The 1,023,905-nt window shown below is 43.4% G+C and overlaps 4 protein-coding genes and 1 long non-coding RNA gene across 8 annotated transcripts in view; 4 read left to right on the top strand and 1 right to left on the bottom strand.

The window, feature by feature from the left end:
- Positions 1-27,371: 27,371 nt before the first annotated feature.
- Positions 27,372-53,384, top strand: LOC115073327 (beta-crystallin B2). The gene is made up of 6 exons (XM_029571647.1): positions 27,372-28,909; positions 46,239-46,304; positions 47,050-47,168; positions 48,211-48,343; positions 50,916-51,058; positions 52,887-53,384. Exons 1-6 carry the CDS (start codon positions 28,868-28,870, stop codon positions 53,053-53,055), a joined length of 672 nt encoding a protein of 223 aa, XP_029427507.1. The 5' UTR covers positions 27,372-28,867; the 3' UTR covers positions 53,056-53,384.
- Positions 53,385-183,797: 130,413 nt separating this feature from the next.
- On the top strand, positions 183,798-185,736 carry LOC115073169 (tigger transposable element-derived protein 1-like). Its single transcript, XM_029571389.1, has one exon. The coding sequence runs from the start codon at positions 183,816-183,818 to the stop codon at positions 185,595-185,597; it is 1,782 nt and encodes a 593-aa protein (XP_029427249.1). The 5' UTR covers positions 183,798-183,815; the 3' UTR covers positions 185,598-185,736.
- A 166,607-nt stretch (positions 185,737-352,343) lies between these two features.
- On the bottom strand, positions 352,344-353,761 carry LOC115100983. Its single transcript, XR_003859229.1, has 2 exons — positions 353,627-353,761; positions 352,344-353,521 (listed from the first exon to the last, which is right to left on the bottom strand). It is a non-coding gene; the product is annotated as an uncharacterized LOC115100983 (long non-coding RNA).
- On the top strand, positions 353,515-905,185 carry GRK3 (G protein-coupled receptor kinase 3). Of its 4 annotated transcripts, none has more exons than XM_029620115.1 (21): positions 353,515-354,073; positions 483,756-483,832; positions 712,098-712,171; positions 759,092-759,193; positions 761,571-761,645; positions 776,264-776,325; positions 783,572-783,623; positions 785,330-785,421; positions 796,358-796,457; positions 841,165-841,243; positions 853,403-853,533; positions 860,376-860,470; positions 866,880-866,987; positions 876,508-876,574; positions 876,786-876,886; positions 880,254-880,320; positions 881,001-881,096; positions 888,628-888,790; positions 889,777-889,913; positions 892,776-892,889; positions 902,719-905,185. In XM_029620115.1, exons 1-21 carry the CDS (start codon positions 353,961-353,963, stop codon positions 902,878-902,880), a joined length of 2,067 nt encoding a protein of 688 aa, XP_029475975.1. In that variant the 5' UTR covers positions 353,515-353,960; the 3' UTR covers positions 902,881-905,185. The 4 variants fall into 4 exon arrangements, with proteins under 4 accessions (XP_029475975.1, XP_029475977.1, XP_029475976.1 ...); XM_029620116.1 differs by lacking the exon at positions 353,515-354,073 and adding an exon at positions 378,464-379,199; XM_029620118.1 differs by lacking the exon at positions 353,515-354,073 and adding an exon at positions 494,130-494,134 and having other exon boundaries at positions 483,768-483,832.
- Positions 905,186-984,192: 79,007 nt separating this feature from the next.
- The window catches only part of MYO18B (myosin XVIIIB), an 815,563-nt gene continuing 775,850 nt past the window's right edge, over positions 984,193-1,023,905 (top strand). The window contains exons 1-4 of the mRNA XM_029619020.1: positions 984,193-984,344; positions 1,010,745-1,010,880; positions 1,016,032-1,016,184; positions 1,018,800-1,018,832. Of these exons, the coding sequence (XP_029474880.1) occupies positions 1,010,842-1,010,880; positions 1,016,032-1,016,184; positions 1,018,800-1,018,832 (225 nt within the window). The 5' untranslated portion in view covers positions 984,193-984,344; positions 1,010,745-1,010,841. The remainder of the gene's footprint in view (positions 984,345-1,010,744; positions 1,010,881-1,016,031; positions 1,016,185-1,018,799; positions 1,018,833-1,023,905) is intronic.

The raw sequence follows: 1,023,905 nt of genomic DNA, 5'->3' as shown, positions 1-1,023,905 counted from the left end.
TAGTGTGCAACAACTGTCATTAAAATTCTCCACACAGAAATGGGGAGTTTGGAAATTTCCCTTCCTACCCCCTTAGGTTTGTCCACAGCAAAAAAAACCCAAAAAAGTTGGGTCCTTCCTTCTGCCCTCAGCCTGAAGGGTCAGAGCAGGGAGTCCACAAATCAGGAGCTGAAACTCATGGCCCTTCTACTGCCACAGCTTGCTGCTCAAATGTTTCTCCTCAACCTGCTGACTGACTGTGTGGTTGGATTCAGTGCAACAGGTAGAGATTGAGAGAGAAGGCATAGAGCAGTTGGAAATGGCCTCCCATCCATCAACACACACCCCAATGAGTGAAGGGGGGGAGGAGAGGAGAAGATGAATGGGGAAAGGAAGGAAGGAAGAGGATGAGAATGAAGGGTGGAAAGCGGTAGGTAAACAAAATGAAGAATGGAGGGGTGAAAAGGTAGGAAAGGGCAGGGTGTGAGTGAGAGAAGACTGAGAAAAAAGAAGGGATGAGTGGAGTGTGAGAGAAGTCAGACTGGAGAAGATCGGGGGGGGGGGGGGGAGAGGATGGGAGGAGCTAGTTCACAAACCAAGCAGGGGCAGAGGTACTAGTATTACTAAGAACAACCAATACGTTTTCATATGCAATCTTTGGTTTGTGCCACATGAAAGTGTGGTCCCACTCAGTGGAAGTTCAAGCTTTGTAAGCTCTTGAAGGCAAATTTTAAAAGCCTTATGTGTGCCAAAGCCAGGAGATAAGCGCAGAAGTCGGGCCGACGCACGCCGTGCGGATTTTAAAAAGCGTGTGAATACACGCACAAAAATCTTTTTTTTTTTTTTTTTTTTTTTACAGAAAAGCAGAGGGATGTGGGCATGGTCCTGGTGGGGCATGGATGTTCCTAGATTTCTTAATAAAATCTGCACATATTTATACACAAGTGCATGCCAGGGTCCCCTACTGTGTAACTTTACTTTTGCTATGGACGGCGTGTAAGTCCTGAAACAAAAAAAAACTAAAGAGGTTAGCAGGATTTTAAGGGTTGGAGCTAACAGGGTAAAAAGTAGGCTAGTTAGATAAAGGGGTTAGGAAATCCTATCCTTTACTTTGGCGAACTGGGAACAAACTGTGGAAACTGGTAATCGCATTGGTGTGCATCTACCAAAATCCCTCCACTTATGCAGTGAAGGCGGCATTTGCATGTACATACGCGTGTCCATATAAAATTGTGCGTACCTGCACATATATGCATGTATGTTATAATATGGCCATATCCTTTGGAATGTGCCGGCATACACATGTACATGTGCGGCTGTTTCAAAATTCCATCTTGGATTTCAGTACCTTCTACTATATGCACAAGATTGTTCATTTCTGGCAAATTTCCCAGAAATTTGCAAGTATGTATTTATTTATTTATTTTAAAGGGAATGAAAACAGGTGACTATCCTGTAACAAACAGTACGTCACACAATGGCCTACAATGTTTGGTAATAGCATATGCCTGGCTTTCCTTGCAACTAATTAAAAAAAAAAAAAGCTATCCAATGCTCCTGATAGCCCACTGGCAGTATTGTGAGCTCCTGTGTAAGAGACCCAGCTTCCATTCCCAGAGGGCAGATCCTCCTCCTTGGGTCAGTTTGAGAAGCTGCATCATTCTGTTCATAAAGAACTCAATCAGGTTTGTCAGGATGTTCCCTTTGTGAAACCATGTTGACTGGTGTTCTGTAAAGTACTTGCTTCAATGTGCTGCCTCGTTCAGGAGTGGACAGCTTCAGTCCCTGAGAGCCAACATGGTCTGCCACAAAAGGCCAGGTTTGCAGGATATCCATAATGTATATGCATGAGATACATTTGCATATGATGGAGGCAGTAGATGCAAATCTATCTAATGCATATTCAGTGTGGATATCCTGCAAACGTGGCCTTTTGTGGCTCCCGAGGACCAGAGTTGGCCATCCCTGGCCTAGTTTCTTCAGAAACATAATGGTAGAAAAAAAATATTTGGCAGGGTTTCCCAAACCTATTCTGGGGACTCCATAGCTAGTCAGGTTTTCAAGATAAGCAGTTGGCTGTGGGGTTCCCAGGACAGGTTTAGGAAGCCCTGACATACAGCCTATCTAGTCTGCTGATCCACATGAGCTATTCAGCTTTAGTGTCTCTACCATTCCTGCAGTGGGCCCCTGTGCTTGTCCCATGCTTCCTTGAGTTCAACTGCCGTCCTCTCTATGACTTCCCCTGGGAGGCTGTTCTGTGCATTCACCACTTTAAATTATTACTATAGGATTGTGAACCACCTAGTGAGAAATAAATAAATAAAGTGGTTTAAGTAATATATTGAGTATAAAAAAATAAATATTGTCACTGTGCAGTAAGGTGCATGAAGTAGAGTTTATAAAGTAGACTGCAATAGGTCTGAGATGAGGATGTAATTTGCATCTCTAGTGGGAATTTTTGACTTAGAAGGGATTTCCTTTATTGTCATTTTATAGCAGGTAGTTTCAATTGAAATGGAAAGATAAATGGCAGTGTTATGGGAAGGCTGGATATGAATTCACCAATCAAAGACTCTGTTAACTTATTGAAAAATGGTGTGAGGAATAAATTGATTGGGATGAATTGAAATCTCAGTGGCCAATAGCCTCACTAGTTCTCTGAGCCTGTCAGTAAGTGGCAACCAATAGCGGAGCTGCTCTTAGACTAGGTGATGGAGAAATCAGCCAATGCGTTTTAGAGGCAGGTATGTGGAGAGCCAATGAGATGTTTCTCCTCTGACAAGCAGGATGGTAGTCCTCACAAGTGGGTGACATCATCCGATGGAGCCTGGTATGGAAAACCTTTGTCAAAGTTTCTAGAAGCTTTGACCAGCACACTGAGCATGCCTCTATCCGTGGGGCCACCCTTCAGTCTCTTCTTTTCCGTGGTGCAGTTGCCGTGTGGTTTATGGAGCTCCACTCTTTTTCTTGTTTTCTCGAAAGTATCGTGGGTTTTTTCCTGTTTTTCCATCAGGTCTCTCTTCGTGATCGGTGCCTCCTCGGCACATAGGTTAAATTGCTATTTTTCACTCCTTGCAGTCAATTCCCAATACCTCGCCTCGCGGTGACCACCGGTCATCGACCACATGCTGGGTAGCTTTTATGGCTTGTCTGGTTTTAGTCGGTGCCTCCAGTGCCTGCGGACCATGTCCAACCCGGATCCGCTTGAGGGTCTGTATCCTCTGCCTGGGGCCCTCACAAGATGTCTGTGGAGATCGTCTATGTGATCAGATGACCCCAAAGGCCGTCGAGCACGTCTTGATAAGATAGAGAAGCTTTTCGGTTCTTCGCGCCATCTACACCCGTGTCGGACCCCTCGACACAGAGATGTCACGGAGAGCCCCTGAATATCCTCCCTCTCACTGTTCTCTTCTTCACAGGATTGCAGGGATGGTGACAAAAACCTCCATGATCTCATCGGTGTCCCAAACATTGGGGTCCTCCGTTTCCTCAGCGCCGGGGAAAGACCAGGCTGAGCACTGTGGGAGATCTCGCAAGCATTGCCACTGGTTGCTGTTGGCACACGTTCCGGTTCCAGTGCGGTACTGGCAGCTGCCATACTGCCACCGAAGTGACCCTGGCCCTTGGAGTCCCAGGCATTCCCTACCGATGTGGTGCTGGGCACTGTGCCACCCTGGAGACCCAAGGAAGAGCCGGTGATGCCTCATCCCCCCTCCCTAATTCTTGGTCTCACTGGACTTTCAGGAGGAGCTGGACCTCAGGATTCAGACCACAGGGTTCAGACTGCAGCTCAGGGTGCTTCAGAGTGTTGAGCTGCCCACGCCATGTCCCCCATGCCAGTGACAGAGTCTCCACTATCGATCCTAGCACCCCTGCTGGAGCATCTGGACGACCTTTTAGGCACCCTACCAGTGCCTGAGGGGCCTTCAATTCCCCACCGGAGGGATCCTGATCATCGGGTCCACCAAGGAGGAAGATGCTGCCAATGCCGTATTCCCGAGCCCTTACTGGGTCCCTCTGGCCTCCCACAGCCTCCAGCCACCTTGATGCCAGGGAGCCATCGATTCCCACAGTGCCCTCGAAGCCTCCGAAGCCAGAGCCCAAAGCTGATATCCTACACTGGCCTTGCCCATGCTGTGATGGCCCTGTTGAGGAGGAAGGGCCTTCTGACCCTTGGGGGGATACTCCATGAAGTCTTCCTCTGACTACTCGGATGACCCTCCCCCCCCCCTCTCGGAGCCCTCCCCACATGAGGAAAGGAATCTGTCGCCCCCCCGAGAATCTGTCCTTCGTGTGGTTTGTCAGGGCCATGGCTGAGGTTATCTCCTTCCAATTGCTCACGGAGGAGGATGTGTGTCACAAGATTTTATTTTTATTTATTTATTTAGAGTTTTTATATACCGGCAATCATGAAAACATATCTTGCTGGTTTACATAGAATGGGGGTGCAATAAAATACTTAGAACTTAAGAACATAGAACTAGAACTGTGGTGACAGAAGGTACAGTTACATTTAACAAAGGTGGCCAAACTTGGAGTAGGAAAAATAGAAAAGAGGATAGAAATGGTTAAACAATATACAATTTAAATGTAGTATACAAAATAAATGTTATAAACAAACGGCAAGGTGATTTAGGAGTTATTGGATTGTGTCATTGAGTTGTGTCCGGAAAGGCTTGCTTGAATAACCAAGTCTTAAGTTTTTTCCTAAAATTTGGGAGGCAGGGCTCCTGTCTGAGGTCTGTAGGAATGGAATTCCACAGTAGAGGGCCAGCTGTGGAGGTGGCACGATCTCTTACGGTGATGTGTTTGGTCGTTTTCGCTGGGGGAACCAGGAGGGAACCTCTATATGCATCTCTGGTAGGTCTAGTGGAATTATGTACTTGGAGAGGGAATTGGAGATCGAGAGTGGTGAGTTGATGTATCGTTTTATAGGTGATAGTTAAGGCTTTATACATGATGCGGAAGTATACGGGTAACCAATGAAGCTCTTTCAGGATGGGTGAAATGTGGTCTCTTTTCCTTGCGCCTGTCAGAATACGGGCAGCTGAATTTTGAACCATCTGTAGTGGTTTGGAGTATGATGAAGGTAGACCTAGCAATAGGGAGTTGCAGTAGTCCAGTTTCGAAAATATGACTGCTTGGATGATCGTTCTGAAGTCTTGAGCGTGGAAAAGAGGTCTTATCCTTTTCAGGACCTGGAGTTTATAGAAACAGTCTTTGGTTGTTTTGTTGATGTGTGCCTTGAAGTTTAGCCGGTTATCTATTATCACTCCTAGGTCTCTAGTTTGTGTGGTAGGAAGATTGGTGGGAAGAGTACTGTTGTTGGTGTTGTTTTCAGGCGAGATAAGAAGGATCTCAGTCTTGGAGGAATTTAAGATGAGGTGTAAACTGTTGAGTAGTTGTTTGATTTTTTGGTGGCATGATTCCCAGTAGTCAAGAGTATTAGAGTATGTGTCTTTGATAGGGATGATGATTTGGATATCGTCTGCGTATAGAAAAAACTTTAGATTGAGGTCGGTGAGAAGTTGGCATAAAGGAAGAAGGTAAATATTGAATAGAGTCGGAGATAATGAAGAACCTTGTGGGACTCCTATGGTAGAGTCAAATCTTGAGGATTCCTTGTTTTGGAGTTTGACTTTGTAACCTCTATTGTTGAGAAAGGTTTTAAACCAGGAAAGGACGGTGCCTCTGATTCCTATGGATGACAACTGGTTTAGGAGGATAGCGTGGTTGACCGTGTCGAACGCTGCGGATAGGTCTAGCAAGATCAAAAGGAATGAGTTTCCTTTGTCGAGGCCCAGTAGGAGATGGCTGTCAAAGAGATAAGGAGAGATTCTGTGCCTCGGTTTTTCGGAATCCGTGTTGTGGGGCGAAGAAGAGATTATTGTCTTCGATGTAGTTTGACAGTTGAGAGTTGACTAGTTTTTCCATGATCTTGGCGATGAATGGGAGGTTAGCTATGGGTCGGAAGTTGTTGGGGTCCTTTGGGTCAAGGTTGGGTTTCTTTAGGAGTGGTGAGATTGAGGCCATTTTGAGATCATCTGGGAAGGATCCTTGGGCTAGAGAGCAGTTGATGATGTTTGTTAATGATGTGGCTATTGAGTCAGGAATAGATAGGAGTAGTTTGGTGGGGATGTGGTCAGCAGGATGAGACGAAGGTTTCATTCTTCTCAGGATGGTTTGTATCTCAGTGGAAGAGATGGGCTCAAAAGTGTTTAGGCTGGAGTTTATGAAAGTCGGGTGATTATATGTCGGGAGGGCATCAGCTGTATTGGAAGGCAGTTGAGTTAAAAGATTGTTGATTTTATTTTGGAAAAACTGGGCGAGTTCTTCAGCTTTGGATTGTGCCAAGTCGCTGGGGATTTCTCGTGGTATGGTTTGAGTGAGGCTGGATACATAAGCGAAGAGGGCTTTAGAATCAAAGACCAAGTTGTGAATCTTAGATGCAAAATAATCTTTCTTTGATTTTGAAGTGAGGGCTTTGTATTGGTATAGAGTGGATTTGTATGATGAAATGGTGAAGTCACAAGGAGTTTTACGCCAAGTCGCTTCTTTCTTTCTTAAGCTTTGTTTTAGTTTTCTGAGTTCATTGGTGAACCAAGGTTGTCTGTTGGAGGCATTGGTGTGAGATTTTTTTATAGTTGAAGGGCAGAGCTTGTTTGCTATATTTTCTGTTATATTATTCCAGGAGCGAATGGCAGTGTTCGGGTCGGTGAGATCTAATAGAGGGAGCTGTGCCTCCAGCAAGTTGTTGAGATCATCTGGGGAGCATCGCCTCCTGTATTGGAATGAGGGTGAAGGGATATTAGGAGTGGTGGTTTCTTTCAAAGTGAAAGAGGTAGAGATAAGAGTGTGGTCCGACCATGGTACTTTTTGGATCTTCAAATTTGATGTAGTCGTAATGCCTTTGTTGCTGAAGATCAAGTCCAATGTGTGACCCGCTTTGTGAGTGGGTTCGTTGACTAATTGTTGGAATCCCATTGCTGACAGGGCTGTGAGGAGGGTTACGCAGCTATTAGATGGTGAAGGATTGTCTATGTGCAGATTGAAATCTCCTAAGATGATTGTTGGAGAATCCAGGTCGATGAGTGTGGTGGTGATTTCGAGGATTGGGGAGATGTCTGCTTCTAGGAGCCCTGGGGGGGCGTAGACAAGAAGGATTTGAAGATGTTGTGATGTGAAGAAACCGACTTCCAGTTTTGTGTTAGAAGTGAATGGGTGTTGGGTGAAGTTAAGACTTTTTTTAGTAGCTAGAAGGATTCCACCTCCTCTTTTTTTCAGTCTCGGGAGTGAGAAGAAGTCGTAGGTCAGCGTAGGGAGTTGGTTTATTAAAGCTGTATCTGTGGGCTTAAGCCATGTTTCGGTTACAGCACAAATATCAGGCTTGGCGTCGGTGAGATAATCGTTGAAAATAAGGGATTTTTTTTGTTAGGGATTGTGCATTGAAGAGTGAGAGTGAAAAGAGGGTGAGGCCTAAAAGCTGGGTGATTGGTGCAATCAGAATAGGGGTGAGTGATTTTAAGTTGTTGTGAATGGCTTGTCTGGTGGATGGTCTTTTAGGTAGGAGGCGGTGTTGCAACGTTGGTATTGGAAGAGCTGGAGACATAATGGATGGTTAGCTGGTTGTCGCTGAGGTAAGATGGGGGGCCAATGGGGGGGAGGAGGAGGTTAGGATGAGAGGATAAATTAATTGGGAGGTTAGGGCTCTGGATGAACGCTGGTTAGCTGCTTGCTGGAAGAGTTCAGGAAGAGCGCAGAATGGTTGTTTGGAGAGCGCTGGATGGTTGTTTGGTGAGCGCTGGATGGTTGTTTGGAGAGCGCTGGATGGTTGTTTGGAGAGCGCTGGATGGTTGTTTGGAGAGCGCTGGATGGTTGTTTGGAGGGCGCTGGATGGTTGTTTGGTGAGCGCTGGATGGTTGTTTGGTGAGCGCTGGAAAATTGTTGCAGGAAGAGCGCTAGCAGGTAGAGTGCAGGGTGGGCATTGGGTGATCACTGGTACGGTGCTGTTGGGGTACTGCTCGGGGAGAGCGAGGGGCGAATCGAAGGGGCGAAACAAAGGGGCAGGCCCCTTTGTCGCGCTCCTTCGTGCGCGCGACGCCAAGGAGGGTGGCGGTTTAAATACCCCGCCGGTCGGTCGCGCGTCTGACGTCACCGCCGCGACGTTTTCGTGGGCGTTTCTTGTTTTGTGCTGGCGGTTCTGGGGCGTGGGCTCGCGGCTCGGGTCGAGGCCTGCAGGGCACGAGGTCTCCGGGTCCGGATGTTCGCTCGGGTCGGGGCATGCAGGAGGCAAGGGCTCGTGGCCCAGGTCGAGGCCGAAGAGAGCGGATGTTTGCGGCCTTGCAGAAAGGTGAGCTGCTGGAGGGCTGCTGGATAGAAGGGCCGGCGATCGGCGAGGGAGCCCGATTGGGGTGAGCGGAACAAGAGGCCTTACCCCGACGGGCTTCAGCGCCGATCGCGCAGGCCAAGTTCACCGCTGGACCCCGAAGGAAGCAAAAGGAAAAAGGGATGCTGGAAGTACTCCAGTTCATTTTTATTTATTATTTATTTAAGTTTTTATATACCGCTCAATAAGGCATTTATGTCTGTCTATGCTCCTAAGGAGATTGTGTCAGTTCCCATCCATGACATCTTCAAGAACCTCTTCCTTCGGATGTGGAAGCACCCAATCTCTATTTCCCCTATCAATAGGAAGGCAGATGCCACCTATTTGGTGCAGTAAGCTATGGGTTTTGAGAAGTGGCACCTCCCCCACCAGTCGGTGGTCATAGAAACTGACTTGAAAAAAGCCAGGCGCTCCCATACTCCACGCTTCTGCCCCCCCAGGGCGAGAACATAGGGAGCTTGATGCCTTGGGCAGGAAGGTCTTCCAGGGTGCTATGCTGGTCAATCGTATTGCCGCCTACCAGCTATACATGACTCAGTACAACCGAAACCTCTGGAAGCGAATCCAGAACCTTGCAGAGGGTCTGCCTCAGCAGCAATAGGAGGCTCTCTCGGCCATTGTCCTGCTAGATTTAGAGGCTGGCAAACACCTATGATGTCTTTGAGACGGTGGCCGTGTAGCCGCAGTGGGATTCAGCACCCGTAGGATGGCCTGGCTCAGAGCTTCTGGCCTATGCCCAGAGGAACAGGAGAAGCTAGCTGAACTAGCCTGCATAGGTGACAACCTCTTTGGGGATAAGATCCGAGATGCGGTAGCACAATTGAAGGACCACCATGATACCTTTCAACATCTCTCCGCTAGTGCTTCTGATGCCCCATCCTCGGCCAGGATATCCTCCAGGCCGGGATCCCAGAAACCCTTCTATAGGCAGAGGAAGTATTATGCTCCAACCTCCCAGGCTCGCACTCCACGCACTAGCTCCAGGAACTGCCCCCACCAGCAGCAAGTGCCTAGGCCCCAGTTGATGCCCCAGCAAGCCCTGGCTATGGGCTTTTGATTGGTGGCAAGGAAGCATGAGTCAGTCGAGTGCACCCCTGACGCCATATCCTCCAGTGGGAGGCAGGCTCCCTGGCTTCACCCATCGCTGGGAGGATGTCACTTTGGACTGATGAGTCCTTACCAAATTCCGTCAGGGGTACTGTCTTAACTTCAGTCAGCTGCCAGGGACCTCTTCCCCATGTATAACGTGGGGTTTGTTGGCACAGCTGGTCATACTTCAATCGGAACTATCCATCCTTCTCGCAGCAGGGGCGGTAGAGCCCATCCCTTGTCCCCAGCAGGGCCGAGATTTCTATTCGAGGTATTTCCTAATTCCAAAAAGGACCAGCGGCTTATGCCCCATCTTTGACCTCAGGGTGTTGAACAAGTTTCTCTCAAAAGAAAAGTGTGATGGTCTCTCTGGGTACGCTGATTCCCCTCCTCAAAAGAGGAGACTGGCTCTTCTCCATCGATCTGAAGGAAGCTTATGCTCACATAGCCATTTTCCCCAGCAACAGAAAATACTTCCGCTTCATGTGGGGGAAGGCTCACTATCAGTACAAGGTGCTGCCTTTTGGGTTGGCCTCAGCCCCTCCTGTCTTCACCAAATGCCTGGCGGTGGTGGCTGCATATCTCAGGCGTCATGCGGTGCATGTCTTCCCATACCTAGACGACTGGTTAATCAAGAGCGATTCCCACGCAAGGGCGCTGAGTGCTCTAGCCCTGACCATGCGGGTTCTACAAGCCTTGGGGTTCGTGATCAACTACCCAAAGTCTCATGTCTGCCCGTCTCCTCAGCTGGACTTCATAGGCACCAGTCTGGACACTGTGCAGGCAAAGGTGTTTTTGCCATGCGATTGGGCTTTTGCCCTCGCCTCGCTTGTGGCCACTTTTCGCAGCAACCGGCAGGTTGTTCCGTTTTGTTGTTCTGTCTTCTGCTCCGTTTGCTGGGCACATGGCGGCTTCCATCCATGTTACCAGGACCTCGAGACTTGTGTTACCTCTGCAGGCACCTCTGTCCTGGTGGGAACACCTCTCCAATTTGGAGCGGGGGATCCCCTTACAATCTGCTCCTCTTCAAGTGCTCATCACTATCGATTGCCTCTCCTCAGGGCTGGGGAGCCCATGGGGATGGCCTTCACATGCAGGGACTCTGGACTGCTCATGAAGCCTGCTGTTAAATAAACATTCTGGAGCTTTCGGCAATCTGTTACGCCCTATGGGCATTCAGAGACCAGTTGTCACACAAAGAAGTCCTGATATGGATGAACACCCAGATGGCAATGTTTTATATCAACAATCAAGGAAGCATGTGCTCTGTTCCTTCTCTGTCACAAGGTGGTGCAGATATGGACCTGAGCCCTGTCACAGGGGATGTTGTTGCATGCAATGTACCTGCCTGGGACTCTGAACATGCTAGCAGACTGGCTGAATCGGTCCTTCCAGCTGCACAAATGGTCCCTCAACCCGGAGTTAGCAACTGAACTGTTTCGTTGGTGGGGGGGGACACCAGATGTGGACCTCTTCACCTCACCATTCAATCACAAGGTGAGCAGGTTCTGCTCCCTGTCGTCAGGGGAAGGGCATCTCACCTGCGATTCCTTTCTCCCTCCACTGGGGGGAAATGTCTCCTGAATGTGTACTCTCCTCTCCCAATCCTCCTGAAGACCCTACTGAAGCTTCAACAGGACAGAGGGACTATGATCTTCGTAGCGCCTTTTTGGCCCCAACAGGCCTGGTTCCCTCTACTGTGGGATCTATCGATCAGGCCCCCCATCTGGCTGGAAACCACGTATGATCTGATCACGCAGAACCAGGCCACCCTGTGCCATCCAAACCTCCAGGTGCTGGCTCTGACGGCTTGAATTTTGAGCGCCTAGTCCTTCAACCCCTGGCCCTCTCAGACAGTATCTCCCAGGTGCCGATGACGTCTAGGAAACCTTCCACCAGAAAGTCCTATAGCTTGAAATGGAGAAGATTCTCCATCTGTTGTGTGGGGCAGGGCTTGGATCCATTCTTATGCCCCCTTCCCCAGCTTTTGGACTACTTGTGGCACTTTTCTAAGTCTGGGCTTCAAACCAGCTCAGTCAGGTTCCATCTCAACACTATGAGTGTGTACCATCGAAGCATCTCTGGCACACCCATATCAGTGCACCCTTTAGTAGGTCGCTTTATGAGGGGCCTGCTTCAGCTGAAGTCCCCTCTTTGGCCTCCTGTTGAATCCTGGGACCTCAACATTGTCCTGGCATGGCTCATGCATCCTCCCTTTGAGCTGCTGCGTTCCTGCAACACAAAGTTCCTCACCTAGAAAGTTATATTCCCGGTGGCAATAACTTTGGCTCGTAGGTTCAATGAGCTTCAGGCCTTGGTTACGTAGCTACCCTACATGAGGTTTTTTCACGATCAGGTGGTCTTGCGTACACACACTCTTTCGTTTTACCCACCTTCTTTCGTAGGCTCATTCCCACCCGGGAGAATGTGCTCTTCATACCCTGGACTGCAAGAGGACCTTGGCTTTCTATTTAGATTGTACAGCCAGTCACAGGCAGTCCACCCAGCTCTTTGTGTCCTTTGATACAAACCGGCTGGGAGTAGTGGTGGGTAAACAGACCTTATCCAACTGGCTGGCAGATTGCATCGCCTTCTGCTATGCACAAGCTGGCCTTCCGCTGGCCAGCAGAGTTAAAGCTCACTCTGGGGGGGGCCGGGGCCATGGCGACATGGGTAGCTGATCTGCGAGCCGTCCCTGTCGTTGAAATTTGCCGGGCCACCACATGGAGTTCTCTTCACACGTTTGCTTGGACAAGGATGAGCATCACTACAGTGTCTTTGGTCAATCCATCCTGTGCAATCTGTTCCAGACTTGAACCCAACTCTTCTGGCCTAGTACCCCTGGTGGGAGCCAGGCAGCCCCCTGTCGATCAACAGCACCACAGTTGTTGTGGTGCCCGTTGGCACTTTGGTAATTGTTAGTCTCTTCTGTTAACGGGGACAGCATGGAGCTTGGTACTCACCTACTTGTGAGGACTACCATCCTGCTGTCCTAGGAGAACACCTTTACAGGTAAGCAACTGTGCTTTCTGAGCATGTTTGTCTCTTCCTTGCAGTGGATGTGACCTGGCTCCTGAAACTGTTCTTTCTGCCCTCATCCTGTTTGAGGATCAGAAAAGTCAGATATGGAGACACTAAACTAGATGTGCCTGACAAATGCAAAAAAATTAATTCACGGCAGCATGTGAGTAGTGCTCTAGGTACTGTTCATTTCTTGATTGCGATTTCTTCGAGTTGAATGAAATTAGATGCCTCCTAAACAGAAGGGGAGAGTGCAGGTATTTCCCTCAGTGCCCTCTCTCCCTCCGGGGCATCAAATGATCCCTGAACTTACTACCAGCTACCTGAAAATGGAAGTGGCATCTCCCACCGAGCAGACCGGTAGAGGAGCATTGGCCTTCTCAGGGGAAACCACTCTTAGCCTTCTGAGCCTAAGAATACCTTCAGCACCATTTGCCCAGCTGTCCTCGAACCCAGTGCATGCAGTAACAGAGCTGGTGGGCTCTGGAATGGCAGGTGAGGGAATTGCCGCGGGGACCAGGAATATTCCAGCAGTGCTGATGGAGGGAAATGTGGTGGAAGTGAGCCCAGGCCTGGAACCCCAGATGGAATCTTTTGGTGGAGGTGAGTCTGTTAGAACTTTGATTTTAAGTTCTTTGAATGTTTCAAAAGCTGAGGCTCCATTGGAACAGGGACCCATGAATATCACCTTTCCTAAACCATCGGTAGTGACATTGGACTCACTATGGGAACTGGTTGCCAATCTAGGATGTTCCCAGCCGATTTCCACAATTTCATTAAAGTTGGACACAATAACTCAGGATTATAACTCACAGCTTACAGATCATGCTAATGGAATTCAGAACTTGGAAGATCAAGGGAAAAAAGCTCAGGATATTCAGACAACCTTAATTCAGGAATGAATGGTACTGAATAGGAAAATTGAATTCATTGAAAATAGTTTGACACCAGAATTTAAGGCTTCTAAATTTTCCTAGAGTTTTAGGTGAACAACCATGTGTTACTCTCCGCAACTATTTGATTGAGATTCTGCACATTTCCCCTGAAAACGTTCCTTCTTTCAATAAAGTATATTTCTTGCCATTTGCCCGTACAAGAGAGAATGATGTACAACACCAAATCGATTTTGGAAACTTAATGGACTTTTTAGAAACTTCTACAGTAGAGATATGTGAAAGAGCAACGCTATTGGTATCATTTATATAGGAGCAAGACCTAGGTCTTGTAATGTGAAATTATTTCCAATATATGGGGGTTAATTTCCTGGGTCAGGTAGTCCAAATGTTCCCAGGTTTGGCTAAAGTTACCCAAGAGAGGAGGAAGGGGGTTTCCTGTCTGTGTCAGGAAGCCCATGCATTAGGCGCTACTTTTCAGCTGAGATATCCCTGTAAGTGTATTATAAAGCTAGATATGAGATGTACATTTTCTTCGTACCAGAACAGCTTAAAATGTTACTTGAATCTCATAAACGGTTGTTGCCTACTCCCTCTCTACAAGAAAGTCCTATACTTAGGTAAAGTAATGGGTAGTAAATAACACGCTAGGCTGTTTCTTTATACTCATTTTCTTTATTTGCTCCTTTAAATGGTATACTCCTCCTCCCGTATGATTTGAGGTCTGAATATTATGTGATTGTTTTCTTCTTAAAATAGAAACTGTTAAAGAAATTTCTAAATGTTTCTGAACAAAGAGTTATACTTTGTAATTATGTTAAAAACCAATAAAAGATAAAATAATAAATAAATTCAGCTGCAGCAGACAATGGGGGATGTTTCTGACAGTCCCAGGAGATTTGATGATGAGTAGCCCTATAAGCTGGGGTGTGAGGGCTTCTCTAAGGGGAGACATTAGTGGGAGGTGGGATTGACTGGGAGTTGAGGGTCTGTGCGGGCTCTGTGAGTAGAAAGGAGGAGATTGATTTGTCACCTCCAGGGGGAATTACCCAGTAATTGGGTTGTGATTTGGTATTCATACTGCCCCCAAGACCCAGATCCCCATTATTGAGAGACCCTAGGCAGAAGGGATTCTCCTGGACGATGAGCAGGAAAGATCTCATTTTTCTTTAGTAGTATTTCAGTAGTTTTCCCGTTGCTGAAACTGGACTAACCTGCCTGTAGTTGCTTGCCGCCTCCTTCCCCATCTGCTCTCATCCTGTCCCTTAGATTCTAACAAAGGTCCGTCTTAAACATCCCATAACCAATTCTTCTCTCACGGTATAAATAACCTAGGGAGGCAAGTCATTCGCTTGGCTCTTTCTTCCCTCTCTCTCAATAAAACAACAACACACTTTGTGGCATTACAAAAGGCCGCGGTTTATTCTTCATAACCCGAGCCCGCACAACAACATTTTACGATTGTAGCAATTATAACAATGCCCCCCACCAACCCCCCTTCTCCTCCTTCCTTGGTGCCTCTACCACCACGTCCCAGTGGTAAAGCGTACAAACCCTCCCCTTCCTTTCTTGCCCCGCCTCGTCCCAGCTAGGGTCATCCGTGGCCTTGAGCTTCATCTCCATGCTCGCTGGCCGTCTCATGTAGCAGCCCCCCCCCCCCCCCCCCCCCCCCCAACTACACGAGATTCACCCCCTCCCCCCAAGGCCCTTTTAACAATGCATTATTGACAAATACAACTTGGGCTCGTGTTTCCGCCTCCAACTGCGAGAAAGATTAACCCCCAGCACAAACGCGCTCCCGTGGGTAGGAGGGAGGGACGAGAGACGCGCTCGCAGCCTGCCTCTGCAGCTAGCCGGGTCTGTCTGGCAGAAAACCTGCCACGTCACCGGCTGCCTGCCTGCCACGACCAATGGCGGTGCAGCGATTGGAATCGCTGCATGCGCTGGTCGTTGTGCGCCCCCTCCCCCTTCCCTGCTCCCCACCGTCGCGCGCTTTTCCCTGGTTATGTTCGGCGGCACAAGACGAGCCTGCGCCGCCGTTCATATATTCTAACAAATAATCTTGAAACTTATGAGAAACAGAAAAACACACACACCTTCATGCATGCTTAGTGTGTATAATGGATGAGAATGGGGATAAAAATTACTGTGACTATCTCTTCTGGTGGCTATTTCAGAAGGGACAATTCGTACTGCATGGAAGGACACAATTTATGGGCTGGTTTTGAGCCCATTGAGAGCTGGTGCTGCCGTTCTATGACATAAATGTTATTCTTCAGATCAATAGCTGACATGAGAGATGCACTCTGCTATGGGAATGCATCTCTGCTGTCCCTTAATTTAGTGCCAACTGATTTAAAAAGTAGATTAGCATTAACTAGTGGTCAGCACATTCACATGACTTCATGTACCACTGTCCCATGCCAGATTCTGGCAGTGTTTTGGAACCTTTTGATTTAGGCCTCAGAGGAGAGATTGTGTGGGAAAGAGAGCGACACACACTGCCTTTCGGGTCTTTCACTTTCCCTATTACATCGTGACTGTGGGTCTTAACCTGCTAATGCCTTCTATTGGTTTCTTGACCGTGGGTGCAGCAGCACCTGCTCGCTCACAGCAGTTGTGTTTCGTAGGGAGAGGTGGGATGCAAGTTCCAAACAAAAGGCGACAATGAATCAGAGCAGATGTATTTGCAGATTTCGCATGCCTGCAAAAGTGTCGGGGAGCAACTTTCAAAACTATGCTGGTAGTCACAAAATCTGTGGGTGCTTTTAGAGTGGACATGACACCAATTGTGAAAGGGAAATGATGCATGTACGGGGTGTTGCAAAACTTTACCTCCTGCCTAGCACCCCACTGCTTATCCCACTAATATAAATTTTGTACCATTTTGTAGGCCATTCAATTTGGAATTTAACAGTACCTTACATCTTACTTTTATTATTTATGGCTGGAACATAGGATAGTGAAAAACAGTGTCAGATGGTCTGTATTCAGTGTATTACATTTCGTGAGGCACGTGATGCTAGAGGAACCTTTATTACAAAAAAGTGGATTGCTGAAAAAGTAGGTAGAAGAGAAAGCTGGGTTCGGAGGATATGGGGCAAGACTGCAGCTGAGTGAGATGGAATTTGGTGACAGTTAACCACTGAAAGTGTCTCAAAAAAGCCCAAAAATTATTGACAATTCCAGCAGCAAGCAGAAGAAAAGCTGCTACCCTCCTCGTTTTAAAACAATATTGCAAGATAAGGCTGGGCACACCAACCATTAATTATACATTGTTTAATTCCATTTTGAATGCTGATTAAAATGGTAAATTGCATGTTTCTATCAGTTGTTGCTGCAATGGGGGAGGCAAAGGTTATACAACACTTGGTACTTTCTCTTTAAAAATTTTAGTAAAAAAAAAAAAAAAACAAGCCGCAGAGATTTGCACCTGATTTTGTTTTCCCCTGTGGATCCTTTTTCACTGGAGAAACAATGCATATAGTTTTGAAAATACAGAACTACCATATTTTTTGCTCCATAAGATGCACTCCCCCCCCCCCCCCCCAAAGGTGGGGGGGAAATGTCTGTGCATCTTATGGAGCGAATGTAGCGTCACAGACCTCACAAAACCTCTCCCTCGGTGGTTAGCCCGGTTAGGGCATTAAAATTAAAAAGCTCACCATTGTGCTGCAAACCGGCTCCGTTTTTGGGTGGGAGATGGGCGCGCAGTGCGGCATACCAAACCAGGCATTGAAACTTTAAAAAAGCTCACGTTTAGTCGCAAACCGGCTCCGTTTTTGGGCGGGGGACGGGCACGCAGCGCGGCATACGGTGATTGACAAGTCAGTAAGGTATGCCGCGCTGCATGCCCATCCCCCGCCCAAAAATGGAGCCGGTTTGCGACGAAACGGTGAGCTTTTTTAAAATTTTAATGCCCGGTTTGGTATGCCACGCTGCGCGCCTGTCCACCACCCGAAAACGGAGCTGATGCCCGACCCGGGCTAACCACCGAGTGAGAGGTTTCACCACTGCTGGAAGGCAGCCGCTAATGTAGCATTTCAGATTCTGCCTCCTCCTCCTCCTCCCCCCCCCCCCCCCCCCCCCCCCCCCTGGTGGAAGAGCTACAGAACGCGGGAGCCAGAGGAAAAGCACATGCAGGCATCCTGCCGAAGGAGGGACAAAAGGCAAAGAGCAGCATGAGAGCCTGGAGCCACTGCTTGTAAGGTGGGGGGAATGCTGCTATGTTGGGGATGGGGGATGAGAAAGATTGAGATTCTTGGCAGGGGAGAGAGGGATTAGCATACTGGGGATGGGAGGTAGAGAGGGACATGCTGAGGCGTGGGTGGATTGGAGAAGGGGATTGGGTGAGAGCCATAAACTATTCTTTTTCAGTTCGCAGGCATCTTAACACGGAATCTCTACTCCTCACCCTCTCAGACCACCTTCTCAGAGGCATGGGCCAAAGACACAACTACCTGCTTGCCCTCTTAGACATATCCTCGGCCTTTGACAGCATCAGCCACAACTTCCTCCTTGCCCATCTAGAAAGCATAGGCATCACTGGCCTTGCTCTAGCCTGGTTCAAATCCTACTTATCAAAAAGAAAATTCTCCGTTAAAATAGGAGAGACTATATCTGCCTCTCACCCCTTGCAACAGAGAGTCCCACAGGGCTCATCACTCTCCTCAACCCTTTTCAACCTCTACCTTACTCCGCTATGCCATCTCCTCACTAATCTCAAACTAAAGTTCTTCCTTTATGCTGACAATGTTCAGATCATTACACCAATCCACAGCTCGATCTCTGACGCACTAAACCACTGGGAAAGCCGCTTGACATCCATCAACACCCTGCTAACCAATCTCCAGCTGGCATTCAATACCAATAAAACCGAACTCCTGCTTATCTCCTCCCACTCTCCTCCCCCCCCCCCCCCACCCACTTTCAAACGACCCAAAACTCGGCATCGTCACAGCCCAATCATCCGTCACAGATCTTGGTGTCATCTTCGATCAACAATTAAACATGAAGAGATATGTTTGCTCCATACTCAAAGACGGCTTTTTCAAACTTAATGTCTTAAAGAAACTGAAACCCTTACTATACCCCCAAGATTTCCGCACAGTGATACAAGCTACTACTAATCCCACCAAACTAGACTACTGTAATGCACTCTTCCTTGGGCTCCCTTACGCTACAATAAAGCCGTTACAGATGCTGCAAAATGCAACAGCACGACTACTCTCAAATACCCGCAAGGGTGATCACATCACTCCCATCCTTAAAGAGCTGCACTGGCTCCCGATCCTCTCCCACATCCACTATAAAACGCTGACCATTGTACACAAATCCCTCTATGACTATAATTCAAACTGGCTCGACCTGCCTCTTACCCCACACCAATCATCAAGACCCATCAGAACAGCCAATAAAGGCGCCCTTATTGTACCCCCACTTAAAACTGCCCACCTCTCTTCCACACGGGACCGTGCATTATCAATTGCTGGACCTTCCCTATGGAATACTCTTCCCCCCATCCTGCGCCTTGAACCATGCTCCATTAAATTTAAGAAGAAATTAAAAACCTGGTTATTCAAACGTGCCTACCCAGAATAAGACCTTGTTTACTTGTGCCCCCCTGGTCTGCTTCCCTAAGATACTGCACATTAAGCCTCTACTTAAGTCTCTTCTGAGTTACCTCTTGTTGTTTTAACTATTCCTTCCATGCTGTTCTCAATTTATACCACTTCCTAGTTACGCTCCCTTGTTATGTAATTTCAGTTCTGCTGTTTATTGTGAACCGGCATGATGTCCCTACTAATACCGGTATATAAAAGATGTTAAATAAATAAATAGTTCGGTAAATTTGTTTATTAAAATATTAATCTGCTTAATAGTTTTTGTACTGTACTTCACCTAAACTCTACAAATTAACCTCCACGAGAGCACGTGCATTATCAATCGCAGGGCCCATTCTCTGGAATACAATGCCAGTTGAACTTCGCCAAGAAGAATGCCCAAAAACTTTCAAGCGCAAGCTTAAGACCTGGCTCTTCACCAAAGCATACACTTAAATTCTCATTTCTCTCATCTATGCCCTCCCATCTCTGTCCCCCTTGACCCAGATTTTCACTAAATGCGGATGAGTCCCCCTCGAACTGGTTTCTCCCTAAGCATACATCATTCCTCCTCTCACTCCCTTCTGTATTACCCTACCCCCTCCCTACCCCTTCTTCTCCCCCCCTCTCCTCACCCCTTCCCTTCACATTTGATATTTCATGTTATTCCCTATAATTGTACATTTTGTATATACCTGCAATCTTTGCCTACACTAATTTATTAATCTAATTTCATTCTTCTGTCACTTTTCCTCCTTTTTTCTCTTTTTACCCTCTTGTATTCATGTTATTTTAATTTTAGATTAATGCTTTATTTCCCCTACCTTTCCTTACTCTCTAATTATTATGTTTCAATATGTTCTAATTGTATTATGTTAAACTTGTTCGATGTAAAGCGCCGCCACAGGCACTAGTTTCTTGTTTCGCTGTGAACCGATGTGATATCATTGATGAATGTCGGTATATAAAACCGTTAAATAAATAAAAATAAAATAAATAAAATAAATACTGTCCTGTGCACCAAAATATACCGGTACTTTGATACGGTATTTACCGGTACCTGGAAAAATGAGTACGATAATATGGTATTTCCCCACTGATTTTTCTCATTTTTGAGAGAAATTCCAGGAAACATAAAAATAGAAAACGAAGGCCCCTAAAATTGATCTAAGAAAATCCATTTTTCATTAGCATTCTGTAAATCACACCAAGGCCGGCTGTACATTTCCCGTCCGTTGAAGGCATTTGACCGTGTGCCTCACAACACCTGGAAGTTTGTTGACCAACCTGACACCTGTTGGGAAATTCTGTGGGAAGGATAGGTGGGTGGGTGCAGGCTTTCCTTTAGCTGCCCCACGTGCCTGCTCCAGCCTGTACCTGCTTGCTGTGCATGAGTGCATTTCCCTCCTGCAGTCTGACAGTTCTTTCATTACTGTATTTTCTTGCAGAAAAATACCACAGTCTCATGTTACAAGCAAAGATGTCAAAGCAGAAAAGGCTAGCATATAAAATTTCTTTTAAACTGGAGGTAGTAAAATATGCTAAGGAACATGGAAACAGAGCAGCGAAGAAACATTTTGGGCCACCTCCAACTGAAAAAATGATAAGGGAGTGGAGGAAACAGGTGGATCAGCTGCAAAAAGCAGATAAAAGTAAGCACACTTTTCGTGGGCATGTTGCAAAGTGGCCATCGATGTTGACATGAAAGAATGGATCACACGTCACAGGAATAATGGCTTCTCAGTCTCTACAAAAATGATAATATATGAAGCCAAACGCATTGCTGTAGAGAAATGCATTCAGGATTTTACTGGATCACCATCGTGGTGCTACAGATTTATGAGGCGATGTGGCCTTGCTATGTACACCAAAACTAGAATTGCACAAAAATGCCAAAAGAATATGAATCAAAGATTGTGTCTTTTCACAAATTTGTAATTGATGCTAGGAAGAAAAATGATTTTGAAATTGGCCAGATTGGGAATATGGATGAAGTCCCGCTAACCTTTGATGTTCCATCTAACAGGACTGTTAACCGTGAAAACCTCAGGACATGAGAAAAACCATTACACGGTTGTGTTGTCGTGCTGTGCAGATGGCACCAAACTGCCTCCGATGTTAATTTTCAAAAGGAAAAAAATGCCAAAAGAAGTGGTCCCACAAGGAGTTGTGCATGTTCATGAGAGAGGATGGATGGACGAAAATGGAATGAGAATATGGGTTGGAAAAGTGTGGTCCAAACTTCCTGGAGGGCTTCTGAATAAACCTGCCCTATTAGTGCTTGACCAGTTTAGAGCACATATTAGCGAAACCACAAAAAAGCGCTTTAAAGAAGTGAAGACTCATCTAGCTGTAATTCCTGGGGGTCTTACCAGCCAGTTGCAACTGCTCGACGTTTCCATCAACAAACCGTTTAAAGTCTTTATGTGAGAAAAGTGGAACAAATGGATGGCTGCTGGTAATCATGATCTGACACATACGGGGACGAATGAAGAAGTCCACTGTCACTCAAGTTTGTGAATGGGTGAAAACATCATGGCAGTCAGTGAAGGATGAAACCGTTAAAAATGTGGCAATATGTGTCATTGCCTCTACCGACATAACCCTGCCTCTGCGACCTAGTTTAACTCTGAGAAAGGATGGGCATATTCCACCAGCCTGTTTCCCTGGGTAAAAGACTTGAAAATCACCCTCCCTATGAATCAGTGATTTCTCGTTGCTGATACTGCAAAGTAAGCGAATGGTTCCATATATTTCCCCTCTGATTATTGGATGAAATTCCATTTTCTTATCTTTACCATTTCAAGAAGCATAAACCATGGGCGATGCTTCAGTGTCTCAGGAGTCAAGAGAGGCAGGAGCTGCAACCTCACGCTTGACATTTAGATGTATACAACAAAGAAGTTCACGCGAACCTTTACATGTGGAAAGAATTTAAATAAGGTTCTAATTTAGATTGGCACAACAGCAGCTTGCTCAGGCATGGAGTTATAAATATCAATGTACTGACAGCCGCTATCCCCTGAGTGCATTCACTGAACTACACAACTGAACATTCTAATAACAGAATACTATTAAACTAATAATTAACAAGTGACACAGACATGAAATATTTGTTTAGGATATTTATTGCCCGCTAATCCACAGCACTGCCTCTAGCAGGATGCAACATGAAAATGTGAATTGCAATGATGAGCAACAAATGAAAACTACCCAGGACAGAATGCAAATAAATTCCTAACAAAAACAATCTGACCTAACAGATTAGAAAGCTGAGCATACTTCAGCAAACTTCACAAGCCCAATTACTACTACTATTATTTATTTTACTTATATCTCATAAATCCAGACTACCAGCCATTCTAAGCGGGTTACAACAATACATAAACAGTTTACTAAGGAACACATATAATCACGACATCATAGGCAGCTATAATCAGGATGTATAGAGAAAGACCTGCATTATGCAAATGCTGATTGAAATGAATGTTTTAACCAGCTTTTGGAAATGTAAAACAATTTCCAGCCGAAGCCCCATATATGAAAAGGACCTGTTAGGAGTCGCATTAAATGAGCAAGTACCAAGCCTCACCTTACTGGAGGGCCTGAGTGCATGAGCAGGTTCAAATGCTGAAAAATTATTCAAATAGCCAGCTCCTCACTCCAGATGGCCTTGAAAAGCAGGCATGCCACCTTGAATCTAATTCTCTAAACAATCAGAAGCCATTGTTGTGCACTAAAGACAGGGGATATCTGATCCTGGTACTCACATCCAACAACAATGCATGCAGCCGTGTTTTAAACAATACAGTATACATATATACTTTAACACTTATTACAAAACACACACATTTAAAGAACTTTTTAAATACTTTTGTGTTAGAATTATTTTTTCTTCTCCAACCTAATTTGGAAAACCTCCCTTGCTTTTTCTTCTTCCTGACATAAGCTATGTTTTGCCACATACAGCTATTTTCATGTTATTATAAATAAGTATAAATATAAATATAATATGTATAATATTTATAAAATATAATACAATATATTATATATAATATATATAAGATATAATATATATTTATAATAAGTATAAATATAATATAAATAATTATTATAAATAAATTATATTATAATAATATAAATACATTTATATTATTATAATGCTATCCCACACGCAACCCCTATTTTTCTAGCTATTCTCCTTTTCTATTAGTTTACTCCTATCTTCCATCAGCTCCCTCTCTTGGTAATTCTCTCTGGTATTACCTTCCCCTGATAGCGCTTTCTGTAACCCAATCTGTTAAATGGTAATCCTCTGATATTTCTATAGCATGATAGATATGTCTGTTACTCTGTTAAAGCAATGCTTTTATCACCATATTTTTTCTCTACTTATATCCGTTGCTAGTTAGACCCTGTTATTTTATGAACTTACCTTTTTAAGCCTGTTGCCAGTTGCCACATTATATCACTTTATGTCATTCAGTTCCTGTTATACTATGAGTCTGCTTTGTAAAGCCTGTTGATATGTTTTACCATTTATGTGTTTCTTGTGCATTATGTTACTTGTGAACCGAGTTGCTGTTCCAAACGTATCGCAGTATATAAAAATACCTAATAAATAAAATAAATACATTTTTAATAGTGAGTTGTCACCTTTTTCAGCAATTTTTATTATACTGTTCTGTAATAATCCAACTTAGTGCTGAATACACAAAACCAAATCTAAGCAGTATTATGGAGAACCTGTAAAAGGAGCTCTCTAATCTAAGCAGCTCTAAGAAAAGAGACTGAAAGGGTCAAATGAGCCTCCTGAATCCTGGGAAAGGGCAGAAAACCTCATACTAGAAATATATTCCTAAAGCCCATTTTGTGATGAATAACAGTTATGTCAAATCCTTCCCTATATACAAATTATAAAACAAAACCAGACAAGCATTGTTTTCTTGTAGCCAGATAATGTAGAACTGTTTATCATAAAATGAACTGGAGACCCAGCAGTGAATATGGTTTTGCTGTCGCTCAGCCTGGCAAGGTCTGAAACCCTTTAGCCTGCCAACCTTAATTTCATATATCTCAGAATTAAATGAACCTCAGAACACAATTAGTGAATGCCCACTGGCTATGCCACTCTCTAAACAAACACCCAGGGATGGGAAGACTTAAGAAGAAAATCTCTGTAATTGACTTGAGCTCCTCCTGCACACTGAAGAGGGCTCAATTCTCCCGAACAATCAGAGGCAATTATAGAAGGACAAGATGTCAACCTGAAATAAGTGTATTGTCACAGCATGCTGTGTTTTTTTGTGAAGAATACCATCATAGAGTAAAGAGTAAAGCTCTTGTAGGCTACAGCAACTGGAGGAGTGACTTCTTCCAAGGTGAAACTGAGGGAGCCGAAGAAAGAAATCAGGAAAGCAAAAGATCAGAATTGTTTCAGGTAGAGCAGAATGCTTGAACTATCACCTCCTCGAGGGCGATTCTTGCACTGCAACATCGCTTTCTGCTTTGACAGTGGGAGGAAAAAGGGGAATTGGATTCAGACAACAGCCAATACTGGGCTCCAACTTTTACAGGCTGGGGTACTGATACGTAGACATTAGGTATAAAGCACAGGGCTGCTTCTATGGCCAAGTCCAAAAGCAAAGGGGCCGATTTTAAAAGTTACGCGCGCGGGGTACATTTGTGCGCGCCACCCGGCACGCACAAAAGTACATCTGATTTTATAACATGCGTGTGCTGCCGCGCGCATGTTATAAAATCCGGGGTCGGCGCGCACAAGGGGGTGCACACTTGTGCACCTTGCATGCGCTGAGCCCGAGGGGAGCCCTGATGGCTTTCCCCATTCCCTCCAAGGCCGCTCTGAAATCAGAGCGGCCTTGGAGGGAACTTTTTTTTGGTCCCCCCCCCCCCCCCCCACCTTTCCCTCCCTTCCCCTATCTAACCCACCCCCCAGCCCTACCTAAATACCCCCTACCTTATTTTGACGGGTTACACCTGCCGGCTCGCCATCCCCTGGCACAGGCCGCTGTGCCGGAGGATTCGGCCACGAACCGCCACCACGCCCCCGGACTGCCCATTTTTGAAAGCCCCGGGACATACGCGCGTCCCGGGGCTTGCGCGCGCAGGGGTAGGTTTTCGGGGGTTACGTGCATAACCCTTTGAAAATCTACCCCAAAGCATGTTCAAGCAGCATTGTCTGTATTATCAGGAGTACTGCTCACCCTGTAAAAATATTGCTAGCAGTAAATTTGTTATGAGTTTGACAGTTGCTTGGCTTTGATTGTAAATATTACTAATCGCTAGGGGTTAATCAGCACAGAGCAGCAGTTATTACCATAAGAAACTTGCTGGTCAGACTGGATGGACAGTTTGGTCTTTTTCTTTTTTTTTTGCTGTCATTTCTATGTTACTATGAAATGTATCGGCAATTATTTCCCAATGCTATGCTATTCCAGGTAGGGTTAGTGGCTTATCTACTAAAGTTGAAAAATATCTCTTCACTCCAGAGTAAACATTTACCCAGATTAATGCTCTATCTAGGAACTTAGAAAAGCAACTAAATTACTTGAGTGTACTTAAAGAACAATAATGCTGCAGTGAATAACCAATGTGAAGAGCCTGGGTGTTCAAACTGATTCTAGTCTAACCTATTAGAGCAATGGTAAAATCTGGGGTTTATAAACTTCAGCCGCTCTGGGGATTGAAACCACTATTAGAAGACAATGAGTTTTGCATTGTAGTTCAAGCCATGATCTTGCCTTTTTAAGGTTATTGCAATGCGATCTTCATAGGCCTGCCAGCATATTCCCCTTGACTTTTACTTCAGAACGCCACAGCTCAGTTAATTACAGGCAGGAGATTAAGAAATCGTGCAACTCCCACTCTGTTTGAACTGCATCGGTTACCAATCGCGTGGCGCCACCCGGCAAGTTAGGCTCTTATGGTGCCTAACTTGTTACAACTTAGTTCATTTCCATGGTGTTATCGATCCTGCTAGGGAGTTAGCAATCTGTTGTGGATCATCCCACCAGGGGGGCAGAGTTAGCAATCTGTTAGCGATTTCCCTGCCAGGAGGGCAGAGTAGCAATCTGTTGTAGAAGAGAGGGGTTAGCAGTCTGTTATGGCTTACCCCGCCAGGAGGCAGAATTATCAATCTGTTAGAGTGTCTGCTAGGAGTTAACAGTCTGTTATAGGTTAGGACTGCTGCATAGCAATCTGTAATAGGAGCTGCTATGGAGTTGCTCCCCAGAGAGGAGAGGTCAGCAACCATCAAGATCTGTTCTTCCAGAGAGGAGGAAATAGTATCTGTTATGAATCTCCATACAGAGTGGCAACCTGATATATGAGAGTCTCCCTGGAGGGAGGTGTAGGCCCTCTGTATGGTTCCTGCTAAGAAGTAGCAATTGGTTATGATACAGTTCCTGAGGAAGGAGATGTTAGCAACAGTTGAGGGTAGACTGTAAGGTAGCAGTTTGTTGTACTCAGCTCTTGAAGTGTGAGAGATGAGCACTCTAATGTAGAATGGTGAATCCTTGGGTCGATGGCAGATGACAGCGCCCTCAAGAGGATATTAAGAGAGGGACCACCGACTAGGCTGGAGTATGGAGACAGACACAGAAAGTTCTTTATTAGACAGGTAGTAGAACCACCAGAGGTAGCAGTAGTGAGCTGATGTGCCCGGCAGGGCTGAAGTCCCTGGAACTGCAATCTCCGGGTTAGCTAAGCTGTAGAGAGAGACTCATAGATAGAGAGTAGTCGGGGTATGCTGGATACATAACCAGAGGTAGATGATACACTCACATAGATTATAATATAGCTCAGTAGCTGGAGAGAGATAGGCCCTCGAGGAGCGAGTACCTGGTTCCATGAACAGCTCTGAGAGAGCGATGCTAATTCACAGTTAATTATCTCTGTAATGGTTCTAGGCAGACTGTAATAAGAACTCACAATATCTATATATGAAATAACTTCTGAAATAGAAGTGAGTCTTTGTAAGGTTTTAGGAATATTGGCCCTCGAAGAGCGAGTACCAGTTCCTATCTGCAATCTGAAATAACTCACGATCTCCGTACCTGCGATAGCGTCTTAGACAGAAGAGAGTCTTCAGTTCTAGGAACATGGGCCCTCGAAGAGCGAGTACCGGTTCCTATATGCGACTGGAAAGGAAACTCATAATGTTCATGTCTGCGATCGCTTCCAGGCAGTAGGGAGTCTTCTGAGCGTTCAGGGACGTAGGCCCTCGAGGAGTGAGTACCAGATCCCGTCTTAGCAATCTGAAAACAAGAGGAGAGAGCGGGGCCCCCAAGGAGCGGGTACCCCTGGTAAGTTCGAAGAGGCAGAGCAGCGGAGGATGAAGCGGGTCGGAATGATCCCCGCAATCAAACCCCTTGCTAACTCAATATGCAAGCGTAAGCAAAGACCTTTTATGTTGGAAGTAGATGACGTCACACTCCCGAGGTTCGCGCCCTTGCTGGTACAAACTTCGGAGCGCACGCACGCGCCCTACGTTATCTGGAACATGGCGGATCCGCAGCTTCAGGCCAGACCGGGGACTCCAGGAAGAAATGGCGAGGAGAAGCCGCAGCAGCATCTGTCCATCAGACCTGAAGGGAGTCGCCTCAGAGGTAGAGAGGGTGGAGCAAGGGCAAGAACAGGCACGAACACAACACATGGGCCAATGAGGTTTACTTGATGTCCACTCTGTATGCCAGGCCTGCCTATCAGTAAACAGAGACCATGCTTTCTGCATTGCTATGCCCAGTTTCTAAAAAATAAGAAGTGCCATGCTGGGCCAGACCAAAGGTCCAACAAACCTTGCCTCCTATCTCTAACAGAAGCTGATCTGGATCACAGGCACGTGGCAGATGCCAAAGAATAGATCCTTTTCTTGTTGCTCACACCCAGGATAAGCAGTGGCTTTCCAAAGTTTACCTGATTAATAACCGTTTATGGACTTTTCCTCAATGATGTATGCTAGATGCCTTGACCATATCTTCTGGCAACAAATTCTACAGTTTGATCATGTGTTAAGTGAAAAAAAATACTCTCTCTGTTATGTTTTATATCTGCTACTTCCTAGTTTCAGGGAGTGCTCCCTAGTTTTAGTACTATTTAAGAGGGTAAACAAACATCTTCTGTTTATCTGCCCTACCTCACTCATGATTTTATAAACATTTATCATACTCTCTCTGTTATCTCTTCTTCAAGCTAAAGAAGCCTAACCTGTTTAGCCTTTCTTCATAAGGAAGCTGTTCCTTTTGTAGTACCTTTTGTACCTTTTGTAGTTCTGCTTTGTCTTTTTTGAGATGGGGTGACCAGGACTGCACACAGTACACAAGGTGTGGTTGCACCATGGAGCGATACAGAGACATTATGATATTCTCTGTTTTATTCTCTCTCCGTGGGCCTCACAGAGAAGCCCAACAAACAATGGTATCCTGACTGAAATGCTGGGGACTATGGCGGAGCCGGAGGCACTGAGGGAGGCTCAAGGTCAGAGCTGGTGGCCGACCGCCGCCAGCGAGGAGGAACCAGAAGCTGGAGTCCTTATAAGAAGGTGAGGGGGCCGTGCTGCGGGTCTGCCATGGACGGCACGCGTAACACAAGGGATTCAGAGCTCTGCCTCTGCGGTGGGGGGACTTGCTTTGATAGAATCTCAAGGTTTGGCTGGGAGCACCAATGAGACTCTGGCTAACCCGATTCTGGGATCTGTTTCTGAAGTTCTGTAGATAACAATGGAAACACTTTGGTTAGCCATTAAGGATTTAGAACTGTGTTTGGTGTCTAAATTAGGTATTGTTAATTCAATTGTTGCACAAGTTCAAACCAAGTTTTGGGGCATGACAAAGTGATTAAAAGTAATACAGAATTTATTTCTATTCTAGAGAAACAGCATGAGACTTTGGAAAAGTGATTTTTCTTTGATTATAGGTCAGGTACGTTTACAACGTAGATTGTAAGCCCTTGAATAATTCTAGGAAACTGAATTTGCGAATACTTAATTTTCCTAAATCTCCTAGTGTTTCTCCAATTGAATTGCTAAGAACATTTTATGTTGAGGTTCTTAAGGTTCCTCAAGATTTGGTTCCTCCCATTACTAAAGCATTGTGACTATTACACAGCAGTGCACCTCTTATTGGGAAAACAGGTCAAGCCAGACTGCCCCAGATCACTACACAAAAGCAGATTCTCTCCCCTTGATCACACGGGCAGAATATGGGTGCATCCGTACCAAATACAGAATAACTGACCACAATTTATAAATAGAAATATGTAGACAAAAAAGGAACTGGAAACTCCAAGAAGCCAGCAACATGGGAGAACTAGCAACAGAAATGCACTTCCTTTTTTTCTCCATGCAAAATAGAAAGATATCAGAGATGCTGTCCAAGCACATTCCCAAAGCTAAGAAGAACCCATGTTACTGATGCAATTAATAGCAGTGGCTATTCCCTAAGTCAACTTGATTAATAGCAGTTAATGGACTTCTCCTTCAAGAACTTATCCAAACCTTTTTTGAACCCAGCTACACTAACTGCACTAACCGCATCCTCTGGCAACAAATTCCAGAGCTTAATTGTGCATTGAGTGTAAAAGAATTTTCTCCGATTAGTCTTAAATGTGCTACTTGCTAACTTCATGGAATGCCCCCTAGTCCTTCTATTATCCAAAAGTGTAAATAACTGATTCACATCTACTTGTTCAAGACCACTCATGATCTTAAAGACCTTTATCATATCCCCCCTCAGCCATCTCTTCTCCAAGCTGAACAGCCCTAACCTCTTCAGCCTTTCCTCATAGGGGAGCTGTTCCATCCCCTTTATCATTTTGGTTGCCCTTCTCTGTACCTTCTCCATTGTAACTATATCTTTTTTGAGATGCGGCAACCAGAATTGTACATAGTATTCAAGGTGCAGTCTCACCATGGAGCGATACAGAGGCATTATGACATTTTCTATTTTATTCATCATTACCTTTCTAATAATTCCTAACATTCTGTTTGCTTTTTTGACTGCTGCAGTTCACTGAGCCGATAATTTCAAAGTATTATCCATTATGATGCCTAGATCTTTTTCCTGACTGGTAGTACCTAATATAGAACCTAACATTGCATAAATACAGCAGGGATTATTTTTCCCTATATACACTTATCCACATTAAATTTTATCTGCCATTTGGATGCCCAATTTTCCACTCTCGCAAGGTCCTCCTGCAGTTTATCACAATCCTTGTGATTTAACTACTCTGAATAATTTTGTATCATCCACAAATTTGATTACCTCACTCATCGTATTCCTTTCCAGATCATTTATATATATATTGAAAAGCACCGGTCCAACTACTATATTTACATTTATTAGGTTCATAGACCGCCTAACACAGAATGGTCTAGGCGTTTAACAATGAAACACGCATAATGGGTAATGGGAAATATGGCGACCTTGCCATCAATTGTTGAAGTTCTCACAGAGTTGCTTGCTAAGTCGTCTCTGATTACTATTACACCCACATTTAAAGTTTCCACAATACTAATTGCCTCTATTTCTCTCATAATTTTTAATGCACAATCTATAAGAAAAAAAGTACCAATTATCTACGATCTAATTTTTTCTCAATCCCCAGATGTTGTCATGATTACCAAAACATGGCTTTTCGAATATGATAATGTAATTCTAAACCCCCTATGTCCCCAGGCTACATTCCCTTTTCAGAACCTTGTCCCAATTGTAGAGGGGTAGGTTTGTTGATCATTGTTAAAGCCTCCCTACAATCCTGTAAGAAAAATTTACTGTCTAACCACCTCTATGAACTGATGCTTGTTTCCAACCGTTGCTAACCTCTGCACTGTATACTGCTCACCCAGTTTAGTCACTAATAATATATCTCCACTTAGAGAATCAATAATCACATTGCCAGTTGATTTATCAAAAACTATAATAGCAGGGGATTTCAATTTACATTTTAACCAAAATCCCCCCTCCCATGACGTTTCCTCTTTACTTAATATAATGACCAGCTTAGACTGGGAACAACCTCTGGACATGCCAACACACATAAAAAGACAGATCTGAGTTTTTACAATCCTGCCCATCTAGATTTCTCTGCATTAACCCATCAAGTCCCTTGGTCTGACCTCTTCCTAATATTTACAAATGGTGAACTCAAGAGTAAATTGCAGAACAGCCCTGTTAGTCCCCAAAAAATTATGAAAGAAAACATCTTGACCCTGAAACGCTTGCAAATTCTCTGTTCCCAAATCTTACCATGGCCCTTGGTAATGACATTGGCCAGTCCATAAGTATCTGGAACTCTTCTATAATTAAATCCCTAGACTCGGTAGTTCCCAAAAGGCTATGCACTATCAGATCCAAACCAAACTCCGCCTGGTTTTCATCAACTCTGTGACGACTGAAAACTACTTTAAGATGCCTCAAACGCCAACGGCTTAAGAACACAACTCTAGAAAGCAAAACTGCCTACATTATTTACGCAAAAAAAAAAATACAAAAAAGAAATTGACTCTCCTAAAAAATCTTATTATGCAAATAAAATAAAAATGGCCAATGGTAATCCTAAAATCTCTAATATCAAAAAAACACTTCTCACAACAATATTTCCAATTTTATATAATAAAATTGCCTATCATTTCCAAGAAAAACTTGTTAAAATGTCCTCAGAATTTACACACCTACCAATTCCAAAAATAAATCTGCCTGCTTTATCTTGTTCTTGATCCACTATTTCTGAAATTGATGCCTCTGTCTCACCAAGCAAAAAGTATCAAATTCACCATATAACCCATGCCCAGGACAACTTTTAAAGGTCAGCAGACACTTTATTTCCCTATCTATAGTGCAACTACTCAATTTATCTCTCAACTCTGGAAAATTTTCTGACATCCTCAAACAAACCACTATAACACCTAAACCCAAGAAAACAACATCTGACATTTATGACCCTCTGAATCTTCATCCCATAGCCTCTTTACCAACTTTGGCCAAAGTAATTGAATCTACTATTTTCCATCAATTAACAGAATATATCACAGATAATAATACCCTACATCCAAACCAACATGGTTTCAAGAAAGGGCATAGCACAGAAACTGCCTCTCTCAGCTTTTGACACAGTTATCTGTGGCTTTGATGCCAACTTTGATTATATCATTATCTCCTTGATCTTACCACAGCTTTCGACACTTTAAACCATGAATTACTTCTTGCCAGTCTTCAATTTATAGGGCTCCAAGACACTGTCCTCCAATGGTTCAAATCCTTCATGTCTGACCATCCACAACAAATTATTTTAGACTCTTACCATTCCAACTGGTATACCACCACTACTGTTCCCCCAAGGCTCCTCTTTATCTGCAATGTTATTCAATATCTACCTTTTACCACTATGTCATATTCTAACTGGACTGGACTGGGCATAGATTTCAAAATCTATGTGGATGATATATAGATACGTATTACATATACCTCTTCTTGGAGTCACACCTTTTCACTAATTACACTCTATTTAGATTATTTAAAAACCTGGCTGTCCCACAAGAGATTGAAAGTAAATCCAGTAGGGATGTGAATCGTTTTTTGATGATTTAAAATATCGTCCGATATATTTTAAATCGTCAAAAATCGTTAGAGGCGATATACAAGAGGAATTCCCCCGATTTATCGTCAAAAATCATAAATCGGGGGAAGGGGAGAGCGGGAAAACCGGCACACTAAAACAACCCTAAAACCCACCCTGACCCTTTAAAATAAATCCCCCACCCTCCCGAACCTCCCCAAAATGTCTTAAATTACCTGGGGTCCAATGGCGGGGTCCCGGTGTGATCTTCCACTCTCGGGCCACGGGTGCATTAATAGAAATGGCGCCGGTGCTACCTTTGCCCTGTGGCAAAGGTAGCACCAGCGCCATTTTGGTTCCTGTCCCCCAATGTCACGAGCGCAGGAGAACGCTCCCGGACCCCCGCTGGACCCCCAGGGACTTTTGGCCAGCTTGGGGGGGCCTCCTGACCCCCCCACAAGACTTGCCAAAAGTCCAGCGGGGGTCCGGAAGTGACCTCCTGCACTCGAATCGTATTTGCCGTATTGCAAAATGGCGCCGGCCAGCACCATTTTGCAATACGGCAATATGGCCATATGGCCGGCGCCATTTTGCAATACAAAATGGTGCCGGCCGTATGGCCATATTGCTGTATTGCCATATGGCCGATTTACGATTTATACGATTTTAAAAAAAACAAAACCGCAACGATCCGATTCCCAACCCCCCCCAGCCAAAATCGATCGTTAAGACGATCGATCACACGATTCACATCTCTAAAATCCAGCAAAAACTGAATTAATCAACCTATCAACCATCCCCAAATCTTTATGGAGCCCACCTTCGCATCTCACATTTTATAATCACAATATACCAATAGTAACTCATGCTCGAAACTTAGGAATTATTGTTGACGCCAAACTATCCATGACACAAAATATATCCAAATTTGTAAAAACCTCATTCTATAAACTGAATCTTCTAAAAAAACTAAAACCTTTTCTTTTCTCAGCAGACTTTAGAACTATACTTCAGGCACTCATCCTATCTGCTCTAGATTATTGTAACTCTCTATACATTGGTCTCCCAGACTCAACAATCCACTCATTACAACTCATACAAAACTCTGTAGCTCGCCTCCTCACAGACACCAAAATGAAAGAACATTTCTCACAGGACAAGCAGGATGGTTGTCCTCACAAATGGGTGACATCGAGGATGGAGCCCAACCACGGAAAACTTCTGTCAAAGTTTCAGGAACTTTGACTGGCCCCTACTGGGCATGCCCAGCATGGCACTAACCCTGCAGCCAGCAGGGGTCTCCCTTCAGTCTTCTTTTTTCCGCGTAGCAGTTGCCACGCGGTTAAGGAGCTCTTACCACATTCCTGACAGGAATTCTTTAAACTAATTCTTGAAGAAAAATTTGCCCCTCAGGGGTCTCCCTTCTTCAAATTTTCCTCCACGGGACTTCGGTAAGTTTTTGCCATAGTTTTGGTCGGCTACCGTCGAGTTCGGTCCTCGAGGCCTGTTGGCAGTCGACCATCCCACGGCTAAATTTTTGGCATACGGCCATGGCGTCGGGGTTCCATCGGTGCCCGGACTGTACACGTACTATGTCCATCACAGACCCACATAGAGTCTGTGTTTTGTGTTTAGGGAGTGAGCATGATGTCCTGACTTGCACCAATTGTGCCCTAATGACACCAAAAGGTCACAAAGCCAGAATGGAGAAGATGGGACTCTTTTTCCATGCTCACACTCCGACGCCATCGATTGCATCGACGTCATCGAAACCGGCACCGTCGAAGTCTCATCATCATCGACAGCCTCCCAGTGACCGTCCGCCATCGACGACTTCACGGCCATCGACTCCTGTCCCTATCCCCGAAGATCGAGGGGATCGGAAAGAGAAACATCGCCATCGACGTCATAAGTCTCGGACCATCGAGGAATCGAAGTCATCGACCTCAGTACTGTCTGAGCCTCCTCCGAAGAAGTCTCGACCAGAAGTGGCACCGTCCACTTCTGTCTCGCAGACACTGAGGCAACCCTCACCCCTTCGGGGTTTGGGAGCCGCGATTCCACCGGCGACGGTGGTCCCTCCGGCTCAGCCTCAGCCTCCCTCTCCCGTTGAGCCGGGTCTTGTTACCCCAGGTCTCCGGGTAGAACTGGACCGGCTGGTCCAGGAGGCCATCGACAAAGCGATGCTACGGTTCCAGACTCCTCCGGCACCGAGAGTGGAACCGGTCACCGACCCGATTCCAGCGGCACTGGCACCGCTGCTTGCCCGGATGGAAGTGCTCATGACTGCCCTTCCACCGGCAAGACCCGGGTCACCGACAGCTTTCTCATCAGGTGGAGAAACACCATACCGAATTCCCCCTTCGGGGGTACTTCCATCGGTGCCATGTCTTCCCTCGCCACCGATACATTCCTCGGGGGTGATACGCAAATCAGCTCCACCGATGACGGCACCGATTTCTTCGATGCCGACAGCGATTCCTTCGATGCCGGCACGGGCACCGATGCCGACACCGATTCTATCGAGGACATTCTCGATGCCCCCGGTAATTCCTTCGAGTTTCTCAGAACCTCAACTGGGGCCTTCAGGTATTCAGCCCCCTCATGGTCCTACAGGTCAGCAACCTGATCCCTATGACACCTGGGGTGATGATACCTCTACAGACACCGATGATTTGCCTTCACCACCCTCTCCTGCGGAAAGTAGAAAGCGTTCTCCCCATGAGGACCTCTCTTTCATAAATTTTGTGAAGGAAATGTCGGAGTTGGTCCCTTTTCAGCTTCAATCAGAGCAAGATGACAGGCACCAGATGATGGAGTTGCTCCAATTCTTGGATGCCCCTAAAGTCATCACCTTTATTCCAATTCATCAGGTTTTTCTGGACCTTCTAAAAAAGAATTGGGAATCTCCTGGATCTGTTGCTCCAGTAAACAAAAAAGCTGACTCTACCTATCTTGTACAGTCAGCACCTGGCTTTCAGAAACCACAGCTAGACCACCACTCTGTTGTGGTAGAATCAGCTCAAAAGAAAGCTAAAAGAATAAAGCCACATTCTTCCATACCTCCTACTAAGGAAAATAAATTCCTAGATAGTATAGGTAGGAAAGTATACCAAGGAGCCATGCTGATTTCCAGAATAGCCTCTTATCAGCTATATATGACCCAATACAATAGGGTCATCCTTAAACAGATACAGGAGTACTCAGATGCCTTACCAGAACAGTTCCAGCCACAACTTCAATCCCTACTAAATAAAGGGTTTGAAGCTGGGAAGCATGAGATAAGAACAGCTTATGACGTTTTTGATGCTTCCACTAGACTTTCTGCTACGGCCATCTCCGCCAGACGCTGGGCTTGGCTTAAGTCGTCTGACCTTCGCCCGGAAGTTCAGGTCAGGCTCTCTGACTTGCCCTGTCTAGGCGACAATTTGTTTGGGGAGTAAATTCAGCAAATTGTTGCTGAATTAAAGGATCATCATGAGACACTTAAACAGCTCTCATCCTTTCCTTCTGACTTACCTTCTAAACAGCCATTTAAGAAGGACCCAAAAAAGTCATTCTTCCGTCCACGGAAGTATTATCCCCCACTAGCCAAGTCTAGGTCTGCGAAGCCTTATCATAAATCTCAGCCTCGCCAGTCTCGTAAACAAAAGCCCGCAGCAGCTCCACAGCCTGGCCCTGCCTCGGGTTTTTGACTTTCAACTAGAGAGCAGATGCCACATCCCTCTTACTACCATACCAGTAGGGGGTCGGTTAAGCCACTTTCTAGAAAAATGGCATCACATCACCACAGATCAATGGGTGATAGCGATAATTGCACAGGGTTACCACCTCAACTTCCTGACTCTCCCTTCGGACTCCCCGCCCCTACAGGTGTGGAGACTCACCGATCACTCCGTTCTTCTAGAGCAGGAAGTTTCCCTTCTCCTCCAATCAAACGCTATAGAACCCGTTCCTCCCTCACAACAAGGACTAGGGTTCTACTCCAGGAACTTTCTGATCCAAAAAAGTCAGGAGGTCTTCGACCAATCCTGGACCTACGGGCTCTCAACAAATACCTTTACAGAGAGAAGTTCAAGATGGTAACCCTGGGCTCGCTTCTCCCACTGCTGCAAAGAGGGGACTGGCTGTGCTCTCTAGACCTAAAAGACGCTTATACTCACATTGCGATAGCTCAATCTCACGCAAATACCTACGTTTTTTAGTAGGCCGAAATCACTACCAATACCGAGTGCTCCCTTTCGGCCTGGCATCCGCACCACGAGTCTTTACCAAATGCCTCGTGGTGGTGGCAGCTTTTCTCAGGAAGGAAGGTGTCCACGTCTACCCCTACCTGGACGATTGGTTAATCAGGGCCCCAACCCAGCAATTCGCTCGGTCCTCCCTGACAATTCGAACTCTGCTTTCTCTAGGGTTTCTTGTCAATTACGAGAAATCCTGCTTAGTCCCATCTCAGACCTTATCCTTCATTGGAGCAGACTTGGACACCTTACAGGCAAAAGCCTTCCTTCCTTATCAACGAGTCCAAATCCTTGTGTCTCTAGCTTGCCAGTTGCAGTCTCAACGCACAGCAACAGCTCGCCAATTCCTCATTCTGCTGGGACACGGCCTCCTTGGTTCATGTGACTCCCATGGCCCGCTTGGCCATGAGAGTCATGCAATGGACTCTGAGATCACAATGGACCCAAGCTGTTCAGCCTCTGTCCTCCATTGTTCGCATCACCGATGCACTCTGTCTGTCTCTTGCCTGGTGGACAAATCAATCCAACCTCCTACGGGGCTTGCCTTTTCACCTACCAGATCCTCAATTAATTCTCACAACCGATGCTTCCAACGTCGGTTGGGGAGCCCATGTAAACAATTTACAAACCCAAGGATTCTGGTCTCCAGAGGAAGCCAAACACCAGATAAACTTCCTGGAACTTCGAGCAATACGGTATGCTCTCAGGACTTTTCAAGATTGCCTATCGAACCACGTAATCTTGATTCAGACGGACAACCAGGTGGCCATGTGGTACATAAACAAGCAGGGGGGCACAGGTTCCTTTCTTTTGTGTCAGGAAGCTGCGCAGATTTGGGCAGAAGCCCTCTCCCGCTCCATGTACCTCAGGGCCACCTACTTGCCGGGAGCAGACAATGTATTGGCAGACCAGCTAAGCCGTGTCTTTCAACCACACGAGTGGTCACTCAATCCCTTGGTAGCGACCTCTCTTTTCCAGAAATGGGGTTATCCCCACATAGACCTCTTTGCGTCCCCACAGAACCACAAAGTGGACAATTACTGCTCTCTCATTCGGAGCCAGCACTCTCGACCCAGGGATGCATTCTCCCTCACGTGGACAACCGATCTGCTTTATGCATTCCCTCCACTTCCTCTTCTGTCGAAGACTCTCGTGAAGCTATGTCAGGACAGAGGAACTATGATCCTGATAGCACCTCACTGGCCACGCCAAGTGTGGTTTCCCATACTTCAGGATCTCTCCATCCGCAGGCACATTCCTCTGGGAAAGGACCCGCATCTGATCACTCAAAACGATGGATGCCTCCTCCATCCCAACCTCCAAGCCTTGTCCCTGATGGCATGGATGTTGAAAGGTTAGTCCTTCAGCCATTTAACCTTTCGGATTCGGTTTCTCGTGTCCTGATCGCTTCACGAAAGCCTTCCACAAGAAAATCTTATTCCTACAAATGGAAAAGGTATACATCATGGTGCACTTCTCAGTCCCTTGATCCCCTTTCCTGTCCAATTTCTAAATTTTTGGACTATCTCTGGCATCTATCAGAATCAGGTCTAAAGACCTCTTCCATTAGAATGCATGTCAGTGCGGTAGCCGCCTTCCATAAAGGTATCGGGGGTGTCCCTATTTCAGTACAACCCCTTGTAACACGCTTTCTTAAAGGCTTGCTCCATTTGAAGCCACCTTTACGTCCTCCGGCCCCATCTTGGGACCTTAATCTGGTTCTTGGTCACCTTATGAAACCTCCTTTCGAACCTCTTCACTCCTGTGACCTAAAATATCTCACGTGGAAAGTGTTATTCCTTTTGGCTATCACTTCAGCTCGCAGGGTTAGTGAATTACAGGCCCTAGTTATCTATCCGCCTTACACTAAACTCCTGCAGGACCGGGCGGTACTCCGCACTCACCCTAAATTCTTACCTAAGGTAGTTTCGGAGTTTCATATAAATCAATCCATCATACTACCTATCTTCTTTCCCAGGCCCCACTCCAACTCCGGGGAACAGACTCTGCATACCCTTGACTGTAAACGTGCTCTAGCTTTCTATCTAGACCGTACAGTTGCCCACAGGAAGAGTACTCAATTATTCGTCTCTTTCCATCCTAACAAGTTAGGTCAACCTTTGGGTAAGCATGCTCTTTCCTCCTAGTTGGCGGACTGCATCTCCTTTTGCTATCAGCAAGCTGGCATTCCTTTCCAAGACCGTGTCAATGCACACTCTGAGAGGGCCATGGCGACTTCACTAGCGCACCTTCGATCGGTGCCGCTTCCTGACATCTGCAAGGCTGCCACCTGGAGTTCCCTCCATACATTTGCAGCCCATTATTGCTTGGACAAAGCTGGAAGACAGGATTCCATCTTCGGCCAGTCTGTCTTGCGTAACCTTTTTCCAGCATGATGTACCAACACCCTTCCACCTCCCGATAGGGTGCGGATGTCCTCTACCAAATTTCACCCCAGTTGTTGTGCCTGTTGCACGCCATTGGGTACATTTGGTGCATGTCCGGACATCCTCAGCTCGGTACTCACCCATTTGTGAGGACAACCATCCTGCTTGTCCTGTGAGAAAGCAAATGTTGCTTACCTGATGTAACAGGTGTTCTCACAGGACAGCAGGATGTTAGTCCTCACGAAACCCGCCCGCCACCCCGCGGTGTTGGGTTCGTTTTTATTTTATTTTTCGGCACTGCCTGTAGCTTTGAAACAAGACTGAAGGGAGGCCCCTGCTGGCTGCAGGGTTAGTGCCGTGCTGGGCATGCCCAGTAGGGGCCAGTCAAAGTTCCTGAAACTTTGACAGAAGTTTTCCGTGGTTGGGCTCCATCCTCGATGTCACCCATTTGTGAGGACTAACATCCTGCTGTCCTGTGAGAACACCTGTTACATCAGGTAAGCAACATTTGCTATCTCCCCCGTCCTTCTGGATCTTCCCTGGTTACCTATTAAACAACGTATTCAATACAAAATTCTATTAATAATCTTCAACTCAATCCATAATCCATCCTCCATCTGGTTATGTACTTCACCGCTTCTATCAGCTCCTTCGTCATTTAAGATCAATTGACAAAAACCTCCTCGAGGTCCCAACGATTAAAACTGCCAGACTAGAAATTACCAGGAAACGCTCTTTCTCTGTGGCTGGTCCTCTTCTCTGGAATTCTATTCCGACTACACTAAGGGGTAGATTTTAAGACTTGCGCACACGTGTCCATGTGCGCGCGCTACTAGGAGCGCACACATGGATATGTAATTTTATAACATGCGCACGCATGATATAAATTCCGGGGTCGGCACGCGCAAGGGGGGGCACAATTGTGCATCTTGCGTGCGCCTAGCCTAAGCCAAGCCCGCGCTGCTTTCCCCCATTCCCTACCAGGCCTCTCCGAAATCAAAGCAGCCTCAGAAAGAACTTCCCTACACTCCACCCCACCTTCCCTTCCCTTCCCCTACCTCCCCCCCTACCTTTTTCTTCTTGTTTCTTTTATTGCAAAACTTACTTCAGCCACTGTGCCGGGAGCCTCTGGTCCCGCCTCGCCCCTTTTTGCAAGCCCTGGGACTTACATGCATCCCAGGGCTTTACGCGCATCGCCGGCCCTTTTGAAAATAGGCCCGGAGCGTGTAACCTTTTGAAAATCTTCCCCTTAGAATGTTCGGATTACGTTTCTCAGTAAACCCAACATAATGCATTGCAATAATCAAAGTTGCTAAAAATTAGAGTTTGTAACACCATTCTAAAATCCTGCGCGCTCATGTTATAAAATCGGGCGTAGATTTGTATGCGCCGGGTTGCGCGCACAAATCTACATCCGCGCGTACCTCTTAAAATCCGGCCCCATCTGCGTATATATAGTAGGTATTGCCAATTCCTGATAATAGCTGGCATAATGGTAACATGTATATATTAAATAACATTGCAGACAAAGCTGAATCCTGTGGTAGACCAGTCTCCATATTGATCACATCAGATAAACATCTATCTAATCTTACTTGGTATGATTGATCTGATAAGGATATAAACCATTTCAACACTATTTCCCCATACCTATTGTATTGAATGCAGCTAAAAGATCTAATAAAACTAGCAAATATGAGCGACTGGTGTCAAATCCTTAAAGCACTGTGTCATTTACGGCTAACAATAAGGTTTCTGTACTATAATTATTTCTAAACCCAAATTGCGTTGGAAATAAAATATTATTTATTTTAAGGTGATCTGACAATTGAGAAAGAACAGTGTTTTCTAGGATTTGGGCTAATAGCCTGTAATTGTTTAGATTTTCTTTATCTGCTTTGTTAGTTTTTAATATTGGTCTGATCGCTGCACATTTCAACAGGCTAGGGATATGGCCTTCTTCAAACGATAGATTGACAATTTTTATGTGTGGAACTATTGTATCTGGAATCGTTTTTAAAGACTTAGGGCCTGATTTTAAAAAGCATTTACTCGAGTAAAAACCAGGTTTACTGGAGTAAATTCACTTTACTTGAGTAAGTGGGTTTTTGAAAATTGCTACAATATATGCCATTGACTTGTCTATAGGATTTACTCACATAAGTGCACTTTACTTGAGTAAATGGCTTTTGAAAATTGCTACAATAGTAGCTACATTTACGCATGTAACTCCTTTTGAAAATTACCCCCTTTATTGTTAATAGATCCAGAGGGTGAGTAGCAGGATTTATTTTCATTAGTGTTTACTTTATTTCCAATTCTGATGCCTGTTCAAACTCTATCCATTTCGATACTTCGGGTTTCTGTAATGTGATACTGTCAGTTGATAAACTAGAAATGTTTTTCACTAGATTTTGGATCTTTAGATCGAAGAATTTTGCAAATTCATTGCATTTTTCTTTTGAGGGTGTAGCGATCATATCATAAGAACATGCCATACTTGGTCAGACCAAGGATCCATCAAGCCCAACATCCTGTTTCCAACAGTGGCCAACCCAGGCCATAAGAACCTGGCAATTACCCAAACACTAAGAAGATCCCATGCTACTGTTAGTAGTAATAGCAGTGGCTATTTTCTAAGTCAATTTCTCATGTTCTCTCTAGTTAGGTTTTGTACCATCATAGTGATTTTGAGTTATATTTAATAAGATTTTAGCAGCATAATATATATATATATTTTATTTATGAGCATTCTGTATTTGGTTAGGCATGTTCTATAATCTGCTAATGTACTATTAAATGGTGTTTTACACAATGCTCTTTCCCTTTATCTTAGCTACCCTTTTAGTTCTTTTATCTCATTGTTAAACCATGTTTATTTCTGTTGTTTATAACTGCTTTTTTTTCTCTATAAGTGGACTTATCTCATCAATTATCTTTTGACTCATATTGATTCAGGATTCAATTGTACTATCAATATTATCGATGTTAATTGATTCATTTAGTTTGGTAATTACCTCTTCGTGAATTTCTTTCTATAATTAATTAATGTTCTCGCTTTGATTTCCTCTGATGTGTTCATGATTTGTAGTGATGTTTATATTCTATGATCTTACCACGGGATTGATTTGCTCTCTAGGGAATTAACTAGTGTGTTTTTCTTGTTAATGAATTTAAATCCAGGATATGCCTCCTCTGTGGGTTCACTCATCAATGATTTGATCCCATCCCATTGCTGACATTGTATTCAAGAAAATTTTGCATGCATTAGTTTTTATTTCTAAGACTGCGTGGAGATTAAAGTCTCCAAGAATAATTGGAGTTTCCATAGAAAAATTTTTAATTATAAGTTTTAACAATGGTGAGCTATTATGTTCTAAAAGCCTGGGAGGGCAATATACTAGACAAAAGCTTAATTGATTTAAAATCTAACAGACACACTTCAAAAGGTGGTGCAATAGAAGCTTCGAAAGCCGAAGACTTCAGTTCTTTTTTAGTTATAATCATCAAGCTACTGAATAGATATTACATTATAATTAAGTTGGCCTATTTGGTTAATTAAGACCTTGTCCGATTCTTTGATCCATGTTTCCATTATACAACAAATTGAGGGCCTATATTCATCAAGCATGTTATTGATTTTTTTTGTGATCACTTGTGTGTTCACTAATAATACTGATATCATCATGTATTGCATAATTTTGGTTACATTTCTTTCTCTCACTCTTTCATTGCAGAATTTATTTATGCCACTGTCCATTGTTTAACACCATTGGGGTTGTTCTTTGAATATGTTTAAACTATCCATCATGGCAATAATTACTTACACAGTCAATACATTTTTCTTGCAATGGTCCTTTCGTCTTTGTCGTGCTCCTTCGGCATTTGATTGTGGTGCCTCTGGCACTGCACTCGTGCCTTTATTCAGCGCCCCTTGATGACGTCAGGGATGGGGGTTGGGGTGGATCGCCCAGTCTTGGCAGGCTGAAGCGGCATGGCAGATTTTGGATCATCAGACAGATTCAGGTAAGGCCTCTGGTGGAAAACTTGAGGCAGGCAGACGGGCTGGTCACAACAGATTTCCTCCAGAGGGGATGCCCCTGGCTTACCTAACACCCTGGCCAGAGAAGCGTGCCGGGGCCCAACTCACTCACCAGGGTTAGCAGCCAGTGACGCTGCGTCCCACTCCTCACCGCCACTAGAACTGCCAATGTTTAAGGCCCCCCATACTCTGGGCCGCCTGCTCCATCCTTTGGTCTGTGGGAGGCCCACCTACCAACATCCGGGAAGCGTGAGCCAGCCAGAGATGCATTAACATGAACACGACGAGCAGGCATGGAGGTAAAAAATAAATCCGCTGGTGACTCACTCCTGCCTGACACCACCAAAAGAGGATGCAAATCATCCCTTTTGCCCGACGGACCTGATGTAGACATCTCAGAACCCGGCCTAAAAGAGGACCCCTGCCACAACATGCTGAGGAAAAGAAATTCTGCAGTGAACAAAGATGCGGAAAACCTAATATGAAGAAACCAAGGGAGAGGACATCTACCCAATGGCAGCCCCAGCAGAACTGAGGTAACCATCAACAGAGACCCCTACTGCCCCGATTCCTGCCTAAAACAGGTCCTGCTGGTATGTCCAATCAGGAACTAGGCAACATTCAATTCCAGTTACCTCAGCAACCTTTCCACCCCTGCTGCACTCCCCCGCTTCAAATCAAGGCCCAGGGAGGAATGCTCGCCCGCCGCCATATTAAGGGTGGCAGGTTGGCCAAGCCCCCCGAGCCTTACTGCTATTATTATTGGTAGTAGTTTTAATTATGTTACTCGAAGTAGAAGAAGAAGAAAGCCCTTAGGAAATCTGGTATATGAAAGGAACAAAATCATCAGAAGAAAAGGTTTGCAATTGTATAGGGTAAGACTTTATGGAGATAATTTTATAACAGCCCACACTGGTGCAAAATTGGCAGTAACTTTTTACCTTTTCAAAGACTTTTGAAAATTGCCTCAATATATGCAATTGAGTTGTCAATAGGTTTTACCCAGGTTAAATGCACTTCACGCGGGTAAATGGCCTTTTAGAGATTGCTACGATAGTATGTTACATTTACATGTACACTGAGCACTGCTAACATCGCCCAGTATATTTCTCTATGCTTTGTTGTAGATATAGGTTGACTCAGCCATAAATTTCTTGGTTCCAAAAAATCCTGGGGCAGCGCTAGCTGTGACATGGTTTGAAAGAGATGCCCGCAGGTCTTGGCATTCAGACGGCTGATGCATGCAGTCTCTAAATCTCCTAGCCGACAAACCTAACAATGCCAATGAAAGAATCCTACAACTTTGTGTTTTTCAGAACAAAGTTCTCTGTGCATCAGCTGAACCTTCCTTTCACTGGAGTTTAATCTAGCGTTATTGCTTTGTTTCGTGCTGTAAATATGTTCTAATTTGCTCCGGCATCATTCTGTCTGAATTCAGTATAAAATAGACCCTGAAGCCCTGAATCTGTCACTGAGACAAGCAGGTGCTGGTACTTCTGGTAAGGTTTTCAGTTAATTATTCTTTCTCCTTTTAAATCCAATACAAACTAAAGAACCATGTGCATTCGTTTTTTTTTAAGATGAGTGAACTATTTTGCAAGGCATTGTTCTGGTTTCAGATTATCTAAACTATGAGCATGACAGAGGAAAAAAACAATCCCATAACTGATAAGGAAATCCGATTGAACTGAGACTGTGCTGCTTCTGCTGCTCTAACATTTTATTCACATTTGCATCAAGTACATTTAAAAGGACGGAGCCAAAATGTTACGCTTTAAAAATGAAAACAAGAGGAGATTCTATGTGTATGAAGAGACACCATCATTTTCTTGTTATAAAGAAAGCAATCTGATATCAAGGAACAGTCAGGAAAGTATTAAGCTTTGTTAACCACTGTAGACCTACTTCTAGGAAGGCTTGCCACCTAGCTCCATTTTTCCCCTAGACAGGCAAATGCAGGCCCGCACTGAGCATGCAGTGGGGTAAATCCAGGACTGGATAAGCCTGACTTGCAGAAATGGAGCCAGTTGGTAACCCTATTAAGCATCCATGTTGCAGGAAACACCATGGCTTTAGTGGTCTATTTTCAATAATAAATACTGCATTGCTTTTTTTTGTTTAAATATAGGTTGAATTGACCTTCGGCAACTGTTTTGATATTTTGCATCCTCGCTATTTAGAATGAAAGATTGCAAACAATTGGGGTCCTTTCTGAAAACTGGGATCTAGAACTGTTCAAGCTATGAACCTAAATTCCTAATGCTGTTACAGGAATCCATTCCTTAACATGAACAAAGCACTTCATAGCCAGTCTGCTCCAGATGGCATCCCTTTCCTGACTGATTACAAGTATTCTGGCACTCGAACCATGCCTCAGTACTTGCTAAGGACAACACAAAGTCACAGAGTTATCATTGTAGAATTACAATGGGCACCACTTGTCAGAGTTGCATTCCAGTCAACTGTTAGTTGCTGGTTGTTGATGTCTTAGTCATGCATTGCTTCACATTGCAAAACAATCCTACCAGCAGTTACATAAAGAAAATGTAATTATAACGCATATATAGTCACTTTTATTTGTTGTATACCCTTAGGTTTGTTTATTCTGAGCCTGGAAGTGCTTCCTGAGTAATATTTTCTTTATTCTGGACAGTCCATTTTACTTCCCAGAGGACCTTGATTTCAGATTTATGTTTTACTAAAAATGGATATGTACACCCTCGTTACTTTCAGCAATCCATTTTTTTTCATGTTCAATGTCCTACCTCTAGGATTAATGTTTAATTTTAAACTGAAACGTCCTTATCTTTGAAGATAAAACTTATTGTGTTTTAGCTTTCCAAGAAAGTCCCTTAATCCATCATCTATTAGAGTGAGTAGGAATTATATTCTTGAGTTGTAGAAGGTCTCAATCACGTCTCACATGAAGGTGTGATTTAGTGTGTCCAGTGCTACATGCTTTCTTGTGTCTTAATGCTGAAATAACGTATAACCTAGATCTTTTCCCTCTCCTCCACAAAAGAGACTTCATTTTACAATGGCATCTGACCACCAACCTCCAGCCTCTAAACAGCAAGCCAGCTCCAAGGTCAGTACAGAGATAAATATATATATTACCTGTACCACTCAGCTGAACACATTACAAATTATAAACAGAGTCTAGTAGTTCAAAAGAACAGAGGTTAATTAATATACTGCACAGATTGATATCCTTCAGGAATTATAGCATATGCATGATATATATATGTTTGAAGTATTGCTTCTAAGGAGAGGAGTTGTACGCTCTCTAAATAAAAATGTGTATTTGATTAAGTTATGGTACAGAACATTAGTAAATAAATACAGTATAAAGAAAATATAGGAATTTAAACAGTTTTTAGATAAGCAGAGTATGTCTAAATGGCAAATATTAAAGTCTTTGGGGGTGTAGAAAGCTGTGATACAAACTGCTTAAACCTCTCTTGAGCTCCTCCAGTCCATAATCTATAGAAAGATTCTCCTCTCAATGATGACGACAAATCATGCTTTGCCACTGGACAGTTTACAGCTTTGCTTTCTGGGGGCCAGGGTTCGGCCTTGTTTTTCTTTACATTAATACAAGATTGAACGGGTTTGCTAAATCTACAAAATTCATTTCACTAGTGATGGAACGAACTTTAGCAGAGTGTGACTATCTGACACCCAACCCAAGCCCTTTTGAAATCCAATACTGTATCTATGGAAACCAAATGCAGGCCTGCACTGATGCTGACGCTACAAATCAACACCCTTTCAAGCACTGTTTGGGTGGAGAGATTCTGGGTTTTGTGCCATTTTCTTTTTTCTGTTTTCAGATTGTCATTTTTGAGCAGGAGAATTTCCAGGGGCGCTGCCATGAATTCAGTGGCCTTTCCGCTAGCCTGAAGGAGGCCGGCATGGAGAAAGTTGGCTCCATCCTAGTACACTGTGGACCGTACGTATCTTGAAGTGCCTGGATCACAATAAGCATTCCTTTCAGACTCTATATAGAGCAAAGAACAGAGCATAAAGGGCTGAATTAGTATAAACCTGAAACTTGTGAACAGTAAAGCCAGTTGTCAGGGTTTTTTTCATCCTGATCAATCTCCTCTAGAATCATTCATTGGGCCTCGTGCAATAAATATGTTTTTTCCATAGGCACAGAATGAGTGAGAGCTCTTTTTCAATAAGGCCTACTGCGAGACAGATATGGGAGCTGAATGATAGGCAGCAGGAGCTATTGGAACAGTAACAACATTGAAAGCTTGGCAATTGGCATTACCACTCACAAGTTTCAAACTTCTGCTCGTTTTTTTGTGATTACACCACGCATGAATATTAGAGACTCATCCCATTAACATATGCAAATACATTCACATAAGATTTTTTTTAAAATAATATTATTGCTCATATGTGGTTCATTTATAAGAAAAATCACACCAAGTCAATCCAGAATTTTTCCAGTGAACAAAATTCAAAAAAATAAAATAATCTCTCTTTATATACATATATCAAACCACTGACTTCAATGATTTGCATTTATATTTTTATTTTTTTATTTATATTATGATGTATATTCAAACAAGCATGGCCGCCAGTAGTTCTGTATAAACCCACTGTAATCCAAAGCAATTACAAAACAAAAATAGAAATGGAAAAAGCTCAGTCAGCTCCCACTAGATTAACTGAACATACCAGTGTAAATTTTGAGCTTAAAACTGCCATTGCAGGAAAACCCCGTTTCGTATACAGCAATTGCTCAATCATTGCATTATAAATTCTGTGTGCAAACATTCTGCTTAACACAAGTGCCAAATTGAAATAAGAAAACCACATATTTTATGATGGGACATGCTTGAAAAGATTCACTACGCTAGTGAGTACCCCATTTAAAGGAAAAATCATATGCTTAAGGCTTAAGTGGTAATTATCTTGCGTTTATTTTCTATTCAGGCTGGTTTAGTATATATCAGGTTTTTGTTTATGTTCTGTTCCAGATGGGTAGGGTTCGAACAGCCAAACTGTAAAGGGGAACAGTTTGTGTTTGAAAAGGGGGAGTACCCCCGCTGGGACTCCTGGACCAACAGCCGGAGAAGTGACAGCATTGCCTCCCTCAGACCCATTAAAGTGGTAAGAGAATCCATGGCGAACAGCAGATCATGAACAGGTCACTGATGCCGAGTTACCTCATCCATTAGACTATGACTCAGAATGAAGACAGGCACAGCCACACCATTAATGGTCTAAAACCCACAACTTTACAATGGAATATGGTGGGTTTTGGAAGAGCAAATAAAGATATTATAGAAATCATTGTCCAACAGACTTATTAGATAATTGGTTAAAGAAATGCTAACAATCTAAAATAATGTGTCCCTGAAAGTAAAGTATATCTAAAAGTAATGCATAATGTGCTTTCTAAGGGAGGGCAATTTTCAGAGTGAATTACCTGGGTTTATCTGGATAGATTGCCCTTTGAGAAAACTGTCCCCTTCGAAATGGCTAAAAGTACACCATGGGCTTTCACAACAAGCATTCTTTCAGGCAGATTAAAAAGAGGAGTTCCTGAGGGGCATAAACAATGTGCATACGTTGACATTTCCAACTCTACACAGTGCTGTTTTGTTTTTGACCAGCCGCCCACACAAATACGTGCAAATGTAAGTGGCCGCTTTTAACATGCACGCCTCATGGTATACTTGAAACAGTGCAGGCTATTCAAAACTGGACCCTATAATGACTCCGATAAAACAGACACAGGTATTGTGAAGACTGTTCTCAATGGCATTTACATGGGTAAAATACTATTACCTTGGTCAAATGCCAGTTTTGAAAATTGCATCCCCCAAATACGGCTAAAAATAAATGTGCTGTTTTACAATGCATATAAACTATTAGCCAAATTTAAGGGAAGCATTATTGGGCAGCATGATTTGAGCAGGGTTAGAAGATAACACATTCAGATTGTATTTTCAAAATGTACAATGTGTTAATTTCCAGACAAAATTCTACCCTCACAGAAAGGAAATGCAAAAATCCTCCGTACCCAAGGGCAATTTTCAAAGGGAAGGCACATGTGTGAAAATTTAGGTACAAGGTCTGTGAGTGCTCTGCCCCTAGGCAGGCTATTTGAAAATTTCTCCCCTTGGATCTACCACTTCAGCTCATGTTTGTAAACCTCCTGCTCTTACAGCAGGACTGGGGTGCCAGGAGCGGGGCAGAGGGTACCTTGTTCCTGGCAATAAAATATAAAGTTTGAAGGGGTCAAGGGGCACCGCAATGTTGTTAATTTTTGTGAGTGGGTGGGTGGGACAAAAGGAAGGGGGGCAGCCTGAGTTTTGATTTAGTAAAACACTGGTACGGGGGTGGGGGGGGGGGGAGAGAGTCTTGGTAACATTAAAGGATTTCAGGGGTGAAGAGGGCACAGCCCAACAGGGCCTTTGTAAGATATTCGTGGGGGGAGAGGAGGGGAGGGGATGACCCGCTGGCCCATTTATTTATTTGTTGTTTTTCTTTAATGACAGCGGTACTTAGCCGGGTATCTTTAAAGATATCTGGTTCCAGCCACACAAGCAGGATAGCTAAAAACCTGCCTGGCTATTTTCTAATGTAACCGGTTAGGTTTTTTGATATCCAGCTACATGTAGCTGGATAGCTTTAAGCTTGTATATTCAGCAGGATGTTTATCACTCTGAATATATGGAACAAGTTATCCGGTTAACTTTAGCTGGATAACGTGTCCACTAAATGGCCTATTGAACATTCGCCTCTCTGTGTCGATGGGAAAAAATGCTTAGTAAATAGAGCTTGTAGACTGTAAGTCTTTTGGGAACAGGGAAATTACCTACCTTATCTGAATGTAACTCAGCTTGAACCACCAATGAAAAAAGTTGAGAGTTTAAAAAAATCAAAATCAAATTTAAAAAAATGATCAGTAACCCTCTATCTTCTAGCAGTCCATTGTAAATGATATGACTGATAACAGTGTTGATCGATACTAATAAATCAATATTACTCTCTTACTATACATCATATCTTACGCAACAGGCTACTGGTAATCTAATCCAAGCACTGACAGCAAATATCATTTGGTTATATAGTCCATGATAAATGTCTCTTTAATGGAAAGAAAGCTGCCAACAAGAACACCCAAAGTGATCCATTTTTCTGAACTGAATCCTTTGGTCACTTTGGAGGTTGAACATATGAACTACACACCAAATGGTTTGCAAGTTTACCTTCTGCCTCCATAGTTAATAAATGCGCAGTAGAAGATGTAGGGATTTTGCTTTTCTTAGCTTCTCTAAATGAGATTCCCTGCCCCCAGTAATTAACTTGAAGCCCAGATTTGATTGTTTAACTTGTGTATTTCAAGCCTTTATCCCATATTGTGAAACACACTGGAATTTAATACTATTGGAAACGATAAAGAGTTGATCTTAGTAACGGAATGGATGACAGCAGAAGAAGATCAATAGGCTTATATAGTCAACCCAGTTATTTTTATCCACATTACCAAGGATATATCCCAGCTGCAGATTATTATGACTGCTTATAGGGTATCACTCCTTATCCAAGTCAGTTCTTTGTTTCTTCCTCATTGGTTCTCTTGTTCTGGGTAGATTGGGTGACCGCTCTTTGACTTTGCAAAGCATAAACCCCTCCTTACTAGAGATTCAGCACTTCCCTCTTAATTTCACAGGATAGCCAAGAGCACAAGATTGTCCTTTATGAAAATCCCAACTTTACTGGTAAAAAAATTGAAATTGTAGATGATGATGTGCCCAGCTTCCATGCCCATGGCTATCAAGAGAAGGTGTCTTCAGTTCGTGTGCAAACTGGAACGTAAGTGTTAAAAAAAAAAAAAAAAAAAAAAGCTATGTTTGCTTTATTTGCATCATATGATAAGCAATCACTGCACAGGTTTCACGTTCGTCAAGTGTAACTGAGTAATAATAGTAATAACAGTTCCTTCTCATTCCCCTCTGGAAGCTCTCATGCAGATCAGACATTAGTGTGATAGCCAGACTTCCTACTGCTGAGCTAGCCATATGCAACAATGGGCTACCAATTTCTTAGGTAGGGGGCTCTGCTACTCTCAGTGCAACACTTTTGTTTTGAAAAAATATTTTCGGGAGCCCTGATAGCCTCTTTTTGCATACTGCTAGTAGCTGTATCTATGCATCTGCAATATTTTAACCTGAAAAATTGACGCCTTTTTTAGACGAAAGGTGACCTGGCAGTTTTCTCTTGTTTTTTGGGCTACAGCCAAGTCTGCGTTGACCTCTGTTGCGCTTCATTCATAACTACAGCCCAAGTCACTTATACCAGTGATTGCTTCGACAGTCCTCTGAGCCAGGGGCCATGCACCTTCCTTCCAGAAGAGGAGATGTGGAAAAAAGGATTTGCATTCACAAAAAAGCTGGGATTAGCTTGCTTGTTACGGCGGTTACTACCCCAAACCAAATAAGCCTGATACTTCACTTTCAATACATATCCAGCATAGCTCTCTGCTTCAACGTCAGGGGGAATGAAGAAAAGTGGATCTATATACAGACAACAACCAACAAGGACTAAATTACATAGGAGCGGATTTTAAGAGCCCTGCTCGCGTAAATCCGCCCGGACTTACGCGAGCCTTGCGCGCCGGTGCACCTATTTTCCATAGGCCTGCTGGCACGCGCAGAGCCCCGGGACTCGCGTAAGTCCCGGGGTTTTTCGAGGGGGGCGTGTCGGGGGCGGGGCCGATCGGCGCGGCGTTTTGCGGGCGGGCTGCGGCGTTTCGGGGGAGGGCCCGGGGGCATGGTTTCAGCCCGGGGCGGTCCGGAGGCGTGGCCGCGCCCTCCGGAACTGCCCCCAGGTTGCGTCTCGGCGCGCTAGCAGCCCGCTGGCGCGCGGGGATTTACTTCTCCCTCCGGGAGGCGTAAATCCCCCGACAAAGGTGGGGGGGGGGGGGGTTTAGATAGGGCCCGGGGGGGTGGGTTAGATAGAGGAAGGGAGGGGAAGGTGAGGGGAGGGCGAAAGCGAGTTCCCTCCGAGGCTGCTCCGATTTCGGAGCGGCCTTGGAGGGAACGGAGGCAGGCTGCGCGGCTCGGCGCGCGCCGGCTGCACAAAATCGGCAGCCTTGCGCGCACCGATCCTGGATTTTAGTAGATACGCGCGTATCTACTAAAATCCAGCGTACTTTTGTTTGCGCCTGGTGCGCCAACAAAAGTACGCGAAGGCGCACTTTTTTAAAATCTACCCCACTGTCTGGGTAAACAAATAAGCTTGGGTGTAGCTTGCTTATTGTGGCGGTTACTACCCCTAACTAATTAAGCTAGATATTTCACTTAGATGCAGTTCCAACACTGCTCTCTACATTAATGGCGGGGGTGGAAGGGAAATAAAACCAAAAGGTTGCTAAAGGCCAAGAGTAACAGATAAGTATGAGGAAAAAAAAAGTGCGAAAGCTTGCTGGGCAGACTGGATGGGCCATTTGGTCTTCTGCCGTCATTTCTATGTTTCTAAAATCAGCCACCTCTACTGCATCCCCAGCCCTGGCTGGCCCAGGGAATGGAAGACATACAGTGCTACCACTGGATCAGTCTGGCCTAATCTATGGTTTTGTATGTTAGACCTTCTCCAGTCTGACCTTCTTACACCCCCCCTTTTTTTTTTTTTTTTTTTACAGGTGGGTTGGGTATCAGTACCCTGGGTACAGAGGTTACCAGTACCTGTTTGAAAAGGGAGACTATAAGGACAGCTTGGATTTTGGTGCCCAGCACCCCCAGATCCAGTCTGTGAGGCGCATCCGAGATATGCAGTGGCACCAGCGGGGCACCTTTCACCATACCAGTTAAGTCACACCAGCAAGTGGCTCTAGCGAGGAAGAGATCCTAAAACGTTTTCACGTGATCTCCTGCTGTTTTCTATAGACACAGTTATCAAAAAAAAAATGCCATTGTGTAGCTAAATCTGCTGAAGCAATCTAATAAAGCTTTGAGATTCAAATTCTTTCTTTGGGTTATATTTTTAAATTCATGGGTTTCAAAGAAAAAGAATCCTAGCCATTTTAGTGCAGGAGAATTATTTTACTGTCATAATGCAAGGCATATTTATGTAAATGAGGCCTCGGAGGGCTGAACTCTCTAGATATGGACTGTAGTATAGGGCTCTGGTTGTCTTTAATGGTCCTGGAGTAACCTGAACTCTCAGCAAGTTGTGACATCTTTTGTTGGAAAATTTCCCTCAGATATTGTAAATGAGTTTTCATGATCACCCAAGTCCCTTCTGTAAATGGACTGAGAGGAAGAACCTGCTGGATGAAACAAAGCTTTCTCAAAGCAAGCTCAAAAGACCCAAGTCAAGTATTTCTTTGAGCTGCACATATAAGTGGACATTCCATGCTAGGAAAGACAGAACCATCAGACAGACTGGTTGAAGAATTATTTTTCAGCGCATGAACCAGAGATGGGCAGCACAAGAAGAAAGAATTGAATTGGGTGCACAACTATTTTAAATTGGCCCATGAAAAATGTCACCTATAAGCCGTTGACTTTCTGATTCATATTTTCAATTGACTCATAGGGTGTGAAATAACACAGGGAGGACAATCTTCAAATTACTTTTACCTGGGTAACTAAGCAGCCGGGTAAAATCAGAAGCTGAAAATAGCCCTCCACCTCTGTGGATAAAAGTAACTGCACCACAAAGAGACCAGGCTGGGGAGGGTGGGGACGACAAGCTATGCACAGAGATTTCAATTTGACATCCCCATGCATGCTTAATGGCAAATGACCTAATAGGCAGGTACAAACGTACCTAGAGGCCTCAAAACAATTCAGGGATTTAAAAATATTTCCATGTGTATTTGGATTTTCAGAAAGTGTTTGACAAAGTCCCTCATGAGAGGCTTCTAAGAAAACTAAAAAGTAATGGGACAGGAAGCGATGTCCTTTCGTGGATTACAAACTGGTTAAAAGACAGGAAACAGAGAGTAGGATTAAATGGTCAATATTCTCAGTGGAAAAGGGTAAACAGTGGAGTACCTCAGGGATCTGTATTGGGACCGGTGCTTTTCAATATATATATAAATGATCTGGAAAGGAATACGACGAGTGAGGTTATCAAATTTGCGGATTATACAAAATTATTCAGAGTAGTTAAATCACAGGCAGACTGTGATACATTACAGGAGGACCTTGCAAGACTGGAAGATTGGGCATTCAAATGGCAGATGAAATTTAATGTGGATAAGTGCAAGGTGCAGGGACATTGCTTGCTTTTTTACCACCATGTGTGAAAAATTACCATGCTCCTCCCCCCGCCCGATTCATTCAGTGTCTGTCCCGAGCCTATCAAATAAAGCCCAGCTCCATTCTGCAATCTATATTTTTAAAAACTGAAATGCTTCCCAGCCCAGAACCCATGGATAGGGAAGGGTATTAGGTACCCTAGGCAAACCTTACAGTCTTGTACTCACACCACTTCCCCCACCTCCACTCACACCCTTTACACACGCAGAATTAAATTATGCATTTATAATACATTTTACATGAAAAAGAACATTCAATAGTACAGTCTGCTGAGGCAAAAATAACACTTTAATCATGCATATTATATTTACGTGCATTCCTGTGGTGCCAAACAGAAAACTCTGCAAAAAAAAGACACTTGGAACTTCTATAGAATTAGACTTTTTGTAATATATTTATTTATTTTTATTTATTTATTTCTTTTATATACTGACATTTGATCGAGAGATATCACATCGGTTTCCAGGTAACAGGTTGAATAGGGCGAGATCTGCCCTATTTTACATTGTAACATGATAATAATTAATAAAACAATTGAAATAAAAAACATGGTAACAGTTGAATACTAATAAAAGAGAATATAAGCTTGTAGCATATAACCTATATACAATATGACTTGTTAACGAATAGATAGGGTGTCTGGTTGATCTGGTTGATGGGAAAGGATGGGTGGGAGAGGGGATGGGGTAGGTGGAGGGTGGGGTGGGTGGAGGTTGGGAGGATAGCCAGCAAAATACTTCACCTCAGTCACATATGCAGAATACAGAGAGAATCTGACGAAATACAAAATAAAGAGATCAGAAAGTATAAACAGAAACGTGATGAACTGAAACCCACAACAAGCCAGCGTCTATACGCAGAGTAACAATGGAATAACAGAAACAGTACCATTCTTCATAAAAACATTAAATAATAAAATCAAGAAACATAAAACAATCATAATAGTAAAATCATATTCATAAAAAGAATAACTATTTCAGTTAATGAACAGAATATACAAAATTTCCCAAACACCAAGAAAATATTTCAAAATATCTGATGAATAAAAAATCCAATAATTAAAAAGTGTTCTATTCCCTCCCAAAAATTAAATATTTCAAAAGAGCAGAATTATCAAATTACACCCAATAATTAAAACTAATAAGGATTTTAAAAACTCTCCTGTTCTCCATACCTGAGATCTCATTTCCAGTCACCCTGAGATTGTCATGGATTGGGGGAGGTGTAGGGACGCCTGAATTTTATCTTCTCACATACAGGCACAATAACACATTCGTTCTCTCACCCACTTCCTCTCTCTCACATACACAGGCTCCCTCTCCCTCATAGATACATTATGGGCCAGATCTTAGAAGCTACGTCCAATTTTATAACATGTTATAAAATCCGGGCTTGGCCCGCACAAGGGGGTGCACGCCGAGCCCGAGGGGAGCCCCGATGGCTTTCCCCGTTCCCTCCAAGGCCGCTCCGAAATTGGAGCGGCCTTGGAGGGAACTTTTTTCCTGGCTCCCCCCCACCTTCCCCTCCCTTCCCCTATCTAACTCACCTCCCATCCCTAACTAAATCCCCCCCCCAGCACCACCTTTACTCCAAAAGTTACGCCTGCCGGCGGGCTGCCAGCACACCATGCCCCGGCACAGACCACTGTGCCGGAGCACTTGACACCACCCCCGGACCGCCGCCTTGCCCCGGGCCACGCCCCCGGACCGCCCCTTTTGGCAAGGCGTGGGACATAAGTGCGTCCCAGGGCTTGCGCATGCCGCCGAGCCTATGCAAAATAGGCTTGGCGCGCGCAGGGGCAGATTTTCTCGGGTTACACGCATAGTTTTTGAAAATCTGCCCCTATGTGTATGTGTGTGCCGGTGAGAGTCTGTATGTGACACATGGGCTCTCCCAGGCACACACACATGCACACACACACAGGCTCTTAGACTCACATATGCACAAATACACAAGCTCTCAGATACACACACATACACATGGCCTCCTGTTGTCTTTGGCTGTGGTGGGATGAGCTCCAGCACAGTCTCGCGGGCCTTCCTGATTGGAGGTGGGGGGAGAGCAAAGCTCTACGTCTACGGTTAAAACGTTTAATGAATTACAGAACAGCAGCTCAGCTGTCTTTCTCCTGCTATGGCTCTTCAGCTCTCCCACCTGCTGTGCGGTTCTGGGAGGAGAGATAACAGCAGACAGAGATCTGCTCCAACCCCAGGGCCAAGAGGCTGCGCCCTCCTCACACAAAATTCTTCTCAGCCATTTTGAGAACCTGGAACATCGTGGCCCCCAGAAACCCCTGTCCCGGGAAAGTCCCTCACTCGCTCCCACATCCTCGACAAACTCCCGCGCTTCTCCCAGTCTTTCCCTTCCCGTGCTGCGGGTCAGCACCGAGTCTGTGCAGGAGGAGGTGAGAGGCGCGTCTCCCGCCGCTCATTCTGCACGGAGACGTCGTCATCCCTGGAAGGCGAGGCACTTCTCATCGCCACTCCCACATTCCCCGGACTCTCTCCTTATCCCAAAATAGAAGCCGGAATCTCAGCCTCGCACCCTCCCCTCTTGCAGAGTGTAAGCCTCCCTCCCCTGGCAACATCCTCTCACCAGCACTGGGATTCAACACTCAGGTGCCCCCCTCCGCCCCCAGTCTTCCGCAAACGGAAGACGGGCCTCTCTGACGGCCGCTGGCAGCTGTGCCGCATTTCCTGCTGCCGCCGGCTCACTGCCTCCCCCGGGTCTGCTGCCCTGTGCAAATGCGCCAGGTGATGAATATAGAGAAAAATAACCCATTCTGTAATTACACGATGTTAGGTTCCATATTAGGAGCTACCACCCACGAAAGAGATCTGGGCGTCATAGTGGATAACACATTGAAATCATCAGTTCAGTGTGCTGCGGCAGTCAAAAAAGCAAACAGAATGTTAGGAATTATTAGAAAGGGAATGGTTAATAAAAGGGAAAATATCATAATGCTTCTGTATCGCTCCATGGTGAGACCGCTCCTTGAGTACTGTGTATAGTTCTCGTCACCACATCTCAAAAAAGATATAATTGCGATGGAGAAGGTATAGAGAAGGACGACCAAAATGATAAAGAGGATGGAACAGCTTCCCTATGAGGAAAGACTAAAGAGGTTAGGACTTTTTTAGCTTGGAGAAGAGACGGCTGAGGGGGGATATGATAGAGGTGTTTAAAATAATGAGGGGTCTTGAACGAGTAGAAGTGACTCGGTTATTTACACTTTCGAATAATAGAAGGACTAGGGGGCACTCCATGAAGTTAGCATGGGGCACATTTAAGACTAATCGGAGAAAGTTCTTTTTCACTCAATGCACAATTAAACTCTGGAATTTGTTGCCAGAGGATGTGGTTAGTGCAGTTAGTGTAGCTGAGTTTAAAAAATGTTTGGATAAGTTCGTGGAGGAGAAGTCCATTACCTGCTATTAATCAAGTTGACTTACGGGTAGAAAATGTGTGCATCTTCAAACGGGCCCGACTACACAGGTAATTCGCTTAGAAGTGCCGGGCCAAATGAAAGGGGAGGTCTGGGTCACGGGGAGGGGTGGGCCTGGAGGTGGCCTGTACAGTGGCTGCCAGCGCGCACATCTATTTATTTATTTATTTATTCATTAGCTTTTATATTTCTTTATTTATTTAAAGCTTTTCTATATCGACATTCGTGGGTACATCATGCCAGTTTACAATATAACTGAAGAAGGAAATTACAAAAAACCAGGGTGGGGGGAGAGGGAGCAGATAAGAAGAGAGAAGGGGCGAGAGAAGAGAGGGAAAAACAGGAAGAGGAGAAAAGGAACAGTACCTGATGGAAAACAACAGAAGAACATAATAAGTAGCATTGCAAATTATACACTCAGTAAGGGACTGTGTATAACCTTATATAAATTATACACTCCAAGATTCCCATTCTTGGAGTGTATACTTTTTGTTATTGTTGTATAATATACAACAATAACAAAAAGTATTATATACAATAATATTCATTATCTTTAACTAGTACATACAGGAGACACTATATATGACATTACAAATTATGCGTTCAGAAAGGCAACTATATATAGTCTAGCAGGGATGCTATAGGGAAAAGTAAGGTTTAAAGGATAGCGAAGAGGGGAAAAATAAAAGGGGTATGAAAGGGTTACTATAGGGAAAAAGGTAGGGTATAAGGACAGGGGAAGGGGTATATTTATTTATTTAAAAGTTTTATATACCGCACAATGGGTAGGTAAACTATCCGTCTAGGCGGTTCACATATTCAAACATACATAATTTGGTCACATATTAAAACATAATTACAATACTTAGTACAAACAAGACTGAACAAATTGAAGTTATATACTGTAATGTTGTGTGATTTTAATACAGATTATATGCACTGGAGAAAAGATGAGTTTTTAGTAGTTTCTTAAATTCTGAGCGGTTGGCTGTTAGTCGGATATGTTCTGGAAGTGAGTTCCACATTATTGGTATATGTTTGTACTCCTCCAAAGGAGCAGTAAGTAACACAATAAAAAACCAAAAAAGGTAGGACAAAGGGTTTAGAGGGTGGAGAGGAGAGGGGGAGGGTAAGGGAGGTTAGGTAGGGGGGTAGGGAAGTTCCCTCCCCGTCTGCTTCTTAATGGAGTGGACTGGGAGGGGAACTGGGAAAAGGGACCATCACGTCGCCATGCGTAAATAAAAACAATTTACCCCCCCCACGCATGCCAGTCCCGGGCCACACGCACATGCACATGTGGATGTTAAAATCCGCCACGCATGTGTGCGCTCCCCTCGTATTTTATAACACGCATGCATCCATGTGTGCACGCCGGGAAGCGCAGGCACATGGATACACGCGCATAAGTTTAAAAATCCATCTCTTTGTGAATAGCCACCACTATTACTGGCATCAGTAGCATGGGATCTTCTTGGTGTTTGGGTAATTGCCAGGTACTTGTGGCCTGGATTGGCCACTGTTGGAAACAGGATGCTGGACTTGATGGACCCTCAGTCTGACCCAGTATGGCATGTTCTTATGTTCTTAAGAACCCTGAAGGATTGTGATATGAAACATTTGCTCCCCAAGATCCACTTAAAATGCAAAATCAGTACAAAGGTTGAACTATAATGCAGGTTTTGACCTTCTTTTTTGCCCCATGGCCTCTTGGTTCCTTGTGACATCCATCACTGTAAACAGATGATCAGGGACTTCTGTTATTTTACCTGTATCTTTATGGGGTTTTGGATTATAACCAGCAAACTCCGGTTCACAGGTGAAATACTAATATGCTGGACAATTTTCTTAGCCATCTCTGTGAAACCATCTAAAAATCTATCATGCAATGAACAGAGTTAAAATATGTGGTACATTTCAAATATGTGGTACATTTCAAAAAAAAAAAAAAAAAAATCCGAAAATAAATAAATACGTGGCTTCAACTCATTGGCAATCATTATAATGCTTTTAAATGGTTTCTGCTATTCTGTGGATGACCACTGTATGTCACTAAAGTGCTATCCAAGGACAGATTCATTTGCAATAATCGTTTAAGGACCTTGATATTTTTTTACTTTATTTTTGCTACTGAAAGCCATAGGCAGGTCTGCTTCATTAATATCTTGGAGAGGTGGCCTAGGTTGTGCAGCACCTAGGTGTTTGCAGGTAGTCCAGGAATGAGGGTGTCGGGGGTTAGCAAACAGAGGCATTCCCCACAGGCTCCTGCCACGTTCTTCCTTCTCGGTCCAGTGCTGTAAATCCTGAGCTGTGAATCTCTGCTGGAATGCGCTGCAGCCCTCCAGGCTGGCTCTGAAGCAGCTCACTATCCTAGGAGCTTCACCTAAGGCCAGAGGAATGCTGGCTGCATAGAGACAGGCATTGCCAGCAGGAAAAAGGAGGTGATAATGTCCCCCGTACAGGGTTTTGGTGAGGCCTCACCTGGGGTGCTGTGTTCAGTTCTGGAGACCGTATCTCAAAAATGATAGAGGCAGAACAGAAGCGGTCCAATGAAAAGTGAACAAATGATGTGGGCTCTGCACCTGTAGACTTATGAGATGAGGCTGAAGGACCTAAATATTTATTTATTTAGACATTTTATATACCGTCGTTCAATGGATGATGCGTCGGAGGTGGACCCTTGGGCTGAGGTGGGGTTGACGAAGCCGGCAGGCAAGGACTTACGGGTCCCCACCATCAGCTGGTGGAGTGGGCTGAAGCTAGAGGCTGCTGGAGCTTCACCTATACCAGCCCTTGTTCCCCTCAGGTTGAGCCTTTGGGTGCCGGGGCCAGCAGGTCTTAGGTGGGCCTTGAGGTTAGCTAGAGGTGGAAGGTGATTCAGCCCAGAGACAGCAGCCAGTAGATGGCATAGTCCTATCCTGGACAGGATTCGGTACTGGAACTCAGACACCAAAGGAACAATAGGTAACTGGAAGCACTCAAGCAAAAGAGGGCCTAAGTCTTGTAAGCCCACATCCAGAGGATAGGCGAGAAGAGGTATCACTGACAGGCAAGGATCAGGGCCGGCGGCAAGTGGAAGCTGTGGCAAGCAATGTAGAACTCTGGACACAGGAGAGTCTGTAGTGTAGTCATTCAAAGCAAGGGTCAGGGCATGGAGAAGGCAGGTGTGGTCAGGCGTAGCAGAGGTCCGGGACTGGAGAGAAGCTGAAGAGTAGTCAGGTGTAGCGGAGGTCCGGGGCTGGAGAGAAGCTGAAGAGTAGTCAGGCGTAGCGGAGGTCAAATCCAAAGAGTCAGTCCAACACATAGACGAAACAGGAACAAGGAGAACAGGAACCAGGAACCACAGGAAACAGGACACAATGAAGAGACGAATCTCGGATCAGCAATGAGTACTTGGAGTACGAGGAGACCTGTTGCAAAGGCACCCCTATGGAGCAAGGCCTGAGCTTATATATGCTGAAGAGTCTGATGTCAGCATCCGGGTCCGCAGCCAGGTTCCCGCCGCAGGCCCTTTAAATGAATTACTGATGTGCGCGCACCTAGGAAGGGGCGTATTTCCACGGGCCATGCGGAGAGGCCCGACGAACAGGGACATCTTGGCTGGCAACACTGGGTAGCATGGCAGGGCCGGAGGCACTGAGGGAATCCGAGGTCGGAGCTGGCGACCCACCGCCTCCAGTGGAGCCAGGAGCTGGAGTCCATCTGAGAAGGTGAGAGGGCCGCACCGCAGGGCTGCCGCGGGCGGTACACGTAACAATGTATAGATCGCCACGGTTTTCAAAGTGACATTCACAATTATAACAACAGACAAACTAAGATTGATTTCAGAGGTGGTATTCATGGATAGGTCTTAATGTCTATCAAGGGAAATTTTCTAATACATATTAAAGTTGATCTTGTGCATAATGCAAAGAGGTATGGATAATTAGCACGAGATGATGGTTTCACATCTTAATCAGGGGTTGTTTGAGAGTCTTGCATTCTCTCCTTTGATTTGTTCTTCATGATAGAATATTAGCTTTTGTCCTTCCTGTCTCTGTGGTTCTGCATATTCTGATGTTCCTAAGTTAGATTATATGCGTTTTTGAATGGCCATGTTTTTAATTCTCATTTAAATTTCTTTCTATCATGTAAAGTACGTAACGTCTCAGGCAGAGAATTCCAGAGCAGAGATTCAAGGGAGGAATGATACAGGCATTTAAATACCTGAAGATTTTAATGATGCACAAGGATCAAACCTTTTCCAAAGGAAAGAAATCTGTAGAACTGGGGATCATGATCTGAAACTCCAAGAGGGATAGACTCAGGAACAACGTCAGGAAATATTTCTTCACAGAAAGGGAGGTAGATGCATTGAATACTCTCCTGGAGGAGGTAGTGAAGACCAGAACAGAATTTGAAAGGGCATGGGACAAACACAGAGGAGCCCTAATAGATGGCAGTGAAGAAAAGGGGTAACCTGCATGGAGAGGCAGACTCACTGCCCTTAACAGAAGGCTCGGGTGCCTGTAGGGAGCTGTAGGAAAATATCAGCCCAGGGGATTTTTTCAAACCAGCCCACAAGTTTTGACTCCCTGCTGTGCTTTCTTTGTAGCACGAGCCCACCAAGCAGACCCTTGCGAGGGACATCACATGACCTAGAGCGCATATGGCTCTGGCAGAATTGAGACAAAAAAAATCTACAAATTTCCCTAAATAACTAAGAAGTAGAGAACACCCAGTGAGCAAACTGCAATGCGGTCCCCCTTCCATCCATGCACTTAGTGACATCCCCCACCCCCAAAGGTGGTTACATATTGTATCTTAGATATTATATAAGGCCACTGGCGGGCACTGTTATGCCTCATTACTTAGCAACTCGTTCAAAAGCTGGATTGGTTAGCAAGAGACTTTAACAGCAGGCCAGGAATCCAGGATATAATTAAATGTAACAGCAGGCCGCCCATGTAGCCATCCACATTTTAAATCCCCTAAATTTAGGCTTCTGGTGAAACTAGGAGCCTACATTTAGGCACTTTCCAAAGGTTAGGAGCCTGGACCCTTTGAAAACTGACCCCATTGTTCCTACTTTATATATTATTGTGTCTCAAGAAACATGAAATTGTTTCATTTTTACCCACTTGATTACATAAGAAAAGACTGGTTTCACTTAAACAAGGGTCTCATGGTAAGAGCTTGTAATTCTCATTATTATACTTGGGGTTCACAAATTCATTTTCTCTGCATTGTACTTACCCCAAAGTACTGAAGGGACTTAAATATGAACCTGGCAGATCTGCTATTGGTAACCTGTAACCTATCATTAAAATCTGCCAATGCATCTAAGGACTGGAAGGCACCCAGTGCAACAACAATATTTAAAAAGAGCTCCAGAAGCAAGACATCTAGTGATCCAGACATCAGACTGAGCAACGTGGTGGAAACTATTGTTAAGAGTCAAATTATACAGAGCATAAGGATAAACAAGGCTTTATGGAGGAGAGCCAACATGGATTTAGCAAACAGAAGTCATGGCTTAGAATGTTTAGAAAGTTTAAGTAAGCATGTGGATAAAAAGCAGTTTGTCAGTACAATATATCGGGATTTTCAGAAGGCATTTGGTAAAGTCCCTCATGAAAGGCTCCTGATGAAATTACAACATTATGGAATAGGACATAATGAGCCTGGTAACTGGTTAAAGCATAGGAAAGAGATTGGGGCTACATGGTCATTTTTCCCATTTTCTGGAGTGCCCTCATGATCTGTACTGGAACCAGTATTGTCCATTAATGATCTGGAAGAGGAAGTAAAGGGTGAGGAGATCAAATCAGATGATGAGACAAAGTTGTTTAAAGTAGTTAAACACGAGCAGAGGGAAGAGAAGCAGCAGGACCATGCAAGATGGGAGACTGAGCTCATTGTGTTTGGACCTGAGGAAGGAAGTGTTAATTCACTAAACCAAGTCAAGAAATGTATTGTTAGTCTAATAAAAAAAGGTTATCACCTTATGTTTTGATTGTTTGTTTATCTTTATTTCCTTGTATTTAAGTGTACATTGCAAACATACTACTTTATCCTAAATGGCAAATGAAATTTAATGTGGACAAGTGCAAAGTTGATACATAACAGGCCATAAGAACATAAGAACATGCCATACTGGATCAGAACAAAGGTCCATCAAGCCCAGCATCCTGTTTCCAACAGTGGCCAATCCAGACTACTAGTACCCAAAATCTAAGTCTATCCCACGCTACTGATGCTTGTAACAGCAGTGGCTATTTTCTAAGTCAACTTGATTAATAGCAGGTAATGGACTTCTCCTCCAAGAACTTATCCAAACCTTTTTTAAACCCAGCTACATTAACTGCACTAACCACATCCCCTGGCAACAAATTCCAGAGTTTAATTATGCATTGAGTGATTAGTTTAAATGTGCTACATGCTAACTTCATGGAGTGCCCCTTAGTCTTTCTATTATCCGAAAGAGTAAATAACCGATTCATATTTACCCATTTTAGACCTCTCATGATTTTAAAGACTTCCATCATATCCCCCCCCCCTCCCCCCCAGCCGTCTCTTCTCCAAGCTGAACAGCCTTAACCTCTTTAGTCTTTCCTCATAGGGGAGCTGTTCCATCCCCTTTACCATTTGGGTTTCCCTTCTCTGTACCTTCTCCATCGCAACTATATCTTACTTGAGATGCGGTGACTAGAATTGTACACAGTATGCAAGATGCAGTCTCACCATGGAGTGATACAGAGGCATTATGACATCCTCCGTTTTATTCACCATTCCCTTCCTAATAATTCCTAATATTCTGTTTACTTTTTTGACTGCCATAGCCCACTGAGCCAGCGATTTCAAAGTATTATCCACTATGACGCCTAGATCTTTTCCTGAGCAGTAGCTCCTAATATGGAACCTAACATCATATAACTACAGCATGGGTTATTTTTCCCTGTGTGCATCACCTTGCACTTGTCCACATTAAATTTCATCTGCCATTTGGATGCTCAATTCTCCATTCTCACAAGGACCTCCTGCAACTTATCACAATCCGCTTGTGATTTAACCACTCTGAATAATTTTGTATCATCTGCAAATTTGATTACCTCACTCGTATTCTTTTCCAGATCATTTATAATATATTGAAAAGCAGTAGACCAAGTACAGATCCCTGAGGCACTCCACCGTTTACCCTTTTCCACTGAGAAAATTGTCCATTTAATCCTACTCTCTGTTTCCTGTCTTTTAACCAGTTTGTAATCCACAAAAGAACACCGCCTCCTATCCCATGACTTTTTATTTTTCTTATAAGCCTCTCATGAGGAACTTTGGCAAATGCCATCTAAAAATCCAAGTATACTACAGCCTCCGGTTCACTATATCTACATGTTTATTAACCCCTTCAAAATAGTGAAGCAGATTTTCGAGGCAAGACTTGCCCTGGGTAAAGCCATGCTGACTTTGTTCCATTAAACCATGTCTTTCTATATGTTCGGTGATTTTGATTTTTAGAACACTTTCCACTATTTTTCCTAGCACTAACTGATCTGTAGTTTCCCAGATCGCCCCCGGAGCCCTTTTTAAATATTGGGGTTATCGGGCGCAGCCGATAAGAAAAAAAAAAATCGAGCCGGACGATAAAAATTTTAAGATTTGAATCGGAACCGGAACCGATCAGATTCCGGTTCCGATTCAAATCTCTAATATTATGATCACTATTGCCAAGCAGCCCCACCACCGTTACCTCTCACAAAATCCTGTGCTCCTCTGAGAATTAGATCTAAAATTGCTCCCTCTCTCGTCGGTTCCAGAACCAGTTGCTCCATAAAACTGTCATTTATTCCATCCAAGAACTTTATCTCTCTAGCATGTCTAGATGTTATATTTACCCAGTCAATATTGGGGTAATTGAAATCTCCCATTATTAGGGATGTGCAGAAGGTACGGATTCGTCTGATTTGGTATTCGTATTTGTCGGGGGCCAAATACGTTACATTTGTTCAATGGCGACCCCGATCCGTTGATACGTTACATTCGTTTTCCGGTTTCCATTAAAGTCAATGGGGGAAGTATTTGCAGCCTATTTTTGGCTGCAGAATTGGGGTTTTATTATCAATTCTGATGAAACTTCTGGGGAGCAATCATCAAAAAGAGAAAAGAGCTCCAAGGTACATAGACTGTGGCAAAGTTGGCACCAAAGTGGCATGAATAGCCTAAGGTACTTTAAAGGGGCAATGGGGTACCAGGAGTGGCAAGAGTGCTTTAATAGAGGTGCAAAACAGCACCACACTTGGAGAACAAAATGGCCACCATGAGAGAAAGACATGATTAGAGGGCTCTCCTGACTCGTCAATTTTTTTTTTACCTGCTTTCCGAAATATGCCACAGACAAAAAGAAAGGGTAAGGCAAGGAAGGATCCTCAACCTCCCAGACGCCTACCTTACAACAGACGAGAATAAGGGAGTTCTTTGCCGCTGCGGGAAATGCTTTGGGAGAGCCAGCTGCAGCATCAGAGAGGGAGCAGGCCTAATGCTGCTCGATGAGATATCTTTGAGCCCCAGAGCCCCGGCAACTCCCTCTCCTCCTGTCCATTCTAGCCCGGTGGGCCCGACCCTAAACCACAGACGGATGTCATTTGGTGGGGAAGTGGCCATTGAGGGGGTCCCAGCTGTCTGTCCAGCAGGGCAGTCCCAGGGCGGTGATGTGCTAACTGACCTGTGTGAGGCTAATATTGGAGGATTAAGTAGTGCTGATGGAAGTTTTCCAGCGGGGCCTATACAAGAAAGGAGTCAGATGGAACACCCCAAGGAACACCCCAAGGAACACATGGAACAACAAAAACATTTGCCTTTAAAGTTACTTGAAAAACCTTCAGTAGTGACTCTGGAAACAGTGTGGAGTGCTTTAACCTTGTTTGAAAATGCAATTTTGTCTTTAACCACTGTGATTAAAGACTCACACAGTTAAATGCTGTGAATCCAGTGGTGTTGAATCACTCAAATAAGATCCAAGAGATGGATTCGCAAATCCAACAGATTAAATCTGTGCAAGCAAACTTAATACAAGGAGATTCAAGAATTGAAAAGCGGATGGAGAATCTGGAAAATAATGCACGCTATAATAATTTGCAGGTACTTAACTTTCCGATATGCAAGTTAATTTCCCCTAAAGAGCAGTTTAAAAAGTATTTACAAGATGTACTGTCTTGGCCTAATGGAGAAATACCGAATATTACAAAAATTTATTTCCTTAATGACCAAAGACAAGATGGTATAAATGTGAATACTCAAGTGGAATTGCCTCAAATGGAGTCTCCATTAAGGGATTTATCTGGTTTCTTAGAAACTACACAAGAAGAACAAGTAGAAAAAAGATGGACTTTAATTGTTAGATTTATGATACCTACAGAGCGTGACAGTGTGTTAAGATTATTTCTTAGAAATTGTAATAAAACGTATTTGGGGGAAAAAATCTGGGTTTACCCTGATATAGTGAGATCTACGCAAGTACGTTGTAAAACGTTTTTGGCACTGTGTTCCAGAGCTCGCCAGATGGGAGCTTTGATAACTATAAGATTTCCCTGCAAATGTATTATGAAAATAAATGATGTACATTATGTTTTCATGGAACCTGACCAGTTAGAGAAATTTCTAAATTCTCGTGGGGATAATGGGGAGGATTCTGTTAGAAATGTCAATGTGTAATAAGTACCGCAATTTCTCACTTTCCTGATTTTGAGATATACATACTATGATTGCTCCAATTTCATTTTGTTCTCCCTTAATTTGCTTAGTAACCGCAGGGATAAGTTAAATATATGTATACCACTTTTAGTGGTTTGTTTTAATGAAGAAATATATTGTAATGATATTCCCTGGAAATTCCATGACATGTTGATACTGTCTTTTGTTTATTATAAAACTTAATAAAGATTAAATTAAACAAAAAAAAAACAAACAACCCAAACAAACTACACTTTCAAAAGAGAGCACCGATAACAGATGCATGAACCCTTGAAGGCAGCACGACAGGCAAAGCGGCAAAACAAGTGGCATCAACATCCTACAGCACAATGAAGGGGGAAACATAGCAAGCAGAAAGACTAGCACCAACACACTGAGCAACCATGACAGTGGCAAGAACACCACAAGGAGTTGAGTGAGTCAGCTGGTATATGGCAGCAAAGAAGACTGGCAGAGGGTAGATGCAGGCTGGCTACTAGAGATGTGAATCGGAACCGAAATCGGTTCGGATTCCGGTTCCGATTCACATGTGGGTTTTTTTGCATCGGGCCCGATCGCAGTTTTGTTTACGGGCTGCGCCCGAGCCGATAAACAAAAAACCCACCCCGTCCCTTTAAAATTAACCCCTTAGCTTCCCCCACCCTCCCGACCCCCCCCCCCCAAAAAACATTTTACAGGTACCTGGTGGTCCAGTGGGGGTCCCGGGAGCGATCTCCCGCTCCGGGCCGTCCTCCTGCTCCTGGGCCGTCGGCTGCCACTAATCAAAATGGCACCGATGGCCCATTGGGTATCCGTGCATTGGCCGGACTCTGTCACATGGTAGGAGCACTGGATGGCCAGCGCCATCTTGTGCTCCTACCATGTGACAGGGGCTGACCAATGGCACTGGTAGCCCCTGTGACATAGTAAGGGCAAAGGCTATCAGCGCCATTTTGAATTCTGGCAGCCGACGGTCCGAGTGCAGGAGGTCACTCCCGGACCCCCACTGGACTTTTGGCAAGTCTTGTGGGGGACAGGAGGGTCCCCCAAGACTTGCCAAAAGCCCCTGGTGGTCCAGCGGGGGTCCGGGAGCGATCTCCTGCACTCGGGCCATCGGCTGCCAGTAATCAAAATGGCGCCGATAGCCTTTGCCCTTACTATGTCACAGGGACTACCAGTGCCATTGGTCAGCCCCTGTCACATGGTAGGGGCACAAGATGGCGCCGGCCATCCAGTGCTCCTACATGTGACAGGGTCCGGCCAAAGGCACGGATACCCTGTCACATGGTAAGGACAAAGGGCCATCGGCGCCATTTTGATTAGTGGCAGCCGATGGCCTGGGAGCGGGAGGACGGCCCAGAGTGGGAGATCGCTCCTGGGACCCCCACTGGACCACCAGGTACCTGTAAAAAGTTTTTGGGGGCGTCGGGAGAGTGGGGGAAGCTAAGGGGTTAGTTTTAAAGGGTCGGGGTGGGTTTAGGGGTTATTTTTGTGTGCCGTTTTTCCCGCCCTCCCCCAAAACGAAAAGGGAACCCCCCACGATCAATATCGTGGGGTTTTCCTATCGTTTTGGGGGAGCCCCCGATTTCTGACAATTTTGAAAATATGACGATATTTTCAATCGTCCGAAGCCCGATTCACATCCCTACTGGCTACACCTGGGGAGAGTTCCCTTTCCTTTGCGCAGGAAAGGGCTCCCTAGAATGGGTTCGCCCCTAGAGTGGGGTGTTTCCGTTGGCGTCTAGTGAACTCTTGCTGGTCTTTTAAAATCTGGTGGAGTTAGCAGATGTACAAATGAGAATTTTCAAGGCTGAGGTGGAGGAGGTTTCCATGTAAACAGCAGTTCAACATGGGTCAGAGGGTAGATACAGGCTGGCTACACCCAGGGAGAGTTCCCTTTCCTTTGCACAGGAAAGGGCTCCCTAGAATGGGTTCGCCCCCTAGAGTGGGGTGTTTCCATTGGCGTCTAGTGAGCTCTCGCTGGTCTTTTAAAATCTAGTAGAGTTAGCAGATATACAAATGAGAATTTTCAAGGCCGAGGCGGAGGAGGTTTCCATGTAAACAGCGGTTCAACATGGGTCAGAGGGTAGATACAGACTGGCTACACTCGGGGAGAGTTTCCTTTTTTTTGAGCAGGAAAGGGCTCCCAGGAATGGGTTGGCCCTAGAGCGGAGCACGAGCCTTCAAAGCGTGGTGACGTGGAGCAGGGTGCCATGTGAACAGCGGTTCAACATGGGTCAACAGGTGCTAAGAGAGAGGCTGCAACACTGGGGAGAGTTCCTTTCCTTTGAGCAGGGAAGGGCTCCCCTGGAATGGGTTGGCCCCTAGAGTGGAGCACGAGCCTTCAAAGCGTGGTGACGTGGAGCAGGGTGCCATGTGAACAGCGGTTGAACATGGGTCAACAGGTGCTAAGAGAGAGGCTGCAACACTGGGGAGAGTTCCTTTCCTTTGAGCAGGGAAGGGCTCCCCTGGAATGGGTTGGCCCCTAGAGTGGAGCACGAGCCTTCAAAGCGTGGCGACGTGGAGCAGGGTCTCACTGTGAGCATGCTCTCACTATGTTGCCACAGTCTAATACCTTGGAGCTCTTTTCTCATTCTGAACATGGGTCAACAGGTGCTAAGAGATAGGCTGCTACATCCAGGGAGAGTTCCCTTTCCTTTGAGCAGGAAAGGGCTCCCTGGAATGGGTTGGCCCCTAGAGTGTATAATGGTACAAATTGTTAGGATTTAAGCATTTGCAAACAGATCATGACTTCATAAGCAAGATGGAAGAAGTTCTCTTCTCTGCCCTGAAACTAAAGAAAATTGTTTGTTTTATTTAAGGATCTATGCTGTGCAGGATTACTAGTTTGAATTGCCAGAGACTGAGGTTTCCCTTTGCAACGAGGGTTCAGCTGTTAGGACTGGACATAAGGCCTGGATGGACAGGCACAGCACTTGAGGACAAAGGTCAAGCCCACATAGGGACATAAGGCCTGGACAGACAGGCACAGCAATCGAGGACAGAAGTCAAACCCTTGTAGGGACATAAGGCCTGGACAGACAGGCACCGCAATCGAGGATAGAGGTCAAACCCTTGTAGGGACATAAGGCCTGGAAGGACAGGCACAGCATTCGAGGATTTCCTTTGTGCAGGTATGATGTGGTTTGACCTGTTACTTCTTCCTGAACTGGTTCACTGCCAGAAGAAAATGGCATCTTTTTCATTTCTGAAAGATAAACAGAGGATGCTTTTAGAGCAATAGAGACTGCCATTTGTGAAGCAAGAACTGAACTGGAGATTATTTTTGAATACCCAGAAGCTATTAACTGTACTTATGCACTTCAGCTGATAACAAAAGAACATGAAGAGCTCCCAGAAATAAGAAAACTGCTATTCAAGTCCAAATCTACAATATCAACCTATGTTGACCACAGTGCTTCTGTAAACAATGGGAACACAGAGGATGAACTAGAGTGCAACTATCACCAGTTTTCAATAGTACTAGAAACATTACTGTTTGCAAGGTCATGAAAAATATTGAGCATATGAAATTTGCAAGCTCCATACATCTTAAGTCAGCTTTTTATTTTCTTACATTCCAAATGTGGACAGACAGGCACAACGTTTTAGGTCAGGCCCTTGTAGGGTTGTACAGCCTGGACAGTGGATGGACAGGCACAGCATTTCAGGTCAGGCCCTTGTAGGGTCGTACGGCCTGGACAGTGGACGGACAGGCACAGCGTTTCAGGTCAGGTACATGTGCTGCAGTGCTTATATTATCTGGAGCATAGGAGGCAGTTGGAGCTGCTGCAAGGCTTTCAATTGCTTTTATTCATCTTGCCATTCACAGAGAAAATTTGGAAAACCAAGCAAAGGCAGGTTTATTTTCAAAAACACTAGCATTTCCATCAACTCTGGTGCGAGCCTTGAGCGGTGAGGGCTCATGATATCCCCTGTCATTGAAAAGACACATTCACTGGGCACACTGGTTGGCGGACATGACAGATATCGCTGAGCCACTTTGGTTAGGTGTGGCCAGACAGTGGACTTGTGTGCCCAATATGCCAGCGGATCTGTCTGCATGTTCTCTGTGGGCTCTGAGAGATACCGTGTTACTGACAGCTGTGCTGGTGTCTCCTTTGCTTGGGTGGGCTGAGAGTCACTCATGCCTGCTGCTTTCTCTCTAGCCCGTAGCACAGAAGATGAATCTTTATGGGCGACATGCCTTTGACGTTCTGAAGTGGTGGAGGAGGAGGAGGAGGTACTAGCTGTCGCTGACAGAGTGCTGGTCCTGTTGGGCTAGCACAACTCTCTGAAGTGCCCGCTGTTTCCTCCTCTGCTTCACGCCTAATCTGTCTCTGCCTATGGCGCTCCTGTTCACGGACTTTTGCTAACAGAAGGTCCTTCACCAATAGGAGACAATTGGTACTGATGGGCGAGTTTCCCTTTCACACGGGGATCACAGACTGTGGCGAGCATGTATGTGTTCTCTTCTGTTAAAGGCCTTAATCTCTCTTCCACCTGCTGCTGCAAAACGTCCAGACAATGCAGCACCTCAAATGTCATTCCTTCTTCCTGTTTAAAGGCCTCCAAATTTTTATCCAGAAAATTAACTATAGGGAAGATGTCAGCTCCTCCGTGACATCCTTGAAGGGCTGCAGGATTTTTACCAGCTGACTCATGACTAACCAATCATGATGCCCTAGGGGATTCTGCACACCTATGTCCATTGAACCAGAAAGTTCATAAAGGGGTGTCTGCAGTTCCACTAACTTCTGCAGCATCATAAAGTTGGAATTCCACCTGGTGGCAATGTCTTGAATGAGCCGCTTGTGAGACATGTCCAAATCAGTCTGCTTTTGTCGGAGAACCTGCCCCACCTTCACACTTCTGTGGAAGTGCGCTGCTATGTTCCAGGGCCGGTGCAAGGGGATTTGACGCCCTAGGTGAGCCTTCTCCCTTGCACCCCCCTCCCCGGGTTGCGCCGCCACCCTCCGGTCTCGGCCCCGACTCCTACCTCATTCTCGATCACGCCCACTGACTATGTGGTTTTCTGGGTCACGAGCAGGTTGGGCACTGCTCACGGCCTGCCAAATCTCCTCTTTGCCACCGCTTGCGGCCCCATATGGCTCGCCCCCAGTGGCGCACCAAGGGTCTCTGGCGCCTGGGGGCCAATGCATTTGTGTGCCTCTCCAGCATCCCCCCCTTAATCCTTGTACTAATGCTTAAGGTCACAGAAAATCAGTGGCGTCTCTAGACAAAAGAATTGTTGGTGGTGGGGGGGGGGGGGGAGCCAAAATGACATTTCTTCATCATACCCACCTCTATGGATCCTGCTTTAAAATTGGTTATAAAAAAAGGTGTTAATAAAAAAGTCCAAAGAGTCTTCTGCGTAATTTTAAAAAGCTGGCCAATTTCACACTATAAAATTATTTGATAGCCTCATTCAACTAATTCTATATGGCTATGAGAGTAAAGTCTGCAATATATAGGAAGGGACAGAATGTTAATACAAATCCTGCATCTCCAGTTCTGTAACTCTGTGCATCCACTGAAATTCCCCCAAACAATGGAGCTTGGATGTTTCCCTTAGAGCTCATCATTCTAAAAGATATTTTCAAATTTTGGTGTCACCTCACAGTAACAGCAGCACAAACACCTTCCACTGCCAGGCACATTGTGAACTAACACAAAACCCTGCAAAAAAGACACTCAAAATCTATACTGCAATCCCATCGTAACATAACAATAATAACACCAAGGACTCAAACAACAATAACCCTACCTTTGAAAAAGCAAGGGTAAATATTACATTGGGTCCTAGAATACCAATACACCACCTACTGAGGAAACAAAACAAACCCAATTGCTATAGATCCCTATATAGACACTTTATGCTAGCAGAATCTCTCATCCTGGTCACACACACAGAGCAGAGACAGACCCTCACCAAATACAGAATAAAGCCACATAAAGTATAAATAGAAATGTGCAGACAAAAACTGAACTGTAAAACACATCACACCAGACTCTATACAGTGTTAACAATGGAAAAACAAAAAGTTCACCATTCCTCGTGAAACAAATCAATAAAACCAAGATATATAAATCATTAATCATAATTATAAAAACCATACAAATAAAATAATTTCAAAACAGCTGATGAATAGAATATCCAATAATTAAAGACTCATGCAAATTTTGAAAGCTTTACCAAACACCAATAAAATATTTCAAACAGCAGACACATTATATACTACCCAATAATTAAAATGGTAGTCAATCAAGAAAAATGAACTTAAAAAAACCACCTTTACTTACTCTCTCCAGCAGTTCTCCTACTCTTTCCCTTGCAGTCCACACCAGAAGCAGCAGTAGCTGCTGAAGCTGTCCTCACAGTCCTCTTCCTTAGGGACCACAACCAGTCTCTTCTCTCTCTCACACACACACACAAACACCAGTCACACCCTCAGGACTAGTTTCTGTCTCTCACACAATGAAAATGAATATCAAACACACACCATCACAATCAATACGTGCGTAGCTGTAGTTTATTTTATATTAATTTATCTTATCATCCATCACTATAAGATAAAGTGACACTTATAAAGTTAGTATTGCTTTAATTCCGGAAAAAATAAAAAAATTCCAAACAGTATTGTATCACATTCCAATTATTTTATTTTATTTTAAAAACCTATGTACCGAACCGATATGGCACTTGTGTAAATTAATGTCTCAGCATCCCTATCTTTATGTGCCTACTGTAAACCATTGTGACGGAAGCTACTTAACGACAGTATAGAAAAGACTTAAATAAATAAATAAATAAATAAATAAAACATCAATCATCTCCCCAACCAGTTTCTCTCTCTCTCACACACACACACACACACACACAAGCACACACATACCAGTCATCTCCCTGATCAGTCTCTCTCAATCACACAATGCTCTCTCTTACTTACACACAGGCTTTCAATCACACACATGCTCTCTCTATTTCACTTACACAGAAGCTCTCAATCACACACATGTTCTATCTCACTTACAAACAGGCTCAATCACACACATACCCTCCCTCACAGCCACAAGCCAGCCAAAAACATGCTCCATCTCTCTTGCACACACACATTGACATACACAAGCACCCTCCCTGACTCACATATACACCACACACATACAGTAGCACCCTCCCTGTCTCACATACACATTACACTCTCACAGAAGCACCTTGCTTTCAGACTTGCAGCATTTTTCACTTTTACTAAAAGTGGAAGTGATGCTCCCAGCCATTAAATAAGAAAACCACATTCCTATCAGAAGGCGAAATGACACCCTTCCTTCAGGTTCTGTCCTCCCAAGGGACAGCCACGCACACCGTACAGCTTCTCTTGTTTTATGCTTTCAGGCAATAAAGCAAGTGTCTTTCTTCCAACAATCAGTCGTATGATTATTCATGTGGGAGATATGGAACAGAAAGACATTCTTAGTCAGCTTCCCTTTTAAATGGGAAGATTCCAGTCTTAGTCATTTAAAAATATACATTTTCTAAAGGCTTAAAAAAAAAAAAGCAAATCCGTTTCAGATTGGAACTATTCTAGTCTTCATGCTTAAATTATGCTTTAAAAAACAAACAAACCCCACCTGGCATCAGTATCTTAAATTTGTGATTTTGCTGAAATGAACATTTTTTTTTTGCTTTAGTATTTGTCTCTATCCACTTTGTTAAATTTTATTTTCCAGAAGAGGGATGCTTAAAATTCAGTAATTTCATCTTTCATCCAACTTTTCAAAAGTTGAGCTACCAGCACAAAAGTTGAGGTATATGTATTATCACATTTCATTTTTTTAAACTGGCAGATTTCTTTCTCACATACATACCGCATACACACACACAGAAGCACCATTCCTTTCTCACATACACACATCACATACACACACACACACACACACACACACACACACACAGAAGCACCATTCCTTTCTCACATATACATCATATCACGTACACACACACACACATAGAAAGAAGATCGGCGCAGCCGGTCTAGCTGATCACGTGGCCGAAGAAAGATAGATTGGCGCAGCCGGAGACCAGGCACCAACACTTAGGGGGCGCCGCAGCAGGCAGCCAGCCCCCGACTCGCCCTGCCTCTCGCCCAGTGCCACCCTCCCGACGCACCCCTGGTGGTCCAGCGGAGGGCCCGGGAGCGATCTGCCGCTCCCAGGGACTCAGCTGCCACTAACCAAAATGGCGCCAGTGGCATTCAGCCCCTACCATGTGACAGGGGCTACCGGTGCCATTGGTTGGCCCCTGTCACATGGTAGGGGCTAAAGGTCACGGCACCATTTTGCTTAGTGGCAGCCGAGGCCCCGGGAGCAGCAGATCGCTCCTGGGCCCTCCGCTGGACCACCAGGGGGGGCATCGGGAGGGTGGCACTGGGGGAGGGGGGGCAGGGTGAGTCAGAGGCTGGCAGAAGTTTGAAAGGGCACTTTTTGCCCTTTCAAAATTCTGCTGCCTGCCGTGGCGCCCCCTAAGTCTCGGTGCCCTATGCACAGGCCTAGCTCGCCTAGTGGTTCCTCCGGCCCTGCTATGTTCCTGCACTTGTGTATTAAGTCCTGCAGGTATCCATTCTCTTGGTGCTTGGACTCCAACCGCAGAGCTGACTTCACTACCAGGTACAGAGTGTGTGCAAAACATCGGATGTTCTTAAAGCACCCCTCGGTTATTGCCTTAACCATGTTTGCACCATTGTCTGTGACAAAGAACCCTGCCTGAGGATTCCTGTCTCGCTGGTGTAGTTGCCAGCCCTCCAACATCTGTCTGATGCATGCTAGAATATTGGCTGCTGTATGGGCTTGGTCCGTCAGGTGGGTGTGCAGTAAAGCCCACCTCCACCCTGATACTTGTTCAGTAATAGAGCTGCTGCCTGCCCCTGCCTCAGCCAGGTTTCCACCAGTGTGCTGTCAGAGAGAGGTAAGAGTGTGCAGCATTCATGGCGGTCCAGATATCGCAGGTGAAATGCACACTCCCCTCTGCCTTAGCTTTCAGCGCTTGGATGCAACTGCAACACTGCTTGTACAGGCTGGGGATGACCTTTCTGCTAAATGTGGTTCTGGAGGGGACTTTGTAATTTGGAACTACGACCTTCAGAAAATGCTTGAAACCCACATTCTCCGCTATGTGCAAAGGCTGGTCATCAAGGGCAATCATTTCCCCAATACTCCTGGTTACAACTTTTGAGGCTGCCTGCCTCCTACCCTGGGATAGCGTTACCGCACTCCACCCCATTTCCTCCATGGTGGGTTGTCGCTTCTGCCACATGTCAGGGGGTTGCTGGCCTGCCACCTGACTGCTAGAAGGGGCTGATGTGGGGTGACTCTGCTCCTTTTCAACCACTTTACGCTGCTTGGAAGGGGTCCCCTGACTGGTACTGCCACCATCCCCAGATGGCAGTACTGTTGTTGAGTGTTGCCTCTTCATATGATGCGTCATGCCAAAATTAGATAGATGTCCCATTTGCTTGCCTCTGCTAATAGCCCTGCCAAGGTAATTACACCGAGCAAAACGCGAGTCCTCCGTCACTTTAAAGTGGCTCCAGATCACATATGTCTTTCATGATCCTCCCTTCTATATAGCCTTGGGGTGGATGCTTGCACTGGAGCTGAAGTAGTGGGTGCACCCTGAGAAGCAATGCCAGGGGCCTCAGTCACACTCTGTGCCTGCGCTAACTGCTCTTCCTCCTCCTCCTCCTCCTCCTCATCGTTTCATCTCTCCCCTGCTGCACTGAAGTGGAGGCTAAGACAGGTCTAACTGATCCTCTTAAAACTTCGTCAGCTATTACTTCTTCCATTTCTGATTAGAATCCCACACAAGATGATTCTTCATCGGAATCAGTAGCAAACAGTGCATGAGCTACATTGTCAACGCTAAGTCGAGACTGCTGTCCCACTGCTGCTTTTGGGTGTCGCTATTTTGTCTTGCATGACTCAACCTCCCCTTCCCTCACCTCCAAAACTACAGGGTCAGAAACAGGTGGTGGCGATGCATCATGTTTAGATTCCATTTTTTTCTGGATGGAACTGCCTACCCCTCCAACGAGTTTAGATTGCAACAGGTCCCTTTTTAACTTTAATGGGGGACTGGCACTAGTGCTTTTTGAATTGCCGCCTCTGCCAGTCCCAATCACTCGACCACATCTAGCTTTCTCTGACATTATGGATTTAATGTCACTGCCTAGTGCCTACTGGCTGCCCATGGACACAGTGCCTTGATATGCACTAATGTAATTTGTGTGCACACACCGAGCTTGTAACTACAAAAGAGGCCCACTGGGGATTTGGCTGCACACACAGACCTCTGCTGTCCCAATTTACTTGAGTCTGCTAAACTGCCTGCCCATGGGCACAGTGCCTAGTTGATATGCACTAATGTAATGTATGTGCACATACCGAGCTTGTAACTACAAAAGAGGCCCACTGGGGATTTGGCTGCACACACAGACCACTCCTGTCCCAATATACTTGAGTCTGCTAAACTATCCAGTGCCCACTGGCACTGATGCCCAGTGCACAGAGAGACTGAGCGAGTTCAAGTAAACAAATGCAGTTAACAAAAAAGCTGGAATTGTTGGCACAGCAGGAAAATCGATGAAATATATTTTTCAATGGAAATTCTAGCAAACTAGCTAAAATTGAATATATCTCTCCCACCCACAACATCCAAATGGTGCTTGCAACCTACCCCAGAGGGTGAATTAAACAACAAAATGCCACTGCTAGCAGCTTTTCTCCCTGGCACAGAGAGACCGTCTCAGATCAACTAAAAAAAAGTGCTTAAAAAAAACAAAACAGGGCTAGCTGGCACTGCAGCCAAATGAAGAACAAATATATGTTTCTATCTACGTAACTAGCCTAGCTAGCAATTGAATACAGATTTGAGAACTCAGACTAGCTCTGAGTGCAACCACATTCCGCAGAGACAGACCACCTCCCAGCCTCCCCAGATCACCCCTGCAAAGAAAGTGCGTGGCACGCCACGTGCTTAAGTATATATAGTGCTGGGTCATCAGGAAAAGCGTCACCGACCATTGAGTGAGAGGGCGATTGGCTGCATTGCAAAACTTCTTATCACTGATACGTTGCATTCTGGTCTCCTTGCTAACCTGTCCGACCCACTCTGACAGGGCTGTGAGGTCACTGATAACACACAGGAAAGGGCTTTTTTTTGGCTATGGATACACCTAAATGGCATTCTCCGATTTCAAATGGCGGCTAAGAAAAGCACGCGCCGCCAAATGTATGGAACGGATAATATGTTATATTTATGGGGAATCGCGATACGTTTCGCGACCCCACGAATACAATGAATATGGACATATACGTTGCGGATTGCCAATAAGTTGCAAATGAATGCACACCCCTACCCATTATTACTGCACTACCAATTTGGTTAGATTCCCTAATTTCTCTTACCATTTCAGTGTCCATCTCACCATCTTGGCCAAGTGGATGGCAGTATCCTGCTATCACTATTCTCTCTATGCTATTCTATCACTGCTATCACTATGGGTAGAAATGGATTTCTACCCATAAAGATTCAATTGTGCATTTAGTCTCATGCAGGATCTTTATTCTGTTGGACTCTATGCCATCCCGGACATAAAGCGCCATACCGCCTCCCAGGTGCTCCTCTCTGTCATTGCGATATAATTTGTACCCCGGTATAGCACTGTCCCATTTGTTATCCTCCTTCCACCATGTCTCTGAGATGCCAATTAAATCTATGTCATCATTTACTGCTGCAGCCCACCAGCGCCTTACTCATCGTCAGCCGTGAGTGGGATGGGCTCTGCTCACGGCCCACTGGAGCCTCCTTCCACTTCGCAGCATTCTGCTCGCGGAGCACCCGGGGCTTCCATCGTCTTCAGCCGCGAACGGGATGGGCTCCATTCACAGCCCACTGGGGCCTCCTCTGTCTTCAGCTGCAAACTGGATGGGCTCTATTCACAGCCCACTGGGGCCTCCCTTGTTTTCAGCCATGAACGGGATGGGCTCCATTCACAGCCCACTGGGGCCTCCTCCGTCTTCAGCCATGAATGGCTTCACCCTTTGCTCGCCCGGATTTTACAGTGTCCAGTTACAGTTTGTAACCGGACACTATACAACAGGATGTAAAACCAGGCTATCTGGTCCAAAACCGGGCAGTTGGCCACCCTAGGGGGGGACAACTCTTTTTATAAGGGGAAGATCTCACTTATCTCCAGGCGATGGAGGCTGAGGCAATAATTAGACACGGGGCGGACTGCAGGAAAATATCAGCCCAGGGGATTTTTTCAATACTGGCCCATGGGGTGTCTGATGCCCTCATGCACTTTCTCTGCAGCACATGTGTCAACAGCTCTCAAAAGCACGCCAAGTCAACCTGGAACCTAGTAGAATTGAGCCAAAGTATCTACAAAATAAACTTCATCTTTCCTAAATAACTAAGAAGTTGACATTCTAGACCAGGGGTGAACAGAGCTGAACCCCCTACACATCTGCTTATAGAGATATATCCTGGATTCTTGGTCTGGTTCTTGAACCATTTGCAAGTAAGGACACTGCCAGCCAGTGTCAGTTACTCATGCGCTCACTCAGATACAGATTTTTAGATTGCAGAAACTTTATTGGCACATATACACTGACACCCACAAAGACACATATTCTTTCTCAGGATGGGCTCTGCCGTGGTTTTACAGGCCTCTCTCTTGGCCCCGCATGGCTGTCTTCCAGCTGCGGCAGGATGGGCTCTGCCACGGCTTCACAGGCAGGGCTAGTGCCAGGGTATTAGGTGCCCTAAGCGAAACAGCCTGGGGCCCTAACCCCCGCTTCCTGAACTTCCCATACACAATTAAAAGTTATGCATTTATAATAAATATTTAACATAGAAAAGGACATTGAAATAAAAATATTACTTACAACATGTTTATTACATTTACATACATTATTAGAGGCAAGAAGAAAACCCTGCCAAAGTGTTATGGTTAATGGTGTTTGGGTGGATCATTGGACACTGTGGCAGCTGACCACGCCCACAGGGGGCAGTCTCGTGAGGGACCATGGTGTCAGGCTAGACTCCGGACAGAAAAACACAGATTTGAATCTTTTATTAGACAGTTTAAGTGACCACCAGAGGTGGCAGTAGCGAGTAGTGGTTGTAGAGCCCGGTTGGGCAGGTCTCACACAGAATGCTGGAACAGCGGATCCTCCGCAAGGCAATGCTGTAGTGGAAAGAGACTGAGAGTTATGAGCACACAATAAAATTAACATTCAGAGTCCCAATGTAGAAATAGGAGAAGCTCCGAGACAGGGAGAGCAGGCCCTCGAGGAGCGAGTACCTGATCCCTTAGAGCAGAGAGACTCGGTAGCGTTGTACTCACTTAGCAGTAACAGAGATTCCATTAGACGAGAGGTCTGGCACCGGAGCAGAGAGTAGGCCCTCGATGAGCGAATACCTGATTCCAGTGAAGCAGTACTGTGGAGAGAGATGGTTTCTATACTCACTGATGGTAACTGAAGGTTAGTTCTTCCAAGTACAAGGGTAGAGGTTGCAGGCAGCGATACAGGGAACATGGGCCCTCGAGGAGCGAGTACCGGTTTCTTGATAGCACCTGAAAGAAGCAGAGAGGCCCCCGAGGAGCGGGTACCCCGTTAGAGACCCCGCAGGGTAGTAAGAGTTCCAGATAGAGCTGGAGTGGCAGCATAGCTTAGGAACGGAGAGCGAATCCCATCTGTACAAATCCTGTTGCTAACTCAATGAGCTAGCAAATACTGTAGGCAGATATACCTGGACGTCGTGACGTCAGAACAGGGGGACGTCCCTGAGGTTCGCGTCAACGTAGAGTTAAAGATGAGGGCGGCGTGCGCACGCGCCCTAGAGGTACCTTGAAGTTTCTAGTGAGAGCTCATTTGGAGTATTGTGTGCAATTTTGGAGATCTCACCTACAAAAGAATATAAACCGGATAGAGCTGGTCCAGAGGGTGGTTACTAAAATAGTCAGTTGTCTTCTTCATCAAGCATAATGGGGACAGGCTTAAATATCTAAACATATATATATATATATCTGGGAGGAAAGGGAAGACCTCCAAGGAATAAATTCACAGGAGGCTATAGACTGAGGGTGAAAGGAGCTAGACTCGTGAATAATAGCAGGAAACATTTCCTTACATAAAACATGAAACAGCCTCTGGTGGAGGAGGTGGAGATGAGGACAGTAGCGCAATTCAAGAAAACATGGGACAAACACAGAGAATCTGAGAGAGCTAGAGACTACACAGCTGAGAAGATATGGATATAGACAGACTGGATGAGACATATGGTCCTTATCTGCCATCATGTTCTGTGTTTCTATGTAGCATTTAGAGATAGAAGGCAAAATCACGGGAAAGAAAATATTTTTTGTTAATATTTATTAATAAGGCATGCGACACATAAGTAAAATTTAATGACTAGTATCAATGAACTTCATAGAAGGCTTTTCTGCTTCTTAGCAGGATATTAAGTCAGTTTTTCATGAAATATTCATTTCTTAATTAATGCGAATGGAGGAATTTTTATAGATGAATATAAGATAGCACAAAATAGACAAGCGTGACAGATTTAGTGCGCTGCAGCAGTATTACAACTCCTCCTGAATCTGGAGGGGAATGTGAATAAATATACTGACAGATGGCAAGCTAGTTAGGCGGAGAAGATGAAGGGCTTGGCAAGAAGTGGCATATATTTTGCATGCAATACTAGATAAAGAAAGACAGAATTAAAGTTGGATTAATTGGAGGCCGTCTTCACCCAAAACAACAGGGGGTGTAGTGGAAGAATGGAAGAGGAGAATTCGTTTAACACTGCACTGACTCAGTGGCAGGTACAAGCAGAGGATTGCTTCTCTGGAATAGTAAGGACAGAGGCCATTCCAGATAATGGGAGGTTTTTTTCTGGATAATGGAAGTTCCGGAAAAAAGAAGTTTTCTGAGAGAAGAATTTTGGATAATGGGAAGCTTTCCAGATAATGGATCATGTGAAGCTGACCAATGTTTGGATAAGTGAAGCTTTTCTAGATAACAGAGCATATCCTGGGAACCATTTCCTTTTCGGGATAATGGAAGTTTCTGAATAAAAGATCTTTGGATAAACAATACTCTGTTGTACTCACAATCTGAACTAGTTTGAAATGAAAACCTTAAAGGTCAGATAAACCCTTGGCTGAGTTTTCATAAGGCTGCTATTCGGGGTTTGTTCCATGCAACACCTGCTTTTCTTTCTTCCTTATTCATATATTTGCCTTGACTTTTCATCACTGGCATTTGTAAAGAACTAATAAAATTTGCAGAAAACAAGGTGGAAAAGTCATGTGCAAGTAGAGCCCCAGCACTATCATACAGCACTGGTCGGATCAAAGCGAGACAATTCAGCAAAGGAGCAATGGCCAATGACTAATAGAGATTAATGCTGCAGCTGACACATTGCAGGGCTCTACTAGTTTCTAGGTATGCAAAAACCAAATAAATTCATTTTAGGTTTTCTTCTTCTTCTTTTTTTTGTTTCAGGGGATTTTTAGAATTGTTTTCAGTTTCTTTAATATTTTTTGGTTCGGTTCATTTCCAGAACAAAAAAAAAAAATTAAAAAAAATCTTCACCCCCCCAAATTCCCCAAAAATGAAAGCCTTGGGGCCCGGACCAAGCCCAGCCAGGGTCTCCCTGTGCCCTTCTGACCCCTCCCCCTCTCCTACCCCATAAAACAAGCCTTAGGGCCTGGGCCTACCCAGCTGGGCTGAGCCCATCTGGAGCCTCTCAGGGCTCCTTTGACCCCCCCACATAATGCTTGACAGGACTGCGGACCTCCCAGGTCCCTGCTCATCCTTTCCATGGGCTGAATTACAAAAACAGGAGCAGGAGCAATGCCTATTCGCTCCTGCCCCAACCAATTCCTTTTAACAATGGCAGCAGCCACTTTGAGGACAACACCGAAGTGACATTCCCCGGTAGAGCCTCCCCTCGAGTGGGATCTCGCACTAGTTGTATGAAGAATGCCCATTGTAAAGCATCAATAATGTCTCCATTCCTAGTGAAATCGTAGAAGATAGGATCCAATCCACATTCCCTTTGCATGCCGTCCTGGTGATGCCTCTTACCATGTCTGAATCCACCTCCTTCCTTCCCCTCCCACATACTTGCAATTTCCCTTTGGTTGTTTCAAAACAAGCCACAGTAGTTCAGTTTCTCCCTGTTCTCCTATCATTTCAGGGCTGTTATTATGTCCCAAATATAAAGAGCTACTCCTCCCTCCTTTTCCCTACTTGTCTCTTCTGCTGATATTATAGACTGGGACGATCACATTCAGAATCCATTATACCAAGAATCATTGATTACAACTATATCCAAGTCTGCCTCTTCCATGGTGGCCTCCAGAACCATTCATTTCCTAACAAGACTTCTTCAAGCATTCACATACATAATTCCTCTCTCGATTTCTTCTTTCTGTTCCATCAACTACATTGGTAGCTACATTAACTCTACTTTGCTTGCTGTCTCATGTATGTTAATTTATGATATTATTTTGGGGGGGGGGGTTTCTCCTTCAGGTTTCCCTTTTTGATTTTGGGGAGAGAGGAATCAGTGCTTCCCGCCTTGCTTATTTTAAATGGCAGTCTAAATAAGACCTGAAAAAACGAGGAAGGACCATAATGCCCTTCTTGGATGGATGTAAACCAGCCCTTTCATAGAGAGATCCTTTTTCTCCCAGGTACATCCCCCATCAACAATGTAACCCTCCCCAGCTGATCAGCCATAAATTAAAGCTTTTTGTGAGGACGCTTCCTTCTATTTTCTTATCGTAGGCAGGGAGTACTTCTGAGATCTTTACAGGAGAAATTACCACTACAGTTATGTAAAATGTATTCTTATATATTATGTGAAAATATTTTCTCAAGTTCACAATTTCTCAATTTTCCTACAAAACAGGATTACTCCTGTAAGGAGGCAAGTAGGAAGCAACCTCCCATGCAAATTAGCAGAAGAGAAAGAGAAGAGAGCTCTCCAGAATCTCAGGATTATGTTTGCATCAGGGGTGGGGGTATCCACAAACTATTTACCTCTAACGCTGATATGAAGAGAATTACTACAAAAAGGGGTTCATGTGATGCTCAGCTAGTGAACGGCTGCATCTACCTCTTGGCTCCTGATCTTTGGCACAGAAAGTCCCTTTGATAGAAAAAAGACCCCAATTAAATTTGGACAAACTGTAGGTAACAATTGGCTAATAAATCGGACATTAAGAGGGTAATTTTCAAACAGCATGGACAGTGGTAAAATCTGCTTGTACATTGTATATGCAGACTTTACCAGGTATTTTTACAGGAAACATTTGCATATAAAAGTTTGCTTTGAAAAAACTCAGGTAACAGCTGCACACTCATTACATTTGCACAATGTTTACATCTGCTCTGCAGAAGGTGTAACTTCATTTATACACATCCTTTTTTTAAAAAGGAAAGCCCATAAGAATAGGGATGTGAATCGTTTTTTGATGATTTAAAATATCGTCCGATATATTTTAAATCGTCAAAAATCGTTAGAGCCGCGATACAATAACAATTCCCCCGATTTATCGTCAAAAAATCGTAAATCGGGGGAAGGGGGAGGGGAAGGGGGAGGGCGGGAAAACTGGCACACTAAAACAACCCTAAAACCCACCCCTACCCTTTAAAATAAATCCCCCACCCTCCCGAACCCTCCCAAAATGCCTTAAATTACCTGGGGTCCAGAGGAAGGGTCCCGGTGCGATCTTTTACTCTCGGACCTCCGTGCATTGTAGAAATGGCGCCGGCGCCACCTTTGACCTGTCATATGACAGGTCAAAGGTGGCGCCGGCGCCATTTTGTTTTTTTGTCTCCCGACGTCAGGAGCGTAGGAGATCGCTCCCGGACCCCTGCTGGACCTCCAGGGACTTTTGGCCAGCTTGGGGGGGCCTCCTGACCCCCACAAAACTTGCCAAAAGTCCAGCGGGGGTCCGGAATGATCTCCTACCGCGAATCGTTTTTCTGTATGGAAAAATGATTCGACTGCAGGAGGTCGTTCCAGACCCCCGCTGGACCCCCAGGGACTTTTGGCCAGCTTGGGGGGGCCTCCTGACCCCCACATGACTTGCCAAAAGTCCAGCGGGGGTCCGGAACGACCTCCTGCAGTCGAATCGTGTTGCCGTACGGCCGGCGCCATTTTGTTTTTTTGTCTCCCGACGTCAGGAGCATAGGAGGTCGTTCCGGACCCCCGCTGGACCCCCAGGGACTTTTGGCCAGCTTGGGGGGGCCTCCTGACCCCCACAAGACTTGCCAAAAGTCCAGCGGGGGTCCAAAACGACCTCCTGCAGTCGAATCGTATTGCCGTACGGCCGGCGCCATTTTGTTTTTTTGTCTCCCGACGTCAGGAGCGTAGCAGATCGCTCCCGGACCCCCGCTGGACTCCCAGGGACTTTTGGCCAGCTTGGGGGGGCCTCCTGACCCCCACAAGACTTGCCAAAAGTCCAGCAGGGGTCCGGAACGATCTCCTACCGCGAATCGTTTTTCCATACGGAAAAACGATTCGACTGCAGGAGGTCGTTCCGGACCCCCGCTGGACCCCCAGGGACTTTTGGCCAGCTTGGGGGGGCCTCCTGACCCCCACAAGACTTGCCAAAAGTCCAGCGGGGGTCCGGAACGACCTCCTGCAGTCGAATCGTATTGCCGTACGGCCGGCGCCATTTTGTTTTTTTGTCTCCCGACGTCAGGAGCGTAGCAGATCGCTCCCGGACCCCCGCTGGACTCCCAGGGACTTTTGGCCAGCTTGGGGGGGCCTCCTGACCCCCACAAGACTTGCCAAAAGTCCAGCAGGGGTCCGGAACGATCTCCTACCGCGAATCGTTTTTCCATACGGAAAAACGATTCGACTGCAGGAGGTCGTTCCGGACCCCCGCTGGACCCCCAGGGACTTTTGGCCAGCTTGGGGGGGCCTCCTGACCCCCACAAGACTTGCCAAAAGTCCAGCGGGGGTCCAGAACGACCTCCTGCAGTCGAATCGTGTTGCCGTACGGCTGGCGCCATTTCTACAACGCACGGAGGTCCGAGAGTAAAAGATCACACCGGGACCCTTCCTCTGGACCCCAGGTAATTTAAGGCATTTTGGGGGGGGGTTCGGGAGGGTGGGGGATTTATTTTAAAGGGTCGGGGTGGGTTTTAGGGATGTTTTAGTGTGCCGGTTTTCGATTTACACGATTTACACGATATTTAAAAAACCCAAACTGCGACGATCCGATTCCCTCCCCCTCACAGCCGAAATCGATCGTTAAGACGATCGATCACACGATTCACATCTCTACATAAGATGTTGCCACCATACAGCTGCTTTTGAAAATTGCCCCTTAAGTTTAGCTCCCCTATGGAGACCAGAAAGTCTCCCACAGGTAGGATTAAAATGCATGGGGTGCTAAGGGATATGTTCCCTGTGCTGATAGGGCAGTCCTCTTTCCCTGATGTTATTATTCATGCTCTCACCAGAGCCCTCTGCCCAGCTGATAAGAGAGGGTGCAAATATTTTGGATAGTTCTGCTACTAGGATCAAAGTCAAACTGGTGCTCTATGCAGACAGTGCCTTGGCATTTGTTTCTGTTAGGAAAATGCTTTGTATATTTGGCCCTAAGAATGAATTTTCCATTGACATATTTGAGCACATACATCTCTGGTAATTTAGGTTACTTTTACTTTCCTAGTAACCTAGTACAGATAAAGATAGAGGGACGTATTGCAGGCTCCTGGGAGAGAAGATTAAACACTGTTAAAATGAATATACTACTTAGGGTCTTGTTTTGTTTGCCATGCTTTTCTGTAATGTGCTGGACTCCTTTTGTGTGGAGTTGGGCAGAGCAGTCTCTAATTTTGTGTTTGGGGAAGCATGTAAGGGTTAGAACTCATATTTCGAGCTTGGCAAAAAACACAAGCTGGAGGCTGGGGACCTGGTACAAGAAGGATAAACATAACCATCAACTAGAGCTGGAGAACTGCTCTCTACCCTCCTATAGTTTGTCAGGTACTGTTCTCCCCTAGGGATCCTCTGGTTGACAAGCTGCACAGTAATGTCCTTGTTAAGTGCCTATTAGAGGTCTGGCAGAGTGAGACTGAGACTCAGGCTCAAAACGATGACCTGCCCCAGTCATCTATCTTTCATGACAAGTGATTCACTCACCTGGTGACAATGATCCAGCTCCTTTGTCCAAGCTCTCAGATAGAGGTATCACAAGGGCTAGGGCTGTTTAAGGAAAATTCAGTGTTGGCCCTGCAGAAGCCACTATACCCAAATAAGCCACTTCCTGTGCAGTCAAAAAATGTTTTCTAGATTTCTCTAGCTCTTGAGCTGGGATGTTCCCAGGGTAGTGAGATAAGGGTTTTGACTTCTACCCTTTATAAAATCCTGATAGCCGAGGACAGTGAAAAGATTCCAGAGAAACTTCCCTTCCAGATTATTTGGAAGTCTGAATTTGTCCCAACCTTCCAATTTTGCCAGTCGTTCCAGAGCACTGACAATGTCTCTAAAACACTGTGGACTTCTACACCCAGCACAGAATTCTATAATCAAACACATCTAACACCAGGTAGAAGTCATGGAATTACATCAGACATGCATCTCGCATGCTGGAATGGGTGTGATCTGAAGGGCACCTTTAAACACATGTATCGGGACTACCCCTACACTCTGGTTTTCATGGGCTTTTCCGTGGAATGACAACTCTTGTCCTGCCAATGACTGCCAAAATATTAATGACTTCTGGGTGGAAGGGGTTAGGGTACCAGACCTCTCCTGCTGACCTGCCAGGATCTGGCAAACACTAGCCTTGGAATATCTGGCCTTTCAGAAGATGGATAAAAATGTACTTTTCTATACCAAGTGGTCTCCTTTTGTCAGATATGCCGAAGAGCATGCTATCATTTTAAAACCTGCTACTCTGTCCTCCTTTAATTATTTAATACCTTGAATATAGCTGGGAAACAGCTTAGGATGAGGATTGTCTGGTTAGTTCCTCGGATTTCTTTCTGTGGCATCATATCTGTACATCTCCCTAGATCAGGGCTGGATTTCGGATTTTGCTGCCCTTAGGCACTTTTGCTGCTTTTACCACCCAGCTTCCTGTAAAGGTTTGCTACAGGGGAGGAGAAGGCTGTTTACTGAATGAGATTCAGCAGAGTTGGAAGGAAGGAAATCTTAGCCAGCCTGCTGCCCCAGGCACAGGGATAATGGATGCCTATTGGCAAATCCAGGGCTGCCCTGAATATTTCATATTTCCAGCATTCTTGCACTTCCGTTGCTAACTGTAGCTCTTACAACCTAATAAAGATAAGTTTGAAGGAATACCTATCATATAGAGATGAGGTTTGCATTTACTTCAGAAGCCTGAAAAGGCTTTCATTACTACACTACTGATCCTATATCAATGTCAATAAGTTTAATCTCTTTGCTCTAGCTGAGGCTTAAACATTTTCTCATTTTATAATGTTAGCACCTTTCCATTTGGGCACAGTTGCACAGTCATTCACAATTAACAATGAACCAATGAAAGTTGACAGCACATTGGACCCTAGGGTACAGTCAGGGATTTCACCTATGCCTTTAGAAGCTCAACCAGAGAGACTGTTTTGGAGGATATAAGGCTGATGGATTGAATTTTTGAGAAATATTTCACTTGAGATACAGCGTTTCTGAAGATGCTTTAAATTCACAGTTCAAATCAAGCAGTCCACCAAGCTAAAGGAGCACACATTTCCACTGGTCTATTAGATCCACAAGAAATAATAAAAGCCAGAGCACTTTCAAGACGTGGTATCACAGTTCCTGCAGGACAATCTGAGCTTGGATATCAAAATGGACATGTCTGCTACTCACTTAAAGACCTATGGAGAGAGAAAGGCACAGTAATCTCAGATATCCTATCTGAAGTTTATCTTTCCTTCACTGATCTCATGCCTGAGGAGTTTGATGGAATGTGGAGGTTAGATGACAATGGATTTGTATAAGAAGCAGAATAAAGAATGAAAACAGATTTTGAGAGAGCCTGCATTCTCTTCAGCTGCTGTCCCTAAGCACTGAGTCAGTGCAGGTGACATGACGCCTTCCTTCCCCCTTGGCACACCTCTGGATTTTAGCGGTGATCCTCCAAAGTGCAATGAGTGCTTTGATGATCACCACTGGAGCCGAAGCCTGGGGAGATGACAGTGGTGGTGGCGGTGGCAGCGGGTGGTAGTCCTTCCAAGGTCTGGGGCAGGCTGACAGGGCAGCGAGAGACAGCAAGTTTGCCTATACAGGTTTTCTGCACATAATACTGGTCTACAGCTAACGTGCTTCTGAAATGAATGTAGCCAAATTTTATTAAATCTGGGTCACTGAGAATGAAAATGATGCTTAAAATGATTGATTGGCTTTAGTTTTCAAGATATGCTACTGGGTCAGTACACAACATGACCTTTGACTTGAGAATTGTGAAGGATAAATGAGTTAAGAAGGGAAATGATCTCAATTTTTCTTTTGCTTAATATTCTGCTTTTCAGCGCTTCAAAGCAGATTACATTCAGGTACTGCGGGTATTTCCCTAACTCCGGAGGGCCGATGTAATAAGATGAGGTGAACCTTCCACGGGTTTTTGTGCGTGTAATTGCACAGGTTTTTCCACTCAGATCTTACCTGTGTATGCAGTAACAAATTCAGCGCAGAAAAAACGCGTGCACATACCTGTGCAATAACTCGCGGCAGGTTTTGTATGAGTACATGCAAATGACATGTAAAGGAGGCAATTACCATTCATGGGCTATGAGGGAGCTGCGCTAGCAGGGAGAACAGTTAGTGCGGGTGCAAGTGTGATTGAGCAAAACACCTAGGCTGGAGCAGAAAACCACACTGACTCCATCCTTTCTGTAATGCGATTTCAACTTTATTAGCAATCTCAGCACTTTAATAACTCTGGACAGTGTACATAACACTCTAGTAGACTGCCTTAACTCTGGACAGTGTACTTAAATTCCCTTGGTTTTGGTCAGAATAGATTTACAGGAGCTGCCTCTCCTATTTGGCACAGGGCCCTTCTGAATCCAGCTGGTCCCACCCTCTAGACTCTCCCCTGCCCTACAGGGTCTGCCCACAGAGTGTTAGGACTTCACCTGTTATACAGACTTGTCCTGTCTTCGTGATGTCTCCCTACCAGCAGAGGCCCTCAGAATTCCTCATCACTGCCCTTGCCATGCCCACGTCCCAGCCCTATGTAAACTCATCTTGTCATAGTAGCCTTGTCTTCTCATGGTGTCACTTCTGGCTCCGTGACCTGACCCTTGTTCTGCCTTCCTTGCCTTAAGGCCCTTGGCCTATCCTGCCTTATTCTGTGTCTTGAGACCTTTGGGCCTATTCTCTCTTGTAGCCGGCCTTTGGGCCTATTCTATCTGTTCCAAGCCTTGCTTCATTCGGGCTTCTGTGTTCTTTGTTCAGTGTTTCCCTTGTCTGCCTTGTCTAAGTCCTGCTCTAGTCTGCCTTGTTGGTCCTGCCCCAGTCTACCTTGTTAGTTTTGTCCTGCCTGTTCAATCTTATTTGTACCAGAATCCTGTCCTTGCTTTGCTTTACCTGTGTCTTGTCTATTTCTAGGTCCTGCTTACTATCAAGCCTTGTCTCCAGCCTGCTGTTGTCCAAGCCTTGCTTGTGTGGACTTACCACTATGAGGTACTGCCACCGCAGTGAGGGAAGGGGACTTGCTAGGCAGAAGACTGGCCCTTGTCTTGCTCTAAGTCCATTCTTGCAGTCCCATGATGCTCCCAGGTGGGTTTCCTGGACTCTGGGGCCCATAACACAGAGTCTATCCCTCTGTGGAATTTAAGGTGGACCAGGCATCTAGCCTGGTCCTGCACACACAAAAAGGGGGAAACAAGGTCAGTTCATCACAGTGGGTATTTTAATCGGATTTGTTTAGTGCCTGGGTGAGGGCAGGAATTGTGAAGGTGCCTGTCTGGAGGTGCCCGGAGCTTGCTGATTGTGATTGCTCCTACCACTTTGTCTGCTTTCTGTCCCAGTTCTGGTGAGGCTGTGGCTCTCGGCAGTGTCAGCGCTTGTCTGTAGCCCCTGGAAATCACTGGTCTGCCCATCCCAACTCCTGTTCTATCCCAGCGGGGCTGATCCTTGCCAAGTGAAAAGGCTGCACAGACACACAACCACACTAATGCCAGTAATGGAGTAAAAGGACCAACGTGATAGTAACTTGAAATAGTTAGAAATGAGTCTGCAACATTTTTCCACTAGCGCCTGTTTTAGTGCCTGTTTTTCTCACGGTTTTCTACATTGGGGTTTATGCGGGTTTTGTCGTGTGTATTAGGTTTTTTTTTGCATATATCAAATTTGCATGCTATCCCCTTATTAGATTCCAAGGAAGTGCCTGCTTTTGCATGGGATTTGAATCCTGGTTCATAGAAATGACTAATATATATCTTTAATGGAATCTATCAATAAATCTATGACTGGGTTTGGACAGCATGGCATGGAAAGGCTTCCAGTTAGTGGTGGTAACAAATTTTCTTGGAAACAGTAAGGCAGACAACTACAGAGTTAGTAGAAAACCACTTGAAGGTACACAAAAGCCTTGGCTGCAACATGTCACAAAAGATACACTTTTTGCACTCATCTAGATTTTTTTTGATTAAACTGCAGTGCAGTGAGCGATGAGCATGGCGAGTGATTTCACCAGGACATTGCAGCAATGGAAAATTGGTATCAGGGCAAATGGAGCCCATCGATGCTTGCAGATTACTGCTGGACAGAGACATAAGATGTTCCATTTAATGAATACAAGAGACAAGAAGCCACTGAATAAGGACTAAACCTTGTACATATACACAGAGTACATAATGGTTTGTGGCCTTTCGTTTCATAGTACATTTTATTTCTAAAATCCTTTTGCTGATTTAATTTTTAAACAGCTCAGGTAAAATATTATGCAACCATAAATACATGAAAAGATCTAAGTTTACAATTTAATTTAAAATCTACTATCTACATACTATCTACGTACCTTCTATGCAATAGAAATAAATGTAAAATGTATAAACTTAAATATCATGGAAACAGTAGCCAATTAGCTGGTTTGATTGTTATATTTGAATTCAGCATATCAACATAAATAAATAATAAATGGCTTGTTTTATGGTTGAAGCAGACGACTTCTAAAAATGTGTATATCAGTGTAATAGCAGGTGTAATTGTAATTTTCACAGCAAACTTACCAAGGTAAGTTCACTTTGAACATTTGTATAACTTATGCACGTATCTGCCATCTAATTTATTTGGGCTGTTACAAAATTGCCCTCAAAATTACCATCAGGCCCTGTGATTTTAGGAAAGATTGAGAATGTACATGCATGAATCTGGACTCTAAATGCATTGCAATCTTTCAGAATTGCAAATGTTTCTTTAAAAAAAAATAAATCCTAAAATGAGTTTGCTTCTACTTTTAATCAAGTATATTCATTTGCACCACAGGCAGTTTTACCCTTATATTTTCTAACTCTTATACAGCTATCTTTTCAATTATATCCTTTTCTAGACATTCCCTTACCTTTTCCTACATATCCCTCTTCAGTGGGAGTTAATTCAGTGGTGACTTGCATTTATTTTTTCAGGACAGGATAAGTAGCCCTTGATAGTGCCTCATGACCAAAATTTTCTGCTTAATGTGTCTGCACAATATCTGTCTGGTCATTGCTCTTTAGACATTCACTCAACAATCCTCAGTTCTTCCCGTAGCACTGAAACCTTTCAGGCAGTACAAATGAATAGCACTTTTCTTCTTTTGGTGTTTACTGTGGCTCTAGCAACCTAATTTAACTCTAGTTATCTCTGACTCAATAACGAAACAGTAGCTAACATGGACAAAGATTGAACTACATAAAATGTTAAGACATTTTTTAAGTTAAGAACAAACAATTGATGCGTGAGTTTCTACTATTCACATCACAGAAGTCAGTAACAAAGTAGTACTGATGACCTATAGCCAAAAGTAATACAATATACAAATTATTGCTCTATGAGCTGCTGTTGGCATCTATGAAATCAATAGTACAATAATCTTGGGGTGATGTGGATCATGGTAAAATGGGGGTTGCTGGCAGGGTGGATTTGTCACAGAAAGGCATTATATTTAGAAGCATCTTTTTTTCCCTACTAAAACATATAATTACATGTACAAATGTAACCGAGTATCAAATTATGTCCCTGTGGGTGGTTTTCCCTTTAGTGAAATAGCAATTGTGGCCTCAGTAGTGTAGGCTAGAGGTCTCCATCTAGTCCCTGCCCCATATGTGTGAGGTCACTGTATAATAGGTATGTTAGGGTAGTGCATCCCTCCCCATTGAGAGGGATCTGTATGTTAACAACACTTCAGTGCCTTTGTGATACAGGGGAGTAGAGAATCAGCTGTAGCTCAGGGCTGAGGGAGCGGTGTGTCTCATCTCTGAGGACACTGGTGGGGGCTTGATTCCTTCATAGGGAAGGTTGGGATTTGAGTTGAGGAGAGGATTCTAAGTACCAGAGACCTGGTAGGAGTGGAACTCTCTTTTCACAGCACCAAAGAAGGCAAATGGAAATGGCTCCCCCTAGGAAAGTGTGGAATATATGGGGTTTTTTTTTAATAAATTCAAAATTCAAATTTAGAGGAGAGGGGGAAGTGAGGGATTCTAGGTTCCTGGAACTGAAGAGGTTGAAGAGAGGGTCCTGAAAGCTGGAGACAACTGTACTGGTGGTGATGTCAGAGGAAGGACAGCCTGCCTGGGAAAGTTCACCTGAGTCAGAGACTGATTTAGTTACAATCAGCCCGAGACTCCAGAGCTGAGGGAGAGAGTGAGAAGAAGATTACAGATACCAAACAGGTACCAGGAGGGCTCAGGGTGGAAGGGGTGCCTGTCCCAAATGGCTGTCCTGTTTGGGGGAGCGTGTAGAGAACAAGTGGAAGAGACTTTGTACTTTGAGTACACTGTGGTGCACTATCCTCTAGTATACTGCTGGACTCTGTTTTGCTTACCTGCCACCAGTTTGCAGTAATGACTGGGAGTGCAGAGTGGTTTTTGGTGTGACTGACTGGGGTGCAGAAGAGCCCCAGAGAGATGAAAACTCTCTCCCTGGGATTGTCATGCAGCCTTGTGTGGTCCATGATCCTCCCGTGTGCCCCCATGCTTAGGACCAGAGCGGGACAAGGGCCACATAAATACTTGATGATTTATTATTGTACTGTTGCCATCTCTTAGCTTGTTTAGGCAAGGGCATGAAAAGTGTAGAACTTATTTGGTGTCAAAGGGGGTGCATGAGGATTTCCCTTTGGGAAGCTGCTGGAAGTTGCTGGACCAGGCTAAGCTGCTTTTCCCCTGTCTCTATTTTAACTTCCATCGATGGCCCCAGTGCCCCACCTCTTTTTTGTTTTTGGTGGATAAAGGGATGGGCTCTGCTAGTTGCCCTAACCCCATGTTTCTCATGCTCTGACTCTGGCAGCATTATTTTTTAAAATGTGCATGCTGGGAGATCACGTGACGCTGTGCAGGGGAGCAGATGTAGCTCTCCCTTGCTGGATCCCTGTTAAACCATCCAGCCCCATTTAGAGCAGCCAAAGCTTTTATACAAGGCCCGGAACACAGCATCAAGCATCTGAAACCCCAGAGAGGTAATTGCTGTTGGCAATGTCTACGTGGACTGCAAAGAAAGAGAGAGAAAAGGATAGGGAGCGGTCAAGGCCTGCAGACACACTGTCCGACGAAGATATCGGGATGGCCGATTCTCCAGTGCCGGCGAATTGGGCAGACATCAGGGCCGCCGTGGTGGAAGCCCTGGCCCCCGAATTTAAAAAACTTTCCAACCAAATTTCAGATCTCATGACCTCCATCGCCGAATACGAAACGCGGTTCACCAAGTTGGAACAGAGGGTATCCCAGATGGAAGATGGCCTCCAGACCACACGGTCTGAGCTCACTAAACTGCAGACGGCAATTGCGCAACATACAGACCGGCTAGAGGACCTGGAAAACCGGTCCCGCTGGTCTAATCTCCGTTTTGTGGGGCTACCAGAGTTGCTGGAAGAATGGGACCTTCCTAAAATATTGGAGGCATGGCTGACACAGGAACTCCATCTTTCAGTGGTGCACGGCCCTCTGCGCATTGAACGTGCCGCGCCCATCGGTTAGGCCAGAAATGAGTGCAACAAGACCATCCGAGAGTTATTATTGCAAAAATTTTAAATTTCACCCATAAAGCGGAAATCATGCAAGCGGTGCGTGGTGGGAAGTCCTTACTTTTTGAAGGTAGGAAGATATTAATATTCCAGGACTTTTCGGCAGCTTTAACCACCCAGCGGCGCGTGTGGTCTCCTTACTGCACCCAGCTGCATAACTTGGGGCAGGGTGCCGTCTTAATTTACCTGGCCAAAGTTCGTGTGTCCACACCTGGAGGCCCCCATTGGTTCTCAGAGGCAGAAGAGCTTCGAGAGTATATCACGACGCTGGACTGACCCGCTGTGGGCGCCGGAGAGCAGCCATGATTCCCACTCGCTGCCGCCAAAGTCTCGGGTTTTTCTTGGTTTCTTCCTGGATTACTACAGGATTTCTGCCCTTTGGATACTGCACAGTGATGACGCTGTTTTTCTTTTTTCTGGTTTTGGTCGTCCTCTCGGTGTGCTCCCAGTTCGGGCATTTGAGGTTTGACTGACATCGGGATGGTTTGGTGTCCCGTCTACATGTTACATCGGTTTGGAGGTTTTCTTAGCTCCAGTTACCATGTACAGCGCTGATTTTAGCATTGTTGTATGCCTGAAGCTGACTGTTCTAATTACAGCCATTCTGAGTCAGTGCCATCGTATTGAGCGATGCTGTTTCATATGACCCTCTCTTTTTTTTCTTACCGTAATTTGTCGTGTTTTTTTATTCTGGGGAAGGGGGGTGGAGCCTCTAGCGTCTCCTGTGATCTTGTTAGGAGAGGTTTAGCATGATGAGTCTAAGGGAAGGGGGGGTCGGGGTGAGGGGTGCAGGTTGAGGGGAGGGAGCAGAAAGGGGTGAATGGGGGGTGGGTTCTCGAGTGAGGGGGTGAATAGGGGCAACGGGGATGGGTGGGGTGGGGAGGTGGGGTGTGGAGGGGGGGGTCTGGTGTGAGATATTGCTATGTCATTTGTCTGTTCTTTGTCCACGAATGGTTGGAGATAAGAGGCCTGAGGGTTGGCCCATGCTGGGATGGCCATCCCTCTTCCCAAGGTGTCAATGTCTTGGTCAGCTATCCTGGTTAGTCTATGTAGATGGGTAGTCGGGGTACTATTTTACTTTCATGGAATGTTTGTGGTATTAATTCACCCATTAAAAGATCTAAGATCCTACAGGTAAAAAACCGAGTCACATCTACTCGTTCAAGACATCTCATAATCAAAGACCTCCATTATATCCGCCCTCAGCAGTCTCTTCTCCAAGCTGAACAGCCCTAACCTCTTCAGCCTTTCCTCATAGGGGAGCTGTTCCATTCCCCTTATCATTTTGGTCGCCCTTTTCTGTACTTTCTCCATCGCAACTATATCTTTTTTGAGATGCGGCGACCAGAATTGTACACAGTATTCAAGGTGCGGTCTCACCATGGAGCGATACAGAGGCATTATGATATTTTCCGTTCTATTAACCATTCCCTTCCTAATAATTTCTAACATTCTATTTGCTTTTTGACTGCTGCAGCACATTGAGCCGATGATTTTAAAGTATTATCCACTATGAAGCCTAGATCTTTTTCCTGGGTGGTAGCGCCTAATATGGAACTTAACATCGTGTAACTACAGCAAGAGTTACTTTTCACAATTTGCAAAACCTTGCACTTGTCCATTAGAAATGCCTTTGAAAATTATCCTCTTGATGTTTATCTCAACCAAAATCAATATTTTTAACAACATTTTTATATTTCAAAAATTTGCATAAAATGTATCAAAATGGATTCTATGCAAACATTCATAATAGTTTTCATTTATATACACAAACAGAAAAGCAAAACATAAAACTAAAACTATAGAAAGTCACAGAATGGTTTTTCACCACCTTATGTTTGTAAAACGTGTGTTCTTTATCTGTTTACGAAACTTTAAATAATCAGCCTCCTCCTGTAAAATTATTGGTAAAGAGTTCCATAAATGTGGGGCAACAATTGAAAAGACTTTTGACCGTTTCTCTTGCAAGATGAAATTTCTAAAAGAAGGCACGACCAGTACATTTTTTTCAGCCAACCATAAAGGGTGCAGGGGTTCGTATTTGGTTAACCATCTAGCCAATGATCATGCTCGCTATATCTGATCTTACGTAGCAAAGCATACATTTTAAAATGAAATTCTTTATTGGATGGAAAACCAATGAAATTCATTCACCTTCGGTGTTACACTGTCACCTGATCTGGAGTCAGTAAGATGCCCGGCAGACACGTTCTGAACTAACTGCAGCACATTGTGATGACCAGGGAAGTGGCAGGGTCTTAGGATGGCTTATACCGGGGGAGAAACAACCTGGCAGTCACGCTTTAGACTGAAGTGCTGTGGTTGGGCCCATGCTCTAGGCCTTAGGGAAAGAGACAGAATGAAGAGTACCAGTTTCCCCGATTCGTTCACGCTTCTCACCACTTTCTGCCATCTCTATACAGGGCTGTGGCTTAGGCCTGTCTAAACGTTCCTCATCTGTCTTGTCTCGTCTAAGTTCCTGCGCGGGCCCAGGAGACCTGTTTTCCTTTAGAGTCCTTTCTCCCTTAAGAAAGGAAGTGTTCTTAGTGTTAGATTTCAGTCAGAGTCCAGGAACAATAAGTATTAAAAAAAAAAAAAAAAGACATTTATTTCCTTAAACCATACAAAAATAAATTGTTCACTTTAATTTAATCAATTTCCCCTTCTTTCAAAGGGTCTTATATTTGCCCAAAGCAGGAATTACAATCCATCTGGTTAGCATTTAATCAGAAGGGAAATCAACCCAGTACATAACATTTCAGGTCTTCGGAGTCTAGTGCAGTAATTAACTATCCAACTGCTGAAGGTGATGCTAGCCTAGCTTACAAGGAACTTCAGGATTATTCCCTTCAGTCTCCTACCAGGATTGCAACTTGGTTTCTTAGGTGCACACTGATAAAGCATATCATAGGGCTAAGCTGATGCTGAAGTAGCTCCAAGGTTTCAGAGACAAGGAAGATAAAGAACATTCAGCAGGGTTGTAGCCATATTCTGTGCCTCTATAACTAGCAAGGCCGTGCTACCCCTCAAGCAGATTCCCAGTACCAGTGAGGTAAAATAAAAAAGACACAAAGGCATTTAACTACCCTTTCTTAATACAGGACAAGCAGTGAGTTAGTACAACTAGAAACTGTAGGCTGTACTAATTACTAATTAGCCTTCTCAGCAGCAAGATTACAGAAATCCCCCCTCCCCCCCAAATGCATACCATTCAGTAGGCTGCAGTTCCTCTCTGCCTGTCTCTATTAAAAAGGACAATTAGACTAAGGCAATGCCCTTCCTGCTGCCACTCCCCAACTTCAAAAGGAAAACAAAACCTACAGAAAGTTTAATTTCCCTTTCTTGGAATATCTGGTCAAAACAGAGAACCATTTTACTTATTAAACCCTAGCAACAGTCAATAGTTTCCTTTTAGTGCATTTCAGAAATAACATTTAAACTTATCTTGTAGACTGAGCTGCCCCTGTCCCCGGCTGTACCCTGCCCCCCCCCTGCTTCTGCCAGCCTTCTGTCTTTCTGAAGCCCTGTTCAGGCACAGTTAGCTCCACCCCACTTCCTTTACTGCTGCCGGCACGCTGCTAACCGCTAAGGCTTCTGGGTGATGCTGTTCCACAAGGCAGCCATGTTTACGGCCTACTATTTTCCTTTTTCTCACCCCAAACAGCTTTTATTGACAAAAATTACAAAGCTTCACCTTCACTGCTTAAAGCTCAGAGACCAGCAAATAGAGTAAACCATCACAACATTCAGTACCACTAGTACTCTTTGGGGAATTCTGCGCAATAAGATTTAACATTCTGTGCAAATAAACTTAAAATTCTGTGCTCAGAAACTTAAAATTCTGCAAACTTTATATTAGTCAAAATAACACAATTTACATGACAGTTTTTAAGTAATTACATTTTAAATTAATACAGAAAAAAGTTATTACTTAAAGATGCAGAATTTTAAATATTTTGAGCAGAATTTCCCTAGAAATTCACTGTAAGAGTGTCCCTTCCACTCCCTACTCCCCTGGCCACTTTGCCCTCTCAGGCCCCAACTCCTCCACCTGCCAGTATCTCTCCCCTCCACCTCTAGGCTCAACCCCTTCCACTCTATTGCTAGTCCCAGAGTTTGCCCCCGTTCTCAATCCTGCCTCTCACACAGGCTCCTTCTGTCCCTCTCTCTCTCACACATGCTCCCTCTCTCTAATACACATACACACACACACACCCTCATACAGGCTCCCTCACTCTCTCGCACACACACATCCCCTCATACAGGGCCCTCTTTCTTGCATGCACACCCACACCAGCTCCCTTTCTCTCTCACACATACATCCTCACACAGGCTACCTATGTCTCTCTTTCACGCACCCCTTCACACAGACTCTGTCTCACACAAACACAATCCCTTCACACAGGCTAGTACCCTCACATACACACGCACTCCCAATCTCTCACACACATACACACTCCTTCACAATCTCCTCATATAGGCTCCCTCTCTGGCACCCACACTCAAGCATCCCCCTCACGCCCCCGCACTCTTACCGCCCATGCTCTCACCCCCTCCTGCTCGCTCTCACTCTCCCCTCCCCCACACCCCTCCCCTCATATAGGCTCACTCAAGCATTCCCCGCCCCCCTGCTCTCTTACCTTCCATGCTCTCTCACCCTCCTGCTCTCTCTCACTCTCCCCTCCCCCTCAACTCTCCCCTCATATAGGTTCCCTCTCTCTGAAACCCACACTCAAGCATCCCCCCGCTCTCTTACCACCCATGCTCGCTCTCATACACTCTTGCTCTCACCCTCCCCCCTCCTCTCTCTCTCACACACACACACACATTCTCTATCACCGGGGCCTTCCATCTTCATTATGAACGGAGCAAACTCCGTTCGCGGCACACGGGGGCCTTCCATTTTGCCGCAAACGGCACACCAGGGCCTTCACCTTCGCTGTGAATGGAGCGCGTCCCGCGGCACATGCAGGACATGCTCCGTTTGCGGCATGCCGGGGTCTTCTCTGCTATTTTCTGTGCAGAATTTAGCAATTCTGCTCAGAAAATGGCAATTCTGTGCAGGGGGGAATTCTGCGCAAATTCTGCGCTCGCAGTAGTGCAGAATTCCCCCAGGATTCCACTAGGAATACCGACAAACAGAAAGTTACAGTAATCCACAGAACTTAAAACCCTGGCCTGCTCTACTTCTCTAAAATTGACAGCACTTACATAATATTTGAAATGTCTTAAAAGCAGCAACTTATAAGGTACTGCATCTATTATTGCTTTAAGATCTCTATATTCTGTAAGGATTGGTAAAATTAAATCATCTCATTTAGAAAAATGTGGTTTCCAATGGCCGAGAAATCCTACTTACCCATAAAATTACTGTCTTTTGCAGATTTAAAACCATACCATTTACAAACATCCAGCTAAGTACAGTCCCAAAACATTTTGTTGAAGTCACTTGTGGTATATTCCCATCTATATCACATGACAAATAAAACTGAGTGTATATATCATCTATAGCATTTCAAATTTTCTACCCCCTAACAATGATAGAAGTTAACCCATGGGGAATAAATATATATTAAAAAGAATGGCTGTCAGAGTCGATCCTTGAGGAGCCCTCGCATCAGGTTTTCCCATGTGCAAATTTTCCCTCCTGGCCATGCCGGTTACTTTTTAATTAACAGAAAATATGCAAACCATTCCAAACAGATCTCCCTAGTACAAATTGGATTAAGTTAGTAAATTTTACTACTGATAACTCAAACCAGTATTATTGTCCAAATTTAACAAATCATGAGTGATTGAAAGTTACGCCTTTTACTGACCTGAAAAAAAACTGAAGGTTTGCAACTTGAAAGCTATTAAAGGGAGCTATGAAATCTACTACTCAGAAATCATTATTGCTATTATTAATTATTTTGTAAAATATATTATATAAAACTATAACATTTTGACATTGCTCAATGATTGGTGAAAACAGGAAAATTCAATTTGAGAAAGCAACACTCAAAATTTTTCTCTGATTTGCGGAAAATAAAATAATTCAAAGTAAAAAATCTGCAGAAACTTGCCATTGTTTGTTAAAAAGTACATGGCATTTCAAAGATCCTTAGCTGGCCTTGCCTAGTCCAATTTAACTGACTCAATAGAGAATGCACTGGAGTTTCTTGCCCTATTTGTCACAGTTCCTCCTGCTATGCAGCCTCCTTGTGCCATGACTTCACCTGCTCTGTAGCCTACCTTGGCTCTCTGGCATTGCTCAGTGGCCTTCAGGCACTACCTATCCTGCCTTGCGGCCTTTGACCCTACTAGGATTCCTTGCTCTGTCTCGTGTCCTGTTGGGCCTTCTAATTTGCTGTTGTGTGTCCTTCTCCAATTCTGTCCTTATCCAGCCCTAGTCTTACCCAGTCCAGTCCGTGTCCCCCATCAAGCCCTTGTTTGCCTGTTTCCAGTCTGTTTCTTGGGTCTTGTCCTTTATTTCAAGATTTTCCCTTGGTTCCAGTCAGTGTCTGGACCCAGTTTCCCTTCAGTACCTGAATCTAGCTTCTAGCCTGTGCTTGGATCCAGCTCCCAGCCAGTACCTGAAACCAGCTCTCACCCTGTGCTCAGATCCTGCTCCCAGTCAGTAACTGGATCTAGCTTCCAGCCTGTGCTTGACTCCAGCTCCCAGCCTGTATACTCGCAACCTCGGAGTAATAATTGACAAAGAACTTTCCTTCAAAAACCATATCACAACAAAAATCAAAGACGGATATCATAAACTACTTACACTCCGTCACTTAAAACCTTTCCTTTCCAATAATGACTTCAGATCAGTCCTTCAATCATTAATTTTCTCCAACATAGATTACTGTAACTCACTCCTTTTCAACTTACCTCTAAACACTATTCGCCCACTCCAGATCCTACAGAACGCAGCTGCTAGAATCCTAATTGGATCCAAAAAGCACGACCACATCACTCCAACATCTCACTACATTGGCTACCATTAAGATTCAGGATTGAATACAAAGTACTATCCATCCTTCATAAAATTATATATGAAAAACGGCTAAGCTCCTCTATAAAACTACATACCCCAAGCAGAAACCTCAGATCAGCAAATAAGGGACTTCTAAAAACACCACCTACGCATTTCAATCAACTCACCTCAACCCAAAAGAGAGCAATATCTCTAGGTAGCCCAAAACTCTGGAACTCCCTCCCAACTTAACTTAGAATCCAAGAAAACCTAAAAACATTCAAAAAAGATCTAAAAACTTGGCTGTTCAACAAAGCATACCAGCTCACCCAATGAACAACACAACATCTTCACCCTCCACTCCAACCTGAAGATTAAATGAATAAATGATCTTATCTCAACTATAGATTATACATAAGAAATTAAATGTAAAACATATCAGTAACTAACTAGCTTATGATTCCCCTATGTTTAACAACTGTTTGATCCTTTTTTGAAACCCTGTTAATCCCCTTAACCTTGTAACCTTCATATTTTTGTAAACCGTTTTGATGGCTTTATGATGAAGAATCCGAATGACGGTATATAAAACTCAATAAATAAAAATAAATAAATAAATAAAGCTCCCAGTCCGTGCCTGCATCACCATGATGTTAGCTAGAAAGAAAGTCCTGCCGGCCCCCCGAACCCAAGGGCTCAACCTGCGGGAGAGAATTCTGGTTAGGCAGAAGTTCATCTTTAGTCCTGCCCTGCAGTCATGTGCTGCTTCTACGGGGTCGAGCCCCGATTCCAGCCTGCCAGGCTGTGACAGTATTTATGCAATCTTACATTCCAAGCTCAGAGAAATGAAAATCTGAAGATTTACAGATTCTGCATGAGATCAAACTTTTCAGGCTATAATTTGACAAATTAATATATGATCTTTAGCTATAAATCAAATTAATTGTCTATCTCTCTTCTCCAGTTTTATTATTGCAATTCACTGTAATCCTATTACAACTACTACTACTATTTTGTGCTAGGATATTTTGCAATGCTAGGAAAAACTGGACAGGCTGACTGTGAATTTCAAACTGTCACTGTGCACAAATGATGGCAGAAAAGGACTAAATGATCCCCCCATTCTGCCCAGCAAGCTTATGCCAGTATCTGCCGCACTGTGCAGGTTACCCTCATGCTTATCAATTTCCCAGACCGTAAAAGTCAGGGCCCGCTGATGCTGTTTGAATCCAGTTTCCCTTAACCCCTGCCATAGAAGCAGAGAGCAATGATGGAGCTGCATCAAAAGTATCAGGCTTAATGATTAAGGGTAGTAAAAGCCACATCAGCAAGTTACCCCCATGTTTATTCCCCAAACTGTAAAAGTCAGGGTCCTCATTCGTTGCTGTCTGAATCCAATTCTCCTTTTTCCACTGCCATTGAGGCAGAGAGCAATGATGGAGTTGCATTAAGCCTTGATACTGTTATTTGTTAAGGGTAGGAATTGCCACACCAGCAAGTTAACCCCATGCACCTTTTTCTTTATTCCCATCCTCTAGCCTTTAGGGATCCACAATGTTTATCCCATGCCCCTTTGAATTCCTTCACTGCTTTTGTCTTCACCACCTCCTCCGGAAGGGCATTCCAGGCATCCACCACCCTCTCTTTGAAGAAATATTTCCTGACATTGGTTCAGAGCTGTCCTCCCAGGAGTTTCATTTCATGACCTCTAGTTCTATTGATTTCTTTCCAATGGAAAAGATTTGACAACTGTGCATCATTAAAACCTTTCAGGTATCTGAAGGTCTGCATCATATCTCCCCTGCACCTCCTTTCTTCCAGGGTGTTCATATTCAGATCCTTCAGCCTCTTTTCCTAAGTCTTCCAATGCTGACCCCTCACCATTTTGGTCACTCTTCTTTGGACCGCCTCTATCCTATCTTTATACTTTTTGAGATTCGGGCACCAGTACTGAAGCAGTATTCCAGATGAGGCCTCACCAAGGTTTTTCTTACTGGTTATTCTTCTAGCTTTAACTATCGCCTTGTCACATTGCTTCGCCACCTTCAGATCAGCATACACTCTCACACCAAGGTCCCTCTCCCAGTCTGTGCACATTAGTCTTTCACCGCCCATTGGATACAACTCTTTTGGACTGCCGCACCGCAGATGCCTGACTCTGCACTTCTTGGCATTGAATTCCAGCTGCTGAATCTTCAACCACTCTTCAAGCTTTCTTAAATTACTTTTCATTCTCTCTACTCCTTCAGATGTGTCCACTCTGTTGCAGATCTTAGTATCATCCGCAAATAGACAAACTTTACCTTCTATCCCTTCTGCCAGGTCGCTTACAAAAATATTGAACAGAACCGGTCCCAACACCAATCCCTGCGGCACTCCACTTATTAACACTGTTCTTTATTCAGAGTAGGTTCCATTTATATTACATGCTGTCTCCTGTCAGTCAACCAGTTTGCAATCCATGCTACTGCCTTGGCATCTACTCCCAAGCTTCTCATTTTATTCATGAGTCTCCTATGTGGGAGCATATCAAAAGCTTTACTTAAAATCCAAGCAAATCACATTGAACGCTCTTCCCTGATCCAAATTTCTAGTCATCTAATCAAAAAAATCAATCAGATTTGTCTGACAAGTCCTTCCCCTGGTGAATACATGCTGCCTCCGGTCGAGTAACTCACTGGATTGTAGATAGTTCACTATCCTTTCCTTCAGCAGAGTCTCCATTAATTTTTCCACCACTGAGGTGAGGCTAACTGGCCTGTAGTTTCCAGCCTCCTCTCTGCTCCCACTCTTGTGAACGGGACCACCACAGCTCTTCTCCAATCTGGCAGGGTCCAGATCCAAATGGTCTGGAACCTACCATGTGACCATCCAAATGGTCACATGGTAGGAACACTGGATAGCCCGTGCCATTTTTAAAGATGGCGCCGGCCATCCAGTGCTCCCTCCATGTGACAGGGGCCGGGCAATGGCATGGATACCCTGTCACATGGTAAGGGCAAAGGCCATCGGTGCCATTTTTATTAGTGGCAGCCGACGGCCCGAGAACGGGAGATCGCTCCTGGGACCCCCACTGGACCACCAAGTACCTGTAAAATGTTTTGGGGGGGTTCGGGAGGGTGGGGGAAGCTAAGGGATTAGTTTTAAAGGGTCGGGGTGGGTTTTTTTGTTTATCGGCTCGGGCGCAGCCATAAACAAAACCGCGATAGGGCCGGACGAAAAACCCCCCACATGTGAATTGGAACCGGAATCCGAACCGATTCCGGTTCCGATTCACATCTCTAGGATGTACCTCATCCGGCCCCATGGCTTTGTCCACTTTCAGTTTTCCTAGCTCTTCCTATACATTCTCTTCTGTAAATGGAGTTTCGTCTACTCCATCCCCATCTATGATTTTGTCAACAGCAACAGTCCTTCTCCAGGGATGAGCAGAATGAAACAGGATATTACCCTAATGTAAAAAAAATCTACATAGCTTGTATTTGTAGCTGTGATATATAATACATTGAAATTGTTTATTTTTAGCTTAAAAATGTGCTTCCCCATGACCTGCAATGGAACAGTCCATTCTGCCCCTTGTATCGACACTGTACAGTGTTGAAGGCGAAAGGCATATCAGTCAACCAAGCAACTTGATGGGCTCATCCTCCCTGGTACTCAGTTATAGTGTGATCGCGATCGGTACTAACCCACACTGCAGAAACAAACATTTGAAATAGTGCAGCTATTCAGCTTATAAAGATGAAATCTTTACATTTATAAAAACTGGAGAAACATGGTGTACCGTATCTTGAATTTGCTTTTCAGTTTGAACTTCTTCTCGACATGGGCAATCAGTTTCTTTTCTAGAAAAGCAAACACGGACACAGCAAGCACAATTATTCCAATGTCATTCATGCTTTCACATACTGTGTCCTATATCAGTATTATGTCAGTTTACAAATATAAATATAGCAGACCTCATATATGTCTTCTCCTGTTACTGGATACATTTATAATGTGTATCATCTGAGTTCTGTCCTACCCTGTGTCACCGTTGGCTGGTTGTCAACTTGTTTCTGAGTAATTCCATTTACTGAGAGTGAGAGTTTGTTATTCCGTTATGAAAAGTGACGGGTGAGTTGCAAGCTGGCAAAGAGAGAGTAATGTCTCATGCATGCCAGACAATTAGCTGAAATAAAAATTATCCAGCAGATTATTGTTAGCCTGCTCATCAACTGGGTGTCAGATTAAACTTTTAAATTGTCAACCTGCTGCCAGACACATGCAAATTACTGTAAAATAATCCTTCTTTGTTTAGTAATGTGTAGGTTTAAGAGCAGCATGAAACTCAAAGTAGGCATTTTTAGGCACTAAGAAATGTGTGAGAAATGAAGGAAGGTTTGCACAAGGTAACAAATGCTATGCAATGTCGCCGACTACACCTGAAAGCCGTTCTGTGCAGTTTGCTGCAGAACATTTCAAAGCAGATGGCTCAGAATCCCCAAGGGGCATGGGGGATGGTCTTATTGTGGCATGAGAGATTTCTTTCCCAGCACTTCTATTAACTTATTACACTTTATTCCAATGTGGTCATGGGTGATGTGTGCAATTGATTAAAAAATGCATTGCTCTAGCAGTGATAGGGCAAAACGTGCCGTGGTTAGCCTTGAACCTGGGTCTGCTTTGTCTAAGGTTAACGTGCCATGCATGGAGTCACAGAATGGTTCTGGGGCAGCCAAGCTCAAAGTCCAGAATGCCCGGAGGATCCAAAAGCAATGCGGGATCACCTGGAAGATGCTCCCTGCATTTAGATGGTTAGGAGGCCAGAAGGTTTGTGAGCTCTCCTCCCTATGTATACTAACGTGATGTCATGTCCTGAAAGCTTCAGGTAGAAGTTGTGTCTCAAGCATTGTCTTTGTCTCGCTGAACGACCTCCTGCAGTCGATCTCCTGCCGGCGCCATTTTCCGTACGGAAACGATTCGCGGCAGGAGATCGCTCCAGGGCCCCTGCTGGACCCTCAGGAACTTTTGGCCAGCTTGGGGGGTGCCTCCTGACCCCCACAAGACTTGCCAAAAGTCCAGCGGGGGTCCAGAACGACCTCCTGCGCCGAATCGTATTGGTCTATGGCCGCCGCCATTTTGCGGTGGCCATTTTGCAAAATGGCGCCGGCTGAAGACACCACGATTCAGTGTGCCGGATTTCCTGCGCTCACCCTTCCCTCGATTTAGCTATGGACCCGGGGGTAATTTAAGCTACGGACCGCCGCTACGGACCCCCAGGTAATTTAAGGCATTTGGGGTGGGGGATTTAATTTAAAGGGTCGGGGTGGGTTTTAGGGGGTTTTAGTGTGTCGGGGGTGGGTTTTAGGGGGTTTTAGTGTGCCGCTGGACCCCCAGGTCATTTAAGGCATTCGGGAGGGTGGGGGATTTAATTTAAAGGGTCGGGGGTGGGTTTTAGGGGGTTTTAGTGTGCCGGTTCACGATTTTAACGATACTCTAAACACCCAAAACGGCGACGATACGATTCCCTCCCCCTCCCAGCCGAAATCGATCGTTAAGACGATCGAGGACACGATTCACATCTCTATTTCCTATTCTATTTCATATCTGCAGTGCATCATAAGTCAGGGAATATTCTGTAATTACCTTATTTAATAATAAACCTATATTGAAACATCAATTATGCTGTACGGACTGTAACCTAACAGGCAGCCAGTTTAACTGAATGCAGCTACAGGTACAAAATACATTGTTTGATGCATTGGAGGCTCAATTTGTTTTTGTTACTAGCATTGTAAATGATGGTGGATAAAGACCAAGTGGCACATCCTCCCTGGTTTTCTATCACTTTAGTACATGGTCATAAAAATTCCCATTTATAAACCACCAGTTCTCACTCATGTCTTTACCTGACCTTTCAACCCTGTTCTTCAGCTTCCCTCTATTTCTGTCCCAGTCACATTTAAATTCCATTCTGGTGCTGGCCTCCACCACCTCTACTGGAAGATTATTCCAAGTCTTGTCATCTTCCTCTCTGGTTCTTACAAAACCCATGTAGCCCCGTCCCCATCAGCTCTTGGGCATGGGGGCACACGGGAGAGGGTCATGTACCATGCAAGGCCTCGTGGAGTTCCCATGCTCCTTTACTGTAACTGATGACAGGGCAAAACAAAGTGCATAGAAACTCTGGCACCCCAAAGGGCAATGCACCAGCTCTGTAACACAAGTCTACAGTACAAAAATAAATCACAGCCTCTTTTCACGCTCTCTCCAAAATAGGTATGATCTTAGGGGCACGTACCCTTCTACCTGGGGCCCTCCCAGTACCTTTTGGGTAGCTGAAATCTATTCTCTTCTCTGTTCCTCTCCCTTCTCTTAGTGAAGTTTGCCATATTTTCTTAATCAGCCAGCACTCAGTGGATTTTCCCAGGTAGGCTTACTCCCAAAATCTCCAATACACTCATTATTCCACAGATTCTAAGCAATTGTTTTCTCCTCAGACCCTGATTATAACTCAGGAACATGACTTTCAACAACCTCTGGAGTCCCAGGAGCTCTCTATCCTAGACTTCTTTCTCTCAGAAGCTTGGCCATCCTCTCCCTCAGGTCCCAACCACTTTCCTTGAGGAAGAGCATGTTTTTCTTTCCTTCTCTCTAGACCTCCACGAGGGAGTCTCAAATCCTCAAACCTCTCTGGTTTGAGTTCACATGGGCTCAGGAGTTTTGTAATACTCAAATCCCTCTCAATGGGTAGTGGTGCACTACACTGACATACTACTGCTTTGCTAACCTCACCTCTAGGGGCAGGGTCTGTTGACACCTCGGACAAGTAGACCTGTTGAGAAGACTGATACCATACTATTAAGGGGCAACCACTACTAGTAAGAAACAGATTTTCGCACCCCCTTACAACCCTCTCTCTAATTTTTGACTGGCTATGTACACAAGTTTGTGTAAGCTAAATTCAAAATTGTGCACTACAAGCCAGTATAATGCAAACATTTTGAGGGGGATTGCTTATGCACACTGGGGTAGATTTTGAAAAACTGCGCGATCGCGTACTTTTGTTTGCGCAGCAGGCGCAAACAAAAGTACGCTGGATTTTATAAGATACGCGCATAGCCGCGCGTATCTTCTAAAATCCTGGATCGGCGCGTGCAAGGCTGCCGATTTTGGGCAGCCGGCGCGCGCCAAGCCGCGCAGCCTACCTCCGTTCCCTCCAAGGCCGCTCCGAAATTGGAGCGGCCTCGGAGGGAACTCTCTTTCGCCCTCCCCTCACCTTCCCCTCCCTTCCTCTACCTAACCCACCCCCCCCCCGGCCCTATCTAACCCCCCCCCACCTTTATCCATGGATTTACGCCTCCCGGAGGGAGACGTAAATCCACGCGCAGCAGCGGGCTGCTGGCACGCCGAGACCGGACCCGGGGGCGGTTCCAGAGGGCGCGGTCACGCCCCCGGAACGCCCTGGCCCAAAACCACGCCCCCAGGCCTGCCCCCGAAACGCCGCGCCCCGCCCCCAAAACGCAGCGTTGTTCGGCCCCACCCCGTGACACACCTCTGACACGCCCCCTTCCGAAAACCCTGGGACCTACGCGCGTCCCGGGGTTCTGCGCACGCCGGCGGCCTATGGAAAATAGGCGCGCCGGCGCGCAAGGCCCTGCTCGCGTAAATCCAGGCGGATTTACGCGAGCAGGACTTTGAAAATCCGCCCGACTATGTTTTGCAGTGTGCGCAGAGTTCTTGACCTGTGTGCGCACGCACGTGATAGCTTAGAGGGAGCAGTGCTTACAACCATATTTAATTTGACACCCAGGCACTCCCCCAGCATTGTGCCATGGGGATGTTTCTTATAAACAGGGACAGGAGCAATTCTCAGGACAGAAAGGACAATTAATTTATTTAAAAGACATTTATAGGGGTGAAGGACTTACCAGTGGATCCCTCTGGCACCTGGATCATCGCCATCTGCCTGCTCCCTGGCCACAGTTTGTGATCGGTAGGTGCCTTTCGAGTGTTTAAAGTGAGGCGCCCTGTGGCATGCAGCTGAAGCTAGGCACTAAGGGGGTGCACCCCTAGGTTCGATTTTGTGGAGGCCGTTTTGACTGTCTGCTTCCTTCTGTCCTTCCAGATATTTCCTTTTCTTCTTTAGTATGTGCAAAAGGAGGGGTCGGGTTTGCACTTTCCTTCCCCTTTCTCAGCAATCTTCTATTCTTCTATTCCTCAGATGTTTGCAGGACACCAGATGTCTTCACACTCAGCTGAGCTTCTCATTGCTGGCAGCGTCAATGGGTCTACGCAGGGTCAGCTAGAGATGGAGACATCTTTAAGCCCTGAGTTCCGCATTCCTCCCCTGCTCCGGGGTTTGATGGGGTTTCTCAGTCTTCCAGTGGGTCTGCTGTTGAGGCTGAGAGGGATTCTGTCCCTGGAATTTCATCACCTGGTCACATTGAGGGAACCCCTTCAGATCCCATTTTGCAGAGGTCAGCAAATATTGGGCTTGAAGATGTGAGGCGGACTTTACTGCTTTTGGAAAGTGCTGTAACTAAGAAAATGGACTCTTTTTCATCTTCATTGGATTCTTTGAAGGGACTGTGCTTGGTTTCCAAAATAACATCTGTAGAACATGATAAAAGGCTGACGAACCTTGAAGCCCATGATCTAAGTAATCAAGAAGATCAACCTTAATTAGTGATTGTCCTTCTATTAATAGATGTCTTGAGTTGTTTGAGAATAGATGGAAGTCTTTAAATCTCCGTCTGTTTAACTTTCCATGTTCCCCTCTGGTTCTAAAGATCCGGTAAAAAAAAATAAATATATATATATATATATATTTAATGGAGATTTTAGGTATGCCTGAAGATCATTTACCTACGTTTACTAAGATATATTATGCTCCTGTTAAAGGGGGGAAGAACATGATTTTTAGAAATATCCAATGAAGTGATTCATGAATGGACAAACTTGTCGATTTCTTGTTTATCTGCTATAGAAAAAAATGATTTTGAGATTTTATTTTTTTTTTTTTTAGGGTCAGAAAATTTTTTTTTTGGGTCAGAAAATTTGGATCTTCCCAATGTTTCAAGACAGACTCAAAACCAGCGAAAGACTTTTCTCCAGTTGAGAGAAACTGTTCTTGGTCTTGGGGGAGAATTCTTTTCTGTGTTATCCCTCACAGTATTTAATTAAATTAGATGGAAATACTCTTTTTTTTTTAATCTAACCAGTTAAATTGTTATTGAATAAATGCAAACCCCACATCTAATCCTGACCTTCAGTGGCGAACCTAAAGTATTTGTCACCAGGTGCGGATACTTCTTTGGCACCCCCCCAATATATAATTTTAAAATTTCCTAAACATTGATAAAATATTTCAAAACAGCAGACACATCAAATAATACCCAATAATTAAAACTAATAAGGATTTTAAAAATCTCCCACTCTCCATATCTGTCACCTGAGATGTTGTAGACTGGAGGCATGCATGCACACACACACACATACACAATATGCTCCCTCTCTCTCGTACACACACATACATGCTTGGTGACAGACAGCGAGCATGTGTGTTTGTGAAAGATATACACACACACACACACACACACACACACACACACTTTCTCTGTGTCTTTCTCACACACATAGACATGCTTGCTCTATTTCTATCTCATATTTTCACACGCTTCCTCTGTGTCTCTCACACACGCTAACACACACACACACATACATATGCTTCCTCTAGCTCTCTCTCTCTCCCCCACACACACATGGAGACAAAAACTGAACTGGAAACCACAAGCCAGATTCTGTATGCAGTGCAACAATGGAAAAGCAGAAAATCACTATTCCTCAAAACAATACAATCAAGAAATATAAATTAATCAGAATAGTAAAACCATACTAAAAATATACATATCAAAACAGCTGATGAATAGAATAATATTCAATAATTGAAGCTCCTGTACAATTTTTTTTAATTTCCTAAACATCGATAAAATATTTCAAGACACATCAAATAATGCCAAATAATTAAAACTAATAAGGATTTTAAAAATCTCCCACTCTCCATAGCTGTCTCCCTGAGATTGTCGTGAACTGGGGGTACACACACACACATAGACACAAACAAAATATGCTCCCTCTGTCTCTCACAGACATACATGCTTGGTGAGAGACAGAGGGAGCTTGAGTGTATGTGTGTGTGAGAGAGAGAGACAGACACACACACACTTTTCCTCTGTTTCTCACACATACAGAGGAAGCAGGTGTATGTGTATCTCTTGCACACAATTCCTGTTTCACCCACGCACACCCACACACATGCTTCCTCTCTCTCATCCCTATTCCCACCCCTGCACACAGGCACCCTCTCACACATACACACTCAAAGGTACCCTCTCATAGGGCCGTTCGTCCCAATAGGTGAACTAGGTGGTTGCCTACGGCGCCAGCAATTAGGGGGCAGCAAAGAACAGCCATGTGGGGCCGCAGGCAAAGCCCATCCTACTCACGGCCAAGAGGAGTAGAGATTCGGCAGGCCATGCTTGGCGTCTCTGTTTGTGTGTGTGTGTGTGTGTGTGTGTGTGTGTGTAAGAGGGATTGTGTATGTACAAGAGAGCAATGGTGTTAGTGTGAGAGAGGGAGGGAGCTTGAGTAAAGGTGCATATGTGAATGAGACAAAGAACCTAAGTGTGTGTAAGAGAGGGGGAGTTGAGTGAATAAAATTGCAGCAGGAGCCTGGACCGGGGGAGGGGGGAGCAAGACAGAAGGTTCGTCTAGGGCACCTACTACCCTTGCACTGGCCCTGCCCTCTCATATATATACACAGGCACACACACACTCACTTTTATATACACTCACCATTTCATACACACACAGGCACCTTCTCATATACACATACACACAAACACCCATCTCATATACTGGCACTTATACTCACAAGGCCGCTGGCCTCTTCTGCAGGAGCTCACTTTTGCTAGCGGGGAGTGGAACCCCCCCCCCCCCCCCCCCAGCACGTCACTGCTGCGCACTGCCGCAGGACCTTCCTGCTGGCAGCAATGCTACCCCTCCACCTGTTATTACCCGGGGCGGACCACCTCCCTCACCCCCCTTAGTATGCCATTGCTGAACTGTAAGATCGCTGGTATGTGGAATTGGTAATTAATTTATTGCAGCCGTTTCCTATTGTTCTTTCCTTTTGTTGTCTATGAGATAATGTCCCATTGGATCCTTCACCCCATTATTTTTTAGGTTATGAATTTGTGATTGCAGTTTAAAGTTTTTTCTTTTGTATATTTGCTTATCTTCTTGGAAGTTTGTAATCTGCAATGACTTATTTTCTGTATGAGCTGTATTGCTTGTAATTGTTTCTTTTTTGAAATGATATAAATAAAGGGTTAAAAAAAAAGACATTTATAATCCACCAATCTGAAAGACTTGTTCTTGGCAGGTTACAATATAAGAAATGCAACGTAATACATCAACAACTATAGATAATAAAACAATAAAATATTATAATATATAAAACCTAAAAATATAACATAAACAGGAAAAGAAAAGAGCATCAAGGAACTGCAAACACAAATCCAACTCAGCAGGTAAAAGCATAGGCCTGGATTTATCAAAATGCACTAAATATCGCATGCAATAGGAAAAGGGGTGTGTTTTATGGTAATAGTCAGTTTATTGTAATTTGTGCTAATACCTGTGTGAAGCACTATCTTAGCACAAATTGTGATAATGTTTTTGCACTTTGTGATAAGTGCCAGAATTGATGTATTTCCTACATACAACCACTGGGGGGGACCATGTTTAAGCTGAGAGAGAGAGAGAGACTGACTAGCCATAATACCCTCATGCTACATAGTTATTTATATCTCTATGGGAGGCCCACCTAGTCACTTGAGGTGAGGTTTAGGTATTAGTGTAGGGGGTTAGGTGCCACTTTGACATTCAAAGTGAGACGTACGAACAGAACAGTGCTCTCTTGTGAAGATTTGATGACCTTGTAGTGAGGAAACTCACCCAAAGATGAGATTTGTGCAATGTTCTCTCAACCTAGCTTGAAGTTAGCCAGGTAGAGTCCATCAAGCTAGGTTGATGGACTCTCTCTCTTTCATAGCTTGTGTAAAAATCATCACAACTGCGATAAAGCCCTATCGCATGGCTTTAAACAAATGAAAAAGGTGTAGTTAAAGCCGGCCGTCCAGTGGCCGTCCAGTGCTCCTACCATGTGACAGGGGCCGGCCAATGGCACGGTTACCCTGCCACATGGGAAGGGCAAAGGGCCATCGGCGACATTTTATTAGTGGCAGCCGACGGCCCGAGAGCGGGAGATCGCTCCCGGGGCCCACTGGACCACCAGGTAATTTTAAAACGTTTTTGGGAAGGTCGGGAGGGTGGTGGAGGCTAAGGGAGCGGTTTTAAAGGGTTGGGGTGGGTTTTTGTTTATTGGCCGACAGCCCGAGCGTGAGAGAATTCTCCCGGGACCCCCGCTGGACCACCAGATAATTTTAAAATGTTTTTTCCGGGGTCGGGAGGGTGGAGGAGGCTAAGGGAGCGGTTTTAAAGGGTGGGGTGGGTTTTTAGGTTGTGTCCTAACTCCCGTTAGTGTGCACTAACCCAATTAACGATTTGGAATTTCTATTGTATCGCACTCTTTAACGATTAATGACGATTTAAAAAATATCGGACGATATTTTAAATCTTCAAAAAACGATTCACATCCCTACTGTTTTTGTCGCCACCACCTCCACGGGGACGCTGTTCAATGCATCCACCACCCTTCCTTAGATTGCTCCTGAGTCTAGCCCCTTTTACCCTCATCCCGACAACTTTCTCTGTTTCACCCCCTCTCTGCTAATCCACACTATATCTCTCCATCACCAGGGATGACCACAGCATTGTTTCCCTTCTTCCTTCCATGATGCTAGCAATCTCCTTGCTCCCATCCCTCTACTCTCAGCTGAGTCCCAAGTCCTGGAATCACAGCTGCAGTTTTTGCTCCCCTGCTGCCTGCAGGCACAGTGTGTGAGTGTGTGTGTGAGTGTGTGCGTGTGTGTGTGCGTGCGTGCATGCGCCAGTCTTAACCTCTTCCCTACCTGCAGGCTTATTGGAGAGGCCGGAGCAACAAACACAGAAGCCCAAAGATGTTTAATGTTTCCCCTGAGACCTGGAATTAATGCAAATTTCCTGAGCCTCTGGAGAAATATGGAGAGTTCCCAGGTACGATAAGAAACACAAGAGCTTAAAGTCTGACCTCCTCATCAGAGAAAGCCAGATTTTTCAATTGCAAGCTTGCTTCCAGGGGGAAGATGTGCCTCCGCATTTTACACCATTTGCAAATGCCACAACACCCTGCTAGGCAAGCCTATGTAAAGGGCATTTCCCTAGTCCAGGAGTGACATCCCTAATGCCTGGATCAAAGAGGATAATGCTGGAGAAGCAAACCATCCCGTGACCTTTGCAATATTACTTAATTAGTAAAACACAGGTCTTGATATTTTAGCTATATGGGACTCTAAAGGTAAACCTTTGTCCAAGAAAAACTCTAGGGGGCCAATTTTCAAAGGATTTAGGCTCCTAAATTGGCTCTTTGGAAAATTTACCAGGATTGAGTGCCTGAAGTTAGGCTCCTAGAGGTCTATATTCAGACTCTGGATAGCAAAGTTAGCCGGATAAACTTATCCGGCTAACTTTGGAGGTACAGTATATTCAATAATGCGGCTGCACTATTCAATATAGCTGATTATCTTAAAGTTAGCCAGCTAACCTTAGCTGGCTAACTTTAGGATAGCTCTTTGGTCCGACCAGACTTAGGCCTTTTCGCATGCGATAAGCCTTTGATAAATGACCCCATTTGTCAGCTAAGTATTCCAGCTAATTCTGAATATCGGAGTTAGCTGTATAACTTAGGCAGCTAACATAACTCCTTCCAGTTACACCCCTGGAATGTCTCTAACTTATCAAGCTAAATTCTAGTCAGCTAGAATTTTACTGGATAAGTGCCCAAATTTTCTTTTAGCCTGATAACCTCTGAATTATACAGCTAAATGCTTCTGAATATGGACCTCCTAGTTTTATTAGGATCCTAAAACGTTGGTGGCTACACGGGTGGAGTTAAGGTGGAGAAACAAAATGAGGAGTTTAGCACTGATTTCCAGAACTAGGCACCTAATTTAGGGTCCTGAAGCTGGACAAATGACTAGGAAACCTATATCCTGGCTGCCATATTTTAGGATCTTACATTTATGTGAATTTTCAGCCAAAATTTTAGGCTCCTAAGTTCGGCTGAAAATAGACACCTATATAGGAGATCAGCTTTTTTTGAATATCAACTTCTTTATTTCTAACTTCCTGCCATAGCACTACAATAGCACCCAGCAACAAAAGTTTAATCTTCCTCCAAATTAGATAGGGCAAATGACGAGCCAATAAGAATAGCCTGTGATTTACTCGGATTCAGATGAAGCTGAACACTCAGACCTCCTGCCTCATTCCTTCTATCTGTTATGCCCCATCTGTCCTTACCACCATGCTCTGTGACTGTTCCACACATAGTAACATGGTAGATGACAGCAGAAAAAAGACCAATTTGCTCATCCATTCTGTCCAGTTATTCCTAAAAACCACTTTCTTTAAATGGGGCCTATGTACCCAACATTTTTTTTCACAGACACAAATAGGTCAATATTTAGTAATCCAAATAGTGTTAAAGTTATCCAGGTTACCAGATAAATGTTCTGTTGAATGTACTCAGCTACAGTTACTGGGGGAACATTGCTACTTACCGGCTTAAAGGTAGATTTTAAGACTTGTGCATGGTTGCCAGTGTGCACACATGGACACACTGATTTTATAACATGCGCACATAAACAAGTGCATATTATAAAACTGGCTAACCGCGTGCACGATTTTACATTGACGCGCGCTTGTGCAAGCGAATCCCGTCTCAATCACGTAAGGGGGGGGGGGGGGAAATTTTAGTAAGTATGCGCAGCAACACGATAGGCCCAAATCCCAGTTCCCTCCCAGTTCTCATCCTGTAAAGGAGCAAACTTCCTAAACCCCCTTCCTAACCTGCCTCCCTTTTAACCCTATCAGCCCCGACCCCTAAAACCCCGCTGACTACCCTAGAATGTTTTGTTTTTATGCTTACCCGCAGTCCGTAGCAGCAGCAGGTTACGCATTCCTCGGATTTCGGCGCACACTTGTGTGCTGATGGCGCTCTCCCGGCCCGCCGATTTCCTGGCCCGCCCCTTTTTCGCCATTTATTCTTTATTCCCGGGAGATACGTGCACGGCTGTGGGACTCTGAAAATCTGCATGGCTTGTGCGTGTCCCACCCATGCACTTATCTCCCGGATTTCATGCAAGCAGGGCTTTTAAAATTATCCCTTTATTGAATATTGCAAAAAAAAAAAAATAGAATACAAACCAGTGGGCCCAGCAACCCCACCCCTCCCCATCACCCACCCACCCACACTCTCCCCAAGAGAATTTATAAATAGCAGCGTGGCCCGAGAGCCTTTCCTCATTCCCCAAACGCACCTCTCCCCTCACATGCCCTACTTTAAACCAAGTTAGGCTGCAAATGCCCACCCCATACCCCCTATCTCTGAACCCCCAAATGTTCCCAGTAAGCCCAGGGAACGGAGAAAAGGCTCTTTCTTCCTCCTGCTAGACCGAATATTGGAGGTCACCCAAAGCTCCGGCAGCTACTGGAACTTAAATATTCAGTTGTTTACTTCCATCCAGCTTAAAAGACCTAGGATAGCGGTCAGTGAATGGACCACCCAGTTGAAGTCCATGGCCACATGGATTTGCTCATCCTTACCCTGTTAGGGCTGTGCTAAGGAGGTTTGCATTATTCCTGCCCCAAGCAGTGTGCTGGTAATACCCACACATTTATTCTCAGGAATGCTGACACTTGGTTTAGATTGCAAAAAGGCTGGATTGGCTGGCCCTGTGATTCCATTGTGGTGGTGCTGCTCACTGCCATGCGGAAAAACCCTGGGTTCAATTCCCGGCTGACATCCTTCTGCTCACAGTCCCGGTGGGGAGGAATTCCCGGCTGACATCCTTCTGCTCACAGTCCCCGGCGGGGAGGAAGTCCTCGTGCAATGATGACACTTAGTGCCTGGAGTTAGGGCTCACCACTGCCCCTGCTGAGGACTGTTGACTGGAGGCTAATGGCATTAGCCCTGATTCCGACTGAGCAAAAAGCACAAAGGTGCAGCAGGAAACTGCTCGGTCAAAAAACAAAGCAAACAAAAATAACTCTCAACTAAATACATTTTCTTTTTTCATGGTGAAGTGCAGTCTCTTGCTTATAGTACTCAGCATCACCTTCTAATAGCCATTATTAATGCCCATTAAAGGACTGTATTTAACCCAAAAAGGCATCTTGTAAAAAAAAAAATATTGGGTTGTTTAGGATGAACCAATCAGTGTGGGCAACTGGGAAGGTAGGATTCAGATTAGCATAAAGATCTACTAACTCCAACCTCACCATTTGTATTACTTGTTCTAAATAAAAAGTATTTGCATTCTGCGTTCCCTCTCTTCTCAGTGTTGTCTGTTTTTCTAACTTCTTAGAATTTCAAGCATTGCTTCCATCAGTTTAACTAAACATTATTTTTCTTGTAAAGATTGCTGGGGAGGACCAGATGGAGGAACCAAGCTGTTCATTAATTTGGTATCAACATTTCTCTTGTAGAGTTCTTACAAAGGTTAGAATGCACCAGACTCCTGCTTGTTTTCTGAAGTTTGTCGGCCAAAGGAAAATGAATAGTCGTAGCCAGTATTCCTGGCCATCCTTCCCCACAGAGGGAAATCAGGTAGAAGAGAAAGTGCCTCTTTTTAGTACTGGCACCCACCAAATTGGGCCAATGTTACTGGGAGAAACCCAAAAATTCCATGTTGTGATAACACCTTGCAAAGAATGTTTAAAGTATTACACAGATGGCCATCAAATCAAAGGTAATAAAACTGATAAACTAAGCTGAATTTGCAGTTTAACTCTGAGTAGAGATGGAGCAAATGATAGATTTATGGACTGTGAAACACAAATCTCTGGTCCATGATTCCTCTGGGTGATCGGTCTCTATCGTACTTTCTGCCTAAAGAATAGGGGACGAGCAGCCCCAGAGGAATCTCGCTCTTTCCCACCAGACCTGCAATACCTTTTTGATAAACCAATATAAAAACTATGCAAAGATGTAAATAACGTGGGCATCTTCTGATGTGATCAGACATAATACTTGGGCAATTGTGTTTGAGTCACTGTCGTTTCTTGGGATTAGCAGCTTGCAGAGTGTTCATACCATATGCTGCCTGCAAAGTTGGTTTTCTGTATTTCTACACCAAAATCCATGTTGATGAATTCGCATTTCTGTACAGAAGGTGGCTTGTAGCAGTAAGTTCTGCTATCATAGGTAACCTGTACTGCTGATTCCCTTCTGCTACTTGTTTACCTAGTGGGGAATTCGGACGTGTTCCTAGGGGAGCACAGAAAAAAAAATCAAGCAAACTAGGAAACAAGTGGCAGAGGCAGATTGACATCTCTGATATTAGTGCTAGTTTTCTGTGCATTCAATTAGATGAGAATATTAAAATTACAATTGAGAAGCTTTTGAATTGAATTTTTAACCACCCCTTATTAGCTCAGAAAATGTGTATTTCCTCTGTCTTAACTGTCAGGATCTTGTAGCATACCTGGTCACGTTCTTTCATTGAAGGGGGGGTGGGGAGGGGGCAATGTTGTTTTAAATGTAGCCGGTGTAGGGCCTGGAAGGGAGGGCGTCTCGCAGGGTCCCAGAGCTAAATCCTCTCCATCCTCAGCTCCAGGGGTCGGGTTCTTTCCGACAGGGGGAAGAGCGTTGGTGGAGGAACGCTCTGAGGCTCAAGGTGAAAGGGTGAATCTCTGTCTCTCCCCTGGGGAGGGATGTGAGTACCAACAAAATACATTGGGTGTCCAAACACAACGTTACTGCATAAGTTCTTCCAAAGAGCTTTGTAGCACTAAACACCCCAGTAAATGATACAGCCAATTGCTATCACAGTTCTCCAGCTTTCCTTTATCTGTGCAAGTGTCCCTCAGCGCATGGACCAGGAAAAATCCAAGACATGGAAAAGTAAGCCTTCTCAGATGGACAGTGTGGGCAGAAGTCCAAACTGTATCTCTTCTCCCCAGGATGAGACTCTGGATGGGGGTCCCTCAAGTTACTGAAAATGCTCTTTCTCATAGATCTCTTTTTCCAGATAACACATGGGATCTTTCTGATAAAAGGTCCAGGCAGCAGGGAACAATCTCCCCCACTCTAGGGTGGTAGCAAAAAACTTCCTCCCAGATCCAGAAAACAAAGGAAGTACTTCCTTAAATGTCCAAAAACTGGAACTCTGTTGCAGCAGGTCAGCACTTGTGAGGCAGAGCAGGTCGGGCTTTCCCTATCATGGTCACCCCAGAAAAGGGATATTATCTCAGATCATACTCTATTTAAATCTGAACATTTATGTTTGTTGAGCAGAGACACTGAGATGTTAATGGGAAAGCTTTTTGGTTTTTTTTAAAGAATGTTTATGCATGAATCTGATCTGATTACTAAGAAATGTATTCTGCTTAAATGGTTGTATAATTCTCCTCCTCTGTCAAATCTGCAGCGTTTCAGAAACACAAAAGGCAAGCCTTGTAATAATGCTTTGCGTTATTTAAAATTTTAAAGTCATTATTTTTGAAAATCTTTTAAGTATCTTTCCTGCTCTGGTTCCTCTGAAATTCTGTGATCAGCCCTGTGGGGAAGAACTCGTTGGATCTGATTGGTCCATATAACCTATGATATCATAGATGTGACACACAGGCGCTGCTTCAAGCAATCCAGGGATCTGCAACCTTTTAAAACAGAAGAGCAGCTTCATGCCTTTTTCATTGTCCAAAATATTTTGAAAGCCACAACCTTGTCATAAATCAGGACACTCATGTACATTGTCTCCTCCTCCCTTTCTCTCTCTCAGTATCCTCCTCATTCCCAGCAGTCACCCTCTCAATTCTCTACTTCATTGCAAGAGTCTCTCTAAATCGCTCCTTCATACCCAACAGTCATTTATTATTTATTTATTAAAAATATTTATAAACCACCTATAGTATCATAGATATGCTAGGTGGTTTCCAATCAATAAATTTATTGTAAAAACATAACATAAGAAGCAAAACAAATATAAACAGTTAAAACAAATATCACATACCAGCAAGCCAGACTCTTAAATAAACACTTCCTCAAATAACCTGGCCAAAGTTCAGTGGGGCCACCATGCGGACCCGATCCCACCAGCAGCCAACGTTCAATGGAAGCCTTGGGACCACCTGCCAGACTCCGTCCCGCTGGCAACCAGGATGAGCAAGAGGCCGTGGGACTTCCTGGCAGATCACCTCTGTTGTATCCCCAGCTGGCAGCAGGAGTCATGTTTAAAAACATGTCATCTCCTTCTGCTGTAGGGCCGATCTAGCAGCTTTTACCATGAGATTAGTCCCACGGCTGCAGTAGATGATTAAACCATGTCAATAATCTGCTGTTGGCCCACACCAGATGCTATGACCATGGGCAAGGGGCATCCTTGCCCCCCCTAAAAAGGACCTCAAACCTGGTGGCATCCCACTGGTGGCTAAAGAAAAAATGAGGGGTGACAGGCCACCGAGGAGCCCATTTCACAGCATGTGAAGGAGCAGAGGGTCCAGGGGCTAGAATTCACTGGGCCCTCTGGTGGGTGAAGAAGAGGACAATTAGAGAGGGAGAGTGTGTTTGTGTGTGTGTTTTAGGAAGAGAGAGTCCCTGTGTGTGTGTGTATGTATGAGAGAGATAGTGAGCTTGTGTGTATGTGTGTGCGTGTGTGCAAGTGTGGGAGAGACCCTGTGTTTGTGGAAGAGCCTGTGTATGTAAGAAAGAGTGTATATGTGTATGGGAGGGAGAGTAACTCTGTGTGTGGAATAGAGAGAGAGCATATGTGTGTATGAGAGAGCCTGCAAGCTTGTGTGTGTGTATGAGAGCAAGCCTGTGTGTGGGAGAGACCCTGTGTGTATGAGAGAGCTTGCATGAATAAAGAGAGAGTGAGACCTCGTGTGGGACAAAAGAGAGAGCTTGCATATGCCTGTGTATGGGGGGAAGAGTGAGAGAGAGAGCTTGCATGTGTGTGTTAGAATGAACATTTATTTATGTGTGAGAGGGAGCCTGTGTGTGTGTGTGAGCATGTGTGTGAGAAAGAGAACTTTGTGTCAGAGAGAGAGAGGAAAAACGTTTGTGCACCCCACTCCTACTAATCTACGATAATTTCAGGGTGACTGGTCTCCCTGGTATGGAGACTGCAAATTTTTAAAATCTTTATTACTTTTATTTCTTGGGTGTTATTTGATGTGCCTGCTGTTTTAAAATATTTTATTGGCGATTGGGAAATTTAAAAAAAAGTGTATGAGTTTTTAATTATTGGATCTTCTATTCATTAGCTATTTGTATTAGTATGTTTTTACTGTTATAACCCCTGGGTGGGATGGCTCCCATAGACTGAACTCAGGGGCATGTAGAAAAAGAGAGAAACGCTATTTGCATGAGATCACGTGACCTGATGAGGGAGTAAGATGTGTGCTCCTCTCACTCCCAGTAACCACCCCGAATATCAGCATTTTTCATCTATTTACACAGTATTGTAGTGATCTTACTGGCACTTGTGGCTTCCCAGAGGCACAAGGACAATTTTTTTGTATCGGGACGGAGGTCCTATGGCGCGAAAACCGCAGAGAGAAAAGAAACCACTGAGGAGGCCTCAGGAATCTAAGATGGTGGATGGCCTGCCGAGCCCCAGACCACAGAGCGCAAATGCAGCTCTGGTAGAGGAGGTAACACAAGCGGTTGTTCGCTCCCTGGACGGGAGGTTTTCTGAACTATTGCAGCAAGTCTGGACCGGCAATGAGACATTAACTGCTTTTAAAGCGCAGGTTGAGGACACGCAACAAAGGCTATCTATGGTCGAGAGTGAGGTGCAGGCCCTGCAAACAACACAGGGCGAGCTGGAAAAACAGATCCTGCTGCTCGAAGCAAAAGTCGACAACCTGGAAAACAGATACAGGTGAAACAACCTGAGATTTGTAGGGTTCCCCGAGTTCCTCTCAGACCGAGAGGTTCATATATAATATTATTGGAAGGCTGCCTATTAAAGAAGCTGCAACTGGTAGACATAGTGGAAGCCTGCGTGGTGGAACGGGCGCATCGACTCAGGACCTGGAATCGGGAGACCAACAGACCGCGTACAGTCATTGCGAAATATTTGAATTTCACTCACAAGGAAAAGATTTTACAAGCTTACAGGAAGAAAACACCGCTCCTGTATGAGGGTCAAAAAATGTTGATATTCCAAGACTACTCACTAGCGGTATCGCAGAGGAGGAAGGCCTTTGTTCCCATTTGTGAAACTCTCATTAAAAAGCAGGTTCGTTTCAACCTATAGTATCCAGCAAAGCTTCGACTAGAGCACAATGGAATATGGAAAATCTTCAAAACAGCTTCCACAGGCAAGCAGTTTGTGGACACTTTGGTAGAAAAATGACTGAAATCAGAGATCATCATGGAGCAGGGATTTGAAGGAGAGCATCAGATCTTGGACCTAGAACCTGCAAATATTGGGAATGGTCTTTGGCCTGTGACGAACTCAAGAGTCTACGTTTAAACTGAGTTGGAATTTTCTTGAAATCTTGTTTCTTGTCCATATTTTTCAATAGGATACTGCTATTTGCAATTTTATATGTTCAATGGTTTGAGAACATGAGTAACTAGTTGACATTCAGATTTTCATATGCTTAAAAAAATAAGGGGTGGTTGCTGGTACGGGTACAAATGTGTTCTCCATTTATGCTCCTTTTGGAGTTTTTGATTGTGGTTCTATGGTGGTGGAAAAGGGGGAGATTTCAGAAGGAGTGAGGTGGAGGGAAGGGGGGGGGGGGAATAGGTTAGGAGTTTTCAAGGGGTTTAAAATCTGGGAATTGAGTCTGGAGGAAATGTGAGTAATTGCAAAGTCTGGGGATATCCAGGCAGACAGTGAAGCAATCCCTAAGGTTCGGAGGAAAATTTACCAGCAGCTAGAAGGGACCTTGATCTTTAATGGTTCCCTGGGCTGGTGGGGGGACCACTTTAGATTGCAACGAATGGATGATGAGTCTGAAAAGGGTGTATTTGTACTGGGTTAAATATGGCTGATTCATTACGAATAGGATCCTGGAACACAGCAGGATTGGGTTCCCAGGTGAAAAGAACCAAAATGCTAGCTTCATTGCACAGGCATAAAGCTCCAATTATATGTCTTCAAGAAACGCATTTAAACGACTCTGAACATCGCAAATTACTCCGGGATTGGGTGGGACAGGTATATTTTTCGTCAGCTCTCCAATATAAAGGAGGGGGTAGCTATTTTGGTGGCAAAGAGTTTGGCTTTAGTCCAGGTTACTACATATAAAGATACTGCAGGAAGATATGTAATCATTACTGGAAAATTATATGGACTTGACATTACATTATGGAATGTTTACGCTCCCGATATTTATTCACATGAATTTTTATGAGGGTGTAGCATACCACTGGCTCCGGTCCCATTGTCTTGGCGGGGGACCTCAATTGTGTGTCGGACCTGGGAATTGACCGGAAATCTAAAGTTTCTACCCCTAAATTGGGTCCCAAAGAGGGAATTGCCTTCTTATGCCAACAACTAGGGTTGATGGATGTATGGCGTGTCTTGCACCCTGACCAGAGGGATTACACGCACATTTCCAGGACATACAAAACTGTCGCCTATTGATTATCTTTTAACCCCGACGTCTCATTTTTCTTCCATAAATAGGGCGGAAATTGGTCCCTCAGAATCTTCTGACCATTCCTCTTTGCGCACAGCTCCCCCCATGGATAGCTTCACACATCTGAGTTCCAGGGCTACCAGTGAGGGGAGGCATAGCTTCAAGACTCTTTTGCATTAAACCCAGTACAAGCCCTTTTTTCTCCTCTGTAAACAGCACAGATAATAGTCACAGTTTTTGAATACAAAAATCACACTGAAAAGCAATCTGGGTTCCAATTTCTTTACTGATAGTTGACTAAATAACTGAAGAATATTTGCAGCACAAGTCCGAGCTTTAAATAATGTCAATGAACAAATAAGCAGATTAATAAATTTATGACTTTACTTCTTTAATAAAGCCTCTGATTTTCTTTGGAAGTCAATTCCTTAACACTTGAGCTCCTTCTCTTGCCAGTTACTCAGACTGAAGATAGTTCAATCCTCCTTCCACTCCCCAATTTCTCACAGCCTTCTCTCCACAGTAGAATGGTTAGAGAACAGGCCCAGTTACTTATCAGAACATAAGTCCCAATTCCCATACCTTTCCTGAAGACTTATTATCTTAGCTCTCCTTGTCACGGTACCAGTGGGCACCCTCCTTTCAAGTGCAGAACACCTGAGTCAGCAGCAAACACAGTTCTTCACTACCTGCAGCTCCTTCCCTCTGGCAATGGACAATAATCCATTTCTCCTCTGATGAAAACTTTCACTCCTCAGGCTCTTCCTAGATTAATTACGCCTCTTCCCCAGTAGACTGGAAAGTGATTTCCTGGTACAAAGGCACTCAGCTCCAAGTGGAACAAAAATAGACTTTGACTGAAGAAAAAAGGAGGGACAAAACAAACCAGAGACAGGGAGGATGGAAAAAACTTCCTTGCCTTGAAAATGAGGAGATAGTTACTGAAGAAAGACAATTCTAGGTCTGTGACCCTTTGCATCGGGTCACAGACAGGTCTATCCCCTGGAGAAGTGATAGAAAACTGCCAGAAACGTCCCTACCCTTAATTTAACTAAACACAGAAAGGGATGCTCCAATCCTCTGCAGATAGTTCACACATAGGTCTCTCAATGGAAGTCTCAAAAAATTGGATTAAAAGAGCAAAAAGCAATTAGAAGTAGGTCAGATTAACAGCCTGACCCACAAAGAGTAAAAACAGACAACCCTTCTGGAATAAGTTAACAAAATAAATAACAGGAGGCAGAGAGTTCCTGCCATCAGAAAATCCATCTAAAACTTCCACGCCCTAAGATGGTGCCTGTTGGTCAAAAAGGCTAAGGCTATACCAACTGAGTCTCCCACATGGGAAAATAAAATCCAAGTGAATATAGTAGTCCCAAAGAAGTTCATCAAAAGTTTTATTGTATTATCACATTGTTATGCGGCAACTCCACTGACTTCAAACAACAGAGGTCCCCCGACACGGACCCGTGTTTCGCCGAGGCTGCGTCGGGAGGGACATGGGGCTTCAAAAAGGAATCTTAATGTAATGTAATGTAAAAGGAATCTTAATGTAAATATTTCAGACTCCCTGCCACGTCTGAAATATTTACATTAAGATTCCTTTTTGAAGCCCCATGTCCCTCCTGACGCAGCCTCGGCGAAACACGGGTCCGTGTCAGGGGAGCTCTGTGTAAAGTTTGTTGTTTGAAGTCAGTGGAGTTGCCGCATAACAATGTGATAATACAATAAAACTTTTGATGAACTTCTTTGGGACTACTACATTCACTTGCACTGTTTTGTGGATATTACTTGCTTAAGTGCAGGTCTTGCTCTTGTTGTTGTTTGGAAATAAAATCCAACCCATGGTTTACGAAATCTCTCTGAACCTCCCCAGCTAGTTAGTACATTCTTTCTGGAAAAGAAGTCAAGGGTTCCTTATACTACTATAATTATATTGTTATTTATTATGTTTCATGATTTTATTGTTTGATGTTTGAAGAATGGTGAAAGTTCTGTTTTTCTATTGTTGCAGTTTCAAGTTCTATTTTTCCCTGAATGTTTCTATTTATACTTTATGGTCTCTTTATTCTGTATTTGGTGAGGGTCTGTTTGTGTTCTGCATGTGTGACTGAGGTGAGTTATTCTCCGAATAGGAGGTGTATTGGTTTTTTAGGGTCTGGTATGATATTTGCAGCATTGCCTTTTCAAAGGTAGGATTGGCCCTGTGTGAGTGCTGGCAGTTAGTGCTGTTTTGTTATGGGAGTTGTATTATATTGTAATTGTAATTCAGCTTACTCATGGCTTTCTGAAGGTGAAGCACACACCCAACATGCATTACAATAGGCCTAATACCATGGGTATTAGGGTTCCAAGTGTCTTTTTTGCAGGGATTTCTGGTTGGCACCATAGCAATGCATGTAAATATAAAATAATGTTATTTTTTACCTCAGAAGACTGTACTTTGATTATTCTTTTCTATGTTGAGTCCACCATAAATGCATAACTACAAGCCAGAACCCCCACCCTGTTTCTGTCCTGGGCCCACCATTCAGTCTCTGACCTGGACCCAACAAAAAAAGCCCAGTTCCCTCCAACAATCTAAATCTTAACAATTGACACCCCTTCTCCATGTCCACATACCCCGGTCCTCTCCATGCACTTATAAATGCATGGGTGGGTGTGTGTACATGCAAGGCTATAAGGTTTGCCTAGGGCATTGAACATCCTTGCATCAGCCATGGGTTCCAGGAGAGGGGATGAAGACCCAAGGGCTAAGGGGTGTCAGTTTTTAAGGTTTAGATTGCTGAAGGGAGCTGGGCTTCTTTTGGTGGGCCCAGGTCAGAGACTGAATGGTGGTCCAAGACAGAAGCTGAATGAACAGAGTGGAGGGGTTCCTGACTTGTAGCTCAGCTTGCTTCTAGTTCCCGTTGTAGCCATGCAACCTGCCTGCTGCCAAACTCTGACCCTGAGTGTGGCTTATATCAGCAGGGTTCCCACCACCCTTTGACAGGGAGAGAAGAAAAATAAAATGGAAAGAAGAGAATGGAAAAAAGAGTTGAGAAGAAGGAAAGCAGAAAAGAGACCAAGACTGAAACATTTAGAATCCCCCCAACCTCCCCCCACACACATATGGACAACAAAAGTAGAAAAAAGCATTTTATTTTAGCTTAGTGATTGAAATATGTAATGCTCTAGTACCTATACGGTTCTTGGAATAAACTTTTACTGTAGCAATGTATTATCAAAAAATATTGTACATGAGTTATCAAAATTATACCGGTCTCTGACATCTGAAAAAGGCAGTTTGTGGTTTCCAAAGTTTATGCACAATCGGGCTGATACAGTAAAATGCGCGAGAGAGCACCCGCTCTCCCAACGCGCACCCAGGCCACTCTCCTGGGTGCGCAATTCAGTAAGCAAGAGCATGCAAATGAGGGCCCGTGGTAAAAAGGAGGCGCTAGGGACACTAGTGTGTCCCTAGTACCTCCTTATTGACAGAAGCGGTGGCTGTCAGGGGGTTTGACAGCCGACGCTTAATTTTACCGGCGTCAGTTGTCGAACCCGCTGACAGCCATGGGTTTAGAAAACAGATGCAGGCAAAAATGAGCGTCCGTCTTCCAACTCGCGGGCAGATTTTTTTTTTTTAAGAATTTTTTTTTTTTTTGTTTTTTGGGGCCTCTGACTTAATATCACTATGATATTAAGTCAGAGGGTGTACAGAAAAGCAGTTTTTACTGCTTTTCTGTACACTTTCCTGGTGCTGGCCGAAATTAACTCCTGCCTTTGGCAGGCATTAATTTCTGAAAGTAAAATGTGCGGCTTTGCTGCACATTTGACTTTCTGAATCGTGCGGGACTAATAGGCTCATCAACATGCATTTGCATGTTGCGAGCGCTATTAGTTTTGGGGTGGGGGGGGGGTTGGCCGTGCGTTTTCCACGCGCTATTACCCCTTATTGTATAAGGGGTAAAAATAGCACTTGGAAAATGCGCGTCCAAACGGGGGCTAACAGTGCACTCGGCCTGAGCGCACTTTATTGCATCGGTCCGAATATTTGTAGACAATTTACATACCGATCTAGTAAACGATTTAGTTTTCTTCTCTATAGTATCAAGGATATGTGCCTTTTTCAACTGCGGGTACAAACAGTGCACAGGAAAAATAAAGAAAAAGTAGATCAAATAAAGAGGAAAGGTAGGAGGTTCTGGGATGTTTCCGAATAACCAAGATTTGACACCCCCCCCCCCCTCAAGTCTTGTGGTTCATTTGTGAGGAACATGCATTAGGTCTATGGACTGTGCAGAGAAACAGCTGCTCGCCCTCCTGTTGCCCGCATTCCCCTCTGTCCCTCATTCACTCTTACTCTGTATTCTCCTCTCTCTCCCCTTCAGGTGGGGTGCTGAGTTGTTTGGTGGAACAAAATCTGAAGTGGAACAGTATAAGTTATGAAGCCAGAGTGACTAATCCAGGAGCAGAAGAACTGGAGTGTGAAACCAGTGTAAGGAAGGCAGGACTGCATGAGAATAGATAGGACAGAAACAGGAAGAGCGCTCGATGTCATATACTTGGATTTCAGCAAAGCTTTTGATACGGTTCCGCACAGGAGACTGGTGAATAAAACGAGAAGCTTGGGAGTGAGTGACAAGGTGGTGACCTGGATTGCAAATTGGTTGATGGACAGAAGACAATGTGTGATGGTAAACGGAACCTTCTCTGAAGAGAGAGCGGTTTTAAGTGGTGTACCGCAAGGATCGGTGTTGGGACCGGTCCTGTTCAATATCTTTGTGAGCGACATTGCGGACGGGATAGAAGGTAAGGTTTGTCTTTTTGCGGATGACACTAAGATCTGCAACAGAGTGGACACGCCGGAAGGAGTGGAGAGAATGAGACGGGATCTAAGGAAACTGGAAGAGTGGTCGAAGATATGGCAGCTGAGATTCAATGCCAAGAAGTGCAAAGTCATGCATATGGGGAGCGGAAATCCGAATGAACTGTATTCGATGGGGGGGGAAAGGCTGACGTGCACGGAGCAGGAGAGGGACCTTGGGGTGATAGTGTCTAATGATATGAAGTCTGCGAAACAATGCGACAAGGCGATAGCAAAAGCCAGAAGAATGCTGGGCTGCATAGAGAGAGGAATATCGAGTAAGAAAAGGGAAGTGATTATTCCCTTGTACAGGTCCTTGGTGAGGCCTCACCTAGAGTACTGTGTTCAGTTCTGGAGACCGTATCTACAAAAAGACAAAGACAAGATGGAAGCGGTACAGAGAAGGGCGACCAGGAAGGTGGAGGATCTTCATCGCATGACGTACGAGGAGAGATTGAAGAATCTAAATATGTACACCCTGGAGGAAAGGAGGAGCAGAGGTGATATGATACAGACTTTCAGATACTTGAAAGGTTTTAATGATCCAAAGGCAACAACAAACCTTTACCATAAGAAAAAAATCAGCAGAACCAGGGGTCACGATTTGAAGCTCCAGGGAGGAAGATTCAGAACCAATGTCAGGAAGTATTTCTTCACGGAGAGGGTGGAGGATGCCTGGAATGCCCTTCCGGAGGAAGTGGTGAAGACCAGAACTGTGAAGGACTTCAAAGGGGCGTGGGATAAACACTGTGGATCCATAAAGTCAAGAGGCCGCCAATGAAGAGTGGGTGACTCGCCAGAATGATGGCTACTGCCTGGAGACAATACCCTTATTCAATAAACATACACATGGTTACTGTGACTCCAACATCACTCTAAGCTTCAACAGCAAGAGGAAATGTGGAAAAAAGGATTTGCACTCACAAAGACGGGAGTAGCTGGCTTGTTACGGCGGTTACTACCCCAAACCAAATATCCATATTACTACCTCCACCTTCCTCTATTCCTGATGCCTTTCAACTAGCTTGATCACTCCATTCTTATACTTCACTTTCAATGCATATCCAGCATAGTTCTCTGCTTCAACAGCAGGGGAAAAGAAAAACTGTTACTTCACACATCCAGCAGAGCTCTCTGCTTAAACGGCAGGGGAGAAGAAAAAAGGGTTCGCACTCACAAAGCGGAGAGTAGCTGGCTTGTTACGGCGGTTACTACCCCAAACCAAATGTACCTGATACTTCACTCTCGACGCATATCCAGCATGGCTCTCTGCTTCAACGGCATGGGAGAAAGACTGATACATCACGAATTTCCAGCATAGCTCTCTGCTTCAACGGCAGGGGAAAAGAAAAACTGATACTTCACGCATATCCAGCATAACTTCAACGGCAGGGGAGAAGAAAAAAGGATTCACACTCACAAAGCGGGGAGTAGCTGGCTTGTTACGGCGGTTACTACCCCAAACCAAATGTGCCTGATACTTCACTTTCGATGCATATCCAGCATAGCTCTCTGCTTCAACGGCAGGGGAGAAGATAAACAACCAATAAGGGCTGTATAACATAATCTGGGTAAAAACAAATAAGCATGGGTGTAGCTTGCTTATTGCGGCGGTTACTACCCCTACTACCTCTAACTAATCAAGCTAGATATTTCACTTGGATGCAGCTCCATCACCGCTCTCTACATTAATGGCGGGGGTGGAAGGGAATTAGAACCAAGAGCTAAGAGAAACAGATAAGTATGGGAGAAGAAATGAGGGAGGCTTGCTGGGCAGACTGGATGGGCCGTTTGGTCTTCTTCTGCCGTCATTTCTATGTGCCCAAAGCATGGGTCTTATGGGGGGTATATGGGGTGCTGACTTGAAAAAGTAGCTTAAGGATTAAAAAACAAATCTTACCTCCATTACAGCAGCAAAACGAACAATCAGTGGTAAACTCTGGAGTTTTGTATGAATGCTGAAAGCCGCTGGTCATGGGACCTAAAATTGACAGATGAGGAATTTGTTTACGGTTTAAGAAGCTGAGCTGTGAGCTTTCACCACAGGTCACTTGTACAAAATTCTGTTTTTGATTTCCACCATGCTTGGTTTAGTGCCAAGAAAAGCTGAAAGCCACTTGGGCTCTTTGTTCCTCCACCCCCCCACCAATAACTTTTCTTGGTTCTCCAGCTTCTCCATTTTGACTTTTTGTATCTGCGAGAAGCACTGGGAGACCAATTTCTTCTCCTCAATGGCAAAGGGACTTTTAATTGGGACTGGCCCGGCACATTTCCTCTTGCTCCTTTGGCCTTTCAGCTCAATCAGCTATAAGCCTTACTGTAAATAAAGAGACCTAGCTTTAGGATATACAGTATGTATATTTACCATGGCTGATGATTACCATTCTTGAGTAGCAGCAAAAATCTTTTGCATTTTCAGAACTCTGCAGGAAAAGCTGGTGCAGATCTCGACCTTGGGCAATTTTCCAATGAAAGGCATGCAGTGCATTCCCTTTGAGAACTGGGGCAAAGTCCATGGGGAAAAGTGCTCACAGGCTTTGCAGGAAACCACAGAGTTTTGAAGATTGCCCCCTTCATATATTAACACCTCAGTGCTGGTTTATTCTATTTGTCTATCAACTTAGTATTTAGAATTATTTTATTACAAGGTGTTCCTCTGCCAAAACAACTGAAGTATTTGGTTGTTGATTATACATGGAGTTGCTGTAGATTATATAGCAAGAAAATAAGAACAAGAAAATGCCATACTGGGTCAGACCAAGGGTCCATAAAGCCCAGCATCCTGTTTCCAACAGTGGCCAATCCAGGCCATAAGAACCTGGCAAGTACCCAAAAACTAAGTCTATTCCATGTTACCATTGCTAATGGCAGTGGCTATTCTCTAAGAGAACTTAATAGCAGGTAATGGACTTCTCCTCCAAGAACTTATCCAATCCTTTTTTAAACACCGCTATACTAACTGCACTAACCACATCCTCTGGCAACAAATTCCAGAGTTTAATTGTGCGTTGAGTAAAAAAGAACTTTCTCCGATTAGTTTTAAATGTGCCCCATGCTAACTTCATGAAGTGCCCCCTAGTCTTTCTACTATCCGAAAGAGTAAATAACCGATTCACATCTACCCGTTCTAGACCTCTCATAATTTTAAACATCTCTATCATATCCCCCCTCAGCCGTCTCTTCTCCAATCTGAAAAGTCCTAACCTCTTTAGTCTTTCCTCATAGGGGAGCTGTTCCATTCCCCTTATCATTTTGGTAGCCCTTCTCTGTACCTTCTCCATCGCAATTATATCTTTTTTGAGATGTGGCGACCAGAATTGTACACAGTATTCAAGGTGCGGTCTCACCATGGAGCGATACAGAGGCATTATGACATTTTCTGTTTTATTCACCATTCCCTTCCTAATAATTCCCAACATTCTGTTTGCTTTTTTGACTGCCGCAGCACACTGAACCGACGATTTCAATGTGTTATCCACTATGACGCCTAGATCTCTTTCTTGGGTTATAGAACTTAATGTGGAACCCAACATTGTGTAATTATAGCATGGGTTATTTTTCCCTATATGCATCACCTTGCACTTATCCACATTAAATTTCATCTGCCATTTGGATGCCCAATTTTCCAGTCTCAAAAGGTCTTCCTGCAATTTATCACAATCTGCTTGTGATTTAACTCTCTGAACAATTTTGTGTCATCTGCAAATTTGATTATCTCACTTGTCGTATTTCTTTCCAGATCATTTATAAATATATTGAAAAGTAAGGGTCCCAATACAGATCCCTGAGGCACTCCACTGTCCACTCCCTTCCAATGAGAAAATTGTCCATTTAATCCTACTCTCTGTTTCCTGTCTTTTAGCCAGTTTGCAATCCATGAAAGGACATTACCACCTATCCCATGACTTTTTACTTTTCCTAGAAGCCTCTCATGAGGAACTTTGTCAAATGCCTTCTGAAAATCCAAGTATACTACATCTACCGGTTCACCTTTATCCATGTGTTTATTAACTCCTTCAAAAAAGTGAAGCAGATTTGTGAGGCAAGACATGCCCTGGGTAAAGCCATGCTGACTTTGTTCCATTAAACCATGTCTTTCTATATGTTCTGTGATTTTGATGTTTAGAACACTTTCCACTATTTTTCCTGGCACTGAAGTCAGGCTAACCGGTCTGTAGTTTCCCGGATCGCCCCTGAAGCCCTTTTTAAATATTGGGGTTACATTTGCTATCCTCCAGTCTTCAGGTACAATGGATGATTTTAATGATAGGTTACAAATTTTTACTAATAGGTCTGAAATTTCATTTTTTAGTTCCTTCAGAACTCTGGGGTGTATACCATCTGGTCCGGGTGATTTACTACTCTTCAGTTTGTCAATCAGGCCTACCACATCTTCTAGATTCACCGTGATTTGATTCAGTCCATCTGAATCATTACCCATGAAAACCTTCTCCATTACGGGTACCTCCCCAACATCCTCTTCAGTAAACGCCGAAGCAAAGAAATCATTTAATCTTTCCGCAATGGCCTTATCTTCTCTAAGTGCCCCTTTAACCCCTCGATCATCTAACGGTCCAACTGACTCCCTCACAGGCTTTCTGCTTCGGATATATTTTAAAAAGTTTTTACTGTGAGTTTTTGCCTCTACAGCCAACTTCTTTTCAAATTCTCTCTTAGCCTATCTTATCAATGTCTTACATTTAACTTGCCAACGTTTATGCTTTATCCTAAGGTTGTTTGTATAGGTATTGCCTCTGTGTTTTGGTTGGATTTAAGCTTGTTCATGTTTTCATGTTTTGCATATTATGCTTCTGAATTGTATTCCATCTTAGGCATGTCTTTGGGAAAGGCAATATATAAATCAAAATACATGTAGAGTTTGGCTGAATTGGTCCTGGAGAAAACCAAGTGGTTAGAGCAGCAGACTGCAAACCAGGGTAGCTAGGGTTCAAATCCCACTGCTGCTCCTTGTAACCTTGAGCAAGTTACTTTACCTTCCAGTGCCTCCGGTACAAGCTGAGGTCCTGTGTTTATGAGAATGTTATGGTTGTGGACCCTTCAGCCGGAGCGAGTGATGAAATCCACCGAGGGATTGCCCCAATGAAACTCATCTCCAGGAGGTGGTGCTGGTGAGGAATGAGACGAAGACAAGGTCAGCAGTACAGGTCTGGGCAGGCAGCGAAGAAGCAGAACCAGAGTCCAGGCAGAAGATCTGGAGCAGGCAGCGAAGAGGCAGATACGGTGAAACAGTCCAGGGGTCGAGACAGACAGCAGACTAGCAGAGATGAGAAGACAAGCCAAAGTCAAACCTGGAGATCAAGCCAAGGACTGGACACAGGAGCAGGGATGAGGCAGGAGCTGGATCAAGGCAGAAGCAAAGGCAGGAACTGGTTCAAGGCAGGAATGAAGGTAGGAACTAGATCAAGGCAGCAGCGAAAGCAGGAACTAGTTCAAGGCAGGAACAACCGCACAGCAACTAGACACTCCGCAGAGAAGACCCATTGCACCTGTGGGGTTTAAATACTAGGGATGTGAATCTTTTTTTGACGTTTTAAAATATCGTCCGATATGTTTTAAATCGTCAAAAAATCGTTAGGGCCATGATACAATACCAATTCCCCCAATTTATCGTTAAAAAATCGTAAATCGGGGGAAGGGGGAGGGCAGGAAAACCAGCACACTAAAACCCCCTAAAACCCACCCCGACCCTTTAAATTAAATCCCCCACCCTCCCGAACCCCCCCCCAAATGCTTTAAATTACCTGCGGATCCGGCGGTGGTCCAGAACGGCGGCGGTCCGGAACGGCCCCCTCAATAGAATCGGGTTGTCTTCAGCCGGCGCCATTTTTCAAAATGGCCGCCGCAAAATGGCGGCGGCCATAGACAAAAACGATTCGACGCAGGAGGTCGTTCTGGACCCCCGCTGGACTTTTGGCAAGTCTTGTGGGGGTCAGGAGGCCCTCCCAAGCTGGCCAAAATTTTCCTGGGAGTCCAGCGGGGTTCCGGGAGCGATTTCTTGCCGCGAATCGTTTTCGTACGGAAAATGGCGCCGGCAGGAGATCGACTGCAGGAGGTCGTTCAGCGGGGGTTCCGGACTGCCGCTGAACGACCTCCTGCAGTCGATCTCCTGCCGGCGCCATTTTCCGTACGAAAACGATTTGCGGCAAGAAATCGCTCCCGGAACCCCGCTGGACTCCCAGGAAAATTTTGGCCAGCTTGGGGGGGCCTCCTGACCCCCACAAGACTTGCCAAAAGTCCAGCGGGGGTCCGGAACGACCTCCTGCGTCGAATCGTTTTTGTCTATGGCCGCCGCCATTTTGCGGTGGCCATTTTGAAAAATGGCGCCGGCTGAAGACAACCCGATTCTATTGAGGGGGCCGTTCCGGACCGCCGCCGTTCTAGACCACCGCCGGATCCCCAGGTAATTTAAAGCATTTGGGGGGGGTTCGGGAGGGTGGGGGATTTAATTTAAAGGGTCGGGGTGGGTTTTAGGGGGGTTTAGTGTGCCGGCTCACGATTTTAACGATTTTTCACGATAGTTTACACACCCAAACGGCAACAATACGATTCCCTCCCCCTCCCAGCCGAAATCGCTCGTTAAGACGATCGAGGACACGATTCACATCTCTATTAAATACCCCTCCTTGATGAAGTCATCCTCCGGGGGCCGGACTTTGTTTTCACGTCACTGCCCCTTTAAAGGGCGGGGCCTCCTGTGCACGAGCACCTAGGGAGAGCCCCGCTGAAGAGAGGAGGATGGCGTTGGTGGCCGTGCGGCAAAGAGGGGCAGCAGAGCGGATAGGAGGGCTCGGTCGGGGGTTGCTGCGGCCGAGAGCCGCAACAGAGAAAAATGCTTAGTAAATGAGGGCCTTAGGTTATGAATATTCTGGGTTCAGGGAAATAGCTACTGTACCTGAATGTAATCCACTTTAAAGTGACTGAGAAAGCAGAATAAGTATTAAAGTAAAACCAGAAGTGGTCTATTTATTGGTAAGTGGTAATGCACCTTTCGAATGGAGCCTGTTCACTAATAAAGGATGCAGTTGAATCATGACACTCTCTAGGCGTCTGTGCTGTGCAGTTGAATCATGACACTCTCTAGGGGTCTGTGCTGTGTAGTTGAATCATGACACTCTCTAGGGGTCTGTGCTATGCAGTTGAATCATGACACTCTCTAGGGGTCTGTGCTATGCAGTTGAATCATGACACTCTCTAGGTGTCTGTGCTGTGCAGTTGAATCATGACACTCTCTAGGGGTCTGTGCTATGCAGTTGAATCATGACACTCTCTAGGGGTCTGTGCTATGCAGTTGAATCATGACACTCTCTAGGCGTCTGTGCTGTGCAGTTGAATCATGACACTCTCTAGGGGTCTGTGCTATGCAGTTGAATCATGACACTCTCTAGGGGTCTGTGCTATGCAGTTGAATCATGACACTCTCTAGGCGTCTGCGCTATATAGTTGAACTTCCACCAGTTCAAGATTCTAAGGGACTGTTGTGTTCTTTCCTGTTACTCTGAGGCGTACTCTAATGTATGGTAATTAAGGCCTTGCCAGACCCTGCAATATAAACCCTCATTGCTTGCATGCCTATTTGAAGGTGATGTATTCTATGCATATCATATATGCTTATTTTTCTTTCCATAGCATTTTATATATGAATGTTCAAAATCTGCAGTAGCTCTACACTTTCAAATAAATTGCATTTCTGATTTATTGATACTGATAAAGCTTATTTCCTTTTTTAAGCAAATCTTGTATTGATCTGTTTTTTCTTGTCTGGGGCCTAATGTGATTTCTTTTTGTTTGTTATAACAGAATTACAGGATCTTCATAGTTTTTCTATTTCTGTTTCGACATCTGTGGAGCATTTATCTGAAGCACAATTACGCAAATGGTACAAAAACATAATACATTATGTTAGAATAAAGGTCAAACCAATATATATATATATATATATATATATATATTTTAAAATAAAGCAAGAAATACAAATGAATGAGTGGAAGCTACAGAAAATTATATCAAATCAGCACCTAGATTCATCATTCTACTATATTTATAGCAGAATTGGGTTGTGAAAAAGAAAGGGGCGGAAGGGTGATACTGGGCAGCCGGTCGCATTGCGGCGGTGCGGTTTCGCCCACTGTGGTGTGGCCACGTTCCATACTATCAACCCCATAGCACCAAGGGAAAAGGTGGTGTTATTTCCTGCAGTGCTGCCAACGATAATATGGAAAACATTATTGCCGGCAGTGCTGGAGGGGCATAACCCAGCTCATATCCTGCTCACACTCCTCCCATTCCCCTAATTAGCCGTTATCACATGCAGTAGGGCTTTATCGCATGCGATAAGGCCCTAACGCACGTGGTAATGGCCATTGCAGAATAAAGAATGACCCTGTTGGTTTTTAGTATCAATAGCAATATCAATTGATACTGCATAATAGAATTGAGTTAATGGAGAATGAGTTGAGATCTCTCAATCTTAGATTATTGAATTTTCCCTTTTCGAGACTGATGTCAGCTGAGGAATTATATAAAAAATATGCAGTTGAAGTATTGTCGTTTGAAATAGAAAAAATCCCTATAATTTCCAAAATGTTTTATTTGCCTAGGAGTAAAACGATCCAAGTGCAAGAGGGGGGAGTGGATATCTTGCAAAGTCCAGGAGTCTCTACTTTTTTAGAAGACTCCTTGGACAGAATTGAGTCGAGAGCAACTTTATTAATTACATTTTCCTTAAAAAAAGAGAAAGACCTGTTCTTTGTAAAATATTTTCAAAATAAGGATTACAGTTTTTGCGGGCAAATGATACAAGTCTTTCCAGACATTTCCCGAGCTATACAAGCTCGTAGGAAACAATTTTTGTCTTTGAAGAAACAGGCTCTAGATATAGGAACCAGTTTTTTCTTAAAATTTCCCTGTAAATGTCAAATAATGCATCAAAATAATAAATTTGTTTTTCTGGACCCAGCTCACTTGGAATGTTTTCTTAGGGATAAATCTCAATCTTAATGGTTGTAAGGGAAATAAGTTGTAAAAGAAAGTAGATACACTGTGAGCAATATTTCTAATCCCCTCCTAGATGTGGACTGTAATTATTGAAAATTATGTTAAGGAATAATTTCTGATTTATTACTTGCTTTTCCTGTTTTATAACATTTTCTTCTGTTAATGTCATAACTCAATAAATATTAAATTTAAAAAAAAAACACATATCTTTCATTTTTAAATTTAACCACACATTTACTCGGATAACGGATTATAATCTGAGCACCCAGATCGTTTACTTTCTGGCACATCCCAAGAAAGTTTTTTCTCCATAGTTGTGTGGTCCTAGTTATGTCCGGGTATATCCAAATTTTCTTACCGAAATAAAGTTTATCTCTATTTCGGAGGTATAACCTCATTATAGTATCTCTATCAGAAGGAAATATGAAACTGACACATAAAGTGCCACGGAAATCAATTTGTTCCTCAGATGAATGCTCCAAGAAATCTGTAAGGTTACCCAATTCAGATGCCTGTGGTACTCTGTTCTGGATGTTGTGTCTCAGTCATAATTGAAGACAGAGAAACTATAGAGAATTTTAAGGACAATAATGCTGCCCAAACATTTTCTAAAGTAATTTTCTGTGATTTGGCCACACTTGAATTAAGAGTAGCGCTGACCCCACCATCTTGACAGCATTCCTGCCTCATTGCTGAGGCCGTGGTCAGATCAACTTGCCCCTCAGGTGTTGAAGTCAGTGGGGTAGTGTCCAAGTTCTTCTCTACACTCGCTCCCAACTGCAGCCACAACGGGTGTGCTGAGAATATAATTTCCTCGGTGAGTTGCAAACTTGCACCAATTTCCCCCATCTTCTCCTTGAAAGGGGTGGGCTCCTCCAGCACCAACTGTCGGCTAGCTAGACCCGAAAGCAGGGGCTGTGCGAGATGAGGTGGTAAGGGTGTCATGGGAGCCCCGGAGCTCAAAGAAGTGTATTGGTCCAACGGCGTTGGTATCTGCACCTCCCCAACAGCCAGAATGGACACTTCTCCCGGGTTAATTATGTTTACCGGAGAAAAGAAGCCCTCGATTGACACTTGAGATAGGGCAGGAATCGGAGTAATCGAGGTTTCTACTCAAATTCTCCCTTTTCTCTTTGTATGAGGCATAGTTGTGCAAGTAATTCAAAACGCTAACGGAGTGACTCTTTACTTGACCTCCTCTCAGATCGCCATCTAGGGTCTCATTGCATGGTTTTAATGCTGGAAATAGCTACACCTTTTTCCTACTGTTAAGCTGTGTGATATGCCTGAAATGGCTGTTTCTGGGCTTGGGGAAAGAGATGGGGAGGGGGAGGAGTGGAGTAGAAAGAAAGAGCCTCTAGGGAGGCTAGCACAGTAGTCAACTATTTATATCATTATAGGAGGGTCAGCTAGTAGCTTGAGGTGAGGTGGTGGTGGTGGTTTAGGGGCCAGTTTTACATGCAGAGACGTACGAACAGCCCAATACACCTCAGTGAAGATTTGACATCATTTGAAGTAGAGTCTCACAAAGTTGAGATTTCTACTATGTTATCTCGCCTTAGCTTGATTGTGCCCTGTTATTGAGTCCATCAAGCTAGGGTGAGAGAACATTGTAGAAATCTCATCTTTGTGAGACTTTCCTCACTCCAAATCATGTCAAATCTTCACTGAAGTGTACTGTGCTGTTCATATGTCTCACTCTGCATGTAAAACTAGCCCCTCAACCTTAACCACCATTAACGCCTCACCTCGAGCTTTGAGCTGGCCCTCCTAGAGAGATATAAATAGTTTACTTCTATGAAATACTTATGTTATGGCGTGGACCCTTGGGCCAGCTAGGAGATGATGAGAGGGGTGCTGAGGGGTGACCCACAGCGAAGTCTGTAGCCAGGAGGTGGATCAAGGCCAGGAGACCAAATGGAGCTTCACCACAGGAAGCCCAAGATCCTCCCAGGAGGAGCCCTTGGGGGCCCGGGTGGCTTGAACTTAGGTGCAGTCCCCTGGAAAAGAAAGATCTGAAGAGAAGCACAATGAAGGAACAGACCAGGAGTCTGGGCAGGCAGCAGAACAGTGAAGGCCAGAGACGAACCAAGGATCAGGACGGGCAGCAGGCACAGAGTACCAGGAGCAAAGCCGAAGTCAGGAACCAGGAAGACAAACCGAGAGGAAGCTGGGACAGGAGCGAGGATTTGGAGGCAGGAACTGGAACAGGAACAACAGGATCTGGATCAGGGACAGCAGGATCAGGATCAAGAACATAGCAACTAGTGACTCAGAAGAGTGAACCTCGTTGCAAGGCAAGGGACTGGAAGCTGGTGCTGGATATATATATATCTGCCGGCGTCTGACATCACTCAGAGGGCCAGGCTTCAGTTTCCCGCTGCAGGTCCTTTAAATTTTGGCCTCCTGCGCGTGCGTGCGCCTAGGAGGCGGGGTTAGAGAGCAGAGCTCGGCGGTGTCTCCCTCGTGGAGATGCCACCACAGAGAGGCCCGGCCACGGCCCTGAGAGGAACGGGGGAATGCCGTGAGGAGCCCGGAGCACGCTGGAAGTGAGGTGAGAGCCCGGCCGTGGAGTTCTGCGGCCGGGATTCGTAACACTTTATACATAGGTTCTCTCTCTCTCTCTCTCTCTCTCTCATGTAGAATTTTGTTTATGGGGACTGGCAAAAAAAAAAAAAGGATAAGTGCACTTCATTGAGCTGCGATTATCTATTTTTTATTGATAGCCAGCATCACAAATCATTAATTTTGAATATTAATATTCTGCATACATTTTCGAGGCTGCTAGGTAGAAAAGTCTATTTAAGAAGACAGTGTCTAAGCATTTTACAGGTGAAATGTGAACAGTTCTTAAAAAATACAAACACATGGCCTTATTAACCCAAAGGATATCCTACTTTCTGTACCTTGCCAAAAGATCATTTACAGCTTCTGGGCTATTAATTCATCAGATTAAGTATTAAAGCATTTTATTTGCCATTCATCATATTATTTTATTCACCAAATTAAGTATTAAGCATTTCAATTGCTATTTAACAAATTAGATACTAAGAACTAAATAACATTAGATTTAATACAAAGTCAAATAACTGGCTGCTCTTTCATTAATTTGCAGTAATTAATTTCTTAAATGGAATGTTAAACTGTAGTAGGGACATTAAATTGGAAGCTGTACTGATAAAATATAAAATTGGATAGTAATGTGAATAACAGAATACCAGTGTAGTCATAAGTCCAAAACATCCAGCTTTTCCCTCCAACTCTGCTTGGCCTTGTCTCTCAACTGCATATGGCTGCTAACATTTTCTTGATATGCTTTAAAGGTCTCCTTGGACATAAATTGCTTAATTTAAACCAAACAAATTGTATTTAACCAATACATCTCTCACATTGTCTTTTTAGTCTAAGGGGGACCAAGATCATACATGTCAGTATCTCTGGAGCTATTAGAAAGGGAAGATTTCCTGTTACAAACCTTCCATTGATGTTCCAAAATCAAGCGAATACTAATAAACCATTCTTCTACAGTTTTTAAAATTTATTTTGGATCATACACCCCTGTTGAAGTCCCACAGCAAGGTTCAACAAAAGTTTGTACTCATTTTTATCAATAAATGCTCAGAAAATTCAGCTATATAGGCTGACAAAAATGATTTTCTCTAAGTCTCATTTACAAATATATTTTGCACTTTTCACTCATTTTTATTTTTATGAAATTGCAATCAATTCTCAGTAAGCTTGGTTGACAGCTCATAATATTTTATAATGTATGCTCCTCCATTACAAAAGATTGTCTTCCAAACCACAGCCTTACAGCCAATTATGAAAGATGTGCAATGGAGCACAGGATAATCTGAGAAATAAAAGTGAACAAGGCATGTCTAAGTCTATGCAGAACGTTAATTGATTAACGTTATGACCTACAAGACTCTAAGAAGTTTCATGAATATTAAAACACAATCCAAGAGCCTGGCCAGTGGGGAAGGTCCAGGGTTTGAACTCGGAGTCAGGTCTTCCACTCCCCAGGTTGCCTAGAGCTGGGGCTGCGTTCATAGCACCCCTAGGCAGGAGGGAGTCATGGCCTTTGCTTAAAGGTAAAGCCTAGTGGCCAAATGTAAGGCCCATGATTGCAGGTTTCTAGAAGGGGATGCAATACATGGCCCCTGGCCTAGGATCATTGCTGCAATGATCAGACTAAGTATGTTGTGGGGGCATATAAAATAGGGGGGAAATCCCCAGGTAGTTGTGAATGAAGGCTCATGGCACCAGCTCCCAGCCCTGGTTCCGACTGAGCTAGAAGACCTCTTTCGGTGCACATGGAATGCACATTTTATCATCAATAGTGTTATACGTACAGTATAGTATCCCAGCAACATTTTGTCATTACAAACACAGAACTGCTTCTACATTATGTCCTCATCATAACAAAGGAGTCTTGTTCTTTAAATCATCTATTCATAGCCCTTGTGTTCCACTGTAACCACAACCTGTTTATAACAAATGCATTGGCTCCCGGCCCATTTCTTATAAGACAGAAATAGTTCTCAGGAACTTTTTCTATCAAGCAAGCTCCTAAAATTGTTCTCCATTTTAAAAAATGTCTATTCCCCCATTTTCTACTCTTTGTAACCCCCCCGTCACCCTCCCCCAAGATGGTTTGCTTAGGAAACCTTGTGCCCTTGCTGTCCTGGAGGGAAGAGTCCTCTGAGACCATTTAATACCAATCCTTCAGCCAGCAGAGGTCACTGCAGTGGTGGTAGGTGTCTTCTGTCTTTCATTGGGATCTAGCGCATTGACTTCAGGGACTGGCACTTTCCAAGCAGCCCGTGTGCGCACGTTTGCATATATGCATTGGCCGGCAGCCGGGAATGCAGTCATTTTACAACATATGTGCACATGTTATAAAAGAGCCTGGCCACACCCAAACTTTAAGTAGTCACGCGCATGTGTGCGCAAATCACGCTTCTATCACATAAATTGGGAGATTTTAAAAGGGGCGCGCAGCAACGCCATTCCCAGTTTTAATAGTTCGTCCCCCATTTACCCAGTTAAGAGACAGGTCCTCCAATGCCCCCTGGTTGGATAGCCTTCGCTCTCCCCAGTGAGCACCGACCCTTAAAACTCTGCAGATCTGTCTAGTTTTCTTTCAATTTTAACTTACAGGGCATCCATAGCAAAAGTAAAATTACACAGCAGGGGGCCTTGGTGCGCGCTGGGTCTCTTCAGTATTTACGGGCACATCTTAGGTTCACGCCCTGAAATATCCATGCCCCACCCAGACCATGCCCACACCCCGCCCCTTTAGGGAAAACTTTCAAGATTTGTGCGCTGTGAGAGATTGCGTATCTCGGCAGCTTTTAAAATCTGCTTGGCGTGCACAAGCCTGACGTCTTCGCACATCCCTGAATGAATGTTTGCTTCAGGCTTCCAAAATTCACCTCATAGTGCGCACCCTTTGCAGAGGATTTTAAAGTAATCTCCTGAAGCACGGCCTTAGTTCTCTTTTTTTTTTTTTTTTTGTAGGTCAGATGTCAATGGCACTAGACCAAAGATTAGAATGAAATGAGCAGTAACCACTCATTCTGAGATCAATTGGTTACAAGACCTCAGAGATTTATGTTGCTCTCCTGGTAAGTTTTCATCTGTTTTCTGGGCAACTGGCCAGACCACTATAGATTCGTCCTTGTCTGTTTGTGGTACGACAGGTTATTAAATACAGATCAGAGAGGAAAAAAATAATCTTGCAATTTACAGAGCCAATACATGCTGGCTCAATCTGTGTGTTCCAGCTGGGAACCTGGTATGAGAAGAGTATATGCAAGTTGAATAATGTCATTCTGAGGCCTAACAAACTCTTTACTTTGGCAGTGCCTACGAAAGCACTGTGCATTTTTTTTTTTCTAGAAAAAGTAGTAAATAAACTCCTGACTGGAAGACGTGTTAATTAAGAAACATCTTTGCCTCAAAGGCCAGGACCAGGAGCAAGTGTAGTGAATCCTAATGGGATTAAAATGTATCAGAGGATTAGTGTAATGAGGGGAGGGTTTGGTCATCCCCCCGTTTCTCTTTGAATCAAACACAACCAGGCTCATACTCTGGTTTCTCCGCACAGTGAATGCAATTTAGCTTCTCCTTCCGCCATTTTTTGGCCAAGATTCAAGTGCAGGGTCTGAGCAATGAGCTGAGTTTGAGAAACCATAGAAATTAGGGGGAGGAAGGGTTTCCACTCTGTCAACTGACTCCATTGGGGGCATAATCATGTTATGGTAATTGCCAAAACAGGAGGGTTAACGTCCTACAAAACAAACAAAATTAAAGGGAAAACAAAAGTGTAGACATGAAAATCACCACTACTGAGAAAGCATTCTGAAAACACGATAGCGCAGTCTCAGGGCAGCAATCCCGGAGCACTTACCTGTTCTTAGGAAAACTGAAATGATAATTGTGAGCTGTCCTTCCTACCAAATACCTTTAACCTTTTACTTTGACCCTCTAAACTTGTGTATATCTCAGACAAGTGTGAGGCTTGGGTTCATTCTTGACCTTTTGTTATCAATGAAATCACACATTAAAAATTTTGTGCAAAATTCTTTTTTCCAGCTCTGTTTACTCCGTCACCTTAAGCCATTCTTAGACCCATCAGATTTTCCAACATTCCTACAGGCCTTAGGCCTTACAGCTGTTGGCTATGGCTATTGTAATTCTCTTCTCCCTCAGAGCTCATTTAAACCACTTCAGATAATCCAAAATGCTGCCGCATATATGCTCACTGAAACAGCAGCCTGTGAACATATTTTGCCTGCACTACAATCACTTCATTGGTTACCAGTAAAATGGCAAATACAATACAAATGAGCCACCATAATACACAATCTTATTCATATTATTACTTCCCCTTGGATCGCCTCAAAGGTGAGTTTAAGTGTTGAGGCAATACAAATTAGCAGAGGCACATCTGCAAATAGTACATCTTCATGTAAAGAATATTTTATAAACCTCAAACATACACGTGCAAATAATGATACATGAATACATTTGCTCATGTAAGAAAGGGATGGGCAAAGAGTGATGCAGGGTGGGGAAGTAATAAGCTGCTATTTTATAACCTGCCTAAGGAACGCGAGCACGTATGTTACATGCGTACATTTACACTTTCTTATTATCTGGTGTGAGAATAAAATTCTTTATAACCAAATACTAACCGTGCGAGGAGTCAGGGGAAACTGGGTGGAGTTCAGGCTAAAGAATCAGGAGGGTCTTGATGACCCACAGATGGATTGGGTAAACTAGTGGACTAATTGGTAAAACCGGTAATTTCCTTCACAAGCGCATGGTACAAAATTTGATGGCTTACATGCATAAAAACTGACAAGCGCCATAATGGCAACATGCAAGTTAAATCTCCATGTTTAAATGATTAAAATGTAGGGGCACAAATACTCCCGTACAGGAGATTTGCACCACTTATCTGGATACATTTTTACTTCTCTGGGTAAGTAGGTGCTTTGCTGCTCAAAAGTCTCAAAAACTGTAGCTTATTCAGCTAGGTTGAAAATACAAGCCGCGTATCTTTTAGATATGCAAGCATTTTGTTGGATAGATTTAAGCATATTTTATATAGTGTGCGCACATTTGCATGCACGATACAAAATATGTGTGATTGTGCATGTGCGCTCATCTACGTGTGTTCATCGGCGCTCCCACGCATATATTAAAGTTATCCTCTAAGATTATACATTCCTTCAAGACATTTGTGAACTGCCAGTCAGAACCTCTTGGATATCCCCTCCCCACATACTGCCTCCCTCTGCGCAACCAGAGCAAGGGCCTTCTTTATAGCTGGTCCTGTATTATGGAACTCTCTCCTGTTATGTTTGGCGGTCTGTGGGCTGTTCCCGTGAACCGCTGCACTAACCTCTCATGCTGGGTCCTCACTGGCTTCCAACATGGCCCGACAATGGTAGCCCCCATGCTGCAAGATTCTGTCCTCCAACACAGCGAGATGCCACCGGCCCCAGCAAACCATGCCTCTTCTTAGGTGCACCAGATGTCATTCTATTTAAAGGGTCTGTGGCAGGAAAAGCCCTGTGGAGCCTCCTGATGACCTTGCATGGCTAACCCTATAAAGGGCCCATTCCTGTTCTTCCCTCACTGACTCAGCAACAGGTCCAGCTACTTCATGTAGAGCATGTTGTTTCCAGCATTCCTGTCTTCATCCCAGCCTTGTCTTCAGTCCTTGTCCAGCTGTCCGTGGTTTTTCTTGATTAAAGTCTGTTCCATCCACATTGCCTGCCTGTTCTTGTCCTCGCCTGCCTATCCAAATCTCTTCTTCTTCCTTGGATGGATTTCTGGTTTGACCATTGCCTGGACCTCAGATACGACTGACTGCTACATGCCTCTGACATTGCCTGGACCTCGGATAGCCCTCATTCCCCGCAGGTTGAGCCCTTGAGTACCGGGGCCGGAGGGACTTAGACAGGGGTCTCTCAAGGTATGGAACCAGTGGAAGAGGCTAAAGCATGTCAGGCAGGCAGAAGTCAAGGCAGGTGGCAGACGATGGAACCAGGAACAGGCCAAAGGTCTGACCATTGCCTGGATCCCAGATATGTGTAACTGCTGCCTGCCTACAATCCAGCTTATTATGGATCTTCTCTCCTGCCATCAGCAGAGACCCTACCCAAGACCTGCTGGCCCTGGCACCCAAAGACTCAACCCAAGGGGAACGTGGGCTAGCATAGGTGAAAGTCCTGATCAGTCTCTGCTTCGCCTGGGTCCTCTTGCCAATAGTGGGAACCTGTAGGGCTCCTAACTGCAGGTAGATCCAATCCTGCCTCAGCCCAAGGGTCCATAGACACAACAGGTTGCTGAGGCCATGGACTTGGTGGACTTGACTTCACTGCAGACCATCCCTGGCATAGCCTGCATGACCAGGAAGGTGCCCTGGTACACTTGGCTGCTGTCATGGATGGACTCTTCACTCATTTGGATGCCCTAACCCCTCCCTTGGTATCACCCCACCAGTACTGCCACCTCCTGCAGCATCCAGTTAGCCAGTTCCTCAGCTCCAGCTCCATCCCAGTATGCAAGGGACCCCAAGTGGTATTGGGGGTTCCTGAAGCAGTGCAGAATGCACTTCCAATTACAGGCTCTGCTATTCCCCAATGATCAGGCTAAAAGCATGTATATCCTCTCCTTGCTTGTGTTATGTTTGGCAGACCGTGGGTCCCCCTGTGGCCCACTGCCCCTACCTGGAAGGAAGCTGTGCTGTGCTGCTCCAGTCTCTCTCTCCCCGGTGAGGTAGGATGCCATCAGTGCATCAGGGCTGCCTTCCAGCCAGCCATCTCTTCTGCCTCCTTAGGTGTGCGCGCAGCCATCTACCCGAGATTTAAATGGCCAAGTGGCGCCCTCCGATGACATCACAGGCCGAGGCCTATATAAGACCATACCACACATTCCACCAGTGCCTTGGCAACAGATCATTTTGTCTAGAGAAGTGGATTGCCCTGCGTGCCTGTTCCTGATTCCTCTTCCTGAGAGTTCCTGTCTTGTTTCCTGGTTCCCTGAAGTCTGGTTCCTGACTTCCTGGTCAAATTCTTCCTTCATCTGTTTTCAGAGTCTCGTCTTCTCTGCCCTCCTTGTTCCTCTCCTCTTGGATTGACCTTCTGGCTTGACCTAGGCTTGGACCTTGATGCTGTTGACTTCCGCCTGCCCAGACCACTGGCCTGTACCACAACTCCGTCTGCCCTGACCACTGCCTGAACCATGACTCCGCCTGATCACTACCTGCCTAGACTTCCACTTGTACCTGACTCCAGTTGCTCTTCCTGTACTGGCCTGTTGCACCTGCATCTCATCAGATCTCCATCTACCCAGAGGTCTGTGCCTAAGTCCAGCCGGCCCTGGCACCTGAGAACTCAACCTAAGGGGGAAAAAGGGCTGGTATTGGTGAAGTTCAGCTGGGCTTCTGCTCCAGTCCACTCTGCCTACCGATGATGGGGGCCTGCAGTGCTCCTCTCTGCAGGTTGTGCCAACTCCCCCTTGGTCTAAGGGTCCATGTTCCCAACAGCTTGATGGAAGAGCACTGGCCAGGGCTTGTCCCCTCTGGGAGTGAGGGATCCTCTCTTGCTCAACCTGCAACAGTTCATGGAGCAGTTCCGCACTGTCTTTGAGGAGTCATGGTGGGGCAACAGCAGTGGCCTCCAATCTGCTCCACCTCCACTAAGGATCTGTTGGAAATGTGGACCCTTGAGCCGAGACGAGGTTGGCGCAAACACCAGGAGAGGGCCCCTGCTGGTCCTCGTAGTCGGGAGGTGGAACAGGTGGAGAAGACCCAACTGGAGCTTCACCTATACCAGCCCTCATTACCCGCAGGTTGAGCCCTTGAGTACCGGGGCCGGAGGGACTTAGACAGGGGTCTCTCAAGGTATGGAACCAGTGGAAGAGGCTAAAGCATGTCAGGCAGGCAGAAGTCGAGGCAGATGGCAGACGATGGAACCAGGAACAGGCCAAAGGTCAGGACAGGAGGCAAACAAGCATAGACGGAGAAACAGACTGGAGGTCAGGGCCTTTGGAGGTAAAGCAGAGTCAGGTTACCAAGCAGAGGTCAGGCAGGTGCAGGTCAAACAGAGTCAGGCAGACAGTCAGAACCAGGAAATCAATCCAGAGGAATGAGGAGCAGGAACGCTAGGATCAGGAGTCAGGAACAGGAAGCAAGGATGGGACTGGAACAGGAGTCAGAAACAAGGAGCAAGGCAGGAATGCTGGATCAGGCAGGAATCTGGAACGCAGAACTCACACTCAAAACTGAGCTGGATCCGTTGCTGAGGCAACGTGCTAGAGGTAGGGCAGGATCGTCATCTTCACGGGCCGCGGGGAACTTTCCCGCTGCGGGCCCTTTAAATCTGCAGCAAAGACATGGAGGTCAAGGTGGCAGCATACAGGAGGACCGCGAGGGCAGCGTGCTGTAATGGTGGTTGGCGTCGGTTACGGCGAGCGGCAACAGAGGAAGACTGGACCGGCCTGCCTGCAGAGGTAAGGGGACCTGGTTGCGGTCACCACGGCTGGGGTTCCTAACAGGCACCCAAACTCTAGCTGAATATGCAGTGGAATTTCAGACACTGGCTGTAGGATAGTCTAGTCACCATATTCTTGGACGGCATCTCCAGGAAGATTAAAGATGAGCTCGCTGCCCATGATCTTTCCACCTAGTTAGAAGCCATCATTTTCCTAACTATCAAAATAGATCACCACTTGCAGGAATGTCTCATTGGTTCCTTGATTCCAACAGTCACCCCCAGCTACCACACCTGCAACCTCTCTGCTTCCAGAAGAACCAATGCAGTTGGGATGCTGTCACTTGGCCCTAGAAGAGAGACTCCATCACTGATAGAGGCCATCTCTTGGCTCAATGTCCACAGAGGATTGGGAAATCTCAACACCTAGGGTCCTTCAGGGAGATGACCCTAGGCCTCATTGTTCTGGCTCCCCAACTGCTACTACTGGTGGCACTGGAATTAGGCTTCACTCATTTCTCCACCCATGCTTTTGTGGATTCCAGCTCGGGAAGAAACTTCATCTTAAAGGAGCTAGTTGACCAACTTCAGATTCCCCCTTTCCAGATGACTTCTCCTTTGGTGAATTCTTCTGTCTATGAAGACCCACTGCCAGGTCAAGTCATCATGACCTCAGTACCTGTGACCTTACGCATCGGCCTCCTGCACATGGAAAAGATCAGTCCTCATGATCTCCAGAGCCATCCAGCCTATCATCCGAGATCTGCCATGGCTCCAGCCACATCAACCACACTTTGACTGGTCTGTCTTACAACTTATCCGATGGGGCCATGGGTGAACAGGATCTGGCTTGGTGCCCGTAGAACCTGCTCATCCACTGACCGTGGCATCTTTATTCCCAGGACTTCCCTCTCAGTATGCAGATTACAAGGATGTCAAATGTGCTGAAGTTTTACCTCCTCATTGCACATATGACTGTGGCATTGAACTTATCCCAGGAGCACTCCTGCCTCTCCCAGAAACCAAGGCCATGTCCACCTACATTTAGGAGAATATCGAAAAGGGATTTATCCAGTCTTCCTCTTCTTTAGCAGGGGCTAGGTTCTTCATTGTGAAGAAAAATGGATCATTCAGGCCATGCATAGACTACTGCAGCAGGACCATTATTGATTACCTCTAATAATGGAGCTCTTCAACCGCTTACAGGACACCAAAATATTCACAAAGTTGGATCTCAGGGGTGCATACAACCTCATCCACATCAAGTCCGGTGATGAATGGAAAATGGTATTTAACACTCACGGTGGACATTAAGAGTATTTGGTTATGCCCTTTGGGCTTTGTATTGCCCAAGCAGTTTTCCAGAAAATGGACAATGACATATTTCACAATCTACTGGACACTCGAGTGGTCATCTACTTGAATGATATCTTCATCTCCCAAACCCTGAGTTCCCACTGAAGAATTGTCCACATCGTCCTGCAAAGGCCTGCAAGAGAATAATCTCTATGCCAAACTTTTTATGCAAGAAGAGCTCTCCTTCCTTGTGTACATAGTCTCACGAAACGGATTCCAGATGATTCTACCAAGATAAAAGCTATTATGGACTGGCCTCATCTGATCAGCCTCTGGGCCTTGCAGAGGTCCCTGGGGTTTGCTAATTATTACTGTCAGTTTATTCCAAATTATTCCTCTGTGGCAGCGCCACTTACTGCCGTTATTCGCAAGGAAGCCAATACCAAAGATTGGCTGCCCGAGGCTATCAGCTCATTCCAACAGTTAAAGAAGGCCTTTGCTGACCAGCTCTATGTCACCTGATTCTACACAACCCTTCATCTCAGAGGTAGATGCCTGTACCCTGAGGGTAGGGAATGTCCTCAGTCAACACATTCCAGAAGGGGTACTCTGTCCATGTTCCTTCTTTTCTAAGAAGTTCACCCCAACTAAATGCAATTACAGCATTGGAGATCAAGAGCTCCTGGCCATCAAACTAGCTCTTGAGGAATGGTGCCATCTACTCAAGGAGCTCAACATCATGTTACAATATACACAGACCACTAGAACCTTGAATATCTACATCAAACTGAACAACTTAATGCAAGACAGGTCCGTTGGTCTTTGTCCTTCACTCCCTTCGATTTTGAACTACAGCATTGTCCAGCGATCAAGAACCAATGGGCAGACACCATCTCTCACTCCTTCTAGAACCTCCCAGGCACATCATCAATCCTGTTAAGATACTTCTGGCCACTAAGTACCTGTCCCTCCAGGGAAAACTGTCATACCATCCAGATTGCATGAAATGGGCCCATAACTCCTTTGTCTCAAGTCATCCTAGATGGGCACGAACCCTTGAATTGCTACAATGACACTACTGGCGACCCCAGATGAAGTAAGACGTCAAGGCCTATGTCAACTCCTGTCCCACTTGCATACAGCAAAAAGTGCTGCATGGATGACTCTGGGGGCTGTTACAGCCATTGCCAGCCCCCAGGGAACCCTAGACCCATTTGTCCACGGACTTAATTGTGGACCTCACCATCTCTAATGGTGCCATTGTAATATGGGTAGTGATTGATTGTTTCTCTAAGATGACACACTTCGTTCCATTACCAGGCCTTCCTTCTGCTCTGGAACTGGCATGTCTTTTCACCTTCCATGTTTTTCACCTACATGGACTACCAAAGCACATACTTTTGGAAAGAGGAGTACTGGTGTTCTCTCTGCAAAAAGTTTGGCATCATGATTGATTACACAATGGCCTACCACCAGCAAGGAAATGGGCAAGCAGAGCAAACCAACTGTACCCTCAAAATCTTCCTTTGCTCATATGTTAACGAATGCCAGGACAACTGGTCACCTCTTCAACCTTGGGCTGAATGCTCCCATAATAGCCATGTCAATGCAAATCCTCGCCCTTCCAGTTGGTTTACAGGAAACAGACTCTATCTCCTTTACCATTGCCTGTGCCATTTCCATCACCGGCGGCTCAGCTCTCTGCCCAGGAATTGTATGAACTATGGGACTGGACCAATCACTGACTGAGAAAGCAGTCACCCAAGTCAAGAAAATGGCAGATACCCATTGAAGGCCAGCTCCCCAATTCAAGATAGGGGAAAAGCTTTGGCTCAGTACCTGCCACTTACATCTATGGCGTCCCTCAGTATGCTTGGCACCATGCTTTATTGGACCTTTTTCTATAGTGTGGAAAGTGGACCCTGTCCACAATGTGTTCCATATTTCATTGCTTAACCCAGTAATGTTTTCACAGCCCTCCCGAGTGCCGCCTGAACTTCAGAAAGTAATTGCTTTTGGAGATGATGTATATGAAGTCCAAGAGATCCTGAGCTCTTGCCAGAGAGGAAAAAAGCTTGAGTACCTAATCTCATTGAAAAACTGAAGTCCAGAAGAAAATTCTTGTGAAGCTGTTGCAGTCGGATACTGCAGGCGAGGTAGTGGACCCTTGGGCCGGCCCACCTAGGATGACAGGGTAGGCCGGGAGGCGGAGCCACAGGCTGGCGGTGTTCACCCGGGAACCAGGAGCCCCCCAGGAGGAGCCCGTAGGGTCCTGGAACCTTGGGACTTGGGGAATAGGCTCTATGTCCAGTGGCAGGAAAGGCTTAAGCCGGGAGTGTAGTATAGGAAGTCCAAAAGTATAAGATAGTCCGTGGACCGGCTGTACAGGCCGAGGGCCAGCTGATGACAGGGCAGCGGGCGGCAGCGGGAACTGTAACTAACCGGATACTGAAGCAGAGTCTGTAGAAAGCTGGAACTGAAGCAGGCTGGAGACTGGACTGGAGTCTGTAGCAGGCTGTGGACTGAAGCAGGCTGTAGACTGGAATGGAGTCTGTAGCAGGCTGAAGCGAAGTCGGGAACGAACCAAGGTCAGAGGCAGGCGGCAGGCTGAAGCGAAGTCGGGAACGATCCAAGGTCAGAGGCAGGCGGCAGGCTGAAGCGAAGTCAAAGGCAGTCCAAAGGTCAAGTCAGGAACGAGGAACAGACGAAGCGCAACTCAGAACTACTAGGCAGTAGTGAACCTCGTTGCAAGGCAAGGAGAAGGAGATCGGACGCTGGTTATATCGGGCTTAGGGCGTGGCGTCATCAGCAGAGGCGGGGCCAGACTTCCGGGAGCTGTGCGCACAAAGTGGGCGTCCTCGCGCGTGCGAGGCAGCGGGGAGACGGGCAAGCAATGGCGGCCGCCACGTGGAGCAGGCAGCGCCGCCGGGGTCCCAGCCACGCGGAACGCGGCGTTTCCAGCAGCGGAGGTAGGCACTGTTCAGACCTAGTGAAGGGGAAGCGGCAGAGACCGCAACATGAAGCATCCGCCAACATACTGGACAGCAACTTTTTGAAGGACTTTCATCCACGATATCCCAAGAAACCAAAAGTTTTAGGAGGGGTCTTAAGAGGGGGGTACTGTTACGTTTGGCAGTACGCAGGCTGCTCTCATGAACCGCAGCATTCACCTCTCTGTCCAGGTCCCCCCTGGCTTCTGATGCAGCCCGACACCAGCAGCCCCCATGTAGCGAGACTCTGTCCTCCAACATGGTGAGAGGCCGATGGCACACCATGCAGCAGGATGCCACCAGTCCTGACCAGCCATGTTTCCCGTTAGGTGCATGTGTGCCGACTTCATTCTATTTAAAGGGCCCTCAGTGAAAAAAGCCCCGTGAAGCCTTCAGATAATATGGCTAGCCCTATAAAGGGCCTTCCTATTCCCTCAGTGCCTCAGCAAAGGTCCAGCTACTTTATGTAGAACATGTTGCTTCCAGCATTCCTATCTTCGTTCCAGCCTTTCATCAGTCTTTATCTCAGCCTCATCTTCAGTCCTCATCCAACTGCCCTTGATTTGACTTCATTCCATTTGTTCCTTCCATGTTCCCCACCTGTTTTTGTCCTTGCCTACCCACCCTACCTATCTGTCCCTTTTCTTCACCTTCAGATGAATATCTGGTTTGACCATTGCCTGTACCACGGATATGTCTGACTGCTGCTTGCTATGACCCAGCAGAGATCCCACCTAAGTCCTGCTGGTCCTGGCTACCAAAGGCTTAACTGGAGGGGAACATGGACTGATATAGGTGAAGATCCTGACCGGTCTCTGCTTCGTCTGGGTCCACCTGCTGACAGTGGGAACCTGCAGGGCTCTCCCTGCAGGGCTCTCCCTGCAGGTAGATACATTCCTGGTTCAGCCCAAGAGTCCACAGGCACAACATCTCTCTTTCACCTTGTGCAATATAAAGGACCCTAAAGAATTCAAAAAAATCTTTTAAACATTTTCTTTAAGAAAGCTTTTCCTGTCCCACTTCTTAGCCTTCAGTTTGCCTCTATCATTGAAGAATAGTCACATAATCCTTTTGAGATACTCTGAAAACCAGTTATGTCATGTACCTTGGCTGACCTTCTCGCAATAGCGACTGTATGTAACTGTATGTATATGAATTGTAACTGTGAAATTTTATGTATGTTTTTATGTAACCTGCCCATAACCATGGAAAGAAAGGTAATAAATGATTTTAAATATATAAATAGCTATAGGCAGGCAAGAACGAACATTAGCTTGGCCTGTAAAGGCACATATAAGGTATTAGCAGAGCAGGGCTGGGTTGTGCAAGAAGCTCCAGCGTGAAGCTTTGGGCCTTTGTTATTCAACCATCTTTAAGGCTGCTGCTTCTGATTCTCATCAGGTCCTCATTCATATGCATAGGGTCCAAAAATAAATCCTAGTTTTCAATATTTCTTTTTTCTAGCTAGTAGTAGTACATGTACACAGATTTCACATGGATAGTAACGTGCTAATAGACATCAGGTCAACTGATATGGACCTCTTGACTAGATACAAAGTTTGTTAAGGCCACAGAGCTCAGCAAATGTATATCCACTTGTACCAGCTAACTTGTAACATGAAGACAAAATTCTTCTATAAGAAGAATAGCAGGTTTCATCTCCGTGAAGTTTCATTGGCATCTGTTTTAAAACTGCAGGGACCATCATGTGTTATTTGGTTTCCATTTTAATATGGTTCGTAATTGCACTCACTCCATTTTACTGTGACTGGCTAGTCCCTTCAGCAGCTACTGTTTCATTGCAACAGCCAGTAATAAAACTGTTTTTTAATTGTAAATTATAATAACAATACATTTTAGAGACCTGTAAAATTCCTGAGACTCCCCCAAAAGTGCAGTCTAGTTTCTATTCACTATTTGAGTCTGGTGTGCCAGACTCTAGGAGCATAAAGAGAGTTCGGGTCCAGTTCAGGCCCTCTAGGCTTGGAGGACAAAAAGAAAATGAGTACAGGACCAGGGATCCTCTCTGCATATAAAATCATAAGAAGCAAATCCAATCTAGAGGAAAGAATGCTCTAGAACAGGAAGTAATTATATGAGGCTTTAGTGGCAAACACTCAGAAGCAACATCAGAAACTATTTCTTCAATGAAAGGGTGGTGGATGCATGTAACGGCCTAACAGTGGGGGCGGTGGAGGCAAAAATAGGAAAGCCTGAGACAGGCTAAGGATCTCTATTTTATCCAGGATTGGTGTTTAATTTTATGTGGTTATTTTAGTTATAATGTTTTGTTGCGCTGATCTGATTTTATTGTTTTCTTATGTCAGTTTGTGGTTTATTCTCATTGCATAATAAATAGAGGTTTGTAATTTTTACTCAGTCTTTCTCAGATTTCTAACTATATTGATTTATGGAACACAGCATCAGAAATACTCGGTGTTACTCAAATTTGCACCCACTGCCTCTTGCCACACAATGGGCTCCAAACGGTATCAGCAAGGAACACTTACATTGTCATCGGGGGTTACCATTCTGCAATTAAAACATAAATACAAACTCAAAATTTCATTTATATCGAGGAGAAATGATCTTATAATGTACATATTCACACCTTACTTCAACTATGTTGACCCATCTCACAAAATGATGGAAACACTTTAACTAAGGTGCACAACCATGCTGCTACTCTTTTTGCTAAAGAGTAGCAAATCACCTGGACCAGATGGTATGCACTCCAGGGTTTTGAAGGAACTAAAAAATGAAATTTCAGATCTATTAGTTAAAATGTTTAACCTATCATTAAAATCATCCATTTTACCTGAAGATTGGAGGGTGGTCAATGTAACCCCAATATTTAAAAGGGCTCCAGGGCAATCCAGGAAAACTATAGACCAGTAAGACTGACTTCAGTGCTAGAAAAAATAGTGGAAACTATTCTAAAGATCAAAATCTCAGAGCATATAGAAAGACCTGGTTTAATGGAACACAGTCAACATAGAATTACCCAAGACAAGTCTTGCCTCACAAATCTGCTTCATTTTTTGTGGAGGGGCTGGTAAACATGTGGATAAAGGTGAGTCAGTAGATGTAGCTTATTTGGATTTTCAGAAAGCATTTGACAAAGTCCCTTAGGAGAGGCTTCTAAGGAAACTAAAAAGTCATGGGATAGGAGGCGGTGTCCTTTTGTGGATTACAAACTTGTTGAAAGACAGGAAACAGAGAGTAGGATTAATTGGTCAATTTTCTCAGTGGAGAAGAGTAAACAGTGGAGTGCCTCAGGGATCTCTACTTGGACCGGTGCTTTTCAATATATTTATAAATGATCTGGAAAGGAATATGATGAGTGAGGTAATCGAATATGCAGATGACACAAAATTATTCAGAGTGGTTTAATCACAAGCGGATTGTGATAAATTGCAGGAGAACCTTGCAAGACTGGAAGATTGGGCATCCAAATGGCAGTTGAAATTTAATGTAGACAAGTGCAAGGTGATACATATAAGGAAAAATAATCCATGCTGTAGTTACACGATATTAGGTTCTATTTGAGGAGCTACCACCCAGGAAAAAGATCTAGGCATCATATTGGATAACAGGGATGTGAATCGGGAGATCGATCGTCTTAACGATCAATTTTGGCTGGGGGGGGAGGGAAATCCGATCGTCATGGTTTTTGTTTTTTTTTAAATCGTAAAAAATCGTAAATTGGAGGAGGGCGGGAAAACCTGCACCCTAAAACCCACCCCGACCCTTTAAAATAAATCCCCCACCCTCCCAAAGCCCCCCAAAATGTTTTAAATTACCTGGGGTCCAGTGGGGGGGTCCCGGCGTGATCTCCCGCTCTCAGGCCACGGCTGCGTTAAAAGAAATGGCGCCGGTGGCCCTTTGCCCTTGCATTATGACAGGGCAAAGGTAGCGCCGGCGCCATTTTGGTTCCTGTCACCCGACGTCACGAGTGCAGGAGATCGCTCCCGGACCCCCGCTGGACCCCCCGGGACTTTTGGCCAGCTTGGGGGAGCCTCCTGACCCCCACAAGACTTGCCAAAAGTCTAGCGGGGGTCCAGGAGCGACCTCCTGCACGCGGGCCGTGTTGCCAATATTCAAAATGGCGCCGGCGCTACTTTTGCCCTCACTATGTCGACATAGTGAGGGCAAAAGTAGCGCCGGCGCCATTTTGAATATTGGCAATACGGCCGGCGCTACTTTTGCCCTCACTATGTCGACATAGTGAGGGCAAAAGTAGCGCCGGCACCGGCCATCCAGTGGCACCGGCCATCCAGTGCTCCTTCCATGTGACAGGGGCCGGCCAATGGCACGGATATCCTGTCACATGGTAAGGGCAAAGGCCATCGGCGCCATTTTTATTAGTGGCAGCCGACGGCCCGAGAGCGGGAGATCGCTCCTGGGACCCCCACTGGACCGCCAGGTACCTGTAAAATGTTTTTGGGGGGGTCAGGGGGGGAAGCAAAGGAATTAGTTTTAAAGGGTCGGGGTGGGTTTTTTGTTTATCGGCTCGGGTGCAGCCGATAAACAAAACCACGATCGGGCCCGATGAAAAAAAACCCGCATGTGAATCGGAACCGGAATCCGAACCGATTCCGGTTCCGATTCACATCTCTAACCACTGCTATTACTGGCATCAGTAGCATGGGATATTCTTAGTGTTTGGTTACTTGCCAAGTACTTGTAGCCTGGATTGGCTACTGTTGGAAACAGGATGCTGGACTTGATGGACCCTTGGTCTGACCCAGTATGGCAATTTCTTATGTTCTTATGTTCTTAACAATGTCTTTGCCAATCAGATCCTAAACGACCCTGATGCGGAGGTGATATCCGCAGAAACGTGAGCTCATGTCGAGGGATTCAAGTTGGAGAATTTATTAGATTAGTGGGACCTTGTGATCGATCTTTATTTAAAGATAAGTAAAAACAAAAACTGTTTTCTGATGGAAAATGTGTTAGCATGCAATACATAAGGATATTTTCATAAAAAACTTAAGGGAATTTCTTTAATGGAACCGGCAAATGAATGACAATGTTAGTATTTCTACTTGATACTGCTTGGGGCCCATCGCATGATGAGAGGCAGTGGATGTAAATTTAGGCAACATTAATTTTTCTGATGCCTTGTTCCATAAACTAACAGATTGTAGAAATCTGAGAAAAATTGAGTGAAAATTATAGATCTCCTTATTTATTAGGTAATGAGGATTTGAACTAGGAGGTCTCTGCTTGGTTGTAGTACAGTTTGTGATTTATGTCATTAAGTATTGTGTTTTTTAAAGACATTTTGTAATGTTGTTTTGCTAGATCTGATGTAAATTAATATTCAGTTATAGTTTATTTTAATGTATTTACAGGATATTGATGTTCTCTGTCTTGAGCTGGCTCAGGAAAGGCAGGCTACAACTAAAGGTTTTGGATGAATTGACTGAATCCTTAGGAAGGAGCAAAAGGAAAGCTGGAAATCAACTGGAGCCTGTGGCACTGCACCAGGAAAGTGTAGATGGACCTGACGGCCTGTATGTGCCATCACGGTTTGTTTCTCTGTTTCATAGACTAGACTTACTTCACTGATCCAACACCTAGCAACCAAATTACAAAAAAACCCCAAACAAACCCCAAACTCTAGAGCTACAGAAACACATCAGATAAAGGTGGTACACAATGCACCTTATGTCAAACAGAATTAACATTTACCTTTATGTGCAAATTGGCTGACATACAATATCTGCATGGTTTTGGTTTTCAATTCTCCCTTTCGGTTAAGTCCCTGCAATCTTCTTTTTATTATCTGAGTGCAGTAAGTGTTATTGCAGTGGGGAAGAGCCAATTAACTAGAGGTTGCTTTGCTGGCACAGCACGCCATGAGTGGCTCACAAACACCAGGTGTTGCATGCTAGCTGCTCATGCTAGGAAGACACTTTACAGATCGTGCTTTTCCCCCCTCCTCTTCCTTATTATTGCACACAATCGTCGAGGTGGGGGTTGTTTGCCAGAGGGGATTTGTTTGGTACCGCTCACAAAGCCCCGTCTGGATTAGCTGCAATGGGAATTCGAGCTGAAGCGCACGGGTTCACAAGCTGGCATTTTTTGCACCCAGGTACCAGTGCCCCTCCTAGCCCCTTTAGTCTTCAGTTGGTTACTCCAGTCAACGCTTTACAAAATGCACCCTTACACATTCATAGCATTTTGAAAGACAGGGGGGGGGGGGAGAGAGATTATGAATGGGATTAATATAACAGCGGTAGTTAAAGAAGGAAGAACACGTTCTGTAAATATTATGTGCTCACAGGACAGGGCTTCTGGGGCTTCCTATAACTGCATGGAGTAAAGCAAGTTGCATTCATCTCCTCCCAAATAGGGGATAAAGGACCTGAAAAATTAATTATAAAGACTACTTAGAGAAAACTCAGAGGATTTTTACATTATTTCATTTTGACTTAAAAAAAAGAATAAATGAACACTGCCACATAAATGTCTGTAATCGAGCAGCCCTGTTCTCATAGTTATTAAAAGGTCTGAAGTATGAAAATTATCTTTCTGACACCAGAATTGATCTAAGAAGAAAAATGTAGAACCAGTGACGTGTGAGGTTTTACTGTATATGTTACGGGGGGGGGGGGGGGGAAGCCGTGGCAGGTGCACTGGCAGCCAGAGGGGGGGAAGTGGTAAGAGAACTTAACGTAGGTATCAAGGAGCAGAGCAGCTCCAGAAATGCCCTTCATTGGGAGGGTAGAGGATGAAGAGACAAAACAATGGGAGGTGAGTAAGAGAGGGAAAAGCAAAGCAGGAGCAAGGGGATGGGCATAGAAGATCCAGAAAGGCACCTGAGGAGAAGAAGAGAGACCAAGAAAAAGCAAAAGATGGGAGGGATGGTGCAATGGATGAGAAAGTGAGAGAGGCACAGCAGGGGATGGGAGAGGAGAGTAAGAACAAAAGGGTGGAGAGAGTCAGGGGGCACAAGTAGGAACAGAAGTGAGAGAAGAGGGAGAAATGAGAGGGGGAGAGTTAGAGGGAAGAGCTGTGAAAGGTTGCCTACAAAAAGAAATAAAACAAGAGAGATTGTACTTGAAGACTGAAGATTGTACCTGAAGACTGGAGGTTGGCTAATGTAACCCTAATATTTAAAAAGGGCTCCAGGGGCGATCCGGGAAACTACAGACCGGTTAGCCTGACTTCAGTGCCAGGAAAAATAGTGGAAAGTGTTCCAAGCATCAAAATCACAGAACATATAGAAAGACATGGTTTAATGGAACAAAGTCAGCATGGCTTTACCCAGGGCAAGTCTTGCCTCACAAATCTGCTTCAATTTTTCGAAGGAGTTAATAAACATGTGGATAAAGGTGAACCGGTAGATGTAGTATACTTGGATTTTCAGAAGGCGTTTGACAAAGTTCCTCATGAGAGGCTTCTAGGAAAAGTAAAAAGTCATGGGATAGGTGGCGATGTCCTTTTGTGGGTTACAAACTGGCTAAAAGACAGGAAACAGAGAGTAGGATTAAATGGGCAATTTTCTCAGTAGAAGGGAGTGGGCAGTGGAGTGCCTCAGGGATCTGTATTGGGACCCTTACTTTTCAATATATTTATAAATGATCTGCAAAGAAATATGACGAGTGAGATAATCAAATTTTCATATGATACAAAATTGTTCAGAGTAGTTAAATCACAAGCAGATGGTGATAAATTGCAGGAAGACCTTGTAAGACTGGAAAATTGGGCATCGAAATGGCAGATGAAATTTAATGTGGATAAGTGCAAGGTGATGCATATAGGGAAAAATAACCCATGCTATAGTGTTACACAATGTTAGGTTCCATATTAGGTGCTACCACCCAAGAAAGAGATCTAGGTGTCATAGTGGATTACACCTTGAAATCGTCGGTTCAGTGTGCTGTGGCAGTCAAAAAAGCAAACAGAATGTTGGGAATTATTAGGAAGGGAATGGTTAATAAAACAGAAAATGTCATAATGCCTCTGTATTGCTCCATTGTGAGACCGCACCTTGATTACTGTGTACAATTCTGGTCGCCATATCTAAAAAAAGATATAATTGCGATAGAGAAGGTACAGAGAAGGGCGACCAAAATGATAAGGGGAATGGAACAGCTCCCCTATGAGGAAAGACTAAAGAAGTTAGGACTTTTCAGCTTGGAGAAGAGACGGCTGAAGGGGGGATATGATAGAGGTGTTTAAAATCATGAGAGGTCTAGAATGGGTAGATGTGAATTGGTTATTTACTCTTTCAGATAATAGAAAGACTAGGGGGCACTCCATGAAGTTAGCATGGGGCACATTTAAAACTAATCGGAGAAAGTTCTTTTTCACTCAACGCACAATTAAACTCTGGAATTTGTTGCCAGAGGATGTGGTTAGTGCAGTTAGTATAGCTGTGTTTAAAAAAGGATTGGATAAGTTCTTGGAGAAGTCCATTACCTGCTATTGATTAAGTTGACTTAGAAAATAGCCACTGCTATTACTAGCAACAGTAACATGAAATAGACTTAGTTTTTGGGTACTTGCCAGGTACTTGTGGCCTGGATTGGCCACTGTTGGAAACAGGATGCTGGGCTTGATGGACCCTTGGTCTGACCCAGTATGGCAATTTCTTATGTTCTTACTGAGGGGTAATTGAAAAAGGCAAGAAAACATGAGCAAAGAATCAGAAAACAATTGTAAGAAAGATAAAAAAGAAATTACAGAATGGAAAGAGGTTACTAAATTATCAGATGGAAGTGAGCAATAAAAAAAAATAACAGAAAGGGAAAGGCACTGAGATTAAGTAAACATTGCAAATCTCAGGGCATGCTATACACATGCATTCTAAACTTCATCATAAATCTTTCAGTCCCTGGTCCATGACTCTGCTACCTGGGCCAGCCTGGTAGGTGGTGGGAGGAAGAGCGTCTGAACTATTATGGAATGCTGGCACCTAGTGGCTGGACACGGGGTACATGTGTACTGGATTCTTGTAAAGCTGCAGTCTATGGTCCCCAGCCAAGGACCATCACTGGGCTGGGCTACATAAGTTAGAAGGAGTACAAAAATAGGAGGAAAATGGAAATTGTGAATGATGGCTCATGGCACTATAGGAAACTACACAAGAGAGAAGAATATTTCCCACAATGTTTTAATCAAGTTATAAAAAAAAAAGCTTTTAACAATTGCTTTTACACATTATATAATATTTGGATACAAAATATATATTGTTGGACCATGTCCCAAACAATTCAAAACACTATAAAGGATAAAAACATGTCAACATTCACATACACTCATACTATAAGAAACCCACCAACACACATTAAAAATAGTTCAATATACAGGAATGTTTCACATTAAATCCCAATAAAAAATTGGAGAAAATTCTTCTTCTGCTTCAGCATTATTCACATTATCTTCGTCTAGAAATATGTTATTTCCAATAAATCAGAGCCTATTAAAAAATGCCCACAGTGAAAGGATGAAAGGATGCCCCTTCCCTCACGTTCCTAAGCCTCTGAACATCTCTTTGCTTCTACTTCCTGGTAATACGTTGAACCGTTGACACAATCCGAAGAGATCAGCGTTCCAGAAGGGTCTTGGTTTATGACTTTATCGTTGGACATTGAGGTTTTGTCGCTGTAACTTGGAATGATATTTGGCTTGTATAAGTTCTCCCAGTCCTTTCTTCTTACAGGGGTAGAGACTCTTGCAGGGGAGTCTCCAGAGGAAATCCTTTTTCGCTTCCCCCAAATGTCTTCTCAGTTGTTAACTGCCTCTTTCTAGATGAAAGTCCCAATAGTGAAATATCTGGGGAAATCTTCTTTCTTCCCCCACTCCTGGGCAGGAAGGGTGGGCAAAAACGACCTCCTGAAACAAATCACTCAAAAATCTCCCAAGTCTTGGGACTTGGGAGATTTTTGCAGAAAAAGCACTCTCCAAATACTGGATGTGAATTGGAAAAATGTTTTTTTTCTCTCTTCCTAACTTCTCCCAGGACCGAGGTGGCTTCTTTCCTTGAGCAGGAGTAGGGAAAAGATCAGAATAAAGTCCAGAAATCCTAAAAGCAAGCCCAAATACTGCGACACACTTACTAGCCAGGTGTGGACCAGAAAGATGCTATCTCACTTCTTATCCTGTGTAGCCAGGGCTGTGAGGCTCAGCCTAACAGAAATAAGGGAACAAAGAAAATAGACCCCTTCTCCTTCTCAAGCTAAAACAAAAAAAAGCACACTAACGCCAAGTATCCCTCACTACCACAACCTCATAGGGGTTGCTCTCGTAAAGTGGTACGCTCCAACTCCTGCTTCCCCACAGGTCCTAAACATGGCCCAGTTCTAGGGGAGATCCTAAGGATGGGGTGGGGGTCTCTACATTTATAAAACTACTTATTCACTTAGGGATTCTAGATGAATAACAAATAGACATATATCCTGGGGATTGTTCAGACGTGTGTACAATCTGTTGGTTTATCGCCTTCCTGAAAAACCGACCCATCATCAGGGGGGATTCCTACAGTCTTGCTTTTCCATGATGGGCCTCACATGTGCCCACACACAAACCTCAGCTCTTGAAAGAGAAACTTTAAACTTCAGCTTTCTTTTTGCGCCCTGATGAAGACATTCATATTAGAATTAGCTGTGTCATGCTGATGTCTGAGCTTGAATATATTCAGCGGTACCAGATCCTTCCTGTCCTAATATAATCCTGCAATATGTTTTAATCCCATTAAGTCTGCACATGGTATTTCCAGCCCTGGTCTATGAGGAACAGATGCTTCTTAATCAGCATTTCTACTGTTCTGGAGTCTTTTTGTTGACAATAATCCAGTTGAACATGTTGTTACTATTATTTCAGCATAGACTGTAGGATATCATGGGGCTGGAAAGAAGTCGGACAGGGCCTGCTTCAGGTCACTTCCTGTACTGTTTCTGTGCTTTCAGTTTGCTGCCTAACACTTTGGGCCGAATAAACAACGGGTTTTTTCAGGGGGGGGGGGGGGGGGGGGGGGTTGTGCCTATGCCTTTTACAAAGCAGGGTCTTTTATTCTATTGTTTTACATGTATGTACTGATGGCTTTTCATATCTGCTGCACCTAACATTCAGTTTCAGCCGAATTCTAACCGAGTCTATTTCCCCTGCTTTTAGTTCATTCTCCCTATGCCTTATGTTTGGAAGAAGTACAGCAGCTTTTGATATCTGTTCTGTGAATTCTGCAGCCTCCAGCAAGGGTCTTCACTCTGGCACTGTGGCTTCCTCTCCCCATCCTCGCAATATGGCTTTCAAACTCTCTGTTTTTATTAAAAATTTATTTTATTTCTCATATTTCTGTCACAGAAACCTGAAGGCGAGTTACAAATAAAAACATAAATAATGCACAGGTACAACAATAAAATTTAAAATAAAGAAAACAGTAATATAAAATCTAATACCTAGGGCTCAATAAAATGTAGAGAACCCTATGTTACGACCGTCGGTCGCAGACGGCTGCGACCGCTATTACTTACTGCGTGTTCTGCCTTTCTCTCTCTTTTGGGGAAACTCGCGGCTGTGGCCAGCTGCTGCCGTCGCTCATTGCTCCATTCCAGGACTCCCTGGGGTGGCGAGGACGCCGCCAACCGCCATGTCTTCTCCGGGCCTCCCAAGGTGCGTGCGTGCACGTGCTACATGGCCCCTCTTATGGACGTCAGGGCGGGAACCTCAGGGGCGTCTCCCCTTGATGACATCACTAGCCCTGGACTCTTAAGCTCCATCGGGGCCTTGCCCTAATCAACTTGGCAACGAGTTCCTGCCTTGCTGAATCCTGCAGATCTCTCTACAGATGGGATTGCTGGTTCCCGTTCTTCCTGGCATGCGACACTCTTGGGTACCCGCTCCTCGGGAGCCCTGCTCCTTTCTCCGGCTATCCGCTTCTCGGAGGGCCCTATGCCTAGGGTCCTGCCTACCAGCTAGCCTGCTTATCTGGGATTGCTTCCGGAACCATTCCGCCTTGTGAAGACTCTATATTAAGGTACCTCGCACTGTGGGCCATTGCCTTCTTACTCTGCTTCGTGGAGACCATCGGAGGTGTACCCCATCCTGCAGGCCATTGCCTTCCTACTCTGCTTTGAGGAGACCATCGTAGGTGTACCCCATCCTGAAGGCCATTGCCTTCCTACTCTGCTTCATGGAGATCTACGGAGGTGTACCCCGCCCTGTGGGCCTTGCCTTTCATTTGGGATTGTGTCGTGCCCCCTGCTTCTTGGGGCAGCACATAGTGTTCTTGTGACTGTGCTGCACTCCCCCGCTCCTCCGGGTGGTTCTCTCTCGCTCATTGCCAGAGACCCTCAGGTAGCCTACATCATACCTCCTGTATTGACGCTCTCCATGGCTATGCCCTTGGGGATGCTCTTTCTCTGCACTCCTCCATACTCAACCTGCATCCCCGTGCCTTGGGGCCTACCCAGCTCCTCACCACTAGGGGGACCTACTCTGGCATAGTATCCACATCCCTCTTCCATACTTTCTGGGCTATGTTGTTTATTATTGCTGACCTCGCCTCCCGATAGTGAGGCCCAGTGGGGCTCATCCCCATGGGCGGTACCATCTCTCACCTTGGGCCAAGGGTCCAATAACCCATGAGTTCTAACAGATTGCCAAGTCCATGGACCCGGCAGAGGTCTCGGTGCTCCAGGCCATTTCTGGCCTGGCACAACGAATTTCTGAACAACAAAAATTCTTAGAAACTCTGGCCGCAGCCATAAATAACTTGAATTCTAGGTTGGACTCCGCCTCAACGTCTGCGAAACCTACTCCAGCTACTCCAGCTAACCTATCCACCAGCCTACCGTGCCCTTGCCGGCACCACCACGTTTCTCAGGAGACCCTCTTATGTGCAGGGGTTTCCTGAATCAGTGTAATATGCACTTTTGCTGTTGCGACCGTCAATCTTCGACGGCTTCGCCCCGCCTACATCTCACTACTTGCGGCTCCTCCCACTCACTTCGGACTACTGGCTGCTGTGGCGTCTGTTTGCCGTCTTCTCCGGCATCCCCGGACCGGCTTTGGTGCTGCCTCCCGCCATGCTACTCCAAGGTACCTTAGGGCCCATGCACGCACGTCGCCCTCATCTTTATTTCCACGTTGGCGTGAACCTCAGCGGCATCCTCCTGATATGATGTCACGCTGCCTGGATATTTAAGCCTACTGTATTTGCTAGCTCATTGAGTTAGCAACGGTAACTCTACGGATGGGATTCGCTCTCTGTACCGAAGCTGCTCTGCCACTCCAGCACTACCTGGAACTCTTTCACCCTTCGGGGTTGCTAACAGGGCACCCGCTCCTCGGGGGCCTCTTCTGCTTCTTTCAGGTGCTATCAGGAAACTAGTACTCGCTCCTTGAGGGCCCATGTTCCCTGAGGTGCTGCCTGCATCTTCAAATCTTTCTACTTGGAAGACTTCACTAACAGTTTCCATCTGTGAGTACAACTACCATTTTTCCACAGTACTGCTTCACTGGAACCAGGTTCTCGCTCCTCGAGGGCCTGCCCTCTGTTCTGGTGCCAGACCACTCGTCTAGTGGAGTCTCTGTTACTGCTATGTGAGTACAATACAACTGAGTCTCTCTGCTCTAAGGGATCAGGTACTCGCTCCTCGAGGGCCTGCTCTCCCTGTCTCTGAGCTTCTCCTAATTCTATCTGGGACTCTGAATGTTTCTCATTGTGTACTCATAACTCTAAGTCTCTTTCCACTACAGCACAGCCAGCAGAGGATTCGTTGTTCCAGCATTCTGTGGGAGACCTGCCCAGCCGGGCTCAACATCCACTACTCACTACTGTCACCTCTGGTGGTTTCCAAAACTGTTTTAATAAAAGATTCAAATCTGTGTTTGTGTGACCAGAGTCTAGCCTGACACTGTGGTCCCTCACAGGACTGCCCCCCATGGGCGTGATCAGCTGCCACAGTGTCCAAGGATCCACCCAAACATCAATAACCATAACATTTGCCTACAACCAGCATACTTTCCAGATGTGATTACCAAGACGACATACATCCTGTCACTCCTTGGCTTGGGCATCACCATTTTGGGAGCGAGCGGACCCAGTTCTTCAAGATTTGTCTGGCTTCCTCACCTTATTTTGCTCCATCTTTGATGTTCCTGGCCGAAAAACCATATCCGGGTCTTCTTCATGTCCAACAAGGTGCTAGGTCTTTGACCGATTACATCATTGAGTTCAGGACCCTCTCATCTGAACTGCACTGGAATTCGGATTGTCTACGTGCTATCTTCCTCGAAGATCTCAGCCTATGGATCAAGGATGAGTTAGCAGCTCGGGAAGTACCTGAATCCCTGGATTCCTTAATAGACCTTGCCGGTCGCAATGACCGCCGCCTTCGAGAACATAAGAACATAAGAAAATGCCATACTGGGTCAGACCAAGGGTCCATCAAGCCCAGCATCCTGTTTCCAACAGTGGCCAATCCAGGCACCTGGCAAGTACCCAAAAACTAAGTCTATTCCATGTAACCATTGCTAATGGCAGTGGCTATTCTCTAAGTGAACTTAATAGCAGGTAATGGACTTCTCCTCCAAGAACTTATCCAATCCTTTTTTAAACACAGCTATACTAACTGCACGAACCACATTCTCTGGCAACAAATTCCAGAGTTTAATTGTGCGTTGAGTAAAAAAGAACTTTCTCCGATTAGTTTTAAATGTGCCCCATGCTAACTTCATGGAGTGCCCCCTAGTCTTTCTACTATCCGAAAGAGTAAATAACCGATTCACATCTACCCGTTCTAGACCTCTCATGATTTTAAACACCTCTATCATATCCCCCCTCAGTCGTCTCTTCTCCAAGCTGAAAAGTCCTAACCTCTTTAGTCTTTCCTCATAGGGGAGTTGTTCCATTCCCTTTATCATTTTGGTAGCCCTTCTCTGTACCTTCTCCATCGCAATTATATCTTTTTTGAGATGCGGCGACCAGAATTGTACACAGTATTCAAGGTGCGGTCTCACCATGGAGCGATACAGAGGCATTATGACTCACCCCTAATTCAACATACTCAATCTCCCAAGCCCAACGTCTCTGCAAATAAAGAAGTTGAAGAGCCAGTGCAGATGGGTCGAAGTAGGCTATCTCCGAAAGAAAGCCGCCGCCACCACCAACAATCAGGCCTCTGCTTGTATTGTGGCCAACCCGGACATGCTATTTCCTCATGACCTGTCTGTCTGGGAAACTCCCAGGCCTAGGTTCAGCTGGAGGACTACTTCTAGGCCTAAGTTCACCCTCTCCTCCACTAACCTTGTCAGTTTCCATCAAATTAGACACACAAGAGTTTCACACTTTGGCTTTAGTGGACTCTGGGACCGGTGGGAATTTTATTCTGAGACAACTTGTGGAGCACCTTCGAATTCCCACCATCCGCTCCCCAGTGCCCTTATTACTCTCCTCCATTCACTGTGAACCTTTACCAGGCGAGCTTACTCACTCTACAGCTCCTATCCAACTCTGAACTGGCTCTCTACATGTGGAGACCATATCATTTTTAGTTCTGGATAAAGCCATTCACCCCGTGGTGCTGGGACTGCCATGGCTTAAGCTTCATACTCCGCAGTTTGACTGGGTCACATTACAACTATCTCAATGGGGTAGCTCCTGCCATGACAAATTCTTGGAGACCATTTCACCTGTACCTTGCCTAAACACTTCTGCTTCCCTTCCAGGTCTTCTGCTGCAGTATTCCTCATATGTGTACGTCTTCTCCAAAAGGACGGCAGACACCCTACCCCCACATCACTCCTTTGACTGTGCAATAAATTTGCTACCCATCACAGAGCCTCCTCGGGGTAGGATTTACCCCCTGTCCTTGACCGAGACACAAGCCATGTTGGAATATATTCGTGAAAATTTGGCCAAGGGCTTCATCCAGCCCTCCAAGTCTCCTGCTGGAGTGGGCTTTTTCTTCATGGGGAAGAAAGATGGCTCACTCCAGCCATGCATTGTCTATCATGGCTTAAACGAGATCACTCTGGAGGATCGCTACCCTCTCCCCTTAATTTCAGAACTCTTCAACAGACTTCAGGGCCAGACGTCTTGATGATGGCTCTGAAGGTCTTGAGAAAAGACCAAGATGTCATCCAAATATACTACGATGCATTGGTAGAGCATGTCTCTGAAGACCTCGTTCATCATATTCTGAAAAACTGCTGGAGCATTACAGAGCACGAACGCCATCACAAGGTATTCGAAGTGGCCGTCTCATGTGTTAAACGTGATTTTCCATTCATCGCCCTGGCAAATTCGGATCTAGTTGTAGGCCTCTCTAAGGTCTAATTTGGATTTTACCAAACTAGATCCGAATTTGCCAGGGCGATGAATGGAAAATCGTGTTTAACACATGAGACGGCTACTTTGAATAACTTGTGATGGCGTTCGTGCTCTGTAACGCTCCAGCAGTTTTTCAGAATATGATGAACGAGGTCTTCAGAGACATGCTCTACCGATGCATCATAGTATATTTGGATGACATCTTGGTCTTTTCTCAAGACCTTCAGAGCCATCATCAAGACGTCTGCATTGTCCTTCAGTGATTGTGGGATAACCAGTTGTATGCCAAACTGGAGAACTGCTCGTTTGAACAAGAGTCTGTTTCCTTCCTTGTCTACGTGGTCTCTAGCCAAGGCTTTCAGATAGATCACCAAATATCCAAAAGTATCTGCGAGTGGCCTAAACCCACAGGCCTCAAGGCCCTGCGGAGGTTTCTGGGCTTCACCAATTACTACAGATCATCTATTCATCACTACTCTACGCTAACCGCCTAACTCACGACCATGACCCACATGGGGGCTAACCCATCTCAGTGGTCACCTGAGGCCATAACCGTCTTCCAGGACCTCAAGGCTGCCTTCCTCCAGGACCCATGTCTGCACCATCCAGACCCACAACAACCCTTAATTGTCAAAGTCGATGCCTCTTATGTCAGCGTAGGAGCAGTACTCAGCCATGCATACCTTACACCCTTGCTCGTTCTTCTCTAAACGCTTTTCTCCAGTGGAACATAATTACGCAATTGGGGATAAGGAGCTGCTGGCAATTAAACTGGCCTTCGAGGAGTGGCATCCCTGGCTCGAGGGGGCACAGCATCAGATTACAGTATTTACCGACCACAAGAACCTCGAGTATTTGCACCATGCTCAACACCTAAATCATCGACAGGCCCGTTGGGTCCTTTTCTTTACTCAATTTAATTTCCTGTTACGATACCGTCCAGCCAATAAAAACTGCCGTGCCGATGAGCTCTCTTGGTCCTTTGTCACTGAGGATGTTATTGACTCAGCTAAAGTCCTCCTCTCTGCCACAATCACTGTGCCACCTGGGAAAACAGTTGTTCCCTGACAACTTCAACGAAAGATGCTCCACTGGGCTCATGACTCCCTAACAGCAGGCCACCCAGGACAGGCTAGAACCCTTTCCACTCTCCAGTGGTTCTATTGGTGGCCCACCATGAAGAAAGACGCAAAAGCCTACATTGAGTCTTGCCCTTCATAAACCCCCGGTGGGTCGTCTGTGGGGTCTCCTACAACCACTTCCACTGCCCAGCGAGCCGTGGACGCACATAGCAACAGATTTCATTGCGGACCTTAAGAACATGTCCAAAAGAACAAATTAGCAAGGCTGCACTCTACCAAGGTATGTTCATAACAACGAGTGCAGAAAAAGTGTCACTTAGTCCATAAGTATCTTCCAAAATATTTATTGTAATATCTTCATAACATTTACAATGAGCGGCAACTCCGTTCTTTATGTTGTGAATAACAGCGTCTTAGGTCCCCCGACACGGACCCGCGTTTCATGGTAGCTGCTTCGGGAGGGACGTAAATTTCACACAATATCTGTTAATAAATATAAAACAAGGACTAAGTGCATAAGGCCAGCTGACCGACAACAAATCAGTAAATTCAAAATATACAAAACATACACATACCTGTATAAGTCTGAAACATCATTTAACTTCATTCAATAAGGAGCGCAAGGTAAAATGGAGTATTAGGGCTTTAAAGCTGTCAAAAAAGGCGCCAAACTGTTCCACCAATCAGAAAACAGAAAACCCAGCCAATCAAAATGAAAGACCCATGTAACTTAGGTAAACAAATGCCATTCTATTTCTTTGTTAAGTCCCCGAGGGGAGATGGTATCCAATGTATATATCCATCTCTGTTCTTTACCTTAAGAACATGCCATACTGGGTCAGACCAAGGGTCCATCAAGCCCAGCATCCTATTTCCAACAGTGGCCAATCCAGGCCATAAGAACCTGGAAAGTACCCACAAACTAAGTCTATTCCATATTACCGTTGCTAGTAATAACAGTGGCTATTTTCTAAGTCAACTTAATTAATAGCAGGTAATGGACTTCTCCTCCAAGAACTTATCCAATCCTTTTTTAAAAACAGCTATACTAACTGCACTAACCACATCCTCTGGCAACAAATTCCAGAGTTCAACCGTGCGCCGAGTAAAAAAGAATCTTCTCCAACTAGTTTCTTCCTCCTTCAAGTGGCAATAACACGATTGGGTGACCGTGGACCGTTTTTCAAAAATGGCCCACTTTGTGGCACTACCTGGTCTTCCTTCAGCCCCGGAGCTAGCCAATTTGTTTATCTGCCATATCTTCCGCCTCCACGGTCTTCCCAGACACATTCTCTACGATCGAGGAGTACAATTCACCGCTCGGGTTAGGAATCCCTCTGCAAAAAATTTGACATCACACTGGATCTCACTTTGGCTTAACACCCCCAAGTCAATGGTCAGACGGAAAGAACAAACTGCACCTTAAAACAGTTCCTATGAGCTTATGTAAATTCACGGCAGAATGACTGGTCCGACCTTCTGCCGTGGGCGTAGTTTGCTCTGAATTCCTATCAGTCCGCGTCCACCGGGTCTTCACCCTTCCAGGTAGTTTATGGATGCCAGCCACTGCCTCCTCTGCCGCTCTCGCTCTCAGTGACGTCACCGGTGGCACAGGCCACCATGCAGGAGTTGCATTGACTCTGGGACAACACTAAACAACTCCTTCAGCAAGCCGCCCAAAGATCCAAAAGGTTCTATGGCGCTCATCATTGGGAAGATCCAAAAGGTTCTATGGCGCTCATCATTGGGAAGCTCATCATTGGGAAGTAGTTTAATCCAGGAGACAAAGTGTGGCTCAGTACTCGGTTTATCCATCTTAAACTACCTACTGAAGAGTAGTAAATCACCTGGACCGGATGGTATACACCCCAGAGTTCTGAAGGAACTAAAAAATGAAATTTCAGACCTATTAGTAAAAATTTGTAACTTATCATTAAAATCATCCATTGTACCTGAAGACTGGAGGATAGCAAATGTAACCCCAATATTTAAAAAGGGCTCCAGGGGCGATCCGGGAAACTACAAACCGGTTAGCCTGACTTCAGTGCCAGGAAAAATAGTGGAAAGTGTTCTAAACATCAAAATCACAGAACATATAGAAAGACATGGTTTAATGGAACAAAGTCAGCATGGCTTTACCCAGGGCAAGTCTTGCCTCACAAATCTGCTTCACTTTTTTGAAGGAGTTAATAAACATGTGGATAAAGGTGAACCGGTAGATATAGTATACTTGGATTTTCAGAAGGCGTTTGACAAAGTTCCTCATGAGAGGCTTCTAGGAAAAGTAAAAAGTCATGGGATAGGTGGCGATGTCCTTTCGTGGATTGCAAACTGGCTAAAAGACAGGAAACGGAGAGTAGGATTAAATGGGCAATTTTCTCAGTGGAAGGGAGTGGACAGTGGAGTGCCTCAGGAATCTGTATTGGGACCCTTACTTTTCAATATATTTATAAATGATCTGGAAAGAAATACGACGAGTGAGATAATCAAATTTGCAGATGACACAAAATTGTTCAGAGTAGTTAAATCACAAGCAGATTGTGATAAATTGCAGGAAGACCTTGTGAGACTGGAAAATTGGGCATCCAAATGGCAGATGAAATTTAATGTGGATAAGTGCAAGGTGATGCATATAGGGAAAAATAACCCATGCTATAATTACACAATGTTGGGTTCCATATTAGGTGCTACAACCCAAGAAAAGAGATCTAGGTGTCATAGTGGATAACACATTGAAATCGTCGGTACAGTGTGCTGCGGCAGTCAAAAAAGCAAACAGAATGTTGGGAATTATTAGAAAGGGAATGGTGAATAAAACGGAAAATGTCATAATGCCTCTGTATCGCTCCATGGTGAGACCGCACCTTGAATACTGTGTACAATTCTGGTCGCCGCATCTCAAAAAAGATATAATTGCGATGGAGAAGGTACAGAGAAGGGCTAACAAAATGATAAGGGGAATGGAACAACTCTCCTATGAGGAAAGACTAAAGAGGTTAGGACTTTTCAGCTTGGAGAAGAGACGACTGAGGGGGGATATGATAGAGGTGTTTAAAATCATGAGAGGTCTAGAACGGGTAGATGTGAATCGGTTATTTACTCTTTCGGATAGTAGAAAGACTAGGGGGCACTCCACGAAGTTAGCATGGGGCACATTTAAAACTAATCGGAGAAAGTTCTTTTTTACTCAACGCACAATTAGACTCTGGAATTTGTTGCCGGAGGATGTGGTTAGTGCAGTTAATATAGCTGTGTTTAAAAAAGGATTGGATAAGTTCTTAGAGGAGAAGTCCATTACCTGCTATTAAGTTCACTTAGAGAATAGCCACTGCCATTAGCAATGGTTACATGGAATAGACTTAGTTTTTGGGTACTTGCCAGGTTCTTATGGCCTGGATTGGCCACTGTTGGAAACAGGATGCTGGGTTTGATGGACCCTTGGTCTGACCCAGTATGGCATTTTCTTATGTTCTTATGTTCTTATGTACAGTCCTGTTAACCTCCAGATGCATTGGGCCTTTTCCCATGCTTCACCAGCTGGGTCCAGTTACCTACAGTCTTCGCCTGCCTTCATCCCTCAAAATCCACAATGCTTTCCATGTCTCACTATTAAAACCTCTGGTTCTGTCCGACTTCTCAAAAAAACCGCCTGAGCCCCAAGCTCTGTCATCTGAGGGGGATGTTACCTATCAAGTGCAAGATGTCCTGGATATCAGGATACTATGCATCAAGGATTTTAAGGGTGCACTTATTATTAGAACAACTTACAAATATCAAAAGTAAGAGATCTAGGAGTATCCATAGACAACAGACTAAACCTAAAAGCATTTATTAAGCAAACAACTAAAGACTGCTTCCACAAACTACACACATTAAAAAGAATAAAACCCCTATTTCATTTCCATGATTATAGAACAGTGCTCCAAGCAATAATCTTTGCGAAAATGGATTATTGCAACGCTATACTACTAGGCCTCCCATTATCCCATACCAAACCTCTCCAAATGATTCAAAACACGGCAGCAAGAATCCTAACTAACAAGAAAAGAAGAGATCACATCACGCCGGTCCTTAAAGACCTTCACTGGCTGCCAATCCACTTCAGGATAATCCATAAATCCCTAACCACAATCTTCAAAAATATCCATGGACTAGCTCCACTCCATCTACAAATAGCACTTAAAAAACACTCCTCCAACAGACCCACTAGAGAAGTGTACAGAGAACTTCTACAGGTACCACACGCCAATACCACCCAACACATAACCCTGAGAGACAGGGCCTTCTCTACAGCAGGCCCCCCACTATGGAACTCAATCCCCTTAGAATTACGACAGGAACCATGTCTTCCAACCTTCAGAAAGAGACTTAAGACATGGCTGTTCAAGAAAGCCTTTCCGGACTCTGACTGATGATCTCACCAAATACAGAAAGACGGTCTATCTCCCACTAAACTGATACGGACATACCAAACACTACACGTTCTTATTCTTGTTAAATTTCTATCGTCTTATTCTTCTTCTTTTCCCAGTTAGAACCATCCTTGTTTTATTGTAACTGATTTTTTCTGCGCACTGTTATAACTTGTTATAATTTGTAAATATATAAAATGTATACTCATGTTATATTTATACACGTTTATAATGTATTGATCACCCCTGTTTTATGTAAACCGACATGATACGAATCTCCGTGAATGCCGGTATAGAAAAACTCAAATAAATAAATAAATAAATAAAATAAATTAGAAAAATGCCACTCAACTGAAAAATGTCCCATATGAAATTTTCCATAATACTATTAAGAATGTTAAACAGGGACCAAAAAAAATCCTCTTGTTTATCCAAAAAACTTTTTTAGTTAAACTTTCATTACAAAGAAAAATTTTTGAAGACGGAAGTGGATAGTTTCATAGAACTTCAATGCATTACCAATTTGCAATGCTTTGTATCGGTTTTAATCATGAACATACCACCTCCTTCCTTCTTTGTTTTTTTGAAATGTTTTTTGTGAATTGCAGTGTGCTTTAAAAACGTATCATAAACATTCTTACATGGCAGTGTTCAGTTAGAGTCCCACTTTGTTTATTTGTAACACCAAATGTGTGTTTGAAAATTCACTGACCACGCAGCAATAACACCGATTGGATATCAGGAAGCATAGAAATCAGTGGGAATATCTCCTCTCGGGGAGGGCTTTGGGCCCGAAGAAAATAGCTGGGAACCCACGGCCAACATCCTTGACAAGTTTAGGCAGTTCCATGCCTCACATCCGAGAAAAGCCAAACCCCCGGGGGGGCCCTAAGAGGGGGGATTACTGTTACGACCGTCGGTCGCAGATGGCTGCGACCGCTATTACTCACTGCATGTTCTGCCTCTCTCTCTCCCTTGGGGAACTCACAGCTGTGGCCAGCTGCTGCTGTCGCTCATTGCTCCATTCCAGGACTCCCCGGGGCGGCGAGGATGCCGCTGACCACCATGTCTCCTCTGGGCCTACCTAGGCGCGTGCGTATGGCACCTCTTATGGAAGTCAGGGCTGGAACCTCAGAGACATCTCCCCTTGATGACATCACTAGCCCTGGACTCTTAAGCTCCATTGAGGCCTGGCCCTAATCGACTTGGCAATGAGTTCCTTCCTTGCTGAATCTTGCGGATCTCTCTACAGAAGTGATTGCTGGTCCTTCTCTCTCCCTGGCATGAGACAGGAGCAGGGCTCCTCGGGGGGTAGGCAGAATCCTGCCTACCAGCTCCCCCGCTCATCAGGGTTGCTTCCGGAACCACTCTGCCTTGTGAAGACTCTACGTTAAGGTACCTCACCCTGCAGGCCATTGCCTTCCTACTCTGCTTCGTGGAGGCCATCGGAGGTATACCCGACCCTGTTGGCCATTGCCTTCCTACTCTACTTCGTGGAGACCATCAGAGGTGTACCCTGCCCTGTTGGCCATTGCCTTCCTACTCTTCTTCATGGAGACCATCGGAGTTGTACCCCATCCTGCAGGCCATTGTCTTCCTACTCTGCTTTGTGGAGATCTACGGAGGTGTACCCCCACCCTGTGGGCCTTGCCTTTCATTTGGGACTGTGTCGCCCCACCCCCCCACCCCCGCTCCTCAGGGCAGCGTGTAGTGTTCTTGTGACTGTGCTGCACTCCCTCACTCCTTTGGGTAGTTCTCTCTCGCTCATTGCCAGAGACCCCTGGGCTTCCTTGCTCCTTGGGTAGCCTACATTATACCTCCTGTGCTGACGCTCTCCGTGGCTCTGTCCCTCGGGACGCTTTCTCTCTGCACTCCTCCATACTCAACCTGCATCCTCATGCAGCGGGGCCTACCCAGCTCCTCACTACTAGGGGGACCTACTCCTGATAGTGAGGCCCAGTGGGGTTCCTCCTCATGGACAGTACCATCTCTCATCTCGGGCCAAGGGTCCACTAACCCACAAGTTCTAACACCCTGTGGGATTGTCCCATTATAGAAGGGGGGTACAGAAGTAGTGGAGTTTAGCTCCCCCATGTGGGAGACTGAAATGGTAGAGTCTTCAGCATAGATACTGAGTTGTTTCTTTCAGGAGGTAGGAAGCTTCCGTGCCTGCTTCTGTTTTTGTTAAGTTCTTGAGGAAAATACCCTTGAGCTTCTGAGGAGGAAGCCTGGGTATGGAACAGTGGAAATGGTGCCTTTTTCCCTTTTAAAAAAAAAGTCAGTTTTGCCCTCTTGAATTGGGATGAAGGAGGTTTTATCCACCTTTCCTTCTTTACATTTTGGGTTTTCCTGGTTTAAAAACTTTATTTTTATCACCTGCCTGATTTCCCTTTGGATTCAGGGACTCAGGGTCCCCATTCTGGAGGAGATGAGTCTCACAGAGAGAGATCCAGTGGAATATTGGAAATCCTGAAGAGGAATGAATCTACATTTATTCCTGGGGAGAAGAAGAAGATAGAGGAAACCAGAGACGCCCATCTGGTGTTAACCACACGGAAGTAAGAAGAAGTAAGAACCTCTTTTCTAAACAACTGGACTAAAAGTATGAAATATGAAACTTTAATAAAATCTAAATTGGGAGATATCATCCTAGCCACCAAATTCTGGGACAAAGCTAGATCAGAATTAAAAGAATCCATTGACTTCAGTATCATGATAAATTAATTGTGCGAATATAGTCATAGATTTATTAAGAGAACTGAAGCTGTAAATGAACTGCAGAGAATAAGAACTTGCAACTGAATATTTTTATCAGCTTTCCATCTTTAATCAGTACAAGTAAGTTGGAAACCAGATCAGCTTCCAGCGTAATTTTTACTGCTCTTTACAAGAGACTTAAATGCCCTCATCCTCCATTTATTGAAAAACCTATGTTTGCATACTCGAGAGGATCAAACATCAAGCAACGCGTAGTCAGAGTGGCCATCCCTGAGGATTATACTATCATGCTGTCTGGACAAACCTGTTGTGGCAATTGTTCTTTTTGCGCTATGGCCCATTTAGGTACTATGTGGCATGACCCCAATACAGGGTTCACAGCTACCATCAAATATGGAGTCAATTGCAATACAGATCATGTCGTGAATGCTTTACAATGTCCTTGCCAAAAAATCTACATTGGGCGCACAAAACGAAAAATACGGACTCGCTTAACTGAACATCGAAGCTGCATCAATAATCAAGATAAAAAAGCACCTACAGTACATCACTGCATAGATTTCTCTCATAAATTTGAAGATTTTAAATGGATTATTCTTGATCATGTTCCTCCTTTTAAACGTGGGGGTAATAGAGCTGCAATATTAAATATCAAAGAAAATCAATGGATTTTTCGTTTGAAGTCTATAAAACCTGCGGGTTTAAATGAAAGAGTGGAATGGTATTCTCTCATTTAAATGCTGAGGTTTTCTCGGCGAGTAAGATGGCCACTTTTCACGTCATTCTCCATATTAGGCATTTAGCCATTGCTATAAACAAGTTATCAGATTATTAGCAGTCTTTTTTCAAAGATGGCCGCCTTCAAAAACGTCATACAACTTATTTGGTATGACCATTGTTGTTATAATCGGAGTCCATCTTCCGATTGTGGGGGTTCCCTTTTTTACCCCGTTTTTATAACAAAAAAAAATAAAAGAAGGTCTCTTGTCAACATTCAGTGATCTAGTTGGCAACTTTACACGTTATTTTCCATTTTTTGCTTCATTCAATCTTTTGTCTTTTATTTTCATTTTCAGCGGTTTGTTTTCAATATGGCCGCGGTTAAAAATGTCATTGACCTTATTTGGTATTGCCTACCCCAGTCTCGCCTGGTTGTCATTTTTCAGCTGGTGGGGTTCCCTTTAAAACTGGCGTCTTTGTCAAAGTCCAGTGTCAATTTCGGGCAGGAACACCAACAGGTAGCTTGTGGCACCTAAAAGTAAGTAATGTTCCACGAGACAAGATTACATTTTAAATACTTGGACTGTTTGGAATGCATGTTAGCTTTGCTTATGTTATATTTACAGTGCAATGAAAATCTATTCCCGATGGTATATTGACCGCACTTTTCAAACAGTAAGTGTTCCAACTCATCCCGCAGCCATATTGTCTATATAAGCTACTAGCTGACTTTAAAAGGCTATTGTATTTATTTAATTTTTGTCGTGCAGATTTATCCTCTTGCAGCTCATAGCTTTGTGTTCCCTGAAGAAGAAGTATTTCGAAACATTGCAGTGTCAGTAGACACAAAGGAAGAATTTAATATTGCAGCACCATTGATCCATGATTCCAAAGGACAAGTGCAGAAGATTTTAGTACAGCTGCATTTTTTGACATCTCGTTGCAAGATAAGTGCACCTTTATATAGCCCCTATTAACTAGAGAGAAAAAGGGGGAATATATTATTCTCAGAGAATTTTTTCTATGAGCACACAAGAAGTGACCTATGATTATAAAGCCCCAGCGCTCATAAAAGCTTTCTCAGCATAAGCTTCTAGTTGCAAGGGCGCTGCATGATGGTCACTCTTCACATACAATAAGAGCCTTTATTATATAGCGGAATTTTTTCTACTAGAATTATTAATTGAAGCATGCTCAGGGTCTTGGAGATAATCTTCTTCTCCCCCTCACTTCCACTCTGACCGGGAATCTTCAACTTTGAGAGGCTTAACATCAGGAGAGGAAAGATAAACACGTAAGCCCCTAATCTGAGATATAGTCTTTGGGGTCCTGTGAAGTTACACCACCCCAGGGGTTACAAAAAGATTTTTAAAATTGCCCTAGATTACACTTCCTCCTGTCTGGTGTTACGGTCGTGGACCCTTGGGCCAGCTGGGTCAGCTGGTGGGGTTCCCTTTAAAACTGGAGTGGACCTCCGCAGCATACCATCCACTGGGATGGTATGCTGCGGAGGCCCACAGCGAGTGTCTCAGCTGGGAGGCGGCACTGAAGAGGCTCGGAAGAGGCTTCACCACTAGAAGTCCGCGGTCCCCCCAGGAGGAGCCTGTAGGGACCCGGACCTCTTGGACTTAGGTGGGACCCTATGCAGCCAAGGGTCCAGATTGCGGTCGAAGAGATGGATGAAGGTCGGCTGGGCTCAGGTAGTTGAAGTCTTCACCCTTGGAAGCCCGTGGCTCCCCCGGGAGGAGTCCATGAGAGCCCGAGCCGCTGGGACTTAGGAGAATCCTCTGAGCCAGCAAGTACCGGATACCTGAGGTGAGGAAGAAGTCGAAGTCCAGGAGTGAAGTCAAGTCAAAAGCCAAGAGTCAGAGATCCAAACCAAAGCCAGGGATGAAGCAGAAGACGGAGTCGTGGACGAAGCCGGGTCGGAAGCCAGAGGTCAGAAGTCAATACCAAACCAGGAGCAGAAGTTGGAGACGAAGTCGTGGGATGGAGCCGGGTCAGAAGCCAGAAGTCAGACGTCGATACCAAAACCAAGGGGCAGAAGCTGAAGACAGGTCAGGAGACTAAGCCAGGTCAAGCCGGAAGACAGTAGAGAAGATCCCGGATCCTAAGCAGCAACTAGACGCTCTGAAGACAAAGGGAACCTCGTTGCAAGGCAAAGGCTTGATCGAGCTGCAGGGTTTAAATAACCTGCAGCGTGTGACATCATCCGGAGGCCGTCCTAGGATTTTCCCGCGCTGGCCCCTTTAAGGGTCGAGCCCCCGCGTGCGCATGCGCCTAGGGGGCGGGGCCCAGCGCGTCAGGTTGATGGCATCTCCCTGCTCGAGGGAGAGCCGTGGCAGGCTGAAGATTGGGGCTATGCAGCCGGGAAGAGCTCCATGCGGGCCGGGCCGGCCCCGAGGTAGGAGGAGGGACCAGGGCACAGCCCGGTCCTGTAACATCTGGGCTATCTAACCCTTCCGAGCACCCAAAGCTCAGAATAAAATCAAAACAAAGATGGCTAGAAAATGGGGATATCATGAGAGCTCAGGACATACCAGCATGCCCTGAAAATCAAATGATGCGTCTTAGAATGAATGGCCAAAGGCACATCATTTCATAGTGTGGGACCATTGATACTACTGATCTGTGAGTCGCAACAAGCATTGCTTTAGACCAAGAAGTAAAAATCAGCAAGTCTTGCTATGAGGAATGCAAATGCAGATTCCGTCTAAGCACATGTGGAATTAAAAAGTTTCTTTAAACGGATGGGACATTTTCCATCCAGCCACTTGAATACAGTGGACAGAATTACAGAATTATGAATTGAACATAAGAACATAAGAAATGCCATACTGGGTCAGACAAGGGCCCATCAAGTCCAGTATCCTGTTTCCAACAGTGGCCAATCCAAGTCACAAGTACCTGGCACGTACCCAAACATTAGATAAATCTTGCCACTAGAGAGCTCCCGCAGAATCAGAGTAAAGTAAGCTCTGGATTTGGCGCCTGTTAGAATTTATGTGGCCATATTCTGGTGAAACTGAAGCCTTTCAAGGCTAATTTGTGGTAACTTTGAAATATAGCAAGTTATAATAATCAAACCCAGGGTTGGTGCAAGGGTATTAGGTGACTTTGGAGAACCTTCAGTCTTGGGCACTTCCCCTTAGACACAGGCCTATCAGCAGTAGCTTTGGTACAGTGTCCCCCTCTCATTCTCCTCTCACCCTTTACCAAGTTCTGCATCATCCTCCCTTTGAGAATGCATGGGAAATGGAGCTGGAAATCAAGGGCTGAGTATCAGATACCCGTGTTCATTGCTTTCTCAATGAATCAGACTGCTGAATAATAAAATCTAATATGTACTGGGTTACTTCTCCAAGATAATTGGAAGCACTATGGGAGAATAGAAAATGTGACTAATACAAGATATCAATAACCATAAAGTGAGCTCCTCTCTCCTTATCTAATCATTCATACATTCACTCTGTAAATAGACACACTGAATTTCACACAATGCACGCAAACAAATTCTTCTAAATATGTTAAGGAACCTCATACTAAGTGGGCTAAATACAGGTAGTCCTCGGGTTACGACGGTCTCGAGTTACGTTGTTTCATGGTTACGACGCTTTATTACACGCCTTATTCCGACTTATGGTTACGACGCTTTATTACGACGGACGTCTTATTCCGACTTACGTGGTTGTGCGTCTCCTGCCAGCCATATCACCCTTCATTATGGCTCCCAAACGTAAGCCAGACTCTTCTGATGCCAGTGCATCAAAGAAAAGGAAGGCCATCACCATGGAGGTGAAATTAGATATCATAAAGAGATCTTATAAGGGGGAAACGGCGACAGACATTGGCCGGTCATTAGGACTTAGTCGTTCTACTGTTGCTACGATTATCAAGGATAAAGATCGTATCCTTGAACATGTGAAAGGATCTGCTCCTATGAAAGCGACAGTAATAACAAAGCAGCGTAGTGGGCTTATTATTGAGATGGAAAGATTATTAGTGCTGTGGTTGGAAGACCAAAATCAACGCCGTATCCCTGTGAGCCTTATGGTTATTCAGGAGAAGGCTAGGCGATTGTTTGAGGCATTGAAAAGAGAAAAGGGGGAAGGAAGTGAAAGAGAAGAGTTTGTGGCGAGTAGAGGTTGGTTTATGAGGTTTAAGGATCGTGCCAACTTCCATAACATTAAAGTGCAAGGTGAAGCTGCTAGTGGTGATGAGAAAGCAGCAAGTGAATTTCCCAAAGCATTGGCTGAGATAATTACGGAGGGGGGTTACTGTGCTCAACAAGTGTTCAACGTGGATGAGACAGGTTTGTTTTGGAAGCGTTTGCCTAACCGTACGTACATCGCCAAGGAGGAGAAGTCAGCACCAGGTCATAAAGTCTGCAAGGAGAGACTGACTTTGCTTCTTGGGGGCAATGCTGCTGGTGACTACAAACTGAAGCCCATGCTAGTGTATCAGGCTGAGAATCCAAGGGCACTCAAGGGCATTTCCAAGGGTCAACTACCAGTCATCTGGAAATCTAATAAGAAGGCATGGGTGACACTTGCAGTGTTTGAGGACTGGTTCACCAACCATTTTGTGCCAGGCGTGGAGCAGTACTGTACCTCCAAGGATATCCCCTTTAAGGTGTTGCTAATTCTGGACAATGCCCCTGGACACCCTGCCCATCTGGATGACTTTCACCCTAATGTCAAGGTGGTTTACCTTCCACCTAATACCACTGCCCTAATACAGCCTTTGGACCAAGGAGTCATTGCTACATTCAAAGCCTACCACCTCCGAAGGGTCATTGGTAATGCTTTAGGAGCAACAGAAAAGAATAAGGACTTGACTCTAAAGGACTTTTGGAAAGCATACAACATCCTTGATGCTGTGAAGAACATTGCCGATTCCTGGGATGAGGTGAAGCAGACCAGTATGAATGGTGTGTGGAAAAAGCTGTGTCCCCAGTTTGTGAATGATTTCACAGGGGTTCAAGAGTCAGTGACTACTGTCATAAAGAACGTTGTTATTATGAGTAAGACAATGAATCTGGAGGTGGAGGAGGATGATGTCACAGAGCTACTGGCATCTCATGGAGAGGAGTTATCTTCTGAGGACCTCATTCAACTGGAGAAGCAGATGATAGAGGAAGAGGAAGAATCTTCCTCTGTACCAACCCCAGAACCCAAGAGATTTACAAGGCAGGGCTTGGCAGGAGGATTTGCCTTGATAGAGAAAGGGTTGTCAAGGTTTGAGGCTGAGGATCACGACACGGAAAGGTACACTAGGGTTGCCAGAGGAGTCATGGATTCCCTTAGGTGTTACAAGGAGATCTTGGAGGAGAAGAAGATGGTCTCCTTCCAGGCTAACCTGCAGCAGTACTTTAAGAAGGTAGAGAGACCTGCAACAGATCCTGTACCTGTACCCTCTACTTCACCTATCCCTCTGGACTCACCTGCCAATCTTGACTCGGCTGCCCCAGTATCTCCAGCACCTTCTGCAGCTTCCTCCCAATAAGCCTGTTCTCTCTTTGGAATTGTTCTCTGTTTTTTACAGTACAGTACGTAAGTACTACAGTTTTTTTTATTACAGTACTGTACACTGTTTATGACTGTACTGTTGTACAGTATTTCATTATTAAACCTACTGCACAATATTTTACTGTACTTGTGTGTTTATTGATAATTACTAACTAACTGTGTTAGTATAGGCTAAGTGTTTACAGTACAGTACTGTATGAACGTATGGTCCGACTTACGTCGAAATTCGGTTTACGACGCTGCGTAAGAACGGATCAACGTCGTAAGTCGAGGACTACCTGTATTTCTCTTCCTCATGCCCATATATTAGTGTAGGTCCCTCTTGGAAACTTCAGTTTTTCATTTTACATTTGGCATTGCACATAAAAATGCAAATTTAACTTAAAGGTTAATATGTCTTATGAGAATGGGCCCAAACTTCAATTTAAAATCCACAGTTTGTTAATACAAGATAAACATCCATTGTAGGGCATGAGATTCCATGGGTTTAAGCCAGAATCTTTATTCCCTGGGATTGAATTCATTAGAAAAAACATGAGAATTCTGATTATTCAGTACAGCATGCCAGACTGAGCAGGCTCTGTATTTTATCAAAGCTAACTGCTTCCCTTCTGACAGTATTGTGATGCCTTGTTCTATAAAATCGATTATAATTTACACACATCTGTGAACTTGTTGATAAATAGCATGATCACCAGAGGAAGCAATTAAGGGCTGAGGCAATGTTATATATTATTTATTTATATTCCACCTTTCAGGCTCTGCAAAGTGGATTACATTCAGGCACTATAAGTATTTCCCTATCTCTAATCCAAATGTCCAATTTACGAAGGCTTTTTGTCCCCATTCTGTGTCTAGGGGGAAAATGCTTAGTAAGGCCTAGATTCAACATTCCCGCTGAATGATGAGCTGCCGTGGTAAAGGGGGTGGGGCAAAAAAAGGGGGTGGAGGGGTGCTAGTGTGCAGCCGGCCGTATCACAGCGGTGCGGTTTTGCCTGCCATGGTGCAGCCATGCCACACAATATTGCCCCATAGCGTCACGCTAAAAGGTGGTGCTATTCCCCGTGCTACTGCCGGCGATAATGTCCAAAATATTATCACCGGCAGTGGTGCCGCCACCCTATTTCCTTAAACCCCTCCCTAATTCTACCGCCGCGATAAGCCCATTATCGCATGCGTTAATGCCCTAATGCACACAATTATGGGCCATCGCACGTTGGAAAATGACCCTATAAGTTCGTAGCTGAGGCAAAGGAAGGAGCAGTGACTTTGCCTATGATCACAAGGAGCAGCAGAGGGATTTGAAACCTGGCTTCCCTGGTTTATAGCCTGCTGCTCTAACCACTACACTACTCCAATACAATGAAACTCTAAACATTGAGGACAATTTCCAAAGGCATTTACATAGATAAGAAAAACAGTTCTCAGGCAGACTTTCAGGACAGATTTGGGAGGTATTGCTCTTGCTTGATTTATTGATGACATCATAATTCTGTATACAGGAGATATTAGTCTGCTTAATGAGTTTATGTTTTGGCTAAATGGATGTGATCCACATTTATAATTCACATCTACACTGAGTAGAGTCTCGGTTTCTTTTTTAGATATAATGATAGCTACCAACAGACAGAAATACAATTTTGAGGTATGATAGCTGTCATCCCCAACGTTTGTGTGACAGCATACGTTTGGACAGTTCTTGTGCCTTTGCCAGTTATGTTCGACAGTAGATGAATTTCAATTGAGGGCACAAGAGATGCGGTAAAATTTTCTAGAAAGAGGTTATCCATCAACAGTAGTCAATACAGCAATGAAATGGACCAAATAGAATAATAGGAAGCTTCTGTAACAACCAAAATGACGTTCAAATCCCTCACGTTTAACTTGTGTCTTGCCATTCTCTTTGTCAGCGTATGCAAGAATATTAACAAACATTGATATATTTTACAATTCCATCCTATTTTCAAAGAGAAATTTATGTTTGCATACCAGAAAGGCCGCAGTATTAAGGATCAAACAGTACATTCCCGATTTGTTCAGTATGATAACACAAGTGATGGTCTGGTGGAAAAGGGGCATTTTGCGTGTGGTCACCGTTCAGTTCGTGCTCAGACCCATGCAAATATAAATCTGCTTGTTTGAAAAATGAAACTATTTTAAACCGGGAGTGAAGGCAGCTTGCGCCTTGAGTGTATATGATTTGGTGTCTGTGCAAGTTGTCGTATGTTAGCAAAACAAAACGTGTTTTAAGGACACATATGATTGAACCCCAGAGTGCAATAAATTGACAGAGAACAGAAGACCCATTGGTAGAACAGTTTGGAAAATGAACATTCCTTTGAAGATTTGTTTTTTTCAGTTTTGGGGGAAATTAAAAAAGATGATTGTGGGGGTGATTACAATCTTACGCTGAACAGAAGTGGATGTTTCAATCACAAATGGTGCACACCTTGGGTTTAAATAAGAAAGCTGTCTGGTCTGTGTTCCCTTAGCTGCAGGTAGTTGTTAGGATTAGTCAGTATGTGGGCCCTTTGGCTGAGGTGAGGGGTGGTACTGCCCAGGGGAGAGGCCCCACTGAGCCTCACCGTTGGGAGGCGGAGTCTCGGCTGCAGGATGATATACAGCAGAGATATGGATGGAGAAAGCGAGAGTAACCCTTGGAGGTGGGCCACAGAGCGACAGTGCAGATGCTGACGTTGGACTCAGCTCGGATGAGTAGAGTCAGGCAATAGCTGCGGCACTACCCGAGGAACGGGGGTGCCATGAGATAAATACAGTCACTGTAGTACACTGGCCCATAGAGATGGTATACTGGAGGGTTCCTCAATGGGAGATCATGGTAGTAGTCCACGGAGCGGGGTACACCGGCAAGGGTTCCTCTAAGATATCACGGCATTGATCCACAGAGCAGCATAGACCTGGAGGCAACTCCTCTGATGAATCACGGCAATGGTCCGCAAAGCGGGGTACACTGGACAGGTTGCACACATAGATATCACAAAAGGGGTCCACAGCGTGGTACTCACAGACTTGAAGACACGAAGAAGTTCCGTAGGAAGCTTCGGGGAGCAAGGCAGGTAGAAGTCCAGGTAAAGACCCTCTGAGAAGCGGATAGCTGAGAGACAAGTGGGGGCCCCTGAGGAGCAGGTACCAGATAGTCTCACACCATGGAAGCAGGAACTGGAACAACACCAGCTGTCTGGGCTGGTGAGCTTAAATATCGGAGTTGAATGACATCATCTAGTGGGGACACCCCCGAGGTTCCCGCCATGACGTGGTTAAAGCAGGTTGGGGAGTGCGGGCACGGGTAAGAGGTGGTCGGCAGCGTCCATGCTGCTTGGGTAGGCCCGGGAACGGAGGCCGGAAGGTAGCTGGCAGAGGCCGCGAGTTTGCCCAACGGAGCTAAAGCAGCAAAAAGAGAGGTGAGCAGCAGCAGTCGCAGCCGTCTGCGGCCATGGAGTGTAACAGTAGTGATGCTGCTGGTTCTTATAGATGAATGCATCTGTTTGCCTAGCTCCTTAAATCTTAGAGTTTGTGTTATTTTGCCACTTTTTTGTATTGTGGGCACATAGTGACATTACTAGATCCCATAGGTTAATGCATCTGACTGCTTTAACTCATTAAATTCTAGAGGTTGATGGCATTTGGGTTAACTCACTGCCATTTTTGAGAAGCTACGTAGAGCTGAATGAGGTCAAACTGTAGGTATTATTATACATGCGTAGCTGATATTAAAAGGTTTTAAAATTTGTAATAAAAATAAAACGTAATATTTTTCTTTGTGCTTTTATTATAGTTATTTCAATTGATCCCCTGATGAAAGCATTTGTCGGTGCCTAAGCATTGTCAGTGTTGGTGTTGCGCGGCCCGCTCGCACCCAACCACCTCCCGGGCCCACTTACCCTTCCTCCTCACCAGCCAGTCCCGGGCCGTCCTTCCTCACATCTGCCGCCAGCTCCACTCGGCCTCGGCGTTCTGCGGCGGCATTCCCCAACGCTTCACTTCCCAGCTCCAGCCAGGCCTCACGGCAGGGCTCGGCGTCCTCCGTGGCATTGGCCCCGCCCCCTAGGTGCGTGCACGCGGAATGACTGGCCTCTTAAAGGGCCAAGAGCGGGTCCTAGCTCCTCGGTGCGCCCAGATTGATTCATGTATATAAGGAAGTGCCTCATTTCACTTTCTTGCCTTGGCAATCGGGTCGATCACCTAGTGATAACAAGTTTGCCTTTCTGCGTTCCAGTCTCTCTGTGCCAGCATCTCCTGTGCCTCCAATTCCATTGTCTCCTGGGTCTCCCATTCCAGCGACTCCTGTGTCTCCCGTTCCAGCGTCTCCTGCTCCTTCGTCTCTCCATCCCTGGTAGTACCCTTTGGACCAATCTCACGGTACTGACCTTTGCTTATTCTTGACTGCAATGACTTCTGCCTGGAACACCGACTACTCTCTGATTGCTACCTGCCCTGACCTGTGCCTGGAACTCTTACGAACGAACAGACCTCTGTTACCAACCCTGCCTGGCTGACCATTCTACGCCAAGTCTCTGGCATTGCTTCTCGCTATACACTCAGACACTCTATTCTGGCCTCCTGCGACCTCCGGACTTCCTTGCCTGAACACCGACCACGCACCCTTGTTTGTGGTGGGCACTCCCTTGAACTTTCTCTCTAGGAGACCCTGCAAGGCCTACCTAAGACCAGGCGGCCCGGGTAACTAAGGGCTCAACCAGAGGGAACCCCAAGTTGCTATTGGTGAAGCTCCAGCTAGCCTCTGTCTCCTCCTGTGCTCCGCCTCCTGGTGGCAGGCACTCTCCGGGTCCAACTGGAGGGCCAACCCAGGTCAAGGGTCCACTCCCAGCGCAACAATTGGGTTTGTGTTCAGAGCATTTATTCATGGAATGAGAGCTTTCAGTTTACAAGATAAGTAAAAAAAAGTTATTGTTAAAGAAATAAAAAAGTTTTAGAAAATAATATTTGGAAAATAATGACAATATAAGATCATGGGCAGGGAGGAGAAAAGGTATATAATGTGAACCTGAGTGCTTGTTTGATGATGCTGGTTGAAGCCCATTGTGGGAAGAGCCTGTGGATTAAACATTTAGAGCACTTAAAAATCAGATACCATTCCTAAAAGAATAAATGGTATAAGTTGTCATACATAAGAACATAAGAATTTCCATACTGGGTCAGACAAAGGGTCTATCAAGCCCAGCATCCTGTTTCCAACAGTGGCCAATCCAGGCCATAAGAATCTGGCAATTACCCAAACATTAAATAGATTCCATGCTACTAATGCCGGCAACAAGCAGTGGCTATTCATTATTAATTAATAGCAGTTTATAGACTTCTCCAGGAACTTATCCAAACCTTTTTTAAACCCAGCTATACCAACTGCATTATCCACATCTTCTGGCAATTAATTCTACAGCTTAATTGTGTGTTGAGTGAAAAAGAATTTTCTGTGATTTATTTATTTATTTATTTAACATTTTTATATACCGAACATTTGTTTATCACTTCATGTCGGTTCACAATATAATGGGAACAAGTCTTAATCCTAGTCCAATACAACAAATAAATCTTAACAATATAAAATTAAATTAAAACTAGTGGGACAGATTTTCAAAGGGTTACGCGTGTAATCCCCGAAAAGCTGCCCCTTCCACCCCCTGCGCGCGCCGAGCCTATCTTGCATAGGCTTGGTGGCACGCGCAAGCCCCGGGATGAGCCCCAATATTTAAAAAGGGCTCCAGGGGCAATCCGGGAAACTACAGACCAGTTAGCCTGACTTCAGTGCCAGGAAAAATAGTGGAAAGTGTTCTAAACATCAAAATCACAGAACATATAGAAAGACATGGTTTAATGGAACAAAGTCTGCATGGCTTTACCCAGGGCAAGTCTTGCCTCACAAATCTGCTTCACTTTTTTGAAGGAGTTAATAAACTCGTGGATAAAGGTGAACCGGTAGATGTAGTATTCTTGGATTTTCAGAAGGCGTTTCACAAAGTTCCTCATGAGAGGCTTCTAGGAAAAGTAAAAAGGCATGGGATAGGTGGCGATGTCCTTTCGTGGATTGCAAACTGGCTAAAAGACAGGAAACAGAGAGTAGGATTAAATGGACAATTTTCTCAGTGGAAGGGAGTGGACAGTGGAGTGCCTCAGGGATCTGTATTGGGACCCTTACTTTTCAATATATTTATAAATGATCTGGAAAGAAATACGAGTGAGATAATCAAATTTGCAGATGACACAAAATTGTTCAGAGTAGTTAAATCACAAGCAGATTGTGATAAATTGCAGGAAGACCTTGTGAGACTGGAAAATTGGGCATCCAAATGGCAGATGAAATTTAATGTGGACAAGTGCAAGGTGATGCATATAGGGAAAAATAACCCATGCTATAATTACACAATGTTGGGTTCCATATTAGGTGCTACAACCCAGGAAAGAGATCTAGGCGTCATAGTGGATAACACATTGAAATTGTCGGTTCAATGTGCTGCGGCAGTCAAAAAAGCAAACAGAATGTTGGGAATTTTTAGAAAGGGAATGGTGAATAAAACGGGAAATGTCATAATGCTGCTGTATCGCTCCATGGTGAGACCGCACCTTGAATACTGTGTACAATTCTGGTCACCGCATCTCAAAAAAGATAAAATTGCGATGGAGAAGGTACAGAGAAGGGCTACCAAAATGATAAGGGGACTGGAACAGCTCCCCTATGAGGAAAGACTAAAGAGGTTAGGATTTTTCAGCTTGGAGAAAAGACGGCTGAGGGGGCATATGATAGAGATGTTTAAAATTATGAGAGGTCTAGAACGGGTAGATGTGAATCGGTTATTTACTCTTTCGGATAGTAGAAAGACTAGGGGGCACTCCATGAAGTTAGCATGGGGCACATTTAAAACTAATCGGAGAAAGTTCTTTTTTACTCAACGCACAATTAAACTCTGGAATTTGTTGCCAGAGGATGAGGTTAGTGCAGTTAGTATAGCGGTGTTTAAAAAAGGATTGGATAAGTTCTTGGAGGAGAAGTCCATTACCTGCTATTAAGTTCACTTAGGGGTGGATTTTAAGAGCCCTGCTCGCCTAAATCCGCCCAAATCCGGGTGGATTTAGGCGAGCAGGGCCCTGCGCGCCGGTGAGCCTATTTTACATAGGCCTACCGGTGCGTGCAGAGCCCCGGGACTCGCGTAAGTCCCGGGGTTTTCTGAGGGGGGCGTGTTGGGGGCGTGTCAGGGGCGGGCCCGAACCGTGCGGCGTTTTCAGGGCGTGTCGGGGGCGTTCCGGGGGCAGGCCCGGGGGCGTGGCTACAGCCCAGGGCGGTCCGGGGGCGTGGCCATGCCCTCCGGACCTGCCCCCAGGTTGCGTCCCGGCGCGCTAGCGGCCCGCTGGCGCGCGGGGATTTACGTCCCCTCCGGGAGGCGTAAATCCCCCGACAAAGGTAAGGGGGGGGTTTAGACAGGGCGGGGCGGGTGGGTTAGGTAGGGGAAGGGAGGGGAAGGTGAGGGGAGGGCAAAAGAAAGTTCCCTCCGAGGTCGCTCCGATTTCGGAGCAGCCTCGGAGGGAACGGGGGTAGGCTGCGCGGCTCGGCGCGCGCCGGCTATACGGAATTGATAGCCTTGCGCGCGCCGATCCAGGATTTTAGCGGCTACAAGCGTATCTACTAAAATCCCGCGTACTTTTGCTGGCGCCTGATGCGCCAGCAAAAGTACGCCAAATCGCGCGGTTTGAAAATCTACCCCTTAGAGAATAGCCACTGCCATTAGCAATGGTAACATGGAATAGACTTAGTTTTTGGGTACTTGCCAGGTTCTTATGGCCTGGATTGGCCACTGTTGGAAACAGGATGCTGGGCTTGATGGACCCTTGGTCTGACCCAGTATGGCATTTTCTTATGTTCTTAAGTCCCGGGCTTTCCTGGGGGGGGGGGGCGTGCCGGGGGCGTGTCAGGGGGCGTGTTGCGACCGGCGCGTCATTGGGGGCGTTCCGGGGTGGGGCTGTGGGTGTGATTCTGGCCCAGGGGCATTCAGGGGCATGGCCGTGACCTCCGGACCAGCCCCTGAACCGGAACATGGCGCACCGGCAGCTGGCCGGCGTGTGCAAGTTATGCCTGCCTCGGGCAGGCGTAACTTGTTAAATAAAGGTAGGGGGGGGAATTAGTTAGGGCTGGGGGGTGGGTTAGATAGGGGAAGGGAGGGAAAGGTGGGGGGGGGTCAGAAGGAAAGTTCCCTCCGAGGCCGCTCCTCGGAGGGAACGGAGGATGGCTGCGTGGCACGGCGCGCACAGGCTGCCGATTTTGCGCAGTCTTGCGCGTGCCGACCCTGTAGTTTATAACATGTGAGCGGCAGCACGCGCATGTTATAAAATTGGGAGTAGATTTGTTCGCGCCGGGTTGCACGAACAAATCTACTCCAGCGCACACCTTTTAAAATCTACCCCAGTATTATAAATACATTTTATAAAATATAAAAGAACTTAAAAAAAAACATAGAATAGAATAAGAAGCCCAGTAAAAATCTGAATTTAATATGAAATTAACTGATTGAACTAAATTACAAAATAATAAAGTACAAACGTGTTTATAAAACCTGCGCAGTGTTTTCTCCATGAACCGTTTTCTGAATTAATAACAAACACTTATAATGGATTCGGGCATGAATTGGCAACCAATGTAACTCCGCCAGTACAGGGGTAATATGATCGAATTTCCTTGCGTTGATGAGAAGGCGTGCCACTGCGTTTTGCAGAAGTTGTAATGGTCGGATGGCTATTGATGGCAATCCTAGAAGGAGCTCAATACAATAGTCAGGTTTTGACAATATTAAGGCCTGCAGTACCGTCCGAAAATCGTTCATATGAAGAAGGGGTTTCAATTTCTTCAATAATTGAAGTTTATAAAAGCCATCTTTGACTGTGGCTCTTATAAAAGCTCTAAGATTGAGCTCACAGTTTTAAATGTGCTACTTGCTAACTTCATGGAGCGCCTCCTAGTCCTTGCATTATCTGAAAAAGTGAATAACTTTCTCATTTACCAGTTCAAGTCCTTTCATGATCTTAAAGACCTCTATCATATCCCCCCTCAGCCGTCTCTTCTCCAAGCTGAACAGCCCTGACCTCTTTAGCCTTTCCTCATAAGGGTGCCATTCCATGTTTTTATCATTTTGGTTGCCATTCTCTGTAGTTTCTCCAGTGCAACTATATATATTTTTTTGAGCTGCGAACACCAGAATTGCACACAGTATTCAAGATGTGGTCTCACCATGAAGCGATATAGAGGTATTATACATTCTCTGCTTTATTCACCATTCCGATAATGTTCAAAACATTATCGCCGGCAGCAGTGCTGCCACCAACTCCTACCTAACTCCGCCCCGACTCCTCCCCTCCTCCTAATTTTAATTTTACCGCTGTGAAAAGGCCCTTTTCACGTGCGATAGGGCCTTATCGCATGTGATAAGTCCTTAGAAAATAACCCTCTTTGATTTTTTTGACCACCACAGCACTTCAAGCTGACAATTTCAAAGTATTATCCACTATGACGCCTAGATCTTTCCTGGGTGGTGGCTTCTAATATGGAACCTAACATCGTGTAACTATAACATGGGTTATTTTTCCCTATATGCATCACCTTGCACTTGTCCACATTAAATTTAATCTGCCATTTGGACATCCAATCTTCCAGTCTCTTGAGGTCCTCCTGCAGTCTATCACAATCCGCTTGTATTTAACTACTTTCAATAATTTTGTGTCATCTGCAGATTTGATCACCTCACTCGTCGTTCCCCTTTCCAGATCATTTATAAATATATTAAAAAGTACTGGTCCAAGTACAGATCCCAGAGGCACTCCACTGTTTATCTTTCTCCACTGTGAAAATAGACCATTAATCCTTCTATCTGTTTCCTGTCTTTTATCCAGTTTGCAATCCACAAAAGGACATCTCCTCCTATCCCATGACTTTTTAGTTTTCTTAGAAGCCTCTCATGAGGGACTTTGTCAAACGTCTTCTGAAAATTCAAATACACCACATCTACCGGTTCACCTTTATCCACATGCTTATTCACATAGTGGCTGTGACCTATTACATCATGTCTATCTATATGTTTTGTGATTTTATTCTTTATAACAGTTTCTATGATTTTTCCCAGCACTGAAGTCAGGCTCACTGGTCTATAGTTTTCTGGATCATCTCTGGAGTCCTTTTTATATATTGGGGTTACATTGGCCACGCACCAGTCTTCAGGTACAACAGATAATTTTAATGATAGGCTACAAATTACTTGTAATAGTTCTGAAATTTCATATTTTAGTTCTTTCAGAACCCTAGGATGTATGCTATCTGGCCCAAATGATTTGCTACTCTTCAGTTTGTCACCTCTTTGAGATTTTACATATTGCAAGATTCATAGATGACATTTGGAAAGGATCATTATAGAGTTTGTCTGCATTTATAGCCTGGATGAACTCCAGAGATCCAAATTTGCAATTTACCACTTATCATCGATGGTAGATCTCTTATTTGGATCTACTCTTACATACATAGGATGATACACTGCACGCGCCGATCTACATTAAAGCCACTGACAGAAATAATTTACTCCATTTCAACAGTTTCCATCCAGTAGTTTTGTGAACTAATATTCCAGTAGGCCAGTTTTTGAGGTTGAGAAGATTATGTTCATCTATTGGTGAATACAAATATCAATCGCAATATATGTCTCCAAAATTTATAGAAAGAGGATATCCGCTCAGAATAGTGAAACATGTTTACAACCGCAGTCTGGATGCTGAAAGAGCTCTTCTTCTCTGATCACAACACTGTTCAAATATTGACCAAGTAACATGCACTTTACCTTTACTTATTATTCAGACAAGATTCGGAGGATAATTCACAATCATTGGCATGTTTTGAATTTACATACAGAATTTCAACAATCTCCAATTTTTGCTCATTCCAGAGTCACAATTTGCGAGATAGGTTGGTCTGCTCAATTCCACATCCATTAACATCAATGACTCTTCTATTAAAGGACAATTTCAGGGCAGTTTCTGCTCAGTGTGCCCTAATGTGCTACCCATTCAAACATTTCATCATTCGACTTTATCCATTCATTACACGTTACAGGGTCAATATGATTGCAACATCTCTTAAGTGTCTATGCAGTGTTGTGTCCATGTGACAAGCTGTATATAGGACACACGAAAATATCAATAAAGATAGTACAAAACAAAAGTTGCATACGGACCCAGAAAGTGGAAGCACCAATAGTGAAACACTGGATAGAGTGCTTACACTCAGTGTATGTTCTTCCCTTTTTTGTTGTTCAGATACTGACCCTCCCATAAGGTGGCCACATATTAGCATGTGTTCAACAGCGGGAATAGCATTACATCTATACGTGGCACACCTTGGCTCCAGCAGGACTGAATTCTGCAAATGAATGGGAAGCTTTTTTATAATAAATAATTTTTGTTTTCAAATATTCTGTAAGCAAGTTTAGGGGTACAGGGACCTGTCTGCTACAGGGCACTTCCAGCTGCCTTCCCACCTTGCTTCAGATCCTAAGTCAGGAGAAAGACAATGTGTTCTCCTCAGAAATTGCCTTTTCTTTATCAGATTTGGCAGGATTTAGCATTTAGAAAATAACAACAATTCCTATCTCTAACATCTTTGCCACTAAGCACCAGTGTTCCCTAAAGAAAGTTCTTTATCATGGGTGGTGACAGACATGCCATAAACCTTAGCCTGCTTAATATTAATACTTATGGCTAAATTACTTACCTCTGGACCCAACTTCAGGCAATCTCCCCAGTTTATCTCTGAAGCAGGCTCTGGCTGGAGAGCTGGAGAATGTGGGCAGGCGAGGAGACGACTCTGGGACGGGTGCTGGCAGAGCTACTGGCTGTCTGGGCTTGCTTCTGGATCCCTTCCCATACTGGCAGAGCTGTCAAGCTGCTCTCAGCTCCCTGTCACCTCAGACTGCTCACCATTTTGTCTCTTCAGGGCATCTCCTCTCTCTGGTCTCCTGGCCATACCTAGTCTTCTAACCTCTTCGACAGCAGAGAGTGCAGGTCTGCTTCAGACTCCCCTTTGGCTCTTCCTTTCTGTGTCACTCTCAGGGTTCACTTTTAGGGTTCACTCCCTTCTTTTTTCCTCCCTGTCTTATACTTTCCATCTGGGGAAAGAAGAGGTCTGGGCTTGGAGAGAGTCGATAGCGTGGTCAGGCAAAGCAGATGTCTGGGCTTGGAGAGAGTCAATGGCGTGGTCAGAAGAAGCAGAGTCAAACTCAGCGTAGTCAATCCAAAGTATAAAGCAAGGTAAGAACAAGGAGACAGGAACCAGGAACAACGAGGAACAGGAATGCAGAGATGAGACGAATCTCTAGGAGGCAACGAGTACTCGACCAGCGAGGAGACCTGTTGCAAAGGCAACACTAGGGAGCAGAGCCTGAGCTTAAATACTGTAGCTGAGTTGACGTCATCATCCAGGGCCGCGGTTAGGTTCCCGCCATGGTCCCTACTTAAACATCAATGGTGCGCGAGCGTGCGCCTAGGGAGGGGCGCAGCACGAGTAGCAGTGATTCTCCACTGGCTACGTGGAGAGCCCCGACGAGAAGTGGTGGCAGGACCGGGAATGCTAAGAGCTGCCGCAGGGCCGGAGGTACCGGGGGAGGCCCGAGGACGGAGCTGACAGCCCACCCCCGCCAGGGAGGAGGAACCAGAAGCTGGAGTCACTGTAGAAAGGTGAGGGGGCCGTGCCATGGGTCTGCCACAGATGGCATGCATAACAATTTGTTTAGCTTTAATTGTAAAGTTTGCTATTTTTCATTATGTGTAAAATGTAATTAAAAATTGTTTTTATCAGCTTAATATTATCTGCATTAATGCTTGGAAATGTTCATTTCTTATTTAGATATAGAAAGGCACTTTATTAATAGAAGTATACTATCTGTTTTTTTCAGAATTGTATATATATATATATATATATATATATATCCATATCAATTGATATAGATAATCTTATTTCCAATCATATTATAGTAGAAAGACTCTAGAGCTCAATTAACCCAAAATCTTGTAGACTGCTGGAGAAAAATTAGTAGAAAAAAATCCCAATAGCAGATGTTCCGCAGACATTTATAAAGAAAATAAGATTTTTGTTAAGATCTGAAAAGATTTGGAGCATGCAAGAGGAGGAGTTGCCATAGATGTCCCATTTACGGTTTCCACTTTTTTCCACTATGCCCACAAACATGCATCTATGAAAGTCCATTACATGATACATTATTTAGATTGTGAACAGTTATGCTATACAGCTGACACTATTTTGCTGTACTACACAGCAGTGATATAAGTTAATTGCAAGACTGAGTAATATTTTGTGCAAGATCACGAGATGATATGGAATAAAATTACTGATCTTGGAGGAGCAACTATAGTAATGAACTACAATAAATTAACTCATGCTCTTGTATACTAGGAATACATTTTTTGTATTTTCTATTTTTGTAAAGTTTCAAATAGTCTTTGCTCATCTGCTTCTATTCTAGTGTACTGTAAACTGTATTAGGTGAATTTTATATTCAAAAAGGTAGATAATAAATCCAAATAAATACATGTGCTTTCATTTGAAACAAAACAGGAAATCTTAACAAAATTTCCTGCTTTGTTTCATTTTCAAAATGAAACAAAACAAAAAAACCAATTTCATTTGTTTTCATTTTCAAAATATGATGGCCTCCAGCTCTCCAGCTCTCTGTCTCAGAATTGGTGCTGGCTGGTTCCAAGGCTGGCACCATTTTGGTGGACAAAGGTATCTCAGGGCTAGCTGGTACTATTTTGAGACAGGGACCAAGTGAGACAGGAGCAATTGGGGATAGCTGTTGCCCCCCAACTACTTGCCTCATCTGCGGGTCTAAGGGGCAACAGCTATCCCCAATTGCTCCTGTCTCACTTGGTCCCTGTCTCAAAATAGTACCAGCTAGCCCTGAGATACCTTTGTCCACCAAAATGGTGCCAGCCTTGGAACCAGCCAGCACCAATTCTGAGACAGAGAGCTGGCAGTGCTGGAGTGACTGGGGATCACTCCTGCCCCTTAGACCTAAAGATTGGGTAAGTGATTGGGGGGTATCCAGGAGAGTCCGGGGGCTTTGGTAGTGCCAGCAGCAGAGAAGAAGACATTTTTTTCTTTTTTTTTGGGGGGGGGGGCAACTTGTTTTAAATAAATGAAACAAAACAGAATGCAAAACAAACAAGAAAATTATAAAACCAAAAGAAAATGGAAAAAGTTCAGTGCCGGAGAAAAGAGTCCTGCAGTCCTAATCTAGCAAAAACATATTGTCCACTCTCATTTCCTGGGCACCATAAATAGAGCAACAAGTGAACAAACACCTTCTGGTTTGCTATTTTCTTAATGACAGTAAATGGTTTGCATAGAGCACTTGATCTGAGGTTTACATGTGTAGCATTCCTTTGCCAGGATCTGGGCCTTTTCTTTTCATAGACCATCAGGCACAGAAATTAGCAGACAGCTTGAGTAGGGTAAAGTCATTCCTGGCAGAGGTGGTTTTCAAGCATCCAAAAAAGGTGGGATGAACTAAAGCAGATCTAGGGAAATCCTCCCCTCCATGCTTGCTGCATTTCATAGAGTGCTCAGTTCTTTTTATTTACTGGAATGGAGACATTTTCGAGTACCGAATACCATAGAATTCACCATCTGTCGAAGCCAGCTTCCTTTTGTGTTCTTCATGATGGGGCGATGAAGGTTCAGATTTAAGGAATGCATCAGATGTTGTTTACTGGGGCTTGTCTGCATCATGTTTCAAAGCATAGATTTCTTTTAGAAACAACAGCATTTTAGAGAGTTGATAACTATGTTAGGATTATTTCTTCTCTTACTAATTTGATTTAGATAAAATACTTCATTTATTTGCATTTTCTTTGAACTTTTGCTAGGTATGTTCAGTGTCTGAACAGAAGAGTGCCGATGGAATAAGTACCGTGCCAGTTTGATGGGTCAAGTAACAGCAAGTGACCCAATGATTACTAACCCTTAGTCTTAAATCGTGAAACATTTCTGCATCACGTTTTCTCATATTGCAGAATATGAAGATGACATTGACTTGTGAGGATGGCTTGCAGGATATTTGACTTTATCTCTCTTGTTCATAACTTTTTTTCACACCCCTGAATTTTACCAGAATAAAAGGTTGTATATCTGTATTCCACTTTTCCCCTAGGTAAGACCACGCAAATTCACAAATGGAAACTGTTTTAATATACGAAATTATTTTTTAAATAAAAATATTCTACTTTTAGATATTCCAACACATGGCCAATATTTTAGGGAGGTTGTCTATTGGATGTAATACAGATAAAGGACCTTCTTTAATAAATATACTGTGTCTTTCCAGTCACAGAATGGGGAAAAGTTCTTGCTTTTGAATAAGACCCATGAAGGCAGGACCTCTAGAGGGGAAACTGGTCTCAGTTCACTCAAATTTGGGGCTTAGAAACATTTCCATCTCAGGAGTTGGTCCAGAATACCAAAGCAGAGCTGAGAAAAGTACAATAGCATCCACAGCACAAAAAGGACTTTGCTTTTAGCAAATCACTATTTTTAGAAAATCTGAATTTTAGACACCAAACTAGAAGTTATGTTGGTCTGTGCTCCGGTGAGTGTCAAGTTTCAGGAGGAAGGATAATATTAGGAGATGACACTGCTGTAGCTTTTCACAAAGGGGCAAGAAAGACAAAGAGAAAAAGAGACTCTTCTGATCTACACTTCAGAATGCTCTGTGGAAACAGAAACATTAAAGAAACTATTTTTAGTATTTCTCCTCTGGGTAGAGGGTGGAATCTATCTACTAGAGCTGAATGTAACTCGCCTTCAACTAAAACTAAAATAAATATATACATATGGTTGGGAAAGCAGAGAAAAAGGAAGAGGAGAGAGAGAACATGTTTCATCAACTAATATAAACATTAAATAGGAGGAAGCTCTTTGGAATTGCGCTGTCTGCCTGCCTGAGGTCTGAGTTGTGCGGCTCAGAAGCCCCAGCCTGCAAAGGGTTAAAGCAGGGGCATCTTCTCCAGTCTGTTTATTTCAGCAGGGATCAAAACCAACCTCCACAGAAGAGCACAGAGCGGATGAAAAGAAGAGCTGTGAAGTGAATGATGGAGTCCCCAAGCAGCAACGAGACCCAGCCAGCCTTTTCCTCGCCTGTGTGCACCTCCTGCTCCTGCGACTGAGGAGTGTGGGCAGAAGTGAGGGTGCTTCTGTCTCCTGGCAGGAAAAGGCATTTTACAAGAAATGCATGCAAGCGAGACAGCAGAGCTTCCAGTGGCTCTCGTGGCAAGATATTTTGTTTACTTTAAGAATATTTACATATCTGTGTTTTATGCAGTTTTGTGTATTTCTTTATATATATAACATTTGGGAATTAGGGAACTTTACTTTTCCTTACTTTCCTTGCTTATATGTAAAGAAATTAGTGAAGTGAGACTCAGGGCCTCATTTTCCAATATCGCAGTGGTAACGCATGAGGGGGCGTGTCCCATGCAAATAAGGCATTTTTCGTGCAGCGGGGAAACATCGCATGACGCGATATTTTCGCCATTTGCGGAAATGGATTCGCAAATCACGAAACCATCGTGCACCGCGATAAAACAACCAATGAATCTTCACAGTACATGAAAGTGTCCAAACAGCCTATTTCCACTCCTAGGTGGTGCTGTGGAGGGAGAGGGGGAGGGAGAGGGGGAGGGGGAGGGAGGGAGGGAGAGAGAGAGAGAGAGAGAGAGAGAGAGAGAGAGAGAGAGAGAGAGAGAACCTTGCTATAGTGCCTATGCCCTAGACAGGTATTTGTAGCCCTATGGGAGGGCCACCTAGTAACTCGAGGTGGGGATTAGTTATGAGCGTAGGGGGTTGGGGGCCACTTTCACATTCAACATGAGACGTACGGAAAGAACAGTGGTCTCTAGTGAAAATTTGCTGGCCGTCGGAGTGAGGAAACTCACTCCAAGAAGAGATTTGGGCAACGTTCTCTCCACCTAGCTTGTTGTTGCCCAGGTAGAGTGTCCATCAAGCTAGGTGGAGAGAACATTGCCCAAATCTCTTCTTGGAGTGAGTTTCCTCACTCCGACGGGCAGCAAATCTTCACAAGAGACCACTGTTCTTTCCGTACGTCTCATGTTGAATGTGAAAGTGGCCCCCAACCCCCTACGCTCATACCTAATCCCCACCTCGAGTTACTAGGTGGCCCTCCCATAGGGCTACAAATACCTGTCTAGGGCATAGGCACTATAGCAAGTCTCTCTCTCTCTCTCTCTCTCTCTCTCTCTCTCTCTCTCTCTCTCTCTCTCTCTCTCTCTCTCTCTCTCTCTCTCTCTCATGTTATCTCCTGCAATAACACCTTGGAAAATGACCCCCTCAAAGGCTTATGGGTACAGCTCTGTTTTTTAGGAAACAGAAAGATATACTTTCGGTGAGGTTGAAGATAGCAGTGGTAATTAGATCAGCACTAAGGGTAATATTGCTGCTAGTGCTGAACAATTGTGGATCACTACTTTAATATCATTCTTTATTCTCAGCTACAAAATCTGTTAAGATCACTTCCAAATTGCTCTCATCCTCCACTGGTGGCCATACCAGCAATATACAAACTGCAGGCATTCAGAGGATATTACTGGCATTCTGATAATTAATGTTATGCCATTTTTCATACTTCAGATATATGCATACAACAGTTCTGGGCTGGCAATTCTTGCTAAGGATGCAAAGTAAACATTTGCATTTCATGTTATTATATTGTCTTTTGCTGTTTTTATCATTTCATTTGAGTTGCATTGAGCTCTCTACTTAGTTCTTTGTTATTTTTGTTGCATGTTTCAAAAAATGGTGCTGGTTCAGTGGTGCCCCTCCCAATCACACCTTCTGCCTGCCCTTTAAATAATATTTGATCAGGTCTGGGCACCCCCTCCTGTCCATAGCCCCCATCCAATCTGTGGACAAAAAAGTGGCTCTGGGCCTCCAGCCACCTCATCCCCCATCTCTGATCCCCCCTTTAATTACTCAGAACCTCCTCACCCCACACAACTCTCTATGCAGAAATCCTCCTTACCCTCTTCTGGCACAGCATCCAGACCATTCAAGGATTCTGGGGCCAGAAGAAGGGAAGGCTTGGCCTAGGAAGCTAGGGGGTGTTCTAGGGGGTTGGAGAGGGGGATCTGGGGTGGAGGGTAGGGTGGCTGGAGTTCTGGAGCCACGTTTCTGGGCAGGGAGTGGTTGAAAGGGAGTGGAAGACCCTGGCTCAACTGAATATTTTTTAAAGGACGGGCAATCAAAAGGACACAAACCACAATTTTATTATGTGGTTTGTGTCATTTCAGGTGCAAATCGATGCAGATGACATGAAAAGCATCCCTGATATTTTCATGTTGTTTGCAAACAAAAGCATATCCCTAATTCTTGATACTAATTTTGATGCCCAACCTCTGTGAGAAGGTAGAAGAAAGGATTTTGTTATTTTTATTGGGCTTCATTTTAAAAGTTATGTGCATAAAATATGGTTTAATGCACGTGAATGGATGTTACAAAATAGTCTGCAGCTCAGTGAACCTAACAGTATGCAAGTAACACAATTTCATGCATATTGTTACATGAACTAGTGATAGACTTTTGTATTGTAAAAAATGGCGCCAGCCGTATGGCCATTTTGCAATACGGCAATACGATTCAAGTGCAGGAGGTCGCTCCCGGACCCCCGCTGGACTTTTGGCAAGTCTTGTGGGGGTCAGCTGCCACATTATTTTGATAGTGGAGTACTTCACAGCTGGATTGAATGTCCCATTGTAGTCATTGTCATATTTTTGAGAATATCATTTGACATTGAGGCTTGCTTTGTATCGGTGGGGTACTGTATTTGATTTAAATGTCAGTTTACACCCAAACATTTTCCATCCAGGCAGTAATTTAGTGAGTATCCATGTCCTGTTTCTGTGAAGTGATTTTATCTTCTGCCTCTTCACTTTGACTGTTTCCTGCGTTGAGTTCTCTTTTTCCTTTTTACAATGCCCTCTGCTGCCCTGGCACCTATCCTAACTCTATTACGTACTACAACCCCCAAGGGCCTCTTTGTTTAAGCCACATTACTTTTATATTCTTCTTTATGTTGCCGACAGACTGTCTGTTCCCTTTCTCAAGGCTGTCTCAAAGTGTGGAACCTCATTTCCATCACAATGGTAACAGAATATTTCCAATTAAAAAAAACCCAAATAAGTGTTAAAAGCAAATATTATTATTCACTGCCTCCAAACAGGATCCTAATGTGCTTTACAATGACAGAACTTCAGAAACATGCTGGATCCAGTTCTGGGCTGGATGACCTACTTCCAACCTTCCTACACTGAAGCCTGCAGGATAGAAGGAATAATGTTATTCGTATTCTATTATTACTGCTCAATTATGGTTGAATAAACTGAGACACGGGGGTGGGGTGGGGGAATAAACTGACTTGCCTGGGGTCACACATCCACTATCAGAATGAAAGATTTAAACGCATGTCCATGACTCATAGTTCACAAGAAGATCGCATCTCCTGCCATACGTTTGCTATTATGCAGGTCTGTCCTTGTATTTACCTAAGCATGACATTTTTTGTCCTTTTGTATACGGGAAAGTGTTGCTCTATTTTCATCATATATTCTCATTAACAGCCACAGTTAGGCCTGGATTTTCTCAGGTCACAGACCTCAGAAAATCCAGCGATAACGCGGGGTGGGGTGGCGAAGCGGGGGGCAGGCCTGCGAAAGCCGGCAGCGATCGCACCTCCGTGGTGCCATCGTTGCCGGCTTTCGCACCCAAAGCGCCATCATTAAAGATGGTGCTATTGGGTGCACAACTGGCAGCGAAAAGGGCCCTTACCTTTTCGCCGTCAGCGACGTCTTTGCAGAGTCGGCCCCAGTGCCGCCCCGACTCCTCCTCTTCCGGGGCCGACTCCCCCCCGACTCCGCCCCCATTTAGTGATCGCTTTTGAAAATGACCCCCTTAGTTACTGATATACTTTATGTACTAAAAGGGCCTTTTCGCATGCAATATAATGCAAATTAGGGGGAGGGGAGGAGGCCGGGAGGGGAGGAGTTGGCAGGGAGGGGCGGAGTCAGCAGTTTCTTTGTCGGCAGTAGCACACCGAATAGTACCACCTTTCACAGTGCCGCTATTCGGTGGGAAAGCCAGCAGCCGGCGCACCGTGGCCGCTGAAATCACACCGCCATGGTGCGAAGGATGTGGGCTTTTGCAGGCCCGCCCCCCCCCCCCCTGTTTTCACAGAATGATGAATCCAGGCCAAAGTTTGTTAGGCAGAAGTATTTGCCTACAATCTTTTTATTTGCTGATGACATCTTGCTGTTCCTTCCAGAGGCGAAAGATCATAAGGGTATTATTTGCTAGGTAAATCTGAAGCACTGGATATTTTGGGTTTGTTGGAGAAGAGGCAGCAGCATTTCTCTCTACAATGGGCACACCATTTTATCAAATATTCAGGAGTTCTTCACAGAAATACTGGGGAAATTGTTAAGGAAGTTGAGAAGATGAGGAGTTGGCGCTACCTGAGAAGATGGCTCCTCAGGTTCCCCCGTCGGGTGGCGAGGCTGACTTGAAGCAGGAAATGATTGGATCTTCACCACTGGAAGCCCGCGCCCCCCCCCCCCCCCCCCCCCAGGAGGAGCCCATAGGGACCCGGACCGCTGGGACTTAGGTGGACCCTTGTTGATGGAAGATCCATCGAAGTTCGTCCGAGGTCAAACACAGAGAGTCGCCGCTTGCCAGTCCGAAGTAAAACACAATCGCCGCTTGCCGGTCCAAATTCAAACACAGAGGGACATCCAGGAACGGAGACAGGAACCAGGATACCTGAAGCACCAGAAGACTCACCGGAGGGAGCAGACTCGTTGCCAAGTCAAAGAGTGAGAAGAGGAAGTCTCCTTAAATCCTTAAATACTTCTCTGAGCCTGGCCCGTCTGGAGCAGGTGAAACCAATTTAGAGGACAAGGCCAGTGGGGGGGGGGGGAGAGTCTCCTTTGCCGGCAGATCTCGCAGGAGCTTGTCCCAGAGAGCGGGGGGCGAGTGAGGAGAGCAGGAGCCCTGCACAGGAATGTCTCCTCGCTGCTGCCGCGGCCCCGATGTCAAGATGAGAGGTAGGAGGGGCCGGCCACAGCCGCCCGCGGCCAGAAGCCACAACAGAAATGCTATACGGCCAATTGTAAGGACTTTCAAATCCAAGTTACAAAGTTGGATGCTCTTCCCTCTCTCTCCTTTTTAAGATAAGTTGCATTGATTTTTATCTCTTGTTTGTAAAGTTTAAAGTTAGTTATTATTTAAAAATTTTGTTTTATAACTTTTAATCTTTATTATAATTCATGATTGTATTTTTTCTATTTTTTTCATTTTTGTTTACTTATGAACATTGTACACCATTTTGATCAAGATGGCACCGGCCATCCATTGCTCCTACCATGTGACAGGGGCTGACCAATGGCACCAGTAGCCCCTGTGACATAGTAGGTCAAAGGCTATTGGCGCCATTTTGATGTGAGGCAGGCACGATGGCACGGAGGGAGAAATCGCTCGCGGGACCCCGCTGGACCACCAGGGATGTTAGTAAGTCTTGGAGAGGGATCGGGATGTGAGGGGGGGGGGGTTGTATTATAGTAAATTTTAATGCTTGGGGTGGTTTTTTATTTAAAAAAATAAAATGTGCCCCTCCCCCCGTACAAACCCAAAAAACAAATTTTCCCTGAAGTTTGGGGAAAATCCGTTTCGGGGTTCGGGGCCCCGACCCACGACGAATTAGGCAATTTCGAAAATATTGCCTAATTCATGATAAACGAATGCACATCTTTACTAGCCAAGAGAACCTTAAACCCCAAGAAAAAAAATTGAGGGGCTCCAAGGAGGGTGAAACTGCAAGGATCCTTGCTACAACCTTGATACAATTTATTAGCTGTCTGCGAACTAAGTGCTTTAAAGATTGTACCAATTATAACTATTTTATTTGAACTGTTCAGTAAAAACCTTTAGTATTGGAACACCATACCTTGTGTCAAATGCCTCCTTGATTGACACCATCAAAACATTTTGGATCCTGGAGGTTAAACCTCCCTCACGTTCAAAGAATCCATGCCAGAGATGCAGAACTGAGTCAGAACCTACCCTGTTGTTGTATATGCCGCCTCCCCCCTCCCACTATCCACATGCAAGAGCAGGGAAACATCAGTTTTTACTTAAATTGTTTCAACTTAAGACAAGATTCTCAGGAACCAATTGTGACATGTCAAATCTTCCTGTACTACAGGCCTTGTATTTGTCTCATGTAGTTGAATTCTGTCCTGAATTGCTACAACTTCCACTGGTAGATTACTACACTCATGTTACTCATCTTGGAAAGGTTTGTATCAGCCATACTAGTTTTGAACATGTGAATCCCTAGTCTGCAAAGATAAGAATAATGTCTTAGACAGCAGAGTTTACCTTTGATTGGGTAAAGACAAATTCTTATTTGCATGAGAAACAGACTGTTATGCCCGTCGGTCGCGACCATGTGTACTGACCTCCTGCCCTGCTCTCCTGTCCTCCCCGGGGCTGCTCGGGCCAGCGTTCACTGCCGCGTTCCTCAAGATTCCTCTTGGCGGCCTGGATCCCACCGCCATCCTCCTCGACTTCGGGCCTTCCTAGGTGTGCATGCGTGCCACCAGGCCCTCCTTTGAAGCCTCTTCGGTGGAAACCTTGGGGGAGTCCCCAGTTGATAACATTATAAGACTGTCGTATTTAAACTCCACCTTCTCCCTTAGCTAGCCAATGGCAACAAGTTCCGTACATCTTTGACTACTGCCTACATGTTCCTGAGACTCACTTCATGGACAGGGTGTCTGGTACCTGCTCCTCGGGGGCCAGTGCACGCATTGGGGACTCGCTCTCCTCGCCTACCCCACTCGGGCTGGCTCAGCATCTCTTGGGTTCTACCAGCAAGGCCTCCCGGTCCTCGGAACTATCTCTGGGACATCTCAGCTATCAGTGAGTTCTACATAGGGATTTCCCCTGCTCCTCAGGGTAGCGACCGCTACCTGAACAAGACTGTTCGTGTCTCTCACTCCTCGGGACCGCGCTACGTTGTACAAGTGACTGCCAGTGCTTTCCCGCTCCTCGGGGCTGTGGCCTTCAGCTTCCCTGGGACTTAATCGCTTCCTTGCTCCTCGGGGGTCACACCTATGTATCTTATCGAGACTGCCAACATTCCCCCGCTACTCGGCTGCCCCATTCTGTGGGTTGGCCTACGACATTACATCATCATCCTACACTGTGCAGCTCCTCCCCTCAGGGTTGCCCTCCAGAGTACCTCTTGATCAGCCAAGCCTCTTGCCTCCCGCGCTGTAGACTGTCTGGCACTCCTCTCCTCGGGGTCCCTGCCAAGATATTGCCTCCAGTCTACTCTACACGGGTGTTCTCTCCTAGTACCGTGGGACCACTCCATTGCCTCACCCAGAGCTCTTTGCTGTCACTGACCTCCCCTCCTGAAGGTGCAGACCTGTGGGAGTCCTTCCCATAGGTAGTAACAACCTGATCCTTTGGCCAAGGGCCCACATACCCACAAATCATAACACAGACTACTAAATGACCACAGGAGTGCTTCTTGATTGAATAACTGAAGATAATATAACAGTACACTATTAAGAGACTTTTATTAGCACTGAAAGAAATAGCATTGGAGAAATGTCCTCGGTACCAAGCTTCATTAGCATAGCTGTGGCAATTAACTTTGAATGGCCATCCTATAAATCTTATGCAAGCAGTGATTCATACCCACAAGTCGTGTTTTAATAGATCAGTAAGGCATTTAAAAGGAAGAATATCCACTCATAGTCTTTTTTTTGTGTAAATGTTTTTTTTATTAACAAAATACAGTAACACAAACTCATAAATCCTGCTGAACAATAGTCTCCTGAGTAAATACAACATTTAAGAACATAAAGTACAGGTCTATATATACAATTGTAAAGAAGATGGACATACAAAAAGCTGGCGTGTGTCAAGGAGTTATATTTGCACTGTTACTTTTCAATTTTTAGTTTGAAAGTTAACTAATTTATCTGAATGGGTATCATTTACACAATGCAGAGACAGATGCAAGCACTGAGACAGATACACATGCACGTGCAGAGGATGGTAGGTAAAGGTACAGAGATTTAAACATGAAGAGAAACACTCAAGGTCTCCCTGTTTCACATTTGGGCTTATCTATCAGAGGGACACAAACCTAGTCCATGCTGCAAGGGAACTACTTGGACCAAACTTATCGCATTTTCCAAAGATTGCCTATGCCAGTGGTCTCTTTAAAGAACTTCAAAGGTGCAAGAAATGCAGTGTTTCCCCCGGTAGAGAGTTTATATAATCCCCCCAAATTAGCTGCATCTTTTTGTGTTGGTTGTCCGACCCTTTTTTCACTGTGAGATATTCCATATGTAACAGCTTGTGGAATTGTTGCTTCCAAGTTACCATGAGGAGAGGGGTTGGGACCATCCACTGAGACAGAATAGCAGATTTAGCCGTAAGCATAATTTTATCCAACAGGCGTAACTGAGCCTCAGTTTTAACCAAAAAAGTGTTATCAATTAGCCCAAATAACCAAATATTGGGATGCAAAGGTATAGACTGATTCCATAATTGTGATACCATGTTTTGTAGGTTTCCCCAGAACTTCTGCAATATAGGATAAGACCAAGCAGTACATGACAGAGACCGCACCCATGTAATAGGCTCTTTGTTGTGCATAATATGCTTGGTGGAGAAACTTAAACTGTTTGTCTCTCATATTCACATTTTCTACACTATTGGGTATTCTCTGGAAACAGAAAGTCATATCCGAAGGTGATATAGGACTGGGAAGCAGCTTGTTCCACTTGGTTGTCAGAGTTGACAGAAATGAATTTGGTGAGAATTCAATTATCGCTTTGTAGAATTGGGAACACTTTAGGCTTTTTCCATCTATCCCACATAAAAAATTATGAATCACTTGAAAATTGGGGAGTGATGGGTTGGACATCATCTCCTCAAATATGAAATGTCTTAATTGTAAGTAGCCATAGAGGTCACAATTTGGGAGCATGTATGACGACTGAAGCTCTTTAAAACTAAGGACATAGCCCTGGGTGATCCCAGGGCTATGTCCTTAGCTTCAAAGGTGTCCTTAGCGTCAAAGGTGGTCCCAGGGCTATGTAGTTTATAGACTGCTTCTATAAACTACAGGTGCTAAAAAGACAAACCTCTTCTACATTTTCACGACTTCAGACACCAAGCCATTCTATTTTCCAAGATAGACTACTGTAACTCCCTCCTACTAGGTCTCCCTGCCTCCTCCACCAAACCTCTTCAGATGCTCCAAAACGCAACCGCTAGAATCCTGACAAATACCAACAGAAGAGACCACATCACGCTCATCCTCAGAAATCTGCACTGGCTACCAATAAGCTTTAGAATCCTACACAAGTCCCTCACCATCATTCATAAAACCATTCGACCTTCAATTCCCACTCAGTCTCCACACCTCTTCAAGACCTATCAGAGAAGCCTACAAAGGATCTCTGCACGCCCCTTCAACCAAATCCACCCATCATTCAGTGACTAGAGAACGGGCCCTCTCGACAGCGGGACCAGCCATCTGGAATGCTATTCCCCAGACAGAAACCCTGCCTGTTGACTTTCAGGAAAAAACTCAAGACCTGGCTTTTTCAACAAGCCTTCCCCTAACTCAGGCCCATCTCAGCTATTCCACAGTTCATATACTAATGCCACCTATTCAGTGCACTCCATTTCGGACACTGTATATGATTTGTTATAGTTACCAAGTTTATCTTCTGCTTCCAGTTTCTTCATCTCCCTAGTTCCATTGCCCTTGTTTTATTGTAACTTTGCCTCTTCTTCTATGTTAAGGTTAATGTTATAACCCCTTGTTCCATGTAAACCGATATGATATGATCTATATCATGAATGTCGGTATAAAAAAGTACTAAATAAATAAATCATTAAATAGCTGAGACAGCTTCACTAATCCTTTTTCACTCCATCTTCGAAATATGGCCTGTTCTATCCCTGGGTGAAATAAAGGACAGCCACAGATTGGTAAGCATGCTGTTGAACCAGAAGTCACTTGAAGCTGCTTGGACAATTGTTTCCAGGCCATGCGAAGTGGATGGATGACCACACTGGCAGTTATATGATGGGGCAGTAATCTACCCTCCACATGTAACACTGCCCCTGGAGCGAAAGGGGTTACCCATTGTTTATAATGTTCTAGTGGGGGAACAATAATCTGTATCAAAAAAACAATCACGTATGTGTCTGATTAAGTTTGCTTGGTTGTAGGTAGCTAAATCTGGGTAATTCAGTCTTTCATCTTTTTTAGGCCTTATTAAGAACTCTAATGGGATTCTGGCACATTTTCCTCCCCAGAGATATTTTTTCAATTCTGTCTATAATGTCTATAGACATTGTCTATAATGTCTATAATGTCTCCTTTTTTAAACCAGATGGGAAGCATATTAAAGACATAGAGCCATTTTGAATTTTCCATCATTTTTAACAATAAAATTTTACCTGAGAGAGATAAGGGTAAATTACGCCAAGACTGTAGGCTTTTTCTTAATTTCTTTTTAAGGGGAGTGATGTTTGGCTCATACAATTGCTTTGGATTGGCTGAAATATAGATCCCCAGGTATTTAAGTTCCGAAGAGACCCATTTTAAGGGGAAATGACCCGGCCAAGAAGAGCGCAGCACCCCTGTAACATCTAGAGCCTCAGATTTTTCCCTGTTAATCTTTAGCCCGGCAAAACGCCCAAAGGCTTGTTGTAGTTCCAGAACAAAAGGCAAAGATGTGACCGGATTGCTTAGAAATATTAACATATCATCTGCAAAAGCTGCTACAGTAAAAGTATTATGGTTGCATGGAAAACCCCTAATCACAGGTGAATCAGCTATTTTTCGGAGTAATGGATCTAAGGATAATATAGGTAGGATTGGTGATAGTGGGCATCCTTTTCGTACCCCTCTCTGAATTTGAATCACCTCCAAAAGAGTATCATTCGCTACAATGTGGGATGTGGGACTTTGATAAAGTATAGATATAGCTTTTAAAAGTGGACCAGTAAACCCAAATCTGCCCAGAACTGAAAACATATACTCCCAGAACACTCTATCAAAGGCTTTCTTGGAAAGGTTCCAAGTAGGAGTCTTTGTCAGATGCAAGGCCTTGATTTCCGAGATAAGCCAGATGACATGAAATCCTGAGATTGAACAAACCCTGCGTGGTATGAGGATATAAGAGTCGGGATAATAGAACTTAAATATATTGCCAGGATGCGAGCGTATAGTTTTAAATTGCAATTTAATAGGGATATCGGTCTATATGAGGAGGCCTGGAGTGGGTCCTTCCCCGGTTTGTGTAGAACGGTTATATGAGCTTTATTAAAGGTGGAAGGGAACCTCTCTTTAGTGCAGGCATCTCTGAAGAAGAGACTCAGAGGGCCAGTTAAAAGTGGGCACAAGATCTTATAGTATTCTGTCGCTAATCCATCTGGCCCCAGTGCTTTATTATACTTACAGTACTAGTTTTGATTACCCCTTGGAGCTCAACCTCTGAAATGGGTCGGTTTAAAATTTCAAGCTAGGTGGCCGAAAGTTGGGGCAGGTCTAAATCTTGAAAAAATACCGCCTCCTCCTCATTATTACCCTCTCTATTTTCCTGGTAGAGTGTTTCGTAAAAGGGACGAAGTACCTCACAAATATCAGAGTTTTTTGTAACTAAAGTCCTAGTAGAAGATTTTAAGCCACTGATAAACGCCTTTCTTCTTTTGGCAGCCACCAGTCGAGCCAGGAGTTTACCTGATTTATTACCATAACGGTAAAAGTTGTGCTCTGAGGCCCTTAGTGCTTTTGGGCCCAAAGATGTAGGTGAGAGTTAAGAGTATTTAAACAAGCCCAATAAGAGTCTTTATGTACTGGAGTTGGGTTTTCAGCTAACAGTCTCTTAGCTTGCTGAAGTATTGAACTATTTAATTGCTTGTTCTTTCTAATTGTATAAGCTACAATGTCCCCTCGGAGGACTAACTTACTGGTTTCCCAGAATAAGGAGGGGTTTTCTAGATGTTGGCTATTGTTTTGATAAAACAAAAGTCCTCCCATTTCTGTCTAATATATTGATGAAAGTTTTTATCATCATTTAATTGGCTAGGAAATCGCCAAGTTTTTGAGGATACTCTTTCAGACGAAATCCATACCTCTGCCCATAGCATGATCTGCTATAATGATGTTATCAATTTCCGCTGTTTCCACTCTGGCGAATAAACTGTTTGCTAGTAGAATATAGTCTATTCTTGACATCGTATTGGGCCCTGGAAACATGAGTATACTCCCTTACCTCTGGGTGTAATACCTGCCATATATCCAGAAGCTGTAATCTTCTGCAGAGATATGTCACTCCTGTCTCAGGCTGTGATTTATAATCTTTAGGAGGAGAGATTTGTCCAGATTGGCATCATGAATGTAGTTAAAATCCCCTGCAAGGATCAAGTCACCTTGTGAATTAGTCAAGAGTATATTAGTTAAATTGGTGAAGAATGCTTGATCGAACCCATTTGGAGCATAAATGTTGCATAAAGTTACACATTTACCCGCCAAAGTGCCTACGATTATAACATATCTCCCTTCGGTATCCTTTATTTCCTTTGTAACTGTTAAGGGAGTGTTTTTGTTCACCAGTATTGCTACTCCTCCCTTTTTCCCTTTGGCAGGGGAGAAATAACAGGCCACAGCCCACTCTACACAGCTTAATGCTTTCCACTTCATTCAAATGGGTCTCCTGAATGCAAGCGAGATTCACCTTAAGACACTGTAAATATTGAAATATTTTTTTACGTTTTATGGGGGAACCGAGCCCACCTAAATAGAGGTCGCCTTCTACAGCTAGGATGTTGACACATCAGTTTTCTTTGGGCCGACTACGTTAATCGTGAATTAAGCACGCTTGAAAGTCAAGCAAGCTCAAAAGTTAAGTGTGGAGATGATATTATCACTTTAAGTATTGCAACACAAAAAATTGAAAAAAATGACCAATGATTAAATAATGTGGCAATGATTAAGATGTGCAAAGCACATTCAATGATGTGTACCCACAAACACATACTGCCCAATTCTGATAGTCACTAAAAATTAATGTTTATTAATTGTTATATGTTAGTTTACATTCTTGAGTACTTATTTATCTCATCCAGTAACTGGTTTGCTGCTTCCAGTGAATCATAGGTAGTCCATTTCCCTCTGAAGTTCATTCGAAGTTTCACTGGAAATTGTAGAGAAAAGCGAATTTGTTTCTCAATCAACTTGCTGCATAATGGGAAAAAGGCTCTCCGTAGCAACGCCACTCTTGCCGAATAATCTAGTGCCAGCCAGATCAGAGATCCCAGAAACTGTAAATTTGTATTTTTTCATGCGGCCTGTAAGATACCTTGTTTATGATGATAGTTTAGAATTTTAGCAATGACAATGCGGGGTCTTGATGGGTCTGCATTTCGCGCTCCCAGTCGATGGGCCCTTTCAATTTCCAGCTCTGCTTTTAGCTCTGGGAGGCCTAGCGCATCTGGTAGCCATTCCAAAAGTAGATTTCGCAGTGCACTGTCCTCTATTGTTTCTGGGATTCAAAGAAACCGGATGTTTGACCTTCATGATCGGTTTTTGAGATCGTCTATTTTATCCGAATTAAGTGTAGACCCAGTTAGTCCGTCATGTCGTCTTCTAAAACAGATGTTCTCCCCTCCACTTGATTGAGTTGCGGTGCATATGGTGTCCTGGAGGGAGGTTAGTTGCTCCGAGATGCCCGATAATTTACCTTCAAGGGCAGTGATAACCTCCTCCTTTATTTCCAACATGGTCGGATGTAATTGCATGCCAGATTTCAGGCTCTCACCACTCTGGGCCTCCACTGCCGCTGCCAGTTTGCCTTCTGCCACATGCGGTTTCTCTCTCTCCCTTTTAGCGAGTTTCACCAGCATTACGGAGGGCGATTTTTGCATGAAATTGGCTATCAACATATGCGTGAACAGAGAAGCAGATTTCCCGAATCCTGACGTGGCCGAATCTTAAGGATGTGGTGGAGGAAGGGATGTAGCACCCAGAGCTAGCCCAGATGCACCTGTTCCAGCTCACCACATCATGTGATCTCCACTCATAGTCTTTTAAGTACAGACAGCACACAGACATTTTGTTTCTTATAGATATTAAAAGATATGCGGCTCTGCAAAGATTCTACTACTAAAACAGAAATGTATGGCATGAAAGCAAGTTTTATCCTGTTACTTAATCTGATAGAATACTTCTGCTTAATAAAATACCGTACAAGTAAAACTTGGCACAACTAGTTTGTTTTGCAGTTTATCAATGCATTAGTAGTGCTCATATTTAACACTGCTACAAATAATGAAATCTTTGTAGGTTGTGATACCAATTATTGGACCAAGGAGGAAGAATCAGGAGCAACATCGGAAAATATTTATTAATGGAAAGGTTGGCGAATATATGGCATGACCTCCCAATGGAGTAGGTAGAGATAAAATCAGTAATGGAATTCAAGAATGCATGGGCTAAGCATGGAGGATCCCTAGATGTGAAGTGGTGAGAGGAAAGCCAGAGATTAACCAGGATTAATGACTGACATTGCATTTGGAATAAAACTGGGTAATCAAGATGGGCCTTATCTGCCATCATATTCTATGGGGTCCATTTTCTGCCACTTTGTGGCTCGGCTAGTTGGCTAGTTAGACAGATAACCAGCTAACTTTAGGACAGTCCTATGGCCTGACCAGAGTTAGCCGCATAGGTTAAGTGGCTAACTCTGTTCTACCTGGAAATTCCTCCCGCCTGTCTCCGAAATGCCCCTAACTTATGCGACTAGAATTCAGTTGCTTACGGCAATGAATATTGCTGGGTAGCCATTCAGACAGATAACTTTTCAGTTTGAATATCAACCACTATCTTTCTAATTTGAATTCTCTGTAGTGAAGATTTTCTCTGCTGCATTACCAGTGATAACATCTGTTGCAGCAGGGCAGACAGCTATGTGAGGCTATTATGGTTCAGGGTGCAAGTCCAAACAGCCATTACAGCCAAGACACTATGGTCAAAGAGAATTTACAGCCTCAAAACAATGCATTGAAAACTGCACCAGTATGCAGGAATACTTGGAAGTCAGTATCTCACAGGAAATCCTTACACTCGTACAGCAAATTTTGTCCTGATTGTAGGGTAGAAACCCATCTGATTTCCAGTCATCTGCGGAGCAAAGTATACTTCCATCTTTGACTGGCTGGTCAGATTAAATCTTCAGTTATGGCACCAGCAGGTAAGCATCATTGGGTAGTCTCATACTCTGGAGGCTTTTTATCTTGGGGATGTAGTATATGACCTCTTTCCCCCCATAGAATGGATGGCTAGACTCACCCCTTTCACTGCTGGTCTATGGTCCTCTTATACATAAGCTCCTGTGGGTTGGGACTGAACTCAGTAGAAGTGGTAGACAAAGGGGGTGGTTACTCTAAGAGTTTGAAAGCCCTACTGGAGGACATAAAACCATAAGATATGCCATACTGGGTCAGACCAAAGTCCATCAAGCCCATTATCCTGTTTCCAACAGTGGCCAATCCAGGTTCCAAGTACCTGGACTTTTTTTCCAGGAACTTGTCGAATCCTTTTGTAAATGCAGCTACATGAACAGATTTCACCATGAATTCCAGAGCTTAATTACATGTTGAGTAAAGGAATTGTTTTCTCTTATTAGTTTTAAATGTACAACTTAGTAACTCCCTCAGTTATCAAGTCTCTTGCTGTTTCTGCACCAGGTATAAGATGTACTGTAAGTAAAGCTTGCCACTGTGGTTTCCAGAGCTGAGAGGAGAAAGCTTCTTGTCTCCCTTCAATTACAAATGTGATAGATACTATTCAGAACACACCAAGACCATCATCTAAGGCAGAGCTTTCCAAAGTGTGTGTCGCGACACTTTACTGTGTCGCCTGAGGTGTGCCGGTGTGTCGCGCAAGCCCGGTGCACGTGACACACCGGCAAGTGGGAACCAATGCAGCCGCCGGTGGACCTCATCCCACTGGCGGCTGAGCAGTGAAGTTTCGCTGGGCTGTGTGCCGGAGACACACAGCATGAAGATCGGTGAGCCGTGGTGGAACTTACCGTATTTTTCGCTCCATAAGATGCACTTTTTTCCCCCAAAAGTGGGGGGAAAATGTATGTGCGTCTTATGGAGCGAATATAAAAAAAAAACAAACAAAAATCTAACAAACCCCCCACCCTGCTGACTCCCCCAAGACCTGCCGACTTAGTTTACTGCAACCACCCACCCTCCTGACCCCCCCCAAGACCTGCCGACTTAATTTACTGCAACCCCCCCCTCCTGACACCCCCCCCAATACCTGCCGACAATTTACTGCAACCCCCCACCCTCCTGACCCCCCAAGACCTGCCAAACATCCCTGGTGGTCCAGCGGGGGTCCGGGAACGATCTCCTGGGCTTCGGCCGTCGGCTGCCAGTAAACAAAATGGCGCCGACGGCCCTTTGCCCTCACTATGTCACTGAGACCGACCAATAGCAGCGGTCGGTCCCAGTGACATAGTGAGGGCAAAGGGCCGTCGGCGCCATTTTGATTACTGGCAGCCGACGGCCCACGCCGAGGAGATCGTTCCCGGACCGCTCCTGGACCCCCGCTGGACCACCAGGGACGTTTGGCAGGTCTTGGGGGGGTCAGGAGGGTGGGGGGTTGCAGTAAATTAAGTCGGCAGGTCTTGGGGGAGTCAGGAGGGTGGGAGGTTGTAGTAAATTAAGTCGGCAGGTCTTGGGGGGGTCAGGAGGGTGGGGGTTGTAGTAAATTAAGTCGGCAGGTCTTGGGGGGGTCAGGAGGGTGGGGGGTTGCAGTAAAGTAAGTCGGCAGGTCTTGGGGGGGTCAGGAGGGTGGGGGGTTGCAGTAAATTAAGTCGGCAGGTCTTGGGGGGGTCAGGAGGGTGGGGGGTTGTTAATTAATTTAAAGGGTTGGGATGGGGGAGGGGTTTTTTGGGGGGGAGGGGTTCCCAGAGAAAGAAAAGTTTTCTGATCTGGGGAGTGGACCGAAATGGCCCTCCCCAGACCCGAAAACAAAATGGGGAGAAAAAAAAAAGCTATACACTCCCCTAATTTGCTCCATAAGATGCCCAGACGCAGAGCCGATTTAGCACAAATTTTTTTTTTTAAATTTTCCCCCTCTGAATCCTAGGTGCGTCTTATGGACAGGTGCGTCTTATGTTTGGGGGAATTTCAGTGGATGCACAGAGTTACAGAACTGGAGGTGCAGGATTTATATTGACATTCTGTCCCTTCCTATAAATTCCAGTCTTGAAACTGGCCAGCTTTTTAAAATTACGCAGAAGACCCTTTGGACTTTCTTATTAACACCAAATATTCAAAATCTGTGTTCATCCCATCAAGCTCATATATCTCATTAAAGAGGTAAATTGAATAACACAATAACTTTGTTTTATTATTGTTATTCATAAATTAGAACAATAACATTAAGCTTGGAATATTATATATTTTTAATATAAATGAGAGGTTTTCACAAGATAGGTTGTGTCGTGAAACATTTTATTATGTATATATTTAAGGAAACATACATAAATTGTCGAAATACATTTAGTTCGTTTAACCTTTAACCTCTGGTTTGCTAGTAAACTGAATTACTGTGTCCCGAAATTATGTTTGTCTAAAAAGTGTGTCACCAACATGAAAAGTTTGGAAAGCTCTGATCTAAGGGTACATTTTTTACTACATATGAAGGACTCTTACTCTATGTTACTGTTCACAGGTATAGGACAAAGATTGTTAGGTGTGTAACGTCCACCGATTTTCTTTTCATAAATAACTCCAGCAAGTTGTCAAAGTTGTAAACCTACCTCCTCACACTACCCCAGAAGTATGATGTGAACCGCAGAGCTCAAGAGCACTTAAAGTCATATGGAAAGCTGTAATTTCACCAATGTAAAGCTGGAAAAGGACACAAAAGACTGCCAATACTTTCTTTACAGCCTTGAGGACTGAAAATGGTCACCAGTAGGGCTCGTCCTTGGGAAAGATTTTTTTTTTGTTTGTTTTTACTTCTGACATAATACCCATAAATGTAATGCAATTCAGAATACTGAATGAGCATGATGTTCATGATGGCCCATTGTCAGTCTTTCCAGGGACCATTACCCCTGACTGGACACTTCAGACTGCCTTTGTCATGTTGTCCATGGGGACTTGTGCAACAGGTCCATCCTGTGCTTCTGCAAATGCCATCTCTATTCACAGAGACTTGAGGCTTTTGTGGACTGTGCCAGGCGTGCACAGCCCAGGACATCGCCACTCTCCAGCACTGCAGGAGCTGAGCCTTTCCCTGCTACCATTGTTGCTGACAGGTGACTGCACAATTTAATCCAGGTCTTTTCATACAATTCTCTGTCTACCTCCAAGTTTCCCAAATAGTAGGAACAGCTAATAAAAGCCACCTTTCTTGATCTGTTTGCTATATATTTTGTATAGGCACTAGCTGCTATACAGTAGCATAGGTGAGGAAGAACAGAATGTAAAGAGATACATTCTACTGATCCAAGACAGTGATGGATATGATCAAGTAGTAGTAGCAAGAGAGGAGGAGGGGACATCGATTTAAGGCATACAGTACTGCAGGTGGAGAACGACAAGCAGATATTGGCATCTATGAAGGTATACATCAAGATTTACAGACTGAGAGGCAAATATTGTGTGAAGCAATGCTAAGGTCAATATATTTTTAGAGAGACAATTAATCTTGCTGTCCAGTCAAAGCTGAAGTCAATATACTGTGGCCTCATTATAACATTTGTTATGGCAAGCACCGAATTTGTATTGGCAAGGTGCTCATTATAGTGAATAACAGAAAGCAGTATACAGAAGCATTGTTTAAATCACACTTTTTTCACTTTAACAACAACCAGTCCTCTCCCTCTGAAGAATGAATTCAGCAGTATTTTTAGATTATTAGATACAGTATATTGTCTTCCTCCGCAATCTGAAGTGCTCTCATTCCATCCATTATTTTCATCTCCACCAGCCTCTTTGACTGCTGCAATAACAGAAGCCTTCTTAAGTTATTTAACAGTTACAAATTTTCTGAATCACCCTTGTACCAGATAACAGAATATCAGCAACCTGTAGCTATTAAAGTCATAGACAGGTTGGTAAAGAATAGAGGAGATTTATTAAGCCACGATAGGGCTATAATGCACATTAAACAGTGTATATCACGTGATAAATGCTGTGTATCACATGATATAGCCCTATTGCAGCACTATCATGTGATAGCCAGGTTAGAAATCTGCCCCTATTACCATGAGCTGCTTTGCATAGCATTTGCATGCATAAATTTTACAGATCCATGCAAAGCAGCTCATGCAAACCTATGTAAATAAAATCCTATGTAAATGAAATAACGGCCAACTTAGAAATTTAACTCAAAAAGAAACACGAGCAAAGCACTCCTATGATTCAAGCTCTTTTTTAACAACAATAGTGCACAAACAAATGATGCTTTGGTGGTAGTCCCATGCTCTCATATGTGCCCACCAGGACCAACAGATGCATTCATTCAGATATTTTCAAATCTTGTTTATAAGGACATCCAAGAGATTCAACACAGTCAGTTTATGCATCGTGTAATCTAACCTGCGATGAAAAGTCTCCTCTATGTGATTTACGTGATGATCCTATCATAGAAGTGAAAGCAGCTGATAAACGGGTGCTATTGTCATCTGAGATAAAACTTTGTATAAGGAAGAAGCCTTACAATAATTAACAGACAAGAACATTTATTTCCCACTTGCGAATGATCCTATGCTATTTTTAAAACAGCACATTGATAATCTTTTAAACTTGGGTTTAGCGAAAGGATAGATTACACAGAGAGAGTTTCATTTTCTACAGGTCAAACATCCAATCATACCGATTTTTTTTTTTTATCACCTACCAAAGATACATAAGGCATTGGATAAGCAACCTAGTCATCCTATCATCTCAGCTAAGGATCATTGCTTGAGCCATTGTCAATGTTTTTGGATGTCTTCCTATGACCTCTGGTCTCACTTTTGCCTTCCTATATTCGTGATTTTGCTAACATTATCAGCACGTTACAGCAAGGAGCTGGCTAAGGCAACCATAGATGTTGTTTCACTATACACGAATGTTCCTCAGGACAGTGTATTGGGTATTTTGTATGATGCATTGGAAATTCATTTGCTCCCAGTGCATACTCCTACCAAATTCATTGTTGATTTAGCAGCATTGGCTTTGAAAGAACATTTTTTATGTTTGATGGGCAATATCACAAACAAATAAAGGGAACAGCAATGGGAGCCACAATGGCTCCCAGTGTGGCAAATTTGTATGTTGGAGCTTTTTGAGAAACAATGGCTCCTGTGTTGTCCTTTTGGCCGGCATATTCAATTATAGCGCCAGTTCATTGATGACATCCTAATAATTTGGACGGGAGGCATTGTTGTCTTTGAGGAATTTGGACAATGGTTAAATACATGTGATGTACATTTGAGGTTTACTTCAGCAACGTTTACCTTTTTTTAGATATTACTATTTCTATAAGAGATAATCCATTTTTCTTTTCCATTTATCAGAAATCTACTGATAGAAATACTTTCTTGAGATATAATAGTTGTTATCTACAGGCTCTTAAAAATAGTATTCCATTTGGGCAATTCCTATGACTATGATGATTGTGTTCCTCAGACTGAGTTTAAAAAGAGGGCCAAAGAGATGTATTTAAGATTTTTTAGGAAGAGGCTACCCTGGACCAATAGTTAATCAAGCAATGAAACATGCCCGATAGAATAATAGAGAAAGAAAACTGCTATTGCAACCATTACCTCATTCGAGATTGACCTAGTTAACTTTCATTCTACCATATTCTCCTTCAGCATACAAAATTCAGAAAAGTATTAAAAGACACTGGCATGTTCTACAGTTGCAACCTATATTTAATGAATTACTTATATCTGTGTTTTGGAGAAGGCAGAATATCAAAGATTAAGTTGTTAGCTCCCTTTTTGTACAAAAATCTGGAACTGTTTCTGATATTGCATCTGAGGTTGGCCATTTTGCTTTTGGCAAGTACTCGGTTTTTCCCCAGTCTTTTTCCCCAGTCTTGCTTCAATATTGATTTTCCATCAAAGTGTTTAAAATTTTTTTAAACTTAGAGTGAAAACAACTTATGCATCCAGTAAAGTGGTTTACATCATTTGGTGCCCCTGTACATCGGTAAGACTAGGCGGGTCTTCTGGATGCATATGATAGAGCATCGCAACACTATAAAGTGGTAGAGGATGGAAACACCTCTTGTCGAGCATTGTTTGATAGCAGGGCATACGTTTGATGATCTTTGTTTTTCAGTGCTGGAGGAACCTCAGGTGAATATGCATGGTGGGAATCATGATACTATATTAATTCAGCGTGAACAAAAATGGATCTTTAATTTGACATCCATATGGTCTTATTAGAGAAGTTGATTGGTCTGTGTTCCTTTAGCAGGATCCTGTGATGTTTTGTTATCTAATTCATTAATATTGCCTTTTGGCTCTCTAAATTTGATTGGCCAGTGAGCATTCAGAGAGCTTGCTGCCATGTTTGGATTAGCTAAGTAGAGCCCTGTGAGGGTGTGTTTTCTGGGGAGTAGCTTAAGTAGATTTTTTAAGTTGTAAGATAAGATTTTAATAGTTGTTTGTGCTTTTATTACAGTTTTCACTTTGGACTCCTGAGGAAGGTGTGGGGTGGCAACAAAACATTGTCAATATTGGGTCTTGATTTGGGAGCACTTATGCGAACATTTACATGATTGTAGATTTTTCCATTCGCAGTTTATTCCATATAATTTTTGATAGATAAGTACAAAAGAATGTGTTTTGACAGATAAGTATAAAACATAATTGTTTAGAATTTCTAATGAGGAATATTTGTTTGAATAATAAATATTATTTATTTTATTCCACTTTCCACAGCAGATTACATTCAGGTACTGTAGGTATTTCCCTATCCCCAGAGGGTTTACAATCTAAGGCCTCGATTTATCAAAATATTGCATGTGATAAGAAAAGGGGCATCTTTTATGGTAATATCCTATTTATCACAATGCATGTTATCTTAGTGCTTTGTATAGGTATTACTGCAAAGGTGTTAATTTTTCACACTTTGTGGTAATACCTACATAATTGCATTTCTCTACCTGCAAAGTGCTCATTTCAGAAAGCGAGAGAGAACCTATCTCCAAGGCTCTTCTAGTAGTTAGCTATTTATGCTACTATAGGAGGCCCACCTAGTAACTTGAGGTGAGGTTTAGGCAGTAGTAGTAGTTTAGGCAGTAGTATAGGGGTTAGGGGCCACTTTTACAAGCAGCGTGAGACATACAAACAAAACAGTGCACTCTTGTGAAGATTTCATGTCCTTCGGAGTAAGGAAATTCACACGATGAGATTTGTACAATGTTCTCTCAACCTAGCTTGATGGACTCAGAGAGTTTCCTCACTCCAAAGGACATGAAATCTTCGCAAGAGTGCACTGTTCTGCCCTCTCTCTCTCTTTCTCAAATCATGTTATGAGCATAGCACACAGCTTAACACTATTGAAAAAGGTGTAGTTATGGCTTTGCAAGTCAGCCCACTTTTACAAAATTCCCACCCCTGGACTCCTCCCCTTTTAAAAATGTGCATCACATCATGCAGCTTTTCACATGCAAAAACACCTTAATACAAGCTGATAAATGACCCTGTAAGTTTATACCTGAGGTAATAGAGGGAAAGGTGACTTGCCCAAGGTCACAAGGATCAACAGTGGGACTTGAATACTAGTTTCCTGGCTCATAGCCTGCCGCTCTAATCACTAGGCTACTTCTCCAATAAGTGCTGCTAATAATTGGGAGGAATAGGTTGGGAACAGGTAGATGGCATGATCTGAAGTGCTTATCAAATGATACAATCATAAGAACATAAGAAATTGCCATGCTGGGTCAGCCCAGCATCCTGTTTCCAACAGAGGCCAAACCAGGCCACAAGAGCCTGACAATTACCCAAACACTAAGAAGATCCCATGCTACTCATGCAATTAATAGCAGTGGCTATTCCCTAAGTAAACTTGATTAATAGCCGTTAATGGACTTCTCCTCCAAGATCTTATCTAAACCTTTTTTGAACTCAGCTACACTAATTGCACTAACCAAATCCTCTGGCAACAAATTCCAGAGCTTTATTGTGCGTTGAGTGAAAAAGAATTTTCTCCGATTAGTCTTAAATGTGCAACTTGCTAACTTCATGGAATGCTCCCTAGTCCTATTATTCAAAAGTGTAAATAACCGATTCACATCTACTCGTTCAAGACCGCTAATGATCTTAAAGACCTCAGCCGTCTCTTCTCCAAGCTGAACAGCCCTAACCTCTTCAGCCTTTCCTCATAGAGGAGCTGATCCAGTCCCCTTTATCATTTTGGTTGCCCTTCTCTGTACCTTCTCCATCGCAACTATATCTTTTTTGAGATGTGGCGACCAGAATTGTACACAGTATTCAAGGTGCAGTCTCACCATGGAGTGATACAGAAGCATTATGAAATTTTCCGTTTTATTCACCATTCCCTTCCTAATAATTCCTAACATTCTGTTTGCATTTTTGACTGCCGCAGCACACTGAACCGATGCCTAGATCTCTTTCTTGGGTAGTAGTTCCTAATATGGAACCTAAGATCGTGTAACTACAGCAAGGGTTATTGCAAGCAAGAGACTGTGGATTTAGCTTTTAAGCACTATTATTATCTAATACCATTTCCTGAAGAAGTAACAGGACTGTGTGCACTTTTTTTTGTTTGCTTTTACACTTAGTATTGTTATGTCTTAGAAATTTGTCAGCCACATTATTTTATCTACACCTTTATGTAAAAAATTAATCTACCATGGGAGCAGCAAGATTCTAATGAGGTCCTGATTCTCCCACAGTAGATTTAAAGGGCCCTGCATCCCCTAGAATTAAGCAAAAATTCACCAGGGGCTACCAACCAAGGTGATCCCACAAAAAACCCCCAAAATAAATGAAAAAGTTGGTGTCTGATGATGCCATCCCCCAGCCACCCAGCTCCTTAATTATCCAAACACCCCTCCCAAATAGTAAACCCCCTGCCCCCCTATTCATCAGAAAATTAGTCTGGTAACACCCTCTCAACCCCTCCAACAGACCATAAATATTGATAGTGGCCTAGTGGCCCCCAAGAACAGATCCTCCTGGACCCACCTGGACCCCAATATCTAAAAATCAGCATATCTACAAAGAAAGAGGAACTGGTTGCCTCCTAGCCCTGAGTCTGGTCAGCACCATTTTCCAAAATGGCATCGACCGGACCTTGCCTCTGTCACATGACAAGAGCTAGGTCTGGGGCACTGGCCCAAAGCCATGTGGCCATGGGCTGTGACAAGGGCAAGGTCCGGTCGGTGCTATTTTGGAAAATGGGGCTGACAGGGCCGAGGTCTATGGGGCACCCCGGGCTCTCTACCTTTGCAGATATGCAGATTGTTAGGTATTGGAGTGTATGGGGAGCCCAAGGGGGTCACTAGGCCACCACTGGTATTTTTGGTCTGTTTGGGGGTGAGGGGGGCCTACTGGCCTAATTTTCTGATGGAAAGGGGGGACAGGAAGTAGGAGGTTTCTATTTGGGAGTGGGGTTTGGATAACTAAGGAGCTCAGTTGCCGGGGGTGGGGGGTGGGGATGTCGTGCGGCAACTTTACAATTTATTGGCAGCCTTGGGGTGAGTAGGGGAACCTAATAAGAACCCCTGTGAACTTTTGCTTAATTCTAGGGGGTCCTGTGTTGTGCCACAGGGCTCTTTAAGGTGATGGTGTCCCCATTGAGGGACACCATCGCGCTTTTAGAAGCCTCTGCCGCATTCTTTTGTCACGACATAGTTGTGATATTTTGACGGGAGAGGTAAAATATCGCTGGACCCCCCCCCCCCCCCCCACCTCCCTCGTGATATTGGGGTCTTCCCGCAATCAAATATCATAGCTTACTGAATCCCGGCCTTAATTTGTTCAAAAAGGAAAGCCAAGTTACGATAAATGCAGCGTTCTAGAGGCTTAATAATGAGACAAAGTGATTTTGCCCATGGACAATGTTGAAAGTCAGTGGCAGAGATCAGGTTTCACTTCAGAACCCAGGAGTTCTCCTTCCACATCGTCTAACAGGGGATGCACTTCATTTGAAATGAAATGGAAAATGTCAATGACATTTCCCGTTTTGTACTGCCTCCAAAGCCCCGGATCCCCTCCAAGAAATCCCCAGCCTCCCCCTGCCCTGCTGGGTCTCTGTTTCAAAATGGCACTGCTGGGCCCTGAGGTTGGCACCATTTTGTTGTAAGGAGGCTCCTGGGTACAGGTGGCCCTAACCTTAGGCTTACCAGTGCCGTTCTGAAAAGGTGACCCAGAGACCACTCCCGACCCTTAGGCCAGCAGACGGGGTAAGTGGTTGGGGGTGGGGGAAAGGAGGGTCCCTAAGCCTGAGGGTGCTGGGGAGGGCTTTGGTGGTGGCAGCAGAAGGGAAAGGCGTTTTCTTCTTTTTCTTTAGTATTTTTGTTTGTTTGTTATTTCCTCATTTCATTTTAAATAGATGAAATCAAATGAAAGAAGAAAGAAAAGAGCAAAATGAAAACCAAAACATAACCACGCCTCCTCCCAGCAACTTCAGATGTAAAGGTAATGAGTGCTCATTGTAGTTATCAGAAAAACATCTTCTGCATTTCCTTTATACCTCAGGAAGTGAGGGTTGGCTCCCCAAAGCTACTCAAGACATGTGTTAAATTAGCCCAATAAAAAGGTAACAGCTTATAAGATTGTGTTTATTGGTCTTGCTTTTTGCACATTCAAGTGAACAGAGCAATCACAGTGCTTTATACAAGCAAATAAAAGTAGCAGTCAGAGCAGGAAACAATGAAATACCAAACTGTAAGTGATCCATGTTTATAAATAATATAAATAAGAAATCTCCTTCAATTTACGGAGGTGTGATAACTGTTTAAAAATAAACTACAAACACCTTCCAGACTCTGTAGATTTGCCATCAGTTTGAATGGTATTGGCTTGCAAAAACGAGATTTTCTTTTCAGCATAAGTGAGTACTGCATAGTCAGAGTAAGTGGAGAAAGGCAGCAGTGATGATAACATCAGTGTATTCATGACATCAAGGCTTACATATAGTGCATAGATACATGACAGAGGGCAGAGCTCTTTGCAACATACGGATAAAAGGCAGATAACAGTGTGATTTCAGCTTACGGAGTAACCTAAGACATGAGAGCAGAAAAAGACCCAAGTGGTCCAACCAATCTGCCCAGCAAGTTTTTTTTTTAATGTTTTTTAGGAGAGTAACTTCTAGAGGTGTGAATCGTGTGATCGATCGTCTTAACGATCGATTTTGGCTGGGGGGGGAGGGAAATCGGATCGTCGTGTTTTGTTTTTTTGGTGTGCTGGTTTTCCCACCCTCCCCCGATTTACAATTTTTAAATCGTTAAAAATCGTAAATCGGGGGAGGGCGGGAAAACCGGCACACCAAAAAAACCCTAACACCCACCCCGAACCTTTAAAACAAACCCCCACCCCCCGAACCCCTCCAAAATGTTTTAAATGACCTGGGGTCCAGTGGGACGGTCCCGGCGCAATCCCGGCGCGATGTCCCACTCTCTGGCCACAACAAAAAAAACCCCTAACACCCACCCCGAACCTTTAAAACAAACCCCCACCCTCCCGACCCCCCCCCCCCCAAATGTTTTAAATGACCTGGGGTCCCGGCGCGATGATCCCGGCGCGATGTCCCGCTCTCTGGCCACGACTGCTGTGAAGAGAAATGGCGCCGGTGGCCCTTTGCCCTTATCATGTGACAGGGCAAAGGTAGCGCCGCGCCATTTTGATTCCTAGCTCCCTACGTCACGCGTCCAGGAGATCGCTCCCGGACCCCCGCTGGACCCCCAGGGACTTTTGGCCAGCTTGGGGGGGCCCTTGACCCCCACAAGACTTGCCAAAAGTCCAGCGAGGGTCCGGGAACGACCTCTTGCACTCGAGCCGTATTGCAAAATGGCAATACGGCCGGCACCATTTTGCAATTCGGCTCGAGTGCAAGAGGTCGTTCCCGGACCCCCGCTGGACTTTTGGCAAGTCTTGTGGGGGTCAGGAGGCCCCCCCAAGCTGGCCAAAAGTCCCTGGGGGTCCAGCGGGGGTCCGGGAGCCATCTCCTGCACTCGTGACATCGGGTGTCAGGAACCAAAATGGCGCCGGCGCTACCTTTGCCCTGTCACATGATAAGGGCAATTGTAACACCATCATGCTAGGTCTCCCCTCATCACACACCAAACCATTGCAAATGGTCCAAAATGCCTCCGCCCGTATACTCACTAACACCAGGAGAAGAGAACACATAACCCCTATCCTGATGGACCTTCATTGGCTGCCCATACACTTCAGAATAATCTACAAGGCCATTCTCACCATTTTCAAAAACATCCATCAATTAGCTCCAATCGATCTCCATATCCCCCTCCGATTACACCACTCTACAAGACCGACAAGAGATGCTTACAAAGGTTCACTTCAAGTACCTCCAGCCAAAACTACCAGACACATCACGCTTAGAGATCGGGCATTCTCCACAGCCGGTCCAACTTTATGGAACTCCATTCCCCCGGATCTTAGAATGGAACCCAGCATCTCAACATTCAAGAAAAAACTCAAGACGTGGCTGTTCACGCAGGCATTTCCTAACTCCAACATTATTTAATCTCCCATCAATCAACACGCTTCGCTAGTAATAACGTTAATAAATGTTATTTATTCAATGCTATCTATACTTATATATAATTATCTGATCTTCATTTTCCTTCTCACTCCAAGTTATTGATTTCCTTGTTATATGTAACTGCTTTTTCTGCACTATTGTTCAAATTGTAAAGTTTTATTATTATTACACCCCTGTTTCTTGTGAACCAGCATGATGGGACTATCGTCCTGAATGTTGGTATATAAAAAAACTTAAATAAATAAATAAATAAATAAATTTCTCTTCACAGCAGTCGTGGCCAGAGAGCGGGACATCGCGCCGGGACCCCAGGTCATTTAAAACATTTGGGGGGGGTTCGGGAGGGTGGGGGTTTGTTTTAAAGGTTCGGGATGGGTGTTAGGGTTTTTTTGGTGTGGCCAGAGAGCGGGACATCGCGCCGGGATCGCGCCGGGACCCTCCCACTGGACCCCAGGTCATTTAAAACATTTTGGGGGGGTTCGGGAGGGTGGGGGTTTGTCTTAAAGGTTCGGGGTGGGTGTTAGGGTTTTTTTGGTGTGCCGGTTTTCCCGCCCCCTGTTTAACGATACAATACAAATGCCCCTGACGATAAATCGGGGGCATTTGTATTGTATCGTGCACTCTAACGATTTTGGACGATTTTAAAATTATCTGACGATAATTTTAATCGTTCAAAAACGATTCACATCCTTAGAACTTCTGCCCTGTGCAGGTCACCCCTTTTCTTCATTTCCATCTTTTAGCCACTAGGGATCCTCCGCGGTAGATTTGAAAAGGAGCATGCATGCGTCCGTGTGCACGCGGTTCCCAGCATGCACACATGGACATGCCGATTTTATAACATGCGTGCACTGATGTGCGCATGTTACAAAATCCGTTGGCCGCGTGCACATGCGCGCCAGATTTTAAAATCTGTGCATGCATGTGCGGGCAGCACGCGCAAGGGGGGTGAATTGCAGTAAGTTATGCACTGCAACGCAATCGGTCCTTCCCCAGTTCCCTCCCAGTCCACTCCAATTAAGGAGCGGACTGGAAGGGAACTTCCCTATCCCCCTGCCTAATCTTCCTTCCCCCTTCCCCTCTCCACTCCGACCCCTAACCCCTACCGACCTACCCAAAATTTTTTTAACTTACTGCTCCTCCCAGCCGGCCTCCGCCCCGCCCCTCCCCACCCAGTCCATGCCCTCCACCCACCCCTTTTTCAGGGCCCGGCACTTGTGCGCGGATCGAGACTTACACGCGTGGTTGGGCCCTTTTGAAAATGCACGCAGGTCCCAGTCCTGTGCGTAAGTCCCGATTTTTAAGTGCGTGGCTGTTTGAAAATTCAGCCTTTTGTGTTTGTCTCATGCCCTTTTGAATTCCTTTACTGTTCCTGTCTTCACTATCTCTTCCAGGAGGGCATCCCAGGCATCTATCACTTGTCCCTTGAAGAAATACTTCCTGACATTGTTTCTGAGTTTATCCCCTTGGAGTTTCATATCATGCTCCCTACTTCTACAGCTTTGTTTACATTGGGAAATGGTTTGATTCTTGTGCATCATTAATACCTTTCAGGTATTTAAAAGTCAGTATCTGACTTTTAAATACCTGTCAGTAAAATACCTGTCAGTAAAAGTCAGTATCTCCCACATCCCTCTCCTTCAGGGTTTACCTAGTTAGGTCTTTCAGTCTCCTCTCATAAAACTGTGGGTGCAGATCCCACGTGATTTTGGTTGCCTTTCTCTGGGCCACTTCCATCTTGTCTCTATCCTTTTTGAGTTATGGTCTCAAGGATTGAACACCGTACTCCAGGTGAGGCTTCACCAAAGAACTGTATGGGGTATTATTATCTCCTTACCTGCTACCTGGCGACTGGCACTAACATTTACATCATGGGCTCAGCACTATAAAGCTCTAGTCTTGATCCCTGTGAGCTAGGGGGGGAAAGGTAGTGAAGGGAGGGCTCCAGTTCTGAACGGCCCTTTCACTGGAATGGCCGGCTCCCCTGCTGTGTATAAAAGCAGAGTGCAGCATTTCATAGGGTAAGAATCCGCAAAAGCGATGCACTGATGTATTTTTGAGGGATATAAATACCATAGATAAATAAACAAGATATCACCTCTAATATACCAATTGTACCATATTGTTATTACTAAATGTCTTCATGAGGAAAATATCTCTAACCAATTATTTATTTTTATGTGTCTCAATTAAACCAGAGACTGGATTTTCACAAAACATTTTTTTTAGAAGAGGAAGGTTTCATATAATTTCATTATATCACTGCATCCAGCAGTGTATAGTAATTCTAATCACAAACCAACCTCCTCCCGTCCGTAATAGTTTTTTCTAGATTTGTTTAGCGTGTGCAAATTTATAGTGAATAATGTGACAAATCAAAACTCTTTTTTGGCTATGTCTCGCCAAATTGGTTTTTCTATAAGATTTTTTTTTCAACAATTCTCTTAAAAATTAAATCAACAATTCTCTTAAAAATAAAAATTAAATTAAAATGGCGACCATGTCGATGGTGGATTAAATTTGAGAAAACGCCAAACATCACCAACCACCGGACCATAATATCTTGTCCCCTGATGAAGAATCAAGGATTCGAAACAAGGCCTTGTAGGGACATGGACATGGACATGGCAAATGAATATATATACAGATAAGTCGAAGGGAAGTTGTCCCACATAACAGCATTCGTCAATTTGTGAAAAAACACGTGTCGGCGTTTTGGGGAATAGTTCGGCGTCTTTTTAAGAGAATTGTTGAAAATAAATATCTTATAGAAAAACCAGTTTGGCGAGACATAGCCAAAAAAGAGTTTTGATTTGTCACACTATTCACTATAAATTTGCACACGCTAAACAAATATAGAAAAAACTATTACGGACGGGAGGAGGTTGGTTCGTGATTAGCATTTCATAGGGTGGCATTTTGGTTAGGAAAGGAGTTAGAGAGAGTAGGAGGGTTTTCCTTGAGTTGTTCCCCTGCTTGGGTACCGGATCTCTCAGTCTGGGCTAAGGGGAAGAAAGATTAGGCAGGGGGGTAGGGAAGTTCCCTCCCAGTAGGAAAGAGATCAGTGCCTGCTTGGCTGCTGGTTCTACTTTCTGATTAAGATTTTTGGATTTTTTTTGAATTTTTGGGGTTTTCTCCTGTGAGAGCCCTGGTCCTCTGGCTGGAGGAATTCGAGATATGTGCTACCTAGCTTAGATCAGGAGACAGGGAAGATTCCATATGGTGACCCGCTGCAGGAGAATTCCAGATTTTTCTACCTTTGTGTGAAAATGTTTTCTGAGTTCCCAGGAGGAAGTTTTTGGCCGCCCTTCCTGCCTGAAGAGGGGATACTGTAGAGATGCTGCGTTCCTTGCTCCTAGATTTTTCCTAAGAAAAATCTTCTTGAGACAACTGAAGAAGAGAACTGTGAGTAAGACCCACATTTCTCATCCAACATAGTCTTCACTCTAGGAAAGAGACTGAGGCGAAACAGTACTGAGACGTTAATTCTTTTTGCCAATCATTACTTTTGGAAGGTGCTGTCCATCCCATCTAAGGATGCCTTGCCTGACTGGACACCTTGCTTGACCAACCCATAGAGGGTGAGAGTTTCCTTGCCTACTACTGAGAAACACCTGCATAGATAAATTGGAGAACTATAAAGTTCATCTTATCAAGATAAGAACTGTAGTGTAAGTGCCATTTCTACCATCTGACAGTAAAGATATAATTTTGGACACTCAATCTGAGCCTCCAGAGCCTTTTTTGGCACTTTCATCACTTGAAGTTAATAGAGACCACTTACCCTCTCAGGGCAACACACTGAGAGTCACCCCAGCCATCTTGGGCCCTGGAGGATTTAGACCTCCCCTCCCATTGGCCCTTTCCTGGGGCCCTTGGACTGTGTCGTGGGGGTGGGAGAATGTTAAAGGATTGGCCCTGGGATCCGCGTGTGCCCCTGCCCTCCTGGCCCCTAAACTGGAGAGGGGTTTACAGTTCATGACAGAATCTTTAAAATAAATATCAAATTTGCTACTTACATTTGTTGAAATAGCTATAAAGTAAATAAAAAAAACTGTTTGGAATGATGCAGCAAAAATGAAGTTTATTCGGTGTCTGGCATTGTTAGCAGGGGTATCTTACCAACAGGACAGCTTGGTCCAGTTTTAGATGGACTTGCAGTTCTCATTTTCCTATTGATGCGCCTAAAAAAAAAAAAAAAGCAGAAGTCCAAGTCCATGCCTGCAGTGGTGGTAAAACCAGGATTGGCGCAAACTGTCCTGATAAAATGCAGCCACAAGTCAGATTCTGCAGCGGATGTTACATTTTATTTATTTATTTATTTTATTTAAGGGTTTTTTTTATATACCGCGGCATGTTAGAAAACATCACCTCGGTTTACAATGAACACTAAATTAGCAACAAGCTTTACAATCCAAACAATTATAGAATGGTACATAGCTGATAAAAATTAAAACTATAAAATAATTAATATCAAACAATCCATAGAAGGCGCATTTGGCTGGAAGATCAAAATAACAATACAAATATTTACAATTTGGGAATATAAAACAGGAAATGTAGGTTACTTGTGAGTCAGGAATTAATTGACAAATTAGGGGATCAGAATAGTCTTTACAATTTAATGAGTATTGCAAGTATATCGGTCAAAGGATGTGCTTAGCGTTATTGGATAGAAGCTGAAAGGTATGGATAGATAATATTGTATAAGTGGCATGTTATATAGAATTATCTGAAAGGAAGAGTTCATAAATTGTAGGCTTGTTTAAACAGCCAGGTTTAATCACTTATGAAGGGATTGGCTCCCTATAGCTTATCTATCTTAACAAAACCTATCCTAGATCTGAGAATAGATGCAGCAGTGAGAAAAGTCCCAGAAGTGCACCGAAATAAAGGGTTTAGCTGACCTTTACTTCTAGACATTACTTTAGAAATGGTGGTTCTTTAAATTTCACCTCCTGCAGTAATGCTAAGTGACATTGTGCTCCTCCTCAGATTCCCTCCAAGTGGCAGCCATCGTCAAGCTCACTTATGGAAACTTTGAAACCTTGGCAGTTGTGCAAATGAGCATCTTGAAAGAATTACAAAATACTTCAGCCAGAAAAAAATAATCATTTCTTAAAAAAGAAAAAAATGTATATAAGGAATCCGTAGTTGAGGATTTCTTAAAAATCTTGATGAATGTTATAGATTCTCTTTATTTAATATTTTATTGATGGCTATACAAAACGCATCTGGTACCACCGTAAAAACTGCACCACGTGCTACTATAGCAACACTGGACCACTGGTATTTTTGTTATGTTTAAGTATCTTTATTAGTTTTCACATAAAACCAACCATGTCACATGACAAACAATGCATTAACAGTAAATGGATACATGGGTAATAATGGCAACACATGCACACTGAAAACATAGCAAGTCCGAACACCCCCCCCCCCCCCCCCCCCATATAACAAGCTCAATTCAGAAGAAAAAAACCCAAAAGACTGAGAAGAGGCTGATGTGTTCTCCTCAGCCTCTCCCTGTAATGCAGTTGACCACCCCCAACCCCATGCTAAGGATAGAGCATAGTTAAAACAGCGAGACAGAGGGATTTAAAGAGCAGGGGGTATGGACATGTCATTTAATATTAAACTGCGTGCTCTCTGGGGTAATGATGGGATGTAAGCCTCCCAAATGAGAAGGAAAGGCCGAGGCCACTGGTATTTTTATCTTAAGCTGCTATGCTCTTGCACATCATGTGCAGCATTTAAAAGGTGAAATGGAATCAGACTCATCTATGTTCTACAAGCCACCCCGCTGGAGAAAAAAAGTATTCAAAGAAATATTGCCATGGGCATACTTTCAAAATTAACGATTAGTGTATGCATAGCTTAGCTTACATACTGCACAGTAGTCTGTATTTATATATTTTCTGGTTCTTTTCTGATTTACTAAGCCTTGGAAACATCCAGTCATTAATGTGTTAACAGGCCACTTTTAACATGGCTTTGATTAATATAGCTTTGATTAAGTCTTGATTAATATGGCTTTGATTAAGTCCTCATACCTATACAAGAATCCATCACCAATTCCTTAAAATTTTGGGAGAAATGCCTCTCCTCCATAAACACTCTCCTCACGAACCTCCACTTATCGCTCAACACTACTAAAACAGAGCTGCTCATCTTATCAAATCCTCAGAACTCTAAGCCAGCCCCCTCTAGTATCTACTCCCTCAACTCGACCACTACTCAGCCGTTTGTACGTGACCTTGGTGTCATGATCGACCAACAACTTAACTTCCAAATACACATCAGCACAGTCCTAAAAGAAAGCTTCTATAAGCTCCATGTCATGAAGAAACTCAAGCCCCTTCTCCACACACATGATCTCCGCACTGTTATACAAGCGACCATTTGTCCAAAAATGGATTATTACAATTCCCTCCTCTTGGGTCTCCCGTACGCCACCATCAAACCTCTCCAAATATTTCAGAATGTGGTTGCCAGAACCCTCACTAATACTCGAAAATCTGATCATATAACCCCTGTCCTCAAAGACCTTCATTGGCTCCCGATACCCTCACGTATTCCGTACAAAACTCTTACTATCATCCACAAAGCACTATACAACCACAACTCCAACTGGCTTGAAGAGCCACTGCGCTTCATCCTCCACAACCGCCCCACTAGAACATCCCTCAGAGCCACCCTACATACCCCCTCCCTCAAGAATGCTCATCTCACCTCCATCAGGGAGCGAGCTATTTCAGTGGCTGGACCTTCCTGTTGGAATGCTCTCCCCTCGGAACTCCGCTCCGAGCCCTGCTGCCAGTACAAATTTAGGAAAAAGTTACCTGGCTCTTTAAGCAGGCTTTCCCAGCATAGGTCTTCCAGCTCCCTTTCAACTTCTCTTCCATTTTATTATTTATTACCTTATTTATTATTATCCCTTATTGTCATCCTTAGCTAACCCCATTATGTTTTTAATATCTTTACTATTATCAAGTTTACTATTTTATTTTGTTACTAGTTAATCGATATCTCTTGTTATTTGCCTTGTTTTCCCCCTATTGTTCCTGCTCCTCTCCCCCTGTTCACTGTATTTCTTTTAGTTCATTGTAAACTGATATGATGTACCCACAAATGTTGGTATAAAAAAGCTGTTAAATAAATAAATATCAGTGAGGCAGGTGTTAACACCCTAACGCCAGTTACTAAACAGGCCCCTAGAACATTTAATGGAAGAGGGTTGTTTTCCATCTAAAATCCATTTGTCTTGTTGATAACACAATAAAGCGCAGTTGCTTTCTTGTAACAGGTGTTCTCTGAAGACAGGAATTACAAGTCACACAAATGGGTGATGTCATTGTCGTTTGTGCCAACTGCATAGTTTCCAGAGCTTTCTAGGAAATATCTGAAAAAAAACAAACCTTCTGGGCATGCATGATAGTTTCTGTGCTACCATGGTCACACAGTGTGCTTCAGTTTTGTTATCTAGCTCAGAGCTCAGCTCTAGCAGGGGAAGAAGAAGGGATTATGCGACTGGGGATTTCCCTGGTAAGCAACTTTGCTTTCTCTAAAGACATGATGAATCACCAGTCACACAAAAGAGACTCTCTAGCTAAAGATAATTCTGCCAATGGATGCTCAGCTTGTTTTTGGTGGGTTTGACCTTTTTTTTTTTTTTTTAAATAAAGACAACCTAAATTATAAAAATAGACTAATGGGGGGAGGAGATGTCTAACCTTCAAAAAGAGCCTTGAGACTAAACTGCCCGTGTCAGTATTCTGTGTCTAGACAGTAATAGGAAGTCAATGTGTGGACTGAACTCCACGCTGCAGCTTTGCAAATCTCATCTACTGAATTTGTTATGAGCAGATTGTGATAAATTGCAGGAAGACCTTCTGAGACTGGAAAATTGGGCATCCAAATGGCAGATGAAATTTAATGTGGATAAGTGCAAGGTGATGCATATAGGGAAAAATAACCCATGCTATAATTACACGATGTTAGGTTCCATATTAGGTGCTACAACCCAAGAAAGAGATCTAGGCGTCATAGTGGATAACACATTAAAATCGTCGGCTCAGTGTGCTGCAGCAGTCAAAAAAGCAAACAGAATGTTGGGAATTATTAGAAAGGGAATGGTGAATAAAACGGAAAATGTCATAATGCCTCTGTATCGCTCCATGGTGAGACCGCACCTTGAATACTGTGTACAATTCTGGTCGCCGCATCTCAAAAAAGATATAGTTGCAATGGAGAAGGTACAGAGAAGGGCGACCAAAATGATAAAGGAAATGGAACAGCTCCCCTATGAGGAAAGGCTGAAGAGGTTAGGACTTTTCAGCTTGGAGAAGAGACGGCTGAGGGGGGATATGATAGAGGTGTTTAAAATCATGAGAGGTCTAGAACGGGTTAATGTGTATCAGTTATTTACTCTTTCGGATAATAGAAGGACTAGGGAGCACTCCATGAAGTTAGCATGTGGTACATTTAAAACTAATCAGAGAAAGTTCTTTTTCACTCAACACACAATTAAACTCTGGAATTTCTTGCCAGAGGATGTGATTAGTGCAGTTAAGTATAGCTGTGTTTAAAAAAGGAGAAGTCCATTAACTGCTATTAATTAATTAGAAAATAGCCACTGCTATTACTAGCAACAGTAGCATGGAATAGACTTAGTTTTTGGGTACTTGCTAGGTTCTTATGGCCTGGATTGGCCACTGTTGGAAACAGGATGCTGGGCTTGATGGACCCTTGGTCTGACCCAGTATAGGCATGTTCTTATGTTCTTATTTATTTATTTATTTATTTTTAATTTTTATATACCGGAATTCCTGTATACAATACAAATCAATCCGGTTTACAAGTAACGAAAAGGTTGCCCTGGTCTGGGAGGTTAGACCGGGGTTTTTTTTACATGGAACATTGAACAATAACAATCAGCCATTGATCCTTATTACAACTATTTAACCTTATTACAATGAACATTGAAAGTAATAATAATTATATTTAACAAATTTAACAATTAACAAAATCTTAACCGTGTATTGAAGTATGTGTGAGTTCGTCTTTTTACAAGGAATTTTAGTAACGAATATGGTCTGCAAAAAGCGGCTATATAAAGGTGAATAACGACTGTTAAATAGACATGAGAATGAGTAAGTGCGGGTATGGAATTAAGTGTCAATGTGTTAGTGACACCCTCCAATGGTTGGATTTGAGAGACAGGAGGAGGTGCCTAGTTACACTCTGGGAATTGGAACGCTTGCCTGAAAAGCCAGGTTTTTAACCTTTTTTTAAACTCTGGTAGATTGGGTTCGAGTCGAAGGTCTGGTGGGAGCGCATTCCATTGGTGTGGTCCCGCAGTGGAGAGTGCTCTTTTTCTTAGTGTTGATTTGGCCGGAGCTGCGACTAATGTGCCTTTGTAGGCGCTTCTGATGGGTCTGGCAGATGAGTGTGGACGAAGTTGGGTTTGTAGAGATATAGGTGCGTCGTTATGAATTGCTTTATGAATGAAGGTTAATGTTTTATATAGGATTCTCTGTTTGATGGGTAGCCAGTGGAGGTTGCTCAAGATAGGGGTAATATGGTCTCTTTTGTTAGTGTTAGTTAGGATTCTGGCTGTGGCATTTTGTACTATCTGTAGGGGTTTGATGCTGATGGCGGGAAGGCCCAGTAAGATTGAGTTGCAGTAGTCAAGTTTCGAAAAAATAATGGATTGAAGAACGAGACGAAAGTCATTGAAGTGAAAGAGTGGCTTTAGTTTCTTTAGGACCTGTAGTTTAAAGAAGCAATCCCTGGTGGTTGTGTTTATGAATTTTTTTAGGTTAAGTTGGTTGTCAAGCCATGCTTCTAGATTCCTGACGTCGGCAGAGAGCTCCATGTTAAAAGATGTGGTTTGTGTCAGGCTGGGTGTGTGGGTGTTCGGGTTGTGTGAGATCAGTAGCAACTCTGTTTTGCTGGAGTTTAGAATCAGGTTCAGGCTGGAAAGTAGTTGTTTAATTGGTTGAAGACAATTTTCCCAGTAGGCGAAGGTTTTTTGAATAGATTCTGTAATGGGGATGAGGATCTGGATGTCGTCTGCATAGAGGTAATGAGTAAGTTTGAGTTGTGATAGCAGATGGCAGAGGGGGAGGAGGTAGACGTTGAATAGGGTGGGAGAGAGGGATGAACCTTGAGGTACGCCTTGGTCTGATAGGATGGGTGCAGATTCCTTGTTATTAATTCTGACCTTGTAAAACCTGTTAGATAGGAACGATTTGAACCAACTGAGAGCTGTGCCTTTTATTCCTATGTTTGATAGTTGTTCTAGGAGTTGTGGGTGATTTACCGTGTCGAACGCTGAGGATAGGTCTAAAAGGACCAGTAAGAATGACTGTTTTTTCTCCAGGTTCAAAAGTAAATTATCAGTGAGAGAGAGCAAAAGTGACTCTGTACTTCGTGATTTTCGAAAACCATATTGTGCCGGGGAAAGAATGTTGTGCTCCTTGAGATATTCGGACAGTTGTTTATTTACGGCTTTTTCCATCAGTTTGGAGATCAGGGGCAGGTTTGCAATGGGTCTGAAGTTAGCTGGGTCCGTTAGTGATGCAGTTGTTTTTTTCAGTAGGGGTTTGATGATTGCAAGCTTTAGTTGATTAGGGACTGTGCCCATGGCTAAAGAGGTATTGATGATTTCTGCAATAGGTTTTGCGACGGTGTTAGGGATGGCAGTGAGCAGATTAGTAGGGAGTGGGTCCGAGGGATGTGCAGATGGTTTAATTTTTTTAAGTAAATTTTCAATCTCCAAGGCGGATGTGGGCTCGAATGACTCTAGTCTAGAAGTCCACGTGGGTTGGTATGAGCTAAGAGGTATTGGAAGAGTTTGATGGATTGTAAGTGAGCGAGTGAGGTTTGAAATTTTTGTTTTGAAGTAGTTGGCTAATTCATTGGCCTTGCTGAGCGCTAGTTGGTCTGGAATGGATGGTGGTGTTGGTTTGGTGAGAGATGATACGTAAGAGAATAAAGCCTTCGAGTCGAAGATGAAGTTATGAATTCTTTTTGCATAGAAGTCCTTTTTGGTTTTGTGTATGGCGTTTCTGTAAGTGTTGAGGGTGGCTTTGTAGTCCAGTCTGGTTGTGGGTGTAGGGTTGTTTCTCCAGATTTGTTCTTTGTTTCGTAATTTTTGTTTTAGGGCTCTGAGTTCCGGGGTGAACCATGGTTTTCTGTTGTCTCGTGCCGGTTGGATAACTTTTGAGGAGGTTGGGCAGAGTTGATCCGCTATTTTGTTCGTGAGTTTGATCCATGAAGTGGTGGCTGAATTGGCATCTGAGAGATCTATTTGTTTGAGATCTTTGGAGCAATGTTCGGTGAGTAACTCCAGTGAGCATGGTTTCCTGAAATGAATGGTGGTTTTGGAGATGTTTGGAGGTGGTGTGTTTTTCATTTTGAGGGTTGTGTCTATGATCCGGTGGTCTGACCAGGGGATTGGCGTGCAGGTGGGATTGGTATGGATGGACCAGCTATCGTTGATAAATATGAGGTCTAATGTATGACCTGCTTTGTGGGTGGGCCCGCTGATTATTTGTGAGAATCCAAGGTGACTGAGGGAGGAAAGGAAGGTTTCGCAGTTAGTGGATTGAGGGATGGAGTCCACGTGAATGTTAAAGTCTCCCAATATGATGGTTGGTTTGTCTGAGTTTAAGTGTTTGGATATCATCTCTATTAGAGGGGAGGGGTTAGCCTCTAGAGTTCCCGGTGTGGCGTAGATGAGGAATATTTGTAGATGTTGGGCTTTGAATATGGAGCATTCAAGTTTTGAAGTGGCGTATGATAGTTGTAGGGTTATGCCCAGTTGTTTTTTAGCAGCAAGTAGAATTCCTCCTCCTTTCTTTTTTGGTCTAGGTATTGAGAAGAGGTAGAAGGATTGTATAGGTAATTGGTTTGTTAATGATATGTCCGTGGGTTTTAACCAGGTTTCTGTTATTGCACATATAATGTAATTATAATTGTATATTTGTTTAATTGTTCAATCTGTTTGATGTAATTTTCTGTTCCTTGTTCTGTGTAAACCGAAGTGGTATGCACAAGTGCATGAACTCCGGTATATAAAAGCCTTTAAATAAATAAATAAATATGTCAGGGTTGTTGTCAATGAGGTAATCATTGAGAAGGTGCATTTTTTTGGAAAGTGACTGTGCATTGAATAAAGTTAAAGTGAATAATGAGAGGCCTAGGAGTTGTGTAATGGGAGATGTCATGATGTTGAGTCTTTGTTGTCTGGGTGTCTGAATGGGGTCTGGTGGAGAGTTGTTTCTGGGTTTTCTCTTTAGTATGGGGATGGAGTGGCGGTGTATCATTGTATGATGATTTGCAGGGGTTCTAAATTGGGGTAGGTCTGTGACCTGTTAAGTTCAGACTCAGCTAGGATGGATGCTGGAACTGTGGAATGGATGCTGTAGTGGATGCTGGACCTCCTGGAGTGGATGCTGGACCTCCTGGAGTGGATGCTGGACTGGATGCTGGACTGTTGGAGTGGATGCTGGAACTCCTGGAGTGGATGCTGGACTGTTGGAGTGGATGCTGGACCTCCTGGAGTGGATGCTGGACTGTTGGAGTGGATGCTGGAACTCCTGGAGTGGATTCTGGACCTCCTGGAGTGGATGCTGGAACTCCTGGAGTGGATGCTGGACCTCCTGGAGTGGATGCTGGAACTCCTGGAGTGGAAGCTGGACTGTTGGAGTGGATGTTGGATTTTTTATGTATGGGAGGTATTAATCCTGGAGATGAGAAGTCTCTCTGGCTGCACTCGGGCTGCACGAAGGGGCGAACAAAGGGGCAGGCCCCTTTGTCGCGCTCCTTTGGCGTGCGACGCTCGGCGCGCGACGCCTAGCAGGGCGTGGGATTTAAAGTCCAGCCGGGCTGTTGCTGATTGGCTGTCGGCTTAACTGTGGGCGGGCTTATTGACTTACCCATGTAGCCACAGCATTCACATTATGGACTGATATCCTATGACCTTCTTAGGTCAAACCCGTTAAGGATATGCAATCTGCTAGCCAAGCGAACAATGTCCTCTTTGACACCATGATCCCAGGCTCATTGAGGAAGAAGAAACAAAATGCTGGGTGGACTTTCTATTAGGGATGTGAATCGTTTTAGGACGATTAAAATTATCGTCCGATAATTTTAATATCGTCTTAAACCGTTATGGAACACAATACAATAGAGATTCTAACGATTTATCGTTATAAATCGTTAGAATCGTGAGCCGGCACACTAAAACCCCCTAAAACCCACCCCCGACCCTTTAAATTAAATCCTCCACCCTCCCGAACCCCCCCCAAATGACTTAAATAACCTGCGGGTCCAGCGGCGGTCCGGAACGGCAGCGGTCCGGAACGGGCTCCTGCTCCTCAATCTTGTTGTCTTCAGCCGGCGCCATTTTCCAAAATGGCGGCGAAAAATGGCGGCGGCCATAGACAAACACGATTGGACGGCAGGAGGTCCTTCCGGACCCCCGCTGGACTTTTGGCAAGTCTCGTGGGGGTCAGGAGGCCCCCCACAAGCTGGCCAAAAGTTCCTGGAGGTCCAGCGGGGGTCAGGGAGCGATTTCCCGCCGCGAATCGTTTTCGTACGGAAAATGGCGCCGGCAGGAGATCGACTGCAGGAGGTTGTTCAGCGAGGCGCCGGAACCCTCGCTGAACGACCGCTGGACCCGCAGGACCCGCAGGTTATTTAAGTCATTTGGGGGGGTTCGGGAGGGTGGGGGATTTAATTTAAAGGGTCGGGGGTGGGTTTTAGGGGGTTTTAGTGTGCCGGCTCACGATTCTAACGATTTATAACGATAAATCGTTAGAATCTCTATTGTATTGTGTTCCATAACGGTTTAAGACGATATTAAAATTATCGGACGATAATTTTAATCGTCCTAAAACGATTCACATCCCTAATAGAAAGTCCACCCAGCATTTTGTTTCTTCTTCCTCAATGAGCCTGGGATCATGGTGTCAAAGAGGACATTGTTCGCTTGGCTAGCAGATTGCATATCCTTAACGGGTTTGACCTAAGAAGGTCATAGGATATCAGTCCATAATGTGAATGCTGTGGCTACATGGGTAAGTCAATAAGCGGGGAGGGCGGGGAGGGCGAAGGAAAGTTCCCTCCGAGGCCTGCGGCCTCGGAGGGAACTGCCAATTTTGCCGATTTTGCGCAGCCTTGCGCGCACCAACCCCAGATTTTATAAGATACGCTCGTAGCCGCGCGTATCTTATAAAATCAGGCGTACTTTTGTTCGCGCCTGCTGCGCAAACAAAAGTACGTGCTCGCGCAACTTTTTAAAATCTGCCCCTTACATTGTAATGTGACCTTGGAAAAAAATGCTGGAAGAATGATTGATCAAAGTGAAAATCTATCATAATCTTAGGCCAGTACTGGGAATTATTTAAAGTGGATGAATTTTAAGAGCCTGGAGAGCACTGACTGCAGGCTGAAATGACCACCACTACAAATATGACCTACCAGAACAGGTAGTTTAGCCACAAAAGGCAGAAGCTCAAAAGGTGCTTTCATCAGTTGTGTTAAACTTACACTGAGACTCCATGATGCAGTGGCGTAGCCAGAATTGATTTTTTGGGTGGGCACAAGGTTAACATGGGTGGGCTGTAGGCATGCAGGTCTACTAGTTGTTTTTTTACTGATAAATAATGCCAAATTATGCAGCATAGCATTCACATCTACGCCTAAGTATGAGGTTTACTTAATGATACAAACATAATTCACGGTGATTTGTAGTACTTTAGCCTTCTTATTATTACGATTTTATACACGGCTCCTACCTGTCCATAAATTTTGAGAGAGCGGTTGTGTTGCTTATATTTAAATTGCTAACATCTCAAAATATAGGTATATATTTTTACCTTTGTTGTCTGATCTTTGTATTTTTCTAATCAGTTGGTCCTGGTCTCTTTTTCCCATTTTTTCCCTTATAGCTCATTTCCTAATTCCTTTTCACTGTCTTTCTTCTATTACTGTCTTCTTCCCTTCCACACACACACACACACACATACACGCTTTCTCACAGACTCCCTCTCACACACTCAAGCTGTCACTCTCATATGCTCTCCTCCCCCCCCCCCCCCCACAAGCTCACATTCAAGTTCTCACTTTCTCACCCCTCCCCAGGCTTATATTCTTATGCACACACAGATGCACATCCAGGCACCCATTCTCACCCACACACATAAACCCAGACTCCCATTCTCACCCACAAACCCATGCTCCCAGTCTCACCCACACATATTCAAGCTCCCATTCTCATCCATACATATACACATGTAAGGTACTATTCTCACCCACACATACACACATTCAAGCACCCATTCTTATCCACATATTCAAGCTTCCATTCTCACCCACCCACACAAACCCAGGCTCTCATTCTCACCCATATATATACACACATTCAAGCTCCCATTCTCACCCACCCACAAACCCAGGCTCCCATTCTCAACCACACATACACACATTGGAGCTCCCATTCACCCACATATTCAAGCTTCCATTCTCACCCACATACACACCCAGGCTCCAGTTTTCACCCACACACACTCCCATTCTCATCCACACATACACATTCAAGCACGTGCACAGCTTCCGCTTTCTCCCCCAGAGCAGGAAGATCAGCTGCCTCTCCTGCTGCCACCGGCCTCCTGCTATCTTCGGGCGTCGGGCCGTACTGCCCGCCGAACTTCCTGTCGGGGGGGAGCGGAAGCAGCGCACAACGTCCGCTTCCTCCCTCCCCCCCCCCAAGCAGGAAGATCGGCGGGCCCGACGCCCGAAGAAGATAGCAGGAGGCCGGTGGCAGCAGGAGAGGCAGCTGATCTTCCTGCTTTGGGGGAGAAAGCGGAAGCTGTGCGCAGCGCTTCCGCTCCCCCAAACAGGAAGTTCGGCGGGCCGTTTGACCCGAAGATAGCAGGAGAACGGGTGGCAGCAGGAGAGGCAGCTGATCTTCCTGCATTGGGGGGAGGAAGCGGAAGCTGCGAGTGGCGCTTCCGCTCCCCCCCCCCCCCCCGAACAGGAAGACCGGTTGGCCATACGGCCGCAGCAGCGCTTCCCCACGTGTGCTGTGATGGCGCGCGAGGCGTGGGTTCTCTTGTTCGCTGTCGCGGGGATGGGATCCCGCGACAGCCTTGCAGTTCCGGTGCCAGTTGGGTGGGCACCTGCCCACCCAGGCCCACCCGTGGCTACGCCACTGCCATGATGCTATATGTAGCCTGATGAGAGACTTCAAATGAAGCAAGCCCCACATGAATGACGGGTTCCTTTTTGCATAATGGTGGTAAGTACTGCACTAAGATATACCATAATAGAGTTGATTTTGAGTCTGAACTTTAATACATGTATAAGGTAATCGTGCAGTTTTTATGTGGAATATGAAAAGGGTTCTTGGGACTTGCTATCACACCAGACAGCAAATCTTCTCCATTTACAATCTTCCTAGAAACCAGAAGTACTTCAGACAAATTATCAAAGAGACCATAGCACCATTTTACATAGAAACAGAAATGATGGCAGAAAAGGACCAAATGGTCCATCCAGTCTGCCCAGCAAGCTTATGGTAGTAACTACTGGCCATACAAGCCACCTTTATAATTATCAGTTTCCTAGACTGTCAAAGTCAGGGCCCTTGTTGGTTGCTGTTTGAGTCCAATTCCCCGTTACCTCTTGCCATTGAAGCAGAGAGCAATGTTGGAGTTGCATCAACAGCATAAAGTCTTATTGGTTAAGGGTACTTCCCTTTCAGCATCCAAGCTGTGAGGGTGAAAGACTGAAGGGTAGGAAGAAATAATGTTCCCTGGTTTGTGTTATCAGAATTGGAAAAAGGTCCAACTTGAGGAATTTCCTAATGGATAAATCCCAGAGAACTAGCAATCAAATCTATATGAGGACACTGAAAATATCATAGTCCCGTGGTCTTCTCTGTTTTACTAGAGGTATCAGAGGATATGCATACAGGAGGGCTTTTCCTCAATGAAGGGAGAATGTGAAATTGCTTTCCTATAACAGGTGTTCTCCATGGACAGCAGGACAAATCAGTCACACAAATAGGATGATGTCACCTGACAGCACTGATGTGGGAAAAACACATCTCTTACATGATTCTTTGAGCATACGCTGAAGTTCCCACATTGCCATCTCTATGCAAGTTATTTCCTAGCTGAGCTTCAATTTCTGGGACTATGGAGCTGATTTGTCCTGCTGTCCACAGAGAACATCCATTACAGGTAAGCAGCTTCCTTTGCTCAATGGAAAAGCAAGACAAATAGCCACACGAATGGGTGACTCCCTAGCAGGTTTGTATGAAATACATAGTATTGTAGTAATGTAAATCTACATATTTAAAATTGTATATGTATAGCATCCTTTTTTTTTAATGCAATCCGTTGTAATAGAAAGAGAGTAGTTGAAACTGTTAATTAAATACATTTTTAAGAACTGCTTGGAAAAAAATACTATCATTATGGGAATGCTGTTCCAAGCAATAATGTTTTGTAAAAGTGTGAATCATTGACCATGAGGCAGCTTTACAACTATCTTGAATAGAGACTTGTCTTAGATGAGCCATAGTGGAGGCAGTCGCTCTTAACTGGTGCGCCGTCACCTTTTGAGGGAGCTGTACTTTTGCCTTTGAGTAACAAAAAGAAAGGCACTGTGATAACCAAGTAGTGTTTTTTTTAACTGGAGCTGTGCTTGTTCTTTGAATATCAAAAATCACAATACAGTCACAAATATACTATGGTACTTTTCAATTAGGTATACCCTCATTTATGGGCTGATGCACACTTCCGCCTACCGGCGTTTTTTGCTTTCAGGTAGGCGGAAGTGTGCATCAGCCCATAAATGAGGGTATACCTAATTGAAAAGTACCATAGTATATTTGTGACTGTATTGTGATTTTTGAGACTAGTTGTGTCACATTTTTCCAGTTTTTTGTCTATTATAGTGTTCTTTGAATATGACAGGAAAAACTGAGTAGATTTCCTATAGGGTTTAGTTCTGCCTAAGTAAAATAATAATGCCCTCTTACAATCTAGGGTATGCAGATTTTGTTCTTCTATGGATGACTGATGTTTTGGAAAGAATGTCAGAAGATTAATGGATAGGTTTAGGTGAAATTGTAAAACTATTTTTGACAAGAATTTTGGGTACGTTTCTTAAAACGATCTTGTCTGGAAAAATCTGTGTATATGGCAGGTAGATTACCTGCTCTTGAAATGTGCTTACTCTTTGTGCTAACGTAATTGCTATGAAGAATACAAATTTACAAGTCAACCACTTGCTGATTATAGAAAGCCATGGGTTCAAATGGTGGTCTCATCAGTTGTGCCAGTACTAAATTAAGGTTCCACTGAGGAGGAGAAGATCTTATTGGAGGCTTCAAATTGAATAATTCCTTTATACATTTTGAAACTATTAGTACTTGAGAAATAGGAACATTTTCTGGTAGAAAGTAGCTACATAGCACTCAAAATGAACTCTCACTGAAGTTGATTTTAAACCTGCATTGGACAGATGGCATAGATATTGTAGTAGCATTGCCACTAAACAGGTAAAGGGTTCTTGTTGACTGTAGAGCAGCATGTTGAGAAGCTTTTCTATTTAAAATTCTAAGATTGTATAATGGTAGGTTTCTTTGCTGCTAGTAAAACTTGCTTTATTTTCTTCTATTGAAAAAAGGTAATGCAATCACTACTTTGCTCTCAAAATCCATGTTAGATTCAAGAACTTGAGGATGGGCTAGAGAGAAGAGCATTCTGGCACTGGGGTAAGAGTTGTGGAAAAATTGGTGCATGTATCAGTGGAGCTATCACCAATCTTTGAAACCAAAGGATATCTGACCAGGCCAAAGGAGAGCTAATTGTAGATAGTTTTCCCCACCACACCAACTGTGAAGCAAACCTGTCCCAAATATTTAATGTGTGATGAACATAAGGATTATGGAGCACCCCAAAGCATCTATATTTCTTTTCCACCCACGGATGCATCCAAAGAGGCGATTCACACACCACCCCACGCTCGATGCTAACTCACTGTTTTTCAGACCCTTTCCATTGCTACTCCACAAATGCCCGAAGCTGGAATGCTACATAATACCTTTCCACATGGGGCACCCCTAACTCAACACACAAACTGGGAGTCAGTAGATAACCACAGAAATAATCTAGTAACAAAAATTGTGGAAATCGCAATATTGTAAATATTAGCCTAAGAAGGTGTCAGCAAGCCTGACGTTATATGTCTTTGTAGCAGACACTAACCGGTCTACTCAATCATCCACCTTCATCGGTTTTTAAAGCTTGAATACTGCAAAAGTTATTTTTATAGAGCTTTTTTCTTTTTAATTAAAATTGTCCTCCAGGGAATTCAAAGTATATCAGACTCTTATCGAACAGCTCGTTTTTATTGCCCTACACGGGCCGGTGTTTCGCTTGCTAAGCTTCGTCAGGGGCACATCAAATGATGTTATAACAAGAGTCAGTTACCATTCAAAATGGACTTCACGTCTCAGCCATCTTGTCGAAAGGGGTTTGGAGGGGCACCCCTAACTCACCCATTCCCTTTTGCATATACAAGATATACCTACTAGGGATGTGAATCGTTTTTCAACAATTTAGATTATCGTCCCGATAAGGTTTAAATCGTCATTAATCAGTAATGAGTGCGATACAATAGAAATTCCCCCGATTTATCGTGAAAAATCGTTTTTTTTTGTTAGTGCGCACTAACGGGAGTTAGCGTGCGCTAACCATTGTTAGCGCGCACTAACAGAAAATGATACAATTTGACACTTTTCAGGTCAGTTAAGGTCAGTTTAGGAATGAATATGTATTCCTATTGGCTGCCCTCTTATTTATTCATGTTACCAAGGTTTCCACTGACGGGGGATGGGAAATGGGGATGGGGGATGGGAAATGGAAATGGTTGGTAGCTTGACAAAAAAAGTAATGTGATCAGTCAATGTGACTAGAACTTGTGACTAGAACTTGTGCCCTATCCCTGATACCGGGAGTGTTGTGATTTTCCTGCAAGCAGTGCCGTATCCCTGATACCGGGAGTGTTGTGATCTTCCTGCACGCAGTGCCCTATCCCTGATACCGGGGGTATTGTGATCTTCCTGCACTCAGTGCCATATCCCTGATACTGGGAGTTTTGTGATCTTCCTGCACTCAGTGCCATATCCCTGATACCGGGAGTGTTGTGATCTTCCTGCATGCAGTGCCCTATCCCTGATACCAGGAGTGTTGTGATCTTCCTGCACGCAGTGCTCTATCCCTGATAACGGGCAAGTTGTGATCTTCCTGCACGCAGTGCCCTATCCCTGATACTGGGAGTGTTGTGATCTTCCTCTCTGCACTGCCCTGTGCAGGATCTCGAGAGCTGTGATCTTCTACCTTGCAATGCCCTATCCCTGATACCGAGAGTGTTGTGATCCTCCTGCATGCAGTGCCCTATCCCTGATACCGGAAGTGTTGTGATCTTCTTGCATGCAGTGCCCTATCCCTGATACCGGGAGTGTTGTGATCTTCCAGCATGCAGTGCCCTATCCGTAGTACCGGGAGTGTTGTCATCTTCCTGCACACAGTGCCCTATCCCTGTTACTGGGGGTGTTGTGATCTTCCTGCATGCAGTGCCCTATCCCTGATACCAGGGGTGTTGTGATCTTCCTGCATGCAGTGCCCTATCCCTGATACCAGGAGTGTTGTGATCTTCCTGCACGCAGTACTCTATCCCTGATACCGGGCAAGTTGTGATATTCCTGCACGCAGTGCCCTATCCCTGATACTGGGAGTGTTGTGATCTTCCTCTCTGCACTGCCCTGTGCAGGATCTCGAGAGCTGTGATCTTCTACCTTGCAATGCCCTATCCCTGATACCGAGAGTGTTGTGATCCTCCTGCATGCAGTGCCCTATCCCTGATACCGGAAGTGTTGTGATCTTCTTGCATGCAGTGCCCTATCCCTGATACCGGGAGTGTTGTGATCTTCCAGCATGCAGTGCCCTATCCGTAGTACCGGGAGTGTTGTCATCTTCCTGCACACAGTGCCCTATCCCTGTTACTGGGGGTATTGTGATCTTCCTGCATGCAGTGCCCTATCCCTGATACCAGGGGTGTTGTGATCTTCCTGCATGCAGTGCCCTATCCCTGATACCAGGAGTGTTGTGATCTTCCTGCATGCAGTGCCCTATCCCTGATACCGGGAGTGTTGTGATTTTCCTGCACGCAGTGCCCTATCCCTGATACCGGGAGTGTTGTGATCTTCCTGCACGCAGTGCCCTATCCCTGATACCAGGAGTGTAGTGATCTTCCTGCATGCAGTGCCCTATCCCTGATACCAGGAGTGTTGTGATCTTCCTGCATGCAGTGCCCTATCCCTGATACCGGGAGTGTTGTGATCTTCCTGCACGCAGTGCCCTATCCCTAGTACCGGGAGTGTTGTCATCTTCCTGCACACAGTGCCCTATCCCTGTTACCGGGGGTGTTGTGATCTTCCTGCATGCAGTGCCCTATCCCTGATACCAGGAGTGTTGTGATCTTCCTGCATGCAGTGCCCTATCCCTGATACCAGGGGTGTTGTGATCTTCCTGCAAGCAGTGCCCTATCCCTGATACCAGGAGTGTTGTGATCTTCCTGCATGCAGTGCCCTATCCCTGTTACCAGGAGTGTTGTGATCTTCCTGCATGCAGTGCCCTATCCCTGATACCAGGAGTGTTGTGATCTTCCTGCATGCAGTGCCCTATCCCTGATACCAGGAGTGTTGTGATCTTCCTGCATGCAGTGCCCTATCCCTGATACCGGGAGTGTTGTGATCTTCCTCTCTGCACTGCCCTGTGCAGGATCTTGAGAGCTGTGATCTTCTCCCTTGCAATGCCCTATCCCTGATACCGGAAGTGTTGTGATCTTCTTGCATGCAGTGCCCTATCCCTGATACCGGGATTGTTGTGATCTTATAGAAACATAGAAACATAGAAATGACGGCAGAAGAAGACCAAACGGCCCATCCAGTCTGCCCAGCAAGCTTCACATTTTTTTCTCATACTTATCTGTTTCTCTTAGCTCTTTGGTTCTATTTCCCTTCCACCCCCACCATTAATGTAGAGAGCAGTGATGGAGCTGCAACCAAGTGAAATATCAAGCTTGATTAGTTATGGGTAGTAGGGGAAGTAGGGGAAGTAACCGCCGCAATAAGCAAGCTACACCCATGCTTATTTGTTTTACCCAGACTGTGTTATTCAGCCCTTATTGGTTGTTTTTCTTCTCCCCTGCCGTTGAAGCAGGGAGCTATGCTGGATATGCGTGTAGTATCAGTTGTTCTTCTCCCCTGCCGTTGAAGCAGAGAGCTATGCTGGATATGCGTGAAGTATCAGTTTTTCTTCTCCCCTGCGGTTGAAGCAGGATATGCATTGAAAGTGAAGTATCAGGCTTATTTGGTTTGGGGTAGTAACCGCCGTAACAAGCCAGCTACTCCCTGCTTTGTGAGTGCGAATCCTTTTTTCTTCTCCCCTACTGTTGAAGCAGAGAGCTATGCTGGATATGCGTGAAGTATCAGTTTTTCTTCTCATAGAAACATAGAAACATAGAAATGACGGCAGAAGAAGACCAAATGGCCCATCCAGTCTGCCCAGCAAGCTTCCCTCATTTCTTCTCTCATACTTATCTGTTTCTCTTAGCTCTTGGTTCTAATTCCCTTCCACCCCCACCATTAATGTAGAGAGCGGTGATGGAGCTGCATCCAAGTTAAATATCTAGCTTGAGTAGTTAGAGGTAGTAGGGGTAGTAACCGCCGCAATAAGCAAGCTACACCCATGCTTATTTGTTTTTACCCAGATTATGTTATACAGCCCTTATTGGTTGTTTATCTTCTCCCCTGCCGTTGAAGCAGGGAGCTATGCTGGATATGCGTGAGGTATCAGTTTTTTTCTTCTCCTCTGCCGTTGAAGCAGAGAGCTATGCTGGATATGCATTGAAAGTGAAGTATCAGGCACATTTGGTTTGGGGTAGTAACCGCCGTAACAAGCCAGCTACTCCCCGCTTTGTGAGTGTGAATCCTTTTTTCTTCTCCCCTGCCGTTTAAGCAGAGAGCTCTGCTGGATGTGTGAAGTAACAGTTTTTCTTTTCCCCTGCTGTTGAAGCAGAGAACTATGCTGGATATGCATTGAAGTGAAGTATAAGAATGGAGTGATCAAGCTAGTTGAAAGGCATCAGGAGTAGAGGAAGGTGGAGGTAGTAATTTGGATATTTGGTTTGGGGTAGTAACCGCCGTAACAAGCCAGCTACTCCCGTCTTTGTGAGTGCAAATCCTTTTTTCCACATTTCCTCTTGCTGTTGAAGCTTAGAGTGATGTTGGAGTCACAGTAACCATGTGTATGTTTATTGAATAAGGGTATTGTCTCCAGGCAGTAGCCATCATTCTGGCGAGTCACCCACTCTTCATTGGCGGCCTCTTGACTTTATGGATCCACAGTGTTTATCCCACGCCCCTTTGAAGTCCTTCACAGTTCTGGTCTTCACCACTTCCTCCGGAAGGGCATTCCAGGCATCCACCACCCTCTCCGTGAAGAAATACTTCCTGACATTGGTTCTGAATCTTCCTGCACGCAGTGCCCTATCCCTGATACCGGGCATGTTGTGATCTTCCTGCAAGCAGTGCCCTATCCCTGATACCAGGAGTGTTGTGATCTTCCTGCACACAGTGCCCTATCCCTGATACCAGGAGTGTTGTGATCTTCCTGCATGCAGTGCCCTATCCCTGATACCGGGAGTGTTGTGATCTTCCTGCACTCAGTGCCCTATCCCTAGTACCGGGAGTGTTGTGATCTTCCTGCACGCAGTGCCCTATCCCTGATACCGGGCATGTTGTGATCTTCCTGCACGCAGTGCCCTATCCCTGATACCGGGAGTGTTGTGATCTTCCTCTCTGCACTGCCCTGTGCAGGATCTCGAGAGCTGTGATCTTCTACCTTGCAATGCCCTATCCCTGATACCTGGAGTTTTGTGATCCTCCTGCATGCAGGAAGATCACAACACTCCCGGTATCAGGGATAGGGCACTGTGTGCAGGAAGATCACAACACTCCCGGTATCAGGGATAGGGCACTGTGTGCAGGAAGATCACAACACTCCCGGTATCAGGGATAGGGCACTGTGTGCAGGAAGATCACAACACTCCCGGTATCAGGGATAGGGCACTGTGTGCAGGAAGATCACAACACTCCCGGTATCAGGGATAGGGCACTGTGTGCAGGAAGATCACAACACTCCCGGTATCAGGGATAAGGCACAAGTTCTAGTCACATTGACTGATCACATTACTTTTTATGTCAAGCTACCAAACGTTTCCATTTCCCATCCCCCATATATTGTCAGTGGGAACCTTGGTAACATCAATAAATAAGAGGGCAGCCAATAGGAATACATATTCATTCCTAAACTGACCTTAACTGCCCTGAAAAGTGTCAAATTGTATCATTTTCTGTTAGTGTGCACTAACAGTGGTTAGTGCGCGCTAACTTCCTGTTAGCCGCACTAACTCCCGTTAGTGTGCACTAATCAGAAAAACCGATTTATTTACTAAAAAATCGTGCCAAATACGATTTTCTTCTCCTGCCAGACGATTTCGATCGTTAAGACGATCGGGTACATGATTCACATCCCTAATACCTACTCACTCTCGGGGGCCTCTGCCTTCAGATAAAATTTGAGAAATGTTTGTGTTTGGTTTAGCATAAATTTTGGGACTTCAGCTGGAAGTGTCTGAAATAATCTCACTAGTGCATTCATTTTCAGCACTGCCACTCTACCTACCCACGAAATAGGTTCATTTGTCCAAATCTCAAGATCCTTATATAGCTTTTTCAACAAGGGGGTATAGTACAACGCTTTAAGTTGATGTATTTTCACTGCTACATTTATACCCAAGTATCTAATAGACTTGGCTGCCCACTTAAAAGGAATTTTTTCACTAAGTCTACCAATCTCTTCCTATGTTATATTCAATATATCAGATTTAGTATGAGTCACTTTAAATCCCAACCCTTTTCCATATCTATCAATTTCCTGCAGCAAATTAGCTAGAGACTCAGCCAGGTTAGATATAGTAAACAGTACATCATCTGCATATATTGATATATGAAACTCCTTATCCCCCACCCTGAAGCCCTGGGACTTTCTTATAGAAACTGCAAAAGGCTCCATTGCTAAAGCAAAAAATAATGGGGATAAAAGGAACCCCTGCCTCGTTCCTCTGCCCAGCTTAATTAAATGAGTCCAACTACCTACCATTTATCCTTAATCTTGCCATGGGCCCATTATACAGCTGCCTAACCCATTTACAAAAATTGTTCCCTAGTCCCATCTTCTGCAATACTGCCCATGGATATTCCCAGTGCACCTGATCAAAAGCTTTCTCAGCATCGATCGGTAGCAATACTGCTGGAATCTTATCCCTGTGCACACTCCAAATAACACCCTCCATATAGTATGTGCAGTAAGTCTTCCCAGGATAAACCCCGATTGGATCACACTAGCCAACCTATTAGCCAAGATCTTTGCCAAAATTTTTATATCTATATTCGGCAATGAAATTGGTTGATAAAAGTCACATAAGGTTTTATCTTTGCCCTCTTTAAGCAATTGAACAATACCCGCTTTCTTCATAGACAGAGCAATGTTGTCACTCCTTAGCAAAGCATTAAACATCTTCTTTAAGGGATCAGCTAGAATTTTCCCAAATTTTTTATAAAAGCTGGCCGTGAAGCCATTCAGGCCCGGTGCCTTGTCAATGTTTAATGTCTTAATGGCCTTCATTATTTCCAAGGTAGAAATTTCTTTCTCCAGCCTGTGCTACTGAACTAAATCCAGTGACAGAAGTTCTACCCCTTCCAGATAGCTCTCAATGTCTTCCCTCTTTATGCCTTCCTCAGCCACAAACAGTTCTCAATACAACTGGAGAAACCTTTTTTTTAATTTGCCCTGGGGTATATACTAATTTCCCTTTCCCATCACTATTCTCTGTAATTTGGGATTGCAAAATTTTCCTTTTTAATTTCCTCACCAGCAATTTAGAGGCCTTATTATTGAATTCAAAATACTTTTGTTTCACTAACATAAGATTATGTTGAATAGCGACAACCTGGTATTCCTTCAGGCTAAGCCTCGCCTTGTCCAACTGTTGTCAAACCTTTGGTGAACCCGTACCCTTATGTTTGGCTTCTAATTGGTTAATTTGTTCCAGTAACAACTCCACCTTCCTTCCCTTTTCTTTCTTTTCCCAAGTGGCCCAGGAAATCAGTTTACCCCTAAGGACCTGTTGTGGGATCTGCTAGCAGGTTAGCAATCTGTTGGGATCTGCTCTGCGGATGGGAGGAGCTAGCAGATGAGAATAGCTGTCTGATAGAATCCCCTCCCCAAAGGGGAGGAGTAGCAATCTGTAGTGTACTGCCTCCTATGGGTCTGCTAAGGAATGGCAATATGTTATGATGTAGACTGCAGAGTTGGCAATCTGTACCAGTGGAGTACTAGAGATGATGCTCAGCTGGACAGAAAGTAGATAGGTGAATCCTTGGGCCGATGGCAGAAGACAGCGCCCCCAAGAGGGAGTCCCGAGAGGGACCACTGGCTAGGCTGGAATATGGAGACAGACACAGATAGTTCTTTTATTAGATAGGTAGTATAACCACCAGAGGTAGCAGTAGTGAGCTGGTATGCCTGGCAGGGCATCAGGCACGGAGGGAGTCGCCACACAGGTAGAGAGGGTGGAGCGAGGGTGGAAGCAGGCACGAATGCAACAGGACCACTTTCAAACCATCCCATACCAAACTAGGCCTCACTTCCTCCGTCTGATTAAGCCCTAAATATTCCTGTAGCGCATCCTCTACTTTCTTAGCAATTTTCTTATCTCTTAACAGCGCATCATTCAACTTCCAAAGAGTCTTCCTATCTGGGATTGAAATCCTTCCCAATTTAACTCACACAGGAGCATTGTCAGTGCAAGGCTCTATCCCTGCTCCCAATAGTTCTCCCATTAATGTATTCTCCACTAAAATAAAGTTGATCCTAGAGTATGTACCATGCAGTCATGAGAAAAAGGAGTAATCCCAGAGGAAGCTTTCAATCTCCTCCAAACATCCACTAAGTTCAATTGTCTTTACCATAGTCCTCAGTTTTTGTCTGTGCCTTTTCATTGATCCGCCTTGCGAGGAAGAGTTATCCAACTCAGGGCCGCAAGGTTAGATTGAAATCTCCCCCTATTATCAAGGGGCCCAAAGCCTTAGCAATAATCTGCTCTGTCAGTGACTCATAAAATTTCCCCTGATCAGTGTTTGGGGCATAAATATTCACCACTACAGTTTTAACCCCACCCAATGTGACATTAACAATCAGATATCTTCCATTCACATCCTTATAGATATCACTTACTGCAGCTTTTAACAATTTCCTAAATAAAATCCGCACCTCACAGCATTTTTCCCCCCTCTATGAGAAGCCAAAGCCACTTAATCGAAATCCTTAAGTATGAGCACCCTCTCATCCTTCCTCTGTAGGTATGTTTTCTGAATCAAAACAATATCCGCTGTTAAGCGATTAAATAGCAATTGTCTCTTCACATAATAATTCAGGCCTTTAACATTAAAAGACAATACCTTAAAACTCCCCATTGCACCCATTCAGCTCATACTGCATCTGCCCCACTATCAGACTCCTCCCCTCCCCTCCCCATCACCCTCCCCCTCTCCCAGCACCCCCATAAACCTCCTTTTTCCCTTCCCAGTGCCCTATCCCTGATACCGGGAGTGTTGTGATCTTCCTGCATTGGAGGAGAGAGATCCTCAGATCAGACATCACTCTTCTCCATAAACCCCTCTATATAATCTGAAACATTTTTCATAATCAACAACAAAGCATAACAATTCAAACTATTAAAATTTTAAACACCAACCCTACCCCTTTTCATTCCCATCTTAAGTTCTAGTTTCCACCCTCCAGTCTCATATCCCCAGCCTTTTCCTTCACTAAAATATACATATCCAAAGATGGAAACCTTCCATGATCAGCCATCATCCCTTCTAGAGCCGCTCAGAACACAGTTCTCACAGATCATGCAGCGCTATCCACCTGCGCACTGTTCTTCCTCTTCACAGGGACCCACTGCTTTTCGAAAACTCTTCATGCCTTCAACTTTGGGTTCCAGAGCCCTTTTATCCACTCTCTGGTGGTCACAGGATATCAGCTTCTTTCATAAGGCCCACCTTTTGTAGCTCCTCCTTCACATCTGCTTTCATTTTTGCCTTGTAAGCAATCCCCTCAATAGAGAAAAGAAGCCTGAAGGGGAACAGCCATTTATACTTTACATTACCTCCTCACAAGATATCTGTGACTTCCTTCATCTCTCTCCACATTGCCAGTATTGCAGATGATAGGTCTGCATAGAGTTCTATCTTATGGTTCTCCCATTGAAACACACCTTTAGCCGGGCCCATCGCCATGATAATCTCCTTTTGTGGAAAGTCCTGAAAGCAGACAATAATGTCCCTTGGATAGTTCTGTCTCCTAGGCCCACCAAGCCTGTGTACCCATTCCACAGCAATATCTGGTGTCCCTTGTTCCTTAGTAAGGCCTTGTACATTCTTTGAACCACCACTACACAGTTCTCATATTCAGGCATTTCAGGGATCCCATGAATGTGCACATTATTTCTATATGCCCAGTCTTCTGGGCATATAGATTTTTTTTTTTTTTTGCCAAGCTCCTCCTTCATTTCTCGCAGCTAGGCAAGCTCCTTTTGCAGATCCTCCATTTTCATGACCTGGTCTTCCATTTGCTGCACCATATCATAGACCCAGGAACTGATCTCATTCATTTCCTGCTGCAGCTCATTCATCGCCTGCAATTTCATGTTAACTTGCTGCAATATCTTTTATGAGTTCTTTAAACCATGCTCTCATTTCATCATGTGCCGAAATCTCCCCTTCTTCCAGCTCAGCGACGATTTTTTCTTTATCCTCCTTGGAGCATGACAGAGAGGGTTCCTGCACTGCTTTCAGGCCTGTTACATGGTGTTTGGCTGCAAAATAACTATTTCGGTAGCTTTCTTCCTGGTTGACATGACCATACTTTCTTCCATGTGCACTGCACCAGGGGTAGGAACTCTCAAATCAGCTTATAATTCAAAGCTTATTCAGGCATCTGGTTGGAGCTCATGAATTAGGCCGCCATCTTGGTCCGTGACATCAGCCTCCTCCCTCATGACCATCTGAACCATTTTGATCAGGTTATGCATTCTGTTGAGAGGCAGAAAAGCCTTGCTCAGGATGGAGTTTATTTGTGCTTCAATAAAATCCAGAATTTGAGTAGTTTTCAGAATGAATTTTTCTACAGCATATTGATTGATGAGCTACCTTTTATTTGGCTGAATGTTCACTGCATCCGTTAAAACTTTTGAGTTTTAACAGATATTATTTATTTATTTAAAATCTTTTCTATACCGTCGCTAATATACCATCGCAACGGTTTACATGTAGGCGCATAAATTAATGTAGGTGAATGCATACTATAGTACATTCTAACAGGTGCCACAAAAGGTTCAGTTACAATAAATTGTTAGCATTTGGGGCATTCCGGGGGCATGGTGCCACCCCGGGGGTGTTCCGGGGGCGTGGCTGAGGCCTCCGAACCAGTCCCTGGGCCGGGGAATGGTGCGCCAGCAGCTGGCCGGCACGCGCAAATTATGCCTGCCTCCGGCATAATTAAGAGATAAGAAAATTGCTAAGAAAGTAGAGGATGCGCTACAGGAATATTATAACATGCGCGCGCATGTTATAAAATCGTGCATAGATTTGTTCGCGCCGGGTTGCGCGAACAAATCTACGCCCACGCATAACTTTAAAAATCTACCCCAAAAGTTCTTAGCACCAAGTATGTGCCTTTTTTGGACTGAGCATATCTGCTTGATATCAGCCAATCGTCTAGATAAGGAAACAGAATGTTGAATGGTGTTCTGAGACGTGCAGCTACTACTACTAGATATTTTACAAAATCTCTGGGCACATTTGCTAGTCCTAAAGTTAGAATCTGGCATTGAAAATGCTGATTCTCTTGAAAAACTGAAGGTACTTTCTGTGGATTTTGTGGTAGAAAGCATCTTTAAAATATAGCATTGACAGACAATAATTCTTCTCCAGTTGAGGAAGGATTGTTCCTAATGAGTTCATCTTGAATTGTTCTCTTTTTAGATGTTTAAATTTCAGAGGTCTAGAATTGGACCGAGACTTCCTGTTTTTGGTGGGGATACATTGTTGTGGAATGTATTCTATAACTCTAGCTTTTAGGAATGACTTTATTTCTTCTTGAAGAATGATCACCTGATGCTTGAGTGGTGTTGAGGGTGAGGCATTATGTCTGTAGGGCATGAGAAGAAAATTAGATGATAACCTGAATTTATGATCCTTAGAATCTATTGATCTGATGTTATAAGCGACATCAGAAAAAAAGCCTTCCTCCTACTGGAAGTGAATGAAGAACTTGGTAGTCAAAAAAAGTTCTGTATTTCTGCAATTTCCCTATGTTTGTTCATTTTGAGACCTCTTTATATTCTGGAGCTGAGAGTATTTATTTATTTATTTAGAATTTTTATATACCGTCATTCTTGAAAAAAATATCAAATCATATCGGTTTCCATTGTAACAGAACAATCGCGGCTATGGCGTTACATTGAAACAAGTTGTCAAAAAAACAAATAACAAATAACAAATAAATAACAAATATAAATAAAGCAGCAAAAACAGTGGTAATAGGCGTTATTGCTGCTGCTGATACTGTGTTGCTCTAGGAATGACCTTTTTCTGTAGTAGTTATATGGATAGTTACGTATTTTAGTGTAGCAATTATATGGTCTTTTAAACACATATAGCTAGTATCTCCTCTGTGATGATTTCTAAATGATCTGGAAAGGAATATGACGAGCGAGGTAATCAAATTTGCAGATGATACAAAATTATTCAGAGTAGTTAAATCACAAGCGGATTGTGATAAATTGCAGGAGGACCTTGTGAGACCGGAAAATTGGGCATCCAAATGGCAGATGAAATTTAATGTGGATAAGTGAAAGGTGATGCATATAGGGAAAAATAACCCATGCTGTAGTTATATGATGTTACATTCCATATTAGGAGCTACTCCAGTGCAACTATATATTTTTGAGATGCAGTGACCAGAACTGTATACAGTAGTCAAGGTCTCACCATGGAGTGATACAGAGGCATTTTGACATTTTACGTTTTATTCACCATTCCCTTCCTAATAATTCCTAATATTCTATTTACTTTTTTGACTGCTGCAGCACACTGAGCCAACAATTTCAATGTATTATCCACTATGATGCCTAGATCTTTTTCCTAGGTGGTAGCTCCTAGTATGGAACCTAACATCGTGTAACTATAGCAAGGGGTTTTTTTTCCCTATATGCAACAGCTTGCACTTGTCCACATTAAATTTCATCTGCCATTTGGATGCCCAATCTTCCAGTCTTGCAAGGTCCTCCTATAAGTTATCACAATCCGCCTGTGATTTAAATACTTTGAATAATTTTATATCATCCGCAAATTTGATAACCTCATTTGTCATATTCCTTTCCAGATCATTTATAAATATATTGAAAAGCACTGGTCCAAGTACAGATCCCTGAGGCACTCCACTAAATCTGATATATTGAATATAACTCTAACATAGGAAGAGATTGGTAGACTTAGTGAAAAAATTCCTTTTAAGTGGGCAGTCGTCTATTAGATACTGGGTATAAATGTAGCAGTGAAGTTTTCCACTGAGAAAATTGACCATTTAATCCTACTCTCTGTTTGCTGTCTTTTAACCAGTTTGTTATCCATAAAAGGACAATGCCTCCTATCCCATGACATTTTTAGTTTTCTTAGAAGCCTCTCAAGAGGGATGTGCTATATTTTTAGAGGGCCTCAACACCCGTATAAAAGACGAAATAGCGGCTCCTGACTTGCCAGATACCATGGATTCTCTCATTGATTTAGCTGGAAGAGTGGATCGCAGGATACGCGATTGGACCCAAGAAGCAAAAGGTCACAAAAAGCACTCTACAGGAGGTAATCACCTTCGAGCCATGCACACGACTTCTGCCCAATCTTCTGCACCCAGTGAAGAGGAAGACGAGCCTATGCAGTTAGGATGCAGTTACCTGACCTCTAAAGAGAGACGTTTTCGCAGACGCTCTGGTCTCTGTATGTATTGTGGCCAATTTGGCCATGCTGTCCAGACCTGCCCTATCTGTCCAGGAAAAGGCCAGACCTACGATCTGCAGGAGAACTCCTCCTAGGTCTAACTGCTCCTTCTCCTCCATTATCTCTCCCTGTCTCTCTCATCTCTGGAGGCCTTGAATTCTCAACAGTCGCACTCATGGACTCTAGTGCGGGAGGAAATTTTATGCTAAAGAGAATTGCAGATCACCTGCAAATCCCTACTACACCTATAGCTATCCCTCTACTCATAGAAACATAGAAAGGACGGCAGAAGAAGACCAGACGGCCCATCCAGTCTGCCCAGGAAGCTTCGCACTTTTGGGTTTTTTTGTTTTTTTCTCATACTTATCTGTTTCTCTTGGCTCTTAATAACCTTTTGGTGCTATTTCCCTTCCACCCCCACCATTAATGTAGAGAGCAGTGTTGGAACTGCATCTAAGTGAAATATCTAGCTTAATTAGTTAGGGGTAGTAACTGCCGCAATAAGCAAGCTACACCCATGCTTATTTGTTTACCCAGACTATGTAATTCAGTCCTTGTTGGTTGTCTGTATATAGATCTACTTTTCTTCACTCCCCCTGCCATTGAAGCAGAGAGCTATGCTGGATATGCGTGAAGTATCGGTCTTTCTCCCCTGCCGTAGAAGCAGAGAGCTATGCTGGATATGCGTGAAGTATCGGTCTTTCTCCCCTGCCGTAGAAGCAGAGAGCTATGCTGGATATGCATTGAAAGTGAAGTATCAGGCTTATTTGGTTTGGGGTAGTAACCGCTGTAACAAGCAAGCTACTCCCCGCTTTTTTGTGAATGCAAATCCTTTTTTCCATATTTCTCTTGCCGTTAAAGCTTAGAGCAATGTTGGAGTCGTATTAACCGTGTGTATGTTTATTGAATAAGGGTATTATCTCCAGGCAGTAGCCATCATTCCCGCGAGCCACCCACTCTTCATTCACGTCCTCTAGACTTTATGGATCCACAGTGTTTATCCCATGCCCCTTTGAAGTCCTTCACAATTCTGGTCTTCACCACTTCCTCCGGAAGGGACATAATGTAAATAGTTTTGACCAAGTCATTAGGAAACTGCGCAGTCAACAAGGAAAAGTGGACCTGGCACTGGCTAAGGAATCCCCAACACAACTTCGCGTCTCCGGCGTATCGAGAGGGCACCGGGAGTTGCGAGGGAATTACTTGCCCAAGATTGGCCACAGTGGCCTGCATGGGGCCCTGATGAGTAGAGAGACCCCCTGGAGCCACAGGTGGGGACAGCAGAGTGGGGTTCATGGGTCCCAATGCCTCGAAGCATTGGTTCAGGTCCTCCACTGCAGAGACAAGGGCATTCAGGGTCTTTTGCTGATCCTTCAGGCGCTGGGCCATTCCAAGAATGGCCTGGCGGGCAGATGCCTCCACTGGATTCATGGACTTGGCAATCTGTTATGCTCAGGCTTGTGAACCCTTGGACCGACGGGAGGATGGTATACCTTAGGAGGTGGATCCGTAGGTTCTCCTGTCGGGTGGCAAGGCGGAGCAGAAGATGCGACCGGCTGACCCTAGGCACTTGGAGACTGAGGTGACCGTGGAGACAGATGAAGGAACGTGACGTCGAGGAGAGGAACACAGTCTTCACCACTGGAAGCCCATGGTCCCCCCGGGAGGAGCCCATATGGACCCGAGCCACTGGGACTTAGGTGGACCTTTGAGAGGTCAAGGAGTCATGAGATCGGTGCAAAGGCTAACTGGAGCTTCACCCCTGGAAGCTTGCGGTCCCCCCGGGAGGAGCCGGTAGGGACCTGGGCCGCTGGGACTTAGGTGGGCCCTTGGAGACGATGGTCCAGAAGAAGTCCAAGGTCAAGTGCCAGAGGGTCGTCGCTTACCAGTCCGAGGTCACACACTGAGGGATCGTCGCTTGCCTGTCCGAAGTCACCACACCAGGAATCACCGCTTGCCAGTCTGAAGTCACACCCCAGGAATCACCGCTAGCCAATCCGAAGTCAGGAACCAGGAAACAAGGATCCAAAGTGCAAGAAGACTCACCGAAGCAAGCAGACTCAAACAACGCTGGAAGGACGTTGCCAAGTCAAGGAATGAGCAGAGGAAGTCTTATTATATACTTCCTCTGCTCTGGCTCATTCGAATCGGCTGTAGGTAGTTAAAGGGATGAGGTCCCTTTAAATCTCAGGAGGAGGCGTGGCTTCATGCCTAAGATGGCGGCGGCCATCTTGGATCGGGCCGCGGAGGAGAACTGCCTGATGCTGCGAGGGAGGAGCAGGGATGGCTCCCGACCCGGCAGCCAACTCGGAGGCCCTTGCCAGTGCGCGGGGACAACGGGGACCAACAACAGGTGTCTCCCCTGATGCTGCCACGGCGGGTCACCATTGCGGTGAGGTAGGGGGACGCGGCCGCGGAACACAACAGCCCCACCAGCATTACCTCTCTCACCAAATACTGCGTTCCACTAAGAATTAAATCTAAAATAGTTCCCTCTCTCATTGGTTCCTAAACCAATTGCTCCATGAAGCAGTCATTTATTACATCCAGGAACTTTATGTCTCTAGCAAGTCCTAATGTTACATTTACCCAGTCAATATTGGGGTAATTGAAATCTACATAAACAGGTGCAGGAAAGACAATAAGGTCCCATTCAAAATTTCACCATGTATTTATTATATGTCCAAAAAGATCACAGTTCGTTCAAAACGGCAACTCCTTCAAGTAAACAAAAAGATTTTTTATAAATCTGTCCCCCAAAAAATCTTTTTGTTTACTTGAAAGAGTTGCCGTTTTGAACGAACTGTGATCTTTTTGGACATATAATAAATACATGGTGAAATTTTGAATGGGACCTTATTGTCTTTCCTGCACCTGTTTATGTGGATACTTGCTTATGTGCAAGGTTGCTTCTGTTGTTTTTGGGTAATTGAAATCTCCCATTATTACTGCACTGCCAAATTGGTTGAACTGGATTTGTCATATAAGTATTAGAAAATCTTTCCATATTTTCTATGTGAAAGCCTCAGATAGTCGAGGATGGAATGAGTGCACTCTTCCAGATGAGTTATCAGATCCCAGCACCAAAACTGAAGAACTTGTGATAAAAATGGACCTTTTGTTGTTCTGATACCTCAAAATTTGATTAACCCCATTTCTTCAAGCCTGGAGCCATAGAACAGAATTGTTGTGCTAAAGATACCTGTGCTGAGGAGCATGGCACTGAGAGGCATGGCACTAAGGCTGATGGTGCTGAGGAATGCTTCTTCAGCACCGAGAGCTCAATGCAGTGCTTCTTGTACTCTGAATGCTGCTGTGCTCTGTTAGAGCATTGCTTTCTATTTGAAGAATGATCCTGCTTTCTCATTTTAGAACTGTCCTTGAGACTTGAGGTTATGACCTATCTGGTGCTGACCTCTTTGAGGAGGAATTTTCTTTCCCCAAAGATTAGAATTTGTATTTGAGCTTTGTATCTAATAGTCCATGGAGACATTTTACCATGTGGGCTACAATCTGAAACATGGTATATGTCCAGGCATTTTAAGCATAAATCATGTAGCTTCTAAATACCCATCTTATATCTGCACTACATGCAGAACTTAAATGGACTCTTTCCCACATTAGGAGACTTTGCTACCATTTGTCAAAGACTAAGTTCACTTTTTTTTTTTTTTTACAAAGTGAAAAAGAAATAAAATATAAGAATTGGAAAATAAAAACTAAAAGAAAGAATCTTAAAAAATATACCCCGCAGGACTGCACTTAAGGGTAGATTTTAAAAGGTGCGAGCATATGTACATGATCATTGTATAACATGAACACGTTGGCACGTGCATGTTATAAAATGCGATGTCCGCCCGCACATGCATCCTGGATTTTAACATCTGCACATGCATGCACAGACGGCCCGCGACTTGCGCTCGCAGGAGGGGAGGGATTTTACAACCTATCCACGGTGACGGGATAGGCCAGTTCCCAGTTTCTTCCCAGTCCGCTCCAATTAAGGAGCAGACTGGGAATGAACTTCCCTACTGCTACTCCTATCCTTCCTCCCTATTCCCCTCTGCTCCCTGACCCCTAACCTAACCGTACCTAGCCCCAATTTTTTTATTTTAATACTTACTGCTTCTCTGCAGCAGAAGTATTTTCCACACGCTGGCCGGCTGTCGGCTGCATTTCCCCGGGACAGCATCAAATGGCGCTGTCCCGGCCTGGGCCTGCCCATCCCCACCCAGATCATGCCCCCCCTAGGCTGCCCCTTTTACTTCGCCCGGCACTTCTGCACATAACGAAGGTTACACGCATGGCCGGGCCTTTCCAAAATGTGCATGGCACGTAGGACTCAGCCATGCGTGTAACCTCTGAATTTTACACACGCAGGGCTCTTAAAATTTGGACATTAGTGTGAGAAACAGTTCTTCCTTAACTTCTGGACACTACTGCAGAAAGAGAAAAACTGACAGGGCTTGCATGGGGACTTCCACGCATACTCAAAAGACTTGTTTATCTTGTGAGAGCTGTCAGTTTTTCTCACTTTGGCACCATTAGGTGAGTTCCCCTTATTTGTGTGGCTATTTGTCCTGCTTGTCCATGAAGAAGACATCTAATTCTAGCCTGCTCTGCTTTCTGCAGCAGAAAGTTGGCATCTTCCTGTTCTGAGCTGTTGTGAACAGATCTATTTCAGAAGTTCTCTACTGAAGAGAGATGCTGCTCACCTCATTCTGACTCAGGGTCCAGTTGGCGACTTAAACAGTCTGCCAGAGTGTTTTCTGAGCCTGTCAGATAAGAGGCACTTATGTCATCCCATTTAAGATAGTTCAGTCCAATAGTCTGACAGCTTCTTGACATAGACGTGGAGTGACAAACAAGAGTAGCAAATCACCTGGACCGGATGGTATGCATCCTAGGGTACTGAAGGAACTCAAAAATGAAATTTCTGATCTATTAGTTAAAATTTGTAACCTATCATTAAAATCATCCATTGTACCTGAAGACTGGAGGGTGGCTAATGTAACCCCAATATTTAAAAAAGGCTCCAGGGGAGATCTGGGTAACTATAGACCAGTGAGCCTGACTTCAGTGCTGGGAAAAATATTGGAAACTATTCTCAAGATCAAAATTGTAGAGCATATAGAAAGACATGATTTAATGGAACACAGTCAATACAGATTTACCCAAGGGAAGTCTTGCCTAACAAATCTGCTTCATTTTTTGAAGGGGTTAATAAACATGTGGATAAAGGTGAACCAGTAGACGTAGTGTATTTGGATTTTCAGAAGAAGTCTGAAAAAGTCCCTCATGAGAGGCTTCTACGAAAACTAAAAAGTCATGGGATAGGAGGCGATGTCCTTTCGTGGATTACAAACTGGTTAAATGACAGGAAACAGAGAGTAGGATTAAATGGTCAATTTTCTCAGTGGAAAAGGATAAACAGTGGCCTCAGGGATCTGTACTTGGACCGGTGCTTTTCAATATATATATAATTGATCTGGAAAGGAATACGATGAGTGAGGTTATCATATTTGCGGATGATACAAAATTATTCAGTTAAATCACAAGCGGATTGTGATACATTACAGGAAGACCTTGCAAGTCTGGAAGATTGGGCATTCAAATGGCAGATGAAATTTAATGTGGACAAGTGCAAGGTGATGCATATAGGGAAAAATAACCCTTGCTGTAGTTACACGATGTTAGGTTCCATATTAGGAGCTACCACCCAGGAAAAAGATCTAGGCATCATAGTGGATAATACTTTAAAATCGTCAGCTCAGTGTGCTGCAGCAGTCAAAAAAGCAAACAGAATGTTAGGAATTATTAGGAAGGGAATGGTTAATAAAACAGAAAATGTCATAATGTATCTGTATAGCTCCATGATGAGACCGCACCTTGAATACTGTGTACAATTCTGGTCACCGCATCTCAAAAAAGATATAGTTGCGTTGGAGAAGGTGCAGAAAAAGGCAACCAAAATGATAAAGGGGATGGAACAGCTTCCCTATGAGGAAAGGCTGAAGAGGTTAGGGATGTTCAGCTTGGAGAAGAGATGGCTGAGGGGGAATATGATAGAGGTCTTTAAGATCATGAGAGGTCTTGAACAAGTAGATGTGAATCGGTTATTTACACTTTCGGATAATAGAAGGACTAGGGGACATTCCATGAAGTTAGCAAGTAGCACATTTAGGACTAATCGGAGAAAATTCTTTTCACTCAATGTACAATTAAGCTCTGGAATTTGTTGCCAGGGGATGTGGTTAGTGCAGTTAGTGTAGCTGGTTTCAAAAAAGGTTTGGATAAGTTCTTGGAGGAGACGTCCATTAATGGCTATTAATCAAGTTTACTTAGGGAATAGCCACTGCTATTAATTGCATCAGTAGCTTGGGATCTTCTTGGTGTTTGGGTAATTGCCAGGTTCTTGTGGCCTGGTTTGGCCTCTGTTGGAAACAGGATGCTGGGCTTGATGGACCCTTGGTCTGACCCAGCATGGCAATTTCTTATGTTCTTATGGAGGAGTACTCTAGTGGTTAGAGCAGCAGGCTATGACCCACAGAAACCAGGTTTCAAATCCCACTGTTGCTCCTTGTGACCTTGGGCAAGTCACTTTACCCTCTGTTGCCTCAGGTAGCAAATGGGGGTTGATTTTCAAAAGTTCACACCTGGTGCCTGTTTATGTTGTAAAATGCAATTCCCATGCTCACATTTACACCAGATTTTAGTGTCTGTGCAGGTAGGTGGCTTCTTCCACACACAACAGGGCAGATTTTAAAAAACAACATGTGGCAATGGGAATAGGGTTTTCCCAGTTCCCTCCCACTACACGCCAATTAAAGAGCAGACTGGGAGGGAACTTTCCTATCCACCTACCTACCCTTCCTACCTTTTCCACTCTCCTCCCCAACACCTAACCCCTATCTATTAGATTTTTTTTTTTTTTAATACTTAATGCTCCTTCAGAGCAGAAGTAACTAATAGCTGCTGTCCCAGTTGAGCAGCACCCCTCCATGCCCAGACCCCGCCCCCCAGACTGCCCCTTTTCATTGGCCCAGCACTACTGCACATATCGAAGGTTACGCGTGTGGCTGAGCCGTTTCTAAAATGTGCACGCCCGGCCATGCATGTAACCCCTGGATTTTACACGCGCAGGCCTCTTAAAATTTGGGCATTAGATTGTGAGCCCTGTGGGGATAGGGAAATACCTATAGTACCTGAATGTAACCTATAGTACCTGAATGTAACCCACTTTGATGTACACAATGAAATGCTGAAAAGCAGAATATAGAAATCTAAATAAATAATTAAATAGAAGAATACAGCAGTCTTACACTACTTGTTAAGGTAGAACATGGCTACCTGATTGATGATCTGCCTTTGGACAATTTGATTGGCACCTGAACACCTTTACAGTGTAGCATGCTGCCCTTAATTCTAGAATGTTGATGTGGAATCTCTTCTCCTGGAGAGATCAGGGATGCTTGGGTGAGATGTTAATTTATGTGAGCTTCCCAGCCCAGGCTGGACGTATCTGTAGTCAGAATAATTGAAAGAATTTGGAAGGGAAAGCTGGTCAAATTAAAATGGGAAAGCCACCGATATAGGGAATCTGAGTTTCTCTAATACACTTAGGGGTAATCAGGCATGCCCTAGTGGACTGGTCAGGCTGGTCACATGATAGGATTTTCAGAAGGCATTTGACAAAGTTCCTCATGAGAGGATTCTAGGAAAAGTAAAAAGTCATGGGATAGGTGGCGATGTCCTTTCATGGATTGCAAACTGGCTAAAAGACAAGAAACAGAGAGTAGGATTAAATGGGCAATTTTCTCAGTGGAAGGGAGTGGACAGTGGAGTGTCTCAGGGATCTGTATTGGGACCCTTACTTTTCAATATATTTATAAATGATCTGGAAAGAAATACGACGAGTGAGATAATAAAATTTGCAGATGACACAAAATTGTTCAGAGTAGTTAAATCACAAGCAGATTGTGATAAATTGCAGGAAGACCTTGTGAGACTGGAAAATTGAGCATCGAAATGGCAGATGAAATTTAATGTGGATAAGTGCAAGGTAATGCATATAGGGAAAAATAACCCATGCTATAATTACACAATGTTAGGTTCCATATTAGGTGCTACAACCCAAGAAAGAGATCTAGGCGTCATAGTGGATAACACCTTGAAATCATCGGTTCAGCGTGCTGCGGCAGTCAAAAAAGCAAACAGAATGTTGGGAATTATTAGAAAGGGAATGGTGAATAAGACGGAAAATGTCATAATGCCTCTGTATCACTCCATGGTGAGACAGCATCTTGAATACTGTGTACAATTCTGGTCGCCGCATCTCAAAAAAGATATAATTGCGATGGAGAGAAGGGCTACCAAAATGATAAGGGGGATGGAAAAGGTCCCCTATGAGGAAAGACTAAAGAGGTTAGGACTTTTCAGCTTGGAGAAGAGATGGCTGAGGGGGGATATGATAGAGATGTTTAAAATTGTGAGAGGTCTAGAACGGGTAGATGTGAATCGGTTATTTACTCTTTTAGATAGTAGAAAGACAAGGGGGCACTCCATGAAGTTAGCATGGGGCACATTTAAAACTAATTGGAGAAAGTTCTTTTTTACTCAACGCACAATTAAACTCTGGAATTTGTTGCCAGAGGATGTGGTTAGTGCAGTTAGTATAGCTGTGTTTAAAAAAGGATTGGATAAGTTCTTGAGGAGAAGTCCATTACCTGCTATTAAGTTCACTTAGAGAATAGCCACTGCCATTAGCAATGGTAACATGCAATAGACTTAGCTTTTGGGTACTTGCCAGGTTCTTATGGTCTGGATTGGCCACTGTTGGAAACAGGATGCTGGGCTTGATGGACCCTTGGTCTGACCCAGTATGGCATTTTCTTATGTTCTTATGTTCAATAGAGGCCATTGGCATTTGCTCCCCGTCCCTCACATTAGGCTGGCTCCCGCAGAAAAGATCGTTGAGCTCAGCTGCAGGGTCTCATGGTAGCATTTCAGAATTCTGGGCTGAGTGTAGCCTGTCATCCCAGTTTTCTTCTCGCCTCCTCAAACCTGTCACACATGCATTGCATCTATTAACGTCTGCTCCTGGCAGGCGTTAATAGATGACAGTTAAATGTGCGTCTGAGACGCATATTTTTCTTTTTGCATCGGGAGTGAATGCCTAATAGCTTCATTCACATGCATTTGCATTTGAAGAGCGCTATTACATTCACTCCGCGTTGGACGCACGTTGAATATGCGCTAATCCCCTTTTTGCATTAGGGGATTGATTGATTAGTGCCTATTCTACCCGCGTCCAACTGCACGTTAACAGTGCGCTCGGCTCAGCGCACCATATATATTGCATCGGCCCCATTGATGGTAACTTTCAAACCAGCATGCAGGTGCACATACGCATGCGTATGTCAGTGCACGCCCAGGGAGGTGGCCATTTTATAACTTGCAAGCAAATGTGAGTGTATGTTACAAAACAGCCTGGCCATGTGCACATGTGCATGCAATTTATTTATTTATTTATTTTATTTAAAATTTTTATATACCGACATATATACCGACATATATACCGACATTTTTATATACCGACATTCATCCAGGATATCATATCGGTTCACATTGTAAGTGTGCATGCACCTAGGCATGTAAATCAAGTTTCTACCACATAAGTCAGGATATTTTATAACTGGTGCATGTCCATGCCATGACCAGTTTCACCAGTTTATCCACCAGTTTGCCCAGTCAACAGTTAGGTCGTTGACAACCCCCCGGTTTAAAAGCTAGCATTGCTCCCAGTTACCCCAGACTCTTTAAACTCATTAGAAATGGCTGTTTTTTTTTTCTTAATGTTACACCTCGTCCATAGCAGAAGTAAACTTACGTAGCACTGGACCTAGCTGCAGAGCTAGGTGAGTAAGTACTTATGTGCACATCTCTTGGCCCTCCCCAGAATGCCCATGCCCCCACCCAGACCATGCCCAAACCACACCCCTTTTTGAAACCAAATGAGATGTGTGAGCTGTGGGAGATGCTCATCCATGTAGGTGGCTTTTAAAATATGGCAGGCACGTGTAAGCCCTATATGCATGCTCATCTCCTGATTTTGGTGCACACCGGGCTTTTAAAATTCACTTCTATGTGTGGCACATGGTCTCAAGATATTGTAATTTGAAGATAAGTAGCAGTAGCAAGATATTCCAAGATGGGATCTTAAATCTGAGATATTAAAAAATGTATCTGCAGCCTCACAGATGCCCCAAGCTGGCTTAAATTACAAACAATAAAAATGTGAAAAAAAATGAAAAAAAGCAGTGCTTTTTTTTTTTTTATACATTTATATAGCAGAGATGGGTTTCAAAGATGCTTGTTTAGTGAAAACTAAAAATTCTGTGATGAAATTATGATCATTTGCCTTAGCCAAGGGGTCGTTACTATTTCAGGATATTTAGATATGAGAAAGAGAGGTACACAAATACAGAATTATATGATTAAAAATATGTACACATGGCCAGAGACTGCTTTCAATCACTAAAAACTAGTTTAGATACACAGCTCTAAAACCTAAAATGTTTCACCATGACATCCATTTGATTGGTTTAAACCAGTGGTTCTCAACTCAATCCTTGGTGTCCACCTGACCATTATGGGTTTCAGGATATTCGTAATATACATGAGATATATTTCCAGGTACTGTCTTCATTGTATGCAAATATATCTCTTGCATATTTATTGTGGATATCCTGAAAACCACCCTTGAGGATCAAGTTGAGAATCACTGTGCTAAAAAATGCTCCATGCTTTAGAAAGACATGTAGAAATAAGGCTCAAGTTGCACGTGATACCTTTTTATTGGACAATACATTTGCAATTAGCTTAGGAGAGCTATGCCCCCTTCATCAGGTCAGTGAAGAAACAGTGCAGTCACACTGGCAGTCACATTACATAAATGTCAATGTCAGACAACTTACCTTGCTATTGTTAAAGCCACAGGGTTCAGTTCCCACTGTCGCTCCTAGCGATCTTGGGCAAGTCACTTTACCCTCCGTTGCTTCCGGTACAAACTTACTCCTAGAGTCATCAAATTGCTATAACTACCGAGGAAATGTAGTGTGTTGGCAGCTGCGATAAAAAAAAAAAGGAGTGTATTTAGGGAAATTTTTAAATACTGCATCGTGTAGGTAAAATAAGTAACCTGTAATAAAATCTCGTGTCATGGGACAATTAAACATGGTGTGTGACACATTAGCGTGTCCAAACTGGGAGATATGTGCAAAACTCTGACCAGTATGTGCAGGATGGGTATTAAAAGCCGACAAGAGGCCAACATGTGTACTTATGCACTTATGTGTACTTATGTACTTATGCACATTTATGCGCATCTATTTTAAATACAGCTCACGTGTGCATGTACAGCCTATGTTATACCATGCACACATATACTCACCTATGATATTATAACTTAACATAGATGCATATATGCACGTATGGTATAGTATAGGCTGTACGCACATATATGAGTGCCCTATTTGAAATGGATGCGCACGTGTGAGGCCATCAGTATCCCACTACTAGTACACTAGATAATGACCACTATAGTGCGATATAAAGTTTTTCCTCTCTATCGCACAAAAAAAGATGTAGTTAAATCCCAAGTTAGTATGCGTTATTTTTCTGCGATGCGCAGTAGAAGTCCTTCATTTGCATAATTTTTCAGGTTTTGCATACTGATTATATTTGAATGCAATTGCATGATACATTTATCGTGCGATAAGGCCCTAACTCAATTTGATGAATGACCCTGCATGACGGTAACTTTCAAACGGGCGCGTGGGTGTACATATATGCGTGTGCATCAGTGCGCACAAGAGACTCAGCAATTTTATAACATGTGTACACATACGCGCGCATGTTATGAAATAGCCTAGGTACATGTTTATGTGCGCCTAAATTTAAGCTTGTGCATGCCCCAGCCTAAGTCAGGTTTCAGTTGCATAAGTAAGGGAATTTTATAACAGATGCACATCCATGCCATGACCAGTTTCACCAGTTCTTCCACCAGTTCATCCAGTCTAGAGCTAGGTCCTCCTGGTTCTTTAGCCTGCACTCCCCTCCCCCAGTTATCAGACCTCCTTAAACCCTTCACAGATGTCTGGAAATATTTTTATTAAGACTTCCACCACCTCCATAGTTCCGCAGCACTGGACTTGGGCATGCGCCCTGGCGTACAGATACTTGCTTGCACATCTCTTGGCCCTGTCCCAGGATGCCCATGCCCTGCCCACATCACACTCATATTCCACCCCTTTATCTGTCCAACGTGAGCTTTTCATACATCAGGATTTATGCGCATGTGGGTGGCTTCTAAAATCAGTTGGGCTCGCGCAAATGCCAGATGCACGCCCACCTTCTGAATCTGGCGCGCGCCTGGCTTTTAAAATTCACCTTTAAGATTATAAACCCTCTGAGGATAGGGGAATACCTATAGTACCTGAACGTAATCCACTTTGAAGTGCCAAAACGCGGAATATAAATAAAAATATTAGCTCCATGTTTATTGGCAAGCTCCCCAGAAGCAAGAATGAAGGTCACACAATTGATTAAGACATTTTCTAAACTAATTGTGTAGTCCCTCTCCGTTGGAAAGGAGGTAACTGGCTACATCACAGGGAGGATGGAAGAAAAGAGGTTTTGATGAAAGCACTAGACATAAATAAAAGGTTTATGGTCTCATAGTGAGAGCTGCAAATTCAGTGCAGTCAGCAATTGCTTTACCCTTTTTATTCCTAGAACTTTTAATTATCCTAGAAGATTATGAGAAATAATATTAAAAAAAAGACCGTAGTAATAGCTCTTAACTTGGAGACTGCTTGATAATTATACACTGTTGTAACTTCACAGAGAGATATCTCTTGCTAATGTTCTCTCTTTCTTTTCTTACCAGTCTATTTCTGCATTCAGTGAAACTAAGACAAAAATCTGCCATTTGAATAAAAAAAACAGCCAGGATAAAAAAAACACCATCCATATTTTGTTCTTAAATGTATTCATTTGAAATTTGAATACAATCAAAGAGCACCCTCTTTCTCCCATTGATTCTAATCACTCTGCAAGAGAAAGCAGCACAGATGAGATCACAGCCATAATCATGAAGTTGCAGAAGGCAGAGAGGGTGATAAAATAAAATCCTCTTTGGCAATTGCTCATTTGGACGAGCAACATTCTCAGCGCCCAAGAGAAATCAAAGGCAAAGAGCATTTCTGCCCCAGGGGAAGCCTTCGTGACTCACCAGCAGAGGGAAATCTTTTTTGTAACTTCAAGCTTATTTAAGGCATGACTAATGCCTGACAGGCTCCTGAGAATATGGCCTTGTGGCAGTCATCCAGTCAACATGTAATAAATCAGTATTGTAATGTTAAAGGTAGAAGATTTGGCTTTATTTATTTATATTTTTCAATTTATATCTCACCTTTTCAGCAAAGTGCTCTAGGTGGGGAACAATAAATAAAAATTATAATGCAACATTTCCTTTTTTTTTATTGCCTCTGTATCTTTGTATTGGTTAGCTCACAAACGTCTTATTTTCTGGTACAAGGTATTCTTGTGTTTTTTTTGTAAAATTTATGAAAAATAAAATTTAAAAAAATTATAATGCAATACAATGAATTAAAATATCATTAGCCATAAAATATATAAGCATGAAAAATATAAAACATCATATAAACAACAAAAGTCAGAGAGGTTGATATTCAAATGGATTTGTCTGGCTAATTTCAAAAGTTTTGAAGTTAGCAAATCAACTTCAAGGTTTGAATTTCCCACACCAGTGAGTGGTTAAGTTTTAATGGAGTAATCATTACCCACTTAAAATTTAGCTGGATTAGAAAGAGGTAGTGAGGGGGCATTCAGTGTATGGTCCAGTTTTTTTCTACTGTCTCTGGTTGGAAAAATTACTTTCCTAAAGTTAACAGAACAACAACAACAAAATCTTAGCAGTTAAGCAATGGTCAATCCCCCTCTCACCCTGTAATATGATTTAAAAGTGTGACATTGTCATAGTCTCTTTTTTCATGTTAAATCTGTATATCTATTATTTAAATCCAGAATTTTTATTTATACTAATGCACAATACTTATTTATTTTCAGAAATAATTATACGTATGTGGGGAAAAAGGAAAGGGGTCACAAGGCTTACGGTTTGCCTAAGGTACCTAATACTCTCTCACTGGCCCTGATAGATCGATATGTAAAATAACACTTTTAATTAAAAGAAAACAAAAATAGACAGGCTATTCCTAGTCAACTGAGTGGCCAGTGATGGGGTAACATGTAGCCAGGTCTTGCAACATGTCTTTTGTTACCTTAGGCAGACTCATATTTGGTGAGCCCTTCATCCAATCATATCTGTAGAATCCTTCCAAGGACTGAAATGCAAGTAAAGACTAGCAAAAAAAAAATCCATCTATATATTTGAAAAGTCTTATTGGTGTATCAATTTTTCCACACTATTATCATACCAGAAATTGGACAGGATACAGCACACATGCTGTGTCGAGAGAGCAGCCTCGAAAGGCCTTGCATTCTGTTATGAAGCAGATGTTTTGTGTGTACTTGGGCCTCAGCTCGACCCCAGATGGATCCAGGACCGAACAGAGGGTTGACGGTGTGTTCCAGCATGGCTGACGGTCTTACCCTCTGCCAGGCCTGCAAGCTCCCAAGGTCAACAACATGATGATGTTGGAATGTGAATGGTCCTCTGACCAATCCGAGCCCTTTCGGACCTGCCGCTTGGATCGGCATGGAGCAGCAGGCCTGGCCTGAGGACGAAGGCAGACGGGCCTTGACATGAAGACATGACACCAAGGCCGATGCAACAGCATCGCAGACGAAGACATGACACCAAGGCTGATGCGGTCGGCATCAGAGACAAGGGCTGGCACAAGACATGACACCAAGGTAGTTGAGGACATGACACCAAGACTGATGCGAAGACATTACGGACCAATGGTCGATGCGACGGCATCCCGGACCAGGGTCGATGCGATGACATCAGGAACAAGACATTGAGGTGAAGACATGACACCAAGACTGATGCAACGGCATCCAGGATGAGATGAGGAACTTGACGAAGTCCAGACGAGATGAGAGCTGGGAGTGTGAACATTGGCACTGTCTCTCAGGGTGCCCTACACAGTCCACCCGCAGGACTGGTCATGGACCATCCTGTCCCACTGTGCGCCCTACACAGCCTGAGGAGGCTGGTCATGGACCATGCTGAGAACGGGATGAGCGCAGGGAAGAATCCAGTCGATGTGGGACTCCGACAACAAAGCCAGATGTCATCCGGAGCTCCATGAAGGCTGGCAGAACATGATGGCTCAGGAGTGCAGGAACAAATTCCACCTGTAGGCAACTCCACGCTCAGGAAAGACGTCATCCGAGAGAGCACGGCCTGACAGGTACCAGAAGGCTCAGGAGCACTGAAGCGAACACCAAGAAGGGCAAGACACCAGGAGGTGAAACACCAGGACACCTGGACAAGGACCTCAGGCACGAAGACTTGACTTGACTTGACATGACATGACATGAAGATGAAACGAAGAGGAGCTCCACGAAGAAGACCTGACGGAGCTCTGGCAGGCAGGAGCCTCCAGAGTGAAGTAACTCCGATGCAAGGCGAAGACTGAAGTGACGGAGCAGCCCTTTATAGGGCTGGAGCAGAAAGTCCAATCAAAGGTGGGGCCAGCAAGACTTCCTGCGGCTGGCCCTTTAAATGCAGCAGAGAGGCGCGGCTGCGCGTCTAGAGGCAGGCAGCAGGAGCTTGTGCAGGACCGCGGACAGCAGCCAGATCTGGAGGAATGCTAGGGTGTATAAGGAGATGCATAACAGCTATAAAAAAGGAGATGATAATGGATCTGTATAAGATATAAGACCTTGCCTGGAGTGTTAAGTCTAGTACAGGAAATGATATAGACAGAGGAGGCAGTCCAGAGAAAGGCTCCCAAAATGGTGCAGGGTCTATGTCCAAATGTCTTTAAGACAAAGACATAAATTTGTATACCCTAGAGAAGAGGCCAGTATTGGGGAATATGATAAAACCATTCCAATCTCTAAAAGGTAGAAATAATGCACAAAAAGGAACTTTTGGAGTCTATTTTAAAAGAAGCGTGTGCGAGCGTCCATGTGCATGCGGTTCCCAGTGTCCGCACATGGATGTGCCGATTTTATAACATGTGCACGCTGGGAATCTGATGGCCGCAAGCACATGCGCATGCAGATTTTAAAATCCGTGCATGCATGTGTGGGTGGCGTGTGCAGGGGTGGCGAATTTTCCCTAAATACACACGGCATACAATCGGGCCTCCCCCTGTGCCTTCTTATTTATTTATTAAAAATGTTCATATACTGTTTATAATAGAAAACTATGCTAAGAGGTTTACATATAAACATAAACAATAAAAATAAACATAAAACAAAATTAGTCAAACGCAATGCAAGCAAGACATAATTCAATAAAATAAATAACATATTTATTATTTAAAACATCTAAAAACTATATAATTGAAAGGAAAGTACAGATAAAATCATCAGGAAAAATCTATTTGAAATAGGTGGCCTTTTAGCTTTTTTCCAAAAAACATATTGTCCTCTATTTCCCAAAGCTTGTGAGGCAAACTGTTCCATAGAGCTGGCCTCACTAATGAAAAAGTTACAGGTAAACTGAAGATGAAATTCTTTAAAAGCAGGAACAACTATTTTTCTGCAGAACTGAGTGGCAGAGATGGTATATATTTAGCAAGCTGAGCTGCAAAACAGGTGGGTCCGTCCACCTGAAAAGCTTTATAAACAAGGTTAAGCATCTTAAAAACAACACATTGTGCAATAGGCAACCATTGCAATTGTTTTAAGACTGGAATAATATGATCCTTAGAACAGGAAACAATTAATTGGTCTGTGGCATTTTGTTGAAGCTCTAAAGTGAATATTTTGCAAGCCTACATAAAGGCAATCACAATAATCCACAGTAGCTAAGATGAAAGCCTGAACAAGCATGTGAGACACTCTTAGGCACAATGTACCACAGTGTTCCTATCATTTTAAGTTAAATGCTGATTTTATGTCAGCATTCAGCTGCAGTTTAAAAGAGGGTTGGGAATCCCTAAGTTTTGAATGGTGTCAACAAATGAAAGTTAAACACCATTAACTGTCAGATTGGTCAGAGACTCACATTGCTTTTGTATTAGCAGGATTTAAAAACAAATTATGTTGTCGAAACCAGGAATTTACAACAGGGGAATAAAAGAGCCAACAGCTTAAATTTAACTCTCTCAGCAGCCAATGCAACTTCCATACTTTTTATGTTTAAACTATTTCTTCTGTAAAGCATATGTTGGATCACCACCATAGTGTCCAGCTTCTTTATTGTCTCTCAGAAAGGACTAGACTAAACTTAACATCCAGGGCTTTGGAAGTTTATCCTTCCCCCTAGGAAGAGTCTACCATTCAAAACAAAAAGGGATTCAACAAAATTTATAGAGACTTACGGGGTCATTTTTCAAAGCGATCGCATGCGAAAAGGGACTTTTGGTTGCGAAAGCCGGCAGCGATCGCACCGCAGAGGTGCGATCGCTGCCGGCTATTGCAGGCCCTCCCCCCGCTTCGCCCCCCCTGCACCGCGCGATTCACAATCTAGGCCTAAGTCAAGAATTTAGTATGAGTCGTATGACCCCCTTTCAAGTTCACCGGAATCAGGGTTACATTTATAAAGTCTGAAATATTTATAGCTAAGAAAATATTGCGGTTATTTCACTGGCTAAAATGATTGAAGCAAAACCATTTTTAAAATTATGTATTTCATAAACTCTAGCAGCACTGTGAAACAGACAGCATCCCTTTAAATTCCTCTGCTGCAGCCTCTTCAGACCATACATTGAGCACTCCTGCTGCAGATCTCTTATTATTTTCCTTTCTGCCTCCTGATTAATTTAGAGAATGGTAGCTATGAGATCTACTCAGCTGATCATCTGGAGACCAAGATTACACTTCCTACCTCTTTCAACTAGTTTGTTTTGATCTAAAGTTAATGTAAGGGAGAGTTGACAGTCTGTAGTTGATATGCATGTTTATATTCACTGTCTACAGTGCAAAGTAAAATTTGTGTGCACAGATACATATTTGTTAAATGATATGTATTCCTATGCTTTCATTTTCCGGAATAAAGAAGAGCAAGCAATAATCCTCTTCCAAATTATATTGTTCTGGTTCCAGTAAAATAGGGGATGTGTTTGGGGCGGGGGGGAGTGAGGAGGCATGGCAGCTCTGGCCCATACTATTCATTAGGATGTTTGAATGAATTTATGTGGTCAGTTCAGTGAAATATATGTCTTTATGTAACAAGGAAATATTTTCTTGCTTTCTAATATGCTTGCATGCCTATATGGGTAGTATATCTACCAGTAAGCATGAATGCTCATACTGCCTGTTTACATAGACATATAGAATATGATGGCAGATAAGGACCATAAGGCTCATCTGTTCTGCTCAATTCAATTCCTGTTGTAGTACCTTCGGTTCTAGTTAATCTCTATCTTTCCCTTCACTCCTTTGCAACTCAGAATCCTCTGTGCTTATTCCATGCCTTCTTATTTATTTATTAAAAATGTTCATCTACTATTTATAATAGAAAAACATGCTAAGAGGTTTACATATAAACATAAACAATAAAAAAAACCATAAGACAAAATTAGTCAAACGCAATGCAAGCAAGACATAATTCAATAAAATAAATAACATATTTATTATTTAAAACATCTAAAAACTATATAATTGAAAGGAAAGTACAGATAAAATCATCAGGAAAAATCTATTTGAAATAGGTGGCCTTTTAGCTTTTTTCCAAAAAACATATTGTCCTCTATTTCCCAAAGCTTGTGAGGCAAACTGTTCCATAGAGCTGGCCTCACTAATGAAAAAGTTACAGGTAAACTGAAGATGAAATTCTTTAAAAGCAGGAACAACTATTTTTCTGCAGAACTGAGTGGCAGAGATGGTATATATTTAGCAAGCTGAGCTGCAAAACAGGTGGGTCCGTCCACCTGAAAAGCTTTATAAACAAGGTTAAGCATCTTAAAAACAACACATTGTGCAATAGGCAACCATTGCAATTGTTTTAAGACTGGAATAATATGATCCTTAGAACAGGAAACAATTAATTGGTCTGTGGCATTTTGTTGAAGCTCTAAAGTGAATATTTTGCAAGCCTACATAAAGGCAATCACAATAATCCACAGTAGCTAAGATGAAAGCCTGAACAAGCATGTGAGACACTCTTAGGCACAATGTACCACAGTGTTCCTATCATTTTAAGTTAAATGCTGATTTTATGTCAGCATTCAGCTGCAGTTTAAAAGAGGGTTGGGAATCCCTAAGTTTTGAATGGTGTCAACAAATGAAAGTTAAACACCATTAACTGTCAGATTGGTCAGAGACTCACATTGCTTTTGTATTAGCAGGATTTAAAAACAAATTATGTTGTCGAAACCAGGAATTTACAACAGTCAGACAATTTAACATAGACTCACTAGTCGAGGATAAATTGTTTCTTACAGGAAAAAGTAACTGTATATCATTGGCATATACTTAAAAATTAAGGGGTGGATTTTAAAAAGCATTTACTCGAGCAAAACTGTTTTTTGCTCGAGTAAATACACTTTACTCAAGTAAGTGGGCTTTTCAAAATTGCTACAATATATGCCATTGAATTGTCCATAGGATTTACTCAAGTAAGTGCACTTTACTCGAGTAAATAGCTTTTGAAAATTGCTACGATAGTATGTCACATTTACATGCGTAACTCCTTTGAAAATGACCCCCTAAAGTTGTTATAAGTAGATACTGTGGGGTAGATTTTCAGACGAGCGCGAACAGCCTACTTTTGTTTGCGCTCCAGGCGCAAACAAAAGTACGCTGGATTTTAGTAGATACGCGCGGAGCCGCGCGTATCCACTAAAATCCTGGATCGGCGCGCGCAAGGCTATCGATTTTGTATAGCCTGCGTGCGCCGAGCCGCGCTACCTCCCCCCGTTCCCTCCAAGGCCGCTCCGAAATCGGAGCGGCCTTGGAGGGAACTTTCCTTTGCCCTCCCCTCACCTTCCCCTCCCTTCCCCTACCTAACCCACCCGCCCGGCCCTGTCTACACCCCCCCCTTACCTTTGTCGGGGGATTTACGCCTCCCGGAGGGAGACGTAAATCCCCGCGCGCCAGCGGGCCTGCTGCGCGCCGGGCCGCGACCTGGGGGCGGGTACGGAGGGCGCGGCCACGCCCCCGGGCCGTAGCCACGCCCCGTACCCGCCCCCAAAACGCTGCCGACACGCCCCCGGAACGCCGCGACGACCGGGCCCGCCCCCGACACGCCCCCGACACGCCCCCCTCCGAGAACCCCGGGACTTACGCGAGTCCCGGGGCTCTGCGCGCGCCGGGAGGCCTATGTAAAATAGGCTTCCCGGCGCGCAGGGCCCTGCTCGCCTAAATCCGCCCGGTTTTGGGCGGATTTAGGCGAGCAGGGCTCTGAAAATCTACCCCATAGGGTGGGGATAGTGTGGAGCCTTGGAGAACCCCTTGAAGAAACCACTTTCCATGTAGAATAACATTGCACGGTCCTCACTTCCTGGTGATGGTGCAACAAGTATGACTGAAACCATCTCACCACACCTTCTCCTATCCCAAGTGAGAACAAACTATCTAAAATTCTATTACTGGTTTTCTCTCCAGGGCCTCCATGCATGTACCCGCCTTTCCATGATTTCTAATGTTTCTCTTGAGTTTACCCCCTTTGACCCTCCTATTATGACTTCTTGTCCCAGAATTTCTTTTCCCCTAAAAATTGCCCAAATTTTCAAAGTCCCGCCTGCATAAAATACAAGATTTACGTGCGTGGCTGGGCCTTGCACTCGCTGCACACATTTTAAACCAGGCCCAGCCACGCGCGTGAACCCTCCAAGCGCCGAACCTCTCCGGGGGGGGGGGGGGGGGGGGGGGGGGAGGGAGGGCCGGGACAGCACCATTGTACGCTGTCCCAGGGAAGTGCGTGCCGGCCAGCTGTCGGCGTCACGTGCTCCTCCGCTCCAGTGTCACGTGCTCTTCTGCTCCGGGACCCCCGTTGGACCCAACCGGAACTTTTGGCCAGCTTGGGGGGGCCTCCTGACCCCCCCCAAGCTGGCCAAAAGTTCCGGTTGGGTCCAACGGGGGTCCCGGAGCGACCTCCTGCCACATGACCTACCTGTCACGTGGTAGGAGCACAAGATGGTGCCGGTGACCATGTGACAGGGGCTGACCAATGGCATCAGCAGCCCCTGTGACACAGGCTATCGGCGCCGTGAGGAAATCGCAAACGAGTGCAGGGATGGCTTCCTGACTCCCCACTGGACCACCAGGGAGTTTGGTAAGTCTTGGGGGGTCAGGAGGGTGGGGGTTTAAATGTTTATTTAGGTTCACCGTATTCAACAGAAATCTGTTGAACACGTTGGGAGTCGCGATGCTTTTCGCCTCCCAACGTATTTTGCGGATCGCTAAAAATAAGTTGCGGATTACAAATACGGTGAAAACGAATGCACACCCCTAGTCCCTTAATCTCTCCCTCAGGGTACCTTCCTTCTCTGGAGATGGATTGTGAAGCTGCCCTAGGTAAAACTGTAACAATAGGTTCTTCCTTTTCCCAATTTGGTTTCCCCTTCACAAGACCTGGGATCCACTGCTTGATTCTAAAATCTCCAATGTTCTCCTCTCCTCTCATTGTGCCCTATGGATACCTGCTTATCTGTCTGCTGTTTGTGAGCACAAGTGTGGTGATTCGGTTCTTTCTCTTTCCTCCTAGGTATGGTACCAGCTGGTTATCAATTCCATCTTCCAATTGCCAGATTGGCAAGGGACTCCCTCAGGACACCAAGATGACCTAGAAAATCCTTTTTACTTCTCTCTCTCTCTGGGGTGTGAAGTGTGGACAAAACTTCCTCTCAATAAAAATCACACAATAAATAAACTAATCAAAAAGAGAGCTAGATATCAACCATTGCATATGAGTTGAAATCAGCCTGTACTATACAAATGTAAAGGAACTGAAAGGGGTAAAAATCTTCTTTCTGAAATAGAAACTAAAATAAAATCCAAACAGACACTAGGGGAAGTCATTTATTTATATGCAAGCAGTAATAAACTATTTCAGCAGCCTTGGAGTGCTGTGGCAAAAATGGGACATTTCTCTACTCTACATTGCATTGACAACTACTAGGCCATACTCCTCATAGGGATTGCAAAGGGACCCTAGATAATAAATATGATAAATATTTCTATAAAATATTTAAATTTCTTCTTTCTTTATGATAGAGTACTCAGTATGCATGTAGAGTGCACATCACCCCATTCAGGCTGTAAAAAAGGTTTCAAGAGCGAGGCAAATAAAATATTCATGTCTTATGTTTGAAAAAGGCCGCAGAGAGGCCCTGGCATCTCAAAGAAGTAAAAAAAACCCAAAACCCAAAAACCCTCTATAATGCAGTTTTAAGTCAGGCCTTGTTTACAAGTGCACAATAAATTATTAGTTTCACTGCAATATACATGGGCCTCGTTATCATATTTTTCACACAGATAAAATCACGGTCCTAATGGCACCAACATCCAGAATAAGGCAGAGGAAGCACATACAGTGTATTGTCAGCACAAACTAAGGTCAAGGAGCTAAAAGCACTTGCCCGCACTACTCATTGAAGTATGCTCTGAAACACTTATGTATCCCTACTCCATAGGAAGCAACAGAAGAAACAAAAGAATGAAAAAACCATAACACCTCTGCCCCCCCTCCCCCAAACATAAAAAAAACCAACTCAGAAAATGAACTGGTGTGCCACAGAGTTAACCAGCAGCACGATTTGCAGTAATGGAAGGCTAATATGTAAAGAAAAGAAAAACACGGCTATTCTCATGTACACACTCTGCCTTCTCCTTTAATTGCTTAACTGCTGCCCTGCTCATTGAACACTCATACGGAAAGGACACTTTTCTTTCATAGGAAATAATTAGCATTCTACTTCTGTAAAACACTTGGATTCCCTAAGAGCTCACAGCTGAATCATGCAAACTACTAATCTAATAACCTGGTCAACATTCCATGTAAAAACAACGTCAGACGTTGAAAGAACTGAAACTACTAAAAGCACTTTGCTTATTAATAGGCATTTCTGAGTAGAGCTAATATTTCATGGATGCAAGTTAGGCAAAATGATTTTTGGGGTACCATGATTTTTAGGAGATATGACTTTCTACCCTGCAGACTGAAAAAATCTCAGCAAATGGATAACAAAGTTGGATAGGTAGTTATAAAGAAACCATGTTCGTTATGAAGTGGTGTTTGCAAGATCACTGTTTCTTCATCCTTGATATCAATGTAATTTTTAAGGAATCACATACTAGCAAAATTAATGTATTTTCCAATATGTGGGTTCAGTGTGAACACTGACAGAGAAGCAGCAAAATTATGGTTCAAAACCTAAGTAGTCCAGGGATGATTTTCCCCATCGTTTACAATAAAAGCAATATTTTCCTACTGCATCTCGTTTAGACAAAACTATAAAGAAATACACAGCAGTTCTGGATTCGATGCTGGGATATCCACCAACCTGAAGAACTCTGCTGCCCCCCAATTCCTGCCCAAGTCTTTCTAGACTGTGGGCTTTTGCAAACCCGCTAATGCAAGAAACCTAGAGGCCCAGATTCAGGAGATTTGCCTAGGATCCCTGGGGAGTTACACAGACAAATCTTTGGTTTCGCTGTTTTCCTTCTGCTCTTCATTTAAATTTTGTCTAGGTCACTCATTACCCAGACTAATTTAAAGTAAATAAAAAAGAAGTAGTGATAGGGGGTCATGGGGATGCAGCAGACATGTACCCAAGTATGTTTCACCGAATATCTGGGTAAAGTTATTTGAGTATCTTTACCCAGATAACTTCCCTTCTCCCCAGCTTTCCCTGTTTCCATCCCAGCTATAGTACACTGTAAGCATGGTGCTGTTTTCTTCAAATTTGCAAGCTACTTTGAACTGGGATGTAGGCAGGAGTAATCTTGCAACCAAATATACTTTTCTTCATTGACGCAGCAGTTTCTTCCTTCTCCTTTCAGCATTCAGCTCAGTTGAAACTAATCTCCACTGGACTAGAAAGTCCAGTGAACTTATATTTACAACTATCTGGGATTTTTCCTCTATTTTTACATCTCCCTCCCAAGTTAGCCCAATCATTGCCGCAACAGTCCTTGGCTGGGGGCCACAATCTATAGCTTTTGCTGAAATCTGGCTAGCATGGACCTTAAGTCTGGCCACCGGGTAATGCCATACAGCAGTGGTTGAATCCTACTTCCGTCCAGGAGCTGTGAGTGCTAACTCTGCAGCATTTCTAGTCCTGGCTGGCCTAGGAAGCAGAGGCTGGGCTTGAGACTCAAAACCTAGGTGTTATGCATGGCAAAGCATAGCATTGTGCCACTGAGCTACAGGGCTGGCTCTGCCAATCTCATTTAGAATTTCTTTCCTGTTTTGGGCAGAGGTTAGTATCATAGCTGTTACAGCCACCGGCCGCGGCAGTCAGCGACCAGGACCGGCCACTCACCAACGGCGTCGGGCCTTTCCTGGGACAGCTGCAGGAGCCGGCAGCCATCGCTGAGATTTCTTCACGGCGTGCCGAATCCCAAGATGGCTGCCGTTCAGCTGACTCTGCCCCCGCCGGGCCGCTGATGTGATTTAAAGGGGCCATGAAAGGAAATGGTCATGGCTCCTCTTTAGGACTGCTTCCTGGTGCCCTGTATTTAAGGCAAGGTCTGCTCCTCAGACCTTGCCTTGGTATCTTGGCTCTTGGTCTTGTGCCTTGAGTTCTCGGTCCGTAGCCTGCTCGTCTGGTTCCTGTTCGTCTTGGTCCTTGTTCCTGGTTTCCCTTTGTTGGACGGATTTCTTCTGGCTTTGACCCCTGGACCGGCTTCCGACCATTCTCTGGCTTCGACCCCTGGACCAACTTCCGACCATTCTCTGGCTTCGACCCCTGGACCAGCTTCCGACCAGTCTTCTGGCTTAGTCCCTCGGAGCGACTTCGGACCTTTCTCCGAATAGCTACACTTGAATCTACTTCGACCTGCTGGAGGCGCCAGCCATCTGGACTACATGACCTGCAGGAGGTGCCTGCATCCAGATCTTCTTCAGTATCCAGGGAGTCTCCTAAGTCCCAGTGGCCGGGTTCCTACGGGCTCTTCCTGGGGAAATCACGAGCTTCCAGGGTGAAGTCTTCATTTCCACGTCTACATCACCAGGCCTCACCTTCCGACGGTAGGGACCTAGAGAGTTTACTCTCCTAGGTAGCACTGACTCTACCTCGGACCAAGGGTTCACTGCCAGATCCATAACAGAATACCAAGGCCATGGACCCGGTAGAGGCCTCTGATCGGCAAGTCTGTCCAGGTCTCACCCAAAGGATGTTGAAGCAACAGCGGATATCGGAGTCCTTGGCATTTTCCATCGGTCAACTCCATGCTCGCCTGGATGCAGTGGTCGCGGCTCAAACCAGTCCCCCACCACACCGACAGCATCTGTAATACTGATATACCACCGTCCGGTAATTCCTCTACGGGCACTGCCACGTTACTCCGGTGAACCTCGTTTGTGTCTGGGGTTTCTCGACCAATGCAACATGCACTTCTGTCTTCAAGCTAATCTCTTTCCAGATGATTTGACGAAGACGACTTACATCTAGTCCCTGTTAGAAGGCAAGGCACTGGCGTGGGCTTCTCCACTGTGGCATCGTTCAGATCCAGTTATACAGGATTTCCTCAGTTTTTGGAGTTATTCAAAACTGTGTTTGAGGAACCCGGTAAAGAGGCAGCTGCGGGGGTCGAGCTGCTTCATATCCGTCAAGGAGGACGTACGCTCACTGACTATACGATTGAATTCAGAACTTTAGCCTCTGAACTTCATTGGGAGGAACGCGTTCTTCAGACCATCTTTCTTGAAGGACTATCTGCTAAAATTAAGGACGAGCTGGCAGCTCGGGAACTCCCTTCTTCATTGAATGCCCTCATTGAACTGGCAACTAAGATTAACCGCCGTCTGCAAGAAAGGGTTCGTGAGACTCTGGATTTGAGCGGGCATAGGACAGCCCCTTGTTCTCCACATGCTTCGTCTTCTCCAGTTCCCCATACTTCACCCTTCTCTGAAGGAACTACGGAAGAACCTAGGCTGTTAGGACGTGGTCCTCTCTCCCCAGAAGAGCGACAAAGGCGTCGCAAGTCCGGCCTTTGCCTATATTGTGGAAGTTCGAGTCATTTCATTGCTGGCTGTTCTTTACGTCCTGGGAAATTACAAAATTTAGGGACCTCCGGGGGAATAACCCTAGGCATCACTCACCAGCCCTTCCACTTTCATTGCCGGTTACCTTTTGCCTCGGAGGTCAGAAATTCACCATGCTGGCTCTGGTAGATTCTGGAGCCGGAGGAAATTTCATCTTGCAAGATATTGTGAAACAATTGTTATTCCTATCCATCCATGCCCAAGACCGCTGACCCCTTACCAGGAAGAATTACACACCAAACGGTTCCCCTGGATTGCTTCATTGCACCTAACCACACGGAACAAATCTCTCTATATGTCATCCAGAAAGCTATCCAACCAGTCGTTCTCGGTATCCTCTGGCTGCAACGCCATAACCCACAAATCGACTGGACATCTTTGAAATTAACTCACTGGGGTGCCGCATGCCAAGAAACCTGCCTTAAAGAAACAACTTCTTCCTGTAGCTATTTGTGCACCTCTATCCTGGAGGGATTGCCAGCTCACTACAATCAGTTTGCGGATGTATTTTCCAAGAAAGCTGCAGACATTTTGCCTCCGCATCGAGAATTTGACTGTGCCATTAATTTAGTCCCTGGAACCACTCCACCTCGTGGAAGAGTTTATCCCTTATCCGCCCCAGAGATGCAGGTTATGGCTGAATATATTCAGGACAATCTCAAGAAAGGATTTATCAGACAATCAAAATCCCCAGCTGGGGCTGGTTTTTTCTTTGTTGGGAAAAAGGACGGGACTTTGCGACCCTATATCGATTTTCGGGGGCTTAATGCTATTACTATCAAGGACCGCTATCCATTGCCATTAATGGCCAAACTCTTTGACCGCTTACAGGGAGCCAGGGTGTTCTCAAAATTGTACCTATGAGGTGCATACAATTTGATCAGGATACGAGAGGGCGATGAGTGGAAGACAGCTTTTAACACCAGGGACGGCCATTATGAATACCTCGTCATGCCGTTCGGTCTAACTAATGCTCCTGCAGTCTTCCAGCACTTTATTAATGAAATCTTTCGAAACTTGCTCTATGTATGCATGGTAGTCTTCCTGGACGACATATTAATTTTCTCTCGGGATTTACAGATGCATTGACAACATGTGTTACAAGTTTTACAACGTTTAAGAGAGAATAGACTCTTTGCCAAGGTTGAAAAATGCATCTTCAAAAAAGAATCTCTGACCTTCTTGGGGTACATTATTTCCAATCTGGACTTTCAAATGGATCCTTCCAAGCTAAAATGCATCCAAGAATGGCCGCAGCCTACTGGGTTACATGCACTCCAACGCTTCCTGGGGTTTGCCAACTACTATCGTAGTTTTATCCGGAACTTTTCCAAACTGGCTGCTCCCCTCACTGCTTTAACTCGTAAGGGGGCGGACATCAAGGCATGGCCTGTGGAAGCTGAAGAAGCGTTCCGGAATCTCAAGAAGTCCTTCCTGCAGAAACCTTGCCTTCGGCATTTGGATCCTAGATGTCCAATTACGGTAGAAGTAGACGCCTCCGCTGCTGGAGTAGGAGCTGTGCTCAGCCAAAATGACACATCTGGAACATCTCACCCATGCTCCTACTTTTCTAGGAAATTCTCTCCAGCTGAACATAACTTCTCAATTGGGGACAAAGAGCTCCTAGCCATTAAGCTTGCGCTAGAGGAATGGTGTCAATGGTTTGAGGGAGCACAACATCGTATAACCATTTTTACAGACCATAAGAACCTAATTTTCCTTAACCCATGCCAAGCTCGAATGGCACTCTTCTTCTCACGTTTTAATTTCGAGCTCCGCTATCGACCCGCTAGTAAGAACATTAAAGCAGATGCCATGTCCTGTTCTTTCTCCGCAGAAGACTCGGAAGAGCCCATTCAACATATCATTGACCCGGCTCGTATCATCCTCTCTGTTACCTTTACGGTACCACCCGGGAAAACCGTGGTGCCAAAGAGGCTCCATAGCAAGGTGCTAGCCTGGGCATATGACTCCCAGTTGGCTGGACATCCAGGACGTGAGCGGATTCTGAATCTTCTTCGGTAATATTATTGGTGGCCTGAGATGCGCAAGGATGTTCAAGCGTATGTTGACTCTTGCACAAATTGTGCCCAACATGAAATTCCTACAGTGAAAACTTGGGGTCTCTTACAACCGCTTCCTACGCCCACGAAGCCATGGACTCACATTTCCACAGATTTCATCGTAGATCTACCACCCTCTGAGGGCAATACTGTAATATGGGTCATTGTGGACCGATTGTCCAAAATGGCCCTTTTCACCCCGCTACCCTCCCTCCTGTCTGCTTCCCGCCTGGCCCAACTATTCATGTCTCATATTTTCCGCCTCCATGGCCTGCCACAGCACATTGCATCTGATCGCAGTCCGCAATTCACAGCCCGATATTGGTCCAATCTCTGCAAGAAGCTTCATATTTCTCTGGACTTTACAACAGCGTTCCATCCACAAGCCAACGGTCAAGCGGAATGGACTAATTGTACCTTGAAACAATTTCTACGTTTATATGTTTACACCAGTCAGGACGATTGGGCAGCGCTTCTTCCTTGGGCCGATTTTTCCCACAACTCTCATGCCTGCACTTCGACTGGGGCTTCTCTGTTTCAGATTGTTTTCGGTCGCCAACCCCTGCCACCGTTACCCCTACCATTGCCTGTTCCCTCACCTGCAGAACAGCTAACGGCAGCACAATTGAAAAGACTTTGGGTGCACTCTGCAAATGCTACTACGGGCATCTCGTACAGCGAAACAATTTGCAGAGAAGCACCGAAGACCAGCTCCTCATTTCCGGCCAGGAGAAAAGGTGTGGCTTAGCACCAGGCATTATTCGTCTACAGGTTCCATCCATGCGACTTGCTCCTCGCTACATTGGTCCCTTCCCGGTGCTGCGGCAGCTGGGCCCAGTGACCTATCAACTTCGTCTGCCTGCCACAATACGAATCCACAATTCTTTCCACGTGTCTCTTTTGAAGCCCTTGGTTCTTACTTGGCCTACTCGGAAGGTGCCTGCTGCTCCGCCGCCCACAGCGGAGGAAGGCCCTATATACCAGGTTTGTGAGGTTCTCGATGTCCGGAGACGTGGCAGAAAGTGGGAATATCTCCTAGCTTGGGAAGAATGTGGGCCTGAGGAAAATTCCTGGGAACCTGCTCAGAATATTCTGGATAAGAACCTTCTACACAATTTTCATCTGGATCACCCAGGAAAGCCCAAGCCTTCTAGGGGGGCCTAAAGGAGGGGGTACTGTTATAGCTGCGGGCTGCGGCAGTCCGTGACCGGGACCGGCCACTCACCCCTGGCATTGACCCCTTCCTGGGATGGCTGCAGGAGCCGGCAGCCGTCGCTGAAATTTCTTCACGGCGTGCCAAATCCAAGATGGCCGCCATTCAGCTGACTCCGCCCCCGCCGGGCCGCTGATGTGATTTAAAGGGGCCATGAAAGGAAATGGTCATGGCTCCCCTTCGGGACTGCTTCCTGGTGCCCTGTATTTAAGGCAAGGTCTGCTCCTCAGACCTTGCCTTGGTATCTTGGCTCTTGGTCTTGTGCCTTGAGTTCTCGGTCCGTAGCCTGCTCGTCTGGTTCCTATTCATCTTGGTCCTTGTTCCTTGTTTCCCTTCGTTGGACGGATTTCTTCTGGCTTTGACCCCTGGACCGGCTTCCGACCATTCTCTGGCTTCGACCCCTGGACCGGCTTCTGACCAGTCTTCTGGCTTAGTCCCTCAGACTGACTTCGGACCTTTCTCCGAAGAGCTACACTTGAATCTACTTCGACCTGCTGGAGGCACCAGCCTTCTGGACTACACGACCTGCAGGAGGCGCCTGCATCCAGATCTTCTTCGGTATCCAGGGAGTCTCCTAAGTCCCAGCGGCCGGGTTCCTACGGGCTCTTCCTGGGGGAATCACGAGCTTCCAGGGTGAAGTCTTCATTTCCACATCTACATCACCAGGCCTCATCTTCCGACGGTAGGGACCTAGAGTTTACTCTCCTAGGTAGTGCTGACTCTACCTCGGACCAAGGGTTCACTGCCAGATCCATAACAATAGCATCTTATTCACAACTATGCAAATGAAGGGGTACAGCGAGATTTTATTTTACATCTAGAAGTCTCTCCTCCTTTCAACAGCACATACAGGCCACATATCCATGGACACTGCTAGGAGATTCAATTGCATGACATGAAGTCATATAGAATATTTGTTATGAACTGTGCTGCCCGCGGATTCCCCCCGAGCAGACCCACTTACCACGCTGCTTCTTCACCCAACGTGGCAGGACGCCGCCGTCGGGCCTCCTGCACGGCTGGAGCCGTGGACTGTCTCTGCCCACACGGCTCAGAGGCTGCCCTGCTTCGCCTCTTCGCTGCGGCTGGAGCTGCGGACTTTCCTGGCCATCTGTGGGGCCAGGACTGCCCCCGACACCATTGCCATCTTCGCGGCGCTAGGCCGCAAGCCCTGGTCCCATCCGGCAGCTGGAGCCGCCCCCGGGGCTCCCCGCAGCAGCTGGAGTCGCTGCCGACATCAGGGCCTGCTCCTCAGGCCCAGCCTGCGTCTATATACACAGACGCTGTGCAGGCTGCTGTCCACGGTCCTGTACAGCCCTGCTTCCTGCTCCTTAGGCGCCGGAGCGTGCCTCTCTTCATGATTTAAAGGGCCAGGCACAGGAAGTGTGCTGGCCCCACCTAGGGAGTGGACTTCCTGCTTGAGCCCTATAAAAGGGCTGTCTTCTCAGTCTGTCGTGGCCTTGCATCGGAGTGTCATCCCCTCTGGAGGCTCCTGCCTGCCAGAGCCTTGTAAGGTCTTCTGTTCTTCGTGGAGCTCCTCGTCTCGTCTGCCTTCTACCACGTCTTCGTGTCTTGGTGTTTTGCCTGAGGTCCTGGTCCATGTTCTGATGTCTCGTCATGATCTTCCACATCCTGATGTGCCTGCCTTTCCAGATGTTCTTCCCTGCGTCTTCGTCTGGTGCTCCTGAGCCTTCTGTTCCTGTAGAGCTGTGGTTCTCAGATGGTGTGTGCCCGAGAATGGAGCGGTCTGCAGGTGGGATTGGTCCCTGTGCTCCAGAGCCTCTGTTCCTGCCAGCCATAGATGGAGCTTCGGGTGACATCGATTCCGTCATTGGAGTTCCTCCTTGCCTGGGTCTTCCTTACGCTTGTCCCACTCTCCTCGTGGTCCATGACCAGCCTCCAAGGGCTGTGTAGGGTGCGCAGTGGGACAGGGTGGTCAGCGACTCAGTCCCGCGGGTGGCCTGAGTATGGCGCCCTGAGAGACAGTGCAAATGTCCTTCCTCCCAGTTGTTGTCATGTTCCAAAGTGTCTTCGTCCGCGATGCCGTTGCATCATCCCAAGTGTCTTCATCCGTGATGCCGTCGCATCAACCCAAGTGTCTTCGTCAGTGATGGCGTCGCATCAACCAAGTGTCTTTGTCAGTGATGCTGTCGCATCAACCAAGTGTCTTCGTCTGTGATGCCGTCGCTTCAACCCAAGTGTCTTCATCTGCGATGCTGTCGCATTGACCATAGTCCTGTCTACGTGTCAAGGCCCGTCTGCCCTCGTCCTCAGGGCAGGCCTGCTGTTCCACGCAGCAGGTCCGAAAGGGCTCGGAATGGTCTGAGGACCATTCAACTTCCAACATCATCCTGTGTTGGCCTTGGGAGCTTGCAGGCCTGGCAGAGGGTCAGACAGTCTGCCATCGTGGGACACGCCGTCAACCCTCGGCTCGGCCCTGAAGGCCTGGGCCCGGGCTGAAGCCCATTTTGTAAAAGAATGCAAGGCCTTTCGAGGCCGCCATTCTCAACAATATTTATGAAGAATTTAATCTTTATAATCCTAAACTGGTGTGACTGGAAGTACCAAGTGTACTAGACCTGTCATCTTGATAACATATGAAATATGTCAAAATATTCATGTGGGCTTTAGAACTGTACTTTTGGCTCGCCTCTGCATTTAAAAAGGCTTTTTTGCCTCTAATCTTCAGAAACAATTTAATTAAAGTTATGGGAAATTGATATTGCATGATTGTCTTGTAGAAGACAATGGTCAAAGGTTTTTTCATGGGTCAGCATGGATAAAACAGGCCAGGATTAGGTCGGGGAAGAAATGTATGCACAGTGGTTTAAATCCATATGGGCTCTTTCACAAAGCAGGTACAAAGTCCATGGGCTCTTTTGTACCTTGGTTTGAGCAATGGAGTATTTTAAAAAGGAAACTTTGTTGGAAGCTTCCTTTTGAAGATGAGCTCACACGCCCACAATGCAAGCTGCACTGAGAGACTGAAAATGACCTGCATATAGATTATTGCAATTATCTTTTTTGTGTGTGTGGTTTTTTTTAACCTTAATGGTCAGTGTATCTAATTCTAAGTTGCTTATGTATTTAAAAATGGAATAAAAATCAATGTTTAAGGGTATTAAACTCTGTATTCTTATCAGAAGTCCATGGTTAACTGAAAGAAAAAATAACTAAACAAAAATAAATTGGACACAAAAATCAATGTTGCCATCTGAGTTACTGTACCTATTCCACATTCAGCCACAAAATAGAAACAATTTCCATCATAGTTTCAGATTCATGATCAAATAATAATCATCCTTAGGGCTTATGCAATAAAGGTAAGTGTGCATAGTAAGGGCCTCGTGTGCTTTGCAAGAGCAGGGCAATTCCAGGAGCCATTTACCCAGTAAATTGGCTTTCTGATAATCACCCACCCTTTCTACTGGTTAAAGTACACACACAGATCAACAACGTATGTGGGGGGAAGCAACACCACACACGGTTTTGCATTTTCAAAACTACATGCATTGTTTTTTTGTGGAAAATGTACCCACACAAAATGTAGATGCAAATCTGTGTGGGGACTTATTCTCTAGGCAATTTTTAAAGGCAAAGTATCCTCATACTTTCCCTTTGAGATTTGGATCAAAGTCTGTAGTAAAAGTACCTAAAGACTTTGTAACTATGTGGGCAGTGCTGAAAACTTCCGCATAAAGACCTGCCATGCATGCTAAAATGGGGTCTGACATTATTAGCAGGTAGGCCCATGGGACATCATATTCAAATTAGACTTTGGTCGGTACAGTTAAGCAGTGTGGTACGCTGATCTCCCCATTCTATGAAAGGGCTGATAAACATAGGGGATTTCTTTCCTCATCAAGCTTATCCATGATTCCCTCTCCCGAATCCCCAATGCACATCAAAGTTATCCCCTAACCCCACTCCCTGAACATCACTACACCACCTTGTACGCCCCCCTATACATCAAAGTACCCCCAAGAAACCCTTTCTCCACTCCCCCCGGAATGCAGAACACTCCTCGACCACTCTCTCACCCCTCCAGAAAACCTCACCATTTCAGAGGTTCCCTAGCACCTGCTGCTCAAGTGCATTATGTCAACAACATGCTTGAGCCCAGATGCTCCTGCATGAAAGGAAACTTGAACCCGAGTCTCCTACATTAACCCATAAAAATGTGATTTGAATCTGTAAATATAAAACACATGAGCTGGGAGTCACAAGGCAGAAACACATGGTCAGCTCAAGGGGGTCTCATTTTTATAAAGAAACTTGTATCATTGGATGAGCTGTTTAAGGAGAATATTTAAGGATTATCATCCATTTTGTCTATTCTGCTGTACAACTCTCAATGTTAACATCTACATTTTCTATACACAACATTTTCAAGTCCTATGGAAATATTTGACTCTTCAATTGTAAGTGACAATAAGAGTCCCATTGCTGTTAGCAGGTAGGACACTTCTCGGTAAAGTCAGTCAATGAAGCTATATTTCTACTCAGTGCTTTTCCAGAGAAAGAAATGATTAACTACCAAAGTATCAGTGCCTTTTAGTAATTCTGAATGATTAATAATCTCTTATGATCCCAAGGTTAAGGAACATGAGAGAGGAAATATAAGGCTAATGCAGTATGGTCAATCCATCTAAAATGTTGTAAGTAGTTTGTATACCTAGGAGACTTTTAAAATGTTTTGAAAAGACAGCTCTATATAATTGAGGTTTAGAACATTCTATACAACTGTAGAGTAAATAACCATATGATTGAGAGAGATCATAAGGGAAAGGTAATGAACAACCAAAGTAATGTAGATTTGGATCGCCTATTAGCTCAGCAAGGGAGCTGCTCTTTTAAATCATCTGTAGGGTTCTGGATTTTGACACAGAAGGTTGCAAAATAAATTCTTGGGATCCCTAGAGGAAAAATTAAGTTATAGCTTATAGGGATACTCAAGGTAGTAGCAGTTGACAGAGAAGATCTACATGCTGTATTCATTGAGCTTCACAAATTCCTGGGTTCAGTGCAGGCATGCGTTTATGGCTTATATCACCTTACAATTATTCTACTAAAACCTTTAAAACTGTCAGGCCAAACAAGTAGCGAAAAATATCAGAAAGATACCAGTCCCAGACAGAACTACTAATAACAATGTAATTACTTGACCAATCAGATTATAAAATGGCTGAACTTCACCATACTGCATTATTAATTATTAAGAAATATAATTACCTTCTAAACAGCTACTCAGCTTCAAAACGAGTAACACAGATTATTCCATCCCTACATTTCTGATATACAGCAGCTGTTTGAAATGCAACATTTAGTACAACAAGTAGGGAAAACATGTAGAGGCATGATTTGACATGCTTCCCAACACACATTTCTAGATGGGGTGTGTGTGGTAGGGTTGCCAACTGGCTCCAGATTTTCAGGGCAGGTTGTTCCAGCCTGAGATTTACCCCATTGCATACAGGGACTAGTAGTTCTGGCTGACTAAAGCATGTCTTATGAAAATCAGAACTACAAGTCCCTCCATGCAAAGAAGTAAAACCAGGACTGGATCAACCTGTCCTGAAAATCTGGAACCAGTTGGCAACCCTAATGTGTGGGTGTGAGGTATGGCTGTGTGTGTGTGTGTGTGTGTGTGTGTGTGAGGGGGGGGCTGTCTTGGCAGTATGTTTTCAGGGAATGCAGTGTGCGGGTATATGAGATGGGTATATTTGCAGTGTGTGGGGTTGGATGGGATTATAAGAACATAAAAAAATTGCCATACTGGGTCAGACCAAGGGTCCATCAAACCCAGCATCCTGTTTCCAACAGTGGCCAATCCAGGCCATAAGAACCTGGCAAGAACCCAAATATTAAGTAGATCCCATGCTACTGATGCCACTAATACCACTACGTCCAAGACCGAACTGCTAATCATTTCCCCTAATGATAACAACATACTAGCCATCAATACTAACACACCTCTAGTAAATCAAGTGAGAGACCTTGGAGCCTTCCTAGACTCCAGAATGAACTTTAAAAAATTCATCAACAACACCACCAAAGAAGGCTTTTACAAACTACAGGTATTAAAACAGCTAAGACCTCTCCTTCACTTTCATGACTACCGTTCGGTCCTTCAAGCCATACTATTCTCAAAGATAGACTATTGTAATGCATTGTTACTTGGTCTCCCGGCCTCTTCTACCAAACCTCTTCAGATGCTGCAAAACGCCGCAGCCAGGATCCTCACAAACTCCCGCCGCATGGACCACATCACCCCGATTCTAAAAATACTTCACTGGCTACCCATTCGCTACAAAATTCTCTTCAAGACACTCACTATTATCCACAAAACCTTATTTCAAGAATCCTCGCTCCAACTTACCATACCCCTCAAACCACACTCCTCTGCAAGACCCACCAGATCTGCATATAGAGATTCCCTCCAGGTTCCCCCCAAAAAATCCGTTTTTCACAACTCTATTGAAAAACGAGCACTATCAATTGCTGGTCCACATCACTGGAACTCCCTCCTGCCAGATCTCCGCCAGGAACATTGCCATATCATGTTCAGAAAAAAATTAAAAAACTTGGCTGTTCACCCAAGCATATCCCTGAAAAGCCTCAGGGTCACCCACACAGTCTCTTACCCCACAGATGCGTCCATTTCCGCAACTCAAAGGAACTGTTGTCCGACTAACTTGCTTAATTCATATACACTATGTAAATGTGTACATAATTCTTATCCTGTAAGCACCCTCTCCTCCTTTTGCCCTTCTCTCCAGTTAGAATTTGTTTATCCTATCTTTTCTCTAACAGCCTAGTTCCACGTTCCCTGTTATAATGTAACTTTTGTTTGCTCTGTTAACTGGTTCCCCCTAGTTTATTGTAAACCGGTACGATAAGACCTGGTCTTGAGCATCGGTATATTAAAAGAATTTAAATAAATAAATAAATAATAGCAGTGGCTATTCCCTAAATCAACTTGATTAATACCAGTTAAAGGACTTCTTCTCCAAGAACTTATCCAAACCTTTTTTAAACCCAACTGAACTAACCACATCCTCTGGCAACAAATTCCAGAGCTTAATTGTGTGTTGAGTGAAAAAGAATTTTCTCTGATTAGTTTTAAATGTGCCACATGCTAACTTCAGGGAATGCCCTCTAGTCTTTCTATTATCTGAAAGAGTAAATAACCAATTCACATCTACTCATTCAAGACCTCTCATAATCTTAAATACCTCTATCATATCCCCCCTCAGCAGTCTCTTCTCCAAGCTGAACCACCCTAACCTCTTTAGCCTTTTCTCATAGGGTCCATCTCCTTTATCATTTTGGTTGCCCTTCTCTGTACCTTCTCCAATGCAACTATATCTTTTTTTAGATGCAGTGGACTGAATTGTATACAGTACTCAAGGTGCAGTGTCACCATGGAGCGATACATCCTCCATGAAGCGATACAACTCTTGAGTTGTAGCTAAAATAAATCAAATAATGTGACTTGGGATTTTGAGGTAAGCCACGTTATTTGATTTGCTTGGCTTAGGATAGCATTGACCCAATTAGCATGTATTTGCAAGGTAATCAACTCATTATAATACGCATGGTACCAGCAGCAGAACAACCACTGGCACGGTTATTCAAATACCTCACATTAACCCTGTGTTAGGCCATGAAGTAAACTTTCTAAAATGACTCTGTTAGATTGTAAGCTCTCTAGGGATAGGGAAATACCTTATTCCTATTGTACCTGAATGTAATCTGTTTTAAAGTGCCAAAAGGTGGAATATAAATCAAATAAATAAATACATAAAAAGTGCAAGGACCTTTGTATAAAGAGGAAATTCTTCTAAAAAGGGACATCAATCCATCCAGGAATTTTATGAAAATAATCTTTGGTTTGATTTAAGAGATCTCTGATGGATCAAACATTCTGACTGGTTTATTTGTCCACTCCAACTTCACTCCTCCCCTCCCCTCCTATTCCCTTCAGGGGAGGGTGGAATAACCAGAAGGGTTAGTGAGCAGAGTACTTCTTCTCTGCTCTGTTGTCTGTTCCAGCCTCAGCCTCAGCCCTGCCTTTTCCCTTTCTGTTTTCTGCAAGCTACTTGTGAGGGGAAGGGCTGGATTAGATGCAGAGGGGGTGGGGGGTGGGAGTTGTGACCGAAGGCAAGTATCTTATAGCTTTCTTCAGATGATTGAATTAGGAGGTGGAAGATCTTCAGGTTTATTGATTGTCAGACAGGTTGCAAATTATGTAGCAACAGATGGTTTATCTGGTTTTCTCCTGTGGTTGCAAAATTGCAGAAGCCTGGGGGCACTATTTATGAGGGAGCGTGTGTGTGAATGTTTTTGCCTAGGGTTGTAAGGTGTGCAAGTGTGTGTGGGGAGTTGTGTGTAAGTTGAATGAGTGTGGAGGGATTGTGTGTGTGGAGGTGTTTGGGGGTATGTGGATGTGTATAAGCGTTGGGTTCTGTATTGGGGGATGAATGTTTATTTTTGGGTAGGATTGTAGGGGGGGAATTTGTGGAGGGGTAATATGTGGTAGAGTTGTGTGTACAAGGCAAATGGGGTATAGGATTTTTTGGGATAAGACTGTGGGAGGTGAAGTTGAGGTGATGTGGTTGGAGCAAGTGTGTGTGTGAAGGTGTATGTTTGTGTACCAGGGTGTGTGGAGGGTTGAATTGAGAAGCTGCATCATTTATTTTCCCTGTTTCCAGTTGTGGAGGTTTAGGTGTGGGTTTACTGGGAGCAGTTGCATGTGTTATAAATGTATATGGGGTGCATATGTGTGTGGGTATGTGTGCTGGGGCATAGGAGTATGTAGGATGTGTGTAGGGGGCATGCGGTGTAAGGAGGAGTATCGGGAGGCTGTGGGTGTGTGTTTGTGTGTGGTGGGTGCATGTGATATGTATGTGGGGGTGAGTAGTGTGTGTGTGATGTGTGTGTGGCTGTCAGGGAGAATGGGGTGTGGGAGTGTGTGCACGTGCATTGGAAGTGCCTTTTTGTGCTATCCTTTGCAGTTGTTTCACTTATTTTACCTGTCTCTGTCCCTCTTGGCCTGTGTTGTTCCTCTTGGCCTGTGCTGGAAGGGTGTGGGGTGCATTTGGGATAGAGCACTTGGCGGCATTCTGTCAGTTCAAACAGTTTCTAAAAGTATCCCACAGAAAACAATGGGAATGTTTTTTAGAGGATTGGATCTCTGAAAGAACTGACCTGATGTTTCTGGATTTTGAACCTGTCCGAGATAGTCACATTTTCTTCCTGTATGCCAAGTTTTCTAAATCTCCATTCTTTTTTTGCAGTTATTGCGCTTACCAACAAACAGACAGACAAACTGATGGACAGATGGACATTGATCCATTCTGCGTAGTTCTTTCCAACATTTTGTATGTAGGAAAGCATAAAAAGTACTCCTTAAAATCAGATTAATGTAATCTGTTGCTGCCTATGCATACATCAATAATGAGAAATAATGAGAAATGAGTAGGCAGTATCCGGGTCCAGGCCAAGGTCGGGGCAGGCAGAGATGAGCCAGTATCTGGGTCCAAGCTAGGGTCAGGGCAGGCGGCAATCCAGAAACGTAATCAGTATCCGTAGCAGGGATCAGAACTAGGAATCAGGCCAAGACAAGACACCGAGGACCAGGGCAAGGCAAGACAGCAGGACAACGAGGTAAGGCACACGGAAGTAGCAAGGAAAGCGCGGCTGGAGTTTAAATACCCAGCCGCATGACGTCATCAGGAGGCAGCTTCAGGGCTTTCCCGCTGCGGGGCCTTTATAGGCTGGCAAGTGGCACACGCAGGCCTAGGGGCAACACCAGTGGGCTGGGGGAGAATCACAACCGGCAGTGTCCCTGCTGTGTGGGATGAAGCATCATCGGGATGGACTGGCGGGGGAGTCCTGGGGGGAGTGCAGCCAGTCGTGGGACCTCTCTGCAAGCGGTCAAATGTTACACCAGCACGGAATTCCATGAATTGTCGTACAGTTTCATGGCACATCCTCTAGTCCTAGCACTATTTGAAAGAGTAAACAAACATTTCTTATTAACTTGTTCCACCTCACTCATGATTTATAAACCTCTGTCTTATCACCTCTTAGTTGTCTCTTCTCCAAGCTCGTTCTACCCCTTTATTATTTTTGTTGCCCTTCTCTGTATCTTTTCTGGTGCTGCTTTATCCTTTTTGAGATGGGTCAACCAGAACTGCTCACAATATTCAAGGTGTGCTTATACCATGGATTTATATAGAGGCATTTTGATATTATCAGTTTTGTTCTCTGTTCCAAATAATTCCTAACATTCTATTAGTTTTCTTCACCACACTGAGCTGAGGATTTTAATATATTTTCCACCTTGACATCAGAGTCCTTTTCATGAGTGGTAATTCCTAATGTGAAACCCACTGTGTACATAATGAGGCTGCTATACTAACCCATATGATTTCCTGTGGTTTTTTGGCAATTTCGTATGAAAGTTTGCTATGTCATGCACATGAGCTGGGTAGGAAACTTTTATGTGAAATTTTTCTTTGGTGACTGTGAAAAACATCCTGTGAAGATGTTTTCATGTGCCAGTTTTCTCTGACTTCAGAATTAATGAAGTCAGACATCTTGCAACACAGCGGTTCATTAATTTTGAATTTGAATACAATTTTTCTCAAAGCAAACTATTTGTGAAGTAGAAAACTGGTGAAAAATTCAGCAAACAGCTTCACATGCAAAAATGCCCAAAACTCTATGAGAAGGATGTTTAGCACTACTTAGCTGGATAAATAGGGACTTATCTGGTTAAGAGGCAGCAGCTGCATGTCTGGCTATGTTTATCAAAAATTGGAAGAAGGATCCATCTGAAGAAAATAGGAGAAATCAAAAGCATTGTCAAGTTAAGTGTAAAACATTGATAAGACAGGCAGAGAATTTGAAATGAAGTTGGCCATAGAGGCAAAAACTCATAATAAAAACTTTTTAAAATATATACAAAGCAAGAAACCTGTGAGGGAGTCGGTTGGACCATTAGATGACCGAGGGGTTAAAGGGGCTCTTAGGGATGATAAGGCCATTGCAGAAAGACTAAATGAATTCTTTGCTTCCGTGTTTACTATTGAGGATGTTGGGGGGGGGAACCAGTTCCGGAGATGGTTTTCAGGGGTGAGAACTGAACGAAATCACTGTGAACCTGGAAGATGTAGTAGGCCAGATTGACAAACTAAAGAGTAGCAAATCACCTGGACCAGATGGTATGCATCCTAGGGTACTGAAGGAACTAAAAAATGAAATTTCTGATTTATTAGTTAAAATTTGTAACCTATCATTAAAATCATCCATTGTACCTGAAGACTGGAGGGTGGCCAATGTAACCCCAATATTTAAAAAGGGCTCCAGGGGCAATCCGGGAAACTATAGACCAGTGAGCCTAACTTCAGTGCCGGGAAAAATAGTGGAAACTATTCTCAAGATCAAAATCATAGAGCATATAGAAAGACAAGATTTAATGGAACACAGTCAACACGGATTTACACAAGGGAAAACTTGCCTAACAAACCTGCTTCATTTTTTTGAAGGGGTTAATAAACATGTGGATAAAGGTGAACCGGTAGATGTAGTGTATTTGGATTTTCAGAAGGCATTTGACAAGGTCCCTCATGAGAGGCTTCTATGAAAACTAAAAAGTCATGGGATAGGAGGCAATGTCCTTTCGTGGATTACAAACTGGTTAAAAGACAGGAAACAGAGAGTAGGATTAAATGGTCAATTTTCTCAGTGGAAAAGGGTAAACAGTGGAGTGCCTCAGGGATCTGTACTTGGACCTGTGCTTTTCAATATATATTTAAATGATCTGGAAAGGAATACGACGAGTGAGGTTATCAAATTTGCAGATGATACAAAATTATTCAGAGTAGTTAAATCACAAGCAGACTGTGATACATTACAGGAGGACCTTGCAAGACTGGAAGATTGGGCATCCAAATGGCAGATGAAATTTAAGGTGGACAAGTGCAAGGTGTTGCATATAGGGAAAAATAACCCTTGCTGTAGTTACACGATGTTAGGTTCCATATTAGGAGCTTCCACCCAGGAAAAAGATCTAGGCATAATAGTGGATAATACTTCGTCGGCTCAGTGTGCTGCAGCAGTCAAAAAAGCAAACAGAATGTTAGGAATTATTAGGAAGGGAATGGTTACTAAAACGGAAAATGTCATAATGCCTCTATATCGCTCCATGGTGAGACCGCACCTTGAATACTGTGTACAAGTCTGGTTGTCGCATCTCAAAAAAGATATAGTTGCGATGGAGAAGGTACAGAGAAGGGCAACCAAAATGATAAAGGGGATGGAAAAGGTCCCCTATGAGGAAAGGCTGAAGAGGTTAGGGCTGTTCAGCTTGGAGAAGAGACGGCTGAGGGGGGATATGATAGAGGTCTTTAAGATCATGAGAGGTCTTGAACGAGTAGATGTGACTCGGTTATTTACACTTTCGAATAATAGAAGGACTAGGGGGCATTCCATGAAGTTAGCAAGTAGCACATTTAAGACTAATCAGAGAAAATTCTTTTTCACTCAACGCACAATAAAGCTCTGGAATTTGTTGCCAGAGGATGTGGTTAGTGCAGTTAGTGTAGCTGGGTTCAAAAAAGGTTTGGATAAGTTCTTGGAGGAGAAGTCCATTAACGGCTATTAATCAAGTTTACTTAGGGAATAGCCACTGCTATTAATTGCATCAGTAGCATGGGATCTTCTTAGTGTTTGGATAATTGCCAGGTTCTTGTGGCCTGGTTTGGCCTCTGTTGGAAGCAGGATGCTGGGCTTGATGGACCCTTGGTCTGACCCAGCATGGCAATTTCTTATGTTCTTATGTTCATTATATTTTCCTAAATGTGCTTCTAAATGTGTACAAAGATGTTGAGCTCTGTAGACTGGAGATGAGTGAGAAAAATAAGGAGATGTAATTCAGTTCAATCTCAAATGCAGTACGCAAGACGCAGATGGTAAATAGCCATCGCCTTGCAGAAATTGTTCCTTTCTCTAATGGGAGCTGTGGGAGTGCTAAAGGAGTTCTGCATCTGACTGCTAGCTGTACCGCATCTCTAGGGGCACCAATTAATTTCATAACAATAAGTTTAAGGAATCCTTTTGCCAATTGCCACTTGCATTGCTTTGATTATATAATACAGTACACTTTCTTCTACTCAGGATGCTTAGCCTAGAGCTTTCATACTCTATATTCTGTTCAAACACTTGTGCTTGCTTCTCTAGACTGGTAGATTACTGAAAATAAAATGTTGATTTTTAAGTATAATCTGCGCAGGTAAGTACAGCAGAAATTGATTTTTTAAAACTAAAGAGCAATGTACTAACTTAACCCATGAAAGTATCTACAGGAATGGCCTACTACTATATTCTTCTTGCAGTAGTGGGCCATTTGTATAATACCTAAATGGCTCCCACAGCAACTTCTGTATGAAAATTTATCTCAAAATCACTCGGTATTTACTACATCGTTGTGTTATGAGAAATCACCCAGTTGCGTGATTTTCTGTGCAAAATTTTACTTAAACTGAATCATTAATGATTTGCATGATTTCTCTACTCATTAGCAATTTTGCATACGTTTTGCATTTGGATTTGCAAGCAAAAAATAGCATGCATAGAAATTCACAAATGCAATTACAAGCACTATTTGGCATTTTGCTTGTATAGTACATCTATCCCTAGTTCTGATATTTATCTTTCTCCTTGTTGACTTGCTCATGAAACTGTTTGGAAAGTTCTTTCACTGTGTTTTGTTGTTAATATGTATACAAACTGTAATATGAATGAAAGCATCTAGTTTTATATTGACATGTGTAACACATAACTTACAGCATGAAATCATTTAATTTAAAATGCTGATCATGCTCGGGACTATTATGGTTATTTACAGTTAAGACACTTTATATTTGAAGTGTTAAAAGTTAATCCATTATTCCCTAAATTTCAGGATTTACAAGAACTCTTAATTGGTAAGGATGAGAAACGGCAAAACTGTGCCCATTTTTATAAAGCATTATTGGATACCCAAACGAACTTACATTTGCCCTCTTTGTTAGCTAAATGGAATAATGGGCTCATAGAAACATAGAAATGACGGCAGAAGAAGACCAAAAGGTCCATCCAGTCTGCCCAGCAAGCTTTCACTTTTTTTTTTCCCCATACTTATCTGTTACTCTTGTCCCTTGTAAGTGATTTTTTTGTTCAATTTCCCTTCCACCCCCGCCATCAATGTAGTTAGCACTGCTGGAGCTGCATCTAAGTGAAGTATCTAGCTAATTGGTTAGGGGTATCAGTGCTGGAGTTGCATCTAAGTGAAATATCTAGCTAATTGTTTAGGGGTAGTAACCGCCATCATAGCAAGCTACTCCCACGCATGTTTATCCAGCCTATGCAACTCAGTCCTTGTTGGTTGTTGTCCGAATATAAATAATCTTTTCTTCATTCCCCCTGCCGTTGAAGCAGAGAACTATGCTGGATATCATTGAAAGTGAAGTATCAGGCTTATTTGGTTTGGGGTAGTAACCGCCGTATCAAGCAAGCTACTCCCCTGCTTTTTTGTGGATGCAAATCCATTTTTTCCACATTTCCTCTTGCCTTTGAAGCACAGAGCAATGTTGGAGTCGCATTAACTGTGTGTATGTTTATTGAATTAGGATATTAATCTCCAGGTAGTAGCCATCATTCCCGCAAGCCGCCCTCATGCCTCTTCACTTCATTCACATCCTCTAGACTTTATGGATCCACAGTGTTAATCCCATGCCTCTTTGAAATCCTTCACAGTTTTGGTCTTCACCACTTCCTCCAGAAGGGCGTTCCAGACATCCACCACCCTCTCCGTGAAGAAATACTTCCTGACATTGGTTCCGAGTCTTCCTCCCTGGAGTTTTAAATCGTGACCCCTGGTTCTGCTGATTTTTTTGCAACGGAAAATGTTTGTCGTTGTCTTTGGATCATTAAAACCTTTCAAGTATCTGAAAGACTGTATCATATCATCTCTGCTCCTCCTTTCCTTCAGGGTGTACATATTTAGATTCTTCAATCTCTCCTCATAAGTCATTCGATGAAGACCCTCCACCTTTTTGGTCGCCCTTCTCTGGACCACCTCCATCCTGTCTCTGTCCCTTCGGAGATACGGTCTCCAGAACTGAGCACAGTACTCCAGGTGAGGCCTCACCAAGGATCTGTACAAGGGGATAATCACTTCCCTTTTCTTACTCGATATTCCTCTCTCTATGCAGCCCAGCATTCTTCTGGCTCTAGCTATCGCCTTGTCACATTGTTTTGCCGACTTCAGATCGTTAGACACTATCACCCTGCTCCTGCTCCATGCACACCAGCCCTTCACCCCCATCGAATACAGTTCTTTTGGATTTCCACACCCCATATGCATGACTCTGCACTTCTTGGCATTTGTCTTTATCAGTGCCAGATATTATTTACTGTTTTTTGAGAATTCCAGTCATTTTGGAAAATGTGAATTTCCGAGATAAACTATTTAAGTTTTTTCACCAAGCACATTATTCACAATGAGCTTATAGGATGGGTGTCTTGTCTACCTTAAGTTGCTCACAGTGCTCACATTCCACCCCTGATTTTGGGCATTGCTTTTGGTTGTGCCATACCCTTTTGGGGAGAGTTGAAGGACATTGTTCCACATTGTGGAAACGAGATATACCATTAACCCCCCCCCCCCCCCCCATTTGGCTGTTTGGTCTATATGGTCAGGTATTACCTGAGATATCCTCGTCCCAAGCATTATTTTTAGATAAAGCTTCCATTATAGCAAAGACGGCCATACTTTCCCAGTGGACAGAGAGCTCAAACACACTAATGACCTCTTGGAAACAGCAATTTCATAAACTTCTTCATATGGAATATTTCACTGCTAAAAAAACTTCCCTTTAAAAAATTCACCCAGATGAAGGCAATTTGGGGAAATGATATCACTTATTTGTCAATTGAACTTTACTGGACTAGTAAGTGCTTGCAAGTTCTAACGGGAATAATCCATAGTTTTCTTGGTAGGCTCTATATTAAAAAAGAATCCAGGTACTTCTCAGAACTCTGAGATCTGGTTTTACTATTCTCTTTATTATATAGATTATATATCTTTCATATTTTGCTTACTGTATTTGTGCCCAAAATGTATCACTTCTTTTCTTTTTTTTTTGCACCATGTAGATCTAATTATTCTAGTCTCTAATGCTTTGGGGGAGGGGGGGAGTAACACTAGTTTGCTAGTTATTTTATGAAAAGAAACAGTGAGATTACTGATACCATATGGCAATTAACTGCTTCTTGATCTATTTTGTTGAGAATGGTATCCATATACTTATATGTGATGTTTAGAACGGGGGTGTTTAGTGTGCCCTTGGGCCTCAGCCCAGGCCCAGACCTTCAGGGCCGAGCCGAGGGTTGACGGTGGCTCCGCATGGCGGATGGGCTGACCCTCTGCCAGGCCTGCAAGCTCCCAGAGCCAACAACATATGATGTTGGTAGGGGAACGGTCCTCCGACTGTTCCGAGCCCTTTCGGACCTGCCACCTGATCAGCATTGGAGCAGCAGGCCTGGCCTGAGGTTGAGGGCAGACGGAGGCCTTGACACATAGACGGACAATAGTCGATGCGACGGGATCCTTGACGAAGACACAGGGTTGATGCGACGGCATCCTTGACGTAGACACAGGGTTGATGCGACGGCATCACTGAGGTAGACACTTGGCTGATGCGACGGCATCACTGGCATAACGAGGAACTTGACATCCATACAGGCAAAACACAAGCCAGGAGGACACTGGCACTGTCTCTCAGGGCGCCCTACTCAGCCCACCCGCGGGACTGAGTCACGGACCACCCTGTCCCACTGCGCGCCCTATACAGCCCTTGCAGGCTGGTCGTGGACCACGAGGAGAACGGGACAGCGCAGAAAAGACCCAGGCAAGGAGGGACTCCAATGACGAAGCCGGTGTCACCTGAAGCTCCCTCTATGGCTGGCAGGAACGGAAGCTCCAGAGCACAGGACACACAGTCCACCTGTGGGCTGGTCCACTCGGGCAAAACCTCATCTGAGGGACCCCCGGCCTCACAGGTACCGGAAGGCTCAGGAGCACCAGACGACGCAGGGAAGGACATCATGGCAGGCAGACACATTAGGATGAGGAAGATCAGGGCGGAATATCAGGACATGGTCAGGGACCTCAGGCAAGACATCAAGACACGAAGACGTAATATAAAAGCAGACGAGACGAGGAGCTCCACAAAGAACAGATGACCTTACAAGGCTCTGGCAGGCAAGAGCCTCCAGAGGGAAGTCACATCAATGCAAGGCCAAGACAGACTGAAGTTGAAGTCCTTTTATAGGGCTGCAGACCGGCGACTCCCTGGGAGGAGTTTGGCAGGCCCACACCTAGCTGGCCCTATAACTATGGAGAAGTGCTGCAGGCTGGCCCCTAGGGGAAGGGCGTGGCTCACACCAGGAAGTCCATGCAAACACAAGCAGCCTCAGGCAGGCCCCACGGACATCGAGACCTCCCAGGCCCTGGAGCAAATTTTGGACAGTTCACAGGGCGAGGTCCTGGCTTGGAGCGGCCTCCAGGAAGAGGTAAGGAGCCTCCTGTAGCACTGCTACAGGAGGGTTCATAACATGTGATGTACATGTTATGACCTAAGTTACTCTGTTGTTTTCTCTGTTTGTACATTAAACTGTATTCAGTATGGAAGAGTTTGGTTTTCTTTGATCCTTACATCACACATAACTCATACTACATAAACTGGCGAGTTTGGTGAATAAAATAAAGCAAAGTTCCTTACCTGTAACAGGTGTTCTCTGTGGAAAGCAGTACAAATAACCACGCAGTTGAGCTACATCATCCAATGGCATCAAGTCAGGAAGTTTCTATTTCATAGCTCAGAAAGTTTGAATTTTACTTTCTGAGCATGCACTGCCTTTCCTGTGCTAGTGTCCCCGTGTGCTGGCCTCAGAACTTCCCAGGGAAGGGGGAAGGATTGTGTGAGTTTGTTCTGTTGTCCATGGAGAACACCTGTTACAGGCAAGCAACTTTGCTTTTTCCATGGACCAAGTATCTCAAATAGCCACAAAGTTGGGACTCCCAGAAGAAGGGTTGCTTGAAGCAGGAGTGCATCTGAACAGTTGTTTAAGTCAGTGGTTCTCAACCTTTTTGCTGTCGGGACACACCGAACAGATGGTCCTCACATGCATGGCACACTCAATACATGATCATCACAGGGCTAAATGTAAACATATATGTAAACATATAAGCAAACAGAATGTTAGGAATTATTAGGAAGGGAATGGTTAATAAAACGGAAAATGTCATAATGCCTCTATATCGCTCCATGGTTTATTTATTTATTTTATTTATTTGTGTTTTTCTATACCGGCATTCACGGAAGTTCGTATCATGTCGGTTTACATAAAACAAGGGGTGAGCAATACATTATAACGTACATAGCTAAAACGTAAGAGTATACATTACAAAAGTATAACAAGTGCATAGAAGAAAAAGTTACAATAAAACAGGGGTTATTCTAACTGGGATTAGAGTTAGAGGAGAGATAAAAAGTTTAACAAGAAGTAAAACGTTGTAGTGATTGGTTGGTATTGTCTGTTTCAGTTTAATAGAAGATGCTCAGTGTTGCTGCATTTGATGGAAGTGAATCATTAAGGGTCCGGAAATGCTTTCATGAACAGCCATGTTTTAAGTCTCTTCCTGAAGGTTGGAAGACATGGTTCCTGTCGTAATTCTAAGGGGATTGAGTTCCATAGTGGGGGACCTGCTGTGGAGAAGGCCCGATCTCTCAATGTTATATGCTGGGTAGTATTGTTGTGAGGTACTTGTAGATATTCTCTATATGCTTCTCTGATGGGTCTGTTGGAGGAGTGTTTTTTGAGAGCTATTTGTAGATGGAGTGGAGCCAGTCCATGGATATTTTTGTAGATTGTGGTGAGGGACTTATGAATTATTCTGTAGTGGATTGGTAACCAGTGAAGGTCTTTGAGGACTGGTGTAATGTGATCTCTTCTCCTTTTGTTTGTTAGAATTCTTGCTGCCGTGTTCTGTATCATTTGGAGAGGTTTAGTGTGGGATGATGGGAGGCCTAGTAGGATAGAGTTGCAGTAATCAATTTTCTCAAATATTATTGCTTGGAGCACTGTTCTATAATCATGGAAATGAAATAGGGGTTTTATTCTTTTTAATACGTGCAGTTTGTGGAAGCAGTCTTTGGTTGTTTGGTTGATAAACGATTTTAAATTTAGCCGGTTGTCTATAGAAACTCCTAAATCTCTTACTTTTACTTCTAAAAGTGAGACCGCACCTTGAATACTGTGTACAATTCTGGTCTCCGCATCTCAAAAAAGATATAGTTGCGATGGAGAAGGTAGAGAGAAGGGCTACCAAAATGATAAAGGGGATGGAACAGCTCCCCTATGAGGAAAGGCTGAAGAGGTTAGGGCTGTTCAGCTTGGAGAAGAGACAGCTGAGGGGGGATATGATAGAGGTCTTTAAGATCATGAGAGGTCTTGAACGAGTAGAGGTGACTCGGTTATTTACACTTTCGAATAATAGAAGGACTAGGGGGCATTCCATGAAGTTAGCAAGTAGCACATTTAAGACTAATCAGAGAAAATTCTTTTTCACTCAATGCACAATAAAGCTCTGGAAATTGTTGCCAGAGGATGTGGTTAGTGCAGTTAGTGTAGCTGGGTTCAAAAAAGGTTTGGATAAGTTCTTGGAGGAGAAGTCCATTAACGGCTATTAATCAAGTTTACTTGGGGAATAGCCACTGCTATTAATTGCATCAGTAGCATGGGATCTTCTTAGTGTTTGGGTAATTTCCAGGTTCTTGTGGCCTGGTTTGGCCTCTGTTGGAAGCAGGATGCTGGGCTTGATGGACCCTTGGTCTGACCCAGCATGGCAATTTCTTATGTTCTTATACTCTGCATCTACAGGAACCACCTCAATCCCCCAACAATGGGTGCAGAGCAGAACTAAGACATTCCCCGTTCAATTTGCCATAGAAAAAAGATATTTCTAGTGTCATCTCAGTATCAACAACATAAACTCTCTCTCTTACCAGGCGCAATAGCCCTCCTTATGAAAAGACAGTAATTTACCACCAAAGCATGTCCTATTGAGAAAACACAACAAATAAGACTGATATAAATGCTAGTAAAATATCTCATCTCGGTCATACATATAGAATCAACCTTCACCAAGTACAAAAATACCGCAAATTATAAATATGGAGACAGAAACTGGAATGGAAATCCAAAAAAAGCCACTCTGCAAGCAGTACAGAACTGGAGAAATGGAAACAGAATGTTACGTGTCCCAGCCATGCCAGGCCCACGCCCGGGGCCTACTCATCCTGGGAGCTCAGCTGCCAGCTCTGGTTCACCTTCGCTCGCAGCGGTGGCCAGCTGCCTCCACCCTTGAGCGCCTGCAGCCACCTTTCCGCTTCTAACTCCTGCGCGGTTCTGCGTGGGGCCGTGGAGTGATGCAGCCACCCTGCTTTCTCTGGGCTCTGGCTTAGGCACACGTGCGCGCAACTTGCGCTCTTTTAAAGGGGCCCGGCAGAAAAGTAACCCATGGCCTCGGATGATGACATCACTGGGCCTCTGTTTAAAAGGCAGGGCCCAGCCACTTGTTCCTGCCTTGGCAACAAGTCTCCATGATTGCTTGTGTACTCGTTGCTCGTTCCTGGTTCCTGTTCCTGTCATCGTTCCTGCCTCCTGATCCTGTCACAGTTCCTGGTTCCTGTTCCTGCATGTTCCCTTGTCTACTCCTCGTTCCTTGGACTGATTCTCTGGTATTGACCCCTGCATCGCCTGGACTATGCTTGGACTGATTCTCTGGTATTGACCTCCGCTTCGTCTGGACTACGCCTGATCATCTCCTGGCTCTGATCTCAGCTCTGTTCCAGTACTGTGCCTTCCTGCCACCTGTCCTGACTCCAGCTTGCCTTGGACTTTCCTTGTCTCCTACGGACCTGGCCTCTCAGGCTTTGGCCTTTCTTTGCCTGGACGCCCCCGTTCTCCTTTGTTCCTGTTGGCGTCTGGCTCCTTGGAACCCTGCCTCGTCTGGACCATCCTCGGCCCTCCAACAACTCTACTGGTCTCTGGCATACCCTTGCCTACATCTACTGGGAGTCGTCTCACAGAGGTCCGCCTAAGTCCAGCTGGCCCCGGCACCCGAGGGCTCAACCTAAGGGGAATGTGGGCTGGTATTGGCAAAGCTCCAGTCGACCTCCATCTCCTTCTTGCTCTGCCACCCGACAGTGGGGACAGTAGGGCTTGCCCTGCGGGTAGCGTCAACCCCACCTCAGGCCAAGGGTCCACCATCAGCGCAACACAGAAATATAGCACCTAACAGACTCCCAGAATCTGCAATAATGCACACAAACTAATGCACAAATGGTTACACCCGTATTATGGAACTCATTCAAACAGTAACAACCCTACCTATGAAAAGGCAACACTACAAATATTAAACCATGCCCTAAACACCAATACACCTCCTATTAGGAAAACAGAACAAGCTAAGCTGCTATAGATCCCTGCACAGAAAGTACAGACCCTCACCAAATACAGAATAAAGTGACCATCAAGTTAATGTTTTTTATTTATTTATAATTTAGATTTTATATTCTGCTTTTTGTACTTTTTTCAGCACTTCAAAGTGGATTACATTGAGGTATTGTAGGTATTTCCCTATCCCCAGAGGGCTTACAATCTAAGTTTGTACCTGAGGCAATGGAGGGTAAAGTGACTTGCCCAAGGTCACAAGGAGTGACAGTGGGACTTGAACCCTGGTCTCCTGGTTCATAGCCCACTGCTCTAACCACTTTTTCCATTGTTGCACTGCATTCACTCAGTCTGGCTTCTTGCTGTTTCCAGTTTAGCTTTTGTCTAGAGATTTCTGTTTATACATTCTTCAATAAATATAAAATAATAATTCTAAAACTAGAATAAGAAATATAATAAATGTTTCAAAACAACTGATAAACAGAATAACATCCAATCATTAAAAACTTACAAAATTATTAAAAATTCTCCAAATACCAATAAAATATTTCAAATAGCAGATACATCACATAATACCCAATAATTAAAATGGCAGTCAGCCAAGAAAGATAAACTTAAAAAGCCACCTTTACTTACCCTCTCCAGCAACTCTCTCCTACTCCTGTCCCTTGTAGGCCAGTAGTACACACCAGAAGCAGCAATGGCTGCTGAAGCTCTGTCCTCACGCTCCTCTTTCTTAGGGCCTATGACTAGTCTGTCTCTCACACACACACACACACACACACACACACACACACACACACACACACACACTTTCTGTCTCTCACACACCAGCAATCTCCCCAACCAATCTCTCTCTCTCACATACCAGTCACTTCCCTGATCAATCTTTCTTTTGCATACACACACCAGTCACCTCCCTGACCAATCTCTCTTTCTTTTGTACATACACACACGGTCACCTCCCTGATCAATCTCTTTCTCTCACATACATCAGTCACCTCCCTAACAATTTCTCTCTCTCACACACACACCAGTCACCTCCCTGACCAGTCTCTTTCTCTCACACACAACAGTCACCTCCCTAATCAGACTCTCTCTCTTATACATTCTTTCTCTCTCTTACTTACACACACATATTTGCAATCACACACATTCTCTCACACACTTACACACATGCTGGCTCAGTCTCACTCGGTCATCACCAACCCTGCACACACATGGCAGCTACAGCACAAGGCATCCTGGATCTGTACTGGGTGACTGAGAAGGGCAGCTGGTATGCTGTTATTAAAGCAGAGTTGTGACAGGCTGGGAACTGCAGCAGGAGTGACTCCCCCCGACCCTGCAGCAGTAAGAAGGCAGTACTCAGCTGTTTTCCTATGCTGCAATCATCGCAGTGTAGAGCAGTCAGCAGAGAATGTGGCCATGGGGATTTCCTGCTGCGTGGGTGTTTGGGAAATCCAGTGATTAGCTGCTTCGAGTCTGCAGCAGTGAAGGACTATCTCAGAAAGGAAGTGCTCCTGCGTTCATGGGAGGTGGAGGGAGCCTTGGGACACGATCTCTGCAGCAGCAGCAGTAGTAGCATGGCCTTTCTTATTCTCACATGCCCACTGAACATCACTTCCTGTTCTGGGCCGCAGGGATAGGAAGCAGAAAAAGCCTTGTTGCTGTTGCCAGCTTCCATGAATACTGCTGCCATTCCCCTCCAGCTTGAATGTGCTGATAGCCCAGGCAGGAACAGCAGCAGTATTTGTCAAAGAACTGTGTGCATCTCGCTGGGGTAGAAGAGAGGAAAGAAGAGCAGCGGGAGACTAGGAAGAGCGCGATGCACCTGCCGGTGCTTGGTGACACACGGTTGAGAACCGCTGGTTTAAGTAACCCTTTCTTTTTTGTGAGAAATTGATGCAAATTATTAAAACATTTTCTTGAGTACTGCCTGCCCACATGAACTGTCTTTTCAAGAATCCTTATCTGTATAATCATGTTTCGCAAATGTACATACAGTTAACCACATAGCAGCTTTACATATTTCTAGGAATGATGCCAAATTGTGATGTGCCATTGATATTCCTATTGCTCATACCTAATGTGCTTTTAGAAGTGAATTTTCCAATATGGCACACGTAAAAATTAGCACTTGCATACATAAAATAGTACATACACGAATGTATACTATTTTCAAAACTGCAACTTGCATGTGTAAATAGGGGTCCACAAGTAACTTTGCATTTGTAAGAAAGGGACAGAGCCAATATTTACATGTATAAGTTCCTATTTAAAATCTACCAAAGTGATGCACGTATGTCTTTTGCTTGTGTGTATTTACTTCTGCTCAATATCTGATGTAAATGATTTTAAATATCATTAAAGTGAGCAAATGACTGGATAGAGAGTCTGGGTACAATGGAGAAACTTCAGGCTGAAGAGCCAGAAGGGTCTTCATGAGCTGCAGATGGACTAGGTGAACTGATAGACAAAATGGAAAACACGTTATTTCATTGCCATGCGCAAGTTATAAAATACCCTGATTTACATACCGGTATGTAAAAGCTGTCTTACGGGGGGAAAGCATAAAATTAAAGCGATAAAAATCTACACACATATCCTCGTAAAACTGGAAGTACAAATACATGAGTATATGAAATTACGAACACTTATCTGTTAACTTTCAAATTATTTAGCTAAGTAGCACCTTTTCCACTATTTAAATGGAAAAAATTGAACTTATTTTGATAAGTAGTGGCACTTATCCAGCTATATTCCAATTTATCTGGCTAAGCAGCAGCAGGCCTATATAGCCAGATAAATCTGAAAAGCGCTACTTGTCTGTCTAAGTAGCGCTTTTTGGACTTATCCAACTAAGTTCTGTTATTTAGCCAGATAAATTTGCATTTTTCTGGATAAGTCCGAACTTGCGCGGTTTGTGGTTTTGACATATGTAAGCATTTGCACACACATATGTACTCATATTTATAACCTTTCTGTGCCAGTTATAAGATACAGTAGCAACTTTGCATGCATCCATATACACACGTAGATGGGTGAACACAAGCAGTTTTGAAAGTTATGCTTTTAGTATAGTAGGTACTTCATGTTTGAGATTGTATAGTAAAATGCAGTGCAAAGTTTGTTTATTTAGTGCTGTATCTTTGGATGGATCATAAGAAATGAACAGTTGGGTTGAATCCCTGATGGCTTTTGTTCTTTCAAGATGTAGCCCCTGGGCAGAAAAAACCTTAATACTGGGGAGGCTAAGATGGCCACTGCACAGATTACATGCTAGCATCTCGTCTCCTCAGAAGTCATTTCAATCTTGCCTTTCCTGTGATTTCCTTTACAATTTCTGAATTAAAACATGCCTCACACTAAAAGGAACGCAAGAATAAGTAATAATATTACCTCTACACCTATCTCAGATTTTCGACAACCGAGGATCGACTCGATGTTAGCGGGACCCATTCAGAAACAGCCGGAGGGAGGAGCCGCGAGAGGAATCTGCGTAGGGCAGACGCCAATCCTCATGGCAGAAGAAACATCTTTGAGCCCTGGCAGGCCAACAGTCCCTAAACCTCTCCGTGTGGTTCCTCGAGAAGATCAGAGGACATGGTGGAAGAGCTGATAGGAAAAACATCCTCAGATGTCCTTGATGCCCCAAGAAGGAGCGGAGGGGATCCGCTAACTTCGGCGAGCTCAGTGTTTCAGAGCTCCACGGGATTGAAGGGAGAGGAGCAGCTCGACCATGATGGAGGGAGCGGCACGACAGAGATGGGAGTGAAAGAACCAGATATAGAGGTAATATGCAATCCACCATTAGTGAGGCCTACTAAAATTACTTTGGAGGAAATTAGGAATGCACTTACAGAAATGGATAAATCCATAAATGTATTGACTTCAGTGCTTAAAGAAAGTATGACTAAGGTGCAGTGTTTGGACAGTAAAATAATAGCTGTTGAATCATCTGTAAAAGAAATAGAAGTTAAAATTGATAAAATGAAGGAAGTTCAAAATAATTTGGTTAAATCGGAAAATATGTGTAATAAGAAATTGGAAGCTATGGAAAATGAGTTAAGGAAAGCAAATTTAAGAATACTGAATTTTCCAAAGTCAAGAATGGTTACACCACGAGACTTGTTCAAAAGTTACCTTGTTAATGTTCTTAAATTTCCTGAACAAGCTATATCAGCTATCTCAAGAATATTTGATATACTGTCTGTTAAAGATGGGAAGAATGATTTGCAAAACCAATTGAATGAATCCATGGTAAATTTATCTGCCATCTTGGAAATGTCTCAGGAAATAATAATAGACTCTACAGCCACACTCTTAGTCACATTTACCTTTATTACTGAGAGAGACTCTGTACTAAGATTGGCTTTTCGGAATCAAGTCCAAGAATTTTATGGACAACAAATTCGTGTTTTTCCCAACATTACGGAAGTCACCCAAGAAAGAAGAAAAACGTTTCTGATGATGAGAAATGAAGTGATATCAAGAGGTGCCAGATATCAATTGCGCTTTCCTTCAAAATGTATGATTATACATCAAAACTCCAGATATATATTTACTGAACTGGATCAATTACATCTGTACCTGGTCACTCACTCCTAAAATATCTTTTTTCATTGGTTGGCTATTAAAAGTAATAGAGTGGGGATACTCTGCAGGAATTTAACAGTTAGTTTTTCGTCTGTTCTGCTCTTTTTTCTGATATCTTAGTCTCCTACATTCTTATTATAGTTTCGGACTGTTTTTCATTTAAAATAGAGTAAATACTTGAATTATTTCTGATTGTATATGAAGTCTGAATTAATTTTTATGAATAGTAAATACTATTGTAATATATGGAAATTCAATAAAAAATAAATTAAAAACAAAAACAAAAACAAAACCTTAATACTGTCCCCAAAAGGTCACATCTCAAGTTTAGATCTTATTTGCACAATTCTCACCAGGATAGCATCCCACTAAGAGTCCAGGATCCTCTGTGGCAGAAGCTCAGCTTCAAGGCCCTTTACATTTTTAACCCACACACCTCTCTGTAAGTCTCTTGTTTCACACCTTGTAAACAGCACTGATGATCTCCCAACAAGCAGCAGCAATAATCATACTGGAGACTGCTTGGGTTCCAACTCAATTGTACTGATAGGTTATAAAAGAGAAGCAATGATTTCTTTATAAACTCAAATGTGAAAATAATCCAATAGATTTCCACAACTTGAAACTTAATACATTTGTGACCATTCTTTTTCCAGCAACCATTTCTTCAATTACTTCAGCCAATCCCTTGAGTAGATTGACTACTTATTTTCTCTTCACTCTTCCATGTTATTATTGTCTCAGTTACTCTTCATATCCTTCCATGGGAATGGGAAGGAAAAACATTTATCCCTAATTACTTTCAGAAATCACAACAAAAATCCCATTTCTCATACCATTCCCATAGTCCTCACTTTGAGTCACTTGATGGGCACCTTATCACACTCTCTTCTCTGTTGAATATCCCTGAGTTCATAATGAATTCTTATACATTACCTCAGCTTCTTCAGTCTTCCTCAATAACACCTCTTTTTCTCCCAGTCCTTTAAAAAGAAAGATACTTCTCCTCAGATCAACAGCAGTTGAAACCCTAGGTTTAGTAACACATAAAAAGACAAAATCATATTCAACAGGACAACTCAAGCAGAGGCAGAAAAGGTGGAAAGAACTTCCTCCTGTAGTTACCAAAACATGGACGAAATACTACAGGGATAAGGCATTCTGTCTCCTTACATAGAAACATAGAAATGATGGCAGAAAAAGATCAATTGGCCCATATAGTCTGCCCAGCAAGCTTCCACACTTATTTTCCCATACTTATCTGTTTCATCAACCACCAAGTTCAGGGCCCTTGTTGGTAACTGTTTGATTCAAATTTCCTGCCATCCCCTGTCATTGATGCAGTGAGTAATGTTGGAGTTGCATCAAAGGTGAGCATAAGGCTTATGTTTAAGGGTTGTAACTGCCGCATCAAGCAAGTTACCCCGATGCTTGTTTACCCAGACTGCACAGATCAATGCCTTGTTGGATGTTGTCTGAATATAAATCCTGTTTTCCTCATTTCCCCCTCTTGTAGAAGCAGAGAGCAGCACTGTATATGCATTCAAAGTGATGTATCAGACTTAATTGGTTTAGGGTAGTAACCACCGTAATAAGCAAGCTATCCCCATGCCTTTTTGTTTACCCAGATTTGAAGTTCGGTCCTTGTTGGTTGTTGTCTGAATGCAAATCCTCTTTTCCACATTTCCCCCTGACATGTCCCAAGTCTCTATGTAGAGAGACCCCAGAGGTATAACCCAGAAAATAATCAACGTGATATAGCATTGGGAATGCTGTCCGTTAAAGGTTAACTCAAACTTTCAACTCAAAAGTCCAACTGAAAATCCAAAGGAAAATCTACCCTCTAAAATGGTGGCAGGGATTTCTAAAGGTTCTAAACATCATCTGCTTCTCTCATATAGGAAAGAAACACCCAAACTTCTGTTTCACTACTCTCTCTGTACCTCCCCAGAATTTTGGTTCACTCCTTCTGGTAAGGAAACCAAAACTTCCTTACATAGATAAAAAAAGAAGGGCTCTTCTGCAATCTAGGGTGTGTCATGCTTGCTCAGTTATGAATGGATGTGGTTTTGAGATCAAGACTGGATGTATGCCCGCCCAGTAGAGGTAGTGAGGAGAAGGATGGTAAAAGAATTTTAAAAAGCATGGGATAAGCACAGAGGATTCCTAGTGGATAAATGATAGAGATGAAGAAAAGGGTAACCCATGTTGACTAGGGTAACCTGTACAGAGCAACAATTACCCTATGAATAAAAAAAACAACAAAAAAGTTGCTGGGCAGGCTGGATGGATCATTTGGGTCTTTTTCTGCCGACATTTACTATATTATTATGTTATCTCATGATTTAACTGGAATTCAGATAGTATTTTAGGAAGAAAATTGGGTTGAGTTCAGAGGGGTTACCTTGTCTTTAAATATTTGTATGTAGGGTGCATAGGTAACTAAGTCCTGTAGTTCACTTACCCTCTTTGCTGAAGTGATTTCTGTTAGAAAAAGGGCTTTCTATATTATGAATTTCATCTCGGCCATAGCCATAGGCTCAAATGGTGGTTTCATAAGGTGTGTCAGCACAACATTTAGATTCCACTGTGGTGATGGTTGTCTTAGTGGCAGCTTGAGGTTGTATAGTCCTTTTATAAACCTGAAACTAAAGGCTGTTGAGAAATTGGTTTGCCTTCTATTATGTTGTGATAGGCTGCTATCACACTGAGATGAACCCTGAAAGAGCTGGTTTTCAATCCAGAGTCCAGAAAGTGAAGTAAGTATAACAGTTGGTTATAACTCTAGAATGTTAACCTTTTCTACTTGAAATTGCATGACTTTCTTGTGGTTAATTTTTTGGATGCTATTAAAATTTCATTTATCCTTGCTGGCAAATAAAGATTCTTGATCAAGTTGCTTTCAACATCCATGCAGTCAATGCTAGTGAGTGGAGATTGGGGTGTTGCATCGCTCCATCATATTGAGTGAGTATGGGATTATTGGCAGTTTTTATTGGAGCCTTTGTTGTTAGACATATTAGCCACAGAAACCATGTTTGTTATGGCCAGTATGGACTATCAGAATCATTAAGCTCTTGTCGTTTCTTAATTTCAGAATTGTTCTTGATATTAATGGAATTGGAGGATAAGCATACACTATTTCTTTGTTCCATAGGATTAAGAAGGCATCTTTTATGTTTTTTTTGGAACAATATTTCTGTAGTTTGTGATTGAATGGTGATACAAAATGATCTACAGTTGGTGTTACCCAAGTCGAAAGAAGATTCTGTAGTATCTGGTCATTTATTGTCCATTTGTGGGATTGAAACTGATGACTCAATCTGTCGGCTGTTATGTTGTTCTTCCAAGGCAGGTTGCAGAGATGTGCATTCTTTTCTTGATCACCAAGTCTCATATTGCCATAGATTCTTTGCACAAGAAGTAGGTCCCCTTGTTTGCTTATATAGAACATGTCTACATGGTTGTCTGTTTGAATTTGAATGGTTTGGTTTTTCAGCCAGAACTCAAATGTCTGTAGAGCATTGAAAATCGCTCTCAATTCCAAAAAGGTTGATGTGAAGATGACAGTCTTCCATGCACCATTCTCCTTAAATGCAGATATTGTCAATATGTGCTCTCCCCCCCCCCCCCCCCCCCCACACACACAAGCATACACGCACATCCTTAATAGGATGCATCTGTCATTAGTATGGTCTGTACTGCCAGAAGATGGAAGTTTGACTCTGTAAAGTTTTTTGTTTTATCGTTCACCTTGTTAATGAAATCTTGACAAGCAATCATGTGTGGCAAGCAATCATGGTCAGATCCAGGCAGGTGGTCAGGTCCAAGTGGCAGGCAATCATGGCCAGGACCAAACAAAGGGACAAGACACAGAAAGTACAGGACAAGATGGACAGGGCAAATTGAGACTGGACAAGGTGGGTTGCACAAGGAAGGCAGAAGAAGGCAAAGCTGGCAACCATCCTGCAAGCAGTCAGCTAACAACCACCCTGCAAGCATTCAGCTAACAACCACCATGCAAGCATTCAGCTAACAACCACCCTGCAAGCACTCAGCTAACAACCACCCTGCAAACAGTCAGCTAACAACCATCCTGAGCAAAACAACCATACTACAAGCATTCAGCAAACAACCATCCTGCAAGCAGTCAGCTAACAACCACCCTGCAAGCATTCAGCTAACAACCACCCTGCAAGCAGTCAGCTAACAACCACCCTGCAAGCATTCAGCTAACAACCACCCTGCAAACAGTCAGCTAACAACCATCCTGAGCAAAACAACCATACTACAAGCATTCAGCAAACAACCATCCTGCAAGCAGTCAGCTAACAACCATCCTGAGCAAACAACCATACTACAAGCATTCAGCAAGCAACCATCCTGAACAAGCAACCATCCTGAGCAAACAACACTCAAGCAACAGCAAAACAACTACCTCTCAGCACTCTACATTAAAGCAAAAGACTCACAAAGACCGCCTTCTCCCCCCGGTCCATCAACAGCACAAACGCAGCACCACTACAACACAAGCGCTACACGCTAAAATGTTCCCCACCTTCCCAATACCTATTTTACAACACAGCCTGTCAGCAATAGGAAAACCTAACAGATCATTCATACTACAACACAAACGACAGGCGCTACACCGAAACCTTAAATCATTCACCCCAATTTTGATAACACCCATCACCCAACTCTTAGGCCTCACTGTATTCTCACTTTCACTATTCAATGCACAATCTCTGTCCAAGAAATCTCTAATCCTCAACAACTATCTCCTTGATACCAAACCAGATATATGTGCTATAACAGAAACATGGCTCAAACCCACGGACACAGCAATTATAAACCAACTCCCCACATCAAACTACGACATCTTCTCCATCCCCCGACTGAAAAAAAGAGGAGGAGGACTCCTATTTGCATCAAAAAAAGACCTCGGGTTCATCCAGCACCCATACAACTCAGACTCTAAGCTAGAAATGGGTCTCTTCACCTCGGAACAACTACAAATCCTACTCGTCTACGCCCCTCCGGGCCTCCTTGAGACAGACCCCTCCCCCTTAGTAGAGGAAATCACAACCCTCATCAAACTGGATGCTCCAGCAATTATCCTAGGAGATTTTAATCTGCATGTGGACAACCCTACCCCTTCATCCAGCTGTGAATCCTTTCTCTCAGCCCTCTCAGCCCTGGGTTTCAAACAATTAGTTACCAAACCCACACACAAAGCAGGCCACACGCTGGATCTTATCTTTATTAACCCAGGCATCAAACATTCTTCACGCCTCAAAAGCAAGAAGGTCCCTTGGTCTGATCACTCACTTATCTCAACCGCATTCTCATTGAATAAACCCTCCACCTCCAAAGGGCCCTCACCATCTTTCCCATACAGAAGATCCTGCTCTACAGAAGACCTCAGCTCACACCTAGCCTCTCAACTTCCATCCATTGATCTCTCAAACCCGAACACAGCTCTCCGCTCTTGGAAAGCCATCACAGATTCCATAGCCGACAAGCTATGTCCGCTAGCAACCAAAAAATCACTCCCAAACGCCTCCAAAAGACAACCATGGTTCACGGAAGAACTAAGAAAGCTAAAACAAAATCTAAGACAGAAAGAGAGCAACTGGCGCAAATCCCCAAGCACCAATACACGATCCATCTACAAAGCCACCCTCCATCAATACAAGTCAACTACCTCTAAATCCAAAAGGGACTACTATGCATCCAAGATTCACCACTTAATCTTCGATGCAAAAGCCCTCTTCGCCTATGTCTCCAATCTCACCCAAATCATCCCACAGGAGATTCCCAACGACCTAGCACAACCCAAAGCTGAAGAACTTGCTCTTCATTTTCACAACAAAGTCAACAGCCTTCTAACTCATCTGCCTTCTAATCCCTCCGACCCTGCTCTTTACCAGTCTCTTCAACAATCATCCCCCAACAACAATGGTCTGGAAACACTTGAACCCATCTCTATCCTAGAGATACAAACTCTTATAAGAAGAATGAAACCTTCCTCCCATCCTTTGGATGGGAGGAAGGTTTCATTCCTGGCCATCCCTGACTCCATCGCTAAAACATTGTCGGACATCATAAACTGCTCACTCTCCCAAGGACTATATCCTGACGACCTCAAATTGGCCTCCATCAAACCTCTACTCAAGAAACCCAACTTGGATCCTAAAGACCCCAACAACTTCCGTCCTATCGCCAATCTCCCATTCATAGCCAAGATTCTAGAAAAAGTTGTCAATACTCAACTCTCCGAATACATAGAAGAAAACAAAATCCTATTCCAATCACAATACGGATTTCGCAAATCACTGAACACAGAATCCCTCCTCATCTCCATGTCTGACTTCATATTAATGGGCCTTGACAAAGGCCAATCCTTCCTCTTAATTCTACTGGACCTATCAGCCGCCTTTGATACGGTCAATCATTCCATTCTCACTTCCATTCTGGCTTCTATAGGTATCTCAGGCACCGCTCTCTCATGGTTTAAATCTTTTCTCTCCAACAGAGGCTTCAAGGTTAAGATACAGAACAAAGAATCTTCACGAATGGACGCATCCATAGGAGTCCCTCAGGGCTCCTCACTGTCACCTACACTCTTTAACATTTATCTTTTACCTATCTGCCAACTCCTCTCCAACCTTAACCTCAAACATTTTCTCTACGCCGACGACATCCAGATCGTGATACCCATTAAAGAATCTTACACAAAAACATTGGTTCACTGGGAAAACTGTCTCTTCGAAATTAAACATCTCCTGGCTAACCTAAACCTAGTTTTAAACTCCTCTAAAACAGAACTGCTTCTCATCTCCCCAGATAACAATGCCATCTCTAATCCTCCAACTATCCCAACTACTACACAGGTGAGAGATCTAGGAGTATTAATTGATAACCGGATGAACCTTAAAGCTTACATCAACAGAACCACCAAGGACTGTTTCCACAAACTCCAAGTTCTGAAAAGAATTAGACCACTCTTCCACACTCAGGACTTCAGAACCATTCTACAAGCTATCATTTTTTCTAAGATCGATTACTGTAACTCTATCCTACTGGGCCTACCTTCCTCCTATACTAGACCCCTCCAGATGTTACAAAACGCTGCGGCAAGATTACTGACAAACTCCAGGAGGAGGGACCATATATCTCCAATCCTAAAAGATCTCCACTGGTTGCCTGTTCACTTTAGAATCCTCTACAAATCTCTTTCCATAATATACAAAACCATCCATCAACACACCCCACTCGACTTACAATTCCCATTCCAAATTTATAACTCCTCCAGACCAACAAGAGACGCACTCAGAGGATCTCTTCAAGTGCCCCCAGCCAGAACTACCAGACACATTACCTTGAGAGATCGGGCCTTTTCAACAGCCGGCCCCCTTCTATGGAACTCCATCCCACCGGACCTTAGACAGGAGCCCAGCCTCCCAACCTTCAGGAAGAGACTTAAGACCTGGCTGTTTAAAAAAGCTTTCCCGGACACCGATTAATTCTATTCAGCCAGATTCTACCACTTCCACATGTAAAAATGTTATTACTAATGTAAATACCTATACCTAATGTTATTCTCTCCCTTTCCTTCTCTCCTCCCAGTTCTTTTACCTTGTTATTTGTAACTGCTTCCTTCTACACAAATAGGTTATTGAATTGTTCACTGTACACCCCTGTTATATGTAAACCGGCATGATGTGTTTGCAACATGAATGCCGGTATATAAAAATTTTAAATAAATAATAAATAAATAAATGATGCAAGGCTGTAGGACAAGGCTGGATGAGGCAAGGCTGAAAGACAAGACTGGACTCAGGAACGCAGGAGAACAGGATCCAGGAACACACAAGCAACATGTACTGCAAGGCAGGAAACCCATTGCTGAGGCAAGGTAATGCTGCTGTTGTGGTTATGTATGTTTTGGTGGATCCTTGGGTGCTGTGGAGGTGACAACGCCCATGGGGAGGAGCCTCATGAGGAGCCACAGCACTGGACTAGACTCGTGCTACACAAAACACAGAAGAATGTTCTTTTATTAAACAGCTAGATGGTAGCCACCAGGTGGAAATAGTGAGGTAGTCTGTAGTTGCAGTCCCAGGGACCTCGGCAGAGGGAGCCCTTCTCTCCATGATGACATCAGGATGTTCCACAGCAGGTATCCCAGCGAGGAGATACTGTGGGTGAGACAGACTGAGAGGTTAGAGTACTCACTGAGAATAGCTGTTGGTATACGATTCCACCAGATAAGTAGATGAAGGTACAGGCACCGAGGCAGGGAGAGCAGGCCCTCGAGGAGTGAGTACCTGTTGCCTGAAAGGCACCTGAAATAAAGCAGAGGGCCCCCGAGGAGCGGGTACCCAAGTTAGTAGAAACTCCGAAGGGCTGAGAGAAAGCTTCCAGCGGCAGCACGGAAGCAGCAGAGTAGCGTAGACAGGAACGGATTTGAGTCCTTGCTAATTCAGGGAGCTAGCAAATGAGTGAAGGTAATATACCCGGATGGCATGACGTCAGCATGAGGGAACGCCCTTGAGGTTCGCGCCAAGGGTTGTATAAAGACGTGGGTAACGCGCGCGCACCCTAGTAGGTACCTGGGAGGAGCAATAGCGGGAGGCTGCACCATAGACGTTATGGGGACGCCAGAGAAGTCGGCTTGTAGATGCTGCGGTAGCCATCTTGCCCAGGTAAGTGGGAGGAGCCGAGATTAAGGTGAGGCAAGCGGGGCAAAGCCATCGAAGACCGATGGATGCAACAGCTGCAAGGCATTTGCTTAAATAGCCAGGTCGGGCTGATGTCATCGAGAGTTACCACTCAGTATTTCCCACTGCGGGGCGTCTATATTATGTGTGCATATGCATACATGTGCACTTAGGGAAAGGTGGTAGCCTGGCGGTGTCAATGGCAGTTGGCAATGTGCAATGATGGCGGTGTTCTGCCACAAGAGGAGGCCTCCGGCTGTGTCGGTCAGCGGTGGGGGTGAAAGTGCAGCTCACAGAGGAGTCCTGTGAGTCACCAAACATAACAATAAGTAGGTCCTCTCTAATCTGACCACATCCCATCCAACACTTATCCGGCTATCTACTTAGCTGGATAAATACTTATCCGTCTAAGTGACAACCACTGATTGCAGCCGGATATTCAGCTGCCGCCACTTAGCTGGAAAAATCACTACTTATGTAGTGCTGAATATCAGCCTCTTGGTGAATACTATGAGGGATGCTATGAGTCCAAAAGGTACAATTCTGTATTTGTAATCTTTGTTCTCTAGGGTGAATCTGAGGTATTTTCAGTATGATTTGTTAATCAGGATGTGCACATGTTCATCCTTTAGATCTAAGGATGTTAACCAATCATTCTTCTGCAGGATGGGTTATATTGTAGCTACAGAGTTCATCTTGAACTTCTTTCCTTTCAAGAAAGTGTTCAGGTCCCTTAGATCTAATTTTGGGTAGAGGCTGCCAGTCTTTTTTGGAATTAGGAAGTATTTTGAGTAAAATTCTGTTCCTTCTTGTAGTTTTGGGACTGGTTGTATTGCCTTGGAATGAAGAAGCTATTTAAACTCTTTTCTTAATATTGAGAGTTATTGTTAGGGTCTGGTCAAATTCAACGCAGGAACTGCACTTAAAAATAAGGTTTAATGAGAAAACAGAACACAACATATAAGCCCTGGCTTACAGACAGCAGAGCAAATACAACCAAAGAACTCCAAGAATGTGATTTCCCTTACTCAGGAAGTAGGAGGAGAGACCCTTTTCAGCCTAGATACAGTCCAAAATGCAGTTCTCTTTGTAAATCCAGCCCTCAAGTTTGAAATCTTGTGCCAGCAAGGGACACTCTGCTGGCTGGAACCTTTGAACAGCTGGGAGGAAAGGGTGGAGCTACATGTTAGCCAATGGGTGCCTGGCTGAGTGTAACCCAGCCAATAAGTCCTGGAAATTAACAGTACAATTGCTTCCCCAGTAATCCAATGCTCTCTCCCAGACTACCATCTCAAGTTTTGTCTGTTCAAGCCCTGACAGTTCAACTGGTGGATTTGATGGTGGAATTTTTTCAAAATTAAAAAAATAACCTTTGTTCATTATCTTCAAACCCGTTGTCGGTTGCTATTTGCTTCCAACGCTCTTGAAAAATTGCAGCCTTCCTCCTACTTTGAGCTGTGGAAGTGGATTTTGCTGGTAAGGGGGATAGTAGTCAAAAGGACTGAGTGCCCTTCTGAGGAGACTGCTATCTTCATCTTTGCTGGGCCCTTGCGTGGTTTTGTTGCCTCATCTGAGACAGTTGGCCTTGTGACTAAGGCCGCTTTTACTGGTGAATTACAATTGGATGTTATCTGTAAGGGTACTTACAAGTTATATTTCCTCCTTTGAGTGTAATAGTATGGTCTTTTATAACCTTTTGTGAGCAGTGTTCATCTTAATGAGATGAAGTTAGTGATTGTAATGTTGTATTTTGATTCCTTATGAGCTCTACTGTCTCCCTTACCTTGTCCCCAAAAAGGTTATCTCCTGTACAAGGTATATCAGCAAGCTTTTTGTGGACATTGTCCCTCAACCCTGAAGCCTTCAGCCATGCTAACCTCTTGTTTTGTGTGCCGTCCGCGGCAGACCCGCAGCACGGCCCTCTCACCTTTCCACAAGGACTCCAGCCTCTGGTTCCTCCTCACTGGTAGCGGTAGGCCACCAGCTGTGTCCTCGGGCCTCCCCCAGTGCTTACGGCCCTGCTACAGTCTCCAGCATTCCCGGTCCTGATGCTACTACTCGTCAGGCCTCTCCATGTGGCCCACGGAGAGACGCCACCACTCGCGCCGTGGCCCTCTCTAGGCACGCGCACATTGCTGATCCTTATGTAGGGACCGCGGCAGGAACGTAGCCATGGCCCCAGATGATGACGTAAAACTATTCATAGTATTTAAGCTCAGGCTCTGCTCCATAGCGTTGCCTTTGCAACAGGTCTCTTCGCTGGTCGAGTACTCGTTGTTACTAAGAGATTCGTCTCTTCCCTGCGTTCCTATTCCTTGTTGTTCCTGGTTCCTGTTTCCTTGTTCCTGTTCTGTTTATGCTTCGGATTGACTACACAGACTTGGACTTTGCTTCACCTGACTACGCTACAGCCTATCTCCAGACCCAGACCTCTGCTTTCGCCTGACTACGATACAGCCTATCTCCAGACCCAACCTTTGATTCATCTGACTATACTATTGACTATCTCCATGATCAGACCTCAGCCTTGCTTGCCATTGCCTATGGATTGCCACCAGCCCTGACTCAAGCCTACCATTGGATGCCTCTTCTGTCTTCTTCTTGGACGTGGATTCATCAGGCTTCGGCCTACCTTTGCTTGTGTGCCCTCTGTCTGTCTTCGTTCCATTGGAGCCCGAGTTTCCAGGACATTATTCAGTCCAAAGTAGAACTATACCATCCCTTGCCTGCTGTCTCTGAGCTGAACCCACTTCTCCTACAATTATACACAGAGGGGCAGATTTTTAAAAAGCACGCCGGATTTTAATAGATACGTGCATAGCCGTGCATCTCTTTTAAAATCCGGGGTCAGTGCATGCAAGGCTGTGCAAAATCGGCAGCTTGCGTGCGCCGAGCCGCACAGCCTGCCTCCGTTCCCACCAAGGCCGCTCCGAAATCGGAGAGGCCTCGGAGGGAACTTTCTTTCTGGCGCCCCTCCACCTTCCCTTTCCTTCCCCTAACTAACCCATCCCCGGCCCTAACTAATTCCCCCCCCCCCACTACCTTTATTTCAAAAGTTACGCCTGCCTCAGGCAGGCGTAATTTGCGCACGCAGGGGGTGGAAGGGACAGCTTTTCGGGGGTTACGCGCGTACCCCTTTGAAAATCTGTCCCAGAGGCCCACCTAAGTCCTGCTGGCCCCGGCACCCAAAGGCTCAACCCGCACGGAACGAGGGCTGGTATAGGTGAAGCTCCAGTGGCCTCCGCCTTTCAGCCCACTCCGCCTGCTGACAGTGGGGATTCGTAGGTCCTTACCTACGGGTTGTGTCAACCCCACCTTGGCTCAAGGGTCCACCTGCGACGCAACACCTCTTTGCTACTACTGCAGTGGTAGATACTCTCATTGCTGTTTCAAAGGAATTGTACATTGACCTTGTAATGTGTTTTGCAGAATCCTTTGTATCTGACATAATTTCATTAAAAAGCCTGCTGTTCTTTGTCTAGTAACTTTGCACATTGTTGGAGTTTTTCCAGATTATTATAGAGATATTGGATTATCCTGGTTTGATGAGCTGCAATTCTGTCCTGTAATATTGCCCCTTGGAATGTTCTTTTCCCAATTGTATTAAATATCCTCGGCTGTTTCCTAGAGGAGTATTCAAGTAAGATTTTGTTTTCTTGGCTGTTTTCATAGCTGATTCAATGTTGATTGAGACATAAGGTAACTGTACTCTTTCATGTCCTGGGAATTTCTGTATTCTGTACTTTATGTCAATATTCTTTGCCACAGATGGACCACAGAAAGGTGTTTTCCAGATTTTATTTTCACCTTAAAGAATGCATCATGCATAGGTAAAGATTTGTACTGTTTCAGAGGCTGTATGACCTTAAGACACTCTGTTAAGTCGGTAATATCCTCTGCATCCTCTTCTAGACTGAATGGGATGGCTTTTGACATTTTTTGAAGGACATTTAGGTATAAGAAATCCTTTAGAGGCATTGGACTTCTTGGTTGCTTCAATGTTGTTTGATGGCAAATCCAGCATATAGGAGTCCCTTGAATTATCAGTCATCTGAAATAATCTGTATATGAGGCTGTTTCTGATGTCTGTTTTTCCAATCTTGTAGTATCTTCTCTTAGAGAATTGAAAGGTGGGAGCTTTGATTGTAGATGCTTATGTAACCTTTATAGCACAGGTTGTGTTGAGGTTTTCTGCTGTGACAGGAGATTCTTCATATATGTTCTTACAATGTTCACTATTTTTCTTTTGTAAAAAAGTGATCTTGTGTTAAACTGTCTGATTGCTGCAGCCATACTGATCTTGACTGGGGCTCTAATATAGGTGGTGAAGCCATACCACTTGAAGTATCTACATGTCTTGTTTTTTTGAGTGCTTTTTCCTTGTCTGAATATTTGTGGAAGAGAGTTAAGTAGAAAAAAGGAGTTATGTGCATCTTTTGTTGTGATGCAGAAACATTACATTCATTAGATGAAATGATTTCTATACGATCTCTTTCAGACGGTGAAAATTGTCTGTGCTGGTGCTTCTATACCGGGGATCTATCATGCAGTGATTTTGAATCTGGTTATTTCAAGCATCGATGCTTTGATGCCAGTGACTCTAAGTGCTGATGTTTTGGTGCCGGTGAATCTGTGTGTGGATGCTTTGGTGTTGGTGACTCCATGTGCTGGCACTTTGGCACTGGAGATGTTGTGCACCGATATCTTGGTGCTGAGGAGACTATGCGCTGATGCTTTGCTGATTATGACTGTGTACACCGATGCTTCAGAGACATCATTCCTTCTTAGCTTCATTTTTTTTTCTAATGGCACAGAACACTTCTTTCACATGGGTAAGTCTTTTGTCTGATCTATATCAGAGCTATGCCATTTTGGCATAGGTGAGGCCATCTTTTCCAACACATAATTTTTCAACTTACCTGATCCGAAGATGATTTACTTGACTTAGATGAGCTCGGATGCTCATACTTCAAGTGGAGTTCCCTGTAAATTAGAGACCTTAGGGATATCCATCCACAGGGGCCATAATTTGAAGAGTCATATTCTGGACCAAGACATTTAAGGCATAACACATCCCTCATCTGTGTGGGTGTTTGAGATACTTGTCCATGGAGAAAATGCTATACTGTCTTAAAAGATGATGCAAAGACCCTGTATATTTTAAGAAATCAGAATAAATCCTCTACATTTTTTTTTAATGTTACCCACTCTGCATTGCGTAACACATAACACATGACAATTTTCATTAATATATTCATGACCCTCCTTATCCCTTTTCCGATATATAGAGTCAGGTTCCTGATGTCACCAGTATCTGGTGACATCAGGAACATCAGCATGTTGAGAGCATCTGGTGATGCTCTCAACATGCTGTACCTATACTGGCAACTCAAACTAAGGGCAAGATGTTACGAGCGCGTCCTCCACGCTGCTGAAGAACCGAGGGTTTGAAGGCCTTCAGATTCTGTTACGGGCGCGAGGAGCACGGTTGCCTCTAGAGCAGGTGGTGTGAGCCCTTGGGCCATGGTGAGACTCAGGGAGGAGCCCCAAGCCACACTGTGGGAGGTGAGCCGGTGCAAGCATGGAGAGCTAGGCGAGGCAAGCTGAAACAAGGACTAGAGGGTCTGACCCTCAGCCGGACCTGCACGCCCACGGCAACCAACAACACAATGTTGATTGATGAACGGTCCTCCGACTGTTCCAAGCCCTTTCGGACCTGCCGCTGGGTAACGGCATTGGGCAGCAGGCCGGACAGAGGATGAGGGCAGACAGAGTCCTTGGAACACAGAAGACATCAGAGATGAGGGCTGAAGCGAAGACATCAGAGACACTGAAACAAGCAGGAATGTGGAGGGATGCGACAATGGCACTGTCCCTCAGGGCGCCCTACGCTGCCAGTACAACTGGTCAGGTCATGGACCACCCTGTCCTACACCCGCAGGAGCGGGACCAGTGCAGGAAAGGTAAAGCGCTGCACAAGCAGTCTGAAGAGGGTTACTGCACTCCTGGCAGTCTAAGGCAGGTTGCTGCACTCCTGGCAGCCTAAAGCAGGTTGAAACATCAGGAACTGGAACAGGAACAAACATCTAGGAACATCTAGAACCAACATCAAGGCAACAGGCAGAGACACAGGACAGGGAGCTGTCACGACAAGCAAAGACCACAGAGGACCTGGACTGGTCTGAAGACACAGGCAACTGTGAAACCCAATCCAAAGGCAAACAGGAACTGAAGAGAAAGTCCTTTTTTATTCTGCTGTATGCAGGCAACTCCCTGGGAGGAGTTCGCCTGGACCGCCCCTCGCTGGCCCTATAACTGAGGTGGAGAGCTGCGGGCCGGCCCCTGGGGAGAAGGGCGTAGCTGAACCAGGAAGTCCAAGCAGAGCCAAGAAAGCCACAGGCAGGCCTCAAGAACAGCAAGGCCTCCCAGGCCCTGGAGCAATCCTGGATAGTTCTCAGGCGAGGCCCTGGCTTCGGAGCGGCCTCCAGAAGAGAAGGTAAGATGCCTCCTGTGGCACAGTTACAGGAAGGATCGCAACACAAGAAACCATAATCTCATGCCCAAACTTCTATCTTAAAAACACTTACTTACAGGACTCTTATTTTAGAGGAGTCAATAGAAAAAGAAGGATATACAAATAAAAAAAAGGAATATTTCACATATTGTGCAAAACTGCTTTTATATATTTACACAGAAATAACTAACAGTATTATACAGTAGTTGGGAACATGAGGTTATTTTGCAATACAGAACCAGTGAGGCAGGAATGACTAGGGATCACTTCTACCCCATTTTAGACCCCTGACATTGCAGGTAAGCTTAGAAAATCTGAGTTGGTCCTGGCAGAGTGGTTGAGCAGGGGGAGGTGGTAGAAAGCTTGGGGTGGCTTTCTTATTTATTTATTTTATTTATTTTAAGTTTTTCTATACCGGCATTCGCGATGGGTATCGCATCATGTCGGTTTACAATTAACAAGTGAAGAGGTAACAAGAGGTCATAAATAACAAATTATAAACGTAGTAGTAATAGTAAACAATATACAAGTGAAAGTTAAGGGTTGCAGTTACAATAAAACAAAACATATTATTAAAACAGGTGGTGTGGTTTTATGGTTTTTTAAAATATTTTATAGTAGTAGTTTTATGATATTTCTTAGCAGCTAATTTATACATGTCTCTTTTATTAATTTTAGCTGTTATCCCTTTTATGAAATTATTGTATTTCTCTATTTTAATCCAATTGTAAACCGTTGTGATGGCTTTGCCGATGTGACAGTATAGAAAAACCAATAAACTAAACTAAAACTTTTAGCATGCACTATTGTAAAAATAACATGCTAAAACCAAAACAAAATTTTAAAAAGATACAACACAACCTTCCCCTCTACCAACAATGAGAAAAAAAATTAACAATACTCCTCCCCTTACACACCCCTTATATTCAGGTTTGAGGACTTCCAGGGGTGATAAAAGGTATGTATGTGTTTGGGTGACTAGGTGTTTGGGATCATGCCTGTGAAAAGGCATTAGCTGTCGATAATGGTTTTACCCAGTATTGAAAAATAGCTTCAATGGAAAAGAAGTTGTTCCACCCAGAAGTAATGCTGCCTACTTTCTGAGATTCATGTACGCATCAGGAGAGAGTACATATGCATGGATTCCAAAAAAAGCTACCTCTGCCAGAATCTTTATGTACCCTTGACATGTCCTGAAAATGTGGTGTGGATAAGACACCAAACACACTAGTTATTAGAGAGGGGCAGCCACCCACCTACATACACCCATACCAAAAGCCACACATACACATTGGAAAGTATACTTACTGCCCCCTCCCCCCCCCCCAGCAGCTTTTTAAAGGTCCAGTGTTATGCTTCATACATTGTAGGCCCGTAGATCCCAATAGGAAAGGCAGCATACTAAGTTGCTATGAGAATCTGCATTCCTACTTCTCTTTTTCCCTCTTCGGAAATGCTTTTTCATGTGTTATTTCTGTAGCGAGGGTCATAAATTCCTTTGGAAACCTATAGCTAATCTGTGGGTGGAAATGTGAGATAATTGGTCAACAGTGTCTTTTATGCATACTGAATGGAAATAAATAGCAGTGCAGTTATGTTTCCAGTCAGGGACAAAAATGAGTTGAACTACAATTTTCTTATAAGTCAAATCCTATTCAAATGGTTTGGTGGGGATAATTCTCATCCATATTAAATATAAGCTGACGCTGTTCACTTCTATGGAAGTTAGCCTTGCAAACCATTCAAATCTGACTTGAGATCTTACATTTTATCAATGTGTAGATAGTATTTAATCTGTTTAAGTCTTTCTGATAAACATTATTTTTATTCACATAAGTAGAAAAGCCTACATTATAATAATATTGAGAGATCAGTCTTTCATGTCTCTGAATAGAGTCTGATAATGTCTACAGTGTCTTTAATTCAGAGAGAAATTTACAAAGCCACAATAGTTTATTGTGGGAGGGGCCAAACATCATCCCTGTGATATTTGGCTCTTCCCTGACAAATAAGTGTTACATTACCATGGTCTGATTTTTTATTGTGGCAAAAATGCGTATCAAATAATCACGCAGCGGTACAGCCCATTTCCATGTGGCACTGTTCCACCTTGACTAGAGCTGCCATCAAAGACCCAGTGGCCCGAAAAAAGTTTTTCCCACCTCAAAGGTAAATAAAATCACCCCAGGGGTTGATGATGAATCCTGCCTCCCCCCCCCCCCACCCCCACCTACTGAGGTGGCTCTGGCCCCTCCGAATGGAAAAAAATACTTATGACACATGCACAGTGATGGCCCTTTCCCTTCAAAGGGAAAAGTCCATAGACTAAGGATTGGCCCCCACCTCCCTGGCCCATTCCTATCCCCATTCCAAATATTAAAAAATCCCTGCTGTTTAGTGTCCCCTGACCCTCATCCCAAAAAATACATCCCTGGAGGTTCGGGGGGGGGGGGCATGTGGACCTCCATCCCAACCCCCTAACTCCTGATTCAAAATAATAGCTTGCTGGGGGCCCAAGATGCTCCCTAGCCCTGGCGAAGGTTGGCACCATTTTTCAAAATGGCACTGACCTGACATTGCCCCTATCATATGACAGATAAGTTGGGAGTGTTCTGGGGAGAAGCGGAGTTAGCCGCATAAGTTAACCGGCTAACTCTGATATTCGTAGTGCAGCTAACTCTGGTCTTGCCGCTGACCTGTTAACTTTAAGATAGCCAGCTATATTCAGCGGCACGACCAGATCCAGCTAACTAGCTGAGCGGTTCAGCTGCTAAATATTGCCCCCCAGGGATTTTTTAATATTTGGAATGGCGGGGGGGGGGGGGGGGGGGGGTCTGATCCTTAGTCTATGGGCCTTTTTGCCTTTGAAGGGGAGTGGGTAGGGAAGAGAAAGGGCCATTGCCATTTGTGTGCCATCAGTATTTATTTTCCATTTGGAGTGGCCAGAGCCACCTTGTTAGTGGTAGGGCCAGGGTGGGGGGTCACCATTGACCCCCCCCCCTCGCGGGGTGACTTTTTTTTTGCCTTTGAGGGGTATGCATCAGACACTTTGCTCCTTTAAATTTTCCATGGGAGCATTGGGGACCTGCATTAGCGGCCCAATGTGCCCTCGAGAAATTTATCTACACTACTCTCAAATGCAATAAAATAATAGGGCTGACTTTTTTCTAAGTTAGCCGTGTTGTTTTATTAGCATTGTATTGCCTATGCATACGCTGTTTTGCATACATTAAACAATTTATGAATGCAAAAGCATGCAAAGCAGCTTATTTACATAAAGGGAAGAAATATCATATGCTAATGTTGTGATATGGCAATAAACAACATTTGCCATACATTACATTCTGTTTGAGGGATATCGCCATATTGCAGCATAGTGAATCCAAGCCTTAGTCCCTTTCTACCTAATTGTTATATATCTCTAGTGTATATCTATTGTGATCCTGTAAACAACATCCTTGATAACAAATATCAATTATACAAATTGAAATCACAGTCCTTAAAATAAATCTTATAAGTTATTTGTTACAGTTTTCAAATAAAATCTCTTTATGGCAAACATATTGTTAGTTTCCAACACATTTACTGAACAATATATAGTTGTCTATGAGCAGCTGCCAGATATGGATGAAGGGTGATACCCACAAAATATCATACTCCCACAATGGGAAACTCAATCCATGGGAAAGCAGAAGCATCTGCTTCATAAAATCTGTATGCTGTACAATTAATAGATAATCACTGTGTTTCCAAAAATAAGGATGCCTCTCAGGAAGGGGCATACAAGCGATACAGTTCTGGCAAATGAGTTAAGGAGAGATGAACCCTCTGCGAGCTGACTTTCAGATCAAGAGATATCACATGTGTAACCCTCGTTCCACGCAGGGTCACCTTCCCAGCCCTGGAGAGCATGGGGGGTCATTCTCCCAAGGTGGGGGATCGAGTCTCTGGGACAGGATAACCTGCAGAGCCAATACTGGACCACAGTTGCTCCACACAGAAAACCCAATGTCTGGTCCAAAATAAAAAGAGTTTACCATAGATTCTTCAGAATAAAACATGTTGACAAATACCAAATGGTAAAGGTAATTAATAAAACATTTACAGCCCTTAATCAGTTCTTCACTTCTTAAACAACCAGAAACTTCTTACTCAATACTTTTCTTCCTTTGGTACCAGTTACTTCTTGTGTTGCTATAATATATCCTCTTCATATAGCCTTTTCTAGTTATTCAGTCGCTACCCAGGCCTATCCTGGCCCTCTTTTCCATTCCATTATTACAACTGTTACTCAAACTGTCTGTTCACCTCAAGGAAGAAACCCTACTGGGGCAGCATCAGGATCCCAAAGCAAATATCCTCTGGCACAGTTTGTCTTCCTGGTCCAGAAATGTTTTCTCTCAATTATGCACAGATTTCTTCAGATCTTGTAAACAGTATTGCAACACTTCAGTTCTTTCCTTCAGGCTGCCCTAGATTTTGGGAGAAAATCTCTGACCCACTCCTGCTATTCCTCTCTGTGACCCTGGGAGAAGATCACAGCTGCAACCTTTATCTTGCCTTCCAATCTGGAGCAGCCCCACACTTAGCAGTCAGGGCTTATATCACCTTTCCTACTGACGAACCCCTGAGAGGCTGTACCCTACTGTCAGTCAAGAAAGCATGTAACACCCTCTGACCAAGAGATGACCTGAAAACATTGGATCATTCTCACTCTAGTTCCAATGCAACCTTTTGCCCCTTAAATTTCCTGTGCACCCTTTACAGCTTTTTCCAGACCTTTCAGGTTTCCCAAAAGGGGAGAAGTTCCACTTTGCCATAAACCCTTCGAGAAGCATAAAATTCCATATCTTTGTGACATAGGGGCCACATACGGAAGGTTACATACAAAATTGTTTTAATACTCTCTTGGCATGATGCACTCTATAATATATTTGAAAGATTCTGGATGCATGCCATTGAAAGGACTTTTGGTGGATAAGGTTCAATTCTCCCTGCATAAATGATGGATCTGATTTTAATCACAGATAGCATCAGTATTAAAAAAAAACAAACTGGACACTAATGTTACTGTATAGTTACTACATTGTATTTATTGTAGGTACCATCATGATTTGTGGTAGGTACTGTCCCATTAGATGTACTATATAATATATCAGTATTGCAGAGACATCCGATGCATCTATCTGATGGAATGCTGCCAGATCAGACAAATGGAGCATCGCATCAAGTCGATCAAAGTGATTTTTTTTTTGTTGGAAGCTTACATGGGAATGAATTACGGATACAGTGCTAGCTTTATTAATCAGTGGTCATGCTTTTAGGGTATTTATAGATTCCAACCCATAATTCTGAATGTGTGATTAATTTCATTTTAACTCTAGTACTCAATTAATCCAGTACCTATGATTTTGCACAGTTTGAGCCTGATTTATGAAAGGCTTCCTCTCCTTCTCTATGGGGAAAACCTTTCATGAATGAGGCTCACTTCTTTCTAGAAATCTTTATCACCACTTTTGTCTGAGTTGTCCAGGCAAGATTTTATTGCATTTGTCTTCCTTTAAAAACACATGTGGTTGAAAATTATTCTTGCATTAGCATGTTTCCATTTTATAGATATATTGGAGTCCTTGCTCACAATTCCTTGTCTAATTAGTTTTATGGTTGTATGGCTCATTTTGAAGTCTGCCTTTATATTTAAAGCATCAAGAACACTAAGATAGAACTTGGCTTAAGGTTTTCCTATAATTACTTTTTATAAATAGCTGCTTTCTTTGGCTCACCAGAGCAACATAAATTTTCAAAAGCGTTAACTAATGGCAAGGCAGCCTTTACCATGCCCGATGACACTACAGTGCATCTTTGCACCTCAAAAACTGGATTAAAGTTGAAAAAAGAAGCACTCATTGCAAACAGAGGACCCCATAAAGATTTAAACTGAGAGGGAACTTAATTTATCTATGTTTATGAGCACAAGAACTCATTTTTGGTGCAGGCAAACATATAAGGTTTGCTGCGGACTCTTTTAACCTAATATATAAGCAGAGCAGAAACAACGGAATTACTAAAATAGAAGAGGATGTAAGTATCTTCCTGTCATACAGCAATACAATGATACACAAAGAGCCGAATAGCATGTGTCAGATCTGATGCCTTTTGAAAGTTGAAATGGTTCCTCCCAACCCACTTGGTGTCCAGGTGAATTCTGGTTTGTTTTTAAGGTTTATGCAGGTTACCTTAGTCAACAAACAGCATCAAGCAGAATAATCACATTTAAAAACTGCTTAAAACCTAAACTGATCAGTCTGATTGCATTGTTCAGACCTTTATCACCATTAGGCCTATTTCGATACTGAATCTATTTTTTGGAAGAAAGTGTTGCAGTCCCAGTCGCAGCAGCCACGACTAGGCCCTTACCTCTTTGGTGCCGGGTCCCGTCGCCCTCCAGGCCTCACGCGGTCCACCCGCCGCCGAGCCCCGTTCCAATCGGGACCTCCCCTTGCGTGTGTGTGCGCCTGCCTGCAGGACTTAAAGGGGCTGCGACGCTCTAGGGTTGCCAGGCCCTCTCGGATGGCGTCACTCCTGCGGGAGTATTGCAGCTGGCTTCCTGCTGAGGTTGTTAGGCTTCCTATTATCGTCTGTGTCTCTTGAAACTCTTCGTTCATCCGGTACCTGACTTTGGCCCGCCTATGACTTTGTCTGCCCTCTGGAACCCGACCTCTGCCTGTTGGCCACGCTTATTCCCCAGTCCTGTTCCTGCGTCCTGCTGTGTCAGCGCCTGTCTGTTCCTGCTCTACCCAGGTAGAACCTCGGACTGTCTTCTGGTACTGACCTCAGCCTGCATCTGACCTCCGGAACCTGACCCCTGACTGATCTTGGATCTTGACCTCTGCCTGCCTGACCTCGTCTCTAGCTCGTACCCGACCACGCTCCTTCTGTGCCTGCAGGCACGCCGGACTTCCATACTCATAGGAGACCCTATGAGGCCCACCTAAGTCCAAGTGGCCCGGGTCCCTACGGGCTCCTCCCGGGAGGACCTCGGGCTTCCAGTGGTGAAGCTCTTCCTAGCCTCTGTCTCCTCCAGTGCTCCGCCCCCTGGGGGCAGTGACCTCCTGTTCCTTTCAGGAGCCTTTAGATCCCTGCACCAGGACAAGGGTCCACCCCCGAGCGCAACAGATAAGTGCCTATATTCAGCCATATCTGGTTAAGTTAACCAAATAAGATCTAAAGTTATCCAGCTATAATTTATCCGGCTAACTAAAACTTATCCGGTTATATTCAGCAGTAGAGCTGTGTTGCTGAATATCCCTTCTAAGTTAGCCAGATAAGTTATATCCGGCTTACTTAGATAACTAGATATTTTTGAATATTGGGCATAAAATGTAAATTCAACTGTAATGTTTCTACTACTGATAGATCTGCTTTTTCAGACAGTAACACATTCCCTTCTCTAAAAATAAAATCCATTGATCTTCAATTCTTTAAAGATACTTTGCTGCCACTAATTCCTAACCTTCCTGATGATAATACCGAAAGAATGGTGAACACCTGGAACAATGCCCTCTCAGTTGATTCTGGCAATCCTGTCCCTGTCTCCAAATCCTTCCATTCTAGATCTTCACATGCCACTTGGTTTTCCCAATCGCTGCTTATGCTAAAAAGAAATCTTTGCAGTCTGGAAAGCAAATGGAGAAACAATAAATCCACAAATAATCTGACTTGTTATCTTACTGAACTATCCAATTACTGCTCTTCAGTAAATGCAGCAAAAAAACCTTACTGTTCCAAACAAATCTTTCAGGCTAATAACAACCCTAAAATTATTTTCAATACCATTAAAAAGCTAACCAAACTGTCAATATCCAAAACCTCTCCTGAATCTCAACTTAAATGATTCATTTAAAAACTTCTTTCAAAATAAAATCGATACAATTATTAAAACATTCCCTAACACCTTACCCTCGTGCCAGGACTCAATACCATCACTCAATACCATCTCAACATTGGGAATCTTTCAAAATGGTTGCCAGCACTGAAATAATTTAGATTATCTCTAAAATGAACCCTTCCACCCTCCTTCTGTTCCCTTGTCTGCCAGCCTTCTTAAGGCCATCAAAGAAGAAATTTCACTTCCTATTGCCAATATTGTTAATTCCTCCCTATCCATTGGCTCGTTCCCTAGGCCTCTGAAACAAGCTGTGATCTCTCCCATTCCTAAAAATCAGATCACTACCAAACCCGAATTTAGCAATTTTCATCCGATCTCTTCTCTCCCATTCATTGCCAAAATCATCGAATCTGCAGTTTTAAAACAACTTTCTGAATACTTTGATCAACATTCCCTGTTAGACCAATACCTATTTGGATTTAGACCTATCATAGTACCGAACTCTCCTCCTTTCATGCACTGATATTCTACGCCATGTATTCGATTCTGGAACCTCTTATATGTACATCTTTTTAGATCTTTCAGCTGCGTTTGACACCATCAATCATGACATACTTCTCTCCCACCTCACCAAAAATGGACTAACCGGTACAGTCCTTCAATCATTCAAATCATTTCTCCTTATTAGAACTCAAGCTGTCATAGTCAATAACACCCCCTCATCCTGGTTTCCGTTAAACTGGTATCCCACAAGGATCGGCACTCTCAGCGATCTTGTTCAACATCTATCTTTCTCCTCTATGTAAACTTCTATCCATTTTGGGTGTTTCTTACCATCTATATACAGATGACATACAGTTTTCTTTCCAACGCACCATGACTGGTCCTCAACCAAACAATTCCTTATTATATGTTTATCATACATTAAACCCTGGTTATTTCATCATAAACTTAGCCTAAATCTTTCCAAAACAGAAATCATGATCTTAGGAAATCCTTTATTTACCCACTTCCCATTAACATTACTGTTGACAATATCGATATCAATATTACCAACAAAGTTCGTAATCTTGGCGTATATTTTGACCCTCAACTCAATATGCAATCACATATTCAAACAGCAGTTAAATCCTCCTTTTACAAGATCTGCCTCCTAAAGCACATTAAACCCTTGCTAGAACATGATGCCTTTTTCACCACCCTTCAATCTCTTGTCCTAACTGGTCTTGATTATTGTAATTCCCTCTATATTGGTCTTCCAATTTCATCCCTACATTCACTACATGTTGCAACCGTCCCTTCCTGACGGCTTCACTCCACCTACCTTTCTTTCTTTGCGCCTCCTCTCGCTATGGATGGACGCCTGGCTGTCGTGGCATCTGTCTGCCGTCCTCTCCGGCATCCATGGACCGGCTTGGCCGCTGCCTCCCGCCATGTTCCGCTGGTACCTTAGGGCGCGCGTGCCACGCGGCCCTCACTCTTATTTCCTACTTGGCGCGAACTTCAGGGGCGTCCCCCTGTGATGACATCATGCTGCCCGGATATTTAAAGCCTACAATGTTTGCTAGCCTTTGGGTTAGCAAGGGGATTCTTACGGATGGGATTCGCTCTCCGTACCCAGCTACTCTGCCTCTCCAATTTCCATTGGACTCTTAATGCTAACGGGGTACCCGCTCCTCGGGGGCCTCACTTGCTTTTCAGGAAGCTATCAGGAAACCGGTACTTGCTCCTCGAGGGCCCATGTTCCCTGACTTGCTGCCTGCTCCTACCTTCTCTTCTGCTTGGAAGGATTCACTATCTTCAACACCAGTGAGTACTACCATCTTCACCTCAGAGCTGTTCCCTGGAACCAGGTACTTGCTCCTCGAGGGCCTGCCTCTGTTCCAGCCCTAGTGCCATCTCCTATGTGGAACCGCTGTGTGAGTACATTACCTTCAAGCCTCTCAGCTACCAGGGATCAGGTACTCGCTCCTCGAGGGCCTGCTCTCCCTATCCTGGGGTTCTCCATACTAGGGTTTTGTGCATATTCCACAGTACTCATTATTCTCAGTTCTTTCCATTACAGCACTGCTACTGGAGGAGTCGCTGTTCCAGTGCCTGAGGAATACTAGCCCAGCCGGGCTACTTCAGCTGCTCACTACTGCCACCTTTGGTGGCTTCATCACATTGTCTAATAAAAGATCAATCTCTGTGTTTGTGTGTCCTAAGCTGAGCCTGACCTGTGGCCCCTCATGGGACTTCCCCCCCCCCGTGGGCGTGGTCAGCTGCCACAGTGTCCAAGGGTTCACCCAAACCTCAGTAATTATAACACTACAACTGGTTCAAAACTCTGCTGCCCATCTACTCTCCGGTTCTAAATTCTCCGATCACATCACTCCTGTATTATACAATCTTCATTGGTTACCCATCAGCTGTCGTATTCATTACAAACTGCTTACCATCATCCACAACTTAATCCATAACAAAAACTGCTGGCTATTGTCCACTCTGCATCTATATACTCCCGCTCAGGTCTTACGGTCCCAGAACCAAATGCTCCTGCAGGTGCCTAAAATCTACTAGATTAGTAATCACCTGTGAAAGATCATTATCTGTAGCAGGTCCCAACATCTGGAATTCCCTCTCTGTATAGATCCATCTTTAAGCCGACCCTAAGGAATTCAAAAAGGCACTAAAAACCTACCTATTCAAATGCGTTTTCCCAGAATAACATTTTCTCCAACTTGACGCTTTATTATCTCCTCTTCACATGCTCCACTTCTTTTTCATCTTACTTTCATTTTTCCCTCCTCTACTTCCCTACTACAAGATTATTTTGTATTTATGTATTTTTTTTCTTTGATTATTTTAATTTTGTTCATTTTATATTATGCTATTATTATGCTTGTTTTTATTTTATCTTAACTTTATGAATGTTTTTATTGTAAACCGCCCCAAACTTTGGAGGGTGTGATATATAAGTATGTTTAAATAAATAAATACATAAATAAATAAAATTCAAAAATCATAAACAGTGAACAATAAACACTCACCTAAGGAAAGCAGGACTACAACTCCAGGCATGCAATAAACCAAACCTGTCCTGGCTTTAGCTGATCTTTTTGACAAGGTGCTTTCTACAAATATCCTGTTGATAACTGTCATACAATTTAATTTTCCTTAGATTATGCCAAATTAAAATTTGTATTTGCCACTAATTATTTATAAACAGATTCAAATCTCTGCTTGCACATATTACTTGAGTATGTCTTTTCGTCCTAGTAGATCCAGGAGGGTTTTGTCAAATTTGTCCTGAAGAAGTCTGAGAAAGTGTTGACTGTCAGGTTTTCTGGGATTTCATTGTCCAATGATTGTTGGGTGGTGTGTTTACCTAGTTTGTTCACAATTTCAAAGAGGGCCTTGGATATGTTTTTGGCTCGGACGAGGTTAGCACCCAAATCATTTTAAAAGTTTTGATTTTATACTCAGCTTCAAAGATGAATACATTGAAATGCTTTTTTTGTGGCTGTGTTGTACTATTTTGTAGTATTATACACCTTTAGAAAGAAGCATGTCAATTAATCTGTATTAATCAGCTGCTGCTGAATTCTGCCCTTGTAACCCCTATGGGACCTAATCAGGGGAGCTTTGCATCCTCAACAGACTCTAGAAAGCGTTAAAGCATCATTGGTAAGGAAACTGTTAAATTCCTGGTGAGTGCTACCTCTGAAAATGGAGGAAAAGAACTTATTCTTAAGAAACAATTTTTCACTCTTAAGAGTGTATAACATTATAAAAAAAGCTCTAGAGATCTGCAGAGAAGCACAAATAACTCTCAACCGGGAGCTTTGGAAGGGGTCACCATAATATGCTGCTGTTCCTTGCTCCCCTTTCTCACCTTCTTGGTAAGAGACAAAGGCTTTGGTGAGAAAATTCCATTTGAACAATAAGGGGTTGGGGATAGGGGGTACCAATTCTGAGCAGGTATAGAGGGGGATTAAAGGGAGATGAGGCCATAGTTCATACTCTTTGTTCATTGAGATGCACTCAATCATTGCGGGTATAGGTGTGTAAGCTTTGAGTCTAGGCAGTTGAGAGATGTTACGTTTGGCAGTTCGCAGGCTGCCCCAGAGACTGCCACCCTCACCTCTGGGTCTGGTCTGGCCAAGTTGTCCTGGAAAGCTGAGGGAATGCCACTCACACGTTGCAGAAAGATGCCGTTGGTCTCAGAGCGCTGCACCTCTCCCCAGGCGCACATGCGCCTCCCCCCTGCATTTAAAGGGGCTGTGGTGGGAAATCCCCCATGGCCCCTACTGATGATATCAGTGCCAAGGCCCTATAAAAGTGCAATGCTCCAGTCTCGACTCAGCAATAGGTCCAGCTATGTCATTGTAGTGCGTGTTGCTTCTTCGTTCCAGCCTTGTCTTTAGTTCTTCATCAGTTTGCCTCCAGCCTTGCCCCAGCCTGTTCTTGTCCTTGCCTTCCTGCCTATATGTCCCTTGTCTCCTCCATTGGCTTGACCACTGCCTGCACCTCAGATATGCCTGACCATTGCTGGATCTCAGACATGCTTGACCACTGCTTGCTTACGACTTTAGTTGAAATTGGACCTACTCTTCTGCCATCAGCAGAGACCTCACCTATGTCCTGCTGGCCCCGGCAACCAAAGGCTCAACACGAAGGGAATGTGGGCTGGTATAGGCAAAGGCCCTGATTGGTCTCTGCGTTGACCGGGTCTGCATACTTATGGTGGAAACTTGCAGGGATCCTCCCTACGGGTAGAGCCAATCCTACCTCAGCTCAAGGGTCCACAGATACAAGGGACTTGAGCCATCAGTATTTTGGAGATCTAGCAGGGAGTAAAGCCATGAATTCTAGGCTGTGTGTGTAGGAACTGCTGGCTAGAGTGCTAAGGGTAGAGGGTGTTTGGATTACCAACAGCCCAAATGTCCAGGCAATTAATGGAAATTAATGCAAGACTGGAAGATTGGGCATCCAAATGGCAGATGAAATTTAATGTGGACAAGTGCAAGGTGTTGCATATAGGGAAAAATAACCCTTGCTGTAGTTACACGATGTTAGGTTCCATATTAGGAACCACCACCCAGGAAAAAGATCTAGGCGTCATAGTGGATAATACTTTGAAATCATCAGCTCAGTGTGCTGCAGCAGTCAAAAAAGCAAACAGAATGTTAGGAATTATTAGGAAGGGAATGGTTAATAAAACAGAAAATGTCAGAATGCCTCTGTATCGCTCCATGGTGAGACTGCACCTTGAATACTGTGTACAATTCTGGTCACCGCATCTAAAAAAAGATATAGTTGCGATGGAGAAGGTACAGAGAAGGGCAACCAAAATGATAAAGGGACTGGAACAGCTCCCCTATGAGGAAAGGCTGAAGAGGTTAGGGCTGTTCAGCTTGGAGAAGAGACGGCTGAGGGGGGATATGATAGATGTCTTTAAGATCATGAGAGGTCTTAAACGAGTAGATGTGAATTGGTTATTTACACTTTCAGATAATAGGACCAGGGGGCATTCCAAAATTAGCAAGTAGCACATTTAAGACTAATCGGAGAAAATTATTTTTCACTCAACGCACAATTAAGCTCTGGAATTTGTTGCCAGAGGACGTGGTTAGTGCAGTTAGTGTAGCTGGGTTAAAAAAAAGGTTTGGATAAGTTCTTGGAGGAGAAGTCCATTAACTGCTATTAATCAAGTTTACTTAGCTAATAGCCACTGCTATTAATTGCATCAGTAGCATGGGATCTTCTTAGTGTTTGGGTACTTGCAAGGTTCTTGTGACCTGGTTTGGCCTCTGTTGGAAACAGGATGCTGGGCTTGATGGACCCTTGGTCTGACCCAGCATGGCAATTTCTTATTTTCTTAAGGGAGAAAGAGAGCTTTGCGGGACAAGACTCCAGGAGGCAGGCATAGTCTAAGTGGCTGGATATGAATTCTCACCAGAGCAAGGCTATTGACTGACTAATGCTTATAAAGGAAATATATGGCTCAGGTATCCCAGTAATTAATTGTTAATAGTAACTATCTGTACAAGGACTGCATAAAATAAAGCTGCAGTCTTGTGCATGGATTGTAGTGGGCAGGGAGTAGGTGAGAAGGAAGGTATGTTCAGGGGACAGCTCATATTACATGCAAAAGGATACAGCATGAAGTGCTGCACTGATGTTGGGGAGGGTTTGGGGAATCCTAGGCTCTGACTGCCCATGCTTTTCAGCACTGGTTCTCAAACTGGTCTTTGGGGTCCCTCGCAGACAGTCATGTTTTCAAGATATCCCTAATATGAAGCCCTTGCTACTAAATTTGCCATTTTTTTTCCCAGCATCTTAATGTTTTTGCATATTTGAGGTCTTCACCTTACCTTTACTCCATCTTTTTCTGGGTGTCTTTTGAGGATATAAAGTTTCCCCTGAGCTTGTATAGAGGATCTTTTCCTCTGTGGAGTTTACCCTAGAGCAGTGGTTCTCAACTTGTTTTCTATTGGGACACACCTGGCAGATAATAGAGATGTGAACCGGAATCAGTTCGGATTCCGGTTCCGATTCACGTGTTTTTTTTTTCATCAGGCCCGATCGCGGTTTTGTTTATCGGCTGCGCCCGAGCCGATAAACAAAAAACCCACCCCAACCCTTTAAAACGAATACCTTAGCTTCCCCCACCCTCCCGACCCTCCAAAAACTTTTTACAGGTACCTGGTGGTCCAGTGGAGGTCCCTGGACCTATCTCCTGCTCCCGGGCCGTCGGCTGCCACTAATCAAAATGGCGCCGATGGCCCTTTGCCCTTACCATGTGACAGGGTATCCGTGCCATTGGCCGGACCCTGTCACATGGTAGGAGCACTGGATGGGCCGCACCATCTTGTGCTCCTACCATGTGACAGGGGCTGACCAATGGCACTGGTAGCCCCTGTGACACAGTAAGGGCAAAGGCTATCGGCGCCAATTTGATTACTGGCAGCCGATGGCCCGAGTGCAGGAGATCACTCCCGGACCCCCGCTGGACCACCAGGGGCTTTTGGCAAGTCTTGGGGGACCCTCCTGACCCCCACAAGACTTGCCAAAAGTCCAGCGGGGGTCCGGGAACGACCTCTTGCACTCGGACCGTCGGCTGCCAGTATTCAAAATGGCGCCAATAGCCTTTGCCCTTACTGTGTCACAGGGGCTACGGGTGCCAATGGTCAGCCCCTGTCACATGGTAGCACAAGATGGCGCCAGCCATCCAGTGCTCCTACCATGTGACAGTGTTCGGCCAATGGCACAGATACCCTGTCACATGGTAAGGGCAAAGGGCCATCGGCACCATTTTGATTAGTGGCAACCGACGGCCCGGGAGCAGGAGATCGCTCCAGGGACCCCCACTGGACCACCAGGTACCTGTAAAATGTTTTTGGGGGGTTCGGGAGGGTGGGGGAAACTAAGGTATTAGTTTTAAAGGGTCAGGGTGGGTTTAGGAGTTATTTTTGTGTGCCGTTTTTCCCCGCCCTCCCCCAAAATGATAAGAGAACCCCCACTATCAATATCGTGGGGTTTTCCTATTGTTTTGGGGGAGCCCCCGATTTCTGATGATTTTGAAAATATCGTCCGAAGCCCGATTCACATCCCTAGCAGATAATGCTTACATTACCAGACACTGGACCATCTCGGGGCTAAATGTAAACATATACTCTGCATCCATAGGAACCCAGACTCACTCCCCTCGTCCCCAAACAATGGATGCAGAGCTGAACTAGGTTATTTCAAATACAACTCGCTATATAAAAAATATAATCTGATTCTGGTGCTATCTCAGTAACAGAAACACAAACTCCCTTACTACCAGGCACATTGTAAAATACAAAACCTGAAAAAAAAAAATACCCCACTCAGCACTTGTGCAGCAAACCTTCCATACCATGCAACACTAATTCCAAGAACTCAGACAGCAATAGCCCTTCCTATGAAAAGGCAGCAGTGCAGTGCAATGAGAAAATGCAACAAAGAAGATTGATACAAATCCCTACCTACTAGTAAAATACCTCACCCCAGATCCGACCTTCACCAAATACAGAATAAAAGACCACAAATTACAAATGTGGAGACAAAAACTAGAATCGAAACCTCAAAAAGCCACTCTGCATGCTGTGCAAAACTAAAGAGCTAGAAACAGAAATACATTTCCTCCTACACTAAGAAAAGACAGAAGAAATGCACATTCCCCAAACTGACATATTATGGCTCTTGCACCCCGTCACTCCCCTTCCATGCCTCCATCATCCTTCACATTTCCCAATTACTCCCTTTCAATCATCCGCTCACACTCACATCCCTGCCCAGCATTCCTGACCCCCACATCCTCTTCCCTGTGCTCCCTCTCTCCCCTGCTTGACTCTCCCTACTTTCTTCTCCCTCCCTACCCAGCTACCCCCACCCCCCCTTTCCCATCCCTTCCTGCTCAGCAGCCCCCACACTCCCTCTCTGTTCCACCTTCATCTTCCCAGCATCCCCAACCTCCTTTCCACCTCCCTGCACAGGATGAAGAGATCAGCAGCAGCATCACTCCCAGACTCAGCAGGGGAAGATAAAGTTTGTGTCCCATCAGGCCCAGAACAGCAGGAGCTGGCAATGTCTCGCTCTGATCTGGGTGAAGGAGGAAACAGCCTCCCACTGGGCCAGAAAGAGGAGAAGGAAGAGAGCAGCCTCCCATCAGGCCTAATGTAAGAGAATTCAACCAACTCCCACTCAGGCTGATAAGGAGGCAGCTGGCCCTGCGACGCACCTCCCAGCACCTAGCCACACACCTGTTGAGAACCACTGCCCTAGAGGACTGATTAAGCTCTGGAATTCATTGCCAGAGGATGTAGTTAAGGCAGTTAGCTTAGCTGGGTTTAAAAAAGGTTTGGACAAGTTCCTGGAGGAAAACTCCATAAATTGCTATTAAAAATGTTAACTTAGAGAATAGCCACTGTTTATTACTGGCATTAGTAGTATAGGATCTATTTAATGTTTGGGTTGCTTGCCAGGTGCAGGATTGGCCACTGTTGAAAACAAGATGCTGGGCTTGATGGGACTCTCAGTCCCACCCAGTAAGTTCATATGTTCTTTCGACTTCCCTTGTAGATTGACCCAGGAGTTTTGGAGGCATGAAGAGTTTAGTGAGAAGAGAGGAATTTTGTAGGATTTTTGATAAGTAAAGTTTGCTATCTGGTAAGGCCCATTTTCTGAAAGAAAGGCAAACCCTCATCTCTGGAAGGACTAAGTTCTTGGGTTTCTTCCCTCTTTGCGCCCAGTTAATATCAGAGGAAAAGACTTGGGGCTCTGTGATTCTGAAAAGAAGTTTTGGAAACCACTATTTTTGTCCCAACTAGGGTAATTTTGTGTGCCATTCCAGTTTATGATTGTTAATGAGGACAATCATTCCATCCACTATGGGGAAGGGATAGTGAGGTTGTGGAGACTGGGTCTCTTGGAGAAAGACAGTGGCTAGAAGATGGATCATGGATAAAGAAACCACTGATTTTTTCTTATTTTTTTATGCTTATTTTATTGAATGCAACCAGCATATTCAAACAATGAGGAAACCACTGCTTTTCTTGTGGTAAGTTTTATTTTGCTATTATTTTTTTCAATCCTATCCTCGATCATCTTGTTTAAGATGAAGTAAAGTGTTTTTCAGTTGAACACCAATATTGGTCTCCATCCTTTTATTGCAAGGACTGTTCAGCTTGGAGAAGAGATGACTGAGGGGGGATATGATAGAGATGTTTGAAATCATGAGAGGTCTAGAACGGGTAGATGTGAATCGGTTATTTAGTCTTTCAGATAATAGAAAGACTAGGGGGCACGCCATGAAGTTAGCATGTGGCACATTTAAAACTAATCTGAGAAAGTTCTTTTTCACTCAACGCACAATTAAACTCTGGAATTTGTTGCCAGAGGATGTAGTTGTACAGTTAGTGTAGCTGTGTTTAAAAAAGGATTGGATAAATTATTGGAGGAGAAGTCCATTACCTGCTATTAATTGACTTAGAAAATAGCCACTGCTATTACTAGTGTGGTAAAATTTCCTGGTGCCCTGTGATAAACTTTTTTACCGCACTAGCAACAGTAACAGTAACTTAGTTTTTGGGTACTTGCCAGGTTCTTATGGCCTGGGTTGGCCACTGTTGGAAACAGGATGCTGGGCTTGATGGACCCTTGGTCTGACTCAGTATGGCATGTTTTTATGTAAAGCAGATCAGCCACTGTGAGTGCCCACTGACCCCTGTGTTTGAGCATTGGACTGAGGTTGTTGTCCCATTTCTGCACCAAGGACCCCAGAGGTGAACATCTCCCTGCTGGAGGAACCCTGGCATCCCAGCGGCAGTGTCATTTTCCTTGGAAAGAGAAAGGTCCAGGGAATTATGTAGCATCTTATATTCAGTCCCCCTGCAAACCAGAGATCCTGCTGCATGAGAAATATTTGCATACATAGAAGGTAGCCCATGCACATAAATCTTATGCATCTTCATTAGAGATATCCTGAAAACCCGACTGGCTGGGAGCCCCAAGGCTCCCAGCCAGTCGGGTTGGTGCACCCCTGCTATAGAGCATGTATTGATATTGAAATGCTGTTTTCAGGATTACTGCAACTGGGCTCCCATTATTGAAAGGAAATGGAAAGAGAAACCTGTGGACACTTTAAGAGTCATTTGTTTTCAAAATGATTTTTTATTTTTCAAAAGCTCCTGGGAGCTGAGGTCCAATTAGGAGATCTGTTTATAATTTACATGCAGGACCAAGACATTCAGTCTCTTGACATTATGGGGAAACTTTCAACAGGTGTCCTTTAGATTTCAGTAGAAGTCATACATACTTGGATATACATTCTATTGTATATTATATTTTATAGCTTTCTTCCCAGTAGGCAATATCATAAAACTGAACTTGACCTTGGTTTGCCCTTGCCTTTAACAGCAGGTAATTTAGGTTGCAATTATATACCAATCCAGCCCGCTACTAGAGGGTATATCACTGAAAGAGAAAATTGTTAACCAGTTACATTGCTGTAAGCCACATTGCCCTGTTAGATAGGAGTTGTTGGCCGAGCTGATCACACGATCGAGACCATTTTGCAAAGCTCTTGTCCCGACAACCCAAAGAAAACAAGACGACACTTTATTCTGCTATTACTGCCGTCAAGCAGCCACATAGATCCTGGGTCTTGTTTTCACTTTTTTCATCCCAAATCCAGCAGAAATCCAACCCAGGAGCTAATGAACTCCAGGTCCATAGTTTTGCACGGACTGGAGTGTTATCAGACAGGAGAGGAAGTAACTCACATCACGGCTTTTCTGCTAATGGAAACACAGCCTAGCACAGACGCAGCAGGCTGTCAGTGAAAAAGAAGAAAAAGGAACCGCACAGGCAGAGCTATCAATTACAAACAAATATAAAAAGACGGAAAGAAAAGAATGAAAGAAACCGTTCTGCTGTCTTCATTCTTGCAGACGAGTTGGATATTTATTTCAGAAAATGGCTGCTGATTGAAATAAGACAGAAGCTGCTGGGTGCTGCAAAGAAAAGGAAAACAGATCGTGGGTCACTGTCTATAAAGGACATTTTTTTTTTTTTTTGCATCTGCTTGGGGGGTGTCATTTCCTGGGGATCTTATGATATATTTCTATTTTTAGCAATAAAGTTTTTTTTGGGGTGGGCTGGTGACAAGCTTTATGTAAAAATAAATAAAGCAAAAAAAAAAAAAAAAAGGAACAAAAAAGCCTCGAGGAGGATCAGAGGAAGCCTGTTTCGGTGACAGTTAGTCAAATAAGTCAAATTTCCGTCTTGCTTTCTCCCCCTTCTGTATGTAAACTAGTGGAACTGCGATCGGTTCACATCAGTGCAAACCCTGCTTCCAAAGCGGAATTTCAGACAGGAGCTCAGTTCAGATCATCTGGAAATCAAAGCAGTGCCAGCTTGGATATGGGGGAAATATCTTGGCTGCTGAACCGTCGGGATTCTTAGGTTCTCTCTCTTTTTTTTGTTTTGTTTTTTTAACTTATTCTGTATTTGCAAGAAGACCGCTTGACTGAAAAATCAAGGACGGAGATCAATTTGGGGTTTCAATTCTTTTCTTTTGCAATGGAATCTGCATCGTGGTGCGAAGCGGCAGGCGAGGGTCTCCGTAACCTTTTTTAGACATCGCCGCCTTATTTTATTTTTTTTTTTTTGGTATTTCTCTGGCTGGATTTTAGCGGGAAGATGATGACAGCGTCGTGAAGCGAGCCCCAGCCGCCCCCCTCGCCCGGCAGAAACGGAGCAGCCGAGCCCCGCCGGCGGCCAGGACGGGGTTTTTTTCCGGACTTCAGCAGAGGAAGATAAATGAATCAGTGCAGCAGAAGGTTGAATTTGGCGGTTTGTAAATGAGCGGGGCTCCCTCGGGGCATTCAGCGCTGCACGGAGCTGCGGAGGAGAACGGCAGCGCGAGGGGGCGAGGTTTTAAGTTGCGCTCCTGGCGGAGAGTCGGGGTTTTTTTTTTTGGTTTTGCCCCCCCCAGCCCAGCGGTCGCTGCGGTATTTCCACGCAGACCCTGCGTCCCTTTATTTACATTAAAGGGAGAACATATTTGAATTTATTCACAAAGCAAGTGGTGCCGTTTCTGGGCGGCTTTTTTTTTTTTTTGTAGCCTCCCAGCTTCTTTTCTTGCTTTCAGAATTGCACCTCCGAGCTTCCCATCCTCTGACCCGATAAGGCGCCTAAATAGCAGCAGAAAAAAAAAAATAATAAATATTTCACAGAGAGTGGGGGCAGAGAAGCCCCCCCCCCCCCCCCCCCCAACCAAACAAACGCAGATTCTTTACCATGGAAACCCTCCTGCTACATCAGCAATAAAACTAACAACAGTAATAACAAGAAGCATCACAACACGGCCTCCTGAAAGGAAGACTCGGTCCAAATAATTCTCCGTCCAAAAACCGCTCGGCTGGCGAGAAGTGGGAGAACAACACATCTTCGACTTTTTTTTGTTTTGGTTTTTGGTATTTCTAACTCTGGGGGCTCGTTTCTTCCTTCAGTGGGGAGAGGAAGTCCTCGTCTATTCTCGCTTTCACTCGCTGCTCGGTCTGTGTGAGTTTCTCGCGTGTGTGCGAGGGGGAGCTCGGAGGTGGGTTTTTTTGTGTTTTTTCCCCCCTCACCATGGCGGACCTGGAGGCGGTGCTGGCCGATGTCAGCTATCTGATGGCGATGGAGAAGAGCAAATCCACGCCGGCGGCCCGGGCCAGCAAGAAAATCGTCCTGCCTGAACCCAGGTAAATAAGCGGGACCGCTAGAAATGATGCGCGTCTATCTGTCTCTAATGTAAAGACAAAAAGGGGAGAAGAAGGAGCGCGAGCTGCGCTCCGGCGGCCCGCGCGTGCCTGGCGCGCGCGCGCGCTTCCTCCCCCCCCCCCCCGGGAGCGCCCGCTGAAACCTTTCCCCGTCAGGTGTCAGCCGGGAACCGAGCCAAGGACGCTCACCGCCGAGCTGCTCCGGGGGGGTGGGGGGGGGGGGGGGGGGCTCCCGAGTGAGCGGACGGCGCTGCTCTTTGGAAGGCTCAGAACCACTCGGAATTTGGTTCTTTTTTTTTTTTTTTAATAGATTGAAAAAAAAAAAGACATCTTTTCTCCATTCTCTGCCCTTTCATTAAAGTCCTGTGTGACTTTGACTCTTCCTCAGTAGGTTTCACAGCCTCGCTTTTCTACCACTGTTAAGGATTTCGGGGTTCGTCACTGCCTTTTCCAAACTCTTGTGCTCCAAGGCCACTTGCAACTCGGGTGCAGTAGGAAGATCCCTGCCCCTGAGGGCTTACAATCTAAGCTGATGGAGGGTGAAGGGGCTTGCCCAAGGTCACACTTATTTTTCTGTGGCAGATTGCTGGCCTTAGTTGTTAAAAAATGAAATGAAGGAAAACACACATCAGTGGGCGGTGGGATTTAAATCCTGGCTTCTCTGGTTCTCAGCCCTGGTTCTATTCCCTAGGCCACTGTTTACTATTTTTTTTAAATATTAGTGGATGTTGACTGATATAATTTTTTAAACCATTTTTTATTATTGATTATTGTGTATGTCATTGGCATAAGTATATTGGAAAAATCCCATTGGTATCACAAGTGCTTTTTGGCCTGTTGGAAATAAAATGCATCATCTCAGGGTTGTTAAAAAAAAAAATAACTTTTTGTTAAGGATGTGTTGCAGAATATTTATTACTGTAGAAAGGTATGGAAAGCAATATTCAGTAGTTATATCATTTAAATTGGTTATCAGAGGGAGGAGCAGGGTGGAACCATCTAGTAGCCTGTTTTAGCATCTGATATGTACATTGAAACTTCTTTACAATTGTTGTAAAACAGCAATATCATTTTTTTATCTATAACTGACATATGAAAGTGTTATGATACTCAAGGTTTTGCTATATTAAAAATCATTTATCAAATGACAAAAAATAAAGTTCATAACTAAGTTTCTGATTTAGGGTAAGGAAAGGTTTGAGGGTTTTTTTGGCATCTTTATTCTGTGCTCTGCATAAAACAGGCATTTTCCAGTGTGTGTGTGTTCACAACTCATGCTGTTTCCATGCCACTGGCTGTTAGCTTTGAACTGTTTGGTGTGATATTGACAAACAATGTGGTTGCCACTTGCCCTGGTTGACAGGAATAATCCTCCGTCTCCTAGCACTCTGGCATGCTCAATGTTTTCATATTCCAGTTTGTGTGTTTGCTTCATTTGTGTTGCCACTGATAAAGTCCTTCTTTAGCCAAGCTATCAGAAAGCTTGTGATTCTGTGTTCTTTCTCCAGTTATGCTCTTGTGCAATTAGGCCATAAAAATTTGCAGGCTCTTTGGCACCTAATTTACACCCATTTTCAAAGCAACATACGCACCTAGGCTCGCTTTGAAAATTATCCTGGCAAAACTATGTGTACAGGATTACACCTGCTATTTTGTGCACATACTGTAGTTTTGCTAATAAAATCTACACACCTACAACTTAAAATAAAAAATATGCAAATCCCAACCCCACCCAGACGCCATCCTCTAGAACGCTTCTTCTCTATGTGTAAAAGTACATGCATACATAATGTATGCACATAATTTTACATGTGTATTGGTCACGCAATTTTCTAAAGGGTCATTTCAAAGGGACTTTACCTGCAGGAGTCCCTTTGAAAATTATCCTCCAAATGGAAAATCTATGCAGTCCATGGCAACCTATGGGGTTTAGAACTTGAGGAGAAATTTGTGTTTAAATAGTAGTGTGATAAGCAAATAAGCGTAAAGTGCTAAGCTACAGTGTAAGGTGAATGTCATAATAATAGTACAAGAGGAATCCTTTGTTAACATTCATGTTTTTTTGTGTTTGATCTATACAAAATTGGCAATCCTTCTATGAACAGCCAGGCAAGATAGTTTGGCTAGAGCAGAAGATGCCGCAGAGGCACAGGGCCAGGGGAGTCATAGCCATCGTGCAATGGCAACCCCTGGGGCCGGATGGAGGACCTGTTATTGCATAATTCCGGTAGGAGCCCTGGGGCATGGCCCTTGGCTGGAGACTGACACTGCAATGACTGGACTAAAGTAAACCGGGAGGGGATATTCAATAGAGGTAAAATTCCTAGGCAGTTGTGAATGAAGGCTCATGGCAGCAGAATCCAGCCCTTGTTGATTGTATACTATTACATTTTCATTTGTTAGGAAAGACATTTAATGTACATAAGTAGTTGCACAAAAGCAGGGACCTCCAGGCTAGACAGTTAGGGTAAAATAAACTTTGACAACGGACAGTTTCCTGTTTGCTTCAGACTTCCTAATAGTTATATGCATAAATTACTTTTAAAGTGTGGATTTTTTTTTGTCCCAGCAGTTTTGTCTTACTGATTTGGTCTTCCATTTCAGTTGGAACTGGCTTTTGATCGGCTGAGGCATTTGTAAGCCTTCATATTCACAACAACCTGGAGGTTTCCCCCCCCCCTTATTTTTTTGTCTTCTCCCAGATTAACCCCACCATTGCAGTGACCATCCTCAGCCAGACTTCTGCTCCCTCTGGAACCTGATAAGCGTGAACCCCGAATCTGGCCACTAGGTGTCACCGTTATGTGATGGCCGAGACACCTATTTGCCACATTCCCAGCCCTGACTGCTCCATGGAGCAGAAGCCCGAGCCAGGAATCCAACCCAAGTCTTCTGCATGCCACTGCGCCAGTCCATTTTCAACTTTTTAAATTAGTCCGTCATATATTTGAGTATTTATCTTGTTCATACATGTTTATGCATCTTTACAACACCCCTTAAAATATTTTGTAGTATTCTTTCCTTCCATGTTTTGGAAACAAGATACACTGACTGTAATAAAGGGAAATAAGATTTAATTTGGTATGTGAAACAGAGCAAATGGTCTTTGTGAGCAGTATTATATGGCTCTGCTTGTTGTGTAGGTAGGAATTAATTTAGAACGAAAACATTTATTCTTAGTAATAGAGTGTTTTGGTTATTTTGAGAAAATTGATTAGTACAGCAGTACCTTATGTTTTATTAATAATTGTACCCGACTGCTATACTGCAGTCTTTTGGTAAGCCAGGGAGTTAGCAACTACAGATACCTTCAGACTGCAACCAGAGAATTGCCAGGAGCAGAGTAATTAGCACTAAGATTACAGATTTGTACTTAGGTTTCAGACAATCTCTTTACCACTTACTGGGCTATAGTGTTATTTAGGGAAGGATTATGCATACAGTACATTTTATAACCAAGAGGTAAATGTCCTTGAGTCAATAATCAGCATTAGCAAGGTACATATTAAGGGGAGAAATATCTGATAATTATGATTTCAGTATTTTTCTATAGCAGAGTCAATGTACACAGCACACTGTAAATAGTTACTGTTTCAAGGGATGCTTTGAACAAGAGAAGCACTCAGTCTGTACCACTGGATTCATATATCATTTTGCAGTGTGGGTCATATGTCAGGGAACTGTATCACTTGTATGAGTGCTTTGGCACGCTGTGCTTCCATCGTTTTCATTTTCGTTTACGTTGGAACTCATTTATATTGGAGGGGTGTGCATAGACGGGGCTTTTTTTGCGGGGTTATGTTTGTTTCTTTTCATTTATTTGCCACGAAAAAGATTGTAACAAGTGAAATGCTGTCACCAAATGTCACCAGAAGCCATCCTCAGTTGCTACTGCTCTGTCTGTGTCACGGTTAGAAATGATCCCGGCAGTCTGAGGTGGGCACGATTGTTAATTTCTCCTGTACAAAATGGCACCAGCCTAGGTCTGGCCCAGCTGGCATAATTTTATAGGGAATCAATACTAGTAATTGCCATTTGTACAGCGCCACTAGTATCTTCACCCCAGCAGCACAGGGGCAGCTGGGTTCGGTCCTGACTCCTGCCCTGTGAAGATTCCTCCCTCAGGAGGGTAAGAGGAGCCGGGCCGGATGAAAGGAGGACCCATGTATTTGTTTTTTTGTGGCAGATTGGTGGCCCTAGCTATTAAAAAAAAAAAAAAATGAATTTTCCTTTTGTTTCATTTTAAAAATGAATTGAAACAAAATTTTCATTAAGATTTCCCATTTAATTTCCCATTAATACACATCCTTATTAGATATATTGGAGCGTTACTGTAATTAAACAGGCCATAAGCACAATGCACAGTATGTCCACAGCGAGCAATGACCAGCAAATTACAAATCATATAAAAATATATGCAATCATGAAACTGTTATTTTTCAGCAACCAGCAGTGTATATGTTGATAAATGCAGATGTAGTTTGGTTGCAGTGTGATAAAATGTAATGAAGACCTAAATTGCATACACCAGGAAGTAAGTGCCATCAGGCTGAAAGGAGGTTGGGGTAAGACGGTTTGGTGAAAGCATCCCATGAACCCTAGTGAGTGTTACCTTGCTGTGTATCATACCTCTTGACTCTTAAATATGGGATCACAAAACCAATATATTTTCCATGAAAACATTTTTTTTTTGCTTTTCTTTCTCTGATCTGCTGTAATATCTTCATAAATCCTACATTGCTAGCTTACGTGATAGTTGATGCTGATTGGGTAATATATTGTAACCGGTTGTGATGCACTATGGGCCGAATTTTAATAGCTATGCATGGGTGTAGATTTGTGCAGGCAACCCGGCGTGCACAAATCTACGTCCGATTTTATAACATGCGCCCGCATGTTATAAAATCCGGGTTCGGCACGCACAAGGGGGTGCATGCCGAGCCCTAGGGGAGCCCCGATGGCTTTACCCGTTCCCTCCGCTCCCCCCACCTTCCCCTCCCTTCCCCTATCTAACCCGCCCCCCAGTCCTACCTAAATCCCCCCTACCTTTATTTTGCTATTTATGCCTGCCTGTGGCAGGCGTAACTTGTGCGCGCCAGCCAGCTGCCAGCGTGCGATCCAGTGGCGTAGCCATGGGTGGGCCTGGGTGGGCAGGTGCCCACCCAACTTAGACCCAGGCCCACCCAACTGGCACCGGAACTGCAAGGCTGTCGCGGGATCCCATCCCCGCGACAGCGAACAAGAGAACCCACGCCTTGCGCGCCATCACGGCACACATGGGGAAGCGCTGCTGCAGCCATATGGCCAACTGGTCTTCCTGTTCGGGGGGGGGGAGCGGAAGCGCCGCGCGCAGCTTCCGCTTCCTCCCCCCAATGCAGGAAGATCAGCTGCCTCTCCTGCTGCCACCCGTTCTCCTGCTATCTTCGGGCCAAACGGTCCGCCGAACTTCCAGTTTGGGGGTGGGGGAGCGGAAGCGCCGCGCACAGCTTCCGCTTTCTCCCCCAAAACAGGAAGATCAGCTGCCTCTCCTGCTGCCACCGGCCTCCTGCTATCGTCGGGCGTCGGGCCCGCTGATCTTCCTGCTTGGGGGGGGGGGAGGGAGGAAGCGGACGTTGTGCGCTGCGCTTCCACTCCCCCCCCCCCCCGACAGGAAGTTCGGCGGGCCCGACGCCCAAAGATAGCAGGAGGCCGGTGGCAGCAGGAGAGGCAGCTGATCTTCCTGCTTTGGGGGGAGGAAGCGGAAGCTGTGCAGGTGCTTGAATGTGTATGTGTGGGTGAAAACTGGAGCCTGGGTGTGTATGTGGGTGAGAATGGAAGCTTGAATATGTGGGTGAATGGGAGCTCGAATGTGTGTATGTGTGGGTGAGAATGGGAGTCTGGGTTTGTGGGTGGGTGAGAATGGGAGCTTGAATGTGTGTATATATGGGTGAGAATGAGAGCCTGGGTTTGTGTGGGTGGGTGAGAATGGAAGCTTGAATATGTGGATAAGAATGGGTGCTTGAATGTGTGTATGTGTGGGTGAGAATAGGACCTTAAATGTGTATATGTATGGATGAGAATGGGAGCTTGAATATGTGTGGGTGAGACTGGGAGCATGGGTTTGTGGGTGAGAATGGGAGTCTGGGTTTATGTGTGTGGGTGAGAATGGGTGCCTGGATGTGTGATTATGTGTGCATAAGAATATAAGCCTGGGGAGGGTTGAGAAAGTGAGAACTTGTATGTGTGTCTGCAGAGAATGTGAGCTTTGGGGGGGGGGGAGAGCATATGAGAGTGAGAGCTTGAGTGTGTGAGAGGGAGTCTGTGAGAGAAAGTGTGTGTGTGTGTGTGTGTGTGTGTGTGTGTGGAAGGGAAGAAGACAGTAATAGAAGAAAGACACTGAAAAGGAATTAGGAAATGAGCTATAAGGGAAAAAATGGGAAAAAGAGACCAGGACCAACTGATTAGAAAAATACAAAGATCAGACAACAAAGGTAAAAATATATATCTATATTTTGAGATGTTAGCAATTTAAATATAAGCAACACAACCGCTCTCTCAAAATTTATGGACAGGTAGGAGCCGTGTATAAAATCGTAATAATAAGAAGGCTAAAGTACTACAAATCACCGTGAATTATGTTTGTATCATTAAGTAAACCTCATACTTAGGCGTAGATGTGAATGCTATGCTGCATAATTTGGCATTATTTATCAGTAAAAAAACAACTAGTAGACCTGCATGCCTACAGCCCACCCATGCTAACCTTGTGCCCACCCAAAAAATCAATTCTGGCTACGCCACTGGTGCGATCTCTCGGTATGGCTGCTGTTGCTGGAGGCCTCGGTCCTGCCCCCTTCCCGCCCCTTTTTCAAAGCCCCGGGACATGCGCGCGTCTCTGGGGCCTATGCAAAATAGGCTCGGCGCGTGTAACCCCCCCTGTGCGCATAAATCCAGCCGAATTTATGCGCGCAGGGCTTTTAAAATCTGCCCCATGTGTAAAATCTATCATATTATAACTTGGTGCATGTAGCCACTCTTTAAAAAGTTACTAAATGTACAGCAATGCTATGAAGGCATTATCTTATTGTAAGGTGTTATGTTTAAGACTCTCTCTCTCTCTCTCTCTCTCTCTCTATATATATATATATCAATTGTCCCCACTGCTCTATAACATACATTTATCTTACTAGAAAACAAAATGGAACAGAAATTTTCCAACTCCTAGGGTCTAATGTATTAAAGTAGAGGTGGCCAACTCCAGTCCTCAAGAGCCACAAACAGGCCTGGTTTTCAGGATGTCCACAATGAATATACAAGAGATAGATTTGAATGCACTGCCTCCATTGTATGCAAATATATGTCATGCATATGTATTGTGAATATCCTGAAAATCTGTGGCTCTTGAGGACTGGAGTCGGCCACCCCTAAAGGGTTTTTCCTATTTTGTACATATGGGAAAAAATGCTTAGTACATATGATATCCCTTAGGTTAGTTTCATTTAATACTTTGTCTTAGTGTGTTGATATGAGCCAAGAGTTTAGATCATTATCATCAGATTAGTTTAACAAATGGCCTCTGCTATGTAATTGCTACACAAATTTATCAGGAATCAGAGAGTGTTTAGTTCATCTTTTTTGGCTCCTGGAGAGTGACCTAAGGAGGGAAAAAAGTCCTGAATAGCAACAATCATAAAATCAGATACCGGGTAATATTTGGGGAATAAAAGAACATTTGGCATGCTTAGTGGAGAAGGAGGCACACAGACATTTTACTAACTCCCTCCAATCCATCCACATAAATGCCTAAAAATACCTGGTCATCCTGATACATTCACCCTGCTTTTTATTTGCCTTCAGCAGTCCTCAGAGCTGAATATGTTTTATTCCTTTTCAAAGCTGGCTTAAGTCCAGATAGAAGGCTGCAATAGCTGCAGTATTCCTGTTATTTACTACACTGTGCTTGGGAAAAATAGGAAACCATTTGCTTTTATTTATTTATTTCTATTTATTTATTTATTTATGAATGAACTTTTATTTACCTACATTCATAGAACTCATCACGCCGCTTTACAATGAACTGAAGAAAGGAAAATTACAATGAACGGGGGGGGGGGAGAGGGGCAGGCAAGAAAGGAAATAGGGGGAAGGGAGAAAGAACTAAAAGATGGAAAATAAAGGACAGGCGGAAGGAGATTATTAGATTACACCATTTTTGCAAGCTCACTTTTTTTTAAACAGTAACAGAAATTTTCCATGCAAATGCCACTTCTGAAAGCCAGTGCCACTTTTCCTGTCAGGGATTGTGAGGTTCACTTTAAAGAAAAACCCTTTGGCTTGCTATGTGTGAGTTTAAATATTTGTGCATTGTTGCATGATAGAGATATGATTATATGTAGTAATGCTATTTATCAGTAGTCCATGTGATTGAATTCTACTTGCTAATGTATCTGAGCAGTGTCTTTAAGGTATCTGTACAGCCCTGGGTATCCACAATTACATGGATGCATGCTGTATGCTAGAGACCATGAGAGGTGTATATGTGCAAAAAGGTTTGTATACTTGTAAAAAGCATGTGGGATGCTAGTGTGAGGTTTGACTAAATGAGTGTGAAAACGAGGGAGGAAAAATGTGAATACAATAAAATATAGGGTGAGGTCATGACAAAAGAAATGTTCAGGTTAGTATCTATGATATATCCTTCGCAGCACACACACGATTGTTTACGTGACATTGTGCATATCAGTTCTGGCAGCACCATTCTACCTGGCACTGGTCATGCAAAAATTGACAGTGCCTATTTGATATATAAACATTTATTTACAGAACAGAAAACAAAAGCAAATTAAATTAAACGTCTTCTTTCTTGCCTCTTCCCCCAAGTCCCTTCATATAGTGTGCTTTATATTATGTAGTTTAGAGAGATCCTTTTCTAGCAGGGGTGGAGTGGACAATGAGGCCTTGAGTTTTGAAAGGAAGAAATATGATGATTGTGAAATGAATCTTCTTCCTTGATGTTAAGTGCTTGCCATAAGGGAATAAAGGTGATGTAAAATGTACACACTGTGGATAACAGCCTTCCCAGATTTCTGTAGAGCAGATTTTCTATCAGCAGTACAACCTTAATCAAATCTCATAATGTACATGTTGCCTTTAATTATTTATTTTACCCATTGATTCCTGTGTTGTAAGGGGCAACATTGACTAAGCATTTTCCGTAGATCCAAAATGGGGAAAAACCCTCTTACTCTAATTCTCTCCCCAGTTATATGACCCTTGTTGTAATGTAACTTTTGATCTCTTCGCACTTGTTTGTTCCATTTTTTGTTCCCACCCCCTTGTTATATGTAAACCGGCATGATGTGGTTTCTAATCACGAATGCCGGTATAGAAAAACTCTAAATAAATAAATAAGTACTTTGGGATATGAATGCGTGTTAAGTGTTCTTGTAGCCATTCAAATGGGTAGCATGGTGCCTGATGACTGGGCTAGTGTTTTTCACTTTTTGCTTTTACTTTAAGCTGAGATTACAGTTGGAGCATGCTCACTGTAGTTGTATATGCTGCTGACATTATGAGAATGATTCTGCATATTGGAAAAAGGGTAATTAGGATTATGTATATTGTAGTAAAGCGGGCACAGACAAAAATTCCAGGTAAAGGAGGTTTATTAGTTTTTCCCAAGATATGTATGGCCTCTGAGCTACATTTTTTTTTTTTAAGGATAGGCAGCAATTACTCTTATTCATGACATTGACAAATTACTTTGTGCATTAATTTTTTCAAAGTTCCAAATTTGACTGAAAGTGACCCATAGTTACAGTTGTCATTCTGTAAATTAAGAAGGGTATAGACTTAGTTGAACTCATCAACAGTGGTGACCGATGAAGGATGATTCCAGGAAATACCTACATCTGTTCCGTTTGCTAAAGAAGAACCGAGAAATTGTATTTGATCATTTGGCTTACAATTGATTTGGATACATTGTCTTATGTCTGGTATAGAATTTGTTACTGTCGGAAAGTTCTGAAGATATCCCACTGGGCTTATTATACAGTAGCTGTGTTATTGCATATTGAGCTGAGCTTAGAAGAAAAGTTAAACAATGGGCACTTTATAATTTAATAGAGGTGGGAGACATATTTCACGTGGGTTTTTGATGTAATTTTGATTTTTATAAGTCTGGTATAAGTGGTATTTCTAGTTTGAAAAATGATTTTAGAACTGGCAAATGAATGGAATTGTAGGAGTCCATTGCTGATACCGCTTGTGGCCCATTGCAAGGCGAGAGGCGGTGGATGTATAACAGGTTACACCAGTTATCTCTGATGCAGAGTTCTTTTTAGTGTTTGATAAGTGGTTTTTGAAGATATGTGATTTTTTGGTTGTACCCCTTTTTTTTCTTTGCTTTCAGATATTATTGAAGGGTTGTCTGCTTGGTGTTGTAGTTTTATTTTTGTTTACTTTTTACATGATGTGTATTTAGAAACTGCAATAAATATGAAATAAATTAATACAGATTAATAAGGTGTTTTTAATGCTAGTAAGTGCTTGAAAAAGAATTAACATATTTAAAAGTATCACTCTTGATAAAACTACATAGAAATCCATTGTCAGGTGCACTGTAAGAATTATTTATTGATAAGAGTACAATTAGAAAGAAAGAGTTTCAAGAATGAACTGAAAACATAGCTCTTTAGAAATGCTTACGATGTAACGTAAAATACCAATATGTTGATCACTGCTACATCAGTACCAGTGATAATGTCAGTGGAACAAGCAATAAGGAATGAATGATGTGAAGTGTATTGTTAGTAGAATTGGAACTTGTATTTAATATTAGGTTGTATGAATATGAACTAGATTATATAGTAGATAGTGTGATATCCTAGAATATTTATGATTATGAACTAGAATATGTACACGCTGTGGTGTTGAACTAGAAGGTGAATGTTGACATACAGTATGTGATCATTGACCATGAATGTGAAAAGCAAGTTTGCTTACCATAAACGGTGTTTCCATAGATAGCAGGATGAATTAGCTATGCTGTCATGGGAACTGTCATTCAGGGCCCGGGAGGCAGAGGATAGAGTTTTTGGTCTCTGCGGCTGTGCGTATGTTCCCGCGCAGAAAAGTAACAGATTCTCCTCAGTCTGTAATTAAGCTTTAATAGAGCAGAGCAGAGCTTTCCAAACTTTTCATGTTGGTGACACACTTTTTAGACAAACATAATTTCGGGACACAGTAATTCAGTCTACTAGCAAACCAGAGGTTAAAGGTTAAACGAACAAAATGTATTTCGACAATTTATGTATGTTTCCTTAAATATATACATAATAAAATGTTTCACGACACAACCTATCTTGTGAAAATCTTTCATTTATATTAAAAATATATAATATTCCAAGATTAATGTTATTGTTATAATTTATGAGTAACAATAATAAAACAAAGTTATTGTGTTATTCAATTTACCTCTTTAATGAGATATATGAGCTTGATGGGATGAACACATTTGAATATTTGGTGTTAATAAGAAAGTCCAAAGGGTCTTCTGCGTAATTTTAAAAAGCTGGCCAGTTTCACACTATAAAATTATTTGATAGCCTCATTCAACTAATTCTATATGGCTATGAGAGTGAAGACTGGAATTTATAGGAAGGTACAGAATGTCAATATAAATCCTGCACCTCCAGTTCTGTAACTCTGTGCATCCACTGAAATTCCCCCAAACAATGAGCTTGAATGTTTCCCTTACAGCTCATCATACTAAAAGATGTTTTCAAATTCTGGTGTCACCTCACAGTAACAGCAGCACAAACACCTTCCACTGCCAGGCACATTGTGAACGAAAATAAAACCTCGCCAAAAAAAAAGACACTCAAAATCTATACTGCAATCCCATCATAACATAACAGTAATAACACCAAGGACTCTAACAACAATAACCCTACCTGTGAAAAAGCAAGGGTAAATATTATACTGGGTCCTAGAATACCAATACACCACCTACTGAGGAAACAATTGCTATAGATCCCTATGCTAGCGAATTTCTCATCATGGTCACACACACAGAGCAGAGACAGACCCTCACCAAATACAGAATACAAAATAAAGGAGCACAAATTAGACAAAAACTGAAATGGAAACCCCAAGAAGCCAGACTCTGTGTATTAATAATGGAAAAACAGAACCATCATTCCTCATAAAACAAATAAAATCAAGAAACATAAAGCATCAGTTATAATAGTAAAACCATACTAATAAAATAATATTTTAAAACTACTGATAAATAGAATTTCTATTCATTAAAATCATATACATTTTTTACAATTTCCTAAACACCAATAAAATATTTCAAAACAGCACATATATCAAATAACACCCAATAATTAAAACTAATAAGGATTTTAAAAAGCCCCTGCTGTCCATACATGGGAGCTCTTGATTTCCAGTCACCCTGATATTGTCAAGGATTAGGAGGTTATCCTCTCTCTCTCACACATACTCACATTTCCATTCTCTCTCACACATATACTGTCACATACATACACATTCATGCTCTTATACCCACCATAACCTCTCGCTCTCGCTCTCACAGACACTGACACACTCTCAAGCTCTAAGACACTCTCTCTCCCTCCACACACACACCCCCACACAAACTCTTACTTCCCTGGATTTTCTCATACATACTCTGTCTGGCTCCCTCATATACACACAAACACACACACTCAGGCAAGCTCCCAGTCATTCTCACACACTGAAACTGACCCCCAGGCAGGCTTCCATTCAATTTCACACCACTCCCTCAGGCATGCACACATTCATTCTCACACACACAGACCCCCAGGCAGGCACCAATTCATTCTCACACACACATACACCACACACAGGCCGGCACCTATTCTCACACATACAAACCCCAGGAAGACACCCATACATTCTCATACACAGACAAACCCTCAGGCAGGCACACACTAAAGGCAAACCCCCTCTCTTTCTTTTGCCAGCAACCTCGGAGCCTCTCTCATTCCTCTGCTGCCACTGTCACTGCTGCCGCATGGCTATTGGGGAGCCGCTGATTGCTGCTATTGGCACTGAAGCCCATTCTGCTGCCTCCTCTGTGCAGGACCCGTGGGTTTCCACTTCCTCCATGTTGATCTCGTACATTGTGAAATCAGCATAGAGAAAGTGCTACTCTTGCACATTACCAAAGATTACATGTGCCAATCAGTAAAAAGTAATTTATTTCTTTTTTTTTACCTTTGCTGTCTGATCTTAGTTTTCTAATCGGTTGGTCACAGGCTTTTTTGTTCCACCTCCCCTTGCTTATTTTTTTGCCAATTCCTTTCATATAGTCTTTTTTTCTATTTCTTTTCTCTCCATCTATCTTCTTCCCTCAAACATTCAGTCAGGTTCTCATTCTCACATACTTTCTCTCTCTCACACACTCACAGGCTCTCTCTCATACAATCATTCATACAGTCTCTCTCTTGCACATGCTGACTCTCACACACCCAGGCTCTCTCTCACACCCACATGTTGTCTTGCTCAAGCACAGGCTCTCACTGTCACATGCTCTCTCTCATACAATCATTCATACACACAGGCTCTCACTGTCACATGCTGTCTCTCTCACACACACACACACACACAGACAGGCTCTCTCACATGCTGTCTCTGCAAACATTCAGGTCCTCACTCCCACACACAATCTCTCAACTCACCTCATACACACACACAATCTCTCAACTCAGCTCACAGACGCACACAATCGCTCAACTCAGCGCACAGACGCACACAATCGCTCAACTCACCTCATTCATGCACACAATCTCTCAACTCAGCTCACAGACGCACACAATCGCTCAACTCAGCTCACAGACGCACACAATCGCTCAACTCACCTCATTCACGCACACAATCTCTCAACTCAGCTCACAGATGCACACAATCGATCAACTCAGCTCACAGACGCACACAATCGCTCAACTCACCTCATTCACGCACACAATCGCTCAACTCAGCTCACAGACGCACACAATCGCTCAACTCACCTCACACACGCACTCTACGGGCCCTCAGCCTCTCTCTCTTACCTCTGGGCCTCCTCTTCACGGGTCGCTGCAGGATGGGCTCTGCAGCGGCCCTGATCTTCTCGGGCCGATCGCGGCGGCGACCCTGCTACCGGGCCTCCTCCTCTTCTCTCCCCGCTGCTGCTCCTCTTCTGGACGCGGCTGACGCTCCTCCCCCTTTCTGCCCGTGCAGCTCCGGCAACATTTTTCTTCCGGGGCCGCATGGGCAGGAAGGAGGAGGAGCACCTGCACGTCTCGACGTGACTTTTTTCTTCTTCGGGCCGTGGTGAGGTGAGCTCCACCACGGCCATGCCGATCTTCCTGCTGTGTGCCTGTGTCTGCGGCACACAGCACAACGATATTTTACTGCTCAGCCGCCAGTGGGATGAGCTCCACTGGCGGCTGCATTGGCTCCCACTTGCCGGTGTGTCACGTGCACCGGGCTTGCGCGACACACCGGCACACCTCAGGCGACACACCAAAGTGTCGCGACACACACTTTGGAAAGCTCTGGAGTAGAGGGTCGACTGCCAGGGAGGAGGGAGGGTCAGCACGGCTAATTCATCCTGCTGTCTACAGAAACACTGTTTACAGTAAGCAAACTTGCTTTTTCCTGTTGATAGCAGGGCTAAGAGAAACAGATAAGTATGAGAGAAAAAAGTATGTGAAGCTTGCTGGGCAGACTGGATGGGCCGTTTGGTCTTCTTCTGCCGTCATTTCTATGTTTCTATGTTTCTATGAATTAGCCATGCTGTCATGGGAGTCCCAAGCTCCCGATCACGCTATTTGTGATGGCTATATGTTTGCGTGATCTATGTAACGTGGCAGTCACCGTGGACAGGAGGATAGAGACTGCAGGATTGCTTGCCCTATCTTTGCATCAGTGACTGCTTGTTGATCAAAGTAGTAGTGAGACACGAAGGTATGAAGCAATGACCATGTAGTTGCCTTACAAATGTCCATAGGTTGCACATTCTTAAGATGCGCTAATGACGCAGCCCCTGCCCTGACTTGGTGAGCCTTTGGAACAGAATGTAGATGTAGCTTCTATTTCTCGTAACAGAATTTGATGCATTGTGCTATCCAACTTGAGATGGTGCATTTAACCACTGGTAGGCCAGGTGCTTTCGGGTCGAAAGAGACAAATAATTGAGAAACATGGGAGTCAGAGTGTGTTCTTTCTTTGTAGTATGCTAACACTCTTTTGCAGTCCAATGTATGCAGTAATCTTTCTCTATAATTAGCATGAGGTTTAGAGAAAAAGATTGGTAGTTCTATGGCTTGATTCAGATGGAATTGAGAAACCACCTTTGGGAGGAAGGATGGGCGAGTCCTGAGAACTACCTTGTGGTGATAAAACTGTAAATACGGAGCATAATGAACTAAGGCTTGTAATTCAATGACTCGGCATGCGGACGTCACTGCTACAAGGAATACTACTTTCCATGTAAGGTATTTCATGTGTGCCGAGTCCATAGGTTCAAATGGGGAAAGCATGAGCTTCTCTAAAACTATGCTGAGGTTCCATGGAACTGAAGGTTTAGATATCAGAGGACAAAGGTGAGTTAGTCCTTTAACGAAACGAGAAAGCAAGGGATGATTGGAGATAGGGAGATTGTTAACTGGTCTATGATATGCCCCTATGGCATCAAGATGAACCTTTATAGATGATGTTGCTAGGCCAGACGTGTATAGGGTATGGAGGTAATCCATGAGCAGCTCTAATGAGCAGTCCAATGGTACAATGCCACTGGAAATGCACCAGGTAGAGTAGCGTTTCCATTTATAGCTATAATTTCTTCTAGTTGAGTGTTTTTTGGACTCCAACAAGATGACCTGGGTTGAAGTGGAAACTCCTTGCTTCGTTAGGAGGAGCCACTCAATCTCCATGCGGTCAAATGGAGAGACGAGTGTAGCGGATGCAGGAGCATCCCTTGTTCTTGGAACAGCAGATCTGGCTGATTTGGTAGCCGAATTGGGTCCTTGATCGAAAGACGTAGAAGGTAGCTGTACCATGGCTGCCTGGGCCAGGCTGAGGCTATGAGGATCAGTTGAGCCCCGTCTGTTATGCATTTCTGAATTGTCCTGGTAATGAGTGGTATGGGAGGAAAGGCATTGTTATGTCCGTCTCTACTCCGCCCACCTTACCTCGTTGGCGACTCCCTTCGGGGTTGATGGAAGGCTAGCTGCTGCGGCGTCTCCAGGCCATCCACCTCCGGCGTTCCCGGACCGGCTCGACGCTGCAAGCCGTCATGTTGACCAGATGTCTAAGGGCGCGTGTGCGCGGCCCGACTGATATACCAGCGTTGGCTCGAACCTCAGGGGCGTCCCCCTGAGATGACGTCACCAGCTCCAGATATTTAAGGTCTCAGTTTTCGCTAACAAGATGAGTTAGCAAGGGATTGGTTTACCTAGCTTCCTTCTGGTCGCTGCGGATGGGATTCGCTCTCCACAACCCTAGCTACTCTGCCTCCTCGGACTTCACTAGAGGTACCCGCTCCTCGGGGGCCTCGCTCTCTCTTTTTCTTTGCCGGGCGCAGTCCAGAACCGGTACTCGCTCCTCGAGGGCTCACGTCCTGGACTTGCTCCTGAATACCACTTCTGCTAAGAAGTCATCGCTGCTTACAACATTGTGAGTTTCCATCTATCTCTCAGAGCTTTCCCTGGGTCCAGGTACTCGCTCCTCGAGGGGGTATTTCATACCATCTCCTGGGCTGCCTTAAGAGACTATTGTGTGAGTGTTACCATCAAGGACTTGTTCCAGAACTCAGCATATACTGCCTACTCACTTTCTTAGTTTCTCTACAGCTCAGCCACCCTGGGATCGCCCTTCAAGTACCTGAGGGACTACAGCCCAGCCGGGCGCTTCCAGCTCACTACTGCCACCTCTGGTGGTTTACCATATTGTCTAATAAAAGAACTAGTGTGTGTCTGTCTCCTACACTAAGCCTGACCAGTGGTCCCTCTCGGGATTTCCCCTGAGGGCGTGGTCACCTGCCACTGGTCCAAGGATCCACCCACAACTATTCTAAATAACAACAGATTGCTAAATACCAGCTTTAACAACAGAGCTTTCTGACAGATTGCTAACTCCTCATTGAGAATACATCAGGCATACAGTAGGCCCTTTGTCCACGTAATGAGGAAAGCATCCTGAGCGATTCTAAGCTGACTGGGTCGTACTGAGCAAAGTGATCTTCGATGGTATCCCCCATTGCATGAATATCCCTTGAGCTACTTGCGGGTTGAGGGACCATTTGTATGGATGAAATATGCGACTTAGTTTGTCTGCTCTTGCATTGGCTACTCCCGGTAGGTAAGTTGCTTGTAAATGTATGGAATTTCGATGAGCGTGCTCAAAGATTAGTAGGGCTTCTTTGCACAGGGACCATGAACCGGACCCTCCTTGCTTGTTTATATAAAACATTGCCACCTGATTGTCCGTGTAGATCATGACTCTGCGACCACGCAGGTGGTTTGAAACACTTGGAGTGCATTTCGAATCCCTCTGAGCTCCAATAAATTTATCTGCAAGGCCTGTTCTGATATTGTCCATAGACCCTGTGTTTCGAAAATTTCGAGATGCGCTCCCCAGCCCTTGCGGGACGCATCGGTGGTCAATACTGCATTGTGAGGAGGGGGGTTGAACAATGCTCCCTTGGATAGGGTGGAGTCGAGGAGCCACCAAGTTATGTCCCTCCTCATCTCGGACGTTAACAATAGGCGTTTTGTCAATGGTTGTGAGTGTTGTTTCCATTGACGTTTTAAACCCCACTGCAGGTGTCTCATATGTAGCCTGGTGTTGGGAACCATGAAAATAGCTGCTGCCATATGGCCTAATACAACTAAGATTTGTTTTGCCAAAGGTTTGTATGTTGAGTTCAGAGAATGTAGGAGTTGACACATCTGCTGCTTCCTGTCTTCCGGCAGGTATGCTCTGTTTCGTCTGGTGTCCAGATGAGCTCTGATGAATTGAAGAGTTTGAGTTGGCTGCAGATGTGATTTCTGAAAATTGATTACCAGTCCCAACTCCTGTTAGCAGTTTATCACCTGTCGGAGGTGGTCGATCAAGATGTCCAGAGTCGAGGCTATTATCAACAAATCGTCCAGATATGGAAAGATTGTCATACCTTGTTGTCGGAGGTGAGCCACCACCACCACCATGCATTTGGTGAATACTCTGGGTGCAGCTAATAGGCCAAAAGGGAGAACTTTGTATTGGTAGTGTTGATGCTTGTATCGAAAGCATAGGTATTGCCAAGAGGATGATGGATGGATCAGAATGTGTGTGTAGGCATCCTTCAGATCTATTGAGCACATCCAGTCGTTGGGTTGAATTAGGGGTAGAATGGATTTCAATGATACCATCTTGAATTTTTCTTTGATCATAAATTTGTTCAACTCCCGAAGATCCAGTATTGGGCGAAGGCCTCCAGATTTCTTGGGAATGAGGAAATATGGGGAATAAAAGCCTGAGTTTCGGGCTGTCTGGGAAATTAGTCGTATTGCTTGTTGTTTGTGAAGTAAGGTGATCTCCTCTCCGAGTTGGGAATGAAATCTCTGTGGTATTCGAATTGCGAGATGGGGCAGTGCAGGTTTTGTTGTAAATTGGAGTTGGTAGCCATGTTTTACAATCTTGACAACCCATTGATCTGTTATTATATTTTTCCAAGCTGATAGGTGAGAGTGGATTCTGCTGGGGGGTGCTTGGTGCTGTGGTGGCAGCTGTGATCTTAAAAAGATTGTGTTGACTTTACAGGGGCTGCAGGTTGTTGGGCTGGCTGCCTCTGGTTTCTTGGTTTGCCCCTTCGCTGATTTTGTTGCTGCGGCTGCGGACACTGATATGTTTGATAAGAAGGCGGCCTGAATTGCTGGTAAGATCTATACGGTCTGCAGGAGAATTGCTGTCGAAGAGCAGTGCCAAAATAACGGTGAGAAGAAGAAAATTGAGATGGAGCCATCAAGGATTGAACCGCTATAGCTTCGTCCTTAAGTTTGCTAACTGTGTCCTGGAAACGTTCTCTAAACAAATTGTCTCCTGTACATGGGAGGTTGGCGAGCTTTTCATGAAGATCTTTTCTAATGGCACTTGCCCGAAGCCATGCCATTCTGCGGGCTGCAATGGCTGCAGCAGACACCCTGGAAGATGTTTCAAACTCTTCGTACACTGCTCGTAAAAGGTGTCTAGAACACTCCTCCATATGATGGAGAGGAGGTGGAATTGGTTCTCCTGTAGATGTAAGCTTACCTTTGGTCGCTTGGATGCACTCATACATATAGAAGTAGATTTTAAAAACATACGCGCGCGTACTTTTGTTCGCGCACCAGGCGTGAACAAAAGTACGCTGGATTTTATAACATACGCACGTAGCCGCGCGTATCTTATAAAATCCGGGGTCGGCGCGCGCAAGGGGGTGCACATTTGTGCAATTTGCGTGCGCCGAGCCCGGCGCGCGCTGCCCATTCCCTCCGAGGCCGTTCCGAAATCGGAGCGGCCGCGGAGGGAACTTTCTTTCTACCCCCCCCCCGCACCTTCCCTTCCCCTACCTAACCCACCCCCCCGGCCCTATCTAGACCCCCTCTACCTTTATTGGAGAAGTTACTACTGCCTCCGGGCAGTAGTAACTTACATGCGCCGGCACGGCAGGCCCCGACACAGACCGCTGTGTCAGGGCACTTGACCACGCCCCCAGACCGCCCACACACCCCCTGGACACGCCCTGATCCCTAACTGCGCCCCCTGGCCACGCCCCCAACCGCCCCTTTTTGCAAGCCCCGGGACTTGCGCGTGTCCCGGGGCTTGCTCGCACCGCTGAGCCTATACAAAATAGGCTCGGCGCGCAGGGGGGGTTGGGGTAGGTTCTACCCCATATTGTACCATATAAAACTGGTGGTGTTGTATGCGAGCATTCAACATTGCCTTCTGGTAAATACATCTCGCGAACTCATCTAGACACCGGTTATCCCGTCCTGGTGGGTAGGAGATGTGAGTTTTCGATTTCTTAGACCTTTGCATAGCAGATTCGACCACTATTGATGCATGTGGCAATTGGGGCACTGTTTAGTGAGAAGTTTTCCGCATGCGGAACTTTAGATTGGTTTTCCTTGATACAGCCGAGAGTGAAAACAGCATTTCCTAAGATTTCTGTAGAACGCTGTGTAAGACTTCCTGTGGTGAAAGAGATGTTTCTCCTGAAGCATCAAAGATCTTTAGAAGACCTATAGTTTCTGCCCTGGGATCAGGAAGTTTTTGGACCTCCAAGTGCAATATTGCACCCAACTTCTTCAGAAATTTTGGGTAAGTTAGGTCTTCAGGTGGGGAATATGGTTCCTGTGGTTGATCTGGTGGGTCGGATGGGTATCCAGTAGAAGAAGTTGGTGAAGTTTGTGGGGAAATGGAGTCCACTGGCGTTGCTGGGGTTTGAACTGGTGAAGCAGGCAGAAGTACGGTTGGGGACAATGGGGGTTCTACTGATGATTCCCTAGAGGTTTGTACTGTTTCTGGAGAATCTACGGAAGGTTCTGGAGGCATTTTGAAGGATGATTGCAGGACTTCAAAAAATCCTGACAATGACTGGGATAGATTGAAAAATGCTTCCTTTGTCTGAGGTGGCATTTGTTGAAGAACCGGTTGTGCCGGTGATGGTAACATATCCCGTGTGTCAGGGTCTGATGGAATAGGCTTTGGTGCTTTGTGTTGAACATGTCCCTCCTGTTTTCTCTTTTTAGGGAACGGTTGTGACATATCATCCCTCTGTCGTGAACCAGAGGGAGTTAAGTGTCCTGATAGACTACGAGAAGAAGACGAGGCATTGGAGGAAGGAATGCATACTATTTCATCTTCCGATGCGTACGACGGTCTTGAAGCTCGTGTATGTGATGAACTGGATGCCGAGGGGCTTAGATCCCATCGGAGAGCTGTCTTGTCCGCCTGCTTATGTCTTCGTTCGTAGCAATAGGAATGTTTATGATGATGACCAGTAGAGGTTGTCCCATGTCTTTCCCGATGGGGGGGGGGGGGGGGGGGTTTCCTGGTCGGTGAAAGTCGTTGATGTTTGATGTGTCGTTCCGTAGCTCCTGATGTTAGGGACAGTGAGCTATGGGAATGGTTCGGTGTCGATTCAATGGAGGAATGAGAGTCACTTTGAGATGCATGTCTCCATTTTAATGCTGATTGAATCGTCGGAGACAGATGCGGCACTTGATGGGATGGCTTTGGCGCCGTGTGAGTCTGTTTAGGCGCCGTGTGCGTCGTCTTGGACTTTGGACGCGCCGTCTTCGACGCCGGTGGTGCCTCCCTTGGTGCTGCATGCACCGTATTCGGTGCCGGGTGCACCTTTTTTGGCACCGGATGCACTTTCTTCGGTGCTCTTATGTCCTGCACCGGTTTCTTGTGTTCCGGCCTTGACGCATGGTGTGGTGTCTACTTCGGGAATGACGCAGTAAGCTTGGGCCTCGACGCTATTATTATTGTCTAGGTTGAATCCTGGATTGGCCACTGTTGGAAACAGGATGCTGGGCTTGATGGACCCTTGGTCTGACCCAGTATGGCATTTTCTTATGTTCTTATATTCTTATGTTCTTAGGCTTTTGTGGATCAGATCCCTGATCTTTATCAAGCCGAGGACATCGCGATTCTTCCCTACCTCCAGGCGTGGAGGATTTGGGGTCCCATGATGCGGCCCTCTTCTTCACTGGAGCTTGAATTTTTGATGGCCCTGGTAAAGAGTGCGTCTCTGAAGGAGTTTGAAGTTCTTTAATTTTGTAGGCCCATTTTTTTTGGGCCCTCTGTGACAACTGAGCGCAAAATTCACAGTCTCTTTGGCTGTGATCTGGCCCGAGGCATCAATAGCATTGGTCATGTCCGTCCGTGACGGTCATGACCTTTCCACATCTACAGGGTTTAAATCCCAACTGTTTTTTGGACATTTTAAACCTAACTCAAAAACTACAGTGAGGAGAAAAAAGCTCCGCATGCGATCCTGTGCGCGGAAAAAAACAGACTGGGGAGAATCTGTTACTTTCCTGCGCGGGAACACACGTGCAGCTGCAGAGACCAAAAACTCTATCCTCTGTTTGGTAAAGCTCCGCCTCCCGGGCCCTGAATGACAGTTCCCATGACAGCATGGCTAATTCTGCCCTACTATCAACGGGAAATATTGTGATCTTCTTTTGGAACGATGGTATACAAAACGCCTAAATAAATAAACTAGTAAGGCCTAGACCTGTATGTCAGCTGCCCAACCATGTTAACCTTGGGTTCCCCAAAAAATTCATTTCTGGCTACGCTACAGTATCGCACCCTGTCCAGTCCTGCCTGTTCCAGTATCCAGTCCAGCTCCCTGTCTGTTCCAGTATCCTGTCCACCCTCATGCCCAATTCTTGCCCAATACCCTGTCTTACTTGTATTGTTCCTTGGCTGTACGCACTACCTTGCCTTGTCTTTGTCCATTGCAGTCCCAGTCCTTGTTCTATGTCTAACTCCAGTACCAAGCCTTTCCTGTTCCAGTCACTACAAGCCTTGCCTACACTCTATGTCCAAACTTTGCCTGCACTTTGTATCCAAGCCTTGCTCCAGAGAATCCTGCCTTGTTCCTTTCTGACCAGCCTTGCTTCCGCCTGCATTGTCTTACTATGTACTGCTGCTGCAGAGATCGACTGGCCCCCAGAACTCAAGAGCTCAACCTGTGGGGGAGGGGGTTGGCTAGGTGGAAGACCAGTTTTAGTCCTGCTTAGGATCCAGCCTCGCAGAGCAGTACCGTTCCTTGAGTGATGTACCTCCAACAGAGAGATCCTGATGGACATGCTATGATTTCCCACTCTTACAACAGTAACAGTCAGAGTTGACCAAAGTTTTCTTAAGTGAGAAATAATGCTCTGTACGCTTCTTTCAGCCTCAATCTATTTTCTACGCTATCTTTTTATTTTGCTTTTATAGTTATATACTTGCATGAAATGAGTGACATGAGCTCAGCTTGTTTAGGTCTGCTCCAGTTGATGTCAAGTCCTAAATAGCTTCAACAGTGAAACTGCCTACTAAATCAAAATGTTTTATGTTATGTGCCCTCTTATTGGCTTGAGATCGTTTCACAGTTATTGGTAAAAGTTTTCTTTTTATGTTGAACGAGAAAATCCATGTAGAACTAAGGGTGCCTGCTTTCTAGGGTGCATGTCAGCAGGTATACAGGGAATCTACCCCCCCCCCCCCCAAATAGTCCTGTCAGGATCCTCTTGACCTCACTGACATATCCTGAATATCTGGTGTGGATAGGACACCAAACATAAGTTATTATGGGGGGTGGGGGGAGGAGAGGGTTGCTCAGTCTCACACACTCACTCACTCACACATGCACACAAAATCATGACGAACAATGCAGACTAAAAATATTATTTGTGATTTTATTTTAGATTTTTATATTCCACCTTTCAGCTTTTTTCTTCAGTGCTGACTCAGCCAATCAAAATTCCAATATCATTCAGATGGCACTAATCAGTTTTCAAAGGGTAACAAACTTTATAACTTTCTATTTAATTCTCACTTTTCTGCCCCTATTTTTATAAAATTATAGTTTCACAAAATAAAATAAAACTTAGCATCTAATAGCCTTGACCCTCAGCAGTCATAAAATGTCTAATTTGTATACCTTTCAATAACATTACTACCCACACATTTAAATAAGTCACAGAAACTGGTATGCAAATATTTTTCCATTGACTAATGGAAGAAATGAAAATCTACTGTAATCCAAATTCATAAAAGAGTGTCCAATATTCATTATAAACTCATTTTTATAACTTCAAAGTGAGCGGTCAACGAATTCTCTATTTCTCCATATTAAGGCTGAGAATATTATTTTTATTTACGTGCGAAAATCTTTAAACTTCTTTCTCCCTAGAAACTATTAAGCAGCTATACACATTATTTTAAAATAATCGCACCTGTTCGCATTTTGATGGATTATTCAGCCTTTTTAAACTTAAATACAGCCTGAGAAATGAAGCTTGAATACTTCCGAATAGGAACAAAAAAAATCTCATTTTTAACACGAGTCGGTAGATTACGAAGGTTCAAGCACAAACGCTATTCTCTGAAGTTTAGCATTCAGATAGTTACCTAGCAAACACTAAAGGAACATAAAAATACTTTCACATCGCCGGGGTTTAGTATTTAACATCCCTTGCTTGAGATTTTCGTCTCTTCACTTCCTCTTTAAGGGCTCGAGGAAAGCTTCCCCAAGCTCCATAGCAACCAGCGGGAGTGACGTCATCAGCAGTCAGCCAGGGTGCAAGCCTACAGGGGCAGCCTTTGATGATCTTCGAGCAGCTCGCGGGATGTACCATTCACAGTTTAAGTATCTGTATTTGTTTTTATTTGACCTTGCTAGGGCTGAGCATCCTGGCCGTCAGTGCCACTTTCTTTGCTGCCCCGGATCTATCGCACATCACGGCATCTTTTGCAGATTCTGTGATCCTTCTCAAACCACCCTCCAACCTCGTTTATCTTCTGTGTGGATAGTTTCTGTTTCGCTTCCACCCAACCCCAATTGTCAGAATGGGGATTCTGGCTGCAGCGTTTAGTCATTTCTCTATAGACAAACCTGCTTGATTTTTATGGAACAGAAGGAAAAGAGCAGCAGCTGCAAAAGTATCCTCTCTTTATTTTTCCCAAGGGCTTGCCATATTAAAGAGCCTGCACCCTACAAAAGTAAGAAACTAAGTTTTAACCCATTATTTACTACAATCCTAATATAATGATCAGTCTCTGGGAGGGCAAACCAGGCAACCTATAATCTGGATAAATGTCTCGCTGTTAACTGTCATTCATTGTCAATTTGTTTTCAGAGGAGAGGGGGAAAAGATATTGTTTTAAATAGGTATCTGAGTTTCCTTCCTGTCCTGTATGAGGGGGATATTTTTGCAGCTCCAAACTCTTTCACCATGACGGACCTGGAAATGTTGTTGGCCGATGTCAGCTATCTGATGGCAATGCAGAAAAGCAAATTAAAATTTAAAGTCGGGGCCAAGAAGAAAATCATCATACATGAGCCCAGGTAAAAAAAAAAATAAATATATATATATATATATATATATGTCCAATAGAAAAAGATTTAAGCTCAGAAACTTTCTGAATCCTTTCCTTTGAAAAGGCTATTCTGGTCAGTACAAGTGCAATAATGTTACAAGTCCTCTGGGCATTTTAGGGTCCTGTCTGATGAGCTATTTATTGACCCCATGTTAGGAGGTAAGTAGTAGGATTGCCAACTCTGGATGTGTCTTGAAAGTTTCAATGCATGATTTAATGACTGTAAGAATTTAGCTTATAGTAATTAGTTTATGACAGAGAGAGCAGCTTACTCTTGAGTTTGCGCCACTAGAAAATACACACCAGTGTGTGTGGCAGGTTTTTCATGCGCAGTCAAAAGTTCAAAGCATTATTTTAATATTAGTGCTGTAACTTTATTGTTCAAAGGTTAGGGGTTTACTATTTAATGCATGTTTAAATTGTGTGTTTGTGTGTTAATGCATGCAATTTAGTATCAATTCTATTCAGTTCCTTTAAAAAGAATCTAAAGAAAATAGTGTACATGCATCAACTATCCATAATTCATCCATTAGATTAAAAAGATGTGAGTAAATGTTATTGTGTTTACCTTCTGGAAGTTGGGCCTGATTCTCTATGGCACTTTTCCCCATTCTGTGTATATGGGAAAAGGCACTTAAGGGTGAATTTTCAAAGCCACTTAGTTGCCTAATAACTACAGAGCTAAGTGGCTAGACCAAACCCTTGAAAATCTATTGGGTGTATTAAAATCCTGGGTGTTCCCAGGACAGTAGTTAGTTTGGGGTTAGGAACTTGGCTAGATAGCTCTAATTTTCAGTGCTAGCCACCTAAGGCCTGGATTTATCAAAATGCACTAAATATCACATGCGATAGGAATAGGGGTGTGTTTTATGGTAATAGCGCACTTTGCGATAAACTGCATATCTTCGCATAGGTATTAGCGCAAACTGTGATAACTTTTTCGCACCTTGTGATGTGTGCCAGAATTGTTGTATTTCCTACATACAAACACTGGGGGGACCATTTTAAGCTGCTGGAGATCCAGCCTAACTATCAGGGCCCTCATGAGAGAAAGACTAGCCATAATGCCCTCATACTAGATAGGTATTTATATCTCTATAGGAGGCCCACCTAGTAACTCGAGGTGCGGTTTAGGTATTAGTGTAGGGGTTAGGGGCCACTTTGACATTCAAAGTGAGACGTACGAACAGAACAGTGCTCTCTTGTGAAGATTTGATGACCTTCGGAGTGAGGTTGAGAGAACATTGCACAAATCTCATCTTTGTGTGAGTTTCCTCACTCTGATTAAAGCACAAAGTATTAGTTTACCAATTCAGTTAAAAGAAAAGTTTCTACCTTTAGGGATTTGTTTTGATTCCTCATTTAATTTTGATAGTCATATTTCCAGTTTGATAAAATGTTGATATTTTTATTTGTGCCTCATACGGAGACTCAGGCTGTTGTTAGAATTGCAGGATCTTAAAACTCTCCTGTGTTCAGTAAACCTAAATCGCCTTGATTACTGCAATTCTTTATGCCATTGTCTTACCTCTAACCTCATTCACAAGCTCCAATTAATTCAGAACACTGCTGCTAAATTAATCATTGAGAAAAAGAAAACCACAAAGTAACACCTCTCTTTGAAGAACTGCACTTGCTACTGGTTTTCCTACTGAATACAGTTTAAAATAGGCTGCTTTACTTTTGAGGCCTTTCGCTGTGGCACACCATCTTACTTATCTAGCCTTTTAATCTCTCATCAACCCAATCTTCTTCCAGAGATATTCATCTAGATTTTTTCAGAGAAAGATGTTTCAATTATTTGACACCTCAACCTGGAACACTTTCCCATTATCATTAAGGACCCAGTAAGATTATTCTAAATTTAGAAAGGGTCCCAAAACCAGGTTTTGCTGTAAAAATATTGAGGCTAATTAATAAGCAGCATTTTAAATTTTTTAAATATTATTCTGTCAACTTATGCATTTTGGGGCAGATTTTCAAAGGGTTACGTGCGTAACTCCAAAAACCTGCTCCTGCGCGCACCGAGCCTATTTTACATAGGCTCAGCGACGCGCGCAAGCCCCGGGACGCGCGTATGTCCGGGGCTTTGAAAAAGGGGCAGGAAGGGGGCGTGAGTGGGGCGCCGGTCTGGGGGTGGGACCGAAGCCTGGCGTGCTGGCAGCTGGCCAGCGCGCGCAAGTTACGCGATTTAGGAGGGGCTGGGGTGTGGGTTAGATAGGAGAAGAGAGGGGAAGGTGGGGGGAGCGGAAGGAAAGTTCCCTCCGATTTCAGAGTGGCCTCGGAGGGAACAGGGAAAGTCATCGGGGCTCCCCTAGGGCTCGACATGCGCAAAGTGCACAAGTGTGCACCCCGTTGCGCACGCCGACCCCTGATTTTATAACATGCATGCGGCAGCGCACGGATGTTATAAAATCGGGTGTACATTTGTTCCCACCGGGTAGCGCGCACAAATGTACCCCGAGCGCACAGATTATAAAATCTGCCCCTTTATGTTCAATACTGTTTTAAATATACATTGCTTAGATTACCTTTTGAGAAAGGCGGTTTATCAAATATAATAAACTAAGCTATTGGTTTTCCTATGACTTTGTCTTCTCGCATAGCCTTTTTGATACTGCAGCATGATCATTTTGAAGTACTGAGTTGCAGCATATGAGAGGGAGTAAAATGATAGATACCCCAGTTAGGTTAGTTATAGCTCTGGTAAGCCTTTCCTACAAGGTGCTGAAGGTGGGCAATTTGAAAGACAAGTCAAATTGAAATCTGGTCCTGAAATGAAGTACATCCGAAGCCCGGCCATGTAGTAGGTGGTGATCTGTACTTGCTAATTATTTCTTTTGCCAATGCATTTGATGCAAATTGGCCATATCGTTTACAATATGTTTTACAAAATTGTTTCTTTGTCAGCAGATACCAGTAATTGGGAAGGACTGCCCATTTATTGAAAGCCTGTAAATGAACTTTTGAGAAGTAGTGCAGTTTTAGAAACTTTTGGTTGCTTATTATTAGTTGATCAGATAATTGGGAAGTCTAAACCTCAACTTTCAAAATAGCTGCACTTTCTTTCCAAACTGTGCAAAGGATCAACATTTCCAATGAATAATTGTATGTTTCTAAACCAGTATAGTAAAAAAAAAATCATTACAGTGATGAAAGTTTCTCTTTTTTGATGGGGTGAGAGGGTTAAGAAACTAGAGAGAGGGGGGAGACCCCAAATGCCAGTGACCAGGGCTGTGCACTTCTTTTCAGGTCGGTAGTTGGTAGCAGTAACATTTATTTATTTATTTATTTATTTATTTATTTATTTAACATTTTTTTATATACCGAGGTTCTGGTAACAATGTTACTAATCACTTCGGTTTACATATAACTTTGGGATGACATAACACGTGTGTCTTACAGAGAACATGGCAGGCTGTTGTAATCCCTGGCTTCAGCCGAAGCATCCTTACATTCCATGCACCTTACACCACTGCTGCAGCCTTCTGCAAGTCTGGTGGAGCCGCTGAGTGGCCAGAAGCAGGACATCCACATGGATGGGGTGATCAAATTGAAACATTTTTCCTGCTTCAGGAATGGGGAGTAGTAATGGAGCGATGTCCCTGGCTTTGATATTGTTTTTAGGAGTTGATGCCCCATTGACTCTGCCTGGGTCTGGGGCCTTGAGGAGGCATGTGGGATCCTGCTCATGGGGCCTTGTGAGTATTCGTGCTTTGAGGACACCTGTAGTTTCGGTACTGGCTTGCTGAATATGAACTAGGGGTATGATGTCTGTAAAGGTCACATTAGAAGAAGTATGGATGGTGGTCATGAGGTTTGAAGCAGCTATGATCAAGGTCACCAATATTAGTGCTGCCTTGTGCAACTAGATGCTGATTGTTTCTCAGCATGTTAATAAATGCACTATAATTATGCGGAAAGGCATGAAGGACAAGACTATGGTAATTACACGTGGTGATTTGATCCTGAATAAGAAAATCAGATTGTTAGTGATAGATTGGAGGTTAGGGAATGTGCACTGAATTCTGGAAACCTGAAAGCAATGAATTTCCCAGAGGTAAAAGAAATCTTGCTTTTGGACTTGTTCAAAAGATACCCGTTGAAAGTATAACAAGTTCTGCAGGAGGTGCTTCCTTGATAACCTCAGCCTACTGTTTTCCCTGTCCTAGGGAGAAAGAGAAATCAGGACTTCCTAAGACGTGTAGGAATTGTAACCCAGAAGTTAGAGCTAACGGAAGAGATCATTTAGAAAAAACCATCCCGAGTGATGTTTGCATTAGAACATGACAGGAACCGGATATTATGGATGTTCTTCAAGAAAAAAAGAAGTTGTGTTCTTCAAACAGAAAATTTAGTATCCGTTCAGATTTGTCTCTGAGTAGAAAGGCTAGATGGAAGAAAGTTTTAAAGCTTTGACCAGCTGTGACACAAAATTATTCAGAGTAGTTAAATCACAAGCGGATTGTGATACATTACAGGAGGACCTTGTGAGACCTGAAGATTGGGCATCCAAATGGCAGATGAAATTTAATGTGGACAACTGCAAGGTGATGCATATAGGGAAAAATAACCCTTGCTTTAGTTACGTGTTAGGTTCCATATTAGGAGCTACCACCCAGGAAAAAGATCTAGGCATCATAGTAGATAACACATTGAAATCATCGGCTCAGTGTGCTGCGGCAGTCAAAAAAGCAAACAATGTTGGGAATTATTCGGAAGGGAATGGTGAATAAAACGGAAAATGTCATCATGCCTCTGTATCGCTCCATGGTGAGACCGCACCTTGAATACTGTGTACAATTCTGGTCATCGCATCTCAAAAAAAGATATAGTTGCACTGGAGAGAGTGCAGAGAATCTGACTAAAATGATAAAGATGATGGAACAGCTCCCCTATGAGGAAAGGCTGAAGAGGTTAGGGATGTTCAGCTTAGAGAAGAGATGGCTGAGGAGGGATATGATAGAGGTGTTTAAAATCATGAGAGGTCTAGAACGGGTAGATGTGAATTGGTTATTTATTCTTTCAGATAATAGAAGGACTAGGGGGTACACAATGAAGTTAGCAAGTGGCACATTTAAAACTAATTGGAGAAAATTCTTTTTTCTCTCAATGCACAATTAAGCTCTGGAATTTGTTGCTAGAGGATGTGTTAGGGAAGTTAGTGTAGCTGGGTTTAAAAAAGATTTGGATAACTTTTTGGAGGAGAAGTCCATTAATTGCTATTAATCAAGCTGATTTAAGGAATATCCACTACTATTATTAGCATTAGAAGCATAGGATCTACTTAATGTTTAGGTACTTGCAGGTACTTGTGACTTGGATTGTCCACTGTTGAAAACAGGATACTGGGCCTGATGGACCCTCAGTCTGACCTAGTATGGCATGTTCTTATGTGATAGAGACCTCCATGTAAAGGTAAAGCCTAATTATTTAATTCTATGATTGAATCTAGTTATATTTCCTTCACTGGCAGATTTTATGTTGGTTTTTCTTATTAGTTTGTGAAATGTGTATTTTTTATATTTTTCTGTTTCTTGGCTTTATTTTACTCCCTCTGATACTGTGGGCTTATAATTTTAGCAGGGGATGATGATTCATGCTATATTTATTATTATTTCTGTGTTATGCTTTGGAGTACTTTCACCATGCTTTCTATTTTGAGATTAACATCTCAGTACTATGGAGATATTATTGAACAACATGAATGTGACAAAAAGAAATTAGATTTTACCAGGTTAAGTCAATTGTTCAGGTTGCAAAGAGATTTTATTAAGAACAAATGTTCATAGAGCAGTCATTAAAGATGAAAACGGGTGTATTTATTGAGAACATAGTTGTACATAAAGCATTTTTATTTATAAGGATGGGTGGGACCTCTGTGGCCTAACCTTCTTTGTCTTTAATCATTCAACTGATCCAGCCCCGTGATTTATCTGGATGGGGTGGGGACAGAGCCGGATCTGCGTTTCTCTGTTTGGTGTCCTTTCACAGATGAATGTTCACATTTTGATCTACTCCAGAAACATTGCTATAATTTTTGTCACCTCATCCCTGGGTGCAGACTGCACCCCTAGGGGGCCATAAACGAATGTTACTGTCTCTTCAGGGCTGGAACCTCACAGTCTCTTACCCTTAAGGCCTGGATGCTTTGCTGGTCAGGGGAAAAGGTTTTCCTTTCAGAACCGGAGTGCTGGGGGTAACTTTAATCTTTTTCCTGTCCCTGGGAGAGTGGAGATTTTTCCACTGTAGGCTGTAAGTGCCAAAAACCACTCCAGATGTAGTGTCCAAATTTAAAAACTTTACTGGTGTGTAATCAAATGAGAAATGGCACAAGAAAATTAGTCCTCCTTAGTGCCAAGGGAAATCTGTTGGTTACTGCCTTTTTCCTCTTTGCACGGGTCTCATCTGCCAGGGAGCAGGAGCACCTCCACTCTCCAGGGTTTGGAAAGGCTCCAAGTGGACAGAGTACCTTTTAGTTGGGCAGGAATTCCCCTCCAACCCCGACCAAAGATGAGCAAAACTGTCTCAGCACAGAGGGTCCAAATCCTCCCTCTCTCCCCAGGAGTGCTGCCCTCAAAGGGGTCAAATAGTTCTTCCAGTTAGGTGGTAGTTTTCCTTCTTTTCACTTTCTCTTCCTCAGGATCCCGGATGGGAGGGATCCACTTAGCAACTCACAGCTCTGGATATTCCTCTCAGGTAGGAAGGTGCAGCAAACATTTCCTCCTGGGTCTTAAGAACTCAAAAGTCTTTTTCCTAACTGGAGTTGTTTCCTGTAGCAGATCACCGCTGTACCTCCTTCCTCATTGAGGGTGCAGAGGAGCAGGTCTTCCCTACCCAGGGCATCCTAAACCCAGGGTTCCCCATGCCCTGAGTCTGGGTGATACCCAGGGGTTTCTCGAGGCTCCTACCATGAAAAATCAACCAGGAAGAAGCTAAATCAGCCAGTGAGTGGACTGGGAAGACTATCTCCCTACCCTGCTTAGGATCCCCAGGCTGGGTTGGCGTGGGTCTGAAAACCAACAAAACAAACACTCCTCACTACGACCTAACTCTCTTCCAAAATCTAAAATGACTGCCCACAGTCTCTCAGTAGAGAGCTACTTTTATTGCTTCCCAGGGGGACGGCCATTCCAGCTCCCTCAAAAGTAGGGGCTGAATTTGAATGGAACCTCCCCACTTCCTCTATCCTGCATTGCTCTCGGTAAACCAGGGGTTCACGCAGGGCTTAATGGTAGTGCGCCCGGAGGGGCCATTACATTTACAAAGTCTCACCAGTTAGAATGAAATGGGTTGACTCGTAGGGTTTCAGGCTAAACTTGGCTTGAGCTTCCACAAGTGAGGGGGGCATGTGTTTGAAAAATGGAATCGAGGGGATGCTGAAATCAATGGTGGCTGCATCAGTTTGCCTGATCGAAGGACTATCAGGCAAACTGCACACTTTGGGGTGAATTTTAAAACCATTGCTTGTATTAAGACTCATATGCATGAGAGCAACGCATATTGTAAAAGCTGCATATTATGTGCATATGTTCGTGTGTGCAAGTTAAAAAGAAAAGGGGATGGAGTTGGGGTGTGTCAGTGGCAGGACCAGGAGTTATGCGCTTAAATCCATATTTTAAATCCGGTGGCCGCAGTGCATGGTGGGCTGTTAGTCGTGCATGTTTACTTCTGCTCTTGATGAGGCGTATGTCTGCATAAATCTCTGTTTAGGCCTAAATGAACTGGGTGAGGGGTCTGGATCAACTGGGGGGAGTACAGGCTGAAGAACCAGAGGGATCTGGATGACCTCAAGTTGGAGTGGGAAAACTGGGAATGTCCTTCACGCGAGCATGTTTTAAAATCCACTTACCTGCACGCGTTAAAACTGACAGAGTCCTAAGGAAGAGACACAAAATACGTTTGCTAGGAGCACACATACGCACGGTAGGTGTATTTTAAATCATTTGCACATGTAGGGCTGCCCCTGCGCTCATTTTAAAGTTATCGTCTTTATGATACAAAAACGGTCAAGCAAGCATTTTGTCTTTGAAACTGTTGTTCTCAGTTTTTTTCATTATACATACATAGTTTATAGTCTGATTTAAGAAATGAAAGCCCAGAAATGTGTACTTTTTTTGTTTTGTTCTCATCCAGTTACTATTAATTATGCAGAATGTCATGAACATTAAAGAAGTCATAATAATAACAAATGATATGTCATGGTAGCTAAGGCATGTTAGTTTGCATCTAGACTAAATCCTTCGTCCCACTTATTATGGTGTCAGAAGAATCCTTTGGTGGTAAGAGAATCATCTTTTGCAGCATGTAATTGCTTCTCTTTTCTTTCTCATGAAGGGCTGTTTTTAAATAAATTTTGGTTTGGATGTTGTCAGAATCATACTATGCCGATGACTAGGGTAGAGAAAAGGATAGAATTGTTGAAGCAGATGAAAGTATGTACGTTTTGAGGAAAAGAAGACTTGAAAAATCTTGCTTACTGGAATAATTTTGAGAGTCGTAGCATCTTGTAATGATAGGGAAGCTGTGTTAGTCTATACAACAGACCTGCATAACATTTGAGAAGAGTGATAGATGGTGTACTGCATTCAGATCTCTGGAATAGAGGTGATTACGGCAGAATCAAGATCATGGGGATGAATGGCAGTTCTTACCACTACCCATGCTGCATACCAGTCACATTCTAGAGGGCTCATCATCCAGGTACCTCCTAATTGGTTCTGGCTTTGTGGGTTGAAGAGCAGTAGTTACACCCCATGATAAAACCATTCTCTCCCTTTTTATTTTAAAGGAGCTTAATAAGACAGGGATCAGCTCAGTGGCTTATTAGCAGTGCTGTGCACTGCTTGATTTGAGTTCAAGTACTTCTCCTCTGCTGTCCGGGTCAGCCGGGATCGGGGCTGCTGCGGAGGAGGCAGTATGCAGAGCCCTTCATAGGGAGGGAGTCATCATGGCTGGGTTTAAGGTCACGACTTGCAGCATTCTGTAAAGATCCCTGCTGCACGGGCTCTTGCAGCAGGGACCAAAGCAAGTTGGCAGGGAATGTATGAAAGAGGGAAAAATCCCTGGGTAAGTTGAAAATGATGGCCCATGATGCTGGCCGGTCCAGTAGTGTGGAACTCAATGCCATTCGAAATAAGACTGCAGAGAAGTCTGAAACCATTCAAAGAAAGTCTAAAAACATGGCTTTTTAGACAGGCTTTTTATAAGGAGAATGAAGGAAAACAAATGAACGCAAAGTAAGCACCAAGAAATCGGTTTTTAATTTCTTTTTACTATCTCCAAACTCATTTTAGAGTATTTTATTTAGACATTAACCATGCAGAAGTTTTCCAACCAACATCTCAACCAAATTCAACTTAGAGTTTTTATTAGAACAAATCTGTTACAGTCCAATGATGGCACACCTATACTATGTTAGCTACATTAATCAACTTTTATTTCTGTTTGTGCCTTGTTGTAAACCGTTGTGATGGTAATCTAACTTAATGACGGTATAGAAAAGTTTGTAAATAAATAAATAGATACCAGCCTTGGCACGGAATTAACTGGAGACTGAAAAAAGCAAGAGGAAACTGTTGGACAAAAAAAACAAAACAAAAAACAGCTTGAAACTGCTGGAAAGTAGAAGCTGAAATCTACTTTTCCACACAACAAGTTCAGCTTAGGTAAGAGCAGGGCAAACTCTCACATGTGGCACCTAAGAAAGTGCCTCAGCTGTTCTGCAGGTGCCATTTCTGATGATGGTGAGAGAGTAGCTCATTTCTTGCCAGTGAATCCCGGACCTTTAATAGTACTTACATGGACCAACAGCGTAGCACAATGATTATTACGGAGCCATGACTGTGGAGGCGAGGCTCATGTCTGGCATCACTGCTCACCATCAAACTATCCAAACTACTGGAAGATCTTACCCAAGCCACTTAAGGTCCATTGCAAGCTGTTTATATCTGCAATATTGTAATTATACGACTTATCTTCTCTAGTGCTGTGTTTTGGCACTGCATGAATAGTAATACTTTATTGATTTTACAGGGTGTAAATGGAAAGCTGTAGATTTTATAAGAAAGAATCCTTGAAGTCCCTGATGCAAGACAGAGCAAATTTCAGAGCTAAAGCAAATGTTTTATGCTGTGCTGAAATAGCTTCCTAGATGTACCCTTTAAACTTAGGCATCACTTAAAGGAATTTCAGCCATTAGAAATGGTTCTTGTTGCTTTTTTGTATTGTAACAAACAATTCTTCCTATGCTCAGTTTGAAATCAATAATGAAAATATTGGGGCAGATTTTTAATCTTACGCGCGCGGGGTTCATTTGTGCGCGCTACCCGGCGTGCACAAATGTACACCCGATTTTATAACATGCACGCGCATGTTATAAAATCCAGGGTTAGCGTGTGCAAGGGGGGTGCACACTTGTGCACAAGCCCTAGGGGAGGCCCAATGGCTTTCCCCATTCCCTCCGAGGCCGTTCCGAAAAATCCTTGAAATCGGAGCGGCCTCAGAGGGAACTTTCCTTTCACATCCCCCCCCCCCACCTTTATTGCAGGAGTTACTCCTGCCCCTGACCAGCTGCCGGCTTGCCAACCCCCGGCACAACCACTGTGCCGGAGGACTCGGGACCGCCCCCAGTCCGCCCCTTTTTCAAAGCCCCGGGACATACGCGTGTCCCGGGGCTTGTGCTCGCTGCCGAGCCTATGCAAAATAGGCTCGGCACTCGCAGGGGTAGGTTTTAAAAGGTTAAGCGCGTAACCCTTTGAAAATCTACCCCATTCTGTTTAGTTAATTTACTATATACCTGCTTCTTTTTGTATTTAGAAAGGTTTGCTTTCTTGAGAAATGAGAAGACCTGTAAAGTTAAGTCCATATGTGATTAACTCTGGAACTCCATCCCTACGAATCTGCGCCAAGAACCTTGCCTACCAACGTTCCGAAAAAGATTGAAGACTTGGTTATTTAAACAAGCCTTCCCAGACAACTCTTAACCACCTCCATTTCCTCCCAAACAATGTAGCCACTTGGCACTGTAAATATTTATTAACTTATGTTAACCCTATACTGCTCTTTTCTCCTCCCAGTTCGATTACCTTGTTTCATTTTAACTGCAACCCTGATGCACCAGTTATAGTTTTATTGTTCTATGCACCCCTTGTTCTTATGTAAACCGGCATGATGTGATCTGCTCATGAATGCTGGTATAGAAAAAACCTAAATAAATAAATAAACAGCTGTTTTCCCCTTTCTGATGCAATTTTAAAAGATGATTTTATATGAACCTCTAGTCCTAGATTGGAATACTGTGTATACAGTTTTTACAGACAAGAATAATGGTAAAGAGAGACATTAGCCTGTAAAATTGCATCATTAGTACAGCTTTAATAGGGACAGGATACAACTCTTGGATCCTGTAGTTTTCAGTCTCTGACCTCACCTGATCTCATGCATGCCTTGACTAAATAGAATAAGTGTTTGCATTTGCAGCAGAATAAATATTAATAATGTCTACCCTTTTCTGTTCATGAGGTGGGAGAAGGCTGTAGTGCTGACAGAGACTCTACCCCTGCCAGCAGAAGAGGACATCCCAAGTGAGGGGAGAGGCATGAAAGACAGAAGGGAAGGGGGAGGTGAGTGAGAGGAAAGAAGGGAAAATGAGTGTTTTAGAGGAGGGGAGAAGAGAGGGAGGAAAACAGTGAGAAATTAGAGAGCAGGAGTGCATGGGGAGTATGAGCAGGAAATAATGTGCTACCAATACATCACCCTGCCATTCACCCACTCCCCCCCCCCCCACCCCCCAGGGGACAGATGCAGATGGTGATGGTGGAGATGGAGGTACCATTTCCAAGGGTGCGGCGGGGTTGCCAATTTCCTAAAAAGAGTTTGGACAACTTATCTGCCATACCCTGTCCTCTGCCTCTACCCTTATGCAGCATTTTAAATCACTAAAAGGACTAGACTCCAAGGAAGAACCAACAACCCCTACCTACACTTATCAACTCCAAGGGGGACCATGGCCCTCTCAGTGATTTGAAATGTTGCTTGTGGCCCTTTATTTGGTTTTAATCTAAAATTTTCTTATCATCTGCAAGACTAGTCCATTACTCTTGAGATTATCTTGGTCCTCTGCTGCCGGAGACAGAGGACACACATCCTTTATGATGCATAAAGGGGGAGTGGTTGCAGGCTCTTTGCAGTAGTTCACTGTCTCCTGCAGCTACGGACAAGAGTTGATTGACTTCTTCCTTCCAGAGTCAGGGTGTGGTTCTGGCCTGGTGAACTTATTAGCACCTGGGCAACAACCTTTCAGGGTTGATTTTCCCAGCATAGCTGCCTCCCAGATTTAGGTAGACCAAAGTGTGGGTCTCTCTCTCTCCCCCCCCAGGGACTGAAGACACCCCCCCCCAGGAAGACTCCCCTCTCCCTAGGGAGTTGTGGTTCCTTAGGGACCTATCCTCCCAAATCTGGGGTTGAGGTCCTCTCTCTTTCCCTCTCTTCCCTTATTTCTACCTTCCTCCCCTGGCCTTGATACTTGCTTGTTTTCCTGACTTGCTTCCTTGCCCTACAGTGGGACTTAGTAAAGTTGCAAAAAAAAAAAAAAGGGAAAGGAAGAAGTAGGAGCAGCAGTCCTCTCTGAGACAGGCTACGGGCTGTGGCAGGGGAGGTCCCGGCGAGGCACAAGGTGTGCGTCCTCCAAAGGTGGTGAGTATTTGGTGGAGGGGGAGAATGGGGAGGTAGGATAACATTGTGCAACATGCCACAGTTGAAAGGGAATGAGAACAGTCATTGACCGTGGAATCACAGCCTGCAGCATGGCTTCCATGAACAAGCCTAACAGAGAGAGTACCATACAAAGGGATACTCCTGGCAGAGCTTGGCCTTGAGCAGGAAGGAAGTACTTGCATTATGCATAGGGGTCACAGATGCACTTCGTGTGGTAACAGGAAAGTATCCAGTGTAGCAGGCTCATTCTGCCCAGCCTGTGATGGTGGATTGGAAGTGGATCCCCAGAAGGGCCCAGCAGCATGCTGTTCTTGGTGAAGGACCATGAGAAAGGGGCATGGACAAAACAGAGGCTCTGAGCACCCATGGGGAAGAAGAAACCTTAATCCCAGTCCAGCTAGCAGCAGTAGCAGCCCCTCTCCCTGGGGGAGGACATTGAGGAGACCCAAGCCCTGGACCAGGTCCTGATCTCAGAGGGGCTCCCCAAAGGGTTCGAATCCCAACTTTGCCTGGGTAATGCACCAAGCCACCTGTGATATGCAGAAGATAGACTCAAGACCCAGGAATGAAATCCATAGGTACTAAGGCTCTAAATCCTAAACTGCCTCGGGATCCTAGGGTGCTTAAAGGCTTGCAGGGACTTTCCAGTCCTCTGGACTTGGGTGAAGAAAGAGAGTCAGGTGAAGAAGGCATGTTCGATGAAAAGCAACCCCAAGTCTGCCTCTGAGCTCACAAGAAGAGGGTCAATACTCCTCGGAAGAGGAGGCAACATCCTTGTTAACTTATTTAGAAGGAGGGAACTATCTGCCCTTATCTCATGTCCTGAATATCAAGCCCTGAGGCTGAGGATCAGACGGAGGGGGGCCCTATAATTCAGGGTAAGAAGAAGCCCATGAGATCCTTTCCCCTACATGAGGCACTAAGAAGGATGGTGCTGAAGGAATTGGAGGCACCCCAAGGGGGTCCAAAGGAAGGAAGGCAGGGTGATGGGTAGGTTATACCCTTGCCCGGTGGGCAATAATTACCGGCTACTTAGAGTGCCTAAGGAAGATGCCATAGTGTTTGGGGCAGCACGTAAAACCACTATCCCAGTGGAGGGGGAACCTCCATGAAGGACCTCCAGAACAGGAAGATAGAAGCAGCCCTGAAACAGGCCTTTTCCACAAGATCCATGGCTATCAGGCCTCGATCTGTGGGGGCGATGTGGCATGGGTGGCCCTGCATTGGATCCAACAGCTGCCAGAAAATCAGGATTCAGTTCATTTGGAGTTGGCCTTGACCTTCCTGGCAGATACCTTATATAAATTAGCCAGGTTGTTGGCTAGGTCGGTAGCTTCGGGGGTGGCAACCTGAAGGCTATTATGACTCAGAGGCTGAGTAACAGATTCAACTTTGAAGGCATAATTATGCATGCTTCCCTTTAAGGGAGACCTTTTTGAGGGAATAACTAGAAAAGCTGGCGAAGGACCTGGGGGAGACCAGGTCTCAAAGATTGCCAGAAGATAAGAGCTATGGTAATGTATGGGGTTTAGAAGGCAGGTTAAATACCAACAGAAAAATCAGGAATTAGGGACTTTGGCATTTCAAGGCCCTAGAGATAGAATCGAGTCCTTTCATGGGGCTAAGAGGCCAAAGACTAACTCATTAGTACTTGCGAGCAGTCAACCCATCCATTAACAGACCCAAACACTGATCGCCTAACTGGGCACTGGATTGAAGGGGCCCATTTATTTCAGTTAAGTAGCAGGACAAGAAGGTATTCATGCAAAACTGAGAGGGATTGGAAATGGTAGTTCCATTCCTGCCCTGAGAAATTTGGGGAAAGTTTGCTTGTAAAGCAGCAAGCCTAAGGCAGGATGGGGTAAGCTGACCTATATGGGATTTGAGTTTAAAAGGAGTCTTTTTAAGAAATCTACCCAGCAGACTAAGGTCCCAGGAAGTGTTCCCCATACAAATATATGCAAGGCATTGCCCAATCAGCAAAGCACAGGCAAGGGCCAGGGAATCCCTGCGGGGTGCCCTGGACCCAAGGGCAATCTGGGGGGAACCCGAAGGGCCCCAAACTATATGCCACCCAGCTCCCAGAGACTGATCCAGGTTAAGACTTTGGCCTTGGGGCCAGAGGTATAGGGCAGAGCTAGGAAAATGGACTCTCCTAATGTGAGGGTGTTTAAGCAGTCTACTCATAAATCAGGAGTTGCCAAGTCTGGGTCTGGTAGGAGGAGGAGATCCAGCTCCATCCTGACTTATGACCTAGCCCTTGAGGAGGCATGACTGCAAAGCAGAGGAAATTCACAGACAGGAGTAGCCACAATGCTCAAGGCTTGCAAGGCCTCAACCTCCTTAAACTATATTAGGGGCTGGAGGATGTTTGAGGCGGTTTGGCAGGAGGAAGGGCTTTCCCTTGGAGGGTAGACATTGCACGAATTCTGAACTTCCTGCAGAATAGATTGGACAAGGGCTTAGCCCTTAATTCCTGAACAATATAGTTTTCAGCCATTGTGTATGTCAGAGGCCATGTTGCAGGCACTCAGGTTGCTAGGCACCTGGATGTGGTATGCTTTCTGAAGGGTGAGAGCCCTCTCCAAACCCCTTAGGGGGGCCTTCCATAAGGTCTTATTGAAGACAGCTTTCATGGTTGCAGTTTGCTCGGCCACATGCATTTAAGAGTTGCAGGCTTTCTTGTGTATAGAACCTTAAATGGTAATATTACATCACTTAGTTGAACTTAAACTGGTACCATCCTTTCTCCCCAAGGTGATCGCTACCTTTCACCTAAATCAAGAAGTGATGTTGCCAGCATTCCAGGAAGAAGGTGGTAAAGGCAATGAAAGTAATCTGGATGTCCAAGGAGTGGCACAGAGGTATTTGAAGGTGACAGATCCATTCAGTAAAATGGATAGACTGTTTGTCCTATTTGGCAGACCTTGGAAGGGAGAGTCAGCCTCTAAATCCACCGTAGAAGGATCGATCAAGGAGGCCATCTTTTCAGCATACATACTCAATGGTAAACAGGTCCCATTGGCCCTGCAGGCACAAGTATCCTCCTGGGTTCAGCCTCATCAGTATCCCCAGGCGAGATCTGTAGAGCCGTGACTTGGTCATCACCGCACAATTTTACCTAGCATTATAGGCTGGATGTTCAAGCAAAGGAGGAAGTGGCCTTCGGGGCTGGGTTACATAGGGAGGCCCTGTCTTTGTCTCACCCTATATAGAGGGTTACCTTGGTACATCCCAAGAGTAATGGACTGGTCTAGCAAACGATAAAGAAGGTAAAATTATGCTTATGTGATGATATTCTTTCCGTAAGTTATGCTAGACAAGTCCAGGCCCTACCCAGGAAGTCAGGGACCACACACAGCAACAAGCTTCCTTTCCTGTTTTCTTCTTACTTCCTCTCTCCCTCTACATTCCCTCTGCACTCTCCCAGAACCTCAAACAAAAGCAAAAAGAAAAGGAAAGCAAAAGGGGTGGGTTTGGGGGGTTGGGTGTGAGGTTTCCTTGTCCAATTGCTTTGACGGCAGACTACTGATGAGAGACTGACTGCTCCCCCTTTATGCAAAGTATGACATCATAGAGGTGGGGGTGTCTTCTGTCCCCAGCAGCTGAGGAGCAGGATAATCCAAAGATTAATGGACTGGTCTAGCAGAACTCAAGGAAAGAAAATGATCAGATAAGCATAATTTCACCTTGTACACTCCTTTTTGTGGAGGGATAGGTGATATAGAATAATTTTAAATAAAATTTAAAATGTTTGGGGACCCCTGCTGTAGACCTTCATGATTTAATTCCAGATCTATATTGATTTAGCCTCCTTCATACTTTGCTAAAGAGAAATCTTAAAAACAATTATAATGTAATTATGCATTCCTTGATTTTGAATTCACCTATGAGAATATTATTTTCATTTCTTTTAACTGCTTAATATATTTTTCAGATGCCACCCACTAGTATTAAAGGACTTTATTTCTTAATAGAGTGGTTGCTATGTTGGTCTCGTATGACCTTATAAAACAATGTTAGATATTGTTTCTTGTTGAATTTGAGAATGAGAACAGAGTGTTTGAAAAATAATTTCTACAAGTGAGCCTTGAAATGTTTCTTGCTGCAAATGCAGGCTTGGGTTCTTCAGAATTCCTTAGCTATGTAAATAGCTAAATATCTGCAGATATGCAACTTATTAGAAATTAAAAAGGTTTGGAAATTCAAGCTAAAGTAAGACCTCTAACAAAAGGAGTCATTCTTAGATTCTACAAACCAAAAAAAGTTTAATAACAGCTGCCCCTGTGCTCCATCACAGTCACATTTCCTGTGTAATGGAAAAGATATATTTTCTATAGATGAAGCTGCAATGTATGTGGTCTCAAGGCAGCACAGTTCTATCTTTTAGTAACTTCATCTAAGAATTTGTAGTCTAGCTGATCTGATGCATGTGCTAGAAGCTCAGATTCAGTTTAGATGATATAAAAATATGATTGTTCTTAACAATTTGTACCCTGTAAACGTGGCTTATTGAAATCAGGCACTGCTGTTTCCCTTTTTCTCATCCTCAAATGATTATGTGGATAAAGGTGTACCGGTAGATGTAGTGTACTTGGATTTTCAGAAGGCGTTTGACAAAGTTCCTCATGAGAGGCTTCTAGGAAAAGTAAAAAGTCATGGGATAGGTGGCGATGTCATTTCGTGGATTACAAACTGGCTAAAAGACAGGAAACAGAGAGTAGGATTAAATGGACAATTTTCTCAGTAGAAGGGAGTGGGCAGTGGAGTGCCTCAGGGATCTATATTGGGACCCTTTTCAATATATTTATAAATGATCTGGAAAGAAATACGACGAGTGAGGTAATCAGATTTGCAGATGATACAAAATTGTTCAGAGTAGTTAAATTACAAGCAGATTGTGATAAATTGCAGGAAGACCTTGTGAGACTGGAAAATTGGGCATCGAAATGGCAGATAAAATTTAATGTGGATAAATGCAAGGTGATGCATATAGGGAAAAATAACCCATGCTATAGTTACACAATGTTAGGTTCCATATTAGGTGCTACTACCCAAGAAAGAGATCTAGGCGTCATAGTGGATAACACATTGAAATCGTTGGTTCAGTGTGCTGCGGCAGTCAAAAAAGCAAACAGAATGTTGGGCATTATTAAAAAGGGAATGGTGAATAAAACAGAAAATGTTATAATGCCTCTGTATCGCTCCATGGTGAGACCGCACCTTGAATACTGTGTACAATTCTGGTCGCTGCATCTCAAAAAAGATATAATTGCGATGGAGAAGGTACAGAGAAGGGCTACCAAAATGATAAGGGGAATGGAACAGCTCCCCCTATGAGGAAAGACTAAAGAGGTTAGGACTTTTCAGTTTGGAGAAGAGACGGCTGAGGGGGGATATGATAGAGGTGTTTAAAATCATGAGAGGTCTAGAACAGGTAGATGTGAATAGGTTATTTACTCTTTCAGATAATAGAAAGATTAAGGGGGCAGTCTATGAAGTGAGCATGTGACACATTTAATACTAATCGGAGAAAGTTCTTTTTTCACTCAACGCACAATTAAACTCTGGAATTTGTTGCCAGAGGATGTGATTAGTGCAGTTAGTATAGCTGTGTTTAAAAAAGGATTGGATAAGTTCTTGGAGGAGAAGTCCATTACCTGATATTAATTAAGTTGATTTAGATAATAACCACCGCTATTACTAGCATCGGTAACATGGAATAGACTTAGTGTTTGGGTACTTGCCAGGTTCTTATGGCCTGGATTGGCCACTGTTGGAAACAGGATGCTGGGCTTGATGGACCCTTGGTCTGTCCCAGTATGGCATGTTCTTATGTTCTTAAACTGTATGATAATGTAAGGAGAAGAAATTAATCAAGGTTAAGAAGTGTGATAAATACTTCTCTTTATGTTAAACCTATAGAGCAGGGGTTCTTAATCCAGTGAATGGCTAGATGTGTCTTGGGACACATCTAGCCATTCAAGTTTTCAGGATATCTGCAATGAATATGTATGAGATAGATTTGCATACAGTGGAGGCAGTGCATGCAGATGTATCTCATACATATTCATTGTGTATAACCTGAAAACCCTGTCTGGCTAAGTGTGTCCAGAACCACTGCTTTAGAGGTATCCTGGCTTCTAATGTGTGCTGGCTCTCTTTGTTAATTCATTTAAACCTCTGCTGTACAACTAAAACTAAATAGAAAATAACCATATTGGCAGAATTCAGTGCCAATGTCGTAGAATGTACAAGCACTGAAGAAAGAGAGAACTGAAAGTATTACAAAATGAGAAAAAAAATAAAAACCCGTGAGAATCCAGAGTGGCATGGGAAGGACAAGGATTGAAGGTCATTGGAAATAAGAAATATTTATTTTCAGTCAGCTTTAACTGAGAACTTATAATTTGAAAGTCATAGAACAGATAATTGTAGCATAAGTACCCAATGGCATATTTTTCAAATTAGTTATGGCTTTTTGGCCTTATTTTGGTTAAGATCAAATGTAAGGTCTGAATCCATGAGCTGAGGATGGTTCCTTCTTTTGCTTTGGACTGACACTGAGAACCTGTATAACGAGGGAGGTGGGGCTTTCTTCTCCATCATGGGTCCGGATGGCCGTTCTGCTACTGACAGGGCCTAGGAAACTGCAGCAGTCTTTCTGCTGCTGTCATGCCCCCTAGAAAACCCTTCCTCCATGGACTGGATCCAGCTGGGTGAAGGAAAATAAGGGCGTACTGCAAAAAGGAGCTCTGCAGGCTGGGTCCAGTCCATGGGCCATGACTTGGGGCCTCTGCTTTAGAGGTATTGTAACTGGTGACAGATATTGATCATAGGCCTCTGCTTTAGAGGTATTGTAAATGGTGACAGATATTGATCATAATGTCTAGTGGTGTCAGCTTACTTTTATACAGTTTATTTCTGTGATGGCAATTGACACTGCATTATTTAGTTCCTAATTAATTTGTGAGTTAATCTCCTTAATAACAAGTCAAGAGACTTACTCTAACACAAGGCAGATCAGCTTACACACCTTCTCGGTCATGCCTCTTCTCATTTTGAGTGTAATCTTATCTCAGCGGCTGTTACTGAAGTAACTAATACGGTTATTGGGCAAGGCTGATATTGGAAGTTTGTATACCACCGTAGGTTTAGAAAATCCCGAAATCCTAATATGCAGCCCTTAGGAGGTAGCCCTAGTGAAACAGATGGTGCCCTGGGCTGAGCTGAATCTGGTTAGAATAGATGGGTTAAAAGATGATGGCACCTGCACCGAGGAGACTGCCCGCCTTGGGGGGGGGTTTGAGGACTGTGCCACCCTGGCAGAATCCCGTGCCAATGGCGCTGGCTTCTTCAGTGCTGAGAAAAATGGCACTGGAAGGGAACCCTCATGCTTTTCCATCGTTCTTCTCTGTGCCTTAGCCAGCACCTTCATCTGCGCTGTGTTCAATCCCTGACCTGTGATGGATTCAGAGCTTTACCAGACTTACAAGAAAGAGGGGGAGAGAAATCCCGTCTCAACTTCTGCACCGTGAGTCCTTCAATGCGTCGCTCTGAGAAGAGGAGCGGCTCCCCTGCTCTACCTTGCACCACGGCTTCAGGCTCGTACCCAAATGGTGCTTTTTGCAGAGCCTCCATTTTGCAGGCATGGTACTGCTGTGCCCTTGTCACGCTACCACAGCTGTAACAGTTGAAAGCATCATGATCTGGGCCTAGGCAGTGATAACAAACTGATTGGGTATCAGTAACAGAAATCCAGCATCCACAGATACTTTTGTATCTTCTTTTTTTTAGAACTGAAAAATTCTGTTGAGGGGCTGATGAAGTAGTGGTAAAAGTGAAAGATAATGCAAACTTTTGCCAAAAAACAGCCCAACAAATCTTAAAAAGAAGGGGACTTGGTAACATGTCCATATGGTAGCTCAGATGAAGAAAGGCTGAGGGGCTCATGGGGCAGCGTGTGCTTGACGGAACTCCCGCACATGCTCAGTAAGACTTTTACTGAAGTCTGAGAGCTGGGTCTATGTTGATGCTATTGAATAACATCACCCATATATTATAGCTGTTTCATGCCTTCTTTTTGACTGAGAAATAAAAAAAAAAAATAACCCAAAATAACAAATTTAAAAAGCAGTTTGTAAAGGAAATGCATGCTATTCAAACAGATTGTCTCTGGGGCCTACCCCTTAGCAGTAATATAAAACATGCAGTGTGGTTATCCATCAAATAATGATCTATGGTGATCATTCATTCTTCTTAGGCTCTCTCACTGCCTGTTAAATACCTTCTATGTCATTGTTGCAGTTATAAATCTCCTGATCAGTTTTACATTTAAGATCATTATTTTAACATGGAGAGAGATGCCAAATGGCCTTTTTGCACTAATGGCCCAATATCAATCGAATAGAGCCTCTTAATGCTTTCTATAATTCTCTTGTAATTTGTGACACTGTTTAGTTGCCAATACAGTATTACTTTGGCTGTGTTTTGCTTTCAGGTTCTGTTCAACTGTACACTTTTTTTCCCCTTTACAACAGTTGAACCTTTACACATTCTCTCTCCATGACCTGCCCATGATGTGCTTGGAAAGGCGCAATAGTAAAGGCATCCTACCAGCATTTTCTGTTTCTTGATACAAGTGAGAAGTATCTTTACTTCAAAGATATCTGGTACTAGGATACTGAATGCTAACATTTGCTTAGCTTTTTAGTTTAGCTATTTCCCTATATTATGTATTTATGCATTCTTATATTCCACAGTATTCGATAAAATTGAACAGTGCAGATTACAATTTACATCCCCAATTACATATCCATAACAAAATCAAGGAAATAAAAACTGGAAAAATCTAAAATCTGATAGCCGGAATAAAACTTTGCTCGAAGGCTTGACTGAAAAGCAAAGCTTTCACTCTTTTTCTAAATATCGGCTTCATCTTTCACTTGGTAAAGAATTCCATGATGCTTTGCATAATCTTCCAGTTCTAACAATTACACAATTTACTTATTTTCTAATTACAGTGTATCTGATGTTCTATTAATGACAGTCATTGTAAAATGTCTGTATTTCTTTCACCAGTGAAGTGTATTTTGTTTACAACAAATGGAGTTACCACAATAAGGAGGACCTAGAGTTACCTAGTTTTGGCTTTGATTGTAGGATGGCACATCAACTGAATGGACCTGCCAGAAAGCCAGAGGTAGGCAATTCTGGTCCTCGAGGGCCACAAACAGGTTTGGTTTTCAGGGTATCCATAATGAATATTCATGAGGTGTTTGCATGCACCACCTATCTCTCTTGCATATTCATTGTAGATATCCTGAAAATCAGACCTATTTGCGGCATTCGAGGACTGGAGCTGCCTATCCCGAACTAAGCAATAGCAAATAACAGAGGTTGCATGATAGAATACCATAAGAGTTTAGGAAGGGTACTTTTCAATTAAACTTATTGTAAGCTCTCTTGAGTTAGGGAAATACCTACAGTACCTGAACGTAATATGCTTTGAAGTGTCACATACCCTCATAATGAGGTGGACTTAAAGTTATACCTGTATTTTATAAACTCTGCAATGGGAGCTGCACAGCTTATAAAATACCATGTATCAGTGTTCCAAAAGTATGTGTTTCAGTACACACACACATTTTTTTAATGCAGGGATACACATAGTTTAGATTCCTGTTTTATAAAAATACATCCATCTATTTTAATTTTGACATGTGCGTGCAATAACCCTCAGTTTGTGGGTAATTTTATAACAGCCTGCATTGGGCTAAGGTCTCCTTGTAGAAAGTACACCCAGACTTTAGCTTCAATTTTCAAAACAGGCTTTCGTGCTTAAGTCTGCTTTGAAAATTAGCAGGCATGTGTGGAAATCTGGTGGTAAACACACACACACATAAATTAATTCCCCTCCTCGGTCTGGAATGCTTCTTTCTAGTGCACCTAAAAGTACATGCAAAATCGCTCTGGTGCATTCCTTTACATACACGATCCCTGGGGCAATTTTCCAAAGGCCATTTACATGCATAAAACCGGGATTATGCTTGTAAATCCTTTTGAAAATTCAGCTTTTTATGAGCGGTGGAATTTTATAAAGTTGACTGATGTATACGTGTATTTCACTTAGGAAAATACTTGTGTACTTCCAAGCACCCGTTCATAGAAACCTAGACCATCACCAGTTCACCCACACTGTCCACCACTTGCTCTAGACACCCCACCCAATAACTGTAGACAAAAGAAATGTCAGATTTAGTATCCGTGACTTTATTAGCAGGTGTAAAAGCATGTATGCATGTTTGATGATGTATAAACTATGTAAATGTGCGCATACTTCCAAGCATATCAACCTGTGCTATTTAAGTTGTTGCTAAATTGATTCCATGAATGCTAAGAGTTCATCACTGCTCTGGCCAGTCAATTTCTTACGGTATCAGAAACCATACAAATCTATGTATATATTTTTATCACGTATATTCTTCTATTTTATTGTTCTACCATTTATTATGTGTTACACATGACACTTGTTACCACTTTATAAATAAATTTAGAATCGGAAACAATCAGCTTTTAGGTAGCCCACTAGAATTCTAAGTATATTTTTCAACCATTTGTTCCAAAGAATTCAAATGCATTTCAATTGCAGAAAATCCCGACCCTGTCACCAGTTTAAGTGCCTTTATTTTTAGTGACACTCCATTCAAAGTAATTACGCCTTAGAAGAAACTTTGTAGCTGCTGTTAAAATGTATAATACTTCCCAATGTACAATGAAGCTTCTGTGTGTTTGGATTACAAGGGAGTTTGGCTGGTTACCAAAAGGAAGCACCTGTGTGCCAGTACCGCTGCGTACAGAAATCTCAAAGCTGTTAATGCTGCGTTTTGTGCTAAAAATAACTGTTACCCAAACGGTGACTACAGAACCGCTAAATACGACATCCGTGTCCCTTTGACTAGTGTTTCTCTTAGATATGGTTCCAAGATCAGCAGTAGATAAAAAACAAAACAAAAACGTGTTAAGTAAGAAGCAATGGAAAAGTTTTGATATAAAGTTAAGTGGAACATGGAGTAGGAAAAAAGCTTCTTACAGCTTCAAGCCTCCTGCCACTGCCTGTGTTACAAACTTGTGGGTCCTGGAACACTTGAAATAAATTAAGCTATGGAAAAAATAACAAAATCAGCTTTTAGACTAAAAATAAGCCAAGCTGTTGAGCGTTCGCACATCATCTTTTATTTTGCCTCTGTAAATGGGGTTGAAAATTACTTTGTTTTAGTCAGGGTTGTCAGCTCATAAAACTTTTTTCCTTTCAACCCAATTGTTTCACAAATATGTTTTTATGTAATATGAAAGCATGCAAAATACAAAAAAAAAAAAATCACAAGTTGACTTAACCTTCCTATCCAGCTGATCTCTTCATTATATATCATGTTCTCGCTGTGGACTTGTCTTCTGACAGTATGTTTGCTACATCTTGACATTTGGTACACTATGCAAACAACTGTTCTTTTGAAACACTGTGGGAAACGTTTTCCTCGTGCAGAATCTAAAAGAGCTACAGGATGGAAAGATCAGCGGGCTGACAGTTTTATGGACAGGAACATCCAGATATTCAGCAAGTTATTCGGTTAAAGTTAGCGGATAACTTGTCCAGCGTGTTCAGTGGAGCACTGTTGGTTAAGTGGTCTGCTAAATATTATCGAATAAATTCTGAGTTAGCTGGATAACTTCAACGGGCTAACTCTAGGACTGCTCTTCTGGAGTCTGAAATTTAGCCAGATAATTCTTAATATTTTGACTTATCTGGCTAACTGTCCTGTGTCCCGCAATGACTCTTAGGTATCTGGATAAGTTTTATCTGGCTAAATACTTAGCCGGATATCTTGAAGGTGGTCAGAGCATGGGAATTTTGAAAGCCCTGCTGAGTTCTGTACTTAGCTGAACAAAGCTTTGGAATGCTGACATCAAACTTATTTTTAGGATTTTATACACATGCCATTTGTCTCATTTTTTTGTTGCTGGTTGGCAGTTCTGGTATTAGTATATCAGTGAATTTCTCTTCTCACCACCAAGATCTGGGAGGCTTGAGTTTCTCTGTGACAGGGGTCCATATCATACACCTTGACTCCATGGCTTCATCAAAATTTGAGATGTTTTTATCCACTCCTTAAGTGCAAAGCATTGCATATTAGGGGACATTTTCAGTAGCTCATGTGGATGAAAGCACTCATATACTTTTAACGTGTATGCTTTGTGGCTAACTTTCAAAGGAAAACTAAGCAGGTAGCATCAGAAGTACATGAGTTGGAAGTGCAGCTGTTTGTGCATGCGTCTACTCGGGGATAAAATTCAGCATGGAATGGTATGCATGTAATGAGAGCCTTGTGTGCTTTTATCGGGGTAGAGAAGAGTGATTTTCAACCAGGCCAATTTATCTAAGTAAATGGCTTTGAAAATTGTCCTTACTGAATGCAATTTGACAAAATCCCTTTAGCGTAAAGTACAGATAAAATAATCTGCACAAGTTTGATGGTAAAATTTGGCATGGTTGTCATGAAGACATTAGTCATGAAATGCTCCAATACACAAGTATAAAAAAAGAATATATATATATATATATATATATGTAAATATATATCTATGGTTTTTTTGTTGAAAGGCCTGATATTTTTGCTTCTTTAACTTCCTCCTTGATACACAGAATATTTCTTCCCTTAGGGTACATACAGTGCCAGATTGCCTGCAGGGTATACTGCCGAGCAAACAAGTATGTACGGCTGAGTTAAAAATGTAATATTATGACTGCACAAAAATAATGCAATAGGAGGGAAGGTGGTAAGCCAGCAGTTTCACAAGAATATCTAGGATTTTGCATGGTGCATACTAAAACACTTCTTCTGTAAATTTTGTTTTATTAGATTGATTAGATTAGATTTCTTCATCCTCTTTTTTTTTTTATTTTTTTTTTATTTTTTTTATTATCTTGCATCCCAATTGTTGGTTGTGTAGCCAGCCCTTATATATTATGGCACTTTTTGTGATATAAAATTTGCTTGTATATTTGTCACTGATTTTTATTGTTGTGATATTCATATGTATTTTCTTTGCCTTACCCAGTACCTTTTGATGGAGCAATCAATAACTCCTTTTTACATAAAATAAATTAAAAGTATCTTTTTTCCTAGTGTGCTGTTGCTGTTGTGCGTCCCGGCCGCATGGGTGCTGCGACTGGGCTTGCTCACCTCTCTCTGCCCTCCACTAGCTCTGGTCTTGCCACTACTGCCAGCTCCCAGTGTCCCCGATGCTCACCGCGGCCCTCTCCGGCTTCCTCCATGCCGCAGGCCTCACAGAGCTCCTGTCGGGGCTCCGCGTGTTCGGCCGTCTCGGCACCGCCCCTAGGCACATGTGTGGCTGACATCATTCCTTTTAAAGCTCCCAGCGCGGGAAGCTCGGCTCGGCTGCTGCCTGGTGACGTCACATGAACTTCCTACTTAAGGTGAAGCCCTGTCCCCAGGACCTCGCCTTGGCAATCGGGCCTATTCCGTGTTCCAGCGTTTCCTTGTTCCAGCATCTCTGTGTGTTCCAGTGTTCCTGCGCCCTGTGTTCCTTCCTGTGTCCTTACTCAGGTAGTACCTTCTCGGACTGATCTCTGGTACGGACCTCGGCCTGCCTGACTTCTCTCTTCATCTGCTGCCTGGAACTGACCCTCGCTTGCCTTGATTACGCTCAGACTGACCTTGGTATTGACCCTTGCTTTGGCTGACCACTTCTGGATGGATAATCTGACTTTGACCCTTGCGCTTCACTCGGACACTCTCTTCTGGCCTCCCGTGACTACCAGACCATTCTGCTGGGATTCCATCCGTGGCCTTCACCCGACCAGGCTCGCAGGCGCTGCCTGTTTTGCCCAGAGAGCCTTCCTGAACTGCTACCTCCCTGAGGTCTCCGGAGCTTCCAGTTCGGGTCTGGTCCATCCTCTCTGCATCAGCCGCGCACCCTTGCTCGTAGTGGGCACACCCCTCCGTTGCCTCTCTGGGAGACCACCTGAGGCCCACCTAAGTCCAGGTGGTCCAGGTACCCAAGGGCTCAAACTGCGGAAACCCTGGACTGTTATTGGTGAAGCTCCAGCTAGCCTCTGTCTCCTTGTGTGCTCCACCTCCTGGTGGCAGATGCTCTCTGGGTCCGTCGAGAGGGCCGTACCAATCCTGCACCAGGCCAAGGGTCCACCTCCAGCGCAACAGTTGCAGGATACAGTCTCTTTAAAAGGCAGAGGTATGTGTGCTGTGAAACTGTGGGAACACTTTTTTCCATAGTAAAAAAAACAACAGGGGAGGACAGATTATGGTAAAGTACACATGCGTATTTCATTTTCAAACTCCCACACATGCTTTATCATGCATACTATGCATCTGCTATAAAGCATGTACAAAATCTGCAGGTACTCTTGTACATACAATTCCCACTGGCCCCAAATTTTCAAAGGGAAACTCTACAGGGAGTTTCCCTTTGAAAATTTGCTTGCAGGTCTGGACCTGATCGGGAACTAGGTGCTCAATTCTTAATTGTAGAATTTTTGCCAAAATTTTAATATCAACTTATGTAATAAACCATGTTTTAATACAAAGGCCAATAATTATTTATGCACTAAAGAGCTTGCAGCAACAACCCTCATATAAAACCCACAATGTATGCGTTCTTCAATGGGTCAATATTTCTTCACTTAAATGACTGTGGGATTTAGCACCCACCTTAAAGTGAATCTTGTTAACCATGTATTATATATAAACATCTGGTGTGTTGCACAAACCTGAAAATTGAGATTATTTTTTAAGATTCTTTTTTTAGAATTTTCTGAATCAATTTGTTTTGCAATAAACCTTGACGGTTCAAAAATTCTTGACAGTTCTTTCAAATTCAAAAACTGGCCTTGATTAATAAAGTTTATCCACAGATAAAGTAAAGTGAAAAATACACTTATCCTGGTCTTGCAAAGGGCACTGCCAATTTTATGTGCCCTTATCCCAAACGTCCAGATGTGTAGCACGATTTCAGCCACGAAATGCTTAACCCGACACAACGTGTGTTTCGTTTTAGATACTCATCAGGGGCTCGGGCTTCCAATTCAATTTCTCTGCAGATAGCATTCCGTCGGCGTTTAGGGCTGTTTCAAAAAATTTTAATATCTGCATTAATTGAAGAAATGGACCTATCTGAGGCACACAAGGGATCTTTAGATTACTTATGTATTAAAACAATGAGGGCCTCTGTAAAATAATTCTGGCATTGGGCTCCCGAATGTAATTAAGTTGCAAAGCATAGGAGCGAGCATTTCTTGGCATAGGGACTATAAAATCTAACTGGAACCCATCCAGGTCAGGGCTCTTGCCAAGTGCCTAGACTTTATTGGCCCTGCAGACCTCACTCAACCTAATAGGAACATCTAATCCAGCAAGTAGATCCTCTGATAATTTAGGAAATTCGATGGGATCAACAACAATCAGCTCTGCTTCAAGGCATGGGGAGGTACCATACAAGGTAGCAAATTGTTTGGCAAACAAAGAATTTATTTCCAAGGGCAAATATTTAATAGTACCCTCCTTATCCCTAATACCATATATAACAGAATTATCTATTCTGTCCTTTACTGCTCTGTCCAGTAATGGACCTGCCCTGTCACCATGCTCCTAATATTTCTGCTTAGAGAATCTTAAAAAGCGTTCAGTGTTAAATGTCTGGACAAATTTTAGTTCATCCATAGCGAACTATAACTTTTTTAAGTGTGGAGGAGGACCATTCAATTTGTGCAGATGAGATTTTCCAAATCTGTCTATTGTTTATTGACGTGACTAGCATAAGAAATTATTTTACCCCTAACCACAGCCTTGAATGTTTCCCATCTAAGTGAAAGGTTATCTGCCATAGGATTGGTCTCTTTAAATTCCTTAATAGCATTGGACACGACTCTCCTAAACTCTCTACCCAGAAAAGAGATATTAAACTCCAGGGTCTCAAGGATTGAAGAGATTGACCAGTACCAAAAGTGATAGATACTGCTTGATGATCAGACAGTGTACATGACAATATATCACAGTCATTGGTAAGGGTAGCCAAGTTGGGGGTCACATATAAAGAATCAATATGACTATACTATTTATCTCTAGCCGAGTAAAAGGTATAATCTCTCTCCAAGGGATATCACTCTCTCGTTCCATACATCTTTAAGGAAAAAGGAGTTAGCAAATTTTCTAAATTCAGTCAAAGATTCCAATAAAAACCATCCCATGCCAGACCTATTCAGCCTGGACTCAGGCATAAATTCCAGTCTCCCCCAATATACAATCCCCAGGTATCATAGACAAAATCTCCTACAAATTTATTATAAAATATATTCTGCTTATTGTTGGGCCCATAAATATTAATAAGAGTGATAAGTTGAGCAAATAGACTTCCTTCAGAACAACAAACTATTCCTCAAGAACACAATGAGACCAATGCACTTGAGAGAGAAGGTCCTTAACTTTTGCTTTTAGAAGAGTATGGATCAACATATACTCTACCAACCCATTCTCTACAAAGTTTATCATTCACCTTGTTTGATAAATGTGTTTCCTGTAGGAATGCTATGCTAACCCTTTATCTCTTAAAATATTTCAGAATTTGGAATCTTTTAACTGGTGTGGCAATACTATAGACTTTTAAGAGATGCAATATATAAGTCAACTACCATGAATTACTGTGGCTAATATAGGCCAGTTGGTTCCAGGTCCCTTTTCCATGTTATAACTTTCAATCTTGATAATGGTTTAAAGCACCCTATAATCATTTGTGCCCATTTTTTGTAACATTTAACCTTTAACCAACTAACAGCATAATATTGAACTCCTCAATCTTGCCCAACTCCCTACCCATAGATGCTTAAAATGTGCTAGTGTAAGAATTATCATAAACAAAAATAGAATATTCCTCAGCGTTTGGGCAGGTCAGTCCCAATGAGTGGGTTATGCAACTCTGCCAGCAGATGGAGACAGAGCAAAAGCTGACATCACGACCATATAGTCCCACTCTGACAGCTCACCGGTATTCTCCATCTCCAGCTAATGGTGGACATGCATTTCCCTTTGTGGGATTGCCTATGAATTAAAAAAAAAAAAAGGAGATATTGGAAATGTCCTGAGTTGATACTGTGCTGTCCCTCTCTTAGTAGAGTACCCTCAGTTCGGTAGCCTTGAGTGGCGTGGACCTAAACTCTATCTAGCGGTTGCCGGCTGAGAAAGGCTCAGCAGTGAAGATTTTAGCCCTCTTCCCCCAAAGCCAGGACCCGTTCCTGCTGTCAGCCAGGAAGGGCTGAGCTCAGGTAAAAGATTTTTAGTTTACTAAAAAAAAAAAAAAAAGGAAGTCAACGAAAAGAAGAAAGAAAGCAGGAGGAAGGGTCTGTTTCCTTGGCATTCCCAGCTTAGATGTTTTCCTTAGTGTCGGTACTGGATGCCTAGTTTGGGCGTCTAGTTGGATGAGTGGCTTAGGCCTGTGTGCTTGGACTCATGTTTTTTGTGCATCCATTTTGGGTGCGGCTGATATGCGCAGGTTCTTTAGGCACAAGCTTTTGCCAGTCTGCACGCTTACAACCATGGAGCCTGTGGCAAAGAAGCCTAAGCACTTAGCTATTTGTGCTGCATGCCACATCAGAGCCATTCAGCTGGAGCTTTCTTTAAGCCTGAGTCAGTGCTGCCTGGATTCTTGGGGAGACTTACCTCCTTCTGATTTTGCCAGCGATGGTCCATCTCCTTGGTCTGAGGGTAGTGGGACTGAGGGTGACACGACAGGGTTGTCCTCTCCCTTGATCGATCCATGGACCGAGTCATCAGGGGACACTTGCTCTCAGGATATCAGGTTCAGGCCTATGGGGCCTGGAATGGTCTGTCCTCCTTTTCTTGGATGGAATTCTTCCATGGATTGCAGTCATTTGTACAAGGCTGGTCTTCTGAATCAGCAGTAACTACTAAGGTAGGTCCGTGTGCTCCTCTGCCTGTCACCACAGTCAAGAGCCGTGGCGCAGAGTGGTCTGACAAAGCTCGAATGCAGGTGGATCAAGACGATACTGATGGTGGTGGTGGTGGTGGCTCTCCTGGTGAAGAAGAGAACATTCCCCCAGATTTGGAGCAATATAGAATTCTTCTCCATTTATTTCATAGAGATGAGTTGCCAAGCTTTATCTCTCAGACCTTGAGGGCCCTCAAGAGTGGCTGGGGCTGATTCTTTGGGAATGCGGAAGAAGGATCCCATTTTAGTCAACCTACACAAGGCTTCTTGTTTCTTTCCCCTCCTGGAGGTAATCCAGGAATTGATTGATCTGCAGCATCCTTTAAAGGAGGACGCATCTTGGCAGGTTTATACCCCTTCAATCTGCAGGCCACAGAGCAGTTGTGTTTCCCTTGGGTGGATGCCTTGGTGTGTTCTGTCACAAACTGTACCACCATCCTGGTAGAGGGAGGTGTGGCACTGAAGGATGGAGGCTATCCTAAAGCAAGCCTTTGAGGCGATGACAATGAACTTACAAATTGCTTCTTGTTGCGCCTTGGTAACTTGTGCTACCTTGCGTGTTTGTCAAGAATCTGGTAGTGCCATGCCTGATCTTGGACCTACGTTAGAACCGGGGGCTGCCTTCTTAGCTGATGTTTGTTGTGTCTTGGTTCACACAACCGCCAGAGGAACTGCTTTGAATTTTGCAGCCAGGCAGCAGCTGTGGCTGCGCAACTGATCAGCAGATAGTATTTCAAAGTCCAATCTTACCAAGCTGCCCTTCAAGGGTTGATTTTTGTTTGGCATCGAATTGGAAAAAATGGCAAGTAAATGAGGAGAGGCCCAGGTCCCTCTATTGCCAGAGGACAAGAAACCCGTTGCCAAATCTTCTTGAGCAAGCAGCCACTCTCGAGACTACGGGCGTTTTTCGGCCTTATAGAGGAGGTTCTTCCGAGAGGTTCCATCTCTTCCGCCGGTCTCGGTCCTTTCACCCCTGAGGGTCTCAAAGGATGCTGGTAACATAAGAAAATAAGAAATTGCCATACTGGGTCAGACCAAGGGTCCATCAAGCTCAGCATCCTGTTTCCAACAGTGGCCAAACTAGGCTACAATTACCTGGCAAGTTCCAAAACACTAAGCAGATCCCATGCTACTACTGCCAGTAATAGCAGTGGCTATTCCCTATGTCAACTTAATTAATAGTAGTTAATAGACTTCTCCGAGAACTTATCCAAACCTTTTTTAAACACAGCTACATTAACTGCGCTAACCGCATCCTCTGGCAACAAATTCCAGAGCTTAATTGTGCATTGAGTGAAAAATAATTTTCTCTGATTAGTTTTAAATGTGCTACTTGCTAACTTCATGGAGTGTCCCCTAGTCCTTCTATTATCTGAAAGAGTAAAAAAATGATTCACATCTACCCATTGTAGACCTCTCATGATTTTACAGACCTCTATCATATTCTCCCTCAGCCGTCTCTTCTCCAAGCTGAACAGCCCTAACCTCTTTAGCCTTTCCTCATAAGGGAGCTGTTCCATCCCCTTATCATTTTGGTCACCCTTCTCTGTACCTTCTCCAGTGCAACTATATCTTTTTTGAGATGCGGTGACCAGAACTGTACACAGTATTCAAGGTGTGGTCTCACCATGGCGCAATACAGAGGCACTATGACATTTTTCATTTTATTCACCATTCCCTTCGTAAATATTCTTAATATTCTGTTTGCTTTTTTGACTGTTGCAGCACACTGAGCCAACGATTTCAATGTATTATTCATTAAGATGCCTAGATCTTTTTCCTGGTTGGTAACTCTTAATATGGATCCTAACATCTTGTAACTACAGCATGGATTATTTTTCCCTGTATGCATCACCTTGCACTTGTCCACATTAAATTTCATCTGCCATTTAGATGCCCAATCTTCCAGTCTCACAACGTCCTCCTGCAATTTATCACAATCCGCCTTGTGATTTAACTACTCTGAATAATTTTGCATCATCTGCAAATTTGATAACCCCCACTTGTCATTTTCCTTTCCAGATCATTTATAAATATATTGAAAAGCACCGGTCCAAGTACAGATCCTGGAGGCACTCTATTGTTTACCCTTTTCCACTGAGAAAATTGACCATTTAATCCTACTATGTTTCCTGTCTTTTAACCAGTTTGTAATCCACGAAAGGACAGCGCCTCCTATCCCATGACTTTTTAGTTTTCTTAGAAGCCTATCATGAGGGACTTTGTCAAATGCCTTCTGAAAATCCAAATACACTACATCTACCGGTTCACCTTTATCCACATGTTTATTAACCCCTTTAAAAAAAATGAATCAGATTTGTGAGGCATGACTTCCCTTGGGTAAATCAATGCTGACTTAGTTTAATGGAACAATGTCTTTCTATATGCTCTGTGATTTTGATCTTTAGAATAGTTTCCACTATTTTTCCCAGCACTGAAGTCAAGCCCCTTGGTCTTCCCAATGAAGATTTGCGGGCTCATCTGTTGGGGCAGGAGATAGGTGGCCGCCTATCCCGTTTTTATCACACATGGGTCCAGATTCCTTTCTTTCAATAAGTTCTAGAAGTAAAAGCGACACTACAAAGGCTGTTGCACCTGAAAGCGGTGATTACCATTCCTGAATCACAGCGAAATATGGGCCGTTATTTCAGTAATTCTGTCATGCCAAGGAAGGAAGGGTCATTTTGGCCCATACTAGATCTCAATGGATTCAATGACACTCATTTCAGGATGGAAACTGTACACACTGTCATAATGGCAATACAAGCAGGGGAGTACCTCATGTCTTTGGATCTGATGGATGTGTATCTGCATATTCCCATCTGTCGGGAAAGTCAGCGGTTCCTCCAGTTTGCTGTTCTGGATCATCATTACCAGTTTCAGGCTTTGCCTTTTGGGCTAGCCACGGCACCCATTTCCTTTTCCAAGGTTATGGTGGTGATAGTGGTGGCCTTCTGCAAGGAGGGCATTCTAGTTCACCCCTGTCTAGATGATTGGAGTATTTCTGCCAGAGTCTTGGATCCACACATTGATGGTGCAAGTTTGATCCCTGCTGAATGTTGTTCATCCAAATATGTGGTCTTATCTGAAGGTCCTGGGGTTGATGGCTGCCTTATTAGAGGTTGTTCCCTGGGTGAGGGCACATATGTGCCCTCTTTAGTGCATATTGCTTTCCCAAGGGAGTCCACAGTTGCAGAACTATGTGTTGAGGCTGTTCCCCCTCATTAGAGGTGAGGTCCTAGTTGGTAGTTACAGGCAGATCATCTCAGGAAAATAATTTCTCTGAAGATGCCAGATTGATTGGTACGACAGATGTGAGCCTCTGGGGCTGGGGGGGCTCACTGGTACAAGGGTGTTGGAATGTGGTAGAGAGGTAGTGGAACATCAACAGATTAGAGGCACATGTAGTTCAGTTAGCATGCCTGTAGTTTGCTGAGTGGCTAGAGGCTTCTGAGGTCCGGATAATGCCCGACAATGCTATGATGGTATTGGAACCAAGAGTCAGTAGGTGCTGGAGAAGATAGATACGCTCAAGGTATGGGTGGAGCAATATCTCCTAGGCATATCCTTCTCTCACATTGCCGGAAAAGACAATATCAGAGCCGATTTCCTCAGCAGGAGAAACTTGGACCCAGGAGTATGGGAGCTAGCGGGCGAGGCCGTTCAGCTCCTGGTGGACCACTGAGGCCTACCAGATCTAGATCTAGTTAGCAACATTCAACAACGCAAAAGTCCCATGCTTCTTCAGTCGCAGGCAGGACCCAAAAGTGATGGGCATAGAAGCTCTCACTCAGGAGTGGCCACACAGTGCCCTCCTCTATGTGTTTCTGTCCTGGCCTTTGATAGGCAGGCTAGTCCAGAAGATTGCAAGTCAATCCAATACTGGTTAGGGCTTGAAGACTGTGGTACGCTGATCTCCAGAGACATTTTGTGGACATTCCTTTCAGAATACCGTCTCAGACAGATCTGTTATATTAGGGGCCCATTCTAAACGAGGATCCAAGTCAAATCTATCTTTGGCCATTGAAGGAGCCTGGTGTTGAAGTGGGGTTATTCGCCTGCTGTAATTTCCATTTTACTTCGAGCCTGGAAATTCTCTACTTCTCTAGCCTATGAAAGAGTTTGGAGGGTCTTTGAGCCCTGGTGTTCTGAGCGAGGTAGTCAACCGCTCAAGGTGACTTTTCCTTTGATTTTAGAATTTTTACAGGATGGCTTGCTTAAGGGTTTGACCTTTAACACCTTGAAGGTTCAGGTTGCAGCCCTGGCTTGTTATAGGGGGAGAGTCCATGGAGGGCTTTTGTCGTCCCATCTGAACATGTCCTGTTTCTTGCAGGAAGTTAAGCATCTATTTAAATTAGGCCCGGCGGTAAAAATGGGCAAAAGGAGGCGCTAGGGACACTAGCACGTCCCTAGCATCTCCTTTTTGACAGGAGCGGCGGCTGTCAGCGGATTTGACAGTCGACGCTCGATTTTGACTGTGTCGGTTCTTGAGCCCGCTGATAGCCACGGGCTCGGAAACCGAATGCCGGCAAAATTGAGCGTCCGGTTTTCGGCCCGACAGCCGCGGGCTGAATTCAAATTTTTTTTTTTTTAAACTTTTTTTTACTGTCGGGACCTCCGACTTAATATCGCCATGATATTAAGTCGGAGGGTGCACAGAAAAGCAGTTTTTACTGCTTTTCTGTGCACTTTCCCGGTGCCGGAAGAAATTAGCGCCTACCTTTTGGGTCGGCGCTAATTTTTGAAAGTAAAATGTGCGGCATGGCTGCACATTTTACTTTCTGTATCCCGCGCGCTTACCTAATAGGGCCATCAACATGCATTTGCATGTTGAGGGCGCTATTAGGTGCCGCAGGTTGGACGCGCGTTTTCCTCCCCTTACTGAATTAAGGGGTAAGGGAAAACGCGCGTCCATTGGAGCGCACTGTACAGTATCGGCCTGTATGTGAGCCGCTCAGAGCTGTTATTATTGTGGCATACAAGAAAATTAAATAAATAAATGCCTCTTGCACAGAAGTTACCCTTTATGGGACTGAGCTCTAAGCCAGCCAGGAAGTATTGCAAGCCTCTACCATGTCAAAAATATGATGCTTATTCTCTGTCACCTTGAGCCTGGCCAGGTAAAGCATAACATACGGCATCCTGCGTTGTCTCAAAGCTTTTGCCACATCGGTAAAACTTGCATGCTTTTTCTCCATAGCCTGTGTGAAGTTCTGGAAGAAGAAAATATGCTGCTACTTGTACTATATCTCAGAAGTCAGCCAAGCCTTATCCATAACATGGGCTTTATCTACATAATTATGAAATGTAAGTATTACTGTGCGAGGCCTATCTCTGGTGGGAAGAGAAGGGAAGAAGGGCCAATCTGTGAGCTCGCTCAGTCTTCATGGGCCATCCCTTCACGTCCAGGCCCAACATCTCTGTAATCCATTTTGAGGAAAAAATGGTGGCATCTGACCCTTCTGAGTGCTCAGCAAATCAACAATTCTGATATTTTTTGCAACAATGACCTCTGTTCTCGAGTCATCCATCTTTCCCCCCACAGTAGCGAGTCTTCTCTCTAAAGAGTTCACCTTCTTCCAGGCCTTGGTTAGTGAGAGCTGTAGTCCTTCCACATGGCCGGCTGTATCCGTGATCTACTCTGAGTACTCCTGCACTGAAGAAACAAGCTGGGCCACCCTCTCAACTACAACACCCAACTTAGCGATGACATCAGAGATAAGTTTCTCAGCAAATTTCTCAAACATATTTTGAAGAACTTTTGTTGTGTGGTGCAGGAGTCAGCCATTCATCCTCAGGCCCAGAGTTATTGTCTCGAGTGCCCTTCCCAGCAACCTGATTCTTGCAGGTTTTCTGAGATGTAGAAGCTATATCGGCCCACACTGCCGGCAGGGATTTCTTTTGAGTTTCCTTACACATTTTGTCACTGACTGCTGGAAAAATGGTCACAATATAAAACAGGATTTTGAATCAGCTCGAGAGCACCTCTCTCTAGCAGCCTGTCACTAGCAGTTCATCCCATGTCCCTCTCCTGAATCACCCTTAGATCCAGTAGTTCCAATATGAAGGTATTGTGGGGTCTTGTTTTTCCCTCACATCAGATTACAGTAAATGTAAATGCTTGTAATATATTATTTATTTTTTTCTTTGATTGAATATAGGGACATATGGGACAATATTCAAGTAGCCTGCCAGGTGGCATACTACGTTGGCACCATTAATGCATGTAATCTATGCAAATTTTCAAAGAGAAACAATCCACATTGTTTCTTTTTGGAAATGAGCAACTGTAAAAGTGCACCTGCTGTTTGTGCCGGAGAGGGAAAATAGTACTTGTCCAGTTGAAAATCACCTTTACAGGTGTCATTTTACGCCCTCTGACCTAAACCTAGCCACAGGAATGCTTCTTTCTAAAGGGGTTAAAAGAATGGGCCGGGTTTTAAAAAGGTTACGCGCGTAAATCCAGAGTGTACATTTTCTGGAGGATTTACGTGCGTAACCGGGTTTACGCGCACCAGGCCTATTTTAAAAAGGCCCGGAGAGGCGCGTAAAGCCCCGGGACGCGTGTAAGAACCAGGGCTTTACTAAAGGGGTGTGGCGGGGGCGTAGCCAGAGGCCTCCGCATGGCTGCTGGGCTGGGGATCGCGCACCGGCAGTCGGCCGGCGCGCGCAACTTATTTCAGCCCCAGGGCTGAAGTAAGTTTTGAAACAAAAAAAAGAAAAAGGAAAAAGGTAGGGGGGAAAGGGCAGGGGAGGTAAGGGAAGGTGGAATGGGGGGGTAGGGAAGCGCGTCTCGGTGCGGGCTCTGTGCACGCAAGGTGCACAATCATGCACCCCCTTGCGCACGCTGACCCCTGATTTTATAACTTGCGCGCGCCTCTGTACATGTGTGCGTGCCGGGTAGTGCACGCACATGTACACCGCGCGTGCTCCTTTTAAAATCTACCCCTATGTGTGCTATGCATTTGAGAAGGGACATTTTCTATCAAGCCATGTTACTTGGGTAAGTGTCTTTGAAAGTTGCCCTCCTGTTGTATAAATCACATACATTTATGATATTGCTAAGGTTATTTACAATATATACTCTGCAAAATGAGCAGATTTTGTTCTGCATAAACTTAGAGAACTGAAATTCAGATATTCAGCTCTTATGACTTTCTTTCCATTTGGGCTTTTTCTCAGTCCAAGCTCAGACATGCCCTTAGAGGGTAATTTTCAACAACCTGCAAGTACAAAGTACCCACAGACTTTATCCCACATTTTCAGAGCACTCAGGAAGTTATAGCTGCTCCTGAGCAGGTGAAACTTTCTGCATGTACATTTACGTGCGCATTAATGCTTTTCCCACTGCCTGGAGCGCTTACCACGAGTGTGGGGATTAGAACGCATGTAATCGAGCTAAGTGTGTACGTTTTCCCAGCACAAACCCCCTCCCACCTGGTGATTTTTTTTAAAACCAATTTAAATGTATAAACCCTTTTGAAAATTACCTCCTTACAGCATGAAAATGCCTTTCCATGTTGGGACAACCAGGATGTGCCCTATTTTGCTTCCTATGTCCCCTTCTTGGTGCATTTTCGTGTTTAAGAGCCACCATATCATACTAAGTACATATACAAATTATATAGATGTATTTATTCATCATTATCATAAAATTATTCAGGGTTTACAGTTCCTCAACACCTAATTGAAGCCAGTTGGATCGTTATAGTTGAATGAAGGAGAGTTAACAACTGCCAAGAAGAAAATGGACTTGGATTCGGTATATAAACATGTTTAAATAAATAAATATCTGGACTCCAGTATTGGGCTTTTTGCTTTCTAGATTCCAACTTTGGTGGAGCATAGATATATAAAAAGCTGTAGCACTGCTGTGTGATATATTGCTAAGTGAAATGAATTAACATAATCCAGGAAGGATTTTGGTAGGATGATACTGTGGATGTAACTGGGGAGTCACCAAGAGCAATACATTGGTTTAGATAAAGTTGACCCAATAGTGAAAAAGCCATTGCGGCCTAGTGTTTGACCACTTTCACATTGTACTGTGTTCTGTATTAGTAATTATAGTATAGATGGCTGCTCCTCTAAATTTTTAACTTTTTTATGTACTGTATTTGTTGAAAACATTTTAACAGGCTACCCTTTTAAGCCTGAGAGTTGTTTGAAACAGAATCTTACTCAAGAATTCTTTAACATTTACACAAACAGGTGTCACACAACTGAATTTGCAATATGTCTTAGAAGAAATCTTCCAATGATTATCATCTAGTCAATTTCATACATTTGTAGAGTATTTTACAGTGATTTTTGGGGTTTTTGAGCATCATAAAAGCTGTGCAGGTCCTGCATATTTGTCTAGATTGGTTCATTAGCAAATGGTTCCAGTGGATGAAGAAATAAACTTTTGGGCTCCCCAGCGTTTGTTGAATACTTCCTCTAAATGACAATCTATTTGATTTAGGTTGGCCTTTCTGAAAATTGTAAAATGCATTGTCGTATGTTTCTAGATTGCACATGGCATCAGTTCAGAAACCTTTTTCAATTGCCACCTCTAACTGAAATCCATATTCCTAGAAGACATGTTGGTAGCAAGTGATACATTTCTAATTGTTATTATCCTTATTGACATGATATTTATTGTATTATAAAAATAGGATAGAACCTGCTTCATTATGTGTTTCTCCCATTCTGTGCTTGTGGATGAATTGGGATGTGAGAGCTTTATTCGCGTAATAAAAATAAGTCAACAAATACCTTGTCATGGCTTTATTCCATCAATCAGGTAGAATGGAATATCTTTTTCTATTGCATAAAGTAGGCTTTATATATATTTTTATTTTTTAATCGTTTTATTGCACAGTATGTTGCTGGCAAGGTTGCCCTGACAATATTATGGATTTGCCACAAATTCAGAACCTAGTTTTATAATATCTTACTGATGCTTTCCTGATTTTCCCTTCAATATTGACTGCAGCCTTTCAGTGTTATCTGGAATAAATATTTGCTCGATGCCGTGTCCTCCCTTTCTGTTCTCATATTTCCTTTCTGTTATTAAGTCAATGACAAAAGAATTGATAGAATGAGTGTTCCATATCTTCTGAGTCATCTTGTGCAAATATTTAATTCATAACGATGGCGAAAAGGGGATTCTAGGACAGCTATTATTTAAACGTAAACTGAAGCATATAAATATTTCCTGAAAGCTGAGAAAATAAATAATTCTTCTAGTCATTAGATCTATGCTAGATAATTTAAAATTTAGACATTTTCCTGCCAATTCAGTGTAATGATTTCATTGAAAACCAGCGGTCCTTCTGAGATGAGTCTATAGAATTATTATACAGGGATGTAATTGGGATTAGAAATCTGTGAATAACTGGAGATTATGAAGGTTGTACAGAAACAGCACTTTTTCCACTTTGAGCAGAATAAGTGAACTGACTGTTTGTTTTTGAACTAATTCCATGAAAAAATTCCAACTATGAAAATATGAAATTAGTTCTGTTGACAATGGCTTTAATTTTTCCTGGTGGAAAACTTGGCAGTTTTAGTGCTTGATGTGTCAGAATATACAGCAAAGGCAGAACTGATTATTTCCTGCTTTGTTGAAAAGGTGAAGTTATATGGCGACAAGTTAAGTAGCCTGGGCTCAAAAGCAGGAAGAGGTAGCTCTCTTCATTAGTCGGCATTGTTCTCAGTAAACTCTGTGGAGGAAGCTGAAAGAACATTAACCCTATTAGTAGGGCATGACTAAAAGCAACATAAAAAGCAGAGCCCTTTTTCTTAAAAGAAAGATCATGTTCTGAATGTTAGCCAGCTGTAACATCTGAGAGGTTGAGGCTACAGTTCAAAATAAAAGATACTTTCTGAAATAAAGGGAACTTGTCTGTCCAATGTTTTTTTTTTTAATCATAAAAACTGCATTCAAGAAGTTCTTCATGAATAGTTAAAAATGTTAAAGTCAGAATTTGTTTCTGCAGCTAGTTAGTTCATTTGTCAGTAATTGCATGCACATTTCAGTTTGATGCACACATTCAAACATTTTCCTTTGTTACCTAAAGCATTATTTCAGATGTAAGCCTACAGGTCAATATTCAAAAGCTATTTAGACGGATAACTCAAAAGATATTTATCTAAATGGTACAAAAGGCATATTCAGCCACTTATCTGGCTAACTATAGTTATCTGGTTATAATTTAGCTAGGGAATGGTTGAGATATCCAGCTAACTCAGCCAGATAATTTTAGATTTGCTGCAGAGCAGGTCTAAAGTTTTCCAGCCTTGTGTGGTCAGATAGCTTTACATTTAATCGGCTATATTCAAAAAGAATATAACCGGTTAAGTTAAATTCCTTTAAAAAAAAACAAAACATTGAGGGACCTACAGGCCCAAAAATGTCCCCTGCCTCCCTCCCACTCAAGTTCCAGAGGTTCACTGGGCTGAACTTGTTGCCCCTCCCCAAAACAGCCCATCTCACAGTTCAAAAAAATGTATTTGGGGTAGGAGTCCCCTCCCACCCTCACCCTCTGCTTCCACTTCTCCTTTTATTTAAGCACAAATTGTGCTGTCTCCAGCCCCACCATCCACCCCAACCCTTTCCCTGCTAGGCTCCCCGCCCCACACATTTATTCATAGTAACTTCCATTCTAGCCATAGTACGCTTCTGCCGTTGCTTGCCTACTACGATGGAAGGGTACCTTGGTAGCCTAGCAATGAATTCTGCTACAATGGAAGCACCAGGCCCGGATCATGGTAGGAGGCTACCACGATCTGGGAGTACAAGTGTTTGTGTGTGTGTGTGTGTGTGGGTGTGGGTGTGTGGGTGGGGGGGGGGGGGTGTCTAGAAGGGAAAGGGTTGGGGTAGGTGATAGGGGCAGGGGGCTGGAGACTGTGACTTTTTTTTTTTTTTAAAAAGAATGTAACTTAACCTGCTATGTTCTTTTGAATATAGCCGCTGGTTAAGTGTGAAATTATCCTAATAATCATAGCAGAATAACTTTATACATAACTGGAAATATTCAAAAGAATATCCAGTTATGTATAAAGTTATACAGCTATAAGTGGGGATATTCAGTGGGATGTTTGTTCCACTGCATATCCAGGACTAACTTTAGCTGGATAACTTGTCCACTAAACGGCCAACTGAATATTGGCCTTCTGATTTCTGCTGGACAGCAATCTGTAATATCATATTAACAATCCATAGGAGCGGTTAGAAAAAAAAATGCCTTCTGCCATCCCTCCCAGGGTCAAGTGAAAGACTGAGCACAATATATTGCTTGCAAACTCAGACATTTTCACTCTCCTTCCTTTCTCTTTTTTTCCTTTATTTTAACTGCAATTTCAGTTTAACAAAGCACAAAATAACTTTGTATAGAAAGGATGAGATTAACAAAATAATATTACAAGGCAATAGTACAATCAGTCCTGTCCAAATATACAGCCTCCTACGTAAAAGAAACAGAAGGGGGTGGGGGGAGAAATATGGTGAAATTTACACTTACCCGTTAATTTCCTTTCCTTTAGTCCTAGCAAACTTAGGTGGGATGCACCCTCCGGCCAGCAGATTGAGGCAGAGACTAAAATTCAAGAGCTGACCACTCCCTATAAAAGGCCTGGTACGTCTATTATGCCAAAGCTAGAAACCAACCAGGAGTCATTGTTAGTTCTGATTCCCCAATTGCCATTAGAACATGAACCTACTACCATCACCAGTGTTTCCTTCTTAGATACTAGCCTTCAAACCCAAATATCAATTCTAAGTTCAAAATCAGGACTGCAGCATTCCACATGAAAAATGTTGCACTTGCCGTTGGTTCATCTGAGTGTAAGGTTCCCCTGGAACTGCAAAGAGAGAAGAAAAAAGGACATTACTTCACAAGAATAATTTTCTTAGTCAAACCACAAAGGTCAGGGATGGAGGATACCCTCTGCTCCCTCTTCCCTGGGCCACATTTCTCTGCTGGGAGAAAACCCCTCTTATTGCTAAATTCTATCTGTAGTCTACATATATTTATTTCTCTCTATATATCTATCTGTCTATCTATCTAAGTCCACTCACACACCTTTTTTTTTTTTTTTACCACAATTTCTCAGGTGGGTCCTGGACTAGTCTGCTAGGACTAAAGGAAAGGAAGTTAATGGGTAAGTATAAATTTCACCTTTGTTTTTGTTCTGCAGACTAGTCCATACAGGTGGTATGTACTTGAGCAGTTCCTATCCCGGGTTTGGAGTTACTTAGGTCTACTTTCAGAATTCTTATATTAGATGCCATGTCTTTTTTTTTTTTCCTTTAATAGAAAAAAACAGGATGCTGGGCTTGATGGACCCTTGGTCTGACCCAGTATGGCATTTTCTTATGTTCTTATTCTGTCATTGTATACTGAGATGACCTTGTAGCTGCCCTACAGATTTCTCCTAGTCACTGGTCTGCCTGGTGCAGAGGATGCTTCCTGGACTTCGACAAGTGTACTTTCAGGCTCCTGATGTTGTGCTGGAGGTGGAAACTTGGCCTGGCACAGGATTGGTATGGCCCTCTGAGGGATCCCAGAATGTGCCTGCCGCCAGGAGGCGGAGCACACAAGGAGACAGAGGCAAGCTGGAGCTTCACCAATAACAGCCCGGGGGCTCCGCAGGTTGAGCCCTTGGATTCCCGGGCTGCCTGGGCTTAGGTAGGCCTCTGGGGGTCTCCCGGAGAGATGGTGGAGAGGTGTGTCCACAAGGAGTAAAGGTACGTGGCTGACGGTGAACAGACAAGCTAGACCGGAACAGAGCGTACCGGAGACTATGGGTACAAGGCAGGAACTGAAGGTCCTCCGGGCAGGGTAGGCAGCGCCTAGTGGTCTAACTCGAGGAAGGCCGCAGACAGCGTCAAGGCAGGTGGGCCTGGTGGTCTCAGGAGAAGCAAAGAGAGTGTCTGAATGGAGCGCAAGGGTCAAAGCCAGGGTATCCATCTGAGGATGGTCAGCCAAAGCAAGGGTCAGTTCCAGGTATCGGTCCAAGCATGGTCAGAGGCAAGTAGAGCTCAGTACCGGATATCAGTCCAAGCGTGGTCAGAGGCAGGCCGAGGGCAGTACCGGGTATCAGTCCGAGAAGGTACAACCTGGGTTGCAGAATGTGGAACAAACTCAGGAACGAAGGAACACAGGAACAGGCGCTGGAACACAGGAAGGACGCAGGAACACTGAAACGAGAACAGGAACATGGGAACACTGGAACAAGCACAGGAATGAGGATGGCAACTAGCTCACACAATGTGACAACCCGTTTGCCAAGGCAAGGAATGGAGGGCTGAGCCCTGCCTTTTATGCAGGGTTCAGGTGACATAGCTGGGCGCCATGGAGCGATTTTCCGCTGTGGCGCCTTTAAAGGTCGGCCCTGTGCGCACGCGCGCCTAGGGGCCAACTGCAGGAAGGCGTGGCATGGGCCTCTCTGCACTGCGAGGGACGCGGAGCACCGGAGCAGGAGGGAACCAGGTCCGGAGTTGAGGCCGAGTAGCTAGGACCCCGAGGGCGCAGATGGTTAGCTACGACCACAGAAGAGATCGGGGGAGCAGTGGAGGCTGGGTCTGGAAGGTGACTAGGGCCAGTCGCAGCCCTAGTGCGGCCGTGGCGCTCAACACCTGAACCTTAGCTTTGCCTTTAATATGCATGCTGCCATAAATTGCTTCCTTAATACATTAATCACTTGCTGCTTTTGAAGTCACTCTCTTGCAACTGCCTCTGCAGAAAATATAACCATGCACTTGAGTTCCTGCACTCATTAGTGAATTCCAGATATCCTTGAGGAGCCTTATGCCTATCTCGTGATCTGAGCTCCCGCTTCTGACCTTGACCTTTCACATTCATAAAAAATCTTGAATGACGTCCCATTATTGTCAAAACAATAGGGGGGTATACTGGGCACAGTGATCCTTTTTTTTTTTTTTTTTTAAGGCTTGCCCAAGAACACCTAGGAGACAGACTCACAACATATCCATGAGATGCTCCTCTACAGTGCTTGAAAGGAAGTAATGGTAGATCTCTTCTATAGTAAGTTCCTTATCAAGTTGAGGAGACTTCCCTTGGTGGAAAACTTGTGATCTTGGCTCCTCAAAAGAATTGTATCTTAACGTTCAAGAGGCATGAGGTAGGTTTCCTTTCCCTGTTCCTTGCAACAAGCCCACATTCTATAGGAAGTGTTTTCCTTGTATTGCTCTTACGAGTTCACACAGTCACCCAGCACATTACTAATATTTTCAGAAAGAAGTGTAGTTGAAATGCTCAACTGAAATTAATCAAATCTCACGCGTCCAATATGAGGCCTGAACCCATGTTGTCTTTGCCATTTTGCGGGCTTTGATCTATCTTCCTCCCAGTGCCTGGACTCTTCCCTTGGAATATCATACCTCTTGTAACACTGACCTCTCAGAGTCCACTCCTCCATCTAGTGCCTTACCAGTGGCGTATCCTTATCTATCCTCTCTGTGTAGCCTAGTCCTTACAGCACCAAGGCTGGCAAGAGAATATCATGCTCTTTTTAGTAAGAATTATTTGCCTAAAATGAGGGAGAACCCCTGCATGTCCCCCCCCCCCCCCCCCCCCCCCCCCCGGCTAAGTACAGGGAACGTATGGGCTTCTAGCTGATACGTCCTCCCAAGTCTGGATATCAGCTATTGATTCTCCCAGGAAACCTGAACCTCCTTTTCTTGTTAGCAAGTTGCATGTTTAAACACTTTTGGCCTGATTTTAAAAGGGCCACACGTGTAAAAAAAATAAAAAAATTGGGGTTATGCACATGGCCGGGTCTTGCACGCACCGTGCGCATTATAGATACGTCCTCCTAAGTCTGGATATCAGCTATTGGTTCTCCCAGGAAGGAAACGTTATTCACATATATTTCCATAGGACTTGTCGGCTTTTACCCGTGCAAGTAAGCACATTTTAAAACATGTGCACATGAAGAAATAACCAGTTGGAACACTTAGTCCACCAGTCTGTACAAGATAAAGACCCCTCTGGTTCTTCAGCCTGCACTCCCCTCTAGCTTACTCAGACCCCTCACCCAGTCAGTTTTAGTGAGTTTTATTCTGACTTACACCTGAAAAAGAGCAGAAGTAAATACACCCAGGTAACAGCCCGACACGCGCTGTATTCACTGGTTTTAAAATCAGGATTTATGTGTGCCCCAGAATGCCCTTGACCTGCCCCAAATCTGCCCCCCCCCCCCCCATTTTTAAAAAAACTTTCTCCCACAGAGAAGCCTGACATCCAGGACTCAGAATCCTAGAAATAATTGGATTACAGTGGACTCTGGTAGAACAAGACCTGTAACACTGAGATACCCAATTTCCCCAACTTTGAAGCATCCTGAGTATCCACTCCCCCAGAGAAGCCAGACATTCAGGATTCAGAATCCCAGGTTAAATTGGATTACAGTGAGCTCTGAAATGAAGAAATCCAAATAACAGAATATGAAATGTTGTCTGAAAGGGAAGTAGTTACCAATGCACCCAGAAACCCTTCAACATGATTACATGTCCTAAAAGAAAGCTGCTTCTGCTAGGAGATTCAGTCATCAAAGGAATCAATTTGGGAACTCATTAAGATGGGGGCACAATAGTTAAATGCCTTCCAGGATCCTCAGCTAACAGAAATGCAACCCAGGTGGTCAACGCAAGAAGAAAGTAAGAAATCTGTTATCAATGTTATAATCCTGGGGACCAATTACTTTGCTAGAAATGATACCCATAAATTACAGAAATATTTCCAAAATCTAGGCGAAAAGATTAGACACATGGTAAAGACTATTGCCTTTCCAGAAGTATTACCTGTTCATGGAAAGGAAAGGTCATGCCGTATAGATAACTTCAATGCCTAGCTCAAAACCTGGTGTATAGAATGTGGCTTTGGATACACTGGAGGCTGGAGCTGTGTATGGAGCAATAAAAGATTATATGGTAATGATGGTCTACATTTGTCAATGGCAGGAAAGAGGATGCTATATGAAAAATTCAGGTCATACATTATCAGGCATTTAAACTAAGAAACAGGGGTGGCAGGAGATAGCCATGGAACTTGGCATGTCACCCCCAAGCAAAACAGGAAGAGGGAAGAGAAAATAACAAAATCAATGAGTTAAAAAATGCAGAAAAGTTGACTGGGAAGAGCAGTTAGAAAACTGTGACTACAAATGCTCATAGTCTGGGTAAAAAAATCCCAGACCTGCAAGCCCTAACGGTGGAGGTGGACTTGGACATTGTTGCGGTTTCCAGCTATAACTTGCTAAGAAAGGACAGAAAAGGGGGAGTAGCTCTTTATGTCAAAAACAATATCCAAACGACTGAATTGCAAGGGATGTGGGGGTGGAAAAGAAGCTCTGTGGATTGTCCTAAAAAAAGAAGATGGTGCTTCCATTTTTACTGATGTGATCTACAGGCCTCCAACTCAAACAGAAAAGCTGGACAGAGAACTCAGAGAAGACATCCAAAAGGTGGGAAAGAAGGGTGAAATGTTGCTCATTAGAGATCTTAATCTGCCAGATGTGGATTGGAATATCCCTTCTGTGAAATCTATGGGGTAGATTTTAAAAAAGAGCGCGATTGCATACTTTTGTTCGCGCAGCAGGCGCAAACAAAAGTATGCTGGATTTTATAAGATACGCGCATAGCCGCACGTATCTTATAAAATCCTGGATTGGCGCGAGCAAGGCTGCCGATTTTGGGCAGCCTGCGCGCGCGCCGAGCCGCGCAGCCTGCCTCCGTTCCCTCCGAGGCCGTTCCGAAATTGGAGCGGCCTCGGAGGGAACTTTCTTTCGCCCTCCCCTCACCTTCCCCTCCCTTCCCCTACCTAACCCACCCCCTGGCCCTATCTAAACCCCCCCCCCTTTACCTTTGTCCCTCGATTTACGCCTGCTAGAAGCAGATGTAAATCTATGCGCGCCAGCAGACTGCTGGCGCGCCGTCATCCGACCCGGGGGCTGGTCCGGAGGCCTCGACCACGCCCCCGGGCCGGCGCCTCGCCCCCGGGCCCACCCCCAAAACGCCGCGGCACGCCCCCCCCCACGCCGCGTTGTTTCGGGAACGCCCCCGGACATGCCCTCTCCCGCCCCTTTTCGAAAGCCCCGGGACTTACGCGCGTCCCGGGGCTTTACGCATGTCGGCGGCCTATGCAAAATAGGCGCGCGGGCCTTTTAAAATCCGCCCCTATGAGAAGTAGAGAGATAGTGGATGCCCTTCAAGTGGCTCTGTTCAAACAAATGGTAATGGAACCCACAAAAGAGGGTGTGATACTCATTCTGGTGCTTACTAATGGTGGTAATGTCTCTAATGATGAGGTAGGAGCTCACTTGAGCACCAGTGATCATCAGACGGTATTGTTTGATTTTGCAAATAAGATACAGAGAAGACACATGAAGACTTGAGTTTTGAATTTCAAAAATACAGATTTTGTCGAAATGGGGACATACCTGGAGTAAGAACTGGAAGGCTGGGAGAAAATGGGTGCGGTGGAACGAGGTAGGCCAAGTTAAAAGGAGCTAATACAAAGGCAAAAACTCTATATGTTAGAAAAGTAAACAAGAATAAGAGGAATAAGAAACCAATCTAGTTCTCTAAGGAAGTGGCTGAAAAAATAAAGGCAAGAAGAACAGCATTAAAAGGAACACAGAGAAGAATATCTATTAAAACTGAGGGAGATGAAGAAAGAATTAAGGAAAGCAAAAGGTCAAGTGGAAGAAAGGATGGCAAAAGAGGTAAAGTGAGGAGAAAGCATTTTTCAGATGTATCAGTGAAAGAAGGAAGGTGAGAAGTGGTATAGTGAAATTGAAAGGTAACAAGGAGCAGTGTATGGAGAATAATGAAAAATGGCTGAAATATTAAATAGGTATTCACTAAAGAAGACCTTGCAGAAGGCCCATTGCTGATTAACAAGACCGTAGAAGTTGGGAGGCAAACATATTTGACTTACTAACTACAAGAACATGTTTTTTCTTCTGTTTAGTTCATTTGTTGTGTGAAAGTTGATATGAAATTGCTGTTCAAACTGAATGTTATGTACTCTGCAACATCATGATTGCAGTAACCCAAGAAGTCAAGTTTCTGTAGCAATTTATTCTATTGACCTAAACATCTGGAAGCTCATTATGATCTTTTTGGGGATCATTTTAGAAAGAAAGGGTTCCTGATCCTATACTCTGCTCCTGCTGACTGAAATAGACACCAAACTCTTCTGATCTGGAAGACATTTTGTATAGCTGAAAGTGAATTTTGTGCTGAGCTGGATTAGTGACAGCATATGTACTAAATTACAATCATATAAACTAGTACAGGCAGTTATTTGGGCATTGCCTGCCAGAAATCCTGTGCTCAGCAAATTGAAAATAAGGTGTATTTATAAAGTGACTTCCTCAGTGGACATCTTAAGGCATTGTACAATAAAACAAAGTTTACAGAACTTAAGTTAAATCAAAAGGCTTGGGAAAACATGAGCCTTTCTTTAGAGTAGAGTATTCCAGGGGCATAGTTGACAAGGGTTTTTGCACCTATCATTTTCAGCTGATAATTCTTAACCTTTAGGAGTATATGTACTAAAGTCCTAGCATTCATGTTAAACTAGGCCTAGAAGATGACAGCACGTACATGCTAAAAGCAGCAAGTATGTGCATGCAAGTACAGGAATCTCAGATGCTAATTAGGCTTTAGCAGGCACATGCTAAATAGCATTCGGTGCACTCCTCCATGTGCTGTTTAGCGCACACTTTAGTAAAGCTGAAAGTGTAACAGTTGCCCCGGACCAGGTTTTAAATTGTTATGGGCATGCTATTTAAAGGGCTCAGTTGCCAGCATGCTTTGTGGGTCTCAAACTTTAGGCAATGCGACTGTTGGTGCAGAAAGAGTTGTTGCATAATGGCAGATCTGTAAATGGGAGAAAGAGGAAAAGGAGTGAGAGAGCAGAGAGATGAAGGGGGTGGAGGGCAGAGATGAGGAGAGCAGAGAGGGCCTGAGCCAGGAGGAGGACAGACCGGATCAGCAGAGGAGGGAAAGAAGGCAGTTGCAACCATGCATATTTATGCCTAGGACCAGCCAGAAGACATAATCTGCATGGACCACTTGAGTTCAGGAGCCACTAGGGACCCTAAGTGAGGACTTAAAGACTGATATTGACCTTTGGATATCCAGGTCTCATACCATACTTGTACTTGTCAAACACTTGAGTTTGTTTCATTATTTGGCTGCTTGGTCTTTTCAAACCACATTGGTTGCAGTTGGGGGTTGGAGTAAAGCACTTTCTCCAGATTTTCCACCTGGTACTGCTAGACAATGTTCTCCTATTTTTGTCAAGGTGTGTAGGCCTGTATAATGTTTGTGCACATGATATTGCCAGTGAATGAAGGTTGTCCTCTATCCTACTCTGCCCTCCTCTTTTCTTCTCTCCTGCTTCTTCTCCTCCCATTTTGTGCTGTTCACCCCCTCCACTCAAATCATCCCCCAACTACCCAGAGCAGAATTGGATGGTGCAGAGAGGAGGGCTCTGGAGTGCCACAGTGGTGGCAGATCAATCAGGCCGCACAGGAGATGAAAGTGGTGTCGCATCTGAGGGAATGGCTTTATTGGGTACAACTAGGGGAAGATTCCAGGTCATGCTAGTGGTAGTGGTGTCGATGGCCGTGGGAGACCTTGATTGACATCATGCTGCATATCTCTTGTCTATGCCAGTATCACTAGCATGTTCAATACTTGAAGGCTTGCACTTCTTGGCTGCTGCTCTTGCGATAAATAAGATCAACAGTCAGGAAGTGACGGCCTGTGAATTTTGTACATGCTGGTTGTGCCAGCACAGGCATTGAAAACTTAACTACTCGAGTATCCTTCCATAGATGAGATGCAATGGCTCCCCCTTTCCATTTAAAATACTTTGCTGTGACTCTGTATTAATGAACAGGAATTCTGTTCCTCCCTGCAGGTAAGAGTTGAACATTGTCATTGCCAATGTCAGATCAGTACATGCTGTCAGCACAATCTACCTTCAAAAGATTGTACTTAATTGGGTTACCTTCCGATAGCTTGGTGAAGTCACTTAGCTGCTCAGCAACCTTCTTTCTGCACTGGTGAAGGGGCCACGCATGACTCCATACACTCCTCTTAGCTTTTGGATTGCTCTAGAATGATTATTCTGGGGGATTTCAATGCACATATGGACATTTTCTGATACAGGGAAAGCCTATATTTTACTTTCTGCTTTTTTACCTTTAGGTTTTGTGCAAACTATTGCTGAGCCCACTCTTAGTTCAAGTCATATTTTAGATTTTGTCTTTTACCCTCTTAATAGTGATATTTATATTACTTTCTGATTGGGAAATTTATCAGGTTTGATCAATATGTTATTTAACTCACTCTTAAGGTTCAACCATATCTTACTAATGGCTGAGCAGAGCGCCACTTTTAAAAGTTAGAATGAAACTGTAAGCCGATGTTTTTTTGAAAAAATAGAGTTGAGGATGTTGCTTTTTTAGATGGTGAATCTTTGGATGGTAAGATTGCTATCTGGCATTCTGTCCTGTTTCAGACTTACAATTCTTTGACCTCTGAAAGGCTACAGGAGATTAATCCTACTTAATCTTCTCCTTGGTTCACTCAAGAATTTAGAGAGTTGAAGCAAAGAAAAAGGATATGACAAGTCCAAATCAGAGCAGGATAAGGCTTTTCATCTATCTAGTTGCTTATGTATATAACACTTCTTTGGTTGAAGCCAAACATACTTTGTTTCAGTCTAATAGGGAGATTTATTAAGCTGCAGTAGGGCTATAACTTGCATTAAACAGCTTATTTCATGCGATGTTTGGATCTAAAACCCACCTCTATTACAATGAGCTGCTTTGCATGGCATTTGCATGTATGAATTTTGCAAATCCATGCAAAGCAGCTCATGCATACCTAATCCTATGTCAATAAAATAACACGTCTTTGGAAATTTTTCAGCTCTGTTATTTTATCTACACCTTTGGAGGGAACGGTATTCTACCTCGGGAGCACTGATAACCCTACATGGGTCCTGATGCTGTCATTGTAGACTTAGCCCTGCAGCCCAACACAGCTGCCCCCCACTGGTAAAAAAAAAAAAAAAAAAAGTCACCTTTTTTATTTTTAATTTTTTTTTACTTGTGGGGCAGCTGTGTTGGGCCACAAGGCCCTTTAGAGTGATGGCGGCCTTGTGCATTGGACACCACCATCATGTGTTTACAAGGCCCCTGCCGCTATATTTTTCCTAGGTGGGGGGGGGGGCAAAATATTGTGGGACCGCCCGCCTGCAATATTGGGTCCCTCTCGAGATAAAATATTGTAGCTTAGTGAATAAGATTGAAAATGCTCAGAATGATTCTCATGAGCTCTTTATGATAGTTAAAGATCTGATGTTGCCTTCTTTTCAGGATTTTTCCACCTCTTATTCTCTGCAGTTCTTTTCTGAAAATTTTTTTTTTAAAGTTCATAAATTATATTGTTCTTCAGGGTCTATTGCTCAATTACATTATATGCATCATTTTACTGTATTTCCTTTTTGGACACATTTTAGATTGCTATCTAAAGATGATTTGTCTTTATTAAATAAGGCTTGCCCTTCTATTTAAGCTCTTGATCAACATCCCTGTTCTTTTATTGAGATTTCTAAAGAGGTACTTGGTGATGCACTAACTTCTTTTCTGGAGCTTTCTTTCCTTGCTCTCTAAAATATGCTTTAATTAAACCTCTGTTAAGGTTAACAGATTTGCAGCAGCTTAACATTTTCCATTTATTCTCTCTAAGCTGGTTGAAAGAGAAGCTCTGTGTCAATTAGATGAACATCTTTCTCAGAATGACTGTCTTGATCTAGTCTAGTCTGGGTTCCAGGCTAAACATAGTACTGGGACAGCTCTAGTACACTGGATTGATTTGAGACCAGGGATGGACAGGAGTAGATATTTTGTATTAATATTATTCAGTCTGTCAGCTGCATTCAGAACCACTGACCGTAGGATTCTTTTGAAGAGACTCAGGGACAGCAGTATTGGAGGCACGTTTTTATCTGGTTTCAGTCACTTCTCTTGGGTTGGTGTAACACCTCACCTCCTAGTTCTTTTGATTATGGATTTCATCAGGGTACAATTTTCTCACCCGTTTTTGTTTAATATTTATCTCTGCCTTGTTCTGGATGTAATAAGATCTTTCGGTTTCTCATTTCATTGCAATGTCGATGATCTGCAAATTTATTGTCAGCTGGAGGGGAACCGTGCTAAGTCCATCCAGAGAATCAGTGCCTGCCTTAAGGCAGTATCCATCTGGATGAGAGAGAATAAATTGGCAATAAATGTTAATAAAGTCAAGATGCTTGTGATTGGAAAAGCTCAAGCTATTAGAGAGGATTTGGTGATTAAACTGAATGGGTCAAATCTTTCTACAAAATTGCAGGCCAAGAGCTTTGGTATAATCTTTGATTTGGATATTGTTGCTATTGCTGAGATATATTTCACTTCTTCTCATGGTTGGGATACAGCTATACTGGGCTATAACCTATTGAGGAAAGATAGAGATGACAGAAAAGGGGAAGTTGCTCTCTGTGTCATGAACAATATCCAAGCATTTGCAATACAAAGTATTTAAGGAACGGAGAAATCACTGTATGCTGTATTAAAAAGAGATGATGGCATATCTATCTACACAGGCAAACAGAGGAAATGGACAAAGATCTGGCTGAAGATATCCAAAAGGTGAGATGTTGTTTTGTCAGGGATTTGAATCTGCTGGTTATGGATTGGAGAATCCCTTCTATAGAGACATTGTAGATACCTTTCAAGAGGCTCTGCTTAAACAAATGGTGTTGGAATCCATGAGTGGAGAATCAATTTTGGACCTGGTACCGTCAAATGGAGACAGTATCTCCAGTGCCTGGGTATGTGCCCACCTGAGCACCAGTGATTATCAGACAGTATAGTTTGATATAATGGCCAAGTCGGAAAGAAGTCACCTGCAGATCAAGGTCTTGGATTTAAAAAAATACGGGTTCTGGTAAAATGGGAACGTATCTTGAAAAGGAACTGGAAGGCTGGGAGATGGGTGAAATTGAACAATAGTGGACCAAATTGAAAGGAGCTATAATAACAGCAACAAATAAGAAAAACGGGGAAAAGGAAACTGATGTGGTTCTCTAAGGAAGTGCTGAAAACAGGGTAAAAGATCAGCATTCAAAAAGTAGAAAAACTCAAAAAGAGGAAGAGGGAAAAATATAAGAACATAAGTTTTGCCATGCTGAGTCAGACCAACGTCCTGTTTCCAACAGTGGCCAATCCAAGTCACAAGTACCTGGCAGGATTCCTAAATTCAATAGATTACAAGCTGCTTATCCCAGGGACAAGAAGTGGATTTCCCCAAGTCCACATTAATAATGGTTTATGGACTTTTCTTCCATACCCTTGTCCAAACCTTTTCTAATTCCAGCAACACTAACGGCTTTAAGCACATCTTCCAGCAACAAATACCACAGTTTAATTATGCGTTGAGTAAAAAGGTATTTTCTCTCCTCAGTCATCTCTTCCCATCCCCTTTATCATTTTGGTTGCACTTCTCTGTACCATTTCTAATTCCGCTATATCTCTTTTGAGATGCAGTGACCAGAACTGCCCACAGTATTCAAGATGCAGTCGCACTGTGTAGCGATACAGAGGCTTTATGATATTCTCTGTTTTATTCTTCATTCCTTTACTAATAATTCCTAGCATTCTGTTTCCTTTCTTGACTGATGTCGCCACACACTGGACAGAGGTTTTCAACATATTATCCACAATGACACCTAGATCTTTTTCCTGGGTGGTGACTATCAATGTGAAACCTTGTACCATGTATCTATTCCCTATGTTTATCACTTTGGATTTGCCCAGTCTCCCAGTCTTGCAAGATCCTCTTGCAATTTCTCAGTCCTCTTGTGGTTTAACAGCTTTGAATAATTTTGTATCATTTGCAAATTTGACATCTCACTTGTTATTCCCATGACTAAGTATTTATAAATATGTTAAACAACCGTGATCCCAGTTCAAATTCCTGGGGCACTCCACTAGTCACTTTTCTCCAATGAGAAAATTGACTATTTAGTCCTACTCTCTGTTTTCTTTTAACCAGTTCTCAATTCAATAAAACATTGCCTCTTATCCCATGACTTTTTAATTTCCAAAAGGTATGTTGTCAAATGCGTTCTGAAAGTCCAGATACACTATATCAACTGGCTTAGCTTTATTCACATGTTTATTCGCCTTCAAAAAATTGTAGCAAATTAGTGAGGCAAGACTATCCTTGGCTAAACCCATGTTAGTCATAGTTTAATGGGACAAGCTTATCTATATGTTCAGCAATTTTGTTCTTTATAATAGTTTTGATCATTTTTCCCAGCACTAACATCAGGCTCACTGATCTGTAGTTTCGTGGATCTCCTCTGGAGCCCCTTTTAAAAACTAGCATTACTTTGGCTGCCTTCCAATCTTCAGATACTGTAACTGATTTTAATGATATATTACAGATTAATAATAGGCCAGCAATTTAATTTTTCAGTTTTTTTCAGTACTCTGGGATGTATACCATCTGGTCCAGGTGATTTTCTACTCTTTAGTTTGTCAGTTTTCCCTATTACATCTTCCAGGTTCACTAAGATTTGTTTCATTTTCTTTGAAAATTTGAAGAAGCTGAAAAGACAAGGAAAAAAATCAGGATAACAAAATATCAACTGGAAGAGAGGATCACCAATAAGTTAAAGTAAGATGACAAAGCATTTTTCAGATGTATCAAGAGGAAGGCCAGAGGTGGTATTCTAAGATTGAAAGGAGATATGGAGCAATGATTGGAGAAAGATGAAATAACAAAAATATTAAATACTTCACAGGCGACCTTTGAGAAGGACTGTTGCTGGTTGGGAAGAGTTTTGATGGGGGTGAGGCATATACTATACCATTTACAGATGAGAGTGTTTGAGTGGAACTAGCAAACCTGAAAGTGGACAAGGCAGTGGGCCAGATGAGTTGCATCCCAAGATACTAAGGCAGCTCAGAGATGTCCTGGTAGGTCCATTGAAGGACCTGTTCAATAGATCCTTGGAGATAGGAGTGGTGCAACAAGATTGGGGAAGGGCGGTTATGGTTCCGCTTCACAAAAGTGGTAGCAGAGAGGAGGCTGGAAACTATACGCTGGTTTAGCCTTATGTCGGTGGTAGGAAAATTAATGGAGACTCTGCTGAAGAAAAGGACAGTGAAGTATCTAGAATCTAGTGAATAGCTGAATCAAGGGCAACATGGTTTTGCCAAAGGAAGTTTCTGTCAAATTAATCTGATTTTTCTTTATTGGGTGACTAGAGAATTAGATCAAAGGTGAGCACCTGACATGGTTTACCTGGATTTCAGCAAAGCTTTTGATACAGTCCCGTATAGAAGGATTGTAAACAAAAGGAAAAACCTGAGCGTGGATCCAAAAATGGTGGAATGGTTTAGAAATTGGTTGATGGCAGAAAATAGGGAGTAGTGGTAAATGAAACCTACTCTGAGGAGAAAAGAGTCATAAAAGGAGGGCCTCGGAGATCAGTTCTGAGGCCGATTCTGTTAAATATCTTGGTGAGAGATATTGCGGAAGGGTTAGAAGGAGTAGTTTTGTCTTTTTATGGATGACACTAAGATCTGCAACAGAGTAGTCACTCTTGAAAGAGTAGAGAGAATGAGAAACAATCTAAGAAAACTCGAGGAGTGGTCAAAACATTGGTAGCTAGGATTCAGTGCCTAGAAGTGCAGAGTCATGCATGTGGGGTACAGAAATCCAAAGAAGCCATATGCGATGTTGGATGAAAGACTGATGTACACACATGGGGAAAAAAATCTCGGGGTGATAGTATCTGATGATCTGAAGACAGCAAAGCAATGTGACCAAATGATGACTGCCAGAAGGATGCTGGGCTGCAAAGAGAGAAACATAACCAGCAGGGAAAAGGAGGTGGTGATGCCCTTATACAGGACTTTGTTGAGGCCTCACCTGGAGTACTGTGTTCAGTTCTGGAGATCAAATCTCAAAAAGGTTAGAAGCTGGATGGGAGCAGTACAGAGAGAGGTAACCAAAATGGTGTGGGTTCTGCATCAAAAGCCATGTGAGATAAGACTGATGGACCTGAATATGTATATCCTTGAGGAGTAGAGAGACAGGGGAACTATGATTCAGAATTTTAAATACCTGAAAGGAATTAATGATGCACAGGAATCAAACCTTTTCCAGTGGAAAGAAAGTTGTAGAATGAGGGGGTCATGATATGAAGCTCCAAGGGAGTAGATTCAGAAACAACGTTAGGATATATTTCTTCATAGAAAGAGTGGTGGATGTATGGAATGTGCTCCTGGAAGAGGTGGTGAAGACAAGTACAGTAAGAGAATCCAAAAAGGCATGGGATATACACCGATGATCCCTTATGGCTAAAGTCTGGAAATGAAAAAAAGGGGTAACCTAAGTTAACTAGGGTAATCTGCATGGAGCGACAGTAACTACCGATAACAGAAGGCATAGGGGTAACCTGCACAAAGCAGCAGTTGCTATCCTAAAAGAAAAAATCCAAAATACTTGCTGGGCAGACTGGATGGACCACTTGGGTCTTTTCTGCTGACATTTACTATCTTACAGGCCGAGTCAATAAAAGATGTGGGAGAGCCGGCGCTTCGAGTTGAGCGCCTGCTTTTCTGACATGCGCCCAGGCACCTCTCCTGGGTGCACGATTCTCTATTTAAATGAGGCCGGGTGCTAATAAGGAGGTGCTAGGGACAATAGTGCATCCCTAGCGCCTCCTTATTAGCGGAACAGGCAGCTGTCAGCGGGTCCGACAACTGCCACTTAATTTTACCGGCATTGGTTTTCAAATCTGCTGACAGCCATGGGTTAGAAAAACGAACACCAGCAAAATTGAGCGTCTGTTTTTTGAATCCGCTGACCGGCTTGGTCGCACATTTTACTTTCTTTATTTTGGGCAACTAATAGGCTCATTAACATGCATTTGCATGTAATGAGCACTATTTGTTTTGGGGGAGTTGGCTGCACGTTTTGCATGCATTATTACAGTATAAGGGGTAATAATAGCGCGTCTAAAATGCGTGGCCAAACGATGTGCTCAGCCGAGCACACTGTTCTGTATAGGCCTGTTACTGTGTTAAGCTGGAGACCCATATTCAGGAGTTGGGTAGGAAAACATGGTATAAGCTTGGTATGCTCTGCAGTTTGAAACCCTTTTTATCTGGTAGACAATTCAAACAGTTGTTCACGCTCTGGTTCTCTCCTCATTAGATTATTGTAACTCCTCTTAAGATCCTGTAGAGTTTACAGATGATTCAACATGCCACTGCTAGGTTGATTTCTGCTAGCAGCCTGAGGGACAATATCTCACCAGTTTTATATCCTGAACTGCTCCTGACCTAACTGGATACATTTCTAGTCAGCTAGCTGATTAAGGCCTGGATTTATCAAAATGCACTAAATATCGTGAGTGAGTGTGAAAGAGACTGACTGACTGACTAGCCATAATACCCTCACACTATATAGGTATTTATATCTCTATGGGAGGCCCGCCTACTCGAGGTGAGGTTTAGGTATTAGTGTAGGGGGTTAGGGGCCACTTTGACATTCAAAGTGAGACGTACGAACAGAACAGTGCTCTTGTGAAGATATGATGACCTTCGGAGTGAGGAAACTCACCCAAAGATGAGATTTGTGCAGTGTTCTCTCAACCTAGCTTGATGTTACCCAGGTAGAGAGTTTTCTCACTCTCTCTCACTCTCACTCTCATGGCTGGCTGCTATCACAGCTTCACACTACTGAAAAAGGTGTAGCTAAAATCACTGTTTTGTGAAGCCCGTGCAATAAGGCTTCACAAAACAGTGAACCCAGCCCACTCCTCCTCTTTTTCTGATTTCCATCGCACCATACGTTAAAGGTGCTTAATGCGTGCAAAAACGCCATAACGCTATTTGATAAATGACCCTGTCAGTCAGGAGTGGTCAGCGAGGTGGGATTTTCAAATCCTTGTATTGGGTTACCTGCTGAATTTAGCTGGACAAACGCACTGAATATGGACCTCTTTGTTTAGGTTTTGAAGATTTTGATGTGTTTAGTTTATTTTTGGTTATTATTTTAATTTTTGTTTAGTTTGTTTGTTTATTTTGTAATCTGCTTTCATTATGCATTATCATATATTTTGTCCTTTGCTATATTTTGTGAATTCAATATTCAAAGCCATTTAGCTGGATAATTTACAGGTTATCCAGCTGAATGCTGAATTTTGAATATCCCTGGCAATAATTCATCTAAATTTTAACCGGATAAAGTGGAGGCATTTTGAGGTGTTCCAGGGAGGAGCTGAGATAGCCGAATAATGTATTTGGCTAACTGCAATATTTGGAGTTAGCCAAATAAGTTATTTCGTTATGTCAAGACACGAGTGGGAGGAGGTTTAAAGTTAAGCAGTGATTATGTGGAAAAACAAAAGACACCTCCCGAGCAGGGTGTCCACCCCTGCAAAGCTCCTCAGAACAAGTATGTGGGACTTTAAGCCTGAGAATCATTCCTACTTCTCCAAAAGTTTTAAAAAAATAATGTAAGGACTGCATCTTCGGGGTACCCTCCCACCCTCACCCTCACCACCCTCTAAGCTTTTAAGGGCAGCCAGCAGCTGGGAACTTGCATCTGGTTCATGGTGCATTAGTGTTGCTCTGACAGTAACTCTGCTTGCGTAAGTCACCAGTGTTGCTTTGACCACAATCCTGTTAGCTTACAAGACCAGCACTGCCATCAGAGCAATGCTGGGCGCACTGGGAACCAGAAGCAAGATCCAAGCTTCTGGTTGTCCTTAAAGGTTGGTGGGATAGGGGCATAAACTGAAAAGCACCTGGCTGGTGCCTTTTTTTACTAAGATGCTATAGGACCCAGAGCCTAGGGGTTCCTCTTGCTCCACTAGCTCATTGGGGTAGAAAGATATGACTGGGAAGGGTCCAAGGGGATGGCGGGGAGGAGATTTCAGAAGCTGGAGGGGACAATTAAGATAAAGGGGTGAGGTTAGGCGGGGCTGGACAGTGCGATTTATAGCTTTGATTTTTTACTTTTAAGGCACTTTGGCATCCTCTAGAATTGGCAGGGAGAAGGACAGTAGCATCTTACAAGACCCCTGGGGTTTTGGGTGTGGCTTTGTTCTGGCTGCTGGTGCCCTGTAACAAGATGGTGGCCTGGGGTTGAGGAGCTGCCATTTCGCAGCATTTGTGGGGCAACTAACCTGCGGTATTTTACCCCTTGGTATTTTTAAGGCTTGGGAAAATACTGTGCAGTTCCTTACACTGCAGTACTGAGTACCACAACTTAGTAAACCCTGCAGTATTTTCCTCCTCTGAGGAAGAACACCAAGGCTTGGTAAATAGACCCCAATAATCTCTGCCTGGGTTGTAATAGTCTTTGCAGCTTTTTATCAGCTGAGATAATGGAAAACAGCTCAGCCTTAAGAAACGATCAACCAAGAATGAAAAGGGACGGGTTTTGACTTTCTGATTTAGATTGCAATACAATCCATTAAATGACCAAACAGTATTTTAATGTGCATTTTGTTGTACCGTGGTGGGCGAGGGCTATAAATAATTGTCAATAAATAAATATTGAAGACCAGTCTGGTTCATTTTCCTTTTAGAGTAGTTTGCATGGGACTTTAAGTAGGAAGTCGTTTTATCTGGTTTTATTTTGAAGCCTTTTCCAGCCACAGGAAAGAAGAAGCAGTGGGCTCAGCTCAGACGTGACTGGAACACTGAGTCACAGTGACTGCCACAGGAAGGACGGTCAGTGGCTCTTTCTTGTCATGGATATAAAAAAAAAAGGCCCTGGTTTTCTGGGGCCGCTCATGGGTAAACTCCACGCAAGGCTTGGAAAAGTCTCTCTTATAATGTTTTAGATTCCATAGTGATCCTCTGGTATGCATGCAGTATTTCATATGCACACAAATTCAGTTTTTTAATATAAAAGACCATATTTTAAATAGCTCTCTTTTAAGAAATACATTTGCTAACTTTTCTTGTATGTGTGGATAATTTTTATTCATTTTTAATCTTTTGTTTCTTCCATTTCAGATTTTTATCACTTTTCTGTTTTCTTTTTCTTTTCATTCTTTTTACTTTATCCATTTTCTTTCTTCCCTCTCAACCTCCCCCTCTCACTGCAGCTTGTCGTCTTCCCTCAGTGGCTGATGTAAATAAAACCCATGCTGCAACTGGAGTGCGTGTTTTACTTAACGCGTGCATTAAAAGCAGGGGTCCCTCTGGGATGCAGCAAACTAATAGGATGCAAATGGCACAGGAGTGAAAAAAAAAAAAAGCATGCTAACATGTGAGTTAACCTATTAAAAATACTGCACTAATGCTTTAAAAAGTGCTTTAAAACAGGAGAAAGGAAGTAAGCGCTTGAAGTTGGAAGGAGTGTGACCAAAACAACCTTGCATGCAAGACTAGCACTGGGCATCCTGCCTTGGGCACAGTCTCACATACAAGGCCATTTGGGCCAGGCATGCAAAGTGAAATCATAGAGTAAGCTCTCTAGAGAAGGCACCTGCAGCCGAACAGTATAGACTTTGGTGCTCTGCAGTACTAGTAGCTGTAGTTACCCATCCCAGAGATTTCCCTTGGCATGCCTTGCCCAAATGGCCTTGCATGTGAGATTGGCACTGGGCATCTCCTCTGGCATAATCTTGCATGCAAGGCCATTTTGGTCACACTCCTTCCAGTTTCAAGCACTTATCTCCTTACTCCTATTTCAAAGCACTTTAATAAGTATGGATTTTCAGGTTAACTCCTTGGCCTCACATTTCTGGTGGCCATGATATTCTATTTCTGTGCCCATGTGGTATAGTCTAGCTGTTTCTGCCAGACTGGGCACTGCAATAGAATAACTTTGCCGACCAGACATGTGAGTTTACTGTACATCAGAACAAAGGAGTTACATTTCCAGCATAAGCTCTCTGGGGCTTGCACCTATAGCTGAATAGTGTGTGCAGCCTGAGTTTGGCACACTGTTCAGCTATAGGTGCCCGCCCCAGAGAGCTTATGCATTGTTCAGCTGTAGGTTCTAGCCCAGAGAGCTTACATTGTAAATTTAAAACTTTTCTGGGTCTGGGGTGGAGTACTTTACTGGGTACAACAATAGACAAAATTAGCCACTAGAAATGTGAGTTCCTCTACCTCAGACCCAGAAGTTAAATATCCAGTGTAGCTCTCTAAAGCAGACACCATTCACAGATTTTCTTTGCTTTCCTTATCAGCAAAGTTCATTTTTTGGTGCCCAGCCAGTCTAGGCTTTGTTCATCTAGCTGTAGGTGCCTTCTCCAGAAAACTTATTCTTTTACTTTACTTGCTATTCCTTGTTAAAATGGCCCTGAATGAGAGAATGTGCCCACAAGTCGGGACGCAGAGCACCAATCTCTCATGCAATGCCATTTTGGCAGGACATGCAAGAAAAACCAATGCATTAAGTCTGTGCAGTGGGGAGGCTTCAGCTGAACAATATTCACTTTGGCATTGCACATGTTCAGTTATAGGTGCCGCGCCAGAAAAATGGAGTGGGCACTTACACCTCATTTTGAATGTCAAAGTGGCCCCTAACCCCTACACTAATACCTAAACCTCACCTCGAGTTACTAGGTGGGCCTCCTATAGAGATACAAAATACCTTCCTAGGATGAGGGTATTTTGGCTTCTCTCTCTCTCTCTCGTGATATTTAGTGCATTTTGTTAAATCCAGGCCTTATCCGGGTAAGTGGCTGCAGCCATCGCTGCCACTTACCGGGATAAATACTGATTTATTCCTCTTATCTGTCAGAGAGAAGCAGCCACCAGATAGCCACATGTCAGTATTTATATGGCTATATGGTGCACGTCACCCTACTTAGCCAGACAAAGTACTTATCCGGCTAAGTGGTACTGATTTATGCATCTTATCTGGCAGCTGCTTCCTGACAATTACCCGGATAGCCTGTCAGGAATGCTGAAACCAGCGGACAATTTATTAATGCCAATATTATTGCATTGGCCTTACAGTGTGTTCTAAAGTTTTCCCTTTCTTCCAGTATCCAATTTCTCTTCTCCTACCTTGTTCTTTATTTTTCTTGATAACCAATCTGTCCTTCCCTTCCAGTCTCCCATCCTATTAGCCTCTTCCCCTGCTCATTTAATTTCCCATTGTTGCTGTCACCCTCCCGCTGCCAGCTGCTTGGTGTAAGAAGGAGCTGACAGAGTTGGGCAGCTGTGGGAGGCTGATGGTGGCAGCGGTGGTGATGGACTGAAGGCAGCAACAGTAGTGGTGAGAGAGCAGGAGGAGGAATTTGGGAGCAGGCTGGAGGCTGCTGCAGTAGTGGGTGAAAGGATTAAATTAGCAGTGGGTGGGTGGTGACTCTTGAAACAGTTTGCCTGGATTTTGTGGCAAAATTTAGACTCTGTGGCAACTGCCATGGCATCATGATAGACTGAGTGTGCCAACTGAGTTATGGATTCAGCAGGAAGTAGAATCTTGGCTCCTTTTTTAAAAATCTTTTATTTATGTGCTTTTAAATTCAGTTAACAAGCATAAACTTGACAAGAAATGATATACAGAGATAAGTAATTCTCAAAAAAGTATTTAACAGGAATAATAAAACATAAATTCCCTGTAGTATCGTGTCAGATCACAAATAAGGGGATTCCAATCAAATTCTGAAGGAAATTATTAACTATCAAACTCAAAAGGATAGACCGTCACAAACTAGTGATATACTTTCCTACGGTCGGCACAGACTACTCAGAACTTGTTCTAGCAGTTGAAGGGACCGGGTTTACTTTGATGTTTACAAAGGAGTTTAACTGTATGGGATCAAAAAACACATATTTTACCCCAGCATTCTTCACAACACATATGCACGGACAATACAACCAAAAGGAAGCACCGAAGTCTATTATTTATTTATTTAAAACTTTTATATACCGACGTTCATCGACATATCACATCAGGTTACAGGTAACAGGGGAGTAATACTTTGAACTGAGGGAGAAAAATACAGTTACATGTAACAGGGGAATAGAGGAACTTGGGGAGAGTAAGAAAATAAAAGGATCAAGTGACCTAGGAAAGGTTTTATTAAGAGAGTGAAAAATAACTATAATACAGTTGCTTGTAGATTTTGGGGGGAGGAGGAGTTAAGGGGGGAGGAATGTGACATGGAGAAAGGATAGAATTCAAGTGTAGGCTTGTTCAAACAGCCAAGTCTTTACCTTTTTTTTTGAAGGTAGCTGTGCAGTGTTTCTGGCGAAGGTCGGGTGGCATAGAGTTCCATAATGTTGGTCCAGCTAAGGAAAGCGCATATTCTTTGGTGGATATGCGTTGGGTGAGTTTGTGTGCGGGTGTGGCTAAGGATCCTTTGTAAGCGGATCTGGTGGGTCTGTTGGAGGTGTGTTATTGGAGGGAGTCATTAAGCCAATGAATATTTTGGTTGTGCAAGGTTTTGTGGATAATTGTAAGACACTTGTGGAGGATTCTGGATGGGATCGGGAGCCAATGGAGGTCTTTGAGGATTGGAGTGATGTGGTCTGATCTGCGTGAGTTAGAATTCTCGCCGCTGCATTTTGTAGTATTTGGAGAGGTTTGATTGAGGCTGCTGGAAGGCCCAAGAGAAGAGAGTTACAGTAGTCGATCTTAGTGAAAAGGGTGACTTGGAGGACAGTCCGGAAGTCATTGTGATGTAGTAAAGGTCTTAATTTCTTTAGCATCTGCAGTTTGTAAAAACGGTCTTTGGTCGTGTTGATATATTTTTGAAAACTGAGATGGTTATCAAGAGTGACGCCTAAATCTCTGATATGTTGGGAAAAAGAGAAGGGGTGAACTGAGGGAGGTGGGTTGAGGTGAGCTGGGGAGATGAAAAGGAGCTCTGTTTTTGATGTATTTAAAGCTAGCTTGAGGTTGGTGAGGAGAAAGTTGATTGAGGAGAGGCAGTTGTTCCAGGTTTTGAGAGCATTGGACGCTGAATCGGTGACAGGGATGAGTATCTGAACATCTGTTACAACTGGACGCATGATAAGAAAACGCTTTCTTTTCACCTGTGTTGTTTTAGCAACATCTGGGAACACACACATTTTTTCCCCAAAGAATAGTACATCTCTTTGCCTAAAGAACATTTTTAAAACAAACTATCTGAGTCTAATGCAAGTGATACAATTAAAGTCGCAGTTTTTACTTCTTCTTCAGTTGAAGTTTCCAGAAATGAAGATAAGTGTGAGGTATGTGTTACAGGAGATACCTCAGATCTAATGTTCAAATTCACAGATAACTTATCCGTAGGTAATAGGCCTTGGAAATCGGGGTAATCATTTCTTCTTTTATAAGTAGTATCTCAAGAAAATATTTGCGGAGCGTTTCAATAGGTGACACCATTTTTTTTTAGGAAAGTTTAAAATCCTAAGATTACAACAGAGTGTAGAATTCTCTAAACTTTCCATTTTATTTTGAAGATAAGAGTGTCCCTTTACTACAATATCAACTGAATTTTGCATATTTGACTGTAATTTCTAAAGCCTCACTTTGCACCTTTATTTCAAGAACTTGAGATTTTATGGCGTTGACTTGGCCAGTTAAATCTTGTTTTGAACCACAAAACCTGATAGCTGATTTGTAAGCTTCGTAATAGCCTTCCATATATTTTCCAGAGTTATTTGAGGTGGCTTTAATAAAGTGAAAGCTTTTATCTCTGGTTGAAATAACGCTGAAAATTCTTGCATTACTTGGTCAAATCCAGCTCTTCCTGCTTCTGCTGTCCGGCTAACAGTTCCAGCTACTTGCCCTTCCATCGAGGCTCCACCCGTTACTGAGGCTGCCAACTGCCTACGATCTTCCACATGCGACGGGAGCTGGGAGATCGCGTCATCCCTCTCCGTGGGGGGCAGGTTGAGAAGGGGCCCAACTCTGCTCCAGCGATAATGATGACTCCAGGTCTGGAATTGCCTGTGTTAGCTCACCACACGCATTACCTTCCAAGGACTTCACTTCGGAGCTTTTTTCCGGATTCCAGACAACGTGTTGGTCCATAGGGCCAGTCACAAGTAACAACTCACTTACTTCAGGATAGGATCTAGTCTTCCCCTTCCTTTTTCCCATAGTTCGGTTGAGGAAACTTGTTAAACAACAAAATTCTTTATCTGGGAATCAAAGAGAGTCCGGAGCACGGGGCACTAGCATGCGGCCATCTTGGAATCCATCCATGATAGTCTTGGCTCATTCTTTCATACAGAATGGAAGTCGGTTTTGTCATGGGCCTTATTGTGTTCCACTCTTGTATGGTTATGAAAGCAGGAGACCAGTGGTCCCATGGCCAATTGGCCATTGGGGAGTTTTGCTCATGCAAGTTGTTTCTGCAGGTCATAGCCAGATAATTTGCTTTCTTGTGCCATAGGAAGGGTATTTTGTCACAGCCTGTCTAACATACCGTATTTTCCGGCATATAAGACGACTTTTTAACCCAAGAAAATCTTCTCAAAAGTCGGGGGTCGTCTTATACGCCGGGTATCGTCATATAGGGCACACCTGCTCTCTGACCAGTTTCTCTCAATCACACACATGCTCTCAATCAAATGCATTCTCTCACTTACACACAGGCTGGCTGGCTGGCTGCTTTTCTCTCTCTCACTCACTTCCTCTCTCCCGCCCCCCAAGCACAAATAGTAGCTGCAGCCCCCGCAGGCCAAGAAAGAAGAATCCCATCGGCCGCGGGAGGCTCATGGTGCTGTCTCCTTTCCCTATTATCAGCTGCTTCGATTGCTCGTGGGCCGATGCTGCTGTCGCCGCTGCTATTTTTTCATGCGGCATGGCTTTCTCCTTCCCGCGTACCGCACTGCCGTTGACGCTGGGCTATCAGCACGTTCAAGCCCAGCGGGAACGGCAGCGGTGCAAAAAAAAAAAAAAAGCTGTGGCATCCGCGGCTGGCCTTTTCTTCTTCCCGCCCCCCCCCCCCTTTGAACCGGAACAGGAAGTGATGCGCGGGAAGAAGAAAGAGCCGTGCCGCGTGAAAAAATAGCGGCGACAGCAGCATCGGCCCCCGAGCAGTCGAAGGAGCTGGTAATCGGGAAAGGAGACAGCAGCATGAGCCTCCCGCAGCCGATGGGTTTCTTCTTTCTTGGCCTGCGGGGGCTGGAGGAGGAGGCTGCTGCAGCTACTATTTGTGCTCGGGGGGGGGGGAGTGGAAGTGAGTGAGTGAGAGAGAGAGAGAGAGAGAAGCAGCCAGCCTGTGTGTAAGTGAGAGAATGCATTTGATTGAGAGCATGTGTGTGATTGAGAGAAACTGGTCAGCGAGCTCATGTGTGTGTATATGTGAGAGACAATGAAAGTGACTGCTCAGAGAGATGACTGATGTGTATGTGAGTGTGAGAGAGAGAGAAAGCATGGAAGTGAGAAATCTGGGTATGTGAGAAAGCATGGGAGTAAGAAGCCTGATTATGTGAGAGAGAGCATGGGAGCGGGAGGGCTGTGTGTGTGTGTGTGTGCGTGCATGAGAGAGAGAGACTGGTTGATAAGGTGACGGTGTGTGTGAGAGAAAGAGACTGGTGTGTGTGAATGTGAGAGAAAGAATGTGATTCAGGAAATGAGAAGCATGTGCACGTGGAGAGCAAGCATGGAAATGAGAGAGAGACTGGTGTGTGTGTGTGTGTGTGTGAGACAGAGAAAGTGATTATGAGAGTGAGAAGCCCGTATATGTACGGTAAGCAGAACACGGGAGTGGGAAGCCTGTGTGTGTGTGTATGGCATGAGAGAAACTGTTCAGGAAGGTGTCTGGTGTGTGTGTCAAAGACTGTTTGGGAAATGATTGGTGTGTGAGAGACAGAAACTGGTCAAGGGGGCATGACTGGTATGGTGTGTGTGTGTGTGTGAGAGACATGGGCCCTAAGGAAGAGGACCATGAGTATAGAGCTTAGCCATTACTGCTGCTTCTGGTGTGTGCTACGGCCTGCATGGAAGAGAAGTAGGCTGCTGGAGGGGGTAAGTAAAGGTGGCTTTTAAAGTTTATTTTTCTTGATTGACTGCCATTTTAATTATTTAATATTATGTGATGTGTCTGCTTTTTTGAAATATTTTATTGGTGTTTGGAGAATGTTTAATAGTTTTTATGAGTTTTTAATTGTTGGATGTTATTCTGTTCATAGCTGTTTTGAAACATTTATTCTGCTTATTAATATAGTTTTACAATTATTTCTGTTTGGGGATCTATAGCTGCTTGCTAGTTCTGTTTTCCTAATAAGAGGTGATTTGGTTTTTAGGGCCTGATATACGGTATTTGTAGTGTTGCCTTTTCATAGATAGGGTTGCTCCTGTTTGAGTGTAAAATTATTTTTTTTCTTAAAAATATGTATAAAAAAGGGGGGGGGGGGGGTCGTCTTATACGCCCAGTCGTCTTATATGCCGGAAAATACGGTATGTATTTCAAAATGCACAAGTTATGCCAGTTGTCAAAACAAACTCATGTACATAAGTTCTTTTTGAAAGTTATCCCTAAGAATATGCATAAACTAACCTCCTGGAAGTTACATCTTCTCTTTGCAGGGCATAACTTGTGCAGGATAATTTACATGCATGGGTGGTAATTTTCAAAAAGATTTGCACATTAAAATGGACTTTTGAAAGTTGCTACTTTTACGTTCGTAACTGCTTTTGAAACTTCATTGAATTTACAAGCCTAAATGAGCTTTTGAGAATTTCCGTGATAAGTATATGCTACTTTTACGTGTTTAACGTCTTTGAAAATTCATTACATATTTTTTTTTAATCAAAAGTAAATCCCAACTCCGCCCCTGGAATGCTAATGAAACCTTTTCCTATAGATTCAGTAGATGTGTACAATATGCTTTCGAATGGTAAGGATTATTTATAGTTGCATCTCATTCTGTGAAATCCTCATTCTTTTCAAGACGGACATCCTGGTAAACTGAGTACTGCTGGCACAGCACAGTTTGACAAGCCTAATTTCTAATTGGTCTCCTGAAAAGATTTGACATGGCATAGCTTTCTTCATTACGAGGGCTGGATCCAAAGCAAAGAAACCAGACTTACCGTTTCATCCATTCAATTTCTTTGGCTACACTTGTTTAGTTCTGTGCAAAAATAATCTCAAATTACAGTCAGCTCTGTTTAACTCCTTGTTTTCATTCTTGATGAGTTGAATAGCAAATGTCATCAGCTATCCCTTACCTCTTCGCTTCCCCAGTTCACTTCCTGACTTTTCTGTTCCTCCTTACTAGTCAGTAATACTTACCTTTCATATGCTTTTAACCTCAATCCTGTTTCCTCATGGAAACTGAATGCTCTGAAAATGGGAAGTGCAACTGGTTATGAATTCAAGAATTGACATGTGTCGGAAGAGGGGCCAGTGGTGAGGGGGAGAGCAGGGAAGGGATGTGCGAGTGTGTGTGTGTGGGGGGGGGGGGGGGGGGGGGGGGAGTACAGGGGGATTAAACAAGGGAAAAGATTGCATCAAATATGGAAGTAGTGTATTGTGAGATACATTAGACAGCAGAAGACTCATATTTAAATTTAGTAATTTTATATCAGGTGGACTGTGTGCAAGTTTTCTTCATTAAAGCCAATGAATACTAAGGAGTAGATAAACTGCCTGCATATCATCAAGCCCTGTGGATAGCTTTTTACCCATGGGTTTTAACGAAATAATTAAAGCAAAACCACATAGATGGTTTTGCTTTGATTTTTGCCTATGAAAAAGTGCATGCACAAAGCGCACGGCTTAACATGCGATTGGATGTGCGTTTTGGATGCGCGGCCACAACCCCCGATGCAAAATGGGGGTTAGCGTGTCCAATAAAGCGCATAGGTAATAGCCCTCATCACATGTAAATTCCTGTTGATGAGGCTATTAGCTATTTCACCCCCCCCCCACATCCCTTCCCTGCCCCTCTTCTGACACACGTCTATTCTTGAATTCATAACCAGTTGCACTTCCCATTTTCAGAGCATTCAGTTTCCATGAGGAAACAGGATTGAGGTTAAAAGCATATGAAAGGTAAGTATTACTGACTAGTAAGGAGGAACAGAAAAGTCAGGAAGAACTGGGGAAGCGAAGAGGTAAGGGGTAGCTGATGACATTTGCTATTCAACTGATCAAGAATGAAAACAAGGAGTTAAACAGAGCTGACTGTAATTTGAGATTATTTTTGCACAGAACTAAACAAGTGTAGCCAAAGAAATTGAATGGATGAAACGGTAAGTCTGGTTTCTTTGCTTTGGATCCAGCCCTCGTAATGAAGAAAGCTATGCCATGTCAAATCTTTTCAGGAGACCAATTAGAAATTAGGCTTGTCAAACTGTGCTGTGCCAGCAGTACTCAGTTTACCAGGATCTCCGTCTTGAAAAGAATGAAGATTTCACAGAAGGAGATGCAACTATAAATAATCCTTACCATTCGAAAGCATACTGTACATCTACTGAATCTATAGGAAAAGGTTTAATTAGCATTCCAGGGGCGGAGTTGGGATTTACTTTTGATTAAAAAAAAAAAAAAAGTAGTGAATTTTCAAAGAAGTTAAGCACATAAAAGTAGCATATACATATCATGGAATCTCAAAAGCTCATTTAGGCTTGTAAAATCTTTTGAAAATTCAATGAAATTTCAAAGCAGTTATGCACGTAAAAGTAGCCCTGAGCAGGAGTTAAGTTTTGAGAGCCCAAAAGGTTGACAGAGAAACAGAAAATACTTCTTTTCTGTACTTCCTCTGACTTAATATCATGGCAATATTAAGTTGGAGGAACTGAAAAAGGAGGAGAATGTTTAAAAAAAAAAAAAAAAAATTGATCCGGTGTTCAGGTTAGGAAAAGGGAAGCGTCTGTTTTCCTAACCCTCCCCTAACCCGCTGACAGCCACCTCTCCTGGGCACCCGCTGACAAGGAGGAACTAGGGACGCACAATTTCCCCTAGCGCCTCCTTTTTACCGCGGCAAATCATTCGCATATTGCATTGGGTACCCCAGAGAGGGCGATTGGTGCGCATTAGGAGAGTGGGTGCTCAATCATGAGAACTCTTTTTCTGCGCGCCAATATTGCATCGTGGGTGGGTGTGGGTGCTTTTCTCAGCAAATTATGCAGGTAGTTTTGATTATTTTCTGCCCTGGAAACACCTCCAAACGTAATGCAATTAAAAGTTCCCAAGTTTCTGACATACACAGACATTGCCCGCATATTGGGGGGCAATAATTGAAAAGCTTTCATATATATAAAATCATATTCAAAATATCATCATATTGAGATGAATGCAGCTTAAATTTCTCCTTATGGTTGCAAATTTGGAAATGACATTCTTCACCTTCAGTCCGAAGCCTCTTGACTAATATTGGGGTAGATTTTAAAAAGAAGTACGCGATTTTATAACTTTTGCGCGCAAGATTTTATAACTTTTGCGCGCAAGATATAAAATCAGGGGTTGGCGCGCGCAAGGGGGTGCACAATTGTGCACCTTGCGCGCGCTGAGCCATGCTGCCTTCTCCCGTTCCCTCCAGGCCGCTCCGAAATCGGAGCAGCCTGTGAGGAAACTTCCCTTCCCCTTAGCCTGACCTTCCCATCCCTTACTCTAACCCCCTCCCTGTTCTTTGTCTTACCTTTTGCACCTGCATCTGGGCAGGCGCAAGTTGCGCGCGCCAGCAGGCTGCCGGCACGCGATCCTCCGACAGAGCGGCAATGGCAGCTCTGTCAGAGGCCTCTGGCCCTGCCCCGCCCCACCCCAGGACCACCCCCTTTTGTAAAGTCCCAGGACTTGCACGCGTCCCGTGGCTTTACGCACATCGCCGGGTCTTTTTAAAATAGGCCTGGTGCGCATAACCTTTTTAAAATCTGGCCCATTATGTACCCTCTGTGTTTTAAAAGAAGCTACATGACTTTGAAATATTGACTTCAGTGGGTCTGTGGTTTGATATTGATGTTCAACATTGATTCACGTATTTGCTTTTTAAAATGTGTATGGTTTAATATTTATAAATTTTTTTCTATACCGTCATCTCTGTAAAACCATCATAACGGTGTACAATGTATCCAAAGCATGAAAATACAATAAAAGACAATCAATAAAAACAGAACTAAATATAATAACAATAGAAGCATCATAATAGTTAAAACAGCATAAAATATAATTATAATAAAATAACCTTTAAAAAATAAGTTAGAAATAAGATCAATAAAATAGATAAAGTGACAAACAGTGCTTGGTTAAAGCTATCCTTTTTTTTTAATTTTTTTTTTTTATCATTGCGATTCCGTGTATGCACGCTTAAATAGCCAAGTCTTGAGATCTGCTTTACATTTTTTTATGTCGGCTTGTAGTCTTATATCCGTAGGAAGAGTATTTCATAGTTTGTTATGCTATGTTTTCTATTTGTGAATTTTTTTATCAATGATTTCTGCTAAAAAAAAACAAAACACTAACCATGTTAACCAAATGACAAAATTATAAACCGTTGTGTTAACCAAATGACAAAATTGTAAACCGTTGTGATGGCAATACCGAACGACGGTATATAAAACTCTATAAATAAATAAATAAAATAAAATATTTAGCAAGTTAATAACATTTAATTGGTAGATTTTTCTTTGAGATCTTCTTTGTTTTAGTTTTTAAAAAAATGTTTGCAAATGATTATGTATATGAATTGTTTGACATAATATTGGCATACAGCTGTCTCTGAGTAATTGGGTGTCCACTGTGTGGTATATGCAGATTTAGCCAATAATGAAAAAGCTCATTTATGCAGATAAAAGTACTGCTTTACCCATGGGATGGCCCTTCCTATGTTCAGGCAGTTTTGCAAAAGTAACAACATCTATCAGCAAAACACTGATAATTAAGGGAGGAGCAGAGTCACACAGACATTTTGGAGAATCCCTCCTTTCTTGGGTGTGTACAGTTATTCTTCTGATACTGACTTACATACAAGGACGTCTTCCCTGCTTCTGCTTCTGTCCATATTGGGCTTGAGAGCAAGGAGATGAGTGACTTGCTTAGATTTATCCTTTATCAGCTTGAGGGCTAAGTGGCAGGAGCAACTTTATATTTTTTTAACTACATTGCATCATGCTTAAAATGGACAAGCCAATCAGTTTTCATATTGTGTGATACATACCCTTATACATACCCTAAGGATCCCTCCAACTACCGCCCTATTTCCAACCTTCCCTTTATAGCTAAAATCATGGAAATGGTGGTTAATGCCCAATTCACAGATTACCTGGACACCCACAACATTCTTCACCCATCCCAATTTGGTTTCCGTAAGCATTTTAACACAGAAACTCTATTACTCGCCCTCTTAGACAACCTCCTCAAAAGCACAGACTGAGGTCAATGTTATATTCTTGCCCTCCTTGACATCTCCTCTGCATTTGACATTATCAGCCACAATCTCCTCCTCTCTCGGCTATCAGACATAGGCATATCAGGTACTGCCTACCTTTGGTTCAAATCCTACCTTGCCAATAGACAATACACTGTAAAAATAGGAAACTTTGACTGCTCCCACATCCCTCTCTCCCAAGGCGTCCCACAAGGCTCTTCTCTCTCATCCACTCTCTTCAATATATACCTGTTACCTCTCTGCCACCTTCTCTCTGACCTAGGACTCAAATTTTTCATATACGCCGATGATGTGCAAATCCTTATACCCATTCAAGAATCCATTACCAATTCCTTAAAACACTGGGAGAAATGCCTCTCCTCTATATCCACCCTCCTCACGAACCTCCACTTATCACTCAACACAACTAAAACAGAGCTGCTCAGCATATCAAATCCACATAATCCGAGGATTGGTCCTCTCAAGCAATCCCTCTCTCAACTTGACCTCTTCACAGCCATTTGTACGTGACCTTGGTGTCATGATTGACCATCAATTTAACTTCAAAAAACACATCAGCACAGTCCTAAAAGAAGGTTTCTTCAAGCTCCATGTTATGAAGAAACTCAAACCCCTACTCCATGCATAGGATCTCCGCACAGTCATACACGCTACCATCTGCCCCAAAATTGCAACTCCCTTCTTCTGGGCCTTCCGTACACCACCATCAAACCACTTCAAATGCTACTGAATGCTATAGCCAGAACCCTTACTAATACCCGAAAATCCGACCATATAACCCTGTCCTCAAAGATCTTCATTGGCTCCCCATACCCTCACATATCCTCTTCAAAACTCTCACCATTATCCATAAAAAACTATACATGCACAACTCCAACTGGCTTGAAGAGCCACTGCGCTTCATCCTCCACAATCGCCCCACTAGAACATCTCACAAAGCTACCCTCCACACCCCCTCCCTCAAGAATGCTCATCTCACCTCCACCAGGGAGCGAGCTCTCTCAGTTGTTGGACCCACCTGTTGGAATGCCCTTCCCACTGATCTCCGCACTGAGCCCTGCCAGTACAAATTTAGGAAAAGCTAAAGACCTGGCTCTTTAAGCAGGCTTTCCCAGCATAGGTTTTTTAGCTTCTCCCTTAATTACCCTCGTTATTAATTATCAAGCTAATTTATTTTGTCATCTCATTATCTTCCATGTGATTATTGTTATGCTAACTATTTCATGTTTTTTAAATATTATTTTATGTTTATTATTACTATAATTTTCTTTATATAATATTATTTCCCTTGTTAGTTGCATCCATTGCACATCTCTTATTATGCCTTTACCCTGTTATACCCCTGTTCTCTGTATTTCTCTTAGTTCCATGTAAACCAATATGATGTACCCACGAATGTCGGTATAAAAAAGTTGTTAAATAAATAAAATAAATAAATTTTGTTTTGCCTTGATTATTATTGATTGCTGCAAGTATTGGTTTTTTTTTTTTTGATTAGTCTAAAATCTTAGGAAAACATTATCAAATTGCTATTTGCTAATATATTTGAGTCTGTAATGTAAATATGAGCCTTGAAAATTAATAAAGACCTCAGCTATGCAGATCAGTCAGAAAATATAACCCTGTACAAAGCAATCTCAGTTCTCAGTGCTGTATAATTTCATTTGAAAGACATTGTGACAGGTATTCTTTCTTGTAAGTGAAATCTAAAATACTCTTAACATTGTAAGTTAGATTTTTTTTTTGAGTACAGATTTGATAGCTTACTGTTCTTTTGCTGCCATCCACCCACAGAGGAACTATAGATATTGTCTCCTCTCCTTAGTGTATTGTAATAGTTATTAAAGTAAAAGCTTAGTTGCCAGAAATCATTTGTCTCTCAAACTTTAAGAAACTATTTACCGGTAATAGTTGATGTATTGGCAGCTTAACTTCCCGGTTTTAGCTGTAAAACGCTATTTGAAGCAGCTTTTCCAGCTTTATTTATTTATTTATTTTAGAGTTCTGCTTCAGATGTCTTATTTGTTAAATACATAAGCTAATTTGTTTAGCCCGACTATTGGTATTCAGTAATTGATTAATTTTGTTTCTCGCTGCCTCTTTGGTTTTCTTAGTACCCTCCCCTGGCAGATCTCTGATTGCCCCCTCCTTCTGGAGCCTGGGAGCTGATTTGATTCTTACCTCCGAGCTCTGGTAATGATGTTATTGCAAGGCAGCATGCATGAGGATGGAGCGAGCCCACAGTTCTGCGTTCATAGGCATTGCAGTGCCCCCAGCCTTCTCCGGGCAAGCATACGGCAGGCAGGGCCTATCAGCAGGGGACCCCAGGCTCACTCAGTACCTGTGCATGCAGTCTGCTGATAGCTGCTCCTAACAGCTCACAAATTTCCACGGGCTGTTAGAACATTATCCTCTTAGGATTTTATCCTCCTCACTTTAAATCCGAACAAGCCAGTTCAATGAACTTTTTCAGGCAATTTTGCTTAGAAGATGGCCTTTCTTGTCATGGTTCTTAGCTAAAATGTGAAATCCCAACATTCCATTTAAATAAAGAATACATTGGTCTGATACACCATACAAAGCAATCGTGAGAAATCCAGGGAAACTGCTGCCCAAAAATAGTTTTCTTCTGTTAGGGGTGTAATCCAGGTTTTTTTTCTTTCCTCTGCCCCTCTACCTTTTAGGTTCCTTTATATTTTTTTCAAAGTCAGCAAGGGTGGAGGCCTCTAGAAGGCAAACCCCCGCCTTGGTGAATAATCTCTCCTGGGGGGTGCAGAGCAAAAGGCGTTAAGGTGTCTGTGGCAGCAGCTGTACCTCCTGCAGACACCTGAATACATGGGCATCTCTTCAGTAGACTCTTTTATGACAGATGCACTATGGACCCCAAAGTCTCTACAGTTACAAAACATTTGGCAAGGAATACTTTTTAAATATATTATAAAAATGATTTTTAATTGATTAACATCAAAGATATCACCTAGAAAAATTAAAGCATGTCTATCCTTTTTCAATCAGAAAGCCCATTGCCATTTCATTTAATGGGGCATCTCTTTGCAGAAAAGAGATATAGTCCATCTTGATGGCAGAAGAATTCATAGTGTATGTTAACAGTTCAAATGCTCTTTCGGTTGATAGTGACTGTGTTGTGATCTATGTGAAATAAATCGGTATAATAAAACCCTATACAACAAATGGCTACACGATTCCCTCCACTTCCACACATCCAACAGACCTACCAGATCCGCCTATCAAGGAACACTCCACACACTATCCCCTAAATTTACCCATCTCTCCTCCTCAAGGGATCGAGCATTCTCGTTAGCTGGTCCCGCAATATGGAATGCAATGCCACCTGACCTCCGCATAGAAACATGCATTCAGAAGTTTAAAAAGAAACTAAAAACATGACTCTTCAAACAGGCCTTCGACTAAGTACCCGCTCTGCTCCAACTCGCCCTCATCCCTGCCCCCCTCTCTCCCCTGCTCTCCATGTGCTTAAACCGCCTTAGTTCTTACCTCCTGACCTGGACTTCTTCTTAGAATGACCTCTCCTTAGTCCCACCTTCCTTCTACACACAGCTTTTCAGCCCCATCTTTTACTATTATATGCCCCATATGCTCCTACCTCTAATTATTTAGAGCTACTCGTCTAATTATTTAGAGCTCCTACCTCTAATTATTTAGAGCTACTCGTCAACCCTTCTTGCATCCATCCGTTCCATTTAAACTTTTAAACACTATCTTCTCGCCTCATATGTTTATACTTTATTTTATAGGTATACATATGTTAACCCTACATGCTACAAATTGTTCTATGTAAAAGGTTTATTTCCTATACTAGTTATATTATGCTTTATACTCTCAATGTTCCTTGTAATCCTATACTATGTAATCACAGTGTTCATTGTAAACCGATACGATGTGCAAACGGTTATCGGTATATAAAAACCATAAAATAAATAAATAAAATCGGTAGTCTCCATTGATATCCTAGTGGTCATGTGCCTCTGAAATCCATCAGCTTTAATTGGCACTCTTGCTTACAATCTCATACAAGAGGCCAGGGCTTAACTTGGCACGGTACCCCCTAGAATATGTGACTGTCCTGTGTGTCACTTGAGCACTGGTGTTTGCCATCTCTGCCCTAGAAGCAGTCCACCCAGGCTAACACCGAGGCACATTGGTTCTGCAGTATTACAACCGTGGGGGGTTCCTATTTCTTCTTCTGCAAATCCAGCACTAAAATTAATTTACAAAAACAAATAAAACACAGAAGTGAGATGGCTAATTGTTCAGTCGATCACATAACCTGATTGCCTAAAAGACCTGTACTGCTTTATAATTAAAAATGGTGTGAGTGAGTATATTTGACGCAGTCTTGTTAGTTTTAGGCCAGCAGTGGACTAATTGGATCTCAATGACTGCAATCTAGGGAGGCAGTGCATATGTGGGTTTTGATTTTTGCCGCCATAAGCTGTACATACTATGAAAGAACTATATTTTGGTCCTGATGCAAATTTTTTTTAATGTAAAAGGCATAAACACAGCTCATGATGTAAAAACTGGAGTCACAAATGCACATTGTTCTGTAAAGTACAGATAACGGCAGTAAGGGTAAGAAACCGAGTAGAGCAATAGGTTTGGCCTGGTGCAGTTGGAAACATGGTATGCATCATCTTAATTATCAGCTTGACTTGTCTCTAGGTACACTGTTATGTAATTTTCCTGTGCATTCTTGCAGATTGAACTAGGCCTAATTATTGTGTGTAAAAATATGTCCCGATAACATTTCATTTAGAGGAGAGATGTAGTCTCTGTGAGCTGTACTTTTTGAAACTGGTTATGTAAGCATCTGAGTCACTTTAATGAAAGGTTTTAAAATGAAAAAAACGTGCATTAAATCCTCAGTGCTAAATGTCTATTTATAAGAACAAAACCTTTTGGATTTATTATGTGAATTAGATTAAAACCACAGCAAAAAATATGAAGCCATGGAGTTGCTGTCATTTGACAATTAGAGGACATAATTACTGAACTGCAATCCTCAAGAGCAGCAAATAGGCCTGGAATGCACAGAAGTGCAAGTAGATTGTAATTCATGTCGATGCTGTGTTTTATTTATTTAATTGGTTTGAGCTCACGCCATATCGCTGGTAGCGCAAAGTGATTTCCATTCTGTATTGTAGGCATTTTCCTGTCCTCAGAGGGTTCACAATCTAAGGAGTCAGTTTTCAAATGGGTTTTGCTTGTAAGTAGCATGCTTTTGCGTGTAAGTATCAAGGGTACGTCCGGATTTTCTCTTTTGCATGTACATTTTACCGGAGGAAATTGGAGGTGGGCTAGGGGCATTCAGAAGTATGCATGGTAGTTGCTTTTTTGTAAGAGATCCAGAGGTTTTTGTGTTAAAGGTCAAGGAACATGGTTTTTTTTTGTGAAGGGCTGTGGCTGGGGGCAAAGTGGAGAAGTAATTTTATGACAGCAACTTACCAAATCAAAGATACTTTTACAGCTGTGCATCAGAGGCCTGATTTGTCACTTTGCTTGCTCTCAACGTGCCATGCTCTTAGGTCCAGTAAGTCTGTGGGGCAGGCTAAATGACTTGGCAACAGCCTTGTTAATTTTGGTAGATGTTTACCGGGCTGCTGCCTGGGTATTAGGCATCCTACAAGAACCTTCAACCTTGCACCCTCCCCAGTTAACTTTCAGGCCTGTCGGCCCCTACTTTTGATAACTAAACTCAACAGTCATGATCATTTTATCACCCCCTACCTCCTCCCAGAATGGTCCTGTAAAAACACAAATTTGGACATCGTACATTTAAATATTAAACTTTATTCTTTATATATATATATATATATACATACACATATAGATGTGTATATTTATTTATTTATTTATTTATTTAAATTCTTTTACTATACCGATACTCAAGACGTGGTCTTATCGTACCGGTTTACAATATATATAATATATACAATATATATAATGGGCCAAATTTTAAAAGGTGCACGCGGGCGTAGATTTGTTCGCGCAACCCGGCGCAAACAAATCTGCACCCGATTTTATAACATGCACGCGCTGCCGCACACATGTTATAAAATCCAGGGTCAGAGCGCGCAAGGGGGTGCAAAATTGTGCATCTTGCGCGCGCCGAACCGCACAGTCTTCCTCCGTTCCCTCCAAGGCCGCTCCGAAATCAGAGTGGCCTCGGAGGGAACTTTCCTTCCGCCTCCCCCCACCTTCCCCTCCTTTCCCCTACCTAACCCGCCTCCCAGCCCTATCTAAAAAAAACCCCATACCTTTCTTGAAGAAGTTATTCCTGCCTCCTAAAAGGCGTAGCTTAAGCACGCCGGCCCATGGCCGGCCCACAATCCTGGGCACAGCAGCAAATGGCCGCTGTGCCTGGAGGCTCCGGCCACGCCCAAGCCCCACCCCCGGACTGCCCCGCCCCTTTTTCCAAGCCCCAGGACATACGCGAGTCCTGGGGCTTGTGCGCGCCGCCGAGCCTATGCAAAATAGGCTCGGCGGCGCGCGGGGGCAGATGTTCTCGGGTTACGCGCGTAGCGTTTGAAAATCTGCCCCAATGTGTATATAGGAATATATCTTTATCTATCTATCTATGTAAACACACACAATATGCTTCAGAAATCACGCCGTAGTGTCTGTTGAACATTTCATCTTTGATTTTTTGCCGGTAAAGTGGGAAAAAACAAAAGTGCATACATTTATAAATTAAAAGAAAACCATTCTGCACTGGATGAGTGTTTGCCTGTCTCTCTCTCTCTAACTTTACCCCGTCCCTCTGCCTCAGTTTATATTGCTAGTTTTAGAGAGATGTGGAAGGAAATAGCATACATCCTCTCCTTGTGCTCACCCCGGCCTTTAGCCTTAAACTCCAGAAAATTCATCTCCTTTCATGCAACCTACCTAGCATTCACTCCTTCCCCATCTCACCCAAAGTTCACCCCTTCTCATAATGCTCAGGCATTCACTTCCTTATCACCAGAGACTATGCTAAGTTAGGAAGTGGGTAGCTCTTTTCTTCTCTGCTATCTGTTCCAGACTCAGGACAGGAGGAGAGGGTCTGGATTAGGGAGTAGCTCTTCTTAATTTTGCTTTGTGCTCTATCCACTTCAGTCACACCCCTTCCCTGCCTGCTACCTGCATGCTGTCTGTGAGGGGAGGGGCTGGGGTAGTAAGCAGAACAGCTGCTACCTGAAATTATGGGCTTTGGCCACTAGCATGTGGGCATTAGCCCTGTAGGCAGTGGCCCTCCTCAGTTGATGTGGGGGTGTTCCCTTGCAGCCTGGCAACAGTGTTTCTGGTATGGCCTACTAGTACTAAATGTCTTTCAGGTACTGGTTACCTGAACATACCAGCTTACATGCAGCACTGGGTATACAGAATAGACAAACTATGCAAATTGATATATTTATTTGTTTAAGCATTTATCGTCTGCCTATGGCGAAAAAAAATCATGCTAGGCGAATTACATTAATGCTTACATCAAATGTGTGTGACTATAATCATTGTGGAAATTCAGAATGCCAGATCTGCCAACCCCGAGCTATCTTGTTTGTTGATTTCAGATCTTGAAAGAATGCATCGAGCTTTCTGTTCCATTTTCACTGTGCAGTAGTTGAGATTATAAATAAGGGTTTTAATCAGTAAACTGCATAGATATGAGCTGAAAAAATTCACAGAACAGCCAGCCACAAAGACAAAGCACTGGTCTCTTTTTGATAAAATGACTTTTATCTCTCTGGGAATGCTAGGTGCGTGATATGGGAAATTTAACATGTCTATAAAAATGTAATGGAACACTATAGGTTATGAAGCTATTTGTTAACGGCATTATATAAAACATGCAAATAAGCATCAGTACTAGACATTATCCTCAGTATCCCAACTTTCCCCTTCATTACAAAGGGGATGAAAAGTTTTAATGAGTAGTTTCATAAATGAGAATACTTTTTGTACTATAAAATAAAAATCAGTCATCCAAAAAGTTATAATTAGGAAATTGGAGAACACAGGGCGTGTGTTGCATTGTGACTGTGTAAGCATAGGTGCAGGGTTCAGTCGGAATTTGTAGACTTGGTAACACCTATGTCATCATTATTTGACTACACCACCAGCCATGTGTCTTCTGTATGAAAAAATATCATCATTAAGAACAAGCTCCGTTACCTTGCTATTTAAGAAGTTCTTTTATTGCATATTCAATTATTTTACTTTTGTTCTGTTACTGTAAAGCACTTCTTTTTCCAAAAGATCCATTTTCTTTAGCATTTACAAAGCTCAGGCAGTTTAATAGTTGCTCAGTAAGGAAATACTTTTGCATGCATGGGCAAAAAAAAAATTAGCATGCACGCTAAAAATCCATTAACTAATTTTTATCTTGCGTCCACAAAAAAAATTATCCTCAGAACAATCACACGCAGGTGCTAACCCATAAAACTATAGCAACTATGTACTAAATAGCATGAAGCTGTTACAGACATAATTTATACAAGCTAAATTGAGTATACACAGTCTTCTATTCCTCATGGCTTAGCATTTGAGTAAACAGAGGCAAACTGTCAGTCATAGTGTTAGCAGTAGAGGCTTCTCGAACACCCATGAGCAGCCGTGTTCCCTGCTGTCTTTTCATCATTAATTACTAGCCCATATTACCTCCTTAATCCTAAATATCCCTTGAGATTTTGCATTGCCAATAATGGGCACTGTTTTCAGAAATGAGCATCATGAATGCTCAAGCTGCAGAAGTGCATTTGTAGCCTTTTGAATTTAGAAACTGCAGAAATAGGCAAGATAAGTGTACATTTCAATCAGCTGCTCAGTGATTTCTTTTGTTCATGTTTAAAACTGGAGCTCAATTAGTATTGGGTGTTTTGAGCATTTTCCCAGTACATTGATAGAATCTGCCTACTAAGGCTGTCTAAGATCCATTTATATAGTAACATAGTAATGACAACAGAAAAGGACCAACTGATCCATCCAGCAAGCTTGTTATGGTACTGTCTGCTGTGTTGTGCAAGTTACCCCCATGTTTCTCTTAAGGATGGTAAATGCTGTTCCATACAGTTATCCCCAAGCCTTATGATAACTCATGAAAAATTTCTGCTAGCAATATTTTTAATGAGTGAGGAGCCTGCTTGATAATTAGACAATGCTGCTTGACATACTTTGCTTATGGTCTCGCCAGTAGAAGCAGTCCTATGCTTTTTTCGCTTATGGCTGCATATCGGTGCCCCAGACCGTAAAAGTCAGGGCCCATGTTGTTGTCTGAATCCAATTTCCATTCCCCCTAACTGTCAAAGTGGAGAGCAATGTTGCAGTTGTGTCAAAAGCATCAAGGCTTATTGGTTAAGGATAGTAATCTCCATGCCTTCTGTTAAGGGTAATAACTGTCACACTAGTAAGTTACCCCCATGCATACTTCTCTTTAATTCTGTCCTCTGGCCTTTAGGGATTCACAGAATTAATCCCATGCCCTTTTGAATTTTTTGACTGTTTTTGTCTTCACCTCCTCCAGAAGGGCATTTCAGCATCCACCACCCTCTCCATGAAGAAATATTTCCTGTCATTAGTTCTGAGTCGTCCTCCCTGGAGTTTCATTTTGTGACCCCCTAGTTCTTCTGATTTCTTTCCAACAGAAAAGGTTCAAAGTTCATGCATCATTAAAATCTTTCAGGTATCTGAAGGTCTGTATCATATATCCCTTGCACCTCCTCTCTTCCAGGGTATATACATTTCAGCCTTTCCTCATAAATCTTCCAATACTGACCCCATGCCATTTTGGTTGCCCTCCTTTGGACTGCCTCCATCCTGTCTCTGTCCTTTTTGAGATACGGACTCCAGAACTGAATACCATACTCCACTTCACCAAGGACCTGTACGAGGGCATTATCGCCTCCTTTTTCTTACTGGTTATTCCTCTTTCTGTGCAGCCTAGCATTCTTATGGCTTTAGCTATTGCTTTGTCACATTGCTTCACCATCTTCAGGTTGCCAGACATTATTACCCCAAGATCACTCTCTTGGTCTGTGCATATCAGCCTTTCATCCCCCATCACATACAGCTCTTTTGGAATACCACACTCCTTCCTGTTTTCTAAACATATGTTTTATAAACAGATGAAACATTTTCATTGTAAGACATTTATTTTAAAACATTTATTACTCGTCCTTCCTACATTCAGAGTGGGATAAAATCATATATTCAGAATAAATATAACAAACAACACATAATACAATTAAATTATATGCAGTAAGATATTGGAAGCCAATGGACAGATTGCAGAGTTGAAGCAATATGGTCATTTATTATTTATTTATTTTTTGTTTTTATATACCGATCTTCCTACATTAGAAGCAAATCAAACCGGTTTACATAGAACAATAACTTACCAAATGGCATTACATGAAACAATTAACATTTAAACAACATTAAATAACATTGTCAGGAGAATAAACCAATTATACAAATTGAATTAAATGGTAGTCACAGTGAACTTTTGAAGTCCTTATGTTGATCTTAGTTAGATATAAGGAAGCAAGATAGGTGAAAATAAATAAATAAATGAGGCGAAAGTGACTGAGGGACTCTTTAGGGGAGCCTGAATAACAGTGAAAGACTAAAGACAAATCAAACCAAATATGTGAGAGAAAAGTAAACAGAGAGGTGTATCTAAAGAAGGAGGGCATGTTGTAAGTTAATAAGAGAGTTCTGGAAAAGCAAGCTTGAATAACCAAGTTTTAAGTCATGAAAAGGGGTTTCTGTTAACAATCATGCTGCAATTTTGGATGATCTGAAGAGGACGTATGGAATATGTGGGAAGGCCTATGAGGAGAAAATTACAGTAATCAATACCGGAAAAGAATAAAGATTGTGGAAGTCATTAAAATCAAGCAATGGCTTCAAATGCCATAATAATCCTATTTTATGGAATGAGGCTTGTGTCAGTGTTAAGGTGATCATTCAAAGAAAGTGCAAGATTGATAAGACATACTGCAGTTCCGAGTTTCTCATCCAGTGGGCCTTCAGAGCTGATCAGTTTACCATGGAAAAGACACCACTGCCTGATGATCAGATCTAGGCCAGAACCTAGGCTCTGTACTTAGCACCTCTTGGCAACAAGAGACACCAGTAGTAGCTCTTAAAACATGTACAAGTTCTTTTTCCGTCGATTTAGCCATGCTGCATGGGTGATGTCATTGGGTGGCACTAGGTGGAGCTGTCTCTCAGAGCTTTAGAACTTTTGCTCTGCTGGGCATGCACGGTAGTTCCCATGAGAATGATCATTCTAGAAGTCTTCTTTTTTGTCCACACACTGCACGGACGGTGGCATCCTGTCTCTTGTTCCTCTCCTCAGTTTTTTCTTCAAATATTCGCTTACACAGATCCCAAAAGCACTTTTCAGTTTTAAACATGGCCCAGAGGAAAACTTCAGGCTTTAAATACTGTAGTTGTGGCCACATTATGTCCATCATGGATGCCCATAACTATTGTTATCTATGCCTAGGTCCAAATCATGAGCAGACAAATTGTCGTGATTGCGGACGGAGGTCTCCGAGGGCACAGAGACTGAGAGTGGAGAAAATTGCTCGACTTTGGACAAACGGCACACTGGCTTTGGAACACTCTTCAGCTTACCCTTATCCTTATCCTTATCAAGCGAGGTAGGTGACCATAACATGATGACAAAATCTTCATGGGATCAGTCGAGGCAGTCCCAGTCTGAGGAGCACTGGCTGGCCTTCATGGGAGTGTTCCAGGAAAAGACCCACAGCATTGGACCAAAAAAGCAAAAGGCAGGGGTGCTGAAAGAGTCGACGGCTCAAGCAGGAAAACCCCTCACAGAGACGATGCTGCTTCCAGTATGGTACACAAGCTGCTACCACAGATACACAGTGCAAAGGTCACCAAGAAAACACATGCACCAACATTGACAATGCACTATGTGCTGAAGACAATACAAGTGCCGAAACCGGCGCACTCCTCGACACGTACAACTTAAATGATGCAGAACAAGTGGCGAAAGGACCTCTGCCACCAAAGAAAAAAAATGAAGAACATGCCAAGGAAGGGTCACTACCTTCATCCCACAGCACAACTTCTGCTCCCAGGAACCACAGTTCCACACAAAAGGAGAAAAGACCTCCACGTCAGGAGGTACCTATTCTTGAGGAAACCTCCCCATGAACTTTAGGGTCCTCAAATGAAAGTGAACATCAAATCTTCTTAGGTTTCACATCGCTCAAAAGGGATAGCCTTCCTACAGTGTGTCAGGTTCCTGTTCTTCCCTTAGAACCAGTGCCAGTACATGACATATTGACTACAGCACTTAAACCACTGTTTGCCAAGAGAAATCTATTCCTCCTATGAGTCAGCAGTCAATGTTCCAGTTAGAGAGCCAATTTCCTTTCTGGCTTCTAGCCTATGGCAACAGGATCTACAACTCCAAACACCACAGCCTGTTTGTTCAATCTTACAAAGGACCCCCATAACCACAGTGGAGCTGGAACATAACATATAGAACCTAAAGAGGACACTCCTCAATCTCCTGGGTGTTGGTCACAATAGGCGGCAGAACAAATTACTGACATTGTGAGGAATTTCTTCTCATCTTTATTCCCGTGTGTTCAACCACCAAGTTTTCCACCATTGAACCCCATCTGACTGCTAACAATGGAACCGGTGATGCCGGGAGCACCTTCAGAGGTCAATGGGGAGGAACTTCCACTTCCTTTTGTCCTTTCTAGGAAACCATCACTAGCACCATCTCCAAGATCAGAAAGCACCATATTACCATCTCCAAGGGAGTCCCCAGGAAGCTCAACAGGCTTACCATCGGACATGCCAGAGGAACCTCCAGACCATTCCTCCCCTCCAGTGGATTTAACATATTCTCAGTTTGTAGAGAAGATGAGAACTTTTTGTTAAAGTAGATATAAACCGGCGTGATGTGTCCTACAATGTCAGTATATAAAAGTTCATAAAGAAAGAAAGAAAGGAAGATCCAGATCCAAAGACAGAGGTAATAGAAATCTTAGATATCCAAGTAGAGCCCACTGCTCTTCTGTCCTATCTGGTTCTCCAGAAAGCACTTATGAAGTCATGGGAATACCTCTTTTCTGGGGCAACTTGCTAGCAGTGATCATAACATGATCAAATTTAAACTAATAACTGGAAGGGGGACAGTAAGTAAATCTGCAGCTCTAACACTAAACTTTCAAAAGGGAAACTTTGATAAAATGAGGAAAATAGTTAGAAAAAAACTGAAACGTGCAGCTGCAAATGTTAAGTGTTCAACAGGCATAGACATTGTTTAAAAATACAATCTTAGAGGCGCAGTCCATATGTATTCCACACATTAAGAAAGGTGGAAGGAAGGCAAAACGATTACTGTCATGGTTAAAAGGTGAGGTGAAAGAGGCTATTTTAGCCAAAACAACATCCTTCAAAAAGTGGAAGAAGGATCCATCTGAAGAAAATAGGATAAAACATAAGCATTGTCAAGTTAAGTGTAAAACATTGGTAAGACAGGCGAAGAGAGAATTTGAATTGAAGTTGGCCATAGAGGCAAAAACTCATACTAAAAACTTTTTAAAATATATCCGAAGCAAGAAACCTGTGAGGGAGTCGGTTGGACCATTAGATGACAAAGGTGTTAAAGGGGCTCTTAGGGAAGATAAGGCCATTGCAGACAGACTAAATGAATTCTTTGCTTCCGTGTTTACTAATGAGGATGTTGGGGAGATACCGGTTCCGGAGATGGTTTTCAGGGGTGATGAGTCAGACGAACTGAACGAAATCACTGTTGATCCCAAACAGAGTGAAGACATACCTACTGTACCTCTAGCCAAGCATTTCTACACCTATTCCACTAGACTGGGTATGGAGATGAACACTAACTAGCTAGTGCCCATCTCAAGTACATGCCAATGTACCTAAGAGTTAGCTAACAGTATGCACTCTGGAGAAGGCAACTGGAGCCAATTGTGAAGCTCCACAGTAAGGAGCTTCCTGTTCATCTCTTGCTGTCTTCCTTGGGAGCATACATTGAGCATCACATTTAAACTAATAACTGGAAGGGGGACAATAAGTAAATCTGCAGCTCTAACACTAAATTTTAAAAAGGGAAACTTTGATAAAATGAGGAAAATAGTTAGAAAAAAACTGAAAGGTGCAGCTGCAAAGGTTAAAAGTGTTCAACAGGCTTGGACATTGTTTAAAAATACAATCCTAGAGGCGCAGTCCATATGTATTCCGTGCATTAAGAAAGGTGGAAGGAAGGCAAAACGATTACCGTCATGGTTAAAAGGTGAGGTGAAAGAGGCTATTTTAGCCAAAAAACATCCTTCAAAAATTGGAAGAAGGATCCATCTGAAGAAAATAGGATAAAACATAAGCATTGTCAAGTTAAGTGTAAAACATTGTTAAGACAGGCGAAGAGAGAATTTGAAATGAAGTTGGCCATAGAGGCAAAAACTCTTAATAAAAACTTTTTAAAATATATCCAAAGCAAGAAACCTGTGAGGGAGTCGGTTGGGCCATTAGATGACAGAGGGGTTAAAGGGGCTCTTAGGGAAGATAAGGCCATTGCAGAAAGACTAAATGAATTCTTTGCCTCCGTGTTTACTAATGAGGATGTTGGGGAGATACCAGTTCCGGAGATGGTTTTCAGGGTGAGTCAGACGAACTGAACAAAATCACTGTGAACCTGGAAGATGTAGTAGGCCAGATTGACAAACTAAAGAGTAGCAAATCACCTGGACTGGATGGTATGCATCCTAGGGTACTGAAGGAACTAAAAAATGAAATTTCTGATCTATTTGTTAAAATTTGTAACCTATCATTAAAATCATCCATTGTACCTGAAGACTGGAGGGTGGCCAATAGGGATGTGAATCGTGTGCCTGATCTGGGTCGGCTGGGTGGTGGGGGGGGGGAAATCTGTTCATTAGAGATGTGAATTGGGATCGGTTCCGATTCCAATTCACATCACTAATTTTTTTTAGTGAGGCCCGCGTCGATAAAAAAAACAACAACCCACCCCGACCCTTTAAAATTACCCCCTTAGCCTCCCCCACTCTCCCGACCCCTCCCCCCCAAAACTTTTTACACATACCTGGTGGTCCAGGGGGGCCGCGGGGAGCGATCTCCCGTTCCCAGGCCATCAGCTGCGCTAAATAAAATGGCGCTGCAGGCCATCCAGTGCTCCTACCATGTGACAGGGGCCGGCCAATGGCACGGATACCCTGTCACATGGTAAGGGCAAAGGGCCATCGGCACCATCTTTATGAGTGGCAGCCGATGGCCCGAGAGCGGGAGATCGCCCCCCGCGCCCCCCCCCAGACCACCAGGTAATTTTAAAAGGTTTTGGGGGGGGGGGGGTCGGGAGGGTGGGGGAGGCTAAGGTGGTCGGTTTAAAGGGTCGGGTGGGTTTTTTTTTTATCGGGCCATCGGCGCCATTTATATTAGTGGCAGCCAAAATGGCGCCGATGGCCCGAGAGCGGGAGAGCGGGAGATCGCGCCGGGACCCCCCCACTGGACCACCAGGTAATTTAACATTTTGGGGGGGGGGTTCGGGAGGGTGGGGGAGGGTAAGGGATTGGTTTTAAAGGGTCGGGGTGGGTTTAGGGGTTGTTTTTGTGTGCCGGTTTTCCCGCCCTCCCCCCAAATAATTCCCGTGCCCGATTTAACGATTTTTGACGATAAATCAGGGGAATTTGTATTGTATCGCGCACTCTAACGATTTTTGACGATTTATCGACGATTTTTTTAAATCGTCAAAAAACGATTTACATCCCTAGTGGCCAATGTAACCCCAATATTTAAAAAAGGCTCCAGGGGCGATCCGGATAACTATAGACCAGTGAGCCTGACTTCAGTGCTGGGAAAAACAGTGGAAACTATTCTCAAGATCAAAATCGTAGAGCATATAGAAAGACATTGTTTAATGGAACACAGTCAACATGGATTTACCGAAGGGAAGTCTTGCTTAACAAATCTTCTTCATTTTTTTGAAGGGGTTAATAAACATGTGGATAAAGGTGAACCAGTAGATATAGTGTATTTGGATTTCCAGAAGGTGTTTGACAAGGTCCCTCATGAGAGTCTTCTAAGAAAACTAAAAAGTCATGGGATGGGAGGTGATGTCCTTTCGTGGATTACAAACTGGTTAAAAGACAGGAAACAGAGAGTAGGATTAAATGGTCAATTTTCTCAGTGGAAAAGGGTAAACAGTGGAGTGCCTCAGGGATCTGTACTTGGACCGGTGCTTTTCAATATATATATATAAATGATCTGGAAAGGAATATGAGTGAGGTTACCAAATTTGCGGATGATACAAAATTATTCAGAGTAGTTAAATCACAAGCGGATTGTGATACTTTACAGGAAGACCTTGGAAGACTGGAAGATTGGGCATCCAAATGGCAGATGAAATTTAATGTGGACAAGTGCAAGGTGTTGCATATAGGGAAAAATAACCCTTGCTGTAGTTACACAATGTTAGGTTCCATATTAGGAGCTACCACCCAGGAAAAAGATCTAGGCATCATAGGGGATAATACTTTAAAATCGTCGGCTCAGTGTGCTGCAGCAGTCAAAAGAGCAAACAGAATGTTAGGAATTATTAGGAAGGGAATGGTTAATAAAATGGAAAATGTCATAATGCCTCTATATCGCTCCATGGTGAGACCGCACCTGGAATACTGTGTACAATTCTGGTCGCCGCATCTCAAAAAGATATAGTTGCGATGGAGAAGGTACAAAGAAGGGCAACCAAAATGATAAAGGGAATGGAACAGCTCCCCTATGAGGAAAGGCTGAAGAGGTTAGGGCTGTTCAGCTTGGAGAAGAGACGGCTGAGGGGGGATATGATAGAGGTCTTTAAGATCATGAGAGGTCTAGAACGGGTAAATGTGACTCGGTTATTTACACTTTCGAATAATAGAAGGACTAGGGGGCATTCCATGAAGTTAGCAAGTAGCACATTTAAGACTAATCGGAGAAAATTCTTTTTCACTCAATGCACAATAAAGCTCTGGAATTTGTTGCCAGAGGTTGTGGTTAGTGCAGTTAGTGTAGCTGGGTTCAAAAAATGTTTGGATAAGTTCTTGGAGGAGAAATCCATTAATGGCTATTAATCATATTTACTTAGGGAATAGCCATTGCTATTAATTGCATCAGTGGCATGGAATCTTCTTAGTGTTTGGGTAATTGCCAGGTTCTTGTGGCCTGGTTTGGCCTCTGTTGGAAACAGGATGCTGGGCTTGATCTGACCCAGCATGAAAATTTCTTATGTCCTTATGTTCTAACAGTAGCCGACAAACTAGATCTCATGTTTTGTCTACAAAAATCACCAAGCTATGGAATTGTGCAACTTCCCCATTACCCTGTCACCATTGAATCAGCAATGAAAAGGGCAAAAAAATCAAGGCTGCAATCTAACTCGCCCCCAGGAAAAAATCAAAAACTATTGTACGACTTCAGGAAGAAAGTTTTTTTTCAAAGTTCGATGCTGACAGCATCCAGCAGCACCAGTTTTATATGGTGCAATAGTTGTATGAGTGTTTTACAGTTGCTAAAACCATACATCAGAAGGGAAGAAGGCCAACTGATCTCACCTCAAGCTCTTTATGAAATGGAGGAGGGATGCTGACATTTCCTAAGGTCAGAGTATGAGGAATTTGACACAGTGGCGAGAACATCAGCAGCCTCAATAGTGGTAAAACGCATGGCGTGGCTGCGAGCAAGCAGCATAAGAGAAGATGTGCATGACAAGTTGACAGACCGTTGGTGTCCAGTCAAGCATGCCACAGCATTTAAACCCTCAATATAAGAGACCCTTCTTCTCAGGAAGATCATACCAACCATATCAGACCTACTGGAGGGTTCCATATCAACCTCCACATCCTCAGTCTTGCAATCCCATAGACGTCAAAGGGATAGATGCCAACAGAAACAACTGCCATAGCCAGCGGCAAAACTGCAACAGAATTTTTAAAATCACCACCACCACAGCAAAGAACACCAGTTGGGGGCAGAATCCAACACTTTGCAAACTACTGGTCCACAATTAGCACAGACCAGTGGGATCCAATACAGAAGGGTTATCACCTAAATTTCAAGAGCCAGCCTCTGACACCTCACCTGGCGTTATTCCCACTCGACCGTTCCCAAATGACCCTTCTACATTTGGAAGTGCAGTCCCTTCTGAAACAGAACGCCATACAAGAACTAGCCCACTCTCAGTGCAGTCAGGGCTATTACTCCAAATACTTTCTCATTCCCATGAAATCCGGACATTTGCAGCCTATCCTAGACCTCAGATCTCTCAACAAATACCTGCACACTGAGAAATTTAAATGACATCTCTAGGAACCATCTTACATCTTTCATTCAACCATGAGACTAGATGTGATCCCTAGACCTCAAGGATGCCTATGCTTATACCCCTATGCATCCATCCTCTTGGTGTTACCTCTGCTTCAGAGTGGGAGAGAAACACTATCAGTGCAAGGTGCTCCCCTTTGGCCTGTTGTTAGCCCCAAGAGTTCTCACAAAGTACCTAGCTGAAGCGGCAGCCTAATGCCGTTTTGGAATAAGGATATTTCCTTACCTGGATGACTGACTGATAACAGCCCCCTAGAAAGATACTCTATGCTCCCACACATAGTCATCTGTTACCTGCCTGGAGACACTAGGTTTCATAATAAATTATGAGAAGTCAAACCTCAATTCAACCCATCTCACTTCAGTCCAGAGCTTTCCTCCCAGAAGACTGAGCATAAAACCTTCATAACTTAACAAATTGCCTCCAGCAACAGACCCGTACATTGGCATGTCAGATCCTAACATTACTGGGACAGCTAGATGCAGCAATTCATGTAGTCCATTTAACCCATCCACATACACGATGTCTGCAGAGGGGTTGTGAGTACAGTGGAATCAATTCCTACAACCCCTTTCATCCAGAATTCTCATTACCGAGTTCAAGAAGATGGATATCCATCAAGAAATATTGAAAGTGGGAGCCCCATTTCAACCAGAAAGGCATCAGATCATACTCACAACAGATGTCTACATTTGGGGCTGGGGAGCCCTTCTCTTGCAGTTCAAAATGCAGGGGCTATGGTCACCCCAAGAATCATTCTACCAAATAAATCTATTAGAGATAAGAGCAATACAACATGCACTGGAAGTTTTTCAACACATGCTTTGGGAAAAGAACATAATGATTCATACTGACTATCAAGTATTACAAAAGCAAACAAGGGAAACAGGTTCTTAGATTCTCTGCCAAAAGACACTGAAGATCTGGAACTGGGCAAATGTCAACTTAGCGATCCTGCAGGCAGCTTATCTTCCTGGAATTGCAAACACGGAAGCGGACAGACTCGGCAGAGTTTTCTGACAACATGAATGGACCTTATCGTAGGAAATAGCTGATTGCTTGTTCCATCGATGGGGATGTCCTTAGATAGACCTGTTCGCCAGAGAAAGGAACAGGAAGATGACCCATTTTTGCTCCATACGTTTCAGTCCATACAGAGAGACTCCAGACGCCTTTTTAATTTCATGGTCTCAGGGGCTACTCTACGCTTTTCCCTCTGATTTCACTAATAGCCAAAACAGTGCGGAAACACATGTGAGACCGCACCAGGATGATTTTAGTAGCCCCAGTGTGGCCCAGACAACCTTACATTTACATTTATTTGAATTTCTGGATTGCCTAACACAAAAGGCCTAGACGATGAACATCTTGGTATGAATATCTCATACAATTTTCAGTAAGTCCCCTGCAAAGGCTGGGGAACAGCCCAGCACTGCTAACTCAGGAAGAAGGCTTGTTCCTTCACCCTTTACAAGCTTCACTCAATTTCATGGCAGGGATGTTGAACACTCAACACTAGCGCATTTGCATTTATCTAGTGAGGTTGAGAACATCCTAGTATCGGCAAGAAAACCATCTACATGCCATAACTATGTCTTCAAATAGAGTTATTATTCTGCGTGGTGCAAAGACTATTTCATTGATCCACTTACCTGTGAACCTCATCATCTCTGAAATATCCTTTTCAAAAAGGGCCTCTCAACCTCTTCCAATGGACTAAATCTAAGTGCAATAGCAGCTTATCAACAAGAGAACGTAAATTCTATCGTTTATACATCTGCTCATCTCCCGATTCATGAAAGGACTCATGTATATCCTCCCATTAAAAAGCCTCCAGTACCTTGGGACATAAATCTAGTACTCAGTTTTAATGGTACAATCATTTGAACCTTTGGATAAAGCTGAACTAAAATACTTGATGTGGAAAGTAATTTTCTTGGTGGTGATTACCTCTGCTAGAAGAGTGAGTGAATTACAAGTGTTGGTGCTCTTCCCACCATACCTACAATTTTTCCAAGACACTGTAGTCCTACGGAACCATCCAAAATTCTTGCCAAAGGTAGCATCAGTATTCCACTTGAATCAATCCATCCCACTTTCTTCTCAAAGCCACATAAGCAGGAGAGGGACTGACAGCTGCATACCTTAGACCAGAGCTTTCCAAACTTTTCATGTTGGTGACACACTTTTTAGACAAACATAATTTCGGGACACAGTAATTCAGTCTACTAGTAAACCAGAGGTTAAAGGTTAAACGAACGAAACATATTTCGACAATTTATGTATGTTTCCTTAAATATATACATAAATAAAATGTTTCACGACACAACCTATCTCATGAAAACCTTAAATTTATATTAAAAATATATATTCCAAAATTCATGTTATTGTTATAATTTATGAGAAACAATAATAAAACAAATTGTCTGTCCCCCACACACTCATCTCTCTCCTCCCCCCAGCACATGTCTGGCCCCCACACACTCATCTCTCCCCCTCAAGCACATGTCTGTCCCCCCAGCACGTTTGCCCCCCACTCACTCATCTCTCTCCCCCCAGCACATGTCTGGCCCCCACACTCATGTACCTCGTCTTTTTGATTGTTGCCAGTTAAGTGCTTCACTCCCTTCCATGATCACCAGACACTGCTGCTTGCAGTCAGTACTCCTCATGGCCAGGCCTCATCGGCAGCAGCAGCCAATGCAAGGATGGCTGGGCTCGTTCCACCCACCAAGCCCCCCCAAAAAACGCGATTGACAGCAAAAATCACCCAATAATAAGCAACCCATAAACTGAAAAAAAAAAGTGAATCTCTAGAAAAAAAAAAGCCCAAACTCGCATCAGTTGACCGGGCTTGCGCGACACACCTGCACACTGCAGGCGACACACTAACGTGTCCCGACACACAGTTTGGAAAGCTCTGCCTTAGACTATAAATGAGCGTTAGACTGTTACAAAAGCAGGATGCAAAATCATAGACAATCCTCTTGGCTCTTCAAGTTTTACAGTCCCAATAGATTGGGAGCAACAATTGTAAAGTGAAATCTCTCTAACTGGACAACATGCTTAATATGCAACACTGCTGTGAGGCGCAGTCCCTTACTCTGTTGCATCCTATAAAGGCACATCAAGTCTGAGTGATGGCAACTTCTATAGAACAATATAGAACATTTGCAAAATGTGCCCATAGAAGAAATCTGTAAAGCAGCCCACCTGATCATCTGTTCACATCTTCACATCCCACTTCTGCCTAGACAAATTAGTAAATTCAGATGGCAGTATTATACCAGCTATCGTCCAGATAGATGCTGTCCACAGAGGAGTCTGGGTTGTACAAAAAAAAAAAAACCAACTTGCCTAGATGAGGCCTTAATTTTTTTTTCAGCCCTCAGCTTGGGACTCTCCATGCAGTATGGCTAATTCAGCCTGCTTATTGAAGAAAAAAGCAAGTTTGCCTACCATAAATAGTGTTTTCCATGGGTAGCAGGATGAATTAGCCATGTGTTCCCGCCCTCCTCCCTAGACAGCATTTGTACATCTCTGGATATCTTCTTTGCTTAGATATGAACTAAGGAGACTTCTAGAACGATTATTTGTGTGGGAACCGCTGCACGTGCACAGTAGGGCAAAAACTAAAGTTTTGAGAGAACTCCGCCTAGTGCCACCTAATGATGTCCCCCATGCAGCATGGGTAATTCATCCTGCTATCTATGGAAAACAGTTTACGGTAAGTAAACTTGCTTTTCTGAGAACATGTGTGCCTCTTCTTCTAGAGATTCAGCATGAGACCCAGCATGCTGTAATTAATAGGCAGCATGCAGGGCATGGATAGCTGGGACCCGCTTTGTGCAGTTCACACTTTGCACACTGCACCTCCTCATCTTCCCTCTCTTGAGCCTCCTCATTTTTCATTCTCCATCTTGTCTCCAGGCTGAGTGAGATGGGGACAGCGTGCATTGAGCACTAGCTGTGACTCACTCGATGAGTGTTGGGCAGTAGTGGAGGAGCTCTGGCAGCTACATGCAGCAGCCAAGGTAATTAACTGAGCCAGCTGCTCACACCACACTGATTTCTCCTGTCTCATACACTTGTATATAGAGGGAGCTGGTCCATTGGATGAGTTCATGTATGTCTCTGCCATCTCTCTCCCTTCTTTCTAAAATTTGAAAGAGACTGGTGGGGTTTTCAGTGCTTCTGTAGCTCTTTGTTTGGCCGTATCCGTCCTCTTCATGTCTTCATTGCCTGATCCATGGAAGTTGTTGTGCCATACCACATTTTTGTTGATGTAGGTGTGCTTTGGGCTTGAAAAGATTGGAAAGCAGTGTCATAATTCAGTGGTATTCATTTCTAGCCAATGTTCCCTCTAAGGATTGGGTTGCCCTTGAGCAAACATTTTTTAGTTTATTACTGTGTGAGCACTACTTTCTTTGATGCAAAAAAACTATCAATTTTATGCTCACAGCAAACCAGTCCTTGGAGAAAACATTGAAGCATCAATCACCCAAACTTTCCCACATACACACACACTAACACACTTGCATATTCACTCTCATACTCTGTCACACGCATATATGCTCATTCTCACAAATATAAACTCACACTCTCATTCCTCTCATTCACTCCCCAGACTTACGCACACATGCACACTCACTCACTACCTGCAAACCCTTCACTGCCAAATACTTTGCTGCAGGGTGGTTTGTTCTGGGTTGTTTTTGTGGGACTTTTGTATTTTTTTTTTGTAAGAAGCCTATGAGGCCCCTGGATGGTTTGCTCAGGAAGAAGTTTTGGGGAAACCTTTTCTTGTGGGGTCCTCGGTAGGGAAGAACTTGCCCCCTCTGTAACCTTCTCCAAGAGCAGAGGAATGAGCTGACCTGCAACAGTGTCCTTCTGGTGTTTGGATCTGTTTTGGGGAAGAAGGACTTTTTATTAGATGTCTAGGAGGAAGAGTTTTGGCCCCTCCCTTCCTGTCTGGAAACAGGAACATTGAGAGCTTTTGTTCCATGTGGATCCTTTCCATCTTGGGATTCATGAAAAGAGAGAGAACTGTGAGTAATTCCATCTTGCACCTATTGAGGGCACCCATTTGGAGTCTTCAACCCTTGGGGAGAGAGGATTTTGGACTCTCTGTGCTGACTGTGTTACCATTTTACCAATTTTGGAGGGCTTTTTCCCCCATCCACACAAGGGATACCTTGTCCACTTGGGATCCTCATTTCTCCAGACCCTGGAGATGAGTTTCCCCTGCCCTGGTGATAAGAAACCCATGCACAGATAGAGGTAAGTACTGTGAACCCTAAAGACCAGTTGTGGTGCTAAGGATTGTGTTTTGAACTGTTCCATTTACTCATCTGATTCACCCTCAGTAAAGTATTTTCTTTTGGACACTCTAATAAAGTCTCTGGTGTGTATTTTGGCACTATTAGCACTCACAGCAGTAAAAGGTTCACCTCTTAGGGAAAGTAGTTAACAAGGTACCCTGTCACTCTGGGCCCTGAAAGGAAATTTCCTTCCCTAACAAAGAGCTCAGGCCCTGGGGGATAGAGACTTGTATAAAGAGCTTGCCTGTGTGATCCAGTCCCAAGAAGTACAAATATTTTTATGGCCCCATCAGTGTTAAATCAGCACCAGGAGATGAGATTATCTTTGTATTACTAGATAAAAGCTAGTCTTTTAGGGAGTAATTTTAAGATTAGCCACATAAGTATGAAGTTTATGGGTACTTTTTACCTGCAGGCTTTGCAATAATCTTCAGTGAAAGTAAACAGTACTTATGGAAGGAGTCTGAAAACTACAGGCCAGTTAGTCTGACCTTAGTGGTGAGTAAATTTGAACATAGGAAATGCCATATTGGGTCAGATCAAAGTCTATTAAGCCCAGCATCCTGTCTTTGATAGTGGCCAGCCTGCATCACAAGTACCTGGTAGATCCCAAAAAGTGGATAGTATTAGCTTTCTTTAGTTTACTTGGCTAATGTTTTATGGATTTTTCCTCCTGGAATTTCTCCAAAGCTCTTTTAAACCCTGCTATGCTAGTTGCAATGGAATTGCTACTAAAATAGAAGATACTGCAGTATCTAGATTCCAATGGATTACAGGATCTGAGGAAGGATAGTTTTACCGACAAATCTAATCTGTTTCTTTGACTCTGTGACCACAGAATTAGATAAGGGGAGAGCGCTAGATGGAAGTGCATTTGGATTTTAACAAGGCCTTTGACATGGTTCTGCATAAATGACTTAGAAACAAATTGAGGGTTAGAAACTGGTAGAGTGTGAGGACCATCAATGTTTACTTTGTTTGAAGAAATGATGGAAGCAACTATAGTGGTCTGATTAAAATTACATATTAAGGTGACTGATGTGAAGACTGGTTGAAATAAAGATACACACTTTTTTGGTGAACGGTGGGATTCTGAGAAGATTGTGAAGGGATATTACCCCCTGAGGAAGCCTGTTAGGTGAAACGAGAGTCCCTTATTGGGGGACAGTAGGATATTGAGCACAATTTTATTGCAGCAGGCTTCTAATGAGATAAGAAGATATATGTGGAACAGATTGGTTCATACACAGAACTGATGTTTGAGGGTCAGTGTTGGAATGACAATTGAATGGCCTTAAATGTATTTCCCTAAGTTGTAGGGATTTGTTTGAGTAAAATAAAATAGTACAGAATAATTTTGCATTAGTGATTTTAAAGTGCAATATTTGTAGTATATCTCTGTGATAAATACATGTGAATATTTCTTTGATAAATATGTGTGGAATGGTTTTATGTGAATGAGTGTAGGAGTAGATGGGTATGAATGAATGAGTTGGAATAAGAACATAAGAAAATGCCATACTGGGTCAGACCAACCGTCCATCAAGCCCAGCATCCTGTTTCCAACAGTGGCCAATCCAGGCCATAAGAACCTGGCAAGTACCCAAAAACTAAGTCTATTCCATGTTACCATTGCTAATGGCAGTGGCTATTCTCTAAGTGAATTTAATAGCAGGTAATGGACTTCTCCTCCAAGAACTTATCCAATCCTTTTTTAAACACCGCTATACTAACTGCACTAACCACATCCTCTGGCAACAAATTCCAGAGTTTAATTGTGCATTGAGTAAAAAAGAACTTTCTCCGATTAGTTTTAAATGTGCCCCATGCTAACTTCATGGAGTGCCCCCTAGTCTTTCTACTATCCGAAAGAGTAAATAACCGATTCACATCTACCCATTCTAGACCTCTCATAATTTTAAACATCTCTATCATATCCCCTCTCAGCCGTCTCTTCTCCAAGCTGAAAAGTCCTAACCTCTTTAGTCTTTCCTCATAGGGGAGCTGTTCCATTCCCCTTATCATTTTGGTAGCCCTTCTCTGTACCTTCACCATCGCAATTATATCTTTTTTGAGATGCGGCGACCAGAATTGTACACAGTATTCAAGGTGCGGTCTCACCATGGAGTGATACAGAGGCATTATGACATTTTCCGTTTTATTCACCATTCCCTTTCTAATAATTCCCAACATTCTGTTTGCTTTTTTGACTGCTGCAGCACACTGAGCCAACGATTTCAAGGTCTTATCCTCTATGACGCCTAGATCTCTTTCTTGGGTTGTAGCACCTAATATGGAACCCAACATTGTGTAACTATAGCATGGGTTATTTTCCCCTATATGCATCACCTTGCACTTATCCACATTAAATTTCATAGAAACAAAGAAATGACGGCAGAAGAAGACCAAACGGCCCATCCAGTCTGCCCAGCAAGCTTCACATTTTTTTCTCATACTTATCTGTTTCTCTTAGCTCTTTGGTTCTATTTCCCTTCCACCCCCACCATTAATGTAGAGAGCAGTGATGGAGCTGCAACCAAGTGAAATATCAAGCTTGATTAGTTATGGGTAGTAGGGGAAGTAACCGCTGCAATAAGCAAGCTACACCCATGCTTATTTGTTTTACCCAGACTATGTTATTCAGCCCTTATTGGTTGTTTTTCTTCTCCCCTGCCGTTGAAGCAGGGAGCTATGCTGGATATGCGTGTAGTATCAGTTTTTCTTCTCCCCTGCCGTTGAAGCAGAGAGCTATGCTGGATATGCGTGAAGTATCAGTTTTTCTTCTCCCCTGCCGTTGAAGCAGGATGTGCATTGAAAGTGAAGTATCAGGCTTATTTGGTTTGGGGTAGTAACCGCCGTAGCAAGCCAGCTACTCCCCGCTTTGTGAGTGCGAATCCTTTTTTCTTCTCCCCTGCTGTTGAAGCAGAGAGCTATGCTGGATATGCGTGAAGTATCAGTTTTTCTTCTCCCCTGCCGTTGAAGCAGAGAGCTATGCTGGATATGCGTGAAGTATCAGTTTTTCTTCTCCCCTGCCGTTGAAGCAGAGAGCTATGCTGCATATGCGTGAAGTATCAATTATTCTTCTCCCCTGCTGTTGAAGCAGAGAGCTATGCTGGATATGCGTGAAGTATCAGTTTTTCTTCTCCCCTGCCGTTGAAGCAGAGAGCTATGCTGGATATGCGTGAAGTATCAGTTTTTCTTCTCCCCTGCCGTTGAAGCAGAGAGCTATGCTGGATATGCGTGAAGTATCAGTTTTTCTTCTCCCCTGCCGTTGAAGCAGAGAGCTATGCTGGATATGCGTGAAGTATCAATTATTCTTCTCCCCTGCTGTTGAAGCAGAGAGCTATGCTGGATATGCGTGAAGTATCAGTTTTTCTTCTCCCCTGCCGTTGAAGCAGAGAGCTATGCTGGATATGCGTGAAGTATCAATTATTCTTCTCCCCTGCTGTTGAAGCAGAGAGCTATGCTGGATATGCGTGAAGTATCAGTTTTTCTTCTCCCCTACCGTTGAAGCAGAGAGCTATGCTGGATATGCATTGAAAGTGAAGTATCAGGCTTATTTGGTTTGGGGTAGTAACCGCCGTAACAAGCCAGCTACTCCCCACTTTGTGAGTGCGAATCCTTTTTTCCACATTTCCTCTTGCTGTTGTAGCTTAGAGCGATGTTGGAGTCACATTAACCATGTGTATGTTTATTGAATAAGGGTATTATCTCCAGGCAGTAGCCGTCATTCTGGCGAGCCACCCACTCTTTATTGACGGCCTCTTGATTTTATGGATCCACAGTGTTTATCCCACGCCCCTTTGAAGTCCTTCACAGTTCTGGTCTTCACCACTTCCTTTGGAAGGGCATTCCAGGCATCCACCACCCTCTCCATGAAGAAATACTTCCTGACATTGGTTCTGAATCTTCCTCCCTGGAGCTTCAAATTGTGACCCCTGGTTCTGCTGATTTTTTTCCTATGGAAAAGGTTTGTCGTTGTCTTTGGATCATTAAAACCTTTCAACCTTTCATCATTAAATATTATGATATGAATGTTGTGTTTTTAATAGTGTGGGGTACTGGGGTGTTGGATTATTTTGTTTATAAGAATCCCACTGTATAATGACAAATCGTATTGTTAAATGAGCATAAAAAGCTGTATTTACAATTATAATTATATTTGTATTTTGTACAAATTGAATCTGAATCTATGAAAGGAAGCTGAGATTAAAGTATTATATTTTTTTTGTGATAATTGTAAACATTGATATACTCTCATTTTTGTATTATTGACTCTTAAACATTGAGGGTATTGTAATATATCATCTGCCACTTGAGTCGGAGGTAACACAGGTTAATAGCAAATGGACATCACCCCAAGGACAAGAGTTTAACCAGTGGTTTGCCACAGAGATTGGTCCTCGATACAGTTCTGTTTACAAATTTTGTAAGTGATATTGTGGAAGGGCTATCAGGAAAGGTTTGCCTTGTTTGCAGATGATACCATAATCTGCAAAGTGTTACATTTAGCACAAACACAGCATAAGAGAACATCATCCCTATGTGAAGCATGGGGTGGCAGCTTCATGTTATTGGGATATTTATCATTGGCAGGGACTGGGGTACTTGTCAGGATAGAGGGGACCATAAATGGAGAAAAATTACAGAAACATTCTTGAGGAAATGCTGCTGCCTTCTGCAAGAAAGATGGAAGTTCTCCTTTTAGCATGACAGCGACTTAAAGCACCCAGCCAAAGCTACACTAGATAGTCCTGGGGGAATTCTGTGCTACTGCGGAGCGTAGAATTTGCGCAGAATTCCCCTCCTGTGCAGAATTGCCAAATTCTGCGCAGAAAATAGCAGAGGAGTTCCCCAGCATGCCGCGAACGGAGTGCGCAAAGACGACTGCCCGCGTGTGACGCGGGACACGCTCCGCTCGCGGCGAAGATGAAGGCCTGGGCACGCCATTCGTGGCGAAAATGGAAGGCCCCCGTGTTCCGCGAACATAGTGTGCTCCGCTGGTGGTGAAGAGAAAGGCCTTGGTGAAAAAGAATGTGTGTGTGTGTGTGTGTGTGTGAGAAAGTGGAGGGGGTGTGAGAGAGGAGAAGGAAGGGGAGGGGGTGTGAGAGGAGAGTGGAGGTGCGGGCGAGAGAGAGCATGGGAGGTAAGAGGGGGGGATGCTTGAGTATGGGTTTCAGAGAGAGGGAAGCCTATATGAGGAGATTGTGAAGGGGCGTGTTTGTGTGTGAGAGATTGGGAGCTTGTGTGTATGAAAAAGGGATCGTATGTATGTGAGGGCGCTAGCCTGTGTGAAGGGATTGTGTGTGTGAGACAGTGTCTGTGTGAAGGGGTCATAAGAGAGACATAGGTAGCTTGTGTGAGGGTGTATGTGTGAGAGAGAAAGGGAGTTTGTGTGGGTCTGTATGCAAGAGAGAGGGTCCTGTATGAGGGGATATGTGTGTGTGCAAGAGAGTGAGGGAGCCTGTATGAGGGTGTGTGTATGTGTATTAGAGAGAGGGAGCGTGTGTGGGAGAGGGAGGGCCAGAGGGAGCCTGTGTGAGGGTCAGTACTGAGAACGGGGTCAAAGTCTGGGACTGGCGATTAGAGTGGAAGAGGTTGAGCCTAGAGGTGGAGGGGAGAGATACTGGCAGGTGGAGGAGTTGGGGCCTGAGAGGGCAAAGTGGCCAGGGGAGTAGGGAGAGTGAGTGGTAGGGACACTCTTACAGGGAATTTCTAGGGAAATTCTTCTCAAAATATTTAAAATTCTGCATCTTTAAGTAATAACTTTTTTCTGTAATAATTTAAAATGTACTTACTTAAAGACTGTTATGTAAATTGTGTTATTTTGACCAATGTAAAGTTTGCAGAATTTTAAGTTTTTGTGCACAGAATTCCCCCAGGAGTAACTAGAGTGGCTAAGGAACAAAAGAGTAAATGTCCTGGAGTGGCCCAGTCGAGGCCTGACCTCAAGCCAATCAAAGATTTGTGGCATGACTTGAAGATTGCTGTCTATAAATGCTCCCCAAAGAACTTGACAGAGTTTACACAGTGTTTTGTAAGAAATATCTGTATAATTTAGAGAGAGAGAGAGAGAGTCAGAAAAGTGTTATGAAATATTTCCATCCTGGAAGATGTTGTGAAATCAAGATAAGGTGAGGGATAAATACAGTGAATCCCTAGTGGCATGGAAATGAAGAACCGAGGTAACCTGTGATAACTTTTGATGTAACATGTCTGTATGGGGGTAGCCTCCTCAGAGCAGTAGTTACAACCCTAAACATTTGCTCATCAGACTGGATACTAGATAGACCATTATTGTATCTGAAAAATGCTAGATCATGACGTGTTCACTTGCATCATTATTCTGTTACCCATCTGTAGGACTGGAAGTGTGAAAGCTATTTTAAATGTTAGGTTTATCTATATCCCTGTTCTGCTTCATAAAATCCTCTTTACTTGTGCATACAATTGAGATTCTCTGGGTTTAGGGTTTTTTTTTTTTTTTTTAGCAGGAGGTTTGATTTTCCTATTTTGGCAATGATCATTATATCAGGAGAAGGAATGGTCTATAGGTTAGAGCAATGGGCTGAGAACCAGGGAAATGAAGGTTCAAATTCAACCTCCCCCAGTAGTAACATTCCTTGTGGCCTTGGACGAGTCATTTTAACTCCCAGTGTTTCAGGTACCCACTTTAATGTGAATTTTAAAAGCCCTACGTGCACCGAAATTAGGGGATGCGTGAATAAGTTGGGCCAGTGCGTGCCGAGCGGACTTACAAAGCTGCCCGGATACGCACGTCCGTGCTGCTGCGTGCACACAGGGTGGGGGCATGGGCGTTCAGTGATTTTAAACTGAAATTTGCATGTAAATATGAGCACTGGCGCACGCAGGGGGTCCCCTGCCAAATAACTTTACTTCTTTTATGGGTAACAATTAAATTGTAAAATAAAATAATCTCGGCAGATTAGTGGGATTTTAAAAGTCGGGGCTATCGGGGGAAAGGAAGGCTATTAAACTAGGGGGTTTGGAAGCCCCGTCTCTTAACTGTTAAGAGACGGGGAAATCGTCACACATGCCTTTTAAAATCTCCCACTTATGCGGTAGAAGCGGCATTTGCGTGCACAGGCGTGTGCCCACATAAAATTGAGCGCACATGTGCATGTGGTCGGGGTATTTTATAATATGTGAACATATATGCGCATATGTTATAAAATAGCTGCATCCCTGGGCGCAGGCCGACGAACGCACTCCTAACGCACCACTTTGAAAGATACCGGGACACAATTATTCTAGCTGAATGCTGTGTGCTGCCTTGAGCATTATTTTCGAATGTTATTACTGTGTCCCCAAAGGGGTTGAGTGGCTAGGCATTAAATCTCTAGTACTGTACAGGTTTCCAATCTCAGCCAAAAGGTCAAGAATGAACCAGCCTCAATTTTTTGCTCAGATGCCATGCTTAGATTGTAGCCAGAAGGGAAGTGAAGCAATTAGTGCTACCTTAGAGGAGAATACCTTTTTGGAGAAAATTCATTAAAAATTAAGCTCTCTTCATGAATCAACTCTGTGTGAGGTCTACAAAATTAATTCAGCGAGGTTCTAGTTCAGGAATGAGGATCCTATGATCATTAACCTCAATCTTATTTTTGCTTTTCAGTATTCGAAGTGTGATGCAGAAATATCTTGAAGAAAGAGGTGAACTGACCTTTGACAAGATTTTCAATCAGAAGATTGGTGAGTTGTATACTAGTGAATTTTCTCAGATTTTAAGCTGAGCCATGTGCTGCTGAGTGACTGTGTCCAGATTTGTTGAATAGAAATGAGAGTAATCTATTTTGGATAGAATGGCATAACTGAAGTTCTTCAATGTACCTTAGTGTAGAGCTATCCCATTTCAAGACTAAGCATCCTAGATTTAGCAACCCTATTTTTTAGAATTTTGATTTCCTGCTTTTTTCCCCTTCTGTCTGGTGCACTCTACTTTGAAATGTTTTTTGTTTTATTGCCAACAGTGTGTTCTGACATCACTTCTAAAAGCAAGTCCAAGTCTAGATTGCCAGGTTATCTCTTCAGGCATTGTTTGTTTGTCATCACTTTAATATAGTGATGTAAAAGGTAGATAAGATGCTTTTAACAAAGCCATATAACCTTAAACACAAATGGATACTTCTGACCATTTTCTGATCATCATTGTTTATTTACATTATGTTTTTCCAGCAAGAGAGCTCAGTGTGTTACAGTGGGTTAGGATTTACAATGGATAAAGTATAATAACTAATTGGAATAAAAACAGTAAAGTACAGTGCATAAATGGTACAGTACATAGTGTATGGTTAAGGCAGGTATAGAGATCACCATAAAATAAAGTACAATAAATATTATTGAAGTATATGATGTACAACACATAAATATTATAGGATGGTGACACACAGTCACAATCTAGTAGGTGACTATCAACATAAAGTCGGCTAGAAATATAAGAGAAATAAATTGAGGCAGTAGACATATTTGAGATAAGGCCTGGTCACGTTGGGTGGTTTTCCTGTATGCTGGAGTACATGACAGTTCTGTTAGTATTCATGAGTAGGAAGTTCACTATCAGGTGGCCCAAATTATGTCTGTGGACTGAAAACTGCTTCAAAGAGTCAAGTTTTTAGTAGCTTCCTGTAAACTAGGAGATTTGGAACTAGTTTGATGATAGGTGGTAGAAAGTTCCATAGGGTTGGAACTAATCATGAGAGCGTACTCTTTCTGGCATCTCCTTGGGGTCTGGCATGACTGAATGAGCTTATGGCAATGTATATAGAGGGCAGGAAGGTGTGGGGTATGGGGATGAGACCTCTCTTAAGGTATGACAGTGCCCAACCTTTGAGAGTCTTGTAGGAAAGGATCAGTATTTTAAACTTGACACGGTAGAGTGTTGGGAGCCAGTGTAGGGTTTCTAGGACTGGTCTGATCCTAGTGAATTTACTTACGTTTAGTATTTTTCACACTGCAGGGTCCTGCATGAGTTGCATATATTGTTTTTTCTTGTTTGGGATCCCAATATAAAATGAGTTACTCAAGCCTATAGTACAGGCAGGGCCATTGTAGAAAATTGAGAGATGATGGAGTTGGCAAAGATGGAAGAAGCCTGATATGTATAATGTTAGTACTTGGACTTCGATAGTAAATTGAGAATCCAATATGAAGCCCAAGTTTCATATTGGAAGGGAAGTTCTGACTCTTTGAGGGTCACCTATGACCGAGGTCTGTTTTCTTTTTTTTTTTAACCAGACCACAGTACATTTGTCTTCTGGACTTTGTCTTCTGGACAAAGTTTGTTTTAGTGCAGCCAATCTGTGCTCTTTCCTAAGCAGACATTTAGGTTGGCAATTGTTTTGTCAGAATTTGGGCCAAGAAGGATCAGCAGCTGAATACCATCAGTATTAGAGTCATAAGTAATCTGAAAGCTCCTGATGAGTTTACCAAGGGGGTCCATATAAATACTGAACAAAGTTGGTGATAGGATGAGGATGTGATAATGCTGGCCCAAATGAGACAATCTGGGTGTAATTGTGGAAAAAGGATGTGAACCAGGCTAACGCTGGGCCTGGACAAGGACCCTGAATGCTATAGCGAGGATGAGGAGATTCCCCAGGGCAGCTTGCACATGATTTAAGCAAAGATGTAATTTATCAACCAGGCTTATTTGGCAGTTTCTGTGCTGTAGTGAGGTCTGAAACCAGACTGAAATGGTCCAGAGTGTTGGTAGCAGTAGCAGGGCTGGTGCAAGGGTATTCGGCACCCTGGGCGAACCTTTGGTCTTGCACCCCCTTCCCCAACTTACCTCTAGCACAGCCACTCCTTCCTACTGGCAGAAGGGTCTCCAGTATTCTCCCATTTGGCAGAATTAGTGCCGACACAGCAGTCCTCTGGACCTCATGCTGGCAGGATGGTGCCGCCCCCCCCCCCCCCCAAAACTTTGGCCCTCTAGATGACGGCCTAGTTTGCCTGATGGAAGCACCGGCCCTGGCTAGTAGGAATTCACATAGCTGTACTAATAAAGGCTTTTCAATGATCTTGCCAAAAATGGAACATTAGAAACTGGTTGGTAGTTGCTCAGGTCCAAGTTGTTTGGGTCCAAGTTGGGTTTCTTTAATATAGATCTCACAGTCCGGTGAGTAACCCACTGCTAATGGTGCATTGAAGGGCTGGAGGTAACCAGGTAGTCCAGTTTTGGCTTGTTTGATGATCCAGAAGGGGGCAGGGCTTTTCTTGGCAAATTGGTGAGAAGGGTATTGATGAGTTCTTCCTCCATTTCCTCCATGTGTTCTGCATCCGTTTCCAGATGTGTCCGAACGCATGAGATTTTAACTGTAAAAAAACTCCACTAGCTTATTGCAGCATGTTGCTATCAGAGTAGAGCATGGAGGTGGTTGGTCTTATGAGCTTTTTGACTGGAATAATTCTCGGGGGGGAGGTTTTTGCTTGGTCAGTTAGTTCTGTGTAATAGTCCTTCTTTACTTCGGTAATGGCCGTGCAGTACACTGCCTGCTGTTGTCTGTCAGACTGTGAGGATGATTTCTGCCATTTCTATAATAGCCTTATAGCAGTTTGCTTTAAGTTTTCCAGTGCTGGTGTAAACCAAAGAGTAGGATTATAGTTTTTAACGCGGGAGACTCCACCAGTGCGCTGGCATTTATGGCTGTTTTAAGGTCTCTGTTCCAGGAGACCTTAGAAGTAACAGAAATAGCTAAGATGGAAGGTGAGCGATTGTCCATTGTCTGTGGGTGGGTAGGTATACAGGAGGGGCTCTGGGTTTGTGGTTGGTCTAATCAGATCTTATTTACATTTATTAAAATTTGTTGATTGCTTAACACAAATTGTTTAAGCAATGTACATATAGAACATTCAAAGCCAAATTGTTACCAAAACAAATTTGGAAAGTATCATAGATTTTACTTATCAGTAGAAGTTTAAGTCTTCTTCTAGACGGGAACAGAACATTCTGTAAAGTCTTCCTGAAGTAAATACTCTCAAATCACTTTCTAAGGAATTATAGTGTGACTACTGGCTATATTGTGCCAAAAATTCAGCATAAGGTTTATAAAACCTTTGTAACTTGCTTGAGAATCTAAATTTAAAATAGAAGGGTAGGATCCATTTATTGCAAACATCTTTACATACAGTTAACATGGAGGCCACCGTATTAAAGTGTGTTAACATCAGGCATCAATATACGTTAATTAGCTTTTATTAAGAGCCCATGATGATATGCAAATTAATTTTGCTGAAATTTACTAGCATTATATTAGTGTGTTAGCATTGACATTATTGCAAAAATGTAACTACATCCCCTGAGGGGTGTGTTCACTTCTGCACATTTTAGTGCATGTTAGTTTTTACGTTCTGTAGTTAATTGGCTATTTTTGTAAAGCTTTTTTGTAAATTGTATTGCATAGCCCATTATGGTATGTTTGTGTTGTAACCTGCCAGGAGTGTTTTTTTCTGTAACGATCCAGCGGACTAAAAATTGAAATAAATAAATAAATGTCTTCATTAGTTTTTCTGTTTAGACTCTTGAACACCCTAAAAGCATCATTAACTTGCATAAACTAGCTTACATGCACTTTTTTAAATGTGCTAGCACACTTTTTATTACCTTGACCTCAAAGTCTGTAAGTCTGTTTATGGGCTATATATATATATTTATATGTTTGTGTATATATCTGTATGCTAATAGTGAACTCACTTCTGCTTTTGGTACTTGCCAGAAACCTGGCTGCCCCAGAAATCTGGTTTGAGTTTCTTCTGAAAGAGGGAACACTATTTAATTTGCTGAAAGTGATTTAAAAAAAACTATATTTATTTACTATAAATAAAAGTACATTGCAGCGATTGCTGGTTGTTGTCAAGATGGCTGGGATGCTGATTGACCAGCGAGGGCATCCAGATTCTCCTCTCCACAGCACTTCGGGATTGTAGGCAATAAGTGGCTCCTCTTCCCACAGCCCTGGAACTGATGCAGGCAATGACATCCAAGGATCCAGCATGGTGAGGTCTGGTGCTTTGTCTTTGCCTCTGTTGCACAGAAGAAGGGGGTGAGGCTGCCGCAGTGCCGGGAGTGCGCTCTCTGAGCTCTCGGGCCACAGCTGCTGCTGCTGTTTCCGCCAGGGCGGACCCAGTGGAGAGGAACGTAGAAAGAGAAGAACCTGAGGGTGAGGGAAAGAGGGAAAGGGCAGGAGGGAAACCCAGAAAGGGTTCGGTATGGGAAGGAATCAAGAGGAAATGGGAGAAAGGAAGGCAAGGAACCTGTGGAGGAAGTGTAAAGAGGAAGAGGCAGAAAAGGAATGAAGAGAAAAGAATCTGGGGAAAGGGACTGGAGGAGAGGGAAAGACAGGAACCTTGAGAGGGAGGAGAGGACAGACAGGAATATAATGGGTGGGATGGGTAAAGAAGGGGAGAGAAAGGAACCTTTGGGGCAGGCGGCATAAGGAGGCAAACCAAGGGGTATGGAGGAATGGGGTAAAAAAAACATGGAGGGGTATGGGGAAGAGTGGAAGAAAAGAGCCTGTGCTGTGATGTTTCATGAGTTGCCACATGTATGTGATATTTATAAGAACCTTAGCTATATAACAATCTGAATAGAACAGGGAGGACCAGCTCCAGTCCTCAAGAAGCACAAACAGGCCAGGTTTACAGGATATCCGCAATGAATATGCATGAGATAGATCTGCATTTAATGGAGGCAATGCATTCAAATCCATCTCATGCATATTCATTGTGGATGTCCTGAAAGCCTGGCCTGTTTGTGGCCTTGAAGACCAGAGTTCGCCACTCATGGAATAGTACAATTATTTTTTCATCATAATAACTTAATATAAATCTTTTGTCACCATTTAAATGTCAAGTTCAAGTCCAACCAAAAAAAGGGTGGTTTTAAGTAGGAGAGATGCCTAAATTGCTTGAATAATGCACAGAGAATCCAAAGTTCTCTCCATCAGATTTCGGTGAGGAGATTTATCTATACATAACTGCAACAGCAAGAGTCAAGATTACAGCTCAGATAGATGACGCGTATCATAGTTTGTATTTACCTTGAAGGAGGATGGGAGGTAATTCTGAACTTGAAGCCTGGGATTGACAGCTTCTTTCAGATTTGGGTGCTAGGCATGCATTGTACGATAGAGAGCACAAGTTATCGGTTTTATTGCACTCCCTATGTAGCACTTGACATCCTATGGCCTTCTGTGGGTGTTTCCAGGATATTAATTTTAGGCATGGAACCTGGTAACGTTATTGTAACCAGCACCATGCTCTCTTATTATTTGTTTTATGTAGTACAGAGTTCATGCTTTATAATGCGCTGCTGTAATGTTTTTAATGATTCTTGTACCCGTGAAGGTTAGGGAATTTCCTATGCTCTGCTGTTCCTAAGCTGGCACTGTCTGAGGTATTAATGCCTCCATGACTAATGTTTATTCTTTGCCTTGAGTGGAAGGACAAAGGTTGCTGTTTTGAACAGATGAGAAGGATTAAGTTTCTTGAGCTCTTGCTGTTTTTGTGAACTTTAATTGTAGAGAGTTTACCAAAAGATTATGACAGTAATGATGCAGAGAGAGAAATACAACTGCAGAACTCCTGGAATATGACTGAGGCCACAGCTGAAAAAAAAAAAAAGATTCAGCTGCTGAATTTCGAGAGGACAATAATGAAAGCTTTTGTCTGCCTGGCTTGCTGAATGAGCAATTTGTGATTAGGAGTACAGATGATATTGTAATGATGGCAATATATGCTGAGATGTAATCTGAAAGCTTATTTATGTTTCATGTTTTTGATATGATCCTGCCATGGGCAAATGCGCCAAAAGCTTGGAGATAGAAAAGACATTCATTTTGCATAGTAAAACTAAAATAGTTTTCCAACCTTGCTTTGTATCTGCATAATTTGCTTTGTTCTTTTGGGGGTTTTATTGATTGGGGATTTCAGCTGTTGATATGGAGAGGAGAGGATGGGTATGGGGAGAGGAGTGGGCAAGAGGATCTAAGCTTGGGAAAAGAGACGGAGAGAGGCTAAGGATAAGAGAAGAACTGGAGGATGAGGAGGGAGGATCCTACCATGTGGAAGGAGAAGGAGAAAAGATTGAGAAAGGGATGATGAGAAGGAGGAAATAGAGAGAAAGGAGGCTTTGAGATCTGAGGGGGGACCAGGAGACTCTGTCTTGGGGATCTGAAGAGGGGAATGGAGGTCTGGGATCTTGGAGAGGATCAGGATCCTTCCCTGTCTTGAGACATGCTCCTCCTCGCATCTCCCCTCGCTCCCTCTCTCCCATCTGCAGTGTGGGTCTACTTTCTTTCCATTCCTGTCCTCCTTCCAGGTGCACTCTCTCTTATCCGCCACCATCCCAGGCGCTGATACACATACCCACCCACCCACCTTTTGCACAACTCCCCATCAACTCTTTCATACAGCCCTTCCCCACTTTCTTTCACAAACTGCCCGCCCACCCAAGCCTTATTTCACATAATTCCCCATCCCTCTTTCACACTCTTCAGCACCCCTAAATCCTCTTTAGCCCACCAGTCCCCACTCCTGCACTGATTGGGCCAGCAGTAGGAGGTAGTGAGTGCGCCTGGAGCCGTATCTTCCTCCTCCTCCTCCTCCCATGCGGAGCGCCCGTAGTGCTCGCTATTCAAAGCCTCTTCCTACTGCTGGTCCAGTCAGCATGGGAAGGGGGAATCAGCTACAAATACGAGTGTCAGCCTGCTGCCACTTCCCCGATCTTCCGAGGTGATTCTGCGGGCGACGGCCAATTTTAAAATAGTCTGCCCTCATCAGGCTACAGATGAAAAAGGTTGAGCTGACTCATGTGCATATGTTGTAACTTTGTCTGACAAAATACCCACTGTGTGGGAGGGGTTGGAACCCAGTGCTGCTTGAGGAATTTTTATGTACTACTGGGTACAGAATTCTTTGTGTTACTTCTTAGCCTTTGATTTTACAGATTGATTTTTTTTTTTTTAATATTTTTTTATTGGCATTTACAGAACAATTCAGATTGATCTCTTTTTAACTGCTCAGTAGTTAAATATGTTTTGTTTTGATATTGCAGCCTTGCAGCAGGAATATCACCAGGACTGGAAAAACAAAGTTTTCTTACCCTTGAATTCAGCCTGGCCAGTTTGTGGAATTCTTACAAGCACCGTCACAAAATTTCAAAACATAAAGGAGCAGATTTTTAAATGAGCGCGCGCGGGGTACATTCGTGCGCGCTACCTGGCGCGCACAAATGAACACCCAATTTTATAAAATGTGTGCGCTGCCGTGCGCATGTTATAAAATCCAGGGTTGGCGTGCGCAAGGGGGTGCACACTTGTGCACCTTGCGCGCACTGAGCCCTAGGGGAGCCCCGATGGCTTTCCCCGTTCCCTCCGAGGCCGATCTGAAATCGGAGCGGCCTCGGAGGGAACTTTCCTTTCGCTCCCTTCCACCTTCCCCTCCCTTCCCCTATCTAACCCATCCCTCCCTACCTTGTTTTCAATAGTTACGCCTGCCGGCCAGCTGCCGGCACAGCAACCCTCGGCACAGCTGCTGTGCCGGAGGCTTCGGTCCCGCCCCCGGACCAGCACCCTGCCCCCTTCCCGCCCCTTTTTCAAAGCTCCGGGACATACACGCGTCCTGGGGCTTGCGTGCGCCACCAAGCCTATGCAAAATAGGCTCGGCGCGCGCAGGGGCAGGTTTTTGGGTTACGTGCGTAAGTTACACACGTAAGCCTTTGAAAATCTACCCCAAAATGTCTGTTGCTGAGGGATGCTGTTATCAGGCAGGAGGCTTGATGATTTACAGACAGATATTGAAGGTTATTTTAATTAAAGAGGAAAATAAAATGAGCGGAGTGTATAGTGGAAAATCAGTTGAAGAGAACCCATGTTATTTCTTAGATAGCTGCATGGTTTTTTTTTTTTAAATTTATACTTTATTGAGATTTTAAACAAAATACAGTTGTAAAAAATCACAAAGAAAACATTTTTCATGTATGAATAAACTTAAAGCAATCCTATTTAGAAAAACAAATACATCAAAAATCCTAGTCCACATTATGGGAGGATCAATTCAAATACATTTTTAGGAAATTATGCAATCAAATTTGCAACATTGGAGATAAACATTATTTATTTGCAGCTATCTACCTCAACCCTTATCTTGTAGAAAAGTTTCCAAATGAGTTGGGTCCTGAAAAATAAATTTGTTTCTTTGTAGTACAACTAAACATTTGCAGAGAAATTTTAGGAAAAAGGTTGCCCCCAATGCCAAAACCCTTTGTTTTAACATTAGGAATTGCTTCCTTCTTAGTTGCGTACTACGTGAAACGTCTGGAAAGACCTGTATTTTCTGACCACAGAACAAATAATCCTTATTCTTAAAATATTTCTGTAAGACTAAATTTTTATCACTTTCCCTACAAAAAGTGACAAATAAAGTTGCTCTTTTAGGAATATCATCAATTGATGATTCTAAGAATGCTGTTAAATTAGGGGAGTCTTGTTGGACTTGGTCCATACCCTCCTCACCCTCCTGTAATCTCAAACTCGTATTAGAAATATAATATAATTTTGAGATTTTTTTCATCAATATTATTGATTGCCAAAATTTCTACAAAATATTTTTTCAACAATTCTTGGGCTGATATAAGTCTGGTTACTGGAAAATTTAAAAAACGTAAATTTTTCATCCTTAATGTATTTTCCAGATTTTCTATCTGCCTCTGATTTAACAAACTATCCTTAATGAATGAATTATTAACCCCTTGTAAAGAGTTTATTTGTGATATCATATTCTTGCTAACTTCCTCCAATTTATCTAATCGAACATTATGTTTTCCTACAGATTCTTTAATCTCATTACAGGTTTTATTATTTTGAGCAATTGACATAGTCATAGTTTTCTGCAACTCATTGATAGCACGCCAAACGTCTCCCAAAGTAACATTTTGGGGATCAACATGTTCATTGATTACTGCCTGTAATCCTGAATCACCTATTGTCCCCTCTTCCTCTGTACCCCCAATAATAGGTGGGGCTAGAGAGTCCGTATTTGGTGTTTCTTCCATTTAAGGCAAATTTTGATGGGAGAGGTCTGGTGGTTCTAAAATTTGCTGAGGTGGCTGCAATTGGCTAGGGCTCTGAGAAGATCTAGATGAGAAGGAAATATCAGGAATCGAACTACGGGCAGATTGACTTACCCTTCTGATAATATGGGAGTCCATTGGTCCTCTGGTCTCAAGCGGTGCTGGGGAAGATGTCCACACCTTGGTCTTTCATTTTCTCCCCATACAGGAAAGAAATATCAGTTAGAAGAAAAAATTTAGAAGGGGCGCGCCCCTTTGGCGCGCGGCTTCGGCTGCGCGCCGGCGGCTGTGCGCCGCCCTGCCCCGAATTTATTCACCAGTCCTGTCTCCGAGTGATGACGTCACAGGGGGGGGGGGCGTAGCCAGCAACGCCGAGCAGATGACTCAAGCTCCCAGCTGGAAAAAGGAGCTCTCAGCGTTCCCTTTCGCCTTTCCTCTCCGTCGAGAGGTCTCTCCTGGTAAAGTCCTCCGGTTAATTGCGCCGCCCTGCCCCGAATTTATTCACCAGTCCTGTCTCCGAGTGATGACGTCACAGGGGGGGGGGGGCGTAGCCAGCAACGCCGAGCAGATGACTCAAGCTCCCAGCTGGAAAAAGGAGCTCTCAGCGTTCCCTTTCGCCTTTCCTCTCCGTTGAGATGTCTCTCCTGGTAAAGTCCTCCGGTTAATTGTGCCGCCCTGCCCCGAATTTATTCACCAGTCCTGTCTCCGAGTGATGATGTCACGGGGGGGGCGTAGCCAGCAACGCCGAGCAGATGACTCAAGCTCCCAGCTGGAAAAAGGAGCTCTCAGCATTCCCTTTCGCCTTTCCTCTCCATCGAGAGGTCTCTCCTGGTAAAGTCCTCCCAGCTGCATGGTTTTTATGGGATGGGATTGGTTATTTTAGAAGTTGATTGACTTATTTTAAATGGTAATATGAAATAGAAATTGTTTTATTTGTGAATTGTAAGCCACTTTGTTGCTAAATAAATAAATAGAAACATAGAAACATAGAAACATAGAAATGACGGCAGAAGAAGACCAAACGGCCCATCCAGTCTGCCCAGCAAGCTTCACATTTTTTTCTCATACTTATCTGTTTCTCTTAGCTCTTTGGTTCTATTTCTCTTCCACCCCCACCATTAATGTAGAGAGCAGTGATGGAGCTGCAACCAAGTGAAATATCAAGCTTGATTAGTTAGGGGTAGTAGGGGTAGTAACCGCCGCAATAAGCAAGCTACACCCATGTTTATTTGTTTTACCCAGACTGTGTTATTCAGCCCTTATTGGTTGTTTTTCTTCTCCCCTGCCGTTGAAGCAGGGAGCTATGCTGGATATGCGTGTAGTATCAGTTTTTCTTCTCCCCTGCCGTTGAAGCAGAGAGCTATGCTGGATATGCGTGAAGTATCAGTTTTTCTTCTCCCCTGCGGTTGAAGCAGGATATGCATTGAAAGTGAAGTATCAGGCTTATTTGGTTTGGGGTAGTAACCGCCGTAACAAGCCAGCTACTCCCCGCTTTGTGAGTGCGAATCCTTTTTTCTTCTCCCCTGCCGTTGAAGCAGAGAGCTATGCTGGATATGCGTGAAGTATCAGTTTTTCTTCTCCCCTGCCGTTGAAGCAGAGAGCTATGCTGGATATGCGTGAAATATCAGTTTTTCTTCTCCCCTGCCGTTGAAGCAGAGAGCTATGCGTGAAGTATCAGTTTTTCTTCTCCCCTACCATTGAAGCAGAGAGCTATGCTGGATATGCATTGAAAGTGAAGTATCAGGCTTATTTGGTTTGGGGTAGTAACCGCCGTAACAAGCCAGCTACTCCCCACTTTGTGAGTGCGAATCCTTTTTTCCACATTTCCTCTTGCTGTTGTAGCTTAGAGTGATGTTGGAGTCACAGTAACCATGTGTATGTTTATTGAATAAGGGTATTATCTCCAGGCAGTAGCCGTCATTCTGGCGAGCCACCCACTCTTTATTGACGGCCTCTTGATTTTATGGATCCACAGTGTTTATCCCACGCCCCTTTGAAGTCCTTCACAGTTCTGGTCTTCACCACTTCCTTTGGAAGGGCATTCCAGGCATCCACCACCCTCTCCGTGAAGAAATACTTCCTGACATTGGTTCTGAATCTTCCTCCCTGGAGCTTCAAATCGTGACCCCTGGTTCTGCTGATTTTTTTCCTATGGAAAAGGTTTGTCGTTGTCATTGGATCATTAAAACCTTTCAAGTATCTGAAAGTCTGTATCATATCACCTCTGCTCCTCCTTTCCTCCAGGGTGTACATATTTAGATTCTTCAATCTCTCCTCATAAGTCATTTGATGAAGACCTTCCACCTTTTTGGTCACCCTTCTCTGGACCGCCTCCATCTTGTCTCTGTCTCTTCGGAGATACGGTCTCCAGAACTGAACACAATACTCCAGGTGAGGTCTCACCAAGGACCTGTACAAGGGGATAATCACTTCCCTTTTCTTACTCGATATTCCTCTCTCTATGCAGCCCAGCATTCTTCTGGCTTTAGCTATCGCCTTGTCACATTGTTTCGCCGACTTCAGATCATTAGACACCATCACCCCAAGGTCTCTCTCCTGCTCCGTGCACATCAGCCTTTCTCCCCCCATCGAATACAGTTCATTCGGATTTCCACTCCCCATATGCATGACTTTGCACTTCTTGGCATTGAATGTCAGCTGCCATGTCTTCGACCACTCTTCCATCTTCCTTAAATCCCGTCTCATTCTCTCCACTCCTTCCGGCGTGTCCACTCTGTTGCAGATCTTAGTGTCATCCGCAAAAAGACATACCTTACCTTCTATCCCTTCCGCAATGTCGCTCACAAAGATATTGAAAAGGACCGGTCCCAACACCGATCCCTGCGGGAGACCGAGGGCCCTGGTTTCGCTGTTCAGTGTAGGCTCATGATGCCATTAGGGATTCTAAAGCAGCCTCGCCATTGGTTGATGCTAATAAGCCCAATTTTAAATGATATCTGCAGTTAAAGATGTTGGAGATCCAGCAAGAAACTGGAGCTTCTTAAATGGTATGACAAAATGTCTTGTAAGTTGGGTTACCTGCTATTTGCCACATGTAGAGCCATTCATGGAAGCTTGTATGTGTCAGTGCATGAAAGTACTTCTGCAATTGGAGACCCCTAGTTTCCTTGAAATGCTAAAGAAACCCATAGGAAGTAAATGCTCTACAAACCTTCGAACAGATGGTTAATAGCCTCCATGTTTACCTTTTAGAGAGAAAATTCTAGGCAAAACATGGGGGGGTTATCATAAAAAAAAATGGTATCCAGGTGGGAAAGAAATGTATTCCTGTATAAATAAAGAGGACTCTGCATTCATGTACATATACCAATAATTTAAAAATTGTTCTTTAATCCATTCTAATTACTGTAGAAGCAATGAAACAAAAACAGGCGTTGTTGATATGCTACCTTGCATCTCAATGGAAACAATCACATATGGTTTATAATGTTTTTCTTTTGTGTTTTTTTTAGCTGTCTGCCACATTATTTCTTTATAATTGATATTTATATGATGCCCTAAATCATTATATAAATTACAATCAGAAATAAGTGTGGGTAAGTATGATGGAAAACAAGGATTGGTCAAGGGTGCCCATTTTATTTTTTCCTTTTGTACTTTTTCTTCTGTCAATATTATCTTTACTATCAGGCCGATACAGTAAAGTGTGGAGGCCCCAAAAATAAAAAAAAATTAAAAATTAAAAAAAAAATTAAAAATCTGCCCACGGCCTGCGGGTTGGAAGACAGATGCCCAATTATGACGGTGTCCGTTTTCCGAACCCATGGCTGTCAGCGGGTTCAAGAACCAATGCCGGTAAAATTGAGCATCAGCTGTCAAACCTGCTGACAGCCGCCACTTCTGTCAAAAAGAAGGCGCTAGAGACGCGCTAGTGTCCCTAGCGCCTCCTTTTACTGCAGGCCCTCATTTGCATGCCTCGGTTTAGTGAATTGCACACCCAGGAGAGCGGGCGCTCGCCGGCTCTCGTGAGCATTTTTCTGTATCGGCCTGTATAGTAGGTTGATCATGAGCTAATATTTCTGTTAACTGCATTATATAGTTAACGGCAGATCAAGATTACACAGTAACATACTAATATGGTAAATATTGGCAGATAAAAAGTAACTGGCTCCTTCAGTTTCTCCATATTGAGACTGACTCTGGTTTTCTACCACTTGGTAAGATGAGCACACAGATTTCCATTGCCTAAACCATTACCAGCTAACTCTCTATGTCCCCTATCCAACTTCTCAAATCTGCTTCCACCACGGCCCTCCATAACAATCCCAGGTGTATTCCTTTCTTATATATCTTCTACCTGATATCCCCCAGCAGACCTTTCTCACCATGTTCTGTGTCTTTCCCATGCATTTTAAAATTCTGTCATGGTTTTGACTGGTAACTACTATCTCTGCAGGTAGGCTGTTCCAATATCAAACATCCTCTCCACAAAGAAATATTTTCTCATGTTTCTTCTACAATTTCTTCCCTGAAATATCACATAATGACCCCTTGTCCTTGAATTTTCTCATCTATAGAAGATTTCACTGTTGATACTTTATTGAACCTTGTCAAATATTTGGTTTTATCACTTCCCTTCTTTCCTTCATTGAATACATTTTAAACATCTTAAGCTTTTCTTTCTAGCATTAGCCCTTTCCTGAACAGCCTCCATCCTCGATGTCTCTACGAAGGTACGGCCTCCAGATCCAAATACACTATTCAAGATGAGAGCTTTCAAGTGATCTATACAGAGGAAGCATTACCTCCTTTCCTCTTCTATTAATACCTCTACTTATGTATTTATTTATTGCATAGTTATGCAACCAACCATAATGTCACCTCCCTGGCCAAAAAATACTGCTAGCTTTCCTTGTTGCTTTCTTGCATTGAGTAGGATACCTTCTGGCCATCTGAAATGACTATTCTAGATCTTTTTCCTTTTGACAGTTTCCAGTTTTTGACCTTCTCGTAGATAAGTGACTAATGGATTTTTACGTCCCAAATTCATAACATTACATTTTGTATTGAAGTTCATTTTCCAAAACCTTGACCTTTCTTCCAATTTTTTAAGCCCCTTTCATTTTTCCACCTGTTGTGGTGAGTTCACCCTGTTGCAGACCTTAGTATTAGTAAGTGAGCATATTTTTCCTTCAAGTCCCTCTGCAATGTCGCTAATAAAGATACTGAAAAGAATCAGTTCCCAGTACTAAGCCCTGGGGAACTCCACTGACAACTTTGCCTTCAGTAGAGTGGACTCCATTAATCATTATCCTTTGCATCCTGCCTCTCAATCAGATTAAGAACTTGGACTGAAGACGATTTTTGTTATTAGGAAGCAAAAAGTGCTCTGATCTCTCTGTATATGCTGCAGATGGAATGGCATACAACTTTTTAAAATAAATAAATATCTTTTCTTATATATATATTTATTTACCAATAGACCTTATCCATGTTTTTTTCATTTTGGCTATAAAATGAACATATTGGGGGTTCATTTTCAGCTGCTGTCTGGCCAGCAAAGTTAGCCAGATAAATTTATGTAGCTAACTGTAGTGGGATATTCAATGGCATAGCCACATGATTGATATACCCAACTATCTTAAAGTTAGCCAGATAGACTTATCTGGCTAATGTAGCATGACTAGAGTTAACCAGAAAAGTTATTTGGATAACTCTGAATAACAGAGTTAGCCAGATAACTTATCTGGCTAACAACGCTGCCATGGAATGTGTTATGGTTTGTGGGTATGTGGGCCCTTGGCCCGAGATGAGAGTTGTTACCACCTGTGGGGAGGAGCCCCACAGGTCCACACTGTCGGGAGGCGAGGTCAGGCACAGCAAGGAGCTCTGGGTGAGATTGTGGAGAGGTCCCGAGGAGCGGGATAGTAGACTCCGCCAGGAGGGATTCCCACAGTGAGAAGACAGACTGGTGGTAGTATCTGGGCAGCAACCCCCGAAGGGGAAAGTGCTTGGCTGGCCCACAAAGCAGGAAGCGCGAGACTGGACGTGCAGGAGATATTCCAGAGAGGCAACCCCGTGGGGCGGAGCTGCGCAGCGAAGGAGATGCTGATGCATTGATGTAGGCCAACCCGCGGAGCGGGAAGCCCGAGTCAGGTTTCCAAATGATGACATGTGCTCAACCCCTAGGAGTGGGAAGCGCACTCTTGTATAGCACAGAAGCACTGCCCCAAGGAGTGGGGAAGCTCTGACAGTCTCTTGTATAGTACGTAGGCACAACCCCGAGGAGCAGGGAAACACTGAGATAGAACTCCCAAGTGGTAAAGGTGTTTCAGGGGCAGCCCCGAGGAGCAGGGAGCCTGCAAGTTAGTTCTAGGAGGGCGCAGGGCCAGCCCGAGGAGCGGGGAAGGCCAGGAGACCATCCCCATAGAGTGCGCACACTGGCCCCCGAGGAGCTGGTACCAGGCAGAGTCCAGAGTCCGATAGCGTAGCTGCAGGAACACGGAGGCAGGAGCTTGAGAGATGTAATGGAACTCATTGCCAAGTCGACTAGCTGGGGGTGAAGGTGGAGCTTAAGTACCTTGATCCAATGACATCAATCAGGGACGCTCCCGAGATTCCCGCTGAAGAGGCTTCAAAGGAGGGCCTGGTGGCGCACACGCGTGCCTAGGAAGGCCCAGAGTTGACATGGGTGGCAGCGGCGTCTCGGCCGCCACGAGGAGCCATGAGGAACGCGGAGGTGGAGACTAGCCTGCGCCGCGAGCAGGCCCAGAGAGGGAAGTAAGATGATGCAGGACGTGAATAGTCCTGGTCGCAGCTTTCTGCAACCGGTCATAACAGTATGCCCCTATGTTATCTAGCTAAATTTTAGCCAGATAATTTGAGTCATCTTGTTAAAATTTAGCTGGATAAGCGACAGAAATATTCAGAAGTTGGCATTTAGCTAAATAGCTCATAAGTTATCTGGCTGAATGCCATTGAATATAGACCCCATTCGTTTTACAAGTATTTAAAACCTCTATTCACCAGAATATCAAATAACACATAGGGCTTACCAAATATATCCTAGTGACCCACCACAGCTAGTTGGTTCTCAGTGTATGAAAGTTTATCTGATGCATAATCACAGTAACTCAACAAGACAGGTTCGAGAAGCCCATTGTAAGTACAAAGAGGACTTTTTCTCTACCACTGGAATAGCTTTGAATTGTAATTCTTGCCTTCACATTTGAAATCAAACCCCTTTCAGTTTATAATTGTTTCTCAGATTTCCTGACATTTTTTTTCTTTTTTGTATGGATTGCTCACTTACATGTTTGGTATTTCAGGTAAAGTGGCAACGGGTTCACAGTTGATCCAGTGATGTTGCCATAGCAGCTGGTGATCTTTTCCATACACAGCTAAAGTCAATTAGTTATGATCATTAACTCACACACTTTAATGTGAAAGCCGAGCTTAGCTCGCAATTCAATGTTTGGTCGGGAACAGCAATTAAAAATGAGCACTGGGGAAGAGCTGGCATAGAAGGTAATATGGGGAAAGAGAGAGCCGTGAAGAAATTAAAGGAAAGCACGTCAACGGGTTTAAGAGAGAGAGAGCGAGGAACTGTACTTAATCTTCATTAAAAGAAAACATAACACAGCCATTCAATGCCACTGGGCATAAACAGCCAAAGAGATAGGGCTGTTCCCAACAGTACCCATTCCAGGGGATGCACGGGGTGAGGGAGCTGTCAAGCCATCTGGTTTTCATCTAGACCATGACTCTTGCTCAGTTTCGTCACTTGTGTGCAATTATTGTGTTATTCCCAGAAGGCTCAAGGAAAAGAATTTAGGGCAGCACAAAACCTAAAATTAGATCTAACGTAATCAATTTTTGGAAAGTTAGGAAGAAACAGTGTAAGAGAAGTTCTGTGAAAAACTACAAGTAATGAGTCTCATATCTACTCTTAATTGGTGCTTAAAAAAAATAACCCGAATAGCAAGCCTACAGTAGATTTCAGGGAGTTCTAATGATCACCAGCTGGTTTTAAATAAATTTGTCTGTGTGAGGGCTAAGAGACAAAGGACTGACAGGCGAAAAAAGATGCTGTTTGCTTCTCACTTAGAAAATGCACTTGAGTTTCCTGTGTCGTAAATCATGGAAAATTAAAAAATGTACTCAAATCCCTATGGTTCAGAATTTCCTGGAATACTGAACTGGAATCTTGAGAAATGCTTCCATTACTGCTTACTGATTTCATTTCTTAGTGTGTAGCTCAGCGAGTCGGAGAATTATTTTTTTTCAGAGCAGCAAAACTAATGTGTGCCAAACCAGTTGACTGCATTTCTAATTAGTTATGCCGCATTGATGATGATATGGGATTTGTCTGTCTTTAATGTTCAGTACAGTAGTAAAGCAGAGATGACATTGCTAAATAAATCAAGCAAGAATGGATATTCTGAGCTCTGGGGGGAAATCCTGTGTGCCTTGTTTAGACTGTGATACCTTTTTAGAGCAGTTAGTTTGACCTACATTGTCTCGTCCTGCTCTTGTATTTGTAAAAGAAATGACTTTATGCTTAAATAGTCCCTACCGTGTGATGCCCGATTCCAAATGAGGAGAAAAAGGCAACAATCAGAGTCACTTCCATGGGTGAAAACAGCGTTTTGTTTGGTGGAAATGAACTTTCTGAAAATTTCCCACCCTCTATGTGGGTAAAAGTGAGGTGTTCAATAGCGGAGGCCTTCCTGCAGGCAGGATTAGGTCGGAGGAGGCAACGCCGTGTGGAGTTTTGCCTGGGATTAAGGACCTGCAGAAAAAGCAGGTATGGACACTTTGTTTTTTCCACACAGTAATAATCAAAAAGCACTAAACACACACAGTTTTGCTTTGATTATTGGTGCAGAGCCAATGGCTACAAACTACCCATGGTGTTTAGACCAAGGTGGACGATTTAATTATTGGCCTTACAATAATCTGTCCTTAAACTTTCCTGGGAGCTAACTCAAAACTGTATGCATGGGCAGTATGCAGTTATGTAGCTCAGCCGCGCTCTGGCATGATGTTCAATTTTGTTTACATAGGAGCATGACAACACTTCTTAATCGTTCTTTTTCGTTCAGTTGCCGATGCCACGGGAGAAGGATTTTCAGAAATGTTACCTGAATAACTAAGCAGCTACCTGGGTAAAATGACCCCTTTGCGAGTAAAAGCCCCCGTGCTGTTTCACAGTGTGGGTGCTTCTACCTGCAACAAAAATGATCAAGGGGAGGGCCGAGCCAAGCCATCAGCTGTGGCACGGACTGTGCACAGGCGGCAGTGTAGCTGCAAGGTCCTCACGTACTAAAGCCTAGCACTTTCCAGCCATCTTGTTGTTTTTGTTCATCACATCTCCAATAGCTTGTCACCTGGGGAAAGAAGAAATCATTCAGCTTGGCCTTGCGTCTTCTGGAGATGCTTGGTTTACTTAGTTGTATACCTCACTATTGTGCTGCGTCTCATTAAAATGCCCTTGGAATGTAGGGCAAACTTGTCTCTTGCCTTCCTTTGACATGTCATTACTATTCACTGTTATCATGACAACAGGTTATTCTCAGCTGCTGCATCTTATGACCTTTACAACGGTTTGATGCCGTTTGTTTTTGTGAATGGAAATTCTGCACCACAAGTTATTTCTGCCCCAGCTTTCCTCAGAGAACCAGCTCTTGTGTTTTGCATAATGTTTCTTTGCTAAGTATTGTTATTTTGGCTTACAATTCTTGAACATCTTTATTCAGGACTAGTAAGTACAAAATGAAACATCTTTTACAAATAAGATATTTTTATCACAGTGTCAGTGTACATAACTCTCTATAAAATAAATGATATGGTAAAAATGTTCCTGCCACAAGGAATTTAAAGCACTGTGAAATCTGCAGTAGGCCATGGATAAGTTGCTACTGGCAACTCTTTGAAATCAGTGAAACCTCATGAGAATACTATATCACAGCTTTCCAAAAACCTTCAGCAGTGAGCACTATGTAATCAGATTTTGACTGCAAGGAGACCTAGGGCAGCATTTCTCAACCCCTGATCCATGGCATGGCAGTCATTTCCCTAAACCACTGGGTCAAAATGTCCCAGAGGTGGCTTCAGTCCAGGTCCCACAGCATGGCATACTGCTGCCGCTTCCAGGTGCTGGGACCGAGTGCTGGCACTCTCCAGGTCTTCACTACTGCTGGCACTGAACAGCAGAGTAAACATTAACCCTGGTCTCGGTGGAGCCCCAGACTGTCCCCACTGTAAATAAACAAAGAAAATCCAACTGCTTGCTGGCTCTGTAACCCCAAAGGCTGCTGGAAGCAAGAGGCCCCTTAAAGGGGCAGCGTCTACCTCTGGTGCCACCAGTGTAAGTATTTTTAGTCCCTGGCTACCCCATTCTCTGGAATAATTTTCCTTCCCCTGCTCTGGGTGCATGGAGGACAGCTCCTTTGTCACTAAGTTAAGACTAGGGAAGACTTCTGAAAAGGGGGAGCATGTGTACCCCCTCTCCCCGGCACTAGCCACAGAGGGACCCCCCATGCTCTTCAGCCGTGGGAAGGAATCTCTTCCCACTCTTCACAAGTCTCTCCTAAATCTTCCAGCCAGTCGGTCCACATCAGTTTAGGAGATCAGTCAATCGGTCCCTGGTATCAAAAAGTTTAAGAAATACTGGTCAATTGTCAAAGGGATTTCCATGAATAAACATGTGGTTGCTCGTGGGAATAAAAACCGTTTGAGAATTGCTCCCCCTCTCTGCAGGGCAAAGACTGCACCCTGTCCATAACGCATGTGCTTTTCCTCACAAGAAGTGGCAGTGCCTGGGATACTGTTGGTGGAGGCCTACATTTCATTTTGCAATCCCTGCACATTCTTTGTCTTGTATACCTTGAACATGCAAATTATTCAAGGTAATGAATCCCAGCAGCATTGGCCCACCCTGGGATTTTCAAAGGGAATCTTAGGAAAATAGGCTTGCAGGTGCCCTCCCCTGGGTATGACGTTCCTTGCAAAAGAACTATGGGGAATGTGAAAATTACTTTCTAACAGCCCGATACAGTACAGTGCGCTCCGGTGGAGTGCACTGTTAACCGGCATTTGGATGTGCGTTTTCGAAGTGCTAGCTTTACCCCTTATTCAGTAAGGGGTAATAGCACGTCGAAAACGCGCATCCAACCCCCCCTCCCCGAGACTAATAGCGCCCGCAACATGCAAATGCATGTTGATGGCCCTATTAGTCATTCCCGCGCGATACGGTAAGTAAAATGTGCAGCCAAGCCGCACATTTTACTTTCAGAAATTAGCGCCTACCCAAAGGTAGGCGTTAATTTCTGCTGGAGCCGGAGCTGGAGTCAGGCCTCCAACTTAATATCATGGCGATATTAAGTCAGAGGCCCCAAAAGTAAAAAAAAAAAAAAAAATTAAAATGGGCCCGCGGCTTGCGCGTTGAAAACCGGACGCTCAATTTTGCCGGCGTCCGGTTTCCGAACCCGTGGCTGTCAGCGGGTTTGAGAACCGACGCCAGCAAAATTGAGCGTCGGCTGTCACACTAGCTGACAGCCGCTGCTTCCGTCAAAAAAGAGGCGCTAGGGCGCGCTAGTGTCCCTAGCGCCTCTTTTTACCACGGGCCCTAATTTAAATAAATTACGTTACTGAATCGCACGCACAGGAGAGCGGTTTACTGTATCGGCCCGTAAGCGACTTGTTTCAAGTCACCTTGTAGTAGAGGTGGGATTTGACAGCTCTAGGCTATGCTAACATCTCAAAATGGGTTTAATTGCCACTAATAACTATAATGTCCTGTTGGCTATGGTGGCCCGTTGCGGTCGGCATCACCTTCATTCCACCACCATGCTGCCTCAGATGCTGACAACTGCTTCCTAGGTGCACGCACGCTCCTCCTTAGTCTCCATGGCGAGAACTGACTCGTGGCACCTTCGGATGATGTCAGCCATCCAGCTATTTAATCCTCAGTGCTGCAACACCTCTTTGCCTCAGCGAGAAGTCCTCCTGCATTCCTGCTGGTGTTCGTTGCTCTCCAGTCCTGCCTTGCCTTGTTCCAGTACTTGCCTTGTTATTGAACCTGTCTCAGTCCAGCCTTGTTCCTGTAATTGCCCTGCTCTTGCCTTGTTCTCCTTCCTGTCTTCTTTCTGGTTCCAGCCTTCCTTCCAGCCCTTTTGTCCTTGTTCTTTATCTTCCTCACTTTCTCATTCTGATTCTTGTGCTGTGACCTCCACCCAGGTTCTACTCTGCCTGGACCGCTGCCTACCCTGATCTCGGCTCTGATTCTGTCTCTGCCTTGTTCTCCACCTGCCCCAACCTGTTATCAACACTGCCTTACTGTTGCCTACCTCCACTCTTGCTTGGATACTGACCCTGTCTTGACTCTTGGACCGCTCTTCCTGGTGTGGGCCTTTGCCTTTCAGCCGCAGAACCCAAGGGTGCAACCTGCAGGGGAAGAGACTTGTATAGGTGAAGCTTCTGCTTGTTTCAGCCAGTACTGGGTCTGCCTGCTGTCAGCATGGGCCTAGCCAGTACCCTTGTGTTGGGTGGTACCAATCATGTCACAGCTCAGAGGACTTATTCTGTGACAATAATATTTCTTTAGTATTGGAAATAATTTGTTTCATTTCTAAAATGTTTTGTTTGGAAATTCTGAACCTAAATAATGCTTCAAAATTAATTATGCAACTTATTTAGTTTTCATAGAGGTAGAAATGTAAACACACTTTACATCAAATAGAATAATTGACTTGTGGTCCTGTGCTTTTAAGCCATAGTTAGAGTGGAATGATTAGAATGATTCTTTCAGGATCTGACATCATATAAGTGAATATCCATTATCTGTTATTATCAGTTTAAGAAAGTATCATCTGAGCTTTTGTATCCCATTATGGTAACTTGGGCAATTGCAGCTTGGAAGCAGCCAAAGAAATAAGGAGGCAGATTTTGGCTGTTCCATAGGTGCAGTTTATGTATAGTGGAAAAATCAAAATAATCAGTGCAGCTCACCTTAACTTCAGGTAACACCACAGTCCTTAAACGTAACAGGTCTTGGTGTAGGGTGGGTCTCTGCCTTCTGCCCAGGGCCTGTTTAACCCTTCCAGGCCATGAGTTCTTAAACTCTGGTGAGGGACACCTTCCTTCACCCAGGATTTCCTCTGGGTTTGGATGTTAAGGAGGACTGAGCAAGACAGCTCTGCCTGGTTCTTTAAGGTAATCTGAAGGAGTTTTCTATATACTCCCTTACACCCATATTAATGTATAGTAACAAAGGGGCCAAATGCACCAAGTAATTTCCTGGGTACACAAAGAGGCCTGATGTGTGACAGTAAAAAATATTAATAAGTAAACTGAGCAAAGATGAACTCCAATTCAGGGAGTACCACATACAGGCAGTTTGAAAGCTTTAATTTTACTAAGTGACTTTTATCACCCGAGGACTCCTTTTAAGGCAAGTATGTCACAGGAATACATCACTTTGTCGCAAAGAGTACTTTTTTGATACCTGGTGCTATGCATTTCACTCTCTGTTGGATGTTTGACTTCACAGTTTGACATTGATGAGTTTTTGGGTTTGTCTCATCATGCTGTTACTGATGAGCAAGTTTATAATTGAAATATATATTAAATCATTCTGAGCATGTCACACAGCTAAAAACCTTTGCGGAGCATTAGCTCAGAAACAGGTACAACATTTGTTGGGCAGCAGCCCTAAAAGTGAATTACAGCTGTTTTACTCTACTCAGGCCGATGAAGAAGTTAAATATTTACAATATATTAATGTATATAGCATTAATATATTGTAAGTCATAAAAAAATTGAGTAATTTGCGATTTATGCTATTTATTACTATAATGATTCTAGCTGTTAGGCAGCCTCCCCACCAGCAGAGATCCTCATGGAGCCATACTTTCTCTCGCTCTAGCCACTTCCTCAGTGGTTCCATAACTGAGCAAGGCTAGCCCCATTTAAACCTGCCTCTCTCACAACTTGGTGCCTCTTCATCTAGTCACCTTGCACTGACTCGCCTTGCTTTGCCTTGCCACTGCATGGTCCCTGTGGTCTTCTTGTTTCTACTTGTCCTGTGGCCTCCTTGGGCTTCCTGCCCCTACCTTGTGGCCTTCAGGCCTTCTAGTCTAGATAGAGAAAGATGGATAGATGTGTGGGAATGCTTAGCATCTTTTCTTTTATGCTAAGACCTCCATTAATGTGACAATAAAGGAAATAGTGTACAGTATTGATTCTTTGAGCAAAGTATTGTAAGGGTATCCACAATGTATTTTACAGCAAACCGGATACAGTAGTTTTTTTTATGGACAGTTGAATATATATTCTGAATAAAGGTTACCATTAGTGAATTTTTTTTCTTTTTTTGCAGAAATTGTAAGCCATGCTGATAAGAAGAGGAACTCAAAATAGTTCAGTACGTATTGCCAATATTATTGACTATAAAAAAAGAATGAACTTATATATTTGGGGCCATTATACTCCCCTTTTCATCTTTTAGAACATAACTATGTTCCATCAACAAACTGACGGGAGTTCATTTAATCATCAGTCCTTATTTTTTTAAATTAACACCAAGAAGTGAAAAAAGTGAAAAATTGAATTACTTACCTTTTTTTTTTTTTAAAGTTGTAATCTTATCGAGCCCAACATGATATCATGTTTCACTACAGCTGCTTCAAGGGCTAAACAGCGATGTTCAGCGTTGTATTTTTGGTCCTGTAATAATTTTCTGCAAAGATAACAACAGATATTTAACATCTCATCACGCAACTTAAAACAAAATTGGTAGGAAGAAAGAACTTACTGAGTTCCGATCGATTTCTGCTTCAAATATACCATAGTGCCAAACTTAAAGATGCTGAGCTGAGAGGCATATAACTGATGGGACTTTTAAACTCTCCATGTGATCACACACGTAAGCTGATGCATGTAATATGCTTTTTTTTAAAAAACTGAATTAGCTGATCACTTAAAGACCATCCACTCTATTTCCTTATTAAGACCCAATGGAGTAATTGTGTGAAGTCTATAGATCCATTTCTGTTCTTGTTGAATCAATCGTAGGGCTCCCATGGCTGTACTACATGTCTGGAAGTAAAATTGGCCATTGTATGCAAAATAATTTCTGCTTAAGGCTAGTGTCAATAATTTTATGACGCATTCTGTAGAAATACTTTGTGATGATGGTCTCCGACATAATATTTTGTGGACAGTAGTGATGGCTTCATTCCGCGGAATGACAGTATACAGCGACTGAATGTCTAAAGTAACCAAAATTGATTCTGATTCAATTTCTAGAGTTTCCAAAAATTGGACCATACTGGAAGTATCTTCTACAAATGATGGAGCCAAAGGTACTAAAGGTTGGAGTATTTTGTCCAAAAAGATAGATACGGTTCCAAAACTGAATAGTTCGCTGATACTATCGGCTGTCCTGGAGGATTGATTAAAGACATGAAGTTTTGGAATGATGTATAACACAGGTTTGCAAGGGTGTTTTTTGATAAGAAAATCGAATTCAGAACGTGTGAGAAATCCTTCCTCTAGTCCTTCTCATGCTAAATGTTAAACTTCTTGCATAATAATTTGAGTAGGATCTTCTGATAATGAGTGCTAAAATTTTGTGTCTGAAAGTTGGCGCATAATTTCTTGAGTATATTGGGACGCGCTGAGTACCACTACAGCGCCGCCCTTGTCGGCCGGTTTTATCACGATATTCTTTCGTAAACGCATTTGTCGGAGAGCTATAGATTCCTCATGGGTAAAGTTGAAAAATATATGCTGTCGTTGACACTCAAGAATTTCAACATCCCGAAGTACTAATTTTTGAAATGTAGCTATGGCAGGATCCCCTAGTGATGGAGGACTCCCAAGTAGACTTCTTTATGACCAAAGATAAATGTTGGGATCAATTCTTTAAATTATCTGGCATATTGAAATTGTCTGATGAATTTAAAAAAAAAAAAAAAAAAGCTTTATCGTGTCAATGTGTCACTGTGTTGGTGGATATCCCAACAGAAACTGGGATCTTGTCCTGGATTTTTCCCATTCAGTTTGCTGAAAATTCCGCATGTTACGTCATCTGCCTCGAGACCCAAAACCTCTTCGTGAGTTCTGTCGATAGTCCCCCGATGGTATTTCTTCATCGCTTCCCGAAGAGCTGTCATATAAATTAAATGTAACATGTTTCGAACTAGACTGATTTTTATTATTAAGCCATGAGTATATTGGACCTTTTTTTATAGTTGGCTTCATCACGTTTGAATTTACCAATTTTTATAAGTTTCAAATCTGCCTTAAATTTGTCCATACTTTTGTTAAACTCCTGAAGGCTAGTATCGAAGGTGTCCAAGATGGTGTCTTTCTTGAGTGTTTCTAGCATTGTTTGTGTCTTTAATTGTAGTTCTTCATATATCTTTTGAGCTTCATCCACTATTAGTAACATTAAATCCATGGAACATTCATTCAAAATGAATGACCATTTCTCCACAAAATCAGGGAATTCGGTTTATACTTTGGGTTCCTTGATCATACATAATCCCCTTACACAGAAGCAATGTGGAGAGTTTAAAAGTCCCATTGGCTATATGCCTCTCAGCTCAGCATCTTTAAGTTTGGCGCTACAGTATATTTGAAGCAGAAATTGATCAGAACCTGAAGTAAGTTATTTCTTCCTACCAATTTTGTTTTAAGTTGCGTGATGAGATGTTAAATACCCTTTTTATCTTTGCAGAAAATTATTACAGGACCAAAAATACAACGCTGAAAATCAGTGTTTAGCTCCTAAAGCAGCTGTAGTGAAACATGATATCGTGTTGGTCTCAATAAGATTACAACTTTAAAAAAAAGGGAAAGTAATTCAATTTTTCACTTTTTTCACTTCTTGATGTTAATTAATTAAAAAAATAAGGACCGACAATTAAATGAGACCCCCGTCAGTTTGTTGATGGAACATAGTTCTAAAAGACGAAAAGGGGAGTATGTTGGTCCCAAATATATAAGTTCATTCTTTCTTTATAGTCAATAATATTGGCAATACATACTGAACTATTTTGAGATTGTCTCGTTTTGCTTTTCATAGGGCTTTCTTTGTGTGATAAGAAGAGGAAGGCATTTAGATTCAGAAGTTCCTTGTCTTAATCAATAATAGTAGCTGCTTGCGGGGTCTTTGGCGTACTCACATGACTAGTACATATAAATTCTCAATGTAGACTTAATGTGAGTACACATTATAATTATTATTATATATCATTGAATATTTGAGATTTATCTCGCTTCATTAAAAAGAAAACATTTCTTGAAGTGAGTTTTAAAAAAACATACTAAAAATACAGGGCCAGATTTTAAGAGGTACGCACGGGCGTACATTTGTGCGCGAACCCGGCGCGCATAAATGTACGCCCGATTTTATAACATGCACACACAGCCGCGTGCATGTTATAAAATCCAGGGTCGGTGCACACTTGTGCGCCTTGCGCGCGCGGAGCCCTAGGGGAGCCCCGATGGCTTTCCCCATTCCATCCGAGGCCGTTCTGAAATCGGAGCGGCCTCGGAGGGTCCTTCCGCTCCTCCCCACCTTCCCCTCCCTTCCCCTATCTAACCCGCCCCCCAGCCCTACGTAAATCCCTCCCCTACCTTTATTTTGTTGTGCGTGGCAGCTGGCTGCCGGCATGCGATCCCCCTGCATGGCCGCTGTGCTGGAGGCCTCGGTCCCGCCCTCGCCCCTTCCCGCCCCTTTTTCAAAGCCCCAGGACATACACGCGTCCCGGGGCTTGTGCATGTCGCCGGGCCTATGCAAAATAGGCCCTCCTGCACGCGTAAATCCAGCCAGATTTATGCGCATAGGGCTTTTAAAATCTGCCCCACAATGCATAAAACTCGAAACAATCTTGACTAGCACAGAAAACAAGACCAAACACCAGTCAAGGCCACATTTACACAAATGGGACAATGCTGCCTAACAGGCATAGAAATGCCCCTTCAGTCCACTTCCAGTCATAAAACTATAAAACATGATGGCAGCTAAAGACCAATAAAGCCCATCCAATCAACCCATTCACATTTTCTGTTCAGCTTTATAATCCCTTCCTCTCCCTTACAGATCTGCTATGCTTGCCCCATACTCTCTTGAATTACAAAATTGTCCTTGTCTCCCCATTTTCACAAGTAGGCTGTTCCATGCGTCCACCATCCTTTCTGTAAAGAAATATTTCCTATTCCTGAGTCTACCCCTTATCACATCTCATGACCCCTTGTTCCAGAGCCTCCTATCTGTTGCAAGAGGTCCACCTTGTATGCATTTATTCCTTAGCAGTATTGAAATAATGCTATTATATCTCCCCTTTCCCTCCTTTCCTTCAGGGTGTACATTTTTAGATTTGTAAGTCTGTTCCCATATGCTTTATGATGAAGACAGTTGATCATTTTAGTAACTGCCCTCTAAACTGACTCTATTTGATTTATATCCTTTTGAAGGTGTGGTCTCCAGATTTGTAGACTGTACTCCAAATGAGTTCTCACTAGAGACTTACACAGAAGCAACATTATCTCCTTTTTCCTACTGGCCATTCCTCTCTCTAGGCACCCAAGCATCCTTCTGGCTTTTACTGTCACCTTACAAACTTATTTGGCCACCTTAAGATCATCAGACCTGATCACCCCCAGATCCCGCTTCTGTTTTTTGCACAGAAGAACCCCACTCCATACAGTACTGCTCCCTCACTCAGTCATATTCAAGCTGTTGTCCTCATTCCTTCCGAAGATGGTGTCTCCATTCCACCTGAATCAGGCACTGTCACTGCCATTCAGGAGGGATGAATGTAGGGGAAGGATGACCGCCTTCATCTGCATATGTGCTACATGATATTAAGATAACTAAATGTGACAAACTCTTTCAGCAAATCTGATAGGTTATTTGTGCTGTTTGGTGGCCTGTGAAAGGGAGAAGCAGCCTCCAAGGCCACGATAGTTAGAAGCGATCGTCTCAGCCTACATACAACGGTAGGCAAGCACCAGTGGTGCTCCATGCACTCTCCATGAGAGTGCAGGCATCATCCTGGGCAGAAGCATCATTGGTCTCCCTAAGAGGTATCTGTAGAGCTTCTACTTGGTCATTCCTGCATTCGTTTTCCAAACACTATAGGCTGGATGTACAGGCAAAGGAGGAAACTATCTTTGGGTCCAGTGTTCTTAAGGCAGCCAAGGGTGTAGCTTTTGTATCTCCCAAGTGTAAGACCTGGTCTAGCAGGAGGAAAAGGAAGGTAAAATTGTTCTTACTTGATAATTTTCTTTCCTTGAGTCTTGCTAGATCAGTCTAAGCCCCACCCAAGAATACAGGGACCATAAGCAGAGATGCTCAAGGGATCATTGCTTTCTCTCACTCTATTCCTCTTTTATCTCCCTCTTTGCCCTCCATTGAGGGGGGTGGGTAATCTAAAAAAAAGTCCAAAAACAAACATGGGAAATTGACCAAAAGAAAAGGTGTGTGCAGTTTATTTATTTAGATATACCGACTTATTTACTGCTTCTCCACTTTGTTCAATTTGGAGTACAAAATTACATACCTAATGTAACATATTAAAAATTGGGGGTCCTTGTCCAGTTGCTTAGATAGTAGGCTATTGGCATGGGCCTATGACCATAAGAACATAAGAAATTGCCATGCTGGGTCAGACCAAGGATCCATCAAGCCCAGCATCCTGTTTCCAACAAAGGCCAAACCAGGCCACAAGAACCTGGCAATCACTCAAACACGAAGAAGATCCCATGCTACTGATGCAATTAATAGCAGTGGCTATTCCCTAAGTAAACTTGATTAATAGCTGTTAGTGGACTTCTCCTCCAAGAACCCATCCAAACCTTTTTTGAACCCAGCTACACTAACTGCACTAACCACATCCTTTGGCAACAAATTCCAGAGCTTTATTGTGCGTTGAGTGAAAAAGAATTTTCTCTGATGAGTCTTAAATGTGCAACTTGCTAACTTCATGGAATGCCCCTAGTCCTTCTATTATTCAAAAGTATAAATAATAGATTCACATCTACTCGTTCAACACCTCTCATGATCTTAAAGACCTCTATCATATCCCCCCTCAGCCGTCTCTTCTCCAAGCTGAACAGCCCTAACCTCTTCAGCTTTTCCTCATAGGGGAGCTGTTCCATCTCCTTTATCATTTTGGTCGCCCTTCTCTGTACCTTCTCCATCGCAACTATATCTTTTTTGAGATGCAGCAACCAGAATTGTACACAGTATTCAAGGTGCGGTCTCACCATGGAGCGATATAGAGGCATTATGACATTTTCTGTTTTATTAACCATTCCCTTCCTAATAATTCCTAACACTCTGTTTGCTTTTTTGACTGCTGCAGCACACTGAGCAGATAATTTTAAAGTATTATCCACTATGACGCCTAGATCTTTTTCCTGGGTGGTAGCTCCTAATATGGAACCTAACATTGTGTAACTACAGCAAGGGTTATTTTTCCCTATATGCAACACCTTGCACTTGTCCACTCCCACTTTATGACCAAGACTGAGGTCATGATAGGGGTGTGTGTCCTCTTTGTCTGGAGCTGAAGAACATGGAAATTGCCAGTGTAGGGACTGGTGTAGCAGGAAAGGAAAGAAAATTATCGGGTAAGAACAATTTTACCTTTCCTTGGAGTGAACTCTGTTTTCCACTGTTCTTTTGTCATCTCCCATTCAATCAGTCAATCACTTTAGAGCCTGTACCTCAGTTTGTTATAAGTCGCCTAAGCAGAACCGTGTTATAGGCCTTGCTGATATCCACGTACACTATATCTAGTTTCCTTCCCTTATCTAACTTTTTGGTCACCCAGTCAAAGAAATTGATTTGATTCATGTGACAAGTGAAACCCTGCTGCCTCGGATCCTATAAGCCATTGGATTCCAGAAACTGCAGTATTCTCTTCTTTAGCAGCGATTCCACTTAATTACTCCCCATCTCTGCCTGTCTTCAGTCATTGAAAAGGTCAGACAGCATTGCTCTGCTGCCCAGAATATCCCCAAGTTCCCTTAATATCCTCGGATATATCCCATCCAGTTCCATTACTTTATTTATTTACTAGTTCCTTGCAAACCCAGTCTTCTGAAAATTGTTTGAGGTATAAGTCTCTTCTCTTCCTATATGTGACAGTTTTCTGTGGTCCTACTTCCTCAGGAAACACTGAAGAGAAATATTCTGCTTTCTCCTCATCAGCCTTTATGTATTTCCTGCTTTACCTTTGAGTCTTACAGTCCCACTTTTGCACTTCTCCTGTCACTAATATATCTAAAAAATGTCTTGTTCCCCTGTTTTGCCATTTAGCTATTTTTTTCTTCCATTAGTGCCTTTGCTCTCCTGACAACTTTCCTAAACTCTCTTAGCTTTTCTATATATTGTCTCCTGTCTTCCTCTTTCTGAAATCTCTTGTCGAATATGAATGCTAATCTTTTTTACCTTACTTTTTCAGCCATTTCTTGAGAAAACCACTGCGGCCTCTTGTTCCTCTGACTTTTATTTTTCTGACAAAAGGTTTGTTGCCCTTACCATATCTCCTTTTGTTTTGCCCACTGCTCTACTTCCCCTGCCTTATCCCATCCAGTTAATGCCTTCTTGAGGTACTTCCCCATCTTAACAAGTTAGTTTTTCTGAAAGCTAGGGCCCTCATCTTTCAATGAACCACCTCTGTCTATGCTCTAATACTGAACCACACTATCCTGTGTGCAGTGAACCCTCACCTTGATATCAGAAGCACCCTCCCCATTTGTAAGCACTAGATCTAATATTGCCCCCTTAGGTGTCTGTTCTATTACTAATACAGTTCTTCTGGGAGACAATCCAGGACGTCCCTGCTTCTAGATCAGTGGTTCTCAACCTTTTTTTGGCCGGGACACACCTGACAGATGGTTCTCACATGTGTGACACACTGAACATGTGACCGTCACAGGGATAAATGTAAATATACATTCTATATCCTCAGGAACCCCCTCGACCCCCAACAGTAGGTGCAGAGCAGAACTAGGCCATTACCCCTACAACTCACCATACAAAAAAGATATTCTGGTTCTGATAACATCTCAGTAAAAGCGAAATAAACTCCCTTTACTGGCAGGCACAATACCCCTCCTTATGAAAAGACAGTAATTTACCACTAATTTATTTATTTATTTATTTATTTATTTAAGGTTTTTTGTATACCGCGGCAAGTTCGGAACATCACCTCGGTTTACAGTGGAACATAATGCAGCAACATGCTTTACAATGAAACAAACACAAGTAACAGTAACATTTAAAAAAATAAGAGATAAATACACAACAAGGATAGAAAAATATGCATGTCCTATTGAGAAAACACAACAAATAAGATTGATAAAAATGCCTACATGCTAGTAAAATACCTCACCTCGGTCATACACACAGAATCAACCTTCACCAAATACAGAAAGACCACAAATTATAAATATGGAGACAAACTGGAATGGAAAATCAAAAAGCCACTCTGCATGCAGTGCGTACCTGGAGAAATGGAAACAGAAATATAGCACCTAACATAGTCCCAGGATCTGCAATAATGCACACAAACTAACTCGCACAAAGTTACACCTGTATTATGGGACACACTCAAACAGTAACAACCCTATCTATGAAAAGGTAACATTACAAATATTTAACCAGGCCCTAAACACTAATACACCTCCTATTAGCAAAACAGAACAAGCCAAGCTGCTATAGATCCCCACACAGAAATAATTGTAAAACTATACTAATAAATGTTACAAAACAGCTGATGAACAGAACATCCAACAATTAAAAACTCATACAAATTATTAAAAATCGTCCAAATATCAATAAAATATTTCAAAACAGCAGACACATCACATAATACCCAATAATTAAAATAGCAGACTATCAAGAAAAATAAACTTAAAAAGCCACCTTTCATTACCCTTTCCAGCAACTCTCCTACTCCTTTCCCTTGCAGGCCAAAAGCTCACACCAGAAGCAGCAGTGGTTGCTGAAGCTCTGTCCTTATGGTCCTCTTCCTTCCTTAGGGCCCACAACCAGTCACTCATACACAGTTCTCTGTCTCACACAGACCAGTAACCTTCCTAACCAGTCTCTGTCTCTCACCCACACACACCAGTCACCTCCCTGACCAGTTTGTCTCTCACACACACACAGAGCACCAGTCACCCCCTGACCATTCTCTCTTCCTCACACACAAACACACACCAGTCACATCCCTGACCAGTGTCTCTTCCTTACACACACTCCAGTCACCTTGCTGACCAATCTCTGTTTCACACACACAGACATCAGTCACCTCCCTGACTAGTCTGTGTCACACAAACACACACACACACACACACACAATATCAAACACAAATGCTTTTGCTCCCATTCTACCACACACCCACAGAGCTGCCATTCATGCAACCAGGCACCCATTCTACCACACACACACACACACAAAGCTGCCATTCTTGCACCCATTCTACCACACACACACAAAGCTGCCACTCACCCACCCATTCTACTACACACACACACACAAAGCTGCCACTCACCCACCCATTCTACCACACACACACACACAAAGCTTCCATTCATCCACCCATTCTACCACACACACACAAGCTCTCACTCATGCACCCTGGCACCCATTCTACCACAGGCACACAAAGCTGCCACTCACACACACACACACACACACACACACACACACACACACACTCTCACGTGGAGCCTCTTTTCATTGCTTGGCCCAATAAGCCTGGCCTTCACTCTTCAGTCGCCGCCGGCCTGGCCTCTGGTGGCGGTGCGCAGCATCTCTCCGCTCTTCGGCCCTGCCGGCCTGGCCTCTGGTGGCAGCACTCCCCTACCAACTGCATCGGCCAGTCCGCCCCTGGGGAGAAGGGAAGCACAATTGGGGCAGTGGGATACCAGGAGCCGGGACATATCTGCTGATGCTTGGCGACACACCAGTTGAGAATTGCTGCTCTAGATGACCTTGCTGCCAGGCTGTTCCAATCACCTTGGAGTAGCACTTCCTGTTTCATAGCAGTTTTGTGAATGTCTTCAATAAAATCTCTATCAATTTTTTCTGCTAGCAAAGGGAGTCTGTTTCACAATAAAAAGATGTTCAATTCCTTCTTTCCAGATTAACCTGTATCAATCTTATTTGTTGTGTTTTCTCAATAGGACATGCATTAGTGGTAAATTACTGTCTTTTCATAAGGAGGGGTATTGAGCCTGCAAGTAAAGGGAGTTTATTTCGCTTTTACTGAGATGTTATCAGAACCAGAATATCTTGGCCTGTCAATCCCTACGGTAAAATTGGCACACCTAAGTGAGGTAAGAGATCGTGCTATTTCAGTAGCAGGTCCAAAACTTTGGAACAGTCTACCACTGGATCTAAGATTACAAAATAATTTGAAGAGGTTCAAAAAAGACCTGAAAACGTGGGGTTTCTAGCAAGCATTTGACCCTAACTCGCAGGATAGAAGTTAAGCTATGTCATTAATCTCCAAAAGGATAATTGAGGATCATGTCAAGGCACCTAAATTTTTTTGATCAGTTTTACTCTTATCTTTTATTAATCTTTGGTTTTAAGAATTTTTAGTATACTCGTTTTTAGTTATGTTAACTTTTAATAATTGAAGTTTTTATTATCATGAATATAAAATAGAGTTGATATTGGATTTTGAATGTGTTTTTTCTGTTTATTTTTTTATTTTTTCTGTTTTTTTGAAATGTATTTAATAATTGTTTTATTTATAATGTAAACCGTAGAGATAGAAACTTGTTTTTCTGTGCCACGGTATATAAAAAATGCATAAATAAATGAAATAAATAACCCACAGTGCATCCTCCGTACCTTGAAAGCCCTGCAGTGCTGTTGCCTTAATATTATTTTTTATATATAGCACCACTCCTTCCTTTCTTTCTACCCTGCCCTTCCTGAATAAATGATAGCACAGTATAACTATATCCCAGTCATGGTTCTCTGTGTACTACCAGAATACAGAAATCCCTTTAAACTTTTATACCTCCTGAAAACAAAAAGCTATCAGAGAATAGCACCAAACTGAAAATGGCCCCAATCAAAGAACCATCTCCAATGAGAGAAATACACACCACACCAACTGTATGGTGTTCCTAGTTCATGCTTTTGGACAATTCATACAAGTACATCATGCTTAACTGGTCTTCTATACATATACAGGCTAATTTTATAGCAAGCACGTGTGCATCCATACATGCGTGTATTGGCGTGTGAGCGGAGATACGCTGCAATTTTAAATTGTGCATATACTTGCACACATATGTTTTAAAATATACTTCATGTGTGCAAGTATGTGCCTACTCTTAAGAGCTCATTCAAGAAAATGTACTTTGTGTATCTTTCTTAGGACTTTGCTGGCAGATGTAGGCGGATTTTAAAACATGCTTGCATGAGGGACAACACAGTTTTTCCAGTTTGCCCAGTTAATATTGAGGTCATCTTCATTCTGCATGGCCCGCAGTTGTCTCAGACCTCTCACCCTGTCCTGTAAGCCCTAAAACTTGAGATCTACATCCCTGCTCCTTATCTGGAGCAGCAGTAAAGTTACGCAGATAACAAGCCGACACACATCACAGTCTTTGGTTTTAAAATACGGAGTTGTACACGTAAATGTTGGCCCGCCCCGGAACACCCGTGTTCCACACATTCCCCACCCCTTCTCTGCCTTCTTATTTTTAATGTGCGCGTGTGTACGTGCATGCATACTTCGCAGCTTTTAAAGTCCACGTTGCTCGCGTGCAGACCACATACGCACATATATGGGCATTTTTGCATGAGGAACTCTTTAAAAATGTACCTCTTATTATAGCCTTTTGATGGTGTCTGTTGGCAATTGGTGGGGGTATATATGCACGCAACCCTAGTATCCGCTGAGGAGTGTAGGCATGTGCTTTCTGAGGTATTGGGTGTACATTCAGCTGTGCACATACATAGAAGCTTACACATGCAACTCAAGGGCTGGTGGGGTGCTCATATACTGCTACTACTACTACTACTACTTAACATTTCTATAGTGCTATCGACATATGCAGCAATGTACAAAAAAATATTAAGAGACAGTCCCGGCTCACTACAGCTTACAGTATTTAATCAAGACAAACATACAGCGCTGCTGAGCTGTGTGCACAGCACCATAGGCAGGCAGAGGGATACATTTTTTTACAAATGGGTGAAAAGATAAAGCAGGGTCAATTATTATACCCAGGTTATGGATGCTGAACTTCAAGGTAAAGGTAATGTCAATCATGATGGAGTTGTGAAACATCTTAGAAGGTACTGAATCAACAAGCACTGAGTTTTTGATATATATATAACGATAACTTATTGTAGATAGACATAAGTTAACTAGATTGACTGTTGCGGACTATGAAGGGCGCACACATACACAGAACTGGATATCATCCGCATATAGAGGTAGATATTAAAAACTTACACGCACGCAAACAAAAGTACACCGGATTTTATAAGATACGCGCGTAGCTGTGCGTATCTTATAAAATCTGGGGTCGGCGTGCACAAAGCTGCGCAAAATCGGCAGCCTGCGCGCGCCGAGCCGCGCAGCCTGCCTCCATTCCCTCCAAGGCCGCTTTCCTTCCACTCCCCCGCACCTTCCCCTCCCGGCCCTATCTAACCCTTCCCCCTACCTTTATCAGAAAAGTTACTACTGCCTCCGGGCAGTAGTAACTTACGCGTGCCGGCGCAGCAGGCCCTGACACAGGCCGCTGTGTCGGGGCACTCAGCCATGCCCCCGGACCGCCCACATGCCCCCTGGCCACACCCCTGACCACCCCTTTTTGCAAGCCCCGGGACTTACACATGTCCCAGGGCTTGCGTGCACCGCCAAGCCTATGCAAAATAGGCTCAGCGCGCGTAACCCTTTTAAAATCTGGCCCATAGTTTATATCCATTGCACAGAGGTGTTAAATATGTATTAAATAGCATAGCTCAAACTGCTGAGCCTTGAGGCAGTCCAGTAGTAGTTTCAGGCCCTTGAGAATACTCATTATTAAACTCAATGCACTGATAATGGTTCACGCAAGAGGTAAACCACTAACACAGTTCCAGAGCTACCACATTCATGAAGGTGATGTAATAAAAGCCTTCACAGTCCTCCCCTATTTAATTTCCTTGCTTTTCGCCCAAGTTGTACAAACCCTATTCTCTATACTTGCTTCACCCATTTTATGTTTTCCAGGTTATTTCTTCCCTGTTCTTTGTTTTATCCAGGTTATTATTCCCTGTTCATTGTAAAACAAGACTTTGTCTATGTTATTTTGCTGGTTGTAATGTAAACCGAAGTGATAATTAATCTTGTTAATTGAACCTCGGTATATAAAAGTTATAAATAAATAAATAAATAAACACCTGGGGCCATGGAAGAGCGGTTCCCAGGACTGTGAGATCAGAGACAGGCACTGCCATTCTTGGGGCCATGGTAGTGGAGAATGGCAGAGGAACTCCCAGACATGAATGGCCAGGAGAAGCAAAAGCGAATGGGTGTTCAGATCAGGCCGGGAGGAGGGATGATAGTCCCCCAGTTGAGCGGAGGGGATGAGAGTGCTGGGGCTGAGCAGGGACAGGAGGATGGTGTTATCACCCAGCAAATGTTTTGCGGGTATCTGCTAGTACTTAACTGAATAGTGTCTGTGTATATTGGGAGAAAAGGAATGGTTTTGTGATGGTTAAAGCATTGCACTATAATTCATTGTCCTGGGACATAAATTCAAGTCTTTTCACCCTCTCTAACCCTGGGCAAATTACTTTATCTCCCTGTGCCTCATGATTTAGATTTGCTGACTATGACCTTGGCATATGTTCACACTGATCCCGCCTTACTATTGTTTGTAAATAAACTCCGTTAAAAGTGCTGTATCAGTCTAAACCAAAAAGCCCACAAAACCTCTCTGAGATCTTTAGTTTTGCTGCATTGCAGTTAGTGATGGGCTTCCTGACTACGACACATTTAAACCACATAATGTAAAACTTGTAGGGGGGTCAAACTTGCAGGTGCAAAAAATAGCAAGAAATGCAAAGGCTTGGAAACTCAGCTTTAACTGCCTGTGGTCTGACTTGAAACCCCTTTGACTGATCGTTTGGCCAGTGTGCATCTGTTGTCAGTTGCTTGATTGCACGAATGAACCTGATAAGCTTTCATTTCTTTGAACTTGTATTCAAATAATGTACTACTGGAGAAAAGAAATATGGGTGAATAAAACCAAGGAGAAGGTTAATACTTGATAATGTCTGACTATGTTTTATTACATCTGCATGTTTACTTTAGTTTGAAATTCCCAGTTAATAATAATTCAAGAATCTTCTGGCAGTTACTGCTGGTATTTATTAATTAGTCAAAAAGGAAAAGACAATGATCAAAATCATCTTTATATCTAAATATTTAAATATATATTTAAAGATAGTTGCACCACTGGGAAAAAAAATGCAAAAATTGCACAAAGAAAATATTTTTGTTTTCAAACAGAATCAGGAATTTTTTTTATTAGGAGTTAAGAGACGCCTTTGATAAACATTTCTAAACAAGGTAATATGAGGGAGCAACTTATTAGGGGCCGATGCAATAAATTTCGGGAAAAGCGGGCGCTGACTTTTCAGCGCCTGCTTTCCTAATGCACGTATGGCGCCCGCAAGGGGGGCGCCATGCAATAGGCAAATTAGGGGGTCGCTCTAGCAAGGAGGAGCTAGGGTCGCATGCGCAACTTTAATGCCTCTTTGCTATCGCGACCCCGTGGCGGCTGCCGGTTATGAAGACCGATGCTGAGCGCACTGTATTGCATCGGCCCCTATGACCTTATGAATGAGGTGGCGGGCAACTATGCAGACACTTTTTTTGTTTAGAAATATTTATCAAAAAGGTCTCTTATTAACCTATAAAAAATTTCTGATTCTGTTTGAAATTTTGTTTTCATATTAGTCAATTTTTTGCATTTTTTTAAGTAGTGTGACTATCTTTAAATATGCAAGTTTTCTAAATAATTAGATATAAAGATGTTTTGGATCACTGTCTTTCCTTTTTGTCTAAGGAGATTTCACTCTGATCTTGTTTATTACGTCCTTTCTTACAATAAATGTTTTTTGTATTTGGTTATGATTTATTAATTAGTAACCGCATTTAACATGAAAATTCGAGACTCCTGACAATTACCAAAGCACAATAGCAGACCTGCCCTCCTCCTCTCCTTCTTCATGCAGTTCATCTTCTTATTCAACGTGGCCTGAATTGCTGCAGGCAGCACAGGTCATGTGAGTCAGTGCAGACTCACAAGCCTCTGCCCTCTGCACGTTTCCAGTCAGTGGGTTTGCTAAGCAGAAGGAAGAGGCAGTGCTTGGTGAAGTGCACACAGGCTCACAGGCCCCCTCACTGCTGCTTGCAGGTTAAATGAAGTCTAGAAAGGAGAAGAGGTTCACGCTGGGCAGAGGAGAGGAAAAATTGGCCATTTCTTACAACGAAATCCATTGATTTTGAGATTCCACTGGGGTCATGACCCCCAGTTTGCGAACTGCTGTTTTAATGTGAAACATGCTGCTTAGTCTGATAAGACTATTTAGATGTTGGTAGATCTTGCTGGTTGATTAGTTTGATGTTGATGAATAGATTTTCACTGATTGCCATAACTTTAATTTACATGCATGCAGTTGAAACATACAATTTGACAAGAGTGCCTAAACCTTTGCATAGAACTTTCTTTGAATCCATTCTTCTTTCAACCCAGACACTATTTCCTGTGCCACTGGCTGTTATACAACTCCAAAGCATAATAGATCCACCCCCATACTTAACGGTTGGTAAGATGTTCTTTTCTTCAAATTCTTCACCATTTTTTCCAAACGTATCTTATGTGGTTGTGACCGAACAGTTCAATTTTAATTTCATCATTCCATAGTACTTTGTTCAAAAAAGATTTAGGCTTATCAAGATTTTGTTTTGCAAACTTTAGACAATGATATCTGTGACAAAGTCATAAAAAAAGTTTCTTACTGACAACTCTCCCATGCAAATCATTGCTGTGCAAGCAATTCTGTACTGTGGCCCTGCAGATCACTACTCCAAGGTCAGCTAAACTTTTCAGCAGGTAGTTTGCAATGATCTGTGGGTTCTATTTTGCAGATCTGACAAGTTTTCAGACAGTTCTATCAGAGATTTTTCTTGGTTTTGCAGATCTTGCCCTGACTTCAATAGTTCCATGCAATTTTCATTTTTTAACAGTATTTCTGACAGTTGAAATTGCTAGCAGGTAATATTTAGAAAGCCTTACCTTCCTCTGCTTTGTAAGAGTCAATTATTTTCATTTTCAAACACTTAGACAGCAAGCCCCAACTATACTATCACTTTGGGGGGAAGGAGGCCCTGGCTGCCATTTCAGACGTTTTGTTTTTTGTACGGCTATCTTTGAATGTAGCCATATGAGCGTAAGCTTATATTAAAATTATTGGGGAGCACATTCTTTGACAGTTTTAACCCTCAACTTTCCCACTTCATCTAATTCCAAATATCGGCATTAGCCAGCAGTTATTCAGCTTTTTTAGCTTAGGCCTGGATGCCCATTAAATGCCTCTCCCTCATCCAGATAATTACTTATCTAGATAAAATTTATGTGATAGAAGTGGTGGCAATATTAAAAAATCATCATTGATCTGGATAACTCAAAGGTAAACTGGATAAATGCCATTGAATATCGACTTTGCAGAAGATATGTGCAGAATGCAAGTTTTTTAAAATAAATAAAAATAAATATTGTCCCCTTCTGTTCACTTGGAGATTCATTAAAACATACAGTTTGACTGGGTATAATTAAACATATGCATGCAACTGTTTATACATTGTCTACAAAGTCACATTTGTGAATTGATATATATATATGTGTATATACAGGGCCGGTGCAAAGGTATTGGGCGCCATAGGTGACCCTTGCGCTGCCGCCCCCCCACCTGTTTCGGCACTGACTGAGTGCTTCTCAGGGCGCCAAGCCATAGGGGGTGCCAAAGAGCAGTCACCTGGTGCCGCAAGCGGGGCCTTCCCCGTTCGCGGCAAAGAGAAATGGAAAGAGTCGGTGCCGAAACAGGTAGGGAGGAGGGGGGGGAGGGAGGGGCGCAACACTGTGCGCTTCTCAGGGCCGCGAGCAGCGTGCAGTCTCTGTTTGCCGCGAGCGTGATAGGCCCCGCTTGCGGCACCCAGAGAGAACTTATTTATCTATATACTTATATCTCATGATAATTCACTAGAAGCTGCACTAGGCCCTGTGCACAATATCTGACATAAAACTATACTGTTGGGAGCAAAATAAGGCTAAAAACTATCGTCCCGATTCATTAAGGCTTTTCTCTCATTCTGTGTCTATGGGAAAATACCTTGATAAATCAGGCTCTTACAAGCCGATTCAGTAAAGTCTGCGGGAGAGCGGGCGATGCAGTATTTAAATTAGGTCCGGCGGTAGAAACGGGCAAAAGGAGGTGCTAGGGACACTAGCGCGTCCCTAGCGCCTCCTTTTGGCCTGGAGCGGCGGCTGTCAGCGGTTTTGACAGCCGACGCTCAATTTTGCCGACGTCGGTTCTCGAGCCCTCTGACAGCTACAGGCTCGGAAACCAGACGCCAGCAAAACTGAGCGTCCGGTTTTCGACCTGACAGCCGCCTGCCGACTTCAAATTTTTTTTTCCTTTTTTAACCCTTCGGGACCTCCGACTTAATATCGCCATGATATTAAGTCGGAGGGTGCACAGAAAAGCAGTTTTTACTACTTTTCTGTGCACTTTCCCGGTGCCCGAAGAAATTAGCGCCTACCTTTGGGTAGGCGCTAATTTCTGAAAGTAAAATGTGCGGCTTGGCTGCACATTTTACTTACTGAATCGCCTGGGCATACCTAATAGGGCCATCAACATGCATTTGCATGTTAAGGGTGCTATTAGGTTCGGCAGGTTGGACGCGCGTTTTCCGCCCCTTACTGAATAAGGGGTAAGGGAAACGCATGTCCAATGACAGGTTACTGTATACAGGTGTACTGTATTGGCCTGTAAGATAGCTGCCCATTGGATTAAGTTTCCTAGCTTCCCAAATTAACTAGTTTCTGGAGGAATCTGATCAGGATGGAGCTGAGACGAGGGGGAGGCAGATCAGATGCCATAAATAGGGGAGTTTAGCAGTAGCTAGATAGAACAGCACGGGATGAAGAGGAGCAGAAAGCAGTTTACTAGCCCATGGACATGGTGGAGACCTCTGAGGAGGAAGAGCCAGAGACTAATGCAGGAACACTCCAGAACTTAAACCATGTTTTAAAGTTATTAAAAGGGAGGAGTAGCCTAGTGGTTAGAACAGCATTCAAATCCCACTGCTGCTCCTTGTAACTTTTGGCAAGTCACTTCACCCTCCGTGCCTCAGCTACAAACTGGAGCCAGAGAAACACTTATAGTACCTGAACGTAATTCACTTTAAAGTGCCAAAAAGTGGAATGTAAATAATTACTGAAACTTTGAGGTAGGGGAAGTGAACCTACTAGAGTGTGCTTGCCAAAGAATTAAAACAGATAATAATCAGATGTGGACTCAAGCCAGTATAAACCCAAAGAATTAAAACTACCAAGAATTAAATAACATTTGGCTTTTTCTGAGTCTAAAAGGCTGAGATGTTACAGCTTGTGGAAAAATTACACTTTTGCTCCTCCCAAAGAAGGAATACTAGTAGAAGATTAGGAAGGTTAGGCCCTGAGATGCCACAGGTCTAAAGCTGTCATCAAGAGACTATCAGCTGTGTTTAGTTTACAAAAAAACATATTTATAAAGAGAAACTGATCTATATTACAACAAATATGTAAAAACACACATCAGTCTTACTATATTATAATATAACCTACAACCTAATACCCCTGTATTAGATGGGTTTAGACAATGGGCTCCTACCTGCCAGAGAGTTGAGATTCTGATCATTTAAATGGAGAACTACACATACGGGTGAATTTTAAAAGAGCTGCTCATGTTAAAAGGCCATATTCTCAAGTATCTTGTATTTTAAAATAGCCCAATCGTGTGTATATGCGCGAGCAACCTAATGTGCAAGAAAAAGGGTTGGAGTTAGGGCTTGTCGGGGCATTCTAGGGTGAGGTGAACATTTACGCATTTAAGTATGGATTTTAAATTTCACATTCACAGTGCATGTTGGCCTGTTACCTGGGCTTATTTACTTCTATTCTTGATGAGGTGTAAGTCTGAAGGAAACTCATTTTAGGCCTAAAATGACTGGGTGAGGGGTCTGGGTAAACTGAGGGGAGTGCAGGCTGAAGAACCAAAGGGGTCTGGTTGGTGCAGAGATAGACTGGCAAATTGGCTATTTTCTTCATGCCCGCATGTTTTAAAATCTGCCTAGCTGCGTGCACTAAAGCTGACAAATTCCTAAGGAAGATACATGAACGTTTCTTCGCGTAACCACTTAAAATCAGGAGCATACAAACCTGCATTAGGTGCATTTTAAATCATTTGTACGCACTTGCAGGGGTGATTTAAAATTCTGGTGTTTGTGTGCTCACATGCTCATACGCGTGTATGTGTGCACACGCATGCTCGTCTTAAAGTTACCATCATAGGATCCACAAAGAACTAAAGCTATTGTTTAGTTATCAACTTGATCCCTCTATTGATTGATTGTGCATAGTTTAGAAGATCGTTTAGAGTCTGTATGAAGAAGTGAAGCTTATCTTTGCTAATTAGAAGCCTTAAATTTAATCTCAAAGTACTGAAGCTAGTAATAATGGAATACCAGCTGTGTTTTGATTCTGAGCAATTGAACTCCTATAACCTGTTTAAGAACTGTATCCCTGCATCCTTATTGATACAGATTAAAATGGGGAAATTGGGCATTTGAATCTCAAAGAACTGAAATGGGCACAAACTGAGTACCAACTAGGATTGGATTGCAAAGGACTGATTGCTGATTTATTAGATCTTCTCTGTCAAAGAAAGCAAATGTATAAGCCTTAATTGAAACTATGTATGAGAGGGCCAGAGAATTAAGGATTAAGTGCTAGCTGTGCTTCTAGATCTTTCCTGTGCCGTGGACTAAGTGAAAGTATATTTGAAGGCTGCATATTACTCTTGGGGAACTAAAGTAGATATAAATTAATGAGAGACTTAGAAGTTTGAACCTCAAAGGAATTGAAGCTGGCAATATCTGCATATGAGTTGGGTCTTTGGTTTTCCAGGAACTGAACAGATATGGAATGTTGAAAAGCTATCTTATCTTTTATTTTGGGACTGTTATGGGAAACCAGGTATTCTTCAACCCATAGTTGGACTGAAAGTTTACATGGAATATATTTTGATTCATACAATCAGAGTAGGGCCGGATGACTTGTGAACTCTGGCATTCAATAATAAAAGGAGAATCATGTGAAAAGACAGAAGGGCTCTGACTCATTCTTTGGTCCAGACTAGAAATGGATTCCAATCCCAGGTCATAAGCACTGCTTTTATCTCTGAGGTGGCCTAGGAAGAAGAGTGAGCAAACCTTATGACCCTGATGTAGGTCTTTAAATAGGAAGAAGGAGGCTGCAGTCCCTACAGGGGACCAATTGGAGGAGTGTCCCTACCCTCATTGATACTGGGGTTTGTGCTAAGCCAGAAGCCTGGTAGGAAGGACACAGGTGTGACAGGGCCCTCCTGAGATATCTGTGATGATCCTTGAATATTTATTTAATATTACCTCAAGGAGCAATGTGCCCTAACGCCTTGCCAAGTCACATAGTCTATATAGATATATAAACAAAATATTAAGGCAATGTATAGAGCTTGTTATATATCACAAAAAAAAACTCCAAAAGGAGAAGGAAAAAAGCACATTAACAATTGTATATTCTCCAATACAAAAAATATATAAGTATTTAAAGCAATTTTTTATTCAAAATATAACCTCATAAGAACAAATTACATATATTCATCCTTAAAGATTTCCTAAAAATACATATATATATATATATATATATATATATATATATATATCTTAAGACACATTAGTTACATGTTTGCTATTGATATATTGAGTACACCAATAAACAATGCACACCCTAAAATCTAGACTACTACTAATCTAAAGCTAACCTGAATTAGGTCAATACTCTTAAATGCAAAATTTGCATTCACACTCATTGTTAAACAATCTAAAAAGTATCTCTTGTTCTACTATTTATAACCAAAAGCATTTATTTGATGTCATATAGGTGTGAGATTTTTATGAATATCAAGCTGTAATGTCCAAATGGTATGATGTCCCAACAAGGCCCTTGTTTTGCCGACCCGGCTTCCTCAGGGGAACTTTCAGAGGGAATGCCTATCTCTCTAAAAAATGTACTCAATAATACTAATGATAAGAAACTGATCTATATTACAACAAATATGTAAAAACACACATCATCAGTCTTACTATATTACCTCTACCAAACAATATATTATCAAAAAAAATCTATTAAAAAGTTCTTTTTTTAAATACAAAAAAACAGTGTTTACCTCATCCCTCCTTGTCACCATGGGGGGAGATGAAAATGTAACTGGGTTTGAAATTGCCACACAGCTAGATAAATCAATTTCTGCTGTCAACACAAAAACCATAGACCAAACCCATTAGTTTACAAAAAAAACATATTTATAAAGAGAAATCATAATCCAACTCTACAAACAACCTCTATTAATCTAATTACAATCACCTTCAATCCGTGCTCAAAAACAGCAATATTCAGCAGCTAAAAAATGCTAACTATATCAGACTATTATTAAAGTTAACCTAATGAATCAAACACAAAACAATAAAACAATTATCCCATTGTGCATTGTTTATTGATGTTCTCAACATATCAATGAATAGCAAACATGTATCTAATGTGTTTTAAGATATATGTATAGGTATTTTTAGGAAATATTTAAGGTGTTTGGAAGGGGGCGTGTCGGGGGCGGGGCCGAGTGACACGGCGTTTCGGGGGTGGGACCGGGGACATGGCGCCGGCCCGGGGGCGTGGTCGAGGCCTCTGGACAAGCCCCCGGGTCGGAGGACGGCGCGCCAGCAATCTGCTGGCGCGCATAGATTTTTGTCTGCTTCTCGCAGGCATAAGTCTAGGGACAAAGGTAAGGGGGGGGGGTTTAGATAGGGCCGGGGGGGGGTGGGTTAGGTAGGGGAAGGGAGGGGAAGGTGAGGGGAGGGCGTAAGAAAGTTCCCTCCGAGGCCGCTCTGATTTCGGAGCGGCCTCGGAGGGAACGGAGGCAGGCTGCGCGGCTCAGCGCGCGCAGGCTGCCCAAAATCACAGCCTTGCGCGCGCCGATCCAGGATTTTATAAGATACGCACAAACAAAAGTACGCGATTGTGCTTTTTTTAAAAATCTACCCCTTAGAGAATAGCCACTGCCATTAGCAATGGTAACATGGAATGGACTTAGCTTTTGGTTAATTGCCAGGTTCTTATGGCCTGGATTGGCCACTGTTGGAAACAGGATGCTGGGCTTGATGGACCCTTGGTCTGACCCAGTATGGCATGTTCTTATGTATGGCATGTTCTTAGGCTGAAAATCTAGGGTATTTTTAAGTCCTGTTAGTGATCTGGGAATAAATGGGTCCGCCTACTTGACTTTGCTGGACTTCTTGTAAAATGGATGCCTGGCTTAATTTGTTCTAGGTCTGAAACCAGCAAGGTAAAAATGACAACAAATGCGAAGAGTCCTGAAGAGCCAAGAAGGAGATAGTGACTTTCTTGCTGTTTTGAATTTTCTTCAGGGTCTGATTACAGAGCTCATATTCCAGTTTGGAGTTCTGGAATTGCTAAATTTCATATGTGCACGTTATGAAATAGCCTGGCCGAGTGCCCATGTGCTCAGTTTTAAGTGGGCGCATGCCTGGGTGCACAAATCCTGATTCTACTGCGTAAGTCAAGGTATTTTATAACTGGCGCGCATCCACGCCATAGCCAGTTTCCCAGGCTGCCCACCAGTTCACCCAGTTAACAGGTCATCCAGACCCCAGTGGTTTGATAGCCTGAAATCCCACACCCTTGAAACACAGCAGAAATAGTTAATTTCTTGTAATAAAAATTATTAAAAGATTATTAAAAGATGCGCGGCAGTAAACCTGGATGCGTACCAGGGTGCGTAAGTATTTATGCACACATCTCTTGGCCATGCCCCAAAATGCCCACGACCTGCCCAGACAACACTCACACCATGCCCCTTTTGAAATTAAGTGAGATGTGTGCACAGCGGGAGATTTGTGCGCATTGGGCGGCTTTTACCATTTGGTGGTCATGTGCCAGCCTGACTTGCGCGCACCGATCCGATTTTGGCATGCTCCAGGCTTTTAAAATTCAACTTTATATTAGCAAGCATTATTATTTACATTTATGTAATTTCACAAAAATATGCCTTTAATTCAGTAAGGGCCGGATTTTCAAAGGGTTACGCGCGCCGGGCCTGTTTTCAAAAGTCCCAGGACACGTGTAAGACTTGGGGCTTGCAAAAAGGGGCGGTCCGGGGGCGTGGCCAGAGGCCTCTGCATGGCTGCTGTGCCGGGGATCACGCACAACTAACGTCAGCCCCAGGGCTGAATTAAGTTTGGAAATAAAAGAAAAACAAAGAAAAAGGTAGGGGGGAAAGGGCAGGGGAGGTAGGGGAAGGGAAGGTGGGGTGTAGGGCTAGGGAACGGGGGAAGGCAGTGCGGTTTGGCGTGGGCTCGGCGTGCGCAATTGTGCACCCCCTTGCGCGTACCAACCTCCGATTTTATAACATGCGTGCACCTGTGCGTGCATAAAATCGGGCGTACATGTGTGCATGCTGAGTAGCGCTCGCACATGTACGTCTGCGCGCAGGTTTGAAAATCTACCCCTAAGAGAACAATGTTCAAAGCCATTTAGGTAGGTAAATAGCAATTTACAGGGATAGACTGGCTTCTGGAGAGCTGCCCTGCCTCGATCAGGTTTGAAAGTATAAGTGGGGCTCCTTATGTGCACCTTTAGCTGTATTAGGGGGGAGATGTTCCCAGGAGCATGTTTTGGGTTGGATCTGAAATCAGCACTTGTAGATGGGCAGTTTTTCAAATCTTTATTATTTATTATTTTCATTAAAATTCTACCCATAAAACAGCAGCTGCAGAAGTCCGCGATTCCTTTGTACCTGCAGCAGTTTGCACAGAGAACGTATGCGTGTGCCGTCCCTTTGCAATCAGATGCAAATTCCACGTGGAAAAACTACCTGTGGAATTTAGCCCCAACGAGGACGGTTTGAAATCCCCCCCTCCCGGTTGGAGCCTATAAGGAAACTCTTTGGAACCTGAACGATTTTCTTTTCTCCCAGGTAAGGTTGCACGAGTGACTGAAAATAGCTTCCTGGATTAGATCCTTCGGTTCTGCAAAGCTCTGATATTTATCGCCCCACCTCCAGTATTTTTTTGTACTAAAAAAAAAATGTGCTCCTCCGGAGCGACAGTCGGCCCTGCCTCATGGAGATTTACTTTGGGCGGAATCGTTTTCTTCTGTAGCATTTCTGGATTTTGCAGGATAGGTGCCGCCGTGAATTATGGCCCTGCTGACCGAAGCAATTACATAATGACATTTGCTATAATAACAGAGCAATATAAGATTAGAACCAGTAAAATTTTCCAGGCACTCCAGCCTCTCTGTTTAACAGTTCAGCTAAAGCCCAAAGTATGGAAGAGCAAATAGGATTTTCTTCTGCCAGTGCCTCTAAAAGCTCTGTTTCTGCAATCATTTCACTTTGGCAGTGTTCTTTCAGGAATCTTTTGTATATCGTTGCCTAGCATTGAAAAATTATAAATAGACACTCTTTCAATGGCACTAGAAAAATAAAGCCCTGCTTTCAATTCCAAATCTTATAACAGCGTTTTCCCCCTAACTTTTTAATGAGAAGTTTCAAGGCCAGAGATAAGTATTTTATTACAGGCCTATCCTTCCCAGAGAATTTTTAAAGCTGGTGCATTTTAAACAGCGTTTTTGTAGCTGAATGCACCAATATACTAAAAGCAATAGTGATCCTGTTTATTTTAGTGCGGAAGGATTGACCGGTTTAGGCCAAAATCATATAAACATTTTAGCGTCGCTTACTGGGTGTAATGTAACTTTAGAGGGCAATTTTCAAAGGCAGAGCCGCAAGTAAGAGTTTTACGCGTTGACCTGGACTCTTTGGAAACTGATTACCCTATCTGTGCATAAGGGCTTGTGCATAGTGCCAGTATATGTGTACTTTTATGTATAGACAGGTGAATTTTCAAAGGCAATTATGCATGTAAATGTAATGTACTATTGTTGCAATTATCAAAAGCCCATTTATCTGTGCTAAGTGCACTCAACATGAGTAAAACCCTATGGACCATTCATTGGCATATACTGTAGCAATTTTCAAAAGCCCACTTACATAGGTAAAGTGCATTTACAAGGGTAAAATCCAGTTTTAAGCATGTAAATACTTTTGAAAATCAGGCCCAAATGAGAAAAGGTTTCTATGCATATCCAGCATAGCTCTCTGCTTCACTGGCAGGGGAGAAAGACTGATACTTCACGCATATCCAGCATAGATCTCTGCTTCAATGGCAGGGGAGAAAGTCTGATACTTCACTTTTAATACATATCCAGCATAACTCTCTGCTTCAACGACAGGGGGAATGAAGAAAAGTGGATCTATATACAGACAACAACTGAATTATTTAGTCTGGGTAAACAAATAAGCATGGGTGCAGCTTGCTTATTGTGGCGGTTACTACCCCTAACTAATTAAGCTAGATATTTCACTTAGATGCAGTTCCAACACTGCTCTCTGCATTAATGGTGGGGGTGGATGGGAAATAGAACCAAAAGGTTACTAAGAGCCAAGAGTAACAGATAAGTATGAGAAAAAAAAAGTGCAAAACTTGCTGGGCAGACTAGATGGGCCGTTTGGTCTTCTTCTGCCGTAATTTCTATGTTTCTATGGAGTTGGGAGGCATTAGCACTTATTTGTGTAAATGTATAGTTACGTTTACTGGGAAAAGTTCCTGTATCAATCGCAGGTTTTCCAAGTTTTTATAGGGAAAGTTTTCCCCTTGGATATTGACATAAAGTCTGTGGGTAAAAAGGACCTGCAGACTTTACACTTTTGCACACAGTTTGAAAGTTTCCCATTTAAGGGGCTAAGGGCCAGATTCATTAAGGCTTTTCTCCCATTTTGTGTCTATGGGAGAAACCCTTAGTGAATCAAGTCCTAAGTTTGTAACTTTGCATATAAGTTATTCAGCAAATATGCACATAAATTACCCCAGCCTTCAAAGTAGACTTACATGCATATCTCCACTTTGAAAAATATCCTGGCAAAACTGTGCATGGACATTTACACCCTGCTGTTTGCTGTGCACAGTTTCGTCACGAGGATTTGCGTGCATAAAGGTGAATTTTAAAACCAGCACACGGGTGCACGTGGCCACGCGTATGCCGGCTCGCTCAAAAGGACGCAGCCACTTTGTAACATATTTATATTGTGAAGAGTAATTTTTTAAATTTCCAATGTTTAGTCTCTTTTCTGTTTTTACTAATGTTTTATACATTTTCTTGTTCTTATTTTATAATTTATTGTATTATTAATTGCACTGCTTAATTGTAAACCGTTATGATGGTTTTAACGAATGACGGTATACAAAACCAATAAATAAATAAATAAATGTGCACGTATGCTATAAAGTAAGCTGAATGCACATACATGTGCTCACAATTTTCTAATGGACGCATGCACAAATGTTGCCTCTAATGCGTAAGTGGGGGAATTTTATAAGGAGCGTGCGCCTTATAAATTACCAGTTTTTCCAGTTTGTTCCCAGTTCGCCCAGGTAAAGGATAGGACATCCTAACACCCCCCCCCTCCCAGTTAAATAGCCTCCCTTTTACCCTGTTAGCTCCAACCCTTAAAACCTTGCTCACCTCTTTAGTTTTTTTTGTTTAAGACTTTATCCGTCATCACTAGGGGACCACAGTGCACGCACTTGTACGCATAAGTATTTGCGCGCTGGTTTTATTCATAAATCCAAGAACACCCATATCCTGCCCAGATCGCACCCACACCCTGCCCTTTTTTGGCAAAATATATTTGTGTGTGTAGCGGGTGATATCTGCGTACTGAGGCGGCTTTTAAAATCTGCTCAGTGCGCGCTGGCCCAAGATACTTGCGTATCTCCCGGATTGGCACCACAGTGCTTTTTTAAATTCACCTGTTCCTGTACATACCCAGATCAGTCCAGACCAGTGGGTTATGCACTCCCACCAGCAGAGGGAGTCAGAGAGCAAAGCTTCGAGGCACTGGTATCCCAAGTGTGCCACCTGCAGCTCATCAGTATTTCTCTGACTCCAGCAGATGTGAGATGGATTTTTCTTGCTCCCTGAGGGGCTAGGTTCAGTGTCTGGGCCATCCCTCAGGTAGAGCCGGTTACCCCTGGCGGTGCTAGCCCTTGCGGTTCCAGGTCCCCTGATAGCCAGGGGACTGGCTCCCTCAGCGACCCGAAGGCTCCCCCCTCAGTGTCTGTGGTATAGGGTACAGGGAAGTAGCCTCTTTCGGGATTTTTCTCTATTCTTCTTAGCTTAGGCTTTATTTTTTTCTGTTACTAGAAGTAAACGTTTGCGTAAAAAAAAAAAAAAAAAAAAGCAGCTCCAAGTTCCCTGTTCACCATGGCTCCCAGGGTAAATTGGTCTGCCAGTGGAGCAGAGCCAGGCAGACCCCTGAAGAGGGGAGAGTGTTTTCAGCTCTGGGAAGAACCTCTGAGGACATTTTTAGGCTCCCGGCCTCATTTTTACCGCCGGCTCTGGAGCTATTTTTACCGCGGTATCCATTTTGTTTTTTCTTTTTCGACCTCCCACGCGGCTCCCCAGCATTCCTGGGGACGATTTTCGCTGCGTTTTTGGTGGGGGTCACCAGGACTGAGTGGCAGCACCTGTTTTCTTCCAGGGGGGAGTTATATGCCCCTTTTTGCAGGAGGAACATGGCAGAAACTCCTGTGGTGGAACCCTGTAAAGCTTGCAGGGTATGGTCAGCTTATTTAGATCCCCTGTTACTGTGCACAGACTGTGCACTGGGTGGGGAAGGAGCCTCGGACAAGAGGACCAAACCTAAAAAGTCTGCACGCAGATCAGGCTCGGCGGCTGGCTCTAACGGAATGAGCCCAACCGCCACTGTGCACCCTGTGGAAAAGGACTGCCAGGATGACCCTCCCCCGCTGTCCCCCACTGCGCGAACTCCGAGACCAGAGGAATCGAGAGACATGGACACTGATTCTAGCAGTGACGAGACGGGACCGGGGGGATTTTCACCGGAATTTGTGCTGCTCATGCATGAAGCATTTCTGGCTCGGAAGCTCGCAAAGCGCAGAGCCCAGGATGGGAGCAGGGAGTTCCCAAGCATCCTTATTTGCGAACTGACGGTCGGCCATCCTGGGCAACTTTGGCTCGGGAGGATCTAGCAGGTGCAGTCGACCAGAAGGGGAACGACTCCACTCCACCCTTGAGGGACACCGCTGCAGATCAGAGTGAGGTCAGGAAGTATTTCTTCACGGAGAGGGTGGTGAATGCCTGGAACGCCCTTCCGGAGGAAGTGAAGACCAAACTGTGAAGGATTTCAAAGGGGCGTGGGATAAATACTGTTGATCCATAAAGTCTAAAGGATATGAATGAAGAGAAGAGGCATGGGGGTGGCTTGCGGGAATGACAGCTACTACCTGGAGATTAATACCCTTATTCAATAAACATACTGTTAATGCGACTCCAACATTGCTCTATGCTTCAATGACAAGAGGAAATGTGGAAAAAAGGATTTGCATTCACAAAAAAGCGGGGGAGTAGCTTGCTTGTTGTGGTGGTTACTACTCCAAACCAAATAAGTCTGATACTTTACTTTCAATGCATATCCAGCATAGCTCTCTGCTTCAACGGCAGGGGGGGAAAAGGAAAAGAGGATTTATATTCAGGCAACAACCAAGGACTGAATTACATAGTCTGCATAAACAAATAAGTAGGGTGTAGCTTGCTTGTTATGGCGGTTACTACCCCAAATCAATTAAGCCTGATACTTCACTTGGAATACATATCCAGCACAGCTCACTGCTTCAACGGCAGGGGGGAATAAAGAAAAGAGGATTTATTCAGACAACAACCAACAAGGACTGAATTGCACAGGCTTGATAAACAAATAAGTGTGGGAGTAGCTTGCTTATTGCGGCAGTTACTACCCCTAAGCAATTAAGCTAGATACTTCACTTAGATGCAGCTCCAGCACTGCTTTCTACATCAATGGCGGGGGTGGAAGGTAACTAGAACCAAAAAATTACTAATAAGGGCCATGAGTAACAGATAAGTATGAGAAAAAAAAATAAGTGTGAAAGCTTGCTGGGCAGACTGGATGGGCCGTTTGGTCTTCTTCTGCCGTCATTTCTATGTTTCTATGTTTCTATAGGTCCTTCCAGACGTAGATATGGGTGACGACGATCAGGATCCGGTAGAGCCTAGTGCGTAGGGGGATGACCCCAGTATAGTCCGGCTGTTTAAGAGGGAGGAATTGCGCCCCCCGTATTCCCCAGTTGCTTGAAGAATTGGGGGTGAGACCCTCGCTGGAAGATTCAGACAGCAAGGGAGTGAACCCAGTCCTGGACGGTTTCCGGGGTCCACCTAGTGCTTTTCCCATCCCGAAGAAGATTCAAAAGCTCATCAGCCGGGAGTGGGAATCCCCGGAGGTGGGGCTTAAGGTTGGCCAGGTGATGTAAAAACTCTACCCGCTAATGGAGGAACATTTAGAACGCCTCAGGGTACCTACGGTGGATGCCGCTGTATCAGCGGTGATCAAGAAGATGACCATTCCAGTGGTTGAAACGGCTGCTCTCAGAGATGTGCAGGACCGCAAGCTGGAGCTGCATCTGAAGCGGGTGTTCAAGGTCTCCTCCTTAGGGCTTCGGGCGGCGGTGTGTGCCAGCATGATGCAAAGAGTGTGTTTATGTTGGATTAAAAGACTGCAGGACCCATCGTCTTTTAGGACTTTGTCAGCTTCTCAGGCGGCTTGTCTGGAGACGGCGGTAGCATATGTGGCAGATGCCTTATATGACTTGTTGCATTCGGTAGCTCGGACTATGTTCTGCCATTTAGAGGGAAGTTGCTGTTTGGAGAGAATTTGGATCAGCTGATGAAATCTCTGAGGGATTCCAAGGGCAATAAACTGCCAGAAGATAGAAAGCCCTACAGGAAATCATTCTATCCTCAATCCCGTTTTCGGGATTTCCAAAAAAGCAGTTCGGGGAGGAGTGTTCCACCCTCTGGTTCCAGACAGACCTCTTCCCATACACAGTCCTTTTGAGGCTCCAGTCGTCCTGCCAGAGATGGTTTAAGTCAGGGAACCGGAACTGGGAAGTCTGCCCAATGAAATCAGGCTCGCCCACTCCTCGGATGGAATGATCGGGGGCAGGTTGTTCCAATTTTACGAGGAGTGGGCCAGAATCACCTCCGATCCCTGGGTATTAGAGGTGATAAAAGAAGGTTACGCCTTAGAATTTTCTTGGCCTCTCATGCAGGCCTTTGTGGAATCACGATGTGTTTCCCGCAACAAGCGAGCAGCGGTAGAAGACACTGTATAAAGTTTGCTGGCCCTGAAGGCAAACGTCCCCATGCTGTCTGAGGAACGTGGGAGGGGATGGTACTCCATTTATTTCATGGTTCCCAAAAAGGAGAGCACTTTCTGACCCATCCTGGACCTACAGATGGTGAATCGCTGCTTGAAGGTGCCCCGTTTTTAGAATGGAAACACTTCGAACAGTCATTACAGCAGTTTGAAAGGGAGAGTTCTTCGCCTTCTTGGATCTCACCGAGGCTTATCTACATGTCCCGATTGACAGCGCTCACCAGAGATTCCTACGATTCAAGATCCTAGGTCAGCATTTTCAGTTCCGGGTGTTGCCGTTTGGACTGGTGACGGCCCCGCACACCTTTACCAAGGTGATGGTCGTGGTGGCGGTGACCCTCTGGAAGGAAGGGATAATGGTCCATCCTTACCTCGACGATTGGCTGTTTCGAGCCAAGTCGGAAGAGGAAGGTGAGCGGACAGTTCTTTGTGTGATCCTTTGTCACCAGCCCCTAGGCTGGGTAATCAACAAAGCGAAAAGTCATCTGACTCCGTCACAGTGTCTGGAATATTTGGGAGCTTGTTTCAACACCCTCCAGGGCAGGGTGTTTCTTACGAACGACAGGATGTACAAATTGCAGCAACAAGTGCATCTCTCTTGTTACAACTTCCATTCCCCAGAGTGTGGGATTACCGTTTAAGTTGTGGGGTTCATGGCTTCGATGTTGGATTTGGTGCCTTGGGCCTTCACTCACCTGAGACTGTTGCAGAGAGATCTACTGTCACGGTGGGACCCAGTGTCAGAGCAATACCCATTGCCCCTGCCTTTGTCGCAGTGAATCAGTTCCAGCCTGCAATGATGGCTGTCGGAAGACAACTTACAGAAGGGGATGCCCTTCAGAGTCCCGGATTGGGTGATCATGATAACGGATGTGACCCTTCAAGGCTGGGGAGCAGTGTGCCTCGGTCATGCAGCACAGGGAACCTGGTCCTTACCTGAACTGTGGTGGTCTGTCAATCACCTAGAGACAAGGGCAGTCCACAAAGCGTTGTTGGCATTCCAGTCCCTGATGAAGGGGAGAATGGTTTGAGTCTTCTTGGACAACGCCTCCATGGTGGCATATCTCAATCGCCAGGGAGGAACCAGGAGTCTGGCCTTGGCACAGAAAGAAGAACCAGTCCGTCTTGGCATTGACACAGGTCACCATGAGGCCCAGTTGGGGAACTCCCCATCGGGCACAAATGTGATTCCAACCCTCCTGGGATAGTTCCCACTCCTCGGGATCCAGCTGTTGCCGACTGAGGAAATTTGCCTGCACGTTGTCTATGCGTGCCACGTGAGAGGCTGCGATGCTTGGGTCGAGTTTCATCTGGAAGGCATCGCAGCCTCTCATGTGGCAGGCATGGACAACGTGCAGGCGAATTTCCTCAGTCGGCAACAGCTGGATCCCGAGGAGTGGGAACTATCCCAGGAGGGTTGGAATCACATTTGTGCCCGATGGGGAGTTCCCCAACTGGGCCTCATGGTGACCTGTGTCAACGCCAAGACGGACTGGTTCTTCTGCGAAAGAAGTGAATCAGGGCGGTAGGAGTAGACACCCTAGTCTGCAAGTGGCCAACTGGAATCCTCCTGTATGCCTTTCCTCCATGGTCCCTGATCGGGTGCATTCTCCGGCGCATAGAGGACCATCCCGGTTTGGTAATTCTGGTGGCACCGGAGTGGCCGCGGCTGCCGGACTTGGTACGGTTGGCGACAGACGGCCCGCTATGCCTAGCTCATCTACTGAATCTCCTGCAACAAGGGCCCATTTTTTTGGCTCAGGAGGATCACTTCTCTCTCACAGCCTGGTGTTTGAGAGGCGGCAGTTACGGATGAAAGGTTATTCAGAACAGGTGATTTCCACCCGGCTTCAGTCCAGGCGGCCCTCGACATCTATGGCATTTGCTCGAGTGTGGAAGGTGTTTGTAGTCTGGTTTGACCAGCAGGGCCATTGTCGGTGACCATTCCTCAGGTCTTGGGGTTTTTGTAGCAGGGATTATCTAAAGATTTGGCTTATAGTTCCCAGCGTGTTCAGGTTTCGGCCCAGGGATGTTTTCTAGGTTGGATAGGTGGCAGGCCTCTAGCCAGCCACTCAGACATTGTCCCTTTCCCTAAAAGGGGTGAAGCACCTTCGTCCTTTGTAAGTTATGCCTGGAGTGGAATCTCAATCTGGTGTTGAGGGCTCTTTGTGACCCCCCTTTTGAGCCTCTGGGACACGCTTCCTTAAAGGACCTCACCTTGAAGACGGTGTTCTTGGTGGCCATCTGTTCTGCGAGGCTTATTTCAGAATTGCAGGCTCTTTCTTGTAGGGATCCCTTTGTTCGCATATCAAATGGTCACCGACAATGGCACTACACCCTGCTGGTCAAACCTTTCTTTTTGCCAAAAGTGGTGTCTGCCTTTCATGTTAATCAGTCCGTAGAGTTACCCGAATTCCCTGATTGGGCTCATGACCCCGCTATGGGAAGAGATCTTCATCTGTTAGATGTCCACCAGGTTCTCCTTCGGTATTTGAAGGTCACTAACTCTTTTCGAAAATCAGATCACCTTTTTTTGCTCTTTGGAGGTCCGAAGAAGGATGAAAAGGCATCTAACGCATCCTTGGTTTGCTGGCTGAAGGAAACAATTTGCTTGGCTTACATTGGGAAGAGTCGCCTCGTCCCAACTGGTTTGAAAGCTCACTCGATGAGAGGCAAGAGGCTTCTTGGGTGGAGTGTCAGTTGTTGTCGCCTAAGGAGATTTGTAGAGCCGCAGTCTGATCTTCCCTGCATACCTTCACAAGACATTATCGTTTGGATGTTAGGGATCCGGACCAAGTGCTTTTTGGGGAGAGCATCTTGCGAGCAGGTCTTTCGGGCTCCCGCCCGGTGTAATGTGGCTTTGGTACATCCCACTGGTCTGGACTGATCTGGGTATGTACAGGAAAGGAAAATTGGTTCTTACCTGCTAATTTTCATTCCTGAAATACCACAGATCAGTCCAGGATCTCGCCTGGGTGCTACTGCCGAAAGACTGATTTACCTAACGGTTAGCTGCTGTACATAGGGAATCTATCAGAATGATTCTATAATATTTTGGTTTTTGTTATGAACCGTGGTTCAAACCTGATTTTCAGGTATTGGGGTCATTTGTTTCAGACCCTTGAGGGAGTTTTTTCCTGTTCCCCCTTGTTTTGGGAATTAGATGTTTTTTTTTGTCAATTATACTTTGCTTGGGTATTGATAAATACTGATGAGCTGCAGGTGGCACACTTGGGATACCAGTGCCTCGAAGCTTTGCTCACTGACTCCATCTGCTGGTGGGAGTGCATAACCCACTGGTCTGGACAGATGTGTGGTATTTCAGGAACGAAAATTAGCAGGTAAGAATCAATTTTCCTATACTTTTTAAAACCAAAAGCATGCACTTTAAGTCACAACCACACCCAGACTCCATACCCGGAACATCTCTCCCACACACACTTAAACACATGTGCAAACATGTAATTTTACATGCGTATTGGTTGCAGTTTTCTAAGGGGTCTTTTTTTATGGGAGTTAAGTGATACTTTTCCCACAAAGTCCCCTTTGAAAATTACCCTCTTGGAGGCAATTTTCAAACAGCTTGCAGAAGGATGTTTGGGAAAAATGCACTCAAATTACACCAGTTTTCAAAGTGAACTTACTTGCATACGTCCGCTTTGAAAAATTATCCCACCAAATCTAGCCTGCACAAGTTACACCTGCTATCTGGTGTGCACATAATTTCTCTGAAAACTTACACACAGGGATGGTAACTTTTAAAGGGCCTTGCGGGTGCACATTGACACGAGTGCATCAGTGTGTGCCCGGGGCCGCAGCAATTTTATAACGTACATGTGTATGTGTGCTCCTAATTTTGCAAGTAGGCATGCCCAACCACACAAATCACGTTTCGGCCACATAAGCCAGGGAATTTTATAACCACCGGTTTCACCAGTTCTTCCACCAGTTTGCCCAGTGTAGAGCTAGGTCCTCCAAACACCCCTGGTTTAATAACCTGCACTCCCCACAGTTACTTTAGACCCTTTAAACCCTCAGGAATGGCTTTTTTATTTTTTTTATTTTGAAACTTACACCTTCTCGATAGCAGAAGTAAAGTGACACAGACTGGACCTGGGTGCGCGCCCAGGAGCGTAAGTATTTGTGTGCACATCTCATGGGCGCACCCCAGAACACCCACACCATGCCTCTGTTTGATTCTGAGTGAGATGTGCACACAGCGGGAGATGCGCGCACATAGGCAGCTTTTAAAATACAGCGGGGCGGGCGTAAGCCCTACATGCACGTGCATCTCTCGATTTTGGCACATGCCGGGCTTAAAATCCACCTTATACTGTCGAAAATGGCAAAAGTATGTGTGTAAGTCCAAAGCAGTTGAAAGCAGTGTGCTTTCAACTGTTTCCTGAAGGTCTTCTTATCGCCATGGGTAGGCGTGCCACAGGCTGTGGCCGACGATGGAAAAGGCTCTAGCATGAATAGTTTGCAAGTTCCAGCTTTTTGCAGTGGGAACAGTCTGTCATTCTTGATGGACTGCTCTGATGGAGCACTAATTAGCTTATTGGTGAAGCAGGCTGACAGCTTTAAAAGCTAAGGTCATCAGCTTGAGCAGAATGCTCTGTTTTACCGGAAGCCAGTGACGCTGCTGGAGCACGGGAGAGACACGATCTCTGATGGAAAAGGAAGAAATGAAACGTGCAGCGGCGTTTTGCAGCAGTTGAGGAGACCCCCCGACATGTTCTGTGGCAAGCTGACGTATAGAGAATTGCAATAGTCTAAAGCAGACAAGATGAAACCTGAAGTCAGAGGTGGGCAGAATAAATTTCAGGGGGCCGTAGCATCCATAACTTGAAAATAGCTGACCTGACTACTGCTCTCAGCTGAGGCTTGAGAGAGAGGGCAGGATCTAAGAGAACCCCCCAGGTCCTGAATAGTGCGGCAAAAGTAAACGGAATGCTGTAGGCAAAGGAGGGAATGGTTATATTTCTACTGTTTGTATCAGTGTTTTGGTAAAATGTTCACACGTGGACCAGCTCAGAACATTCAGATAATCTAACAAAGATAAAAAAGCAACTCTGAAACTGAAACTACGATTATCAAACTGTTCAACAGCATCTGTCCCTCAAACTGACAAGTTCCTTGCTCAGGGCTAGATGTGCATCAGGGACTCCTAGGCACAGGATCTTCAGGGCTTTCCCTCCCCCCACCACAAGTACAGCTGACTCGCAAAACAGGGGCCCCGTCCACTCTTAAGCCAGGGTGCTACTGTGTCTGTTGGGAGATCCAGCCCTGGCCTTAGGGTGAAACGTTCGCAGCTCAAAGCTACGCAGTGTTTCCTTTAAGAGCAGGGAAGGGGGTCGTTTTCAAAGGGTCCTCTGCTCATAGAACAGGGTTTTATGTGCATAAGTAAACTTTTGCAAAGATGCCCACCCAATACGTGGGAAAGCGTATGCAGATATGCCATGTTCTGCTTCACCGCTCAGTGCCCTGCGAGGTGCCTGGCTTAAGAGTGGACGGGGGCCCCTGTTTTGCGAGTCAGCTGTACTTGTGGTGGGGGGAGGGAAAGCCCTGAAGATCCTGTGCCTAGGGGTGCCTGATGCACATCTAGCCCTGAGCAAGGAACTTGTCAGTTTGAGGGACAGATGTTTTTGAACAGTTTGATAATCGTAGTTTCAGTTTCAGAGTTGCTTTTTTATCTTTGTTAGATTATCTGAATGTTCTGAGCTGGTCCACGTGTGAACATTTTACCAAAACATTCATATAGAAACATAGAAACATAGAAACATAGAAATGACGGCAGAAGAAGACCAACCGGTCCATCCAGTCTGCCCAGCAAGCTTCACACATTTGTTCTCATACTTAACTGTTTCTCTTGGCTCTTAGTAACCTTATGTTCTAATTCCCTTTTCACCCCCACCATTAATGTAGAGAGCAGTGCTGGAGCTGCTTCCAAGTGAAATATTAAGTTTGATTAGTTGGGTAAGCGGCAGCATAGCTCTCTGCCATGAAGCAGAGGGCAATGCTGGAAATGTGTGAAGTATCAGTTTTTCTTTTCCCCTGTCATTGAAGCAAGGAGTCATGCCGGACATGCACCGAAAGTGAAGAATGCCTTGAAAGTCACATTAACTATCATCAAATATTGAAAAGCCTAATAATTGGTAATACCTATAAGCCCATGAACCCATCCCTGTTTTTTTTTCTTTTTTTCTTTTCTTTTTTTAATTGGGAGATGGATGCCCTTCATCCTTCTACTCTGTGAAGGTGGACACCTACCACCGGCCACTGGCATCCCGCTCCGTTAATGCCTCTGTGGCTACTGCCGCTCCATGCAGTGTTTTACTACCTGCTCTTTATATGCGTCCTCTAGAACTGATGGATCCCATCCCTGGGTTTTTTTATTATTTATTTAATTGGGAGATGACAGCCCTCCATCCTTCCGCTCCGTGAAGGTGGACACCTACCACTGGCCACTGGCATCCCGCTCCGTGAATGCCTCTGTGGCTACTGCCGCTCTGTGCAGTATTTTACTACCTGCTCTTTATATGGACACCTACCACTGGCCACTGGCATCCCGCTCCGTGAATGCCTCTGTGGCTACTGCCGCTCCGTGCAGTATTTTACTACCTGCTCTTTATATGTGTCCTCTAGACCTGATGGATCCCATCCCTGTTTTGTTTTTTGTTTTTGTTTTTTATTTAATTGGGAGATGACAGCCCTACATCCTTCCGCTCCATGAAGGTGGACACCTACCACTGGCCACTGGCATCCTGCTCCGTGAATGCCTCTGTGGCTACTGCCGCTCCGTGCAGTATTTTACTACCTGCTCTTTATATGCGTCCTCTGGACCTGATGGATCCACAATATTTATCCCATGCCCCTTTGAAGTGCTTCACAGTTTTGGACTTCACCACTTCCTCCGGAAGGGCATTCCAGGCATCCACCACTCTCTCCGTGAAGAAATTCTTCCTGACATTGGTTCTTAGTCTTCCTCCTTGGAGCCTCAGCTCGTGACCTCTGGTTCTGCTGATTTTTTTCTGTTGGAAAAGGTTTGTCATTGTCTTTGGATCGTTAAAGTTTTTCAAGTATCTGAAAGTTTGAATCATATCACCCCTGCTCCTCCTTTCCTCCAGGGTGTACATATTTAGATTCTTCAATCTCTCCTCGTATGTCAACCGATGAAGACCCTCCACCTTCCTGGTCGCCCTTCTCTGTACCGCCTCCAACTTGTCCTTGTCTCTTTGTAGATACGGTCTCCAGAACTGAACACAGTACTCCAGGTGAGGCCTCACCAAGGACCTGTACAAGGGGATTATCACTTCCCTTTTCTTACTCGATATTCCTCTCTCTATGCATCCCAGCATTCTTCTGGCTTTTGCAATCGCCTTGTCGCATTGTTTCGCCGACTTCATATCATTAGACACTATCACCCCAAGGTCTCTCTCCTGCTCCGTGCACATCAGCCTTTCCCCCCCCATCGAATACAGTTCATTCGGATTTCCACTCCCCAAATGCATGACTTTGCACTTCTTGGCATTGAATTTCAGCTGCCATATCTTCGACCACTCTTCCAGCTTCCTTAAATCCCGTCTCATTCTCTCCACTCCTTCCGGCGTGTCCACTCTGTTGCAGATCTTAGTGTCGTCCGCAAAAAGACAAACCTTACCTTCTATCCCGTCCGCAATGTCGCTCACAAAGATATTGAACAGGACCGGTCCCAACACCGATCCTTGCGGTACACCACTTAAAACCGCTCTCTCTTCAGAGAAAGTTCCATTTACCATCACGCATTGTCTTCTGTCCGTCAACCAGTTTGCAATCCAGGTCACCACTTCGGCACTCACTCCCAAGCTTTTTGTTTTATTCACCAGTCTCCTGTGCGGAACCGTATCAAAAGCTTTGCTGAAATCCAAGTAGATGACATCTAGCGCTCTTCCTTGATCCAATTCCTTGGTTACCCAGTCGAAAAAGTCAATCAGATTTGTCTGACAGGATCTTCCCCTGGTGAATCCATGCTGCCTCTGGTCCATCAATTCTCCGGACTGTAGATATTTCACTATTCTCTCTTTCAACAGTGACTCCATTACTTTTCCCACCACCGAAGTGAGGCTAACCGGTCTGTAGTTACCAGCCTCTTCTCTGTTCCCACTCTTGTGAAGCGGGACCACCACCGCTCTTCTCCAATCACTCGGCACCACTCCCGTTTCTAGGGATCTATTGAACAGGTCACACAGCGGACCCGCCAGCACATCTCTGAGCTCCCTCAGAATCCTTGGATGAATCCCATCAGGCCCCATGGCTTTGTCCACTTTCAGATTCTTTAGCTCTTCCCATACATTTTCTACTGTAAAATGATTTTCATCTATTCCACTACCCTCCAGCTTCTTGTGTAGAAATGGTCCTTCTCCAGGGTCTTCTTTAGTGAATACAGAGCTGAAGTATTCATTTAATATTTCTGCCATTTCTTCGTCTCTCTCCACACATTGATCATTTCCACCTTTCAATTTCACTATACCACTATGGACTTTTCTCTTTTCGCTGATGTATCTGAAAAATGTTTTGTCACCATTTTTTTATCTCCTTGGCAATCCTCTCTTCCGCTTGACTTTTTGCCAACTTGATTAATTTCTTCATACAAATAGTAGAAATATAACCATTCCCTACTTTGCCTAGAAAGGAAAACCAGGTAAATATTTAAAAATATATTAAGTCAGCGGTTCCCAAACTTTTGGTGAGTGTGCATCCCTTTTCAACCTGCAAATATACTGCAGGCCGCCACATGCTTGACTTTAATTTTTACATGCAGTTAAATGCCATAGGGAAGACTGATTAATGTAAAAACGTAATAATATGTTCTCCAGAATAATTTGTAATGCAAGCAACTTAATATTAACTAAAGAATGGTTTCTGACCTAAACTCTGCTCGCTCTCCTGCCCCCCCCCCCTTTTATAGCCCCTTCCTGTGTGCTATTCTCCACTTCCACCATGGCTCGTTCCCAAGTGCCTTTGCGCCTCTCCCTTCCTTTCCTCCCTGCAGCCCCTTTTCTGGCTCAGCCCCTCCAGCCTTCCTCCTATGACTCCTCTCCTCCTGCCTTGCTCGCCCCATCCCTTCCATTTGGGTCTCTGACTCCTATGTGCCCTTCCCTGGTCCTCCCCCTCAAGGCCCCTTCTTAAGTGCTTCATCTCCTGTACTCCTTCCTCCCTCCTGCCCTTGCTCCATGGCCCCTTCCTGAGTGCTGCCCAACCCTGCCCACCATGATCCTTCCCAAGAGCCTTTCCTCACCCATGGCTCCTTTCTGAGTACTGCCCACCATGGTCCTTCCCAAGACCCTTCCCTCACCCATGGGCCCTTCCTGAGTACGCCCACCATGATCCTTCCCAAGAGCCTTTCCTCACCCATGGCTCCTTTCTGAGTACTGCCCACCATGGTCCTTCCCAAGACCCTTCCCTCACCCATGGGCCCTTCCTGAGTACTGCCCACCATGGTCCTTCCCAAGACCCTTCCCTCAACCATGGGCCCCTTTCTGAGTACTGCCCACCATGGTCCTTCCCAAGACCCTTCCCTCACCCATGGGCCCTTCCTGAGTGCTGCCCATCATGGTCCTTCCCAAGACCCTTCCCTCACCCATGGTCCCTTCCTGAGTGCTGCCCACCATGGTCCTTCCCAAGACCCTTCCCTCACCCATGGACCCTTCCCTCACCCATGGGCCCTTCCTGAGTGCTGCCCATCATGGTCCTTCCCAAGACCCTTCCCTCACCCATGGGCCCTTCCTGAGTGCTGCCCATCATGGTCCTTCCCAAGACCCTTCCCTCACCCATGGTCCCTTCCTGAGTGCTGCCCACCATGGTCCTTCCCAAGACCCTTCCCTCACCCATGGACCCTTCCCTCACCCATGGGCCCTTCCTGAGTGCTGCCCATCATGGTCCTTCCCAAGACCCTTCCCTCACCCATGGACCCTTCCCTCACCCATGGACCCTTCCTGAGTGCTGCCTATCATGGTCCCTCCCAAGACCCTTCCCTCACCCATGGTCCCTTCCTGAGTACTGCCCACCATGGTCCCTTCCTGAGTGCTGCCCATCATGGTCCCTCCCAAGACCCTTCCCTCACCCATGGACCCTTCCTGAGTGCTGCCCACCATGGTTCTTCCCAAGAGCCTTCCCTCACCCATGGTCCCTTCCTGAGTGCTGCCCACCATGGTCCCTTCCTGAGTGCTGCCCATCATGATCCTTCCCAAGACCCTTCCCTCACCCATGGTCCCTTCCTGAGTGCTGCCCACCATGGTCCCTTCCTGAGTGCTGCCCATCATGGTCCCTCCCAAGAGCCTTCCCTCACCCATGGTCCCTTCCTGAGTGCTGCCCATCATGGTCCCTCCCAAGAGCCTTCCCTCACCCATGGTCCCTTCCTGAGTGCTGCCCACCATGGTCCCTCCCAAGAGCCTTCCCTCACCCATGGGCCCTTCCTGAGTGCTGCCCACCATGGTCCCTCCCAAGATCCTTCCCTCCCCCATGGGCCCTTCCTGAGTGCTGCCCACCATGGTCCTTCCCAAGATCCTTCCCTCCCCCATGGTCCCTTCCTGAGTGCTGCCCACCATGGTCCTTCCCAAGATCCTTCCCTCCCCCATGGTCCCTTCCTGAGTGCTGCCCACCATGGTCCTTCCCAAGATCCTTCCCTCCCCCATGGTCCCTTCCTGAGTGCTGCCCACCATGGTCCTTCCCAAGAGCCTTCCCTCCCCCATGGTCCCTTCCTGAGTGCTGCCCACCATGGTCCTTCCCAAGATCCTTCCCTCCCCCATGGTAATGAATTATCCATTTATAATTTAGCTGGATAAGGGCCCAAAATATTCAAAAGTCAGCAGTTAGCTGGACAACTTGTGGGTTATCTAGCTAAATGTTTTTGAATATTGAGCTATGGGCATGTAAATTCACCTGGGTGGGTTTGTTTGCCTACTTGGGCAAAGTTTCCACATGAGGTCGTTACTCCATCGCATACAATTAAAAATTACTGTCTAAGCACTACTAATCTGTTTCAGGATCAATACAGACTTTAACCATAAGAAAATGCTTAAACGAGCTTTCTATAGTTCACTTTCCTGAGATTCAGAAAGCAAGGAGAAATATACAGGCCAATATTTAAAAATTTAACGAATAACCTACCTGGCTAAGGTTAGCTGGATAAGTAATCCTAGATATTCAGTAGGATAAATGTTCCACTGAATATCCCCAAATAAAGTTATCTAGCTACCTTTAACTGCCTAACTTTAAACCTAACCGGTTGTCTTTTGAATATTGCCGTTTAGTTTAAAGACATTTGACCTCATGTGGTCAGATAACTTTAGACTTGACTGGATATATCCAAAAAGAATATAGCTGGTTAACTGGCTCAATGGTATAAGAACATAAGAACATGCCATACTGGGTCAGACCAAGGGTCCATCAAGCCCAGCATCCTGTTTCCAACAGTGGCCAATCCAGGCCACAGGAACCTGGCAAGTACCCAAAAACTAAGTCGATTCCATGTTACCATTGCTAGTAATAGCAGTGACTATTTTCTAAGTCAACTTAATTAATAGCAGGTAATGGACTTCTCTAAGAACTTATCCAATCCTTTTTTAAACACAGCTACCCTAACTGCACTAACCACATCCTCTGGCAACAAATTTCAGAGTTTAATTGTGCGTTGAATAAAAAAGAACTTTCTCTGATTAGTTTTAAATGTGCCACATGCTAACTTCATGGAGTGCCCCCTAGTCTTTCTATTATCCGAAAATGTAAATAACTGATTCACATCTACCCGTTCTAGACCTCTCATGATTTTAAACACATCTATCATATCCCCCCTCAGCCGTCTCTTCTCCAAGCTGAAAAGTCCTAACCTCTTTAGTCTCTCTTCATAAGGGAGCTGTTCCATTCCCCTTATCATTTTGGTAGCCCTTCTCTGTACCTTCTCCATCGCAACTATATCTTTTTTGAGATGCGGCGACCAGAATTGTACACAGTATTCAAGGTGTGGTCTCACCATGGAGCGATACAGAGGCATTATGACATTTTCCGTTTTATTCACCATTCCCTTTCTAATAATTCCCAACATTCTGTTTGCTTTTTTGACTGCCGCAGCACACTGAACCGACGATTTCAATGTGTTATCCACTATGACGCCTAGATCTCTTTCTTGGGTTGTAGCACCTAATATGGATCCTAACATTCTGTAACTATAGCAAGGGTTATTTTTCCCTATATGCATCACCTTGCACTTATCCACATTAAATTTCATCTGCCATTTGGATGCCCAATTTTCCAGTCTCACAAGGTCTTCCTGCAATTTATCACAATCTGCTTGTGATTTAACTACTCTGAACAATTTTGTATCATCTGCAAATTTTATTATCTCACTCGTCGTATTTCTTTCCAGATCATTTATAAATATATTGAAAAGTAAGGGTCCCAATACAGATCCCTGAGGCACTCTACTGGCCACTCCCTTCCACTGAGAAAATTGTCCATTTAATCCTACTCTCTGTTTTCTGTCTTTTAGCCAGTTTGCAATCCACGAAAGGACATCGCCACCTATCCCATGACGTTTTACTTTTCCTAGAAGCCTCTCATGAGGAACTTTGTCAAACGCCTTCTGAAAATCCAAGTATACTACATCTACCGGTTCACCTTTATCCACATGTTTATTAACTCCTTCAAAAAAGTGAAGCAGATTTATGAGGCAAGATGGGAGGGGGAGGGCGTGAGCCAGTAGCCAGTAGCCCGTAGCCCAATACCCCTCACCGCACTCAGTATTTCAAAGAGCAGCCCTGCTGGATGAGCACACCCCACCCCCATCTAAGCTTCTCCATGGTTACAATATAAAAAAATATAAGCACCTTGTCACTTGGTAATGTCCCCCTCCTCCCCTCCTCTCTCCTTCTAATCCCAGCCTTAACCCTCCTACCCACCTGGAATCTTTAAAAACCCTTCTGCTGAGATCACGGTGCAGTTGAGTGATTCTGGCTGCTTGCAGCGTTGCTATGACAGCCATACTGCAAGCGTTAGCTATGTTGCTGGTAGCTTATGCTTGCAGCACGGCTGTCATAGCAACGCTGCAAGAGGCTGGGTTTGCTAGACCACGCCGTGATCCTGGCAGAAGAGTTTTAAAAGTACTGGGGTGTGGGAGGGTTAGTTTTGGGGTTCAGGGGGAGAGGAGGGGACTTTCTCTTCTAAATGTGTGTGTGTGTGTGTGTTTTTGAGGCAACGTCCCTGAGTGACATGGCACCTGTATTTTTTAAAATCTAATCATGAAGGGGTTGGGAGGTTCTGCTGGCAGGGCTCCTTTATGTGTAAGGGAATCAGGCCACAGGCCTGTGCCTCACTCCCCCCCCCCCCCCCCCCCCCCCCCATACACACACACACACACACTGAGCCACTTAACCAGCTATATTCTTTATGAATATAGCCCATTTAAAGTTATCCAGCCATACAAGGCTGAGTAACTTTAGGCTTGCTCCAGGGCATGGCTACAGTTATCTGAAAAGTGTATTTGGTTAACTTCTAATATTAGCTGAATAAATTACCTGGCTATCCTGTTCCTTCCCAGAATGCCTCTTGAAATGCCCATTACTTATCAGACTAACTTTTAAACTTATCCAACTAAAAGATAGCCATATAAGTACCCCAATATTTAAAACGTTGCCTGATAACTTGTACTAAATGGTTTTGAATATTGACTTCACTGATCTAACATGTAGTAGCAGCTTTAATTCTGAGAGGCTTCTTAACTGAGTTTAACATCAATCAATAATACTTATAATAATATTTATATAACATTATCAGTGTACACCAGGAGCAGGCAACTCCGATCTTCTAGTGCCACAAGCAGTCAGGTTTTCAAGATATCCATACCAAATATTTACGATATGCATTTTCGTGCATTATTAACATTACATGCAAATGTATCCCATGCATATTTATCTAACTAAAATAAAGAGGAAAGTTACCTTGCACCTGTTCACTGGTATGCAAATTGAGCTCTGCCTCCTCCCTCACTATATTCTCCAGCTCCATTCCTCCCTCTACATGGAAATTGGTCCATCACTCTCTCTCCATGTTGTTCCCAGCTGTGACCCCCTCTCTATGTATTGTCCAATCCACTGTTTACTACTACATATGGAAATTGAGCTCTGCCCTGCTGTCAGGCTGTACTCTCCAGCTCTGCCTCTCTTTCTCTCTCTCTGAATTGTCCAATCCCCTCTCTATTACCACACAGTATACCCGAGCTTAACCTGCACTCTCTACTACCACACATCTCAATTGCGCACTTCCTAAATTTCATGGTATTTTCCTGTCTCCATCTACTAGTTTTGGATATTCTAAAAACCTGACCAGCTTGCAGCACTTGAGGAGCAGAGTTGTCTCTGGCATACACTATTCTGCATAATTTGTCACTGGATTTACTATTCCTGCCTCAAGGAACTTACACACAAGGTCACACAATAGTGGATAAGAGAATCAAACCAACCCCTAGATTCATCAAAATGCATTATTAATGCATTGATAATGCCTGCGTTAAGAAAAAGTGGTACTTCACATTGGTAGTATCACTTGGTGTGTTAAACTTAGCGCACCCAGTGATAATCCCTATTTTTCACATCTTGAGAGAGAGAGACTATCTGCAAGGCCCTCATAGTAGTGAAGTATTTATATTTCTATAGCAGGGCCATCTAATAGATCAAGGTAAGGTGTTCGTAATGCTTTAGGGTTTCGGGGCCAGTTTCTCATTTAGAGTGAGACGTATGAACAGCACAGTATATCTTGGTGAATATTTGACGTCATTTGGAGTGAGGAAAGTCTCACAAAGATGAAACTTCTACTATGTTCTCTTACCCTAGCTTGATGGACTCTATAACAGGGTACCATCACCTCGACCTATTGGATGGCCCTTCTATAGAGATATAAATAGTAGCATACTATGAGGCCCTCCCCAGAGGCTCGCGCTCTCTCTCTCTCTACCTCTACCTCCACTCCCCTCCCCTTCTCCCCTCTCTCTCCTAAGCTCAGAAATGCCAAAATGCAATTCTAAAAATTTATCACAAATTGTGTTATGGCCAATTCAGGCATATTGCACAGCCTAACGCCTGGAAAAAAGGTGTAGATATTTCCAGCGTTAAAACCGTGCAATAGCATGTGCTATGTTATCTCACGGTACAATATTATCCATTTTCCTGAATCCCACCCAAACTCCTCCCTGATCCCACCCCTCCCAAAAATTTGCATTTGCGCCATGCTTTAGTGTTCTTATTGCATGCGTTATCGCGTGCGTTAACACCATAATGCATTTTGATGAATGACCCTATTAGGTCTTTGGGTTCAAAGCCCTGTACTGTAATCACTGCACTATACTGCCAGAATTAGTAGCAGATGTTTTCTGCTATCCAAGTAGAAATTAATGATTTTTTTTAATCTGGAGAGCTGTTGTGTCAATATTTTTAATAAGTGCTTCAGGTAATAGTTGGTTCCCAAAATCTAATAATAGCACTTTCATCAAGAAGTTTGACTTGTATTTCTGAAGAATCAATATCTCATCGAGTTTTCTTTAACTTTACTGCTCCTGTTTTCTACATGATGAGTTTGTATCCATAAGTTACCAATGTGGAGCATCTATTAAAACGGAGCAGTTAAAGTAATAAGCTGTGTATAATGTAGAGCACCATTTATCTGAAATGATCAGGACTAAAGCCATTTCAGATTTTTCTGGATAATGAGAGTTTTCGGATAGAATTTCAGATAGTGGATCATATGAAGTTAACCAATTTTTGGATAAAGGTTATTGATGTGTTGTAGCATATTGTGAATGTGACTTTTATAGCGTAAAAACTCCATTATCTGGCACTAAACCAGCCAGAAAGCTCAACTAACTGGCATCTAGCAGTGTAGCTTTTTAAAACTTTCTTTCTTTTTTTTTTTTTTTTACTGCTGCCTGTAGGTTTAAACAGATTGCTAATCAGCTTTTGTTTGCTGCGCTCTGTGAACTCCTGCATTGCCCCCTCCCCTCCTGTTCTTTGAAATGAACAGGAGGGGAGGGGAAGGAAAATGATGTGAGGAAAGAGGTTAAATTCTCTCCTCTGCTTTGTGCTCTGTCCAGTATCACCCTCTCCCTGAAGACTGATACCTGAAGCAGGAAACAGGGATCTCCCGGATAACCAGCATATTCGATTAATTGGCATGAACTATTTTCCAAGCATGCAAGATGGTGAGGCTTTTGTTGTAGTTAAATGCTTTTTGCAATGAGTAATGATTCACATGTATTCAAATCAGATGATATTGTCGGTGGCATTTTCTTTTAGCTATTTTAGGGACTATTTACTAAGTCACCATAATGCAGCATTTAAGGTGTTAAAACATTTCTGTGTATGTTATTAGCAATGTTTAAATAAGCACTGCTGTTATTGTAAAGTTAAATAGTCCCAATACAAGTTAAATATTCATGAGTTATATCTCATGGAAAGCAGTTCAAGAATATTAAAATGGAGTAACAGTTACTGCGATAAACTTCACAATCTGTGTTACCCCATGGAAAGGCATAGTTTGTAACACCCCCCAGAAAGCATCAGCAGGGTAACGTATCTACTGATACACTCAGGAGCCCTCTCCCCCTCCCATGAATCCTAAGCCCGCCCCCAAACACCTGTCTGTACAGCTACAACCCCCCCCCTGCAATCAAAACCCATTCTCATAATAGATGTTCATATCAGTTTCCCCCTTGCAAGTCCCTGCAAACAAAAGCAGCATTTAAGCCTTGTCGTCTGGCGGAAACTCTGCCTCCTCTCAGATGCATACCATGGACCTCCCACTCTCTAAAGGCTTCCCACTCCCAGATCTCCCTTACCCTTTTTTAAGAGTTTTTAAGAGTGTGGGTCCCCCCAGGGGCAGAAGTGATCCCTAGCCACCCCTGCCATGCTGGTGCTATCATTCAAATGGGATGAATTAGCCGCATAAATGGGTGACATCCTTTAGTGGTGTCAACATGTATAGTTATGCAGAGAATTCTAGAAAAGCTTTTCCAGGCATGCCCTGGAAATTCTGTGCACACAGAGCCCTCTCACTCCTTTTTTGTTCGTGATATGAGTTAGATGCATTTCGCTAGTGCCCTTCTCATGGTGGGAAGCTTTCACTTCTTTGTGATAAAGCCCCTTCTGGTGGCTTCTATCTTCTCTAATACCAGTAAAATCATTTAATTAGGGGTTTTCAGCATTTTTCAATGCTTCTTTAATGTACTGAAATGTGCCCCCAGGTTTTGTTTTTTTTTTATTTCTGGGTGCGGCCTTCTTAGATGGTCTTGAGCGGACCCCCTTTTTCTGACCATATTTTGAGTTTTGATTTACATTGTCTATTTTTCTCACAGTGACTGAAAAGAGCCTGCAGCTTTAAGCTTTGTTCTCAATGGAATTTCGAGATATCCATTACTGACCATCATGAAATTTGCATACAGTATTTAGGGCTAGAGAACGATGTGTCTGGTTATCTCCTCAAAGATGTCACCCAGAGCCCTCAAGTTCCAGAGACCCAAAATACAAGAAATCTCTACAAAGACAAAGCAACTTTACTGGCACTGAATGCATCAGTATTGAAGGACCCAAAGGCTGTACCATTTGCTATGATGCTTTGGCACAGAGGGAAACTCCACTATCTGTACTTCTTGTTGGAATGAAGGTGGACACCAAATATTGTGTCCAAGTAGTTCCAGGCTTCAGTCAGGTCCACTTACTGCTCCAATCTGTACTTGTTGAATCCCTTCTGAAAAGGGCCAAGTCATCAAGGTTCATTCATTGGCGCTCATGGGGTACAATTCCAAAACCAGGGACTTGTACGAGGAGGAATTTCTTTCAGAACACAATGCTTCATTCCTGTAGTGTCCGTGTAGATTTTTGAGGTCAGACACTTGCATTCTATTGTAAAAAGGGCCGAGAAGTTCTCTGAGATTTTCCCTCTAGAGAAACAAGAAGAATTCGTTCACCTACTGAAGAAGAGAAGAATGTGGAAAACATCTGGCCCGATCTACCAATGATGAATCCGAGCTGGGATCTGGGTGTCATAAGCCTTCATTTGCAGCTACCTGGGGATCTTCCCCTCTGTTTTATAATCTCTCCCCAGAGGGCCAGATTTTTAAAGGGTTATGCGAGGACCGAGCCTATTTTGCATAGGCCCGGCGACGAGCGCAAGCCCCGGGACGCGCGTATGTCCCGTGGCTTTGTGAAAGGGGTGGGGCGGGACCGAGGCCTCCGGAACAGCGGCCGTGCCCGGGGATTGCGCGCCGGCACTTGGCTGGCGAGCACACCCTACGCCTGCCCAGAGGAAGGCGCAACATTAAACAAAGGTTGGGGGGGGTTTAGATAGGGCTAGGGGGGTGGGTCAGGTAGGGGAAGGGAGGGGAAGGTGGGGGGGAGGGGGAGAACGAGGAAAGCCATCGGGGCTCCCCTAGGGCTCGGCGCAAGGTGTACTAGTGTGCACCCCCTTGCGCGTGCCGACCCCGGATTTTATAACATGCTCGCGGCTGCACGCGCATGTTATCAAATTGGGCGTACATTCGTGCACGCTGGGTAGCGCGCACAAATGTACCCCGCGCGCGCGTAGGTTTTAAAATCCCGCCCAGAGTGCTTAGTCTGATAATTGCAGTGACGGTCCAGGGGCCATGCATCAGGGCTCCTTTCTGAATCCTGCAGTCATGCAAGTGCCTGCTAGGGCTGGTTTTTTTTTTTTTGTTTGTTTTTGTTTTTTTGATGAAATGAAAAAATGTTGTTTTTCTTTTGTTTTCAAAATGTAATGAAACAAAATAGAAAATTGTATTGAGGTTTCTTCATTATTTCAAATGAAAGTACATTTTAATTTTTAGTAATTGTCATTTTTGGGTTGTCGCTTCAAATTTGCTAAAGGCAAAATTACATTTACAAAAATGTAAGCTTTTATGATAGATCTGTGATTAAAAGAGGCTTATAAATAATGTATCTCATATATTCAGAAGTCAAATGAAAAGCCCAGAATCAGACACAATATTAAATATACACTGTATTAATTTTCAAAGTAACATCAAAAGTCAAGGCTCTGATTATCAGCAAGAGATATTTAATAACCCTCTCAACTTCTCCTACTTCTTCCTTGTCAATTTGTAACTGTAATGAGCTTAAATGAAACCTTAGCTGACATTTGCTCAGAAATATATGTGCTCATCAGTAACTCACCCAGATTTATACATATTTATCACGGTCTTGCTAGTACTACACTTATTCACCAGCCCCTGTTGCACAGCACATTTCTATCTGATCTAAGCAGTGCGGAACATTTTCCATCCATGAACTGCCCTGCTCTGTCTTGGCTGTTGGCTTCTTTTACCATTTTGAAAGACGTCACAGAGTGCTGCACTGAGTAACAAGCTGCTGCCTTTATTTCTAAATATGGATTACATGTTTCAGAGTTCTCTGTGCTGCAGGCCTGGTGCCCGCTGTTTTAGCAGTAAGTTGGTTCTACAGTTTTTCAACTTGATTCCACAGGTGCTTACTTTTAAATGATCCCATCTCACGATGCACAGAATGCTTTTTCTCATCACAGAATTTTTTTTTTTTTCATAGGCATTTTAAGATTCAAGGAGCTTGGTAACTGAGGCCCACTGAAATATAGTTTTTTATTTTCTAAATTTTCCATGCAGTAGAAATGTTTTATTTCCTGCAATAAAGCAAAAGACAGAGTCTGAACATTCTGTTACATAGGCTGTGCTATAAATCTGACCCATAATTCTCCATCTAAGTTTTAAGAGAAACAGATTTATATCTTTTGTATAGCTCAGGATTTACACTTGGATAGTACCAGCGAATATGTCATGTACCCCCGTCGCTGACCATGCTGACGTACAGCCATGGGTGCTGCTATACCAGGGGCTCCACTTCTATCCCCTGGCTGCTGGGTCTCCACAGCTGAAGTCATTTGCACATATGGCTAGGGGCCGAAGGGGGCACCAGGCCCATGCATGCCTCCATGCACCAGTGAGCCCCCCCCCCCCCCCCCCAGGTTTAGGCTGGCCTCAACCATTAGTGGAGTTCCTCAGAGGGAGGGGGCTGGGTCCGGGGATGGGGATGGGGGGAGGATAAGAGGCTCAGGCATCACTCAGCCCAGCATTGTTTCCTTCCTCCCAGGGACAAGGAAGGCTGCAAACACACGCTCACACTAACCCCTCTCTTGTACTTATGAGTGTTTTGGTAGGGGCAGTTAGTTGGTTTTGTGTTAGTTATGTAACACAATATGATTGTCAACTTCAAGTCAATTATTTAACTTTTTTTTATAAGCTGTATATATCTTTGTTGCAGCTGGATGGTATAGCTAAGCTTTTAAGTATGGTTCCTATGGATGGGGCACTGTTAAGAACATAAGAACATAAGAAAATGCCATACTGGGTCAGACCAAGGGTCCATCAAGCCCAGCATCCTGTTTCCAACAGTGGCCAATCCAGGCCATAAGAACCTGGCAAGTACCCAAAAACTAAGTCTATTCCATGTAACCATTGCTAATGGCAGTGACTATTCTCTAAGTGAACTTAATAGCAGGTAATGGACTTCTCCTCCAAGAACTTATCCAATCCTTTTTTAAACACAGCTATACTAACTGCACGAACCACATTCTCTGGCAACAAATTCCAGAGTTTAATTGTGCGTTGAGTAAAAAAGAACTTTCTCCGATTAGTTTTAAATGTGCCCCATGCTAACTTCATGGAGTGTCCCCTAGTCTTTCTACTATCCGAAAGAGTAAATAACCGATTCACATCTACCCGTTCTAGACCTCTCATGATTTTAAACACCTCTATCATATCCCCCCTCAGTTGTCTCTTCTCCAAGCTGAAAAGTCCTAACCTCTTTAGTCTTTCCTCATAGGGGAGTTGTTCCATTCCCCTTATCATTTTGGTAGCCCTTCTTCATTCAAGAGGCCCTTGTTCTTTTGAACAAGGGCCTCTTGAATGGATGGAGTCATCTGGCATCTGGGAGGCAGCCCATAGTTTGCTGGTAGACTGGTTATTCCTAATTCAGCCATGTTATAGGCTGGAGTATCCAACAGCCTGGCCAGTATGGATTGGGCTATCTGGAAGGCCTGGAGTTTCATGGCACTGGTTATTTAGGACAGGCCAGGCCAGGTATAACAATCCTCCTGGGTTATTGTAGTTTGTCTATGGATACACAGGCTAGACACATTGTCTGGGTTTATTATTATTATTATTATTATTATTATTATTAAAGCTGCAATCTTTTTTTATTTCCAGCCAAATACTTGTCTTTGGGTGCAGGGTCCGGGTGTGTCACTGTTGCCCTCAATATTACAAAATAAGGAGGAGAAAATGAACGCTCAAAACTGATGCATATTCCAATCCCTGCAAAATGCAAAGATGGAATAAATTAATTTGGGTCAAAATGAAAGCAAAAAAGACTTTAAAGAGGAAAATAAGAGCCCAGAAACCATAAGAACATGCCATACTGGGTCAGACCAAGGGTCCATCAAGCCCAGCATCCTGTTTCCAACAGTGGCCAATCCAGGCCATAAGAACCTGGCAAGTACCCAAAAACTAAGTCTTGTTTATGGAAGTATTTAGTGTTTGTGTGCAATGTATTTTTTTATGTACAATAGTATATGTGCTTAGCACAATAAATAGAGAATATGACATATTCTTTTTCCTAAGTGAGAGTTATTTTCTGCTGGTGATTAGAAGATTCTTTGATTAAAAGTTTAACTTCCTAGCCAAGATGGCGACGCTGTGTTAGCACCGTGAGCGTGGGCTCTTACCTTGTGCCTTTACTTTGAAATTTTTTCCAATTGAAATGCCTGATTTGGCCAGGAAGAGGCGAGCTCGGGAGAAAACTCTCCTTGGAGTCCTCCACGAGACGCCCAAGACTGGCCCGATGGACGCCCACGTTCTTCGAGAGGTCATGACATCGGGAGAAGAGTCGCGTGAGCAGGGAACAGAAAGTGAGGAGGTATGTTCCCTGCTGGACTCCGAGACCACACTGTCCCCGGTGGTGAGGGAGGCGCCGAGGAATCCAGCATTGCTGCGTACCCTGGATGGAGACCCGGAAGCTCCGGTAGCCGAGAGTGCGAGTGGAGTGTCCCGGCCAGGGAGCCTCCCTTCGGGAGGAAGCGGTATGGAAGAACCGCCCGGAGAGGGTGAAGCGTTCCTCGGTAGCTCAGATAGAGGTGATACAGAACCGAGCGTCCAGGGGCTAACATCCACATCTACACCGCAGCAGATAAGTTTGAAGTCTTCCTCTTTTTATTTACAAAAACCAGACCATATAACTCTGGAAACTTTATGGGAAGCAATGGTTGGTCTAAGGTAATCTGATGATTAAACAAACTGAGCCACTTGCACATAAATTGGATGATCACGAGGCGCGTATTAATGCTTTGGAAAACACTGTAAAGGTTATTCACATTCAAGAAAGTGAAAAGAAGATATTATTAAACTCTGTGAAAAATCAGCAGGACCTCTTGGTAAAGGACAATTTAGTATTATTAAACAAAATAAAAAACATGGAAAATTTATTAAAAAATAGAAATCTTCTTATAATTAATTTTCCAAAAGTTCCTTATATGTTACCCAGAGACATGTTTAGTAAATATCTTCAGGAAATTTTGAAGGTGCCATCGGATCAAATACCACCACTTACTCGTGTATTCTATATCCCATTGAGGGAAAATCTAAAGAAAGAAGAGACCATTGGAACAAGTAGTGATCCCCTGAAGGAAACAGGGGAGGTTAAATCTGCTGCAACTGGTTTAAATGTTACAGATCTCTTAGAGTTATCAGACCAAGTCCTAGCTGAGCCAGCTACTTTAATAGTTAATTTTGCATTGGAGATGGACAAAGAATGGATTTTGAAATTATATTTCAAACACCGTTTAGAATTGTTTATGGGTATGCAAGTGAGGATATTCCCAGATATTTCTAAAGTTACGCAGAAAAAGAGAAAACAATTTTTGTTGTTGAGACAGCAAGTTATACAGATGGGAGCAACTTTTACGTTAAGATTTCCTTGTAAATGTCTAAGTTATAGATCGTTTTTGTTTTTCTTACCATCGCAGTTAATACAATTTCTTGCTGCTAAGTCAGAATTGCAGGGTATGTGAAACTCTATACTTGTTCTTGTAGCCTTATAATGTCTGAGTCTGGTTCTCCTCACATAATATATTTAACACTCCTGCCGATGCTATGAATTTAGTTGTATATGTTAAGAAGGTAAATGACCACTTGGATCCTTAATTGTGGACTTGGTAATGTATATTTTGGGGTAGATTTTCAAATAGCGCGAATTGGCCTACTTTTGCTGGCGCATCAGCGGGCCTCTTGCGCGCCGGGACACGACCTGGGGGCGGGTACGGAGGGCGCGGCCACGCCCCCGGACCGCCTGGGCCGTAGCCACGCCCCTGTACCCGCCCCCAAAACGCTGCCGACACGCCCCCTAAACGCCGCGACGACCGGGCCCGCCCCCCTCGGAGAACCCCGGGACTTACGCGAGTCCCGGGGCTCTGCGCGCGCCGGTAGGCCTATGTAAAATAGGCTCACCGGCGAGCAGGGCTCTGAAAATCCGCCCCTTTGATTGTATGTTTCCTTTTTTCTTTTTTCTCTTTTCTCTAGAAGTTATGAAGTATACATTTGATTTATTGTCAAGAGATGTATCTTGATAAATTATTGAAAAATTAATAAAGAATAAATTAAAAAAAAGTTTAACTTCCAAGTAATCTAGTAATTAGTTTAGACAAAACACAATTCTATGATTGGTTTAGTTACTGAGCCTGTCTTGTCCTCATTCTTGCAGAAAGAAGCATATTGATGACATAGGGCCCACTCCAATTCAGTGAAGAAGGAGTCAGGTTAAACTAGTAGTAGCCGGAGTAATCCTAATTATTTCTGTAAAAGCATAGCTACTTCGAATTGGTTCTAGGGAAAAGCATTGGCAAAATGCTAATTTAAATTCCTGTTGATACTATAACTTCTTTAAAGATGTAATGTTCATGAATCCTATGCTAAAATCAGGTGTTCTTGATTATGAGACTGCTATACATTATGAATTAAATATCCTTGATCCCTAAGGAGAGGTGAATTAGAACCTAAAGATGAGAGATTGATGATGCAGCACAGGACGGTGGACTATGGTCATGATGGCTCATAGCCATAGAAAAACAATATTAAAGTGATAAATGACGATTTTGTAAAAGTGAACTGGAAACAGTTACACATCTCATCGCTGGGTGTGATGCGCTAATGTCAGAAGGCCTGGATACAGAGAGGCACAATAATGCATCACAGCTTATCCATTGGAAACTGTGTAAACGCTATACCGGAAAAACACAGGGATGACGAACATGACAAAAGTACAGTCAAAGAAGATCACCCGGGACTTTGCCATTCTGACTGATAAAAAGCTCAGTGCTAGAAAATCAGACATAGTGGTAAAGAAGAAAAACACAAGAACAGCGTTTCTAATAGCAGGGTCAGTACCAGACTATTATTCTGTACAATGGATGGAGAGAGAAAAAAGATTGAGTATCATAAGATGCAATTGGAGACCAAGAAAATGTGACAGCTCCAGAACGAGGCTCTCTTTGGCACAATGACAGCATTAAGAAGAGCACTAGCAATAAATTGGAGAGACTGAGCTCATAACCAATATGCCATGGCTTATAAGTGAGGTTCATTACTGTCATGATCATTTGGAAACTCTGCCCCCACGGGGTGTATAAATGACCTGAGGAAGTAGGAGATGGGTGATGTGTGCTTACTCACCCTGTGGTTGATCTTTCCTTCTAATGGTGGAGCTGTACCTGGCCATACACAGCAGATGAGGATTTTCTCTTCTATTGGAAATATTATTCATCTTCTTATAAAACTTTTCTAGTTATATGTTCCAATATATTTGTTTTTATTGACCTGGAGTTTAAATGGCACAGAGTTCTCAGGAGATGTCTCAATGATGCACTGTGGACTACTTTTACAGAGCACCTAGGGACCAAATAAAGATGCATGAGCACGTTTTATAACGCCATGGCCCTCTGATTCTTGACTTCCCCCCTTCACCTACACCCAGAAATGGCTATGAAGCCCTGCCCCCTTCTGGAAACACTGTTCCCATCCAAAAAGTTTAAATCCTCCCCCCCCCCCCCCCACTGCACCTCATTTCCCTATCCTTAGGCCCCTCTTACCCTAAATCCAAAGTCTTGAGTGATTCCCAGTTACTCTTTCCCTGTAGGACTGAGGAATTTTCAGATCGCCAATTTAGATGGGTAGTTTGCTTTGAAAATGAACAGAGAGAGTTTTTGGCTTTCTGTAAATTAAAGACTCAGAGGAGATCATTGAAAAGCCAGAGATTTCTGAAGAAAGCTGTAGGTAATTCACAGGTAGCTCTAGGCATTTTGACTGAATGTGTAGATCCTTATAAAGTTTTCCTGGGGTATCCTGGGTTCCAGTATATTGCTGGCAAATTACTTGTGGGAATCTTCAGCTATATAAATATCCAAATAGAGAGGGCACTTTTAAAATGCCATTTTCCTGAGTGAAAGGGCTATTTGAAAATTTCCCACCCTGTATGTGGATAAAAATGCTCAGGGACCAACAATATAGAGAGATGGGAGTAGAAATTCTACCAAAATGGTGTGAGGTCTGCAACAAAAGCCATATGACATGAGACTTAGGGACATAAATATGTTTACTTTGGAAGAAAGGAAAGATAGGGGGGATATGATAGATTTAAATACCTCAGAGTTGTAAATCAGGAATAGAAAGCTAATCTTTTTCATTGGAAAGGATGCTCTAAAACAAGAGATTATGATATGATGCTTTGGCGGGAGGGGGGGGGGGCATGAAAAGAATGGTGGATGCTTGGAATGGTCTCCTGGAGATGGCAGTGAAGACAAACACAGTAAAAGAATTTTAAAGGGACGGTAAAGAAGCACTGGAGTAGCTTGCCTGGAGTAGCGATTGCAACCCTAAACAGCAGTGGTGTGACTACATTGGGCTTTCAAGAAAGTATTTGAGTAGCTTGCATGGAGCAGTGATGAAAACCCTAACCCTGGTATGACAGCATTGGGCTTCCAAGAAGGCTGGTATAATCTGTAAGGGGGGACCCTGGTTAAAATCAAAACCTCAGTAAGCATGGGGGTGCTAGATTTTCTTGGAAAATAGCCTCACTGATTTTGGTGGCGTTGGGGTATTATTACAAATCTTGGTAATAAGACATAGAAGGGATCTGAGTGTTGTCGTATGTGTTGGTCTTAAAAGAATCAAAGTTGATGATGAGAAGGCCTTTAATGGCCTTAATCAGCGGATGTGGTGGAGCACAATACTTTTAGCAGATTTTGGCCATGCTTAGGATAGATATGAGGGTGATATTGGGAAAAGGGTTTGAGAGGTGAGGTAAAATGCAAGATGGGGGAGGGGTAATATACATGTTCATCTACTAAATAGAAGAATCTCAACTAGGTGGACCCATTTGGTCTTTATCTACCATAATCTACTCTGTTACTATACTGGGTATGCAGTTAGTCCATATGAATGGTTCTGAGTTCATGATATTAGGTTTGTTTTGGGAGAATTTTACTTCCAATGGTTTGAGAACAGGAATGATTCTGATTAAGCTTCTCCTAAATCCCAGCATTATGATTTCACACAAATAAATATGACATAGGACTATATTTGTCAAAATGATGGATGGACTGGAATCTGAATGGATCCCTTTTTCTAATTAAAATCCTATTTAATGAATACCTAACTGCAAAGTTAAACCTGCCAGATCAACAAATAGCTACCAATTCTGAAGGAATAAGATAATGACACAGTAAATACTGCTGAATTTTTTCTCATCAGTCTGTATTAGTGCTGGATAATCTGTAATGAAATTTCTATAAACTAAATGCCTCACAAAGGATTAAACCTAGTGGCGCAGACCAGAGATAGACAACCCTGGTCCTGGATTGCCACAAACAGATAGTAACAGAGTAATGATGGAAGAAAAAGACCAAAATGGTCCATCTAGTTTGCCCAGCAAGCTTCCCAAGGTAGTAACTGCCACTCCATGCAGGTTACCCCCAGGTTTCTCTTAAGGGTAGTAACTGCCACTCCATGCTGGTTAAGCTTTTTTATTTATTCCCATCCTCTAGCCTTTTAGGGATCCACAGTGTTTATCCCATGCCCCTTTGAAATCCTTCACAGTTTTAGTCTTCACCACTTCCTCTGGAAGGGCATTCCAGGCATCCACCACCCTCTCAGTGAAGAAATATTTCCTGACATTGGTTCTAAGTCTTCCTCCCTGGAGTTTCAAATCGTGACCCGTAGTTCTACTAAATTGTTTCCAATGGAAAAGGTTTGTTGACGACCATGGATCATTAAAACCTTTCAAGTATCTGAAGGTCTGTATCATATCAACCCTGCCCCTCCTCTGCTCCAGGGTATACATATTCAGGTTCTTCAACCTCTCCTCATAAGTCATTTGATGGAGACCACCCACCATTTTGGTTGCCCTTCTCTGGAGCACCTCCATCCTGTCTCTGTCTCCTTTGAGATACAGTGTCCAGAACTGAATACAATGGTTTTCAGGATAACCACAGTGAATATGTATGAGGTAGATTTGCATGCTCTGCTTCCACTGTATGCAAATCTATTTCTTGTGGGTATCCTGAAAGCCAGACTTGTTTATGGCACTCCAGGACTGGAATTGCCTAAGCCCTGAGATAGGATAATTGTTCATTAGGAATGTGCATTTGTTGCTTTATTTATTTCATTCATTTCGACAGTAGGCACGTATCTCATGAATAGATAGTAGGCATGACAAAATGGATGGTATGCGCATATATAGTTGGCGTGTACATATGCACACACCATCCGTTTTGGCGCACCTACTATCCATTTGTGAGAAAAGCATATACAGTCAAAACGAATGGAGCAACAAATATACACTGTTGTTGTTCATAATATTTAGAATAAACATGGACATTATTTTGTATCAGCAATGGATGGTATTTGTCTGTTGCGTAAGAGACAGGCTTTGTTTTTCAAGAGAATATTTCTCGTAATTTATCTGTAGCGAAAATTATGCTGAAATGTAAACATCTGTGCATACTAGTAGGTGAACAGTAATCTCAAATCAAGTTATAGGGATTCAGGTACTGGAGTATTATATTATGGAGCCACTGTTCTAAACTATAGTATATTTGAAAGTTTATCACAGGTGATCACCTAAATTTAACACGCAGGGTAAATTGCCCAGTTTTATCATATGCACTAAAAATGGGGCAACTCCTTGCATAGGTTGCTTTGTACCCACAGATTTTGTATATAATTTTCCCTTTGAAAATTGTGTACAGGTCGAAAGTATCCACCAACTTTGCTACAGGCCCACTTAAGTGTGCAAATGATGTACTGAACTGTAGACAGTTTTGAAAATTGGGTTCATGACAAAAAAATGTATTTTAGGAGAAGATATTCTACTGTATAAATTTTTTTTGTTTGATGTTTATAGTTATGATGACAAGTGGATCATCATCAGCAGATGGCATTTAATTCTGAGCCCTATTAAAATGTATATTTAAGTCATAATAATGTTACATTTCTAGCCTAGTGGTTATAGCAGTGGGCAGAGAACCAGGGAAACCAAGGTTCAAATCCTTCTATTGCTGCTCCTTGTGACTTTAGGCAAGTCACTTCACCTTCCATTGTCTCAGCTACAAACTCAGGGCTATGTTTACCAAGCATTTTTCTCAGACTCGCAATGGAAGAAAACCTTTGGTAAATGGCTCCTATAGATTGTGAGCCCTTTAGGGACAGGGATATACCTACAGTATCTGAATGTAATCTGCTTTGAAGTGCCTGAAAAAGCCGAATATAAATCAAATAAATAATCAGCACTTTCAGTGAAAGGCTGGCTGGAACTTCATTTTACTTCAGAAACTTAAGATACTGTATCAAAGTCATTTTTTTTAAACTTAAGTCAGCCATCCTGCATATAGCATTAAGTTTTCAGTTACACTTGTCCTAAAGGACTCATGGCTGCTGTAACTGCAAAAGGGGCTTCCACTAAGAACTGAAATGAATGGGTGTGAAAACTTATGTAATCAAGACTTTGTTTTATTTTTAATCCTTAATTGCTTTTGGACTATGTGAATACAGTAGTTGTTCTTTCATGATGAACATACAGAGTGGGGCAGATCTTTAAACCTGCACGCAGGCGTAGATTTGTTCGCACAACCCGGCACGAACAAATCTGTGCCCAATTTTATAACATGAGCTGCACTGCCGCATGCATGTTATAAAATACAGGATCGGCGCGCGCAAGGGGGTGTACAATTGTGCAACTTGCGTGCGCCAAGCCGCACAGCCTTCCTCCGTTCCCTCCACCCCCTGCACCTTTCCCTCCCTTCCCCTATCTAACCCACCCCCCAGCCCTATCTAAAACCCCCTCCTTACCTTTATCGGAAAAGTTACTTGGGCCGGCTGGCTGCCGGCGTGCCATCCCCCAGCGCAGCGGCAGTTCTGGAGGCCTTGGTCCTGTCCCCGGGCCAGCGCCCCGCCCACAGCCCCGCCCACTTAACACCCCTTTTCGAAGCCCCGGGACATACGTGCGTCCCGGGGCTTGCGCACGCCGCCGAGCCTATGCAAGATAGGCTCGGCGCGTGCAGGGGCAGCTTGGGGCAGCTTTTCGGGGGGGTTACACGTGTAACCCTTTGAAAATCTGCCCCAGTATGTTGTGTAGATCAGTCAAAGAAACCCCTCCTTTAATACATTTTGATTTGTATTGTTTAGACAGAATTTTGAAAAATGTACAAGGGTGTGAAGACTTTTTAAAGTCACCGTAGGTCAGTCTTTTCTCTCTCCCAGTATTCTTATGCCTTTGGACTAAAGGAGAAGGAGTGGCAGAAGGGATCTTGTGGGTAAAAAGCATTGTAGGAAATCTTTCTAAGAAGACCATAGCACCAACTACTATCTGTTGAACCAGCAGTTGATGCTGTACCCTTAACTGTTCAGAATGGCAAGACATCAATAGAGAATTACTAGTTAAAAGAAAGTGCTCTCTTTATTTTTTTGTCATTTGTCTTTCGCTGTCTGCTCTGATAGATCATGCTTTGATTTGTGTTGAACATGTCAACATATTATCCTCAATCATAACTTTTTTGACATAGATAGTTGCCATAATACTTTGATATTGAATCTATTATTATTATTTCAATTTTGATTCAGCATGCTACCCTCAGGCGCCTTTCAAACCAGGGAAGTAGAATAGAACCAGGATGGGAGTATATATTTATTTATTTATTTATTTATTTCAAATTTTTCTATACCGACATTCTTGAACAAAGATATCAAATCATATCGGTTTACAATTGAACATAACTGTCGCGGCTATGGCGTTACATCGAACATAGAACACCGAACATAGAACATTGAGCAATAAACAATAAACATAGAACAGGTCAACAGTTCAACAATAATATATAGTGAAATGCTTCATCATAGAGTAACATAATATATATAAATAGGGGAATGATAAATAAAGGGATATGGACTAAGGATGCGAGAGGTAAGGAATTCTATACCACAGTGACTGGTTCTGCCAAATAAGTGAGAGAATTATAAGATTCTTAACATAACTATCCCAAACAGATATAGAGACAGTAACAGCGATCAGCAATTAGGCAAATTTACTGGAAAATTATTGCATAAAGTTACACTTATTGGCAGTTGACCTTTTCTTTTTTATTGTGTACTGATGTGCCAGTAAGTAACAATCACATTTTGAATCCTAACAATCCTCTATCTTCTTGGTTATCTGTCTAATCTGCATTTGTGTATGTATCTTTCTTAGGATATCTTCACTTTAAATTTATGATAGTAATGTTAAAATTATTTAAATGCTTATTCTTATGTACTTTTTTTGAAAGTAAAAAAGAATTATAATTGATGTTATATAATTATTTGATATTATATTTGGGTATACTTTCAAGGTAATTATACAGTTCTTGTAAGGTCGCCCACTGTATATGAAAAATCCATTTTATTCTCGAGTTCTTTCAGTTTTGATCCCATTTTGTTATTTAGGCCTTTGTTGTACTTATGCTGCTAAATGATTGATGCACCATTATTCACAGCTGCACATTAGAAACACAATACATTTTCATTTTCTTTGAAACCCTATTCATCGTTTGAATAGGGAATGTCAACACTCATGCTTTGACTGCTGCCTATCCTAACCTTTTGGAGCTGCTAAATTCTAAGCTTCTGTCAACTGAGCTGGAAACCAATTTACAGCATAGGTGGAGTCATTTGAAATTTAGATTCAATAATTTGCATTAGACCTTTTGAGTCAGAGAATATTTTTTACTCCAGTTACATCTCTGTGGATTGCAGATGGCTTCAGTAATAAAATGTATAGCGGCTTGTAAAAGAATTCCTGACATTTTAGTTGGCCCATTAAAATGTATTATTATTCTGTACCATGCATGGAAAATTGATTGAGGCAGTTTATGCACCGTGACATAAATGAAGTCATAGAATGATATGACTAAGTTGCTTTGTTTTTTCATATGCAGAATTTGGAAGGTTTTTGTATTTTATTTGGGTTTAGGATTTTAATTGGTAATTTATTGATATTTGTTGTTTAGTAATATGATGCAAACTGCTTGGAACAATCTTTTCGACTGGTTATTGGTATAGAGATATTTGTAAATATGTACATATGTTATATACTACATCAAATGTTCCATGTAATCCTGTTATTTCTGTTATAATTTGTTATATTTATTACAATGTTATAATTTATTATATTTATTACAATGTTATAATGTAAAATAGGGCTGTTACTACCCTATTCTTTGAGTTATCTGGAAACCGATGTGATATCTCGATCGAACGTCGGTATATAAAAGAAATAAATAAATAAATAAAATAAAAATAAATAAATAAAAAGGTCAGAAGGATAGATGAGTCAAACAAGACCTAGATAGCATATTATGTCCTGTACTTTTTCTTTATATTTAAGAGTTGTTTGTGGATCTTTTAATCCGTGGTATGAAGGATGACAGTTTCAAAAATAAAATGTAGTTCTGTTTCAGTTTTAAAAAATAGGTGAATTTTCAAATGTTGCGTGTGTAAAAATGAGTACTTGCGCGCATAAAATAGCTCGTACGCAAATGCATGCTATTTTCAAAACTGTAACTTATGTGCGTAAATCGGGGTTCACGAGTAACTATGCACAGGTAAGAAAGGAGTATTCCAAGATGGAGCTAACATTTATGCGCATAAGTTGCTATTTTAAAATCTGCCAATGTGACGTGTGTATATCTTTTACATGCTCATATTTTTACTTCTGCTCAATATCTGGTGAAAGTGATCATAAACATTGTTAAAGTGAAAAAAATGACTGGGTAGAGGGTCTGAGTGCAATGGTGGGACTTCAGGCTGAAGAGCAAGGAGGGTATTTGAGCTGCAGAGGGACTGGGCGAAGTGGTAGACTAAATGTTAAAACCGGTTACTTCATTGCCACATGCAAGGTCTAAAAATACCCTGGTTTACATATGTACAAGCCGACATAGGGGGGGGTGGTAAAGGTCAAATTAACATGATAAAAATCTACACGTGTGTCCTTGTACAAATACGCGGGTATATGAGTTTCGCACACTTATCTGGCTAATTTCCAACTTATTCTGCTAAGTAGCACCTTTCCTACTTTTTCGATGGACAAGTTTAAACTTATTTGGATAAATAGCGGCACTTATCCGGCTATATTCTGATTTATCCAGTTAAGTAGCAGCAGGCATACAAATGCTACTTGTCCATCAAAGTAGCGCTTTTTGGTCTTAGCCAGCTATGTGCCTCTAATTAGCCGGACAAATAGGCATTTATTTGGATAAGTCCGAACTTGCATGGCTCGTGTTTTTGATATATGTGAGCATTTGTGTGCATGTATGTACTTGTATTTTATAACTTTTCCACGCTGGTTATAAAATATAGTAGCAGCTTTGTGGTGCGCTCAGATAAATGCGTAAATGGGTGGACGTGAGCAGTTTTGAAAGTTATCCTCCCTGTGGTTTTTTGTTTTGTTTTTTTTTTGGGGGGGGGGGGGGGAGTCCAATCTTTGAACCACAGCCTTACCTAGTAGCCAGCCTCAGAATGTGTGAGAACCAGGTTTCACAGAGAAACACAATCTGTAAGCTCTGCTCAAGGACTATTGCTGGGAAGGCCAAGGGTCAGCCTAGAATAGCTTCTACCCATGGGTCTGCAAGTGGATTTTCAAAGTGCTAATCAGGCTGCAGAGCAGGGAGTGTGAGACTTGACCAAGCAGGAGATACTCTGGAGGGCAACCCCGAGGGAAGGAGCTGCAGAGCCTAGGATGATGATGTAACACCGTAGGCCAACCCCCAGGACAGGGAAGCCCAAGCTGATCCTCTGGTGATGATGTAGCACCTCCCTGAAGAGCGGGGGGATGTTGGTAGACTTGCTGTAGTAGGCTGGCATGACCCCAAGGAGCGGGGAAGCATGCAAGGTCCCAAGAAGCTGGAGGGCACTATCCCGAGGAGTGGGAAGCCCCAGCAATCGCTGTAGAACATGAACGCAGTCCCGAGGAGCGGGAGACATGAGCAGTCTTGCTCAGGTCGTGTGCACAACTCCGAGGAGCGAGGAAGTCCCTCTGTAGAACTCACAGGAAGCGGAGATGTCCCAGAGGTAGTGCCGAGGAATGGGAGGCCTTGTAGGTAGAACCCAAGAGACACAGAGCCAGCCCGAGGAGTGGGATAGGCGAGGAGAGCGAGTCCCCAATGTGTGCACTGGCTCCCGAGGAGTGGGTACCAGGCAGGGTCCAGGTCCAAGGCACAAGTGAATCTCAAGAACATGTAGGCAATAGTGGAAGACGTACAAAACTTGTTGCCAAGTCAGCTAGCTGAGGGCAAGGTGGAGTTTAAGTACACCGGCCTGATGATGTTATCAACCAGAGATGCCCCCAAGGTTCCCACTGATGAGGCTTCATAGGAGGGCCCAGTGGTGTGCACGTGCGCGTGCCTAGGGAGGCCCAAAGTCAAGGAAGATGGCGGCAGCGTCCAGGCCACCATGAGGAGTCCCGGGAAGTGCGGTGGTGAAAGCTGGCCTGAGCTGCGAGAAGCCCGGGGAGGGCAGGAGAGCAGTGTAGGAAGTAAGTACATGCGGTCGCAGCCGTCTGCGACCGACGGGCATAACACAGCCCTAGCATTGATGTAAACTATATGCAATTGAGTCTTACCAGTACCCAACTGGACCTGGCCTAAACTTTTTATCAATTCTGGATGTACTAATACTCGCACATCTTTAGATTCAGTGGGTTGACTAATGCGTCCAGCATATTTACCATTGCCACATATAACAGGAATAGCCTGGAACATGGTGAGAAGGAAATACAATATTACCCCCACAAATACATCCTGAATCAGATTGCAGTATACATCACACTCAAAGTAAATTCCCAGTGGAAAAAAAAAGTTTTCCTTACATATATATATAAATATATGCTGTATATGTGTGTGTGTACTTGCTGTGACCTGTTGAAAATTGAACAGAGAATGTTTAGCTGCCCCAGCCTAACATTGTCTTCTCCCTCTATCTAGCATGAGCATCAGCTATTTTGCCCAAGCTACCCAGCCTGACCCCAGCCCTTCGCTCCCCAGCCAATCCCAGCATGCTTTCTCTCATCTTCACTAGCATTACTCCTGTACCTTCTACCCTTCTTCCCAGTCTGACCCCAACTGTCTCTTCATCAGCTCCAGCCATTTCCTCCACAGCTCAACAGCACAATTCTCCTTCCTCCTGCTACCACTGCATTCCTCCTTCATCCTATGTGGACTGATGCAGTTCGTTCATTCATTTACCAGCCCACTGTCTTCTGGCTGCCCCTCCATCTTTCCTAGCCATGCTGGCAAGAGTCTAATGCCTGAGCTTTCTCCTAACCTGTGTGCCATTATATGCTAATTGTGTGGGCGTGTCTTCTGGTCCACTTGTGCACAATGACCACCATCACTGGCCCTCAATAGACAGATACCACCTCAGACTTTCTATCTATCTGACATTACATAGATTGCCAAAGATGGAAACTAGTATTTATAATGATGCATATTTTTAACTTGGAGTTATGTCTGCTGTATATTTATATTTCTGAAACCATATTTTTTATTGGGTTAGAGAACCTAGAAGATGTGGTAGGCCTGATTGATAAACTGAAGAGTAGTAAATCACCTGGACCAGATGGTATACACCCCAGGGTTCTGAAGGAACTAAAAAATGAAATTTCAGATCTATTAGCTAAAATTTATAACCTATCATTAAAATCATCCATTGTACCTGAAGACTGGAGGGTGGCTAATGTAACCCCAATATTTAAAAAGGACTCCAGGGGCGATCCAGGAAACTACAGACCAGTGCCAGGAAAAATAGTGGAAAATATTCCAAAGATCACAGAACATATAGAAAGACAAGGTTTAATTGAACAAAGTCAGCATGGCTTTACCCAAGGCAAGTCTTGCCTCACAAATCTGCTTCACTTTTTTGAAGGGGTTAATAAACATGTAGATAAAGGTGGACTGGTGGATGTAGTGTATTTGTATTTTCAGAAGGCATTTGACAAAGTTCCTCATGAGAGGCGTCTAAGAAAAGTAAAAAGTCATAGGAAAGGTGACGATGTCCTTTCATGGATTACAAATTGGTTGAAAGAAGGAAACAGAGTAGGATTAAATGGACAAGTTTCTCAGTGGAAAAGGGTAAACAGTGGAGTGCCTCAGGGATCTGTATTGGACCCCGTGCTTTTCAATATATTTATAAATGATCTGGAATGGAATACAACGAGTGAGGTAATCAAATTTGCAGATGATACAAAATTAATCAGAGTGGTTAAATCACAAGCAGATTGTGATAAATTGCAGGAGGACCTTGTGAGACTGGAAAATTGGGCATCCAAATGGCAGATGAAATTTAATGAAATTTAATTGAATATCTCTCCTTTGTTTAATATACTTCCTGTTATCCCTTTTTGCTCAATTGTTAAAAATCCTGCATTTTGAGCTTTTGTAAATCGTTGTGATGGCTTTTTCCGAATGACGGTATATAAAACTCATTAAATAAATAAATAATGTGGATAAGTGCAAGGTGATGCATATAGGGAAAAATAACCCATGCTATAGATTCACAATGTTAGGTTCAATATTAGGAGCTACTACCCAAGAAAAAGATCTAGGCGTCATAGTGGATAACACATTGAAATCCTCGGCCCAGTGTGCTGTGGCAGTCAAAAAAGCAAAACAGAATGTTAGGAATTATTAGGAAGGGAATGGTGGATAAAACAGAAATGTCATAATGCCTCGGTATTGCTCCATGGTGAGTCCGCACCTTGAATACTGTGTACAATTCTGGTTGTCGCATCTCAAGAAAGATATAGTTGCGATGGAGAAGGTACAGAGAAGGGCAACCAAAATTATAAAGGGGATGGAACAGCTCCCCTATGAGGAAAGACTAAAGAGGTTAGGACTGTTCAGCTTGGAGAAGAGATGGCTGGGGGGGGGGGGGATATGATTAGAGGTAAAATCATGAGAGGTCTAGAGTGGGTAAATGTGAATCAGTTATTTACTCTTTTGGATAATAAAAGGACTAGGGGCACTCCATGAAGTTAGCATGTAGCACATTTAAAATTAATCAGAGAAAATTCTTTTTCACTCAACGCACAATTAAACTCTGGCATTTGTTGCCAGAGGATGTGGTTAGTGCAGTAAGTGTAGCTGGGTTTAAAAATGTTTTGGATAAGTTCTTGGAGAAGTCCATTGCCTGCTATTAATCAAGTTGACTTAGAAAATAGCCACTGCTATTACTGGCATCAGTATCGTGGGATATACTTAGTTTTTGGGTGCTTGCCAGGTTCTTATGGCCTGGATTGGCCACTGTTGGAAACAGGATGCTGGGCTTGATGGACCCTTGGTCTGACCCAGTATGGCAATTTCTTATGTTCTTATGTTTCTTAAGATTACTTGTTTGAGAGTAGATGATAGAAAATCAGAACTGGATCATAATAGTCTCGCAATACCACGGAGTTGGGTTGAAAACACGGTAGACTCTTCCAGTATTATGACATTATCAGGGTGAATTCATTAACAGTAGGCCAGGAGACAGGAGTGTTCCCTGAAAGAATGATTTCTGGAGAGGCAGATCAGAATAAAGTTTTAAAATGAGGCTAATTTCAGTTTTAAAAAGGGATAAAACTTTCTTTAATGTAAAAAAATTATTTCGGTGGTAATTTTACTTTAAATTTTATTTTGAGGTACACTATCATCTCCAGCTTTGCCTTTGTAATTCATGGAAGTTTTTTGTCAGTGAGGGCTTTGTACCATTTTTTTTTTAATCAAAATTCTGAGTGGACAAGGTCTTTAATGAAATACCGCACTGCAGAGTAGAACTACTTTAATAACAAAAAATACCCAACTCTGCAGTAAACACATTTTATTTTCAAGGTTAATAACTAGGCATCTGGAAAACAGGCACACAACCTAGTGACAGTTTTTAGATTGAATTGTTTTCTTTTGATTTATGCTTTTCATCTTAACATTTTTACAGTATTTCTGAAATGAACATTTTTCAATTTCATTTTGTACCATCATCATCTTCATCGCTATTTATTTATATCATGCTTTTCCAGCAGAAGATTTCAAGGTGTGTTACATTTGGATTTTACAGTAAGTGTTGAGTAGAACAGTGAAGGAAATACAGCAGGTACAGAATTACATTAGCAGGTAACAGATATTATAGATATGGCTATAGGACCTAGAGACAGGTGGTGAAGCAATAGATGTACAAGAGTAGAGGGCAAGGGTGGACCATTCCAGTCCTCAAGGGCCTCAAACCAGTCTGGGATAACCCTAATAGGAGCTCTGCCTTTTCTATGTCAGCACAGGGTCGATCTGTACTAAAGGCTGAATATTTTAAATTGATACTTCTGTGTTATCAAATACATTCTATTTGAGGGACTTTTGTGCAGTGATGCAGAGGTTTATGCTGTTTTAGACTGTTGTAATGTGTTATATATGCGGTTGCTTAAATCAATTAGTTGGGCGTTGCAGTTGGTATAGAACTCTGCGGTCCATCTTCTAACAAGTTTCTTAAGGAAATTTATTGGCTGCCTGTTACCCAGTAGATTCATTTTAAGATTTTAATGTTTGTTTTTAAAGCCGTATGAGAGATTACAAGTCCCATAACAACTACTATGAGAACCCCAAAATATAAAAGTCCCTTAGACCCTATTTTCCATTTTTCTCTCCAATGGTCTCTGCCATGCTCTCCTCCCTAGATGGCATGCCAAGCACCTCAACCCAGGGGCTGGAAGGGCCTGAGATGCAAGGTGCACTCTCAGTGCTGCTTATTGGATGGTAGGGACCACTATAGTAGCAGCAGCCATTTTTCTTCACTCCATGGTTTGTCCAGGCTCAACCAGCCCCACCAGCCCTGAGGGATGGGGGAGCTGTACCTGAATATCATATATCATATTGCTTATGCCTCATCTATAAGACTAGTCCCTTGGATCCTACTTTGTAATGAGATTTGCAGTAGACATAGAGAAGGGAGTAATCCTTCGAAAATACTCTTCGAAATGCATCTTTTTGAAAACAAAGTGCAACATGTCTACTTAATCACATCTTTGATATGAATATATCCAAAATATAGATGAACTTGTAGATTTGGTTATATTGGCATCACTGTATTAAACAGTGATGTTTATTTGCTCAGCATTTTACAAGCAGGTGATGGTAATCCTGGGGGGCTTTGATGCCCCTGAAAATAGATGTCAATGGAATTCCATAAGATTGCATATTTTTCAGCATGATGTGGGCCTGATACTGACTCCCGAATTCTTACCAGAAAGAGCCACTGTATCTTTAAATCCCTAACCCCAGTTTGAATAATTTGTTCTGTATTTTTCAGTTTATTTATTTATTTATTTTATGTGAAAGCATTTATTTCCCGCACCTTTCAAAGGGGATGGGGTTGGGATGAATATTTATATCCATTAAAAACATCAAAGTATAGCACTACGACAGACATGACCATCAGAGTATCAGAATTAAAACTTCTATATAATAACCAATATAGCTTCTTTGTATTAACCATAATCATTGCCTACTTATGGAGAAACAATAGAAGGTGTTAATCTGACAGTTCAAATGCCTCTTTAAATAGGTATGTTTTTAAAGCCTTCTTACAATTTAGAATTTGAAATTTATTAAAAATCTATATTCTCCCTTTCGCAAACATATTAGTGTTCATGGTGAATTACAATTAATAATATACATAATACCATAAAAACAATACAACATTAAGTATAAATACTAAAAGCAAAAAAAGGCTTGCTTTGCTTAAATTTTCTAGCTTGAGAAAGACTAAAACTTTCGGAGCTAAGGAGTCTGGTGGCTCAGTGGGTGCTGCTCACTGACATGGTTTGGTTCCCGTGTCAGGTTAGCATTCATATCTACAGTAGCTGAATGCAATATGCTTTGAAGTGCCTGAGAGGTAGAATTTAAATCAGATAAATAATAATTCACAACCCCTTGAGGACAGTCATCATGCAACAGCAACATCTAAAGGACACGATTGCAGGGCTCTGGAAGGAACTGCAGTGTATGACTCTCAGCCAAGGACTGTAACTGATATAAGAACATAACATAGGAACATAAGTTTTGCCGTACTGGGTTGACCAAGGCTCCATGAAGCCCAGTATCCTGTTTCCAATCCAGGTCACTGGTACCTGGCAAGAACCTAAAAGGTCGATAGATTCCATGCTGCTTATCCCAGGGACAAGCAGTGGATTTCCCAAAGTCCACTTTAATAATGGTTTATGGACTTTTCTTCCAGGAACTTGTTCAAACCTTTTCTAAACCCAACTATACTAACATCTTTTACCACATCTTCTGGCAACGAATTCCAGAGTTTAATTATGGGTTGAGTAAAAAAGTATTTTCTCCTATTTGTCTTAAATGTATCACTTAGTAACTTCATTGCATGTTCCAAAATTTTTGTAACCAGCATGTTGGAGGGTGTGGGTTACAAATAATTTTAAATAAATAAGTAAATAACATATCTGTTCCAATCCACTCATTATTTTATAGACTTCTATCACATCTCCCCTTAGATGTCTCTTCTCGTAACTAAAGAGCCCAGTGCAAGAATCTGGGCATCTACCTATCAACATGATCCTCTTGTATTCAAATCCATTGTTCCATATCTGTGATCCTACGATCCTGTGTTTCAAAGCCCACCTTGATTTCGTCTTTGTGGATTGTAATTTGGACAGGTGATTTTTCAAGTGCAGCCAAGACACTTTTAGAGATGCTTAAAATCATTTCCTCTGATGCCACCACAACCACTTTGTCTGGCACAGTTCTCCGTGACTATGACACCATTTTAAGATCAGGTTGCTGAACTTTCTCATGCACACTCATATCTCGCCGCTGCTTTTATCACAAAATGGTCATATGCTGCAAAGCAACATAGAAAAGAAAAATTCATGTATATTTGGGCAATATAAACTAGTTCAGGTATGTTTCTTTAAGAGGGATCCATGGAGATCACACTTCCTCATTTGCTCAGGCAGCTCCCATTACCGGAAGACCTAAATATCACTTCTGGCATTGGTATCTGCCTTCCATCCTCCTCAGTAAAAACTGAAGCAAAGAAATAATTTAAGCTGCGCGCCGGTGCGCCTATGTTCCATGGGCCTCTGCGCGCCGGTGGGCCTCTGTGCGCCGGTGCACCTATGTTCCATGGGCCTACCGGCGCGCGCAGAGCCCCGGGACTCGCGTAAGTCCCGGGGTTTTTCGAGGGGGGCGTGTTGGGGGCGGGGCCGATCGGCGCGGCATTTTGGGGGCGGGGCGTGGTGTTTCGTGGGCGGGCCCGGGGGCATGGTTACGGCCCGGGGCGGTCCGGGGGCGTGGCCGCGCCATCCAGAACCTCCCCCAGGTTGCGTCTCGGCGCGCTAGCGGCCCGCTGGCGCGTGGGGATTTATGTCTCCCTCCGGGAGGCGTAAATCCCCCGACAAAGGTAGGGGGGGTTTAGATAGAGGAAGGGAGGGGAAGGTGAGGGGAGGGCGAAAGCGAGTTCCCTCCGAGGCTGCTCTGATTTCGGAGCGGCCTTGGAGGGAACGGAGGCAGGCTGCGCGGCTCAGCGTGCGCCGGCTTCACGAAATCGGCAGCCTTGTGCGCGCCGATCCAGGATTTTAGCAGATACGTGCGGCTACGTGCGTATCTACTAAAATCCAGCGTACTTTTGTTTGCGCCTGGTGCGCCTACAAGGGTACGCGAAGGCGCACTTTTTTAAAATCTACCCCTTAGAGAATAGCCACTGCCATTAGCAATGGTTACATGGAATAGACTTAGTTTTTGGGTACTTGCCAGGTTCTTGTGGCCTGGATTGGCCACTGTTGGGAACAGGATGCTGGGCTTGATGGACCCTTGGTCTGACCCAGTATGGCATTTTCTTATGTTCTTATGTTCTTATGTTCTTAAGCTCTCTGCTATGACCTTGTCCTCTGTTAGTGCATCTTTTAATCTTCGATCATCTAATGGTCCAACTGACTCACTTGCAGTCATTTTACTTCAAATGTACCTGAAAAAGCTTTCATGAGTATTTGCTTCTTCAGCAAGCTTCTTTTCAAATTCTCTCTTTGCCTTCCTTATCAATGCTTTACATCTAACTTGCCAGTGCTGTTTCCTGTTTTCTTCATTTGGATTCCTTTTCCATTTTATGAAAAATATTTTTTTTCTATAATAGCCTCTCTCACATCACCTTTAAATCATGTCGGCAGTCATTTGGCCTTCTTTCCACCTTTTTTAATGCTGGAATATATCTGGTCTGTGTTTCCAAGATGGTATTCTTGAATAGTGACCATGCATGATGTAAAGTTTTAACCTTTGCAGTTGCTCATTTCAGTTTTTTTCCTAATCCTTTTTCTCATTGTCACATAATTTCCTATTGCAGTAGACTTTCTTAATGTCTTCTCTCTAGTTATTAAGTCAAATTTGATCATGTTATGATCTATTGCCAAGAGGCCCCAATATTATTACATCTTGCACCAAATCCTGTGTTCCACTAAGGATCAGATCTAAAAATATTCCCTCTCGTTAGTTCTTATACCAGCTGCTCCATGATGCAGTCATTTATTTCATCTAGGTACTTTACTTCCTTGGCATGTCCTGATGTGACATTTATCCAGTCAATTCCAGGGTAATTGAATTCGCCCATTATTACTGTATTCCTAATTTTGTTAGTTTCCTTAATTTCTGATTTTCATCATCTGTTCATTCTGCTCAGGTGGACGGTAGTGCACTGCCAATGCTATTTTATTCCCCTTCTTACATGGAGTTTCTATCCATAAGGATTCCATACTACATTTTGGATCTTGCTGAACTTTTATCCTGTCTTGACTCTGTGCCCTCTATAAATTAATCCTACTTGGTGGGAGTGTAAGAAGCGCAGTGGTTGATATTCCCCTTCAGACCAAACCTGTTCAGTGTGCCTTGTACCTAAGCCAGTTCCTATACCACAGATACCAGCCCAGCAGACCTCTGAAAGAGTAGAGACGTCCAATGCACAATCAAGAGTGCAGTTTGTGGCACAAAATCTTCCTGCTTAAGTCATAACTAGAAGTAAATTACGAGCCATGCCAGTTTGCTCATACTCTCGTTACTGTAGAATCTATTTTAATACAGTTTCAAGCTCACCTAGAGAATATGCCTATCACAGCCAAAATTCTTAAAGGAATTTAAAATTAATATCTTGCAATTAAACCTTGCTGAAGGATCCAGTCCAGCAGAGGGTCCTGTACCCACCTCCCAGTTTGTAGGCCACAGCATAGCTATAAAGATTGAGCCAACAGCTGTACTTAGCCAAGTTCCCCAGCATTCAGTTTCAGTTTAAAGCTGAATTCTCCCCAATCAGCTGATTTGAGCCCTTCTAAGCCAGTTTGTTAATCAGGGCTTGAACTGTTCTAGCCACTAAAAAGGTAGCCTGTGCCTTTTTAGGTAAAGCTGCTCTGATTAAACCATCTATTCTCAACCCTGGCCCTGTTGGGAATGTCACTGCCAAGCATAATCCAGTTAGCTTCCAGAGCAGGTTTTGAATCTCTCCCTTTCACACAAAAATCAAAACAATTCTTTGCTTGCCAAAAAGGAGGGTAACCATGATCTTGAGTGTGAGCCTAATACAGAGCCTGCTCCACAGAAATTTTCCTACAGTACCTCCTCTGGATATGGCCACAGCACATCCTGAGACTTCAACTCTAAATACTTCTGCAATCCAGGAGTTTAGTTCAGACTGCGGTTCACATGAAATCTAAAGTTCTGTCTACAGAGAAGTCAAGTGCCTCTGTTCAGCCATCGAGAGATGTGGTAACTCCTCTGATGCTTTCTGACTACTCTGTTGCCTTTCCTGCCTGAGGGAACAGGTTCTGCAATAACCCCCATTATAAGCTAGGCCTGTTTCTGCTGTACCTTAGTACCAGATTGAACCAGCTTGTGTTCTAGCAGTTCCACACCAGAGAGACCCCGGTCCAACCAGTCTGCCCCAGGAGGAGCCCAGTCTAGCACCTCTGCTCCAGAAGGAGCCCACTCCACACCTCAGCCCCAGAGAAACTCTTGCTCAGCATCTCTGCCCCCAAAAAGACTCTGGTCTAGCTCTTAGGTCCCAGAGGAATTCTGATCCAGAATCTCAGCTCTGGAAAGAATCTGTTCTAGCAATCCAGCGCCAAAGAAACTCTGATCAAATAAAAAAGTACCAGAGAGAATTCAGTCCAATACCTCAGCTTCAGAGAAACTCTACTCTAGTACTTTGGCTCCAAGTGACCCTTACTCCCCCCCAGGATGTGCAGTTTGCCACCTGTGACCCCAGGAAACCCAGTACCTGCTGGCTAGACACAAAGTTTCTACTTTGCCTTGAACAACCAACCTACTGGTCATAGCTCCCATGAGAAATGAGACCCAGGAGGAGGGGGCTCTTAATAGGACGTTACTGTCATGATTCTGCCTGCTATGCAGCCTCCCTGCCAACAGAGTTCATCTGCTTTGATCACAATAACTCTAGGTGCCACCTTGCTGTGATCCTATGTTAAAGCAGAGACTACTGTCCTACTTAACCCAGCTGTGCATTTTCACCTAGCCTTTTCATCAAGTCTCCTTGGCTTCTTGACCAGGCCATCCTTGATTTCTTATCCTGCCTTGCTTTGTGGCCTGTCTTGGCCTCCCTGCCTTGCTCTGTAGCAGTACTGGCTTCCCTGCCTTGTTCTTTGGCAATACAGGTCTTTCCGCCGTGCTCTGTGGCTTTCTTAGCCTTTCTGTTCCACCTTGAAGCCTTTGGGCCTTCTAAGTTCACCTAGCCCAGCCTTGTGGCTTGTTTGGACCTTCTTGTTTATTGTTTGCTTGTTCTAATCCTGACCTTGTCCAGTCCTTGTCTAGACTTGTTTTATCTGTCCAGTCCCTGTTTCCATTCCAGGTCTTGCCCTCAGTTCTGGCCCTTATTTGCCTGCCTCCAGTACCGGCCTTGCCTCTAGCCCCAGCCTGGTTCCAATCTCTGTCTTCAGCCCTGCTTGTATCTAGCTCCCAGATTGTGCATAAATTTAGCTCCCAGATGGTGCAGCTTCAGCCCTGCTTCTATTTTATTTATTTTAAAACATTTGTTACCCACCCTTCCAACGTTCAGGGTGGGGTACATCAGAATATACATAATATATAAAAACAAAATAGCATAAAAGAATGAAAAATAACAGTACATAATAAAACATGGTCAGCATAAATGACTCACAATTGAAACACCAGCTTGAATGACTCACAATTGAAGTACCAGGCTTCTAGACCCAGCTTGTTTGATTCCAGCTAAGTCCTGCTGGCCACCAGAACCCAAGGGCTCAACCAGTGGGGGAAGTGATTGATACAGATCTAATCTGGCCTTGACCCAGAGTCTGGCCCTGCTCCTGTAGGGGTTTTCCCTGATCCCAGTCTGCCAGATCATAACAGAGGTGACCTCTTTCACTGAAAAGAAGGCTCTAGAATGAGGCATTATTGGATGAGGTTGAAAGAGGGGTAGACTCAGGAGTAGTCTAAGGAAATATTTCTTTAAAGAGAGAGTAGTGGATGCATGTAACAACCTCCCCATGGATGTAGTGAAGACAAGAACAGTATCTGAAGTGAAAAAAGTATAGGATAAACACAGAGTACCTCTGAGGGTGTGGTAGAGATTGTAATGCTGAATTATTTGATGTGGATGGGCAGACTAGATAGGCCATATGGTCTTTTTTGCCATAACATTTCTGTTTCTGATCTTTAACAACATAGGTAATTAAGAAAGAGAATGTAATATACTTTGAATTGGCTGATCAGTCAAGAAAGGCAGACTATAAATTTAAAATACAATCTAAAAAAGACTGGATTTCTACCTGGGTATCTGCTGCATTTCTAATGAGCATGAGTCTCTTGTCTATCAAAAACAGATTGTCAGGAACTGGGATCAATAACCTAGGATCTGGTTTATGTGCAGGACAACTGAGACATACATCCACTGATACCGGGTTCACAAACCAGCATCCCCTACACTCCAAGCTGGCAGGATTAAGTGAATGACAACTGAAGTATTCCAAGTAATGTTGTAAGCTCTGAAGCTGGCATTCTTTATAAACCCAGTACTGTGCAGAGGTGGAAAATAGTTCAAAAAATATTTCACTTGGCTTACTGGACAGGCAGAGAGTCCTGAATCCACTCCTGTGGGGTCTGTTTGGCCTTTTCACGCTGTCATGGCCAGGCAGATTGGGAACAGGGACTACCCCTACAGGAGCAAGGTCAGACTCTGTGGCAAGGATGGACTGGATCTTCTGCCTGTACCAGCCATGTCACCTCCGTTGCAGGTTGAGCCCTTAGGTTCTGGTGGCCATCAGGTCTTAGCTGGAACCAGACAAGCTGGGTCTAGAAGTAGGACTGGCGCTGGAACAAGGCATTGGCTGGGAGCTTGATACAGGCAGGGCTGGAGACAGAGACTAGAACTAAGGACCAGGCTGGGGCTGAAGTCAAGGTGGCTAAATAAGGTCTTGAACTGAGTGTAGAGCCTGGACTGGCAATCTGGACTGGACAGAACAGTAAAAGGACTGAACAAGAACAAGCAAACAATAAATAAGAAAGTCCAAAGGCTGGGCTAGTGAGCCTAGAAGTCTCGAAGGCTGCAAAGTGCAACAGGAAGAATGAGAAGGCCACAGAGCAAGGCAGGGAGGCTGGGAAGACCACAGAGCAAGGCAGGAGGCCAGGTTAGGCCACAAGACAAGGCAGGATAAGTAAGCAAGGATGGCCAGGAGCCGAGGAGACTTGATTAAGAAAATGGACAGGCTGGGTTAAGTAGGGAGGAGTCATCACCTCATGGGGTCAGCAAGAAGACGGCTAGAGCAGTTGTGATCAAGGCTCACTGCTGATGGAGTGGCTGCATAGCAGACAGAATCGTGACAACTTTATGCACATGGAAACCTTTGAAGTATTTAAATATCTCTATCATATATTTAGCATTTTTTTAGACCGACATTCGTTGGGAACATCACATCGGTTTACATGGAACATAACAGTAGCATTATAGGGCTATACAGAGAACTGAGAAATAAAACAAACTAGTATCTTGCAACAGGGATAATAATAATAATAATAATGTAACTTGGAAAAGAGAACAGTATAAACTTAAGACAGGGATAATAAGCGATATACAATATAGTATATACCTATAGTACTTGAATGTAGTCCACTTTGAAATAGCTGAAAGACGGAAAATAAATAAAAATGAAGAAGAACATTGCTCCCCTATCTCGCCTTTCCTCTAGTCTAGAATATACATGTGTAAGGATCAGTTGGAATCTCGAACCCTGGATCTTTGCAGTGAGAGGTTGGCGTTCTGGTGAAAGAGCCATTTGTACTTGAGAAAAATTGGGGAAATTTAAATGTTGGTATCTTCCCCAGTACGTGGGGTTGGACAATACCCGGCTGAGTTTATTGGTTGCAGTTAAACCCTTCTTGTTTTGAAGCTGCTTTCAAGGCGTGACCAGCAGTAGGCCCTTTGCTGGCACAACGTGTCTCTGGGAGCAGCATTTTATAGGGATCTAAACAGGCTGCAGTATTTCAAGCTGGTTTTGGTCTCCTCTACAGATTCCTGGTAAAGGGAAATAGCATTGTTACTTATTTTGGCTGCATTATTCTGCAAGTGTAAGCCAGGAAGGATTTCATTGTGGGAACTTATTGTTTTTCTTACATTAAATTCTCTTTGGCAAAGAAATATGCAGACGTTATGTTGTTTAGAGAGACCCCTGGCAGATTGTACCAGCAGCAGGAGACATTTTTCCTTTACTCTTCTTTTGTGTGTGTGTGGGGTGGGGTGGCGGCCACTGTGCTTGTGTTGTGTGTGTTTGTATATTTTTTAGACCTAAATGGTTCTAGCACTAGTCTGGAGTATCTAGAAAACAAGTGTGTAGCTAGACTTTTATTTTTTGACTTGTTTTTGCCCCTTGTTCGGTTTTTTTTTTGTCTCTGTAGTATTGAAAAAGAAAAACAACCCACAGGTGTGCACTTGGGAACTGCAGCTAACTTTAGGAAATGCGCCACACCCAGTAGACAGCTGTGAAACAATTCTGCATAAGATCCAACCCTGATCTCCTGACCTGATAAGCAAAAGAAAGAGGATTTTTGTGATATTTGACCATGGCTTCATTCGAAGAACAAGTACAGTACTTACCACAGCAGGTGCTGGACCTCCAAAATGCAAACAAAAAGCTTTTTGCACAGTTAGACATAGTTCATAGACTATACAAACAAAAGTTTCAGCAATTGGAAGCTATAATGAAGAAGGCTTGTCCTGTCCGTAATCCGTTACCTCCAGAGAGATTTGAAAGGAATGGAGGATGCCTTCATAGATTCTTCGATCATTGACAGCTCCATTTCCAATTTTACTTCTCATTTCTTTGCTGATGAAGCAAAAAAATGTGTGCTGGGTAGTTTCCCTGTTCTCTGGATACTATGCTGATAGAGAAAACATGGGCCACCTTTCTCCAAGAATTTAAAATAATGTTTGTGGATCCTCAGCAGAAACATACAGCACAAAGGGGGTTATTAAAACTATGACAAGGCAGGATCAGTGCTGTCCTATGCTGCCCGTTTCCGTCAGCTTCAAGCCTACATTGGATGGAGAGATGAGCCACCCTGGCACCAGTTTTGTTTAGGGCTAAGGGAAGAAATAAAGGATGTGCTAGCCTGAATGGAACCCCTGCCTCATTATAGAATTTTAACGAGATATGTAGGACTAAATGGTAAATATTCCCAATGGAAAAAGGTGAATAGTGGAGTGCGCCAGGGATCTGTTCTGGGACTGCTGCTTTATAACATATTCATAAATGATCTGGAAATGGGAACAGTGAGTGAGGTGATCAAATTTGCCAATGACACAAAATTATTCAAAGTTGTTAAATCACAAGAGGATTGTAAGAAATTGCAAGGGGACATTGCAAAATTGGGAGACTGAGCATGCAAATGAAATTTAATGTTGACAAGTACAAAGTGATGAATTTAGGGAAGAATAACACAAATTATAGCTACACAAAGCAAGGTTCCTCATTAGGAGTCACCACTCAGGAAAAGGATCGAGGTGTCATCGTTGAAAATACGCTGAAACCTTCTGCTCAGTGTGCAGCAGGAGCCAAGAAAGCAAATAGAATGCTAGGGATTATTAGGAAAGGAATGGAGAATAAATCAGAGAATATCATAATGCCTCTGTATCGCTCCATGGTGCAACCTCAGCTTGAGTACTGTGTTCAGTTCTGGACACCACATCTCAAGAAAGATATAGCAGAATTAGAAAAAGTACAGAGAAGGGCAACAAAGATAATAAAGGGGTTGGAACAATTCCCCTATGAAGAAAGGCTAAAGAGGTTAGGACGCTTCAGCTTGGAGAAGAGACAGCTGAGAGGAGATATGATAGAGGTCTATAAAATAATGAATGGAATAGAATGAGTAAACGTTAATCAGTTGTTTACTCTTTCAAAAAGTACAAAAACCAGGGAACACACAATGAAGTTACTGGGTGTTAACATTTAAAACTAATAAGAAAAAATAGTTTTTTACTCAGTGCATAATTAGCTCTTGAATTCATTGCCAGATGAAGTGGTGAAAGCTGTTAGTATAGCTGCTTATAAAAAAGGTTTTGGACAAGTTCTTGGAGGAAAAGTCCATTAACAATTATTAAGGGAAAGTTGCCAAAATCCACTGCTTATTCTTGGGATAAGCAGCTTGGAATCTATCTATCCCTTGGGATCCTGCCAGGTACTTGTGGCCTGGTTTGGCCACTGTTGGAAACAGGATGCTGGGCTTGATGGACCCTTGGTCTGACCCAGTATGGCAAGCCTTATGTTCTTATGTATATGGATTGACATGTGCCTGGCAAAAAGAAAAGGAGAAAAACAACAAACCCACAATAACAGCTGAGGAACAATATCTCTCAGAACCAATACAAGTTTAGATGATCCCCTTTTGGGAACCAGTTTCAGGAAATGAAACGTGATGGCCACAACTGCGACCCTTCTCCCGCTGCCTGAACTGCGGTGGTTTTGGACACTTTTGGGCTCAATGTTCCCAAAGAGAGCTTACCCCGAGAGGAAATCCACCCCTACATGGAGAGGGGTTTCAAACACATAGGAACCTAGTGAATCAAGAACACCCTCCAAATACCAGAGCCAGAAATAGAATAGAGTAAATTGCTGGTGCTGTTCCTGCACAAATGACACAAGCTAGTCAAAAAGATCAATTTAAAAGGACAAGGGTGGTGGGAAAGACCCACAGAGCCTGTATCAAAGAAATGGAAGAGGTAGTGATGCCTCTGATAGCTTGGTTGAATAAATTGAAGCAGTTGGATACTATGGTTGTCCCTGCCAGAGCCAACCTAGACAAAACAGTTTGTTACATTCAAAACGACCTATGGGCTGTGTCCCAAGGTTGGCGTGAAGGGCTGTCATTGGAGGTGACAACAGAAGCAAGAATGTTCTCAGAAAATCCACAAAGTCCGGTATTTGTCAGGGGTACATTTGCACAAACACAGGAAAAGAAACCTCTGAAGGAAAAGCCGAGCAAAGAAAAAGGCCCCGTTTTTGGAGAAGCGAGCTCTGGAGTGCAGGACTCCTCTGGCTTCAGTGACATGGAGCTAAAGTGTAGAGAAAAAGGGTCAGATGAGATGTTATCAGACTCCATGCCAATGGGAGCCACCGACGCACCTGTCTTGGGGTGCTGGCTACAAGAAGACAAACTAAACTTATTCTTCATTTCCTGTCCCTTCTTTTCCTTTTTTCCCTTCTCTGGAACCAAAATTATAAAATGTGCTTGTCCCTGAAATTGGAAGGCTGAGGAGGGAGAAGAAGTACAGCTAACATAGTATGGCCCCCTTCGGGGGGAGGGGATAGTATAAGAGTTAGTTGGGGTCTTAAACCATGGACCCTTGCAGTGAGAGGCTGGAGCTCTGGAGCAAGAGCCATAAGCCATTATTAAGATGGACTTGAGGAAATCAACTGCTTATCCCTGGGATAAGCATGGGATCTATCGACTTTTGAGATCCTGCCAGGTACTTCTGACCTAGATCGGCCACTGTTAGAAACAGGGTGCTGGGCTTGATGGACCCTCGGTCTGACCCAGTATGACAAGCTTTATGGGAGGAAAGAGGCTCAGGTTAGGAGAAGGAAAATCAAAGTGAGAGGAGGGGGGAAGAGGAGAGAAGATTGGGGAGAGGGAGAGAGGAAGAATAGGGGAGGCAGGTTTTGCGATCTTAGGGGAAAGGATCCAGAGGAGCTGTTCTTCCCCAGGCTTCAGCCCTGCCTCTCTTTGCATCCTTGTTCCTTTCCTCTCCTCACTGTCATTTTTCTCCCTTCCTCACCTCATCCCAGGTACCCCCTCTCATCCCACATCCCAAATGTGCACATATTTATACCCATTCTCCATGTAGCCCCTCTTTCATGCATACCTTGATATTTCCAGCTACTTTCACACAACTCCCCCCATCTACTCAACCCCTCTTTCAGTCTGCACCCCCAACCCCCATCCTCAGCTCCTTTACTCTGTGGCCATAACTTGAATAGTGGCCAGCTGGTGCCATTTGTTTTATATGATGAAGGGCTCAGAGCCTATGGGGTGCTCTGGACCTCACTAGGCCACAAGTTTTTAAAGATATGCTGAGGGGGAGGGGGTGGGCTAGGGTGGGTTGGGGTGGGAAGTAGGAACGAGGGTGTGGTCTTTTATTGTAAAGGGGCAGGGGTTGGGAAGGTATAAGGGCAATTGCCACACAAGTGAAATTTTATTTTATTTTTATTTTTTTGCATTGGGGATTTCTCTAGAGGTGGGAGAGGATGTTGGGATTGAGTGGGATGAGGGTCTCACAAGACCCAAGGGGGAGGGGGTCAACAGCTGGTGGAAGGAGGGGCACTATGGCCCTTTAACAAGATGGCAGCCCCGGGTGAAGGGGCCGCCATCATATGGCATTGCTTAGTAAACCCTCACGGTATTTTCCCTCTGTGGAAAAATACTGCAGCTTAGTAAATGACCCCCTAAGACAGAAAAAAAAAACCCCAAGCAGCAATTAAGCAGCATCTTTAAAAAGAAACAAACCAAATAATGCCCTCTTCCTTTTTACTGACTCCATCTCTTCCTGGGAGAGGCCCAGAAATCTTTTAGAATCTAGCTGGTTAATTAGATATGTTGTTTTTCATAATTTATTTATTTTACTTATTTGTAATTTATTTGTTTGATTTATATTCAACCTTTCAGCCGCTTTAAAGCGAATTAAGATATATTTAGAGATGTCTCCTACTGTTTCTGTAGAGGAATTTTTTGTTTGTAAATAAATGTTGAAATCAATTAAAAAAAAAAAAAAAGTAAATGATAAATAAATAAAAGTACATTTCTTTGTTCCATTGCAGCCAAGAGATGATCTCAGCCATACAGATCCTTTCCTTGGATCTGTAAAGAATATGGAAAATATGCAGTACTTATGCAAAATATGTCCAACTGTAATTATGCAGAAAAATACATGCACATATAACAGTTGCACACTAACCGACACAGAGAAGGGTTGAATTAGTACAGGTTTGAAACTAGTGAATATTAGCGCCATTATTCAAGGCTTTGGTCCTCTTGTCCACCTCCGTTCCTTGGCTATTCATGTTCTCCTACAAATCTGTTTCCCCAGTGATATTTAGCTTTCCTAAGGAAACTCCTTAAGAATTTACTGTCAAATTGCCCAACCCTTTCTGATCTAAACATGGGGTAAGCAAATGTGGATTATGCTCTCACTTTAGAGAGATTTAAAAATGTAAAAAAGATGATTATATTGTCTATCTGTATATAAAAAGGCTTGTGTCGGTTGGTCAAACAGTTTGTCTGTCTGAGGCCACCAAATAGTGCCTGGAACAGTGGCAAGCATACTGTGCAAATACAATATACTCTGCCAGTCACTGTCACACACAGATCCGCACAAAGGCACAGGCAGAGAGAGACACATAGGCACAGGCAAGCACACATATACACCCAAGCAAGCGCATCCTCGCACACACACAGGCACAGACCCCCATGCTCGCAGGCAAAGGTGCACACACATACACGGAGGCTGTTATTGACCCGACAAACTGAGCAATGCCGGGTACTGTTTGCTAATGTGTGAAGCCCTATTTCTCACGCTGCCACACATAGGGACACACATATAGGCACACAAGCATAGGTGCACAGAAATACACACAAGCATGCACAAGCTCGCTCATGCACACAGGCTCGCAGATGCATAGACACACACACACACACACACACACACACACACACACAGGAAGAGGCATGCACAAACAGACAGACACAGGCTCCCCTAAACACAGCTACAAAGGCTGTTATAGACCAGACTATCCAAGCAACGCTGTGCACTTGTCGCTAGTGAATGTGTAGTACATGAAAGATTCACAAATACACATTAGTTAGGGTTGAAACCTCACAAGTTTCAAATTTGTGCTAATTTAACCTCCCTTTGTGCCTGTTCCCATGTGCCCAATGTATGTGTACATTTTTCTTCTACTTTTAGCTGGGCTACTTCTACTTTTAATTTTTTACTTACTAAATTATCTTTGAAGTTGCAAAACTGAAATGTTTATACAGTTTGCCAAAATTGTATTTCCTTGCTATTTTGGATTTCATTTAGCGGAAATCTATGCTGCTCTTGTTTCTCTCAGAATCCAAAGATTTGTTTGCGTAAGCTTTTTATTTGTTTTTTCCTCTTTTCTTTTTTTAGTCATTGCAATTTCTTGTTTAACTGTGCGAGCCCTTGTCTAGATAAAAGTATTGTGAAACACTCTGTGTTTCACCAGCTCGTAAACTCTGAATTGGTAAATCAGATTCAGTGATCCAAGCATTAGACACTCATGGAGCATTCTGTCTTGGAAAGTGAATAGTATAAATATTGATCTGTTGGTGTAGATCTGGCTCTCTGCATTATTCAATGCCTTTCTTCATGGCTTGTATACAATGTAATATGGCAAAACCGAAGATACTGATTCAGGTCTTTTCTGACTGCCCTTGTTCTATCACCCCTCTTCCCTATCAATGCAAAGAAGCTTTATGTTCCAAAAAAAGTTGATTGGTTGATTTGACATTTTTTTTTTAATGTGTACAATAGCACATGGGATATGCATGAGAACAAATATTTAAAGCATTTGCATTCCACTGATCCTAATATAAACTATTCTCAGCAGTTTACAAACAAAGCAAACAACAAAATAAAAATATCACAACAAAACAACATAAAACAAGCAGCATATTACAAAAATTTCTAAACACACATAAAATAAAATCAGCAGCATCCTTAATATCATCCATAACATAGTATGATGGTCAAAATATCAGAATTGATAGGGTTCAAGCTAAATACAATTTTAATCCTTTGCAAAGGCTTGTGCGAAAAAGTATTATTTGACACCCTTCATTTTTATGTAATGGCAATATGCTTTCTAAAGGTGATTTTAAAATAGGATGTTGCTGCAGAGAAAGTCGATGGGCCTTATTGGATAAACCTTTTTCTGTAGGAACAGACCAGTGTGAACAAGTTCCTTATGAGACTAAGTCATTAAGGGTCAGTATCGCTTGATGTGCACACTAAAGTCACACTAAATTGCAGCTCAATCAAGCATAGCTTCACTAATTGTGAAACACCACTTGGCAGCACCATTTTAAGTACAGTGGTGGTGTCGGCAGAAAATCACTGGCTTTTCTCCTGCTGACGAAGTTTTCAGGGCTGATTTGGTGAGTTTGGGAGTTGCTGGGCATTGAGGATGGGGGCAGCCAAGAGGGAACTTTCAGTTAGGGGTATATAAGAACATAAGGGATGCCATACTGGGTCAGATCAAGGGTCCATTAAGCCCAGTATCCTGTTTCCAACAGTGGCCAATCCAAGTCACAAGTACCCAAACATTAAATAAATCACAAGCTACTATTGCTTATTAATTAATAGCAGTTTATGGATTTTTCCTCTAGGAACTTATCCAAACCTTTTTTAAACCCAGTTATACTGGGTTTAAAACACACATCCACATCCTTTGGTAATGAATTCCAGAGCTTAACTACAACTTCATGGAGTGCCCCCTAGTCCTTCTATTATCTGAGAGAGTAAATAACTGATTTACATTATCTTGTTCAAGTCCTTTCATGATTTTATAGACTTCTATCATATCCCCTCTCAGTCATCTCTTCTCCAAACTGAACAGCCCTAACTTCTTTAGCCTTTCCTCATAGGGCAACCGTTCCATGCCCCTTATCATTTTGGTTGCCCTTCTCTGCACTTTCTCCAGTCCAGCTATATCTTTTTTTTGCATTGACTAGAATTCCACACAGTATTCAAGATGCGGTCTCACCATGGAGCGATACAGAGGCATTATTATATCTACCCTTTTATTTTCCATTCCCTTCCTAATAATTCTTAACATTGTATGCTTTTTTGATTGCCACAGCACACTGAGCTGACAACTTCAATGTATTATCCACTATGACACCTAGATCTGTTTCCTGGATAGTAACTTCTAACATTGTGTAACTACAGCAAGGGTTATTTTTTCCTATGTGCATCACTTTGCACTTGTCCACGTTAAATTTCATCTGCCATTTGGAAGCCCAATCTTCCAGTCTTGCAAGTTCCTCTTGCAATTCATCACAGTCAGCTTGAGATTTACCTACTCTGCATAATTTTGTGTCATCCACAAATTTGGTCACCTCACTCATTGTACCCCTTTCCAGATCATTTATAAATAAATTATAAAGTACCGGTTCAAGTACAGATCCCTGAGGCACTCTATTGTTTACCTTTTTCCATCATGAAAACAGACCATTTAATCCTACTCTCTGTTTCCTGTCTTTTAAGCAGCTTGCAATCCATAAAAGGACATTGCCTCGTATCCTATGACTTTTTAGTTTTCCTAGAAGCATCTCATGAGGGAATATCCAAATATACCACATCTACTGGTTCACCTTTGTCCACATGTTTATTCACCCCTTCAAAAAATGTAGATTTGTGAGGCAAGACTTCCCTTGGGTAAATCCATGCTGGCTGTGTCCCATCAAACCATGTCTATCTAAATGTTTTGTGATTTTATTCTTTATAACAGTTTCCATGATTTTTCCCGGTAGAAGGGATTTGGCTTCAGTAGTCCATAATTCATTTAGAAGAGGGAAGAGATAGTAGGATTGAGAGGCCCAGATTCTGCAATTTTATAAGAAAGGGTGGAGAGGGATCCAAGATGGCGATGTAGCTGCACCACAGAAGTGTCGCTGTTCATTTGTGGTCTGGAAATCTTTTTTCTTCTTTGTAAAATGCCTCATTCGGTCCGGAAAAGAAGGGCTAAAGAGAGGGAATTGATAGCGAACCCTCCGGGAACCCCGAAAGCTGGACCAATGGATGCCCATTGATCCCATTGGTGGGGTTTGGACCTACCATACCGGGAGGACGCCCGCAGGAGTTGGTTCAGGAGAGCCTTGATACAGCGAAACCGCTCCGGGACCTAGAGACATCAATGACCCCGGTAATTAGAACGCCGCCAGTGAACCCCGCGGAGGTCAGGGAGGCTCATCGGGAGTCGACTCCAACGCGACCCGATGATGTCACTAACCCCGGATGTGTGGGGGAGAGTTACCAGCAGACGCCACGGTGGAGCCCGAGGCTATCGGAGGACCTGGGCGAAATTCAGCGCGAGGAGAGAAGATAACATCGAGGGGTATCAACGTGGAGAAGCAAGAAATGGAACCGCGAAGAAATCTTATTCCATTGGTGAGACCCTCTGATATAACTGCACAATCTGGGAGACTTTAGTAGTTCTAAATGAAAACATTTTTCTTCAGTTAAACCCAGTTGTAACTAAACTGGAGGACTTGGACATACAAGTTAAAGTCATACAAGAAGAAAAGGTTAAACAACAACATGTAATGGACTCGGTGCAACAGAACATAGGGAATTTAAAAGACCTGTACTTAAATCTGATTAAAGGAAATCAATTGTTAGATAAAAGGCTTGAGAATATGGAAAATCAAGCACGGGGGAAAACTTTGAGACTGATTAATTTTCCAAGAGTTCCTTTGGTTTCAGCAAGAGATATGTGGGTGAAATATGCACGAGAAATACTGAAGTTTTCAGATCAGATAATGCCTCCGTTAACAAAAATTCATTATGTGACACCCTTGAAAGTAAAACCTGCTGAAGGCCAGGAATTTCAAGTTCTTTCCCCTTTAAAAATCTCAGAGTTGCTTGAAACGTCAGACACAAATATGGCTCAACCTGCAATATTAATTGTTTCTTTCCTGTTGGATTCAGATAGGGATCTTGTGATGAAAATGTATTTTAGAAATATAAAATAATTATTTCTTCAAATGAAAGTTCAAATATTTCCTGACGTAGTGAAGAAAACACAGGAAAGAAGGAAGCAATTTTTGTTAATGAGATCTCAGGAATTAAATATGGGAACAAAATTTAAGTTAAAATTCCCATGCAAATTTTATATAAGGTACCAGGAAGTTAACTTTATATTTTATACTCCATCTCAATTGTTAAAATTTATATCAGATAGAGTGACTCCCAATACAGAAACAATTGGTCCTGATGTATCTTCACCTCAGTAAGCTAAATAGTTCTATTTAATTAAGTAGTAAGTCCAACTACTATTCTCTTCAGTAATGTTATAATATGATTTAGCTCTCAGGAGTATTGGATCCTCCCATGTTGAGAACTACGATTCTAGCCAATAATTTTGTTGGAATATATATTTGTTTTGTTATAACAAGATACTTGTGGTATGGCTAATACTTTTCCTGTTCAGTCAAGATTATATTGATTGTTAAATGTAATAATATCATTAAATAAAAAATTAAAAAAAAAAAAAAAAAGAAAGGGTGGAGAGTGTAAATGGAGAGGTGGAAGGCAAGGCCCTGGGGTCACAATTGTTGGGGATGGGTCTGGATTCCCTAATCTTTAATATGTAGAGAAAGGACTCTCTCTTGCTAACAGCCTTTTGCATGTTGGTCTACTTAGTGCAGAAGATTTTGGCATGGAAACTGTAAAAGGCCTCTGTTCCCTTTAGTGCGCATCTTCTGCTCACTCTGCATATCATTAACTTAGGGGTAGATTTTAAAAGAAGCGCGCGTGGCCTACATGTGCGCGCGCTACCTGGGTGCATGTTGTAAAATCAGGGGTCGGCGCGCGCAAGGGGGTGCACAATTATGCACCAGGCAGCGTGCCGAGCCGCGCTGCCTTCCCCGTTTCCTCCCAGGCCGCTCCGAAATCGGAGCGGCCTGGGAGGAAACTTCCCTTCCCTGTAACCTGACCTTCCCACCCCTTCCCCTAAGCTTTCCTCCCCCTAGCCCTACTCTAACCCCCCCAAAATTTTTACTTTACCTTTTGTGCCTGCCTCTGGGCAGGTGCAAGTTGCTCATGCCGGCCAACTGCAAATGGCCGCTGTGCCTGGAGCTTCTGACTCCGCCCCTTCCCTGCCCCTTCCCGTCCCACCCACGCCCCGCCTCCTTCCCACCCCTTTGAAAATAGGCCTGGTGCAAGTAGCCTTTTAAAAATCTGGCCCTTAAGGGAATTGGCTGCTAATGCAGATTTTAACATGCTGTTTAGTGATTTAACATTTATATTAGGTGTATAGAGTTTATCGAGCAAGATGAAGATCTATGTTTTAATGCTCACACATCCTATTTTTCAATGGTGCTATTTTCAATTTACAGTCTACTATTTGGTATGCTTATTTTGAGATCATAAAGGGAAGCAGTTACCTCACTATAATTTTTCACCTGAAGTACATGTTATACAGTGTTTCTATAGCATGATTGCAGCAAGGATGCTGCTCCAAAACATTGTCAGCATGCCAGAGAACATCAGCATGGAAGAGCAAAGTTGCAAACAATACCATCTTTATTTTTGTATGCTTTTTTCGTAGCACAGTTCCATGCCCTGTGGCACTACATCATTCCAGCCAGGTACATAAGGCACTTACATTCAGGTCTCCATGCAATGATCAAAGCCACTCTTTTTTCATATTGCACACTGCCAGTTCTGCAGTTTACATGGATATCCCCATGCTGGTAGTCTTCCTCTTATCCAGACCCTGTTCAGACAGGCCACTGCCTCTCCTAGCAGGTGTTCCTCTGACATCTACCTCTTGTGATTTCTCCAAGAGACTTTTCTCCCTGTCCAAAATGACACTGAGGTTGATATTCAAATGCTAGATAGTAGGACTTACTTGGCTATCTAGAGGCCGCTGAGTATCCTGTTATGTTCAGTGGCTACTAGATAGCTGGATAAGTCACTTATCCGGCTATCTGATAAGCCGGATAAGGTATGGGCAGGCAGTGGATGGATTGGGGTGGCACTACAACCGGTTAAGTTATCCAGCTAAATAGCTCAATAGCAGGTCTAAACTTAGATGACTTAACCAGCTAAGTAGTGCCAAATACCAGGACATTCAGCTGAATAGTTAATTTAGCTGGATAAGTCTATCTGGCTAATTAGATATCTGATTATTTCTTGAATATTGACCCCACTCTAATCAGCCACACTAAGTTTCTCAGGTCCTGTCCCTCTGGGATGATATTACCTAGAAGCCTATTCCTTAAAGCAATATCACCTCTTTTCTGTCTTGAATCAAAATTTCCTGAAACTATAATTCCCAGCAGTCCCTCTCTTAAAGCAAAATTACATTTTTTTTCATTGCTTTCCTTCCTCTGAAGCTCCACTGCCTCTCTACCAGGCCAGTTGTTCTGTAGCTCTGTGCTGTCTCTGATTGTATGAAATCCCTGATCTCTCACACTGACATTTTAGGTAGGTAAAACTGATATAAAATGACATTTTTTAAGCACGCCAGTTAAGTCACTATTCTCAAAACTCTTACAGGTGAATTTTCAAATGTTTACTCGCACAAAAATGCCCAAATATGTGCTTGTGGGCTGGGTGCAAGTAAGCAAAATTTAAAAAAGCTGAAAAGTCGCGCTTATATACCCTTGTGTGCATAAAAAATAAGAGGGTGGAAAGGGGGCGGGGCCTGAGTGTTCCAGGGTGGGGCCTAGACTTGCAGAAGTAACTCCATATTTAAAAATGGCTGACCACGATCCACATTGGTTTGGTATTCACATTAATTTACTGCTTCTCCTGATGAGAAGGAAGTCTGTAGATCTCGTGTTTTAGGGCTTTTAGGACAGAGTGAGGAGTCCAGGTCATTTAGGGGGCTTGCAGAGGAGTTGGGGAGATCTCGATAGTGACTGGGCAAACTGGTGGATGAAGTTGAAAAACTGGAAATGTCCCTTGCACAAGCATGTTTTAAAATCTGCTTAGATATGAGCGTTAAACCCGCAAAGTCCTACGGAAGATATGTGAAGTAGGTTTGCTCAAGTAAGCACTTAAATTAGGAGCATACTTGCACACGCTACACGTATTTTAAATAGTATGCCCGCAACAGTGCGCACGATATAAAATTCCAGCGCATATGTGCTCATGCGCACATACACCTGTATATGCGCGCACGTGCACGTCTTTTAAAGTCAACCTTTTAGCCTGTAGCCCCTGTGTGCATTACACGTTTTATAGTAAAACAAAAGTTTTTAATTCTTCTGATTGTCTTTTTACTTTTTAATAAAAGCAATTTTTAAGCAAGGCATTCATATCTTTTTAACTGTTATATTTCCTAAAGCTTTTTTTTTTTTGTCATGAAAGTTTGTGCAGGTTGCAATTCCAGATAAAAAAGGTGCTTGTCCATTGTACAGTGCCTTCCAATTTATATAAGGGGGATTAATTGCCATTTTGTTGTTTTTTTTCTTTTTGTTTTAAACTGGGTGGACAAGTTTTTGGTCTCAAGGGCCGCAGTAGGGATCCAGTCCAGCTGGGGTTTAGAACCAGTAAGAGCCCCTCTGCTCAGATCCCCCAAGCTTAAATGGTCTCCTGTGCGGCTTGGATTCCGTCGTGCGCAGGCTTTTAGCTGCATTCCAGAGAGACATTCCTGCGGGCGGGTTTAGGTTGGGGTTGGTGAATGGTTTGTGCACATTCGATTTTCAAACATGTGCTTTGTATTTTGCCCCTTTCCTGCCACACACACAAATAAAAGGTGCAGATTACGTGGGTGTTTTTAACTCGTATACTTTGCACTTGTCAATTTTCAAAGAGAAACAAGTGTGGGTGGTTTTATTTCTTTGAAAATGTTCCTAAGGAAAGCATGTTAATCGTGCCCATGTAGTTTGCAACTGTGCAGGTTGTTTAAAAATTGTCTCCAAACTGATGAACACATATGTACTGAAATACTTTTATGCTATGCTGCAAGTCCTATAGCTTGCATAAAGTAATCCCCTGCAAGCCACTCATTTTGCAGTATTTTTTCTTGATGACTTAAAATTGATAATACTTTTTACAAATCCCACTGTTGCTTACTTGTAATGAAAAGCAATTTGCTAGGCAGAGAGATCTGCCACTCAGCAACATCTGGAAACATGTCCTTCAGCGGTGTGAAAAATCCTTCTTAAATTTCAAAGAAAAATAAACTTTGAGGTCAGCATGAGGTTTGTCACACGGTGAAGATCAAAGTGGAGCCCAGAAAACCTTTTCTCTCTTTACCTGAGCCTTTCACCAATTACCCTAAATTATCTTATGGGAAGAATGAGAGCATTGAAATGTGCTTTATGTCAGTCTCCCCGCCAAGTCTACTCGGAAGCTCCAGGTCCTCCAGAATTTAGCAGCAAGGTTGGTTACAGGAAGCCCCAGATGTTACTGCAATTGCATTGGTTACCACTGGTACCAAGAGCAAAACTTAAACTTTTAGAGGCCAGTATTCAGTTGGCCGTTTAGTTGAGAAGTTATTTGGCTTGAATACACCTGCTTAAAGTTATCCGACTACTTGTATCCAGATAACTTAAAAACCTAAGCAGTTATGTTTGAATATAACCGGTTAGGTTTCCAAGTTATCTGGCCTAAAAGATACCCGGATAAGTAGCGCTGGGAAACTTCGAAAACAATTAAAGTTCAGGGCCCTGTGGCCCGATTTCCTCTCACCCCCATCATCAATTTCTACAGAGGCCACAGAGGCCTTGCACTCCCCACCTCACATCACCTTGATATAATCAACCTTTGCCTGCTGCAGACTGTCCCCTTCCCTCCCCCTGCTGAGTTGCGATGAAGCCTGTCATACCCCTGCCGTTTTCATTAACTGTTCGTCACACCCCTATCCCTCTGAACCCTTAAAAACCCTACTGGGAGTGGGGTCTGAACTTACCCACATCCAGCATAAACTGAGTGTAGTTTATGGTTCCAGTGCAGCTTTGACAGATAAGTAGCTGAATATTCCTAATTTGCCATTTAGATGGATAATATGTGAGTTATCTGTCTAAATGACATTTGAATATGGCCCCCTTGATGTTACTTTTTCAAGCTCTGATCGGAATGGTCCTGTTTATCTGTCTCGTAGATTACAGTGGTACAATCTGAATTGCGTCCTAGGTAGCCTTTCTGGAGATGTCTCCTCTACGAGAGATACGTTTGGCTTGGTGTAGGATTAGAGCCTTTTCGGCTTCAGTATTTGGTTTATGAGTTAGCCTGCCTGCAGATATGAGAGAAAATAAAAAAACTTGGTTCTTTTCTCTAATATAAGTTCACATTTTTTCCTTTTGTAAGATAATCAGGCAGTGTATAGTCTCAGTATGGGAGGATGGGAATCACACTGGCTATGTATGAATGACTTGGGATAGGTTGGAGTAATTGTTTATGTAAAGCCACTGATGTCATTTGCCAAATTTTTTAAAGTTGTCTGTAGTTTTTGCTTTATTTTAACTTTCTTTCATGCATTAAATGCATTTTTGTGTTCTAATTGTTGTTTACTACTTTCGGGCCGATGCAGTAAGGACGTGTAAGAAACAGTGCGGCAGTGCCGGGCGCCCGCTCGTTTGCCGCGCACATATTTTGGTTCACATACCGCTCGATTCAGTATTCAAATTAGACGCAAATCCAAGCGGCATCCAAAGCGTGTCAATGAAGTGCTAGGTGTTCGCAATCCATTTTACTGTATAGAGCAGTATACGGTGCCTATACAGTATCCAGGGTGCGCTAGTACCTGTCATTTCAAATGTCATTTGAAATGTCATTCCACCAGGTAAGTGGATGGTTCTTTTCTACAGACCCCGCTGGCTTGAGCGCCTGGCCGGACGTCCAAACCGCGACCTTGGACGTCTGGCCGGGCGCTCAAGGCAGCGGTGCCTCCGATCATGGACGCCCGGATACAGGCGGGAAGGTCCATGAACGAACGCCGTGACCTTGGACGTCCGAGGTCGCGGCTTCCATTCATGGACCTTCCCACCTGTAGGCCCCGCTGCCTTGAGCGCCCGGCCGGACGTCCAAGTTTCCCAGTACATACATGGATATGCCACAAGGTGGATTCTCTGGTGTACATTTTGACTGGCAGCACATATAAATTATTTAACAGTACATACATGGATCTGCAACACTGTATTCTCAAGTTTGTATTCTCAACTCAGCTATGCTTTCTTATTTCAGCGTCTACTTATTCTAGACGCAGGAGGAAGGCTCCGTATAGCCGTCCGTACAGGCGTCCGTAGAGGCGTCCATGTCTCCGCTGGACCCCGGAGCCTTAGAACGCCTAGCAGGCACCCATCTCTCCAGTGCCCGTAGAGGCGTCCATGTCTGGAGCCTCAGAGACGTACAGTTTAACCCTAGCCTGGCGCGGCTCCCATCTAACGCCAGGGACAGGGTAGGCGGTAAATATTCAGGTTAAAGATGCAGTAAATAAGCTGGTTAATAGGGCGATAATTTGGGCGCACGTTACTGTATTGGAAGGAATAGCTAATCCGATCATTAACATGTCATATACATGCGGCGGGCGGAAAGGGATACGCGTCCTTTTCGGCAAGCGGTAAGGACGTGTTAAAGCCGTTACTGAATCACGGGTATGCCTTACGCGTACAAAACGTGCGTCCAAAGTGGGTTTAAAACCGGGTAACCACGGCCGCGCTTTACTGTATTAGCCCGCAAGAATGGTCATTAGGAAAGGGGTACATAAATTAACTATAAATATAAAGCAAAATAACTATGCAGTTGAATCAGAAATTGGGTAACAACAAGAGTAATAATTTATCTCTTCACCTCATCTGTGTTTCTGATACTGTTGTGCCATTTGCTCCAGAGATGGATGCATGTGTTTTTCTTAGTTTATATACCTGGAAAAAGAATTGTAAAAAATATTATGTAAGCATAATAATTTCTAGTCAGAGCATTTATAGTTAATAGCCTATTTGGAGGCATTTTGCTGAGGTCCTTTAACCCAGCAGGCCATTCATTATCTGACTGTAAAGGCCCTGTCCTGAAGAGGATGCATTATTATAAGCAACAGGGTTTTAAAAAATTCTAAATTAGATGCTGGAACATTGATAGCCAATCAGATTAATCCACCAGCCACCATTGACTGTAACAGCCCAGTAAAATGGAAACTCACAGTGTAGTCTGCAGGGGTCATGAAAAGATAGGAGAGATCCACAGAAATAGGTGAATGGATATCTATGGAAAATGTCCATCTTCTCATAGCGATAGTGCCCTTAGCAGTGAGCATAACTGTAAGATAATAGCTTTTCCGCTATTGTAAGTGACCAAGTCAAACACAGGCAGTTTTGTCATGCCTGCTGCTGTAGAAACTACAGATTAAGTTTTAGTAAACAAGAAGCAGAAAGCATGAGCATGTTATTTTATTTTAGCCCAGTCATTACAGCGACAGTCCTCAGCCAAGGGCTATGCAATGGGGCTCCTTCTGGACCTCTCAGTCATGTGCCCTAAATCCGCTACTAGGTGTTATGTTGTTGCACCATGACTGTGATTTCCCACACCAGGAGCTATGAATGCTGCCTCTTGTATCCCTAGCCCCAAACAACTTGGACTTGAGTCGGTAATCAAACACAGGTCTCTCTGCATTTTGAATTCAGACAGATTGCTTGGAATCAGTCTAAGAATCTTATTTATCTTATAATTTAAATTAACCTGCCTGAATGCCAGCATTAGCAAATGGGACCTGAAACAAATCCCTTTGACACAGTTGACCTTGTCAGTTGAACCTTATCGGAGAATTTTATTCTCTACAGATGATCCTACTCTGGTTGGTTTGGACGTTCCAATCCAGAAACATGTTGAGATAATTCCTAAACTTTGCAGATAATTCTGAGGCAAAAGACTCCAGATTTGACTTCTGTTGTAGTCCATTTCATTACTTTTTGAAGACATCGATCCAAACAGATTCTGGTAAAATTGTAGGGTTTAGATTATGTCTGGACAAAAAATGAGGGAGGCTTGTTTTTTCCATGTTTAACCTAGACCAGATATGAGCCACTCTCATTCACTCATCTCAGTCTGACTGTCTGTATCAGACAGTTTTGTTCTGTACTTTCAATCCATTTCTAACAGTGTAACAGAAGAGATGCGTGAGGGGGGGGGGGGGGTCCTCATCTATATCTTTCAGAAATAAGCCAGTTTTGTGTGTCTGTAGTCTAACAAGATTTGTTTAAATTTGAGATATGTGTCCATTAGGACCAGGTGTTGATTACCCTATCAGGGGATTGGGCTTCCCTCGGTGGGCTGGTCGCTCCCATCACACAATTATTTTTTTAAACTTCCTGGCTGAGGAGAAGAGGGGCTGCTGCGGCTCAAAATGAAACTTGCGGAGCCACGGAAGACAGCCGTTTGGGGCCAGGAGAGAGGCCTGCAAGGCCGTGGCAGAGCCCATCCTGCTGCTGCCAGCAGAGCCCTCCATGCCACGGCTGGAAAAAAGCTGTGCGGGCCGGGAGACAAGCCTGCAAGGCTGTGGCAGTGCCCACCCTGCTGTGGCTGGAAGAAAGCTGTGTGGGCCGGGAGAGAGGCCTGCAAGGCCACGGCAGAGCCCATCCTGCCACAGCCAGGAGACAGCCATTCCAGGACGAGGAGAGAGGACTACAAGGCCGCGTGACCCTTCCCTTCCCCCCCAACTTTGCAGGAGCCATGCTTTAGCAGTGGCCTCCTTCCACCTCCCTTTGGGCAGTGAGGAAGAGTGCTGCCATCCAACAGCGGCAAAGACAAGGCCCAGAAGAAAGGGGGAGGCCTGAAAGATGTAGGTTGTTTGTGGGAGAGAGAGCACCTGCATGTATGTATGAGTCAGCCTGCATGTGTGCAGGAGAGAGCAAGCGAGTGAGAATGTGTATGTCAGAGCTTGCATGTGTGTGTGAGATCTTGCATTGTATAAGAGAGCAAGAGAGCCTGCGTATGTCTGATTGTGTATGCATGAGAGAGCAAGACAGCCTGCATGTGTCTGTGAGAGTCTGTTTGTATGTGAAAATGAGAGAGACTGCATGGGTGTGTGAGAGCTAGAGAACCTGTGTATGTGACAGCATATTTGTGAGTGACAGAGAGCCTGTGTGTGTGGGGAAAGAGAGGATAAAGATTGTGAGGCGCCCCCCCCCCCACCCCCTTTATTCAATCCACAAGAATCTGTGGGTGACTGGAAATGAAAAAATCCCAGGTATAGAAAGCTGGAGATTTTTAATCCTATTATTTTAAATTTCATGTGTCTGCTGTTTGAAATAGTTGGAATTTGAGAAATATTAAAAACCAGTGAGTCATTTTAATTACTGGATGTTCATTGGCTGTTGCCTGCTTGACATATTTATTCTTTTTATTAGTATGGTTTTAATATTATGAATGATGTTTTATGTTTCTTTATTGCTTAATGTTTTATGAGGAATGATGATGTTTCTGTTTTTCCATTGTTGCACTGCATATTAAGACAATCAGGCTTGCTGTGGTTTCCAGAGCATGTGTGTGAGCGAGAGAGAGAGAGTGAGCCAGTGAGCATGTGTGTGAGTGAGAGAGAATATGTGAGTCAGTGAGCATATATGTGAGAAAGAAGACTAAACCAGTGAGTATATGTGTGAGCAAAAGCAAGTCAGCGAATGTGTGTGAGCCAGTCAGCATGTGTGCGAGAGAATATAAGGGAGTTTGTGTAAGAATGAACATGTATGCTAGAGAGTGTATATATATATATATATATATATATATATATATATATATATATATATATATATATATATATATATATATATATATATATATGAGAGAGAGGAGAAAGTTTGTGCACATCATCTATTCTTGATTAATCCACGACAATCTCAGGGTGACTGGAGTCTAGTTCCCAGATATGGAGAGCAAGGGATTTCTTTTTAGCTTTAGTTTTAATTATTGGGTATTATTTGATGTCTGCTGTTTGAAATATTTTATTGATGTTTGGAAAATTAAAAAAAACAATGTTATATGTTTTTAATTATTGACTGTTCTTTTCATCAGCTGCTTTGAAATATTTATTCTTTTTATGAGTATAGTTTACTATTATGATTGATGGTTTATAATGTTTGATTTTTAATAAGGAATGGTGATGTTTCTGTTTTTCCATTGTTGCACTGCATACAGAGTCTGTCTTGTTATGGTTTTCAATTTAGTTTTTGTCTGCATATTTTCTAGTTATATTTTCTCTTTATTCTGTATTTGGTGAGGGTTTGTCTGTATTCTGCATGTGTGACTGAAGTGAGGTATTCTGCTAGCATCAGGCTCTTAAGCTTGGCTTGTTCTGTTTTCCTAATATTAGGTGTATTGGTGTTTTAGGGCCTGGTGTAATATTTGCAGTGTTGTCTTTTCATAGATAGGGTTGTTGTTTGAGTGCTAACAGTGCTGTTTTTGTATGGGAAGTTTACTATATTATAATTCAGTTTACTTAAACATTTTCTAATGGCTGACATGCTTTACAATAGTCCCAATTACATATTGCTGTAGATGACTTTTTTTTTGCAGCGTTTTCTGGTTGGCACCACAGCGGTGCATGTAATTAATACACATATTATAAGTGATATACACCTTAGAACACTGAGTATTCTTTTTCATGTAAAATCTGTTACTATAAATGCATGTTTTTAAATTATTTGTAGGAAGGGTGGGGCTAGGAGTATGTGCAAGGCTGTAAGGTTCACCTATGATATCTAATACCTTTGTACCAGCCCTCACTGCACTGGCTCCATAAGGGAAAGCAGGATTCCATCTAGAGCTAACCTTGCTTTGTGTTAGTGGTTCTCCCTAGCCTTGGCTAGGACTTAATTTTCTCTTTTTATAAGTCCAGGGAACAGGTGGATCACTTCTGGTACCCCCTCCCCTAGAGTCGGTAGGCAGAGCACAGCCTGAGGACCATAAAAGCAGCAGACGGTGTAGCCTGCAGTCAATGCACTAGAGTAGTGGGAGGGTTGCGTAGAAGTGGAGGCAAGCTACAGGCACAGGAAGGAGGGGGTAAGCCACGAGGAAGTACCTGTGCACTGTTAGGGAAGCTCCTGTCTGAGGTGCCTGTGCTGAGCTCTGGTTGTGAACCAGTGAGTCTCCTAGAGAATGGGATTGGGAAAGGGAGGGGCTGCTGCAGAATGGGGAAGAGCTGGCAGCAAGCAAGACCTTTACACCATGATGCAGCAGTGCTGGACTGGGGGCACTCACTGTATGAGCAGTACAAAAGTAGCATGTCGGAGAGAGTGCATGTGTGTCTGTGTCAGAGAAAGTGAGAGATACACACTTTGGGGCAGATTTTCAAAGGCTACACGCATAACCCGAGAAAATCTGCCCCATGCATGCGCCGAGCCTATTTTGCAAGAGCTCGGCGGTGCGCGCAAGCCCTGGGACGCGCATATGTCCCGGGGCATTACGGCGGCGGGGCCAGGGGCGGGGTGCTGGCCCGGGGGTGTTCCGGGGACGGGACCGAGGCCTCCGGAACAGCCGCCATGCTGGGGGATGGCGTGCCAGCAGCTGGCCGGTGCGCGCAAGTTATGCCTGCCCAGAGGCAGGCATAACTTCAACGATAATGGTGGGGGGGATTTAGATAGGGCTGGGGGGCGGGTTAGATAGGGGAAGGGAGGGGAAGGTGGGGGGGGGGGGGGACGGGGATGGAAGGAAAGTTCCCTCTAAGGTCACTCCAAGGACACTGCCAGCCAGTGTCAGACACACACACACGCTCAATCGCAAACAGATTTTTAGATTGCAGAAACATTATTGGCATATACACACTGACACCAACAAAGACACATACTCTTTCTCAGACACAAAAACACATGCGCACGGCAGCGCGCGCATGTTCTAAAATCGGGCGTAGATTTGTTCTCGCCGGGTTGTGCGAACAAATCTATGCCCACGCGCAGGTTTGAAGATCTGCCCCTTTGTCTGTGAGAGAGAGTCTGTGTGTGTGGGTATCTTTCTCCCTGACATACACACACACACTGTGTGTGGATGTGTTTTTGTGTCTGAGAAAGAGTATGTGTCTTTGTGGGTGTCAGTGTGTATATGCCAATAATGTTTCTGCAATCTAAAAATCTGTTTGCGATTGAGCGTGTGTGTGTCTGACGCAGGCTGGCAGTGTCATTACTTGCAACTGCTTCACGAGTCAGACTGGGAATCCAGGATAGATCTCTATAAGAGAGATAAGCAGATGTGTAGGGGGCCCAACCAATTTGCATGGATGGAACAGGGGCTGCTGCTCTGCTCACCCCTGATCTAGAATGTCCTCAAGTTCTTATTATTTAGGAATGATGAAGTTTATTTTGGAGATATTTTGGCTCAATGCTACTAGTTGCAGGGTTGACTTGGCGTGCTTTTGGAAGCTGTTGACACATGTCCTGCAGGGAGAGTACATGAGGGAGTCAGATACCCCATGGGCCAGTTTTGAAAAAAATCCCCCGGGCCAATATTTTCCTGCTGTCTACCCCTGATCAGGACTATGGTTACCTAGTGGGGCTTGCTCACTTCTCATGTGTATGGGCAGAGTTGTGTATTGCTTGCCTGTCTGCTTTTCCCCTTGTTTTTTATTGCACTCGAGTGTTAGAATGAATTGTCGTTCTGCTCACGACACTGCCATCTGGTGAATTTAGATATGACCTTTGAAGAGGAGAGATGCAGTCAGACCTACTGCGATAGGGATATTGGAAAGGAATGAATTTTAACATGGGCTTTATTGAAGGGTGAGGCAGATTTTTTTGCCTTCCATTTACTGGATAAATATTTGATTTTCTAAAATTGTCATCATTTTTTCATCCTTCCAAGGGTTTAAAAGACAGAGTAAGAATGAAAAGATGAATGTAACTGTTGGTATTAAGAATTTTTCTAGCTGTTTTCACTAAGGACACACATCTTCACTTGCAGTACATCAGGGGTAGCCACTGCTGCTCCTGATATTCAGGATATCTACAACAAATTTGTTTGAATTCGATTGTCATGCATTGCTTCATTGTATGCAAATATACCTCATGCATATTTATTGTGAATAGCCTGAAAACCAGGCTTGTGTGTGGCTTTTGAGGACCAAAGTTGGCCATCCCTACACTGCATGAAAGGAAACTCTGGACTGGCATCTTGAATTTGCCTCTCTAGGGATTTTGGTAAATATAAGAAAGCATCACATATGGCTGGGGCTATTTCTGGCCTGATCTACTAAGACTTTTTTTTTCATATTTTGTGTCTATGGGTCAAAGTTCAGGGGAATATCTAGCTACCTAAAAACACTGCCCTAAACAGGGACATTGTTATCACCAGGCACACGAGGGCCAGCTGAAAACTACCCTCCTCAATAAATCCCTCAGCTGTCTTCCTTCTTCCATTCCATGCTGGCAGACTTACTGACCTCGAACCCACAACCCCTGTGTTTCAGCAAATAGAGTCTCACTTAATGGTCTATATTGCAAAATTGTACAAACTGACTCTATCAAACAAGAACTAGAGAGACAAATAATGAATCTAGACCTTTCCAATATACATAACGCCACCCAATCCTGGTTCCAAGTGACTAAACAATCAGCGAACAATATTAATCCTGAAAAAACAAAATTTATAAAACAAAACGGAGAGAAAAACAACCCCTGGTTCAATCAACAACTCAGATCCATGAAATTTAATCTCAGAAAATTGGAAAAAGAATGGCGCAAAGACAAATGCCAAGCTTCCCTTCAAAGATATCGCACACAACTCTCCAATTATAAGAAAACAATTCTGAACGCCAAACGTGACTACTACAGTATGAAGATAAAAAACTCTTCAAATAAATCGAATGCCCTATTCAACATAGTTAAAAACCTAATAGACGAAAACAACAAAGTCACCCCTTCTTCCGAAGCAAATAACATTAGCCAAGACCTTGCTATGTTCTTTAAAAACAAAATAGAAAAAATAACGAAAACCTTTATCAACCCTCCTTCTGATGAATTACCTTTCAACACTTTAACTATATCAACTTGGTCAAACTTTGAACCAATCTCAATTACGGAAACAGAAAAAATGCTACAAAAAATAAACCCAGCACGTCATGAGCTCGATACCATTCCAACCCGTGTATTTAAAGAAATGGTTCATTTTATTGCACCGACCCTTGCTGCAATTATTAACAAATCTCTGGAAGAAGGTCAATTACCTTCTAATCTAAAAACCGCTACAATCACCCCCATATTGAAAAAAAAGAACATGGACCCAAAAGATCTGAACAATTATCGCCCTATCTCCAATCTCCCATTACTCGCCAAGATGACTGAAAAAGCTGCTCTAAAACAACTCAACGAACATCTAGAGACCAATAATATTTTACATCCCTCTCAACACGGCTTCAGAAAGAACCGCAGTACTGAAACCCTTCTGATCAACTTATCTAACAAAATTATAAGAGGTTTTGACAACAATTTAAACCACTTATTAATCCTACTCGATCTTTCTGCAGCCTTTGACACAGTTGACCACAATATACTAATCTCAAGTCTTACCAACATAGGACTATCAGGAAAAACTCTAGACTGGTTCTCCTCGTTCTTAAATGACAGGTCCTTCAAAGTCACCTTCAATAATATATCATCGGATCCTCTTCCCCTACAAACCGGAGTACCACAAGGCTCTGCCCTCTCTGCCACCCTCTTTAATATATACCTACTCCCACTCTGTCAATTCATCTCAAATCTTGGCATCTCTTTCTTTTTGTACGCTGATGACATACAACTACTCATTCCAATAACTTCATCTATTGAAGATGCAATCTATCTCACAATAAACCACCTAATCTCAATCAGAAATTTACTGAATCAGCTAAAATTATGTCTTAATATGAACAAAACTGAATGCATCCTCATAAAAAGAATCAACACAGATCTAACAACCCCTATACCTTCCATAAAAATTGACAACAATAATATCCAATTGAAAACTCTTGTGAAAGACCTTGGTATCTGGATAGACAATGATTTGAACCTAAAAAAATGCATCTCAATGAAAACAAAAGAAGGCTTTCACAAACTACTTATACTCAAGCACCTTAAACCACTTTTACACCAACATGAGTTCAGTCTTACAATCACTCATTTTTTCTAGCCTCAACTATTGTAACGCACTGTTCATTGGCCTGCCCAAATCTACAATTAAATCACTCCAACTTTTACAAAATTCCGCGGCCAGGGTACTTACTGGCAAGAAGAAATCGGAACACATCACCCCAGTTCTGAAGAATCTTCACTGGCTACCAATAATACAAAGGATAAATTACAAAATGTTAACTACTCTTCACAACGAAATCTACAAAGAAGATAACACAGCCCTCAACCGCATGATTCAACTGCACAAAACTCCACACACAACAAGAAACACCAGCAAACTACTTCTAGTCATTCCCTCCCTTCCCTATGCTAATTTATCCAACACTAGAAATAGAGCCTTTTCAATCGCTGGTCCAAAAGCATGGAACTCTTTACCAGCCTATCTAAGCTCGATCAGAGACTCTTAAATCCTTCAAAAAAGAACTGAAAACTTGGTTATTTAGACAATCTTTCCCTGACAAAGTTGATTAATCCAATCCCACCTGCTCAGATTTATTTTTTCTTCTTTCCCTTCCCTCTACTGTTTCCCCCACTTATATGAGCCTCTTTCAAACACCCAAGCATGTTTCTACTTAAATTATGTATCTAAATGCCTATCTACTCATGCCTGCCTACCGAATTCCCTATTGGTAAATCATTCTCTTCCATACCTATGTTCACACACTTGACTTACGCCAGATTGTTACCTGTTTACCAGTTGACTATACAAGTCTCATCTTGTTCGTTATGAATGTGTTGTATGTATTATGTTGTTACTTTGTAAACCGGAGTGAAGGCAGCCTGCTAAACTTCGGTATATAAAAGAATCTAAATAAATAAATAAGTTTTTATTTCTCTGGGTTACCAGCAGTGAATTTGCAATAAAAACCACCAAAAACAATGATTCAGGATTCAGAGCAAAGGTAGGCAGCAGCAATAAAATAAATAAGCTTTACACATCCTCTTCCCCTAGCAGAGCCTTTAGATCTTAACAATCCTGTTCTATCAGCTCATTAGTACTCACACCCCATCGCAGCATTCTTCTCAGAAGGAACTCCGGCTAAGGCCAATGGATTTCACACACTATAGCCGTGGTCCTTAGTTCTCCCAGGTGCCTAGGAACATATCATTTGCTCTCCAGCATCCATGGTGATGGGTGGAAGAACCAGCAGGCCCACAGGGACTTCCCAACCCAGCTCAGTCTGTTTCCTCCAATTCTCACTTCAGAATCATTGGTCTCTGTCAAATAACTCACTCCCACTATGAGCACAATCTCATATGTAACACCTTGTAATGGGTTCAGGTGTCCCCTGAGGGCCAAAAAAGTATTTGTTTGCTGGGGGCTGTTTCCACATTCACTTTCTCCCCAGCTCCCAAGGAGTGGATCCCTTCTGTAGCGGTAAAGGTAGTCTTTTGTGGCCCAGGTGATGGAGTGCTTTTCTCCCGTGTGTAGTTAATTGCTGATTTCAAGGGCTGAGATGCTGGGGCAAAATAGGCTGGACTCTTTGCTGGGTTTTAAAATAAAGTTTACTGATTCTTTTAAAGTTAAATCAATGTCCAGTCAACCCAAAGGGTAAGATTACAGCTGTGTTGCTTACAGATGTTTCTCTTTTTCTGGGTTTGTATCCAATCTCTCAAAACCTTGGGATTTAGATTACCACTTCTTCACTCAGTGAATAAACTTTCCCAGATGTTCCAGGAAATCCTGTGGGTGATGGGATCCCCTTAGCCACTGAAAAAATCTACCTTAGTCCAAACTGCTCAGAATCTCGTACCCAGCATGTATCCTTGTCCCTGAGGGTGAAGATCCTAATGGAAGGTTTTCAGATATTTTTGCTCCTGTTCTCCTTGGTCCTTATGTTTGATGGGATGCTCTGATGAAACAAATCCGGCTCCTGCAGCCCTATATCCCAGAATGGGGAGGGGTGAACAAAAATCTCCCACACTTCCAAAACCTGATATTTTAACTAACAAAATCAAAGTCTCAGGGGAGAGAACAAAATCACCTTCTCTGTAGGTCTGCCCTGCCCCTAGGCAGATTGCCACAGTTTCAGTGTCCTGGCTTCTAGCTCGGGGAATGGATCTTCACTAAAAAAAACCAGGTATCCACTCTAGACTAAAGGAAAGTCTGTAAGGGCACAAAGGCAAAACTCACTAGCAGGGAGTGCACGTCAGGGTTTGCTTCCAAAACTGTAAGGGGTGAGGCCCCACTGTAAAAGGAAATTCCAAGTCTATAGCCAAAATGCCACATGATCCTATTCTTAGCCTCACTAAATACTCTGAGACATCCAATCCCAACCAGCCTCAGAAGAGGGGTCATCAGGATTGTGATCTCAGTACTAGGTTGTTATAATTCCTAATGTGCAGGGACATAGGGTCATCTAGTGGCTTATCAAAAGGTCCACTACATATATTTACACAGGGCACGCTCCCTCTAGAGGTCCTCTATACCCAACACTACTTAGAGGAGGCAAACAAAACAGGGTCATGCTCTTTTGTAACTCCAAAATCACAACACAACCAAAAGTAAAAGTATTGAACTAAGGCAGGGATGGCAAACTCTAGTCCTCAAGTGCCACAAAAAGGCCAGGTTTTCAGGATATCCACAACGAATATGCATGGAGGCAGTGCATACAAATCTTTCTCATACATATTCACTGTCGATATCCTGAAAACCAGACCTGTTTGTGGCACTCAAGGTCTGGAGTTTGCCGTCTCTGGACTAAGGTAGAGGGAATATTAGGCATAGGGCAGTAATCTAGGGCCTGGGCCACAATAGTTTAATTTTTAAAAAATAGCTTTGATAAGAAATAAATCAAAGTGGTTATTTTTCCATAATTTTAGTTCTTTTAATACTTGGCAGGATTTCAGTAATTTCGTAAAGGAAATTTTGTTTTGGAAAACAATGGTGGCAGAAATTATGAAAGATTTGATTGCCTTTCATATAGATATTGAGCTTTAAAGATTAGTATAATGCAATACCGAAAACGTTAAGATTCTTGCTTCATTTGTTAAGATTATATTGGGACTGTAAGCATAAATTCTGTAGAAAACAGCATTGGTTGGATGCTCTCTCATCCCCGCTTTCTCTTTTTAAAGTTGTGTCCACAGATGACCGGCCTGATGCAAACCTCAGGTTACGTTGCTGGCTGGAGGGGAAGAGTCCTCCAGGACTGAACTCCTCAGTGCTGCTTTTCTGCTAGAATAATTGGCTTCTCTTGAGGCAGCCAATTCACTTCCCTCCCAAAGACTGAGCGCATCACCTTCGCTATGTGTCTGAACCTTGCCAGCCTCATTGGATGGGCGATCCAAGCCTGAGTAACACAGCACACTGTGCTGAATCATGTTACTGGTGGTTGGATGGATTTAAAAGAAATGTATGTTTGAACATAAATGTACTGTCACACCTATAAAGGCTAATTTTGAGCAGCCCACTTAAATCTGAGGGTGTAATGTATTTGCCGAGCTGAACATGAATTTTCAAAGTGGACTTCTATGCAGAAATCCATTTTGAAAATCCACAGGTGTCCTCAGCACGTGAATCGGAATGTTATACCTGCTCCAAAGCAGATGCAACGTTCTGCATGTATATTTATGCACATGCTCAAAAGCAGGGGCCGGATTTTAAAAGCCCTATGCGCGCCAGGCCTATTTTAAAAAAGCCTAGCGACGCGAGTAAAGCCCCGGGACGCTTATCTCATATGTCTTATTAGACTCTACAAATCTTTAATTTGACTTTTTAGTACAGAATATTTTTGTAATAGTTATCCAAAAAACTAAACGATTTTTAGCATCCGCAGTCCCATATTTCCCCCCACAGATGAGGAATGGAAATAAAACTGTAGCAAATCAAGCTCTTAATATCTTTCTCTTTCTATCCACTAGTTGAAGTAAGGCTATTTTTCATTGTGTTTCTCCAAAATATGTAAGCTTTATCTCTAATACTTTCCAGATTTTGTTTTGCTAAATCTTATTAACTTAGAGGATCTGGTTTAAGTGATTAATAGTTACTTGCTTTATAGCTGCTTTGATTAAAAAAAATCTAAATATTTAACTTCATGCTAATTTCTGATGGATAAAACAGGTTATAAGTGCATGTCTGAGAGTTTTGAATTCTATCACATGATTAATGGTTTTTGAAGTTCTCTCTCCGTTTTCTTTACATTTTCCATTCTGCTTTTCAGTTCCTTTTTTTTCCCCTATTGCTTCATATAAAGTTAAGCTGAGTTAGTACTTTTGAACATGTTTAATGGAGGCAGTGTTATGATTGAAGAATGGGGCAAGTAGTTTTGGCTTCTTGCTCTTGCTTGAAGCCACCGGTATGATCGCAGCTTCTTCCATCCAATTCCAGACATTGGTGACATCAGAAGAGAGAGTCTATATATCCAAAAAGGGATTAATTAGGGCCACACGAATGTTATCAGCTTCATTATAATATATATTATGTTAAAACCTGTGCAAGGGGAGTTGGTCCATTTTCTCAGGATTCTCAGGGCCTCTGAGCCACTTTTAAACATAGCATTTGACTGGTTTTGTTCTACAAATTTGCTGAATATGAATATGTGACTCGAACACAATTTAAAAAAAAAAAATAATTGTGAAAAGAAATCCAGTGATCATTTTAGCGACTTGTCAATATTTGAAACCTACCATTCTTTGACAGCTGCTCTTTAAATATTACTTTGGGTTTTGTAAAAAGATGTACTGCAATATAATTCAAGGAAAAGAGGTCTTTTTTTCCAGGACAATCTCTGACTTGAGCGGTTAGAATAGCTTCTGAGAAATCTTCCTTTCGAGGCAAAGTGAAGATGTATGCTTGTGTGAAATTTATCACATACATGCTAGAATGTGATGCTTTGCATTTAAGGCTATTTTGAGAATGTCATTTGTTTTACATCACGTTCACATTTAGAATACCTGTCTTCCTGCATGGCAGTAACTTCTGTTCTTTCATTGCATAGCACATATTTCACAGTAAAGCTGCATCAAATTTGGCTGAATTAAAATTAGTTTTAATGATTACTTAATTGCACTTGAGTTAGTATTAAATAAGTGAATTGTTAGTGTGTGTGGGTTTTTTCCAGCAATAAGGCTATTACTGACTAGGGATGTGCAGGGGAAAAAAATTTGTTTTTGTTTTCGGGAGGTTTTTTCCCATGAATTTCGGTTCATTGATTCATTTCATTTGTGAGAAAAAAACGAACCAGACAATAAGCCCCCCCCCCCCACCCCAAATAAAAACTGCCAAAAACAGAAAATGCGTGGGACATCAGCCTAGGTCAGAGCCTGGACCCAGACCAGATGCTGCGACCTGATCCGGAGGCCGGGTCTCAACTCCCTGGGCCTCAGCCTAGGCCGGTGCCTGGACCAAGACATGACACTAGAACCTGGCCCAGAGGCCAAGTCCTGATGCCAGAGCCTTGGCCTGGATCCAGGCCCAACACTGCGACCTCCAGGCTCAATGCTGACGCCTGTCCTGGAGGCCTCCCTGAGGTCTAGGGAGTCAGGATCCAGGCTTCGGATCAGATTGTGGCATCTGGCCTGGGTCTGGGCTCTGGCCTAGACCAATGTCCCAGGTGTTGGAACCCGAGGCCCAGCCTTGCCATTGGATATCTGATGGATCAGCTAAGAACTTGCTAGGGTCTCATACGAGGCCCTGGTGTCTGCTTGTGCGTAGGCCAAGACCTTAGCATCACGCTTTGACTAGGCTGCGGCCCCTACTTTGGCCCTCAGCCTATGCCCTAGGCAAAGCCCCGGTTCAGGCATAAGCCTAGGCCAAGGCGCTGGTGTCACACTAGGGTGTAGGCTGCGTCCCCTGCTTTGGGCCTCGGCTTATGCCTTAGTCGAGGCCCCAGCTTTGGGTCTAGGCTTAGGCCCGATGCATTCATTCCAAAGGAATGCAATGAATAAAATGAATCAGGGGCCTCCCTGAATGAAACTAATTGACCTTATTTGTCACGCTTTTGAAATTCATTTGAAACAAATGTACATTCCTATTACTGACAGGGTCTAGACTAAGGACACCATGGCAATGAAATCTGTTAAATGAGTTACCAGTTTTCCTGGTTTATACTGTAGGATAGGGAGCAAAGATCAAGAGAGTACATCCATGGCTATACTGCAAGTGCAAAGAGAAAAAGAGAGCTTTCCAGTTATTTCAGAGCTCATCCCTATTCATGAGGGAAGAAAATGGTGAGCCCTCCTCCAACCCTGTCATTGTTTATGGTGAGCATTGAATTCCTTTATGGACTGAAGTTTTAGAGTGTTTTAGTAACCAGTTGACCTGTAATTTCGTGACTTTGCTTGCTAAGAGAAATACTGGGGAATTCTACTTTGAAAAGTAAGCGAAATAACTAATCAGGTAATCACCTAAGAGCAAATACTTTTCTAGATTTTTACATTTTTCGACTGAAATTCATCCTCTCCTCTCTTACCCTATACAAAATGGTAACTCAATTGAACTGACTGAGGGATTCTTCCCATTTTATGGCAAACATCTTTTGAAAGCGGGAACTATTTTGTTTATACTTGTAGTGTAGTAGTCTAGTCAAGAAATGCATTATAAGTCCAATGAAAAGATATTGCCTTATTTTTTATTTTTTTTTTTGCTTCTTGACCTTTATTTCCTTGTATTCAAGTGGACTAACATGGAACCCATACTAATTTGTCTGGAAAATGTTACCATTTTTAGCACTGAAGATGATCTAATAGTACCCATGATAACATAGTTGATGATGGCAGAAAAAGACCAATTTACCCATCCAGTCTGTCCATTTAAATTCTTATGGATATTAGGGATGTGAGGACCTTTTCATTTTTTGGATTTTATTTTTTCTAATGTTTATTTCAGTTCAGTTCATTTTCTGGACCAAACTAAACATGCCCCTCTCTAAAAAAAAAACAAAAAAAAAAAACCAATAAGAAAAGAACAGGGCCTCCTTGAGCACCTCCAACCCCTCACCCCAGCCAATATGTCAAGGCCCAGCCCTCACCTGGATGAACTAAGCCAAGCCCAGCTGGGACATCCTGAGGCTCTTATGATTCTCCCTCTGGCTCTGCCCCCTTGAAATCAGCCAGGGATGAGACCTTACCAGCTCCCACTTACCCTTCCATAAGATCTTGCCAGAAGAGAGGGGGCAGGAGCGATTTTCATGTGCTCTTGCCTCTCCAAGTTTATTTAAATATGGTGCTCAGCTCTGAGGCCAGCCAAAGTGATGTCAACATGATGCTGTTTTCTAGCTGCCCAACACCATTTTCTTGTACAGCTGCACTTGGAAGCTCTGTGGGGAAAGGGTAATACCTAGGGTGCCTGAATGTAATCTGCTTTGAAGTGTTGAAGCAATCACAAAAGGCAGAATATACAGTAAACAATAAAAAAAAAATTAAATATCTGCTAATTCTAATGAGACCGATATTCAAAGTGTTTTTAGTGCTAGATGGCTGGATAAGTAGGACTTATCCGGCTATGTAGTGGCCACTGAATATCACGGCTATTCTGCTGAATATCCCCGTTATAAGCACGACTTAGGCGGATAAGTCTCTTATGAAGCTTATCTAAATATCTGAATAAGTTGTGGAGGGATTGGGGCGGCGCTACTTAGCTGGATAAGATATCCAGCTAAGTAGCGATATTCAGCGTTAGGCAGTTAACTTATCCGGGCAAGTTAGACCTGCTTAATAGCAGGTCTAAACTTAGATGGATAAAGCTTATCCACCTATGTAGCACTTACAATGTCTGACCGCTAGATTTAAATGGGCATGGTTAGGCTAATTACCCTGTTCTCGCATCGCATAGGTAATTTCCGCAAGGTGTGATAAATTTATTGCACCTGTGCTATTTTTCACTTCACATGCTAATTGTTCAGTTATGCCTTCTATCGCTCCGGCTATCCTAGCCCTCCAGGTTAATACCCCTTGTTATATGTAACTTTCATTTCTTGTTATATGGTTGACTTTGTTATTCCCCTCATGTTATCTGTAAACCGATCTGATATGAATCTTCTTTCATGAAGGTCGGTATATAAAAATGTTAAATAAATAAATAAAAATAAATACATCGCAGGGAGAGAGAGAGAGAGAAAGAGACTGTATAGAGTCAGTCTGCCACTCTCTCTGAATATACCACTGTAGAGGGACACTTTGAATCGGGGTGGGTTTTGGAAGGTGAGGTGGTATTATAGAAACATTCTGAGGTATTCATAGTAAAACTGACATCACTAAAGATTTGTGGTAATTACAATGGATGAAAAGTATAAATAGAGGAGTTGACTATCGCAAGCACAATGCACCAAAAAATAGGTATAGTTATTTCCGGCACTAATGTTGAATATATTTATAAATGATCTGGATAGAAATATGACAAGTGAGGTAATCTAATTTGCAGATGATATAAAATTGTTCACAGTAGTTAAATCACAAGCAGATTGTGATAAATTGCAGGAAGACCTTGTGAGACTGGAAAATTGGGCATCAAAATGGCAGATGAAATTTAATGTGGATAAGTGCAAGGTGATGCATATAGGGAAAAATAATCCATGCTATAGTTACACTATGTTAGGTTCCATATTAGGTGCTACCACCCAAGAAAAAGATCTAGGCGTCATAGTGGATAACACATTGAAATCGTCGGTTCAGTGTGCTGCGGCAGTCAAAAAAGCAAACAGAATGTTGGGAATTATTCAGAAGGGAATGAATAAAACGGAAAATGTCATTATGCCTCTGTATCGCTCCATGGTGAGACCACACCTTGAATACTGTGTACAATTCTGGTCGCCGCATCTCAAAAAAGATATAATTGCAATGGAGAAGGTACAGAGAAGGGCTACCAAAATGATATGGGGAATGGAACAGCTCCCCTATGAGGAAAGACTAAAGAGGTTAGGACTTTTCAGCTTGGAGAAGAGACGGCTGAGGGGGGATATGATAGAGGTGTTTAAAATCATGAGTGGTCTAGAACGTGTAGATGTGAATCGGCTATTCTTTCAGATAATAGAAGGACTAGGGGGGCATTCCATGAAGTTTGCATGTGGCACGTTTAAAACTAATCGGAGAAAGTTCTTTTTTCACTCATCGCACAATTAAACTCTGGAATTTGTTGCCAGAGGATGTGGTTAGTGCAGTTAGTATAGCTGTGTTTAAAAAAGGATTGGATACGTTCTTGGAGGAGAAGTACATTACCTGCTATTAATAGTGTGGCTGTTGTCCGTATCACCAGCCTCTGTGTTGGATTAATTTCTGTAACAGAATTATTTCTATGTAATTTTTGATCTTTAAATGTAATATTAACAACCCTGCTTATGGAATAGTTTGATTATTGATTATTTTTAATCCAGTGTTACACTGATGAAATCCATTGAAATGCTGACACGAAGGTTGCTTCAGGCATGAAAATATGTTACCCCATTGATCAAGCAAAGAGAAAATCCCTTGAGAAAAGCTCTTCTGTTCTGCAGCTGGGCAAGACAGTTTTTGAGTGTGGAGTCAGATAGATAGTACAGAAAGAGGAAATCATTTTGATTTAGTGCATTTCATTCTTCCCAGTGATTAATTATGTTTACTCAAGCCTGAAATATCAGCTATTTAATTTTTGATACCATTATATGTTAAAATTGTATACGTTTTCATTTTTTGGTTACATTGTACTAGCATTACAAATGATTTTATTATACTGTCTAGTAATGCAAAAGCAATTAATGGGAAAGAGACCTTGAGTCATAGCAGAAACTAGGATACAGATAAGTCTGATTATTATTTTCAGAGCTAACTCAATATGCTATTAAAGTACATTTCTTTTCTTACAGCAGCCGTATTAATTAGATAGTTCACTTGGTAGTTAAAACAAACTAGATCTTTGCTATAATTCCATTCTTTTTTAATTTTATTCTTGAAAAGATATTGGGGTTCAAAATGTTTGAATGTTCCAATTAGTTAACTGTTAAAAACTGAATGATGGATTGAAGGAAAGTGATTTTAAACCTAAAGAAAGGTGCACATGTTTTATTCCACAAATGTATTCAATATGGAAATAAACTTTATCCTGATAAAGAGGAGACCTCAGAATAACACCAAAGGAATAAAAGCTAAGAACTAGGCAAATTGCTATTTTGAGGTATTTTAAGCAATCCTGCCTGTTTTGCTGTTTTCAAATTTAACACTCCAACACACTACATAACAAGGAAACTTCTTGTTATGTGGATATTTGTGCGGTTGCCAGCCTCGAGGCAGCCTTGAAATTTGGACTGCCCCCCCTGGGCTGGCTCCCGTGTTTTATTCTTTAATTTCTTCTCAAAACTATTTTTTATTTTTTGTTTTTTGTATTTCTTCTGTGTTTTTACAGTCCATTGCTTAGATCCCCCAAAATTCCATTGCAAGCTTGGTCCCGCAGCCCCTGAAGCAGGCAGTGCATGCCGAAACATGGCCCAAGTCGGCCAGACAGAGACCCTAAATAACAGTGATAGCGGCAACAAATTAAGATAAGTAAAATTAAATGCAACAGCTTACGGGTCCATCTGCGTTTTGGGGGATCTAAGCAATGGACTGTAAAAACACAGAAGAAATACAAAAAATAAAAAATAGTTTTGAGAAGAAATTAAAGAATAAAACACGGGAGCCAGCCCGGGGGGGCAGTCCAAATTTCAAGGCTGCCTCGAGGCTGGCAACCGCACAAATATCCACATAACAAGAAGTTTCCTTGTTATGTAGTGTGTTGGAGTATTATTACACAAGGCAACGAGGTTGGTTATTGCATAGTTTTCAAATTTAAAGCAGATCTGAATAAGTTATCCAGATTTTTATATTATTTATTTATTTGAAGCTTTTTTATACTGACGTTCATTTGCACATCACATCGGTTTACATGGAACAGGTAGAAAAATACCGTTAAAACATTCACATGGAACAGGTAGTAAAATAACATTAATTATGCATGGGAAAAGGAAAAAAATCATTTCAAGTCCTTAAAGGGGGTTTACAAAATTAAACAAAGTAATAATTAAACATGGTGAGTAAAAGCAAAAGGGGGAGGTATAAAAACAAGCAAAGGGGAGGAGAGAGAAATACAAGGGATTTGAACAGGAGGATTGTATAAGATACTGTGGAAAGGACGAAGGTAAAGGGGAGGGGGATTACGCAAAGGCCTGTTTGAAGAGTCAGGTTTTTAGTTTTTTTTTAATTTCTGGGTGCAGGGTTCCAGACGAAGGTCAGGGGGCATTCCGTTACAGTTTGATGGTCCTGCTATAGTTAGCGCTCGTTCTTTCATGGAGGTAAGATGGTGAAGTTTCGGTGAGGGAATGTGTAAGGTTCCACTGTAAGGCAGATCTGGTGGGTCTATTAGAGGTATGGAAGTGTAGAGAGTCGTTTAGCCAGTGTATGTTTTGGTTGTGTAGTGTCTTGTGTATGATAGTGAGACTCTTATAGAGAACTCTGAAGGAGATTGGGAGCCAGTGAAGGTCTCCAAGGATAGGCGTGATATGATCCTTTCTACGAGTGTTATTGAGGACTCTAGCAGCGGCATTTTGTAACATTTGGAGGGGTTTGATGATAGTTGTGGGGAGGCCTAGAAGTAGGGTGTTACAGTAATCAATTCTGGAGAATATTATGGCCTGAAGGACAGTATGGAAGTCATTAAAATGAAGGAGGGGTCTTAGTTTTTTTAGAATATGAAGTTTGTAGTAGCATTATTTCATCGTAGAGTTTATGAATTTATTTTTAGCTTCAGTTGGTTATCTAAGATGATGCCAAGATCTCGCACATGTTGAGAGATAGGAATTGAAGGGGGAATGGAGCTGATGTCAGCGGCGGTCAAAGAATTAGGGTTGTTTGATATGATAAGTTCAGTTTTGGAGGTATTAAGGGCGAGATTAAGATTTGTGAGGAGATGGTTAATCGATGTGAGACAATTTTCCCAGGTCTTGAGGGATTTGGAAATGGATTCTGTAATGGGGATAAGGATATGGACGTTGTTCGTGTAGCTGAAGTGAGTGAGACCTAGATCAGAAAGTTGGCATAGGGGCAGCATGTAAATATTAAAAGCATAGAGGATAGGGAGGAGTCCAATCTTTTTGTCCTGAATTCAAAGTCAAGTGAGTAGCTGAATGTTTTACATTTTTGAAAGCTGAGAACATATTACATATTTGTTGGGCAGATAACTAGAGCAAACAAAATATGATAGTCCATTTTATTTTTCGATAAACCTTTTCTTGTCTGATTAAGTTGTTTGCAGGATGGAAATTAATGAATTAAAAACATTAGATTCATGTTAAAAAAACAAACAAACAAACAAAAAAAAACTAGGGATAGGCTTTTAGAGACGGGTTTCTGAAATTGTCATAAGTGGCCTAAGGGAATTCTTGGTGTATCTTCCCCATAAATAAAGTTTAGAAACTAAAACCTATGCTATTTGGTGCAGTTTGTTGCTTTCAAATGGAAAATAATGAACTCTTCATCTGCTTTAGTTTCCTTCCAGTTTCCATAGCTAGACTCCATTGATCCTTTCTTCTTATCCCACAGCTTCCCATTGGATTCTAGGAGAGATTTGAAAATGCTCGTAATATGCCCATCACATGGTCTCAATATTTACCCTTGTGGATAATGTTGCAAAATTTTCAGGATACAGGAAAAAGTACTTTTTGAAGACTGAATAACACTATTCTATCAGATATTTGGTCATGACGCTTTGTGGTCAGACATGGTGGAAGAGTCGGAGGGCTGGTTGTTGTATTAAATATGGGAACATGTAAACTCATGTACCCAGAATGGTAGAGAGCCAAAGAAGGAGTAGGTAACAAAAACTGACTTGATGAAGAGCGATATCTTGGAAGTTGTCAAACTTCTACTGTTGGCATCTGGAATATATCTTTGGCAGTGTGGACGAATAGATTGGGCAGATCGAATGGGCTAATTAGTATTTATCTGCTGTTATTTACCATGTTACTATGTAATGTCTCCCTTAGTGTAAATGGTCCTCACTACCTGAGAACCACTACAGCTATGATAGTGCTCTACAGTTGGATTGTACATTAGAACTGAGCAGTGGGCTCCCTGTATATTTTTGTCAAATTGTATCAATTGCTGAACTCTTCACCTTAGAATATACTTGCTGCTGGGATCAGAGACATACAATTGGTTCCTGTGATGTTGCTGGACACGTCAGTCATCATTAATAGTAAAACAAGCATGATGTCAGGTTGGAAAGCCAAAAGGTTTCATGCCATTATACATCTTGAAGCAATTTCATCAACTTAAATCTTCACAGGCAAGTGTCGCTAATATGCCTGTCATATCCAAAACAGTAGTGATGACTGTATAATTGCTGACTTTGTTTGTCTGTTCAGTGAGTCATGACCATGTACAGATTTTCTGTTAAGGAGGGGGTGGTTCTTTGTAACCAAAATCCTCTGCCCAAATATCTTACAGGAAAGTGTTCATGAGATAAGGCATGTCTGTACTAAGATATTTAAACTGGGAGCTACAACTCAGCTCAGAACTAAAATGTGAAGATTTGGATTTAGTGCACGCCCTTTCAGTTACTTTTCCTTCTCTCCAGAAGATTTGCAGTCTGAGGGCCTGATTTACTAAGGCTTCTCTGCTTAGTAATATTGCTTAGTAAATGAGGCTGTAAATTTGTACCTGAGGCAATGAAGGATGAAGTGACATGCCCAAGGTCACAAGGAGTGACAGCAGGATTTGAATCCTGGCCTCACTGGTTGTCAGCCTGCTGTCCTAATCACTGGACTATTCCTCCACTCCTGCCATTTTTAGATCAGTGGCAACCTGAGAGGGTGACAAACTGGGCGACTATCTTGAGGTCCCACCCTTAGGAGCCTCCAAAATGAAATGAAAATGTATAACTTGCGTATAGGTCATTAAAACTAAGCCTTTAGACGGCCCCAAATGACTCTCTTGTCCCCAGCAACTCTAATGCCATTGCTGATGAGATCCTATAGTATGGAAGCAGTTAATTGATGCTTTCCTGTACAGACAGCTGGTGGTCTGCTTGCAACAGGCAAGATAGTACTAAGTGGGAAAACCAGAAAAGGGAAACACTGATTTATTGAATTCAGGTTTTGAAAAGTTTAAAATATTGGACCTAATCAGAAAATGATTCAGTTCAATGTATTCCTTCAGGCTTTTTCTGTTATCCAGGCAGATTTCAAGAAAAATTGTGGTCAGTCTGTACAGAGGAGACTTGAAACTATACCAGTGGAGCATCTAAATTTTAGGGTCTATAGAAAATGCAAGGTTTTCCAGTTATTTAAAGCAAAAAAAAAAACAAACAAACCCCAAACAAACATTATAGAATGCTGGTTTACATTTTTACAACATGTAATAGTTTTATTGTTGAAAATGAAGAACATGTAGAGCTGTGTAGTTTCATATTGTGTGCTGTTATCATCTACACATAACTGCCTTCAGTTTGTTTAGTTTAAAATTTTTATAAGCAAAGTCATTTATAGTAGGGATAGGCTTTTATGGAAACCGGTTCCTGCCCTGCTGAAAGCCTTCCACCTCTTGTGCCCTTCTCTGAAGCCCCCAGCCTCCTTACCCTGAAGTTTTAGAAATCTATTTATACTACGCAGGGCAGGAGCAATGCCTGCTCACCCACCCCATGGCTGTCACTATTTCACGTCACTGGCAGACTGAGGCCGGCATCATTATTACTTTTTTTCCTTTCAAAATTTTGCTGGCCAGAGGTTTGTTGGCACCATTTGAAACAGCGGCAGTGGCGGGGCAGGAGCAACTGGGGATTGTTCCTTACCCCATGAAGATTTAAATAGATTTTAAATACTTAATTGGGGAGGAGGCCTGGGGGAGGCTGTGGACATTGGAAAAGGTCAGGGAGGTGGGTTATTTGTTTTTTTGCAGGGGACCATTTTATTTGTTTCATTTTGTTCTTCTTTTCTTTTTTATGTTTTCTTTTTTCTATTTTGTTTTTATTTCAAATAAAACAAAACAACACCCCTGAAAAAATAAAAAGAAAACAATGTCTGTTCAGACCCCTAATTTATAGTACCACAATTTAATGCACAATTTCTGTTGTAAAAAATCTTCCCCTTCAAGCAGAAGTGATGTATTATATGGGTCTGATTCACCAAGACACATCTCCCTTTCTGTGCGTATGGGATAAGTCCTTGATGAATCAGGCACTATAATCTTCAAATAGAGTAAGTATATCAAGAAGCAGGTAAAAGACAAAAGACAGCCATGTATGCAGATATGTAATCTGAGATGTGACTCTGAAACATTTATTTGAGGGCCATTGCAATAAAAATACAATCATGTTACAAAGTCAAGTGACCAAAAACAGAAACAAGGTCAGCTCTTAAGGACTACTGAGCAAACACTTTTTCATAGCTATCTCATAGTTAGGCGATATGGCTATTAGAGTACAGTGAATCAGTCTAAACTTTTATAGACAAATAGAGACAAAAATCTCTTAAAACATTGTATAATTGACCAGACAGACTTGTCTCAGAATGTCATTGCTTTGCATGTCAAAAAGTGTTTTCAAGGTTGAGCTGACATTCACGAATATTGAGGAATTATTTGCAAGTTAGGTATGCAAGCATTGTAGTTTAAAAGAATGCCTGTACGGCATTATGAGAACAATAAGTAGCATTTCTTCTCTTTTGTTAATCACAGTAGCAGGCCATGTTAGTTTAACAATTTTGAGCTTCACGAATTTTGGCTGGCTTAGTTAAACTGATTTTCAACTGAATCTAGCTATCTAGATTTTCAGCTGGAAATCTACCTAAATAGAGCCAACTAAAAGCTGGCTAGGCATACGCCACTCTGCCTTGGTTGTCTAATTTAGCCAGCTGGCCCTGAAAATCAGTGTTGGTCTAAGTTTTGCCTTTCAAAGTACACTCCGCCATACTGACTGATGTTAAAAAGAGATTGCAGGGCAAGGCTGGAAGCCACATGAGTAAGACACAAGACTATATCGTCCTGCAGGCTTGGTTTAGCGAGCATTTGGGGGATGGGAGGGTTTTGTTTTTTTTTGATAATTGAGGGTGATTTTTTGATAACATCGGGCTGGAGGGGGAAGAGAGATTTGACCCACAATCTTTTTTGAGATCGGGATAGAAGCTTGGTCCTCAATGGTAAGGAAGGGGAAGATTGGGAGGAAGGCAGGTCTGCGATCTTTTTTTTAACATTGGGTGGGTGGGAGGGAGGGAGGAGCATGTGAAACGGGCTTGACCTGCAATCTTTTTTAATATCAGGCAGAAGAAAGGTTGGAGCCATATGAGAGTGACAGGTTTTGTTTTTGTTTAAATATTGTTGAATTGTTTGGAGAAAGGGGGGGTATCAGAGGTCAGGAGTTGGGGTTATTGAATCAGGGAGATTGGGGCTTCTGTGGGAGAGTTAATGAGCCAGTGCCTAGATTTAGCTGGCCAAGTTAGCTGGCTAATCTGATTTTCATGGCTAACCGGCTAACCTCCAAACTATGATCTAACCATGTTCCCGGGGCCACCCATTTTATAGAAGGCTACATTTAAGTGCCTAGTGAAATTTAGTTAGCAAATATCAAACTTCCTGCATCAGTGCAAAGTCTGAGGGACTTTGGGTTTGTACTCATAATCAAAGCAAAAGAGCATGAGTTGTTTTGCTTTGATGATTGCCCCTGGAAAAAGTACCTACAGAGATTTGTGCCTGGGTAATTTTGCAATTCCTCACATTGGTGTAAAGCCTGCAATTCTTTTTACCCACGGACTACACCCATTTTCAAAGGCCAGGTACACTCATGCCCTCCCTTTGAAAATTACCCATGAAAACTACCTGCACACATTTACACCTTTTAGAGGTGGGCATAGAGGTAGATATTCAAAAGACAGCTGACTAGGAACATTCGATGAATATATCTGGCCAAATTATCCAGGATATCTAGCAGTATGGTTGTGCCTCTGAATATACCCAGATAAAGATAGCTGGATAACTTTACCTGGCTAACTTTAGATTTGCTGAACAGCAGGTCTAACTTATCTGGCTTAAGTGAATATCATCAGTTACCTAGATAAGTACCTCCTCCTTTTTATACCACGGCCTGCCAATGACAGAAAGATATTTAGCCAGATAAGTAGTTGTCTGGCTAAATAGTGGCCACCAAACACAGCCGCTTACGTCCACCCCTGTGAGTTTATGCGGTATATAAGAATCTTTTAAATAAATAAACAAAATAAACACCTAACCACTTAGCTGGATAAATCCAAACATCCACCTAAGTGATGCTTAGTATCAACCTAGGTTTTTTCAGGGAAAAATATGCATTTCATTTGAAAATGCAAAAGTGTGCATGGAATTCCAAACCCCACCCATAAGAACACCTCTTCACCCTGCATGCCTAAAGCCTCAAAGTGCCTAATTTTACCTGAATATTCAGTGGGCAATTTTTAAAAAGTCCAATGCTGTGGGAAAAGCGCTGCTTTACCTGCAGAAATAGCTTTGAAAATAATTCTCCCTATTATTAGCCTTCATTTTTAAATTAAGGTTTCCAATGATGGTATATCTTTTATGAAGAAACAAATATAACCCCCACTACTTCTGACTCAATAAAGTTATCGATTTGGAGGTCCTGTTTTCAAAGAGAAGTTGCTGATTTTCTATATCTATGGCAAAACAGTTTTGAAAGCAGAAGCCATAATGTTTATAATATACTTTTGGAAACCATGGTGTCCCTTGTTCCATCCTCTCTCCATAGATTTTGTGCCGTGTTTCATCATTGTTCAACTTTTCTACTATAAGAGGTCAAATAAAACATCAACTTTCCATAGTCAGAAATGTATCTTGCTTCTTTGAGCTACTTCCAGAGTTGCATTCTTTTAAATATCTCTTTATTTAAGGATGCAACAGTGCATGACATTGCAATGAAACATAAGAAACAGTTCCATGAGCATCGTAGAAAAAAATTAACAAATTCTTTAATGAGCAATATAACTTGCAGTAAAAAGAGAATGAGAGAAAAATACAACTATATGAGTTGTTTGTGTGAGTCAATTGTTATGACTCTTATGCAGATCATTCAACTCTTTTCCATTGCCAGTTTGCCATCTATATTTTGTCGTAATCCTCTTGCTTATTGGGTAGAGAGAGAACATTATGGCAATTTCTGCTACCACTGATTTCCAGTGCTGAAGCTATGGGGTTGATTTCCAATAATAAGCAACTATAATACAATTTGCATGTAATAACTAATATAACAAGGAGTTTAGCAGGTTTACTCAGGTCAATATCTCCCCATTTATCTAACAAACAGTAAATGAAATTTGATCAAGAATTGCAGTACTCAGGGACTCAAAATTATGCAAAAAATCACTAACAATGAGACAGTTGCACCGCATATGAAAATATGAGGCAAATTTTCCATAACCCTGTCAACATAGGAAGCTAACTGAGCTAAATTAAAAACAAAACAGGGGATACTTGTAAGGTTCTCTGTAACAAATGGAACAGTAACTCCCTCACATTGTTACACGGGGATAATTTCAGAGTGGCTATGTCTTTCCAATCCTCTTCATCTAGAATCAAGGAAAAGTCTACATTCCACTTCTCTTTGATCGTAGGGCATGTCTCTGGATCAAATATGCCATCCATCAAGAAATAAATATGAGAAATCAACCATTTATGGAACTTAGGTTAAATTAATAAGGATTACAATCCTGTATGAGGACGCAACACTCCTCCATAATTGGGTACCTCAGTACATTTCTTTCCAATTGCATGCATGCATACTGTGAAAGCTCTTCAAAATTGAAAGCAGTTTGAAGCTCCTGAAAACTCTTAAAGTAGTCCCATACCTAAATCTGGTCTAAAATCCTTAAGCCCCTCTTACTCCAATCTGCCATATCTGAAGAAAAAGTGGTGTGAGAGTAATATATTGCCTTGAAGACTGGAATTAGGGGAAATCCTTCATATTGAAAGCCTAACAGCTCGTTGGAAGTGTGCTAAACTTAAACATGTGTGAGATGACTGGGCTTAACCTACCAATCTTTGCATAATGAAGAGAGATGGTAGGCAAAATAAATTTCCCCAACTGTGAGATCTCCAATGACACCCAACTAGGAGACTTAAGCCCTGTCAACCAATCTTTGATGCCTACTAATCTGGAAGATAAGTAACAAAGAAATAAGTTTGAGACATCTAACTTCCCAGTAATCTTATGGTACTGCAAGACCAGTAACTTGATTCTTGGAGGATTTTGTGCCATAAAAAGGAGGAAATTGCCCCATTAAGAACTTTAAACACCTTCTGAGGAATATTACAGGATATGTGTTGAAATAGATATAATAGCCTTAGGAATACCACCATTTTAACCAAATAGACTCTTCCCAAGAGTGATAAGGGAAAATCATTCCAAAATTTTACATTGGAATGTAGTTTCCTAATTATTGCAAAGTAATTTAACTCAAATGTATCAGCCAGATTGATTGGAACCACTATATCCAAATATTAAACATTTCCTTCTGCCACTGAAAAGTTCCCTCTAAGCAGCTGTTGTGTTCTTCAGGGTCCTAGATTTAACAGCAGAGATTTCATATAATTAATTGTGCAACCAGACAGAGCCCCATATTTCTGCTAGGATAAGCAGGATGGTAGTCCTCACACATGGGTGACATCATTGGATGGAGCCCATCACGGAAAACTTATGTCAAAGTTTCTAGAACATTGGGTACATGCCCAGCATGCCCTATACTACAAGTCCATGTGGGGGTCCCTCTTCAGTCTCCCTTTTTTCATGGAGTTTTTGCCTCATGGTTACTGAGCTCTTGTTACTTGTTTTAAAAATAGTATTTGGAAAACTTTCCACCGATCATTTTCATATTTTTCCCACGTGCAAGACCCTCTTGGTTCCCCTGTATTCTAGTCAGATTTTTCATCAGTTCAGTAAGTTTTCTTTTGCTTCCATTCCCCCCCCCCCCGTGGCGGTGCCTTGGTGCTCATCGGCGTCGATCGCCCATTGCCTCCATTGCTGTTTTTGCCCCTTCAGTTTCTATTGTCATGGCCTCGTCGGTGCCCTCAGTGCCCGAGGACTATGACCATCAATGACACACATGATATGTGAATCCTCTGCTTGGGGGCATCGCATGACATCTAGAGGTGTATGACCAAATGACCTTGAAGGGATGTCACGCCTCAAGATGGGAAAAGCTCTTCGGGGCGAGAAAGTATGAGACATTGGCATCGGTGGCATCGATGCCAAAGGACCATGGAGCCACATCAATGGTCACCGAGCCATCGACATCAGTGGGGCCGTCTGTTCCGTCGATGCCGCTGGTGGATAAGGGTACCAGGGACTGGCCCCTGTCAGTCTCTTCCAGGTTGAGGACATCGGGTTCTTCGTCTTCGACCTCGGCACCAGGAAAAGCCCGGGCCGAGCACCGAGAGAAGCTGAGGAAGCATTGGCACCAGTCGCCTTTGATGCACGGGGCAGGGCTCAGGTCAACGCTGGCGCTTGCTGTGATGTTCCCAAAGCAACCCTGCGACAATGAGTGCCTATCCTCCATTAATGCCAGGGGTCTGTGACTGTCTCCACCGGTCCACATTGGGGCTCCAAGGAGGACCTGGCCACCCCTCCTGCATCCCAGTCTGTTTTGGCAACTTTTGAGGAGTTGGAGCACAGAGTCCAGCTGGCGGTCGATCGGGCACTGTGGGGCATCAAGCCAGTGGCACTGGTGCCCGTGCTCTCCCTGTTGGAACTGTTACTGAAGCGTCTCAATGTGCTCATGGGGATGTAACCGACTCAATTGGTGCTGGTGGTGCACCGATGCTCCCCCTGCCTGATGCGGTGATTGTTGCCGATTCCTTTGAGGAGGAAGCTCCATTGAGGCTGGCGCTGACACTGCAGCCTGAAGCCCCCTGTCCAGATTTGCTGGGGTCGGCACCAGTGCCACTGGTGCCTAGGTCTCTGGATGAAGGCTGAGCACCTAGGGCCCCAACCCCTATGGAATTTAGTGAAGATGAGGCCCCATATGACCCCTGGGGGGGAGGACACTGCAGAATCCTCCTCAGAGGGTTTCCTTTCAGAGCCTTCTTCTCCTGAGGAGCAAGGGAGCTCCCCTCCTGAGGTCCTGACCTTTGCAGATTTTGTATGGCAGTGGCTGAAGCCATCCCATTTCAGTTGATGATGGAGGAGGATGCCAGACCAAGATGCTGGAAATCCTCCTGTTTGTGGAGGCTCCTAAAGAGATCGTGGCAGTCCTGGTGCATGAGATCTTTAAGGAATTGCTGTTGAGGATTTGGGAGCACCCCCTCATGGTACCTCCTGTAAATAGGAAGGTGGATGGGGTTTATTTCAACCAACAGGCTACCTGATTCAAAAAGTGGTCAGATCTGCTCTCAAGAAGGTCAGATGCTCTAGGACCCATGCCTATTAGCCCCCAGGAAAGATCACAGAGGAAGGTCTTTCAGGGGGCGATGCTTATTTCCCACATTGCTCCCTAACAGCTCTGTATGAGCCAGTACTCTTGCAACCTCTGGAAGCAGGTACAGGAGGTGGCAGAGTGACTGCCTCAACAGCAGCAAGACACCTTTCTGTCGCTGGTGCATCAGGGCCTGGAGTGCGGGAAACATGAGGTGTGTTCCACCTACGATGTTTTCAAAATGGCAGCGAGAGTCTCTATAGCAAGAATTGGCGCCTGCAGAATGGTATGGCTGCAGGTCTTGGATCTCCAACTGGAGGTACAGGAAAGACTCTCTGACCTGCCATGTACTGGAGTGAATCTTTTCGGAGACAAGGTGAAGGACGCAGTGGCCCAGTTGCAGGATCACCATGGGACCCTCCAGCATCTCTCCGCTAGCACTTCAGACCCACCCTCCTCAGCCAGGAGGTCTGTGAGACAGGGTCAGAGGAGGTCTTTCTACTGCCAGAGGAAGTACTATCCTCTGGCCCCTTGTGTCTGTTCACAAAGGGTGAGCTCCTGCAGCCATCCCAGTTAGCAGCGAGCTACCAAGCTCCAACCAGCATCCAAGCCAAATCCCAGGATGGGGTTTTGATTGGATTGTAGGGAGCATAAATGAGCCACCTGTACCTGAGACGCTGGACCCCCTGGTTGGGGGCAGTCTATTGTTCATCTTGAATTAGTGGCCCAGTATAACTTCGACCAGTGGGCTCTGTCCATCGTCTGTCAAGATTCAATATATTGGGTGACCTGCCAAATTCTCCTCCATGTCTGTTTTGGAGGCCACTAGTGCATAAGGAGGTTCTGTTTAGGGAGCTCTCCGCCCTCTTAATGGCCAGAGAGATTGAACCTGCCCACCAAGGCAAAGGGGGCAGGCATTCCACTCCCAGTACTTCCTGATTCCAAAGAGAACAGGGGGGGGCTCTGTCCTATCCTAGACCTGAAGGCCTTGAACAAGTTTCTAAAAATAGAAATGTTCAAGATGGTTTCCTGGGCTCCCTGATTCCCCTTCTGCAAAAAGGGGGCTGCCTATGCTCCCTTGATTTAAAGGACACATACACTCACATCAAGATCTTCCCAAGTCACAGGAAGTATCTCAGATTTGTGGTGGGAAAACAGCACTTCCAGTACAGACTGTTGCTGTTCAGGCTAGCATTGGCTCCATGTGTCTGTACAAAGTGCCTGGCCATGGTAGGGCACATCTCTGCAGACTGGGAGTGCATGTTTTTCCCTATCTGGATGATTGGCTGGTCAAGAGCACTTCTCAGATAGATGCAGATCGGTCCTTGCACTTCATCATTTGGATGTTGGAGTCACTAGGGTTCGTCATCAACTATCCAAAGTCCCATCTCAGACCTGCTACACATGGCTCAGGCGAAAGTCTTTCTGCCTCGCTCCAGGGCGATTACTTTGGCGTCCATAGTGGAGGTGATTCAACAGATCCAGCTCGGTACATGTTGAGGCTGTTGGGCCACATGGCCACAACTGTCCATGTTACTCCATTGGCACTTTTACACATGCGGAGAGCCCAATGGACCTTGAGGTCACAGTGGTGCCAGGCCACCCAGTACCTCCAGGTTCGCATCCTCATCACTCCTTCTCTCCGGTACTCTTTTTCTCTGGTGGCGTGTTCTCTCAAATTTGGAGCAAGAAGTCTCTTTCAAAACTCCCCCATCCAAATTGTCCTTACCACAGATGTGTCCACCCTGGGGTGGGTTGCTCATGTAAATGGGCTTCGCACCCAGGGTCTGTGGTGTGCCCAGGAAGTACAATGACAAATCAACTTCCTGGAGCTTCAAGTGATCAGGTTCACTCTATGGGCTTTCAGAGATCGGCTGTCCAACAAAGTTGTCCTGATCTAGACAGACAACTAAGTAGCAATGTGGTATGTCAACAAGCAGGGAGGCATGGGGTTGTACCTCCTGTTTCAGGAACCAGTCCAGATCTGGTACTGGGCTCTGTCCCATGGGATGGTGCTCCAGGCCATGTATCTGGCCAGAACAGAGAATGTAATAGTGGACTGAGTCGGGCCTGAAGGCTCGACGAGTGGTCGCTGGACCAGGGAGTGGTGAATCGTCTCTTCCACCTCTGTGGGAAACCAGACATGGACTTATTCACATCCCCCTGCAACAGGAAGGAGACTCAATTCTACTCCCTGTACAGGTCAGATAACAAACCAGCCTTGGATGTCTTTGCTTGCCATTGTGGCAAGGGCCTTCTGTACACATATCCTCCACTTCCTCTTGTAAAGAAGACTCTCCTGGAGCTTCGAGAGGACCGAGGGACTATGATCCTCACAGCCCCTCTTTGTCTGAGATAGGTCTGGTTTCCACTCCTTCAGGAGTTGGCCTTCTGGAAACTGATCAGCCTGGGGACTTCCCCATATCTCATCACGCAGGATCAGGGCAGGCTGCGACATCCCAGCCTCCAAGCCCTGTCACTCACAGCCTGGATGTTGAGAGGCTGATTCTGTAGCCGCCGGATCTTTACAAAGATGTGTCTCAGGTCCTTGTAGCTTCTCGAAAGCCTTCCACTAGAAAGTCCTATAGACAGACGTGGAGGAGGTTTTCCATGTGGTGTGAGTAGAAGGACCTAGATACATTCTCTGCCCCACACAAAAACTGCTTGACCTCCTTCAGTACCTATCAGAGACTGACCTAAAAATCAACTTCGTTAGAATTCATCTAAGTGCAATTTGAGCATACCAGCAAGGTGTAGATGGTACACCTATCTCTGTACAGCCTATAGTTGTACACCATGCAGGGCCTTCTATAGGTGAAGCCTCCCCTGAGACCTCCCACTGTGTCTTGGGATCTCAGCATGGTGATAGCTCAGCTGATGAAAGCTCCTTTTGAGCTGCTGCACATTTGTGACCTGAAGTACCTGACCTGAAAGGTCATATTTTTGATGGCAGTCATTTCAGCCCGTAGGGTCAGCGAGCTCCAGGCCTTAGTGACTTATCCACTTTATACCCAGTTTTATCAAGATAGGGTGGTCTTGTGCATGCACCCTAAGTCCCTGCCTAAGATAGTGATGGATTTCCATCTTAACCAGTCAATCATCCTGCCAACATTCTTTCCCAGGCCCCATTCACACCAAGGCGAGCAAGCACTGCACATTTTGGATTATAAGAGAGCCTTAGCCTTTTACCTGGAGCAGACAAAAGCCCATAGGCAGTCCACCCAAATTTTCATTTCTTTTAACAGAAATATGTTGGGAGTTGCTGTTGCGAAATAGATACTATCCAATTGGCTAGCAGATTGCATCTCCTTCTGTTATGCCCAGGTGGGACTGCATCTTGGATGTCATGTCAAGGCTCATTTTGTTAGAGCCATGGCAACATCAGTGGCCCACTTGTGAGCATTTCCCGTGGAAAAGATCTACAGGGCTGCAACGTGGAGTTCCCTCCACACATTCGCATCATACTACTGTCTGGATAGAGATGGCTGTCGTGACTCTCCCTGCCTAGGACCCATTGTTTGGGTTCAGGCTGTTACCAACAGCACTGTTGTGGTTGTGCCCATTAGTACCTGGTTGGTGCTTGTTGGTTCCCTTTTGTGTTGGGGAGCAGCCTGTAGCTAGGGATTCACCCATGAGTGAGGACTACCATCCTGCTTATCCTAGGAGAAAGCACAGTTGCTTACCTGTAACAGGTGTTCTCCTAGGACAGCAGGATGTTAGTCCTCACGAAACCCATCCACCACTCCGCAGAGCTGGGTTTCTCCTATTGTTTATTATTTTATTTTTATCATAATTCTATGTTACAAGACTGAAGAGGGACCCTGCGAGGACGCGTGGTACATGGCATGCTGGGTATACTCAGTGTACCCAGTCAAAGTTCTAGAAACTTTGACATAAGTTTTCCATGCCGGGTTCCATTGGATGATGTCACCCATGTGTAAGGACTAACATCCTGTTGTCTTAGGAGAACACCTGTAACAGGTAAGCAACTCTGCTTTCTCCAGAACTGATAATATAACTGACATTGATATTTCTGGTCTTGTAATAAATATTAAGATATTATTTGCACATCAGGATATCTTTTGGGTGGTAGACCCTATCTTATAGCTTTCTATCTCTTTAGATTCTCTGATTTTTTTGTGCAATGGTTCGAGGGCTAAATTAAATAAGGTGGGAATAAGAGGACATCTTTGTTTGGTCCCATGAGATGATATAAAAGGGTCTGATAAAGAACCATTTACCATTATCTGGACTTTAGAATGTTTGTATAGTGCTAGTATCCAGTTAATAAACTGCTTAGGGAGACAAAAATGTTGTAAGACCATAAATAGATATTGCCAAGATATTCAGTTGAACGCCTTCTCCACATCAAAGGATCATATAACTCCAGAGATTTTCAGTTTCCCTGCTATATAGACTATGTTTATCAGTTTTCTGGTATTCATTACTGAAGATCTCCCTTTAATGAAACTGGTCTGATGTGAACCAACCAATATCGGCAGCATATGTTCTAAACAGAGTTGGAGCACCTTAGCCAATATTTTTCTTTCAGAATATATCAAGGATATTGGCTTATATGAGCTACATAAAAAAAGGGGTCCTTCCCCAGTTTGGCAATCAGAGTAATGAAAGAATCTAATGATTACCTGAGTGAGAATCAGGGGAGCCCAGGTAGTTAAATAGCTCTTTTAAAAGAGTTACCAGTTCTTTTTTAAAACAACTATAGTATTCCAATAGAAAACCATCTGGTCCTGGACTCTTTTGTTTTGCCAGTAACTTTATGGCTCTTTCAATTATGAATATTGTTTAAGGACCACCTAATTGGGCCCTGGCCTCCTCAGGCAACTGAGGTAACTGGACTGAGTACAGAAATTGTGTTATGTCTTCTGCTGAAACTTTGCCAGAGTCCAAATATAATTGTTGATAGTAAGTTTAATTTCTTTTGAGATTTGGGTACTGGAGTACAATATTCCCATTGTTGTATTTTCTCAAGTCCATTGGTATCATCAAAAAGAGTTGCACAGTTTCTACATTTATATCTCCTCCATAGTCTGAAGAGCTTTAACAGCACTTGTGTTTTCAACCCACCTGAAGAGCCGAAATTCTGAGCCAGCAATTGAAGGCAGGTCTCCCATCTGCTTTGCTGTTATGCTAATGTCATAAATAATTTGAGATCAAATGCTTACTCAGGCAGAAAAACAGTATGCTACCATCATGTTTTATTGTTTTTGTGTTTTCAGGTAAACAGTACCATAATAAGTTTGTTAATATTTTATGAACATGGATTTGTTGTGACATTTTTCTTGATAGCAGCTTTGCGTAACCCAAACAGGTGCAAGGACAACAGATACAGTTATACCGACACATCTTATAGGTAGTTTCTCTTTGAAAATTAGCAACAAATCCATGGGTAAAAAAATACCTATAAACCTTTCACCTACTATTTCTGCAGGTCAACTGCATACTTGAAATCAAATCTACATGCATATTTTCCTTCTCTGATCTGGTTATTGGTGTTTTAATTTGCTATTTCCATCAATAAGCAGGTATGAATTAGCCATAACACATGGGTGACATGCAATAGTGCTGACAAGGGTCAGCATGTGTGAGAGCTTCTGCATGCATGTACTGCCTCATGAGCCCCTCAGTCTTTCTTCATCTGAGCTATTGTACAGTCATGTTCCCATTTTCAATAGGTTTTCCCGTGTTAAGCACACTTAGCGTGGATAAATTGAAAATTGCTAAGGTAGTATGTTACATTTCATTTTCCTCTGAAAATTATCTCAACAGTATATTATCACTGTTTGGGCCCAGACCATGACTCCTCTAACTGCTTCAGCTATGGCCAGAAGTCTCCCAGAAGCAGCATCACACCTGGAAGATGGAAGCCCTAAGTAGGGCACTGATGGGTAAGAGCCTCAAGCCTTAGTGCGAGAGAGGAGCTGCTTCTTATCTAAGAGTGAGGCATTGTTGGGCTCTGCACGTAGGGAGTCAAAGCAAGATTCTTCCATATCTTGCCCTTGTGGAAAAGAGAAGGCTTCCCATCTCCCATGTTACCAACTCCCGGATCTGCCTCAGGTCAGGGGTTGAACATGGCAAGTAAGCCTATGGTGCCAGATGAAGTGCCAAAATGAGCACCCCAACAATGTTTGGAATCCTGTGTGGGGCCATCCCCCTCAGCAGAAATGTTTGATGTTAAGTGCCATGCCATTTTTTTATGACTCTTATATATCCAGGGATACAAGAACACTTTGATTTTTATTGAAAGCATAATTTTTTATGGAACAATATAAGTATTCTTGGGAGATGCTGATGCCATGTCTCTAACAAACAGACCACCAGCATCTCATTGTATATAGGAAGTGATCATTCTTTTATAGATAACATACAATATTGTGCAAGATTCTAGTGTGCGTGACTGCCTAGAGAATAATTTACATTGGTTGTCATGTTAACAGCATGATAAGATCATCCCTAGCTACCCCTGAGTATTTCTTCCAGGTGGGGCCCATTTACCATCACTCTTTCGATAGTCTTTTATTCTGTTAGAATCTTGCTGGTCAGGGTAATTAACACATCTGAAGTTGTGTTTATAGAAACCCCTGAGAAAGAGTGTCTCTATTATGATAATATAGCCTGAAGTTCCCGCCATTGGCTTCTGCTTCCTGTGACCCTATGATTAGATATCACCTTATGGAGCCAGCTTGACTGCCTGTCCAGATGTCCTAGGAATTCTGCAAGTCATGCTCAATAAGTCACTTATTCATACAGCCAAGGCAGGCTAAGCAGAGAATTCTGGGGCATTTGCCTTTCTCCATATTGGTTTTCTGTTCAGGTACACTCCTCATTGACCAAGGCATTGTCTGTGCTCTCCTTAGAGCTCAAACTGAGCCCTTAGAGCTCAGACTCTAAGGTACAATCATCCTCTTTGGTGGGGTATGCTGAGGTGCCATCAGTTCAGAGCCATGTACTTTGATGTGTAACCCAAAATCCAACTGCTGAGGTTAAGACATGGCGGGAGGTGCAGCCGCCCCATCCATGACATTCAAAGGGCTTTATATTCTTGACAGCTTTTGATGTCTTACTATTTATTTATTTATTTATTTATATTTTTATATTCCGCTTTTCGGCACTTCAGAATGTACATCAAAGTGGATTACATTCAGGTATATATGTCATATATTGTGTTTTACTTTTGTACTTCTTTGAAAGAAAGCAGTCTATCAGTTTGAGAATTGCATTAAATTAAATCTCCACCCCAAGACAACCCATTTTTGCTGTGTCAAAATCTGTCTAGTGAATTAAGCAACTAGATTTAGCCACTGCAAGCGGGTACAGTTTTCAGATAGGGGGATCTAGCTGGATAACTCCTTTGAAAATTATTCCCATGATTAGTTTCAAACCTGAATGAAATATGATCTTCAGCTATGTGGGGATTAAGTGTACTGATTCTTTCATAAATTATCAAATTTATTCTGCACTATTTTTTAAATGGTGAGGTACTAGAAAAGCTTATAACCAAATGTATTTTTATTTTTTTTAACACTGAAGTCATAACTCCATTTCTTTCAGCACTGTGAGATTGAGTGTAGCTAAGAGCAGACTCGTGGGTTCTTGAGAGCAATTACTTTTTAAAACTATACTGTGTGAAATAACACTAAGCATATTGATATCAGAATTGAGCTATTTTTACGTATTCTGTAACCAGCTCATTTCTCTCTCAGTACAATGAGAACAGTAAATAGCACCTGGAGTCTTGAAGGAACTCTGAAGAGCTGTGAAACAGTCAGTTAACCTCTTGGCTTTTTTCATCTTTGGCAGATATTATAGGAGGCTGTTTTTTTTTTATTTATTTGGAAAGGTATGCAAGTAGTTAGTCCTCCCAAGAGAGTTTTGGACAAGTATTTATAGAGTATATTTCTGAATCATAATGGAACTAGTTTATATTTGTATTGTTCTTTCATCTTATTACAAACTATAAGTTTTAGTTTTATGACTACTATGGACTGATGTATTAGCATTTTCTAGTTATAGCTCATGCTAGTCTGCCACTGCAGGTTTATGAAATGGGATGTTGTTGATTTGTATATGTCCGTGATTCTTAATTCGACATGATGCGATATTTATCGCGAATGCCGGTATAGAAAAAATTAAAATAAATAAATAAAAATAAATAATTTAAGACACGCCCCCGTCAAAAAACCCCGGGACTTACGCGAGTCCCAGGGCTCTGCGCGCGCTGGCGCGCAAGGCCCTGCTCGCATAAATCCAGGCGGATTTACGCGAGCAGGGTTCTTAAAATCCGCCCCTTAGAGAATAGCCACTGCCATTAGCAATGGTAACATGGAATAGACTTAGTTTTTGGGTACTTGCCAGGTTCTTATTGCCTGGATTGGCCACTGTTGGAAACAGGATGCTGGGCTTGATGGACCCTTGGTCTGACCCAGTGTGGCATGTTCTTATGTTCTTATGAGTCCCTCAAAGATTTGTACTGGGATCACGGCTTTTTAACATATTTATAAATGACTTAAAGATGGAAACAATGAGTGAGGTGGTCAAAATTTCAGATGATACAAAATTATTCAAAATTGTTAAATCACAAGGAGATTGTGATAAATTGCAAGAGTACCTTGTGACTGGGCATCCAAATGATAGATTAAATTTAATGTGGCAAGTGCAAAGTGATGCTTGTAGGGAAGCGCAACACAAATTATAGGTTCATAAGGCAAGGTTCCACTTTGGGAATCACCATCCAGGAAAAGGATCTAAGCATCATCATGGATAATATGTTCAAATCCTGTCCTCAGTGAGTGGCAGCAACCAAGAAAGCAAAATAGAATGTTGGGACTTATTAGATAAGGATTGGAGAATAAAACAGAGAATATCCTAATGCCTCTGTCTTGCTCCAAGGTGCGATCGCAACTTGAGTATTGTGTACAATTCTAGTCACCGCATCTCAAAAAAGACATAGCAGAATTAGAAAAGGTATAGAGAAGGGCGATCAAAATGTTAAAGGGGATGGAATGATTCCCCTATGAGGAAAGGCTAAAGAGGTTAGGAGAAGTTTGAAGAAGAGATGGCTTAGGAGAGATACGAAAAGTTCTATAATGAGTAGAGTGGAATGGTTCTTTACTGTTTCAAAAAGTATGAAGACTAGGGGACTTTCAATGAGATTACTAGGTGATACATTTAAGACAAATAAGAAAAAATATTTTTTTTTTACTCAACACAATTAAACTCTGGAATTTGTTGCTGGAGGATGTTGTGAAAGCTGTTGGGTTTAACAGTATTTAAAAAAAAGTTTAGGGAAGTTCCTGGAAGAAAAGTTCATAAGCCATTATTAAAGTGGGTGCAGAAATCCACTGCTTGTCCCTGGGATAAGCAGAATGGGATCTCTTAACCCATTGGGACCCTGCCAGGTACTTGTGACTTAGATTGGCTGCTGTTAGAAACAGGATACTGGGCTTGATGGACTCTTGGTCTGATCCAGTATGGGAAATCTTAGGCTTTTATGCTATGGTCTTACGTACTTTGATAACAGTTCCCCTTGAGAAAGGCTTTTTAACTGAACCATGGCCATGTTGTGGTTAAATTTATTCCTCACAATTTTGTAATTACACTACATTACAGCCTTGTCTCTTACACACTTCTTTTGCATATTTCCATTTTCTTTCATTCCTCCCCTCCCTTTTTCCTTCTTCGTCTACATGATATAGGTTCTTAAACTGTCAGTTTTATCATCACTAATATTTCGACATTATGCCTTGTTTTAATCCTTATACAGACACATTTTTTCCATATGCCTAAATGTATATGCAGAATAAGTTGATATTTTTGTTTCTAAATACATAGCCTTAAAATACAGGTTTGTCTAACAGGAAACTTTTATTTGTCTAAGGTCTACATTTTTCCATTGTAAGCTCTTTTTTGGCTGATGGGTCGTGAATTAATATTATTATAATTATTTTGCTTAAACCTCTTTTAACTCGAATTCTTCTAAGGACAATATGTTTTATCAGAGCACTTATAAACAATAGACTGAACAGCTCAGTTTTTATTTTATACAGTGAAATAAAAAGTGCGTTAATAGAATATGAATATTTGAAATTAGTTTTTTTTGTTCTGCAGTAACTGCAATAAAAAATAATAAAGCAGCCATCTGTGCCCAGTGCTTATGAAAAATTAACTAAGTAATATTAGGCAAGATTTTGTTTTACACTTATGTCCTTTTAAAATGCATTTTGCATGACTCACAACCTCAATTTCTGTTATGAAAAAATAATTATTAAATTTTCTAAAGAAATATGTGCAAGCAAGGTCCAATATCTTTCAGTAATATTAGAATCTAATAAACTATGGTATTTATCAATCTTCAAAGGGTTTATATGCCTATCTTTGGGAGTTATCTGCCTAAATTGGCACCTTTTGAAAATTGTCTAGGGTTGAGATTCTAAATTTAGAGACCCAAAAGTGAACAGGGTCATGCCTTCAATGAGCAAAGGATGCAGTCCAGGGCAGCAATGAAATGGTTGCATTGTACGTCCCAGGTGGCATGGAGAAACCTGCACAGAACAGCAGTTGCAACTCTAAAGGGGACAGAATGGCATTCTAATGATAATGTGAAGGGGAAAGGGGCAGAGGGAAAGGATGAGGAAGGTTTAATGGGCGATCAGAAGACGACAGTCAGTCAATTCACACCAATACAAGACCAAATGCCACATGGAAGATCAGGCCAACACCTCTGTGGAGGAGCACTTTGTAGAACCAGACCACTGCATCAATGACCTTATGATCAGGATAAAGGATAAAATGTAAAATAATGTAGGATTGCAAGGCTTTTGAAGTCAAAATGATCAGATGCTTTGGAACTGACAAAAACTCAATAAAGATCTAGGTTTCCTATCACATAAAAAATAAAATGATATTGCCTTCCACCTTCTGCTCATCCATATAAAAATGGTTAAAAATTGCCCTCCAATCTTTTAGTGAATCTGGTCTTAAAATCAAAAGTAATATGCGCGTGTTACCACTGGTGGTAAACTGAGTCTCTGATATTTCCTTTGCCCTGGTTGAGCAATCAGGACCCTTCTAGGCTGAGGATTCCATTCCCTGGCCCAGAGCGCTGATGCAAGAGGCACAGGCAGTTAGTGGAAGACATTTTTTAATTCACAAGCAGCAGGACAGGAGAGACAAATATTCTCTATTGCTCACAATTTAGCCATCAATGACTTCTGAAGGAATAGGTGCTGGGTGGGTAGGGGTGGAGAGTCTGAGGAATGGGCTGTAGCTTTGGATTCTCTTGATCTGGATATCTCAGATGTAGCTAGGTTTTTGCTTTACGGGGTAGGTTAAGACAAATTGTGTGTGTGCAAACAATTTTCTGTAACTCGTTTTAAAATTAATAAGCAGATGTGCATGAATTTGCATGAAACTTTCAAACTGGTGCGCAGGTGCACATTGGCACGTGTATGTCAGCCAGCACAGGGGCACAGCCATTTTGTAACATACACGCGCATATGCACGATTGTTATAAAATAGCCTGGCCACGTGCACAAGGGCACCAAATTTTAAATGGGCACGCATCTGTGCACACAAATGCTGCTCCTATTGCATAAATCAGGGGATTTTAAAAGGGGTGCATGCCGATACTATTCCTAATTTTACCAGTTTATCCCTAGTTTGCCCAGTTAAGAGAGAGGTCCTTCAAACCCCCCTAGTTAAATAGCCTTCACACCCCCCAATTATCCCTGACACTTAAAACCCCGCAGATCTGCCTGTTTTTCTTTATCTTTTTTCACCTACACGTCATCCATAGCAGAAGTAATATTATGTGGCAGGGGGCCTCGGCGCACGGGATCGCATAAGTATTTACGCACACAACACAGGTTCACACCCAAAAAAGCCTACGCCCGCCACATTTTGAAAACTTTTGAGATGTGCGCACTCTAGGAGATATGTGCGTATCTTGCCGGCTTTTATAATCCACTTGGCACATGTGAGCCCAACTTATTTGCACATCCCCTAATTAAGCCCTAATTTTAAGAGGCCTGCGCTCTTAAAAATTCGGGGTTACGCATGTGGCCGGCCCCTTCGCACGCCAAGCACATTTTGGAAAGAGCCCGGACGCATGGATAACCTCTGATACACACAGAAGTACCGGGCCTAAAGATAGGGGTGGGCAGGGGGGTGGGATCTGGGCAGGGGATGGGCCGGGACAGCGCTATTAGACACTGTCCCAGGGAAGCATGCGTTGGCAGCCAGTTGGCGCACGGGGTTTACTTCTGCTCCCAAAGAGCAGTAAGTATAAAAATAAAAAAATATGGTGGTCGGGGAGGAAGGATAGGTAGGGGGATATGGAAGTTCCCTCCCAGTCTGCTCCTTAATTTGTGCGGACTGGAAGAGAAAAGGGGAAGGCCTTGTCACGTCGCCATGCATTTCTTTTTAATATTCCCCCCCCCCCCATTACACGTGTTAGAGGAAACCTTCCCGCACATGCATGCATGGGAATTGTATTTTATAACATGCACACGGCGATGTGTGCATATTATAAAATAGCCGCGTCCATGTGCTTGCCTGCGCACATTTTAAAATCTGTCCATGCATGAGCATCCTGGACTTTTAAAATTCACCTTTAATATTTTTCTTGCATTGTAGCATTTTTGTTTCTTAATGATAATGAAAATGTGCATTACCATTGATGCATGTTAACACAGCTGTTTTACATGTGTTAATGCTCTTTAGTAAATAGGCCCCTAGATGGAGGATATAGCACCTTATGTATATCTCTTTTTAACTGTAGCAAAATACCCCAAATTACATTTAAATTAACAACATTAAAACTCTTGATTCTATCTAGCTATACTGGTAATTTTTTCATGTGGTAGAAATACGTTTTGCAGTGTACTGTGCTTCATTCATACTGTATAGCGTAAGACATGAGTAGGAACCTTTGGGGTAGATTTTATAAGGAGCACGCACGAGTCCACGTGCGTGCGGCTCCCGGCGCGCACACATGGATGCACTGATTTTATAACGTGCATCAGCTCGGGACCTGAAGTAAGTTGCGCACGCCGGCCAGCTGCCGGCACGCGAGTCTTCAGGACAGCGTTCAATGGCGCTGTCTTGGCTCTCGCCCTGGCCCGGTCCTTTGAAGAGGCCCAGCACTTGTGCGCGTACCGGGGTTTACATGTGTGGCCAGACCTCTTTGAAAATTTGCATGGTGTGCGCAAGGCCCGGCCACGCGCATAAACCCCGGATTTTACGCTCGCAGGCCTTTTAAAATCCAGCCATTTGTTTCAGTTTTTATTTTATTTTCCCCAGAAATGTATCAGTGTTTATTACAATAAGAATACAAATGGGAGAAATCAGTGGGAAAAAAGTGACTCCTCATTTTTCCAGGTAAATATCATTTTTGTTCTTGTAATAAATATTGAGAAATTTCTGTGAAAAAAACATGAAATAAAAATTAAAACAAAGGTCCCTAGACATAAAAGTTAAAAGGAAACCATAAAATTTGTAAAGATTCATTCAAAGGCAATGTATGGATTAACTCTATCGCATAAATAGTAATGAAATCAGAAAATCTTTTACGTTGAACTCTCATTGGTAAGCATGTTTGTTATATTCCAATACTGGTTACCTTTGCCAAATGTAGTAAAGTGAAAAAGTAAAAACCATGCGAGAGTAAGAGTGGTTGTGATCAAAAAATATCAGTGTTCTTCCAAACCTATATTTGTCCACAATAACCTAATAAAATGTTTGGGGAAAAAAAACCTGAAAGGGTCTGAAAATATTTGGCAGGGCAATGATAGAATTTTTTGGCACTATATTTTCACACACTTCTCTCGCCAACAGTATCCTTTGTTCTCTTCTAGGTCAAGAGCTAGGTTCCTGGGAAAATGCCAGAGATTTTTCTTTGACTTGTATTCATCACAGGCTGTGCCACTGTTTAGCCTCTTAATATGTTGGTAACTGTTTGGCTGCACTCTCTCTTGTAGTTCAGTGCCCAAATAAAATTCTCATTAATTCAGGATTATATTGTTTGTATATTATTGACACTTTCAATCATGCGCAATCTACATTAAATCCCATAGAGAGAAAATATTTTGTGGGTTCATAAACTGAGCTGCTAATATATCCAGCTCAGCTTGAAACAATAGAATTGCTTTTGCAAATGTTAAGTTGATTTTCAAGTAATCTACGGGAAAGAAATAAGTCAATGACAAGGTCACCTTAAATCTTTAATCATTTGTATTTATTTATTTAAACATACTTATCGACCACATTCCCTAGTTGAATCAACTGTGTTGCACAGCAAACCATCACGACAAAAACAAAACAAACAGGAGAATTAGCCCCTTCCTTGGCATTGCAGTCAGCCCACCATCAAACATTTTTTGCTACCCAGTCATTTCCAACCCTAACACAGAGCTAATACATCTGTTGCTGACAAATGTTGTTGCCCCCACGCCAATCCCTACCACTAACAAGCCATTATAAAGGAAACCAGCATCTGGAAATTGTGTAGGGGGATGTCTGTGTGTGTGTGAGAGAGAGGTAGCATGTGTGAGAGCATGTGTGAGAAAAGGACAGAAGGGTATGTATGTGCAAGAAAGAGAGGGAGCCTGTATGAAGGGATATGTGTATGAGAGAGGGTCAGAGGGAGCCCCTTTGAGGGTATTTGTGTATGCGAGAGAGAGGGAGCCTGTGTGAGAGTGTGTGTGAGTGGGGCAGAAGGAACTTGTGTGAAGGGCTGCATGAGAGAGTGGTCAAACTCTGGGGGTGGAGGACTGGGGGGTGAAGATAATGGAAGGGTTTGAGCCTGGAGGGGGAGGGCAGAGAAGGTGCAGAGCCGGAGGAGTTAGAACCTGAGAGGGCTGAGTGAAAGGGTCTTGCTAGGGGAATAGGGAGAGAGGGTGGAAGGGATATTCCTACAGTGTACTTCTAGGGAATTCTGCTCAAAATATTTAAAACTCTGCATCTTTGAGTAATAACTTTTCTGTATTACGTTTTAAGTTTATTATGCAAACACTTATTTTGACCAATATAAAGTATGCAGAAGTTTTCAGAATTTTAATTAAAATTTTATACGCAGAATTCTCCCAGGAGTACAAGGTGGCTGCCCAAACACACCGGGACGTCCAGTCTGCTGCTATTCCTGGGCCATCTGACCCTGACAGCAGATAGTCCTCCAAACGTCCGTGGCAAGGAGACCAAATTTGTCATCACTGCAGCTTCCCGCCAACACCAGTTTGCTCACTCTAAATACAGTGAAAAAGTCAGTGGTGAATGCTGCATGAAACAGAACTAGATCAAATAGATCAGATACTAATGATGGTAAAACATGCCACAGTGCAAGCAAGTGTACGTGCAAGATCATTATTCGCCTATCGAGCATAAAGAATGACTTTGCCAGCTGGCCATTATACCTACATTGCAAAATCCTTGGCTGGGTTAGACCAATCCTGGGCTCTGGCGAAAAAGGCTAAGCCCGCTAGATGAGCCTGGACCACACCCCTTGATGTTCCACTCTGCACTACGTATTGTAGTGAGTGCGTGTGAACAGGACCATGCTGCCAGTACGTAATGTCCAGGTAATCCATAGCGACATTGTAAGCCCTCATGTACAATTGTGCTGATACGTTTACATATCCCTGGCAAAATTTGTAAGATGCATAGCATTTTAAGAAAACATGAGTGATCAGACAAAATATATGTCTGTTATTTTTAATGTGGTCCAAATTAAAACTATTAGGTATCACAGAATACCACAATCATTAAATAAAGCATAGCAGTAAAGGAGCTGACCCACCCCAGCTAAGGCAGGGAGGCCACAACTAGGGAGGTGCCCTGCCTCCGAAGCAAGGGAGGGGGCAGAAGCTGGAGGTGGGGCTAGTGAACATAATTTAAAGGTGGGCTGGCCCACCCTCTAGCCTATCGGTGGTTTTCCCACCCATACCCACTTGAGGTTGGCTTTCATGGTTTTGATATGGCATGGTGGGTATGGAGCATTGCCGAACAGTCACGACTTGGGGTGCACGACATGTGCAATTCTTAAAAGTTGGCCAAGTAGAGAATACCAAGTATTCCTGCTCCTACGTTGCATTGGTTGGTGACTGAGATGAGTTGTCTGTCAAGCTTTAGACTTTGACAGCCGGGAAGAGCCTGCGCATCACCCAAAATTGTGTTGGCATGTTTAATGAATGACACCTGCTCTTTGACAGAGCAGGACTTCATTGCACTGCAGAGAACTTCGTATGTAATCGGGCTCAAATTGCAGGATAACCTGAATAGTGAGGTTTCCACAGCTCTGTGCCCCTCAACAGCACTACATGGTTGTAGCATTACACTAGGAAGCACTTGTGAATTGGAGCACGGCTTAGACGGCTTTGTGTCCACAGTGGCACTACTTAACTGTAGCATTATCCTATGGAGCATTTAGTGAATGGAAATTCAGCAGGCGAGAGCGTGATCACCCCTGGGGAAAGAGACTATATTAGTAGTTGATGTTTGTAATTGAATGAATGTTAGTAATTGTTTAGTATTTGAATGGTTGTATGCATAGATCTATGCTGCGGCCATATCTATCCAATAAAGATCTTCCTATTGAATAATAGTGTGACAGATTTGTCTTACAAATGTGACAAGAAATTTTGGCATGGATGGGGTGGGAGGGATTTATTATAAATGGGCAAGAGGAGGCAGTCGCATCTGAGATAGTTGGGGAAATAATAAAATGGGCCTGTTCAAAAGTTTGCATACCATTAGTTCTTAATATCTTGTATTGCCCCCTTTTGCATCAATGATGGCTTGCAGTCTTTTGTGATAATTGTGAATGAGGCCCTTTATTTTCTCATGAGGTAAAGCTGCCCATTCCTCTTGGCAAAAAGCCTCCGGATTCTATAAATTACCCCTGCTATTTGGCGCATGCAGTTTTGATGAACGAATTTAGGGGCCTGATTTTCAAAAGCATTTGCACATTTAAAGTTGAGTTTTCTCCAAGGACAAGCAGGATGGTAGTCCTCACACATGGGTGACATCAGATGGAGCTCTGATGCGGATAACTTATGTCAAAGTTTCTAGAACTTTGACTAGGCACACTAAGCATGCCCAGCATGCCCTGTATTACGCGTCCACACGGGGTCCCTCTCAAGTTTCTCTTTTTCTGCAGAGCTGTAAGACTCGCTGTGTGAGTGAGCTCACTTTTGCCTGTTTTGGGCTTTATGGAAAATTTCCTTTTCTCGTATTTTCTGCTTGTTTTTTCATGTTATTCTGGCACCGGATCCCTTTCGGTGACTTTCTGTAATGTTCCTTTTCAAGGTTTTCAGCGATTTTGGTAAGTTTCCACATGGCGGCAGTGCCTCAGTGCCTGCCAGCCCTCGATGCCTGCCACCATCATTTTCGGTTTGTGCCCCTTTTGTTTCATCTGACATGGCCACGTCTGGTTTCTGGAGATGCACCAGGTGCCCGAGGACCATGTCCATCACTGAGCCACATGAGATATGTGTTCTCTGCCTGCCATTGCATGACACTTATGTGCCCAGATAACCCCAAAGGGATGTTGGCTTCAAGTCAATAAGATGGAACAGCTCTTCGGGTCAAAGAAGTCCGAGCCATCAGCATTGGGGGCATTAGCATCAAAGGACCAAGGAGCCGCACCAATGGACACTGAACCCTCGACATCGGCGGGACCGTCGGTTCTGTCAGTGCCATCGGATAGGGGTAAAGGAGACCAACCACCGTCTATATCCTCCAGGCTGAGGGCTTCAAGTTTCTCATCATCGGCATTGGCACTGGGGAAGGACCGGGCCAAGCATTGAGGGAAGCCGAAGATGCATCGGCACTGGTCCTCATTGATGCACCAGCTCATGCCGCGATGCTTCTGAAGTGATCCCAAGGCAAGGAGTGCCAGTCCTCCATTGGTGCTGGGAGTCTGCGACGGTCTCCACTGGTCTTGATGCCAGTCACCAGTTCCCCTCACAGGTTCGAAGATCTGGCCACTCCTTTCCTCCCAGTCAATGTTGGCATCGTCAACATTTGAGGAGGCACTCCATGTCCAGTGCTGCCTGACCTCATACTGCTACTGGAGAAGCTCAATATGCTCATTGGTGCATCAGCTACCCATCTGGCATTGGTTCCTGGGACAGCATGGTGTTATTATTTGTGATAATTGTGGGTGGATCCTTGGACAGTGGCAGATGACCATGCCCACGGACGGGGAGGGGGGGGGGGGGAGCCACCGGTCAGGCTCAGAGTTGGGAGACAGACACACACTAGATCTTTTATTAAACTATATAGTGAACCACTAGAGGTAGCAGTAGTGAGCTGGAAGAACCCGGCTGGGCTGTAGTCCCTCAGGCACTGGAACAGCGATCCCAGGATGGCTGAGCTGTAGAGAAACTGAATATAGTGAGTAGGCAGAGTATGCAGAGTTCAGGAACAGAACCTTGATGGTAACACTCACACAGTAGTCTCTGGAAGCAGCCCAGGGGCTGGAATGAAGTAGGCCCTCGAGGAGCGAGTACCTGGTTCCAGGTAAAGCTCTGAGAGAGAGATGGTAACTCACTGGTGTTGTAGGCAGCGATGACTTCCTGGCAGAAGTTGTATTCGGTAGCAGGTCCGGGAACGTGGGCCCTCGAGGAGCGAGTACCGGTTCCAGACTGCGACCTGAAAAGCAAGAGAGAGTGCGAGGCCCCCGAGGAGCGGGTACCCCTGTAAAGTCCGAGGAGGCAGAATAGCAAGGTATGTGGAGAGTGAATCCCATCCGCAGCGATACCTGGAGGAAGCTAGGTAAACCTTTGCTAACTCGAATAGCTAGCAAAAATAAAGACCTTAAATATCCGGTGAGGATGACGTCATCTCAGGGGGATGCCCCTGAGGTTCGCGACACAGCTGGTACTTGAGTCAGGGCCGCGCTGCATGTGCACCCTTAGGCTTCAGGAGAACATGGCAGAAGGCAGCGTCTAGCCGGTCCGGGGACGCCGGAGGAGAACGGCAAGATGACGCCGTGGCAGCCAAACTTCCATCAACCAAAGAGGGAGTTGCAAAAGAGGTAAGGTGGGCGGAGTGGAGATGTCGGGCAGCAACGGTCGCAACACATGGGTGCCTGGCGGGGCACCAAGGCTTCTCCCTATTGATATGGTGATCGCAGTTCCTCTCAGGAGGAAGGTCCACCATGGCTAGCAGAATTGCCGAGGCCTGCAGTCCCCCATCCAAATTTGCCAGTACCTACAGCTCTGGACGAAGGCTGAGCACCTATGGCTCCATCCCCCTATAGCTTACAGTGAGGATGAGGACCTTGGGGGATGATGCTTCAGACTCTTCCTCTGAGGGCTCTCCCATCAGACATTTCTCCTCCAGAGGAGCAAAGGAAGTCTCTGCTTCAGGACTTGACCTTCACAGGGTTTGTGAGGGTGATGGTGGAAGCCATCCCATTTTAGTTGTTAATGGAGGAAGACACCAGTCATGAAATGCTTGAGATCCTCCAGTTCATGGATCCTCATAAGGAGATTGTGGTGGTCTTGGTGTACGAAATCCTTAAGGAGCTGCTGCTGAGGATATGGGAACAGCCCTCACAGTCCCTTTCGTTAATAAGAATGCAGACCGGGTCTACCTCGACGAGAAGACTGACAGATTCAATAAGCGTCAGCTGCCCCACCAGTTGGTGGTTGTCAAATCCACCCTCAAGAGGGCCAAGCATTCTCGGACTTATTCCTCTGCGCTCCTGAGGAAGGATCATAGAACAATGGATGCCCCTGGGAGGAAGGTGTTTTGGGGAGCTGTGCTCATTGCCTGGATTGCTGCCTACCAGCAGTAGGCAGCAATCCAGTACAGAAGGTGGCCAAGCAGCTGCCTCAACAGTAGCAGGACACCCTCATGTTGCAGGTGCATAAAGGCCTGGAGTGCGAAAAACACGAGCTCCGAGTGACTTATGATGTTTTTGAGACAGCATTGAGAGTCTCTGCAGTGGGAATTGGCACTCACAGAATGGCATGGCTGCAGGCCTTTGATCTGCGACCAGTGGTACAGGAACGACTTGCCAACGTGCTGTGTACTGGGGAGAATCTCTTCGGAGATAGGGTGAGGGATGCCGTGGCCCAACTTTGCAACCATCACTTTGCAACAACTCTCCACCAGCATTCCAGATTCATCTTCCTCTTCTAGGAGACTGGCGAGACAGGGATCAAGAAAGTTTTTCTTTTGCCAAAGGAAAAATCATCCTCTGCCCCCTCGCTCCTGTCAACATGATCAGGGCTCCCGTGGCTGTCCCAGGCAGCAGAGAGCCCCCAAGCCCTAGATGGCGCCTCTGTCAACTCCCTTTGACTGGTTTGTAGGGAGCGTAGGTCAGTCGCCCATAACTGGGACATTAGACCCTCTGGTCGGGGACAGGCTGTGGTTCTTTGCAAATTAGTAGCCTAGTATAACCTTGGACCAGTGGGTTCTTTCCATCATCCGTCAAGGATATCAATTGAACCTGTTGGGGGGTCCTGCTAAATTGCCCTCAGTGCCCATTTTGGGGCCAGTAGTGCATCAAGAGGTACTGCTAGCGGAACACTCCTCTCTCTTAACAGCCAGGGCAGTCAAGCCCATACCACAGGGTTAAAGAGGATGGGGATTCTTGTTCAGGTACTTCCTGATTCCATCCCATCCTAGACCTAAAGGCCTTGAACAAGTTTCTAAAAAAAGAAAAGTTCAAGATGGTTTCCCTGGGCACCTTGATCTCCCTTTTACAAAAAGGGGACTGGCTATGCTCCCTCAACCTAAAGGACGCATACATTGAGATCTTCTGTGGTCACAGGAAGTATCTCCAATTTGTAGTGAGAAAACAGAAATTCCAGTACCGGTGTTGTCATTCAGGCTAGCGTCAGCCCCATTATTCTTCACAAAATGTCTGGCCTTAGTGATGGCTCACCTCCGCAGCCTGGGAGTGCATGTTTTCCCTTATCTGGATGATTAGCTGGTTAGGAGCAGATCTGAGGCAGGGGCCAACAGGTCCATGCACTTGACCAACCAGATTTTGGAGTCACTAGGATTTATTCTCAATTACCCGAAGTCACATCTCAGCCTGTCACTTCAGTTGGACTTCATAGGAGCTCTGCTAGACACGGCTTAGGCCAAGGCCTTCCTAATTCTTCAGAGGGCCATCACCTTGATGACCATTGTGGCAGAGATTCAGCAGAGCCAGGGTCTCTAGTCCACTCAGGAATGCTCTTGTCAGATCAACTTCCTGGAGCTTTGGGCGATCAGGTACTCACTCTGGGCTTTCAGAGATCGGCTGTGTCAAGAAGCAGTCCAGATTTGGTCATGGGCCCTGTACCATGGGATGGTGCTCAGGGCCATGTATCTGGCCAGGATGGAGAACATGTTAGCGGACAGGCTGAGTCAAACATTCAGACCTCATGAATGGTCCCTGGACTAGAGGGTAGCAAATCAGATATTCTGCCTCTGTGGGAGCCTGGACATGAATTTGTTCACAACCCCTTTCAACAGAAAGGTGCCTCGTTTCTGTTCCTTGTACAGGTCAATCCATAGACCAGTCTTGGACGCCCTTGTCCGTCATTGGGGAAAGGTCTTTTGTAGATGTATCATTTGATTCCCTTAGTGGCAAAGTCTCTCTTGAATCTTCACAAGGACAAGAGGACTATGATCCTCATAGTCCCTCATTGGCCAAGACAGGTATGATTTCCACTCCTATGGGATTTGTCCATCCCATCAGTCTGGGGACTTCCCCAGATCTCATCACACAAGATCGAGGTAGGTTGCGGCATCCCAACCTCCAAGCCCTGTCGCTTACAGCCTGGATATTGAGTGGTTAATCTTGCAACCACTCGGAGGATGTGTCTTGGGTCCTGGCGGCTTCTAGAAAGCCTTCCACTAGAAAGTCCTATGGAACGAAGTGGAGGAGTTTTTCTGAGTGTTGTGAGCAGAAGGACCTAGTTGTGTTCTTCTCCCCCACCCAAAAACTGCTTGATTACTTTCTACACCTATCTGAAGCTGGCTTAAAAACCATTAGAGTTCATCTCAGTTCATTTGGCTCATACCACCAAGGTGTAGATGGTACACCTATCTCTTTACAGCTTACTGTTGTACAATTCATGCGGGGCCTGCTTCAATTGAAGCCTCCCCTAAAGCTTCCCACTGTGTCTTGGGACCTGAACATGGTGTTAATTCAGCTGATGAAAGCTCCTTTTGAGCCGCTGCGCACCTGTGACCTGAGGTAACTGACCTGGAAGGTCATATTTTTGGTGTTGGTCACTTCAGTGTGCAGGGTCAGCGAGCTCCAGGCCTTATTGACTTATCCACCTTATACTAAGTTCTATCATGACAGGGTGGTCTTGCATACGCACCCTAAGTTCCTGCCTAAGATGCAATGGACTTTCATTTTAACCAGTCCGTCGTCCTGCCAACATTCTTTCCCAGGCCCCATTCACACCAAGGTGCACAAGCACTGCACAGTTTGGACTGTAAGCGAGGCTTAGCTTTCTACCTGGAGCAGACAGAAGCCAGTAAGGCAGTCCACCTAACTTTTTTAATTCTTTTGATAGGAATAGGTTGGGCGTTGCCGTTGCCAAACAGACACTATCCAATTGGCTAGCAGATTGCATCTCCTTATGGTATGCCCATACAGGCCTGCATCTTGGGTGTCATGTCAAGGCTTATTTTATCAGAGGCATGGCAGGGTTGGTGGTCCACTTGCGGGCTGTTCCCATGGAGATCTGCAAGGCTGCGACATAGAGTTCTCTCCACACATTCACATCATACTATTGTCTGGAAAGAGATGGCCAACGTGACAGTAGGTCCGGCCAGTCTGTCCTTCGGAACCTATTTGAGGTATAGAACCCAACTCTCCCCTTCAAGGGCCCATTTCTTGGGCCTTTCTCCTCCTCTGTTACCACCATTGTTGTTATGCCTGTTGGCACCTGGTTAGATGTCTGTTGGACTCTTTTTGTGTTGGGGAGCAGCCTGTAGCTAGGGATTCACCTATATGTGAGGACTATCATCCTGCTTGTCCTCAGAGAAAGCAGAGTTACTTACCTATAACAGGTGTTCTCCGAGGACAGCAGGATGTTAGTCCTCATGAAACCCACCTGCTACCCTGTGAGTTGAATTTCTCCTATTTTTGGTTTTAATTATAATCCTATGTTACAAGACTGGAGAAGGACCCCAAGTGGATGCATGGTATAGGGCATGCTCAGTGTGCCTAGTCAAAGTTCTAAAAACTTGGACATAATTTTTCTGCATCAGGGCTCCATCTGATGAAATCACCCACGTATGAGGTGTAACATCCTGCTGTCCTCTGAGAACATCTTTTACAGGTAAGCAACTCTGCTTTACACATGTAAATGCACTTTACCTGTTAGTGGGCTTTTGAAAATTGCTACAATATATGCCATCGAATTGTCCATAGGATTCACATGTAAATGCACTTTACACGCATAAATGGCTTTTGAAAATTACTGTGATAGTATGTTACATTTACATGTGTAAATTATTTTAAAATTACTTCCCATGCACAAACTTTTTAAAATAAAAAAGCATGTATATAAATTGCAACCCTGCCTAGACTCAACTCCCTGGATTATCTCTCCCCTAAGTGCATAAAAATGTGTGTGTACAGATGGTAACTTTTAAACAGATGCATAGGGGCACATATGCACGCATTTGTCAGCCCGCACCCAGGGACACGGCCATTTTATAACATATGCACACGTGTTATAAAATAGCCTGACCGCTGCACATGCACACATAATTTTAAATGGACACATGCCTATGCGCACAAATGCTGCTTCTGCTGCAAAAGTGGGGTGATTTTAAGACATGAGCGTCGATGCCATTACCGGTTTTCTCAGTTCATTCCCAGTTTTCCCAGATAAGGGATAGGACTTCCAAACCCCCCTAGTTTAATTGCCTCCCTTCTCCCGTTAGCCCTGAACCTTAAAATCCCATCAATTTATCTTTATTTTATTACTTACACGTCCTCCATAGCAGAAGTAAAGTTAAGTAGCAGGGGACCCCAGCATGCTCCTGTGTGCGTAAGTATTTGTGCGCTAATTTGAAGTTGAAATCCAGGAATGCTCATGCCCTGCCCAGACCACACCCATGCCCCACCCCTTTTTAGAACTTTTCATTTGTGTGCGCAATGGAAGTTACGCAAATTCTCGGGCAGCTTTTAAAATCCGCTCGGTGAGCGCCAGCCCGACATACTCGCGTATCTCCTGATTTTGGCATGCATTGGGCTTTTAAAATTCACCCTTAAGTGTGCATTGAAACAAAGACCACACATACCTTTTACTTGTCTTCTTTGTCCAGATTTTCAAAGTAAAAGTACATGTGTATGCTTGCTTAGAAATTTACTGTGACAACAAAGTACACATGTTAGCTTCGTGGACCCTTGGGCCGGTCAGGACCAAAGATGGAACGCTGAGAAGGGTCACAGCTGATGGCCCGACCGGAAGGCGGTTAAACGGAGTTGTGGACGGAAGGATGAAGAACCACGGAGGAGCCCTATGCGACCAAGGGCTCAGAAGAGGAATGGAGAGAGGACGGCGTTGGCCCGGTAGTTCGGAGATCTTCGCCCTGGAAGCCGGTACTCCCCCGAGAGGAGCTCGTAGGAGTCCGGCCGCTGGGACTTTTGGAGATTCGCCCTGGAAGCCGGAGCCCCCCCAGGAGGCGCCCGTAGGGGCCCGGCTGCTGGGACTTAGGAGAGTCTTCGGGGCCAGCCGAGCAGGAACTGAAGAGCAACGGAGATCCGAGGCAGAGTCCCATAGTCCAAGCAAGTCGAATCCAAGGAAGAGGCAAGGCGGAGTCGTGAAGCGGGCCGAGTCAGAACCAGGAGACGGAAGGCAACCAGAACCAGGGAGAAGGCAAGCGCGGAGTCGAGGACGGAGACAGGTCAAACCAGGAGTCAGAGGACGACGTCGTAGCCAGAGGATAAGGCAGAAGAAGAGTCAGGAACCAAACCGGGTCAGCAGGAAGCAGTCGAAGGCAGGAAGCAGTCCAGAGCAGGAACGCAGCAACTTGGGAACAGGAAGCCCTGTGGAACTTCGTTGCAAGGCAGGGGACGGTCCAGGCTGCAGGGCTAAATAGTCCCAGCGCGTCTGACGTCATCAGGAGGAGACAGGGAACTCTCCCGCGCTGGCACCTTTAAATCTCGGGGCCTAGCGCGCGTGCGCGGCTAGGGGGCGGGGCCAGCCGCGGGAGAACGCCGGCTGGTGTGAGGAGGCAGGGGAGCCGCGTTGGAGGCCTGTACGGCCCGGGGAGAGGTGCGCACGGTCCGGGCTCGGCGCCGAGGTGAGCGACGGTCCCGGGGCCGACCCGGGATCGTAACAACACATGGTCAATTGCACTTTCTTTTTTCTGTGCTTAGATGTTTCCAGGAAAAATACATGCAAAGGGCCTGATTTTCAAAGCGTTTACATACTTAAAACTGGGTTTTACATATGTAAATATTTTTATCTTCATTAAATGGCTTTTGAAAATTGCTGCAGTATATGCCATTGAATTGACCATAAGCTTTATCCACATTAAGGGCACTTATTGTGGGTAAATAAAGTTTGAAAATTGCTGCAATAGTATGTTGCATTTATATGCATAACCCCTTTGAAAATTCACCTGTTAGATTTTAAAATGCCATTTGTGTATGCACGTTTCCTCCCTGGGAATGTCTCTTCTAATGCAGCTGTGGAACAGCATGTGAACTTTTAGCCACATTGAGGAAAGACAATTTTCCGACAGCTAATTAATGTGGATAAAATGCTTTTTACCTATGTACAGCAATTTGAAGATTGTACTTTCCAATATCACATATTTCAACAGCCAGAGGTATATAATGTTTTTTTGCTATATTTTCTCATCTGAGCTTTTCTTCTCTTTCCTCTGTTCACAGTTTCTTCTCCTTTTTCCTCTTGGCTATCTTCTGTCTCCTTTCCATTTTAACTTGCATATTATGAGTCTCTCCTCTTTTTTCCATATTTCCATTCAATGTCTTTTTTTCAGATCACCTCTGTTGATCACCACCTCTTAACATCTTTTCCTCCTCTCCACTCTTTGCACATAGAAACATAGAAACATAGAAATGACGGCAGAAGAAGACCAACCGGTCCATCCAGTCTGCCCAGCAAGCCTTACACTTATTTTTCTCATACTTAACTGTTTCTCTTGGCTCTTAGTAACCTTATGTTATAATTCCCTTTTCACCCCCACTATTAATGTAGAGAGCAGTGATGGAGCTGCTTCCAAGTGAAATATTAAGTTTGATTAGTTGGGTAAGCGGCAGCATAGCTCTCTGCCATGAAGCAGAGGGCAATGCTGGAAATGTGTGAAGTATCAGTTTTTCTTTTCCCCTGTCATTGAAGCAGGGAGTCATGCCGGACATGCACCGAAAGTGAAGCATGCCTTGAAAGTCACATTAACTATCATCAAATATTGAAAAGCCTAATAATTGGTAATACCTATAGCCCATGAACCCATCCCTGTTTTTTTCTTTTTTTTTTTTTAATTGGGAGATGGATGCCCTTCATCCTTCTACTCTGTGAAGGTGGACACCTACCACTGGCCACTGGCATCCCGCTCCGTGAATGCCTCTGTGGCTACTGCCGCTCCATGCAGTGTTTTACTACCTGCTCTTTATATGCGTCCTCTAGAACTGATGGATCCCATCCCTGTTTTTTTTTTTCTTATTTATTTAATTGGGAGATGACAGCCCTCCATCCTTCCGCTCCGTGAAGGTGGACACCTACCACTGGCCACTGGCATCCCGCTCCGTGAATGCCTCTGTGGCTACTGCCGCTCCGTGCAGTATTTTACTACCTGCTCTTTATATGGACACCTACCACTGGCCACTGGCATCCCGCTCCGTGAATGCCTCTGTGGCTACTGCCGCTCCGTGCAGTATTTTACTACCTGCTCTTTATATGTGTCCTCTAGACCTGATGGATCCCATCCCTGTTTTGTTTTTGTTTTTTTTTTTTATTTAATTGGGAGATGACAGCCCTACATCCTTCCGCTCCATGAAGGTGGACACCTACCACTGGCCACTGGCAACCCGCTCCGTGAATGCCTCTGTGGCTACTGCCGCTCCGTGCAGTATTTTACTATCTGCTCTTTATATGCGTCCTCTAGACCTGATGGATCCACAATGTTTATCCCATGCCCCTTTGAAGTGCTTCACAGTTTTGGACTTCACCACTTCCTCCGGAAGGGCATTCCAGGCATCCACCACTCTCTCCGTGAAGAAATTCTTCCTGACATTGGTTCTTAGTCTTCCTCCTTGGAGCCTCAGCTCGTGACCTCTGGTTCTGCTGATTTTTTTCTGTTGGAAAAGGTTTGTCGTTGTCTTTGGATCGTTAAAGTTTTTCAAGTATCTGAAAGTTTGAATCATATCACCCCTGCTCCTCCTTTCCTCCAGGGTGTACATATTTAGATTCTTCAATCTCTCCTCGTATGTCAACCGATGAAGACCCTCCACCTTCCTGGTCGCCCTTCTCTGTACCGCTTCCAACTTGTCCTTGTCTCTTTGTAGATACGGTCTCCAGAATTGAACACAGTACTCCAGGTGAGGCCTCACCAAGGACCTGTACAAGGGGATTATCACTTCCCTTTTCTTACTCGATATTCCTCTCTCTATGCATCCCAGCATTAAACATAGAAACATAGAAACATAGAAATGACGGCAGAAGAAGACCAAATGGCCCATCTAGTCTGCCCAGCAAGCTTCACACATATTTTCTCTCATACTTATCTGTTTCTCTTAGCTCTTGGTTCTATTTCCCTTCCATCCCCACCTTTAATGTAGAGAGCAGTGATGGAGCTGCATCCAAGTGAAATATCTAGCTTGATTAGTTTGGGGTAGTAGCCGCCGCAATAAGCAAGCTGCACCCATGCTTATTTGTTTTACCCAGACTATGTTATTAGCCCTTATTGGTTGTTTTTCTTCTCCCCTGCCGTTGAAGCAGGGAGCTATGCTGGATATGCGTGACGTATAAGTCTTCTCCCATGCCGTTGAAGCAGAGAGCCATGCTGGATGTGCATCGAAAGTGAAGTATCAGGCCCATTTGGTTTGGGGTAGTAACCGCCAAATGGGCCTGATACTTCACTTTCGATGCACATCCAGCATGGGAGAAGACTTATACGTCACGCATATCCAGCAATCGCCTTGTCGCATTGTTTCGCCGACTTCATATCATTAGACACTATCACCCCAAGGTCTCTCTCCTGCTCCGTGCACATCAGCCTTTCCCCCCCCATCGAATACAGTTCATTCGGATTTCCACTCCCCAAATGCATGACTTTGTACTTCTTGGCATTGAATTTCAGCTGCCATATCTTCGACCACTCTTCCAGCTTCCTTAAATCCCGTCTCATTCTCTCCACTCCTTCCGGCGTGTCCACTCTGTTGCAGATCTTAGTGTCGTCCGCAAAAAGACAAACCTTACCTTCTATCCCTTCCGCAATGTCGCTCACAAAGATATTGAACAGGACCGGTCCCAACACCGATCCTTGCGGTACACCACTTAAAACCGCTCTCTCTTCAGAGAAAGTTCCATTTACCATCACGCATTGTCTTCTGTCCGTCAACCAGTTTGCAATCCAGGTCACCACTTCGGCACTCACTCCCAAGCTTTTTGTTTTATTCACCAGTCTCCTGTGCGGAACCGTATAAAAAGCTTTGCTGAAATCCAAGTAGATGACATCTAGCGCTCTTCCTTGATCCAATTCCTTGGTTACCCAGTCGAAAAAGTCAATCAGATTTGTCTGACAGGATCTTCCCCTGGTGAATCCATGCTGCCTCTGGTCCATCAATTCTCCGGACTGCAACAGTGACTCCATTACTTTTCCCACCACCGAAGTGAGGCTAACCGGTCTGTAGTTACCAGCCTCTTCTCTGTTCCCACTCTTGTGAAGCGGGACCACCACCGCTCTTCTCCAATCACTCGGTACCACTCCCGTTTCTAGGGATCTATTGAACAGGTCACACAGCGGACCCGCCAGCACATCTCTGAGCTCCCTCAGAATCCTTGGATGAATCCCATCAGGCCCCATGGCTTTGTCCACTTTCAGATTCTTTAGCTCTTCCCATACATTTTCTACTGTAAAATGATTTTCATCTATTCCACTACCCTCCAGCTTCTTGTGTAGAAATGGTCCTTCTCCAGGGTCTTCTTTAGTGAACACAGAGCTGAAGTATTCATTTAATATTTCTGCCATTTCTTCGTCTCTCTCCACACATTGATCATTTCCACCTTTCAATTTCACTATACCACTATGGACTTTTCTCTTTTCGCTGATGTATCTGAAAAATGTTTTGTCACCATTTTTTATCTCCTTGGCAATCCTCTCTTCTGCTTGACTTTTTGCCAACTTGATTAATTTCTTCGTCTCCCTCAGTTGAATCAAATATTCTTCTTTGTGCTCCTCCCTTTGGGATCTTTTATATTTCTTGAATGCTGTTCTTTTAGCTTTAATTTTGTCAGCCACCTCATTTGAGAACCAGATAGGTTTCATTTTTCTTTTGCTTTTCTTTACATTTCTAACATAGAGTAGTTGCCTTGGTGATTGCTCCTTTTAGATTGATCCACTGCTGATCCACATCTCTCTCATTCTCCCATCCATTTAGTTCTTCCTCTAGGTACTTCCCCATTTCGTCAAAGTCCGTGTTTTTGAACTGTAAAACTCTGGTCTTTATACTTCTTTTCCATATTCTTTTAGTGATATTAAACCATACTGTTTGATGATCACTGGTGCTGAGGTGGGCGCCCACCTGGACATCAGAGACATTATCTCCATTAGTGAGCACTAAGTCGAGTATATTTCCTTCTCTCGTGGGTTCTAATACCATTTGTTTGAACAAAGTTACTTGCATGGCATCCACTATTGCTCTACTATTTTTAGATTCTGCAGATGGGATTTTCCAGTCTACATCTGGCATATTAAAGTCACCAACGATCACCACTTCTCCCTTCTTACCTTTCTTATGGATGTCTTCAACCAGGTCTCTGTCCAGCTCTTCCTTTTGGTTCGGGGGCCTGTAAACCACTCCAATATAAATGGATGCTCCGTCATCTTTTTTTAGGTCGACCCATAGTGCTTCTTCCTTGCCCCAACTTCCTTGCAGCTCAGATGCTTGGATATTGTTTCTGACATAAAGAGCCACACCTCCCCCTTTTCTATCCACTCTGTCCTTCCTTAACAAGTTATAGCCTGGTATTGCCGTATCCCAATCATGAGATTCTGTGAACCATGTCTCTGTGATAGCAACAATGTCCACTTCTGCCTCTGTCATTAGGGCCTGCAGATCTGGTATTTTATTTCCCAAACTATGAGCATTTGTGGTCATAGCTTTCCAGGTACTCTCTTTAAGATTATTGCTTTTCCTGTACTCCTTATGAGACTTTAGTTGAGATTTGTTATTCACTTCACTCTTTCCTTTTGCAGTTGTGCCACTGATGCCAGAGTTATCCATCTCAATTTGCTTTTTCTTTTGGTTATGTATCTTGAAATTCTGCATGCATTGGTTTTCTCTCTTTTCTGGTAACACTTCAATGTTTTTCTCTAGGACTTCAGTTATTAATATAGGGAAGGCTTTTTGTTCTTCTTGCATTTGATACTGTGTGTGTCTCCTAGTAACTGGTCCAATTCTACCAGAGCCCACTGTAATCCTGGTTTTTAATGATTTACTTAATGACCTGCTTGAGTGGGGGGGTATATGTGTTGGCTGCAAATCTGTCACGAATGGGTGACTATGGGACACATGTGTAATCCTACCTGAGCCTACTGTATTTCTTTTTATTGACTCCTGGTTATTCTTTGGTATTGGGGAATTATTTTCTGAGTAATGCAATGTGGGTGTATTTCTTGTAATTAAAGCTAATTGAGCTTTAACGTCAGTCAGCTCCTTTTTCATAGAAGAGAGTTGTGCACAGATTGGGCAAGCTCTAAGTTTCCAGATGCTTTCCCTCAGAATAAAGGCTCCACAACAGTTGCAACGGATAGTTCTCATATTGGTAAAGTTTTGGGTTGGTGATTCATAGATGGTAACAATTTACTAATTTATCTTCTAATGCTAATTTAGTCAGTCTATATTAGAATCTAAGGCCAGGGGTGGGTGGGTAGAGGGGTAGGGTGGGAGGGAAACAAACGAACCTGGGACAAGCTGAGTAGAGCAGGACACTTTCTGGAACTTTATTCGTCCTTAAGCTATTAAAGATCCCTCAGCACTTCTGTGCCAATATTAAGCAGATTATTAAAGAACAGCTATACAAAATAGAAATGCAGTTATACTGGATCTTAAAAAACAAACAGTTTGCAAGGAACCAATTAAAATTATTATATAATAACAGACCTAGAGAAAGGTATAAACTGAGCAGTTCTACTTCACAGAGAACACAGATATTCTCTCTTTCCTCCATCTTCCCCCAACTCTTTACTTCCTTTATCTCACTCATTTCTCCCTTCCTGTTCTCCATCTGCTCACCTATATTTTTCCCATTTACACTTTATTATTATTGTTATTGTTATTATTTGTTAGTCTTATTGTATGGCCTTTCTACAAAATAATCAAAGCAGTTTGTAATATAATATTTCCCAACTCCGCCCAGCCCCCATCTGCTTTGTGGGTCTTCCTCCATCTCTTCCCTCCTCTTTCCAGGTTCTGATCTCTCCTGTCTTCCCCCTTCAGGTTCCTCTGTCTGCCCTTTTTTCAAGTCTCTCTCTCTTCCGGGTTCATTTACTCCTCTAACAGCTGTGAGAATTGAGGTTGGCAGCAGGGTAACAACGTGAGAGATACAGTGAGAGCGTGTGTTCCCATACCCACGATTAATGCTCCTTCAGGCACGTAGCATGTGGATTTTTGGCTTGTAAAACAGAAGAAAATTTGTGAGATGTTTTAAAATATAAAGGGAGCGTGAATTTGGACACAGTGATGCAACTCAGATAACTGGACCACCAGCTTTCCTTTCTTTCTTTCTTTTAATCTGAATGGTTGTTTTCACTGTTGACCTGTCATGAATAAACCTGGTGACCAAGGATTGAAAAGCTGCTTAGCTTTGTCCGATTTTATTGTAAAAGGCTGTGCTAAGCTGACTAGCTCCCTTAAATATTATGTGGTATAACTTTTCATGACTCCTGTTCCAACTTTAGTTTTGCAAATTAAATTATGAATATGCAAGCAAGTGTCTCCTGGTTGGATCCCTGCATCTAGTTACTGAATTTTTGTGTTGTATGTGTTTTGGGAGTAGTGAAGCCCTTAATCATGTTAACACAATGATCTAATGCTGAGTCCCCGTTTGTTTAAATGTGTTCAGGACTGTGAAATGTTTTACTGTATATAATGGATAGATTCATTTTTCCATGGTGAAAAAGCGACCTCCATTTGCTATTCATCATTATAATAATGTTAGACATTTTATTCATTTATCATTCTGACATCAGCTAAGACCTTTGGCATACTGGGAAGTTTAACATTTTGAAAAATGGCAACCAGGGGAGTGAAATATACACCATTGAAGATAGATCAGTGGGTGTGTAAGATGTAAGGGCAACAGCATTGTGCTGCCTGGATAAAGAGGGCCATCAACATTTTTAGTAGATCTCAGTTATTAATGAGATCCATATAAATCAAACCATAATAACATGTCAAACCCAGCAGTATTTTTACAAAACAGTTCCATCAGATTCACGGACAACTTGACATTGTGACCTCTATTCTGTAAAAAAAAAAAAAAAAAATCCTGAACTGTGCAAATGATAGGGATGTTGGATATTTTACTGTGCCCTGTGAAGATTTACTTCTGTGGCATAAATAATTAGGGATGGGCATTCTAGAGAATGAAATATGAAATGAGATGTAGCCGGAGACCCAGTCATACTCGACGTGAAGCAATTGATGGACAAGCGAATCTCGGTGGTGAAGGTTTTCTCCCTCTTCCCCCCCCCCCCCTAGCCAGAGACCCGGTCTCTGGCTATGGGGGGGGGGGGGAGAGGGAGAAGCCAAGACCAGCTGAGCTCAGGTAAAAAAAATAAATAAATAAAAGAGGAAGTATGTGAAAATGAGCAGAAGGCAGAAAGTAGGGAGGTTTTATTCCCCTACAAGCCGTTAAGCCCATCAAAACGGGCTACATTAAAGTTTTTGGGGGGGTTTTCGGTTCGTCTTCGGACACGGCACTCTTCTACACTTCTCCTTCACCCCCCCCCCTTCCCCTCGCTCATTCACCTCGGTCACTCATCCTCCCCTTCGGTCACTCACCCCACGTCCTCCACTCACCTCCCTTCCATCCCCTGCCCCTACTCAAACTCCCTTCCCTCAGTCTTATTCACCCTCTTTCTCCCACTGCCTCCCTCCCCTCTCACTGAATCCCCTTCCCTCATTCTCACTCCCTCCCCTTCCCTCCTCAGTCATTGCTATGTGACTCGAGAATGTCACTCTTCTTCTCCCTCACTCATTCACCTTGGTCACTCATCCTCCTCCCCCTTGTCACTCACCCCCTTCCTCCACTCATCAGTTTTTCCTGTAAGCCCATTCAAACGGGCAAGATTCCGTTGGTCAGACCGGCAAATCTTTCAGAGCCGCTGTCTTCTCCACAACTTCTTACTCTTCTCCCTTACTCACTCATATCCTCTTCCCTTTTCCTTCCATCTCTTCTCATCTTCCCTTTCCTTCCCCTCTCACCTCATCCACAACTCCTTTCCTCTCCCTCAGCCCTCCTCCACTCCCTCTTTTTCTCTTCTCCACAACTTCCACAACTTCTTACCCTTCCCACTTACTGATATCCTCTTCCCTTTTCCTTCCATCCCCTCTCACCTCATCCACAACCCCTTCCCTCTCCCTCAGCCCTCCTCCACTCCCTCTTTTTCTCTTCTCCAGAACTTCTTACCCTTCCCACTTACTCACTCATATCCTTTTCCCTTTGCCTTCCATCCCCTCTCATCTTCCCGGTCCTTTCCATCTCACCTCATCCACGACCCCTGCCCTGTCCCTCAGCCCTCCTCCACTCCCTGGTGTTTCTGCAAGCCCATTCACACGTGAGAGCAGCTGGCGCTTCCAGCCAGAGGTGAGAGGCTGCCCAGAGGGTTGGCGAGGCTTCCGTCAATGCCCATTGGCATTCGATTCTCTCTCTGCAGTTGTCTCTCCCCTCCAGTGTTCGTGCGCCTTCCCGTTCACCCCCCCCCCCCCCCCCCCCCGATACTCTCCGCGTCTGAACTCGCTCCGGTTGAGCCCTGACCGATGTGCCGCAAATGCCGCGCTGGTTCTTGTCTCCATGGAGAGAGATGCACGGCACATCGCTTAGAGCTCTCTCTTTCGTGCATGCGCGGCAGAGCCGCTCTCTACTGCGCATTTGCGGCACGTCTGTCAGGGCTCATTTATCTGTATCGATTCTTTTCTTACCGGGTCTTCCTGGTCAGCTTCTTCATTCCTTTCTTTCTCTTACTTCTCTGGGGAGTTTAGTGAGGTGCGGCACAGCAGGTTGAGCAGCTTCTGGCTAGGCCCGCTCTCAGGCTTGATTTTCAAGCCACATGGCAGGCCACAGCAACAATTGTGCGCATGATTGCCGCATAGCGGTGTGGTGATGTAGATGTGCATGTGCGTGCCTACTGGTGCGCACAAGGTTGCAGCATATGTGCACAACATATATTTTAGTGCACCTACCTGAGCACCTGCATGAGCACATATTGAGCATCTGCTTGTGCGTATTGAGCACATCTGAGCTCGTATTGAGTGCCTAGCTGAGCGCGTATTGAGCGTTTATGACGTAACTGTTCTTGTAGATATTCCAGCATACTGACACGAACATCTTCGGTAACATCTTCTATCCCACTATGGTATTTTTTTGTTATCTATGGCTGATGAGGTTTCCCTAAATCTTTTAAACAAATTCATAAATGGTCCGGAAGTTGCATCCATTACTGCATCAAAACTACTTCTCAAGACTAATCCGAAGATGTGATGTCCACACGGAAGGTAGAGTAAATCACGATCAAACATTTTCTCAAGATTTGTACAGGCACCAATTATCCGACCAGTGTTGCTTGCAGTTGTATAAAATACAGTGCCTGTATTTTTTCTTCTATGCCCCATTTTTCCACTACTTTGTAAATGACTACAGTCTGAATTTCTCCTGTAGATGCTGGAATTTCAGGGATACCTAATAATTGTTCTTTACCGTGAAAAGTAACAATTATGCTTAATCTATCAACTATTTCCATGCCAGATAAAGCTGGCGTGGAATCTGCTAGATTAAATTTTCCTTTAATTTCTGCTTCTCTCTGTTCCCTGAATTCTTTCCGTTAATGTTGAAACAAAGTACAATTAATAATGAAGTTTTCAGTGTTACATTTGAAAGCCTCTGATGCAGCCATTAGAAGATGAACCACATTTTGGTCAGAGATTTTGCATCTGACTAGTGCTTCAGACAAATGTGGAGTGAAAAAATCTAGTGTACCTCTCATACTCAGAGTACTCGGTTCGCTCTCTGTCATAGTATCACTTGAATCTGGTTGGGTATCTTGGGCAGGATCATTAGAATGTTGACTGTCTTCTTCATCTTCACTATCACTGCTTGACAATGATGGTAGCTGAACCATGACGTTCCATTCCATTTCCTCATAAGTTCTCTTTCTTCTCTCTGCTTCCTTTTCTATGCGTTCCTGTTTTTTTTTTTCACTGGCTTTAAATTTGCGATCAATGCCAGCCATGGATCCTGGTCATCTATTATTGCATTGCAGTAATAAAAACTACTTATTCTCTTCATTTTTAATGATGTTTAATGCATTTTCATGTGCAACATCGAATAAATCTATAACTTGAAATCTGTGTCTGAACTTAGAAAACTGACTTGAATTGAACTGACTGAGAGTTGTTGAGTGACGCCAACTATATATAGACTTCAGAACTTTCTTGATGGTTGTAGAACCTTCCACAACCTTCTATAAGCTTCCAGAAGCATTTTTTATTGCAAATTAAATTCTCTTTCAATCATAATCTATATTTCTTTTGAAAAAAGTATGATAAAGAAGATAAAAATTTAAGATAAAAAAATAACGATTTCTTTTAAAGTCTGAAATTTCAGGACCTTTGGGGGCCTTTTTAATATTATCTGATTGAGCTGAAATTTTACAGAGAGTTCTTTTGGAGATGAAACATATTTCAGTTCACAAAATCATATACAACTAAGGGCCACCCTAATGTGTGCACACTGTGAGAGATATGCACATATCCAGGCAGCTTTTAAAATCCGCTCGGCGTACACAAGTCCAGCTTATTCGCACAACACCAAATTAATGCACTCACCAAGCTTATAAAATTCACCTCTTAAGAGCCTAATTTACAATAAGGTGATATTATGGGACGGTGGTAAAATGGCTAACAATGATTAGATGTATTCCTCTGGAGCTCCATGTCTTGGACTCAATTTGAGAGTTGCTTCTACACTTACATGTGACAATATGATGAAATGCAAGGGCAAGCTGCTTCCAGCTGAAGAATCAGTGGTATTGTTGAGCTTGATGGATTCAATTTGCGGGTGGCAGATTCTGGCCTCTTGATGAATAGTGACCTACAGATGGAAGAAATTGAGGCATCGACTGGCCATCCTCCTCCTGAGGCCTCTATGAGCTTTGAATATTGTTCTCATAAAACATAGAAAATTAGAAATGATGTCAGAAAAGGACCAAATGGTCCATCCAGTCTGCCCAGCAAGCTTCTTAAGGTAGTAAATGCCACTCTGTGCAGATTACTCCTGACTCCTCCACCTCAGCTATTCTGTAAGGTATTTATAGCATCTCCTACAAGCGCAGATTTGGGATTTGATGCTATCTGTCCTACATCCTAGGATGAGGGCATTACTGCTGAAAGGAGCCCCTTACTCCATGAGCAGAAAGTGGCTGGAGATCCAGATCAAGAGACTGAGATTATGAGGTTGCAGCAAGCAGCGGGTCACTTGAAATGGGTAAGCTCTGTGGAATATAAGGCTGCCATTTTCCTGTTAGTTTTTCTCTCTTTCCTGCTTCAGTGGCATCTGATTCTGTGACTCTTCGTGAGATCTGGGCTGTGCTGCTAGGTATGGCGTCACCTCTTTCACAGAGTGTTAAACAATTCTATCTTTTCTCAGAAAAAACTGTTGCTAAATTAGGGCCTGATTTTAAAAAAAAGATTTCCACGCAGAAAATGGGGGGGGGGCTGTGCACATAAAAGTCATAAAAGTGCATGCAGAAGCAATTCAGGACATTAGAAAGATGTGTTCTGGGGAGCGGAGTTGTGGCAAAGAAACCATTTACGCCCTGAAAGATGAATTTTAAAAGCTTGCACCAAAATCAGGAGATTTGTGCACAAGTTGGGTTCACTCGAATGCCGAGTGGATTTTAAAAGCCGCCAGGATACACGCGTACATGCAGCTGCATGCTAAAAAAAAGGTTTCCAAAAAGGGGCGGGGTATGGTCTGAGTGGGCCGTGGGCATTCTGGGATGCAAACTCGAAATTTGCACATATATACATATGCACACTGGTGCTCGCCAAGGTTCCCTGCCATGTAACGTTACTTCTGCTGAGGATGACATGTAAATAATAAAACAAAAAAATTGATAAATCAGCAGGGTTTTAAGGATTGTGGCTAACAGGGGCGAAGAGAGGCTATTAAACTAAGGGGTTTGGAAGTCCTATCTCTTAACTGGGTGAACTGCGAAAACTATCAATGGCATCAGCATGGGTCCCTTGTAAAATTTCCATTTAAAATTGAGCGCACATGTACATGCATCCAATCTATTTATTATTTATTTATTTATTTATTTATTTATGAACTTTTATTTACCGACATTCGTAGAACACATCACGCTGGTTTACAATGAACCGAAAGGAAGGGAAATTACAAATAACATGCACACATATACGCATATATATTATAAAATGACCACATCCCTGGCTGCAGGCCAACAAATGCACACGTGCGCCCATGCACCTATTCAAAAGTTACCGTCTTAATTTTTTTAAGTGTGCACATAAATATTCATGTGCATATTTATGCCGGCTCCCTAGTGCATAAATCCTTTTGAACATCTGGCCCTAGATTTAGCAACAGTTTCTTCTGAGAAAAGCTTATTTTTCACAGATAAGCAGGCTGAATTAGCCATGCTGCCTGGGAGTGCCCCCTGGTGGCTCTTGGCAGGAACTTCTCTTAGCAGCAGAGTTTTTGCTGCTACATGTCTGCGCAGTGCCTTCCCGCATAGTCAACGGTCTCCCCTCAGTTTTTGCGATTGGACACTGATTCTTCTCCTCTTACTATCTCCTCTCTTTGCAAATTTTTCTCACTCTGAGAACCCCCAAAAGCACTTTTCAGTGCTAACCATGCCTTCAAGAGCCCCTGGTTTTAGATTTTGCCACTGTGGCAAAATTATATCCATGTCAGATGGACACAATTTTTGCTACATATGTCTAAGGCCTGACCTGCCAGAGTTGCGGGAGGCTGGCCCTAGAGCCCAGCAGCAAAGGGCTGTGAAGATCGCCCGTCTTCAGGAAGGGGACCATGATGCATTGGGGTGCTATGCCGACCCACTCTTCCCCAGCGAGGGAACCCAACAGGCCCAAAGAAACAAAAAGGGCCTCCTCCCTGCAACCATCCTCCAAAACAAAGGACTTGGAGGGTAGAGGTAAGGCTGGAGAGCTCTCTTACAAATGTCCTCAACAGGAACCGGCCTTGGACTCAGCCCGGAACCCGGGTGTGTCATCGGCACCATAGGGGCTTGAAGACAAGCCGCACCAGGCTCAAGAACTGATGCTTGCGCATTGGCCAATGCAAAATCCCACTCAACACACTTGATGCAGGACTCTCATGTCCCGACGCTCCCAGCGCCAGTACCTGCGTCGATGCACCCAACACCATGCGGTGCATCAGGTGATCCACCAACGCATACGATGCACCCTGTTGGAAAGCATGGAAAAGCTAAGTGGAAAACCCACCATGTCGAACACAGGTCCTTAGAGCCTAGACAACACTCAGCCCCACAGAGTCCCGAACGCGTAGACCCCCTGATACTCCCGATACTATTATCATACCTGGATTATTCTGGGGACTCAGAAGGGGACATTCCCCATTGTTCACACTGCTCCTCTTCCTCCACTTCTGCCAGAGATGGTGACCGGAAACGAAAGTCAGATAGGAAGTCCTCTACCTCTAGGTAGTCATGACACGGACATCTCTGAGGAGCCTCCCCACCTCCAAAACAGAGGAAAACAGCTAAGCAACCCAGTAAACTCAAAGGAGTAGCCTCACAGATGTTGTCCCAGATCACTGGGCTTCTTCAGAACTTCTTTTATCTCAGTAGTCCTTGCGCAACAGCCAGGTTCACCATCAAGCCTTTCTGGTGAGAGTTCGGGTCTTTCCACACCTCCCTCTCCTGCACACTCGGATACTGCAATCTTGGTTAGAGAGCTGAGCCCACAAGGAAGTCCTTATAGCAGGGAACTGCATGGCCCCTCTCTGCCATCACCCAGTTTTTCCATGGGAATTCCCTCTGACCTTCCGGGTGGCTCGCCGGAGCCATCATCACCACCTGAGGATCTTTCTTACTCCAGATTTGTGGAGAAGGTTGGCTGTGTATTAAATCTGGAGACCAAGAAGCTACCTGACTCATGGTCCAAAGTACATGACCTCCTTAATATCTTTGACGTCCTGGCTGAGCCTATGGCTCTTCCATTCTATTCGGTCTTGGACACCATCATGGACGAAGCCTGGGAGACTCCTTTCTCCACACCCACCACGTCCAGAAAGACTGAACTAAAATTTTGTACGCGCAAGTGTCCCCAAGTTGCCGCCGTGCAACTTCCACACGCTTCGATTGTTGTGGAGTCTGCTGTGAAAAAGGCCAGGATAACACGGCTGTATTCTAATACTGCACCTGGAAAGGAGAATTGGTACCTGGACAATTTCGGAAGAAAAGTATTCCAGGTTCCATGCTGAACGCTAAGGTGCAACAGCACCAATTCTATATTATCCAATATCTGTATGAGTGCCTCCAATGCCTGAAGTTGGAAGAAGATCAACCTTCAGGTTCGGACTTCCATAAGCGGATGGGCTTTAATCTATGAGGGCTTTAATCTATTAGCCTGGACCTCAGCAGCAGCTATAGCAGTATGTCACATAGTGTGCCTTTGGGCAAATGCGATCCGCTTGCTGATCTTCTCTGCAAAGGGGATAACTTATTCGGCAACAAACTATGAAATGGTATCACAACTTAAGGAACAGAGTGTGGCGGTGTCATCCCTTACATTGTTCCCAGATCAACCTACCTTGAAACACTATTATTCCTCCTTCAGAAGACCCTTCTATTCCTGGCACTCTTACAAACCATACCCACCATACTGACCTCCATCTTACGCCACCCAAAGGGCACAACCACAATGGGGCCAGCCCCAGACCCAGCACACTCCCAAGCCAGCCCCAGCTGCTATCCCCAAAAACCAGCCATCTTTTTGATCCGGTTGTGGCCACAGCTACCTCAAGCAGTAGGTGGATGCCTTGCTTCATTTGCACCAGTATGGGGCAGATTATGTCTGACCACTGGATCCTCAGCATCATCCAGAATGGTTACCATCTCAGTTTCAGAACACTTCCCACATTACTACATTTGACCCCCTCCTGTTCGGGAGACCAATACTCTTCTCCTTTTATGGGACGTCAAACTCCTCCTGAGCCAAGGAGCGATACAGAAAGTTCCCTGTTCCCAGTGGTCCCTGGGGTTCTATTCACAATACTTCCTCATACCCAAGAAGAATGGAGGACTGTGACCCATTCTGGATCTCAGAGTGCTGAACAGATTCGAGATCCAGGAAAAATTCAAGATGACCTCTCTCAAGAGCATATACCCTACTTACAGCTCAGAGATTGCATGTGCTCACTGGACCTCAAAGATGCTTATACCCACATTCCCATGCACCCCTCTTCTTGGCACTACTTGTGCTTCCAAATTCAAAATCAACACTATCAATATCGAGCTCTATCTTTCGGCCTCTTATCAGTGCCCTGGGTTTTCACCAAATGTCTAGCGGTATCTGTGGCCCACCTTCGAAAGGAGGGCATAAAAGTCTTCCCCTACCTCGACGATTGGCTATCAGTAGCCCCAAGCCTGGAACTGATTCACAGCCATCAAATTCTATCTTGTTTGGAAAGCCTGGGCTTCCTAATAAACTACGAAAAATCTCACCTCGACCCTTCTCAGACACTACAATTTATAGATGCGCTCATCAACACACAACTCTGCAAAGCCTTCTTCCCAGAAGAAGGCTTTGCAGAGTTTTAAGCCTGGTTTTAAGCCTGAGTTTTAAGCAGAGTTTTAAGCCTGGTGAAGCCTTCTTCCCAGAAGAAGGCTTCACCAGGCTTAAAGAAATCGGTCTGCAAGACACTACACTCAATTGGTTCAAATCTTACCTCACTAACAGATCCTTCATTGTCAAGACAAACTCATCTGAATCCTCCCAAGTGCCCCTCACCCATGGCGTCCCTCAAGGTTCTTCACTATCCTCGACCCTCTTCAATATCTACCTCCTTCCACTATGCAAATACCTCTCAGATGCCAACCTCACCTTCTTCGTTTATGCAGACGACATTCAAATTCTACTCCCCATAACCAAATCCATTGAACTCACCATGGAAAGATGGAACAAACTCAGTTCAAAACTATCACAACTGCTATCCCAACTATCACTCTGCCTCAACCAAGCTAAAACAGAAATCATTCACATCCAGGACGACCGTCCCTCTTCCCCCCTCGAGAGCACCCCCCCAAACGATCCAGGAAGCTCAAACAACACGGGGATGCCAAACTCATCAAGAACCTCTCTCACACCATCCACAAAAAACCTAGGAGTTACCATCGACAGCCAACTCAACTTTAAACGACACATCTCCAATACAATCAAAGATGGATTTTTCAAACTTCAAACACTAAAAAAACTCAAACCTCTCCTCCATCCGCATGATTTCCACACAGTACTGCAATCAATTATTTTCTCAAAACTCGACTACTGCAACTCCCTCCTCCTTGGACTTCCGGAAATCCACATCAAGCCTCTCCAAGTCCTACAAAACGCCGCCGCCAGAATCATCACCAACCACAGTAAATCCTCACACATCACTCCCACTCTCAAAGACCTCCACTGGCTGCCCATCACACAAAGAATCCAGTATAAAACACTCACCCTTATACACAAAAAAATAAACAACAACAAAATGGTCTGGCTAAACAACACCATCCAACCATATATCACACAAAGAACTCTCAGATCCTCCAACTCAGGTCTCCTCTCCATCCCAAATCTCAAAAATGCTCACCTCAATGCAACACGCAAACGAGCCATTTCAACTGCTGGCCCTATCCTGTGGAACTCCCTCCCCACACTTCTCAGAAACGAACCCTCACCCCAAGCCTTTAAAAAACAGCTCAAAACATGGCTGTTCTTAAAAGCCTTCCCTCCTGAACCCCAACATCCTAAAATACATGTTCTTGAAAGCCTCTCCGCTTGACTACTACCCTGTACTAACGCATAACCCCCCCTCCCCCCCCTTCACCTCCCCTCCCCCCTCCTTTCCCTCCCTCTCCCCCTCCCTGCACTCCCTCCTCCCTGTCCCCCCTCTACTCGTAACCAAATCATATTGTACATTTTGTATATAGGCTATAGGCCATTTCTCTATACCCACATTTAAGTATATTCAGCTGTTTCTTGTATTAATTGTTTAATTAATTATCTTGTTACAATGTAAAATAGGGCAGTTCTCGCCCTATTCAACCTGTTATCTGGAAACCGATGTGATATTTCGATCGAATGTCGGTATACAAAAGAAATAAATAAATAAAATAAATAAATAAGACAGGATCAACACATTTCAAACCCTGGTCAGAACCCAGAAAGCATGGCTAATTCAGCCTGCTTATCTGTGAAAAAAGCAAGTACATGGAGTTTTCTGTAGATAGCAAGATGAATTAACCATGCATCTCCTCCCTGGACAGTCTATGTTTCTTCATGATCTACCTAGCTACTCTCTCTATAATCCTTTTTCTGTGCCTTAAGACCAACTGAGGGACGACCGTTGACCGCACGGGAAGGCACCGCACAGGCATACAGCAGCAAAAACTGCTGCTAGGAGAATTTCCCGCCAAGAGCCGCCAGGGGGTGCTCCCAAAAAGCATGGCTAATTCATCCTGCTATCTACGGAATTGTTTGTGGTAAGCAAACAATCATTTATTTATTTGGAGTTAACTCCTATGGGATTAATTTTAAGTCTAACCCTAACCTGTGCAGTTGATACTTTTTACCAATGGAGTTTGCACCAAATTACAAAGTGAAAGTATGTTTATACTTTCACTTTGAAAATTACCTAAGGAAAAGTAACTGCACACATTTGTATCTGCTAATTTGTACAGATATTTTTGGAGGCAAAACTGCACACAAAGCTATTAAAATTATCTTCATAATGCTAACTGGAATCTGGTGAGAGGTTTTTTTTGTTTTTTTTCCATAATCGGCTTCAGTGATATTTGTTAACTTAGGTTTGGCATCAGCCTATGGCAGGATTTGCGAACTCCAGTCCTTAAGAGCCACAAACAGGCCTGGTCTTCATGATATCCACAATGAATATACATGATATAGATCTGCATACAGTGGGAGCAGTGCATGCAGCAGATGCCTCAGCAATGGGTCTTGTGTCTTACAGTGTATGTTGCCTAGTATTCCTGGCTCCTGTATTCCTGTTCCTTCATCCAAGCTAGTCTTTCAGCCTTGCCTCGTATTCCAGCCTCGTCTGAGCCTTGTCTCGTCCAGTCCTGCTTCATCCAACCTTGTTTCTCTGCCCGTCTCATCCAGTGTCTTCTGTGTGTCTTCATCCACCCCTGATCCTACTCTCCAGATCTTTACCTCTTGCTTGGACCTGATCATGATTGCTTATCGCTTGGACCTGACCATTCTTGTTAGCCACCTGCCCTTTGCCTGTCTCCAACTCCATTAGTCTGCTGTCTGCCCTGACCCCGACGTAACTTTGGACTCTAGTTCTCTTCACTGCCCTAGAGACCCACCTAAGACCTGCTGGCTACCACAACCCAAGGGCTCAACCTGCGGGGGAGATGGCTGGTATAGGTGAAGCTCGATGCCTGTCCCACTACAGAGCGCATTTGCCAGCTGCCGGCATAGGCTTTGTAGGTTCGCCTATGAGGCTGCGTCAACTACACTGCAATGCAAGGGCTCACACCGACGCCACCCTTCACAAAATGCATGTAATGCCCTCTCAAAGTTGATGTGGACAAAGATGGTAACAGAATTAAAAAAAATAAAAATATGGAATAAAGCCAGATGATCCCTTATTGGCAAGAAAATGGAAACAAAACATTGGGGTATCCTGTATTGAGCAATGGTTCAACCCAAACCTCATGGACATGATTGTATTGTGCTTCCAAGTTAGGCACAGGGTAACCAGCATGAAGTGACAGTTACAACCCTAAACAGAAGGCAGGGGGATAAACTGTATAGAGTGGCAGTTACAACTCTAAACACCTTGCTGGACAGAGTAGATGGGCCATTTTAGTCTTTTTTTGGCTGTCATTCATGTTACGGTGTTAGCTATAGTGCCTTCACAAGGTCTATCTGTACTTAAGTAACTTCAAAACATTCAATGTCACATAGTCACCAATGTGTTATTTGGATTAAAAATTCATCTGTGTTTGATTGTGAGATCGTTATAGGCCATGATCAACCACTGTATCATAATCAATATCTTTCTAAGGATACACAGCCATGGTGTTATAGAGCACTTGGCTTATTTCTGTTATTGTGTGCTCACAGGTTATGATAGGCAACACTTCTTTGCCCCAGGCAACTCTGCAGTCTTACATAAAGTATTGATTTATAGCAACTTTGTATTCAATTACCAGTCACATCAGCTTTTCAGTTAGCTCATTTTTTATAGTAGATAAAAGACAATAAACTAAATAAGATAATAGAAATGCTAAGATCTTTCTAAGTAAAGCAATGGGAAGAGCACCAACCTGCATTTCAATTTGCTTTCTAAGGTTAATCAATTGTAAAATACTATGAATATAGTTGTACTTCAGACAGAGAACTTTACAGGCAAAAACTGCAGATGTAAGCAGACAAGGTGAATTGAAGCATGATGTGTTGCCTGATCTGTCTTGAATTGTGAACCTATATTTGAAATATTGCAGCACATTTAAACAAGTGTAGAATTGCATGTCAAATTAAGAGGACATATTATATTCACACTCTCTCCCATGCACTTTCTCCATTACACTCTCCCATGCTCTCTCTTCCACCACACACTCTTACATCCTCTCCTTTCTACCATGATCTCTCCCCCTCTGTCTTGCACCTTCCCCATGCTCTTTCTTTGCATATTCTCATACTCCATTCCACTTCTACATCTTTTCCACTTCATCCCCATGCTCTTTCCTTTCTTCCTACATTCCCCCTCCCCTGACACTCCCCCCCCCCCACACACACACACTCCTCCATGCATTCGCCCCACTCTCAGATACCCCACCAGCTAGCCTGCTTCAGCCCCAGCTCTACCTCCTCTTCTTTGACTGCAAAGGTCTCAAATACCCCACCAGCTCTGCTGCTCCAATTGCTGATATGCTAATATATTTGGGTTTGTCTGCCTGCCAGTTCCTAACTGCACTGCCAGTGTCACAGACAGGCAAACAGAGGGATAAACCAAATACATAAGCACAGTTCACAGCATAAACGTTCTAGGATCAGGTGAATGTATCATACATTTTTCTAAAGAAATTCTTATTACAAGAAAAACAAAATCCAGATTCAGAAGCTTCAGTGGAGCTGCACCTGATCTGTGGCGCTCTCCCCACCACTCCCATCTTGCAGGCCACAGGGGGTGACGTTTTGTCACCCCCTGAAAGCATGTCTCTTTAACTAGCAAAGCCAAGGACCTTTCAGCCCTGGCCCAAAGGCCAACCAAGCACATAAACAGCATCGATTCCTCTTGTTACTTGCATAGATTTTATCCTGGGGAGGGTAAATTTGGAACATGAGTTCTACACACAAGTTCCACCTATTTTCAAAGCAAACTTATGCACACAAATCTGCTTTGAAAACCATGTGAAAGTATGTGTAGAAATTCACCCGCATAATGTTACACCTGCTCTTTGCAATGTGAAACTTGCATGTGTGAGTTAATGTGCATACTTTTTAAAATCAAAATTAATTGTGTCAATCCAATCTCCACTGGACCACCTCTACCCTTCCTCTACCCTTTACCCTCCACTGGATCACCTCTTTTTTTGTGTGCATTATAGTATGTGCAAAATTTGGTTTTGTGCACACTTTTATATGCACAAAGCCCGGGAAAATTTATAACAAGCCATTTTTGCACATGAATCCGTGTTTTATGCTTCTAAATGACTTTGAGAATTTACCCCTTAAAGGGTATATATACAGCCCCTTAATTCAACTATATGTCTATTAAGGTTCTTAATATTTGGAGTTAGACTTCTAAGTTAGCTCTACTGAAAATTTAGTAGGGATTAGGGCCTATTTCTAGACTCCTAGTTTCACTAAGCACCTCCTTTTAGGTGCGTAAAGAAACAGGAGGTAATTTTCAAAAGAGTTATGCACATAAATGTAACTACTATTGTAGCAATTTTCAAAAGTCATTTACTTGAGTAAAGTGCATTTACTCGAGTAAAACTCTGTTTTACTCGAATAAATGCTTTTTAAAATCAGGCCCTTAGTATGCTTAACACTAGACATCCAATTAGGAGCCTAAATCTAGGCAAACTATCCAGCTAGGAGCCAGGTAGGTGTTGTGGGAACTCGGGTAGCGATCCCATCTCGTGGGTTTTCGTGTGCCCCAAGGCCCCGATACAGCCACAGAGGAGCTCCGGCAAGCACTAAGGCAGGTGAGAGGTGCCCCAGCATGGCTGAAGATGGAGAATGATGGCCCCAACCACAGCCACACCTGTATGCAGCAGAGAGACCCAAACAACGCTATGTTGGTCTTGTGAGTGGTCCTCCGACTACTCCAAGCCCTTTCGGACCTGCCGCATGGGAGCAGCAACTGTGACAGGGCGGACAGTGGTCAGAGGATGAAGACATCAAAGACAAAGACTTGAAGTGAGACAAGACTCAGAATACGTGAAGTGGAACATCACTCTGGATACACGAAGTGAGACGAGACTTCTGAATATGTGAAGAGACGAACTCTGAATACGTAGAGTGAAATTCTGGAAGGCCATGAGTTATTTGAAGAGGACTCTGTCGGTACTGGACATCACATGCCCTACACAACCTAGCCGGACTGGTCTTGGACCATGCAAGCGGCGCGCCCTACACAGCTGGGGTAGGCTGGTCGCGGACCACGCTAGTGGTTCCCCACACAAATTGGCAGAGCTGAGTCGGTACTGCACATCACGCGCCCATATACTCAGCCAATGAAGACAGGTCACAGACCACACTGGTGGTTCCCCCCACAGGGAAGAAATAAGATGAAGTGAAGACTCCGAAGCCTGTTCCAAATGCACCCTGCACAGCTGATAAAGGCCAGGCAGGGCCACGCCGGAACGGATCGGATAATAGAGTTCATTCGTGAAGTGGAGGCAGGGTGCAAACTCCAATGATCCAGGCAAGGTTCAGGATTCGAGGGGATGCCTCTACGACAAAGGTTAAAATAAAAAGCTGGAACTTTATGGAGACTTGCGCTGCCAGGACGAAGATCAACCGGATAAAGAAGACATCAAGACGAGACATCTGAAGACCTTGAAAAGATGAAGATGTAGCGTGAGGACGTCACGAAGAAAGGGATCCCACATAAAACGAAGTGCCTTGAGAAGCAGATAACGAGAAGTCCTAAGGAGGACTGGCTCCTTGTGAAGGCAATGAAGGAATGAAGACCAAAGCATTTTATACTGCAGAAGAGGCGGATTCAATGATGACATCAGAAGTCACCACTCCCTCGCTGTTCCTTTAAATACTGAAGAGAGAGCCGGCCTCATGCCTAGGAGGAAACAGGAGGCAGAGCAGGACCCTGGACAGCGGCCCTGCTGCACAGGAAGACACTGAAGAGGAGAAACAGGCCCCGAACAGGCCTGACGCTGAGATCAGCTTCTCCAGTCGCAAGAGGTGAACTAAGGACGGCTCTCCACCACAGGAGAGACCGAGGATTTATTTATTTATTTATTTAACTTCTTTTACTATACCGACACTCAAGACCAGGTCTTATCGTACCGGTTTACATTAAAACATGGGGAAACCAATTAACGTATAAGTAGAAATGAGAAGTTACATTAAAACAGGGAGAGTAATAACATGGATGCAGGATGCAGGCCCTCACTCCCGGAGGGATGCAAGGTACGTCGGTGGCCTCCGGGCCACATGGGAATGCTGCAGGCGGCTCCATGCCGTAGGGAAGGTCGCAGGGAAGGTGGAAGCGCGTTGGTGGTCTCCAGACCACTTAAGAAACAGAGACGTGGCTCCTGCCGCTGATGAAACATGTCGGTGGTCTCCAGGCTGCTTGAAGAGAGGTAGCGCAGCTCCTGCCACCTGAGCGGGCATAAGGGAGGAAAAAGAAGGTGAGAAGCTGCCCGGGAGGGCAGAATTGCAACAGTAGGATTTTCAGTACTAGATACCCAAGTTAGGTCCCTAAATCTAGGCAAAGTAATAGCAAGCCTTAATTTAGGCATCCAATTTTTAGCACCCTAAATTTCTGTGAATTTTCAAATGAAAACTTACTTATAAATCTGGCTGAAAATAGGCACCTAAATTTAGGTGCTCAGCTTTTTTTTTTTAATTTTGGCCACATTGTAATCTGCCTTTAATCTGCTTTTAACTGTACCTTCACTGTAATTTTCTGCCAGCAGCTCTCCTGACTTTATTCTAATCCACTTTGAAGTGGCTTTCCAGACACACAAGATGAAATAGCAATTGAAAATTAAATTATAATTGTCTCCTTATTTATTTATTTATTTAGGGTTTTTATATACCGACTTTCTTGATATATATATATCAAATCAAGTCGGTTTCCAAATAACACAACTATCGCCGGGGGGCGTTACATTAAACAATAAACATAATATTGAACAGAGTAACCTTAAACAATAAGTAAGGTCGTCTTGTGTCACACAAAGAAAGTAGCTCTTAATTCTCTAGGTATTAAATATTTGAGTCTTCTGGCAGAACAGCACATAAATGGCAGAACTGACATTTTAAGGTAACACTTTAGTGATTACATTAAAACCTCTGCAACTACTCCAAAACGCAGCTGCAAGGATTTTGACACTCTACCTGGGCAACAACAAGCTAGGTGGAGAGAACGTTGCCCAAATCTCCTCTTGGAGTGAGTTTCCTCACTCCGACGGCCAGCAAATCTTCACTAGAGACCACTGTTCTTTCCGTAGGTCTCATGTGGAATGCGACAGTGGCCCCCAACCCCCGACGCTGATACCTAATCCCCACCCAGAGTTAGTAGGTGGCCCTCCCATAGGGATTAAAATACCTGTCTAGGGCATAGGCACTATAGTAAGTCTCTCTCTCTCTCTCTCTCTCTCTCTCTCTCTCTGGAACGGGCTGTCCGGGACTATCGTGGCCTGCGATGATTGAAGTGCAAAAACTGGCAAATATCGAGCACTGCGATGAAACACCGAAAGAATCATCGCACACTGGGAAAACATCGCGTGCGGTGCTAATGTTTTCGCAAATGGCGAAAACATCGCCGCACGCGATGTTTCCCCACTGCACGAAAGAAGCCTCATTTGCATTGGTAACGCCCCCTAATGCGTTACCAATGCGATATTGGAAAATGAGGCCCTAACTGCACTAACCACATCCTCTGGCAACAAATTCCAGAGCTTAATTGTGCGTTGAGTGAAAAAAAAGAAATTTCTCTTATTAGTCTTAAATGTACTACTTGCTAACTTCATGGAGTGCCCCCTAGTCCTTCTGTTATCTGAAAGAGTAAATAACCGATTCACATTTACCCATTCTAGACCTCTCATGATTTTAAAGACCTCTATCATATCCCCCCTCAGCTGTCTCTTCTCCAAGCTGAACAGCCTTTCCTCAGTTTAAGCCCCTGAGGGCTATAGAACATTTGTAATTGTATAAACAAAATACTTAAAACATTGATCACGAGGTGAATGAATGAGTTTTCTGGGTGGCCCATGCACTGCAGGGTACACAGACAGGCTTGCTGTCACCTTGTTATACTTTTTGTTTTGAATCCTTTTTGTTTCCCTCCTTTTAGAGTTTAAAATATATACATGTAATTTAAAAAAAATGGGTAGGAAAAGTATGTGTTTCTTGCATTACAAATAGACGTGTGCTTTTGGGGTAGAATAATGCACTGTTTTGAAAACTTTGTGGCTGCCACTACAAAGTTTATGCAATACTACCATAAATCTCTGTGGTTACAGTCTATTGAAAACTGGGCTCTAAAGAATTTTTTTTATAGCCACGAAATGGGATAAAGTCATTTTGAAAACTAAGAATTCTTCACCTGAGGATAAGATAGTTGAGCTGTTGCTATAAAATCATTTTAATATGCCCTGGAGCCTATTTTATATAATTTTTCAACAAAGTTAACTATTTCTGGATTTTCTTCTTCCAAATAAATGTCATGATGAACACAGTCATTTTTTGTTGAGCCCTTTTTTATGTCCTTGAATAGATGACCCTTGATGACATAATTTGATCAAGTATAACTCTGTTTAGAATCTTTAGAGACTGCATAATTTCTTAAGCATAATGTTTGTTCTTCAGATATTGGTTCTGAAAACGGCTACGTAATCCATCTTCTTCTACTTTTTTCAGAATTAGCTAGAGCTCAGTTTTTATATGCTATCAGAAAGAGCAGAGATGGTTGGTCTTCAACAGCTGTAATGCCACTCAGTTGTTTCAGAACTTTATTCAAGTTCTAAATCTTAAAAATTGCCCACGGGGTAACCCATGACAAGACACGGACCATTAGTATGGCTATTCAGATGCCATCTTTGGAGAATAGCAGCTACAGATAAGTAATTGTCTTTTACTGTAGAGCTGAACAAGATTATGTATTTATACATCTGACTTTATATTCCCCAGAGGGAATATATCTATCGATATCTATCCGCCCCTATCTATCAATATTGCACGCGATAGCTAGATAGGGGCAGAGTCAGGACCGGCTGAGGAGGAGTCGGGGTGGACGCGGCGGTAACTTCTCTGGCGGCGATAAGGTAAGACCCGTTATCGCCGCCAGTAGCGCACCCAACAGCACCATCTTTCATGGTGGCGCTATTGGACGTGAAAGCTGGCAGCGATAGCACCGCGGTGGTGCGATCGCTGCCAGCTTTCGCAGGCCTGCCCCCCCCGTTACTGCACGATTCAAAGAGCTCTGCAACGTTAGAAAATCCAGGCCTACGTTTGTAGTGGAGAAAATGGAGGGTACAGTAACTTGCCCAAGGTCACAAGGAGCAGCAGTCTCCCTGATTCAAAGTCCACTGCTCTAACCACTAGGCTACTCCTCCACTAATTTGAAGATTAATTTCTTTAGTTACATTTTACAACAAATGAATCACTAGGAGAATGATCAACTTACTATCATAATCCTGTAAGCAAGGCTTCAAGCTTACATTCTGCTTATGCATTTGCTTTGTGTCTGACAGCTTCAGTAGCAGAGGTTGAGCTAATGACCAGTTCATTCTGAACTAGGAAATAATAGGCAATCCTTTTTCTCTGCATTTACATTTATCTGCTTGAAAAACTTTGAAGACATTAAAAAGAAATAACCTATATGAAATATTTGAAAGCACATAAGGAGAGTCACAGAATTATAAATATGTTATCAGTGCTGCTGAGCGAGGCAATTACATTGAGCCTGGAACCCCTTTGGATGTGAAAATAAATAAATGATGATTATAAACTGAAACTAATAGTAGAATAGGGCATGGCCTAGTGGTTAAGAACATAAGGGGGTCGATTTTCAGTCACTGTGTGGCTTGACTAGTTAGCCGGATAAACATATCCAACTAACAAGCAGGATATATTCAGCGATGTGGTCTGTCTTAAAGTTAGCCAGTTATGTCTAACTGGCTAACTTTCAGACAGCCCTACAGACCAACCAGAGTTAGGAACATAGGTTAAGCGGCTAGCTCTGAATGTTAGCCGCATAACTTATGCGGCTAACTCTGCTCTACCTGGAAATAACTCTTTCTCGCCCCCAGAAAGCCCCCAATAACATAGTAACTTAGTAATGACTGCAGAAAAGGACCAAATGGCCCATCCAGTCTGCACAGCAAGATTCTTATGGTAATATCTGCGCTGTGTAGGACACATCCAGGTTTCTCTTAAGGGCAGTCTGTGCAGTTACCCCCAATCCTTATGATAAGGGCACTATTATTTACAATAAAAAAACAAGCAGCTGTCAAACACATAAAAAATTACTACCTTCCTGAATGCAATGCTGACATTTTTTGCTTTTGGACTAGACCATAGAAGCAGTCCTGTGCTTATTTCCTTTTCGCTGCATATCAGTACCCTAGACCGTAAAAGTTGGGGGCCTGTGTTGGTTGCCGTCTGAATGCAATTCCCCCTTTACCACCCTACTTCCCTCCACCGTCAAAGTGGAGAGTTGCATCAAGGCTTATTTGTTGAGGGTAGTAATCCCCGTGCTTTTGATAAGGGTAGTAATTGTCACATCGAGTATGTTACCCCTATGCACTCTAGTCTTTAGGAATCCACAGTGTTTATCCCGTGCCACTTTGAATTCTTTGACTGTTTTTGTCTTCACCATCTTTTCCAGAAGGGTATTCCAGGTATCCATCACCCTCTCTGTGAAGAAATGTTTCCTGATGTTGGTTTGAATCATCCCCCCTGAAGTTTCATTTTTGTGACCTCTATTTCTGTTTCCTTTCTAACAGAAAAGGTTCAAAGTTCATGCATCATTAAAACTCTTCAGGTATTTGAAGGTCTGTATCATATATCTCCCTAGTTCCTCTCTTCCAGGGTATACATATTTAGGTCTTTCAGCCTTTCCTTATAAGTCATTTGATGGAGACCCACTACCATATTGGTCACCCTTCTCTGGCCACCTCCATCCTATCTCTATCCCTTTTTGAGATATGGTTTCCAGAATTGAACACAGTACACCAGGTGAGGCCTAGAGTTCTGTGTTTTAGTTATCCATTTAAATGGCTTTTGAATATCAACCTCAAGAAGTATCAAACTGAGTCAGACCAAAGGTCAACAAGCCCAGTATCCTGGCTCAGACAGGGGCCAGACTGGGTCACTTGGAAGTATCCATCAGATCCAAAATAGGAAAACCCATTCCATGCTGCTTACTCTCAGGTGGAGACATATAAGGATATCTGGCTAAGTTATGGTTAATGGACCTATCCTCTAGAAATGTATTCAAACATTGTTTAGGGTTTATACACCACTATGAAAACTTAGGGCCTTGTACATTGTGAAATGTGGAGCAATATGATGTATCACTATTTAATTTGAGAAGACCCATTTCTGGTATGAATACGTGTATATGTGTAAAATTCCTGAAAAAGTGTGTTTTAGCAGTGTTTTAGTTTGGTAAAGAGAAGTATGGTCACATTTCTTCATCCTCAAGAGCATATGGGTATAGTTTTATAGTCAAAATCAATCATAGAGAGGAAATATTTATTATCAAATCATCTATATATCCAATTCTTACCAAGAGAACAACATCATCAGAACTTAGTGCAAATCTTGTGTAATCCACTGTCTCTCGCCACGCAATGGGCCACAAACAGTATCAGCCGTTTGTCTGGCACTTCACTGTAATCATTTGACGTCTCCAAACAACTACCCATTTAATTTATTTAATCCATTTAAAACTCTATTTCCCTTAGACCCAAACCATGTTTTTGAAATTACTTTATTACTCTGTTGTTGTCTCTTATTATCAAGTATTTTTATTATTGATATTAAATATTATTTTTTCATAAAACATTTTTATACTTAGCTCCCAATGTAGCTACTCTAACACTGCCCAACATGGACCATGTTTCGGCCTGTCACCAGCCTTCATCAGGGGATGCCTCGTAATATCAATTCCTTTCAGACGCCTCAGTTGTTCAAATATCAAACCTAAAATAAACGAACTGTTAGGTTTGGATGGGCAGCGTGGTTGTCGAAGTGATACAGCCTTTTATTTTTTAGGCCTTCTATGTGCAATTAGCTGAGCCCTCTCAGTAGTGTTTACATTAACAAGTGTATCTCTCCATGGTGAGACCGCCCCTTGAGTACTGTGTACAATTCTGGTCACCGCATCTCAAAAAGATATAATTGCGATGGAGAAGGTATCAGAGAAGGGCTACCAAAATGATAAGGGGAATGGAACAGCTCTCCTATGAAGAAAGACTAAAGAGGTTAGGATTTTCATCTTGGAGAAGAGACGGCTGAGGGAGGGATATGATAGAGGTGTTTAAAATCATGAGAGGTCTAGAACGGTAGATGTGAATCGTTTTTTTTCTCTTTCGGATAATGGGAAAGACTGGGGAGCACTCCATGAGGTTTGGCATGTGGCACATTAGGAACTAGTCGGAGAGAGTTATTTTCACTCAGCGCACAATTGAACTCTGGAATTTGTTGCCAGAGGATATGGTTAGTGCAGTTGGTATGGTTGTGTTTGAGGGAGGATTGGATGAGTTCTTGGAGGAGAGGTCCATTGCCTGCTATTGGTTGGGTTGACTTGGAGAGTGGCTGCTGCTGTTGCTAGAAACGGTGGCATGGAGTGGACTTGGTTTTTGGGTACTTGCCAGGTTCTTGTGGCCTGGATTGGCCACTGTTGGAAACAGGATGCTGGGCTTGATGGACCCTTGGTCTGACCCAGTATGGCATGTTCTTATGTTCTTATCACCAGATCCAAGACAGGAATTAAATAACGTAGTGAGCATTCAGTAAATAGCTTGTGGGGAAAGCACACCACACTATTTACCTTGCACTTAGTATGCCATCATTTGCATATGACATTCATTATTTTTGTTCATGGACATACTAATTTTACCTTGTTCATACTAATGTTTTTCTGGACCATTTTTATGTAGATGATAATGCCTCATTGCATATCATGCTATTTTTAGTGTCCACAAGAGGGCTTTAATATGCACATTAAAGTTTATTGCATAAGCCTCATACACATAACTGGTATTTCAGAGATATTTTGGAAAGAGAATACTAATGAGAAACTGCGATACCAGGCTACAAATTATATCAACCTGAAAGAGCAGCAGTGGTCAAAATAAGCAAATAGGAATTATGCAGAAATAAATAGAAAATAAAACTGGAAACATGATGCCTCTGTAATCAATTCATGGTATGACAATACCTTGACTGTTATGTACAGTTCTGGTTATCCCACCTAAAAGGTTCAGAACTAGAAAAAGTAAAGAAAAACAAAATGATGACAGTTTAACATGGCTTCCTTATGTAGAAAGACAACAGGCTAAGGCTCTTCAACTTAGAGAAGATATGATAGAGGTCTGTAAAATCATGAGTGATGTGGCAAAAGTCAATAAATAAGGGTTATTTACCCTTTTCAGTAGCATTCCATGAATCTAACTGGTAGCAACTTAAAAAAGACTTGGAATTTGTTGCTAGAGGATATGGTCAAGGCTAACAGTATTGCTGGGTTAAAAAAAAACAACAAGGTTTGGACAGATGAGGAGAAGCTCATTAACAACTAGTAGCCAGGTAGATTTGGGGGTCACCACTTCTGAAAATGAGCAATTGGGAATTGATTGCCCTATTAAGACCTGTTACATACTTTTATGTGACATATCTTGGCCACTGCTAAGTGACAGGCTTCTGGGCTTGATGAATCATTGATCTGACTTAGCAAGCACTTCTTATGTTCTGATGTACTGCAGAATCTCTATGAGGCATGGACTGATACAGAGATTTCTGCTAATGATCTTATCAACATATATGACAAGGATTCTCAAATATAATAATATATGCATGCAGGAATAATGTTTTTCATGCAAAAAGCAATAATCCTTGATAGAGACATTCAAATATTTTTCTTTAAATGTATAAATATTGAAGAAACAAACTTTATACAGTGGAAAGGAATTCTAGAGAGAGAATTATGATATGAGTTTCAAAGGCAGTAGATTCCAGAGTAACATAAGGAAATATTTATTTACAAAAAGGGTGGTGGATCCATGGAGAACAGCTTTGTGGTAGAGATGGTGAAAACCAAAACACTAATATTTATTTATTTATTTAGACATTTTATATACCGTTGTTCCATGTATAGATCACAACGGTATACAAAGTGACATTCATAGTTATAACTTAATAGACAATTATTGGTTACAGATGTAGTACTCCTATACAGGCATTAATATCTATCTAGAGAGTTTTCTATTACAGAGCAATATAATTGGTCTAGTACTTAAGGCAAGGAGTACGGGAATTTTAAATGATAAGATAATTTTCCACTTCATTTATTCTCTCGTTGGGTATATTTTCAAGTTTTGATTATTGTTTTAGTCATTGTCTTTTTGGCTCTTCTATTTCTGATGTTTTAAGTTAGTTTATATGCGTTTTTTAATAGCCTTGTTTTTAGTTCGCATTTGAATCTCTTTCTGTCAGGTAAAATACGTAACGTCTTGGGCAGAGAATTCCATAGCTTTGGGCCCACTACAGAAAACACCCAATCTCTTATTTGTGTTAGATGTGTGCTCCTTATTGTGGAATAGTTAGTAGTCCTTTGTTTTGGGATCTTAAAGTTCGTTGGGGTGTGTAAGGTTGTATAGTCGTTCCTAATGAGCTGGGGTTATTGTAATGAATGATGTTGAAAATTATCATTAGAACTTTGTAATAAATTCTGGCTTATACTGATAACCAATGCAGTGTGATCAGTGTGGGTATAATGTGATTGTATTTTCTGGATCCTAGTTGCGGCATTTTGTAATAGTTACAGTGGTTTTAATTGACATGCTGGACACCTAGTAGTAAGGAGTTTGCATGTAGTCTAGGTTTGAGAATATTAGAGTTTCTAATACAGTACAGAAGTCTGCCATTGTTAATAATAGTTTCAATTGTTGTAGTATATGGAGCTTGATGTAACCTGTTTGATTAGTTTACTGATGTGCATTTTCCATTGAGAGTTTCTCATCTAGTTGTATTCCTGTCTCGTTCTTCTTCTGAGAGATTTATTTGAAAATTGCCCAGGTCTTTGACTGGTGGTTTAACTATCAAAGTGTTTCTACTTAGCCAGATGATTTTGGTGTTTAGTGTTAGCTTAAGTTGCAAAAGTTCTTGCTGTATTGTTTTCATATAGTTGGAAAGAATCAAAACTGTATATTCATATGACTTGGAGAGTATGTAGAACTGTAAGTCAGCGTAAAAGAACAACGATATTCCTAGCTTCGATAGTCATTTACATAGAGGGAGCATGTAAATATTGAAAAGTGTTGCTGAGAGGGCTGAGCCTTGAGAGACTCCTTTATCACACTGGAAGGTGTTAGATATATGGTTGCCCAGTTTGACTTGGAATGTTCTGTTAGATAGAAATGAATAGAACCAATTGAGGACCTTGTCATCAATCCCAATGTTTCTCATCTGATGGCATAGTAGGTTATGGTCCACTGTGTCAAAGGCTGCTGTTAAGTCAATTAATACAAGGCAGTAAGATTCGTTTGCTTCTAGTGCACGTAGAACCGCATCCATTAGTGAGAGGAGTAATGTCTCAGTTGAGTGATGTTTCCTAAATCCAAATTGATTTGGGAATAGAATATTTCATTCTTCCAGGTGATAACAGAGTTGGGATCTCAGTAACTTTTGCTAAGAACGGTAGATTGGATATTGGATGGTAGTTATCCCAATCGTCTGTTCTACCAGATTTGATTTTTAAGATTGGTTTTATCACGTTTGTTTTAGTCCATTTGGGACAGTTCCTTCTGAAAGAGACAGGTTAATTAATGTTGTGATTGACTTAGTGATAACTCTGTGTATTTGTTTCAGGGAACTGCTGGAACTGGGTGACATGGGTGAGTGGCAGGTTTAATTTTAGTAATGATTTGACTAATTTCCACCTTCGATATTCTGTCAACGCGGACCACTTAATAATAGCACTTGATTCTTTAGGTGTTTTTTTTTTGTGGTACAGTTAGGGAATTGAGCTTTCAGCTTATTGATTTTGTCTAAAAGTGCGGTTGCATATTCGTTGCAGGAGGCTTTTGTGCAGTCATCATTTCTGGATATGGAAGATGTTGGGTCTTTAATTAATTGTATAACAACATCAGTTTAGAATTGAATATGTCCCCATAGATTTGTTTGGCATAGTAATCTTTTTACTTGATTGGTTATGTACGGTATTTTGTGAGGAGGGATTTATATTTTCCTAGGGCTTCAGCAGAAGGTAATTTCCGCCATTGTTTCTCTAATTTTTTATTAGTGTTTCTTAATTCTTCATTGTACCAGGGTTTCTTTTTTTCAGTGTCAATCCTATCTTTAATAGTTTTTGTCTGCAGAGGGCTAAGTTTGTCCACTATGTCCTTGACTATCTTGCCCCATGAATCAAATGCTGATGTTGGGTTGGTTTGATTTAGTTCATGGAGCTTGTTTTCTATTCCTTCGGTGAGTACTTCATCTCTATTTTTTTTATGAAGTTAACAGTATGTTTATTTTCTATTCTAATATGGTGTCAGTAAAGGTTATTTCTGCTTTTACTAACTGGTGATCAGACCAGGGTAATATTGTATGCAAAGTGTTGATTCAGCAATTGTTGGTGTTAGCAAATATTAGGTCTAGAGTGTGGCCTGCTTTATGGGTTGCTTTTGAGACAAATTTTGACCATCCCAGGGCTTCCATTGCATCTAAAAACATTTCATAGTCCAAAGTTCTGGGAGTTTTGTCTACATGGAGGTTAAAGTCTCCTACAATTAATGTAGATTCTGGGGATGGAAACACCTTAGTGAATAATTTGATGTCATGAGCAATCTTTTTGGAGTATACCTGGGGGATAGTAAACTAGTCTTGTTTAATTATGGAGACTTTAGAATTGCAACCTTATGTGGTGGGTGAATCACTATCTTGTAGGGTGTTAGCTTCAGTTCTTTTTTTTTTTTTTTTTTACTAATTATTAATAATCCTCCATCTTTTCATTTGGGTCTTGGAAAGTGAAATATGTCATAGTTAACATTTGATATTTGGTTTAATAGCACATTGTCTGTCATTCAGCCAGGTTCGGTTATGTAACAGATAGAGAGTTTGAAGTCCTTTAGGGGGATTTTTTTAGATAGAGATTGAGCATTCAATAGAAGCATAGTAAATATGAAGCAGGAAGAGAAGTGAGAAGGAGTTGGTACTTTTATGTGGGGATCGTCTTTGTGTTCCTTCTGTTTTTCTTTTTTCGGGTTTTCCTTCTTAACTCCCCATATAGACCTTGTCCTGATATGAGTTCAGTATTTATTATTATTTATTTAGCGCTTTTCTATACCGGCATTCAAGATAAAATCTCATCATGCCGGTTTACATTTAACAGGGGGTGAAAAAATACATAAGAGAATATATTAACAAATTGTAGCAAGTGAAAAGAAAAAAACTCTGCAGTTACAATAAAACAGGGGAGATTTGAACTGGGAGGAGGAAAGTCTATAGGAAAATTAACATAGAGAGCAATTATTTACAAAGTTCTAGGAACGTCTGATTGTGGATGTCGTTGACTTGCGGTTTAGTTTGGTGTCTGGAAAGGCTTGTTTAAGCAACCATGTTTTGAGCCTTTTTCTGAAAGTTAGGAGGCACGGTTCTTGACGTAGATCTGGAGGGATGGAGTTCCATAGAGCCGGCCCTGCTGAGGAGAAAGCCCGGTCTCTAAATGTTATATGATGAGAAGTTTTGGCTTTGGGTACATGTAATGAATCTCTGTACGCTTCTCTAATGGGTCTGGAGGAGGTATGTTTTCTGAATGGGATTTGAAGGTTAAGTGGAGCATGGTTATGGATGGCTTTATAGATAGTTGTAATGGACTTATGAATGATTCTGTAGTGGATTGGCAGCCAGTGTAGTTCTTTAAGGATGGGCGAAATGTGGTCTCTTCTCCTCGTGTTTGTTAGTATTCTGGCTGCCGCATTTTGGACCATCTGGAGAGGTTTAGTGTGAGATAAGGGGAGGCCTAGTAAGATAGAGTTGCAGTAGTCTAACTTAGAGAAGATTATAGCTTGCAGAACCGTTCTGTAGTCTTGGAAATGAAGCAGTGGTTTTATTCTTTTCAGGAAATATAGTTTATAGATGCAGTCCTTAGTTGTTTTGTTGATGAACGATTTTAGATTTAGCCGGTTATCTATAATGACCCCTAAGTCTCTTGCTTGGGTAGTAAGAAGGTTTGTTGGTGTATTTGTAGAGATAGTACTGTTTTCTGGGGAGATGAGAAGGAGTTCGCTCTTAGAAGTATTTAGAATTAAGTTTAAGCTAGTAAGGAGGCCATTGATTTCTTGAAGGCAGTTTTCCCAGTATTCAAGAGTTTTAGTGATGGATTCTTTGAAGGGGATCACAATCTGGACGTCGTCAGCGTATAAGAAATGTTTTAGGTTCATTTTGGATAACAGCTTGCATAGTGGGAGAAGGTAAATATTGAAAAGCGTGGGGGAAAGGGATGAGCCCTGGGGAACTCCTAGTGAGGTATGATGACGGTGTGATTCTTTATTGTGTATTTTGACCTTATATCCTCTGTTGTCAAGGAATGCTTTGAACAGGCCAATGCAGTGCCTGTTATTCCTATGTTTGACATCTGGTTTAGGAGGATGGAGTGGTTCACGGTGTCAAATGCAGCTGAGAGATCCAGGAGAATCAATAAGAATGAATGACCTTTGTCTAGGCCCATGATGAGATCTGTCAGGGATATGAGTAGGGATTCAGTGCTTACTGCTTTTCAGAATCCATATTGGTTGGGGAAAAGAATTTTGAAGTCTTCGATGTAGTCTGATAGTTGTGTGTTGACTAATTTTTCCATGACCTTGGCTATGAATGGCAGGTTGGAAATCGGGCGGAAGCTATTGGGATCTATAGAATCCAGATTTGGTTTTTTTAGAAGTGGTTTGATGGAGGCCAGTTTAAGATCGTCTGGATAAATTCCCTGGGATAAAGAACAGTTAATGATGTCCGCCAGTGCATTGGAGATGGTGTTGGGAATTAGTAGGAGCAGTTTGGTAGGGATTTGGTCGAGGGGATGTGAGGAGGGTTTCATTTTCTTCAAAACAGCTTGGATCTCTGAGGCTGTGATGAGTTCAAAAGATTTAAGAGATATGTCTTTGTTGGGGTGGAGATATGCATTGGAGGGCGAGGTGGTGTTGGAGGGGTGGAGATATGCATTGGAGGGCGAGGTGGTGTTGGAGGGAAGCTGTGATAGGAGGTTGGTGATTTTGTTTCGGAAGAAGAAGGCCAACTCTTCTGCTTTAGATTGAGCTTGGTTGAGTGGAATGTCAGGAGTGTTGATTTGTGTTAAATTAGATATGTATGAAAAAAGGGCTTTAGCGTCAAAGATGAGGTCATGGATTTTATGAGCATAGAAGTCCCTTTTTGCTTTCAGAGTGGAGCTCTTGTAGTAGTGAAGTGTGAGCTTGTAGGCAGCGAGGGTGCTGGGGCTAGGAGCTGTGCGCCACTTACTCTCTTTCTGTCGTAGGCTCTGTTTGAGTTTACGAAGAGTTGGGATTGCATTTGTTTGTTGAGAATGGGCATAGTTTGTTTGCTACAGCCTCTGTTATCTTAGTCCAGGAACGGAGGGCTGCGTTGGGAGTGGAGATATCTAGACGTGGGAGTTCTAGGTCCAGTTGTTTGCTGAGGATGTTGGAAGAACAGGTTTTTCTGTATAGAAATGAAGGTTGAGGGAGGTGAATGTTGTTGATTTCGGCCAAAGTAATGGTAGTGGAGATTAATGCGTGGTCTGACCAGGGGACCTGTTTGCATACCGGGTGTGAGGAGTGAGAGATACCTGTATTTACAAAGATAAGGTCCAGGGTGTGACTCGCTTTGTGGATAGGGTTGTTGATTATCTGTTTGAATCCCATGGCTGACAGGGTGGTGAGGAAAGCCTCGCAGCTGGTTGAAAGTGTTGGGTTGTCGACATGCAAGTTGAAATCTCCCAGGATTATGGCTGGGGAGTCCAGATTAATGTGGGTTGCTGTTATTTCAACGATGGGGGAGGGATCTGTTTCCAGGAGGCCAGATGGGGCATAGACAAGGAGGATTTGTAGTTGGTCTGATTTAAAGAGGCATGTTTCTAGTTTAGAGTCTGATTTGACTGGGAATTGTGCGAATCTCAAATCTTTTTTAGCTGCCAGTAGAATGCCCCCACCCCTTTTTTTCTGTCGGGGGAGGGAGAAAAAGTCATAGGTCTGTGTTGGTAGTTGATTTATTATTGCTGTGTCCGTAGGTTTAAGCCATGTTTCTGTTATGGCGCAAATGTCCGGGTTCTCGTCTAGAAGAAGGTCATTGAAGACCAAGGATTTTTTGGTGAGGGATTGGGCATTAATTAATATCAAGGAGAATAAAGCGAGGCCAAGGTTTTGTGTAGTTGGAGAGATCATGATGGGGAAGAGGGACCTGTAGTTGTGGGGACGGGGAAGCATAGTTGATTTTCCAGTGAGGTGTGTCCTGTGATGAAGAATCGGTATTGGGAGACCAGGAGGCATTGTGTCCAGTTGTGGCAGGAGAGTTAGCTTTTAGAATGATGTGGATGCAAGAAGGGATGATGATGCTGAGAGGAGTTAGATGCAGGCTGGAGTGGAGGGATGTTAGATGGGGTTTGATGGGATGTTGTAGAAGATGAAATCTGGAGCAGGTGGAATGCAGGATGAATGCTGGAATGCTGGAGCAGGTGGAATGCAGGATGAATGCTGGAACAGGTTAAATGCAGGATGAATGCTGGAACAGGTGGAATGCAGGATGAATGCTGGAATGCTGGAGCAGGTGGAATGCAGGATGAATGCTGGAACAGGTGGAAAGCAGGAAGAATGCTGGAACAGGTGGAATGCAGAATGAATGCTGGAACAGGTGGAATGCAGAATGAATGCTGGAGCAGGTGGAATGCAGGATGAATGCTGGAACAGGTGGAAAGCAGGATGAATGCTGGAACAGGTGAAATGCAGGAAGAATGCTGGAACAGGTTGAATGCAGGATGAATGCTGGAACAGGTGGAAAGCAGGGTGAATGCTGGAACAGGTTGAATGCAGGATGAAGTCAGGTTGATATAATTGGTGAAGTTGAAGGGATGGTAAGAGCAAGAATGAGATAATGTTGAGGAGCGTTGGTAGACTGTTGGCGTTAGGGGTTTGAGGGATAGAAGTTGGTCTTTGTGAATGAGTAATAACCTCAGTTGAGCAGGGGCTAATGCTGCACTACAGTGCTGCACTAAGGGGCTCACAAAGGGGCAGGCCTTTTGTTTGTTCCATTATAGTAGTAAAGCCAGCCAGGGCCAGCAATTGATGTATAATCACTTTGGCTGCTTGCAGTTCACACGCGCACAAAGGAACGCACAAAAAGGAAAGCGTCTTTGTTGTACTCCGTGCACACGCCAAACGCACGCGCGCCTTCGGCATCACCACCAGGTTTTTCTCACTGGGATGGTGGGCGGGCAGTGGGTAGGCAGAAGGCAGGTTTGCCTACCTGGTGCCGGACACTTCCTGTCTTCCTCCTCGTTCTGCAAGGGGGGAGGGGTGGAGCGCCTGCAGTGTGATTCCCTGCTACCCTCAGTGTCTGCACACGGGCCACCTGTTGCCGCTGCATCCGGATGAAATTCAAGAAAGCTTTGGATAAGCACAGAGTTAAGATGTGAGGGTAAATGCTGTGATTGGGAATGCTCTGCAGTATTGCATTAGGAATGGGCAGATAGAGGAGTTATATGGTGCTTCTGTTTCATCTTATATGTTTCTGTGATCCAACATATTAGGCCATGAACGGTCTTTCATGCACATGTAAGCACTGAATCATCCACTAGGGATGTACTTTCTTTGGAAACAAAATAAGAAATCTCAACAAAATTTCCTATTTCATTTGCTTTCTTATTCAAAGAAAAGCAAACACAATGTTTTTGTTTTGCTTCATTTTAAAAGTATCCCCCACCATAAAAAAAAAAACCCTCCTAAGACCTCTGGCTTAGTAGCAGCCCTTCAAACTCTCCTTTGCATCATATTCCATATGCACCTTATTCCATATGTGGTTTTTCACATGGCAGAAGTGATCTCCCAGTTGCTCCTGCCCCGTTGATGCCCTTTTCCAAAATGATGCCAGCTGATCTAAGGCTGGCATCATTTTGGAATATGACACTGGCTTGGCAGGAGTGACTGTGGATCAATGCTGCCCTATGAAGACTCACAGCATGGAAGAGAAATTAGTCTAGGCGGCTGCTACTAAGCCTGGGGAAGGGGGAACTTTTTATTTCATTTTTAGTTGTTTTAAAAACAAAAAAGAAATGAAAGGAGGGACTAGACCTGTCTGCTGTCATTGCTTACTGTATCTTCTTTATAAGAAGAAGGCCTATGTGGATTTTGTAACAAAATAAGAAATAGTTATATCAAGATAAATGCACTTAAAAGACTGAAGCCATTATTGAAATATAATGATTTTAGGACCATTTTACAAACCCTTATATTCACCGAATTTGACTATTGCAATTCGCTATTACTTGGATTGCCAGCAAGTACAACCAGAGCACTGTGGAGTTCTCTCAGGTAATAACAAATACGCCCATATCTCACCAATTTTGAAATCGCTACATTGGCTACCAGTCAAATTCAGGATATACTACACAACGAGATCAACAAAAATAATACTGACTGGCTAAGCGCAACATTACACTTATACACGAAATCTAAGATCAGCTAACAAGGGCTTACTTCAAATACCATCATTGTATTCCGCTCATTTAAGTGAGATGAGGGATAGAGCGATCTCAGTCATTGGGCCAAAAAGTATGGAATACGATGCCAGTTGAAAGACATAAAGCAGTTCAAGTAAGATTTAAAAACGTGGCTATTTGGTCTTGCATATGTCGGTTAGAAGAAAGAGGACAAGTCAGAAATAAGGGGATTTAATGCTGGGAAATAGTGTTATGTATAATGTCATTTTCATTAGCAATTGTAAGATTTTGATATTTTGTAAACATTGCTACTTTTGTTTTTAGCGATGCATTTTATTGTGATCCGCCGTGATTGTTTACAGAATGATAGTATATAAATATATATAAATAAAAATAAATACAGTGATTTGTTAACTAAAGCTATGCTCAGTCTATCTGAAAAGTAGAACTAATATTCCCACTAAATGATTTCTAGTTTTAATTTGCATGAATTAACTGAAGGATCATACCACCTGAAAGGCTTGCTTGCAGCAAATTAGATTAGTGAAAGGATTGTTCTACCACTGCCTCTCTCTCTTCAGGCTTTTTCTATTTTCACTGAGTACTAATTATTCATTTTCCCATTTACTAAGCCTGTCTGCCATGCTAAATGTGCGAAACTGAAGCCAATGCAGTATAATCTTAGGGAATTAAAAAATGAAGTAATGTCAGGCAGCTCTTTCTAACTTTTGGCAGATGTCTCTCATCCAAGTTGTCGTCCTCATTCCCATCTCACCTGTCAGAATCACATGACCTGAGGGAATCCTTCCCTGTTACCTAATCTGCAACTTCACTACTAACATGGTCTTTAGAGAAGGACCCGGGTGGGCCCAGGAATAGTCACTTAACAATGCTGGTTATTGAGAGGCTGCTTGACAACTATCTGGAGAATGAACATCAGGAGAGACGAGGAAAACAACCCTTGTTTGAGCACTAAAGAAGTCTCGTTGACAGATGACAAGTTGTATCTGAATCAGGCTAAACTCTAGTTGTGCTGCCAGCCAATAAGACGATACACGTTATAGAGGGTCCTCTATGGCATTCATCAATTTAGAAAATTATATTTTAACATTGTAGTTCATTTGTTTCCATAAAAATGTATGTTTTGAATGTTTTCAAACTTTAGAAGATGCAAAGTTACCAATATTCTTATGTAACAGGATCAAGAACTTTGCACTCCAGCCTCCCTGTGTCTTCAGGATAAAATGTCTGATTCCCATTCTGTCCACTTATTTTCCACTATTCTAATGAAAACAACATAAGCTGTAGAAAAAAAATTATTCCCTTGTATATAATCATTGTCACTTAAAAAAAATGTATCTGGGAATCTGAAGGCAACATGTGGGGAAATTCCTTTTAAAGTAATAGAGATGCTTGCTAGGGCTCATAGATTGCCTGTGGGTATCCGCAACACCTAAAGTATTTGCCCCCCCCCCCCCGGGTGGAAAATTCCTTTGGCACACCCCCTCCCGTTTCACTTCTCTGTCCCTCCTCCCCCCTCACTTCTCCGTCCCTCCCCCCCCCCCCCCCAGTGATCTCTGATTCCCCTCTCCCTCGCACAGGCTCCCTCTCTCTCTTGCACACACTTTCACACAGGCTCCTTCCATTTCTCTCTCTCACATACACACCCCTTCACACAGCTCTCTCTGGCACACATTATGTACACGCCGATACAAAATCCGGCGCGGGCATCAGATTTTATAACATGTGTGGGATCATTTGCGCATGCCAGGAACCGTGTGCACATGAGTGCCCGCATGTTTCTTAAAAAAATCTACCCCTTAGTGTTTTTCTGTATTCTGATTGGCTCAATAGGGACCAGTACAGAATGCTCCAGCAGGAACCAGCCCACATTGGCCAAGTTATTTCTTCCCTAATAGAGAGAAAAATATACACTGGCTAAGAAACAAAAATTACTTCCTTAAATTAAATATCTACCACAATCAGAAGGGTAAGCATACAATCAAGTTCAATAAAATACTAAAATAATAACTTTAAAATATTTTTAATGTATTATCTGTCAATTTTAATACAAATTAGTTTCCATATGTCTTACATATCCAATAATGATTGCAAATTCGTAATACATACTCATATGTCACAGATGTTCCAATAAAGCTTTATCACATAATAATAAAAATCACACACACATGCATACCAGAGCTCACCCATTTGCATATACAGTCACCGATAAAATCACTAATCACCTAAGATTGAAAAGAGCATAATTTCCTAATTGAATTTACAGTATATGGGCATTCTTTATAGAATGAATAGTGTCTATTTCTACTGAAACTTCCTCTTGCAGTCCAACGATATAATTTCCGATCAAAATCCCTTCTTCTTACAACCTGACAATATCATTTCCAATTAGAGCACCAAAGTCTCTTCCTCTCATAATATAATTTCTAAACAGAATCCCTACTAGGGCCAGAGTTTCGCCTCGAAAATGAAGCTGCTTCAGGAGAACAATTTAAATCCAATATATTCAAAAGCAAAAATTATATTTTACTCCGAACTCAGTTGGTAGAACGTTATCCTTCTAAACATTTCTTGCATCGGCTTCAGCCGCCGGCATCCCACTTCAAACCAGTAAATAAGCAAGGCATCACTACAAAATGCCAAATCTTTAAAGAGAGTGGGGTAATCTAAATTTGTAAAAAATGCTTCAAAGAAAATGAACAGATCTCACTTCAAAGATCGTGTAGAAAGTGTGTTTCGTAATGCCATCGTACCGACCACAGACAAGACATGGCTATTTCTTCCCCATCTTGGGCTGAGGTCGACTGCTGGTTCACTGATTGATTGCAGTTTGTGGTGATTGCTTATTCCATGGTTGCTCTGCTGTGCCACTTGTCTCCTGGAATCCTGCACCAGACTTTCTTTGCCATGCAATTCTGTGGTTCTTCATGGACATTGTGATTCCTGACTTTGCTTACCTTGTTCTTTCCTTGCACTGTTACCCATACAGGTACAGCAAAGAATAAACTAATCTTTTTCAGTTTCTTGTCTGGTTTCTAGTCTGTCTGTGGCATAAATATGCCAGCAGTAAGCTTCAGGGATCCCTTTTCATGGTGGGTGCCTGTGTCTCAACCCAGGTGATCCCTGGCAGGAGGAGAGCATATCGTGCTATTTACCACTTGTCTGCTAGAGTAATTTACATAAGCTGAACTTCATTTACATGCATATGCATGCAAATACTTCTTGGAGCACTTTAGTATGCATATTTATCCTTGATGGACCCTTGGTCTGACCCAGCATGGCAATTTCTTATGTTCTTATGTTCTCAAGTACAAGAATAGTCAGCCCTCGGGTGCCAGGGCTGGCTCGACTTACATAGGGTCTCTGTGATGATGGAGGCAGGCGACATATCACGTGGTCGGATTCCAGGCCAGGGGTCAAGGCAGGCAGCTTATCATGTTTCCAGGCAAGGGGTTGAGGCAGGAGGTGTATCTCATGGTCAGTGTCCAGTCTAGGATCAAGCCAAGGACGTCTAATGAAGCAAGGAGGAAGGCAAGGAACTCAGGAGGGCAGGAACAAGCAACTCACAGCTTACAGAGTAAGGAGACCTGTTGCTAAGGCAAAGGCTGGGAGCAGGGTCCAGCCTTGTATAGCCCCGAAGGGCTAACGTCATCCGGGAGGGCCAACGGCATTTTCCCACCATGAGCTCTTTAATGTCGGCAGGAAGCACGCACACATGCCTAGGGGGTAGTCCAGTGCAGCAGGAAGTTCATGGCGTCCCGGCCACAGAGGAGAACACCGGCAGATGGCTCAGAGTAGCGTGAGGAGGAACTTGCATCGTTAGCGGCTCCCTGCTGCTGCCAGGGAACCCAGGCTTGCCTCCGTTGTGGAGGGAAGTGAAGCCGGTTGTGGGGCTCCATGGTTGGTGAGCTTAACAGGTGATAGAGAGAGACCATAGTAGCTCATTAAAGGATAACTTTCAAAGGTATCTAGCTAGGTAAATAGGTATTTACCTGGGTGGGTTATTCTGTTTGAAAATTGTTGTCCTCAGATTGTGTTCACCATGTACATACTTTTTGCTGCATTAAAAAGGAGCATTCCCAGAGGCAAGTTTAGGTCACGGGAGTAAAGTGTGCACATGGACCTGAATTTTCAGATCCATGTATATACTTTTCTTCCCATTCCTCCGCCCACAGAAAAAGGACCCACATAAGCAAATTTTCAAAGAAAAACTATGCGGGTAGTTAGTTTCCCTTTGACAGCTGAGTATAAGGTCTGTGGGTACAAAAGTCCCCATAGGCTCTGCATCTAGGTGGGCTACTGAAAATGACCTCTTAAAGGTGAATTTTAAAAGCCCTACGAGCACCAAAACTGGGAAAGGCTAGCACAAGTTGGGCCGGCATGCACTGAGTGGATTTTATAAGGCCCTCAAGGACATACATATCTCTCACTATGCATACAAGTAAAAAGTTTCCGAAAAGCTGCGGAGCATGGGCGTGGTCTGTGTAGGGTGTGGGTGTTGTCAGAGCCTGGCCAAGAAATATGCACGTAAATACTCAAACGGCCTTCTGCGCACCGGGGTCCCCTGTCATGTAAATTTACTTCTGCTCTGGATGGCGTGTAAATAGTAAAACAAAAAAATCAAGGCTAATCAGTGGGGTTTTAAAAGATCGGGGCTACCAGGGGGAAGGGAGGCTATTAAACTAGGGGATTTGGAAGTCCTATCCCTTAATTGAGTAAACAAATGACTACTATGAACACTGGGTACCACAGGGTTCTGCTTTATCAGCAGTTCTGTTTAATATATATTTGGCTCCGATCCCCAAACTGCTTGTAAGCATCTGTGATGATTACAAAATTATTCTGATGATTTACAATTTTTCATTTGCTTACATGCTACTTGGAATGAGTCCATGGTACATCTGCATGTTTGCTTATCTTCTATCAGACAATGGTTACAACATAACAAGCTGTCCTTGAATATGTCCAAAACAGAAGTTTTGATAATTAAACCATAACATTCTTCTAAACCTTATCCCCCCATATCCATTGGAAATTCATCATTCAGTATTTCAGACTCCATTAAAAGTCTAGGAATATGGATTGGTTCCCATCTTTCTTTCAAATCTCAGATCAAATCTGTGGTCAAATCTGTTTTTTTCATGCTTCGAGTTGTTGCTTGTTCAAAACATTTATTATTTGGTTATGATTTTCGAACAATTGTACAAGCAGTTATCTTACCTGTTATAGACTACTGCAACAGTCTTTACCTTGGTCTAGCACACACTACCTTACATCCTTTACAATTATTGGTAAATGCAGCCGCTTGTTTAATCTCAGATACTAAATGTCACCAACGTATAACTCTTGCGCTTGTAAGTTTAAAATGGCTTCCAATTGAGCAACAAATTGCCTACAAAGTGGGCATGATTATATCTAAACCGCTAAATTCAGATACATGTTCTTGGGCTAATGCTTTGTTGAAAGTGAACCATTTGTCTCATCTATTGCGCTCATCCCAGCGAAGGTTGCTCGACATACCGTCTATTAGATCTGCTCGCTTGTTATCTATAAGAGAGTTGGTATTTTCTGTGGCAGCGCCTTCTCTATGGAACTCTCTGCTTGTCAACCTAAGGCTAAATCTCTGCAGTAAATCATTTAGAACAGCATTTACAGCAGGCTTTCAGGTATTAATGACCAACTCATTATATTTCCATCTTAATGCCAGAAGTTGTAGCATGTCTCTAGACTAGAGTGTGTATTTATGTATATGGTTTGTTTATTTTAGTTAATTATGTTTTTGTATTATTGTATTTTATGTATGTTTTATTGCACATTGCCTTGGCTGTTAGTGTGAAGAGAATAATAAATTTTATTAAGTGAAAAAATGGGAATGAACTGGGAAAAGTAGCTATGGCATCAGTGTGCGTTCCTTGTAAAATTCCCCCATTTATGCAGTAGACACGGGATTTGCACACACATGCACGTGTTCCGTTAAAATTGTGCGCACATACACATGCGTCCAGCCTATTTTATAACATGAGCACATATATGGTTGGACTTCTGCCGTCATCTCCCATGCTATTATGGCATTATATGAAAAATTAGAATTTGCTTGTATATCTTTCTCGTCTGTATTTTGTGAATTTGAATTGATGGGTTGGTTAAGATTTTCTTTCTAGTGGTTGTCATTAGAAAATACAATGTACGGAGGGCCATCCTGTTAGCAAACTAGCAGATCATGTCACTGTTTTGTGTCAGTGTAATAGTCCATCTTATGATATTGCCAAACACTATGGCAAGAATCAGAGGATGAGTTCTCTTCATCTACTGGTTTTCTGTGCATTTATCACTTTTGCAGCATGTACCATTTTGGAATCCTGGAACAACGGTATTTTCACTTAAGCAAAAACAAATTTGTATTAATTCCCAGTGCAATAGTTTAAACATTTAATGCAATATTTTCTACATATAATTTACTTATATTTTCTTTGTTACAGATGTGAATTGAAATTGTGACACAGGCACAGCAGTCTATCCATTATTAAGTGTGATTCCTTTTGCCCTTTCATCACTCAGCCCCATAAGTAGATTTAAGAGTTAATCAATCAGCTTGCACAGTAGGTCCTAAGTGGTTAAATTGATTTTATTATATCATTTATTCTGCTTTAGCTTTTTTTTGTAAGATAGAATCCATTTAAGGTTTGTTTTCCAATGAGACATCATTTACTGATAAGAGGATGATCCGTAGATTAAAATTAGGTGCTTGAGAAAAGAGCCTTCTCTTTCAGCTGGGAAGTCATTCATTTTATGTTCATTTTTGCAGGTTAAGATGTTCAATTGCAATATAATTAACATGCAGAAGAAACAATTACAGTGTGCAGTAGTGTCTGGATAGGTTAGTAGGCTGCAATTCATTTGACTTTTGGTACTTGGGAATGGTCTGCAAATAAATTTCATCCTAGAATAGTCGTGTTATTATGGTGCTTGATAAGTGATTTAACGTGGACTTTACAGTCACTGCAGTATAATATAAAGTACCAGAATGATTTTTCAGAAGCAGACATTAGGAGAAATATTACACGAGAATCTTATATCCTGAAAGAACCATCCTAAGTAGTGATACATTTCTACTGTGCAGCAACTGAATATGTAAAAAAAAAAATAAAATGTTACTTCAGACTAGTAAACAGCAGGTATGGCCTGAAAGTCACAGCAACCTTACCCAGAACATCCAGAGAATTAATTTTTAAAGTATGTTTAGATCTGAGGATTCTCTTTTAGACTACTTGCTCCCTGTATGATTTATTGAAGTCAGGTTGGCCTGACATAAGCTTGTGACCCTTCTGAATTTAATATACTGGAAGCCAAAGGTTTATAACGCATGTGTGTGTGTGTGTGCGTGTGTGCGCGTGTGTGTGTCTCATGGAGAGGAGAGGGGGGGGGGGGATGGTCAGCAAGAAAGTACTTAATGTGATGGAGGAGGAGGAAAACTATAGGGGGCGCCCACCTGATATGATGCACTGGTAATTAGGAGCTATAGGGACAATCAGGTTACCTGCCGTGGTTTACTGCTAATTAGAAACCTGTGGGATAAAGTAATTACCTGTTCTGATTATCATCTTAAATGTGCATAATTTGTGGTGAGATGTGGGGAAAAATCAGCTGTTAATAGGTAGGAAATTACTGGGTTTTGCCAGCTTTGGGAACTTAGCTTGTTCAAACCTCCTCCTTCCTTTGTTCTAGAATTAGGGTTTCATTTATGTAAATTTTCTGATGAAAGGAAAAATAGCAATAACCTCTTGGAAATCAGCTGTTACCATGGCAACAAACAGGACTTTTTTTAACGTGATAATATGTCAGAAGTGTATTGTATAAGTAGCCAATTTGTCATCTGAAAGTGTTTTTGCAAGGTACTTCTTGATGGAAGTTTCTCTGCCAGAATAGCATGTTTGTTCTGTGTTTTGATTAGGTAAATCAAATATAATAGTGCAGACCCTGATCAATGGTCTTTCATACTGCTGAAAGATTTTTAAAGTTTTAAATAATGAATATGAGGGTAGACAGACAAATATCTGCCATTTAAACAAGGCTCAGTAGGCAGGACTCCGTTTTAGCTGTCAGATTTGCAGGAATTTCAAATTATCTTTCCATGTTAACTTTTAAATTGCTAGCAACCAAGGAATATTTTGTTATTTGAAAAGCTTGTTGCTGTCTCTGATAGAGACAGCATTAGCACCATACTGATCAACCCTAAGAGAGAAAAATGTGTCTGTGGCTCCGTTTTAGCTCAGCCGGATTAGTTGTTCAGGCCCTTTACTGGCACCTGTCGGCCTACCTAAGAAAACTTGCATTTATGGTCATTTAATGTATTTTATTAACAGTTTCTTATATACCGCCCAACTCAGATACCAGACCTGCCCGGGGCAGTGGACTGCATTGTGGTCTTTGGTCCTGAAAGCTCTCACTGTTTTGGGGACTCACTAATTAAACAGAGTATCTTTTCCTCTCACATGTCGCTGCCTTTTGTGCTTGGAACAGAGGCCGAATTGCACTGCTAATTTAAACATAAGGGATGTCTGCTGTTGGTAAACTGCTATTGTGGTACCAGGTTTTCTTTATTGATTTTTACTTTTCTCTGAATGCATGCATTTTATTTTAAAACTACTGCAAAACTTCTCAGTTTTGCTTCCCTACCAGAAAGTATGTAGAAGTGCAGATTGGAGATTCCTATGAAAAGGTTTTCACAGAAACTCAAAACGTTTTCTGTATTTACTTTTGAATTTTTTTAATGTTTATTTTCTGAATGTTTTTTTCTTCCGGGTTCCACTTGTTTCTGAGAATTTCATTCTCCTTATAAATTTCAGCCTGCCTGTCTGAAGCATCGCTGTGCTTCACATTTCCTCTTTTCTAGTTAGCCATTGAAAGCTCATATTCTGTAATGCTGGAAACATGGTACAATTAAATATAAGGGGGAACACTAATTAGAGCAGATCCTCCCGAGTTTATTTTAAAAATTATTTTTGATGCAAGATAATTGAAAATGAAAATCACTTTTGGATTACTTTGGCAGAAGATGACAGTAAAACACACTTGAATTAATCTAAATTTGAGTCATTATATAGAACAGCTACTTTATTTAATTCTGGCACAGATTATTTAGCGGGTTCATTTTATCTTTTAAGACAATTCTAGAGAAAGATCTAAAAATCTAGCACAGTGGTTCTCACATCCTGTCCTCAAAACCCTTCAAATAGTTTCTTTTTTTCAGGGTAAGCGAAATATGCATATTATCTCCTTTCTTAGACCCTGATTATTCCATGTGGATATGTTGAAAACTAGACCTGTCTGGGGAGTGTTGAAGAGTGGATTTCAGAAATATAAGGAGATCCCACGTGGGACCTGCATTATATAAGAATATCTGGTTTGGATATCTTACATTTGATTATCAGACTTAACCAATAATCTTGTGATATGAATTCATTAGGGAGAAGATACAGACACTTTTATGAGGTAATCAATTAATTTATTAGCATAAGTGAAACGAGTAATATGATACAATTATTCTTTCTTTGGCTTTGTTACAATTTTATCTTAATTTTACAGTGCACACACTGTAATGTAAGATCAGTTTATGTGCTATCTTTAACTTTAACTTGCACATAAGAATTATGCAATTGCCAGAACAGATTAGCTCAGCTGTAAGGTAACTTAAGCCACTGCCTCCCCCCCCCCCCCCCCCCACCTTTCTAATATTGCACAAGTCCAGGAGTCACTCTTTCAATAGGATGCTGTCTCCACCAAGGAATTAATCCACACAAAATCCCTTTTAGTGGGCGACAGATAAAACCTAAAAGTTCTTGGAGGAGAAGTCCATTAACAGCTATTAATCAAGTTTACTTAGGGAATAGCCACTGCTATTAATTGCATCAGTAGCATGGGATCCTCTTAGTGTTTAATTAATTGCCAGGTTCTTGTGGCCTGGTTTTGGCCTCTGTTGGAAACAGGATGCTGGGCTTGATGGACCCTTGGTCTGACCCAACATGGCAATTTCTTATGTTCTTATGTTCTTAAGTCTCAGATGTCTCTGTGAGATATGACAGCAGAAAGGGGTAAAAATCACTAATTGGCCAAAGTCCTTCAATGGGAAATATTTGGCAAACAGTTGCATTCAAGCTAATGAGCAACTGTGCTGAATAAGAACTCGGTCTTAGCTAACAAGTCACTGTTATAGTGACCTGCAGTAAGTGCTATTAACAAAGCTGTCTTGGCAGAGCTTGGGGAATCTGGGGAAAAAGACATTATCGAAGGCTTTTTCAGAACTTTTCCAGAATACTGTCCATCTGGGATAATGTCAGACATCTCCCCATCTGGCTAACTTACAGGCCGATACAGTACAGTGCTGTAATAATCAACCATGTTCTAACCTCGTTAAGCAACCTATCCTGTAAATACTGATACGTTCCTTGTACCTTTCTCAGCTGCTGTCTTTCCTCCTTTACCTCTCTCCCCCCCCTCTTTTCGCTCCTGCTCCACTCCCCCACTCCCTGTTTTTTGTAATTTCCTCCTTTCTCAAGTTTATTGTAAACCGGCGTGATGTGCTTGCACGAACACCGGTATATTAAAAGCTGTTAAATAAATAAAATAAATAAAATAAATAAAAAATAAAGTGTGTGTCTATTTTGCTGCTCTTATCTGTGTTGTTGAATCTTGTAACTTATCCTTTTATGTTTTCTATTGCTGATTGATTGCTGGTATCCCAGAAGAATAAAAGTTTTCGATAATTTAAAAGTATGTATTATGTACAAAGCAAGTCTCAGCATGAGAAAGTTTGCTAAGATTCTTTGTGACAGTCCTGCAGGCCCTATGAGTTAAGCTCAGAGCTATAGACGATCTGCTTTCAATGGCTAACTAGTAAATGGGAAGTACAGAGATGCTGCAGAGAGGTAGGCTGAAAATTAGAAATGAGCATGGCATTCCTGATGGAAGATCCTGCTTGTACTTTCACTTTTAATTGTTGACCATTGATACAGTATAATAAATTGTTTTCAAAGTACTATGTCCTAAACTGATATCTTTGGTTCATGGTCTCTCAAATTTTGAATTTATTTTCTGTGTGCTAGAAACATTTTTATAAGCTATAAGCAAAAATCAACTTGCTGCCATTTGATTGTGCATATAATCCCAATTAGGGAATACAAAATGAAAGGGATCTGATGCTGGGTTTTTGTGGTCCTGGCGCTAGCTCTGCGGGTTTAAAAAAATAGTTGGACAGGTTATCACTAACTCGACTGATGATACCTAAGGTAAATGGAGGTTTGGGATTTCCTAATTTCAAGTACTGTAATTTAGGGGGTCATTTATCAAACTGCTATATGGTCTTTAACGCATGTGAAAACGCCATAACGCATAGTGTGATGCAAATTAGAAAAAGAGGAGGGGTTTGAGGTCAAGTGGGCAAGCTTCATAATTTATGAAGCCATATCGCATGGCTTTAATGCGCATTTTAACTACAACTTTTTCATTTGTGTAAAGCCATGCGATGTTTTTGCAAATGCCATTTTTAGTAGTTTTAAGCTCCTGGAGGGCCAGCCTAGCTATCAGGGCCCTTCTACAACCATGGGGGGGGGAGTGAGAGAGACTAGCCATAATGCCCTCATACTAGGTAGGTATGTATACCTCTATATGAGGCCCGCCTAGTCACTCGAGTTGAGGTTTAGGTATTAGTGTAGGGGTTAGGGGCCACTTTGACAAAGCTTGATGTTAAGCTAGGTTGAGAGAACATTGCACAAATCTCATCTTTGTGTGAGTTTCCTCACTCTGAAGGTCATCAAATCTTCAGAAGAGCGCACTGTTCTGTTCGTACGTCTCACTTTGAATGTCAGTGGCCCCTAACCCCTACACTAATACCTAAACCTCACCTCGAGTGACTAGGTGGGCCTCATATAGAGGTATAAATACCTACCTAGTATGAGGGCATTATGGCTTCTCTTTCTCTCTCCCTCTCCATGTGCAGGTTGGCTCTCCAGCAGCTTAAAATGCCCCCCCCCCCAGTAGGTGTACGTAGGAAATACAACTATTCTGGCACTTACCACAAACTGTGAACAGGTTATCACAGTTTGCCCTAATACCTATGCAAAGCGCTAAGATAGTGCACTTTGCAATAACCAGCTATTACCATAAAACACACCCCTTTTCCTATCGCATGCGATATTTAGTGCATTTTGATAAATCCAGGCCTTAGCTAGTAATATGTGTGTTTTAGGAGATTTGCTATTGGATAACAGTGATTACCTTGCCTTGTAAGTGGAAGGTCAAGGTTGTTGTCCTCTTGAGTTTAAATTGTTATTACATTAAAAGAGGAAAGAGTTCCCTTTTAACCACAGGCGTTGGAGACTCCGAGGATGGTATAGATGGCGTGGACTTCTTGGGGCCGAAGAGTTTCTCTATTTTGATGAGATGAGCATGATAGCCCTTGGGGGGGTCATCTGATCGCACAGCTGAAACCCTCAGACATCATGCAGTGCCCTCAGGCAGAGGATACAAACCTCATGCAGGTCTATTGTGGACATGGTCCGTGGGCACTGGGAGCATCAATGAAAAATGGACGCTATGAAAATGAGTGGTCAATGGCCGGCGGTCAAAGAAGAGAGCCCTGCCAGGAATTGAACGGGAAAAAGAGGAAATAGTAAGAGTAACCTGCCATGTTGAGGAGACACTGAGCAGAAAAAGGGGGACACGACGTGGAACGGGAGTAAAAATGCTTTAAAGCACGAAAAAAGAGCATAAACTAGAAGAGCTCCAAAACCACTAGGCAACTAATACCGAGGGAAAATAGAGACTGAAGGGGGATCTCGCGTGGATAATGGCTTGCTGGGCATGCTCAGTGTGCTAGTCAAAGCTTCTAGAAACTTTGACAAAGGTTTTCCATGCTGGCCTCCATCTGATCATGTCACCTATCTGTAAGGATTACCATCCTGCTTGTCCTAGGAGAAATGAACTTTACCCATGTAAATGGGCTTTCAAAAATTGCTGCAATATATTCCATTGAATTATCCGTAGGATATTTACGTGTAAGGGCACTTTATACATGTAAACTGATTTTTAAAATTGAAACAATAGCATTTTACTTTTAAATGCATAACTCCTTTTAAAATGATCCTTTTTATATACTTCCAAAGAATGAATGGCTAGTGAGAATCACAGGCTTAGGTTGATTTTACAGGGAGGTGCCATTAACTGTAGAGCTCTCTTCCTATGGTTTTATAACAGCTTCTAAAAGGGAGAGGAATAGTGCTGTAATTATTATATTACATACGAGTGAACTGTTGGGAATTATATTTAAGCAAACTGTATCACAAAGAGATACAGATCTCGCATACAGAAAAGAAGAAAGCCCTGATTAATTGAAGGTAGAGGAGGTGCTACAGGCAAAAAATTACACTATGATGATAACTTTAAAACTTGTGCGAGTGTGCCCATAAATGCAGCTATATGGATGCGCACATGCATGCACATATATTTTATATCGTATGTGCAAATACATGCATGCTATATAAAATATGTGTACATATACCCAACCATATGTTCGAGTATCAAAAAATACACAGCATGGATTTTAAACATAGCCACATACGTTTCGACTTATCTGGATGTGGTGACTTAGCCGGATAAGTAGAGCATTTTAAGACTTATCCAGATAATTGGTGCACATCTGCAATGCATGCATATTTATGCTCCAAATTTTAATCATTTACATGAGGAAATATAACTCAAATATTTCTTAGTACTTGGTGTTTACGTGTGTAAATTATCACATTTTATAATGTGTGTGTGAAGGAAATTACCAGTTAAACCAATTGATCCACCAGTTTACCCAGTCTATCTGTAGGAAATCAAGATTCTCCTGGTTCTTCAGCCGGCATTCCCCCCCAAATTACCCTGACCCCTTGCCCAGTCAATATTTGTTTATTAAGAATTATATTCTGACTTACACCTGGTAATTAGCAGGGTGTGAATATGCGCAGGCAACATACTGGCCCCACCTCGGAATGCTTCTTTTTTATATGAGCTAACTTATTTGCGCACCATTACTTGCACGTGCATGTTTGAGGTTTATAAAATAGCAATTGTGCGAATATGCGCTATTTGGTAGTAACTTTTACAGAGGCACAGGCGCATATGTGCGTGCATTCGTCAGTCTGCACCCAGGGACGTGACTATTTTATAACATACGTGCATATATGTGTGCATGTTATAAAATAGCCTGGACACGCAGACATGTGCGCGCAAGTGTAAATGGACGCGTGCAAATGTCACCTCTACCACGTATGTGGAGGAATTTTATAAAGGATGCGCACTGATGATATATGCCATTTTCCCAGTTCATTCGCTTTAGGAGTAGAACTTGCAAACCCCTCCTAATTGAATAGCCTCCCTTTCCCCCTGTTAGCCCCAACCTTTAAAACCCCGCTGACTAGCCTCGATTGTTTTATTATTTGCATGCATTCATAGCATTAGTTATGCGGCAGGGGACCCTGGTGCATACCTGTGCATGTAAATATTTACGAGCACATCTCTTGGCCATCCCCCAACGTGCCCACTCCCCACTCAGACCATACCCACTCCCCGCCTCCTTTTGCAAACTTTTTCCTTGTGCGTACAGTGGGAGGGTATGCAAGTCCTTGGGCGGCTTTTACAATCTGCTTGGCGTGCGCCAGCCCAACTTGTGTGCGCATCTCCCAGTTTTGGCACGCACCGAGCTTTTAAAATCTACCTGCTTGTGCACATATGTGCTCGTTTTTACACATGCATCTCTTTTAAAATTCATTATGATTCTAAAACTGTGCAAAAAATCTGAATAACGGTTAAAGGACCAGGTTTACAAGTTTCAGCAAAAATAGGGCAAAGACGTGCATTTGCTTGTGTAGTTTTGAAACAGCTCATCTTTAGCCCAAAGATTTAATTCCCTGACAGTTTTAGAAATGAAAAATAAAAAAAATAACAGAAAAGAATGCAAGCAAATAGCTCAGCATAAAACACAGGAAAACCTTTGGTTCTTAAACTTCGCATATGCTCCATGACACTTTCTGCAAGTGTTTTTGCTGGTGCATTGTCTTTTTTTCTTCCTGGAACTGCGGGAAATTAAGCTTCTTGGACAAAAGATGCACCATTTCAAAGGAGTGCGAGCAGACCGACTTGAAGGCTTTTTGCATTCTGGGGTTTGTTATTTTGCTTTGGTCCTCCTTTTGCCCAAACAAGTGAAGTTATGCTACACTGGACCTGAGTGCGCACCGGGCATGTAGGCACTAACGCACACATCTCTTGACCCTGCCCCGGAAGGCCCAGGCCCCGCCCACACTCTGCTCACACTACAGTACACCCCTTTTTTCTCCAATGCGAATGTGCGCACATCCCCCCATTTTATAAAATCGGGTGAAGACGCGCACGTGCTAGATGCGCACCTATCTCCGGATTTTGGCACACGCGCCTCTTTTAAAATTCACCTCTAAGGTTGCACACAATGGCTTCACAGAGATTAATTTAGGTCTCGCTAGTGCTTCTCAATTTCCTCATTGTGTGCAAATGACTACCTAAAATTAGGAATTAGAAAATAAAGGGATTTATTTCATTTAGAGGAATAAATCTTCACATATTCTTTGTGCTGATTGGAACACGATATAAGCAGATGCTATGGATATTGTTTGCTTTATTGATGTTTATTATTTCTTCTCTCTCTCTCTCTCTCTCTCTCTCTCTCTATATATATATATATATATAAAGCATTTATTAGCTGCTTATAGCAGAACAAACTGTGCTAAGCGGTATATTATGTTGTGATTGCATTTTATTGCAACCCACTTTGAGATGAAAGGGAAAAAGCAGATTATTGAAACACGTAAATAGAGCTAAATGGTGAAAAATTGTGCAATATCTGAGAGCTGATTATATGTTCTAAGTAAACAGTCTCATCACCTTTCTCTCTGTATCTTTTTTTTTTTTTTTTAATTTTAGGTTTTCTGCTATTTAAAGATTTTTGTATGAATGAAATTGATGAAGGTGTACCGCAACTTAAGTTTTATGAAGAGGTAAGTGGTTTAAGAATATATTATTAGTATTGCATGCAAATACATTTTATAAAACTATAAAGATCAAATAATAGTAGGATATACACCTTGGGCCAGATTTTAAAACTTATGCGTGGGCGTAGATTTGTGCGCGCAATCCGGCGCGCACAAATCTACGCCTGATTTTATAACATGCGTGCACAGCCATGCGCATGTTATAAAATCCAGGGTCGGCGCACGCAAGGTGCACAAATGTGCACCTTGCGTGTGCCGAGCCCAAGGGGAGCCCCAATGGCTTTCTCTCCAAGGCCGCTCCGAAATCAGAGCGGCCTTGGAGGGAACTTTTTTTCACCTCACCTCCCACCCCACAGCCCTACCTAAATCCCCACTACCTTATTTCGGCTAGTTACACATGCCCGAGGCAGGCGTAACTTGCGCGCGCCAGCCGGCTGCCAGCGCATGGACCTCCTGCACGGCCGCTGTGCTGGACCTGCCCCGGACCGCTGTCACGGGGCGGGTCACATACGCGTGTCCCGGGGCTTGCACGCGCCGCTGAGCCTATGCAAAATAGGCTCGGCGCGCGCAGGGGTAGGTTTTCGGGGGTTATGTGCGTAACCCTTTGAAAATCTGCCCCCTTATGTGACTTGCAATGATTCATATCAACGTGGAATAAACCAGGGGATTCTTGTTTCAAAAAAATGCACAGCGAAAAAGTGCAGAATGCTAAATATACAAAGAAAAGTAATAGTTTCAAAAGTGCACAAAAACATAGGCCATACCACTCATCTAAATCTGTTGTGGGCTTTTGAAAGTCCTCCCCAGTGGACTTTTCCCTGTCTGTGATGTAATGCAGAGAAATTTCCTAAATATCAAGTAAAGGACCAAAATAAAAGATGTTATTTGAGTGCTGTAAAATCATGATTTTGGTTTGCACATGGAAAAATAAGTCAGCAATATTGAAATTAATTTGTAAATTTAAAACCATTATTTTTTTTAATGCTGCACATTGTTTTTTTCTTATTTCCTTGGTTAATAATTTGTTTCTGTTCCCCAAGTTGCTTTCTCCACTTGACTCACCTTTCAAGTAGAACTTCTTAAAAAAATGTATCCCTAGTGCCACTAGTCCATTACCTTTTAATTAATTTTCTGTTCTTCGTTGAGCTAATTTATGCATTAAAGCATAAAAACCTAGTAAAGCCCACCCCAGCTTACATTATTTATAGCATCCTGTGTTGCATTTTGACGGCCCAGGTGTAGTCATCTGTTGTTCGCCTAAAAATATGGATAACTTTCGTAAACGTTTTCTACCGCTAAGGAAGTTGGCAATATGATCCCCAAGCTGACACTCAAGTCTGATGAAGAGCATGACATTTGTAGGAGAACAACTAGAATTTATAGAATGTAAGTATAAATAGGGCTGGCTTTTGGAGTGTGTGACCTGTGCAGCTGCACAGGGCGCCAGGCTCAAGGGGGCATCAATGCCTCATGCCTTCCGCCACCTTCCATGTAATGTATACAAGCAGGAGACTCGGGAGCACCGTGCAGGAGGAAGGAAGCTTCCATCTCGGCCCTTCAGGGAGGTAAGAAAAGGCAGGAGATATTGCTGGTCAGGAAGGGGATGGGGGAGGATATTGTGCTCAGTGAGCAAGTGGAAAAAAGTTTAGAGCAAGGACCAGGGGATATTGGGTCTAGGCAGAGGGAGGGGGGAAGAGTGTGTGTGGAGGAGACATGGGCATACATACTGTGCTGGAGTTATTACCACTGCCAAAGGATGAAATGGGGGGGGGGGGGGGGAGAGTCAATTTCAGTGTTTGCACAGGGCACCAGTTATCCTAGAGCCAGTCCTAGCTATAAAGTGCTGTGCGGGGATACTTATGCCAAAGAGCACCATTTATACAAGCGTGTGCAGGTGATGCGACTGGGAGGATTCCATTCTTATTCTTAGACTTGGTAACGCATCAGCCCTGGTTTCTGAATGTTAATGGGAGCTTGCAACATTTTCTGAATAGTAAATGAGCTAAAGATAGCAGCTGCTGCCGCCATTTTTCTTGTTTTTATGATTTTTTTTTTAACCCTGCTATTTGCTCTTCTGATAAAATGAAGAAACCACTTCCCTGTCTTTATCCATCTCATGGCTGACACCATATATGACAGCTTGATAATCACCGAAATCTGCCATATTCTTTTAGATATGGTTTTTTCGTGCTAGATATTTATTTTATTGATTAATTTTTCTAAAATTTAGATTTAGCTCATGCCTTTTCATTGGTAGTGCAAGGCATGATACATTCAGGTAGAATATTCCCAGAGGAATTACAATCGAAGGGCTTGATTTACTAAGGCTTTTCTCTCATTCTCTTATCTATGGGAAAGAAGCTTAGTTAATGAGGCCCTGAGTTTGTACCTGAGACAGTAAAGACTGAAGTCACTTGCCCAAAGTTTCAAGGAGCATCCGCAGGATTTGAATTATGGCTTCCCTGGTTCTCAATGTGCAGCACTGATCACTAGGCTATTCCTCATTCTCAGGATTTCAACTTGCAACCCTGCAATTTAGCTGCTTCACCACTCAAGAAAAGGAGCAAGTTCCCTAATATATGTCTCCAGTAGAACCTAACTGTGATATTTTAGAAGTAATCACGGTCCTGTATATTTGGACATATTATCTAAGTACTGATATTTGAAAGCATCTTGATAGAAGCTGTCACCATCAGTGATGTAGCCAGAATTGATTTTTTGGGTGGGCACAAGGTTAACATGGGTGGGCTGTAGGCATGCAGGTCTGAGACCTACTAGTTGTTTTCTTATTGATAAATAATGCCATATACTGCACCCTAGAATGGCTTTCTAAGTAATTTGCAACAGCCAATGTGTATCATGCGTGAAACTTTAAAACATTTTACCTCAATTATTTCAAGCACTTACCAGCATTAAAAATTCCTTATTAATCAGAATTTATTTTATATTTATTGCAGTTTATAAATGCACAAGTATAGAAAACAATCAGATCCAATCGTAATAAAACAAAAATATATTCTTTCATGAACCATCTTTGCAGAAAACCAGAAATCTTCATGAATACAATAAAATATAATTAATCATCAGAACAGGTGCAGCGCAGAGCTAAGACAATTCACATTACAACTAATATGAAAAAAAATCTCAAATTCTGGTGTTACCTCAGCAAAAAATAACCTTCCACTGCTATTTTGTGAAGTAACACAAACTCTTGCAAAGAAAGAGGCATCTAGAACCTTGCCATACAGTCACAGCACTGACTCTCAGGATTCAAATAGCAGCAACCTTATGAAAAAGCAATGCAAATACTACACAGGCCCTAGAACATTAATACATCACCTACGGGAATAAAAGAACAAGCTGGACTACTACTACAGAGAAACTACACACTAGCAGAAATACTGCACTTCAGTCACACACACAGGCAAAACAGAAACCGACCCTTACCTAATATAGAAATAAGAGACTACAAATTAGAAACAGAAACATGCAGATAAAACCAAAATAGAAAGCCTGAGAAACTAAAGTCTCTGAACAGTGGAATACTGAAGAAAGAGCAAAATACAAAAATATAAGAAATGCACATTCCCAAAGATGGCATATCTAACATCTCAAAATATATATATTTATTTACCTTTGTTGCCTGATCTTTGTATTTTCCTAATCAGTTGGCCTGGTCTCTTTTTCCTATTTTTTCCCTTGTCGCTCATTTCCTAATTCCTTTTCAGTGTCTCTTCTACTACTGTGTTCTTCCCTTCCACACACACACACACACACACACACACACACACATACACATATAAACGCTTTCTCTCACAGACTCCATCACACACTCAAGCTCTCATTCTCAAATGCTCTCCCCCCACACACACAAGCTCACATTCTCTGCAGACACACATACAAGCTCTCACTTTCTCACCCCTCTCCAGGCTTACATTCTTATGCACACACAGACGCACATCCAGGCACCCATTCTCACCCACAAACCGATGCTCCTATTCTTACCCACACATACACATATTCAAGCTCCCATTTTCACCCACATATACACACATTCAAGCACCCATTCTCACCCCCACACACAAACCCAGACTCCCATTACATAATAACATAAGAACATGCCATACTGGGTCAGACCAAGGGTGCATCAAGCCCAGCATCTTGTTTCCAACAGTGGCCAATCCAGGCCATAGGAACCTGGCAAGTACCCAAAAACTAAGTATATTCCATGTTATTGTTTCTCGTAAGTGCAGTGGCTATTTTCTAAGTCAATTTAATTAAGAGCAGGTAATGGACTTCTCCTCCAAGAACTTATCCAATTCTTTTTTTAAACACAGCTACACTCACTGCACTGCCCATAAATTCCAGAGTTTAATTGTGCATTGAGTGAAAAATAACTTTCTCCGATTCGTTTTAAATGTGCCACATGCTAGCTTCATGGAGTGCCCCCTAGTCTTTCTATTATCTGAAAAAGTAAATAACGGATTCACATCTACCTGTTCTAGACCACTCATGATTTTTAAACACCTCTATCATATCCCCCCTCAGCCGTCTCTTCTCCAAGCTGAAAAGTCCTAACCTCTTTAGTCTTTCCTCATAGGGGAGCTGTTCCATTCCCCTTATCATTTTGGTCACCCTTCTCTGCACCTTCTCCATCGCAACTATTTCTTTTTTGAGATGCGGCGACCAGAATTGTACACAGTATTCAAGGTGCGGTCTCACCATGGAGTGATACAGAGGCATTATGAAATTTTCCGTTTATTCACCATTCCCTTTCTAATAATTCACAACATTCTGTTTGCTTTTTTGACTGCCGCAGCACACTGAACCGACGATTTTAATGTGTTATCCACTATGATGCCTAGATCTCTTTCTTGGGTGGTAGCACCTAATATGGAACCTAACATTGTGTAACTAACTATAGCATGGGTTATTTTTCCCTATATGCATCACCTTGCACTTATCCATTTAGCCATTTCGATGCCCAATTTTCCAGTCTCACAAGGTCTTCCTGCAATTTATCACAATCTGCTTGATATTTAACTACTCTGAACAATTTTGTATCATCTGCAAATTTGATTACCTCACTCGTCCTATTTCTTTCCAGATCATTTATAAATATATTGAAAAGTAAGGGTCCCAATACAGATCCCTGAGGCTCTCCACAGCCCACTCCCTTCCACTGAAAAAATTGTCCATTTAATCCTACTCTCTTTTAGCCAGTTTGTAATCCACCAAAGGACATTGCCTCCTATCCCATGACTTTTTACTTTTCCTAGAAGCCTCTCATGAGGAACTTTGTCAAACGCCTTCTGAAAATCCCAGTACACTACACCTACCGGTTCACCTTTATCCACGTGTTTATTAACTCCTTCAAAAAAGTGAAGCAGATTTGTGAGGCGAGACTTGCCTTGGGTAAAGCCATGCTGATTTTGTTCCATTAAACCAAGTCTTTCTATATGTTCTGTGATTTTGAGATTTAGAACACTTTCCACTATTTTTCCTGGCACTGAAGTCAGGCTAACCAGTCTGTAGTTTCCCGGATCGCCCCTGGAGCCCTTTTTAAATATTGGGGGTTACATTAGCTATCCTCTAGTCTTCAGGTACAATGGATGATTTTAATGATAGGTTACACATTTTTACTAATAGGTCTGAAATTTCATTTTTGAGTTCCTTCAGAACTCTGGGGTGTATACCATCCGGTCCAGGTGATTTACTACTCTTCAGTTTGTCAATCAGGCCTACCACATCTTCTAGGTTCACCGTGATTTGGTTCAATCCATCTGAATCATTACCCATGAAAACCTTCTCCGGTATGGGTACCTCCCCAGCATCCTCTTCAGTAAACACCGAAGCAAAGAAATCATTTAATCTTTCTGCGATGGCCTTATCTTCTCTAAGTGCCCCTTTAACCCCTCGATCATCTAACGGTCCAACTGACTCCCTCACAGGCTTTCTGCTTCGGATATATTTAAAAAAGATTTTTCTGTGAGTTTTTGCCTCTATGGCCAACTTCTTTTCAAATTCTCTCTTAGCCTTTCTTATCAATGTCTTACATTTAACTTGCCAATGTTTATACATTATCCTATTTTCTTCTTGGATCTTTCTTCCAATTTTTGAATGAAGATCTTTTGGCTAAAATAGCTTCTTTCACCTCCCCTTTTAACCATGCCTGTAATCGTTTTGCCTTCTTTCCGTCTTTCTTAATGTGTGGAATACATCTGCTTCTAGGATGGTATTTTTTAACAATGACCACACCTCTTGCACACTTTTTACCTTTGTAACTGCTCCTTTCAGGTTTTTTTTCTAACTATTTTTCTCATTTTATCAAAGTTTCCCTTTTGAAAGTTTAGTACGAGAGCTGTGGATTTGCTTACTGTCCTCCTTCCAGTCATTAATTCAAATTTGATCATATTATGATCACTAGTGCCAAGCGGCACCGTTACCTTTCTCACCAAATCCTGTGCTCCACTGAGAATTAGATCTAAAATTGCTCCCTCTCTTGTCTGTTCCTGAACCAATTGCTCCTTAAAAATGTCATTTATTCCATCCAGGAACTTTGTATCTCTAACATGTACCGATGATACATTTACCCAGTCAATATTGGGGTAATTGAAATCTACTATACAGAAACAGTTAATAGAAAACGTGCAACGAACCACACTTATCTCACAAAACACGTTGCAAACAAATTTGAAATTTCGTGTGCTTAAGAATTTATCTCACGGTGTGGACCATCATACCACCCTTGGTTAGTTTAGGCAGTAAGCCCCACTTTCAACCATAACGGGTCATGTTTAATCATCGGTCCTGAATAGTCTTTAAATTTTCTTTCTTCTTTATTAAATTCACTTTTTTTATCGTTTTTTGTTCATTTATAGTAAAATATTTTTAACGGAGTAAAGAGTGGACTTGCCTTATTTGTGCGGAGCGCCTCCACGCTTCCAGGATAGTGCCTTCACTCACTTGTGCAGAGCGCCACCGCGCTTCTAAGACTTTATCTTCAATGCTGCCGTGCTTAGTGCTTAAAAGGCAACAAATTCCGATCGAGGGTGCTCGTATGACGTAGGACTATAGGAGCTCTAAGTCATACGAGCACCCTCGATCGGAATTTGTTGCCTTTTAAGCACTAAGCACGGCAGCATTGAAGATAAAGTCTTAGAAGCGCGGTGGCGCTCTGCACAAGTGAGTGAAGGCACTATCCTGGAAGCGTGGAGGCGCTCCGCACAAATAATGCAAGTCCACTCTTTACTCCGTTAAAAATATTTTACTATAAATGAACAAAAAACGATAAAAAAAGTGAATTTAATAAAGAAGAAAGAAAATTTAAAGACTATTCAGGACCGATGATTAAACATGACCCGTTATGGTTGAAAGTGGGGCTTACTGCCTAAACTAACCAAGGGTGGTATGATGGTCCACACCGTGAGATAAATTCTTAAGCACACGAAATTTCAAATTTGTTTGCAACGTGTTTTGTGAGGTAATTGAAATCTCCCATTATTACCGCACTACCAATTTGGTTAGCTTCCCTAATTTCTCTTAGCATTTCATTGTCCGTCTCACTATCTTGATCAGGTGGACGGTAGTATACGCCTATCACTATAGTCTTCCCCGACACATAAGGGATTTCTACCCATAAAGATTAAATTGTGGATTTAGTCTCATGCAGAATGTTTATCCTGTTGGACTCTATGCCATCCCGGACATAAAGCGCCACACCTTTTCCCGAGTGCTCCTTTCTGTCATTGCGATATAATTTTACCCCGGTATAGCACTGTCCCATTGGTTATCCTCTTTCCACCATGTCTCTGAGATGCCAATTAAGTCTATGTCATCATTCACTGCTATACATTCTAATTCTCCCATCTTACTTCTTAGACTCCTGGCATTAGCATACAAACATTTCAAAGTTTGTTTTTTGTTTGTATTTTCATTCTGCTTTTTAATTGATAGGGATAAGTTAGAATTTTTTTAGCTCTGGTGAGTTTTTAGTTACAGGCACTTGGACTACTTTTCTTATTAAGATTTAAGGTATTATTATTTATATACCATTGTCTCGGCATAGCCTTCACAGTGGTTTACATATCAATGATTATACAGCGAAGAAAATACAATAAATTATTAAAATAGAAGATAAAACAGCAAAATTAAAAGATAAGAAATAACTAAAACCTATTAGGTGTTAAAAGTGTATAATAGATAGCCATAAATATTAAACCAATAAAAATACTAAAAACATAACTGTACGTTCCTAGCAGTAGTTATGGTTAAAATAAAGCCTCCTGTAGGTATTAAACGCATGTCTGTTTCTCATTTTCAATATAGGTCGCATTAAACAACCATGTTTTTAGTTCTGCTTTAAATTTACTTTTTTCTTGCTGCATCCTTAATTGAACTGGAAGTGTGTTCCACAGTTTTGATCCTGCAATTGATAGCACTCTCTCTCTAACTTGACTGAGATGTACTGATTTGATTGTCAGAACTGATAGAAGTCCTTTATTGGCCGATCTCGTCCCTCTGTGGAACATGCAGTCTCAATGCTGTATTCAACCATTCTGTCCTTTCTCCGTAAATTAAATTGTGTATTATACAAGCTGCTTTGTAACGTATTCTGGAACTTATTGGGAGCCAATGTAATTCAATGTTGGAGTAATGTGGTCGAACCTCTTTCTTCCTGTCAGTATTCGAGCTGCTGTGTTCTGAAATACCTGCAAAGGTCTAATGGTTGATTGAGGTAAGCCAAGCAGCAGGGCATTACAGTAATCCAGATTTGCGAACGATAAAGCTTGAAGAACAGATCTAAAATCAGAAGGTTCCAATAATGGTTTCAATCTTCTTAACATCAATAATTTAAAATAACCGTCTCTTAACTTAATCGCAATATGATTTTTCATGTTCAGCTCGGAGTCTATTATCACTCCAAGATCTCTGGCAAATAGAGTAGGGATTAAATTAGTGTTCTCAAACTTAAATGCTGGAATATTTGATTGTGAGGACTTTCTTTCTAAGAGTATTATTTCAGTTTTTTCAGTATTCAGAATTAGTTTCATTTGTGACAATAGTTTTTTTATGGCCTTCAAGTAAATAGTTATTAATTTGTAAGTAAAATCAGTATCATTCTCTATAGGAACTAAAAACTGAATATCATCTGCATAAACATAAAATTTCAAACCCAATCCTGTGAGAAGATGACAGATCGGTAGCAAATAAATATTAAAAAGAGTTGCTGAGATCATTGATCCTTGAGGTACACCTGTTTGAAGTGGAATTTTTGTAGATACAGAGTTTTTTATTTTAACCTGAAAGGTACGATTATTAAGAAATGAGGTAAACCATTTCAATACGATATCTGAAATTCCTATTTCTTGTAAACGGGTAATTAAAATATCATGTTGGATGGTATCAAAAGCTGTGGACAAATCTAAAAAAATTAAAAAATATTTTTTACCTGTATCAAAGCCTCTTAAAACTGTATCAGCCAATGATAGTAAATGAGTTTCAGTATTAAAATTTTTTCTAAAACCAAATTGATTAGAGAATAAAATATCATTAGACTCTAAAAAATAATCAAGTTGACTTTGAGCCACTTTTTCTAAAATTTTGGCAATAAAAGATAAATTAGAAATAGGTCTAAAATTGGAACCTCACTGTTGGGATGCCCTAATTCTAATGCATCATTAGTATCCTTTGAAGATACCTCTCTCCGATCCATGCGCTGCTGAGCGACTGTCGGCTTTCCCCTTTGTTCTAATTTAAAAGCTGCTCTATCTCCTTTTTAAAGGTTAGCGCCACGCTTCCATTCTCACCCACACATACGCATATTCAAGCTCCAGTTCTCACCCACACACAAGCCCAGGCTCCCATTGTCACCCATATATACACACATTCAAGCTCCCATTCTCACCCACACACAAACCCAGGCTCCCATTTTCACCTACATATTCAAGTTCCATTCTCACCCACACACAAACCTAGGCTTCTATTCTCACCCACATATACATACATTCAAGCTCCCATTCTCACCCACACACACACCCAGGCTCCCATTCTCACCCACACATACACATTCAAGCCCACGCACAGCTTTCGCTTCCTCCCCCTCCCGAGCAGGAAGATCAGTTTGCCTCTCCTGCTGCCACCGGCCTCCTGCTATTTTTGGGCCATACGGCCCACTGATCTTCCTGCTTGTGGGGGGGAAGGGGAGGAAGCGGAAGCTGTGTGCGGCACTTCTGCTCCCTCCCCCCCCCCAAAATAGGAAGATCGGTGGGCCATACAGCCGCAGGATCACTTCCCCATGTGTGCCATGCAAATGCACGGAATGGTGCGCTGGCCCTGGGTCCTTCTCTTCGCCGCGCGGAGATGGGACCCCGCGATGGCCTTGCAGGTCCGGTGCTCCACTTCCGGTTCCAGTTGGGTGGGCCTGGGTCCAAATTGGGTGGGCAACTGCCCACCCAGGCCCACCAGTGGCTATGCCACTGGTCACCATTAATGTACAATTTTAGCTCCCTTCAATAAATATACTTTATTGAAGCCAAGAAAAAAGCAGTTTCAGCAGTATAAAAGTAGGTAAAAGCCATGGTGCTCAAGACCGGACTTGGGGATCGAATCAGGGACATTCTACATGGCAGTGTTCAGCACTTCCACCAGGTTGGCTCTAAATATTCCCTTATATGCTCATGTGACCTGTTTCCATAGGAAATAATGAAGAAAAAGCCAGCAGCAAGATGCACATAAAAAAATGCCTTTTTAAAGTCCTGTAAAAGTGTATTGGATTAGCAAAGTACAAAGCAAGATGAACTGTAGTCAATATTCTACCTTCTTAATTGATGAAGAGCTGGTCCTCTGCCCAGAGGTATAACATTGTCTCTTCAGTTGGTAAACACTAAGGGGCAGATTTTAAAAAGTTGTGCGAGCACGTACTTTTGTTCGCGCAGCAGGTGCGAACAAAAGTACGCCTGATTTTATAAGATACGCACGTAGCCGCGCGTATCTTATAAAATCTGGGGTCGGCGTGCGCAAGACTGCGCAAAATCGGCAGCCTGCACGCGCCGAGCCGCGCAGCCTGCTTCCGTTCCCTCCAAGGCCGCTCCGATTTCGGAGTGGCCTCGGAGGGAACTTTCCTTCGCTCTCCCTGCACCTTCCCCTCCCTTCCCCTACCTAACCCACCCCCCTGGCCCTATCTACCCCCCCCCTTAACTTTGCGCGCGTCGGCCGGCAGCCCCGCTCCGTCCTCCGGTCCTGGGGGCTGGTCCGGAGGCCTCGACCACGCCCCCGGGCCCGCCCCAAAACGCCACGGCCCGCCCCCGAAACACTGCGTCAGTAGGCCCCGCCCCCAACATGCCCCCGACACGCCCCCTTACAAAAGCCCCGGAACTTACGCGCGTCCGGGGGATTTACGCGCGCCAGCGGCCTATGCAAAATAGGCGTGCCGGCGCGCGCGGGCCTTTGAAAATCCGCCCCTTTGGTCTTAACAGAAAGAAACCATACTCAACTTTATCAAGACGAAACTGGTATGTCAGTTCAGATAGGCTGATGATGCCAGCTCAAAGAAGCATCAGGAAAGTAGAGTCAGTATGAAAAGGTGCCTGGTCCGCAGCATGTTTCCCAATGCCATAGAGCATCTTTAACACAAGGGAGAAAAGGACAGTGCAATCACATCAGACCAAGGAACAGACGCTCTCCAGATCCAACAACAGGAATTAAACTGAGCAGACTAGATGGGCCATCGCATTCTGTGTTTCTATTGGCTGTGTCAGAACGGGACTTTCATACCACACAACTTCATACTTAGTAGATAATACTGCTACACAGGATGTCTGGGATAGTTCACTTGGACTAAACTATCATCCTGAGCTCCTTTTCACCGCCCTCCTCTCCTGATCAATACAGGGTTATTAGATGTAGTCAGGCATGTTGGCAATCACGGTCTCCAGAAAGGAACAGACATATCTGAGGACAAGGACAAAGTGATGCCAGTCGTGACTTTTTGCCACTCACTGGAAGAAGCCAGTAGCCAGATAATGTGGACTTGGCATCACTTTCACCTGAACAGACAAGCTGAAAGGGTTTTTAAATGGGAATCCAGGTATCCATGCACCATTTTACAGAGCTGAGAGTTCTGGTCAGCCTTGTGTTCTTAGGCACTTCCTCTCTCACTCAGGTCCTCTAAATCTGGTCAGTGTCAGAAGGTTCTACTATGGGAGGTGACATATCCTGTGAACATAAAAGTATAGCTGCAGGGGGCTACAAGTGGTGGCAGGGTGCGCACTGTTATGCAGAGGATTTGGATCCAGTTCCTGGGCTCAGGTCTTTTACTCCCCAAGTCTCTGTCATCATGCAGCAGCAATGCCTAGTGACTGGATTTCGGGCCCATGACCGCATGGCTCCTGTCCAACAACTGTCATTGCAATGTCTGGCTTAGGTGAACTGGGAAAGGATATAGAAAAGGGGGAAGATCTCTGGGTAGTGGCACATGAAGGCTTATGGTGCCAGATCACAGCCCTAGTTCTGACTGAACTGAAAGTCTAAAAAGGCAAGAGGAAACTGCCAGAACTCTATCCACGTCTCACACCCCCCCCCCCCCCCACACACACACACAAAATAAACATAAATGTACATGCACTGGAGGTACCGATGAGGTGTAGCTCAGACACATAATCCATCTTAGCTATGCCAAGTTGAATGGACCTGACATATTAAAAAGTCATCCATGGGCCTGTAAGCAAATTTTCAAAGGTAAACTCCCTGCAGTGTTTCCATCTGAAAATCTGGGCTGTGTCATTGTACCTGCCAACTTCACACCTGCTTTACAGCAGGTACAATGGTGGAGCCATCAAGCAACAAGGGGATTTAAAAATGAAATCCCTGTGCCCTGCTTGCTGGCCCTGCTTTTCCCCCGGCTGTGCCCCGTTGTGGTGTGCAGATACAAATACCCAGATTAAACTGTTTGAAAATTGTCCTCTGAGGTTGAAATTTTCAAACTGTCCACGTTGGGACAAAGTCTGCAGGTCATTTATTTTTACCTGCGCCCCTATGTTCACTTTGAAATTTGCCAGGGTACAAAGACCTTTTTCCATGGAAAGTAATACTTGTAGAGTTGAAAATGCCCCCATACCCATTATTTTCCACCTGCAACCTGAACATGCCCCCTGGAATATCTCATCAAAACGTGGCTAAACGTGCCTGCATTGTGGAGTGATGCAAATACTTTTAGCCATAGAGAGGGAAGGTGGCTTTCAGACAGCCACACATGCAAATAGCTGTGAAAATTGGCCACCCCACGTGTAGATGAACAATCTCTTCTGGGGGCCGGTGTACAGCTGGAATGGAAGTCATTAATAGAGTCTATATAAGAACATTCCATACTGGGTCAGACAAAGGGTCCATCAATCCCAGCATCCTGTTTCCAACAGAGGCTATAAGTACCTAAACACTAAGTAGATCCCATTCTGCTAATGCCAGTAATAGCAGTGGCTATTCCCTAAGTCAACTTGATTAATAGCAGTTAATGGACTTCTCCTCCAAGAACTTATCCAAACCTTTTTTAAACCCAGCTACACTAACTGCACTAACCACATCCCCTGGCAACAAATTCCAGAGTTTAATTGTGCGTTGAGTGAAAAAGAACTTTCTCCAATTAGTTTCATGATCTTAAACACCTCTATCATATCCCCCCCTCAGCTGTCTCTTCTCCAAGCTGAAAAGTCCTAACCTCTTCAGGCTTTCCTCATAGGGGAGCTGTTCCATTCCCTTTATCATTTTGGTTGCCCTTCTCTGTACCTTCTCCAGTGCAACTATATCTTCTTTGAGATGCAGCGACCAGAATTGTACATAGTATTCAAGATGCTGTCTCACCATGGAGCGATACAGAGGCATTATATTTTCTATTTTATTCACCATTCCCTTTCTGATAATGCCTATATGTTAGCTCTATCTTCTGGGGTCCCCCTTATATCCTTTTTTGAGCCAATGTGGTCGATTTTCAAAACCGCACATGGACGTGCCAATTTTATAAGATGCACGCGCCGGCGCACACATGTTACAGAATCCGATGTCTGCACGCACATGCACGCCAGATTTTAACATCCGCACACGCATGCAGACGGGGAATTTTCAAATTAGAGTGACGCGATCGTCCTTTTTTCCAGTTCCCTCCCAGTCCATTCCAATTAAGGAGCGTACTGGAAGGAAACTTCCCTACCCCACTGCCTAACCATCCTTCCCTTTCCCCTCCATACCCCAACCCCTAACCCCCTACCCTAGCTACCTGAAATTTTTTTATTTTACTACTTACCTCTGCTCCAGAGGCCCTGCCCCACCCCTCCACACCCCACCCCTTTCTCAGGGCCCGGCACTTCTGCACGTAACAGGGATTACACGCTTGGCCGGGCCCGTCCTGAAATGTGCGCGGCGCATGCAAGGCCTAGCCACACACGTAACCCCTGTTTTTTATGTGCATGGCTCTTTGAAAATTAACTTGATATTGAATAAAATTACTTTTGGTTGTTTTCTCAGTTCAATTAGTCGTCGTGTCAAAATACTGGGCATAGTGATGTATGATGCATGCAACAAAACACAGCCATTTGCATAGTATTAACATTTGCAGTACCTAGTGGACTGCCAGACAGCCACTCTGAAAACAAGGCACAATTAAAAACCTGCAAATACAACTGCAGTTAAAATAAAGTGAAGTCCACGCTCTGCTTCTTTCTACCACCCCTCTCACCCTGCTAAATCAACAACAGAACAGCTCCTAAAGAGACCTTTTTATGAAAGTTTTTTTGTGAAAATCTTACTTGTCTAATGTTTAAAATCATGAGAGGTCTAGAATGGGTAGATGTGAATCGGTTATTTACTCTTTCAGACAATAGACGGACTAGGGGGCACCCCATGAAGTTAGCATGTGGCACATTTAAAACTAATCGGAGAAAGTTCTTTTTTACTCAACGCACAATTAAACTCTGGAATTTGTTGCCAGAGGATGTGGTTAGTGCAGTTAGTATAGCTGTGTTTAAAAAAGGATTGGATAAGTTCTTGGAGGAGAAGTCCATTACCTGCTATTAATTAAGTTGACTTAGAAAATAGCCACTGCTATTACTAGCATCGGTAACATGGAATAGACTTAGTGTTTGGGTACTTGCCAGGTTCTTATGGCCTGGATTGGCCACTGTTGGAAACAGGATGCTGGGCTTGATGGACCCTTGGTCTGACCCAGTATGGCATTTTCTTATGTTCTTATGATATTTGGCCAATGGAAATCTAACCATCAGGGATGAATCAACCCCTAAATGAATGTCTCTTACCAGCCCGGTTTTGCTGACCTTAGTGGTAGAAAGAAGCCACGCTTAGTGGCAAACTGTTTTCTACTTCTGAAATGTCCTGTTATCAATGCATGGATTTTGTGTTGCACAAGTCACTTCTCTTTATATTCCAGGGCTACAGTTTTGGGGAAAATTTCAAATTTGTTTACATGCATGTAACTTGATTTTATGCATGTAAATGGCCTTTTGAGATTTGCTGGAGGTGGGGGGTGGGGCTGTACGCGCAAAGGGACGCACAGTTACGAGTACTTCAGAGAAGCCTTCCGAAGGGTGGAGACACAATTTCCCCACACGCTTTTGATTGTCCCACATGTACACGTGCTCCCAAGCTGAGGGATATATGCGCATGCATGTTGTCACAACCTGGAGTTTTCAAAACGGACTTATGTGCAAACGCCACTTTGAAAATCCAGCTCATGTGGAGCTCAGCCCTATGCAGGCTGCTGTAAATGCTCTTCCCCGAGTCACAGGGCAGTGACACATTTCAAAGGATTTGTTAGGTTTACAGTATTTGCTAGATAAAGGTAACAGGCTCTGTTAGGGAAATCCATTGGTTACCTAGCAACTTATCCTTACAGCACAGAATTACTGAGTAGTATCCTAGGAACACAGGGTTTCCCTTTTTTTTTAAATAGGTGATAGAGGTTATAAACAGCATTTGCTTCTCTCTGTGCACCCGGCAGAGTTGATTGCCTGGTTTTCGTTACTGGTTTCCATGGAGAAAAGGCTTCTCTGTTTGCATGAAGTCCTCCAAGCAGTGGCAGGGAACCCTGGCTTAGCATATGGAGCAGCTCCTGTTCTGCCATCCTTATACGGTCAATTAGTGCACGCATTTGCTTTCAGAACTTACTTGGCTCATTTTCTAAGCATCATACCTAGAGTAATAGACTGGTACTTTTACTGCTCCTTAACAAGAGGTGCCTTGATGGGAGCTTAACTGGATTGAGCTCTGGTGTTGAAAAAGCTTCTAATCTGTTACCCATGTTTGAATCATAGCATTTCTATTATGTAAAAATTAAGTATCAAACAATATGAATAATCTACTAATATTTCCTTTTTAATTAGCTGCAAATATGTGCTTTTGGGTTTGAATTATCTGCTTGTGCATGGGAGTATACACCACAATTGTACCACAGGCTTATGATACACATCTTGAGTTCAGCAACACAAATAACATATTCTGAGCTCCTGATACAGTTGTCACTGTAACAGAATGAAGGAAAAATGCTTTTTAATAACCGGGGCATCCATGATCCCCATACTCCCTTCCTATATTGACACTACACTCCTTCTAGGAATACAGCCCCACAAATTGACACCAAACACAAATTATTTGGAATATATTTAGCTGTGGCTTTATTAAAGAAATAATGAAATACGGGTATCAGGTGCCAAGTCTCTGTCCCTAACTCTCCCCGTCACCTCTCTTTCATGGGGGAAGATTCTGGGCCAACACACATATCAAATTGAGGCAATAGCCCTATCCCATCCAGTCTAGCAGCACCAGTCGCAGTCCCCATGCTAAGTATTATGAATGTAAAGATTGTTAGTCGCCTAGTGATTTATAAATTCTGCAGATCAATAAATAAAATAAATATTGAGGCCAAGTCTCTGTCATAAGACCAGCATCTCCTCCAAAGCTTGCTGTATATTTGCAAGGCCTTGCCTGTCAGTTGCTCAAGTGAAAGGCTGCCCTAGCTTGTACTCCTTGTCAGTGCACCAGTGGCAGCTTGTCGCATACTGGCCCCGCAGAACCTCTGAATTTTCCCTGGACACCCAGGCACCCACTAGAGGTAAGCCTCCTAGCAGCAGAGATGGCAATTCAAAGGCCTGCCAGCTCCCTCCTCCTCCTCCTAGACAGCTGGCCAGTCACGTCCTCTAGCTGTGTGGCCATGCAGCATCCCTGGAAGTTGTTGTGTTGGCCACGCAGTGAACATGCCATGTGGCCAGGAAGGGGAATTGCAAACCATCATCGCACGACCACCCTGTTGGCTTCCTCAAAATGCTGCTGCCTCCCCCCCCCAACCCCTCCCATCCGGGAAGCCTAGCCAAGCTCAGGCCTGCCCCCACTGCTGCTGCAACCAAAAACATGAAATCCAGGAGCCCATTATCAACAGCGTCTGCACACTGTTTGGGGGAGGGGTGGGACAGCCGCCCATATAGCAAACTGAGGGGCCGATGCAATACGGTGCGCTGAGCCAAGTGCACTGTTAACCTGCAGTCGGACGCGGGTAGAATAGGTGCTAATCAATCAACGCGCGTCCAACGCGAAGTGAATCTAATAGCACTCATCACATGCAAATGTATGTGAATTAGGTTATCAGGCATTCACTCCCGATGCCAAAAAAAAAATGTGCATCTCGGACGCACATTTAACTGTCAAGCTGTGCGCATCTAACAAAGATGAAAAAATAAAAGAAATAAAACAAAAAGCCCACAAATTGACGAAAATCGATGCTGATAAACCCGGCATTGGTTTTCGTGACTACCGTTCGCCGAGTTTATCGACATCGTTTTTCCTTACCGGCGAACAAACACAAAAACAGACGCCAACAAACTCGGCGTACGGCAGTCACGAAAACCGTTTGGCGCCTCCTTGCTAAAGCGACCCCCTAATTTTAATATTGCATGTTGTCCCCCTTAGAGGCGCCATGCGTGCATTAAGAGAGCGGGCACTGACTGTTCAGCGCCCGCTGTCTACGTGACTTTATTGCATCGGCCCCTGAGTAGGTACAGGCTGGAAATCACGGAGGTTTAATTTATATACAGTTCCTTTTAGCATCAGCAGTACTTGTTTTCTGCATCAAAGGGTAGATTTTCAGTTTTCAAACACAAGGGGCCCGTGTAAGTGCAGACATTGTGTTTGAAGACCAGGCAGTCAGTGCAGATCCTCGTACAATAGCGTAAAGTATGCTTCTTAGCGGCATGCCTACTAAGCACATACTTTTGTGAACATGATGGAGGGAATTTTTGAAGTCCTTGCATTGCTTACAGGACTGCAGAGTCTGGGGGCTGGCTGGTGTCGTGTGTACCTCCCGTTAGCCTGTTTTCTGGACTTCTCCCCCGCCCCCAGTCTTTCATGGGACTGGTAAAAGTATCCCTGCTATTTCAAGGTGAGGGTACTTTATCCATAGAGAAATAGAGCAATATTCAGTCATTAGTTTTGCCTGAGTTACCTGGGTACAACTATTTGTTACCTAGCAACACGTTACCTGGGTACAACTATTTGAAGATTATCCACAAATGTGCGTATGTAGTTTTCAAAAATGCCCCCAGAACACCTTGTTTCTGTGCGGCCATTCGGCCAATAGTAAAATCTTCAAAACTGTACCCCCCTAAATTGATATCCACGGGGTGATTGCCTTCTTGCTTTTCCTCATTCCTGTTAATGTTTTGTTCAGTTTAAATTGAGACTGAGAAATCCAAAATTCATCGAAAATGTTTACAGTTTAACTCTTGGTCACTCGCATCTCTGAATATGGTGACCAATCCATGACGGCTGCACCTTTCTCATCTGCAAAATGATGGAGAGAGCTGCAGCTGAGGGGCATGGATTAATGTCTTGATGGAACCCGCTGTAAAAAAAAATAATTGTCATTTTTTAATGTTTTACCTTGAAACTGATTAATAACATTAGCAGTTATGTGGGGTATTTGAGATGTTTTTCAGTACTGAATAGGCATGACCAAAATCCAAGCACCTTTTACTTTTGTCGGTTGTCTTTTAAATGAGCTTTTATTGATTCATACGAGATAATTGTAAAAAAAAAAAAAAAACAAATTACATGGAAATTGATGATGATGTAGAGAGTTTTACTGCACTTAATTTATTCTTTATTTTTTGACTCAGCAAATTCCTTTTACTTCTTTGGGTTTTCAGTTCAGTAGGAACGAGGGCCGGTGCAAGGGTATCACGTGCCCTAGGAAAACCTTCTGCCTTGTGCCTGCCACCCCCTCTCCCCTCCCCCCGGTCCAGGCCCCGGCTCCAGCCCTGACCTTATTCACTCACAGGCCGATACAGTAAAAGTCGCGGGAGAGTGGGCAAGCGCCCGCTCTCCCGGCGCGCGCACAGGCCACTCTCCTGTGCGTGCGATTTAGTATTCAATTGAGGGGCCCGCGGTAAAAAGAGGCGCTAGGGACACTAGCGCGTCCCTAGTGCCTCTTTTTTGACAGGAGCGGCGGGTGTCAGCGAGTTAGACAGCCAACGCTCAATTTTGCCGGCATCGGTTCTCAAACCCACTGACAACCACGGGTTCGGAAACCGGACGCCGGCAAAACTGAGCGTCTGGTTTTCAACCCGCGAGCCTCGGGCTGATTTTAAATTTTTTTTTTTTAATTATTTTTTACTTTTGGGACCTCTGACTTAAAATCGCCATGATATTAAGTCGGAGGGTGTACAGAAAATCAGTTTTTATTGCTTTTCTGTACACTTTCCCGGTGCCAGCAGAAGTAAATGCCTACCTTTGGGTAGGCGCTAATTTCTGAAAGTAAAATGTGCGGCTTGGCTGCACATTTTACTTACTGAATCGCACGGGAATAACTAATAGGGCCATCAACAGGCATTTGCATGTTGCGGGCGCTATTAGTTTCAGGGGGGTTGGCCGCACGTTTTCGACGCGCTATTACCCCTTACTGAATGAGGGGTAAAGCTAGCACATCGAAAATGCGCGTCCAAACGCGAGTTAACAGTGCGCTCCGCCGGAGCGCACTGTTACAGTATAGTGCAGTATAGTGCGCTCCGCCGGAGCGCACTATACTGTATCGGCCTGTCAGACAGGCCCCCTCTCTTATACACACTTAGGGGTAGATTTTTAAAAACGGCGCGTTCGCGTACTTTTGTTGGCTCACCAGTTGCAAACAAAAGTACGCTGGATTTTGCTAAAATCCAGGAGCGGCGCGCGCAAGGCTGCCGATTTTGGGCAGCTGGCGCGCGCCGAGCCGCGCAGCCTGCCTCCGTTCCCTCCGAGGCCGCTCCGAAATCGGAGCGGCCTCAGAGGGAACTCGCTTTCGCCCTCCCCTCACCTTCCCCTCCTTTCCTCTATCTAACCCACCCACCCCCCTACCTTTGTCCGGGGATTTACGCCTCCCGGAGGGAGAAGTAAATCCCCGCGCGCCAGCGGGCCGCTAGCGCGCCGAGACGCGACCCGGGGGCGGTTCCGGAGGGCACGGCCACGCCCCCGGACCGCCCCGGGCCGAAACCCCGCCCCTGAAACACCGCGTCCCGCCCCCAAAACGCCACGTGGATCGGCCCCGCCCCCAACACGCCCCTGACAAAAAAACCCCGGGACTTACGCGAGTCCCGGGGCTCTGCGCGCGCCGGCAGGCCTATGGAAAATAGGCGCGACGGCGCACAAGGCCCTGCTCGCGTAAATCCACTTCCGCGAGCAGGGCTTTTAAAATACGCCCCTTAGGTTCCTTGTCTCATTCACACACACACGCCCTTACACAGGCTTCTTCCCTCTCACTAACACCATTGCACTCTGGTTCACATATAATCCCTCTCACTCACACACACACACAAGCAGGCGCCACTCGTGGCCCACCGAGTCTCTGCTTCTCTTGGCCACGAGCAGGATGGGCACTGCTCGTGGCCCGCTGTGTGTCTGTTCTCAGCCGCGAGCAGGATGGGTGCTGCTTGAAGCCCGCCGAGTCTCTACTCCTCTCGGCCGTGGGTGGATGGGCTCTGCTCGTGGCCCCACATGGCTGCTCTTTGCCACCCTCTAATGGCTGGCACCCTAGACAATCACCTAGTTTGCCTATTGGACACACCAGCCCTGGTGGGAGCAAGCCTCTTTTTTTGTTTTAGACCTGCAATGCCTATTATTTTCCCCCTTATGTTATATCCCATCTGAACTCACTTGGGCCCATCCATTGCAGCTGTTCTTCTCAGAACATGATATTATGGACCCTGACTCTGACCAGTAGGTCTTCCCATTGAGTGATGGCTCACTCTCTGCTCCCCTGAGGGCCCGTGAACACTGCCTTCATAGCAACCTCGGACCCAGCTGGCCTAGAAAAGAGAGTGCATCACTTCCACTGCGTTACCTGGCAGTAGTTTATTCTAATCAAATTTGAATCACTATTTTTTGCCCTTCTCATTCATTAGCTAGGTAACCAGATTCTTTGCAGGTTATAATTACCTTTTATTGACCCCCTTATAAGAATTATCCAAAGATGAAGATGTACATGATCTTTTGAGACCACCCCTATTTTTTATCCCATCTACAAAAAAAATTCATTTTTCTCTGGGGCTATTGCTAGAACGTTGTATTAACTACTTAATTAGGATGAGATGAGCTTAAAAAGCAAAGGTCACTGTGATACACAGGGGTAGATTTTATAAAGTTGCGAGCGGGTGTCCATGTGCATGCGCTGCCTGGCACGAGCACATGGACGCCCAATTTTCTAACATGCACGCACAGGTACACGCATGTTATAAAATCGGGGGTCGGCACGTGCAAGGGGGTGCAAAATTGTGCACCCTGTGCACGCCTACGCCTGCGGCCTTCCTGATTTCAGAGTGACCTGGGAGGGAACTTCCCAACCCCCTACCCTAACCTCCCTTCCCCCTAACCAGCCTGTCCCCTATCCCCGTCCTAATCCCCCCCCCCAAAAAATTATTTTACCTGCTGCGCCTGCAGGGGTAGACGCAGGTCGTGCTGTGCCGGAGGCCTCTGGCCCCGCCCCACTTTACATGCGTCACCAGGCCTTTGTAAAATAGACCCTGTGCGCGTAGGGCTTTTAAAATCTACCCCTTAGTGTAGGGAGACTTATAGCACTATTCTTACTTTAACACTGTAGTACATATTTTAGAGCTGGTAGCCTACTGTATGGTATCTAAATACTCTAGGGCTATATTCTGCTATCTAGCTCTATTTTCTGTAGAGTAAATAATTGTATGAGAGTTAAATTCATGAGCGGTAGAATACTAACTTCAAGCCAACAATTCTGTGATGAAAAAGAAAGCATGGGATCTCATTTTAATTGTAGCTTCAGTAGTTAGATTGAACAGATGGTTTCATAATGCTGTGTATCACATCAATTTTCTCTAATCCTGGTTTTCCTGTTCTCTTTCCAAGAAATTCTGAGATTTATAGTTTGCCACCTTCGGCGGAGAAAAGCGGTATGCTTTGTGATTAGAGGTGCAAAATGAAAAAAGAAGGAGAATGCTCTGGTGTACAAGCAAAACAACACAAGGGAGTAGTAAATTGCCCTTCATCAAACTTTCGCTGAAGAGCTCAAAAAGGACTTAAGGGAAATCACCTGAAAGAGCAGCAGCAGATGAAGCAGGATAAACTCATAATAAAGGCTCTCTCTCACCCAGAAGCCTGAACAGCTCTCAAAAACCTGGCATATGTTTTAGCAACCACACAATATCGGCTCTTGCACACCTTGTGTATTCCGGGTACCTCAATTGTAAACAATACCTCAAAATATTGGTACACCTAGTACTTTCTTTCAAATATTAAGGAATAGCTACAATATGTTTGTGGGACCACTACTCACAGGGTCAAGGTATTTTTACCAGACTCTTTCTTATGGTTCTTGGTCCGTTTTACTTTGTATTTTTTTCAAACATCCTGTTGGAGCCATTATCTACATATTTGGACTTCTTCTTAAAACCGTTTGTAAAGGGGGCCCGTTCATTCATTCAGGACACTTCACACATGTTACGGATATTGCAGGAGGTTATAGATCTCCCAAATTAATTTTGGTTAGTTACTTTGGATATTTCATCGTTATATACAAATATTCCGCAACAAGAAGCTTTTACACTCATGGAACAGTTTTTTCATCGGCGTCAGCAACCACATAGAGTTCCTTCTTCATTCCTGTCTGAATGTCTACGATTAGTATTATTTAAAACTTTTTCCAGTTTGATGGGAAATTTTTCCTACAGACACGAGGAGTGGCGATGGGTGCTACAGTAGCACCGGATATTGCCAATCTATACATCACACAGTTTGAGGAGCAATATTTGTACCCCTCCCAATGGTTTACAAAAATGTCAGTATATAAACGATACATTGATGATATCTTTTTTATTTGGTTGTCATCATTGGAGGATCTTCAAACATTTCTGTGTTGGTTCAATACATTAGATCCACATTTACAATTTACTGCCCAATATGAACAGACAGCTATTGCCTTTTTGGATATATGGATCAGGCGTGAAGGTAATAAAATTAGCACTACTCTATATCGAAAAACCACAGATCGCAATAATTTTTTTACGATACTCCAGTGTCCATCCAACTCGTCTCAAAGACGGGTTACCTTTCTCTCAATTTCTTCGGTTACGCCGAATATGCTCTACTGATACAGAATTTCGTATTCAAGCATTAGAGTTGTTTGATAGATTCCTTCAAAGGGGCTATCCAAGATCAGTGATAAAGAAAGCCTTTAAAAGGGCATTGTTTGCAAACAGAGAGCTGCTTCTGGATTATCAACAACACCCCTTTTCTAAACATCTCACTTGTACTTTAAGATACTCATCTCAAGTCCAGTCAGTGATTAATGTGATTCATTCCCACTGGCAGGTGGGAATGAAATTTTTCAGACCGGCCCAAGATTTGCGTTCTTTAGGGGACAAAATTTACGTGATATGGTGGTACATTCCACCTTTCAGTCAATGGCAGCAATTCCGATAAGTGGGGGACATCGCCCGTGTGGTCATTGTGAAATGTGTGCTCTTTCATGGTCTGGTGAACAGTGGCAGGTGCCACATTTAAATGTAATTGTGCAACTGAGATCCTTGACATCTTGCGAGTCAGAGGGCGTTATTTATGTTATACAATGTCCGTGTGGGTTGAGTTATGTGGGGAGAACAAAAAGGAAAATTTGTACCCGGTTGATCGAACATAGAAGCTGCCTGAAAACATTAAAAATGGCGGCCCCACTCGTACAGCATTGTGTATTACATAAACATGTTTTTACTGACCTCCGGTGGTTAATTATAGAAAAAATAAGGCCCAGCTGCAGAGGAGGAGACATTCAATATCATCTTAACAAACGGGAACATCACTGGATTTATACTCTATAAAGACAATGGATCCAAGTGGCCTGAACGAGAAAATTAATTGGTACTCATTAATTTGAATAAATGTGCCGGATTCATTGGATATGATCTGAGCTACAGGAACATGAGGAGATCGAAGATTGAAGTAGATTTGTGCCTAAATAAACCTGGTTAAAGATTCCGTCATTGCGAGAGGGTATCTGGTGTGGGTTTTGAAAACAGACGACATGATAGAGAACTAGGGCTAAGTAAGCCTATGTATCTATCTGTCTAATCATGATTTATTTATTTAAAATTTTTATATACCGGCATTCATGTTGCAAACACATCATGCCGGTTTACATATAACAGGGGTGTACAATGAACAGTTGAATAACCTATTAGTGTAGAAGGAAGCAGTTACAAATAACAAGGTAATAGAACTGGGAGAAGAGAAGAAAAGGGAGAGAATTAGGTATAGGTATTTACATTAGTAATAACATTTTTACATGTGGAAGTGGTTATGATGTTATTGAAGACCGAAGTACAGGAAGTGACGAGTCGATCCGACCTTATTGAAAACTCCGCTAGCAGCGGAAGGGTGCTTGGATCACGTGGATTGTTAGGTTTTGGTTTTGAAAAAAGATGACGCGAAAGAAGACGACGTGATGGAGAACTGAGATTGTGGAAGCCTATGAACCTATCCGACCTAGTTGGCGACAGTGTTTAATCAATCAGTGAGTAAGGGAGGGGAGGGATTTCCGCCTCTAGCTCTTTAAAAGCTATCCGGTATGAGCCATGTTTCAAAGAAAGGCGATTCCAAGCTGGGATCACGTCTACAAAAATGGTTGGATATAGCTATTGAACACTTCATACTGGTTTGTTTGTCACAGAATAAGATGAAAATTTTTGTCCCCTGAAGCAGGACCTCAAGAGTGGGGGTCCGAAACGCGATCGTGTTGGGATATGCAGATAAGTACTTTTGCTGAATTAATTGGTCTTTGGAATGAGAAAAGTGACAACTTAAAAGACTTCCATATGTGACTGTGTTTGGAGTTTTCATCAGCTTGACATAAAAAGATCAAAATTACAAAAAAATATGTTGAAAATGTGTTGAAAAATTTAAAAAAATGTTTGAAAAAAATACAAAGTAAAACGGACCAAGAACCATAAGAAAGAGTCTGGTAAAAAATACCTTGACCCTGTGAGTAGTGGTCCCACAAACATATTGTAGCTATTCCTTAATATTTGAAAGAAAGTACTAGGTGTACCAATATTTTGAGGTATATGTTTTAGCAACGCCAACTTCAAGACAGAAACACGTGCAAATAGTCGATGTAGATTTAGAAACGGGTCATTGTTCAGGAGCTAGGATTTGACTGTAGGAACCATAAATTGCTAAGATCATCTTAATCATTGACTTGCAGGATTCATTAAGCAAAATTATGTGCACCAAAGAACTGAACATAAAGAATAAAATGTAAATCTAAGTTAATCCTTGATGCAAGCCCAAAAATCATATGGTAGTGTTTCAACTACGAAAACACAGTCTGGTTTTTTTTTTTTTTGAGGAAATGGATCATATTAAAAAAAAAAGCAGGAGTCGGTTGGCACCTTATAGACTAAGCAGATTATTGAAGCAGGAGCTTTCGAGGACAGTGTCCACTTTGTCAGATGCATCTCGAAAGCTCATGTTTCAATAAATTGGTTAGTCTATAAGGTGCCATTTTCTGCTACCCCAGGCTTACATGATATTCCAGTTAATTTGCAAACCCCGCCACTACCTGCAAGCTCATTTTCAAAAGGGAAACTCCTCAGGGAATTTACCCTTCAAAAATGGTGTCTGACATGCACATCACAAATATGGAGCACTGAAGAAGGGGCACAGTGCAATGCTCAAAAGTATGCATGAAATCCCTCTATGCATTTTTGTCCATCTATTCCAACCTGCCTCCTGCATTGTCATTCATTTAGCCATGCTCATGGGGTGGGATAATTTTTAAACAGTGTTTTTATGCAGGAAACACATGTTCACCTGTTTAAAATCTTTAGAAAATTGCTGCTATAGCTTTATTTCTTGAGAACCATTCAAGTTCTGGGAAAGAGAGTTTGCTAGAGGTTTATCTTTGCTTATGTATTACTACGTTTGTAGGGTTTTTTCTCTCCATAACTTCCAGTGAGCATGGTCATTCTAGGTTAACAGTTCCATACCAATGACCGTAATGACTGCTGGGTTTTATTCATGGCAGATAACATGCACATTTATTTTGACTGGATAGCATTTGGCTCATGTAAAATTTGAAAAGTTTGACATATTAAAAGTAACAAGATGTATTCATTTTGATTGCTGTCGATTTTTGTTCTTGTTTTCTTCTACTTACTAAAAAAAAGTATATTTTGTTTTGGTTTTTTCCAGGGGGAGGGGGGTTCTTTTGAGTTTTTAAGAGGAAATACCCTTTCTCTTATTTTTGCTGACAGTTTCTGGACAGTTTCCCACAGCATCAACATTTAAATTGCCCTTATCCTCCAAATGTCTTCACAGTGGCCTTCACATCTGGACCCTACAGCATGCCAGAATGCATATTTGTGGACCCTGGGAAATTTCAGTTGCGTATTTTGACAGTTTCTAAGAGGGGAACACCAGCAAATGAACATTGTGTAGTACTCAGCAACAGTATACCAAAAAGTGTCAGAGGCCAACAATGATGCAGTCACAGTTGAGAGATAAGCAGCAATAATAGATTGGCACAGTTCCATTATTACAATTACTGTCAAATTTCTCTTTGGGTACTGAGATTCTGTGTATTTATGTGTAAAGAAAATAGCATGAATGGCATTTTGTATCATAGGTATTTTGTTGACATTCACAAGGTAGTAAAGGCCCTAACAGAAAAGCAATGGCTCTAGGATAACCATTTTGGACGTCAGTTTGCAAAGAAATTTACAGGGTGCAAACATTTCACCAGGGTACAAAATTTCCCTGCCTCATCTTGGTTGGCTAAAAATTGTGCAATATGCATACTATTAGCCACATTGAGTGGAGGCATTCCCAGGAAGGAGGGGGCAGATAAGACAAATACATACATCAATGGCATTTTGAAATCTTTGTGTACTTTTCCAGCAAAATTCTACTGCGTGAAAATTTGAAAAGCTCGTGTAAGCGACCGCACATATTTTGTATCTTCGGCGAGTTGCAAAGGAGAAATGCACTCATAACTTTTGCTTTGAGGACTTTTGCAAAAGTGCACAGTCTTTGTTACAGTGTAGACATTTTGAAAATCTCCCCCCTCTCCCGAATATGAAACATTGGGAGAATTAATTTTGGTTTCTAAAGAAAGTTTTAGCCATGACAAACAGAATATTTGTTTAGGTGCCAGTCATATGCTGCCAAACCATCTTTCCCAGAGACAGTTGCATGCATGTGTCCAAAGTTTTCAAACATTATTCTCTTGTGAAACACTATGGGGGAATTGTGTAACAGAAATACAAATTATTATTGTTCGGCATTTAAAATTCTAATGTATATGGGGAGGAGCAACAGAGATCTTCGAGAAGGAGTGGAGAGCTTAGCTGGCGATAAGAGATCTCACCTTGGTGTTTGTAACAGACAGTGAGTGCTGGTGTGCTCCCTTCCCCCCCTTTCAGGCCATGCCGATATCCTCAAACCACGCCTCTGCCATCTATAAAATACAGCGACCTATGGCGCACCGCTGCCAGTGCACTGCCAAAGCCATGCGCCCCTAGGTGCTGAAAATTGGGGAAGAAAAGGAGAACTAAGCCCTGGACATAATCTCCAGCTTCCACAGCTATTTGTGGAGCCATGCACAACCACGTTTTTGGAATGGGTGGGGTGTCTAATAGAGACTTACATGGTGAGGGTTCCTTTTCTGGGATCTCACTTAGACCTGGGGGAAACCAGCCACCTTCTCAACCTATTTCTGTGCCATTTAAGGAAAGTGACACAGCACAGGTTCCCACCATCCCCAAACAGGCTGTAGAGACTATCGCTCTGGAAAGTCACTTGAAGATATTTTCTTTCAAGTTGGAGGTCCCTGTTTCCAGGGTGTTTGTGAAGCATTATCTTTTGTTCAGGATAAAGTACCGGTTCTTTCTAAGATATACTTTCTTCTGAAGAGGAAAATATTCCCTGCCAGGGAAGGGGATATATTCTTTAGGGAGCCCTGGGGGTCTCTACTTTTTAGAGGCCTCCATTGATGACATTCCTACCAGAGCCACCTTGTTAGTCAGTTTTTCCCTACAGGAAGTTAAGCATATAGTCTTCTATAAAAATCACAACTAAGATACAGAAAAGTCACATGAAGACCTGAATTTTAAATTTCAAAAATATGAACTTTGAACAAGGAGGAAGAATGAGAAGACTGGGAGAAAATGGGTGAGGTGGAACAACAGTGGGCCAAATTGAAAGGAGCTATTACAAAAGCAACAAATCTATATTAGAAAAGTAAATAAAGGTAAGAGGAAAAATAAACCAATCTGGTTCTCAAAAGAAGTGGCTGAAAAAAATAAAGGCAAAAATAATAAGAAGTATAAAGGATCCCAAAAAGAGGAACACAGGGTAGAATACCTAATGAAACTGAGGGAGACCAAGAAAGAAATCAGGAAAGCAAAAGGTCAAGTGGAAGAAAGAATTGTCAAAGAGGTAAAGCGAGGTGACAAAACATTTTTCAGATACGAAAGAGACAGAAGGGGAGGCCTGAAGCGGTATAGCGAAATTGAAAGGTGAGGAGGAGCAATATGTGGAAAGAGATGAAGAAATGGCAGAAATATTAAACAAATACTTCAGTTCAGTATTCACTAAAGAAGACATCGGAGAAGGACCATTGCTAGTTGAGAAGACTAAATGGGAGTGGGGTAGATGAATGTTTACAGAAGAGAATGTATAGGAAGAGCTAGAAAAACTGAAAGTGGATAAGGTAATGGGGCTGAATGAGGCACATCCCAGGATACTGAGGGAGCTCAGAGATGTGCAGTGGGACCACTGAAAGACTTGTTCAACAGATCCCTGGAAATGGGAGTGGCGCCATGCGACTGGAAAAGAGCTGTGGTGGTTCCACTTCTCAAGAGTGGTAGCAGAGAAGAGGCTGAAAACTACAGGCTGGTTATCCTTACCTTGGTGATGGGAAAAAGGAGATGCTACTGAAGGTACAGAGAAGGGCAATCAAAATGATAAAGGGGATGGAACAGCTTCCCTATGAGGAAAGGCTGAAGAGGTTAGGACTGTTCAGTTTGGAGAAGAGATGGCTGAGGAGGCGATATGGAGAGGTCTTTAAAATTATGAGAGATCTAGAATGGGTAGATGTGAATTGGTTATTTACACTTTTGGATAATAGGAAGACTAGGGGGCACGCCATGAAATTAATAAGTATCATATTTAAAACTAATCAGAAAAAAATATTTTTCACTCAACGCACAATAAAGCTCTGGAATTTGTTGCCTGAGGATGTGGTTAGTGCAGTTAGTGTAACTGGGTTTAAAAAAGGTTTGGATAAGTTCTTGGAGGAGAAGTCCATTAACTGCTATTAATCATGTTGACTTAGGGAATAGCCACTGCTTTTACTGGCACCAGTAGCATGGGATCTACTTAGTGTTTGAATATGTGCCAGGTATTTGTAACCTGGATTGGCCACTGTTGGAAACAGGATGCTGGGTTTGATGGACCCTTGTCTGACCTAGAATGGCAATTTCTTATGTTAAAGGACAGTGAACTATCTACAATCCGATGGGTTGCTGGACTTGAGGCAGCATGGATTTACCAGGGGAATGTCCTGTCGCACAAATCTGATTTTTTTTTTTTTTTTGATTGGGTGACTAGAGAATTGGATGAAGGAAGAGCACTTGATGTGATTTACTTGGATTTCAGCAAAACATTTGATACAGTCCCACATAGGAGGTTCGTGAATAAAATGAAAAGTTTGGCTGTGGGTGCCAAGGGAGTAGCTTGGATTGCAAACTGGGTTGACTGACAGGAGTCAGCATGTAATGGTAAATGGAACAAACTCTGAAGAAAGAACAGTGTTGATTACAGTGCCATAGGGATCGGTTTTGGGACCGGTTCTGTTCAATATCTTTGTGAGCGACATTGTGGCAAGAATAGAAGGTAAAGTTTGTCTGTTTGTGGATGATAGTAAGATCTGCACAAAGTGGACACACCTGAAGGAGTAGAGAGAATGAAAAGTGATTTAAGAAAACATGAAGAATGGTTGAAGACTTGGTAGCTGGGATTCATTGTCAAGAAGTGCAGAGTCATGCAACTGGGGTGTGGCAATCCAAAAGAGGTGTATGTAATAGGGGGTAAAAGACTGATGTACATAAATTGGGAGAGGGACCTTGGGGTGAATAGTATCTTGCAATCTGAAGGTGAAAAAGCAATGTGACAAGGCGATAACTAATGTCAGAAGAATGCTGGGCTGCATAGAGAGAGGAATAAGCAGTAAGAAAAAAAGAGTGATAATGCCCTTGAAAAGGTCCTTGGTGAGGCCTCACTTGGAGTACTGTGTTCAGTTCTGGATCCCATATCTCAAAAAAGATAGAGACAGGACAGAGGCAGTCCAGAGAAGGGCGACCAAAATGGGGTGAAGTCTGTATCGGAAGGCTTATGAAGAGAGGCTGAGGGATCTGAATATGTATAGCCTGAAAGAGAGGAGATAAAGGGGAAATATGATACAGACCTTCAAGTTCCTGAAAGGTTTTAATGATGTATGTTCCTTGAACCTTTTCTGTTGGAAAGCAAACAGTAGAACTAGGAGTCAAGATATGAAATTTCAGTGGGGAGGACTCAGAACCAACATCAGAAATATTTCTTCACAGAAAGGATGGTAGATGCCTAGAATGCCCTTCCAGAAGAGGTGATGAAGACAAAAACAGTAAACAAATTAAAAAAGGCATGGATAAACACTGTGGATCCCTAAAGGCTGGGTTTGGAAATTAAGAAGCGTGCATGGGGGTAACCAGCATGGAGCAGAAGCTACTACCCCTAAGAGAAGTATGGGGATTGTTGCGATCTCTCCTGTGCTGCGCCACAGGAGGCATCTTACCTTCTCTTCTGGAGGCCGCTCCGAAGCCACGGCCTTGCCTGCAAACTATCCAGGACTTGCTCCAGGGCCTGGGAGGCCTCGCTGTTCTTGAGGCCTGCCTGTGGCTTGCTTGGCTCTGCTTGGACTTCCTGGTTCGGCCACGCCCTTCTCCCTAGGGGCCGGCCCGCAGCACTCCACCGCAGTTATAGGGCCGGTGAGGGGCGGTCCAGGTGAACTCCTCCCAGGAAGTTGCCTGCATACAGCAGTATAAAAGGACTTTCACTTCAGTTCCTGTTTGCCTGCGGATTGGGTTCCACAGTTGCCTGTGTTTTCTGACCGATCCAGGTCCTCTGTGGTCTCGCTTGTCTTGGCGGCTCCCTGTCCTGTGTCTCTGCCTGTTTCCTTGATGTTGGTTCCAGATGTTCCTAGATGTTTGTTCCTGATCCAGTTCCTGATGTTCCTACTTCAGACTGCCAGGAGTGCAGTATCCCGCCTCAGACTGCCAGGAGTGCAGTATCCTGCTCCAGACTGCCAGGAGTGCAGTAACCCGCTTCTTCCCTGCGCTTCTCCCGTTCTCAGTGTGGTCCGCGACCAGCCCATTGGGTCCACCCGTGTCGGTGGGCTGAGTAGGGCGCCCTGAGGGACAGTGCCATTGTCTTCCTTCCCAGCTCTCATCTGTGATGTCTCCGCTTCAGCCCTCATCTATGATGTCTCTGTTTCAGCCCTCGTCTATGGTGTCTTCGCTGCAGCCTTCGTCTGTGATGTCTTCTGTGTTCCAAGGACTCTGTCTGCCCTCGTCCTTGCTCCGGCCTGCCGTCCAATGCCGTTACCCAGCGGCAGGTCCGAAAGGGCTTGGAACAGTCGGAGGACCGTTCATCAATCAACATTGCGTTGTTGGTTGCCGTGGGCGTGCAAGTCCGGTTGAGGGTCAGACCTTGTTCTCTATTCCTTGCTTCAGCTATGCCTCGCCTAGCTCTCCATGCTTGCACCGGCTCACCTCCCACGCTGTGGCTTGGGGCTCCTCCCTGAGTCTCGCCGTGGCCCAAGGGCTCACTACACCTGCTCTAGAGGCGACCGTGCTCCTCACGCTCGCAACAGAATCCGAAAGGCCTCCAAGCCCTCGGTTCGTCAGCAGCGTGGTGGACGCGCTTGCAACAGGGATTACTACCCTTAACCAGTTAGTTTATATGATTTTGACACAACTGATCAATGAACAGTCCTCCGACCGTTCCAAGCCCTTTCGGACCTGCCGCTGGGTAACAGAAATAGTTGGCAAGCCGGACAGAGGACAAGGGCAGACGGAGTCCTTAGAACACAGAAGACTTTGGATGAAGACTCAGGCAAGGACATTGTAGACAAAGACTCAAGGCAAAGGATCAAGGCAAGAATCAAAGTGCTGGTTCGAGACTGCGTCGCAGCGTGCCCTACACAGTCCACCCGCAGGACTGGTCGCGGACCACGCTGGGCTCAAAGCAGACTCTAGGAGAGATGATGGAGGCTGAAGCTGGAACATGGTGATACTGAAGAGGCCTTCACCGCAGCAAGCCCCACACGCTCCACCCGCAGGACTGGTCGCAGACTACGCCGGAGCGGAGCAGGTTCGAACAGAGTCTTTGGCATGGATGGATGCAAATGCAAGGAGCTTTAAAGACCAGGACAAGATTTAAGCACAGAATTCAAGATACTCAAGGATTCAAGGACAACTCAGGATTCAAGACTAGGATTCAAGCAGAAGTCTTCCGGAGCCTTGCACTGCGCAGAAGAAGATGGCCTAGTACCATGAGGCGCCCTACACAGCCCGCCCGTGGGCTGGCCGCGGACCACGGCAACGGCACGCCAGGAAAGTGGACATCAAGGAACCAAGGCATGGAGGCAGAGGCGAAGGCAAGGTGTCAGGAAGGACATCTGACATCAGGAGGTACAGACGAAGAACAACAGGAACATGAAGATATCTGGAGGCACGGACGAAGGGCATCAGGAATGTGAAGACATCTGGAAGCACAGATGAAGCACATCAGGAACATGAAGACAACTGGAAACACAGTCGAAGGACATCAAGAACATGAAGATGAAGCCGTCAAAGCAGGAGAAGACCACTGAGGACCTGGACCGAAGAGAAGACACAGACGACTGTGGAACCTGATCCGAAGGCCTGGAATGACTGAAGAGGAGCCCTTTTATAGGGCAAACATAGGAAACAAGCTGAAGAGGACTTCCTGTAGGGCCTCATGCATTTTCCACCACTGGCCCTTTAAATATCTTAGAAGGGCCTGGAGAAGAAGCAGCATCACGGACAGCGGCAACCTGCTGCACAGGAAGAAACAGAGCAGGGAGGCTTCAGGAGCGGCCTGCAGGCTGCAGGATGACATCAGGACAGCAGTGGCTTCCCCCACCGCTTGAAGAAGACCTTGGCGGCAGCTCTAGGCTGCAGAGAGAAGTGAGTGGGTGCGGCCTCCAGGCCACATGCGGATGGCATTGGTGGCAGCCTGCCACGGAAGGTCCTGGCGTCGGAAGCAGTGGCACTTGGCTGTGAAGAGCAGTAAAATTTGTGGCTTCCCTGCCGCAAGGCAGGAGATCCTGGCGGCGGCTCCTGCCATTTACAGAGGAGTCGGCAGTAGGGCTCAGCAGTGGCAACTTGAAAAGAGGTGAGAGGCCTGCTCGCAGAGAGTAGCTCTACGTGCAGGAATCGTAACAGTACCCCCTCTTTAAAGACCCCCTCCTCAAGCCTTTTATCAACAGCTAGAGGAGACAAGGTATCTGTCCATACTGACAGGGGAAGATCAAGGGTCCAGACGTTGGAAGATTCTTGGCGAGGAACTGTAGCAATGGTAATACTGTAGCTGAAGACATGGTGAAGAATGTTGAAGATCCAGGCAAGACGTAAACAAGACACTTTAAGACATGAAAAAAGCAGGGTACCGGATTGCAGGACAGCAGTCTTGCATCTCACATTCTAGTGATCAAGGAGGCAGAGATCAAGAACCAGAGGTCTAGGATAAACAGAAGGCATAGATGAGCAGTAACTGGAAATGAGGACCGGTTCTTGGTTCAAGGTAGTCGGAGCAAGTGAGGCAAGTAAACAAGCATCATCTTCATGATGTTAGCAAGAAAGAACAAATCAGCCTTCAAGCTGGACTTTATAGCTGTGACGATGGAACTCAGAAGAGTAAGTAGACAACTTACCAGCTGTTTTTGGATAGCAGTGGTGTCAGGAGGACTCGAATGAAAGTCCGATGCACATAACTCAGATGATGGAGAGTTAGTTCTGGAGGCAACTCTTGTCTAAAGAAGATGGTGAATTCAATACCGAGGGAAGGCTCTCAGCAAAAGTCGTAACTGGGAGACCCACAGGATCTTCACCATTGGAAGCCTGAGATCCCCCAGGAGGAGACCTTGAGGATCCGAGCCACTTGGACTTAGGAGCGGTCACCTGGGGACGGGTGTACGATGAGAGTTCCAGAGGATGTGAGTTGAACAGGAAGTTGGAGATGGGAGACCCAAAAAAATCTTCACCATTGGAAGCCCGAGATCCCCCCGGGAGGAGCCCTTGAGGACCCGAGCCGCTTGGACTTAGGTGGGGTCTGCGGAAGGCGGAAGTCCGAAGCTGAGCAGGCAGCGGAGACTAAAGAAGCTCAGGATTGTTGCTTCCTGGCTGAATGAGAAAAGTCTTTACAGATTGATGCGAGAGGGAGTGTCTTGGGAAATCTATGAATACATCAGGCACTCACAACGTGGTAAAGTCACTCTCAGACTTGATAGTCAGTAGGTGTCACTATAGTACTTATGCAAGGGACTGTTTGCTGAGGATGATTGCTCCGATGACTGTGAAGATGAAGTTCCCTTAGAACAGGGTTAAGGAGCCACTATGTCGGATGGAGCTTCAAGAGATAGGCTCAAAGACAGTGGAGAATTCCATGGGTTGGTGTGACATATATGTAATGTAAGTGTATAAGATCCTTCCCGTATGGGAACTGAAGGTTGTGCGCAAATTTGAACGCAATCGGTTAAGTGGTTGCCAATATTAGCGATTTTGTACAAACTATTTAACATTTTTATTTATATAGAAGATAGATGAAGTAAGGCTTTCACTGGAGGCAAATATGCAAGAATAGTGGAACCTGCCACTGGTGCCCAACCTAGTCCTGGATGCACACTTATCCAATCAAATTTTCAGGATATCCATAATGAAAATGCATGGGATGGATTTGCACACACTGGGTCTCCAGTGCGTGCAAATCTATCTCTTTACAAATGCATCGTGGCTAACCTGAGACCCTGACTAGTTAGGGGTGCCTTCACGACAGGGCTGGAAACCACTCACCAGCCTGGATTAATAACATTTATGACAGAGAAGCAGAAAGGAAGTGAAAGCATTGGATTCTCAAGGAGGCTGGAAATTATTCCTGCTGTTCAAACATCATTTCTCTCCTTGTGCCGTCTGAAGGACCTCAACTGGGAAGAGCTCTCCAACAGGAGTCAGGAAACGGGAATGAGGAATCGAAGAGCAGGCTGGAGCAGGGAAGACACCAATAGGCAAACAGAATACAGAATCCTTTTTGCAAATCATTCCTTGCTCCAACAGTAAGCAATTCAGCTGGTAGATCGATCACTTGTCAACCTTGGGAAAGCTGCAGCATGACCCACAGGCCAGTAAAACCACTTATTAATCACTTATATAGTGCTACACGATGTATGCAACACTGTCCAGGCAACAGAGCCCCCTAGTTAGAAGTTCATTATAAAATGTACAAACCACGCATGGCATGCATCGTTAACATTTCTGCCCTGTATTGAGCAGAAGTAGCTATCTGTCCTCTCCAGGATTTTGCATCATGCTATCGCCTCACAATCTCACGCTTTCTCTCAAAGATAAAATCAGTAGAAGAGAAATTCACAGTAGAATTATGCTATTTTTTTTTTTAATTATTTCATTTTCAAAAATTACAAGTTTCATTGCCCATATCCCACATTTCAGTGGCATTCCAGTACCGTTGTCTTGGGAACTGGGTGTCCCGACAGCAGGGTGCAGTAGTGACAGGGGGAGACCGCTACTCCTCACTCAGCAGTAAGGATGCAGTGCTCCTTGGGGGGGGGGGCCCAGTAGAGTCAGAAAGGAGCAAAGACCATGAGAATGAGGATACTGGGCCCTGGAGGTGAAGGAGGGGGCAACAGGTGGGCACGTGGATGACTTCCGGTCAGCAAGTAGACCTGCAGCACTCAAGACAATTGTCCTAGGAAGGTGTGGTCCCCCCGGTCCCAGAGGAATACCCAGCCAGTCTGGTTTTCAGGATATCAGCACTGAGTATTCATGAGATAGATTTGCATACAGTGGGCACAGCGCCTGCAAATGTAACTGGTGAATATTCACTGCGGCTACCCTGAAAACCAGACTGGCCAGGTGATGCTCTGGGGCAGGGTTGGTAGGCTAGGCCACATCTATTTCTTCCTAGATAGTTAAGCCTGGAGTGACTGAAGAGGAGCCCTTATATAGAGCAAACACAGAAACAAGCTGACGAGGACTTCCTGTAGGGCTTCAGGCATTTCCAGCCACTGGCCCTTTAAATATCTTAGAAGAGGCGCGCGCCAGCGCCTAGAGAAGGGCCTGGAGAAGAAGCAGTACTGCGGACAGCGGCAACCTGCCGCACAGGAAGAAACAGAGCAGGGAGGCTTCAGGAGCGGCCTGCAGGCCGCAGGATGACATCAGGATGGCAGCGGCTTCCCCCACCGCTCAAAGAAGACCTCGCCGGTGGCTCCAGGCCACAAGACAGATCGGCGGCGGCTCTAGGCCGCAAAGAGAAGTGAGTGGGCGCGGCCTCCAGGCCACATGCAGATGGCATCGGCGGCGGCGCCCTGCCACGGAGGGTTCCCAGCGTCGGAAGCAGAAGTACTTGGCCGTGAAGAGCAGCAAAGTTCACAGCTTCCCTGCCGCATGGCAGGAGATCCCAGCGGAGGCTCCTGATGTTTACAGAGGAGTCAGCAGCGGGGCTCAGCGGCAGCAACTTGAAACGAGGTGAGAGGCCTGCTTGCGGAGAGTAGCTTCGCAGGCAGGAATCGTAACAGTCCATGGTACACATAACCAGCCAGCTTTGTCTGTCCCTTGCCTGGTGGACACACAAAGCCAACTTACACGTGGGTCTTCCTTTCCAGCAACCGGAGCCCACGTCCAACGCCTTCAAACTCAAGGGTCTTGGACAAAAGCTGAAGCGACCCATCAAATCAACTTTCTGGAGCTTCGAGCGATGCAGTACGCCCTTTATGCATTTCAGGATTACCTCTCCAACATAGTTCTGATTCAAACAGACAACCAAGTTGCAATGTGGTACCTGAACAAACAGGGGGGCACGGGCTCTTATCTACTTTGCCAGGAGGCGGCGCAGATTTGGGCCTGGGCCCTGTCGCATTCCATTCTTCTGTGAGCCACTTATCTAGCAGGCATACAGAATGCACTGACGGACCGCCTCAGCTGACGTTTCCAGCCCCATGAATGGTCTCTGGATCCCTCGGTTGCAAGTAGAATCTTCCATCGGTGGGGTCAGCCGACCATCGACCTCTTTGCATCCAGTCAGAACCACAAAGTGGAAAACTTCTGCTCCCTGCACAGGGACCGGCATGCACCAGCCAGGGATGCCTTCGCCTGTCCCTGGAATAAAGGCCTGCTTTATACGTACCCTCCGATTCCGCTCATAAGCAATACTCTCGTGAAGCTACAACAGGAGCAGTGCTTAATGATTCTCATAGCCCCATACTGGCCATGCCAAATTTGGTTTCCCATTCTTTGCGACCTTTATGTCCAGGACCTCATTCGCCTGGGCACGTCGCCCAACCTCATAACACAGAATCACGGCAAGTTACGGCACCCGAACCTCCAGGCCCTCTCTCTGATGGCCTGGATGTTGAAAGGCTGATACTACAACCACTCAACCTTTCAAATGACGTATCTCAAGTCCTTGTAGCTTCACGGAAGGCTTCCATGCGGAAATCCTACCGCTCTAAATGGAAGAGATTTACCTTGTGGTGCACACAAAAGAGCTTGGATCCCTTTTCTTGCTCCACATCGAGTCTGTTAGATTATCTCCGACACCTCTCGGAATCTGGTCTCCAGACATCATCTATCCGAGTGCACCTTAGTGCCATCTCTGCTTACCATCAAGGAATAGGGGATGCCCCGATAACGGCTCAACCCCTGGTGAGTCACTTCATGAGAGGCTTAGTACAGCTTAAGCCTCCTCTACGCCACCGGTCGTGGCATGGGACCTCAATGTCGTACTTGCACAGCTCATGCACACTCCTTTTGAGCCCTGGCACTCCTGTGAACTTAGATACCTTACATGGAAAGTTTTTTCCCTAGTAGCCATCATGTCTGCTTGCAGGGTAAGTGAGTTACAGGCCCTTGTGACCTACTCACCCTACACAAGGTTCCTCCATGACTGGGTGGTTCTCCGCACTCACCCTAAATTTCTTTCTAAGGTGGTAACTGATTTCCATTTAAATCAGTCCATAGTCTTGCCCATTTTCTTTCCAAGACATCACACTCACCCAGTTGAGCGAACTCTCCACACTTGGACTGTAAGCGTGCTCTTGTGTTTTACTTAGACCTCACTACAGCCCATAGGAAGTCCACCCAACTCTTTGTCTCTTTTGGAAATGCGGTGGGCAAGCAAACACTGTCAAACTGGTTAGCAGACTGCATTGCATTCTGTTACCAGTAAGCAGGCCTTTCACTACAGGGATGAGTGAAGGCACACTCAGTCAGAGAAATGGCAACGTCAGTAGCACACTACTGTTCAGTACCGATTGCTGACATCTGCAGGGCTGCGACATGGAGCTCTCTCCACAACTTCGCAGCTCACTACTGCCTGGGCAAGGCTGGGCGACAGGATTCCGTCTTTGGCCAGTCTGTCCTAAGGAATTTGTTTCCAGTGTAGGAACCCAACTCGTCCTACCTCAACCCGCTGTGAATTTCAGGCTGCCTCATCCTTGCCAGCAGCACCTCAGTTGTTGTGCCTGTTGCACATGTTCGGTGCTGCTTGGCCTCATATGTATGACTCACAGACTCAGCCTGTAGCTTGCTATTCACCCATAGGTGATGTCTACCATCCTTCTTGTCCTGGGAGAAAGCAGAGTTGCTTACCTGTAACAGGTGTTCTCCCAGGACAGCAGGATGTTAGTCCTTATGAAATCTGCCCGCCACCCCCGCGGAGTTGGGTTCGCTTACGTTTTATTATTTTATTTTTCGCTCGTACTTTTGTTACAAATGAGACTGAAGGGGGACCCCTGCTGGATGCAGGGTTAGTGCCATGCTGGGCATGCTCAGTGTGCCAGTCAAAGTTCTAGAAACTGTGACAAAAGTGTTCTGTGACAGGGCTCCATCTGCTGATGTCACCCATATGTGAGGACTAACATCCTGCTGACCTGGGAGAACACCTGTTACAGGTAAGCAACTCTGCTATTTCTTGAAATTCATTACATTGTAAGATATAAGAAAAAAAATTCTAATATATACAGAAGCAGCCATCAGCAGAGGGGGACAGTTTGCAAAGTTTTTTTAATGCAGATAGCCATGTGTTTTACCCAAGGTAAAAAAAAATATGCTTTGGGAAAATTGTACTGCCCCCCCCTCCCCCTCAGGCATGTTGGGGGGCATGGTTAGCTGGTGGGGAGGAAAAGCACATGTGCTGATTTCATTTTGAAATCACTGCACATGCTTTGCATCTGCTGCATGCAGGCATGACATGCATGGGTGCTTTGTGCCCATTGTGTGCCCGCCGTGTGCACGCTGGCTGGGTTTTGAAAGAGAAGTCCTGTTGGGAATTTCCCTTTGAGAGTGAACTTGCCTGTCCATGGGTGCAAAAAATTACCTAGAGTGCTGCAAGTCTGCTGGAAATCTGAAAACAGCTCCCAACAAAAGCAGAGGAAAGGGCTTCACTGCTTTTCAGCAAGACCTTTATCAAATGCCCGCCATGTTTTTGTGAGCACCATTGTGTAATACTGTAGCATTAAGAGTCCAGAGAGGCCAATTGGACTGTATTAATTTACTAAGCCTAAAATGTGAGAAAATATTGAATAGGGCCTCTTAATTTCCAGTACTGCTGAGATGGTTTCACTGTACAATTTTCTTACAGCAATTATGATTGCATAGAATTGTTTCCATGGTTGGGGACAATTTTTCTCATTTGTTTTGATGGCAGTAGTTCTCTGCCAGGACTATAGAGCCCAGTTATTTGAAATATTGTCAGCATTGTTAAAAAAGTAAACATCTGAAAAAATGCTGTTGGTCTTACCACCCCTTCAAGTAGTAACCCACGGGTCCTGACTAGCGTAAGAGTTAATAGAACAGGAATTATAGCTAAGCTTTATCTCTGCCTCCTTAGAAGGAGCCTCTGCCTCATCTCCTTTTGCAGAAATTGTTGTACCCCTGGCTGTGTTTTATCTTGTACTGGCAAGGATCCAACTGTGGGAGACAATGCTCACAAGGTTGGCAGTGTGCAAATTGTACATGAATGCATAGCCCACGTTAATTGCAAACTTTTAGCCCATGTCAGTTTTCAGAGGAAAAACAATGCTAAAAGCATTTCCTACTTTGCACCTGCTGTCTGAGTGACCGAGAGCACATAAAATAGCATATCTATATTTGAAAATATCAAACGTGTGACTAGGCTTCGCCACTCACTAATATTTCCCAGTTATTTTCTAGCTAGGGATAGTAGGATGCCTCCCATTGCTGTGACCCCCACCTTTTTGGGGGTATGGTATCTAGACTATATAATCCCGTGGAGCATGCGCAGTGCTTCAGTGGGAAGGAGAAGCTGGAGAGATGGTGAGGAGAGCAGCTGGAGATTCCCAAGGATCTCAAGAAAGTGCTTGGAAGAATAGGAGATCCCAATAGGATTTCAGCTTAGCAGGAAGAAAGCCCTTCAGGATTTCAGTCACTATTGAGAAGTTTGGAAATCCCCCTCCCTCCCCCCCAAAAAAAAAAGTTTTTGAGAAAGAAAAGTGGAGTTTGAGATTCTTCCTAGGTCTCAGGAGAAGATTGACTATTACTGTTTGGGTGGGCCTCGGCTCATCACTATTCATATTTTGACATCGATGGACTTCTGAATAAGATTTTTGGACTTTGAACTTGACCAGTCCGAAGGGAAGGGCGTACCCCAGTATCCCAAAGGATTGGGGCAAGGATCTTGTTTCCTGAAGAATCAAGGGTAAAAAGAAATTATGATATTTTGAGATAAGGACTCGAGGGGTAACCCCTATTGAGAACTGTCCCAGTTGAGAAAGAAATTGAAGAGTTTGACCGAAGTAGAGTTTTGGATGTTTTAGTATTTTGGGGACTGTTACCCTGCAGTTTTTGTGTCTGGGGATATTTTTCTACCTTTTCATTGCATTTATGCTAGATCCCCATTCCAGTCACCCAACATTATAGGGTGAGAACTTTTTCTCCATGGATAGTAGTGCAAGAGAAGAGAATTAACACCTAAGATGGACAAATTGACAATAATATTCATTGCCATCACATATCTGCTGCTGTTTTTTATTTTTGGTATTGGGGCCTGGATCATCCTTTTAAGATACAGTAAAGAGTATTTCATTTGAACACTATTTCAGTTCACCCCTTTTTTGCCTTTCTAGGTGATGGAGGGACCCCTTTGTTCCTCCACATTTCTTCCAGTTGATCTGATATTGACTTCCCTCCTATTGTTCTACATTATTTGTCACCTCCTGGAGAGTTTAATTTAATTGTGAAGTCATCACAGATATGGTAATAGTCAACACCAGGGGCCCCTAAAAGAAATCTTCCTCCCCATCCGGACCTGAATCTGGACCCATAGCACCCCTAGTCTAGGATAAAGCACTAAATTGGAAGAAAAGCTACACATGCATGCTATGTTACTCCTCTGACCCAAACAGGCCCAAAGAAAGACCTTGTTGTAACCCAGCAAAAAGTACAGGCACTTATGGAAGCCTGCTTGTATTTTCAGATGAGCAAAGGAGGGCCATTTCCAGCTAAGCCATTTTCACCTGGGTAGTTCGCAGTTTATCTGGCTCAGTGGGTTTGATTATTGTCCTCTCTGAGGCTAATTTTAAAAATGCTTGCACTGGTGCAAATTCTGCGACTACTTTTCACCCCTCAGACTTTACTCACATTTTCAGAGTGAAAGTCCACATATGCTGTCACTCTGAAAATGATCCCAGAAAATCTATCTGCACCTGCTTATACCTGCTAATGTGCACGGGTAGCTTTTTCCGAGAAAAATCACTGGCATGCTTTTGAAAATTCCAAACGTTATGCATGGAAGTGACCCCCAGGGATACCGTCCAGTGAGATAGTGCTCCTAGTGTTCCCCTATTTTCCAGTGCAGGACCAAGCTATATACCTGGTCCGCCTTAAATTCCTTAAGGAGAGTATGCTTTATGGGTGGGATCTTGTGTGGCAGGTGGGGCTCAGAGGGCCTAACCAGAGACTGGGGAATAAGAGCTGGGATCCAGGTGGGGATAACCAGACCAGGCCGGAGGACTCCAGGAGGAAGGCAGCTCCTGTGCGTAACACTGTCCAAACACTGAGCTGAGACAAAGCAGTCAGACTCAATTTCTGCCTCCAGGTCTGTGGGAATCACTGCTCATTCCCACAGGATAAAAGGAAACACATAGAAGCCCCACATGTGTACTTTTACACAGAGCCATACCAGGCTATTTGGCATTTATAGCCAAGTAAAATAGTGCATCCTCACCCTGAAGACTATACTATAGACCAGTGATTCTCAACCGGTGTGTCGCCAAGCATCAGCAGGTGTGTTGCGACTCCCAGTGTACCACTGCCCCATTGTACTTTCCTTCTCCCTTTTTCCAGCCCCTGTGGGCAAATTGGAAGCCTCCATTCTTCCTTTCCCCAATGGGAAGCCTCCTTCATTCTACCTGCCCTCACGCAGACCAATCAGAAGCCTCCTCCTACCTGTCAGTGAAAGTAGAAGGAAGGGAGGAAGCCTTTGATTGGCCGGTGAAGCAGGAATAAGGGGCATCGCATAGTCTGGGGGTGGGGTGGGAGGAATGGCAGTATCAAACTCCGATGAAGCAAAGCCGCCACGGGAGCTCATCCCCATGGTGGCGAAGAGGAAACCCTGACCCTGACCAAGCAAGGCCACCATGAGAGTTCATCCCCATGGCTATGAAGTGGAAAACTTGATCCTGACCAAGCAAGGCTGCCACGGGAGCTCATCCCTGAGGCAGTGAAGAGAAAACCAGACCCCCAACCGAGGCCGCTACTGGAGCTCTTCCCCATGGCGGTGAAGAGGAAACCCAACCCTAACTGAGGTCGCCACGGAGCTCATCTCCATGGCGGTGAAGAGGAAAACCCGACCCCGACCAAGCAAGGCCAACACGGGAGCTCATCCCTGTGACGGTGAAGAGGAAACCCAACCCTGACTGAGGCCACCACAGGAGCCCATCCCTGTGGCGGCAAAGAGGAAACCCGACCGAGGCTACTATGGGAGCCTATCCCTGTAGCGGCAAAAAAGAATGTCCGCCAGAGGAAAGTTATGGCGGAACTGGAGCCCATCCCTGCAGTGAAAGAAGAAGAGGTTTTTGGTGAGAGTTTCTGTGTGTGGGTGTGAATGGGTGCCTGGGTAAGTGCTGGTGTGAATGGGTGCCTGGATGAGAGCTGGTGTGTGTGGGTGTGTATGGGTGCCTGGGTGAGAGCTGGTGTGTGTGGGTGTGAATGGGTGCCGGGGTTAGAGCTGCTGTCTGTGGGTGTGAATGGGTGCCGGGGTGAGAGCTGCTGTCTGTGGGTGTGAATGGGTGCCTGGGTGAGAGCTTGTGTTTGTGGATGTGAATGGTGCCTGGGTGAGAGCTTGTGTTTGTGGATGTGAATGGGTGCTTGGGTGAGAGCTTGTGGGTGTGAATCGGTGCCTGGGTGAGAGATGATGTGAATGGGTGCGAGAGCATTTGTGTGTGATTGAGAGCTTGTATATAAGAGAGCATGTGTGTGATTGAGAGAGAGACTGGTCAGGGAGGTGATGTGTTTCTGTGTGAGAGAGAGAGACTGGTCAGGAAGATGACTGGTGTGAGAGAGACCAAGACTGGTCGTGGGGTCTAATTGGGTGGGGGTGTGTGTGTGTGTGTGTGTGAGTGAGTGACTGGTTGTGGGTGCTAAGGAAGAGGACTGTAAGGACAGAGCTTCAGCAGCTCTTGCTGCTTCTGGTGAGTGCTATTGGCCTGGAAGGAACAGGAGTAGGAGAGTTGCTGGAGAGGGTAAGTAAAGGTGGCTTTTTAAGTTTATTTTTCTTGATTGACTGCCATTTTAATTATTGGATATTATGTGATGTCTGCTGTTTTGAAATATTTTATTGATATTTGGACATGTTCTAATAATTTTTATGAGTCTTTAATTATTGGATGTTATTCTGCTCATCAGCTGTTTTGTAACCTTTATTAGTAGAGCTTTACAATTGTTTCTGAGTGGGGATCTATAGCAGCTTGGCTTGTTCTGTTTTCCTAATAGGAGGTGTATTAGTGTTTAGGGCCTGGATTAATGTGTGTATTTCTTAAATAGGGCTGTTACTGTTTGAGTGTGTTCCATAATACAGATATAACTTTGTGAGAATTAATTTGGGTGCATTATTGCAGATCCTAGGACTATGTTAGGTGCTATATTTCTGTTTCCATTTCTCCAGGTTCGTACTGCATGCAGAGTGGCTTTTTGGGTTTTCCATTCTAGTTTCGGTCTCCATATTTATCATTTGTGGGTTTTCTGTACTTAGTGAAGGTCAGTTCTGGGTGTGTGACCAAGGTGAGCTATTTTACTAGCATGTAGACATTTGTATCAATCTTATTTGTTGTGTTTTCTCAATAGGGCATGCATTAGTGGTAAATTACTGTATTTTCATAAAAAGGGTTATTGCGCATGGTAGCAGAGGAAGTTTTGTTTTTGCTGGGATGTCATCAGAACCAGAATATTTTTTTTTGTATGGCGAGTTGTACATGGTAATGCCCTAGATCTGCTCTGCACTGATTGTTGGGAGTTCCTGTGGATGCAGAGTGCATGTTACATTTAGCCCCGTGACTGTCACATATTCAGTGTGTCACGCATGTGAGAACCATCTGTCAGGTGTGTCCCGGCCGAAAAAAGGTTGAGAACCACTGCTCTAGCCCACTCCCACTAACCATCTCCTCTCTCATTCTCCCACTGCCCCTCCTCCCTCCTCTGTCCCCTCCCCTTCTCTCCCATTGATAATTTCCTCCAGCCCCCTTCTCTCTGCTACTGCTCCCCTCTGCCAGCCCCCCCCCCCCCCCTCACTCTCCCATTGCCTTCCTTCACCCTTCTCAACCTACTCTGGCCTTCCTTCCTCCTAGCCCCTACCCGCATTGGGTTCTGAGGTGATCTTCCTGCAGCTCATGGGGTCTGGAAACCCTCACCAACCTTTCCCCTGCTGCCTTGCCTCTGCACGCTATCATGTACTGGTGGGGCCTGGGACACCCCACATGTTCTGCAGCCATGCCTCTGTTTGGTTTTTTCCAGGGGGGGGGTTTGCTTTATGCTGATGGGGCCTGGGAAACCATACCAGCCTTTTCCGGTGCTGGTGCCATTGCTGTACTCGCTGGCCCCGCGATGCAGACGTCTGCACTCCTCACTCGTTGCCTTTAACCCCTTCTCCTCCCCAGCTCCAGGTGAGGTGCTTACATCGTGCATGCGCAGACATGACACAATGATTACTCGGAGCCCCTAATATTTTTATAATGTAGTGATATGTTCCGCCTTTCAGACACTTCAAAGCAGATTGCATTCAGGTACTGAAGATCATGCAGCATGTTTGAAATACTTCTTACCAATTACAGAAGATTAATGGTTTAATTTAAAGTTGCTCAGGCTGCATATTATGTCACACTCCCTGGCTAGGGCCAGATTTAAAGGTTTAGGAAAAATACACAATGCAAAACCTGTACGTTTGTTTGCTCATTTTTGAATTAGCACATCTTGTGTCCAAGGATTTTTTGTTCCTGCTTTAGAAAGTGAAGTGGGACTTTTGCCTAATCTTAAATTTATTATTTTGAGGCAGAAGTCCTACAGTGCACTGTATAGTTTTTGCTTGCACATTATTATTTTCATGTGGATTTTTTCCATTCCTGAAGTTGCAAGAAATTCAATCCTTGGACAAAAGACATGCTGTTTGAAACTTGGGTAAGAAAAATGACTTGCAGATCTGAATCCTTTTTTTTTGCACTACTGTGGTCAGAAAAATAAACTGGCCCCAGGTCTTTTGCAGTTTCTCTGATACGAGTTTGTCTGTCAGAATTTAGCTTTCCTGCAGCGTTTTATAGATAAGCTCTCCTGCCCCCCAGTAAATAAATTAGTGTTCCATGGATAGTTTGTTTTTTTTTACTATACCTTACTAATAATCCTCTTAAAAGAAGCAGGAATCCATTCAATACTGATCGCATATTTGAAAAACTCTACATGAATTGTATTTAAAAATGTTCTGATCTGCAAACACACTTTGCAGTGTTTTTCTTCCTTGTATTTGAAATGCATACAACTCAAGATTTACCCACAGCTATATTAATCACTTCTACACTAATTCCAGATAAAAGAATATGAAAAGCTGGATTCAGAGGAAGAAAGGCAATGTAGAAGTCGACAGATTTATGACACCTACATAATGAAAGAACTACTGTCTTGTTCACATGTAAGTTTTTTTCTTCTTGTAAGATTTTAATTTCATTCTGCTCATTTTTACTTTGATTCATAATTCTGGAAGCAGTTTTGCATCAAATTTCTTGAATATATTGAGGCATTTATATAGTACCAGTGCACTATATGATAAATTACACAAGTCCTGCTATGAAGAGTTTACAATCTATGCGGGTGCCTGAAACAACAGGCAATGAAATGATTTGCCCTATGTCACAAGAAGGGTCAGTAGAAGAAGCAGGATTTCAGCCCTGGTCTCCTGGTTCCCAGTAGATTACTCCAAACACTAAAAGGCTTATTTACAAAAGCACATAAAGATGTGCTAATATATGCTATTGCAGCACAATTTTAATGCGCTAGAGTGTAAAGCCTTTGACGAACAGAGCATTAACAGTGGATATTACTGAAGCCATAACGCATGTATGTTACTGGTGGCAATAGCACCTCTGGCCAGGTGTCCACATGGTTTGTGTATGCAGGGGAGAGAAGGTGAACTTCAACCTGTAGGGGCCTTCATATTACTTGGGCAAGTTAGGGAAAGATTGGAGCCCCATCAGGGTTCACATTAACTTCCCAAGGCTAATGCTACATCTTAGCTACACCTCCCAAAATGTAGTTAAGGGGTCAGTGTACTAAGCTGCGTTAAAATTCTCTGTTAATGTGGGGAGGAGTAGTTCTGGTGTAATTAGCGAGTTAACACAAATTTCATTGTTTAATATGATTTACGTTAATCCATTTAAAATATCTATAAGCTGCTTTGCACGAATTTGCATGCCACACAACTCATTAATATTTTTATCTTATCAGCCTGTGTTAACTTGGACTAATGCACAAGCGTGTTAAGACTAATGCAGCATTAATTCATATTTAATAGGTTAACTTGTCTTTAACATTGTATTAGCACTATGTTAGCCTTAACACAGTTTAGTACATTGACCCTGTGCTTTAGTGTTAGCCAGGAAGAAGGCAAAGTGTGTTACTTCCCATGATTTGTGCTGGCTTATTTTAATATTAATGAGTTGCTTTGCATGAATTTGCATGTGATGCAGCTCATTAACATTTCTGCTGTGTTAGTCTGTATTAACATTAATGTAGACTAATGTGCTAAAGTAAGTCAAATAACTCTGGCATGAATGTGTGTTATAGTGCAATAACATTTATTAACACTTGTAGCATTAACACACTTTAGTAAACCACTAATTTACCCTGCCTCTCATATACAATCCATATATATATATATATATTTCAACTAGGATAAACACCTCAAGCACTACTTGTTTGTGATACAGGCCTTGTCTTACATATATCTGTTTTATAGGTAACTTGAACCAAACACGATAGCTATGTAGGTCAAAACTAAAGTTAATATTCAGGTACCCGAATTATTTTCATTGGTTATGATTTGCATTGAATTTTTTTTAGTAAGTTTTAAAAGCAAATAATTATAAATAAATCACTGTACGTACTACAGATCTTCTCCTAAATTCTTCCTTACATATCAATAGAATGAAACATTGAATGAAAGAAACGTAGAAACTAATTTTATAAGTAATATATTCTGCTAAACGTACCTATATCTCATGTCATGACAATCTGCTTCAACATCTGTTGTGTGTATTTAAAAATATAGGGTTGGCCAAAATGAAAGGCCCTTATTGCAAACAAATATGCAACCATCTCATAGTGCTCTGCAATGATACGATATTTTACTAGTCACGCAAACATCTACATTCAGCGAATTTTTCTTCCATTTTCAGCTCTCCTTGGAGCCTTACATCAGCCTTTTATGCACTCTAATTCAGATGTCATCCTTCATAGGATGTTCATTATACTCAGTTTAGGAAATGTCTGTCAGTGAGGACAGTACTGGCATACTATAAACTCTTATTGGAATTGACCCACCTGTTGATTAAATGGAAGTTTAATATCCTGGCAAAAATGTCTTCGTGGAACTAAGTTAAGAACCAGAAATCCCCAATCTTTTCCATAGTGCAGCATGTAGTGCTGGCAGGTTGCATGTTATTTTGTGTTCCACCATGCATCTTTGGCCATCTGGAGCCATTTAAAGAAACTCTGCATTTATCCCTTCCTGATATCTCACCTGCTGCACTATTGTCAGTGGGAGTGAGGCGTCCCAAGACCCCCCAAACTCTCTATCATTCAGGATATTCTTTCCTATCATATTGGTTTTTATTTGCAGGGTGAATCTCAAACCGTTTCTGTTCGTTTAATATAGCAACTAACGAATGCTGGATTAATCAAACAATTGTTTCTAATTGCTTTTTTTTTCCTGTTTGTTGGGATTGGGGGGCATTAGTAAAAGTATGCTGGAAAACACGTTTCTTAAATTAGTTCTTTTTTATATTCAAAAGCCATTCTCAAAGCAAGCTGTAGATCATGTACAAACACACCTAGCCAAGAAACAAGTGCCACCTACTCTTTTTCAGGTAAGACGTAAGCCTACAATGTTCAAAATTATATAAATGGTAGCAAATCAGGGAAAGGTTTATAAAGCATATGCCTTGGCTTAATTGTATTAGTTACATAAAGATGAAATTAGTACTGTACTCACGATATTACTGAGATCAAATAGCTAACTGCTTAAACCATAGGAAACAGAGGGATACTTTAAAAAATGTGCATATATGTGCATAAGTAGCGTTTATTCACGTATTCTGTATTATATAAATGTCAGCAATGGATGTGTATATTCACTTTCACGTGCACATGTATGTGCATGAAAAAAGGGTGGTCTGGGCTGTTTGCGGTGGGGCCCACAGTTATGCGCACAAGTTGCTATTTTTAAAAGACATGCACACATTTTCCAACTTACTTGCATATTTTTACACCTAATAATTATCTGGCATAAGTGAGATTAAACTGGTTTATTGGGTGAACTGGTGGTGTTCTGGCTGAAGAACCAGGAAAGTCTCAATGACCTGAAGAATGACTGGGTGAACTGGTAGACTAACTGGTAAATTTGTTAATGTCATTTATGCGTGCATGTTTTAAGATTGGCTAACTTGGGCACGTAAATTGGGAGTTGCGCGAGTAAGTCCTATATTACTTTTGCATGCAAAATATACTACGTATGTATTTAAAATAGATAGGAAAAGTTTGCATGTTCAATGCATTGCATATATTTAGGCGTAAGCCTACATAGGCCATATGTTGTGGGGTAGAAATATGCATACATTATACAACTCACGTATATAATATGTGTAACTTATAAAATACTTCTGTATATCTGCTTGCAGTCATATACATTCGTATATGTTGCCGCACATTTGTATGAAAGTTATTCTCCCTGTGAAGACTAAGTGGTCATTTTCCCTAATGGCAAGAGGCCAATAGTGGAGAAGTAGCCTGCCTAGTGGTTAGAGAAGCTGGCTTTGAACCAGGGAGACCAGGGGTCTAATCCCACTGTTGCTTCTTGTGACCTTGGGCAAGTCACTTTAACCTTCTTTGCCTCAGGTACAAACTTATTGTGAGCCCTCTGGGGACAGCGAAATAACTACAGTACCTGAATGTAATCCGCTTTGAAGTGCCGAAAAGTGGAATATAAAAATCTAATTAATAAATAAATAGTGGAGTCTCCCCTGGATCCGAATTAGGACCATTATTGTTTAACCTATTCATTAGTGATCTGGAAAAGGAGCAATGAGTGAGCTGATCAGATTTGCAGTTAACACAAAAATATTCAAAGTAATGAAAACACAAACAGATTTTGAGGAGCTGCAAGAGGACCTTGCCAAGAACTGGGCATTTAATGGAAGATGAAATCTAATGTGAGAAAATTCAAAATATACAATCCTGGGTTCCATAGGAGGAGTCACCATCCAGGAGAAGGTATCATTGTGGACAATATGTTGAAATGCTCAGTTCAGCCTGAGACAGCAGTCAAAAAAAGCAAATAGAATGCTAGGAATCATTCTGAAAGGAATAGATAGCAAAACTGAGAATGTCATAATGCCTCTGTATAGATCTGATACAACTGTTCCTTGAGTAATGTGTTCAGTTCTAGTCACTCATCTCAAAAAAGTAGCAAAACTAGAAAAGGTACAGAAGTGATAAGGGAGAACAGGCAACTGAAAGGAGACATGATAGAGGTTTATAAAGACGGGTTTAATAAATAAATAGAGAATGCTTGTTTACTCTTTCATATAGTACATGGACTAGGGACACTGCATGAAACAAATTGTAGAAAGTATATTTCAGACATCGCACAATCAAGCTCTGGAATTTGTTGCTAGAGGATGTGGTCAAGGTATCTAGCATAATAGAGTTTAAAAATGGTTTGGACAAGTTTTTGCAGGAAAAATCCATAAATAATTATTAGCCAGGTTGACTTGGGGAAAGTCAACACTTATCCCTGGGAATAGCCAACAAGAAATGGACTTACTCGTTGGGATCTTCCAGGTATTTTCTAGAGATCTGAATTGGCTACTAGGGATGTGCTTCATTTTTTTCTGCTGGGTCGGGCTACGGGTTGGGCGACCCTTGGAAAACTTCATTTTCCAATGGGTCTATTTTTTTTTTCTCGGCAATTTTCACCAAAAAAAACAAACCAAAAACACCCCAACCCTTCAAATGGCGCCGGCCGTCAATTGCTCCTACCATGTGAAAGGGGCCGACCAATGGCACCGGTAGTCCCTGTCACATGGTAAGGGCAAAGGGCCACCGGCACCATTATGTTTACTGGCAGCCGACAGCCCGAGAATGGGAGATCACTCCCGGGACCCCCGCTGGACAACCAGAGACTTTAGGCAAGTTTTGGTGGGGGTCGGGCGGGTGGGGGGTTGTAATGAACTAAATTTTAAGGATTGGGGTGGGTTTGGTTTTTTTATTTTTAATGACCCCCTCCCCCCTGCGCTAACTCGAACAACGAATTTTTCCCGAAGTTCGGGGAAAATCTGTCTTGGGATTCGGGTACTCCAACCCATGCTAAATTGGACTATTTCTTTGAAATTTTCCAATTCGGCAAGAACGATTGCACATGCCTATTGGCTACTATCATTGACCGGATGCTGGGGTTGATGGATCTTTAGTCAGACCCAACATGGTACTTCTTTTGTTCTTATAGTCCCTGATTGAATGGGAAAGGTGCTGCTTAACATGACATCATGCCCTGGGTTTCTATCCTTCATGCAAAGACAAGTAATTAAACCTAAAATCCGTTTGGGGGTCAGGGAAAAAAACCTAGTCAGACCATAAAGGGTGAGAGTCAGGGTTCAGCTCCTACTGGGAGGTTTGAAAGGTACCTAGCATTCCCTGTACGTACCAGGATCAGTCTAGACGGTGGGTTATGTCCCCCGTCCAGCAGATGAAGTCAGACAAGAACTTCTGAGGGCACTGCCATATAAGACAGCCTACCAAGTGTCCCTCTTCAGTATCTTTCTGACTCCAGCAGATAGGAGCAGGGGAACAGTGGTTCCCCCAGTACACTGGTCTTAGTGTATTTTCTTTCAGTCTCTTCATTCTTTGTTTACTATTCTGATTGTTGAGAGGAATCAAAAAAAAAAAAAAAGGTGTTAGCATTAGCTTTAGAAGGAGAGCCTAGAGCCTAGCTCTCCACGGAGCCCTTTCCAGGAGATCTTTCTGTCTTTTCTCTAGTTGTTGTCTTCTTTCTTCCTGCCTCTGACAGAAATCCGGGGTAAGTTTGTTTTTCTTTACTTTTTCAGGGCTCTCTTTTCCATCGCGCCGGGCCGCAGGGGGGGGTGCAAGTTGGAGGGCTCCAACCTCTACCTCCCCCTCCCCCCCTCGCATGCTAGCCGACCTGCGGCCCCGCGACGCTCATTCCCTGGGGCCGCTGCCAGCCGGAGGTCACATTCCCCGGCAGGGCATCTAGGAATCGGGTCGGTGGGGTGATAGCAGCAGCCTCTCCGGTCCCAGAGCACCAGTTCACGGCGCAGCGAGGATCTCTATTTTCCCGCGCTCTCCTCCCTCCCCCCCCCCCCCCTCAGCGACATGCTGAGAGCAGCGGCATGTACCGCATGTGGACGGCCCGGGTCCCGGCTATTCCGGGAGGGTGTTTGCACTGCCTGTCTCCCCGGCGGAGAGGGCAGTTCTCGGGGCACGACTGCTCTGGCGTCGCGCGGTCAGGACCGGGTTGAGGGAACGGCGGCCATTTTGTTGCAGCACGCCATGGAATCCGGATCCTCGGAGTACGAACAGGAGGCACCATTTCCAGGTCTTCCTCCGTCCCTGGTCCCTGTGCAGCCCCTGGATGTGGGCCCCTACCAGAGGATGCTTCATCTAGGGCCCCTACAGGACCACCGGTGTTTATTTCAGATTTTATATTGCTAATGCATAATGCATTCCTGGCCAGGATGTCTCACCCTCCGGATCTCCCTCCTGGCCCCCCCCCCCCCACCCAAAGCTTTCCAGAGTGGATCTGCTTCCCGTGGGAACCCCTCGGGAACCGCTGGGGGTGCAGCTCCGGTCCTACTTGGCCAGCCCAGTGGGGACCCCCCCCGGGGACGTGGGGGACCAGATGCCAGACTCGGCCACGGACGATACCCTCCTTGCGGCTCAGATGGAAGGGGATGACTCCAGGGTCCTCCGCATTTTCCAATATGAGGAGCTGGTGCACCTGATTCCTCATATTTTGCAGGAACTTGATATCGATCCTCCCCCAGGGGCCTGAATCCCTGGTGAAGAAGGGGGACACCTTACTGGCCAGGCTTCGTCCGCCGGCGAAGGCTTTCCCTACCCATCCCACCTTCCTCCAGTTGTTGTCCAGGGAATGGGACTCGCCCGAGGCAAACCTCAAGGTCACTAGAGCCATGGAGAAGCTATACCCGCTCCCAGAGGATTTCTTGGAGATACTCAAGGTGCCGACCATCGATTCCACAGTCTCGGCGGTCACCAAACGCACCACCATACCAGTTACAGGGGGCACAGCGCTGCGGGATCTTCAGGACAGAAAATTGGAGGTGTATCTCAAGAGGGTTTTCGAAGTCTCGGCGCTAGGTGTTTGGGCCGCTATCTGCAGTTCTCTAGCACAACGAGCGCATCTCCGCTGGGTGCAACAACTCCTTACTTCTCAGGACCTGCCCCCTGAGGAGACTCATCAGGCAGACCAATTGGAGGCCGTCATTGCATACAGGGTGGATGCCCTGTATGATCTCCTGAGGGTCCTAGCCAGGTCAATGGTGGCGGCAGTGTCAGCCCGGTGACTGCTTTGGCTCCAGAACTGGTCGGAAGACTCCTCCTCCAAGACTCGACTGGGATCCCTTCCCTTCAAGGGCAAGTTCCTTTTTGGTGAGGATCTGGATCAGATCATTAAGTCGCTCGGTGAAAATGCGGTCCACAGGCTGCCGGAGGACCGTCCACGTTCCACAAGATCGTTCACTTCATCCAGAAGTCGTTTTCGCAACCAACGCCGGTTTTGGACTACGAGGCAACAGATGCCACGAACACCCTCGTCCTGCTCGCATTCCTGGACCTGGCCATTTCGTGGGCGCAGATCTGCCAAGGAAGGAATGCCCCACGGGATGTCCTCCAAGCCTTCTCAATGATGCCAGGCTGACCCACGCTCTGATTCCCAGAATGAGGAGTGGGTCTGGATCACATCGGACCAGTGGGTCCTAGATATTCTAAAAAACGGCTACGCATTGGATTTTGCTCAGGTCCCAAGAGACAGGTTTCTCTTCTCCCCCTGTGGTTCCCCCCAAAAACAGATCATTGTTCGCCAGTCGCTAGACCGTCTCCTCACTCTGGGGGCAATTGCTCCGGTGCCCCCCTCAGAAGTGGGCCGGGGCCACTATTCTATCTATTTCGTGGTACCCAAGAAGGAGGGCACTTTCCGCCTGATCCTGGATCTCAAATCGGTGAACAAGGCTCTCAAGGTTCCGTGCTTCCAGATGGAGACCCTGTGCCCAGTTATCGCAGCAGTCCACCGAGGAGAGTTCATGGCTTCCCTGGACCTCACGGAGGCATACCTACACATACCAGTCTTCAAGGCCCATCAATGATTTCTACGGTTCAAGATATTGGGACAACACTTTAAGTTCCAGGCCCTCCCCTTCGGCCTGGCGACCGCCCCACGCGTCTTTACAAAGGTCATGGTAGTCGTGGCGGCTGCCCTCCGTCGGGAGGAAATTTTAGTCCACCCCTACCTGGACGACTGGCTCATTCGAGCGAAATCCTTGAGGCAAGGCTACCAGGCGGTCGACAGAGTGATACGACTACTTCAGTCACTTGGTTGGATAGTCAACTATACCAAGAGCAATCTTACTCCATCCCAGTCATTGGACTTTTTGGGGGCATGATTCGACACAGCGGAAGGCAAAGTCTTCCTGCGGCCGGACCGGGCCCAGACATTACGGGCCCAAATCCTGAGTTTCTCTGGCCTCCCCTTACCAACAGCCTGGGATTATCTTCAAGTCCTGGGCTCCATGGCGTCCACTATTGATCTGGTACCATGGGCTTTCACGCACATGCGTCCCCTACAGAGAGCATTGCTATCCCGCTGGAAACCAGTGTTGCGAGACTTCCAGGCATTCCTCCCACTACCGCGCTCGGCAGAGGCCAGCTTTCTCTGGTGGTTGGACCCTTCCCATTTGGCCCAGGGTATGCCTTTGGACGTCCCGGACTGGATAATAGTCACCACAGATGCCAACCTCTCCGGATGGGGGGCAGTATGCCAGACAAGGTCCCTGCAGGGGCAGTGGACGAAATCTCAAGTGCGGTGGCCGATCAACCGCTTGGAGACCAGAGCGGTCCATCTAGCGATGAAGGCTTTCCTCCCTCTCGTTCGCCATCGGGCGGTCAGGATCCTCTCGGACAACGCGACCACAGTGGCGTACATAAATCGCCAGGGGGACACAAGAAGTCGCCACGTCTCGCTGGAGACAGACAAGCTCATGCAGTGGTCGGAACTCCATCTGGCTCGATTGGCGGCATCGCACATAGCAGGAGTGGACAACATTCAAGCAGACTTCTTAAGCTGTCAACACCTAGACCCGGGATCGTGGGAGCTCTCCGAAGAGGCGATGCGCCTCCTGATTCAACATTGGGGGACTCCCCACTTAGATCTCATGGCGACAGCTCACAACACAAAGGCCCCTCGATTATTCAGCCGCAGACGGGAAAGGGGCACGGAGGGCATAGATGCCCTAGTGCTACCGTGGCCTCGCCAGCTTCTACTCTACGCATTCCCCCCGTGGCCACTGGTGGGAAAGGTTCTACGAAGGATCGAGCATCACCAGGGCGCCGTAATTCTGGTGGCGCCGGAGTGGCCTCGACAACCTTGGTTCGCGGACCTACTCAATCTAGCAGTGGATGGACCCCTACGCCTCGGTCACCTTCCCCACTTGCTCCAACAGGGCCCAATATTTTTCAACCAGGAAGATTGCTTCTGTCTTGCGGCTTGGCTTTTGAGAGGCGCAAACTGAGGCTCCATGGTTATCCGGAGGAGGTGATCTCGACCCTCCTCCAAGCGCGTAAGCCCTCTACCTCGGTTGCCTATGTTCGGGTCTGGAAGGTGTTCAAGTCATGGTGCTCGGCATATGCGACACTGCCCGGACACGCTTCTGTATCTCAGATCCTCTCTTTTCTACAAGCGGGCTTAGAGAAGGGTTTAGCCTATAACTCTCTACGGTTACAGGTAGCGGCTCTAGGGGCTCTGCTTCGCCGAGAGGAGAAAATTCCACTTTCTTCCCACCTGGACGTTGTCCGATTCCTCAAGGGAGTAAAACATTTGAAACCACCACTTCAAACTCCTTGTCCACCTTGGAGACTCAACTTGGTTCTTTGGATCCTGGGCGGACCACCCTTCGAGCCATTACGTACCGCTTCGCTCAAGGATCTGACGCTCAAGACTGTGTTTCTGGTGGCCATTTGTTCAGCCCAGCACATCTTCGAGCTCCAGGCACTTTCCTGCAGGGAACCTTATCTGCGATTCACGGACTTGGGGGGTTATCTTGCGCACGGTACCCTCGTTCCTGCCCAAGGTGGTCTCCACGTTCCATCTGAATCAGACGGTAGAGTTTCCTTCTTTTTCCGCGAGCGAACCTATAGAGTTACGCAAGCTAGATGCTAAGAATTGCCTGATGAAGTACCTGGAGATTACGAATGACTTTCATCTTTCAGACCACGTGTTTGTACTCTGGTCGGGTCCCAAGAAAGGGTCCAAGGCTTCTAAGGCGACGATTGCCCGCTGGTTGAAGGTGGTGATTGCGGCGGCTTACATTGGCGCAGGAAAAACACCTCCGGTGGGCATCAAAGCTCATTCTCTTCGCTCTCAAGCAACCTCCTGTGCGGAGAGCCACTCTGTTTCCACTCAGGAGATATGTAGAGCGGCCACCTGTAAGTCTTTGCATACCTTTACACGTCACTATTGCCTGGATGTCCAGTTTCCGACCTTTGGGTCTTTTGGTCACAAGGTCATTCGAGCAGGGCTATCTAAGGCCCACCCTCAGTAGGGAAGCTTTGGTACATCCCACCACCTGGACTGATCCTGGTACGTACAGGGAAAAGAAAATTATTCCTTACCTGCTAATTTTCGTTCCTGTAGTACCAAGGATCAGTCCAGACGCCCTCCCTCTGCTCCACTGCAGTTTACATTGGGGGTTTTCCTGCTCGATGTCCTATCATAGGTCTGTTCTGTGTCTGCAGTTTTCTATTCTAGTTCTCTTGGCAAGTTGCCATGGGTTCAGTTTCTAGTTCACAGTTATTGACACATGTTTTTCGCTTGATTCCTCACACTTTCCACTTTAGTTATGGCTTTGATAGTCTATTTACTGAAGAGGGACACTTGGAAGGCTGTCTTATATGGCAGCGCCCTCAGAAGTTCTTGTCTGACTCCACCTGCTGGTGGGGGACATAACCCACCGACTGGACTGATCCTTGGTACTACAGGAACGAAAATTAGCTGGTAAGGAATAATTTTCTTACATAGTAGACAAATGTTTGGACCATACTGTATCAAATATATCATAAAGGTATGTATTATATTGACTGAAGATTTCAGTCCTCCAAGTGCATACATCCAGACTCTGTTCAGGTATCTAAAACTCAATGGAAATTGGAATAGTTTCAATTGATAAAGGTATGTGGAAACTGTGAAGTCAATATTAAGAATTTTGTCTGGGTAACTTTCAAGTTACCAGGACAAAAACTTTGAATTCAATATTTGTCTTTGTGAGGATGGCTGAGCAAAACCTCAGTCTCTGGAGTCAAGAAACACGCTGACTCCAGCCTTCTTCATGCAATGACATTAATTTACAACATAAAATAAGGTATACACCAGACTGCCTACCTCTTGCAGTATCTTCGTGTACTTACAATATCTTGGGTTAGGTTAGCAATATTGCAGGAGCTGCCTTCTCCTGAAAGCATACGGGGCCCCTCTGTCCCCACCTGGGTCCCAGTTCTTATCCCCCTCAAGCCAGTCACTCCCTCTAAGCTCCTCCTGTCTAACTGGGTCCTACTCATGGTTCTCTCTTTAGGGAACTAAAGGCGCACTCTCACAGTCCCCTTTAACCAATTGTATACATGGGTAGGGAGAGAGCACTGGTGTCTTCCTGCAAAGCGTGTCCATCTTGTGTCTTCGCTGCTGCTGAATTCCAATGTGAGTGGCTGGGAGAGGGAGAGCCCCCTTGCAGATGTCATCTTCCCGGGACTTAAAGCACGACATGTAGCGGCACACCTAAGCTACACGCCCCTTAATACATTTTTGCAGTCGGACTTCCAACGTAAGTTCTTTTTTTGGTTTATTCTAATAGATGTGTAAGAAGAGGAAAGGCTCTGTTAAGATCTTCCCTCCAGGTCCCTCCTTGCCTTCCTTTATTTCACAGCCCACTTTGGAGGCATTCCAAGTTATTAGCCAAGGAATTTCGGGCATCTTTGAACTTGGACCTGAGGGTTCTGTTCCTTTGGAGTCGTTAATCTCTCTCAGTCCCAATGGACCTATCTCACCCAGGGTTAGGAGCCCTAGCCAGCTGGGTTTGTTAGACAGTGCTTCAGTACTTGAAGATACTGTTTCTGTTGTTCAGAGAGTGACTTCCCTGCAGGGCTCAATGGGCTCCTCAACTCCTTTAAGTCATCTAGTCAAGGCAGCCTCTATAACGCTGGATTCCCCGTGGGTCGCTATCACAAAATTGTAAACCACTTTGTCATCCAGGATTGATTCTATGTTGAGCTCTGTTGGGAACATGTCAGTGGCTGTTAATGTCCAGTCTGATGATTCAAGAACACGCTGAGAAATTAACTGTTCTAGAGAATAAGATCCTTTCTGTTACCGAACAAAGTACTAACAAAATGAGAGAGAATCTCACTTTACAAAGAAGATTAGAACATCTTGGTAATCATGTTAGAAGATGTAATTTGAGAATACTGAATTTTCCTAGATGTTCAATTGTACCCCTTTGGAAATGCTTGGGAGATTTTTTCAAGATCTCCTTGGTCTCCCCAAGGAATCCTTTCCTTCTGGTGTTAAAGCTTTCTATTTGTTCTTTTCTATTAAGGCAGTGGAAGGTATTCAGAAAGAAGAATCTTTTGTTTGATTTGATTTTTAGAGAATTCTGATTTTGTTATTGAGGACAGAGCTACTCTCTTAGTGGAGTTCGTAAAAGAATTTGACAAACAATTAATATTGAAACTTTTTTTTTAATTTGAGTGTTTTTTATGTGGTCATGAAATTTCTATTTTTCCTGATGTAACTAGAGAAACCCAACAACGCAGTAAATTATTTTGGGCTATGAAACAGAGGATTCTAAATATAAGCGGGACTTAGATATGTTTTCCATGAAGTAGCACAGATGGATAATTTTCTAATGAACAAAGTGATTCTTAATGTTGGTGGTGTTAGTTTTCAGGGTAACAATAATGGGCCAATTGTGTAAATGGCTACTTCTCTTTTTTTTTTTTTTTTTTTAATTTTTTCTGTAGTTTCTCTTCCCATTGTGGTCTGATTTACTCCTATTTCATATTTGGTAAAATATTTTCTTTGTTAAAAGGATCGCGCGTAATAAGGGACGTTTAGCATATGAAAAGCCCCTTATCACGTATGATACCAAGATGGGGGCGGAGTCAGGGTGGCGTCAGCCCCAGAAGAGGAGTCAGGGCAGCACTGGGGCTGACGCCACGAAGACTTCGCCGACAACGAAAGATACGCTTGTTTATCGCTGTCAGTTTCACGCCGAATAATTACATCTTTTATGGTGTAGTTATTTGGCACGATGCCGGCAGCGATCGCACAGTGGAGGTGCGATCGCTGCCAGCTATCGCAGGACCGCCCCCCCCCACCCCCGTTTCGCCTCCCATTACCGCCGAATTCACTATGCCTTGCGGCATTAGAAAATCCTGCCCTATATTTTCTGTAACCAAGTTTTCTTGGATAATTGATTTATTATTTATTTATTTATTTATTTAAAGAATTTATATACCGGGGTTCCTGTATAGTATACATATCACCCCGGTTTACAAGGAACCATAACTATCGCTAAGGAACCGTAACTATCGCTTCATTTAGCGGTTTACATTGAACATTTAGCGGTTTACATTGAACATAGTTAATTTGAGAAAACATAATAAAACATAAATAAACATAAATAAACATAAATAAACATAAAATAGTTAATTTGAGAAAAAGTATATAATATGGTTAACCAGTTAATAACTAAAAAGCAGGTTAATAAGTAAATAAGTAAGTAAATAACATTGAACTTGATAGAATCTGGTAACAGGATAAAATATAGTGTTGCATATGCTTAAGTACAGTTTCGTGTTAATTTCTTAAGAGAGATATAAGCTGGGGAATTAAAAATCTAACAAAGATATGAATATATTAAAAAAGAAAAAGTGTACCCAGGTAAAATTTAGCTTGGTAAAAGAGAGAGCTCTGGGGGTGTCCCAGAGGCAGGTCTATAGTTTAGCCAGGTAGAGCTGATTTTTGGCATTACCCAACTAAATTTCGTAGATTAAGACTAGTCCAGTGGTAGCCAACTCCAGTCCTCAAGCGCCACAAACAGGCCAGGTTTTCAAGATATCCACTATGAATGTGCATGAGACAGATTTGCATGCACTGTCTCCATTGTATGCAAATTTATCTTATGCATATTCATTTCGAGGACCCGAGTTGGCCACTTCTGGTCTAATCATGTCGGCAAGCAGTTCTAAAGTTATTTGTGTTGGGCAGTGCCAAACGAGGGAAGTATCTCGATTTTACTTTAAATTTAAAAAATTCTTTCAAAAATACTTTTCTTTTCGTCGAGTATATTAACTGGACCGATGATTAAAGAAGACCCTAGCACGAAAAAATCAGGGAACCAATAAAAGTGGTCCCAACATTCGCAGAGGATGGTATGAAGGTCTGTTTAAAGTATTGTTAAACATTATTTCTCTCTGAACACTAATGATTTAAATTACACTGCAGTTACGTTTGGTTGGTGTATATTTCTAGTTCGTCTGCATAATATCGACTATATATAGTGGGCCATATTTTAAAAACTATGTGCAGGTGTAGATTTGTGCGTGCAACCCGACGCGCACAAATCTACGCCCAATTTTATAACATGCGCACGCAGCCACGCGCATGTAATAAAATCCAGGGTCGGCGCGCGCAAGGGAGTGCACAATTGTGCAACTTGTGCGCGCTGAGCCGCGCAGCCTTCCTCGGAGGGAACTTTCCTTCCGCCCCCCCCCCCCCCACCTTCCCCTCCCTTCCCCTACCTAACCCGCCTCCCAATCCTACCTAAACCCCCCTTACCTTTAATTTTTAAGTTGCGCCTGCCTCCGGGCAGGCGTAGGTTGCGCACGCCGGCGACGGCCAGCCCACAATCCTGGGCACAGCGGCAAATGGCCGCTGTGCCTGGAGGATCCGTCCCCGCCCCGCCCTGGCTTGCCCACTTCCGACCCATTTTTTTCAAGCCCCGGGACATACGCGCGTCCCGGGGATTGCGTGCGTCACTGAGCCTATGCAAAATAGGCTCGGTGCGCGCAGGAGGCTTTTAAAAGGATTACGTACATATATTACGTGCATAACCCTTTTAAAATCTGCCCCAGTGTGATTTATATGCAGTGGAAAACATGTCCCACTAAATATTTTAACTAAATTTATTCAGATAGCTTTAACCGGATAACTTGCCATTGTCCACACCACTCAGAACAGACCTGTGCGTTTTAGAAGTTGTTAAAGACAGCTGAAAACAAATTATGCTAATCTGGAGCCTAGTAGCAAGAGGAAAATACATTTTCTGACTAAACATTTTGTGTTGGAGATTGCATACGGCTTTTTTTGAACTAGCCTGTGGAAAAGGCTCTACTAATGTTGAAGGACCCTGGCAAAGGATTCTTAATGAACTGAAAGCTTTAGGTGTTACAAGGAGATCCTGCAGATTTAGTAAACTCTTTTCCCCATAGACACAGAATGGGAAAGGAGCCTCAAGAAATCTGTCCCTTAGTTTACAGTTGCTATGAGTAATTCCCATAGCAGAGGTCATCAGCAGGTGGCAAGCTCATATTGGATTAACCTTGGTTATTTTCCGTCAGCTCTGCTGGAGAGCTTTATTGTGGAAATTCCCACCCCACAGCATTGTTTATCTTCTGCCTTTCAAATAACTTCTGAAGAGGAGACCCATGCGGTTTTGGAAGTTCAACTACTACAAACTCTGTTCTTTATTTTGTCCAATAAAATATATTGCAATCTTGAAAGAGTCCACCCTTAGGGGCGTATTTTCAAAGGGTTATGCACGTATGTTACGCGCGTAACCCCGAAAACCCACTCCTGTGCGCGTTGAGCCTATTTTGCATAGGCTCGGCGACACGCACAAGTCTCGGGATGCGCATATGTCCTAGGGCTTGAAAAAAGGGGCGAGGCTTGGGCGTGGGCAGGACAGGGGCATGGCCAGAGGCCTCCGAAGGCCTGCTAGGCCAGGGAATCGCACATCGGCACTCAGCTGGCGCTCGCAATCTGCGCCTGCCCAGGGCGCACAAATCTACGCCCGCACGTAGGTTAGAAAATCTGGCCCTTAGTATTTAGTACTATGAATCCTAAATTAGTACCTCATATACAGAGTGTTCACACAAGTAAAAAAATATTTTAGTGTGGTTGCTTTTCATTCTCAAAAAATTTTTTTAAATTTAATATTACATTCTGAATTGTCTTGGGAAATACAGAAAAAATCAGAAACAAATGATGGAATTTTGATAAAATATGAATGTAGTATGCTGTTTATGAAATCCTTCTTTTCTGCTGGTTGACGTGTGGCAGTCATTCAATTCATTTATAAAAAGGGAATAATTCCCTTGACATTTGAGCCAATTTTTGTCTGATTTACTTGATCATTAATTGCATCTGCTGTTGAACTGTGCCTTAATTAGTGTTTTCAGTACTTTGATACTGCACCTGCTTGATATTCTTGCGTTGCCAATAGAAATTGTAGAGACTCAGTCTTCTTTGGCATTAGAATTTGAGGAGCTGATAAAGTGGGTCCCAGCGCTGGTGGATCTGAAGCTTGCGTCAGCACAGTTTGTTCATCCACATTCTTTGCATTTTCAGACAAATGGCCTATGAGACATCAAGTGCAAGCGTGGCCTTGTCAACCGGCTTACCTGTTGGGTTTAAGTTGTTGGCGTAATGCCAAGGAAGTTGGAAAACAATTTAGAAGCAGAGAATATCATAGCATTTCCCAGTGAAGTTCTGTTCCAGATATTTAGATGCCATTACCATACTGTGAGGAAAACCTGTCAAGATTTGAATGTCTTCTGTGTGAATTAGCTGCGAGTCTTCAGCTCTGATGTGTCAGCTAATTCAGCTGTGCAGATGCACTCACATTTCCTTTCATGGATCAAGGGAGAAGTATGCTAAGGAGCTTCTCCCTCAGGGATACATCAAGTCAAAAAAACCCTTTGCTAATTACTGTGATTATATAGCTTGTTGAATTACCACAACTGACTATACAGGTTTTATTATTAGAAAACAAAATTACTCTTTGTAATGAAAGGACAGTGTTAAATTCCAGCTCGACTGTTCTCTTAAATAGGTCATAATTTGAAATAATTTGCATTTCATATATTTAGAGTATATTTAATACAATATGCTATTTTTGGTCTTTTACAGCCATATATAGAAGAAATATGTGATAGTCTTCGAGGCAAAATATTTCAAAAATATATAGAAAGGTATGAAAGTCTACTTGAAGTAAAATATAGAGTTCTTTTTACTGATGGAATTTTACTATGGAATTTCTCAGATATTGCTGAAAATACTTTAGATATTTAGGTACCGTATTTGACATGTACAGTAAGAGAAGGGAAAAAAGTCTCACTCCTTGAAAATCACAAACCATTCAAGTTATATCATAAAGAGATCAGTTCTGTATCTGCTGAGTACTTACCAAAGGCAACAGGACAATCGGGGGCTTTAATGCATCATGTTTGCTGGTGCTCAGTCTTGTTCAAACAATTGAATTTTTACAAATAAATTTCTCTCAGCGGCTAATGTACTGACCTGCAGTATTGTATGAGGCCTTTTTTGCAAATTGCCATGGCCAGGAACGTTACGCATTCCCAGCCGTGGTAACTTGCAAAATGCTGCAGGGATTTCAAGGAGCCTTGTGGCACATGCAAGATGCCCCATCTACCCCAAGTGTCAGGGAAAGTCCCTGGTAGACTTAGTAGCTCCCACCTCATATCACCATGTCCCTTGCAGGCCTGAAGTGCAAACTTACTACCCCTTAGTGGAATCCTGCCCCTATCCCTCCCCCCAAAATCACATAAAACTCCAATTTGAGGTCAGGTCCCCATACCCCCAAAAGCTTATCTGTTCAAAAGGGTGGTCTGCAGGAGCGATCCCTACTCACTCCTGCTCCATTAGCTTTCTTTAAAAATGGCAGTATCTAATCACAGGAACTCCTTTGCACTGGCACGGCAGGAGAGAATGGGGATCGTTCCTAGCACTGGAAGACCACTCCTTCAAAGGGATAAGCTTTTGGGGGCATGAGGGGATCAACCCCATATTAGGATATTGCAAAATTTTGGGGGACGGATTAGGGCTTCACCATGTGGTAGTACGTTTACATTTTCAGCCCATGAGAGGCACAGGGTTCCTGGTGGGGGCCCCACTAAGGCCTCCAGAGGCTTTTACTGACACTTGGGAGGGTGGTGAGAGCCTTTTAAATCCCTGTGGCGGTTCACGTGAGCTACTGCTTCTCAGGCCTGACTGGGAAAATAGCTGCACCTCATTATAGTTATTGTTTTGTGAAAACAGGCCCTGAAAGCCTTTTTCACATATCTGGTTTTTTTTTTTTTTTTTTGCAAAATTGCCCAGGAATGACTTGCTTTGCATCGCAGCAGCTCATTACTGAGCAATATAAGTAAACCTTCATGCACAGCAGATTCCACATGAAAATTTACCACTGTGAAGGACACAATTGCAAAGGTTTTTTGCAAAAGAGGTTTTTGCGAAACTTTTAATGCAAAATGCCCATACTTTTGGGATTTGCCTGTCTGGACATTTTGCAGAAATGTTCCCATAAAAGCCCGTTATGCGAAAAATTTAGCAATTTAGTACCTTGGCCTCTCATTTCAGCCTTCCTAAGCTTGGCACCCTGCTATAACTGTGCTCCCTTTTTACCACCTCTTTCCAACCAGAATAACACAGAGTATTTTTTGTAGATTCAGGAGTAATATTAGAAACTGTTTCTTCATGGAAAGGATGGATGTATGAGAAGGACTCCCAGTGAAGGCGGTGGATATGAAAATGCTAACAGAATAAGCACAGAGGGTCCTTGTTTGTGAAGGTGTGAAGCGAAAGTCAGATATCAATTAGGTATCCAACAATATACCAGGAAATAACTGAACAGACAAGACGAACTTTGTGGCCCTTATCTGCATCTTAGTCTCCGTTTCTACATTAGGGACGATTGACAACATCACAGTCTGCTGGCTTGCAATCGTTTTGTGCCTGTTTAAGGAACGCCTTCTTTCCAGGAAAGAAGGCGGAGTTAGGATTTAACAATTGTTTTATTTTTATTTTTTACAACTCCTTGACATTGCATCTTCACTGATCAGTCTGTTTGTCTGACCTTGATGTGTCTAACAGATCTGAGCCTGCATATTGTAGGGGGATTTTCAATCGAATGGCAATGGATTCATTCAACCTTGACATTAGATGTAATTTTTTTTTTAACATATGAGTTGAACTGTTATTGCCTGACTGAAATTCTGAAGAACGGTGGCACTTGCAAGCCGTTCCCTACATTAGGTGCGTGCTCTTAAATTTTTTTCCTTTTTATTTTGTGTTTAGTTTTTTCATTGCTTTTGGTTTCATTTGTGGTTTGTTCCATTTATTTTAAGCAAAATAAATGAAACAGAAACCCCCCCCCCCCAAAAAAAAAACCAACACAAAACAGGGGACAGGGTCCCATGGTCCCTACCAAACCAAAACACTGCTGGTATCCCAAAAAATTAAAGAATCAAAGTGCACCCTCCCCCACCCAGTGCCTTCCGTAGCCCCCTGGAGCTTTCTTACTACATCCATGGGTTTAAAGAGCTCCTTCCCTGCCCCCACCTCGAGTAGGCAGCAGCGATCCCCGAGCTGGCTGGCCCATCCTGTTGTATAGCAGTACCTGTGTATAAAAATAGCCTCTCTACCTCCATACAAGAAAGTGGCCTGGCCTTTAAGAAGGGACCCAGTGGGGCAGGAGCATTTGAGGATTACTGTTGCCCACTCATCTGGATCTTAGAGACCCATAGATAGGTAAGTGGGCCCTGAGGGAGAGGGGGGGGGGAGAAAGGCCCAGGGGGATGAATTTCAATCTATTTATTTAGCAGCAATTATAACAAAGCGGCTTACAAATGGTACCGGTGATGGATGTTTTTTGGGGGTTTTTTTCAGTGGGGAGCCAGAGCCTGTGGCTTGTGCTTTCTTGAAAATGAAATGAAAGAAAAACAAACAAAATTTTGTTTTCTTTCATTTCATTTTAAAAGTAAAAGGGGAAGTTTTGTAAAAATTGTCCATTTCATTTCAATGGAAGCACATCTCTACAGTAGCACTGATGGTTGACTAATTGATGATGGCATCAGACCACGGTTGACTTATACAGATAGTTGTAGTATTTTCCATGTGGCCTTATGTTGCCAGGCCCAGACTCCAGAGCAGGCGCGACTATTTCAGATAACTGTGAAAAGGTATGTGGCCTACCATTTCTTAAATGAAGAAACACAAAAGAGAAGGTTTTAGTGTACAAGTCCTGTTAACTGGCTTCTGCCAACCTGCCTTTGCCTCCATGCATAGCCTGTGGGACCCCTTGGGTTGCCTTTCCCTTAAGGACAGCTCTAAGGGTTAGCAGAGATGCAACACAAATCAAAAAATTCAGCTCCAAGTTTTGCATTAAGTAAAAATTTGTAGTTAGTTTGTCATACTTACCCCTTAATTCAGACTCTTGGAATTCAATTTCAAGTGATAAGAGATTTTTTCCAGCTCACACTTTGGATTTTTGGTCAGGAAATCTGTGCCCATAACTCTCAACTTTAGTTTCTCTGATGCTCAGCACACATGCTGCTTTATATAATCCCCAACATGTCTTCTCCAAACTCACCAATTACCTTTTTATTTTTCTAAAAATTGTTCTTAATCCTGAATTTCAGTGAACTGAGACAGAAAGCTGGGCTTGTTGTGTCATCATGGCACTTAACATATTCTTCTGTTTTAAGTTTTCTCTTTTATTCGTCTTTCATCCTAACAGGATCACAGCTTGCTTTACTAGTTTTAGTATGTAGCATGCATACGCACTTGGTGTGAATGAACTGGGAGCTGAACTGCATGCAGACTTCCAAAGTGAGAGAGTAAAATGAACAATATTACATGGGGCCTGGTTCACTAAGGTTTCTTCCCATTTGTGAGTCTGTGTGGAAAAAAACTTTCCTTATTGCTTGACTAAACTGAGGCACATGGAGAGATGTATATGCAGTAGTAAGATGATACATTCAGTCAAGGATCTCCATCAGATCAAATGTCAGATCAATGGAAACTACATGGAATCTATAGCCCTAATTTATATACATTAATAACATTTGGTAAAAATAAAGGGCTCAATAACTGGATAAATAGGACTTACCTGGCTATCTCTTAGCTGGCTTGATAGTGGTCAGGCAGTAGGCGGATCTGGGTGGCAGTACTTAGCCAGATAACTTATCTGACAATGTACTGATATTTAGACTTAGCCGGATAAGTAAGGCGAGATAAGCTTTATACCTGCCAAAGTGCAGGTTTAACTTAGCTGAATATAACTTCTTCGGCTACGTAGCAGCTTGTACGGAGAGCCATGCCGCTGAATATCCAGTGTAACTTATCCAGAGAAGTCATATCCGGCTAGTTACGTCAATGGGCAGCTTTCCATTTTGGGCCCAAGATATTTAGGAGAATAGGAACCAGCAGCCGGAGAGATGCCTTGTTCTCTGAGATCTTTCCTTTAAGTCTAAGATTGGATACAGAATGGTTTGTAATATTTTCGGTGGCCTTGTAGGTTCTAATCGTTTGATCAGGAGATTTCTGTTTTGGCCAAAAGTTTCTCAGATTCTCACAGAATTCTCAAGGTTTCTACTGCTTATTCAAAAACTGATTCCTGGCTTCTCTCCAATAGGAAACCCTGAGAATGTCAGGAGATTTTCTTCCATATCAAGACTAAAATGCAACAAAGAATCACTATGCTCAGCAGCCACACTTAGCCAGATAGGTCTCTTATTTGGCTAAGGAGCACTAAACGTGCTCTTAATATCTGCGCATTGGACGATGCAACTTGTCTAATTAAGGTAACTGGATAAGTAGTGCTATGTGCTCTTATCCCGTTAAGTTAATCGGATAAGTTAGACTTGCCATAGAGCAGGTCTAATTTAGTTAGATATAACTTATCCGGTTAAGTAGCAACTTTTACATGGATATGTAGCGGTATAACATATAGCTGAATGTGCCATGAAATTTAGCTGGATAAGTTATATCTGGCCAAGTTAAATATCCGGATAGCTTTCAATATTTGGCCTACTCTTATTGATGGAGATGGCAAAGTATAACAATGAAAGCTATTTTATAACTAAGTCAAAACAAACTCTGTTTACAGCTTTATTCACAAGATGGAACGTCAGTATTGCAACACCGACACTTTCCCAGGACTGTTGTGTCATAAGAAAGTGTCCACGATTGCCATAGGTTTGTGGTTGGATTTGTGATAACTGAATGTTTTCTCCAGCTGGGTTTTCTCTTGGCTCTTCTGCATTGATAGACAGATATCTAAGCCAGAATTATGGTTTGGCCTTGAGCCAACCTTGAGTTTTACCTCTCTTTCCCACCTCTAGTTTTGGAATAAGATAATCTTAGTGAATTATAACTTATAATTACTATGTACATACTCTTCTGTATTAATGACAGTAATAATGTTCAGGAATTTGTAAACATTGTCTTTGAATTATTACAAGGTTAGAAATAAGCTTCTTCCTTTGACTGCTATTATAGCCTTCAACTGCATAAATGTCACTGCTGCTGATTTGCAGAGACTTGCATAAATTTTAGTGAACATTTGTCATATCTTTTTATAACAAAATCTTACAGTAACTGCACTGTGCATGCTACCCGGTGGTAGAGATGTGATTGACATACACTGGGATCCTCCTGTGAGCTACCCTCACTCCTTAATGGTAGGCAGCCAGCCATGTCCAAAACTATTTCATTATATTTCAAAGAAGCTTTTAGCTTCCTTGAAGTCTTCCCAGGTGAAGAGTTTTGTGAAATAGTAGGTGTAGTAGGAAGATGACTTGTGTGGTATATTGGACAATAATATCATGTTGGTTTGGTATGAACGCATTGTATAGAAGCTAAACAGATGTGCCTCAAACAGCACATGATGACGGCTTTTATGGCACAAGATGTTACTCACAGCTTCTTGTAATCTATAAAACATCTACAATTTTACTCTTTCAGATAGCCTATAATCTTTGAAAACACAAAGATTTAGGAGCAAGCTTATCTAGCATTTTATACGTTTCTACTCCAGCCCCATTGTTGTGCATTGGATTGGTAATTGACATTCTCTGGTGTAATAAAAAAACGACAAGAATAAGAAACAATCTCACAGTCTGATTGCTTAACCATCTTTTGGTTCTACATTTTTCAGCCCATTATGGGCAGAAAATATTGGGTTTTTTTATCTGGGTTTTTGAGGTACAGGTACTGTTGCGAGATACCTTTTCCAGTTTAATCAAATATAATTCCATTATAAAACAATTCTTACATTCCCCCAGCCACTAGCACATGCCTCTCCCAATTAGCGCTCTCCCTCACCCACAGCCCCAGCTCTCTTCCCCCACAACAAGCAATCTGTCACACTCTTCGCCCTCCCCCAGCCTGACCCCTCTGTCTTCTGCTTTCTCCCCGAGTCTCAGTACCACTCTCCCCACCCTTGCTCATTCTGCCCTCTCACCACCAGCTCTGAGGCTTGCTGTGGCTGTACTACAGATCCAGCAGGAGGAAGAGAATGCAGGCCCATTAGCTGCAAAGCACTTGGTGCAGCTGAGGAGTCGTCAGCCAGCGTGGAAGAGAGACAAAAAAAGAGTGGAGGATCCAAAGCAGGCAAGGGGGAGGGGGGGTGAGAGAGTATTAGGGGAAGTGGTGCTTTTGTGGTGTAAATCCAGTAAACACCTATTTTATTTTATGTTTGCATTGGCCGTGTTTTATCAGTTAAAACCTAAAATCAGAAGCCCTAATTATATACTGCATTCTTCTGAATGGGAAATAAAATGTCTTGCTTAGACAATTTTTAAATCTCCTTTTCTTAACATGAGTAAAATGTTTGAATGCATGGAAAGGACATCTTGACTGAAACTAGAACAAAATTACCTGGTTTTGGGGAATATGGAAAGAGAGACATCACATACTTTAAGAAGGCAGTACCCGGAGCAGAGAAATCAGTATTCAAGACAAAGTGCTTCCTTTTTATGTTTTCCCGTCAGTTTCCACGGGTTCCAGCTCAGTGAGATCCAGCCTTTACTGAGGCTATGGCACTCTGACCCTGGGTTCGCAGCTGTCTGGGATTTTGTCTCCATTTTGAACCTTCTCCCACATCCTGTCCAGCTCAACTATCATAGCAAAAGATTGAGGAATCAAAGATGATAGCTCCATCTAGAGCCTAGCCCGCTTGCACCCCGAGCCTGGCCACTGTCCCCTCTCCTCTTCCCAGGCCCCTAGAGACTCTCTTACCCCGGTGAGCCTGACGAATAGAAACCAGGCTCAGGAAGCAAATGAATCCTGAACAGCATCAGAAGCAAATTTTTATTGCTTTGCTTTTTTAAACCATCTCTTTTACCACAGCATCAGAATTCACTAACTTTTATAAATGTGCTTTATGTGCTTCTTTTGTTTTTTTTCTTTTTGCAGTGACAAGTTTACTAGATTTTGCCAGTGGAAAAATGTAGAACTGAATATTCATGTAAGTATCACAAAGGAATTTGGTACCTTAAACCTTTTTTCTTTATAGGCAGATAATCTTATTTCACATAGGAGGTAATTTTAGTAAATTGCATTTACATGTGAATATCCTGTAGACAATTCAATGGCACATAATATAACAATTTTCAAAAGCCCACTGACATGGGTAGAGTGCATTTACATGTGTAAAACTCAGTTTTAAGCGTGTAAATGCTTTTGAAAATCAGACCCATAGTTTACGTACCAATCTGCTCATGTTGCTAAATAATGGCCTGCTAGCAATAGCTCATCTTCTTGACCTGGTTACTTTATTGACATGGGATTTGAACTCAGCAGTTTCACTTAACTCAGAGCAGTCTAAATCTGGGTGAATCTGAGGGAATCTTAATTTATGGGCCAGATATTCTAAAGAGTTTATTCTAATTTATGTCTATGGGAAAAAAGTTTCTATTTATATAGTTTCATGTGGAAAATATACGCATGTATACTTTTTAAATAGGAAGGAAAAGTACACACATTCAATGCAGTGATATACGTGGTTTCAATGTATTGCATGTATTTGCACTTAAGCTTACATATATGTTTATGTTGCAGGTAGTGATACTCGTATTTTATAAAACATGCACATATCCTACGTACAGCTTATAAATACAAGCATAGATCTGCTCGCAACTATATACATACATATTTACCACTGCGCGAATTTGTTTGAAAGATATCCTCACTGTAGGGGTAATTTTCAAAAGGATTTACGTGCTTAAAACTAGGTTTTACACATGTAAATGCACTTAATCCTTGTAAGTGGGCTTTTGAAAATTGCTACAGTATATGCCATTGAATTGTCCATAGGATTTAGTCACACAAGTGCACTTTATGTGGGTATGTAGCTTTTGAAAATTGCTACAATAGTAGTTACATTTACATGTGTAAATCCTTTTGAAAATTAGCCCCTAAAAGTGCATTTACACAGGCAAAACCTATTGATGCTTTTGAAAATCAGGCTGTATGTGCATGAGTGGGCTTTTGAAAATTGCTACAATAGTATGTTATATATACACGTGTAACTCCTTTGAAGATTACTTCCTGTGTATAATTTTAAAACTGTAAAACTACATGTGGTGTTGCGCCCCCCCCCCCCAAAGCTAACTCCACCTTTGAGCCCCGCCCACTTTTCCCATGAATAAAAGGACTTGTGGTGTTGATCGCCGCATGTTCTTTTTTCCACATGCAGGGTGGGTGGTTTTCAGATCTACATGCATCATTTTCCATTGAACTTTCATCCGCACAAAGAGCAAGTGCATGGACTATTTTCAAAGGGTCAGTTTTCTTTTTGAAAATGAAATATCTGCAGACTTTTCACTGAGGCAAGGAGTTTGACACCTGCTCCCTAAAGCTCTGTGGCAGAAATGTTGCTGAAATGAAATGTATGTACATTGAAGCTATCAAAATCAATTTTGTGTCCTCCACATCTTTGAAATAATATAACAAGAAGTCTATTCTTTTTTTTTTTCATGAGAAAATACAATTTACAAATTCATATTTCACAGTAACATTGAGTTTACAATAGAAACTGAATTTTGTGTGTATTTTCTCAAATGTATGATGTTAACCTACAACTTTACATTGTTCTCTAGGATCTGTGAACTCAGTAAATCAGCTAAGAAACGAGATAATTTAAAATACAAAAATATTGTTCTTATTTAACAGTTGACCATGAATGACTTCAGTGTGCATAGGATAATTGGTCGAGGTGGATTTGGAGAAGTGTATGGTTGCCGAAAAGCTGACACTGGTAAAATGTAAGTCTAGGGTTTTTCTTTCTTTTTTTTTTTTAACAAGCAGATTTAAATTAGTGCACACTGGGGTAGATTTTCAAAGGGTTATGCGCAGAGTATACGCACATAACCCCCGAGAAACTACCTCTGTGTGCACCGAGCCTATTTTGCATAGGCTCGGCGGCGCGCGCAAGCCCCGGCACGCGCGTATGTCCCGGGGTTTTGAAAAAGGGGCGGGGCAGCGGTCCGGGGGTGGGGTCATGGGCATTGCGCCAATGTGGGGGCGGTCCCGAGTCCTCCGGCATAGCGGCCGTGCCAGAGGTTCGCGCACTGGCAGCCGGCCGGCACGCACAAGATACGCCTGCAAGAGGCAGGTATAAAAAATAAAATAAGGTAGGGGGGATTTAGGTAGGGCTGGGGGGTGGGCTAGATAGGGGAAGGGAGGGGAAGGTGGGGGGGGGGACCGAAAAAAAGTTCCCTCCAAGGCCGCTCCGAAATCAGAGTGGCCTTGGAGGGAATGGGGAAAGCCATCGGGGCTGCCCTCGGGCTCGGCGCGAGCAATGTGCATAAGTGTGCACCCCCTTGCGCATGCTGACCCTGCATTTTATAACATGCGTGCGACAGTGCACGCTTGTTATAAAATTGGGTGTACATTTGTGCGCGCCGGGTAGCGCGCACAAATGTACCCCACGCACGTAAGATTTAAAATCTGGCCCACTGTGTATATAGGCATGAAACACCATTAGTAGCAGAATAGATGAATTAATGGTGGAACCCTTTGTTGGGGTGTTGTGGGTTCCACTAGGGCCATAAAAGTATTGGTCAGGGCTGACCTTGCCATCCTTCCCCTTCTTCCTGCACCTCCCAGGGAGTGAGCTCTTTCTGTGGGGGAAGAGGAAATCCTCTGTGGCCCAGGTGATGCAGAGTCCTCCTGATGTGTGTCTGTGTGTGTCTGTGTGTGCGTGCGTGTGCGTGCATGTGGGTGTGTGTGTGTGTGTCTTTCTAGTGTGGTGTTCTCCTCAAGGATAGGCTGGACTCAGACTGAGTGTTCAAATCATATTTACCGATCATTTCTAAAAGATCAATCACTGTCCCACAAACATTCAACAAATGAAACTGAACAGATGAACTATTCACATGGGGTCTCTGCTGGGGTGCTGATGTCCATCTCTCCAGCTCCTGGGAGCGAGCTTACCACTGCCCTCTCATCTCTTAGGGGAATCCTAGGAGGGAGCCCCATGTCTCAAAAAGATCCTACCTGAGTCCAAAGTTCAGTCTGAAGCCCACAGCCTGTGGCCTGATCCCTTTGGTGTGGAGATCCGATTGGGAGTCTCCCAAGGCTTGATGGTACAACCTTGATGGACCTCTCAGGGAGAGAGGCCTGATGTTCAGCTCACAGCTCTCAATCTCCTTCACCAGGTTGTGCAGAGGGTTGGGACAAAAACCTCCACATGAACAAAAAGGGGAAAAATCCAAAGTCTCTGTCCAAAACATCTCACACTGGGTAGTGCTGTCACTGGTCTTGCTTCCTCTAGAGAGTAGAGGGGTAGCTCGCAGGTCTCCAGCCCCTGCTATCGGGATTGGAGGGGTTGCTCCTTTCCAAGCACAGGGTGTTCCCCAGAATAAGAAAACTTATCAAAAGCTACAAAACCTTCACTCTCTACAATAGGGAGGCAGACTCTCTCAGACAGGGAGTGCACTGAGAAGGGATCTCCTCTGAATGCAAGAAAAATCACCAAGCTGGGTTAGTTGGCCCAACTTAGCAGGGAGAAAAGAAAGCCCATTCCTTACTCTTCAAAACCTAAATCAAAACTGAACTCCCACACTCTGTCTACCTCTAACTCCATCTATGTCCTTGGGAGAGCCAATCCAGTCAGCTCAGTGGAGAGACGGAAGGAGAATGGAAAATCCCAAGCTGTTACTAGTCCAGATGGTAAGGAACACAGGGCCATCTAGTGACAAACCGCAGGGTTGGTCACAGTGGTAATGCCATGAATATTTACTGTAGATTAGAGGTATAGTGAGACCTTGTAAATTAAAGACAAGTAAGTTAATTATGACCCAGATTTCCCAGAATTGTTGAGAAAAAATATAGTATATTGAGAAAAAAGCCATTTTTTAATGCTTCAGAACAGAAATGTCATAAAAATATTTGATATTTCTTGAAAGTTCATAAGGGTCAGAAACAAATTACAGGTGATATTGTCTTGGATTGCATTAATAAATGTATGATTTTTCATGGGTTTGATCATTGCTTCTTTATATGGCTTTACATGGCATCTTCCATTCTGAAGTGAATATGGCAATCACATTACTTAAATTTCATGAAATTTCAAATAACCAATGTGAATAGAAGGTCAGAACCGCTTTTTCTACCTCAAAATCTTCGTTAGAGTCAAACTTTATAGTAAACTGTGTTACAAGGGTCCTAAATTAGACTCAGGCCAGAGGCAAAAAGTGGTATGGAAGACCCAGTTTCTTAGAGAAATCATTTTTCTGTGTGATCTGAATCACTATGCCAAGCTAGCCTATGATTAAATAATTCCAATAGAAGTGAAAGTACAGTATCTCATATCTAGAATGGTTGGGACCAAGGACATTACAGAGGTTTTTCAGATAATAGAAATTCCCGTTTTGACAGTGCCTCTTTCTTCCCTCACCCCCCTTCAGCAGTCTGAACCGACCTAGCTTGTGAGCACCCTGCAGTTCCAGCTATTAATGCCTTTCCCTGCTGTGCTGTTCATAGTCTCAGGTCAGTTGTTTAAACCACAGGGTGCTCCAGGTAATAGAAATCCTGATCAATTCACTACAGTTTCCTGTATGACTATATTACAATAACCATGAAAGGAAACAAAAGTATTTTTAGTTCATTCTTTATAGCAATAGCAGTACGTAAATTCTTTCAAATATAAATTTTCTTTCTTCTCAGCTGCATTTGCGGTCTGATTCTTAGATCTTAGTTCTTTTTCCTTCCAGTGAATTTTGGGGTAAAATTTTAAGTTTAGAATCTACATGTGTAAAATAAGGACTTACACTTATGAATTTGCTGATGGACCTTAAGGATTTTCAGCTACTTAAAACTAAATGTATAAATTCATAAGAATATTCCATACTGGGTTAGACCAAGGGTCCATCAAGCCCAGCATCCTGTTTCCAACAGTGGCCAATCCAGGCCATAAGAACCTGGCAAGCACCCAAAAACTAAGGGGGTTATTTTCCAAAGCGATCGCACGCGAAAAGGGACTTTTCACGTGTGATCACTAAATGGGGGCAGCGTCAAGACCGGAACAGGAGGAGTTGGGGGCGGCACCGGGGCGGACATCGTGCGGACATCGAGGACAGCGAAAAGGTAAGAACCCTTTTCGCTGCCTATTTCGCGCCCAATAGCCCACCTTTTATAATGGCGCTATTGGGTGCGAAAGCCGGCCCCCCACTTCCCCCCCCCATTAGCGTGCGATTCAGGGAGACCTGCGACATAGGAAAATCTAGCCCTAAGTCTATTCCATGCTACTGTTGCTAGTAATAGCAGTGGCTATTTTCTAAGTCAACTTAATTAATAACAGGTAATGGACTTCTCCTCCAAGAACTTATCCAATCCTTTTTTAAACACAGCTACATTAACTGCACTAACCACATCCTCTGGCAACAAATTCCAGAGTTTAATTGTGCGTTGAGTAAAAAAGAACTTTCTCCAATTAGTTTTAAATGTGCCCCATGCTAACTTCATGGAGTGCCCCCTAGTCTTTCTATTATCGGAAAGAGTAAATAACTGATTCACATTAACCCTTTCTAGACCTCTCATGATTTTAAACACCTCTATCATATCCCCCCTCAGCCATCTTTTCTCCAAGCAGAAAAGTCCTAACCTCTTTAGTCTTTCCTCATAGGGGAGCAGTTCCATTCCCCTTATCATTTTGGTCGCCCTTCTCTATACCTTCTCCATCGCAACTATATCTTTTTTGAAATGTGGCGACCAGAATTGTACACAGTATTCAAGGTGCGGTCTCACCATGGAGCGATACAGAGGCATTATGACATTTTCCGTTTTATTAACCATTCCCTTCCTAATAATTTCCAACATTCCGTTTGCTTTTTTTGACTGCCGCAGCACACTGAACCGATGATTTCAATGTGTTATCCACTATGACGCCTAGATCTCTTTTTTGGGTGGTAGCTCCTAATATGGAACCTAACATTGTGTAACTATAGCATGGGTTATTTTTCCCTATATGCATCACCTTGCACTTATCCACATTAAATTTCATCAGCCATTTGGATGCCCAATTTTCCAGTCTCAGAAGGTCTTCCTGCAATTTATTACAATCTGCTTGTGATTTAACTACTCTGAACAATTTTGTATTATCTGCAAATTTGATTACCTCACTCGTCGTATTTCTTTCCAGATCATTTATAAATATATTAAAAATTATGGGTCCCAATACAGATCCCTGAGGCACTCCACTGCCCACTCCTTTCTACTGAGAAAATTGTCCATTTAATCCTACTCTTTGTTTCTTGTCTTTTAGCCAGTTTGTGATCCATGAAAGGACATCGCCACCTATCCCATGACTTTTTACTTTTCTTAGAAGCCTCTCATGAGGAACTTTGTCAAACGCCTTCTGAAAATCCAAATATACTACATCTACCGGTTCGTCTTTATCTACATGTTTATTAACGCCTTCAAAAAAGTGAAGCAGATTTGTGAGGCAAGACTTGCCTTGGGTAAAGCCATGCCGACTTTGTTCCATTAAACCAAGACTTTCTATATGTTCTGTGATTTTGATATTTAGAACACTTTCCACTATTTTTCCTGGCACTGAAGTCAGGCTAACTGGTCTGTAGTTTCCTGGATCGCCCCTGGAGCCCTTTTTAAATATTGGGTTACATTAGCCACCCTCCACTCTTCAGGTACAATGGATGATTTTAATGATAGGTTACAAATTTTTACTAATACGTCTGAAATTTCATTTTTTAGTTCCTTCAGAACCCTGGGGTGTATACCATCTGGTCCAGGTGATTTACTACTCTTCAGTTTGTCAATCAGTCCAGCTGAATCGTTACCCATGAAAACCTTCACCGGTATGGGTACATCCCCAGCATCCTCTTCAGTAAACACCGAAGCAAAGAAATCATTTAATCTTTCCACGATGGCCTTATCTTCTCTAAGTGCCCCTTTAACCCCTCGATCATCTAACGGTCCAACTGACTCCCTCACAGGCTTTCTGCTTCGTATATTCAGTGGGCCCTTGACTTACGAACTCAATTGGTTCCAGAGGGCTGGTTGTAACTGAAGTTGGTTGTAAGTTAAGACTTTGTTTTCCATAGGAAATAATGGGAAAAAACCCATAATGCATTCCAGACCTCTGAAAAGCACCCCTTACCTAACCATTTCTACAATAGAAAACGGTTGTATGAGGTCTGTAATTACCAGAAACACCTATACTTCCCTAGTGTACTCACCAAAAAGTTATAAAATGTGCTTAGCCTACCAGAAAAAACAATTCAAGTTTATTTTTCATTTATTTATTTATTTAAAAGTTGACATCTTTGGTTTGAAAACAGCATCGGGGGATGAAATGGAAGTGGTTATTGTTCAGAAGGAGAGTCCCATTCCATAAGAACATCTGGAATCTGGCTTTCTGGTGTCCTTTCTCGCTTTGGTGGAGTCTGTAGCTCACTAGGACCTGCTTTGGGCTCACTTGGTCTCAACCTTTTCACAACTAAAAACTGGTCTAAGGTTGTCTGTTTCTGTCTTTTCTTCAACACTGTTCTGTAGTATGACATGACATTATCATTGAGCAAGTGAATGCAATGATTGGCTTTTCCTCTGTCTGGGTGGGTCTTCTCTACAAATGTTTGTAGCTCTGTCCATTTTTTCAGGATTTCCTTAATTCCAGAAGAGGAAATTTGCTGCAATGATTGTTGATCCTCTTCTTCAGTAAGCTCCTCGGCTGGCATTCTCTGTTGCTCAGCCAGAAGTTGCTGAAGTTCTTCTGTAGACAATTCCTCTGAGTGTTCTTCCACCAGTTCTTCAACATCAGCACTGTCTACCTGCAAGCCTATGGACTCGGCTATAGTGACAATGTCATTAACCACAGGGTTAATGACCCATGTGGCCTATAATTTTAGGCCACACTTTCTTCCAGGCCGATCTCAATGTCCGTTGAGAGACATTGGTCCAGGATTTCTCTATTAACCCCACACATGAAAGGATGCTGTAATGTTCTTTCCAGAATTCTTTAAGGGTTAAATCCGTATCTGAAACCATCTGGAAGCACTTCTGGAACAGTTCCTTAGCGTATAGCTTCTTAAAGTTAGCTATGACCTGCTGGTCCATAGGCTGCAGTAGAGAAGTTGTGTTAGGTGGAAGAAATTCTAGGGTGAGCCATGGGAATTCTTCTGCCAACTCGTCTTCCAAGTCTCATGGGTGAGCAGGAGCAATGTCCATGATGAGGAGAGCCTTGAGTGGTAATCCTTTGTCCTCAAGATATTTCTGTACAGTAGGACAGAAAAACCTCCCTAATCCACTCAAGAAAAAGGACTCTTGTTACCCAGGCTTTTCTGTTAGATCTCCACATGACACCTAACCTATTCTTCATGACATTCTGTTTTCTGAACACTCTTGGGGTCTCAGAGTGATAAACCAAGAGAGGCTTTATCTTGAGGTCACCACTCGCATTGGCACATAGCAATAAGGTTAGCCTATCCTTCATTGGCTTGTGACCTGGCATTTCTTTCTCTTCCTGGGTAATGTACGTTCTCTTGGGCATTTTCTTCCAGAAAAGTCCATCACAGTTGAAAACTTGCTGACAGGAAAAGCCATTTCTCTGTGTCATTGTTTCGAAGTGGGGTATGTAATTTTCGGCAGCCTTTCTATCAGAACTGGCAGCTTCACCATGCCTAGCTACGCTATGAACACCAGTTCTTGCTTTAAAATTGTGAAACCACCCCTTACTGGCACGAAATATTTCACCATTTTCACTAGCTGATGGCTTATCCTTTATGATATCTGCCTTTATAGCCCTAGCTTTTTCACAAATTAGACACTCAGATAGGCAATCACCTGCCATCTGCCTTTCATTTATCCACACTAGCAATAGGTTTTCTACCTCTTCTATTACTGTTGATCGTGACTTACAAATTTGAGTGACACCTCTAGCCACACTAACTTCCTTGTTCAAATCTTTTCTTTGTAAGATTGTTGAAATGGTGGATTTTGACATGCTGTATATGACAGCGAGATCGGTCACTCGAATGCCGCTCTCAAATTTCTGCACAATTTCTTTCTTCGTCTCGATTGTGATTGCTTTCTTTATCTTTGGGGCCATTTTGAACACTTCTTTGATAAAAGTGCAGTTCTGCAGGAGAAAAAAAAAAAAAGAAACCTAACAGAAAAAACACCAACCTCAGACACCCTTTTCTTCCTACCAACCGCTTCTGAACACATCTCTTGCTCTCCAGAAACTATTTTCCCCTTCCCAACCACTTCGGAGCACATATCATGCCCTCCAGAAACTATTTTCCCCATCCGAATCGCTTCTGAGCACATTACTGTACCTTGCCAGCTGAGTGATATCCCCCAATGTCCCCCGATAGTGTTTGCTGAAATTGCGTGCCGGGTCTGCCCACGTGCGCCTGGGTCCCATTAGTAGAAGCAGCAATAGTAGCCAGCCAATCCCTGTAGAAGTCCCGCCCTCCAAGACCAAAAAAATGTGATACACAACCAATCCGCGAAAAAAAAAAAAATGCACGCGGCACACATGTGGCTGTGGTCGTAACTCAAAATGTGGCCGTACCTCGAAACCGAAAATTATGGTCATAACTCGAATTTTGTTCATAAGTCAAACCCTGACATGTTGGTCGTAACCCGAGTTGGTCGTTACTCGAGCCGTTCGTAAGTCGAGGGCCCACTGTATTTTAAAGGTTTTTCTGTGAGTTTTTGCCTCTACGGCCAACTTCGTTTCAAATTCTCTCTTAGACTGTCTTATCAATGTCTTACATTTAACTTGCCAACGCTTATACATTATCCTATTTTCTTCTGTTGGATTCTTCTTCCAATTTTTGAATGAAGATCTTTTGGCTAAAATAGCTTCTTTCACCTCCCCTTTTAACCATGCCTGTAATTGTTTTGCCTTCTTTCCACTATTCTTAATGTGTGGAATACATCTGGAGTGTGCTTCTAGGATGATATTTTTTTTAACAATGACCACACCTCTTGCACATTTTTTACCTTTGTAGCTGCTTCTTTCAGTTTTTTTCTAACTATTTTTCTCATTTTATCAGTTTCCCTTTTGAAAGTTTAGCACGAGAGCCGTGGATTTGCTTACTGTCCCCCTTCCAGTCATTAATTCAAATTTGATCATATTATGATCACTATTGCCAAGTGGCCCCACCACTGTTATCTCTCTCACCAAATCCTGTGCTCCACTGAGAATTAGATCTAAAATTGCTCCCTCTCTTGTCGGTTCTTCAACCAATTGCTCCATAAAACTGTCATTTATTCCATCCAGGAACTTTATCTCTCTAGCATGTCCCGATGATACATTTCCTAAGTAAATATTGGGTAATTGAAATCTCCCATTATTACCGCATTACCAATTTGGTTAGCTCCCCTAATTTTAGCATTACACTGTCCATCTCATCATTTGACCAGGTGTACGGTAGTATAATCCTGTCACTATAGTCTTCCCCAACACACAAGGGATTTCTACCCATATTCGATTGTGCATTTAGTCTCATGCAAGACATTTATCCTGTTGGACTCTATGCCACCCCAGACATAAAGCGCTACACTGCCTCCCGGGTGCTCCTCTCTGTCATTGCGATATGATTTGTACCCCCAAATAGCACTATCCCATAGGTTGTCCTCCTTCTACCATGTCTCTGAGATGCCAATTAAGTCTATGTCATCATTCACTGCTATACATTCTAATTGTCCCATCTTACTTCTAAGACTTCTGGCATTAGCATACAAACATTTCAAAGTTTGTTTTTTGTTTGTATTTTCATTCTGCTTTTTAATTGATATCTAACCCGCCCCCCAGCCCTACCTAAATCCCCCCCTACCTTTATTTTATAAGTTGCACCTGCCTCTGGGCAGGTGTAGGTTGCGCACGCCGGCCAATGGCTGGCCCGTGATCCCGGGCACAGCAGCAAATGGCCGCTGTGCCTGGAGACTCCGGCCCCGCCCTCTCCCCACCCCTTTTTTCAAGCCCCGGGACATACACGCGTCCTGGGGCTTGCGCACGTCACCGGGCCTAAGCAAAATAGGCTCGGCACGCACAGGAGTGGATACGCGCGTAACCCTTTTAAAATCCGCCCCATAATCTATTCAAACAAAAAGTAAGAATGAAGCTGATCTGAGGGCGAGGCTAAACTTTAGCCACTCAATGGGCATATTCAACTCTCTCTTGCTAAATTTATGCATATGTCTGGTTAGAGAAATCACAGTTCTAGATTTAAAGTTCCATGTATAATTAAATATGCCCCCATATTCAATGCATGTGAATTTCACTGAATATCTTGGAAAATGTATATGCTTAACTTTACCTGAATAAATTTGCCACAAATATGTTTAGAGAGAAAATAAGACATTTTTATTAAAAGCTGCAAGATTTCAGCAGTCATGATAAACTGGAAAACCATAGCTTTATTATGAAACTGTGCTTGCTGGCCTTTGCACAAATTATGCAATCTTTGATATTTTTATATATTGTTCAATTCCCACTCTAATAATGGGGTTTTGAGTTTACTGAGAATGAGGGCAATTGTCCAACAATTTCACCTGGATAACTGAACAGTTACTTCTGTAAACTTATCAGCTGAAATTTGCCCTCTGTGGGTTGAAGGAAATGTGCTGTTTTACCAATGCTGCATAAGGCGTGAAAGGGGAAGGCAGAGCTGGCAGACATCCAATCCCCATGCATGATATTATGCGTCAGCCAGTCCTGTATTTTCAAAGGGAAACTCCATGGGGATGTTCCCTTTGAAAATTGCTTTGTACTCATGGATCTGCAAACAAGCTGCATGGTTTCAAAATTATACCCCCTTCCCTTCCTGCCCCAGAACACATAGGGGTAGATTTTTTAAAAAAGCGTGATCGCTTACTTTTGTTTGCGCAGCAGGCGCAAACAAAAGTACGCTGGATTTTATAAGATACGCGCATAGCCGCGCGTATCCTCTAAAATCCTGGATCGGCACGCGCAAGGCTGCCGATTTTGGGCAGCCGGCGCGCGCCGAGCCGCGCAGCCTGCCTCCGTTCCCTCCGAGGCCGCTCCGAAATCGGAGCGGCCTCGGAGGGAACTCTCTTTCGCCCACCCCCCCAACCCTATCTAAACCCCCCCCCCCCACCTTTATCCATGGATTTACACCTCCCGGAGGGAGACGTAAATCCACGCGCGCCAGCGGGCTGCTGGCGCGCCGAGACCCGACCCGGGGGCGGTTCCGGAGGGCACAGCCACGCCCCGGCCCGAAACCATGCCCCCGGGCCCGCCCCTGAAACGCCACGTCCTGCCCCCAAAACGCCGCGTCATTCGGCCCCGCCCCCGACACGCCCCCTTCCAAAAAGCATCCCGGGGTTCTGCGCGCGCCGGCGGCCTATGGAAAATAGGCGCGCCGGCGCACAAGGCCCTGCTCTCGTAAATCCGGGCGGATTTACGCGAGCAGGGCTTTTAAAATCCGCCCGATAAAGGGCAAAATCCATTTAAAAAAAAATTTTGAACATAGGGTAAATTCCAATAACAGACATTGGTGTAAAAATGCCCATTCAGGACAGTGGCAAGCCGCAGGGTTGGCACATTAGTTGTGAATTGGAAACCTCATTCCCATAGATGTTAACATGTTTCCCCATATAGTACATCCAATAATGGAGATGTTCAGTTACACCATTAAAAAGGAATACTTTTATTACAGACTGGTGTACAATCTATTTCAAGAATTGTCTATGCAATCTGTCTTTCAGGTATGCAATGAAATGTTTAGATAAGAAGAGAATCAAAATGAAGCAAGGAGAAACTTTAGCCTTAAATGAAAGAATTATGCTGTCTCTTGTGAGCACTGGAGTGAGTATTACAATTCTCGTTGGACTCTTACCATGCTATAGTTCCTTCATTCAGATAGTAACCCTGCTCTCAGCTTTCAAGTATTTAGATTTAAGCGACAAAACATGCATAGTTATGGAAATGTGACTGATTGAACCACAGAACTCATTTCATGTTTCGGCAGAATTATTAGAAAGAACCCATCTTGTCCGTTTTTGGTGAAGAATACATCTTTGATGCATAAATTGATTGTTAGTGTTGATAGAATTCTACCTGGCAATTTTTAATCGATCTTCCTGTAGCGCAAGCTCATAAGGGTTCAAAAATAATCTCATTGCTATGAGACTTAGGTATTTCATTTATGGACATGCAGGGAGTTCCCAGATATGGATGCGTTGACAACTTGCTCAAGCAAAACAACCCATTTCGACAAACACTTTTCATATTTTTGTTATGCCCACTGCAGATGAAGATCAAAATAATCATAAGGAAAAATGCAAATCAAATTAAAGTTTGCATAATTAAAGTACTATTATTGTGTTGTTGGGGGTCCATACTCCTACATATGTACACATATTAGTTTTTTTACTATTCAACCAAGATCTGCCACTGTTGAATTTGTTTATAAACCAATTGTAGGAATATAAGAGCTATTGTGGAATCTGCCCTGGTGCTGTTTGTCAAGCTATTCCACCTTTACTATGGAATAGCTTGCCAGTATTGGTTTGTAATGAATGCAACTATCTGAAATTTAGGAAGATGGTTAAAACTTTATATTTCCTTTAAAGGAATAAAGAAATATCTGTTAGTACCAGCAATTCATATTTATATGTTGTATTTTATTTATGTTGATATTATTTTATGTATTATTATGTCAATTTATGTGTTTTATATTATTATGTATGTGATTTTATGTGAATTGCTTTTAATGTCTGATAAATTATGCAGTATATGAGTGTTGCTAAATAAATAAAAAAATACATTTTTATTGTTGCTAGCAGAGAATTACTTCACAGTGCACCAGGGAACGCTGCACTATTGTCAGGAAGCTGAAAAGGAACTCACTGGTGAAAACTGGATCAAATTTTACAAGCAATAAAGTTGTAGAAACTCCAATATGTGGAGTTTTAGGTTGTTTTGCCCCTGCTGCCCCCTAACTAGGGGCAAGCAGTAAAGTTAATCCTTACTGTGAAACTTCCATTCTTTTGATGGTGTGAGATTTCTGCTGGGTTACTCATTTATAATTTATTTTCACGTAGATAAGCAGCTGAATTAGCCATGCTGTCTGGGTATGTCCTCCGTACCACTAGGTGGCGGAGCTCTCCAAGTATGGTTAAGTCTTTCAGCTAGGCGCTCCATCTTGTATATCGCTTACTCTGACTGAGGTACCTCAGCCTAAAATTTCCCGCACAACACAGTGCACGGGGCTCTCTATTTATCTTCACTATACTTAACAAAACAGTTATATTTCTATCTAAAATCCTCTTGACAAAAAGGGAAAACGAAGATGAAGACATATATCATCAATAAAAAAAAAAAAACTTCCTCAAGCTGCCCTCATGAGATTGTTCAGCATCTCGGGGCACCCCTTCCCCCCCCCCCCCCCCCCACCTCCAAACTACTCGATGCTTACTTTGTCTCTTTGGTTACCACCCAGTCTACCCAGGCTGGCACCGAGTAGAGACTGGGGGAGGGGTGCTTTGCAGCTGTTGTTTCTCACGTACCGGCTACTGAAAGAGCACCAAGTTTAAAATCGGCTCCGGGATGTTCTGCCCTGCTGGGGCGCTGACAGCCTCTCGATCTCAGAGGCCAAAACTAGTCGCGGTGGCGCCGAAGGACCGGCGCGTCAATGTGAGAGCCGGAGAACCGGCACGTCACTGATTCGAGGGCACATTGGCCCAGGAGCCGAAAGGCTGGCGCATCAATCACCTGCGCCGAGGAGCCGGCGCTTCAAGCAAGTGCGCTGAGGAGCCGGCACATCAATGTACTGCGCCGAGCAGCCGGCGCATCAACAAATGCGCCGAGGGTGTGGGTGCGTGCACCGTGGAGCAGGCGCATCGGCGCCTGAGCAGAGGAGACGGCCCATTGGTGCTTGCGCCGAGGAGCCAGCGCATCGATGCCTGAGCCGAGGAGCCAGCGCATCGGCGCTTGCGCATCGGCGCTTGCGCCGAGGAGGGCGTATCTGCACCTATGCCAGGGAGCCAGCGCATCGGCACCTATGCCAAGGATACGGCGCATTGGTGCCTGCGCCAAGAAAACGGCGCAAGGGCGTCTGCGCCGAGGACCGGGAACATGGGCGCCTGCTCCAAGGAACCGGCGCATTGGCGCCTACGCAGTGACAGTGGGCGCATTGACATGTGCGCTGAGAGAGCCGGCGCATTGCCGCTTGCGCCTTGGAGACAGCGCATCAGGTGCATGCGCCGAGGGCACCTTGGAGCTGGCACATCGGACAGTGCACTGTAGACAGTGTACCGTGGAACAGGCACATCGGCGACTGTGCCATGGGCCCGGCACATCGACACATGCCCTAGCCATCGTTACACTGGCCGGGTGCCGACGCATCCAACTGCTAGCCTGCGCAGAGCCATCAGCACACACTGGCTCGCCCTGGTCTTGATGCGGGTCTCGGATGCCCCAGACCATCCGGCACATCATCCAAACAGGCGCGGACATAGTCACGCGGGCGCAACGCGCAGGATACTGGCACAGGCACGGGATCCACCAAACGGCGGGATGCACTGAACGCCGGCAGAAACACCGGACGCGGCTGGACATATGCGCCGAGTACATAGTAACTTATGCACACCATCTACCTGACGCTATCACAGCATCCGCTGCCTAAGGAAAAAAAATAAAAAATAGGAAATGTAGTCAGCAATAACGCAAAGGCTCCCATGAGCACGCCTAGAAGTCCACGAAAAGGGAAGGGTCACCGCAAGACCCACATAACAAACGCGTACTTCAAAATTGCTAAAGCCTAATAACGGTAAAAAAAAAAAAAAAATTCATGGACCGGTATACCCAATCCCGCCCCACCAAGGACACAAATAGCGCCTGCTATGCTGAAGCCTATGACATCCTCGTGGGTTCACGACAGAAGATGCTGGGTACAAAAAAAAATGTTGACGTGGCCCTACCACAGCATTAAGACCGGGAATTCATAGTTAGGTGCCGTGCACATTCTCCTTCCATATTACTGTGCACCTTCCCCTTCACTCCCTGCTAGTGGACGGGATGATACAGGCAGCTTCTAAGTTCAGGCTTCCTCTTTTCACCACCACCGTACGATAATAAATCACCAGATGACTTTCAAAAAAAAAAAAAAGTGGAAAAGAGGAGGAATACAACCTCATCAGCCACTTTAACAACTAGCCCTAAACCGCAAAACCTAGCTGGGTTTTTCAGAATCATACCACCACCTGCGCACATATTTCTGATGAGTAATGCAGGGGACCCAACTTCCTTCCATCCTGGAAGCTCATCACTTTGGATCCTTGGGTCTTCTCTATTATAGAACACCAATTTCCATACTGAGGGTAATCAGTGCTCTTCTCCAGAATCATTGCATTCAGAGACTACTCTACCAAGAAATCTATCAGAAATTCTATTCTTAATATTTCCTAATTCCTAAGAGGTCATTCACTCAGCAAACATCTCTACAAAGAGAAGTGCAAGGACTTCCCACAAGTCCGTTCTTCCAATTCTACGACCCAAGGAGGGGATGTGTTCCCTGAATTTGAAAGATGCACATACCAATGATTCCGGATTCCTGGTCCTACCTATTTTCAAGTCGGACAACCAGGTACTACCAATATAGGTCCTTCCTTTGGGCCTTTCATCTGCCCCCACGGTCTTCACAAAATGTCTAGCAGTAGTGCTGGCGCACCTTCGTCGTTACGGGGTACAAAATTTCCTATCTAGACGATGTGCTCTTCATAGCACCAAATCAGACTCTCCTACAGGACAGTCTACTACGAACTATTTCCCTGCCTAGACAATCTAGGCCTCCCAGTAATTTACGAAACATCACATTTAGAACCAATATAAACTCTGCAATTCATGGGAGCAAATATCGACACCATTCAGAACAAGGCTTTCCTACCACATCCGAGAGCATTAGCTCTCTCCACACTGGCGTCACTTCTACTTCACAATGCAACAGTTCTGGCGCGCCAAATCCTAATCATATTAGGCCACAGGGCAGCGGCCATGTGCGTAGCTCCTCATACACGCCTACATATGCATCCTCTCCAATGAGGTCTATACAGCCAATAGGATCAGATCTTTCATCCATGGTCCAACCCTATAACCATAACAACAACATGTAAACAGACCTACAGTGGTGGCTTCTCCCATTAACACTACTCACGGGTTCACCTCTACGACCCCTTGGGCATCATGTAACACTTACTACTGATACATTCCCCAGAGGATGAGGGGCTAACCTAGCCCACTGACAGACTCAGGGTTTCTGGACCACATAGGAACACGCGCGACCCATAAACCTCCTAGAACTCATGGTGGACAGAAATGCCCTTCCACCCTTCGAAAGCACCTTACCACAGTAGGTAGTAATGATTCCTACGACAATCAAGTTGCAATGTTCTACATAAGTACAGGAAGGTCAGGTTCTTGGAACCTCTGCAGAGTAGCAGTTCAGATACTAGGATGGACTCATCACCGATCCATCCTTCTTCAAGCAACTTATTTTCCCGGAACACACAATTCCAGGGCAGCCCAAAGGAACAGCATTTTTCATTCCCATGAATGGGAACTAGCTCAAAAGGTTGCGCAACACTTATTCTCCATATGAGGTCTTCCTTCCATCGACCTCTTTACAACCGAAACCAACAGGAAGCTGGAGAATTTCTGCAGACTAGCTCCAGATATATTCCTCATGACTGGTCTCACAACATACTCTATGCGTTCCCTCCGATACTTCTCCACTCTCCTACAATCCAGAGATGCATCAGAGAGCAGTCGAATCTCATTCTTATCACACCAACATGGCTGAGACAACCATAGTACAGTTATCGACTACATCTGTCCATCACAGACCCAATTCCCCTGAGCAGCAATCCTAATCTTCTGACCCAGGACAACGGATCCCTACAGTATCTTCTTCACTCCTTCCTCCACATAACGATGTGCAGGTTGAACGGATCATCTACCGCAATTTTACCTTACATCCTTCCCTCCAGGACATAATACTGTCTTCAAGGAAGCCTTTGACCAGACTCAACTACCAGAGAAAGTGGTCTTGCTACACTCCCTGCTGCTCCACAACGGACATGGACCCTCTGCCTTGTCCACCAAAGTACCTTCTTTCTTACCTCTATTTCCTATACAGTGAAAGTCTTGCCACATCTTCACTGTAAGTTCACTTAAGCGCTATAACAGCTTACCATACTTCTCTAAACAGAGAATCTATTTCATATCATTCGCTTATTTCCAAGTTCATGGAAGGTGAACTACACCTGCGTCCACCAATAAAGTAACCACCAGTGACATGGAATATTTACATAATCCTGAAACAACAGGTGCGTCCACACTTTGAACCATTAGAAATTTGTAACCTTCGATACCTCTCATGGTAAGTACTTTTCCTGGCGGCCTTCACATCAGCGGGACGAGTTAGTGACTTTCAAGCATTCGCTTGAAAACAACCTTTCGCCACTTACTGAATACATTTCCAAATACATTGACATCAACACCCCTGCTATCATCCTAGGAGACTTAAATCTCCACTTTGACCGCTCTCCTCTCTCACCATCCTGCGAAGCAACCCTGGCCTCATTGAATGCACTTGGATTTAAACAAAACAAATTAAACCCCACTCACAAAGCAGGACACACCCTGGATGTTATTTTTACAAATTCCCTCATTCAAACTGACTCTCCCAAATGCACTCCCATTCCATGGTCTGACCACTACCGGATAGACACATACTGCACAATGAAATTCACCTCCCACCCTCCACGCCACAATAAAAAGACCATAACATTCAGAAAACATTGCAAACCTGAAGATATTATTGACCCTATAACACAAGGTCTAAGCAATTTAGACCTCTCTGATGCTGACTCGGCAGTTTCCTCCTGGCACCAAATCACCAGAGAGATAGCAAATAATCTCTGCCCCTTATGCACTAAAGAAATATCCTCAGAGAAGAAAGAAAAAAAAACCCTGGTACACCCCTGAACTTAGAAATATGAAATCCGAGCTACGAAAAACGGAAAAGAAGTGGCGTAGAAACCAAATCTCAGCACTACTTTCAATATTCTGATCACTCCTTCACGAATACCGTAAAACTACAGACAAAGCTAAGAAAGAAAATCAACTGATGAGCCAAGAAAAACTTCTACGTGTCAAAAATTCATCAATACCAATTCAATCCACGTGCCCTCTTCCAATACGTCTCTAACATAATCTCTCCTTCAATTTACATCTACGCTGAAAATGAGGATAAAAATAAATGTGAGAAATTGGCCTCCTATTTCCAGGACAAGATTAATAATATAATGGCTCGATTTTCCTCCCCTGTTCTGCCAGTAAATCTACTGCCCTCAAACACCACAAGCACTGCACCCATACTTGCAAACTTTGAAACTTCCTCTACATTAGAAATTGAAGCAATAATAAAAAAAATAAAACCAGCCTTACACCCAATTGATATAATGCCAACAAAAACACTCCTGGCCATTCCAACTAGAATTGCACCGGCTATTTCTAACATCATAAACAAATCCATAACAGATGGGGTTTTTCCCACGCAACTTAAACACGCCATTATAAAGCCTACTCTCAAAAAACCTGATCTAGATCCCGCTGAACCAGCAAACTATCGACCAGTTTCGAATCTCCCTTTATTATCTAAAATCCTAGAAAAAGTCATAAACAAACAACTCACTGACTTTCTAGACGAAAATCAGCTACTTTTCCCTTCGCAATATGGATTCCGGAAGAACCATAGCACTGAAACCTTGCTCGTTTCACTCTCTGACACCATTCTCAAAAATATGGATACTGGTCACTTTTATCTTCTAGCACTTCTGGACATCTCTTCGGCGTTTGATACTGTAAACCACAATATCCTCTTCTCTCTACTATCTCAAATTGGCATCAATGGCACTGCATTATGCTGGATCCAATCTTTTTTGAAAGACAGGACATACAGTGTCAAGATAGGACACCAAACCTCAAAACCCAGAAATCTAGCACAAGGTGTCCCACAAGGGTCCTCACTGTCATCAACTCTATTCAATGTTTATCTATCTCCGCTCTGTAAACTACTAGTCAAATTGGATCTCCACCATTTTATATACGCCGACAACGTGCAGATCCTCATTCCCATCAATGATTCACTGGACAAAGCCCTGAAAACTTGGGATACGGCCCTTGCTGAAATAAAAGAGCTACTCACGGAAAAATATCTAGCAATAAACACGAACAAGACGGAACTACTCATCATCACACCGAACAAGAACAACACTGCTAACACATCATCTATCCTTACAACTGACAGCCTCCATTTAAAGCACGTCCGCAGCCTGGGGGTCATGATTGACAATCACTTCTCCTTTAAAAATTTTATCTCATCTACTATTAAAAATGGCTTCTTTAAGTTACATACGCTCAAAAGAATTAAACCTCTTTTACATGCACAGGACTTCCGGACAGTGTTGCAAGCTACTATCTTACCAAAACTAGACTATTGTAACGCACTACTGCTGGGTCTCCCAAAAAACATAATTCAACCTTTACAGATGCTGCAAAATGCTGCTGCTCGCTTACTTACGAATACCCAAAGACACGAACACATCACCCCTGCTTTAATGTTTTTACATTGGCTTCCTGTAACTTACAGGATCACTTTTAAAGTGCTTTCTCTCATCCATAAATCAATACACAACCAAGAAATGCAATGGTTTTCTGACCAGCTCATTTTCCACACATCTAATAGACCAATTAGAAATATCCACAAAGCCAAATTAGCTGCTCATCCACTCAAATACATCAAACACGTGTCCACAAGAGAACGTTCCTTCTCGATTGCTGGGATCAACTTATGGAACAATATGCCTTTGGACTTACGTTGTGATCCCTGCCACAAAACGTTCAAACAAAACCTCAAAACATGGTTGTTTGAACAAGCATACTATAGTTGATCAATGTCTAACTTGAATTGAAAATCAGTTTTGCTGTATAAAGTTGTCACCTTCTGTTGAAGTTAATTGTTTACTCTCCTATGAACTGTTCTATGTAAAACCTGTTGCTATTTATTGTTTACTTACTGTTTAACCTATTACTTGTAAAGCCTTGTGCTAAGGTTTTGTTTAATGTAAACCGAGGTGATATAGACCTTTACGTACCGCGGTATATAAAAATCTCCAAATAAATAAAATAATAAATAAAGACTACTATGCATCAAGGATCCACTACTACCAATTCAACCCTCGTGCTCTTTTCCAATATGTATCTAGCCTCATCACCCCTCTAGCAAATATTAATGCAGAAAGCAAGGACAAGAACAAATGTGAGAAACTAGCCACTTACTTTCACGACAAAATTGATACTCTCATGGCACGCTTTTATACTTCACCCTCTACCACCATTGCTACTAATTCTAACACACACATCAACTCCCCCACCCACTATTCTCTCACACACAATCTTCATCAAACGCTTCAACATCCAGCCACCCTTACAAACTTTGAAACCACGAGTGTAATAGAAATAGAAGCAATACTCAAAAAGATCAAACCTGCAATGCATCCCTTTGATATAATGCCAACTAAAACTCTCCTCCCTATTCCTACAACGATAGCCAAACCGATCTCGGACATTATCAACAAATCTATCACCGCTGGCCTGGTACCTACACATCTTAAGCATGCCATAATAAAGCCGACTCTCAAGAAATTGGACTTGGACCCTACTGAACCCTCTAACTACCGCCCAGTATCAAACCTCCCTTTTCTATCTAAAATAATAGAAAAAATCATTAACAAGCAGCTTACAGAATTCCTAGATGAGAATCAACTACTCTACCCATCACAGTATGGATTCCGCAAGTACCATAGCACAGAAACCCTTCTACTATCACTCTCAGAATCTATACTAAAAGCCCTAGACTCTGGACACTCTTACATACTAGCGCTACTTGACATTTCCTTTGCATTTGATACTGTTAACCACCATACTCTTATCACCCGCCTCGCTCAGATTGGTATTGCTGGCTCCGCCCTATGCTGGCTCCAATCCTTTCTTAGTGATAGGAAATACAGTGTAAAAATTGGCTGCCATGAATCTAAACCTAAAAACCTGCAACAAGGTTCCTCTCTATCTTCGACTCTATTCAATATCTACCTCACCCCTCTCTGTCAACTTTTGAATAAACTGGGTTTCCTGCACTTCATATACGCATGTGATGTGCAAATCCTCATCCCCATCAATGACTCCCTAAATAATGCCCTGAAAATCTGGGATTTGGCACTTACAGAAATAAAGAATCTACTCACGGAAAACTTCCTAGCAATAAACACTGCAAAAACAGAACTACTCATCATCACACCGCAGAACAACTCTTCCCTCAACTATTCTCACATTCCACAATCCAGCTCTCCCATGGTACAGCAGGTACGCAGCCTCGGCATAATCATTGATAACCATTTCTCTTTAAAAAAATTCATATCGGCCACAGTCAAAAATGGATTCTTCAAACTACATACGCTAAAAATAATTAAATCACTCCTACACCCTAACGACTTCCGTACAGTCCTACAAGCCACAATACTATCAAAACTCGACTACTGCAACTCCATCCTCCTAGGTCTGCCAAAAAATTCGCTACAACCTTTACAGATGCTACAAAATGCAGCTGCCCACATACTAACCAATGCACACCGCCACAAACACATCACTCCTGCTCTACAATCCCTGCACTGGCTACCTGTAGCATCCAGGATATTGTACAAAGTACTTATTTATTTATTTTATTTATAACTTTTTATATACCGAGGTTCAATTAACAAGATTAATTATCACTTCGGTTTACATTACAGCCAGCAAAAAATAACAGAGACAAAGTCTTGTTTTACAATGAACAGGGTAGAAGTAACCTGGATTAAAACAATGAACAGGGTAGAAATAACCTGGATAAACATAAAATGGGTGAAGCAAGTATAGAGAATTGGGTCTGTATAACTTAGGCGAAAAGCAGGGAAATTAAATAGGGGAGGACTATGAAGGCCTCAAGTTGGATAGTGTACTCATGATGCGGATAAGAACCAAGGCTGAAGTGAGTAGTTATGGGAAGGCTTGTTCACTTACCCTCATTCACAAGTCTATCTATAACCAAGAAATGCAATGGTTCTCTGATCATTTCACATTTCACAAATCAAATAGACCAACAAGAACTATCCACCAAGCCAAACTCCAAACTCCCACTCTCAAGCATATCAAACATGTTTCGACGAGAGAACGCTCAATTACTATTGCTGGAACCAACTTTTGGAACAAAATGCCCACTGACCTATGCCAGGAGCCCTGCCATAAGAAGTTTAAACAAAACCTCAAAACCTGGCTATTCAAACAAGCTTACCCTTAACTGGAATCTTTCTCAACCTGATCTGCCAATTACTCCATCCTATCTCTGTTATCCACTCTACCGCAATAATTTTTCCCGCCGGCAACTCCATGTAATCTATTTATGTTTCTCCTAAAATACAATCCATTCTACTATTACAATTCAAGATTGAGTCACATTACTACTTTTGTTAGAAAATACCTAGTTATTTATAATTACCTGTTATTTGACTGCCCATTTTAGGCTTGTTTAATTGTATTAGGCATGTTTAATCTGTATTATATGTTTTCTATCTTTCATGGAATTATTTGGATATATGTTTTGTTCTATAACCGTTAGATTGTAAAGCCTGTTGCTGAATTATTGTTTATTGTAAACCGAGGTGATGTTCTAAACGTGCCGCGGTATATAAAAATTTCTAAAATAAATAAATAAATAGTTCACTACTCTCCTTATCCTCAATTCCATCATCACAAGGGTGACCTTACGAACTCACCCTAAGTTTTCTACCAAAGGTAATATCTAGTTTTAATCTCAACCAGACTATCACCTTACCTGTTTTTCCTCCAACACTCATAAAAATGACAATGAGTAGACCTTACATTGGACGGTAAGTGTGCTTTTCCATATTGTATACAGTGCACCCATTCACCACACAGTCCTTCACAACTGTTTCTTTCATTCATTCCTAACGCCAAAGGACGTCCAGTGACAAAAAGAAAGATTTCCACCTGGATGTCCAATGGTATACAAATTTGTTACCATAAATGATCGCAGTCGATATTGGCAATTCCAAAGCGCATCAAGTAACAACTGTGGTGACCTCAGTTGCCCACTTTCATGAAACACCTATCATACACATCTGTAAAGAAGCGATGTCGTCATCTTTACATACTTTCACATCCCATTACTGCTTAGAAAAGCAAGTTGTGGATGACACGCTATTGGGACGCACTATCCTACAGAAGAGCACATGTACCTCACATAAACAGCCTTCATAGTAACTGTTCACCAATACATCCCAGTAAACAAAGACCAATAACATCAACTGCTCAATACGTCAGCTGGAGACTCCCAGACAGCATGGCTAATTCAGCTGCTTATCTACGTGAAAAGAGCAAATTTGCTTACCGTAACCGGTGTTTTCTGTAGATAGCAGATGAATTAGCCATGCTGACTCGCCCGCCTCCCCAGACAGTTCTGACATGGCATAACACTTGCTTTGATACAGACTGAGGTACCTCAGGCAGAGTGAGTGATATACAAGATGGAGTGCCTAGCTGAAAGACTTAACCATACTTGGAGAGCTCCGCCACCTAGTGGCATGGAGGACGTACCCAGACAGTATGGTTAATTCATCTGCTATCTACGGAAAACACAATTTATGGTAAACAAACTTGCTCTTATGTTTTTTTGCTTTTCTTTTCTTGGTGATGTATGAACATTGTGGATTATACATACATACATGTTCTCTTGCCACAGCTGATTATATAGAGCAGAATACACATTGTTCCATGTATTTTATAAATTGCAGCTGTTCCTCCAAAATTCTCTCTTTCTTCTGAGCAAAGAGCCAGCAAAGTATGAGGTGTATAGACATTTGCCTACCAGTTCAGGCCAGAAATGAACCAATAGGCAAAGAAATAAATCTGCATGTATAAATAGGAACTTGAGTTGGATCTTCATGGAGTAGGAGGGCACATTCTTTTCTTCCAAATTCCTCTGTGCAGTAATACATTGTGATTTTTATTTCATAAGGGCATGGTGTAATGCATAATATTTTTTTTCAGAGATTTTTTTCCAAACTGTTGCCCAATAAAATCAGCTAACCCAAATTTCACTAGAAATAGGTAGACTGTCAGCCACTTAACTCTTACACAATGTGACTATAAAATTAAATTTGTACATACAGACACACACACACACACACACACACACACACACACACATATAGGGCCTGATTTTAAAAAGCATTTACTCGAGTAAAACAGGGTTTTACTCGAGTAAAAGCACTTTACTTGAGTAAGTGGGCTTTTGAAAATTGCTATAATATATGCCATTGAATTGTCCATAGGATTTACTTGTGTAAGTGCACTTTACTCCAGTAAATGGCTTTTGGAAATTGCTACAATAGTAGTTACATTTACATGCGTAACTCCTTTTGAAAATTACCCCCATAATGTGTATATATATATATATATATATATATACATTATGCAGAAACCATGTAAAAGAACCTTTGAATTGATTTTATTCAATTTAGAACCTCTAATGTACTTTTACCTCATTACACAAACCTTGGAATCTGCTCTTATCACCATAGTTACCCTGAGTGTTGGCAAGAAGATTAATTCTCTTCATGATGACTGTTCTGTTCAAATGGGATTCATGACCTGTAGCTTGTAAACTCCCCACCCCTTCTCCCCAACTCTTTACTCTCCCATTCTATGCAAAGCTGTAAAGCTTGCATCTAGATTTGTTATAGGCTTGGTAGATAATGACCAAGTCAAGCAGATGGCAGCTGCACAGATAGAATTGTTGCAGTTGTTGCTTAGTAGAGTATAAAAACGATTAATTGTGTAATTATATTCTCAAGGACTGGCTGGTTAAGAAGTTATTACTTATATTGGTCCTTTATTTTTCCTGTTTGGTTTCCAGACATTCTCCCCCTTCATGAATTGCTGTCCTGCGATTCAGAGCCCTATATGCATAATTCTGCATTTGTCTTAGCTGGAAAACCTTTGACCTCAAAATTTCTTAGATCACTGTCCATGGTTTCATGCCTTCTGGTATGTCAGCCCTGTTATAGATCTTAGAGGCATCTGCAGAAAAGCATATCTTCTCTTCTAGCCATTCTTATTTGGAAAATATTAAATACAACTGATCAAAGGACTGATCCCTATGATGCCTCACCAGCCAGTGCCATTTCCTTGTAAATTCTGTTTGCTATCACCTTCTGCTGCCTGTCACTTAGCTAGTTTCTAACCCAGTTTAACACTTTAGAACCATTCCCAGACTGCTCAGTTGGTTAATGGGTCCCTGGTAATGATTGTGTCAAAGGCCTTACTGAAAAAAAAAATCTAATACCTTCCTCAGGTTCATTCACTGCTTGTCCATTCAAAGAAATCAAGCAAAAATATTTGACAAAACCTTTTATGAAAAACAAAACATGCTGAACTAAAACCACTAAACTAGAGATTCCACAATAAAGATGAGGTTAACCAGCATGTAGCTGTTTAGCATTCTCCTTGCTCCCACTTGTATGAAGAGTGACTACACATGGCTATCTCCAGCCATTTGGAACTATTTCTACCTCCAAAGAATGACTAAAAAAATGATCACTTTTACCTCTCTAAACTCCATTGTTAACCTCAGATACATCTTCTCTGACCCTATTGCCTTATTCACGTGCATATTACCCTCCTGTAAACAGACTGGGGTCTACCTCTCTTTCATTTGTACTTCTGACAATTATCTGTGGTTACTCTGCAACCCATTTTTCTTTTCTTTTTTTTTTATATGTCCAAGTTTCTTTCTGGAGTTATAAGTTATACAAAACAGTTATTATTATTATTATTTTTAATTTTTATATACCGACATTCTTACATCCGATGTAAATCATACCGGTTTACATTAAACAGAATAGCAGGAAATAAATTTCCATAGTCTAATACAAAGAACATTTCTAATTAAAATTATTAACAAGCGAAAAGAAAAGGTAAAGAATTGGAATAAAGTTTAAATAAAAGAAAAATATAAAAGATTTTTTTTTTTTTTTTACAAGCACAAGGGTTGCACAAAAGGGTGCACAAAGGGGAGGGCCCCTTTGTTGCGCCCCTTCGGCAATTTAATTCGGCAGTTAATCAAATAATACAGCAATGTTCCATTGGATTAAGAATCGTACATGCCATTATACAAATATAAAAACAGTAGAACTATATATATATATATATATATATATGTCATCTCAGTTTACTCCAAGGCTAAATACATTTCAGCATTTCTCTACATTTTCTTCAAATGACCCATTCCATTGTGTTTTTCAGCTGCAACACTTTCATACTTATATAGCATACAGACTTTGTTCCACCAAAAGTTAACTTCAAGAATACTATTACCTTTCCAATTACATGTAATCACATAAATTGCAGAACACAACAGGAAATCTAGCCATTTCTTTTGATGAGGCAATAAACATAAATTGAGCATACAAGATTTCAATATGATTAATTGATATGAGAGAGAATACTCAATTGCAGTATACCAGCAATCATTTCTCATACTTTCTTCCAAAATAAGTAAACATTTGGGCATAAATATACCACATGTGAGAGAGAGATGCATTAATTGTGCCAAAAGACCAGCAGTTACTTGATGATGCCAGCCCTGCTCTGAAAAATTTCAAAGGACTCTAAACAGACCTATGAACCACAAAGTACATGGGTATCATTGTATTAGATGACAAGGAGACTCTGATAGTTGAATGCCAGAATCTGCCAATCAGGACAATTCAAATCCATGCCCTTTCCATGCTTAAATTATTAGTAAAATTAAATGTACAGAGAAGTTTCTAATATGCTGAGACAAAGAGATCCATATTCTAAAGCCAGATACCTCAGAAGTAATCCATCTAAATGAAGATTTGGGCACTTACTAAATTAGCTGGCTAACTTTAAGATAGCTGGCTATATTCAATAGTAAGGCTGCACTATCTCAGAATTGTATCCACTTAAAAAACTGAGATGCAGGTAATCCATATTTTTCAACCAAAACTGGAAAGGCAATTAATTGGTCTTTTTCCAAAATCTGGTCCAATGCCCACATTCCGTTAGATTGCCTTGTAGGTTAATTAATATAATTTTTATTTATCTTAAGAAAAGGATTATACCAGGTAAGGAAAGCATAGTACATTTCCATGGTACTGATAATTTTTCATCAAATTCTTGAAAAGTTCTGTGTGTTGCATTTATAGACGAAATAGCTTTTAAGGCTCTAGTTAACTTCATTCCTGCAAGAATATGAAGTGGTATTGCAGATGCCAAATTGCATTCCAATTTTAACCAGTGTCATATTTGTAAGCCCTTGTGCTGTGGTGTGGTTGACGCAGCCTAGTAGGCAAACATACTAGACTCATGCCAACAGCTGGCAGAAATGCTGTTCGAAAGGACTGAGTTGGACCTTCACCTGAACCAGCCCCATTCCCCGCAGGTTGAGCCCTTGGGTTTCAGGAGCTGGCAGGACAGGCAAATGTCCTTAGGGCAGTGAGAGAGAATGTCCAGAGACAAGCAGAGGTCAGCACAGGCAGCAATCGGACAGGTACTGGATTCAGGCCAAGGGTCTGGGCAGGCAGCGAGCAAGGCATAGAAAGGTTCCGTAGCAAAGGTTGGTGCCAGATGAGCAGAAGGAGACAAGGACTGGACAAGGAAATGGAGCAGGAAAGAGGCAAGGCTGGAACAAGAAGCAAGACAGGATCAGGAACACAACAACATGCACTGCAGAAAAGCAGGAAGACCTTTTGCTGAGTCAAGGTTTAGGAGAGCAGCTGGGATTTATATACCCAGCCGCCTGACATCATCAGACCACACTGGCAGTCCTGCTTCTCGCTATGGGGCCTTTAAGTGGCAGTGTGCCATGCGCACCTAGGGAGGCCTGCGGGAGAAGTGATGAGTTCATAGCAGCGTTCCTGCATCCAAACGCCTTCGTGATTTCCTGTGGTGAGTCCGCTGGCTGTGGGTCCGTCCCATGACTGGCCCATAATTACAGTACCCTATCTTCTAAACACCTTCCCCAGGCCTGTAGGTTTAGGCTTCTGGGGCAAGTGCCAGTGAACATCCTTTAGCAGTTGAAGGGCTTGGAGATTAGAGATAGGTACCCATGAATTCTCCTCAGGACTGAAGCCTTTCCAAGAGATGAGATATTCTATTTTATTCCTCATTCTTCTACAGTCTAAAATCTCTTGGACCTCGTATTGCATGTCTTCCTCAGAAATGACCTCTGCTGGTGTGAGAAGAGGCCTTGAAGGCCATGCAGGACTGCTGGTTTGAGATGTGAAATGTGCAACACATGTATTTTGAGCATGGAAAGATGTTCATTTGGTAGGCTGCCAGTGCTACTTGGCAGATAATGAATGGCTTCACAAACCTTGGTGTAAATTTAACAGAAGACATCTTGAGGTACAGATTCCATGTTTGTAGCCACATCAGTTTTCTGGGCTTGAACTGAGGTGTGATCTGGCATTTTTTATCTGCTTGTTTCTTTAACTGGTTGGCAGCCGCAGTAAGAAGCTAATGTTTATGCATTAGGCCTTTGAAATCATGACCCATAGGATTGGCCACAAGGCAGGAGACAGAGATTGGAATTGGGAGCACCACTTCGGATGTCGGCCAAAGACTACTTGAAAGGGTGATGCCAGGGATGAACTCCCCACATGGTGATTGTGGCAGAATTCTGCCCACAGAAGGAGAGAAGCCTAGTCATCTTGCGTTCATTAACATACACCCTCAAGAAGCTCTTGAGAGTCTGGTTGACTCTTTCCATCTGCCCATTACTTTGTGGCTGATACTAAAAAATGAAGTCCAATGTTATGCCAGATTTCTTACAAAGACTCTTCCAAAACCGGGCTGTGAACTGTACACCTAGGTCCAAGAGAATATAGGAAGGTATATTGCACAAAGAGGCGATCCAGCTCAGGCAAAGTCGGAATGCCAGGAAGTGGTGTGAAGTGAGCCATCTTAGAAAAATGATCTGCCACTACTCATATAGTGGTATGGCTATTTGAGAGGGGAAGGTCAATGACTAATAAGGGGCCAGGTGAGTTCAGATTTCCTCGGAGGCTGGCAATGGTTGTAACAGCTCCCAAGGGTGAGCATGAGAATTCTTATGCATAGCATAGATGGGGCAGGATTCTACATGGCATCTCATGTCTTGCTTCTCTTGAGGTCACCAATAATGGAGAATTAATTCCAGGGTTCTAGTGACCCCTGGATGTCCTGCTAGTTGGGAGTCGTGAACTAATTTGAGTACCTTTTCCCTAAGGCATTTGGACACAACAGTTTTTTCCTGGGTGGAACAGAAACAGCGGCAGCAACCACAGTCCTTGCTGCATCTGTAATGTGGTGAGGAGGCTCCAGGGCGTCTTCAGTCTCGAAAGACCAAGAAAGGGTGTTAGCCTGCTGGTTCTTTTTCGCTGAATGATACCAAAGTTCAGAGTCAAAGCCGTTGAAGAACGATGACCACCTGGCCTGCCAAGGGTTTAGCCGCTGAGTCTGCGGGAGGTATTCCAGGTTCTTGAGATCCATGAAATTTGTAACTGGATGTCTGGATCCTTCCAGTAGATGGTGCCACTCTTCCAGTGCTAACTTCACCACTACAAGCTCTCTGTCCCAATCATGTAGGGTTTTTTTCTATCGGAGTGAATTTCTTGGAAAAGTAAGAACATGTATCTAGAGCAGTGGTTCTCAACCTTTTTTCTATCAGGACACACCTGAGAGAAGATGCTCACATGCGTGACCCCCCCCCCCCCCCCTCCACTTCCTAACAATGGATGCAGAGTAGAACTAAGATATTTCCTTGTACAACTCACCATTCAAAAAAGATTTTCTGATTCTGGTGTCATCGTAATAACAGCATCACAAATTCCCTCTACTACCAGGTGCATTGTAAAATAATACAAACAAACCCCACTCTGTACATGTGTATCAAACCTTAGCAGCACTAACACCAAGAAATGAAACCGCAATAGCCCTATCCATGAAAAGGCAGCAGCTCACCACCAGTGCAATATAATATTGAAAAAATACAACAAATAAGGCTGATACAAATCTCTACATGCTAGTCAAGTTCCTCATCACATACACACAGAACTCAGACAGTCCTGCCTTCACCAAATGTAGAATAAAAAAGACCACAAATTACAAATGTGCAAACAAAACCTGGAATGGAAACCCCAAGACTACCTTCTGCATGCAGTGCAAAACTGGAGACCAGAAACAGAAATATATTTCCTCCTACACTAAGCAAAGTTCAAAGAGAGAAGAAATGCATATTCTCAAAACTGACATAGTACGGCCCTTGTACCCCCCCCCTTGCCCCCATCTCCCCTCATTTCTCCTAAATACGTACTCATCCCTTTACATGCTCATATCCCTGTCCAACATTCCTGACATCCCCACCCCACATCCTCTTCCCTGTGCTCCCTTTCTGCCTTTCCCTCTCCCCTTCCCTACCCAGAATACCTCTGACCACCTCTTTCCTGTCCCTTCCTGCTCAGCATCCCCCACTCCCCTCTCCCCCAACCCAGCCGCCCCACACCTCCATCTCTCCACTTCCATCTCTCTTCCCTGCCCAGCAGTCCCCAACCCCTTCCTTCTCTGACTCTCCCTAGCCAGCAGCACCAACCTCCTTTCCCCACATCCCTATCTGCCAAGGCCTTCCTGCCCAGTACATTTCCTCCTCCTCCTGGCTCCCAGCCAGCAGAAAAGCCTTCAGTCCAATCCAGAGTCTCCCTCCCTCATTATCAGCAGCAGATGAGGGCAAGAAGCATGAGGAGAGGAAGATGAGGAGGCAGCAGCAGTGTATCTACAGAGCATGCACCTTTCTCCCTTATGCTCCTGCTTTCATATCCAGTCCCCATGGGATGAAGAGAGCATGAGCAGCCTCACTGCCAGGCCAGGCAGGGAAAGATAAAGCTGGTGTCCTGCCGGGCCCATATGAACAGGAGTTAGTGATATCACCCTCTGATCTGGGTGAAAGAGGAGGGAACAACCTCCCACTGGCCAGGAAGAGGAGAAGAAAGAAAGAGCAGCTTCCTATCATAATCAATAAAAGAGAAGTCAGCCAACTCCCGCCCAGACTGCTGAGGAAAGATCAGGGCTCTGCGGTACACGTCTTGGGACTTCCCGACACACCTGTTGAGAACCACTGATCTAGAGACAATTTATTAATCAATTCCAATAGTGCCAGAACTGACCACTCAGGATTGGTAAGATGTATAATAAAATATCATCATCACATGCAGGTAATTTAACCTCCAGCTCTTGACATTTAATCCCTTGTATATTAGACTCCTGCCTAATTACTTTCAGAGCCCACGCCCTTTTCCAGTTTGTGCTACTCCATTCGGTATTTCAGCATTTTTTTTCCAGATGTTCTTCTTTTCTCCCTGTCTTACAGTCACCCTTGCACTTCCTCCTTTTTGTACATATCTAAAAAAGGAAGAGAAGGTTCTTGCCACCTTGCTTTACTGCTTTTGCAGCATTGGCTGTCCTCATTGCCTTTCCTTTGTCAGCCTTTTTGGATACCTTTTGCGTGTCTCCTGCTCCTTGTTATCCCTTGCTTCTTTAAACAATAACCTTTTTGCCTTTACTGGCTCTTTCTTCTACTGCTTTCTCGTGCTCTCCTAGTATGAAGTTTGTTAATTTATAGTGGCCTGTTTGAGTTTCACCCACCATTAAATCTGTTCCATCCAGATCCTTCCTCTCTGCCAGTGAGGTATTCCTCAGTGTTAACAAAGGTAGCATTTCCAAAGTCCAGGGGCCTCATCTTTGTGGGATCGGTTTAGAACCATACTATCTGGGGACCACTGGATTGCACGAGTATCTGCAGCGACATTGGAAACCCTTTTTCCATTTGTAAGGATCGTGTCCTCATGTGTGAATTCTATTGCCGGTTGTTTGAGAAGCTCCCCTGAAAGAAGTCCAGGATCTTCTTACTCCCTAGCTGGAGTTACAGATGCATATTGAAACCTCCCACCACCAGCGCCTTCCCTTCTATTGCTATCTTATGGATGGCTATTGATAAATCTATTACTAGCCCTTCTCCCTATCCTAGAGGTTGTATAGCTCACGATTAGGTTTTAATCAGTGATCACTGATAAAATGCCCCGATGCAAAATAAAAAGGTGTTTTTCAGATAGGCACCAGAAAAACACCTCTTTCTCTAGTACTTTCTCCCCTCTCCTTGCCTGCTCTGGATCCTCCATTCTGTTTTTGTGCCTTTTCTATGCTTATGACTCCTCAGGTGCACAACTAGAAAAGATACCCAGCAATAGTTCTCGCAACAAGAACATCGGTAAACACTGATTTTCTGTATTGTCAAAGAATCCCTCCTTAGCTGGAAAATATACAATGAATAAACACCTAAAATATAAGTTCTTCTCAGAATGTAAAGTGAAGTTCAGCTTCCACATTCTAAAGTAACTTGTAATGTACCCTCCCTTCCCAGTGTGCCCTGTATTTCATTGCTTTAATGTAATTATGTAAAACGCCACTCCTTTCCTATCTACCCTACCCTTCTTGAACAAGTACAGCCAACCTAGTGCTCATTGTGGCATTTTGGTGATAGCAAAAATACCTAGGCCAATCGCTGCCTTTAGAAATTCCAGGTCTAGGATTTTATTACACAATAAAGCGACATTGCGGACGGGATAGAAGGTAAGGTTTGTCTTTTTGCGGATGACACGAAGATCAGCAACAGAGTGGACACGCCGGAAGGAGTGGAGAGAATGAGACGGGATCTAAGGAAATTGGAAGAGTGGTCGAAGATATGGCAGCTCAGATTCAATGCCAAGAAGTGCAAAGTCATGCATATGGGGAGTGGAAATCCGAATGAACTGTATTCGATGGGGGGGGAAAAGCTGATGTGCACGGAGCAGGAGAGGGACCTTGGGGTGATAGTGTCTAATGATATGAAGTCTGCGAAACAATGCGACAAGGCGATAGCAAAAGCCAGAAGAATGCTGGGCTGCATAGAGAGAGGAATATCGAGTAAGAAAAGGGAAGTGATTATTCCCTTGTATAGGTCCTTGGTGAGGCCTCACCTGGAGTACTGTGTTCAGTTCTGGAGACCGTATCTACAAAAAGACAAAGACAAGATGGAAGCGGTACAGAGAAGGGCGACCAGGAAGGTGGAGGATCTTCATCGCATGACGTACGAGGAGAGATTGAAGAATCTAAATATGTACACCCTGGAGGAAAGGAGGAGCAGAGGTGATATGATACAGACTTTCAGATACTTGAAAGGTTTTAATGATCCAAAGACAACGACAAACCGTAGGAAAAAAATCAGCAGAACCAGGGGTCACGATTTGAAGCTCCAGGGAGGAAGATTCAGAACCAATGTCAGGAAGTATTTCTTCACGGAGAGGGTGGTGGACGCCTGGAATGCCCTTCCGGAGGATGTGGTGAAGACCAGAACTGTGAAGGACTTCAAAGGGGCGTGGGATAAACACTGTGGATCCATAAAGTCAAGAGGCCGCCAATGAAGAGTGGGTGACTCGCCAGAATGACAGCTACTGCCTGGAGACAATACCCTTATTCAATAAACATACACATGCTTACTGTGACTCCAACATCGCTCTAAGCTTCAACAGCAAGAGGAAATGTGGAAAAATGGATTTACACTCACAAAGAGGGGAGTAGCTGGCTTGTTATGGCGGTTACTACCCCAAACCAAATAAGCCTGATACTTCACCTTCAGTGTATATACAGCATAGTTCTCTGCTTCAACGGCAGGGGAGAAGAAAAAAGGGTTCGCACTCACAAAGCGGGTAGTAGCTGGCTTGTTACGGCGGTTACTACCCCAAACCAAATGTGTCTGATACTTCACTTTCGATGCATATCCAGCATGGCTCTCTGCTTCAACGGCATGGGAGAAGACTGATACATCACGCATTTCCAGCATAGCTCCCTGCTTCAACAGCAGGGGAGAAGAAAAACAACCAATAAGGACTGTATAACATAGTCTGGGTAAAACAAATAAGCATGGGTGTAGCTTGCTTATTGCGGCGGTTACTACCCCTACTACCCCTAACTAATCAAGCTAGATATTTCAATGGTGGGGGTGGAAGGGAAATAGAACCAAGAGTTAAGAGAAACAGATAAGTATGAGAGAAAAAATGTGTGAAGCTTGCTGGGCAGACTGGATGGGCCGTTTGGTCTTCTTCTGCCGTCATTTCTATGTTTCTATGTAAATGATGAGGCTTCCAGGTTTTGCCTCTTCTCTTTCTTTCTTTTCACTATTCTCATACATATCCTCCTTATCTTCTCCCTTCTTTCTTTTTAGACATTTGATTTTCCACCTTTTTCCATGAGTGGATTTAAAAGTGGATTACAAAACAAATTTTAACTCAGCAGTTACAGTACTTTTATCGCAGGTCATTTGTGGGTTTCTCATCTTTGTGGATTTTTACACTGACCTTGTTTGTTTTTTGGATTCCAGCTTCTCCTTGCTGACAACTGCTGCCTCCTCTTCCAGTGTAAACCTTTACCACTGTAGGTTCTGAATAGTTCTTCAGGACCATGATCCTCTTCTTGGACAAATGCAGGCCATCTATAGTCTTTTATCCTTCAAGGAGGCGCCACGGCCTTCAATAAAGCCAAACATCTTCCTTGCAGCAGTTGTGCCATCATGCCTTTGGGTTTCCAGTGGGAAGTATCTGCCCCTGATCATACCATGGGGATGATCATTTTCAAACTGAGAGATTGCCACTGTGGACATACATACGTCTGCCTAAGATTGCCTTCATACCCTGAATTCTTCTTGTACTACCGCAGCAGGTCAGTTTTAACCGTCTTGTCTTCTTCCCTTCCTGTCTGATATTGGAATCTCCTACCAGGAGTTTCTTCTTCCTCTTGAGACCTCTGCTACCTTTCTTACATTCTGCTTCAAAGGATATATGACTCCTTCTGGGACATTTCTTGACCATCTATGTGATTGTCACTCCTAGCTGACAGAAAATCCACTAAAAGTCTGCTGCAGTAGTTTCTCGCCTTTGGCTCTATTTCTGTGTTTTTACCATATTTCCAGCTTTTTTAATGCCTTGTTTTTCTCTCTTACCCTTTTCATCCCATATTTCAAATGTTTGTACGTTTTAGCCATACTCATATAGACCCAGGCTTACATAGTAAAACCTTGGATACAAGCAGGTACAGCCTTGCTCTCTAACTCAGATTTGTGTAACATCTATCTGATCCCTCTATGTCATCTTTTAGCCAGCCTTGGGGTGCACTATAAGCTCTATGCAGATGATATAGAATTTTTTTCCCTCTTAAAACATCATGGACCGTGACTGAGGAATATATTATATACTGTTTGGAAGCTATTCATAACTGGTTGACACTCAATAAACTAGCACTTAATATTTCAAAAACTGACATTATTTTATCTCGCTTTCCATCTTCATCTACCCCAACCAAATTTTTTATTTAAGAATGTCAATATTTCAATTTCAAAAGTTGTCACAATTTGGGCATTCTTATTGATCCTGCTCTTTGTGTGCCAGGAGCATATCAAATCTCTCACACAAACTTCATTGTATAAACTCCAGTTACTACATCATTTAAAATCACACTTAGACCCCAATGATTTCCATACTAAGAACATAAGAAATTGCCATGCTGGGTCAGACCAAGGGTCATTCAAGCCCAGCATCCTGTTTCCAACAGAGGCCAAACCAGGCCACAAGAACCTGACAATTATCCAAACACCAAGAAGATCCCATGCTACTGATGCAATTAATAGCAGTGGCTATTCCAAGTAAACTTGATTAATAGCCGTTAATGGACTTCTCCTCCAAGAACTTATCCAAACCTTTTTTTAACCCAGCTACACTAACTGCACTAACCACATCCTCTGGCAACAAATTCCAAAGCTTTATTGTGCGTTGAGAGAAAAAGAATTTTCTCTGATTAGTCTTAAATGTGTTTCTTGCTAACTTCATGGAATGCCCCCTAGTCCTTCTATTATTTGAAAGTGTATATAACCGAGTCACATCTACTCGTTCAAGACCTCTCATGATCTTAAAGACCTCTATCATATCCCCCCTCAGCCGTCTCTTCTCCAAGCTGAACAGCCCTAACCTCTTCAACCTTTCCTCATAGGGGAGCTGTTCCATCCCCTTGGTTGCCCTTCTCTGTACCTTCTCCATTGCAACTATATCTTTTTTGAGATGCGGCAACCAGAATTGTTTACAGTATTCAAGGTGCGGTCTCGCCATGGAGCGATATAGAGGCATTATGACATTTTCCGTTTTATTAACCATTCCCTTCCTAATAATTCCTAACATTCTGTTTGCTTTTTTGACTGCTGCAGCACACTGAGCCGACGGTTTTAAAGTTTTATCCACTATGATGCCTAGATCTTTTTCCTGGGTGGTAGCTCCTAATATGGAACCTAACATCGTGTAACTACAGCAAGGGTTATTTTTCCCTATATGCAACACCTTGCACTTGTCCACATTAAATTTCATCTGCCATTTGGATGCCCAATCTTCCAGTCTTGCAAGGTCCTCCTGTAATGTATCACAGTCTGCTTGAGATTTAACTACTCTGAATAATTTTGTATCATCTGCAAATTTGATAACCTCACTCGTCGTATTCCTTTCCAGATCATTTATATATATATTGAAAAGCACGGGTACTACAATCTCTTCTCTTTTCCAACCTTGATTATTGCAACTCTCTTTTTCTTGGACTTCCTGCTTACACTATTCGCTGGCTCCAATTTATTCAAAATTCAGCAGCTAGATTATTAACTGGTTCAACTATTCTCAATCACATAACTCCTATATTACAATTACCACACTGATTACCTATTGCATTTCATATTCAGTATGAACTGACAATAACTATTCATAATATCCTCTGTAACATTACTTCTCCTTGGATACTGCTGCCTTAAAAATACACATCCCAGCAAGGATGCTGAGATCGCCAAGTCAGGGCCTACTGGATGTTCCCTCCCCCAAACATGTACATCTAGAGGAAACTAGAGAGCGAGCCTTCTCTGTAGCAGGGCCCCTATTTTGGAACTCCCTTCCAAGTGAAATCAGATTGATAAAAGAACCCAACATTTTCAAAAAGGCATTAAAAACATTCTTATGCTGGAAAGCTTATTCTTCCAATAATGTGACAGAGGCAGGCAGTGAGCAAGAATAGTCAGGGTTCAGGCAAAAGTCAGAGACAGGCGGCAGACAGGAATGGTCAATGTCCGGGTGAGGGTCAGATCCAAAAGTCAGTCCAAGGAAGGCAGGGAGATGAGACAAGCAGGACTGAGGAGACAAGACAGGCTAGGTTGGAGAGTCGAGGCAAGGCTGGGCTAGGCTATAGAATCGAGACAAGAAGCAGGAATAGGAACACAGGAACCAGGAGCAGCAACACTCACTACACACAATGATGCAGGAGACCCATTGCTGAGGCAAAGAAGTGTAGCAAGACTGAAGTTTATATGTTCTATGTATACGCATAAAATCCCAATTGCCTCCCTGCCCCCCCCCCCCCCCCTTCCCCAACCTAGTTATTTCAGTTGCAATGTAAAGCCCAGTTGGCTGAATTTTCTGTTGTCTGGAAACCAATGTGATGTCTCGTGCGAATGTCGGTATAGAAAAACGTTAAATAAATAAAATAAATAAATATAGGTCTGAGGGGATGACGATGATATCGGAGAGTGTCGATCCTGGTTTCCTGCCACTGAACGCATATTATGCATGCATGTGCCTATGGGGAAGTAGAGCCTTGGTGGCATGGCGGTCATGGAGGTTGGAGCCAGCGGCGTTCCTGACATGCTGAAGATGGCCATCAAGGTTGTAGACAGGGCAGTGTGGGAGAGGGGCTATGGCAGCCTCCTGGTGTGTGGAGGCTGAGCAGTGTTGGGAGGTGTGTACGGCAGTTTGCAAGCTGCCAAATATAACAGCCCTCTCCCATCTCTCTGTGGTGACTATGGCAGTGGAGCAGGGACACTGAAAGAGCCATGCTGCAGCCCCACTGCTGCCTCCTAGCTTCCTTATGGCACTTTTCCACTTTGAAAACAAAGGGGGAGCTGCCAGCTGTTTCACGACACTCATGCAGACACACACAAACATAGACAGACATAGCAAACAGTCATCTCAGCGGCAGTTACCTCATTGGGCCCGGTTCCTCTTCTCCCTCTTTCCCCCTCCCTTAGCCTGGGATACATACCATCTTTTTCCTGCTTTCCACTGGCATGCCTCTTCCCTCACTCTTCCTCTCTACTTTCCAAGTTGGCTTTCCTCGACAGCATTAGGCTGCTTTCCTCAGTGCTGCAGTCCATTACCTGCTATTAAGTTCACTTAGAGAATAGCCACTGCCATTAGCAATGGTTACATGGAATAGACTTAGTTTTTGGGTACTTGCCAGGTTCTTATGGCCTGGATTGGCCACTGTTGGAAACAGGATGCTGGGCTTGATGGACCCTTGGTCTGACCCAGTATGGCATTTTCTTATGTTCTTATGTTCTACTTTCTGTTTCTCCTCTGTTGGCAATTAGAATAGCTTTGCAGCTAAAATACATGAGTCCCAACAATTGGTCATTCTGGACACAGTATGGGCTCTGTCACCTGGAACAACGGCAAACAAATCTTTTGAGCTGCGCTGTCCCCCTCCCATCTAATTGGTTGGGGCCCCCCCAAGACACACACAAACACATGCACGCTTTTGTTTTTATTTCTCTTCAAGTTGCTGAAAGGAGTAAGCTTGTGCATATACAGACATGAGCAAAGCGCGGCAGACACACCCCGTACCCGGACAGACACCCTACATCCAGACCGACTGAGGGCAAAACAGATACCCAGATAGTCATACCACATCTAGATGGAAAAATACAGACAGAAGACAGAGATGTGTGCAGTCAGACCACATCACACACTCACAGACATAGATCACACCACACTCGGACACACAAGGCCATACGCCACAATGGAAAGGGCTGGAAAATTTTGCAAATAACTTAGGAACCAGCCAACATTTGTAGGAGCTGCAAAACTCCATTCCACCATACCCAAATTTTTGGTTTTGCCCTTTACTGTTTTCACTAATATGTATGTTTTTTGTAACCCACCGCGAACCTTATACATGATTTTAAATAAATTAAATTAAAGAAATAAATTTTCCTATTTTTCTCTTTATTTTTCTCATCTTTTTTTATTTTCTCATGTTTTGATTTGCTTTTTAAATTTTTTTCATTTACAGTTTTGCTTTCATTCTCCCTTCCCCGCCTCCTTCCCACCACCTTTCCACCTCCTCCCTCTCTCTGGCCTCTTTGCCCATTCTCCTTCTTTTCCCTCAAGTGGGTAAGAGCTGTGATCTCTCTCCCTGGGTAGGAACCCGACGGCAACAGCAGGAGCTCCTCCTGGGCTGAGGTCTGAGGGTAGCAGGACTTCCTGATTTGTGGAACACCTCAGTGGCTGCTCCCATGTTCAGTTGTGCCGCAAAGTAAGCAGCTGTCTACCTGGGCCCACCACAGCAGAAGCATCTCCCCTCCCTGGCCCACCAAGAGATTTGCACAACTGAGCTGTGGCATGCTTACAGTGATGTCACTATTCTGCATCTCCCTCCCTCCTGAACTTGCAATGGCTCCATGCCAATTTTTCTTCCCTGATTGGGCAGCCAGTGTGCCCTCCTTCAGGATTGTTCAAGCCCCTCCAAGGGATCCTGCCCCCAGTTTGCTCACCCCTGACCTGGAATATCAAGCAGGCAAAATAAATTAGACTCGGTCTTTGAATCATTCCCAAACTGCTTTAGAACTGCAACATCTGTTGTCTGCCCAGTGAGAAGACTTGATTTAATGATACCTACATGTTCTCTAATTCTGTCAGCTGTAATGTTCAGCATCTGTTTGATTAGATGTTCTGTGTGATATGCAATTTGCATTGCCGTCCTTATTGATGAATTCCCACCTGTTCAGAGGCTCTAGGTCAATTAAATTGCAGCTATAAGATGTTTCAGACAATCCTTCCTTCCCCATCCACTACATGCTTTTTAGTGCTGCTAAGAAAGCTTTTGTTTAAAGCTTGATTTGGATGCCATTGTGAAAAGCAATTTACAGTCCTAAGCATCTCAGCCTCTTTGTGTGTAATGGATATTTTATGTCTCATAAAATTGTCTTGTGTTATGAAATCATTAATTTTTTCATATACAAATCCCTTTATGATCGGGCTTATGTTTCATATACAGCTACCAGTTATTATTACTTCTGCCATCATCTCTAACAGTGACTTCAGTGCACTAGTAAACTATACTTGGATGAGCCTGCAGCTTACTAGTTTACTCAGAATAGGGAATGTTAGAGGACATACTCCAAGTCCGAACTCTGCTGCTTTCTTTGTGTGATTTGGAGAGACCTGCCCTTTTCTACCTACAATACCTGCATGGCATCTGCTTTGAAGTGGCTGACCAGTCACGAAAGGTGGACTATAAATACATTAAAATTAAGTTCTGTAACTGCAACTTAGTTATGCAAGCAGGTTGCCGTTGCTTTCCATTTTTCAAGATTTTGTTGTAGATTTTGTTATGCAGCCAGAGTAATATGGAAAGCGCCATGTTTTAATAGTGATATCGCGCAGATATAATGAAGCACATTTTTAGTAGTGCACCTAACTGCACATTTATCGCCATATTTTTAAAATGTAATCTATAGCAGTAGTTGTCAACCAGTGTGTCGCTAAGCACCGGCAGGTGCATAGCTCTCTTCCTGGTCTCCCGCTGGTCTTCCCTCCCTTTCTTCCACCCCAGCGAGATGCACACAACTTTTCGACAGCCATACCTGCCTTGGCTATCAGCACATTCAAGCCCAGAGGGGAGCGGTAGCAGTGTTCGTGGAAGCTGGCAACAGCAACATGACGTTTTCTTCTTCCCACCCCTGTGGCCCGGAAGAGGAAGTGATGTTCAGTGGGCATGCGGGAAGAAGAAAGGCCATGCTGCTACTGCTGCTGCTGCAGAGATCGTGTCCCAAGGCTCTTCCACCTCTTGAGATCGCGAGAGCACTTCCGTCTCCTTTCTGAGAGAGTCCTTCACCGCCACAGACTTGGGCAGCTAATCGCCGGATTTCCCACATAGCCGCGGGGCAGGAAATCCCTGCGGCCACATTCTCAGCAGACTGATCTGCACTGTGATGATCACAGCACAGGCAAACAGCTGTGTGCTGCCTTCTTACCGCTGCGGGGCTGGGGGAGTCACTCCTACTGCAGTTCCCAGCCTGTCACAACTGTGCTTTAATAGCAGCACACTGGCTGCCCTTCTCAGTTACCCAATACAGATCCAGGAAGACTCGTGCTGTTGCTGCCATTTGTGCTGGGGTTGGGATGAGTGAGGAGATAGAGAGAGTGAGCCAGCATGTGTGTAAGTGTGTGAGAGAATGTGTGTGATTGGGACTGTGTGTGTAAGTATGTATGAGAGACTGATTAGAGAAGTGACTGTTGTGTGTGAAAGCAAGAGATTGGTAAGGGAGGTGACTGGTGTATATGTGTGAGAGAGAGATTGGTTAGGGAGGTGACTGTGTGTGAGAAAGAGAGAATGGTCAGGGTAGTGACTGGTATATGAGAGAGAGATTGGTCGGGAGATGACTAGTGTATGTGAAAGAAGGAGAGACTGGTCGGGGAGATGGCTGGTGTGTGAGAAAGAGTGTGTGTGTGTATGTGAGGCAGACTAGTCATAGGCCTTAAGGAAGAGGTGAGGACAGAGCTCAGCAGCCATTGCTGCTTCTGGTGTGTGCTGTTGGCCTACAAGGGAAAGGAGTAGGAGAGTTGCTGGAGAAGGTAAGTAAAGGTGGCTTTTTAAGTTTATCTTTCTTGATTGACTGCCATTTTAATTATTGGGTGTTATATGATGTGTCTGCTGTTTGAAATATTTTATTGGTGTTTGGAGAATTTTTAATAATTTTGTAAGTTTTTAATGATTGGATGTTATTCTATTTATCAGTTGTTTTGAAACATTTATTATATTTATTATTCTAGTTTTAGAATTATTATTTTATATTTCTTGAGGAATATATAAATAGAAATATGTAGACAAAAAGTAAACTGGAAACAACAAGAAGCCAGACTGAGTGTATGCAGTGCAACAATGGAAAAAACAAAAACATTAACTTGATGGTCACTTTATTCTGTGTTTGGTGAGGGTCTGTCTGTGACCTGCTTGTGTGACCCAGGTAAGAGTGTTCTGTAAGCTTCTAGTTTCTGTAAAGAGAACTTTTGTAGCTTGGCTTGATCTATTTTCCTAATAGAAGGTGTATTAGTGTTTAGGGACTGGTTAAATATTTGTAGTGTTGCCTTTTCATAGGTAGGGTTGTTACTGTTTGAGTGCGTTCCATATTGCAGGTGTTACTTTTTATGCATTAGATTGTGTACATTATTGCAGATCCTGTTTCCATTTCTTCAGTTTTGCACTGCATGCAGAGTGGCTTTTTTGGGTTTCCATTCCAGTTTCTGTCTCTATATTTGTAATTTGTGGTCTTTCTGTACTTGGTGAAGGTCAATTCTATGTGTGAGACTGAGATGAGTTATTTTACTAGCATTTGAATGAATCTTATTTATTGTGTTTTCTCAATAGGACATGCATTGGTGGTAATTTACTGTCTTTTCATAAGGAGGGCTATTGCGCCTGGTAGGAGAGAGAGTTGATGTTGCTGTTACTGAGATGACACTAGAAATATCTTTTTTGTATGGTGAACTGAACGGGGAATGTCCTAGTTCTGCTCTGCACCCATTGTTGGGGGGTCAGGGCGATTCCTGTAGATGTAGAGTATGGGGTAGATTTTAAAAGAAGCGCGTGCGGCCTACATGTGCGTATGCTACCCGGCGTGCGTACATATGCCCAATTTTATAACATGCGCCGCATGTTAGAAAATCGGGTGTCGGCACGCACAAGGGGGTATACAATTATGCACCTTGCGTGCGTCGAGCCGCGCTGCCTTCCCCTGTTCCCTCCCAGGCCGCCCCCAAATTTTTTAATTTACCTTTTGCGCCTGCCTCTTGGCAGGTGCACGACCCCAAGCACAGCGGCAAATGGCTGCTGTGCTTTTGAAAATAGGCCCGACGCGCAAAACCTTTTTAAAATCCAGCCCTATGGAGCAGGTTTTCGAGGATTTACACGCGTGGGGGTGGGTTATGCGTGCCGGGCCTATTTTCAAAAGGCCCGTCGGCGCGCATAAAGTCCCAGGACACACGTATGTCCCGGGGCTTTTCTGAATGGGCGGGTGGGGCAGGGCAGCCGGTCCAGGGGCATGGTGGGGCAGTCCGGGGGCATGGCGGGAGGCGTTGCCAAGGATTCAGGCACAGCAGCTGTGCAGGGGATCTCACGCCGGCAGTTGACCGTCGCGCACAAGTTACGCTTGCCTGTGACAGGCATAACTTGTGAAATAATAGTAAGGTTTGGTTTTTTTTCCGGGCTGGGCAGGTAGGGGAAGGGAGGGAAAGGTTGGGGGGGGGGGGGGGGAGGGAACGGGGAAAGACAGCTAGTCTCCCCGAGGGCTCAGCGTGCGCAAGGTGCACTAGTGTGCACCCCCCTTGCACACCTCAACCCCTGATTTTATAACATGCACGTGGCTGCGTGCATGTTATAAAATCAGGCGTACATTTGTGCACACCGGGTTGTGCGCACAAATGTACGCCGCGCGCGTATGTTTTAAAATCTGCCCCTATATGTTTACATTTAGCCCTGTGACAATCATGTGTTCAGTGTGTCACGCATGTGAAAACCAACTATTAGGTGTGTTTCGACAGAGGAAAGGTTTAGAACCACTGTCTGTTGTCTCGTCATGTCTCTAACATTGGGGCACAATGTTGTTTGAATAGATTTTTTAAAATATTTTGTAGCAATCAGGAGGAAACTAAGTTAATCAAGGAATCATTCTGAAAGAAAATCAAATCAGGTTTATCAAATTTCAGTGAAATATAAATAAGCTGGATAGTAATGTACTTCAAATAAAAACATTTTAAACTGTTATTGACCAAGTTTATGAAAGCAAATTATTATGTGTTTTCCTGACTAACAAGATTGGAGTCTTAATTCAGGGAATATAAACCTAATGCAACAGTTTTATTTTTCTGTATTATGTAGCTGGTACAGGCAAAAGTTTCATAGTCTGCTACTTAGACAGAGATTCATATTTGTATTTTATTGTCAGACATAGAGGAAGGAATGGTTTCTCCCAATTGCAAGCAAATCTCTCTGCTAATTTTCTGTTGGTTGTTTGTGTAGGTAGCTTAATTGCATTTGCATACAAAATTATTTTTTTCCCATGAGCTATGTCGCAGTTAGAGTCCCATCCACACAATTTCTGCTTTTCTTATGTAGTCTTCCAAGGGTAGAAGGCAGAGCTTTGCAAATCATTGCTCAATTAAATTAAGTAATATTGGACAGTATATTTAGGATTCTTTATAAAATTACTGGAATTCCACATTGAAATAAAAGATTTGATACAATAATTATTCAGTGTAATAACTGTGGGGGCTCTAGTTCTCAGGCAGACCATATAGAGGTTTTGAGCTTGTGCTGTCTGTCTGCAGCTCTCTGCAATGCACAGAATACGTCAACTCAGTTCATGAAGGAATTAGCTAAAATTTGAATTACTTCCCTCCATTGGAAAAGACCTGTGACGCAAAGACTTCTTTTCCCAAAATCAAATGATACAAAATAACGTCATGGCATTGAATATGGATAATAAAAAAAATATATTTGAATTGGTAATAGAGTTGAAGAAAGACACCTGTTCTACACAAAAATCCAAAGGCATTGTCAAAAGATCCCATAATAACAGAAAACATCTGCTGTTTGGGGTCTCATTATCAGAGACATTAGATTGGGGCACATTTGGAGGGAAACAATGGTCATAGGTCTACCAGGATCCTCATCTAGCAAGAATAAAGCCAGGTTCTTAGTATTATAGAAGAAGAAAGAAGGGATTCTAAAGCTGAAGTCAGTCTTCTTCATGACCAAAGGACCTGGCTAAAAATGGAGACCGTGCAGTACAGGGGGAGTTTAAGAATTTAGAAGAGGGCTTAGGTACCTGACAAAGACTATGGCATTTTATTTGATATTACTTGTTCATGGAAAGAGAAAAGAAAATGTATGCCATATCACCAACTTCAGTATGTGGCTCAAAATGCGTTGCAAAGAAGAGGATTGTGGGTATAATGGGAGCTGGGGCCATATGTAGAACAATAAAAGGCTACAGTGTAGTGATGACCTATATCTTTCTGTGAGAGGAAAAAGGACTCTAGGTGAGAAATTCAGATCATACATTGACTGGTGTTTAAACTAGAAAAGGAGAATGAAGGATGGTTGACTATTTATTCAGGTTATCACCTCCAATGAAGAAGTGAAAATTTTGGAGAAATACAGAAGTGAGGTTCTTACTAATCTCCTCTTGAGCAACAACAAGAGGGGAACAGGTGTGATGTTTATGAGACCTGTAGGCAAGGCAAGGAGGAGTAGCTGGAAGGCTATGTGTACAAAAGCCCTAATGACAGAGGCAGACGTAGATATTGTTGCTATTAAATGTGGTTTAGTGAGTCCCATGAATGGTCCTACTGGGTCACAATGGCAAGGGTACCAGACAGTACTACAAAGAAAAAAAGCACAAAAAACAAATCTCAGTCACTTTCAGCAACAATCTACTCCCCTTCCAAACCAGTCTCCTCTCAGGACAGGAACCCTCCTCCCTTGGGTCTTCCCAGCTGCCTGCCCTGAAGGCAGCTCTCCTTTTTCTCTCAGCAGCTTCTCCAACCCAGATGAGCTTCTGGCTTTCAGCCGGGAATTCCTTTTGGACTCCTTCTTCAGATGCACAGTTTTCCTTTTTCAAACTCCTTCACTCATTGATCCTTCTCCAAGAATCCTCATAGGTCAGATTAAGGACTTTCCACCTCCACTTCTTCTTCAGCTTCTTCTTCACTTCAGACCTTTCAGGGTAGGTAATCCTGACCTTGGGCCCCAGTCCCCTTCCCTGGACAGGAATTCCCCTCTTCCTTAGGCACTTGCATTGGCAAGCGGGCTTCTCTTGACTCCCTCTGCACTCGCTGAGCAATGGAGTTTTATCAGACTTATGAAACTCCACTGGGGGCTGCCGAAACTCTCCAACCACTCTTATCTACACTGACCTCACAAGCAGGGGCAGTGTTTTGAGAGCACTAATTCTGAGCTGTAGGGCTCCTACAATAGTAAGGAACAGATTAGAGGGTTCCCTTACACTATTGTAAAGGGCCTTATAAATAAGCTACAAGTATGTGAGTACAAGTGGTGTGTGTTTTTTACCCGCTAATTCTGTGTGTGGCTGATCAGGGACAAAAGAGCGTGCATGCAGTTAAAAATGTCAATGTGCATTACCTCCCCAGACAGAAACCTGGCTACTGCAAGGAGGGCTAATTTCTGGAAGCGCATTATTATTGGTTGTCATTAACTGGGCAAATCTCTATTTACCTAGGTAAACAATTCTGAACATTTTCCTCAGAAGGTCTATTTTTTGTACTGCTGTTTGAGGGTGATTTTTCATCCTTGCTGGAAAAATCTTCTCTCATTATCTGTCATTTCTTTAATGGAGCGCTGAGCTTCTCTGTCTATTTTTGAGAAATATGCTCCAGAATGCAGAGCCGGTAAAGTGCCTTTATATTTATATCCATAATTCAATTGAAATGGAAATCGGATTAGTTGCAGTTATGTGTAGACATTTCCAGTAGTCCAAAGTAACAGTCACAGCCAAGGATAATTTCAGTCTTTTATTTCAGTCTGTGGCCTCTGCCGTTACATTTCAGCTGCATCGACTTATGGCTTGCCAAAAGATTGCTTTGGAATGTTTTGCAAGCATGATTTCAATAATTTAGATTTATTGTATTTCTCTGCTTCTATCATTAGTGGTGTCCACAGCTCCATATAATGTATTCTAACACAGTTGCAGGCTGTATACTGTAGTAAAGATGCATTTATTGAAGCCTTCAAAATACTCAGTAAAGGTCAGCAGAGATCACAGAGACACTGACAACAATAAAGTGTTGCCAGAGCTTATCACAAAAACTCAAATATAAGATTTAAGAGGCTGCAGCATTGTCAGATATGGAGACGAGCTTGAGAGGAAAAAATAGAGGTGATTAGATTAATAAGTACTTAGAATGGCTAAAATGCCCACTGGATCAATGGCAGAGATGCTATTTATTTGCTATCATGCAAAGAGCTGGATTCAATTCCCAGGCCTGGCTTCAACTTCTTAGACTTGTCAGGGCTGGGGATACTCTGGAGACAGCGTGCAGTGCCCTAGGTCTGGGAGTGGGGGAGTTCCACCCCTTGTGCAATAGTGACACCAAATGGTCAAACTCAATGTGCATGCATGCTGGGTTCCAGAAGGAAGCCTCAGTCTGTGGTCCCTGGCATGGGGATTGTCACTGCAGTGCTGGAGCTAAATAAAAAGTGGCAGAGAAGTTAAAGGTGGCAAAAACATCACTGGATAGTTGCAAATGAAGGTTATAGCACCACAACCACAGAAGGAGCAGATTCTAATTCAGCTATAAGCCTAGAAGAGGAGGAGCAAAATGCAGTCAGAAGATGTTTTATCAACCTAATAAATGAAGGTTGACCGACGTGCCGCAAATGCGCAGTAGAGAGCAGCTCTACTGCGCATGTGCGGGCGAGCACGTTGGTCTTAGGCAGCGTCAGGAAAAAAAAATATGGTGGTGGCGGTGGCGGCAGCGGGCGGCGGCAGCAGGCGGTAGCGGCGGCAGGCGGCGGGCGGCGGTCAGTAGCGAGGGAGGGAGGAGAGAGAGGGAGGGAGGGAGTGGGAGGGACGGAGAGAGGGAGTGGGGAGGGAGTGACTGAGTGAGAGGGAGGGGACTGAGTGGGAGGGAGGGAGGGATTGAGTGAGGGGGAGGGACTGGGAGGGAGGGACTGAGTGAGGGGGAGGGAGGGACTGAGTGAGAGTGAGGGAGGAGTGGGTGAGTGTGTGGGAGGGAGGTAGGGGGGTGGGGAAGAGTGAGGGGAGAGGGAGAATGAGGGAGAGGTGAGAGACAGGGATGTGAGTAAGTGGAAGGGGGAGAGGGAGAATGAGGGAGAGGTGAGAGACAGGGATGTGAGTAAGTGGAAGGGGGAGAGGGAGAATGAGGGAGAGGTGAGAGACAGGGATGTGAGTAAGTGGAAGGGTAAGAAGTTGTGGAGCAGAGAAAAAGGGAGTGGAGGAGGGCTGAGGGGGAGGGGATGGGATTGAGAGAGGGTGGGGAGTGACTGAGGGAAGGGGAGAGAGAGGGGAGAGAGGTGGGAGTGACTGAGGGAAGGGGAGGGAGGTGAGAGTGAGGGGAAGAAGGCAGTGGGAGACAGAGGGTGAGTAAGACTGAGTGGAGGAAAGGGGAGGAGTGAACGAGGGGAAGGGGGAGAGAGGGAGAAAAAGTGTAGAAGGGTGCTGTGTTAGAAAATGGACTGAAAACAAAATGTAATGTAGCCCGTTTTAACGGGCTTAACGGCTTGTATTACATATTGAGGTTAATATTCAAAGCCATTTAGCTGAATTACACCACAGTTATCCATCTAAATAGCTAGTTTTGATTATTCCTCTTTCTTATCTGTATAAAAGTTATGCACATTTATATAGCTAATATTAGGAGCCAGATAAGTTATTTGCCTAACTCTAGATAGCCAAAGAACAGGTCTAAATGAATCCAGTAACGTGCTCCCAGATAATTTTAGTTGTAACCAGCTTTATCAAAAGAATATTAAAAATCAAAAAAGAAAAGGTTGCGGGCCTACTGGTCCTAACATATTTATTTGTTTATTTTTATATACCGATATTTGTGATAGCTTCATACCGGTTTACATCATGTATACAAATAATAACAGATTAAATATACATAAAATGAAAGTGATAAAATTAAATAAACAAACATTGTAAATAAAATATGTAATCTATTCTAAAAATAAAACAGAAAATCATAAGATTATAATAAAAGACATATTCCTCTTCCTCCTTTTGACCTATGGTCCAGTTGTTTGGCTTTGCTGGGTCAAAGCTGCAGCCCCCCCTCTCGCCGAGCCCCCTCCAAGAGCTTGAAAAATCTAAGCACTGGGGCCAATCCTGGTCTCAGTCACTCCCCCTTCCCCTTCCACCCCCTCTCCTGGATCAATATTTTAAAAATTTTATAAGCCCCAGGGCATTCCCCCCCCCCCCCTCCACCACCCCCCTCACTCATCCCAACCCTTACCCTTCCACCCTCCCAGTACCTTAGTCTTTTTTCATCTTCAACACAGAACGCAGTAGCGGCCTATCATGACCCAGGCCCGGTGCTTCTAGCATGGCTCTCTAGAAGCACTGCTCTAGCAACAAGAGAAGCACTCATCCCTTGTCCCAGTAGCCTGCTACTGAGATCTGAGCTGAAGATTAAAGTCTGAGAGGGTAAGGATTGAGGGGGCAGGCTCTAAAGCTTACAAACATTTTACAAATTTTGATGGGATCCAAAGGCAGTGGAGGAGGGGGAGAAACCAGGACTGGTCCTGGCACTTAGATGGAAGGAACTTGGCAGTTGGCTTCAGCCTTGGCCCATTAGGCCTGAACATATGGACCTCAGGTGAGAGGAAGGAGGGGACATAGAGGGCCAGTAGGCCTGCAATCTTTTTTTTTTTTTTTTTTAAAGCCCCCACTTCACCACTTAAGATTACAGTTCTCTGCTAATTATAGCTAGATAATTTCATTCCTAATCGTTCATATTCAAAAGAATATCTGGTTATGTTTAGAGTTATCTGGCTACAGTTAGCTGGATTAATTTAATTGGGGATATTCATTGGGATAAGGGCAAGTTATCCGGCTAACTTGTCTGCTTGCCGGCTTATTGAATATTACCCCTGTTCCTATTTTATAATCATATAACAGTAATACTCTATGAAGGATAAATTGAATCCAGAATCAGCACATGCCAACATAATAGTACAGGGTCTGAAATGGTACCTAACAAAACTTCTTATCCTTCCATAGTCAGAGACTATGAGAGTCGTGTTCAAGTATTAAGAATTAGAAATCTTGCGTGTACCAAAGATTTTTTTTTTTTGCAGAAAGGCAGAAGGTGCGAGACCTTCGAGGCTCTCTTTAATAGGAACCATTACCAGATACTTAGAGCAGAAGATTTAAAGGATAACTTTCAAACAACTGTGAATGGCGGCATGTATGCATATATATGGCAGCATGTTGATATACAATAGGATTTTATAACCCAACTTGTCACAGAATACATGTATCTCTACCCCGCAATATACGTGCATATGTATGCTTATGCCCGAATGCACGCAGTGCATTGAAAGTGAGTATTTCAATGCATTGAACGCATGTACTTTTCCTCCCTAGTTTAAAAATATATGCACATGTTATGGCCGCCGACTGCAGGGGTCCGCGACCAGGGCCGGCCACCTACTGACGCAGATGGGCGGCTTATGGAAGTGCCGGCAGGAGCTAGCAGCTGTCCCAGACGCTATCTTCGCAGCCGTCCCAGCCGCCGCTGATTTGGCCGCGTCCCAGCCTGCCTTCTTCCTGGTTGCTGACTCCTCCCCTGCAGGGCCTCCCTAGAGCCGCGCGCGCGGCAGAGCTTAGATATCTAAAGGGGCCATGACAGGAAATAGTCATGGCTCCTTCCTGTGGACTCCTCCTACCTGTTTGCTATTTAAGGTAAGTTTTGCTCCTCAGACCCTGCCTTGGTTTCTCGGCTTCTGGTTCCATGTTGTTCCTGATACTGAGTTCCTGTTCTTGTTTCCGGAGCTCCGCTGCCTGCCCTCCTCGGACCTGCTCCTGTCGTCCTGTCTGGTTCCTGCTTCCGCTCCCTTCCTCGGACAGTTCTTCTGGCTCCAACCCCTGGACCGGCTTCCGACCATTCTTCTGGCTCCAACCCCTGGACCGGCTTCCGACCATTCTTCTGGCTCTCATGTCTGGACCGGCTTCCGACCTCCCTCAGGTTTTTGACCTCAGACTGTACATTGACTTTTCTCCTGCCTTCAAGGAAGTCCACCTAAGTCCAGCTGGCCCCACGTACTCAAGGGCTCAACCCGGGGGGAATGGGGCTGGTATTGGTGAAGCCCCAGCCGGCCCTCGCTTCAGTACAGCCTCACCTTCTGACGGTAGGGACCTGTGAGAGTCTTCTCTCTCAGTTAGCGCCAACTCTACCTCAGACTAAGGATCCACCTCTCAGAATCATAACAGCACATATATTTTACATGTGAAAATAAAGTAGGACATTCATGTAAATCAGTATATTTGGTGTGTTGTGTTTAATAAAAAAAAAATAGAAATAAAACATGCTCACATGATTAACATTAACAGTTTTATCAATTTCTCGGCCCAGTCTTTCTGCAACTGGACTCCCCAGTTCACCTAGACCTCCAACCACCCAAAAGTACACAATAAACATGTTTAATATAACTTTCACAAGATAATTAGCAGGTGTAAAATGGCGTAAGTTGACAGATCTTGTGTGCATGTCTTTTAAAATAGCAAATTACATGTATAAATGTTGGCCCCTGCCCCAGAATGCCCTTAGACAGTGCCTTTTTTAAGCCTGTCTATGTGTGCACAAAAGCAAAAATATGCATTTATGAGTGGCGTTTATAAAATAGCATGGAGGTGAGTAGATGCGACCGTATATGTTCAGTTTAATGCACATCACTGAAAATTCACCCCTTCATGAATAATATGTTGTGATAAAAAGCAAAATTAAATCTGCTAAACCTGTTTATAGAACGTCAGATTGGAAAGTAGTGAATAGAATTCTTATGCTAAGCAGTTGAATAAAATGTTTGGGAACTTGTTTTCTGTTTAGAGACTCTGTAGTATACAGCCCAGCAATGCCAATTTCCAAGTTCTAGGAATGCTGTCAGTAACATAAATTATGCTCACAATAATTATTGAATTTAAATTGGATTTATAATTTGGGCTCAGTAATCCCACGTGCTTTTCAGTTGGAAAGGATTTATCTACTGTAGTTTTGTTCTTGACCTATTGGATAATAAGGACTGAATACATGCAGTGATAATTGTTTGAAAAAAATAGCATGCTTGAACATAATTAATTTTATTCTAAGGCAAATTCTTTAGCCTCAATTATTTGCTAAATATTCTAACAAAACCTACTATTTTCAATTGTTTCACTATTAAATAATTGTGACTGAAGAAGTCATAGTAGGATTTTATTGGGTTTTGCCGCTTATTGCATTACTATATTACTGATAGTAATTGAGAGAGGATTCACTGACAAACTTTTTTTTTGTTAATAATCGATGAAGAAATATAATTTCTACCTGTATAAAAACATTGTGATTCAGAAGGTTTGTGAAAAAATGTAAATCCCTCTTTTGGATTTTCATCCAACCTCTGCTTTGAGTTCCGTAACACACTCTTGGCTTCATTATGTATTCCTGAGCTCATTATCCCATTTCCCGAGGTGGAGACTTGGTCACTTAAAGAACAATTTTCAAAAGGGCTTTTTCTACTTCTGCATTTTCCCTTTGAGAACTGGTGCAAAGTCCACATGTAAAAGTATCCACTTGCAACTATGCGGGCTGTTTTGAAACCTCCCTCCCCCCCCCCCCCCCCCCCCCCCCCCACACACACTTTAATGTCACCAATATCTACAATTGGTTGAAGGAAACCGACAGATCATGCTCTCACTGTGATGTTAGCCCAAACTAAGGGAATACGCTAAAAACGCTTGTTCACATTTCATTCCTCACACTCCCTCATTTAATTATGTATGTACATGGCCCAAACCGATTAAAAGCACTTATGTGGTCAAACTCTTTAGGAAACAATAGAGGAAAATCCCAGTAGCAACTTTCACAGTGCAGAGAAAAAGAAGTGGCCAATGTTCTCCAACCTAAAATAATGATCCTTGCAATTATCTTTCTGCATTAATTCTGTATTGTTCCACGTGTACACGGGGATGCTGCTAGTTTTCCTTTTTAAAATCATTATGACTTTTAAAAACCTTAATAATGCAATTCAGTGAAACAAGGAATTACAGCACAGAAATCAGTATTCAAAAGCATGCTGAGCAGATAAGTTTAGCAGCTTAGGTTATCCTTAGGATCATTTTCACACCGAACCTGAATATTCACCTCAGTCTTGCTGATGGAAATTTGACTGGCTAAATTTATTATGGCTAAGAGTTTCAGATAAACTTAGCCGGGTAGTGCTGGAATTCAGGGACTGATCTGCTACGCTCCCATAAAAAAAAATAAAAGCCAAAGTACGCTCTCCCTTCCTTTCACCTGCACCCAGTAACAAAAATAAAAATCTGTGCCGACCCCTTTCCCTTCCAGATAATGCTTGTACCACAGGGAGGGCGGGAGGGGATGCGCTTCCCAGCCAGCGCACTCCTTTTATGCCTGCTTGACATCCTAAAGAGGGAGGGAAGAAGGAATCTCCTGCTGGAAGGGGTTTGTGCAACGTGAAGATTTCAGGGGGAGGGGAGGGGGGGGAGGAAGGAAAGGGCATCGGCCCATCAGCTGGTATTATTTTGGAAAACATTGACTGAGTGTAATTTATTGGGCCTAACCTCACCCCAGACACTGCCTCTTTTCCCCATGTTGAGAGTGGGGCAGTTTTCAAAGAGGTTTTCTTTCCATGGGTAAATGCCCGTTTACCTGTGGAAATCCCTTTTGAAAATGGCCCTTTAATGAAGAATTATGAAACCACAGAATTTACAAGTATTGCAGAAATATAAACATTGGGGAGGAAAGGTCACTCAGCACAGGAAGTCTGCACTTTTTTAATATCCTGTTTGCTTCCTCATCTCTTTTCTTTTCAAATTAATTCTCTAACGGCCTGCTGTTCTAATGGGTTTTCCGTACTCTGAGGTGCTAAAATGTCGCGTAATGTGCTAAACCATTTAGCACAGTCACTAAAAAATTAGCTTCCGTAGTATACCCACATTAATGTTTGTGCTAACCCAAGATGTATAGGGGCCCCTACCCTATCTGCCTGATCACTAAATAGTATGTTGACATTATATATGCTAAAGTGAGCATGCACAATCCTCTTTTTCTCATGGCTCAGCCCCCCTTGCTGCAAAGTAAGCCTGGCACATGGGACTGGTTATCAGTCCTGAAGGCAGACATCGGAGAGCATCTGGATCCCAAGAGAAAGACACCTTGAGACGAGGGAAAAACAGACCACATGCATAGACTTCAGAAGTCTGCCAATGAGCTAAAGAGGTGGAGGAAGAGGAAAGCGTAGAAGAAATGAAACTCATCCTGGAGACTGTGCCACACGCACCCAGTATGACCAACCCATACTGTTACACAGCCAGGAAAGTCTGGCGCTAGAAGGTGCTTCGGCCAGCCCTGGCTCGTCCATCTCATGGATACCGTGGAGCAGGGGCGGCGCATCCCATTAGGCGAACTAGGTGGTTGCCTCGGGCGCCGACCCGTAGGGGGCGCCGAAGAGCAGCCACGTGGGGCCGCGAGCGAAGCCTATCCCGCTTGCAGCAAAGATGAGCAAAGCACGAGGCTGGCTTGGACATACAAAGAGGAGCCTGGGGAGGCGGATGGGTGGGTCCCCAGGAATAAAGAGTCTGGCTATAGCGGTGTGACCGGGGGGTGCGAGGCAGAAGGTTTGCCTAGGGCACCTAATACCCTTGCACCGGCCCCGCCATGGAGGGAAATCTGCCCTGCCTTGGGCTTCCCTGATTCCAGTGCTTTTTCTGGGCCTTTACCTCAGTGGGGTCCTGCCAGGGCAATCTCCATGTATTGGGGATTGGAGGATTTGCAGTTGCAGCTTGATTCAGACTGCAACAACAAGAAGGATACAGTCTGGAAGGGGCTCAAACCTTTAAGAAAAGAACTCTGCAGTCAAACAGAAAGAAGTGTTGACTTTGCAGAAATCTGTTACAGCTCAAGACTCAGAAACCTGCAGTTTTTTGAAACTGACCAACGCAGGGCAAGCATTGGCTATCATAATCATGACATTTCATAAGACTTTGCGGAATGGCTCTTTATTAGAGATCCACATACCATTATTTCTTATATATTGTGAAGCATACGCAGATGTTTCAAAAACGCTTCTCCTGTGTTAACCTTTTCTTTGAAAAGACATGTTCATTGTGTGAATAAATGGGGATTTGAGTAGGATGGTCTAAAGTATTTATTGGTGTCTTTTTCTTTTCCAACAAGAAGAGCTGGAAGATTTATAATAGTGCAAGAGCCTGAGGGTTAATGTTTACATTTATCGCTTGTACACGACCTTCATCTTTCAGCCATAATGCTTGTTGGCAGCCGAGCCCTTTCAAGAGCAAGCAAATTAAAATCTCAATATCTTGTTCAAGGCAGGTTTTAAAATTTAGGTCGTAGTGAGTGCATGCTAAATAGTGCTTATATGAGAGCATACAATGCTATTACCACATTACCATTAAATGTGGTAAATTATATGAGAGCATACCATGCTATTACCATATTACCATTAAAGCCTAATATGCATGTATCATTCCTTCATTATTATCAACATGTGCACCAATTTTAGTGCTTATATGCTAACATCTTCTGGGACCAGTGCTTAGTGCGCCCACTGCTTTAGTTGCATAGGTCTCTTTGTGTCTATGGGAACAATGCTTAGTAGATCTACATTTTGAGCTCCAGTAAATATCCGACTTCATTGGGACAGCCTCTGACCCAGACCTCAACATTATTTCGGGATCAGACACTTGAAGACTTTGTTTTGGTGCATTTTTATGCATGTACAAGGTATGTTTTTCCATCTGTCTGGGCTCAAACAATTTTGCGAAATGTAAAATATATTAAAATGCATAAATGAAATGCATACTTTCCGCTTAGGATCCAATATTTCAGCTGTGTAACAGTTTTCAACACATTTTTCATGAATGTTCATGATTGCCTCACATCTCTGCCTTGCTTGTGTTGGCCTCAGCAGGCATGTGCTATGTGGTTAACAATATCCACAAATCACTGATGCATCTTGAAATGTCTAGATAGTTGGAAGGACCCTGAATAACCTTTGTAACTGAAATTCACCCATCTGTAGCATGTAAGTGAGTCTGAAAATTAGGCTCGGGGATGGAATCTAACACATTCTATAGGATGATGAAATCTACCAGGAAGCCTGAAACAAGAGCAAAGACCTACTTTTCTGAAAAAAATGTCAGTTGGAGTTACATGAATGAAATATAGTTCATACTGATGGCTTCTCTCTTATCCTCCATTAAAATGCAAATAAATGTACGTGTAGTGTGGAATAATTACCCAAATAGAGGGTGGGCAATTTTGAGACAGCCTATCCGGGTAAATTGCTTTTGAAAATTGCCCTTATTGTGTTACCTGTTTATAGAAAATAAATGTAATGCATAATCTTTATGGTAATTCAGAACATTATTTTTATTATTTTTTTTCAGGACTGTCCTTTCATAGTTTGTATGACCTATGCCTTCCACACACCAGACAAGCTCTGCTTCATCCTGGACCTCATGAATGGTAAGCAAGCCCAAAAGAAATGACAACAGTATAAAATGGCATTGTGAAATCTGGTCAGCGGATGGTGAACTGTATAATTCCAGCAGCACGATCTTATAGGCTAATCAGCTTAAGTTGCTTCTTTTGGACAAGCTCTATTTCAAATGTGCTTGCCACATGTGTTTACCTTACTGAGGGGCCGATGCAATAATCTTCGCGGAAAGCGGGCGCTGACTTTTCGGAGCCCGCTTTCTTAACGCACACATGGTGCCTGCAAGGGGGGGCGCCATGCAATATGTAAATTAAGGGGTCACGCTAGGAAGGTAAACTCGGCGTCGGTTTTCATAACCAGCCGTCTGCCAGTGATGAAAATGGCCGCCGATAAACGGCTGATTTCATTACTGGCAGACGGCCGGTTATGAAAAACAAGGCCGAGTTTACCGGCGTCAGTCTTCATAATGCGGCAGTCTGCCGAATTATTTTTTATTTTTTTACTTTAAAAAAGAACAGAAAAGCAGTTTTTTCTGCTTTTCTGTACTTCTTTTCAATGCGCTCAGCTATTAACGCCTGCTCCAGGCAGGCGTTAATACCTGAGCGATAAATGTGCGTCTGAGGTGCACATTTATCTTTTTGCATTTGGAGTGAATGAGTAATAGCCTCATTCACATGCATTCCACCTCCCAGCCTACTCTAAACAGCTATGATTTCTAGTGAGGCTCCTAGATCTCCTGAGTAGGCTGCCAGACCGACCTAGCTATGTGAGCACTTGTGTTTCTGCTCTCCCATCCTTGAGACTCCATACCCATGCCAATCTCATGCCTCCCTACCCCTCCCTGTATCCTCTTCCCTTCCCACTGAGATCCCTTTTCCCTCATCTAAAAACAGACAAAAAAGAGCAAAATAAATTATCCAGACACATAAAAATCAGAAAACAACTATTTTATAAAGAAGATTAAATGTATTCAGTGTGCAAATATATGCAAATTTATGCAACATGTGCCACAGTTTTCCCATTGAATTTCAGAACATTTGGAACAGGAGTTTCTAATTCTTGTTGCAGGATCTACCACTGAGCTGCCACAGGAAATTAGGAGCTATACCTTTAATATGTAGGTTGCTAGTTCAAGTTTGACACAGGTCTTTAATGACCAAATTGCATTAGTATCTGAAGTCTCCTCGGCACCCTTTACAACATGAGTTGTTGGGGTCAGTACAGGTCCAAGTGGAAAGATGTCCAAAAAAACCCTCTCTAATTGCCACCTTACTAGCCACCTCTGCAAAGATCAATAAGGGTATGCTGGCTGAATTATCCTCTTATCCATAGTGGTGCTCCTTCATGAGCAGGGCTGAGTCACACTGTGGAGAAATGTGCAGTCACCACGGCCTGTGCTGTACCTTTTCTGTGGCTACATGAAGGGCTTTGATTTCTGTGCTGCCAGCCCTGCACCTTTCGTGAACACTATAAATATAATAGATGAACTAATTAAAAAAAAAAGAGAACAGCTTGTCATGGCAAGTCAAGATAATGTTGCCCTCACATAAAATAAAACACGATGGCAGACTTTCAAGGGTGAAGCCATACTGGTTTTAGAGAAACCAGGAAAGCGTCCGGCCACAACCTGTTTCACACTGACATTCTGCTACAGCAACTCTCCCAGTAGTCTCTACCTGTCCCGAAGAGTCACAATTCTTCATGGAGGATGGATTTTGCTGCAAAAGGTCATGCTGTATATAGCAATAACTTTGGAAAACGTGAATTACGTGACTCTAGATGCCGGTGCTCTGTGATAAGGGTTCTAAGGTTTTGTTTGAAGGCAAGTAAAAAGAAAACGCAAAGCCTGATGGTCTCTGAACTTAAAAGTAAATTTGGGATCTGTTGACATGAAAAGCACTGTTTCTTTTCTCATTTTTGTTCAGGCTTAAACCCTCCCTTACTGACCATTCACATAGTTTTCATAAAAGTTCATAATTTAATTGCCTTTTAAAGAAATGCAAGGTCTGTGGTTTTTAGGGACGAATTTTCAAAGACAAGGATAGTGGGCACTTTCTACCAGCAGAGTTTGAAGCAGTTTAAAAGGAGAAAGTGCTTTCCAGGGGCATTGCTAGGCACTTCACATATCTGGGGTATGGGCCCATAGGTCGCCCAGGGTTGTCCACTTTTCCATAGACCAAGACCGGGGGGGGAGGGAAGAATCTAAGCACCTGATTCTCCCCTCTTTTGCATACATTTACCACCATTGCCCCTGAGTTGGCCTCATCTCTCTCGTCCGCCTGTTCTTTCTATTCTAGCATCCTCAGGACTGTGGCAATGAACAATCTAACAAAGGATCAACAGGGCCACCAATGATGAGTGATGCGCTCTTGATTCAACATGAAACAATATGAGAATGACAGAGCATAATCTGCATTCAGTTGTGTGTATTATGGGTGCATTCCTCATTTTTCCTAATGCTATGGAACTATTATGTGTGCATCAATCATCCACACTCTTCACTGACCTCTTCTTAAGGTGCTCCTCTAACAGCTGGCTGAGGGACCCAGACACAGCATAGAATAGCACACAGCCACTTACATACAGTTTTGGGTTAAGTATTGTACACATTTTAAAATTGTGTTGTCTTTAATTTGATCCTGAAAACAAAATGACAATGAATCTGAAAAAAAACTGCATTACAATTGTAGTATAGTCAACCTCTCATCAGGTCTCATCGGGTCTCGCTAGAGCAGTGGTTCTCAACCCTGTCCTGGGGACCCCCCCAGCCAGTCAGGTTTTCAGGATATCCACAATGAATATGCATGAGAGAAAATTTGCATGTTATGGAGGCAGTGTATGCAAATTTTCTCTCATGCATATTCATTGTGGACATCCTGAAAACCCGACTGGCTGGGGGGTCCCCAGGACAGGGTTGAGAACCACTGCGCTAGAGAGATAACGTTCCTGGATGGAATAAATGATAGCTTTATGGAGCAATTGGTTCAGGAACCGACGAGAGAGGGAGCAATTTTAGATCTAATTCTCAGTGGAGCACAGGACGTGGTGAGAGAGGTAACGGTGGTGGGGCTGCTTGGCAATAATGATCATAATATGATCAAATTTGATTTAATGATTGGAAGAGGAACAGTGTGCAAATCCAAGGCTCTCGTGCTAAACTTTCAAAAGGGAAACTTTGATAAAATGAGAAAAATTATTAGAAAAAAACTGAAAGGAGCAGCTACAAAAGTAAAAAATGTCCAAGAGGCGTGGTCATTGTTAAAAAAATACCATTCTAGAAGCACAGTCCAGATGTATTCCACACATTAAGAAAGGTGGAAAGAAGGCAAAATGATTACCGGCATGGTTAAAAGGGGAGGTGAAAGAAGCTATTTTAGCCAAAAGATCTTCATTCAAAAATTGGAAGAAGGATCCAACAGAAGAAAATAGGATAAAGCATAAACATTGGCAAGTTAAATTTATTTATTTTATTTTTAATTTTTATATACCGGAATTCCTGTATGCAATACAAATCAGTCCGGTTTACAAGTAACGAAAAGGTTGCCCTGGTCTGGTAGATTAGACTGGGGTTTTTTACATAGAACATAGAACAATAACAATCAACTATTGAACATTATTACAAGGAACAGTGAAAGTAACAATAGTATTTAACAAACATATAATATTATTATAACATTATTCGTGTTCACATTTTACAAGGAACTTTGGTAGCGTAAATAGTCTGCAAGTAAATGTAAGACATTGATAAGACAGGCTAAGAGAGAATTTGAAAAGAAGTTGGCTGTAGAGGCAAAAATCCGAAGCAGAAAGCCTGTGAGGGAGTCAGTTGGACCGTTAGATGATCGAGGGGTTAAAGGGGCACTTAGAGAAGATAAGGCCATCGCGGAAAGATTAAATGATTTCTTTGCTTCGGTGTTTACTAAAGAGGATGTTGGGGAGGAACCCGTAAAGGAGAAGGTTTTCATGGGTAATGATTCAGATGGACTGAATCAAATCACGGTGAACCTAGAAGATGTGGTAGGCCTGATTGACAAACTGAAGAGTAGTAAATCATCCGGACTGGATGGTATACACCCCAGAGTTCTGAAGGAACTAAAAAATGAAATTTCAGACCTATTAGTAAAAATTTGTAACTTATCATTAAAATCATCCATTGTACCTGAAGACTAGAGGATAGCAAATGTAACCCCAATATTTAAAAAGGGCTCCAGGGGCGATCCGGGAAACTACAGACCGGTTAGCCTGACTTCAGTGCCAGGAAAAATAGTGGAAAGTGTTCTAAACATCAAAATCACAGAACATATAGAAAGACATGGTTTAATGGAACAAAGTCAGCATGGCTTTACCCAGAGCAAGTCTTGCCTCACAAATCTGCTTCACTTTTTTGAAGGAGTTAATAAACATGTGGATAAAGGTGAACCGGTAGATATAGTGTACTTGGATTTTCAGAAGGCGTTTGACAAAGTTCCTCATGAGATGCTTCTAGGAAAAGTAAAAAGTCATGGGATAGGTGGCGATGTCCTTTCGTGCATTGCAAACTGGCTAAAAGACAGGAAACAGAGAGTAGGATTAAATGGACAATTTTCTCAGTGGAAGGGAGTGGACAGTGGAGTGCCTCAGGGATCTGTATTGGGACCCTTACTTTTCAATATATTTATAAATGATCTGGAAAGAAATACGACGAGTGAGATAATCAAATTTGCAGATGACACAAAATTTTTCAGAGTAGTTAAATCACAAGCAGATTGTGATAAATTGCAGGAAGACCTTGTGAGACTGGAAAATTGGGCATCCAAATGGCAGATGAAATTTAATGTGGATAAGTGCAAAGTGATGCATATAGGGAAAAATAACCCATGTTATAATTACACAATGTTGGGTTCCATATTAAGTGCTAAGTCTATTCCATGTTACCGTTGCTAGTATAGCAGTGGCTATTTTCTAAGTCAACTTAATTAATAGCAGATAATGGACTTCTCCTCCAAGAACTTATCCAATCCTTTTTTAAACAGAGCTGTACTAACTGCACTAACTACATCCTCTGGCAAAATGTGGCATCCTCGTTAAAACTGTACTAGAGAATTAAAATATCAGTAGGAGAAGGGATTGCTAATTCAGCTTTTGTTTGCATGTGTTACCCATGTGTCCAATATATGAATATCTACTTTTTCTTATTTTGAAAAGGAATTTTTGGAAAACCCAGTTACATGGTGCAGGCACTGTGGAGCAGTACCTTTCTGTTTCGACCCCATGCACCCCTCCTGATTCTTGGCCCTTCCCTTTTTCTGTGCGATCAGGTTTCTGTCTTCACAGGTCCCATCCCCACCAGGGGAGAGAAGCATATCATCCTGCATCAGCTTCCTCTACCATTTGGGTTCAGTCTCGTGCTTTGAACCACCTGGTTTCCTATAATCTCACAGAACCTGCTGGTACAATTTAAACTGTGATGTGAAGGAGGAAAAGGAGGACCAGGGGTGGGGTGGCGAGAGACAGAACCAGGGGTAGAAAGAGGGTGCCAGATGGCATGAGGGAGTACAAAAGATCCCCTCTAATAACTTGATGCCTCTCCTAGCAATCAGCTCTGATTTGTTTCCTTGGCTAACAGCTTTGTTAATTAGAAAGTAGTAAATGCTTTACAGAGTAGGCAGACGTTCTCATCTGTTTCTTAAATGTCAAGGTTAACCAAATTAAATTGTATAAGACCAATATCAGCATTCTGTTGAAAAGATTGCACAGCTCTGGGAAAGATTAGAGTCTGGACGTCTTTTGAATTCTGTTTTGATGGGATTTTTTTTTCTCTGTAACAGTCCTAACCTTATTTATGAGATTGCTCTTCAACATTTAGCTTTTATCCCTGTAATAAAGGAATGTGGTTTGAAAGGTGACTTTCTAATAAACTTTGGTGCCTTTTAGTATGTTAAAGTCCTGTAGTTGTATAGTAGGATTTCTGTACAAATGTATTCTAGATAAAAAGGGTACACAGAGGAAGCTTTGTCAGATCACACAACTGTTAGCTCTGTAGACCCTTGGGCCGGCGCGAGTGTTGGTGACACCCCCGAGGGATGGCCCCAAGGGGGCCTCATAGCTGGGAGGTGGTTCAGGTCCAGGAGACCCAATAGGAGCTTCATCTATACCAACCCCTTTCTCCTCAGGTTGAGCGCTTGGCTGCCGGGGCCGGCAGAACTTAGGCGGGGGGTCTCCTGGTGCAGGGCGAACCAGCAGAGAAGGCGGCATCAGGAAGTCCGAGTCGAGGCAGGCTGAAGACAGAGGTGTCGTGGGTGGTTCTGAAGTCAGGGAAGGCGGAGAGCAGGCAGAACGCAGAACCAGGCCAAGGGTTCAGGGCAGGCAGCAGATTCGGAGAAGCCAGGAGCAAGCCAAGGGTCAGGACAGGCAGCAGACATGGAGAATCCAGGAAGCCAAGTCAAAGTCAGAACTGAGAAGACCATCCAAGGGGCAAGGAGCCAGGGGCAGAGGGACCACAGGCTGAGAAATGCAGGAACGCAGTAGAACATGTTGCCAAGGCAAAGAATGCTGGTCTGAGCTGGACTTAAATAACCAGGGCGTCTGATGTCATCTTCGGGGGCCGGGCTGAGGTTTCCCGTCACGGCCCCTTTAAGACGCGACAGGTGCCGTGTGCAGGAAGCCTGCCGGCGGCGGGGTTAAAGGGGCTCTTAGGGAAGATAAGGCCATTGCAGAAAGACTAAATGAATTCTTTGCTTCCGTGTTTACTAGTGAGGATGTTGGGGAGATACCAGTTCTGGAGTTGGTTTTCAGGGGTGATGAGTCAGACGAACTGAACGAAATCACTGTCAACCTGGAAGATGTAGTAGGCCAGATTGACAAACTAAAGAGTAGCAAGTCACCTGGACCGGATGGTATGCATCCCAGAGTACTAAAGGAACTCAAAAATGAAATTTCTGACCTATTAGTTAAAATTTGTAACCTATCATTAAAATCATCCATTGTACCTGAAGACTGGAGGGTGGCCAATGTAACCCCAATATTTAAAAAAGGCTCCAGGGGTGATCCGGGTAACTATAGACCAGTGAGCCTAACTTCAGTGCCGGGAAAAATAGTGGAAACTATCCTCAAGATCAAAATTGTAGAGCATATAGAAAGACATGATTTAATGGGACACAGTCAACATGGAGGGAAGTCTTGCCTAACAAACCTGCTTCATTTTTTTGAAGGGGTTAATAAACATGTGGATAAAGGTGAACCGGTAGATGTAGTGTATTTGGATTTTCAGAAGGCGTTTGACAAAGTCCCTCATGAGAGGCTTCTACGAAAACTAAAAAGTCATGGGATAGGAGGCGATGTCCTTTCGTGGATTACAAACTGGTTAAAAGACAGGAAACAGAGAGTAGGACTAAGTGGTCAATTTTCTCAGTGGAAAAGGGTAAACAGTGGAGTGCCTCAGGGATCTGTACTTGGACCGGTGCTTTTCAATATATATATCAATGATCTGGAAAGGAATACGATGAGTGACGTTATCAAATTTGCGGATGATACAAAATTATTCAGAGTAGTTAAATCACAAGCAGACTGTGATACATTACAGGAGGACCTTGCAAGACTGGAAGATTGGGCATCCAAATGGCAGATGAAATTTAATGTGGACAAGTGCAAGGTGTTGCATATAGGGAAAAATAACCCTAGCTGTAGTTACACGATGTTAGGTTCCATATTAGGAGCTACCACCCAAGAAAGAGATCTAGGCGTCATAGTAGATAATACATTGAAATCGTCAGCTCAGTGTGCTGCAGCAGTCAAAAAAGCAAATAAAATGTTAGGAATTATTAGGAAGGGAATGGTTAATAAAACGGAAAATGTCATAATGCCTCTATATCGCTCCATGGTGAGACCACACCTTGAATACTGTGTACAATTCTGGTCGCCGTATCTCAAAAAAGATATAGTTGCAATGGAGAAGGTACAGAGAAGGGCAACCAAAATGATAAAGGGGATGGAACAGCTCCCCTATGAGGAAAGGCTGAAGAGGTTAGGGCTGTACAGCTTGGAGAAGAGACGGCTGAGGGGGGATATCATAGAGGTCTTTAAGATCATGAGAGGTCTTGAACGAGTAGATGTGACTCGGTTATTTACACTTTCGAATAATAGAAGGACTAGGGGGCATTCCATGAAGTTAGCAAGTAGCACATTTAAGACTAATCGGAGAAAATTCTTTTTCACTCAACGCACAATAAATCTCTGGAATTTGTTGCCAGAGGATGTGGTTAGTGCAGTTAGTGTAGCTGGGTTCAAAAAAGGTTTGGATAAGTTTTTGGAAGAGAAGTCCATTAACTGCTATTAATCAAGTTTACTTAGGGAATAGTCACTGCTATTAATTGCATCAGTAGCATGGGATCTTCTAGGTGTTTGGGTAATTGCCAGGTTCTTGTGGCCTGGTTTGGCCTCTGTTGGAAACAGGATGCTGGGCTTGATGGACCCTTGGTCTGACCCAGCATGGCAATTTCTTATGTTCTTATGTTCTTATGGGAGGCCTGCTGCGGCCGGGACATGCAGCGGCCGTCTTGAGCTGCCGGCCGACGGGGCTTGGCGTGGGGGCCTGCTGGAGCAAGTAAGGGGAGCCAGTCGCGGGGGACCGTGGGCGGGATTCCCAACAACAACTTTATGTAAAAATTAAACATTTGGGTTAATTTTCTGACATTCTGGGGTTGTCTTGTTAGGCTACTGGCAAAATTGCTTTATTACTGGAAGTTCTTAGATATGTACTTTCTTTCCTGACAATTAGTTGACAATCTTAAAGAACAAACACCCTGTTCTCTGCTAGATCATTAGATTTCATTTGTCATGTACAGTAACTGCTTAGGAAGGTGATTTTAATGGGTAAGAAAAGAGATGCAGTCGCCATGCTGCCCTCAGAACTGTACTGCTCTAGGCGGCCACTTAGTATGCTTAGTGCTTCAACCCGCCATGGGTGCGCCAAAAGCCAGGGTCTTATGTGACATAAAATGACACTGTGTCCATTTTGTACAGCATCAGTTTGTATTATGGAAAATTATGTTAGAACATAAGAACATCCAAATATAAGAAGGGAGCAAACTGCACTCCGCAATTAATATACAATCCAAGAAGGAGTGCAAGAACAGTATAGGTCCAATAATTTCTTCATCAAAAATATATTTATTTTAATTTTAAATGTTCAAAGAAGCCACTCCGATTTTCAAAACATGTACTGCTTCAGGGGGACCCTGAAGCAGTCATTTACCTGTACATGTTTTGAAAATCGGAGTGGCTTCTTTGAACATTTAAAATTAAAATAAATTAAAATAAATATATTTTGATGAAGAAATTATTGGACCTATACTGTTCTTGCACTCCTTCTTGGATTGTAGAACATAAGAACATGCCATACTGGGTCAGACCAAGGGTCCATCAAGCCCAGCATCCTGTTTCCAACAGTGGCCAATCCAGGCCATAAGAACCTGGCAAGTACCCAAACACTAAGTCTATACCATGTTACCATTGCTATTGGCAGTGGCTATTCTCTAAGTGAACTTAATAGCAGGTAATGGACTTCTCCTCCAAGAACTTATCCAATCCTTTTTAAACATAGCCATACTAACTGCACTAACCACATCCTCTGGCAACAAATTCCAGAGTTTAATTGTGCCTTAAGTAAAAAAGAACTTTCTCTGATTAGTTTTAAATGTGCCCCATGCTAACTTCATGGAGTGCCCCCTAGTCTTTCTATTATCTGAAAGAGTAAATAACCGATTCACATCTACCCGTTCTAGACCTCTCATGATTTTAAACACCTCTATCATATCCCCCCTCAGCAGTCTCTTCTCCAAGCTAAACAGCCCTAACCTCTTTAGTCTTTCCTCATAGGGGAGCTGTTCCATCCCCTTATCATTTTGGTAGCCCTTCTCTGTACCTTCTCCATCGCAATTATATCTTTTTTGAGATGCGGCGACCAGAATTGTACACAGTATTCAAGGTGCGGTCTCACCATAGAGCGATACAGAGGCATTATGACATTTTCCGTTTTATTCATCATTCCTTTTCTAATAATTCCCAACATTCTGTTTGCTTTTTTGACTGCCGCAGCACACTGAACCGACGATTTCAATGTGTTATCCACTATGACGCCTAGATCTCTTTCTTGGGTTGTAGCACCTAATATGGAACCCAACATTGTGTAACTATAGCTTGGGTTATTTTTCCCTATATGCATCACCTTGCACTTATCCACATTAAATTTCATCTGCCATTTGGATGCCCAATTTTCCAGTCTCACAAGGTCTTCCTGCAATTTATCACAATCTGCTTGTGATTTAACTCTCTGAACAATTTTGTATCATCTGCAAATTTGATTATCTCACTCGTCGTATTTCTTTCCAGATCATTTATAAATATATTGAACAGTAAGGGTCCCAATACAGATCCCTGAGGCACTCCACTGTCCACTCCCTTCCACTGAGAAAATTGCCCATTTAATCCTACTCTCTGTTTCCTGTCTTTTAGCCAGTTTGCAATCCACGAAAGGACATCGCCACCTATCCCATGACTTTTTACTTTTCCTAGAAGCCTCTCATGAGGAACTTTGTCAAACGCCTTCTGAAAATCCAAGTATACTACATCTACCGGTTCACCTTTATCCACATGTTTATTAACTCCTTCAAAAAGGTGAAGCAGATTTGTGAGGCAAGACTTGCTGGTGGGGCAGGAGCAAGTGAAAGGAAGGCTTTGGAGGAGGCCAGAGGTGAGATGGGGCTAAATAACGGGCCATGCTGCCATAAATATTAATCTGCTGGGGAGGGAGTACAGAAAGGCATTTAACTTTGCCCTCTTGGGGCACTGGGGAGGTTTTGGAGGGGTGGGGGATGATGTCATAGGGCCTTGCGATCCTGTAGCTGGCTGGCCAGGAACATCATCAGGTACCTTACCTTCAGGATGCTCCTGGAAGAAGCTACACATCTTGATGTAGCTAAATTTCTCCAAGTAGCACAGCTCACAAGTTGGGGGGGGGGGGGGGGGGGGTTTAACAAGCTGCACTACTAGTTGGTATGGTAAAGAACTGCTTTGCATGCATTTGCATATGATGCAGGTCATAACTTTTAACTGCAAGTTAAAAGTATTGAGCTTTTAACTCACCATTTGTGTGTGCACGCTTAGCTGCAAAATCACCAAAATAATAGTCTGTGGCACCAGCAAATATCACATGTTGATTAGCAAATATCATGCGTTATTGGCCGATACCGCAAGTTATTGCAATTTAACCACTTAGTAAACAGGCACTTAAGTTTTGGAAAGCTTTGCTGGGGTACACCACAGTCCACATAAATGTGAATCCACGATGGCTGTAACACAGAGCAATAATTTATGGGTGAGTAATTGCCCTTTTCTCGTCCTCTTTTGGAATACTGTACATTAGTTAGCATAAACTAAAGGGGTAATTTTCAAATAGCCCGCAAACTTTACCTGAGTAGTTTCTCTTTGAAAATATGTGTCAAACCCCTGCACTAAATGCACCTGCTGTTTTGTGCAGGTGGCAGAGATGGGGGTAAAACATTTGGGGAACTGTCACGTGCTTGTGCAGGTTTTCCTTCCCCAGTCCAATCGTGCCCGCTCACAGTCGAGCTAAAGGTGCACATGCAGCAGAGGCCCATGTACACAAAGGAGGGTCGGGCAGTCTACACACACTCAGCAGTTTGAACCTGGCTGCCTTGCTCGGAAGACTGCCCTGCCCTCGTAAACATCGCTGGTCCTTAAGAAAACTGGAGCCTTTGTTTGATGCCTTGAATAGGACCAGAATAACAATAATCAAAAGGTGTTGTACTTCATGAGCTTTCAAAATCACATGGGTTGCTTTTTCAAATAAACTACAATCTGAAAATGTGCTTATCATTTTTATATTAAAAAAAACTGTTTAGAATTTACCTTTAAAAATATCCATTTCTGAGAAAACCCATCCCAAGTAGGAAACATGCAATAAGTATTTGTTTTGTCTTTTAATTGGACTGTTTTCCAACTACTATATATATCGCATAGTTATAAAAAAAAAATTGACTACTTACAACCTAGTAAGTAAATATCAGATTAATACAAAATGAACAATTTTTCTCAAAAATTATTATGCAACCTAGGTAAACTAGTTTGTTGAAAACCTAAGTATGTGATTAAAAGGGAGAGCTAATGCTATGCCAACTTTCTCTTTTTAGGTGGAGATTTGCACTACCATCTCTCACAGCATGGGGTGTTTTCTGAAAAGGAAATGAGGTTTTATGCTACTGAAATCATTTTGGGGTTAGAGCACATGCACAACCGATTTGTGGTATACAGAGACTTGAAGGTAAGTGGTTTTATTTACTGTGCCTGCTTCGTCACAAGTACGGTCTACATTGACTGAATATGTGCTTTGCACTTCAGTTTATATAGTCAAATTCTTTTGATGTTCTAGATATTAGTCCAGTTAGCCATATTTCAGTGCTGGATAAATGAATAGATTCACTACTAAAGGAAAGGCCAGTGGAGTATCTTGAATCAATCAGATTACAGGATCAGAGCCAGCATGGTTTTCACCAGAGGAAGATTATGGTAAACAAATCTGATCAGTTTTTCACTGAATGAGCAGAGAATTAGATCGATAGAGAGTGTACTTAGATTTCTGTAAGAGCTTTGTCACTGTTCCAGGTAGGCGGCTTGTCAAACTGAATAGCCTGGGAATCGGCCCTAAGATAATAAACTAGTGTAGTCCTTGCCACAACCTCTCGGCAACAGGGGTTTATGTGGGAGGTTATGGGCCAATGCGGCCAGGGCTGCTCTTCTTTTTGGGGGGAGGAGGGGTTTCCAATAAGGGCGTTCACTCTGGGTCCTGCACTACCGTAGTAGCCCCATCCCCAACATTTATAATTTCAGCGTTCCAGGGCCCCACTGTGGTTGATTTGCCCTGGGCCTCTCCTAAGGTTAGCCCTGATTGCAGCTTTCATGTCAGGAAAGGACAAGTCTTTCGGGAGATAAGGTCCAGTAGGAAAAACACATAACTGCCACTATAAGTGCTCAAAACAAAAGTTGATTGCAGATACAAATCACAGTGAATGCACTTTTGTTTAGTTCACAGTCCGTGCAGAAAATAAAGTTGCAAGAAATCACTGTACACCCTTTTGATAAGGAAGACCCCCTCCTTGGGCATTTCCCCGGGTAGTACCTGCAAGTCTGGGTGCGGCTGACTGGAGTCGAGGGGATCAGAAGTGGATGCTGCTTTTTAAAGAAAGACAGATGAGCCTCTGACTGATGCTTGGTGCTCCTCACTATGGCTCCAGCTAGGAAACTCCAGTCTTTACTCAACTGAAGCCATTTCTCTGAGAAGCAGGGAACTACTTCTCTCTTCCTTGTGACCTTTGATTCTTCAATAGTCCCAGTGGTGTCCTTGGACCCCAAGACAGCAAAAGGCTTCCGAATCCTGAAGACCTGGGCACCCCAACGTTGGGTCCAAGCCACTTACTGAGGACAAGAGACATTTTCTGTCCCTCCCTCCCTCCCTCTCTCTCTTGAAATCGAGACCCCTGCAGTGGAAAATCCCTGAAACCACACGAGCCCAGGAGTTTTGTCAAAGACTTCCACTCTCGTCTGACCTCGCCCTCAGGGTCTGTGGAGACTCTGAAGCTCACTAATCAGGGACAGTTTTGTGATTCCGCCCCCCCCCCCCCCAATGTCAGTATAGAAACCGCTTGCGCGAGAAGCGGCAGGGGGTGCAGGTAACCGGAGTTCATATTTAAAAAAAAGACAGGATGCAGGCAGCGCGCTGCAGTTCTCAGCCCGGGTTCGGTTCTCTCCAGCATTTTGGTATCACAGAAGAGCTACTTAATTCTGCAGATTAACAGGAAGATCTGTTGTACGATTCTCCACCATTCTCATAACTTTTGATTCTCCACAGGAAGTGGAAAAAATGAAGAATAATGTAAGAAAACTTGAGGCCTGCTCAACTGTTTGGCAGCGAAGATTTAGTGCCCAAAGTATGGTCGTGCATTTGGGATGCAGAAGCCCAATACAGCAATACTTTAATACATTATTGGGAGGGTTAGGAGGAGAGGGAAAGGGAGAATAAAGACAAGGAAATATAAAGGAAAAAAACAAAACAGACAAAAAATGAAGAGCAAAATAGCTATAGGAAAAGAAAAGCAAAAATGAAAGAAAACTAAATATATCCGGCTTTTAAAAATGTTTACTAGTGCCTACGTTTTCTGATAAGTTTTTCACCCCTGTAATGACATTTTCATTACAGCTAACATTTCACTAGGGTAAAATGCAAAAACCATAATTACAACTACTGCTTAAAAAGTAAAGCTCAGCTACATCACTTGCTGTAATTCAGCCCCTAGTGCAGTACCACATCCATATCCTTCTTGATTTGTTCATTTCATACATTTTATCTGAAAAAGCAAGAAATCAGGACCCCTTGATCCAGGGGAGTCCACCCCAGCAATTCCTTCATTAAAGAGATTTTATTTCATCTGCAGAATTATCCCGTCAGGATTTCAAGGAAATAAATATTCAGTTTACATTTCATTTTTAGTCGCAAAGGTCATTCTGAGGGTCATTCTGTAACTGCCTGCATTGGTGCATTGTCCTGGAGGATCTGTTATACCCAAGGACTCCGCACAGATTTTCAGAGTGGGAACTGTGCGCGTACTTTCACTTTGAAAATCACCCCAGGAAAACTACGGCATAGGCCCGCTAATTTATGCGGGTGGTTTCTCCGAGAAACATTGCACGCCTGCTTTTGGACGTACAAAAGGTGAGCGTGTAAGAGCAAACCCCTCTGCGGCCCGGGCCTGCGGGAACGCCTCCCCATTTTGGGGGTGGAAGTTACGCTTGTCGTGTCACCGCACACATACGCTTACCCGCCCATGGAGTGGGAAATCTCCCAGTAACCCGTGTTGCTGGGTAAAGCATTGTTTTGCCTGCAGAAATGACTTTTTAAAATCCTCTGGTGAGGGCAGTTTTGTAAAAGCTGTTTACCCGGGTAAATGGGCTGGCTGAAAGCCGCTCCCCCCTCTCACAGCTAGAAGCGCGTGCATTGAACGCAGGCATTCCCGGGAGCAGGCTGTGCAATGGTCTGTGACGTTTCTGTGACATTTTCCATTCTCAAAACTACATAACACGGTTTTGAAAGGGAAAATTCCCTGAGGCCTTTGAGAACTGGTACAAGGTCTGTGGGGGGGGAAAAGTACCCACAGACGTGAAAATTACCCTCTACATGGAGAGTCTTTCAGAGGTGCAGGCTCCCTGTCTCTCGGCAAGCATTTTATTGCCATGATTATTGTACAGGACAAAAGGGGCATTATCTCTTTTTTGAAACAGGACGTTTGCTAGACAATGAAAAACTTTTCTGAAAAGAAGTTCTCAGAAATGCTGCTTATTTATTATTAAATAATTCAGTTTGGTATTTGAAAGAAGCAAAGATAACAACCTGTTCATGTCATTGTGGCAGGAGCCGCAGTTAAATGTTTAGCTGGTGCAAATGTGTCTGCTTGCTAAGCACCATAGGAGCTGGGTGGAATGGAAGAGTTTTCAGTAACGAGAATGTAGCTCGGAAGGCCTCCTGCTTGAAGAAGCTGCCGCAGCCATCGAGCATCTCCATGCCGCTGGGAACAGCCTAACCACTGAGAGATTCTGGGTATGGGAGCCCATCGCAGCCTGAAGATGGATCCTTGAACCCAAATAAAACGGAGGTATTGCAGGTTGGAGCTCTTGTTGATAAATGGAAGCTAAATATTGGAGGGATGGAGGTGGTTGCAAAGGAGGAAGTGAAATCTTTATGTGGGGATCCTGTTAGTCCCCTACAAATACTTGGACAGGACTAGACCATTTGGCATGGGGAGAGACAGATTGTTGGGTTTGCAGCTTCCCCCATGTGGCAGCTGGCAATGGTAGTGTCTCCAGTATTTTTTCCAGAGAGATCATTTTGCTCTCGTGGATCCTTTTTGCTTTCAAGGAGGCAGCATGACCATGGCCGGGCTCTTATTTTTCTAAGTCTTAACTTTAAGCTCCATGGAGGCTTTTATTTTGGGTGAGAGTTTCTTTCTACCCTCTCATGCTACCTTTAACTTATTTGAATTTGGCGTGCCAAATTGCTTTTGGACTCAACTAAGCAGATTTCAGTATTTCTTCTAACAAATGGAAGAGGTTCTCTTCTGCAAGTGGAACCTGAGATCATAGGAATCCAAGGAGAGGATTACTTACTGCCATCCGGAGAGAAGGGAAAAGGAGGAGAACTGATTGACCACATCAGTGGCTCATAGATAGCTACTGAAGACTGGGAGAAAGAGGAGGAGGAGAACAAGGTGTCACCCTTGATACTAGAAGTGGAGTCAGGAGATAAAAGACTAAATATTTTAAAAGTACCTTTGATACGTCCTCTTTCTTGGGAGGGAAGCATTCTAACTGGGCCTGTGTTCCAATGGCAGGGAAGAAGTCAAGTAACGGAAAGAACTAATTAAATTGGAGATTCACCTGAACATAAGAAAGACTATAAGAAGTCACAAAATTACTAAAAGCATTTGTAACAACTTGAAAAAAAGGAAGTACGCAGCCATAAAGACTTTTAAATTCATCATTGCACCTTAGCAGTAAAAGAGAAATGTTGGAAATTACGAAACAACTATCATGTGTCTTATTGAGTAGTGACTTTTATTCTCAATACTGAGATTATCGGTGCTGTGTGCAAAGAGACTTAACTATGGGAAAAATAAAGATCAATGTGAGGGCCCTGAAAGGAATCTTCCTCCACCCCATCCCCCGCACAGGGAACCATGGAAATAAATCTAATGAAGTAGCTACAGTGTCCATCTAAAACAGAAATGTGAGATATGACCTCTGAGACCATAATCCAGGTTCAAGCATCACAGGGGTTACATTTAGGATCAGATTGTACTCTGACTATGGAAAAGCAGGTGCAGCAGGGAGCACATAGGGTACATTTTTAAATGGACATGCCGATTTTATGACATGTGTGTGATACCCGCGTGCACCTGCACGCCCAATTTTGTATCGGCGCATGCATGTCTGCCCGGGTGCCTGCTCACGTGCGCAGGGGGGAGAATTTTTTAAAACACACGCGGCAACGCGATCTACCATTTGCCCAGTTCCCTCCCAGGCCGCTCCAATAAAGGAGCGGACTGGGAGCTTCCCTATCCCACTACCTAACTTTCCTCCCTTTTCCCCTCTCCTCCCTGACCCCTAAACCCGACCTACCTACCCTATTTTTTTTGTTGTTGCGGAATTTACCTGCTCTCCTAAGCAGCAGTAAGTTCTGCATGCTGGCCAGTTGCTGGCGCGCTCTCCTGAGACAGGGCCTAATGGCGCTGTCCCTGCTTGCCCTTGGCCCGCCCCTCTTTAAAGACCCGGCACTTCCACTCGTACCGGGACATACGTGCTTGGCCGGGCTGTTTTGAAAGTGCGCTTGGCGCGTGTTCGGCCCGACCATGCAGGACTTTGAAAATGTATCCGCTAATGCTTATTTAAGATTGAAACAAGTGAGGCAGTTGAAACCAGTGGTGTTTGCATTAGTTTTAAATTTGATAGATTACTGCAATGCCCTTTATCTGGGCTTACCTGGGAGGGTGGTAAGGAATACAAAATATAGGAGGGAAGCTGCAGCTCCCTTTTTAAGGAGGCCTCATTGGCTTCATGCTGGAAGTTTAAATGCTTGGTTTTGGCATTCAAGATTTTGAGAGGAGTTTTTTCCCAGCAGTTATCTTCTTCGGTTGAGTTAGAGAAGCTCTAATCCCCCTTCAATATCTAGTCAGCAATTAATGCTGCAAATCCCCCAGTGATGGCTTTCCGTCGTAATAGAGTAAAGAATCGTTTTTTTTCTTCAGTAGTCCCAGCATGGTGGAATGAGATGCTGATTGAAATCAGGAAAGAGAAAGAACTGATGAAGTTTCATAGGAAATTAAAATCTTGTTTGATAATTTCTGGAGTTTAGGCAAATGGTGGGTAAGATAACTGGAAATTGATTTGAATGATGATAGCTAGATTGTCCAGTTTTGCTGATGTTTTATGTTGTAGAATTGTTTTAGTTTTGTTTAGCTTTTATGTATTGTAACTTGATGTTCTAATTTTGTACATTGCTGTGGGTGATTTATTGAAATCTGTAGAGCGATTAACAAATATTTTTAAATAAAGAAGATCCTACTGCTGCCACGGAGTGATAGCCCATGATAGCATGGCGAGGCTTCTACCTTGCAAAAATTCCAGGCCTTGATAGTCAGGGGTGGCCAACCTCGATCCACAAACAGGTCTAATCTTCAGAACATCCACAGCCAATATCCTATAAAGCAAACCCGTTTGTGGATCTTAAGAACCAGAGTTAGCCATCCCATTCACTCCCAGTGTTGCTTCTCCCACTCTAGAGGATCTGAATCAGAAACAAAGACCCATTGTGGAGTTCATGATGCTGCCACTGTTTACCCACAAAGCTATTCTAGAAATGTATCAGTTTAAGCTCATATTTCAGATGGAGAGCAGGTGAGAAAAATAACTTGTTTTTGATCAATACTCAAAATAGTATGTTAATGAGTTTTCATAAATTTTCCAGTTGAAGATTTTTCTTTTTAAACAGGCTTTTGACTCAGTTATTGGTTAAAGCTTTTCTTTTCTTTTTTTTTTTTTGTAGCTTCTGACATAACACTCTTTGTTTAATTTGAATCTGTTAGTGGTCATGAAGCCATGTTCTATATATTATGGCAACTCACATTGCGGTATTATTTTTGTTTGTATGTTTGTTGGTGAATCCGCTATTGTGAAAATTATGGAATTTTTTTTTTATACTGCGTCCATTAGTTTTGGATAGAGCAAGTAATTTTTTTTAAATAAATAAATCATGATATATGCAAAACTGATCTATCATATTCATTTATTCTAATTGTTCTTTTCTAAACTGAGATTCTAAAATGGTAGGAAGCATTTGTCTCCCGTGATTGGCTGTCAAATATGTTGTCCTAAGCTGATAGAAACAGACTCTAAAGTGACTATTAAAAATAATTAATAATTGCAAAAAGCAAAAAATAAAAATATAATGGTCAGTAGTAAGATACCCATACTGTTTTAATGTCTGTAAGAGGCATTGTTTGCATAACCATGTATTTTTTATGCATGTAATAAATGAAAACATTTCTTATCAATTTGTAGCCTGCAAATATCCTACTAGATGAGCATGGACATGTAAGGATATCAGATCTTGGTCTTGCCTGTGATTTTTCCAAAAAGAAGCCACATGCTAGTGTGTAAGTATTGTGTAAACATAGTTAAAGGAGAATTATCCAAATGTGTTTCCACTTTGGGTTAGCAAGTTTCCTTTATGTCCTGGTTTTTCAAGCCAATAGAAACCTACTGAAATCTTGCTCGCTGACTGGGAGTTTGTAGTGGGTAGACTAAGGCATCCGGTATTTTCCCATTTGAAACTCCCTTCCCCACTGCGACTCGCCTGAGTTTAGCCAGCTTTCTGCGTTGCTCTTTAGCACTGGGTACAAGTGAGCCCATTGCAGTCAGTGGATGTCGCTGGTGTGCTACAACCAGAGCTCCCTCACGGATGCTATGAGCACTGCTTCCAGACAACTCGTTTACACTGGACTACGTCATACCAGTGCCCCTAGTTTTCTGCAGCGCCTTATGGGTAGATTCTGCACTACATGAATACATTTGCATATAGTTTTACATGAATTCAATTCACTTAATATGTATAAACTCATTTTTTATTTAAACATTTTAATTTCAAAATAAAATGTTTTCATCCTTTGTTGTCCATGCTTGCTTCCTTTTCTTTTATTTCTTTACATTTTACTTCTTTCTCCCTTTTTTCTATATTTATGGTTGGGATTCCTTTTTTCATGCTTCCTTTCTCACATTACTTTTTTTACAGCCAGTCTCCCTTGCTTCTCTCACCCTTGTGCGTGAGCCTCTCTTCCCCTCATAGTCTCCCCATCCCTCCCATCTCCTCTTCTGGTCATTCATTCTCGTTCCTTCCCTTTCTTCTTTCTTCCAGTCCAAGTTCCTCTTTCCTTATCATCCATTCACTCCCACCATCCCCTGTACCCTTTTCCTCATTCACCTCTTCTCTGCCATCCACTTTGTATCTCTTCATTCTGTTTTACTCTCTTCCATCCACGTTTCTCCTTCCCTCTCATCTGGTTCGCTTGATGCCCTCCTGACACCTACTACTACTCCTGATTGTTTCAGTGTCAAAGGCTTTGTGGTTACTATCTGTGAGCCCTGTGCTGCTATCAGTAACTCTTACACATTACAAGAAAAAGGCCCTTTAATGGAACTCAGAGCTGGCTTTATATTTTAGACATTATATTGAGGCAAAGTCCATCTGGGTGTTTTGTCATGCTTTCTGGAACTCAATGCCGTAGACATGTTTTGGCTCTCGCACAATGAAAGACAGCTTTGGACTAGATTTTATAAAGCCACAAGAGTGTTAATGATGATTTGTTTGGCAGAGAGGTTTTAGAAGATAGGCTGGTCAGACTTAACAGAGCAAGTGCCAGCTGGAAAGATCAGGTAGTGGCTACGAGAAAATTTCTGAGCCCAGCAGTTTTCCCTACTGTGCTAACAGCTGATGTGTAGGCTTAGCCTGGCGAACAACCTAGCATTTCACGATCACCCATTGTTCGCGTAAAATGTGAAACTGCTTCATTTAAAAAGGGAAAAAACAGCTTTTATCTCACTCACATAATAGACATCCTTCCCGAACTGTAGTGGAAAGACTTGGAGAACATTTGTTAAAATATTTTTGCCTACTGTTATGAAACCTTTATACCTCCAGGCTATATTTATCCAAAGGGGAAAATGCAGAAGATTCAAGGAGAAAAATATAAAGCCAACCATTTATATTGTACTTCTCTCAGACCCCTTTCATTACAGAAATTTACTGTTGCTTGTTCGTTGCAAAAAAACCTGCATTATAATAATCACTGACTCATAAATAGTAATAGTAATTATGAATCATTAGTTGTGATTCAATTCTGGAATCTATTTCTTTTAAATAAAGGATAAAATGCCTACATAGTCATGCCATGAAACTTAGTGACTATTTTAAATGTATTTTTATCTTGATTACTGATTATTGTTGTTAATGAGCAAATGTGCTTTCAGCTTAAGAGCTGTTTAGGGAAAAAGAACAATCAGGGCATGGTAGCAACTTATGTAGACCAAGTGAGGACTATGTAAACCCATCATACTTATGATGACAGTATTATTTAATTTTCATATAGTGTAGTGCTCTGGGTTTATATAATCCTGTCTGCTAGCATTTATAGAAGCAGAACAATTCATAGAGCATCAGAACATGGACATGAAATGAGAGCACACAGAACAGATGATAGGAGACATCAGAGCATGATGCGAGCTTTAACCCCAGTGGCACGCATGATTGACTTATGACTTCCATAAGGCTTTGGTGTTGGATCATAGGGCAGAATGAAGGAAAAAGAGATGCACATAGGGAGGGGGAGAAGTAAGGGTGGCCAAAGGAAGGAAGGAAAGAAAGGCTGGACCACAGAAGAGCTATTAGCAACAAAGAAAGGATCTTCCAGGTACTTTCAAGCGACCGCTATCGGAGTCAGGGTACTGGACCCAATGGAGCACTGATATGATCCAGCATGGCACTTCTTGGGATTAATATTTAAAAGGTTTCCACACTTGAAATTGGCATATATGTGTGTAAATAGCATGTACATGCAAATGTGTCATTTTGGAAACATTGCGAGTGAATCTTAACAGGGAGAAAAAAGGGGCAGTTTAGGGGTGTTCAGGGGTAGGGTTTGGAAGTATGTGCACAGCTTACTCTTTTGTAAATGATATACATGCATACGCTTTTACACGTGATAGTTAAGTCATTGAAGTAAAATTGCACTTCTCTTGTCTGCAGTTTTTGGTGGGTGGTCTGGGTTAAATGATGGGGTGATCAGGGTAAAGTGCTGGAGGTCTGGGTATTTTTAGAAGCAGAGTATGCACATTATAAAACACATCCCTCTGCATATAACTCCAGTTATTATGCACATAGGGCCGGATTTTAAAAAGGTTACTCGCGTAAATCACCTTACGCGTGCCGGGCCTATTTTAAAAAGGCCTGGCGACGCGCGTAAAGCCCCGGGATGCGTGTAAGTCCCGGGGCTTTACTACAGGGGTGGGGGTGGGGCCAGAGGCCTCCGACAGAGCGGCCATTGCTGCTGTGTTGGAGGATCGCATGCCGGCAGGCTGCTGGTGCACGCAACTTGCACCTGCCCAGAGGCAACGCGTAGAAGGTAAGATACAAATTTTGGTGGGGGTTAGAGTAGGGCTGGGGGGGAGAAAGGTTAGGGGAAGGGGTGGGAAGATCAGGTTAGGGAAATCAGTTAGATACTTGAGACAAAAATATTTATTTTACACTTGAAAGGAAAAGATTCAATTTAAAGTAAGTTAAAAAGCTCATATAAAAGAAAACTCTTTCTAAATGATGAGCACATTGTTCTCTACGCAGCATTATGTACAGACAGCTGAAATATGCGCACAGATGCAAATTCACTCTGCGCAGAGGGAAGAAGCGGTTTGAAAGTGCAGAAGGGGGAAGATAGTGAGGGATGGAGTGACAGTGCTGGGCAGGACGATGCAGCTGTGGAACAGCAGCGCAGCACCAAGCAACCAGTTCACAGCTGCACACTGCTCGGCTGTTGCCATCCTTAACCCATGAGCTGGGGCCATGCTGGAATGGGAGGGGCTGCCATGGTTCTGTCGCCAGGTTCAAAGCTGCACTCCCTTCCTCTGCCACCTCCTCGACCTCCTACTGCCATTGCTGCCATGCGCCTTTTCTCACCATGCAGAGTCCCAGCCATCCATATGCATGATTACAGACAGAGAATGAGAACTCTGTGCCGGTGCTATGGATATGGGCCAGAAATGGCTATTTATTTATAACACATGTATTCTACTTACTTTATGTCCAGTCCCTTGACTTCTAACCTTCTTGTTTAATAAGAAATTGTTTCGGATCTGCTCACACCCATTTTTGGCTAACTTGAGGTTTTAGACTTAATTCATGAGGCGTGAGTTTTCCCCTCCTCTTGAGTTCCCTGTACCCCAGTTCGTTTTTAATAATCTGACACTACAAGACCAAAACACTGATCAATGGAGAAGGATTGCAGCTCCCTTCTTGTGCTGACGGGGAATTATCAGTGTTGAGTAACATCCATGGGGCTATGAGCACTGCAGTCACAGTGCTGTGAGCCTCAGGCAACCTGGTGAATAGGAAGCAAACCCAGAATCCAAACCTGGTCAGCTGGCTCATTGAGCCCAGCCAATATTTTAATACGAATGGCATTGAGCTCAATATACAAGCATGTCAAATTTATAAGATCAGTTACTTATTCTTGTGAAAAGTAATCCAAGAATACTGGTTGAAAATATTAATTTATATAATGTCAATACTAAACATACTGTATATATTATTGAGATATATGTAATATTTCAATGTTTATCTCTTACCTTTGCCTGGTTTGCCACCTTTGCAGTCAGTGTGGGTTTGTTTAGGGGGATTGAAATATTAGCTGTGATGATGAGGTGTGTCTCATTTATAGGTAGAAGGATCTATTTACTAAAACATATTTAAAATGTGTGTTAGGTCCCATCTGTATGGCCTGTAACATTTCTGAGTTCCTGCCTCCAGTAATGCCTCTACGTTGCTGGTCATGGTAATGCAAGCCCAATCCCTCCCCACCTTCCCCAGCAGCTAAAGAGATTTCTGCTGCCCAAGGTTCCCCCACTTCCCCAAAAATATATGAAGGGGTACAGAGTCCCAGTGACCTCCCAACATCCCCTCCAAGGGGCTTCATAAAAACAAGGGTCCATTGAGCCCAGCAATCCTGTCTCTGTGGCCAGGCCAGGTCACCAGGAATTACCGGATATATCCATTACTTGTTGCTCACTCCCAGGGATAAGCTGTGATTTTCCCCAAGACTTCCTAGCTAGAAACATAGTAATGACGGCAGAAAAAAAAACAAATGGTCCATCCAGTCTGCCCAGCAAGATATTTATGGCAGTATCTACCGAGCCATGCAGGTTACCTCCATGTTTCTCGTAAAGGTAGCAACTGGCGCGCCGTACATTTATTCCCAATCCTTATGATAACCCATAAAAACTGCATGTGGACTTTTCTTCCAAGAACTTGTCCAAACCCCTTTTAAAGGCAGCTTTGCTAGGTGTCTTGACCACATCCTCTGGCAACAAATTCCATAGCTTGTCTGAGTGCCAAGTGAAAGACAGACTTTCTTCAATTGCTTCCCCTAAGACTAAGCAGAGGATCTTGCTGCAGTCCAGTGCTTCCTCAGGTCCACCCCTCCCACACCCAAATCAGAAGGCTGTAGAAGGATCTTAGGAAGAGGAGTGATTCCTTTCTCACCAAGGAATGTCTGTAATGGATGGGTTTCACATAGAGAAGAGTGGGTCCTAAATGGTGGCCATGATGAAGTTTCATGGTGCCACAGCTTCAGAAATAGTAATGAAGGGGGTTGGGGTAGATTCCAGTTGAGATAGAAAGTAGGGGTGAGCCAGGCCTTCCAGAAACTTGATCAATGTGCAGATACTTTAAGGGTGGTTTTTGTATCTTTCCACTTTGATGCAAAGTCCTCAGGCACTTTTACCAACAGGGCTTTGCGCCAGTTTTGAAATGAACGGTACAGATGCATTTTCCCTTTGAAAGTTGTCATGGGGAAAAAAGACCTGCAGAGATTTGCACTTGCTTTTTCTGCGGATTCTTTTTCCCCTTGGAAATATTGCATGAAAATTTGAAAATCTGCATGCAATTTATTCATTCCCCCTCCCCCCCCCCAACCTCAACGTTTCCCAAAGACGTTTATTGTGAATGTGGGTGAAGATACACATGTCGTTGACCCTGCATGTATTTTTACCTGCGAAGGTCTGCACAGGCTTCAAATAAGCAGTTTACTTGGGTAAATGACTTGACGATTTCCCTCTTTCTGTCCAGTAGGAAACCATTTTGTTCACATTTAGGGGCAGATTTTAAATATTATGTGCATGGGGTACATTTGTGCGCGCTACCCAGTGCGCACAAATGTACACCGATTTTATAACATGCGAGCGCTGCCGTGCGCATGTTATAAAATCCAGGGTCAGCGCGCGCAAGGGGTGCACACTTGTGCACCTTGCGCGCGCCGAGCCCTAGGGGAGGCCCGATGGCTTTCCTCGTTCCCTCCCTTCCCCTATCTAACCCACCCCCCAGCCCTACCTAAATCCCCCCCATTATTTCGTTGAGTTACACCTGCCGGCTGGCTGCCAGCACACCAAGCCCCAACACAGGCCCTGTGTCGGGGCACTCGGCCACGCCCCCAGACCGCTACCGCGCCCCTTCCCGCCCCTTTTTCGAAGCCCCGGGACATACGCATGACCCGGGACTTGTGCGTGCTGCCGAGCCTATGCAAAATAGGCTCGGTGTGCGCAGGGGCAGATTTTCTTGGGTTACGCACGTATGTTACACGAGTAGCCTTTGAAAATCTGCCCCTTAATGTTAGTGCAGTAACCTGTAGGACACTGGGTCCCATATTACATAAGTAGGAATGATATACTGTACGACTGCATAATTTGTTAATGTTATTTTTCAAATTAAAGACAGATCTGTCATTCTTTCTTATATCCCATCAGCGGTACCCATGGCTATATGGCTCCAGAGGTGCTACAGAAGGGAACGGCATATGATAGCAGCGCAGACTGGTTCTCTCTAGGCTGTATGCTGTTCAAACTTCTAAGAGGGTGAGTTAAATATGTATCTTTAGGAATGGTTGAAAAAAATCAAGCAATTTGCTTAGTTAGAGTGTGCACTCTGGTGCACTGTGAATATCATTTTATTTATTTAGTTAGTTATTTTATATACCGTCGTTCCAAATAAAGATCACAACGGTTTACAATCTAACATAAATATAATGGCATGACTTAAACAATGACTAAATGTAATCACATAACATACATAATAAACATAGGTATGAGCATTGACAATGTAATCAACGGAGTGTTCTAGTTTTTTAACTAAAGGTACTGGGATAAGAGGTTAGTGGGTTTTTAAGATGTTTTCGATTTTTTATTTTGATGTCGTTGGGGTGTGATGGGCTGTTTACTTGGTTTATTAATGTCTTTGACCTAATTGGTGCTTTTTCTGAGCACAGGTAGTTTTAAGTTGTCCTTATTGGTATCATGAGCAAAAGTATACCTATACTGAGAGGTCTTCTTTGGCTTCGAATTCTTGGAGGGTAAAATTTAACTTTCTCGTGCTTGCTTTTAAATTAATTAGGAATGACAGCCTAAGTTCCTGGTGTTGGGACTACATTCCTAGATGTTCTGTGAGGTCTGCAAACAAAGCCAAATTATGTATTCCCTCAGTTAAAGTTTTGCCTTTGACACAAACCCTCAATAGAAACTTCTCATTTGTGGGCCCCTTCTGGAGCACACTTCCCCTTCTGATCCATCTCGGGAAAGATTTTATTTTATTTTTTACATGTTTAGGCAATTGGTTAAAACTCGGTATTTCAGTCAAGCACTCTCTAAAATTGTTTGGTCAATGATTTATTACCAGTTTCCTCAGCCCTTACTGTTTGTACGTTTTCCATTAGCGAATTGATGGCAGGAGGTTTTTGTTATGTTGTCATGTATGTTAACATGTATTTTTGTCTGTATAAGTTTCTCTCTATCATATTTAAATTTTATTTGCTGTAATTTATTAGCAGTTGTCTTCCAAATAGCAAGCTAAAAGTATTCTAAATAAATAAGTAAAACAAAATCATGACTATTGGCAATGCAGCTTTAACAATGCCTAAGGAGCAAGTAAATGTTCTACTTTGCGTTTTACATGTATCCCTTTTCTGTACAATATTTTCCTTTCCAAACATTATAAGAAAAGAAATTGGTCAGACTAGGTGAGATCCATGGTCCTTATCTGCCATTATATTGTATAATTCTATGCTTCTATGTTACAGAAAATTAAAGCATGGGGTAAGCAATACTAGAATTTCATTCTCCCTCAGCAAAGTCCCGGACACGCTAAAACACGCGGTGGTCAAACCCCTCCTCCAAAAACCCACCCTTGATCCTAAGGATCCTGCCAACTACCGTCCCATCTCCAACCTGCCCTTCATAGCTAAAATCATGGAAAAGGTGGTTAATGCACAACTCACGGACTACCTCGACAACCATAACATTTTACACCCGTCCCAATTTGGTTTCCGTAAGCATTTCAACACAGAAACTTTACTCCTCGCTCTTACAGACACTCTCCTCAAAGGCACTGACCAAGGTCAAGGTTATATCCTTGCCCTTCTTGACATATCAGCTGCGTTTGATACGATCAGCCACAAGCTCCTCCTTTCTCGTCTCTCTGACATAGGCATTTCAGGTGCAGCCTACCTTTGGTTCAAATCCTACCTCAACAATAGACAATACACTGTAAAAATAGGAAACTCCGAATCCTCCCATATCCCCCTCGCCTAAGGGGTCCCGCAAGGTTCCTCCCTTTCCTCTACCCTCTTCAATATATACCTGTTACCCCTCTGCCACCACCTTTCTGATTTAGGCCTCAAATTCTTCTCCCCTTATTGGCATCCCTAGCTTACCCCTATTGTATTATTAGTATGTTTACGGTTATCTGTTCTCAGTGTTATTTTGTACTATTTTTACATTCTTATTAGTTAATCTATATCTATTGTTATTTCCACCCTTCCCCTTTTGCCTTGTTCGCTGTATTTCTCTTAGTTCTTTGTAAACCGATATGATGTACCTACGAATGTCGGTATAAAAAGTTGTTAAATAAATAAATAAATTTCTTTACCCTAATTTTCTTATCTATAATTTTGGCTCTTAATCTTTTTAACAATAACACTAGAACTATATGGAGCTGAGTTTAAAAATCATTTATACACTTAAAATTGGGTTTTACCATGTGTAAATGCACTTTAATGCTACAATGTAGGCCACTGAATTGTTCTTAGGATATTCATGTCTAAGTGCATTTTATGCACGTAAATGGCTTTTTAAAATTGCTATGATAGTATGTTGCATGTGTATGTTTAACTCCTTTTAAAATTACCTGTGTCTGTTAAATATCATAGGACTTTTTGGCCCTATATTCAAAGCGCATTCAGCGCTATTTAGCCAGATAAGCGAGACTTATGTAGCTAAGTAGCAGCCACTGAATATGCTTCTATATTCAGCAGCTGCCGCTTAGCTGCATAAGTCCCTTATACGGCTAAAAGTTACACGTACAAAAAGTAGGCATGTACTGGACGGATCAGGCGCGGAGTGAGTTAGCCATATAACTTATATGCGTAAATTCAGCAACTTTGCTGTGCCGTTTGAATATACATCATAACTTAGCCAGATTAATTCTAACCGGCTACGTTACTTACACGGCCACCTTTGAATATCTACCCCTTTAATAGTAAATGTAAAGATTACAAATAAAAGATGCTTTAATTAGCTAACTAAAGTGTAACAGCATATCCCTGACACATTAATTATCTTATCTTGAGAAATATACTATTAAAATTCTTATTAGAAAACCTCCATTAGATGACTTTGCTATCAAGTTGAGCTGCTGAAATCTGTGATAATTTATGAATGATTTGAATCATGTTTTGATGTATGCTTTGCTTTAAAGGTCAGGCAGGAATGATATGGCAAAGGAAAGACTGGCTATAGGAACTTAGGCTTCCCGGGGGGGTAGAGTAATTGATGTGCTGCAGCCTTGAAGTTAGCATGAAAAAGTTTTCTCTGGGTACATGAAAGTTAAAGAAAGATGGTGAGGTGCCTGGGGACAAATCAAAGATTAGTAGATAAAGAAAACAGCTTCTGTGTCATGTGTTGGAGAAAGTACAGGGCTTTAGACAGTTGGGGTTAGTGGAGCGAGGGGTTTGTGGTAGAAGGAAGGGATCCTAGAATAAAGAGGTAGCAAGCGGGTGCTGTGTTGGGTGCAGGCAACCTTCCCACTACTCTTGCTAGTCAAAGAGGAGCAGTACAAGGCAAGTGGGCTCAAGCTGGTCCTTGGGGCCCTCAGAAAATGTCTAATGAATACCCGTGAGATTTAGTTCCATGAGGTGCCTCCAATGTATGCTATTTCTTTTGCATAGTCATTAAGGATATTTGAAAACCCGACTGGCTGGGGGAGAGTAGGGGCTTGAGGAGCTGTTTGAGCACCTGGTATAAATAGTTCTAGAGGGACCTGCAGTTTCGAGGGGTGATGTGATGCACCACACTGACGGTGTTTTTCAAATCAGCAGTGTGGGCATTCTGTGTTCTACAGCATGATCACTACGTCCTACGTAATGGATTCCATTAATCGGAAGAATGCACGTGCCTATACCAGACAAATGGTAGCACACAAACATATACATAAAGAGGGATGCACTGGTGCAAGTTTGAAAATTGTGAACCGTAGAGCCAGTCATCAAAAGCTTCAGCCCTAGCTCTGATCATTTGTACATCTTTCATAAATATGCATATGATTCTAACTGGATAGCAAAGTCAAATGTTATTATAATTTGTTGTGATCCACCTTGAGGCTATCCTTGGTGAAAAGCAGAACAGCAAATGTCAGTAAATAATAAATAAATGGTAATGATAATATTTCAATTATCTTAAAAAATACAAAGAAAAATATCAAAAGTAAAAATAAATCTTGTGTACATGGGAAGAGGTGTGGTCTAATCACTACAGCAGGAGTCTTCCCGGCACACACTAAAGTCCCCTCTTAAAATATTGAGCCTCTGAGTTACTTTAGGATCTCTGTTTGCCCAACCACAACTAAAGCATTATAATAGTGGTATTACTATATCTTCTCTCCTCGTTATTTTGAAAGCTTTCATTCTCGACTGATACCAGCATGTGCTCCCAGGCTATCCGCTTCCCCAGGGATGTCTGGAGTACTCTCTTGGAAGCTTGTGCCTTAATAAATCGGTTACTCTGTAATGTGCCACCAGCCCCCATGTTGTTTTTGCTCCTGTCCGTGTTATACCTGATTCTAAAATTCTGGAAAGGGAACGGTTAACTTCCAGTTCTTACTACGAGAGGGGCCTCTGGAACTCAACAGCAAGCAGTTTATTTGTCCAATAAAGGTACCTCAGAATGATGCTTTGATTTAATTGTTGCGTCACCCCTTTTTAATATGCAAAACTGAATAACAAGAATCTTGCAACTGAAATTCATCTTGTGTAAGGTCGTTCTGATTTCATAGAGCTGCCGCTACTTTTCAATAATGTATTTTTTTCTGATTGCTTTTTAGCTTGCATCTCCTAAACTTGAAAATGAACTAATGATTACCTGGTTCTTCAAAGATTAGGCTAGATCTCTGTGAACAGTATTATTTTCTATCACATTTTCTTTGCTAGCAGATATTACATCTGAGCTTTTCAGTTCATTGACCTTGCTGTGTGTCCTTCATGGAAAAGCAGGAAACCATAAGTGGAGATTGCCCCCTATTGCACAAAAATAAGATAAGTTGCAGTATGTCAGAAAACCAGGAAATTGTGTTTCCTTTGAACACAGCAGGCCAATATCTTGTTTATACCAATTATGGAGCACAACTGATACATTCTGAGCTACATTTTGTAGTGATAATGCTCTAAACAATCCTGTTTCCAAAATGAATATAAAATATGTTCAGTGATCAATTGCTTCTAACAGAAATAGGATGAAACAGGGTGCCAAGGGATTGTGATGCTTACTGCAGTAAAACGAAAACAGGTAGATACTGTGGGCTTTGTTTAGAAACTCCTGAAAAATCAGATAGCCATTTGATTGGAGAATACCTTTGAATTAGTCACACCCCGATCTGTTAATTTAGTTTGAAATCTCACATTCAGTGGCTTAGGCAGTCGTGATCCTCCGCTGCCACAGTAAAATAAATCTTGAGACATATATGAAATTTAAGCAGACTGCGCCTTATTAACACCAAATGATCCAATTGCAAAATGGTACCCCAAACCCAGCACTTAACAAACATCTGGCTGCCTGCCTAGCTTGGCATGACAGCCTGTGTAACTTATTGAGCCCATCATGTACTGAGCTAGGCCTGTTGCCAGGTCCCTGCTATAGTACCAAGGCATGGAAGGAGACTGAGTATTGGATTAAGTGTGGGATCTTGTATGCTCATCTTCCCGGGGTGGTAGGTAACCAGTGAGGAGGGAAACATACAGACTTGGATAAGGAGTGATACCCCACGAGTAGCCATGCTTCTATGGCTGGCAGATGAGATATATCCTTGCAGTGTGGACAGAAATATCTTGGTGGACTGTAGTCATTTCCACTGTTACTGTAGAAGGATATGACAGAGAGATTCAGATACCTGAAAGGTATAAATAAGGTGCAAAAAGCAGATATTTTTTCAGTAAAAAGGAAGTCTTAAAACCAGAGTTTATAATATGAGGCTCAAAGGGTTAGCCTCAAAAGTAACATCAGTGAAGCTAGTAGAGGCCAAAACAGTAATAGAATTCAAGAAATCATGGGATAAGCTTAGGGGTCGATTTTCAAAACCGCGTGCCAATTTTGAACATGCGCACATGTGCAAGGGGGGGAGGGATTTTCAAATTACGCGCGGTGATGTGATCGGCCTTTTTTCCAGTCCCCCCCCCACCCCCGTCTAACCTTCCTTCCCTTTCCCCTTCTCCACCCCGACCCCTAAGCCCTACCTAGCTACCCGAAATTTTTTTATTTTACTACTTAACTACTCCTCCAGAGAAGAAGTATTTTCTGCACACCGGCCAGCTGCTGGCGTGCATTTCCCTGATACAGCGGCTAATGGCCACTGTCCTGGCCGGCCTCCATTATGCCCTGCCCCGCTCTTCCCCACCCAGACCACTCCCCCCAGCCTGCCCCCTTTTTCAGGGCACGGCACTTCTGTGAATAACGTTGGTTACGCGTGTGGCCGGCCCGTTCTAAAATGCACGCGGCGCATGCAAGGCCCAGCTATGCGCACGGCCCTTTGAAAATGTACTTGTTTGAGAATCGCTTGTTGCAAAGAAGCAAAAGGAAAGCTGAGGTTTATTATATTCTGCAACAAGAGGTAAATTCGGCAAACAAGATGTCTTCTGTGGTCCATATCTGCCATCCTATATTGGGCCAGATTGTAGTACCTACGCGCGGGCGTAGATTTCTGCGCGCAACCCGGCACGCACAAATCTACACCCGATTTTATAACATGTGCGTGCAGCTGCGCGCATGTTATAAAATCTGGGATCTGCGAGCGCAAGGGGGTGCACGCTTGTGCACCTTGCCCGCGTTGAGCCCTAGGGGAGCCCCGATGGCTTTCCCTGTTCCCTCTGAGGCCGCTCTGAAATCGGTGTGACCTCGGAGCAAACTTTCCTTCCCCCCCCCCACCTTCCCCTCCCTTCCCCTACCTAACCCGCCCCCCAGCCCTACCTAAACCCCCACCCCTAACCTTTGTTATACGTTGTGCCTGGCTCTGGGTAGGCGTAGGTTGCACACGCTGCGCGCGCGATTCCCCTGGCCTAGAGGCCCTAGAGAGGCCTCTGGCCATGCCCACACCCTGCCCCGGATCACCCCTTCCCCGCCCCTTTTCTCAAGCCCCAGGACATACGTGTGTCCCAGGGCTTGCGCGCATCACCGGGCCTATGCAAAATAGGCTCGGCGCACGTAGGGCTTTTAAAATCTGCCCCATTATGTTGCTGAGTAACAGTATCTGTTAAACTCTAGAAACAAGAGTTAAGATTGTTGCTATTAATTTCCTACTGAGCATGGTTTGAGGAAACTGGTTTTCCTGATACGTGGGTCTTCAACACATTGTGGAGTAAAGATTATTTGGGCATTGCATGCCTGCAATATATGTTCCTTGGAATGTAATACATAGGGCAGTAACTATGAGGACATGAAATTTTCACAGCCAGAATTCTGAAACTTATAATGTGCCTTCTAATTAGATTTATATTTACCTGCAAATTGAAATTGCTTCTCTTTTTGGATTACAGTTTTTCCAAATTGAATTGTTGACCCTCTTCTGATCTCTCCCTGCAATAAGTATTGCTATTAAGTGTACAAGGAAAGAAAGTAATTCTGAGGGCAGTCATAATAAATGACTCAGTTCAATCTTTTGTGTTTAGCCGGTCACTGTAAGTTGCTAATGGACGAGGTAATTTAGAATGTTTATATCCTCTGTACTGCTTACACTGGCGAGATGCTGACTCATGCATTTTTAGGCTGAGACAATGAAGTGGAGTGCTTTTGACACCTTAATGTTTTGAGCAATGCTCTCTCATTGACAGGAGACAGTGCCCTTCTTCTGCATAAACATGTTACAGTCAGGCAAGGGCAAAATGTTTGGGGAAAAAGAGGCTTGCTTAATCGATTCGAGTAGATATGTACTGTGGCCATTTTTTTCTTTAGCACTCACGATACTAAGACCACACATTCAGACGTTTTCTTTTTTTAGCATTGAAACATTTTTCCTTATTACCATCTGATTGGGGGCGGGGGGAGCCTGATTCAACAAACTGTATTTTTATATCCTGCCTTTATCAAACAGAGATGACAGTAAAAGGCAGCAAAGCTTCTTACCCTAGACAACACAAAACAAAGGTCCCTACAGCCTTATTCCATACAACAGCATAACTTTTGACCATTTCAAAAGGGTAAAAAAAAAAAAAATGCATTCCCTAAAACCAAACCGCTGCGTTTTTATTGCATCTAATGCAATAAAAACGCAGCGGTCCCCAACCTGCCAGCTCCAGCCTAGAACATACACCTCAGTATTGGCATTCATGGTGCAAAAACAGCTAGCTCAGACTCCATATAATCCATAAATACATCAAAATGGGTTGTTTCCCACTTCCACGGAGTTTAAATCAATGCATTGAAACTCACCCCTACAACTATTTCATTTTAATTGGGTCTGACATACCCTCAGCAATTTGACAATTCATGATCGGCAACTAGCCTGTATTCCCCATAGTCTTACTCCCCCTTCAGTCCTGCCACTGCACCCGCGAGCTGACCAGAAAAGCAGGTATTTGGTATCTTCTTAGTGAGGTACATGCAGTCTTATTCTTATAAAAGTAGCTCAAATTCAAGTTAATATAGACATCACTTTGATGGTGTCCTCACTGTATTTTCTGAACAAGATTAAAAGTAGTATGCTTGCTATGTTAGTCCATTTAGATATACTCCTATCATCAGGTCAGTCAGTGTAACTCTAAAGATTTACTCAGAAATGTGTTTATGTGTACTAAGCATTTTCCTCATAAATGAACAGTGGGAAACCCCTTTGGTACATCTGACTCTCAAGCACAATAAAAAGGAATCAAATTTTGTCAGCATTATTAAAAGTAATTTCTTCATGTCAGCAAACTATCTCCAAGATTTTTGTTATAATTTGAAAATCATGCCCTTTTTGTACCAGTAAATGTTGTTTTATACTATTACCACCCCTCACTCATAAGTATGGAAATGATTAAACTGATCCCTTGCATACTGCATTGTAAATCACAAAAATACTGAACTGAAATATACTTTGATAAATCTCTGGAAGAGCATAACTCCTTCATTGCACAATTACAATGCCAGCTTTATTGTTTGCTTTATTATTCTAGTTAATGTCTAAACATACACAATGTTGAAGAAATTTGTGGGTTAGGGGAGGAAGGAATCGTTCCTGTTTTGGGGCTGACGGGAGCTGTTTATATATAAGGGGTGGGGGTGGAAGCCTCACAGTCGGGCCACAGACCCTTTGTTTTTGGGTGACAGTGCTACTTAACCAGATATCTTTGAAGATATCCGGTTAAGTAAAACGTTATCTGCCACCCAAGGCCGGATAAAGTTAAACCTGCTGGGAGGCAGGTAGTTATCCGGCTATAATTTGGCCGGATAAGAGGCTGAATTTGCCAACTTCTGAGTTTTCTGTCTAAATGGCTTTTGAATATTGACGTCAGGAATTCTTGCAGCAGTGCAGAAACTCAAAGTTACTCTTTACAGAGGTTTCTGGCATTCAGGAGTGCTGTGGGTTGAACAATCCTCGCTTAATATCCCTCTGCAAATTAAACATTTCATCAATAGAGTGCACTATAAACTGTTGAAGCAAAATAAAATGTAGATCATGCAGATTACCTTTGGTGATTCTTCCATATACCACTTTCTGTTTTTGGAAGGTAATAGTGCTATTTTATTTTGTTCTATTCAATAGTGACACTTTACAAACTCCTTTATGGTTTGTACATAATATTGTGGTCCAATATTACGTATCAGCTTTAGATTTCACTCACTTTTTTCTCCTTTTCTATAGGCACAGCCCTTTTAGGCAGCACAAAACCAAAGATAAGCATGAGATTGACCGGATGACACTGACAATGGTATGGATTTCTGTCAGAACTCGAATGCTTGCTTAATAATATTTGATTCAATTACATTTTCATAAAAGATGGTGAGTTGACTTTGAGAAGCAGCTTTGAGCTCCTATTCATGCTGGTATTTCTCAGCAACGTTTATTTTCTAGTGATTTCAGATTGCCTTGACACTCCAGATTCTGGACTTGACATATTTTGGTTGCTTGTTTCTCTGTAGAATGTAGAGTTACCAGATTCCTTCACTCCGGAGTTGAAGTCCCTTTTGGAAGGCTTTCTCCAGCGAGATGTCACCAAGAGGCTTGGCTGCCAAGGAGGAAGGTAGGAGCTTTCTTCTTTTGTTTACTTTCCTTTTTGTATTTTATTTCTTAGAACAAACTTGTTGACAAGGGTGGAGGGCACTGGGTGTTAGATTAAGTATAGGAAATAGTATGGTCATTACGCAGGATGGTAGAAAACCACAGAGGAAGACCAGAACTGACTCGGATAAGGACAAGTGTTCAAGCTTCCATAGCTGGTAGCTGGGATGTATCCTTTGCACTGTAGACTAAAATAATGGGGAAATCTGGATGGGCTAATTGGTTGACATCAGTTACTACTATGTAAACAGTCTCATATGATTTTACTTCCTGTTACTTCTACATGCTAATAAATAATCATTATATTTTACCTTTGGATTGTATGTACCATTTGAGGATTCTTTGTCGTGTGGATTTATGGATAGAATAAATTGAAGTGATAAAAAATATTTTACAGTTTATCATGCCATTTACTACACTATTAATGCAGTGCTGTTTCAGTAAATTAGCATTGGAAGATCCATGCACCTCGACTTTACTGAATAATAGCTTGTGCTGCATTGGCTAGGTCACTGATGGTCGTCTCACTAATTTTTTGGGTTCTTTGTCATCATTCTCATGTGGAATCTCTCTTTGCTCATAACATTTTTACACTATTTGTTTAACGTATTTAATATTCTATCTATCCCAGTAAAAACATACTAAGATTTTATATTCAAAAGTCCCAGGCACCAAACAGATAATACCAGCAGATTGTCAGATGATGACTTGAGCAGGATTAATATTTTGTTTTTCAGAAGCAAATTTTTTATTATATAAAACATAAGGCTTGCCATATTAGGTCAGACCAAGAGTCCATCAAGCCCAGTATCCTGTTTACAACAGTGGCCAAGCCAGGTCACAAATACTGGCAGGATCTCAAGATGTAGCTAGATTCCTAGTTGCTTATCCAAAGAATAAGCAGTGGATTTCTGCAGCTCCCCCTTAATAATTGTTAATGGACTTTTCCTCCAGCAACTTGTCCAAACCTTTTTTTTTTTAAAGCAGCTATAATAGTAGCATTCACCACATCATCTGGCAACGAATTCCAGAGCTTAATTATGCGTTGAGTAAAAAATATTTTCTCTTATTAGTTTTAAATGTATTATTCAGTAACTTCATTGTGAGTCCCCTGGCTTTTGTACTTTTCGAGAGAGTAAACAATTGTTTAATGTTTACTCATTCTATTCCATTCATTATTTTACAGACCTCTATCATATCCCCCTCAGTCATCTCTTCTCCAAGCTGAAGAGTCCTAACCTCTTTAGCCTTTCTTCATAGGGGAATTGTTCCAGCTTCCTTATCATCTTGTTTGCCCTTCTCTATACCTTTTCTAATTCTGCTATATCTTTTTTGAGATGTGGTGACCAGAACTGAACACAGTACTCAAGATGATCTCGCACCATGGAGCGATACAGAAGCATTATGATATTCTCTGTTTTATTCTCCATTCCTTTCCTAATAATCCCTAGCATTCTATTTGCTTTTCTTGGCTGCTGCTGCACACTGAGAAGATTTCAACGTATTTTCAATGATGACACCTCGATCCTTTTCTTGAGTAGTGCTCCTAATGTGGAACCTTGCATTTTCTAGCTATAATTTGGATTACTCTCCCTAAGTGCATCATTTTGCACTTGTCCACATTAAATTTCATTTTCCATTTGCATGCCCAGTCTCCCAGTTTTGCAATGTCATCTTGCAATTTCTCACAATCCTCTTGTGATTTGACAACTTTGAATAATTTTGTATCATCGGCAAATTTGATCACCTCACTTGTTGCTCCCATTTTCAGGTCATTTATAAATATATTAAAAAGCATCAGTCACAGAACAGATCCCTGGAACACTCCACCTTTTTCCATTGGGAAAGTTTGCCATTTAGCCCTACTCTCTGTTTTCTATATTTTAACCAGTTGATAATCCACAATAGGACACCTATCTCATGGCTTTCTAATTTCCTAAGAAGTCTCTCATGAGGGACTTTGTCAAATGCTTTCTGGAAATCCAGATACACAATATCAACTGGCCCACCTTTATCCACATGTTTATTTATGCCTTCAAAAAAAATGTACCCTATTCACCAACCAACCTCGTTTCTTTGTGCAACAATTCTACAACTCCAAATGTCAAGGAAACCCCTTGATATGTGGTTTGTGTGCGGTCGCTATTAATGGACCAACCACTCTGTGGCTGGCCTATTGTAGTAGCTCCCGTGTTTTATTCTTTAATTTCCTTATTCAACAATTTTTCTTTTCAATTTTTCAATTTTTTAATTTTCATTCAATTGTCTGTGCTTTTGTTTTCCCGGTGTGCGGTCTGACCCACCCATAACTTGTCATTATCCTTTGATGAGTACTTAACTTGTTTGCAAGATGCTGATTGCTACCGCTGCTTATGGGTTCAGCTCCGCCTGCCCGACAATGGCCATGTTTCGGCAGCATTCTGCCTGCATCAGGGACCATGGGAAAAACTCTATTGTGTCCGAAATACGGGTCCACCGTTGGAAAAGCACATCATTTTGTTCTCAGGAAATGAAGGCGCCGCTCACTTTAAAAACTTCATACATGAGAACAAAATGATGTGCTTTTCCAACAGTGGACCCGTATGTGGGTGTTGAAATTCCAATAAAAATAAAGTAGAAAAAAATAAGACCAAGCAAGGACACAGTGCAGCCAAGTCCAGACAGCTTGGCATTTTAAGACCAATAATTACCGCCATTGTTATCAAGATCCTGTACTGAGGAGGGCAATTCTCAAAGCAATTTGCACGGGTAAAAAGTGTTTTATTTACGTGATTTGCTGTCTGCAAATTGATCATCTTCACTGCAGCTACTATTAGCCATGTTGAGCGGAGGTGTTCCTTGGGGGGAAGCATGTTTTGATTGGCAGAGGAAAAGTATGCCTATAGACTGCACTGTAAAATGTATGTGCATACTTTTTTATGCAAAATTTCACCCACAATGCAAAAAGCAGCTGCAAGTGAACTGCCCCTACTTTGCACCTGCAATACTTTTCCAAGAAAAAACCCTCGCCTGCTTCCCCTTTCAAAATCAATGCAAAGACCCGTGGGTAGAAAGTGCACACGGACATTTACCACCAGCATGGACAGCTTGAACCTTTTCTTACTTATCTTCTAATATTTAATAAGGCAGGATCTGCCCCTGTTGTGAAAACAAAGATGTCAAGGCTTCTTCTCCCTTCTCCCATCAGGGACCTGCTTTTCAGGTCTTTTTGTTCTAGTGCATGCTGCAGTGCATGTACCTCAAACTATTTGGTTTACAAAGCTTTTAGGCAAGCAAGATGGCGTAAAATAACTTCTCTCTCTACTTAACAAAGTTTGCTTCTTCTGCAGTGCACATGAAGTGAAAGAGCATCCTTTTTTCCAAGGAATTGACTGGCAACAAGTCTATTTGCAAAAGGTAATACTTAAAATATTATTTCTGAAACCTGTGAATGAATCACCATCCCCAGGCTATGCTCCTTTTCACCAGATCTCTCATCATTATCATTTCACCCACTCCGTTCATCCACATGCTCTTCTTCTCATTGCTAGCCGTTTTACATGTGGCAGTACGCTTGCTGCACGCTGGGTTGAAATGCATAGTTATTTTTAAAGTGAAATATACAATTTGTTGACCCATGCAAGTATTCAGCACATACATTTTCCTTCAAATTTCCAAGCAGTTGCACGGGGGTAAATTTTGTGGGATAAAATGAAATTTATGCTCATAAGTCTGCTTTAAAACATTGGTAACTTACATGTGTGTTTGCCATCTAATGTAGGAGTACTTTTTGGAAATTCCCCCCCATAATATCTAAATGCCTGGTGGCATATAATATGGGCACTTTAGCTGCCCAACGTTGAACATTATTGTTCTCATGTAAACTGACCATGCCTCTCTGACATGCCTATTTTGCCAAGCCCCTAATTTTAGGCATCTTGTGAATGTAGGTAAACAGAAAGTGACTTTAAGGATTCGTTAGGTGCCTAACTTTCAGACATACGTGAGATGTCTATTTTCTCTGTGCAAAATAAAACCCCAATAACTTCAGTTTAAATGTGCCATCTCTTTCTACTGCATTGATTTGTATCTTCCAGTATCCTCCACCATTGATTCCCCCTCGAGGAGAAGTAAATGCTGCAGATGCCTTTGATATTGGCTCCTTTGATGAAGAGGACACTAAAGGCATTAAGGTACATATGTGACGTTTTCATGCAACCTTTCCAGTCTTTAAACTTTTAGATAAAACGGTATGAATTGCACCTTTTGATCATTCACTTGGTTCAGCAATGGCTTCTGTTACGTACACTGAAGCATCATTGAGCAGTATTCAGACTTTACATGTAAACATTTCAAAAGCAAGGTATTTGTAGTCTGTAGCTCAAATACTTAAACCTCTCTGTATGTGATAATCTATAGCTTACCACTGGAAAGCATTCCAGAAGGCCTGCTTTGCTTTACAAACTAGCAATGCAGTGGTACTGTTTGATTTGTACTGAGTCAAAGCCGAGCGGGCTTTGAGACTGGAGAATTGGACAGTTGAAGAGTAAGTACTCTTTAATCACTGCCTTCCTTCCCCACTCTAATTCCTTGTCTCTTCAGAGAGACATGTCTCCAGAATGTGATTATAATTATACAGACTGCTATGTCCAGCCCAATTATCCCAAAGCCCAGGGATAGGCGCCTTCCGTCCTCTCGTGCCACAAACCACTCGGATTTTCAGGATATCCGCAATGAATATGCATGAGATGCATGTGCATGCAATGGAGTCAAGTGCACGCAAATGCACCTCATGAATATTCAAATTGAATATTTTGAAAATCCAACTGGCGTACAGCACTCGAGAACCGGAGTTACCTACCCCTGCTAAGAGCCTGAGATTATTTCATTCCCAGACAGTCAGTATGGAAGGCTGATGAAGAGAGAATTGAAAAACTGGGATTTCCTTCTTGCACGAAAATGATTCAAACCCAGATTTTTAAAATTAATTCTTAAAGTGCCAACTGCAAACTCATAGCTGAACCATGCTAAAATTCCATCTTAAGTAAACATTATTGATATTTCATTTTGGTTGGAGGTTTTGGACTACAGTAATAGGAAATACCTGCTGTCCCTTATTCCAGTCATTAAATGTCACAGGTTATAGATACATAGGGATATCTGGGCAATTTTTTTTACTTTTACTACAGCAATTATCCTGGCAAGAAAATATGATTCTAGCAAGAATATAATTGTTGGCATTTTATGAAATACCATATAACAGGATTAGAATTATATAATGCTTTACATCCTATAGTTTCCTAGCATCTAGACAGATGGATTCAGGACCAGTGGCTTATGCATCTCTACCAGCAGATGGAGACAGAGCAAGCTGACGTCACAGTATATATAAGAACATAAGAACATGCCATACTGGGTCAGACCAAGAGTCCATCAAGCCCAGCATCCTGTTTCCAACAGTGGCCAATCCAGGCCATAAGAACCTGGCAAGTACCCAATCTCCAGCAGATGGTGGACATGCATTTCCCTTCTGGGGATTGCTTCAAAATTTAGAGGAGAATTAATTAATTTGAGTTGCCCACTGACCTATGGTGAAACCTAATGGTCCCTCCCCCAGCTGAGAATTCCTGAGGTGATTTCTGTGGTCGCTCAGATGAGTGCTTGGTCTGGTAGCTGGTTATTTGGTCGGCGTGGACTTAGCTGAATTAAACAGCTGAAAGGAGCAGGTACAGGGAGCCAAGCATGGCGGTGACGGTATTTTCCCTCTTGCCCCGCAGCCAGAGACAGTCTCTGTACTCTGCCCGGAAGGCTGAGCTCAGGTAAGTTTAAAAAAACAAAAGAAAAAGTCAGAAACAGAGTGGAGGGGTTGTTGTAGGACTTCCTCCCGTCTCCGTGTTCGGTGAGCCATTCCGACATTCGTTCCCCCCCCCCCCCGTCGGGGTTAGGGGAACTGAGCAGCCCGGGTGGAGACTGGGCTCCACCCGGGCTTCATTCTGTACACCGTGATTTAGTTTCATTCTGTACACCGTGTGGTAGGCTGCATCGGCGTTTTCACGCTCTTTTTTTTTCTGCGCATTCAGCTATCCTCTACAGGACTGTTGGTGCGCACAAGCGCATCCGGCTGTGCGTCTGAATTGTACGCCCAGTTTCTTTTGGGCATAGTGCCTGTGCACACATTCTGGCACATATTGGTTGTGCACCCAGGTTTGGTGCAGTGACAGTGTGCTTAGTTTTGTGGCGCACAGACTTGGTAAGATTAAACTTTGTGTGCTCCTAAATTTTTTCCAGCGGGGACTCGGTTGGACACATTTTCAGTCTCTTGTTAAGCGTACTGACAGACTAATGGTGCTTATGGCTAAGAAATCTAAGCACCTTTCCCGCTGTGCTACCTGTCCTATTCGGGCATCTCAGCCTAGTGTGCCCTCTAACCTTGTGCTAGTGCTGCTTAGAGGCTCAAGAAGAATTATCTTCATCTGATTTTACTAAGCCTGGTTCTTCCCAGCCTGATGATGGCCTGGTTAAGGACATGTCAGGAGGGACACCTGACTTTGAAACTCCCTTGATTGCTTCCTTAGCAGGGAATGGCAGCTCAGTAGATGCTGTACAAGTGCTTCCTGGTTTTGCAATGGATCCTTCTGCCTTTTCTTGGGTAGAATTTTTTCAGGCGCAGTCCTCAGCACCATCCAAGCCTGTCAGTTCGCATCCTCAGGCAGTGGTCTCTCCCTCTTCCGGTACGGCATTTAAGTGCTGAAGTACACCTCAAGCTGCAGGTGTTCCCGACAGAAATCTGGAGGGATTGATGGTAAGGCAGCTCCCAAATCTCAGGAGGATGGGGAAATCCCTCCGGGACTGGAACCATATATGACTATGTTGTAATTCTTTCATAGAGATGAACTGCCGGCCCTGATTTCACAGATGAAGATGCTGGGAGTCCCTGGGACAGATTCCATGTCTAAGCCAAAGAAAAATCTCATCTTGTTTTTTCCATGTTATCGAGGCCATTCAAGAATTGATTGATCTCGAGTGGGAAGCTCCGGAGGTAAATTTTAAAGGGGGTCGGACCTTGGAAGGCCTGTACCCCTTGGATCCAGTGGTGAGAGAACATCTCCATTTTCTGAAAGTGGATGCACTTGTCCAGTGGTGAGAGAGCATCTCCGTTTTCTGAAAGTGGATGCACTCCCTCCACAGGAATAATCGTCTAAACAGATGATTATCCCTGTGGAGGGAGGAGTGGCCTTTGAAAGATGTGATAGGAGCATTGAGGCCATCCTTAAACAAGCATTTGAAGCAGTGGCAATGACATTGCAGATAGCTTCCTGATGTTTCCTGGTGGCCTGCTCTTTTTTGCTTCTCTCTCAGGAGGTTGATGACTCTGGGGTGAATTTCAGGGCAGTTATGGAACCCGCCACTGCCTTTTTAGCAGATGCAGGCTGTGATTTAGTCCACACCTCTGCCAGAGGAGTAGCTTTGCTAATAGCGGCCAAACGTCAGTTATGGCTGAGAAATTGGTCAGCCGACACAAACTTCAAAGCTAATCTTAACGAAATTGTCTTTGAAACGCTCGGTCTTGTTTGGGATCGAGTTGGAAAAGCTGGCCAGTAAGTGGAATGAATCCCCAGTCCCTCAGTTGCTAGAGGATAAGAAGCAGTTGTCGCGCCCCTTTGGTATGAGGGGTCATCTCAGGGGTTCTAAGCGGCTTTGTCTCTACAGAGAGGCGACCTTTCAAAGGACTCGGCCTTTTGACAGGTCTCAGTCCTTTTGTCCCAGACAGCCCAAGAGAGGAGTGGACATGGGTGGCGGATCCTGCCAAGCTTCCCATTGAAGATTTACTGACCCACCAGAGGGAACAGGAGATAGGGGGGTGCCTCTCTGTCTAGCAGAGTTGGGTCAAGATCACATCTGTTCAGTATGTCCTGGAGGTGATACGAGAAGGATATGTGCTGGAGTTTCACGGTGTTCCTTGGGACGTGTCCATGGTATATCCCTGCCACTCCCCACAGAAGGAGGACGCAGTGGAGTGTATACTTTCAAGGCTCCTCAGTCTGAGGGCTGTGGTTCCAGTAGCCATGTCTCAAGAAAATAGATGTCGATATTCCATTTATTTCATTGTGCCCAAGAAGGAGGGTTCCTTTCATCACATCCTGGATCTCAAAGGGGTCATTTGCGGGTGACTCACTTTCACATGGAAACAAGTCGGGGGAATTTCTGACTTGGATCTGTCTGAGGGATACCTCCATATTCCCATCCAATTGGAGCAGCAGTGCTTTCTGCATTTCACGGTGTTAAGGTGCCATTATCAGTTTCGGGCGCTGCCTTTTGGTCTCGCCACCGCCTCCAGAACTTTTTCCAAGATTATAGTGGTGGTAGCGGCAGAGTTGAGAAAGGATGGGATCCTAGTACACCCATATTTGGACAGCTGGTTGATTTGGGCCAAGTCTCTGGAAGAGAGCCACCTGGTGACCCACAAGGTAATCTCCTTGTTGCAGTAGCTCAGTTGGGTGGTGAACCTAGCCAAAAGCAGTCTTCATTCATCTCAGTCATTGGAGTATCTGGGTGTTCGGTTCGAAAAAGGGCAAAATTTTCCTGCCAGAAGCTCATATTCAGAAGTTGATGTCACAGGTGTGTCTCTTGGTGAACGCTATACATCTGACAGTGTGGTCCTATCTACAGGTACTCTGTTTGATGGCAGCAACCCTGGAAGTGGTGCTGTGAGCGAGGGCACATATGTGTCTTTTTCAGCATTCCCTTCTGTCTCATTGAAACCTGCAGTCTCAGTGCTATTCGATTTGGCTTCACCTACTGTTGGAAGTCTACTCTCACCTCCAATGGTGGTTGCAAGTGGATCATCTGAGAAAGAGAGTTTCCCTGACATCACTGGACTGGTTGGTACTCATGACAGATACAAGCCTCCAGGGTTGGGGAGCTCACTGTCAGGAACTAATGGTGCAAGGGCACTAGAATACAGAAGAGTCTCTCTGGAACATCAATCATCTGGAAGCCCAGGTGGTCCAGTTGGTGTGCTTGCAGTTCAGCGGCAGGCAGTGGAGTCAAGCAGTCTGAGTAATGTCGAACAACACAACGACGGCGGATTATATCAATAGGCAGGGAGAAACCAAGAGCCAGCAAGTGTCACAGGAGATAGACCAACTCATGAAATGGGCAAAAATGCATCTTCAGGCAATTTCAGCCTCGCACATTGCAGGAGAAGACAATGTAAGAGCAGATTTTTTCAGCAGGGCGAGTCTGGACCCAGGAGAAATGGGTATTGTTGGACAAGGCATTTCAGCTGGTAGTGAATCGCTGGGGCCTTCCATTTCTAGACCTGATGGTGACTTCTCGCAATGTAAAGGTTCCTCAATTTTTCAGTCACAGGAGAGATCCGAAGTTCTTGGGTATCTATGCTCTCATGCAGGTCTGCCCAGAGGACAAGCTGCTGTATGCCTTTTCCCCATGGCCCATGTTGGGCAGAATAGTTTGGAGGGTCGAAGGCCACAGGGGATGGTGCTCTGTGTGGCACTTGATTGGCCCAGGAGACCATGGTATGTAGATCTGCGAAGACTCCTAGACTTGCGCCTTCTCACTTTTGGCACACAGGAATCTGTTGCAGCAGGGACCTACCTTTCACTAAGATCCAACTGTTTTGTCTTATGGTATGGCCTTTGAGAAGGCTCGCTTGTTGAAGCGTGGATATTCTACTGCAGTGATTGCCACCTTGCTGCGAGCATGAAAGTTCTCCACTTCCTTAGCCTATGTCCGGGTTTGGGGAGTGTTTGAGGCTTGGTGTGTAGATCAAGGAGTGCTTCAGTTAGGATCCCACTCATTCTGAAATTTTTTCAGGATGGGTTGAATAAAGGGTTGGCCTTTAATTCCTTGAAGGTACAGGTAGCAGCTCTTACCTGTTTCAGGGGCCAGGCGAATGGTGAATCCTTACCTCATCCTAATATGGCCTGCTTTTTGAGGGGAGTAAAACATCTTCTTCTTCCCTTGTGGTTACGGTTCCTTTATGGAGTCTTAATCTGGTGTTGGATTTCTTGGTGGGTCCTCCGTTTCGACCACTGCATACACTTTCATTGTGGTTACTGACCTTGAAAATGGTGTTTCTGGTGGCGATATGTTCTGCGCATCGAATTTCCGAGCTGCAAGCCTTGTCTTGCTGGCAGCTAATCCTTTGGGTGACTCCAGGAGCAATACAACTGTGTACTGTTCCTGTCTTGCCTAAAGTGGTCTCAGATTTTCACTTGAATCAGTCCATTTCCTTGCCATCTCTGGATAAGGAAAAAGATGCGGAGGAATATTGTCTTTTGCGTCCCTTGGATGTCAAGAGACATGTCGTGAGATATCTGGAGGTTTCTAAACCTTTCTGAAAGATGGATCATCTGTTTGTCCTTCATGGTGGAGTAAACAGAACGAGCCGGCTTTGTGGGCTACAATAGCTCACTGGATTAAGGAGGTAGTCACAGCCGCATTTGTGGCTGCTGAAAAGCCATTGTCTACTCATTCCACTAGGGCTCAGGTAGTGTCATAGGTGGAGGTTAGATTGTTGTCTCCCATCAACATTTGCTAAGCTGCAACATGGTCCTCTTTACACACATTTTCCAAGTATTATCGTCTGGATGTGCAGGCCTGGGAGGACACAGTCTATTCATGTACGGTTTTGATTGGGCCATGGGCATTCTCCCACCCTATTCGGGAGTAGATTGGGTACATCCCATTAGTCCTGAATCCATCTGTCTAGATGCAAGGAAATGAGAAGTTACTAATTATCTGATAGTTTCATTTTCCTTAATATAGTCAGATGGATTCAGCTTCACATCCTTGACTGCCGAATGATTGTGTTATGATCCTCCTGTGTGGCTACGTGTTCCAGGGATTACTGGTAAGTGTTCATCCAGTCCCTAGCTTAGTGTTGATGCATTCTTTGCCTGAGTTTCCTGTTGGTTGAGTACAGAAATGGATATCTGTTTTTAATCAAATTTGTGCTAGTCTGTGCACAGTTGCTTTTGAAGAGAATACTGGCAGGCTGATGTCATTGCAGGGGTTTATATACTGTGATGTCAGTTTGCTCTGTCTCCATCTGTTGGTAGAGGTGCATAACCCACTGGTCCTGAATCCACCTGTCTATATTAAGGAAAAGGAAATTATCAGCTAAGTAGTAATTTCTCATTTGTCACAAATTATATAAAATACTAATTGTATCCAAATTGTTGTTTAACATCTCTTTTAGGATGTACATTTTGTTCAAAGGTTCTGCATAAGCAAATCTAATTCTGTCTCAGTAGAGTCGTCATGTCAGGCCATGGGGATTCCTCGCCTTGTTTGTTTATTCAGAATTCCTATTTCTAGTTTCATTGTATCCACAAACACCTTAGGAATTACTGTGCAGACTGTTGTGAGCAGACTGCTGTCAATCAGGGTCATTTCCCCTTAAAATCAGCAAAATTCCTCATGAGTGTGTGCAGGTTCCCCCAGCTGCCTGCTTCAGTACTTACTGCTTTGCATCTTCAATAAGAGCTTCAGTATATTAATCTCACTTAAACACCTGCATTCCAACGATCCACACGCAGTACAAATTGATGTATTCTATGGAGGTTTGTCATAAACATACACTAAAGTATACAAATACTAAAATGAATGAGTGCCACAGATTATAATAAAATACTATATGATCACTCTTAAATGGTATACACTAATTATATAGCAGCATATGAAATTTTCTCCCACTAGCTACTTGATAGTGACCAAGAGCTCTACAAGAACTTTCCTCTGGTGATATCAGAGCGTTGGCAACAAGAAGTGGCTGAAACTGTGTATGATGCTGTTAATGCAGATACAGATAAAATTGAGGCCAGGAAGAGGGCTAAAAATAAGCAGCTTGGCCACGAAGAAGGTAAAATATTTAAATTTGCATATTGTAACTAGGAGAGCTTTGGCTATTAAGCAGTTGCACTATCTTTTACCAGAGCCGATGTGTCCATTAGGCAAACTAGGCGGTCACCTAGAGCGTCAAGATTTTAGGGCGGCAAAATCCTGCTGAACATAATGTGGAGATAGCAGAATACAAGAATTGCTAGAGGGGGGCTGTACCACAGCCAGTACTATCAAAGAAGGGAGTGCTATGCTGGAATCACTGCTGCCGGTAGTTAAGTTGGGGAAAAGGGAGGTGAATGACCAAAAGGTTCGCCTAGGGCGCCAAATATGCTTGCACCAGCCCTGTCTTTTACTGATCATTCAAAGATGGCTGGTTGTAATGACCATCTTTCATGGTACTTGAACTTGCTGTGACAGACATTGGTGATGGAAGCTTCCATGAAGTTCCTCCAAAAAAACCCCAAAACCTATACAATTTACTGCATAGTAGAATTTCTTTGATTCATTGCAGTGCTTCCTGACTTGTACATTGTGCGTTCTAGTACTCAGTAACAAACAGTCATTTTAATTTGCTGTGAAAGCAGTTTGGTATATAACAGGCTTTAAGTGCTGTAACAAATACTATAGACACAGTTTTCCTCTGGGTTATTAGAAAGGATGTTCATTACAGAAAGGGGCCAGTGAAGAGTCCATGATTTGGGCTTTATCCCCTCTGTCCCATGTTTCTAATCTGTGCTTTGTGTGTATGCTTGCAGCGAGGAGTTTTAAAATGCACCCTTTATCCCTGGAGCTTTAGTTTACTTTTCTGCTGTATCACAAGCATCTCAAGACTTTCACCTTTTTAAACCAATGCCTTCCTATAAGCCTATTCTATGATAAGAAAGCTGCTTAGACATTTTTTTTATATTATGTATACAAAGCTTTAGAAACAAATTATACTTGATGTATTTATAATAGTCTTCGGCTTTGCTCTATTATCTGTAATGCAGTTGTGTTTTGCTGCAGATTACGCACTAGGAAAGGACTGCATTATGCATGGGTACATGCTCAAACTGGGCAACCCATTCTTAACTCAGTGGCAGCGACGCTACTTCTACCTCTTCCCAAACCGGCTTGAATGGCGAGGAGAAGGGGAATCTCGGGTAAATGTGCATCTCTGTTACATACACTTTATTCTATTACTATAGCTTGTACCATTGATTGTTAGGTTCTAAAATATTGCACATAAGCTTTTGACATACACAGGCAATTGTAATATCTGTATTAAAGTGAAACAAACTCAAACCTTACCTAGCTCCCAAGGGGAGAATCTAAATGCTCTAGAATCCCACTTTTGAACAGTTTTGCCATTTGGTAAAAACATGCTTGGAAATCTAGCAATCTGATTCCAGATTGGTTGAAAGCTAGTACTATCTTGCAAAGTGTTCAGTGTTGGAAAGTCTTCACTTTAGAACCTGCTTTCATTCTATATTATCAGTGCTTGAGTCCCATTAAGGATAGTGCCGGTGCAAGGGTCTGCAACTGCCTTAGGTGGTGCTGACATAACAACATCACGTGATCTCTTTCTGTGTTGTGGTTACGTGTGTTTTGGTGGATCCTTGGGTGCTGTGGAGGTGACCACGCCCACGGGGAGGAGCCCGTGAGGAGCCACAGCACTGGGCTAGACTCGTACTACACAAAAACACAAATAGTTCTTTTATTAGACAGCTTGAAGAGAACCACCAGAGGTGGCAGTAGTGAGGCAGTCTGGTAGTTGCAGTCTCAGGGACCTCTGCAGAGAGAGCCCTTCTCTCCTAGATGACGTCAGGAGGTTCCGCAGCAGGTCTCCAGGCGAGGAGATACTGTGGATGAGATAGACTGAGAGTAGAGTACTCACTAGGTGTTTGCTGTTGATATGCGATTCCACCAGGTCTGTTGTAGAAGGTACAGGCACCGAGGCAGGGAGAGCAGGCCCTCGAGGAGCGAGTACCTGTTCCCTGAAAGGCACCTGAAATAAAGCAGAGGGCCCCCGAGAAGCGGTACCCAGGTTAACAGTTACCCCGAAGGGCAGAGAGAGAGAGCTTCCTGCGGCAGCACGGATGCGGCAGAGTAGCATAGACAAGAACGGATTTGAGTCCTTGCTAGCAAATTAGTGAAGGTAATATACCCAGATGGCGTGATGTCAGCATGAGGGAACACCCTCGAGGTTTGCGCCAAGGGTAGTACAAAGACGTGGGTTGCACACGCGCACCCTAGTAGGTACTTGGGAGGAGCAATGGCGGGAGGCTGCACCATAGCCGTTCCGGGGACGCCAGAGAGGTCGGCTTGTAGACACGGCGGTAGCCATCTTTCCCAGGTAAGCGGGAGAAGCCGTGAATAAGGTGAGGCAAATGGGGCGAAGCCGTCTAGGACCGACGGACGCAACATTCTGTATCTCTGTCTCGTTCTCTCTCTCTCTACCACAAACCTCCAAACCTCCGTTCACACATCGCAGTCTTTCCCAGCTCCACCCTCGTTCCCTGCTTTCAGAAAATGGTGCCATTATGGCCAACTACGGTGCCCCACCCACAGCAACTGTCTAATGCTCCTGCTGGCTCTGGTTAAGGAGTTACCTTAGTGTTTGGGACCCTTTGCATTGCCATAAATAAAAAAAAAAAAAGAGGTGATCTGGAAGACAAAAGCCCACTTAAAACCTCTAGCAAATATTCTGAATGATTAAGGCTGCTGTGCACATAGCCTGGTGCCTTTCAAACTAGAGTCCTTTATGCTTTCAAGTAAGGGTCTATGACAGACTGTTTTACATTGCAGCTAGGAGATAATACAAACCTCACATTTTTTGATGCATCACAGTTTGATGCATCAAAAAATGTGTGCATCAAACTGTGCATATTGCTTAGCTCTCTTGCATGGAAATCCCGTTTTAATAAAGGCATTAGCTGTTACACTTCATAACATAAGAAGTTGCCATACTGGGTCAGACCACGGGTCCATCAAGCCCAGCATCCTGTTTCCAACAGTGGCCAATCGAAGTCACAAGTACCTGGCAAATACCCAAACATTAAATAGATTCCATGCTACTAATGCCGGCAACAAGCAGTGGCTATTCCCTATTGATTAATAGCCTTCTATGGACTTCTCCAGGAACTTATCCAATCTTTTTTTAAAGCCAGCTACACTAACTGCCTTAAACACATCCTCTGGCAATGAATTCCAGAGCTTAATTGTGCATTGAGTGAAAAATAATTTTCTCCAATTTGCTTTAAATGTGCTACTTGCTAACTTCATGGAGTGCCCCCCCTAGTCCTTGTATTATCCGAAAGAGTAAATAACCATCTCACATTTACCCATTGAAGTCCTTTCATGATTCTGTAAACCTCTATCATATCCCCACCTCAGCCGTCTCTTCTTGAAGCTGAACAGCCTTAACCTCTTTAGCCTTTCCTCATAAGGCAGCCGTTCTATGCCCCTTTATCATTTTGGTTTCCCTTCTCTGTATTTTCTCCAGTGCAACTACATCTTTTTTGAGATGTGACGACCAGAATTGCACACAGTATTCATGGAGCAATACAGAGGCATTATGACATCCTCCATTTTATTTGCTATTCCCTTCCTAATAATTCCTAATATTCTGTTTGCTTTTTTTGCATGCCACAGCATACTGAGCCAGAGAGGAGTGTCAGTTAACAGAAACACAACAGGGTTGAAGTCACATAAGTATGAAACTTGTGAGCTGTAGCATTAGGCAGTGAGCCTTCAGCCATGAAGTGTCCAAAAAAACAAATTCCTAGTCTCCAGTGTTCTGCTTTTGTCTAGACTGACGTTCCTTATGTTGTGTTTTCTGTGCTCTGATTTTCTTGTTTAGCTGTGCTTCTCTAGAATTGTTCTTCCCCCGCCTTCAGAAAATATTGTGCTACATTCAGATTCTCTTTTCACTCAATGCCAATCCTTTCCTTGGTGTCTTTGCTAATCGAAGTTAATTGACCCAAGAGCCTTCATTCTAACTGTGTGTTATGTTCATGATGCAGCAAAACCTGTTGACTATGGAGCAGATAGTATCGGTGGAAGAAACCCAAATCAAGGACAAGAAGTGTATCTTGCTGAAGATTAAAGGAGGAAAGCAGTTTGTCCTTCAGTGTGAGGTAAAACAAAGCATTTTTTCCATTAGTGCAGTTTTGCTGAAAATAAATATTTTCCTCATTCGAACATAGCGTTTCTGAGGTCCTTTCTTTTAACTTTTATTTCAAAGCTTCCCGAAAGCTGTAGTTATAAGTAGAATTGTAAATTCCAGAATGCTTTGAAATTGTACCATAGCATAAAATATTTAAAAAATGGCTATTATAAACATCTCAGACAAACAAAAGCATATCCGAAGTCCCTACAGCCATATGTGTTGCGATCCCCCCTGTTGCTGCGCTACAGGAGGTCTCTTACCTTCCTCCAGAGGCCGCTCTGAAGCCTGGGCCTCGCCTGTGTTCCATCCGGGACTTGCTCCAGGGCCTGAGAGGCCTAGCTGTGCTTGTGGCTTGCTTGCCAGCGTTTGGACTTCCTGTTTGGCGACGCCCTTCTCCTAGGGGCTGGCCCGCAGCTCTCCACCTGACTTATAGGACCAGCGGTGGGCGGTCCTGGCAAGCTCCTCCCAGGGAGTTGCCTTCTACCTCCAGTACTTAAGGACTTTCTGTTCACTTGCAAAGGGCCTCCGGATCGGGCTCTACAGTCGTCTGTAACCTTGCCGATCCAGGTCCCCCGGTTTCGCCTATGCCTTGATGGGTTCCTGTCCTGTGTCCCTGCCTAGATGTATGCTCCTGTTCCTGCCAGCCGTAAGGGCTTCGGATGTGAGTTTCCCAGCATCGGAGTTCCTGTTCGCCTGGGTCTTCCCCGCACCCTCCTTCTCAGCGTGGTCCGCGACCAGCCTTCCTGGGCTGTGTAGGGCGCGTCTGGGACAGGGTGGTCCGCAACTCAGTCCCACAGGTGGGCTGAGTAGGGCGTCCTGATGGACAGTGCAATGTTTCCGTCCAGCCTTGTCTACAGTATCTGCTTCAGCCCTTGCCTGGATGTCTTCCTGTCTCTGCCTTGACCTACGTCCTCGACTGGTTCCTGAGCCTTCTGTCCTGTTGGGCCCTGGAGTGGCCAACAGGAGGGATTGGTCCCACGGGCTCTTGAGCTTCTGCCAGCCGAGGGGGCTTCGGATGTGAGTATCCCAGCATCGGAGTTCCTGCTCGCCTGGATCCTCCCTGTGTCTCGCTGCAGCCCTTGTCCTGATGTCTCCGTCTTGCTTCAGCCTGCTTCTGCCCCGTCTGATGTCTTCTGTATAAGGACTCTGTCTGCCCTCGCCTCTGTCCAGCCTGCTGCCCATTGCCGTTCCCTGCGGCAGGTCCGAAAGGGCCGGGAACAGTCGGAGGACCGTTCATTAGTCAACTTCCCCGTGTTGGCTACCATGGGCATGCAGGTCCGGCTGAGGGTCGGACTCCCTGCTTCTGTTTCTGCCTGCCTGGCTCACCATGCCTGCTCAGCTCACCTCCCACGGTGTGGCTTGGGGCTCCTCCTTGAGTCCTGCCGTGGCCCAAGGGCTCACCACCACCCGCTTACGACGACCGCGCCCGCGCGCGCTCGTAACAATATGGTCACAATATTTTTAGATCTCCCGGGTCATTATCTCTTTCTTTGGAGATTTGTATTCTGACTGCTTTATCAAAGACTGCTGCCATGGGTAGGTCTGAATACAGACTTGTCAGTTGACTCTAAAAAAACTGGAAGCACAAAAGCTTTTTTTTGGGGGGGGGGTCTTGGAATGCTCTATTTTATGTTCATAAATATGTTTGTAAATCCAGGTTGCTTAGAGATCATAGTTAAAAGTTCATAGCAGACTCAGTTCTCCTGGAACCAGGGAGTTAGCTGACATGCCTATTAATGTAAAACAAGGAAGTGCTTATAACTCTTTAAAAGTTGATTTTTTTTTTATTTTAGCATGAGGTTGATGCATGGGGTGTATTTTATCATTAGAGCTTATCGTAGAACTGCAGTGGGGCTAACTTTGCCTTGTATATCAGACTAGTCGTAAAAACCCATCTAAGGAGGGTGAAAGACTATGACGTGTAGGACGTGTGTAATTGAGATGTGTGGTAGTAGAGAATGGATTGACTATTCAGAGAAGGGGGATGGAGCCGCAGAATATAACGGGGGGGCAGAGCTCAAATTCCATATGTGGAGAAACAGTCTAGAGGTTACAGCGCGGGCTGCAAACCAGAGAAGCCAAATTCCACTGCTGCTCCTTGCAGCCTTCAGCAAGTCATTTCATCCACCATTGCCTCAGGTACAAACTTACACGGAGGTTTACTAAGCCACAATAGTTTATCGTGAGAGGGGCCAAATATCAAGTGGGTGGGAAATCCCCACATATTAGGACCCTCCCCGACAAACTATTAAACATAGAATAGAAATGGCAGCAGAAAAGCACCAAATGATCCACCCACTCTGTCCAGCAAGCTTATGCCAGTATCTGCTGCACTGTGCAGGTTACCCTCATGCTTATCAGACCGTAAAAGTCGGGGTCCTCGGATGCTGTCAGAATCCAGTTTTCCCTAACCCCTGCCATGGAAGCAGAGAACAATGATGGAGCTGCATCAAAAGTATAGGGCTTAATGATTAAGGGTAATAAAAGCCACCTCAGCAAGTTACCCCCATGTTTATTGTTCCCCAAACCGTAAATGTCGGGGCACTCTATTGCAGCATTACGTGGCACGATTTTTTATTGTGGCACAAATGCGAAACAAAAAATTGTGCTGCAGTACGGGGTCTTGGCACGCAATGGCAGCCAACTTTGGCTGGGGCCACCATCGCTTAAAGGGCCAGAGGCCCAAAACAGCATACCCTCTCCAAAGGCCAAAGTGATCCCCAGGGGTCAATGGAGACCCTCACCTGCCAAGCCCAACTGCCTTCTGAGGCGGCTTTGGCCCCGCCAAAATAAATTTTAAAATATAAGAGCAATTGCATGACGACAACCCCCTCCCAACCACTCCCCTTATTAATGAAAATAAGGCCCTTTATGATTTCCCCCATTTAAATAAAATAAAATCATAGGTGTCAAGGGTACTTCACCCCAACCCCCCAAAAATGACCTTGGTTGTCTGGTAGGGGTAGGCAGACCACCATTGGTCTGATCCCAGGATCTTGTCCTGTCCTCTGATGGGCAAAGTAAAATCGACGCCATTTTGAAAAATGGTGCCGATGGACCCGCAGTAAGGTGACACATAAGACTCACCCCTGACTATAGAAGATTCATGTTAGAAGTATGGGGGGTAGGGCTAGAAGGGTGGGGGGTTTGGGGTCCACATGCCTCCCCAGACATCCAGGGTTATTTGTTTGGGGTGAGGGTTGGGGGATGGGCCATGGGGGGGGGGGGGGGGGACAGTGAGCAAGTCTCCAATGAACTCCCACCCCTGGGTTCATTTTGTGCTGGTTTAAGGGAGTGTGTTGCAGGCATGTTGGACTTTTAATTTTCTCCTGGGACCATGAGAGACCCATGTTAGCAGGCTGAGGCTCTCTATGGAAGATAACTACTTTCCTCAAATGTGCTATAATAACAGGGCTAACTTTTTTTCTAAGCCAGCCATGTTTTTTTATTACCATAGCTTGCCTATGCTTAAATTTGGTTTGCATGGTTTCGGCAATTTAATGCATGCAAATGCATGCAAAGCAGCTTACTTCTATAGGGGGAGGGAATCTTGTTTTCAGTCGTGTGATAGTGCTGTATCAGTCAACGATATGGTGATATCATGCACTAAACAGCATTAACATGTATTACATGCTGTTTAATTTACAATATTGCCTGATTGCAGGTTAGTAAATATCCCTTTTAGATTGTAAACCCTCTGGGTACCTACAGTACCTTAATATAATCTGCTTTGAAGTACCTGAAAAAGCAAAATATTAATTAATTAATTAAATGAATTAATATGTGGTAGTAGAGAGTGGATTAGACAATACAGAGAGAGAAGGGCAGAGCTGAAGAGTACAGGGAAAGAGAAGGGCAGAGCTCAATTCCCCTACAAAGAAAGGGTTGGAGCTGGAGAGAACAGGGAGGACGAAGGGTGGAGCTCAATTTGCATACTGGCTATGCAGGTGTGGGGCAACGTTCCTCTTTATTATAGTTAGATTCTCACTGGTAGAAAGTTAATTCTAATTAGGAAGAGAAATGCTTTAAAGATGTATTTGATTATAGTGAGAGACGATGAATACCTAGTTGGTTTCATTGAGTTGAGGGAGGGGGTGTCTTCTTACAAAATTAAAGTATCCCATGGTGATGAGTACCATCATGTATATCATTGAAACTGAACACAAACCAAAGGAGAGAGGAGATTCAACTCGCTTAACAAATGTCAAAAACTAATTTATCCAACAATTGAATTCCCAACAAATGACAATATCATAAAGCTTGTTGCTCTAATGTTGTAATCTGCGGCCTCTCACCACACAATGGGTCGCAGGCTGTAATCAGCTTACAGAGCTTAGTATAATGTAATCATTTATTGTCATTTGTCCACCCACCAAATACCTTTATTCACTAACCAATCCTATGGACCTATTATAAATTACTACAAATGTAAACTATAACTGAACCCAAACGTTCTTTAAAAATCAAGTTCATCACAAATAGGAATACTTAGCCATGCGTTTTTCATCGAGCAGCTGCTTTGCTGTTCAATTTGTATATCCCAACATGTTTCGACTGAACTATCAGTCTTCTTCAGGGGAATAGTGATATCTCGACTCAGGCCAAAATATTCATATCCTACAAATTAAAAAAAGAAATTAAAAACACTCACACCCAGCCACCCAGACCAATTTCTAAACTAAGTCAATAACCTACTCTAAACCATCATTCATTCATTGTAACAACATATGGAAAGATACTCAGCTTACCCGGACCAAGTTTTCAGGTCTCTCTAAAGATTCAAAAATGGCGCCTCAGCGTCCTAGCTGGTCTCTACAATCGTACTCTCATTGAATTTAAACACTTCACATCCTTGTTAACCACCGGAAATCCGGATCCTCTATACCCAGTGAACTACATTACCCACTCTTCTTCGCTCTTAAACAGCCATAGTTCTCAAAAAACTGACCAATCAATGTCTTTATTTAATCCTTCTGGATCAACAGTCTTAAAATGATAGATCCATTTTTGCTCTCTTTGAAGCAGATAGCTGTCAAAGTCCCCCCCACGGCTCTTAGGCAAAGGCTTTTCTATTGCAGCGAATGTTAAATCCTCAAACGTGTGAGAATATGAAAGGCAGTGTTGTACTACCGGAGCTTCTACCTTCCCGCGTGTAATGGCACTCCTGTGTTCAATCATGCGGGTCTTTAAAGACCGTATGGTTTTGCCAATGTATAAACGGGGACACGGGCACCATAGCCCGTAAATCACGCCTTTAGACTCGCAGTTGGTGAGGGACCGCAAATGAAATTTACCGTTTGCAAAGAACGGTAAAACACTGCCTGCAAAGGATTGAGTGCATACAGTGCACTTCCCACAAGGGAAATGTCCTTTAATGCCAAGATCTCTATTCCCTTCATCACCTTTTTCATCTGCGAAATCAGAATGCACAATCATATCTCTCAAGTTTCTACCCCGTCGAAAGGCAAACCTAGGAGGTTCGTTGAACCCTTCGTGTAGACGTAAATGTGCCAAAATTTTTTAATGATGTTCTGAACTTTAAATATCTGTGGAGAAAAAGGCAGTACACACACCAACCTATTGTTGTCTTGTTGTCTGTTCTTAGGCAAAAACAATAGATCTCTGTTGACCCAGCGCGCACGCTTATACGCCTTCTTAACAATCTGAGGGGGGTAACCTCTTTGTTGAAAATTATGACTCATCACTAGGGCTTTCGATTTATACTCTCTAATGTCTGAACATAATCTTCTTAAGCGCAAGAATTGACCGTAAGGAAGATTATTGCGTAAATGATGAGGATGACAGCTGTCATACCGTAACAACGTGTTTCTGTCAGTCGGTTTTCGGTATATCGAAAATTCAAACCCCACTGGTCGTAGCATGATTGAAATGTCCAAGTAAGCTACTTGGTTCTTGTCAAAAGTGTATGTGAACTTCAAATTGTTATCACAACCCTCCAACCATTCCATAAATGCTGCAAATTCACCAAGTTCACCCTCCCATACTACCAGGATGTCATCGATGTATCGTCTCCATAATCTTATATGGTTTTTATAGGGGTTGTCTTTCACAAATTTATCTTCAAAATTCCCCATATACAAATTAGCCACATGTCTAAGTCTGAACATAGTGCATTGATTGAACTGCAACAAGATTCTTTGATTGTCATTAAGGCCGCCGATAAAGGTGGGGCGGTGGTTTTAATGGACGCAGAGAAATATCGGATTGAAGTGTTGCGTCAGGTGAATGATCCAGTTTATTATTCTAGACTATTAGAAGACCCTACCAGAGAAATGAAAAACGATATTGATTGTCTGGTTGAAATGGCGTTCTCAAGATTTTGGATCACGTCTCGTGAGAGGAGATTTTTGATAGTCGATTTTCCAAAGATACCTGTCTTATACATACTGCCGAAGGTGCACAAGACATTGGTGAATCCCCCTGGTAGACCTATTGTGTCTACCAGGGGTTCACTATTAGAACCATTATCTATTTTCGTCGACAAATTTTTGGCACCGATGGTGAATAAACTCCCATCATATGTTAGGGATTCGTCTGATTTGATGTGTCAGCTAGATTGTCTGACTACGCAATTATTCCCCAATAATCGTTTGGCGCTGGCTACAATCGATGTGGTTTCGCTTTATACGAATATTCCACAGCAAGAGGCCATTGAAATTATTGCAGCAAAACTGAGTGAAGTGACATCTCGTATTCCATCCAGTTTTTTAGTTAATTTGGCACGCATAGCTTTGGAACAAAATTTTTTCATGTTTAATAACGAATTTTTTCTCCAAAAGAAAGGGGTGGCTATGGGAGCCACAATGGCGCCTGATGTGGCTAATTTGTATATGGGGAATTTTGAAGATAAATTTGTGAAAGACAACCCCTATAAAAACCATATAAGATTATGGAGACGATACATCAATGACATCCTGGTAGTATGGGAGGGTGAACTTGGTGAATTTGCAGCATTTATGGAATGGTTGGAGGGTTGTGATAACAATTTGAAGTTCACATACACTTTTGACAAGAACCAAGTAGCTTACTTGGACATTTCAATCATGCTACGACCAGTGGGGTTTGAATTTTCGATATACCGAAAACCGACTGACAGAAACACGTTGTTACGGTATGACAGCTGTCATCCTCATCATTTACGCAATAATCTTCCTTACGGTCAATTCTTGCGCTTAAGAAGATTATGTTCAGACATTAGAGAGTATAAATCGAAAGCCCTAGTGATGAGTCATAATTTTCAACAAAGAGGTTACCCCCCTCAGATTGTTAAGAAGGCGTATAAGCGTGCGCGCTGGGTCAACAGAGATCTATTGTTTTTGCCTAAGAACAGACAACAAGACAACAATAGGTTGGTGTGTGTACTGCCTTTTTCTCCACAGATATTTAAAGTTCAGAACATCATTAAAAAATTTTGGCACATTTTACGTCTACACGAAGGGTTCAACGAACCTCCTAGGTTTGCCTTTCGACGGGGTAGAAACTTGAGAGATATGATTGTGCATTCTGATTTCGCAGATGAAAAAGGTGATGAAGGGAATAGAGATCTTGGCATTAAAGGACATTTCCCTTGTGGGAAGTGCACTGTATGCACTCAATCCTTTGCAGGCAGTGTTTTACCGTTCTTTGCAAACGGTAAATTTCATTGCGGTCCCTCACCAACTGCGAGTCTAAAGGCGTGATTTACGGGCTATGGTGCCCGTGTCCCCGTTTATACATTGGCAAAACCATACGGTCTTTAAAGACCCGCATGATTGAACACAGGAGTGCCATTACACGCGGGAAGGTAGAAGCTCCGGTAGTACAACACTGCCTTTCATATTCTCACACGTTTGAGGATTTAACATTCGCTGCAATAGAAAAGCCTTTGCCTAAGAGCCGTGGGGGGGACTTTGACAGCTATCTGCTTCAAAGAGAGCAAAAATGGATCTATCATTTTAAGACTGTTGATCCAGAAGGATTAAATAAAGACATTGATTGGTCAGTTTTTGAGAACTATGGCTGTTTAAGAGCGAAGAAGAGTGGGTAATGTAGTTCACTGGGTATAGAGGATCCGGATTTCCGGTGGTTAACAAGGATGTGAAGTGTTTAAATTCAATGAGAGTACGATTGTAGAGACCAGCTAGGACGCTGAGGCGCCATTTTTGAATCTTTAGAGAGACCTGAAACTTGGTCCGGGTAAGCTGAGTATCTTTCCATATGTTGTTACAATGAATGAATGATGGTTTAGAGTAGGTTATTGACTTAGTTTAGAAATTGGTCTGGGTGGCTGGGTGTGAGTGTTTTTAATTTCTTTTTTTAATTTGTAGGATATGAATATTTTGGCCTGAGTCGAGATATCACTATTCCCCTGAAGAAGACTGATAGTTCAGTCGAAACATGTTGGGATATACAAATTGAACAGCAAAGCAGCTGCTCGATGAAAAACGCATGGCTAAGTATTCCTATTTGTGATGAACTTGATTTTTAAAGAACGTTTGGGTTCAGTTATAGTTTACATTTGTAGTAATTTATAATAGGTCCATAGGATTGGTTAGTGAATAAAGGTATTTGGTGGGTGGACAAATGACAATAAATGATTACATTATACTAAGCTCTGTAAGCTGATTACAGCCTGCGACCCATTGTGTGGTGAGAGGCCGCAGATTACAACATTAGAGCAACAAGCTTTATGATATTGTCATTTGTTGGGAATTCAATTGTTGGATAAATTAGTTTTTGACATTTGTTAAGCGAGTTGAATCTCCTCTCTCCTTTGGTTTGTGTTCAATTTAGGAGAGGTAGTTGCTTCATAGTATTTGATCATTTATCTATCATTGAAACTGAACATGCAGAATATATCAATGTTTAAGTAGAGTGCAAATGATTGACTTCAAAACATTGTGCACCATATAAATGAAGAAGTCCATATTCAGACACAGTCCCTATAGCAAAGTTAGCCGGATAAACCTATCTGGCTAACTTTGGAGATATGTTCAATAATGCAACCATGCTATTGAATTTAACTGGCTAACTATAGTCATTTAACTTTAAGACAGCTCTTTGGCCTGACCAGTTACCCAGCTAACTCTGAATATCTGATTAAGAAGGTAATTCATCAAATTACGATAGGGCCTTATCACGTGCATTACTGCGGTAACGCACATGATAATTACCACTTCATGATTTGAATATTTCAATTTGAAATTAAAATAAAAAAGGGAGGGGTTTGGGCGGGGTTTTGAATAATGAGGGGCCGGTAGTGCTGCGGATAGCGCTGGAAATAACTACATCTTTTCTACTGGCGCTACGTGGCGAAAGTGTTCAGCATGGCTGCACCCACAGTGTGCAATACCACACTGCTGTGATGTGGCCAGTCGCACGCTTTCGGCTGCAGGCGATCATTCTGCTATATTTATAGTGGAATGATGAAACCAGGGCTTAGCTGGTTACCTTAACTGGCTAACTCAACTCCTCTGAGTTACACCCCAGAATACCTCTAACTTATCTGGCTAAATTCTAGCCACCTAACATTAGCCGGCTAGACCAAATATTCATTTAGCTAGCTAACTTCTGTGTTAGCCAGCTAAATGCTTTTGAATATGGACCTTGACTAGGATGTCTGCCTTGTTTGTCTAGTATACCAATTTTACCAAGTTAATATTCTCACTAGGGATTATTCCTAGAAGGTTAGGCTCCTTTCAAGAGAAGTTTCAATTAATATAAAGGATTCTAGGTTTTTACCTTGGATATCACTGATTTAATACTAATCAATTGGTACATTATATTTCTACCCTTAGAGTGATCCTGAATTTGTACAGTGGAAAAAAGAACTGACGGACGCCTTTACCGAGGCACAGCGACTGTTACGTCGGGCTCCAAAATTTCTCAACAAATCTCGTTCAGCTGTTGTAGAGATTTCAAAACCCCCACTTAGCCACAGAAACAGCAACGGCCTTTAAAAGAAAAGTAAAGAAGAGTTACTTAGAGAAAACAACTCTCTCCCCTTGTACAAGGCTCACGGCATTGTTTGTCATGCGTACAGTCCTGTAAAACCAGGTATACGTAGAAGAAGCACTGGATGTTTATTGTACATCAGAGGTTGAAGACAAGACTTCATACGTGATGTTTATAGAGGCTAATAAAAGACTGAGGCAATGACTGCATGAATTTTCACTAATAGGACTGGTGAAAATTGCCAAATTTAATTATTGGTTGTCGTCATCCCCATGCATCACTGCACCCTGGAGGTGTAGGAAATGGCCGAAATCCTGAAGCTAATAAGAAGGCAAGAGACTGCTTTCTGTTAGATCTATACATATTGCGGTAGATGCTAAAGCTGAGAATGGATACTCTGGTACATGTTATTTGGTCGGATACATCAACTTCACAAAACAAAGAACTGCAATATGTAAGAACATTCCAACAGTTGCTAGTTTACCCTGTGTTACCACAAAGTCTTTATCCCGTCTTGCGCTGTTGACTTTGTAAAACTGGCATTCAACAGTGCGATTCGTTTATGCACTTCTGAAGACTGACTTCTATCTGTTCTGTGGTTTAGAGTTGTAGATACTTCATGGGAAGTCCATGTTCAAATTTCTCATCCAGTTAACAACAGTCACTACAATAACACCTTTTTACTTCTCCTTGGCCTGTCTATCCCTGAGTAAAATATTGATTGGTGGACAGAAGTGCATGGTAGCTTTGTCTAGTGGCCTGTTATACAAATTTATGATCTTTGCAAAATTTTTGGACAGAAGGCCTCATTCTCTTCATTGGTTTACAATAGATATGAAGACAATTCTTCTCCCTTTCAGGTCAATTGCACTTTTAATTTTGTATTTAATTTTATTTTTTAGCTCTTTAAATCAAGTGTTTGCTAGCGCACTGAATGATGAAGAGCCTCAAAGTACCTTACATACTAGAGTCCATATCCTGCTGGAATCTATCGTCACTTATCAGAGCTTCAACTCGATGATTAACAACTGATGTTGAAAACAAAACACATATATGTACCCTTTTTGTCATAAGTCTTTATCGTAATCAAACTTAACTGATTCATGTCCACATCAGATGACTGGAATTCTCTGAGTAAAGGACGTTCATGTTTTCTGCTTACAGAAAAAGCTTAAAAAAATACATCAAAAGTCTGTGAATCTTGAAGACTAACACTTGGGAAAACGAGGCAATCATCTGTTAGCTCAGTGTACTTTCCCATTATACTGTTGGTAATCTTTGTTGGCTTGTGACGTCGAACCACTGGACAAGCTTGACTTTGTTTAACTCAAGACCTGCATACCTGTGTCCTGGCTGTTATTTCCTTTTCTTCATCCATCCAATCCCCACATCCACTTTTGTCAATCTGCAGAATTTACTTTCCTTCCCAGTGAAGTGCGAAGTGCCAACAGACTTGACAACTAATTTAAAAAAAAAAAAGTCATATATTTATCTGACACATTTGTGTGCAAGTGTATATATTATTTAAATTAACTACTAAAGTGGGAATAACTTGACAACTGTAATTATGTCTGCATAGCATGAATTCTGTCCACAGTGTCTTCTGTTAAGCATTAATCGTTTTCATTTACTGGTTTGTGCACTGTGAAGTGAAAAGTCAGTATCTTCATAATCATATTTTATGTAAAGCTCATAGAATCTGTCAATTGGAAAAGGTAAAAACAGGAAATGCCTACAAATTGCTTTTATAGGGTTACTTTGTAAAGGGAAATGTGAGATCCATTATGCACTTCATCTGCTAATAAGTCCTCTTAATGTATATATCTAGTTTTATCATGTACTTTCATGAGCATCACTAGAAAACAAAAACAACCTGATACTTTTTAAATAAAAGTTGAGTGAATGATTGCAAGATGAGATATCTTGAAAAAAAGGTGGATTATGTGACACAAGATACTTGATGGCAACCAAACATCCTTCAACTAGACATTGAGTAACTGTTTCAAAAATTGCCAGGGATCTTTTAACTTTTTTTGTTATAGCACTGAATCTTTAGACTTTTATTAGGTTACAGTATGTAAGGGTAATAGAGATGTGCATTTGTTTTTCACGAATTAGACAATTTCAACAAAATTGTCTAATTCGTCATGGTTCGGCGACACCGAGAAATGAACGGAATTTTTCCGAAATTTCGGAAAAATTCATAGTTCGTGCTAGTGCGTGCTAACCATAGTTAGCGTGCACTAACATGAAAATCGGGACCCATGAAAAAAAAAAAAACGAACTGCGGGATAAACAAAATTTCCCCCAGAGTCCTGAAAACAAAGCCCGAACCAATAGAAGTAAATAATGCACATCTCTAGAGGGTAATGCCAGAGCAGTCTTTCAGAAAATAAAAGTTAGGGGAGCAATCAGGATGGCAGAGGGTCCCTGAAAGCAGTTGTGCAATGTGTGATGGACAGGAAATGAATGGCCTTGTTTTCAGAAAACAATATAAAGTTGACCATTTATGATGCTCATCGAATATCTTCCTTGCATTTAAAATAACTGAACTGTTCCATGGATGGAAGAGTAGCCTGGTGGTTAGAGCAGTGGGCTTGTGTACCACGGAAACCTCACCTTCGGCAAGGCACTTCACCTCTGCTGCCTCAGGTATAAACTAAAAGGTGAATTTTCAAAGGACTTACGCATGTAAATGTAACATACTATCATAGCAATTTTCAAAAGCCATTTACCCACATTAAGTGCAGGTAAAACCTATTGACAATTCAATGGCATGTATTGTAGCAATTTTCAGAAGTCCACTTACATGGGTAAAATGCATTTACACATGGAAAAACCCTGGTTTTTAGTGTGTAAATGCTTTTAAAAATCAGGCCCTTAGATTGTAAGCCCTCTGGGGACAGGAAGTACTTATGGTACCTGAATGTAATCTGCTTTGAAATGACTGAGCAGTCACAGAAGATGGGATATAAATTAAATCAATCTTTACTTTTCTCAAAAATAAAACTCCTCTATCATAGACACCTTCTTCTATTGTATTTAAAAAAAATATATTGTGTCGGGCAAGTGGTGATTATAAGAGACTTTTCACCAGGAGGTGTAAGAATTTGATAAATCACATATATTATGATAGCTTCCAAATGGCTGCGGCCTTCAAGCAATTTGATAGGTCAGATTTGATTGCATGATCTTGCTAACAGGCAGTAACGCATGGTTTTGTTTAATCTTTTGTTTGGATCCATCAAATTAGAGGATGTCATTGGTTCCTCTACAAACTGTGCACCAACCACACTTTTGTGTATCTAAGTATGTAACCTAATATTGAAAGAAATAATCATAGTGAATTTTTAACTATGGAAAAAAATGACTATGGGGCCTATGCACTAAAAGTCATGTAATAAGTTTTCCAGTATGTGTGAACTAAACATTTAAGAGCTAATTTTCAAAGGAGTTACACATTTAAATGTAACTACTATTGTAGCAATTTTCAAAAGCCACTTAGTCGAGTAAAGTGCACTTGCGCGAGTAAATCCTAAGAACAATTCAATGGCACATGTAACAATTTTCAGAAGTCACTTCCATGGGTAAAGTGCATTTACTCGAGTAAAACCCAATTTTACATGAGAAACTGATGTTTAAAATCAGGCCCTTAATGTGCATGCTCTAATGTAGGAGTAGGAAATGCCAGTCCTGGAGTACCACAACAAGGTCCGGTGTTCAGGATATCCACACTGAACATGCATGAGATATATTTCCATACAATGGAGGCAGTGCATGCAAATATACCTTTTGCATATTCATTGTGGATATCCTGAAAACCAGACCTGTTTGTGGCACTGAGGGACAGGAGTTGACTACCCCTGCTTTAATGCTGCTTAACAGCATATGCACTATATTTTAGCTCACACCAGCAAAGGTTTAGCAAAATCCCCCAAAATGATTGGGTATGGTTAGTACAGGGGATTTTCTATCCCCAACAGAAACAGCCTGAGCCCCCAAAGGCCCTGACATCCCACAACTTCAGATTCCCCCAGACAACAATCCCAGCATTCCCCAAACCAGCCTAGCACCACCCCCCCCCCCCCACACACACACACACACACAATCTAACATTATCCGAGTCAGCATGGCCCCTCCAAATTCCCTGATTCAGTTCCAGTACTCTCTGACTCCCCCTCTCCTCTCATACAATCCCTGCAGCCTCAAAACTCCAATACGCCCACCCCCCACCCTTCACCTTCCCAACACAGTCCTGTAACTGCCCCAATACCCTGGTTCTCCCTGTCCCCCAAAATGCAGTTCTGGAGCTCCCTGTGACCCTGTTTCCCCAAACGTCAGTGAGCTCTCTTCAAGACTGCAAACCTCTCTCACTTCCACGCCTCTGATATATTATTTTACTTTTCTGCTCAGCTGAATGATGCCACCAAGCATCACCTCACCATTATTATGGTGCAGAGTGCAGCAGTGCCAGTGAAGCGGCTCTTGTATCCCTCCTGCTAGGCTGCCTTGGATGACATGGGGACTCTCTGGAAGAGTAAGACCACATTCCAGAGGGATGAACGTGGGGTCGATTGGATTCTTGGGGAAGAGGGAAAATTGTGAGCTTGGGGCTGGGATAGTCAGGTCTACATTACAAGGGAAACAGGGCCATGGGAGGTGCTGGAACTGCATTACAGAGCGGGATATCAGGGTCTTGGAGGTGTTGGTACTGTATCAGAGAGATTGTGGGGATTGGGTTAGCTTTAAGAAGGGGCCAGGTTGGATTTTTGATGGGGGGCTACAGTTGTATGTAGGTAAGGGAGGAGGGGGTGCTCTTGATCAGGGGATGGTGGATGAAAATCTCCTTTGCTAATTGCTTAAGAACATAAGAACATAAGAAAATGCCATACTGGGTCAGACCAAGGGTCCATCAAGCCCAGCATCCTGTTTCCAACAGTGGCCAATCCAGGCCATAAGAACCTGGCAAGTACCCAAACACTAAGTCTATTCCATGTTACCATTGCTAATGGCAGTGGCTATTCTCTAAGGGGCGGATTTTCAGAGCCCTGCTCGCGTAAATCCGCCCAAAACCGGGCGGATTTACGCGAGCAGGGCCCTGCGCGCCGGGAAGCCTATTTTACATAGGCCTCCCGGCGCGCGCAGAGCCCCGGGACTCGCGTACGTCCCGGGGTTCTCGGAGGGGGGCGTGTCGGGGGGCGGGCCCGGTCGTCGCGGCGTTCCGGGGGCGTGTCGGCAGCGTTTTGGGGGCGGGTACGGGGCGTGGCTACGGCCCGGGGGCGTGGCCGCGCCCTCCGTACCCGCCCCCAGGTCGCGGCCCGGCGCGCAGCAGGCCCGCTGGCGCGCGGGGATTTACGTCTCCCTCCGGGAGGCGTAAATCCCCCGACAAAGGTAAGGGGGGGTGTAGACAGGGCCGGGCGGGTGGGTTAGGTAGGGGAAGGGAGGGGAAGGTGAGGGGAGGGCAAAGGAAAGTTCCCTCCAAGGCCGCTCCGATTTCGGAGCGGCCTTGGAGGGAACGGGGGGAGGTAGCGCGGCTCGGCGCGCGCAGGCTATACAAAATCGATAGCCTTGCGCGCGCCGATCCAGGATTTTAGTGGATACGCGCGGCTCCGCGCGTATCTACTAAAATCCAGCGTACTTTTGTTTGCGCCTGGAGCGCAAACAAAAGTAGGCTGTTCGCGCTCGTCTGAAAATCTACCCCTAAGTGAACTTAATAGCAGGTAATGGACTTCTCCTCCAAGAACTTATCCAATCCTTTTTTAAACACAGCTATACTAACTGCACTAACCACATCCTCTGGCAACAAATTCCAGAGTTTAATTTTGCGTTGAGTAAAAAAGAACTTTCTCCGATTAGTTTTAAATGTGCCCCATGCTAACTTCATGGAGTGCCCCCTAGTCTTTCTACTGTCCGAAAGAGTAAATAACCGATTCACATCTACCCGTTCTAGACCTCTCATGATTTTAAACACCTCTATCATATCCCCCCTCAGTCGTCTCTTCTCCAAGCTGAAAAGTCCTAACCTCTTTAGTCTTTCCTCATAGAGGAGCTATTCCATTCCCCTTATCATTTTGGTAGCCCTTCTCTGTACCTTCTCCATCGCAATTATATCTTTTTTGAGATGCGGCGACCAGAATTGTACACAGTATTCAAGGTGCGGTCTCACCATGGAGCGATACAGAGGCATTATGACATTTTCCGTTTTATTCACCATTCCCTTTCTAATAATTCCCAACATTCTGTTTGCTTTTTTGACTGCCGCAGCACACTGAGCCGACGATTTCAATGTGTTATCCACTATGACACCTAGATCTCTTTCTTGGGTTGTAGCACCTAATATGGAACCCAACATTGTGTAATTATAGCATGGGTTATTTTTCCCAATATGCATCACCTTGCACTTATCCACATTAAATTTCATCTGCCATTTGGATGCCCAATTTTCCAGTCTCACAAGGTCTTCCTGCAATTTATCACAATCTGCTTGTGATTTAACTACTCTGAACAATTTTGTGTCATCTGCAAATTTGATTACCTCACTTGTCGTATTTCTTTCCAGATCATTTTTAAATATATTGAAAAGTAAGGGTCCCAATACAGATCCAGTTAACACAGAGATACTGAGTTTGCACTAAAAAGTTATTACTTTGTTAATGTTTAGGTACAACCAGGGTTAGACAGAGGCCCAGGGCAGAAACAAAGTGTGAGCCAGCGGATACCAGGCACCCTGAAGCTCTGATTCAATGATCTTATTCAGCCTCACCAAGGGGTGGGGGGGGGGGGCCTTATGGTGGTAGAGCCCCAAGCAATTGCCTGCTAGTCCTCACCCATCCCTAAAATTGATGCAGCTTTTAGCACGTGAAGGAGAGCGAACCACATTATTACCTCCTGTCCCCTAAAGCCTATTTTAACATGACACACTCATTCACGTTCAGGTCCGCACTGATTCTAGCACATACCTATTAACATCCTCTGACCCCACTTTAGCGTATATGTCAGAGCCCTAGTGCTATTTTATGTATACACTAAATATCATTAAAGAACTTTAGTGCTATATGTGCTCACAGACAAGAAAAAACAGAGAAATGTGACAGGTAACCAATGGATAATCTGTTAAATTCATTGCACAAGAATGTTGGTACCCAGCTCTCGGTCTCTTCTGTCATGGATAATAGGAAAACAACATTATTCGAGTAATAGTTTTTTTTTTTGGGGGGGGGGGTTTAGCACTACTGTCAGAAACGAAGAAAATCTGAAGAACGCACATTAAGCAGAAATAAAAATGGTCGTGCACAGCCAGGTCTAAGAAAATTCTGTAAAATTTCCTCTGAGAGGTCAATATTGAAAGGGTGTGCACAGCCAAGTTGGAGATTTAGCTGGGCAAATCCTGACTTCTTAATTTTCTGCCCCACTGGATGGGTAAGTTTCAGCTGGGTAAATTATTCCCCGGCTCGGATGGACCCTGATAAAGGAGAGATGGCATGGAGGATTGCCAGGGTCTTGGTAAACTCATTTTTAGGAAGAAGTTAAAAGCAACTTGTTTTACTCAGGCATTTGATTAAGCAAATGTCATTGTGTTGTAAGTTCATTTGCAATCATGAATATTTTGTTGTTATCTGCATAGATTAATTGCATTAGAAATTGCAGAGTATAAGAACATTAAATAAACAAACTTACCCATGTGTATTCAGCAGGATACATTTCCCGCTGAGTATCCTGGCTAACTTCCCCCAACACTCAATATTGACCACTATGTTTCTAAAATAAAAAAAAAAGTGTAACATGCACTGTTTCAAAAGTGCCTTTGACAAGGAGTAGCACCAGGTATCCTTCAGAAGGTTGCCCTTAGGAAGCAATTTTCAAAGGGATTCTCTATGTTTACCCTCAGCAAAGGCTCTTCTGAAAATTGTCCTTTCCCACCTTCATAGGGAGAAGTACATACCTTTGGAGCCATCCCACCAAAGCATGCATGAGAAGTTCATTTTTAACTCCCTGTACATACTTTCTGGCAGGGAGTCTTGTGCCCACCTTCACTGCAGGTCTACAGATTTTCCAAGGGAAACTCTGCTGGGAGTTTCCTTTTGAAAATGAGCCTGCAGATGGTATGGGGAAATTGAAAATTGGTTCCCTAAAAGATTATCTTTTAGCATCTATCCTGCAGTTCTCGTATAGCCTTGGATGCACAGCCATGCTAAAAAGAGCATCATGAACTGCATTAAACATGGTAGGTCATGATTGGTTCATGCAGTAGGTGATATTTATCTTGTCAAACATGATGAGATGCAATGTATGTAACTAATATAGAGTAACCTGTGACTCTTGCGAACAGGCTTGCTCCCTAATGATACAGAGTAAATGTCTCGAGTAGGCAGTGAAAAACTCCAGCGCAAGTATTTCAGTGATTCAGAGTATTGCATTGCAAATAACTACATATCAAGAACCCTCTCTGACATGGAGCAGTGACTTGCTGCATAAATTTAAAACCAGATAAAGTAAACTGCACAGTCTCACAGAGCAGTGTGTTGACATCCTAATGCTAATATTTTGTAAGGAAATGTGACTTCTAGTTTTGGCAGGATATAATCTATTTTAATCTCTTTTTTTATCTTGCAGTTTCTTATTATAATTCTCCTCTCTAAAAAAAAAAAAAAAAACAACACCTTGGCTATTGCACTCAATATACTTGGCTTCCAGAAATAGTCTACAGAGAAAGTGGAATAATTACAAGAATACCTTAAAATAGTGCACTGAGCGACACTGAAAGTGCTTGCCATGATCATCTTATTTTGTAACCATTCATCACATCTGAACTCCTCTTATATAGCATGAAAAAATATAAATTGGTTACAAGATTAAAATGCACCACAGTCCCATGAGAAACCACTGATCAAAGTCAGCTGTAATACTAAATCCATGTGTTACAGTTTTCCTTTCTTCTGAGCTTTCAGTTTTACAAAGAATTGGCATGAGTCCTGTATGTTCTTATTTTTGTAAATCTGTGGATCCTTGATTTAAGGCAGGCACTCCAACAATAATTTATATTTCTGCTGCAAGATTAACGCAGCGGACTTCACGATCTCTCCAGCCGCTTGCTTTGCTAGACAAACATTATAATCAACAGTTCCATATTATAAACTTGCATACATAATTTTTTGTATTTTGCATTTTTACAGTGCATGTAATATCTAAAAGGAATACTTCCCTGTTAAGAACATAAGAACATGCCATACTGGGTCAGACCAAGGGTCCATCAAGCCCAGCATCCTGTTTCCAACAGTGGCCAATCCAGGCCATAAGAACCTGGCAAGTACCCAAAAGTATATTCCATGCTACTGTTGCTAGTAATAGTAGTGGCTATTTTCTAAGTCAACATAATTAATAGCAGGTAATGGACTTCTCCCTCCAAGAACTTATCCAATCCTTTTTTAAACACAGCTACACTAACTGCACTAACCACATCTCTGGCAACAAATTCCAGAGTTTAATTGTGTGTTGAGTGAAAAAGAACTTTCTCCAATCAGTTTTAAATGTGCTACATGCTAACTTCATGGAGTACCCCCTAATCCTATTATCCGAAAGAGTAAATAAATGATTCACATCTACCCATTCTAGACCTGTCATGATTTTAAACACCTCTATAATATCCCCCCTCAGCCGTCTCTTCTCCAAGCTGAAAAGTCCTAATCTCTTTAGTCTTTCCTCATAGGGGAGCTGTTCCATTCCCTTTATCATTTTGGTCGCCCTTCTCTGTACCTTCTCCATCGCAATTATATCTTTTTTGAGATGCGGCGACCAGAATTGTACACAGTAGTCAAGGTGCGGTCTCACCATGGAGCATTACAGAGGCATTATGACATTTTCCGTTTTATTCACTATTTCCTTTCTAATAATTCCCAACATTCTGTTTGCTTTTTGACTGCCGCAGCACACTGAACCGATGATTTCAATGTGTTATCCACTATGAAGCCTAGATCTCTTTCTTGGGTTGTAGCTCCTAATATGGAACCTAACATTGTGTAACTATAGCATGGGTTATTTTTCCCTATATGCATCACCTTGCACTTATCCACATTAAATTTCATCTGCCATTTGGATGCCCAATTTTCCAGTCTCACAAGGTCTTCCTGCAATTTATCACAATCTGCTTGTGATTTAACTACTCTGAACAATTTTGTATCATCTGCAAATTTGATTACCTCAATTGTCGTATTTCTTTCCAGATCATTTATAAATAAATTGAAAAGTACGGGTCCCAATACAGATGCCTGAGAAACTGCCCACTCCCTGAGCAAATTGTTCATTTAATCCTACTCTCTGTTTCCTGTCTTTTAGCCAGTTTGAAATCCACGAAAAGGACATCGCCACCTATCCCATGACTTTTTACTTTTCCTAGAAGCCTCCCATGAGGAACTTTGTCAAATGCCTTCTGAAAATCCAAAAATACTACATCTACCGATTCACCTTTATCCACATGTTTATTAACTCCTTCAAAAAAGTGAAGCAGATTTGTGAGGCAAGATTTGCATTGGGTAAAGCCATGCTGACTTTGTGCCATTAAACCATGTCTTTCTATATGTTCTGTGATTTTGATATTTAGAACACTTTCCACTATTTTTCCTGGCACTGAAGTCAGGCTAACCGGTCTGTAGTTTCCCGGATCACCACTGGAGCCCTTTTTAAATATTAGGGTTACATTAGCCACCATCCAGTCCAGGTGATTTACTACTCTTCAGTTTGTCAATCAGGCCTACCACATCTTCTAGGTTCACCGTGATTTGGTTCAGTCCATCTGAATCATTACCCATGAAAACCTCTTATATGGGTATCTCCCGAACATTCTCTTCAGTAAACACTGAAGCAAAAAAATAATTTAATCTTTCCGCGATGGCCTTATCTTCTCTAATTGCCCCTTTAACCCCTCGATCATCTAACGTTCCAACTGACTCCCTCACAGGCTTTCTGCTTCGGATATGTTTTTTAAAGTTTATACCGTGAATTTTAGCCTCTACGGCCAACTTCTTTTAAAATTCTCTCGTAGCCTGTCTTATCAATGTCTTACATTTAACTTGCCAACGCATATGCATTATCCTATTTTCTTGTGTTGGATCCTTCTTCCAATTTTCAAAAGAAGATCTTTTGGCTAAAATAGCTTCTTTCACCTCCCCTTTTAACCATGCTGGTGATCGTTTTGCCTTCTTTCCGCTTTTATTAATGTGTGGAATACATATGGACTGTGCTTCTAGGAAGGTATTTTTTAACAATGACCACGGCTCTTGCACACTTTTTACCTTTGTAGCTGCTCCTTTCAATTTTTTTCTATTTTTCTCATTTTATCAGTTTTCCTTTTGAAAGTTTAGCACGAGAGCCGTGGATTTGCTTACTGTCCCCCTTCTAGTCATTAATTCAAATGTGATCATATTATGATCACTATTGCCAAGCGGCACCACCACCATTACCTCTCTCACCAAATTCTATGCTCCATTGAGAATTAGATCTAAAATTGCTCCCTCTCTTGTCGTTTCCTGAACTAATTGCTCCATAAAGCTGTCATTTTTCCATCCAGGAACTTTATCTCTGTAGCATGTCCCGATGATACATTTACCCAGTCAATATTGGGGTAATTGAAATCTCCCATTATTACCGCACTACTAATTTGGTTAGCTTCCCTAATTTCTCTTAGCATTTCACTGTCCGTCTCATCATCTTGACCAGGTGGACGGTAGTATACTCTTTTCACTATAGTCTTCCCCAACACACAAGGGATTTCTACCCATAAAGATTCGATTGTGCATTTAGTCTCATGTAAGATGTTTATCCTGTTGGACTCTATGCCATCCCGGACATAAAGCACCACACCGCCTCCGGGTGCTCCTCTCTGTCATTGCGATATAATTTGTACCCCGGTATAGCACTGTCCCATTGGCTATCCTCCTTCCACTATGTCTCTGAGATGCCAATTAAATCTGTCATCATTCACTGCTATACATTCTAATTCTCCCATCTTACTTCTTAGACTTCTGGCATTAACATACAAACATTTCAAAGTTTGTTTTTTGTTTGTATTTTCATTCTCCTTTTTAATTGATAGGGATAAGTTAGAATTTTTTTAGCTCAGATGAGTTTTTAGTTACAGGCACTTGGACTACTTTTCTTATTCTTGGAGCCTCACTGTCGGAATGCCCTAATTCTAATGCATCATTAGTATCCTTTGAAGATACCTCCCTCCGAACCATGCGCTGCTGAGCGACTGTCTGCTTTCCCCTTTGTTCTAGTTTAAAAGCTGCTCTATCTCCTTTTTAAAGGTTAGTGCCAGGAGTCTGGTTCCACCCTGGTTAAGGTGGAGCCCATCCCTTCGGAAGAGACTCCTCCTTCCCCAAAAGGTTCCCCAGTTTCTTATAAAACTGAATCCCTCTTCCTTGCACCATTGTCTCATCCATGCATTGAGACTCCGGAGCACTGCCTACCTCTGGGGACCTGCGCATGGAACAGGGAGCATTTCAGAGAATGCTACCCTGGAGGTTCTGGATTTAAGCTTTCTATCTAAGAGCCTAAATTTGGTTTCCAGAACCTCCCTCCCACATTTTCCAATGTTGTTGGTGCCAACATATACCAAGACCGCCAGCTCCTCCCCAGCACTGTCTAAAATCTTATCTAGGTGACGTGTGAGGTCCGCCACCTTCGCACCAGGTAGGAAGGTTACCAGGCGATCCTCACGCCCACCAGCCACCCAGCTGTCTACATTCTTAATAGACAGCTGTTGTTCTGTGTATTCCAAGAAATCACCTATAATTTATAATATGGAACCATTGATCATAATGTTCATCTAACAAAGCAAGAGCCTCCATATTTTTAGTATTTAATCTTGCCTCAGAAATGTTGTTGCCTCAAATCAAGGATTATAATCTTTATTTGTATTTTTTTTTTTTTTTTTTGTTTTTTGCACTCTCAGTGGACTCGTGTGTTATTGTGATTTGCAGTCTGTGGATCATGCCACTTTAATCCTTTAGCCTTGAGAATAAATACAGGAGCAATTAACCATATGAGATTCTTGCATCAATGTAATTATATTACTTATACATTGCTTAAAAACAAAATAAAAGGCTGCGCTTTTCCAAGTTCAAGCATGCTAAAGGAAGATGTTTGTAAAAATTCAGAATTCTGATTTCAAATCATTTTCTTACACTTCAGTGAACTGTTCACAAATCTCTGCATTTTCTCTCTCAAGTCAACTCTATCCTGGCAAACAGAGTGAATCCATGGTGTTACATTGGAAGAACTGAAATATACAGAGAAACCAGATATATTTTAATTGTAACTGTTGCTGTATTTATAATGTCTGTCAGTGTACCAGTGCTGTACCAAACACTTGATGACTACGTATGCACGGTTTGCTACCGGGTGTGCATACCGTGGGCAGAAGAAGCAGCCCACGAGGCCGCTGGTGGACCTGGCCCACCGGCAGCCGAGAAGAGGAAGAGGCCTGTGGAAACCACCAGTAGATCACATTCCACTGGCAACCCAGAAGTACAGAAGACCCATGAGGCCGCCGGTGGACCCCATCTCACCAATGGCCCGGAAGAGGATGAGGCCTCTGAGACAGCGGCTGAAGAAAGAAGAAGGAGCTCCTTCTCTGTGCTGGTGTACACTATTCAAAACACGTGCGGCTACCATGTTTTCTATGCTAATCTCGCAATGCATGAGAAACAGCATAGAGGAAGTGCTAGGCTCGCGTGGTTTGATTAGCGCGTGGGCCAGCACACGAGGAGGAGCAGCAGAATGTCTTCCGCTGGTATGTGTGCGTGTGTGTGTATATGAACCTGTCTTGGGGGGGGGGGGGGGGGGGGCTATGAATGGGAGCCTGCCTTGGGTGTGTGTCTATGTGTATGAAGAAAATTCATGCTGCCTCACTAATCCATGCCCTACTCAGGATTTACATTATTGGATGTCTGTGTCTGCCATTTTGAAATAATTTATTGTTGTTTGGGAAATTTTTAAAATTTTGTATGAGCTCTTAATTATTGGATGTTATTCTGTTCCTTAGATCATTGGAAATATTTTTATAACTATGATTTATATTCCTTGATTTTATTGTTTGCTGAATGATTTATGAGGACTGGTGATGTTTCTGTTTCTCCGTTGCTGCATTGCTACAGAGTCTGGCTTGTTACGGTTTGCGGTTTCCAATTCAGTTTCTGTTTATAGTTTATAATCTCTGAATGCTTGTATTCAGAATTAAAGTTAAGCCATCATAATGTTAAATGTCCAATAAAAGGGATGGAACAGCTCCCCTATGAGGAAAGGCTAAAGAGGTTAGGACTTTTCAGCTTGGAGAAGAGACGGCTGAGGGGGGATATGATAGAGGTGTTTAAAATCATGAGAGGTCTAGAACGGGTAGATGTGAATCGGTTATTTACACTTTCAGATAATAGAAGGACTAGGGAAAGTTCTTTTTCACTCAATGCACAATTAAACTCTGGAATTTGTTGCCAGAGGATGTGGTTAGTGCAGTTAGTGTAGCTGTGTTTAAAAAAGGATTGGATAAGTTCTTGGAGGAGAAGTCCATTACCTGCTGTTAATCAAGTTGACTTAGAAAATAGCCACTGCTATTACTAGCATCAGTAGTATGGGACAGACTTAGTTTTTGGGTACTTGCTAGGTACTTATAGCCTGGATTGTTCTTATGTTCTTCTCACAGAATCATTTGTGGACACAAACTGAGGTCTTGACGATCACAAGTCTATTCTGTACCTTGCTGCCAGGCCATTTTACGCTGTGCTATGTTTCACTTCTTGCAGATTTTAACTATCTTTACTGCTATACAGGTTTTGAAATGCATTTGGGATGTGCATTATTTTACTTGATATTGTAGACTTTTCAGTTAATAATCTCATTGATGCCAGATTTCATATCATATCATCATACGTTGCCTAGCACATTGGCCAATCATGACTTTCTATACTGTGGGAATGCTAATATAAATAAAAGTCACTTTAAGAGTAGATTTTTCACTGCAGTGTTTTATGGAGGCTTTTCAGTATTGTAATAGGCAGAGGTGAGCATCTAGTTATTTTTGTATTTTCTGATATTAAATACTAGAGATGTGCGAAGCCCCAACCTTTTAGTTCAGGCTTCGTTTTCGGCCCACCGCAGGAAATTTTGTATTTCCCCGATAATGGGGGTAATTTTCAAAGGAGTTACGCATGTAAATGTGACATACTATCGTAGCAATTTTCAAAGCTATTTACTCGAGTAAAGTGCATTTACTTGAGTAAATCCTATGGATAATTCAATGGCATATATTGTAGCAATTTTGAAAAGCCCACTTACTTGAGTAAAGTGTATTTACTCGAGCAAAAACCAGTCTCTCGAGTAAATGCTTTTTAAAATCAGACCCAATGGGGTAGATTTTCAAACCGCGCGATTTGGCGTACTTTTGCTGGCGCATCAGGCGCAAGCAAAAGTACGCGGGATTTTAGTAGATACGCGCGTAGCCGCTAAAATCCTGGATCGGCGCGCGCAAGGCTATCAATTCCGTATAGCCGGCGCGCGCCGAGCCGCACAGCCTACCCCCATTCCCTCCGAGGCCGCTCCGAAATCGGAGCGGCCTCGGAGGGAACTTTCTTTTGCCCTCCCCTCACCTTCCCCTCCCTTCCCCTACCTAACCCACCCGCCCGGCCCTGTCTAAACCCCCCCCTTACCTTTGTCGGGGGATTTACGCCTCCCGGAGGGAGACGTAAATCCCCGCGCGCCAGCGGGCCGCTAGCGCGCCGGGACGCGACCTGGGGGCGGGTCCGGAGGGCGCGGCCACGACCCCGGACCGCCCCGGGCCGTAGCCACGCCCCCGGGCCCGCCCCCGGAACGCTCCCGACACGCCCCGAAAACGCCGCGCGGTTCGGGCCCGCCCCCCGACACACCCCCCTCAGAAAACCCCGGGACTTACGCGAGTCCCGGGGCTCTGCGCGCACCGGTAGGCCTATGTAAAATAGGCTCACCGGCGCACAGGGCCCTGCTCGCCTAAATCCGCCCGGATTTGGGCGGATTTAGGTGAGCAGGGCTCTGAAAATCCGCCCCAATGTGCGCTAACATTTTACTAACCCAGTTAGTGGTCACTAAACCCAAAAATGAAATTTTCCGAAATTTCAGGAAAAACTCGTTTGGGTTTCAGGCTCCTCAAACAGGATGAATTAGGACATTTTGTTGAAATTGCTAGAGGTGTGCAGGCAAAAAGTTTTCGTTGCGTACGCGATCCGTATTCGTGGGGGGTCAATTCCGTGTCATGCGGAAGTATGGAGAATTCAATAAGTTGTCGATCTGTAAATACGTTACTACTAAATTAACTACAACCCCCCACCCTCCTGACCCCCCCAAGACTTACCAAAACTCCCTGGTGGTCCAGCGGTGGGGTCCGGGAACTCACTCAGACCCTCGGTGCTAGTTTCATAATGGCACCGATAATCTTTGTCACAGGGGCTACGGTGCCATTGGTCAGCCCCTGTCACATGGCCATCGGCACCATCTTGTGCTCCTACCATGTGACAGGGGCTGACCAATGGCACCGGTAGCCCCTGTGACATAGTATGGGCAAAGGCTATCGGTGCCATTTTGAGTGCTGGCCTGGCGTCGGACGGCAGGTCGCTCCGATCGCGCCGATCGCCTTTGCCCTCACTATGACGGCGATCAGCGCCATTTTGAGTATTGGCGGGACAGCGATTTTGAGTCTCAAAATGGCGGCGATCGGCGCCATTTTGAGTATTGGGATCGGGCGGCCGGCATGAAAGGAGGTCGCTCCCAGACCCCCGCTGGACTTTTGGCAAGTCTTGTGGGGGTCAGGAGGCCCCCCCAAGCTGGCCAAAAGTCCCTGTGGGTCCAACGGGGGTCCCGGAGCGACCTGCCGTCCGACGCCAGGCCAGGACTCAAAATGGCGCCGATAGCCTTTGCCCATACTATGTCACAGGGGCTACCGGTGCCATTGGTCAGCCCCTGTCACATGGTAGGAGCACAAGCTGGCGCCGATGGCCATGTGACAAGGGCTGACCAATGGTACCGTAGCCCCTGTGACAAAGGCTATCGGCGCCATGATGAAACTAGCACCGAGGGTCTGAGTGAGTTCCCGGACCCCACCGCTGGACCACCAGGGAGTTTTGGTGAGTCTTGGGGGGGTCAGGAGGGTGGGGGGGGGTTAAATTTTTATTTAGGCCGAATTAAACAGAAATCTGTTTAATACGTGGGGAGTCGCGATGTGTTTCGCCTCCCCACGTATTTAACAGATAGCAAAAAATAAGTTGCTGATTTCAAATACGTGGAAAACGGATGCACATCCCTAGAAATTGCCTAATTCGTCTTAGACGAATGCACATCCCTATTAAATACTATAGTTAAAATGGTCATATGGTCATCCTTAGCCAGAGTACTCCATGTATCCCCACATTCAAAAGCCATTTCATTGTGCTTCCTATCATCTTCATTATGTGCATCAGGCACAGGTTCAGTAAGTAAACCAATTTCTACATCCCACATGTTTGATGCTTTCAGCAGGTAAATTGTACAATCATTGACATTCCCTTCAGGAACACATTATGACAAGAACACCTCTTGTGATTTGCCCCTGAAAGCTGAGTTGTTTATGAGGCAAATTTATCAATGCTTTGTTACAGTTTTCCTCAAATGCAAAAATTATGTATTTGCACTGGAATTTTTCCTTTTGAAAATACAAGCCTATGCCTTTTTTTAATCAAGGATTGTTAATGCAGTGGCTGGCCCATTTAAGGGAAAGAAAGACACCACAAGAGTAAAATTCTGACAGTCACAGGGGAAAGCTAACACCTCAGCTTCAGATCCTTTGATGGTCATTAAAAAAACACAGTTAAGAGCTGTTCAAGCAGGTATGAAGTGGACTAGAAGCTTAGGTGGAGAGGAAGCTGAAGCCATCATTAAAAGGGGATATTTTCATCAGTGATCCTGGAACAATTTTTGCTGAAATATAAAATGTTGATACTTCTGTTCTAGTGTGCTTACCGTGCCAGCAAATGAGTCAGCAGATTACAAATTTAGGGGAAAATAAAATCTTAACTATGGTGCTGGAAAGATAGCATGATTTTGGAGTTTTCATACTTCAGGGTTGAAAAACCAGTTATCCAATATGCATAGAGAAACTGGATATTTCTGCTGGAACTGTCAGTACTATACTTTCTAACATGTGGCTCTTTCAAAAATCATTGTAATTTCTAATATTTTAAATGAATTATTCTAAACACAGCTTCAGTTTGGTAACTGAGGCCTGGATTTATCAAAATGCACTAAATACCGCATGCGATAGAAAAAGGGGTGTGTTTTATGGTAATAGGCAGTTTATCACAATTTGCGCTAATACCAATGCAAAGAGCTAAGTTACCACAAATTGCGATAACGTTTTTGCACTTTGAGATAAGTGCCAGAATGTGGCATTTCCTACATACAACCACTGGGGGAACCATGTTTACTGAGAGAGAGAGAGCCTAGCCATAATGCCCTAACCCTAGATTGGCTCTCTACCTGGGTAACATCAAGCTAGGTTGAGAGAACATTGCACAAATCTCAACTTTGGGTGAGTTTCCTCACTCCGAGGGTCATCAAATATTCACAAGAGAGCACTGTTGTGTTCGTACATCTCATATTGAATGTCAAAATGGCCCCTAACCCCCTACACTGAAACCTAAACCTCGCCTCGAGTTACTAGGTGGGCCTCCCATACAGATATAAATAACTATCTATGGTTAGGGCATTATGGCTACGTTCTCTCTCTCTCTCTCTCTCTCCTTCCCCCCATCCCCCCCCAAGGTGCCTGATAGCTAAGTTGGCTCTCTGGGAGCTTCAATCTTCCAAAACCAACATCCGCTACTGAAAACATTGTAGCTAAAATCGGCGTTAACTCCTCTTTTTCGGATTTGCATTGCACCATACAATATGGTGCTATCGCATGCGTTAAAGGCGTTTTCACATGCGTTAAGGGCTTATCGCATGCGAAAACGCCTTATAGCATTTTGATAAATGAGGAGGTGAGTTTGCCATGTAATAGGAGATAAGATTTATATTCTAACACAAATCTGTTTTTAATAGAATTTACTGAATCCAACTTTGCTCTATCTTTGACCTGCCATACAATTTGTTTTTTCATTGTGTGTTCTTTCATTGTGTTCTTTCATTATTTAAAGTTATGATGATTCCACACCCACAGGGTTTCAGCTTTTCCTTTATTTTCCATCAATAAAATTAAATTCCTTTCAGCAAAGCCATGGTTTTGTTTTTACCTCTTGATTGCCCTACTTCAAATGTCATCTTCATGAAGAAACCAAATCCAGTGCTAATAGCCCTCTATTGATAAAATTCATGCAGAAAAGAAACGTTTGGCTTGTATGTGTACAGCTTCTCTATGACTTCCCACCGGTATCTAGTTCATTAACCTTCTCAAAGAGGATAGCTTTCCAAATTTATTTGTCTTTTTTCTTAGCTAATTTCCAACACCTTGTGTGAGGCCATCATGCAAAGACAAATAGACTGAGGTTGTGAGCTCTGCAGTGTGCATTTATTAGGGGTGTGCATTCGTTTGCAATGTATTGGCAATCCGCAACGTATAGGGCCATATTTGTTGTATTCGTGGGGAAGTGAAATGTATTGTGACATAGTAAGGGCCATATTTGTGGCATAGTAAGGGCCATATTTGTTGTATTCGTGGGGAAGCGAAACGTATTGTGACATAGTAAGAGCAAAGGCTATCGGCGCCATTTTGAATACCGGCAGCTGATGGCGTGAGTGCAGGAGATGGCTCCCGGACCCCCGCTGGACCACCAAGGAGTTTTGGCAAGTCTTGGGGGGTGGGGGGGGGGGTTGTAGTTAATTAAATTTTAGCCAGGAAACGAATAAGAATGGAATGCATGAACGGGTCGGGGCCCCCCTTGCCGAATGCAACATATCTGACCCCCCATGAATACGAATACCGAATGTAACATATGCGGGCCCTCTGCACATCCCTAGCATTTATTCTGGTTAAAAACATTTAACAAAATAGTCAATTCTTTAAAGTTTGATAGCCCAATTTCTTTTTTGCTTCTGGTCAGCAAACCTCTGAAATCCCAAAATAATGCTTGAAAGAGGAAATAGGAGATATTTGGAAAAAAAATTGTTATGGCCTAAAAAAAAAAGACATTTAAATCACAAAAGAAGAGGTCATTCTGGACAAAGACCCTTAGGGCTAGATTTTAGTACCTATGCATGGGCGTAGATTTGTGAGCGCAACCCGGCGCACACAAATCTATGCCTGATTTTACAACATGCGTGCGCAGCCGTGTGCATGTTATAAAATCCGGGGTCGGTGCGCACAACGGGGTGCACACTTGTGCACCTTGCGCGCGCCGAGCCCTAGGGGAGCCCCGATGGCTTTCCCCGTTCTCTCAGAGGCCGTTCTGAAATCGGAGCGGCCTCGGAGGGATCTTTCCTTTCGCCCCCCCCCCCCCCCACCTTCCCCTACCTAACCCGTCCCCCAGCCCTACCTAAGCCCCACCTGACCTTTATTTTAGAAGTTGCGCCTGCCTCCGGGCAGGTGTAGGTTGTGCGTTCCGGCTGAGTGGCCCTACGAAGGCCTCTGGCCACGCCCCCACTCCGCCCCCACCCCGCCCGTATTTTCAAGCCCTGGGACATACACACGTCCGGGGCTTGCGCACATCGCCGGGCCTATGCAAAATAGGCTCGGCGTGCGTAAATCCAGCTGGATTTACACGCATAGGACTTTTAAAATCTGCCCCTTAGTGAATGAGGTACTAAGTGACAAAGAATTAAAATGTTTTCATTTTATCAAACCCACCACACCAGCTGTGGTTCAAAAAATTTACACATCAGGGTTTGGCAATGGTTGTTTTAAGCCATGGAGTTGGTTGTGTAAAAACAGAGTTGTTTAAACAGCTCTTCCCAGGAAGTTGACCAATCAGAGTGAGCTCCGAATAAGGTTTAGAAAAATATTCACCTTTCTATCTCACATACTTACAGTTGAACTTCACACTGTTTAAAAATGCATGTAAACCCTTTCTTGTATATATAATTCAACGCTACCACTTAGCACACAAATCCATGATGCAATGGATCCCCAAGGCTAGAAGAAAATCAGAAGACAAAGACTGTTGTCATACAGCAGTACTACACTGGCAAACGTAAATTACTTTACACTGACTGTATATAGAAATCTTACATTTAATCAGTTCTCTAGTTTATATAAAATTTCTTCTATACCGGAATCTACAGTAGCGCACAAAGCAGCTCGCATAGCACATACATAATACTTTAAAATAAAATATAATAAAACATGGCAACAAATTTTTTAAAAACTACCAGTGCTCGAAACAATATAAATATGCAAGGTAATATTTATTATCTAACAGCATTTATGAGTGCAGACTGAGACAATCACCCAGTGATGAACAAAATGAGCAAACAAAAAATATAAAAGAAATCACACCATTAAGTGCCATGACTAAAACAAAAATTTAAAATAATATTTATTTATGTATATATATATCATTCATACCCCTCCTTCACATACATAAGGCAATTGTTCACCACTCATATCTTTTCTGTGACGCACTGCACTTATGAATATGTTGCATACAGAAAGCAACACCACAAGCAAGAAAAACTCAAAATATAAAAGGATATGTTCAGAGGAAAAAAAATGTAAAGAAAACCTCTTGGCTGAAGGCTTTTCTTTGGAGTAATGGAATGTTGAATTCAGAGGATGACCTTTCCCACGCCCCTGTCCTGTCCTTGTGCAAGGCTGCTCTCTGTTATCAGTTGTGAGCAGTACACGTATACCATGTTGGAAGGGATGCACTGGAAGCTCACAAGTGTTAAAAAGAAGGCATTGATTTTTCATGATAGACAAAGAGGGCAAGTCAAAATGTATGGAGGAGAAAGAATGTTATTCTCACTTTGTTTTATTTATACACACATGTGCTTTCCGAACTCCTCTATATCATTCTTAACTTCCTTTTGATTGAGACATTGTTTTGTCCTCCAAGGAATTACATGTTTATTTTATTTTTCATGTTTTCCATTCATTCCTATGGAATTGGACTCTGTAGGTACTTTTGAGCACGAGACAGTGTGGTGTTATTAGAAAGGGAATGGTGAATAAAACGGAAAATGTCATAATGCCTCTGTATTGCTCCATGGTGAGACCGCACCTTGAATACTGTGTACAATTCTGGTCGCCGCATCTCAAAAAAGATATAGTTGCACTGGAGAAGGTACAGAGAAGGGCTACCAAAATGATAAAGGGAATGGAACAGCTTCCCTATGAGGAAAGACTAAAGAGGTTAGGGCTGTTCAGCATGGAGAAGAGATGACTGAGGGGGGATATGATAGAGGTCTTTAAGATCATGAGAGGTCTTGAACTAGTAGATGTGACTCGGTTATTTACTCTTTCGGATAGTAGAAAGACTAGGGGGCACTCCATGAAGTTAGCATGTGGCACATTTAAAACTAATCAGAGAAAGTTATTTTTCATTCAACGCACAAATAAACTCTGGAATTTGTTGCCAGAGGATGTGGTTAGTGCAGTTAGTGTAGCTGTGTTTAAAAAAGAATTGGATAAGTTCTTGGAGGAGAAGTCCATTACCTGCTATTAAGTTGATTTAGAAAATAGCCACTGCTATTACTAGCAACAGTAACATGGAATAGACTTAGTTTTTGGGTACTTGCCAGGTTCTTATGGCCTGGATTGGCCACTGTTGGAGACAGGATGCTGGGCTTGATGGACCCCAGTATTGCATGTTCTTATGGTGAATGAAGAGTGGGCATGTGCTTTATACCCTGGGACATGCCCAGTGGAGTGAGAGTGTCTCCTTCCCCTTTGAAAATTCTTCCAGAAAAAAACTTTCTGCACACATTTACACCTGCTAATATGTATGGTTAATTTGTCAGAGAAATAAATACATGCCTCACCACTAAGGGTAAATTTATGTGCATAGGGCTGCTCTGCCAACAAAGGAGTCCTGGAAATCCCCCCCCCCCCCCCAACCGAGCCACACAACTGACATCAGTATATGAACGCACCATCTCCCTTGCAAGCCCCCAACTCTGGAATACACTACTGACTGAACTAAGACTACAACCTAGCCAGAAAACATTCAAAAAAGAACCGAAAACATGGCTATTCGCCAAAGCCTACCAAAATGCACACTGCCACTAACCTACACCACTCTGAAAGATCACAAATACCCATGATACTTGTCTAAACCCATAAGCGAAACCTTGCTATATACTGATAACTTGGCAAACCTTAACTATTTAACATAATACTGAATGTCCTACTATTTGATGTACTATAATTAGACCTTTGTTACCTTGCAAAAAATTTAGCATTACAATGTACGTTCTATGAAAAATTGCTAACCATGTTAAAAATATTGGAATTGTAAACCGTTGTGATGGCAATACCGAACGACGGTATATAAAACTCTACAATAATAATAATAATAATAATATAAGGCTGACAATTTTCTGAAAGCCCAGTTCTGCAGATAAAAGAATTTATCCATGGAAATGACTGAAAAATTTCCCTCCCGGAATCTAATTGTTACGGCGCCTGGCCACGGCAGCCCCCGGCCAGTCCCCCCTACCTCCTCGACCCACCAGGCATGGTGGCCTCTTCTCAGCAGCAGGCCGCGAACAGTTGGCTGCACGGCCTCTTCAGTGTCTTCCTTCCAGCCAGCGTCTGGGCCTCCATTGACGTGCACGTGTGGGAGTCCCCGCCTCTTAAAGGGACCGCGGCAGGAAAAGCAGCCCGGTCCCAGAAGATGACGTCTGTAGTGATTTATTGATATCGAATATCTATTATATATCTAGTTATAAGAGAGATGGGAAAGTAAATGAGGGTGAGTTGGATGAAATAATTGATAAAAGCCCCAATTTGACATCCTTTTTAGAAGCATCTGGGGATGATATAACAACTAGAGCAACATTAATAGTAGTTTTTGGGTTAGAAATTGAAAAGAATCTTGTTCTACAGAAATATTTTAGGAATAAATGTTATGAGCGCGCGCGGGCGCGGTCGTCTCGAGCTGGTGGTGAGCCCTTGGGCCACGACGAAAGCTAGGGAGGAGCCCCAGCCACACCGTGGGAGGTGAGCTGGGCAGGCATGGTGAGCCAGGCGGGTACAGAAGCAGGCACAGAGTCTGACCCTCAGCCGGACCTGCACGCCCATGGTAGCCAACACTGGGAAGTTGACTGATGAACGGTCCTCCGACTGTTCCCGGCCCTTTCGGACCTGCCGCTGGGAACGGCAATGGGCAGCAGGCCGGACAGAGGCGAGGGCAGACAGAGTCCTTACACAGAAGACGTCAGACGGGGGCTGAAGCAGACATCCAAGACAGGCTGAAGCAAGACGTTGAAGAGGAGGGCTGGAAGGAGACATGGCACTGTCCAACAGGGCGCCCTACTCAGCCCACCCACAGGACTGAGTCGCGGACCACCCCGTCCCAGACGCGCCCTACACAGCCCAGGAAGTCTGGTCGCGGACCACGCTGAGGAAAAGAGGGTGCAGGAAAGGTCCAGACGAGCAGGAACTCCGATGCTGGGATACTGACATCCAAAGCCCCTTCGGCTGGCAGGCAGGGAAGCTCAAGAGCCCGGGGGACGAATCCCTCCTGTTGGCCACTCCAGGGCCCAACAGGACAGAAGGCTCAGGAACCAGACGAGGACATAGGGCAGAACAACCGGAACTGGAACAGGAACAGGATCAAGCAGCTTCAGGAACAGACATCACAGCAAGGTCAGGACAAGGAGCCAACAATACATGGAGGACCTGGATCGGCAAGGTTACAGGCGACTGTAATGCTCAATCCAAAGGCCAGTTGCAAATGACAAGAAAGTCCTTAAATACTGGAGGTTGTAGGCAACTCCCTAGGAGGAGCTTGCCAGGACCGCCCACCGCTGGCCCTATAAGTGGTGTAGAGAGCTGCGGGCCGGCCCCTAGGAGAAGGGCGTCACCAAACAGGAAGTCCAAACACAGAGGCATGCAAGCCAGGCCTTCCTCCCTTCCCGGACAGGAGTTGCTGAGTGGTGAGTACACGTCATGGCCACTTTTTCATCTAGTGGCCCCTTGTTTTGTTGCCACTCCTCCCTTCCCTTCCTCTGTCCCAATTTTACTTCTCTCCAGCGCCCTCACTAGGGGGCGCTGGAGTTCTCTGTATTCTCCTTTCCCTTCATTTGTTGTCCCTTTCTCCTTTTTCTTTAAGGGGGATCGTAACAATAAAAATTTCTTATTCTGTGGTAAAACTGTCCAAGTGTTCCCTGATGTCTCTAGACCTACCCAGGTGAGGAGGAAGCACTTTTTGGCAATGCGAGGAAGAGTCTTAGCCATTGGGGCTACATTCTTCCTCAAATTCCCATGTAAATGCATTATTTTCCATCAAAAAAACAAATTTGTTTTTCTACAACCCGACCACCTGGAGGTATTTCTTTTAGATAAGGAGGGATCTGGGGTTCATGAACAGCCTACATGACGGGTTAATTAATTGGTCAAATAAGGATCTACTCACATGTTCTATAATTAAGACGTATTACCTTTATTATTTCTTTATGTGGCTTCCCAGATAAAGTGGACTAAAAATTGGGGATAACATATAATTTTTTACTCTTTGTATTTTTTCCTTTTGCAAATTGATATGTAACCCTTAATTTCCTGATTTCTTTCATTGTAAATGTTATGAAACTCAATAAACTATAAATAAAAAAAAAAAAAAAAAAAGGATGATGTCTGCAATCAGGGGGTATTTAAACCCCACAGCTGATTCCTGGAATTGCCTTGTGCTGCATTCTTTGCTTCGGTGCTGCTGTGTTCCTGGGCCACTGTGTTCCTTTTCCTTGCCTCTGGATTCCTGCCTTGTCCCTGGCCCTATTCCTCAGCTTGATCTTCTGGTTTTGACCTCGGCTCGTCTCCTCGTCTTCACTTGTCCGTTGCCCAGCCTGACCTGTGGCCTGCATTTTCGCTGCCTGCCCTGGATCTTCTGCCTGGACTTTGTTTTGCCTCTTCACTGCCTGCCCCAGATCTCTGGCCTGTTCTCCATTCCTACCTCTTCATGAAGACCGGTTCCTGTCTTGCTGGGTGAATGCTCTGAGTACCCGCTCCTTGGGGGCTCTTCTGCATTCATAGGCTATCCGCTCCTCAGAGGGCAATCCTGTCTGATTTCCTGGAACCAGATCTCGTGAGTCCTCCTCTTCACCTATGCCACCTCCCGGAGACGAGTTCCATTGAGGGTTGGCCCTCGGCAGATCTCCTCTCACTCCGGCTCAAGGGTCCAAATCCACAACACTAATTGCTTTTAAAGAGATATGCAAGGCCTCTGAGCTCTGGGTTGTTTTTTTTAATACTTAGGATGTGATTGTTTGCCAAAGATTTTCTAAGCCTTAAATTTGGGTGAGGGGAGCCCATAGAACTAGATAGAAGAGACACATACAACTCAGATCTCATTTTTACAAAGTTACTATTACGTTGTCTTTCATGGACTCAGTAACTATTAAAAAAAAAAAAAAAAGCAATCACAAAATTAATATATAGCACCAAAAGGGACCCTGTGAAAGCAAATCACTCAGTCCTAAAATAGGGGGCAGCATGATATCCATGAACTGGATCACACATCCCTGCTCAGTTGGTTGTATGCTTTGAAGCTTGCTTGTTCTTTGAAGAGAACTTGTCAGGAAATGCTGCTCTAATCCATCTCCCAAGGAAACTGCTTCTCATGGACAAATGGGACTCAATAGCCACTTTCCAGGCTGGATGCAGCACTACATGGTGTTCACCTTATTTTCTTCCCTTTTTCCCTCCATATTTAGTGCCCTTCTCTGATTTCAATAATTTAGGCCTAGATTCATCATTCTGCTATAAATATAGCAGAAATAGCACCTGCGATAAAAAGGGGCATGGTTAAGGTAATTTTCCAGGTACCGCATCACATTGCTATTTTATTGCAACGCGAGTTAAAAAATGCTGAGAAGTCCCTGGACAGGTTTATCGCATTTTGGGATGCTGGGGAGAGAGAGAGAGTGAGAGAGCGCGCCTCTGTAGAGGCTCACAAAAAGGTAAATTATTTATACCACTGTAAGAGGGGGCACCAGTAACTCGGGGTGAGGTTTGTGGGGCAATTTTACATGCACTGTCATACGTACGAACAGCACAATTACCATCTAAAGATTTTTATGTGATTTGGAGGGATGAAAGGTAAAAGAAGAATAGATTTGTACCATGTTCTCTCTACCTAGCTTGATGTACTATCTACCTAGCTGCAATCAAACTAGGTAGAGAGAGCATGGTACAAATCTACTATTCCTTCACCTTTCATCCCTCCAAATCACATAAAATCTTCACTGATGGTAACTGTGCTGTTTGTATGTATGACTGTGAATGTAAAACTGCCCTCTAAAATCCACCTCACCCCCACAAACCTCACCCCAACTCTCTTTACAGTGGTATAAAAAGTTAAAAAATCAGTGGCCCTCCACAGAGGCGCTCTCTCCCTCTCCCCTTCCCTCCTCTCCGAAACAGGATTTGCAATAAACTCCATTTTGGCCGTAACGCACAACTATCACAGGCATATAACGCCCAGAAAAAAGGTGAAGTTATTTCCAGCGTTAAATCCCGTGATAGTGTGTGTTACCTTATCATACACAGTGTTAACCAGCCCTCGTTTCCATTTACTCCTCCCTCTTCAATCAAATTTGCATTTGCATTTTGCCCCCGATGAAGCCCTAATGCATTTTGATACATGACTCCCTTAATGTCTGGGATGTAGGAGGAGTCTGCTTCAGCTCTATCTTGAGGTTACTGAAGGTAGCTGTTTTCATCACAGTCTGACACCCTTGAAATATGCTGCAGTATGCATGCAATGAAATTTCTTAATGTGGTTGTTTTTACTGAAGTCAATGGTATGAAATCCCAAAATGTAAATATCAAAGAAAATAAAGATTAAAAATCTTATTAAAACAGCACTAATATTTTCCAGAGTTTGTAGTACATAGCTATCTATTGTAACAGTTAGCGTGATGCATTCTTATAAGCAAATACAGGCGAATTTTAAAATCGCCCGTGCATGCAAAATATATGGGTTACGCATATGGCTGGGCCTTGTGCACGCTGTGCGCATTTTAGAAGGGCCCTGGCTGCACGCGTAACCCTTGTTATGCGTACAAAAGCCGGGCCAAAGAAAAGGGGCGGTCCTGGAGGTGGGGAGGGGCCACTGTGCCAGGGAAGTGCGTGCTGGCAGGGTGTCGGTGCACGCAACTTGCTACTGCTCCTTTGGAGGAGCAACAGGTAAAATAAAAAAAAACCAAAACGGGTAGATAGGATAGGGATACTGGGAAGGGAGGTTAGGGTAGGGGGTAAGGAAGTTCCCTTGGAGCAGACTGGGAGGGAACTGGGAGGGAAGTTCCCTTGGAGCAGACTGGGAGGGAACTGGGGAAGGCTGCGATGTGTCGCCATGTGAAACTAGCAAACATCTATCCCCCCTTGTGCTCGCCGTGCCAGGAAGCGCACGTGCATGTACTAAAATCTACCCCATAATGTGCTTTTCTGAGATTTAATGTAGGTAATAGGTAGATAGGGTATGGTTATATAACCTTTCAGATAGTACCAGGACTGGGGCACAACCCATGAAGCTAGCAGGTGGTAGACTTAAAACATCATACAATAGTTTGGGGTTTTTTCACCCGACAAACAAGCTCTGCCATTTGTAGCTGGAGAATGTGGTCAAGGCCTCTAGAATAGCTGGGTTTAAACAGGAGTTCTGCAAGTTCCTGGAGGAAAAGTCCTTGAACAATTCATTATAAGCCAGGTAGACTTTGCAAAAGCCACAGCTTCTCCCTGTGTGTGAGCAACAAGGAATTGAACCTAATCTGCTGCATTCTTGCTAGTGACCTGGCCTGGCCACTGCTGGAGACAGTATATTGAGCTTCAAGGACCTTTGGACTGACCCAGCAGAGCACATCTTATGCTCTTACGGTTGAATCTTAAAAGGCCTGTGCGCGTAAAACCGGGGGTTTATGCACGCGGCTGGCCCTTGTGCGCATTTTAAAACAGGCCCGGTGGTGCGCATAAACCCCGGTACATTCACAAGTGCCGAGCCTCTCCGAAGGGACGGGCTGGGGAGCGCAGCAGGGGGCAGGCCGGGACTGCGCTGTCCCGATGACTCACATACCAGCAGCCAGCTGGCGCGCACAACTCGCTTCAGCTCCGGCAGTGAATTAAGTTGCAAAACAAAAAAAAAAAAAAAAAAAGGATAGACAGGAAGGGTTTAGGAGGTGGGGAGGAGAGGGGAAGTGGGAGGGAGTTCAGGTAGGGGGGTAGGGAAGTTCCCTCCCAGTCCGCTAATTAATTGGAGCAGACTGGGAGGGGATGGGGGAAGGCCCGATTTCATGCCACGCGTCATTTGCAAAAATTACCCCCCCCCCCCCCCCCCCCCCTTGTGCACGCCGCCCGCACACGGGTGCGGCCACCTGATTTTATAGCATGCACGCGCCGGTGCACGCGTGTTATAAAATTGGTGTCTGCATGTGCACGCGCATCTTTTAAAATCTCCCCTTTAGCCTCTAAGTGCTTTGGATAACTGTTGTAGCATAAGGAGGAGATCATTAGACCTCAAAGGGCTGACAGCTTTTCCTGCTTCTATAGTACAGCTCTTATGCATGAGATCATGAAAAGCTAAGTGCAGAATTGTTTTTATGTGCAAAGAAAATGTTAAACAGTGAACTGGATGCAAACTTAATTGCCTCCTTTGTAGCCACAAGCAGCACTCGGTCCTACCTTTCATCAGGTGTGACTTACAGGAACGCTGCTGAAATGGAAGCCATGACCTGCTGCTCCCTGTGATATCATGTGCTTTATTTTAAGTTTATTACTAACACAAAATACCCTGGGCAGAAAACTTGAAACTCCTGTTTCAAGAAGCAGAGAAGTTTGATAAAAGCGATGGACATGAACCCTGAAGTATAACAGCAGCCAGAGTTTGAGGGTCTTATTCAGGCCCCGAGTGTAGAAGATTCACAACCAGCCCGGTCTTCTGCAAACAGCTTTGTCATCCTGCTACAGCCAAGTGCCTGTTACTGCCAGTCATAAACTTAAAGTCACTACCTGAGAGTAATAAAAACCAGGCTGAAAAACGGAATACTAATTTCTCCTAATTAAAGCAGGGTTGTCTTCGGTATGTTCTGGCAATCTTTACATTTTACTGGTAATTGTTATTTTGATATTTCCAAACGCAACTGTGTAGGAACCTAGTTACACTAAGGGGTAGATTTTCAAACGTGCGCTCACACTTCCTGGTGCTCACACATGGATGTGCCGATTTTCTAACATGCATGCGCCAGCGTGCATGTTAGAAAATCCGTGGGCAGTGTGCACATACACACCGGATTCTATAATTCACACGCGTATATGCAGGCAGAGGGTGCAAGGGGGGGACTTTTGTAATTTCTGCACGGCAACGCATTCGGGCCTTCCCCAGTTCTCTCCTCCTCTATCTAAACTCTCTCCCTTACCCTCTCCTCTCCTCCCCACCCCTTAAACCCTACCTTTTTTTTGTTTTTTTCTTTGTTTCGCAACTTACTTCAGCTCCTGAGCTGAAATAAGTTGCGCACGCCAGCCAGTTGCCGGTGCGCGAGTCTTCGGGACAGCCAACAATGGCACTGTCCTGGCCCATCCCCCACCCCTCCCTGCCCAGAACACCCCCCTGGCCTGCCCCTTCAAAGAAGCCCGGTACTTATTCATGCACCAGCCTTAACGTGCGTACTTGGGCTTCTTCAAAAATTCACCCAGCACGCACAAGGCCCGGCCACGTGCATAAAGGCCAGAATTTGCGCATGTAGGGCTTTTAAAATTTGGCCATAATAGCAGAATTACTCTTCAATTTAAAAAGAATGAAAGCAAAATCCTGTTTGCAATGGGATATGTTTACAGCAAGATACTCTGGTAAATCTGAAAAGAAACATGCTATATCTATGAAAGCATTGTTTTATTATATATTTTGCTTTTCTCTCATTTATTATGCAAATGAGGGTTTTTTATACCGCACCCTTGAATACTGCTAGTGCTCATTTCAAGTCTATCTTCAAGAGACTATGTTCTGAGTTTACAGCCATTGCCAGTTTCTGTGATTTGCCGCACTAAGCTATTCCTACCATCTTTTAAATTATTTTGGATTAGCTAGGTTACTTCTGTCTGACGGACGACTGCTCCTTCAAAAAGAATTCCAATAAAATAACCCTGTGAGTGTGTCTGACATGGTGTCCAATTCTTTCCAGACTAACATTCTTGTGGTTGTTATTATTGAAAACTTTATATACTGCCTGTAAATCGCATTAACCAAGCAGGGGTACAATAAAACAAATGGAGCTAAAACAAAACTATAATAAAACAAAGGGAGTACTGTATAAATAATGAAAAGAAAATAATTCACAATACAGGAAATCAATTTTCAAAAATAAAATTTGAATTAAAATTAATAATCACTAAAAAAAAACTGTGGCCACTTAGTTGTTACAAAATATCAAATGCCTTGTTAAAAAAACAGTTTTACTGCCTTTCTAAATTTTATGTAGTTTGCTTCTGAGTGAATATCAAATGGTAATGTACTCCACAACAAAGGAGCCCAGTTACTAAAGGACAAATCCCTAGTTGACTCGAGACAAATTACAGATGGCAGAGAAGAAGAACGTAGGGAACTTAGTGGGGTATAAGGAACTAAAAGTCTAGCAAGATAGAATGGATAACCAGTGTGTAACGCTCGAAAAGTGAGACGTAATTTTAAATCTGATACGATAGATAATCAGAAGCCAATGAAATTCGAACACAATAGGAATAATGTGATCACATTTCTTAAGGCAGTAAATTAATCTAGCTGACGTATTTCTGAAGCTATTGTAATCTTTTCAACTGGTAATTTGGTAAGCCTAACAATAAAAAATTGCAATAATCAATTCTTGATGTTATGAATTCATGAACTAAAGTTTTCAAATCATGAAGCTCCAAAAAAGGTCTTAAACTGTGGATGTATCGAGATAAAAAAAAAAAGGCCTTCTGCACAATAGATGAAACTTGATGAACCATACTAAATTGAGAATCAAAGATAACTCCCAAAGTTGTTACAGTGTTTTTTGTAGGAATTATAGTTCCTGCCAATACAGGAGTCAGTAAAGAAAGAGATGATCTAAGACTGAACCAAAGTGCCTCAGACTTCATGGGATTAACTTGCAGATGATGATCAATAACCAAGAAGCAACGTGATCCAAACAAAAGTTCGGGATATTAAAATTGAAATTAGAACGAGTTTTAATAAAAGGAGTCATTCATTAAATCGCAATGTGGCCTTATTATATGCATTAGGGCATTATCGCATGCATACAATAACTACCGCTTCACGATGGTAAAATTAAAATGAGGGAAAGGGGTGGAGTTAGGGAGGAGTTTGGGTGGGGTTAAGGGTAATGAGGTAGAGGTACCACTGCGGGCGATAATGTTTCAGACATTATCACTGGCAGTAGCACCGTATTTAACACCACCTTTTCTATTGGCGCTAGAGTGTGGCGTGGCCATAACCTCAGCAAGTGAAAATTAACTGTCGCAATGCAACCAGCTGCACAATTTCACCCCAGCCCCTTTTTTTATTCACGGCCATGGTGATCTGAATATCATCTGCTTAAAATGAAGTTCGACATTCATGATCCTGGATAAGAGTAGCCAATGGTGAAATGAAAATGATGAATAAGAATGGAGAAAGAATTGATCCTTGAGGAACTCCAGTGGGCAATGACCTAACATCAGCTGTCTGATTAACCCATTCTACTTGAAATGGCCGATCTGTAAGATGTGATATAAACTAATTTAAAACTCCATCTGTGAGACCAATTTCTACCAAACGATTAATGAATAATCAATGGTATTGAAGGCCACGTGCATGTCAAGAAATACAGTGATTACAGCATTACCTAATTCTGAATGAAGTCTGTCATTTGTTAGTGAGTGTAAAGCAGATTCCATACTATGATTAATACAAAATCTGGATTGATTAGGATGTAAAACATTTGTTTTCTGAACAAAATCATTGTTGATTGAAGACTACTTTCTCAATGATTTTTTTTAAATCATTGGTAAATTGGAAATCGGCCTATAATTGGAAGTCCGGGAGAGGAGTCCAGAAGTCACCGCAAGTGATCCAGGGATTGGCGTCCATAGCCCAGCTTCCAGAGGCCCAGCATTCCTTTGCAGTAGAGGAGGACCGGAAGGCTCATCTGCATACTGCACCCAGCATCCCCCGGGAGAGGAGTCCAGAAGTCACCGCAAGTGATCCAGGGATTGGCGTCCATAGCCCAGCTTCCAGAGGCCCAGCATTCCTTTGCAGTAGAGGAGGACCGGAAGGCTCATCTGCATACTGCTCCCAGCATCCCCCGGGAGAGGAGTCCAGAAGTCACCGCAAGTGATCCAGGGATTGGCGTCCATAGCCCAGCTTCCAGAGGCCCAGCATTCCTTTGCAGTAGAGGAGGACCGGAAGGCTCATCTGCATTACTGCTCCCAGCATCCCCCGGGAGAGGAGTCCAGAAGTCACCGCAAGTGATCCAGGGATTGGCGTCCATAGCCCAGCTTCCAGAGGCCCAGCATTCCTTTGCAGTAGAGGAGGACTGGAAGGCTCATCTGCATACTGCTCCCAGCATCCCCCGGGAGAGGAGTCCAGAAGTCACCGCAAGTGATCCAGGGATTGGCGTCCATAGCCCAGCTTCCAGAGGCCCAGCATTCCTTTGCAGTAGAGGAGGACCGGAAGGCTCATCTGCATACTGCTCCCAGCATCCCCCAGGAGAGGAGTCCAGAAGTCACCGCAAGTGATCCAGGGATTGGCGTCCATAGCCCAGCTTCCAGAGGCCCAGCATTCCTTTGCAGTAGAGGAGGACCGGAAGGCTCATCTGCATACTGCTCCCAGCATCCCCCGGGAGAGGAGTCCAGAAGTCACCGCAAGTGATCCAGGGATTGGCGTCCATAGCCCAGCCGTTAGGCGCGCGAATCTCAAACCCTTCCATTAACTGAGTGAAGATTAACGGTGGTTAAAGAGGATTGGTAAGTATAGCTTTCAGAAATTTTTGGGCTTATAAAAGTTGGTGAAAGGTGAAATTAAGGGATATATTCTTTAGAGTTTGTGTGTGTCTGAGGTAATAAGCAAGCCAGAGATAGTTAATTCCAGTATCTGTCTTTCCCACCCACTCAACCCTTGATTTTTAGGCACGAGACAGTTTTTCATCAAAAATCAATCAGGGTCTTATCTAAATCATACTATTGTACCAGCCCTTACTGAAAGTTTAATCATCCCCTTGTAGGAAACTAGCTGATTAATTAGTAAATTCACCTGTAAATTTAAACTACTCTCATTCCAACTCCCTTAGTATCTTAAACTTAACTAGGAACTCAATAAAACTAAGATGAAGGCAGCAGTCCAGCAACAAGAGGGAGGCTTTCCAGTCTTTTGCATTGAGTGTCTTTTGCATTGAGTGTCTTTTGCATTGAGTATCTTTTGCATTGAGTGTCACAGACCGACCAGGGAAGCCTACAGAGGATGCCTCATTGTTCCACCCACGAAAACCACTAATCACAGCACCTTAAGAGACCGAGCCCTTTCCACCGCAGGCCCACAGTTATGGAACTCCATCCCTCCAGAACTCAGAAACGAACCATGTCTCCTAACCTTTAGGAAAAGACTCAAGACATGGCTTTTCAGGCAAGCCTTCTCGAACTCTACCTAATATGCACCATAAACAAACTCTCTACTCAGAGACTGTACATATGAGACACCATATTTATATTGAACTTTTGTACATAATTATTCTCCTCTATCTCTTTCTATTTCTTACATTCCCAGTTCATTAGCCCTTGTTAATTGTAACTGCTTCTCTTCATCACGTTATTTATGTTTTTTGGTTGTATTATCCGCACCCCTGTTTTCTGTAAACCGACATGATGTGAACGAGTTCATGAATGCCGGTATAAAAAAACCTTTAATAAATAAATAATAAAAAATGTATGATTTTTTACCTGCCGGTGAGAGATTGTATGTGTGCACCCGGTGCAAAGAGCTCCTGGCTCTCAGGGAACGAGTCCGATCTCTGGAGGCTAGAGTAGCAGACTTGGAGGAGCTGAGGGAGACAGAGAGGTACATTGACGAGACCTTCAGGGACATAGTAGTCAAGTCCCAAATCCAGTCTGGCAGCCCTAGTGCTGCCTTGGATCAGAAAGGTCTCCCAGTAGGAGAACATCACCCTGGTGTAGCAGGAAGTGATCCTGTAGCAAGGACCTGCTCTCCAGGTGATGTATTGTCCTCTCGCACCGAGGACAAGTCTCCCAGGGCTACTGCCCAGGAGGGAAGGGTTAGGCCTGCCATCATAGCTGGCGATTCAATTATTAGAAATGTAGATAGCAGGGTGGCTGGTGGACGTGAGGACCGCCTGGTAACTTGCCTGCCTGGTGCGAAGGTGGCAGACCTCACGCGCCACCTAGATAGGATTATAGATAGTGCTGGGGAGGAGCCGGCTGTCGTGGTACATGTGGGCACCAACGACATAGGAAAGTGTGGGAGAGAGGTTCTGGAAGCCAAATTTAGGATATTAGGTAGGAAGCTAAAATCCAGAACCTCCAGGGTGGCATTCTCTGAAATGCTTCCTGTTCCACGTGCAGGACCCCAGAGGCAGGCAGAGCTCCAGAGTTTCAATGCGTGGATGAGACGATGGTGTAGGGAAGAGGGATTCAGCTTTGTAAGGAACTGGGGAAACTTTTGGGGAAAGGGGAGACTTTTCCGAAAGGATGGGCTCCACCTTAACCAGAGTGGAACCAAGCTGCTGGCACTAACTTTCAAAAGGAGATAGAGCAGCTTTTAAACTAGAACAAAGGGGAAAGCCGACAGTCACTCAGCAGTGCATGGTTCGGAGAAATGTATCCTTGAAGGATACTAATGAAACAGGAGAGTTAGGGCATCCCAACAGAGAGGTTCCATTAAAAGCAAATATAGTCCATATGCCTATATGTAAAAAATCACCAAAACTAATGATTTCCGAATTATCCCAAACAACTGAAAAGCAGGTTGTTAAAACAAACAAAAAACACACTTTGAAATGTCTATATGCCAATGCCAGAAGTCTAAGAAGTAAGATGGGAGAGTTAGAGTGTATAGCAGCAAATGATGAGATTGACATAATTGGCATCACAGAAACTTGGTGGAAGGAGGATAACCAATGGGACAGTGCTATATCGGTACAAATTATATCGCAATGATAGGGAGGATCAACTTGGTGGGGGTGTGGCACTTTATGTCCGGGAGGGTATAGAGTCCAACAGGCTAAAGATCATACAAGAGACTAAATGCTCAGTAGAATCTATATGGGTAGAAATCCCATGTGTGTTGGGTAAGAGTATAGTGATAGGAGTATACTACCGTCCACCTGGACAAAATGGTCAGACAGATGATGAAATGCTAAGAGAAATCAGGGAAGCAAACCAATTTGGCAGTGCAATAATAATGGGAGATTTCAATTACCACAAGGTCAATAGTGCAAGTAAAGAGATCAAAATCCCATTCACTGAATATTGAAAAGTTTATTAAACATTAATCAAGTTCATCAATTATTTAGTGTGGCAACTCCATATCGGTAATAGCAAACATCTATGTTATACGTCCCCCGACACGGTCCCGTGTTTCGCGGAGGCTGCATCGGGAGGGACCCAAAAGAGTTTATTCATATCTGAAATGTAACATAAAATAAACTAGTGAACAGAAAAGGGAAATCTGCCCAAACTATAATGCAGTTACAAAAGATTACTAAAATTGCACATACCCATTCCAGTCTTCTCAGGAGCGCACTTCCCCTCCGGTCAGAACAAACATTTAAAGAGACAGAAAAGGCATGAAAGAGAACTCTCGCGAGAAGTTTTTTACAGTCAGCAGACATGCACCTGTTTGATAAGGACATGTACCTGGGAACAACACAGTATGGTTAATAAAACAGATACCATTCAATGTCTTTGTTAAGACCAAACGGAGACACTGTGTTTAAAGTGTAGATCCATCGCTGCTCCTTTCTACCAAGAATACCAGAGAAGTCACCTCCCCGCGCTGGGGGCGGGACAACCTCTAATACCGAGAAGCAGAGAGAGTCAATGGAGTGGTCAACCTGAAGCCAGTGGGACACTAAAGGTTCGTCAATTCTGGAAGATCTTATGTTAGAGCAGTGTTCTATAATCCGTGTTTTTATCATTCGAGATGTTTTCCCTACATACAGCAGTGGACACGGACACCATATAGCGTAAATAACTCCTTTTGTACAGCAATTGGATTGAGAATGGAGTTTGAACACACGTCCAGTCACAGGGTGTATGAATGTAGTAGCCGATTGTGTATGTTTGCACATAGTGCAGTGCCCACATGGTGTATGCTGACCGCTTGATCTTATCACCACTTGTGCCACAGGAGCTGTGTGCACCAGGCGATCTCTAAGGTTGGTGGCTCGTTTAAAAGTAAACCGTGGGGGGCCGTGCATGAGATTATTCAGCGAAAGAGATGACCAATGTCTCTTCACCATCTTCGCCACGGCCCTCCCCACAGTGGAAAAAGGAAGAATACAATTGTAAGTCACATCATCAGATGATGTAGTGGGTGTAAACAGCCAATCCCGTTGTGTATATAGAGCCCGCTTAAAGGCTCTTTTAATGACTCGCACCGGGTAACCCCTTTCCATGAAGCGGTCAGTTAGCCTGTTGGATTGGACAAGGAATTCCTGTCGTGTGGAACACAGCCGACGGAGTCGCAAAAATTGACCCGTGGGGATATTGTCCCTCAATGCCCTCGGATGACAGCTCTGATAGGATAGCAAAGTATTGCGATCAGTGTGTTTACGAAAAAGGGATGTTTCAAAATGATCACCTACCCATAAGACATTGATGTCTAAAAAGGATATAGAGGACGGGTGAATGCAGTAATTGAATTGAATATGAGTGTTGATCATATTGATCCAATCCAGAAACATGAAGAATTGAATGTCCGTACCTGTCCATATGATGAAAATATCATCAATATAGCGTAGCCATACATGGATGAAATGATACCAGGTAGATGAATATATGTTTGTGATTTCATATTCAGCCATGTATAGGCACGCCAAACTTGGGGCCATTGTAGCCCCCATTGCGGTTCCCTTAACTTGCTGATAGAACATGTCCTGAAACTGAAAAAAATTTTTTGTTAATGCTAGTTCGGCAAGTTGCATCAGGAAAGAGGTGGTGATTCTCTGTGGTGGCGGACGTGTGTTCAAATATTTCTCAATCACTATCAGGGCCTCATTTTGGGGGATGTTTGAGTATAGAGATACTACATCAAGTGTGATGAGGAAAACCATAGGTTGAGAGACCTGAAGGGCTGATAAAATGGTCAAAAAATGAGAGGAGTCTCTTACATAGGATTTTATCTGTGGAACCATGGGTTTCAAAAAAATGTCAACGAACTGTGATAAAGGTTCCAATACAGATCCAATCCCGGATACAATCGGGCGTCCCGGTGGTTTATCAAGGGACTTATGTATTTTTGGAAGAATATAGAATAATGGCGTCACCGGGTGTGATGGGGTCAAGAATTTGGCCTCCTTCGGGGTAATGATGTGCGCCTCCAAAGCTGACTGAACAATTACCTGAATGTGTTGGCATAGTGTAGTGGTAGGGTCTGAAGATAGAGGAGTATAAAAAACCGTGTCCCGCAGTTGTCTAAGAACTTCTGCCACGTAATCTGTTTTATTAAGCACCACTATCCCTCCTCCCTTGTCTGCTGGTTTTATAACTATCAAGGGATCTCGAGCTAGGGACGTTAAGGCCGTAGCTTCCTCTTTCGTCAAATTGTGTCTAATGTAATGATGTTGTGAACATATCATTGATACATCATGACATACAAGCCTTTCAAAAGCCCCTAGCAAAACATCCCCCACCCCCGGGGGAGTCCATTTCGATTTCACTTGCACCACAGAGGTATCAAGGGACGGAGGGGAGTTTTTGAAAAAGAGTTTCAATTTCAAAAATCGGAAAAACCGGTGTAGATGAACCAAAATGTCAAAGGAATCCCCCTTCCGTGTGGGTACAAATGAAAGTCCATACTGTAATACAGTTAATTCAACTGCGGTTAAATGTCGCGATGAGAGATTAAAAACTGTATCCTTTATTGCCACAGTTCGGCCTGGGTTCGAGGCAGGCGGGCCGGTCGTTGTTGTTGACCGGCCTGAGAACTCGGAGGTGCTCGCTGACGGAGCTGTCGAGAGTCCTGCTTCGGTCGTGGTTGACCCGAATCTAAAAAAGAGGCCGCTATGGAGGAATACCTGGAGGAAGATGATGGTAATGTGGAGACATCTGATCCCATGGCGGCGGGTTGTGCGGAATGTGAGGCTCGAACCGAGGCTGTTGCAGTAGTTGTCTCGCGAGCTCGGCGGTTCTGTCCCCGGGTACGCGGACCTCGGCCTTCCTCTCCAGAGGAATCCCCTGATGAGGAGCTGTCGGCAAAGGTGACTTTTTTGGAGGGCTTCTGCGCCATCCATTTATACACGTAACCGGTCTGATAATCACCCGCGTCTCTCTGAAACTTGCTGTACTTGACAGCCTTCAAATCGGATCGGAATTTCTGTAAATTTTCCTGGAATTCCTCCAATTGTAAATCAAATTGTTCAGTAGAGCATGATTGTTTAATCAATTCCAACTTTTGTGTCACCTCGTCTTGGAGCAGATCATGAACTTCCCTATTGGTCTCAATGATCAGGACCATAAGGTCCAGGGAACATTTGTTGAGAATCTGATTCCAACGATTGATGAATGCTGAATTTTCAGTATGAAGTCTGGGCTCCTTCTGAACACGAAGCCCTCTTGGAATCCGGCGAACCCGGCAATATTCTATTAATGTTGCTGAGTGCAGTTCTGCCCTCGTAAGGCGTTTTTGAATGTTAATTAATTCTGACCATGATACAGGGGGAATTGGATCCACAGAATCTTCTGAGAAGAACAGGGTATCAGTGAGTACTGCGTTTACAGCGTCCTCAGTGTAACTGAAAGTGTAGTCATCTGAGGCAGCCATTTAAAGCTTGATTAATGATTAATGTTTAATAAACTTTTCAATATTCAGTGAATGGGATTTTGATCTCTTTACTTGCACTATTGACCTTGTGGACTTACTCATGTGCAAGGCGCTTCTGTGACATTTCTAGATTTCAATTACCCCAATATTGACTGGGTAAATGTAACATCAGGACTTGCTAGAGATATAAAGTTCCTGGATGTAATAAATGATTGTTTCATGGAGCAATTGGTTCAGGAACCAACAAGAGAGGGAGCTATTTTAGATTTAATTCTTAGTGGAACACAGGATTTGGTGAGAGAGGTAACGGTGGTGGGGCCACTTGGCAACAGTGATCATAACATGATCAAATTTAAACTAATAACTGGTAGGGGGACAATAAGTAAATCTGCAGCTCTAACACTAAACTTTCAAAAGGGAAACTTTGATAAATGAGGAAAATAGTAAGAAAAAAACTGAAAGGTGCAGCTGCAAAGGTTAAAAGTGTTCAACAGGCTTGGACATTGTTTAAAAATACAATCCTAGAGGCGCAGTCCATATGTATTCCACGCATTAAGAAAGGAGGAAGGAAGGCAAAACGATTACCGTCATGGTTAAAAGGTGAGGTGAAAGAGGCTATTTTAGCCAAAAAATCATCCTTCAAAAATTGGAAGAAAGATCCATCTGAAGAAATAGGATAAAACATAAGCATTGTCAAGTTAAGTGTAAAACATTGATAAAACAAGCGAAGAGAGAATTTGAAATGAAGTTGGCCATAGAGGCCAAAAACTCATAATAAAAACTTTTTAAATATATCCAAAGCAAGAAACCTGTGAGGGAGTCGGTTGGACCATTAGATGACCGAGGGGTTAAGGGGCTCTTAGGGAAGATAAGGCCATTGCAGAAAGACTAAATGAATTCTTTGCTTCCGTGTTTACTAGTGAGGATGTTGGGGAGATACCAGTTCCGGAGTTGGTTTTCAGGGGTGATGAGTCAGACGAACTGAACGAAATCACTGTCAACCTGGAAGATGTAGTAGGCCAGATTGACAAACTAAAGAGTAGCAAGTCACCTGGACCGGATGGTATGCATCCCAGGGTACTAAAGGAACTCAAAAATGAAATTTCTGACCTATTAGTTAAAATTTGTAACCTATCATTAAAATCATCCATTGTACCTGAAGACTGGAGGGTGGCCAATGTAACCCCAATATTTAAAAAAGGCTCCAGGGGTGATCCGGGTAACTATAGACCAGTGAGCCTAACTTCAGTGCCAGGAAAAATAGTGGAAACTATCCTCAAGATCAAAATTGTAGAGCATATAGAAAGACATGATTTAATGGGACACAGTCAACATGGATTTACCCAAGGGAAGTCTTGCCTAACAAACCTGCTTCATTTTTTTGAAGGGGTTAATAAACATGTGGATAAAGGTGAACCGGTAGATGTAGTGTATTTGGATTTTCAGAAGGCGTTTGACAAAGTCCCTCATGAGAGGCTTCTACGAAAACTAAAAAGTCATGGGATAGGAGGCGATGTCCTTTCGTGGATTACAAACTGGTTAAAAGACAGGAAACAGAGAGTAGGACTAAATGGTCAATTTTCTCAGTGGAAAAGGGTAAACAGTGGAGTGCCTCAGGGATCTGTACTTGGACCGGTGCTTTTCAATATATATATCAATGATCTGGAAAGGAATACGATGAGTGATGTTATCAAATTTGCAGATGATACAAAATTATTCAGAGTAGTTAAATCACAAGCAGACTGTGATACATTACATGAGGACCTTGCAAGACTGGAAGATTGGGCATCCAAATGGCAGATGAAATTTAATGTGGACAAGTGCAAGGTGTTGCATATAGGGAAAAATAACCCTAGCTGTAGTTACACGATGTTAGGTTCCATATTAGGAGCTACCACCCAAGAAGAGATCTAGGCGTCATAGTAGATAATACATTGAAATCGTCAGCTCAGTGTGCTGCAGCAGTCAAAAAAGCAAATAAAATGTTAGGAATTATTAGGAAGGGAATGGTTAATAAAACGGAAAATGTCATAATGCCTCTATATCGCTCCATGGTGAGACCACACCTTGAATACTGTGTACAATTCTGGTCGCCGTATCTCAAAAAAGATATAGTTGCAATGGAGAAGGTACAGAGAAGGGCAACCAAATGATAAAGGGGATGGAACAGCTCCCCTATGAGGAAAGGCTGAAGAGGTTAGGGCTGTTCAGCTTGGAGAAGAGACGGCTGAGGGGGGATATCATAGAGGTCTTTAAGATCATGAGAGGTCTTGAACGAGTAGATGTGACTCGGTTATTTACACTTTCGAATAATAGAAGGACTAGGGGGCATTCCATGAAGTTAGCAAGTAGCACATTTAAGACTAATCGGAGAAAATTCTTTTTCACTCAACGCACAATAAATCTCTGGAATTTGTTGCCAGAGGATGTGGTTAGTGCAGTTAGTGTAGCTGGGTTCAAAAAAGGTTTGGATAAGTTCTTGGAAGAGAAGTCCATTAACTGCTATTAATCAAGTTTACTTAGGGAATAGTCACTGCTATTAATTGCATCAGTAGCATGGGATCTTCTAGGTGTTTGGGTAATTGCCAGGTTCTTGTGGCCTGGTTTGGCCTCTGTTGGAAACAGGATGCTGGGCTTGATGGACCCTTGGTCTGACCCAGCATGGCAATTTCTTATGTTCTTATGTTCTTATGATTGGGAAAACTAGCAACAGTAACATAGAATAGATTAAGGGGTAGATTTTAAAATGGGTACGCGCATAAGATACGCGCGTACCCCCCGAAAACCTACCCCAAACCGCCCCTGCACGCGCCGAGCCTATTTTGCACAGGCTCGGCGGTGTGCGCAAGCCCCGGGGCGCACGTAAGTCCTGGGGCTTGCATGGAGGGGCGTGCCGAGAGTGACCTGGCATTTCGGGGGCGTGTCGCGAATGACACGGTGCCGCGGGCGTGGTTTCGGCCCGGGGGCGTTCCAGGGGCTTAGCTGCGGCCTCCGGACCAGCCCCCGGACCGGAACATGGAGCGCGGCAGCCGGCCCGGCGCGCGCAAAGTTACGCCTGCTTCCAGCAGGCGTAACTTTGCTGACAAAGGTAGGGGGAGGTTTAGATAGGGCCGGGGGGGTGGGTTAGGTAGGGGAAGGGAAGGGAGGAGATCGACTGCAGGAGGTTGTCAGCGAGGCGCCGGAACCCTCGCTGAACGACCTCCTGCAGTCGATCTCCTGCCGGCGCCATTTTCCGTACGAAAACGATTCGCGGCGGGAAATCGCTCCCTGACCCCGCTGGACCTCCAGGAACTTTTGGCCAGCTTGTGGGGGGCCTCCTGACCCCCACGAGACTTGCCAAAAGTCCAGCGGGGGTCCGGAAGGACCTCCTGCCGTCCAATCGTGTTCGTCTATGGCCGCCGCCATTTTTCGGCGCCATTTTGGAAAATGGCGCCGGCTGAAGACAACAAGATTCAGGAGCAGGAGCCCGTTCCGGACCGCTGCCGTTCCGGACCGCCGCTGGACCCGCAGGTTATTTAAGTCATTTGGGGGGGGTTCGGGAGAGTGGGGGATTTAATTTAAAGGGTCGGGGGTGGGTTTTAGGGGGTTTTAATGTGCCGGTTTTGCGATTTTTAGATTTTTAGATTTTTCACGATTTTTCACGATATTTTACCCCCCCAAACGGCAACAATACGATTCCCTCCCCCTCCCAGCCGAAATCGATCGTTAAGACGATCGAGGACACGATTCACATCCCTATACGATAGTTTGCGTTACGGCTATATCACCCATTGCGATGTTATTCGTGGATGCCGCTTTTGGTAGTTTGCAGCTTCCAGTGGGTCCACCTAGCTATCAGAGACCTTGGGGGAAGGGGGGGAAAGAGAGAGCCTAGCCATAATGCCCTGACCTTAGATAGGTATTTATATCTCTATGGGAGACCCACCTAGTAACTAGTGTAGGGGGTTAGGGGTCACTTTGACAGTCAATGTGAGACGTACGAACAGAACAGTGCTCTCTTGTGAACATTTGATGACCCTCGGAGTAAGGAAACTCACCCAAAGATGAGATCTGTGCAATGTTCTCTCAACCTAGCTTGATGTTACCCAGGTAGAGAGTCCATCAAGCTAGGTTGAGAGAACATTGCACAGATCTCATCTTTGGGTGAGTTTCCTCACTCCGAGGGTCATCAAATGTTCAAAAGAGAGCACTGTTCTGTTCGTATGTCTCACATTGAATGTCAAAGTGGCCCCTAACCCCTACACTAATACCTAAACCTCACCTCGAGTTACTATGTGGGCTTCCCATAGAGATATAAATACCTATCTAGGGTCAGGGTATTATGGCTTTTCTCTCTCTCTCTCATGGTTGTATGTAGTGGCACTTATCTCAATGTATGAAAAAGTGATCACAATTTATGGTAACTTAGCTCTTCACATAGGTATTAGTGCAAATTGTGATAAACTCCCTATTGCCATAAAACGCACCCCTTTTCCCATCACATGCGATATTTACCACATTTTGATAAATCCAGGCCTTATTTTGCATGTTTCTCACAGGGTAATATCTTCAAATAGGTTGGTTTTGCACAGACCAATGGAGGAATGAACGTAAGCCAGGGCAATGTAGATATGACCTCAGTGCTCCGTTCGAAGCTCATAGGGTGTAATGTATACAGACTGCTGCTTCACATGTGACTCAATGGCTGAACTCACCTTAGAAATTCAGATACTTCAAACACAGACAATTGGCTTAGATGGGCCTACTGCATATTTAAATTTTTCAAGTTAAAAAGAACAAAATATTTCACAATGTAAAAATCAAAGAAAAATTATATTCTTGGAATCTGCAGAGTGTTCTACTTAGCTGTTTCAATTATCATTGCTGTACACTCAGAAAGGTATAATCTAGGCTTACAGGGTATTAGACAAAGGAAATGAGGTCATGATCTGTGAGAATTTCCATTCACCTGCATTAGGAGCTAACCACAACCAGCAACATTAAAATTAGCAGGATGATTCTTATCTCTGCAATTTGTGCATATTCTGTTTCAAACATTTTTAAATCAATAAAGCTTTTAGATTGACAGGTTATTCTGTTTTATACATTATCTAAATCATCTGACACTGAATTTTAAATAGATTGCATTTTTGGTAATTAAAGTATTTCAACTGGAAAGCTTTGATGCACTATGCCTACCCCAGTGCTGGGGTTTTTTGCATGTCTTCTGACACATAGACAAGAGTATTACCTTCTAGAGAGTTCCATCATATTCTCATTGTACATTGAGTGAAAAACAATTTCTCCTATTAGTTTTAAATGTGCTACTTGCTAACTTCATGGAGTCCCCCCTAGTCCTTCTATTATCTGAAAGAGTAAATAACCGATTCAAATCTACCCATTCTAGACCTCTCATGATTTTAAAGGCCTCTATCATATTTCCCTCTCAGCTGTCTCTTCTCCAAGCTGAACAGCCCTAACCTTTTTAACCTTTCCTCATAGGGGAGCTGTTCCATCCCCTTTATCATTTTGGTCACCCTTATCTGTACCTTTTCATGCGCCTATATCTTTTTTGAGATGCGGTCACCAAAATTGTACACAGTACTCAAGGTGCGGTCTCACAATGGAGCGATACAGAGGCATTATGACATTTTCTGTTTTATTCACCATTCCCTTCCTAATAATTCCTAACATTGTTTGCTTTTTTGACTGCCACCACACACTGAGCCAATGATTTCAATGTATTACCTACTAAGATGCTTAGCTCTTTTTCCTGGATGGTAACTCCTAATATGGAACCTAACATCATGTAACCACAGCATGGGTTATTTTTCCCTATATGCATCACCTTGCACTTGTCCACATTAAGTTTTATCTGCCATTTGGATGCCCAATCTTCCAGTCTCACAAGGTCCTCCTGCAATTTATCACAATCCGCTTGTGTTTTAAGTACTATGAATAATTTTGTATCATCTGCAAATTTGATTATCTCACTCGTCGTATTCCTTTCCAAATCATTTATAAATATATTGAAAAGCACCGGTATAAGTACAGATCCTTGAAGCACTCCACTGTTTACACTTTTCCACTCAGAAAATTGACCATTTAATCCTACTATTTCCTGTCTTTTAACCAGTTTGTAATCCACGAAAGGACATCGCCTCCTATCCCATGACTTTTTAGTTTCCTTAGAAGCCTCTCATGAGGGACTTTGTCAAACGCCTTATGAAATTTCAAATACACTACAGCTACCGGTTCATCTTTATCCACATGTTTATTAACCCCTTCAAAATAATGAAGCAGATTTGTGAGGCAAGACTTGCCTTGGGTAAATCCATGCTGTGTTCCATTAAACCATAAACCATGTCTTTCTATATGCTCTGTGATTTTGATCTTGAGAATAATTTCCACTATTTTGCCTGGCACAAGACAGGCTCACTGGTCTATAGTTTCTAGATCGCCCCTGGAGCCCATTTTAAATACTGGGGTTACACTGGCCACCCTCCAGCTTCAGGTACAATGGATGATTTTAATGATAAGTTGCACATTTTAACTAATAGATCTGAAATTTCATTTTTTAGTTCCTTCAGAACCATGGGATGCATACCATCCAGTCCAGGTGATTTGTTACTCTTTAGTTTATCAATCTGGTCTACTATATCTTCCAGGTTTACAGTGGTTTGGATCAGTTCATCTGACTCATCACCCTTGAAAACCATCTCTGGAACAATTATCTCCCCAATATCCTCATTAGTAAACACAGAAGCATTCATTTAGTCTTTCTGCAATGGCCTAAGAGCCCCTTTAACCCCTCAGTCATCTAACGGTCCAACCAACTCCCTCATAGGTTTCTTGCTTCGGATAGATTTTAAAAAGTTTTTATTATGAGTTTTTGCCTTTATGGCCAAATTCATTGTTACATGTAAACCGATCTGATATGAAATTCTTTTCATGAAGGTCGGTATAGAAAAGTGTTAAATTAATAAATTCTCTCTTAGCCTGCCTTATCAATGTTTTACACTTGACAATGCTTATGCTTTTTCCTATTTTCTTCAGATGGATCCTTTTTCCAATTTTTAAAGGATATTTTTTGGCTAAAATAGCATTTCACCTCACCTTTTAACCATACCAGTAATCGTTTTGCCTTCCTTCCACCTTTCTTAATATGTAGAATACATCTGGACTGCGCTTCTAAGATTGTATTTTTAAACAATGTCCACACCTGTTGTACACTTTTAACCTTTGCAGCTGTACCTTTCAGTTTTTTTCCTATTTTCCTCCTTTTATCAAAGTTTCCCTTTTGAAAATTTAGTGTTAGAGCTATAGTTTTACATATTGTCTCCCTTCCAGTCATTAGTTCAAATTTGATCATGTTATGATCACTATTGCCAAGTGGCCCCATCACTGTTACCTCTCTCACCAAATCCTGTGTTCCACTAAGAATTACATTTAAAATAGCTCCTTCTCTCATTGGTTCCTGAACCAATTGCTCCATGAAACAGTTGTTTATTCCATCCAGGAACTTTTTGTCTCTAGCATGTCCTGATGATACATTTACCCATTCAATTTTGAGGTAATTGAAATCTCCAATTATTACTGAACTGCCAAATTGGTTAGCTTCCCTGATTTTTCTTAGCATTTCATCATCTGTCTGACCATTTTGGCCAGGTGGATGGAGGTATACTTCTATCACTATACTCTTACCCAACGCACATGGGATTTCTACCCATAGAAATTCTACCAAGCATTTAGTCTCTTGTATGGACTCTGTTGGACTCTTGTAGTCTCTGTTGGACTCTATACCCTCCCAGACATAAAGTGCCACATACTCACCAAGTTGATCCACCTTATCATTGCAATATAATTTGTACCCTGATATAGCACTGTCCCATAGGGATGTGAATCGTGTCCTCGATCGTCTTAACGATCGATTTCGGCTGGGAGGGGGAGGGAATCGTATTGTTGCCGTTTGGGGGGGTAAAATATCGTGAAAAATAGTTAAAAATCGAAAAATCGAAAAACCGGCACATTAAAACCCCCTAAAACCCACCCCCGACCCTTTAAATTAAATCCCCCACCCTCCCGAACCCCCCCCCCAAATAACTTAAATATCCTGCGGGTTCAGCGGCGGTCCGGAACGGGCTCCTGCTCCTGAATCTTGTCGTCTTCAGCCGGCGCCATTTTCCAAAATGGCGCTGAAAAATGGCGGCGGCCATAGACGAAAAAGATTGGACGGCAGGAGGTCCTTCCGGACCCCGGCTGGACTTTTGGCAAGTCTCGTGGGGGTCAGGAGGCCCCCCACAAGCTGGCCAAAAGTTCCTGGAGGTCCAGCGGGGGTCAGGGAGCGATTTCCCGCCGCGAATCGTTTTCGTACGGAAAATGGCGCCGGCCATACGCGTATGGACGGCGCCATTTTCCGTACGGAAAATGGCGCCGGCAGGAGATCGACTGCAGGAGGTCGTTCAGCGAGGCGCCGGAACCCTCGCTGAACGACCTCCTGCAGTCGATCTCCTGCCGGCGCCATTTTCCGTACGAAAACGATTCGCGGCGGGAAATCGCTCCCTGACCCCCGCTGGACCTCCAGGAACTTTTGGCCAGCTTGTGGGGGGCCTCCTGACCCCCACGAGACTTGCCAAAAGTCCAGCGGGGGTCCGGAAGGACCTCCTGCCGTCCAATCTTTTTCGTCTATGGCCGCCGCCATTTTTCGGCGCCATTTTGGAAAATGGCGCCGGCTGAAGACGACAAGATTCAGGAGCAGGAGCCCGTTCCGGACCGCTGTCGTTCCGGACCGCCGCTGGACCCGCAGGTTATTTAAGTTATTGGGGGGTGGGGGATTTAATTTAAAGGGTCGGGGGTGGGTTTTTAGGGGGTTTTAGTGTGCCGGCTCACGATTCTAACGATTTATAACGATAAATCGTTAGAATCTGTATTGTATTGTGTTCCATAACGGTTTAAGACGATATTAAAATTATCGGACGATAATTTTAATCGTCCTAAAACGATTCACATCCCTACGTCCCACTAGTTATCCTCCTTCCACCAGGGCTCTGAAATGCCAATTATGACTATCTCATCATTCACTGCTAAACACTCTAACTCTCCCATCTTACTACTTAGACTTCTGGCATTGGCATACAGACATTTCAAAGTGCATTTTTTGTTTGTATTAACAACCTACTTCTCAGTCAACAGGGATAATTCGGAATTCTTTAGCTCGGGTGATTCTTTACTTTTAGGCACATAGACTACATTTCTTTTTATTGGAACCTCTCTGTTGGGATGCACAAACTCTCCTGTTTCATTAGTATCCTTCAAAGATACATTCCTCCAAACCATGCACTGCTGAGTGACTGTCAGCTTTCCCCCTTGTTAGCACAAGCAGCCTGGTTCCACTCTGGTTAAGGTGGAGCCCATCCTTTCAGAAAAGTCACACCCTTCCCCAAATGTTTCCCCAGTTCCTTACAAAACTGAATCCCTCTACCCTGCACCATCATCTCATCCACGCATTGAGACTCCGGAGCTTTGCCTCCTCTGGGGACCTGCACATGGAACAGGGAGTATTTCAGAGAATGCTACCCTCGAGGTACTCGATTTCAGCTTTCTACCTAAAATCCTAAATTTGGCTTCCAGAACCTCTTTCCCACATTTTCCTATATCATTGGTGCAATGGTGCCCACATGTATTAAGACAGCCAGCTCCTCCCGAGCATTGTCCATAATCCTATCTAGGTGACGGGTGAGGTCTGCCACCTTCGCACCAGGCAGGCAAGTTACTAGGCAGTTGTCACGTCCACCAGCCACCCAGCTATCTACATTTCTAATATTCAAATCTCCAACTATGATAGCCAACCAAATCCTTCCCTCCTGGGCAGTAGCCCTGGGAGACTTGTCCTCAGTGCGAGAGGACAATACATCACTTGGAGAGCAGGTCCTTGCTACAGGATCACTTCTTGCTACACCAGGGTGATTTTCTCTAACTGGGAGACCTTTCTGATCCAAAGCAGCACTGGGGCTGCCAGACTGGATTTGGGACTTGGCTACTTTATCCCTGAAGATCTCATTAATGTAGTTCTCTGTCTGCCTCAGCTGCTCCAGGTTTGCCACTCTAGCCTCCAGAGATCGGACTCATTCTCTGAGAGCCAGGAGCTCTTTGCACCGGATGCACACACACAATCTCTCACTGGTGGGTAAAATAATTATACATGTGACACTCAATGCAAAAAACTGGAAAGACCCCCTCTTGCTGCTGGACTGCTGCCTTCATCTTAATTTTGTTGAGTTCCTAGTTAAGTTTAGGTTACTAAGGAAGTTGGAATTAGAGTACTTTAAATTTGCAGGTGTATTTACTAATTAATCTGCTAGTGTCCTACAAGGGTATGATTAAACTTTCAATAAGGGATGCTGCAATAGTATGATTTAGATAAGAGCCTGATTGATTTTTAATGAGAAAGTGTCTCTTGCGTAAAAATCAATGGTTATGGTTGAGCTAGGGGTGGGTGGGTGGGAGGGAAAGACAGACACCAGAATTAACTCCCTCTGGTTTGTTTATTATCTCAGACACATACAAACTAAAGAATATATCCCACTATTTCACCTCTCTCCAAACCTTTTTAAGTTCTAAGATTTCCCAAAGCTATATTTACCAATCCTCTTCAACCACTATTAAGTTGATCTTCACTCAAAGGATTGAAAGGTTTGAGATTTGCACGCCATTATGATGTTATGACTAGTAAATGTGAATGTTACATATGGGGCCAGTTTTACATGCAGAGTGAGATGTATGAACAGCACAGTAGACCTTGGTGAAGATTTGACATGATTTGGGGTAAGAAAAGTCAGACCAAGATGAGATTACTTCAATGTTCTCTCGCCCTAGCTTGATAGTATCTTGGTCCCTCTACCCTCTCCTTCCCCAAAAGTGCCCGAAATGGAATTTACAATATTTATCTCAAATTGCGTTTCAGGCATATTGCACAGCTTAAATCTAGGAAAAAATGTGTAGCTATTTCCAGCGTTAAAAGCATGCGATAATGCCCCTTTTTTTCATTAATCCCACCCAACCCCCTCCCCAATCCTGCCCCTTTGAATAAATTTGCTAAATTTACAGTCGTGCTGCGATAACTATCACATGTGTTATGGTGTTAGCACAGGCATTAACGCCATAACGTATTTTAATGAAATACCCTGTTTGAGAGCATGTTAGGAAATAATGTGTCATATTTTCCTACAGACACTTCTATAAAACTAATCCCAGTTTTTCTATAGAACATGTTGCAAAAACTTTAGCTACATATCACTGAGGTACAATTAAAGTTTTTACAAAATCACATTTGATAGAAGAGTTACTAGTCAAAGTCAGGATATGCCTTTGAAAAAAAGAAGCTTTTCACAGTTTCTCTTTCTCAAGTCTTAATATTAAAAGAAGTGAGTTCTACAGACTGGATGCCAAGCAAGAGAAAATAATTTCTTTGGCACTTTTTAAACCTATCACACCAACAGAAGGTAAAACCAAAAGTTCATGATTAGCAGAACATAGCAGATGAGACAGTTTATGTGGAACCATGAGGCTGGCAAGATCAGGTGAAGCTTTGAAGGCCAAACAACCTATTTTAACACATATTTCCTTAAGGTCCAATTCTTTTCAGTGTTCAGTAGAGGAAGATTTGTACATAAATGAATGATATCCCTGCTAATGAGAGAGAACAGCTTATTCAAATGAGCTTGTCCAGGTGCATATAAATGTGGAGCAGGCCAATGGCGGGAGCTTCTTACATTTTGCGACTCACAGGGCAGCCCCATGAGCCACTGCACTCATTCCCGATGCCACAACCAGCTGCCAAGCTCCTTGTGTGTGGCAGGACACTACCACCACCACTTTCTCGAGCTGCCCCTCTATAGATGTGCATGTGCATAAACTTTAAAGGCTCCACTGCAAGAAAGCCCTCTGCCATTGCATATCAATGATGACAGCGGCTCCCTAAAGTGCCCGGCTGGTGCTTCAATGACACCTCAGCAACGGGTCTCCTACATTTCCTGCAGTGTTTGTTGCCAGTATTCCTGTGCCTTGTCTTCCAGTTCAGCCTTGTCCAGCCTTGCCTTATCTTCCAGTTCCTTGCCTTCCAGTCCATCCTTCTCCAGTCTCGCCTTGCCTTCCAGCCAAGTGTCGTCCATCCTCATCCAGCATTGCCTTCCAGTCCATTCTCATCCTGCCTTCCAGGCCACCTGTCTTTTGTGGTCTTCTCCTGTGTTTCCTGTGTGTCTACCCTTGGCTTATTGCTCCAGATCTCAGTGTCTTGCTTGAACAGGACCATGATTACCTGCCACCTAGACCTGACCCCTCACCTGGACCCGAATATCATCACTTGCTGCCTGCCCAGACATAGGCATTCCTTTGACTTCTGTAAGCCTGCTGCTATCCTATCTCTAGTGTGTCTCTCCAGACTCTACTACCACTTCTGCCCTAGGGACATACCTAAGCCCTGCTGGCTGCCAGAATCCAAGGGCTCAACCTGTGGAGGAGGCAGGATGAGTGAGCCCTTAGTGCTGCGGTGTGGTTGATGCAGCCTCGTAGGCAAGTCCCTGAGGCCTACACCAGCAACTGGCGAATGCACCCTGTAGCAGGACAGTCTGGACTAGGGATGTGAATCGTTTTTTGACGATTTAAAATATCGTCCGATATATTTTAAATCGTTAGGGCCACGATACAATACCAATTCCCCCGATTTATCGTTAAAAAATCGTAAATCGGGGGAAGGGGGAGGGCAGGAAAACCGGCACACTAAAACCCCCTAAAACCCACCCCCGACCCTTTAAATTAAATCCCCTACCCTCCCAAACCCCCCCCCCAAATGCTTTAAATTACCTGGGGATCCAGCGGTGGTCCAGAACGGCGGCGGTCCGGAACGGCCCCCTCAATTGAATCCTGTTGTCTTCAGGCGGCGCCATTTTGCAAAATGGCCGCCGCAAAATGGCGGCGGCCATAGACAAAAACGATTCGACACAGGAGGTCGTTCCGGACCCCCGCTGGACTTTTGGCAAGTCTTGTGGGGGTCAGGAGGCCCCCCCAAGCTGGCCAAAAGTTCCTGGGAGTCCAGCGGGGTTCAGGAAGCGATTTCTTGCCGCGAATCGTTTTCCGTACGGAAAATGGCGCCGGCAGGAGATTGACTGCAGGAGGTCGTTCAGCGGGGGGTTCCGGACCGCCGCTGAACGACCTCCTGCAGTCGATCTCCTGCCGGCGCCATTTTCCGTACGGAAAACGATTCGCGGCAAGAAATCGCTTCCTGAACCCCGCTGGACTCCCAGAAACTTTTGGCCAGCTTGGGGGGGCCTCCTGACCCCCACAAGACTTGCCAAAAGTCCAGCGGGGGTCCGGAACGACCTCCTGCGTCGAATCGTTTTTGTCTATGGCCGCCGCCATTTTGCGGCGGCCATTTTGCAAAATGGTGCCGGCTGAAGACAACAGGATTCAATTGAGGGGGCCGTTCCGGACCGCCGCCGTTCTGGACCACCGCTGGATCCCCAGGTAATTTAAAGCATTGGGGGGGGGGGGAGGTTCGGGAGGGTGGGGGATTTAATTTAAAGGGTCGGGGGTGGGTTTTAGGGGGTTTTAGTGTGTCGGCTCACGATTTTAACGATTTTCACGATAGTTTACACACCCAAACGGCAACAATACGATTCCCTCCCCCTCCCAGCCGAAATCGATCGTTAAGACGATCGAGGACACGATTCACATCTCTAGTCTGGACCTGACATGGCTGTGTGCTTTGTTCAGAAGGCTAGTCAAACAGCTGGTGGGAAAATATAGTGCACCTTCCTCAGGAAAAACCACATCCCAACCCTGTTAAGCTTTTCTGAAATGGCAAACTATGCAGTTGTGATGTTCCCAGCTTGACTTTTTACTTACAAAAAGGACAAATTTCCAAGAGTACAGGGTTATGTGGCTCAATCACAGGGACTGAAAATTTGCTGCTGCTGAGTGGCAAAAGTTCACTAGGCGGCTATATTTAGCAGCTCATGAAAGTGTGTTGCTGGAAGCATGGGTTGAGTAAGGGAGGAATTAGCCAGCTAACACTGACATTTCAGCACCAGCTGTTTTAAGATCCACAGCTGCTGCTTCCAAACAGCAGCAAGTTCAACAATTTTGCATTATTCACAAGAAGTTCTTCTCCTGTGCCTAATGAAGGATGTGATTCCCCATTGGCAAAGATGAGCTTATTTGAAAGGGCATAGACAATGTCAACAGTGCAGATTAAATCATTTTGTAAATGAAAGTAAAAAAAAAAAAAAGCCCATGAAATGTAATTTTTGTTGTTGTTTAGTGTGCATTATTGCAATAAATATGCACAGGGATGGAAACTTTGAAATGGGCTCACTTTGCCACATGTGCATTGGAGAGCGCCCAGATACCCACCCATTTTATAACTTGCATGCACACAAATCCCGCTTCTACCACGTAAGTCAGGTTATTTTGCATTGGGTCCATGTCCATGTCATTACCAGTTTGCCCAGTTAAGAGCTGGGTCCTCCAAACCCCTCTGGTTTGATACCCTGTACTCCCCTCCCAGTTACCCCAGACCCTTTAAATGTGGCAGAAATAGCAAATGTCTTTTATTTTTTTTGTTATACCTCCTCCAAAGTAGAAGTAACGTTACGCAGCAGTGGACCTGGGTGCATGCCAAGGCGTGTTAAGTATTTCTGCCCTGAAACACCCATGCCCCACTTATACCACACCCTTTTACAATCTAATGAGATGGGTGTGCAATGGGAGGTAATTGAACATCTGGGCAGCTTTTAAAATTCAGCGGGTATGAGCCTGACTTGTGCATGCATCTCCTACTTTTGGCACACACCAGGCTTTTAAAATTAACCTTTACATGAGAATAGTGTGCATTAAAATCAATAGCATGCATGAAAATCAATTTGTTAGTGTGCACTAATTCAATTTAGTGTGCGTATGCAGTAAATGAAAGTAAAAAAAAAAAAAAGCCCATGAAATGCAGTATGCAGTAAAAACAAAACTAAAATGGATAAAAAAAATTCATATAAAATGAAACTAAAAAATAGAGAAGAAACTAAAAAAAAGAAAAGAAAAAAAAGTAATTGCCATGCACACCTGCTATCACCATTTATAGCCTATAATCTGAGCCAAGTGCTAAAGAAACCACTGGACTTCATTATTGGCACTAAGCCCTGACTTTTTCCCTTGTAACCTTAAGGAATTCTTGATTCACACCCAGACCTCTATCAGGTATTTGCTACTTCTAAGATTATAAGGTTTAAAAGACTTTTTCACTCAACTGCTGTTACTGTGATCATCCTCTGGAACTAGTGGCAGTCCTGCCAAGGAGTTAGTCCTGCAGCAACCTTCTCCAAACAGACCTCACGCTCTCTGGAAAACGTCAGACCCTTTCAAGACTGTCCAATCAAATAAGGACTCATGTTAGGGAGTGTTCCTGGGACACACCAGTATCTTTACTTCCAGGCTCAAGGCTCAGATTGAACCTCTGAATCACTCTTGGGTTTGGCCCCTTTCCTCTCTTCGTTCAATCTAACGGCTCAGGTGTGCACCCGCCAGGTGGTAGGATTGCGCCATGTGATGTGCACTATCCAGGCGGAATATTAACAAAACATCACAAAAGTGAACACAGCTCTTATTCTCCATCGCTCTCCAACTGTGCGGTGATCTCACTAAAAGGCCTAGGAGATGGAGGCAGTATCAGCTCCCGTATACGCCCAAGCCATATATGTCCCGAACTTAGTCTCAAAGCTGTACGGGCACGGCCCCAGCAGTCACAGGGTGCTCTCAGTGCAGTTTGCTTTCACTCAGGGTAGGCACAGAGTTATGGGCTGTCTGAGCTGCTCCTCCTTGAAGATTGATGCTCAATATCAGCTGTAAGCGCTTTCCCAGTGGATGATGGCTTTATAACTTATGCCTCGCTGGCAAGTGCAGAGGTTTGGAAAGGCTTAGATAAAGATTAGGGAGCACAGCAATGCCTTCAGGAGACACGGGGTGATCCTCCTTTACCTGCTATTTGCCAGAAGAAGGCATTGGTGCGGGTGATTATTATGCTTTGAAAGGATATGCAAAGAGGCTATTAAAATATCTTAATCTAGGATTAGTGGTGGGTATGATTTTCCTGTGTTAATACAGTTTAGTGCTGGTTTAAGATTTAGTTATTTATTTGTATTCCGCCTATGGCAGACCAGCTGTACTAGGCCGATTACATATAAACAAATACACACTTTTAAAATAAAAATATGTAGCCCGCCTTTAGTAAGAAGACAATGACATTATCAAAAAGTTATCCCTTGTGACACTGAAGGACTGCCGATTGGGTGCCGTCTCTCTAGGGGCTGTGAGCTGTAGTCAGAAAGAGGGATGTGCAGCCTGATCAGCCTTTCCTCAGCAAGACATAGGGAGCTTCTCTGCTTTGCTCTGCCCTGAAGCTAAAGAAATTCTGTTTTAATTAAGATGAGAAACCATGTATACCTGCATTCATGTGACTTGTGCTGGAGTTTGCTCTGATTATTCAGGAGCCTTGTAATGGAGCTGTTAAGATTTAAAAAAATGTGCAAACTACTATTATTAGTTGAATTACTACATGCAATGTATTTGCCCTTAAAAAAATATGACATTTAAATGTTGATGATGTGATAACAAGGAGAAATGTGTATATGAAAGGGGCATGTGCAGCCAGATCACCCTTTCCTCAGCAAGACAGAGGGGGAGTTCTCTGCTTTGCTCTGCCCTGAAAGGATTTAAATTCTGTTTTAATTAAGGATCCATGCTGTGAGTCCTTTGAACTGCTGGAGACTGAGGCTGGAGGCTGCTGTAACCAGGGATTTAATACCAGTTTGAAACCTTTGAGCAGGATTTCATATCTAAGCCTCTACAGTTGTCAAGTATTTGTGGAGTGAGCAGACTGATCACGTTTGCTAATCATTCAGTAAAGTTTAATGCTGTCACATGCTAACGAGGTGTGTAGTTTCATTATTGGTGCTGGGTTATCAGATGAACTGCAGGTCTCTACAGCCTTAGCCTTGCATAATAGTCTGAAGTTGGTTAACCCCTGGTAATAACCTACAGCAAGAAACCCATGTCACATTTATATTGCAAGGTTACAAAGACATCTATAGCCCGAGTCTTGTACTGCAGTAATTCATTAAAACTCACCGTACGAGAAGGCTTCAAGAAATAATGTCGGAACCGGACGTGATCAGTTATTAGCTGAAATTCAGCTGGAAAGGAGATCCACATAACAGATGTAACCCCTGGGCTGGTTTCTCCCGAGGCCAGATCTCCCCATAGCATTGTAAGATCTGAGTGCTCAGGATTCCCTGAGCAGGGGAAAGAAAACTTTCCAGGTCCTGAGCAATACAAACGCTTAAGTTCCTGTTCAAAGTTATTGTAACCAGCACTGATAACAGCACTGATGAGCATTAATATCACTAAACAGCTAAAAGCACACTGGAAGTGTAAGGCGATATCTCCTGTTTACCAGTGATGCACCAATTATGAATTATAATAGCCATGCACAGGATAACTTCTGACAGGCCCAGACCCTGCTACAGCAAGAGAAGGAATCTGGCCCAGGTGAACTTTAAACTGAATTGCATCAGTGGAAACTAACTAGAGGCCTTGTTCTAAAGCGGTGAAGGATGCCTTATCAGATGTGCCTGTTTGTCAGTTCCTGTGCAAATATAGAAGTCAGACAGAAGAGACAATAGGAATTAAGATCCTAAGCAAGTGTCAGGGACATTCAGTAAGCAAGCAATGACCCCCCAACTTTGCAAAAGGGGGGGGGGGGACCTGAGACAATGCTGACTTGGTATGCCAACATGGCAGTGTCTCCCCCAAAGAAATGGGAGGGGGGAAAGGACCTGAAATGTGGCAGGACCCCTCCCAAAGAAATGGGGAAGGGGGAGAAAAAGACCTGCAATGAGGCAAGACACCGTCTACCCACCACACAGGTATGTATGAGATGATGCATCTTTATCAGCTGGGAAGTTTCAGACAGGGGGGCAAGGAGGAGAAAGAAGGCCGGAAAGAAGGAAAAAGAAAAGAATCTCCTGGAAGAGCACCCTGGAAGCCAAAAAGGAAGCAGGAAGGCAAAGCATGGACCCTGGAGGAAGAGGAGTCCCAAATCCTAAACGCAAACCTGGGGAGAAAACCCTGAGAGCGAGATGTCCCTGGAAGCAAAAGAAGGGTCCAAGACCGACCAGATCTCCCTGCTACCCCAAAGGGTGAGAACCAGTCCAGACAGCTAAGCCTGCATCAAGCCAGGAAGCAAGCCTCCCCCTGCTGGAACCTGCTTTAGAGGTGAACAGAGGAATTGCCTGAAAGTTAGAATTAGGGGTAAGTAAGTCAGTCATAAGAGTTAGAATCTCAAGCAGGCTAAGGTTTATGGCATGTTTTGTTACCACCCATGATACAGAACTTTCTTTAGGGAAAACTGGTGCTTAGTAACCAGGATGTTAAAGATAGGTATTGTCATTTTCTAAATGATATGTCCTGCCAAATCTGATAAATGAAAGTCTTTTTCCGAGAAGCATACACATTGACTCTTCCCTGATTTAGGATTGCAAGGAAAGTGGGAGGACAGCTAGCAGTGTTTATAGCAGACAGATCCCTGCACCCCCCAACCTGCCTAGAGAAGCTGATTTGATTTATATTACTCTTACTAAGATGTTATGAAAATAGTCTTTACAGCTATTCGGTTCACAAAAGGGTCTCTACATAGGCCAACCCACTAAAAAACCATGATATTACATCTCCTGAAGATGCACCTGCTTAGTAGATGGGATAGTCAAAAAGGGCTAGGTTTTAATACATGCGTGCACACATGGACACACCAATTTTATAACATGTGCGTGCCAGCACATGTGCGGCGGATTTTATAATCTGTGCGAGCGGCGCGTGCAAGGGGGATAGAATTAAGCAATTTTCACATGGCGACGCATCCCGGGCTTCCCCAGTTCCCTACCCTCTAATCTCTCTTCCCCTCTCCTCTCCTCTCCTCCCCACCCCCTAAACCCTTTCTCCTACCTTTATATTCTTTTGTTTTATTGCTTACTTCTCCAACGGAGCAGTATCAACTTGTGCGCACTGGCATTCTGTTCCCTGGTACAGCGGCAAATGCCTGTACTGGTCACCTCCAGCCCCGCCCCCTGGGGGTTATGGTATGGCTGGGCCCCTTTGAAGATGTGCGCAGCGCGTGCAAGGCCCGGCCATGTGTGTAACCCCCGTTTTTAATGCGCATGACTTTTTGAAAATCTACCCGTAAGTGCCTATCCAAGGAGCACAAACTCTGTGGTGTAAGATAACATACTAGCAGATAGACTTGACCTTCCCCAGTGATGGCACAAAAAGCCATACATAAGATCTTAAATTTAATTTTATAACTAGCAGGCAACCAATGAAGCTGTTCCAGAATAGGTGTCACATGCTTCCTTGTGGAGTTGCCCAGCACAAGGCATGCAGCAGCATTTTGAAATAACTACAGTGGCTTAATCTGACTAAAGGCCACTCCTACATAAAGAATTGCTGTAATTAAGAGAAGTTAGTACGAAAGCCTGAAAGACATCCCTTGATATAATGTATCTAAGCTGTTGCAGTAACCTCAGTTTGAAGAAACCTGAGAGTCATTACAGGCACACATAGGAGCTATTGTACACATGAAAGTCAATATAAACTCCCAAATCTAATATTTTCAGAGAAGGTCAAAAGCACTCCTTTAATAATTAAACATGGACAGTCTTCAGGAAAAGAATGATGCTTACCCAAATCACCTCTGTCTTAGCAGAACTGAGACATAACTTATTTTCCCTCATCCATGAAATAATTTCATTTAGGCATCGATTTAAAAAATCCACGGTTGCTGCCAAACTATCCTGTACAGGACTTTATACGATAATCCAAGATTATCCATATCCTTGCAGAGTGGCTCCACATAAACAATGAGGGAGATAAAACAGATCCCTGAGGAAGCCCAGTTTGAATAAACCACCAGGTTGAGTGACTTTCTCCAATTTGAACCTGCTGCTGCCAGCCAGAGAGAAAGGAGTCAAACCAATGGAAGTCATTACCACCAATACCAAGCATAGACAATCTGCTAAGCAAGATAGAATGATTAATGGTGTCAAAGGCAGCTGAAATAATGAGGAGGATCAAAATAACAACTCTTCCCCAATCAGGCTTAGGTCAATGTTCGCCCCTTGCTACTCTGTCTTATCATAAGCAGTTGTCCCATATCTTATTTGGATATAACCATTAACCTTTGATAAGTCAACAACAGAATGCTCAATTTACTTCCTGGTGCAATGCCATAGACCCCATTTGATCTTTGGCTTTCTTCTTACTTTTTCACAACTAAGGATCCACTGTGCTTTACCCATGCTCTCTTGAATTACATTTTTGTCTCCACCAGTTCCACTTGGAGGTTATTCCATGCATCTACCATTTTTTCCATTAAGAGATATTTCTGATTTTGCTTCTGAATCTATATCCTTTGTAACCTCATATTGTGATCTCTTGTTCTTTCCTCTGAAAAAGCTTTGCTTTAAGAACATGCCATACTGCGTCAGACCAAGGGTCCATCCCGCCCAGTATCCTGTTTCCAACAGTGGCCAATCCAGGCCATAAGAACCTGGCAAGTACCCAAAAACTAAGTCTATTCCATGTTACCATTGCTAGTAATAGCAGTGGCTATTTTCTAAGTCAACTTAATTAAAAGCAGGTAATGGAGTTCTCCTCCAAGAACTTATCCAATCCTTTTTTAAACACAGCTATACTAACTGAACTAATCACATCCTCTGGCAACAAATTCCAGAGTTTAATTGTGCGTTGAGTGAAGAAGAACTTTCTCTGATTAGTTTTAAATGTGCCACATGCTAACTTCATGCCGTGCCCCCTAGTCTTTCTATTATCTGAAAGACTAAATAACTGATTCACATCTACCCGTTCTAGATCTCTCATGATTTTAAACACCTCTATCATATCCCCCCTCAGCCGTCTCTTCTCCAAGCTGAAAAGTCCTAACCTCTTTAGTCTTTCCTCATAGGGGAGCTGTTCCATTCCCCTTATCATTTTGGTCGCCCTTCTCTGTACCTTCTCCATCGCAATTATATCTTTTTTGAGATGCGGCCCCAGAATTGTACACAGTATTCAAGGTGGGGTCTCACCATGGAGCATACAGAGGCATTATGACATTTTCCGTTTTATTCACCATTCCCTTCCTAATAATTCCCAACATTCTGTTTGCTTGTTTGACTGCCGCAGCACACTGAACCGACGATTTCAATGTGTTATCCACTATGACACCTAGATCTCTTCCTTGGGTGGTAGCACCTAATATGGAACCTAACATTGTGTAACTATAGCATGGGTTATTTTTCCCTATATGCATCACCTTGCACTTATCCACATTAAATTTTAACTACCATTTTGATGCCCAATTTTCCAGCCTCACAAGGTCTTCCTGCAATTTATCACAATCTACTTGTGATTTAATTACTCTCAACAATTTTCTATCATCTGCAAATTTGATTACCTCACTCGTCGTATTTCTTTCCAGATCATTTATAAATATTTTTTTTTGCTAGACCTGCATTCTTCTATTGATAGTCTACCCTATAGGAAATCAACTTTCCCTTTCCCTCACACATACAAAGATTAAAGAATAAACTTATTTACCAACATTTGACGACGTTAATCTCATTCTACCTATAATGCAAAGATACACAATACCCATCCTATACCACAGTCCCTCTTCTAAGATGAAATTTCCATTGCAACACCAATTCAAACCATATAGAAACCTCATTCCAGTCATGATCTCCCCACTTACCCAATTCCTTGGGCTAGCCTTATTCTCTCTAACTCTATTCAATGCGCAATCAATTACCAAAAAAACCCATATCCTACATGACTACCTGCTTGATTCCAAACCAGACATCTGTGCGATCACAGAGACGTGGCTGAAGCCGACAGACACAGTCTTAATAAATCAACTTCCCACCCAGATATATGACGTCTTTTCAATACCTCGACAAAAGAAAAAGGAGGAGGACTTCTCTTAGCAGCCAAAAAAGATCTTAATCTCACCCAACAACCCATCAACTCATCATCTAAACTGGAGGCAGGCCTGTTCAAATCAAAAACTCTCCAGATCCTCCTCATTTACGCCCCTCCTGGGTTGTTAAACCTTGATGTATCGCCTTTAGTGGAAATTATAGCTAAATACTTGACCTTGGATACTCCTTCCATCATCCTTGGGGACTTTAATCTACACATTGACGTCAGGCCTCAATCATCTAATTGTGAAGCTCTCCTTTCCTCACTCTCAGCTATGGGCTTTACCCAAATTATCACCCAACCCACTCATAAAGGGGGTCACACCCTTGATCTTATCTTCACAAATAATAACCTCATACAACTCTCATCCCCTTCTTACCTTCCAGTACCATGGTCAGACCACTTTATGATCACCTCCACTTTTAAAATGACGACAGGATCTCTTGCACCCCTGCCACCAACAACACTGCACTATAGGAAATCTTGTCCTTCAGAAGCCCTTGACAATTCTCTATGCAAAGAACTACCCAACTTGGATCTTTCGAACCCTAATGCAGCTATACTTTCTTGGCAAAATATCACTGAAACCATAGCAAATAATCTATGCCCTCTATCATCAAAGAATTTCAATCCATCTCAGAAACATAAACAACCATGGTTCTCTTTGGAGCTTCGCACATTAAAACAAAGCCTAAGACAGAAGGAAAAGAAATGGCGGAACTCCCCCAATCCTCAATCTCTAGCCATCTACAAAGCAGCTCTCCATCATTACAGAACCATGACACTGCGAACCAAAAAAGACTTTTACGCCCACCGTATCCATGATATGTTCTTCGATGCAAAGGCCCTTTTCGCTTATGTTTCAGACCTCACTAAGATTACTTCAGCACCAATTTCTGATGATATAGCCCAATCAAAGGCCAATGAACTGGCCATCTTCTTCCAGAGTAAAATTGCTAATACCTTGGCTAAATTACCCTCCAATCCTATCACACCTTCTCTAGATCCCCTCTACCGCCCTAACTCATTCACAACATTGGAAACATTCGAACCCACCTATTCTACAGAGGTGGAAACTATCCTCAAAAGAATGAAACCCTCCTCACATCCACAAGATTATATCCCATCTAAATTACTGCTTCTAATACCAGACTCCATCTCCAAATACCTAGCAGACATTATTAACTGCTCATTTTCACAAGGTATCTTCCCAGACACTCTCAAACTAGCAACTCTCAAACCTATCCTCAAAAAACCAAACTTGGACCCATATGATCTAAAAAATTATCGCCCAATATCTAATTTGCCTTTTATAGCCAAAATCATGGAGAAAGTAGTAAATAATCAACTATCAAATTACTTGGAGGAAAATAATATCCTTCATCCTTCACAATATGGATTTCGGAAAGAACATAGTACGGAATCACTCCTCATATCACTCCTTGATCAAGTATACCTGGGATTTGACAAAGGATGCTCCTTCCTGCTTGCACTCCTTGATATCTCCGCAGCTTTCGATACAGTCAACCATGCTATATTATTAAACCGGCTATCCGACATAGGAATCTCAGGATCTGTCTTCAGATGGTTCGACTCATTCCTCAGTAATCGAGGTTATAAGGTTAAAATCAATAATATGGAATCTCCTTATACTAATTCCCCACATGGAGTCCCCCAGGGCTCCTCTCTATCTCCCACTCTATTTAATATTTATCTCCTCCCTCTTTGCCATTTCCTCTCGTCGCTAAATTTGAAATTCTACGTATACGCAGACGATGTCCAAGTTTTGATTCCTATAACAGGCTCTTTGGACTCAGCAATCAAATTATGGGAATCTCACCTTCAAACTATTAACCATCTCCTTACTAGCCTCAACCTGGTGTTAAATACTGCTAAGACTGAAATCCTGCTTATCACCCCTGAAAATAGTCTACACTTACAACAATTGCACACTACCTCCCACATCACTCATGCTAGAGATCTTGGAGTTATTATTGACAACCATTTGAGCTTAAAGAAATTTATAAATTATACTATAAAAGAATGCTTCTACAAGTTACAGGTGCTTAAAAAACTCAAGCCTTTCCTATATCACCATGACTTCAGGACTGTACTCCAAGCAATCCTGTTCTCTAAGGTCGATTATTGTAACTCGATCCTACAAGGTCTACCAGCTGTTACATTAAAACCTCTGCAACTACTCCAAAACGCAGCTGCAAGGATTTTGACCAACACTAAGCGCAGAGATCACATCACGCCCATTTTAAAAGACCTACATTGGCTTCCAGTTAATTTTAGAATTGTTCACAAATTCCTCACCATTATTCATAAAAACATCCACCACCAGACTCCACTAGACCTACTACACCCTCTCAAATTACACTCTTCAGCTAGACCTTTGAGAGATGCCTATAAGGGATCCCTTCATGTTCCCCCAATCAAATTGGTACAAAGATTATCTATCAGGGACCGGGCCTTTTCAACAGCAGGCCCCACCATTTGGAATACACTACCCCCAGACCTCCGACAGGAAACCTGCCTCATAAATTTTAAAAAGAAACTGAAGACTTGGCTTTTCGGTAGAGCCTTTCCTGTCTCCTAGACTATATCCTACTAAGATATTTTTCAATCAGCTGTACTTTAATAACTAGCAGAATGTCATATAATCATGTTATAATGCTAGAGTTATTCTCCTGAGGTTGGCCTCAAGCCCCTTCTCTCTGTTATATCTCTCTACTTTGATTATCTGTCTCTTCATTTCCAATTCCTAGTTACTCACCCTTGTTATAATGTAACTTTTTACTTTCTGCTCACAATCTGTCTCCTCTTTTGAGGTTTGACTAGTTACTGTTAATGTACTATCGTTCTATGTAAACCGAGTTGATTTGATCTGTATCAAGAAAATCGGTATATAAAATCCCTAAATAAATAAATAAATAAATATTGAAAAGTAAGGGTCCCAATACAGATCCCTGAGGCACTCCATTGCCCACTCCCTTCCACTGAGAAAATTGTCCATTTAATCCTATTCTCTGTTTCCTGTCTTTTAGCCAGTTTGTAATCCACGAAAGGTCATCACCACCTATAACATGACTTTTTACTTTTCCTAGAAGCCTCTCATGAGGAACTTTAACAAACGCCTTCTGAAAATCCAAGTACACTACATCTACCGGTTCACCTTTATCCACATGTTTATTAACTCCTTCAAAAAAGTGAAGCAGATTTGTGAGGCAAGGCTTGCCTTGGGTAAAGCCATGCTGACTTTGTTCCATTAAACCGTATCTATATGTTCTGTGATTTTGATGCTTAGAACACTTTCCACTATTTTTCCTGGCACTAAAGTCAGGCTAACCAGTCTGTAGTTTCCTGGATTGCCCCTGGAGCCCTTTTTAAATATTGGGGTTACATTAGCTATCCTCCAGTCTTCAGATACAATGGATGATTTTAATGATAGGTCACAAATTTTTACTAATAGGTCTGAAATTTCATTTTTTAGTTCCTTTAGAACCCTTGGGTATATAACATCTGGTCCAGGTGATTTACTACTTTCAGTTTATCAATCAGGCCTACCACATCTTCTAGGTTCACCGTGATTTGGTTCAGTCCATCTGAATCAATACCCATGAAAACCTTTTCCGGAATGGGTATCTCCCCAACCTAACACTGAAGCAAAGAAATCATTTAATCTTTCCAAGATGGCCTTATCTTCTTTAAGTGCCCCTTTAACCACTCGATCATCTAATGGTCCAACTGACTTCCTCACAGGCTTTCTGCTTCTGATATAATTTTAAAAGTTTTACTGTGAGTTTTTGCCTCTATGGCCAACGTCTTTTCAAATTCTCTCTTAGCCTGTCTTATTAATGTCTTACATTTAACTTGCCAACGCTTATGCTTTATCCTATTTTCTTTTGTTGGATCCTTCTTCCAATTTTGAATGAAGATCTTTTGGCTAAAATAGCTGCTTTCACCTCACCTTTTAACCATGCCGGTAATTGTTTTGCCTTCCTTCCACCTTTCTTAATGTGTGGAATACATCTGGACTGTGCTTCTAGGATGGTATTTTTTTTTAACCATGTCCTCGCCTCTTGCATACTTTTTACCTTTGTAGCTGCTCCTTTCAGTTTTTTTCTAACTTTTTCTCATTTTATCAAAGTTTTCCTTTTGAAAGTTTAGCACGAGCCCTGGATTTGCTTACTGTCCCCCTTCCAGTCATTAATTCATATTTGATCATATTATGATCACTATTGCCAAGCGGCTCCACCACAGTTACCTCTCTCACCAAATCCTGTGAGAATTAGATCTAAAATTGCTCCCTCTCTCATCGGTTGCTGAACCAATTGCTCCATAAAACTGTCACTTATTCCATCCAGTAACTATATCTCTCTAGCATGTGCCAATGATACATTTACCCTCCTCCTTCCTCTCCCTATGGAAGCAAGCATGATTCTGACTGTTGCCATCACCTTATCTACCTGTACTATCACCTTAAGATCATCAGATATGATCACCCCCAGAGTCCCCTCCTGTTTTGTAAACTGAAGAATTTCACCCCCTGTATTGTAATCCTCTCTTGCAGGTAGATTTTCAAAGCCCTGTTTGCATCAAAAGTGGAAGATACGCGCAAATGTTGGGCTGGCATGCGCCAAGCAGATTTTATAAGCTGCCCACAAATGAGCGTATCTCCCGCTGGGTGCACAAGTGACAGGTTTCTAAAATGAGGCACAGCATACCTGTGGTCTGGGTGGGGCGTGGGTGTGTCAGGGCCTGACCAAAAATAGTACACAATCGCATAAATACTTAGCACACAGGCGCATGCCGGGGATTCCCCTGCCGTGTATATCTACGTCTTCTATGGAGGATGGGTAAGTACTAAAAAAAATTAGACCAGGCAGTGGGGTTTTAAGGGTCCAGGCTAGTAGGGGGGAAGGGTGGCTATAAAATTAGGGGGGGCTTGCAAGTCCTATTCCTAAACTGGGCAAACTGGGAATGAACTGGGAAAACTACATCTGGCAATGACGCACGTACCTTGTAAAATCTCTCCGACTTACGCCTTACATGCGTGATTTGCACGTATATGCCTGTGTCCATTTAAAATTGTGAGCACATATACATGAGTCCAGGCTATTTTATAACATGCGTGCACATAGGTGCATATGTTATAAAATGGACGCGTTTCTGAGTGCGAGCCGGGGTACACGCGTACATGTTCACCTGTTTCAAAGTTATCCTCGGGGTTTTGTAACCCAAACACTTTACTCTGCATTTTTTTTTTTTAGCACTAAATCTTAGCTTCCGGATTCTAGCCCATTCCTTAAACTTCACTAGATCCCTTCTTATGTTTTCCACACCGTCCGCACATTTTGGTATCATCCACAAAAGGATAACTTTCCCACTAGTCCTTCCACATTACTACTTACAAAATTGTTCAGCAGTAGGGATGTGTAGAAGGACAATTTCCACTATGGTTCATTTTGTTATTTCAGAATTGTACTTTAAATTCAAGTTTTGGTTTGTTTAATATTTTGGTTTGGTTCATTTGCCAAACAAAAGCACACATTAAAATTTAAAAACCCCAAGGAAATAAAAATAAACCAAAATAAAGAATAAACCAAAATAAAGAAAAATTAAAAAAAAAAAAAATTTGTATTCACAGGGAAGCGAGGTGTAGCTGGGCCGATACTTTACTTTCAATGCATGACCAGTGTAGCTCTCTGCTTCGGCGAGGGAGAGAGTCTGATACTTCTCTTTCAACGCATGGCTCTCTGCTTCAACGGCAGGGGGAGTGTGGAAGGGAGGATCGGGGTGTGGACGGCAACCAACGGGGTCTGGATCGTACAGTCTGGGTGGCCAGGGGCAGGGGTGTGGCCTGCTTGTTGTGGAGGTTGCTACCCCTAATTGAGCTGGACGTTCACTTGGATGCAGATCCGGCGCTGCTCTCTACATTGGTGGTTGGGTGGAGGGGACATAGGGCTGGAGGGTACTGGAAGCCAAGAGTAACAGGTGGGAGAGAGAAAAAGGAAGAAAAAGGATAAAGTGCGTAGCTTGCTGGGCAGACTGGATGGGCCGTTTGGTCTTCTTCTGCCGTCATTTCTATGTTTCTATGTAAAGCTGCTCAGGATTCTCACAAAAATTAAACAAAATAAAGCTGCTCAGGATCCTCCGCCCACCAGTGCTGCTGCTGCTGTCACTGCCACCTTTAAGTGGGACCTCCGTGGACCCCTCTGCTCCCCCCCCAATAATGAGCCAGAGCCTGGGCCTTCCTGGCCACCAGTTACTCCGTCCATGGGATCGTCAGTGTAGAAAGGGGCAGGAGTTATCCACAGTCACTCCTGTGCTGGCAGTTCCCAGTGCAGAAGGGCATCAGCCTACCCCGAGGCCGGCACCAGTGTCTTATAGTTGTAAAGCATATGGTAATATTTATGTTTGCTAAGTATTTAAATGATATATCTTAGATTTAAATTGTTTTTATCTGGGTTGTATTTTTTATATGAAATGTTAGAGGTTCTTATGCAACTGTGTATATTTTTTAATTTTGTCTTATTTGTGGTGTTTGGGTAAAATATATAATAATTGCATTGACTGAATGTGTTTTTTTTTGTACACCTCTCTGATATATATTGAGCTGCGGTATATTAAGTATAATTAATAATATGATGGCAGACTCACGGCAGCCGGTAACCTTTGGAAGTATAGCACTGGCTGCTCATGAGCAACTGTGGATTGCTTCTGCCCCATTTGGACCCCTTGGATGGAGCAAGTTAGGGGATGATATATTACCAAGTCTGTATGGCTTATTTTTTTTAATACTTTCTTGCCACATTTGGTTGGGGGCTGGGGAGACACTGGTGTCCGGTTTTTAGTACATTATTGAAAAATAGCATGCACCAAAAAACCACAATGTTGGATATCTGTTGATCATTTTTGTTACTTATTTTCTGTAATTTATGTTTGTTATTTATTGGCTGTATGTTTTAACTCACTGTGAACGCCCCACTAATTTGGTGACAAATCAAACTAAAACAACAAATACATTATAAAATTAAACCAAATGGAAGAAAAAGACCCAAAACTTATCAACAATATGAAAATGAATAAAATAGGAAAAATAACCATGCATACCCCTAACCATGCATACCCCTAACCATGCATACCCCTAATAGTCAGTCATGTGTTTCCCTGTTCCTGCAGTAGATTAGTGCGTAGCATTATCAATGCATGCGTTCTTGGGGGGCTAAGGAGATGAAGTCTAAAGTATAGTGGAGAAAAGGGTTTTAATGGTTTATTCACTTCTCCCAAGATACACAGGCCTGCTGAGTTGTTTTTTGTTTTAAACATGAGGTCTGATTATTTTAAGATATCAAATCAATTATCTGACAGAAACTTTTTTTAATCTCCAAATTTGTGTAGATCACGTCCACCATGCTGAGAAGAAAATCTTTGAATAAAATAAGGGGAAACAGATTGCCTGACCTTCACAGCTGTACCTCTTTCTCATGGGGCTTAAACTAAAGATCCTGTAGAGCTGCTGAAGTCAGCCAACCTTAGGCATAATTAAACCCACAGCTTTTTCTGGCCCTGTGGATTGTAGCCTCACTGTGAGGCCGAAGCAGAAAGATGCATTCAGGCCAATGCACAGCTTTATGTGCATTTGAAGGCTCATTTTGTGAGCATAAACTGCACTGCCCATGCAGCAAAGAGTTCTACACTCACAAAACCTGGCTTCTAAAATGCGAGTCCTGCTTAGCGCCTTCGCTTGAAAATCCCATGCAAATGAGGGCATTAAGCAAGACTCCCCGATGAAGAGAGAGGTGCTGGCCATACACCGTGTTTCCTAGCGCTGGAAACTGAACTCCTGGATCAGAGATGGAGTTAAGTTTCTAACACTACTGAGTTGGCACTTACGACCCTCTAAAAAGAAAAAAAAAATGTAGTTGTCTGGGCTTATCGCTGCCTCTTAGTCGGATAACTGGTGGCAGCAGCTTACAGGACTTCATTGGCCTGTCGGGGATTCCCCTCCTCCTTCCTGAGTTACAATGTGTGTTTGGTCAGCAATTTTTTTTTTTTAACTCCCAATGCATTTGCATAGCATTAGCTTACTACATGGGGAATTAACAAACATTTTAATCTGTTAAAAGTGTGCGCTGAAAACCAGTGCACAGCTGCTCAGATTATTCAGGCACAGGGCAATGCAGTAAAGCAGAGCCTTCGATACTGATATTAATTAAGGGCTAACTGAAATGAATGAAATCTAAGCTTTGTCTTCCAGGGTGACTGGGGGAGTGCAGGGGGCCTCCTATTCAGTCATGCTTGGTTTTCTTTCACATTTTTGCAATTTTAGAGCGCTCGTGCAGTGCAGGGTGGCATTGACCTTTGCTCAAACTTAAATCTCTGTTTTTACTAAGAGCCAAGAGTAACAGATAAGTACAAGAAAAAAAAATATAAAAGTGTGAAGCTTGCTGGGCAGACTAGATGGGCCGTTTGGTCTTCTTCTGCCGTCATTTCTATGTTTCTATGTTTCTATTTATTAACAATTCCATTAGACTGAAATAAATAGATACTTATTTCACATAAATTAACATATCAATCTTACAGTCTTACAATGTATCTGCTATATTTAAATAGGGAATTTCAACTCAGTTTGACAGGGGGATTATACCAGAGATATACATTATAGCAAATATTCTTGCACAATTGCACACATTATCAGGAGAAATACATCAGCTTAGGAAATCTATTTATTATGTTGTCAAATTAACCAGTATAATCATAACGATCAGGTGTCAACACAAAACAAGTCATGCATTACATATTTCTTATATTAACTCAGTGTCAGAATATCATTGACTATTTGCTAGTGTTACATCTTTATGGAACAGCAAATCCACATAGTTAGGTGGGTCCCAAGGGCTCATTTGAAAACCACTTGTCTATTGTTTATTGCTGCTTTAAGAGGACAATGGACATTCAGTCGAACAGATCAGTGACTTTCCATCACGTCAAGTCTACGGTTGCCCGCTCACCCCCAAATCACCAAACAAGCTGACTCAGTCTTGGTTTTGTTCCATTCTATACATGCATTTGATGTTTTGATTTCCCCAATTAAAATCAGAACTACGAAACCTGCAAATGCATACAGGCAGTCGGACAAAACCAAGCCTGTTTGGTAGACCTGTGGCAAGGTCTCAACCTTAGAGTGACCCTATTATTTTTCATGGTGGGATCTCATACAAGAAAGCAAAATTGCTTACCTTGTAATAGGTGTTATCCCAGGATAGCAGGATATAGTCCTCACATATGGGTGATTAGCAAGCTAGAGGCTGAGTCATTTTGTAGTGAAGTAACACTGAAGTATTGTTGTTGAAAATGAGTCAGCCGAAAATCACAGCAGATTGGATGTAGAAGGAGTTGGGATTAAACTGGAAACAAGTTCTTTAAGACAGATTGTCCATAGGCTGAATCTTGTCATCCTTGCTTGTCCAAACAGTAATGAGCTGCAAAGGTGTGAAGAGAAGTCCATGTTGCTGCTTTACATATGTCAAGGATTGGCACTGAACCATAGTGTGCTACTGAGGTTGACATTGCCCTTACTGAATGTGCCTTTACTCGCCCTTGGAGAGGAAGGCCTGCTTTTTCATAGCAAAACTGTATGCAGTCTGCTAGCCAATTGGATATAGTATGTTTACCCACTGCTTTTCCTGGTTTGTTTGGATCATAAGATACAAAAAGTTGAGTGGATTTTCTGTGGACCGCAGTGCGGTTTATATAAAATGCTAGCGCACTCTTGCAGTCCAAGATATGTAAGGCTGTCTCTCCTGGATGGGAATGAGACCTTGGAAAGAATGTGGGTAAAACTATGGATTGGTTCAAATGGAATTCCGTTACTATCTTGGGAAGGAATTTTGGATGAGTACGGAGAACCACTCTGTCATGTAGGAACTTTGTATAGGGTGAGTACGTGACAAGTGCTTGTAACTCACTAACCCTTCTAGCTGATGTAATGGCTATGAGGAAGATAGTCTTCCATGTGAGAAATTTAAAATCACATGAATCTATGGGTTCAAAAGGGGAACGCATGAGTCTTGTTAAGACCAGATTCAGGTCCCATTGTATGACTGGTGGCCGAATTGGTGGTTTTAGATGTGTTAAACCTCTCATAAACCTACTGACAAGAGGTTGAGTGGAAATAGGTGCATCTCCTACCTTGTTATGGTAGGCTGAAATTGCACTTAAATGTACCCTTACGGACGAAGTCTGGAGACCAGAGTCTGAAAGATGGTATAAGTACTCTAGTAGAGAAGTAGTGGGGCAAGCAAAAGGGTCAATTTGTTTCTGCCTACACCATAAAGTAAACCGTTTCCATTTCAAAGAATAGTTCTTACGTGTGGAAGATTGAGTGGTTGTAAGATCAAGCTTTCAACATCCATGCTGTCAGGGATAGGGATTGAAGGTTGGGATGGCGCAACCGACCCTGATCCTCAGTTATGAGAGTGGGAGCTACTCCCAGATGGATTGGATCCCTGATCGAGAGGTCTAGAAATGTAGGAAACCATACTTGTCGAGGCCAAAATGGGGCTATGAGTATCATGAACCCTTTGTCCTGTTGTAGCTTCACTAGAGTTTTGGTTATGAGCGGTATTGGAGGATACGCATATAGAAGGCCTGAGTTCCAAGGACAAGCAAAGGCGTCCTTGGCTGGTTCTTCTGTTTGTGTAGAAAACAGAATTTGTCCACTTTGTGATTCAGATGTGATGCAAAGAGGTCTATTGTCGGTTGACCCCAACATTGAAAGATCCTGGTCGCTACTGAGGGATCCAGGGACCATTCATGTGGTTGGAACTGGCGACTGAGTCGATCTGCCACTACATTGTGAATGCCTGCCAGATAAGTGACCTGGAGAAACATTGAGTGTGTTAGGGCCCAGGCCCAATTCTGTGCAGCTTCTTGACAAAAAAGATACAAGCCCGTACCTCCCTGTTTGTTGATGTACTACATGGCTACTATGTTGTCCATTTGGATTAGAACAGTCTTGTGTGAAAGGCAGTCCTTGAACGCATGTAGCGCATATCGTATAGCTCGAAGCTCTAGGAAATTTATTTGAAATGTTGCTTCAAGGTTTGTCCAAGTCCCTTGTGTTTGGAGATTGTCTATTTGAGCTCCCCAACCCAAGGTGGATGCATCTGTAGTTAAAGTTATCTGTGGGACTGGTTGCTGAAAAGGTAGGCCTTTGCGCAAGTTGTCCATGTTTGTCCACCAAAGTAGAGATGATCTTAGTTGGTGGGTCACTTGAATTGGATAATGTAGTGGTTGAATGGTTTGGATCCATTGTGATCTTAAAGTCCATTGGGTAACTCTCATGGCGAGTCGTGCCATAGGAGTGACATGAACTGTGGAGGCCATATGGCCTAGTAAAGTTAGAAACTGATGAGCTGTCGTTTGTTTTTGTAAGTAAATGGATCTTGCTAGTAGAGTAAGTGTCTTTGCCCGATCTACAGGTAGAATGGCCTTTGCTAGGTTGGTGTTCAATTCTGCTCCTATGAATTGAAGCAGGTGAGTTGGCGTGAGATGGGATTTTTGATAATTGATTAGAAATCCCATGGAGTGAAGTAGGGCAATTGTTCGAGTCAGAGAAGCGAGAGCTCCTTGATGAGATTGACTCCTGATGAGCCAGTCGTCCAGATATGGGAAAACATGGACACTTTCCTTGTGCAAGGGTCCCGCTATTGCTGCCAGACATTTGGTGAAGACTCTGGGAGCAGATGCCAGTCCGAACTGCAGAACTCTGTATTGGAAATGTTGATGGCCCACCCTGAAGCGCAGATATTTGTGATGAGGAGGGAATATGGGAATGTGAGTATAAGCGTCTTGAAGATCCAGAGAACAAAGCAAATCTCCTTTTTGAAGTAGTGGAAGCATGGTGCCTAGAGAAACCATCCTGAATTTTTCTTTTTTCAGAAATTTGTTGAGATTTCTGAGGTCTAGGATGGGACGTAGGCCTCCGGTTTTCTTTGGAATGAGAAAATACCGGGAGTAGAATCCTCTGCCCTGCTGAATCCGGGTCACTGGCTGTACAGCCCTGGCTCTCAGAAGGATGGATAATTCTACTTGTAGTTGAATTAGTTGAGAATTTTGTTGTGGGAAGAAACTTGGTGGAGATTCCGGAGGAATTGAGAGGAAATTTAGTTTGTAACCTCGAGAGACTATGGAGAGTACCCATTGGTCTGATGTTATGTTTAGCCAATGTGTATAAAAGTGGGATACTCTTCCTCCCACTGGCAGGTCTGATCGAGGATTTAGGGGATGGACTTGCTCTCTGGTCTGTATTTCAAAATCCCGCTGCTGGGCCTACCAACAAACTTCTACCCCTAGAAGTTTGTTGGTAGTATCTTCTTGGCCTATAGTAAGGACGTCTTGTTTCTCTATGAGGTAGGCAGCGAGAAGATTGTGTAGAGGGATCTTGTGGTATTTGAGACAGTTGACGTAAAGTCTCTGTGTGGTCTTTAAACTGTTGTACTGCTTCTTGGACCTTTTCCCCAAACAAATTGTCGCCGACACATGGTAGGTCCACAAGTTTTTCTTGGACCTCAGGCCTGAGGTCCGAGGCCTTTAGCCATGCCCATCTACGGGCGGTAATTCCAGCTGCTGCTGCTCTGGAAGCCGTCTCAAAGTTGTCATAGACTGCCCTCACCTCATGTTTTCCGGCTTCTAGGCCTTTGTTGACTATGGTCTGTGCTGGTTCCTGGAATTGTGAAGGCAAAGAAGTAATAAATTCCTCCATTTGCTTCCATAGGTTCCTCTGATATTGTGTGATATACAATTGGTAAGCAGAGATCTTTGTGTTCAAGATGGCACTTTGATACACTTTTCTGCCTAATGAATCGAGAAACCTATGGTCCTTACCAGGTGGAGTTGATGAGTGTGGGCGCACACGTTTTGACTTTTTCTGTGTAGACTCTACTACCACAGCCTGGTGTGGTAACTGTTGCTTCTGATAACCTGGAGCTGTCTGCACTAAATAGGTCGTGTCCACATGCTTATTTACTGCTGGGACAGAAGATGGATGCTCCCAGATGTGACGTTGAAGATCCAAGAGGACCTCATGGATTGGAAAAGCCATCACTTGTTTAGGTGGGTCTACAAACTGAAGAACTTCTAGAGTTTGCTGTCTGGTATCTTCTTCTGCTGTTAGTTTGAAGGGAATGGAGTCAGCCATATCCTGTATGAATGTGGAGAAAGATAAATCTTCTGGGGGTGATGTTTTTCTCTGGTCTGGAGGTGAAGGTTCAGACATGAATCCCTCAGAAGACGTTACAGATTGCTGGTCATCCCACGAATCGTCTGGGTCATCCCTATAAGGAAACCTTGGAGGAGATCTGGGAGGGTAGTGAAGGCCTGAAGGGCCTGGCTGTGGATCATCGGAGGAAAACAAAGTTGAAGAGTCCTGAGGCTTTGTTGTTGGCAGGTTATCGATGACATTTTGATATCTTTGTAAAAGACGTCGATAGAATGCGAGATCCTGTACTTCAGGAGGCTCAGATGATGGTTGCCTCGATGATGCAGTGGTTGTCATCGATGTAGTTGTCGGTGGAAATGTTCTGGAAGACTTCGACGTCATTGGAATCGAGACCGGCATCGAAGAGCCTGATGGTATCTGGGCAAAGATGGACTTCGATGACGTGATGAGTCTCGGTGTCGTAGTGATCGAGTCCATCGTTGTCCTCGGTGCCAAAAAGGGCACCGGCATCGGTAATACAACTGGCATCGATGCTGGTGGCATCGGCGGAATCGCCGGAGGTGCTTGATCTTTTAAAGCCTGAATGACCGCTTGCCTGATGAGATCAGACAATTCCGGCTGTACAACTGATGGAACCAGAGCAGTTGTAAGCGGTGGCGGAGGCTGCGATGATGGATCCTGTGCAGAAGTCTGCGGAGGATCTGCCATCGATGGAGGCAAAGGCCCAGGCGCTGAGGGGACCGGTATTTCCTGGGTCCGTGGCCGCTTTGCCGTCGATTCCTCCTGGGACGTCGATGCAGATGATGACGGTCGACGATGACGATGCTTTGACTTTAGTTAGTCAGTTGACTTTGTCAATGCTGTGGACGATGGCGAGGACGGATGATCACTGGATCCGTCCGGGCGAGTTTTTTTAAGCAAAGCTCGTTTAGTCACTCCGGCCGGAGACGACTTCGATGATTTTGAAGGGGAAGGAATCAGTTGTAGTTGGAACAAATGTTCCATTTTTTCCTGCCTAGCCTTTCGCCCTTTCGCCGGCATTTCAGCGCATTTAGGACACGTATTCACATCGTGCTTTTCACCGAGACAGAGAACACATTCGAGATGTGGGTCGGTGATCGACATGGTTCTGTTACATATAGGGCATTTTTTGAAGCCCGTAGTCATTTTGGTATCGACGGCCGTCGAGAGAGAATGGGAATTCGTGAGAAAATTTTTTTAACAATGGGAAATAGAGACCGAGGTACTCACCAGCCGGTGAAAGGGAACCCTGAGAGACCGCTATGAGAGAGAATATTCGAAAAAAAAAAAAATACTTTTTAGTCAGAGAAGGTTGTGAATAACTCGCAACAGCTCCTGTCCCGTGATGCCTGTAGCAGCGCGGAAAAGCAAAGACTGAAGAGAGACACCTGTGGCAGAGAATATCATGGCATGCTGGGCATGCTCAGTGGCCTCACAGGGCCAGTCAAAAGTTTCTAGAAACTTTGACAGAAAGATTTCCCATGCTAGGGCTCCATCGGTGACGTCACCCATATGTGAGGACTAGCATCCTGCTTGTCCTGGGTTAATAAATGATTTAGGTAGGACTAACAGTTTTCAATTTTAAACAAGATTTACTAACTACACTTGAATTTAAAGGCTGTGCACCAGCCAGGGATGTGCACATTGTGGAGGCAACATTCACATCCACACTGGGATGGAGGGACTCCCAGCAGTTGGGCAACAGATTCACATTTGCATGAAAGTGGATGACTTCTTGCTGCTTTTAAGGGAAGAAGGATTCATCAGCTATCCTTGCACCAGTTTGCAGTCTCCTGGCACAGAAAGTGAAGGAATTGCCTGTGGGCATCAGGTTTCTATGAGCCACCCGGAAGTGCTATCCACTGACAGACAAGCGAAGATAGGAGCTCTCAATTCAAGCGTCACAAACCAGTTTGCTTTTCAGGATGGCCAAGCTATGCAAATTAGCCTTGTTCATAGACCACATATATGCAAATATATGTGGTCTACACTACAGATCACAGACATTTACGGCCCTTGTTAAGATTTCTCAGTCTGCATTTATCAATTTCACTTATTGTCTCAGTAGGTTAGTAACTTAAACCTAGTGCAGCTATGGGATCCTTGTTTCAGAATTGCAAGTTATTTTGTGCTGTCATTCCAAGATATAACATTGAGACTAAACAGCAGAAAAATTACTCCAAGACACTTCCCAAGTACTTCTGAGAATAACAAGGAAGGGCATGCAGAAAGACAAGCTCTCAGATATACTTACTGGCTCAACAGCACATGTGTGTGAGTTTCATGGAAGTTTCTTGCTATAAAGTGTTGGGGTGGGCTGGATGGAAAAAGGAATTCAATTAGGAATTTCTTCTAGTAACTGTCAATGAAGGCTTATGATGCTTTAGAACAGTGGTTCTCAACCTTTTTTCGGTCGGGACACACCTGATAGATAGTTGTCACATGCGTGACACACTGAACACATGACCGTCACGGGGCTAAATGTAAACATATATTTTGTATCTACGGGATCCACCCTGACCCCCCAGAACTAGGCCATTCCCCTTTCAATTTACCATGCAAAAAAGATTTCTGGTGTCATCTCAGTAACAGCAACGTAAACACTCTCTCCTACCAGGTGCAATATCCCTCCTTATGAAAAAACAATAATTTACCACCAATACATGTCCTATTGAGAAAACACAACAAATAATATTGATACAAATGCCTACATGCTAGTAAAATACTTCACATCGGTCACACACATAGAATCGACCTTCACCAAGTACAGAAAGACCGCAAATTACAAATATGGAGACAAACTGGAATGGAGATCCAAAAAAGCTACTCTGCATGCAGTGCAAAACTGAAGAAATGGAAACAGAAATATAGCACCTAATAGACTCCCAGGATCTGCAATAATGTACACAAACTAATGCGCAAAAAGTTACATCTGCATTATGGAACTCATTCAAACAGTAACAATCCTATCTATGAAAAGACAACATTACAAATATTTAACCAGGCCCTAAACATCAATACACCTCCTATGAGGAAAACCAGAACAAGCCAAGCTGTTATAGATCCCTACACAGAAACTACAAGCTTGCAGAATACCTTTACCTGGGTCACACACGCAGAACACAGACAGACCATCACCAAATACAGAATAAAGTGACCATCAATTTAATGATTTTGTTTTCCCATTGTTGCACTGCATACACTCAGTCTGGCTTCTTGCTGTTTCCAATTCAGTTTTTGTCTCCACATTTCTATTTATACATTTCTCAAGTAATATAAAATAATAATTCTAAAACTAGAATAATAAATATAAAACAGCTGATAAATAGAATAATATCTGATCATTAAAAACTTACAAAATTATTTTAAAAATTCCCTAAACACCAATAAAATATTTCAAACAGCAGACAAATCACATAATACCCAATAATTAAAATGGCAGTCAATCAAGAAAGATAAACTTAAAAGCCACCTTTACTTACCCTCACTGGCACCTCTCCTACTCCTTTCCCTTGTAGGCCTTAGCACACACCAGAAGCAGCAATGGCTGGTGAAGCTCTTTTCTGACGTTCCTCTTCCTTAGGGTCCATGACTTGTCTGTCTCACACACACATACACACTTTCTGACACACACACACACCAGTCACCTCCCTAACCAATCTTTCTCTCACACACACACACCAGTCACACCCGACTGATCTCATTCACTCATATACACCAGTCGCCTACCTTACCAATCTCTCTCTGACACACACACCAGTCACCTCCCTAAGCAGACTCTTGCTTTCACACATTTTTTTTTCTTACACACACAGTGTCAATCACATACATTCTCTCACATACTTACACACATGCAGGCACTCTCTGTCTCTCTCACTCACCCCCACCCCACATGGCAGCTATTCTACAAGGCAGCTGGTATTCTGCTATTAAAGCAGTTGTGACAAGTTGAGAACTGCAGCAGGGGTGACTCCTCCGGCCCCGCAGCGGTAAGAAGGCAGCACTCAGCTATTTGCCTGTGCTGTGATCATCGCAGCACAGAGCAGTCAGCTGAGAATGTGGCCGCGGGGATTTCCTGCCATGTGGCTATTTGGGAAATCCGTCGAGTAGCCATGATGTGCAAGGGCTGCGGGAGTCAGTGACCGTCTCTCTATGTGGGCCATTGTTGGTTGCACGGGTGAGTGACTGGCGAAGAGCAGAAAGGCCGCGATTCTAGCTACAGGAGCCAGGGGAAGTTCCCATGGTACGGAGGGTGCAGGAAGGAGGGGCTGAGAATAGCGGCTGTAGGCTGTGGATGTGCAGAGCCTCGGGAAACCAATGACAGGCTCCCCACGGTATGAAGAGGCTGCGTTTTGATCGGCAGGAGCCAGTTGATCGCAGCCTGAAGAGAGGCAGGAAGTGTTCCCGAGGGGAAGGGCTGGAGCGGCCATGAGTCTCTGAGCCTAGTGCTACTACGATGAGGGAGGAGAACTGCAGAAAGCATTGGGGGGGGGGGGGGGGGGGGCTTACGATTTAGGCCCTAAACCTGCTGACATCAGCGGGACCATTAAAAAAAAAAAAAAAAAAGTTAAACGCCGCAGACCCGAGGCAGCTAATCGACGGATTTCTCAATCAGCTGCGCGGCAGGAAATTGCCACGACCACATTCTCAGCTGACTGCACTGCGTCGCAATGATCGCAGCACAGACAAACAGCTGATTGCTACCTTTTACCGGGGGGGGGACGGGGACTTGGGACATTAATTTGACAGCGGCAGCATGGCCCTTTCTTCTTCCCGCGTGCCTGGTAAATATCATTTCCTCTTCCGGGCTGCAGGGGCGGGACAAAGAAAAGGCCGTGCTGCTGTTGCTGGCTTCCACCAACACTGCTGCCGTTCCACTCTGAGCTTGAAGGTGCCGATAGCACGGGCAGGAACAGCAGCAGTGTTACTTGAAGAACTGTGCGCGTCTCTCTGGGGTGAGTAGAGGGAGGGAAGAGCGGGAGACCAGGAAGTGCGCGACACACCTGCCGGTGCTTGGCGACACACTGGTGTGCCGCCAAGCACCGGTTGAGAACCGCTGCTTTAGAACACAGCAAGTGATGCAGGGACGAGGAATGCAGCACCCAAGAGTTCCCTTGACATGTTCAAAGTCTCACGTTATGAAGAAAATCATTTTTTTCATTAAAAAAAAGATATTTTCTCTTCCTGGAGTACAGTGCTCTAACTCTGGTGCTACAGGTGTTTCTTGTGGCAGGTGTAATGAATATGCATCAGACATATTTGCATATGTGTGGGCTATGAACAAGACTAATTTGCATAGCATGGCCATCCTGAAAAGCAAACTGGTTTGTGACTCTTAAATTGAGAGCCCCTATTTTCACTTGTCTGTCAGTGGATAGCACCTCTGGGTGGCTGATAGAAACCTGATGCAATTCCTTCAATTTCTGTGCCAGGAGACTGCAAACTGGTGCAAGGATAGCTGATGAATCTTTCTTCCCTTAAAAGCAGCAAGAAGTCATCCACTTTCATGTAAATGTGAAACTGTCTGGTAATAAAGACCTATTTGCTACAAAAGATTCAAGACAAACAGGAACAATTCTTCATTTAATTGCTTAGATATTTTTTTCCATGCTTTTCAGCAATTGAGAAAATTATCTAAAATTGTTCCAGTATCAATGTTTTCTTATCTAAAATATTCTATCATGAGCACTTGTCTTTCTTTCCTTTATCCTCATGGTTGGACAGTTCTTCGGCCTATCTCGCTTCTCACCCTTCAGCTGTCAGTCCCATGCCTGGGACCTGGAGCTTGCCTATATTTATAGCAGTGACTTGTACTGCTTCAGCTGCTGCTATCATGCTGGAGAACTGGGGGTGGGGGGAGGGGGAGGGACAGTCAGGGTAGTGGAGGAGTCTGTATACCTCTCTCTCCTCTTGCTACCACTGCTTTTTTTCTGCTTTGTAGGATCCTTTAGCTGCTACCTAGAGAAGAGCTCCTGTCTATAGGATTGTATTCTATTACCTTAATCCCAGCATATAGAAGGTAAAGTATTTGGACAGTATTAGGTTGGAGGATGGTGGGAATGGGTTGTTTTATTTGATTTAAACTGGTCTTTTTTGGGGGGGTTCCAATGTGTGTTTTCTCGGTGCACTTGTTGCTGTGCTCTAGAGAATCAGGCCGGCTATTTTTAGCCAAGCTGAAGGGCTGCCATGATAGATTTCATGGTTATTTCTATTGCTTGCACCCACAGGATAGGAACATTAAATTAAGAAAGAGTAGTAAAAAAGTTTACACCTTGTTTGAAAAATGGATTCCTCATAACTGAAACCAAGTCCCATTGCTTTAGATTGTGCTTTCTGATACTCATATTATCAATTAAGCAGAACACGCAAAAAATCCAACAACCTTTGAGATGGTAATATTTTTGGGAAAAAAAAGTACATATTCCAACAAATTTCTAGATGGGTTTTATTCTTGAATCCTTTATTCTCTTTTAGATATCATAATACACAGTGCTTTTTGTGTTCACTGTGCTATTTGTTTTTTATCTGCCCAATAATTACTATGTTACTATAATTAAATTCTGACTATATTTTCCGCTGTATTTAATATATGATGTCATGCAGGCACCTATAGGTGAAAGACTCAAGTTACTGTGATTATTGGATGGCTGTTCTGAGTCAATAGACTTGAAAGATTTCTTTTTCAGGAAAAATGAATTTGAAAAGATTTCTTTTGGGGGATCCCTTGACTTCTTGCTTTTCATTGTTTATCTATTCTTATATGATTCATATTGTATTTTATTCCATATTTATATTAGTATATTTTTAGTTTCGATGAGTTTGGTTAGAAAATAATTTGGTTAATGTCACCATGATGGTATTTTTTTAAACTTGTCTTAAGCTTGTTGTAAACTGCTTTGGATTTTATCTATTAAGAAGGTGGTATAGAAATATAACATAAAACATTTTAAAAGGCATCGGCTTTTAGGAGTTGAACATACAAATACAAAATCTATTCGCTACAGAAGATAATATTATATAAATACTTGTATTTCATGCTTTTTTTATAAATATGCATGATGGGGTTAATTTTCAAAAGCATTTACACACGTAAAATGCAGTTTTATTTGTAAAAATGGACTTTTTGAAAGTTATCTTGGGGAACTCCTTGAGTGGGGGTAGGGGGAGGGGTTTCAGCCTTTGCAATTGTAAAAATGTAGAGGGCTTACTGGTGAATGTTCTGAGTTAGTATTTATAATTGTACATTCATATGCACATAGACAAATATCATGACTAGCAAAAAAGTATCCCAGTGATGCAAAGAAGCAGCTCTATCCCATGTCAAAATCCCAGAGACTGAACAGAGGAATTGGCAAACAAATCATCCAGTCCTGCTTTCTGTCTCTGACGATGGCAAGCACGGAAGGCTTAGAAGGCCATGTGTAGATCCGTCCATCCACTTACAGTTTCTCTGTCCTCACTTGGATTTCCAGACTTTGCCCTGTCTTGGTTCTCTTCTTGACTTTTGCATTACATTTCTAGTGTTTCCTGTAGCGAAACCTCCTCTACTGCCATCCCACATGGGGGTAACCTGCACGGAGTGGCAATTACTACACTTAAAAAAGGCGTAGGGATTACTGTCCTTAACCAATAAGATACTTTTGATGCAATTCTCTGCTTTGACAGCACTGTGGGGCGGGGGAAGGGAAAAGGATTTAAACAACCAACTTTCACAGTCTGGGGTACTGATATGCAGACATTAGGGAAAAAGCACAGAAAGCTTCTATGGCCAAGCCCAAAAGCAAAGCACATCAAGCAGCTTTGTCTGAAATATCAAGGAGGCTGCTCACCTGGTAAAAATGTTGGTAGCAGTAATTAGTTATGGGTTTGACAGTCATTTGGTTTTGATTGTAAATATTACTACCCTTATCATAAGGCCTGGGGATAACCTGCACGGTGCAGCAGATACTAGGGATGTGAATCGTTTTTTGACGATTTAAAATATCGTCCGATATATTTTAAATCGTCAAAAATCATTAGGGCCACAATACAATAACAATTCCCCCGATTTATCGTCAAAAAATCGTAAATCGGGGGAAGGGGGAGGGGAAGGGGGAGGGCGGGAAAACCGGCACACTAAAACACCCTAAAACCCACCCCCGACCCTTTAAATTAAATCCCCCACCCTCCCGAACCCCCCCCCCCAATGCCTTAAATTACCTGGGGGTCCAGCGGGGGTCCGGAACGGCCTCCTGAAATCGAATCGTGTTGTCTTCAGCCGGCGCCATTTTTCGCGGCAAAAAATGGCGCCGGCTGAAGACAACATGATTCGATTTCAGGAGGCCGTTCCAGACCCCCGCTGGACCCCCAGGTAATTTAAGGCATTTGGGGGGGGTTCGGGAGAGTGGGGGATTTAATTTAAAGGGTCAGGGGTGGGTTTTATGGTGTTTTAGTGTGCCGGCTCACGATTCTAACGATTTTCACGATACTTTAAACACCCAAACGGCAACAATACGATTCCCTCCCCCTCCCAGCCGAAATCGATCGTTAAGACGATCGAGGACACGATTCACATCTCTAGCAGATACTGCTGGGCAGACTGGATTGGACCAACTGGTCCTTTTCTGCCATCATTACTATGTTACTACGTTTTTAGTACTTATGGCTCAAGGATGCATTACATTTGACATGACATTCCTGACAGGATAAAAAGCCTATAATTGGTCTAATCTGCATATATGTAGTGAATCCCTTTTATAAACCATCTACTGAATATGATTTGATTCCTCAGTGTCCTGTGACAGGGTAAGATGCATTGTGTGAAAATCTGCTTCCTGTGGTTCATTTTAAACTACCTGCCTGATACTTTTATTGGTTGTTTACCATCATTATCTTGACTTTTTCATCTCAAGCCATACTTGATCCACTTCAGTCTGGCTTTTGCTCTCTACATTCCAGAGAAACAGCCCTTGCCAAAGTCTCCAATGGCCTGTTTATGGCTAAAACCAAAGGCCTTTTCTCAGTTCTTCTCCTCCTTGATCTATCTGTTGCTTTTGACATTGTTGACCACCTACTCCTTGATATTCTGTCCTCATCTGGATTTCAGTACTTTGTCCTGTCTTGGTTCTCTTCTTACCTCTCCCATTGCACTTTTAGGGGTAGATTTTCAAACCGCGCGATTTGGCCTACTTTTGCTGGCGCATCAGGCGCAAGCAAAAGTACGCTGGATTTTAGTAGATACGCGCGGAGCCGCGTGTATCCGCTAAAATCCGGGATCGGCGCGCGCAAGGCTATGGATTCTGTATAGCCGGCGCGCGCCGAGCCGCGCAGCCTACCTCCATTCCCTCCGAGGCCGCTCCGAAATCGGAGCGGCCTCGGAGGGAACTTTCTTTTGCCCTCCCCTCACCTTCCCCTCCCTTCCCCTACCTAACCCACCCGCCCGGCCCTGTCTAAACCCCATCCTTACCTTTGTCGGGGGATTTACGCCTCCCAGAGGGAGGCGTAAATCCCCGCGCGCCAGCGGGCCGCTAGCGCGCCGGGACGCGACCTGGGGGCAGGTACGGAGGGCGCGGCCACGCCCCCGGACCGCCCCGGGCCGTAACCACGCCCCCGGGCCCGCCCCCAAAGCCGACACGCCCCGAAAACGGCACGGCGCTCGGCCCCGCCCCCGACACGCCCCCTCCGAAAACCCCGGGACTTACGCGAGTCCCGGGGCTCTGCGCGCGCCGGTAGGCCTATGTAAAATAGGCTCACCGGCGCGCAGGGCCCTGCTCTCCTAAATCCGCCAGGATTTGGGCGGATTTAGGCGAGCAGGGCTCTTAAAATCCGCCCCTTAATGTTTCCTCTGGTGAATCCTGTTCTACTGCCAGCCCACTATCAATTGATGTGCCTCAGTATTCTGTCCTGAGCCCTCTTTTCTCTCTGTTTATTAATTCACTTGGTGCTCTGACTTCTTCTCATGGCTTTCAATACCATCTTTATGCTGATGATTTCCAGATTTACCTCAGAAATTTAATTAGGAATCCAGTCCCAGATCTCAACCTGCTTGTCTGACATTGCTGCTTGGATGTCCTACCTCGACCTTAAATTAAACATGGCCAAGACAGAGCTCCTTATCTTTCCCCCTTAAGCCCACTTCCTCGTTTCTCTGTTTCTATCGATAACATGGTCAGACTCCAAGTCCCCTCAATCCATGAACTTGGAGTCATCTTCAACTCCTCTCCTTACACATATCCTTATACTGCTAAAATGTGCCATTTCTTTCTCTATTACATCACCAAAATCTGTCCCTTCCTTTCTGAATACATTACTGGAACTCTTACCCAGTTTCTCATCCCCTCCTTCATAGATTATTGCAACCTGCTCCTCTAGGGCTGGTGCAAGGTGCCCCAGGCCCCAGCCCACAAGTAAAAATTATGCATTTATAATAACAGATTTTACATGAAAAAGGACATTCAAAGTACAGTTTTCTGAGATAAAAATATCACTTACAGCTGTACGAGTAAATATATTATATGTATTGTATGTCAACAAGAAAACCCTGCTAAAAGGCAAAAAATACACTTAGAACCCATATGGTATTAGGCCTATAGTAACGTGCATTGGGTGTAGGCTTGGCACTCAGCCATGAGTAAAGTGGATTACAATTACAATATAGTAAACTTCCCATATCAAAACAGCACTAACTGCTAGCATTCAAATAGTAACAACCCTACCTATGAAAAGGCAATGCTGTAAATATTAAACCAGGCCCTAAAACACCAATACACCTCTTATTAGAAAACAGAACATTCCTAGCTACTATAAAACCCCCCACACAGAAACTACACACTAGCAGAATGCCTCAAATGCGATCATGCATGCAGAACACAGACAAATCCTCACCAAATACAGAATAAAGAGACCATAAATTAAAAATGTGCAGACAAAAACTGAACTAGAAAGCACAACACTAGACTCTGTATGCAGCACAACAATGGGAAAATAGAAGCATTGCCATTCTTCATAAAATATCAAAAAATAATATCAAGAAATATAACACAATAGTAAAATGTTCCAACCCCCCAAAAATATACTGAAAGACAGCACACACATCAAATATTAATACCTAATGATTAAAATTATCAAGGGTATAAAATGAAGCACTCACTCTACCTGGGAACTTTTGATTTCCAGATGTCCTGAGATTGTCATGGATTAGCTGATGGGGTGGTGGGGGCGGGGGTTGTTGCACACCAACTTTCTCCTTTCTCTCTCATATACACACCCACCCACACATTTGTTCTCTCACACACAAACACACTCTCTCTCTTATGTGCACACACACACACACACACACACACACCCCTACCTTCTCTCCCTCACATATACACCCTCATTCACTCAGACAGGCCCCCCACTCTCTTTTACATATAAACACTGGGCCAGATTTTAGTACCTATGCGTGGGCGTACATTTGTGCGTGCAACCCGGCACGCACAAATGTACGCTCAATTTTATAACATGCGCGCGCAGCCACGCGTGTGTTATAAAATCCATGGTTGGCGGGCACAAGGGGGTGCACACTTGTGCACCTTGCGTGCACCGAGCCCCAGGGGAGCCCCGATGGCTTTCCCCGTTCCCTCCGAGGTGGCTCCGAAATAGGAGCGGCCTCGGAGGGAACTTTCCTTCCACCCCCAGCCCTACCTAAACCCCCCCTCACCTTTGTTTTACAAGTTGCACCTACCTCTGGGCAGGCATAGGTTGTGCGCGCCGGCTGAGTGGCCCTACGAAGGCCTCTGACCACGCTCCCGCCCCGGACCGCCCATGCCCCTCCCCTTTTTTCAAGCCCCGGGACATACGTGAATCCCAGGGCTTGCTCGCTTCGCCGGGCCTATGCAAAATAGGCTCGGCCCGCGTAACCCCCCCTGCGCGCGTAAATCCAACTGGATTTACGCGCATAGGGCTTTTAAAATCTGCCCCACAGGTTCTTTGTCTCACTGACACGCACACACACACATCCTCAGACAGGTTCCCTCCCTCTCTCACTCACACATGCACCCTTGCTCTCTCTTACACACACAATGCCTCTCACTCACACATACCCAGTCTTTCAAAGAGGTTTCCTCTCTCAAACACACACCCTCTGTCTCTCTCTTTCATATACTCCCCTCACACAGACACTCTGCTCTTGAACAAACACACACACACCCCTCTGTCACGTACACACATGCACCCAATCTGTCACTCATACACACCCTATCACACAAAGCTCCTTCTCTTTTTTTCTCTCTCTCACACACACACACACACACACACACACAGAGGCATCCTTCTTATTCCCACACACATGTACACACACACACACACACACACAGAGGTACTCTTCCAATCTCTCTCTTGGTTTCTCATTCTGGGCCTCGGCTTCTTCATTTTACAGGCTGTAAAGCCTCCACCCCCAGCTCTCCCTGGCCTATCTGCAACCATTCCCAGGCCAGTCTTTTGCTGGGGCAGGATGGGCTCTGCCGGCAGCTCTTGCCAGGCTTCTGTCTTCTGCTGCGGGCAGGATGGGCTCTGCCCTATCTGCTAATCCTAGCTGCGAGAGGGATGGGCTCCACTCTCGACCTGCTGGGCCTATTTTTGGTTGTGAGCAGTATGGGCTCCGCTCACAGCCCATATAGCTGCTATTTGCTGCCCCCCAATTGCTGGCACTCTAGGCCATTGCCTAGTTCACCTAATGGAAGCGCCGGCCCTTTGCTCCTCACAGGTCTTCCAATGAGCTCTCTCACTCTCTCCACTAAAACCTATCCATAATTCAGCTGCACGACTTATCTTTCGCCAAAGTCACTACATCCATATAACCCCTTTATTCAAGTCACTACATTGGCTCTGTATCCATTCCAGCACACAGTTCAAGCTCCTCTTACTCAGCTACAAAAGCCTTCACTCTGCACCTCTCTTATTTCTCTAAACCCCTCTGCTCATCAGGAAGTCACTATCTATGCCCTTCTCCTCCACTGCCAGTTCCCAACTCTGTGCTTTCCATTTGGCTGCATCAGATGCTTGGAATAGACTTCCTGAGCTAGTGCATCATGCTCCCTTAGTTACCTTATTTAAATTCCAACTAAAAACCCATCTTTTTGAGGCTGCTCTTAAATCTTAACCCATGATTATCTCGTTTACAGCCTCATTCATTTTTAACCATTGTCTTAATAAATGAAATTCCAAAAATCTTTTGCCCTATACATCTGTCTTGATTAGATTGTAAGTTCTACAGGGAAGGGCCTGTCTCTTATATGTTTTTATACAGTGCTGCGTGTGTTGAGTAATGCTATTGAAGTATTAAGTAGCAGTAGGTTGTCCCCTAGGCCTTGCGTTGGATGTGTAGTGAACCTTAAATCCCCTAGTTGCTTTCTCCACAAATTGCAGAATAATTTAAATACTTTTGTTAGAGATGCCTGGACAGTCTGAAGTCTCTCTTGAATCAGGTGAGTTTCAGCCTGGTTTCTGTTTGACAGGAAGCATGGCTTTTCTATCAGAAAGTTTGATGTAACCAAGTTAAGCTCTCAGGCTTTTCATGGAATCACTGCACCTTGTAAAGAGATTTGCACAGCTTTAACCTCTTATCATTTTCCCAAGCTGAAGCATTCCAGATTTTTTTTTTTTTTTAGTCTCTCCTCACATGGAAGTCGTTCCATGTTCCTAACCGCTTTTGCTTACCTCCTCCATAAACATCCATGCTGTGCGGGGAAGTGGTCCCTGGGGCCAATCTTCTGCCTGGTTAGTGAGGCTTTAATCCTTTTGTGCTGTGATGCTGAGAGTCAAGAATTGCTTTAAGTATATGGAAGTGATCTAACCTAGAAGTGACATGGTATTAAGTAAAAATAGTTGTAGATTTTGTTGATAACATGTAAACATTTCTCTGCTTATTGTCATGGCAGTTTCAGAAATAAGAGGTATAAATTGCAAACACCTTTGTTTATCGAATTTCCATGGTGTAACATGATGAGATGGGATCACAAATTCTAGTGCATGCTATTGAGGACATGTCAGTATACTTTGCAGCACGCTGCATAAAATTGTCAGTTTGCTTATACTGTTACCACACATAAGTATCACAAGACGATATTTCACAGCAGTAAGCAGAAAAGCTACTCTAAGAAAATACCGTGGCATGCTGGTATGTCACAAAAGAGCTATGTACCATCCACAGGCCCTTAAGTATCATGGTCGGCCTGCATAGTGCCACAACACAACAGGATGCACACGTCAAGAGCCAAGTACACACATATGTGATGGTCTCATGCCTTCAGGGGGAGCACAACAAATGCTTTACAGTAATCCGTGGAGGGTATTACAATATCAAAATAGAGTGATCGGATCAGCACCCCTCGCCACCAAATATGGCTTTTAAGCACATTTAGAGAGAGGTTATAATTTAATCAATTTTTATTGCCCATGCGGAAGTGTTTATTTATTTATTTTAAACTTCTTCTATACCGTCGTTAAGTTAATTCACCATCACAACGGTTTACAAAAAGGCACAATAAGAAAAAAAAAAAGGCACAGCATATTGTGATATCTTCAGTCACCGTTCAAACCATTTTGTCATTGGGCACTGCCTTGTGAACTGCTGACTCTTCCCATTTAAAAGATTCCAACACAGGCTCAAAATATAGCCCTGAAGCTTTGTCTGCTTTATTAATTGCGATTACGCTAGCACCGCACAAGGACCTTGTGGACTAAAAATAAGCACTTAGCAGGCAGTTTCCACAAGGGATCTAAGCAGGGATCTAGGCACCTGCCTGGGTTTGAAGACTTGGCATCAGGCAGAGTGGATAAACAAAGCTGCACAGTTTGACTGCGTGGCAGTCTTTAGCGGGTTTTTTAAGGAGGCATTCTCGGGGGCACGTTTGAGTCAGCAGAGAAAGTGTCACACAGGTAGAATTTCATTTTCAATAATATATGCGCGGTGTTTCTACCCTGAAGTCCCAAGGCACACAAATAGCAGGAGCAAAAATACACGCAGATAGTTTCTCTTTAAAAATTAGCTGAAGGCACCAGCGTGCAGAAATATATCCGTGCACTTTGCCGTGGGGCAGCTTCGTGAAAAAGTGCTGCCAGTATTGCCTGCAGGAGATTCCCAGCGCAATGTTGGGAAAGATCTGCTCCATTCATTTTCCACAGCCAGCAGACGGCAGCCACATTTTTCCAGTGGATAGCGGATTACGAAACGTTATATTTCTCCTTCTGAAACTACTGGGTGCCCAACTCAAATACTGTATTACTGTTGATAATAGTAGCAGAAGCAAGTGGGTTGCATTTTCCCTTATGTACTAATAGTGAAAGCTGTACCGTAACTGCACAACAGTGCATGGATGATCAACAGAACTAGTGTTTACTGAATTTTCCACCATAATATCCTAAGGATCCAATTTAAAAAGTAAATAAAATGGATTTCATCTTAAATTTTCAGTCTTCTTTAATATTTATTTTATTTTTAGACAAAAACAAAAAACAAGCTTTGAGCACTCAGAATTTTGTATTACTCTAGTATAGTAACTTCATGATCATGCTAAAGAAATAAAAGTGCATTTCAGACTTTCAGTTGGACTATATAATATCCAATGTGCACAACATATTTTTTATTTATAAAATTTCAATATCAAAATGAGTAACCCTAGGTGACCGATTTGATAAAATCAAAATGCTGTCAAAACCTATGTTGTGGTTCTGGCCGCGAGTGCCGCGACCAGGCCAGCTTTCTGGCCCTGTTCCCGCTTTCACTGGCCTAGTTCCTGTCCTGTTCGGCGGTGTCTCGGCGAGGGCCGCACCACTGGCAAGCCTTCCATGGACACCCTGTCTCTAGGTGCGCGCACCACTTGGGCGCTTTTCTAGGCCGTTTCCCGCCAGTGGTGACTCCGCCCAATTCCTGACGTCAGACACCGCGGCCTTGATAAGCCGGCCGCGGTCACCCAGTCTTTGCCTTGCAACGGGCTTACCTACCGGATCCCTGTTGCGTCGTGCCCCGGAGCGTTCTGCTTTACTAATCGCTCCGTTCCTGCTACAGTACCTGCCTGGTTCCTGTTTACTTGCTACAGTACCTGCCTGGTTCCTGTTTACTTGCTACAGTTCCTGCCTGGTTCCAGTACCCGAGCCCCATTACAGTACTGATCTACTGTCCTAGTCTGGATCCAGTTCCCAGTCCTGATCCACTACTGCCTAAGTCCCAGCGGCTGGGCCCCTACGGGCTCCTCCCGGGGGAGCACCAGCTTCCAGGGTGAAGAGCATCTACGTCCTGCCTGAACATCTGCCTCCCGGCCTGTGGTACACTAGAGACGTTTGAACACCTTTCCCAGTCTCCAGCAGGTCGGCCCAAGGGTCCACTAAACAGAGACTCCCGTAACAACCTATATCTATGGTGCCCTCATATGAAATGAGGGGGTGGTCCTTGGCAGCTCCCCGGATTTATTTATTTATTTATTTAAAACTTTTCTATACGGTTGTATAGTGGAGCACCATCACAACGGTTTACAGTTAGGCACAAATATGTGGTTTCTCAATTATCCATAGGGTGCCATTATTATACGGTTACATAGTTCAATAATATACTCTAAATGGGGAATGGGTGTGGTTACCATTTACGATTAACTGTCTTTCTAATTTAGTACTTAATTGTGAGAAAATAATAAAAAATAAGCAATTCTGCTTTTTCTTGGTGACTTCCTGCTTTGTGTATGTGTTGTTATTCCGCTACCTCACTGAGAAATGCTTTTTTGAAAAGCCATGTTTTTAAGCCTTTTTTTACACTGGCAACTCACTGCAGCTGCTGTGGTCCCTGCTCTGCAGCTTCACTGATCCCTAGAGGCCCACAGGATGCCTCTGATTACCATCACGCTCCCAGCTCCCAGCAAGAAAGTTGAAGCGCCATTCCTGAGCTTTGACAGCTGATGCTCAGCAGATGCACCACCGCTGTTCCAGTTCAGAATTTGGCAAATCAAAACAAGTGAGGTTTTTGGCTGTGGTGAGTCGGACTGAGTGTTCAGCGGAGGTCTGCGGCATAATAATGGGGTTTGGGGTTTAGCAGGGCTGTGTGACATTTCAGCTAATCAGAATCCATAGTCTGTCAGTCCTCATGACTGGAAGCACTTATTCTGTGTCTGCATCCGAACGCTGAAATGCTTAGTCGAGGGAATTCATATTGTGTCCAGGTCTGACCTTTCACTGGTCTGGACTCTTGTTTGGAGTGTGTAACTGTTTATTTCATATATTTCAGACTTTGAAAGTTGTTATCATGCTGATATGAGTGAAAAAAAAATTGTCTTAATCTCTCTCTGAAATGCATGGGAGAAAGTTTACTTTTTCTTTGTTCAGGGGAGAGAACATGGCCAAGTTTTAAAGCACATTTTCTGCCAAATGAGAGGAGGCGTCCCTCTAGCAGAGATGTGGCCCTTGTGCTGTATTAAAATAAACAAGTGTCCAGCCCACACTTGAACCGGAGTTGACTTATTTTATGCTGCCCAGCGCTTCAAGCCTATATTTAGACTCACATGTCCAGAGTTTAGTTACACTCACTATAAACAAAACACTTCCTATTACATCCTTCCAAAAAAGCAAAATCCTGGTTGAAAAAAAGTAAAATATTACAAGCCTAACACAAAGAGCAATGGGAGTGCTGCTTCCTTCTAATTGGTAGAAGGAAAGAAAGTCGTTCCATGGTTGGTCAGCACCAGCCCCGCCCCGAAACAATTACTGGTGAGGGGGATATCAATAATAGTGACAGTGTCACAGTGTGACTATAGTGCGGTTATTCCAGTGATGTGCGTACTTGGTCATTTGAGAAGGGGGACATCCTCTAGATTTTTCTTTTCTTTATTACTTTCTTTTATAAATATATCGCATGCATATTCATTCGGGGATATCCTGAAAACCCAACTGGTCGGGACAGGTTTGGAAACCCTGCATTAAACATGCAATACGTTTAGCAGTATTTCCAGGATAATATAGGAGGCAACTATTCAAAATGTTTGGGGGTGTTAAAACTTAACACAAAAGTATCCCTCCTTCAGGGACAGTGAAGGAGTTCATTCAATACTGGGGGTGCTCGAGCAGCCACAGCGCTACAAAAGGCAGGTTCTTCTAACTTCCATTGCACTACAACGCCTACAAAAAAAAGAAAATCAAACACAATTTAATGAAGGGCATGGTGAAAATTTAATCTGGGATGATCAAGTCATTATGGATTTTCATCCAAAGGTAAGGTAAATAATTAATGTACAAAATTAATATAGAAAAAGAAAGAGTCATGTGATAAGAGGAACTCATTTTATACATTTGCACAAAGATCTCCACGGATCCCTGCGGACGTTATTCATTCGCTAATGCACATTGAAAAGAGATTTTTTTTTTGTTTAAATATATTCCCTGGTACATTATTAACATCCGCACAGGATCTACAGAGATCGATGCTAATCCGCATTGTTTTGCCTTTGTTTTAAGGCGAATTTTAAAAAGTCCTGTGTGTGTTAAAAACCGGGAGCTACGTGCACAAGTCGGGCCTGAGTGTGCTGAGTGGATTTTAAAAGCCGCCCGTGTACACGCGAATCTCCCGCCACGCGCACAAGTCAAAGTTTTGAAAAGGGGGCGGGGTGTGGGTGTGGTTGGGGCGGGGCATGGGCATGTTGGGGGAAGGCCAAGAGATGTGCACGTAATGTTACGTGCACAGGCGCGTGCCAGTGTCCCCTATCACATAACTTTACTACTGCTATGGATGGCGTGTAAGTAATAAAATAAGATATTCTAGGGTAGTCAGCAGGATTTTAAGGGTTGGGGCTAACAGGGGGAAAGAGAGGCTATTAAACTAGGGGGGGGTTTGGATGTCCTATCCCTTGCCTGGGTGAAAAGGGAGCAAACTGGTGAAATTAGCAAAGGTGTGGACGCGGGCCCTTTTGGAAATCCCCCACTTACGCGGTGGAAGCGGGATTTGCGCGCCCACGTGAGCGCCCACTTAAAATTGCTCACACATGCACATGCACTCCTTATTCAATAACGTGCGCATATATACCCGCATGTTATAAAATAGCTGCATCGATGGGCGCGAGCCGCAAACGTACACATGTGTGCACCCATGCGCCGTCTTTGTCTGGTAAACATCTATGATGTATGGAGCATCCTGAGATTTAAAAAAAAAAAGGGGGGGGTTTTCTTGGACCAGCCTAAGAATTATCCAAATATAGGGGTAGATTTTAAAAGGAGCGCGCGCAGCCTACATGTACATGCACACCTGATTTTATAACCTGCGCGCGCAAGTTATAAAATCAGGAGTCGGCGCGCGCAAGGGGATGGCGCAATCGTGCACCTTGCGTGCGTTGAGCCGCGCTACCTTCCCCCGTTCCCTCCCCCCTAACCTTTCCTCCCCTAGCCCTACTCTAACCCCCTCTGGGCAGACGCAAGTTGCGGAAGCCTACTGGCACCCGATCGTCCAGCTCAGCTGCAATGGCCGCTCTGTCGGAGGCCTCTGGCCCCACCCCGCTCCTGGACCGCCCCGCCCCTTTTTAGAAGCCCCAGATTTACACGTGTCCTGGGGCTTTACACGCAAGCGTAAGACCCGGTCATGTGCGTAAATCTTTTAAAATCCGGCCCATAATATTGTAGATGAGCTTTTCAGATGCCATAGCTCCCTTCTTCAGGTGTGAAGATGTCCGAAGATGGGAACTCTGTGGCCAGGACGGGTCATTCGTGACCATATCTGTTAATGATTATTTTATTGGCTGAAAAAAAAAATGGTACTAGAACTTACAAAGAATCCAAACCCACAAAATAAATGTTATCTTATCTACACACTTCTCTGCTGTTGTCTTTTAAAGCAGTTTTAGTGAGCACCCATTTCCAAATGGTTTTCTCTCACAATAAAATCTACCCCCTGTCATTTTTAATTACTTAAATTATACATCATGAAACCTCCTTTGTTTTTGTTTTGCTTTTTCATAAACATATTTATTAGTTTTGCTTTGAAACAATGAGCCACAGAACAGAGTACAACATCATCAAGCAAATTCAGATACAAATCAGTCTACGCTTACCTATATCACAACATTTGTTCCCATCTCACTGCTTCACCCATAATCCCCTGCCCCTCCCTACCACGGTAAATTCCAAGCTCTGTTTACCTCTCCATTTCCAGTCCAATAAATGAGACAGTGACGGAGAAAGGGTGAAATTGTGAGGAGAGCAAAGTTACCATTATCTAGCCCAAAATACCATGGGGGTAATATTCAGCGACTGGCCAGTTTGCATGTAAGCAGAATGAACATATCTGGCTAACTTTGGCAGCATATTCAGTGGTGAAGCCATTTCTTTTAATATACCCAACTATCTTACAGATAACTAGTAACTTTATTAGAGATAGCCGGACAAGGCAGCCACCTAAATTAATTTCTCCCCAGAAAGCTCCTATGTTAGCTGGCTAAATTTTAGCTGAATAATGAGTTTTCTGGCTAAAATGTATGCAGATAAAGTGTCCTTTGTGAGTTATATAGCTAAATACTGCTGAATATGGACTCCCATATATTTCTTACTTTCTCTCTAAAAATCCACCGACTCCAATTCATTTCAATAGATGTTGAGATAGCTCTGTATTGCTGTCACCAAAGCCCTCTCAAAGGAGTTTTCAAACATTGGGATGTATTGGAGAAAGATTTCCGTAGTCAGAAGTCATTGGTACACATGGGGCAATGTTCTATGATGATTCAGCAATTCACCCTGAGTTGAGTTACCACTCTGTTAGGGTCACCATTGGTGCTTTTTGAGTAACCATTAAGTACAACTACTTATCAATTTGAAGGAAACTTCCTGTACATTTCTCAAACGATTTCCCCTGGTACTTAACATGCTCTAGCCTTAAAAATAGCAGCAGGAGCTCAGAAGAAAGTCCACGTAAGATCTTGGTTGGGCGACGAGCATCTAGGTTTGGAATTGAGTGGGTTGTTAGATACCGTAAAGCAAAATGAGGTCATGTTGCCAAACTGCAATCAGAAAAAGGTCATACCTGGTGAGAGAAGTGCTCACATATTAATTTCCTGCTCATAATCTAATTTGGTAAATGAGATGATCGTTTAAACATTCTGCCTGTGGGCAGATGTACAATACTGCCTTACAAGCAACAACCAGAAAACAGCAGTGTTCCAGTGCAGCAGTTACCAATCTTTATCTGACACAGGGCTCATTCAAGAACAGATGAAATCAGAGCACCTACCATAAAATCAAATTGCTACAAACAACATTTTTTTCTCCCATAAAATTTTATACTGTGAAAGCTGAGTGTGAACATTGAATGCTGAGTGCTTCAGATATTTAGCTGGTAAAGTACCATAAATCCAGACCAGGAATTTGCTTTGTTTATGCTCACTGTCTGTTGTACATTTACAAAGTATAACAAAAAACAACCACCAATTGCCAGTAATGAAATAAGATGATTAAAGAGACCTTCACAAAGACATAGCTGAGCATGCACAAAATGGCATTGTAACTTTTGCATAACAAGTCATTGTTGGAACTCATCTGCTATGATAGATTTAATCATAGGTCTCAAACAACAGCATGTCCAAAGTGTCCATTTTGGGGTTTTTTGATTTTTTGAGTAAATTCACATAGTAAATGATGGCCGATAGACCAATTTGCTATCTAGTTGAGAGATTCTTCTATTTCATGTAGACGAAGATCTAAATTCCCATATGCTAGCTCCTTTCAAACTGACTGCCCCCTCCCATTTCCATTATCTGACCTCTCAACCTTTTCCTATCACTGCCCTCCATATGTGTCCTAAGCATGCCAAAAAATCTGTTAAAGAGTGCTGGCCTGGGGAGGAGCCAAGATGGCGACTTGAACGGCTGCACTGCTCTGTTCGCTCCCATGATTACTAGAAAACCTTTCTTAAATCTGGATTTCCAATGCCTCTGAAGAGGAAAGGGAGAGTGAGGACCTACCCCTCAAGCCCCATGATCCCTGTTGGGCAGAAAACGATCTTGCAGTGCGCCGGGACGACTTTGAAAATCGGGGCTAGAGTTCTGGCAGTCGAGACGGATGGAGGAGGGCCTGCCCTGACCTTGGAAGAAGTCTCTCTAAGCCCCCAGGATGATCGTCCACCGCCGGCTGCACAGGTGGCCATGATGCCGCGCTCTGGCTGGAACTCCGAAGTTGGAGTCCATGCTGAGCTGTGTCAGTGGCCGACTCCGTGTTGAGCTCCTTGAGAACCGATGGGAGCAACTCCGGCATTTTAGATCTGGAAGGGGTGAAGGATCAAGCAATAGGAGGAGGTGAGAGGCCTGAATTTGATTCCCCCTGTATTCCCGGAGTAATTTTGGCATCACAGAAACCCACGGTGGTTACTCTAGGTTCCCTATGGGATCTTACATCAGCAATGGCTAAAACATTTTCTGACTTTTCCCTGAAAATTAACTCTCTCACAACAAATGGATATAATGGGGCGGATTTTAAAAGGGTTACATGCGTATATTACACGCGTAACATTTTTAAACCCCTCCCGCACACGCCGAGCCTATTTTGCATAGGCCCGGCGATGCACGCAAGCCCCGGGACGTGCATATGTCCCTGGGCTTGAAAAAAGGGGTGGGGAGTAGGCGGGTGGTCTGGGGGCGGGGCGGGGCGGTCTGGGGGCGGGGCGGGGACCAAGGCCTCCAGCACAGCTGCTGTGCCGGGGGATTGCGCGCCAGCACTCGGCCGGTGCGCTCAAAGGCAGGCGTAAATTAAAAAATAAAGGTAGGGGGAATTTAGGTAGGGCTGGGGGGTGGGTTAAATAGAGAAAGGGAGGGGAAGGTGGGGGGGGGGGCGGAAGGAAAGTTCCCTCCAAGGCCGCTATGATTTTGGAGCGGCCTCGGAGGGAATGGGGAAAACCGTTGGGGATCCCCTAGGGCTCGGCACGCGCAAGGTGCACAAGTGTGCACCCCCTTGCGCGCGCCGATCCTGGATTTTATAACATGTGCGCGCGGCTGCGTGCACATGTTATAAAATCGGGCGTAGATACGAAAATCTGGCCCAATGTGTAAGAATAGCGATCTCCACTGACAGGAAACTGGAAAAACTTAAGCACATGAAAGATGAATTACATCATGTTAAAGCAGTGCAGTCTTCTATTATCCAAGACTGTGGAGCAATAAATGGGAAGGTAGAATTTATTGAAAATGCTCTGAGACATTTTAATCTGCGAGTGTTAAGTTTTCCCAGGGCTGTGGGAGAAGTTTCACGCATTACTGTTAGAAGATATTTCCTTGAAGTATTGGAGTATACAACAGAATTGGCTTCCTCCCTGGATAAAGTTTATTTTTTGCCTACTCGAGTTAACACGCAATCTCAAGCTATTCTGATTGATTTAGAGAATTTAACTGGTTTTCTAGAATCATCAAATTATGAAATAGTTGAAAGAGCCACTCTTTTGATATATTTTTTCAATGAGAAAGACTTGAGCAATGTAATGAGGAGCTATTTTTTTTTATTTATGCATTTTAAACATATATATCAAGAATACCATCTTGAACTAAGAATTACAGAGATTTTTCAAAATCACCAATACAAGGAAATCTCCAATATAATAATTAAATAATTAAAGTCTCTGTATGTAAAGCCCCGAATATGAGGGGGGGGGGAGGGGTTGCAGGTTATATACAACTCTAAGAAAACATAAGAATAAATCTTAATCTATTACAAATAGCTCTATGAGATCCAAGATCATATTTACTATGGGGGACTTACGGTTTCAAAATTAGAGACATCTGATGTTGTTACAGTTTTCCCTACTAAGAACTGGGTTAATTGGGGTGGGTCGAAGAAAATATATGTATTGTTACTGTGTTTTATAACATACTTACAGGGAAATTTTAAGTAAAATACCCCCCCCCCCCCCCATATATGCAAAACCTGAGGTCTTAATAGCAGGAAGGCTTTTCTTCTTTTTTGTGTTTCTCGCGAAACATCTGGGTAAATCTTATCTTACAACCCAAAAACATATCATCCCTATGACGTAGGCTTAAAAGAAATAGCCACTCTTTGTCATATTCCAGTGTTAATGTCACTATTAGTGTCGCTGGTGTTGCCAAATCTGTGTCTGAGGTCTCCAACAAATTTGAAATATTCAAAGGTTGGATCTGATCAGGCTCATTTGGGGGTCTGCCTTCCGTTTGTTCCTCTGATCTTCTTGGACTAGGTAAGTAGAAAATTTTCGTGATTGGAAGCATTGCAGACTCCTCCATCTGCAATATATCCAAAAGATATTGCTTAAATATGTCTCTAGGAGCTCTTAAAATTTAAATTTCTGGTTTTACTTAGGTTCTCTAAATTTTCCAATTTTCTTGCTGTGTTATTGTTCTCTTTGATCATTGCAACCTGAGTTGTTTTTATTTCACTTATCTGTTGCCTATTCGACAGAACTTGGCTTTCCAGATCCACCATAGCTTGAGTTAGCACAGTCATTTTTTCTTCAAATTGTTTAACTTTATCAATCATGGGAGTCATTTGTTGTGAGATAGAAGCTCTCATTTCGATAATGGTTTCCCCAAATCGTTTCTAAAGTAAAAGAAGAAGGTCTTACCACTTCTGGCAAAATTGTTGTAGAGATTTCTGCTGTAACTCCTGCTTGCTCCAATAGAGAAATTCCTGTTCCAATGCCAGGTTGCACTCCAATAGTTCCTGGGCTTCCTGATGAGTCGCAAGCCCTCTGATCCATGCCGGGTCACGCCCCTCAGCACTTCGGTCAGTCAGCATTCCCATCGGTAAAGGGGCAGCTCTTTCCTCAGCTGGATTCCCCGGCGGTGTCCCTTCTGTGGGGCTAAATGGTGACATTGAGCCAGGGAGAGAGGGGAGCTCTTCTTCCCCTCCCCGTCTCTCCAGCGGCTGCAGGCTTCCCGCACTTAGATCCTTGGATCAGCATCGATGTAGAGGGGGCCGCAGGGAAAGCTTCCCCTCTTGGATTCCGCTTTCTCCCCATAAGGTAAATGCAGCAAGAAATAAGATAATTACCAACTCAGGAGCTCACAAATGCACAGCTCTCCTAGTGGCAGCCATCTTGGAACCACCTCCTCTGAGCATGCTTCTCTGCAATACCCTGAGGAGCTATTTTAAGAAATCCAATATTCTCTTCATGGGTCAAAAAATTAGGATTTTTCCTGATTTGACTACATCTACCCAGTTGAAAAGGAAAGGCTTCCTGGCCTTGCTCCAGGAACCTTTAGCCTTGGGAGCGACCTTTTTTCTGAGGTTCTCTTGCAAATGCATTATTAAATACAACAGAGATAATTAGTTTTTTTCTGCCTGAACAGTTAAATAATTTTATTGATTCCAAGAAGGTTTTGCTATAAGTTAGCAGAATCTAGATATGATCATCATACTGTATAGTAAAGTCATATAGAGTTAAGCCTTTTCCTTAGCTGGACTTCCTTATAGTTCTAGTCTCCTTATTTGCTTAATGGTACCTCCCCCCCCATAATTATGATCTAATGAGTAGTTAAGATAGAAGAGAATGTTTCTGGATATGAAAGTTTCTTCTCTTTCTTTTTTCATAATGGGCCGGATTTTAATATCTACGCCCGATTTTATAACATGCGCGCGCAGCCGCGTGCATGTTATAAAATCCGTGGTCGGCACATGCAAAGGGGTGCACACTTGTGCACCTTGCGCGCGTCGAGACATAGGGGAGCTTCGATGGCTTTCCCTGTTCCCTCTGAGGCTGCTCTGAAATAGGAGCGGCCTCAGAGGGAACTTTCCTTCTGCCCCACCCGACCCCCCCACCTTCCCCTTCCTTCCCCTATCTAACCCGACCCCCAGCCCTACCTAAATCCCCCCCTATCTTTGTTATGTTATTTACGCCTGCCTCTGGGCAGGCGTAGGTTGCGTGCGCCAGCCAAGTGGGAGTGGAGAGGCCTCTGGCCACTCCCCGCCCAATTTTTCAAGCCCAGGGACTTACATGGGTCCCGGGGCTTGCGTACGTCAGCGGGCCTATGCAAAATAGGCTCGGCGTGTGCAGGAGCAGGTTTTCGGGGTTACGCGCATAATATACGCGTGTAACCCTTTGAAAATCTGCCCCAATGTTTCTAAGTGAAATACCATATTGCTGTACAAAGTGGATGCTTTGTTTGAATTTGTAAAAATTAATAAGGATTAATTTAAAGAGTGCTGGCCTCACCACTTTCACTGATAGGTCATTTCAAGACTTTGAGTCTTACAGTGCTCAATCCAACACCTATGTCTTATTACCATGTCGTGAAATAATCTCCACAATCACTAACAACCATCCTTCCCATGCTCAATGACATTTAGCTATGGTCCCTCAATGCCGGGATGTCATATGTTATGTCATTTTTGACAGAATGTATGTCAACAATGGAGGAAAGAGATAATCAGTAATCATTAATTTCTCTGATAATCATGTATTTACTTTCATAATACATACACTTATAATAGTGAGCATTATAATAGGCATTCCCAGCAGTTCAGCCTTCACGCCTTCTGCGTAATCATCTAGTCAAAGTCTACACATCGTGAATGTTCCAAATATGCTTTTTAAAACTTTTCTATGCAAATAAAAGTAATCACTAATCTGGCTTCAAGCACGTATCTCTAGGTATCAACATATATCTTATCTTCAAAACACTTTATCCTGACACAGATCCATGTTTTGGAAAAGGATCTGCATCAGGGGATCTTCAAAAGTCACTTTCATATAGCTGTGTTGAGCATAGAACAGTCTTCAATAGCTTACTGAAAGCATATCCATCTTATATCCAAAACCGGCATTTTCACTTGTTTCTTCACCGGAACGCTTCCTGGTGCCAAATCAAGTGAAGATGCTGGTTTTGGTACAAGTGAAGATGCCGATTTTGCATGCAAGATAGATATGCAGCTACACATATAAGTAGGTGCACCTAAAGTTACTCCTGTATTTTATAAACTGTGTTACAGGAGCACAGTTTATAAATATCACATATCACCACCCCAAGAGTATATGCATAGGTTTCAGTAAAAGCACATTTCTTTTAGTGCAGGGAATAGTCCTCTTTTATAAAGGCACATGCATATACTGCATTTTATGTTAATAACTCTAGCACTCAGGTTATGCATGGCACAAAGCATTTTATAACATATGCATGTATTTCGCTTCCAAGCATCAGATGGCCAAGATCTACACCCATTACTCCAGATCTTCACCACTTGCTCCAGACCCCACCCACCCAAAAACTGCAGACAAAAGGCTTGCGTAGAAGGTGTAACGGCATGCATATGCATGTTTGTAGATGTACGTGTGCATTCCTTTATTAAAATACATAAACCTGCACAAATACTGTTCCTGCCTTTTCCAGGTGGCAGGAACAGTATTCTCACCCTTCTGAAAACTTGCTTACTGCATAGAAAGGCTACAGAAGGTTTGGGATAACTTGCATAGAGCAGCAATTACAGCCATCAGCAGCTGGCTGGGCAGACTCAATGGACAATTTGGTCTTTATCTGCCGTCATTAATATGATATATGTGCCAATTTTGGGGTAGATTTTAAAACGTGCGTGCGGGCGTCCATGTGCGTGAGCTCCCTGGCGCGCACACATGGGCACCCGAGCTTGCGCCGATGCCCGCAGCCTTCCCCTGTTCCCTCCCAGGCCACTCCAAAATCAGAGTGGCCTGGGAGGGAACTTCCCAACCCCCTTCGCTAACCTCCCTTCCCCTTACCTACCCACCCACCCCCTAGCCCTAACCTAAACCCCCCCAAAATTCTTGTTCTACCTATTGCGCCTGCTTCTGAGCAGGCGCAGGTTGTGTGCGCTGGTAGCCCCAGCACAGCAGCAAATGTCCTCTGATCCCACCCCGCCCCCTCTCCCCCCCTTTTTTTGAAGCCCTGGGGCTTTACGCGCAGGGCCGGGCTTTTCTAAAATAGGCCCGGCGCGCATAGGCCTTTTAAAATCTGGGCCTTTATGCGCATAATTCCCACAGAAATCTTTGAAAATTACCTCTCAAAATGAGCAAAGTATTGTGATCCCAATGTTAGACCCTTAGAATTAAGGTTCAGACTATTTGTAGGTGATACCTTTTTAGTGGACTAACTTAATAGATCTGTAACAAGCTTGTGAGTTATCTTTTCTTCATCAGTTCAGTGAAGAAACAACATAGTTACACATGCAGACAGGCTAAGACCTAGATGACCCTATACTATGTAAACCCATGTGAGGCCAATATTGAAGTGCTATTTAGCTGAATATATATAGGACTTATCCAGCTAAGTGGTAGTTGCTGAAAATCCAGCTATATTCAGTGGCCACCACTTAACCGGATAAGTAACTTTCCAGCTAAGTAGCTAACCGTATAGCAATGGGCAGGGAAGGGGTGGATTGGGGCAGCCCTATTTATCTAGTTATCGTAATCGGATAAGTGCCTATATTCAGCCTTATTCAGTTAGACCTGCTCAATAGCAGGTCTAAAGTTATCCGGATATAACGTATCCTGTTATATTCAGCAGCAAAGCTGTACAGCTGAATATCAGCTGGATAAGTTATATCCAGATATCTTTGAATATTGGGCCCAGTGTGATTACGTTGTTTCTCCACTGACCTGATGAAGAGAGGAGAACTCTTAATAGCTTGTCACAGATCTATTTAGTCCAATAAAAAAGGTATCACCTACAACTTGTTTGTTGACCTTTAATTCCATGCACTCCAAATGATAAATATAGTAACATTTTAAAATAATCAAAATACTAAAAACAGATGGACGCAATGAAAAATAAAATGAAGAAACTAAACTAATCATACAAATAAATGTTTCATTTGAAAATGAAATGATCCTTAGTTAAATCATGTTTCTTTTGGCAGGGAGTTCCACAGAGATTGAGCCATGCAGGAAAATGCATGTGTCTTGGTTCTAAGAATTTTGGATAATGGGGAGATAACCAAAACACCTTCATTAGCTGAATGTAGAGTCCTGGAAGAAGTACATTGGGTCCATACTGTGTAAAGCCTTAAAGCAATTCATAGGACCTTAAATTGAGTCTGAGAGGACACTGACAGCTGGTGCAACTCCCTTAGGCCTTGGTATGGTTATTGGTTATCAATGCTGCTGCTGCACTATGGAGCTTTTTTACTGTCTTCTGAGGAGAACCATCATAGAGTACATTATATTAGTCTAACACGAGTTTATTAGATCATGAATCATAATTGCTTATTCTGTTCTCTCCAAGAAAAGGACTTAATTGATGAATCTTCCACAATTAAAAAACAGCTTTAATTTGTAAATCCATAACTACATTTTACTGGGGTTCTGCTTTACCGTATTATTTTTTCAGCCAGCGCAGACTGGAATCCAAGCGGAAATTCAGTCACAGCATTTCATTTGCAAAATTTCTTTTGCCATAAACAACAGCATATCACTTGGATACATTATGAAAGTAAAGCTCAGACTTCTCTATAACCTTCCCCAAAGGAATTATATATATATATATATATATATATATATATATATATATATATGTATATATTTTATATATGTATGTATGTATGTATATTTTATATATGTATGTACTACCAAACACATTACCTTGAGAGATCGGGCCTTTTCAACAGCCGGCCCCCTTCTATGGAACTCCATCCCACCGGACCTTAGACAGGAGCCCAGCCTCCCAACCTTCAGGAAGAGACTTAAGACCTGGCTGTTTAAAAAGCTTTCCCGGACACCGATTAATTCTATTCAGCCAGATTCTACCACTTCCACATGTAAAAATGTTATTACTAATGTAAATACCTATACCTAATGTTATTCTCTTTCTTTTCTTCTCTCCTCCCAGTTCTATTACCTTGTTATTTGTAACTGCTTCCTTCTACACAAATAGGTTATTGAATTGTTTACTGTACACCCCTGTTATATGTAAACCGGCATGATGTGTTTGCAACATGAATGCCGGTATATAAAAATTTTAAATAAATAAATAAATAAAAATATAAACAAGAAGATGGCTAAAATAGATCCCCGAGGAGCTCCACAGTGTAATAGCCAGGGGGTAGAAGATGGAGAAGAAATACCAAGCCAGACTTTATTGCCAATCTCCAAAGTATATAAAACACTCTAGTAAAATATGTTCTTATGTTCTTATGTAATCAGTCATGTTAAATGGCATAGTAAGGTCCAGAAATATTAATGAGCTGAACCCTTTGATCCATTCATATTTTACAATTTGTAGCCTGCACAAGCCAAAATGTTTATGAAATCACTGAAATCAAAGCTATCTCTATCCAGCAATAAAAAAAGAAAACAGATTGAAAGTGTGCAAACTCTTAATTTGTTCTATATAATCCTAGAATTTCACAGCTGCTTCTACTTTGATTAAATTCCCTCTAGAAAAGTTACATTAATAATCAGTTTAATCCAGCCCGTTAGACTGAGGCCCTTTTGTGAATTTTAGTTCCCTCCAGATTTGATCAACCTCTTCATAATCCAATGGATAAAGCAGGTCCAGAGAGAAATTAAAGGAGCTCTTAACATCAGGCTTTGATGCTAAAAGATGCGACACATATCGAGTGAGCTTCTAATACTCATGATTTTATCATAAAAATAAACCACTTAGCAAACGGAAAACTAATAAATCTTCATTTGCCAGTGGAGTAACACGTGCTAAATGTGATGCTGGTTGTTTAACTATTTTAAATAACTCCTTAACGTAGTTTTGAGAGGAAGCAATCATGGAATAAAATTTCTTCTCAGCAGGCACAATAGCTGTATTATACCCCTGCAGATGAGTTTTGCAATTTTGTCCAATTCCAGGAGGGACTGATGCCAACATCTTTCAAGTTTTTCGCCCAATTTTCTTCAATTTATGCAGGGTTCTTTGAATACTATGGGATAGAGTCAGATAACATAATCTGACACTTTTTTCAGAGAGCAATTGAACCAACAGAATTAGAAATCTCTCTGTTCCCGTGCTCTGCCATCATATCCACAGACTCTTTCTGTAACTCACTTGGACTATTTACAGAAGTTAAGACATTTTCTTGGGTCAAATTTTGTTTACAACAAAACTTCTCAAAATAAGTATTATATTTCTTAACTGGAAAAGTAAAACTGACTCAGGGTGGACTGACAGTGGTCTGGGCCCCCAGGCAGTAAGGGTCATTGGCCCCTAACCACCCATCTGGGGCTAAGGGAGACTGCTGTTGACCCTCAGGGATTGCCCTATTGCGCAAATGGTCAGTCCACCCCTGAACTGACTGAATAATGATCGGACCAAGAAATGGGAGTAACTTTCAGTTCATCTATTTTGAAATTGCTTTTATTCTCCTCTGGGAAAGAAATACTCGATCCAACTTAACCTACTGCATGAATGGGACCACTACAAACTGATCCTAAAACCTGCATAGCTTCCAAAAATATCAGAGACAAGGCCTCCTCTAGATGGATGGTCTAGCAACACATTTCTGATATCTGATTTTGGCCAGCTAAGTTATGTTGATTATCGGTCACAATTTATCCTAAATCTCTTGGAAAATTATTCTCCGTGTGTTACTGTGCAGCAGTGGCATTTTAATCTTAAACCCTGGCTCTTCTTGATCACAGCCTTGCAATTTTTTTCCATGTAAGAAATACATTTCCTGAAACCTCTTATTTGTCGTGATGTGGTCCTTGACAAGATGGCAAGCTCCTCCGAATAGGGGCTCTCTCTTATGTGTGTCTCTGTGCAGTGCTGCATTCTTCTAGAAGTGCTGTAAAAATGAGTAGTAGCAGTAGTAGATAATTAGATTTCAGATTTAGCGAACTGGGATAACTCGCACTGCAAAGTAATACAAAGAGAAGATTGGTTGTAATGGATTATGTCCCTGTTGATGAGAGATCTTGCTGTGGGAGATCCCAATGGTGCTCTTGTAAATCAAAGCCATCCTCTATGACCTACCCCTCAGTAAGTTGAATATGCTTGAAATATATTTGCATGCACTGCCATGAATATGCCATGAGATAGTTCATGAATATTCATTAGGTAAATTCTGAAAACCCAGCGAGCTGGAGAGGCCACAGGACCAGTGTGAGTACTACTGTTGTGCTAGATAACTCAATGGCTCTAGATCTTTGCAAGCAGCAGTCCAGGAGAATGCTTGGAAATGTTTCCATGAAACAGAGATATTAGTATAAACTTAACAGCAGACTTCTTGAATGGGATAGCAGAAAGTTTTATGTGCTGATTTATTAAGCTTTTATTCCTTAGACACAGCATGAGGGCAGAGTAGAATGCTAGTAAATCAGGCCCTTAATGATGTTAAGAATGGTACTGGATGCATACAGCAATTAACAGAACTTCATTGCCTTGTATTCTCTATGTGCCACATTACAGTACTTGAATAAAGTGTTCCATTCACTGTTCTTCTGACTAATCCACTTTTTCTTCTTTTCTTATACCTTCTTCTTGAATCACTGACTGTCCACTCCCAGGTCTCATTCGATGTTTCACTCATTTAGCTAAGAAGCGTTGCATTCAGTCCTTGTAGCCTTTCCTGACGCACCATACGCCTTCTGGTACCATAGCAGCATGGCCATTTCATCACGCCTGGCACTGTGGGAGCAAAAGGAAAGTTGCACTTCTCCTGTTCCAGTTTTCTCAGCTTGCATGCAAAAGCTTTAGCACTGTTTTGTCCTTAGACAATCTGCCTGCAGTAAGAATGTCAGAGGCTTATTAGTGAGGTTCACAATTTCATGGTATTCACAAAACAAACCCATTTGCAGACACTAAGTAACCAGCAATCCATTGTAGCAAATTTATTTTTAGCTGATCAGCATGTGGTGGAACAAAAGAAAAAAAATCTACATTTTGTTTGACCCCTTGTATCCTCCATAGTCTCTGTTGTCCCCACATATCTCTGGATGGTCTTCCTGGGGATTAGAGTAAGAGACCATCACAGCAGTGGCTGCCATACTCCCTCCCTGAACCAGAGTGTACCATCTCTGCTATACGCTCAGTTCCAACCTTAGCTATAGGGCTGCCCAAATAAAAATGTACAAAATGTACATGTAACATGTACAAATTTAAAAAAAAAGTGCTAATGTGCAGATCCTCCTCCACCATTTTAATAGCAAAGTGCCAATTTTGTCTTCTAACTAGACTTCAATGTTGATAGAAAGTAACAGCTTGAAAAGAAAGATGCATGTGTTAACCAAAATTTAGAAATGTGCCATGTAGAGGGACGAGAGTTTGATTCACAGCGCAGGTCCTGAAAGGCTGTATGGTCTTTTTCTGCTGCCATGTTTCTCTGTTTTTGCTCTCTAGGTCAGCTGGGGTTGGACATGTTGAGGAGGCAGCCTTCACCGCCCCTGGTGGGTGGAGTCATAGCCTTTGAGCAATGGCGACACCTAGTGGCTAGGTTTAGGGCACATGATTCCAGCGATCCCCAGCCAGTGATGGCTCCTGTCATGACTTGACTACAATAAGTTGGGAGGGAATATGATATAAGGGGAAATATTCAAACTAACTGCATTTACAAGTTTATTTCTTTAAGTGTGTTAACACCACTTAAGGAAGCAGCACAATGCATCGAGTAAGCAGAAGAACAAGTTCTGTAAGATGAAAAATGAATCTACTAAAAAATATTTTTTTTTCTTATACGCTAATGGAAACTCACAAGAACCTCTTGCCTCAATCTGAGAAATTTCACATGCATTGTTGAGATGAGTAGATAGCAAACTGTTTATTTGGGCAACCCCATAGCTAAGGTTGGGACTTGGGAGTATGGCTGTCCTCCAAAAGAATGGATACTGAGACTGCATACACTGTTATCAGGATGAAAAAAAGTCTCAAGGAACCTCCAATAACATATTATTCATGTAAACAATAATTATGCAAACAAATACAAGAACACTTTGCTGGTGTTTTTTTCACCTCTAATGGTCAATTATATTCTGTGGCAAAGACCATATTATAAATTTAAGATCGTGTTGTATGGAAGGTTGTGGATGCATCTGATCAGCTGCTGTCTTATCAGGATCAAAGGCTTACAATTCCCGATTTAAAACCAATGAGCTGACCCTGTGGTAAGTGCTTTGACCTGCAATGTGGAGGACTTGGCTTGCAGTGGCGTACCACGGGTCTTCGGCCACTGAGGCTCAGTGCTTCCAGTTATACCCATTAACTCCTGCCTCCCCCCATGCACGCCCTTCTCATAGCAACACAAAGTCACAGAGAATCACAATAATACCAAGACAAAAGGGAATGTTTGCAGTCTTCTACTTCTGGCCTTTACAGTAAAACAAAAAAATGTCTATCTGAATTTTTACGTTTTATCACGTTACTGGGTCCTCATCACATCACACTGCCCGCCCCTCTGATGTATGGGGGCCACACAGCCACAGACTATCTCCACTGGGTAGCAGCAGCAAGGGGGAGAACCAGTCAGGGGAATGAAGTACTGTTTTGGGCAGCTACCGGAGGGGGGAAAATGGTGGCACAGCCAAAAGTTACAGGTGAGCTGCAGCATGAAAGGGGCTGAAGGTGGGTGCAGTGGCAGAGGAGGGCTCATACAGGTGGCACAGAGGGTTGCATGGGGCACAGTGTCACTTAGGTATCCACAGATCTGCAGCTCTCCTCGCACTCTCACACACACACACACACACATGATGTCCAAGCAGACCCTCAGTAACTGACCCACATTTTTTCTCTCTCTTTTGCCCTCCTTGGATGACCTCAGCACTCTCCTCTATTCCCAAGCCTTAATCCCAGCCTGCTCGCCACCTGGCTAGGCATGAGCGCACAGGGCTAGTGCAAGAATGTCACTGAAGTGCTGAGGCAATAAGGCGTGCGCTTAAAACGGGCACTCGTGTTAAGCACCCGTTTTCCTAACGCGGGGACAACCACTTCCCCTGTGCATCCGAAGCAGTGTTCAAATGATAGGGAAACCGGGGCAGCAGAAAAAAAGGGCCCGCTGAGGGAGAACTGTGCATGTCTGGCACTCAAAGAAGTTTATTGCATCGGGCACCCACAACTGCAACATAGATAATGTCTTCATCTGCATGCAGTTTACATGTATTGGGCACTATTGGTTACGGGTTTGTCAGGGCGCACATTTTTAGTGCACTAACCTCCTTAGCATCGGATGCTGTTCTTTTAAGCACCCAAAATGCAGGCCCATCCGCAAGCAGACCCCATGCACTGTGCTGGGCGCACCTTGTTGCATTGGCCCCTCAGAGAACAGCCCTCTGCCTTCTCCCCCAGCCCCTCCCCTCCCAGGCAGTGTGCAAGCAATAGGAGAGGAGGTGGTAGGGGCTGAGGTTGGAACTCTGCTCCCTCATCCATCCCCTTCCCTTCCTCTCACTCCCCTGCAGTGGGAAGGGCTGGGTATGGACTAGATAGATAGATAGATAGATAGATAGATAGATAAATAAATAGATAGGACAGAGAAAAGAAAGGAAGAGCTGTTCTGTCCCCTAATCCTTCCTTCCTCTATGCCCCACTCCCTCGGTCTGCCACTGCTGGGTTCTGCTGCCGGGTCCTCTGTATGGCAAGTTTGACATCTGGCTATAGGAAATGTGCATTCTTTTCTGTTTTGGAGCACGTGCACCCCTGACGGGGAAAAGTTCTTTATAAATAAGGCCCTTCATCTGTATTACAAAAGGGCTTCCTTTTATTTAAAATATATATATAAATAAAACACACACGCACACACGCTGTGTATATATTTTTAGTGTCATTGAACAATGTTATCAGGTGCCACCTTGGATCAAATCTGATAAGCCCTGGGGGGGGGGGGTGTTGTAACATTGGAGGTCACTCTGCAAGTGTGCGATTCAGCAAGCTGAGCCCAGCTCTCTTCCGCGATCATACCCTTCCTTATGCTTGGCCTTGCTTTGAAGGGGCAATATTCTGTTGGAATGTTGATGACTAATACCTACAAATGATTGTGTTAGGTAGGTCTGAATGGCTAGAAGCTCATTTGAAATCTGAGGAGGAGAACATGGTATAGACCTGGGATAAAAACGGAAACGGAGCACTGCCTTGCAATCCCTCTGTTTTGATGCTTCATTTTGTTCTGTGTCCATCACCTAATAGCATGCCCCTTTCCATTTCCGGAAGAGCTCCTGTTGTTGCCCGAGGGCATTTCTGGAGACAGACTCATTTAATGAGGTCAGAGCACTTATCTAAAACATTGCCATCCATGATATTATTGTGGGTCAGTTCTGATTTCTTAAAAAAACAAACAAACCCCAAACACCCACCCCAATGCATTTTGCAGGATAAAATGCTAGAGCAGGTTGCATGGAGATTTGAGAACGAGAACTTGTTTGGCAATGCAGGCAGAAGACTCTCACACAATAGCACAGTATTTCTTAGGTTTGCAGACGAGAGGTGTTAAATGTTTAAAAAACCCAATATTTTGTTTTGGTTTTTTTTATTTAGCGCATGCTACATTGAAATAGTGTGTGCTAATAGGTCTTCACTAAAACAAACATCAAAATGAAATGAAATTAAAAAACAAAACAAATAAAAAAAAAAGGACTTGAAAAAAATAAAGAACAAAAAGTTCACTGTGCACCCCTACTGCAGAATATAACCCTGCTCTGCAGGCAACTCCAGTTATCCATTTTCTTTTTTTTTTTTTTTTTTTGTTTTTTGACCTGGCAGTTTACTGCTGCTCTTTTGGGCTTAAAGCTCAAACTGGAACCAGGGCTGGGAACTAGCACTATGAACACTCATTCACAAATATTGGAGTATTTTATATCCTCTCCCAACTTGTTCTAGTCCAGTCAGTGCACTGATTGTGCTTAATTGGAAGCCTACAATTATGGGCTGTAAATCCCGCCACTAGATGTCACCATTGCACACCAACTATGAATCCCCTCTTCCCTACCGCCAGGGGCTGTGAACACTGCTCTCCACCTATCCCCAGCCCCAGCTAGCCTGGGGAGAAGAAGAAGAAGCCTGACCCAGAAATCAGACGTGGGTCTCTCCACATGGCAGTGCACATAGCACAGCCACTGATATTATCATGATTTCAATTTCTATTTTTGCACCAAAGCAGTTCGTGTCATGACTGCTCTCTCCAGCTGTAACTCCTCTAGCTCTAAGCACTGTGATATCACCTCCTGCAAAAGCAGTTTGCATGTTTGTGATGGCAGGAAATGGAAACAGCCACCCTCAATTTATCAATACATTGTGTTTTAAAATGTTTTATATTTGTGAAATGAAGCATCAAATAATTAACTTAATATCTCGAATGTAAAGCAAAGCATGAACATTCTTAATTGTTATTGCTGTCCCTTCCCTGCTGACCTAGAGCTGAATGAAGGGGTTTACTTTGGGCTCAGAGTCAAAAACAAGCTGAACTCCAGCAAACCTCTAGGGACTAGCTCAAACTATTTACATGCTCATTGGGCAGCCTTTCCTCTTAACTGCTGAAAAATGCCAAAGTAGCCATTCATATTGGGGAAATTCAGTCTTCTTGGAAGAGGGCCAATTCACATTATTCCCTTGGTCCCATATTATCACTCTAGCTTTCCCAAAACATACTGGAAGATGTTTTGTAGACCCCTGAATCAAATATTTTGGCTTTAGTCACTATATCTGTGGTGTTTCAGCTCTTTCTTGATTCTACCTTTGATAAATGGTGACTAGAGGCAGATGTGGAGCCCCGAGCATAAGCCAGGCTTACCTACTTCTATCAGAAGAGATATCAAATAGCTGAATCAGTGTGCCTTGACATTCACTAAGATGCTTTCTATTATATGTAAATAGATTAGAGAAGAGGATAAGTGTCCAAAACCTACCTCTCCACCTCCAGTTTTCTCAGTGGCATCTGGCGGTTTCATTAAACAACTTGTTCGTGAGACAGAAAAAGAATCAAAAGAAGCCAAAATCCAGGAAAAACAGACAAAAGAGGAACCAATCGTAAGTACTTTACTTTATTTGATATTCCCTATATCTTTCTGTGTAATGAGAACTGCAATGCTGGGTCATAACAAAAAGGTTCATCTAGTCCTACATTCTTTGTCTGACTGTGGCAAGTAGTGGGATTTATAAAGAGTGCCTAAGAACAGAGGATAGGTAGTATCATCAATTCATTGCCATCTCCTTCCAGTTTCCATCAGAGTATTTATTCTCACATGATGAGGGCTTGTTGTAATACCAAAATAGCAGATAGGACCAGTAGTGCAGTTACAGGCCGTGAATGACTTGTTTGAAGAGATTTTACCTTAGTGCTCAACCCAGCTGATCATTAGCGAGCAGACAGATAATGCTCATTATTATGATGGTTTTAAAAGTTTTCAAGAAAAGGGAGAAAATGCATTTCAGCACGGTAGATAAAAAACAGAGAGAGATAACTGGGAAGGGGGGGGGGGGGGCGTGTCTGGATGTTGAACTAGTTATGGAACAGAAGAGTGCCAACAAAGGGGGAAGGAGACCAAGCTGACTTGCACATAGCATATGAAGGGAGATGGCAAGACTCCTAGCATGGGAGACTTGGCTGCACTACTCAGCGAAGGATAAAAGGAGAGGTAAGTGTTCAAGCTTGGAGATGACTCTTCCTCCAGCCACTATACTGCAAGGCTGATGGGTTGGGAACAGGTAGGATAGGGTAGGCAATCTGGCTTAGTGATAAGGTAACCTAGAAGAGCGTATGCATGAGCAGCCAGGCAAACTGAGGCCTTATCTGCTGGCTTCTACTATGATTATCTACAAAAAGTTGGTAATGTAAATATAGTAATAAGCAATTTAATTACTTAATGTAAAATGCATATTCTCATTTTAAAATTCTAGATTTTGAACTATATAGTGATTCAGCCAGTCATCATTGTGTGTGTGTGTGTGTGTGTGTGTATATATATACACACACACACACACACACACACACATACATACACACACATACATGCAACAAGTGCAAATACTAACTGGAGATTATTTTTGAGAAAAGTATAAAAATAATAATAAAATACAGTTCCCATCTCTATAGAACACTACAAGGCTGTAATCTGAGAGGGCCCTGTGACAAGTTTTAAATCAGAAAACACACAGTCCCCCTAGTGTTTGTTTGTTTTTTTAACCAGAGTTCCCCCAAACAAAACTGCCTTTGGATGTACATTTTTGATAGACTTTATTAAATAAACTTAATTGGCACATTCCTGGTAAGAAAGAAAAAGGGAATAGATTGAAGAATAAACTGTAATAGCAACACAGTTGCTTGATTAAGGGGGCTGACATTTTAAAAGAGATCAATATGTATTTGATTTTCAGCTTGCCTTGGGGAGTTTCTTTTTGGAAGAAAATAGAAAGATAGCATCTCATTCTTACATGGTGGCGGACAGTAATAGGCCTTGGCTGCATTCTACTTTTAGAGGAGAAATGTACTTTTGTACTATGGTAGGCATATATGCTGTCACCTGTCAAAAACTGGCTTAGCTCTTAGCTTTCTATCTCTCTTATGTGCCACTAAAACAAAACCCAAGGAAACAATCGGAAATTCTACCGTAGTACTCTGACATTGGTTTTTGTTTACAAATTGGCCAGTGACATGAGCTGCACCAGCATGGAAGGGCATTATTTTATTTCATATGATTTTATCAGAGGAAGACTGCAGGAAAACCAGGAAAAAAATAATTTTACTGTTCGTGGCCAAACTAGTTATGATGCAAAGTATAGTTCAATATGTTTTCCTTATCTTTAATTGGGGGGAGCGGGGGCACTTAGCCTGTCCCAGACCCTTCGTGAGGGGGGATGGTTGGGATACGCAAGGGAGGATTTTTGGATTATGTTTTGATCTAATAGAAATTAATATATATTAAGATATTTTAGTTGTGCTATTTATGAAAATTATTTATTTTTACTATGGACTGTTATTTATTCATTGTTAGATTGTATTTGTATTTACTGTTTAATTTTAGATCCATTGCAAACTGTTTTTTGCCGTCTTTTTGACTGAAATGGAGTACAAAACTAACAGAATAGAACAGTGCAGCAATAGGGCAGCCAGAGTTGCTATATGAGTCAGGAGCACACCTCCCTAGAAATTGAATGTATGCCAGTGAATTTTAAATGAGATACATACATACACTCCTGTTTTTTTCTTATCTGTTAGGCTGCATTGCTTCTCTTACAGTCATCTCACAGTAAAATTGTGCCCTTTGTAACCAGAGACAAAGGATCAGCCTCTGAAAATGAGAAAAATACTTTCACTGGGAGATGATGCTTGAATAGAGGGGGTCATTTTAAAGCAAAACTCAGCTGCTATTCTAAAATCTGACATTGCTTCCTGCTCTTTGATTCATGTACTATTTTTAGCTAGATCCAGGAACACTTGAGCATAAATGTCAGGGGGCTTTGGTTGTAGAGAAATTAGCATATAACATTTAGGTCAGATTAAAGTCTACTGGGAAACTACGTCTCTGATATTCTGGTGGCCTCAGATGCCCCAGTTGAGAATGCTCTTTAGAAGAACATGATCAGAATATTGTACATTTATAAAACCTGATATTTAGTAAAGCATTCACTACATCTTATGCTAGGTTAAGCAAGATGCTGCGCCAGATGGTTTGAAGGTAGGTCTACCAGCAACTGTAGTGTTCTTCCACAGCCTTCTATCATCTCTCTAAGATACCGCAACACACCCCTTTAAATTGTATGATTTTTCTTATAATCAGCCTTTATTAATCCTTCCTCTTACCTTTCCATAGTGTTTCCTTTTTTCATTAACTTGTACTTTAAATGCTTGTCTTCTTTATCTTCTGTTTGAACGTTTGCTAAGGTTTTCTCAGTCTGTGCTTTTGTTTTGGTTTAATTGCCTTGGTCCTTTTCAGCCCTGTTCTCCAACCATGGGAGAAACTTACAAAGATGACAATGTTGCAACATTTTCTCTTTTCTGCTGCTACCTAACCGGGTGTGAATGCAATGCACATCTCCAAGTCACAAGGGACAGGCTGGCCTACTCTGATTTTTGGATCTCAGAGCATTCTGGGTTTGTACAGCCCAAGAGAGCAGTCCTTTCAGGCAAAAAAACAAACAAAAAACAAACCCCAAGCCTAAACGGATCCTGCTGTGCAAATTTAGTTGGGAAAAAGTGAAGAACTTTGCTATTTTAGACAAATCTTGAAAAGGAGCACCAAATGACAACATGCAAATAATATCTATTGCAGCAGAATGAAAGCCAAATATGGCATCAGTGTAACTCATCATGAAGCATGTGATTTACAATTTTTTTTAAATTGGGTAGGAAGAAATAACCTTGTTAATAGGATCTGCTGGTATGCAAATACCAGAAGACCGTAAGATAAAAGCTGAAAAGCATGACTGGATAGATTAGACTGTGCCTAGTGACCTGGACAGTACGTGGAACAACTCTTCTTTGCTTTAGCATATTTAATCTTTTCTCTCTCTTCTCCACTTCCTTTATTTTCTTCTTCTCCCTCAGAATGAAACAGCTATAGAGAAGCCACTCATGTAAATGACCACTGCTGACATTCCCAGCCAATGTCTTTTGCACTTGCAAGGTTCTTTTCTCTTGACATGACTCATCGAAAATTAGAGAGTGGTAATTGTAGATTGCAAGCGACAAATACTATTTAGCTCTGCACCTGGGGGCATGGACGTTAAATGCCGCCTTGCCTGCATCTTCAGTGAGCCCTGACACACAGCCTTGTAATTTAGTAGGATGGGTCAAAATGTCACTGCCTTCTTAGTTTAGTCAGCAATGTATTTCACTTTAAGGAAGAAGGCATCTTTGGAAAGTTCGGTGGAAGTAGAACAATATTTGGATGAGGGACAGAAAATACAGCAAGAAGCTATTTAGGTATCTGAATTACAAAACTGATGACCAGCCACCTCAGTGCGTTCAGGACAGCAGATTCAGTCTTGGTTTTACTCTATTCCGTGTATGGACTTTTAGTTCTTATCATGAGATGATAAAAACTAGGCTCAGCCAAACAGATAGAAAATTAAGGTGTTGATTTTAAGACATGTGCGCGCAGTTCCCGATGCGCACATATGGACGTGCTGATTTTATAACATTCATGCAGTGACGCGCGCATGTTATAAAATACGATACCTGCGCACATATGTGCGACTGATTTTAATATCGGCAGGTAGCGTTTCATGTGCTCATAGGGAGGATTTAATAAATAAATAAATAAATAAATAAATAGGCGCAGCAACGCAAGTAGGCCTTTCCCAGTTCCCTCCCAGTCTGTTCCAATTAACTTTCCTATCCCCCTACCTAGCCTTCCTTCCTTTTCCCTCTCCTCCCTGACCCCTAAATCCACCCCTCTAAATTTTTTTGTTTCTGAACTTACGTGCTCCTTTGAGCAGTAGTAAGTTCCGTGTGCCAGCCAACTGCCGGCACACGCTTCCCTGGGACAGGGCCTAATGGCCGCTGCCCCGGTTGGCCCCACCTCGCCCCGCCCAGACCCCACCCCTGGCATGCCCCTTTCACCAAGCATGGCACTTCTGCGTGTATCGGGAGATACGTGCGTGGCTAGGCTGTTTTAAAAATGCACTCGGTGCGCACACAGCCCAGCCACGCACGTATCCCCCGGTTTTTATGCGCATCGGACTTTGACAATTTGGGTGTAAGTGCATAGACAACTTTTAAAAAACTTTTAATAAAAATCTATGTTAATGTTTGGAGATACAATAGCCCAGATTTTAAAATGCCCAGCGCGTGTAAAATCCGGGTTTCACACGTGTGGCTGGGCCTTGCACGCACCGAGCCAATTTTCAAAAGGGCCCAGCCATGCGCATAAAGCCCAGTACGCGCACAAGTGCCAGGCTTCTTCGAAGGGCAGGCCAAGGGCGTGTTCTGGGAGCGGCGGGGGTGGGCCAGGACAGTGCCATTGTTCACTATCCTGAAGACCCAGCTGCCAGCCTGCCCAACTTACTTCAGCTTAGGAGCTGAAGTGAAACAATAAAAAGAAAAAGGTAGGGTTTAGAAGGTGGGGAGGTTAGGTAGCGAGGTAGGGAAGTTCCCTCCCAGTCCGCTACTTAATTGGAGTGGACTGGGAGGGAACTGGGGAAAGCGGTACCGTGCGGAAATTGCAGGAATCCTCCCCCTTGCGAGCATGTGTGAGTGGCCCACGGATTTTCCACCATGCGTGCGCTGTCGCACGCATGGTAGAAAATCGGTGCTTCCATGTGTGCCTGCCAGGAAGCGCGCGCACATGGATGTACACGCGCAACATGGAAAATCTACTCCTAAATTTTCTCAAGGTTATAGCTAGGGTAGATTGCTATGCAAAGTAGGGATGTATCATTGGCTAACTTGGAAGTTACTGTAATGATACTTTCATTATCTTTAAAATGTATTAATTTTGGTTTCTTCTCTTATGTTGTTGACTGTTAGGTTTTGTGATAGAACTTGTCTTCATTTTCATGACTGGTGCTTTGACCAATAGAGCTTTTTTTTTTTTAATTTCACTACTGATATCTAAAGATGAAGGATGGAGATGAGTCAAATTACATTGAAACATAGCAGAAAAGACCGTATGGCCCATCATGTCTGACCATCCATCCAATTAATTTAGCATGATAATTCTCATCACTTCCTTAGAGATCCCTTGTGTTTATCCCATGCTTTCTTGAATTCATATATTATTTTTGTCTCCACTGGGAGACTGTTCCACGCATCTAGCATCCTCTCTATAAAGAAATATTTCCTAAGATTACTCCTGAGTCTACCTCCTTTCAACCTCATCTCATGACCCCTCATTCTAGATCAGGGGTGGGCAATTCCAGTCCTCGAGGGCCATAAACCTGTCGAGGTTTTAGGATATCCTAATGAATATGCATGACATAGATTTGCATACAACTGAGGCAGAGTGCATGCAAATCTCTCTCATGCATATTCATTAGGGATATCCTGAAAACCAGACTGGTTTGTGGCCCTCGAGGACCGGAACTGCCCACCCCTGTTCTAGATCCTCCTTTCAGTTGAAGAGGCTCACCTCCTATGCATGGAAACCTTTCAGATATTTGAATGTCTCTATCATATCTCCCCTATCTCCCCTTTCCTCTAGGGTATACATTTAGATCTTTAAGTCTATCCCCAAATGCTTTAGAACAAAGACCACTGACCATTTTAGTAGCCATTCTCTGGACTTCCATCCTTTTGAAGGTGCGGTCTCCAGAATTGTACACAGTGTTCCAAGTGAGGTCTCACCAGGGACCTATACAGGGGCAATATCACCTCCCTCTTTCTGCTGACCATTCCTCTCCCCAGCAGCCAAGCATCTTTCTGGCTTTTACTGTCCCTTATCCACCTGTTTGGCTACGTTAAGATGATCAGATAAATTACCCCCAGATCCTGCTCTTAGAAGTATTTCACCTCCAATACTGTACATTTCCATTGGGTTTTTGCATCCTAAATGCATTACTCTCTTTTTCTTTAGCATTAAATCTTAGCTGTCAGACCTTAGACCATTCCTTGAGCTTCGCTAGATCCCTCCTCATGTTTTCCACTCTTTTCTGTCTGTCCACCCTGTTACAGATTTTGGTATCATTGGCAAAAAGCAAACTTTTCCCAATAACTCTTCCATTATGTCGTTCACTAAAATGTTGAATAGAACCGGTCCCTGAGGCACACAGCTAGTAACAAGCCCCTCTTCAGAGAAAACTCCATTTACCACTTCCCTTTGTTGCCTCCCACTCAGCCAGTTTTTAGCCCAATCAGTCTCTCTAGGATCCATACCAAGCGTGCACAATTTATTTACAAGTCTTCTATGCGGAACCATGTCAAAGGCCTTGTGAATTTTAAGAGGTGAATTTTAAAAGCCTGATGTGTACATTAATTGGGGGATGTGTGAAGAAGATGGTTTGCATGCGCCAAGTGGATTTTAAAAATCATCTCCAGCAATGTGCACATCTTGAAAGTTTTCAAAAAGGGGTGGGCCATGGGCATGATCTAGACAGGGCATGGGCATTTTGGAGCATGAACCAAAGATGTGTGTGGAAATACACAACCCAGTATACCCCTGCCGTGTAACTTTACTTCTAATAGGGATGCCATGTAAGTTAAAATTTAAAGAAAACAAGGCAGATCTGTAGGGCTAACTGGAGGGAGAGAAGGCTATCAAAGGGAGGAATTAGAGGACCTCTTTCTTAACTGCGTGAACTCAGGATGAACTGGTAAAACAGGGAATGGCATCCATGTGCGCCCCTTTTAAAAATCCCCGATTTACGTTGTAGAAATGGGATTTGCATGCACGTGTGCACCCACTTAAAATTTGGCGCATATGTGGGTGTGGCTAGGCTATTTTATAAAATGCATGCATATGCTCGCTTATGTTATAAGATGTCCGTGTACCTAGGCACGGGCCGACCTATGCATGCAAATGTGAGCACGCGCACCAATGTGAACGTTACCATTCCCTGTACATTATATCTAGCGCTCTCCCTTGATACAACTCTCTGGTCACCATATCAAAGAAATTGATCAGATTTGTATAACAAGATTTACCTCTGGTAAAACCATGCTGCCTTTGACCTTGCAATCTATTGGATTCCAAAAATTGCACTATCCTTTGTTTTAGCAGCAATTCCATTAGTTTGCTCATCACAGAGGTCAGACTAACTAACTTGTAGTTCCCAACCTACTCCTTATTTCCACTTTTATAGATAGGAACCAC

Source organism: Rhinatrema bivittatum, chromosome 11, assembly GCF_901001135.1.
Source record: "Rhinatrema bivittatum chromosome 11, aRhiBiv1.1, whole genome shotgun sequence".
NCBI classification, from domain to species: Eukaryota; Metazoa; Chordata; class Amphibia; order Gymnophiona; family Rhinatrematidae; genus Rhinatrema; species Rhinatrema bivittatum.
This window is presented reverse-complemented; position numbering and strand designations above follow the sequence as displayed.

Bases quoted from the DNA above. Each gene is read 5' to 3' on its own strand.
- LOC115073327 (XM_029571647.1), top strand. From the start codon at position 28,868: ATGAGACTTTGGAAAAGTGATTTTTCTTTGATTATAGGTCAG. The intron at 28,910-46,238 runs GTACGTTTACAA...CCTCCACAAAAG, and splicing joins TTTCTTTGATTATAGGTCAG to AGACTTCATTTTACAATGGC. The intron at 48,344-50,915 runs GTAAGAGAATCC...TTAATTTCACAG, and splicing joins CCCTCAGACCCATTAAAGTG to GATAGCCAAGAGCACAAGAT.
- LOC115073169 (XM_029571389.1), top strand. From the start codon at position 183,816: ATGGCTCCCAAACGTAAGCCAGACTCTTCTGATGCCAGTGCATCAAAG.
- GRK3 (XM_029620115.1), top strand. From the start codon at position 353,961: ATGGCGGACCTGGAGGCGGTGCTGGCCGATGTCAGCTATCTGATGGCG. The intron at 853,534-860,375 runs GTAAGTGGTTTT...ATCAATTTGTAG, and splicing joins TGGTATACAGAGACTTGAAG to CCTGCAAATATCCTACTAGA. The intron at 892,890-902,718 runs GTAAAACAAAGC...TTCTACCCTTAG, and splicing joins AGTTTGTCCTTCAGTGTGAG to AGTGATCCTGAATTTGTACA.